This window comes from Mustela erminea, chromosome 8 (genome assembly GCF_009829155.1).
Source record: "Mustela erminea isolate mMusErm1 chromosome 8, mMusErm1.Pri, whole genome shotgun sequence".
NCBI lineage: Eukaryota > Metazoa > Chordata > Mammalia > Carnivora > Mustelidae > Mustela > Mustela erminea.
The window spans coordinates 57379340-58484217 of record NC_045621.1 but is presented as its reverse complement, the minus strand read 5'-3'; the positions used below and the strand labels follow the sequence as shown (position 1 = coordinate 58484217).

The 1104878-nt window shown below is 37.5% G+C and overlaps 6 protein-coding genes, 3 long non-coding RNA genes and 2 pseudogenes across 17 annotated transcripts; 5 read left to right on the top strand and 6 right to left on the bottom strand.

Moving 5' to 3' along the window:
• The first annotated feature begins 46249 nt into the window (after positions 1 to 46249).
• Positions 46250 to 124289, top strand: DPP4 (dipeptidyl peptidase 4). 2 transcript variants are annotated; one of them, XM_032355737.1, is made up of 26 exons: positions 46250 to 46516; positions 47044 to 47155; positions 68831 to 68926; positions 69326 to 69417; positions 70755 to 70835; positions 77384 to 77436; positions 77553 to 77625; positions 78668 to 78788; positions 82795 to 82955; positions 84418 to 84530; positions 92696 to 92831; positions 94627 to 94671; positions 97128 to 97235; positions 97504 to 97571; positions 98691 to 98744; positions 99119 to 99240; positions 101187 to 101234; positions 101502 to 101600; positions 103975 to 104044; positions 106406 to 106600; positions 109156 to 109210; positions 109791 to 109890; positions 113071 to 113135; positions 122087 to 122159; positions 122422 to 122495; positions 124092 to 124289. In XM_032355737.1, exons 1-26 carry the CDS (start codon positions 46511 to 46513, stop codon positions 124191 to 124193), a joined length of 2322 nt encoding a protein of 773 aa, XP_032211628.1. In that variant the 5' UTR covers positions 46250 to 46510; the 3' UTR covers positions 124194 to 124289. The 2 variants fall into 2 exon arrangements, with proteins under 2 accessions (XP_032211628.1, XP_032211630.1); XM_032355739.1 differs by having other exon boundaries at positions 46251 to 46516; positions 47044 to 47131.
• A 6363-nt stretch (positions 124290 to 130652) lies between these two features.
• On the bottom strand, positions 130653 to 550513 carry SLC4A10 (solute carrier family 4 member 10). The gene is given in 27 exon segments (XM_032355736.1): positions 130653 to 132749; positions 138390 to 138506; positions 141036 to 141103; positions 150720 to 150842; positions 151608 to 151781; positions 157232 to 157300; positions 158539 to 158790; positions 166064 to 166225; positions 167278 to 167391; positions 169171 to 169226; positions 169229 to 169331; positions 174784 to 174889; positions 209979 to 210224; positions 210620 to 210753; positions 211371 to 211545; positions 214580 to 214680; positions 223196 to 223342; positions 231555 to 231642; positions 235095 to 235252; positions 240246 to 240335; positions 241308 to 241399; positions 251688 to 251876; positions 267391 to 267551; positions 275174 to 275312; positions 291380 to 291526; positions 318903 to 318984; positions 550261 to 550513. Coding segments are annotated over 23 exon segments (2862 nt in total). The 5' UTR covers positions 267422 to 267551; positions 275174 to 275312; positions 291380 to 291526; positions 318903 to 318984; positions 550261 to 550513; the 3' UTR covers positions 130653 to 132682.
• Positions 187829 to 189684, top strand: LOC116596850 (annotated as a pseudogene).
• LOC116596848 lies at positions 221506 to 222605 on the bottom strand (annotated as a pseudogene).
• LOC116597064 (translation initiation factor IF-2-like) lies at positions 549090 to 550344 on the top strand. The gene is made up of 3 exons (XM_032354330.1): positions 549090 to 549145; positions 549499 to 549849; positions 549947 to 550344. The coding sequence occupies exons 1-3, from the start codon at positions 549090 to 549092 to the stop codon at positions 550209 to 550211; spliced, it is 672 nt and encodes a 223-aa protein (XP_032210221.1). The 3' UTR covers positions 550212 to 550344.
• Positions 550514 to 553418: 2905 nt separating the features above from the next.
• Positions 553419 to 561728, bottom strand: TBR1 (T-box brain transcription factor 1). The gene is made up of 6 exons (XM_032355740.1): positions 560779 to 561728; positions 560032 to 560186; positions 559549 to 559670; positions 558845 to 559003; positions 557623 to 557684; positions 553419 to 554378 (listed from the first exon to the last, which is right to left on the bottom strand). Exons 1-6 carry the CDS (start codon positions 561468 to 561470, stop codon positions 553520 to 553522), a joined length of 2049 nt encoding a protein of 682 aa, XP_032211631.1. The 5' UTR covers positions 561471 to 561728; the 3' UTR covers positions 553419 to 553519.
• Positions 561729 to 566304: 4576 nt separating this feature from the next.
• PSMD14 (proteasome 26S subunit, non-ATPase 14) lies at positions 566305 to 667064 on the bottom strand. Its single transcript, XM_032355735.1, has 12 exons — positions 666738 to 667064; positions 659425 to 659553; positions 657113 to 657164; positions 610681 to 610752; positions 610346 to 610465; positions 606854 to 606924; positions 605704 to 605854; positions 590936 to 591043; positions 583762 to 583836; positions 580285 to 580410; positions 569176 to 569238; positions 566305 to 566720 (listed from the first exon to the last, which is right to left on the bottom strand). The coding sequence occupies exons 3-12, from the start codon at positions 657158 to 657160 to the stop codon at positions 566622 to 566624; spliced, it is 933 nt and encodes a 310-aa protein (XP_032211626.1). The 5' UTR covers positions 657161 to 657164; positions 659425 to 659553; positions 666738 to 667064; the 3' UTR covers positions 566305 to 566621.
• An 11324-nt stretch (positions 667065 to 678388) lies between these two features.
• Positions 678389 to 702032, bottom strand: LOC116597799. Its single transcript, XR_004288787.1, has 6 exons — positions 701874 to 702032; positions 700124 to 700238; positions 690864 to 691008; positions 684462 to 684621; positions 679679 to 679722; positions 678389 to 678528 (listed from the first exon to the last, which is right to left on the bottom strand). It is a non-coding gene; the product is annotated as an uncharacterized LOC116597799 (long non-coding RNA).
• A 34647-nt stretch (positions 702033 to 736679) lies between these two features.
• TANK (TRAF family member associated NFKB activator) lies at positions 736680 to 825103 on the bottom strand. Of its 8 annotated transcripts, none has more exons than XM_032355729.1 (9): positions 824963 to 825103; positions 801032 to 801271; positions 790380 to 790530; positions 771202 to 771313; positions 769790 to 769908; positions 747477 to 747553; positions 746689 to 746804; positions 740978 to 741558; positions 736680 to 737527 (listed from the first exon to the last, which is right to left on the bottom strand). In XM_032355729.1, the coding sequence occupies exons 2-9, from the start codon at positions 801037 to 801039 to the stop codon at positions 737348 to 737350; spliced, it is 1344 nt and encodes a 447-aa protein (XP_032211620.1). In that variant the 5' UTR covers positions 801040 to 801271; positions 824963 to 825103; the 3' UTR covers positions 736680 to 737347. The 8 variants fall into 8 exon arrangements, with proteins under 8 accessions (XP_032211620.1, XP_032211618.1, XP_032211617.1 ...); XM_032355727.1 differs by lacking the exon at positions 824963 to 825103 and adding an exon at positions 808336 to 808502; XM_032355726.1 differs by lacking the exon at positions 824963 to 825103 and adding an exon at positions 807974 to 808127.
• Positions 825104 to 884413: 59310 nt separating this feature from the next.
• On the top strand, positions 884414 to 891225 carry LOC116596863. The gene is made up of 4 exons (XR_004288340.1): positions 884414 to 884499; positions 887365 to 887497; positions 888191 to 888343; positions 891080 to 891225. It is a non-coding gene; the product is annotated as an uncharacterized LOC116596863 (long non-coding RNA).
• A 96105-nt stretch (positions 891226 to 987330) lies between these two features.
• On the top strand, positions 987331 to 1039676 carry LOC116597197. The gene is made up of 3 exons (XR_004288492.1): positions 987331 to 987465; positions 1001777 to 1001912; positions 1039547 to 1039676. It is a non-coding gene; the product is annotated as an uncharacterized LOC116597197 (long non-coding RNA).
• Positions 1039677 to 1104878: the final 65202 nt, after the last annotated feature.

Below are 1104878 nucleotides of genomic sequence, written 5' to 3'. Positions count from 1 at the left end.
AATTGCAAGATACAAAATCAATATATGAAAATTGGTCACATTTCTATACACTAACAGCAAACGATCAGAAAGAGAAATTAAGATAACAATCTCATTTATAATAGCATCAAAAGGAACAGGATGCTTAGGAATAAATCTAACCAAAGAGGTAAAAGATTTATACACTGAAGCTGTAAGATACTGATGAAAAAAATTGAAAAGAATGCAAACAAAGGGAAAGATATTTTGTGCTTGTGGATTGGAAAAATTGATATTGTTAAAATGTCTATAGTAACCAAAGCAATCTACAGAGTTAAGGCAACACCTATAAAATGACAATGGCTTTTTTCGCAGATATTTTTTTTTAAAAAGCAATCCTACAATTCATGTAAAACCACAAAAGACCTTGAATAGCTAAAGTGATCTTGAGAAAGAACAAAGCTGGAGGCATCACACTTCCTGACCTCAAAGTGTATTATAAGGTTGTAATCAAAACAGTATGATAATGACATAACAATAGATACATAAACCAATGGAACAGAATAGAGAGTCCAAAATAAACCCATGCATATATGGCCAATTAATTTTTGAAAAAGGAGTCAAGAATATAAAATGGAGAAAGAAAAATCTCTTCAATACATGGTGATGGGAGAACTGTGTATGCCAAGAGTGAAATTGGACCCCTGTCTTGCACTATATGCCAAAATCAACTCAAAATGGATTAAAAACTGGACTGCAGGACCTGAAACAGTAAAACTCCTAGAAGAAAACTCAAAATGCTCCTTGACATTGGTCTTGGCAGTGATTTTTTGAGTTAAATACCACAAGCAAAGGTAACTTAAACAAAAATAAAGTGGGGCTACATCGAACTAAAAGGCTTCTGCTCAATAGGAGAAAACATCAACAAAATGAAAAAAGAACAGTCTATGGAATGGGAAAAAATATTTGCAAGCCACATATCCAATAAGGGGTTAATATCTGAAATAGATTAACTCATGCAGCCTGCAGCAAAAACAAAACAAAAAACAAACAAACAAAAACACCCAAATAACCCAGTTAAAAACCGGGCAAAAAACCTGAATAGAAAATTTTCCAAACAAGACATACAAATACCAAGAGATACATGAAGAGATGTTAATACCATTAATCATCAGGGAAATGCAAATCAAAATCCCAATGACATATCACCTCATACCTGTTAGGATGGTTAGTATTAAATAGACAAGTAATCACAAATTTTGGCAAGGATGTGGAGGAAAAGGAACCCCTTTACACTGTTCGTGGGAATGTAAACTGCCATAGAAAACACAATGGAGGTTCCCCTAAAAATTATAAGTGGAATTTCCATGTGATTCACAGATTCCACTTGTGGTTCTATATCCAAAGTAAACAAAACCATAACTCAAAGATTTATCTGTAGTCCCATGCTCATTCAAGCTTTGGCCACAATAGCCAAGTTATGGACACAATCTAAGTGTTCCTCAAGGGATGAATGGATCAAGAAAATATGGCCTTTTAAAATTATTCAGCCTTTTAGAAAAGGAATTTCCGTCATTTGTGATGTGGATGAACCTGGAGGATATCATGTTAAGGGAAATAAGCCAGACCCAGAAAGATAAATATTGCATACTATCACTTTTATGTGGAATTCAAAAAGAAAAAAGAAGGTCATATTCTTAGAAATGGAGTAGAGAAGTGGTTGCCAGGGGCTGGGGAGTGGGCAGAATAAGGCGAGACTGGTAAACAGAGTTTGAGTTCTAAGACGAATAAGGTCTGAGGACCTGATGTGTATATAATAGGGTGACTAGAGATGATAACACTGGATTGTGTAATCGAAATTTGCTAGGGGAAGAGAACTTAGTCTCACACACACACAAGTCCTGTTAATTAACTTTGTGAGGGAGTCCTTTCGGATATCAAATCATCATGTTGTAGACTTACCGTTTTGTCAGTTATACCTCGATAAAGCTGAAAAAGAAAGGTTTTGTCTGAGACTTCAGCCTTATTTGAGATGCTTCTGGGGAAGGATGTACTTCCCATCTCACTCGGGCTGTTGGCAGAGCTCAGTTTCTTGCCATGGTAGGACTGAAGGTCTTGGTTTCTTGCTGGCTGTGAGTTGAAAGTCACCCTCAGTTCTTTGAGGTTGCCTGTAGTTCCTTGTCACATAGGGTTCCACAACATGGCTACTTACCTCCTCAGAGTCAGGAAAGGAGACAGCAAGCAACTCCAGCAAATTGAGCACTACAGTCTTTTGTAAGAGAATTACTAATCACATATATCCCATTACATTTGCCATATTCTATCAGTCAGTGTCTTCAGATGTGTATATGGAAGAGGCTGGCTACAGAAAACTTCAGGTAATTTGTCTGATACAGTGAGAAAGAGCCTTCCTGAGGAGGAAGTATTTTAGCTAAGACCTCAAATGAGAAGGAACCAGCTGTGAGAAGATGGGGAATGGAGGTGAGGGGCATTCTGGGAAGAAGGAACAGAAAGTGGGAAATGTCGCTCGACCCCATACAGAAAATATTATCATAGCATTGTAATTTGTGTCTTATTTATTTTTGTGTCTGTTTTCACCACCATCCAGTGAACTATATAAATGATCTCAGAATCTCCAACATCTCTTACATGGTAGACACTCAGTAAATTTAATAAATGGGCAGATTTAAAAACAAACAAACAAACTTATTACAAGTCAACATAAATAACAATTTTTATGAGAAAAAATGATAGTTTCCAAAACAGAAAAAAAGAAACTGCAAAAATTTGTCATTGTCTTACATCTTTTTGAAATTTCCTTAATTTGTAGCTTAATAGAAGGCAGCTGGATTCTCATGCCTGCTTCTGCACTCAATCTGTTGTGCTATCATATGTCACGTAGCCTCTGGAAAAAGCCACCGCACATTCACAAGACAAAAATCAAAAATGGGAAAATGATATCTCTTTTTTATTATGCAAATAGTTGTGACCTGAAAAAGGCCTTGGGGCTCTCCAGGGGCCCCCAAGCTGCACTTTGATATTAATTACATATCTAGCTTAAACTATTATCATAACTAACTAATTATCATAAACTATCATTACTCTACACTCTTTCCTCACTCTTTCTATTTTAATATTCATGTACTCAACTGAAACTGAAAAATAATGATAACAAGAATAAGAACACTAGCATAAAACAATGGTCCCTCATTATCTGCTTTCCTCCCTGGAACACCCGGGGAACACTATAAGCCACACTGGTATGCCATTCTAGAGGTTACTGAGTTTGTTAAAGTCATCTAACACCCTCACCTCATCACTGCCCCTCTACTTGTTTACTCGTTATACAGTCTACTTTCAGACCAATAATTACCTTTCTTCCCAGCTCACGTCCTAAACCCCAATTCCTAACAACCCCCAATCCCACCAACACCTCCAATCCACTGATCTTACATTCTCACTGGTTCTCCTTATATCCTCATGCACATCCCCCATTATCCAGCTTAAATTCCATGGTCACTTATTATAATCATTCCCTTAAATTTGTCCCCAACTTCTTTGCTTTGCTCTTGCTTCATCAAACTCCCTTGGATAAAACCCAATGCTGGTTAAATTCAACATTCTGCCTACTCTGTGCCTACACCCACACAGATGAACATATCTAGAGAAAAATCCACTGATGACATCAATGTAGATTCATGATCGCCAACATTATGTGGGTGATTAACCCTGTCCAGCAATTATATTGTATTTCCCTAGATCATTTACTCTTCTAAGTGACTGTCTTACTTTCTTTCTCTTCAAACTCCAACGCCTCCTCCATCCTCAATCTCAGATGATAACTCTGACTCCTATGCAACTAAGAAAATGAATGCGATCAGAAGGGCCCTCCACATCTACCCACCCACCTGCACGTGTCCTCATGCTCTGCTTCCCTTCTTGCACTAAGGTTGAGTCATCCATCTTCCTAAAGACCAACTGCTCCAATGGCGCACTAGATCTCATCGCCTTGAACCTACTCAAGCCATTGCTCCAGAAATTTTCCCTCTCTCTCATCCAGTTTATACCTCTCTACTGAGTCTAGCCCATCAGCCTACCAACATGCTTTCATTTCTATATTCATTGATTAAAACTCTTCATCCAATAACTCTCTTCAGCCATTTCCCATTCTTCTCCTTCCTTAACAACAACAAACTCCTTGGAAGAGCTGTCTATACTTTCTGTTTCAATTTAGCTCCTTCTATTCTCTGTTGAACCTACTCTAGTTGAACCCTTATTACTTCTACAAATTTGCCTGTCAAGCTCATTGGTAACTTACACAAGGGTAAATCCAATGATCAATTCTTGGGCTTCATCTTCCTTGATTATCAGCATTTGACAGACTTGTACAATCCTTCCTTTTTACAACACTTTCACCTGGCTTCCAGAACACTTTGTTCGCCTGGTTTTCCTCCATAAGACTGCTATGAGGGCAGAAGGGAGTGTTGTTTGAACTTAATTGTACAAGACTCTGTAGTCTTTAAGTCTAAGTCTTTAATGTAGTCATTAAGAGATTGGGTTAGAGAGAATAGTCAAATAGAGAAAGCTCAGAAGCCTCACCTGGCTTTGAAGGAGGAAGAGTAACTGACCCTTGCATAAAGCAATAGGAGGACACTGACCCTAGAAGGATGGTCCAGGTGGGCAGGTAGATATTGGCATTTAGGACATCTGGTCATCAGAGATCTAAGCAAACAGCCAGGAGATGCAGTAATGACAGGTAAGGGTAAAGATAAGGTAATAATATTGGAAACCCCAACTCCAACCTGGTAACCAGATTGTACTGATAATAGTACCATTCATACCTTTACTACCTAACTCATACAAAGTGCCTCGTGGCTACTATTTCTGCACACTGTTTCTTTCATGGCTATTGTCATTTCTGAGCAATGCAGCTATTTTTTTTTTAATCCTAATTGTATGGATGAAGAAACCGAGGTGAAATAGGTTTCATACAGGTCAAAACAATTGTGTAAAACTATACAGAGAGTTATTAATAGAGTTGAGACTAGAACTCAGACCCAAGAAAACCAAGAAATAGTGCCAAGGCACCAACAAGCAATTCCTAAACCCGGAAATTCTGGTCAAGAGAGTCAGAAGCTTCCGAGGGTGTTGTCCAGAAAGATGAGGGAATCAACATCGGATATTGGAGACTGGGGGCCAGATACGGGTGGGTGTAGGGATGGGGTGAGAATAAGTAGCAATACTGACAAGATGGCAGGAAGGGGTACTTCCTGTGTGCCAGAACTCAAGTATGAGCAGACAAACTGAACTGGGCACAGGTAAAAGGGGCAGGTGTGTTTGCCTGACTAAAGGAGTGGGGTGGAGGTAAAGCTGAGTCATTTGACAGTAATTCTAGAGAATAAATAAAACCGGTTCTCTGAGGAAGAGCTTATGTTTACTTCCTGGAATACTTTGGCATCTGGCCTAAGGAGAAGCAAATAGTTGGCATCTAGTGGGACAGCCATTGGGAGCTACAAAGGGCTGAGCGAGGGGTGGAAAGGGTAGAATTTTTCCCTACGTTTAACTAGATCACCATCCAAAAGATTTTTGGAAATGGAAAATGCATAATCCTTAAAAAGTGGAATAAGAGAATTCACAAATAATTTTTCTGGCATGTAATTTGTTACTTCTTCTTAGAGCGGGAGTTTTGAAATTTCAAGTGCAACAGTGTATTGAACAAGTATGACCCATTATGAAATCACAGCACCTGTTTTTATGATCCACAACCACTACACATCAGTCTGGGGGAATTAACCTTCCCTTGCCCTTGGATAAACACTCAAGCATATCCTATGACTTTTGTAGACACTTTCAGATATCTACATCAGGACAAGGGTATCCTACAGTCTATCCTACAGTCACTTTAGTAACAAATAGACTTAAATCCACTAATTTGAATATCTTACAAAATTCGAAATGGGATCTGATTTAATACTAAACCTCTTGCCCCCTTGCTTGGGCTGTTTCTCTGTGGATGGTTATTCATGATTTCTTCACTTTGTGCTTTTCCTCTTCCTTCCTGATGTTCTTCCTACAGCTTAGTAGCCAGTTTGTAAGTTGGAGCTAAAGCTCGGTCAAGAAAGAGAAATGGTAAGAGGATAGGCAAAGTCCTTCCTGAACTGGCTTTGCTTAAATGTTTTAAATGCTCGCAAATGAGTCTGTCTTTTATGACCATTGTTTTAAGTATCCTGTAGGGTCTCTCCTCAAACTCTCCCTGCAGTTCCCTTGTCCTGGGCAGATACATCCCATTATGGGTTGTCAAGGGAAGGGTGAGCAACCATCCCAGTTTGTCAGCGTATATCCCTGCTTTAGCACTGAAAGCCCCATGTCCTGGGAAACCCCTCTGTCCTGGGTACACCAGCACCCTAATCATGCTTCTATCATCCTTATTTAATCTGTTATCAACTGCATCTTCTAGCTTCTGGTCCTTCACCCCTCTAGGACCCTATTAGACAAAGTCAGTGATAAATTTACATTGACTCACCCAAGTGACTCTCAGGCCTAGTCCATAGAGAATATTCCTTTGCTCCTTTGGAATCTGGAGCTATAAACCCTACCTCCTGACTGAATCCAGGTGTTTGCAGCAATCATCTCCAAAGCACAGGGGAAGAAGCTCCCTACACTTCCCTTCCACTTCCATGGAGAAAATCACATGTACCCTGGTCCCATTAGAATAGATTCCTTTCCATCACCTCTGAGACAATTTGGTGACACCCAGCAGGCCTCAAGAGATGTCCAGGTTGGGCTTCTCTTTGGAAAAATACATGTTTCTTATGGGAATGGTCAAGTCTGCCTGTAACCCCTATGATGTGAATAGTGAGTCCATAAGTAACCCCAACCTGGAGCCACCTACCTGACTTACTATATGAGGTGGGATAAAAAAGACATGATTAATTAAGTCACCTTTTAAAAGACAGAATAATTTAAATAAAATAATAAATACAATAAAACTTTTTTGAAATTAAAGAACAGTAACAAGTAATAAATTTTAATAAAATTAGATTAAAAATAAAGATAGTATTTATATTGCCATTGACTTGTTAAGCTTTCTTTGTTTCTTTCTTTTTTGATGGAGCATAGTTGACACACAGTGTTACATAAGTTACAGGTGTACAACATAGTGATTCCACAAGTCTGTATGTTAGGCTGCGTTCACCGCGAGTATAGCTCCCATCTGTCGCCACATAACGATACTACAATACCATTGGGCTGTGCCTTTTATTCCTAAGACTTGTTCACTTCATAACTGAAAACCCGTTTCCCTATTTGGCTTTCTAAGGTGTAAGTTGGACACTAATTTGTAAGAAACATAGTTCAAAACACTCCAAATGAGCCCATGGAGATCTCCTCTTACTAAAGTTGGAGCAAAGGAGGGAAGACCCACACCATTTCTCAGGATGCAGCAACATCTTTTTCCAAAGATATCTCTACAAAATTCTCCATCCCAGCTCTTGGAATTTGAAAGCGGTTGAGGGGATTCGCGTCATGGAGTGTGAATGTTGCATATTGTGAAGTGGCTGTGGAATATCAGATCAAATCTATCTTGGTGTCTCGATCTCTAAGTTTGATTTTAACCATCTTTTGCATGAGACTATAAACACACACACACATACACACACAAACCACCTCTACCCGGCTGGTGGCACCTGCAGAAATACATACAGAGCATTTGTAGCAGATTGTATTTTCCAAAAATTGCCATAGCAATGTTTATCTTCCCACATACTTTCCGAGAACCTTGAGATCCTTCCATCAAGCAGTGGAATCTATTCTTTCCTGTCCAATATGGGACACTCCAGGGACTTGCTTCTAACAAATACAATGTAGTAAGAGTCTGACTTCCTAGATTAGATCCAAAAGGGTCTTATAGCTTATAGCTGGTTTTCTCTTTCCTTCTCCCCACCCCTCACTGCTCTGTTTTCTCTCTCAAGCAGGACTAGTTACATAATTTGTGGGACCCAGTGTAAAATGAAAATGAGCAGTCTCCTTATTCTAAAATTTAAAATTTCAAGACAATAGTGACAGAGCAATAAACCAAGCATGGGGTCCTTTTGAGTGTTGAGGGGCTTAATGTGATGGCAGAGATCACAAACCCAGGAGGCCAGCCCTGCCGAAGATGCTTACCCTTGAATGCCAGACACCATACTGAGAGGAAGCCCAGGCTACCCTGAGGAGCCTCATGTAACTCTTCCAGCTGGCAGCCCTAGGAAGACCCCAGCCAACAACCAACTCAACCAGCAGACATGGGACTGAGCAAGAATTCAGATCATTCCAGCATTCAGCTTTCCAGTCTTCTGGATGAGGCTTGCTATCATTGTGCCCTGTTCAAACAATCCATGTCTGTAATAAAATGTTCCTTTATGTCATTATGTTTTGGAGTTGTGACACAGACATCTTAAGTACAATAAATAGTATGGATTACAGACACAACTTGTAAAAGGTACAGTCACACTGCCCACCACTGGACCCTCAGACAACAGAGTCCTCCCCAGTATTGCTGAAAAAGTTCCAACGTCTGGGCTACAGTAATATAGCACCATAGTGACTGAAACCCAAGCCCTCCCCCACCCCGCCCCGGACTCTAGTGTTGCCTGATGCAGCCCCTGCCTTTGGCACCCTGGCCAGCATCAAACCTCAACCATCCTCCACAGAAGGTTCTACAGCTCCCTCCTGGGCTTCAGCCTCAGAACCTTTGAGACTATTCAGCTCAGATACCTTGGGCAACCCTCTCAGAACACTCCCCAATGAGACAGGCCCTCCCCCACCACCCACCCACCGAGTTCAGATTAAGGGCTGCTCATCCAGCAACTTTGTACATTAAGTTTTTATGAAGGAGTGGCTTCAGAACTTCTGCATCGTTTACATCAGGATTTCTAAGAAAATGAGGGTCTGAAACCCAAACCTCAACGTTTTGAAACCCATTCTTTTCATTAGTTAGGAACCACAATCGAGTCTGTAATCACGTATCATCCATGTGACTAAAATAGCGATGAGGGGCCAAGGGTTCTGTCTTTCTGCCCACTGGTTTGAGTGCCTTTGGGAGCCATAGCTCTTGGAATTTAAAGCACTAAACTCAAAGTAATTTAATATGCCATAGCATTCTAGAAAAGAAATACAAAAACAAAAACTCTAACTAGAAGGTTAGACATTTTTTAGGTTTTACAAATTATGAAACCATGACCACTGAAAGAAACTCATCCATTATACAAAATGATGTTATGAGTTATTTTGAAAAATATAGGAATGTTCTCAAAGTAAATGGGGTTTTTACTATAGTAAATTTATTCCATGCAACAACTTACTAAATTATCTATCTGCTCTACTCTTGTTAGTTCCCAAATTTAGCTGTTCCTAAGCAAAGATGCTTTTTTTCCCTGACTCTTCCTTTCAGTCATATATGAATGCATGTACCATTTCAAAACCATGTAAACAATTAAGTTCTATAATACATACTTTTTAAAGACCTAAATATTCTCTTGGGGCCACTGGGTGGCTCAGTCGGTTGAGCATTTGGCTCTTGATTTTGGCTCAGGTCATGATCCCGAGGTCTTAAAACCCATATCGGGCTCCACGCTCAGCATGGAGTCTGCTTCAGACTCTCTCCTTCTTCCTCTCCAATCCCCTCTGCCCAGGCGCACACATGTGCTCAAGTGCTCGCTCACACTCGCTCTCTCTCTAAAATAAATATTTGAAAAAAAAAAAAAGTAGAAATAGTCTCAAATCTTGAAAATATTTTTTTACTATCCAGTTACCAGACTTAAATTAAGTTCAGATATTTATCAAACTTGTTTTCCATACCCAAACAGCACTCTATTTGGAACTCATCCTGCATAAACAAAAATGAAAGAAAAAAAAATGGCATTGTATCCTTCAGGGATCACATTTAATCATTAAGAAACAAATCTGTGAAGTTTTTGTTTTGTTTTGTTTTCTTTTCTTTTTCCTGAACTACATCCAAATTAAAACAAGCCAGATCATAAAGAAAGGTTATCAAAATACGCCGTTCAGGTTTCCTCCCGGACCATTCATGCTGCTATCGTACTACAGAGTCGTAACACCAGTAAACTAGGAGGAAATGTGAATTCCTTGCTGAAAACCCAAAAACAGGATGTTAGAGAACAATGGAAAGCCACCCTGCCTAGCAGTGTATGTACAGTGAGAGCAGTCGGCCAACCAAATTCTATCCTGAAATAAATGGAAACAGTATCATTTTTAAGCACTTTGGAATGTTTTCACAGCACTTAACTCCAAGTAGACATTCAACGATAAGCTCGTTAAATAAAATAATATAGCTTATCTCGTTTTTCTCTCACCAACAACTGTGTAAGACGGGTAAAGACACATCTGGGGATTACGAAGCTCCTCTTTGCACGCAGAGTTCTTCCAGTATTACACATCTGACACCGTGCTTGGTCATTCCTGTTCTCATTTGTTGGTTCATTTGCTCTTCAAAGCCAAATCTGTGGTGAATACATTTGAAGAGTACCTCTTCCAGTGGGGGAGAGAGACCCGTGACTCAAGACATTGCATTATGGAGTAAGTGGTGTGACAGAGGCAGTTTTAGGGTCAGGCAGGACTCCTTAGAGGAGGTAACACCTAGTAGCCTCCTAAAGTAGAGATGATCTAATGAATCTGTCTTAATGCACATAGTCTAACTCAGCACTTCTCAACCAGGGCTTGAAGGAACACTAGTAGTTGGCTTAGTATCGGTAGATATTCTGTGAATGATTGAATATCCCAATTAGCAAAAGGCAGTCTGTGCTTTGACCTAGCCCTCCATCAGTGTAAATAATTTCTGCTGGCCCACTCCTTCACCAATGAGCCAACCGAGTCTGAGCAGCCAGAATTAGTCTGACATCATCTGGTTTGTTCATGCAACAAGACCTCAGTGGTGGTCTCACCACTGACTCTTCTGACCTCATAGGGTAAGACACAAGACCCGAGAACAGAGAGGCCAACTGTTAAACATTGCCTCATACCACAATTCTGAGCCTTCCTGTAGCTCATACTCTTTTCTTGCTTAAGAAAACAGTAGCGTGTACTGCGGCAAGGCAGCCAGCACCCACATTTCCCGGGAGAACAGAGAAGAGAGAGCCAGGAGGTTGACTGTTTTAAAGTGGGTAATCTGAGCAGCATGATGTTGAAAGCTGAAATCAGAATTAGGTTAGCCGGAAAAAATTCAAAGTGGGAAGGAGCCTCCCCACATCTCTTCAGTTGTGTACAGCAAGCCTCCGGGCCTCAGAAACCACCTTGAGAAAAGCACCCCCCTTTGTAAGTTTAGAATCTTGGCAGCAACCTAAGTAGTCCCCCCTTTTCGTGTGTGTTGCATGTCATTTTTATGGAAGTCTCAAATAGGTGCTGGTAATCTCTACTACAATTTCCCTCAGGATGAAACTTGCACTCCTGGAATATTTTGTGGGGGTTCTAAGGTTTGTTTCTGCTTGCCGCCGCCGTTGGACGTGTTTGGAGCAAGACAGCACGAGTTGAGGGCGCCGAAGCGATGCCCTCTACGACGTGACAGGGCCCAGCTCAGGGCTCTCTGCTTTAACCTCAGAAGGGTTTTGATTTTCAGCAGCACAGAAAGCTCCTTGCTGTGGCTGATATTTCCCCCTTGTAAATCCCTCACCCTGGACACTGTGCATCCTGACGACGTTAGCGCCCAGGCTCCTGGGGGCTGCCGTCAGAGTGGCGGGGCCGACAGTTCACTCTGTGCTGGCCCCTTGGCAGTGATTTTTGCCTATCCTAGCAAGGAATGGGGACTCTCTGATTCTGAAGGAACCCAAGTTCAATTGCCACACCTGTAATGTTGGTCCCACAGCACCTAGCTCAAGACACGGCAGGAACACACATCTGTCCCTCAGCCAAGATCCCAGTTCTTTCCACGACTCATGGGAAGGCTAATGTCTTTCTTATTCTGCCAAACTTCACATGAAGTGTATTTTTACTGTGGTGACACAGGGAGGGAGGGAGTGGCAGAAAAAAGGAACAGAGAAATCGATGTTGGTCTTCTCATGGAATAGCTGTAATTCTCTTTTTCTTGGAGGAAGTACGGACTGCATGGAGTGTCCCATTCCTCCTCTCTCTACATCAATCCCCCTGCACCCTTATTTTCTTGGCTCTTCTGAGACCCATCTTTTGCCATAAGGAGGCAAAGAAGAGGGTGAGACAAAGGATGGTTGAAAACAGGGAGCCTGGGTGGCTCAGTGGGTTAAACCCTCTGCCTTTGGCTCAGGTCTTGATCCCAGAGTCCTGGGCTCAAGCCCTGCATTGGACTTTCTGCTGAGCAGGGAGCCCCCTTCCTCCTCTCTCTCTCTCTGCCTGCCTCTCTGCCTACTTGTGATCTCTCTGGCTCCAGCGACTGGCTCCAGCGACCCCTCCCCTGTCACCCTTCACCTGTCCTACCTGTACTGTGATGGAAACATGAGCAAAGATGCAACACCACGTTCACAACCTTCTGGAGGCTTAATTTTTTTTTTTAATTTTGGAGTTTCAGAGCAAAAGCAAATTGTACTCATTAAAAAGCAAGTTCCCAAACCAAATAATAAAGGATTTTGGAAGGAAATTTTCTAATCGGCTGTTTATGATGTTTGGCTTTACTCTGTTTTACAAACACCGAATTGGTCTTCAGTGATCTAGTTCAGTGGAAAAAAAAAAAAAAAAACCCACAAGAAATAACAAAATTAAAAGTGACTCTTTTTTTTAGCATTGTAATCGTAAGGAAATTTCACAATTATACACATACATGTGTATGTGAGAGTCGTCTTGTAGGTTTATATACTCGTCTAACAAGTGTTTTCCAGACATCTCCAACACTAAGCATGCCAGCTCTTGCTAGGCGCTGAAGATAGAGGAGTGAATATAAGTACTTTGATGATCGATCACCGTATAGCAAGCCACCGCAATGCTTAATGCTTTGACATCAGGTAGTGGTGACAGCTGCATAATAATGCAAATGTTCTTAATGTCAGTAACCTGTATACTTACAAACGGTCAAAATAATAAATTTTATGTTATGTAAAATAAACAAAAAATAGTTCATAGTTCAGTGGGCTGACTGGGCTCAGCTGGGCTCACAGAGTTACAGATAGTGGTTGGGACTGGAGTCATTTGAAGGCTTTACTGGTCAGGACATCCTGGCTGGATTGTTTCACAACTGGGATGGCTTGAGTAACTGGGGCTTACTCAAGTAAGTCCTTTCCTATCTCCCTCCCTTCCTTCCTCCCTCCCTCTCTGTCACTCTCATTCTCCCTCTGTCTCTCTACCCATGTAGTCTATGCACAGAGCCCCCTTACACTTCCTCAGAGCCATGCAGCTCAGAGCAGTCACACTTGGGAATTCCTCCAGGGACCAGGGAGACCAACGCAGACATTGCAAGGCTTCTTATGGCCCCTCTTCTAAAGTCACCAGCTTCGCTTCCACTGAATTCTATTGGCTTCACAAGAAAAGCCTAGATTCCCTGGGGGCAAAAATTACCCAAGACATGAGTGCAGGGAGGTGTGATTTGGTGGAGGCCATCTTTAGCAACCAGCCAAGATAAATAAATGTGGTCCCTAACCACGAGAAGCTAGTAGTAACTAAATAAACACTGAACTAAGAGTTTTAAGCCCTGAGTACTAATTTTGGCTTTACCATGTGGTTGTCAAAGTCATTTAATCTTTAAAAATGAAACAACAAAAAACAGTCCCTACTGAAATGGCTTTTTAATCGTGTGTTGAACTAAGTGCAACGTAACAATGAACAAATCATACTTTCAAAGAGTATTTGTGGATATTGTGCACATGGAAAGCAGAACACATCATGTATATTTGTAGACTATTCCGAATTTTGCTTGAAACACATAGGTATATACCTACACATATAAACTCATGGAGACAAGACTAGAAAGAATCCATGAATATGTTTCTTTCCCCCCCTCATTTTAATTTAATTTCTTTTCGGTGTAACAGAATTCATTGTTTATGCAGCATACCCAGTGCTCCATGCAATACGTGCCCTCCATAATACCTACCACCAGCCTCCCCCAACCTCCCACCCTTGTCCCTTCAAAACCCTCAAATTTTTTTTAGGGATTTTTAATTTTGAAGTTTTATTATACAATTTATTTATTTTAAAGATTTTTATTTATATGTAGAGAGAGATATATAGTGCACATGCATGAGCGATTAAAGGAAGGAGCAGAGGGAGAGGGAGAAGCGGACTCTCTGCTGAGCAGGGAGCCTGACTCTGGATTCGATCCCAGGACCACAGGATTATGACCTAAGCCAAAGGTGGACTCTTGACCAACTAAGCCATCCAGGGACCCCTCCCATGAACATGTTTAAGACAGTTAGGATATAAGTGTTTTTTCTTTCTTTATACTTTTCTAAATTTCTACAATGAACATTTATTGCTTCTAAAACAAAAACTATGTTATAATATAGTACATTTATAACTAACATCCTGAAGAGAAAGGAAAGTGAACAATTAGTCTTTATGCTTGTTTCTGGAACCTGGGTTTCCCAAGATAATCATAAGAAGATGGCAGATTAGCACTGAATCTTAATATGATACTTGATAAAAGTGAAGCTAAGTCTTTGGGGTGGCTGGGGTGAGGTTCATAGGACTTGAAGAGTAACAACTTTATAGAAGAGGAGTGAGACAACAGAGTGTTTCCTAAATCTCCTAAGAGCAGAAACTACATCTTGACATAGGAAAGAGTCTGAGATCTCTGGGTTCTGTCCTCGAACGCTGAGGTTCTTAAGAGAGAAGTGCTTTTGACCATGACACTTGTGTGATGCCATTTGACTCAGTTTCCAAATTTCCAAAAAAGAGAGTAAGAATTTTTTTTTAAAGGTGGAAGAATAAATATAATTAGATATTTATGTATGTCTCCATAGTGTATGAGTTCATCCACCAAGGCCATCCATTGGGGAATCCAATAAATGGAATGATGGTGGGAAGAGAGCCCTTTCCTATCTCACAGGAAGATTCTATAGTTATATGGAGGGAACAGGAAGATATTTCAGTGGGAGGAGCCCATGAATGGAAAGCAGAAATGAGAACTTAGTGATAAGATAGTGGCTAGTTGAGCACTAAGCCATAGCCCATGTGGCTCACCCTCAAATCTATGTCACAGGCAATGAAATATAGGGCAGAAACCAAGGTTTTATTTAAAAATAACCCAAGTCCTTCATTTCTCAAGGACTGTTAAAAATACTGAAGTACACTATTTATAACACCACCCTAAAATTTTCTTTCCCCTCTATGGGTTGTCTGCAAGTCATCTGCCCCAATGACCATTTTCCTTTTCTTCCTTAGGAGTAAAGCCTGTCATTGGGCTGGACACCTCAAATAAAATAAAAACATCTCCCAGATGCTGCCATGTGATTAAGTTCTGGGCAATGAGTTTAAGTGCAAGCGTTAAGTGAAACTCCTAAGAAATCTGTTCAAAGGGTATCAGCAGGCGTTGTCTCTTCCTTCCTCCTTTATGCCAGCAATAAGACAGATAAACTGACCAGAACTGAAACTCCTATTTTTCACCAGGGAGAGCCTGCTAAAGACAATGGAATGAGAAGAGAAAGATCCCGAGTCCTTGATGTTCATGGAACATCCATGACGGTGATGAATTACCTACATTTGAAATTCTTAAAATGGCTGAACAAGAGAAACACTCTTCTCTCCTAGGTAAGCTACTATTCTTTGGAGAATTTTCTGTTGCTTGCAGCTAACTATAATCTTAACTGATTTGAGGTCAAATCCCTCAGATTCCATATTTCTAAACCCTCATTTTCTAAAAATCCCCTAGAATAACTGCTCCCTAATTGTGGTATCCTGGATCCCAATCCCAAGAGGCTTTTCTCTCCTTTCCAAAAAAAGAACATCAAACCTTCCCAGTGACCAGGCTTTTGTCAAATTCAACTCCTCAACTCCTTTGTCCTCCTGACTCTGAGGCTCCAGTTACCTGTCCTTATTCTCAAGTCCTGCACCCCACATCCCACACAACTGGTGGCAACGGCAGGGCCTCTTTGGAAGTGGAGGGGAAGAAAATAAGCAAGCATCGCCTAATCTTTCTTACGAAGAAGGGGGCAGAGAGTCGTAGGGAGATTCACACATCAATAACTATTAAGATATCACACAACTTTTGGAGAAGTGAAATGATTAGAGAAAATTTCAATGTTGAAAAGATACATTTTCACACTGTAAATAGCTTTATAGCAAATGCATATTTTTTTATGATTATCTTATATTGAATTAAAAAAATTGAGAAGATGGGGTGCCTGGGTACTCAGTTGCTTAAACGACTGACTTCGGCTCAGGACATGATCCCAGGATCCTGGGATGGAGCCTGGAATCAGGCTCCCTGCTCAGAATGAAGCCGGCTTCTCCCTCTCCCACTCCCCTGCTTGTGTTCCCTCTCTTTCTGTGTGTGTGTCTCTCTCTGTGTCAAATAAATAAATAAAATATTTTTTTAAAAATTGAGAAGAGAAAAATTACACAGCTTTTTGAGATGATAAATGTTTGAAAAAGGGCAATTCCTGAACAGCATTTTAATTATTTTAGCTCTCAAACTTTCATGGCATTTAAATGCATTGCTTCCTTTTACCTTCTAAACAATTCTGAAGAGTAAATACTATTTTCATCCTCTACACATAGAGGAGAAAGCTGAGGTTCAGAGAGGCCCGGTGCCTTGCTCAAGTTCACATTATATGTCAAGCTATATTACCGTTCTCAAATATTGCCTGTTCCACACCATAGTAGTATTAGACCCTGTCACATCTTTGACAGTGGGCTTGGCAATGTGACTGGCTTGGGCCAATGAAATGTGAGTAGAGGTCCAGTGTCGATTCCAAACACAGGTTGTAAGAGTGATTTTTCAACCTTCTTTTCCTTGCTTTGAGACCTGCCTGCCTAGAGGTGGGGGTGGGGGGAGAAGCTGGGTCATTGAAAAACTATGTAGAGTTGAGCCCCTGCTGGTGGACACTTTATCTGACCAAGAAATACCACAGTGTTTATTTATTCTTATCATAGAATTTAGACTTAGGTAACTGATGCACAAAATCAGTGAATGGACATCCTGGGGCTGAACGCTTAGTCCACTCCAGGCAGCCCTGGCTTAGTACTCCCTGGCATTTCAGCCCAATCTAAAGAGCTGAGGGAATGGCAGGCCACTCTCCATTTCCCATTGCATCCTCTCTCTCCCATGGTGGGAATTTCAATATACTCGAACCTGGCAACCTATTATCCTAGGCCTGTAGTGATGTTTCTCAAAAGGCCTGCTGTCGGGCCAATTCAATACACAGCCCTGTTCTTGACTGGTTCCCAGTACTCCGGGGTCCCACTGCTGTGGGCGTCAGCTGGGCAGGAGCTTCTCTGCCCACAGGAGGACTCTCACTCTGACTGTCACCAAATCCCAGCTTCTGACTCCAAAGATGGCCAAATGCGATAGGAGAGTTTCCCCAGAAACTTCCCTCCTTCCCTCTTCCCTGTCGGAACCCCTCAGCTTTCTAAGAAAAAAAGTGTTGAAATTAGGGGGGGGTGCTGTCCACTGGAGTTCTAAGACAGAAGGTTTTTAACAAGCCACCAGAAACAGGCTACTTGTAGCTCAACTGCATTTAAAAAAAAAAAGGAGATTAACAGGCATCTTGTCACGGTCCAAGGAGGATAGCAACCACCACAGAGAAAGCTAATAGGTAGGCCAGAGCTATACCAGAACACCAACAAGGGCTGCCTGGCTGCCAAGGAAACCCCGAGTTCCCCAGATTTTACAGTAAGGTGGGGAATCAGCTCGGGAACTACGTGACAGGAACATGGGTATCCCAGAAATCCACTGGGTGGAACACAGTTTGTTCATCCTCTGCAAGGCTGGTGTGGCCTGAGAAATTTACGTCATACTCTGATTGTATTTGTCATAGCAGGTGCTTTTTGCCAAAAGTATTTTTCCAGGACAAACACACACACACGGGTACAACGACTTGTGATGACTAGAAGCTGTGTGAGTTTTCCCATATCTTCTGATCTATAGCAGCATTGTGAGTGGCTTTGAGAGGATAATGGGGAAGTTTTGAACTAAATCTACAAGGAAACAAAACTCTACCAGTTATAGGGTATTGTGTTTTTTTTTTTTTAAGGAAAAATACTTATCCTTCATATGTTTTTCTGAGCCAATATGGTTTTAGTAACCATCTTTAAAGTTTACTTAAAATCTCATTTCCTCTAAGGCTTATTATGAACTGAGTGGAAAAAATCTCTTTACCACAGGGCAGAGGATGCGAGGAAATGTGGGGAAATGTGGAGATATATTTCTGATATATTTTGCGGACAAGAATCCCTTCTCCAAAAATGTATTTGTAAACTCACGATATACCTGCGCACCTAAGCAGAAGGCCCAGCATTTTATTTGCCCCTGCCCTTTCTCAGAAGGAGGGTGAAGCCTGAGAGAAAATGAGGAGGAACCGAAATGAGAACAGGGGGCTACCCAAAGATTCAAAGGAGGAACTTTCAAATACACTTTGCCAGATCGGTTTGACTCACAGTACAGAAGTGATGCCAAGGTCAATTAGGGCTGTATTTTACTGTCTTTAGAACAAATCAAGCGTGTTTTGTAAATGGATCCCCTTCTGTGTGCAAATATTCTGGGAAAGTCCTATGTATGTTTGCGTGTGTGCATGATTCCCAAAGGCTAAGAGAAAAGGGGATTTTCCTCACGCCAGTGAAGCTAACGAAAGAGATCTGTTTCTAGGTACCATCAACCCTGTGGGCAACAGCTGTTCCAACTGGACAAACAGAGGGGAGGACTGAAAAGGAAAAATGGGAACAGCTGTTGTAACTGATACTATGCCCTTCAGCTCTCCCTGCAGATTCCTTTTACGAGCTGTTCAAGTCTTCTTTTTCACTTGTCTACATGGCATCTATATTTTAATACTCTTTCCCCAGACCTCCTCATGGCCACTCCCCCATCTCCCTCAGGTCTTCCCCAAATGTGACCTTCTCACTGAGCTTTCTCTGCCCACTCCACCATCTCAGAGTGCAATGCTTTCCTCTCTAAACGGACATTCCCCTAATCTTCCTTTCCACATATTTTCTTGGTAGCACTATTTTATCCTTTTAAAGTGTCATATATCATGCATACGAAAGAATATATATTTGTAAATTACAAATCACACAAATAGAATAAATACCTATGGAATTTACCACAACATAAGAACTTAAAACATTTTAAATACCCTGTTGCTTTCCTCACTATATTCCCGATATGTGCACTAGGAGAATGTCCTTAGTAGCATGCAAAATTTTAACACAAAACTGAAAAGGGGGTGCCTGGGCGGCTCAATCGTTAAGTGTCTCCCTTCGGCTCAGGTCATGATCTCAGGGTCCTGGGATCAAGCCTACATCAGGCTCCCTGCTCAGCGGAAAGCCTGCTTCTCCCTCTCCCACGCCCCCTGCTTGTGTTCCCCCTCTCGCTGTGTCTCTCTGTATCAAATAAACAAATAAAGTCTTTAAAAAAACCCGAAAAACTGAAAACAACACAAATGTCCATCAAAGAACAGATAAATGAACTCTGATATATTCACCCAATAGAAAACCCATCAGTGGAAATCAATGAACTACAGTTATACACAGCTAAACATGGATAAATCTTAGAAATATGAGTAGAATAATTAAATCCCAGAAGACCAAACAGAATATAACACCATTTACATAAAGCTCTAAAACAAGCAAAAACAATGTTATTAGCATGAATCTTAGTAACTGTGAACGCTCTGAGACATACTGATCATCTTTATCTTAGCTTACTATTCAAGTAGGACTCTTCCAGCTTCACCGTATATGTAAAACAATGTCTTCTAAATTCATGCCAAATTTAAACAATCTTGGTTCCCCAAATACAAAACTATATTTAACCTTCCAAGTTGGAAAATACGAGTCAATCTTGACATCTTTTGTTTCTTGCCCTCCATATAAAAACTGATCACTCCGTCAGGTAACTTTGCCTTTTACATCCGACCCCGATCTCTTCCTGATTTCCCCTCTCCCACTTCCTTAGATCTGCTCTTCAACTCTGAATTCTAGATATTTGATAGTTTCCTAACCCACTTTCCCATTTCAGTCTACTCACTGTTTTTCTGTGCGTTGTCCAGAAGATTAATTTCTTTTCATTTTTATTTCAATAAATTTCAACTTAATTTAATATGAGCATAACTGATTTATCAAACACTCTGAAACTGGTGGGTGTTCAAATTTGATATTTTTATCTTGATCTCCAGTTGCCACATTTGTGCGAGGATGAACCCTTCTTTTCAGTTACTTTCAAATTACTTCCTGTTCAGTCCATTTTCATCCAGTCAAAACTTCATTCTCAAGGAGTTCCCCACTTCCCTTTCCCCCAGCTCATGCCACAGGACCCATGGCCTGAAACCTATAGAGCACAAGAGGTGGGGTCCTCACCTTTCTTTGAGTATCTCCATTACTTGGGTGAGAGTGGGCGGGTGGGGGAATTGCGTCCTATTTAAAGGGTGCTGTCATGGTTTTCACTTGACTATACTAACTATCCACTCCCTCAACATGGCAACAATCCAGTCATTGGCTGTTTTGGGGGCACAGTGTATGTTCACTTCCAGGCACATTGTGTTCTTGAGGGAAGGCTCATCTCACCATGGAATTCTGGGTATAGGAAATCTGATCCAGCTCAATGGATTCCAATCTCTTTATTCAGTTAGATTCTCAAGCCCACTCATACTGGCCAATCGTTACATTTTCTGAAATTTTGTGAGCTGCTTATTAATCCAGTGGTAGCCTGAAATCAGCCCCAGTGGGAGAATTCACACACATTGGCTAATACTACAAATCAGTTCTAATTTTTTTCTTATGTAAAGCAAGTTGTTAAACATTTATTAGTATTTACTAGAATGTATATGGATTTCTTCTCTCCCCAACAATCTGCTACACCACTTCTTGCTGCTAGAACCTCTTCGTCCCAGTCCTTTTGGGCAGGGGACTGACAAAATGGTCAAAGCCTGATCCCACATGCTGTTCAAGTCACTCCGAGGAAAATCATGCACCGTTGCCACACCAAAGGGTATGAGTGCCAGCATTTGCAAAGCCTGGATATTTACTCTTCTCATCATCTTTCTCCAAATTTCTGCTCCTTCTCCTCAAACTAGGATAGTAGCTGTCTGAGCAAACAACTGCCTAAGCGGGCATACAGCTCAGGAAAGACATACCCATCCCTTCTTGGAGCATTCACAATGTCTGGAAGCAATTCTCTTGGAGACTTAACTCATCCATTGAAGGAGGGGAGGACTAACGTCTCATATAAACAGCACTCCCTGATGATTTCCCTGGGGCAGCAGTCCTCAAACTTTCTATCTTAGGACACTTTTACCCTCTTAAGAAATATGGAGGACCCCAAAGAGCTTTTTTATGGGTTATGTTCTATTGAAATAAGTGTATTAGAAATTAAAATGGAAGAATCTTTACAACACATAAATACAGAAGCATACATTCTATTAACTTCCAGAGTCATGACATCATCTCATTTCATGTAGCCTCTAAAAGTCTTCACTGTATATTCCTGAAAGATTAATAATGGAAAAGGCAAATAATATCTTAATGTAACTATACATTTTTTGGCTTTATTGACCCCCCGCCACCATGTAAAGTTCTCAGGGATCTTTAGAGTTCCCCCTCCACTGCTGGGACCCAATTCTCCATGACACCTTTGTGTTTCTGCCTGCCTCACTAGTACAGGTACCAACTACCCTTGATCATTACCTTATCAAAGATGTTTGTGTTGTGAACAACTCTGGGAAACTAAAGACATTGTCTCCCTCCCAGTGTTTGCTCAGAGAAAAAGGCAGGTTTATTACTGTCAATTATAATAAGGATAATGACTCTTTCTGGAATGTATATTGCTCTAGACTGTATATTTATGAGTTATGTAACCATAACCGCAGCCTAATTTTAGAACACGTTCATCACCTCACAAAGAATTAGCATTACACTCTATTCTTCTTCATTCCTCTTCAGTCCTGAATAAGGTTATTAAATGATTATCTCTTCACATTTTGGAATTTGACATCAACAAAAACTTCCCTCATTTAAGTAGATGATAAGAAATTTAAAATCATTTTTATTAGCAACTAATAAAATATTTCCAGCAATTGAAATTATAAAAAAATCTAAAAGGCATTTTTCCTTTTACAAATCTATTAATATTTCCCACACAAATGTGAATGGACTTCTAAATACGATTGAACTTTTTCATGTTATGTTAATTATCTATCACTTAGTAACAAATCACCCCTAAATTTAGTAGCTTACAACAATAAGAAAAATGTATAATCTCACATGTTTGCAGATCAGGAATTTAGGAATGGCTTGGGTGGGCATTTCTGCTTCAGGTCTTCCTGAGCTTGTAGTCAAGTTGTGAGTAGAGGGTATGATCATCTGAAGACTTCACTGGGGATGGAAGATCTGCTTCCAAGGTGGTTCACTGCTATAACTGTTATGGTAGGTTGAAAAATAGCCCCCTAAAAGATGTCCATGTCCTAATACCAAGGATTTGTGAATATATTATTTTACATGGAACTTTACAGATATGCTTTAGTTAAGAATCTTAAAATGGGGCGGTTATGCTGGATTATCCATGTGGCTTCAATGTAATCACAGAGTCCATATAAGATGGGGGTAAAAGTATAGGATGAAGAGTAGAAGGGCACCTAGCTGGCTCAGTTGGTAGAGCATGAGGCTCTTGATCTCAGGGTTGTGAGTTTGTTAGTTAGAGCCCCAAGTTGAGCATAGAGATTATCTTAAAAAAAAAAAAAAAAGAAGGATAAATAGTAGAATATGTAAAGACAGAAGGAAGAGATTGGAGTGATACAAGAAAGGACTCATAAGCCAAGGAATGCAGGTGGTCCTGAGAAGTGAAAGAAAACAGATTTTCCTCTTTGTACCTCGAGGAGGAGCCAGCCCTACCAACACCTTAACTTTAGTCCAGAGAGACTGATTTGGGATTTATGACCTTTGTAGCTGTGTAATAATAAATCTGTATTGTTTTAAGCCACTATGTTTGTAGTAATTTGTTATAGTAACAATAAGAATGGTAATAGTTGGAAAATTGGGGCTGACTACTTGCAGAAGACCTCATTTTCCTGCCACAGGGCCATCTCCATAAAGCTTCTTAAATGCCCTCATGACATGGTAACTCATTTCCCCCAGAGCAAGTGATCCAAGAAAGAACAAGGTGGAAGCCACAATGTCTTTCATGATCTAGCCTCAAATATCACACTCCATTGTCTCTATAATATTCTATTGGTTACACAAGTGAGCCCTATCCAAGACAGGGGAGACCTATGTGGGGCATGTCTCCTATGTGGGGCATGAATTTGAGAAGACAAGAGTCATCAAGGTCCACTTTGGAATCTGCTAGCACACACAATATTTTAGATGGTGATGAAACTCTAATTTAGTGAACACAAACATGCCTCAAAAGAGCTGTCACCTTTGTCTAGTTTCTATGCCACTAAAGAGTACAACAACAAGCAATGGCCAGATGACCAACATAGGTAAAGACAGGGATTGGGGGCTTTCGCTCACAGGAGACAATTCTGACATCCCTCCTTCCCCCTCAGTATGGGCCTTGGGTTGGAGCAGTGTTCCTTGGAGCCATATGAATTCATCCAGCAGCTCCATAGACCCTGTCATAGTGTGGGTTCCCAAAAGCAGAGCCTGAAACAAAGGCTTGACAGCAGACACTTTATTTGGAGAATGAGTCCAGACTAAGATCTAGAAGAGGGAAGCAAAACATGAGGGAAAATCAATAAAAGGATGGGCTTACAAATTAGCCACCATTATGGACAACTGAAGTTCATTCCTATAGGACCTTCTGGGGACACTTTGCAAATGCATTCAGAATGATGCCAGGAGATGAACATGGCAACTTGACCCACCCTACTCCCTTGGTCAAAAACTTCTCCACAGACTTTCATTTCTCAGATCTCCAGGTTGTGCATGTGGAGACAAAAGCTGATCCCAAAGCTATGGCAGCTGAGAAGCCCTAGGGCAGTAAGCCAGAGGAACATGGAGGAGTCACAAGGAAGGTGTTATTGGGTTGCACCTATGGGAAGCTGGTAAGTCTGTATGGAAATTGGTCACCACAATAGGCAGTGAGGGAGTAGATGGAGAGGATTTGGAGTGCTCCCTATTTGCTCTTTGTCTGGGATAGAAGGTCTGTAATTGGCTCGGGAAACAGATAAGTACATGCCCAGATGGCAAAGAGCCACCTTGGCCATTCTTAACATACAAGATGGTGGCAGAGTAACACATGCTATGTGCTTCTTCCTGGGGACCTTATAGCATTCTGCCTTCCATAGAAAAGGGGAAAGCAAAGTCTTTTTGCCATTTCCTAAGTCCCAAAGGATATACCTAGCCCCAAATGCCTAACAGGAAGCCCTCTAAAATGGGAGATCCTTACCATCCCATTTGTTCTCAGATTTGGAACCTAATTCCCAATTTAGAGCCTGAAGGAAGAAAAATCTCATTTATTATTCCATTAGTAAGCATATTTTAAATCACCCAGATGACCACCATATAAACAAACAAAAACCAAGGTGCTTTTGTTAGCGTTCATTGTCTGCATTTGTGTTTAGTAAGATCAATTACCACAGCCTATGGCAGTTTTAAGAAGTAGCTAAAAAAAAAAAAAAAAACCCTCTTTGACATTCTTCTCATCAAGACCTCCAGACATGGGGTCCATATCCCCTCCCCGTGAATTGAGAGGACTTGTGGCTCACTGCAACCAATAGAATACGATGGAAATGACTTTCTGTGACTTCCGAAGCTCGGTCAGAAAATGCGAGGCAAGTTCTAGTTTGTGAGCTGGGTCACTCGGGAGCCCTGGGCTGCCATGTCAGCAGGCGGACTACCCTGAGGGTCCCGAGCTGTGAGAAAGCTGACACTGCCTGCAAGGGCTGACGTGGAAGCTCCTGTTGACCACGCAGCCTCCACAACCAGAGTGAAGATATTGCCTTACCTCCAGCCCTCGAGTGTTCTCGGCTGAGCCCCAGCTATCACACGGAGAAGACAAGCCATTCCCCACTGTGCTGAGTCTGAATGCCTGACTCACAAAATTCAGAAAGCATAATAAAGTGGCTATTTAAGCAGCGAAGTTTTGAGGGAGACTTAACATATTAAATGAAGGTCAAAGAACTTCACAGCATGTTGTACAGATGAAAGACGCTCAGCCGTTTGAGCAGCAAAAGGAAGTGGAAGAACAGACTCCTCTTAAAACACAAAATATTATAGGCCTGTGGAACTCTTTCAGGATTAATGAAATTCATTCTTTTCATGAATTTATTTGAGCAAAACATAATCCTTTGCATTAAATTAATGTTAATTTGAATTTAAGAATTCATATGGTTTTATTTTTATTTATTATGTAAATTAATTTTAGTTCTCCGGTTGTTTAAAAAACTGTAAGCAAAGGAAATTGATATTTAACCAGCTGAAGCTGATCTATATAGGATACATACTATAATAAAAGTCATATAGATCAACCCTGACAAAGTCCTCAAAAATCATTTCCATTAAAACGGTGCATGTAATAATCAGATTTGAGAAACACTGCTTTATATTGTGACCAGCTTACCTTCTGCTTAAAAACCCACCGATGTACCCTATTGCCTGTTGCCTTTGGATTAAGTCCACACCCCTCCATAAAAATACACAAGGCCCTTCACCATCCACCTCGAGTCTTCCTTCCCTTCTTCCATTTGCCCTGTGTTCCAGCCATACTGAAGTTCTCCCCGATCTCCACAGAAACTCCTACCCTTCCTTACAGACTCTGTTCAACTGCCTCTTCCTCTGTGAAGTCTTTATGGATTCGCAGAATTCGACCCACTGCGCTCCCACAGTGTTTCTGTCCAGGCCTGGCGGAAAACAGGTGGCACATTCAAATGTGTAATTTGAAAACATGACCCGAAAGAAGCTGTGACTTTCGGCCAAGAGACAAAGACAGGCCACTGCTGTAGGAGCAGGAGATTGAAATCCTGACCTCGCGTTTATCCCTTCCTCTGATCTGCTGCCAGGGTCCTGTTGGCTGAACCCAACCAGAAGCCAAAGGGCAGAGAAACCCACTAATCTAGTAGTCTGGACAGATCAGCCTCCCCAGGGAAAAGCAAGGTGGAGAATGATGGAGGGAGGCTACGGGGTGAGAGAGGAACAAAACATACCCAAGCTCTTTATGTGTGAATGACAGACATTCTATTGCAATCACCTGTTTTCCCGAGTGCCTTCCTGTGGGACTCTGACCCTGCTGTCATTATCTCCATGATCTCTGCCCTTGGGAAAGGGTGTGGACAGAGGAGTCTCCCAGTAAGGGTTTATTGAATTAATGAATTGATAAGGGAATGACATAGCTGAGAACAGCAACAGTATAACTGGTACTCCTGAATGTTTTTCAATTTTTATTTTTAAATTCCTTCTCTACAGTTGTTTTATTTCTGTCTTTTGGAATACACCCTCCTCCTTTTTTTTTTCTGTAATAGAGTTCTTGCTTTTTTTTTTTTTTTCCCCTAAGCAAAGCAGCTATTTGTATTGTATTTTCATTTATTTGAAACTTGTTACTGAGATTTTAGCTTTTCAAGCCAGTTAGGATTATATCTTATAATAAAGCTCATTTTAATTTGTTTTATTTGTGTGTATACGATTGTAGAGCAATTTAATTTATAAAAGAGGACACATTTATGGCACATGGTTTAAAATTTTCCCTTCAGTTTTGTACTGATTTCCTAAAATTCTTTACACTATTTGTATGGATCCTGTCAATCAAATTTTATTCTGTATAAGAGATTAATAGAGGAATGCTGCATTATGAGCCTTCCAGTTTCCTTGAATGATTTTGAGTATTCTGTAACACTTTTTTGTAATTAAGATTTAAATACCCAATCCCTCAAGACTTGCCATACAGAGAGCTGTCAATCAGAGAATTGGCAGGCTGTACGAGCCGCATGATGAAGTCTTTATCCCTACTCTCTGATGCCTTCAAGACCAGCTTTTGCGAGCTGATCCTTCATTTCACATGTCTTAGAACTCACTCACACTTCTTACGCTTGGAAATGTAACACACAAAGTGACAACGTAATCCACAGCTAATAAGTTAGCGGCTATAAAAATGAACATTCACATAAACTTGCCAAGCATGGAGGATGGAGGTGTTACACCGTACTCTGTCTATATGTCTGCCAGGGCAATAGTACATATGCCTTTGGAGATGCTTCTAAGTTATGCAGAGAAGCCGACAATAATTCTTGAACTTTGTTGTCAGGATCCAGTTTCATTTAAGAGCCAAACCAACAGCATCAAAACACTTGGCCATGATCAGCCACAATCCAGGCGGTGAAGAACACGTGTAAGACTAGCCCTTGCGTTGCAGATTTGGGGGAATCAGGCTATCTCAGCTCACTTCGTTGTGTCCTAGTTCAGGGTCTATGCTTTCACTGAAAAAATAAGAGGAATGAAGGAGTTCTTGGATCTCTTTTCTGCGTATCTTTTAACTCATTGCAGAGTCAAGTAAACTGAATAATTACTATTATTATTTAGAGAAAAATTTTGATCTCGAGTTTATATCATTATTACCAAGTATAAATGTATAATTTCAATGTTTTAAAATCTATATTAGAAAAGTAAAATTTTAAGTTTGCTCCATTACAATTAATACTTACAGTAATGCATAATGAAATTTAATTTAATTTTAGTGGCCTAAAATTTGAACCTCACACTGTAAAACCGATTTCTGCCCATTGAAATCTAATTTTAAATTTAATTATCCTAGGGACCCCTGGTGACTCAGATGGTTAAGCATCTGCCTTTGGATCAGGCCGTAATCTTGGGGTACTGGGATCGAGTCCCTCATCAGGATCCCTGCTCAGTGGGAGTCTGCTTCTCCCTCTCCCTCTGCCTGCCTCTCCCCCAGCTTGTATGCTCTCTCTCTCTCTCTCTGACAAATAAATAATTAAAATGTTTTTGAAAAATTTACCTCTCCTATTCAATAAGATGTAGTATTTGATAAACAATGCTTCAAACATTTATAAATTCTTGATGTGTGCATCTGTTTTTAGTGTATTATATTTATGAATATTGTTTTTAATAAATGAATAAACTCTCTCAATGTCTTCCTAGTATGATTTTTTTTTTAATTGTGTGAGCTTGTGGTCACATATGTGAGGGAACAGCACCTCGAGTCCACCAGAAAGGTGAGCAGTGATTTGTGTTAAGTGGGAACAGGGCTGCATGTCAGTAAAGAAAGGAGGCTAATGTTACCACAGGCCTGTTAGAGCATGTTTAATGGATCTTATTTTAGAACTTATAAGAACCCCATGAGGTAGACATCTTTTATCCTTATACTGATTCATATATTAAATCTCAAGACGGTTGGATAAATCACCTTAATTTACAGGACTGGGAAATTGAAAGCTGGGATATAAATCCAGATCTAATTAAAAGGTCTGTTCTTGGGGCGCCTGGGTGGCTCAGTGGGTTAAAGCCTCTGCCTTCGGCTCAGGTCATGATCCCACGGTCCTGGCATCAAGCCCCACCTCGGGCTTTCTGTTCAGCAGGGAGCCTGCTTCCTCCTCTCTGCCTGCCTCTCTGCCTGCTTGTGATCTCTGTCTATCAAATCAATAAATAAAATCTTTTTTAAAAATTTTAAAAATAATTTAAAAAATAATAAAAATAATAAAAGCTCTGTTCTTTTTATTATCTGACATAGTTTTCCCACGTATGGAAAGTAAAGCAGACTATAAGCTCTTCAAAGATAGGAGCTCTGCCCAAAGTGCCATTGTGCGTATAGTCTGCCTGTCTGTCTCCCTGTCTCTTTGTATTCATTCATTCAAGCAGGTGTTCAGGGCCTACTGTGAGCCAGGCTCTGTGCTAGGCCCTGAGAATACAATGGTGAACAAGACAAACAAGAGGCCCTGTCCTTGAGGAGCTGAAAAACCAGAAAGGGCAGAGCAGAGAGATTACAGTCATCTTGTGTGATCAGAGCTATGGGGGGAGGAAGGTGGAGGTTCTCAGAGAATTCAGATTTTGGGGATCTGGAAACATGACTTGTAGGAAGCAGCCTCCAAGCGGAGACTTCACAAGCAAGCAGGGGTCGTCTGGGTGCAGGAAACCAGGGATGCTACTGGAGAGAGGTCCCGGAGGAGCGTACTGAACAAGCAAAGGTCTGGAATGAAGAAAAGGGCCACACTGAGAAGGAGCAGGGTTGGCAGGGGGGTGGGGCGGTGTTACAAAGGAATTTATAGACAATGTTCAAAGGATTGGAAACAATGGGATCGCACTTGCATTTGAGGACAAGCTCTCTAAGCAGAGTCTAGAGACCCAACAGAGGGGTGGGGGTGACGAGGGTGAGGAGCACAGAGGGATTAAGAGTTGGAGGAGGTGAAGCGTTGGGGGCCTGCGCTACCGAGTGGTGCTGGGGGCCGGGAAGTGGAAAGGCTGAGTCTGGAGACTGATGTGAGGGAGAAGAGCACACTCTGGACTGTCCACAAAGGTGTGTTCAGTTTCTCAAGAATACTGAGAGCAAGCTTGAAAGCCACGGATAGAGGTCAAATCGCATCACACAGAACTCCATGGGAAATGGCTGTAATTGAATGCTCCCCGTTAATGAAAATGGAGACATCTACGAAATATTATGTAGTCATAAAGAATATGAGATGTTGCCATTTACAACAACACGGATGGACCTAGGAGAATATAATGTTAAGTGAAAGAAGTCAATCAGAGAAGAACAAATACCATATGATTTCACCCAGATGTGGAATTTAAGAAACAAGACAACTGAACAAAGGGGGAAAAGAGAGACAAAAAACCAGTGTCTTCAATGCAGAGAACAAACTGGTGGTTGCCAGAGGGGAGGTGGGTAAGGGAAAATAGATTAAGGAGACTAGGAGCACACTGACCTTCCTGAGCACTGAAAAATGTATAGAATTGTTGAATCATTATATTGCACACCTGAAACTGATATAACAGTGTATATAATTATACTTACATAAAAAAATAAATTTTAAAAAGCAGAGACTTCTCATGAGTTCTAAAGTATAACTATTCCTGGGTTGCTGGGGGGAGAGGGGTCGGGACAGGGAGGTGGGGTTATGGACATTGGGGAGGGTATGTGCTGTGGTGAGTGCTGTGAAGTGTGTAAACCTGGCGATTCACAGACCTGTACCCCTGGGGATAAAAATACATTATATGTTTATTAAATATTTTTTTAAAAAATTTAAAAAAAAAGAAAAGAAATCTTTAAGATTATCACAAGAAAACAAACAAACAAAAAAAGTCTTGAACTGCAGCATCCAGAGGGAATGGCTCTGGTAAAAAAAAAAAAAAAAAAAAAAAGTACTCAAGCATTTGAAGGTATTTATCTCTTATAAGATTAGAGGTCTTCATCTAACTTCCCAGAATTGATAGGAGAGAAGGAATTCTTTCCCTTGAGTCAAGATGCAATCATTCTATGATTTTGCATGTCCTTGCTTTCCATGGAGAAAGATTTGCTCCATGATTGGTGAGTCTATTATTTTCCTCCTTAAGTTTACGTGGCACAGTGCTGTCAGAAACAACTTCTTTATCAACACTGTCTAGTAGATGAGAAACGATGTAAATCTCTCCTATTAAGACTGTCTATTAGATGCACACAAACTGAAAAAGAACATTAGATCTTTGGCATAATTTAGATTTTGAACTATTACTGTAAAAATACAAGGGAGGGGGTTATGTTTAGACCTAAGTCAGAATTTTTTCAATGCCAAAATGTTTCATATATTTCTTGGAATTATCATTATAATGGTGAATTAAAATTTTTACCGATCACTTTTTATTAATTTTGTGCTAGCACTGTTCATAGAGAGTAGTTAAAAAATGTCAAGCATTTCTTGTTGAACTATATAGTCTTCACTGAGATAAAGGAATATTTCCTGCATCTCTTCAATACAACTCACCTCTGATTCAAAGAACACAATAAAAAGTCATTTCATAAAATGTTATTGACATTAGGGTTGACAGCAAATTAACATATTTTTGTAAATTGTAAGACTGATATTTAATTACAGGGTACAAAATAAAATAGTGTCTTCTCTTATCAAGTACTGGTTTATTATAGCATGGAACATGGTATTATGTTTCTATTTTGCTACTATATTTAAAACAATATTTGGACTTATTTTCTTAAATTTTTCTTAATAACACTATGTTACTATTCCAATATCGATTTTATATTTGACACAGTCTAGGATGTATTGTTTTATGGATAGAGCTTAGACATATTGGGTTGTACTATATTAACTTGTTATACTGTAGATCACAAATAGTCAAGGATCAGCAATGCCACATGGCTCAAATCTAATCTTTACACACCTGTTTTTTTATCCCTTTGCATCATCGGGAAGGATCAGCAATGGTCGCCCAATCATTAAGTGAATGCCTAAGAGAAATAACATCCATATGGCATCTATTCCATTAACTCTAGTTAAAAGTACTTCCCCTGTACACAAGCATTAACTTCCTACATGGGGGTCTGCATAGAAAAGAGTGTATGAGTTAAGTTCATAATTTCCACTAAAATAAGAAGAGTTGTTTGTTTTTCCAGTAAATTCTGTGTTTGATTAAAACTTCAAAGGGAAGTTACTAAACAAACGACCTACTTACTAAGCATCGCCTTTCAGAACAACAGGGAGGATAGTCACTGAGAACTGTCCACCAGCAATGCTTTCAGTCGAGTATAGGAAAAAAACAGAGGCTCTTCTCGGGAAAACAGGAAGATCCATGGACTTTAATTGGAAAACCTGGTTTGCCTGGGCGGTTTTATTTCACTCCCCTCACAAGTGAGAATGCCTTGGTCACTCCTCTTTCAAAGCAGCTGTCTGGCCAAGAGAGGATGGCAGGACACTGGGGGCAGAGATGCAGACACCATGCATTCTTGAGCCTCTGAGATCCAGCAAGGAGCAGACAGCTGTCAGGTGGAGGTCTCCGTAGGGCCAAGGACTGTCATGGTTTGCACCAGAACTAGCATGTCAGGAGTTGCACAAAATCATTGGGTAAAAAGAAACTCTTGCCACTTATATCTTTTATGAACTGTATTTATCTAAAATTCCACACATATTGAGCGATATAAGTATCTTGAATTTTTGCATGGGTTTTGTCCCCATGTACATTCTTAGTTCCTGAAAACCCTGAGAAAGAAATAGAAGGGTTATAAATAGCATTTCAAAGATCTGCTCCCTGCCTGTAAAGTGTGTGCATTCTTGGGCAGAAGAGATGAACCTGCGAGAAAGAATGAGAGATTACATCTCTGTGCACCGTCATCCTCCTGCCCCAGGCCATTCATCCTTACAACACACTTAGATAGCACCGCCCTCCCAAGTCCCCAGCACCACCTGCGGGACAAACTGCTGAATAGGACATTCCTCGAAGTCCCTCCTAGCCAGTGACTCCCGCTGGCAAACCAATCCAGTCCCTTCTTTCTAATCATCGGCTCCTCTGACTTTGGGATCTACTTTAACCTTTGTCATGGCAGGGTAATTCCCCAGAAATCCTAGAGGGAAAATTAAAATAATACTAGTGAAAAACAATTTTCTTAAGATTTACTTATTGGTTAGAGAGAGAGCACAAGTAGAGGAAGCAGCAGGCTGGCTGGGGGAGAAACCGGCTCCCTGCTGAACAAGGAGCAGGATGCGGGACTTGATCCCAGGACACTGGGATCATAGGCTGAGCTGAAGGCAGATACTTAACCGACTGAGCAACCCAGGCATTCTGTGAAGAATAATTTTAATGACAACTCCACTCGCATTCGTGGAGACTACCATGAGCTTTTTGGAAATATTTTACTTATTCCCCCTACCTCTTTAATCCTTAAATACTGGTTGTAAAGTACTGCTCCAAAAAGACAATGAGGCTGAGCCTGAGTGGGCAACCCACCCACACTCTCTCTACTGTACCAATGTGTGTGTCTGTCCAGTGTTAGCTACCATAGAACCCCACGATTGCAACAAAGAACGTTTGTTTGCATGACCACAAATTTCTGACCTGCCCCCATCCTCCATCCTACCCAAAGTTTCCAAAGTTTCCAGAGAAATTCTGCAATGCATTGTAAAAATCTATTGGGATTTAAATTGAAGGGAAAAGAAAACTGCCAGATAGACTACTACCCGGGAAACACCATCATTACTCATGGACCCCCTTCCCTTCTTCCTGGGTCACGTGCCACTCAAGGATATTCTTTAATAAGGGTTGGCTGAAGCCCAGGCTGTCTTTCCCCTAGAAAAGTTGTCCTCTCCCCTCTGTCTCAGATCCTCAAAGGGCAGCTAAGATTATTTCATGTGCATTCCTTTCTTCCTGCAAACATCTGTTCAACATCCTTCAGACTGGAACCTGTTCACGCACGGATCTTCAGGGCACTGGAAGACTGACCCACAGCTTTTTCCTCTCACAACTATTTTTAATCTTGTAGACTGTGTTTTTCAACCTTTCAGTCATTTTCATGTCTCTGCTTATTCTCCTCATTTCTCCATGTTGTGTAATATTCCTTTGAGTTCTCTTTTTCCAAGGAACGCGAAGAACTCGATGATTCAGCCCTCTGCCCACATATCCGCTTGAGGCAGGAGGCTCTCCTCCCTGCTTATCTGAGCTACAGAATCGTTTGGCTCCAGTGCAACTCTGTTTTTCCAGCTGTCAAGCAGCAGCTGACCAGATTTTTTTTTATACACACTGAAAACTGACGTGCAGCAAAGTGTGTTATGGAGTGGTAGGCTGGATGCAGGGTCTCAAAAAAGCACAGAGGCAAAATAGCATCTTAGGACTCAGAGTGGCAATGAACCTACGCAGAAAGACAAGCTTGACAATTTCATTATGTGCCAGGTACCAGGCCAGCTGCTGAAAATAAACAGAATAAAACCCAGTCCCTGGCCCTTCAGAAGGGAGGGACAAAAATGAATTAGCATTTATTCATTCAGTGAGTCTGTAAACACATTATGAGCTGCTATTACGTGCCAGAATTTATTCTAGGCCCTGAGAGTATATCAGTGAACAACATAGACAAAATCCTTGGAGATCACTGGATACAAAAATGCATAGTAGATAATTATGTGGATTGGAGTTAGACCTCTTGGGTGCAAATGCTGGCTGTGTGATACTGAGAGGAATGTTTGCCTCTCTGTGTGTCACCTGTAAAGTAGAGGTGGTCACAGTCCCTACTGCATAGGGTTGTTGGGAAGATTACATGAGTTAATACAAGTAAAGAACTTGGAAGAATCTCCAGTACATAACATGGGATCTGTAGCCTTAGCTGTTACTACATTAGATAATGTGAAAATTAATAAAAAGAAGTCTTATTTATTTTTTCTTTTTTAAATTTAATTTAATTTTATATTTTTCGGTGTTCCAAAAGCCATTGTTTAGGCACCACACCCAGTGCTCCATGCAAAACGTGCCCTCCTTAATACCTACCACCAGGCTCACCCAACCTCCCACTCCCCTCCCCTCCAAAACCCTCAGATTGTTTCTCAGAGTCCACAGTCTCCCACGGTTTGTCTCCTCCTTCAATTTCCCCCAACTCACTTCTCCTCTCCATCTCCCAATGTTCTCCATGTTATTCTTATGCTCCACAAGTAAGTGAAACCATATGATAACTGACTCTCTCTGCTTGACTTATTTCACTCAGCATAATCTCCTCCAGTGCCATTCATGCTGATACCATAGTTGGGTATTCATCCTTTCTGATGGAGGCATAACACTCCATTGTATATGTGGACCATAACTTCTTTATTCATTCATCTGTTCAAGGGCACCTTGGCCCTTTCCACAGTTTGGTGACTGTGGCCATTGCTGCTATGAACATTGGGGTACACATGGCCCTTCTTTTCACTACATCTCTATCTTTGGGGTAAATACTCAGTAGTGCAATTACAGGGTCATAGGGTAGCTCTATTTGTAATTTCTTAGCATAATAATAGGAATCTCCTCTTATGAAGTCTTATTTGGATTGGAGTGGGAAGACTGGCGAGCTTCCATGAGCAGCATTCCTCATCACTGGCAGACAGAAGAGGAAGAGATGTACCCTGCACTTAGAGGGACACTACTTCACTATCCCAGCAAGAGGAAGAAAGTCTCCCGCCACGCCCTCAACAGCCCAACCAATGAGAGACTGTTACAACACAGCCAATAGAGGGCCACTGTACTTCCAACTCCCAGTTTACTCCAATAGATTTTTTTGTTTGTTCATTAAACCCCCTCACAACATTCCCCTTTCCTCTATAAAACAGTGTCTCCTTTGTTCTGAAGACTTGCCCATGGTTTTGCCATAGCTAGTGTGTCTCCAATGGCCATTCTCTGCTATTCCCAAAGAAACCCATTTTTGCTGGTGAAGTAACCAACAGGGTTTTGTATTTTTTTCTTAAGTTTAACAATAATTGCATTACAGAATAAATGCATTTCATTAAAAGAAGTGAGGCATGAGGTTTTCTAGGAGCACAGAGGCAAAGCCCCTCACCTGGCAGGGTGGTGGACAGAGCTTCTCAGAGGAGCTAAGACTGCAGTCCAGAAGGTTAAGTAGTATTTAGCCCGATTGAAAAATGGGGAATGGAGTACTGGGCAGAGGAAGCATCATGGCCGAAGATCTGGAAGGAAAGCAGAGAGCAGCAATGCTTAGAAGTACCCCTAACTTAGCGTAGGTGGGGGAGGTGGGGGGAAGTGGTAAGAAGGAGGGTTAAGCAGAGATCAGACCGTGTAAAGGAACTCCAGCTTTGTCCTTCAGCAGGCGACGCCATTAACTGTAGACGGGAAGGTTTACAGAGGCTGCACTGGAGTGAAAGTGCAAGAGGAGAAGCCAGTCAGTGACTAGGATGGAAAGAGAAGGCCCGAGCTCATATGAAGGTCTTGAGCTTAGCGGGGTGTGGACAAATAACAGAGATATTAAAGAGGCTGATGTGTAAGGTCAGGAAAGAGCAGACGTCAGGGAGGACTCCTGGGTTTCTGGCTTGGGCAATGTGGCAGGAGATACCTCTCCCTGAGATGGGGCCTGATGGACAAGGATCGAGCTTGGCATCTGGGGGGGCCGTTGGGGAGTGAATATGGGTGATGCCAGCAATAATGAATGATTAGCTACTGCTGGCTACATTTTCTCTGATAGGCTCCTGAGTGACCCAGGCTGGCACATCCTAGAGCTCAGGACCCAGCAGGCAGATCCCAATTGAAGATATATGTGCAGCAATCGTCAACATGGAAAGCTTCTGAGAGTAGCTGAAATTACTCATTTATTATCTCATTAAATCTCCACAACTCTGTGAAGTAGCTTTAAAAAAAAAGACCCACGGGCATATAATAATTAGATGACAGACCCAGGCTTGTCTGACTTTCAAATCTTCACTCTTTCCTCTTCTTCACTCTGCCTTCTGGGTGGTATGTCGAGTGCCGGGAAGAAGGAGTTGTTTCCGTGTTCTCCTTCTGTTCTGCGTCTGTATCATTTCCATATAGTAAAGGCAGTGACAGAGGTATGCACAGGGTTTATGTACCACCAATTTTGAGATTCCGGAAGGACGCTGGCCTCAAAAGTCTTGTTAAAAGTGTAGGTCCAATCAGGTCTGTTCATCAGAATAAATGGAGTTTGAGAGTGGAGAGAGGGGTGGAGTCGTGGGGCCTTTGCCTGAGAGAGCTCACTTGGAGGAAGATTACGCAAGGGGATACTTGGCACAGAAGGGACAAGGAGAAGAGAAGATAGCAAGGCCCCGGAGAGTGGGGGGATGGGAGGAAGGGCCCCCAGGGGACTGTCCCACTCTGAAACATCAGACCGTAGCTCCGTGCCTTCATGTGACTTCCAGAAAATCTAATATTCTCCCTCAGATTCCTTGCAAAAAAAAAAAAAAAAAAAAGAAAGAAAAAGCTTTTGGGGGGCCAGTAAAGCGCAGTCATCTCTGGAATTTGGTCTTGGATTTTGCTAGCAAGTTTGGATGGGTTAGCAATTGTAAACTCATTTATAAACATTGTGATCTCCGTGATGGGACTGACTTGTTCACGATGAGATTCCCAGTATCTCATACTGCCTGGCAACGTAGCATTTCAGTAAGTACGAACCTTGATTGAGTTAAAGCTAAACGTAAATAAACAGTTATACAGAGAATGTTAAAAAGCTTTTCTAAAATACATATTGTAAATCTATATAGTAGATTCACCATGTTGAAGTTTTTTGGTCTTCCTAATAGAAGCCAGAACTCTGAGTTGCCCATTGAGGACCTCTGATGGCAGTACTCCTGGCCATCATCTAGTTTCTACCCAAAAGACTTCGGGTGGTCTTTGCAATGTTACTCATAACCACATGATCTGATTTAGAATCAATCTTCTGTTGAAAAGAACGCCACAGACCTAAAATGAAACCACATAAACCAAGTTACCAAGTTACCACATTAACCAAGACTTTGTATCTAATCTAATTGCTGTTCCAACCTCCTCCAGAAATGTAGTCTTCATGAGACAGTGGGGAATTTTCTGATCAGCACCAAGAAGGTAATCTGTCCCATGGACTCACCATCCTTGAAAAGAAAAAGAGGGGATCCACTTCAAAGACCCCCTCCCCTTCCCCGTAAGGGGCGGTTATCTTACCTGGAATAGTCCTCTCTTTTTCTTTTGTTAATAAATTCCTTGTCCCACCCTCCGTTCTATAAAGACCCTTCATCATGTACAGTTTCTCAGAGCTTCCTTCTATCTGCTAGATGGGATGCTGCTGGACTGATGAATTAATTAATAAAGCCAATTAGATTTCCACTTTACTCAGTTGAATTTTATTTTTTAATACTTCTTATCAAGCTCATAATCCACTGTTTCTTGTGAAATATTTTATAGTTTGGCCACCAACATAATAATGCTAACGCACTGGTGGATGTGACAGAAAGTCTTAACTAGAAAGAGATAAATATTTGGTTTTTTGTTTTTGTTTTTGTTTTAAGAGAGAAATATCTGTAATGGAATCCTCAAGAAGTACTCACTTGAGTCCTGAAACTTTTCCTGGGTGCCGTTCAAAGTCAAAGTCAAAGTTAAGTATTCAACAAACTCAGTAGTCGGGTATTTTTCTGTATAAGATTCCTGTCGAGTGACTTACGTGTATTTTTTAGGTCTTGCCTCTATTTCCAAGCATCTTTGAATATTATATGGCCACAATACTAAATGGTCACAAAATGCGGACATGTCATTTAAATTATTAAGATACTGTGGTGGATAGAGGACAAAACAAATGATGTTGTAACAGCCCTTGGGGTGCTCGAAGAAAACAAAGACCAATGAATAAGGTGTGCTTGCTGCTGAAATACTGGAATAGAGAAATGAGACGATGATTATTTATGGCGTCTTTTTAAACATGTGAGGTCTTCCATGGCTACACCTTCATTCCATATTATGGAAATAAACAAAGACCACCCAAATAAGAACGATCAAAAGCTATTTTTTTAGAACTTAATATAGTAAGGGAATTAACCACCATCACTTGGCATTTGGATTCAAAGGCAGACAGGGGAGTGGGAGTGCTTTATAGGTTAACAGAAAAAAAAAAAAAAAAGAAGGCAGGGGGATTTCAAGTATGCTCTGATTGGAAATTATTGACATGGGAAAACAGGAGGCAGGCTAACTAGAAGTGAAATATTCTGCAAGATTGGATCGGGGAGCATATTAATCTTTTTTTGGTTAGTTCCAAGTCAGAACTGGCCACTCTGGGCAGGTTACTGTAAAGGCTGTGCATCAGAATCCAATTGTCATATATGGTATGGCCACTCTCTGTGTGCGTATGCAGCTTCTCAGAGTTGAGATTTCAGAGGTTAGCTTTCCCGGAAAGAGCCCAGTGTAGCTAGCACATGCTGGAACCAGCGCTCTAAAGGAGTCATAACAGTCTGCTGATTCTGAGTACTTGCCACATTCGTGTTGGAACGGTGCATTAACCTTACAGCAAGCATTCTTCAGTATCACCCCAAAGGAGTGGTTCTTGGGGGCAAAAAAAAAAAAATTGTTACTCTTCTTATATATAAAGCTCAGATATATAGAGAACATATAGTACATAAAGAAATGTACAGTGTATCTGTGGTCTTCAAGTTTCATAGGGAGTTTGTTAAAAAAAAAAAAAAAAAAAAAAAAAAAACTAAAGTAGTAAAACCAGAGATGCCTGGGTGGCTCAGTCCATTAGGCATCTGCCTTTGGCTCAGGTTATGATCCCAGGGTGCTGGGATCAAGTCCCACATCGGCTCCTTGCATGGCGGGAAGCCTGCTTCTCCCTCTGCCTGCTGTTGTTCCCTTTGGTTGTGCTCTCTCTCTCTGACAAATAAATGAATAAAATCTTTTTAAAAAATAGTAAAACTGGTCTGGAGTGGGGAGGGTAAAGAAATATATATATATACATACACACATATATAAACACATGTTATAGAGACTTGGTAAATACTCTTACTTAAAATTATTCTTTCCAGCCATGGAGCTAAATAGCATCCAACCATCCCTCTTAGACTGCATTTGCCTTGAAGTTTCTGGCTTATCAAACTTTTTCCCAGTTGGTGTAGCTTCTGTCTGAAATACTACAACTACTGTCCATTCTTCTCTCAAAACATGGGGAATATCACCAGAATAAAGCTCTCTGCATATATCAATAGCAAAGACTCCATGTGGTATCCTTAAGAAGATCCAGTCTTCCTCGAAGTGTTATTTTCCATGCCATATTGCCTTTATTAAGAGCACTGAGCTCAAGTCACAGAAACCAGATGCCTGTCCAGAAAGTACATGATGAGAGGAATGAAGTTGAATTCCACCATCTTGGCAAGACCAAGGAGAGTCATAAATGAAGAATTTTAAGCTGTATGCTTAACCTGCTAAAATTACATGATAAATTAGGGCTCCTGGGTGAATCAATTGGTTAAGCCTCTGACTCTTGATTTCAGATGATGTCATGATCTCCAGGTCTTGGATTCCAGTCCCATGTTGGGCTCCTCTCAGCAGGGAGTCGGCTTCTCCCTGTCCCTCTGCCCCATCTCCCACTCACTCATGCAGAGGCACACTCTCTCTCTCTCAATAAATAAATAAATAAAATCTTTAAAATAAATAAGTAAATAAAATTATATGATAAACTTTGAACTATTCTAGATGAAAATAAATGACTGTCCACTTAAAAACAGTTAAGATGATAAATTTTGTGTTATATATATTTTACCACAATTTAAAAAAAAAGAGATGATGTCTTATTTTCCATGCTAGTCCAATACAAGCACGAACTCTTTGCTCCCCACTTATTATTGTGATCTAGAAAACAAGACACAACAAAATCAGGAAGCCTTCTGACATAGGACTTTCTGATTATGTGATTTACCACTCAGAAGAGAATAGGTGGTCTCTCCCATGGCCAATGACATCTCTCCTTTAGATTACTGCTGTAAACGAATATGATGTTCTACTGATCCTTGCTACTTCTTCCTTTCCATGACAGCAACCACGAACCCCTGGCCGCTCCACTCCACCACTAACTCAGCAGCACCCTCACCACGGGTTTAAAGTTTGGGAAACCCTAAGGAGGAGAGGTCATCACAGCCACGCCACTGAGTGAGAACGCGGTTCTAAGGATCTTAAACACGTTTGCTCATAAAGTCATAGCATTATTTGTTAGGGACTAAAATAAGCAAATTCTCCAAATTAAAACAAGACAAAGCAAACAAACAAAAGCACAGACTAGCCAAAGGACACCAACAAACAGAAGAGCACAGAAGTGTCCTCCTGCTTTGGCTGGTGTCTGGTCTAACAGGCAGCAAAAGGCCTTTCATGACCACCAAGTGGTCACCACCACCAAGAACACCTTATTTAGCATTATTGATAACTGGGGCAAGGAAAACACACCAAACCACAGCTGAGAAACAGGTTTTAGAGAAAATAAACATGATGAAATTCTTTCATGAGAAGCTTCACAAAGAGAAGCATCTGGCCAGTTCATTTTGCAACGTGGAGATAGTTGACCTTTATCCCTTCTCTAGTTGTTCTCTCTCTCACCCACCTAGCATATACTACTGCCTGATTCTCACAGCTGAAGTTCAAGTAGGAGCTGGTTCCTTTTCCTTACAAAAACTTGCAGTGGCTCCCTAGTACATACGAAATATTGAATTTCAGACTGAAGAAAGTTCCACAGCTGACCTTTATCTCCAACACTCTTAAACACCCCAGATTCTGGTTAAACTAACCCCAATAGATATTCCCTGAACATCCTCCCATTTTCTCATTCAACCTTTGCATGCAGTTATTCCTTTGGCCCCAAATTTCTTCTTTCTTTACATCTAAGTCCATAGAGTTACCCAACTAGCTATCTATTTTTTATATAACTCTTGGTAGATATTTTGTTGTAAATTTTGTTGCAAATAGGTTTCATCTAGAACACAACCAGAATAATCTTCCAAACTGTAATCGGTAGGAAAAGCAGAAAATTGAACAGAAACAGATGGGGTCAGTGTTGAAAGTAACTGGTAAGGTGAGTTTTAATCTGGATTTTAAAAGAGGTGAGATATGAGATTTGGCTTGGGCAGCAGGAGTCCATCCCCAGATAAGTGGGGCAAATTATGGGGAGGGTAGGTGTCCACTGAGCAAAAGAACAAATAAAAACCTTTGAACTTGGGATACCTGGGTGGCTCAGTGGGTTAAGCCTTCACCTTCAGCTTGGGTCACAATCCCGGGGTCCTGGGTTCAAGTCCCACATCTGGCTCCCTGCTGCTCCTCCTGATTGTGCACAGGGTCTCTCTCTCTTTCTCTCTCTCTCTCGCTCTCTGACAAATAAATAATAAAATCTTTAAAAGAAAGGTTAAAAAAAAAACAACAAAACAAAACCTTAGTACTTACTTTACTTCTCCTCCAGAACCAAGGCCAAGGAAGAAATTCTATTCAGTTCCCTTACCACTCCCTCTGCCCTCACTAACCTCCTTCTCTCCCTTCTTTCTACATGTGAGATCCCATTTCTTCCATGCCTCTGGTTCCAACCCCCAAGAACACACAAAAAGATTTAAGACATTTTTTCTTCACTTATCATTTCTTGTTTTCATTTTTTCAACTCTTGGTCATTGGAAATGTCCCATTTATTCTTCTCATTTTCTTCCAACCTTCATTCTCCAGGGCCTAGGGAAATGGTCAAAACACATCGGTAGTCAAGAAATGTTGAAACATTTGGATCTTAATGACCTAGCAGACACAACAGTTATTAGCCATGTCTGTGGCAGCTGGAGATACTGCACAAAGTCTCTGGCAACCCCCAAGAAGAGAATCACAGAGTATATGCCTAGGAGTTTTAGCACAAAGTCATGTCCTCTTTGCCAATTGATTAGTTATCTATTCATGTATAATAAAATACCCCCAAAACTTTGGGGCCTACCTTAGACTTTGGCTACAGTAGTCTACAATTATTCACTATGTGAAAATCAACTCCTCTCTTTCTAGAGGGTCCTGGTAGAGACAGAAAGCATGATCATGGAACGCCAAGCATATTAGTGTGCTAGGGCTGCTGCTGTACCAAAGTAAGACAAACTGGCTATTTACACAACAGCAGTCTATTGTCTCACAGTTCTGGAGGCTGCAAGTCCCAGATTGAGGGACCAGCACGGTTGGCCCCTTCTGAGCCTGTGAGAGAAGAACTTGGTCTGAGTTTCTTTCCTTGGCTTGGAGATGATCATGAACTTGTGTCTTTTTACCTCCTCTTCTTTGTGTGAATGTCTGTCTCTGTGTTCAAATTTCCCCTTCTTATAACCGGTCATGTTAGATTAGAGCCCCCCCCCAACAAGTACTTATTTTTAACCCTATGACTTTTGAAAAGACCCTATTTCCAAATAAGACCACTTTCTGAAATACTGGGGATTAGGACTCTAACATGACTTTTCTGGAAGAGTGGCATCCCATTATGAAGTGAAAATAGTATTTTATAAGATATGGCAGTAGAGGGGCACCTGGGTGGCTCAGTAGGTTAAAGCCTCTGCCTTTGGCTCAGGTCATGATCCTGGGGTCCTGGGATCGAGCCCTGCATTGGCCTCTCCACTCAGCGGGGAGCCTGCTTTTCTCTCTCTCTCTCTCTCTCTCTCTGCCTGCCTCTCTGCCTACTTGTGATCTGTCTGTCAAATAAATAAATAAATAATCTTTAAAAAAAAAAAAAAAAAAGATATGTCAGGAGAGCCTGAATGGTAGAGCAAGCACAAGAGAAACACATGAGCAGAGAGCTTAGTCTTCATGATGGCTTTCTGGATGCTTCCATGTCTCTTAGGACACACCTGAAGCTTCACGGGAAGTTGCTGGAGGGCCAGGTAACAGTAGGGAAGAGCAAGCCTTGTGCGAAATGAGCTGGCACCAGTCCTAAGTGGATGGCTGCTCCCATCACAGCCCCACCCAGGGATGCCCAGAAATACGATAGAAGAGAAATCTTCCTAAGCGACAGACCTTTTATTACAGCTGTTTTTCCATTTTGTCTGGGAAGAGAGATGGCCTGATAGAACATCAACACTGACTCACATGTGGTGGCGAATGTGGTGGCCAGCTGGCTCCTTAGGGACTTGAAAAAACAAGACTGGAAGACTGGTGATAAAGAAGTTGGGGTAGGGGAGATTTGGGAAAGAATACCTTGAAATGGGAAGAGTGGGAAGGTACTTGTGTCTCATCCGAGTCTCCCCTCCAGAGAACAAGTTTACCTGTCCCGTGGATGTCAGCCTTCCTCCCTCCAGCTTCCCCTTGCTGAACGTACAGTATGCTGGGACAGTCATGGAGGTTAAGCAAGGGCTCAGCTATATTGCCTTCCCTCCCCAAGGCTGGTATGACTTGTGGCTTTCCTCCCCCACGGCTTTGTGTACAAACCGGCGAGAGAGCAGAGGTAAACACTGAGCTCCCAACATGGCACCATTCCCTGTAGTCTTTGCTGAACTTTTTTTTTCTTTTTTAAAGAGTCTTAAATATCGGTGATTCCTTATTTGCTTCCACTTTCGCCTTTAAGAGAAAACTGGAGAAAGCAAAAGTGTTTTGTGTTTACGAAGATAAACGGCCTCTTTACCCAGAGAAGATCAAAACCTCAAACAACAGAGAAGACAAGAGGACCATCCCCACATCTCTTGAGCTGCCCTTGTCATCTTAGACAAAGTCTTCAGTCCACTGGCCTAGGACTCTGGGTGTGGCCAATTCAAGATTGAGGGCCAAGAAATCAGACCAATCTGTTCCTGTGATATAAAGTTGAACAGAATGTACACCAAGGGTCAAGTGCCTGTATTTCACAGGACACAGGAACCAGGCAGCTACTTATAAAACAACAACAACAACAAACAAAATTCATTTCAGGCACAACTTTTTTTGTTTGTTTTGTTTTTAAATCAGTGAAAGAAAATGGGCCTTAGAAGCTGCAGTGATCTGTGCAGCAGCAAGTGTGTGCATTAGTCTTTGTTTTGTTTTAGTTTTGTTTAAATTACCACAATGCTGGCACATCTCATTTGCATGAAATTCTACACCGTACATACTTATTGTAGTAAAATTACCCCCCTCCCCAATCCCAGGAGAAAAGAAACTACTCAGTAGGAAAATTTTCACTGAAATCTAACCACACTTCATTAAGTGGACTGTGACAAGATTATAAATGGTATGAAAAATAACATTTTAACATTTGGCCATCAACTTAAGGGCACACGTTTATACAGATTTTTATGATTTTTGTAGTTTTTAATATATTCTACCTTCAAAGGTCCTCAGAATTAGCATAATGAACAGGAGAGAGAAAGAAAAGAACACCACTGAGGGCGAAGGCAGTCCTTGCTGGACGGCTCTTTTCACAGCGCCAGCTCACAGGTTCCAGAAGCCGTTGTGACTCACCTTCTAAGCAGGTAGGAAAGCGAAGAGTGGATGGATTTGAGACACACTTGTAAAGGCAGATTTGAGAGGAAGTGGTGGCTGAGTGAATATAGTAGGAGAATAGAGAAGAAAACCTGAGGTGACTGAAGTTTTCAGTTTTTGTGAATGGTGAACAGGAACGCTTTTAATGAAGACCCAGATGACTCCAGAAGGGCAGGGAGAAACTGACACAGGAGTTCAGTTTGAGCCTCTGGAGGTGGGTGTGGGCGAGCCTAGGTATCTGTGGTGAGCAGCCAGTGGTCAAGATGGGAAAAGATCCCTGAGATGGAAAGCAAAGTCCGCACTTGAGATAAAGGATGAAAACTTGAATGTATTCATAAACCTGTGTTAATGTCCCACAGGACTTTGCATGTTTAATCTTTTACCTCTACGGGGACAGAAGCTTTGCTTTTCCAGTGCAGTGAACCCAAGCTGAAGAGGCCCTTAAAGGGGTGGGAGTACTTATCCTCAAGAAAGGAAGTAAGCCTCACGAGACCCTAAAGGCAAATGTTTACCAGAGTATTTTATCCTCAAAGTGCCAAATGCACAGGCCTCATGTATCTTGCTCCACTTCTCTCTCCAGCAACTAGAAGAGGGTCTGGCACCCAGCGGCCGCTCCAGTATTTGGGGGAGTGGGCAGAATACATGATAATAAATGCCACAGAGGATAGGAAGGAAGGAAGGAAGGAAGGGAGGGAGGAATCCACAGGGCACAGTGGGAACTGAGGAAGGGAGAAGCCACGTGCAACCACTTTCTCCTCCCTAAACTCTCCTTGCAAGACCGAAAGATGGGAAGCCTTGTGAAGTGACGGTTAACAACCCCGGACTCTGTATTTAGGCTCCACGAAGTCCTAGCTGAGTGCCTCGGACTGGAGTGACTTAACCTTTCTGTGCCTAGGCTTTCTCCCTGTAAAATAAACACAGTAAATCCTTAGAGTAGCTCCCAGGGGGGAAAGTAAGTTCCACATAAGTGTTATTGTTATTTTTGGCATCTTATGAGAAGGTAAGCCTGCAAGACAAGCTGGAAATACCCTACGGAGGGCGAATTCAGCTACTTAGCCTTTAAGCGCCATTCACAAAGGAACAATCACCTTTTCTCTCCCTTTGCTTCCAGAAGGTTGGAACACCCCCACTACCTCCCAACAGACTTTCACTGCGCAAAACAGAGACCTGGGTTTTAGCTGGGCTGCCAGCAGTGAGCGCTGAGTTTGCAGACCCCATGGGAGGGCAGCGCCAAGGTCCCTTTCCGCTCGGGCTGACCACCGTGTGCGCGCCGGCGGCAGGCGCTGGCTCTCCCCGGCTCCCGCTCTCGCAGCCCCGCCCGTGCGTCCCGGGGGCCCTGCACCCTGCGCGCCCCGGCTGCCGCCCCGCGCCCGGCACACGGGGGAGGCGCCTCTCGGGCGCCCTCCGGCCGGGATGCCAGTGCCCCGCGCCCGGCGCGCCTTCGCCCGCAGCCTGCCCGCGCGCGGCCTTTATACCGAGCGGGCGGGACGCTCACTAATGTTTAACTCGGGGCAGAAACTTGGGAGCGCCGAGTGACTCCGCGGCCCGGAGCGGCGGAGCTGGACGCGCGTCCCTGCGGGTCGCCTGACTTCTGCCTGCGCTCCTGCTCCCGGCACTCAGTTCCGGGCACACGCCGACGATGAAGGTGAGTGAGCAGCGCCTTTCCTAACCCCAGGGTTGAATCGTAGGTGCTTCCTCATCAGAGTCTCCCCCAAATGGACCCCGAAGCTGGAGGAACGCGACCAGGAGCTCCTCTTCGGTGGAAGCTCCAGGGCCACCCCCTGTCAGGTGAAGGGACGTCTCTGAGCCCCCGCCTGGCGCTCGGCCCCCCGGGGTTTCTGCTAGAACCAGGCGCCGAGCCTGGGAGGACGCTGAGAGCCGCCCCTAAAACGCCCGCTCGCACCCTCACTTGGCTTCTCTCTTACTTGGCTTCTGACATGCAGGAGGCCGTAGAGAAGCAAACGCCAATGGGCTCAGCTGCCACAAGTTCAGGGGCAGCCACTCTTGCAACCTCCGCACTCCAAACCCCTCTCAACCACTGTGCCCCTCTTCCGATGTTAGCCCATGGGCAAATCCCGCTGCCTAAGGTGCAGCGCGGGCCCCGAGCCTCTACCTCTACCAGACTGGGGCAGAGGGCTCGCTCTAACTGGGTATGATCTGACCGGCTTGCAGACGCCGTGGAAGGTGCTCCTGGGACTGCTGGGGCTTGCTGCGCTTGTCACCGTCATCACCGTGCCAGCGGTTCTGCTGAACAAAGGCAGTAAGTTTGAAACATTTGCAAATGGTAAGAGAGTCGAGACCAGTATAGGTTCTATCTTACCACGCTAAGCACACGGAGGAGAGCTAAGGATCTCGCTAGAGGCTTGGACGAGTGCACCAAGTTGTAACTGAGGCTTCCCTGTTGGTGTGGCTGCTTCTATGGAGTGGCTAGATGCCCTTGGTGGGGTCTTCAGTGTTCAGGCTGGGGCAACTTTGTATCATAAATACATACTTCCTGAAATCAAGGAGAAGTCTTAAGATTTCTTTTTATTAAATTCAAGTTTAAATTTTAAATTTAATATGATTTAAAGTAGAAAAACCCCAAACCTTTGTAGTTGTGATCTTCAAGGGAAAAGATATGGTGTTTAAAGTTTTCAAACAGTAGTAAGGATATCATAAGAGGAGGGAAAAAATAACAGAAGGAAAAGCCCCAAAAGACAGTTTTGAAAAGAGACTTCGTGGGGAACCCAGTTTCTTTTCCTTCCAGGATGATGAAAATCCGTTGATCAGAGAGTTAAGATGCAGAGAAATAACTGCTTCATCATTTACAGGAATATGTCACAGTAAATCATAAAGCCGGTGTACACAGTAATATGCAGAGGTGGGTGGGATCAGTGATGTTTGGTGGATTCTTTCATTTAAAGCTGCCTTCATTTTTTTTTAGCTTGCCTGATGCAGTTCAGCTCTAGCTCTTACTATAAAACCTTCATGTAATGGGATACACATTATTGGATGCAAACAAGTTGAGAACATCTAGTTTGGGTTTCTTCTGGCCTTACTTTCCTTTTAAGTAAATATTTACTTTCGTTTCAGTATTACACATTCTAGTCAGCCAACTGAAGCATTCTCTCTGGATGGTCTAGTCAGCCAGGAAATGTGCAGACAGTGCTCACATACTGAAGGGTCTTCTGTGAATTGCAAGGGGACGGTTCAGAATTAGTTTGTGAAGCTGTCAAGAGCTGTTTGCCTGGCAGTTTCAGGGCCAGGCAAAGATGCCAAAGGTTAAGTACCTGAGAGTGCTGACCTACTGATAATGACTTTTAGTTAAGAAAGCAATGGTTAGCATCTGCGTTCAGCTCAGGTCATGATTCCAGGGTTCTGGGATCGAGTCCCGTATCAGGCTCCCTGCTCAGCAGAGAGCCTGCTTCTCCCTTTCTCTCTGCTGCTGCCCCTGCTCGTACTCTCTCTGTGTCTGTCTGTCTCTCTCTCTCTGTCAAATACATTAAAAAAAAAAAAATCCTTAAAGAAAGCAATGGTTACCACCATTTAAGACAATTCAATGGCAGACATTAGTTCACTTACATTTGACTTTGTTGTGTTAAAATGTAACTGTTTTCATAAAGTGATACTTCGTATTTTGAAACAACCACATACGCAAAGCTTAGTTGTAAGAATGAGTCATTCAGGGTGCCTGGGTGGCTCAGTTGGTTAAACATCTGCCTTTGGCTCAGGTCATGATCTCAGGGTCCTGGGATTGAGTCCCATGTCAGACTCCCTACTTAGTGGGGAGTCTCCTCCCTCTACACCCCACCCTCGCTCATGATCTCTCTCTCTCAAATAAAGAAATAAAATCTTTTTTAAAAAGGGGTCATCCATACCATCAACAAATATTCACAGGACTGACAGTACGTGCCAGGCACTGTGCTACTTGTTGCAAATACAAAGATTAAAGTTTATAAAGATTATAAAGATCTCTGACCTCAAGAAGTTTATATCTACTGGGAGACAAATATGCAAAAACAAACAAACAAACAAACAAACAACAAAGTAACCTGGATAGTGCATTTGTCTCCAGAACATCACTGAGGCAGCACAGCGTCACAAGGAAGGATGGATATAAAACTGTAATTATCAGCACGTTCCTTAGGGAAAGTTGGAAGGAACACTGACCTTCGATAAGCCACTTGAAATAGGCAGTGAAATGTTCTAGGGGCCTGAGTCATACAACTGCCTTCTAGGGGGTTTGGTCAAGTTGACTCCGGAGGAATTTTGCTTTACCAGGTGGGGCATGCAGACTGGGGAGGGGCTGTCTTGCCATTTCCCTTAAACACCTAGTCTCTTCCCTAAATGAAATTTGGACAGGTATTTCAAGAACATTCTTTTGATGAGGATTTCTCTAGAGATTCATGTGTCTCCATCTAAGCATCGGGATTCAATAAATAATTTAGAGAGACTTGAGCAAACTTACCTGTAGATTAGAAGGATTACTTCTAGGAATGTCAAGGAAGTCTTCTCAGGGAAGTTTCTTCTGTGGGGATGCTCAAATAGTTAATGTCAGTGTCTGGAGATAAGATTTTCCAGAAAATGTAAATGCCTTATAAGTCAAAGAGACATAAGATCATTATCTATCCTCTAATTGGATCATAAAAGGACTCCTGGCAGAAGAGCAGGGTGGGCAGCAGCTAAAAGAGTTGATTTTAACTTGCAGATAATGAGAACTACTCAGAATTTTGCATATGCCTGGACTGTTGGGCACGACGGTGGGAATGTGGGTTTGGGGGGGGGCAAAGCTAGAGAGGAAACAGGGAAGTATCCCAGAAGACTGATGGTGCAGAGCAGAATTTAGAGGCTATCATGCTTCTCAGAAATGTGAACAATTAGGCTTCAGTAATTGATTAAACATAAAAGGAATGGGAAGGCAGCTCAGGGTGCTTCTTGGGCAACTGGGTGAATATGTGGTTTCATTGTGTGCTTTCTTTACGCTTAAGAAATAACACCCAAGTTATTTTTTTTCTCATATTTCTTAGTTTATATATACATATATATATATATGCATATTTTAGCAGAAAAGAGAAAAGAGAAATCATCTTATTTCAACTGTTGCTTTATTGTAGATGAAAACTTAGGAATGTGGCATTTTCACTAAATCAACAACCTCATTCCTGGGCTGTGTCACAACGAAGGACAGTATTCTTACAAAGAATCCAGAGACACCACCCAAGAAATGTTCTCCATATTGTCCATCTATGTTTGAAGTTAAAAAAAAAAAAAATACCACGAAGGAAAGGAGAATAGGAGGTGGGAGAAAGGAAAGTTGAATGGAAAGAAAAGGAAGGAAGAAAAGAAGGGGAGGGAGGGAAGAAGAGTTTGATAGAAAAACAAAGTCCATGATCCTGTGGAGAGCTAAGAAATAAACAGCCAAAAGGAAGGAGGAAGAAATGAGCAAACCCAAGTTCATATCCCTGAGAGGTTGGTTTAAGAGAAGGTTAAGTGTTTCCATATGAAACAATGTCTTAAGCAGAACTAAACACACCCAGAAGAGAGAGAGAGGAGAGAGACAGGCAGAGAAGCATGAGCTCAATACTACTGTTTTTTGTTTTTTGTTTTTGTTTTTGTTTTTGTTTTTTAGATTAAAAACTCCCTGAGGTCAAGAATTATGCATTTTGTCCAGCAAGATTAAAAGTTCACCCCTTTCCGTGTGTATAATAAAAGATGGTATGTTTGTTTTGAAATCTTCAGATATCCTATTATAGAAGGATATTAAATTTAAACATTGAATTCCCTAGTCATCAGTAAAATAGATAAATATACTTTACTCTTAATGAAAGTATAGCAGTCCTCATGGTTTGCGGGTAATAAAACCTCTGACTCAGTATCTGTGATCCCTTTACTTCCCGTTTCATCTCATATTACAGTGTATGCTTTTGAAATACTTGTCAGATAATTTTATTATTGAGCTGTCATTCATCAAATAGTTTTATTATTGAGCTGTTATTTGTCAAATAGTTTTATTATTGAGTTTTATTATGGGACAAAAACATCTCTTGTTCTTTTGTTCTTTTCACCGCTTTAGCAGTAAATTTCCTCTGCATCATTTTTTCAGTTCATAGGAAATTTGACTGCTCACCCATCCAGCAGTAATAAAAGGAAACCCAAATGTGAAGGAGACAGGAATAATCAGAGAAAGAAAAGATAGCATCTATGAAGTTTGTCTGATCTATTCTAGGTTTAAAAGCCCATAAGTGAGGCTGAATGAAAGCTTTGTGTATTTCAGAGGTCAGTTTCTAAGCAGTGAGCTCTGTAAAAGCTCAAGTTGACTTCAGCTGGCTCAGCTGACTATTTTCTACCTTTGTCAAGTGCTCATGAGGTCAGTAGGTTGGTCTTCTTCAGGTCAGCGATTGTGGTTCCCTAGCCCTAGTATGTGCCTTAAATTTCTCTCGTAAGCATCTCGCATCTCATCCCAAAAGGGATCAGAGAGGAAAAAGGGAAGACTGTTTGCCTGGTTGATGGATAAAGAAAGACAGTGTAAAATGACTGACTAGAGCCAGATCTGTGTACTTAACAAAGTGCTGGGGAAAAAAGCCCTTGGGAAAAGTGACTGTAAGCACATGCAGGCCCACCTTGCTTATGGAAAACAAGGCATGTGGACCTGTAATACCAGTTAACATGTGTTACTCTGTGCCAGGTACTGGGCTGAGGGCTTTCAATGTAATTCTCCTTTGATCCCTAAGACAACTCTTTGAGAGAGGTTCTATTATCATCTCCATTTGTACAGAAATGTAAATTTTACTTTGAGAGGCTGCTTTTGGGATTTACTACTGCATAATGAATTCCCCCAATACCTGAAACGACAGACATTTGTCATCTCACACTTTCTTCCAGTCAGGAATTAGGCGGTGGCTTAGCTGGGAGGTTCTAGGCTCTAGGTTTCTCATGAGGTTTTAATCAAGATGTAATCTGAAAGCTTGACTGGGGCTGGTGGATCCAAGTCCAAGCTTCGTCCTGTGGCTGTTAACTAGACATCCCGGTTCCCCACTGTGTGGGCCTTTCCATGGGGTGGAAAGAAGGAGCGATACACCATCACTTCTGCTGTATTCTGTTGCTCACCCAAGCCAGCCCTGATACCATGCGAGAGGGCATGACACAGGGCATGAGTGCTAGTAGCTGAGATCCCTGGGGATCCCTCGGGATCTTCGTAGAAGCTGGCCACCCAAGAAGTTAAGGAACTTGCTCAAAGCTCCGCAGAGTTGAGATTCACATGCAGGCAATGTGACTCTAGAGCTGGTGCTCTTAAACTCCAAATCATTCTGCTGGTTTTGATCAAGTATAAATTTATGTGGCCATATTAGCATAAAGTTACAATTTCCCATGTATCTGCCGAGATGTCCTGAAGATGCCAATTGTCCTGAAGAAAAATTCCTGCTGCTTTTGACTCCATTCCTGTATAAAGCTGTAGACAGGGAGTGACTTCCTGCTCAGGGCTGACATCCCATCTTTTGGACGGGTCTTACTACATATTTTTCATAGGTAGTAGGTCCAGATTTGCTTCTTGAGCTCAGTTACACCTACTTTGTTTCTAATGCATATTATAGTATTTTATTTTACCTTCAAAGAACAACGCATTAAGGTATTAATATCTTGACTTGTTACATTGAAGAAATGGAGGCATAGAAGTTTAGGGCTTTGTGAGTAAGTCCTACAACTTGGAAATCCAAACCTTTTGACTTTTAGCCTTTCCTGAGTCTGCTAATTTCCATCCATAGCTGTTTTAAAGAAGTGCTTTGGTGGAAATTTTTGTAAGTGAATGATTAATCATAGCTTTATGGTTTGACGCTAACCCATCATTGTTATAAATCAATTATCTTGTAAATATTTTTACCTTTAGTCTTCATAGCTCCACTATGACCTCCAAAGGAGGGTGTGTCTCTCAATCTAAGAGTAAACTGAAACAACAAAATCAAACTCCTGAGTTAGCTGTATTATTTTTTCCAAGTACCGTTTTCAGCTTTATATTTTACTTCAAAATTCTAACTTCCTACGAAGTTTTTTAAACTTAATGATAAACTCTTGGCTCTAGTTACCTGTATACATTCATGTGCACGTTTCTTCATTATTTGGTTCACGGGGGAAGCAAGTGGATGCATGAGCTTGGGACACATATTTCAGCATCGAAGTCCTGAGAAGCACAGTAATTCCAGGCAGAGCCAAAGCCTGTTGCGACCTTGTTCCTTGCACCCTGAGGACTATGGAAGGAAGAGGGAGCAGGAGGGGTATCAAGTGGGAACCCCCACATACCCCATCCCTGACTTTACACTGGGTCCTCCAAAACTGGTTGGGAGGCCCCAGTGGCCTTGACAGCATCTCTGTGGGGCTGAGACTGCCTCTTCTTATCGTCCTTAATTTTTTTAAAGCCTGACCTGCTCAAGCTCAGGTCCATGAATTTCACGGATGGCTCTATTCCCCTGTTTTTTTCCTTTTTTCTTTTATTTTGGATAGAAAACTTGTACTATAAGACTTAAAACCTCTTCAGAGCTGTGGTCCTGTGGTGGCCAGATTCAGGATTTGTTAACTCACCAACATGTCTGGAACAGTTACTGCATGTCGGGGGTTATCATAGGTCTGGGGATCTGGCCCTAAACAGTAGAAGGGAGCTGCCTGCTTCCATGGACCATTACCATCTGTGGGGAATCAGGGGGGAGGCAAGCACCTGACTGACTTTAAACAAGAATAGTACTAGGACAAAAATGAAGGGTGACAGAGAAGGCAGAGGGACACAGAAAGGAGTTTCTTTTTATTTCATGCATGAATGTGGATGATCTCAATTCTACTTTTAAAACATGTCTCTGATTCCTTCATACATAATAGAAGCAGGTTGGGGGGGAGCATTTGTGAGATGACAGCAGACTGGAGAGGGGGGTAGTATTGGAGAGGTTAAAAAAGAGAGAGAGAGAGAGAGAGAGAGAGAGAAACAGGATGGACTTTGGAGGTAGAGTGTGGTGGAAAGCAAAGAGGGAAGGAAGGCGCCCAGATAAGGATGATTCTTGAATAGTTGTCTGCGTAGTCCAAGTGGAGAACTTTCTTGTGCTCTCAGGGCTCTGTCTTTCCCACGAGAGCTAATCTGCAGTGGTTCCTCTGAACTAATTCCTTTGTCCTGGTGCCTTTGCTTCAGGGATCAGGAGGAAGTGCTCAGGGACGCCTTCTCCACTGTGCACCAAGCACATACTTGTCAACAGATGGTGATTCTCCAGTTCAGCAAATATTTATGGAACATCTTCTACATACCAGGCACTTTGTTACCCACAAGAGATATAAAAATGATAGGTACGGCCCTTATCCTCGAGCAATTCCCAATATTAAAGGAAGCATAAACATTAACTATAGTAAAAAAGGGCTCAGTATCCTTCTAGTAAAAGATCAAAGTACTAGGGAAGCACTAAAGGGCAGTGATAAATGTTGTCCGGGGAAGTCTGTACAAAAACTAACCAGGCATAACCGTTTAATAATTAATGGGCCCAAATACACTCTTTCCAATACCAGAGCCACCAGACCAAGTCCCAGGTACACCGTTCACCACCGTGTTTTGCCCTCAGCAATTACGGCCCCTGATTCTGTAGGAGGACTGTGTCAAACAGAGTGTTTCTGGCTGCAGGTAACAGAGTACCTGCCCAAAATTTGTTTAAACTATAAAGTGTTTCAGGGCGCCTGGGTGGCTCAGTGGGTTAAGCATCTGCCTTCAGCTCAGGTCATGATCTCAGGGTCCTGGAATGGAGCCCTGCCTCCAGCTGGCTCCCTGCTCAAGAGGGAGTCTACTTTTCCCTTTCCGTCTGCCCCTGGGGCTTCCCCCCACCAACGCATACTGGCTCTCTCTCAAATAAAATCTTAAAAAAAAAAAAATTGTTAACTATAGAGTGTTACTATTGTCCTATTATTAGCCTCTAACATAACTGGATGCGTAGAAGTGGGGCAGTTCTTGAGTTTAACGCAGTGGTCCAACAACGTCCTCAAGGGCCTGGCATCTTTCTGTCTTTTTAGCTGGACCCCTCCTCAGACTGTTGGCTGATCTTCTCAAGCTTGTCCTCTCAGGGTCGAGTATGGGTGTCACAGAAGCGCATCATTTGTTCACACAACTATTTCCCAGGACAGAAGATGATACTTCCTCATTCACAGTCTGTGCTATCAGGGAGAGATAGCCTTTCCAGAAGTCCCTAGGCCTAAGGCAGATATTCCCTCACATCTCATTGGCCAGCTTTGTGTCACTCATCCATTCTAATCTAGTCACCAGCATGGGGAAGGAAGGTTGGTCTCTGGATGTGTGTGTGTGTGTGTGTGTGTGTGTGTGTGTGTATACTGGATTAATCAAGACTCATCTTTCTGGGTTGAGGAGGAAACTTCTTCCTTAACACATGGAAGGGGAAGGAGAATTGCCTAAGGAGCTGGGAATTCCAAAAGAAAGAAATGGGTGGGGCAGAGGGTTTATGCAGGCATATCGTATATTTTATCATTGTTTTCTTTTCATTAGATTGAAAGATTCAATTAGCTAAAAAAGAAAATATATGCCAAGTCCACTCTGATCTCTGAAGTATCTGATCATATAACTTTCCTTCCCCTCTTCCCGCTTGCTTTCCTAATCACCTAAATTTATTGCAGAGCATGCTGTTTCCATGTTGTTTTCTATCCTAAAGGCATTTTGGGCCCCGTACTTGCTCTAATTTGGCATCTAACATGATTAAGAACAGGGAGGAATTGATTTGAAATGTTTAAGATACAAGTCTGAGACAGTAGAGCAGATCAGAAATATCTGAGGGGAGTTACTCTCAATTTTTTCATTAAAAGCCCATATAAATTGTCATATTTTATCCAATTAATAATGCGAAAAGGTAGTAGAAACAGTCGACAAAAAATAAAAAGAGGATTGTTTTAAAATACATGGTAAGCATTAGACCTGCAACAGTTGACCCGGGAAAGTAGGATTTGAAATAACTAATGGCCATAAAAACAAAATACAATCAGTAAATAAAAGAAAACAAAATAAATTCACTGGGTCTGGATTTGATGACCCAAATCTTTATTGTTAAATCTCCGGGTTTGGCGGGGGCATCATTACTACATGGTAATGATTTTTTGCAGATGAAAGTGGTTTGACTGTGCTGAACAGAAAATCTAGAACCTGGTATCAGTGGCTTCTCTTGAGGCCTGGCAATCCCAGGCTCCCTACCTGCTCCCTTACTCGTGCTGCTGGTGGGCTGTCATACGTCTTCCTGCCCCAAGCCCCCAGCATCCCCTCAGCTGACAACCTGGCTTCCTATTTTAATGAGAAAAGAAAGGCCCTCCCAAGAGAGACTAGCCTCCATTCCCACCAGCCCCTCTGAGCCCTCACCTGCCTTGGCCCCTCCTAGGGCATTAGGCAACTTTTCCAGCACCTGCTAGAGGCCAGATCCTCCTTTGAGCGCGGGTTCTACCCTTTATGCTTTGCATAGAAATAGGGCTCTGGCTATTTCTCCTGCTGTCTGCATCATCAGTTTCTCCTCTCCATCTAATTGTGCTATAACCTCTCAGGAAAGGAAAGGAAAAGAGGGAGCAGGGAGGAAAGGAGAATCCTCTCAGGATCGCACATCCTGCCGACATCTCAGTCCTTCTCCCTGCTCTGTCTACCACAGAACTCCTCAAAGAGCTTTGTCCTATCTCTGTCTACAGTTCCTCTTCCCATTCTCTCTTAAACCCACTAGAATGAGGCTTACCCCCACCCCGCCACTGAAACAGCTCAGTTCTCCTCAAGCTCCCTAACCTGTGTGTGGCTAAATTCAAAGCCCAGTTCTCTGTCTGTGACTCACTGTCCTGTCACTTGGTCTTCCTTCTTTTCCCCCTCCCTCTGGGTTTCTACTCTTCTCCTGGTGCTCCTTTTACCTCACTGCATGCCCCCCCCCCCATTCTCCTTAGAAGTTTCTCTTCATGACTGACTTCTAACCTTGAACCCAGCAGGGCTGCATTCTGGAACTTCTTCCTTCCTTCTTCCTTCCTTCCACTGGGTGATCTCAGGGAATCCCATGGCCTTAAACACGATCTATAACCCGACAAAGCCCCAATCATCAGACTAGACCTCTTTCCAAAACTCTACATGTATATCTGAGCAGGCATCTCCATTTGGATGTTACTGGCATCTCAAAGCAACATCTCCCCAAAGTCCTGTCAAACCTATTCCTCCCTTATGGCACCTTGTCTCAGCACATAGCAATGCCGTTTCTCTAGTTGCCGAGCCCAAGATCCGTGAAGCTTTTCTCAATTCCACAGACTCATTTATACTCAATATCCAGTTGGTCAGCAAAATCCCATCACTTCTGCTCGCATGTTCTTTGAAAATTTGACCATATCTCACCACCTCCATTGCTACCCCCAGTCCCAGGTGCCCATCACCTTTTCCTTGAATTCTTGCAAAAAACCTCCCAATTTCCTTAAGCTTCCACAGTGTGTTCTCACCACAACAGGAAGGTGATCAAGGGGACCAGAATTCTAAAATGACTCCCCAGGGATGCCTGAATGCTTCAGTTGATTAAGTGGTTAAGCGTCTGACTTCAGCTCAGGTCATGATCTCAGGTTCCTGGGATCATACCCCCACACTGGACTTCATGCTTCACAAGGAGTCTGCTTGCCCCTCTCCCTCTGCCCCTCCCTCTGCTCATGCGCGCTCGTGCTCTCTCTCTCTCTCTCTCTCTCTCTCAAATAAACAAATAAAATCTTTAAATAAAATAAAATAAAATGACTCTCCAAATTTCCTCCTTTCCCCCATGTATAACCTATGAGATCATGGATATGATGGATTTAATTCTGGTCATTAGGTTGTGTTCTGTGACACAGTCCACTTCAAGAAAGGGAGATTACCTAGATGGGCCCGACTTGATCACATGAGCCTTAAAAAAAAAAAAAAAAAAAAGTAGAGTTTTTCTGGCTGCTCACAGAAGGGGTAGTCAGAGATTTTTGAGGCACAAAAAAGATTTTTCACACCATTGCTGATTTGGAGGGGCCCATGTGACAAGGGATGTGAGAGGCCTCTCTGAAGTGATAGCAGACTTTGGCTGGTAGCCAGCAAGGAAACAGTGACATCGCTCCTACAACCGTGCAAAACTGAATTCTGCCAACAACCTGCATGAGCTGGGAAGCAGCTTCCCCCCCTCACCATACACTTCCCACCCCCACCTCCAAACCTGGAGCCTCCAAATGAGGGTGAGGGCTCAGTGTGGCCAAAGCCTGGATTTCTGCCTTGGGAGACCCTGGGCGGGGAAGCCAGCCATGCCAGGCTACAAGTCCCACCCACTGAACCCTGAGCTAATAGGAGGTGTTGTATTAAACTACTGTGTGTGTGTCATTTGTGAAGCAGCAAGAGAAAACTGATACAGTGACCACTTTGAAACAGAGGTCTGATCACATTCTTCTCTGCTCCGAAGCATTCGATGACTCCCCATCTTTCAGAGCAAAAACCACAATCCCCACAAGGGCCTAAAAGGCCCCTGTGAACTGACCCTCCTCGCTGCCCCTCTGAGATCCTCCCCTGCTCCTTCCTCATCATTGTTCACCCATCCGGCCTCTGAGGTTCCAAACCTGAAGATATTTTGCCAGGATCCCTCTTCCCTGGGACTGTCTGTTGCTTACCCCCTTACCTCCTTCAGGTCTCTGCTAAAATTCCACCTTATGCTTAGGGCCTCCCCTCACCAAATTACTGAATACAGCCCTCTCTCCAAACCTGACACTCCTTTTCCCCCTCCTAGCTTTATTTTCTCCACGGCACCTATGACCACCTAACCTGTGGCAATTAGGTACTTAGTATTTGTTCCTATACCTCCCACCGTTTGAATGTAGGCTTCCTGGGAGTAAAAGGTTTCTTGTTTTGTTCATGTTTTCCATATTTTGTGTCTCTAGGGCCCAAGAATATTTTTTGATTAGCATTTTAATGTTGCCCGAATCTGATTAAAATAATTATATTCATAAATATGGAGTCAAGTCACCCATTTGTCTAGTACCTCCTGTGTGTAGAGTCCAATGCTGGCTGCTGTCTAATGAAGATAAAATAAGTCATCCTTCCAGCTAGCTTACAACTTGTCTAGTTAAGACATGATTGTCCAGATTAAATATTCAAATAATGATATAAAATTACCTGATTAATTGGCCAAACATATTGTCCAGAAAATAAACCCTGATAAAGACCAGGAAGGAGAAATGGGTGTGGTGTAAGTAGCGAGGGCTAGACCCAGAGACAGGAGGAGGAACAGTGATAAGATGAAGACCACAGATGTGGATTGGCGATTTCAGACTTTGCTGATAAGATAAACACAGGCAGAGAAATGAGGAGATGGCAGCACAGTCAGGTAAACCTTTTGTTCTGATCGCTGCACCCCGTGTCTGCTTAAGGGCAGGGCAGAGGGAGCAGCAAAAAGACATTGGATCCTGAGGGAGGAGAAAAGAAAACATGTCCCTTAGGATGAAGAAGACGAGGATTGGAGGCACAGGTTGGGCCCACTTCTACGTCCAAGTGCCGCGGAAAGGGTGGAGGTGTGGTGGGAGGGGCACGGCACAGACGCGGGGAGCGTGGCGGGGAAGAAGCTCCTCAGGGTGGCTTTCCCCGTAAAGGAAATATCATTGTATCTTTTTATTGGATGACTTCATACTCATGAAAATGGTCACTGCGCGGCCCGAGTTACTCAGGATTGTGTTATGTCTTACATCTGGAAACCATGAAAAGAAAGGAAGAAAAGAAACTTATTGTAAGTTCCTACCTTTGGAAGAGAGAGTGGGGGTGGTCCAACCTCCTTTCCAGGAAGTCACAAAGTTGCCTTTTTTTTTTTTTTTTAAGATTTATTTATTCATTTTAGGGAGGTGGGGAGGGGTAGGAGAGGGACAGAGATTCCTCAGGCAGACTCCCTGCTGAGCATGGAGCCAGACTCAGGGCTCGGTCCCATGACCCTGAGATCATGACCTGAGCCTGAAATAAGAATCAGACGCTAAACCAACTGAGCTCCGTGGACACCTCACAAAGTGGCCATTTTTAATAACGGTCTGGAGAGAAAACACTGGGGTTTTCTAAAAAATAAATGATACCCCTTAGATTTTGCAGCACTAGGACCAATGATGTTCTGATACAACCTACCAACCCCACAAGTCCAAATGATACCCCCAACCCATCTGTCTGGATTCATTGTGAACATTGATTTTGAACACTTCCCTAATGCCTAATGCATCCACAGCAGTTCACAGAAACTGCCTGGACAGCTTCTACCATGTGCAGCGACCCTCCCAAACACTCGGGTTGATTAGAAGAGTGGTTGTAACCACAGGGTTCCGAGCCATGCTGTCTTCTTCAGGTGTAGCTTCTTGGGGCTTAGTAGTCACGGACTTGAGTTTGCTTACCCTCTAGGCCTGTCTGCACCTCAGTTTCCTTACTTGTAAAACTGAGATGAGAATAACTTACTAAGTGTACAATGCCTGGAACAACCCAGCACCCCGGAATAAGTCTGTAGTTATGATTCTTTATGTATTTTTAACTTTTTTGTTCCCTTAACAGTCCAGAGACTAGCATTCTAATTACACTTGTCTCACACTCTTGAAAGTTTTGCCTGAAGAATTCTGGGAAGGGCAATTTTTGTGGCAATTTTGTTTTCCATTGAGCATCTTTCCTCGTATCCTAGAAGACAAGCACTTATCACAGAGTCACCTTGTTGATTATGCCCATAAATCTTTCTGAAAAGTTCTTCAGCGATTCAGTATTAGAGCTTGCAGCATCACCAAAGGCTGATGTCCTTTAATCGGTTTTTCTCTCTAGCACAAACTAATCATTCTCGGTTTACATGGTAACACCTTTTTTTGATGTCCCACTACAACTACTTCTAAGTATTTTTCAAGGGAAAACAGCCCTTTGCTACAAGGGCTGAATGTTTCATGGGCTTGTGAATCATTTATCCACATAGTTCATAGGTTTCCACCTTTCAGCTCTTTCTCGTCACTTGGGATTACACTGGCTTAATGTCAGTCAACATCTTGGGACGTAAAAGCCTTTATAAATATGAATGTCGGCCATTATCCTACCTGTCTTATTTATTCCCAGAAAAATCCTAACAAGGAGAGAGGAAGTGACTATAGATAATAAACAAACAAATAAATAAATAAATCCCTTTCCATTTCAAAGAGGAATAAAGCCGCTCAGATGTTCTGTTTGGTTCAGGCTTCCGGTGTGGGCTATACTTCCTGACTCATTCCTGGGGTCAAGGCAGAGTGAGTAGGACAGTGTAAGCTGGGTTTAGACCAGGAAGTCCCTCTGACCTTGCACTTCTTGCACAGTGGCTGCAAATCTCTTCATCTCGTCCTGAATTTTGCAGCATGAATATTCTGCCCACTTTTGCTTTTCTGCATATATATTGGAGTCTTATGCTGATGTTCTTACTGTTTCAAGGCAATTAGAGTTTCAACCTCAATCTTTCCAAAATCAATCTTGGGAGCAGTTATGTTTTGTATTTTTGTTTCTTACAATTCCTGAGGAATGTCTATCCAGTGTCATCAAAGAAAAGCTAAGTGTGGCCACTGTTGTTTCTAAATAAAGTTTTATTGGAACATAGCCATGTCCATTCAATTACATGTTGTCTGTGGCTATTTTCAAGCTACAGAGATGTAGTTGCAACAGAGATGCATGACCCACAAAACCTGAAACATTTATGGTCCGGCTCCTTAAGGAGAGGTTGCCAAACCAAGGTCGAGATATTGGATATTTGGAGCCAGAGAAGACCATATTTGATAGGCAAAATGTGTAAGTTTTTATATTGTTAAATTATGGTGGTGTGAAAAAATATAGAAACCACACTCGGTTTCTCAGAAGAGGGATTTAATATAAAAAGCGGTTGCACAGGGGCGCCTGGGTGGCTCAGTGAGTTAAGCCTCTGCCTTCGGCTCAGGTCATGATCTTGGGGTCCTGGGATCGAGCCCCACATCAGGCTCTCTGCTCAGCGGGGAGCCTGCTTCCCCCTCTCTCTCTATCTGCCTCTCAGTCTACTTGTGATCTCTGTCAAATAAATAAACAAAATCTTTAAAAAAAAAAAAGCGGTTGCACAGATTAGAGAGCAGAAGAGAAATTCTGAAGTAACTCAGAGACAGAAGCTGCAGGAATGGCTTACCTTTGGGGTTGGGAACAAAGGTGAAGAACACAGAGGTTCTGGGCTCAAAAAACTGAGGGGTGTGAGGCACCCAGCTGCTTTTGCCACCACTGGGAGGCATGATGAGGAAGGTTTGGGCATTCCAAAGGAGCTAGAGGCTGAGCCAGGTGCTACTTCTGGGCACATGCTAAATGGATCAGCAGGAGGAACAAAGTTCTTTTTCTTCTACTGGCCAGTCCTCTAACTAGACCTGCCTGACCAGTGCACTGCTCTTCCTACTACCACAGTCACTTGGAGTTCACAGTGTTGGTATTTGGAACCATGTTCTTGTTTGTGTTCCTGTGCTAGTATTATCTGGTTTTTATTTTTTCTTTCAACAAATACTTAGGGATCGTCTTTATATGCTGAGCACTGTTCTAAGCTGTGGTGATATAATAGTAAATGAAACCAAACACAACAAAATTAGTGCCCCTGTGGAGCTTACATTCAATCAAATGAGGCAAGCAATAAACAAGATAAAGTAAAATATAGATAGATAGTATCACTGTTAAGGGAAAAATATATATATAGATGTGTGTGTGTGTATGTATGAATAAAGTAAGAAGGGTTCTAGAGAATGCCATGGGGGATCAGGTCTCAAAAAAAGACCTGGAGATGGTAAGGAAAAATAAGCCTTGGGCATATTCGAGGTCAAGAACGTTCCAGAAGTAGGATATAGCAAACTCAAAGTCCCTGAGGCAGCAGTGGGAGGAATGTGTCTAGTGAACAGCCCGAAGGCCATTATGGAAAGAGAGGAGAGATACAAGGGGAAGAGGAGGAGGTGAGCCTAGAGTCGTGACAGACAGCCTTCTACTCTGTTGTTCCATTTATCCCAAACTATTGCTGTTCTGGGAGATATGCATTGTACCATTTGGTTGGCCTTTCAAAGTTGACTTTTGGGAAAGACAGCAGAGTGATTCTGTCTCTAACAAAAGTTTGGTCATCTGACACTCTGACCTTACAAGTAAGTGCATGGAGGAGGCAGTCCCAGGCTCCCTGGGCTCCAGCTCTGCAGGCATGCATTTATCAGGTGTCACTTGATGGACATGGGGTGATCCTCTTCTTGAGGTGAATCTGGCGATCGTGATTATGGTCTAATGCCTCCTGCGTTGATAATCAGAAAAACATCCCTCCTCACAAATCCTATCTAAGTCCACCAAGTTCAGTGTTTTCCCTCCATGCTACGAACTGCTGATGCCCGCTGTGGATGGGAGGGAGGGCATGAGACCCATTCAAGGGAGAGAGTGCCACTCATTGGCACTGAGCAAATGACTAGACTGTGCTTATCCTAGATGTTTTCTCAGCGTGATGTTCCTATGCTCTCTTATTAGGATCATTTGGGATATGAACAACCTGAAACTTGTTGTTTTAATCATTATTTTATTGCAAATCAATCTTAATCTCAACATCCCTGCTCAGTACTTGAGAGGAGAGACTCCTCTGTTCATGTTTGTAACCTGATTGCCTAGCACACGCTTGGAACAAAACAACAATAAATAGTGTGACATATCTGGAGAGCTTTCTGAATTCTATGTCCTAAGCTAAGCATTTTACATCCTTTATCCCACTTAACTATGGCAAGTCCCCATAGGCTACGTAATGCTATATTCTGGTTTTATAGATGAAAAAGTTGAAGTTTTGAAAGATTCAGAAATTTTCCCAAGGTTTCACTGCAAGAATTAGACCTAGGCTGAAATCCAGACTCTCTGATTTCAAAGCCACCAGGGACCCAACACTTTATTGGTATTTGTTGGATCAATTCAGATGGGTGGTAGCCTGCCCACATACGCTACTGGGCGATACAGGGTACGCAGTGTCTTCCAGTCAATTTCTTTTTCTGCCTTCTTGATTTTGCTTCTTCTGTCCCCATGTCAAGGCTGCTATTTTGCTGTGGCAAATTCTGAAGCGACACGCATTTCATTTCTTTAGCATCAGTACAAAATGTTAACTAATTACCATATGGAAACCAAGAACTCTATAACCAGATATCTTTTTTCTGTGTTTAACAACTTAATAAGTTTATGAGCCATAAAGAGCACATTTCTTTTTAGTGGAATTTCATTAGCTACTTATTTACCAAAACAATTTATTTTTGTGAAGTAGAAATATTACATATCCCAGCCCAACACAGACAAAAAAGTGTATCATTGGGCTGCCTGGGCAGCTCAGTTGGTTAAGCGACTGCCTTCGGCTCTGGTCATGATCCCAGAGTCCCAGGATTGAGTCCCGCATTGGGCTCCCAGCTCTATGGAGAATCTGCTTCTCCCTCTGACCTTCTTGTCTCTCATGCTCTCTCTCAGTCTCTCTCTCTCACTCTCTCTCTCTCAAATAAATAAATAAAATCTTCTTTAAAAAAAGATTATTATTAATGTATACAAAATAGTCAAAATATTCTGCAATCATAAGGTAACAAGTGGTCAAGGCAAGACGATTTCATGAAACTACACTACGTCCTTAATTGGATCTTACTATTTTGGAAATACTTTTATTCAGAAATTATTTTGATCCTACAAAAAGAAGGCATTGAGATCCCATACACTTTGATAAGAATCTATTATTAGGTTGAATCATTTTAAATACTGCTATTCTACCATTTTTAACTGAAAAAAATGACATTTTCAGGTGGTCCAACCCAATAGCTGTTCTCACCAGAAAAGTAAAATCTAAAGTTGTTAACATTTTTTTTCTTTTTTGATTTTGAAATTCAAGAAGACAGGAATCTAAGAGTTTCTATAAAAGCTGATGGGTAACATATGATTAACTGCTTTACTTGGCGAGCACAATGCTTTGAACCGATAAGTCAAATGAACGACATGTCCCAGGCCCACCAGGAAAACCACATGAGCAGCCAAAGACCTTCATCTGTTGCCACAGCAGTGCCCTGTCAGTGAGCAAGGAGACAAGGGGAAAGAAACATGAGCGTGTCCTGTAAGTGTTTGACAGAATAGGTTGTAACTTGGCAACAAACTAGGAACTTGCTAAAGGTCAAAACCTGGACTTGGCACTGAATGTTTTACAGAGCTCGCTTATCTAGATGTTTCAAACGTATCTTCCAGTGTGCACTGCTTATCAAATGGCAAGGCAAAAAACAAGGAACATTTGTTGCTTGGTTTGCTCCAATTCAGCAGCGTTGTTCTGGGACCGGGTAGCCAGGATGTGGAAGGGAGCTCGCAGGGTCATCGTTGAGTGGGTGAGCGAGCCTGACACAAACCAGAGGCACCCCGGGGTCTTCACAGATGTCCTGGGCCATAGCAGGAGTGTAGTAGCATCAGTGTTGATATCTGGGACATCAACGGATAGAATAAAATTATCCTGGGCCCATTACAAGCAAACATGGTAGGAGCCCAAATATGGTAGACTTGATGGGTCTATGAACACTATGGTCTGAGGAGAGAATGAGCTCAGCCTTGTCTGAGATGGGGGAGAGATTAAGTGCTCAGTGAATCATGCATCATGAATGTGAAGGGTGGTGCCATGGGCAGCAGGTGACGACACAGGGAATTTTGCCTCAATGATTTTAATAGTCCAGATTTAAGCGTGTTATCCTAGTAGTCCAGATTTAAGTGTGTTATCCTAAAAAGCCAGGGTGAATACCCTTACATGAGATAGCATTTAAAGGAGATAACAATGTATGTTATCTGTTATAAGTACTCGGTTAATTCTCTCCTTACAAAATCAAGAGGCAGTGGGAGATGTTCTAAGTTGATATGTCTGTTTTATTAGAGATATATGTTTTAGGTTATTCAGGCAATGCTGCATTTAAAAAAACACCATAGATTGTGTGGCTTAAACAACAAGTGTTTTTATCTCACAGTTTTGGAGTCTGGGAACTCTCAGTCACTGGCAGATTATGTGTCTGGCATCTAGTGAGGGCCAGTTTCCTGTGTCCTCACATGGAAAAGACAAGAGATCCTTCTGGGCACTAATTCATAAGGGTAATAATTTCATTTATGAGTGCTCTACCTTCATGACCTAATCACCTCCCAAAAGCCCCGTCTCCTAATACCATCACATTGCGGGTTAGGATTTCAACATATGAATTTTGGAGGACATAAACATTTAGGTCATTGCAATGAAGTGTGATTGCATGTGTATGTGTAAATTATTCAATATCAATAGGTCTATCCAGACATTGATATCAGCAGGTGATACAGGACTACGTATGTCTATAACCATTTATATCTTGAGTTGTACTAATTTTGGAATGTCTTTTGTGTCCATTTTAGACAATAGCTCTTGATAGCATCTTGATATTATCTATCTATCTATCTATCTATCTATCTATCTATATCTGCAACAGTATTTTTCAAATAGTACTTACTGTTCAGTGCATCAAAGAACAATTAGATGAATATGAACAACTAAGGGTATTTAGTGAATAAATCTACAGATATGTAGAGTTTCAAATATTTTCTGTAGCATAGGGCTTGACAGTTGGCAAGTTCAAGGGTTGGTTTTACCCATTTGCTCTATCTCTGCTAACAAATAGAAATATCTTTCTAATTTTCTGGGGTGAAATGCAGGCCTGAATGGGAAAAAAAAAAACAGGTTGGGTTTTTTTTGTTTTGTTTTCATCTTCAACTTATTTAGCAAACTAGGCTTAAACAAAATCAATAAATTAATAACATGTAACAATTTATCTACTGAAGCTGAAAGTTTTATAGGCAGAACCAAGGCTATTTATCAGATAAGATCCAAAGAAATAAAATCTTGAGAACATCTCCTGAAAGAGCATTTCCTGTGAGAGAGTCACCTTTCTACAGACCGTAAAAAATTAACAAGAGAAGCTGCTATTGACTTTTCAGTCTCTGAAAGAGTAAGAACAGTTCTTGAAAACTTACAATGGTGCCTGCTTTTATGCGCATATGTTTGCAAGTATGTGGAAAGAATATAGTATATGGAAGAACTTTCTAGGCTGCTTGTCACCAGTGGGGGTTCTGTGATTGGGGAATCACGCTGGCCTCATTAGTCTTGGAGAATGATATCCCATGTCATCAACAAAAGCTGTGTGTACCTACTATGGCATAGAACTGGGCTAGGTACTAAGTTGATGAAAAAGAAACAACCAACCATCCCAAGACCCTTTCTTCAATGAATAGATAGCCTAGCTCAGTCCACCACAATGGTAGGCATGGAAAAATAGCTATCACCAGAAGTTCTTAATTAGAAAAACCAAATGAGTAGTCTGGGGGCAAAAGTCAGAGAAGGCAGCACTGAAGTCTTGATGAGAGAGGAGGGAGCTGGCAGGTGGAGGACTGTGACAGCCCGGGAAGTGGTTGGAGATGCTGTAGGGGAGAGGCTTAGGACAAGGAGCAAAGTCAGAAAAGCCAAAAAGAGGGCTTACTGGGTCCAGTAGGCAATCAGTGTGAGTGGGTTAGAGGGTTCGTACATGAAGTGAGTGTAAATGAGCCTGGAGAGTCTCATGCCAGACTGTGGAGGCCATGCATGCGGCGCTAAGGAGTTGGAATCTTTCTGTAGGCAATGGTGAATCAGGGGAGGCTTTTGAGGAAAAGGTCACCGGGATGAAAGTGGCATTTTGGAAAAATCTTTCCAGGGGTTGTACAGTGGAGGGATTGGACTGGGGAAAGACTGAGGGCAAGATACCCAGAGGAACGATGTCATAGGAAGAATCAAACGGAGTTAACCAGATATAGGTGGTAGTAAAAGAGAGGAAGACATCAGAAATGATTTTCAGACTTTGAATATGGGTTTCTGGTAACAGAATCTAAAACCACACAAATTCCCTAAGGAAAAGTATTTTGGAAGGAAGGCGTTAATTTAGATAAGGGAAGTCTAGGGTTAATATGGGGCGAGTCAACTAAGAAGGGCCAAGTCAGCACTAGAAATATGAGTTTGAGGTGTGAAAGGCTAAGGTAATGAGTATAGGTTTTGTCATGAATTTAAATGGAAAATACGCCTGAAGCCCAAGAAGTCTCATTCTCTGGAATCCTGTAAGAGGAAAAATGAAGGGAGACAAGAGCAAAAAGCTGAAGATTGAGTAGTAGGGCATTTCTGCTTTGGAAGTCAATAGAGAAAAATAAAGAGATAGAAAATGAATGATCAGAGAGGTTAGAAGGAGAAGTGAGGTGTCACTGAGTCCATGGGAGGGTTTCATGAAACCCTCCCCCAAATGCAAGGAAAGGTCACCATAGAAACAAAGATCAATGCATTAGACAATCACCCTGTCTTAAAGGTCCATGCAAAGCAAGAGAATGTGGAAAGGCACCTTCAGGCCTCTAAAAAAGACAGCCTAGCCTTGTGCCATCTACTACATGACCACCGATAGCTACTGACCAGGAATGTGTCTAGTCAAATTGGGACATGCTGTAATCATAGACGACATACTGGATTTCAAAGAAGTAGTATAAAAACAAAGAATGTGAAAGATCTCATTAATAAAATTTAAATATTGATTCCATGTTGAAATGATAATATTTTGAATATATTGGGCTAAATAAAATATGCTACTAAAATTATTTTCACCTTACCAATCTTTGCATATGGCTACTAGAAAATGGACTCACGTCATATTTCCCTTGGATTTGGGGGATCTAGACCTTCATGAGGAAGTTCACTAACGTGGGCACTAATACAGCTCAGGGAGACACACCACTCACTTGTGCTCTAACAATTAAGTGGATTTCCACTCCATCCATCCAGCCTGAAATCCTTCAGAATGTGTTTTGCATTTTGTGAGTGTAATTCCTATAGTTTGCGACCAGTGTGTTTTGCAGTGATCCATTTGTTTATTTTATCCCAAACTTAGGTTATTACATCTTACTGAACATTTGGCTCTTTTCTTTAATCAACAGATGATGCTACAGCTGACAGTCGCAGAACTTACACTCTAACTGATTATTTAAAAAATACTTTTAGGATGAAATTCTATTCCTTGAGTTGGATTTCAGGTAAGAACTTTTCTGGGGGAGGGGACAGATTTTTAAGCCTGTGCTCCTTCTAATTAGGTTGTGGGACATTTTTGTGGCCCTGAGAAGATACCCTTGTTTTGTTAAGCCATATGGGAAAATATTTTTCTCTATTTACAGGTACAAAGGAAAATAAACCTCTATTTCTTTGTTACGGGCTATGAAAACTTAAAAGTGAATTGAAACTTTGACAATAATGATGGAAAAATGGATGCATACTAGTGTAATATTCATCACTTAATGTTTTTCCAACTTCAAAATGCTTATTTAGTACTAGTGTGAGCTTAAACCTTCAGTTTTTTTTTTTTCTGTTTCATTTTTAGCTTATGGAGATTTTTAATTGCAACTTGAAATACTGATCCAGCCATTTTCTTTCTTTAGATCAGGAGTACCTCTACAAACAAGAAAATAATATCTTGCTATTCAATGCTGAATACGGAAACAGCTCCATTTTCTTGGAAAACAGTACATTTGTATGTTTGATTGCATAATTCATTTATACTTTAAGGAAATTCTGAGGATTTTTTTTTTCATAACCTTTCAAATCATGAGTACTATCATTTCTCATCCTGTTGAACTCTCTCTGCAGCATATGGCACAGTGGATCTTTCTCTCCTTCTTGGAATGCTCCCTGCCTTGGCTACCTTTTAGTCTCCCTTGACGATTCCTCCTCCTCTGCCCATACTCCTAAGCGTAAGTGCCCATCAGGGCTCTGTCTTCCCTTGCTGGCCTCTCTCCACAGTTCGCCTGCTCTCCTTCAGTGAATTTCATGCCCTTCCCCAGCAAGGGGGCTCTCCTGTCTGGCCTTGACTCTCGAATGCACATTTTCAACACTAACCTTCTGCCAAGATCAAAGTCTCTATTTCTCATAGCTGGCTTGCTCCTGCCCACCCTTGACCTGCAGGTATTTTAAGCTCAGTATCCCAAGCTCAACTCATTATTTCCCCTTCACTCTCCTCTCAAGCTGAAAGCACCCTATTCCTTTTCCTGAGCTCCCAATCTCGGTAAATTATGCTCCCCTCCAAGTCACGTAGGCTAAAAAGTGAAGTTCTACTCCCTGAATCCTCAGAATCTTCCTTGATTCCTCTGCCATCCCTTGTATTTGGCCATTTAACAAACCCTATCACTTCTTTCTCTACAATGTCGTGTCCCTCGGATTCCTATCTCCACCATAGAGCCCTGGTTCAAGGCCTTTTTAATCTGTGTTAGTACTCCAGTCTTGTGTCCCTGTCTCCATTCTGTAGATGAGACCATTGCATTGCCCAAGGCCAGGGCTGATGCAGACCCTCTCATCTCATGTCTGCCACCATGTCCCAGAGCATCTCTGTAAAGAGAGATAAGACTCTATCACATCCATGTATAAAAAGCGGCTTAGAGTTCCACTTCTTATATTTGAGGCCCTGCTGCTTTTCTAATTCTATGTCTTCTTTTATATGTTGTCTGATGTACCCTATACTGTACTCAGTTTACACCAAACCTCTGGGCACTCTTAACATGCATGCTCTCTCCTACATTTGGTTTTTTGCTCATGCTCTTCCCCCTGCTGGGAAATTTCTCTCTCTCTTCCTGATCCCTACCCTCATGGCGGTCTTCCCTTGGTTAGATTTAATTCTTCCCTGCCTGGTTCTCTAACCCTGATCACCATACACCTTGCATCATGATCATTTGTGGGGGGGATCGTGCCATTTCTAAGAGCTCCCAAGGCATGAGCCACATGTCTGTCTAGAACTATACCCTCTATGTAGTAAGTGCTCAGTAATGATTGTTAAGTGCAATTGTTCAATTGTTCTTTTTTCCACTTGTTTGACAGGAGGAATTTGAACATACTATAAATGATTATTTGGTATCTCCTGATGGACAATTTATTCTCTTAGAATACAACTATGTGAAGGTAAAAGAAATGCTTTCTTACTGTGACATTTAAAGAATCTTATGGGTATGTTATTTTATAACTGATTTCCAGTCTGTGAATATTTAAGGTTGACGCCTAAGTACAGAGAACAAACTGAGGGTTGATTGGAGGGAGGTGGGTGATGGGCATTAAGGAGGTACTTATGATGGGCACTGGGTGTTGCATATAGGCGATGAATACCTGACTTCTGCTCCAGGAACTAATATAGTACCATATGCTGACTCACAACATTTAAATTAAAAAAAAGAGATTGACACCTAGGTAATATAATAGGCACTAAAAACTCACTAATTCAGCATCAAAAGAAGAAATAGCCATTCTCATTCATAAAAGGTAGGTCCAACAACTATTTTAAAAGAAATTCATTTTAGTGTTTTTAAATGCTAAAAAGTATAAATAATGTATTATAGATACTAAAAGCATAAGTTAACAAAGGAAACTTGTAATTTAAAAGCAAGCTTCCATGTCTGATTTGCACAGCCAGTAATAGAACCCCTTATTTCCTTTGTCTCAACTTTACATAAAGTAAAACTCTCAATAAGTATTTACCTTAAAAAGAGTTGTACTTCCTATCCTCCAGAAGAGACTGTGCAAGGTGACTCAGACCACCTTGCAGCCTTCAGGTGTCACCATATACAAACCATTCTCAAGGGGGAGCCTCAGCCCAACATCAGATTCTCCCACCTCAGGAAAGTTTACTCACGTATCCTCTTCATGGTCAGGCTGGCTGCAGATCGCCAGTACCTTTAACTGCAGCTTTTTAGTTATTCCTGAATTTGAAAACTGTCACCAAATACAGGAAGTTTTGAGATTTGTAGGAAACATTAAGGCAGTGGGGGGAGGTTGTGGGATGTAGGCAAGGAAAAAATGAAACAAGATAGGATCAGGAGGGAGACAAACCATAAGAGACTCTTAATCTCAGGAAAAAAATTGAGGGTTGCGGGGGGAGGGTGTAGGATGGGGGAGGGGGATGGGGGGAAGGTAGAGGGTGGGGAGGGGGGGAAGAGGGTGGGAGGGTGGTTGGATGATGGACATTGGGGAGGGTATGTGCTATGGTGAGTGCTGTGAAATGTGTAAGCTTGATGATTCATAGACCTGTACTCCTGGGGCAAATAATATATCATATGTTAATAAAAATAATTTTAAAAAATTTAAAAAAACCCTGTAGGGATATTCTGCTTTGAAAACAAAATACAACGCTGGGAATCCCCACCTTTACCCTTCTATTCTAGAATAAATAACAAATACTGAGAGGCTTTATCTCATACCCCAACGCTTCTTTACTCAGACAAAGCAAACCATTTCCTACTCCACTTCCCATTCCAATGTGGTAACTTTGAATCATAGTATTTACCCTGAGCTCACAGTGTCTAGCTCCATTTCCTGGACATGAAGACTCTCGGATTATACTACTAACCCTATCAGCTGGGAGCCGGTCAGAATCCTAGGCCAACTTCAACACATCTGTTCCCAATTAATGGATTATTTATTTAATTCAGTGGTTTTTATTGGTTTCTGAAGATTAAAATAACTTGATAGCTTATAAAATTCCCAGTGGGCAGGTCCAATCCCCAGATTAATAAATTATAACCTCTGGAGTGAAGCGGACATCATTTTTTTTTTTTTAAATGGGTAGATTCTGAATGAGCAACCAGGGTGGAGAACCACTGAATAGCCATTGCCCATGTTCAGGACAAACATATAAAGACAATGAGGTGAAGGTAGAAACAGAAAGGTAAATACCAGCTCAATTTACTGTTTAGCCAAGTTCAGTAAGTGTCATATGTTGTATTTCACTGGTAGACCTCAGTTGGACAACCATCACTGGTAGTTTGTATGTATGGAATCACTGGAGTTTCCATGTGCATTTAGCTGCTTTTGCTGTTTTCCTCATCCCACGTTGCTATTCCTTCATCCCACTGCCATGCATGCATTTCAGGCAGTCCCTACGTGCTCCTTTTAAAACCTAGGGTGGGTTATGTCATGCCTGTGCCTAACCCCTCATGACCAGTGGTTTCCCATCACTTTCAGAATAAAACACAAACTCTAACCACAGCATCCTCAGAAGCCTGTGTGACGGGACCTCATTCCGCCCTTGCTAACCCATCATCTGTTACCCTCTCTAGACTCACCGTGCTTGGCCAGTGCTTCTCACCCCCTGCCTGAACCTTGCAGTCACCTCTAGAGGTTTTTAAAAATGCAAATGCCTGCAACCTACCCCACACCAACTAGTTCAGTGTGGTGATGGGGGGCAACAGCAGACAAGGGTTCTCCTATAACTTAAGGGCTCCCAGGTGATTTAGTGGTCCGAGAACCTTTAGGGGCACTCTTCAATTTTCTCAAGCATCATTCATTCCCATCTAAGGGCCAAAGTATTTGCTATTGTTTCCTCCTGGAACCTTCTTCCGCTGATTATCTAACAGTGATTCCTTTTTTAGTAATTCAGGTTTAGGCTTTCTTAGATTGCTACACCTAACTTTGCCCCCTGCCACTCTGTTCTCCCACACTCCACCATTCACTCTCTATCACATTAGCTTATTTTACTCTCTTTATACCTTTGATTGCAGAGCACTAAATTGTAAGATTATTGAAAGTAGAGCACTCTATCTTCTATTTTATTTCTTAAAATATCCACTAGAGTTTTCTGTACAGCATACATGTGCAACTTAGAATAATTTCCAGTCATTGCCTCATGCTCCAGAATGAGTCACAGTTGCAACCCCTAGCACATGCGGACAATATTCCAGTTGACTAATCGGTTCTCAATAAATTTACCCAAAATAAAGAAAAGTCAATTTTATGCTCTTTCCTTGGAGGTCTGCTGTGCCAAGTTCTTTAGATTCTACGCCATGGCTTTTCCATGATAGAGTTAGTGCATTCAGAAAGAGCAGTATTACTTCTATGTTGTACCCTACAGCCTGCTATGGATGTTCCCCCAGCATCTCCATTCACTGCTGAGTGCTCCAGAGGTAATAGTTGCAACAACTATGATATGTTGACAATATTCTAAGGCCCTACTCAGACTTCACATATATTCTTACGACCCTCTCATGAGATTGTGGCTGACATCAGCCGCATTTTCCTAGAGAGAACATTGAAGCTTAGAAAAAAATTTGCCTGATATTACACAGCAGAGGCTGGCCTTGGTCCATTTAAGCTGCTCTAACAGAGTACCATATACTGGGTGGGTTAATAACCCATCTATTTCTCATAGTTCTGAAGTTGAGAAAGAAGTCCAAGGTCAAGGTGCTAGCCATTTCAGTGTCTGGTGACATCTCACTTGATGGAACATAGTTGACCGTCTTCTCCATGTCCTCAAATGGAGAAAGGGCATGGAATATTTTTGGAGTCTCTTTTATAAAGGAACTAATCCCATACATGAGGGACCTACCCTCATGAGCTTGTTACTTCCCAAAGGCTCACTTCCAACATCATCACACGTGGCGGGGGGGTTTAGGATCAACATATGAATGACAGAGGGTGGGCAACAAACATTCAGTGTATAGACAGACTTGAATCCAGATTAGAAGCTCCAAATCTTGAACTCTTAAACGTAATCTTTCCCAACTTTGTGCTTCAACGTCTTTCTGCTACGATGCTTTTTTAACCCCTTCCCTTTGTGGCAGTTCTCTGTTTTGATACTCAGTCTAAGGATCAACTTTTCTCTCTCCCCAAGGCCTGATTTATGATTCTGCTTCTCCCCACCTACCTCTGTTAGATGTCCTGTGGTTCTTTCCTTGTGTTTACTTGCCCATATGTATCCCCCATTCAACTAGGAGCTCCTCAAGGAGATTGAGCCTGTCTTATCCAGTAATGCCTGATAGAGGAGAATTGCCAAAGTTTCTAACCTTAATAGAAGGATGAGTCTGTTTCAAAAGATGAAGTGAACATTCCAAACTTTTTGGGTTTCCTTTTGCATCTCATGATGGATCTGTCATCCTGAGTGATCTCAAACCTTCTTAAACCTCTTCATATTTTTAGCCTGTAATATACACCTTTTGGCTCTTTTAAGTAGAGTATTCAAAGGTTTCCCAGGAACAAGCATGGATTGTGTCAAAATAATCCAGGATTTTTAAAAAAGTATGACTTGCAAAAAGTAAGGTCTTAATACATAATTGTTGACATGAGAGGATAGAAGGATGATAAATGATAAGTGGGAAATACTCTTCAAGGTTAGAACCTTTGGCTTGTATCGGCCCTGTCTTATACAAGCTGGGTATCCTTGGAATACCCATTTCTTTGACTTCATTTTCATGGGTAAAATTTTATTTTTTTGTTAGTTTGGCTTATTTTTTGAACAGAGACTATGTGACTTGCACTAGATGAGACTTCAGATTTAAAGATGAATAAGACACAATTTCTTACATCTAGGATTATGGTAGGGCAGACAGACATAAAGACATGTTATTTCTTTTTAAATATCTTTAATGTATAAATGCATCCACATATAAATATAATTTTTCATAAATGCAAATCTGTGTGCATGTGTATGTGTATGTGTATGTGTGTGTATATATACATTATCTATATATATATATATTCTTCAGTCTTATCTTTTTTCCTCTTATGTCTGTCTCTCCCCCACCTTTTCTCCAAGTACCACATGTTAAGAACCTAGTATATCTCTCTCTCCATATTTTATATTTTCCCCTTATTCAAATAATTCTATGAAGATAGATATTATTTTAGTCATTGCTTATTCTATAAAAAATAAAATCCTATTTTCCATACTTTTCTGTAATTTGCATTTCTCAATGCTTCTGTGTGGAACTTCTTCCAAGTTATCTGGCGTAGCTCGAATTCGTTTATTTTTAAATTAATAGACTTAATTCTTTTAGAACAGCTATAGGCTTAGAGAATATGAGTGGAAAATACAGAGTTCCCACATACCTCCTCATCATCTCCCCCCAACCTCTGTCCCAGTTTCCGATATCATTAACATTTTGCATTAGTATGATACATTCATTACAATTGATGAGCCATTATTGGTACATTATAACCAACTGAAGTCCATAGTTCTCATTAGGGTTCATTATGTTGTACATTCTATAGGTTTTGGCAGATCTATAAGGTATAATGACATGTATTCACTATCCTGGTATCATAGAGGATATTTTGCTTCGGCTCTTCATCCCTCCCTTCCTCCAAACCCTTAGCAACAACTGATCTTTTGATTGTCTCCATAATTTTGCCTTTTCCAAAATGTCATATGGTTGGAATCATACAATATGTAATCTTTTCAGATTGGTTTTACTCACAGGAAAATATGCATTTGAGTTTCTTCCATGGCTTTTTGTGATGTAATAGCCCATTTCTTTTTGTTGGTAAATAATATTCCAATGTCTGGATGGACCATAGTTTGTTTACCCATCACTTATTGAAGGACATCTTGGTTCTTCTAAGTTTTGGCAATTATGAACAAAACTAAAAATTTGTGTGGAGGGTTTTTGTATATGTGTAAGTTTTTAATTCCTTTGGTTAAATAACAAGGAGTTTGCTGCTAAAGGTATTTGGGTTTCGAGTTTTTTGTGTGCACATGTTTTTACTTATTGATTCAATATTTTTTTAGGTATAAGACTATACAGATTTTCCATTTTTTTGTCTCAGTTTTGATAACTTGTTTTCCAAGGAATTTGTCCCTTTCTAAATTTCTACATTTATTGGCGAAACAATGTTTATAAAAGGTCTTAATCCCATTTTAATCCCATTTTAAAATTTAAGAATTTTAATTCTTGAGATGGCAGTTTAAAATATCAATGGTATATATGTTTCAATGTTAACAGATACTGCCAGGTGGCTTTTTTTTTTTTTTCCCCCAGGTGACTTTCAAAAAATCTGTAGCCTTTTATATTTTCATGATCAAAGTAGGAAAGTAAATATTTCTCCACATCACCAGCAATAGGATTATGGATCTCTTAAGTATTTTGTCAGTAAGATGGTTGAAAAGTAAAACTTGTGGGGCGCCTGGGTGGCTCAGTGGGTTAAAATCTCTGCCTTCGGCTCAGGTCATGATCCCAGGGTTCTGCGATTGAGCCCCACATCGGGCTCTCTGCTCGGTAGGGAAACTGCCCCCCCTCCAAGCCGGCTTCCCCTTCTCTCTCTCTGCCTGCTTCTCTGCCTACTTGTGATCTCTGCCTGCCAAATAAATAAATAAATAACTCTTTAAAAAAAAAAAAAAAGGTAAAAACTTGTATTTTCTTGGACAGGTAGACTTCCCATGCTATGGTTAGGAGTGATGTTTGCCGTGAAGCAACACTTCAGCCCACTCTGATCTTGAGAAGTTTCCTTGGCAGGGGTGATGCCAGGGCTAGGTTACAGATGCGGTCCAGAGGAATTTATACTAGATGTTTTCTAATAATCTCTTCCTAATTCCAAAATTGTAAGGATTGAGCTAGGAATTATAAGACATGATAAAATGTGAGATTTATACAATGTCATATTACTTTACATGTCATCTTGTGCTCGTATAGCAAGTGGCTGAACTGTCAAGAATCACAGAAGTCTGAGATGTCTGTTTTCTTTTATAGCAATGGAGGCATTCTTACACGGCTTCATATGACATCTATGACTTAGCTAAAAGGTCAGTGACTTCCTTATAAAATCTGTAAGCTTCTTTAGTGCAATAACATTTTTTTTAAAAAGGAAATCCCACTGTGATTTATTCATTTGGTAATGTTGCCTTTTCTCTTTTTTCAGGAGGCTGATTACAGAAGATAAAATTCCAGACAACACACAGTGGATCACGTGGTCACCAGAGGGTCATAAATTGGTTAGTGAGTCTCTTCTGTTTTCGGGAAAAAATAATGACTCAACGCTCTCATATGCAGAAGCTACATAACCTGACACAGAGCAGACACTTAGGAAGCAAATACTTCAACATCAAAGATAGTGTTATTGCCTAAAATAGCATTTTACTAGTCTAACTCAGCAAATAGGATTCCTGAAAGTTTCTGAACTACTACTGGAGAATTCATTATTGACTGGGAAAATACCCATTAAAATTTTAATTTCTCTTGTATTCAGTTTGCTGTTGTTTGCTTATTTGTTTGTTTTGGGGGGTGTACCTCCTTCCTGCTGGTTCTGTGACCTTCTCTGTGTCCCTATAGATATACCTTCATGTTCTTAATGCTAGGAGAATGTCAGAAGTGCAAAAGAATCTGAATAGGAAGACAGGACGTTCATTTGTAAACAGAATTCTCCCTCCCAACATCGAATACACTCCCTCAACTCACCTCTCCCAGAATGCAATGGGAAGCAGACATTATTCTGTAGAAATGATCAGGCTCCTGAGTCTTCACAGGCACTTCAGCATTCAAACAGTGGGGTTTGTGAGCTGAGCTGCTTCTTTTTAATATATTGAGTGTCCTTAGAATTATTTGGAGTTATAGCTTGTATACTTAATGATTTTTAAAATGTGAAGGGTGGGTCATCTGGGTGGCTCATTCAGTTAAGCGTCTGCCTTTGGCTCACGTGGTGATCCCAGGGTCCTAGGATCCAGTCCCGCACCGGACTCTCTGCTAGGTGGGGAGCCTGCTCCTCCCTCTCCTTCTTCTCCTCCCCGTGCTTGTGCTCTCTCTCTCTCTAATAAATAAATAAATAAAATCTTTTAAAGACATAAATTAATTAAATAAATAAATGTGAGGGGGTAGTGAATGACTTTATCTTGCTGAAATTGACTAACCCAAGGTAATCATTACATTGACATGTCAATATTATTTGAGGATAAAACAGTTGATAGATATCTTTTAACTCCAGAATAAGATATGTTATAACAGGTTATTACTCACCAATCTGTTTTTCAACGTTTCTAGGCATACGTTTGGAACAATGATATTTATGTTAAAAATGAACCAAATTCAACAAGTCAGAGGATCACATGGACTGGAGAAGAAAATGTAATATCCAATGGAATAACTGACTGGGTTTATGAAGGTAGAGATTTTAAAGCTTTTTCAAATTAGAAAATTTGTAAGTTTTTTTTTTAATAGTTAAACATTTCTCTTAAAATGGAGAAATTCAATGGCATTCAAAATAAGTTGCATTTTTTTTAAATGTCATCAAATCTCTTTAGCCCTCACAATACCAGGTGTCTCCCAGAACAAGGATTTCTTAACAGTGGCTAGTTTTCCTGATGTCCTCATTGTCTCTCAATGCCTCTTGTCTTTAGTCTCCTCCTACAAAGGGCCTTTCTGTATAGGTAGCTTTTCTGCTTAACTGGGGCATAAAAGCTTGCAGATTAACATCAGATGTTTCTCTAACTGGGCCTACCTAACCCAGAGTTACTAAGGAAAGCTAAATACTCCCACAGCATTCCAAGAGCTGACAAAATATTGTCTGGAGGCTGGGGAATAGAGGGGGAAGAAAGCATCTGTTTTACAGAGAATTTGTGTTCATTTGAACTTGGACAAATCATAATTTCCTGTTTTTAAAGCAGGAAAAAATAATTAGAAAGTCTTCTGAGGGAAAATCAGTAAAAATAAAAAGAACTAAAATTATTAAAAAGGATTTTCTCTTTTAGGATAGAGTTTAAGAAAATATTAGAAAAACATTTTTTGCATCTATAGCTGCCAAGGTAAAAGGCATTTTGAGGCTATTCCAGACTGTTCACAAAGTTGCCTAATGCTTATTAAGTTCTCATCCTATTTCATCTTCTTATTTCTTCCTCATAGTTAAAAAAAAAAAAAAAAAAGAGTTTTTCTTCATGACTTAATTTTGGTTCTTACCCAGTGCAAGTCAAGTTCAGTTAAATGACTAACATTATAACAACAACAACAACAACAATCACTTTAAAAGAAAGATAAATCCCCATGACCCAGAAAAAATTTATAATGAAATTTGCTAGCACTTGTCACTTAGCAATTAAAAAACACTTGCTGGACAGCACAGCACAACCCGCAGGACCCCCAAAGCAACCTGGATAAGGCTTCTTCCCAAAGCTGCAACTAGACCGCTCCTCGAAACATCTGAGTATCTCTAGGATGAGAACACACCTAACACTATTAGTCCTTTTTTAGGTAGATAAGAGCTCATTTTGTGTGTTGATGACAAACAGAAGAATGGCTTCCCAGTTCCAGTGTGGGTCTGTTGCTAAAAAATAGGACTTTGGTTCCTCTGGGGAACTTCCTATAATTGGTTTTATATACTTATGAATGATCCATATTTGGAAAGAGCACACTTGTGTCTCCATATATGAGTTCTATCTTCCCATGGAGCATCTCCACTGCAGCCATGAACACTTGTTGAGTATAAGACTGAACGAGTAGATTTTGAGAATTTATAGGTTCATAAGTAAAAGAAGAAAGAAAGTTGCAAAAGCCAGATGGGGCTTTCTGCCACATCCTGGAAGGACACTCACACAGCAGCCTACCCTCTGGGACATGTGTCCCCTGCCCTGCCCCAGAATCCCAAATTACTTTCTTTCTCAATGTCTTAACGTTTTCTTTGTTTTCTTTCATGATTTTTAAATTATTACTTTAGTTAACAAGTGTCTTCTTTTGTAAAAAATAAGAATACTTTATCTCCTGGTTTGAAGTGAATCCCATGACATTCACTCGAAAGTATGAGTATAGTTTATCTAACAAGAAATGAGAATGAGAATTTTGAGAGGGAGGATGAAGAGGGATAGAGAAAGAAATAAGCTTGGAAGATGGAGCACTCCTCGCCCTATGGTAGCTGGGCTGACAGTGGGGGTGTGGGTAATTCAGAGAGTGCCAACTACCTATGAAGGTGCTATGTCAGGTTCTAGAGACACAGGGAAAAAAAGCTATCCAATAGCTGCTCTCAGGGAATTCAGCCCGAGCGGGAGACACAGAGGTCAATCGGTAATTCTCATAGAGTGAATCAAGGGACCTATTCAAGGGCAGACACTAAGTCCAAGGGAAGGTCAGAGTAGCCGGACTGGCAGGTATCACAGGCTATCGCAGGTGAGGGAGGATCAGGGTGTGGGGGAGGGGGTGCCACAGACACTTGTGCTCACAACCAGCTTTGTATCAGAAAGCACTGGAAATCTCTTCCCCCCTTTGTTTTTCTCCCTTCTCCCTACTATTCATTCTCGGAATTTGGAGTTTGACTAGAAGTACTTTTATAATAATGGTTTTAATACATTCCTGTATGGAAGGATATGTTCTATGTACAATTATAAAACAATATGTTCTATATTACCAATCAAAACATAGATATTACCTGCTACCTTTACTTAGAAGCAATTTTAAAAGCCATAATCTTGCTGTAATTGTATTCATTTTATGTAATTTGCATCTTGATCTTAGACTGGAAAATAATGGGTAGAAGCCACAGGAAAGAGTCATCCACTCATTATCTGAAGAAGTTCTCGGTAGAAACCCCTAGACTCAGAGTCATGGGCCTGTGTCCTATCTTATCTCTGGCAATTCATTCTCTTTCTCTCTAAGCCCTTCAGTTGCCTTGTCTGTAAAATGGGATATAAATAGAATAGACTCATCTAGGCATCTTTGTAAAGACTAAATTAGGTAAGTGTTTTGTAAATTCTAAATTACTACACAAATGAAACTATGACATAGGTAGAAAACAGATAAAGCCAGAACAGGCTGCCTTACCCAGTAGGTTTTCTGTTACCAGAAGAACTGAAATAGGCATGGAAAGACATAGAGCATGGAGGCGAGAAGCATGGATTCAAACCAGACAAGTCTAGATTCATTCTGGAGTCAGTCAATTATTGGCCATGTGACTCTGGGCAATGACTTCTCTTTAAGCCCACTGCCCCTTTCTCACCTGCACCATGTGAGGATTACGAGAGGATTACCAGAGATCATAGATGTTGGTTGCATATCAAATCTACCTCATGGTTAGCATTCTTTAAATGTCGGGTGCTCATCATAGTAATTATTACGCTGTGTTACTGTTGTTATTGTTGTTACTGTTACTGCCACTACTATTACCGTTATCATTATTATTATTGAAAACCAGCATTTGGAAGACACTTGTAAAGAGGCCTCAGGAATCAGAAAACTGATGGGGACAGATGATTTCCTAACTCTAAGACTCAAGTTTCTTTACTTCTGCTTCTACCTTCCCCCCTCCTCCCCGACAGCAGAACATGAGGTTCTGTAGATTATATCTGCATAAAGGACTAGGAGTCTCCATTTGGTCTACCTGAACCTTCCATGAAAGAGATTTTGGCATTTTAAGAGCCAAACAATGGAAGTCCCATGAGGAGACGCCATGATAAACACGGGAAAGAACTACATTTGCCAGAGAATGAGAACGAGTCCAACACCCTCCTGGAGAGCAAGACCTCTCCTTCCATTTGCCTCTCTCTTTGACCCTCTTCCCTCACTGTCACTGTAGGCAGCAGGGGAGTACGCTAACCCGCTAGAGTCTTTAGTTTCAAGGCTAAGCGAAGGAGATGTTTTTCAATTGGGGTCTCACGGAGTGCCTTGTCATTCTAAATCCATCCTTCCCACACCCTGTTTGTGCCAAGAGTAGTAAACTGTGGGCACCATATTAGTTCGATAGTCTGGAACCACACACCACCCACCAGTACCCTGTGGGCACAGTACAAACGGAGCCCAGTTGGGGAGAGTATGCTGGCATGTTGACTGTTTGAAAATTAGAAAGGAGAATCAGCCCCTTGTGTGAAATTTACTTTTAGTATGTTTTGCGGCATAAATTTAGAGGATTATAAGATAAAGAAAAAAATGTAGAGCTTATATTAAATATTGTGTGCTAAAATATTCTAAAATGGTCCAACGGGTTACTTATTTTTACAATCCAGATCTATCCTTGAAGATTTTATTTTTATTCATTTGTATTACTCTGAATTTGGAAGCCCAGCAAATGCAAAATGGTTCATTAGTTGAACTCTACTGTAATTACTAAAGCTAATGAGAACAATATTTTGAATGCCAAAGCCAATTTATCAGCTACTTCTTGTAACAGAACAATTTATGTCTTTTTTCAGAGGAAATCTTCAGTGCCTACTCTGCTCTGTGGTGGTCTCCAAAAGGCACTTTTTTAGCATATGCCCAATTTAACGACACAGAAGTCCCACTTATTGAATACTCCTTCTACTCTGACGAGTCGCTGCAGTACCCAAAGACTGTGCGGATTCCATACCCGAAGGTCTGTGCTCCTGTTCACGTAGTGGTTCCGTGATTTGATAGGAAGAGAATGGTTTCATTTAATCCTTTCCTGCTAATGAAAATATTGTCAGTCTCTCTTCAACAGCTTGCTATGATTACTCTTGCTGAAGTCAACAGCATCTGGCAATTTTAAAGTATTTTTATTATCCCAGGAAAGAGTGTGATTTAAGGTTTTGTAATTTCTCCAAAAACTTTGAGGAATGACAAGCCGAAAAAGATGGGGAAAATGCTTTTGAAAGAGGTAGGGGGAATGAGAATATTTCAGTGGAGGAAAAGAGAAGCTGTCCTTGAATCACAAGCTCCTCTTATTTGTAGAAGTTGGAATGTACCCTGGATGAAGTTGAAAAGCTCGGTTACATATCAGGTTGTATTGCTAATTAACCGATTCATAACTAGTTTCAGGGATTCTGGTATAGATTTGGCACTAATGTGAATTTCACACGTCCTGCGTTTGGAATAATGGTCTCACATCTTGGTTTGCAAGGCTGTTCTCCCCCTACGGGATGCATATTTATGAAAATCCAACAGCTTTGTTAAGCAGTGTAAACCGAGGAAGAGGGGGATTTAGAAGGCAACCAGGATTCTTCACTAGTATCATAATATTAATGGCCACAGAATCATCTATAGGAAAATCTAATAGTAAATGTTTCTGCTGTAAGCAACTTGGGAAAAGGGATTTTTATTTTTACCAACTCACTCAATTTGCTTCATGAAGAGCTGCCATTTTAGGAAGACAGAGGAAGTAAAAAGAAAAAAAAGGATCCGAGACTAAATATAGAGATGTATTTTCAGTGGAATGTTATTTTTTGATGAGTGAAACTGGCAAAAAAAAAAAAAAAACATGAAATGCTCTCACTAAAAATATATTATTTCTAACTAATTTGTCAATTGAAGGTCTGTGTGTATATATAAAAAAGTTTTGTAGATTTCTGTCATCATATTGATTGTAAAGCTCGAATGTAGTGAACTTGAATTTGGAGTGCAAATGATGGCTTCCTAATTAGCGTTATTGGCTCTTGGCTCAGGTAAACTCATTTTCCTGGTGGATTGTGTCTTTGGCTGAATCCAGCGTATTCTTCCTAGTTGTCAGCCATTAGACTTTTTGCCTTCTGGAGTCAGAGTATATTTGCAAAATAATAAAATTGATTTTTTAAAAGTTTGTCCTTGTTTGCACAAAACACATTGAGTTATGAACATTCATGATTTAAACAGGAGTTCTAGGGGCTGTCAATAGACATGTTTCTGCCTGAACATGAAAAAGTTGCATTTCATTACTCTCTTTTATGTTCATTTTATCTGTGTTAGATTTATCTATATAGACTTTTAATGTGTCTTGTGATTATAATTTTATTGCTCTAATGCAGACACTTTTGTACAATTGTAAACCTGTGCAAAGATGTGGTATTTTTTGTTCATATCAATTCTGTTACTTTTTTTCCTAGGCAGGAGCTGTAAATCCAACCGTAAAGCTCTTTGTTGTAAAAACCAACAATCTCGACCCAAACACCAATGCAATTTCAGTAGAAATCACTCCTCCTGATGCTATTTCAACAGGGTAAGTGTCTTGATCAGAACGTGTGGGTTGTACAGTTTCACAGATCTCAGGGAGAACATTTTAAAAATGAATGGCAGAATCAAGGGTAGTGTCCCGTGGTGTCCCCCCGCGCCCAGAAGCCCTTCATCAGCCATTCTTTGGTGAGCCCTCACTTTGTGTCTTCATGCTAAGCACAGTTACCGTGATGGGGTCGCACAGTGACTAGAGCTGCCAGAGTCCCGGGAATCATGGAGCCTGCATTCAAGGTGGGGGAGGCAGACAACAACCAGGTGGACAGAAAATTGTGAAAACCATCAAAGCAGGCAAGGGGTTAGTGATGGTGGCGGGAGGGCAGGCAACGAAGCCTTCTCTCACAAGATGGCCTGTGGGCAGTGACATAAGACAGAGGGCCAGCTAGCCACCTCAGTAGCTGGGGGTTCGGCATCCATGCAGAGGAAGAGCATGTGTAAAGGCCCCACAGGGAGGCTGGGTCTGGTGTGTGAGAGGTCCTGCAGGAGGCCAAGCAAACAGAGCCGTGTGAGTGAAGCGGTGAGTGATAGGAGTGAGGTCAGATCACAAGGGCTGTGCAGGTCCCCATGAGAACCGGAGAAATTTAGGGATCCTCATGACACCGACATGCCTCAGGATGTCACTTGCTTAAATAATCGTTGGTGGTTTGAAAGTCTGCCACCGCACACCCTCAGCCCCCTGTGCTTTTCCTGTAAAGATAACCACCTGGCATTGCATGCAGTTTATGGCTGTGAGTTGCTTTCTATTCATTTCTGTTCCTTATGTTGGTTTTCTTGTGGCTTTTAAATAATAACTAGTAGATACTGAGCACTCACTATGTGCCAGACTCGGGGCATTACTACAGGCTTTGTATTAGTCTTAGTCTTTAAAGTAACTCTTTCCAACAACTATAATTATATGCCTCTTTTACAAATAAGGAAATGAGGCCTAGAAGTTAAGAAAATGACCAAGTAGGAGTCTGTATTCAAACCTGTCTGACTTAGAAGAAAGAGCTTACAAGTACTCTGCTAGCTGCCCTTCTCTGTGTGAATTCAACCGCTGCCCTCAGCTTCCTGGAGTTACCATCAGAGCAACATGGAAGCAGCCTTGTCAGGGTTGAATGCACCACATCCCGAATGCTGTAGGCTCTGCTCTGTAGTCATTACTTCATTGACTTGATTAGAAATATCTTTTTAACCTATTCATTTGGAGGAAAAAAATAAATTATCAATAAATTTTTAAAAATTGCTTTTTCTGAGTTTGTCCAAAGGTATAAACATTTACCTGAAGGTTTTAAAATCTGCTGTGTGGCCCCATCCATTCATCTCGTCTATCAATATTGACTGAGCACCTGCTGTTTACGTAACAGATGTCCATAGGGCTGAGCTACTATCTTTTAACACTTACGACCAAGCAGAGGATAGAATATATTCCGATAAATGACCCCAAAGGCAAATACTTCGGAGGCGTAAACAGAAGGGCAGAAACATTTTGAGGAAGGGGAGGTGGGTTTTGATGACCCCAGAAATGAGAGAAAGTATCCTGGGGCATATGTGGCTTGAGCAGGAAAGAACCACAGGGCACAGCCCAGGGGGATGGCCCTGAAGGGGAAGGTAACCCATGTGTGGGGAGTACAGGCTGTTCAGGGAAAGAGCAGCAGGGCCTGGAGGGAACTCTTGGTCTAAGACCAACATCTCTCTGCTGGGAGAATGAGCCATAAGCCCCTACTCTAAAGAACCTTAGATCTGGAAGGGGCTTTAGACCTCACTCGTGGTCTACAAACTGTTGTAAAGATCCAAAGGCTTTTTTTCAAGTGAGACAGTACACAGGAGTGCAGGTCCAGAAACCAACCAGACCATTACCACTCAGGCTGCAGGCACAGGCCTTGTCCCCATCTGCTTCCTCCAGGAGTCAGGATCTTAGACAGAACCTGCAGGCTTCTAGAACACACTGAGAACAGTGCTGTGGGACACAGATGAGCTAACTAAGGCTTAGAGAGGGAAACTCTTTTGCTCAAGGTTTCACAGCAGTCAGCATGGGATCTGGGAATAGGACAGAGGCCTGCACCTGCCAGACCAGACTCATCGAATAATGGGGTTTCGATGCATCGAGTGTTTCCTGTGGGTGGCGACTATGCCTGATGCCCCGCTCACATCTCACTCAATACACCGCCTACCATGTCATTGTCATGGCCATTTCACAGGTCTCCACCTGTGGGCTCTACCCTCCTTAGAAGCCTCATCCAGGAGCTGAGCTTAGGAAACGTGCGCAAGTTCACGGACTTCATTTTGGCCCCGTACAAATGAACCCTTAAGTCATTGTTTGCGGTTCTTTATGCTGCATTCCTGGTGAGAACAGCCTCACTCACTGGGGATATTTTGTGTGAGATGTACTTTACTGAGGAGTCGTTTCTGGAAATGCCTCAGGAATGTGTTATATAGGGAATTATAAATCCAGCTCTGGTCTCTATTAACACCAGGGAGGCCGCAGTTTATGTAAAACCAGGCTCGAGCTCCTCTCTGGGGAAAATGTTCTAGCAGGCGGTGATGCCCCACTTTCTGGCCTCACGCAAACCTCCAGCGGGGCCAGGTTAATGCAGGCAAATTGTGCCTCTTCAGAAACGGCCCAGCACCTTCTGCCGTGTTTTCTAACCATCCACGAGCTCCTGGAGTGTAGGATCGCCCGGAGTGTAGCCCCAGGAGAGTGGGGCGTGTTTCTCCCCTCCTCTGCCCCCGTGTGCCCATCACTCATTTTCCTCCTTGTTCCACACAGCTTTGAGCAGGTAAAGTCCTACCAGAGGCAGGGAGCCTCGCGGCTGCCGTCCCTGAGTTAGAGATCAAGAGGTCAAGATTCATTAGGCCGCTCATTTGTCTTGATGACTATGAGAGGAATTGGTGAGCTCAAAATCCTTGAGAGAAAACAACATATATTATAAAATCATAAACTCCCTACCTGCTTTATTTAGAGCCTGGCTTCACAATATTTATATTTATATTTTATATCTGGTGCCTCTCGTGCAGGACCTGAGACACAGCAAGTGCTCAATGAATATGTGTAGAATCAATGAATAAGCTTCTGTGCGGAGGGATGAGGGTGACTTTATGTGTGTGGAATGGTTTACACAGCCAGGACCAAAGACGACCCTCCAAGTGACCCTGCCTAGCAGTCCCTCTTTTCTGCCTCCTCCCAGCCATCTGCACATTCCCTGTCCTGAGCTAGAGGACTGGGAAGGGCACGTTCTACTGAGGTGACCCCACCCAACATCTGCTGATCGGCTCCGGGGACCCATCACACCCAGCGCATGACCTGCCCCACCCTATTTTTTCTGCTCCTGAGTGATGTGATAGATTAATGCCTCCTCCGAACAGTTGATAATCCTTGATCTATAAAGTAGAGATGTCAGGGTGTGGGCTTGTCCCACAGGAGATGAAGGAACCGGACTGAAACAGCCAGGAAACTAGAGACACCTCAAGACAGGAAGCCCTTCAGGACCCCATGTGCTATGGGTGCTGCCCTCTGTGACGGGCTCCCCCTCACCCCACCTATGCTTCTCCTCAGCGATCTGTCAGCAGCCCCAGGAGGGCTGGCATCCCCATCAGAGCAGAGAGTGGCATGGAGCCCGGGGCCAGCACTGGCAGAACGCCCGCTTCCTTGGGTGATTCACCGAATTAATCACTCCACCGTCTGCGGTTGCTCTGAGGAGTGATTTCTCTCCAATATTCTTCTCAGTCAGTAATGCCGACCTGATGTTAAGTACCCTTAACACACCAAAAGAAACATTTACACAAATTAGGGGAATTAATGCAACGCAACAGACATTTATTACACGCCTACTGTTTACAAGGCAACGGTCACTTTGCAAAAGGAGTCTCTGAAATATGCTTGAAATATGCTTCAAAAGCAGGTCTGTCCCAGCACTATCACATATAATTTGCTTTATAGAATTCAGCTATTTAGTTTACACACACGCTGTGGGAATACATAGACCTCATAGAGTAAGGAATTTTATCCTAAAAAAAAGGCAAGAGGGTGAAGCTAGCCGACCGCATTTCCCAGAGGGACGGGTCGAGGTTCTGTATAGAAGGAGCTACTAGGAACAGAAAATCCGAAGCCAACTGGCTTAGTTTGAATCATGCTTCCCAACACTTCCCAGTGTGTGACCTTGGGCAAGTTACTTAACCTCTCTACACTTCCCTTTCCTTGTCTGCAAAACACGAACCCTAGCATTCTGATCCTGTAGGGTGCCACAAGCTTTATGGCTTTATGTCGAGCACTTGGAACAGTTCCTGGCACATAAGCTGCTCATGGTTGTGAACTCTGGTTATTATGTCCAGAAATCACTCCATTGCTTTAGTATTAAAGTCAACCTCACTCTCCTTAAAAACAACATTGTCCCAGAAATTAGAAGAGCTTATTGAATCACTATGCCTGACAGGAGAGGCAGTCTCTGGCTCAAGGAAGGCCAGGCTGCCTGACATTCCCTCTTCCACCCCTTCCCACCATTACACAACAGTCTGTTCAGTAGAGCCTCTCTGTTTTTACAGAATAAAATCAGCATGGAAGGGCACCTGGGTGGCTCAGCTCCTGATCTCAGGGTCATAAGATCCAGCCCCAGCTGGGCTTGGCCTCCAGGCTGGGTAAGGAGTCTGGCGACTTGAGATTCTCTGCCCCTCCCCCACTTGCTCCTGCATGCATTCTTTTTAAAAAATCGGCATATAGTGCAAAGTATAGTTGATAAACCTGCTTGTTGGATTTTTCTGGTCCTAAGTAGGACTTAATTAAACCTTTCAATAAAAAGTACAATTGGGCCATTGGTTCCCTTATATAGTTTTTATGATTCACTGACATCTTAGACCGGCACGATCTTGGCTCAGGGTGGTGTCTGCAGCGCCGCTCTGTCTCCCTTTAATTCCAAACCCTAAAGAGAAGCTGTGATTAAACAGGGGTGTGTTTACACGAGGATGCAAAATGTCCTGTCCGCGGGCTGGCGAGCAGCCCATACGGAGGGTGCAGAGTACACCTGGGGCTACAGAGAGTGACAGAGAGTGTGGAAGACAGGCTCATGAACCTTTGATCTAGAAATGGGCAGGGCAAGTGCCAGATGCATGTGAGTTCCCTGGCAGGCTTCCCAAATTCCATTACTCTATAATTTCGAATGGGAAAGAAGTTACTTTTCTACTGCTGATTTCTGAACCTGGAGTATTGTGTATGGTTTTTATAGATAAAGCCCTTAGTAAAGGTGACCCACTAATTGTGTTAATGAGTTTTCTTCCCCCTTTGCCTGTCCTTTCCCCTGACCATGCCACTTTAGAAAAGTTTCCCATTTCTGGAGCCTGTGATCCTAATCGAGGCCATGGAGCTCTGGGCAATGTGTGCACGTATGTAAGGAGACTCCCCCCACCCCCACCCGGGAGAGAGGTACCTGATTGCCATCTGATTTACAAAGCAATTTGATCTGTGAATAAGAACCAGGGGCATAGAGCAGGGATCAGCGCACCAGGGCCCACTGGCAAATCCAGCCCCAGGCCTGTTTTTGTATGATCTACAACTAAGAAAGATTTTTTTTTTTAAAGATTTTATTTATTTATTTGACAGAGAGAAAAGAGATCACAAGTAGGCACAGAGGCAGGCAGAGAGAGAGAGAGAGACTCCCTGCTGAGCAGAGAGCCCGATGCGGGGCTCGAACCCAGGACCCTGAGATCATGACCTGAGCTGAAGGCAGAGGCTTAACCCACTGAGCCACCCAGGTGCCCCAAGAAAGATTGTTACAATTTTGAATGGTTGGGAAGGAAAATCACCAGAAGAATAATATTTCGTGACGTGTGAAAATTATGTGAACTTCAGATCTCCGGGTTTTGCTGGAACTCATCTACAGATGTTCGTTGATGATATTGTCTCTGGCTGCTTTTGCGCTGCAAAGGTGGAGATAAGTAATTGTCACAGAGCACATGTGACCCGCAAAACTTAAAATATTTAAAATATTTATCTGGCTCTTGACTGAAAAAGTCTTCAGACCCCTAGTCAAGAAAGTTAATCTCAAAAAGTTTTGTTTTCTCCCTTGCATGTCATAGTTCCATCCACTTTTGCAATGATTTATTCCTATCCCCAGCAAGATTCATTAATGCCTGTGGCTTGGGCACAGGGCGGAAGCATTGAACTCTGAGAGGCACCGTTGGTCCCGTGCGTGCAAAGAGGGGTTTGCACTCTTAGGCCCTGCAGCCTGGTGGTCGTTAGAGATGAGCACCTTAAGAATGCTGATGTTGGTGCAGAAGGAGGGACTTTCCAAGATGGCATAGTGGATATTTGAGGAAGACCTAAGGAAGTTAGAGCATAGCAGTGGTTTTAGACTGAGGGCAGGTTGAACAAATGGGGGCAGGGTGAACAAAGTGAGGGCAGCTGGGAAATCTCAGAAGGTATTCATGGAATACCAGACATGCAGACTGGATGGTATACAGGTTTCTCCTTTCCTCCTCCTCCTCCACCTCCTCCTCCTCCTTCTTTTTTAATATTCTATTTATTTACTTGAGAGAGAGAGCACAAGCCGGAGGCTGAGGGGAGAGAAAGGAGCAGAGGGAGAGGGAGAAGCAGGCTCCCCGCTGAGCAGGGAGGCTAACACAGGCTCTATTCCAGGACCCTGGGATCATGACCTGAGCCGAAGGCAGACGCTTAAATGACTGAGCCACCCAGATGCCCCAGTGTGTAGGTTCTTACTAAGCAAGAGAAAGGCCTGAAACGGCGAGGAGTCCCTATTTATGGGAAGGTGGTTCTTTGCTGCTGGGTGAAGGGGTTTGAATCTTCTTTCAGTACTTGCCACCGGCAACGGGGATAGCCAGGAGGGGACCCTGGAGGACCCAGGAGGGGACCTTAACACAGGAGGTGTCCCCACCTATAGAAGGGCGATAGTGAAGCGGTGAGCCATTCTAAGTGCTCAATAAATATTGGCCGTTTGGTTTCGTGTCTGTGGAGGGAGTGCAGACAGGACGGGGTCTGTGAATGCCAAGGAAGGACAGAGCCGTTCAGGCCACAGAGAACACAACAGGACTTTCCCCTTCCACAGAATTTCAGTGTCGATTTGGTGCCGGGTACTCATTCCACTGGAGCCCGGGACGCCCTGTGAACAAGAAAGCTGCGGCTGGTGCCTCAGAGAGCTTGTGGTCAAGCAAGGAGAGCCAAGAGACAGAGGAGGGGGTGGGCACAGCCTGTGAAGGGAAGAGCGAAGGAGCATATTAGAGCATTCAGCGTTAATGAGGAGGCTACGGCCATGGGGCCAGTCAGAAAGAAAGAGGAAAAAAGAGTCTCTTGGAATTTTTCTGACAAAAGGAAACAAAGCTTTGATCAGACAGTGGGGAAAAAAAGGATTTAAGAATGATCACTCAAGATCATCACACAGGGGTGGGGGACTAGGAGGAGCAAATCAAATAAAATAGACAATCCAGAGCAAATATTTAGGTAGGCTAGCAGAAAAATTGAGAATTCCATGCATCTCACTATAAATCAAAAGGTAGCTCCAAAAATGTTTAAAGGTATGTGTTGGAGGAAGACATACTGCTAGAGATATCTCCGTTAGCATAAATTTCGTGTTAAGGTTCCTTGATTTTTTTCACATGGCTCATGTTTTGACTTTTGAGAAAAGATTTTTACAGTATAATTATTTGATTTTCAAAGTTCATAGAGGTGTGAGTCAATTTTTTTCTCCTTTGAAAAACGAAGTTGAGAAAAGGGTCAGTTATAATTTCACCAGAAATTACCAGAAAATATTCGAATCTCAGCCAGTGTGTCTGGCCTCACTGTAATGTTCTCTCAATACAGCAGAAAAGAGATGGGAAAAATGTCACCCTTGACTTCCTGGCACCACCAAAGGCCAAGTTAAGGACTTGAAAAAATCCTGAGCGGTGGTGTGAGTCACGTTTGCTAAGCCACTATATAATGTTAGCTGCTGTTTTTCCTGTCAGGTATATTTTAATTTCCATTCAAAACTAAATTACACTTCAAACTTTCAGAAAAAGGTAAAATATTGTGGTATTAAATGGTTTCAACAACCATTTAAAATTATATGCCTATTAAGATTGATTTCACTGAGTAAAATATCTATCTGTGCCAAGGTCTGGAAATAGTTATTCTCTCTCTCTCTCTCTCTATCTTCTTCCTTCCTTCCTTCCTTCCTTCCTTCCTTCCAGGGATTACTACTTGTGTGACGTGACATGGGTAAATGAAGAAAGGATTTCTTTACAGTGGCTCCGAAGGATTCAGAACTATTCAGTCATGAATATTTGTGACTATAATAATGACACCAACAGTTGGAGAAAACCAGAGGTAAGGTTTAATGGTGATGCTCTGCTTCTAAAGCTACATGTGATCCAAGGATTCCACAAAAACGGGGAGAGTGAATGGTTGGGAATCAGCAAATAAAGTTTGAGCTTCTTTTCTTTCTGAGTCTGTCAGATCCTGAGGCAGTGAGTGAGCCTTGACTAACTTTTAGAGAGAATCTGATATTTGATGGTACTTCCATTTCATCTCTGCTCACTAGTCATAGGGTTTCAGTTATGGATATTATCACTTGGGGAGGGGATGGTGATTGGAAACCCAAAAGATAGAATTTGATGTCAAAATTCAGACAGCCCAAGAAGGCCAGCAGCTGCAAGGTCAACGAAGTGTGTTTCAACAGAGAAAATATGGGGAGCAGAGAATGACTGACTGAGAATATGTGAAACAAAACTAGTATCAAAAGGCCACAAATCTCCTACCACCCTGTGACTATACTTCAGCAGTCAACAACTTTAGACTATAAATAGATAACAACCAGGCAGAGAGGGTGGCAACATTAAGACAAAGGCAAGTGTTATTTCAACCTTGAGGTGCTGGGGACGGGGGCAGAGCATTCCCCACAAGAAACCACAAGGTTCAGCCAAGCTAGTGAATCGGGATTAAAGCCCCTTTGGGAACGGCAGCCTCAGGAGGGGCAATGTCCAGGGAAGGGTTAGTGACATATGTGAAGGGCACCTCTCCAAACCCTTTTCTGGTAATGGGTTCTGTGCCTACGTGCCTCCCCCTCTACACACTTCCCACCTGGTTGGGCACAGTGAAGATTCTTGCTTCAGAAAGCTTGGGCACCCTTTGTCTTGATTTGTCAATTCATTTATTTATACAGCAAACAATGAATACCTACGCCCCAAGTTCTGCGCACAGCTCTGGATTTAAGACAAACAGAACAAACCAATGAGACAACATGCTGGTCCCTAAAACGTGGTTATTTTAGTAGGGAATACCATTAGGATAATCCATAATAATAGTCTCCGTTTCTTGAACACTAAGGGTAGCCAGACACTGTGGAGACCGGGGTTCTGAGAGGTTAAGAAGGTCACGTGACAGCCGGACTCCAAACTAGGAAACCTAAGCTCTTTGCTGGTGAGAACTGAGGGTGGAGGTAGGCTGAGGCTCAGGTGCCGCTCTGAGGGGTTCGGACTTACTTGTAAGACACGGAGAGCTATTTCTAGGTGTTAAATAGGACAGGATCCTAATGAGCTAGAACTCTCGTCTGTTGCCACAAGAGGTCAGTGGGGGTTGAGCAGACTGGAAGAGGAGAAGAGAGGCAGGGTCTCTCCAACTGGGAGGTCAGGGCAGTGGACCAAGGGAAACCTGATGAGAACAGAAGCTAAGGCAGTAACGGTGGAGAAGGATGAGGGGAGTCAAAGAACCAGGAGGCAGGGGCTGAGGAGGTGGCTCTGAGGAGAGGAGGCATCTAGAGTGACTCCCAAGTCTCTGGCTTGGGTGAGCAGTGGCACCAAACAGAAGAACAAAGGCGTCAGAACAAGCCAGTGGGGATGGAGGCAAGATAAAGGACATCATCTTCTGTGCCGTGCGTGTTGAATTGAAAATGCCAGGGGAGCTTCCAGGGCCACATATGGAAGACAGAGCTCTGGGCAAGAGAGGTAAAGGTCCTGATGCAATCCTATAAACAATCTGAGCACAAATACAATTATATAAATGGAGATAGTTTTCAATTATTTTAAGTACAATTTTGCTTCTGTTACCATGAGTTGCAGATAAAAAATAGAATTAATACCTCACTTCTCTCTGAAATGCTGCCCTTGTATTTTTCCCTCTCTAGGCACAAGAACACACTGAAATGAGTACCACTGGCTGGGTTGGAAGAGTAAGTGCTTTGAGTTATTCGTTTTTTGTGGTCTGGATCAGATACTCAGAGCTATTTGATACGCATATATACCAAAGTAGGGCCCTATGTTATTTGCTATTAATAGAGATATTACCTGACCTATATCTCAAAATATTTAAATGCTCCCTGCGGAGATGTCTTTTCTTTTCTTTTTTTTTTTTTAAAGATTTTATTTATTTATTTGACAGAGAGAGAGAGACCACAAGTAGACAGAGAGAGGGGGAAGCAGGTTCTCTGCTGAGCAGAGAGCATGATGCGGGGCTCTATCCCAGGACCCTGAGATCATGACCTGAGCCGAAGGCAGAGGCTTAACCCACTGAGCCACCCAGGTGCCCCAGAGATGTCTTTTCATGGGGAATACAGATCACAGTCAGTGGGAAAAAGGAACAGGACAGATGAAAAGTTGAGAGCAGACAAATCAGAAGACATACTCTAGGCAGACGGTAGCTCCTGAAAAGTTAAAAAGCAACCACTGCTGAAAAGCAGCTAAGATGCTGAAGATGCCCACTGAGCTCACCTCTAAAGGCCTGTGCTCTGGAGGCAGCAAACATGGCTTCCACCCACAGTCTACACAGATGAGGAAGGAGCCGTGGCTCTATGTGGCGGCAACTCAGCAGCGACTGCATCCATCCAGCAACGCTGCTGTGCACACCCCTTTGGAGGAACTCATACTCGTGTGGCTTCACGCTTTACTAGGCCCCAGATGCAGAGTGGTATCCAAGAAATCACGATGACCCGCAGAGACTTGTCACGCTTCTCATTTGTGCTGCGAGCGCTATGCCTTGGGCAGGATCACCAACCGTGAGGCCACCGGACCATGGAAGCAAACACGTTATGGAAGGATCTCTAGCCGTTGTGGCCCCTCACAGAAAGACGATGAATAAATCTCACCTAATTCTTGTGACCACTTCTATTAAGCCCCCTTTAAGAGAGAAACAAAGGGACCGAAAGAAAAAGAAAATGTAAAGATTTCCTTCACATCTCTTGGGGCAGAGAGGGGAGGCCCGTGGTCCAGAAACAGGACCCCTTCCAGCTGGGCTCAGAGCTCCGATAGCATTCACACGTCCCTTTTCTTCAGGCTTTGATTGGGCAGAGGGGAGAGGTTTGCCAACATGAAAAGTGGTTTCCTCCATGGCAAGAGACACGCTACACTTCCTCACGACTCTTTGAAAAAAATATGTTTTTTCCTCTCTGTATTTAACCAGACAGATGCCACTTTTCACACATTTCTACTAGGCACAACTCCATCCAGGGGAAACAGGGAAATGTATTAAAAAGATAAGGCTGTGAACACAGGTCTAGAGAGGGGAATGTGTTTCAGAGCTCTGTAATGAGAACACCAAGTGTACTGCACGCTTCAGTTTGCTCCATAAATGAATCCACTTTGAATCACTAAATAGAAGAGGGAAGCATTTTTCTTCCTTCCCAAAATGGGAGCTGATAAGAGAGGAAACATCGAGGGTAAAGTGAACCAACAATTTTAAAAGACCATCTCCTACCTGCTCGCAAATGTAGTAAGGAAATCGAAGTCGTAAAGCGACATATTCCTTTCAGGCTGGGGTAGATATTCTTCTGCTGAAACTACATTATGTTCTGAGAACGATCTTTTATTGAACCGTGAAAAATGGAAATTTTATACTGTATTTCCATACAACTACTTTTTTGGTAAATTGTTGATCCTATTTAGCAAAATGAAAAGGCATACAATAAAAATGGTAACTATAAGAATGTTTCCACGTGAAATACACAACAGACATTCCTTACAGTATCCAGTCCAGAAATGGTTAAAGAGATTTTGGCTTTCAAAAAGAAATATGTATTTAAAAAGGAGGAAACGAATCCCTCAAATTAAAAACCACCTCTTATCTGAAACAGTAAAAATAATAGTCTGTTTGAAACAAACAAACCAAACAGAAAGCAATCGCTCACGGATGCCAGGAGGGAAGGGGCAAGGGGAATGGGCAAAATAGGTGAGGGAAATTAAGATGTACGAACTCCCAGTTATAACAGTAATAATAATAGTCTGTTTCAAGAAAGCACATCTGTGACACTGAGGAAATTTACTTCTTAAAAATGAAAGACAAATGCTAAGTTTTGCACATTTATAGCCAGAAGTCATAGAGTCATCCTTCATAGAGAGATGTCCAGAGATAACAATACCACGGCTACGTATTGAGAGTCCTGCGTAAGCCTCTTTATGTGCTTTCTCTCGCTTACTCCACGTAAAGAATTCTCTGAGAGAGATCTTTTTGTCTGCATTTTCTAGAAGGAGAATTTTCTTTTGAGACACTCTGGTTTCACTTGGCAAGTAAATGAAGCATGGGTTTTGGGCAGCGGTGTTGAGAGGACTTTCAAAAACTAAAGTTGGTGCTGAGCTGAGACTGATGTGCTCTCATCTGGTTTTTTTTGTTTGTTTGTTTTCTATTATTCTGTAGTTCAGGCCTTCAGAACCTCATTTTACCTCTGATGGGAAGAGCTTCTACAAGATCATCAGCAACCAAGATGGCTACAAACACATTTGCCTATTCCAAATAGATAAGCAAGTAAGAATTCTTACATAATTTATTTCGGGTTGATCTCTTTTTTAGTGAGACTAAGTTGAAGGGGAAATCATTTAGTAAAGTCAGTCAGTATGTATCAATAATCTGGCTGATTGAACTTCTGGAGTGGTGTCTGGAGAATGATGGGATAGGGAGGAGAAACCCAAGGAGAGTAAGATCATCTAAATTGCTGCGATAAAAGATTCAATCCTCCACTTCAATTAGAGAGTTTAATAAACATCTTTTCTTAAAAAAAAAAAAATCCCATCAGGATTGCACGTTCATTACAAAAGGAGCTTGGGAAGTCATCGGAATAGAAGCTCTCACCAGTGATTACCTGTGAGTATTCTAATAATGGATAGGAGGCAAACATACTCGTTGCAATCACACCCTCTATGCCCAGAAATAGGGGAAAATCTCCTACAAATAAAGAATAGTCTATTTGGAATGTGTTCAGTACTTTTTTCCTTTAACATACGGAAGCCTTAATGATTTTCACATATGCTTAGCAGACTTGATACCCTGCCACCAAGCAGCTCTACCTCTTGCTCTTACCTGCTTTACATTAGCAGAGCTGCAGCCTCTTTTTCTTAAGTGTCTTGGAGCATCGCACCAGCATAGGGGCATTTCGTTACATTTTAACTGGCACCGGATTTTTGGAAGGCTTAGAGAGGCTATTTCATTTTATCTGTCCACATCTCGGCCTTTCTCTGGAAAACGGAAAGCTTTGCCGAGGCTGTCAACTACCATGCACGAGTTGGTGGAAAGGGAGTGTTATTTTCCATTAGAATCTAAGGCATTTCTAGAATTCATTATCGGGTCTCACTAGGGACTATTGTTGCCACTGCCCAAAGCAGTTTTTGAAAGATATCCTTAGAAGGGGCTCTGCTCCTGTCAGAAAGATGGTGTTCCTGCCGTCCAGTAGCTTGGGCTAGAAAAACAGAAAATACGGAAAACAATGTAGGTACGTGGTTGTCCAGCCTTACTTTTCTCACAAAAGACCTTTTTTGAGTTTTTACTTGGCACTTGAATGACGGGATCAATCCCTGCATCCAGATATTTTAGTCTGCTTTAAAAATGGAATCTCTGGGGCACCTGTGTGGCTTGGTGGGTTAAAGCCTCTGTCTTCGGCTCAGGTCATGATCCCAGAGTCCTGGGATCGAGCCCCGCATCAGGCTCTCTGCTCAGCGGGAAGCCTGCTTCCTCCTCTCTCTCTCTGCCTGCCTCTCCGCTTACTTGTGATCTCTCTTCCTGTCAAATAAATAAATAAAATTTTTTAAAACAAAAAGTGAAATCTCTTATTTAGAGATGACGGGAAACATGACTTCTGGGGCAGAGCGGGCAGGAAAGAATGATATGATAAGGGCCAGCATGAATGTTTGGTGTTGAGTCAAATAGAGTGTACTTGACTTTTTTAAAAAACATAATTAATATATATTTCATTTGTTTTCTTTCCAGATACTATATCAGTAATGAATATAAAGGAATGCCAGGAGGAAGAAATCTTTATAAGTAAGAACTGAATCAAATTGTTGACTTGAGTCTTTCTAGCTGAAGAGCAATTTCTGATTTTGTTTTTGTTTTTGCTTTTTTCCGTGCCTTAAGTAACTGAAGTTGTAACTGAGCACTTTAATTCCCTTATAAATCAAACTCCGGGTGTCAACAAAAGAGAATGACTTTATTAGATGTTTTGTGTTATTCCCAAACAATGGAAAGTTTGAGGTTATTATGAATTAATTCATGTATTTGTTGCACATTAAAAAAGAAAATGTTTTGAGCATTGCCTTAGCATTCTGATACCTTTAAAACTAAAATATGGCATTATTCAATTCTGTCTTTTCATTTATTCTTTCATCAAGCACTTAATTTCCACCATTGGTTTACAGAATCCAACTGAGCAACTACACAAAGGTGACATGCCTGAGTTGTGAACTGAATCCAGAAAGATGTCAGTACTATTCTGTATCATTTAGTAAAGAGGCAAAGTACTATCAGCTGAGGTGTTCGGGTAAGTGCGAACTGCCAAGGGGAGAGCAGCACAGGTACCACCCTGTCTGTCTGTCTATCTGAAGTGGTTCCTTGCATTCCCTGCATGCTTTTCCCGCTTTCCAAAGGCAACCAACTGAGCCACCCAGGCATCCGCCTCCTGGCTCATTCTGCCCATCTTTCCCTTTCTGTGTCCAGTCTGGGAAACACTCTTTCTGCCCTGCTTAGTTTTCTCCTCTTGAATCTGAGGAGCTTTTGAAATCACCTGCCTCCTTCTCTTCAAGCACATCTAAGTGGTAAGTTAACCACCTTTCCTCCCATTCTAACCAAGAGAGTTGCATGGCTTGCTTTTGACTGAACACACAACAAATATACACACACTGGAGACTATGTATAGCTGAGGTACTTCATTTTACACACACACAAACACACATTTTTTATTGTATATTTTTTCATTATTATTTTGTGCACTTGCCCCTTTAGATGAGAAAAATGTATGTGAGTAGTGCCTATCACCCACCCTGCTCACGGCTCCATCTTCTGTTGCTTTTTTATTATTGTTTTCTTTATTGTTAATGAAGAAACTTGGTAAGGACGGACCACGGCACCTCCACAGGTCACACAGCTAATAAGAGGCACAACAGGATTCAAGCACAGGTCTCTACCTCCTGAGCCCTCCTGAGCCCTCCAATAAGCCCTCTGCTAGATGACTTCTCAAAGTGAAAGAATCTGGATATTCTGAAAAAGAATTATCCCTTACAGGAAAGAGACCTCCAAACCACCTATCGGAACCTTTATTTACAAGCACATTTTCTTTATTATTACATCTTTCTCTCTCTTTCTTTCTTTCTTTTTTTTTTCCCTATGACTGTTTTTAGTCACCATTTTTTGGGCAGACACTTTATACTAGGAACTGTGCTAAAAGTTTTATATTTGTAGTCTTGTTTGATTCTTAAGAAAACTCTATAAAGTAGATATTATTCTCCTTTTATATGTAAAAAGATCAAAACATAGATATATTGTCACACAGCAGGTAAGCCAGGGTTCAAACCCAGGTCTTTCTAATGCCTTCACTGTGGTTCTGATCAAGAGTAAAACATTAATATTATCTAAATGCATCAAAATTAAATAGCTCACCAAATAGCTTTTCTATACATTACCTTCTAGTCTGCAACTACCACAGTTGGGATAAATAGTGAAGATATGTTCATGCGAGAAAAACACTTTTGCATGCCAGAAAGGAATCGCTTATCCAAGTGAGGCACTGTGCAGATGTGCCCCCTGGCTCACGACTCCGTGGGGTGGAGGCAGCAGGAGGGAAATCCGCCCCTCCCCCTGGCTGAGGCTGGCTCCAGAGCTCCGCCCTAAGGGGGCGGGGCCGGAGAGCAGCGTGGTCATCGCCAGACTGTCGCTTTAGGGCTGGGAAAGAAAAATAGCAGTGTCAGGGGTCCTTTGGCTTAGTTCACAGTTGAGGAAACGGAGGCAGCATGCCCAACGCACTCAACCCGGCCAGAGGTTCATTTTCTGCTTCATTCTACTGAGCCCTGTAGCTTTTCGGTAATCCTTCTTAATCTCAAATTGCATCTATTTTGGGCCCCTGGGTGGCTCAGTTGGTTAAGTGATTGTCTTCGGCTCAGGTCATGTTCCTGGGGTCACAGGATCGAGTTCAGCATCAGGCTCCCTGCATGGCAGGGAGTCTGCTTCTCCCTCTGACCCTTCCTCTTCTCATGCGCTCTCTCAAATAAATAAATAAAGTCTTAAAAAAAAAAAAAAACTGCCCCTATTTCAAAGAATAGGAAAAACAACTAACTTAGTAAGTCCCTCGTCTACAGTAATATTTATTCTATCACAGTTATTTGGTATTAAAATCATATCAAAGTTAAGTGGTATCAAATGGCCATTTTTGAAAAAAATATGTTATTTTCTTTTCTTAAAAAGCCTCACCTAAAACATTTTTCCTGTTAACAGGCCCTGGTCTGCCCCTCTATACTCTGCATAGGAGCAGTGACGATAAAGGTATTTTCTAGCATTTTACTTTTCCTTTGCTTCTTAGTGTGTGTGAATAGGATCAACATGTACTTAGAATAGTGAGGTGTGTGTTCTGTGTTTTTGTTTTGTTTTATTTTGTTTTTTGCTTTTAGTGTTTAAACAATGATTTGAACTCAAGGTTTATAATCTAATGTATAGTCCCATCAGTGAATTGCCACTTGTTCATTAGCTCTTTGCACAATCTGATTTCTTCACATTGTTAATGAATTACTGCCGTCTGGAATATTTGTTTAGAATTGAGAGTCCTGGAAGACAATTCAGCTTTGAATAAAATGCTGCAGGATGTCCAGATGCCCTCAAAAAAACTGGATTTCATTATTTTGAATCAAACAAGTAAGTTGAATTTCTTTAGGAATAGAACTGTTCCTGGAAACACCAATAAAAATATAACTAAACGTGATAATTTGATCTGAAAATACACATTTTATGTTATATGTACTTCTAATTTGAGGTTATTTCTCCTATGAAAAATTTTGTTATGAGAACTGCTAGTTTTTCATTCTTTTTGTTTTAAAATAGAATACCACTCTATGTAAAAGTTATTCTGTTAAAAGGAAAACATTTGGAAAAAAAAATACACACTATTGCTACTTTGGTTTCATTCTGTTAGTAACTCTATTCTACTATAAAGTATTAATTGAGTGTTTAACTTAGTGTTATCCTGATATATTTTACCTACAACCCAAAGAGATTAAAAAAAAATCTGAAGTGATTGTATAAAAAAATTAAGGTTGGCTGTAAAATGTTAAAACTTCAATCTCAGGAGAGAAATCTTGAATTTTTCCTGACCTTCTCCCTGCCACAGTTAGCCTGGTCCCTGTCCTGGATGCCTGAACAGGAATGGTGTGCAGGAACCACTGAGAAAGGGGGTGAAGAGAGGTGATCTTTGAGTAGGAAAGTTTGTAGTTTATTCATTTGTATTTGTTTGCTGTTTTTCCCATTAAGAGCTAATTACTCATGGGAGATGAGGGGATCCTTCAAGATTGATTTAAGGTTTTTTTTGTTTTTTTTTAAATATAGGATAATAATAAAAAAGATGCAAAAAGATCCAGTAGTAAAGATCCATCCAAATTTAAATGGCAGGAAAAGCGCTGGGGAGTAGAGGGTACTTGGGAAGAAGAGCTTAGAGCAGGGCTACTCAAACTCAACATGCGTATGAATCACCTGGCACCTTTTTTAAGGATCTGTGATCCAACAAGGCAGGGTGAGCCCAGGGTTTGTAATTCGCTCTTAGGTGATGCCGGTGATGCTGGCATGATGGCCAAGGACTTAGAGTTCGGGAGAGCCACCTGGGCTGCTAGGACAGAAGGTGCTGCTTACTGAGATTTGAAAGACAGTGGGGGACCTGGGAGGTTTTGGCTCAGGGAAACCAGGGTTGGATGGACAAACTGATAGAGAGGAGAGTGAGGTTGGGTCAGCCGGAGCTGGACAGTCCAGCTGGGGGGTGGTTGTACGTTCAAACTCCAGGAAGTGGGGTAGGGGGTCGTTGAGGAGGGGCAGAAGGAGGTGAAACTGGGGATTACAGAGAACCTCGCACCCCACCCAAAGGGGGTGGGGACAGTATCTTCAGAGAGATGGAACTAAAACCCTTCTAATCAACTAGGACAAATTCAAAGGAGAGAGCAAATGGTGGGTTTGGCATATTTATTTAAAACATCATGATCAACACATAGTTTGACATTCTACCGCAAAAGAAGAAAGACTTAAATTTTTGTTCTTATAAGCACATTTAGTCAGAAGGGATATATTTAAAATATAAAATCCAAATTGAAGAGAAATCTATCTATTGAAGAGAAATCTGTCTATATAAAGATCTTACTCTTAAACCTTTCTTTTTTCCTCAACTAAAATAATTTTAACAACAACAAAAAAAAAATAAAAGAAAGAAAGAAAAGAAAGATAAACATAAAGAAGAAGCAGCTCTAGAGATATGGATTTTTGTCCCCTATAGGTTAAATCTACTGAAGCTGGAAATAATCTGATTAAAATATAGGACATCTCTCGATCTCTCTCTCTTTAAGATTTATTAATCTAACTCATCATCTTAACTTGGGAGCAAAGGAAACCAATTCATTATTTATGGACAAATTTTATTAAACTGATGCTAAATCAAGCACAGAGAATTAAACAGATCTGCAGATCATACAGAACGTACACAGCAGTCTGCTCCATGTAAACCTGATTTCATTCTGTGAAACACAGAGCTGAAAATGGGAACTCAGCTTTGCGGTCTGGGATGGCAATAAGAATTACAAAAATGTTATTAAATCAGAATTTTAAAATAGAATTAGGGCCAACTAAAAATCCTAAACATCTTCAAGGAAATTCAAGAAGAGGAAAACATTTTGGAGGAAAACTTAGAACATAAGCCATAAACAAACTAGATAAGTAGATCAGATGCCAAAGAACAGAATCATAAAAACAAAACATTAGCAATTCTAAGATGCACTTTTATTTTACAAGGCACCAATATATTTAATAGATATATTAAAAACAACTTTATTGCTTTCATCTTAACTAGCATTCTAACCTGAAAGAGAATATTTTCATATTTTAAAGACATACTGAATCCAAGCAGTTCATTTTCTTTTTCTATCATAATTTAACAAATTGTTGAATACTAGCTATGATTTATTACCGCACAGACACCTAGATCATGTGCTAATAATTACTCATAATTTACTAATGAATCTTTCTGTTTGTTTAGAATTCTGGTATCAGATGATCTTGCCTCCTCATTTTGATACATCCAAGAAATATCCTCTACTAATAGATGTGTAAGTATTCAAGAGGAGGGAATACATTAGAAGTTAACTATTAGACATCTTTTACTCAGTGCAGCCTACAGAAAATTAAAGCCAAATGCATCCTTTGTCTCTTCCTGAATCGCTGTGAAGCAATTTGACTATGTCCTTCCATTTTGCAATCACATACCCAAACCTTTGTTTTCTACCATCTTTCGAATGAAGAAAGACACCCTTCTGTCGTAAAGACATATGGTTCTTTAGTTTTGATTTTTTTTCTCTGAACTATAAGGGAATTCCAAAGGAATTTTCAGGTCACCAGTTTTATCTTTACCTTATAAACATTTTAACATGAGAGATGGGTATTAATAGCCTTCACAACTTTTTTACCCCTAAACTTGCCCAAACGTCACCATTAGTGGCTTTTGATGCATTAAGACATCAAGTTTCTCTGACTTTAGTTCCTGAAATACCACTGCCTGGTAGCTTTCATTCCCCTCTTTGGTGAAGATATGATGTGATATAGGAAATTGTTCATTACAATCCAGACTTCTTCAAGTCTCAGAAAAAGTTCTGAAGTCACACATCTTTGAACAGTAAATGTAAACTCATGCAAACTCTAAATGTGGCATCTTCGTAAAATGTTTTTGGTAATGACTGGGAATACATTTTACTTTAATCCTTCTAATATTGCCCTGACCTCACACATAATGCCACAACACTGCTCCTCCTGTCCTAGATTGTCTCATTTCCTTATATAAAAATAAGACAAAAACAAACCCAACAAATGTGCCCGCTGTGGGCTGCCTGCCAGGTGATTTGCAGACAGATGTGAGGAGTTCTATGGGGCCCATTATACAGAAAAGGAAACTGAGACTCGAGAACATCACTTTTCCGTGTAACCACCACCACCAAAAACAGAAGAGAGGTGTTAGCATCCAACACAGCCTTGTTGTCCTGTATTTACAGTTCCATGTAAACAAAACATAAAACCTCAGAGAAAGAGAAAAAGGTATTTTAAACTTCCAGATGTGCTGTTTGATTTTCAGTAAGCCTAACTTTGACTACAGTGACATTAATTTGCTTTGGGTGTTAGCCCCAATAAAGGAAACAGATATTTTAGGAAAGAGTGAGACTTTTATCCTCTTCAGCTCCCCAGTGAGGAAAAAAACATGGTAAATTTACTGCCTGTTTCTTTTTAATTGTTTTCCTCTTCCCATCCTTAGATGTCCAAATCTTTGTTTTCTGTTTTTAAAAATAATGTTGTTTAATCTTAGGGGGTAGAGTAACTTGACACATAACTAATATTAAGGGAATTTATTACCCTACACAATCTAAAATCATTGAAAGGACCAAGGCATTTCACAGGTTGTTAAAAAATGTTTACTCTCCCAAGAAATGCATGAATGCATTCTTCTTTTTAAATTTAGAATGTTACAATATTTAGTTTACAGTGAAAGTAATACAATGTTTGTTTAAAACCAAAGTTCTTTTGGCTTCCATCCCTAGGAAGAACAAAGGCATGCAAATGGAGGGGACAGTGAGCAGACCCGTAGGAGAGATGGGGTGGGAGGAATAGGTACTGGAGAAGGTCTGCGTCCAGGAGCCCCAGAGATCATGCAAAGGTGACGTGTTTAAGTGAGATGCAAGGAGCTGTTGGGAAATTGTCTGGATTAACACATGGCAATGACAGGGCTTGTTGGAGATTGTGCACCCAGCTGTGTGGGAGTGGGGTCTAACCTGTCCAGATTGCAGATAGCAGGGAGTTAAGCTCGTTGATAAATAGAATGCAGTTGTCAATATCGCCTACTTCTTTCTGCTTTGAAGTTTTGAGGAATAGTGCTCATTCATACCTTGGCTCAGTCCACAGTGATTTGTGGAGCCTTGGTGTGCAACCTCGTGCTGGAACTTGGTGGGGGTGGAATGCAGTGCATATCACGCAGCAGTCAAGCCCTCTTTCGGGAAGTTCCAGCCTAGGAAATACACATGTAGCGTAGGAGTGCTTGCAAGCCAGGGGGGAAAGGATATAGTCAAAGCTGCATTTATTGTCATCCTCATTAATTTTTCATAACACATCCCTATCCCAATTATTAAGTATTTATTTCTTTGATTTCTAAGAAATATACGACTTAGAAAATGTTGGTCTATGAAGTCTGTGTTTGATACTGATCTTCAAAGGTAAAACTGATGGGCATCTTTGAAGGAAACACACAGCCATTATAGTCATGTTGCCAAGTTTTAGAGGAACCATGTTGAACACCCTGGTGGCTGGCACAATTTCAGCCTCATGGTCGGGAAAGACGCATACTTCTTGTCCACAGGGACTAGAAACACAGGCACTCCTCATTTGATTCAGAAAAACCACAAAGGCTAACAATTTGTGATTTTTCACAGATATGCAGGCCCGTGTAGTCAAAAAGCAGACGCTATCTTCAGACTCAACTGGGCTACTTACCTTGCAAGCACAGAAAACATTATCGTAGCTAGCTTTGATGGCAGAGGAAGTGGTTACCAAGGAGATAAGATCATGCATGCAGTCAACAGAAGACTGGGAACATTTGAAGTTGAAGATCAAATTGAAGCAGCCAGGTGAGTGACTAGGAGATGAATCCGAAGGTCATCTGATTCTTCCCTCTCAATTTATATTTTAAAGTTGTAAAGTGGAAAGAATGTCAGGTGTCCTAGGGGAAGTCATTTATGTTTGGTGTACATTTTTAGTGAAGATATAACACTTAGATAAAAATATATGTCATTAGAGACTTATATAAAGGTCAAAAAAGACTTGTTTCTTAAATTCCTCTCTGTGACTCTAGAAAGGAGTTGGTGTACGTGTTAGCACCTTCTGGGAACAGAGACTCAAAATTCATCAAACACATGGACAAACTGAGGAATAAATGCTTCCCTGGGGTAAAAATCTAACTAAACAAGTGGACCATCCCTGTAGTCAATGGCAAGTGAAGGAGTCCAATGTACTTGCACAGCATAGGAAGCTACATTACATGTGACAGCTATCTGTCCTAGGAGTGGCTCCCACAGTCGGGATGAAGGTTACTCTGCCACTTGGGGAGAATTGTGGGGCACCGCTATCTTTGCTCACAATTATGAGAGCTTCAGTAAGTATGAGTCACATCTCATTCTGGTGCTTTCTAGTCATGAGTTCACAGATAAATGTTGTGGTCTGGCTTGGGAGGGATGTTACTGATAAATAATGGTTCCCACGTAGCACACGTGTACGTACATGGGCAATGTTTTACCTGTATTGTCATGGGAACTGCACAGCACCCCTAGGAGGTGGGGATCTGTATCCCATGCTTCAAGAAGAAAATGCAGGCTCTTAGTTTTGGTAATTTACCAGGGGAAGTCATAATCTAAATCAAGGTCTCCAACTCAACTCAGATGCTTTCTCCAGTTCAACCGTGCTCAACTGGCAAATAGGAAATGCAGTCTTTGAGTTTCTATAACCAAGTGCCTGGATGTCTGGGGAAGCATGACAAGTGGTTGATTTAAAATAATGTTAAGAAATCATAAACTAGGAAATGCAGAAAAATTATGAATGGTGAGATGAGTGGAGGAAAATGCCTTTAAAAACCAGAAACAACCAAAGAGAAGAGAAGAGGACAACTGATTTAAGTGTCCCTAAGTCTCTTACACCATCGTTAACGATGAGATATTTTCCTTCAAAGCCAAATAGAGAGAAAGAGAAGTTTAGATTCAAGAGAGACGATAAACGGTTCAGGAGTAGGGCTGTCATATTTTAAAACTAAAATTGTATTTATCCAGACTGATCCTCTCTGTGAGAGGGTGGAGTGTCGGGGCTTCTCAAATCCAAAATTACATAATTGGGTATCCACAATATACATCTCCAGTTTAAAAAGTTAATGAGATGTAGTGTATTTATACAGTAGAATGCTAATTCAGCAACTAAAGAGAGGTGTATACTGCAGTGTAGATGAATCTCACAGGCTGTTGAATGAGAGAAGCCAGGCATGAAAGTGTATCTCCTGCATGACCCATTTTATATAAAGTCCAAAACCAAGCACAAATTGGAATTATATAAAAGGAAAACATTTTTTTTTCTTTTTTCTTTTTGCAAAGGGAAAATGACCCAGAGGCTTCTGGGGCATGATAATGCACTCTCTCTCAGTTCAAGGATATGCTTGTTCTGTAAGGTTTATCAACTTGTACACTCCTGCTTTGGTGCACATTTCTATACATATATGTATACTAAGTTTTGAAAGTTTACAGGGAGAAGATAATGAGTTGAAAATGACGTACTTCTAATTTTTTCTAATACTGTTTAACTTGGGGCCGCCTAAGCCATATCTATAATTGAGAACACAAAAATTCCCAAAGTCACGTATAGGTCAATGCAAGGGTCCTCACCCCCCACAAAGGTTAAAGGGCCGCATTTGCTAGATTGCTTCTTAAAGCAAACAAATTACCTTTTGATGTAAAAGACTTTAAAATGTGCGTGCACAAAACATTTTTCTTATTTCTTTAAAGGGGTACAAATCCTGAGCACAGTTTAATGGCAAAAAGACTTCTTAATCCATCAAGGAAAGATTGCTTCCTATTTAACGGTGCTCAGCTAACTAATCAACACCCAGCAGAAGAAGGGATTTATTTAGAGAATGGTGTTTAAGTTCTCAGGTAGGGGGCCCAGAGACCTTCTTAAGCCCTGCCCAGATGTTCTCTCTGCCCCTCTACTTCTCCATTGCGGGGGCAGCCTCTCTTCAACTGAAAAACATCTGGAGAGATTTAAATTCAATTATGTAAAGAAAAGTGCATCTGGGCTGCAAATTTTTATATAAAGCTGTGAAAAAAACTGCCAGGATTTGTTTTCTGCGAATCATACACACACACACACACACACACACACACACACACACACACAAACACACAGACAAAATTTTTATGGACTCCAACAAAAGTAAACCTTGTTCATCTGGCTCTTAAGTTAAAAAAAAAAAAAAAAGTAGACATCCATCTCAAGTGCTTATTTGATTGTTGGCTGTAATTAATCTTAGGTTCCATCAGGAACAAACAGCAAATGGCAGGGTTTCACATTTGTGTCCTTATGTACTTATGCTAGTTTTCTATATACAATGCAATACTAATTCATGGACTTTTTCCATGTATTTTAGACAATTTTCAAAAATGGGATTTGTGGATGACAAGCGGATTGCAATTTGGGGCTGGGTGAGTATTTGTTTGGCTATGAATCTGTGTCCATATAGTTAATGATTATAACCCAGAGCATGAAAATGTATCTTTGGCATGTAAATATTTAGAGATGAAAATCAGGCATTTTTAATCTAAGAAGTCCCCGATAAAATGTCTTAGAACTCTAGGTGGTGAGTCCCTGCTAGTCAGGTGTATATCTCTGCTTACTATGATTAAGGAGGAGGGTTGGGGAGGTAAGGAAGGTAGAGAAAGAGGGAGAGAGGTTGGGAAGGAGAGCAGGAGAGAGGGAAGGATTTTTCTCGTGAGTCAAAGTCAGTGAAGATCTAGTGTAGACTAATCTTTTTTCTTTAAGTACTGCCCAGCAATTTTTTGATGCTTTTCCCACTTAGACCTATCAAGCAAAGGGACCAGGGCTCTGAAAGTGTAGTCTTTAGATATTGTCCAATTAAGGCCAATTTAAGCCCTTCTCTACCATGCTTTCTATCTCTAAAGAGGCACAGTATATAAAGATGTGAGAAATATGGAAACTGCGACTCGCTTACCATATGTCCTGAATTCCTTTACCTCTATAAAAATAACCATTTCCATTCCTTAGTCATATGGAGGGTACGTAACCTCCATGGTCCTGGGAGCCGGCAGTGGCGTGTTCAAGTGTGGAATAGCTGTGGCACCTGTCTCACGGTGGGAGTACTATGGTATGTCATTACTTTCAGGTCCAAAAAGATACAGAGTGTTGACCTTAAAGTTTCAAGGACAAAACCATTCCTTTTTGAGTTTCACTGTTTCTATAGGAAATAAGCTTATTCATTGTAGATGCGCCTTATAGATACCTATAATCAAATGATCTCTCTTATTCTGCTATTGTGAAAATCTAGGTGGTATTGTTATCTATATACTTAGTTATCAACAAATTCTGTTTTCTAAATGTCAAAATATCCATAATGCTACATTTCGGCAGATAAGCCCTTCATTATCTTATTTTACTTTGGGTTTTGGGGCTTCATATATTAACTGAATAAAAGAAGCATGTATTTTTTTTTTCTTCCAGTAAAGGTCAAATAAAGAAGGGCTTTGGATGGAAAGACGGGAGTAAGGATTGGGGGAATTCCTGGGCTGTCTGTTTTATTTCCCCCACTGTCTCTAAGTTAGTGAAAACCACTCTAGGATCTCTTCTTCATCACTGAGAAATAATTCTATAAGGCATCATACACACATAAGACTTTAATTCCCCAGGGAGAGAGAGTAAACATTGGAACACTAGGTAGGGGTAAAGAGTCATAAGTGGTGAGAAGATGAATTATTTTCCTGTATCTTTTCAGAACCCATCTCAAGTACTTTATGTGATAGACTCATTGAAACAAATATGCTCATTACATATTTTCCCCCCATTGTATGGTAGTACCAATCTTGTAGGAAACCCTTTCTTAAAGGCCAAGAACATCCAATGTAATAAATAAATAAATAAATAAATAAATAAATATTTCTATCTTTCTGTTAAAAAAAAAAATGGAAATCATCCTTCTGATTCAGTCCATACACGATGGATTTGTTTTCATAATACTTTCCTGCTTCCTACTAATTATGCTGTTGGATAGCTTGTTTTTGGAGACCTCTGGTGGTCAATAAAATAATAGAAGCCATCTTTGTGAGTTTAGAAGTGTAATGATTAAAAAAAAAAAGATAAAATTATGGGGCGCCTGGGTGGCTCAGTGGGTTAAAAAAAAAGATAAAATTAAAAAAAAGAAGTGTAATGATAAAAGAACTTCATAAAATATATTTAGATCAAGTCAACTTTCTAGACATAAGCACTTTCTAGAGATCTTACATATGTATTAACTTGAGAAATTTTACTCACAGATCAGATAGAAGGAATACATAACTGGTATTTCAAAGGTGCATTTGTAAAAGTTTATAGCACCTATATTATGTATTTTTAAAATACTCTTATTAAAATTTCGGGGGTGCCTGGGTGGCTCAGCCATTAAGCATTTGATTTCAGTTTAGGGTTGTGAGATCTAGCCCTGCGATGGTCTGGGGTGGAGACTGCTTAAGAGTCTCTCTTTCCTTCTCCCTCTGCCTCCTCCTCCCCTCGTCACTCATGCACACACACTTGCGTGCTCTCTCTCGCTCTCTCTCTCTCTCTAAAAAAGAAAAAATATATATTTCAGCTCTTCTCACAAATGTAAACCTGATTAACATAATAAAAAAGAGGTATAATGTTCTAGGACAAGAACTGAAGTCTGCTGTTGTTTCAGGAAAAATTTATTCTGCCCTTAAAGGCTATTTTCAAACCTCCTTTCACATGTCCAACCTATATTATTCATATTTAAATGTTGAAAGATATGAACATTTTATGAAGATCTTGTATTTTTAAATGTCCCTTAAAATATTGTATTTTCTGTATTAGTGTCCTCTAGATATGTAAAATTACATATATTCTGTATTCCTTTTAATCAAAAGGATAAAATGTTGAGGTTACTCATTTTGAAAGATGTATTTTGATTTCCATAGAACAGGCATAAAGGATACATTTGAGATAACTAACACTCATTATCAGTGTAGTTCTTAATGATGCCAGTCGTTCAGAAAGGGTTACAGTGTTGCTTAAGGTTGTTGTTTAGATGATATATTCATTTAAAGAATTAATGAGATCAGTACTGAACTACCTGTACGATTTGCAGTGAAATTCATCATTAACATAAACAGCACAATGACAGCATATTATTTTATATTTAATCTGTTTACTATAATCTGGTCACTGGAGGGGGCACCTTTCAAAGCAATTACTTCAGATTTTTAAAGTTATTTTGGAATTCAGCCACAGAAAATCATAAAATTTTCTCATGTATATTTTAGGATATATCTATAAAATTTTTAAAAATAGGGCAAAAACATGTTTCATTATCCAAAATAACCAAACCAATTATGTATCTTGTTTTTAGCCATACTTATAGATAAAAGAGCTTACTTCATTTCAGCAGATATTAGTGTGATTTATTTCGTAATACAAAATTGTTATAATCCCAAAATTGAGGGCTTGCCACAAAATGGGCAAAACAAATGTTTGACTTGCACTGTGATGGAGTAACTGAGCTAATACGGGGATCTTCAGTGAATAAGTGATACCTTAACTCTTTGTTTTCATTATAATGAATTTTAAACTGCCCAAAAAATATGATTTAAATAAGCAACTAGTAATTGAATGTTAAGGGATTTCCAAAAGAAAATTAGGGCATATGCTTGTGTCAGGACCAAAAATTCAAGAAAGTTGAGGCATTAAGTGACTTCCTAATTAAGATTGTTGGAAAGGATCAGATGATAATGGTAAAAGCCCTTACTTTTCAGCTCTTAACATATGAATTTTCTGCAGATGGATTTTTTTTTTTAAAGATTTATTTATTTATCTATTTGAGACAGTGCCGTGAGTGAGAGAGCAGAGCAAGGGGAAGAGGGAGGGACCAAGGGGGAGGGAGAAGCTGACTCCCTGCTGAGCCCAAAGTGGGGCTTGATCCCAGAATCCCCGGATCCTGACCTGAGCCAAAGGCAGATGCTTAACCAACTGAGCCGCCCAGATACCCTCAGTAGATGGATTATTGACTGGGTTTAAATCGTCTAGTTTGATCTCCCTCTACTTTCATTCGTTCCAGCTGAGCATGGAAAGGCATGAGTCTGAGCTGGTGTCCAGCTGCATTAACAAGCCAAAACAAACAAACAAACAAACAAACAAAAAAACCTGATCTTGAGGAAACGCTCCTGAGGGAGATGCTACAAATCCACACACAAGTAATGACATATGAAAGCACATAAAGTCACCCAGTAAGAAAAAGAAAAGTTTATTATATGAATTAACTATTTTTACATTTTTTTCATCACAGACTCAGTGTATACAGAACGTTACATGGGGCTCCCAACTCCCGAGGACAATCTTGACTATTACAGGGTAAGAGATAAGAAACTAGATCTATTTTATAACCTATTTATAAGTTTGTTTAAGAACATTTTTAAGTGTATCTATTCTAGAAAATATATATTTTTTATTTCCAACAAAATTCTTGTTAAAAAGAAATAACACAGGTGGTTTAGAGATACTCCACTAGCTTCCCCTACTATATTCTGCATTAATTAAAGACTTTATCGTATGCTATATAGGTCACAATATGCATTCATTTGGAAATACAAAGCAACACCAGATAATTACTTTAATTATAAAAATTTCATTTAGAAAACATGTCAAATTCGACATATTCCTTTAAAGCCTAGAAGACTCCTTAAACCTTTAGCTATATATTAGATTTTCTATGGTATTATAATTAAGATGTATGTACAAGCTTTTAATTTTCCAATTCATAGCCAACTATGTAGTTTGCTCAAACAAGATTGGAGTAAAGCAGGTGAAGAGTATGGTTGGGCAGTGCCCTGAAGAGCTCTGGAAGCCACAGTGCATAGCCTCCAGCAGGGTTGGCTGACGGGGAACCCGTGGCAGGTCGCTCTCAGGCTATAGGTTTTGAAATGTGGCCTGGAAGCCACCATGGTTGGCAGCCACGTGTGCTAGTGTGGAGGCCACCGCTGAGCCAGAGCACGGTCTCTGGTGTCACACTGAGGTAGCTGCAAGTGCCAGCCTAACTCTTAGAGACCCTTGTAGCACTTTTTGGGACAATGAATTAAAAAGTAAGAAAAACAAGAATAAGTTAACACAATTTCTTATCTGGGCCACAGCTCTCAATACACGGGCTTCGTATGAGTGCCTTGCTTTGAGCAGTATGGGTGCATTTTCATAAGATGCCACCATTCCTATAGATTCTGAAGCTATGTGATCAAAACCCAGTAAAACTCAAAATTTCTAGTTTTCCAATGTAAGTATACACAGTTTCATTTTATCTCTTTCAGTTTTGTTTAGGAAGGCTTAGGCAGAGGGGGTGTGGGGAGGAGTATGTGGCTTGGTCCGTGTCTGCCTGTGTGTTTTCCAGTCAAGATAGAAAAACAACAACCTTTAAAGTGAGATGCACCGATCAACTTCTGCTACCAAGCAGCCCCGAATAAGGTTGTCCCCATTTCTGCCAGTTGTCCTCCATAATACTTTGGACTCAATTCTTCCCATTCTTTCTCTTCCACGTCCAGTAAGCTTGCCTTAAACGGCTTTTTTGTTCTTCATCAGTCTCCGCATTACCACTGTCGCATGACTGTGTGCTTTTCTAATAATAACCCCGTTGGTGTCCCCTTAGCTTGTCTTCCTCTGCCCCCGTCTTTACCACAACAGGGCATGAGATTAATCACCACGGCTCCACATACAACACTTTCATGGATCTTCCCTGTGACTACTGGAATTCTTTGACCAGAGGCTTAGCATCCCTCTTACAACGGTCCAGTCTGCTTATAATAGTCACTTGTCCTCTGACTGTTTCTGGGCCTTTCCCTTTTATGCCCTTGTCTTCTGTTCCCGCTGCCTGCAATGTCATTTCCCCTATATCTCCATTTAATAGCAAATTGGTGCTGCTCTTCTAGAGGGCTGGCATCCCCTCTCGACTCTCATGACATTCTCCTATATCTTAATCTTCAGTTTCTCTTTCTTGGACCCATGGTTCTTTCAAACCCCCATTTCTCTTCTGCGCAATGATTAACTGTTCACATCTCTACTCAACACTGAATTCTTTAGACGACCCAGTATGAAGTATAACCCTTAAAAACCTTTCATGATTGAAGAATTTTTTAAGGAAAATGTTGTTTTAAAAATTGCCTGTCTCCCTCAATTCTCTCATCTTCTATCTAGAATTTTCTTGTCCCTAACCTGACCAGGATGCTGACCTTTGAAAGCCATCCCTCTTGTGGTAGGCTGTATTTGCTGAGTTGCTGAAGGGCTTTCTCAAGTACCGCAAATCCTAAAATTCTCAAAACAGAGATGTACTTACTGTCCAGGACCCCAGCCCTGGCTCTAGAACAGAGTGGATATTGAGTCAAAAGTTCATTTCTAAAATCCCATCCCGAAAAGTCTTTGAACCTAGAGGCACAGGGTCAGGTCCAAGCCCTGACATCGAGGGATGTCCACAGCACCTGCCCTGATTCTCTACTTCTCTCGGTGCACATCAGCAGACAGCCAGCAAGGTCTTTCCTTTTCAGCCGGCCCTTCCCTCTTTAGGATGATTCGTTCTAATCTACCCTTTCATCCTGAGTCTTTTTCCAGATTTCCCCAGAGGCTCCTCATCTCTGAATTGAGCCCCCCCACCCCCCACCCCCGCCCCAATCCCCACGCGCCCGGAGGTGGCCATGTTCGTCTCTCCCCTTAGGTGTTCGCTGCATGAGGTAGTCATGTAAATAGAAGTCACTTCCCACTGCCAATGGCAACACGCGCACACTGGGTGCACCGAGTCACTCTTCCACTTCACTGCACAGATGGCACCCGAGGACTGTTTAATCCTTCCACGCCAGGAGTCGAGTTTTCTTGGCACCAGATTCAGTGCTGGCAATGGACACATTAAAACTGCCAGTACCAGGGAGCTAAAGGTTCCCAATGTGTTACTCGGAGGAACGATTTGGGCGGGCGAGAGTTAAGGTGTGGAGGGAGAGGGAGGCGACGAAGGCTCACTGAATTGTTTCCACCCTGGTAAGTTGCTTCCTCCGAGTGTGGAGAGCCGAATCTAAGTGCCTATATTTGGTGCACAGCAGGCTTTAGAATAAAGCTGCCCTCCTTTGTTTTTTAAATAAGCCTGTGCTTTTGTCTCTGGCAAGAATACATTCAAAGATTCTATTTTCCTCCAAGGCCCCAGCTGCCCCTCTGGACCCCATCTTTTACTTTTCTTTCCCAGGTTGTTTTTATTTCTCTCTCTCTCCTTCTCTCCCTCTCTCCCCCCCTCCTCCCACCCTTTTGGAAAAGACAAAGAAGACAATTCCTGAGAGGCTTTCAGTACCCTGTGCCTGTCTGTGGGTCAGAAGGAAATATTTTGAAAATGATTCCCATTTCATTTGGCCCACTGACTCTCTGCAGGACATCCAGGACAGGAAGGACCAAAACGTAGAATAAGCGAGGCCCTGATCTTTGTCTGCATTTGCAGCTAATGAATCGTTGATACCAGAATTATAGCCTTTCTAAGAAAAGACAGTCTTTAATTTAAAAAAAAAAAATGAGAAAAACGATTCATTATTAGGTCATTGATGACCCAGATTTGGAAGAATTTGGAGAAACCCGCATCATCAAACGAAGCACATTTTAGGAAAGAAAGGTCCTACTTATGATTTAGGAAAGAAATTCCAGAAACCATTTGTATACACCAGTAGAACAGGGAGGGATGCCATGTATAGTTGTTCAGCTTGTGCACTGCTGAAAACTAGTCCATGTTTCACTCACTAAGGCATGGACGTCTGAGGCTGCACACAACCAAAAGGAATGCTTTTTCCTATTCTTACAAAGATACCATATAGATTAGCAGACCCAGGATTAAGGCTCAGACCCAGTGCAGTGACATGAGCAGTGACCCTATGAGATCCTTTGTAGATAATCACCCCCCACTGCCAAGTGAAAGAAACACTTTCAAAGGCAGTGGAGCTCTGTGGAAACATCTTTTCTGCAGTGAGTCTCAGCCCACAGCAGACCAAAATGGCAGCACAGGTTTAAGCAAAGGAATTAGATAGGCTACGAGAAAACCCTTACCCCCAATAGCAAAAAGCAAATAACAACCCCCAGCTACAACCTTGAGTTAGTGGTACTCACTAACATTGACACGTGGTCCTCCGTGTGGTCAACCGTAGGTCTTTTAGTCAAACCTATTTGAAAAATGAACAAATAGTAAACTGACACTCACCCATTCAAGGTGCCTGGTATTTTCATTGTTCAAAAGTTGATTGCCTTGTTGGTGAGGGAAGACACGCACGCAAAATTATCGAAGAGAAATAAAAGAGAGTAGGTAGGGAAGCATGAACTCAGATATGACAGAGTGCCCCCTATGTATGGAAAAGAGAAGTTGTTCCCTAATTGTGACAAGCCTCAGGGATTTTGTCCTTTGGGAGCATGTAGGACAGGGTAGGGAAGTGGCCAAGAAGTCCGTGTTTCACCTCCCTCCACCCCCCCAGCTCCTCTCAACTCCTGGCGGGGAGGAATCCAGTTTCATTTATTTCATTCATTTTTTTTTTTTTCATTTATTCCTTAAGTGCTTGCTTCTACAGGCAGACATGATTCTAAGCTCTTTACTCAGATTATTAGGTTCGGTTCTCCCTCAGATTCTCTGGGATAAGTGCTCTAATGATCTTCATTTTATTGACACTGAAACGGAGGCACAAAAATGTTACATAACATGTAGACGCTGAGGGGGAGGAGTGGGAGGGGCACTTGCGTGAAGCCAATAAAGAAAGACTTCGGAAATAAAGAGGGAGAGCGTAGACGCTCTCCGTGGGTTGCAGAGAGGGGCAAGGCAGAGCAGCACAACCACACATGAGTAGCAGGTACAGCTGGTTTTCTGGGGATCTGTGAAGCAGGTTGGATGAACCGACGGATAACATGGAAGCGAGGCTGTGGGAAGAGCAGGCCAAATGGTGGCCTATAAGGCAGGACGTAGACTGGGCCGGGAATGGATTTATGGATCCGCGGAGAAGCAGAAGATCAAGGGCAGGAGAAATGGGGCCTAAGTCCTGAGCCTTGTTGCCAAGAGAAGAGGGCAGCCTGGAACACACAGAAGGGACTGATTTAACTTGTAGAGGAGATTTATTTTGCATTTTGCTCAAAATTTGATAGGCTTTTGGCAAGTGTATGAAACAGTCATAGATTTGGCAGTCTTCTGCTAGCAGATTTGAAATGTTCAATCCTTAAGAACTGCTGCATCGTTAGGTTATGCAAAACAGGGTGCAATTTTGTAAATATGCCATCTTGTACTGATTTGACATTTGTTCTATTATCCCAGAATATGCCAAAGGGAGAGAGACCTTCAGATTTAAGCCAAACCTTAACTTGTTTGTTGAGTGCTGATAAAATGTTGACTGCTGTGTGATCTTTAAAGAAGCCAGTGTTGCTTGGTGAGGACTGAGGTAGAGCCCCCTGTCGGGTTGACGGGCTCTCTCTTCCCTTGGCATCTCCCGGATACAGTTGTTTGATAGATGTAAAACAAGGAAAACATCCGATATAGTGGGTTGAAATAATTTTTTTCTTAAAAAATGTTCTCTGGCCTCTGTTTTCTGCGGCATTAATGGTGCTTCCCAAAATAGCATTACTTAATGCTGTTTGTGAGGTTTTGGTTGCAAGCGGGAGACAGAGGAAGTCAGTGCACCCGTGGTATCTCACTGACGTGCTAGGTTGTCCGTTAGACCAGTGGCCGTTTGCCGTTTCCATGAAAGCCTGGAAATGGTGATGAGTTAGTTGTTGGCTGGGCCGTGAAGGGACACAGGGACGTAAGGTTAAGGGGAACGGACTTCGGAGCTGGACCTCTACTCAAATTTGGTTTCCACCATTGACTAGCAGTGTGAGCTCGGGGAAGTGACCTAAGCTCTCTGAACCTCAGTTTCCTCTTCTGGATAATGGGGATCATCAAGCTGACCTCACAGGTTATTGAAAGGATTAAATGGGACCCCTGTGCCTGCCCTGAGAGAAGCTTTCGAAACACGGCACCTGCCGCCATCATCGTCCTCAGGAAGCCGGTTGTCCTTACGGTTCCTCTATGGCACAGGGGTGGCTTAAAAATTGTTAGAACTTCTGTTCCTTACAGTACTTCCCCGCTCTTATCAGCTCTCTCTTTATTTCAAAAATACAAAGATTTATTTGCTGGAAGGTAACTGAGGAACCAGCGTGATCCAACAAGCAGCTACAGATGGTTCTTCTCAGGGCTTGAAGGAAAAGCTCCTCACAGAGATGCTGTGGAATCGGCACTGCCACTGGACCAATCCTTCCCACTTCGTTTTGCCAGAACTGTTGCTGACAGCGGGGCTCTCCGAAGTTTTCTAGCCTCGGGAGAGTGCCAACTGCACCACCATTGCATCCTTGCCCATTTATCACTCTGAGCTTCCTTTTAGTAGCTGGTGATAGACTATTCGGCTTCTAACTTAGTCATCCATTTCCTTTTCTATTTCTGTTTCCATCGATAGGCAAATGGGGATTATCCTATTTTCCTGGGTTAAAATAGCACGGTGATATTATTTCCGATTATTAACCACATCTTCAGTTAAGGCACGCATCTCTTTCTCTGGCTCCGGGGGTCGCCTTCCACACCGCAGACCACCGAAGGTCTCTCTTGATGGAGAAGCCAGGATTCTCGGTCCAGTAGGGAATGATGGGTGGGTGCCAGAACACACGGTGCCACAGCCGCATCTTTGGGGTAGTGGGGGGATGCTGCCTGCCGCCTGAGAGCCCAAGAGCGGGTGTGCACCTCCAGGCTGCCCATCCGCCTGGCCACCTTGTGCCAGGAGGCCCCTCTGGAAGCTTCTCCCGGGGAGCAGGGGGAAGCGTGCATGGAAAGGGCACACCTAGCTCACCATTGCAGGGGAGGCTTTTGTTTTATTTTTCTCGTGCTGCATTAAAGTATTTGTCTTTCTTTCTTTGTAGTGTAATATTGTTAATGTAAAACAATTTGCATCATGACACTTTTATCACAGTTTTCGTCTTTTTCTCAGTATGTTGCATTTCTCACCATGTCTAGTTCATCACAGCTACAGTGTGTACATCACAACATTTATCTTAGGCTCAGGGTTTTACTTGTTTATAAAAATTGTCTTCTTTCAGCCTGTATTCACTCCATTTAAGAAAAAAAAAAAGGCAGCCAGAAACTGTTTTGGTCCAAACTCCAGTAGTTATCACATTCCTTGCTAACTGTCCTGCGTATTTATATGTCTCCTAACTATTACTCTATGTTTCAATGACATTTCTCAGTTTTATGGCTCGTGGAGGTTGTAGGAGCAGCTTTCGCTGTTCAAGCTGCCAAGCCAGGAAGGCCCGTGGGGCTTCTGGAGGTGAGGCGTCGGGACAGAGCTGCCCGCATGGGTCGGGTCTCCGTGTGGTAGTTGCGTGTGTTGGGGGAGCAGAACGCTAGGTTCAGGGTTGGGGGGGACGGCGGCAGAGCGAGTGGCAGTTGGGGGGCAAGACTGTGAGCAGGACTGGCCAGAGGATGGCCAGGGTGGGGGGCCTGTGGCTCACATGATGGGTGTTTGCTGGCGGTGGGGGAGCCCCAGCGTCTGGCAGCTCAAGCTCAAAATCCTCCTCTGTCTTTGGGGGAGATTGATTTTGACCCTTTTCTCTCTGGAGAGCAGACACTGCTCAGGGTTCTGGCTGCTGCATTGGGGTCTGTGGAAGCTGTACAATGGGAAAAACCTGCCTTGCAAATCTCGGGGGCTGGGGGGCCTTGCAGACCCGCTCTCTTTTGATTCGTTCAGTCTACGCAGGCATGGGAACCCTGCACAGGGATACCCAGGGTACTCGTGCGGGGCAGATTCTGGGCCCGTTAAGTTACTTCTCACTGTTCCTTTGCTGGAAGATCACATCATGAGCAGTTTGGAATTTTCGTGGCCTCGGGGCAGCATAGGAAGTAAAAAGAGGTTCTGCCATCAGACTTTGTGTCCAGCTCTGACACTTCCTACAGATGTAACCTAGTGTGAGTTCCTGCTTCTGAATCTTGGGGGTCTCCATGGAGAAAGCAGGATTGCTGTAGACCTATCTCAGAGGAATGTTGGCAGGGTGAAACAGAGCAGTGCTTCTTACAAACACTCCTGTTCTACAGAAGACCAGACTCAGGGAGCAGCATGCCTCCGGGCGCACAGCTCACCGATGTTGAAGCTGGGGCTAGACTCCACATCCAACACCTTAGCCCTATCCCCTTCCTGCCAGACCATCCGTGTTCCCATCAAAAAACACCAAACTGGTGTTAGCTACAAAGGGATCTGTAAAATACATACCTTGGCGCTCGTAAAGTTGACTTTGATTTACCGAGGTGCTAAAGGAATAATCGCTGGATGAACTTTAAACCTATAGGAAAACTGCTGGGCCCTCCTTCTGCCCAACCCCTAAGAAGACAACAGGAGTGAACTCCAGCTTGCCCCCTCCCAAAGGCCCTACGATGCCTCTGTGACACTTTTGCCTTCCTCCCAACTTGATAGACATCCCCAAATCAAGATCAGATGACCAGTTCCGTGTTTCCAACGGCTTTCTCATCCGAGGCCCCGGTTCTAGAAGTCCTGCCTCCCCGAGGCCAGTCTTTCGAAAAGCTTACCTCCCAATTTGTTGCCCTATTCTCTGGTTGATTTGGAAATGACTTGATCCAATGGCAAGATTTTCCCTGATACGGAATAAGGCAGACAACAACCCACCGATTTTCTAAGGCCATGCTTGATCTTTTGCTCCCCTTTCCCCTCCCATATGTTACATTTGCCTGGGTTTTAAACATCTGTTCCAAAAGAGGTAATACTTGCTTCTCATTCATTGCCTAGCAATGTGGACCAAAGTTCATATGACATATTGCAGAGTATGTTTAGTTGCAAATGCTATGTACAGGCTCTTTGAAATGTAGCATGTATGGCACCATGTGACACACGGTTGCCATGGCAATACACTTTTTGGCTGAACTACAGCATAAGCCCATGGAACATACATTGCTAATATGAGACTCTGCCCTGTGCTAATGCATAGGACACAGCCAATCTGGGATCTGGGACTCAAGGGGCTTTGCGTGCAGCCCTGGTGGCAGGTGCCCTCTGCCTGCGTGTGCAAAGAAGATGTGGCATCCTCCCTTTGCAGTCCTGTCTCCCAGGCACAGGGCATGCTGTGCATTCTGCCATGCATGGAGACAGCATTTGCTTAAATATCGGTTTGCTATATTTTGGTATCAAAGGGGGCCCCAGCTGAAAACATTTTATTTTGTAAACTGAAGTGAAAAATCAGTTTATGGCAGATCTTTTTTTGAATAATGACATTCTTTTTCCCAATTCCAGAATTCAACAGTCATGAGCAGAGCTGAAAATTTTAAACAAGTTGAGTACCTCCTTATTCATGGAACAGCAGATGGTGAGTTTCAGTTAATTAGACTTTTTAGTATCACAGACAGGTTTGCAATTTCACTACTGACAAAACAAAAGCATGAGGGGCAAGACTGTTACATTTACTTCAATAAAACAGTGTTGCTTTCCACAACTCACTTGTCTTGGGCTAAATGGGATGCTAAGTCCTAGAACTTCAAATAGTCCCTTTCTTCTTGTGCCTTTCCCACCCTTCCCATCAGAAAAGGAGCGGCTATTAGTTACTTTGTGTTTCCTTTCTCTCCTTGCAGATAACGTTCACTTTCAGCAGTCAGCTCAGATCTCCAAAGCCCTGGTGGATGCTGGAGTGGATTTCCAAGCAATGGTATCACAAAACTTGGTGCCAAAGGGAGAACTTGCTGGTGGGGTCTTGGTTTCCCCTGTCCCAGCTTCTTCTTGTCAAACAGTGCCAGGAGTCGGGGACAGAATTGAAAGGGGTTTTATTTGTCCAATGAGAAGTCAGAAGTGGTATCCTTAAGCCATAGGCAGAGTAATGTTCAAAACGATTAGAGAACTGGGGGTTGAGAAGCACAATATTGCATATCTTGGGAGTGTCAAAACAGTGCTCTCCTACCCATGTGGTTCTTCAGTCTCTTCCTATTTGGATTCAAAAGTAATCACTTACTCAGTAAATGTGTGGCAGAGTAATTCTAAAGTGAAACCAGCATGATAATAGCTCAGCTCCAATATGAAAATCCATTTTTGTCTAGTATGTATTACTAGCCATTCTAACAACAGTGGGACATTAATAATTGGCATGCTTCAGTTTTTGCAATTGCAACATTATCTTTTGTTGAACAACCACAGGCAATAGACAATTAGGCTTGTTTTATAGAGTTGGAAATAGAGCTGTTGTTGCCTATAGAGTAAGCTGTTTCTAGGTATTAAGTCAGATTCATTTTCAGATCAAGAAGAAAAAAGAAAAGATGTTTTGTGTGTGTGTGTGTGTGTGTGTGTGTATAACATATATATAAATGTGTGTTTGTATATTTATATATATACGCATGTGTGTGGTGCACTAAATATTTTTGTATAAAATGCTTTCTTGCCATTATTAGGTAGAAAACCTGTTTTTCCTCACTCCTTTCTCTCTCTCTCTCTCTCACACACACACACACACACACACACGCATGCACACACACACACACACACACCTCTTTACTCTGTGATCCGTTCAAATGGTGCCCACTGAATCAGAGTGGGGCAGTTAATACTAAAAAAACAAAACAAAACAAAAAACAAAACCCACCCGTTTATATGTCTTTTGGGGTCAGATTCTTCTAAGAGGTCGAGGTTTCATTTTCTACGACTCAAAGAAAAGATGATACTTTAATTCGGCAATTTTTTATAAAAGTTTATTTATGTCTCCATAATATATGTTTGCCTGGCAGTGACCCCCCACTTGTTTAATGTGGGACTGATGCATTGATAAATTTTTGTCTCAGATCATCCACTCTTTCATAAATGTCAGACATCCAGATAGCTAATTTGAGTGAAAAATCAAAGTGTTTGCAAATAATACATTTGACTTTTGACCTTATGTTAAACATATATATGAAACATTGGAATAGATTTTTCTAGTTCCTTGGTAACCTACATTAGGAAAAAGTGCTTTTGATAAACTCATTTCTCTTCCTGCAGTGTAGGAGAAATCTGACACTTGATAACACTTAATTAAAACTAGTGTGCTTAATGGGATAAACATTCTCTTCTATGCATGATGTGGTTCTAAGTGTCCTTTGAATCAAATCTGAAAATATACTTGGACAGTTTCATTAGAAGATGTACACACACACACACACACACACACACCCTTAAAACAATGTTTTAATTCTATGTATGCTGTGAGAGCTTATTTGAATTATTTTTTTAAAAAGAAGACAACTGACTTCCTTCTTCTGACCTTTGTCTTTCTCTGCAGTGGTATACAGATGAAGACCACGGAATTGCTAGCAGCACAGCCCACCAGCATATATACACCCACATGAGTCACTTCATAAAACAATGCTTCTCTTTACCTTAGCGCCCTGGAACAGCATGCCTGACCTATTGAAAGCCATTTTTGTTCTGTCTGAAAACTGCACTGTTAAGATGATGATCTTTAAAAAAAAAAAAAAAATACACTCAAATCAAGAAATTCAAGGTTACCTTTGTTCCCAAAATTCATGTCTGTAACCTTAAGTTGGGACTTCTGTCTTCGCACCAGATTATTACCTTACTGAAGTTTGAATTATTCCGTCTGGTTTTGTTTATTATTTAAAATCATTTCCACATCCGTTGCTGAAACAACAAATATGAATTGTTTTTATGGGAGCTCTGCATAGGTTCCCTGGGAAGCATTTCATTCTTTTCTAACTGGACCAGTACAAATCTCGTTCTCTTCTTTAAAGGGATGGCAAGATGTGGGTGGTGATGTCACTGAGGCAGGGGTAAGGAGGGAAGGGGTAGGGGAAGAAGCGAGGAGGCCTGGCTGGGAACCCACGGCCGAGCACAATGACCCGACCAGGCTCCTGTCAGCAACTCTTGGAGAAGAGCTGTTCACAGCCAGACTGGCACGGTTTTCTGAGAAAGACTATTCAGTCTCAGGAAATCATATATGCAAAAAGCACTGACTTCTGAGTAAAACCACAGCAGTTGAATAGACTCCAAAGAAATGAGAGGGAATCTGCCAACAATGCAAGGCCCCCAGGTGCCAACTATGGCTATAGGTGCTACAAACACACAGCGAGGGGGAGGGGAAAGCACTGTAAATGTGCCTTAAAAACCACTGATGTTTCCTAGTGAAAGAGGCAGTTTGGAACTGAGATGTGAACACATCAGCTTGCCCTGTTAAAAGATGAAAATATTTGTATCACAAATTCGAACTTGAAGGAGTCCTTGCATCAATTTTTCTTAGTTCATTTCCTTGAGCATCTTAATGAAAAGAATATTTTAACTTCCTTGGACTTGTTTTTAAAAATAAAAATAAACTACAAAGTTGTGTATTGTTATTCCCATACTGTGGAATTTCTCCTGGTCATTTAATAAATGTTCCTTCATTTTTTCGGAGGTAATGCGTTTTGTGTCTTGAATGAGACCTAAACCACATTGGCATATGGACACGCTTATCCAGAAAGGCTCTTGTTTATTTTGCTCGCTACCCCAGACTGCCTCGTAAACATGGAGAGAGTTCAGTTTTTGTTAAAAAAAAAAAAAAAGATACATAAAAATGTGTTAAATTAAGCAGTTCGTATGGGTTTTTATGTAATAACATACACAATTTGTTATCACACACATATATAGCTTTTGAAACACCCAAATAATTTTTATTTTTTATGTAATACATAATTTATAATTTTATTCCAGGAAACTGTGATGAGGTTAATGTTATAAGAACAAATAATATCAACAGCATCATCTCAGTCTAAGTCAAGAAAAAAAATCAGTTACTCAAGTGTTTGACTATTTTTGGCTGGCATATCTATATTAACGGAAGCATAGATTTCAGATGCTGAATTTAGTCTAGCAAACAACAGAGGAAACATGATTTTTTTGTTCAATTGTTTGCAAAATGGCCTCATTTTTTTAAAATTGATTCTCTGTAACTCAAACTTAGCTTCCAGCCATTTACTGGAAAAAGTTATCTCAGAGTGAGCTCCAGCACAAAAATCTAAAAATAGAAAAAATGGAAAAAATCTATCAATTTGAGACTGGTGAGTCATGCATAGGAATGGACAGAGCGTTGTGAAATTCAGCTTTGATTGTACTTTGCAAGCATGCCATTGAGTAGCTTCACCTTACATCCCAAACTCCACTCATCCATTGGAGCTATAAATCGACCTGCAAACCGGTAGGGCTCTTGTCATAATTCTATTCCTTAATAGAGTTCAGTCATCGTGAGTAACTGGACAATCTTTGCCGAGTTCTATATCCAGGAACAGTAGTCATAGATCATATGTACACATCCTGGACTGAGTTAATAGTCATAAGAGCAAATTAAATAGAAATTCTTCTTTTATTTTAGTTGGAACCAGATATTGTGCGATATCAGATGCTCTACAGATATTAAAACCATTTGGCAATATCAGATGTTACCAATATCAGACATTGCACAATACCAGCTATTTCACAGATATCAATAAGATGACTGTACAATAGTAGATACTGCACAATATCCAATACTATACAGATATTAAGACCATCGTATAATAGCTGGTATTGTAAAACTATTGTACAATATCAAAACTATACAATTCATTGTTCCTTTGATTTCTAAACATGTTTTTCTGGAATCCAGAGGTTAAAAAAAAAAAAATCCTAGCACCTCAGGTAGTGAGAGTTACAAATGGTAACGATGTGGTTGAAGTTAAAGTAGGTTTCATTCAACCCTCACAGGACAAGTTTTCTTCTCCAATAAGAATATGAAATTGGCTGATTGGAAAAGGAAGGGCAAGACGTTAACAACCTTGAGAGACACTTAGTCTGAGGCTAAGCTGGAAACACACAGAAATGAATCCTAGCATGAAGATGGGCAGACATGCCCACCATTGACAGTCACAGCCTCAGCAGGCCCAGGGATGGGAAGATTCCCATCAGATACAACTTGTGGGAGAGCATGGCAAAGAGGGGGATGGTGCAGAGACACACACGCCAACGGAGCGATGTTCACATCTCTTCTATGGATGCAGAGCTTCAGTTTTGCTCAAGATCTTTAGAACATCACTTTAAAAGTTATTTTTGAACATGTTTTTTGGAAATCTTGCTAAAAATGATTCCATACCTCCACATTTCCTTAAATAGAAGGCACAAAACACAATTCAGTACATCCTTAATGACTCAAAGCCACCACCACAAAGATCAATGATCACATCAGGCTGTGTGTCATTTCGGGTATTTTCCTTCTTATTCCCATGTGATCACTGAAGCTACCAGTTCTACTACATGGTATTTTCCATTTGCTCTAAGATGGTGTGAGAATCCCAGTTTATAAAACTACTAGATTTGTACAATCTAGTACTGAATCTAGAGGATTCAGTAAGTTCTAAATGAAAAACATACCAAAACACCAGGATGGCTTTTTTCATAAAGTCAGAGAACATGTTCTGCCAGTTTTGAGACAGTTCTTTTGGCAGTGTCCAAGAACCTTTTTACGTATATCCTGAATGATCCAGCATGTGCGTTCAGGATGGCTGAAGGATCCATGATCATGGATCATCTCATTCTCATGGATTGAGAATAATAAAGCATAACGTCACTGCCCACCAGAAAAGTTCAGAGAATGATATTATTAATAAGACCAATTCCATGCTCAACAGAAACATCATCTTTCTGCATGTCACCTTCCTGTGACAATATTAACATTTAAACTTGAGAATTTGAATTAACAAAAGGAAAGTTCATTTCCTTACTGCTAAAGCAACAGGGGTATATTTCTAGTGTTACAGACTTTAAATTTCAACCAACCCAATTAAGTTTTTTTGTTGTTGTTCTTCATAATCTTTCATCTGAATAATTCACCCCAAGTTTGTCAGATCACTTAAAACACATATTTGGTGAAAAGAGTGACCCATCAAATGACCAAAACCCTGATTATTTCAGGAAGTTTCTTCTATTCAGAGTCATGATACTTGTGACTTGTGAGCAAAGTATTTCCTTGGCTAAGTCTAGTTTCCAATCTTGATCACAGAAATATGAGTCACGGAGAAAATGTAACATCCTGGGAAGAAATATTATTCATCATAACCTGATTGTGGTTGTATGACCCAGAATGAGGAGCCTGTTAAGAACGAAGCCAGTCATACATCGCCTCCTGTGGGAGACTCCGTGCACTGCAGACTAGATAAGGTCAACATGGGTCAGAATCTCACCATCATCACTCACAGTGAGAAACATTTTAAAGAACATTTACTCAGCCTCTTTGAGCCTCAGTTTCTTAACTTGAAAGAAGTACAAAAACACCTACTTCAAAGAGTTGTGCCATTTCTGTGAAGATTTGTGTATATACTCTGCCGGCATCATATCTGCCTTCCTCTCTCCCTTCTCCCCCTATTCACAGCTACTTAGCTTTTTATCCGGGTGTGATGACTCCATTGATGACTCCATAGCTTGCATGGGTCTCCACCTTAGGTGTCTGTGTCTACCTCCAGGTGTTGGGCACATGAAGTTCTTAAGAAGCATTTGCTTTTGTTTCCATTCTAACATGCAAGTGAGAATTCTTTTTGGATCTTTCATCATTCTTAATAAACTGAAAAGCAGCATCTTGTGATATATTTTACTTAGCGTTCTATCCACAGACTTTCTCAGCTGGGTAAATAGCCAAGCACAGACCTAGGCTCTGAAGAGTTACAAAGAAGGGATAAAACACTATTCCTATCTTTAAGAAGCTTATAAACAAATAGGAGAAATAAGTCACATGGCAGAAATCTGTAATCTATAACTACACACACCTGAAGGCAAGAGTACCTAGACATAAAGCTAAGTCTATGGTAAGAATGAGGAGATGAGTAGGGTGAAAATGTGGGTGACGGAAGGTGCTTTTGGATTCCTAAGTGCTGCCATTGGCTGAATTTGGTGCTACGTTTAGATTTCTTTAATAGTCTCAGGATTACTGTTGATACCATGCTTTTCAGAACACTTTTTTTTTTCAAATACAACTCAAAACATACTATCTATCTATCCATCTGTCTTGTTCTACATGAAATTATTTATAATAAAGCTATTTGTGTCTGGAGTTATTTAAGTACCTAAGGAGCAGGCTCAAGCCTATTTGGTTTCAGAAACAATAAAAGTTTATAGACCATTCACAGAGAATTTGGTTTAAGCCTCAGAGTCATCCTATTCGGGATCTCTAAGGAAATGATTCCACTTTTTTACCATTATATTCTCCACTGTGCTGCTAGACCAATCTTTCCAAAATTCATGTCTCTCCGCTCCTCAAAACTTTTAAGGCAGGAAGTTCAAATACCCTAATATAGACTTCAACATCATTTATAATATGATTGACCCGTATTTCTACCTTTTCTTACAGGTCTTCAGAGTTCTCCTAACAGTACAACACAATGGGCGGTTCGCTTGGTTCCAAACAGGCCATACCTCCATTATGTCAGGCTCCAGTTACACCATATATCTTTATTTTTTTATTCCATTTTTATTTCAATACGGGCATGTGTTTGAGAATCTTTGCAGATCTTGGAGTAGGCTTCCTTCCCCACTTCCATCCTAATTCATATGCTACCTCTTATATAACATTATCCTCAAACTCCACCCTACTCAAAAATCCGTCTTTGGGTTATTCACTGCTTTTCTTATAAAGCCAAGCCAGTACACATCACATTGTGTTGTGGCTATGTGTCTACCGTGCTCTTAGGAGCAAGGACCGCAGTTCTATTTTCAATGTTCCAGCTCAAAAGGTAATGGCCCTACACCAACAGAAGCTGAAGCGGAGTGACGGTTCTATCAGTGAGTTACAGCTTTCTGTGGGAAACATCCCAGGAGATCTAGAAAATAAAGCATTACCAGTAACCCTTGAATATCAGGCTTCTTCAAGGGGATGATGGCAAGTACCCTTTCCAAAGAGATAGTCAGAGAACCATTATATCCAAATTACTCTCATCAAATCTTCAAGTGCTTGTAAATCTTATTTCATTTCAATGAATGAATGTACAAGATACTTATTAGAACATTTGGGTATCAATCTTGAAGTAATCATAAAATGGTCAAGTGACCAGGAGTGAACAGCTAAAGTTAAACAGGAATGGAGGTCCAGACAGGAAAAAGGAAGGAAGGAAGGAGCCACACTTTGAAGAGCCAAGAAAAATCCTAACAGATCTAGGGATAGCGTTGAAAGACAAGTTGCTTGTGAACTGTCAGTGGCAAGTTTCTATTAAGCTGTGGATTTTAAAAATACCAAGGAGATATTCAGATTAAATTTAGGAAGAAACTTCCCAATATCAAAGGCTGTTAAATGGTAGGAATTATAAAGCAAACACATGGGGCAAAAGAAAAAATTCTAACCTGTACGTTAGAGTTCTGAATGTAATTACCTCCATAACGTACTGCTAGATGTCTATAAAAGAATATTTATGGGTCCCATGTGACCCAGAGTAACAAAGAGGGAGCAGATAAATTTTAGGAAATGCTTTTCCCATGGTGGGTGATGGGGGTAGGGCGGAAAAACAGAAGTCTAAGGAGTTCTACTTACGGGAAATCCTACTAATGACCTTGGAAGATTTTGCTAGTCTTGGGAGCAATGCCATTTGCACCCAAGTCGCTAATTTCCTCAGAAAATGAAGAGAAATATCCTACTATACCCCTCATAATATTCTTTTCATAAACTTCAAATTGTCTGAGTACTCTTGAAACATTACATCACCAAATTTTCTTAACAGGGGTGTTTAAATATAAATATTATATTCAGTTAAAATGTTCTACATTGATTTACTGATTAACACTAAAGAGAAGAAAGACAAGACACTTTCATCACAATTTAAAATGTGCAAGGAAATTAATTAGGATAAATATTTATTTCCACATAACATTTCTTAGTTGTGAAAAACACAATATCCTAGTCACATTTACACATTACTTGAACTTTGCAATAAATTACATTCAAGATATTCAGTAATTTTGACCAGGAATCTGAAATTAGGAGGAAATATATAACACTACATTTTTTCTTATATTTTATATGATTTCAAAATATTAGGATTAACATAGAGATAGCATTAAAATTCACACAAGAACAAAATGACTATAAAAATACTCAGAAATACAGAATTTCATTGGGTATGATTGCTTATTCAAATAAGTGATCATGTGAAGGTTTTAATTCACTATGATCATTTGTAACAGAACAGTTATTAATATATTAAAACACTAGGAGGCTGCTTTGGGGACTGACTGGCTGTACAGCTAGTCTAAATCATACAACAATGGGGTTGTCTACAATATGGTATCTGTATTATAAAACACACAAAGGCAACACACTTGGAATGGAAAGCTTCTGTATTTTTCCTTGGCATTTATAAACACAAACTATATTAGCTGCAAATTATTCTTATAGTTTTTAGGTTTACATTCCATGAAAGAAATGGCTCCTTAAAAGATTGTCAGGGGAGTTTTCAGAAATATCAAAATGTGAGTCTAATGGAGGCTTTGTTGGGGTTTTTTATTTCCCTCATAAGCTTGATCACAAGAGAATTTTTTTTTTTCACTTTTCATGTGCACTTACACACAAAATATGTACTTAATAGTTTAGAGAAGCCATGGGGCGCTGAATCATTGTAAAATTGGACACTGCAGATCATAAGATTGATGATCACCGGTCATACTTAGGAAATGAGAGCACTACAAGATTCCATCTTTATTAACTTCACATTATCTAAAATGAAATGAAATACCATATTTTTAGTAATGCTCAAAAATTCTTAACTTTCCTTCCTCTTGTGCAAGCTTAGTAAAAATGGATGTTTTCATATGGACTGAAATATCTACAGAATCTTCTCGAACAGAATCTGAAATATTCATTGAAAAGACTATTTTTCTACAACATGCATTCAATTAAAAAGTGGAAAAGAGCTTTGCAGAAGAGAAAAATATAGTTGGAGACCTGTCAGCCTAACGTTAGAACATGATTCAGAAGCAGCATTAAGCAGTACTGGACCTTGAGCAGCAGAAAAACTACACAGAAGTGAAATTTCATGTACAAGGACTCACCATGTGGCCTTCCACAGCTGTGTATAGAATAAGTTTATTTGGGAAACATTTGTTTTAAACAGGAGAGAAATTTAACGGGATATTTCTGATAAAGGTTTATAATGAAAATCTCACAAAACTTACAAAGTTTTCCTGAAGCATTTCCTACGAGCCTAGTGTTTGATGGTATAAATCACAACTTGAATTGTTAAGCAGACACTACCTGACTCTGCGTTAGTTTCTGATTCTTTTCAACAAATTGTGAACAGGTTTCTATATATTTTTTTCAAATGACTTTAAGTTTTAGTTACATATAAACTCTTAAGTATTAAATGTATCATAGTAAATCAAGGATATGCATAAATACAATTATTAAAAAATGTTTCCAAACTAACTTTTTGATTTGGGTCTTTTGAAATAAGTCACTAATGCTAAGCTATAAAAAATAAAAAGGAGTAAGTCTACCTTTCAAAATTCTTCTGAATGAAATTATCAGGTAGCTTCAGGTCACTAAAGTAGGAAAATACAAACTAGGTAAATATGACATCTCTTTAAGAAAGCTATTGCTCTCATAAAACTAATCATGAGAATCCAGTGTTGACAAATGTCTAACATACAGCAAGGAACACAGAGATTCTTGCATTAACTAGTGTATATGCTCACGAGGGTGTCTCACTGTTCAGAAGTTTAAACACAGAAATGAAACAAGTATTGCACTACTTACAGTATGAAGGTGGATTTGGGATGAGAGACAGAATTTACAATACATGATCAAAGCAGTTTTATTAATAATTGTGGCACTCTTCTCATATATATGTAAAAAATAAATTGAAGATCAAGTCATAGACACGTCTCCCTGTCAACACCTTTCCCTGAGTCAGCTTTCTTCTCTTTTCGGCTTTCAATGCTACAGGGGGGGAGAAAAGGAGACATTTATTACTGCAATCCTGCGCGGCTACTGTGAGATCTGCTTGCTCACACACAAAACCCATCAACCCCAAAGCACCACACGGGCCCTGAGCATTGCACTTTCATGCTGCGAAGCGTGGATAGATAGCAACAATTAAAAACCTCTGCACTCCGGGAGGTAGAAACCAAGAACTGCAGGAAGGGGGAAATTCAAAAGAAAACAAAACAAAAAAAACAGGAACTAAGAAACAAAAACCAGACATTTTAAAACAGTTCCAGAAGCATGCAGAATCGATGCCATCGTCCTCATTTGGCCAGAAGAATTAGTGTTGGTGGCTGAAAATGCCAGTGCGGAAATGAGAAAGCACTGACCACGGGAACACCAATGAGATGCTGTGGGACGAAGCTCAGGGCTCGCTGCGAGGGATTCATCCTTTGTGCCCACGCTGGGTCCTGATCTCTGGTGAACTCTGTGTTGTGGTCAGCAGGACAGACATATCTCCGCTGCTCGAGAGGACGTGCCTGTCCCCACACCCCACCCTCCAAACACCTGCGCAGACTAACCGTCATCCTGGCCTGCCTCATCACCTCACTCCCTCCAGAATCAACTCGTTCCCAAGTGACTTCCGTTTTGTCTGTTCTCCAATTAACCTTAGGGGACGGGCAAGCTGGTGATAAGACTCTACCATCATTGTCTATGCTTTTTTTCAATAGTTATCCAATGGACACTCTTCTTACTCTCGTGTTAACACTTTTCGTGGAGAAGTCCTAATAACATGCTCACAAGCGAGAAGCTCCCAGCAAGAAATACACGCTTCCCGAGGGGCAGACGTGCTCACTCCCCAACGACTTCCCCAGCACCGGCAGAGCCTGCCACGCCTGCGGCCTCCTGTGTCCCTCCCTGCCACCTAGGGCCCTGAGCCAGAGGAGCCCACCCGTTTTTACTGCTAACTTTGTCCCTAAATATAAATTTATGAAATAGTTGGTGGTGGGGAAACCCTCGGTTTTCTAACTCTTCTCAAAGTAATCAAGTGACAGTTAAAACCTTTTTTTTTTTTTTCCACGCGGCCTCCTGCACAGCTTTCTTAGTGGTCAATAACTTAGACACATTCTACGAGTGTGTTTTTAAAATTGTTTTTCCTCCAATTCAAGCTAGAAACAGCCCTTCTCAGTTGTCACCGCCACCCGGCACCATCAGGTAAGACGTGCCCGAGCTTCTGCCATCTGTGGCACGCCGCCAGCGCTGAGAGCTGGTGTGAGCGAGTGTCTATGGCACCCGCGTGTACGCCTGCCACACTTCTCAGCACACACTACTTACAGGTCAGAGCAAAGCAACTTTTCTCCCTTTTCTTTTCTCCTTCCACGAGAAGAGATGACAGTGTGCACATGATGTGTTGAGAGCCTTAACTCTGTATTTTTAACTCCCCTATCTGCATGACTCACTTTCTTCTACTTTAAGTGCCTTTCATATGACAAGTGTCTGCTACCCTACTTTCCAAATTAACTTTCCCTTGGGCTTTACCTGGCTCCCACACAAAGCCAGCGAGAAAGGGCAGCATGGGGGCAGCTGAGGAAGCCCGAAATGGAAACTGGTAGGTTCCATTCAGGTCCCAAAAGCCAAGGAAGAGCTGTGGGACCTTGGACTGGTTATTTAATCTCTCTGGGACTTGGTTTCCTCATCTGTAAATTAGTTTGGGACTATGCGGTCCCTAAATTCTCTTACAGCTCAAATGCCAGAATTCTGAGGCTGGTGTTCTCAATTATAATGAAAATAGAATAAAAGATGATCTCTGTAGGAGACTGTAGAGATGGAGACATACAGGACTCTCCACACAGACACGGCTCCTGTGAGCACGATGTTCTGCTCCAACACTTTTTTAGAAACCAGCACATTCCCAATGGCACTATTAGTCACCGAGCAGTGAGAAAAGATTCAGAATGTTGACTTAATTCACAGATTTGCTTTGTCCCGATGTCCTGCTTTGGTCATGCTGGTTATTTGGTTATAAACAATAATCAATGAAATAACCAGGGTGGGGGTTTTCCCCCCTCTTTAAAACCAGTGGTTTGGGTATCAGATTAGATTTCAACAAACTACGAAGCAGAAATTTTATAACCAGGTCAAGATTTCCATGAAAAATATGATTGACTTGAACCTACCTTCTTACTGTATGCCTATTCCTCTCTTTATTTCTAGTGATGTTCATTTTTCTGGATTCCAATCCATTCTAAATTTTCATTGTAACAAACATACTACTTCTTTTTATCAACTATGTGTCATATCTATGATAGCTATGACAATGGACATATATAACATATCTATTACATACTAGCTCCTCTGCAAAACCTAGGGATAAAAGGTAGATGAGACAGTGCCCTGCCCTTCAAGGAGTTACAATTTAAAATATAAGGAAATAATATTTCAGGAGACAGCAGAACATGACCTGTTACCTTCATGTTGCCAAGCAATCCATGAAACTGTTATGTTTCAATCACACCAAAAATAGTTGTTATGAACAACATTTACCAAGCAGTCACGAGAGGGCATCAGCCTAGGAAATCAGAGCAAAGAAGGAGAATCTGGGATATAAGAAGTGGGTAGCTAGAGGAGAGCAGAAAAGGTGGCCGCAGAGCCTAGCCTCAGCCTCCACCAGGGCAAAAATCAAGGGCTGTTTTTCCCAATGTTGCCGGCTACCTTCCCAAGAAATGTCAATCTTGTGTGTCAGTTTTATAAAACATAGCAATTCTATTCTCATGCAATGTGGTTTTTAATGAGGACCTATTTCTGCCAATCCAATTCAATAAGCCACAGAGGAGCTTGTCACATGTATGCATTACACTGCTGAACAAGGATCAAATTAGACATCCTACAGATGTGGTCAAATTTGCAATTAGTTCTTAGATCCTTCTTTCGGTCAGACTGGATAAGACATTTTTAGCAGTGAGAAGTGAATGAAATGATGGAGAAAATACAACTGCTGTTCCAAACTCCACTAAGGAAAAATACCTAGGCTTCTCTGATGCTTTGACAGGCATGCAGGACCAATAGCAAGGGACAGGATGGATTACGGGGTGGGGGTCAGGGGCCAAAAACTGTCAGGAAGCCAGCTTAGGTCTCAAGAGATACAGACCCTGGTAACCTGGTCTTTAGGTTTTTGTTTTGTTTTTATTTTGTTTGCCAACAGATACTCTAGCAGGCAGAAAATTTTTAGAGTTCCTGGTCATCACATTTCAATGCATTCAACAAACACACCATGAGAAAGGCAATGGCTTTGGGGAGGGTATTGTCATTAGTGTGGGTGGTTTTAGGATTTGTGGAAGCCACACTTTTTCTGCCAGTTTCCACTGTTACGAAGATAAAAGACATTAGCCATGAACCAATAGATATTTTCACATGGAAAGCTACAGATTTCATCACATCTAAGGTAAACTTCCATGCACAATAGTTTGAGTCTCATGTTAGTGGTAACGTATGTTCAAAGAGTAAGAAACGAGTGATTATATCAAATTATAAAGGATGGTCTTAACAAAACTGGACCTGCTTAAGGCACATTGTGTTGCTTAAAAACAGCTAAGGATTTCTGATGAAAAGCATCATTTAACTTTACTATTTACTTTAAGGAGTACCTAAAATATCATGACATAAAATTTTTTTGCTTGAAACAACAGAAACCAAGAAGTGTTTGTATTCTGGATCCATTTAGTGCAGGAAGAACAGTATCTGTAAGTTTGGTTGTCTCAAATTGTCCACATATTCCCATGGCTGACAGTTTATTTGGAGCTCATAAACCTGGAGTTCCCATTTTTTAAAGAATCAGAGAAATGCCGTATCTTTAATGTGAAAGAGTCCACAAACACATATTCCAATGGGTTTGAGAAATTACCCTTCTCCTAACTCTGATTTTCTTCCAAGACTTCTACCAAAACAGAGTTACTGTGAGGATGACTCTATCAGACTGTGGAAAGGATCTTTGGGAAAGGGATATAAAGAACGATTTAGAATAAAATATTATTTCTGCTTGAACCAAGCAAAGAAATACATGAAGAATTTAAAGCCTGTTAAAGACAGAAGACATCGATCAAAAGTCTGAGGGAGCCTACTAACTTTAACTAACCTCTTGGGTGTTAGAGGTAGTTGTCTGTGGGGTCAGGGAGGGGAGGGGGGTGGGAAAGAGAGAAAAAGAGAGAGGAGAGAGAGAGAGAGAGATGACTAATTCCCAGATTTCTGAAGACTCTGCACGTCTACTGTTTGTCTTTTTGGGACAGAGATGACACTGAAAAACAGCATGCCATTTGGGGTGACAAAAACCAGCAACAAGAGATTCTGTAGTCTAATGTAATTATCTTTTCTGAGCCCTCATTTCCAAATTATTTCTCGTGAAGCCAGATAAAGTTTAATGGTTTGGAAGCATGGGGTGCAGAGATGGAAGCTCCCAGCTTTGGCAATTTCCTTAATTCAAAGGATAAATTTTCTTTTTCCAATATAGAAATTTGATGTCATTACTAATATAGTTCTATGAGATTTGTTGATTTATATAGGATGCATTTGTATAAATCATGTGGGGAAAAAAGTTCACTCAAGTTTCAAACTTTCTTAGAGAGTTGAGTAGTTCTAGGAATACCATAAACACTCAGTCTGATACTAGATCTAAGCCCAAGACTCTCCATGCCTTTTGCCTCCCAAAAACATAGAGAACATAGGCTGACCAGGTTTCTAGAAGACACCATTTAACATAAGGAAATACAACCAAGGAATAGGTTTGAGGGAGAGGATCTTACCTTTGGGGAATCAGCTTCTAGAGTGATTAGGAAGGGGAGCTTATGACAAAAATGTAATATAAAAATTAAGTAGAAAAAGTTAATTTAAGGTCATGAAAATAAAGGAAGTTAATAATTAAACACTGTCCCAAATCCCTCAATCACTCTTATGCTATTAACATAACACAGAGATTTTTCTTCAGATCAGCAACTAAGAAGCCTGGGTGGTTTGAACCCTTATTTACTAATTCTGGAAAATTCGATGGAAATCATGTGATGACTCTTGATATTTAAGGTCACACTCCTCCCCCAGCATGCATTTAAAACTTAGCATCTACAACTATGGGAGTTGCTTGTATACAGAGAAATAAGAATCCATAGAACTTTCTGGAGCTGAAAGTTTCAGAATAAGGAATTTAGGAAAGATTTTCAGGGGGTTGGAATAGGGGCCTGGAAATATACTAAATAAGAAATAACCATTCACATGCACATAGGGTTTCAGAAAGGACAAGGGGGAGTGCAAAATGAGGTCAGACATCTAAGAGGGTCCTGGAAGGTGGGTGATGAAGGAATGTAATGGAATCTTACTGCAAAAGAGTAGACCAAATGAATGTCCAAAAATGCCATGCATTGGGAGTCATTTATAACATTGTTTTCCCCACTGTCATAGTTTTGGAGTGAGCTTTTAATTTGAAAGGGAGATGTTGAAAAACAAACTGACAAATGTACCTATTATAATTTTTGCCTACTTTTAAAAAAGAACTTCCTGAAATATATTAGATCTAAATTCAATGGAAACAATTACTATTCTTTTGCTAATGGATTCACGTCATAAAAGGGTTGGGATCAATACAAATTCACATCACTTTGGAATCCAAACCTTTTAGAAGGAAAGCTTGACTCCTTATCTTTCGAGTTATCAGCTGTCATCAGAAGGTTCCTCCACAAGGCAGTCTTTGACATTTCATCAGAAATATTGATCACAGATGGATCATCTCTAGATATTTACCCAAAATGAAATTTAAAAAATTAAATAAGTAACTGCAGTTGTCTAGAAACAGATACTATATATAGGACAGTCTTGTGCCTTAGTACACTATTTCTTGATAGTTAAAAAGATAAGGAATATTCTCATAATTACTTTTAAAAATCTATGAAAAATCAAAATCAAATCAACAGTGCCTCTCACTCACTCAGAAAGAGCCTAGTAGATGGACCATAGGCTTTGACCCCGTCCTCATCGTCCAACTCCATCTCCTGCCATCACAACCCTGCTCCTTCCTCTCCAGCCACAATGCAAAGGTCTCCTGACTGTTCTGGAATACTACAGGCTAGCTACTGCCTCAGGGCCTTGTACTTGTTCTTCCTTCTACTCATGACGATCCTTTACATGGTACAACTCTTTCTCTCCTTTGTTTAAATGTCACTTACTCAGAGAGGTCTTCGCTGACGACTCTATTTAAAATTTCTATTTCTATCCCCTCAGAATACACTTACCCTTTTTTGCTTTTTGTTTTCACTACACTTTCACCATCTAAAGTACTGTACTCTATTCCTTGTTAATTTGGTCATTTTCTGCCTCCCCTATCTCGATCTATTCCACTTGAACATAAGTCTTATGAGAAAAGGTTTCTTGACCATTCATCTGTGACTGTTTGCCCAAGACTCAAACAGGGCCTGACACTTGGTACCCACTCAACAAGTATTTGTTGAATAAATGAAGGCAGTCTGTGTATTTGGCAGAAGTCTTTCCAAATGACTAGGGGAGCCTACAATATCAGGACACGTACAATGTCGGGCGCTTTACTTGCATTTTAAAATGACACCAATTATAGGTGACATTCAGAACTCTCTAAAATATTCCCAGGGCTAGAAACACAACCAAATAGCAGCAGAGATAAATCACAGGCCAAGTCGAAGAAAGTTTCTAGTGAGAAAACAGCACTCTTCTTACTACACGTGGAAAAGATAGCCTGCTATGAAGGGGGAAAAAAAAAACATGTTCTAGAGAAATCCTAGGCTGACCTCACATGACCCTCACTGGTGGTTGTTCACAGAGGGAAACAAGTAAGACTTTTAAGAGGGACACCAAAGGTCTGGAGCAAACCCTTGGGTCTCACAGGCTCCCTCACTTTCCAGTTTAGAAATACATTCTTTAGTTCCTCAAATCCAGCAGCCCTTAGTGACTCAAAGCATGAGATCAACCAGTTTCCCAAAAATGTTGTATGAACACATGTTTTTCATGATATTATATGACAATGAGTCTTGTAAGCAAAAGAGTTTAGAAAGTTATAGACTCTGAAAAACAATCTGAGGGTTTTGAAGGGGCAAGGGGTGGGAAGTTGGGTGAGCATGGTGGTGGGTATTATGGAAGGCACGTACTGCATGGAACATTGGGTGTGGTATGTAGACAATGAATTCTGGCACATTGAAAAGAAATTAAAAAAAATTTTTTTTTTAGAAAGAAAGTGCTGGATTAAATAAAATTACACTTTAAAAAAATGCAGCACCCCTTAGATTCTTTAATATGGCAGCATGCAGTGTGAGCCTCCACACTGGAATGCAGGATGGAAATACATCTAACCAAAACATCTTTCCAAGAGGGGTACCACATGAGACTAAGTTTCTACAACATACATGTGGGAATATATTGATTCGACAAAACAATCAACAGGATTTTAAAACTTGAGTAGGGCTTGAAAAAAGATAAAATGACTTTCCATGATTATGTGATAGATGATTATATTTTAAAAACCTAGGGAATGTGGTTTTACAGCACACCCTGAAGATCTAGAAGATTCTAATTTTTTGGTCAATAGTATGGTAAATTTTCTCCTCAGAGAAAAATTTTCTCTCCTTTTTTTACTGGCATGGCCTTAAATTATCCTTAAGCACTTTGAGACTGTATATTAGTCTCATATGCATACAGACAACTTTTGGCCAAATACTTTCATAGGTCTTTATTATAATGCATAGGAGTTTGGATTCTTTTGCATGTTGTTGTGTCTAAAGAAGAATAACATATTTTGGAGAGTTACATAAATATTTCCTAAAATGACTGGTAAAACTGAATCTTCTAACTCAAGAAATAGATCATCTCTTTGGCAATGCCATATTTTAGGGGTAACCTTCCAGAGTTCAAACATTTACCTGGGATCAATTTAGTGAATACCTACCTAGCTCATGTATTCTGGCATCAAATCTCAACCCATCTTCAACTACTACTTTTCAAGGTTAAGAAAGAGAGCAGTACAATGTTCTTGTATCCATTATAAAATATGAGAAGAAAAGACTACAAACAAGGTTTCCTGCTGCCCCTCCCCCTTCATTTTAAGCTACTGGTTTATACTCACACAGTTATTAGGGTCAGAACTTAGTACTAGGACAGGGTAATCTAACTCCTAGTTTCAGTTCTTTCTACTCTAACACAGCTTCAACAAATCTTTGCAGGAATCCACACAGTAGGAAAGTCTTAAGCATATAAGAACACATTCCATGACTTAAAGCTTTTATGTGTATATCTTACCTATAGTGCCCTTCCAACGGGAGCTGCACCGTGCCCTCCTCTTCCATAGCTAGCATACTTTGTTCTTCCTGGAAAGACAAATGTAAAATATATAAAGTGAACCTGATGAGTCTCCATTTTACATTAAAGAAGAAACACAGATTAATGTTTCACTATCTCATTAACCTGAGGACCTTCCATTTTGTTTGCATTTATTAATGCTAGCACAGGTCCTTTCAATAAAGCACCAGCTACCAAGAACATAAGTAATTAATGAGAGTCTCATACCACAAAGTAATTTAAATGCTAACAACAATCTCCTTCATGTCACTCAATGTAAAACGTGGTTAATTTCCAAGCAGATTTTTTTTTAAATAATCCAAATTTTAAAAGGAAAAACATACGGACAGTGTAATTGTTTTCATTGTTATAAGGTTTAAATTACAATCCCAGAATGCTCTGTCAGAAGGGAATGAGAGATATATTTAGCACCGTGGTTCTCAAGCTTTATTTTACATCAGAATCACCTAGAGAGCTTTGAAAAAAATACAGATTGTGAGGCCCCACCTCCAGAATCTCTGATTCAGTAGGTCTGGAGTAGGGCCCAAGAATTTATGTTTCTAGTAAGTTTCCAGGTGATGCTGATTATGCTGGTCTAAAGATTACACTTTGAGAACAACTGCTCTAGAGACTTTTTCTGAGATGTCACCTTTCTGTATGGACAAAAACACAGGTGTGTTTTCCACCAGACACATCTTGGGCTTTTGTTTTATGCCTCAGATTTCTTCTTACAACCACAATATCCTACCCATCCCCAAAAGGTAGAAATACTTCATATATTCATTTCTTCATATAGAACACTTTAAAACCATATCTTTAAGATACAGATAATCTTTTCCTACCATATTGAAATGTCCTGGTTTAGTTTTCAATAATGTTATCAACTTTTTTCCATGCACCAAAAAAATTTAGTTATCTATAGATTATAGCTCTTATATAAAGCATTTATTTTCAAATGGGTCAATTAGCAACACTCAAGTTCAGAGAACGATTTGGGGCCATTTAAAAATGTTAGAATCATTAGTTCTATCTCCAGAAATGGACTTTTATTTATTTAATGTATTCTTTTAGTGTAACTGACACACAAGGTGTACACATAGTGATTCTACATCTCTATACGCTTTGCTCTGCCCACAAGTGTAGCTACCCCCTGTCACCATACAACACTATGACAATCCCATTGACTATGTTCCCTCTGTGGTGCCTTTTATTCTGTGACTTATTCATTCCATAACCAAGAGCCTGTATCTTCCACTCCCTGTCTTAGATTTTGCCCATCCCCCAACACCACTTCCCTCTGGCAACCATCAGTTTGTTTTCTGTATTTATAGTTCTGATTCTGCTTTTTGTTTGTTTATTCATTTGTCTTGCTTTTTAGATTCCATGTATGAGTAAAATCATCAGAATCAATCAGAATTTATGGCATCTGTCTGTCTTAGTCTGACGTTTCACTTAGCATACTACCCTCTAGGTGCATCTGTATTGTCACTGATGGCAAGATCCTATTCCTTGTGTAATATCAAAAATGGAACCTGAAGTTAGAGATGAAGAGCTAGAGAAAATAGGATGACCCTGGAGGCTCATTTGTCTTTTAGGAGCTTAACCATAGCTTGACTGATTTAAATCAGCTTCCGGAAAGACATGACCTTTGGCTGATGTCATTTCTGACAGTAAAGGCCATTCTTACCACCATCCAGGCATTGGCCTTAACTTGCATGCCGCCTCTGAAGAGTCCTTGCTGTATTTCTTGTTACTTAGAGAAACAGTATTTTCTAGAGCCTGTTGGCTAACCTATGAATATAAAATGTAATGTGGGGGCAGGTCTCATTTTCACTCTTGGAGTGCTCTCTGTCCACATCCAACCTACTGACCAAAGCAGGCTTCCCTCTGCCGGGACTTTAACCACGCTGCCTACAGTTATCTATGGCCAGACTGTGCTGTGTAATAATGGAAAGTTCAGGGAACTGCATGACTCTGCTGCTCTTCTCTTGTAAGTTCCTGCCCTGGTCAAACACAAACACTTTGTTACATTTATATGCTGTGGTAAGAATGGCACCTGTTAGTTAGCACTTTATATTATAGGAACTAATTCTATTCTTTTTCTCTGTTGTCCTTCAAGAATATTTTTCCTTTTATGAAATAAAATAAAATAAAAGTGTCAAAAAACATACATGTAATTATAGATACCAGATGATATACTTTATTAACATGTATTTCATGTATATTAAGACTATTTCTCGTATCATTGGCAGTACTATTAAAACTAATTCAAAATGAGTAGACAGTATCATTGGTTTGAAATTACACATTTTAGCATTTGAGCAGAGCTCATCTGCAGCCTGGAATAAAGCATGCCTTGCAAATGGGTTAGTCACTATATATGGAACATAATACATATGTCATATTGACTTATAAGTACAACATTGAGGCCACGGACTGAGCATATGTATTCTTTCAGGTAAAAAAGTTTACTTTTTCTACAGAAAACATTACCTTAATACACATGGAGGGACATAAAGAGAAAACATTCAGTGATCCCAAATGCTATTTAGGTAAAACCAAGATAAAAGCAAAAGGCAACGCTTTTCTTGGTAGTCCACTGGAAAGTAAGATTGGTATATAGTATATTTCTGACCAACTTGGAATAAAATGTCAAGAAGGCACGTCAAAAGGTTCAATAAAGAGTAAAATTTTAAAAAATAAATAAAAAAGAGTGAGTGAGAGAGAGAGAAGAACACTGCCATCAGTGCTGAGGTGACCCGGCAGCGGAAAATGAAGGCTCAAGATTCAACGTAACAGCAAAAAATTGGACCAAAGCTTTGGGAACAATTTTGTTTTTTCCTCAGATGATTTTCCACTTTTCTCTCAAATTGCTTTCAATAATTATTTTGCACTCTGTGGCTTGTTAGCATGTGTGGGCTTTATACTAGTCATAATTCTATCCAAACAAAAACTCATCACCTCTAAAGATAGCATTTCCAAGCCATGCTTATCTGAAGAGAAGGGTGGCGGAGCAGCCGCTGCCTTCAGTGCCAGAAGGAAGCTGGGTGGGCCCCAGAGCTCAGGGATGGAGGGCCGGCTGCATCCCAGGCAGCACTGTGAGGAAGCCAAAAATCTGAGACTTTCTGGGGAGGAACAGTCAAATCAGGCATTGGCCGTCACGACAATGACAACCTAGTTTATCTCAATCATACAGGAAAAAGAGTGAGAGCACAAAGCTAACTGGGTATCCATCAGTTTATAAGTCAGAAGGACCTGAAAATGAGCTCCATGTAGCACTTCATTTACACGGGGTCCATCGAAAATACACTGAGTTCTACAGTGTGGTGAAGATGTTAAAGAATGATGATCCAAGTTTACCCAAGAACATTTGAAGGATTTCACCAATTTGACTAGAAGACTACTCATGCTGTGATTCGAATGCCATCTTTTAATTAAGACAGCCAAAGCATTTTTCAGATACTACATAAGTGAAGGATAGTTAATGTTATATCTAGTAAAAGGCAGGAAAACTGAGGCTTAAAAAAAAGAAATCAAATCAATGGCACTCAAAACACTCAGCACACATTATGGGCTAGGCGCACAGTGAATTGTCCAGGAGCCTACTCACGAACCCATTTATCAAATATGTATTGAGCATAATCTACATGATAGTAGTCCACCAGGTACTGGTGACATAGCAATGAAAAGACATACACTATTCTCTCAGAGGATAGACAAGAAGGATCACTGCACAAAATACAGGAAGAGAGGAAGTAGTATCTGAGCCAGTCTTATTTGATCAGTTTGGTAGAAGACAGGAAGAAACTCTAGAAACAATGTAGGCTAAGAATAAAAAATAGAAACAAATAGGACAATAACAACTAGCCCAGCTAGAGACAAAGGCCTGTGCTCAGTGAAAAATAAAATTGGAGTTACATTGTGGTGTGTTTTGGGGCGCCTGGTTGGCTCAACCAGCTAAGTGTCTGTCTTCCAGCTCAGGTCATGATCCCAGGGTCCTGCGATGAGCCTTGTGTCCTTACATTGTGTTGGGCTCCCTGCTCAGGGGGGAGTCTGCTTCTCCCTCTCCTGCTGCCCCTCCCCCCACTGCTCTCTCTTACACACATGTTCACGCTCTCAAGTAAATAAACGTGGTCTTTTTAAAAAAAAATTGTGGTGTGTTTTGATTAGTAGGAAGTATGGATCTGAATTATAATTTGTGATAGCATAAAAGATCATTCATCTATCATGACAAATGCTCTACCTTTAGTGAAATAGGTAGCGTCTGTTACTATACCCACTTCTCAGGTAAAATCTGTATCTATGTAGGAACTCTCAAATAGCTCAAGGTCTGAACAACAGCAGAAAGCCAATGTTCACAAAGACGGTTAGAGTATTACAGAAAATATTCAGCAATTTTAGAATTCATGAATCTTAAAAAAATGAAAGGGACTTCAGCAATCAAGTTTGACCCATTTATTTTATCCAAGAGGAAAACAAAGTCCATAGAACTCAGACCACTTTCTTCTTTGATTATTGGTATAAAAGATAATGCTGCAAATGTTAAACACACCCCACCCCCGCACACACACAGTACTCTGGAAGCCATAAAATGTGATGTGTCTAAGAGGGACGTATTAAAATTTCCAGGAGATAGAAGAACCAGTACGTACAACTAATCACTTTAACAATGAAAGCTAAACAAGGAAAAATGGAGAGAAGGAGGAGTCTACATAGAATTCAAATAAATAACTTGATGTGGCATGTTTTTATCAGAACATTTGATTCGATATCTCCAAGTGACTTATCAAAATTTTTATAAGACACAGAACTTTTGATAGAGTAGCTTGGATTTAGAAGATTATATTCTGGAGATACAGATACTGTGGTTTTAGAAAAGGTCTTATTTCAAATTTTAACATGTGTCAGAAGGAGTTGGAGGTCTCGTTAACACTGATTTCTAGGTCTAGCCACAGAGTTTTGATTCAATAAGTCTGGAATGTGGTATAAGAATTTGCATTTCTAACAAGTTGCCAGGTGTTGACTGATGCAACAAAGGTCCTAGAACTACACTTTGAAAATCACCGCTTGATGAAGATTACGCTCGCCTTACTCTAAGATTCAGTTAGAAATAGCGTTTGCCTCTGTAGTAATTAGACCATGCTTCCCCCATCCATAACTAATTCTCATCTTTCTTAGCAGTAAGACCTCTGTAATTTAATTGCATTAATTGCACTTATTCTTAGTTTACTTTTGCATCTTCTTGCCTTACTCGTGATCCTTCTTCATACAGATCATAAGTCTCTTTTGCTTCTTTTTGTTTTCTCCCATAGCATATATGTTGAAGTGAACCTCCGTAAACCAGAAAGTGTCAATATCATGATCACTGTCCAGAGCTCAATTTCCAGGATTTATCTAACATTAACTGCCTTCTACCCCCACACACCCAGGAGCAAACATTCTGCTGGGGCTTTCTGCTTTTAACAGCAGCCCTTTTGTCAAATGTGTACAATGTCCTAGAGAATATTTAAGTAGGAAGGAAAGCATGTTGGTACTCTGAGCACATTTGGACATCCAGAATTTGATTCTGCAGTCTTCCCTTTACACAGAGCAATGTGCAAAATGTCAGGGTTCCAATATTCATTTCTATCCTGATTATAATCCTTTCTTTCTAAAAACTGAAGCATATGCATATGCATATGCATGAAGTACATGAAAATTTGGAACAGAAGCTCTGCGACCTTGGACTGGCCTGTGTAGCTATTTATTCTGCTTAACTCATTATTGAATTTTAAGGTCAAACTAATGTTTTCTCAATGCCATAAGACCAGAAGTGGGCTACTGATAAGAAAACCCAGGAGGATAAAGGTACAAGCTTGTAACTATCATCGAAAGGACAAGAGGTGAGCCTACTTTAAATTCGAGTCTCAGGGAGCTGAACATTTTCTGCTATTTACCATCTTTCCAGATCACAATCAAAGTTACTCAATTAATCTGAGCAATTGCAGAAATGCAGCATTTCTGGAGAACTTGTCCATTTACCACCTGAATGCACAATTTCATAGAAGACTGGGCCTTCATATAAGACGCTACAGTCACAAGATCACATCCATCACTGGAGTCCAGAGCCTCAAGATAATGAAATACTGAGATCTGGGTGACCAAATAAAAAACCAACAAGGATTTAAGATCTAGTGCAATCTTTCTTAAATCATCCCATTCGCTATACTGATCATGCGCTTTTAGTAACTAATTCCAAGTTAGAAAGTGAACATCTTTAAACTTTTTCTTTCTCCAGTTGTCAGAAGGAGAATTATCTTTCTTTGCACTGGTCAGAACTATATTTAAATGTTCAATAATGAATTGTGTCCACATTTTATTATTGATTCTCTTGTTTCTTTCCACATGCTGGGATTCACACGTAAGCGTTATCACATTAATCTATCACAGATTTTTAAAGCTGCCTGATTGAGGTATTGCAAGGGATTTTCCCCTACTTTTTCTTAGACTCAACTTTGAAGGACACGGTGGTAAATTTGCCTCTATAAATTTTTAATCTATGCTTGCATCCTTTTGGAAAACATGAATTCTAGGAAATTTAGTAGTATTTGATTACTTCTAAAATATATATCTTCATAATCAAAAAACAGTAAACACCCATTGGAGTACAGTGGATCTATGACATAAAAAAGTTAGAAGCTTATTGAATAGGGTCTCTGCCTATCTAAGATTAATAAATTTCAAAATGGAACATCTGGGACACACACATGTACCATACATACACAACCTCAGAAGTGCTTCTGGGCAATGGAAATGAGAGATGTGAATAAATTTATGATTACTATCAAATTTGTTCTCTCATATTTCATAGACATATAAAGGGAGAATCTAAAATTTTTCTTACAAGGGAAGAATATTAAACATAGTATGTTATATATACACACCATTTTTCATTTTATGAAATTGTGGAAGGGAAAGAGTGTTCCATGGTATGGATATGACCTAAGGAGAATGCTGTGAAAGGGACGATTATACAGCTAGGGCTCTTGCTAACTTATTCTAGGGAAGTAGTAGAGACATTTAAACAGGGAACCAACGCATGAAAATAAAGCAAGATAACATTTATAAGTTACTGCCTTAGTACATTTAAAGTGTTCTCATTATCAGAAAGACTGAAGGGACACGGTCAATGAGTTTTATATTCAAAATTGTCTTCCTTGGAATTTCAACTTTCTTGAGGATTTCTTAACCTGCATAATTTTAATTACATCAAGTATGGATAACTTAAACCTGCAGAATTTTTATTCCACTGTCCATCTTATTTACATTTAATGTATGCCAAATTCTGTCATATTCTTCTTGAATGGTATCAGAGGAGGAGATAAAACCTTTACTAAAGCCCTAAAAAGAAATACCCTAGTTAAGGTATTTTTTAAAATATTATTTAAAAATTTTTAAAATATTTATTTAAAATATTTTAAATATAAATATTTATATTAATATTAATATAAAAATATTTTTAAAAAATTATTTTAAAATATTTATTTTTAAAAATATCTCATACTTAAGTATGTCAAACAGAAAAATAAAGAAATAATGATAATTTTATGAGATCATATTTTTAATGTTGTAATAATATTACTAAAAATATGTTTCTAAGTATTTCTTCATTATTTTGGAAAATTGAAATAATTATGCAAAATTAAGATACAGCATTATGATCAATACATCATCATGATGTAAACATGTATATATAAAATACACTAACATGATCATCTCTAACGTGGGAATCCTCTGTCAGTGATGGGTCACCACTGAAAAGTAAAAGAATGCCAGCCAGTCACGTATTAGATAGCCATATTTGTAAAAACATCTGAGGAGAAATTTCATTAGACTTTGTGGCCTAACCTGACTTCACCTAATGACTGAGTAAAAGCTAGAACCATTGAAGAGTTTGCAAACGAATTCCCCTAAGGAGAGAGGAATATATCCACAATTTGAGAAACTGTGCTGTAGACAGGAAATAGCATATGTACAGACCACCTTGTAGATGAAGGAAAAGTAGAAAGAATTTTCACCAAATATTTTCTTTCATCTTCATTTCTATTCACATGGAAATGTTGTTCTTATATTTTACAACCTATGGACTCAATTGTTTCAGTAAACAGTATACAGGTCTTTTTTTTTTTTTTTTCCCAGTTAGACTCTTCATAGTTTTTATAGAAACTTTTAAGCACTTCTTTAAAATATTATGGTTACTAGCCTTCAAAGGAGACCTAGACTTACACACGAACTTTAAATATGCCATAAAAGTTAAAACAAATCATCTTTATGCATAAAACAGAATAGGATAGATCAGGAATTCACGGAAGTAATTAAATCCCCAAATTTTCTCAAACTACATTTACTCAATCTTGAAGCACTTTGAAAGCAGATCAGATCATAACCATTTCCTCTATTTCAAAAATAACTAATTTTATCTTTTTTTTTTAAAGATTTTATTTATTTATTTGACACACAGAGAGAGAAATCACAAGTAGGCAGAGAGGCAGGCAGAGTGGGGGAAGCAGGCTCCCTGCTGAGCAGAGAGCCTGATGCAGGACTCAATCCCAGGACCCTGAGATCATGACCTGAGCCGAAGGCAGAGGCTTAACCCACTGAGCCACCCAGGTGCCCTAATTTAATCTTTTGATTAGAATTAGAATCTTGCCATTAAAACTTTGTTCTCTAAAAAATACCACCCGAATGTTTATAGCAGCAATGTCCACAATAGCCAAACTATGGAAAGAACCTAGATGTCCATCAACAGATGAATGGATAAAGAAGATGTGGTATATATACACAATGGAATACTATGCAGCCATCAAAAGAAATGAAATCTTGCCATTTGCGACAACATGGATGGAACTAGAGCGTATCATGCTTAGCGAAATAAGTCAAGCAGAGAAAGACAACTATCCTATGATCTCCCTGATATGAGGAAGTGGTGATGCAACATGGGGGCTTAAGTGGGTAGGAGAAGAATCAATGAAACAAGATGGGATTGGGAGGGAGACAAACCATAAGTGACTCTTAATCTTACAAAACAAACTGAGGGTTGCTGGGGGGAGGGGGGTTGTGAGAAGGGGGGTGGGGTTATGGACATTGGGGAGGGTATGTGCTTTGGTGAGTGCTGTGAAGTGTGTAAACCTGGTGATTCACAGACCTGTACCCCTGGGGATAAAAATACATGTTTATAAAAAAATAAAAAATTAAAAAAAATACCAATAAGAATACTGTCTCTTTCCTTCCTTCTCACATATTCAATCAAAAAGCAACCATTGTGGGACCATAACTTGGAAATACGTAAGCATCAATAAGGTTCTGCTATCCACAAGGGAGGGAAAAGAAAAGTAAACCTCACAATTTGGATAATGAAGTACAAAGTATTTGCATACTTCACAAGGGTTTGGTTTTCTCACATAAGACCTGTGTTCTCTCTGTGTTCAAGTTTCAAATTTATGATTTTAAGCATTAATCTTCCAAACATTAATAGTCCACCTGTGGTTTTTAGTAACCATTAACCATCTAAAGATAAACACAACGATTTGGTTTTGCAAGGAGTGGTTACTATGCGAGTGTTTCATTTGCTTCTCTTTGTAAGATACTGATTTTGTTCTGACTTACTTCTTTTTCAGCATCTTCTAGTTTCTTTTTCTTACTCTCAGGCATTAAATCATCCAACCAGCTGAGTTCCCGTTTCGTAAACAAAAAGTCCATCAGTTTCCTTACAAATACCAGAGCTAACACCTAAAGCAAATAATAAAATAATTTATAACAGGGAAAAAATAAAAATGGGAGAGGTGAGAGGTAGCTTTGTTGCTTTTTTTTTTTTTTTTTGGTGGAAACGAGTTAATTTCAATTAAGACTGAGATCAAAGTGACACTTGAAGACACGTGTGTATAATAAACATTGTCTTTTTGCATCCTTCATTTCCTTTTCTTACCACATCCCCAGAATAATAGCTCTCATTTTATCCAGTAAAGGAGTCATTTAAAGAAACTGTCTCAGAAAAAAAGAAAAACCTACAAAATATATTTGACTGTTTCTTCAATAGATGTAGTTAATAGTTTGCATTATTTTAGATGAACATTAAACTATCAGCTATGCTGATAGTATTTTAATTTATAGTCATTCAAATTTGCTATACTTTTGGAAGTATTTGAAATTTATCTGAAATATTTAATAAAATTTAATTTTAGAAAATCCCCCTTGTTTTTTGGATTTGCTAGTATATCTTTCATGTTACCTTTTGAAATTTTACATTCTTCTACACAACTTCAGTTAATTCAAACCACTACGAATATTTAGTATGATAGAGACAAAACTAATATACATCCCTGAAATTCATATATAATCCCAAATCCTATCTTAGTCACTAGCTTTAGCAGCTAAAGTTTACATCATGACTTCCCATAATTGTTCAAAATGACTTGTTCCAATTTCAGTCATATGTGTTTCCAAAGAGAACAGAAAGTCAGGAGGAGAAAAAAAGTTGACTTAGAAGTTTCATACCATCATGGGAAAGACAATAGCGGCTCTTGAAACTTTGATTATCCACAAAAGGCCAAGGCAGCTCATCTGAATCACTGTGAAGAGATGGACTTTTCGAAGGGGTACATGCCTTAGATATATGAAATCTGGCTGGTGTTTTGCAGGCATCCAGAAGAGCTTTATTCTATCAAAGAACTAAAAGATAAACAGACTAAATTGCTTTTTACAGGCAATAAAAGTAAGACAAGTAGATGTTTAATATGGTCCAAAATATCATACATTGAGACCACACTTAAGCTGACATCTGGGCATCAGGACAATAGGATTGTTATGCATATACTCTGAAATGCACAATTTCAGTTTCAAAATTTCCCATGTTTATTGCATATGGAGACAGGCTATAACTTAGAAGAGTTTAAAAATATTAAAGCCAGTGCTAAATATTGCTACCTGGGAGAGTGTAGCCTTGAAAGACAAAATGTAATCATCATCCTCTTTTTCATTATCACATCACAAAGCTCTACCTTTTATTTGCCCACTAAGCACTAGGGTCCAATCTCTGTCCACTTCTTGCCTGAAAGAGCTCATCCATTCCCATGGCTTTAACTTTTACGTGCTTGTTAGAGACTCCCAGACTTGGGTCTCTACTTCAGCATGCGCTCGCTCACTCGCTCTCTCTCTCTCTCTCTCTTGCCAGAGCTCTCCACCCACATCCTGCTGTTAAGTGGGATGTGTTGACTCTGCTGTTTTGGCCTCACCACACTGACCCCCAACGGGGTTTTGAGGCTGTCTCTACAAACAACCTTAGCCACAAAGATTTAACCTAGATGAATTACTGTTAATCAAGTATTTCCCAGAGCAAACTTTGTTAACTGATTTCTAGTTCAGTTTCTTCTAGTGCACTGTTGAGCCATTTATAATTTTTAATTGTATTTTATTTAAATTATTTTCATCTGGAACAGTTACTTCTGTTTTAAATTTTACCATGAAGACAGTACAATTATTTTTGGACTGTAAAGATATTGTTATACTTTCGATTTTGAGTTTTGTCTACCAAAGCAAATTTTCTCGATTCAAACTTTATAGATTAAATTTTCACAAGAACCTTAAACCTTCAGTCACATTTTACTCACTAACAAATTGTGCTGCTACATGTTAGTTTTATTTTACGTGGACCATTTTGTTTAATTTTTCTCAGGCTGATTTTTACAGTTTCCAATGTTTCCAACAAGAAGTGATTATTTATAAATGATGGTTTCAAGCACTGTCAGTTCTAGTTCATGCCATTCCTACAGTAATATCTATTATGCATCTTCAAAAGAATGATATTTGATTTTACTTCTTGTCTAAATTATTAAAAAAAACTGTAAGCAATTCTCATCAAATATTCCAGAATTACTCTAATAAACCAAGGGACAAGTATCCATGGAGTTAAATGTTAGCGTTGAACAACTTTTTTTTTAAAGCAAAACATAAATATTTAAATATACATGCAAAAAGGGTGTTAATATATAATTAATAATAAAATGAAACAAAAATATAAAATATATACAAATATTTAAAATTTAAGTACTAAAATATTAAAATAAATAACAAAAATGATGTAACATAATATGTAATATATTGGTAATATAGTTAACAATATAATAGGAACCTCAAATTTAACATAAATCCCTCTTTTCTTCTGTATTCCTTGTCTTATGGCACAGCCTGGCTGATATTTCTTCCCTCAGTCATCTAAACCAGAATCATATGTAGCTTAGTTCATCCACTGTTCATATACTTAATGAATTTATGTTTATATTCAATAATGCCTTCCAAAATCATTTACTGAAATGTACTTATATGCAAGTACCAAGTGCTAAATTTCTTTTTCTTGGTTCATCCTTCTCCATATTGCCTCCAAAAATTTCTTTAGGTCTTCTTATTTTTATCTCCTAAGTATCTCTTTAAATTACATGTCATTAAACAAACCAAATTCGGTGGCTGGTGGAGGTGAGAATAGGGAAGAAATAAAGCAAAATCCTCTGGCTTGCAGCTGCGTGTTTCAGTTTCTATAGAACTCATTTCTCCCAGCCACCATTTCTCCATTTGTGAAGCTGCTATTGCATAAGTGTACTTCAGTGTGTGGGTGCTTCAATTGTTATTGTTTAAATGGCACATTTGCTTTACTTTGGATTCCTGAAGTGTTGGAATGAATATAGATGTGGTTATATATCTGAGTACAGAAACAGCATTCATAAGAACACTGTGATCTGTTTTTTCTGCCATGTTGCACAGTGAGAAACCTAGATACTATGTTTCATAATATTGTCAAACAATCAGGTAGTATATAAGTTCCTTCAACATAGAAGGTAACTAATTAACTAACATGCTCCTTGAACTGTTGGGATTCAGTACATGCATATTACTACTCAAGTAATGATGAATCATGGTATATGTATCCTGAGTTTTGCACTTGGCTTTTACCTTGTCCTAATATCAACAATACTCCATTCCCCACACAGTTAGCCACAAAAATCCCAATTAGGAATTTCGACTTCCTGAGTTTTGGTGTTCACTTAATTTTCACTAACCTTGTTTCTCAGTGTGAGACCCTGCTTACTGTTTCATTTGTGCTATTTAAACGCATTATACTTTTCTCATAGGCCTTTAATAATGTTTTCCTCAATTTTCATTTGAGAGATTCACACCCCAAATAATTCCAAAACTTGACATTCTTGTTTAGTTTCTAAACCTCATGGGTATAAATCATGTGAGTGGAATTAGGGGGAAAAATCTGTTGAAACCTATCAAAATGATTTTACTTTGTTTCTTAAACTTCTGCTGCTGTATTTATGTGAGCCTGGGGCCTAATAATAAATACTTTTCACTTACAGATGAAATTAGTACTCGTGGAACTTTTGCCAAAGGCAAAAAACAGTAAAACAAATAAACAAAACCTCTTCAGTACTCTTCTCTATCTGCCTTACCAAACCAAGTCTTTCAAAATATACTTTTCATACGTGAAATTATAAATGAGCAAATTAAATTTAATTAGAGTAAAATTTAAATGCATATCACACTTCTCAGCCATTTCCCTCTCCCAAGTAAATTCTACCCGAGTGTCAGGAAGAACAGTCAAAGTACCTATTTCGGGTGTCCAGTGATCTTTCAATGACTTCAAACTGAAATTTTGCCTCAGTTCTGATATCTAGTACTTCCCTAAGGCTGAAGTGCTTTTTCTTCTCCCAAAGTCAGAAACTCATTGGTGGTTCATTCAGGAAGAGAGTTTCTGTGCTGCCTGTTCCTCAGCGTAAAGACTTTAGCTAAGCGACCCCATGGTTTTGTTGCTTGGAATCCATTTTGTTTGGCTAAGCAGCCTGCAGTCACCTGGATCAACACTAGCTCCTCATGCAGGCACATGCCCTAGGTAACTGCCAGCAGAGTCACAAGTAAATGTAAGCTCCTGAGATGACTCCCTCAAATGTCCTTGCAGTCAACAGTCTCCCTTAACTCCCAGAGCCTTTCCTTTACATGCTCCTTAGGTAAGAACCCCCACCCCGGGGCTTACCAAAACCCTGCTTTTTTATTTGAATTGATCAATCAGACTTAGACCAATAACCCCAAAGCACTCCACCCACAAATCTTAATAAAGTCATGTGCCACAGGTCTTGATTCTTTCTCTTGATTTTTTTCCCATTACAGACCCTTAAGGTGCACCAGGTACTTCCTCCAGGACCAGTGAGTAATAAATTACCTATTTCAATTTCTCTTCTAGTCTATCCTTGAACCACAGCTTGCCATCCAGCGCCCTGTGCTCCACTTCACATGGGTTAATTTGACAAATTCATAGTAGTCGGGTGACTTTTTCTTTCACATCTTTGAACAGCAATGAGACTAGCTGTGTCTTAGAAAAAGCAGCAGTTTGCTTTCCCTTTGGTCAACAAAAAATAAACTATACTTCACAATAAATAATGCTTAAAATTAGTCCCCTTTGAAGAAAACTTGAGTATTTTAGATCAATGTTTTAAGTCATAAGACAAGATTTTTCCAAGGCAAATTTAAGTAGAAATCTCCCTCTTTCTTCATGTGGCTTTCTTCCCTGAGTCTTCTCTTCTTGTAAGGATCCTTGTCATTGGATTTAGGGTTCACCCCAAATGTTGGATGATGAGCTCATATTGAGCCTCATAACTAATCCATCCTCAAAAGCCCTTTTTCCAAATAATGTCACATACCGAGATTGCAGGTGGACATGACTGGGGAAACACTATTCAAACCACTGTGGTATCGCGAGCATGAATAATTTGCCAACTTCCTCCGCAAAGAACTAGAATACAATTGTGGTCATTTTAAAATGTGTACACAAATTCTTCAGTAATATTCTCTTCCAGAGATGGAGTCTAACTTCCCTCTATGTGTGCAAGCTGGACATAATGACTCACTTCTAGCAAACAAACAAACAAACAAACAAACGTGGAAGTGACCATATGTAACTTTGGAGACTAAGTCAAAAGGCACAGTGACTTCACCTTCACTCTTCTCACATTGCTCACTCTGATGGAAGTCAGCTTCCTGGTCATGAGAGTACTTAAGTGTCCTATGGAGAGCCTATCTAGCAAAAAACTGAGGCCTCCTACCAACAGCCACAGAGGAATCAATGCCTTTTCCCAGGGCTGTGTGGTAAGCCATCTTGGACAGAGGTCCTTCAGTCCTAGTCAAGCTTTCCGATGGCTGCAGCCTCACATCCCAACAGCAACTACAAGAGACATCTTGAGCCAGAACCACCCGGCTAATCTGTTCCCAAATTCATGACCCACACAAATTGTGAAATAATAAATGTTCATTGTTTAAAAGTCACTAAGTTAATTGTAGTTTGTTATAAATTGTCATATAATTTGCTAATAGAAAATTAATACAACTGTATGCAACTAATACTTATCTAAACAAGTAATAAGCTTCCCTTTACATCTTGAAATTGCCTTACCCTATATATTTTTAATTTAATTTTTAAAAAGAATTCTGTAAATATAATCATTCTAGTAATAGAAAAACAAACATAAAAGGAAGAAAATCACCCAGGATCTCACTAATTTAATAACTGTTTTTATTTCTCTACCTTCCCTTTTGATTCATTCATACTCACAGCTTTATAAACCTATAGGGTAGGTACAGCATGTTTTCCTATTTTTTTGCTCTGCATTAAGCCATAAGCCTTTTTACCATGTTCCTTTTATGGCCATCATAATTACCAATCTTAAGTGACTGTAACATAGACCACTTAATTATTTTACTGCTGATGGATAATTGGGTTATTTCCAATATTTTGATAGTATGTGTTACAATGAACATCTTTGTACATACAGTTCTTCTTTTCTGTCCCATACACACGATTACAGTATCAAAGATTAAAAGCATTTGGATATTTTTGAAATGTACTATTATTAGTTTTCCAAGAGGTTTGTACAGTCTAAACCTTATACAGTTTAATATAACTTATGGTAATCAAAAGTACCTTAAAATTATGAACCATTGTGAAGAAATTTAACGGTGGTGTGAAAGCTGCTCCTCAGATGATGTCATTTTCTTAGCTATCACATGATTTAGCATCAATAGACTTAAGATAGGTCATCACAGATGTGAATGGTTTACTGCAAGCAATTTACCTGAATTCCCTTTAGAGATGAAGCACCCATATAAAGAAACACTCCATATAGCACTGGCATGGGAATAAACTGTAAAAGAACAATTGGAGAAAAGATACAAGTTATTTTCATATAACTGGTCATGCTATTTTTCACTTACCAAAGAAAAACACAGAAAAATAAAATATTTTAGAGGCAACATAAGGCAGAGCCAGAAGTCCCAGGTTCAAATCCTAGCTCTAACACTTTTTAGCTGCATAACCTTAGGTAAGTTACTTAAGCTCTTTGTGCCTTAGTTTTCATGTGTGTATCTAAAAAAGGATGGTAATAATAGCGTTGTTATGAGTATTTAATAGGTCATAACCTATAAAAGGGCATATAAAATACATAATAAAGAATAAATATTAACTATTACTATTATACTACTTAAGGGGAATTTGAATTTTGTTCCAGAATGGTAAGATATTTGGATTAAAGATGAATAATGGAGCTAACATCTAGATGTTCTGATATTATGCAAGACATTTGCAAACGTGGACTGTTCAGTTTTTCTCTTTTTATTGGAATAGTTCGGCATAATTGTAGCTCTGTACTTATATAACATAGAAATAAATTCTTGAAAACGTACTTACATAAATGATCAATTTTAAGTTAACCTATATAACTGATTAAATCATTCCATTAGGACTTTCAAATTATAGACAACTAAAATGAGTTATAAGTTAGAATACAATTGACATAACCTTGGTAATACCTGTCAAAATTCTATGACAAATAACTACTCTTTAATGCTCTTCAAAATGGACTCAATTATTTTAAATGTAAAGAAAATAAGGTTATACAATGGTGATAACCATGCAGTAGTTTCATGAAACATTTAATATACAAAACTGCATATGTGGCCATGACTATTACATGGCTCATCTCTGCACCTCTATCTTATACTAGGTAATGTTAATTGCAAATACAGCTGACACGAAAATGGAGACTTTATTTCATATGGGCCTGCAGTGAATTCAGGTCAAGAATGAGTTAGAAATAATGAGTGACTTCTCCCCATAACCTAGTAACTATTTCAAAATTACAGTAATAATTTACACATCACATTTACTTTGCCAAGCCAAATTTCTTCGGTATTTAAGGTTTCCAAAACACAGCACATAACTTCCCCTGTTAAGAAGTTATATAAACATGGTAAAGAAATTCATCACTTTTGTCACATGCCATACAGTATTTGCAAATTGATGGCTTTGATTCAAATGAAATTTCTTAAACAATAATAAATATATTCCGCCTTCTTTTAACTTCATAAAGGCAGATTTCATTACCTTCAGAATACTGGTCATAAAGACTGATGAACCCATAAGAATGAAAATCATAAGCCCAGTAACCCTTTGCTCCCGAATGCCAAGAAACTTGGGCTGTTCTCCTGGAGCTGAACATTCTGATTCCAGTTTTAAGCTGTTGACATGAGTGATGGACAGGACAGTGGCAGCCACAAACCACGGCAGGCCCATGATGGAGCACACCCCAAGCATGACAGCCACCATCAATAGATCCAGATGGTACCCACAACCTTTCTGTTAAAAGAAAGAAAAGAGGATTCTCATAGGAACTGAATTTAGTATAGAGACAAATGACACCACCACCATGGAACAGTAAGAATAGAAAAGAGATACTATCTTGAGTCTTAGACAACTGATTCTAAAATGCAAAATAAATTAAAGATAAAAAAGTAACAGTCTGAAAATATATAATCCACTTAAGGAAAAGTTGCAGATGTTCCTATTACAATTATGATTATAGTAACTTCAACCTACTTTAATAGGTTTAATGTACGTCTGGGTTAATATTACATTAGTTTCCATTCTATTTCTGTTGGATAATTAAAGTCATTATTAAATACAGTCACTTTGCTTGGTTTCCTTAAATGGCCAAGTTAACTTACAATTCATATAGCTACTCATTCATCCTTTATTCATACAAAAAATTACTGAACACCATGTACCAGGCATCAGGGAGAAAACAAAGAGAAAACAAAGTAAGTAAACCACTTCCTGACAATACTCAAGAAGCCCTTCATATCAGACCTCCTAAAGAGAAACTCTTCTCAAACACGGTGTTTCCAATTGCCCTCTTTTGTGTCAATGGTGGGTGTCTCAAAGTCTTACTGGGAAAAATAATACCATGGAATCTAAGCTTCCTGTTTTTATCCTGATACAGCTCTTTCTCTCTATCTAGCTCTCATTTGTTTCAGTTTCAACACTAGAAAAATTTGGCCTCTCCCTAAAATGAAAGTTTTTGTGTTTTCTGTCTCTCTGTGATCCTACTCCACTCTCACTGACTTCAGTGCTTTCTAGGACCAGGCAAGAAACATAATTGAGAAAAAACAGGTGCAGAGGGCATGTGGAGGGGAGATGCAAGGAAGGGAGACATGGTGAGTGGCCGAGGGCTCCCAGGAAAGAAGCTGAAGGGCAAACAGCGTGTGCCTCTCCCTTCACCACCACCTCCCATAGGAAATCGTCAGTGGAAAGCCTCCAGGGTAGCAAATGGCTTGGCCTGTTTTACATTTCAACTCATAACGACTGACTTCATGAGAGGTAGTGTATAACACAGTGGTTAAGGGCTTAGGTTCTGGAGATAGGTGGCCTGGGATCAAATGCTGGCTCAACCAATGACCTTGAGCAAATCATGTGACCTCTTGTGCCTCTGTTTCCCTATCTGAAAAAGGATGATGGTGATAACAGGTGTCACTTCATTGGGTTGTTGTGAGAATTAAATAATTTAATTTTGAAAATTATTCAGAACAATGTCTGATATATACCAAGCACTCAGTAAATGTTAGGGACTATTATATTCTGGCAATTGAACAATAAATTCTTATTTGTTCTCATTTGTCTCAAGACTCCTCAATAAAAAGATGTATTTCTTAAGGGCAGGTAACGTAGCATATAATGTCTCAGTATTTCCAATACTTTTTAACACAATCATTGGCACACAATAAGCAATCAATAAGGTACAGATTGGCTTTTTTAGAGGGGAATAAGCTTCATTAAAACACCTTTCAGAATCAGATTTAATAAGTATAATTTAAAATAAATATAGCCGTTATATTTGTTATTATGAATATGAGCAGAAATTACCAATCCTTCTAAAGGAATAATAATTCTGATTTTTTTTACAGGCAGTTCTATCAAACTGCAAGAATTTCCTAGTTACTATGATTCTCTCATAAAGCCTAGAATGTGAAACATCCTGAGCATTTGTCGCATATTTGTCATGATAGTGTTTTCTTTCTGTTATTTTGTTTCGTTAATTGTTTGATTAAGAAAAACACTCTTAAAGTCAGCGTACTTCCTGTCCTTTCGGCATTTACCCCTGCCGAATGACAGAAGCACAGGAGACAACGAAGACAAAATAGCAGATATGCACAACAGGACCTTTTCCTCCTGTGTTGTCACCAATTCAGTAGTGGCCTTCCTCGGCTTGGCTTCGCCAGCATGACTAACTGCAAATTCCCTCGTCAATAGGACTCTAGAAACTCCTTTTTGCAAGTAACTCAGCAAAGATTTTTATTACTAAGAGCTGGAGAGTGGGACGAGAAAGCCAGCAAAATGGCTTAAGAAGAAGCTTCACGAGGGCTACACTGCGACCATCTAGTCCTTTCAAATAAACAATTTGGAAGATGTGGCTGCATAGAATAGAATACAAATTTTGGTCCCTTTAAAGGAGCTATCTTAACCGGTGATGTGAATGGTGCCCCCTGGGCTGTTTTGCAAAGTTATGGTATTGCTAAGAAAGAATGGAAGACTAGCTAACAGCCATGTGATAAGCATCAGGGGAAGGCAGAGGACAAGGGGCTTGGAGGGTCTGGCTTGTCCTTTTAGCACACCCTGGACTTTCCCAGGATCCATGCTCACTAGGGCTTAATAATAGAAGGAAGGCCTTCTTCATGATAGTGATTTCCTACAGCTCTTATCTAATGTTTAAAAAAGACAATAAAATATAAACAGTGAGCTTCTGGATTGCAGGAAGCAGACAAAATAATGGTTTCCGAGTAAATAATTTCATTTTTAAATTTAGAAAGCTAGCTTTGTACAATACACGCATCTAATAAAAACAAAAACACAATTTCCCCCTGATTACGTTGGACAGCAATGGGAGCATCTTAATTTCATGTGAATCAAAGAAATAAAGCAGTTCTGGCACTTCCACTAATTAATCATCATCATCCTTCTTGCCTTTCATTAAATATCTTAAAATTTGGTCTTTGTACCCAAATTATTAGCTGATAGGCATGACAGCCAAGGGGAAGTGTCCCTTTGTCAGAGAGAGAACTCTGTACCTTTGAACATATTTCTGTAGATTTTTTTTCTGAAATAAAGACAGAATCAGAGCTTTTATTCTCACTTTCATCCATGAATCACAGGAAATGGACATATGGGAGGAAAAGGGAGCATAGCAACAGGTGATACTACACCAGACCCCACTAAAACCAACATGCAGCAAGACAAGAGGCCAGCCAAGAGGACCATCTGATACCCAGATGCCACTGCTGAAAAAATTCATTTCAAAGCTTGGCAGCAATTTCCTGCATCTGTCAAGTTAACCACATAAAAGACTATAGATTGACATGAAGAACCAGGCTGACAAAGAGGGCAAAAAAGAACATATCAAATGCCATAATCATCAAGAGAATGTGGTGCCAAATGAATGTTGCAAACGCATTCATTTACTCAAGTGATCTGAGATTGTATTGCTGTTTATTAAAAATGATGTCAAAAGAAGCCTGAACTGTCTACAGAAACATGTAGAAAAGCCCACAGTTGTAGTTTAACAGAAACTTTCTTTTCTGTAAGATAATATCTTTCTTTCTACTTTTGGAGAATGTGCTTTTTTTTTTTTTTAAAAAAAAGCAGTTATTTCTAATGCTTTTCAAAGGGAGTCAAGTAACCTATGCCTATCAAACTTCTTGAGATAAGAAAACAAAAAATGCTAGAGTATAGATCTATACCTATATACAATATAGATGAGAACTTGCTTTCTCAAATTTTTGTATTTACAGCTTCTTTCACTCTTGAATGACCCAAAAGATCATGAGGTGCAGTGAACTGGAATTTTGCTAATTTGAGCTTCTTCATTCTGAGGGAGGAGAAAGTCACTTGGCGAGTTGGGCCAACTTCTTCAGCTCAATACAGCTTTACTGTGTATGTAGTAACACTCTCAAATGATTAAAAAAAAAAAAAAACATTTTTAATGGCATGAAAAAATGCTCTACAGGAAAACAAGTACTGCTTTGGTAAAAATAAAAAGTGAAGAAAAAGGGAAAATGTAAGTTTGGAAGACATCAAAATGATGAATTCCAAGGTGACTTGGATGTACAATACAGACTAAGATACATGATGTAGGGTCATCTACAGAAACCAGAAAACACAATTCATTGAACTATTTCAAGTCATGATCCAACCAAGGCAAAAATGGGTTTTTAAGTGACTAAAAAAAAAAAAAAAGCTGAAAATGTGGTTAACTTGTGGTCTGGGGATATACTCAAGAAACACGTATCTTTTCCTGACAATGTGGTTCAAGTCAAAGCCAGGGGACTATGCAAACATTTCAGTGAAGCAACAGGTGGGGAGAGCGGCTATGGAACAAACCGTTACTCTGAGTCAAGACTGTTCTGAGAAGGTGATCTTTTGTTGTTGTTAGCAGGAAAAACAGCAGCAGCAGAATGCACTATACTGAAGCTTACAGAGGACAATGGTTATAGGCAAAAAAATTTAAAAAGTGTTTGGTGTAGATAAAATATGTCTTCACTGGAAAGAATTTGCTTTGCCAATATCCACATCTAAGGAGGAGGATGGAGTGTTCAGATTTACAGTGACCAAGGAAAGATTAATTCTTGGGGCACCTGGGTGGCACAGTTGATTGAGTGTCCGACTTTTGGTTTTGGCTCGGGTCATGATCTCAGAGTCATAAGATCAAGACCCTGGGGACCCCCTGTCCCAGTCAGGCTCAATGGGGAATCTGCTTAAAACTCTCTCTCCCTTTCCCTCTGCCCCTCCATCCTCCATCCCTCAAATAAATAAATAAACCTTTTTTAAAAAAGATTAATTCTGGGACGCCTGGGTGGCTCAGTGGGTTAAAGCCTCTACCTTTGGCTCAGGTCATGATCCCAGGGTCCTGGGATCGAGCCCCGCATCAGGCTCTCTGCTCAGCAGGGAGCCTGCTTCCTCCTCTCTCTCTGCCTGCCTCTCTCTCTACTTGTGATCTTTCTCTCTGTCAAATAAATAAATAAAAATCTTTTTAAAAAAATTAATTCTACTCATGGCAATATAGCAGAACTAATGATTAAATCACTTGCTCTATTGTTTACTAGATCCAGCCTATTAAGGGACAAAATATAAATCTTTTGATTGCCCATTTATTTGTACAATAAAAAATTAATTACAAATCATGTAATATATTTTAGTTATACAAACTCAAGTTTATTTCAGTGACAAAAATATTAAATGCTTTAATGCTACATTTAATTCTACAAATGCAAGTACTTGAAAAGACCACTTTTAGATGTTTTATGGTATTTTAGCTATTCTACATGATATGTAAAGGGAGAAACATGGCATATTTGTTGACTTAGAACTTTGGAAAGGCTGTGAATATTTTTAAATAATTGTTATTAAATAAGTGGGCTATTAAACTTGGGAATCTGAGTTTCTTGTTTCGAGGGCTGTACATCACTCTAAGTTTCCAGTATTAAATGGGGTAGTTTTAAATTCAGCTCATATAGGCTTATAAGAACCAATTATTTACTTTTCAAAATTTTTTCCTGCCAATTGATATCACATTGGTAACATGAAATGGTCCATGGTGGGAATATTCACACTACGAAAATCAGCAAACATTATAAATTATAAATCAGGGTCCCTCTCCTTTAAATGCAGAGAACTGGTTGTTAACCATATACTAGTACACCACTTATCTACTTACTATGACTTTTTTAGATATTTTTTTAAAGCTACCTTTTTAAAAAAGTTTTTATTTAAATCTCAGCTTGTTAACATACAGTGTCACATTAGTTGCAGGTATACAATTTAGTGATTCCACACCTCCGTACAACACCCTGTGCTCATCGCAAGAAGTGCCCTCCTTAATCCCCATCATCTAGTTCACCCAACTCCCACCCATCTCCCCTCTGGTAACCAACAGTTTGTTCTCTACAGTTAAAAGTATGTCTCTTGGTTTGGTGCTCTCGCTCTCTCTCTCTCTCTCTTTTTTTTTTTTTTTTTTTTTTGGACAGGGAGAGAGAGAGAGAGAGCACAAGCAGGTGCAAAGCGAATGGCAGGCAGAGAGAGAAGCAGGCTCCCCGCTGAGCAGGGAGCCCAGTGCAGGACTCGATCCCAGGACCCTGAGATCATGACCAGAGCCAAGGCAGATACTTAACCGACTGAGCCACCCAGGCGCCCCCTTCTCTCTTTCCCTTTACTCATTTGTTTTGTTTCTTAAATTCTACATAATTAAGAATTATTTAATAAAAGCAAAAGTGAATTGAACTAATCCTTTTAGAAAACGTTCTGAGCACTTGAAGTACTGTCTACAAAGAGAATGAAGAACACAGCTTTCGTATAGACACACATTCTCCTCCCATATATACATAAAATTCCTTTTTAGTAAGATTTATTAGAAATAATTGTTGCTTTCTTATGATAATGCCATTACTGTTTTCCACCAAATAGTTCAATCAGAGATTGTTTAATGCTTCTGACAAACATACTTATAAAATTCTATAAAGCATGATTTCTGTTGCTCTGACAAGGAGCCTTTTCCTAGAGTTTGAAGAGTATATGAAGATAGCTGGGAATTATCTCATGATACCAGAACAAAACAATTTGATTAATTGTGCATGTTTACAAGGTTTGATTTGGATTATTTTTAAAAGATTTTATTTATTTATTTGTCAGAGAGAGAGCACAAGCAGGGAGAGTGGCAGGCAGAGGGAGAAGCAGGCTCCCTGCTGAGCAGGGATTTCCCAAAGTGGAACTTCATCCCAAGACCCGGGGATCATGACCTGGTCCACTCAGGTGTCCCTGATTTAGATTATTTTTGACCATTCATGGATATCATTGATTTCATTTAATGTATTCCTGTGATAATGTTCACACTAAATATCTCAGAAATGTTGCACACCTGTGAACAACTTTGATTATTCACAATTGCAAAATGGCAGGGTCAGAGTACAACAAGTAAGATACATCCATATTCATTCTCTTAGTTTATAAAAATAGTCATTGAAATCTGTAATAAAACTCAACAAAGATATCACCTACAAACTATAACATCTATGGCTGGTTTTTGTTGTCATAGACATTATGGACAGATGAGTAACTACATCAAATGAGAAATACCTGAAGATGTAATTTATTTCAATAATGAATGCAATCTAAGAGGCATACTTAGGGTCAAATAGAGAAGTAGAGGAATCACATATGCAAGACAAATTGGTAAAGCTGCCCTTCACCAGAACAGACTGTTATTTCATTAAAATATTTTAAATATGGTAAAGAAAGTTACAATCTCAGCAAAGTGTATTATTTTAAGCCTTGGAAATAAGATTTCAGAGTTTAGGCTCAGCCAAGTGCAATAAATACATTAATTAAAAAGTAAAAATTTAGTTCATTTTAAGCTCATTGCGAGACAAAACATCTTGATTATAGACAATAAAAATTACAAACCTGAAAACATTATCTTAATGTTTCCCTGTACAAACGACTAGAGAATACAGGTAAAGTAAAATAAACATCAATCAATGTTGGTTAGGGCACAATGATTTACATTAAAATAGATGTTAAAATATACCTTTAGTTTATGCTCTTTTCTGTTGATGATGACAGCTGTAATCTGTTGGTCCATAAAAATAAGAATAGTACAAAGCAGAGCTGGGATTATGGCAGCTATTACTGTCCACCATGGATTTGGACCTAAAGGTGTAACAAACCAGCCACGATCATCTCTGGTAGGCTGCAAGAAATAAAACGATGTATATCATTAGTAGCTGGATTAATGAATACCTAATCGAATTAAATCCTACAGATGCTAATAGGAAAGCCCTAATTATAAATTGATATGCTAAGTGAGCTACATCTAACAATAATAGTCATATTTATAAACCATTTATAAGGTACAAGGCACCAGTCTAACTTTAAATATTTTAACTCATTTTTTTTTCTTCACAACTCTCTAGGAAAGGTCCAGATAATAAAACTGAGGCAGAGCGAGGTCCAGTAAATTGCCCAAGGTCCCAAGGGTAGTAAGAGGTGGAAACAGAATTTAAACTCTGACAGATTGGCCCCCAAATCTATGTTTTCGATCAATACCTATAGTATATAAAATAATATTAATATTTACCATTTACAGTTGGCAAATTTATTTACATTTATAAACAGCACATTGACAACTGTGTATAAACTCTAATTTAGATGGGTTCACAGGCCATTATGGGAAAAATGGCAAAAGACACTTGGTGATATCAGGAGCTCTGGGAATGGTTCTAAACATTGCTGGTGTCTGAGATGAGCCCCGGAGGAATTCATTTTTGACATTCTTTGAGAACCTCCTGGCCCTTTTTGACAGGTGAGAAAACAAGGCTCAAAGAGGTTAAGTAACCGACCCAAGGTTACATACTTCGTAACATGGTCAGAATACTATTCCAGACCTAATTTTATCTCTTTTTCAAAGCCTCAACCACTGTGCAATTTTGCATCAAGATAATGCATTTTCCTTAAGTTTCAAAATGTTTCCTTATCTTTCAGGAGTGCTATATATGGATATTCCTACTGGAAAAATGGACAGAAATTTTTTTTCAAGTAGGTGTCTAGATTCCATTTTCATTTTTTTCCTTTTTAATATAAGACCAAAATTTTTAGTCATATGGGCATTTTACTGAATGTCCGTCAATCTGTATTCCCTTGTATTTTCATGAAAACCTCAAGTACTAGGATTATAGCCATCATCTAAATGAAGATAAGGCCTAGAGATGGTGAAATAGATTATATATGCTATGATAACTTCACCTTGAAAACACTTGGTACTTGTAGTTTTGGAGACGGGATCCCAATGGCATAGTCAATTAAAACCATACACAGAATTGTGAGAAAGACAGCAAAGTCACTCACTATGGATCGAACCTAAAAATAATGAAAACGCTTGTCACTTAAAGAACTATAAATAGTAAGAAATACTTAAGAACCATAATCCAGAATCACAATTTATAGTCACCTTTATGACATAATATCTTAATATGATATTTTATACTTACTATAATATTACCATTAGTTCTGTCAGACCCTGAATATCTATTTATGTATTCTGTTACTAAGATGGATATGCACTTAAGCTTTCTGGAATGAGGCAGTATATAATAGCTACAATGGTGATTGAGCTATTTTCAGTATTTAAAATGTAAGTTTACTACGAGCTCAAGTGTGTGAGTATTTACAACACAGAATAAGATCGCATGGCTAGAATCTGGCTGAATTTTAGTATTCTTTCTTCCGCAGGTAACATTTTAATATGATAAACCTAAAGCACAATAAAAGTATCTATTTATAGTGAAGAAGCATAATATTTCGGCTAGTTTATCTGGGAAGTTGAGTAGGGCAGGAGAGACTGTGTACAACAAAGTGGGAAAATTTAAAAGTTATTCTGTGTAAGTCAGGTATTTTTTCCCTTTTTACAAATTTTAATTCCAGTGTAGTTAACATATAGTGTTATATTAGTTTCAGGCATACAATATAGTGGGTTCAGCAATTCTGTGTATTACTCAGTGCTCATCAAGATAAGTGTGTGCCACATTGGGGAGGGTATGTGCTATGGTGAGTGCTGTGAAGTGTGTAAGCCTGACGATTCACAGATCTGTACTCCTGGTGCTAATAATACATTATACGTTAATAAAAATTAAAAAAAATTGAAAAGTGTATACCAGTTTTTAAAGCCATTTTCCATTTATAAAGCCATCTTCGAGAAAAAAATCCTTATTACGATCAACAACAAGGTATGGCTTCTATTAGGATGACTTTATGACACATACACCCACACAAAATGCAGGAGATTATTGTTTCAATTTACAAAAAAAAAAAAAATTGTATCAAACAAACTGAGCTTTGCAGGGGAAGGAATTAATCTTTCACCTTAGGGAAGGGAGAGGTGACAAAAACAGAAGTTTTCTCAAGAAGAAACAGTTCTTACAACATTTTCTTAGAGTAGAATTTTGATCATAATCTTTAGCTCATCCCTAAAAAGCTTGTTTTCTTGTTTCTTTTCTTTTTCTTTTTTTTTCTTTTTTTTTTTTTTTGGCTGAGTAAGACATTATAGGTGTTACTTTGCAGTGTTAAATATTGAACTAAGCTGTTTCTCTGTTTACTTTCCTCTCCAAATATGCAGATGCAAACGTGGTGGGTTAGGGGGAGGGACTGACACTTTAAAAACGAAAAAGAGAATAGTGTTCCAATGAGTCTTGCAGGGGCTTTCCCAATTAGAGAATGTAACAGTGGCTCCTATGAGGTATCTGTCAGGCTGGAATAGTTCCCACTGTTCACTGGGCAAGAAAGTGACAGTCAGTCATGCAGTGTGTGCTTCTGATTTCCAAAGTGTACTTGGAGAGTGGGAGTTTTTTGCAGGGATCTGAAGTTGGCGTAAAAGCCCAGAGGGCATGTGCTGTCCTAGCACCTGTATCACAAAATGCTTTCTCTTCACCTCTCCCCGCCGTATCCCACTCCTAAGCTGGCAGCTCCTTCTCTCACACATACACACACACACACACATACACAACACACACACACACACGGCCTGTTAGTAGCTCTTCTGATGGCAGCAATTGCAGTTTCTTTTGTTTTAACACACACATGACTCTATAACATGCTTTATGTGGGTTTATGTTTGGATCAGGAATATTCTAGTCGAAGTACCTTGGTTGGAAAATAGCGGCTAGTCTTGAACTGCTTCAGGGTGGCTGACAGAGTACTGTGGAGAAGAACAGGATCACTGACCAAAACAGGACATCTGGTACATAGGGGTGATCGTGGCCACAAGCTCGTCCAACATATTCTCCGTGCAATGAATTGCATTCCTGCCAGAGGAAATAAAACAAATGGAGCTAGTTGAGAAAGAAAAGGACCTATTTCTTTTGGAAAACTAATGTCTGAAGGTCATCTCTAGTTGACATGTGAAGCTCTTCATCTATGGCTCTTAATGATTTAATAGACATCCAAGTGAGTTTTATGAATTCCATTGGATAGGTAGAGAGCAATACTGGAGATTTATATTACATTAAATTGAACATAAATGCTTTTTAGAATTTTTTGCTCTTTTCAAGTTAAATTTAAATCTATAAAACTAATTGATCTGGGATGCCTGTGTGGCTCAGTTGTTAGGCATCTGCCTTCGGCTTAGGTCACAATCCCCAGGTCCTGGGATGGAGACCCGCATCAGGCTCCCTGTTCGGTGGAGAGCCTGTTTCTCCCTCTCTCACTCTACCTGCTTGTGTTCCCTCTCTTGCTGTGTCTCTCCGTCAAATAAATTTAAAATATTTTTTAAAAAACCCACCTAATTGATCTACCAATCAATGTATATCTAACCCCATATTCACTAAGTTCCTAACACTAGATTTATTGAAAATATGACATATGTGATAGTGAGTGGTTGCTAGGGTCAACAACAAGACATTTAAATATATCATCTTAATTAATTTCCACATCAACCCTAGGAAATAGGGAGAGGTTATTATTTCTATTTCATGTCTGAGGAAACTGAGACATGGGGAAGTTAAGTAATTTGCTGCAGCCTCACAGCTGCTGGGCAGCAGAGCTTTGGTATAAACATGGTGCCTATGGTGGGAATATTATTTCACATTAAAAAAGAACAGTGATATCATAGAATTATCTAGTTCAAAAGCTATTAAGAAAGGTGAAAAAGGCAACAAAAAAACCATGATGTATTCCTACTAGAATAAAATTGGGAGGTCAAAGATACAGCTTTAAATTTAGATTACAGAACAAAGAGAGGAAGTTACTACACGAGTAAAACAAAGCTCATATTTAGTGTGACTTCTCATTTTTTACTTTTTTTTTCCCTCATATATATTTTTATAAGCCCCTTAAGTATCATTCTAATTACTACCTTAACCATGAGGTGGCAGCAAAGGCAAAAAAAAATTTCTTTCTCCAAGAAAACTGAGCATTTTAAACATTAATATTTGAATGAAATTTAAAACTTTGGTTTCTCTTATTTTATACTAAAATTAGATTACTGAAATTTTACTTTTTTTTCTTCTTTTTTTTTTTCAAAACAAAAAATCATGATCTAAGTGATCTGGTGACCTCATTAGTAGTAACTGAGATATTCTGGACATAAATGAAAGTAAATTTATTGATGATCCTCCTGTACCTTCAGAAGATTTTAGAATAGATTCACAGATAGCCACATTTTTATCTAAAAACAAACCAACAACCAGTAAAATCTGTTTGGGGCAACTACCCCTAATAGTAGGATTCTTGAAAAAATAGTGTTAGCTTACCTTATAATTATCTAAAAGAATTGTCCCCTTTTCTAATCTAGCCCCAAATATCTTCCTTGCAAGGTACAGTTGAGTTCCAATTATCCATATTAAGCTAAGACAGAGCACAATAACTTGGTTAATTAAAAGACCAAAGAAATCAAAGAAACTCTCCCAGCCATAATTATGGTTTTGATTTTCCTTCACTCAAGACTCTTAAAAAATAAAGTAATCAAAGTGAATCTTTGTATTCTTAGTCTTTTCTCTCTCCCCTGTCCAGAGATGCCAGTAGAGCAATCATTAAGCAAAGTAATGGTTAAGCAGAATGGCAAAACACACAGAAGAACTAGAAGCTCCAAGGCAAACATTATCTGCAGACTTATGTCCATCTTTGGTCTTTTGGATAGATACAAAACTCTTCTAAATATTCCTTGGACTTGGCTGGGTCTTGTTCTCAATTCTTAAGAACATAGATGTCGCTTAAAGGATCATTTAACAGTTACATAATTAATAATAAATTGCCAGCGCTTGCCTTACTACTTGAATTCAAAGCAAATTTGAAAAGGGTGTTTTGTTTTGTTTTATTCCTGGGGTGGAGAGGGCAGTATGTTATTTAAAAAGAAAAACTGTGACCTACAAAACCCTACATTTATTTTCTGGTTTATACCCCTAACACACACACACACACATACACACACACACGGACACCGGTCCTGAGATTCAGGAGTGAAAACCAAATCTAAATCCTGTTCCCTTTTTTGAATCTGACATATTGTTTCACTTACAAAAATTTAAAAATTGATTGTTGACAAACTCGTTTCTACTAATTATTCTTCAAACACATTCTAAGTTTCAAATTTATAAGTTTATAAAAATTTAGTTTGATAAGACATACACTTATTTTGTTAATAAGAATAAGAAATCAAATTTGGCATTAGTATTTTCCCCCTCATATATGTACAAGCTAACTATGTAATTCTGAGACAACTGCTAGTTAATTGCATGTGAATATTTTAAACCTTGCCTAGGAGTTCCTTATAATGACTGATTCTGAGATACTTTTAAATATATTTATTTATAAAAATCTAGATTTATATAAAAAAACTTACATAGTCTAGCTTGCCATAAAAGACCTCCATTAAACATTATTCATAATAGCCAAAATATGAAAATAACTTATGTGTCTGTAGATGGATGAATGGATTAAGAAAATGTGGTATAAATATACAATAGAATATCAGTTACCCTTAAAAAAGAAGAGAATCCTGTCATTTGCAAAAAACATGAATGAACTTGAAAGACATTGTGCTAAGTGAAAAAAGGAAGACATGGAAAGACAAATACTTCATGATTTTACTTCTATGTGGGATCTAAAAAGTCAACCTCATAGAAGGAAAGAGCAGAGTGGTGTTTACCAAGGGCTGGTAGGGATGAAGAAGGGAAAATAGAGAAATATTGGTCAAAGGGCCCAAAGCTTTAGTCATGTGTAATGAATAAATCTGAAGAGCTATTATATAACATGATGATTATGAATAATAATACTGTGTTATATGGTTGAAATTTGCTAGGACAGTAGATCTTAATGGTTCTCACCAAAAAAAAAAAAAAAAAAAAAAAAGAATGGGGAAAAAAGGAAAATGTTAACTATGTGAGGTGATGGGTATGTTAACTAGTTTACTTGCAGTAATCATTTCACAGTGTATACATACATCAAAACATCATGTTATACATCTCAAATAGATATAAATTTTATTTGTCAAACATACCTCAATAAAACCAGAAAACAAAATGAACCAAAACAAAACATTTGCATTAAACAGTAAATTTGTGATATAAAACTCTTTCAAAATAATCATTAAATGTTTATTGAATGTTTACTATGCATATAGCAGTGTGGGAGAGTTAAAGAAAACTAAAATTCTTCACCTTTGTTGAGTTAGCAAGATGTAAATTATAATTCATGAGATATGTAACAATTCAATGAAAACTTTTCAAATGAATAATATGTAAAGTAAATGTTCTATCACCAGTTTTATAAAACAAGTTATAATAGCCATTAGCACAGTGTTTCATTAATAAAATGCTGGTGATTATGCTGGGGAAAAAACCCAGCATAATAACTGAGACATAAATTTAATGGTCTTCATCGACTTAAAAATTACAAGATTTTTTCATTATGTAGCATTCCCTTTGGTGATAAAGGCTATTTCTGGTCAAGATTAGCAATTATCCATTGCAAAAACTGCTTTTAGCTTATGAAAAATAATATGAAAATTTCTGCCAGAATGTTAACACCTACTACAGAACTTAAAAAAACAAAACGTGCAAGATTTGCTTTGATTGCAAAATATTTTTTACTGTACTTCGCTTGACCCTAAAACTTTTAACATCTAAAAATTAAGTCATGACTAGCCAGATCAATTGTGCTATTAGTCTCCTAGAAGTTTATTATTCAGGATTTGCCACATTGAATGAATACTATTATTTTAGAGTAAATTATTAAGAGACTATACAACACATAGAAAAAATTGTCATTTTAAATGATCTAGAGATGGGATTATTGGGTTTCTGCATTGAAGAGGACACACAAGATGTGGTGCACAGGCAAGAGGCTCTTTAGGCATATTATCTTTACAGTTTACACAAAGGGAATATAAATGGAAGATACACTGCAGAATAGATGAACCATGATCCCCTGCCTAAATTCTGAGCAACTGTAGCATTCTTTCTTGCTCAACATTTCTTTTGTTGGTCCATTTAAAAAGCTCTCTGAAAGGAAACGGTCTGTTAATATCATTTTTCCAGGTAAAAATAGATGGAAAAGAATAAATGTTAATAATAACAGAAAACATAAATAAATGAAAACTTATACCAGAGAAAATGATTAAGATAAGAAAAAATTTCATAAAATATAGGTCAAGAAAGGATTTTATTTTATTTTATTTTTATTTATTTATTTTTTTTTAAAGGATTTTAAACCAAGGGCAAGTAATTTGATTTTGATTCTGAAAGAAAATATTTAATGGAGAAAATTGAGAAAATGAGCAATAGGTCAAATGCTCTTATAGGAATCATACTTAGAGTTTCGTGATATTTGTACAACATAAGAAGATTTCTGTGTTCCATTAACTGGCTCATTTGCTAAAATAATATGTGTTTCACAAAATGAACTGGAATTCATTTAATGTTATACTGATGGTTAAAATAGGATTTGAGCTTATAGAGGTAAGTAAAGTGACAGGAGTCTGGATTGTAATGTTTATAACTAGAAGAGTCAAATCCTAATACTACTAAAATCAGAACATTCAATTTCTCCAATTATGAGATTAGATTGAACAGAAGAATGCAAATAGAAATAGAGAAAGAGGTGCACTATAAGAGATTAGGAAGAATTGAGAAATGCAGCTATGAGGAGGGAGAAAAATGTAATCACAAAACAGAGGAAGCCAAAATTTTTAAAAGGTACAGGATTTAACCCTGATAGGTGAAAAATCATTACCATTCATTTTTTTGAATGGAAGATAAAAAGAAAATGTAAGTTAAGAATGCTCTTCCTGAGGAAGTTACCAGAATTTTTTAATAGTGAATTTTTTTCCTTCCATGGACTTCAATATTTACACTGAAATATTAACAAACATCCCCTCCCCCTCAGCATATTCCGAACAGCTGGAGCAGCATTACAGAGTGAAATAAAAGTGTTCTGGGTTCTTTACACTGAAGACTGACTTAGTTCTGCCATATGGTTTCATTTAGGTCAACACCAATTATTTAATGTGCTTTCAGTTAATCTTGTCATATTATGATTGTTTTTCGAGTAATTGAGGCCTACTAACTACTAGTAAAACTTAATAATGAAAGAAAACCCCAGTTTACTAATGAAAACCTAAAAATGAAATTAAAATTAAGACAAAACTACTACTTTTATAATAAACACCCATTAAAAATATTATTAAATAATATTAAAAATATTATTGCCTTAGTAATAATTCATTCAAAATGTCAACAAAAGCCTGTATGTTTCACTTACCGATACAGTTAGGTTCTCCCAAATTATGTCAGAGGCAGAAATATTGGACTCCCTCCATTCCTTCAATGTATCATTGCTAGGATTATGTGGTTCTACACAGTTACACCTGAAAAAGCAAAACAGTGTCTTCTGTGAACTAAGTATCTTTTTGTCACTTTACTCAAAATCAATATGTGATGGGTTCTTCTTTCCCAGTCATAACTTTACCCTAAACTCCAAGACACAGTATTTCCAGAAAGCAGAACAGATATATTCTCAGGACATTAGACTACTCTATAGTATTTTCTCTAAGGAAAGAGGTCATTCCTCTTCTGTTCAATGACAGAAGATGTCCCAATGACAGAAGAGTGTCCCAATGACACTCTTAAAAGTGTGGGTTAGAGCCCAGGGCTTTTGGGGCCTTTGAAACCAGGATGCCTTCTAGCTTTTACCATGACAATTTGCACCTAAATTATAAATTCTATGGAAAAAATGAAAAACATCCAAACCTATTATTATAATTTATTTATTTTTATTAATATTATACAACTATATCAATTAAAGTTGTAGTTACTTAATCTGTATTCTAAAGGTCATTTATAATTTTGCACATCCTGGATATCTCAGGATATACTACTTTTTGTGATGAATGACAGTGTTATTAAAAAAATCAACACATAAAACTTTTTTGAGTACCTACCACATAGAAGGTAACATAATGAATGCTGGATGGGCATAAAAGCAGAGACAAAATGCAAGAGTTGGGCAGAGTGGTATTATTACGTAACAGAAAGCAGTTTTTGCCCTCATGGTTCTTTATAACTTTATAAATAAGTCAGAAGAAGACATCAGCAAAGATGACCAAAAGATTAATGTTCTCAGATGTTAACCTCAATTTACAGTTTCCAAAAATTCATTCATAAACTATTTGTCCTTCAGAAAGCATTTTCTTACAGAAGCATTTTATAAAAATCATGGTTGGGCTCCCAGATTAACCCATATACAATGCATAACTTGAAAGTTAGGTGGACTGCTGTTTTAGTGGTATTCTTCAAACTGTAGGATCTAACTACCATTACTAACATTATTTCTATAGGAAAATACCATACAGTTTCTACTTGGTAAATCCCTCTGCTTAAGCAATAGTCTCTCTTGTGTCTTCTACCTCAGGAATTTGGTCAGCTCTTCCTTACACTATTCATTCATGCTTCAAAGAATATTGAGGTTCTATTACTGCAAGAAACTCTATGTTACTTGGGCAACACAAACAAGCATCCTTCCTTCTCTTACTAAGGAAGGTTAGAAGATTCTTTAGCTGGGCTCACTTGGGAATGTGCCTCTAGTAAGGAAAAGGGTTCAAGTGAGAAAGCTGGTGATAAGGGTTTTAAGAGATAGGATATGGAAGCATTAGCTACTACGGGCAGCTACAGTAACCTCCACAGTAGCAGAGAGAGAAGCCATAGAAAAAGGAAAACAGAGGAACTTGAGATACAGTAATAGACATACATTAATGCAATTTCCTTAAAACTATGGGTTCCTAAATCCCAAACTGACTATACATAAAGCTCTGTTCTTTCCTGGCTGCCTGGCCATGGGAAGATCATTCAATCACTCTAAATATTGGTTTTCAACTGCAGTAAAGGATTGTTCATTAGAATCCCAAAGAGGGTCTGGACTAAGACAAGGGCTCCTACTAAACAAAGAAGTGTAGTAAGAGATGAAGCTGAAAATGTGGAAACTAATTGAGAGTCTGACTATATACACTTGATCCCAGAAATCCTCCTTCTACTACTGCATATAATTCATCCCTTCTCCAGAGAAGTTACATTTCCTTCAACAGAAAGAAGGCGAGAGTCCTCCAGAATCTCCAGTCAGGCTGATTAATAAGGTCTTCTGCTGTACAAAGCCAGTTCATAAAGACTAGGACAGTGGCTGTTATTTCAGATGTGTCAATCCCACCACAAACTAACGAGACACATGAAGAAACAGGTAAACATGGCCTAAACAAAAGAACAAAATAAATCTCCCAAAACTCATCTTAAAGAAGTGGAGGTATATGCATTACCTGACATAAAATTAAAATAACCATCATAAAGATACTCAAAGAGCTTAAAAAGACAATGCACAAATAAAACAAGAATATGAACAAAGAAATAGAAAATACTAAAAAGAACCAAACAGAAATTTTGGAGCTGAAAATACAATAACTAGATGGACAAATTCTCCAGAGCCGTTCAACATTAGGTTCACTCAAGAAGAAGAAAGAATCAGTGGACTCAGAGACAAGTCATTTGAAACTGTCCAGTCAGAAAAACAAAAAGAAAAAAGAATGAAAAAGAATGAAGAAAGCCTAAGAAATGAACTAAATACCATTAAACAGACCAATCTAGATATTATGGAAGTCCCAGAAAAAAAAAAAAAAAAAAGAAAGAGAATAAGGAACAAAAAAGCACACTTAACGAAAGGGAAAGGAAACTGACATTCAGATTTAAGAAACCCATAGAGCTCTAACCATAGTGAATTCAAAGAACTCCACACTGAGACACATTATAAGTAAACTCTCTAAAATCAAAGACAGAGAATTCAGAAAGCAGCAAGAGAAAAACAATTCACCATGTGTAAGAGAACCTCCTTAAGAGTTTCAGTGGATTTTTCAGGAAGACTCTGCAGGCCAAAAGGGAGTAGGATGACCTACTCAAAAGTGCTGAAAGAAATAACTACTAACCAAGAATGCTATGTCTGGCAAAACTGTTATTCAAAAATAAGGAGAAATAAAACCTTTCCAGATCTGGGGAGCAACAACAGCAAAACACACACACACACAAACAAAACAAAACAAAACAAATAACTGAGGGACCACCACTAGACCTGCTTTGTAAGAAATGCTAAAAGAAATCCTTCAAGTTGAAACTAGCAGACCCTGAACAGCAAAATGAGAGTATAAAGCTTGCTAGTAAAGGTAAACATACAAACAAAAAAGAACACTGTAACTGAGGTGTGTAAAAAGTCACTTTTAATTCTGGTATAAAATTCTGGAATAAAACGATTAAAAATTATTATAAAATATGTTAATTGGTACACAATATAAAAAACATGATTTGTGACATCAGTAATATAAAGTGTGTAAAGGGGAGAAAGTAAAAGCAAAAAATATTTATGTGCACCTGAATTTGTTATCAGTTTGTTAATAGATTGTTATAGCTATAAGATGCTTTACGTAAGCGCAATGGTTCCACAAAGAAAATACCTGTAGAACAAACATGAAAGAAAATTATGAAGGAATCAATGTCACTACAAATACTCACCCCCCCAAAAAGCAAAGACAGACAGAAAAAGAGGAAAAGAGGGACAAAAACTCTGTGAGAAAGCAAATAATAAAATGGAGTAGTAAATCCTTCCCTATCAAGAACTACTTAAATGCAAACGGATTCAGCTCCCCAGGCAAAAGGCACAGAGTGGCTGAATAGGTAAAGAACAAGATCCAGCAAATGTGTCTAGAAGAAACTTTTCATTTAAGGATACACATAGGGTGAAAGTTAAAGATATTCAATGCAAATGGTAACCTAAAGACAGCAGGGAGTGGAGCATAATTATAACAGATAAAATAGACTTTAACTCAATTATTGTAAAAAGAGACGAAGAAGGATATTATATAATGATAAAAGGGTCAATCCACCAAAAATACATAACAATTAAAAATGTATATGGACCTAACAGAAGAGCACTAAAATATAGAAAGGAAATATTGACAGAATTAAAGGAAAAGATAAACAGTAATAATATTAGGAGATTTCAATACTTCACTTTATTTATTTATTTATAATTATATTTATTTTTTAATTAAAATTTTAATTTTAATTCCAGTATAGTTAACATAAAGTTTTATATTAGTTTCAGGTGTACAATATAGTGGCTCAACAATTCTATACATTACTCATTGCTTACCATGATAAGTATACTCTTTAATTCCCATCACCTATTTCATCCATCCCCCATCCACCTTCCCTCTGATAAACCATCAGTGTATTCTCTATAGTTCAGAGCCTATTTCTTGGTTTGTCTCTCTCGTTTTTTCTCCCTTTCCTCATTTGTTTTATTTCTTAAATTCTCAATACTTCACTTTAAATAATGGATTGCATCCAGAGAGTAGAGAAATAAGGAAACAGAGGACTTGAACAACAATATAGACCAAATGAATGTAACAGTATATACAGAACATTTCAGTCAACAGTAGCAGAAGACAGTTTTCTCAAACACATAAAGGATATTCTCAAGAACAGATCATATGTTAGGTCACAAAAACTAGTCTTAACAAATTTAAAAAGAATTAAATCATACTAAATATATTTTCCAAATATAATGTAATGAAACCAGAGAAGAGTAAGAGAAGGAAAATTGGGAATTTCACACATACATGGAAATGAAACAACACACCCTTGAACAACTAGTGTGTCAAGGATACCAAAAGCAAATTAGAAAACATCTTGAGACAAATGAAAATGAAAACACAATATAAGAAAGTTTATCAAGTGCAGAAAAGCAGTACTAAGAGGGAAGTTTATAGCAATAAATGCCTACATTAAAAATGAGGAAAAGTCTCAAATCAAAAACCTAATTTTAAACCACAAGGAACTAGAGAAAGAAGAATAAACTAAGCCTGAAGTTGGCAGAAGAAATAATAAAAATCAGAGCAGAAGTAAATGAAAGGGACTAGAAAAACAATAGAAAAGAGCAATGAAATGGAGTTTGTGTTTTGAACGTCAATAAAATTGACAAACTTTAAGCTAGACTAAGAAAAAAACAGAGAAGACTCATAATTGGAAATGAAGGAGGAGGCATTGCAACTGATGCCACTGAAATTAAAAGTTATTAAGAGATTACTATGAGCAATTATACACCAACAAATTGGATAACCTAGAAGAAATGGACAAATTTTTAGAAAAGGCAATCTACCAAAACTGAGACATAAAGAAATAGAAATTCTGAACAGACCTATAACTAGCAAAGAGATTGAATCAATAATTTAAAAATTTCCAAAAAAGGAAAAACCCATGACTAGGTGAATTCTACCAAACATTTAGAGAAGAATTGATATTATTCCTTTTCAAACTCTTTCACAAAGCCAATGAGGAAGGAGCATTTCCAAATTCATTTTATGAGCCCCGCATTACCCTGATACCAATGCCAGAAAAATATATTATAAGGAAAGAAAACTGCAAGCTCATATCTCTGGTATATATTTACACAGAAATCCCCACCAAAATACTAGCAAATCAATTTCAACAGTGCATTAAAAGGTTCCATACATCAGGACCAAGTGAAATTTATCCTTGGAATGCAAGGGTGGTTCAACATACAGATATCAACCAGTGTGATATACCACATTAACAGAACAAAAGATAAAAACCATATGATCATCTTATTAGATGCATAAAAAATATCTGATAAACTCAACACCTTTTCATAATAAAAGAACTTATCAAAGAATAGAATGAAATTATCTCAACATAAAAGCCATATATGACAAGCTCACAGCTAAAATCTTAGTCAATAGGGATAAACCAAAAGCTTTTTCTCTAAGATCAAGAACAAGACAAGGATGCTCATTCTTGCCATTTTAATTAAATATAGCATTTGCTAGAATAGTTAGATAAGAAAGAGAAATAAAACTCATCCAAACTGGAAGAAAAAAGGAAAATTATTTCTGTTTGCATATGACTATAATCTTATATGTAGAAAATGCTAAAGATTCTACACATAAAAAACTGTTAGAATAAATGAATTAAGCAATATTGTAGGATAAAAAATCAACATATAAAACTCAGTTGAGTTTCTACAAACTAGCAATGAACAATCCAAAAAGAAAATTAAGGAAACAATTGTATTTACAATAACACCAAAAGGATAAAATACTTGGAATAAATACAACCAAAGACATGAAGGACCTGCACATTTAAAACTACAAAGCACTGTTGAAAGAAGTTAAGGACATTAATGACAAGCTACACATATGTTCATGGATTGAAAGACTTAATGCTTTTCACATGCCCACATTACCTTAAGTGCACTATAAATGTAATGCAATTCCTATCAAAATCCAAATGGCATTTTTTACAGAAATAGAAAAATATAATCCTAAAATTAATATGAATCCACAAAGGATTCTAAATAGTCAAAACAATGTTGATAGAAAAGAATAAAGTTGGAAGATTTATACTTCCTGATTTCAAAACATATTATGAAGCTGGAATAATCAAACAGTATGGTACTGGCATAAAGACAGAGTATAGACCAATAGAACTGAATAGAAAGCCCTAAAATAGACCCTCACTTTTGCAGTCAAATGATCTTCAACAGGATAACAATACTAAAAATGGGAAAAGGAAAGTCTCTTTAAAAATGGTGCTAGGAAAACTGGATATCCACATACAAAAGAATGAAATTGGACCTCTGTCTTATACTAAATACAAAAACCAATTTGAAATGGATAAAGACTTAAAAGTAAGACCAGAAACTATAAAACTCCTAGAAGAAAACAGGAGAACAGCTTTATGACTTTGGGCTTAGCAATGATTTCTTGAGTATAAAACAAAAATCACAGGCAACAAAACCAAAAATTGGCAGTGGAACTGCATCAAACCAGAAAGATTCTACATATCAGAGGAAATAATCAACAGAATGAACAGGCAAACTAGGGAATAGGAGAAAATGTCTGCAAATCTATTTGATAAATTGTTAATATCCAAAATATATAAGGAGTTCCTACAACTCCTTATATATAAATAAAATATATATACATAAAACAAGTAACTTGATTTTTTAAAAAAATGGGCAGGGGCACCTGGGTGGCTTAGTTAGTTGAGTATCTGATTCTTGATCTCAGTTCAGGTCTTGATATCAGTATGGTGAGTTCAAGCCCCATTTGGAGCCTACTTTAAAAAAAAAAAATGGGCAAAGGACTTGAAAAGACTTTTTTTTTTTTTCCAAAGAAGACCTACGATTGGTCAACAGCTATGTAAAAAAAAAAATACTAAACATCATTAATCATCAGGGAAATGCAAATCAAAACTACAATGAAGTATCGCCTCACACCTGTTAGGATGACCATGATAAAACAAACAAAACATCAGAAAAGAACAAGTGTTGGTGAGGATATGGACAAGTTGGAACCCTTCTGCCAATGTTGTTGTGAGGAATGTAAAATGGTGCAGCCATTACAGAAAACACTATGCAGTTTCTTCAAAAAATTAAAAATAGAACTACCCTGAGTATTTATCCAAAAGAATCAAAGCCAGGATCATGAAGAGATATTTGCATTTCCATATTTATTGTAGAATTGTTCTCAATAGCCAAAAGGTGGAGACAATTTAAAAGTCCATCTACAGATGAAGAAAGAAAATGTGGAATGTACATTCAATAAAATATTATTCAGCCATTGAAAAAAGAAGAAAATCCTGTCGATATGCTATCAGATGGATAAACACTGAGGAAATTATGCTTAATGACTAAACAGAGTAGAACAAATACCTCATGATTCCTCTTATGAGATATCTAAAGTAGTGAAACTTATAGAAACAGAAAGTAGCTTAGTGGGATTTTAGGGGTGGGGGAGGAGAAAATGGGGAGTTGTTCAATGGATACAGAGTTTTAATTATGCAATACGAAAAATTTCTAGGGATGCCTGGGTGACTCAATCAGTTAAGCATTTGTCTTCAACCCAGGTCATAATCCTGGGGTCCTGGGATCGAGTCCTGTGCTGGACTCCCTACTCAGTGGGGAGTCTGCTTATCTCTCTCCCTCTGCCTGCTACTACCCCTGCTTGTGCTCTCTCCCTCCCTCTCCCTCAAATGAATAAATAAAAATTCTATTAAAAAATTTCTAGGAATGCCTTGGTGACTCAGTTACTTAAGCATCTGCCTTTGGCTCAGGTCATGATAGCAGAGTTCTGGGATCGAGTCTCACATCAGGTTTCTTGCTCAGCAGGGAGCCTGCTTCTCACTCTGCCTGTTCTACCTGCAGCTCTCTCTGACAAAAAAAAATCTTTAAAAAATTTTTTTCTAGAGATTTACTGTGCAACACCTGCTGTACCATATACTTAAAATCTTAATAAGATTCAACAGGATAGAATTATTGAATTATTGGAAAGCTTGAATACATTTCAGCACAGAAGCAAGAGAAAAAGAAGGCAGTCAACAATTCCAGGAAAGATAAAAGGTTTTATAAGCAAAGCATATTCCTAAGAGGAAGAAACTAAAATATGGAGTGATTTTGAGCAGCTTATGAAATGTTAAAAAGAAGAATTCATTTGACCATGATGTTAACAGCATTGCTGCTTTTTATTCTTCACTATATATCTGGGTTATTTTATTTGTGGTAGTCCTAAGGCTTAACACATACACCCAGCTATTGGGCTCCACTAATTGCTGGCTGATTGCTCTATTGTTTTTGGCAATAACCTGAGGGCATACATTGCTCTGGTGATCTGATTCAATTAAATTTTAGCTCCTCTGCAGTTGAGGTTATTGTTTGAAATTTTTCTGACCCTGGATGGGCTCTTTTAGCTGTCTAATTCCCTGGTTTTCTCTGGTACATAAGGCGGCCTTTAGTTTAGCTTGTATCTCATATACAGCTACCTACTACCTCTTAATTGCTTTCCACCAAAACTTCCATTATTTTTGACAGTACATTTAAGCTGTTCTTCAAATAAAACCAGTCCTTTTTGAGAGAATGTTAGGGTCCTTCCTGGGCAAAATCTCTAAGGTTTGGCTCCAGAGCTAGGGACAGGGAAAGTGATATGCTTTTTTCCTGAGAGATTTCCTTGCTTTAGGAGCAGGGACTGGGCAGTGGCAGCAATCAGGGTCTATGCCTGGAGGTGGTACTTCTACCCTTTGGGTGGGTCTGGGTGAATGAAGAAAGTCCCAAACTCTTGGATGCTCCAACTCAGTACTTAACTTTCATAACACATGCAGGGTCAGGGAATGGAATGATAGCGCTGGCAACCTACTCTTCTTGAGAAGATATCATTGCCCCCATCTGGAGGCTAGGAGGAGAAGGAGCCCCATAGTCTTGGCTATATTTGCCTAGAATAAGCTTCCGTCATATTGAGCTGGGATGGACTTAAGGAGGAAGAAGGTTGTGGCTCAAGTTCTGCAGACTTGCTGTTCTTACCAAGATTTAGTAGATTTTCTTTAATAAGTGTTTCTTTGCTGTATACTCTTAAGACATTTTCCACAGATTTTCCATTATTGTTTTAAAAAAATAAAAGATTTATTTACTTATTTAAGAGAGAGAGAGAGAGAGAGCGAGCAAGCATGAATGGGGGGAGGGGCAGAGGGAGGGGAAGAAAGAATCCCAAGCAGATATCCCACTAAGTGTGGAGCCCCATGTGGCTCCATCCAAAGACCATAACATCATGACTAGAGTCAAAACCAGCAGTCAAGCACCCAACCAATCGAGCCACCCAGGAGCCTCCATTATTGCTTTTTAAAATGTTTTTCACCAGTATCATTGTTCCACCAGAGCTGCTTATACCCCTGTTCTGGAAGTATCTACTCAGAACATTGTTTTTTAATGGGATAGGAATCATGACAGCATAGGAGCTATAGAGAAGGATATGTAATTATTGCACATTACTTAGCTCTAGAGTGAACAATATATGGAAACAACCTAAATGTCCATCAATAGATGAATGGATAAAGAAGATGTGGTACATATATACAATGAAATATTACTCAGTCATAAAAAGAATGAGATCTTGCCATTTGCAACAACATGGATGCACATAGAGAATACTAAGCTAAATAAAATAAGTTGGAGAAAAAAAATACCATGTATTTTCACTTATATGTGGGATCAAAAAAAGAAAACAAACAAGCAAACAAATAAATAAAAAGCAGAAACAGATCCATAAATACAGGCAACAAACTGACAGTTGTCAGAGGAGAACAGGTTGGGGGATGAGCAAAATAGGTGAAGGGGAGTGGGAGATACAGGCTTCCAGTTATGGAATGAATAAGTCCTGGCAATAAAAGGCACAGCATAGAAAATATAGTCAATGGTATTATAATAACGTTGTATGGTGACGTATGGTAGCTACACTTGTGGTGAGACAGCATAACATTCAGATGTTAAATCACTATGTTGCTTACCTGAATCCAATGTAACATTCTATGTCAACTATACATCAATTAAAAAAATAATAATTTGTGAAATGTACTATAAAGAATTTTAGCTTCTGAAGAAGGTAAATAAAAGCCATACCTTGAATCTGGGTGCTTAAAAAAAAAACTTTAAGAAAATGATGTTTGAGCTGAGATCTACTAAAAAATGAACAAAATTAAGTAAGAAATGGTATGGGTAGGGTGGTAGGGGTGGTGGACCAGAGAGAGCAAATAGCAGGTGGGAAGGCCTGAGTCAGGGAGCAGACACAAGCATAGAAAGCTTAGTGCAACTGAAGCATAAGGGGGAAGGGAGAAGAGATTGAAGCACAACTATGGGATAAGTTAGGCCCAGACTGTGTAGCCTGAGTGCTGAGGACCCTCACAGGTACTCTGGATGTTAAAATGAGAACAATAAGAAGCTTTTGAAGGAGTTTTTGAAAGAATTATTATTCCTCTATCGCTGTGGTTTTTGGTTAATGTTGGTTATGCCGTCCTCGTATAAAGCCCATATCATTAGTTGAAAAGATCAGATCTAGGCATATCTAGAACAGTAGCTCAGGCTCTCACAAAATGGCATTAAAGGAAAGTACTTGGTTCACTGATAGGTCTTGAGGAAGAGTCAGTCCATGGACATAGTAGAGAACTGTGGTAGAAAAGACCTTGCATTTAGCACCCACTAAAGGGACATGTAGGGGCAGATCAGGTGATCCTACAGTTCTGGAGCCACCGCAGATATCTATGTTATCATGCATATAAGAGCTGCATGTTACTATAAGACATCATTTCTTAACCCCAAGAACAAATTCTAAGACATCCGAAGACAAATTTTTTTTTAATTTAATTTCTTTTCAGTTTGTTTATGCACCACACCCAGTGCTCCATGCAATATGCGCCCTCCATAATACCCACCACCAGGCTTCCCCAACCTCCCACCTTCCGCCCCTTCAAAACGATCAGATTGTTTTTCAGAGTCCATACTCTCTCATGGTTCATCTCTCTCTCCAATTTCCCTCAACTCCCTTCTCCTCTCCATCTCCCCATGTCCTCTGTGTTATTTCTTATGCTCCACAAATAAGTGAAATCATATGATAATTGACTCTCTCTGCTTGACTTCCAGTCCCGTCCATGTTGCTACAAAAGTTGGGTATTCATCCTTTCTGATAGAGGCATAATACTCCATAGTGTATATGGACCACATCTTCCTTATCCATTCGTCCATTGAAGGGCATCTTGGTTCTTTCCACAGTTTGGTGACCACGGCCATTGCTGTTTTGAACATTGGGGTACAGATGGCCCTTCTTTTCACTACCCCTGTATCTTTGGGGTAAATACCCAGATCGGAAGAATAAACATTGTTAAAATGTCTATACTGCCTAGAGCAATCTATACTTTTAATGCCATTCCAATCAAAATTCCACCGGTATTTTTCAAAGAGCTGGAGCAAATAATCCTAAAATTTGTATGGAATCAGAAGACACCCCGAATTGCTAAGGAAATGTTGAAAAACAAAAATAAAACTGGGGGGCATCACGTTACCTGATTTCAAGCTTTACTACAAAGCTGTGATCACCAAGACAGCATGGTACTGGCATAAAAACAGACACATAGACCAGTGGAACAGAGCAGAGAGCCCAGATATGGACCCTCAGTTCTATGGGAAAATAATCTTCGACAAAACAGGAAAAAATATACAGTGGAAAAAAGTTTCTTCAACAAATGGTGCTGGGAAAACTGGACAGCTATATGTAGAAGAATGAAACTCGACCATTCTCTTACACCGTACATAAAGATAAACTCAAAATGGATAAAAGACCTCAACATGAGACAGGAATCCATCAGAATCTTAGAGAAGAACATAGGCAGTAACCTCTTCGATATCAGCCACAGCAACTTCTTTCAAGATATGTCTCCAAAGGCAAAGGAAACAAAAGCGAAAATAAACTTTTGAAACTTCATCAAGATCAAGAGCTTCTGCACAGCAAAGGAAACAGTCAACAAAACAAAGAGGCAACCCACGGAATGGGAGAAGATATTTGCAAATGACAGTACAGACAAAAGGTTGAAATCCACGATCTATAAAGAACTCCTCCAACTCAACACACACAAAATAGATAATCATATAAAAAAATGGGCAGAAGATATGAACAGACACATCTCCAATGAAGACATACAAATGGCTATCAGACACATGGAAAAATGTTCATCATCACTAGCCATCAGGGAGATTCAAATTAAAACCACATTGAGATACCACCTTACACCAGTTAGAATGGCCAAAATTAGCAAGACAGGAAACAACATGTGTTGGTGGGAATGCAAGTTGGTGCAGCCACTTTGGAAAACAGTGTGGAGATTCCTCAAGAAATTAAAAATAAAGCTTCCCTATGACCCTGCAATTGCACTACTGGGTATTTACCCAAAGATACAGATGTAGTAAAAGAAGGGCCATCTGCATCCCAATGTTTATAGCAGCAATGGCCACGGTTGCCAAACTGTGGAAAGAATCCAGGGACAAATTTTATTTTATTTTTTATTAAAGATTTTATTTTTATTTATTTGACAGAGAGAGAGAGAAAGAGAGCACAAGCAGGGGGAGTAGCAAAGGGAGAAGTAGAAGCAGACTCCCTGCCGAGCAGGGAGCCCCATGTGGGGCTTGATTCCAGGACCCTGAGACCATGACCTGAGCCCAAGGCAGATGTTTAACTGACTGAGCCACTCAAGTGCCTCCAGGGCCAAATTTTAACATGACTGAATGTTCCATATTTAATGGAGATACTCAGACACTGGTGTGGGGACTAAAAGTTTACAGTAGAGCTGCCGGTAGCATGTCTGAAATAAGATCACTACCTATTTTTTTAAAGTTAAGTATCAAAGGGGAGATGGGGGGAGGGAGGGTTAAATGGGTGATGGGTATTAAGGAGGACACTTGTCCTGATAAGTGCTGGGTATTATATGTAAGTGACGAATCATTAAATCCTACACTTGAAAGTAATATTACACCGTATGTTAACTAACTGGAATTTAAATAAAAATTTGAGGGAAAAGAAAGTAGAACCTAAAGTAGTTTTGTCTACAATGCCGTGTTCAGAATCTCTGGTTCCAACTTCACAATTGTACCAGGATTAGATGAAAAAGCAATAGTGGAAAAGCAAGGATTATAGGCTTTCAAATGTCTTGCTACTGTTTTGCTCATACATATATGAACCTGCCAAACTCTGTCTATAAATCAGTTTAGTGGTAAGGGGGAGTGTCTTCCCATGATGGGAAATCCCCCAAGTTGAACTTTCTGTTACTCTGCATTGGGAAAAAAAAAAAAAAAAAAAAGCCCAACACCATAGGAACTTGATAGGAAAACATTTTCATACTCTGAATGTTTGTTAAATTTATTGATGATAAAAGGAAAACTATAATGCCAAATAAGAAAAAAATACAAAATTTCTTGGAGGAATAACATAATAAGAGAGAATTAACATTATAGTAGATGTATACATTTACGGGGAAAATATATATGTATGTGCACACACAAACATATATTGAATTTCATCTGAAAGGAAGAATTTTATTTAAAAGGAAGTTTGGAACAAAAACATTTACTAGCCCTTTGATCCAGTTAAATTACTAATGAAAGGGCACATCAGTGGAGATCTGAGGTTATTCATTTGCATATGTTAGTGAAGTCACTGAACAAGCCAGCTCTTCTGTTATCTTACTTCACCTAAGTAACAAAAACAAAGCAAATTGCTAGTTCTGACTCATGTGAATAATAGGCAAGTAAACTTAAGACATAACTGATTCTAAAATAAATTCTTCAAAGCTATCACTCATGGCTTTACTTTGGTTTACACTGAGAAAATTAATCATTTCAAAAGAAAAATTAGTCACTGCTTACAATTAAAGTACCAACATTTTTTAAAAAGGGCAAACTACAATGATGCCCTCATTTTCCTAGGGGACTTGTGGAATAACTTGGTTTTTGGGAACCAGTACCATAGTGTCCAGCTATAAGACTGACCCATCCATCCTCCACAAAATCCTGGCCAAATTTGGGTGCTGAGTGTCTCCCGGGATTGACCTCCAAGCCCAATTATCTGCATCTGGATGTAACAGATGGGCATTTTGTTCACATCACCTTTGGTGACCCTGTGGTTGAGTTTCTAAAAGCAGCTAGGCCAGGATCCTTTCTTTGACATGCCGAGGATGGTGTCCAGAATGGAACACTGGGACAAAGCCAGTGGTTGCAGTAGCCAATTAACCTACCTTGAGGACACAAAGAACCCTGGTGCTTTGATTAAAGACACTTGGGAGAATGAGATGAAGGTTAGACTTGCCATCAAACTGGGAACTACAGTGGAATGTTTAGCACCATGGGCTAATCAGATAGATCCAATCTCTTATGCCAGTGAAACCTGAATTTGGAGGGCAGAAATGTATGGGAGGTACAATGTCAAGGATTCATCAATGGAGGACCCAGTGTCCATCTTTAGAAAGAGGTCAGTGCTGAAGTGGGTATGATACAATCCATGACTATCCAGACACAGATACTAACATGATGGTGTCTGGCAGTGCTATCATGAGGAGTGAACACCCCAGGTCTGTGATTGACCTGTTAAGATACATTGGCTCAGAAGTGGCTCAGAAACATTCTTTTCATCAGTGCAAACTCAAGGAGCCAGATGTTTCTGCTCATGAAATTTCCCTTTTACTGGAAAACAAGAATGGTGACCACCAAATCATATTGCGTGAGGCAGTACTGCTCTCCTGAGCAACTCTTTTTTATTTTATTTTATTTATTTCAGAGAGAGAGAGAGCACAAACAAGGAGGGTAGTGGGCAGAAGGAGAGGGAGAAGCAAACTTCCCACTAAGCCAGGAGCCTGGCACGGCACTCAATCCTAGGACCCTGGGATCATGACCTGAGCTGAAGGCAATTGCTCAGCCCACTGAGCCACCCAGATGCCCCTCCTGAGCAACTCTTTATTCTAATGTCTAAAACCTATTATGCAAAATGCTCTAGGGGGTTAGAAATTAGTGTGTATACCTATGTTTTTAGTGATGGACTTCAAAGATTACTGTGGTAAAATACACTGTTTTTACTGACAGACTTGATTTTATTCTAAAGAATAAAAATATAGCTATATTAAGATTATAAACAGAAATGCAATGTATCTCTTCTATTGTCTAAAGAAGCTTTATTAGCTATTATGAAAAAATAATTTCATGCATTTTTTAAAAGAATTTTCTGTTGTTTATCATCTGTTTTCCAAAAGCAAAGGAAGTCATTATGTTTTTCCTGTTTCATGTCACTTGTGATTTGTGTATATGATTGATAATATGAGTAAAATGGAACTTATGAAAAATCTAAGTTTGGATCTGGCTAGGTAGTATACCATAGTCTTCTTACATCTAAAACATCTATTTTTCCCTTTTTACTCAATACTTAGTACATAAAAATGTACTGAAGCCCAGGGCTTTTCAGGTGGTCTCTAAAAAATAAGCATTGCTTTTTATCAGGGTGATTTCTCAGCTTTGCTCAAGGGACAGATTTTTCAGTATTTTTCTTCCCCTTGTCTTAATGGCACCTACCATTCTTAACGGCATTAAGTAATGTTGTTGCCTGAGTTCTAAGTAGAAAGAAAATTAAACCTCCATTTGAAAATATTGAGTTGGTCCCTTTTGACCTATTTGACTTAGAAAATCACACAACCTGTGACTTTCTATTAACTCATTATACATCCAATGTAATTATAACAATTGTGTGGGGTTGTGTTGAAACTTGGAAGAGGTACCATAATATATGCAAAGCTTCCAGTACCATTCCTAGAATTTAGCACTCAATATAAAATACCTGTCATTATATAAGCTTGCTATGTGGGTTATAAAGTACTTTGATAAAATATTTAGCCTACAGATCATGCCTATGACTAGAAGAACAGGTATCTTTGTCCTCATTTAAAAGTGAGAAACTAAAGCTCAGCGGCAGGCTGGCACCAAGAAAAGGATCTAACAGGGCACAGGATTTCTGGTCTGTACTTCTTTTACAAATGGAGCCTTTGGGAGATGGGGTAGGCAAAGGAAGCTTCTTTTATTTACCATTGTCTTATTTCCAGTCTAAGTTTACTCTGTAGCAGAGCAAGATGTCTGAGAATATTCTGGAACTATGGATACAGGCCCCAAGGATATCTATTTTGCAATTCCACGAAAGACCAGGTAGGTTAGGGGATGACAAGGTAGAGCATTAATCCACAAACTAAAATATTTATAACTACACTCGAAGTTATATTAGAAAAACATATATGTACCAAAGATTTTATTCTTCTAAAAATTCTTGTTATGTAAGTATGGTAAGAAATTTTGTAAAAAAGACAGGTATCTTCAGTTTTTTTTTTTTTTTCTCTGTATAAATTGTCAGAGTTTTTTTAAAAATGTAACAATAAATCTTTAAATGATCAGGTCCGAGGCCTCCAAACCTGTGAGGAGAAGATCTTTTTTGTATTCCTGAAATCTTTTAGATCCCTTGGGATGGTTCTGAAAATAAACTGAAGGCAGTGAGGAGGGGAGGAACAAACATGCTATCTGCCTTTGCCACCTCTCCCCTCCATCCGCCACTGGGATTCCCGGCTAACTAAGCATGTGGGAGTGTGGAGGCAAATGGCCTGGAGAGCTACTTGGAGATTGCCAGGTAAGACTTCAGGGTCCTCCTGATAGATGGTATCTAATCCATTAATCAGGGATCCCTAACTTAGGGCCTTGGGAACAACATATGCCTAGCTTTAGAGTAGCCTATGTTCCCTAAAGCCTCCTTCTTAGAATCATAAAAAAGTATTTAAACTGCTAAAGAGATTAATTATATTTGCCTAGGTAATATATATGCTGTGATTCAGATTTCATCTGAACATACAGAAGACTGCCTCAAATCCTTACAGAACTGTATCACAAATTTCAAATAATAACATAAATGACTATTGCACAGTAGTGCTGCCAAAAAGAAAATGGTTAGTATTCATTAGGAGCAGTAGTCTCTTTCTTGTTAGAGTAAATTAGTATATATTGTCTGAATCTGTTATATCATGTTGATGAAGTGTTAGAATATAAGTGAGGTTCAGTGGGGTGAGGTCCGGAGTTGATGATCAAGAAAGAATTCTTGAGACATCTTTGGTGCAAAATGGTGGTTTATTAAAGTGTGGGGACAGGACCCGTGGGCAGAAAAAGCTGCTGTCGGGGTTGTGAGGAGTGGTCCATTATATGCTTGCAAGTTGGGAGGAGGTCAGGGATGGCATAAGTCTTTTAAGGAATTTTGGAAGCAAGGTTTCCAGGACCTTGAGGGGCTAGCTATTGTAGGGAAAAAGGTTATTCATTAATGGTAATAAAACCTTTGAGACCCTTTAGATGTATATCAGTGGGTCATATGCTTGGGAATGATTGTCAGCACGTATCTTGGAGGGTTTAGAGATAAAGTTTCCAAAGGAATTGTGAAAGTAGACTTCAGGATCCCGGTACATGGTACAGGTTAGGGGTGGGTCAGGCTAGGATTGTCCTTTGCCCTTAGCCAAGTGTTAAGGTGGAGGTAGTTGAGTCCCTAGAGCAATGTCAATCTGCCTTTTTCAAGGGCTTGTCTGTGGGTAAAGAAATTAAATAATTTTTTGTCTGCCTCCGTTTCCCACATCAATGTAGCCAACATTCTACTTTTTAGGTAGCTAATAATCAGAATTCTCTAAGTTGGTCATTTTGCTAATTTACCGCACAAGAACAAAAAGGGCCCAAAACCCTAGTTTAATAGGAAGCAATCTGAATATTCTAAAAATTAAGTGAAAGTAAATTTATATATGACAAAAGGAAATGAAAATGTGAACTAAAGGATACATGGTAAGTTTCTTGCAGAAGTAGTGTAACAAGGGAGAAAGGCAACACTACAACAGGTGAATGAATGCATCTATGTTTAAAGTGTGTGTATACACACACGTGTGATGCTGTCTCTAGCTACTGTGTATTATGCATATGGATATGACATACATACAGCTACCATTGCATGACAGGAGGCACTTTGTTTCATAGTATCATTGCTTGATTTCTACATTTTATAGGTGGAGGAAACTGAGTGGTAACTTGTTTGTTCAAGGCCATACTGATTAGATTTGAATCCAGGTCTGCTTGACCCTGAAACTTCTGTTCTTTTTTGCTACATTATGCTTCCTCCAGCTATAGCTTTGTGCCCTTTCTATCAGAACAGCTGGAAGAGTGAGAAGACTCCAGAACAAATTTAGTAATTTACATGACACTCTATGATCCTCTCAGTTTCCCCTTTTCAGACACTCCTCCTTTAAGATATTCCCCTCCCCCACAAAACCCTGCAGGCCTGCCTTCATACCCCCACAGCTCTACTACCACCACCTCCTTTGGCCCGACTGTCCAGATTCCTGCTTCTCATGGCGTCATCTAAACCCGGCTGCTGGGCTGGTATCACATCTCCATTTACTTTGCCTGCTGTGGGCACCATTCCCTCAGAAGGTCTCTGTTTTCCAAAGCGATTGTATTGTGTTAGTGAGGGCAATAGTGTACTGTAATGCGTTACTCAGTACCTGGGAGGGTATTTACATGTCAACAGTGAAATGACTACATCTTTAGAAAGTACTAAAATTTGTTGTCAAAGTCATAAGCAATTTGGTGTAAAAAATATCAAGCTCATGGGAGAGACTTTTTTTTTGGAGAGTCAGGTCTCTAAGTGGACCTTAGCCATGTTTGCCTCCTTGTCAGGCCTATGTCTAGTTAATAATATTGCTCATCCACGAATCAATTCCAAAAAGAAATGATATATTTATCAACCTAAAAGACTTAGGTTATATATCACAGATATCGGCTATTGCCAATAGAATCATTGTTTTTTCCTGAGTCTGCGCCTCTTATGTTTGAAATCTCAGCAGTTAGTTCTCAGAGTCTGTATGCCTGCACAGGAAGTTTAAAAAAGGTATCTGTAGCAACTCTTGGTAGCTCAAAGAAGGCTCTGAATATTTAGATTTTATGTTCTTAAATGTCAAAAGCAGATATTCTAAATAACTAAATCAAGATAAAATAAGAAAAACCCGGCTTTTCTGTTCTTCACCTACACCAATGAACTCAGTCCAAATAACTAATCCAAAACTACCAAAGGAAAGGAAGAAGAAAGAAAACTAGAGACAGCAACATGAAGAGATGGAATACGGGTTTGGAATAAGTTCTGTTGTTAATTTTGTCCAAAATAATTTTTAGTAACTCTGGCCAAAGATGGAAGTATTTATGAAAATAAAAAATTCTTTAGGTGAATAAGATAGCCTGGTGCCTAGGACATTGGACGTCAGACTCTCCAGCCAAAAATCCTGTATCATTCAAATCCAAGCCCTTTGTGGAGCAACCTTGGACAAGGTACTTAACCTCTCTATATTTCTGTTTTCTTAAAGTGGGAACAATGAGAGCAATCAACCACATGAGGGTATTACAAGGGTAAAATGAGTTAATATAGATAAAAGCACCTAGAACTGAGTCTGGCATAAATAAATACTAATCAGGTGTTACTGACAACATCACTGCTGTTTTTGTTACACAATTGTCGCTACCACAGCTCAGAGCCTGGGAAACTCAACAATCCAAAGGCCAAAAAAAAAGGGCAGTACCTGCACTTTTTTACATTTTTTAATGAGGCCAGTATAAAATGCCAATAATTTTGACTTGTGATGTGGGATTTTTGGCTTAAGATACAATCCACCAAACACATCTTCTACTTACTTTCCCCAAAGAAAAGCATGTGCTCCAAGCTGTCTTATTTATATAAATGGCCACAGAGTGATTAGATAAACATTATAATTAAATGCCCCCTTCCAGAAATCTTTGCTTTTGTTTCAAGGCTAATGGAGGTGATCAGTCCTCCTTACATGAGAAGAGCCTGTGGCTGTCTTGTGGAAAACATAATTTGGTAGAACTCCCTTCAACATTATTACTAATTTTAGTTTCTGGGTTGCAGATGCTCTCCTTTTGTCTTTGTAGTTATTATTAGTACCTTCCTGTGTGTACTGAACAATAATGGTTTGTGATTCATTTTTTTGAAGTTTCCTTATTGACTAAATTAGCCCCCAGAGTGCTGTATATCCAGTTAGGTTTTGATATAAGGCATAAAATCAGAGAACTATGATCTATCTGTAGAAGTCAAAAACATTTTTATGCCTTTTCTTTTTCCAAAAGTATTTTAGGTTACCAAAATGATAAAATCACACTACAGAATATTTATAGAATAAAAAATTAAAAAGAAATCTCTTAACAGTATTTCCACCAGTTACTGTAATTTTTTTGGCATATTTCTGTTAGTAGTACTTACATATATTTTCAACATATATGTAAGCATACAATGTCTTTAATCTTTTCTTTTCTTTCTTAAGGTGGTGGGGGAGGAGAAGAGTGAGTGAGAGAAAATTCCAAGCAGGCTCCATGCTCAGCACAGAGTCCCACACAGGGCTTGATCTCAGGACTCCAAGATCATGACCTGAGCTGAAATCAAGAGTCAGACACGTAACTGAAGGAACCACCCAGGTGGCCCTTTAATCTTTTCTATACAGCACCGTAATGAAAACATTTTCCATGCGGCTAGGTTATTCTTCACAACTATAATGGTTAACGGATGCGACAAGGTTTGCCTACTCACTCCTTATTATTAAACATTTAATTTGTTTCTATTAAGATGACTATTTAAATAACACAATGGGAAGTCTTTTATGAATATATTTTTTTCCATATTTTGGAATTTATTCTTAGAAGAGATTGTCTAAGTACTTAAAACTCTCTCTCTAGGAAATTATCTAAACTTATAGCTATATTATGAAGAAAAAAACTTTTCAAAAGTATGCAAAATAACTCTATAAAACACTATGACTGCTAACTAATACCAAAAACAATACTCTCTCCGTTAAATTCTTATACTGGTTATCATCAGAATTTCATTTCCATTCAAATAGCCATATCCTCTCCTTGGCCTCTAAATACATAACTTTGGAAGTATTTCTCACTCTCATGACATTCTGCCTCTTTATATGTTGGCACTTGTGTCAACTATAATTAAGCACTTATTTGAGTAATGTTTAATGTCTAACTTTGTCAATAGATAATATGCTATGGAAGAGCAGAGACCACAACTATTTGGTCACCTTTACACCCAAATGTCAAGCACACAGCAGGCAATCTTATTTATTCATTCATTGATATATAATGGTTTAAAATTTTGTGCAGAATATTTTGCTAACTTCTATGGGGAAATAAATAGAAATACATGACAGTCCTTGCCTTTAAGGAGTTGTAATAATAAAAATAATCCTTTACTATTATTTTTATTTTAATATGCTGTAGGAGAAAGTTCATGGACTTTAAAACCTGATGGATTAGGGGCGCCTGGGTGGCTCAGTCATTAAGTGTCTGCCTTCAGCTTAGGCACGATCCCAGGATCCTGGGATGGAGCCTTGAATCTGGCTCCCTGCTCAGCAGGAAGCCAGCTTCTTCCTCTCCCACTTCCCCTGCTTGTGTTCCCTCTCTCACTGTGTCTCTCTCTATCAAATAAATGAATAAAATCTTGGGAAAAAAAAAGATGGATTTGAGTTTGACTCTCATTTATCATCCATTGGCTATATGATATTGGACAAATTAGTTAACTTGTTGGAACCTCACATTGTTAATCATCTGCAAAGCAGGGGTAATACTTGTTTCACAAATTATTATGAGGTTAAATAAAGTCATGGATGCAAAATTTTGTTACAGCTCTTATAAATTAGAGAGTAATCCATGATTTTTTGTTGAATGAATGAATAAAGCCTTGTCAATTTTGGATTTTCTTCCTTTTTTCCCGCTGGTTTATTCACTTTCTTCCCATTATCATTGTCTGATCAACAGTAAAGACAAACATTTCACACCTAGGCTAGTGATTCTTGCTCCCATTTCTATGATCACCTTCTAATCTATTATCACATAATTCTTCCCAGAGCTTTGTCATTATCCCCAACTTTTTACCAGAAAAAACTTACTACAATTTTTAAGGATCCTTGACAGTTGGTCCCAGGAGTCCATTCTATCTCAGTGCCCTCACCTCTAATTATGACCTGCTCATACAGAAGATACAGATATAATAAAGAGAGAGAAAAACATGGATAAGCTGTATAAAATAAACTCAGATGACAGGTACAACAGAGACAGCATGACAACTTAGGGTTTATTTCTTCTGCGAATATTTTCCAACTCCCCAGGGTAATTTCTTACTTCTTCCTCCAGGCTATTATGCATATATCTAGCACAAATACTACACTATGCTGCAATTATTTGAGTAGGCATTGTCTCTAGCTCCCTCCTCACTTATTAATTCGACAAATATTCAAATGTGCGGCACAATGTACAAAGTGCCCCTCTTGGCTCTTCCTAATAATCACCGAGCTCCTTGACAGTGAAAACCATATCGTAGTCATTTTCATACTCTCAATGCAAATACAATACAGAAATCACCAATGGATACTGATGGAATAAGCCAATGAGTGAGTAAGAAAATGCATGAACAAAATGGCAAATCTATTTATTATACTTGAAACATTTTGCTCTATTCTACCCTTGAGTTTTGTAGGCTGTTATTTTCTTGAAATGGGAAATAAATTTGGTTATTATAGGGAACTGATTTGATGAGTACCACCTGGCTCATCTTTTATTCTTGCCATAAGATGAATTTCCCATCATAAGACTTATTCTTAGAAAGAAATTATAAAATAATGCATGCACACGATGCCAATTGAACACTTTAAAATATGCAGAGAAAACAAGCCTTTTTTTCCTCACGATCCTATCTTCCACTTGCCCCAAATATTATAGGTTTTGTAAGTATGCTTCCAGATCTATTTCCTGTGTATTTCAAATATACTTCCTATGCATTTTTGAGAGTTAAGACATTGTCTCTAGAAGGCTGCTCTCAGGGGCTTACCTAAGGCCCTAAAATAGGATATTGGTGCAGATTCCTATCCCAATCTTTTAAGCCAAGTTATTACCAAGCTTCTTAAAAATAACAAGGTGATGTAGGGTTTCAATGGGATGCAGCAAAACTCATCTCTATCCAAGATTTCTCTCCCTACTTGTCACATGCCTATTTATGGCTAATCAAAATAAGTACTTTTATGTTCTAACAAGCTTTAAAATTAGAATCCATTTTACCTCTACTATTATTTTTTATCCCTCTGTTTTCAGATTTTTTATTTCCTATTACAAATTAGAAACTGGCCGAAGATAATATAAAAGACCTAAATACAATAAAAATTTATCTAAACTCTTTTATATTCTAAATGCTAATCATAAAAATTCCTTTGGCAAATGAGTGGCTTATAATGTAGTATGGTGTCAAAAGTGTTCAACTAGACATTAGATGTCTTGGGTTTTATTTTTATTTTATAAAGATTTTATTTGTTTCCTTGTTTGTTTACTTGAGAGAGAGAGGGCGATAGAGAGAGCACACGAGTGAGGGCAGGGGAGCAGAGAGGCAGAAGGACAGGGAGAAACAGACTTCCTACTGAGCAGGGAGCCCAACATGAGGCTCAGCTTGATCCCAGAAACCTGGGATCATGATCTGAGCCAAAGGTAGATGCTTAACTGACTGAACTACCCGGGGCTCAAGATATCTTGGACTGTAGACCCAGTTCTTCCACTTGGATAAGTCATAAACCCTCTGAGTCTTGGGGGTTTTTTGTGTTTTGCTTGTTTCAGGGTTTTTTGTTGTTGTTGTTGTTGTTGTTTTTGTTTTTAGCCCTAAATAGAGGTAATATTCATTCAACACTTTTTCATTTATGCAACAAATATTCATTGAGTATCTATTTTGTGCCAGGAGCTGATTCAAGACACTGGAAAAGCCATAGTCAAAACAGACTAAATTCCCTCCCTTCATGAACTGTTCACTCTAAAAGGGGAAGAGACAATAAATTAGACTGACTAATAAAGGTATCACTATACATATGCACAAAACTACATGCTGGTGAGGAGGCAGATTGGTGGGAACTCTCATACATTGCTGGTAAGGATACAAAATGGTGCAACCACATTGGCAGAGTCTTATAAAGTTATACTTTTTAACACAGCAATCCTGTTTCTAGGTATTTATCTAAGAGAAAATGAAAACATGGCCCAAATAAAGACCTGCAGATGAAGAAATATAACCCCAGAGCAGAAAGAACCCAAAAGACAATCAGTACATTTATACAGTGGAATACTACCCAGTAATAAACAGTAATAAACTGATGCAGACAACAATATGAGTAAATCTCAATAGCATTATAGTAAGTGGGGAAGCGGGGAAGCAGGTACAAAAGGTTCAATACTCTATAATTCAATTTATGTGAAATTCTAGAAAATGTAAAACTTCAGAGACAGAAATCATATCAGTAATTTTCAGGGATTGTGGTTTGGGGTGAGAGATTGACTTCGAAAGGGCATAAAGAAACATTCTGGAAAATGTCCTATGATGTTTCAATTGTGCTGTCATTTGTCAAGACTCATTTGAGGATATACTTAAAGGGGTATATTTTATTGTGTGTAAAAATAATGCCTCGATAACTCTTACTTTTAAAAAGATATGTAAATTATGTAATATTTTAGATAGAGGCAAGAGAGAGAGAAGGGAGTTGACATTTTAGTTAGAAAGTCCTTGAGTAGATAATTTTGAAGGAAGTAAAGGAACAAACTAAATAGATATCTGGAGAAGGACATTCAGGCAAAAAGAACTGCAAATGTGAAAACTGAGAAGCAGAAACGTGCCAAGTGTGTTTACAGAAGAGCAAGCAGATCAGTGTGGCTATAGAGCAGGGGGTTGAGGAAGCAGGAGATACAAGAGGAGAACAGATCACGCAACACTTGACGATAAAGGGAAGCTACCAGTGGGCTTTGAGAAGCAGAGTGACATGAGGTGACTTGAAGATTAAGAGAAAATTCCAGATGCTTCATACAGAACAGTCTATGAAAAAACAAGTATAAAATCAGGAACACCAGTTGAAAGACAAACTAATAATTTAGACAAGGGATTATGGGGTGGAGAGGGTGGCAAAAAGGATTTATATTCTACATAAAGCCATTTGATTTACTGAGAAATCTAGGTGTGTGACAAAGAGAATTAAGAAAAAACCCATGGTTTTTTAGTCTGAACTGCTGAAAGGATGGGATTGCCATCATTAGAAGGAGAGACTTGAGAGAATTTGCACTTACAACTGCAAACAGAGATAGGACTAACCTATAAGCATCTACCCAGTATATGAGTTTACTAGGGCTGCCATACCAAAATACCACAGACTGTGTGGCTTAAACACCAGAAAGTTACTCTCTCACAGTTCTGGAGACAGAAAGTCCATGATCAAAGCGCCAGCAGGGTTGGTTTCCTCTGAGGTCTCTCTCTCTTGACTTGCAGATGGCTGCCCTCTTGCTATGTCTTCCCATGATCTTTTCACCATGTGTGTGCCTCCCAGTGTCTCTGTGTGTCCAAATATTCTCTTCTTATAAGCACACAGTCAGATTTTATTAGGACCCACCCCTATAACCTCACTTAACCTAAATCACCTCTTTAAAAGCCCTGTCTTCAAATGTAGCCGCATTTGGAGCTTCTGGGGATTTGGGCTTCTACATACAAACTTTGAGAGAACATAATTCAGCTTGTAAACATCCCGTTTATCCTCTAAAAACTGGGTATTATAATTTAAAAAATTCTACTGTGGGTGCTTCATTCTTTTAGGTATCAAAATTTTTTTTTAAATGGAAGAAATAAATTAGGCTCCAGCTAATTATCTTTAGAGCATGTTCTAATTGACCAAGAAGACACCAGGTACATATGTAATGAAGAGATGAGCAACACAGTGGAGTTGAGTGGAAGTAGTAGAACTGGCCTGAACACACAATGAGAACTCATATACACGACATATTTCCTAACACTTCACATATTTAAACAGTCCTGAGGAGACATTGTTTATAAAAATAGCTTTTGGGGGGGTATATAAAAACTGAGAACTATAACTATAGAATTTTTTTTAAAGATTATTTATTTATTTATTTATTTGACAGACAAGATCAGAAGCAGGCAGAGAGGCAGGCAGAGAGGGGAGTGGGGGAAGCAGGCTCCCAGCTGAGCAGAGAGCCCAACACGGGGCTCGCTCCCAGGACCCTGAGATCATGACCTAAGCCGAAGGCAGAGGCTTAACCCACTGAGCCACCCAGGTGCCCCACTATAGAATGTTTTTGCAAAGTAAATTCTTCCTTTCCAGAGTCATGTTGAAATTTTCCTGTTTGTTAAAAAATAAAAATAAAGTGTATAAGCTGAACTTTTAATGTTATCAAGAATTTCAAGTATAAAAAATACCCTACGCTAACTGAATCTGGTTGGTTTTATAAAATATCTAGTAGGAACAGTATTCAGAGCAATTAACATATTAATTTCAGTAGTTAAAGGGAAGTGTTTCTTCCTCCAAAACAAGTTATTAACAATGTCTCTAAGCATTTTATTCAGTGTGACTAATACTATAAAGTATGTAGCAGTGGCACTTAAAATATTCAGCAAACTGGAGATGAATGAATAAATAATGTAGCAGCATTTTACTTGAACAAGAATAATTTCCTCAAAATTTCCCAACAGGAATGGCAGACACCTCGAGTAAAATTATCAAATCATATACAAAGTGCCAACACTGGCATTATACTCATCTCATAAAGAATTCATGGCAATGTGCCCAGCAGGTGAAATACTCCATAAGCAGGAATCTGGTCCTGTTTAAGTCTGTCATCAGGTACCAAAAATGGCTGGACACTGAATCGGTTAGGAATTAAGCCTCAAGTGCCATCTCTAGCAGTTGAGGGTCATGATTCACTTGCTAGATTCCAATATAATAGATCTTCATTTCTTTAATTTTTTAAATAGACTTTATTTTTTAAAGTAGTTTTAGCTTCACAGGGATATTAAGCAGAAGATACAGACATTTCCCATATACCCCCTGCCTGGATGCATGTATCACTTCCCCCATTATCAACATTCTCCGGCAGAGTGGAACATTTGTTGTAACCCATTAACCACATTAACACATCATTATCATTCCAAGTCTATTGTTCAGGATTCACTCTTGGTGTTGGACATTCTATGGGACTGAACATGTTTATAATGTCATGTATCCACCATTACAGTAGCATACAGAGTAGTTTCACTGCCCTAAAAATCCTGTTTTATTAATGTTGAGTTTTAGATGTTCTTTGGATGCTTTAGATAACAGTTCTTTATTAGATATGTCTTTTGCAAATGTATTCTCCCAGTCTGTGGCTTGTCTTTTCCTTCTTTTAAAATTATCTTTCAAAGAGTAGAAAATTTTAATTTTAATGAGGCCCAGCTTTAATTCTTTCTTCATATATCATACCTTTGATGTTGTATCTCAAAAGTACTAACTAAACCCAAGGTCATCTAGAGTTTCTCTTATGTTATTTTCTAGGATTGTTATAGTTTTGCATTTTACATTCAGGAATATGATCCACTTTCAGTCAATTTTTATGAAGGGCATAATGTCTGTGTCAAGATTCATTTTTTTGCATGTGGATGTCGAGTTGTTCAGCACCATTTGTTAAAAAGACTATCTTTGCTCCATTGTATTGCCTTTGCTTCTTTGTCAAAGATTAGTTGACTGTATTTCTGGGCTCCTATTCTGTTCCATTGATCTGTTTGTCCATTATTTTGCCAATACCTCACTGTCTGGACTACTGTAGCTTCATAGTAAATGTAGAAGTCGGGTAGCTCCAGTCCTCCCACTTAGTTCTCCTTCATTATTCTGGGTCTTTGGCTCTCCATACAAACTCTAGAATCAGTTTGTTGATATCATAAAACAACTTTCTAGGATTTTATTTGGGATTGTGTTGCATCTATAGATCAAATTGGGAAGAATTGACGTCTTGACAATATTGAGTCTTCCTACCAATGATCATGTACTATCTCTCCATTTATTTGGGTTTTTTTATTTGTTTCATTAGAGTTTTGTCATTTTCCCATATAGATCTTATACCTATTGTGTTAGATTTATACTTCAATTTTTTTTTTTGGTGTAAATGGTATTGTGTTTTTAATTTCAAATTCTACTTGTTCATTGCTGGTTATAGAAAAGTGATTGACTTTTGTATATCAACCTTGTATCCTGAAGCCTTGGTATAATTACGTGTTAGTTTCAGGAGTGTTTTGTTGATTCTTCCAGACTTTCCACATAAACAATCATATCATTTATAAACAAAGACAGTTTATTTTTCCTTTTCAATCTGTATACCTTTCATTTGTTTTTCTTTTCATACTACATTTGCTCGAACTTCCAATACAATGGTGAAAAGGAGTGGTGAGAGGGGACACCCTTGACTTGTTCCTGATCTCAGTGGGAAAACTTCTAGTTTCTCATCATTAAGCATGGTGTTAGCTGTAGGGTTTTCTGCATTCTTTATCATATTGAGGAAATTTCCTTCTATTCCTAGTTTGCCAAAAGTTTTATCATGAATGCTTTTACTGTTTTTATTGATATGATCATGGAATTTATCAGCTTTAGTCTGTTGGTGGAATTCCTTGTATTACTTGATTTTTGAATGTTGAAGCAGCCTTGCATACTTGAAAAAAATCCCACTTGATTGTGGTGTAAATTTTTTTTACACATTGTTGAAGTTGAGTTGCTAATGTTTTATTGAGGATTTTTGCATATTTGGTTATGACAAATATTGGTCTGTAGTTTCCTTTTCTTATATCTTTCTATGGTTTTGATATTAGGCTAATGCTAGCCTTGTAAAAATGAATTAGGGAGTATCCTCTCTGCTTCTATCCTCTGAAAGAGATTGTAGAGAATTGATATAATGTTTTCCTTAAGTGTTTGGAAGAATACAACAGTGAATTCAACTCGGTCTGATGTTTTCTTTCTTGGAAGATTATTAATTTTTTATTCAGTTTCTTTAATAGATATAGGCCTATTCAGATTATCTATTTCTTGTGTGAGTTTTGGCAGTCTGTCTTATTCAAGGAATTAGTCCATTTTATCTAGGTTATCAATTTTGTGGGTTCATAGTATCACTTTATATTCTTTTTAGTGCTAATGGGATCCTTAGTGATGTCCCCATCTCTCATTTAGAGATGTTCCCTCTCTTTAATATCATTCTGATATTAGCAATTTGTGTACATTCTCTTTTTTTCTTTGTTAGCCCAGGTAGAGGCTTACCAGTTTTATTGGTCTTTTCAAAGAACCAGACTTTGGTCCTTTAATTTTCTTTATTGGTTTCCCATTTTTAATTTCATTGATTTCTACTTTGATTTTTATTATTTCTTTCCTTTGGCTAATTTTTAAAATTAAATTTGCTTTTTTTTTTCTAGTTTCCTAAGGTTGAAGCTGAGATCTTTGATTTGAGACACTTCTTTTTTAATCCACACATTCAATGTTATAAATGTCCATCTAAGAATTGCTTTAATTGCATCTCACAAATTTTTAAAGCTGTGTTTTCATTTTCATTTAGTTCAAAATGATTACCTTTAATTACATTACTACTGTTCATTACACTGATTAACAAACCAGTACTTTCACCAATGAAAATCCATTTCTGACATTCAGCAAAGCCTTAGTGTTGACTGAGATGTGACTAGTAGGTAGGTTTGTGGTAATTTTTTCTGGAGTTTAGGCTCTCTGCTTTAATGTTAGTTGAACACTGCTGGAGTTTAGACTCCTGATTAAAATACCAGCTACCAATGGTTGTGGGTTAACCTACATACACAGATTACTGCAGTATCTGTGCTATTTTACTAGAGATTGAAACATCACTATATTCCATTTCAAATATTTCAGATTATATCCTTAAATCTAGGTCAATTCAGGAAGTGAAATAAGGTCAGTAATTTAAAGATTGTAAACTCTCTGAGAATGTTCATCACATCTCATCTAAGTGAAATGCTGTGTATCTGATACACAGTCACATGACTGGAGGCCATTCTGTGTATCTTACGAGAAGAAACCAACAGTTTTACTTGTCACTCTCCCTCTAATGTTGGATGTTCATGTAAATTTCTGTCCTTTCACAGCCCTTTGACAAGAAAGCATGAAAAATAATTTACTTAATATCTGCAAATCTACAGTTAAGAAAAGGAAAATAGTAACTAAAGGTGACTCTGAAAAGTGAAATAGTTGCAAGACAGTTAAGAAGGCTTTCTCCTATCTACCAACCCTCTTGGCCCCTGGAGGAAGAAAGATGAAGAGACATTAATCTAGCACTCAGAAGGTTCATAACCCATTAGAAACAATGAAGATAAAAGAGGCAAATGATAAACTTACATTGGATGCTACTGCTAGTGAAGTTAAGACTTTATCATTAAAATAAGAATTTAGTTCAAAGCGAGAAGGAAAAACAAAGATAGCAAGTGTTTGGATTAAAAATCAAGAATGGGATGGGTTGCCAGAAGTTTCTTTACTGAATAGTCATTTATTGAGTGCCTATAATTATATTTATTTGATTCTAAGATGTCAGATAATCTATCAGCTTTTTAAAAGAGAAAAAACTCTATGTTAAATGTGTCTATCAGTTGTAAGGGGTCTTCCCAAAAATGTAAAAATATGAACAAGCTCATTTTAGGACACATGCAGAGCACTTCATAAAGGCAGCAGGTTCAGAGAGTGCCTATTAGTCATGGACCTGGCATTACAGAGATTAACCTGGTGGAGTTATACATACATTACAGAAATAAATACATAAAAGTATAATTATAAACTAATGTTGCAAGAAATCTGGCTAAGTTTGTATATGAAGTAAAAATCTGATTTTAGAAAGTTGAAACACAGGGGTTTCTCTAAAGCTGAGTTTTATTCTTTATTCTTTGACTAGTGAACACTATAAAGTCAATGAGTTATGAAAACTTCCCTTTCATTTTCTTTCTCCCTACATCACTGAGAAATTTTCAGCCTCTGCTAAATGTTGCAATCATATCCCTTGTTCTTCCAGATGATTTATCCACCATATTGGCACCATGTGTAAATCTTCAGTCAGAACTAATTTTACAGATCCAGATTTGTACATCTTTATCCCACATTAAGATATTCATAGCATCTCAAGTTTACTCAAAACTTCTAGCTGAAGTCTTTGAGAGTCATGTTAAAGTTACTGTCCAAGAGCACGTTGTCTTTACTTGCCAAACAAGATTGGCCAGGTGATGTCAATTATTTTACATGTTCAGTTAATCAGTATGTATCACTTTCTATAGTTTATAGTTACAGTATTATGTTGGGATTGGAAGGATAAAATTATTGTATGTTTTCTACTTTAAAGAAGGCTCAAATCTAGTTGAGGAGATATGAAAAATAGTATTCTTCTATGAGTATAATGTCACTCAATAAATAATATTTATCCAGAATAGTCCTGGTTTATGTAGAGGGCTGGAACTGGAAAAAACAAAAAACAGAAGGGGAGGGTACCAAAACTAAACAAACAAACAAACAAAATATTTTCATAACCTAGCAGTAAAATCACCCCTTCTAATGGTTTGGTAATTGTTGAATATTATTTAACTCTAGTCTGCTAGTATATTGGACCTGCTCTTTACTTTGACCCAACCAACCGCAAAGAATTAATATCACCCCAATTTTTCTTTAGCTAGCCATCTTTGAGAGCTTTAGATTATTACTATATATTGAAGGAACATTCCATCTTACATAAGCAGAATGTTTTATTCTATTTTTGCCATTTCTTAAAATCAAAGCAACCTAGAAAAAGTTATTCCCACAAACTCATTACTTATTGCTAACTTGACATATTCAGCTTGATCATCTGGTGTAATGTATATATTCTTGAAACTAAATTGATTATCTTGACACTTGCTCTTGGCAAAATGAAAAGAAAGCTTATAGCTTCAAATATAAGGTCTACATATTACCACATTATAAGGTTAGGGTGCCAGAGAAACTAGGAAAGCCTTTTTAAAAAAAATCAAAGACATTTTGTTATTTGGTTGGTAAAACTATGAATTTAAGAAAATTTGAATATAGGCGGCCTAAGTATAAAGAATATCTGAAATGCAGGTCCTAAATATGATGCCTTTTTCAATATTTTACACCTAAACAAAATATGTGAAAGCAGAGGCATATTAATTTTGCAAAGATTGCAATCTCAGATATACAGCATCCTAGCTATGACATTTTCTAAGATTTTTTTCTCATAAAAACTGTGAAAGCATGAGGCCAGCAACATCAAGAAAATTTTAGGTGAGCATGGTATAATGGCACTTATAAACTGATTGGTGTGAAAAGGTCACAGTGGCAAGAACAAGAAAACACACCAGAAGTCATATGGAATCCATGAAACAAAAAATGCTTTCAAGCACACGTATGAGACTACACAATGCATTAGCCATTATTGTTAGCAATACTTTTACTTACTTTTTTAAACACACATGACTAAAAGTACATTGATAAATATATATTATATGCATAGCAAAATACTGGCTTTGCTTCTCCAAAGACCAGGTAATGGCAATACTGATCAGATTCATGAGTGCAATGTGGGTGGTACTGGGAGCCTGGGAATCACAATGTGAAAATCTAAGTAAGGATGGTACTGTACAGATATCTGATCAGCACATTTCCCAGAGAAATCGTCAAGCTCCCTGTTTCTCTTATACCCATTCCAGCACCAAATTGTACTAAAACCTCAGCGCCCAGCAGGAGGAGCCAGTCTTCCCTAACTGTGGTCCAAGAGAACTTGGACAATGGGACACAGTGATTAGTACACATTCTTGCTCAGTCTTCAGAAGATTAGGTTTTGGATGCATACCCTGTGATAAAGCATAACTTAAACTTGTGGGGATCTGTTTTTAGAAAAGCAGAGATGGAAACATTGAGGGTCAGGACCCATGCAACTCTCCTCCTGATTGCCCTGAAAAGCAGGAATGATGGACAAACAAAGCTATTTTTGCTCTCCAATTATCGTCTGAGCATTTGTTTTACTGAACCCCACAATTTGTCTCGATCTCATCGTTTTTAGGGAGGTTGCAATCCCACATTTATCTGCTCTCTCGCCATCATCTCTAATCTCTCTCTTTCCTCTGCCTCTATGTCCTCATTTCCAAACACACATAGCTCTTTTCTGTCACAAATTACCATTCGCAGGAATTCATTGGCCTGTCCAATGGGCACTGTTTTTCAGTTTCTTTGATAGCCAAAAGGCCTGTGCATACTTTCTCCATGTTGTTACCGCCTACTCCCTTCTTCATCTTTTGCAAACTAGCATGTAGTTCTGCCGCCCCTCCCCACCCAATACTGTTTCTTAAGTTAATGATGATCGCTCTCCCTATCACTGTCCTCTAATGGTCTCTTGGCACAGCCTCGTCCCTTGCCTTTGACAACCTGACATTATGTATGTTTTTTTTTTCTTTTTCTGATCCTTCTCTCTTATTTTTTCTTCTACCTTCAAGCTATGACCATTATTCAGCCTTTGCTTCTCTGATCTTTTTCCTTTTTAAATCCAGAGAGATACTAAGTGGTATTCCTCGGTCTGAAGTACCTTAAAAGTGGCCACTGAAGGTTCAGGAACAACTAGAAGGGTGGACAGATGGTACCTCCCACCACTTCAAATGGCAAAGTCCTGCTTTTACCTGATTTACTTGTTCTATGTTGTTTCTTTTGGCGAGCTTATTTGGAATCTAATTTCTTGTTTTACCACTATCTCTATGACTTTTGCCAATATTTCAAAGTATTAATATGTTTCTTATATCTAGACCTGTGCCATTCCTTCCATCTAGACCTCTCTCCTACACTATTCCTCTCCTACACTATTCCTCAGCATCTTCCTAATTCCTACCAATATTTTGGTCTTCTATGTCCTCCTTCCTGGAGGAATCCAGGAAGTCCTTTATGAACCCCAAATCTGGGTAGGATGTTCTGTATGGTACCATTGCATTCTGTATCAATCTCTTAACACAGCACTTTATTTCATTGTGTTTTCTGTTTGTCTACACTCCCTACTAAACTGGAAACTCACTGGGGACAGAATATTACATCTTTAGTGTAGTGCTTGGCATGTAATAGCTTTGAAAAACCCAAGCAGATAAATATATAGTCCAGCAAGGAGATACAAATTAGGTGACACTGCTCTCTAAAGAGAAATGAAAGGGTTATCCCTCATTCTGATCAAACTGTCCTGATTTGCCTGCTTCCTGAGTGTCCTTGGCACCTCCTTCATCCAATTCTGAGTCCTGTTCACAGCACCCACACTATTTGCTTTTTGGGGAAGTTATTTTATATTTCCACTCTGATTTTTCTTGTCTGAAAGAGACATATACTGTTAAAGATACTTACGATGACCAAGAAAAATTTAAAGTACTAAAAATGATACTATTTTCAACACTATCATTACATCATTCTCAACAAAATTCTAACATTACACTATTTTGGCCTAATTTCAACAATTCCAATGTCTTCCATAAAGGTAATAAACCTTCAAAGGATTTGATGCCATGTCTAAGAAGTTTATAGGAAAAATGTTGGTGGTTAACTGACTTATAAAGGATATATTGCTTCAAATATTTGCTATACAAAAATGTATCTATATAAATGCAACCAAAAAATCCTAAAATTAAATCAAAGAAAGGAGCAACGTAATATCCACATACACTCTGCAAAAACATGCTTAGAGAAATTCCAAACTGCTGGTGTACTAAAACTAGAAAGTGCAGTAGGTATAGACCCATGTTGAAATATAAACGGTAGTATTACCTTCAACAGGCAAAGCCTGAGTACCTCCATCATAAATGCTGTAAGTTCTGAAAGCAAAAATCACATTTAAATTCAGTGAGTTTTGTTTGTGTTTGTATAATGAGAACTCAAGGATCAGATGGGTAGCTGAAGAGAGGACTTCTAAAATCCTGTTCAACTCTGAGAGTCTGGTCAGAGATTTAGATCATGAATCAATTTAACTCACTTTATCTGCAGGGCAAATTTTCTCATATTTCTTAAAACAATAGCAATTTTTGTAAAGAGGAAAGCCCACAGCCAACGGGAAATGTTACTTACGAGTATTGTGTCAGCAGTTCCAAATCATTATGCATGTTGATTGGATATGCTTCACTGAGTTCAAACAACTTCTCCAGGGCCTCATAAATGAAAATGATGCAAATAAGAGAAGCAAAAGCTTCTTCGGTAAACCGGGTGATATAGCAGACGAGGGAACTTGCATCAGTGGCCACGAGTATGATACACAGAGTTGCTGTCCAAAGGCCAATACTAGCTCTCAGAGATAGGTATGACAGCCCATATTCTCTAGAAGGAGGAAAAGAACAGTGGGAATAAGGTCATTTAACAGCTTGCCACCATTTTAAAAAGATGGAAATAAGTCTAATTCAGGAAGTGAAAGGAAATAAGTTTCACATCCCATGAGTATCTAAATTCAAGACTGTCTAAAGGGAACATCTAAGGAGACAAAAATAAAAGGGGTTTCTCAGTGTTTAAAGAGTATTACCTTTTAGGAATTTTACTTAACATATTACACAAATCTTTTATTTTTCCTTTCTTTCCATGGAGAGACAAGATGGCAAACTGAATCGAATCAACCACTTCTGCCTCTCCCAGCAGACCCCTAATGTGATGTTGAGAGAAGTATAAATACAGTGGAAAAATAGAGAGGGGGTAAGGGGCCAAAAATATTTGACACTTACTTGCAAAATTTAAACAAAATCTTTTCAAACACCAAAACTGGTCCTGTACTGCCTAATATGGTAAGAGGCTGTCCACCAAAGAGAGAATAGGCTATTCCAGTCATAGATGCTCCAAAGAGAGATTCGATTGCACTCTGTGTAGAGATAGAAATAAGCCCATTACCTAAGTTGTACAGGCAACCATTATAACTAGTGGGAAAATGTTTAAAATACATGAGTATATCCTTTCTCCTTTGCTATGAAAAGTCTAGCTACCCTGGGCAGGATGTGGAGTAGGAGGATAAGAAAAGGGACAAGCGGTCAGCAGAATATGAGTGGTACTCAGTGGGGAAATGTCCTCACCACATTCCTTATCTTGCTTTTTTGGGGGGGTGGGGAGGGGTTGCCCTGTAACAGCTTACATGTGTTCGTGGTAAGTCTCAGGACAGAAGCATGGCCTGTATAAACAGGAAAAGGTGTAAGTAGGAAAAGGACTCCCTGTGAGCTGAAAACTAGAGCAGAAAGCTAGCTAAGGATCGGGGTCAGGGATGAGACCAGAACCTTGTGTGAGACTGAGAACTTGTTCTGAGGTATTCCACTCCCAGATTACCAGTTCTACTAGCCATCCAGGAAACTTGTATGAAAAGTACAGGTACAACCACACATCAAATCTCTCCTCATGACAGACTCCAAAAGCAAATGGACACTTATCTAACTATGAATCTTAAGCACTGACTGAGCTTTAAAAATCCAAGGAGAGCATAATACATACTATACGACCTTCAGTTGCTTCTCCCAACAGTCCTCCAAACGTGATGACGGGAGACATGCAGGCGCAGTAGAGGAACAGAAAAGATGCTAAACACTGCAGGCTGAATGCGTCTCTGAAGTCACTCCAGAAGTATGGAGCTTTTCTTTTGATATCTAAAATAAGTCCCCCAAAAATCCTAAGACAGGGGGAAGAAACACAATAGTGAAATCCAAATATAAAAAAAAACCCGCACAAATCAAAACCCTCATTTACTGTGTTGCCAGGTCACAGTATATGTTTTCCATCAACAGAGATGAGACCCATCTTAACCTGCTGCATTTTATTCTTGTGATCTACAGAGATGGCTTGTACCACTATGTTACTTCCAGTCCTAACCAAATATTGGGCCAGCAACCCCAAAACCCCAGGTTCTCTCAGACAAGGTTCAGAGCGGTTCTTCCATCAAAACTCAAATAATGAAATTTAAGGATTTCTCTAACCTCTGTGCCATTTCTATCTTCATTAACTCCTCCTACACTCAGGCCTACTACTCTCGATTACTGGCAGTATTTTCTAATCATTTACATTTCATTTAGCATAGCAGAATGTGAAGGTTGGGAGAGTAAACTGGCCTTCATAGTCTCCAATAGTGGGCATTACCCTGGAGAGAAGATGGAGTGTTTAACCATGGCTCCAGTTACCTGCTTTCTCTGCCAAAATATTTCTCACCCGGTATCATTTCCAACAGGCATCTAACTGGCCTTAGGGACGACAGTAATATCTAGTAAAGACAGATTGCTTCCATTATTGTTTTCATTTTTAGGAAATTAGGAAGGGGACCTTAAAATAACCAACCTAGAAAAATGTAATTTTGATCCACTGTTGTCTAAACATATCCCAACATCTATCATTCACAAGACAATAATGGCCTTCCCTCGTATAAACTCACTTATTCTAAATGTACCCAAAACCCACACTGAAACACTTGAAAGAGGATTAGGGGGCAGGGGTGCAGGGGTGAATAGCATTAAATTGCAAAATGCTCCTTAAAACTTGAGGACTAAAATGCTTTCAATCTACTAGGAACGAAAGTATTAATGTACAGGTATTCTCATTCTTGGAACATTTGGTAAAAATACGTGGATTTAACACTTGGCTACTAAGAGCTCTTTGTGCTCCATGGAATAAAGATGTCATATTAAAATGAATAAGACTATGATTAAGTTCCTGCAGGGAGGTTAACAAAACCTACTATGTTCCAGTACAGTGCCAGTATGCTGAATATATTTGGATTATGCAAAAATATTAAGTTTTGTTATTTATTTTCTACATAGAAATATTCACTGGCAATCTTAGAATTACCTCAAAAATTATTGTTCTCTTGAGATACAAATTCTGGTTTGGGTTGAAATATGTATATCTTCAGGATAACAGAAAATTATGACTATGATTTTTAAGTGCCCTGATCTGACTGACATAGACACAATAGTACCATGTTAGTAACTATCTTACTATTACATAAGCGATAGAATCACTATGATTTCCTAGGGATTGCTTCCATCAGCAAGACAGGGAGTAGGAGAAACTGACTAGGATGAAATTCCAATTGAAAAGAGGACATTTAAACTAAAAGAAGCTTACAGTGAACTTGTGACACTCACACACACAAAGAGCACCTTAGTTTCCCCTAGGTGTGTTTGTTAAACATATGCATAGTTTTTATTTGGGGAGGATCATTTCTGAATGGTGTGTTAACTTATCAAAGTCACAATTCAAAATAGATTTAATCTACTATTTATTCATTCATTTATAATTTATATCCCACCTAATCCCCAAGATATTTTGAGGTGGTTATAAACTATTACTTAGTAGTTAACATTTGTAGGTTTGATAGTACTTCCTATTAGACCATTGTTTTCTAATTAATTACTTATTAGGGCATACATTAGTCTAAATAGCTATTATATTACTGTGTAATAAACGTGCTGTTAGCAGCAAAAATCTAAATCCGGAAGTGAGAGGTCATTGCAGAGAACAGTGCAAGAGCAGCCCAGATGTACACCAGCAACTCCAGGAGAGCAGATGAGTAATGGATACTTCAAGTCATGTCAGCAACAGAATCTGTGGAAGAACTCTGGAGAAGCGAAGATACCGGATATTGGTGACCTGGGAGGATTTAGGAAGCAGTAAGGAAAAGTGAACTTTGAAAAAAATCTAAGCTATGTGGCATGTTACACCTGAGAGAGAGAGAGAGAAAAAGAGAGAAAAAAAGAACCACCCCAAATAAAAAGACAGCATTTGAAAATATGAAAGCCAACAGAAGAAGTAACCGCGCTTCCAGTAAAGGGAAAAGGAAAAAATTGCTTGAATCATCTCAAATTATATGGAGCCCGAGGAAGACGTTCAAGGACATTTCCTCAGAGACAAAACGTAGATAAAGGGAAAGAACAGAGGAGAATTAAAATGCACAAAGTTGTCAGAAACCGGAAAGTCGGCTTAGAGGACACAGTGAAAGCAGTCCCGGAAATGGCTTGAGAGGAGGGGAGTACCAATCCTGCAAAGCCTTTGCCATTGCCTTCAATTACAATGGAGGCTGTGTGCACATATTCCCTGAAGACAGACCCTCCCAAGCTTTTCTGATTTTCTGCTCACACATTGCTTGAAGAGAGACAAGCTGTCAAAAAACGATAAAGAACCATTTTAAGAAATAAATTGAAGCTTTCATCTCTTCAAAGATGTGTGATTAGAAAAATAAATCATATAGCTCTTTCAAATTACAACCGCAAAAATAAAAAATACTATCATATACATCCTACTTGCATGTAATGAGATAGGGTCTATAAGAGTAAGTTCTTGGTATTTATTTTTATTTCCATCTTGAACTTGAAGCTTTCAACAGGCTCTTTTAGAAGGGGCAACTGACAGTTTTCTTATTCATTCTAAGAATCTGTGAATGCATTTTATGCACAGCAAAACAAAAGACTGGGTAAGATAAAATGGAATGAGGTATCCACTGTTCTGGTTTAATAGTAACAAAAATCATTAGCACATACTGGGAAATCAAACTAATTGACATTAAACAGGTATTCAAGTACTAGATACTCAAATAAATAGGTATTCTTTAAGTACTCAAAGTCTAAAAAAAATTACATCTCAAAACGGCAATTCCTGACACACAGAACAGTATCCCATTTGGTCTGTGAAGTACCATACAGATGCTTTTCACTAACCTTCCAGTTCGCTGGAGTTCGGGTCCACTATGTCCTCCGTGGGGCTCTGCTTCCCCATGAGCTGCTGTTCCATTCGGTACAGCAGGAATCTTCCTCTTCTCCTGCAGGAAGTTTTTTGTTTTTGTGTTTTAATTTCAGGTGCTAGTTGTAAATAACAAAAACAAATTTTTTTCCCTTGAGGCAATATGCAGAGTGGCTAAGAACCCAGGCTCTGTTACTTATTTGCTGCATGACCTCTAGCAAGTTATCTAGGCTTCCTAAAGCTTCAGGTTCTTCCTCTGTTTACTAGTAGTAATAGCATCTATCAGTGTGATTGAAAAAATTAAATGAAGTGATGGACATTTGTTCATTCTTTCAACTAATCTTTGTTGGGCGCCTCGTGGGCCATGCATTGTTAGGGATGCTAGAAAGGCAAAGATGAACAAGAAAAAGCATTCATACTGGAGACAAACAACAAATCTCTAATGTCAAGTAGAGATAGAGCTATGAAGACAAATGAAGAAAAGGAAGAGGGCAGAGAGACAAGGGCTGGGTAGATTGGAGTGAGGGGCACTAGGTATGGCGGTGTTACATGCCTGGCATAGCTCAACCCTTCCATAAATTTAAACTGCTACCGTTAGCTATTTTTGAGGGTAGTTCCCTCTTTTATTCTGGCTGATATCTTCCTACCCATGGAATGCTTGACAATATGTTTTTTATTCTGACTCACAGAGATTTAAAAGATTATTACAAAAGGAGACTTCTAGTTGAGCCATTGAAAAATTAACTGAGGCTTATGTAAGTGCTCTCTTATTCACAAGTGTCTTCCACCCACTTTTGTCAGTAACGGAGGTTTTTAAAAAATCAGAAAATCCTACCTATCAACTATCTTAGAGCATGCCAATGTGTTCAAAAGGACTTAAAAGGATCATAAAAATGTTTTAAGTGGTGCAATTAAAATTTTTACTTAACTGCCGTTCCAAAATAGTGTAACCACTCTCAAATGTTCTTGGGTACAATGGGACATTTAGGTAAAATGGCACAGGTTTAAAATATGAGAAAAATAGGCCTTGAAATGCACAAAATATAGAAAAGTTCATTGTTTAATATTTTTATAATTTTCCAGGTACAGTGAATTAAAGTTCAATAAGAGAGGATGTGTGTCAATTGATGAAGGAACTGCCTTTACATATAAATAATTATCATCCATCATAAAGGGCTTTAAGAGTGGCCTCAGTACCTTCAACACCCAACAGTCACCTAGGAAACATTTCTTAGCTTCCACAAACCTCAGAAAGCAAGTGATATTATTTGGTCTTCTGGATAATTATCCCTTATTGGCTATGTTAACTCACTCTCTTACAATGGGAAAAGCTATCCTTAGATAAGGCAAATGATAAACCATGAAAGATATTTACCATTCTAAAGCACCTGTTTCATCAAGGAGTGTTCATCTTATAGTAAGAGGAAAAGGTATGTGAAAAGAGATGTATGAACAGTATTGATAAAGATTCCGAAAAAAATACAGGAAATATTTTTTGTTTAGAAACACAAGGATTTTCGTACTTTAAAACAAATCAATGAGTGAGTATATATTTGACTACTCAAACTATACAATTTATTTAGTCAATCAACAAAAACTTATTGGGAACCAATTTGTGTCAGGTTCTTGGCCCCACCACTAATACAACAGTTGACAAATCAGGTCTGTGGAGCTCACATTCTAATGGGGAATGCCAACAATAAACAAATAAACCCATAAATAAATTAGTTCCATGGTGTGTTAGAAAGATTAAAGCTATGTAAAAATAAAAATTTAGAATAGAGTAAGAGGAGGTCTGAGGTGTGGGTAGGTAGGGAGGAAGGAATGGCAAATAGAACCATCCTAAGATCAGTGAGAAAATATCATTTGAGAAAAACCTGAGAAAGTTGAGGGAATAAACCATGAGAATAAGTGAGGGATATCTAGACAAAAAGAATTGCCAATGGGACAGTGTCATGGCAGGAATATGGCTGTAGGGTCTAAAGAACAAGAAGCAAAGAAGCCAAATGGCTGGGGAAGAGTAAGCAAGGCAGAAATTGGTAGGAGTTTACTTTGAAAAGGTAAAGGGATGCCAGGGTAGGTTTAGTAAACCGTTGTAAATATTTGACTTTTATTCTCAGTGAAATGAGGAAGTATTGTAGGGTTTTGAGGAAAGGAAAAGCATGATCTCACTTGGAGTTACTCTGGCTGCTATGTTGAGAACACACGGGCTAAGGACAGAAACAAGGAGACCAGTTAAAAACTATTTCAATAATCCAGTAGGAAAACTATGGAAGTTTGAACTAGGATGGTAGCAGTGGCATCAATGAGAAATGGTGTAATTCTGGATAAATATTAAAGGCAAAACCAAGAGTATTTCCTGGCAGAATGGAAATCTAAGAATAAACTAAAAATTAGTGATTTGGGCTTGGTCAACAGTAAGATTGGAATTAGGACCTGTCAATATAGGAAGGTGTAGATGGAACAGACTTTGCAAAAAGATCAGTTTCTTGTACACTTCGGGAAGCATCATATTGCCTTTTCTAACATAAATGCAAAGATGCATACAGGAGCAGAAATGAGACAATCTACAATTCAGTTCCAACTTTGGACTTGTCAAATTTTAGATATCTATAAGACACCAAAGTGAAGATATGGGACAGGCATTTGGATAAATAACTCTCAAGTTCAAAGTAAACATTTAATTTGGAAGAGAATTTAAAGCAGTAAGATTGGATGATATTATCACAAGAATGTGTATAGGTAGAAAAGAGAAGATGACTACAGAGTGAGCCTGAACCATTTCAAAATAAAGAAATCAAAGAAGAAAGAAGAAACCAGCATAGGAGACGGAGATGGGAGTAACCAGTGAGCTAGGGGGAAAATCAAGAATGTGGTGTTTTGGAAGCTAAGTGAAGAGCATGTATCAGGGAAAGGGGAGTCAAATGCCCTTCACTGACAGGCTAAATAAAATCCAGACTGAGAGTTGACTATGGGATTGAGCATTGTGGAGATCTTCGGTGACCTTCATGTAAGTAATTTTAGTGAAGTGATGGGGACAAAAGCCTTATTGGAGAAAGTTTAAGAGAGACTTGGAGGAGATGAACTGGAGCAGGTAGTACAGAGACCTTCTGTGCCATTTGGTTGCATTGGGGGAAAAAAAAATGGATGAGTAGCTGACAGTGGCAGTATTGAGAATTCTTTTTCTTTTTTTAAGAATTGCAAATTAATTAGATTGCATGCTAATAAAAATGATGTAATACAGAGCAAAAGAATTGATAGAGGAAAGAAAGAGGAGAATTGATGATGTAATGTCTTTGAATAGGTTTGAAGAGATGGGATCTAGTGCAAAGGTAGAATTCTAACTTCGGATAATTCTTCGGTAATAATATATGGGAAGGCAGAGTACGTGGGAATAGATGCCCCTAGGCAGATAGGCATGGTAATGAGAGTCTAGGGAGGTTCTCTGATCATTTCAAATTTCTTAGGGAAGTGTGAACCAAGTCAAATCTGGAAAGTGAGGCTCAGGAAGGATGTGCTGAAGGCTTGAGGACAGAAAATGGGTCTGAAATAGTCATCTAGGGAGAATTACTGGCCTAGGGAGTATAGTATGGTAACTTGCAACATTAAGGTCCACTTGAGGTAGGTGGCCATGAATTAATGAGATCAGTCAGTGTAGTTATGATTTCCTTCAGCTATGCTCAGCTGTATCAGTGCAGGTACAGATTAAAGAGTTGGATTCACATAAGGTTGTGGTTTCATCAAGCAAGTAAATGGCATGAGAGAAAAGCAAAGGAGTTTAGGGTTTACACAAGGGAGTGATTATAATGCCTGACATGATGTTCTAACGAATATTTTCAAGGTTATCCTTTAGGGTAACTAGTTAGTCTTCTCTTAACTGAAAAAAAAAAAAGTGTTTACAGATCTGTGATTTATGGGGTGCCCAGGTCGCTCATTCAGTTAAGCTTCTGACTCTCGATTTTGGCTCACATCACAATCTCAGGGTTGTAAGATCAAGCCCCGTATCTTCCTCTCCCTCTGCCCCCATCCCCACTGACATGTTTGTGCTTTCTCTCCAAAAGAAAAAAAAAAATCTGTGATTTAAACATTTCAAAAGAACATAAAAACCATAAAAATTATTCCATGGGGGAGAATAGATTTGAATGAATATGAAGTCAGAGTGCTTAATATCTTTTAATTTATCCTGATTCATTTAATGAAAGAAAACATAGTTCATAGTATCTGTTACTCAATTACAACACACATTTAAGAAACACTATTGTAAAGAAGCATAGCAGAACCCAAATACCTTGATTCCTAATTCAATGTTACACTACCTAATTCAATGTACTACTGCCTCTTAATACTCAGAATCCAATAATTAATCCTGATTTTAAAGAGTCTCATAAAAATAATTTTAAAAATAGAGAGTTCCCAGACCTCAAGTTGCTTCAAAAACATATTCCTCAAAGGTAAGATGTTTTAAAAAATGCTTGACTTCAGTTTATTGTTTAAAAAACTAAATGGTGTTAACAAGTGACTTTTAAAGTCTCACTCTCAGTGTATTAATATTTTCACAGAATATTTCCAAATAACATCAATTGAAGAGTTTCTTTCTTTTTACTTCAGGAAGCATTATATTGCCTTTTCTAATATTCTAAGTGTAAAAATGTTTACAAGTCCAAAAATAAGTCAATCTATAACCTAGAAGTTACTCTTTAAGCAACTTTTTTTAGTAGTTTGAGATCAACGGAAATTATGTGGCTTGTAGGTATAGAATTAGAAAACTGTCATTATTGAGAAAAGGAAACCAAATCATCTTTAATAATTATGAAATGATTTCAGAATGAAAATACAGAAATAAGACATCAGTACATATTTCTTAAATTGATAGTGAGACTGAGCTGACCTTTTGAAATACTCATGGATGAGTGGTACACTTGTTCATTTGCCCACCTGGCTAACCAGGAGAACTTCTGAGTCAACTAGAGCAGTAGAGTCCAACGGGTTGTACTCCACAGAGACAAGGGCACAAGACAAGGCTGAGTAAATGACAACTGGGAGGGTTTCAGGAGACATATTCAGTAAGAACAGAGTGGCAATATGAGGGGGCTTAACAAACATTTGGCCACCAATCTCAACAAAGTCAAGCCTGCAATTAAAAAATGACCCAAATAATAGCAACGGTTTTTATTTTTACCTTTCCGGATTATATCATGAATGAACAGCACACTGGATTTTTATAGGCAAATTTTTTGTAATTTTTATACCATATGTCCACACAAAGGTAATACATAAGAATTATAATTTAAAAAATGTTCCTGATCATAAATATGATCATCAGTAATGGGGAATTTTCTATATAATACGAGTAAGTCATGCCTTTGAATTTTCTTTTTTTAATATTTTCATTATTTTATTTTTAAATCTATTGGCCCACCTGGAACTTGTAAATGTTTCAACTTAATGCAAGGAAAAATTAAATAAATCTTGACATAAATTAGGTAAATAATACATACCTATCAAAAAGAACTTTATTTTTTTTTTTTACTTTTTTAAAAGCTATTATTTTAATCACCTTATGCTTATCATGACAAGTATTTTCTTTAATCCCCATTACCTATTTCACCCATACTTCCACCCCACCTCTCCTCTGGTAACTATCAGTTTGTTCTCTATAGTTAAGAGTCTGTTTGTCTCACTCCTTTTTTTTTTTTCCCCTTTACTCATTTGTTTTGTTTCTTAAATTCCACATATGAGTGAAGTCGAATGGTATTTGTCTTTCTCCAACTGGCTTATTTTGCTTAGCATTATACTGTCTAGTTCCATCCATGTTTTTGCAAATGGCAAGCTTTCATTCCTTTTTATGGCTGAGTAATATTCCATAGTGTGTGTGTGTGTGTGTGTGTGTGTGTGTGTGTGTGTGTGTGAGACTTCTCTATCCATTCATCAATTGATGGATGCACTTAAGGCTGCTTCCATATCTTGGCTATTTAAACAATGCTACTATAAACATAGGGGTACATGTATCAGTTTGAATTAGTGTTCTTATATTCTTTGGATAAATACGCAGTAGCATGACCACTGAACCAAAGGATGGTTGTACTTTAACTTTTTGAGAAACCTCCATATTATTTCCCACAGTGGCTATACCAGTTTGTATTCCCACCAACAGTATAAGAGGGTCATTTTTCTCCACACCCTTGCCAACCTCTGTTGTTTCTTGTTTTTGATTTTAGCCATTCTGACAGTTGTAAGATGAGATACCTCATTGTGTTTTGATTTGCATTTCCCTGACGATGAGTTAAGTTGAGTATCTTTTTATGTGTCTGTTGAGCATCTGGATGTCTTCTTTGGAGAAATGTCTGTTCATGTCTTCTGCCCACTTTTAATTGGATTATTGGGTTTTATAAGTTCTTTATATATTTTGGATACTAACACCTTATGGAATATTGAAAATAACTTTAAAGCATTAAAGAGCTTTGGAATGTCTTTAAAGTTTAATTTCTAGAAATACAGCAGAATAAACATTTCTATTCGGCAGACTTTAAAGAGTTTGACTGAGTAGTGAAATGTTCAATGTGGCAAGTTGGACTGAAGAGGAAGAAAACAAGGTCATATGACTTTGTGTTTCAACTTAGTGATAAATGATGTCAGCTAAGAAAAATAGAAATTATTGAGTGCCTTACTGTACACATTTTTATCTAGTTTTCATCTGGTACATTATAAGATGGCACATTCCACAAACCATTACATGCAGAGAACAATCCTTTTCCAATCTCTTAATGTCCATACTTTCCCATGGATATCAACTTTAGAGAGTTTATTGCCTTGAGCTCAATCAAGGTATTGCATGACTTTAATGTAAATCCTTACTGTTCTGTAAGGTCATGGCAAAACTGATTTTATGTAGTATAGGTAGTTCTCATTTATTAATTAAGTTGCTCTGCTCCTTCTCTTTCACATTGAGTATAGTATCCACAGTTATTCCTATATCCTGCAGGGCCCAGGCTTCCTCCATATCCAGGGGCTCTCTGGGAAAGGAAGTAAAAAGGTTGTATAGGGATGTGTGGTACCTGATTTTCATCATCCAGTCAAATAAGACCTGTGAACTGCAAGACTAAACAAACTTTCTTCTCAGGACCCACTTGGATGCTGGAGGGCAATAACTACTTTTTCAGCTGTTTCAGGAGATTCTTCAGGTAGGTCAAGAAGCTCCTTCTGTGTGGGCTCTTCAGCAGATGGTGAAACTTTGGTTGGGGCACCTGGGTGGCTTAGTCAGTTAAGTAACCAGCTGTTGATTTCTGCTTGGGTCATGATCTCAGGGTCATGAGATCCAGCCTTACAATGGGCTTGGGGCCGAGCATGGAGCCCACTTAAGATCCTCTCTCTCCTCCTCCCTTTGCCCGTCTCCTTTGTTCATGCAGGCACACTCTCTCCCTCTCTCTTGCTCGCTCACTCTCAAATAAACAAATAAATAAATAAAGGATTAGGCAAATTGAGTCTCTGCTCCTTCTCTCTTTGATGCTTCAAAAAATGCCTTATTCATTTTCAAGCATTAAATCTTCATCACCCCCAATTTTAAGACCATTGCTTAACTTCAAGGTTTCACCCATCATCTGATAAAAGCACTCTTTCAGTTTTGTCAATTTCATTTCCTGATGGGGTCTTAGAACATTCTCTATGTATCTACTGGCCTTTTTACCCTGTGCTGCTGCTTTTTCTCTGACAAGTTTTTGCCTTTTCTCATTCTTCTCTTCTTCTTCTTTCAGATACACTTGGAAAGATTTAAATGAATTAAGCCATGAGGTAGTCACAGAAATAATTAAAGTAAGAAGAGCAGGCAGTAAGAAAATCTGGACATAGAGCAAAATTAGATCTTTAATTCTTAGATCAGGGATCCCATGCTGAGCTCCAGACATGAGAAGGGAAGAGTGGAGAGGAGGAAAATGCCAATAACCCCACGAGAAGCCATAGTGGCAGAAGCCCTACATCTGGGCAAGAGGCTGAATTTTCTTAATACTTGCCAATTTCAAAGAACTATATCAAAACATGGAAAGATGGCAATGGGATTTTTCTCAAGCCATATTTAACATTTTTATTAAAATTTTAATTTTCCTCTAGTATAATATGTTTTAAAGTAGATTTAAAATCTTCCCAGGCATATGGGACCATTCAAGTTAGTGGCATATCATCAATATACCAAATTTCTCAGGGAGGTGTGTTGGATAACCACAAGAAGTGACCTTCAGTCACTGGAGGTGCAAGGGTGGGACTGAAAATTCCACCCTCTAATACATGATTGGCTCTGCTGGACACCAACCCCCATCCCTTTGGGAGTTCTAAAAGTCACCTCATTAACATAACAAAAGACACCTTTGTTGCTTGCCTCACTTAGGGAATTTCAAGGGGTTTAGGAGCTCAATGCCAAATATATCTTTGTTATTATAAATCATAACATCACCAATAAATAAATAAATAAATAAATCGCAACATCACAGAGGTTATCATTCAAGTCGTTTTGAATCTTTTGAATGAGTTATACTGTTTCAGTACATGTATTTAAAAGACAACAAAATGATGGGATTTGTAAGAGTATTTTCAAATAAACATACCTGGGAAGGAACATTTTTGGGAGGCTCTATACGAATGCTTGGATCCCATTCTCCAGGAGGGAGAACAGTAACCTGATCCAAAAATTCATCGATTCCTGATACCAAGTCATTGCGATCTCTAGCTTTGTAAGCAACATCATGAAATACCTATAGGAGGAAAAGATAAAAACAATAAATAAAAGATAAAAAAGTAATTATAAAATCTTAAGGCATTCAGTGTTTTCATTTCCCAGTTATCTTACATACGATTATCACAATTTAAAGAAATAGGCAGCTCTAACTAAAGAAATTTTTAATGTAAACAATTATAATTTAGTTTATTCTATGAATGCACATAGATATATATTTTTCTTAGAATGTAGAATAAATGTTGAAATTTCTGGAGACAAGTGTAAGAGAAAGGAAAAGGAGTAAGAAAGGAAGCTCATGAAACTAGAATTAAGGATTCAAGTTTGCCGGAGGTTATTTATATGTGGGTAAACAAAACTTTCAGAAAGAAGCCCCTGTTTAAAAATAGAGATAAGATCTATAGACTATATTAAAAATTTTAGCAATAGTTATATGCTGGAACATATAAACCAATTAAAAAGGTTTATTTTGTTTTAATTTTTAAATAATGATAAAGTTATAAATTAGTAGCTTCTGGGTATATATCATATCTATAGAGTGCAGCGAGCATATTTCCATTCAAGATGAGTTCCATTCACGCATACACACATGCACACTGTGGTAGTCCCTTAGGCTATGATGGACACTGGAGATCTCCTAGACACAGGGGAAGATTTCACTCTTTGCCTTCTTCGATACTAGAGTTAGGTGTGTCCAATTCAGGTATACATATGTCACTTTCTAGTCGAGGTAATGATAATCAGTGTGTAAGTTAACACATTGCCTTTTGTGTGCCATAGTGACTGAGAAAAAGCAAGTCGAGATGGAGCATTTATGGGCCTGGGTGCCTGAGGGACCATGATGAGCAGAGCCCCGCTACCAACCCATGATAGACGCAGAGCATGAAGGAAATCCTCATTGTTTTAAACCACTGAGGTTGAAGGTGGTTATTCCTGCAGTGTAGCGGAATCTCTTCTGACCAACACACCCACCAAGGGCAGATATACTTAATATAACAAATGAAGAAAGTAAAAATAAAGATAAATTGGAAAAATTTATCTATACCAAACATAATATAAATATTTCTGATACTTTTCATATTTCATATAATATGAAATGGAGCAAATATTTCAGGTTTGGCGCTAGTAAATTATTCTTTATGCTGAGCTACATAGTACAGTGACCACATACTCCAAAATTTCCAGGGAAATTGTGCTTTCAGATATTTTATCTACTTTTAAAAGTAGATATATATACTTTCAGATATTTTATCTATTGTTTGTTTAAGTTTCTGGTTTGATGCTCAATCTAAACTTCTTCAGCAGAAGAGGTAATGATTATTTTCAAAGGCTTTCTCCTTACTTTCCAGACAAGAACTTTTCACAGAAGATCATTGGTGTGATAAATATACAGTCATTGCTTAGGATAAAATGAAGACACCAAAGATAGAGTTAATGGTTTAGTTGTATTTGGGAAAAGATATATTTTGTTAAATATTGACAATACTGATTTCCCTGCCACAACACACTGAGTTAATAGCTCAGGATATCTACCTTCTAAAGAGTTTTATATGGCCATGAGACCTAATCTGGACATTAAAGAATTACAAATGTTTTTAATCCCAAGGATTATATAGATACCACAACTTGTTTGATTTTAAATCAAAAAACATTGTTTACTATTGATTTCCTATCATCAGTTTCCCCAATAACTCATTTACTTTAAACAGCTCCTCTCCCTTTTCTTTATGTAGCAAGCCTAACGTTCTGATATCACATTCATTTGACTTTTCTTTTCTTTTTATTTTTTTTCAATTTCTTTTTCTTCATTTGACTTTTAAGAGAAGCCTTCCCTGAAAGCCTCTCAAACACCTCCTAACATCTTCTTTTTCTTAATAGTTTTCATTACAATTATTTATTGTAATTAATTGTTAATTACATAATTTGTTGTTTAATGCTTATTTTCCCTGCTAAAACATGAGCTCTGAGCATTCATTTATATTTATCAAACTATTCATATGCTAAGGATACAGCAGTGAGTAAAATTAACAAAAGTCCATCCCTCGTGAGCTTTCATTCTAGTGGGAGGGGAGAGAGAGAAAACAGGCAATATAATGAGTATATATTTTGTCGGAGGGTGTTAAGTTCTATGCAGAAAAATGAAGCAGGAAAGAGGAATAAGGGTATGACTAGGGGATGCTGTAATTTTAAATAGGGTGATTAAGGAAGGCCTCAGTGAGACATTTCAACAAAAAAACAAGGTATGGAAGCAAGAGCTCTTCAGGCAGATGAGATAGCCATGCAAAGTCTCGGGTGAGAGCATGCGTCGTATTTGAGAAATAGCTAGGAGGCCAGATCCTGGGGAGAAGTAAGCTAGAGGGAGAACAACAGGAAATGAGGTCTGAGAGGAAAGGTCAGAGGGGCAGAAAGTCATCCTGTAGGATTTTGTAGATCACTGTAAGAATTATAAGAGGCCATTACGGCCCCTGAGCAGAAGAGTAGCTCTAGCTGTGTATTGAGAACAGAATGAAATAAGTAAGGGCAGAGAGAACAAGTAGGAGTCTATTGCAATAATAGAGTAACAACGGTGGCAGGGACAGATGAAAAGAGTAAGAACCAGGTAATAGCAGTTCAGAAAGTCAAAAGTAGTAGGATTCCAGATATATTGTGTAAGTGGAGCCAGGAATATTTACTGATAGACCAGATTTGAGTGTGAAAGAGAATACAGGAATCAAGGATGACTTCATAAGACCAGTGACCAGGGCTTTATTTTTTTTTTAATTTTTAAAAAATATTTTATTTTTTCATTTGAGAGGGAGAGAGACAGATTGAGAGTGAGGAAGCACACAAGTCAGGAGGAGGGACAGAAGGAGAGGAAGAAGCAGAATCCTCACTGAACAGGACACAAAGCTCAATTCCTGGACCCTGGGATCATGACCTGAGCTGAAGGCAGGTGCTTAACCAACTGAGTCACCCAGGTGTCTCCATAGTTTTAATTTCCATTGCACAGCTGGGAACTGTCCCTTCTTTAGTTCCTTCTTCCTCCTTCCCATCCTTCCTTCCTTCCATCCATCCCCCCATTTTTTCCCTCCATCCCTGCCTCTCTTCCTTCCTCCCTTCCTTTCTCTTCTTTCTAAAAGACAGGAGATTCCAGATCATCTTTTGTAAGATGATAGAAATGATATAGTAAGGAGGGAGAAACTGATAATGTAGGAACCAGAGTGGATAATTAAGAAACAAAGTTCTCATCAATGCAGTAGGTGAGAAGGATCCAGAAAAGGAGACTGAGGAAAAAAACCAGCAATGAATGAGGAGGAAACCTCAGTAAATGTATTTGCTTCCTTCAAGCCTCTGCTTTCACTATTTTTGGACCTTTGTTCTTCCATGTATTCTTAGAATAAGCTTATCGAGCTCCTCAGTAAGTACCAATGGGATTTTAAGTGGAATTGCCTTGATGTCTCTCTCTTCACCATTGCTTGCAATCCTTCTTAAGTGGCGTCTCTGCTTTTCTCCCTTGTTCTTCCACAAGCCAAGTGATGCTTTTAAGATGTGAGATAAATCGTCATTTCTCTACTCTAAACCTTCCATTTGCTTTCCAAATCAAAGTCCTTATCTGATGTACAAATACCCTACACAGACCGGCCCACTGTCTCTTTGACCTCATTGCCTACTGCCCTCTCCCTTTCTCCCTCCTGCCCAGCCTTGTTGTCCTTTTTGCTGCTCCCCAGATATTCCTGGCATCTCCTGTCTGAAAGCATTTTCCCTTGTTTACCCTTTTGCTTGGGAAGCTCCTTCTTCAGATATTTGAATAGCTTGCTCCCTCTCCTCTTTTAGGTTCCTGATTTTAACTTGCAACTCTCCCTTCCCTGCTTGGGTAGTTTCCTCCATAGCATTTATGACCACATACCGTATACTTTACTTACTTATGTGTTAGTACATCTTATCACTAGACTATTAGCTCAATGAAAGAAAAAGCTTTTGTCTATTTTGTTCACTGATAGAATCCCAGAACTGCAAGAGTACCTGATGAATAGTTCAAATTCAATAAATATTCATTGAATGAATTAATAAAGAACAAAGGGAAGGAGTAATTTGTCCTACTAGAGACCAAGGCTTATTACAGTAAAGATACTGTAATTAAAATAGTGATGACACAGAGATGGGTAGGGTTTTTTGTTTGTTTTTTTTGAAAAGCACTCATTGCTAACAATTGAATAAATGATGGACTAGCCAGTAAATGGTGCCAAGCCAAGTAATTATTTAATAAAAATGAAACTGGATCTTTACCCACCTCCCACATGAAAAGCAATTCCAGGTATATTAAAAACTTATATAAAAAAAACTGATATATGAGAGAAAAAGTATAAAACTCATTGAACATAAAATAAAAGACTATTATCTTGGGGTCAGCAATAGTATACATTTCAAGGTTTTAGTTTCAAAACAAAGCACACAATTAATTTTAGTTGCTCTTCATGGAAAAAAAAATAAAGAAGAGATGTTCAATAACGTGAGATGCCAATAGAAGATTAAGAGACATGAGTGCTGAAAACATAATAGCATATTCTATAAACAGGGACCTTACTGAAAGCAGTTTGAGTAGAGTGGTAGTGACAAAAATTGGGCTGTAATACACTGAGATGTATGAAGCTAAAATAACCAGGTCCAAGAAGATTCAACTCCTTCAAAGCTTTTGAAATTCACATTCAGTCAACAGTTCTTCAATGGTAGATGCTATGTGAAGCCATGAGGGGGAAACCTGGACATTTATTGAATAAGTACTTCCTAAATAATTACTATATTTGGGCATATTTGCTGACTGAACAGAAAGAGTCAGTGTTGACTTAAAATCTGGGTAAGAGAGAAAATTCTTGGCAAAAAATTCTAGAAAAAGAAGAAAAAAACAATGCCACTCTCAGTAATTTTTTGTTTTCATAAAACTGCCATTTATGTTAATATATACTCATTTTATTATTTTTAAATAAATTATATAAATACATATTTTTTTAAATTCTCAGTTTTAAGTTCTATTATGAAAAATATCAGCATACTATTTATATAAACAAAAGTGATTTGGCTTGCTTAATAATGTTTAAGAATGTTAAGGGATAGGGGCACCTGGGTGGCTCAGTGGGTTAAAGCCACTGCCTTCGGCTCAGGTCATGACTCCCAGAGTTCTGGGATCGAGCCCCAATATCAGGCTCTTTGCTCAGCAGAGCCTGCTTCCCTCTGTCTCTCTGCCTACTTGTGATTTCTGTCTGTCAAATAAATAAATAAAATCTTTAAAAAAAAAAAAAAAAAAGAATGTTAAGGGATAAATACATTGGCAGTAGTGCCAATAAGCAAAATCATGTGATTTATCGCTAGAAGCGCTTAACAGAAAGGAAGAAAATAGTTTACCGAATTGATTCAATGTGAGGTATTTCTTTTTTTTTTTTTAAGATTTTATTTATTTGACAGAGAAAGATCGCAAGTAGAGAGAGGAGGGAGCAGGCCCCCCGCCTAACAGAGAGCCTGAGGCGGGACTCGATCCCAGGACCCTGAGATCATGACCTGAGCTGCAGGGAGAGGCCCAACCCATTGAGCCACCCAGGCAGCCCAGTGTGAGGTATGTCTAAGCTGACTAGCACATTCAGTCATTAATTCATTAAAAAAAAGAAAGATTAAACTCTGTCATGACCAGACACTATGCTAGGTCTAAAGATACAAAGGAAAAGACAGACTGACCACCTATAAGACATTTCTAGGATGGAGAGGAGAAAAACCACCAGAGTTCAGTCAACAAATATTTGAGGAACAAATCAGGGAACAAAAATGAGTAAGTGGTAACTGATAACATGGAATTTACAGTTTGATACCATAGTCTGATTCACCACTTTCTTAACTAAACTCTATGAATCAATATATTGCATTTTACTCTTAATGAATTAAGCATTCATTGTCTTCAAAGCAATTAGATAAGCAGAACAACTTCTTTACTTGGGTTTTGAACAACAAAAAAAATTTCTTTCTCTTTTAAAAGCATTTAAACTTTTTTTTTTTTTTTTAAATATACTCAGTGGGTCTATTATTATAACCAATTGCTCTCATTTTCTGGAGTAACTTTCTGGCTATTTCTGCTTCTCTACCCGCTGCTCACAGAGACTTACAAATCGCCCCAAAACAAACCTCGAAACTTTCAAGTTGAAGAAATTTATGTTTGAGCTTGCATTTAGATGGCTAATGCTTGCTCTCAAATTGGGTAGTTCTTATTAGTCAAGGAAATAGATGGAAATCCTTTCACTGCTGTCGCTCTAAATCTATAATTTAAAAAACATCGATGCTTCCCTGTTGTTCCGTGGCCACTTGATTAGTCAAAAAAACTTTGGAACTGACATCTTTCTGTTAAGAAAATCTTGACTTCTAATTGAGAAAGAGAAGAATTAGGAAGAGAGATGCCGTAAGTATATGTGAACCTCCCATGATGCAGCATGCTCCTCTCACCATATGTTATACCCCATCCCCCCCAGAAATATCTTATTTCCTAATGTGGTAGATACGGAAACATAATATAACGTGAAATATACGTGCATAAAAGTGACAACACTTAAATTGTGGACTGCAAATCACGGTGTCATATATTTGGCAAAACTGTAATAACTGCAAAATATTAAGAAATATGGAAACACTAAAAACAAAGATACCATGAGTGTCTTCTCAAGAGAATTCTACTAGAGCAGGTTTGTGGTCCTCGTGAACCCTTTTCCAATTACTCTGTTTTCTTCCTCAATAATGTGATACTGTGGAGAACTGAGTAGGGACCTCTCAAAACATGGCCACCTGAACCTTAGAATGTGACCTTATTTGGAATAAGGGTCTTTGCAGCTGTAATGAAGGTAAGGATCTAAAGTTAAAATCATCCTAGATTAGGGTGGGCCCTTTTCCCAATGACGGGTATCCTTATAAGAGACAGAAAGGGAGGAGACACACAGAGGCACAAGGAAGATCTTGTAAAGATGGAGGTAGGGATTAGAATTTTGCCACCACAAGTCAAGAAACCCCAGGAACTACCAGAAGGTGGAGAGACAAGGAAACATTCACCCCTAGAGCCTTCAGAGAGAATGTGGCTCTTCCGCTGACACCCTGACTTCACACTTCCGGTCCTCCAAAATGTGAGAAAATAAATTACTCTTGTTTTAATCACCCACTTTGTGGTAAGTTTCTATGGCAGCCATAGGAAATGAAAACACTCATTAAGTTGATTCTTTCTCAAATTGATGAAAAATGTGTTTTTCTTCTAGCTTTTGGTTTCCTATGTGTAAATACAATAACGGATACAAAACCATAAAATGTAATTTGGACAGATATAATAGAATTTATATCACCAAGACAAGTTCAAATTTTTCAGGTTTCATAAACTTATGAAAAGTTATATACAATAGTAATCCACTCTTTTTGCAGATTTTCAAGTATCCAAAGCCAAAGTATTTCAATAAATACATTAAATTATTTAGATGAGATTCTAAAAAACGTATGACCTGTTTATTATTTACTACAGAATTTTGAATATATGACCCTTCTGTGATCTTTTACATCCACTCTTTAACAACAGATTTCCATAAGGTACTGGGGAATACAGGAAATCAGTTATATGTTATTTTTATGTTTTTATTTTTACAATAATACACCTCTTTGAGAAACTGATAAAAGCTTTTTCCAGTCCAAAAAAATTACATACAATTTTTTTACATAGAAGAATTTGTGTGCTGTATCAAAGAGATCACAGGTCCCTTGAAGTTCATCTATAGCTCCTCTAATGGTTCAAAAACTCTCAGGTTAAGAACATTCAGGCAACTGTAAAGAGAGTTGATAGATATTGCATAGCTTTTGGTGTTGTATGTACTATTCAGATAAACTACCATTGTTTTTTCAGGTCCTAAAATTATTTTGCCAAAAATAAGATTTCTAATGATATTAAAAATGGGGCTCACTTTAGCAGCACATACTCTATAGGAGAATATTAATAAATACATTCTAAGTGTTACTAAATCATTTTCTTTAGAATATGAGGTTTTAAAACATTATACTCGTGTGTGAATTTGTTACCCCTTTCAAACAAATTTTTCCAAAGGAAATTTTATAGTGGAAGCATAGAAGGATGGGGGTTCCATGGAGAGAAATCTGATTCACAACAGATAGTCATGAATACAGGAACTCCAAAAGTTAAGTGTACCTAGTAGGGGAAAATGTTCCCAATGAACTTGAATAAATACCTCATCTGTCATTAGGGTTGCAATTGATCTGCCAATCTCATGGTACTGTTGACCCTTTCCCAGGGGTCCCAGAAGAATGAACAAAAATCTGTAATTAAGAAGAAAAAATACAAAAAGTTTCATGGTAGAAATACAAAAAACAACTCCAGTAGTTACAGAATGACTCAGCGCAAAAGAATTGTTTAAGATGAGGACTTCAGTATAAAATACATATTTTTTCACAGTTTATACTATTTTAAGGCATTTTTATAATGATTGACTTTTATTCTTAAGGTCCTTGAGCAAGGGAAATCCATGGTTATTTTGAACTCAGTGTTTTCCCATTTAATTACCTGTAGAGCCTACATGGTAGGTAGTGAAAATTTTAAGGATTCTATAACCCTTAGAGGAGGAAGGTGAGAAAAGTAAAGTACGATTAAACCTTTCTGAATTACAAGGAAGAACTCACTAATATACAAATTATAGAATGAGGTAAGGAAGAAAAAGGTAATATAATATTATAAACAAAACAAGAACATATAATAAAAACAGTAGGTATATGTAACATCTACATTAAATTGAAAAAAATATTGTCAAGAATCAAAGATCAGTTAGTAAGAAAAGATAGGGAGTTAATGATCTACTAATTCTGACTATGGGGGAATTAAAATACAGGCTGCATTGCAGTATTCCATCTAAATTAGACTGAAAGCCTAGTAAAGTCACCAAAACAACTGGAGATTTTGAAGAAATCAGTACATGCTTTAACTTTGGAGGACCGGTAATTGTCTTGTCTCTGAAAAGGTCAATGCTACAGTGAAATCGTGAAAAATTTTAAATGCCATATATTCTGCAATACAATTCAGTGGTATTAATTTGTTGAATGGTTTATGCTCTTAAATATGAAGACTCATAGTTTCATAAGCTTTAAAGAAACATATACTATAATCTTATCCTTCATTTAGTGACAAACTTTAGCAATTGTGCATGATTTTATGTAAAGCATATATTACACAGTCTTAGAAAGTCTGGCATTAATTTTTTGTCAGTGGTACCTGATTTCAAGTCAATTTCTACTACACCAAAATGCCCATTATAAATTTAAAACAGGAATAGCTTAATGTGGTGGCAGGGGCTTTATCAACTGTAATACTTTCAAGAAATTTTGTAACCTACGTACATCTTGCCATTTTTCAGGTTTCTATTCCATGGGCTATTATAAAGTCCTAAAAATTTATTTTCTGACATTTTTACTATGTGTTGCTATTATATTCATGGTGTGCCCTTTTGTCCCCCTAAGAGAGAATAATTAGGAACCTTGGACAGCTAGCTTTATTCTATTTGTCTAACTAATCTTCTTCCATTTTTCACCTTTCCGAACTAAATAGTCTAGTCTTTTTAATCTCTCCTTATACGGTGGCTCTCCTGTGCCCCTAATTTCTCCTCCATTGTTCTCTACACATATTTTACTATGTCAGTATGAAATGAGGTCACCTAAATCTTAACAGTTTTCAAAGTGAGGGTATATAACCCTATTAAGGCTTTTCTGTACTCCTGGGAATTTTTCTTTTCTTTCCTTTGAAACACAGGAGCTATCCTTGTCATACAGAGCCATCATTGATGCAGAATTTCATCAGACACCTTCCTAAATGGTGGAAAGGGAATGCGCTGCTTGGAAGACTGAAAAGGAATTTTAAACTACTAAAATACTACCTCTACAATTAGTAAGTCTGACATCTTAAATCCAATTCCCAAATTCCCAGAAACTCTGCACAGGTCACAAGTTGTATAAAGAAAATGCAGTCTAATCATAATCAGATGCCACTTTAATGTGCTCAGGACATCGTCACTCTTTTTTAATAAAAGTTGGCATATATCAGAACTCTGAGTAGCCCTCCAACAGGATGAACAGACACTTCTTTCTATAACCTGAGTGGTAACCAGACTCCTGCTTCAAATCTGTTCCTGTCACAGATTCAGGAATAGGTACTTTGTGTGAGTGTTGGGGGGGTGGGGTGCAAGTGGAGGGTGGGAGAGAATCTTAAGCAGGTAACACACTCAGCATGGAGTCTGACATACAGGGCTCAGTCTCACAACCCTGAGATCATGACCTGAGCAGAAATCAAAAGTTGGTCGCTTAAGCACCTGAGCCCCCCATGCAGACCCAGGGATAGGTACTTGAACACCAAATCCAGTATTCGTCAGCTGAGCTCTAATGAAATGAGGCCTCTCCTGGGAAACTTTTCCATATTTTTAGAATATCTTGTCCATAATCAAAGCACAGAGTGATATAATCTTCTGTGTTTTTAGTTAAGGCCAAAGGTCCATAAGAGGAAACGTTTTTACAAACCCAGTACCATAGCACCTGAACTTTGCCTCATTTTAAATTGGCAGAGGCATTCAGTGTTTGGAAGGGGAAGCATACTAATAGGACCTGAAACAGTCATAGCATCAACCAAAGGGCACCAATCGCGAGGGAAATGGAGTAGATGCTGCTATGGGAATACAAATGGCTGTCTATATATAGAAATCCCATTTAATAGAGGGAAAAAGGAAGGAAGCAAGATCCCCTGGATGAACTACTAGGAACATAACATACTAAAGTCAAGAGTCTTCTTTTTCATCACAATTTTGCCCATGGACATATATTTTATCTATGAAATAGAGATAAGTGATAAACAATGTAATTTGGTTTGTATTATCCCTAAGTTGTTAGTTTTTATATGTAGTTAAATGGAAAATAAGTTTAGGTAATCAAATTAAATTTGTACAATTTTTTTAAAGATTATTTATTTATTTATTTGAGAGAGAGAATGAGAAAGAGAGAGAGCATGAAAGGGGGAGGGTGAGAGAGAGAAGCAGGCTCCCTGCTGAGCAGGGATTACCAATGTGGGACTTCATCCTCGGACTCCAGGATCATGACCTGAGCTGAAGGCAGTCGCTCAACCAACTGAGCCACCTAGGCCCCCTAAATTTGTACTTTTGATTTGAATTCAACCACAGTACCACAATGCTGTTACCAATGATTTTCAGATTCTGGGTATGGGAAGCATACTGTGCCTGAGATGGAAAATACACAGTATATTAGATAGACATCTCTTAAGGATGGCCCTCACATGTACTCGGAAGGCTGACTCATTCGAGCGTTAGCTAAGCCTTCAAAACATTTACCTTTCTGAGTCTGACCAGCCTACAGTCTCATGCAATCTTTGAGGCAATCCTAACACTTTACCGTTTTTACCAACCTTATAAGAAATGACTTGGTGATATAGACCAGGGTATTCAGAGTTGACGAGCAAGCCTGAAAGAAAACACTGGAGTTTGAGAAGAGGGAGGAAAGAACAGAGTAATTTTTGAAATATTTTTTCTCCTCTTCCACAAACAAGAAGAAATGATTTTGTGAATGACACATTAGTTTCTAGAAAAAACTTTCAAAGGAAATTATATTTACTCCTTGTTTTTCCATTTTGTTTGGTTTGGTTTGGTTTTGGTTTGAGGGGGGATTTATTAAAAGAAAAAATTGTTTAAGAAAAATGCAGATAATGCTCTGATACTTTTTACCTGGTCGGAATTGGGACTTCAGCCAGTCCTTGAAGCAACACAGCAGGAGACAACCTGACAAACGCAACTACAGTTCGATCCAAGAACTCCAACTCCCCTACTAGGATGTTTGAAGCCTCAGCACCTGGAGGAATCTTTTTCATAAAATGAAGATCAACCTGAGAGTATCACAAAGTAATATAAATCAAAATTAGCTAAATCATATCCTAGCACAGCGCTTCATACAGGGTAATCCATCAATAAACGTAGGTGATATAAATACAGTTTTTATAAATATAACGTAAATAAAGTTTTAAAATAGTTTAACATCTCATTTGCCCTTTAAAAATAACAACTTTTTTCTCGTGTATTTTTCTATGTTCTCATAAATAAGCTGAATACTCGAGTTTCTCTATTTCATGTTTTTAAAAGACACTTCTTTGCATCAGCAATCTTGAAATTTTCAGGGAGAAAAACGTATGTGTTCCAGTAAATGAATATTCTTTAATCATAATTTAATCTGTATTGACCAACAAATTTAGAAGATTTATACTATATTATCTTAATTTTGTGCACATTTCAATTAATACTCAAAATATGCCTATTTCAAAAGAAATGTGACCATTTTTCTCCTTAGAGCATAAATAATGACTTTTGTCTCCATCTTTCTTCTAGTTTTTCTATATCCTTTACACTCTATATGTGGCCTGATTATTCTTCAATTTCAATTTCTCATCAGAAATTAGAATTTAGATATAGCAGAGTAAAGAAAACAATAAAGTTATTAACATTTGAAGTTGCTGAAGAACCATAGTTGAATTTCTGATATGAGATGTCTGTGATTGAAATGAATGCACACAAAACAAAAGTGATCACTAATAAGAAGAAATGCTTAAAAGGTGAATTCTGAAAAATGACTGTAAAACAATCTTAAGAGTAAAAATCAATTTTTATGCACAGGTCCTCAGTGAAAACCAAGCAGTGACTCTAAAGTCAATTTCACAAGGCCTATTTCTTGTTTCTAATTCATTTGAGTTGCTCTTTATGAGTATCTGTTTGTAGGGAAAATATGAGTTTATCTGCCTTAGTAATTGGTTTTATGCTCTCCTGTTAATGAAATGGGGGCCCAAGGTCAAAGTCCGGATAGCCAAGAGAAAGAGAAAAGAGCTCTGGCAAACACAGGTGAGGTTAAGAAGATTTTTTTCTTTTGCAAATTTAATGATTTGAGAATATTTTTCCAAGAAGTTTAACATGAAGAAAATTTAAGGATGAGTACCTTAGGAAGTCCATAGCCAGAATGTAGTGACTACATTAAATATGTTACTTTCTGAAATCAAGACCTCAGAATAGCTAGTTAGAGATTTATAACTACTTAATTTTTCTGTAAGATAAGGGTGCCATGAAACATAAATCCTGTTATATGAAGTACACATTTTATTACAAGGATTGAACATAAAAATAATCTGTAATACTTCACTAAAAACATTAAATAGAACCCGTTCTATTTTAAAGAAAAAAATTATTTAACAAAGCAAAACTGCCTATAAAAAATTATGACAAATATTATAAATTCCAAAGTTTTTATTCTACAAATATATTTCCAAATATAAATTTGTAAACTCATAAAACATATGCATTGGGATAGTACATGGTAAATATTTTCCTTTAATGGAATCTCACTTTTTAATTTATAAATACAAAGTATTTATTTACCTTAATAATAGAAGGTTAAATTTCAGGGGAATTATTATCATATTTTCATTTTTGTAGCTAGAAGAAATGCACATATTGAAAATGCTTTAAATTAGTAATGCTTTACAATTTTACAATAATGCATAAATTTTCAAGAAGGGAATAAAAGATTACCTATACACTATTAGCCCTTTGACAAAAGCACAATATATCTTCATAGGTCTTTTAGGGACTTAGAAAGTAAACAACTAAGTTTTTTTCTCTTGATGGAAAAAACAATTATACAATGTTAATACACTGGAATAAAATTTAAAGTGAGAAAACAGCTTTTTAAGAAAATGTGTAGTTGATAAATATGAATTATATTGGCAATACCTATTATAACTTTACTGAGAAATTTAAGTTCTACCCAAAATGAGTTTGTATAGACTCATTTATTTCTAGACAAATGCCAAAGCCTCTATCACTGAAGTCTGTGTCTCAGGCTGGTGGCAATCATACAAATAAATGTCTTAAGATCCAATTTAATTAAATCAAGGACTATATAGTATGCTAAAATAGTCCAATTTTACAAAAGGAAATATATGATCCTAGCATTTGAATTTTTTTGCATTACATAATACCTAATATATCATCAATTTTTATCTGTTATTTAGAAAAAGCATAATTTCAGGTTTAGCAAATTTTGATTTAAAATGTAATAATTTATAGCTAAATAATATATATCTGGAATAGCCATTATATTATATGCATTACATTATATTACTCTTGGGATAGTCATATATTTGGGAGTGATAGATTATATAATACATTATCTAATTTATTATTATATTATGCAATTATATATTGTTATTCTTGCATTAGCCCTATATTTTTGTATTTGGACTATTATATTATTCAGGAGAACCCTGACAATCTAGTTACCTTTTAATATAACAGAGATCATATTTAAGAAACATAATTTAACCTTTTATAAAATTACAAATACCTAAAACTGCTCTGAAGAACTAGGCTGAATTATATCTCTAAGGCAATCCTTAAGTGGAGTCAAACAGTTGGAATGAACATAATGAAACTAGAATTTTCTGGTTCTCTGAATAGGACCTCGAAGTAATCAAGGTATATACTCTAATGAATATGGATTCACACCCATGCTTTTGGGCTCTTTAGACCTTTATGCTAAGAAGGGGAAGATATTTTATTCTGCATTTGGTACTTAAGCTGCAGGTGAGAAACAGGTATATCTCTAGGGAACAAGGTTGGACAGAAGATCATGGCAGAACAAGAAGTGTCTGGACAAGCCATGTGCTAAGATGTGAAGGAAACAGTGACGGGACTTTAAGGAGAAAGTTTAAGTCTTAAGCCCATTATAGAAAGTACAAGAAAATTAATAGTGATTCTCTGAGGAGAAATGGTGTTGTGACCCTAACCAGCTAGTGATCTTGAGCAGCTCTCTTACTCTCTCTGGAATTCAGCTTTCTCACTTCCTAATTGAGAAGATTTCTAAGGTTTCCTACAGTTCAAGGAATTGAAAATCCATTTATTGTAATATGTTTCACATACTAAAGATAGATGCAGAAGAAAGTTCCTTCTACATAGAAAATAATGTGAAGTTCTCTTTGGGTCATTTGAAATAAACACCACCAACACCCTGGGAAACACTAAAATAGCCATCTTCTACAGGTCAGTTTAAAAAACAAAAAGCAATAGACTTTTGACACATCTGCTTTTTAAAAGCACTTTTTGGAAGCAAAAACATGACAACCTCAGCTTATATTCAAAAACATTCTCCAGGGGCGCCTGGGTGTCTCAGTGGATTAAGCCGCTGCCTTCGGCTCAGGTCATGATCTCAGTGTCCTGGGATCGGGCCCCGCGTCGGGCTCTTTGCTCAGCGGGAGCCTGCTTCTCTCTCTCTCTCTCTCTGCCTGACTTTCCGCCTACTTGTGAGCTCTCTCTCTGTCAAATAAATAAATAAAATCTTAAAAAAAAAAAATTCTCCAAATTAATAAATTTGATGAGCTTATCCATTGGAAGGGTTAAAAACATGTAGATTGAATGTACCTAGGATACAGTATTAAGTCACATAAAATGAATAAAGACTTTTTCCCCCTTAACATCTCAAAATTCTACTGGGTTTTGCAACCTACCTAATAAAGCTTAAATATTAACATAGCCAAAGTAACCTAGAGACTAGCTGAACTTTCATTAAATTCACTACCAAACTGAAATCATCAGGGCTAAAAATGCTTAATTCATATACCTGTAAAATCTGGCACTAAAATTTGTTTCTGTAATGATAGATCATATTTGTTCTTTCCAAACCCTATTACTCTGCCCTTCCAGGTTATAAGGTAAGAAGTATTACTTGGAAAAAGTTCCAGAACTAAAGGCTTGAATTATACTAAATCTCATAGGATTCATTCAACAAGTACATTCCAAGCACCATTCAAGGCACCAGATATCCAGGGGAGACCAAAACATATTAAATTTTTGGTCTAGTAGTTATTTTTATGCTATTTCAACTAATATTAGAACAACAACAATGACAATAATAAAACCACTTTTTATTGATGATCTGCTATCTGCTCAGCACTCTGCCATGCTCTGTATATTACCTCCTTTCGTTTCTACAGCAAAATTAGAAATAAGCAATATTGTTCTTAGTTTACATATGAGAAAGCTGAACTTCAGAGAACTTCTCCAAGATCAGATTGCTTATAAATGTTAGAGTTAGGATTCAAGATCTGATGTTCTTTCTCAAAAGCCATGTTCTTTACAATGTGCCATGATATGGACAAGAGACAGGAATAGAGATGGCTGGCACTGAGTAGAGGGCTGTAGAAATTTCACTTGCCTGTTAAAAGATGAAATGGACCACTGATTGGAAATGCAATAATGAAGACAAGGATTAAAGGAAAGATTATATATTTTTCTCTCCTCTGTAGTTCTAATTGTTGGGGGGGGGGGGGAGACCTGAAGATAAGACTACTCTCTCCGATTGACAGTATCCATTTTCTTTCAGATGTGAAAAAGCATTTGTGAAGGCTGCAAAGATAGGTCAGAGAACTAAAAGCAAAATGATATGGAGTTGTAAAATTCAGTGTCAAGGGGTTATATCCTTTAAAAAAGTTAAAAGGTAGTTTATTTCAAAGGATGTGATACATTATCATTGTTTTTGAGAGTGTTAAATGTGCCCCTGTTACACTGTTAGTGCCTGCATAAATAAGTAAGCAACTTTTTATGTCATTGCTGTTAAGATATTGTTTCAAATGAAGAATTTCAGAAATTAAATGTATGGCAGTTTGTGACAATTTTATTCAACTTGCAGATGAATGAAGATGTAATGCTTTAAGAAGATATGTTATTTGGAGCGGAGATGGAATAATACATTTGAACTGGCTTAATATTTGAATCACATGCCTCCATATGGTGGAATGAGCTTGGAACCACTGTAGAAAGACAGCCCGAGTAAGCCCTCACCTCTCTCTCTTGCTGGTGTGGAGGTCCTTTTTCATGCCTTTGTTTCATCCCACAGGGACTAGTATGCCCCTTTTGTTGGCCTCCCAGTCCCTGCACGCATAATTAACAGACTTAAGCTGGTACACCGTGCTCCCATGGAGACTCCACCAGGCACCAGAGGGAGAACATGCACATGACTAGACCTAGACCGTTTAGGCACTGGCAGAGGCATTCTGAAACAGCAACAAGGAGCTGATCGCCATTCATCTTCAGAAGCTCGATGCAGACAACTTCTACTCTGCCTCTTATTCCCACCTCCTCCCACTGTTACAGACATTGCCAGTGCTAAGTACTTTCAGGGGAAAAAAAAAAATCACTCTGGGTTATTACTGTTTCAGCCACTCAGATAAAAAGAATCGTTGATGACCCTCTTTATTTTTCATCAATATGGAAACTCCTTTTTCCTGGTCAAGTGTTAGTTTGCCATAGCCTACAATAGCACAGATACACTGTTGGGAATTTGCTAACCCAAATCACATGTACTCTATTTTCTTAGAATATGTTCAAGTCAATGATTTCATTTGAATTGTCTCTCTGTAGATGTATCCCTCAACAGAGTCAGTTGTTACTATGTTTTTATTCAAACCTCTGTTCAGTCTTACTAGTTTCTAGTGTTTCCTTACACTAAGACCTTCTCGATCACCACAGTGAAGTTTATATCATACGGTTTGTTTTTCCACAAATAGGAGAAAAACAATTTTGAAAAAAAATAACCAGCAATAGTTTTGAGCAATAAACTTCTGTTAAATTCTCTGTGAAGTCCAGCTCTCCTTTTTTTCTATAAGAGAAACATTATACCAAGTGGCTGAAACCTGAACTCTATACATAAACTTACACATTTGGTTTTGTGAATGAGCAAAATGTTACGTGTGAACTTGAATGCTAACATCATCTATAACAGTATCAAGCTTTGGCTAAGAAACAAAAAAAGTGCATGCAAAAAGTTGTGTCCACGCCTCTTAAAATGAGTAGTAATTTCTAGTAATAACTCAGTGGCTTATTAAATGAGAGAGAAAAGCTTACCTTGCTAAAGTCAACAGTGCTGTTTTCTCTGCTCACATCGTTTTTATTTTCCACACAGGCTGGAGCAGACTGAGGAGAAACAACCTGACCTGCTAAAAGAAATTGTTATTACAGAATACAAACAATTACTTATATAATTCTAGGCAGATTGAGTGAAATATGAATTAATCTAGGCTAACATAGGTTTCTTAATGAGTTTATGAGGTAAGCATGAAGGGTCAATATAAATAGATCTATATCAATACAAATAGTATTATTTGTCTGTTACAGATAGAAATGGGAGAATTCAGTCAAGAAAAAGAAAGCCAATTCTCAGGTCAAAACTCCATAGCCGAACAGTTATTCTCTATGAAGAAGACTGTCTTCAAAATATTTAAATCTAATCATGGTTTTGAAACATCATTGAGTTCTAAATTTGTCCATAACTAATGACACACATATAAATGACATATATATATATATATATATATATATATATATATATATATATAAAACAAGATAGACATCTATGATTTAAGCTCAACCTGAAGAATTTAAAATGTAATTTTTTTAAAAGGGGAAATATTTTTCTATTTATTCAGATATATCTGAATACACAGCATATCCATAGCTTCTATTCCACCTGAAGAAAACAATGAGAAAAAAATGCTTTGATGAAAGCAGCTAGAGATTTCTGTATGACAGGGGCAGTTAGAAATACCTTTCCCTTACACAGTACAGACCCTGTGAATATGATTTTATCTTTGTTACTATTCAATTATGTAAATATACTGATATTGCCCTACATGAGAAAAGACCAATAAACTTGAACTGTGTTAGTTTTCCATTAACACTAACCAGCAACTTAATTACTTTGTAGTTTTTTCCCATTATAAGGAAGCTTATGTTAGTTAAATGGACAGTAGAGGTGGGGATGTGACAATTGGTAATTAAATTCCACTATTCATGAAGTACATCTTTTTCAATCACAGCTTATCTGAAATCTGTCCATATTCAGCAATTAAATGGTAAAAATTAACAAGTTCTGCTTACTTTCACTTGCATCTTTCTTTTTCCCTAACCTCCTCCCACCCTCACTTACGACTTTTGCTGTGAAATGAGTAATGGCAACACAGCTTTGAAGCCTTGACTATATTTATGACCATAATTCAGTGACTCCACCTAACTGCTCCTATTCCCCTCAGCCTTCGACAGGAATACTCTCTCCTCTCTCTGCCTGCCTCTTCTCTGCACCCTACCTAAATTTCAATTTTATTCAAAGTTCACCTTTAGTCTCATCTTCTCCACCTACTAGAATCTCTACTTATCCAACCTTCTCTAAAGTACTAGTGTATATACAAACAGAACCTTTTCTTTGAATTCTTTCCTGATATCCCACTTACCCTTTGTTACCTAGAAATTACCAAGAATGACTTAAAATCTAATAATTTGCTTTCAAATATTAACTGTAATTTTGCTTTTGGAATGATTAAGTCTCTCAAGCAGGGGTCATTCATTAATATGTACAATTTTGTTATGTTTTAAAATTGCTATATTGCCAGAAATAATGAACTTATGATTCTTCCAAAAACTTCAATATTTCTCTGCTATCACTACACAAAGTAAAATAATACATTTGGTGAAGATTTTAAAATTGAACTTTTATTGTTTTTCTAATTTTTGTTTTTATTATTATTATGTTCAATTAGCCAGCATATTAAAAATGAGTTTTTAAAACAAATTTACCTCCAGCCATGTGCAGAAATTCTGATTATATCATATTCTAAGAGATACATGAACTTCAGAGAAATGACAGACGTAAACTGCATCAATTATATGTATTCTCCCATTTCTAACTGCCATGTGTGGCTATGACTGTGAACTGTTCATTAGCAGCCATTTCATTTATCATTCTCAAAATAATAACTGTAATTTTAAAAAAACCTTTTACATAATGCATTTGTGCTACTAACAGATGTCTTCAATCACCAGTTTCACATCATTTCACCATATTTTCATGAATTAGAACATTAGATATATTTAAACCTAAATTTACTGAATGTTCCGTATAGTTGAGAGATGAAATTCAAGGCATGGGAAAATGAGATAAACATATATTGGCTTTCTTATAATAATTTATTTCATGTGATCTAAAACTGCATAAAGGGACAATTATTTATTTCGATCAGCAAATACATACAAAAAGAGAGTTAACCCAATGCAAAATCACCCACTTTGAAGAGGTTTAATTGGATAGAAAATATGCCATAACTTAAAATCTGAATAAATCGGATAGCTTGTGTTTTCATATATATACTTTAAAAGCAGAATATTTTATAAATTACCATCAGCTCATGTGATATCTTTAAAACACTGGCACTTGTATTTCTTCTTATAAATACTAACACTTTGAGATTTATTGTTCTATTTTATTTTTGTTCTCAGATGATGAAAATTTTTCAAAATATTACCTTATAAAGGTGATAATCAGAAAGAGATTTGAAGTGTATCTCTATGACTATTTTCACTGGTATGAATAAGGACCTAGTGGAGACTACTTAACTAGCAGAAGATACTGGAGATGATAGGGAATTTCTTGTAAGTTCTAAATTCTAGAGGTGTGAATAGAATATAGGAAAAAGGCATTCAAACCACCAACCAATGCTAGAAATATAAACCACAAATTTGATATGTTTTACACTTCAGAGGTAATAGTTAAATAAAGTAGAAAATGTAATAAATATACTTAATCACATCAAGAGTCCTGCAAAGTTTAAAGGGAATTCCAAGTTTTATTTCTTGATATGTTTATTAATTTGTTAAAATGAAACAATAGACATTAAAAGTTTATATCTTTAAAGTAGTATCTGAAAACTTGGCAGGATGCAGAAAAACACATAGATATTATCATTTAAAAATTAAACTAACAAGTTTGGTTTGGGTTATTTTGGAAAAAAAAAAAGAAGCCTTTAAGGGACATAAATTGTATTTGTTATATATCTAGATCTATCTATATATTAGTATATGTATATAACGGAAATCATGAAGTATAGTCTGTTGGATGGCCAAAACTTCCATAAATTAAAATAAATTTTATGACTATAGTCTTTCTCCTTGTAAACACTGATCTCTTTAGTTTATTCCAAAAATTACTGCCTTTCAGAGGAAGGGGATGGGCTTGGATTTCAAAACAACTTTTATTAACTTAAATACTATTATGAAAGAAGAATCATAAATATAGATTCTGAAAGGGCATCCCTTATTTTCTCTGATGTTTAAAACAATAATAATTCTCAGAATGCCAATTTTCAGGTATAGGATTTTACTTTCAACAAAAATGAGAGTATGTTTTCTAATAAAATAACAAAGAATTTGTTGGGATATTTTTCCCTCCAGGACAAAATCGCATAAGGTTAGGATTTAGCACTCACATATATGTGTGGAAGTTTAATGAATGCTAATTTTTATGATACTCTTTTGAATCATGATGCCACAATGCTTTTGAACATACATATCTTTATTTCTTTATATTACCTTCATTTTACCCATTGATCACTACCCATATTAATATATCATATAAATAAATGTCATTTCAATGTTTAATCACATCTGTTATTATAATATCTAAATAATTTTGAGGCATGAATATGGCTATCCAAAAAAAAGAGAGAGAGAGAGAGAAAGTGACATTTATTAACTCAGTAGCCTAATTATATTTAGAGTAGATTATTCAAAAACAAATGAAAAGTGGACACCATTAGCATTAACTGGGAAATGATCATGAGTATAAATATAAACATTTAAGAAACCTAACATCATCCTACATATGTTTAATTTTCCAGGCTTTTATAAATTTATTTTTTTTAAAGATGGCTCTATACCCAACATGGGGCTTGAACTTGTGACCTCAGGGACAAGTATCACATGAACAAGCCAGATGCCCCTATTTTTCCAGGCTTTTAAACTCAACTAATTCACTATCTTAAACCCAAAACTCTAATATTTGTCATGTGTCTTATTAATCAAAGTGTATAATATATAGTATTCATATTAGCAACTGTTTGGATTAATTTTCCTTTGAGTTATGAATTCATTTTTTTCTCTGGATTTTCATGAGGGAGCATCTATCAGTTAGATAAAAAAGTTATTATAGACCATGGATTTTTTCCAGGGCAAATTAAAAAGATGTGGGGCAAGCATAGGAGAAAACTGAGAGCAATTTAAGTAACTGATAATCAGAAAAGGAAAGTTCTGTCATTCTACTTGTTACTTCATAAATTTTTCATTAAGTCCATTGTGAGACTGGCATAGCCATTTCCCTCTTCATAAAGTTGTGGGGAAGGAACATGAAATTATGTCAAAGTACTATTTTTTTAATTTTAAGTAATGTCAGTATATTAAAGCATCTCATTATAGAAATGCAACTGTAAGATACATTCTCAAAATATCTGTAAAGTATCATACTAACTAATTTTCAGCCCTTACCTATAGTTTTCTTCTTCTTTAAATAAATTACATACATTAAGTATTGTAAAACAGCAGATTTTAACTTCTATTTGGCCAAATTCAAATCAATAGAATAATACATAAAAGTATAGCATTATTTGCTACTGTTTAATACACTGAAGCTCATGCGTATTGAAGGAAACTGGGATGAAGACATAAAGGTACATTACTATTAACCTTGAGACCAAGCTGATTTACACTACCTCAGAAACCTTCAACGCATTTAGAGTACCCAAAGGGTAGGAGATGAGGGAGGTACAGAGATGAGATGAGCCTGTTAGAGACAGACACAAGACAGAGCAAAATAAAGAAATATAAAGATGAATGACAAGGTTACATACATGTGTAACAATACATTTATTCATGGGAGTAGAAAACATGAAGAAAGAAAGGCTAAGTATTTAGAAAATGTTGATTAGGTGAGCTACATTTTTAAAACATAAAAGGTATGCACATAATTAAACTTGGAGAAAAATTAGTATGCCTGAAAATAATGTAATATAAGAAACAACAAATTTAAACACATCATATTAGCTCTATTTTTATTGTTAATGTCTAGTCTCGATATTCCAAAACTCAGTAACACCAATATAGCCTCTGAACAGAACTGTCAGTTTTGTTAACAAGTCACCTTGATTTTTTTTGAAACAACGGAAAGTGCCTTTATTGAATAACAATGTTTACTTCTGACATCTACATGAATCTTTTAACATGTTTTCTCTCGAGTAATTCTAAGAATTATAAGTTTAGGTTTTCTTCTTCAAAGGTAGAACATGATGTGGAATAATTTTTAAGCTCTTTGGTACCTTACTTATGAAACAACAGTATTTAAAAAAACATAAAAGCATATAGCTATCTCAACACATAAAAACACTACACATCTGAAAATAAAAAGTACAGCGTTGTAAAAGAAGTGCTTATAAAGCGATAAAACTGATTTCCGAAAGCCATAAATAAAAATCATTCACAATACACATGTGTACATTATTTTAAGGGCTGGAATCCATGCAGGCCTATAGAATCAACTCATATCCCATCCTTCTAAATCTAAATGTTCTCCAGTAACCTGTGGTTTTGAAAGTAAGTTAGAGACCTTCAGCTCTGCAACTCCTTTTGCGATCCTAAATAAAAGTTGCCACTGGAAAGTATTTGTAACAGGAAGGAGAAAAGATATGTGGAGGAAAAGAAATAGAGTTAGAATTATCAGTGGAACACAGTGCAATGAGGAGAACGTACACCTGAGCAAACACCAGAGTCTTAAATTACTTTTAAAATATATAAATGTTATCAGTTGGTTAATAATATTTTATATTAGATTTGTAATCCAAATGTCTCAAGGCATACTCAAATGCATGAACTGAATGATAAATACAAATAATGATACATTTTCTTTTCAGATCATTTAGTACAAGTGTTATTTTTATCTCAAGAAAGTCCTTCTAGTTTCAAAGAATTATTGACTATTTTTGATATATTTATTCTGAATACTTTCCACCCATATCTTTTTCAAAGTTTTAATGTTAAAGAAGATACTATTTTTCTATTATTTTTTGCTGTTGTTTTGCCAAATGTAACTGTCACTTTTTATTGAAACATCAGAATCAGACATTTAATTCTCACAGTTTTGATGCTTAATGAAAAGTGAAAGTTAAACACAGCATGGCGGCATTCAAATGCATGGTGAAGCCATAGCATCCCGCAACTTAGCCCTTAAGAGAATGTGCAAACACCAAGAAAAAATATATATATACAAAGAAATAAAGCTAACATATTTAGAGGTGAGACTGACAAATTATCACAAATCACTAAAGAAAAGTTACAAACAAAATAGTGCAGACTTGGGGAGAAGAGGATCAAGGAAATCACTATCTTGCATAACAAATCTATAAAATGGGGAATATCCACATTTGAGACTTAGAATGAAATATGTGAATTTAGTTAACTCATGGGATTACTACTAAGTTAATAATGCTCTAGGAAAAGTCAATTAAGGAAGTAGAATCTTTATTCTATGTCACTCTTTTAAACTTCTTTACATAAATATCAGTTCATTGTTGAGGGAATTTTGATAGTTTTGCCCCAAAAGTGAAAGTATATTAAAAACAAGAGGGGGCTTATTTTTATCCCTATGCTGGGGAAGGAAAATATTTTCTGGTTTCAACTTTCTAGAAAATCCTCATCCCATTCAATTCCCATTATATAATCTTAAAAGAGAAAGTCCATTTTTACATGAAATACTCTGCTGAAAAGATTTTTTTGTAAATGATAAGAATATTATTTTCACCTTTTTGGATTTCTTAAAATCCTTTTGCATCTCTCTGTACTACTGCACAGAATAAATAAAAAATAAATAAAAAATAAATCGCCATTGCGTATGTTGAAACAATGTCAGATCTATATTTATGGCTATGAATTTTGATTTGTTTGTTTATGTAGAATTTGTCAGTTTTTAGAGTTCCTAAGTAGATTGAGAACCTTAGTAATAAAGGTCTTTCACACTTTTTTTCACTTCTGGATAGGAGATTTATCTCTAAATTGGTGAAGTCTATACATATTTTCAGAATTCTCAACACACATAATTATGCAAAGTGTATGAAGAAGCAAAACAGAGTCACGAGGAGGTGTTATAAGCCTAAGCTTAGAAAACCATTTCTGACAGCATACTCTACAACAATACTTAATTGGGTATATGAATCCTATTAGAAATGTTTCCAAGTTTTTATTACCCTAATATGTGCCTCAAAAAGATCTCTATGTGTTTAGATATAGGCTGATTATACAGATGGTGACAGAATTACTTCAGAACTACTCACATTCCAGTTTCAGAAAAACTAAGCATTTGCCTCAGTAAGGCAGAAAGTAGCCTTTCAGAAAACTTTATATCTCTATGTGTCTAGATGTAGACTTGTGATTCAAGGCTATAATTCTGTCATTTCTTCTCATGTCTACCAGAAGTTGTGTCTAAGTCTACATGATATTACAATAAATTAGTCACCCCATAAATTCATTACCTTCTTCCCTCCACAAATAAAATGTAATAAAGTCATTTTATGGTAAACATTATTCCCAGTGAAATTTGAAATACAAATTATGGCTAGTTCACAATCCACAAGCCTTGCATTTTTTTTTCAAAAATTTTATTTATTTATTGGATAGAAATCACATGTAGGCAGAGAGGCAGGCAGAGAGAGAAGTGGGAAAACAGGCTCCCTGCTTAGCAGAGAGCCCGATGCAGGGCTTGATCCCAAGACCCTGAGATCATGACCTGAGCTGAAGGCAGAGGCTTAACCTACTGAGCCACCCAGGCGCCCCCAGGCCTTGCATTTTTAAGATAAACATATATCCTTCTTATAGACATACATTTTATTATATGATTTCTATTAAAAGTAATCAAATGAAGGCAGAATTTTTTAATATGTGCTTGCATTCATACATAGTTCAGAGAAATATTTTAATAAGGTCCTCAGAATCATGTAGACATAAGCCCAATATCAAAATTAGTAAATATCTGAATCTGTTGTTTTAATATCATCATACCCAAGTAAGTTCTAGTATCATAGCTTAATAAAAGTACTACATTTAGATTAGGTCTCAGAATATAAAAGCTTCACCTTGTCATTTTTTTTTTTTTTTAAGATTTTGTTTATTTATTTATTTGACAGAGAGAGACACAGCGAGAGAGGGAACACAAGCAGAGGGAGTAAGAGAGAGAGAGAAGCAATCCTCCCGTGGAGCAGGGAGTCAGATATGGGACTTGATCCCAGGGCCCTGGGATCACGACCTGAGCCGAACGCAGATACTTAATGACTGAGCCACCCAGGCATCCCTATTCTGTCATTTTTATGTATAGCATATTTTAAAGCAATTTGTGATTTAGAACATGAATATATATTGAATATATGATGTGATTTAAAGCAAAGCATAAATTCTCAAAATGCTCAGTGGAATCTATAAATACAAGTTCGTATATGTTACAAAGTACTTAATTGAACTTCCTAAAGCTCCCCTTGCTACACAAAAGTAATGTTCCTATGAAACCCTTCTTTCTGAAAGTTTGCCTTGTACCACTTCATTTTTAAGACCTACAGAAGTATAATAACAGCTTTTTTTTTTTTTTTTTTTTTAGTAAAAGCAAAATCCTCTCTGGATTTCTTTTGGTTAATGGAAATAGGTACTAATGCAGGTCTTTCATAAAAGTGAAGTTGCATGGGGCTCCTGGGTGGCTCAGTGGGTTAAGCGACCAACTCGATTTTAGCCTAGGTCATGATCTCAGGGGCATGGGATTGAGCCCAGAATTGCACTCCATGCTCAGAAGGGAGTTTACTGGAGATTCCCTCTCTCTCTCTCTCTCACAGCCCCTTCCCTGACGTGCACACATACATGCGTGCCCTCTCTTTCTTTCTCAAATAAATAAGTCTTTAAAAAGAACCAAAGTGGGGGCACCTGGGTGGCTCAGGGGGTTAAGCCTCTGCCTTTGGCTCAGGTCATGATCCCAGGGTCCTGGGATCGAGCCTCGCATCAGGCTCTCTGCTCATCGAGGAGCCTGCTTCCCTTTCTCTCTCTCTGCCTTCCTCTCTCTCTGCCTGTCTCTCGGCCTACCTGTGATCTCTCTTTGTCAAATAAATAAAATTTAAAAAAAAAAAGAAGAACCAAAGTGAAGTGGCATAACGTGAATTTTCAGAAAGCAGGGGACACCTGTGTATGCACAACTACAGACTGCTATATGACAACAATGATTTAAAAAATCAAAAAGTATTTCAAAAATCATTTTGCCATTAAGAACTATTTCTGTGCTCTGAAACAACAGTACATCTAATCATCTTTGTTGATTTATCAAAGCATTTCTTCTACATGCATATATTTGATTTAGTAGTAGGAAAATTGGTTTAAAAATCCCATTTAAAGCACAATGTGGAGAAAACTCATTTTCATGCATTTGTATATAAGGCATCACTACGGCTATTGAAAGTAGGAGTGAAATGACATAAAATAGTCCATGCTGAAATATACATGCTTTAAAGCTTTTGTGCAAGTCAGAGTCTTTCTAGTACATTTGAGATTACTTTTCATTAAAGTTTTATCTTTTAAAACTGGGACTTTGTGTAGCTGATGAAAGTCTAACAAATTCCTATCATCCTCATGATAAGTTTATCTTCCTTCACAATAAAGGATAGATTCCTAAGCAACTTCGTTAGCATAAACGATGAAGGTTCAAAGAGATGCAAGGAGAGAACAAAATACAAAAGAGGATAAAACAGTCTGAACACACAAGCCATAAAGAGTAAGTCATAAGTGCCAAAAAACAGTGATTGGTGTCATCTGTGTTGGTGTGTGAAGATAGTAAGTACACTGTGGCTCCATGGGCATTGAAGATGTAGCACTGCAAACACCAATGAGCCTATGAACTGGAAATCAGGCTTAATGTGCATTAGAGCCACAAGCAATGTTCTAGTTGGTCTTTTGAATCATAGCCCCTCCTCGAATTTGTTGACTATGATTAACATGAAAACATTAGCTCTTTTCCACAAACAGTAACTGGTGACCATTATTCATTTTAACTTTAAAAATCCATAATTCAAAGCATTATATTACATTCTCAGGTTGTGGGGTGGAGACGATGGGGTTGCATCTGAGTGTGTAACTGGTTATTAAATAAAAGTCTCCTCTTCATTCTTTCACGAGCATTTCAGGAAATTTAAATTCTTCGTTAAAATTTCTACAATTTGATACTTGAAAATCAGACTATATATGTATAAAAAAGAAATAACTCTACTACAACGATCTGTATTACAATAGATCATTTTCAAATAAAATATATTTTAAAGAATTTGGAAGCACTTTGAAATCCCAGATATCTCTAATAAACATAAAAGAGTACAATAAAGAAACATTTACCATTTTTATCCATGGAATTTGGTTCTGATTGTTTCTTGCCAATATCAGCAAAGGAACGAACTATGGGAATCCTATTGGTGAGTTTTTTCTGATTCTGGTGATGATGCTGTTTCATCAGTGCCTCATGAACCCTGTGGCGTACATCCTCATTGAGCTGACCTGAGCTCACTTGTTGGTCAAGGACCATATCTGAAGAAGGAAGGCAAAAAAAAGATTAGCACGATAGGTTAACAAAGTATGCAAGCAGCAAACCACTGAGTCCAAATATACATGTTCCAGATAACATGATTCATCTTAAAATAGGATGAATTCCTTTAAAAATCTCAAATAGTTGTGACTTTTTGTTAAAACATTGCACAAAAAAGATGGGAAAATTTTTACTATAAATCATTCAACTTTAAATATGTAATAACTTCATGAAGTATTATGTTTTAAATGGACATAGTTGCATTGTGAACAAGTTCTTTATATTCTCTATTATTTACATTGATGGGAGAAAACAGTGGCAGGGGTAATATTAATATAATTAGTATGTTTAAGATTGTAAAGTGGTTTATGTTTATATTTTAATATGGTTTTTTCCCTTTTTCCAGTAGAAAATAATTTCCGTGTTTTCTCTTTAAGTGAACAAAAGTCCATCTGTAAAAATCTGATGCAGGGAGACTTAGGCAGCTATCTAGTTGGTTGTATTTGGAGAATAAACAACTCTTACACTCATATAAAGTCAGCCCCCTCAAAACATCCTTGAAAATGTATTTATATTAAAGAGTTCTCCTAGAACTATAAAACAAAGAATAAAGGTGAGATTTCAGAGGGCTATAATTAAGCAGATTGATATTTACCATATGCAGTGTCAGAAATGCCTATAAAATAAATAGGTGAGTAAAGGAATTTTAAGTTTTTGGTAATATAAAACCACTTCAATAAACGTCATTGTAGGAAGAAAGAGGGAAGATGGTGAAGTAGGAGGATCCTGAGCTTACCTTGTCCCACAGAGTCATTGTAACAATAGCTACATTTACACAACTAACTCTGAAAATGACCTGAAGACTGGCAGAACAGATCTTCCACAGCTAGGCATAGAGAGAAGGCCACAATCAAAAGGGTAAGCAATCAAGGGGTTTGTGGTTGGGAACCAAACCCCTGGAAGTATGAATCACAAATAGGAGGGACATCACAAACATGGAAAGGCAAGAGGATCAGACCCCACACCTGGCAATACTAGGACTGAGGACCCACATTGCGAGGACTAACCCCTTAACATCTCCCTTTAAAAACCAGCAGGACTTAACTCCAGGACCTTTAAAATTAGCAGGCTTAACTTCAGAGGAGCCGGAGGGCAAGAGGAAACTTGAGTTCCCACTCCTAAAAAGAGAGCATTCTAAATAATTCAGCTGAAGACACAGCAGTTTGAAAAGTGCCTGAGATACAGGTGAAGGAAACTTACTGACTAATCTTAGAAAGTATACCAGAGAGGCAGGAGATTTCTCTGAGAGCAAAAGCACTAGCAGGTGACATTCCTCTTCCCTTCCTCCAGCCCCGGCAGCAGGACATTAGTGGGAGCCAATTCTACGCTCTCCATCTACCCTGCTAGTACTCTGTGCCTCACCTGAGCATTCTCATGTGGATCTACCCCACCCAACCCTCTTGTCCCTGCAGGCACCCCTTCAAAGCAACTCCTGACTGGATCTGACTCCAGAAACAATGACAACAAAAACAGAAATAAACATATGGGACTATATCAATATAAAAAGCTTCTGCACAGCAAAGGAAAGCACCAACAAAATAAAGACAACCTCCCAAATGGTAGAAGATATTTGCAATTCATATATCTGATAAGGGGCCAATACCCAAAATACATAAAGAGCTCGTACAAGTCAACACCAAAATAAATAAATGAACAACCTGATTACACAGAACCTGAAGAGACATTTTTTTAAAAAAAAGAATACAGGCGGCCAATAGGCACAGGGAAAAATGTTCAGCATCACTAATCATCAGGAGATGTAAATCAAAACTACAATGAGATATCTCCTTACGCCTGTCAGAATGGCTAGTATCAAAAAAGACAAGAAACATCAAGTGTTAGAGAGAATGAGGAGGAAAGGGAACCCTTGTTCCCGCTGTTGGTGTGATTATAAATGGGTGCAACCACTGTGGAAAACAGTATGGAGGTTCCTCAAAAAATTAAAATAAAATTACTATATGATCCAGTAAGCCCACTAATGGGTAATAACCCAAAGAAAATGTAAAAATTAATTTAAAAAGACAAATTAAAAATGCTGGGATGCCTGGGTGGCTCAGTTGGTTAAGCATCTACCTTCAGCTCAGGTCATGATCCCAGGGTACTGAGTTTGAGTCCTACATTGGGCTCCTTGCTCAGCAGGGAGCCTGCTTCTCCCTCCTGCCTGTGTGCTCACTCTCTCTCTCTGACAAATAAATAAATAAAATCTTTAAAAAAAAAAAAAAAGATAAATGCTTCCCCATGCTTATTGCAACATAATTTACAACCAGCAAGATATGGAAGCCACCCAAGTATCCATTGATAGATGAATGAATAAAGATGTGGTATATATATAATATATATACCACATTATATATATATATACACATATATATGTATATATATATATACACACGTATATATATTTATAAAAGACATATATATCATATTATATATATATATACCACATTATATATATATAGGAATATATATTATATATATAAGAATATTAGCAATAAAAAAGAGGAAAGGCTTGACATTTGTGATAACATTGATGGTCCTAAAGGATATTATGCTAAGTGAAGTAAGTCAGACAAAGACAAATACCATATATATTCCTCTTACATATGAAATCTAAATAACAAAAGAAATGAACAAACAAACAAATAGACTCTTAAATATAGAGAACAAACTGCTGGTTGCCATCACAGAGGTAGGTAGAGAGATGAATGAAATAGATAAAGGAAATTAAGAGGTATAAACTTCCACTTATAAAGTAAATAAGTCATGGAGATGAAAGGTACAATGTGGGGAATAGAGTCAATAATATTGTAATAACATAGTATGGGAACAGATTGTGACTATTCTTACTAAGGTGAACACTGAGTAATGTATAGAACTGCTGAATCAATAAGTTGTACACCTGAAACTAATATATACAACTGAATCAATAAGTTGTACACCTAAAACTAATATATACATATAGTTATATGCCAACTATACTTCAATAAAAGTTTTTTATACTTCAATAATAATTTTTAGATTTTTTTTAGTTTAATAAGCAGCCAATTCTGATTTTAGAAAAATAATCAAAGTTGCAAAATAACTTATACTGCATAATTCCATTTATGGCATATATGCACATCCAGAGAAAGGACACTGTAATGATACATTCCAAATTGTGTAAGAATGGGTAGGAGTAGGAGTAAAGAGAAACTTTAAAGTTTTACCTTAGAATTAGATTGACCCATATAAAACTACCATTTTTGAAAGTCAAAAATGGTTATCAGCAGTTTCATAACATTTTAATTTTTTGCATAAGGAGATTTGTGTAATAAAAAATATTAAAGTACACTAACCAATCACAAAAGTATCTCCTTTTTCAAAATGAGGGGATTTGGAAGAAAGAAATAAATGACACAGGATTTTTAGGGCAGTGAAAATACTCCTGATATCAAACTATTGGATACATGTCATTATACTTTTGTCCAAACCAAAAAAAACTATATAACACTCAGAGTGAATCCTGATGTTAATCATGAACATTATGTGATAGTGATGTGTCAATGTAAGTTCATCAGTTGTAACCAACGTAACATTCTGGTGGGAGCTGTTGATAATGAGGGAGGCTCTGCATGTGCAAAATCAAGTGTTTATCGGAAATCTCTCTATCTTCCCCTCAACTTTTCTGTGAAACTGAAGCTGCTCTAAAATCTAAATTCATAATTTAAAAACAACCTCAGTACCATTAATCTGCCCTAAAATGATCAAATATTAACTCTACTTAATTTTTTTGAAGCTCTAACTCCTTATATAAACAAGCATATCAAAGTGAATTGCCTTCCACAGTCCTAGTTAGTGCAACAAAAAATTGAGTATTAGCAGAATTTTCCCGTACAAACAACGTTTACATCAGTGTAAAAGGGAAGGACTAGGGAAACAGACTTGGGTCACTGTACCACATTCTAGCTGTGCGATCTTGTAAAGTTGGATAACCTGAGGGTTCTTATTTATAAAATGGAGGTAGTATCTATCTCATATGCTGTAGGCCTAAGGACATAAAGCGCCTAATGGACAGATTAGAATATTGAGACCTTGAGTAAATATTTCCTAGTACAAGATTTCCTTTGCATTTCCATTAAGTAGGTTATGGGTCCCTGGTTTTGATTTTGTGGTGGTTTTAATGCTTTCATATTTATTTGTAACCGTATATCAAGTGGAGGCAAAGTAGAGTATATCAATAATGGAAACCTCAGAAGAGGTAGTTCAGGATGGTGGTGTAGGAAGATATGAATTCACTTCTTCCCATGGACAAAACAAATATACAGCTACATATGGAAAAAATGGCCCCTAAAAGGCCCTGAGAACTACCTGAACACCTGATCCACAACAAAGGATAAAAGGACCACACCAAGACTGGTAAGAGAGGCAGAGACATGCTCTCACCAAAAACCCCACCCTCAGAGGGGCAACCCACAATCAGGAGGGAGCTCAAAAAATATGTGCGTGTGTGTATATAAGTATATATATACACACACATGTATAAAACATTATAAAAAATTTAGATATAGATCATTTATCACTAAGAGAAAGAAGTATGTACCCCACACAAGATACCCCTAGGCCTGCACCAGAGAAAGAAATTCCAAAATGCCCAGCTTTGAAAATCAGTGGGGATTATGTTCAGGAGAAACACAGGGCATAGAGAATGAAGGTTCTGCTCTTAAAGGACTTATGTGTAGAACAACATTCCATAGGACCCATCATAAAAAACACATTTTGAAAAGAGCCTAGATTATAAGTGAAGGATATTTACTTGCTAAAATTAAAGCTACCAGAGAAGCAGAAGTCTTTTGGGACTCTCTCCAGGGATGGTATGCTGGCAGATGTCACTGTTAGTGACTCCTTCTAGCTTACTGACACCAACAGTGGTAGATGCCATTTTTGTACCCTCACTCTAATGACCTAACAGCAGAGGTAAGCATCCCTGACCCCCTCAACTTCCCCCAGCTGTTCATCCAGCACCACCAGAGCCAAGAGGCATACTCAGCCTACACAAGGGCTATCCCTTGAGCAGCAGACTCAAGTGTCCAGGAGGGACTAAATTTCTGAATCACAAAGTTCTAAAACACTCCAAGAGATAGCCTGAGAGTCAACCAAGAATTAGGGTAAGGTTAAGTGACAAGGTTCAACTCCTACACAGAGCCACTCCTTCAAGACAGCTAGAGATAACTGTTCCACATAGCACCAGAAACAAACACAGAAAATCAAGCAAAATGAGAAAACAGAGGAACACATGTTCCATAAAGTAACAAGATAAAAACCCCAGAAAAAAAATTAATGAAACAGAAGTAATTTACTGAATAAAAAGTTCAAATTAATGGCCATAAAGATATTCACCAAAATCAGGGGAAATATGAGTGAACACACCTAGACCTCCACCAAAGATATAGAAAATAAAAGAAATTACCAAATAGAACTCATAGAGCTGGAGAATATAATAACCGATCTGAAAAATTTACTAGAGGGAATCAAAAGCAGACCAGATAACACTGAAAAACAGATCAGTGACCTAGAAGACAGTATAGTGGAAACTGTTGAAACAAAACAGCAAAAAGAAAAAAAGGACAATTTAAAATGTGATGATAGCTTAAGGGACCCATGAGACAACAGCAAGTATACTAACATTCATATTACATGAGTCCCAGGAGAGAAGAGAGAAAAGAAAGGAAACAAAAACAAGTTATTTGAAAAGACAATGGTTGAAAAGTTCCCTAACCTGGGAGAGGAAACAAACACCTAAGTCAAGAATACAAAAAGTCCCAAAAAAGATTAATCCAAAAAAGATCCACACCAAGATGCATTGTAATTAAAATGCTGAAAGCTAAACATAAACAGAGAATCCTAAAAGAGCAAGAGAAAAACAACTAGTTACATTCAAGGGAAATCCCATAAGACAATGTGCTGATTTTTTAGCAGAAACTTTGCAGGCCAGATGATAGTGGCATGATATATTCAAAATGCAGATAGGAGAAAACTTTCAACCAAGAATGCTTTGACCTGTCAAAGTTATAATTCAGAAATGAAAAAAAAAAAAAAAGGAGTTTCTCACACAAGCAAAAGCTAAGGGAATTCATCACTACTAACCTGACCTTAGAAGCAATATCAAAGGGACTTCTTTAAGCTAAAGAGTAAAGGCCATAACCTGAAATAATATATAAAATAAAATCTCTCTAGTAAAAACAAATATCTAGTAAAAGTACTGTATAAACTACTCATAAAGCTAGTATGAATGTTTAAAAAAAAAGTAGTAAAATCAACTATTATCTACAGTAGTTAGGTTAGGATTACACAAAAAATGATGTAAAATATGACTTCAAAATGATAAAACACATTGGGGGAAGCATATTTAGAGTACTTTTAGAAGGCAGCCAAAATCAAGTGACTATCAATTTAAAATAGACCACAATATAGATGTTATTATATATGAATCTCACCGTGACCACAAACCAAAAACCTATACTAGACTAGAGATACCAAAAAAAAAAAAAAAAAAAAAAGGAACATAAACAGAACACTAAAGAAAGCCATCAAATCACAAGGGGAAAGACAAAAAAAAAAAAAAAAAACAAGAGAAAAGAAACAGAATAATTGCAGAATAGGGCAGGCAAGGGAATGTGATAAGAAGGTACACCAATGACTTTAAAAGATATTTATTCCAGGAATGAAATAATGGTTGAACATCTGCAAATCAATCAATGTGACATACATTAGCAAAATGAAAGATAAAAATCATACAATCATCTCAATAGATGCAGAAGAAGTATTTGATAAAATACACAATTTATAATAAAAACCTTCAACAAAGTCAGTATAGGGAAATGTACTTTGACATAATAAAGACCATATATGACAATCCTACAGCCAACACCATATGCAATGGTGAAAATCTGAAAGCTTGTCCTGCAAGATCAGGAATGGGACAAAGAGGCTCATTCTTGTCACTCTTAATCAACTTAATATTGGAAGTTCTAGCCATAACAATTAGGCAAGAAAAAGAAATAAAACGCATTCAAATTGGTAAGAAAGAATTAAAACTGTCACTATTTGTCAATGTCCTGAAACCCTATGTAGAAAACCCTAAAGACACCAAAAACTATTGTTAATAAATGAATTCAATAAAGTAGCAGGAGGGACGCCTGGGTGGCTCAGTTGGTTAAGCAGCTGCCTTCGGCTCAGGTCATGATCCAGCATCCTGGGATCGAGTCCCACATCGGGCTCCTTGCTCAGCAGGGAGCCTGCTTCTCCCTCAGCCTCTGCCTGCCATTCTGTCTGCCTGTGCTCGCTCTCTCTCCCTCTCTCTGAAGAATAAATAAAATCTAAAAAAAAAAAAAAATAAAATAAAAATAAAAAAAAATAAAGTAGCAGGATACAGAACTCTGCTGCATTTCTATAAACTAATAATAAACTATCAGAAAAAGAAATATAAAAAAAAAATCTCACTCACAACTGCATCCAAAAGAGTAAAATACTTAGAAATAAATTTAACCAAGGAGGTACAGATCTTTATTCTGAAAACTATACAATATTAATGGAAAAAAGAAGAACAAGAAAACACAAATAAATTGGAAGTTATACAATTCTCATGGATTGAAAGAATTAATATTGTCAAAATTTCCATTCTACCCAAAGCAGTCTACAGATTTGATGTTATCCCTATCAAAATAAAGTGGCCTCACAAAACTAAAAGAAATATTTTTAAATTTGTATGGAAGCACAAAAGACCCCAAAAGCCAAAGCTATCTTGAGAAAGAATAAAGCTGAAGGTATCATCATTCCTAAATTCAAATAACACTACAAAGCTATAGTATTCAAAAACAGCATGGTACTAGTACAAAAACAGACACATAGATCAATGAAACAGAATAGAGCCCAGAAATAAACCCATGCATCTACATGGGTTTGCATCTACAACAAATGAGGCAAAAAAATACAATAGGGAAAAATAATCTCTTCAATAAATTGTATTGAGAAAACTACATGCAGAAGAATGAAACTTGATCACTATCTTACACCATACACAAAAATTAACTCAAAATGGATTAAAGACTTGATCGTAAGACCTAAAACCTTAGAACTCCTAGAAGAAACTTATGCAACTTAGGCAGTAATTTCTTTGACATTAGATGTAGGAACATTTTTTCTAGATTTGTCTCCTCAGGCAAGTGCAATAAAAGTAAAAATGAATGAGACTTCTTCATCAAACTAAAAAGCTTTCACACAGCAAAGGAAATTACCAGCAAAATGAAAAGGCAACCTGTTGAATGAGAAAAAATATTTGCAAATCAAATATCTGATAAAGGGCTAATATCCAAAATAAATAAGGAACTCCTACAACTCAATAGCAAAAGGCAAAAAATTCAATTAAAAAATGGGAAAAAAGACCTGAATAGACATTTCCCCACAGACATATGGATGGCTAGCGGGCAAATGAAAACATACTTATCACTAATCTTCAAGAAAAACAAAACAGAACCACAGTGAGATATCACCTCACATCTGTTAGAATGACTAGTACCAAAAACATAAGTAATAACAAGTGTTAGTAAGGATGTGAAGAAAAGGGAACCTTTGTGCACTGTTGGTAGGAATGCAAATTGGTGTAGCCACTATGGAAAACAGTATTTTTTTTTTAATTTTTTTTAAACTATCATTTGATTCAGCAATTCCTTTTCTGGCTATGCATCTAAAGAAAATGAAAACACTAACTCAGAAAGGTATATTCAGTCCTATGTTTACTGTAGCATAATTTACAACAGCAAAGATACAGAAGCGACCATTTACAGATGAATGAATACAGAAGATATGGTTTCTATCTATCTATCGATCGATTGATCGATCAATCTATCTAGAATGATAGAATATTATTCAGCCATAAAAAGAATAAACTCTTGTTATTTGTGACAAGATGGATGAATCTGGAGGGTATTATGTTAAGTGAAATAAGTCAGACAGAGAAAGACAAATACTATAAGATTTCATTTATATGTGTAATCTAAAAAATAAAACAAATGAACACACAAAACAAACAAACAAACAAAAAACAGACTCACAGATATAGAGAACAAACTGATAGTTCTCTCGGAGAATGCAAGTTAGGGGAAGGCAAAATCTGTGAAGGAGATGAAGAGGTACAAATTTCCAGATATAAAATAAAGAAGTCATGGAGATGTGATACATAGCACAAGGAACATGGATAATATTATATTCACTTTATATAGAGACAGGTGGTAACTGGACTTACGTGGTGATCATTTCAAAATGTATATAAATGTCAAACTACTCTGTTGTACACCTGAAACTAATATATTATGTGTGCCAATTATACTTCAATTTAAAAATCCAGAAACCCCAATGAAACTATAAAACAATTAATTTCATTGTCTCACATAACAGAAAATCAAAATTGGGCTGGATTTAATTCTATTCCTCTGACTCTCTCACCCTCCCCCTCAACCCTTGGTGTGAGTTTAACCTAAGGTTGATTTTCCTTATGGTCATAAAGTAAGTGTCAACAGTAACAAAGAAATACATATCTTTGTTGATACCCATATATTCTTTGACTTCTTGTGACTTTCTCTTAAAAGGAAGTTCTTTCTCTTCTTCCCAGGAAAAACTCTTAATTCCAACTGACATAGCCTTGTCCAGGCTGAGACCATCCCTGACTAAGGAAACAGCACCCCTATGACTGGATGAGGCTAATCAAGAACTACCCTTCAATCTAGAATCAGTTCTCTAAACCACAGGTAAACAAACGTTTTCTGTAATAGGTCAAATAAAAATTTTAGGCTTTGTAAACCATGGAATTTCTGTAACCACTACTGAATTCTGCTGTTATTACATGAAAGTAACCATAAAGAACACGTACACAAATGAGCATGGCTATGTTTCAATAAAACCTTTTATGGACAGTAAAATTTGAATTTCATATAATTTTCATGTTGAAAAATATTAGTCTTCTCTTTATTATTTTTCAATTGTGTAAAATGTAATAACTGTTCTTAGATCAAAGGCCTGACAAAATCAGACAGTGGGTGAGTATAATTTACCAACTTTGCTCTATTACTTTGCTGCTTACAATGGAAAGAGGTAGAATGTACATTTAGGAATCAGCCATAATCACTATAATTACCTCTAAAGTCCCTTTCAATTTGGAAAATATATGATAGTATAGAATATTTAAATCTATACCTCACTTCTTTGGAGAGGAGTAGTTATAATATCCTTGAATTAATTTGAAATAAAAGAAATGATAAATTGCCAACATATGTAACTTTACACTGAAACCTTGCTAAGATGGAAAAATGTATATAAAATATGCCACATAAACTTCATAATGGGAGTTATAAAGTAGGTTATTAAAACACCAGAAGGGCACCACTATACCACAGCTTCATCTCTAAGCCATAATGTGTATCCCCAGTTCAATATTCTAATCAGAATCAAATGAAGCATATAAAATCCTATGTACACGGTTATGATTTTTAGTTCTTATCAAAGTACAGTCTTTCCAGGCTTAAGTACTACAAAAACCCCTAAGTCACTAGCTTCACAGTCTTTCAGAAATAAGGTCTTTATCTGAAACAGTTACATAAGAGAAAGTAAATAGAAAAAAAAAACTGCTCGTCTGCTCATTAGCCACACAGAAATACACAGTAAACTCCTCTGAGGTATAACTGCATCAAATATATCTTAATGAACTAGAAAATTTAATCATCTTGCTTAGGAATATAACATACTGAGGTGAGATTTAAGTACCAGTGGGAGTCTGATTCACTAATCACCCTCATTGTTCTCGTCACCACTATAATATATATTGGTATTAACCTTGAAAAGTAGGAAAGGATAACAAGCCATAATGGCTAAGGGCCCAAAGTCAAGTCCTACAATCTCAGCTGGCGATGATGTCTAAATGACACAGTCTAGCCTGTCAAAGCACAAGGCCAGGATCTGGCTGGTATCTGGAGAAGTGAGAATGAAAAGGATAAATAGGTCACACTCCTCTAGCACTAAGCAGGCTCTAGGAACACTAGTAGCATTTCTGTAAAAAGGTCTCAGAAAACAAAAAATTATTTTTCATTCTTATCAGGCAATTAGTTTATTGTGATCAATCCATCTTAACCACTGAATGAAAACCTCCAGAGATCATGAGATTTACAGATTCTACAGAAATCTCTGCCCCTTAGAAGATAATCATATAAATTCTTTGCCTTAAAAATCCATTGTCTTAAGAGGCTGGGAGTGGGGAGGAGTAAGAAACAGGAAGGGTCTAAATTCAGCAGTTTGGTTGTCAGGAGTATATATATACGTATATATTAAAATTGTAAACTACCCAAAGAATGCTTATTTTCCAGAACAAGGATGGTAATAGTATGGACATGTTAAACAATATGTGACTATTCCCATACTCCCAAACCTGCAGACTACACTCAGTGAAGCAAACTTCAATTTTTTCCTTTTTTAAACAACAAAAGTTGTTTTAGGGGAACCTGGGTGGCTCAGTTGGTTAAGCAGCCACGTTCAGCTCAGGTTATGATCTCAGGTTCCTGGGATCAAGTCCCATGTCAGAGCTCCCTGCTCAGAAGCTCCCATGTCTGCTTCTCCCTCTCCCTCTGTGCTCATTCTCCCTCCCTCTCTCTCTTTCAAATAAATAAATAAATAAAATCTTTTTTTAAAAAGTTGTTTTAATGAATGGAGAGCTATGATTGATAATCTGTCCATGGTCCTAACTTTGGTTTGGTTTTCATTTCTTACTCCCATTGACAGAATTAGGGTAAAGCATAAAAATACAGAAAGAATTTTTCCATTACTAATCTTTATAGAGCTGAATTTCAAAGAGATTGACATAGACCATAAAATTGCCTGTAATTTATATAAATATAATTAAGAAGCATTTTAAATACAATTAATCTCCATCAGACTAAATCACAGTAAGAAAGCATATCTGAAGAATACTGGATTCTAAAAGGTTAAATAATATTTTGAAGGAAGAAGTTAAAATTTATTCCAAGTTCCCTGAAACATTGGGAAATAGACATTTTTAAATTAACTTTGTCCAAAAGAAAATCCTACTTTAATTATACCAGACATTCTTGACAGACCTGCCAGATACAAATGGGATTTTCTCCTGCTAAGTCTACAAAAATCTCTTTAAAGAATTATCTAAGACTATTAAAAACATATCAGAAGACTGATAAAAAAAATTCTTGATTATTCTAAAACAATATCTGGGTCATATTTCTCTATTAGAAAATACTAGAGCCTGTGCATTCACAAAGTTTAAGAGTTTAGAGCCCTTAAAGATAAATATTATATCTAACTTTCGGAAAACTGAAACTAGTAACTAATATGTTAGTAACTTCCTAACGTAATAAAAAAAACATGATAAATAGGAGGTGAAAAAGAGCTTCACGTCATATTGTTAATCATTATGGTCATAAGTTATCATGAAGTAGAATAAAACAAAACATAATTATAGGTTAATAAAAGAAATTATTCCCATCGCTGCAAGTATCACCTATGATATATCACTTCCTGTTTATCTGTTTATAAAATGGGGGTATAGCCTCCTCTCTATTTCATAAGGTTACAGTGATAATAACATATAATGAATGTGAAAATACTTTACAAATTTAGAAGTCTTAAAAATGTATAGTTAATGCATACTTAGTAATACAATTGTCACAAAGCAAAAAAAGCAAAAAATAAACAGAAAATAATTACAAACTATAGGGAGAAAATGTCTTAGTAAGATTTTATTGAGGGCAGAAACAAATACCTTTGGATTAAATAAGTCAAATTGCAATTACTTAAAGAGAGGACATCTCTTCTCATTAATGAGTGAAAAGAAATTTAAGGTAATAATGATCAACAAGTATTTTTAATCATTTTTTTAAATGTAGTATTAGCTCTAAACCACTGACATCTTCTGAATGGCATTTTACAGACTGCTCTGAACTGAAAATGGGACATTCAAGTTGAGCTACTTTGGAGACATAAAGATACAGACTAATTAGACGAGAAGAAAGAATAAAAGCTATTTGGGGTATCAAGACTTCCATTGAACTACTTTCCTTTGTAAGGACAGACTCAGAAAATGTAGTTTGCTTTCAAAAGCAAGAATTAACACAGCTAACAATCCTCCCATATTCTACAGAACAGAGCTTGGGAAAGGGGACAGCAGGAGGGAAAGGAAACATAAATTTAGACCAAAAAACTGATTGAAGGTGATAAGATGAACAGGGTTTCTGTCAAATTCATGGGACTTTCTGGTAGAAGTAAATTTCTCACGAAAGCATTAGAATATGCATGCTTTAAGTAATGAAGGGTATTTTCTGAGGTTAATTTTGGCAGGTTGAGGAATCTGACAGTGTCATTAGATATAGCCAGTCCTAAAGCTGTTTGGATTAATCCATTTTCAAAGGTAATGCCATCACTGACATAAATAAACTCCTTATTTTGGGCAACCTCCTGCATCTCATTTCTCCATTTATGAAGTAAGATAAACAATCATAATACTAAGCCCCAATTTTGTTTTGAGTATCAAAAAGATAATGGAGAATTACTACAAAGAGCTTCCTAAACTGCAAAGGACCATGAAAATGTCATTTGGTTCCTAATTAAAACACAAAAATGTTATGGGCTATCAGCAAGACGCCATAACATAAAGCTAAGAAATTACATTGGAGGGGCGCCTGGGTGGCTCAGTGGGTTAAGCCGCTGCCTTCGGCTCAGGTCATGATCTCAGGGTGCTGGGATCGAGTCCCGCATCGGGCTCTCTGCTCAGTGGGGAGCCTGCTTCCCTCTGTCTCTCTCTGCCTGCCTCTCCATCTACTTGTGATTTCTCTCTGTCAAATAAATAAATAAAATCTTTAAAAAAAAAGAAATTACATTGGATAGCTACTTTTCCAGCATTCACAAGAAGTTTGCTAATTCCTAAGTTAACCATTTTTCTCTAAGTCTTCAGGTAGTGCTATCCATGACTGTACCCTGTGTTTTTCCGAAAAAATATACTGTACTTAACCATATGGTTAAGTACAGTTATGTATTTTAAAGGGAAAGCTCTTTATAGGTGTACTATGAAACTCCAGGAAAGAAGGAAAAGAAGGCTTATCTAAACCATTTTTTTCTGTTCTGATTGTTTTTGCTTAATATTGTAGGCCAAGATGTCTTTCCACACTTACTTTTCTTTTCACAAATATTGCAATGTATGCATGTCTATCAGTTCCAATGACCAAATAAATAATTTTTAAAGGAATTAAACTATCATTAAAATGTGGGCAACATCCACTTCAAGCCATGCTTCTTCTTCAGACAGTGGTTGTACTGTAATACAAGGAACACACAGCTTACAGTCAGAGGCCTTTAGATGGAAAAAGGGCCCTGAAAGTCTCAGAATTTCTATTTTCTTATTGAAAAATGGGAATGACACTTAATTCATGAGACTATTCTGAAGAATAAATTATATATATTTTTTGTATAATATTCTTTCACTAATATAATCAAAAAAACATTCACAGAGTTTTGGAAGTTTGTTTTTTCCATTTCTACAATATAATTTAGACATTAAAGACTCCCTTAAGTCTTTCTACTTTACAAATAAATTCTACATGGAACTGCTTTTATTTCTTTTTTTCCACACTAGAAATTTTAAAAACTGCCTGAGTTATTGCTTTATTTTTATTTTTAAAATCTCCATTAACTATTTCATTTATACTCTTTCAAAACTCTTTTTGTATTATTTTGTTTTTTGCTAAAGTGTGTTTGTCTTCCAAATCGAAAGACACAGGAGTTCTTTCCTCTATTTCTAGAGTAACAGTAAAATGCTTCCTAAACATAACAACTTGTGTTATATAGACATAATAGGTTTCTAATACAAATCTTTCATTCTAGGGACTAGTCATAATATTAAATTACAAACTAATCTCAACTGCATTGCTTGGCATCCTCTGGAATTCATGAGTTTTAAATCAGTTTAAAATAAATGGCCATACCTTTCCCTGTTTTGTTCTAAATTAACATTTTCCCTATCTGCGGATTTTTTTGAATCATTTCCTGCATTGGAATGAAATGCATTCCATTATTGGAAAAAATCCATCTCTAGCTTTATGGGTTTTTTCCCTTCAATTTCCCAATGGTGACAGTTAATTAAGCATGATAGTGAAAAACAATATATATTAAGTGTGAGTCAGGATATCTAGGTTCTTGTTCTAGACTTGCCACTGACAAGTTAGACCACATTCCTCTGAGATTCAACTTCTTCCATCTTAAATAAGGGAGGAGAAAGTTATATTTAAAGTCTCATATGCTTATTATAAGAATTAGTTTTCCAAAGGTATACATATAATTATAAGGAAAAGGGAATAACTCAAAAATCAACTATACCGAGATAGTGAACTAGACTAAGAAAAAAAGATATACCTGCAATTTCTTCTAAAGTGTTGGCATGCATGTCCAATAACACAGTTCCATTCAGAATACAACTTCTCAGCTCAAACAAGCTGTGCAATGAAAGAGTAGCCACATAGGGTTTGCTCCACCTTTCTCCTCCATCCTCCACATCTTCTTCAAACTTCAACCACCTACACAAATAAACATTATCAGCACATGGAATATTACATTGTAGATGGAATGATCCTTTGTTCCAAGAATAAAAAGTAGAAACAGAAAGATATTCACATTGCTTCTTGGTTTTGTGGGTTCAAAAGTAAAAACTAGTCCAAGTAATTTGGTTTCTTTCACTTTAATGTCATTTAACAAGCATTCTTTATGTCATTGGAAGTTGTATAGAAGACAAAGAAAATCAAATGTTATTTTATTAGTTTGTTGAACTCTAAAAAAGTATGTAAGTGTTTATTCAGTAGTCACAGTGAATCTGTTGTGGAATTAATAGAAGGCACTTCATAGAAGGAAAATGGTAATTGAAAAAGATGCAAAAGGAAATGGAAGAATACTCCTTTTTCTTCAGTAGGAGATCTTAAAATGGAATATTTGAGTCTCAATAATTTTTCCACTTGATTTTTAGGGGTGCTAGTATAATTTGGGGCATATTTTACAAGAAAAATACATATTAGTCCTGCTTGGATGAAATCTAGTGATTGCAGTCTTTACCTAAGGACTACAGAAACCTATGAGAATGGAGTTTAGCCTCAAATCCCTGGGCCTTCCTGCTCAGATTAATAACAGGAGAACCTTGATGCCAAGATGTCAAATCAGAGACCACGACCTTCTTAGAGTGAAATGAATAATATCTGAGTTTGTTTAACTGAATTAAATGGAAGGAATAAAGAGAAACCAGTGACTCCACTGTCTTGCACATCACTAAATCTCATTTTTTAGGGACTTGTTCTCTAATCCTAATAGATGACTAGTTTAATTCCGCCATTTTTAATGAACCCTAAATAAAGCCTAAATTGCTTTTTCTCCCTTTCCTTCCACCATTTTCCTCATTTCACCTCTCCTTAGTCATTTTTGTTCCAACATATGATATACCTATCATAAGTTTATAAGACACTTGAAGGTTGAAAAAACTTACATTTAAGCCCCAAATCACTGACAGTATTTCTTCAATGCTGACAATTTTATAGAATATTTTTGTGTATACGGTTGGGAATTTTTCATTTTAGTGATTCTTAATGATTTTCAGGCCTTGATAGGGCCATAATACTTCACAAAGCATGTGATTGTCCTTAGTACTGTTCATCAACTAGTTGTCCCTCCCTATCTAGTAAAGAATAGCCACTTCTTGGCTCCCTTTTGACTGGGTGAGACCATATGATTATTGACTAGTTCTGCACAAGAAATTGTGAGCAGAAATTATGTGTGTCACTTCCAGACTATGCTTTTGCTCATTTTTCTAATTGATTTATTTTCATATTGTTGAAATTTGGGAGTTCTTTGCATTTTTTATATATAATATTCTTGTCAGATACATGATTTGCAACTTGTCTATTACCTTGTTCTTATCCTCTTAACAGGCTCTTTCACAGCACAAAGGTTTCTAATTTTGGTGACATCCAATTAATGAATATTTTCTTTTGTGGTTTGTACTTTTGATATCATGTCTAAAAATTCATCATGTAGGTTCTAGGTCCTCCTAAGATTTTTGCCTATATTTTTCTCTCAAATTTGTATAGCTTTACATTTTACATTTAGATTTATGTTTGAATTTTGAATTTATTTTGAATTAATTTTGTATACACTACAAGGTATTTTTTACCTATAGATCTCTAACTGTTCCAGTACCACTGATGAAAAGACAATTCTTTTTCCACTAAATAGCTTTTACTCTTTGTCAAAAATCAAATAGCTCTACTTGGGTTGGTCTTTCTCAGTTCTCTATTCTATTCCATTGATCTATGTGTGTCTCTGAAAAGAAATTTTAAAAACAAATCTAAAGGTATCTTTCTCCTTTTGGTATAACGTCCTTCAGATTGGAGGCTTGGTCCTTTAGAAAAGAAGAATGGAATCTCCAGGAATTCCAGTTTGGTAGTTAAGATAACCAAATATTTAGATGTTAGTTTGATTCAGCCATAGATTTTATGAATATTACAGGAAGAAGCGTAAGATACTTTCCATAAAAAGAAACCCACAAGTTACAAATATCAAGTTTCTAAACATTTCAAGATTCAGTGTTTTAGGCCAACTCCAGAATTATGCCAAAACTGATAAAAAGCTGTTTAAATAATTATTTTTAAAAGACTATATTAAAAATTATATATATGTATATATACACACATATGCGCAGATATATATATATATATATATATATATATATATATATCCTTTACACGCATTCTCTCTCTCTCTCTACACACACACACCAAACCCTGCTTAAAGATTTGTAGTCATTGAATAGACAGTCAGTTGCAAAATGCCTGATTGCAGTTAATGACCTAAAGTGCTGCAATTTATTCCAGTTTTCAAATAAACTCAACTGACATTTGTTTGAACAGCAAGCAAGAGTCTCACAGGCATGAATGAGACGTAATGAACAATGAAAAAAATCAAAACTGCAGGCCAATTGTATGACATTTTCGGGAGGGAGGGGCAGATTTAAACTCTGAAATTATTCGATTTTCCTACAGTGTGTCTGGATCTGTTTTCATCCATGATTAACACCTTGGAATCTCTTTCTACTAAACTGCAAAAAAAAAAAAACCTGAAATAAAATAAGTGTTTCATGAATTCTTTGAGGATTAAGAGATGAAAGTCTCTTCTACAATACTCATATTAAAAACCTCAAAAATAAAATTCTTCTGCAAATTAGAAATAGATGTTCTCCTTAGAAATTAACTCCTTCTGTTTATTCGATGCCTACTAATTCCTTTTGACTTTTCTAGGATTTTTTATTCTCTGGTTCTACCCAAATAGAAAGTAAAATATTTTCCAAAATTACAGCCTTGGGCCAAGTTATGGATTCTTAAGAGAAAAGAGTTGCGGCTACAGATGAGGGAGGCGGATGCCCACGCCCATGCACCCTTGAGGAGGGGGTGGGGGCGGGGCAGAGAGCCAAGACGACTCCACGCTGAGAGGGGAGCCAGACACAGGGCTCTAGCCCTGAGATTCTGACCTGAGCCAACGTCAGGTGTTTAACCCACTGAGCTACCCAAGTGCCCCTAGCTGTTCTTAATCCATACTATCTTCATATCTCACATCTTCACATTCTCAATCTTAATTCTTCACATCTCAATCTTAATGACGACTTAAATCTTTCCCTATTTTGAATACCAAATGCCTTCACAGCATCAATAAAATTGTTTTGATGCAATAATCTTTTTTGACACTGCCTTGTATGTATCAGAGGCCAACTGCTACCCCCTGCTTTGCCTCTTCTGAGCTCATTTGTGGGTAGGACTTTTAAAGGGCAACCACAGTGAGTCAAACATGTTGTCTTCATAACTGCACAGCTGTGGTATCTTTGCGTGCTTTTCTATTAATAACATTATATGTTATTTATAAGCAGGACATTGTAATTGTGTTGATTTCATTAGCCCTTGTCATATGGCTTCTCTTAGGGTTTTTAAAAGTGAACAGCTGGCTTTCACAAACATTTATTAAATAATTATGATTCAAAAATTTAGCTTCAAAATCTAAAACTTTGCTTAAGTTTTACTTGGCAACAACAGTGGGCATGAATTATTCAAGATGTGATATGTGACAGGTGCAATGTGCTGATAAAATGTCCTTTTTATTTCTACTATTAGGGTAGAAAATTATTAATCTCCCCTGGAATACTAATCAAAAGAAAAAAGTGCTTCAACTAGTTATGCTAATGATTTATTAGAATTAAATTGCTTTTGGAAAATCAGATGGAGCTCTAAATTAACTAAAATTAGTCTTTCTAGATGTACTAGGGCAACCAGAATAAAATTACTTCTGCCACTTTAAAACTCACTACATTTCTAAGTCCTCAATAAATACGCTCTGTTCTTCCCTGACGTACTGTGTCTCGCCAAAATTCATCCACCCTCCTCTTCAAGTCTGTTACTATTTTGACTGCTCATCAGATGTCTCCTTGAACCTCAATTAGCTGTACCACGCATAGGGTTACAGAAGCATGGCTAAGAACACAGGTCCTATTTAATAACATTAGAGAATACTAATAATTAACTGCATCAACTCTTCTGTTCTGTATAAATGAAAGGGAATACATTTTGGTGGTTAGGATAAACATGTTGTTCAGGTTAATACATGAGAGCATGATAAAATCCTACTTGTTCAACTATGATTAAGTGAAAGCTATAGATTCTAGTCTTATTCTGCTTCAGGAGAGTGAGCAAGTCACAAGGAAGTTACTGCTTAAGAGGAACAGGTGGGTGGCTCAGTGGGTTAAGCCTCTACCTGCGGCTTTGGTCATGATCTCAGGATCCTGGGATCAAGCCCCGCATCAGGCTCTCTGCTCAGTGAGGAGCTTGCTTCCTGCCCCGCCCCCCACCTGCCTCTCTGCCTACTTGTGATCTCTATCTCTCTGTCAAATAAATAAATAAAATCTTAAAAAAAAAAATAAAAGAACAGATCACTATTTGATCTGGAAGATGAAAAATCACCAGCCATTTTAAGAATAAAGAAGTTACTCCTGACAAAATACACATTCCAATTGTACTTCTCAGTTCTATCATGTAGGATGACAGTGAAGAAAGGAATATAAAAGAAATGCTTCCAAAAAGTACCTTTCAGCAATAAAGAGATTCAGACTAACCAGAGCTTGGTAGTCATCATACCCACCAGATAGATAGCCTTTCTTCAGGCCATCCAGGAATACCTAGTATTTCTTCTATCCAGTTGAGGAGAGATGTTTCCAGCCTTAAACAGGGAGGTTTGCACTTTAAATTTCTTATCAATAATTCTTTAGTTATGAGAGAGCAAAAGTCATAAAGCTAATCAGTGAAGATTATCATACATTGTTCCTCTGTCACCAAATAAAAAAGATGAGCATTCAGATTATATACATGAAAAAGTCCAAAGCACTTAGTTTTGAAGCAGTTGGGAGAAAAAAAAAACACAGAATAGACAGTTAAAATCTACCAAGTCATATAAAAACTACTTCAAATTTGGTTCTATATTTAAATGTATTATAAGAGAAAACTTTAGAAAATAAATAATTAACTAACATGATTTTTTATTCACTAAAAAGGGGAATTCAGACAGAACAACATATCACTAATTTAAAATATTAAAAAAGGCAAATCTAGAAAATGATTTGACATAAAATAGGTAAAGGAAAGGAAAACTTAGTTCACAGGGAAAAAAAATTAAAGCATATTTTTGGAAAGATGTTCAATCTTACCAATAATTTTGAAAAATAAGATTTATTTTTCATCTATAAAATTAGCAAAAAATGGGGGCGCCTGGGTGACTCAATAGGTTAAAACGTCTGCCTTCAGCTCAGGTCATGATCCCAACGTACTGGGATCGAGGCCCACATCAGGATTTCTGCTCAGCGGGGAGTCTGCTTCCTCCTCTCTCTCCCTCTCTCTCTCTCTCTCTCTCTCTCTGCCTACTTGTGATCTCTGTCAAATAAATAAAATCTTTTTAAAAAATTAGCAAAAAATGTAAAATTTTGATGATTTAGTCTTGCAAGGGTTTGAGGAAAATAAACACTCTCGTACACTGTTCATAGAAATATGAATTACTGAAACATTTTATATAGATGATTTTGCAAATATCTATAAAAATTTAAAAGCCTGCTCTCATTGGTAGATAAGTTCGACTGTTAAAAATTCACCTTACCCAAACACCTACAAAATAACACCAAAATTATACATGTGAATGATCACTACAGCAATGTTTATAGCAAACCAATAAAACAACCTAGAACCTTATCAAGAGAGGCTAAATAAAGTTCATTCGTATTGTTAAATGTAATGCAATTATTAAGAAGATTGAGTGCCCTGTACTGATAATAATGGAAAATGGTCCAAATATATTATTAAATGAAAAAATGAGGCATGGACTTTGTTTGTAATCCCTAGTGTATAAATCTTCAAAGGACATTCATTTTCATGCAGATCTAGGTCTGAAATTTTTATGAGAAGAGACACAAGAGCAGTGATTACCTTTGAAGAGAGGTAATGTGAACAAGAGTAGAGGATACTTTTGCTTTTTTAATCTTTCTGTACTTTGGTAATTTTAAATACTAGCAGTTCATTTTATTGGTTTTTTTTTTAATGTTAACAGAGATGGAGTAGGTAATAGACATTTTAATTTTCTTCTATTTACTTCTAGTACTTCTTAAGTAAAAGGAACCTGCAAAGACTATTCAAAATTTATCAAACAAGAATTAACTAAGCCAGTATTATTTATAATATCGTAACTGAACATTTAATTTCACACTAACTCTGGGTAGAGTTAAGGCAATAATTAAATGCAACCAGAAATTTAATATGATCCAGTGGTTTACAGTGGCTTCATAGGACTGTTCAATCCCTGGGCCACTGAAAAATATGGCCAACAGAAAGAATTTCTAACACTGAGAGCTGTGTGACTATGGAAGGGATAATCTAACAAAGCAATCAAACCTGTGTCAATGGACATGTTCAAGCATATCCCACCTCCTCTACCTAGAACAACGCCCCTTCACCTTTTCTTCCTAGCTAAGTCCAACTCACCCTTCAAGAGCCAGCTCAGGAATCACCTCCTCTAAGAAAGCTATCTTGATCCCTTCTCCTTCACCTTTGTGGTTTAGATCCTTGCTACACAAAATGTGATCTTCAAACCAAAAACATTAGAGTCGCATCAGCTGGAAGGTTATTAGAAATGCAGGATCTGAGATTCCATGCCTGAGGCATACAGAGTCTACTTTTCAGCAAGACCCCAGGTGATTTATATTCATATTAAAATTTGGAAAGCAATGGTTAAAGGACAACACTTGCTATGACCACAGTTCATTGTGCACAACTGTGTCACAGCATTCATTAAACAGTAAATACAACTTTGTTTACTTGTCTGAATCCCTCACTAAACTGTGAGATTGTTAAAGTCAAGTCTAAGATTTTGGTTGTTCTCTATCCCTTATACCTGGCACATTACAGATGTTCCATAATTGTTTGTTGAATAAATGAGCAAAAAAGCAAGAATGAATGAATGAAAAGTAAATGTAAAATTTAGCTTATTATTCTTTTACAGCAATTCATCAATTACATGGCAGTATAGAAATATTAATTACAGTTGACAGAAAAGTAATTTTTGAAAAGCAATTTTTGAAAAGTTATTTGAAAAAGATACTATGTTTAGATGTATATATATCCTAGAAATACACTACAAAATATTTTTACCCTCACCAAATAGTACATAAATAAATCCAAGACTATACCTAAAGCCTCTTATAATGTTTTTCCTTTCTTTAAAAAAGCCCCACACTCAGATTATCATATAATATCACTAGTTTGGGCATAGGCCAACAGTTGAAAAGATAGAAATAAATTACTTTTAGATTCCTATTGTTTTCCTGATGACACACAAATTACGCTACTGTTTATCTTTCAGCCTGCAGCTGTTGCTGGCTCTGCATCACTATTTACTATAATTGCTGCCTTCAGATTTCATTCTGACCCATATCCCATTGTAGGATATGCCCAGGCCAGATGAGCAATTTCAGAAATCAAAGCTCATGGATGTTTGCAAAATCGTGGCTTTACCAATCTCTTTTCCAATAACATGAACATTGTTTATTATACCTTCACCCTTCGACAAAAATCCTCACCTGGCTGTTTCTCGCCATTCAGCATCCTCACCTTCACGCCAGCAAATCTCATCCAGTTCTGTGAAAAGGTCATGAGGAATGTGTTCTTCATCATCATCCTCAGTTCCAAGAATAAACTGTACTCTCTGTGATGGGGTGTCTACAGAAAGTGAGAGACATGAACATGCATTACTATGACTTCAACCTTAAAATTGCCTCATCACCAACTTCAACACCACTCCAAACTCACACCTCCCTGCCCCTCCATGTGACAATCATCCAGAGTAGACTTGGGAAATTAAAACTAAATTCAGAGAAAAAAAAAACTGAACTAAATTTAGCATTACATGAAGTCTAGTATAATTTGGGAGATAATTATATAAAATGTAAATATAGGATGTATAGATTATCAAAAACAATATTAAATGTTATGATTATTTTTTGATTATTTATAACACTCATCATAGAAACTATTTCTGTATCTCCCTTATATACATACACATTTTTTTCTCATCATCTATCCTATGCTTTATGGTAATATTCAGAACAGACTATGATAAAATTCACTTATACTAAAATTATACACCATTATACACATAAAATTATAATTCACCATGAACTCCCTTGTAATGCTTTTTTATAGTCACACCTTTGCCCCTTCACCAAGCCCTGACAACCACTAATCTGGTCTCCACTGCTATAGTTGTGCCTTTTCCAAAATGCTATATAAATGGAAACCAAACCCCAAATCACCTGCATGCTACATCATCTACTGTTGGTGTTTGCCTAACATTCGAAGATTTCCTATGACCATGACTATGCCACAAGTCACTATGTTCTTGGCAGGGGAGCAAAATAATGTGTGATTTGGACACAAGACACACAATTTCAAGGGTGTGCATGATGTTCCTAGAAAGAACAAGTTGTTCACAATTTGGGGGTGTCTAAAGTGGGGACCTGTATAATTTGGGGACATAGATTGACTGTGTTTCCTACAAGGCTTCCAGTCCAGCTGGCTAGCCTTACAGTTTCCAGTTTAGTTAAGATAACTGGGTCCCATTTTTAGAGGGACTACTCAATGACAGTTAGTCCAATCTGACCTACTTGCCCATGCTACCCACAAGGTGGTATTCACTCATTGCACTGTATGATGGCTACAGAAAAGAGGGTACGGAAGACATCCAAAGGTGTTAATAGGTTTTGTGTGTGTGTGTTGAAGACGAAGGCACTGAGGACATCCTTCATTTCTGATAAACTTCTTCAGGTTAAAAGTATTGGTGGTATGAGTCACCTAGCAGAGAAAAGCAAGCCAGCAGTCAATTAGATTTAAGGCACTTGTCACAACTTGAGAGCCACATCAAGGTATTTTCTTTTATAAGGAATACTCCAGGGCAAGTTCTGTAAGATCATTAAATTCACCTCGATTCACTTCAGCAAGTATACTCCATTCCAGTAACTATAACTCCATCTCCTTTCCAATTATCCTCTACTCTAAATATCTCCAACTTTATTTATCCATTCTTTAATTCACTTTCTGAGAATTAAAAAAAAAAAAAAGAAAGAAAGCATGCCTGGGGATTTCGTCTTCATTATTTCTTCTTTGGTTTATATTTTTAAAAGATTATCTGATTGTTTACCTAGAAATCTTTACTAGGTAGATGGACACAAAAAACAAAATCCATTCTACCCTTATAATATAGTAAAAGTTATTTTAAAACCCAGTAGGAAAAAAAATCCATTTATTTTAGAAGCAAAACTACAAGGCTATCTAAGAATAAATTTTTTAAACTATACAATACATTTGTGATGAAGATTATAAAACTTTCTTAAACAATATGAAAGTAGACCTAAATAAATGAATGAATGTATACTAATGGAAAGGCTCAATAGTGAAAAACTCATATATTCAATGTTATTCCAACTAAACATTTAGTATTCTCAAGTATTTTTTAAAACACAGAAGAGGGGTGTTTGGGTGGCTCAGTTGGTTAAGCGTCGGTCTTTGGCTTAAGTCATGATGCCAGGGTCCTGGGATCAAACCCAGTGTCAGGCTCCCTGCTCAGCAGGGAGTCTGCTTGTCCCTCTCCTGCGCTTCTCCCTGCTCTTGTGCTCTTTCTCACTCTCCCTGTCAACTAAATAAACAGACTCTTTTTTAAATAGATAAATAAATAAATAAAATATGAAAGAATGAGTAAATCAGTAGCAAACATATAGTGATTATGGAATTCTATAATATTAAATATATTTTGTGAAAATAAACCAATTAATCAGTTATTTAAAATATTAGGTTATCATAGTCACAAATGAGAGGATTTCAGAAGTCAAAAGTGAACAACATATAATTAATATAAAATATACTATAGCATCATACTTTCTGTATAAATAAATGTTTGCAGTGAGGCTCTAGACCCTGACTATCTCATTAGCCTTATCTTCTGCCACTCTGTCCCTTGTTATTCCATTCAGGGATCATTAGTTTTCTTATTGGTTCTTAAAAATACCATGTTCCTTTCCATGTCAGGGTCACTCTATGCACTGTTTCCTCTAGCTCTCCCATGTATCTTTCAGCATCTACTTCAATGTAATACACTTCAGCAAGCCTATCCAATCAGCCTTGCAAAATACACACACAAACACACATAGAAGCACATTCATATGCAAACAATTAAGTTAGGCATCTGTTATCCCAATTCACAGCACTCTGTACTTCTCCTTGTTACAGTTAACTTGATTGTAATTTTAAATTTATTGCACAATAGTAAATCAAATATTTTAAATAGTCAAAAATTAGTCTCTTGGAAAAAGATAGGAATAAGTTCCAAGACAAAAAGTTATGGATGCAAAAATACTTTTCAGATTATAAAGCATTATATAAATATTACTGATGATGATTGATGCTAATGGCAGTGGTACTGGTGATGGTTAAAATGAAAATATAGGCCTGCCAAAACAGATCTAGAATTTGAAGTAGGGAGAATGAGAAAATAATAGTGCCATTGATTAAAATAGAGTTGTAACATGGATGGAACTTGAAAGCCTTATGCTAAGTGAAGTAAGTCAGAGAAAGAGAAATACTATGTGATCTCACTTATCTATGGAATCAAAACAAAGAAACAAATACACACACACACACACACACACACACACACACACACTAAAGAGCCCCTACTAAACTCATAGAAAAAGAGATTTGTGGTTATCAGGGGCAGTGGGTTGGGGGCTGTGAGAATGGGAAGGTGGTTGAAAGGTATAAATTTCCAGTTATAAGATGAATAAGTACCAGGCATGTAATGTAAACATGATGACCACAGCTGACACTGCTGTATGATATATAGGAAAGCTGTTAGCAGAGTACATCTTATGAGTTCTTATCATAAGGAGAATTTTTTCCCTCTTTTCTTTTTATTGTATCTATATGAGATAATGGAGGGTGGATGTTGGCTAACCTATTGTGGTCATCATTTCACAATATATGTAAATCAAACCATCATGCTGTACTCCTTAAACCTACACGGTGATGTATGTCAGTTATTTCTAAAAAAAAAAAAAAAAAAACTGGAGAAAGAAAAGGGTCATCAGAATGAGAATCACTATTACAGACTGAGAACTCAAAAGACAACTTTTAGATATGCTAAATTTGAGGTGACTTTGGGACAAACATATAAAGATAGTCACAGGGAAGCTGGAGATCTCACTCTGGAAAAGATGACAGGGTCAGTGATAGAGACATGGGTGGCATTTAGAGAAGTCATATGATTATAATGCATGAGGGCTCAAAAATGAAGAAGTAGGGAGAGAAAAAGACTCAACATTGGGGAAATAATCAGCTTTAAGATTTGGGAGAAGGAAGAGGAGTTAACAAAAGAATGAGAAAAGGAATAGACAGATATGAAAAAGGATCGATACATTAAATATTTAATGAGTACCTTCATAGGCCAGGTACTATTCTAGGCAGTGAATTAGACTGATGTAAACAGGAAAAAAAATCTCTGTCCTTATAGACTGTAGAGCTGATGGAGACAGTAGCATAACAGGGGCCGTGTTTGGAAAGAATTTCAAAAGGACAAGAAGCTAATCAGATGCTTTAGAATCAATGACAGAACTGGGTAAGAACTACAGGATTTGGCTAGTCTAATGTTCAATAGCACTGGAAGTCCAGAGAATATGTATTATTTTACAATCAGAAAGAAGGAAATAAACTGTTTCCATTTGGAATATAGACAATATTTTCATAAACGGATAGTTAAGAAAATCAAACTACCAGAAGAAAACCCCTAATAGAATCATAATTGCAAATAAGCAAATTTCCTAGCAAAGTTTCATCTTTTCATTATTAGCTTTGTTACTTATATTGTTATAATTACATATTAATACCAGGTTTTTAAGTATATTTTTCCTAACAATAAGTGAAAATCTCCTGTCGGCTCTGTTCCAAAGTTCTCTATTTTTTAGGCCCTTTCTGGAGAAGAGTCAACAATTATGTTGAGAAATAGATTTTTCATAACAAATACAATGACAGAAGCGAACTGGGAAATTTGCATTTACATATGTGATCTTACTGTCATGAAGACAGGAAGCCTCTTGCACTATGACATTTAGCTCAAGGGAGCAGATTCACAATACGAAATATTTATCATTATGCATTTCTGAATTACTGTATCCTTGTTTCTTCCTCTTTATCCTTGTTGTACTTTAGGTAAATCAATATTCAGATAATCTATCATATGAAATTGTTAAATAATGATTATTTTGATGGTTCTGTTTCAAATTCATGTCCTCAGTCTCTACAAATCAGTATCTTCCAACTTCATTTGAACTTTAAAATTTTGCTCCTATTTTTTGGAGTTATATAGTCTGTTCCTTTAAAGTCCTACATTTAACTCATTTACATAATTTAAATAATATATTTATTGCTATTAATGCTAATTAGCTCATTCTGTCATAAGATAACAGATTAATTAAATATTTCAGCGGAAGCACCAGGAACTAATACATATTTCTCTCCAAAATGGACATAAGACTACATACAGAATTTACAAATCCTATTCCTGAAAACCTAGTTATCTAACTCCTCACCCAAACGAAGGCTATAAAAGGGTCATAAGTGGAAAACTGTAGACACATTTTGGAGAGGATTTTTTTCAGAGGAAGCTATAATGTGAGTCCCAAGTCTCCTTGCTCTCCTATAAAGGCAAGGAAGAGGGGTGTCTGCCCCTCCCTCACGTCAAGCAAGTAGAGCTCCAAGAGCATTAGAAGGGCTTGATATGCCCTCCTGGAATGGACTTGGGTATGATTTCTGCCTGAGAAACACAAAGTCAGCCCCACTGCTAATCACTGAGATTGCTGCCTTAGATAACATACTCTTCTAGTATTTATCAAGGCAGTGAGAGTATGTGTATTTTCTGTAAATCATATATGGGCCACACAAGATAGAGACAGAGAACCAGAGGGAGAGAGACAGACTGTAGAATGTGGGTTTCTCTTTGATTCTGTTGCAAAAGGCTGCCATGCAACATAGACAAGACTTCATCAGAAAGAATATGTCACTATAGCTGAATGCTTAGGGGATGAGGAGGAATAAACAATAAGGCAGAAGAGAGTGCAGGTGAGAGACACTGCAGAGGAGAATGAGTAAATTCAAATTCTTATTAAGCCTAGAGAGTGTGATCTCAGCTTGTGACAGTACTAGTTAAATCAAAACTTTCCTGCACCACCCCTTTTAGTTCTTTTCATTTCCTATGCTCCAAATCTGAAGGGATCAGAAACCAGAGTTAGGATAATGATGGAACATCTGGGAAAATGAGAAGCTCAAGGTAGGAGGAAAAAAAAAAGGGGGGGAGCAACTACAGCCTCTTTCCTCAGCTGCAGAAGGCCTGGGCGAGGGAAGGGAGAAAAGCCTTACAGTTAAAGCCAAATTCAAACTTCCACTATTACACGGTCTAAATATTTTAATTACTGATTAGAGAACTTTGAGTTACCTAAAAAATGACTAGAAAATCTGGGGAACCTTCCGGTGTTTTCATTCAAAAGCAGAATAACAATTAGACCCAACAAATAAGTTCGAAGAGATGGTATAAGACAGAAATAGTTATAATAGTTATGATTAAATCCCACAATTTATTCAATGTTACAGTTATAAGAACCTTACAAATGATCATAAATTCTTTTATATTCATAAATGAATCATTAACCTTTAAACTCTATTTTATTGAAATAGTGGTTGACTATGGTGAGATTATAAAAAGAGAGAAAAAGACAAAATAAATTTTTAATTTATTAATATCTTCTATGGATCAGTTATTTTCATACACTATCTCTTCTATATCTTACAATAACCTAGTATTAACCTGGTATTAATCTTAAAATGCAGTGCAATTAATGAAGGAGCCTAAAAAACAGTACATCCATGTTCATAGATAGAAGGACTCAATATTGTCAAGATGTCAGTTCTTCCCAATGTGATTGGGATTCAATACAATTCAATTAAAATCCCAGAAAGTTATTTTATGAATATCAACAAACTTATTCTAAAGTTTATTTGGAAAAGCAAATGATCCAGACTAGGCAACAGAGGAACAGGTAGAGGACTGATACTACCTGACTTCAATGTTAACTGTAAAATGACAGTACTCCAGACAGTGTGATATTGGCAAAAGAATAGACAAATAGATCAACAGAACAGACAGAATAGAGCCCAAAAATAACCCCCATAAATTTAGTCGACTAATCTCTGACAAAGAAGCAAAGGCAATACAATGGAGCAAAGGTAGTCTTTCCAAAAAATGGTGCTGGAACAATTGGACATGCAAATATAAAAAAATGAATCTAGACAGGGACCTTCTGCCTTTCATAAAAATTACCTGAAAATGGGTCATATTCCTAAATGCAAAACACAAATCTGTAAAATTCCTAAAAATTAACATAAGAAAAAACTTGATATTCAGTAAGGTGGTGCCCTTTATTTCTTTTCTCTTTTTTATTTTTATTTTTTCAGTGTTCCAAGATTCATTGTTCATGCACCACACCCAGTGCTCCATGCAATACGTGCCCTCCTTAGTACCACTACCAGGCTCACCTAACCCCCCACGCTCCTCCCTTCCAAAACCCTCAGTTTGTTTCTCAAAGTCCACAGTCTCTCATGGTTTGTCTCCCCCTCTGATTTCCCCCAACTCACTTCTCCTCTCCAACTTCCAATGTCCTCCGTGGTATTCCTTGTGTTCCACATATGATAATTGACTCTCTCTGTTTGACTTATTTTACTCAGCAAAATCTCTTCCAGTCTCCATTTTGATACAAAAGTTGGGTATTCATCCTTTCTGATGGAGGCATAATACTCCATCGTATATATGGACCATATCTTTTTTATCCATTTGTCTGTTGAAGGGGATCTTGGTTCTTTCCACAGTTTGGCGACTGTGGCCATTGCTGCTATGAACACTGGGGTACAGATGACCCTTCTTTTCACTACATCAGTATCTTTGGGGTAAATACCCACTAGTGCAATTGCAGGGTCATAGGGAAGCTCTATTTTTAATTTCTTAAGGAATCCCCACACTCTTTTCCAAAGTGGCTGCACAAGGTGACGTCTTTTTAGATACAACATCAAAGACACTATCCATGAAATAAAGAACTGATAAGCTGGAATTCATTAAAATTAAAAATTTCTTAAGCAATAATTTAAAAATTAAATTAAAAATTTGTGCTCTGTAAAAAATGTCTAGATAATAAAAAGATAAGTTATAGATTAGAAAAAAATATTTGGAGAAGACATAACTGATAAAGGGCTATGATCCAAAATATATAAAGAACATCTAAAACCCAAAAATTAGGGGGAAAAAAGCTCATTTTTAAAAATGGGCCAAAGACAGAAGACACAAACAGACACTTCTCTTAAGACATTCAGATGGTGAACAGACACATGAAAAGATATGCAACATCACTCATCATTACAAGAATGCCAATCAAAACTATAATGAGATATCACCTCACACCTGTCAAAATGGCTAATAAAAAAAAAAAAAAAACAAGAAACAAAAGGTGTTGGCGAGGGTGTGGAGAAAAACGAAACTTCTTGCACCATTAGTGGAAATGCAAACTGCTATAGCCTCTGTGGAAAACAGTACAGAGTTTCCTCAAAAAGTTAAAAATAGAACTAACTTATGATCCACAAATTGCACTACTGGATATTTACTCAAAAAATACAAAAACAATAATTCAAATGGATACATGCACCCCTATGTTTATAGCAGCATTATTTATAATACCAAATTATGGAAACATCCCAAGTATCCAATGATAGATAAATGGATGAAGACGGGAGATATAAATATATATTTCACTCATATGTGGAATTCAAGAAACAAAACAAATGAGCAAAGGGGGAAAAAAAAAAGAGAGAGAGAGAGCCAAACCAAGAAACACTCTTAACTACAGAGAACAAACTGATGGTTACTAAATGGGTGGTGGGTGGGGGGATGGAGGAAATAGGTGATGGGGATTAAGGGGCACACTTGTCATAATGAGCATCAGGTAGTGTATGGAATTGTTGAATCGATGTATCGTAGTATGCCTGAAACTAATATAACACTAAATATTTACTGTGCTGTAAATAAAATAAAAACTTAATAAAGAAGAATATAATAAATGAATGAATGAATAAACAAATAAATATGAGCCAAAGACCTTAATAGACATGTCACAAACTGATGGCAAATAGGCATACGAAGAAACTGTCCACATTGTATGTCATCAGGGAAGTGCGAATTAAAACAAGATTCCATTGTGCATCTATTAAAATGGCCAAAACACCAACCAAATCAAATGCTAGCAACTATCGTATGTGGAGTAATAGGAACTCTCATACATTGTTAGTGGGACTGCAAAATGGCACGAGCATTTAGAAGTGGTTTCTTACAAAACTAAATAATTTTTAACATATTATCCATAATCACACTCCTTAGTATTTATTCAAAGAAATTAGAAATTTAAACCTGTACACAGATGTTTTTAGCAGCTTTACTCATAAGTGCCCAAACTGGGAAGAAATCAATAAGTTGCTCAATAGGTGAATGGGTAAATAAACTGTGGTATATCCAGACAATGAAATATGATTCAGTGCAAAAAATAATAATAATAATCTATCAAGATAGGAAAAGACATGAAGGAATCTCAAATGCATATTATTAAGTGAACTAAGTCAATCTGAAAAGACTACCTTAGTGTATAATTCCAACTACATGACATTCTGGAAAAAGCAAAACTGTGGAGAGAGTAAAATGTTCAGTGTTTGGCAAAGGATATGAGGGGGAACGAATAGGCTGAGCACAGAGGATTTTTAGGGCATTGAAATATCCTGTATGATATTGTAATGATGATACATGCCATTACACATTTGTCCAAACCTACAGAATTTATAACACCAAGAATGATCCCTAAAGTAAACTAATGGACTCTGGGTAATCATGATGTGTTCATGCAGGCCTATCCTTGGTAAAAAATAGACCATTCTAGTGGGCGATGCTGATACTGGGGGAGGCTCTGCTTATGTGGAGGCAGGAGATACATGAGAAATCGCTATTCCTTCCTCTCAATTTTGTTTTAAAACTAAAATGGCTCTAAAAGATAAAGTCTTAAAAAACAGGATGCCTCAGTTTTTAGATGTTATTGTTCACACTAATATGCAGCCTATATCTTATACATGATTATATATATTCAAAAGAAGGAGAAAAAAATAAATTATATTTATGTAGCATATTTGTTTCAGGCATTATTTCTCTTTTAGAATGTTAATCATGTGAAGTTTGGTTTCATTACACAATATTTTAGGAAGTTTATTGAACTAAATTTTACAGCAGGAATTGAGTCCATAGCCAAGTCTTATGCTTCACTACCTCTTCAAAGTAAGATGCCAATTTCCTGAATGGAACATGAATATTTATTTGAAATGAGACTGATGAATTCCTATAAATATCAGATGTGCTTAAGAAAATCAATAGCACAACATATACATTTCCAATCCAGTTTATCTTAAATAAGAACCTGGTACACTCTTTTTCCTAAAATTATACAATCTGGGTGATATTCATCTACTATCTACAAAACCAGATCTTATCTGAATCAAAAGAAATACTTCTAATTAGCCTGCTATTTTTGTGGTGGTTTTTTTGGACCAAAAAAAAAAAAAATCAGTACTTTGAAAAGCCATTAAAAAATAGCATAAATGGCAATTTCACTGTTACACTAAGAAATCAATTAAATCTTTCCATTAGACCTACCGAGAGTGAGGAGATATGTCCATTCGTGTTGCATGACACCTGTTCTAACTACTCACTTAACAGCAACCACAGCCCAAAGCAGTTATGCCTCAACACTGGTTGGTACTATGTTCCTCTTGCTTTTGAAACATTTTGTCTCATCACTGTTTTCAATGACTTTTTTCAGTTTACTCTGCATCAGTAACCTGGGGTTCTATTAATCTCATGCATCCAGCCCCCAAAACTCAATTGGGGTGGTCACATACATTTGAGACTTATTAGTATTTCCCTTCATAAAGCATGAGGACCACTCACCACACTCCTTTAAAATTCTAGTCATAAAAAAATAACGGCAGTTATGAATAAAGAGAATTTGAAAGTCTGAGATAGGGCACCAGGTATTTAAAAGACTTCTCTAAGACACACTGGATAACAGTAATAGTATAGGAAATGATGATTTATTAAAGTAAAATAATTTATTCACGGACAAGAGATATTTTGGGTGGGTTCAAATAACTTATGAGTTCCTGTATCTGGCTTTTCATTTTTTAAAGTAGAAATGATTTTATAAGTATTACGTTACACTCACAAAAGTCTTTTCATGATTATCCTACCAATATACTTTTAGCATCTTAAAGAGGTTAGAATTTTGGGGTGCCTCGGTGGCTCAATGGGTTAAAGTCTCTGCCTTTGGCTCAGGTCATGATTCTAGGGTCCTGGCACTGACCCCCTCATTGGGCTCTCTGCTCAGCAGGGAGCCTGCCTCCTTTTCTCTCTCTGCCTGCCTCTCTGCCTACTTTTGATCTCTGTCTGTCAAATAAACAAATAAAATCTTTTAAAAAAAGGTTATAATTTTAATACAAAAAATGTTCAAATGTGTTACTTAATGACTATTTTTTTCATGTCTATGCCCCTTAAAATTGCATGACATAAATCATGAATTACAGTATTACCAAGATCAGAAAGGAGCTTCTAGGTATAAATATAAATATATGTTGATAGATATTGGATTTATTTTTAAGACGGTAACTGAGAACATAGAGCATTATAATACAAACTCTAGCCAAGAATATGGTGGATCAAAATATGGATCTGTTTCTATATTTATTAAAATATATAATGGATATAAATAACAACATGAATAAAATAACATGAAGGAATAAAGTTCTCGGGCTCTTAGTAGTCTCTTCTGGAATATTCAAGAGACATCATTAAATGGTGAAAAGATAAGCCACAAATGTGAGAAGATATATGAAATATGTAAAAGCAACAAAGGACTTATAGCCCTAATACATAAAGAAACTCTACAAATCAGTAAGGAAAAAAAATCCAGTAAAAAAATGTTTCAATTTCAATTCAAAATTTATCAATTTAATTTTTAAAAATTTAAGGCTATTCAAATGGCCGAAGAGTATGCACAAAGTTGTTCAATCATATTTGTATTCAAGAAATGTAAATTAAAACAACATAGCATTATATACCTTACAATAATGGCCAATGTTAAGAGAATGCCAAATACTGACAAGAGTGTAAAATGACATAAGCCCTCATACTTTTCTGGTGGAAGTATAAATATGTACTTCACTTTGGAAAATATTTGGCATTATCTGCTCAAATTGAAAATATGCATACCCTATCACTCAACAATAATTTCAAGGTGTGAGAATTACATGTGTGCACCAAGAGACATAAAAATGCCCACAGCAACATCAATCATAGTGGCTTCAAAATGCAAATGATCCAAAGGCCCTTCAGTAGTAGAATGCACAGTATATACAAACAAATGAATATTATACAAAAATTACAATTAATAAACTAAAGCTATAACTGAAAACATTGGTGAATCCCACAAAAAACAACATTGAACAATAGAGAAAGATACAAACACCCCTATGAGTTCATTTATATAAAATTCAATAACTAGCAAAACACCCAGTGTAACAAGACAAGCTAGAAATCCTTTGGGGGAGCAATGGTAGATAGTGATTAGAAAGGAGCACTAAGAGGGATTTGTAGAATGTAACTACCAAGATAGCAGTTATACACATGTTGATGATCATTCACTGAGTTGTACATTTGGGGAGGAAGGATGGTTCATGGCATCCAATAGTAACTGAAACATCAGAGGGAGAATCTGGGCCACCTGACTTATATCCAAGTTTCACCAAATAAAGAGGCAGAAGTTTCTCAGGTTCAATGGTTCTTGAGCCTAGTTGGATACTAAATCACTGGGATACTTATAAAAAAGATACCAGAATTCAAAGAAATACCTAATATTAATGAAAGTCTTTGAGGGTGGGGTCCAGCATAAATATTTTTTAAAGATTTTATGTATTTATGTATTTATTTATTTGAGAGAGAGAGAGTGGGAGGGAGGGGAAAGGGGGAGGAGAAGAGAGAGGGAGAGAATCTCAAGCAGAGTCTACTCTGAGCACAGTGCCCAATGTGGGGCTCCATCTGTGACCCCAAGATCACAACCCAAGCTGAAACCGAGAGCCATACATTTAACTGACCGAGCCATGCATGCGTCCCCACGGATCAGTATTTTTTAAAGTTCCTCAGATGATTTTAATGTATAACAGGGCTTGACGGGGATGTTCTAGAGCTTCATTTGTGGAAATTTTAGTATATATGTAAGTTACCTAAGTATTATTAATGTACAGATTCTGATTCAAAAGGTCTGGGCTAGGGCCTGAGATTATGCATTTCTAACAAGCTCCAATGGGATTGTTAATGTTGCTGGCTCATGCACTACACTATTTTTTTTTAATTATTTAAATTGTTTTAGGTAGGTTCCATGCCCAATGTGGAGCCCAATGTGGGCTCAGGACCTTGGGATCAGGACCTGAGCTGAGATCAAGTCAAATGTTTGACTGAGCCACCCAGGTGTCCTGGACCACACTTTATATAGCAAATTTTCTAGAACAATGGGTCTCAAGGTTGGCTGCACATTAGAATTATCTGGTGGTACTTTAAAAAAAAAAACACCTACAGGTTTAGGCCCTACACCCGGAGGGTCTGACTAGTGTGGGGTTTAGCCATCACCATGTTTTTAAAACTCACAAGTATAGTCAATGTTGAGAACCACTGTTCTGAAAAATTGACACACCGCATCCAGCTATAGGAAAAAAAAAGAAGAAACAGAGGGAACACGTTTATTTATGTTTGTTTACTAACCATTTGTAAGGTGATATGAACATAATTTTTCAAGTACTAGAAAATAACGAAAATTCAAAATACCCATTAAAGTTTAGTCCAACATATGTAATCCATTCTCAGAATCTACGAGGAAGTCTGGACTAACTGTAAGTAGATGAAGGATTGAATGAGAAAATCCACATAACTGTCTCTTTATTACATTCCCAGACTCCACCTCATGGAAAAAAAAAAAAAAAAAAAACCCTGAAAATGTCAAGGACACTTTTACACCTCCACTCTCAGTCTACCAACTCAGAGACAACCATCCTTTTATCATGGGTGAGGATACCCAACAGAATTTTCTTTACCAAGTCCCAACAATAGTTAATCTACCTCTGGCTGAAGTACCTGGTATTTGGAGAAGTTTAATGTTCTAACTATATACAGTGATTGAAACAAGGAGCATACTGAGGGCAGTGCATCTCTAAGAAAAATAATGGGGAAATTGTACAAATACTACAAATCAACGGAGAATCAAAAATAATCTCAATGGCCCAAAGGAAGATCATACCTCTAAAAATTATCTGATTCAGCAATGAAAGAAAATGCCCAGAATACCTGGGAATTATCAATAGACTATAAAAATGGACTCTGTCAAGAACAAGAAAAACTAATTAGGAAAGGACAGGAAGAAATAAAAGAAAGGGGCGCCTGGATGGTTCAGTCAGTTAAGCGTCTGCCTTTGGCTCAGGTCATGATCCCAGGGTCCTGGGACTGAGTCCTGCATGGGGCTCTCTGCTCAGCGGGGAGTCTGCTTCTCCCTCTGCCCCTGCCCCCACTCATTTTCTCAATCTCTCTCTCACTCGCGCACTCTCTCTCAAATAAATAAAATCTTTAAAAGAAAGAAATATAAAGAAAATAGTATGAGATAAGCAAGAACTTTAATAAAACTAAAATGCAACCACAAAATCAAAACCAATAATAGAAATAGTAAAATGCAGAACTGATATTGCAGAGAATCAAGTGGATAATATGAGAAACTAACTTTAAACCACAAAGGGAAAAGACAACACATATCACTAAACCAACATGCAGATAATTAATGTTTACAAAGAAGATAACAAAGTGGAACAGAATCAGATAAAACAGGAAAATGTAATGTAAGCAGAAAAATATCAGTGTATGCATACTGGAAAGGATTTTTAATACACCCATCACTAGGCCTGTCTTAGCAATTTTCTTAATTAAAGGAATCCAGAAAAATGTCTATAAGCATTCAGGCTTAAAAGATATAATCTTCAAAAATGAGGGGGAAAAAAAAAACAGAGACTACAGATTCCTCTGCAATGCTTACTGAAAACAGATACTGAATAAAGAAATATATATGGAATATTAAAAGTAAAAAAATTACCCCAAATGTGATATGCCACTAACTTCATATTTGAATACAAAGGAATGACTAAAGGGGTACCAAGGGTTTGAGAGAGATCAGGGACTGTTTAAAATGACAGAGACTCAATCCTGTTTAAGAAATGGTGAGAACGATCCAGTTGAGAGGAAGAGGTCAACTAGATTATAAATTGTGTACATCTCCGGATGGTAGGGAACAGGAAATAAACATAATTGAAAAGGAAACTCCCTTACTGCATCAAAAGAAAGTTGCAGATATAGACAGATAGATATGCTTAATAGGGAGAAGTTGAATGAGTTAGTTCTGATGACAAATTGACCCTCCAAAGTAGAAAGCATCTGCTAAATGACAGTAAAGAAAGGGATGGTGGAGAATGATGAGAATTTTGAACAGTTAATTTAAAAATCAAAGAAATAGAATAGAACTGAATAGGCGCTGTTAAAGGTCAATTATATAATGAATTCAAGCAGTTATATTCTGCCCTCTTAAATGATTTCATCCAGCACAGTGTGCTCATTGGGGCTGCATAGAGAAAGCAGGAACACAGAGGGACCCCAATACAAGTATGATTAAGTGGGAGTGAAGGTATGAATAAAATTAAAACAGGGAACCTACGATATTTAGAATATTAGCAAAAGCATTACTAAAATTATAGGCTATGAAATCAGAGTAGGATAAGAAAATAATGAAAAAAAGATGACAGCACGGACAGGAAAAATGTAGAGAGGTCAAGCATTTGCACAGGCAGACAAGCAGGAGAGATGTGTGGTCAGAAAGCAAAGTGAATGCACTGATGACCTCAGTGGCAGAGTAGTTATGGATGAATACTTGAGCTAGATGTAGTGGAAGGAAAGGGTCAGAGGAGATGGGAATGTCAAGAAACTGAAAGCCAGATTCTTGGTTATGCCATGTACACAGGCTTTCACAGCACTCAGAGATTGCTAACTACTACTGTATCACTATATTTTGATATTCTGTATCTACTTCCAGAGGAAGAAGAATCACAATAGTAGAATGTCCATGTCCTTAGAGGGAAATTTGGTCAGCATCAGCAATAGTATGTGGGAACTTAACAAAGATATTTTCCCATCCCGGGGGGTTTAACTGTTTAGAGCAATGACTATTATTTGTATATATTGTCAAGAGTTCATACAACTAAGTTTTACAACTTATATGTGTTTCCCCAATCACAAATCTAAACCAACTCTCACCTTCACGAAGCACAACCTGAGAAAAATAAAGATCAAGGTTTTTCTCTCTCACTTCTCCCCCATCAGACCAACTAACGTCTTTTGTAAAGTATAAACGATTTTATGAGTATGAGGTATGATTTCTAATTATGGATTTAAGCAAGTATAAGATTATTACCATTGCAAATTTAATAAAAAAACAAACAAACAAACAAACAAGAAGACAGATTCTTACCAAAGGAAGGTGACTCCCTCCCATCCTCTAATCCTGAATCTCTTTCTCTGTCTCTCTTTCTGTGTTTATGACCACGATGCCTGTGACGTCGATGGCTTTTTCTTCCTCCCAGGGGCACGTGAACTCCAATAAATAGTGTCCGATGACCTTCAGCAGAAGCAAATGCATGATTAAACTCTAAATTATTCCAAACTGCAGAAGAGGATGATTTACACGTCAATAGAACTCAATTCAATTCAATCCAGCAAACCATTTTTGAGTGTTTATGGAATGTAAAGCTTGCGACTTGGCATGTATTTTGGCACTTAGACCTATTGAAATATACCATAGATCTATCAGAAACATTTACAATACTAATAGTTTGGTTATAGATCTTACAATAACCATTAGTTTATTAATTGCCTTAATCTCTCTGTGTCTTTTCCTTATAACTTATAATTATACACTTCTCATTAAGAAAATTTATTCTATTTTCTCCCTACCCTCAACTGTTATCTCATCAGTCCCCTTCCCTTCACAGTTAAGTGTGTGAAACAATTACTATCTCAAAAAACAGATTTCACCAATGTCCACAGTAATGCCAAATTCCATGGAGATTTTTTGGTTCTACTATTTCTGTCTGTGGCACTTGATACTATTGACCACTCTCTTCTTGATGACCACTTTCTCTTGGCACTCCTCCTCTGTTTTGTTCATATTAGTTTTTTTGTTTTGTTTTTTGCTGGTTCTTCTATTTATCCATTCAAGGTTGGAGATCCCCAAGCTCTATCTTTGACTTTATCATTTCAGCTGATACGTATTTATTACAGGCTCTAAGACCTAAAACTTGATGATAGATTGCTCTCTTGGGCTGCCGTCCTATGCATACCTCCACTTATTAGACATATTACTTGCATATCCTTCCCACAGGCATGTCAAACAACATGTCCATGGAACTCATCCTCTTCTCTGTCTTCCAAGTATCAGCCATCTATCGTCTATGTTAGTAAGTACACCATCTATCCTGTCATCTCAGAGACCATCTAATTTATGACCAGGTCCTCCTTTACATCTCTAGAATCCATTCCCTCTTCAGTATCCCTAGTGTTGCTGTCTTAGTTGGACTCTGATCATTTCCTACCAGGACTACTAGAACATTCTCCTTCCTGCTGTTTTTTGTTTTGTTTTGTTTTGTTTTCCTTTCAAGCTACACTCTTGTCCCACTTTTTATCCATCCTGAATGCCAATGGCTTATTTTTTTCCCCAAAAAATGCAAATCTGACTACATTATTCCCCTACTTTAAACTCGTTGATCATTCTCTGTTGCCTATATGAGAAAGCTCTTAGTTCTCTTTAAGGCCAAATGAGATGAGATCTTCCCTCTGCCTATATCTCTGGCATACTTCTTTTTTTTTTGTTTTTTTTTTTAGATTTTATTTATTTGACAGACAGAGATCACAAGTAGGCAGACAGCTAGGCAGAGAGAGAGAGAGGAGGAAGCAGGTTCCCCGCAGAGCAGAGAGCCCGATGTGGGACTCAATCCCAGGACCCTGAGATCATGACCTGAGCCGAAGGCAGCGGCTTAACCCACTGAGCCACCCAGGCGCCCCTATCTCTGGCATACTTCTAAATACATTCTGCTTCACATACTATAAGCCAATGTGAGCCCATTCATCCTTTTAGCCAAATGTCCTCGAGTCTCTGTTTTTACTTAATATTGTTCTTATTCTTCCAATTGTAGGAAATGTCTTTGTCTCTCCTAATTATCTGGTGAAAACCTACTCATCTTTCAAGTCTCAGTTCAAGGATTATGCGACCTATAAAATTTTCCATACCCTCTGATTCTAAATACAGTTGACCACTTTCTTCCTTAAGGACTCTCCAGTACTGAATGACACTTGATTGTAATTACTTACCTAAAAGTCATTTTTTTCTTATAAATCATCTCTGAGAAGGACACTATGTTAGTCAATTTGTATCTTTAGCAACTAAAACAGTGCTGGGCATACAGCAGAGGCCTAACAAATGTTTACTGAGATAACAAACATTTTATTGAGAGGTATTATGCCATGAATCAAGAATACAAATATAAAGAAGATATGATTTCATTCCTATAAGTCATCAGGTTTCAGGCCTTCCCAACTCACGAAAAAAGTGGAACTCACAAGTGTGATGTATTGCCCTGGGTATCCCTTCCCTGAACAAACATATCAGAATAAATGAAGAGAAGATGTGAACCCTAAAACAAACACACATTAATCTATGCATTCAATATAATTACAAATTTCTAGCATTATTATTTCAACATAACTAGACAAATAATGTAAAATATATAAGGAAAAACTGAAAGCAAAATAACCAATAACATCTTGATGAAACTTCACCTTGTGAAATATCAAGCTATACCACAAAGTTGTATACTTAAAGTAATTCACAATTTTGGAATCTTAAATGTTAGTAATTTCAAATTACTTGGACCATCACTACATTGTTATTCTCTAATATGTTGAAGATTATTAATCAGGAGGAATGTGTTGAACATCAAAGAATTCAGACAGACCCTTGTGTAAAACTAGCATTTAAGAGTCAGAAAAAGAGGGCACCTGGGTGGTTCAGTTGGTTTAGCGACTGCCTTCAGCTCAGGTCATGATCCTGGAGTATCAGGATCAAGTCCTGCACTGGGCTCCCAGCTCCACCGGGAGTCTGCTTTTCTCTCTGACCTTCCCCTCTCATGTTCTCTCTCACTGTCTCTCTCTCAAATAAATAAATAAAATATTTTCTTTAAGTGTCAGAAAAGGAAATTAAATACTTAATAGTTAAAAAATAATGAAGTTATAGACTTTCAATTAAATATGGGAAATTAAATACCTGCTTTCTATCTCTATTGTTGCTGGACACTACATTCTTAATGCCAAGTTAGGAAACAATTTTTAAAGAACACTAAAAAAGGAATGATTAATAAGTTTTGTTACAATTAAGTCAGAAACTTCTCTTTATCATAAGAGTTGGGAGTCTACAAGGCATTAAAAAATGTATTTCTGGAGCACCTGGGTGGCTCAGTGGGTTAAGCCTCTGCCTTCGCCTCAGGTCATGATCTCAGGGTCCTGGGATCGAGCCCCGAGTCAGGCTCTCTGCTCTGCCGGGAGCCTGCTTCTCCCCACTCTCTCTCTGCCTACTTGTGATCTCTCTCTCTGTCAAATAAATAAATAAAATCTTTAAAAAAATACATATAACTGATTAACATATAACTGTATATAACTGTATATAAAAATGTATATAAATGTATATAAAATGTATATAAATGTATATATGTATATAAGTGTATACATATATATGTATATGTATATATACATATACATATATAAATGTATATGTGTATAAATGTATATAATGTATAAATGTATATAAATGTATATAAAATGTATATAACTGTATATAAAAAATACATATAACTGATTAACACATATAACTGATAAAGGACTAACTAACAAGATATAGAAGGAAATCCTACAAATCCTAGGAAAAGATGAAAACCCAATGGGAACATAGACAAAAAAACTTAAATAGGCATTTAATAAAAAAAAGAAAATACAAATTGCTAATAAATGTAAGAAGAGGTCCACTAGTTCTCAGGGTAATGGAAATTCAAACCATAATGAGGTATCTCTTTACTCCCACCATCTCAAAAATTGAAATGGTTGACAATTTTATGTCTCGGTGTGGTCTCATATAGTACCAGTAGTATTATACAAAACTACTTTGAAACAACATAACATTCTTTATTAAAATTGAAAATATGCATACCATATAACCCAGCAATTTCCTTGGGCCCTAGAGAAGTACATGAAGGTGTATAAAAATATAAGAGACACACATAAGAATCTCTACAACTGCACTGCTTATAAAGACAAAGTGCTGGAAACAAACCCAAAATCCATTAACAGAATGTATTAAGTAGAAGATATTCACACATTGGGATATATAGAACAATAATCCACAGGTATGCATAACAATATAGATGAATCTCACATACTATTGAGCAAAATATATATATATATATATATAATTTCTTTTATAAGGCTTTAAAAATAGAAAAACTAAAATATACTGTTCAGAGATGCATACACAGGAAAAGATCAATACAAAAGTCAGAAAACTGGCATAAAGGTGAATAGGATCTGTGACTGGTGAGAGGAACATGAGGAGCTTCTGGGGTGTTGGAAATGTTCTGTTTCTTGATACAAGTTTTTGCTTCAATAATATTTAAAATTTATACATAGGCTTTATGTACTTTTCTGGAGACAAACCATAAGTGACTCTTAATCTCACAAAACAAACTGAGGGTTGCCGGGGGGAGGGGGTTTGGGAGAAGGGGGTGGGATTATGGACATTGGGGAGGGTATGTGCTTTGGTGAGTGCTGTGAAGTGTGTAAACCTGGTGATTCACAGACCTGTACCCCTGGGGATAAAAATATATGTTTATAAAAAATAAAAAAAAAAAATTTAAAAAGTTAAAGAAACCAAAGAGGAAGAGTTTTAAAAAGGGGACAGCTACTAGTTTACATGCTATAAAAAAGTCAAACAAGATTAAAACTAAAAATTAGCCATTACAGTTGGAAATTGATGTTTATCTGTTATCTTCATAAAAGCAATTTCAGTGAATGAGGAAACGAATAAAACTGAGGAAATTTAGGCAATGAATATTTCCTAGACGTGAAAATGAAGACTTTACAGAGGGCAGTACTGGAACTAAATCTCAAGATTGCAAAGGTTTCTAATAATTACTGCTGAAGATAACCATTCCCCAGACAGACAAAGATAAGAGGCACCAGACACCTTAGGTGCAAGTCCAGAGGGCCTGGCTGGGTATAGTGAATATTGTCTTTGTTTATGAAATGTAGATTCGATGGGCCTGTGCCAAAAGTAACATCCTAAAAAGTTGCCAAGTCAAGGCTAAAATAAACCATCTGAAACTATATCCAAGCATAATCAGATAAAAGGATGCCAAGACAGACAGCTGAACTGATGTCTTGAGGACATTAAATGCAAGGAAGACCAAACTGAAGGAGTTTCCTGAGGCAGAATCTTGCAGGCTGGTTAAAATATCAAAATTCACTTGGATAAATAACTATGATTGAATTGTTGGATCACATGGTAAGCTTATGTTTACCTATATGAGGAACTGCCAGACTGTCTTCCAAAGTGGCTGTACCATTTGCATTCCAACCAGCAATGAATGAAAGTTCCTGTTGCTCCACATTCTTGCCAACATTTGATGTTGTCAGTGTTTTGGATTTTAGCTATTCTAATGGGTATGTGGTGATATCTCACTTTTAATTTGCAATTCCCTAATGACATACAATATTGATCATCTTTTCATATGCTTATTTACTATCTGTATTTCTCCTTTGGTAAGGTGTCTGTTCAGATTTTTTCCTATTTTTTAATTGGATTTTTGTCTTCTTATTGTTGAGTTTTAAGGGTACTTTGTATATTTTGGATATAAGTCCTTTACTGGATATGTCTTTTGCAAGAATCTTCTCTTTAGTTTGTCTTTTCATTGTAACATTGTAACAGTCTTTCATAAAGTATATGTTTTAATTTTAAGGAAGTTCAATTTATTGGGGTGGTACAGCCTGTTAAGCACCTGGCTTTGGCTCGGTCATGATCCCAGGGTCCTGGGATCAAGCTCCTCATCAGGCTCCCTGCTCCATAGAGAGCCTGCTTCTCCCTCTCTTTCCCTCTGTCTCCCATTGGAAGTATGTGAGTAGTAGAAAAGAAGCAAAGTTTCAGTTGTATAGAGCCAGAGCTCATCTCCAGAAAATTCTTCTAAATTCTACAGGTTATGTATACAAGAAGCTTGACATAAGTTTTCTTAAATTTTAAGACAAACCTAAAATTTTTGTGAAATTATAAATAAGTTATAAGGATTGAAGCAACTTCTCTAGACTACATTAGTAAAAAATAAATTTTAATTAATAATGATAAAGATAGAGTTAATGTTCCATATCCTTAACAGAAAATTATATTTACAAATCCTTGACATTAAGGGTCAAAAATTTAGGGAGAAAATATTACACAGCTATGCCAGTTCATTTCTAAAAGTATGCTATTTCTCCAAATGTTACAATTTTGTGCTATTTATCTTTTTTTTTTCCTAAAGATTTTATTTATTTATTTGACAGACAGAGAGACAGCAAGAGAGGGAATACAAACAGGGGGAGTGGGAGAAGCAGGCTTCCAGCCTAGCAGGGAGCCCGATGCGGGGCTCAATCCCAGGACCCTAGGATCATGACCTGAGCCGGAGGCAGACCCTTAACAACTGAGCCTCCAGGTGCCCCTATTTATCACTTTTTAAGTGAGTATTTGTTGATTTTTTTCTCATTCTAAAGAAATATTCACCTTTGTACCTAATTTATATTCAAATGTTGTTTTTTCCCCTAGAGAACGTTCAAAAATGCTTAAGTGTCAGCCCTCACAAAACCTACATCTGCCCTTAGGCCACCTGTATGTGAATAGCCCACAGTTTTGTGTCTCCATCTCCAATCTCTTTTGCAGAGTGGAAACTGTCATATCCCAAGCACTCAGCTGACACTTCCATTGCATGTCTAAAAGACGACTCAAAATCAACACATATGGGACTAAACTCCTAGTCTTCTCCATCCCGACCCCCTCCTATAAGTCTTCCCCCATAACCCTGTCTATCTCAATTGATGAAAAAACAATTCCCTAGCTGCTGAGAACAATTATCTTGGAGTCATTATAGATTTCTCTCTTTTTCTTAAGCCTACAACCCATCCAACAGGAAACCTATTGGAGCAAACGGCAAAATATGTCTGGAATTTGACAACTTATTATTTTACTTCACCACCCTGGTCAGGGCCACATAATACCCAACCTGGATGACTGAAACAGTCTCCTGACAGTACTTCGTGAATCTACCTTTAGTCCCATGGTCTGCACCAAGCACACTAGCCAGTGGAGTCCTCTTAAAATGCAGGTTAGATTACGTCATTCATTTATCCTTGTAACATTACCCTCTTTTACTCAGAGAAAAGGAGATTTTTCTAGGCCTCTCCGAGGACTTCTGTGACCAGCACACCCCACTCCTATTATGTCTCTGATCTTGCCTCCTGCTGATCTCCTCCTCACCCCACTCACCTCAGCCACACTGGCCTCCCTGCTGTTCTCACTACCGCCCTGGGAACTTGTCTCTTTTTTCCCTGCCTGAAATATTCTTCCTACTTGGATAATTCATCACTTCTTTCAAGTCTTTTCTCATATTTCACCTTCTCAGTGAAATCAACACGAAACACCTACTTAATACTACATCCTACACTTTGACCGTTATGCTTCTCGGACTCTTCTATTGTTATTTTTTCTATAGCACTTACATACCATGTATTTAACTTATTATATTTAGTGTTTACTTTCTAGTTTCCTCCCAAAGTTTTTCCACATAAGAAGAGCAGAGATTTTTTATTTGTTCGATGATGTATCCCAAAAAGATCTAGAACAGTGTTTGATAGTTCTTGATGCTCAATAAATTTTTATTGATTATATAAATATTTTGCATGAATAGAGATGATATTTTTAAGTAAAATATTTAGATAACAGACATGATAATGCACTGGTTACTAAACACATTAAAAAACTTAAGAATGGAAAAAAATGGTATGGCCACAAATTTCAAAGCAACAGTAATGAAAAGGCCACAATTTATGGCTATGAAACCATACAGAAAATACTTCCTGTTTCTGCATGGTTAGAGATTTCTGAAGCAAATGAAAACTGAAATCTGGAGTAAAGGACAAGCTTTGGAGATCAACGGTTGACTAAAAGGTAGAGACCTTCAAAGAAACGTAGACATTTATCTTCTAAATATATGTCTTTACATTGCAAAAAATAATAAATCCCCATAGCTACTGGTTTATATTCCAAAGGGTTTAAACTAGGGATCTTCCTCTTTCTTCTTTGAGATTTGATTATATAAGAGATAAAATCTCTCTCTCTCTCTCTCTCTCTCAGGAGGGAAAACGCAGCTGTAGAGAAATTTCTAGATAAGCTCCCAGATTCATAATCTTAGGGCTCCCCCCCGTGCATATAGCCACCTGGTTCTCACCACATCACCTTAAAGGGGAAGAAGGGGGCATGGAGAACCAATATGGTTATTGTTACAAGTAGTAAGAGCCAGCCTCCAATCCAGAAACCACCTCATGTTCACTTTTAGAACAAAATTAATAAATGTAGATATTAAAAACATCAATGGATTTAAGAGACTTTCTACAAAGATTATATGGGAATATAATAGATGTAAAATATTAAACATGAGGCCTATTACATAGCAGACATTCATACTAAAGTTCCCTTTCCCTTTCATATGGCTCACCCCTCAGTGGCTCAAAGGAATAAGAAGACAGAATAAAATTTTCTTGTCCTATCTCATTATCTTTCTGTTTCCCTGTATATTTTCAGCTTTTCTAATCCCAACTATAATAATCCTGGATTAAACAACTAGAAAATCACATTAGATCCTGTGGAAAACAGTATACAAATAAAATTACCAGATTAACATTTCCATAAATTTTTCCAAAAACTTTATATCCAAAATTGAATTTTCCATCCTAGTAAACATCACTTAAGAAGACAAAGAATCAAATAACTTACTGATAAATATCATTGTTCAGAAATCACTTGAATATTATTAAGCCTAATTTAAACTATTTTTAAGATTTTACAGGGAAAATTTTATTTTATGATATAACAAGTCCAAAAATTTAGTTAAAAGAGGAAATCTCCTCAAATGAACTTTTCTTTTTTTTTTTTTTACTTTTTTTTTAAGATTTTTTTTTTTAATTCATTTGAGAGAGATACAGAGAGAGCACAAGTAGAGGGAGAGGCAGAGGGAGAGGAAGAAGCAGACTCCCCACTAAGCTGGGAGCCCAACATGGGTTCAATCCCAGGACCTGGAGATGAGCTGAGCCAAAGGCAGATGCTTTACCATCTGAGCCACCCAAGTGCCCCTCAAATGAACATTTCTTAAGTTAATCAAAATAGTCAATAATTAATTTCACATCAAGTCAAAACCCCAAAATTAATAAAAATGCAAAATCATTTAGATAAAAATATATTTCAAAAAATATTAGTAAGAATGGGACAGTGCTATTAAAAGATTTTTTGAGATAAGCACAGAACACTAAAATTTACTTAGAATTCACCTATATGTCACTTGAGAGAAAATAGTTTCCCCATTAGAAAAATAAAGGTTCATTAAAGGTAACATTGTAACATTATTGGGTGCCTGGGTGGCTCAGTGGGTTGAGCCGCTGCCTTTGGCTCGGGTCACGATCTCAGGGTCCTGGGAATCCCGAATCCCGCATCGGGCTCTCTGCTCAGGAGGGAGCCTGCTTCCCTTTCTCTCTCTGCCTGCCTCTCTGTCTACTTGTGATCTCTCTCTGTCAAATAAATAAATAAAATCTTTAAAAAAAAAAAAAAGTAACATTGTTTTCTGAGTAAAACAAGTCCTAGATTTTTGACACTTAAATTGTGTGCATACAATCTTGTTAAGCAGATACAGAATTATTATGGATTTTTGTTATGTAAGAGATACCAGTACTGAAAGAACTCAGTGTGGCTGTGGTCATAGTATTCTGACGGTTTACTAAATGCAGTGAGATTAGAGGCATATTTGAGGATGGAAAGGACTCCTAGTATAATTAATAATAATACTAATAAACTATTCTTTATTTAGCTAGGAGGGAAGGGGCCAAGCTTACCTACTCTTGAAGAGAACTGTGGGTGTGTTTTGTTTTGTTTTGTTTTGTTTTTCAGTGAAATGAATACAACACAGCTGGTGCATAATTACTGAGTTGCTACAGCCATTTAGATGTGTCAATCATAGGAAAAGGTCAAGTATATTAAGCTGAATAAGCATGTGATCTTTAATTCCATGGAGACTCTAACAGAGTCAGGAAACACAACAAGCCATCATTTATCATAATATATCAAAGAATTCTAATTCCAACAGAAATTCTCTGCTGAGGGAGAGTAATGGAAAGAGACCAAGAAGGTTGAGTGAGTGTGTGTGTATGGGCTATTGCACTGCTGTTTCTTGGGCTGCTTCACTGAAAAGAAAAAAATGTCAAACCAGTGCTGGTCACAGTCACCAGACCTCAGGGCTGGATTTGTCATCATTACAAAACAAAGGGTCACATGATTGTCACTACTTTATAAAAAAAAAAAAAATTGGAATCTTGTAAGTGCTAATGTTACTCATCAATAAAGCCATAGTCTGAGATTTACTAGTTTACTAAGGTGACATTTAAAAAGAAAAACAAAACAAAAAAACTTCTTTTTATAAGTTTACAACACAGTCTTGAACAAAACACAGCAATTAAATAACTCTGTATCTTGAGATAGTGTTGTTTTTCATCTTGGAACATGAAAAGCCTCAACATGTAAGCGTCAGCATTTTTCCAAAAAATGAATGAATCCTAATAATATGTATTTTCTAAGGAAAAAAAAAAAGTCAGAAGAATTCCCAGTTCTGGTAGGTTGTAAAACAGCTTGATGTTGGATGTTTACAGTACTCAAAGAGAGGCTAGAATTTAAATCAATTGAGAAATGGAATAATAAGGAATGCTTACAGAACATGATCCTTGCACTTAAAAGGTAACTATCCAATTGTAGAGGACTCAAGTCCAACGAAGAGAACAGCAGCAAATATACAAATTAGAATAGAAATAAACAGCAGTAAGCAATACCAATCTGCATTAAAGCTAATGTTCTTATGTGGTATCAGCCATTAAATGCTGTAGGAACTTGTATTAGAGTAAAATCAATCATAACTTGAGCAATCAAGGAAAATTTCATGGAGAAGTTAGAACTTGACTTGAATCTTACACAATAAGAACGAGGAGCGGGATAATGTGTGCAAAAGCAGAGGAGCATTCTGGGGGCATAATGTAAGGTACATGCTATGGCAGGAGAAAAAATAAGGTAAGATAGAATACTTTTATGATCACAAAAGCTTGCAATTTCACTATTATTTTATTTATTTTTCCAGAGAGAGTATGTGTGAAGAAAAGCGGAGGGATGCAGCAAAGAGAGAGGGAAAGGCAGAAAATCCTAACCAGGTTCCATTCATGCTCAGTGCTCACAGTGCTCAGCACAGGGTCCGACTTTGGGCTCAATCTCATGGCCCTGAGATCATGACCTGAGCTGAAATCAAGAATCAGTCACCCAACTAACTGAGCCACCCAGGAGTCCCATCAATTTCACTATTATTTTAAAATATTTATGTTTGGGGGCACCTGGGTGGCTCAGTGCGTTAAAGCCTCTGCCTTCTGCTCAGGTCATGATCCCAGGGTCCTGGGATTGAGCCCCACGTTGGGCTCTCTGCTCAGCAGGGAGCCTGCTTTCCTTCCTCTCTCTCTGCCTGCCTCTCTGCCTACTTGTGATCTCCGTCTGTCAAATAAATAAATAAAATCTTTTTTTAAAAAAATTAAAATTAAAAAAAATAATATTTATGTTTGCTGTTTTATTTTGCAAGGAAGAGAGAGGAAATAGATCAACATATGTTCTGGGATACTTTTAAAAAAGAATGCAAAAGAGAAGGTGGTACTCCTCACCTTCCCAACCCATTTTAATTAATTTGTGATTTCTGAACAGCCCTGCCACTTTGCTTTAGGGAAATAGTTTAGAAAATGAGCAAAAATGTAAAACTGTAAAATATTCCAGATTTAGTTTTGTATTGTATTAATCCAAAAGACATGTGCACATGTAAAAACTGGCTCATTCTGGGAATTATGGTAATTAAGGACAAAGAGGCTTGCCTGGGAAAACAAAGAGTTGTTGAGAAGACAAAGAGATTTCCATGAAGAAAGTTGGTGGGGTTCAACTCTAGCACTGAAGGAATAAAACAAAACATCGGAAAGCAAAGATGAAAAAACCTGGCACTTCTGTATATTTACAAATAAGAGATAATATGATAGACTTTTTTTTTTTTTTAATGGCCACAAATATTTTAGCAGTTTCTCCCACCTGAGGTGAAGTCTATTCCTCCAACCCCTGAATCTCAGTTTGGATGTGTGACTTGTTTTGATGTCTGAGACATCAGCAAATGAGATACAAAGTCTTGGGGAGTACTCTCGTACACTGGTTTTTCCTGCTGTTGTTTCTGGGAACTCTTATGCTACCATGTAATCAGAGCTGCCTAATTTTATCACACAGAACTGCCAGAGTATACTCTCTTAACACCTTATACTTCCTTATAAAATTTTTCAAAATTTCAATTCAAGCACCTAATGTCATAATGTCATATTACTCTACTTCAAATTGCTCTCTTACTCAAGAAAGGTATAAAATAAATTTCTGTGGTTTCAGATAATTTTGAGGACATTTGTAACCCCTTCATTTATACAGAATGAGGATTCCTTTTCAAATTTAAACTAATGAACTTTTTTAGTCAAAAAACTTAAAAACTTCAATGTATTTAAATACTAAGCAAAGTTAACAAGGAATTTATATTTTAAAGCATACTCTAAAAGTTCACTTTAAAGATCACAGAATTTAGAGCAGGAAAATTCTTCAGAAATCATCCGATTAAAATCTCTCATTTTAACATGTAAAATAAATAGGAATTGAAGCTAACTCAATATTTCTAAAACTAAACAATGTTAAGTAACCATGTCCAATAGGGAAAGTTTAACAACTTAGTACATTTTTTCCTTATATGAAACTCTACTATTTCCTTATAATATAAAATGATAATATATTTCATCTTCCATATAACAATCTTTTAAATACTTTCACTTAGCAGTCATGTTCCTTGTAAGTATTCTCTTAGCAATTTCCTCAACCAATATTTGTATGAGATGAGGTCATATGACTCATGAGGTCATATCCATCTTCTCCAGTGGGTCCACCATAGATGTATGTAGTCAATGTATGAAGGTCCACAGGACACATCTGGAACATTTTGGTTATGCCCAGATAGACCCCTACAGCACCTATAAGTGGAAATAATATTCCAGGAAGTGAATCATCCAGGGAAAATATGAAGAATAAGAAGGAAAAAATAATAACCAAGAATAGATGTGGAAGAAAACCAACACTTCAAAGGTAGAGGAGAACTGTAGTTGTCCAAAGTTTGAAGAAATAGATGGAACCTCTCACTTTATGTTAATGGGAGTGTATTTCAGTATAATCATGCTGAAAGCCAATATAAAAACATGTATCAAAATCTTAATTTAATACTTTTGAGGTAGTGATTCTGCTTCTGTGACTTAATCAGGAAGTCAAATATATAGAGATACCTATACAATAATGTTCATAGTCGGGGTGCCTGGGTGGCCCAGTGGGTTAAGCCTCTGCCTTTGGCTCAGGTCATGATCTCAGGGTCCTGGGATCAAGCCCTGCATCAGGCTGTATGCTCAGCAGGGAGCCTGCTTCCCCCTCTCTCTTTGCCTGCCTCTCTGCCTACTTGTGATCTTTCTCCCTGTCAAATAAATAAAATCTTTAAAAAAAAATGTTCATAGTCACTTTTTTAAAAAAGAAAAACGAGAAATAATAAGAATTTCCATTGATAAAGGGTTAGTTAAATAGATCGTAGTACAATCATACAATAAAATGCCAGGTAGCAATTTAAATGACTAGTATCTATATAACATGAAAAGATCTTGATGTTTTTTTTTTTTTTTTTTTTTTTTTTTTTATTTCCAGCATAACAGTATTCATTATTTTTGCACCACACCCCGTGCTCCATGCAATCCGTGCCCTCTATAATACCCACCACCTGGTACCCCAACCTCCCACCCTCCGTCCCTTCAAAACCCTCAGATTGTTTTTCAGAGTCCATAGTCTCTCATGGTTCACTTCCCCTTCCAATTTCCCCCAACTCCCTTCTCCACTCTAAGTCCCCATGTCCTCCATGCTATTTGTTATGCTCCACAAATAAGTGAAACCATATGATAGTTGACTCTCTCTGCTTGACTTATTTCACTCAGCATAATCTCTTCCAGTCCCGTCCATGTTGCTACAAGATCTTGATGTTTTTTAATGAAATGAGAGTAATTTAAAAGTTAAAAAGGTACCATAATTCTGCTTATATATAATTAACTTATAATCATGTGTCTGTTTATGACACATAATTATATTAATATTCTGTTCATAATATTAATTCCATTATTATTCTGTTCAGATTATTAATAGTATTACTTTTATGTGGTGGGTTTTCATGGTTGCTGTTTTGTTTATCTGCCTGCTTTATACTTTTTGTATTTCTTGGATTTTTCTAATGGGATACATGTCATTTTAATAAATTTTTTAATGTATTTTGGGAAGGAGAGGAGTGGGAGAGAGGTAGAGAGAGAACCTTAAGCAGGCTCCACACTCAACACAGAGCCCAGTGCAGGACTTGATCTCATGACTCTGAGATAGTGACCTGAGCCAAAATCAAGAATGGGATCCTTAACTGACTGAGCCATCCAGAAGCCTCTATTTTAATAATTTTTAAAACAATAAAACTAATATAATTTGGGGGAAAAAGGTTTAGAAATGTCAGATGGAGTAAGAGGGGCTAGTGGGTAAAACAGAAAAAATATCAGGCAAGACATGATCTGAGAAAATCATCAGCTAAGGGAAGAGAGATGAGAGAAGAGAGGTCTGATAAAACCAAGGCATAGTCAGAGTTCTAAAAGCAACAGAGAATTCAAAAGGAATGAGGACAGAGAGCCATTGTACTTGGCAATTAAGAACACTTTTTAATAGTTAGATAGGATACATTTAATAAATCTTAACATGAGAGAAATGATCCATTCATATAAACAGTCAGTATCTCAGCTTACTGAGCAAGACTTTTGTTTTCATGATCGCTGTTACTAACTGCATTGGTGTTGCTGACACCACAGTTTTTTATTAATCACTGTGATGTCATAAAATGCTTATGTGTTATATTGTCCTCTAATTAAATCATGGCAATTGTCTTCACGAGAAAAAAACTGAGTTATGCAAAGGAAAAGTAAGCATAATTATAAATAATTTAGCTAGAAATTAGAAATCCTTTTGCAAATAAAACTGTAATACTTTTATTACAAATGCTGCTTAGGTAATTTAGAAGCAGTATTGAAAGTAGTCAAAAGGAATGTTCATAATCTTCCGGCCTCAGAGGCAAAAGTTTAATTTACTAGCAGAAAATTAAAATTTTACTTTCTTTTAATCACAATTTCAATTATTTTGTTTCCTTTATCATTATCCCATCTGAAGCTCATTAAGGGGTAGAAATGATGGAGAAAGGAAGGAAAAAGAATCCAGGTTTCTTCATTGTGCGTTCAGCAATTCTGATACTAAAGAATCACTAAAGGCAGTAGGAACGACGGGCAGCCAGGAAAGGGGGAAGATAGAATGGGGAAGTAAATAAGGTTACTGGGAGAAAATATAAGAGAGCATTCAGAAAAATACTCAGCATACTGGCACCCAAATATAATTAATTCTATTAAGGTACCAGAAATATCAATACTATTAAATTATAGATGTGCATTATCCAAAAATTAATAACATCACCTCCTTCAATTATTATTTAATATTTATTATATCCCTATTTATATCAATTTATATTTTAATGTAAATATTTATGTGCTAAGTGGCCACTGATTATTTTCCCAGAGGGTTGTAGAACTGAAGCACCCTACTGGTGGCACCAGTATCTAAACATCCTTAGAGAACGAAGAGTATAAAATAGAAAATGGCTCAGTGTTTGCATGCCTTGAGGACTTAATTAAATATTGGTGAATGATGACAACTTCCCTAGAAAGATCCTAACTGACCAGTGGCCCATCCCTGAATGTATTACTGTGAGACAATTCTGTAGAAAGCTGAGGAGGCTGCAATCAAATGCAGCTGAGGAGCTTTAAAGCAGGATCACTCTATGGAGCACCTGGGTGGCTCAGTCAGTTAAGCAGCCGGCTCTTGATTTTGGCTCAGGTCAGGATCTCAGGGTCTAGGCATGGAGCTGCCGGTTGGGACTCCATGCTCAGCGGGGAGTCTGCTTGAAGATTTTTTTTACCTCTTTCTCTGCCCCTCCACTGCCCCACACTCTTCCTCTCTCTAAAATAAATAAATAAATAAATAAATAAATAAATAAATAAATAAATCTTTAAAAAATAAATAAATTTGGATCTTTTTAAGGTAAAGATTAGCAGCTGAAATAGAGATTTAAGAATTTAATCAAGAGGGAGACGCCTGGGTGGTTCAGTGGGCTAAAGCCTCTGCCTTCAACTCAGGTCATGATCCCAGGTTCCTGGGATCGAGCCCCACGTCAGGCTCTCTGCTCAGTGGGGAGCCTGCTTCCTCCTCTCTCTCTCTGCCTGCCTCTCTGCCTACTTGTGATCTCTGTCAAATAAATAAATAAAATATATTTTAAAAAAATTAATCAAGAGGTAGACTAAGTTCATCTACTTCACAATGTCACCTTCATAGTACTACTCCCACACTATTAAACTGTGTAAGTAAATAATGAACACCCTTAAGTCTCAGATGTCTGGAAAATGCAAAAGTATAATATTAATATAAACCGATGTAGTATATACTAAGAAGCTTTGGTCATTTGTGGTCTGTCTTCAAAGTTTTCAATAGTTAAGGATTCAAATATTTAAGGATTAAAGAAATACTTTCTTTGTTGTAAAATTCCTTCTTTTAATATTTATAGGATTATATTTAATGTAATGAAAAGGAATTTCTTTTCATCTATTATATCTCTGAAATAGTAATTGATTGAAAATGTTACATATACACACAAACACACAATCCTACTCATTCACAGATAATATATTTAAGTCAAATTAGAAAGCAAATTCCCCCTTTCCTCTCAAAAAAGAAAGCAAATACCCTAAATGCTGTACCATATCTTTGATAGAAAATCATATGAAACAGAGCTTTACTTACAAGGAATAATGAAGGGAGATTAACAAGGGGTTTTATTCTAAAATTAGCTAACTAAAAACTGACATCCTAAGCTAGGGATGCAAAAATATATAACCAGGACCCTTAAATTATGAAACCACAAATTTGCAGGATTTCTTAGCCACATATACACATTAGAATATATGTTACTGCCCTTATGCAAACACATATCTATAACTGTTTACAAATAGTCAAATAAACCACAACCACATTTTTAAAAATACTCTAAGACCTTTTGAATTTACTTGGAATTATAAAATAGTATAAAAACAGATTATAAATAACAAGTTACCACTCACTTCAAATAGACAAAATATCATGAATAAATTATGTATCAAAACATATTGATATGGGTCACATACACAAATTTTCTGGGAAATGCCTAAAATGAAGAACTATGAAACATGGTTTATAGCTCACCTGAGAGTTAATTTTAGAAATAAAAGTATTTAAAACAACATTCTCTTATTTGTTTCTTATTCTTAGAATACCCAGGGCAAAACACAACAGTTCATTATAAAATGTGCTCAGATGGCAAGGACTGTTCAATAAGGAAATGAAATTTAATATTGACTATTTTTTTCTGAAATCTTCAATATTAGTTTGTGTGCCTAATTCCCATCCTCAACTATCCAAAGTGTTTGGCAAGCAAAATGTACAATTTCAGATGGATCCTGTGTAATTAACTAATTTCACTACTCATTACCAGTGGACCAAATATCACTTAGAATTGCCCCATCAAATGATATTGAGCCTATATCAACAATCCTAAATTGCACAAAAACTGATCAACCAATAATGGCAGGGGAAAAAATGAATCTTTTTTAAAGAAAAGACATTTGGAACAGGAAACAATAAGATTATTCATTTTGTGGTACAGAGAGATGAGAATTTAAAATAGGAGAACCTGAGGTTATAATAAAACTGGCTTCCAGTAGGAGAAAGGCCCTTCTATTGGTGGAAATGAATCTCTCTAATAGGAATTTACTAACTATAAACTTCTCAATTTTTTGCAAAATCATTTAGAAAACTATTGTGATATGGATACTAATTTTTAATCCAATATTGCTTCATAATAGGACATAAAAGTCTTCACTTTTTTATATATAGTCATGATCAAGTAAGGAAATATGCCCAAGTCTTTCAATTAATAATCACCTTGCCCCATTCAATCCCTGAAAACACAAAACTGAGCACTATCTTTAATTCTACAATATAGTTGTTAAAAGCCCAGACCCCGGGCAGGTTAATGTTCTGTGCTTTAGTTTCTTTAACTGTAAAATGGAGCTTACTTACTTAATGGAGCTACTTACCTCATTTGGTAGTTTCAACCATTAATTCATTCTCCACTACCTCACGCAAATATTTAAACTTCATCTGCAGTCACTCTTTGCCCCCATGTACATAATCCCAGCACATTAGCCACACCATATTAACTATTCCAGAATATAAAAGATCCTTCCTTCTTTGCCCTCAGCACACCCATTCATCTTTCAAAGCCCTCCTCTGTCACTGTGAAGCCAACTTTGGTTTCTCCCAGCAGAATCCATTCTCCTTCTCTTGGAAATTTTTGGAGATAAAAGTTTAGAAAGAAAAGGTTTAGGCCTAATTTGCAGCTATTTCTTGCCTTCATTTTACTCAATTCTTTTTTACTATGGTGGCAAAATACTGTGTCATAAATATAGGACCTGCACTCATTATCTTTAGTTTTTGAGAGGAAACTACTTTTAACATTATGATGATTATAGTCAGAAAACAATTTCAGTTATCAAAGAGCTCAGGATTGTGGTGAAAGGAAGAAAATGGGAGGTCACTACTATTGATAGAACTATGCTGTATGACAGCTTTGTGTTGGGGCTTGTTTTACATTATCTTATCTTTGCATTTTGGATCCACCATCTATTAAGTGGTCACCAAAGGAAAAAAAAAAAACAGTAAACCATTTTTTTTCATCAAGTGGAATGAGAAAAAGACTATCAAGATAGGGGCATAATTTTCTTCATTAAATCCTTTTTTTTTTTAAAGATTTTGTTTATTTATTTGACAGAGAGAAATCACAAGTAGATGGAAAGGCAGGCAGAGAGAGAGAGAGAGGGAAGCAGGCTCCCTGCTGAGCAGAGAGCCCGATGCGGGACTCGATCCCAGGACCCCGAGATCATGACCTGAGCCGAAGGCAGCAGCTTAACCCACTGAGCCACCCAGGCGCCCCTTCATTAAATCCTTGACTGAAAAGTATTTTACTATCTGGTAAAAACAATACAGGATAAAGAAAATGTCTCTTTGGGGCACCTGCATGATCTCAGGGTCCTGGGATCGAGTCCTGCATCGGGCTCTCTGCTCTGGCAGGGAGCCTGCTTCCTCCTCTCTCTCTCTGCCTGCCTCTCCGTCTACTTGTGATTTCTCTCTGTCAAATAAATAAATAAAATCTTTAAAAAAATAAATATAAAAAAAAAGAAAATGTCTCTTTGATTTAATTTGTAGGCCAAAATTTAAAGATGAGTTTAACTTTTCTATTAAAGTTTTAAATTTATTAATTCCTGAAAATCACTGAAATATAACTAGATTGATTTATCTTGGGCAGTGCAACATAATTAGAAATTTCTGTATTTACATGTAATTCAAAAATAATTAAATATTTGATGAGCATTGCCATGCACTTAAGTACATTACATAAATTTAACATCTTCCATGATTAGTGATATATTATTGAATGACATACAAATGAGATTCGATGCAATACATTTTTAATTCCTATTTAATTCAAGAAAAAGTCCTAGATAACATGGGAGAATGCAAATATGTATAAGATGACAATTTGTCCTTCAACAAACTTACAATACAAAGATAAGAAATATATACATAGGGACACCTGAGTGGCTCATTTGGTTAAGTGGCTGACTCTTGATTTCAGTTCAGGTCCTGATCTCAGAGTCATGAGATCTAGTGTTGCATCGGGCTCACACGAAGCATGAAACCTACTGAAGATTCTCTCTCTCCCTGGAGCGTCTGGGTGGCTCAGTGGGTTAAGCCTCTGCTTTGGCTCAGGGCATGATCCCAGGGTCCTGGGATCGAGCCCCGCATCAGGCTCTGCTCAGCAGGGAGCCTGCTTCCCTCCCTCTCTCTGCCTGCCTCTCTGCCTACTTGTGATCTCTGTCTGTCAAATAAATAAATAAAATCTTAAAAAAAAAAAGATTCTCTCTCTATATACCTTACCTCTCCCTACCACTGCTCACATGCTCACTGTCTCTCTCAAAAAAATAAATATATAATATAATAATATAAATATAATATATATAATTATAATATAGATAATATAAAAAAGATGTAGTTCAGAAATAGAAGGATGAAGGAAGAAAATAACTATTCTGTTAGGAGGGATCAGGTAATACTAATGGATGGGAAGAGTGGGAATTCTGTTTCTGTGTGGAAGGAAATCACTAGCAAATAGTGGAGAGGGGAACGCTCCAATTTGGGGTAATCTAAAAGGCCTTAAACAGAAAAATAGAACAATATCCCTGAAGTTTTATTGCATCTTTTATGTTCTCAGACTATAGGAAAATAGAAATACTTGCTAAAAATAAGAAAAACAATAGTCTCTCACTAAATAGGCTCTTTATGTATCAGTGACTTAGCGAAATATTTAATTTGTGAGGAGCAATGTGAACTATAATAGGAATGATGTTAGGCAACAAAGAAATATGAAAAGTAGAAGGGCAAACATTCTACACCATACACAAAATTATCTCAAAATGAATCAGAGACCTAAAGGTAAGACCCAAAACTATAAATTAGAAGGAAACACAGGGAAAAGTTTTATGACATTGGATTTGATGAGAATTTCCTGGATATGACACCAAAAGCACAGGAAACAAAAGTAAAATTAGACAATTTGGACTACATAAAAATTGAAATTTTCTGTATATTAAAGGACAAAATCAACAGAGTGAAAATGCAACCAGGGTAATGGGAGAAAATAATCCTAAATCATATATCTGATATGGGGTTAGTATCTAGAATATATAAAGAATTCATACAACTCAACAACAACAACAAAATACCCAATTAAACAATGGGCAAAGGACTTGAAGAGACATTTCTCTAGAAATGATGAACAAATGGTCAGCAAGCATATGAGAAGATGCTCAATATCACTAATTATTAGGAAAATGCAAGTCAAAACAACAATGAGATATCACCTCACACCCACTGGATAGCTCCTTATCAAACACAAACAAATGAACAAACAGAAAATCATTAAGTTTTAGCAAGCCATGTGGAGAAATTGGAACTCTTGTGCACCCTTGGTGAAAATGTAAAATTGTGAATTGCTATGGAAAACAGTACAGCAGTTCTTTGAAAAATTAAAAATGGAATCACTTCATGATCCAGCAATCCACTTATGGCTATATATTTTAAAAGATTTGAAAGCAGGATTTCAAAGAAATATTTGCATACCCATGTTCATAACATCACCATTCGCCATAGCCAAGAGATAAAAGCAACCATGTCTATCAACAGATGAATGGATAAACAAAATGCAGTACATACATATAATGGAGTATTAAAACCTTAAAAAGGAAGGAAAGCCTAACATGCTACAACATGGATGAAAGTTGGAGACATTATGCTATGAAATAAACCAGTCACAAAAAGGCAAATATTGCATGGCTTCACTTACATGTGCTCTCTAGAGTAGTCATATTCACAGAAACAGAAGAGAGAATAGTGCTTGCTACAGGATAGGGTGAGGAGCAAATGGGAGAGTTACTTAATGTATAAAGTTTCCATTTTCCAAGATGAAAAAGTATTGAATGTTGGTTATATAACAATGTGAATATACTTAACATTAGTGAACTATATACTTAAAAATGGTTAAAATGGTACATTCTATGTTGTGTTTTTTTTTTTTTAGCAAGAAAAAAGTATTCTAAAAATCTGTGCAAAAAACAATCCAGTTGTTGGTAGTATTGCCTTGACTGGAAATTGATCAGTTCGGTCAAAATTACCAAAATAATAGCATGTCATCTGTAGCTCCTGAACTTTCTTCTCTTTATTATCATCTAGTTATTAATAGGACATGCTATTTTAAGAGTTTTACCATTAATTTATTCTTATACTTGCAGAAGATACATGGTCCTATCTGGAAAAAAAAATTATCAAATCTTTAAAAATTACAGGAATAAATTGTGAAAAAGAGCATGACCAGGGTGGACCATGAAGAAAGAATCAAGGTGAGTAAAACTGAAAGAGCACTTGGTGCCTGTGGAAACTGACCCCACCTCTCCATCCATCCACCCATCGTGGAGTTTCAGACTCAGCATAGTGCTGACACTCTCATACTGTCCTTTCCACAGGTTTGCTAGAAAACAGACTCTGGAACCCATTTGTCTTATCAAGGTCTCCAACATACCTGCCCCTTCTTGTTCATTCTGTTGATCGGCAGAATATTACTCAGTTCAAATCTTTTCAGACTCTATTATGACAAAAGGTAGGAGACTTAACACAGTCCTGGAGCAAGACCATACATGTTATACTTCTGGTAGTCCTTCTTGATCGTAATAGAAAAAAAATGCATTTGCCAGATCAAGAGCTGCATCCCACAGGGCTTGGTATGTGGCCTTATCAACCTGCTCTGAGAAGATTCCAATTCTGACAGAGCAGTTGCAATTGATGCCTACCACTTGGCTGTGTTTGCAGTCATCCACTACCATTCTCTACAATTTGACAATTTCTGCAATGGCCAGACTGGTAAATACTTTAGGACTTTAAAAACGACACTAGGGGCACCTGGGTGGCACAATCATTTGGGTATCTGACTCTTGATTTCGACTCAGTCAAGATCTCAGAGTTCTGGGATCAAGCTCCACATGGGGCCTCTGTGCTCAACAGGGAGTTTGCTTGGGAATCTCTCTTTCCCTTTGCCCCTCCCCTCGCTCATGCTCTCTCTTTCTCTCTCACATTAATTAATTAATTAATTAATTAAAGATGGCACTAATCTCTGGCATTTTCTGTCACATGCAATGTTGATTTTCATATACTCGCATGGTCAAGGCAAGTTAGTTTGGGAGCATTCTCTCCCACTATGACAGTTCTCAGCCTCATAGGCTAAGACACCAATGTGAAGGTTCTGCCAGTGACCAAGTAGGTACGTCTACTGGTACTGTTCAGGGTGCAGGAAAATGATGAATGAGTGAGTCAGATTCCTCAGCAAACAGACTCTGAAATAGAGATTTGTGTTCAGAGAGTTGACTGAGGAAAGCTGTCAGCAATAACACCTGTGCAGAAATATGGGCAGCAGCATTTGGTACAGAAAGAAGTTGAATTGTGGTACAGAGGCAATACAAGCCTCCACTGATTCCACGGGGGTGGGGGTAGTTTGAGGCTGAAACCACCCTTCAGAGCTGTAACACATTGAGGCAAAGGGGCAAGGCCTTTATACTCCTTCGCTTATCATTCATTGAATTCAGTGTGCCACGGGGGAGGCAGCTCCCATAGCAAGAGACAGCACCTTTCAGCAGAGGGTAATTTCTGGGGAAGAGCTTAGCTGTGGGGCAAGAGCAGGCAACATCGTAGCAACCAGGGAAATAAGCACCGCAACCCTTAAGAGGGGGTTTTGGTGGTTGCTGGTAACATCCACTACTAATTTCCAAATTTGGCAAGTAAAAAGCAACACATAAAAATACTGCATTGCATACCTACACTAAAAAGATATTCACGATTTATCTAAAATTCAAACATAACGGAGCAATGTCTATTTTATCTCGCTACTCTGTGCACCACACATGTATTAAAAGGCCAGTAGAAGAAGGAATTTCAAGGGTATTAATGCATTTCTCTTTTTAAATCTTATACTTTGTACAGTACTAACCCCACATGGACAGGAGAGACCAAAAATAAGAATTGGTTAGCCTCGACAATTTTTGCTCCACTCACCAATCCTGACTTGGTCTAATTATAGGGATTCAAGGCTGCTCACTACATTTTACCATAGGAAACAGAAATAGGCTTAGGAAGAACACTAGCAGTTTTAAGGAGGGCGGATTGTGGGAAAGAGAGCACACAGTATACAGACAGGGAAAGAACTGGAGCAGTGGCAGTGGGAATGAAAGGGAAGATGTGAGAAGAGCCACCCCTGAGACAGGTTCAAAGAATTTACTAATTGTATGAGACAGAAATACAGGAGGTGAGTGGAATGTAACAAAATTGTATGTTCTTGATTTTAGATAATAGGGAAAAAAAGAGAGGATATGATAAAGATATGCATAAAAAATATACAAATAGGTTTGAAAGGAGAATATTTATATTTGACACACTATTCACCCGAATGTATAATATATGTGAATCCATTAACTAATATACTATACCAAGGTGTTGATATTGATAAGTGATTATTTTCCATTAAACATATTTTACCTGAGACTTCATAGATATTTTTAAGCACCTAGCATTTCTACAAGCTGTGCACAGGATGTTAAATTATACTGGGAATTCTATTAGCTATTAATAATTTTTACATATCCATAATTCCTGTAAACACTAATTTTCAAATTTAAAATCTCTTTCATCAGAAAGAGTTTATAAAATATGTGTTTTTCTTCCACAGCAATTCCTAACTTTATTTTATTTAAAATAAATATCTGTATAAATCTATATAAATATCTGTATGTTTTATTTACATTACTTAAGAGTTCTTAAAATGTGGAACTCTGGTCTTTTTCCTTAATTACAAAAAAGGAGAAGCTACTGCCCGTGGTACCTTCAGCAATGCTGTCTTTCTACCTGGCACTCTCCCCTCTACCCATTTATATTATGCTGATTTTTCCAGTTCAGTTGATTTTTCCTGAATCACGATATTCAACACATTGTCCCCGCATTATTTTCTGAATCAGAGTAATCAATCCAGGAACCACTAACAGATCTATTAATTCTTTGTGTGCAACACAGCAGAATCCCATATAACATCCTCAGATGCTAGGATGTTTATCTACTTAACACGGCTGGGAGCAGAACAAATACTGAGAAAGTAAAATAAGTTTTTCTTATTTTAGTTCAAAATTCTAAATCGTAGAAATTCTAAATGTAATGCTACATTGCATTCTATGATGTTAATTTTAATCACCAGTGACTTAGCCACAATTATTCACTTCTGGGATTAAAATGCCCACTATAGACACCAAAAAACAAAACAAAATCTGACTTATCCATTTGTATTTGCCTATCAGAAATCTCTTTTAATATCCGTAATACACCCTCACCTGAACACCATCCCCAGTAAGAGAAAATTCATGTATACACATTGATACAATAATTAAAATAAACATATTAAATCCTATTTTTGTATTATGTATTTTCCATCCAAAGGAACAGTCAGTATTTTATTATAATTATTTATAAGTTGTCCACTGTTCATTGGGGAGGGTATGTGCTTTGGTGAGTGCTGTGAAGTGTGTAAACCTGGCGATTCACAGACCTGTACCCCTGGGGATAAAAATATATTATATGTTTATAAAAAATAAAAAATATAAGTTGTCCACTGTTAGCTTTCGATTATCTGTGTGCAGATTATCCATCACAACCTTTAAACCCAAGATGGCTTTTTCCTGTAATCATGTTTTTAGACTAACTTCCTGCTTTATTGGGTTTTCTTACAGGTGTTTACTGAATACAAGCATAACTGAAGACCTAAGTAAGAAGGTAAATATGCTGCTGGGAAAAAATGTAATACAAAGGCATTTCAAATCCAAGGAGACGTTATCTTTATAGTCTCCATTATCAGTTTAGAATTTTCAAGTTTCTGCTCTCTTCAATTCTTGTAATGAATATGGGTAGCATAGCAAATCATTATGCCAGCCCAGTAAGTACAACCTTCCTGGACCTGGATATTTTCTGTGCACCAAGCAAAACGTCAAGTACTGAGTAGGTATAGTTGTTGAAAATTTATTCTAAATATTTTATCAATCCTTCTTTTGCTTAATTGTTGTAGCTAAAGACCTAAGAACTATGAATTTTACTGTAATTTAATTAGTTACCTGACAATTCTTAGAGGGAACACTCCTTACTTCTCAGCTGTAGTGGATTATTAAGAACTATCTCTGATTATTTTTACTTACAATTACTTTGGTTTTACTTTTTAACCAAAAGATGAAAAATATCACATACCTTGTATCCCACTAATAATAATTTCTCGTTAAAAATTAAAATGAAATAATAATGTATATATGTTAAATTGTGGTTCAGTGATAACCATCAAGACTTATGTAGGTCCTATGCCAGGTACTATTCTAAGTATTTTCCCCTTGATTCTTATAAAAATTTTATGAAATATATTCCATTGTTGCCCTTATTTTTTTATTTTTTAAATTTAGTATTTTTTATTTGAGTATAGTTGACACCCAGTATTACATTAGTTTTGGTAATTATAGCATAATGATTGGACAAATTTTATACATTATACAGTGCTCACAAGTATAGCTACCATCTGTCACCATACAATGCTATCATGATATCATTGACTATATTCTCTATTCTGTGCCTTTTATTCCTGAGACTTACTCATTCCATAACTGGAAGCCTATATCAACCACTCCCCTTTACCCATTTTGCCCCTTCCACAAATATCAGTTTGTTCTCTGATTCTGCTTTTTGTTTGCTTGTTTATTCATTTGTTGTTGTTGTTGTTGTTGTTGTTTTTAGATTCCACATAGGAGTGAAAACATATCTTATTTAGTCTGACTTACTTCACTTTTTACCCTGTAGGTCCATCCATGCTGTCAAAAATGATCCTACTCGTTTGGATGTCTGTGTAATATTCATGTGTGTAAGTGTGTGTGTGTGTGTGTGTGAGAGAGAGAGAGAGAGAGAGAGATCTTCCTTGTCCATTCATGTATCAATGAACAGTTTAGGTTGCTTCCATATCTTGGCACTGTTATCCTTATCTTAACTGAGAAAACTGAGATGTAGAGAAATTAACTGGCTGAAGTTTCCAGCCAGTTTCCAACTGGCTGAACTGGTATTTTAATCCAGGACAGTTTGGTTTCAGATCCCATACACTTCACTACTAGATCATACATTCACCCAGTTGACTTATCTGACTTTCCTATTGAAAAGAACACACACAAATGGCGCCTCCACCTCTCTCTCATACATATCCGAGAAAAACTCGTATGTCAGTTGTCTTTAACTCTCTTCTAGTAACAGCCTAGTCTGACAACATAGGCTGGATCAGATGCCCTTCTTGTCCTATTCTTGCCTCTCACATAGCACCTAATATGCTGGTCAGTCATAACCTTCCCCAGCTGATGGTAATTCCTGAAGCAATGATTACTGAAAGACCTGCACACAACACAGTGTCTGGAATATTCAATAAATGTCTGTTGGATGAATGGATACTTCTCACTGTTTATAGGGTCTTCCTGTTCACATTTCAGGCTGCATTAAAACAATCATATCCACAACCCACCACCACCACCATTACGCTGATAACAATTTTTGCAGTTCTCCAGACTGTGGCAAATTACATATTTCTCTTTGAAATATTTTAGGGAAGCATAACCAAAACTATCCCAAGGCGGGGAAAAGGTCTTACCTTCTAAATCTTCTTTCTCGAAGTGTGTTTTGAGAATAGAACGAGTTCCACCTCTATCCACAACTGCCTCTTCATCATTTCTCTGTAGAATGGGAAGAAAGAAAATTAAATGATTTTACAGTAGTTCCTCTTTATCCATGGGGACATTTTTCAAGAACCCTGTGGATGCCTGAAATGACAGGTAATACCAAACTCTATATAAACTACATTTTTTGCTATATATACATATCAATGATAAAGTATAATTTTTAAATTAGGGACAGTCAGAGGTTAACAATAATAATAATAATGAAATAGAACAATTATAATATGCTGTAATAAAAGTTATGTGAATGTGGTCTATCTCTCTCTCAAAATATTTTATCATGCTATACTCATCCTTTTTATAGTGATATGAGATGATAAAATGTCTATGTGCTGAGATGAAATGAGGTGAAAAATGCAGTCACTGTGACATAGCCTTGGGCTACTATGGACCTTCTGATGGTATGTCAGAAGGAAGATCATCTGCTTCCTAACCATGACTGACCTCAGATCAATGAAACCAGGGAGAGCAAAACCACAGATAAGAGTGGACTAATATACATATATTCTTTTAAGTTCAGAGAATAAACAATAATATAATCTAATATTTTAGGAGTTTAATTCAATAACTTAAACCTACTTGTACACAACTATTCTATTTGGTTACCAAGGGTTCGTTTAAAAAGAAAAAGGCTAAAATTAAGTTGACTGTATATTCAGAGAAAGAATGTCATTTGATTTTCCATGAAATCAAAGGTAGTCGTACATTCCAGTTGCCATCATTTGGTAGTGAGATGAAAAACAGAAAATGGTTATCCTGACAATTTAGTAACATGCATTTTTATCTCTGAGAAAGAATTCTTGTTAACAAGATGACATTTTGAACTATACAAGGAAAACATGGAAATCATTAGTATTAACACTAGTAATGCTATGGCAAGGTGAAATGATTCCACTGCCATTTAAAATAAGGTTGGCGAGATCTAATCTTTGGAAAGCAATTAGTAGTAATTATTAGGTAAACTACAATTCTAATTACTTTGCTTCAATATAACACATTTGATTCAAACTAAACTTTTAATTATAATCATATACATTAAAGCTTCATTTAGTTTGTGTGTGTCTATATATATAGGTGTGTGTGTGTGTGTATTATTTTTGTTACTTACTTAGAATGGCTGGATGGAGATGCTCTTCTTAACATTGTACATATGCTCAAAATGATACACTCACACATTTGGTACTCAGTAAAATAATGGAGGAAGGATAAGTATAATCCATTTAATGATGAAGGAATGAAAAAATACAGAATACTGAGCAAAGTGAAATACAGATTATTTCCACATTTTTTTATTGTGAGCACTTATGTAAAAATTGCCTTAAAAGTGAACACTGAACACAAAGGAGAAATGAAAATGTGGACTAAAGAAAAATGAATCTTTCAACATCTATTTCTTAGCCTGTTCTTGTATTTGACTAGGAGAAAAATTATACATTTGTTTCTTCTTTGAAAGCTTTTTAATTCCCAGACATAATCTTGATGAAGATTTGGCCTCCGTGTCTTATAAATCAGTATTGTCAACTGTAGGATTACTGACTACAGACATATTTCAACCTAGAAATATCAGCTCTAATGTGCTTCACATGCAGCAAAACTTATAGTAGAATACCGTGTTTTATAGCCTTCATCCTCTGTCTTTCAGACAACATGGGCTGAGACAGGTCAGGGCAAAGTGTCTGAAATCAGAGTGAAAAAGCCTATCCTACAAATGAAAGAATAAGGGAAATTAAGATAGGACTCGGAGCCTACTGCTCTTGTGTTTGGCAAAGCTTTAAAAATCTGTTGGTCTGGGGCACCTGGGTGGCTCAGTGGGTTAAGTTTCTGCCTTCGGCTCAGGTCATGATCCCAGGGTCCTGGAATCGAGCCCCGCATCGGGCTCTCTGCTCAGCAGGGCGTCTGCTTCCTCCTCTCTCTCTCCCTGCCTCTCTGCCTACTTGTGATCTCTGTCTGTCAAGTAAATAAATAAAATCTTAAAAAAAAAAAATCTGTTGGTCTGAGCAAAATAGCAATAGAAAAGACTAAAGAATTATATGTTTATAAAATTTTCCTGAACCAGACAAATGCAAGTTACAGCCTCCTTAGAATCTGTTCTTGATACATTCACAGATCACATTTATCCTCTGTGCAGGACATATTCAAATATATGTCACATTAGAATGTATCTCTGCCCTCTGGAGTGTTATTTGGAAGAACACCAAGAGCTAAATCATGCATCCATGTTGAGAGATCAGAAGAAGCATGATTCCACTATATCTCACAATGGCAGTCTCTTAAAAAGAGCAAAATCAAAAGGTCTAATTAGAATATAAGAAGATATTTCCCCCTATACGATAAAATATTTCATTCTTATTTCAAGGGCCTAAATCAATTTTCAACTGATACAAAATGTTTTTTCTCCTTATTATAATATATCATATAAGATCTCCACACGCAAAAGATAATTCTACTAAATAACTAATGTTAAGATATCGAGGTAAAATGAAACTTTGCAGCAGAAGTAGAAGTGGAATCTAAATAGAAATAGTTGGGGTGCCTGGGTGGCTCAGTGGGTTAAAGCCTCTGCCTTCGGCTCAGGTCATGATCCCAGGGTTCTGGGATGGAGCCCTGCATCGGGCTCTCTGCTCAGCAGGGAGCCTGCTTCCTCCTCTCTCTCTGTGCCTGCCTCTCTGCCTACTCATGATCTTTGTCTGTCAAATAAATAAATAAAATCTTTAAAAATAAATAAACAAATATAAATAGTTGATTATTTAATTACATTATGAATTCCAGGTAGACATGCCCTAATTTTAATGTTTCATTAAGAAAAAAAAAAAAAAAACTCGAAACTAGAATAGGAATGTAACTCAATGTAAGTGACTCATTTTGCATTTTCATATAACTTAATATTCTCTCCAGATAGGCCATAGAAACATCAAATGTATAATATTTTATGATGAAAATTCCCAAGATACAACTTAATGCCAATACATATACTGAAATTCCTCTACTTTGGTTATAGTTCAAAATATAATTTCAATATTATTGAAGAATTTTTACGGGAGTGCTCCCTTTCCTCCTTATTACCAAGAGCAAGTAAACATGGGTGTGATGAACAGAATCCAGGTTGTGCAATAATCCCAAATATACCAGTAAAAACATTTTTATTTCAGTTTGTACTGTTACCCTTTGCAGATTTGTTGAACATCAAATACTATAATGTACCCAAATGTCCATATGTATTTACTCACTGAGAACAAATTTTAGCACCCTGTAGAGAGAGAGAAAACACGTAAGTCTATTACATTGCCTCTCAATACAATTGACCCTTGTTAAACTACTGGGTAAACATTTTTAAGATGATTTGTTCCAGTAAATAGTATAAAACAATGTTTTAAAATTTTGTTGGGGGGGCTTGACACACAGTGAGAGATATATACTCAACAGAGTCACATATTTATTTATATATATGCAATCAAAACAAGTTTCACAAACCAACATTTACCCTAACTATAAACAATGCAGTATGATATCTTCTATTCCAGGGTATTCTATTTCATTTTAAAAACACTAGTCACGGGGCACCTGGGTGGCTCAGTGGGTTAAAGCCTCTGCATTCAGCTCGGGTCATGATCCCGGGGTCCTGGGATCGAGCCCCGCATCGGGCTCTGTGCACAGTGGGGAGCCTGCTTCCCTTCTTCTCTCTCTCTGCCTGCCTCTCTGCCTACTTGTGATCTCTCTGTCAAATAAATAAATAAAATCTTTAAAAAAAAAAAAAAACACTAGTCACTATCCTTTAATTTTTTTTTCCATTTTATTTTATTTCTTTTCAGTGTTCCAAAATTTATTGTTTATGCACCACACCCAGTGCTCCATGCAATAGTGCCCTCCATAATACCACCACCAGGCTCACCCATCCCCCATCCTCCTCCCCTCCAAAACCCTCAGTTTGTTTCTCAAAGTCCACAGTCTCTCATGGTTTGTCTCCCCCTCTGATTTCCCCCATTTCACTTCTCCTCTCCACCTCCCAATGTCCTCCGTGTTATTCCTTATGTTCCGCAAGTAAGTGAAACCATACGATATTTGACTCTCTCTGCTTGACTTATCTCACTCAGCATAATCTCTTTCAGTCCCACTCATGTTGATATAAAAGTTGGGTATTCATCCTTTCTGATGGAGGCATAATACTCCATTGTATATACAGACCATATCTTCTTTACCCATTTGTCTGTTGAAGGGCATCTAGGTTCTCTCCACAGTTTGGTGACTGTGGCCATTGCTGCTATGAACACTGGGGTACAGGTGGCTCTTCTTTTCATTACATCTGTATCTTTGGGGTAAATGCCCAGTGGTGCAATTGCAGGGTCATAGGGAAGCTCTATATGTAATTTCTTAAGGAATCCCCATACTGTTTTCCAAAGTGGCTATACCAACTTGCATTCCCACCAACAGTGTAAGAGGGTTCCCCTTTCTCCACATCTCCAACACTTATTGTTTACCGTCTTGTTGATTTTGGCCATTCTAACTGGTGTAAGGTATTATCTCAATGTGGTTTTGATCTGAATCTCCCTGATTGCTAATGATGATGAACATTTTTTCATGTGCCTGTTAGCCATTTGTATGTCTTCTTTGTAGAAGTGTCTAAATTTATTTCAGTACGTAGAAATGGTTGTGACCTGCAATATGGAAAACATTGATACAGACTATGGCCCTGAAACAGTAACAGGAACCAAGTCACACAAAAACCACATCTTCATCACATCTTAAATTCATTTATGTAGGCCTCTAACCAAATGAACAAACAATACTATACTTTTCAAATCACCATTTTTCCATTTTTAAAGTTTCTGTCATTTTAAGTGTAGGGACATATTATTATAATTGAATATATCAACATATCTTCTGCAAACCATTTTTATTTTGTTTTTCTTTCCACCAGGAAAGTAAATAGCTTGCTCTTCCTAGTTCCACTTAAGTACTTTTCTCCATGTCTTCCCAAGAAAGAAGTAACAAATAGTATTATCTATGGTCCCCTCCAATTAAACCCTGCTTATGACTAAACTGAATTTATACTCAGCTATTTTAAAGGCAAACTCCATATAACTGGCATAACCCAAAAGCATTTTATAATTTTCTATAATTTGATTACTTCTAAACATTAAAACATTGGTGTTTTGAATACAAATGTATATAAATATAATTTGGGAATATTTCTACCTCCAAGGAGTGTTTTTAGAGGGAAGAGTTTCACTGTCATTATTTTTACTGAACAATTACTAGAGAGCAATAGCAGAAAAAAAGAGCTTTCTAGCTCAGCTCTCACCTTTGAAGTGACCTTGAATCAGTCCACTCCCTTGTGAAAGAGCAACTAATATGGGCTAACACATTTAAGGGATAAAATAGTCATATAAAGATATCAACAGTTTCTTCTAGAATTCTTTGAAAATAGCATTAAGCTCTCTCTGAATGTACAAAAAATACATTTTTCTGATTTACCATAACTCTAGAGCACAGTTTTCACAGAAATACACTTTCCTAATTTTATAAAACAAAGTCTAACAGTAATCCTATGAGCAAGACAATTCAAACTTTTCACATCCTTTTGATAATTCTCACCTGAGAATGGGTTAATAGAAGAGAAAGTAATTTTCATTTCAGTACTCCTTCTTCCTTAGAACTATTTATTATATCAACTTTTTAAAAATAACCATTTCCTCAGTAAATGATACTGAGAAAACAGGACTGCTACATGCAAAAGAATGAAATTGAACCACCTTTAACACCATACACAAAAATAAACTCAATATGGATTAAAGACCTAAATGTGAGACATGAAACCATAAAAATCCAGAAGAGAACAGAAGCAGTACTTTCTCTGAACCATACAAACATTTTTCTAGATTTGTCTCCTAAGCAAGGGGAACAAAAGCAAAAACAAACTACTGGGACTGCATCAAAATAAAAAGCTTTTGCACAACAGAGAAAACCATCAACAAAACAAAAGGGCAACCTACTGAATGGAAGAAGATATTTGCAAAAGATATATCCAACAAGGGGTTAATGTCCAAAATATATAAATAACTTATACAACTCAACACCAAAAAAGAAATCTGATTTAAAATGCACAGAAGCAGGCACCTGGGTGGCTCAGTCAGTTGAACATCCACTCTTGGCTTTGGCTCAAGTCATGATCTCTCTCTCTTTCTCTAAAATAAATAAATAAATCTTAAAAGAAAATGGGCAACAGACCTGAATTGACATTTCTTCCAAAGAAGACATACGAATACCCTACAGACACAGACATGAAAATATGCTTAATAGAGCTAATCATCAGGGAAATGAAAATCAAAACCACAATGAGATATCATCTTACACCTGTTAGAATAGGTAAAATCAGAAAGGCAAGAAATAACAAGTGTTAAAGAAGATGTACAGAAAAAAAGAAGCATCATATACTCTTGATATGAATGTAAATTGATACAGCTCTATGGAAAACAGTATGGAGATTCCTCAAAAATTTGAAAATAGAACTACTATATGATCCAATAATTCCACTACCAGGTATTTATACAAAGAAAATAAAACACTAATTTGAAAAGATATATGCAGCCCTAAGTTCATTGCAGCATTATTTCCAATAGCTAAGATATAGAAGAAATCTAAGTGTCCATCAATAGACAAATGAGTAAGGAAGATATGTAATGAAATATTACATAGTCCTAAAAAAGGATGGGATATTGCTATTTGAGACAACACCAATGGACCTAGAGGGAGTTTATGTTAAATGAAATGAGTTAGACTAAGAAAGACAAATACCATATGATTTCACTTGTAGCAGAACCTTTAAAAATGAATAAACAAACAAAAAGCAGAATCAGACCTATAAATACAGAGGACAAACTGATGGTTGCCAGAGGGGAGGTGGGTGGGGGCTGGGCAAAATGGATAAAGGGGAGTGGAAGATACAGGCTTCCAGTTATGGAATGAATAAATCATGGAAATAAAAGGTACAGCATAAGGAATATAGTCAATGATATTGTAATAGGGACGTATGGTGACAGATGGTAGCTACACTTGCGGCAAACATAGCATAATGTAAAAACTTGTCAAATCACTGAAACTAATGTAACATTGTGTGTCAACTATATTCAAATTTTTTAAAAAGCAACCACATTTTCTGACTTTTTATTAGTTATTAAGATAATATGGTATGATATATACACGCCACTAGCCATTACAGAACCTCTTTCCACTCCTCTTTTCCACTATGTTCTATATCTTTGTGGACTGCATCACCAGGTCCCCTAGCTATCTAGCTGTCTCCTGAGCTCAGCCAATGAGAGAATGAGACTGGATGGTGGGAACAAGAGATATGGGCCTTGTTGAGCCATAAGTTGGCAATGGCTGTATTCCTCTATCACAGAGAGTATCTTGTCATCTACTTCCCTATAGTTCTAGATCTTGCCAGTTTACATTAACTATTCCCATATCTTGCAGCTTCAGGCCTAGAAATAGTGACAGTTTTCTGTTGCTGCCAGTTCCTGGGATTTCATCAACTCTGTTGATTTCCCTTTATCCTGCTTATGCCTTTAAAAAATAGTCCCTTCATTAAACTTTTTATCACGCTTTTCAAGTGTCATCTCTTTCCTGCTGTGACCCTAACCTAAACATATGTGTCATGTTTAGTGACTAAAATCCATGACATTAAATTTCTGGAAACGGACTTATAATCAAAATGGCAACCTACATACAAAACTTGGACTAGGAAATACCTATCAAAAAATAAAATACTGTTGAATGAAGGGTAGAGGATAAAATGGTGGGAAACAGTGAGTCCTCAAAGAACTCTCAATAGGCATGATTAATTCAAGAATAATTAATTTCTGAAAGAAATGAAAAAGAGGACATAAATAAAATTCTAGATGTGTGAAAGGGATTGGAAAAAGAATAATTAATCAAGTAGGAGTATTTTACACTTGCAAAGAATGTTCCCCATAACTCAAGAAATGTAAATATACATTTCTACCCATGAGGTGTCTTTTTTTTTTTTGCCTTTTCAAAATATTTTCTTTAATATTATAAAATATTTTCACGACAAAGTGACCTAATAAACACACAGGCACCAAAGTGCTTTTTTTTAATTAATTTTTTTTATTTTTTTATAAACATATAATGTATTTTTATCCCCAGGGGTGCAGGTCTGTGAATCTCCAGGTTTACACACTTCACAGCACTCACCATAGCACATACCTTCCCCAGTGTCCATAACCCCAGGCCCCTCTCCCGGCTCCCCTCCGCCCAGCAACCCTCAGTTTGCTTTGTGAGATTGAGAGTCACTTATGGGCAACCAAGTGCTTTTTGATAAGATTATCCTTCTAACTCCAGCCCCCACTCCCACATTGAGGTAAGTGTGAGATTGGAGAAATGAATACAGCAGATGGTAAAGATGGGAAAAAAAATTGATGAAAAATATGGAATATAATATTTTGCTTGGTTATTTTTCTATGTTGCAACAAAACAAAACATTTTAGTGCAAACAGTTAATTTTTCCTCTTCTCCATTCAAGTATGATGGAGAAAAAAATTATCTTTTTAACTCAGTTTACAGGGTCTCTCTCAAACTATGGATTACTATCTTGGTTAATATAAATGAAACATTTTCCACTACTGATTTAATGAGAAAAAATATATAGACACACATCTTTTATAAACATGATCTGAGAGCTAAATTTTAAGTGTTCATTATTTTTATTACCTTTTACTTTAAATTACGAAATTAAGAAAATGGAACATTAACACTTGGATTCAGTGTTAATATTCAATATACGCATCTGTATTTACCCTAAAGGATATTTTTTCATTACCATGTAACTTAAAGTATTATACAAGCATAAAAAGTCAACCATTTAATCTCTAATTTTACTATGTTATATTAAATAGAACAAGAGATATGAAAGCATCATGTTAGAAATTAACATATCATAAGAGTTCAATAAATGCTAGCCAAAATGGAATCTAAGCATAATCCAAGTCTAACTTCGAAATTCACTTCACATATTATATTTTCATAAAACAAATAAACCTACCTATTTACTAGGACATTGCTTTGAAGCCAGGTATTTAGAATCCAGTATCCACTCTAAAATGTAGACTATACCATCTCATGGCAATACAAGTTAAATCTGTCTTACATACTATGTTAATTAAGTCATAGGAAATATTTATTCTAAAGTAGCCTAGGGACACCTGGGTGGCTCATTTGGTTGAGCATTCGACTCCTGGTTTCAGTTCAGGTCATGATCTCAGCATCCTGGGAGGCAACCCCATGTCAGGCCTGGCTCTGCACTCAGCATGGAGTCTGCCTGGGATTCTCTCTCCCTCTCCCTCTGCCCCTCCTATTCATTATTTCTCTCTCTCTCAAATAAATAAATCTTTTTAAATTTTGTTTAAAAAATAAAGTAGTCCAATAATCACTCTTTCCCCATTCCTATGTATTTTTAACAAAGAGTCAGTTGAGTGCCTTTCCAAAATACTGAGTTGGGGAGATGGCAGTTAGGTTTCATTTACTTACACAAAGTAAATGTGTTATTTCCTCTTTATTTTTGTTTAAAGATTTTGAGAGAGACAGACATATAGAGAGAGCACAAGCAAGGGGAGAGGCAAAGAGAGAAAGAGAAGCAAACTCCCTGCTGAGTTGGGAGCTTAATGTGGGGTTCTAACCCACGACCCCAGGATCATGATCTAAGCCAAAGGCAGATGCTTAACTATCTGAGCCACCTGTTATTTCATCTTTAAGGATGTAAGGGAAAAAAATAGAACTGAGGATAAGAGTTGAAGAATAAAATGCTATTAGAGGAATAGGGCTAAAAAGGCATAAACTATATCATCATGTAAAAATTTCAAGATTTTTCTCATCTTATTTACTTGGAACACTCCACCCATGTAAACCTTAAAGACCAGTTGGTGGCGTACAGTTAAGTCATTAAATTTAAAATCTTCTAATGGTAAGTTATTTCTGGCTCAGGGTTAACTTCACCAACATATACAGTATTGTTATTATTACTGCCACTGTAACCCAAAGAATACTAGCTCTCCTACTGGGCCTAACATCTGACAGTTTAAGGATAAAAAGTGTTTGAGAAGTTAAGACCAGTTTTGATTAGCTGATAGTATTTTAAAAGGCACTGATACATGAGCAACTGAGTTCCTGCCTTGTTTGCCCATCTTATCCCCTCAATTTGTTTTGAATTGTGGATGATTCCTGCCTTTTTCTTAAGAGTCCTTCTAGAGCCTCAGTTCTGCACATGAACCCAATTTGTACCCAGAAAATAATATTAATGGCTGCTAGGTATCCTTATTGTTGCTTCCTGCTGTCTTTTCTCTCTTCATGTTGCTTGCTCGTAAGTGTCCTACAAAGCTCCATCTGTCTTGTAGGCCTTCCTTCATTTGTCCCACTGTGTTCTGCTTTAAGCATCTGACACATCCCCATGGGCTTGTTTGGTGCTCAGGTTCAAGTTCTTGCTGGTAAAGCTATCCCTCTGCTGCTGATGCTCCCATTTAGGAGGTCAAGAAAAATGCAGTGCTGGATAAACACTGAGAGTTTGCAAGTGGGGCTATACCTGAATTTAATTCTTGTTTCAGTTAACACCTAGTTGTGTGATTTTAGACATCTTATGTAATCTTTATGTCAAGTGACTTATTAATACATGTAAAGTCCTTGAATATCCTAATCAAGTTCTCAGAAAATGTTATCTTTTATTACTATTATTTATGTAATTATCTGTATCATTAGGGTCCCCAAAATTAAAAAACGCTGTTGCTTCCCTCAAAGAACTTTTAAGCTTCATAATAAGTACAACAACAATGGCATTATGAAAGAAATTCATATAGGTGACATTCAACCATAACAGTTACTGTTTTTCTCCAAGAAAGTCAGTAAAGACTCCATTGAAAGAGACACATGAGCTGAATTTTAAAAGATTATTGCATCTTTGTCAGGCAGACAAGGGGGCAAAGTAGTAGTTCAGTCACAAGTATCAAGACAAAGGCCCTGTTATTTGAGGAAGGGTTAAAGAGATTAGTTAGACCCAGAGCAAGACTGGATACTAAAATACCAAGCTACTGATTTTGTTCTCCTAACAATCCAAATGCCTGGGAAAGAAACTTCTAAAACCCAGGACAAGAATCTTAATATGAAAATGTTGGACTTCTAAAAATTAGAAAAATAATATATATGATACTTATATATATAATCCTTACAATTGAAAATTCCATAGATGAATAAAATAGTAGACTGGACAAATGATATACAAATTAGGGAACTGGCAAAAAGATCTGAAAAAATTACATAGAATATAGCATAGAATGATAAGAATATGAAAAGTATGAAATAGATAATTTTTGAAGATTTTATACATTTATTTGAGGGGGGAGAGAGAGTGAGAGAGCACGCACAAACGGGGGGAGGGGCAAAGGGAGAAAGAGAAGCAGACTCCCCACTGGGCAGGAAGCCCAGCTTAGGGCTTGATCCCGAGACCCAGAAATCATGACCTGAGCTGAAGGCAGATACTTAACTGGCTGAACCACCCAGGCATCCCTAATATAGATAATTTTTTAAATGAGGATAATATGATAAAGTCTGACATATACTTAAATGGATTTCTAGAAGACAAGAATAGAAAAAATGAGGAAGAAGTACTATTTGAAAATAATAGGTGAAAAATTTCCAGAATTGATAAAATACATGAATCCACTGATTCAGGAATCACAGTGAATCACAAACAGGATAATTAAAGAATAATTCACACTTCTTCATATCAAGTGAAACTGCAGAATGACACATTTTAAAGCAGCAAAGGAAAAAGAAAAGATTACCTACATAGAAATGACAAACAAAAATAGAGGCCAGAAGACAGTAACACAATAGCTTCAGAAAGCTAAAGAAAAATCACTGTAAATCTAGAAGTGGACACCCAGCTAAGTTATGATTCAAGAAACCCACTTCAGATAAACAGAAATTATAAGAATTTTTCACTAACGCATCCTCTGTAAAAAGATTTCAAAGTATATACTTCAGAAAAAGCAATGATCCCAGAAAGGATATCTGAGAAACAAGGAATTCTGAGCCCAAAAAACTGAATGATATAAACAAAAATAAAGAAAGTAAGAATGAGTTTAAAAATCAACTTCGTGATTTCTAGAATCCTTTCTAGTTGTACAATAGCTAATTTCTTTTTATATTGTTTTATGCTTCAGTGTAATTAAGGGTCATTTTTGGTTTGCATTTATGTAGCTATCTGTGCTTTAGCCTAAGATAATAACATTTATAACTCTTCCATATGTCAATAACCTTCTCAGCTCCTGTCAGCCCAAATCCTGACAGTTTTCCTGATACACTATAGACTTATAATATCAATTAGTATCAATTATAAGAAGGGCATAAAATCATATGTATATATTGTAAAATATAAGCAGCAATTTTTTTCTTTTTAGAAAATTTTTAAATTCAACTTAATTAACATAGAGTGCATTATTAGTTTCAAAGGTAGAATTTAGTGATTCACCAGTTATTTATAACACCAAGTACTCATTACATCAAGTACCTTCCTTAATGCCCATCACTCAATTACCCAGTTATCCCTTTGCCCCACCCAATTCCCCTCCAGCACCTCTCAGTTTGTTTAGCAGAGTTTACAGTCTTATGGTTTGTCTCTCTCTCTGTCTTCATCTTATTTTATTTTTCCTTCCCTTCCCCCAAGTTCATCCATTTTGTTTCCTTAAATTCCACATATGAGTGAAATCATGTGATATTTGTCTTTCTCTGACTGACTTATTTCATTTAGCATAATACCCTCTGTCACTGCAAATGGTAAGATTTCATTCTTTTTTGTAGGCAGAGTAATAATCCATTTTTTATATATACCATACCTTCTTTATTTGTCTGGGCATCTGGGCTCTTCGCATATTTTGGCTATCGTGAACACTGCTGCTATAAACACTGGGGTGAATGTGACTCTTCGAATCACTATGTTTGCATCTTTTGGATAAATACTTAGGAGTGCATTTACTGGGTCATAAGGTAGTTCTATTTTTAACTTTCTGAGGGAACACATACCATTTTCCAGAGTAGCTGCACCAGCTTGCATTCCCACCAACAATATAAGAGAGTTCCCCTTTCTCTGTATTCTCACCAACATCTGTTGTTTCCTGAATTGTTAATTTTAGCCATTCTGACTGGTGTGACCTAGTAGCTCACCATGGTTTTGATTTTTTTTTTTTAAGATTTTATTTACTTATTTGAGAGAGAGAGTATGAGCAGGGGGAGGGGAAGGAGCATTGGGAGAGGGAGAAGGAGAAGCAGACTCCCCGCTGACTGCAGAGCCCAGTGCAAAGCTCATCACAGGACCCCAAGAATATGACCCAAGCCGAAATCAGACACTCAACTGCCTGAGCTACAAGGAGACCCTAATTAGTAATTTTTACCATTTCCACAGTAAGGATTTGTTCTTTACAACTTTGTAAGAATCTATGAAATTAGAGCACTATGTAAGAATTTGGTCTCATCATAAATTAGGACAGATCTGAGTTGGCCTACCTACACATTAGCCAATTATATGAATTACTAAAGCATAAATAAGCTTTAATGTCTGTATTTTAATGATATATAGGTAAAGTGGGTTTGGATATTCAGTAATTCAATAGTTAGATGGAAAGAAGTTTTCTAATATAAGCAAAACCAAACCAAGTCAGAGAATGGGATAATAAAATAGTATTTATAAAGCATTATGAATTAAATGAACAGAAAAATTTCAAGATATTTTTAGATGACTAAAACAGTACCAAGGAGTAAGATAAATAAAACATTAGAAGATGAACTTCAGTGATAAGAAAACGAGCAGTGAAAGGAGATACTTCGAGTATATCCATGAGTTATGGAAAGTGTAGTGTTTAAATACTTAAAAAGCAAAATAAGCAAGTCTATCCAGTTTGGTGATTTTTTTTCTTTAAACTCAGTAATTTTTTATTAGTGATATGCTCTACAATATCATGAATAAAGTGGTGGAAACAGGATTAGTGATGCAATTACAAAAAATTGACTTCTGTTATATTTAATACGAACTTTAAGCAAAGTACTTTTCTAATACAAATGTCAAAAATGTGAGAAAGGGAGTGGAGAGGGCCATTTTATTTACTTTCCCCTTTAGATCTAAAGAAGAACAAAACCAACCAACCAAAAACTCTTGTGTTCTTAAATTTTCTAATTCAAATTTCAAAATGCAAGGGATATATAGAAAGAAAATTAAAAACCCTTAACCATTTCAATTTGAGCAAGTTCTTTGTGTCTCAGTTTCCTCAAATGCAAAATGGGGATTATAGTATTTACTTTATATAGTTTTTATGAAGATTACATGAGTTACATGTTGCTCCCATGCTAACATAGGAGTTCTATATTAATATTAGTTAAGTAAATACACTTTATCTTATATAATCCTCCCAAAAGTTCTAGAAGGTAGATATTTTTATCCTTACTGCAAATATCAGGAATCTGAAGCTCAGTTAAGATAGGTTAAATAATCTGCCCATGAGTATAACTTGCACAACTAATACGAGGCAGGATTAGCATTTGAATCAAATTGTATATGACTTTAAAATTCATGTTCTTTCTACTGTGTGACATACTGCTTCATTTTCTCAAAGTTTAGCCATTTTTCTCCCAATTTTAACATACCACATAAACAGCATTAACAGTAACAACAGATATTTTAGGGAAAAAATTAAATGTCATTCAAGCCCTCTTTCTGAAATCTTATAACTTTCTATATTTTCCTCTAATCTATATAAGAATATACAAGCATATAGTTTTAAATATTGATTTCTTAATCTTAAAATGTGGTTATTACTAGCATTCACAAAATTGTGTTGTCTTCTTTCTCTTCCTGGATACAAGAAAAACATTATACATTTCTCAGGCCATTGTTGCAACTAGTGTTGACCAAAGGGACATAAGCAAAGTGATGATATGTCACATCTGGGCCAAAGTATACAGAAATGAGTGTGATTGCTTTGTCCTCCTCTCTTCCCAGGGGTACAGATCAGGTAGTCCAGGTGGTACAGCTATAAAATCATTAAACCTCCGTTAGTCTGAATTCCTGAATGAATTCCTGAATGAATTCATGTGGAAGAGAAGTTGCCAGTCTCAGCCCTGACTCACATTTATTGTATTTATTGTATGAACCATTGAGATTTTGGAGTTGTTACTGCAGCATATCTTGGCCTACCTTAACAAGAAAACAAACATTTTTATATTTATACTTCTCCAAATTATACTATCTAGTGGTTACATATTTTATTCTTTGTTTGTTTTGTTTTTAAAGATTCTGTTTATTTGTCAAAAAGAGAGTGCCTGAGAACAAGCAAGGGAAGCGGCAGGCAGAGGGAGAAGCAGGCTTCCCGCTGAAAAGAGAGTCCAATACAGAACTCCATCCCTGGATGCAAGGATCATGACCTGGGCCAAAGATAGACACTTAACCGACTAAGCCACCCAGGCACTCCTAGTGGCTATTTAAGTATTTAAAAAGGTTGAAGACATACAGCTTAGTTAATCTTTCCTGTGGTATTGGCCACTTAGATTTTTATCTAATTTCTCACTAATATAAACAATTTTTCAATATTCCTATTTCCAGAGGTTAAATGCTGGAAAACTTAACAGAAGCACATAGATAAATAAATTACTATCTTTGCATCAAAACAGTGAGCATAACTGGGTAGATATTTAAAAGTACTCCTTTAAAATGCAATAGAATGATAGAAAATGCTTTTTTATGAAATGAAGAAAGGTCTTAAAGGAAGAACTTACAAACAGAGAGTAAAGAATATATTCTTTGTACAGAAAGAGCTAAGTGAGAGCAGAAATTTTAAAATGAAAAGGGATGAACATAATGGAGCTGTGAGAAAAAATGATGAAAAATGTCTAAAGAAAAAAAAGTCAACATTACAAAAAAAGCAATGAGAAAAAAATGTAAATGCTCTCAACAGATAATTTTAAGTATGTAAATAAAGAAAGGGTCGTATCAACTTAAAATATTAAAATAAACTATTTGAATAATGGACTTGGAATATGGCTTTTGGGAAAACTCTAAAATCATCAAATCTATAATCCTTATTTTAAAGATGAGAAAACTCAGGTCCCCAAAATGTTAAAACAAAAATCTCAGTTAATCATACACCACAGCTTCCATTTCCTCTCTACTTCAGATTTCTCCATCTTCTGAAGTTTGTGAAAGAAATCAGTCTAAGTTTGGAGAACACACACAAAATGAAGAAATGAATTAATATGACATTCAAGATAAGCTATTCTCATTTTAGGTAAATGATCAGCTTTCTAAGTACAAGATGACAATAGAAAGGATCAGAGAAGAGAATACAATTGCTGCTCAATTGCCTGCTTTTGAGATGCAAAATCCATTAACACTGGCCTTGTGGTAGTTGCATTTGTATTTTACAATATGAAAACATTTAGGGGTGACATTAGGGGTGACTGGGTGACTCAACCATCTGACTTGGGCTCAGGTCATGATCTTGGGGTCCTGGGATAAGTGGGGAGTGTGCTTCTCCCTCTCCCGCTCCCCCAGCTTGTGCACACTCTCTCTTTCTCTCTCTCTCTCAAATAAACGAATATAAATCTTTAACATATAGATAAAAATGTGAAAACATTTAAAAGAACATCCAGTTAATTATGAACTGGTCATCTCCAACGACTAAAAGTATTTTTAATAGATAAAATATGAACTTCATATACATGAAAGTTTATATAAGAATTTATTTTCTTAAATAATAGTAACTTGGAAAAGAATACATTAAAATGCATTGTATTTGTATCATTTATTTCTAAGTTTCTAGAGAATTTTCAAGGAGGGAAGAAGAATAGAAAGAACAAAGAAAGATATGACTTCAAATTCTATAGAAACATTACATCTTCCTGATTTAGTCAATCAAATGATTGGCAAACAGACAGATATAGTTAGCTATGACTACTCTAATATCAAGTAACTGAAAAGAACTGATTGCCATTATGCTTTGAAGAAGATGCATGTTTAAGGCAAAAAGCCATAGGTTATATGTGGAACAAAGTCTTGTAGCTAGGTATTTAGTATGTAGTGTCTACCTTAGCTTAATTTTATTGTGCTTGGTTCCTAATTTTATCACAGAGGTGTTTTACAGAACAATTTCAATTTTTATAATTGTTAATTAATATTATATTAATTATATTAGAGAAAATAAATATATTAACTATGAATATTAATTATTTTGGCGAGAATGCAATAATGCCACTAACTCATGCTTAAACTGAATCTTAAAGGACAAATAAAATTATCAAGTTGAATAAAAAGAAGAGCATTCCAGACAAATGGCACAACTTATACAAAAGCATGTGATATCAGTGACTTCAAAAGATATAAATCCCCACTCTTTTAATATTGATTAATTTCAAACGACATAAATCCCCAAATGATTATAACATCCTCGTGAAGAAAGCATTAATACTATAACTTTCATTGTAAGTTTTTGTATGAGTCAATTCAGACACATTCAAGCTTTACAGTAAGGCAAAAGTAGAGCTAGAACTAGAACTAACATTTTCTTTCTCTGATGGCAATCTGAGTGGTCAGTCACTGGATAATTCCAACTGTGCAGTCTGAAATTGTTAGTCCCTTAGCTGTCTGACTTTTCTCAGTTTTCCATATGATTGCAATAATAAGAAGAACTAACAAAAAAGAAGGAGGAGGAAGAGATGGGGGGGGGCACAGGCAGAGAAGAGGAGGAGAAGCAGTTTCAGGAGGACTAACATTCATTATAATGCTTGCAATGTGCCAGGCACAGTGCTAAAACTTTATAGATGTTTATTCATTAGAAATCCTCAAAAACAGATGAGTATTCTGAGACTTAAAGAGGCTCAGAAACTTTCCCAGAACCCTTAGCTATTAAGGGGTAGAGACTGGTTTGAAAGCAGGTCAAAATGTAACACGGCAAAAGCATTATATTAGTTAACCATAAAACCTAAAACTCTTTAATTTACATTTAAAATACTTTAGTCTGGTTCCATCCTACTTATATACCTCAGGTAATATGAATTCTTATTGGTGTTCAGGCCATATTTTTTCCATGAACTTTTCATACTAATTCTCCATTTTGTTATTCAACAAAAATTTATTAAGTAGTTACCATCTGCCAGGCACTGTATTTGTGTTAGCATTAAAGAAATAAGACACTGCCTTTGCCCTTAAACAGTTTATAGTCAAGACAAGAAAAATCATGGCTACAATGTAGAATGTATTGTGCTTCACTTTAGAATCCAGGAACATCAGGGAAAAAAACTTAATTCACTCTGAAGGAATAGGCAATATTTCAATGGGAGGCAATGCTTAATCTAAATAGGCATTTAGTGTCTTAATCTAAATAGGCATAACAGTGAGTCAGGCAAATACAAAGATAAATGAGGGACCAAAGACATTATAGGCAAAAAGGACAGCATTTTAAAAGGTTTGAGAGAGTCTCTCTCTAACTAGTAGAATTTAGACTAAGTTTAACTAAAGATGGCTAAGTTTAAATGTCACTTCCTCATTCCTCAAAAAATTACAAATAGAACTACCATATGATGCAGCAATTCTGCTTCTGGGTATATATCCAAAAGAAAGAAAATCACGATCTCAAGAACTATCTGCACTCCTGTGTTCGTTATCACTTTATTCACAATATCCAAGATAGGGAAATAACCTAATTTGCCCAATGGTAGATAAATGGACAAAATAAATACAACGGAATATTATTCAGCCATGAGAAAGAAGGAAATTTTGCTATTTGTGCCAACATAGATGGACTGAGGGTATTATGCTGAATCAAGTAATAAGTCAGACAGAGAAAGACAGATGCTGATGTTCTTACTTATCTGAACTCTGAAAATTATCTTGAAAGTAATGATGAGCCTTAGAATTAATTTAAGTAGGCACATGCCTATTCATGGTTCACATTCGGAAAAGAGTATTAAGGCAGCTGAATGGTAATGAGTAGGTTGCTTTGGGGATGGGAAATGGAAAGAAAAAGAAATATCGGTTAAGAAAGGATTATAATAGTTCAAGGGAAAAATGAATATGAATTCATACTAAGGTCAAGACAATGGGGAATGGAAAGAAGGGATAAACTTTAGATTCCCTACGAGAAAGAATGTACATAACTTGGTTAGTAATTGGATCTAAGATTAGGATAAAAAAAGTTGAAAAAAATGATCAGGTCATTATGCTATGGAAAGCAAAGAGGTTTTGAAGATAAAATAATAAGTTAGTTTGGGACATAGCAAGTTTGAGATATTTATAAAAGAAATGAGCAGAGATGTCTAACAAAATGCAACGTCTGAAACACCAGAATGAAGTTAAGATGTAGATTTGAGCTATAGATTTGGAATTCTACTCTATTTTGAAATCACCAAGTGAAGCAGCAGTTCTCAATTCTGGCTGCTCATGAGATTCACTTGAAAAGCTTGTTGGAAATGTGGAAGCCTGGATTCTATCTCCATAGACTTTAGTACTTCTGAGATAAGCTTGGTGCCTCAGTATTTTTAAAAAACTAAATATTCGATTCTGATGCACAGTCACAATTAAGAATCACTAGTCGGTAAGTTAAGTCATGAGTATAAATGAGTACATGATTTTCACACAGTACATTGCACCAACTAGGGAAGATTCAGAAAAAATTATCAGAAAGATTATGACAATAATAACCATAATTTATGGAGCACTATGGCAGGAACTGTGCTAATGACTTCATATGTATTTTTGGTAGTGGAAGAGAAAACAAAAAAGACTATAATGAAAGTAAGTTAAACCCTCTTCATGAAGTCTTCCACAGCAGTTTGAGTTTGCTTTGACATCTCTTGTCACAGTTTGGCATTTAGAATATACTAACTTACTCATAGCTATCTAATTCAAGTGTATATAATCTTAAGCAGTGTAACACAATGGTTAAGAGCAAGAGCTCTGGAGCGAACTTTCCAGTTTAAATCCCCTATCTTCCTATCCTTTGCTGGCAATTTTAATCCTAGGCAAGCTACTCAGTGTAGCTTACTTAGTATACTGTCTTACTTAGTATACTGTCTATAATTAAAGTATAATGTATATGCACATATATACACATATGTGTATCTATGTATACACATATGTACTAAATATGTGTGTAAATACGTAAGTTCCTTCCAGTGGAAAGTAATTTTAATAATTAATATTTGTTAAGCTAGACACTGTTTCAAGTACCTTATTTGTATTAATTGATTAATTCAGTTGATTCTCATTAGAACTCCAGAGATTAGCAATTTAGCATCCCCATTTTACAGATAACAATACTGAGGAAAATAGGGATCAGGTAATTTTCCTAAAACAAACACTGCCAGTGAAGTAGAAGATATGGGACCCAAACAAGGGAGTCCAGGTCGATAACTAGCTGTTAACTACTATGCTATAGTGCCTCCCTCTATACTTTGCAACAGACTCAAATTCTTATGAGATTGAATAAATATTTAAAAAAAAAAAAAAAGGAAGAAGAAGAAGAAATGGGGGGGAGCATTTAGGTGGCATAGTTTGTTTAGCGACTAACTCTTGGTTTTGGCTCAGGTCCTAATCTCAGAGTTGTAAGATGGAGCCCTGCATCAGGCTTCATGCTCAGCATGGAGTCTGCTTGAGATTCTCTTTCCCTCTCCCTCTGCCCCTCCAACTCATGCTCTCCCTCTCTCCAAAATAAATAAATAAACCTTAAAAAAATGGATAGGAATAAATGTACACATTTATATGCAGCACAAGAGGAGTTTGATAAAGGCATATCATTATCAATACCAATATTATCATTTTTGAAAGGCATGGAGTAGGGAAAGGATCACATCACTAAATGTCTTTACCTACTTTTTTTTTGAGAAAAAAATGTTCAAATGTTTTAAAGTTTTAAAGTAACCCAAAGCCCAATGATCTCCAAGGTTTCTCCCAGAAATGGATCATGATTCTAAACCAAGTACTAAAATTTTGTTGGCTTCCTACTATAAATATAACTCTTTTCTGGCAATGTGAAGCACAAGGATTAATAAAAACAACTCACAATATCTAGAAGATGGGGTTTTCAAGTAATTCAGACTTCTACAGGAAGAAACAGAAAATTCTAAATTATATGGGTCTGCTAAAAATAGAGCCAGAAGAGCTACTACGTCCAGTTTCAGTTTTACTCATGCTTGTGGTTTTCCACTAGTTTCACTTCTGACATACTTTATATGGATAATGTGCTAGTAAAAGTAGTCAATTCCAATTTTTTCACAATTCCCATGCACAAATACCATCTTCCTGGGTCTGATAACAAAGTCACACCCCAGCTGTCACATCTAAAGGAAATCTGCTTTTGGATGTTACCCAGCTTTTTTATTAACCATAGGCAACACTAAAATGCTTCTAGTGCGTGGAGGAGATTTAAAAGCATTATTAAAAGTATTTAGCAATGATGGTTTACTTTATCATCTCTAAGTGAACAAAGAGTAAAGTTAAAATAACCCTACGACTCCCGTGATTATAAACAGCATTTCTATTTCCAATTTTCCCGAAGACGAAATCCTTATTATCCAAATATTCACCATAGTTACATGTATATTCATTATATTAAAATGATCCCACTAGATTGTCCTTGGTCTAGGAAATGTCAAAAATAAAGCCAAAGCTAAATCAGATTACCTACCAATAAAATAGAGTTTACATCAGGGACAAGCAGGAGGTCTCTTAGGATCTGAAATCTAGGACTTTTGAGTGTTTGTGGATAGACAGAAATGCTCTCACGTGCAATTTTGATAGAGAATTTTATTAAAATCCTTCATTTTGCTTCTACCCCCTACCTTGTCTACTAACTACTAAATCTACTCAGGAATTTAATTTTCATTTTCAAAGTCTCAAGAGGGTTAGAGCTCTAAGAATGACTGCAAAATATAGGTGCTGCTCTTTGTTTTTTTATTTTATTTTCTTCCAAGAATAAATAGATCAACACAGAAATGTGCTCAGTTTAGAAATCATAATCTAACATTCAAGACTATACTATCTAGTCCTAACAAACCTTCCTATGTTAACCTGAATTACCCTACCAGGCTATAGCCAAAATGAATTACTCCATACTTTTCAAACATATTATTTGCTTTCTGCCTCCCTATCTCTGTGTGTGTTGTTTCTTCTGCCCAAAATGACCTTTCTCCATCTTGGCCAGTCTTCAAGGACTACCTTCAAGGTTTACCTCAACTGATACCTTTTCCATACTTCCTTAACTCTTCATCAAGCCTCTCCTCTCTTCTCCCTACTCAGCTTGAAATATTCTGCCCACTGAATTCACAGCAGAATGATTTGTGCTCTTTCTTCTCTCTTTTGAACCTCCAAGGCACTCCCTACTTTCCGCATTCTCTTGCCGCTATTTGTATTTAGTGTTTATAACACATTTAACTAGAATATCATTAAGATTCTGTATGTTTGTTTATTTGAAGAAACTGCATTGTGGGAGATTTGATTGACTCTGTGCCATTTGGGGGAAATATTTGCACACTGAGAAAACTGCTTAAGAGAAGAGAACTACAATGCCAAGATACCATAAAATGTAACACTTATGCACTTACATTTCATCCAAGTATCAAATTATTCACTTGGACTCTGGAACTTGACAAAACAACATGGGTTTGAGGTGTACAGATCCACTTATATGTGGATTCTTTTTAAAGAAATACAGTAGAGTACTATAAATGTATTTTCTCTTCCTTATGGTTTTTCTTAACATTTTCTTTTCTCTAGCTCACTTTATTGTAAGAATACAGTATATAATACATATAACAGACAAAATAGGTATTAACTGACTGTATATGTTATCAGTAAGTCTTCCAGTCAACAGTGGACTCTTAGGACTTAAGCTTTAGGGAAGTCAAAGTTATGCACAGATTTTCAACTGTGCAAGATATCAGTATCCCTAACCTTCCCCCCGCCTCCTGCCATTGCTCAGGGGTCAACTACAGATACTTTTACATTAATAAACACCAGAAATTCAAAATAACATACTCTATCAAATAGGAACATGGATTATTATATTCATATACAGTATTGTATTTATAACACATGTAATTTTAGTCTTTCATCTAGAATAAAAATATTCATTAACAAATAAAATTAAAAATTAAAACAAAACAAGTTGGGTTTAACTTTCAGTGAAGGTTTTTGCCCTAGACATTTTTAATGATTAAAAAGTAATTCAGATCACTAAATCTAAGCTATATAACTTCTCTATTATTTTCCTTAAACCTGAATTTTTACTCCTAAATTTGTTTTTTTTTTTTTGAGTTTTACTTTTTTTTTTTTAATTAATTTTTTATTTTTTATAAACATATATTTTTATCCCCAGGGGTACAGGTCTGTGAATCACCAGGTTTACACACTTTACAGCACTCACCAAAGCACATACCCTCCCCAATGTCCATAATCCCACCCCCTTCTCCCAAACCCCCTCCCCCCAGCAACCCTCAGTTTGTTTTGTGAGATTAAGAGTCACTTATGGTTTGTCTCCCTCCCAATCCCATCTTGTTTCATTGATTCTTCTCCTACCCACTTAAGCCCCCATGTTGCATCACCACTTCCTCATATCAGGGAGATCATATGATAGTTGTCTTTCTCTGCTTGACTTATTTCGCTAATCATGATACGCTCTAGTTCCATCCATGTTGTCGCAAATGGCAAGATTTCATTTCTTTTGATGGCTGCATAGTATTCCATTGTGTATATATACCACATCTTCTTGATCCATTCATCTGTTGATGGACATCTAGGTTCTTTCCATAGTTTGGCTATTGTGGACATTGCTGCTATAAACATTCGGGTGCATGTGCCCCTTTGGATCACTACGTTTGTATCCTTAGGGTAAATACCCAATAGTGCAATGGCTGGGTCATAGGGCAGTTCTATTTTCAACATTTTGAGGAACCTCCATGCTGTTTTCCAGAGTGGCTGCACCAGCTTGCATTCCCACCAACAGTGTAGGAGGGTTCCCCTTTCTCCGCATCCTTGCCAGCATCTGTCATTTCCTGACTTGTTGATTTTAGCCATTCTGACTGGTGTGAGGTGATATCTCATTGTGGTTTTGATTTGTATTTCCCTGATGCCGAGTGATATGGAGCACTTTTTCATGTGTCTGTTGGCCATCTGGATGTCTTCTTTGCAGAAATGTCTGTTCATGTCCTCTGCCCATTTCTTGATTGGATTATTTGTTCTTTGGGTGTTGAGTTTGCTAAGTTCTTTATAGATTCTGGACACTAGTCCTTTATCTGATATGTCGTTTGCAAATATCTTCTCCCATTCTGTCAGTTGTCTTTTGATTTTGTTAACTGTTTCCTTTGCTGTGCAAAAGCTTTTGATCTTGATGAAATCCCAATAGTTCATTTTTGCCCTTGCTTCCCTTGCCTTTTGCGTTGTTCCTAAGAAGATGTTGCTGCGGCAGAGGTCAAAGAGGTTGCTGCCTGTGTTCTCCTCAAGGATTTTGATGGATTCCTTTCACACATTGAGGTCCTTCATCCATTTTGAGTCTATTTTTGTGTGTGGTGTAAGGAAATGGTCCAATTTCATTTTTCTGCATGTGGCTGTCCAATTTTCCCAGCACCATTTATTGAAGAGGCTGTCTTTTTTCCATTGGACATTCTTTCCTGCTTTGTCGAAGATTAGTTGACCATAGAGTTGAGGGTCTATTTCTGGGCTCTCTATTCTGTTCCATTGATCTATGTGTCTGTTTTTGTGCCAGTACCATGCTGTCTTGATGACGACAGCTTTGTAATAGAGCTTGAAATCCGGAATTGTGATGCCACCAACGTTGGCTTTCTTTTTCAATATCCCTTTGGCTATTCGAGGTCTTTTCTGGTTCCATATAAATTTTAGCATTATTTGTTCCATTTCTTTGAAAAAGATGGATGGTACTTTGATAGGAATTGCATTAAATGTGTAGATTGCTTTAGGTAGCATAGACATTTTCACAATATTTATTCTTCCAATCCAGGAGCATGGAACATTTTTCCATTTCTTTGTGTCTTCCTCAATTTCTTTCATGAGTACTTTATAGTTTTCTGAGTATAGATTCTGTGTCTCTTTGGTTAGGTTTATTCCTAGGTATCTTATGGTTTTGGGTGCGATTGTAAATGGGATTGACTCCTTAATTTCTCTTTCTTCTGTAAAGACTCCACTCCAAAACTGCTAGAACTTATACAGGAATTCAGTAAAGTGTCAGGATATAAAATCAATGCACAGAAATCAGTTGCATTTCTTTACTCCTAAATTTTAATCTTCGACAACTAAAGGACACTTGACAAGGTCCAGCAATTTTTGTCATGAATGAAGTAATTGGTATAACATTAAAAGGAAAAGAATCTGTACATAGACTACTAATAAAAGTTTAAGTCAGCCTAGCAAGCAGATGCAAAAAAAAACTTTAAACAACACTTTTCATCAAATCACAATTCCTATAGTCAGTAATGTTAGAATTTAATCAGATGAAGAATATTTTTCTTTGTTTGAATTATTATAGCCATCTTTATTCCAGTATACTGTATGTTTTTAACTGAATTCCTTATTTGATAAGGAGAATGAAGAAGAGATAACAAAACCGAACTGCATGACTACCATTACTAACACCTGCCAATCGTCCATCTTAGCTCATAGAATGTATATACTAATGTCTTGTCAACAAATAATTTTGGTAATAATGTGCTTGTTATACACCAGATAGTCTTACAAATGTTTTATATACATTATCTCACTTAGTCTTCACAACAACTCTTTGAGGTAGGTACATTATCTCTATATTACAACCGAGAAAACTGATACCCAGAAATATTAAGTAATTTGCCCAACATCATACAGCTGGTAAATGGTAATAACTAAGATCTCAACCCAGTGAAATGTAGCAGCTCAAATACTTAACCACCATACTGACCACCTCTTAATGTACCCAGCTAGCTATTACAAACCAGAAAAAAAAAATTGCCTATCAATTTTCTGTTGCTCTAATACAAGAAAACAGGTACTTCGGAGGCACTACTGGGCAGCATGCACTAGTTTAGGATTCTGGGAGAAACAAGGGTTTTCCATCTGCTCTACCCACCTCCCTATCACTTTCAGCCAGCATACTGGTATGAAAGAGATAGAACTTGTGTCTGGATATCCAACAGCTAGCTGGCTAAGGCCTACCTCCAAACAAGTTCCTCTCAGTCCCCTTCTCAAAACGTGAAGTGAATCCTATTCCCCCCATTTTATTGAAAAAAACTCCCCAGTGACCTAGTCAGCATCAAACACTCCCAAACCTGCTACTCTTTAATCTCTATGAAGTCAATTCTCCCTCCATAAAACAAAATTAGATTGGCTTGGTCACATTCTTGTTTTGAGCTTATTCCTGATGTCCCTGCTTCTGTTTCCTACTAATGGGCTAGATCCACCTTACTTTTTTTTTTTTTTAAGATTTTATTTATCTATTTGACAGACAGAGATTACAAGTAGGCAGAGAGGCAGGCAGAGAGAGAGGAGGAAGCAGGCTCCCCATGGAGCAGAGAGCCTGATGTGGGGCTTGATCCCAGGACCCTGGGATCATGACCTGAGCTGAAGGCAGAGGCTTTAAACCACTGAGCCACCCAGGTGCCCCCTTACTCTTAACATCAGTTGCCATCTATAGCCTATAAAACACACAAAATTATTTTATTGATTCACAGTTTATAATGCCTTGGTACAACAAATTACACGTTATAAAGGAATTTAATGCAGTTGTTAAAATTATGAAATTCTTAATTATCACTTTGACCCAATCTTTTATTGCCCTAATACCAAGAAACTTACAAGAAAAGAAAAAGAGTTATACATAACTTATCCAAGGATTTATCAGTTTATATGAAGTTAAAACTGATTGTACATATCATCTTTGAAAAGTCAATTCAAAATGTAAACAAGGCTCATTGTGTACATTTTTTCATAATCTCCTTGAAAGCAAGAAACAACTTTTTCTCTTCTATATTTCTCCCAACACCAAACACAATATTGCACAAATGATCTGCTTCCACGTAACGCTGAGTGAACTGAATGATATTCAAATAGTTTTAAGACAGCTTAGCTTTATAAACCTTCATAATGTAAAATGAAACACTTATGTAAAATAGTAAAGACAGAGTCAGCCATTGTAAAATGCAGATGACCAATCATTGCTAGACAGATTTATAATCAATTCCTTTCAAAAGGTCAAGATCATCTTGCCGCACAGGGAAAAAGGCTGACATTAAATTTAACTGTCTGTGACATTCTGACCAATCTTTACTTTTTAAGGTAATGCATTTCGACACAGCAACAGAGAGAAATTTTTCTCTGATTTGTAAAAGAAATGACAATCTAAGTTAGAATTTTTTCACCTTACAAAATTATTGAGATATCCTGTAAGGACCACTAAAGGAAAGTAACCAAAAATCCTTATAGTTTGATTCCTTTGAAAGGCCATAAATACAGTGAAAAATAGCAGAATGCTGTAAAACCAATACCTAGAAGAATCCCAAAGCAATGCCAAGAAACAGAATGTACTCAAAGCGACTAATACATGCAAATACTGGAAATAAATTCTAACAGATTAAACAGGTTTTGTAGCAACTAAAAGGTATATTCAAATCATTCCAAAACTAATCAAGCTTAAGAATATGGCAATCTTCCCTACTAATAAGAATATAAGCTGACTGAGTAGCCTGAATAACATATAAATTATAGCCAATATCAGTAGGTGTAATTTTTTAATGTGTTTTTAATTAAAAAAAAGAAACTAACCCCTTAACTGAATTAAATCACTGTTTTACACTTTCAATTCTGTCTTCTGATAAATATATTCATTTTTATTACTATAGCATCACCTTAATGAGGCATTAAGTCTTAACCATATTACAGAATTATGAAGACAAAACTATCTTTCTGATGAGAAATGCTGCAACATTCTTTTTTTGCTCATTTAATATGGAATACCTGGTCAAATATCTGACAAGTCCTCTAAAATTAAGGAAGAAATATGCATAATATAAAAAATAAAATATCTTTTCTTCAAAATTGGGATGTTTTCTTGCCCTATTATGTCATTCTGAGAGAATGCTATAACAAAGTTAAATGCATTATAACTTGATAAAAATAGTTTAAAATAAATAGCAGAGCTTCAGGATAAAATGGACATATAAATCCAAATTTTTTGCTATGATGATTCTCTACTCTTTGTAATTAACATGTTTAATGTAGTCAAGTCTTTTCATTTTGAAAATGAAAGTAAGCTAATGCAGAGTATCTCTGGATCAGAAAATTTTAAACAAACCCAAATGTCACAAGCATTCTTTGTAGAAAAAAAAAAAAGCAAAAACAAAAACAGATTTATCATCTGCATTCAGCTACAAGCAATGCCTTAAGCAGATATCTACATTAGGAGGACCAAGAGCATCATTATCTCAATAGATCTAAGAAATAATTTAAATTTATGCCTTTTAAAACAGTTTAGTTACTGAAATACAAATTTCAGGCAATCAGCTTATAGCTCAGATGCTGGTAAACACGATTCTACTCATCAAACTTGTATTGCTGTGCGGTTGCACACTATAATGGTAGCAACATCATTTCTGTGCTTAAGAAATTCCAGATAATTTTTTTTTAATATGTCACTATCTATAAGCAGCTAGCTACAAGGTATCCTTACCAGTTTGAACAAATTATGCAATTTTTATCATTCAAAATAAGAGATGCAGTTTGACTGTATTCAGGCTTAATCTGGAAAAATCTGTAGAGCTCCAAACCTTGCTTTTAATCACCAAAAAGAATCTTTACTTACTCCCCGCTTTCCAAAAAAAGAAAGCTCAAGTAAACACGAACACACACACACACACACACACACACACACACACACACACACACATTTCTAAAATTCATATTGTTTAGCTGGTGTCGATTACTATAAATATCACTTGTTCAAATATCCTAAGAAAAATCTGATAATAATAAACAATTACATCTATTAATATATTCTATATGACTAAGAGCTAGAAAAATCAATAACTCTACAATCTAATAGTATCATTATAATTCATGAGGTCATACCTGATGACTTAGAGATTGAAAAGGCTCACAGGTTCCAGACTGCATGACCTTTCTATTTCCAGAAACCCCTAAAGATTGCATTTCCTGTCTTATAAAAGAGAATCACAGCCATCTCTATGTCTCAGCATCTTCAGGGCTAGTGAAGAAAACATCAAACAGCAGATCTGTCCATCAGTATCTGTTTAAGCCATCAAGAAGATATCAAATCACATATATTGTTTATCGTCTCCCCTTTCCAGTTACAAACACCCCGTATTAAGGGACGATGACACAGTTGTATTTGCTGAAGCTGCTAATGCTGTCTGAAAACAGTAAGCTTACTGCTTGGAGCAAGTCTGCATCATCCAAACAGAGAATGAGCCACATCCTTTAGGTTTCCCACTTCTGCTACTATAAAAATTTCACTTGCCAAAAAGAGTTTGATTTTGTCAATCCTTTAAAAAATAAGCAATGTTCTACTTAATTAAGTATCAAATGTGTCTGCTGCAAATGCCATGCTAAAATCTCAATTCTTAATTATTAGGCAGTTCTCTTCATACATGACTAAGCTTTAGTATAATGATTTAATAAGCAAATTGTACTCTCTCTTTTTTTTTTTTTTGTACTCTCTTTTAAATGGAACTTCCCTATCATTATTTATCCAACCCATCAAAATTAGAAGTCCTTAAAAATGAAGAATTTTTTTTCGGGCAATCTTTGAAAACTGTGTTTAACAGTTGATAAATAGATAAAAGCATATTCATTTTTAATTCCCAAGAGCTTCATTTTTTTAAAAAGATTTATTTATTTATTTGAGAGAGAGAGCTGGCGGGGGTGGAGGGGGTGCAGAAAGAGAGAGACAGTCTTTTAAGCAGGTTCTGTGCCAAATAAGGAGCCCAACACAGGGCTCCTTTTCAATGGCCCTGAGATCACAACCTGAGCCAAAATCAAGAGTTAGACCCTTAACTGACCACGCCATCCAGGGGCCCCTCAAGAACCATTTTTATTTCATGCTCCCTAGACCAACATGCTTCAAATCAAAATAACTTTTATATTTTAATGTCTTCTTCTAAAGAGTTTCACATACACAACATGCCATTGTCATATTCCAAAACTGCATGGTTAAACCTAGGAATGAAACCTAAGTCAACTATTGGCATTTTTGTTGTGATTTTTCACTGCATCTTATCTGTGTTCAACAATGTTCTTATAATGCTTTCTTTCACCACAACATAGCGGAATCAGGATATTTAAGATCGTTAAAGTAGTCTGATAACAAAGAAACAAGATCTTCTAAAATGATAAATGGAAATATTTTCTTGGGGGGGCTCTAAATCCTAAATTCTAGTTAGTTAACATACGTGTAGGAAATATTTTCTTTACCATGTGACAACAGATTGCATTTTATAAACACAACAAAAAAATAGGCTAAAATCATAATCAATTTAACTGAATTAAAAATTAAGACACAGGGCATCTGGGTGGCTCAGATGGTTAAGTGTCTGCCTTTGGCTCAGGTCATGATCCCAGGGTCTTGGGATCAAGCCCCACATCAGGCTCCCTGCTCAGTGGAGAGTCTGCTTCCCCTCTGCCTTTCTCCCCTGCTCATGCTCTCTCTCCTTCTCTCGCAATGAATAAATAAAATCTTTAAAAAATAATAAAAATTTTAAAAAATATTTTTAAAAAACCAAAATACAAAATTAAGACACCAAGTACAATGTATTATTGTCCTAAAACAGCCTTTACATTGAGTATAGCCTGAGTTAATGAACACTTTATTTATATACCTATGAAAATAAACTAAATATATATACCTGTGAAATAAACTAAATGAAGTTTAATGATAGCTAAAGTGCTTACAGAAAATGTTTTAGACAAATGTAGACTAATAGCTCAGTATAATTTCCCTTCTCCCACTCATGATATTTGATGGGTATGATACGTATTATCATGGAGACTAATCAAACTGAATCTTAAAGATTGGACTTCTTCAAGAAGCTGGGGGGTGGCGGGAAAGGTAGGGGAATTGGGAGGGGAGAGGAGATATTGATCAAAGAGAAGAAAATTCCAGTTAGAAGATAAATAAGTCCTGGGGATCTAATGTGCATCATAGTGATTATTGTTAGTACTATAGTATATACATACCTGAAAGTTGTACCATGGTGATAATTATTTTGCTTTATGTAAATGTATGAAATCAACATGTTGTACACATCAAACTTACACAACATCACATGTCAGTTATATCTCAATATATCTGGGGAAAACAGTTACCACACCTTAAATATATACTATTTTTTTGTGAAAAATAAAGAAATCAGGCTTAAGAGCCTGATCACACAATCCCTTTAGAGAAATTATTACCTCTAACTACGCAAGTCCAGACAAAGAATTTGGTATTTCGGCTGTATGTATACAATCACACACCTGGATGAAAATTATATGTAGGGAAACATGATTTATCTATGCAGTATTTCCTCTCTTGCTATAATCAAAATAGGAACTCAGTCTTGAAGACCTATTTTCTCAGCAAGATCCTCCTAAACTACATCATCTTCCTTTCTATATCCATTCTTTAATGTATAAAATATCAAACCCCTTCTATGCGTCAGACACTGTATAGGTGCTAGGAACTTCATGACAACACAAAATACGTCATCACAGAAGCAGATAATTAAACAAGTTTTAAACACGTTTTCTTATAACAGAAGAATTAGGAGGCAATGTAACGACAGTAACAGGGCCCCTGACCCTGGTATAGGGATCAGGAGTATCTCCTTAAGCAAGTACTGTTGAAACTGAGAAGCAGGTCATTTTCAGGGAATGGTAAATACAAGTGGTTGGACAATGAACTGGGACAGAAGGGAGAGATTAGGCTAGAAGAATGAGCCAAAGACCAAGCATGGGAAGCCTTAGAATCCATTTAAAATCTAGAAGCCACTGAGCTTTATCCTTAGGGGAATGAGAAGCCATCAAACATAACATTTCTGTGGCATAGAAATGAGTGTGTAAAACAAAACTAGAGGAAGAAAGGCAAGTTATATGATTTGGGGCAGGGGATAATTATGGCCTGAACAAAAGTGCTAGCAGTAGAAATGGAAAGAAATCTATAGGCTCTAGAAATGCTTTTTAACTAAAAAGGATAGGATTTGGAGATTGAATGTGAAAAATGAGGGAGAAAGAAATGTATGATTTGTTCCTAACCTCCTCTATTATTACAGATTTCATTTTGACAATCAATATACTTTCATCACATGCTCTGTTGTGTTGTTATTTATCTTTTGCATATGTATATGTCTGGTTTTTATAAAATAGCCAGAAAATTGTGAAGACTTATTTTCTCTTCGTTCCTTGTCTTCTCATAATGTGCATAACAAAGTTACTATAAATGACTAAATTAGAAATAAACAGAACATTGAGTTTTCTTTCACATATTTTGTCAAAACAGATATAAACTTTGTTTTCATGCCCATTATTAATTAGTATATATAATCTAATTTTCTTCAGTGTTTTCTTGCCAACACACTTAATCTCTGCAATAAAAATATGAAATCTGGAATACAAAGCAATTAATTTCTCTACCCTCCAGTTGACAAAATTATTTAACTAGAAAAGTTATGTATTTATAATTCATTACTGGACCACTTAATAATAATTTAGCATGGATTAACCACCTAAAACTAATAGACACTCATTTTTTGGATAACCATTGCTCTGTAAAAGAAATTACTCATACAATGTGCTACTCATAGCAGTGTAATGAAGGTATTCTTGTAATAATAAGACACAATCCTTCTACATTTTTCCTAACGATCTCTCTTTGATAAAACAGATGAAGACCAAAGCATAACAAAGGAACCCCCCTTGGTCTGAATGAAGAAAGAACCAAAAGAGTGAAAAGCATAGATCAAAAGTAACTTTATGTAGTTAATGATTTTTTGAATGTCAGACTATACCAAAAAATAAACAGTCAGCATCTTAAAAACAGCAAGAGCTTTATAATAATTAACACATATTTTACTTCTATTTTTCACCTTTCAGGGACCATGTGATCCAAAGCACTCATTTTCCAGATAAGGTAACTGAAATTTAGAGAAGTAAAGTGGCTTGTTCAAATAGTAAAACCAAGGCCAGAATTCAATATTCCTGTCTCCTAGTTTCACATCCTCCACAAAAAAAATCAGCCTTTTAATTACATCTTTGTAATAAATAACATACTTTATCTTCATTAATTAAAATAACTTCCATTTTAATATTGTTTTCTATATTTTTCATATATGGTTGTGAAGCATAGTAAATACTTTAGAAACATACCCATAAGAATCAAGTTTTTAATATTAAAGTTTATTTTATCATAGAGCATCTATTTTTTATTTTTACTTAGAAAACTTACTTCAAAGAATACCTCTGAAAACCTAAGTAATTCATTTGTTTTATATACCGCTGCTTTAAGAAGCGTAAATTAGTTCAACTTTTCAAAGTAATTTGGCAAAGTATATTAAGACTCTTAAAAAATATTTAATCTTTTCTAGTACATCCAGTATAGAGAATCTGTCCAAAGTAAATGATGCAGACTAAGGTTTATGCACAAAGATGTTTGGTGCTACATTATAAGAATAGAAAAAACAGGAATATAAGAAAAAGGTTAATTAAATTATCACATAACAAAAATGAAATGCCACGTAACCACTGAATATTATGAATGAAAGAAGTTAATGACAAAGAAAAATATAGATGATAGACTATTAAGTGAAAAACAAGATCCCAAATATACTTATGTGGTACAATCCCAACTATGTCAAATATACACTGAAAAAAACAGATGAAATAATGAATTTTAGAAGACAGCCCCCAATATGACTCATTTTATAAGTACATACACCAGAGTTCATGTTTTTCTAATAAAAATAGGAAAAAGTTTCTGAGAAGTATTTTAAAGTTGAAAAACTACTCTTGTTTCTCATGTGCTCCCTCTTTCCCCTAAAATTATGCCTCAAATTTCAGTCTTCCTAATGTTTTACTCATATTTCTGCTCTAATTTAATGAAAATATTCAAACCTACTTCTATTGGATTATCTATATTTTAAAAACAATTCTTGAGGGGTGCCTGGATGGCTCAGTCAGTTAAGCATCCAACTCTTGACTCTGGCTCAAGTCATGATCTAAGGGTCATGAGCTCAAGCACCAAACTGAGTGTAGAGCCTACTTAAGAGCCTCTCCCTCGCCCTTTGCCCCTACCCCACTCATTCTCTCTCTCTCTCAAAAAAAAAAAAAAATTGATGCACATTGTATATCATTTATTACTATATGTGCATGTAACTGTTTGTTTTCATACTATTTCTTTTGGGTTAATGCTGGAACAGACTGCTTCACACCAGCTCAATATTATATGAAAAAAATGAGAGTTTTTTTTTTCTATAACAATGTTTAATAGCTAAATGGTATTCTACCAGAAAGAGGCACCACACTGTATTTAACAAATCCTTATTTTTAGACATTTCAGGGTTTTTTTCCCCATTTTTCAATATTATAAAATAATAGTATAATAAATATCTTTCTGGAAATAGCCTTACAAATATCCTCTATTTCCTCAGGATAAATTACAGTACGTAAACTTACTGGATCAAAGAAAATAAAAAATTTTTGAAGTTTTGAATAAAAATTGCCAAATTACCTTCCATAAAGGTTATATCCATTTACATTCTCCAACAAAAATATCTTATTTCCAGGGCACCTGGGTGGCTCAGTGGGTTAAAGCCACTGCCTTCGGCTCAGGTCATGATCCCAGGGTTCTGGGACCATGCCCCACATGGGGCTCTCTGCTCGGTGGGGAGCCTGCTTCCCTTCCTCTCTCTCTGCCTACCTCTCTGCCTACTTGTAATCCCTGTCAAATAAATAAATAAATAAAATCTTTTAAAAAAATCTTATTTCCTCATTACCTTGCCAGAACTGGGTATTATCACATACCACATAAGCTTTATGTAGAATAATAGTCTCAATATGTTAATACCAAAATAAAGAAAAACTGGGCATTCATTAAGACAAAAGCTGAAATTAAGGATAATTAAGCCAAATACAGTTTTGTTTATAGTTTTGTTTATACATTTTCTAACAACAATAACAAAAACCTAGAAAAAATAAGCTTCCCTCTTTCTATACATGTACACAAAGACATAATACTGGTCCCTAAGAAATATACCCAATGATTGTGAAGCAAAATAACTTTGGGATAAATGGTACGAAAATATGGCAAAGCTAACTAATTAAGAATCAGCACAGCATAGGAAAAAATAAAAATTAAAAAAATAAATAAAAACCAATGCAGCATAAGAAATGTAGTTGATAGTGCCAAAATAACTGTGTGGTGACAGAAGGTAACTACACTTAATCATGGTGAGCACTGTGTAACACACAGAATTGTCAAATCACTATGTTGTACACCTGAAACTAATATAACATTGTATGTCAACTATACTTCAAATATAAAAATGCAATTATAAATAGGAAATTAGTCTTTATTTTTACTCTGTGACATCTATGGAATAAATGAATCTAGGCAGGAAGAATCATTCACCCAGTGCAATTCTACTGCACTCTTCCAAAATATGACACACAAACATACAAACAGAAAGATGGATTTTTGTGGTCTTCTGAAGACTTTCAAGTTGTTATTAAGTATACCTTCAATCAAGAAACCACTCAGGGAAAAAAAGAAAGAAAGAATGAAAGAACGAACTCAGAAGAACCAAAATACCATGTGTAAAGAAAAATTCTGTGTGCATGTAAACTTATTTTTTCCAAGCACCATTTATTCCAGGGCTAAGTAAATGTGGGAGAAACATAAATAAAAATTCACAATGGCTTGAACTTTAAAAGATTTCACTGATTAAAAAATGAATAAAATGATGATCTTTTGAGTGAAATTTTCTAATAGATTTACCCATTATTAAAATGTAATTTTGGTAATACTAAAATTGTACATAAAGGGACAGTTATGAATAATTGAAGACAGAACTATCCTTTTTAATTTCAGTGTAGATTGGTTCACAGGCCATAAACAAATATTATTTTTTTAATATTTATTTATTTTACTCCTAAAACCTTAAGACACCTAGGAAAAAACCTAACCAAAGAGGCAAAGATCTGTATTCAGAAAACTATAGAACACTCATGAAAGAAATTGAGGAAGACACAAAGAATTGGAAAAACGTTCCATGCTCATGGTTTGGAAGAAAAAATATTGTGGAAATGTCTATGCTACCTAGAGCAATCTACACATTCAATGCAATCCTATCAAAATACAATCAACTTTATTCACAAAGCTGAAACAAATAACACTAAAATTTGTATGAAACCAGAATAGACCCCAAATAGCCAAAGGAATGTTGAAAAAGAAAACTAAAGCTGGTGACATCACAGTTCCAGTCTTCAAGCTCTATTAGAAAGCTGTAATCAAGTCAGCATGGTACTGACACAAAAACAAACACATAGATCAATGGAACAGAATAGAGAACCCAGAAATGGACCCTCACATCTACAGTCAACTAATCTCTGATAAAGCAGGTAACAATATCCAATGGAAAAAAGACAATCTCTTCAGCAAATGGTGTTGGGAAAATAGGATAGCTATCTGCAGAAGAATGAAACTGGACCATTTCCTTACACCATACATGAAAATAGACTCATGGATGAAAGACCTAAATGTGAGACAGGAATCCATCAAAATCCTGAGGAGAACACAGGCAGCAACATCTTCGACCTCGCTCTCAGCAACTTCTTGCTAGACATGTCTCCAAAGGCAAGGGAAAACAAAGACAAAAATGAAGTATTGGGACTTCAAGATAAAAAGCTTTTGTACAGCAAGGAAACAGTCAACAAAACTAAAAGACAACTGACAGAATTGGCGAACATATTTGCAAATGTCTTATCAGATAAAGGGCTACTACCCAAAATCTATAAAGAATTTATCAAACTCAACACCCAAAGAACAAATAATCTAATCAAGAAATGGGCAGAGGACATAAACAGACATTTCTCCAAAGAGACATACAAATGGCCAACAGACACATGAAAAAATACTCAAGATCACTCGGTATCAGGGAAATACAAATCAAAATCACAGTGAGATACCAGCTCACATGGTTCAGAATGGCTAAAATCAACCATTCAGGAAATGACAGATGTTGGTGAGAATATGGAGAAAAGGGAAACCTCTTACACTATTGGTGGAAATGTAAGCTGGTGTAGCCACTCTGGAAAACAGTATGGAGGTTCCTCAAAAAATCAAAAATACAGCTCAGCAATTGCATTACTGGGTATTTGTCCCAAAGATACAAGTGTAGTGATCCAAAAGGGTGGGTATTTGTCCCAAAGATACAAGTGTAGTGATCCAAAAGGGCACCTGCACCCCAATGTTTATAGAAGCAATATCCACAATCGCTACACTATGAAAAGAGCCCAGATGTCCATCAACAGATACATGGGTAAAGAAGATGTGATAGATAGATACCATAAAAAAAAGAAATAATGAAACACTGCCATTTGCAACAATGTGGATAGAACTGGAGAGTATTACGCTAAGCAAAATAAATCAATCAGAGAAAGACAATTATATGATTTCATTCACATGTGGAATTTAAGAAACAAAACAGAGGCGCATAGAGGAAGGGAAGGAAAAACAAAATAAGACATAATCAGAGAGAGAGACAAATCATAAGAGACTCTTAAGCATAGGAAACAAACTGAGAATTGCTGGAGGAGTCTGAATGGTGGAGGGATAGGGTAACAGAGTGATGGACATTAAGGAGGGCACATCATGTAATGAGCACTGGGTGTTATATACAAACGACAAATCACTGAACTCTACCTCTGAAACTAACAATACACTATATGTTAATTAATTGAATTTAAAATTCAAAAATTAAATAAATAAATAAATAAATAAAGAGATTTATTTATTTTATTTTAAGGAGAAAGAGAGCTGTGTGTGCATGTGTGAGTAGGGGAGGGATAGAGGGAGAGAATCCTTAAGCAAACTCCCTGCTAAGCTTGGAGCCTGACAAGGAACTCAGTCTCACAACCCATGACATCATGACCTGAACTGAAACCAAGAGTTGGGCACTTAACTGAGCCACCCCGGTGCCCTTAAATATATTTTTTAAAGATTTTATTTATTGGGGCACCGGGGTGGCTCAGTGGATTAAGCCTCTGCCTTCAGCTCAGGTCATGATCTCAATGTCCTGGGATTGAGCCCCACATTGGGCTCTCTGCTCAGCGGGGAGCCTGCTTCCCCTCTCTCTCTGCCTGCCTCCCCTCTCTCTCTGCCTGCCACTCTGCCTTCTTGTAATCTCTCTCTGTCAAATAAATAAAATCTGTAGGGTCAAGGAAACCAATAACTTGAACTTAGAAATTAACCATGAAAATCTTCACAAGAGTTCAGACCCTTCAACTCCCATTAAACTTATATGTACAACTCATATATTTGCACTAGTCTTATCTGTATAGTTTCCCCCCCCAATATACTTCATGATGCCTAAGGCCTGACCCATCTTTTACTTCTTTTTTAAAAATTTTTTTGAAGATTTTATATATTTATTTGACTTAGAGATCACAATAAGGCAGAGAGGCAGACAGAAAGAGAGAGGAAGCAGGCTCCCTGCTGAGCAGAGAGCCCAATGTGGGGCTCCATTCTAGGACACTGAGATCATGACCTGAGCTGAAGGCAGAGGCTTAACCCACTGAGCCACCCAGGCGCCCCAACCTAAATACAATTTTTAACAGAAAAAAAAAAAATCCAAAAACCCCACACTGAAATAAATTAAAACAACTCATAGATTACCCTTTATTTGTCAAAAGGACACACAGGTCTATGGTTAAAAGCACAAGCTATAGAAACAGACTGTGAAGTTCAAATCCTGTTTCTATAACCTTGGGTTCTCTAAGTAATTTCTGCCTCATTCTTTATATGTAAAATAATGAATATCCTGCTATGGTTGTTACAAGAATTATTTGTGATAAATATATGTGAGGCAGTTAAAATAGTGCCTGGCACAGAGTAATTGCTGAATAAATCTTTGCTCTTATTCTAAGAAATTGGCTTTAGTATTCCCTTCCTCCCCAAAAAAGAAACAAGAAGTAAAGAAAAAATGGTATAAGATTATGAAACAATCAGAAGTATATATATAACTGAGTATTCAAGACCTGAAGATGGTAATGTAGATACTCCAGATAACTATGCAGACACAGAAGAATTTTTTTGTTTTGTTTTAATTTGGGATATGACACAACTTTTATACTAATGGCTTGGGAGTCAGACAAACTTCTATTAAATCTTTAATTCACCAATTACTGACCATGAGCACATTGCTTAAGCTCCTAGCCTCAGTCTTCTTATCTGCATAATTTTAGTTAATAATGTTACCTATCTCATAAAATTGTTTGTAAAGTTAAATAAGAAATTATATATACGGCAATTAGCATAGTCTACCAGTATAAAAGATCAAGAAAGGGAAAAGATGAATCAATGAATTATTGGAAAAGTTGGTAAGCTAAAGTTATGGGTAAAGTACATAATAGAACATAACCAGTTCCTTTCCCCTTACCATATCCAATGGCCATTTCTCTACCCCCATTATTCTCAATTTTGGCAGCATTTGTTTCACAATCCTGGCAGAGGGTAATTACTAAATAAATGTAATTGATATGTTAATGACCAGCTAGTCACCAAATCTGCAACTTTTTCTTAGTCTTTATTATTTTCAACCTATCTAAAATTACTGTTACGGGGCACCTGGGTGGCTCAGTGTGTTAAGCCACTGCCTTTGGCTCAGGTCATGATCCCAGGGTCCTGGGATCGAGCCCCACATCGGGCTCTCTGCTTGGCAGGGAGCCCACTTCCCCCTCTCTCTCTCTGCTTGCTTCTCTGCCTACTTGTGACCTCTCTCTCTCTGTCAAATAAGTAAATAAAATATTTTTTAAATAATTTAAAAAATAAGATAAAATAAAATAAAATTACTGTTACTACCTAGTCAAAAACTCTTCACAAATGTTCTACTCTAGCATTTGATGACCTCTGTGGTCTCACACTGATAGACCTTTGCAATCTTAGCAGTCTTCTTTATCAGTTGTCTGATAGTCTATTACATCCAGTGGCTCACCATTCCCAATAATCATTCTCTACTTGAAAGCCTTTAACTTTGCTTGTGCCACTAAGTACAGATCTTGGTTCACATCTTGGTGCTGCCATTTTTTAACTGTGGCATATTTTACAAGTTATAATACTTACATGGACCTCCATTTCCCTGTTAGTACAGTGGAGATAAGAGTACCTAATGTAGTGTTCTTTGAGGATTAGAGGAATTAAAAATATATCATGCTTAATTCACTCAGTGCCTACCTACAACATAATAATAGAACTTAACAACTGCTTCTGCTATTGTTGTTGGAATGCATGCTTCTTCCCTCATTCCATGGATCTAGATCTTATCTACTGACCAAAGTTTCGGAAAACACATCATTCATGAAGTGTTCGTGATCACATGCTTTTGGTATTACCTCTCTCAGCTCTTGAATTCTCAGATTTCCTTACTGAATTCCCTGAAGCATTTGCACTTTCTTTTAGAGTTACATATAGCCTTATTTTATCTCTCATTTCCAATTACTAAGTTCCTTAAAACAAAACTTTGGGTATGATTCATTTTCCTGTCACAGTTCATATAGTTCTCTGACTTAATATTACTTAAAAATATTTACAGAATCAGTGAAAGAATAAAGTCCAATTGTCATTTTTCAGACCACTAAAATACATCTGTTTGGGGATGGTTGTTTCAAAACTGGCACTCGTAGCAAATAGAAAAGTAGTTTCAAAGATGACTCAAACAAAGGAAATACAATACATGTCAGCCATGGTATTTGCTGTCACCAAATATGTGTTCTGTTAAATTCTAGTTCTCTTTAGTGTTTATGGGTTGTGGAAGGCAGAGTTAGCCTCTTAAGAAGCTCTTTTTTTGTCGCAAATGATCTCCCTGATATGAGGAAGTGGTGATGCAACATGGGGGCTTAAGTGGGTAGGAGAAGAATAAATGAAACAAGATGGGATTGGGAGGGAGACAAACCATAAGTGACTCTTAATCTCACAAAACAAACTGATGGTTGCTGCGGGGAGGGGGTTTGGGAGAAGGGGGTGGGATTATGGACATTGGGGAGGGTATGTGCTTTGGTGAGTGCTGTGAAGTGTGTAAACCTGGTGATTCACAGACCTGTACCCCTGGGGATAAAAATATATGTTTATAAAAAATAAAAAATTTAAAAAAAAAAAGTTAATCAAAAAAAAAAAGGGCGCCTGGGTGGCTCAGTGGGTTAAGCCGCTGCCTTCGGCTCAGGTCATGATCTCAGGGTCCTGGGATCGAGTCCTGCATCGGGCTCTCTGCTCAGCAGGAAGCCTGCTTCCTTCTCTCTCTCTCTCTCTGCCTGCCTCTCAGTGTACTTGTAATTTCTCTCTGTCAAATAAATAAATAAAATCTTTAAAAAAAAAAAAAAAAAAAGCTCTTTTTTTGTTTTTTTAATTTAATGAAAGCCTGTTCCATTAGCCTGACTGTAAATAGAACCATAATAATTTTTTAAATTTTAATCATTAGAAACATATTCTATGAAAATATCCTAATGAATGAGAGCACAAAGATGTAAGTGCTGTGATGTCTATGGCAACAGTATTTATAATAGCAAAATATTGGGAAAACTGTAAATGTTAATAAATGTTTTGCTAAACATAAATGTTTAAAAAAAAAAGTTTTAGGGCCACCTGAATGGCTCAGTCAGTTAAATATCCTATTCTTGATTTTGACTCAGGTCATGATCTCAGAATCATAAGATCGAGCCCTGCATCAGATTCTGTCCTCTGTGGGGAATCTGCTTGAGATTCTTCCCCTCTCCCTCTAGTTAGCCCCTCTCCCTGCTCACATTGTCTCTCTCTCTTTCTCAAATAAATAAACAAATCTTTAATAAAATAAAATTTAAACATAAATGGTTTTAAATATATATCTAAAATCCCTCAAGGAACCACATTAAATTGCTAACAGTTGTTACCACCGGGATTTTAGATAGAGAGGATGGCCAAGGAGGACTGTCTCCAAAATTATATCTAAGTGATGAAAATGAAACTAAACATAAAACATCAAGAAAATGAAATTTTAAAATCACCAACTCTACTCCTCTCTTTCCCTCCAAAATCAATCACTGTTGGGTATATAAGCACAAATAAAGCAGTATAAATAAAGCATCAGCAACAAGAGCCACTTTGTAAATAACAGTCAAAATAAATGCTGATTATAGGTATGAAATTTCAGTCCGTGGCACAGAGCAGAAGACTTCAGAGGCAAGAAATAATGAAGGAAGAAAAATGAGATTTTATCTTTTTTTCTTCTTTTCAACTCAACTGACCTTAGGATTCTTAATTTCTCTGTATTTGAAAGTTATAATATTTATTCAGTCTCCATTTTATCAAAATCCAGATATCTTACCGTTATTACTTTGAGGACAAAAAGTAATTGTTATATCATATTCACATACACAAATATTTTTGCTTAGTTACAATTTCATATTCAATCCATTTCATGTATAAATACATGGAAATTTGAACAGTTTATTGAAATCTAGTATAAATGCCATAATGACCTTGAATACAAAACACAGAAATACAAAAAATGTATTTACTGTTGACATACTAAGATTTTTGAAAGAAGCCATCTCAATATCATTGACATTCAACAATTTTAAACTGAAATGATTACCTGGATAAAGAGAAATTTTGCAAATTTATTTTCTATTGCCTGATGGTTACTTTTAAGTTTCAAATTGGTTTAAGAAGGTTTTAAATCCTGTTTCAAATTAATTAAGTTAAGATCAAATAAGAATCTGAATTATTCCGGTCACAATCATAAACAAAACAGCTGTTGTATTTCCATGTTTCTCTGTTAAGGCCTTTGTCCTTACCATGTTTGGTTTTCCTTTTCCTTCTAACATAAATTTCTTCCTATAAAAAAGTATGCACAGAAACAGAAAGGCTCTACTTCTTTAGTCTTCAAAAAAATTTTTTTTTAAGAATCTGCTATACTTTTTAAATTTGATTCATTTTATGGAGTTCTGCTTTAACACCATGAAGTTTATTAAGAAGTAAAAGATGGGAGGGCACCTGGGTGGCTCAGTGGGTTAAAGCCTCTGCCTTCGGCTCAGGTCATGATCTCAGGGTTCTAGGATCGAGCCCTGCCTCTGGCTCTCTGCTCAGTGGGGAGCCTGCTTCCCCCACTCATCCCCACCCCCCACTGGCTGCCTCTCTGCCTACTTGTGATCTCTCTCTCTGTCAAATAAATAAACAAAATCTTTAAAAACAAATTTTAAAAAAAGAAGTAAAAGATGGGTCAGGCTTTCGGCATTATGAAGTATATTGGGAGGGAAGCTGTACAGGTAAGAAGAGTGCAAACATAGGAGTTGTACATACAAGTTTAATGGGAGTTGAGGGGTCTGAACTCTTGTGAAGATTTTCATGGTTAATTTCTAAGTTCAAATTATTGGTTTCCCTGACCCCACAGATTTTACTTGTTTATTTATACTTAGCTAAAATATCAGGTCATGATGTGTCTCAATAAATGATGTGTCTCAAAGTCACATGTGTTCAAACAAAAGTATTGGAGAATGTAGGAAACATGAGTAATAAAAGGAAAGAAGGTGTCATTTGGAAAAGCCAGCTGTCTCTCAAAAGTCCTCAAAGTTTGGCATTACCTTAATAAATGTGCCCAGTTTTAAGTATTTCTCTTAACCCTGCACCCTTAGAGATACAATTCTGTTTTCTTGCTAGGATCTATTAGTATATAATACATGGCCACTGAGGTACTGTCTCTCCAGTACATCACCATGAAAAGCCAAATTGTAATGAAAATTTTGTTTAACAAGCACAGCATCAAACCTAGATGAGTTAGCTATAAGACTCAGAAACCTGATTATGTAAAGATATCCCATCCATATCCAGGTAGGTCACTGGAGGTGTGGGATAGGTGAAGCACTCAATTGTCTGTCCATACTGGACCAGATGGAGACTATCAAAACATTTGCCTCAGTGGTATTCCTTAGTCCATCCTCTCCTAGCTGCTGACTATTTCCCCTTCTTCTTTAACAATGTCAATACTCAAGTTGGTTCTAGTATACTTTTTTAGGCTTGGGAGCCATTTGGTTCCTTTAAAGCAATGTTTCATATCTTTATGTATTAAGTATTGGCTTTAAGGCTTAATTCTCACAAGCCACTGTCACCTCCTTAGACTTGATACATGGGGTATAATTCGCTGCAACAAAATTCTAACATAATTCACACAAGAACTATTTTTCTCACAGTGAAATGAGTCAAATATATTCAACACTCAAAATTTCAGCCTACAGAAAAATGTACCACAATATTTAACTATTTATATATTTTTTCTTTGAGTAATTATATAATTCAATATTTCTATATACCTACATAAAATTTGTTACAGTGTCTGAAAAATGCTGATTTATAAAAAGGTAAAAGGTCAGATTCCAATGTGTGGAACCACATGTTTACAAGTCCTTCTGGAGTTAACATAGGCTCCACTTAGCTTTCTTTTTTTTTATTTTTAAGGAGAATTTAAGTCTTACAGTGAAATTTCCCTCAGTGGCCCTGTACTTAGGTCACTACTCATCTCTCTATAACTGTCATTAACTCCACTTATTTGGCATTTAGCCTATGAATGTGGCCTCCAAACATAAAATTTTATTTGAATTTCTATTATGCCTGTTTACCATCGATGAACTTGTTTCATAACATTAATGTACATGTTTTATTTCTTAACCTATAAACGCCTCAAGAGAAAGAATTTTTCATTTGCATAAATGAGCATTCAATTAATGTCTCCTGAGAAAGAATGAAAAGCAATCTCCTCAAAGAGATTATAAACCTCCTGAGGGCAGGAAATGTATTTTAAGATTCTTTAAAATCATAGAATTGAGGACACAAAAGCTCAACAATATTTTTTCTTAATGAAGACAATATTAATTACATATCCGCAGGAACACAGGCTTTAATTTTTTTAATCAAAATCAAACTTTTTTTCTTATTTAAGGGAATAAACGAGCTAAATTTGTATAAATGTACTTTTTATTTTCTCTGTGTACAATGAAATTTTATACTTGTATCTCACTGCATCATATCTGATTACAGAAAATGAAGCACAATTTAAAATATATGTAGTCTGTATATATACACAAACATATAGATAGTCTATATTCGCATGGAAATAAAATTAATATCTGTTTTAATATGGTTATTATCTCTTTCAAACTCCAGTTTAAGAGAATTCATTCTATGGTGTTGATCCCAACCTTTTAGTATACAAATGACACTACCGTACATTTAAAAAACACCAAATAAGTAAGGTTCTGTATTAGTCATTAGGGGACAGCACAGACGGAATAGGCAGGCTCACACACTGTGATTTAAGACACAGGAATGTGCCAACGTGTCAAATATGCCTGAAATTCTCAGTATCAGCTGTCATTCCATATTTTACTGGATTGAGAAATTATGTTGCTTAGATTGAATTTTTAAGTTTATTTTGGAGATTAGTATATGCCATGAATCTATACTCTTTGGAGAACAAGAAAGGTTTAAGTAGCCTGGGGTGCTCAGGGCAGAGCAAGCCAAAAAGAACCTGGATAAGAATCTGCCTGAGAATGCAGCAAAGGAAAAAGTGAAAGAAAGGTGTAAATATGTATTTGTTTTACTTCATGATTTTGCCAAGAGTCTGCCCTACCTACTGCATAGTTGACTTGCCCACTACAACGTTAATTTAACTAGCAGAAAAATATGGTACCCTAAAACATTAATAAAAAAATACTATAACACCTCAAAAGATCTTGCTTTTATGTCTATGGTATCTAAATCTTAATAACCAGAAAATCAATAATCTCTAGGAGGGAAGTACTTGTTTTCATAACTTTCCCTTACTAATGAAGGCAACCACTAAACTCTCACAAAATTGTGAATGTTAAATTATTCTTTAGTTATGAGTAGAAGACTAAAGAAAGGACATAAAAGCACCAAGAGATATTTTAGTCACCTTCTACTCAATAAAAAAAAAACATATTTTTTTCTTTAACATTAAAGAGATAGTTCCAAAACATAATTTTTTAAATGTAGTTTTGATTATAAAACAGTTTACCTAATAAATTTAGGAAAATAAGTGAAATAACTGTTATGGTCTTAGCTGTTAAACATCCATGAGTACTAATGCTTTTCAAACTTCACACAAGAGATAGATTTAGAAACTCTATTTGGGTCAATAACTTTATAATCCTTATTCAAGGCTATACTTTTTATTATTCTAGATATAAAAAATGAAGAAAATATACTTTATTCAAGGCTTTAAATAACAAAATTATAAGCAATAGTAAAAGGTCACTAAGTCACATGATTCTACTTTATTGAGGATTAACACCTAAGCCTTCTAAAGCAGATAATTTTTCTACCCTATTTTTAGACAGGATAGAAAATGGAGAATTTTTTCTTCCCCCTGGTAACACTATTTAGTGCTTACTTCAAGAACAAAAATTTTTTAAACTTTGTTTATAAGTAATTTCTTTACTATAATTAAGCACATTTCCTTTCATTCCAATCACTAAATTAAATATAATTATACTGTTGTTTTTTATGAACAACAACAAAAAAATAATTACATTGGGAGAAAGATGAACATTGCTTAATGTGTCTCTTAACATGAAAACATTGCTTAACAAATATCTACAAGGCGTTTTCTTTGGAAAAAGTATATATTAGAGAGGAAAAAACCAGTGAAATTAGGAAAGGCTATATTAAAGTCTTAAATTATTATAATTCACTTAATTACATAAACAGGCATTTGCTAAATTCACTTACATGTTCATTTCAATTTATAAATCCAAGATATTATTTTAAAATAGTATCTATCTCTTTTTTCCTAATTAATAAAATATACTTGTTTATTATGGAAAACATGAAAAAAATGACGAGCACAAAAAAGAGAAGTTTATTTGCAGTTTTAACACATTCAGAGAGCCACTGCAAACATCTTGATGTTTAAATACACAGAATCATAATATATATGAATTTTTTAACTTTTTTAAAAGATTGTATTTATTAATAGAGAGAGAGAGCATAAGCAAGGGGAGGGAGAGAAGGAGAGACACAAGCAGACAACCCGCTGAGCCTAGAGCCTGAAAGGGGTTGATCCCAGGACCCTGAGCTCATGACCTGAGCAAAAGTCAGATGCTTAACAGACTGAGCTATGCAGGCACCCCGGTAACATTTTTTTTTTACTTAGGAATCCATCATATATGCTTTCTGACATTTTCTGAAAAAGTCTTCTCCAACCTAATACTAACGGAAAAACATCAATCTATCACAAGAACACACCTATTAATTAACCAACATGACTTCCATTATTTTGCTGATGTAAATGGTCTACAGTATAGCCCCTACTCAAAGTTTTACTTAAGCTTCTGATTATTTTTTTCCTTTAAATGAACTACTAGAAGTAAAATTTCTCTGACAAAAGAAATGAACACTTCCAGTACATGCTGCTAAAGCATCTTCTAAGAAGAATGAAACTAACTGGGAGCTGTAAGTAAATAAATGGTAACGCCCCTTTCCCTTCCTTTGCCTCAATACTGGTTACTATTAATCTTTTAATCTTTAACGAATTGATATTTGAAAAAATATATCTCAATTTTGTACCAATTTGCTATCTCTATTTCTATTGCTATTGAGGTTATTTGCAAATTTTTTGAGAACAGCTTGTCTTCTTTATTCTTCCGCAAGGATATTGACAACATGCTTTGCAAACTTCCTCTCTCAAGTCTCAAGTCTAAGGGATTTGACTTTAAGATAGTTTATAAAGTGGTTTATGTACTAAAAATATAACTCTTGACAGTACATATGTTGTAAATCTTTTTCCAACTTTGTCATTTGATAGTTAATTTTATTTATTCTATTTTTAATAATTTCCCCCCTTGAATGTCATGTAACTCAGCTTCAAAAGGATTCTTTCTCCTTGAGCTTTCCTTTCTCCACCTTCTAGTTGGGACCTACCTCCTGTGCTTTCGGAGCTTTGTATTTTTTTATAGTACCTGCTTGTCCATTCTCACCACTGGACGATGACCTCCATGACTGTGGCTTCTTTAATATTGCAAGCCTTTATAGTACATAATCTCTAGTAGATGTTTAACAAATATATACTGGGTGAATTAAAGAGTATGTCTTCACTCCAGTGGTCTGGTATTCAAGTTTCCAGAGGAAAAGACTTCCTAATAACAGTATTACTTGAAAAATGTCATATTTAGTGACTTTGTAACATCTTCCCCTATCTCAAATCACATCTCTGACCTTGAATCATTTTGATGCATACTTAGAAATGGAAGTTCTTTAGATTAGTCTTTCTAATCAAAGAGAAAATTAACATTAAGTAAAATAATGATTCTTTTTTTTACTTAAAGAATAACTAACATTCAATACGGTACTAGTTTCAGGTGTACAACACAGTGATTTGATATCTGCATAGATCACAAAACAGTCACCACAATAAGTTTAGTTATTTTAACCTTCCTTATTACACTTTTTATAACCTGAGTATACTGAGTAACTTCCTGATAAAGTAATTGAAAAAATTCTTGTTAAATTTTGAGTAAATGTAATTGGAATCTTGATCATAATTATAATGATATAAAAGAAAAGAGAAAATTCATCTTTGTGTAGTAATTAAAAGCACAGATAAGTCAAAGTGCTCAAGTTCAAATACTAACCTCACCACTTATTAGTGTGTAATATTAGACAAACTACTTAATCTCTCTAAACTTAAATTTCTTCATCTATACAATGGGATTGGCAATGGTACATACATCCCCCAAGGACTGAGAGGATTATGAGATGACATACGTAATGCACTTAACACAGAATCTAGAACATGGTAAGCACTCAATAAATGGTAGTTATTATTAGTTTTTAACTGGTCTACCTGTATTCTTTAAAGAATCATTAACTATAAATGAATAAATAAATCCCTGCTGATAATCACCATGGATTTAGCAAAATTGATTTTCCCAGGTGATAAGCAGCTCAGCTTCAAGTCAATGCTGGCAATTGTTTCTCTATGGAGTCCATGTGTGAACCCGTTGCTTATCCTCTCTCCCTACAGCATCTTAATATGCATAGCATATGACTCCTTAACTGGCCCCTTTTTGGAACTCATAATCAGCAATTCTGGAATTCAACTACTTGTTTCTGTTATCTTCTCCCCAGCACCCCCAAATGATCATGTAACGCTCCTATATTTTAAGTTATATCATGACAAGCCTTTGGCCTATGTTTGTAAAAAACCACCACACATGATATAAGAACAAAGACACACATGAAGAAACTTCATTTTATTTACTAACCTCTTCTGAGCATTTAATCCCTGCAATAAACCTATGAGATGGATATTATTTCTACATTTTACAGTTGAGAAATCCAAAGCTCAGGTAGATTAAGTATATTATCCAAGATCACACTGCTACCTAAGTGACAAAATTCTTTTCCTTTCCTTTTATAAAACCCTACCCCCCCCCCCCACCAGACAAACGGCATCCTCTTCTCTCAAATTCTTGTTCCAGCTCTTCAAGTATGGTCCTGCTTTCTAGCTATAGCTGGGAATATATCTTCATTATTCTCTGCAAGGCACTTTTCCAGAAAATTTTCTGAATGAGCAGAACTAAAAAAAGGAATGTGAAGAAATCAAATAGACTGTCAGGAAGGGAAAAATGGATAATTACAACTCCCAAGCAGGGGGAAAAAAAAAATGGCCACAGTAGCCGAAAGGTAGAAATAATCCAAAACCCACCAATAGGTGGATGGATAAGCAAATTCCAATATATTCATGCAATAGAATATTATTCCACCTTATAAAGGGATAGAATTCTGATACATGTTTTAACATGGGTGAACCATGAAAACATGCTAAATAAAATAAGCCAAACACAAAAGAAAAAACACTGCATGATTCCACTTATATGAGGAACCTAGAGTTGTAAAATTCATAGAGAAAGTAGAAGAGTGATTACCAAAGATTGTGGGGGAAAGAAAAATGGGGAATTAATTTTCAATGGCTACAGAATTTCAGAATAGCATTATGGAAAAGTTTTAAAGATGAACAGTGGCAATGGTTACATAGCAATATGAATGTATTTAACTCCATGGAGTTGTACACTCAAAAGAGTTAAAACAGTAAATTTTATCCTTTTTTGGAAGTGCAGTTGACATACAATATTAGTTTCAAGTGTACAACATAGTGATTTGACATTTATATACATTACAAAATGATTACTACAATGTCTAGACAATCTGTCCCTTTACAAAGTTACTACAGTATTATTGACTATATTCACTATGCTGTACTTTAAATTCCCATAACTTACTTGTTTCATATATGGAAATTTGTGCCTATTAATCCCCTTTACCTAGTCACTTATCTTTCAACTCTCCTTTCTTCTAGCAACTCCCAGTTTATTCCCTGCCTTTATGAGTCTGTTTCTGTTTGGTTTGTTCGTCTATTTTGTTTTTAGATTCTATATGTAAGTGAAGTCACACAATGTTTGTCTTTCTCTGTCTGACTTAATTTCACTTACCACACCACCTTCTAGGTCCATGTTGTCACAAGAATTCAACTTTTCTTGGTTGAGTAATATTGCAGTGTTTGTGCGTGTTTTTTTTATTCATTCACCTATTGATGGACACTTAGGTTGTTTCCATATCTTGGCTATTGTAAATAATGCTTCAAAGAACAAATGGGTGCATACTATCTTTCCAAATCAGTATTTTCATTTTCCTCAAATAAATACCCAGAAGTGGAATTTCTAGATCATATGGTAGTTCTATTTTTAATTTTTTGAGGAACCTCCATACTATTTTTCATAATGGCTGCATGAACTTACATCTCCACCAACAAAGGCACAAGGGTTCCCTTATTTCCATACACTTGTTAACATTTGTTACACTTCTCTTTTTGATAATAGCCATTCTGACTAGTATGAAGTTATATGGTAAATTTTATCTTATGTAGATATTACCACAATAAAAAAAAATAGGGAAGTTTGGTAGTCTAAGATGGCAAGGTAGTAAGATCTAACTTGCTTCCTCCGACAGACACAAAAATTCTACAGCTACATATAGCAAATTCCCTCTAAAAAGACCATAAAACTCCCTAAACAAACTCCACATAACAAAAAATAAAAGGGTCATGTTGAAACAGGTAGGAGAGGCAGAGACACTTCTTGCCAAACCTTCCACACAGGGCACTGCAGCCAACAGTGGGACGGATCTCACAAATATGAATCTTCTCCCTGATAACAAAGAGGTTTGTACCCCACATCGAGCACCCTAATTCTTGGGACCTACACTGGAAAGATGAGCCCCCAAAACATCTGGTTTTGAAAACCACTGGGGCTATAGTGAATGGAGACTCTACTCTCAAGGGGCCCCACATGCAGACTCACTCACTCTGAGACCCAGTGCAGAAGCATCAGTTTAAATACTGTCTAGACCATAAGTGAAGGATATGTCTGCTAATGTTAAAACATCTGTTGGAAGGGCAAGACCCTGCTGGAACTCTCTCGGGGAAAAAGATGCTGGTGGGTGTCAATTTTTATGTCCTCCCTTTACCCTGTTAGCACTGACACTACCAGACACATTTTTGCTCGCTCTCTCTCTCCAACCTGCTAGCCCTAGTGTTCACGACTCACACCCACATGCCATTCCCTGCAGTGCTGCATAAGCCACCTGGGTGACCACCTCACCCCTCCCTGTCTAGGTATGCAACACACACAGGCGATTGTGTCCCTTAAATGCCTGGCTGTGTTGGCCATTTCTGGGCCCCATAAATCTGAAACAATTGCAGAAAGTTCTTGGCAGGCTACCACCCCCAGGGCAATGCACAGACAGTGGACTAAAACATACTCAGAGTCTTCCTGTGTAAAAGGCATGTCTACTTGGTTTGGAGCTTCAGCCTGAGCAGTCTTCAGTTTTATCACACATCAAAAGGTCACAAAAATGCTCACAGGGAATATAGGCTGGGAGATACTATCTTTGAGCACTTGTGTGGCCTCACTACAGCTCACTGGTACATCCCAGATTGGAGCTCATAAACCATCAAGAGCCCAGATTTTGCAACTGTTGCTAAGGCAGGACCTCCAGATCACTTGGTCTGGGGCCCAGCAGGGTCTATGATTGTGATCCCATAGGACTATATATATTTGCATTCCCTTAAAGCTGCTGCCTAAGGGTCTAGCTTTCAGTTAGATCTTAACTGAGATCCCTCCCTCTAGAAAATTGAGTCTTTTCATACCCTCAACAACTGGGATTTACCAAGAAAAATCAGGCTACTTAGACAATCACAAGGTTTGAGAGATGACCAAGAGATAAAGCAAGGTTTAATGATAGGTTCATCTTCTATGCAAAGCCACTCCTGCAAGAGTGGGAGAAAGTCTTTTTGCCTAATACATAGAAACAAACACAGAGTCAGGCAAAATGAGGAGACAGAGGAACAGGATGCAAATGAAAGAACATGATAAAACCTCTGAAACAAAAACCTTAATAATGAAAAGATAAATAATATATCTGATAGAGTTCAACATCTTGTTCATAAAGCTGTCACCAAATTTGGGAGAAGAATTATATTCATTCGAATACAACAAGGACTTCAACAAAGATGGAAAATATAAGAAAGTACCACAGAGAGGATACAGAGCTATAAAATAAAATAACTGGAATTGGAAAATACACTAAAGGGATTCAACAGTGAAGTAAATGAGGCAGAAGACAGGGTTGGTGAGCTAAAAGAATGAAAAGTGGAACTCACCCAAACAGAGCTACAAAAAGTAGAATTCTTTAACAAATGAAGATAGCTTTTCAGGGACTTCTGGACAACATCAAGCAAATAACATTTGCATTACAGGTGTGTCAAAGGGGGGAGAAAGAAGAAATATGGCAGAAAACTTATTTGAAGAAAAATACTTGAAAACTTCCCTAATGTGGTAAAGAAAACAGGCACCCAGATCTAGGAAGCCCAGAGATTTATAAACAAGATGAACCCAAAGAGACCCACACCAAGATGCACTATAAGTAAAATATGAAAACTTAAGGATAAAGAGAGAAACTTTAAAAGCAGCAGAAAAACCAACTTCCTATATATAAGGGAACCCCACAAGATTATCAGCAGATTTCTCAGCAGAAATTTTGCAAGCCAGAAAGGAATGGCTTTAAAGTGTTAGATGACAAAAACTCCCAATTAAGAATACTCTACAAGGCAAGGTTATCATTCAGAATTAAAGGAGAGATTTCCAGACAGACAAAAGTTACAAGAGGTCATCAACACTAAACCATCTTTTAAGAAATATTAAAGGAACGTCTTTAAACTGAAAAGAAAGGACACTAATTAGTAATAATAAAAAATATTTTAAAAAATCTTAGTGATGAAGGTAAAAATTGTACCAATAAAAATAATGGATTAATCATCTATCAACTAATATGAAGGTTAAAAGAGTAGGAAAAATAACTATAAGTACAATAATTAGTTAAGGAATACAAAATAAAAATATGTAGTATGTAACATCAAACACATCAAGAAGGTATGGATAAAAATGTAGCATTTACAATGTATTCAACTTGCTATCAACTTAAAATAGATTCTTATACATATAGGTTGTTATATATGAGTTCCATGGTAACCATAAACAAAAAAAAAAATGGTAGATGCACAAAAGATAGTGAGAAAAATTCTAAGCACAGCACTACAGAGTCATCAAACCACAAAGGAAGAAACCAAAAGAAGAAGAAAGGAAAAAAGAGGAAATACCAAACAGATAAAAAAACATTTACAAAATGGTAATAACTATATACCTATTGGTATTTACTTTAAATGTAAATGGACTTCATTTTCTAATCAAAAGACATAAGTGTCTGAATGTATTGAAAAAACAGGACCCACCTATATGCTGCTTACACAACTGAAAGTGAAGAAATGGAAAATGTTGTTCTATGCAAACAGAAAGCAAAAGAAAGTAGGGGTACCTATAATGATATCAGACAAAATAGAAAAATAGACTTTAATACAAAGACTAATAAAAGACAAAGATATACACCACATAATGATAGAAAAGATCAATGAAACTGAGAGCTGGTTCTCTGAAAAAAAGTTTTTAATTAATAAACCTTTAGGCAGAATCACTAAGAAAAAGAGAGAGAAAGCTTAAATAAAACACAAATAAAAGAGAAATTACAAATCATACCAAGGAAATGCAAAAAATCTTAAGAGACCACTAGAAATAATTATACATGAACAAATTGGACAACCTAGAAGAAATAGATAAACTGCTAGAAACATACAATATTCCAAGACTGAATCATAAACAAATAAAAATCTGGAGTACCTGGGTGGCTCAGTTGGTTAAGCATCTGACTTTTGATTTCAATTCAGGTCATGATCTCAGGTTCCTGGGATTGAGCCCCACATTGGGCTTCAGGCCCAGGAAGGAGTCTGCTTAAGGACTTCTCTCCCTCTTCCTTCATTCCTCCCCCTACTTACATTTGCAATATCTCTCTCAAATGAATAAATATTTAAAATTTTAATCAATTAATTAACTAATTGATTAAAAATCTCCTTAGACCAGTTACTGATAAAGCGATTAAATCAATAATCATAAAACTCCCAACAAACAAAAGTGTAGGACCAGACAGGCTCACCAGTGAATTCTATCAAACATTCAAAGAAGATTTAATACCTATCTTTCTCCAACTCTTCCAAAAAAATTGAAGAGGAAGGAATGCTTCCAAATTCATCTTATCAGGCCAAGAAAAAAGACAAGGATACCACATATAAAAATTATAGGACAATATCCCTGATGAACATAAATGAAAAATCCTCAATAAAATATTAGCAAACCAAAGTGGATAACATTATAAGGATCATTCAGCATGATTGAATGGGGTGTAATGGCGGATGCAGGGATGGTTTGATAAGTGCAAATCAAAGTGATTCATATTAACAAATGAAGGAAAAAATCATATGGTCATATCAATGGAAGCAGAAAAAACATCTGACAAAATTCAACACCCATTTACATTTAAAAAAGAACTCTCAAAACATTGGGATAAAGGGTACATGCCTAAATATAACAAAAGCCATTTATGACAAGCCCACAGCTAATATCATACTCAATGGCAAAAAGTTGAAAGTTTTTAATTAAAATCAGGTACCAGACAAAGATGCCACTCTTAACACTTTTATTCAACACAATATTGGAAGCCAGAGCAATTAGGCAGGGGGAGAAAAACCTAAACTAAAAGACATCCAAATTGGAGAAAAAAAGAAGTAAAATTGTCCCTATTTGCAGATGCCATGATTTTAGATATAGAAAACTCTAAAGACTCTAGTGAAAAACTGTTAGAATTAATAAATATATTCAATAGAGTTACAAGGTTTAAATCAATATAAAAAATTGGAGGTGCCTGGGTGGCTCAGTGGGTTAAAACCTCTGCCTTCAGCTCAGGTCATGGTCTCAGGGTCCTGGGATCAAGCCCCACATTGGGCTCTCTGCTCAGCGGGAAGCCTGCTTCCCATTCTCTCTCTGCTTGCCTCTCTGCCTACTGGTGATCTCTGTCAAAATAAATAAATAAATTAATTAAATAAAATAAATAAAATAAATAAAAATAAATAAATAAAATCCTTAAAAAGAAATTTGATGCATTCTTATATACTAACAACAAACTATCAGAAAGAGAAAATAAGAAAATAATCCCCTTAACAATTACATCAAAAAGAATAAAATGGGGCGCCTGGGTGGCTCAGTAGGTTAAGCCGCTGCCTTCGGCTCAGGTCATGATCTCAGGGTCCTGGGATCGAGTCCCGCATCAGGCTCTCTGCTCAGCAGGGAGCCTGCTTCCTCCTCTCTCTCTGCCTGCCTCTCTGCCTACTTGTGTTCTCTGTCAAATAAATAAATAAAATCTTTAAAAAAAAAAAAAAGAATAAAATGCCTAAGAATAAATTTAACAAAAGACATGAAAGACTTGTACATTGAAAACTATAAGACATCAATGAAGAAAACTTAAGAAGACACAAATAAATAGAAAGATTTTCCATGTTCATGAATTGGAAGAACTAATATTGCTAAAATGTCCACGTTACCCAAAGCAATCTACAGATTCAATACAATCCCTGCCAAAATTACAACTGCATTTTTCATAGAACTAGAACAAACAATTCTAAAATCTGTATTGAAGCCCAAAGATCCTGAATAGCCAAAGCAATCATGAAAAAGAAAAAAGCTGAGGGCATCACACTACCTAATTTCAAACTATGGCACTAAAATATAGTAATCAAAACAGTATGGTACTGGCATAAAAATAGACACTAGATCAATGAAATAGAATAGAGAGCCCAGGAATAAACCCACACATATGGTCAAGCAATTTACAATAAAGGAGGCAAGAATATACAATGGGGAAAGAACAATCTCTTCAATAAGTGGTGATGGGAAAACTGGACAGCCACATGTTAAAAAAAAAAAAAGAGGACCACTACCTTACACAATACACAAAAATTAATACAGAATGAATTAAAGACTTTAATATAAGACTATTAAAAATTCATGGAAGAAAACATGGATGGTAAGCTCCTTGACCTTGGTCTCAGAGGTATTTTTTTGGATCTGAGTCTAGAAGCATTGGCAACAAAAGCAAAAACAAATAGGACTACATCAAACTAAAAAGCTTCTGCACAGCACAGGAAGCCATCAACAAAATAAAAATTCAAACAACTGAATAGGAGAATATTTGCAAATCATATATCCAATAAAGGGCTAATATCTCAGATAGATGAAGAACTTGTATAACTCCATAGCAAAAAAGAAAACAATCCAATCAAAAAAGGGGGCAGATGATCTTAAAAAACATTTTTCCAAGGAAGACACACAGATGGCCAATAAGCACATGAAAATATGCTCAACATCACTAATCATCAGGGAAATGCAAATCAAAACCACAGTAAGGTATCACCTCACACCTGTCAGAATGGCTAGTATCAAAAAGACAAAACAAATAGCAGGTGTTACTAGGAAGTAGAGAAAAAGAAACTCTTTTTTTATTATTATTATTAACATATAATGTATTATTAGTTGCAGGGGTACATGTCTGTGAATTGTCAGGCTTACACACTTCACAGTACTCACCATAGCACATACCCTCCCCAAAGTCCATAACACAACCACCCTCTTCCTACCTCCTTACCCCGGCAGCAGTTTTGTGAGATTAAGAGTCTCTTATGGTTTATTTCCCTCCTTATCCCATCTTGTTTCACTTTTTTCCTTCCCTAACCCCCAAACCCTCCACTTTGCCTCTCAAATTCATCATATCAGGGAGAGCATATGATAATTATCTTTCTCTGATTGACTTAGTTCGCTAAGCATAATACCTTCTAGATCCATCCACATCATTGCAAATGGCAAGATTTCATTTCTTTTGATGGCAGCATAGTATTCCATTGCTGATATATATACCACATCTTCTTTATCCATTCATCTGTTGATGGACATCTAGGTTCTTTCTATAGTTTGGCTAGAGTTTGTGGACATTGCTGCTATAAACATTCAGGTGCACATGCCCCTTCGGATCACTACATTTGTATCTTTAGGGTAAAAACCCAGTAGTGCAATTGCTGGGTCATAGGGTAGCTATATTTTCAACTTTTTGAGGAACCTCCATGTTGTTTTCCAGAGTGGCTGCACCAGCTTATATTCCCCCCAACAGTGTAGGAGGGTTCCCCTTTCTCCACATCCTCACCAGCATCTCTCGTTTCCTGACTTGTTAATTTTAGCCATTCTTACTGGTGTGAGGTGGTATCTCATTGTGGCTTTGATTTGTATTTCCCTGATGTTGAGTGATGTGGAGCACTTTTTCATGTGTCTTTTGCTATCTGGATGTCTTCTTTGCAGAAATGTCTGTTCATGTCCTCTGCCCATTTCTTGATTGGATTATTTGTTCTTTGGGTGTTGAGTTTGATAAGTTCTTTATAGATTTTGGACACTAGCCCTTTATTTGATATGTCATTTGAAAATATCTTCTCCATTCTGTCAGTCTTTTGTTTTGTTGACTGTTTCCTTTGCTGTGCAAAAGCTTTTGATCTTGATCGAATCCCAGTAGTTCATTTTTGCCCTTGCTTCCCTTGCCTTTGGTGATGTTTCTAGGAAGAAGTTGCTGCAGCTAAGGTTGAAGAGGTTGTTGCCTGTGTTCTCCTCAAGGATTTTGATGGATTCCTTTCTCACACTGAGGTCTTCCATCCATTTTGAGTCTATTTTTGTGTGTGGTATAAGGAAATGATCCAGTTTCATTTTTCTGCATGTGGCTGTCCAATGTTCACAACACCATCTGTGTTGAAAAGATTGTCTTTTTTTCCATTGGACATTCCTTCCTTCTTTGTCAAAGATTAGTTGACCATAGAGTTGGTGGTCCATTTCTGGGCTCTCTATTCTGTTCCATTGATCTGTATGTCTGTTTCTGTGCCAGTACCATACTGTCTTGATGATTACAGCTTTGTAATAGAGCTTAAAGTCTGGAATTGCGATGCAATCAACTTTGGCTTTCTTTTTCAACATTCCTCTGGCTATTCGATGTTTTTTCTGGTTCCATATAAATTTTAGGATTATTTGTTCTATTTCTTTGAAAAAAATTGATGGTACTTCAACAGGGATTGCATTAAACGTGTAGATTGCTTTAGGTAGCATAGACATTTTAACAATATTTATTCTTCCAATCCATGAGCATTGAACATTTTTCCATTTCTTTGTGTCTTCCTCCGTTTCTTTCATGAGTACTTTATAGTTTTTTGAGTACAGATTTTTTGAGAAAAAGAGAAAAGAGAACTCTTATGCACTGTTGGTAGGAAAGTAAATTGGTGAGGGCAGTATAAAAAACAGTAGACAGATTCCTCAAAAAAATAAAAATAGAACTATCATATAATCCAGCAATTCCACTTCAGAGTATTTATTCCAAAAAATGAAAACATTAATTTGAAGAGATCTATGTACTACTATTATTTATGATAGCCACAATATGGAAACAAGCTAAAAGTCCATCAGTGGATGAATAGATAAAGAAGATGTGAGATATATATATGTATATATATATATATTTACTATATATATAATAGAATACCACTCAGCTATAAAAAAGAATGAAACTTGCCATTTACAACAACATGCATGGATCTAGAGGATATCAGAGCTAAATGAAATAAATCAGAGAAAAACAAATACCACATGATTTCACTTTATATGCAAAATCGAAAAAACAAAACAAAACCCAGACCATAGACAAAGAACAGATTGGTGGTTGCCATAGTAGAGGGGAATTGAGCAAAATGGCTGAAGGAGATCAAGAGACTTTCAGCTGTAAAATAAACGTCATGGGAATGTAAAGTGCAGCATGAGGAGTATAACCAATAATACTGTATTGCAAATTCAAAAGTTGCTAAGCAAGTAGATTTTAGAAGTTCTCATCACAAGGAAACAATGCTGCAACTTTATAGGGTGACAGTAATGATCACTTAATGTAGTGATCATTTTGCAAGTGTATGAATGTCAAGTCATTATGTCAAACACCTAATATAGTTTGTATCTCAATTATACTTCAGTTTTAAAAAATAGATGAACAGTGAAAAAATTAAATTAAATTTTTAAAAAATTTCAAAAAAATAAAAAAATAGACGTGATTTCTACTTCTGACAGTAACTCTTGATTCTATTATCTTTTCTAATATTAGTTGTTTTTTATTTTCCCTATATATTAAAGATTTTACAGAATGATAACATTTTACCAAAAAAGTGTTAGTTACTTGTCAAGCATTATTCCTCCTTCAGTCTCATTATCATAATACCAATTCGGTAGGGCTATTACGCTTTAAAGTGCCTGCAAGCATAAAATCTGGCTACAGATTTAAAAACTTGATCTCTAAAAAACATTTCAACCAACCAACAAAGGAAGACAAAATAAAGAATGATAGTTGTAGTTTCAAAGAACTGTAATGATAGCCCTTAGGTTTTTCCTACCTTAATTCTCCTTGACTTTTCTGCTATAATAAATACTATCATCCACCATTTTTTCCTTTGAAATTCTCCCTTTGGTTGGTTCTCTAGCTCTACCCTATATACCCTACTCTGAAAATCATTTCTGTAGGTTCAGTACTTAACCCTCTGTTTGTCTCTTTACATATATTCACTTACTGAATGAAAGTTTTTCAATTCCTCCTCAGTAACTCACACTGTGCAAAGGGCTGGGAATAACATACGAAACCAAATACAGTCCTTGCCTCAATGTTCTAGTGTGAGAAACCAATAACTAAATAGGAAATTTTAAAATCTCTTTTTCAAGCTGACATAACTTTCATCCCATTTGCTATATGTTATCTATGGCAGTCAGCTGCACGGTGTCGCCCAAGGACCCATGCTACCCTGTATCCACAACCTTCTGTTGTTGCCTCAGCATGAATCTCAGCTAGGCCTGTGACTTGCTTTGAAGCAATAAAATGCAGCATAAATTACTCTGCACCAATTGTGAGCCAACACCTTTAGGAATCGACAGCTTCCACTTTTATGCTGCTAGGAACCAAGCTCTGCCATGTGGAGTCTGTCTGCTCTGAAGGAAACACCATTAGGAGACACCACATAGAGGAGAGAGAGGGAAAAAAGTCCAGCCACCAGCATGTTAGCTGAGCCCAGGCCCCATCTAACTCCAGATGAGAACCCTCAAGAATAGCCAAAGAGCCATCCAGAGAAGCAGCCCAGGTTACAGAATCATGAGCAAATAAAATGATTGTTTATTAACTTGGGGGCAGTGTGTTTTGCAGAATTAGATCAACAAAACAGCAACTCACTGGACTTAAATCCTATAAACTTCTATAAATATGTCATCCCCTCATTCTTAGAAATAAAAACTGAATTCTTCTGTCTTCCCATTCAAGTTCCACCCAAACAACTTTCTTTTCCCTGTAGTAATCACCATTCTCACAAGTACAGAGCTCTAAAAATGTCATCTACACTTACTTTATGGTACATTAGTACTTGTGGATATTAATAAATGTTAATTAAAAATAGCTCTGTAGACAAGTAAATTTGAAAAACACTGGATTAAGTAAAAGTATAAAACAGCTTTACTAAATTTCTTAGGTGCTTTGTAACTGGGCTTGTTAAACTCAAGAAAGAAATACAAAATAAATATGTCTAAAATATATTCAATGTGGATTTCTGTTTTCCACAAAGTGAGACTAGTTTTTTTACAAAATAAATTTTACAAAATTCATTTTGGGAAAAATGGGCAAAGTAAGGATAAAATGATATATTAAGTTCAAGAAGAAGACGACGACAAAGGAGGAGTAGAGGAGGAGGAGGAAGGAGAAGAAATATCTGATTGTTCCTGAAGGTCTTCCTTTTCTCAAAAGTCAGAAACAAAAGTACATTTTTCTTTATGTATACTACAGTATAACAAAAAGTAGAGAAAAAAATATAAATATTAGCTTAATGTAGAAATAGGGAAGTATGACAATTCTAAGAATCAAAAGCACAGAATATAGTTATTCAATGTCACCATATGCATGATTTTTTTTCTCATTAGGTCTGTACTCTAGAAACAGAAATACAGAAATTGAGAGAAAGAAAAAGCGGCCAGAGTGATCACATGAAAAATTTTTTTAAAAAATGAGAAAGTCTAGTATGTTAGTAAGAAGTGCATTAAAATAGCTATAAATGTCCTACAGACCACACAAATAGTCACAGGTAGTAAGAAGGTATTTAATGCAGTAAAGAAGCTCCTGAAGATAGGAATCCTAGTAGACAAGGATGTTCGGTGAGCACAGGAATACAAGGAGCAGTTGCTGAATTTCTGATCTAAGAAAAAGCTAATCATGTTTTGTAACATAAAAATCAGGATCGCAAAATATATTATGATATAATTAGTGGAAAGCATACTGGACTAAAATTCAGAAGACTAACAACTAACTAGTTACGCTAGATCAGTCACTTAATATTTCTGGCTTCAGATTCTCATCCGCAAAATGAATATGAACAATATACATAGTCCTTTCTGGGTTCAGAATTCTGCGAGCCTCTAATCTAGGTGGATTTATGCCACATGATGATTAAGTCTTTAACAGTGCATGGCTGATGTGAAGTGCTGACAGTGAGGAATTATATGAGTCATGAGCATGAATGCTAGCAGCAAACTTCAGGGAAAGGAAGACTGTGAATCTGTTATGTTCTCTATGGAGTTATAAATGGATTTGGGTGGAGAGTAAATGATAATAAGGATTTGAAGTAAGTGCTATCAACTTCACACAAGATCAAGGAGAGAGAAGGCTGCAATTTGATATTAAGTAAAACTGGGAAAGCCAATTCCCCTGGCTTCTTACTGAACTGAGGAGGTTTTTTTTTAAATGAAGTCATGCACCAGTCTATTGCTAAGTCATATCAATGTATTTTTTAAAATATTATGTGCATCTATCTCTTCATCTGTATCCACACAGCCATTACCATTGCCTAAATTCTCATCTCACCTATCTTATCTTGAAAGCCTTCTGTTTCATCTCACTAACTCTAATCCCTCCTTTAAAATCCAATCTGCAGATTGGTATTAAAATAATATGCCTTTAAGCTTGCTTTCATCACATTATTCCTCTCTTCGAAAATCTGTAATAACAGCCTCGTGTTCTCCATATCAAGCCTAACCATCTCTATCAGATTCTCAAGGCTCTCCATTACTGGACCTCATCACACTTTTTTAGTCTCTATTTCTGTATTCTTCAACATAAACTATCCACTCTAGTCACGTATTTACAAGACAGGTCACCCTTCAAAACACCCTTCCACTGATTTCTCCTATTCTCCGTACCCACAATGTTAATTCCCACCTCCATGCTTCTGCTATATGTTCCGCCTCTTAGAAATATACATTATCCCATCCTGTTCATCTATAAAAATCCTGTATGGCGAGTGGCTAAAAATCCAACTAATCTACATATTCATCAATCACCTATTTATGAATGACAATGGCCCTGTCTTCAAGTAGGTCATAGTCTAACAGAGAAAATGAATAAATGAACCAAAATTACAACACTCTGTGAGCAGAATAAATAGAATTCTGAATAATGGAGCACAGACATAAACAGTAGATCAGAAATGGCTTCCTAAAAAAAGTAAACCTTCACTGAAGCCTTTAATGAAGAGAAATACAAAGGGAAGTACCAAATACAAATGTATGAAATGTCACAGTGGGTTCAGAAAAAATGGAAGTAATTCAGGGTGTATGGAAAATTGTGTGTATACCTGAGAAAGGTGGCAAAAATATGAAGCTAGAAATACAGACCATGGCTAGAGTATGATGAAGTCTTAGGTGACATGCTAAAGACAGGATTTTGCCCCAAAACAATGGGAAACAATTAAAGAATTTTAAGTAGAAGCACAAATTTAAGTGATGACATCTAGCTTATAGGAAGAATATTCAGATAAGAGAATGGATAAGAAAGGACAAAAAATAAAACTGCCTTGTAAGACAGTTTTTAATAATTGCCTTACAAGGCAGTTTCATTTATTTTTTTAAGATTTTATTTAAATTTTGCAAGATAGAGAGAGAGAGAGAGCAAGCACATGAGCAGAGGAAAAAAGCAGAGGGGCAGAGAAAGAAAGAGACTCCCTGTTAAGCAGGAAGCCCCATGCACGACTCCATCCCAGGACTCTGGGATCATGGCCTGACCCGAAGACAGACGCTTAACAGACTGAGCCATCCAGGAGCCCTACAAGGCAATTTTAATATACTACCTACAAACGAACAAATCAAAAACGTTGATTTGCAGTTTCAGTAGAAGCATCGAAGAGATTCCAGATATTTAGAAAGTAAAACTAATAGCACTGAATGATTGATTCAATATGCGAAGCCGAAGAAGAGAGCTTCCCGTGGTAACCTAAGGAACACTAATGTCAATTTCTTCTCCCCATATCACTTGCAGTCTATCGCATAGTTTAGCATTTAGATGCTATCATGTCATTTTGGATATTTCATCTTAGGTGCATTGTTTTTATTTCCCTCCAACTACACAATCATTGAGGGCAAGGACTGGGCCTCTACTTTTACTTTTTATATTCTTCCCAGCACTAAACCCACTAAGTGCTTAGCAAGTATTAATAAATTTTTACAAAATAAGTGATTTTATGCTCCATCAAGCAAAACATGACTTACTTAGGCTATAAGCTTATTCTAAGTATATCTGAGCACCTTAAACATAGACTCAAAATAAATATTTGTTGAACTGAAAAACAAACTAAAGATATACAAGCCTCAAGTTCCTCACTGTGCATAAAATATCCACATCACTAAACAATCACCTGAATGACTAAAATTTAAGACTGACAATACCAAGAGTTATTAAGTATGTGGAGCCACTAGAATTCTCATATATTATTGGTGGGAATAAAAAACATTTTGAAAAACTCTTGAGTAAAAAACATTAAAGCAAAATGTATACATATCCTACAACCAAACAATTTCACTCCTGGTTATATACCCAAGAGAGAGGAGTTCATATGTCTACAAAAATAGATGTAAGAATGTTATATCGGTTTTATTCATAATAGACCAAAAATTGAAATAATCCAATATCCAAGAACAGTAAAATGGATAAATAAGTAAACTGTAGTATATGTTCGTACAATGGAATATTACATAAAAAAAGAATGAAATATTGTCACATGCAAGACCATGTATGAATCTCTCAGATAAAATCAAAAGGAGTCAGACACTAAGAAGTTCTTACAGAATAATTTCAATGTATATGAAGCTCAGGAACAGGTAAAACTAATCTATGGTGTTGGACATTAGAATAATGGTTTCCTCTGTGTAAAGAAGGGCAATGATGGGAAGGGGCATGAGGAATCCTTCTGAGGTGTTGGAAAAGCTGTAGATCTTCATCAGAGTGGTGGTTACACAAGTATGCATATGTGAATGTTCACTATTGCACACTCAAGATATATGCACTTTATGGTGTGTACATTATAATTCAGTAAAAATTCTGAAATATCTGTGTAATCCTTTATTTTAGCATTAATAAAAACAACTTGTCACACCTGAGGATGAGCATCACGTTGCATATACTCTAGTACTTCCTCCCTATAAATGGCAAAAATGAGCAAGGTTATAAGAAGATAAAGCAGTTTCTCCATCTTTTCGGGGGTATTTGGAGCTTGAATGCAATGCTCCATTCCTACTGGAAATACAGTCACTTCCCAACACACCAATGCCCATTCATTAACTAAACCATCATCCAAAAAATAATAGTGACAATAAAAAACCAATAATCCTCATTGGGTCCTCGAAGGAATTCAGCTGGGCCTAAAGGAAGTCAATTTATAAGGGAAGATAAGATGAATTCATCTAAAGTTATCATTTTAAAGCATACAGTAAAAAAAAAAGAAAAGCAAGAAAATAAGATGGCTGAAGATAATGAATAAAAGTCCTCCTGTCTAAGCCTTTGGGAACTGAAAGACACCATGAGTAGAGCAAATGTGAAAAGGGAAGACTATGTTATTTCAGAACATACACTTTGCCCACTCTGCATCAGTGACCTCCTCTAAAAGTAGCATAGTATTGCCATGGTAAGAATTAGAGATTTGGTTGGAGAACAAACAGATTATGTTCCATGTATAGTAGTGAAATCATCCAGCTTCATTTCTGCCTCCACCATTGGTCAACTGTGCCAGATCTTGTCAAGTCACCTGATTTCTCCACATATCAGTTTTCTCATATATAAAATAAAAATAGCAAAAGCACCTTTCACATAACTAGGACTGTGACTTATACATAATAAGTGCTTAATCAATGTTACCTACCACTATTTGACCAAAAATTTAAAGTGGTTCTGGGAAAATTGTCTAGGGAAAATTTGCCCAATCCATTAAGCTGAACTGAACACTTCAAGGTATATAGCATTCTATACCTCAAAACTAAATTTTTTGGTCAAATCCTGTCATAGTTATTGTCTGGTGTTCTGAAGAACACTAACCTCACCAGATACAAATTTTTTAAGTTGTATAATCAATAAACAAAATTAAAACTGTACCTGCAGGGTTTCTCAGAACCTTTAATAGGCTAAAAGAGATGTATCTGGCACTTACGGATGGTTACCACACAGCACAACTCAAGAAGGCACCATTTACATAGAACCACAAACATCAGTGCAAAAACATAGCAGCCCAGCATTTTCCAAAAATATCTGATTATCTTTTTCTGAAGCAACTCAAGGTAAAAGTAATCCCCAGAAATTTTGAATTAAGGTCAATTTATGATATCAGTATTTTTCAACATATCTGACATCATATTTCAAGATCATTTTTTTGCTTGTGTGTTTTTCAGAGATTTTTTCAGTCCTAGAGCCTAGCCCTAGCCCAGTACTTACATATAATTATACTTTCCAAAGTCCAGGGACAGATCGTTCTATTTTGTAATACTTAGTCACACTCAAATTATTTTGCAATGATTCTCAAAACTCAAATGTCTGAGCCTCTAGAATACACAACTTCTATAAGTGTATCACAAGTGTTAAAATTAAAATTAAAAATTGGCTACAGGGGCACCTGAGTGGCTCAGTGGGTTGAGCCTCTGTCTTGGCTCAGGTCATGATCTCAGTGTCCTGGGATTGAGCCCCCCATTGGGCTCTCTGCTCAGCAGAGCTTGCTTCCTCCTCTCTCTCTGCCTGCCTCTCTGCCTACTTGTGATCTCTGTCTGTCAAATACATAAATAAAATCTTAAAAAAAAAAAAAAATTTGGCTACAGTGGCTCAGTGGGTTAAGCCGCTGCCTTCCGCTCAGGTCATGATCTCAGTGTCCTGGGATGGAGCCCCGCATCGGGCTCTCTGCTCAGCGGGGAGCCTGCTTCCCCTTCTCTCTCTGCCTAACTCTCTGCCTACTTGTGATCTCTCTCTGTCAAATAAATAAATAAAATCTTAAAAAAAAAAAAATGGCTACAAAGGGGAAACCTGGGTGGCTCAGTTGAGCATCCACCCAACTCTTGGTTTCAGTTCAGTTCATGATCTCAGGGTCTTGAAATCAAGCCCCACATTGGGCTCTGCACTGACCACAGAGCCTGCTTGGGATTCCTTCTGCCACCACCACCCCCCCGGCCCCTCCCCTGCTCTTGCTCTCTCTCTCTCTCTCTAAAAAATAAAAAGAAAAAAAACTGGTTACCAAATGAGTTTCTTAATTAGCAAAGATAATCAAGCATTACTACATACATGAAGTAAAAAGTAAGGGAGAAAAGGAGAAGTTTGACATATCAACACCGACAAAATAATAACAAAAAAGGCAACGAATTACCTTTATTTTACTTTAAATGACGTTACAGCATTTGCATCTGTGGTCCATGACAGAACCTATATTCTTCTCAAAAGGGACATATGCTGATCATTCCTATCCACACTGATCTTATGGTTGTGTTATAAATGCTACCAGGGATTTCTCAAAGTAACACTATTTGCTGACCTACCTGAAGCAGTAAGTAGTTCTAAATCTGGGGGGATTATAGGCTCTTTTGATAATCTGATGATAGCTCTCTGCCCATGTAAGTATACAAGGCACATCCACTGAGTGTTATACCTACAATTTCAAGTGATTCATGGAACCTTTGAAATCTATCCATGATCTCTGGCCTCAGGTTCTAATCTAGAGGTTTAACCCAAAGGGTATTTTCCCAGACTGTATAATTAAAAAAAAAAAAAAACAGAATTCTAATTTTGAAAAAGAATTCAAAAACTACATTATTTCATTGAGGGACTCAAATATTTGTGACAGAAGAATAAAAAAATAAGTATAGAAAAGCAAAGCTAACATATGTGATGTTTATTTCAAAATAAGTATTTTAAATAAACAGTATATGTTTTACACATTTTTCATGATTTTTTGGTATAAGTGAATTGGAGCAGAAAAATAACCATTTTACATTTAAATGAACAAAATGTAGAAATTTAAAAGAAAATGGAAGAAAAAAGAGTTCATGGAATTATAAAGTAAAATTCTTTGAGGCTTAAAAAGGAGCTTAGAAAAGATCTAAGGTGACTCGTTTTATTTTGTAGATGAGGAAAAGGGAAAGTTTAAGAGGTTAAGAGTCTTGCCTAAAGTCACATAGCCAACAACTGTAGCATACATTATGGTTTCTTTACTCTTGTATCATAGTTTTATTTTTTGTTTTTTGGGGTTGTTGTTGTTGAAGTAAGCTCCATGCCCAAAAAGTAATCTCCATGCCCAATGTGGGGCTTGAACTCAAGACCCTGAGATTAAGAATTGTATACTCTAAAAAAAAAAAAAAAAAAAAAGAATTGTATACTCTACCAACTGAGGCAGCCAGGCACCGCTTACATCTTAGTTTTTTAAAATCTATAATTGTCTTCTAAATAAAATATAAAAACAAAGTTCCATGAGGCAGATTTTTTTTTTAATTTTTGGAAAAATTATTTGGAAAAGGCTGCCAGAGTAAAACAAGGGTCTTGGGAACCCTTGGGTGCCATGTCTGTGCTATCTGTTATTCAAAGCCCTCTAAACTGGGCAGACACTGTGTGGCCAGGCCTTAGGTGTGCTTCCTTCTGTTAGTAAGGGATTCACCATGATGATGGTCATCTTTGGCCTATGGTAAAGAAAATCAAATCTAAAAATAGAATAAGAGGAAACTCATGAGGTTTCAAGAAGGGTTCAAAGGCACAATTAAGTGAGTGGGCAAATGGGAGTTACTCCCTCATCACATAATATAGGCTCTGGCCTTACAGGGCACTGTCACACAGAGTTAATTACAGCTACAGTAAGCTGTTCCGATTGCAACTCCACAATTCCAATCTTGAAGTGGATTTTATTTTCTTAAGATCATTGAAATGGGATAGGTCTGCCGTGTTAAGAAGTTTTTATTAAAAGTCCCATTAAGCTGCTATAACTTGGAAGGAGAAACAAGTACAAGATATTTGCTCATTTTGAGAAATGTCATGCTGAAAGATGTTTGGTTTCTTTTTTTAATGTTTGAATTAACTTAACAAAATTAGTTCGCCTAGTTCTTTACATCTACCTGTCTCATTAGAATAGGCTGTTTCACAGCAGGAGTCATTTCTGTCTCGTTCACTGCTATACCCACCCCCCCAGGACAGAATCCTTGTGTCCAGCTTGGGTCAATCAGGTGCACAACAAAACTATTTACATATCTGTAGAAAAGAGCAAGGGTGAAAAGAGGGGAAGAAGACTATGTTCTTTCACATTAAAGTATATATAAATAGGCCATGCATATAGTTCTTCTCTTGACCACAATGGTAGGTCCAATCATGAAAATTAAAACATTTCATGATACAATTTTAGGTGATCAATGAGGTAGCTTCCCTTTGATTAGAGCAGGCATTCAAAATGGACAAGAACTCCTTTCCCTTTGGGTACAGGAAGATGTTTATTCTCAACGGCTGGTACAATGCTTAGTAGCAGCAGCAGCAAAAATATTTATAACAGTTACCATCTATCAAATATCTAATATAAGACATTGTTCATTTAGTAACTACCAGGTACCATGCACTTTAAATGAGCTATCCATAATCCATAATTTTGTGAAGTAGGAAGAAATTTTTATCCCATTTTACAGATAAGGATACTAAGGTTCAGAATATTAGAGGAATATCCAGGAATATTACTTCTGGTTTTCAAATTCACACCCACTTAATTCAGACTTGCCACATTCCACATTCGTTCAGTACATCACACTGCCTCCTTAGGAAACACTGAAGAGAATATTTATCCAGTTAATGTTTTTTAACCATTTCAGCTAATAATAACTGTGATCATTTTGTTGAAATTTATCTATTTTAAAATATAGATTCTATTTCTTCAAACCTACTTGGTAAACAATGAATTTCTAATCCTCATTTTTTTTCCTTCATTTGAGGTGCTTTATTTTACCTATAGTTCTGAAAGATATTTTACTGAATATAAGATTCAAAACTATGATTCTTTTTTTTTAATTTATTTTTTATTTATTTTCAGCATAACAGTATTCATTATTTTTGAACCACACCCAGTGTTCCATGCAATCCGTGCCCTCTCGAATACCCACCACCTGGTTCCCCCAACCTCCCACCCCCCCACCACTTCAAACCCCTCAGATTGTTTTTCAGAGTCCATAGTCTCTCATGGTTCACCTCCCCTTCCAATTTCCCCTCCTCTCTCCCCATGTCCTCCATGCTATTTGTTATGCTCCACAAATAAGTGAAACCATATGATAATTGACTCTCTCTGCTTGACTTATTTCACTCAGCATAATCTCTTCCAGCCCCGTCCATGTTGCCACAAAAGTTGGGTATTCATCCTTTCTGATGGAGGCATAATACTCCATAGTGTATATGGACCACATCTTCCTTATCCATTTGTCCGTTGAAGGGCATCTTGGTTCTTTCCACAGTTTGGCGACCGTGGCCATTACTGCTATAAACATTGGGGTACAGATGGCCCTTCTTTTCACTACATCTGTATCTTTGGAGTAAATACCCAGGAGTGCAATTGCAGGGTCATAGGGAAGTTCTATTTTTAATTTCTTGAGTAATCCCTCTTACACTGTTAAAATAACGCATTACTACCTAAATGTTTTATATCCAAGATTCTCATGTTTCAAGGCAATTTTTAAAATTTTTTGTGTGGCATTTTAATGAAATATAGAAGTAAATTTGCTTTATTTGTTTAATCTGCTTGTCAAATTAAATGGTCTTCATTGCTGCTAGGAAAATCTTACCAAGTTGCACCTTTTATATAATTTTGACAAAATGTTTCTCCTCCTTCCCCACTCCCAAGACCAGCCATTTATTCAAAATATATGCTAATTTCTCTTCTTTTTCTAAAGTACGGCCAATATTCAAAGAGTGGTTATAATTTCACTGATGTGTATCTACCAAATATTTCAAAGTATACCTTGACCTAATGGAACAACAAATCCATTATCAGCTGAAATCAAGGCAATGGATGGTGTGTCTTTATTTTAAAGACAGAAAAATAAAATCTCAGGGTCGTACAGTGAGTTAGGGAGAGTCCAGATAGAACCTCAGACTCTTTGGACATCCATCCAGAAATGCTGTAGCTACTTCCGTGGTGTAAAGTCCATTCTTAGTCATTCTATGGCTCCTCCATATTACCTGGGCAGTTTAGCATATAATTAGTATAGAGTCCATTCCTCAGCTCCCTGCCCAAGGCAGTTTCCCAGAGCAATAATGCTACACTTACACACCTACTTGACAGAAACATTGGCCTGAGACAGAAAACCCCACAGTGGTTTGCCTTTTTTTTTTTTCTGAAGACCTAAAATAACTGCCCTCATTTCCTGAACTGCACCATCCTGAGATATTTTCCTTTTACCTTGTACCTCTGAGCAAATATTTTTAAAATAACCAAAATAACTACATTTAAGTGAAAATCCCTTCACAGCATTCTTTATACTTAAAGGAATATAAAATAACATCTTTCCTTTGGTATAATTCAGCATTAGAATTTAATTCTGACTGAGAAGTAGATCAATAATTTGGATCATGATGTTAATGCCTATTAACTTCAATTGTTAGTGCTGCTATTCATTTTGTTGAATTGTGAACTGCTTCTTTATATATCATCTTGAAATGACACAAATCTAAATGCAAAAATCCAAGTAATAAATCATAAAATGTTTCCATATTTCTAACACACCTCAAAGTGAAAGATGATGCAAAAATCAGTAAGGCAAAGAAAGAGCTCCGTGAATCAGAAAGACTGCTGTCTCTAATCTGAAAACAAGGAAGGAGAGTGGACATTTGTTACTTCATTTCTTATTAGAAATTCTGGGTTTTTAAAACACTGAATTTTGAAAGGCTCTCTTCAGATTTTTTTCATGTTTCCAAAAATGCATAAAGCAGAAAAACTTATTATAAAATTAAAGTTTCCTTTTCAAATAATTCAAATCTTATTTATCTCTAAAGAGGCCACCAGGGCTGTCCTGCTTAAACAGTTTGACCCATGTTATTTTCACTTCTGCTCATGATAGCCTGTCCACACTCTATTTCCCTTTCCACCAAATTCCTTTCTGGAGTTAAAGCTTGGTTCAACTTAACTGATAAAGCATTCTCTAATTCACTCAACCAAAATTAAATAGTCCCACACACCCAAAACACATTACCACTTCTTAAGAGCTTAATACCTTTGGCCTTGATTTCCGCCTTTCTGAACTGCAAGTACCTTGAGATCAGAGACCATTTTTATCTATCTACATGTCCTGCCACCCAGTACCTAGCATTATAGTTATATTTTAAAGGCTAGCATTTCCCTGAACTCTGAAAGGCAATTAAAAAATTTCACATAGTGCAATTATTTGCAGATGATTTTTACATTTACATTATATTTTACATTGAGATATGTGATATAAAGAAACTGCCTCCGTGTCAACAAATCCAATCAACTGATATTTACCAAAGATTTATGATCATGGTATCTCTTCGGTATCAAATGCTGGGAGGAAGGATACAAAGAATTATTAAAATGGTCCCTGCATTCAAAGGATACTCAGCAAGGACCATAAGGAGACTCAGACAAATACAACAGGTTCCCCGAGGAAGAAAATATATCTTAAACTTAGCATGGTCTGAATAAGCTTTACAGAAGAGTGAGGTTTAATCTGGACTCTGGAGAATTTAATTTCCTAACTACAGTAAATGCTCTACTCAAGTAGAAGGAACCATGTGAGGAAAGGCATGGGGACAAACATGCTCAAGAGAAATAAACAAATAATTTTTGGAAAACTAGGGAAAAGGAATTGGGTAAATTTCTGTAAAACTGTACAAAAAAATTTCTGTAAAAACTATAAAAGACTATAAAAACCCTGGTAAACAGAATTAATCTTGAGACCTTGATTATTATCTAAAAGCAAGGTTAATGGGGATAGCGATGGGATCAATTATGTGAACATAAGACAAAATCTAGCCTAGAGCAGAAAGGACTCAAAACTTGAAAGACATGAAGAGTTGGGGATCAAAGTTTCCAATACCCTTGCCTCATTCATTTCGTACCTGCTAAATAAATAACTCAAAACAAGTTGCCGTCTAGACCAGCAAACTGTTCAATCTAACAGAGTAAGTAAAAATTTCTTCCCCTCATATTCAATGCCTAAGCAGAGTAAATGCTCAATAAATGCTTGTGGAAGGAAAGAAAGAAGGAAAAATAAAAAAAAAATAAAAAAAAATAAGGAAGAGAGAAAAGGAGGAAGGGAGAAAGGGAAGGAGGGAGGAAATTGGTAGGGAGGAAACTAGGGAGGTCTCTAAAAAGTAGCAATGTAGAAGGCTGTTTTTCAGATACTGTGAAAGACCCTAGAGTATGAAATAGTAAATAATATCATTTACTACTGTGTGCCAGGCACGGTTACATTTTATATGTATTAATTCATTTAATCCTCATCACAACCCAAGAAATTTTACAACAAATTTATGGATACAAAAACTGAAAATAAGAGAGATAGCAAAACGCCTACAGACAGTAAGCAGTAAAATCAGGATTTTAACTCAAACCATTTGACTCCAGAACCTGCACTTACAACCGTGAAAAGGGGGTCATGGTTTTCACCAGCCCATGGAGAACACATCAAACCATTGCTTCAGAATGAGTCTAGTCAGTTTCACTGAGCCACCCACCCAGTTGGAAGCCTAGGTTGGTAATCTAAATTATGACTCACCATACTACTATTTTACAGTGACAGCAACAGTGAGCATCTGTTGCCTTATCTTTTTTTTATTATTATTATGTTCAGTTACTTCACCTCTAAAATAAAAGTAAGAATAACATATTTTCCTCTGCCTCCTCTAGATGAATAGTGAAGGTTAATCATATTTTAAAATATTAACTCTGCCCTATATTTATATATCATATGATATTCTGATACTCTTATTACTAACTTAACACTATAAAAGGTATCTACCATTGTAAGATGATCTCTAACTCCAAGTGTGTTACTCACATTCACATTGTATGTTAACAGTACCTGCCTACTAAATTAATCACACCACAAGCAACCATGGCACATTTAATTACTAAGTTAACCTGCTTAGCCGTGAAAAGAGGCAGTCCAAAAAGACACTAATCTGTATTTTTTAAATATATAACCTCAAATAAGTGAAACAGACCAAGTGCCTTTTTACTTGGATCCATCCTTTAGTGTTCCTGCATAGGAAATGTTTATCTACAAAGGCCATAAATCCTACCCAGTCCCATAATCGCAACTTGGTAGCAAAGACATTGAATTCAGCTTGTTTCTTTAAAAAAAAAAAGAGAGAGAGAGAGAGAAAGAAAAAAAGAAAAAAAGACAACCTAGTGGGTTAAAACCAAACTGCTATATCTGATAAAATAAAAATTGTTTCATAGTCATATAGCTTGTATCAAGGATTCCAAGTGATATTCAGAAGCTAATTTATCACAAATACTGACAGAAGGCAAGCTTCAACATGAAGCAGATATAAACTAATTCATGCAAAAGGGGGAAAAGCCCTTCTACACAAAATTCTTAGCATAAAGCATGAAAAGCTAGAACTTCATAGCACAACACAATGCTTTCAATTAGTAATGAAAGGTGGCATCTTGTAGAACATTCAAAGTGAAACAAATTGAAAGGTGAAACTGCAGTCTATTTCTCTGTGCACAAACTAGATGTAGAGAACCAGGAACAAGGATAAATTAATCCGTTTGGAAATCTTTCATAAAAAACTCCTCTACAAAGAGAAAAAATAGACATATCCATATTCACTGTGGATAAAAACAAGTCAAGTAATGTGTTCCAAAAGACTATATTATAACAAGACATGAGAATTGAAACATACATAAAGAAGGTCATGAATTCCTTGTACTAGTAAAATCTATTTTGAAAAGGAAAATCTTCAGCTGTCAAAGATAGAATCCCAGAGTTGATAAAACACCATCATCTAATATTTCAGTTCCCTTTACAGTATAATCAAGTGATCACATGTTCTCCACTCGAATACTTCTAATATGAGGAACTTGTCCCTTCTGAAGCTGCCTTCGGGATGGGCTATTCCTCTGTATCACCACTCAAAACTCTAGCGTTGTTCTCTTGTGACACACAAAATAAACTTAATTCTCCATGTGAAAGCCCTTCAGATAATTTCAAACAGCTATCAAATCCTTTCTAAATTCTCTCTTTCCAAGACTAAATGTTCTTGTGGCATCTTCATTCACTTTTTTACCTTCCTCCTCAACCACAGCTGTCCTCCTCTTAAATGCTCAAGTCCAGGCATATAGTCAGATCTGGCACGCCCTCCTCTAATCAGGGAAGTATTATAAAGCTTTGTAGATAGAGTTATTTATTAGTCAACCAACATATACATACACTGTAAATTTTCTATTATTAAAGCTACTTACATCAGCAATGCTGATAAGTGCAATATACGTTGATAATAGCTCTTTCAAACTGCCTTCAGAGTCAAGTTTACCAGTAGAGAAAAAAATGAGGCTCATCGCCTCATAGTGACCCTCTTGTTTGATGGTTGTACCTATTACTGTATTTTATTATTCTAATGTTATTCTATTCTATTATTTTTAAATGACAACAAAACTAACTTTGCACTGTTATTCAGCTATTATATATGACATATTTTGTTCCAGATAATTTTTGGTTTTTTGAAAAACTAAATCTACCCTCAAAGCATGAAAATCTGCTACTACAGTCAAAATAGTTTGCCATACAAATTGAAATACAAGTTCAAAAGAGGAGCGAGAATAGTTTGAATGATGACAGTATTACTGGAATATTTTTTTTCTCCAAGTAACTGATAGCAACACATTGTGATAGATATATTTTGACATGTTAAAAAATCCACTTTAGTGTATGGTTATAGATTATACTGAACATATGGCTGAAAAGGTAGTAGGGATGTACGATGTCTTCATATTCTACTTTGTGCAAGGTCAAATTAGACCTTTCTTCTTGTTCCTTAATCATAAATGATTAAGTGTTTGTATATATAACAACCACCATGATAATCATTTATGATTAAGTATGATATGACAGGTCTTGTCAAACTGTGTTGCAATTATCTGTTAACTTGCCTTCCCTATTAAAGTCTAAGCTCCTTGAGGACAGAGAGGTTGATTTTCATCTGTTTCACCAGCTCCTAGAACAGAGCGTGGAACACAAAATTAATACTCACTAATAGTTTCAATATTTGCAAAAATAACATCAAAAACTTAGACGATTTACCCATACTTCTCAGTTCCTCTGTTTGGGTTTTTTTTTTTTTTCCTAGTAGTATGAAGAAAATCAGGGGGAAAAGATTATAACATCCAGATGTTACCTTAAGACAGGAGCTTAAAATTCCCAGACCTATTGTACCCTCAAATATAATGGTAAATAAAATGCTTCACATAGATATGAATACACAAACTACATGTCAATACAAATCAATAAAAATTATCAATACCTTTATGAATATTCTTTCCAACTTCAACAGTTCAAAAAGTCATTTTTTATAAAAGTAATGTTTATTATTCACATCATAGAAATAAAAGACTTTGCAGACCAACCCAATAGTGTCAAAGTAACCAAGTCTATTTATAGAATATAACTTATAAGCAGTGAGTTTTACTATTAAATGGTTCATTGCATTTTAAAAATCATTAGCATGAACAGAAATATATTTACATAAATTACATTGTTTCTTTCAAGCTATTATTAACTAGAACATGCATTTCAATAGATGCTGGAAAAAATTATACTATGTTCAAGAAGTGTATAGCAAATCTTTAAGAATTCCTTCCATATTAAATGTTTCATATTCTTTATTATTTGTTATTTGAGAAATACTAGGTCATGAATTATTCATAATATCTAGCCAGATCTGTTACATCAGGTGTCAGATTAATCTAGGAGGTAGAAAAGTGCTGAGTTTTACATGAAGTATTCATTAAACTTGGTGAACTCATTAAAGTATGTTAATTAGGTAATAGACAAAGGAACTTGGTATTTGGTAGAGATTGGGCACTGTTAATACCTTGCTTTGTGCTAATACCTTGGCTGCAGTTTTTTTTTCCCTTTAATGAGCACAGGGAAAAGCTGATTATTCCAAATGCAGAAAAAAACATCACATGTGTTACGTGTTGGAAAAATTGCCCCAGGTGACAAAAGGAAACACATACCAAAGGAACTGGCACTCTAACAAAGAGAGTATCATTTCAAAGCTTCTAAAATTCTCTTTGGTACAATATTCTGTCATGAGGAAACTTCATGTTAATTTTGATATTCTCAAAAATATTTCATTGTTACCAATTACTGTTGGTAATACGGCTTTTTTTAAATCTCAGTTCAGAGGTGCCTATGTCACAAGTATATGATGCTTGTGATTGTTCATTATTAGGGTTTTTTTTAACATTGAATTTGAAATACCTGAGAGCATGAATGTTTACTTGTAGATACGGGGAGGAAAATCACAAATAATGTTACTTCAATAAAACAATTTTTATAGACAAAGTAGCTTTTCAAAGGCTATATTAAGAGTTTCCACAGAAAGATCTGAATTGGAACAAAGAAAAAAGCAAGCGTTTGGATGATTATGACATACCAACAGACAAACTATACTGCAAAAATGGCCCCCTGGGCTCCTTCTAGCTTTATCTAGCTACCTCAAACCCAACTGTTTAAATTACATGAACCAATTTTCTATGGCTCAGTGTTAAATGTGAAAGTTTGCATATGCAAAATCCTTAATTTTTATTCTAAAATGGAGTTTATTCACAAAAGTAAAAATAAGGATTTGGTCCCTCACTGAGAATTAAGTACTTACTATGATATATTCAGTCCTTAATTGGAATCCCTAGACCCCAACATGAAAGTTGAAAACAATATTCAAACATGCTTCCTTCCTCATAGGCCTTCACCTATATTATTTTCCCCCATTTCCTCTTCTTTCTGTGAAATTAACTGCCACTTTACACACAGAATTTAACTACATAAGCAAGATGATTTAACCAAGATTAGAACAGATCTATCATACTTAGTGATACAGAACACCACAGCAGGCTCCATTTAAAATAAGACTCACTCCATACCATAGCCCAGGCTAAAATTTGATCTTCTACCTTTGCGATCAGATATACTGTCTTGAAAAGTAAAGTAAAATCCAATAAAATAAATAATATAACCTCTTTCAAAAAGTTAAAGTGCAAGACTATTTCCTTTATCATCAATTCCAAGTGAAAAAAATGTAGTCATTCTAAGTAACATTTACCAAAAGCTGCTGCTATTTTGGGATTAAACCTGTCTTTCATGGGATGATTTCAGTTATGCTCCTACAACTCTGCTTATAGAAATACATTCTTAACTTCTTGAAATAATTTGCATATAAAACATCATACAAACTTTTCTAGGAGTAGATTCCAAGACTTAACTGTAGTATATTCATTAAAGTGAAATAAATGTCAAAATATTAAATACAATGTTTTGGTATTGTCGCTTCTTCTTAGACTGTTTCTCAAAACTTCAAAATCTCACACACAAAAAAATGTTTCCACTAGGAAAACTATGTGTAAAAATAAAACCACATGAATATGAAATACAGGTCAGCTAATAGACCTAAATTTGCCTGTAAAAACAACTTATAATTTTCTGATGTTATATCAACTCACTCCCCTAAAAAATTAAAAAGACCTACAAGAATTATAAAATCCCCACTAAATGTAGACAATAAGAAGTCAATGTTTCCCATTTATATTTTCATTTTCTTTCTAAACCCTTCATGTTCCACAGCACATTTCAAAAGAGCGATTTTTAGGAAAAGCCTATTTCAAAAGTGAACTACAAATCTAAATGATCTAATTTGGTGTAGCTATGGATATCATAGTCTCTAAATATGCTAGGGGGAGTTTATTTACACAAAGTCACTGTAATGGAATCAATAATAGCTCCTGTATGAATCATTATGTCTGATTACAAATTTTGAAAATGCTTTCCTATTGGTTCACTCATTAAACATCAAATAACCAATTTTACCTTGTAAAACATTATAATTTACCAAGATTTAAACACAAATGCTATTCTGATTATTTGCGGGCCCAGGTAACTTGTAGGTATTTTGTCAATAACTGTACAAAGTTTTGACTATTCTGTTTATTGTTTCATATTAACTTTTGTGACAAAGTCATTGCAATTGACTGAATGTTTATGTTTCCCCAAATTCATACATTGCAACCTAATCCTCAATCTGAGGGTATTTGGAGGTGGCCTTTGGGAAGTTATTTGTTCAGGAAGGTGAAGCTCTCATGAATGGGATTTAGCAACCTTATGAAAGATACTCCAGAGAGCTCGGGTCCCCTTGCCAGGTGAGAACAGAGCAAAAAGACAGCTCTCCATGAACGAGGAAGCAGGCTTTCACCAGACACCAATTCTGTCAGTGTTGTGACCCTGGACTTCCCAGCTTCCGCAACTGTGAGATATAAACTTGTGTTGTTTATAAATCACCCAGTCTATGGTATTTTTGTTATAGCGGTACAAACGGACTAAGTAATAGACAGCCAAAATTCTCATGTATTTTATTTTAAAAACAGTACTACAATGCAAGATCAAAAAAGAAGAATCAGAGTTAGAATCCCAGAGCTTCTTATTTCTACTTTTTCTATGTCCAGTAGGCCACAGCCACCATTAAAAATATTCCCTAAATGAAGCCTAATATTTCACTAGTGCAATAAAGCAAATCTAACTAAGAAATACTCTTTAAGATCACGTTCCTCTGCCTCAAAAAATTTCTTGGTAGGATGAAAAAATGTTATAAGGATCTATTAATCAAAAACATATATGGATAATAGAATATACAGCCTTTACATTTCTATCTAAATATCAAAGCCTCTTACTAACCCAGCAGCTGTTAACAATGTTAAAAAAAATTCATATTACAGTATAGCAATAATTTGACCAGATTATATTGTTTTATCAACATATCTGGAAACTGAAACAAAAATAAGGTCCAGATAAAACAAATTTTTATTATGGTTCCAACTCTGTAATACTTTGCAACAGAGATAAAGCAATCATGTTCCAAGAGTCACCTGCTTCTGCCATACTACCACCCAGCCCCCAAGCTTCCTGGCCTCTGCCTCCTTCAACCAGTTTTGTAACTTACATTTTCCTTCGCTTTATGGCATCTTTGTCCATTAACAAGGATTAAGTCTATATTCAAATATGTGAAAAGGGAGTGTTGGATTTTACAGTCTAATGGGATACGATAATCACAATATTCTATCACAGCTTAACAGATGGCCTTCCAAAAGGTAAAGCAAAAATTCAGAAGGAACAAAAATAGTGGAAAATAATCCCTTAAAATACTTGTAGAAAAAATGGAATTCTAACACCAAAGCCACCGAAGAAAAAGATGAGTGAGCATAAGCACCAAAGGAGCTAAGATAAACATTTCATTCTTTACTTCAGTGTTCTGTGGGGTTTTTCAGGGGGAGAGGAAAGAGGATACTCCCTTAAATTGGTTTACTAAGTGGCTGTTTTCCTCTGGAAAACTTAGTTCTGGCATTTTTTTTTCTTTTTCTAAAGATTTTATTCATTTATTTGACAGAGAGAGATCACAAGTAGGCAGAGAGGCAGTCAGAGAGAGAGGAAGGGAAGCAGGCTCCCCACTGAGCAGAGAGCCCGATGCGGGGCTCGATCCCAGGACCCCGGGACCATGACCCGAGCCGAAGGCAGAGGCTCAACCCACTGAGCCACCCAGGTGCCCCTAGTTCTGGCATTTTAAAAATTGTTTCAGTCCCTTCAAACTTGAAACAGGATATAAGTAGTTAAAATAAACTGTTATAGGGAGCTCCCTAAAAGGCAAGTGAGGCACTGTGAGCAATAGCAAGCATAATATTTTAGTTCTCATTTAAGTTGCAAGAACAAACTATGAGCTTAGCAACTGGGGCTCCCACAAGGACGCATAGCTAAGCAGAGAAGGAACACACTACCAAAATTACCATGTTTACACCTATTTTCCTTTACATTGGAGGTTAAAGAGAAACATTTTGTCAACCTCACTATCATTTTTATTAACTTCTTACTTATCATTAACACCCACTTCAAAACAAAAGAGACACTTCCAAGAAGCTTTAATTGGGACATACAAAGGTAACCATGGTTTGTCCATATAGGGACCAATAGGTAACTTACCAAACATCTGTTCACTGGTTCAGTACCTGTATAAAGAAACCGGATTATGGATTTAATAAGACCAAGAGCTAAATTTTAAAATATGCACATGGCTTTGAAAGATCCTATGGTGGCTGAGATGTACTCATTTCAATTTGAAATATATAAGCCTCCACCTGACTAGCAGATCATATGGGAATCTGATTAACCATGGCTCAAGATGACAAGAGAATTAGGAACAAGTGGAAAGTAGTTGGCTTTTATTACTACTATTATATCATGTTTGTAACACAGAATACCTACACTGACTGGGTAGAATGACTTCCAGTCACAGCAATTATTGGCAAATAATATTAAAACAGAACAAAACTTCCAACTCCTTAGAAAAAAATCTCTTTTAAATACAAACCAATTATAATAAATTAGAAATTTAAGGCGGCTAGAGAGCCACTCTGTATCTGTCTCCTCCAAACAATGAATAAAGAGGTTTGGTTATTTTATATACAGTTTGGGGGGAAAATGAACACTTAAACAATGTTTTTTACCACAGGAAACAAAACAATCTCTAAAGCAATTTAGATTCAACCTACCCAGAGATAAGGCAAGAGCCTAGATAGTCTCTTAGGGTCTCTTTAGCAACTATCTATGATATCAAGAATGTACACACCACTCAATTACTCATATCAGGTCAGAGCACTGGGAAGAAATTAAACACTTTATAGAGTTCAGGATATTATTCACTTAAAAATAATTATTAATGAATAGACTATCTCCAATAAAGAATATTTCTTTTTTTTAAAGATTTTATTTATTTATTTGTTTATTTATTTATTTGTCAGATTGAGAGGGAGAGACAGCACAAGCAGACACGGTGGCAGGCAGAGGCAGAGAGAGAAGCAGGCTCCCCGCTGAGCAAGGAGCCCGATGTGGGACTCTGAACTGAGCTGAAGGCAGCAGCTTAACTGACTGAGCCACACAGGTGTCCCCATAAAGAATATTTCTTAAGACCACTATTTTTACTTTTGGAAAAGTAAGAGACAGGGTCCTGTGTTTGGCTTTATGAATATTGCAAGTTTAAATAAAACTCTGTTGCCTGAAGTAAAGTATCCTAATGCACTAAAATATTCACTTATAGTGAAAAAAAAAACATCATTTGTTGCTAAAAGCTTGAGTTTCAATACCTCTACTGCCTACTCAGTCTTGGAAAAATCATGTTAGCTATGCAGTTTAAGTAATTCAATCTGCAAAATGGGCATGAAACCAGCAAACAGAAATCCTAAAATTATTAATGAATTCCTCAGAGATCCATAAACAAAAAGTGCTAAAGGGCAAAGCAGTACATTTTCAGAGGCATTCTAAGAAAATCTCCAAGAAAATTCCACAAAAGGTTTCAAAACAGAAGCTAAGTGCTCAGACTGTCTTAAAAATTTCTACTCTAAATCTAGTCAGAAGAAAGACTTCCACCCATTCTGTTTCATCAACATTGTCATTAAATATTATTCTTATTTGCCTTTCTATGCTTATACTAGAAGAGAAACAAATTAAAAGCTCTTAATGAGCAGCATTAAGAAAAGAAAATTATACAATGTAAATTAAAAATTGATAACACTACAATTTTTAATTGATAACATGTGATCTGGGGTGTTCCTGAAATCTTATTCATGTAATCAGAGTTTAATATCTAAAAGCCCTGGACACCAATTATGCTCTCACATACTTCCACTCATTCTCACTGAAAATTCATCAATACAGAATTACATTTTTCAATTTTGGATACACACACCTTAGCGGATGGAACAAGCCACACTATAAAATGCTCAGAACAAAGTCAGGAGAGGTAAGGGGAGCAGTAAACACATCGGTTGCTTCAAATGCTAGACTGCCTTACAACTGCATGCTTTGGGGTTTTATTGAGACATAATTCACATGTCATACAATCCATTCATTTAAAGTGTACAATTCAAAAGTCTTTAAGAATATTCACAGGGTTGTGCAACCATCACCACAATTACTTTCAAAGCATTTTCAGCACCCCAAAAAGAAACCCTGTGCCTGTTAGCAATTTCCTTCCCCTGACAACCTTCCTCCCCTCACCAGCCCTAGGCAACCACTAATCTACTTTCTGTCTCTATGGCTTTGCCTAATCTGGACATTTCATATAAATGAAATCATACAATATGTGCTGTTTTGTGATTTTTTTCAATTAGCATAACATTTTCAAGGTTCACTCATGTTGTAACCTGTACCAGCACCTCATTGCTCTTTATGGCCACATAATACTCCACTGTATGTATATACTACATTTCATTTAGGAATTTATCAATGGAAAAGTATTGGGATCTTTCCACTTTTTATCTATTATGCATAATGTTCTCATAATCATTCTTGTACAATTTTCTGTGGGCATATATTTTCCTTTTCAATTCCATTTTTGAATACTCATTTTAAAAAGATATATAAAAGTATTTTCTTAAACACAAAGGAAAAACATTGTATAAGTGTCCCAGTACTTTTCTTGGTGGCTATGATCATCAATAAAAATAATGTTCATCATACTATATACAATTCCAGTTCCCCTTCAGTTTTGCTTTTTTAATGTCAATTGAAATTACTATCCATTAAAATGATCACCAGATTTAATTCAAGAGAGCGAAACCAGGAATTTTTCAAAAACTCTTATCTCCTGCTCTCTAAAATAAACCAAAAAGGCACAAACCTAATTTTAAAAAAGGCAAACACTACCATTTGTTTAACTCTAAATGTTTCTATTCGTCTGGACTTTTCTTTAGATTGATTGCTTTTTGTTTTTTTCTTCTGTGTCAGGGTTCTATATCGAATCTAAAACGTAATAGATTCAATCTAAATAATTCTAATACAAAATGTAATGCATCCACAAACTAGAACTCAAGTCACAGAAGTTCGTATTTGTTAATATTATCTACAGTTGGAGACACAAAATTACAGCAATACTGTGGTAAGCAGAATTCTCAGATGGCCCCATGATTCCCACCCTCTGCGAGACATATCTTTGTGTTATCCCCTCCCTTTGAATGTGGGCAGATCTGTAACTGCTTCTAAGCAAAAAAAAAAAAAGACAAAAATGAAGTAACTCCTATGATTATGTCATGTAGCAAAGGTAAAGGGATTTTGTACAAGTATTTAAGGTCCCTAATTAATAATAAGCTAATAAAATATTAATATTAAATAAAATATTTTTAAAATTTAAATAAAATATTAATTTTAATATAAAATGTTAATAATAGGTTAATAAAAACAATTATTCTGGGAAGGCCTGACCTGATCAAGTGAACCCTTTAAAAGAGGATCTAGAGAGGAAAGACTTCAAAGCAGCAACACTACAAAGATCCCCAGAACCCTACTCTGCCCACTGAAGACACTGCTTACCTGTACATGCATGAGGACAAAATTCAAAAACAGATGAATCAAAAAAGTTTGAATTTCTAAATAACCACCCATTATGTAGTATAGATGTCAGCCATACTTTAGAGTCAAACTGAAGATACTACCAGACACAGAAGTTTCATGCAGAGCCTGACTGCTCACCCTTCTAATACAGCAAACATTTATTAACAAACTGTCTATAATCTATGCTTGATGGGGAATGTAAAGTGAACATCATCCTTCAGTAGCCTAGCATTTACTGACAGTCAGACATATGCAGATAACAGTATTTCATGATATGTAAGCTACAAGGAACATAAGAACAAACTATATTATATTGCAAATAAAGTGTGTGTGTATATAATGATAAAGAAATGGATCGATACAAATTGACTGATGGCCATAGAACAAATTTCTAATGTTACCATGTAAAGGAAAGGGCTCACGCTGATCACCTACTGCATGCCAGGTAACCCACCGAATTCCTCCCAGGCGGTGCCACATTTAATACTCACAATCTGGTGAGTGGAGTTACTATGTCTCTACTGGATAAATCAAAATATTTCTAATCAGAGCAATTAGGTAACTAGACCTAAGTGCACAGGGGAGTGCCAGGACTTAGGCTTAGATCTCTAAAACTCTATAACATACTGCTTCTCATAAGTAGTTAATGAAATAAAATTTTACATTTTGTGTATTTTTCAAAGAATTTTCAAAAATATTTCAGCTTAACCTAAAACATCTTGTCATAATGTAACGGTTATTTCCACTTTACAGCCACAGAAACTACCACTGAGGCTGACACATCACTCAACTCCTGAAGGAGAATGAGACCCCTGCCTTTGGATACCTGGTCTCTTACCTTTTCCACAATACTCTTCAACAACACTTCAGAGAGAACAGAACTGGGGAGAGAGGGGAGAAAAAGGAAAAGAAAACATACAAGTAGCTCTGACTGTAGCTGTTCCCTACAGTTAGCAGCGTAATGATGAAGCCCCATGTATTATAATCAAACATCTATTGACTTCCATGAGTCACGAATGTTTGTCTGGGTAACAGTCTGTGCTGTCCTTTCTTTCTCTGTAACCCTGAAAAAGTAGATGCAATTCACGGACACAATGTCCCCTGAAGGAGCCACTGGCATAATCCTTTGCCTTTGTTATTCTTTATTCCTCTCCAGCCTTCAGCAAAAATGACACGCAAATCTGCCTGCCCCAATTTCCCTGATCTTCTTGCCCTTTCCTATGCTTTGGTAATTACCGTACGCAGCCGTTTGTAAACATTTCTTCTTCCTATTTGCTACGCATTTTCCTCTAACTCCTCCTTTAAACCTCTTACCCCATTATCTTCTCCTTTTTCCCCTAGAGAGATTCAGATTACTCTGTTGAGAGTGCTTGGCTCTGGAAGCCCTCCTCAGTACCCCAGGAATCCTATTATCTGTAATATAGCATTAAAATGTTTTTAACTCAATATTTTTTCTGAACAAAAGAAAAGGAGAAAGAAACCAAAAAAGGCAAATGTCCTGTTATTCAAAGGTAAGTAAGTTTTAGAATGTTTGAAATGGTAAAATTTCCTTAACGCCTAAATATTTACCAACTAAGCTTTTAGCAAATCAGTATCACTTGCTAATCTTTTCTATGTATGCCCAAGTTGGTTCTCTACTCCCTGGTCCGCATTGCAAGTATAGAATGTACTAACATTATAAGTTTGCACGCAAGGCAATGAGGGATTTTGTAACCCTGGAGGCCCAAAATACTTTTCACTGACTTGCCTCTGACCTATATGATCATCAACAGAATCACTTCTGCTAGTGAAGATATGCGGTGTGGTCTCACAAAACTGTGAAAATCTAAATATATGGTAACCGTGTGACCCAAGAGAGGGAACAAAGGAGCACAAGGCTTGGCAATAAATGATGAAGCTATATTTAAAGATACGCTTGATCTAAATCTAATGAATTGGTTTCTCTCAAACACCATGTATTCTTTGTGGAGACCACTTTCAGGCAGACAGGCTTGAGCAATGGAATGTAGAAAAGGTCCCTCCGGGAACCCACTTCAACATATCCATAGGTCTTAACTAACCCATGGGCTACTTAGAACGGGCACAGTTGCCCAGAAAGGGAGAATTCCATATGTCGTCATACCATCTCATCTTCCATCTTTTTTTTTTTTTTTTAAGATTTTATTTATTTCACAGACAGAGATAGGCAGTGAGGCAGGCAGGAAGAGGGAAGCAGGTTCCCTTCTGAGCAAAGAGCCCGATGCGGGGCTCGATCCCAGGACTCTGGGATCATGACCCAAAGGCAGAGGCTTTAACCCATTGAGCCACCCAGGTGCCCCCATCTTCCATCTTTAAAGGCAGCCCCCACCCACTGCCTCCTCGCAGACAGTCTTTTTGTTATCCTGCCCCAGGTTCCCTTGCCGTTCATTCAGTAAACTTCTCTCTTCTGTTCTACCTGGATGAATTCTTTAACCCAATTACGGTGTCACCTGATCATGCCACCTGATCTACGCACGTACCCACCTACGTGCCTACGTACGGTCCCCCGATCATGCCCCACATTTGGGGGCCCCTATCTGATTGTTAGACACCACACTATTTCCTTCACACTTACTGCTCCTATACCTATACAAGTTATAAAGTAAATTGTAGCTTTTTTATTTTAAAAACTTAAATACATCATTTTATTGTAGCTTCTCACGACCCTGACATTTTAGTTACAATGCACATGGATGCCTGCTAAATGGAAGATGTAAAATCAAATTTTACACCTTAGACAAAAACTAACCTTTTAAATCCTCTTATTAGACATAATCTAATCACTGTAATGCTATTTTCTGACACTTAACGTTATTCCATCTTTAAAAAAATTCAGAGCAAAAGAGGTTTCAAATCTACCTCTAATTTTTAAACATGTATTATAAGTTTTATTTCTATCAGAGCAGCATGGTCATCTATACACCCGCTACTGCTCTGCCTTAGAAGTTAACTACTTATCAGATACACAGATTCCAATAAAGCTTTCAGTTTATATGGAATCATCTACTCCGAGACATTCTGAGTAAGAATAGATCTTAATTTGAACTAACAAGGAAGAAGCAAAATATTTTTTAAAAATTAGCCACGGGGGTTGTTTTTAATTTTCAATATAGAATAAAATTTTACAAAAAAAAAAGAAAGAATAAAATTTTTCTTCTATGTCTGTTTTCCTGCAAAGAGCCACCTAGAGATTTATTTTCAGTTCAATGTAAACAAGCATTGTAAAGGGACTTGAACTTCTGGTAATGGTGTACTAGGTAATTCAGACCAAGCTTCCCACTGATAACTCTAAAATCCTTTCTATGAACTTAAAAAAAAAAAGCTGGATGATCTATAACTAACATCTTTCTAAGAAGCACAGGAATCGCTGAGCCAAAATAGACTGAAAACCAAACAGGTGAGTACAGAGTTGAGGCCACTTAGTGCTCTGAGCTGCTCTGATCTGATTGAGAGACTCAGCTGTATTCCTGACAACCTCCTGGAGTCAGAAAGCAAGATCTGGAGGACTTGGGGGTATGACTGAGATGTCAAAAGACTGTAACCTATATGAAAGGATAAACTGGAAGTAAAATGGGCTTCACACTGACTCCCGTCGCACTGAGCTATCTGAGCGGCACAGAAAATTTCACATACTGAAGTAGGATTAAGATCATCCAAAATTGCTGCTTTGTTGGATGCCTGGCAGTGACAGAGGGAAAAAAAATCATCTCAGAAGGATGACAACATCATCCTAGACCTTAAATTATTTCTATGAATAATTTTATAAACACAATATTTAGCACACGATCAAACCTAACCAGACAAAGAAGAGCTATAATAACATGAATAAGAACCACCATAAATAACAGACAACAGAAACAGACAGACCCATCAGTTCCCCATGGAAAAGAATTACCAGAGAATGTTTTTTTAAAAAACCATAATTACTACGGTTATGTCAATAAAAGCAAGATGATATTTTCAGCAAGGAACTAGAACTATAAAAAGTAACATTGCATATGTATGAAAGAATCAACTAGATAGAACTAACTCTGAAAACAAAATCTACCATGACTGAAACTAAGTCCCCAGTGGACTGGGGATAGGTCAGAAGAAATTATCTACAAAACAGGATAAAGAGGCAATCTATAGAAAACATAAATATAAATATATAAAAATAGGAGAATATATAATAATATAAAAATAGAAGAAAGTGTAAGGAGACATCAGATCTGCTGAGATGGTGTAACTTGAATTGGAATTCCAGAAGGACAAAAATTAAAAAAAGCGAGGCATTATTTGAAAATATAATTGCTAAAAATTTCCCCAAACTAATGAAAAGCATCAAATCACAGATTCAATAAGTCCCAACAGACTCTGAATAAGAACAAAAGACCAAACAACTAAGAAACTCATCATAAAGATGGCAAAGGAATCACTAAACATACCTTGAGACAAGAAACACAAGAGAAAAGATCACAATACTAAGATCTGGTTTTTCAAAAAAATAAACAAAATTGATGTGCCTTTAGCTAGACTAAGAAAAGAGAGAACTCAAAATCTGATATGGAATGATTGGACATTACAAATGATACTGCAGAAATATACAGGATCATGAGACTACTATAAACAATGTATGCCAAAAAATTGGATAATTCAGAAGAAATGTAAACATTGAGCAGAGTGACTGCCTCTTAACAAGTCAATTAACATCTAAAAGCAACACATTGCTTGCAAGGAAAGAAAAAATATATAAGAAATTATGGCATGAGTTGCCATAAATGCCATAAAAAAAACCTGTATTAACTAATAACATGGGAAACCATGTTATTAACAAGTCAAATTCTGAGCATTACATCTTGGCCCCATATCTATTATAACTTCGTATTTTAGATTTTTAAGATAGCTTTTTAATTTTGTAGAAAGATCTTATTTTTTTCCATGTTAATAATCTCCAAGTAACAGAAATAACAAACAAATTTATAAATGTCTATCTTCATATCATATATCATATATCATATGTAATAAAAAGTTGGTGTTATAATTTGATAAAACATGTTCCCAGCCAACTATTAACATTTGCTCCATTGTAAAAAATTATTATTATTATTATTATAACTCCTATGGACTTTCTCTTCTTATTGATTCTTTACATATATTCTAGTGATCTAACTAGATCAAATATGGGGAATTTACTCAATATGGGGATTTACTTAACTAAATCCAGAAAAAATCTGGATAGACTATGGAACATTTTTATTTTTATAAATTTTGTATGGCGTAGCAGAAAAGGAGGGAATTAACATTTGTGGCTCTTTTTTATGTGCCATATAAAATACCTACAAAAACCATGCAAAATAGCTATTATTAGATTTCTGTTTTTCAGACAAATAAAATGACGTTCAGAGTAAGTCTAGTTAACATAAGAGTCCTTTATCTTTCCACCATATATCCAAATAGATTAACTAATTAAAAAATAGTCAGAGGGGAACTTCATTTACTCTATAGTGCTTTAAATTTATTGTTTTCATTATCATAACTTGCTACACCTAGACAACATTTTAATGACAATAAAGTAGCTAAAGTAGAAAGAAAATCAAATACATATTGAATATCATCTGAAATGTTATGTCTTTGAATCCAGCAAATTATAAATCTTTGTAAATCTGATGACATAGCATACATTCCCCATGTTCGGGTCATTATTTTTAAGACCATAACATTCTCAATTTTTATTTTAAATGAGTTTTGGTTTTCATCATGTGAAAATAAATAAGCACCTGTATTAACTAAGAATACCTATGCATTTCAAAATATAGCTGTATATTTATAAAGCAAACTACATTTTTTAAAAATTCTTACAAAAGAATGTTCTAATTCTGAGTTCTAACTTTTATTGGCTTGAATATTTAGCATCAAATGAGAAATTTTTGAATGACAGGTGACTCATGCACCAAACAGTATTTCAAAGTTATCATTCTTATGCAAAAATGATATTCAATTTTATATGAGTTACACTCTTACACATATTATTAGAATGCAATCTCAAAGGTGAGAGATTTTCAAGAATTCTGAATAAATTATTGAATAGTGGTCACATTTTATAATGTGTATAATGTCACAATAATATAAAATATATATAAAATATATATTATATATATAATGTCACTATATATAATATATATAATGTCACAATAATATATTCTACACATCCTCACTTATTTAGAAACAAATAATTATATAATTCTTGAGCAGCATTGTTTCCTATATTTCTTGTTTGTAGATATTTTGTTTTAATTTACCAACTTTTATAAACAGTGAACAGATCATTCACTATTTAATACCCTGTCACTAAAATATAATTAGACAGTAATAGGTTGAAAAAATTTTAAAGAGGGACTTGCCAAAATACAAAAGAATCCTGAAAAAATGAAATGTCCTCTATCACTTAAAGTTTTAAGTATTTTTTTCCTTTATTTCTTTTTTATTTTTTATAAACATATAATATATTTTTATCCCCAGGGGTACAGGTCTGTGAATCGCCAGGTTTACACACTTCACAGCATTCACCATAGCACATACCCTCCCCAATGTCCATAACCCCACCACCCTTCTCCCAACCCCCCTCCCCCCAGCAACCCTCAGTTTGTTTTGTGAGATTAAGAGTCACTTATGGTTTGTCTCCCTCCCAATCCCATCTTGTTTCATTTATTCTTCTCCTACCCCTTAACCCCCCATGTTGCATCTCCACTTCCTCATATAAGTATTTTTAAAGCAAAATGTCAATATGTTGGAAAAATAGGTATATTTGTGTAGGTTATTACTTTTGAGATTTTTAATCCATGACATAGGTATGTATCTTTTCCCTTAATTCAACATAATCTCTCAAAACAGCAACAACAAAAAGTTATTAGGAGCCAACCTGAAAGTTCCCAATGGTGAAAGTTAGAACAATTTGAGCAACAAAATAAATAATACAGTATTGTATTATAAGTCAGTACATAAAATAAATATGCTAAGTTTGTATTGATACAAATAAATGTCTGGATAAATAGATAAATGGGAGAGAAAGGATAAGTCTTTCTTAAAGAATAATTTCAAGGGGGCCTGGGTGGCTCAGTTGGTTAAGTGTCTGCCACCAGCTCAGGTCATGATCTCAGGGTCCTCAGATGGAGTCCACATCAAGCTCCCTGCTTGGCAGGAAGTCTGCTTCTCCCTCTCCCTCTGTTCATGTTCTCTCTCTCTCTCTCAAAATAAACACATAAAGTCTTAAAAAAAAAAAAAAAAAAAGGAAGAAGAAGAAGAAGAAGCAGAATTTCAAATAACCTACATAAATACTTCTTCCCTCCCAGGAGGTAGAGTGTCCTCTCTTGAGTGTAGACTGGACCTAATGACTTGCTTCCAAAAACTAAAGTATGTAAAGAATAAAATAGCAACTCTGGGGTGCCTGGGTGACTCAGTCATTGAGTGTCTGCCTTCAGCTAGGTCATGATCCCAGGGTCCTAGGATTGAGCCCCACATCAGACTCCCTGCTCACTGGGGGGCCAGCTTCTCCCTCTCCCACTCTCCCGATTGTGTTCCCTTTCCCACTGTGCCTCTCTCTGTCAAATAAATAAAATAAAATCTTAAAAAAAAAAAAGAATAAAATAGCAACTTAACCATGGAGAAACCTGGCAAATATTATTCTAACCAAGTCATCAAGGTTAACACCATCAAAGATAAGTCATGTTGATAGCATGTACTACTCATAAGATGTAATACAAAGAGCACTTCACCTCTGTGATATTCTTCTAAATACACATAATCCCGGTCTAATCACAGGAAAACATCAGACAAACCCAAATTGAGGGACATTCTAGAAAATAACTGGTTTATACTTTTCAAAACTATCAAGGTCATAAAAAAAATTAAAAAAAAAATAAAACAAGGAAAGAGATAGTCTCCTTAGAGGAGGCCAAGGAGACATGAATACCAAATGCAACATGGTGCCCTAGATGAGATCCCAGCACAGAAAAAGAGCATAAGTGGATAAACTGGTGCAACTTGAATAGAGTTTGTAATATAGTTGAAATTAAGATATCAATGTTAATTTATTAGTTTTGACAAATGCACCAGGTATGATGTTAGAGGGAACACATTAGAGGAAACTGGGTAAAGGTATTTAGAGACTCTGCATCTTTGCATCTTTTCTATAAATCTCAAAATTTATTCCAAAATAAAAAGGTTAGGTTTTTAATATTAGGTTTGAAGAATAATAAAGATAAATGCATGTCTCAGAGCACTACAAAAATATGTCTAATTAGGTTAATGAACAAAAAAATTTTAATATGATTCACGAAAATATTGTATTTTTGAACTTGAGTTAAGTACAAAAGGCAAAAAATGACAAACGAAAAGATTAATAAATTTGACTACATCACGAGACTCTTCTATAGAAAGAATACCACAAATAAGTGGGCAAGACCTTAAAAATAAAATGTGTAATATAATCAACAGACAAATATTAAATCTATAAGAATTCTTTGAGAATATACAAGAAATAGATGCCTGAGTGACTAATTGTTAAGTGTCTGCCTTTGGCTCAGGTCATAATCAAAGGTTCCTGGGATCGAGCCCCACATCCAGCTCCCTGCTCAGCGGGAAGTCAGCTTCTCCCTCTTCCACTCCCCCTGCTTGTGTTCCCTCTCTAGCTGTGCCTCTCTCTGTCAAATAAACAAATAAAAATCTTAAAAAAAAGAAAAAAATATATATATATCTATATATCTATCTATCTATATATATATATACAAGAAAAACAGTCTTTTCTTAAGTGGACAAAAAGTATGAATAGGTAATTCACAGAGGAAGAAATGAACAATAAACTTAAAAATATATTCTAAGGAAATACAAATTTTTAAAAAAATTATCCATTAGATTGGCAAAACAAAAAGTTTTATATTATGTTTGGGAGAAGGCATGGATTTAAAAAAAAGATCAAATAATAGTATTCTACAGAGATACAAATTTAAAAATGATCACATATCTTAACCCATTAGATTGGAAAAGAAATTTTTTACATGATATCACATTTGGAAGAAGGCATAGTTTAACAAAATATCTCATAGAACACACAAAAATTGGATTAGTCAACCTGAAGCATCATTTTCTCAGTACTTATTAAAAATTTCAATGCAAATAGACATCTCAGTACCTACTCCAAAGAACATACATACATTTTTTACTGAGGCATTGTTTAAAAAGAAAACAAATTTTGAAAACAACCTAAATGCCCATAATAGGAAATAGTTAACATTGACTATGGAATATATAGTGAAATAATGAAATAGATCACCCATCTAACATGCATAGGTCTCCAGAATATTGCTTAAATAAAAAAACACAAGTACATGCCAGGTCTGGAAGCATAAATACCAAACTGAAAACAAAGGTTAATTCTGCGAACACTAGAGGAGTCCAGCAGTCAACATGGTGATTAGTTGAAATCTTAGATTCTGTGTTTTTTACAAGTTCATTACATTGATTTTCTAAAACTTGAAGAATGTTATGTTTTTTAAGAACATTCTTAGTCCTACTTCTCAATTATTAGAGTCTCAGCAATAATAATACTCCAATAAATATCATAATATCAAATAATATCAAAGTTCTTGCCAAGTAAGCACCAAGCTTATATGCAAAAATGAAATCCGCTAAGTCCTTGAGACCCAATGGCACCCAGTGTATGTCTTCCAAAAACATCTGAATGAGTAAGTGAATGAGTGAGCTAGCAGACTATGTAAGATACCTGTTTGAGAAAATACAGTTGCAACCTCACCTGAGGAAATTATAAGGTAACTCTGCCATTTCACAGAACAACAGAAAAATGTTGATCAAGTTAAGATGTAAGGTATTTGGGTTCTAGTCCTGGTTCTGCCATTAACTTATTTCATGATGGTCAAATGTCCAACTGAACCTGAATTTGTTGATCACATTTTCTAGAAAATAATACTGCCTATGCTACTTACTTCACAGATATATGGAAGGAGGAGGAAGAAATTAGTCCATAGATACAATAATATTTTGAAAAATGCATAGATGCTATTGTAAAAGAACCAAAGAGCTTTTAAAAAACCGTTATCATGCTATTTAATTGGGCTGCTATCTTGCTCTGCCCCAAGTACTATTACTGGGTCATAGACACTAGTCCCACTGCTCTAACCCAACTGTCTAATCTATATGCTGTCTGGATGATGGAAAGAAGTTTTACAATGTATGAAATCCACAAATAGAAATTATCTATATTCAAATTTTAAAGAAATTGAATCTAGAAAAAAATAGCTTGAAAGAGAATTACTATAAATGTCAGTAATGTCATACTAACGCTTTCATTTTTTTTTTCAATTTTATTACAAACTTTAAAATCTGAGAGTAGTTTGTAAAAAACTTATCTGCTAATTTCAGCCTAGGGTTAATATTTTACAAACAAACTAAGAATCACTACAGGCGAACGTCAATGCAACAAACCAGTACAACTTACAAACCCAGGTCATCAACTTGCTAACAAATTTGCTAATCATGGTAAGGGACAGTGCCAAAGTTCCGCTGATGCCTCAGCTAAATGAGAAAGAAATCTTTCTTAATATTCATTTGTTAATTCATCCATGCATTAATTGATAAGTATTTTTAAAAACTTTTCTTACCTTATTATTGAAATATGACACACGTATATAAATACATAGAGGTCACAAGTTTTACAGCTCACTGAGTTATCACAAAATAAACACATCTTGGTGACCACCATCCAGACCAAGAAACTTTGAAGTACATTACCTCTCTTCCCCAGAGTCATCACTGTCCTGATTAGTATTTCTTGATTTTTAAGTTTTATATAGATGGAGTTACACAATATGTAATATTTTGTAACTTTCATATTTTTTAAAGATTTTATTTATTTATTTATTTGACAGACAGAGATCACAAGTAGGCATAAAGGCAGGCAGAGAGAGAGAGGGGGGAAACAGGCTTCCTGCTGAGCAGAGAGCCCGATGTGGGGCTCGATCCCACGACCCTGAGCTCATGACCTGAGCTGAAGGCAGAGGCTTTAACCCATTGAGCCACCCAGGCGCCCCTGTAACTTTCATTTTTAATTCAATGAATCTAGGTTTCCTTTATTACCTAACAAGAACACATTAGATAACTAATCATCCCCCTAACTATGTTGTGCCTATATCTTTTTCCAGTTCTTTTCTTGAACAGATTAATTTATACATTTATTCTAAATCGGCTTTGAAGTTAGTTTCAGATTTTGCTGAATGTCTACACTAGTTTAAAAATACAAATCACTTTGTATTAAACGTTCTCAAATATTGGTCAAACAACATCCAAAAGTTCCTTTTATTATAGTCATGTACATAAAAAATGAGACTTGTACACTGATTTAGACTATCATCTTGATTATCAATTAATATTTCAAATTCTTCATGGTTTAATCACCTCTAATTTGGACATGAAAATAAATATGTTCCTTGACAATCATCCTAACAGATGTTGAAATACCTGAAATTAGTTTAATTATTTGAAGAGTTATAACATGATTAAACATGATAGGCACGTAAATGTTGCTAAATACTTGGTTCCAAAGAACTACCTAGTTTCAAAGTGAAATCAGAGTAATTTGATTTCTCCAAATGGAAGAACAACCATAATAGATTTTGTTAAGTCTTCAGTTAGGAAGATCCTGTATAATCATACCAGAAAAAGAAAAAGTTGATTTTTAAAAAGCTATTCTAAAATCTCTGAGCATAAAAGATACGCAACCCCTACAAGAACAGTACCTATTTTAGAATGTGGATAAATGAAGAAAATGTTAGAAATTACATTATCTTGTTACCTAAGATATTGAAAATTCCAGAAACAACACATACAAAAACTGGGCAAAAGGAAGAATTTCAACAAATGTAAAATGTTTTCTTATCATAGTAGCTAGGCTTTCCATAAGCTTTTGTCAATATATCAAAGATAAAAGTATCTGTGGTATTGCTTCTGTCTCATTTTGAAGGAACTAATTTAATTTACAAGGGAGAAAGCATTTGCTAGCTAAAATTTGACAGCATTATCAGAAATACTGATTACAAAATATGTATTTACTTATTTAGACATTTGAAAACACATCCTCCAATCTCTTCTGATTCCCACATAGAACTTCCAAATCAGTTAATGGTCTGTAAAAGTATGAACTTGAGCTCCAACGTATATATAGAAACTTCCACACTACCAGGAATTATAATGGAAAAAACTATTAATTTAGCCTAATATTTTCTGCTTCACAACATCAAAATATTTCTCATGTATTTTGATGCAAAATTCAAACTGATAAAAACAAGTTGAAGAGAAATTTTTGCATTTTTTTTTTATTCTTAGCACCCTAAGAGTCAGTTTGACTTAAAGGAATTACTAAATTTAACTGCTAAAATTGAAGAACATCACAAAGAAATGTAGCTAGTGTTTAATGGGATTAAGCCAAGGGGTCGAAACAGAGGGTACTCTAAATTTGCATTATAAGCCATCACCATATAGTCAAAAAACATGCTTTTTTTTTTTTTTTAAACTCAACACACCTTTTATGGTATACCTCTACTATATGCCAGGTCATGTAGCAGGCACTTGAGGATACAGACATGATTCAGACACCGTCTAGTGTGCGAGACAGACTCATGCCCAGCTACTTATAAAATACATTGCTAGCCTAATTCTGAACTTGACTCTTGTGGAAACTTAATCAATTAATCAGTAGGCACATTATAAACGGATCATAGAAATTACATGGACTTTCCAAAAAAGCCCACCAGCACTAGAAACTAGTTCATAAAGCTAGGAGTTTTATAAAATTTGGGGCAATAGATAAGTTTTGCATATAGTTAACTATTATATTTGTGGAAATTTAAGCTTCTGCTAAACTTTTTTAAAAGCTAGATTCAGGGGCGCCTGGGTGGCTCAGTGGGTTAAAGCTTCTGCCTTCGGCGAGGGTCATGATCCCAGGGTGCTGGGATCAAGGCCTGCATCGGGTTCTCTGCTCAGCGGGGAAACTGCTTCCCTCTCTGCCTTCCTCTCTGCCTACTTGTGATCTCTCTCTCTCTGTCAAATAAATAAATAAAATCTAAAAAAAAAAAAAAAAGAAAAAAAACTAGATTCAATTCACAGAACAGTCATGTAGTACATTAATAGAAGTTATCTCTAGTGAATTGTATTATCACCTTTTGCTTAGGCTATTTCCTTTCCCTCTTTCAAAAGTAAATCCTTCCTCCTACTAAAGGCAGTTTTATATATAATTCAGGTGAACAAAAATGAGTAAGGTTTAAAAAGTTTCCAAACACATTTTCTGCATTTGATAAATGTTCATTGCTCTTTATTTTGACTGGCTCTCAGATTCATGTAAAATTCCCTTACTTGGTTTTCAATCTGAATGTTCAGCCAAAACTAAATTCTTTGGGAATATTACATTTTCTAAAATCTTAACTTCTTGAAAATATAACCAAGTCCAAACAATACAGTGTTTTCTTGAGCAGGTTTTATCCAAAATAATCAAAGGTGAACTCTTGTATCTTTATTCATATAATATAATACCACTGCCATGGCTTATCAGAAAGGAATACGTTATTAGAAAGTCAGACCAACATAAAATAATCACTAATCTACTTGTGAAAGACTGGGGAGAAAAATCAGGGGGAAGCTAATCAGAATTATATGTTATCTCCCCTATATATATTCTCTTTATTAAGTTTTATATATAAACTTACATTAGCTATAGGCAAATATTATCACAAGAGGTTGTGTGTTATAAAAAAAATAGTATCTGGGATTTTTAAATAAAATTTCCATCAAAGTGCATAGTTCCATGGGAGCTATAAAACTAAATCCTTCCTATACATGGATGTAGATAAGGTGGGAGGGTCACACTTAGCCTGACAGGTACTCTTTTTCCATTTCCTTTTAAAAGAGAATTTATAGATTAATAGAGGATACCCATTGGTTCTGTGTTTTTGTAGATTCTAGTTTTGTCTACTTGGAATCCATTCATCACGGGACCATGTACAGTAAGTATATTTTCCTATTTTCGATATTACTGATGATCGGGCATTTGGGGCCTTAGAGACCCACGAGGACTATCCCTTTCAGGGCTAGCTAAATCCCAAAGATAATTAGCAACCTGCTTACAAATAAACTTTTCATATATAAACCAACCAATCCCAAATCTATACCACCAACTTCCTCCTCTTCTAACTCACACAACCAAATCAATGATTCTCCTACCCTAAATCATCCCAGGGCCAGGTGCCAGACAACCAGAGACACCTCTACAGGCAAAGCCCACCAGAATTATTTAAACTAGACAATTCTAAACTGTTTACCCTGCGTTGCCTTGCCCTTCTTTTCCATATAAAAGCTCTGGCCTCTGCCATCTGATCAAAAGATAGCACTTCCCCTTAACCCTGCATTGCATGTAGCAAGTCCCTCTCCAGAGGCTTGTCAGTAAAACATGGCTTTTCTGAGACTCTCCTGATTATTTTGCATAATTAAAACTGTGTACCTTTGACCCATACCTCCCCATACACTCTTCTCTCCATCCCCTAGCAACCACTCTTCTACTCGCTGCTTCTGTGTGTTTGACTATTTTAGATTCCACATATATGTGAGCTCATGTAGTATTTGTCTTTCTGTGTCTGGCTTATTTCACTTAGCATAATATCCTCCTCAATTGTTTCTGAGTATTCGATTGTTACTTCCGAAAATCAAATGGTCTCTAACTCTCACATGCCTAATCTCTTTTGTGAAATGCTAGCTGGATTAAGATCCATCTGTCTTTATCTTATTGTAACCTCATTGTCATTTCTAATTGTAGTCCGAAAAGGCCCCCAAATCTTTAATCAATAAATTTTATTTTGCTGAGTTTGTGTGTTTGTTTTGTCTTTGAAGAATGGTCGCAAAGGATGGAAATTTTTTTCTTCCTCCCCCTCTCCTGTGTCTTTGTGGCCACACCTGACTGACCATTTCATAATAGGCCACAGAATACTGAAACTATTGACTTAAAAAGATAATCCGAATTATCTTTGAGTCTTATTTGTTTGTACTGATCTTATTCTCCCTTTTTCGTGAATCGTCTGCACAAAAACTTTTTTTTTTTTTTATAGATTTTATTTATTTGACAGAGAGAGACCACAAGTAGGCAGAGGCAGGAAGAGAGAGAGGAAGGGAAGCAGGCTCCCTGCCGAGCAGAGAGCCTGATGCAGGGCTCAATCCCAGGATTCTGGGATCATGACCTGAGCTGAAAGCAGAGGCTTTAACCCACTGAGCCACTCAGGCGCCCCTGCACAAAGACATTATTATTAAAACAGTGCAAAATGTTTCTTAAGCCCACGATTGGCACATTTTACTATACCTTCCTACGTAGGTGGAATCTTTGCTGCATTTCTTAAAAGACAGAAAAGCTGCTTGTTTACCTCCTCCATTCTCATCTAATAGGAAGGCTGCCATAAAGGTAATTAATGTAACGGACTCTGTTAAAATTTTAGATTCTTTAAAATATATGAACCTTGAGAGACTATGGACTCTGAAAAACAATCTGAGGGTTTTGAAGGGACGGGGGGTGGGAGGTTGGGGTACCAGGTGGTGGGTATTATAGAGGGCACGGATTGCATGGAGCACGGGGTGTGGTGCAAAAATAATGAATACTGTTATGCTGGAAATAAAAAAAAATAAATAAATTAAATATTAAAAAAAAAAATATATATGAACCTTTCATATATTAATGTTTGTATTAAAGTTCAATCGTATTTTGTGAAGCACCCTTGTTTCTTGTTTTCTAAATATGCTAAATACTAAATAAGTATTTTTTGAGATAAATGTAAATATATGTTTATAAATTATTGAAACATTAATTACCAAATTATTGTTTCATGGAAAATCTGCAATTCAATAAACTTTTGAAGCCTTTTTATTCCCTCTTCAAGGTATTTTCGGAACCAAGAGAAACACCAGGAAAGTGTATTTTTCCAAGAAAAACTGATTCTAATGTCAAAAGTTTCAATGGAATCATGAAGTTAGGGTATAGAATTCATTCTAAAATATTTGGCCTACTTGAAATTAAAAGAGCTACTGAGCTAACCATATACTTTGCACTGAGATATATCACTGTCCTAGGAAATTAAAAATATAAGGCCTTTCTTAACCTGTGCCAGACCATGCAACCATTTCTAAAAATGGGAGAAGTTCGTTTAGATGAGAAAGCCATGTAATTCAATATTCTTAGTCAAAAAGCTATAAGGAAGTTTAAGTATGCAAAAAGAAATGGAATAATGTTTTTAAATCATGAAAGGGAATAAGTGAAATTAAAAGCTACTTGAAGTAATTTCATGAAAGGCTGATCTTTAAAAAGCTGGGTTCAAGGTTAATTCAGCATGTTTTCAATGGATTTACCATAGTTAGAATTTCCTGAATTACAAGAAAGCTTCACTGATCTTTTAAATGGATGAAGTCAATATTAAGTTAATCATTTCTACATTTTGTCTTTATAAAGATTTGGCAAAGTATTATATTACTTTGTATTACAGAAATGGTCTGTACTGGAAATTACAGCTCCTTTGTTAGACTGGCACTGGTGACTAAACAGTTTCTAATATCAAGCTAAGAGAGTGGATGTACAAGATTTGTGGTTGTTTAGCTCTTATGATAACCATTTATGATGGATATTTATGCTAAAGACTAAATAGAAACTACTAGCTTACAATGCCAAGACAAATGGAAAACAATTACTGTCGTATAACTGTTTACTAAATTATTTGAATTAAAGTAGATTTACTCGAATCTCAGTACTTAAGAATTAATTGTATTTTTCAAGCCACATAAAGACAAAAAGAATTATTAAATCGGAGAGTAATGAGCACAGTCCAAATCTTGTTTTACTTAAGTAACAACATATAGAAGGTCAAAGAATTTTACTTCTGTCAAGTTTGTCACCAGGATTTTCAGGTACTTCTTCAATATGGTTTTGGTGATATGAAAGGAGGGCCTGGATGGCTCAAATAAGAATGACAGTCTCCTCTTAAGGAGTGGTAAAGATGAAAGTGCTGTACATAAGAATCATCTAATTGCAACAAATAAAACCTGAGTGCCTATCATAGACTAATAATCAGTTAGGCGGAGAAAGAGCATAAGACACTGAAACACCTTTTGAATTGGGCCTCTCTGAGCTTTATTCTTAAAGAAAAAAATTTTTAAAGAATGTCTGTGGTTTTGAAGAGGTAGGTGAATGATTTCATTCATTCAAAGATGATTGAAAATTTTCATGGCCAAAATGGTATGTGGTATGGCTCTGCAATGATGGGACTAGAGTTTCATACCTTCAATGTAAAATGGAGCCCTGTATGGGGAAAAAAAAAAAAAAAAAAAAGATAAGCTAGTAACTATAAGCAGCATTTTTGGTAATAATTTGAGGGAGGTGAACAAACTAAAGAATTTTCAGATAGTTCAACAGTCTTCCGAACTGTGATTAAAAAAAAAAAAAAAATACTTGATAGAGAAACACTACCTATAGTAAAGTTGGAAATGGAATACAAAAGAGTTAGCAAATCACTGTCAATTGTCAACATTTTAAAAATGCTTGTGAGCCTTCTGGTGAAAATAAAAATTGGTTATATAATCTTTCTGGAAGGAATTTTGGCAGTATTTATAATAGCCTCAAAAATTAGCCTAGTAGCTCCTTGAAGAAATGATGGATTCCAGGGCTGAGGCACAGAAAATACAAGATGACCCTGGGAAATCTCAGCGCCGGACACTAAGTGCTCGAAAAAGAATGAGAGCATGTTGAAAGGACAAGAGCCAGCTGAAGGAGCTCCTAATGTCCAAAGATGAAAACATTAAAGCAACGAAATTGGAAGTGAGAGTGTTAGACTATGGCCCAGAAAATAAAATAAATAGCTCAAAGTCCATACTGAAATAAGCAATTGAATGAATAAATGGAGGATAAGTGAAAGCTGTTCCCCACAGAAAAATCTTAATTTCTGAATGCAGAAGGAATGAAACAGATAATCACCAATAGGCAAACACCACAGTAATATATAAATAATAAGCAAGAAATAGTCACCGATTGATGTTAAAATTTGTGGCCTTTAAAAGTTTGAGGAAAAATAAGACATTGCAGTAGTCTTCAAATATCTCCCCCAAGATATTCATTATCACAAAGGGGAGATTTTTAATTTTACAGTCAAAAACCCAGCAGAGACCCCTATAACCAAGGTTATCCCCCAAATATATATATCCCCCAAAATAAGACATCATCTATCCCCTGATATAACTCACTGAGAAAGAAACATCGCTTCAGTGGTATTCTTGAAAATAAATACATAACCCCAATCTTATTATTAGAACCTCACAAACACAAATGGAGAGATAATCTAAAAAAATAAAAAATTTTTTAAAAGCCCTGTACGCTTCATAAGTGTCAAGGTTATGAAAGCTAGGGGAAGACTGAATAACTCACAACTCACAATGGAGATGATTAAAGAGACATGATGCCTAGAACAGAAAAATGGGATCCTGGTACAGAAAAATGACGTTAGTCCTTTGATATCCTAATAAGTACTGTGGTTTAGTAAATAGAATTGCATGAATTTTCATTTCTTTTTGATTATTAACTATAGTTATGTAAGATGTTAACATTATGGCAAAGTGAATGAAAGCTATATGGGAACTCTGTACTATTTTTGCAATTATTGTGTAAGTGCAAAATTTATCTCAAAACAAAAAGCTAAAAAATAACAAAATGAATGTTTTCTTTTATATTTACTTTTCTGTGTTTTCTAACCTCTAAAAAATAAGTATTAATTTTCAAGTTAGGAAAAATGTATTTTATTATACTAAAAAATTATATTATTGGTTTGCATCTTCTTACTGTCAAAAGGATAACTCAAATTATTGCATAAGCATTAGTAAATCAATAATTCATTATTGAATTAACTATGCATATTGGGTATAAAATCTTTGGTACAATTATTTTCATTCAAATGAGAATATTACTCCAGTAGTCATAACAATGATAGCTGTCATTTTTTGAGTAATTACTCCAAACAGTATAATTCATACATAAATGTGTATACATAATTATGTACATTATCCATATATAATTCATCGATTCTCATGAACCTGAGGTAGATACTATTGTTGTTATCATTCCTATTTTATAGGTAAGAAAAATGAGGCTTTGAACAGTTGGGAAACTTGCCAAAGCTGGGTACATACTCAATTAGAACAGTTATAATGGTCTGACTCCAAGGTTTAAGCTCTTGACAAGTGATGTCTACTAGTGTTGCTGCTTATTATATTACCCATGATATGTATAAGAAGGACTTTCATGCACTTGGCACTGTTAGAGAGCAGCACAAAATTATGTGAAATAGACTCTGCTTTTAAGAATCTAGCTCTCTATTTAAGGAAACAAGTTATATGTATGTGTATTTATATATGAGTAAAATTTTATATACACATATAAATTACAAAGTGATATGTAATATGTAATAAATGCTAAGTGAGTAAAATGAGCAGTAAGCAGTTTTGTAATCCATTATGCCCTACAAAAAATACCCCTCTTTATTTATTTTTGGGGGGGCAAAGTTTGGTCTTCTAGCATTCCCACAGCTAAACCAATTCAGACATATTCTAGTAAGTTTTCAGTTAATTTTTTAAGGTAGATATTCTCAAACTTCAGTGTACATAAGAATCACCTAGACAGTTTTTATATTTCTTGTTTATTGGCACCACTTTGATATTCGAGTGTTCAAGTTTGAGTAAGGCCCAGAACTTATATTTTTAATGAGCCCACCTAATGATTCTGATGAAGTGCTTCTTGAATATAAAGTTTCAATAACAATCCCTTTTTTTAGGAGGAAAAAAAGTATCTCCTGAAAGTGCTTTGTAAAATTATATAATATCAGATTTTTTGGCAGGTATTTATATCATAACATTAGTCATTAATAAAACACAAAGTACATGATATGCACTTAAATAACAAATTAAATTATACATTAGGTCTATGTCTTGATGTCCTCATGTTTTTCCATTTTTTAACCGCAATCTTATTTCTGAGAAAATCAGAAGATTTAAGAGGAGCAGTTTAAATATCAACAGAAAATCACCTCTGTACTTATGAAAGGAACAGTGAATCTAACAATAATGAATGAAATGTGCTTCATCAGCAGAGCTGTTTTGATTCCATCCAGTAGTTGTTATATACCTAAGTACTTTTTACAACATTTGCTTTCTGGAATGTGACTAGGTTATCATCTTTGAAATAAAAACCCCATTAATCCAAAAAAAAAAAGTCATTAGGAAGCAATCACTTCTCTAAATAATGTTGATTTCTCAGAATAAGCAAGAAGCAGCACAGATACAAATAAATGTTGGAGGCACTCCAGCAACCGAACACATTCAATATGCAATGGGAAAATACTTCTTTAAAAGAAAATCTGCTTATTAGATCCTTAGAGCATGATTTTCATGATGAATGATCAAGTCTTGATAATACCGATGTAAGAACTTTATCACTAAGTCAAAACCATACCAAGTCCTTGGTTATAATATGCTCTCACACTATCCCACTCAATCCCATAGATTAATCACTATTTCCATTCTCTTGGAAGACTTCTGGAGTCCTGAAATATTTGGAAATGGCCTATGCTTAACAGAGGAACTTGTATGTAAATGGCATCCAGAAATTTTTATGTCATCCTAGATATACTACATAGAGGTCCTCTCTGAAAAAAATAAAATAAAACTACAAAACATTCCCATACAAAATTAAAGATCTAAATACATAGATAGTCCATGTATGTGTTTTGGAAGACTCAATATTGCCAAAATGGCAATTCTTCCCAAATTGATCTGTAAGTTTAAAAAAGTCTCTTTCAAGGGGAACCCTCCTACATTGTTGGTGGGAATGCAAGCTAGTGCAACCATTCTGGAAAGCAGTATGGAGGTTCCTCAAAAAGTTGAAAATAGAGCTACCCTATGATCCAGCAATTGCACTACTGGGTATTTATCCTAGAGATACAAACGTAGTGATCCGAAGGGGCACGTGCACCCAAATGTTTATAGCAGACATGTCCACAATAGCCAAACTAAGGAAAGAACCTAGATGTCCATCAATGGATGAATGGATAAAGAAGATGTGGTATGTATACACAATGGAATACTCTCCAGCCATCAGAAGAAATGCAATCTTGCCATTTGCGACGATGTGGATGGAACTAGAGGGTATTATGCTTAGTGAAATAAGTCTATCAAAGAAAGACAACTATCATATGATCTCCCTGATAAGAAGTGGGGATGCAACGTGGTGGGTTTGGGGAGTAGGAAAAGAATAAATGAAACAAGATGGGATCGGGAAGGAGACAAGACATAAGAGACTCTTTTTTTTTATTTTTTTTTTAATAAACATATATTTTTATCCCCAGGGGTACAGGTCTGTGAATCGCCAGGTTTACACACTTCACAGCACTCACCAAAGCACATACCCTCCCCAATGTCCATAACCCCACCCCCTTTCTCCCAACCCCCCTCCCCCAGCAACCCTCAGTTTGTTTTGTGAGATTAAGAGACTCTTAATCTCACAAAACATACTGAGGGTTGCCAGGGGAGCAGTGTAGGGAGATGGTGGTGGGGTTATGGACATTGGGGAGGGTATGTGGTATGGTGAGTTTTGTGAACTGTGTAAACCTGGCAATTCACAGACCTGTACCTCTGGGACTAATAATACATTATATGTTCATAAAAAAAACTTTTTAAAAATTATAAAAAATTTCTAAAAAGTGTCTTTCAAAATCTTTGCAGGTTTTTTGTAGAAATCAATAAGTAGACCCTAAAATTCATATGGAAATGCAAAGAACCTAAAACAGCCAAAACAATAAGAAAAAGAACAAGGATGAAGAACTTAATCACTACTTAATTTCAGATTTCACTATGAAACTTCAATAAACAAGACAATGTGGAATTAGGGTAAAGAAATGCACAAAAACAGAACAGAACTCAGAGCCAAGAAAAAATGACCTTCTACTGATAGTTACTTTCAACAAAGCTGGCAAAAAAAATTCAGTGGAAAATGTGGCCTTTTCCACAAGAGGTGCTTGGGCAATTGGATATATATACGTAAAGAATTTAGACTCTAACCTCACACCATACACAAAAATTAACTCAAAATTGATCACTGATCTACACATATGAACTGAAACTATAAAACTCCTAGGGAAAAAAATACAATAAAAATCTTTGTGAGCTTGGTTTAGGCAGAATTCTTAGATTCAATACCAAAAGCACAATCAAAAAAAGAAAACACTGATAAACTGCACTTTGTCAAAATTAAAAACTTTTGTATTCTAAAAGTCACCATTAAGAAAGTTAAGACGAGGCCAGACAGTGAGAAAATATTTGCAAATCATATTTCTTTTTTTTAAAAGATTTTATTTATTTGAGTAAGGGAGAGAATGAGAAAGGGGAGGGTCAGAGGGAGAAGCAGACTCCCGGCTGAGAAGGGAATCTGATGTGGGACTCCATCCCAGGACTCCAGGATCATGACCTGAGTCGAAGGCAGTCACCCAACCAACTGAGCCAACCAGGTGCCCCGCAAATCATATTTCTGGCAAGGAAGTTGTATCCAATATATATACACAAATATATATATAAGAAAATTCTTAGAAGTCAAGAAGACAACAACCAATTTGAAAATGAATAAAATATTTTAATAGACATTTCATCAAAGAAAATAAATAAATGGCTAATAAGTACATCAAAAGATATTCAATGTCATTATTGCTGTAGACTGAATGTTTTTCCTCAAAATTTGTATATTAGAACCTAGCTCTCAAAGTCATGGTATATAGTAGGGCCTTTGGGTAAGTCTTTTATAAAAGAAGCCCCAGGGAGCTCCCCTCTCCTTCTGTCATGTGGGAACACAGCCAAAAGATAGCCATCTATAAACCAGGAATGGGCTCTCACCAGACACTAAACCTGCTGCTTTTTGATCTTGGACTTCATAGCCTCCAGAACTGTGCAAAACAAATTTTTATTGTTGATAAACCACTGAGTCTATGCTATTTTTTTGTTACAGTGACCAAATGGACTAAGACAATTATTCATTATGAAAATGCAAATCAAAATCACAAGAGCATACCACTTCGCAGTCATTAAAATGACCAGTCAAAAAGACAGAAAATATCAAGTGTTGGCAAAAATGTAGAGAAACCAAAACCTTAATATTATAGTGCAGCTGGTATATGTAAGATGGCACAACCTCATTGAAAACGAGTCTCGCAATTTCTTTGAACATTATACATGAAATCTTATATTAATTTATTCCACTCATAGGATTCTACCCAAGAGAAATGCAAATATATGTCCACATGGAGATCTACACATGAAAATTTATAGCAACCCCATTTATAATAACCTAAAGTTAGAAACTATCCAAATGACCAAACTCTCGATAAACAAAATGTCTACCATCCTTACAATATAATACTTTCCAGCAAAAAAAAAGGAACAAACTTCTGATACATGCTACACCATGAATGGACATCAAGAATGGTTCACCTAAGTGAAAACAGCCAGATACAAAAGACTGCCTATTGTGCAATTCTACTTATGTTAAATGTCCAGAAAAGGCAAATCTACAGAAACAAAAAGCAAATCAGCAAACTGTAGATTAATTATTGTCCAGGGTCAGAAGTGAGCTAGAGAAAGCTTTTTGGGACAATGAAATGTTCTAAAATGGATTGCAGTGATGGTTGCTCAGCTCTGTAAATTTACTGGCAATCATAGAATTATACATTTACAATGGGAGAATTTTATGATATTTAAATTATATATATGATATATTATATGCATTTATTATGATATGTAAGAAATCTCCTTAAGCATCATAAGATCTTAGAAGAAACATACTTTGAAAATCACTATAAATGACTGATAATGAATCAATGTTTTCCTTGGAGTTTGACTTACTGTAGTCCACAGTAACATAATAAGATACGAGGCTAGAACAACAATTGTGTTAAAAAATTGCTGGTAACACAGTGATATACAATGTAAAAAAATGCATTTTCCTAGAAATTTAGGTGTTTTGATGTTCCTTATGTTGAAGTTTAAAGTAGATCAAGAGAAAGTTCAGAAAAATGATTGGGAGGAAAAAAAATTGATCCAAGTTAAATAGTTCTCTTCCTCTCTCATATATAGGATATGCCTAATACTCTCTTAACTCAACTTTGAAGATAGATTTCAAAAGACCTCTAGGTCTGCAATTAGTCTACTGAAATCCTGACCAACCTCAGCATTGTCTTGACAAAAAGAATAAATTTTATGGTAGAGACTATCCAGGGTATGTGTTTGTGTGTGTGTGTGCGCAAGTGCGTGCGAGTATATGCATATATGTATGGGTAAGTTGTAAATATTCATGAATATATATTACAGTAGACCTTTTCTTGATATATATAAATATGACTTATATAAGAATTGTTTAGATCCTCACCTTTTTCCCACTTAGTGATAATGATTAAACAATAACATATTTTTTTGCAATATTTTTAGGTAAAATACGACATTTTGCAGCATACAATTCAGTATAATTCGCAATGTTATACAAACATCACCACTATGCAATCCAAAATATTTCCATCACTTAAAAAAGAAACACACACACACACACACACACACACACAAAACAGTATATGCTCCACAAATAAGTGTGGAGGACAAGGCGAGTTAGAGAGGAGAAGGGAGTTGGGGTAAATTGGAAGGGGAGGTGAATCATGAGAGACTATGGACTCTAAAAAACAATCTGAGGGGTTTGAAGTGGTGGGGGGGGTGGGAGGTTGAGGTACCAGGTGGTGGGTAATATAGAGGGCACGGATTGCATGGAGCACTGGGTGTGGTGAAAAGATAATGAATTCTGTTATGCTAAAAATAAATTAAAAATAAATTAAAAAAAAAAAAGAACTGCAACTAAAAAAAAAAAAAAAAAGAAAGAAACACATAGATGTTAGCAATCACTCCCCAATTTTGCTCCAGATCCTGGCAACCACTAATCTACTTTAGTCTCTAAGGAGTTGCCTATTCTGAAGTTTTTATATAAGTGGAATCATGTACTATATGGCCTGCATTTTATCACATCTTATATCAGAGTACTTTCACTTTTGAAGAGGTAGATGAGAAAGCACATTTTATATTGTTGTTCCTTTTATTTTTTAATTGGTTCTAATTAAAGAGAACAGTCACTTTTTAATTAGATGCAGTATTTTCAAATTCTAGCTCAGTAGTTATTAGCTATGTAAACCTCGGTACTTAATCTTCCCAGCCTCAGTTTCTTATCTGCAAGGCTGGATAACATTAGCAAACTTTCAGGATCATCATGAAGACTAGAGACATCTGCGCTTAGTGTGAGCCTGAGACAGTACCTATTATTACTTTGTAAAGATTGTCCAATTACCATCACCATTTTAATCTGGCGCTGAGATGTTTACTCTATGCTAGAAGAGGGATGACACAGGGTGTCTGGGTGGCTCAGTTGGTTAAGCATCTGCTTTCAGCTCGGGTCATGATCCCAGGGTGAGCCTGCTTCTCCCTCTCCCTATGCCTGCCACTCTGCCTGCCACTCTGCCTACTTGTGCGCACTCTCTCTCTCTGTCAAATAAATGAATAAAATTTAAAAAAAAATAAGGAGGAACCATACAATGGTAGAAAGAATCAAGAGATCTGAGCTCTGCCATTAACTGGTGTAAGCAGAATGGCCTTAAATACACATTCTTATGTCTTTGGTATCCAATTTCACCACGTGTAAATTAAGGAGTTAGCCCAAAATATGGCGTTGAGCTCTCCAGTCCTTTTCTGACCAAAATATTTATGATTCCATAAAAGACATATAAATACTAGTTAATTCTTTTTTCTAAATAAGAGCAACTTATCTCTAAGGAGAATCTGAAACAACTCTTTAAGTGAGACAATATATTAGAACTTTAATTTACATTTATTTTACCTAAAAATAAATAAAACTTAACTAATATTACTATGCAGATTGAAAGTGGTATCCTCACAGAAAGCCAAGTGATCAGCATCATGTATTCTATGAGGTATGAACATGTGGAAGGGGGGAGTTTCTCTACACGAAGGGTAGAACGCGGCACCCACACTTCCCCATTCACTCAAAGCATCGTGCAATGCACTGTAGTCTGTCTCCGCCCAGCTTAGACTACCAAAGCAACCATCATTCCAAGGTTGGGAAGAAATGACACCTGGAAGTGTGAATATTTTTCTGGCCGTACTCACTGACTCTATTTGAGTTCCAGACCTTTGTCCAGATATTTTCTAATTCTCCATCAAAAATATCTCACTTCCTCATCTGACCTCAATATCTTTAATATAAACTTAATCTTGTAGGCTTTAGACTCTCCCACTCATCAGCAACCTTAGCACCCTATACATACATTTATTTCTATAGTCCCTCACCATTGTAGAGTAAGAATCCAATTATAAAGAGGAAAAGAATTTGTTTCTTATAACACATCTTGCTTCCTATGTATTACTATGTATAACTATACTATGTGTGTACTATGCATTACTATGAGAGTATGTTTTCATTAAATTAGTATTATAATCTAAATTACTATCTAAGTAAAATAAAAATACCAATAATACTTAGCCAAGTTACGTTTTCTTTTGTTACTTAGACATTTTAGTCCCATTTCCCTTTCCCCAATTTAATAATAAAGACTTTTCATACCTTCTTTTTCCCTGATAAAGCAATAAACTGGGCCATTTGGAAATCTAGAATTAGCATTTTAAAAGGTGCTATCTTCCACCACCTACTCTATACCAACAAATTACCTTTAAAAAGCAATCTTTACTCTAGTTCCACACCTCAGGGCAGTTTTATAAGAAAGTTCAAGTTAAAATAAGTTCCTTTTAAACAGAATTTTAGAAGGGATCCAACATGGAACCACTACAATATCACCCAAAATTAAATAGCATGATATAAAAATGTTTGTTATAAAAATATTCTCCTAGAAGTATCTTCCATGGTCTAATAATTTAAAGATTGTCAGGTTACTCCTAGAAGCAAACTCAACTCTGAATGTCAATGAAAAGTTTGAAGTCCTATGCAATATCCTGAATTCCTAGCTTCATACTTTCAAAAGATTAATTCTATCTTTACTAATGAGACCTACTAGACTGCTTTTAAATAGTATGCCATATTGCTTCTTACATAACTATTTGCAAAGTCATCTGATTAATTTTCTAAAACAGAGTCCAAAGCTATTTCTTCCTTTCTCTTTCAAGTATAAAAACTCCAGTCCAGGATCTGATTATGATAAGCCTGATTAATAATGTAATGTAAAAAAAAAAAAAAAAGAAAGAAAGAAAGAAAGAAAGAGTGCTTTTTTTCTGAACTAGTTTTAGAAGACCTATATTCCAGTCCTGGCTTCAATACTGTGTGACCTTAGACATGATTTTCCAATTCCCTATGCCTCAATTTCTCATTTTTAAAATAAAATAATAAAATCTGCTTTATATAACATGATTGTTCTGAAAACTAAAAGAAATAAAAAGGCATAAAAGCAATTGGAAAAGCTGAAAATACTATATAAATATCAAAGTAGCCTAGTAATTCAACATCCTTTTAATCTGTCAAGTTTATTTTTCATATAATGAACTGCTAGCATGATCTTCTTTTGCCATCAAGCTATGTAACTATGTAACTATTCTGTACTGGCCGTTGTCCACATAAAATGCAACTTTTGACTCTTCAAAAATTTCCATCAGACTGATTATAAACCTTCTTTTCTAGCTACCCTTGTATTTTCTCTGTTCCTTTAAGTCACACACTGATTGCCCTTCTAGCCCAGTAAAGTTATCCCCTTGTAAATTCCTCCAGTTAATCCTCATTTTGTCCCAAACCCTTTAAGTGTTTCCTACAAGTGACAACTCATATGCCACGTGAAGATTGACTTCAACCTGCTTTTCTAGGACAACTTCCAAACCACTTCCCCCCCAAAAAAGGTTTTTTCCCCTATATCTTAACTTTTCCTAAATCTCCATCCCTCAATTCCTATGTATAGTTCCTTCCTTTTATCCAAGAAATGGTAGGTCTCTGATATTCTTGCCATCCTTTATTCTGAGTACCCACAGAATCCTAATTTATGTATCGATTCAAGTTTGGGAAGATAGACAAATCTTTTACTCTCCTTTTCATAAAATAACTCTGCTTTGGTCCATAAAGAAATGTCTCTACTTTTAAGCAGGCAGGCTAATTGATATGCTCCCTTTTTCCCCCTCACTGCCCTGCTTTTTATTTAGCCTCCATTCGCAGTGGTGATGCCTGCATTCTTCCCATCCTCCTGCTCCCTCCCGGCCCAAATCTAGCGTCCTGAGGAAAACTGAGCATGCTCAGTAGCCACAGCCAATTCCGGATGCAAACTGGCATCTTTTGCAGATTTTGAGCCCAGCAGGAGAGGTAAGGCCCTAAAAATACAGTGGCCCAGAATTTGCCCACCCCCTCCTCCGAGGTATCATTTGATGTTAAGATGTGTTCAAAGCCTCGGAATGGACTTGGATATGGACAGCCTGCTGCCAGTCCCTAGTCTGCAAGGTGGGTCACCAACCTGAGTAACACAGAGCTGAGAACAGCCCCTCTTCCTGATTTGGTGCAGGGAGGAAATTTCTGCTGTTCTGAGCTGTGATAATGCTGATAGATGGCTGGAAGCTGAGCTGTGATAATGCTGATAGATGGCTGGAAGCTTACATTTGGCATTTCTGTTGCATCGAGAAAATACTGTTGTCATTGTTGTTGTTGTTGTTGTTATTTTCTTTTTTTTTTTTTCCCCTTGCACATAGCAACATCAGCTGCTCCAGACTGAGAAAGATGTTGCCTGAAGAGCTACAAAGTCTGTGAGCCAGCCAGAGAGACTGTGGAGAGGATAGGCAAACCAACTACTTACCCAAGAATTATATCTAGGGAGGTGTCTTAAGATCCAGAAATAAACAGGCTTTTTCTAAAATAACAATTCAGGAACCTTTCAGATATTCTAAGCTAAATTGTCTGCTTGTCCCCCAAAATGCATACCTTCTTTGTATGTGAACCATGACACATTTCCTTTTAAGAGACTGACAGAACACACACAAACACACACACACACATATCCTCCTGTTCTCCTTTCCCCTGGTTTCTGCAGGCTAAATCTCTGCAGCTGCAACAGCAGCAGATTCCCTTACCTCCCTGCCGGGGGATCAGGCACAGAGAGGAAATTTAACATGAATGGAATATGATAAAAAAAAAAAGAAAAAGAGGCGGGGGGCTTCTTTGCAGGGTCTTCAGCCACCACTGCACAGCCTGAGAAACAGAGATAGGCAGAAACAGGCAGGAAGAGAGACACACAGCTGCCCCTGCTGCTAAAACCTAGCCATCTCTTCAAACAGCAGCAAACATGAGACATTTCATCACCGTAGTGCATCCATATTGAGAAGAAGGGGAAAAAAAATCATGTGCTTTGCGTTATGCATTTCAGTCACCCGAGATGGGAGGAGACCCCTGTCCATATGTCGTGGGAGCTATCCACCACCCCAAAAGTACGATCACTGCATCTAGCCAGCCGACCGCTTGCCTGACAGGTTCTGCAGCAAACGCGGTTAATCTGTGACAGCAGGTTGTCTCTTACCGTAGGCAGCAGCGGCTCCATTTGAGCTCCCTGGTCTTTAATCTCCATGTTTTGTAATGCCTCTGGAATAAGCACCTTTCTCTGCAGTGTCTTCAATGTCCTACACTCAGCCCGGCACTCGCTCTGCTTAGTATTCGGATCAGGTAGCTCTGAAGCAGGAGGCAATTGCACACTCCAACTCACCAGAGTCACATGGCTCCTACTCACTCGGGCTGCTGGCCAGGTTTTGCACTGAATGCCTTGGATCCCTGGGCCGGTAAGAGAGATATCCCAAGCCCTGTGTCACTGCCCACACCTGGCTACTGGTATAAAATACAGCCTGAAAGGCTGCAGGTCTAATGGACATTAAGAATCTCGCCTAAGATGCCAACTTCTTATACAGACTCATCCAAGGTACACTCCAACCAGCTCAGCCAGATTTTAACACTTTGAGGCACTTCACTTCATTCCCAGACCCCACAGGAGACATAATTCAAACAAGAGGATGCTAATATGGTGTACTAGATGTCCTGCTCTGAGTAGATGGGGTTTTTAAAGACAGATAAGATGGCACCAAAATTGATACACCTTAGTGAGACTGAAACATTGTTGACAGATAAGAATTGGGTAGACAGATACTTTACAATATTTTAATTATAAGAAACTTAGGTAAGTCACACACTATCACAAATAAAATATATTTTTCTATGACTTCTCAACAACAATAATAAGGAAAGAAAGTATTTTGATAGTAGCAATTATCAAGATACTAAAGCATTTTGAAAAGAAAATGAATCTGACAAGAGTAGCCTAAGCATGTACCCTTTTGCCTTAAAAGTCTCAGCAAAAGAGAAGTACAGGGATTCTCTAATCCATGGGAGAAAATGAGCCAGAGGAGCTCTTTTCTAGGGAAAAGAAGTTAATAATGGCTGCTGAGTGACCACATATTTTCTAGAATTGATTATAGATCCAGAGTATTTTAAGTAATGAAATAAATGTATCATTGAATCCCAGGCTGAGTATAGAGGTTACAAATGAAGAAGGGTTAAACAAGTATGACTAAAAATCATTCAGACAGCTTATCTTAAATAAGATTTTCACCAGATTTAAAAGGCAGTCATCAGCAGGAATGAATACTGAATTATTTTCAGCAACACACCAGAATTTTCCACAACATTCCTCATAGGTGGAATTATTAATAACTTTTATCTGTTTACCTTCTCAATACAATTCTTTACAATAAACTTATTCTGATGATAAGAAAACATTTTTTTAATAAATCATAATGATTCATATATTTGAGTAGCAACTTTGTGCACAACACATAGAGATGATTCCAAGGACTTAAATAACAAGGTGTTAATTGAGAATTTGCTAATTTGGGGCCCTACTTGACTTTCTACCACAGATTGATAAATAAAGGCTCTCTTTCCACTCACATGACTATAGCAGATTATCACAAACAACTTATTAGTAGAAAAGTGATAACCTCTCTAGAAGAATTATTTCTATCTCATTAGGAAACTCTAAGTCATCCAATTTATATTTGTTCAAAAAGAATTCAAATGTAACTAGGAAAAAGTCTGACTTTTTGTTCAGAAAGCCAAAATAAAAATAAGATAGTATTTTAAATTATTTTTAATCAGTATTTTCCTACAGTGTATATTATTAAACCACATAGGTACTTTGCTGGAACAACTATTTCCTGAGTGTTCACTATATGCTGGAGCTACTATTTCTATCAATGCAACAGGACTTAGCCAGAGTTTGAACAGAGACATTGCACTTCTAGAGATCAAGCAAGCCCGTATCTCTACAGTTCTCTGATCCAAAGTATTTTTGCTAGCTTAGCAAAATGAAAAGTGGGGAAAGAAAATGATCCTCATTTAATCTACTACTTCTATTTTACACTCAAAAGACTTTGGAATTAAGGCCTATATCCTCAGAAAATATTTCCACATAATAAACAAGTCCAGTGAAGAAGGTAAATATAGAATATATAACTTCTGGGAAGAAAAGCATCACTAGGGAGTGGAATTTTTACTAACAAAACCATAGCATTTTATAGATAAGCCCTAGGAAATCAACCTCTCCGTTCATTTTCAAACTCAGAAAGTGAAAAGAATAGAGGTTGGGGAAAAGAAACTCCTTCTTGTATGAGCAGCTTCCCCTCCCCCTTCACTATATACTCTTTACCTTGGAGATTCTGATATGTCCTTAGTAGAGGCTAAGAAAGGAAGTAGCTGAGGATATGTTTTTTGAAAAACTCCTCCAGGTAAATTTTACATTTCTCCAAGTCCAGCACTCTTTCCACTACAGTTAAGTTTCCTTGGATCCTAGATTAAAAATGAGTTCCTTTTTAGCTTGTTTTATTTAGAAACCCAGTGAGATTTCATTAGCGCAATTTGACAGCCATAATTTCAAACATAACATTAAGTATTACAAAGACTAAATGCGTCCAAGGAACTGAATGTTCCAGACATTTTACTGGAATGAGATAATAGCCCAATTTTCACTCAGTCAGTCCTACTACGTGTGAGGCACTGTGCTACTGATGCTATTTCCTGTCATACTGAGCAATAAGAATGTGGAATTTTCCTCTCTGAAGAATGAAATAAAAGTAGTAATGGGCCACAAGCCAACCATGCAAAGGGGAATTATAGAGAGCACTAAACAGAAGAGCCACCTTCCTTCCCAGCAGCCCATGGAGTGGCCAATATTAAAGGAACACAGTCACCATGGTGTGCTTCCTTCCTGGATCCTGCGACTCTTGCTGACCTCAAATTTTACTAATTCCCCCAAGTATGCAAGTCAGCATGGAGCCAATGTCCTTTCAGTCCCTACCTCCTTTTGTTATTTTAAGCCCTGGGGGTTAAGATATGCACATTAATACAGTGTTTATCTTGGAGAAGAGGGCATCTAATATTTTATTTGATACATCTAATTGTATTTGAAGAAGACACTGGATTCTAAACATTACTGCCAACGCTAGCGCTTCAAGAAAACACTTTTTCATCCTGGTAGTATTGGGTTCTAACCATTACTGCCAACGCTAGCACTTCAAGAAAACACTTTTTCATGGTAATATTGGGTTCTGGCTAGATCAGAAAGTCCTTTGCTTTGACCCTTCTTAGTATTAAAGAGCTAAACTTGAGGTGGGCAACAAGATCAGAAATATATTCTGAACATTAATACTATGTTGTTGATAATAATATTAACTGAAGATTAATATTTTTAAACGACTATTTTTCCACATATGTCAATGTGTCAGAGCACTGTTCATATCATTTACTTAAGTGTTACTAGTTGGTACTTCTATCCTTTGGGATATATACAAATATTCTGAACAACTTAAAGTATCTTATGTAGATTTAATAGCTTCATCAGTCTAAAATTGTTTAGCTGAATTTGAAAAATTCAAGAAATACCCAAACTGTTCTTTCTTGACAACTTAAAAAATGATGACATCTGACCATTTAGGAAAGGTAAGAGTGCCCACTCCCAAATGTGGCATACCATCAAGAACCTCATTGTATAACATTAGAATTGAAAGGTGGCAAATCTTACTCCTTTTTACAGATGTTCTTGGCCACCAACCTGATAGGCATGATTCTAGCAATCAACCATCAAAAAAGAAATAAATGAAATAAGTAATTAGGAAGCCCACTCCAATGTTGGGCAAATGGCCAGATTTAAGAGAACCCCAAAGTTCCACTTTGCTTAGTTCATGACTGGTTTTTCCAATTCTGAAAATTGAAACAAAGACTTGATTATCACTCCTTGCTCCAATTTACCCATACGGAAATACTCAAAAAAGACCTACTCTGGAGATTATTAGAAGTTAGCATCTTAACCCAATTCAACTCAACTCAATAAACTTGCTGGAGGAGGGCAGTGAAATGGGTGAAGGCTACCAATTATAAAATAAATAAGCCATGGGGCCGTAATGTACAACAATGGTGACTATGGTCAATAATACAGTATTGCAAATTGTAAAGAAGTAATCCTTAAAACTTCCCTCCACAAGAAAAAAAGCTATAGCTTTGGTTAGTGTCACTTGGTAGCTAGGTTTATTGTGTTGATCATTTTACAATGTATACAGATGTTGAAACATCATGCTGTATTCCTGAAAACATGGAGCACATGAGTAATGATGATTTTATTGTAATTCTTCAAAACATGGTATAGAAAAAGGACAAGTTAAGGATTATTTAGCTACAAGTTTAACTCTGTAATAAGTGTGATGTTGACTACTTTCAGGTTAGGAATAGAAATACATTCAAGACCATTTGACAAACAGTGATCATTAGGCTTAAAGGCTTAATGGAGATGTAGTAAGTTGAGGCATGCATAAACTTTTAGTTTACATAACAAGTAAAAAGAAATTTTAAAAGAAATTTAAAAAGAATTTCCACAAAAAAGAAATTCCCTGAAGATAAAAGTAAAGGGAAAAAATGCTTTTAGAAATTAATCATTTTGTCTTCTGGTCTGTTTTTTGTACATATATTTGCTTAATCACTTGTCAAATGGTATTGTATTTCTTCTCTTCTAAACTATGACCTCCCTGGGTGTAGGGTTCATGTTTTATTTGCTCCTGTATAACTGCTAGTACATGGTAGGTACTCAGTTGTTTATTTGTATCTTTAAATAATTAATTAATTTTTATTGAGGTATAATTGATATATAATATTAAATGTAATTATTTGAATCATTTATCATTTTCTCTCTCTCCCCCAACACCAACAGGTACCCAACTAATAGAGAAAGAATACATAGTCCTTTCTCAAGAGTGTACACTGGTAACTAAAGCTCTTGTTCCTTTCAATTCTTCCCCTCCTCCATTACAGAGAATCTTTTGCTATGGACAACGTAGTTCTTCATCTTTCCTTACAATGCTATTATTTAGAAACAGTGCATCCTTTGAGTCTAGGCTTCTGAAACTTAAAACTGGCTTTTCTTTTCTTTTTTTAAGGAGATCTCCATGCCCAGAACAGGGTCCAAACTCACATCCTACGATCAAGTCCTGAGCTGAGAACAAGAATCAGACTCAACCAACTGAGCCACCCAGGTGCCCCAAAACTAGCTTTCCTATTGCTTATCCATTCCTGAGAAATTAAATGCCAATGACTAAATTAAGAAATACAAGGCAGTTATGCAAATGTAGGGGGAAAACTTGATCATGCTAAAAATATTATTAGGGCACCTGAGTGGCTCAGTCAGTTAAGCATTTGCCTTCAGCTCAGGTCATGACCTCAGGGTCCTGGGATCAAGCCCCATATCAGGCTCTCTGCTCAGCAGGGAGTCGGCTTCTCCCTCTCCCTCTGTGCACTCTCTTTCTCTCAAAAAATAGATAAAATCTTTTTAAAAAGATAAAAAACATTATCTTACTTCAACATTAATAAAAATAGGGTAGAAATGAACAGCTGAAAATTGCTCTTCTATTTCTGCTAAGAAAGTTAATTATTTGTTTGAATTCAATGCCTCCTCTCAAGAACACAATTATAAATCAAGAGAGATGCACAAGGATTGATTTATTCATTTAAAATACATACTAAATACCTCCTATGGGCCCAATATTGTGCTAGAAACTAAAAATCAAAGTCTCTACTCCAAGGAGCTCACAGTCTGGAAGAGAGACAAATGATCAGATATTCCAAAGACAGTGTGACAGACATCTGAAAGAAAAAGAAACACCAGATTATGGAAGCAGCCCAAGTGCCCACTGATAGATGAATAGATAAAAAGATGCGGTACATATATACAACATAATATTATTCATCCATAAAAAGGAATGAAATCTTGCTGTTTGCAACAACATGAATGGAGCTAGAGAGAATAATGCTAAATGAAATAGTCAGAGAAAGATAAATACCATATGATTTCACTCATATGTGGAATTTAAGAAACAAACAAACAAGCATAGGGAAACAAGAGAGAGAGGCAAACCAAGAAATAGATTCTTAATTATAGAGAACAAAATAATGGTTACCAGAGAGGAGGTGGGGGGATGGGTGAAATAGGTGGTGGGGGTTAAGAAGTGCACTTGTGATGAGCACCAGGTGTTACATGGAAGTGTTGAATCACTATTTTGTACATCTGAATTGAATATGACTGTATGTTAACTACACTGGAATTAAAATAAAAATTTTTTAAAAGAATGAATGCTTTTCTTATGACCTTAAAATACTGCCCCAAAACTGCAGATCCTATAATTTCAGATACTAACAAATTAAGTAAGACTTTCCATCTATTGCATCATCCATGCTGGTTTCAATGAAATATTTAAACCAATTAAAAATTCTCAAGAAAACATATACCTTGTAAATAAATATTTCTTAAAGTTTATTCATGGGCAATTTACATCAAAATAAGCTTTTGTGGGGCTTCTGAAATTATCTCATTCCTAGGTCCCATCTCCAAAGATTCTTAACCAGTAAACTAAGTTAAGAAAAAGGAGCCAGTATTTTCTTTTTTAAGATTTTATTTATTTACTTGACAGACAGAGATCATAAGTAGGCAGAGAGGCAGGCAGAGAGAGAGGAGGAAGCAGGCTTCCTCCTGAGCAGAGAACCTGATGTGGGGCTTGATCCCAGGACCCTGAGATCATGACCTGAGCCAAAGGCAGAGGATTTAACCCACTGAGCCACCCAGGCGCCCCAAGGAGCCTGTATTTTTAACAAAAGATTCTGATACAGATAGCTTGACATGATCTACCCATACTTTGTTACTCCAACTATAGCCCTTTTCTTAAAAATGGTTGGTTTAAATATCTATAATTATTTAGTAGACAATACATAGTGGTATATGAAGCACTGCTTCTTACAGTGAAGAAAGCATAAGATTGGAAATCTCTGTCCCTGAGCAGCTCTGCAACCAGGAACAGATTACTGCCCTAGTACTTTCTTTACTTTCTTTATTGGTTCAATAAGATGGTTGGACTAAATATAGTATATTCTTAAACAAACTGGTGAATGGCGATATCCACCATTAAATAAACACTTACCATTGTATGGAAGTGCAAATCACTATTTTGTACACCTGAATCTATCACTTCTTGACCTTCTGGTGAAGATCCAGCATACACCTGAATCTAAAAATATGTGTGTTATCAAACTGGAATTAAAATAAAAAACTTTTAAAAAACCCTACTATTTATTTAGTGTTTACTACATGTCAGATACTCTGCCAAGTATTTAAATAATTATTTAAATTTTCTACATATTCACCTGAGATGATGCATGCCTTAAACTCTTTACATATGGAAAATCTGAAGCTGAGTGGAGTTAAATAACTCACTGAAAATCACACAGTGACTAAACAGCAGAGTAAGAAATGCAACCCAGGCAGGGTTTCTGGGTGGCTTAGTCAGTCGAGTGTCTGACTCTTGGTTTTGGCTCAGGTCATGGTCTCCTGTCTTGGGGTCGAGCCCTTCATGGGGCTTCACACTCTGTGCAGATTCTGCTTGAGATTCTCTCTCCATCTTCCTCTATCCCTCCCCACTCTCATGCTATAAATAAATAAATAAATAAATAAATGAAATACAAAAAAATTCAACGCAGGCTATCTGTCTCCAAAGCACTTACTTTCTATATCATGCTGTAACGGATCTCTAATTTGTTCATGTGGCCAGATGAAATGTTTGCTCCCAAACAAAAAGACCACCAGATCCAAGTCATATGCAACTACTGAATCATTGAACACATCAAAAACTAATGATGTTTAATTGAACATAATATATGTTGGTTAATTGAACATAATAAAAAAAAATTTAATTATATTAAAATTAAAAAAAAAAAAAAAAAGGCCACCCATCCAAACTCAAAGTTGGTACTATGATGAGAAAATTTTAAAAGACTGAAACTGGTCAAGCCAAAATTGAAGTATTTCTATCACCAGTGATGCATAAAAATCCTGCTTCATACTTGGGCTTCCTCATGTTTATTCAGAAAAGTCTGAGTAGAAAGATATAATCCTATGGCTTGACAAAAACAACTGAAGTGTTAACAATTACATCAGGAATCAGGGTAAGATATCCTACAGTTGCGATGGCCCAAACCAGATACTTTAAATGTTTCCTTGGCTAAATAATACATAGTACTATTTTCTCCAGTTTTCTACTATCTTTTCTATCAACATGACAGTTCCAAAATTTTCCATGAATTCTACTTTAGTGTCAAAGACATTGAAATATTTATCTAATTGTTATTTTCTAAGATAAAAAATTTCATTTGTTGTTTAAAAACAGACATAGCAAATGTCTCTTGTATACCAGATACTATGCTAGTCCTTGACTAAAGCAAGATCTCAATGCTTTACTTTTTAGAGAAAGAGAGAGCGAGAGCACAAGCAGGAGAGGGGACAGAGAGAGGGAGAGAGAGAAGCAGACTCAGCACTAAGCACAGAGCTTGACACAGGGCTGGATCTCATGATCCTGAGATCAAGAATTCAATGCTTAACCAGCTGAGCCACCCAGGCACCCCAGATCTCTACCCTTTAAAAACTCACAGTCTAGAGGTGTTACAGACATGAGGCAATACAACATGATAGATCCTATTATGTAGTCTCAGTGAGAACAGCTTGGAGGAGAAAGCATTATTATTGCCCCCTTTTATCAAAAAATGATGAAAGTATCTACATATGACTTTTGTGACAGTTCCAGTCTAACAACTTTTACTATATTAAGTTATTTAACCTTCACATTAACCTAGAATGTGGATACTTTCCCCCATATAACAGATAAGATTACTGAATTTTCCCAAACCACAGAGCTGATAAATGGCAGGGCTGAGATTTAAGTCCAAGAAAACTGGTTTACTGGGCTTCTTGACCACTACACAGCACTGCTTCTTACAGTGAAGAAAGCATAAGATTGGAAATCTCTGTCCCTGAGCAGCTCTGCAACCAGGAACAGATTACTGCCCTAGTACTTTCTTTACTTTCTTTATTGGTTCAATAAGATGGTTGGACTAAATATAGTATATTCTACGCCTGCAGAATATGAAAATGGGTAAAACTGAAGACTCTGACTCAAATTCAAGCCTGGTAACTAACTGGTTGAAAAAGCTTAAGCAGATCAGTCAACACTCCATATCCAAACCATTTTGCATGTTACCACTAAAAAAAATTTCTGGGGTTTCTAAATATGCCATGCACCCACAAATCTCCAAACAACAAAAAGAAAACTCTTCCAACTCCATGCCACTGTGTTAACCTATCCAATCAGACAGCCATCTCTCCTACTTTCCTTAACCACTCAGTTTTTAAAGAGTGTTCCCTCACTTGCAAAACCAAATATAAACCAACTGATATGGTGTTTACTTGTGTAGTCAACCATCCATCCAACTGTTGATTGATTCAGAGCTTATGAGCCAGTAGGTATATTTTGTACTATAATAAATTATAAAATACATTATGTGTGAAGTAAATAAGACTATATAAAGATACGTGAGATATAAAGAATATAAAGATAAGTAAAACATAAATCAAATTTTCAGAAAGCTTGCAGTGCACTTGGAAATGGGGAAAGACAAACATTCATTTAGCATCCCTATGATAACCAGTATATTAAAGATATGAAATGGGCTCTGGGGGAGAATAGAGTGAAAGTATTCCAGATAGGAGAAATAGTATATGTTCAAGAACTCTAAGAAGTACTATATGGCTGAAACACGGAATGTATAAAAGGAAGAGGCAGGAGAGAGGGATGTACGTGAGACAAAGAGTGGATTACAAATAGTCTTCTTTGCCATACACAACAGATTAGACTTTCTTTCTTTTAAGATTTTATTTAGTTATTTGACAAAGACACAGCGAGAGAGGGAACACACACAGGGAGAGTGGGAGAGGGAGAAACAGGCTTCCTGATGAGGACCCTGGAATCATGACCTGAGCCAAAGGCAGACACTTAATGACTGAGTCACCCAAGCTCCCCCAGATTAGACTTTATACCACAGATAGGAAGTTATCCAAGGATCCTGAGCAGAAAAGAGATTTGACAATACAGCCAGTCAGTGAAATCACTTAAGCTATAACATGGAAGATGTTGGGGCACTACATGTGGCAAAGAGACAAGTTACTAAGCTGACAAGAGATAAAAACCTAAACTATGATAGCTGCAGTAATGATGGATAAAAGGAAACAATTCCAAGAGTGATGCAAAAGGAAGAAATAGATACGAGTATTCCGATGCAGGAAAGGAAGAGAAGCAAGTCTAGGAATCTGGCTGGATGCAGAGTGATAACATTCGATAACATATGGAAAACAGTAAAAGGAGTAGATTGAAAGAACACCTAAGAACTCTATTTTGAAACTAATAACAGTGGTTAAGAACGTGGGATTTGTACACAAGAGTGTCACTTAATATCTGTGTGACCTTGGGAAAGGTTCTTAAATTCCTAAGGTCTCAGTTTCCTCATCTATAAAGCTAAGGTAATAAAAGAAACAACTCAGAATTGTTCTGAAGAATAAATCAGCTAACACACATGAAACATTTATAACACTGGCAAGTAAATGGTAATTTCTCAAATAATGGCTATTATTATTATTCCATTGAGTTTGAGGTGGTTGGAGGTTGTCTGTCTGGAGGCAAATGGTAAGAAAAGAGTTGGAAATATGCCTTTGGAGCCAGGAAGAAGTCCGAATATGGATTATGTCTCTTTAAAAGGTTATGTGGAGTTAGAAAAACACCAACATCTAAAAGTCTTCTGGGTGTTTTTTCTGAACCACTCACTATCCTAAATATTTGTTTCAAACTATTGCGGAGTCCCAAATTATAACTCAAGAAATTTTTTTGTCAATATATCACATCTTTTCCAGCCCTTCAGAAGTATCTTTATATTCAATCTATTCTTAAAACTATTGTATATATATATACACACATATATAATATATTATATATTATATATAATTTTATATATTAATTATTATATATCATTATATATTGTATATTATATATAATAATAATTAATTATATATAATACATATATTATATATAATACAATAATATATTGTATTATACAATAATTATATTGTATTATACAATAATATATTGTATTATATATATAATTAATATATAATATATATAATTTATATATATATTTTGTAAGGGAACTGAAATGTATAAATGTATAAATAGAATATTATATATATAATATATATATTATATATAGTACAATATATTATATTATATTATATAAATATAATATTATTTATATATAATATAATTATATATGAATTATATATAAATTATATATTAATATATTGTATATTATATATTATAACAATATAATAATTTATATTATATATAAATTATATAATATAATATAAATATAATATTATTTATATTATATAACATAAAAATAATATAAATATAATATAATTATATTATATATAATATAATATATTGTATTATATAAATATATGTATTATATTTATACATATATTATATATAATATTCTATTTATACATTTATACATTTCAGTTCCCCTACAAAATTATGTTATGGAGCTACATATATACCAAAATATTTCTTCACTGACACACAAATACCACCCACATATAATGGAAAAATTAGTGACTTCTACATTCATGTATAATTTTGATTCCTGCTTAAGAGCTACTGGGACCCATAAGCAGCCTTAGTCCCCGGAAAACTAGGTCACAATTTTGAAAAACTCTTGTCCTTTGGCATCTGTCTGGTGGCCCTGCATGCCACAACTGTAGAGTTCTACATGCTAATCTAGTAGCCTAGTTTTTAACTTTAAAGTCCCCATTTACTTAAATTGTCCCAAAGTCCTTCTTTTTTTTTTTTCCAAAGTCCTTCTTTTATTAATATTTCCTTTCTACTTTAGAGAGAATAAGGATTCCAGAGCTTCCTCAGGAAACACAGTGATGTTTTTCTGACCTGAGGAAAGGACAATCACAAAGACAGGGATGCTTAACCTCAAAATAAAAACAAAAATAATAATGATAAGACTGCATTATTCAACACATGAGACAATGAGAACAATGAGGAAAAGCTGAGGAGAAACTAGTTTAACAAGTGAGGAGTTATCATATCCCAAGATGTCAATGTTCTACTTACTTTGATGCCTGCCAAAATGTTTGTAAGATCAGGAGCTTGATCTGCACTGTGCAACTCCAGAACAACTCCCACATTAATAATAAGAAAGACCTATAATGGGACAGATGGTAGCTATACTTGTGGTGAACATAGCATAACTTATAAATTTGTCAAATCCCTAAGTTGTACAGCTGAAACTAATGTAACATTGTGTGTCAACTATACTCGAATAAAAAAATGAACGTTGGGGGTGCCTGGGTGGCTGAGTCCTTTAAGCAGCTGCCTTTAGCTCAGGTCGTGATTCAGGGCCTCAGATTGAGCCCCACATTGGGCTCGCTGCACAGTGGGGAGTCTGCTTCTCCCTCTCCCTCTGCTGCTCCCCCTGCTTGTGCCTTCTCACTCTATCTCTATCTCAAATAGTAAGTAAATAAAGTATTTTTTAAAAAATGAACTTTGAACTCTTCAAGCCAAGTAAGTTAAAATCACACAAACCAATAAGAGTGTTTATAGAATACTCATTAATACCTTTAATAAATAATTTTTATTTTAAAATTATAGTTAAATATGAAAGCATAATGTTCTCCCTTTCAGTAAACGATGACTACAGAAAACAAGACTTTTCAAACTATCACTGACCTAATAGAAAATTATCCTAGTTAACAACAAAATTTATTCCCTTTCCACAAATAACTGGGTAATTTTATGAGCCAGATTCTTAGTTCTCCATGCCCAATGAACTGGGGATATAGCAGGGAAATAAAACATTCGGAAATGCTGGTTGATGGAAGGGGAAAGAGGAAGATGAAGAATAACTGGGTATATGAGGAAAACATATAGTATGTGAGACGGTATTTGCAAAGAAGAAATGGAAAGCTGGTAAGGAGAATGAGTGTCTGTTTTTCCAATGTTAATTAATGGTGCCCAGAGAAAACTTTACTGAGAAGGTGACATTTGAATAAAGACCTGACGGAAGTGAGATACTGGACCATGAAGCTATTTGGGCCAATCAGTTCTCCAGACGAAGAGAACAAATCCAAAAACCAGAAGATAAGTAGGGGAGGAAGAGAGAAACCAGGTAAGTCGTTTTTACAGAAGATAATAATAGCTTGAACCAGATGGAAAATGGAGGGATTCTAGATGTGTTTCTGAAGGTAGAGCAAACAGTACCTGCTGAAGAATGGAATAAGAATGAAAGAGAAAAAGAGAAGTCGGGGACGCTGCCAACATTTTCAGTCCGAACAAGTACCACAGCGTTTCCATTACAGGTAAGGAAAGAGAATTTCACTTGTATTTAGCAAGTGAACTAGTATTTCACTTGTTGTATTTAGCAACAAGGAAGTTATTGGGGACTTTCACATGAGCCATTCATGGAGTGGTAGGAAGCCATTTCAGATCCTAATTTTAAAGAGCCAAATCTCAAAGACTGGAAAAGGGAAAGCAAAGAATGAAGGCAGGAACCGGAGGGAAAAGTAGGCTCAGCAAAAGAAATCAGTTTTTTTTGTTTTTTTTTTTTTTTAAAGATTTTATTTATTTATTTGACAGAGAGAGATTACAAGTAGGCAGAGAGGCAGGCAGAGAGAGAGAGAGAGAGGGAAGCAGGCTCCCTGCTGAGCAGAGAGCCCGATGCGGGACTCGATCCCAGGACCCTGAGATCATGACCTGAGCCGAAGGCAGCGGCTTAACCCACTGAGCCACCCAGGCGCCCCAAGAAATCAGTTTTTATTTACCATGCAAAATAGACCAGAAAAGTGAAAATAAATGCCTTGTCTTTGCAAAGCATTTCACCATATCCCACTTGTGACTTTTTTGTTTTCTGGTTTTTGCTTTGCCTGTGAGCAGCAAATTAGTAAAATAATGAAGTAACTGGACTCATTCTAATAAAATTCAACAGTCTAACAATAATGCCTCAAACAGATTATTTGCAAAAAGATGAAGAAAATAGGCAACAAATCTTTTCTATCAGAAAGGGTGATAGAAAAGTCACTGAGAAGAGAGCTCAGCGGTTTGATGAGCAATAAATGGGGGTTATTTCCTTTATTAAAATCCCTGATTGCATAAGAAGAACACAAATATTTTTAAATTGTATAATAGTATCTGTTCTCTCCCCATGAAATTTTAGTTCCTGTTGTCTGGTAGACATAGATCTGCTGGAGACAGGAAGCAAAGAATACCATTCAGCTGAATGAATGAATGAATCATTGAGGTAAACTATAATTTCCAGAGTCAGGTCAGGACATCAGGATAACAACAATGTGGCTCTCTTCATAAGGGCCTGGGAGGGTTTTTTTTGTTTTTGTTTTTTTAAAATGAGTGAAAAAAGATACTGATTTGGGGATTCATTCAAAAGATTCCACTAGAGTCTTATGTTCCATAACAGTATGGACTAAGTCTGTCTTGTTCTCTGTTGTTTTCCCAAGGTCTATTTTGGTGTTGGATGCATGATAAGAATTCAATAAGCATTTCTGAATGAACAACATAATGACTGAAAGCATGCAATAGGGCAGCTAGGTGCAGCTCAGGTCATGATCTCAGGTTCCTGGGATTGAACCCCAAATCAGGCTCTCTGCTCGGTGAGGAGCCTACTTCCCCCTCTCTCTCTGCCTGCCTGTCTACCAACTTGTGATCCCCCTCTCTCTGTATCAAATAAATAAATAAAATCTTTAAAAAAAAAAAAAGAAAGAAAGAAAACATGCAATAATTAGTTAAATGAATTCATTTATTCATTATTCATGAATAGCACCTTAACCCTATGTTAGACAGTTAGGATCTTACCTAATAAATCTCTCACCTGATAGATAACCACCACACCTAATTCTAACTCTAACCACACATATAGAACACTTTAAAAGACTACACGTTATCTACATTGATTAACCAGACAAAATATTATTACTAACTTCACAGGGGTGTCAGCTGAAGAAAAACTTATTTTGGCTTTGTTTGTTTTAGAAGCATTAGGAGATTCTGGCCGTGAATATTCCTAAAAGTGAGACAACCTTTATTTTGAGAGAAACATGAAGAAATCTGTGACATCACCATAAATATGAATGCTAGTGTGGAGAATCAGAGGTATGCTGTTTAAATAACATAAACTGGCTATGGTGAATGCTGTGAAGTGTGTAAACCTGGCGATTCACAGACCTGTACCCCTGGGGTAATAATACATTATATGCTTATAAAAAAAAATTAAAAAGTAAAAAAAAAAAAAAACCATAAACTGGATTAATCCTTAGTCTGACTATGCCCTTCTAAAACAAGAGAAAGATTTCCTACATATATTAATGTCTCCCAGATATCATATTTTTTTTACTTTTTATTTCTTTTATTAAATTTATTTTTTATTTATTTTCAGCATAACAGTATTCATTATTTTTGCACCACACCCAGTGCTCCATGCAATCCGTGCCCTCTCTAATACCCACCACCTGGTTCCCCCAACCTCCCAGCCCCCCCACCACTTCAAACCCCTCAGATTGTTTTTCAGAGTCCATAGTCTCTCATGGTTCCCCTCCCCTTCCAATTTCCCCCAACTCCACATATCATATTGATATCATTTATGATTAAGTAACAGACTTTTAAAAATATACTGTTGAATATTTTTATTTTCTTGTCTGAGTAATAGAGACTAGACCAAAGCTGTGGGTAGAGGCAAGCTCTTCCCTAAGAGAAATAGATGATTCTTTTCATCATCCCGGGGCATATTAGACTTGGCATGAAAAAAAGTTTAGGATTCTGGGTCCAGGATTCCAGGTTTCTCTTTGGTGGGGATCAAGCTTGTCCCACAACATGATGCTATATGGGAGCAAATTGATGCGGGAGAAAATAACTCGGAGAACTACAGTAATGTTTTTATTCATCAATACATCCTTAGAATAAAATCATTCGGTGTATGAGCAACTGGTAGAGGGCATAAGGTGCTACCAAGGCAGATCAGCAAAACAAAAAATTCCTTTGGTAGGCCCAGACATTAATTGGGTGAAAGAAACGAGTAACGAAAAAATTTAACTACCGTATTTATGGGATGGAAGTTTATAGTCATGTTTTTGAGTATTATTTTGGAAATATTTTGTTTTGCCTATCACAAAAAGTACCCTTCCCCTTCATCAGGAAAATGTTTTATTTAACCTTTTGATCAGAGTTTATGGGCCCAGAGATGACCATCTGACCCAATATGAGCTGATCAGTGTCAGGATGATTCCCCTGGATCCTTAAACTTGGCATGAGACAGACCTAGTCTGCGTGCTCCTTTAGTGGAGGAAGGATGAGGCTTTAGGGCTGAGGGAGACCGTATCTCCCACCATAAGAAAAAAACCTTTGGGAAAATGAGTCTAAGTCACAAAAAAATTAAGGTGAGATGTACTGAGTGACAAATCACAATTATCCTTGAGATCTAGGTCTACCCCAGCACTTCCTGTGATTTAACAACTAAAGCCAACAACCCTTTTTTCCCAAAGATAGTTTAAATAGGTTTCTGTCTCTTAAAATGTGAAAAACCAGTGTCCCTTCACTAAACACAACCTAAGCTGAAATCACTATATTAGGGGTATCTTGACATTTACTGTAATATTTATAAAATATATTCAGATCTGAAAACTGATGGGTTAGGAGTTTGCAGAACTACTTTACCTAGCAAATGGACCAATCTTACATAACATTAAGTGTCTATTCAACATAAGTTGTTAATAAAAACTGGTGGCACACTCCATACTTGACCTGGAAGCTTTTTATTCATTCAACAAATACCTTAGTGTGACAACATCTGGGAAAAAACGAAAACATAAACATAAAAAACATTACACTCACTGCTCTGTGCAAATGAATAACTTGGGAATCTTTTTAAAATGCAAATTCTGGTTCAGTAGGTCTGAAGTAGAGCCCGAGACTCTGCACCGGTCTAAGCTCCAGGATGCCAATGTTGTTAGTCTGCAAATAACATTTTGTGTACCAAAGTGCTAAATTATCTGGGAGATAAAACAATTAATGCATATTAACAATGCTTGAGAAACTTTTACAGTAGAATGGAATAAATGTTGTTAAATGAAATTTTAGTTCAAAATAAGATTTTAAAGCAACCAAGGAATATGTACAACAGACATTTTTACCCCATTGCTAAGCCTAGCAAAACACAATTTTGAAATAGTCCTTAGAAGCAAGGTCAGGATTATTACAGGTCAGAAATTGGATGAAAGCAAACTACAGGGTAGGTTCAGGATGGATAAAAGTCAGTCTTGTGTAATTACCTAAATTCTAAAAAGTGTTTTACAATATACATAAATCAAAGTGGTTACTTCAAACTGACGATATCAAAATGTTTTGTTTCAGAGAAAGACATATATACAGGTATAATATAATCATTCTCCCAAAAACATTTTCTTTTCTACTACTCTACGCCAGGATCTGTTCTAGACGCTAAGGATGCAAGGGAAAATAAAACGGGGAAAAAATGACTCTTATAAGGACCAATATTGGTACTTAATTAAGGTTTAGGACCTTGGGCACCCCCCAAAAATGTATCTAGAAATTCAGAGGGGAAAAATGTATCATTTCTAACTAAGGTTATCAGAGAAGACTCTGAAAAGAAGATTGTAACTGGCCTTAGCTAGCAAGGGAATGAAATTTCCAAAGGAAGAAATAGAAGAATATGGCATTTTAAGTTGAGGGGATGGCATGAGTAGGGAAGGAAAGCAACAGTGTGACAGGGGATTGAAAAGAGCTCAGATTGGCTGAATAAGACAGTGATGAGGCAATTGCAAATTATGAGCTTAAAAAGGTAGAGTTAAGTCAATTCATTTGTTACAGTTTCAGAGCATTTTCACAAGCCAGATTTTTACCTACGCTAGAATTCTCTTCCCCAGATCTTTCAGTGGCTTGCTCCTTCTCATCATTCAGGTCTCAGGCTAAAATCCACCCCCGAAGATGTCTTCCTTGAACAGTCCTTCTAAAGAACCTAAATCTGAATTTATCATAATCATCCTCTTGCTAATTTATTAGCTGCTTCCCCTACTAAAACATAAGCTCCACTTGCATTTCCAGACTTTATGGAATAATAGTTATCATATTTACTCTTCTGCATGGAACTACATTAAATCTGGACAGAATATGTGAAACCATAGTTTTCAGACATTTGACATCAGGCAATGCAAGACAGGGACCCCTGAGAGAGGGAAACAAAATGAGTCCTCTGAATGCCCCACATAACTGTTTAGAGAATGGCTGTAGTACAGGAAGGGAGCAGAGGGGCTCCAGAGCTTGATGGTCTCCTTAAGTTGAAGAGATGAAGCTGGGAGTCAAGACAGGTCAAGGTAGTTAGAGTTGGAAGGCAGATACCAAAGAGGAAAGAGATACACAGAGAGAGAAACCTCTGGTCTTCAGCTGGATAATGATTAGCACAGGTGTGTGAAGAAACTACCTGAGGCAAGTGAGGGGAAGAAAATAAAATTAAAATTAAAAAACACCTAAAAGGAGTATAGGAATAATCCTCAGAATTCAAGCAAAGCCAGGAAAACTACATTTTCCCATCAGACAGAAAACCTCATAAAACAGGACAATGGATAGAGTACTCAGAAGTGTGTTGCCTCACTGTAGGGCAAATTTAGCCCTCTTTAAAAGTTGTTTTGTTCCTGAAAAAGAAAGCCTGGAGGGACCAAACTGTTTCCTAGTTACTTAAATGTGTCCTGCGAGGGGGAGGGGTAAGTTCTAGACTATTTATAGGAATAAAAGAATATCCAGCAGTCTACAAGGTAAAGAGACTTTACAATATTTAGCAACTAATAAAAACGGTCAGGCATGCAAAAAAGCAGGAAGATACATCCCATAAAAATGATTAAAAATCAATCAAGAAGGGCACCTAGCTCGCTCAGACAGTTAAGCATCTGCCTTTGGCTCAGGTCATGATCCCAGAGCTCTGGATCAAGTCCCACATCGGGCTCCCTGCTTGGCAGGGGGCCTGCTTCTCCCTCTCCCTCTGCTGCTCCCCCTGCTTGTGCTCTTTTTTTTACTCTCTATCTCAAATAAATAAATAAAATATTTTTAAAAATCAATCAAGAAAAAGAGACCCAGAAATAAGGCAGATAAACAGAACTAGTAGACAAAACAAAATAATTATAACTATATTCCATACTTTAAAAAGGTAGAGGAACAAGTAATCATTTCAGTTAGAGATATGGAACTCATAACCAACTTCACAGAAATTTAAAGACTTATAAGGAAATATTATGACTATTATGTTTGTATACTATACCAACATATTAGATAACTTACATTAAATAGATATACTTCAAGAAAGACATAAACTACTAAAATTAAAATCAGAAGAATTAGAAAATCTGAATAGATTGATAACAAATAAAACAGGTTAAATTAGTAATTTAAAATTTTCCCACAAAGAAAAGCCCAGACCCAGATAGCTTCACTGGTAAACTCTACCAAACATTTAAAAAAGAATTAATATGATAACATCACAAGTTCTTCCAGAAAACAGAAGGGAACACTTTGCTGCCATTATGTGTAAAAAAAAAAAACAAACCACTATGGAGTTTCTTCAAAAATTAAAAATGGAAGTACCAGGTGATCTAGCAATCCCACTTCTGGGTATATATCTTAACCTCTGTATATATCTTCCAAGTATATATCTTACCTTAGCGATATCACTAACTCGAAGAGATATCTGCAGCCCCATGTTCACTGCAGTACAATAACCAAGAGACAGAAACAACCTAAAATCAATGAAAGAATAGATAAAATGTGGGATACATATACAATGGGATATTACTCGATTATAAAAAAGAAAAAATTGGGGGCTGCTGGGCGGCTTAGTTGGTTAGGCAACTGCCTTCAGCTCACGTCATGATCCTGCAGTCCTGGGATCGAGTTTTGCATCAGGCTCCCTGCCTGCCAGGGAGTCTGCTTCTCCCTCTGACCCTCTCCCCTCTCATGCTCTCTCTCTTACTCTCTCTCAAATAAATAAATAAAATCTTTAAAATAAAGAAGAAGAAGAAGGAAATGCTACTATTTGCAAGCATCTAAGATGGAGCTTGGGGGTATTATGCTAAGTGTAATAAGTCAGACAGAGAAAGACAAATACTATATGATCTCACTTATATGTGGAATCTAAAACAGTTAAACTCATAGGAACAGAACAGAATGGTGGTTGCCAGGAGCTGTGGGAGGGGGGGAATTGGGGTGATTATTGGTGAAAGGGTACAAAATTCCAGTTATAAGATTAATAAATTCTGAAGTTTTAATATACAGCATGGTAACTATACTGTACTATATACTTGAAAGCTGCAAGTAAACTTTCGAGAGTAAATCTTTTTTTTTTTTAATTTTGTTTATTTATTTGACAAAGAGAGAGAGAGAGCACAGGCAGGGAGATTGGTAGAGGGAGAAGCAGGCTCCCTGTTGAGCAGGGAGCCTGATGGGAAACTCATCCCAGGACCCCAAGATCATGACCTGAGCCAAAGCAGTCACTTAACCAACAGAGGCACCCAGACATTGGAAAACTTTTTTTTAATTCCAGTATTGTTAAAATACAGTGTTATATCAGTTTCAGGTGTACAATATAGTAATTCAACAATTCTATACAATCAGGTGTGTAAATCTTAAATATTTTTACCACAAAAAAAATTAAGTAAGGCGACAGAAGTGTTAACTAACTCTATTGTGGTGATCATTCTGCTATATGTGTATATATATATATATATATATATATATATATATATATATGTATCAAATCATCACACTATACACCTTAAACTTACACAGTGTTGTATGTCAATTATATTTCAGTAAACCTGGAAATAATTAAAATGTTTAGAACATAAAGAACTTTCAAGAGAGAAAATGTCTAGCCAGTTGATTCATTATCATGTAGTGAATACCCCTCTCCTATTTAAAATGACGACCGCTGAAGTGCCTGGGTGGCTCAATGGGTTAAGTGTCTGCCTTAGTCTCACATCATGATCCCAAGTCCTGGGATAGAGTCTCACACTGGGCTCCACAGTCAGCTGGAAGTCTGCTTCTCCCTCTCCCTCTGCTCCTCCCACAATTCATGCACACATGCCCATGTTTGCATTTTTTTCTCTCTCTTTCTCAAATAAATATAATCTTCAAAAAATAAAAATAAATAAAATGATCACCTCAAATTTAAGAAACAAAACAGATGAATATTCAGGAGGTGGGGGAAGAAAAGAGAGACAGAGGGAAATTAATCATAAGAGACTCTTAACTATAGGGGCGCCTGGGTGGCTCAGTCCTTAAGCAGCTGGCTTTGGCTCAGGTCATGGTCCCAAGGTTCTGGGATGGAGCCCTACATTGGGATCCCTGCTCGCCTAGAAGCCTGCTTCTCTCACTCCCACTCCTCCTGCTTGTGTTCCCTCTTTTGATGTGTCTCTCTCTGTCAAATAAATAAATAAAATCTTAAAAAAAAAAAAAAGATAAAAAAATAAAATAGAATGACCACCTCTTTTTCATGTAATAAATTCTTGTATGTTCCAGTTATTCTCATACTTTTGTTTAATGTCCATCAGAATCACTTGAAGTCTCATTGAGCTATCAATTGCAAGGTCCCACCTTTTCTAACATGTTCCCTGGTAATACTAATGATGTTGATCCAGGGATCGTACTTTGAGAAAAGCTGCTATATTCCAATTATGTAATAGCACAGTGACTAAGCATTCAGGCTTGGATTTAAATGTTTACTTTAACAAGTTACTGCCTTGGGCAAATCCATAATTCTCTTTAAACTTCCATTTCTTCATTTTAAAGTGGAAATACAAATTGTAGATACCTCATTTAACTGTTGACAATTAAATTAAATAATAAAGCCCTTAGAGTATTGCTTGGCAAATAATAATAGCTTCACAGCCATTTATTATGGTTATTACCTGTGAGCTTACTAGAAATGCAAATTCTTAAAATGCAAATTATAGGAAAAGACCTGAGACCCTTCACTGTATATTAAGGCTTAAGAAACACTGGTTGGTCCACAGCCAGCTTTTGTTCCTATTATTAACCCTCAGAATTAATAGGGTTAATTCTAATTCTAACCCATTAGAATTCTTTTTTTCCTTTTTTCTTTTTTTTTAAGATTTATTGATTTAAGAGAGAGAGCATGAGCAGGAATGGCAGAGGGAAAGGGAAAGAGAATCCCAAGCAGACTCCTGCTGAGCATGAGCCCAACATGGGGCTCAATCTCATGACTCTTAGATCACAAGTTGAACCAAAACCAACTGTGGGCCCCTTAACCAGCTGTGACAGCCAGGCACCCCTCAGGTTAGAATGCTTTAAGAGTGTTATCTAATCCATAGCCTCAGGTGCACCTATAGGATCTAGGGTTGCTCTGCTCTCATCTCTCCCCTTTTCTGATCCCATTAGCTTTATAACTCCCCAAAATCCTCAAATGTTCTCACCCTGTGATGGCTCCTTTCTGGTTTTCTAGCAAGGTTATGGGTCTTTTATTTTCTTACCAAAACTTATGGGATGCAGAAAAGCAGTTCTGAAAGGAAGGTTTACAGTGATAAATACCAACAAAAAGAAAGAAGATCTCAGGGTGCCTGGGTGGCTCAGTGGGTTAAGGCCTATGCCTTCGGCTCAGGTCATGATCCCAGGTTCCTGGGATCAAGCACCACATGGGGCTCTCTGCTCAGCAGGGAGCCTGCTTTCTCCTCTCTCTGTCTCTGCCTGCCTCTCTGCTTACCTGTGATCTCTGTCTGTCAAATAAATAAATAAAAATCTAAAGAAAAAAAAAGATCTCGCATAAGTTAATTTTACACCTTAAGGAATTAGGGGAGAAAAAGGAACAGTGTAAGTTCAAGATTAGCAGAAGAAGGGAATAACAAAGATCTGAGCAAAAATAAATGAAATAGAGACCAGAAAAGGAAAAGAAAAAAAAAATCAACAAAACTAAGACAAGATTTTTTTAAAGATAAACAAAATTGGCAAACCCGATGAATTCTACAAAATTCATTGATGAATACTACAAAAAAACTAAAGAACGAACAGCAATCCTTCTCAAACTTTTTCAAAATATTAAAGAGGAAGGAACCCTTCTTAAATCATCCTATAAGGCCAGCATAGCCCTGATACCAAACACAGAAAAAGACATTACAAGAAAACTACAGACCAGTGTCCCTGATGAATATTGATGCAAAATCCCCAACAAAATACTAGCAAACAGATTCAGTAAAGTAGCAGGCAATTACAGAAGAAAAAAAAAATAAAACACATCCAAATTAGAAAAAAGGAAATAAGATTTTCTCTGTTTACAGGCAATATGATCTTTTGGGTAAAAAAAAAAAAAAAACACCTCTAAAGACTCAAAAAGATATTAGATTAACAAATGAACTCAGCAAAGTAGCAGGCTACAAAGTCAATGTACCAAAAATGTATTTCTATACACAAACAATATACAATCTGAAAAGGAAATTACAAAAACAATTCCACTTACAATAACAACGAAATGAATAAAATTTTTAGGAATTAACAGAAGTGAAAGACTGTACAATGAAAACTAAAAAACACTGCTGCAAGAAATCAAACAAGACATAATTAGCTGGAAACACATCCCATATTCCTGGATCAGAAGACTTAATATTGTTAAAATGTCAATATTACCCAAAGCAATCTATAGACTCATTGCAATCCCTATTAAAATCCCAATAATTTTTTTTTTGCAGAACTATAAAACCTATCCTAAAATCTATATGGAATATCAAGGGACCCTATATAGCCAAAGAATCCTGAAAAAGAAAAACAAAACTAGAGGTCTCACACTTCCTGATTTCAAAAAACTTACTATAAAGCTATAATAACCAAAACAGTATAGAATCAACATAAAAACATATATAGACCATTTGAATAGAATAGAAAGATCAGAAATAAATCCTCACTTACAAAGTCAAATGATTTTTGTCATTGGTGCAAAGCCATTCAAGGGGTTAAAGAACATTCTTTCCAACAAATGGTGCTTGGAAAACTGGATATCCATACACAAAATAATGGAGTTGGACCCTTCCCTTAATACCATATACAGAAATCAACTCAAAATGGATCACAAATCTAAATGTTAGACCTAAAGCAATAAAACTTTAAGAAGTAAATATGGGCAAAAATTTCATTATATTGGATTTAGCAATGATTTCTTGGATATGACATAAAAGGCACAGGTAACAAAAGAAAAAAATGGACATCTTGAACTTCATAAAAATGTTTAAATTGTGTATATCAAAAGACATTATTCACAGAATAAAAACGTTGCTGACAGAATGGGAGAACGTATTTGCAAATCACATATCTGATAAGAGATTAATATTCAGATTCCATACAGAACTCCTAAAATTCAAAATAACAACAACAAAAAGCCAATTCAAAAATGGGTGAAGGACTTGAATAGGCATTTATCCAAAGAAGTTATACAAATAGCCAGTAAGCAGTTTATAAACAACATAGAGGTTTCTCAGAAAGTTAAAAACAGAACTACCCCAGGATCCAGCAATGCACTACTAGGTATTTACCTAAAGAATTCAAAGGGATACATGCACTCTGATGTTTATAGCAGCATTATAAGAGCCAAATCATGGGAACACCCAAGTGTCCATCAGCTATTGAAGGGATAAAGAAGGCATGGTATATAGCTATGGGATATTGCAAGGGAATATTACTCAGCCATAAAAAAGAATGAACTCTCACTATTTGCAATAACATGGATGGAGCTGAAGAGTATTATGCTAAGTGAAATCAGTCAGAGAAAGACAAATACCATATGATTTCACTCATATGTGGGATTTAAGAAACAAAACAAATGAGCACAGGGTGGGGGGGAAAAGAGAGAGACAAATGAAGAAAGATTCTTAACTATAGGGAACAAACTAATGGTTACCAGAGGGAAGGTATGTGGGAAGATGGGTGAATTAGGTTCTAGAGATTAAGGAGGGCACAACTGATGAGGAACATGTGTTGTATGTAAGTGTTGAATCTCTAAATTGTACACTTGAAACTAATATTACACTGTATGTTAACTAACTGGAATTTAAATAAAAACTTTTAAAAAAACTTTAAAAAAAGATGCTCAACATCACTAATCATTAGGGAAATGCAAATCAAAACTACAATGAGATATCACCTCACACCCATTAGGACAGCCTATCAAAAAAACAGGAAACAAGTGTTGGTAAAGATGTAAGAAATTGGAACACTTACACACTGCCAGTGGGACTATAAAACAGTGAACCCACTGTGGAAAATAGGACACAGGTTTCCCAAAAAATAAAAAGAATTACAATATGACCCAACATTCCACTGCTGGGTATATACTTAAAACTCAAAAAGATATTTGTACATCCACCTTCATAGCAGTGTTATTCACAATGGCTAAACTATGGAAGCAACCCAAGCATCCATCAACAGATGTGGTACATACATACAATGGAATATTCTTCAGCCTTAAAAAGGAAGGAAATTCTGCTATATACTACAACATGGAATAAACGTTAAGGACATTACACTAAGTGAAATAAGCCAGCCACAAAAAGACAGATACTGTGTAATTCCATTAGTGAGGTGTTTAGTCAATATTATAAAGATAGAAAGTGTAATGGTGGTTTCCAGAGAAGGAGGGAGGGAGAGAATAGGGAGTTATTGTTTAATAAGTATAGAGTTTCAGGGGTGCCTAGGTGGCACAGTTGGTTAAACGTCTGACTCTTAATTTCAGCCCCAGTCATGATCTCAGGGTCATGGGATCAAGCCCCACACTGGGCTCTGTGATCAGTGCAGTCTGTTTGAGATTCTCCTTCTCCCTCCACCCCTCCCCCAACTCTCTCTCTCTCCAAAAAAATGAATAAATAAATCTTTTAAAAAATAAGCATAGAGTTCCAGTTTTACAAGATGAAAGGAGTTATGGGGATGGATGCTTGTGATGACTGCACAGTAATGTGAATATATTTAACACCACTGAACTGTACACCTAAAAATGATTAAGATGGTAAATTTTATGTTATGTGCATTTTAACACAATAAAAAGTTAAAAAGGATATAAACACTGGAAAAAGCCTCAATGCCATTAAGTTATACAAAACACTGAAAAAGAATATTAGCTATGTACTTAGAGCTTGATATATATGTACATTTTTTTAAAGATTTTATTTATTCATTTGACACAGAGAGATCACAAGTAGGCAGAGAGGCAGGCAGAGAGAGAGAGAGGAGGGAGCAGGCTTCCCGCGGAGCAGAGAACCCGATGCGGGACTCGATCCGAGGACCCTGAGATCATGACCTGAGCCGAAGGCAGCGGCTTAACCCACTGAGCCACCCAGGCGCCCTATATGTACATTTTTATATTTGCTTTTTTACCAAGACACTCTTTTGCTACAGTATAATTATTAGAATTGTAAGTCAGAACACAGTAAAATAAATATAATTAGAATATATATACAAGGAAATTTCACTGTTTTTTAATTTAAAGTATTTATTATGCTACATGCCATATCTGCATAAAACTGCAAATTAGACAGTTCTTGATTAAAGTAGCACAAAATCCAGCTGGACAGACAGACATACACAATTAGCGGGCTCTATAAGTATTATAATAAACTATAACAGAAGCACAAAAGAGGGAACAACTACTTCTACTGCAGAATAAATGATTTGTTAACTGGTCCTTAAAGGTTGAGTGAGAACTTGTGCAGATAGAAAGGGATATTAACATTCTGATAGCATTGGAAGCTATAAGAAAAAGACAAAAAGAACTGAAAATATATGGCATCCTGGGGTGACATGAAGAAAATTTTTTTGTTGTAGCTAATTCACAGAATGGATAAATGGATTTCAGACTAGAGAGAGAAGGCAGAATTATGTGGCTGAACAAATAGTTACGCTCATACTAAGAAAATCCAACAGTACCAAAATAAGAAGATAGAATTTTTTTTTTCCCCCTGGAGTTAACGTGGAACCACTGGTGATTTCTGAGGCAGGAATGATATGAAATTTCTGCCTTGCAGATGGCAGAATAAATGCATATTAGGATGGTCCTCATACAAAGAACAACAGTAAGTTCTGGGGGGAAAACACACAAAAAAATCTTCACTTACTGGAGAGTAAACAAAAAAGGTTATAGAGGAAAATCAAAACATGAAGAAGGAGAATGGCACAGAACAAAACTCTACAATTGTATAGATTTTAGCCCACAACCTTTCTGGCCTTGAGAACCAAAGGACAAATTTCAGGGTCACTACTCCCACTAGACAGTGTAAATCTCCAAAAATAGAGAGGGAGAGGCCCAGATTCTATAAAATCTGCCCAGATCTCTGAGTGCTCACTGTATCTTGCATGCATGAGACAGACACAAAGCAGCCCATCAAAGATTTTAAAGACTAAACTGAGATTTGAAGCTGTCCCTCGGGAAACACAGTACTTTGAATTCAACTAGGAAAACTGCCTGCTAAACCCAAAACAACAGCACTCTTGTAGAATAGAAATGATCCACAATGTAATAGTTACAATGTCCAGAAATTAATTTGAAATTCAAAATTATTCTACAAGTGAAGAATCAGGGGAAAAAATTATCCATTCTCAAGTAAATAATCTATGGAGCCCAACTCCAAGATGACAGAGATGTTAGAAAGATCCTGATGTAGTTACTATGATTTTACTCAAAGAAATCATTGGAAATATGCTCACAATGAGTGAAAAGATACCAAATCTCAGTTTAAAAAATGTAAATTGTAAAAAACGTCTAAATTACAGAACAAAAATTATAATTCCCAAAATAAAAGTTAATCATATGGTCATAACAGCAGAATGGTGATAATGATGGAAAGAATCAGTGAAGTTTCAGATAAACAATGGAAGTTATCCAATCTTATGAACAGAGAGTTAAAAAAAAAAAAGATGAAAACAATGAACATAGTCTCAGGCACATATAGCAAAATATCAGAAAGACTAACATGTCTAACTAGAATCCAGGATCCAGAGAAGAGAAAGAATATACAGGGCGAAAAAAAACTGGAAGAAATAATGGCCAAAAATCTCTCATAAATGGTAAAAGATATAAATGTATGATTTCAATAATTTGGCAAACTCCAAGCAAAATAAATCTAAGCACATCGTGGTCAAAATTCTGAAAACAAAATATAAAGAGAGTCTTAAAAACAGCCAAAAAAAAAAAAAGGCAAAGTACTTACATGAGAACTAGGACTTACATGGACACTGCCTTTTCATCAGAAATTATAGTAATCAGAAGATAGTAGAACAATACAGGAAAGTTCTGAAAGGAAAAAATATGTCAACCCAAAATTCTATACCCAGGAAAAAAAAATGTTCAAGAATGAATGCACAATGAGGACATTTTCAAATCAAAGAAAACAGAGTTTGTTGTCAGGATACCTGGACTATAAGAAATGAAAAAAGTCTTCAAGCTGGGAGGAAAAAAAAGTATGCCACAAAGAAACTCAGATACTTAGTAAGAAATTGACAGCATCAGAAATAGTAAACATCTGAATAATTATAAAGATTACTCTTTCCTTTTAATTCAATAAAAGATAGACGACAACTGTAGCAATAATGATAGAGAGAGGTAAATGGAATATCATCATTGCAAATTCTTGTGTTTTAAAAGAAGCAGTGTGATATTAACTCTAAATAAAGACTGTAAAGTTAAAGATGTGTGCTGCAATACTAAAGAAAATAATTTAAGAGAAAAACAATTTTAAAATAATGAAAAGAGGTATAACTAAAAATTCAATAGCTTCTAGAAAAAATGTAAGATACAAGAATATGCCTTTTCTCAGGGAAGAGTATATATACCAAAGGAGTATTAGCAGAAAAAAAAAAAAAAAAGAAGAAGAAGAAGAAGAAGAATTTAAAGTTTAGAGAAGCAAGAAAAGAAAGACTTTCTTGCTCCTCCAAAATAAACAAATTCTGTTTTTTTCCAAACTGGAATGACAGTGATAACTCCTAAATGTATGAACACATATTTATAGATATAACTGAAAAGTCTCTACTGATGCTTGAGTTTAGAAGTAAGGTTTACTATGGGTATTGCCAACTATGAGGGCACAGGAGCTTAACAACAGACATATGGATGTACCCTGTCTGCAAATTTCTTCTAAGTATGAATTCCCCCTTCTCAGCGAAGAAAAATGGGAAATATCTCAAGATTAGGTTGCATTAAGGTTAATTATCGTTGGTATTTTAATAACAGTTTACTTCTGGTTTTCAAATAATTTGCAAATAACAGCAAAAGAGTTTGGTTAAACTTCCAGCTTCCAAAATAATCTTCTGTCAAACTAACTTTTTTTTCTTTCTTTTTCAAGCTCAAAGTACCTTTTACTGTTCCTTTTTGCACTTTCCAAAGACATACCCATCAATAGACCCCTGAATCTTAGAATTTGCATCAGCAATATTTTGTCTGTGACCTAGGCTTTAGTGCCACTCAGTGTTCAAATCACAGAATTGCAGCAAATCAAATCACCCAATTTATCATAGCAACCTCGAAATATTTACTCTGGATTTAAAGACATCACTTCTTAAGTCCCTGCCTGCTTTACACTGCCCAATACATCTAAGCAAGATGAAAAATTCATATACGAGATACCTGTTGGAACTCTGATCCGGACGAAATGGAGAATGAGCAATGGAGATGTCTTCTCCTTTCTCTGCTTGAATCATCTAGTACTGTGCCATGTCTCCAAATATAAATGGACTTACAGAAAGCATAGGAGAGAGACATCATTTGCTTAGAAGGAAAAAAGGCCCAGCCACTCAGGGACAACATCTAACTAATAAGTTCCACCTTAACAGAAAATAAAAACACTGGCGGAAGTTTATAAACAAATGCTGAAATTAAATCACCAATTATTGAAAAATAGGTTACGTGATCTTAATTCTGTTAAATAACATAAGATAAAATAAGCAAGTAGGCAGTCTTCCATTTCTCATAACAAATTCCACAACAATTTTAACAAAATTTTCACTGGTATGGGAAAAAGAAAAATTTGAAGAACGAATACTGAAAGTCTATTACAAAACAAAAAAAATACAAAAATAAGAAAGGCATTTTTTTAAGCAGAAAAATCATTAGAAAAATAAGGAATAGAAATGCAAATATAAATGTGGAAAGGTTAAAGAAAAGAAAACAAAAAGTTGGCAAGCAAATGAGACTAAGGAAAATTCACCTTCAAATTATGAATAAAATGGCATGATTCAAGCTTATCTGGGAATAACTTTACCAAAAATGATCCATTTTTAAAATCAAAATAATGACCCATATGCACTATTCATTAGAAATTTTAAAAGGATGGAGAGATCAGAATTGCCCTTTCACAAATCTGTGACTATGCTTTGAAATATCTTATATGCAACAAGATGTAATTTAAAGAAGATTTCATGATAATTAAAATGTTTCTTTATTGTAGAAATTTTTAAAAATTGAAATAAAACATATGAATTATAGTCCCAATAATGGGACTAAGACCTGTGTTAACACTTTGGTGTAAACTTTTCCAGTCTTTTATCAATGCAAAAATTCACAGGTTCTAAATGAAAACTTAATGATTTAATGACCAGATTTATTCTTTTAGTATACAGTATATATATTAAAATGTCATTGAACAGTCCTGTAAAATGTCATCTTAAACAACTACTGGTTTTGGACATGTTGGCTGATTCCCGTTTTTAGCTATTATAAAGATAGAGTTCATATCCTTGTAACTAAATCTCATAAAATTACTTTCCTAGAATTAAAAAAACTAAAAATTGAATTACAATGTTAAAACCACACGAAGTTTTATAGACTTCATAGGTTATTTTCGTACAGAAAGGATTTGCCAATTGTCTGGTTTTCTGTATCTTGCCAATAAACATGACCACTCTTTTTACATCTCTATCAGTTTGATGGACAAAAATGTTTTCTCATTATTCTCATTTGCATTTATTTGATTTCTGGAAAGAGTATGTAAATTTGATATGTTTATTGTCTATGGGCTGTCTTTCTTTGTGAATTGTCTATTCATGTCTCTGACCAACTATAGGAATGAAGGACAGTGCCTTACAGTGGTTAAGAACACGGGCTCTGAGGTCAGACCACCAGGTTTGAAGTTTTCATCCAACACCAACACTAAGACTTCTCCAAGCCTTAATTTCTCCTTCTGTGAAATAAAGATAACAGTACCTAGCCCCTGAGATGAAATGATGGCCTGGCATGTAACACATGCTCTTATATTTCAAGAGCTCTTTATAAGGAGGATTTTCACCCTTTGTTCACCATATGTGTTGCAGCCATTGTTCCCAGTTGTCACTTGCCTTTCAATCTTGTTTATAGTGGATTTTGGCAGACAGAAGCTTTAAATTTTTTGTAGTAAAATCTATCACTCTTTTCTTCAGGATATTTGCCTTTGGTATCATGCTTAGAAAGGCAACAGATTTAGAGAAGGAGTAAAGATAGTACAACTTTTTCAGGAAAGCAAAATATATCTGGCATGTGTATTGTGAATCAGATCAAAATCCAGCATTCTTTTTCTCATGCACCTCTACTAAGCATGCACAATTTTTTAAATAACTTCAGTCTGAAAAAGAAATGCACAGAATTCACAATGTCAGTCACTATACACAAAACTTCCAATAATCATGGACTGTCTAGTTTCCTGGTTTGGCTGAATCTTGGTATTCAGCTTCAATAAAAGCTACATAAATATACATAAACATAAACATACCATAGTAATTAAGTCCCTCCTTTTAATCAACTTCCCAGATGATCAAAAAATGTGTAATAAAATTAATTATTCCCAAAATCAAAGAACTTCCCAGAATCACTTATATTTGAGGGAATTGGTTTGTGAGTGAGTTTCTTTATCTTATTCTCAGCAAACTTAACACAAAGACTTTCAATGTTTAAGCAGAATAAATCATTAGTAAGGCAGAAAGGTGCTGTTCATTTGAACTAGGATGATGTTTTCCATCCAGCAGAGGACAGTGCACACAAACTGAAATACCAAACTGTTTCCTAAACATGTCTAACACAATAGCATTATTTATTGTGGTCTCATAACAGAGATAGTATTTAGTCAATTAATATCTTTGAAATAAAACTGTAAGCAGTAAAACATAATTGAAATTTTGTAACAATTTTTCAAATTCAGTTTAATATTAATTCAATTTTAATATCTAAAATATTTGAATTGTAGGTGTTCCTGGTTGACTCAGTCAGGCAAGCATCTGCCTTTGGTTCTAGTCATGATCCCAGAGTCCTGGTATCAAGCCCATGTCAGGCTCCCTGCTCAGCAGGAAGTCTGCTTCTACCTCTACCGCTCTGGCTTCCCATTTGTGTGTTCTCTCTCTCTCTCTCTCTCTCTCTGTCAAATAAATAAATAAATAAATAAGATTTGAGTATCTAAAGAATTTCTATAACAAGTGAAAATGCAATTCAATATTATATTTTCATTTATAATTCACATAGAAGTTCAAATCAAAAAGTTATCACTAGATTTATAAAATATCTTCTATCATTACAAGAAATTGCATTCAGGTGAATGACTTTGAAAACATTAAGATTAGCAATATATTATGCTATATTTAGAAAAACACAGAAGTATGTTTAAAATCTCAGTATTCTTATTTTGCAGATATTTTGGGCAATGTTTGCCTCTTTTATAATATAAAATTGTAGTTAACATATCAGAACCATAAAAAAAACTACTGGTTTTCCCAAAATTACAAATAAGTAAACAACTGCATATCAGTGATAAATTTTTCTTAGTCTGCTACTCTATCCACCATAGTATGTAATTTCTGCCATAAACATCTTAAAATATGTAAGAAGTCATAAGAATTGCTAATACTACTTTTCAGCACTGTCATATTTTGTCCGCTGAGCCAAACATACCAGATGTCTTTAAATAAAAGATTTAGACAGCATAAAAATAAAGTGTTATTGTATATGGGATTTTTAAAAATATACCAATACATTAGAAATACCATAAGGTTTGAATATACACTATTACCAAAGAGGAAAAGAGTTTATAGATACTAACAGAATATATCTGAAGACACAAAGATATAGTGACCATAAATGGAGATGGTTACAAAGAAAACAATAAAAAATCATTGCAACACTCTGCATGATAAAGAATATTTTATCTATTTTAACATAATGAGCTAGAATCATACATTCTCATTTCTTGGAGAAAATATGGATTTTTCATTTCCTAAAAGTAAGATAGCCCCATCAGTGTACAATTCTACTAGATTCTACGAAAAAACCACTGTCGTCAAGTAGGCTGGAACAATGGTGAGAGGGTAAAGTGATGTGTGGTGACTACTGGGATTAACTGGTGATACTCTATTTAAACACATACACTCACACTCACAACTAGTGAAAATGGAACTATCTGGGAGAACAGATTTGAAACAATAGCTTCAGCCTGAGCTGCTCTTGTGCATCTGTTACATTTACACATTTCTATCTAGTAACTCTAGATGTTTAAGTGAACATTTCTCTCCCCCACCCCGTGATAGCCACAGATGATCATATAGGGAAAGGTAGAAGGGGAAAGAGAGATGAAGACAGAACAGCAAGTGTTATAAGCACACATGTAAAAAGATATAAAAGGACACATACGAACATAGTTATAAACATGACAAAAATATTTAAATGCTCACTCAAATACTTTAAAAATTGCCCTCATTTGCCTGCAGAAAGCATAAAACTTCCTTAGCCCTACATAACATATTAAAGCCCTCCACAATCAGACCCAACCGATATTTTCAGCCTAGGCTGCCACCAGGCACTGATATGAACCCTTTACTCTTCACATCAATGCCGGCCATTCTCCTAGGCCCACAAAATTTTGTGCTTTTGAGCCTTTAAACAAGACATTTCTTGTGCGTAGATGACCATCTACAGAACTTCTCGTCTCTCAGAAGTCTGTTCATTCACCATAAAATAATATAATCATTTCCTTATTTTGGTGTCAAACTCCAATAGACTAGATTTTGAGCTCTTAATAGGCAAAAATAATCTTACTTTTCTTTGTATTCCTAGCATCAATCACACTGCCAGGAATCAGTGTTGATTTATAAATGTTTGCAGAATGATGAATAAATGAATGAATGAACACGTATTCAATCAGAACTCATAGATCTTTTTTAGGAGTGACAGAATCTGTTTTCCTTTTCGCTCCTCAAACACTCAAAAACACTATAAATTAACTAAAATGGAATTTTCTTCCTTTGCCCAAAACTACCCCATTCTTGTTCACAGCAACTCCTAACCTCAGCAGCAAGTAAAAGATTTTCTCTATTTCAAGACATTAAAAGGCACATTATTCCAGGAAGATGGAGTAGATAAATTTCTTCATATTCTCCCCATTAGGTACAAGTAAATATCCTGGATTTTATATATAAAACAAATATAAAACTCTGAAAGTTGGAGAGAAGAAGGTAGACTGGCAGGGGACATCAAAATCCAAGGAACAAGATGGTGGTGAGTTTCTTGGGTTTTCTTTCTTTCTTTCTACCTTTCTTTCTTTCTTTCTTTTTAAGATTTATTTATTTATTTATTTTGAAAGTGAGCAAGTGAGCAAGTGGGGGAAGGGCAGAGGCAGAAGAGAGAGGGAACTCCAAGCAGACACACACACCTTTCTCACCCTCACCCCACTCAAGCTGAGCACAGAGCCCGACACAGAGCTTGATTCCATCACTCATGAGATCATGAACTGAGCTGAAACAAAGAGTCAGATGCTTCATGCACGTGAATGTTTATAGCAGCAATATCCACAATAGCCAAACTATGAAAAGAACATAGATGTTCATCAACAGGTGAATGGATGAAGAAGATGTGATACACACACACACACACACACACACACACACACACACACACACACAGTGGAATACTATGCAGCCATCAAAAGAAATGAAATCTTGCCATTCGCAACGACATGGATGGAACTAGAGGGTATTATCCTGAGTGAAATAAGTCAATCAGAGAAAGACAATTATCATATGATCTCCCTGATATGAGGAATTTGAGAGGCAGAGTGGGGGGTTTGGGGACTAGGGAAGGAAAAAATGAAAAACGATGGGAACAGGAGGGAGATAAACCATAAGGGACTCTTAATCTCACAAAACAAACTGAGGGCTACCAGGGTGGGGGGTGGTAGGGAGAGAGAGGTGGGGTTATGGACATTGGGGAGGGCATGTGATACGGTGAGTGCTGTGAAGTGTGTAAGCCTGACGATTCACAGACCTGTACCCCTGGGTCAAATAATACATTATATGTTAATTTTTTTTTAAAGGAGTCAGATGCTTAAACAACTGAGCCACCCATGTGCCCTTCCCTTGGTTTTCTTGACTCATACATCCCAGACTTATTGCTTAAGAAGCCAATAACCTGGAAACACCAACGGGCATAAAAGTAGCCCCCAACAAAGGTGTACTCTCTCTAACCAAAGGACTAAGGAAAGGTCAGCCTAGTGAGACAGAAAACTTTTAGACAATAACTGTTCAACTCCAGTCAAACATCACAAGAAAAACTGTGGCTCCACTCCCATCCATACCAGCAAAAACCATGTGGGGAGTTTAAACATACACCCTCACACTCAGAGTAGTGTCGGAGAAGTCCAAATAGGAAGCTGGGACTTCCACCCCCTGCTGGCCATCCTCTCCCTGTCGTGTCAATGGAAACACATAAGGAGCCAGGGCTTCCTCACTAACCCAGTAATGAAGCACCCTCCCCATTCCACAGGAGGAGTGTCAGAGGAGGCCTAATGCAGAATGGGACTCTCACTATCATTCAGTGGTAATAAGGCCATCCCTACCACAGAGTCATTAGAGACTATATCCAGAGCCAGAGTTCCCACTGCCACCCAGCAGTAATAAGGAGCCCCTCCCATTCAAGTGATAACAATTTACTTAATAATTTTCCTCCACTTAATATTAACATGGTGACACTTCTCTCTTTCCTTCCATTGCCAGAGTGGTGTCAGAGAAAGTCAACCAAAAGAGAGGGTTTAAACAAAATTCAAAGTCTCATAATACAATACGAGAATGTCCAAGTTCCAATAAAATATCATTCACCACACTAATAACCAGAAAGGTCTCAAACTGAATGAAAAAGGCAATCAATGGATGCCAAAACAGATGACAAAAGAGTTAGAATTATCTGACAGAGATTTTCGTAGAAGCCATTATAAAAATGCTTCAATGAACAATTAAAAACACACTTGAAAAATGAAAAATTAGAAAGCCTCAGCAAAGAAAGAGAAGATATAAAGAAGAGCCGTGTGGAAATTTTGAATCTGAAAAATACAATAATCAAAATTTAGAAGTCTTTGTGGGGGGATTCAACAGCAGAATGGAGGAGAGAGAAGAAAGAAAGGATGAACTGGAAGAAAAAACAATAAAAATTACCCAATTTAAACACAGATTTAAAAGACTGAAAAAGAAGGAGGAGGAAGTGGTGGAGGAGGAGAAGGTGGAGAAGACCTAGCATTTGTGTCATTGGAATCCTAGAAAGAGAGGAGCAACAGCACAGAGATGAAAAGCACTTAAAGAAATAATGGCTGAAAACTTTCCAAATTTAGCAAAGGACATAAACCTACAGACTCATAAAGTTGAGTGAAGCTCAAACAAAATAAATCCAAAGAGATCTACACCAAGAGAAATTATAATTAAAATTCTGAAAACTAAATTGACGAAAAAGTCTTGAAGGCAGCCATGACGTCTTAACTATAGAGGGGAAACTATCTGAATGACAGTGAATTTCTCATCAGAATCTTTGGAGGCCAGAAAAAAAAGTGGCACACTATATTTCAAGTCCTGAAATAAAAGAAATGTCAGAACCCTATATCCTATGAAATTATCCTTCAGGAATTAAGAAGAAATAAAGACAGTCTCAAATGAAGAGATGCTGAGAGAATTTAATATTAGTAGACCTAGCCTAAAAGAATAGTTAAAGGAAGTTCCCCAAACAGAAAAGGAATAATACAAGAAGGAAACTTGGAACACCAGAAATAAAAAAAGAACACAGATATAAGCAAAAAATATTGGTAACTTTGATAGGATTTCCTTCTTGGGTTTCTTAACTTATATTAGACAATAGAAGCAAAAATTGCAATACTGTCCTATGTGGTACTAAATGTATGTAGAGGAAATATTTATGACAATTATATTATAAAAAGAGGTAGGTAAAGAGATACAAAGGGAAGTAAGGTTTCTATGCTTCATACAAACTACTCAAATGATGACACCAATTATTATGGTAAGATATATATGGAACTACCTTGCAATAAGACAAGAAAGGGAAATAAAAGATACACAGATTGAAAAAGAAGAAATAAAATTACCCTGTTTGCACTCAGCATGATTATCTACATAGATAATTCCAGAAATCTACACACAAACACACACACACACACACACACACACACACATGCTAGAACTAATAAGTGACTTCAGCAAGGTCACAGAATACAAGGTTAACATACAAAAATCAATGATATTTCTATACAGTAGCAATGAACACATAAACACTGAAATTTAAAATACAATATCATTTATAACTGCTCAAAATGAAATATTTTTATGTTATTCTAACAAAACATACTTATAATTTGCATGCCAAAACTATACAAAGCTGATGAAAGAAATCAAAGGAAATATAAATAAGTGAGAAAGGTACCATATTCACTGGTTGGTAGGCACAATAGAATAAAGATGTTAATTCTCTCCAAGTTGGTATGCAGTTTTAATGCAATTCCTAACAAAATCCCTAAATGATTAGAAAGATAGATAGATAGATAGATAGATAGATAGATAGATAGATAGATAGACGATATATAGATATAGCTAACTCTAAAATTTATTTGGAAAAATAAAAAACTAGAATAGATAAAAACAATTTTGAAAGAGAATGAAGTGGAATCAGCGTAATAGATTTCCAAAACATATACAGCTACAGTAACCAAGACTGTGTGGTATTGGCAGAGGAACAGACACACAGATCAATGCAGTAGAACAGACAACACAGATATAGACCCATACAGATATGCCCAACTGATTTTTGACAGAAGTACAAAAGCAATTCAATGAAGAAAAAATCCTTTCCAACATATGGCATTGGAGCAACTGGAAACCCACAGGCAGTGATCTGAACTTGAGCCAAAGTACCTTATACAGAAAGTTACATAAAATTGATGAGACTTAAATATAAAATGTAAAACAGTATAATCTTTAGGAAAAAATTTGGAGAAAATCTTTAGGATCTAAGACTAGGTGAAGAGTTCTAAGACTTGACACCAGAAGCACAAACTACAGAAGGAAAAATGGATAAAGAGGATTTCATCAAAATTTTAAACTTTTGTTCTGTGAAAGACCTTGTTAAGAGAGAGTAAAAAGATGAACTATAGAATGGGATAAGTACTTGCAAACCATATATCCAACAAAGGACTAGTGTCTAGAATATACAAAAGACTCTCAAAACTCAACAGTTTTTTAGAAATTAATTAGAAAATGGGCAAAAGATGGGGTGCCTGGGTTGTGTAGATGGTTGAGCAACCAACTCTTAGTTTCAGCTCAGACTGTGATCTCAGTCATGAGATCAAGCTGAGCATGGAGTCTGCTTAAGATTCTCTCTCCTCTCCCTTTGACCCTCCCTCTTGTGCACTTTCTCTCACTTTCTCTCCCTTTCTGTAATAAATAAAAAAATAAATCTTTTTTAAAAAGAAAGAAAACAGGCAAAAGTCATAAATAGATGGCAAATCAGCACATGAAACATCATTAGTGATTACTGACTTGCAAATTAAAAGCACAATGAAATGTCACTACACACTTACCAAAATGGCTAAAAATTTTAAAAGTGTAAAACCATATGCTGGTGAGGATGCAGAGAAACTGAATCACTTATGTATTGCTGATAGGAATGTAAAATAGTATAGCCACTCTGGAAAACAATTTGGCAATTTCTTTAAAAATCTAAACATGAGGACACCTGGATGGCTCAGTCAGTTATGCCTCTGACTCTTGATCTCTGCTCATATCTTAATCTCAGAGTTGTGAGTTCAAGCCCCACATTGAACTCCATGCTTGGTGTGGTGCCTACTTAAAAATAAAAATCTAAACATGTAACTACCCATTCCACTCCTGGACATTTGTCTCAAAGATGTGGTCACACAAAAACCTGAACATAAATGTTTATGACAAAAATGCTTATTCATAATAGTCAAAAACTGGAAACAATCCAGATCGCCTTCCATGGGTGAGTGGTTAAACTAACTGTGGTGCCTAGCAATAAAAAAGAATGAATTACTGATACATGTAATAGCATGGACAAATCTCCAGAGAATTCCAATATGTGAAAAAAGTCAATCCCAAAAGGTTACATACTGTATGATTCAATGTATATAACACCTTTAAATGGCAAAGTTTCAGAAATGGAGAACATGTTAAGGTTACTGGGGCTTAGGAGTTGGGGCAGAAGGGAAATGATATGGGTATTAAAGGGCAACATAAGGGATCCTCATGGTGATGGAAATGTACTGTCTCTTGACCATATCAATGTCAGTATCCTGATTGTGATATTATACTACAATTTTACAAATGTATGTAAATCTACAATGTTATAAAAACCAGAAATTTTTTTCAGAAAACATTTTTTTTTTTACTTAAAGAACTAAAAGAAGGAAATAGAACTGGTTATCTCACTAGTCAACAAAATACATATGTTGAACATCTGTATTAAATCAAAAAATGAATGAGTGACTAGACAATTCCTATTGGCCTATGCTCATCTGGTGGACAGCCCTATCTTGACCTTCTAGGTAATTAAAATTAAATTAAAATTAATTAAACTCAACACCTTTGTTTTGTGTCCTGGTGAGCTATGCAAGCTTAGTATACAAGGCCAAAAGGAGCCTTAGAGGCCACCCAATCCAACTCTCTCATTTTGTACAGAAGAAATTGAGGACAGGAAGACTAAATTATCAGGTCAACTTTAAATATACAGTTCATAGTGGAACAAGGCCAAAGTTCCCTTTTGCCAGTACAATATCCTTTCCATCACAGACTTTGATTTACGTATCCCCAAGAGTGAAGACTGTCTCCTTGATAGGTCTATATGGAGAGTTATTTAAAGAATCTACTGTACACCATCTGAAACTGAACTCCCACTGCATACTCTCTGGAATAGAATGGCCTCTTTTATATAGGATGACTGATCACCAAACCCATCCCTGGAAACTGTCAGCAAAGACAAAGAGCAGCAAAGAAAAACATCAATAGCATAGAAGCTCTCCATCCTTCCTGGACAAGCGCAAAAGAAGTCCCCACAAATAAGGAGCTCCCCCTGCCCTAGAGAGCAGGAAGGACTTCTACCGTGCATCTTTCCTCTAGCTGTATTCCAGCATTCTGGGAACATAAAAACATTAAATATTTATTGAGTAATTATTACATGCCAGGAACTATGCTAGATGCTAGGGACAGTGAACAAGAGACACAATCCCAAGCTTCATGGAGATGCCATCTGTGAGAAAACAGCTACAGGTAATTACAATACAGTATGTCAAGAGTTAAGAGTAAGTCCATAATACCCTGGGAGAACAAGACAGAAGTAGGGAGGTAAGCATTCAAGATAACCAACCAGACAGTGGAGAATTAGGTGAATTGTTTACTCGATTTACTCAACTAAAAGTATCTAAATAAAATAACTGTTTTGGATCTTACACAGTTCACTTTGAGGCTTTGGGAAACGCTTCTAGAAACCTCATAATCACATTTTCATTTATCTGTTTTGTCATGTCAGCTTTTTGTATAGTAGCTATACTTTTAAAAGACTTTTAATGCATTTGTAAAACACTATACTATCACCACCCCTACTCCCACTCCCTAAATCAATCCTGTCAAAAGAATTTTTTTATTGTATTTGTTTTGGTACTTAAAAACCCAGCACAGAACTCAAATGACATGGTTTACATTTTTTCCACGACTGTCACGCCATATTTTGTCACACCCACTAATCAGATCTTTTCCACTCATCTCTCTCTGTTGTATATGAAGCTGGCAGAAGACAATATTCTAAATTGCTTTCCAATCACAGCACCTCAAGAGACTTAAAAACGCATTAACCTCAGGCAAGATAGCATGCTTTCATTTTGCAGGAAAATAAAACACTAATTATTGTCCCCCAAACCCTCCTTAAAGGTCAAAAATAAATCCATAAATGCAATAAAATTGAGAGAAAACTTAACCTAGACCTTAAAGGAATAAACTCTTGATCTTGGAGTAAACATTTGAAAAACTCACTCTAATTTAACTTCTTCTGTGCCATAGTACCAAAACAAAGGGGGTTAATTAAGGACACAGTAATCTTTTGTCTGGTTTGTTTTCTCCTCATTCTCACAGGTATAAGTGTAAATTACTTGTCTAGCTTAAGATACTTGTTCACGATTCAGGTCAATGGATATTTGCTTAGAAGAAGGCAAGCACTGTGAACAGTGCTCTTAATTAATAATATCTTCACTGCATTGTTATATATTCTGGTAAATTGAAATCAACAGAAAAATGCCTCATTTATTTCAGTAGGACTAAAGAAAATTTTAAAATTTATGTAGTACAAACAATATGTGTGAGCCACCTGTTTGCTTTTTAACTAAATGGATTGGTATGGAATGACAGCTGCTGCAAAACCAACAACACTTCAAATACTATATATTACTTTGCCAAGAAGATGAAATTTTGGTATCATTTACTTTATTACCATGGGACGTGTTAATGGAGATTCCTACAGAAGAGCACTGTAATGAGTATTTCTAGCCACTAAGTGTCACTCTTCAGTTAAATATTTTAAAACTGTACCGAAGGGGGGCATGATTGTAGAGTCTTTTGAATGGGGTCAATCAGAAACAAACAAAAAAGACTAGATTATATAACACCCTCAAAGCAAAGCACAGGCACTATTACCAGTGGAAACTGCATAAAGAGGAATTCCTAGAGATAGAGGTGTTGCTCTCAGTGGAATGCCAAGTGATCAAATCAGACATTTTGCAAGCTTAAATAAGGTTTGAGCTGCACTAAGCCTTGTAATCTGTTTTTACCAATATAAATGCCAAAACTGAATTGCCACTATAAAGTCTGCCAAGTTTCTTTGTATTGTATGTCAGTATGCTGTTTTCCTTGATAGTGCCATCAATAAACATGTCTGGGGATCAACTGCTTGTGATCAGATATGCTACTTTCATTGTTTCAAGCTGAGCTGATATATGAAAAGCCAATGCCAAAGAGGTTCCATTCAGGCTTGAGCATGTGAGGGAAGAGATAGGGCATCGTTCCCTTTACCCTGCAAACATAGGTCTAGATTAATGTTGGAAATCCCCCAATGCTCATGAATTACAGACCTCATTTCTGAGACATGCATAAATTTTAGACAACAGCATAATGCTCTGCCCCTTGTAGGTGTTTTCTAAATAATTCAACAGATAAATACTCCGAGTTTAAAAGAACAAGATTTTCAGCCATACTACTCATCATATGTAAGAGTCTTGTTATCTCAAGATAGCAATATTATTGTATATTTTTCTGGTTATGTCACCATACAGGATAAAAATATATGTTGTTGCTGGAGTTTCTTTGCAATTAAAGGATCCCTTCAAATGTTTTTCCTCAAAATAAAATATCTATACTCAGCGTTACTCAAATCTCTATCTTTTCTTGCAAGGCAGACGGCTTCCATTTTGAAAAAAACAGTTTTTCTAGCTTCTACTAAGTTTCAGGGGGCTTGTTTGTTTCATTTGGTTTGGTACTTATTTTGTTTGTTCAATTGTGGGCATTTCATGCTGGGTAATCTTTCATACTTATAACACAAGTCAGAAAAGTTAATGAGTACTTTAAAAGTTCAGAGCTGAGAAAAGTAAATTTGTAAGGGTAGGAGTGGGCAAGTAAAACTTTATAAAAATAGTACGTTCTTTAAAAGTACACATTACTATACGGATAGAATTTCCTTAGTCCTAAAAGTGGAGACAGGACATTCATATAGCTAGAATGGTGTGAGCAAAGATGTTGAAACAGTATATTTTGGAGACAGTGAGCAAAGCAATTTGGACTGAGTAATGATTTCACATAAGAAAGTGGTAGTTGACTAGGATTAAAAGAGTTTTTGGAACTGGACTGGAATGGAAAACATGAAGTCAATAAGTTTTAACTCATACAAACTAAGAGACAATGGGAACCATTAAAACTTTTGACCACAAAAATGAAAATGATTAAAAAATGTATCTATAAGATTAATCAGACAAAGATGTGGAAAATTTAGAGGTGGCAAATGAGGATTATACAATGTTTTTTAAGAATGTATATTGCAGATATATTTCAAGATTCTTAAAAATGTATAAATATCCACATCTAATAAATTCTTCTGCTGAATAACGCACAATAATTTTAAATAAAATAAAACATTAAAAAATCCACAAAAGGAAAATAACAGGCACACCAAAATTACATCAACATTTGTGGGTTTTTTTAAGATTTTATTTATTCATTGGAGAGAGAGTGAGCACGAGCCGGGGAGAGGGGCAGGGAGAAGCAGACTCTCCACTGAGCGGGAAGCCTGACATGGGGCTCAATTCCAGGACCCCGAACCATGACCCAATCCCAAGGCAGATACTTAACTGAGCGGTTCAGGCATCCCCACATCAACATTTCTATTAGGAAAAAAATACCTCAGTATCCAAAACTGGGGAAGAATGACACCTATTCTTGAAGAATTTTGTGTAGTAGACTAATAACTATGAGGATGATGCAAATTACATAGAAAAACTGAAAAACTCATGATTATGTACATATATACAAATATGGTATCACTTAATCACAATTTGAAGTGCAAAAAAACATCTCCAGAGTGCAATGCTTGTTCACCTAAAACACCAGTAATAAGGAATTCAAGAATACAGACTTGATCTTCTTTTTTGTACACCCAGAGGTCCTCAAGTTTTTTTTAAGAAAAGAGTCTAGGGGGTCCATCCCAAATCAGCACACTGGCTGTGACTTAGGGGCATTACTGCTGGGGAAAAGCTGGTCTTGGCAGGTGGTGACTGAAGCCAGAAGGCTTCGGATGAAGCAAGGGCTTCTATAGCAACCATGGGTGATGGGGCAGCACCTGGAAGTGCTGGTGGCAATTATTCTAGAATGTCAGTCCCATTGTTGTAGTCAAGGAAGAAAACTGAACAGGCCCACTGGATTACAAGTCTTTTCATTTCCTTCCTCAACCATTTTCACACAGTGCTACAGGTGAAGACGGAACAGGTTCTGGTGACAATCAGCTCACAGGCATGAACCAAGTTTTGGCTTTATGGAACAGTGGCCTTCGTGGAGCTACATCGGGCTAGGCAGCTCCAGAAAGGAGAATAGTGTGACCCAGACAGGATATAGACATCACAGGGTTTTTTATTTCTCCAATCACCACCTTTAGCTGTACTAGCTCAAGTCCCCCTTTCTCATCCCTTACAAACATTTCAGAAAAAGTACAGAACTTTCTTTAAGATTTTTTTTTTTTTTTAATTTGACAGAGAGAGACACAGGGAGAGAGGAAACACAAGCAGGGGAAATGGGAGAGGGAGAAGCAGGCTTCCCACCGAGCAGGGAACCCGATGCAGGGCTCGATCCCAGGACCCTGAGATCATGACCTGAGCCAAAGGCAGATGCTTAATGACTAAGCCACCCGGGCGCCCCAAAGTACAGAACTTTCTGGATCACTTTTCAGGTACAAAATAGCCCAATCTGATATGAAACTTACAACTTAGAGCTCATTTCATCCCTTCCTCTGCAATGCCATCCACACCTGAAAGACTTAGAGTGACAAAGAAAAGAGCGAGAGATCTTTCACTCCTCCTCCCCAGCCAGCCTCATTTCAGAGCTCCATTCTCCTGGCTTGTGGCATAGAGGGAAGAGTTGGAATCAGACTAGTGGCTCTTTCTTATCTGATCGCTGTTGTCATCCTTTCTTGGCTAAAGCTGGGTATTGAGGCGTTCTGTGTGGCAGGTATCCAAATGTTGGCTCTTTCATTAAGCAAATGTGGTTCCATGAGACAGAAAATCTGCCTCCAGCTTGTCCTCTTCCAATGCCCTTCAGTTTGCACCCCTGGAGGTCCCTTCACGTCACATCTTCTTTCTGCCAGGATATACTTGCCTGGAGGCAAGTTGTCTTGAGTAGACTTCTGTCAAGATGGCTGAGGCCCAGCTACCTTCCCAGCTGACTCTCCAAAAACTCACACATCCTTGATAGGCCTAACATGGGAGCGCAAGCTGTCCACACGGCCCCTCCTCCATTCTCTGCTCTCCTGTTGAATAGGCACTGGACAGATCAGCAAGTCTACACTGTAAGCAGGCATCAAACCAGGACTCAAAAATCCTTACAAGTAAACCACCGCACCTCAGCTTGAGGGTGTTGAGCATCCTGTCTTCTTCCCCTCAGTAAAAAAAAAAAAAAAACCACAGACCTCTCCCCTTAGGCTAATGATGCCCTTTTCCTTACTTTCACCCTTGTCTTCTGGTCTTCTGCATCTACAGCTGGGAGGAGAGGGGAGAGTGATGTGGTGCTGAGGTGATTAGGAGTAGCAGAGCCCGTTTACCTCGTAGTAAGTTCTCAACAGATACAGGGTCGGTCCCCTAATTATTTCATGCTGTTGTAGCTACTGGATGCTGCCTTGTACCCAACTTTGAGTCCTATCAACAGGATTCCTGTTATCCTATTATTAAGTATCCTGTTATTAAGAAAGGCTATAAGAAATCTCTGAACTGAGAAACACAGATTTCCAGGAAGCAAAATGCTGCCTAAATTCAGAAATATTCTCCTGGAGTTCAAAACCTCTCCCTACGGTATAATAGTGAAACACAGAAATGGAGTCTGAGTCTCCTTTGAGTGTTAAAATGATGCCCCTCTAGTTGCGCTCCACAGATGGACAGGCATTTCTTAATAAGCCCTAGTGCCACATTATTTTCATTCTTAAGGCCCAGCTCTGGATTCACACATACACCTCTTCCTGTTATTAAAATTGGTCCCAAGAGAGTTGGAATCAGTCGCAGAATCCGCTGCCTCAAAGATTCATAACTACTATTACCACTTCCACCAACTACCCACGCCCCCATTTCTCACTCTGTCCACTGGTCCCATTTCCCTCTCTAACCTGCCCTATCAGAGACTCCTTGCATATCCCCAAAAGATTCCCCTAACTTCAAACCACAGGGAATGAGGCTGGGATCTTTTTTTCCTGTCTCCTTCTTGAAACATCACCACAGGGCTTCAGGGGGCACAACAAATGTGATCCAAGTGCAAGACAGCTTATTAAATAAAACAGAATTCCTTTGGTCACCTCCCACCCCAGAAATAGCTATTCTTTAAAATGACATTTCTCCAGGCTCACCCATCCCTCCACCCACTTCCCTTCTAAAACCCTCCGTTTGTTTCCTGGAGTCCATAGTCTCTCATGGTTCATCTCCCTCTCTGAAACCCCCCCCCTTTAGTTTTTCCCTTTCTTCTCCTAATATCATCCATGCTATTCCTTATGTTCCACATAGAAGTGAAACCATATGATAATTGACTTTCTATGCATATTTCACTTAGCATAATCCCTCTAGTCCCATTCATGTTGATGCAAAAGTTGGGTATTCATCCTTTCTGATGGCTGAGTAATATTCCATTGTGTATACAGACCACATCTTCTTTATTCATTCGTCTGTTGAAGAGCATCTCAGCTCTTTCCACAGTTTGGCTATTGTGGACATTGCTGTTATGAACATTGGGGTACATATGGTCCTTTTCACTACATCTATATCTTTGGGGTAGCTCTAATTTTAATTTTTTGAGGAATCTCCACACTGTTTTCCAAAGTGGCTGCACCAACTTGCATTCCCACCAACAGTGTAAGAGGCTTCTCCTTTCTCCAGAACTTCTCCAACATTTGTTGTATCTTGCCTTGTCAATTTTTGCCATTCTAACTGGTGTAAGGTGGTATCTCAATGTGGTTTTGATTTGAATTTTCCTGATGGCTAATGATGATAAACATTTTTTCATGTCTGTTAGACATTTATATGTCTTCTTTGGAGAAGAGTCTGTTCATGTCTTCTACCCATTTTTTAATTCGATTATTTGTTTTTCAGGTGTTGAGTTTGAGAAGTTCTTTTTTTTTTTTTAAGATTTTATTTACTTATTGACAGAGAGATCACAAATAGGCAGAGAGCAGGCAGAGGTGGGGGGGTGGACAGCAGGCTCCCCGCTGAGCAGAGAGCCCCATGTGGGGCTTGATCCCAGGACCCTGGGATCATGACCTGAGCCGAAGACAGAGGCTTTAACCCACTGAGCCACCCAGGTGCCCCAAGTTTGAGATGTTCTTTCTAGATCTTGGATATCAGCCCTTTGTCTGTAGTGTCATTTGCAAATATCTTCTCCCATTCTGTGGGTTGCCTCTTTGTTTTGTTAACTGTTTCCTTTGTTGTGCAGAGGCTTTTTAACTTGATGATGTTCCAAAAGCTCATTTTTGCTTTTGTTTCCCTTGCCTTTGGAGATATGTCTTGAAAGAAGTTGTTGTGTCCAATGTTGAAGAGGCTACTGCCTATGTTCTCCTCTAGGATTTTGATGGATTCCTGCCTCACACTGAGGTCTTTCATCCATTTTATCTTTGTGAGAATGGTCACGTTTCAGTACTCTGTATATAGATGTCCAATTTTCCCAGCACCATTTATTGAAGAGACACTCTTTTTTCCACTGGATATTTTTTCCTGCTTTGTCGAAGATTAGTTGACCATAGAGTTGAAAGTCCGTATCCGGGCTCTCTCTTCTGGTCGACTGATCTATGTGTCTGTTTTGGGTCAGTAGCATGCTGTCTTGGTGACCACAGCTTTGTAATAGAGCTTGAAATCAGGCAACGTGATGCTCCAACTTTGTTTTTCTTTTTCAACATTTCCTTGGAAATTCGGGGTCTTTTCTGGTTCCATACAAATTTTAGGATTTTTTTGTTCCAGCACTTTGAAAAATGTCATTGGTATTTTGATCAGGATGGTGTTGGAAGCATAGGCTGCTCTTGATAGCACAGACCTTTTAACAATGTTTATTCTGATCCATGAGCATGGAAAGTTTTTCCGTCTTTTTGGGTCTACTTCATAGCATTGGGTGTTATAAGCAAAAAATGAATCATGGAACACTACATCAAAAACTAATGATGTACTGTATGGTGTTGAACATAACATAATTAAAAAATTAATTGATTGATTAATTAAAAATAAAATGGCACTTTTCTGGTTTTGTTTTGTATTGTTTTACCTTACTACATAACCATAAGATCTTCTTTTAGTCAAAATAAAAATTATCTGTAAGTTTCTCCAGTTTCTTATAGTAGCAATAAATCCCTAAGCCATATATGTGAATTCACCCCAATGGTAACAATTTCACACAAATAAAATTACTTTCTTTTTGGAAAAGTTGTCACCATAACCAGTTACAACTCTATGATTTGCCCCATAAGCCACAGAATTAAAGTAAATTTAAAACCTGCTATTTTCCCTTTTCCCCTAATTCCAATTAAATGAAAGATCAGAAAGCTGTATTTATGTAATGTTTAGAACTCCTCAACTAGAAAATACTACACAAAACCAAGTGTTGCTATAAAGCTTAATAGTCTGCATTTACTAAGAAATTGTGGTAATAGGGTCAGTTTTCATTTTCCAGGGTTGAATACAATGGAATTGGAGAAATATGGAGGTTTATGGGAAGAAAAATCTTAAAAACATGGTCTCAAATAAAATAGGGGAAAAAACAAAAACACATTTTTAGTAAGCATTGCAATACTATTTGGATAAAATCCTGAGCTCAATTCAGCTTCCATAAGACCATTACCACAGACTAATAGCACACATCATTAGATTCTAACTTTAACAGCACAGCCTCATCGAACATATGTGCTGTCTGCATGGGAGGTCTGAGGGCTAAAGCTAGAGCATGCAGCAAAAAATGTGCGAAAAGCAGTGCACTTCTGAAAGATTTTACTGAATATTAACATCCATTAAAAACTTTCTTTGTGTTGCACACACTCATAACCTTTATCCATCTCTCCCCTCCCTCATTCTGTAGTATCTGTATATAAACAATTGAGATAACTAAATAATTCTCAGGTTACTCACTAAAAATAAACCTAAATACAATTCTTCAGTGAGATGTAGTCTGAGCACTTATGAGCCACTGGGGCTTCTCACAAGAATCTAAAAAATTAGAGAAATAAGATCTTCCTGTGAGTGTAAAACTCTGAACGCCTAATACACATGGGCAAAGACGCAAAGTCACCTTAAAAGACATATGAAAAGACTTGCCTGCTATTTGATTAATCATATAATGATGCTTTATTAAATATGTCAATCAAAAGGGGAACGGGCCAATCAAATACACATAGATAAAGAAGCCTCAGAAAGCTCCACTTCAGCAGCACTCGTTCAAGCACTTGTACTTGGGAAAATTTGGGGGGCCAAAATAAAGGCTATTAAATTAATCTAATTCTCTTTGTCCTAATTAATGCTCAAAACCAACTAAGGGCTGCTGGGGGGTGGGGGGATAAGGTGGCTAGGTGACGGACATTGGTGAGGGTATGTGCTATGGTGAGTGCTGTGAATTGTGTGACTGATGACCACAGACCTGTATCCCTGAAACAAATAATACATTATATGTTAATAATTTAAAAACTGTTCTTCATGTACACAATAAATATTCACTGAATAGTCACTTTGTGCCAAGTTTAAAAAAAAAAAAGGTATTATGGCTTTACTTCCCAGGAACATATACCTACAAGGGAAAGATGGGCCAGTCACATTCTGGTTCTAAAGGCAGTAATATTTATTTTTACAAGTCAATAATTTTGGCTTCCCCGGTAACCTAACTACAAGTAACCTGAGCTAATCAGACTGACTGGAGCTTCTCACTACCTTTTCCAGTTAAAGTCCTCAGTATAAATTAACAAATATACTTTATAAACCTCATTATTAGGAGTCACCCATGACATATGGATTGAATTTAATGTCAAAATTACGCTTCTAAGCCGGCTGAGTTAAGGACTTGATCCCAAGATTAAAAATGTCAGTTTGTGAAGACTTTGAGTTAGAGACTGCCATCATCCCCATGTAACAGAGATGAGCTACACTATCACCCATAGGAATGACCAGAACCCATCCCATACATCTAAAATTTTCAAATATAGATATTTCAAATAGGCCTTTATGCCATTATTTCCCTACCCCTGCCCTTGGAAGACTTCACAACACTCTTCCCTCGAACGCCAGAGGCAACCTTAGAACCATTATTAACATAATCTTCTAAACAACCTGTCAATCAAAATTGGCATGAGGGGTGCCTGAGTGGCTCAGTCAGTTAAGTGTCCGACTCTTGATTTTGGCTCAGGTCATGATCTCAGGGTCCTGAGATCAAGCCCCATGGCAGGCTCCAGACTCTCTCTTTCTCTCCCTCTGCACCTCCCTCCACCTCTCTCTCTCTCTCTCTCTCTCAATAAATAAATTAATAAATAAATTTTAAAAATAAAATTGGCATGAAATGAGACCCATTTTGCGTCTCTGGTATAGACTTTAGGTTGTTTGGAAATGATACTTCATATTCTTTGCATATATCAAAAGTGTAATTTGTGTCAAATATATATAGCCATAGTGTATTGTGATAAAATTTCAGGGTAAAAAAACTTTTCAGAAAAAATGATAAAGAATTTTTTAAATGTATGCTCTTTTCTTTAGGCTTGAGGTGAAACATTCAAAAGAGAAAATTAAATGTTGATCTTAAGTTATTTGAGTCTCCCAATAGTAAGAATCATCTTCCCATTTTTCATCAAACTTCATAGGATTTGTCCCATAACTCTGCATCCTGTTCAATCTTCTGTTTCCTAAAAAGTTCACACAAATAATAAAGGGTGGCTACTTCAGTGATTAAAGGCATATAGCCAGCTGGCACAAAGCTTGAAACAAAAGAGAAGTGAGTGAGAAAAGCTTAGCCAAGAGCTGTAAGAAACAGTAATCATGATTTGTTAATTGTATCATAATTGCCCACAGAAAAAGTGTGTCATCCTACTGTATGGTAAGACAGAGTAATATCTTAACAGCAGTCTTAAAACATGAGAGAATTTTTCATACTTAGTAGGACCATTCCTTGGTCCTCTTCTACTAAAAAATAATAGGAATTAGATTTAAGGTATGCCCTGCGTGATGGAAGGACTAAAAAGGAACAAAAGGGAATTTTTCATTTACAAAGTTGCAAATCAAAGGTGAAAACAAGGCCCTCAGTAAGGGTGCCAAAGGAAAGTATGAATGGAATGAAGACTAAGAAGTTGGGTGAGAAAGATTTGGTTGAAGCAAAGAAGACATCTAGGGTGGCTAGGGGTGGATGGGTGGCTCAGTCAGTTAGGCATCCAACTCTTTCTCTCAGCTTAGGTATTGATCTCAGGGTCATGAGTTCAAGTATCACTTTGGGCCCCATGCTAGGCATGAAGCCTGCTTTTAAAAAAAGGGGGAAAAAAAAAAAAAGAGGATGTCCAGGCCTAGTGAAGTACAGGAATCCTGGGGAAGCTTAAAAAGAAGGATGAATATGTTCTCACTAAAGTCATGAATAAAGCTTTGCTACTAGTAAGTTGTACTGGAAATTTTTGCCAACTCAAATAAAAAATAAATAAAAATTAGGAAGAGGCAAATGATTTTCAAGTGACATGGTGATATAACTAGAAAAAAATAAGACAAACAGTGAAAAAATTATAACTAAGATAATTCAATGAAGTAACAGAACAGAAAATTAAATAAATCAATAGTTCTGTATACAAATTATGAATTAGAAAATAACAAAAAAAACCCTAAACTGAAAAAGAAATGTGCAAATATACATGTGGAAAGCTATAAAACTCTCATTAAATACATAAAAGTAAATGTGAACAGCAAGATAAATCATGCTCTTTTTTTTTTTAAAGATTTTATTTATTTATTTATTTATTTATTTGTCAGACAGAAATCACAAGTTGGCAGAGAGGCAAGCAGAGATGGGCGGGGAGGAAGGCTCCCTGCTGAGCAGAGAGCCTGATACCGGGGCTCAATCCCAGGACCCTGGGATCATGACCTGAGCCGAAGGCAGAGGCTTTAACCCACTGAGCCACCCAGGTGCCCAGTAAATCATGCTCTTAAGATTATCAGTTCTCTGGGGCACCTGGGTGGCTCACTCATTAAGTGTCTGTCTTTGGCTCAGGTCAAGATCCAAGGGTCCTGGGATTGAGCCCCACATGAGGCTCCCTGCTCAGCAGGAAGCCTGTTTCTCCCTCTTCCACTCCCCCTGCTTGTGTTCCCTCTCTCGCTGTCTCTCTCTGTGTCAAATAAATAAATAAAATATTTTTTTAAATTATCAGTTCTCTTAAAATTTAATACAGCTTAAAAAAAAATTTAGATCCAAGAAGTTCTTGGATCTAAATATGTTGATTGTAAAATTTAAATATAAAGAAGACTAATGGGAGTGAGGGTGACTAGCCCTATCAGATCTTAAAAAGACCGCAAAGCTCCTATAATTTACTGACATATAAATGGACCAATGGAACAAACCATAAAGTCTAGAGATAGAACCAGTACATACCAAATTTTAGTTCATCATTCAAGTGACATCTTAAATGATTGGGAGAAAGCACTGTTTAATAAATGAGGCTGAGACAACTGGATAACCATTTAGAAGAAGATAAAATTGGATCAGTACAAAATAAATAAACTCCAAATGGTTCAGAAATTTAAATATAAAAATATTACACACCCATAAAAAAGGATGAGATAAGGCCATTTGAGATAACATGGATGGGCCTAGAGGATATGATGCTAAGTGAAATAAATTCAGGCGGAGAATGGTAAATACCATATGATTTCACTCATCAATGGAATCTTTAAAAAATGAAAAAACAAAAAGCAGAATCAGAACTATAAATATAGCAAACAAACTGATGGTTACTGGAAAGGAGAGTGGTGGGGGAATAGGCAAAATGGGTGAAAGGGAGTGAGAGATACAGGTGTAAGTTATGGAATAAGTCATGGGAATAAAAAGCAGAACATGAGGAATATAGTCAGTGATATCACTATAATGATATAATGGGACAGATGGTAGCTATACCATTACAGACAATGTATAAACTTGTCAAATCACTAATTTGCACACCTGAAACTAATGTAACATTGTGTGTCAATTATACTCAAAAAAAAAAAAAAAAAAAAAAAAACCTTGAGAGGAACCTGACTGGCTCAGTCCATTGAGCATGTAACTCTTGATCTCTGGGTCATGAGTTCAAGCCCTACATTAGAGGCAGAGTTTACTCTAAGAAAAAAAGTTGAAACTACAAGTACAAAAAGAAATTATGGTTGAACAACTTTATAAACTAGGAATGAGAAAGCCTTTCTCATGACTTAAAACCTAGAATCTATAAAGATGACAAATTTATATTGACTTTACAAATACAAAATAAATTTACATGGCAAAAATATATAAACAAATATGTGTGCACAGATACAGATATAAGCAAAAAGAGCCTGGGAAAAATGAAGAAAATGACCAAAAATCTAAAAGAAAAACATAATAAAATGATAGTTCACACAAATAGAAATGTCAATGACCCTTAAACAAATTAAAGCGTGCTCCACCTATCTCATAAGAAAAATGGAAATTACACAGCACTGAGATCCATTTCTTATCTACCCGACTGTCAAAACTCCAAAAGTTTGAGAGTATACTCCATCATCAAGACTGTAGAGAAACAAGCACTCTGAAACATTTGTGGTTGGAATGCAAACTGATGTGATCCCTATTGAGAAGGAAGCTGGTATTATATTAAAAAAAATTACAAATGTGTTTACTTTTTACCTCAGCAATTCTACTTCTATCAATCTTCCTGAAGATATACTTCAAGAAACACAAAATAGCATATACACAAGGTTACAATGAAGGATTCTTTGTCATACCAAACAACTGAAAACAACTCAAACGTCCTTTAAAAATGACAGGTTAACTGAACTACACTACATCCACAGAATTAATAGATACCATTCAACCATAGAAAATAATGAGAAAAAGCTCTCTGTACTACCATGGTGTGAGTCTAATATTATGCAGTACCCCTGACACAATTACAAATTGAGGACCACCATAAAATCTAAACTATCTTTTTGGCTCATATTTTCTGGTAATGCATTATTCACATCTCGTTATAAATGAAAGAACTGGTACAGTATAAAATTTGGTGGCTGCTTCTCTGAGCTATGCATTGTATTAAGTCAACAGAATGTACACAGTTTTTATAGAATACCTAGATCAGTTTTGAATATTTCTGTAATAATGCTAGGTCTGTATATTATACAAGGGAAAAATCAAAAACTTCTTCTTCATATCTTGGGATTTTATTCATATAATTTGTAAAACTACAGATTTCCAAAATATAAGTCAACTGTAAAAATCCTTAATGAAATGGTAATAAAAGGCTAAAAAATGTACTTTCACTATTTACACCTACATAAATTTCACCCTAAGGTAATGTATGATGAGGTTTAAGATACTATATGAGATGAAATAAAATCTATACCATGTCCCATTTCAATGACCATCAAAAGATTTAAATCAGGAATGGCCTTTCAGAGGCCACGCTATTTTAGATAGCTTAGGGGGGAAAATATTAGGAAATGCACACCAGGCTATCCACACAGAGAAACAGAATTAACACCTTGTTTTTCCCCCCAATAAAAGACCTATTAAAAATAGTGCCATTTAGATATTAAACTACTTTCAAAATCAAGGAAAAACAAATTAAAGGTAAGGACCTTTATTATTATTTATTATTATTATTATTATTTATCATTATTAGTGAATAAATATTCATATAAAATAATGCAGTCTAGCATTCATTAGAAAAATTTCATAATCTATCTTAATTTTTACTGTAAAATATATGATACATGATACATACAAAACAATGTATAAGTCCACCATTTATTTTAATGAGAACATTACCAGTAGCATTAAAACTATCTCTGTGTTCCTCACTGATCCTATTTCTCAGTCTCATTCAGATTAATCACTATTCTGAATGTTATCATTCCTTTGCTTTAAAAAAAAAAAAAAGTTTTACCCACAGGCCTACAAATCCTTTAACAATGTATTCTTTAGTTTTGCCTTTTTGAAAGCATTATTTTAAAATGGTATCATACAGTATGTAGTCTTCTATGACTTGATGTTTTCACTCAACATCACGTTTCCAAGATTCATCTATATTATTATGTGAAGATGTATTACATCCATTCTTGCACCACAACAATTTCTTACTCCATTCTCCTATCATGTAACAAGTGGCTTGTTTTAGGTCTCTTGCTATTATGATGTCACGTAAATATTTTTGTTCATGTATGTCAGTATACTTGTGCAAGAGTTTATCTAAAACATAGACCTAGATAGACTAGGTGGGCTGTAGGATATGCATATGCTCAACTTTGAATCTAAAGTTTTATCCAAAGGAAGTGTATCGATTTATACCCCCATCAGCTGTATATAAAAGTTCTTATTCCTTCATATACTTACCAACATTTTGGGCTGCAAGACTTCATTATACCAAACTAACTGGTGTAAAATAAAATCTCATTGTAGTCAGTAACATATGGTTATGATATATATAATATTCTATTAAATTAACATAATCTAATGAGTTTTAGCATCTTTTCCGTAAGTTTACTGGCCATTCCTATCTCCTCTGAAACCTATTTTTTAAAATATTTTACCTTTTCTTATTAAGTTATAGTAAGTGTTTACATACTCTGGATACTTACACCATGCCAATTTTATGTCTTGTCAATATTTTCTCCCAGGATATGGTTTGTCTTTTCTATTCCTTTTTATATTCTTAATTATTTATTTTATATACAGTTCACATTTTTTAGTTATGTTTAAGAAATTCTTCCCTACACAAAAGTCATAAAGACACTATTTTACACTTTATTTTAAAGTTCCAAAGTTATACCTTCCACATTTGACTTTGATGTACCTGTAATTGATACCTAGCTATTATATGACTTTGAGACTCAATTTCATTTTTGTATGATTGATCAGTTGTTTCAAGACTATTAATTAGATCACTTTTTTCTAATGATCAGCAATGCCATATTAGTTCTTTTTTTTAAGATTTTATTTATTTATTTGACAGATAGAGATCACAAGAAGGCTGAGAGGCAGGTAGAGAGGGGGAGAGAGAGAGAGAGGAGGAAGCAGGCCCCCTGCTGAGCAAAGAGCCCAATGTGTGGCTTGATCCCAGGACCCTGGGATCATGACCCAAGCTGAAAGTAGAGGCTTTAACCCACTGAGTCACCCAGGCACCCCATATTAGTTCTATATCAAGTTTCCTCATATGCTTCAGTCTGTTTCTGGATTCTCTAATCTAGTCTATCAGTCAATCTATCTTTGTGCATATTATATTAACATAAATAGACTTTTCTATACAGCCAAAATAACATTTTCACAAATATAATAGAAATTCCTTAGTATCCTCTAATTTTCAGTTCATAAACCATCACCCCCAGCTTGCTCTCAAAGCGTCTTATGGCTGGTTTCTTGAAAATAAGATCCAACCCAAGACTCCCATTCCATCTAGCTGTTCAGCCAGTGAGGCTCTTTTAAACCCCACTTTCCCATGACACCAACTGGTTGAAGTAATTAGTACACTTGTCCCACACAATGACCCATCTTCTAGATTTATCCAATTGTTTCCTTGTGGTATTATTTAATTACCTATCTATTACCTACTATTATTTAATTACCTACCTGTTACCTATTATTACCTGAATTTCTTGAAAAAAATCAATTGGAAGTTAGATCTAAAGATTTGTCTGGATTCAAATTCTGGCTAAAAAAAAAAAGAAAACAAAAACAAAAAAATTATAAATGAGACACTGTGGTTCTTATTGCATCACAACTGGAGATATATAATATTTAATGTCCCACCAATGACTAATGCATTAAGATGCCACCCCTCCATTACATATTGCCCCCACTTTCTTCAAAGGAGAATCTATATAGTATTATTTTACCACAATTTAAGTGTCCAGCTCAATTTCAACCATCATCTCATAGTCATTGTCTGAAACAATAATTTCATTAAGGACTGTAAAATGGTCATTTTCTGAATATTGCTATTTTTCTAAATTTATACCATTATTTTGGAAAGATAGAGCTTTACCTTTTAATTTGTTACCCTGAATTATAGTTCCTACTGGAAAGACAGTACAAATGCTTAAAGTCTTTCCCTCTAATTAACAATTTTCAAAAAATACTTTGGATTAGTAATAATCTATGTCCTTTTTTAAAATAGACTTTTTTAAAAAGATTTTATATATTTACTTGAGAGAGTGTGTGAGAAAGAGAGTACGAGAGAGAGAAGCAGACTCCCCACTGAGCAGGGAGCCCAATGCAACGTGTGGGCTGGATCCTGGGACTCCAGGATCATGACCTGAACTGAAGACAGATGCTTAACTGACTGAGCCACCCAGTCACCCCATAAATAGCCTTTTTTAACCAGTTTTAGTTTTATAGAAAAAGTGTCATTCTGGGATTCTTTACCCACTTAGAATATCCTTGAGTAATAAAAGGAAAATCAAGACATTCTCAAATAAAAGAAAGCAAGAGAAGTTGTCACCAGCAGACTTACTCAGTAAGAATTGCTTAAAAAAGCCTTCCAAACAGAAAGGAAATTATAAAAGAAGAAAACTTTGAACACGAGGAATTAAGAAAGAAAGACAAGAAGAGCAAAAGTAGACCATTACAGACTATTCTTCTCTTTAGTTTTCTAAATTATGTTAAGACAGGTAAAGAAAAAAAATTATAACATCGTTTGATGTAGCTCTCAATGTAGTAGATAGAGGAAAATATTTAAGATAACTATATTATTAAGATAACTATATTATAAAATATTTAAGATAAATTCCTATATTAGGAAGTATAAGAGAACCAAACTGAAAGCACATGTTGACATGAGTAAAGTCGGGAGTAAATTATGTATATATAATATAAGGCCTAGAACAATTACAAAAGTACATACAAAGATTTTACACTTGAAAATTCTAAACATGAGGGGTGCCTGGGGCTCAGTCAATTAAGTGTCTGCCTTTGGCTCAGGTCATAATTTCAGGGTCCTGGGATTTAGCCTTGGGTCAGGCACTCTGCTCAACAGGGACTTTGCTCCTCCCACTCCTTCTGCTCCTCCCCCTGCTCGTGCACTCTCTATCTCAAATAAGTAAATAAAAACTTTAAAAATAAAAATTAAAATTCTAAAGATGAGTCAAAACGTAGTTCTAAATAATTTCAAGTAAAAAATATGAAAGCAAGAAAAATGAAAGAGAAGAATAAAAAAACAGGAAGAACAAGCAATAAAATAGCACATCATACAAATAATTACATTAAATTTACATGATCTAAATATACCAATTAAGAGAAAAATAGCATGATAGAATAAAAAAGCATGGCCCAGGGTGATGTCACAGAAGATGGCTGAGTAGGAAGCCCCAGGAATCATTCCCTCCATGGAGACAACTATTGAGCTGGCAAAAAAACTATCCCTCTACTATATATCAGGCAACCATATGGGTAATAGCCCCTCTTTTTGGTGCAGCTAGATGTTACCAAAGTGGTCAATAGGAATTCTCTCCTCCAAAACTCACTGCATGTGTTTTTATCTGCCTAGCAGTATACTGCCAGAGGACTTTTACAGAAGCTGGCTATTGTTTCAATTCGATGAACCTACAGCATCTTCCCAAGAAGCCTCTGCCAAAACAATTTAAGGTGAGAACACATCTGCTGTTTTTGTTGCTTTTGTTATCGTAACACATTTTTATTTCTTCTTTTTTTTCTTTTCTTATTGACCTAAACATTGAAGGAAATTTCTATCAGATCACTGACTGACCATGGACACAATGGAATAAAATTTAAACCCATGCATGATAAGGTCCTGGATGATATTTTGTTTTGCAAAAACAGTTTGCAAAAGTCATTAAACAGATGACTGTGGCCTTCAAAAAGGAACAACACCAATTCCAAGGGACATTCTGATTTCCAGAATCACCATATCACAATAGTCACAATGTCCAGGCTTAAAAGCATATAAATATACAGGAAATTATGACCTACTTGCAGGAAAGTAGAAATTGAAATAAGCCATCCCTGAGGAAACACATACTGCACTTACTAGGCAATAACTTTGAATTAACTGTCTTAAATACACTGAACAGCTAAGAAACTGGATAAAAAACTAAAAGAAATCAGGAGAATAATGTATGATTAAGTAGTGATTAACAGTAAAGGGCTACAAATTATAAAAGGGAACCAAACAAGAATTCTGGACATGAGAAATACAATAATTAAACATTACATACAATATTGTAATGAAAGGTACAATAGCTTCTTCAGTGTTAAACACAAGAGGAATTCAACAGCAAATCTGAGCAGGCAGGAGGAAGGATCAGTGAGCTTGTAGATAGAACAATTTTAAATTATACAGTCTGAGAAGCAGAAAATTTTTAAAAATGAAGAAAAATAAGCAGAGCCAAAAGGACCTGTAAGGTACCACCAAGCATATCAACATAGACAAAATGGGAGCATTAGAATGAGAGAAAGACAATTTTAAGAAACAAAAGCTAAAAAGTTCACAAATTTGATGAAAGACATGAATCTACATATCCAAGAAGTCCAATAACGTAACAATAAATAACAATAAAATAAACCCAAAGAAATCCACACAAACTGTGTAATGGCAGAAACAAAGAAAGTATCTTGAAATCGTCAGGCAGAAGTAACTTGTCATATATCAGGCAGCCTCAATAAGATCAGCCAATTCCTCTATCAAAAATCATGGAATCCAGGAGGCAAGGGGATGACCCATTTTATGCTAAAAGAAAAAAAAAAAAAAAAGCTGTTGACCAAAATCCTCTATCTGGCAAAACTCTCCTTAAAAAATTAAGGAGAATTTAAGCCATTCTGAATAAATTAGAACTGACGGAAACCATTGCTAGTAGCCTGCCCTGGATATGTTAAAAGGGAGTTTCTCAGGCTCAAATTAAAGAACATTGAATAGTAACTCAAAGCCATATGAAGAAATAAGGTACACAGGTAAAATAAAAGCCAGTATTATTATATTTTTGGTTTGTAATTCTTCTTTTTCTTTTCCATATAATTTAAATGACAAATTAATAAAACAATAATTATAAATCTATGCTAACAGGCATAAAATAGATAAAGATGTAATCTGTGACAATGCAAACATGAAAGGGATCGAGCTGTACAATAGCAGAGTTTTTGTACACTAGTGAAAATAAATTGATATTAATTCAAACTAGCTTTTTATAAATTTGAATCCCCACAGTAAACACTAAAAAATAACTGAAAAGGAAGGAATTGAAACAGTATACTAGGGACGCCTGGGTGGCTCAGTGGGTTAAGCCGCTGCCTTTGGCTCAGGCCATGATTCCAGGGTCCTGGGATCGAGTCCCACATCGGGCTCTCTGCTCAGCAGGGGGCCTGCTTCCCTTCCTCTCTCTCTGCCTGCCTCTCTGCCTACGCCTCTCTGCCTACTTGTGATTTCTGTCAAATAAATAAATAAAATCTTTAAAAAAAAAAAAACAGTATACTAAACAGTATACTAAAGAAAATCAATTAAATACAAAAGAAGACAAGAATGGAGTAATTGAAAGACAAAAAATATGACATATAGAAAGCAAATAGCAAAATGTCAGAAGTTAAGTCCCTCATTACCAGTGATTACTTTAAATGTAAATGGATTAAACTCTCCAATTAATAGGCAGGGATTGGCAGAATGGCTTCTAAAACTATGATCCAACTCTATGTTACTCCTGAAACTCACTTTAAACCAAATTCAATACAAATACATTGAAAATGAATAGAACAAAACAGATATTCCATTCAAATAATACCAAAAATAAGCATCACAAAGCGGCTATACAAATATCAGATAAAATACATCTTAAGACAGAAATCATTACAAAGGACAAAGACAGTATATATTGATTTAAAGGATCAATCCATAAGGAAGACATAACAATTATACACATATACACATCTAAAAAGCAGAATCCCAAGACATTTAAAGCAACAACTGAAGGGATAAATGGGTAGTACTATGATAATAATTGGAAACCAATACCCAACTTCAATAATGGGTATAATATCCAGACAGAAGATCAGTACAAAAATAGAGAACTTGAACAACACTATAAAACTAAAAACACACACAGAACACTCCTCCCAATAAGAGTACAATAGAATTTTTCTTGAATGTACTTAGAACATTCTCCAGGATAAACCATATGTTAGGCCATTAAAAAAAACTCAATAAATTTAAAAAAATTGAAATCATACAAAGTATCTCTTCCAACCATAATAGAATGAAGCTAGAAATCAACAACAGAAGGAAAACTGAAAAATCTGCAAATACATAGAAAGTAAACAACACGCACTTAAACAACCAATGAGATAAAGAAGAACTCATTAGGGAAATTATAAAATACTTTAAAATAAACAAAAACCAAAACTCAACATATCAAAACTTATAGATGCAGCAAAATCAGTGCCCAGAGGGATAATTATAGCTATAAATACCTACATTAAAACAGAAGAAAGATCTCAAAAAAGAAATCTAACTTTACAACTTAAGGAACAAGAAAAAGAAGAGCAAACTTAAGCAAACTAAACTCCCAGCCAGCATAAGGAAAGAAATATAAAGATTAGAGCTAAAATAAATGAAATTAGAGACAAGGAAAAAAAAAAACAATAGAAAGAATCAATAAAACCAAAAGTTGGCTCTTCTAAATGACCAAGAAAACTGACATACCACTAAGTAAACTAAGAAAAGAGAGAGAGAGAGAAGACACAAATAACCAAAATCAGAAATGAAAGTGTGTGTATACTTATTACAAAATTATAAAAGTTAAAGGCTCATTAGAGAATTCTCTGAACAACTGTGTGTCAACAAATTAAACAATCTAGAGGAAATGGACAAATTTCTATAAACACACAAACTACCAAAACTGTCTCAAGAAAAAGATAGAAAATCTGAACAGACCTGCAATGAGTAAACAGATTGAATCAAAGACTATTAACTGTAGGAAACAAACTGAGAGTTGCTAGAGGAGAGGTGGGTGGTGGGATGGGGTAGTTGAGTGGTAGGCATTAAGGAGGGTACCTGATGTAATGAGCCCTGGGTGTTATATGGAACTGGTGAATCACTAAATCCTACCCTTGAAACTAATAATATAGTATATGTAACTAAACTGAACTAAATTTTAAAACTTTTTTTAAATCTCCAAACAAAAAAGCCCTGGATCAGCTAGCTTCTCTGAAGAATTCTACCAAACTTTTAAAGAAGAATTAACACTAATATTATTCAAAGTCTTTCAAAAAAAAAAAAAAAAAGAAGAAGAAGAAAAAATAAAATTTCCTAACACATTCTATGAGGCCAAATTACCAAAGCCAAAGATACAACACGAAAACTACAGGACAGTATCTCTTTGAAAATGGATGCAAAAGTCTCTGGTAAAAACTAGCAAACAAAATCCAATAGCACTTTAAAGGATTATAACTAACTAGGATTTATAACATAACTAACTAGGATTTATTCCAGGGATGCAATGGTGGTTCCACATAAGAAAATCAACCAATGTATTACATCGTATTAATAAAATAAAGGAAGAAAAATGTACATGATCATCTCAATCAACATAAAGGATATGACAAATTCCACACTCTTTTAAGGTAAAAATGTTCAGAAAACTAAGAACAGAAGAGAACTTGTTCAACACAGTAAAAGACATTAAAAAAAAAAAAAACATTCATTATACTCAATTGAGAAAGACTGAAAGCTTTCCTTCTAAGATTAAGAACAAGACAAGGATGCACATTTTCACCACTGCTATTTCACATTGTACTGGAATTCTAGCCAGAGTAATCAGGCAAGAAACAGAAACTAAAGACATCCAAATAGGCAAAAGAAAAAGTCGGAGACAAAGACCAGAACAAAGAAAAAGAAGAAGATGAAGTAAAACAATCCCTAGTGGAAATTATATGATCTTGTATATAGAAAACCTTGAAAAACCCACAAAAATGAGCTAATGAACTAATTCAGCAAAATAGCAGAATACAGGATCAAACTCAAAAAGTCAGCTGTATTTCCATACACTAGCAATAAACAATCCAAATGGTAAGTTAAAAAATAATTTCATTTACAATAACAGCAAAAGGGAATAAATACATAAGAATAAATGTAACTAAACAGATGCAAGACTAGCATACTTAAAACTATAATCACTGGGACGCCTGGGTGGCTCAGTGGGTTAAGCCGCTGCCTTCGGCTCAGGTCATGATTCCAGGGTCCTGGGATCGAGTCCCACATAGGGCTCTCTGCTCAACAGGGGGCCTGCTTCTCTTCCTCTCTCTCTGCCTGCCTCTCTGCCTACTTGTGATTTCTCTCTGTCAAATAAATAAATAAAATCTTTAAAAAAAAAAAAACTATAATTACTGAAAGATACTAGAGAATACCTAATAAATGAAAAAAGACATGAATTGGGAGACTTAATATAGTTAAGATGGGAATACTCTCCCAAGATTCAATGTAATCCTTATCAAAATCCCAGCAACCAATTTTGTAGAAATAGAAGAGTTTAGCCTAAAATTCATATGGAATTGCAAGGACCTAAACAATTTTGAAAAAGAAAAAGTTAGACAACTAAGATTTTCTGATTTCAAAATTTACTACAAGCTGCAATAACACAAACAGTGTAGTACAGGAATACAGAAAGACATACAGATAGACAACGAAATTGAACTGATGTGTCCATATATAAGCCAATCTATCTGTGGTCAACTGATTATCAACAACGGTGACTGGACCACTCAATAGGAAAGAATACTCTCTTCAAAAAATGATGCTAAGAACACTGGATATGCACAACCAAAAGAATGAAGCTAGACCCTAACCTCACACTATATACAAAAATTAACTCAAAATGAATCAAAGACCTAAAACTACAAAACTCTTAGAAGAAAACAAAGGAGTGAATCTTCATGGTCTTCGATGAGCAATGGGTTCTTGTATTTGATACCAAAAGCACAAGCAATTTAAAAAATAGATAAACTGAACTTTATCAATATTAAAAATATTTGCACAGTAAAGAATACAATCAACAGAATAAAAAGGCAACCCTCAGAACAGGAACAACATATGCAGATCATATATCTGATAAATACCCAGAATATTTAAAAATGGGCTAAAGACTTGGATAGACATTTCTCCAAAGAAGATACACAATACACAAATGGCCAAAATACATATTTAAAGATGCTCAACACCACTAGCCATTACAAAAATGCAAATCAAAACCACAATGAGATACCACTTCAGATATATTTGCATGGCTAAAACAAACAAACCAAAAAAATCAGAAAACAAGTGTTGACAAGGATGTGGAGAAAGTGAAACACTGATACATTGCTGTTGAGAATGTTAAATGGTACACCTGCTATAGAAAACAGTTTGGCAGTTCCTCTCCTCAGAAATTTAAACATAATACTACCATATGAACCTGTAATTCCACTCCTAGATATATATCCAGGTAAACTGGAAACAGACCTTCAAACAAATCTCATAATTAATGTCCATAGGAGCATCATTCAATAGCAAAAAGGAGGAAACAACCCAACTCACCATCAAAGATGAATGGATAAAAGAAAAAATATGGGCTCAGCTAGTTAAGCATCCATCTCCTGATTTCAGCTCGGGTCCTGATCTCCGGATCCTGGAATCAAACACTGCAGAGGGCTCTGTGCTCAGCAGGGACTCTGCTTGTTTCCCTCTCCCCCTGCCCCTTCTCCTGCTCACTCTCTATCTCTCTCTAAAATAAATAAATAAATAAAGCTTTTAAAAAGATGAATGACTAAACAAAACATAAAATAGCCATACAAAGCAATATTATTCTACTCTTATAGTTAAGAATGAACTACTAATACACCCTACAACATGAATAAACCCTGAAAATACTGTGCTAATAAAAGTCAGACACAAAAGGTCACATTGTATGGTTTCATTTGTATGACATATCCAGAATGGGCAAATCCATAGAGACAAGAAATTCATGGCTGCAGAGTTTGTGGGGAGAGGAGAATGGGGAGTGACTATTTTGGGTATGCAGTTTCATTTTGGAGTGATGAAAATATTCCGAAACTAGAGTGATGATGGTTGTACAACACTGTTAATGTACTAAATGTAACAGAATTAGAAACTAAAATGGTTTAAATGCTGAATTTTATCATATGTATTTTGCCATAATAAAATATATAAAGAGAAAAAAAGTTCAATGACCATGTTCAAGTAGTAATAAGTCAGTAACACCAACTTTGCTGATGAAAATATTTCTAGGAATAAGAAAATTGATAATCTATATACAAAAGATTTCAAAATTGGTACAGAGTATGAAACTTACTGCCAAGACTCAGAGAGAGGGCAAAGCATAAGATAATCTGGACGTTTCTTTCATGGTAACAATAATTTTTTAAACACAATAGTAAGAAGTAGAAAATACATGGAATGTATTACTCCCAAGGAAGTGCAAATTGGCTATGTAAATACCTTCAAAATTATTTAAAGTAAAATATGGTAATCATAAAGACTTAAGGAAATTTTGCAATGTTTTAAACTTGACCTTTTGAGACTGACAGGAAGAAGAAGAGAAAGCCTTCTTTCCTGCAACATATCCCTTGGTTCTACTAGTGAAACTAAATATTGGGCAAGAAAAATAGTGGACCAGCTCCACATAGCAGGTTTTTATATTCTCAACTCACTAATCTTTTAGAAGTTCAATCTGAGTCTTCACAACCTACTTTATCCCAAGACTGTCTACAAAACATTTCATTGACAGATGTGGCTGGTGGTAGGTTTCCATTTTTAACAAAAGTTAGTTTCTTGTCTTGAGGATTGAGTTTGTTTGAAAATCTTTCTGCATTTTTTTCTAATTATGTTGGTGCATCCACTAAAATTCTGTTTTCATAACAACTACTATTCACGGAAGTCTATTTTTATTTTATATGAAAGGAAAACTGTAATTTAGAAACACAATGGCACATTTTTAAAATATTCATTTATAAATGGGCTAGTTTGGACCAATGAGCTAGCTTTAGGGAAAAATGTTTACATTTTTGTTTCTTTTTAAAATTATACTAAAATTATTCAAAACCATTTATTTACTGTTAGATTCAGAAAGTTTGCATCTGGTGGTGATACAGGTATCATGCCAATGATTAAGCTCTTAGATTAGCAATGCTAATAATAATTTGTACACAGATGTTATTAAAAAAAAACCTCTTATTCTAGTTATGCTTATTTTTATGTAACACACAAAATTGGGTGTTCTTTTTTTCAAGTAAACAAATGACATCTACATTTTAAACCCAAATAAGTTTCTGGCTCAACTCCTACAAGTTGAAATCTACCCTCTGTAGTTACATTATCTCCTTTATAAATCAATTACTACATTAATTTTAAAGAACTTCTAAGTCAAAATTATCACAATACCCCAGGGGATATTCACCCCAGAGGCCATAGCCTCTCTATATAAATTAAGCAGTACAAACGAAGTACAGGCGTACATCAATTCATTCATTTTTTAATAGAAGAGATGCTGCACATCTACTGTTTGTCAGGCACAAGGCAAGGCGTGCGTGATATAGCAGAGAATAAATACAGATCCTGTTCACAAGGAGGTTACCTTGTTGTCAGAGTATTGAATATACAACTATTCAAATAACTAAATTTTTTAAAGGTCATGGCATCCTTCTTTTCAAGTGATTTCATTAAATTTCAAACAGTCTTAATGTTGCTTTGTAAAACCATTATTAAGACATGAAACATTCAGATTAAATTGAGCTACCAGAGTTTTTTTAAGATTCAAGTTTCATATATGACAAATGCTGTCAAGACTTTGGGTTGAGCATTATAAACATCAATACTATTTATGTGGACCTAGGAAGTGTTCAGCAAACTATATTAGTTAGGGACTTTCATATTACAGGGAATATAGATCCACCAAAATGATGCAGATTTACTGGAAGAACACATGAAGACATTAATCTGAGGAAATTGCCTCAGCTGCCATATAACCAGACAACACAGAGAAATAGAAAGATAGCTCCTTGTTGGAGAGGAAGCAACAGCAGCCTGCAGGCCTAAATAGCAACTCTTACAACTGACTAGTGGCTCTGATCACGCGTTCATGGAATGACAGCCTCTGTCTCAAATATGTATTACCTGTCTCCTGGTAACCAGCGTTTGAAGTCAGCATTCAGTCTTCTCTTTCTCACACGTCACAACAAAAACGTTAGTAAATCTTGACTCTAGATTCAAAATACAGCCAAAATCCCACCACTTCTCATGAGTTCCACAGCTAATACCGGTTCAAGCCTCCGTCATCTCTCTCCTGGACTGATGATCCTGTTTCTGCTCTCTCCCTTGGTCCAGTGTCCGCACGGCAGCCTGAACTGTTGTCAAAGTGCACACCACAGTCTGCCACTTTCCTGTTAAAATCCTCCAATGGCTTCCCAGCACACTTACAATAAAATAGAAGTGCCTCACCATGAATGGTAAGGCTTCGTAGAATTTGAGTCCTGGATACAGCCCAATCTCATTAACTACCAGTTTCATTACCTATCTTCCACTGCTCCAACATTGGCCTTATCCCCTTCCTTAAAAAACAGCAAGTACACTCCTGCCTCAGAGTTTTTTCAAATGCTATTTTCTCCACTGATAAATACTCTCTCCCTATGTGCTCTCTCCCTCATGTCTTCTAGATCTCTCTCAATTCAATTACCTCCTCCTAAGAAAAGCCTTCCTTAACCACTCGCTCTAAAAACAAACAAATATAAAAACAAAAAATTCTACTCCCATTCCTGATTTATTTTTTCTTTGTGGACTTAGCACTACCTAAAATAATATTATATAATCATTCTTTATTTAATGCCAGGGTCTCCCACTAGAATGTAAGCTCATGAAGGCAAGCTTACTGCATCTTTAGCAGCTTAGAATAGTGCCTGGCACATAGCAGATATTCTGTATTCATTTCATAACTATTTCTCATGACTCAAGTCCCTCTGCCTGCCTTTCTCTCTACTGCCTCTGTTTCTATAGGTCTAGGATTCAAAAGTTCTAAGAAACTCTCCCTCTTCCTGAATTAATCACCATTTAACAGTGAGTATCTAATTAGATCAGGTCACCCAGTAGGCAGCCAGATGGGAATCTTGTCTATAGCACCAATCCCTGGTCCCCAATCTCTTATGGCTAGAGCATCAAGTCATGTGGCATAAAACATGAATCATCTGCGGCCATTTTCCTCATATTTTGTGAGAACAAAATAGGCACTTAGTTCTTGGACTCTGCTCTAATATAAAAACAACAAAGCAGAGGGGTTCCTGAGTGGTTCAGTGCGTTAAATGTTTGCCTTAGGCTCTGGTCATGATCCCAGAGACCTGGAATCAAGCGTGCTTCTCCCTCTCCCTCTGCAGCTTCTCCTAACTTGTGCTCTCTCTCCCTGTGTATCAAATAAATGAAAAAAAAAATCTTTAAAAAGTATAAAATGTTTCTTCTCCTTCAGTCTTTCTCTTCCCATTATGGGCAACAAATTTTCATGCCACCTATCTAAGATAACAAATAAGGCAAAACTTCAAGGGGCTTCTCCCCATCAAAATGCTTATTCTATCTCTCCCTCTGCGCAAACCCCTAATCCCACCCTCACTATTTTCCTTCAGTTTTTGTGGAGAAAATTTTCTAATATATAAATTTGTGAGCCATGGCGTTGTAGGTAATTTTTACTTTTTTCTGAAGTTCTTTTTTTTTTTCATTTTAATAAGGAATCTTATAAGAAAGCAGTGATTTAACCCAGAAGCAAGAATCTTTAATATGCAGTTTGGGACAGTAGGGTGATAATTATGGAGATAACGGCCTTCCTAAAATCCCTCAAATGACTTCACTTGCATGACTATTACTAGTCTATTTATGAAATCATCCTGTTGTGTGCAATTCTCATTCATTCACACATTCATTCAGCAAATATTATTGAATGCCTATTTTGTTAAGACACCATACAGTGCTCTTGGGTCACAAGAGTGGACTTTCAGCGGAAAGTTATCCTTCTTAACATTTTATTATTAAACATTTCTGGGAACAAATACCCTGCTGAGGCATATTTGACCACCATTAATCAGTGCGGATCACTCAGACTTCCTTACTGTGGATCATTTATCTGTAGGCAGGACAGGTGTATTATGAAATTGTTACATGTATGGGGGAAATTTTCTAATGTATAAATCCCTACGATATGGTGTCACTTCCAATTTAGTTAAGAAAATTGCATTTTTTTTTCTGCACTGTGCTCAATTTTCTCAACAATCTGTTTAACTTTTTTTTTAAGGTTTTATTTATTTGACACAGAGATAGAGATCACAAGTAGGCAGAGCAGTAGGCAGAGGGAGAGGGAAAAGCAGGCTCTCCACTGAGCAGGGAGCCCGATGTGGGGCTCCCAGGATCCCAGGAGCCTGGGATCATCCACTTAACCAACTAAGCTACCCAGGAGCCTCAACTTTTTTTTTTTTTTTTTTTAATTTACTAAAAGATGAGTCCCATGCTTAGGTGTATACTGTTTACACACATTTACTCACAAGTACAAACACATTACCTAAGCTTCCACAAATTTCCATTATATTCATTCATTTTGTTGATATGGTCAAAATGTGTTTTATTTCATAAGTGGGTCAACCATTTCTATTTTTGATAAAAAGGTAATATCCATTCTTTATAAAGATTATTTGAAAAATTTTCATTTTCATCAGCTTTAAAATCATCTTTAGCCAGTTTTAATGTGCCCGACAATATAGCCACAATACATTGCATTACCATCTGCACTAAATGCTATCCTCCCACTCTGCCTTGTTATTCTTACACCTAATCCTCTTTGTAACCCTTACACCTCCCACACTATCTATCCTAACTTCATAATTGTCACAAAGGAAATAATCATTGCATCTCACACACCATCATTTTCAGCAAATTTTCTCATCCTGGTGATGTGGCCTTTAATTCCAGCCATCTGACTGTATAAGACCTTTCTTCTCATGCCATCAGTGGGATGACACTGATAAACTCTGTACCTCTACTCCTCTAAATAGATGATTGCTACAATTTGCTTTGACTCTTAGACATATTGAACATATATAACATTCTGATAGCCTCATGTTCACAGACTTTTTTATAACTCCACAATATTTTTATGTTCTCCTGCAATGCCATTTTAAGATCAAATATCTAAGCCACTTAACTTAATTGGGAAACATTATGCTAATTAAGCCAAGGGTGTTGGTTCAAGTGCCATAATAACCAATTAGCTGGAAAAAAAAAAAAGCAAATATAAAACAGACTGGATCTCAATGGTGGGTAAAGTGGTCACTATTTCATCAGTATCAGAGCAGGTGACCAATGTGTAGAGATTACCAAGTGGTACAGCACCATATTTGAAAAGCAATTCATATTCTATGCTCACTAGGTCATCAGTAACAACTCCACATGCTCTGGACTACATGTTAAATGTATATAATTGCTATGGAATATTAATTATATAAGCATTAAAAATTTGTGCCACATTCTTATCCATGGATAGCTATATTTAAGGTAATGGGACAGATCTAATTCCATAGAACTAGGTGGAAAGATCCACTGAACTGGGAATTATGAGATGTAACCTGGTTCTTGACTCTTTTTTCAGTCCCAAATGGTAACTATTTAAACCAGATGGTATCAGAGGGTGGAAAAGACAAGAAAGGTGAAAATGTCTCTAAAATTCTCTGTTGGCAGGATAGATAATAAATCGACTATGCCTAAATAATGGAGAGAAAGAACATTGGAAAGCCCTCACAGTTCCAAAATGAACTGACAGAAAATAAGCAGTACTCCAAAGAAGTTAGCAGTCAGTTTCAATAAAGGCAACCACAAAGGGATATATTCCTTCCTCTCTACAAAGGATTTACTGATTCACATATGCCAGACTGACATGACAGAAATGAACATAATAGTGTCTCTCAAGATGGGTGTATGGCCTAGGGAATCTGAACAGGTGTTTTCTATGAGATTTTTTAAAATTTTCTATCGTCGTGTCTATGTTAAGTTTTTAAATTATTATCAGCATTTTACTTACCATCTGAATGCCTGCCTTCCAATTATACTACAATGTAATTTTGGTGCCCATGACAATTTATAAGTATATTACATTACATTGGCCCCAATCAATCACCTAAAATGAAAACATTAAATTTATAATGCAGTCTCCAACAAGGAGCAATTCAAATCTGAGTACAAATCAGCTTTTAAAATACATTTACCTTATACTATCATTCTTCTTCCCCTGTTCCAAAACCCAATATATTCACTGCCTTAAATCTCTTTCAGGATTTCTAGGTTTTGTCATATTACAGCTCCATGAAATGACTTCAATGTCTGCCATAGGTGCACCCATCCAATGATTCTAGAGCTACCAATTTCTAAATTGCCCGGGAAGTGTCATGTTCCCATTCTGCGCCATGCTTCAGCACCTGAGTCTAGGCAGTGTCACTTGTACCTGTATACTTGGAGAGCCTCTTCTTCAGCTACCACTGACAGCCCTTCTCTCCCCAGTACTGGATATGGGCCCACTGAGCCAGGCCATGGACCAATACCTGAGACAGACAAAGACTATTGCATGACATGGTTGCTTTGCACAAAGTCAAAATCCTCCCTTCTTTGGAAAGAAAACTTAGAGCAAAATAACTTCCAAGGATGCTCTGATCCAGTCCATAAGACATATTGGAACATATCTCAATCCTAACTGGCATATTTTGCCTCAGTCTACTCCCTATTGCCAAACATCCCATTATAAGGCAATAAGGACCATTCTAGAGGGAAAATGCAAGCTAACGGAAGAAATAGGGAGGTAAAAGGAACTTAAAACACTTGGAGTTCAAAAGAAAAGGATAATTCTTAATACACCATGTTTCCAAACTAATCCTCCATAGATCAATGATTCCTACAGTGAACAGTGGCCTCTAAGCAAAATTTGAAAAGGTCATTTCGGTTTGCTATAAGACACTGGCTCACACAGATGGCCCTCTTTGATAGTCTTCTAATGGAATATATCACTAAGGAAAGGGAGGGATTCTCCACCACTTTAACACAAACCATCATTCAGCTCTGGGATATGTCAGGAAAGAGTAGTTGGAAAGGCGGCAAGGTCCAACAGGAGACTGAGGGACCTGGCAAGAAATAATAAGCTTCTTTTTTAAGAATACCTATGAATTCAAGATCACCTGGAGAGTTTGAGGGTACCAAGGTCCATCATAAGAAGATGGGGTCTAAAACCAAGAGCTTTTAGTCATTATTCTTTTTTTTTTTTTAAGATTTTATTTATTTAACAGAGAGAGAGGGAGAGAGAGCGAGCACAGGCAGACAGAATGGCAGGCAGAGGCTGAGGGAGAAGCAGGCTCCCTGCTGAGCAAGGAGCCCGATGCGGGACTCGATCCCAGGACGCCGGGATCATGACCTGAGCCGAAGGCAGCTGCTTAACCAACTGAGCTACCCAAGCATCCCTTTAGCCATTATTCTTAATCTGACCCTTGGAGAAAGTCAGGTTACAGTGATAATGGCTACCATTAATTCAAGGTCTACAAAACAATATATGGGACAGACTTAACACTAAAAAATTATTGTTTATCTGAAAGGCAGATTTAACTGAGGATCTTGTATTTTTTTAAAAGATTTCATTCATTTATTTGACAGACAGAGATCACAAGTAGGCAGAGAGGCAGGCAGAGAGAGGGAGGAAGCAGGCTCCCCACTGAGCAGAGAGCCGGATACGGGGCTTGATCCCAGGACCTGGGATCATGACCTGAGCTGAAGGCAGAGGCTTTAACCCACTGAGCCACCCAGGTGCCCCAGGATCTTGTATTTTTATTTACTAAATCTGGCAACCCTATTCCTAAAAGCTTGGGATAAACATTCACCACCCAGATCTCCCTTTTAGGAAGGACTTGCTACACAGCCACAAAGAAAATGGCCTATGGTCTTCAGTTTTCAGGCCCAGCAAGGTCTGCCTCAGGTGCAGAGAATTACATCTCAAAAAATCATGTCTTTGGGGGGGCCTGACTCTTGATTTCTGAGTCAGAGCATCTGACTCTTGATTTCTGCACAGGTCATGATGGTGCTAGAACTAGTCTCAAAATATGCACAGTAAGATGGAGCTTTGCAACAAAAGCACTCATGGCCTGACAGTGAGGACCCCATCAGGGCTGGGCAGGTAGAACACAACATCAGGTGGTAATCCAGTTGTTAAAACTTTCCTGGTGGTGATTTAGGAGGATGTACTGTTAGAAGGGAATGTACTAGCATGGAGGAAATAATAACAATAAGGGTAATTAGGTTAGATTACTATTTCTAAACCCCACAGGTATTTTACAAGAGATAAATAGATAAAGAGGTATTTTACAAGAGATAAATGGACAAACAAGAGTAACAGGTAACTGAAAGGCAGATGTGAAAGCCAGAAGATGCTCTTAGCTGTATACAAAAAAAAAGCTCTCATTCCACAGAAAGAAGGCAGACAAAGCAAAAACCAGGTCCAGAATTTAACTGTCAGAGGAACTGAACCGAAGCAGGTGTGAGTGTAAAGGCCAGGAGCTTGGTTGGGAAAAACCTTTGACTTGGACAGTTGGAATGTGGACATACTGCTGAATATTCCCCAGGGATTTTTTATTCCCTAGACTTCTTAACCTACTGAGGCTGGCCTCCTTCCTACTGAAAGCTAATACCTCCAAACTCCTAGTTTTATGTAACAACCGGTTTCCACTCATCCCCACTTATCTCCAATCCAGGTGCTAGAAAACAATTCAGAGGTCTCTTCCAGGCAAGCCAACATGGTGTCTCCTCAGTACCTAGCCCTATTCCTCTTCCTATCTCCTGGACCTATAATTAGGATTAAATGGCAGCACAACCCTTATAGTTATAGTGCTGGCCCTTATAGGAGAGAAATGGAGCTATAGTTAATACAACCTGCAAAAACTAGTGAGTCATTGAACACTACATCAAAAACTAATGATGTATTATATGTTAGCTTATTGAATTTAAGTTTTAAAAAAGAAGCTGCAAAATCTAGCCAGTTCAACAATAAAAACCTGGCAAGTATGTGTGGGACTAGATTCTGAAGGTGCTTAAATAAGAGCCTGGCACATAAAATTGGATAAGAAAGAGTTTATTTACTTAGTAGCACTCTCCCAAGATTAAATTTTTTCCAGCTTTATTGGGATATTATTGACATATAGCATATGTAACTTTAAGGTGTACAACATGATAATTTGATGCAGGTATATATTATGAAATGATTACCACAATATAGTTGGGAACACTACCATCCCCTCACATGATTAACATTTCTTTCTTGTGGTAATAACACTTAAGACTACTCTCTTCAAGATTTTCAAGTATATAATACAGTACAGTTAATTACAGTCACCATTCTGTACATTAGATCCCCAGAACTTACTCATCTTAAAGCTAGAAGTTTGTTGCACTACTGGGTATTTACCCTAAAGATGCAAACGTAGTGATCCAAAGGGGCACGTGCACCCGAATGTTTATAGCAGCAATGTCCACAATAGCCAAACTATGGAAAGAACCTAGATGTCCATCAACAGATGAATGGATCAAGAAGATGTGGTATATATACACAATGGAATACTATGCAGCCATCAAAAGAAATGAAATCTTGCCATTTGCGACAACATGGATGGAACTAGAGCGTATCATGCTTAGCGAAATAAGTCAAGCGGAGAAAGACAACTATCATATGATCTCCCTGATATGAGGAAGTGGTGATGCAACATGGGGGCTTAAGTGGGTAGAAGAAGAATCAATGAAACAAGATGGAATTGGGAGGGAGACAAACCATAAGTGACTCTTAATCTCACAAAACAAACTGAGGGTTGCTGGGGAGAGGGAGGTTGGGAGAAGGGGGTGGAATTATGGACATTGGGGAGGGTATGTGTTTTGGTGAGTGCTGTGAAGTGTGTAAACCTGGTGGTTCACAGACCTGTACCCCTGGGGATAAAAATATATGTTTATAAAAAATAAAAAATTAAAAATTAAAAAAAAAAGCTAGAAATTTGTACCCTTTGACCAACATCTCCTCATGTCCTCCACTCTCCTAAAGATAAAGAATTTAACAACCTGGCAGGGACCCCAGGAGATAAAATGAACTTGTTATTACAGTGGCTTCTAGAAACACAGAAAAAGTGATTGTCCACACTGAATAAAGCTGAAATGCCAGAACGGCTGTGGTAAATAGTGGACAGGATTAAAAACTCATGGAACTAGACTGAAACATATGTACACCTAGACAATCCACCAGTTTATTATGTTCTGCTGGAGGACCAAAAGAACACACCACTTAATTTACCAAGACGAAAAGAAATATACTGGTGAGAGGGGCACCAGCATCACTAAAAAGTTTAGTCATGGCTCCTCTATAGGTTTGGGATGACAGACCTTGGTTCATTAATAGTAATGGGATAATAGGATCCCCCAAATAGAAGCCAGGTGAGCAGTTTACTGCCAAAAGCCAGGGAATCATAATTATCAGAATGACCAAGAAGGCAGGAATGACAGCCAAGGGAGTTTTGATGCGCAGAGTTCTAGAGTTACAGACAGAGATGGTTAAGAGAACATGGAGTTCCAAAGGGAAAATTAGATGAAGAACCAAAAGGGATACCACTCAGCTTATACCAAGAGAATAAATTAAGGATAGATAACTGGAGGCTGAGAGTAATTGTGGACATAAAAATCACCAAGCCCTAACCCAGTTTTGGGATCTGTGCCAGTTTTTCAATGCCTGAAGAGCTGGCCTGATCCACAGAATGGAGATCCCTCTAACACATGGCAGGTTATTCATGGGAATGATTTCCCTAGTCCCCCGAAAGGACCTCTGGACATTTACTTGGGAAACTACACATTGGAAAAAGGGGCATATAAGACATTTTGAGGACCACTAAGCACATAGTTTGAATTCACAATAATTAGCAGCCTGAAACATCATCATGTCTTCCCTATTAGAGTGGAGGCATATGGGGACAAATGTAGTCTTGGGAGAGGCCCAACCTACAGTGTATTCACTCGGTCCACAGAGTCATGCAGTGGCCATTTTCCTGGTCACCAAATGTATAATTAGAATTATATATTTAGCAATTGTCCAAGTCCCCACATTGGTTCATGGTGTAAGAACTAGCACAGAGAGGAAAACCAAATGAAAGGCTCCTCACCCAAACCAAAAACAATATCATACTCCAAAGGAATAACAACTTTAAGAATGTAAAAGAATGTTGGCCCCATCTAATTCATCAGTCTAGCCCCAGCAAAAAATGAATGGCTTCTAGATGATGACTGTAAACTGCCAAAACTCAACCCACAAACAGCCCCAAAAATAGCCACTATGCCAGATGTGCTACCTTTGCTAGAGGTAATACAGCCTGAAATACACAGTAAAAGCCACTGATATGGTGCACATGTTCTCTTCTATGCCAATCAGAAAACAAGATCAAAAGGAGTTAGAATTCACATGAACCATACATTTATAGTTTTGTTTCAAGGCTATGCTAACTCAGGTTGTCTGTCATAATGCGTCCAAAAAGATTGTATCATTTGGACATCCCAAAGAATATCACACTGACCCATGAGATCAATGGCATTATATTGATGGGGCCAAATGAGCAAGAGGAGGCTAGGATGCTAGAGGCCTCGCTAAGAAACATTCACTCCAGAGTGGGGGAGATTAACCTTAAGAAGATTTTGGAGCCTACAATGTCAGTATATTTTTAGTAGGAGTCCAGTGGTTAGGAGCAGCACCAAAGTAAAAGACAAATTGGTGTATTTTGCTACTTTTTCCATGAAGAAGAAATCCTAACAGTTGATAGGCTACTTCAGATTCTGGAGGTAGCATATTCCATCTCTTAGGAAAGCTTTGAGTGGGATCCAGAGCAGGTAAGGACTTGGCAATCATACAGGCTACAGTTCAAGCAGCTCTGCTGCTTGCCATGTGTACTCCACTACATCCCACGGTGTTAGAAGCACCAATAGTAGGAAAAGATGCCATTATAGACTTTGTGGTATTCTCAAGTGGAAGAAAGTGTAGTCCTTTGGAATGCTGGAGGAAGTACTTACCAAATGTAGCAGAAGACTGTATGTCTTTGAAAATCAATACCTATATGCTAGGAGGCCCTGGCAGGGATGAAATGTCTGACCATAGGACACCAAGTGATCATGTGGCTGAATCTGCCCCTCATGAGTTGAGTCCTGTCAGAAAGACAAAGTCATAAGTTCAGGTGAGAATGGCAACAATCCATTTTAAGATGGAAGTGGTGCATCTAGAATAAAATACAAGCCAGAACAAAATACAAGCCAGCTCCAGCAGGCTCCATGAACAACTAGTCCAGACCTTCGTGGTATTTGCCCAGGGCCCCTCCCTCAACTCACAGATATAGCCATATGGAAGATACTGTAAGACCAGTTAAAGAAGAGGGAAGAGTCTGAGCTTAGCTTATAGATGGAACAACTCAGTATGTAAAAATAGATGGCAGTTATATTGTAGCATCACTCAAGGGTGGCTGACAAAGATAGCAGTAAGGAAAAATCCTCCCAATCAGAAGATTGAGGGAGTTCACGTAATCATCTATTTTGTGTAGGAAAAGGTTAAAATACATACAGGTTAAAATATATACAGACTCATGGGCATTGATCAACGGCCTAGCTGGCTGGTCAGGTACGTAAAAGTTTAAAAAAAAAAATAGATTAGAAAATCAGAAGGAGGCACTGAGTACAGAAACGTGGGTGGATATATGGAACGGGCACAAAATGTAAAGACCTTTGTATCACATGTTAAGCATCATAAAGTATCCATCACAGAAGAGACACAAAATAACCAAGTAAACAAAATAACTCTGTGGGTTGATGCCATCAATTCTCTGTTATTGACTACCCCCCAGTGTTGGCAGGAAAAGCACATGAATGAAGTGGCTCCAGTTGGAGAACTGGAGGTTGTCCTTAAGCCCAACAATGTGCATTCCCACTCAGGGTCTGATGTAGCTAGCACCACCTGCCACTGAATGTCCAATGTCCAACCACAAAGACCAACGCTGAATCCCTGTTATGACATCATTCCGCTAGAAAATTAACCAGACTGTAGGAAGTTAACTACATTGAACCCCTTCCATCCTTGAAAGGCCAGTAGTTAATTCTCACAGAAACATATATTCCAAGTGTAGGTTTTCCTTCCTGTGTGCAGAGCCTCATCTACGCACTGAGAGTTTATGGCATGTTCCATCCATTGGCACGGGATCCCATGTAACATGATATCAGACCAGGGGAACCAATTTTCAGCAAAGGGATCTGGGAGCAGTCCTGTGGTCATGGGTTCCAGTTTCCATATTATGTGCCATAGTATCCAGAAGCGGCTGGTCTGACAGAGCATTGAAATGGCCTGACGGGCACAACTAAAACACTAGCTCAGAGACAAGACTTTTTAAGAATGGCGTGTCACCCTCCAGACCCAATACTCACTAGATTCAAGTATTTTATGCAGAATAAGGTCCCCAACAGAAAGAATATATGATCTGAGAACTTAAGGGCAGACACAGGCCTAGCTCTGCTTACCACCATTACTACTAACAGCCCACTGGGGGACTCCACGTCCCCCAATATTGCAGCTTTGGACTCTGCAGAGCTAGAGGTCCTGATCCTCGGTGTAGGCACACTTTTACCGGGAGCTAGAGCAATAATCCCACTATGTTATAAGCTTTGGCCCCTACCAGGGCATCTTTAGGATCCTCAGATCCAAGTACCAGCAGGCAAGAGGAGAAATCACCATCTTGGTCCTCAGAAGAAGGTAGGACTAATGTTACCTATCAGGGGAGGGAGGGACAGGAGTGAAACCCATAATTCTCTTGGACACCTCTTGGTATTCTCTTGCCAGACTGTCACTATCAATCACCAATGACAGCAAACTTCCCTCAGAAGGGAATGGTGATCAGGGTCGCAGACCCATCAAGGCCTGACGCATGCCAGCTGATAAGCCGGTGAGGCCAACAGAGAAGCCAGGGAGGGTTAGAGAAATTTAAACTAGATAGTGGAGGGAGAAAACAGAATCAGTTGCAGCTCAGAGACTGACTGCAGTGATACAGACCTCCCTCTTCTCAGGATCACTGCAGGGAGAAAGAACCCTCAGAAACCAGACGGAGCTAGGTCCCAAACACAGAGGGCGAAGTGGATCTAAATAGGGCTAGAGAGGAGCTGTGGTATTTGTAGGTCCCCACAGTTGGGCTAAGGATTTACTGGGTCTGCACAGCAGTTTGACTTCTTGCTTTGCACATTATTGCTTCCCCCCTCTTCCTCTCACAGGTGTTATCCCCTAATAAACATTTTATACCCCAAATTCTGTCTACTGCCGGAGAACTCACCATGCAACAAAGCCCAACCTCAAACCTATTCTTTCTGCTCCCAATTTCTTCCTACTTAAACTCGCTAGAGTGGACGCCATTGCCTGCAACTGTGAACTTTGACCAATACCAGGGTCAATATGTTATCCAAATACAAAAACAATAGTCAGACATCTTCAAATTTTAAAGAACACAGAGATTACAAAAGACACTATTCCATCTTGCCAATCAGCCATTTAAGAGGTTAACCAAACTAAAGAAGTTAAAGTTTGGTTAACTAAAGAATGGAGGACTAAAAAAGCCATAGTTTAAAAACAAATAAAAATAAAATACAAAATTGGTGACAGTGAACTTACTTCTATATATTACTAATTAAGAACAATAAGACAACTGCAGGATAATATCCATGGATATTTAAAACAAAGAAAATGTAACAATAATCATATAACTTATAAAGTTGGAGGGTGGTAAGCCAGGAGGATGTAAAAGAGAGCTAATATTTTCACTTTTCACAGCAGAGTGTCAATCAATTCTGTCTAAAATTAAAACAGTCATTTAATAAGACATAATGCTCCAGCTTCTTAGCTTTGCCATAATCCTTTTAAATCATTAATCAGAATCTTTAAAGAAATAAATCCTGGGACACCTGGGTAGCTCAGTCATTAAGTGTCTGCCTTCGGCTCAGGTCATGATCTGAGAGTCCTGGGATCGAGTCCCACGTCAGGCTCCCTGCTTCTCCCTCTCCCACTCTCCCTGCTTGTGTTCCCTCTCTCACTGTGTCTCTCTCTGTCAAATAAATAAAATCCTGAAAGAAAGAGAGAAATCCTGTGGTAAAGAGGCATTTATTTGAAATTCAACATTATTTTACTTTAACTTTGGTCTCTTTTACCTCTATTAAATTCACATAAGATAAAATTTAATATTTAAAATGGAATCTACAATACGATCCACTTCTATAAAACTATTTTTATATCTTCTATCCTGCACTATCTCTTTATGTCTACAGTTCTGCCTATACATACATACTCACATGTGTGTGCACATATATGTATGTGTACAGTTCTGCATATAGAAAGATAGCTGCATAAAGTACTGGATGAAGAAAGATACCTGCAATAATATTTATCTAAGGTTAATGATAGTAATTTCTAAATGGTAGTATTTAGACTATTTTTTTACTTTAATTTTTTTATTTTCCCATATTGTTTGAATTACTTACCGTGAGCATGTATAATTTTTCCCAAAAGCAATGTAAAGAAGCAAAGGTCAGATATTTAAATTTTGTGTGCATAGGGCATGTGGGTGGCTCAGTCGGTTAAGCTTTGCCATGAGCTCAGGCCATGATCCCAGAGTCCTGGGATTGGGCCCCCCACTGGATCCATGCTCAGCAGGGAGCCCTCTTCTTCCTCTCCCTCTCCCTCTGCTGCTCCTCTTACTTGTGCGCTCGCTCTCGCTCTCTCTCTCTCAAATAAATAAATCTTTTAAAAAAATAAAATAAAATTCTGTGTACTATGCTAAAGCCACAGATTTTTTAAGATATATTTCTGAAGATCAAAGCTCTTGAACTCCTTTAAGATGGAAATTAAAGCCATATAAATAGGTGTGATCTCCCAAGAGATTAGAAAAAGAAAGGAAGATAACCAAATATATACAATTTTTGTTCCTGAGGAGCAGGAACAAAGAGAAGAGAAATATACTAAGAAAATTCAGAAGTTGAAGCAGTAAGAAGAAAATCAGGATACTATACTATCATGAAAAACAAGAGAGGACCCAGTGGTCGCATGATTAAATGCTACAGAGAGGCCATGTATGACACAACTGAAAATCAGAAGCAAGAAATTACTAGTAATCATGAAAAGAATTCTTTCAATACTGTGACTGAAAGTGGAAGCCAGATTGTGGTGGTTCATGAGTGAATGACGTATAACGAAGCATATACTATTCATTTCGAGAGTCTGGGTAAGGAGGAAAGAAAAGATCTCAAGCTGCTATAGTTTAGAGAGAATAAGAAATTTTTTGTTATTTGCTAAGATCATAAAGACTTCAGAATATGCATATGATGAAAGAAAACTGTCTATAGAAAAGGAGATGTTGAAGATAAAGAATAAAATATGATGGGCCAGTATCTCAGAAAAATAAAGAAGCATGCATTTGAAGCAAAGAGAGAAAAGACTGGACAGCACTTTGGGATGAAAGAACCTAAAAATAAATCCAGAAAGAAGTAAGTGTCATGGAGAAGAGGAAATTAGGAGAACTGGTATGTTCACCAATTGCCCCATTTATAATAATTGAAATCAAAGGATATCTTTTTAAGTTACATCACAATTTAAGTATAAGCATATTTAGCAGGACAACAGTAACACAACAAAGATTACATAATTAACTAAAATAAGATGGTGAAGGAGTGTGAAGGAAAACAAAGAAAACACACTAATGTTATCATTGCTCAGAGTAGGGAAACAACAAATAATGTTTAAAGTTAGAGGACTAAACATATTGCATAAAGATATAGTTATAAAAGGAACTATTAAGATAAAAACACAGAACTTCTATAATAACAGAAGAATTACATAAAAAAGGAAAAGAAACAAGACTTTTCGAAAAAGTATTAAAGTGGAAAACATAAGATGAAAATTATTATGAATTAAAAATTAAAATTAAAAGCATTTAAATTAAAAGCAAACATCTGTTACATTAGTAAGTGCAAATGAGTTTAATTCAATCATTAGAATAAAAATATTTTTAGAATGGATCACAAAGCAAAACTCAATCCTATACTGCAAAAGTTCTCAAACATTTTTGGCCTCAGAACCCACACTCCCTAAACTCTTAAAAATCATAGAGGACCCCAAAGAGTGTCTGTTTTGTAAATGATATCTGTTGATATTTACTGTTTTGGAAATTAAAACTGAAATTTTTATTTATTTATAATTTATTATATAAATTCAATATTAACTTTTTAAATTCTTTTAAAAATAACAAGCCATTAAGTGTTACTATAAATAATATATTTTAAGGGAAAAGATTATATTTGCCAAAACAAAAGTTTAGTAAAAGGAGTAGGATTATATTGCATATTTTACAAGAACTGTTAATATCTGGCTTGACATAGGACATCTGGATTATCATAAATGCTCTTACATTGAACCTGTAAATTCCAGAAAACAGAAATAAAACAGGCAACAGTGTGATCACTATGTAATAACATTGGAAATTAACAACTCGGAAAATAGAAAGGCTATTTATTACATACGGAAATTTTAAAACTCTCTGCAAAATAACTGTCAGGTCAAAGAAAAAATATAAACCAAACCAGCAAAATTTTTAGAGAACAACAATAATGATAACAGTATGTATTAAAATAAAGTTCACCTTTGAACAATATGGGAGTAAGGGCACTAACTCCACACTGCCCAAAATCCATGTTAACTGTGACTCCCCAAAGACTTCACTACTAATAGCCTACTGTTGAGCTTCATCAACATAATTAATATATATTCTGTATATGTATTATATACTGTATTCTTACAATAAAGTAAGCTAGAGAAGAGAAAATGCTATTAAGAAAATCATAAGGGGCACCTGGGTGGTTCAGTCAATTGAGTGTCTGCCTTGCGCTCAGGTCTTGATCTCCAGGTCCTGGGATCAAGTCCTACATTAGGCTCCCTACTCAGTGGGGAGTCTGCTTCTGCCCCTGCACTTTCTCTCTCCCTCTCTTTCTCTTGTGTACTCATTCTCTAATAATAAATAAAATGTTAAAAAGAAAAAAAAAAAAGAAAATCAAAAGGAATGGAGTACCTGAGTGGGTGGCTCAGTTAGGCATCTGACTCTTAAGCTCATCATCTTGAGGTTGTGATATCAAGCCCCCCATGGGCTCTGTGCTCAGCACAGAGTCTGCTTGAGATTCTAACTTCTTCTCCCTCTGCCCCTTCACCCACTCATATAAGCTCTCTAAATAAATAAATAAATAAAATATTTTTTTAAAAAGGAAAGAAAAGGGGATACTGAAGGGCTTAATCAGTTAAGTGTCTGCCTTTGGCTCAGGTCATGATCTTAGGGTTCTGGGGTCAAGCCCCACATTTGGCTCCCTGCTCGGCAGGAAGCCTGCTTCTCCCTCTCCCACTCTCCCTACTTGTGTTCCCTCTCTTGCTGTCTTTCTGTCAAATAAATACATAAATCATTAAGAAAAAAAAGAAAAGAAAAGAAAGAAAGAAAGAAATCATAAGGAAGAGAAGCTCCATTTACAGCACTACTGAATTTATTGAAAAAAAAAAAAAAAGTCCTGTGTAAGTGGACCCACACAGTTCAAGCCTTCATTGTTCAAGGCTCAACTGTATAATTTACCAAAATTGAACAAGAAAAACACAGAAAATGTTTACAGACCAATGTTCATAGAAGAGACTGGAGAAATTGCTAAAGAGTAAGGTGTCCATCCCCACCCCCCAAAAAAGAACAGTTTCCAAGAATTTTATGAAAACTATAAAGAAAGACTGTCCAATGCTACTTAAACTACACAACTGCATAGAGATAGAAAATTTCCATATATGTGTATGACACTATATAACATTAACACCAAGCCTGACAAAGAGTGCTCACAAAGGAACCCCCGGGTGTCACTGTTAAGCCTCAGACTCTTGGTTTCAGCTCAGATCATGATCAAGCCCCACATCAGGCTCTGAGCTCAATGAGGAGTCTGCTGGAGTTTCTCCCTTTCTCTCTACCCCTCCCCATGCTCATTCAATCTCTCTCTATTAAATAAATAAATCTTAAAAAAAAAAAAGGCTGCACAAAAAACCCTCAAATCAATAACATTTAAAAAAATTAATGCAAAAATCTTAACTAAAATATTATTAAATATAATCCAGCAGTACATTAAAAGATAAATACATAAAAACCTAGTAAGATTTGTTCCAGAAGTGCATGGATGATTGGAAATTATCAAGTGGGATTCATTTCATAAATGCATTAGTTTGAAGCTATTACTATAACAACTTTATTGGATTGAATAACAACAAAAAAAAACCTTTATCTCTAAGGTGCTGAATCGGATTTGAAAAATCTTATTTTTGATTAAAGAAAAAAACTGAATGAATTAGAAATAAAATGATACTTCCTTTTTTTTTTTTACAAAGGTATTTTCTTAATACGATAAAATATTTCTATTGTGGCCCCAAAGCCTGCATGCTTTATAGGAAACATAATAAGTATTGATACTAACAGGAAGAAGTAAGCCACTATCACTTTTCTTAAACATGGACTGAAGGGGCCAGTCAATGAAATCATATGAAAATCCTGATGACTTGACTGAATACTTACGGGGGGGGGGGGGGGGGGAGCTGGGGAGAAAAAAATATGTATATATATTACAATAAATATAATAATCAATAATAATATATAATTAAATAATAAATAATAAAATAACATACATATATACATATACTTAAATCTTTGAGATAGGTAGATAGATAGATATAGAGAGATATGACATGACTAGTTCTCACCAATGAATGTACACGAAACCATTGTATGTCACATCCCAGATAAAAATTTTACAATGCAGGGTTTGGGGATGGGGGGGATTCATACTGTATCCTTCTCTAGCTAAATGTAGAGGAAAATAAGGCTCTATGGGATGGTGAAACCAAAAAGCAAAAGCAGCCTTAGTCTCTGTAATCTCTGACTAGAGGAAAACAATCCACTGAACAGGACTAGATTTATTAGCATCTAAGGTTAGAAGGGACAAGATGGACTATTCAATAGTCTTAGGACAGGGTGATCACCTGGAAAAAGAAAGATATCCATACCTCACACTGTATACAGTATAAATTTAAAGTTGATCAAAGGCCAACATGACTCAAAATCCAGAATTCTGAATGTTTGAAAACAGGGCGCCTGGGTGGCTCAGTGGGTTAAACCCTCTGCCTTTGGCTCAGGTCATGATCTCAGGGTCCTGGGATCGGGTCCCACATCGATCTGGCTCTCTGCTCGGCAGGGAGCCTGCTTCCTCCTCTCTCTCTCTCTCTCTCTCTGCCTACTTGTGATCTCTCTCTGTCAAATAAATAAATAAAATCTTTTTTAAAAACAATAAATAAATCAATAAATAAATAAATAAATAAATAATGATCTGCAAGTGATTTGCATCTGAATGATGCAAAAATACTATAAACAAAGTAATGAGATAATAACAAACTGGTCAAAAAATATCTGCAAATAATATCACAAGCAAAAGGTTAATCTCACAAATTATAAAGCTTTTATAAAAATTGATAAGAAAAAGAACAATACCCAATAGCAAAAAGAGCAAAAAATAAGATCAGATAAGTCCCAGGAATGGAAATGTATATGTTTTTTAAATACACAACAAGATTCCCAGCCTCATGCAAGGCAAGATAACAAATTAAGTAAACTAAAACTATACTCAGATACCATTTTTACCTATCAGATTTGAAAAACAAATTCAAAATTCTAATAAAACCACTCCTGGAGGAGAGACCATAGGAAAATAGGAGATCTCATTTAACACTAGTGGAAGGACTAATTGGTATAATTTAGCAATATTTATCAGAACTACAAATGCACATATATTCTGACTCAATGATTCCACTTCTGGATATATAGCCTACATATAAATTTGCATGTGTGCAAAATAATTTATGTACGAGTTGACTTATTACAGCATTGTATATAACAGCAAAAGATAGGGAACAATTCAGATCTCCTTCAACAGAGGACTAGTTTTTTAATTATAGTATATCTATATAAAAAATATTATTCAAAATAAAAAGAACAAGAAAGTGTTTTTACTTACTTCTATGAAAAGATCTTCAGTATCTATTTTTTTAAGATTTTATTTATTTATTTGAGAGAGAGAGAGAGAGAGAATGAGAGCAAGCATGAGGGCGAAGGTCAGAGAGAGAAGCAGACTCCCTGCAGAGCAGGGAGCCAGTGCGGACTCGATTCCCAGACTCCAGGGCACTGAGTCAAAGGCAGTCGCTCAAGTAACTGAGCCCTCCAGTATCTATTATTAAGTTTCCAAAAAAGAACAGAAGAGTAAAAGTAGTATGCTGCTTTTGTATTTTTAAAAAGGGGGTAAACAAGATTACATATACATGTTTGTTTATGTTTGCATAAATGTAACTCTGGAAAGAAATATAAAAACCAGTTTAAGTGGTTAACTATGTTGGAGATCCCTGGACAGATGGGGTAAGAGATTTCATACTTCAAACCATTTTGAGCCATGTGACCACATTATTCCCTATTCAGTAAAAAATTTCAACATGAAATTTTCAACATGAAATTTTTCATATCCATGTTATTCAAAAAAAAATTTTCATGGAAATCTCCTCTTTTATTTATCCTGGAGTATATTTCTCAAATATTTTCTTTTGAAAAGTATACCAAATAGGAGCAGTACATTGTAGCAATTTTCAAAGCAAGGCATCCTATTCTATGGGATCTTAACTGAATTTTTTTCATGGCTAAGAAGGCATCAGTTATACATTTCTTAAAATATGCCAGGCTAATATTATTATGGTTTTGCTACATATAACATAAACGTTCTCTTTGTCTGTACATTAAAGCAAATCACAATCATTTTTCAAAGTGGACTCTTGGCCATGCCTATCAGTACTCCCACAGCTTCTGGTGCACCGGGGGTGGCCTCCTAGTCAGCTGTGTGTCTATATTAGGCAACTCAATCTTCACAAGAGGATATCAATCCTACTCCCAATTCAACTGTCTGTTAAAGCATATGGGTCTTTATTTAATTGGCAACATAGACTAGCAGCACTCCAGGTAGTTGTCAGCAAATACAATCTTGAACTCATGCTGTCCAATACCGATCAAAATCTTGGCCAAGATAAACAATATTTAGGGAGGACTGCTTCAAGGATAGAGTGGACATTTGCTATCCTTGGCAGCTCAAGTTCCAAATACCCTCCCTAAAGTGGGGAAATCCCAAGATAGAGGAGAGGCAGGGTCCTGCTTCTCCCTACAAACACCAAAGAGCTCTCTCTAGATGCTAGGAGTCCACATGCGATCTAGGCTTGATCTATTGGATGATCCGTTATCCTGGGACCTTGTATCATAAGAAGATGAAGCAAGATGCAAAAACAATCAGATTATCTGCCACAGTGGTGGCCCGAGAAGTGAGGTCAAGAGAAGAGGGGTGAAAGTCTACAGTCTATCTAAGAGCAGCAATGTGGTAAGTGTCCTATGCAGATTACCCCTATGATAGGAACTTTCCTGGGCTTGACTTTCTTTTCCCACCTTTTCTTTAAGCCTGGTTTTCCAAATTTTTTATGACTTCTGTGTGAGATCCTTCCAACAAAAAAAATTTTTTTTTTTTTTTGCATCTAAGTTAGAGTTCATTTTCTTTTATCTGCAAAGAAGAGGGCTGGATGAGGAAAAGATTGTTCCATGGATTAAGAAATTTACTAGCCAAATGTGTTTTGATTATATTATGCAAGTCCCCTGAAATTGTCTTTATGGAGGCAAACTTTCATGTGAAGTCACTGATTCTATGTTGTATATAGCTCTAAAATACTATTTTGTTTACAGTATGTCCAATATATGATATATATTGCATATGTGTATGTATGTGTGTTATGTATGTATGTATATTATGTGTATTATATTATGTATATTATTCTCTTTATGTAAACTTTGGGAGCAATTTTTGCCAAACCTAGTATCATAAAAACTTGAGTTTCCCTAAAGAATTAGTTGGGCTAATAATATGAATAAAAATAAGTGTGTGTTATTATTATTAATGACAACATGCACATTTCTATTATTTGTAATGCTGATATTCATGGCTGTGATCGTTTTTCCCAGTATCCCATATGTTGGAATAGAGAAGACAGGTTCTTGGATTGTGCCTGCTGTGAAGATTGGATACAGTGAAATGACAAATGGTAGGAAAGCTGAAAGTACTGACAAGAGAGTGGTTGAATTTATATACCCTTGTGTCTGGGCTGGACAATAATACAACCAGAAGGGTGTTGATACTTTGAAAGAAGAAAGACTTTCAGAGACTCTTAAGGGTCCATGGGAGCCAAACACATACACACACACACACACACACACACACAATGTAGAGATGAGTGAGAACTAGTAAGATAGGAAAGTATTATAAAAGAATAATAAGATTGGAAGTTGAAAATGTCAAATCTGGGCAGTTCAAATTTCATATATGACCACAGGAAATGTTTTTGGATCTTGAGGGCAGATGAACATCACTGAAGTTAAGAATATTTGGATGGGTCTTTGGAACTGAAGTTTCTAGAATGATGGCAAGACTTGGAATGCAGAGAAAACTCTGAGTCTGGTATCAAAATCATGAGGTGTATGCGAGATGGGGAACCAGGACTGTAGGAAGACCATTTTGTCTTTCCCTTCCACATTCCTGCCTTAACCCATGAAGTGCAACTTCTGGCCTCTCAGAAGTATTGGGCAAAACGCTTCTGCCCTTTCTCTGGTTCTCATTAGCACTTACTTGGAAATATGATAAACGACTTCTATCACAGGGTCTATATTTCTCTTTGGGGCACCATCTATAATGCACATACGTAGTACAGATACTATTTGGTTATCTACTTTAGCACTACTGTACAATGGGTGTTTGCTCTAATCCTGCCTCACCAATGTGATTAGCCCCTTAGGGCAATGCCCAACTCCTGCTGGGGTAAAAGTCCTACTCAGCTGAATCTCAAACTATGAATAAGGAAGAATATACTGGGAATATAAAAGTGTACCAGATGTGAGAGATAGTAATTACAAAAACACAAATGCTTAAGAAAATGGGTTGTATGTAAAATCCCAAGTAGAATGTCTTGAACAAAGGATGCATTTGGGAAGAAGACAAGAGGAGTTAGTGAAATGACAGGGACATTAAATGCTATGCTAAAAATGTATCTTGGCAGAACAAAAGTCTGGCAGATTATCAGTTGATACATTAGTAACCCACAAGAGGAAACACTGTTGTCCCTGCTTCTACTCATGAGTTTGCTACTCCTAGTCAAGGTACCCCAAAATCTGTGACCCCTGACAGTGGACAGCGGTAAATTTTTTTAATGTATTTAAGAGAGCTCAAACACCTCATGAAAACTCACAAAAATGGAAGAAAAAGAAGCTACTACTGAAATAGAAATTCCGAAGAAGATAAATAACAACTTTAACACAAAAATAAAAAGAATACATGAGATTCAATTACAGCATAAAGAGAACTTTTTAGAATTAAGCCTGATTTTCTGATTCTAAAATTCAGTAGTTGAACTGAAAAGGATGATCACTACTGCAAATAAAATGCAAAGCCCAAGAAGAAATACCTCCAAGCACAGAGCAAAGTATAAAGAGATGGACTTCTGCTTCCAGCCACAAAAGAGTATCTTCTACAAAAGTAGAAGAAAGAGCAAAAATATATACGAGAATGAGTTTCATGCATCAGACAGTAGGTAGTGCAAGACTATAACTGCCCCCCAACCTAGAAGAGCAACCACTGAAGACATCCCTAGAGGCATTCCTGTGGTTTAGGGAGGGAGAACCAAAACTGGCCCAGCATTGCCACTGAGTGAAAGACACAGAGACCAGAGTTAGGGAAACTGAGGCGAATATAAATTGTGGGATTATACCACAGAGGAGGAAGCTACACAAAGAACTCCAGAAACCTTTACAGGGTCCCTTTGACTTTCTGACTGAATATGAATTTGTGTGCTCCGAGGGTGAAACACCACAATATCAGGTGAAGAACTGTCCAAAAAAGAACAATTCCCAGATAACTGATTCAGAGTTCACCCAGGGCAGGAATTTGTCAATTCCCATCAACCAGAGAGGAGAAATGGTGCTGAAAACATGAGGCACTCAGAAGAGATGGTGAGAAGGGTATGCAAGCCTTAGTATAGGGCCAAACTAACCCTAGAGTAAAGGCTACCCCAGACACACCCCACAAAGATTTAAAAACAAACCCTCCAAATTCAAGATGATCCCTAAGTAATTTAACAGCCTGCCAGAACAAGGTCCAACAATTTTTCAGTACAATAAAATCCACCAATTAAAACGTGAAATTCACGATTGAAAATTGTTAGCTGTGGTTCTGCTTATCTCCCCTACTGATCATAACTAAAAAACAAACAAAAAAACTAAAATCATCATCATCATCATCATCATCATCATCTGTCAACTATGTAAAGTAAAGAAAATTAGGCCCACTCTCTTTAGGGAAATGCAAAGCCAAAACCACAATGAAAAATCACCTTACACCCATTAGGATGGCTACTATCCAAAAACATAACAAATATTGGTAAGGACATGGAAAAATTAGAGTACTTGTACACTGTTAGTAGGAATATAAAATGGTGCAGTCACTATGGAAAATAGTATGGTGGTTTCTCAAAAAATAAAAATAGAATTACCATCTGATCCAGCAACTCCACTTCTGTGTGTGTGTAATAAACATATATAATATTTAACATATATATACATATGCTCAAAAAAATTAAAAGCATGATCTCAAAGAGCCATTTGCACACTTATGTTCATAACAGCACTATTCACAATTGCCAAGAGGTGGAAGCAACACCAGTATCCATCAGGAGACAAACGGACAAACAAAACATAGCACATACATAAAGGGAATATTATTCAACCTTTGAAAGGAAGGAAATTGTGACACATGCTACAACATGGATGAAACCTGGAGACATTAAGCTAAGTGCGATAAGCCAGTCATAAGATATGATACTGCATGATTCCACTTAGATGAAGTACCTAGAGTAGTCAGATTCATAGAGACAAGGAATGGAATGGGAGCTGATGGAGGACAAGAAATGGAGTTGCTTTCTGGGTATAGAGTTTCAGGGGAGCTTCCTGACCCCAACTCCAAAATAAATTCCATCTTTCCAACCAGAATAACAAGGAGGAGAGACCCCTTTTGAGCAAAGAGAGTGAGGAGATTCCCAGAGAAAATAGAGCTGAAGACAGTGAGCCTCAAATCTGCACATCCTAATATACATGAACCCACAAAATCGTAGGTTTACCTTTAAAGTGGGCATGTTTGGGAGAAAACCAAGGCAGCATAGCAAAGGCTTTGAGAACTGAACTAAGATTTAAAACACTACCCAACAGGTGCCTGGGTGGCTCAGTCAGTTAAGCGTCTGCCTTCCACTCAGATTGTGATGCCCAGGTCCTGGGATTGAGTCCAGCCTCGGGTTCCCTGCTCAGCAGAGAGCCTGCTTCTCTCTCTGCCTCTGCCTGCTGCTCTGCCTACTTGTGTTCTCACTCTATCTCTCTGTCAAATAAATAAATAAAATCTCTCTCTCTCTCTCTCTCTCTCTCTCTATATATATATATATATATATATATACATATGTATAAACCGCTACCCAAATCTCCAACTAATCCACACATGATACAGGTAAAAGATCACACAGCATACAAAAACCTTTGAAAACTGAAGGTAAACTTGAAAATACATCTTGCTCAGTAGAAGAAGCCAGACACTGCCATTCTACTTACAGGACCTCTAGTGTAGGCAAAACTAATCTAAAGGAAGGAAATCAGAAGACTGCTTGCCTGGTCAGGGGCTTGGAAATATCTAGAAAGGGACATGAGGGATATTTCTGGGATTGTAAAGATGTTCGGTATCTTCATAAGGTACGAGTTACGTGTATGTATACATTTATCAAAACTTACAAATCTGTACACTTAAAATCTGTATATCTGGGTGCCTGGGTGGCTCAGTGGGTTAAAGCCTCTGCCTTTGGTTCAGGTCATGGTCTCAGGGTCCTGGGATCAAGCCCCGTATCAGGCTCTCTGCTCAGCAGGGAGCCTGCTTCCCCCTCTCTCTCTGCCTGCCTCTCTGCCTACTTGTGATCTTTGTCAAATAAATAAATAAGATCTTTTTTAAAAAATCTGTACATTTCACTGTATGTAAATTATGTCTCAACTTATTTAAAAAAATTATAAAGAGTTTACTGTTTGGCTGGGGGGGTATAAAAAAGCAGAAATTATGAGGGAAAAGTTTGGAAACCTGGAGAGCAGATCCAAGAGACCTAAAATATAAATAATAGAAACCCCAGAAGAAGAAATTGGAGCATGTAAGAGGGGTAATATCTCAAGAAAAAAAAAAAAAAAGAAGGAACATTCCCTGGAATTAGGAAAGATTCAAACCTACAATTAAAAGAGTTCACTGATTAAGAAAAGATAAGAGGGAGTGAGGGAAAATACCGAGGTATATCCTAGTAAAAATCCCAAGTTTCAAGGATAAAAAGAACTATATAACAAGCTTCAGAGCTAAAGAAGTTATTTATAAAGGAAAAAAATCCAGATTGGCATCAGCAACACTGGGAAATAGAAAGAATACAACATTGACAGAATACTGAGAGAGAATGCAATTCAAAAATCCTATACCTAGCCAAGATATCATTCAAAAACAAGTTATTTACAATGGAAAAAAATTATATCATTCACTTGCCAAGCATAATAAAGATGCTTGCAGATATATAAGAATACAGAGAATATATCATCAACATAAGCCATCCAAGGAAAAATTATATGCAAGATAAGTACTCTTAACAAAACAACACATGCATCAGAATAACGACCTTAAGATTACAGAAAATGAAGAGGAGAGGAAAAGAGGTAAGCAAGGAATCTTGTAATACATACAGATCAGGGTTTCTCAACTTCGGCATATGGACCAGATCGTTATTTGTTCAGTGGGTAGGAATGACCTGCCCACTGGGGAATGTTGAGCACAACTCTGGCTTCTACCCACTAGCCATCAGTAGCATTTCCTTTCCCTAGCCCTGAAAAATCAAAAATGCCTCCAGCCATTGCCAAATGTTCCCTAGGGGGTATAACTGGTCCCAGGTTAAGAACCACCAATATAGTTCATGATTATTCATTCAGATAACAAATTGACAAAAATTTATAATGTATGTGCAAAATAAAGAGTTTTTGAAATATAAGAAGCATACTACTATGAAAAATATAATAATCTGAAACTAAATTAGAAACCATCTCAGCAAAACCTGGGCATCGGGAGCAGACTGTAAATGCAATAAGAAGAAATAAATTAAATAATTGGTAAGCACAAGCTAAAACAATCCTTTAGCTGTGGATGTAATTATATATCTAAAATGACAATGGGGCACCTGGGTGGCTCAGTTGGTTGAGGAACTGACTCTTGGTTACCGCTCAGGTCATGATCTCTGGATCTTGGGACCAAGCCCTGGGCCAAGCCAGGCTCTGAGCTCAGCAGGGAGTCTGCTTCACTCTCCTCCTCCTCCTCCCTCCTGCTCAAACACTCTCTCTCTCTCTAAAATAAATAAATCTTTTTAATAAATAAATAAATAAATAAAAGCATAAGAATTCTAATGAAGATAAAATACTAGAATAATGAAATATGTTATGTCTTTTTAATACCACATTTAAGAAGGAGCATATAAAATTCTGTAACTTTTCTCTATACTACTATAACCATCTAAAATGGAAATGGGGTGCCTGGGTGGCTCAGATGGTTGTGTCTACCTTTGACACAAGTCATAATCTCAGGGTCCTGGGATCGAGCCCTGCATTGGCTTCTCTGCTCAACAGAGAGCCTGCTTCTCTCTCCTCCTTGCTCTTGCTATCTCTATCTCTCTTAAAATAAATAAATAAATAAATAAATAAATAAATAAATTCCTCAAAATAAATAAAATCCTTAAAATAAATAAATAAATAAATTTTACAAAAGAAATGGAAATGGAAAAAAGTTACATATAATTATAACAATAAAACATAAAATATGTAAAAGCAATTTAACAAAGCAACAAGTCTTCAACATATAAGACTTCGATGAAGAAAACTTTAGTCTTGCTAAAGGACAGAAGCAGATTTATTATGAAACTAAACTGTGCACTCACCGGTGGTAGGCTGAATAATCACCACCCCCACCAAAGACGTTCACTGTCCTAATCCCCCAAACCTATGAATGTTACTTTACATCGTAAAAGAGACTTTGCAATTGTGATTAAATTAAGGGTCCTGAGATGGTGGGTTATCTTGGGGCCTGATGCAATTACAAGGACCCTTTTATAAAAGAGAGGCAGGAGAATGTGTGCCGGAAAGACTTGAAGATGTTATGTTGCTGGCTTTGAAAGCAGAAGGGGACCAGGAGTCAAGAATGCACACAGACTCTGGAAGCTAACAAAGGAAAAGAAATAGATTCTTCCATAGAGCCTCCAAAAGAAATGGAATCCTACTGACCCCTTGATTCTAGAACAGTGAAACCCATTTCAGGCTTCTTTTTTGTTTTTCCATTTCAGATCTCTGACCACCAGAACTGTTAAGATAATAAATCTGTGCTGGTTTAAGCAACCAAGTTTGTGTTAATCTGTTACCATAAGGAAATTAATACAAATCCCTTGCAAATTCCTGGAAGAGGTTTTAGCAATGCATGCACATGGTAATACGTGCAAAAATACGTAAAACTTGCAAAAGTAGTATATTTTAACCAAATTCAGTTAAGACCACTGTCTCTTTCCATTCCAACTTCTCCTTACATTGGGTAGTGTTGGGAGTGGTTATAGGAATACTGAGGAGTTGTGTCGAGAACACATTTACTTTTGATTTAGTGGGATATGGCTTTCAGAAATACTTCTACCCTGCCTGTTCTGACTCACCTAGTGAAGGCACCGAGGCAGAGGTCACATTGCATGATGAATATGGCCAATAGCATCCACATGGAAGTATTTAGGGGAGAGGGAGAAAATGTTTAAAGCTATATGTGGAGTCTGATGGAATCAAATCTAATGGAGGATCCCTCTAATCATCAGATATATCAAACTTTAAGAGAAAAAATCAGTACCCACTGATTACTCATCACAATTATCAGTTTTTTAAAATATCCAATTAACCATGCTAAAAGTGAAGGATCAAGCGCCATCCTCCCTTGAACCAAACCTTGGAATTATAAATATGATTAATAAAAAAAATTGCAAATGAATCACTATATTGTGTAACAAGCACACAGCTCACATTCAAGCCTCAGGGTCCTGACTTTGAGCCCCATGTTTGGAGTAGAGATTATTAAAAGATAAATAAGTATATATAGATAGAAAGCTTTTTAAAATTTTTGAATACTTCTTTGAAAAAAAAGAGGGAGAAGACGGCAAAACCAAAACATTTCATGATCAAATAACGTGTAATTTTTTCATTTTTTAACCTTGGAGACTGTTTAAAAAATATATGCTTATTTTCACCATATGAGAAGAGTTCCCATAAAGTCTCCAAAAAAAGGACTGCCACACCGAATCAAAACAGTCTAGTCATACTAGATAGAGTGCTGGAGCAGCATTCCCCTCTGCCAGAAAATCACATGAGTTCAAAGCAGGAGCTTTGTTTTCAGCTTACCATTATGATTCTCCTACTCTATCTATCTTCAGGATCAGAAAAGAACACTGTGTATTTCAGGAGGTAAACAAGGAAATGGAGCTGCTTATAGTTAAAGAAGTAACACAGCAGACACGGGAAAATACTTAAAACTTTCTTTCTAGTTTCTAGCCCTTCACTGTAACTTAAATGAGAACTAGGGTATCTAGCTTTTCCGATACAATGTCTGGACAAAAGTCGTCCTGCATCCTTAGGTTTTTGCAGTGCTGCTTTAATTTTACGAAAAGGGTAAGATGGTATAACAGAAAAGGAATGAAATAATGATGAACTCTCTAGAGTTTCTTAAATACGTAAGAGGTAAGCAGCTAAGATGCAATGAAAGGATGTGAGTGGGAAGTTTGTGACCCATGAAGTTGATACTGCTGGAAGCGTGAATGAAAAGTTGAAAGGCTTTATGATTAGGCCAGACTAGATAGATAGTGAGGCAATTAGAATCATTCATTGCTGCCAAGGCATCAGGCCAACGTGAATTACAACCCAAACTGAATGAAGCAGAATAGAAAATAGAAAAGCCTTTAATGAAAATGTTGGAGAACTCACAAGGGATGGGGAAAGTGCCAAATAACTGGAAGATGGCTAAGTAAACTAAAAGGTCTATTCTCCCACCAATGCATAAGGGATTTACAAGTTTAACTCTCATTGCTGTTAATAGGAATTCTATGTGTGATCCAAGGGTGTACTCATGGAGAAAATGCATCTATTAGTGTCTCGATTGGCCTCTCTTGAGCCAACACTGGCAAATGCTCCAAATTGTGTGGTAGTTTGGTGACAGGGACTAACAGAGGCTAGAATGCAAACCACCAGCTTTGCTTCACCTTGTAATCCTCTGATAGTACAAGATCCCTAAGGAGCAAAGAGTAAAATATATCCTATGCAATCTTTCGTAATGTTTAATTTGGAAATTAACTTCCAGCAAATTAAAGTAAAAGAAAATGTAAAAGGGCAGAAATTTCTATTCAATAGAAAAGCCTATCTTTGAAAAAGAAAAGCACATCCTTAAATAATTTTCTACCTGAGAAGAATCCTTTGGCTAATTTATCTAGTAATAACAGCTATCACAGCCCCTAATATGCCCACAGACATTGTATCAGATGCTTTACTAAAGATTCTACTTAATCATTACAACCAGTCTATGAACTAAGTTACTATTTTCACAGATAAGGAAATTGAAACAGACACTAAGAAATTTCCCCAAGTCACCCATCTTGAAAGCAGCAGATTCAAATCCAGGTCATTTTAACTACAAAGCTCATGATCCTTCCTCCACACCTCACTGCTTACCCATTATAAAACAGCAAATGTGCCCCACTACATCACTCTGACTTAATTCATTTCCCAAACCAATACAAATTCTCAAAATCACTAAATCCCCCCTTAAATTCTGCATACTTTCAGAGACAGTAAAATTATCTTTTCCAATAGTATTCCCCAAAAAAGAAAAAAAAAGTGATATATTGGTTTAAAGTAATTAACATTTTCATCCTAGAAACATTTTTAAGAATTTCATATAATAGAGATTATATATGCCAAGGTCTATATTAGACTAAATACAAAGATAAATACAGTCCCTGTTCTCAAGATCAGTTAAATCTAAAAGGGGAAATAGACATTATCAACTCATTAAAATATAATCTGATACATGATACAAGAAGGTAAGTACAAAGTGCTGCGGGGCACATTGTGCCATTTGTAACTGTTGATTTGTTAATAATATTAACAAATGTACTGACCTAATTCACCATTGTATAACACATTTTATTCAAAGATTCCAACAAAGCTTTACTAAAGGCTCAAAGTACTTTCATTTATTTACAGCAAAATTTCTTCCTGCTCCAAATCCCTCTAAAGTGTGTACAGGGGAATCATTATTAGATCCAAATTGCTGGTGGAGAAATAGTGGCTCAACAAAATGAAGTAGCTGACAGAACTCAGAATAAACTCCCAGTGACACACCCTAGTCCCCCCAGTATAAAATTCATTTCTCTACAAAAATCTTACTTAATCCAAAGTAATATTGACTTTAAAGACTCCTCAGATGAGCTAATTCCTCAAGAACCAGTTTGAACAAGTTCCATCAAATAGTCTGAACAATCTCAGCTCAACCAAACAGCAAAACAATTTCTAAAACCAGAGGTAGGTGCTGGATACTGCTTTCATTTGAGTTAATTAAAAGTATTTGATCCACTATGGTGCATCTCAGTGTAAGATCTTTAAAAGAAAACAATCAATTAATCTATACAAGTTTCAGATAACACCCAATCTAAATGCCAGAGCTTGTGACCAGATTTAATGAGGCTCTGGACATTATTTATTGATTTATCCAAAATAAGGTTGTGAGGTATTTTTTAAATTTTCTTCTATGAAAGTAGTTGAATAATAAATAAGCTATCAAAACCACCATCAATTCCCCTTACTGATGTATTGAAATTTTTGTGAATATTAGGCAAAAACAAAGTCAGAATAATTTATTATTCAAAATGTCAAACATTACAAGAATTAGCAATGCACGTTCTTGGGAGAAGGGATGGATAAATTTTACCTCTTGTTCTTTTTTTTTTTTTTTTTTAAGGATTTATTTACTTATTTTAAAGAGAGCTGAGGGGGAGGAGCTCCATGCCCAGCATGGAGCCCCATTTGGAGCTCAATCTCATGACCCTGAGAGCATGACCTGAACTGAAATCAAAAGAAGGTCACTTAACCAACTGAGCCGCCCAGGAGGCCCTACCTCTTGTTTTCTTAATGCCAACCACTTGGAGATGATAAACACCAATAAAGCAAATTCTACAGGCTTTTAATAGATACACCCATCTACTCAGGCTCTCCTCTCTGGTTTACCATCAATACCATGGATAGCCTTATGAATAAGCTAAGGAGGCATTATCTAGTAATGTGAGCTTAAAGATACCAGAAAGTCTCCAAGCCCAAACTATTTTCTTCTCACCCTGTCTGCTGATTCCTGAAGCAAGCACTTCATTCTTTAACTCAATGGTTCACAGTCCTGGCTAATCCTTAGAATTACCTGGGGCACGTCTTTAAAGCATTGATGCCATAGCTTCAGCCCCAGAGATTCTTATTTTAGCCTAGGCATCTGTGTTTTTTTCTTTTTCTTTCTTTCTTTCTTTCTTTCTTGCTTTCTTGCTTTCTTGCTTTCTTGCTTTCTTGTTTTCTTCCTTTTTTTTAAGAATGACAGGGAAGGGGCTCCTGGATGGCTCAGGTAGGTAAGCAGGCAACTCTTGTTTTCAGCTCAGGTCATGATCTCAGAGTCATGAGATCAAGCCCCGTGTGGGTCTCCCTGCTAAGCATGGAGCCTGCTTGAGATTCTCTCTCCTCTCTCCCTCCTCAACACTTTTACTTTCTCTCTTTAAAAAATTTCACTCTCTCTCTTTAAAAAAAACAAAAACAAAACCAAAAATTGAATGACAGTGATTCTAATGGGTAGCCATGATTGAAAGCCACTGTTAGGATATTTGAGCAAATCTGAATAGATACAGGAGAAAGCAAGAGGATGTGAGGTAACTAAGAGAGGGAAGAAGCAATATATAAAATAGAGACACAGTATGGGGAGACTAAGGCAGTCAAACCAAGGGTTCCAATTTTGCCTTTGGCCAACCATGTAAACCTAGGATCTGTTCAGAGGGACACTGTTGAAACAGGAGGAGGAGGAGCAAATGCTGCTAGGAAAAAAATTCATGAAGATCTAGTTTCAAATCATTTTACCACTATGGACATAGAAACGAGTTCAGCTTAATTTAGATCACAAAATAAAGTCCATTCATAAAAATACACAAACATTTTTTTAAGTATGGGAAAAAGAACATTTCTCAATTTGCACATAGATATATTTAATTGAAACTCAAAATAAGCCACATAAGTAAAAAAGAAATACTACCATTACTATTTTTCTTTTTTATATGTCCTGTTCCTTTTTTGTAGAAATAGCTCCATTTAAAAAAAAAAAGTAGATTAACATTTTGAAATTAATAATAATAGAAAGCATTTAAAGTAGAGGATTTCCGACTTTAGAACAAAAATTTTTACCAAGGGGCACCTGGGTGGTTCAGTGGTTAAAACCTCTGCCTCTGGCCCGGGTCATGATCTCAGGACTGTGGGATCAAGCCCCACATTGTGCTCCCTGCTTGGCGGGGAACCTGCTTCCCCTCTCTCTCTCTCTCTGCCTGCCTCTCTGCCTACTTGTGATCTTTGTCTGTCAAATAAATAAATAAAATATTTTTTAAAAATTTTACCAAAAAGAAAAAAAAAAAAAACTTAATCTCTAGTTTAAATACCCAGTGTGTTTTGTGTGTTCTGTGCAAGCATTTAACTAGGTCTTGTGTTTCAGTAAAACATCAAAGTAATATTGAAATTTTTCATTTAATAATTTCATTCAAAATTCTGACCTTTACTATTGTCCAAATGAGGGACCAGATGATTCGACATGAATTTAACAAGCTTCTGATTAATTATACAAATAAACTGTCTTATCTTTAAAAAAATGTTCAATTTTATTGGCAAAAATGCTTTTTTTCTAATTCAAAATAATTACTTTACCAGATACATTTTTATTCTGTTGTACAAAGGAAGTTATATAGCAAAAATATCACTGATACTTTTGAACAAAATTGAAATCCTCATGATTTATAAAACAAGCTCACATAGCTTAAAATGTTTTTAATTCTACTTATTAGAAACTATAGGGGTGCCTGGCTGGCTCAGTTGATAGACTGTGGGACTCTTGATCTCTGGGTCATGAGTTCAAGCCCCATGCTGTGTGTAGAGATTCCTTGAAATAAAATATTAAAAAGAAACTACAAAGAACAATTAGAGAGCAATAAAGAGGAAAATTTTGGCAGACTCACAAACAACACACTCTCTTATTATTCCATTTGAAAGAAATAATGAATATTGTACACCTGAAATAAAATCCTAATTCTTTTTTGAAAAAGGCAAATAGTCCATTTGTTTTGCTAATATTTACATCTTTAAATAAAGTCCTAAAGGATCCACTGCAGATTTCTTTCTTGAATTCTTTTTTATTTATTTATTTTTTAAGATTTTATCTATTTACCCGACAGAAAGAGAACACAAGCAGGAGGAGTAGGAGAGGGAGAAGCAGGCTTCCCACTGAGCAGGTAGCACGACGGGGAGCTCGATCCCAGGACCCCGGGATCATGACCAGAATCAAAGGCAGACACTTAACGACTGAGCCAACCAGATGCCCCTTTTTCTTGACTTCTTAACTCCTGTTTGATTCACTGTTTTTCTTCATACTGCTTTTGGTAGTAGTAGTCTAGATCAGTTAACATCTCATTTATCTTAACACCTTTGCTAATAATAATAATTACTCTGAAATCAGATTGCCTGAGTTCAATTCCTGATTCCACTACTATTTACTGTGTCATTACAAAAGTTACTTACTATCTCTATCCTCCATCTGAAAAGTGGGAATAATAGTGTCTATCTCACAGGATTGTTATGAGAATTAAATTAGTTAATATACACTTAAAAACATCTTAGAAAATTGTCATAAAGCATTTAGTAAATATTTGTGATCATTATTATCAGTTTAACACTTACGGTATTTCCAAAAGAAATCAGCTTTCTTCCAGAGTTGCCATGGTGTCTGAGATACTATTTTTGCTTGTTTTTTTTTTTTAATCTGAATATTAGTTGATTCTTAAATACTTGATTTGAATTTCTAATCAACTTTAAAACAAACTAAATCCAAGCATATTGGTTTGAGGTAAGGGTTGGAGGCATATAATAATAATCTAAAGAGAAACAGACTTTATAACTATAAAATCAAAGCACTGAATGGATACTAGAAGGTCATCTCCATTTCTTCCCTCTCTTCCCAATCTCCACATCTACCATCTCACACCTGTATCAAGAAGCTTCACTCTTTCAAGACCAAGTGACACTATGGTAGACTTTTAATTACTTCAATAAAAGTGGATTACATATCCTCCTGGTTGAAATTTGAGGCAATAATATATTCAACAGAGCACAGACCTCAGGCAAGGCAGATTTAGGATTAAATTCTTACTCTAACATTAACTAATAATACCACCATTGGAAAGATAACTTAAACATTTTGTCCAATTTCTTTATCTGTAAAAGGAAGCCAGAGCCATATTGTGGGGTTGTTGTAGAGAACAGGTTATAAGCCTTATAAAGTATCAAGAACTATGTAACTTAACATCACAGCTATAGATAAAGATATACACAGACAATATTTCTCTGAATTATGTTATATAATCATAACAGTGATATATGCATTTTGTGAGGAAACAAATGATAAGGACAACTAATTTAAAATGCCATTTAGAATAAATTAGAAAGTAATTAGTGATATGATACATTTACAAAAATATTTTTAAGATACACCTGTACTTTGATTTCTGAATCTAGTAGAAAAAAGAAATATGGCTTTGAGGTTTGCTTTAACTTCAAATTAAAGATTTTGTGATGAGGAATATACTTGTTAAAGCCAATATTTGCAATTTGTTTATCAAACCTCTTCATTATAGACGGACAGATGGCAATTAATATGTAGAGGTAGTCCATGAAATTTTACAAAGATTCTTAAATTATTACCAGCTAAGAAAGAGTGCATTAAAATAAAACTGAATAGGGAATTATCTATTTGCCTGTTTTGTGTTAAGTCCCTGAGATTTATTCCAGTGAGAACAATAAGCAGAGAGAATGAAATAAAAAAGCCAGAAGGCCAAAGTGTCATAAATGCTGTTAAAGTATTCGATAAAAGCTATCCACTTGAGGTTCATTGCAACACATTGGGAAAAAAAATGATCTTCCCATATTTAGACACATGCAAGAGCAAGCCAAACACTCTGAGAAGATGTGATACTGTTATACAACACACAGAACCATATTTATCTTATTACCGCTACCTATGTGGCCCATAGTGTTCATAGGAAACCTGATTTGATGTACATGATATAATGTTTGGAAGCTGCTCTGATTATTCTACCCTAATTAGCAGGATGTCTGGTAAAAGTCAGCAAACAACGCAATGCCTGAGTTTGGTACTAAAAACCAAGTCTTAAATCTCCATAATATTTTTAAAACAAACAAACTAGGACATGAATGGTGTTTTTTTTTTTCCTGGATTCATCTTTTTAAAAATTTTCCAAGATCCTTCCAGTCGATACATAAGATAGGGCACATATTGTCAAGGATAAGTTGTTAAAGTGAATATGAAATGTGCTTCTCAAAATATCGTTTACACATTTACCAGATGGTAAAATAAACATGTAAATTGTTATCAAGTATACACTAAGTTTGTATTAAAATTTTATGCTCTGTAGAAAGAGTGTAAAAATTATCACATATTGTATTACTTGTTCACTTAATAGTTTATTAGCATTCTATAAATACTTTCTTTAAGAAAAAATGATATTTAAATGGTCAGAGGATTCATGGGATGCTAATCAGAACAAAAGAAGCCACGAACATTATTAGAATAGAGAGAATAATCTATTTTCCCTTATCCTTTCATTAGTCAAAGGTGAAAAGCATGTTTCCTTAAAACACCAATTAAATCCATAAGTTAATACAGTTAACTTAATACCTTTGCAAGATATGACATTAAGTAAGAAAGCTGATTTCACGGACATGTCCACCATTATACTGAGGATTACCAGAACATTCCGCAGATCTAGTCTTCTGTTCATCATTGTTAACTACTACAATAGCATAAAGCAATTACTAAAAAGCTCTGACAAAAAATAAGAGGAAAATTAAATCTCTGTGAAGTTACTCTCTTTTCAATTCATTCTAGGTTGATGCTTCATGAATAAAGTTTTTGAATGACAATAGGAGCACATTATGGCACCTCCAACCTCCTTTCAGATTTAATCACAAGTTTTAATCCACAGCACTGACATTAATAACGTCAGCCATTTGCCACATGTCATCACTCTCCTGCTCTGTGGCCAGATTTATATGCAGCATGTTGATAAAAATGTGGTATTATTAAAATGTAATATTTAAGGCAGAATTTCTAGAGGAAATCTACCTTTAGAAAGAATCAATGAGCCAATCATCAAAGCTTACTTAACATACCTCAGAAACACATGATTATTATAAAGGAGAATGTTATCATAAAATTTAATGATAACATTAACTTTTCCACCAGAATAACCATCTCAGTTTTAGAAGGTCCTGGAAGTCAGGATCAGACCCCAAAGATTCTAGCCCAAGTATAAACTTTTGCCTGAAGACTAGTGTTTTAAAAGAAATCCATAGAGAAAGGATCAGTGAGTCACAATGGAGAAGTTCTTTGAGGTCACAGAAGTAGCTGAATTTATTAGTAAACTTGCCAGCTCATGGTAATCAATAAACAACATGAAAAACTAAAGTTCAAAGACCTGTCTTCTTCAGCCAAGAAACCTGGAACCTAAAATTTCAAGCCATAAGAATTCCATATATCAAATTCAGGACATCATGTCTTCCAAGAATAAAGCAGAATATGGAAGAACTTGTGCAATCTGGGATTTTCACCTGCTGTTTCCTAAAAAGCAAGGGACAAAAATCACCAAGGAGAGTATTGTTCCTGCACTGGATTCACAACAACTGAGATATTGTTGGAGGCCCCTCGGGAGTCACTGGAGGAACCAGAAGTCCAGAGGCCTCACTCTGCTTCCATATGTACATGTTTTCTGTTCTGCATATCAATGTGTTTTGAAAAACAATTCTGTTATTAAAAATTTTTAAAGTGTGAAGATGACTGCCCTTTTGGGAAACAGAGAGATAAAAAAGTAATGATTTTTTGTTAGTGTTTCTTTCTTTTTTTTTTTTTTCTTTTTTTTTTTTAGATTGTATTTATTTATTTGAGAGAGAGAGAGCACACAAGTGGAATGAGGATCAGAGGGTGAAGCAGACTCCCCGCTGAGCAAGAAGCCCGATGCGGGATTCGATCCGGAACTCCGGGATCATGGCCTGAGCCGAAGGCAGACCCTCAACGACTGAGCCACGCAGGCATCCCAGTGCTTCTTGCTATTGGATGTGTTATTTTAAATATGAATTATCCTCTGTTTCCTTCAGTTCATCTACTAGTCAAGAAAGAAGTGTAGATTATGTGGACTATAAAAAGTATATATTTAATGTCTGCAAGTTAAAAAAAAAAGTGACTTTTTTATTAAAAGCAAAATGTATAAGAAACAAGTTAAAGTTGTTTAAGGCAATGTAATAGTTTGCTTACACCCTGAAAGGGAAAAAGAAAGAGAAGTGGGTATTAACTAAATTCTACTTTACAATGCTTTTTGATCTGTGTATATAACAATTCTATCAGAATATTTTAATAAATCAATATTTTGCCATTCCTTTTTCTCATATATTAATGGTTTTGTTAAGCAATGAAGAGAGATTTCATGTCTTATAATGGGTTGTTGACTGACACGGTAATAAAACTTGTATATATCCCTCCCAATATCCAAAGTGCTATCATAAATTATTTAATAACTAAACAGAATAAATGTTCATTTTTCTTAATCAAAAAGAAATCATGTAAATACTACATTCTACCTTCAAATTTTTCAGCTTGTTTTAAAATGAAAATAACATTCCTCCCAAATCTTTAAAACTTAACAATCTAGAAAGGCATGTCACATTATTCCTATAAGTTTTCTTATACTGTCACACAATCCCATACCCCAGGATAACATACTCTCCAAAGTTATATGTTTTCTAGTTAGAGCATACCTTCCTATTTTAGATGCCAATTTCTAATTTCATCAATACGATCAAATTTTTAATTATGTCAAGACTGACATAGTTGGAACTGCTAAGAGGGTGAGGAAACAAATTCTCATATACTTATGGAGTAACTGTAAATTGATACAGCCTTTAGCCCAGAAATTCCACTTTTAGGAACTTATCCAATAGACATCTAACACAAGTATACAGGGAGAAATGTACAATATAGCATTTTTTTTTTACAATAGCAAAAACCTAGAAACAACTCCATATACATTCGTAGGACTAGTTAAATTAGGACTAATTTATCCATACAATGTTAATAGTAAAGGTGTTAAGAAGAATAAGATCAATATGTACTGGGTTGGAAATATAGCCTAAATACATTGTTAAATAAAAAATATAAGTTGCACAACAGTACATATGGTTTCTTCTAATGGAATTCGTAGTGAAAGTCAGTTATATTTAATCAGATTGGGTTATTTCCATTTAATCAGAGGCCCAGTTTGTATAAACCTACCATTCAAACTGTGCCATTACTTGGCACCTAGCCTTTCTACACTTACCTTCCTATTACCTCCTCTATACACTTTATTTCTCAAACGTGAAATATTACCTCTTTCCCAAAAGACCTCTGCTTCTCTCCCTCCCACACTTGGCTTATGGCTTTCCTTTTTTTTTTTTTTTTTTTCCTTCCCCGTTCAGAATGTCTCTGCAAGTCCAGGCTCAACAAGTATCACATTCACAAAGCCTTCCATGATTCCCTCATCTAGGTGGAATCACACCTCCCCATTGTCCCAGAGGATTTTTACCTGTGCTTCTGTTCTAGAACTCATACTCACCACTTTTTATCTTGTAATATAGTCTTTTCACAAATCACAAAGAATCCATATTTAGTTCATCCTATAACCTCTATGATGCCTTATAAAAACCTTAATTATAGTCAGCAATCTCAACAAAGCCTTGCTAAACTAAAATAATCAGATCAATATAGAAAGTTCTTGTTACATCAGTTTAACTTAGATAAAAGAATCCCCAACCTTTCTGCAAAGAAGGGCTACTTCACATTTTCCAAGTTGGGAGTGCAACAGAGTAGTAGAGAAGAAAGAAATTCATCTGAATGAACCATAATAACCCTAAACGGAGACAAGAAATGGAGGCATACTACTGTCCATCACTACTCTCCTCTCAACTGGCAATCCACAGGAAAAAAAGAGAAGTGACCAATCGTTTTTGAGATCTATCAGGGAGGCTTTCAAAATAATGGCAGGGAGATCCCAAGGTTTGGTTCAGGAATTCCTATCTTAGAGAGTTCCCCTTGCTAATTCCATACTTACTTAGATTCCTGTGAAATGAACTATTACAATGTTGTATTCAGTTTGCAATAAAAATAAACTAAAATCTCTTAATTAATGGTAGTTTAAGACTGCAAAAAGAGCAAGGATAAATAAAATTCATTAGTCTAAAGATTTCATTTTAGAAATATTTGTATCCTCCTTCTTGCCAAATTGCATTCACTGATAAACAGATTTCATTTTTACCATAAACTTCTCTTTTTTGTTATCTAGTAAAAATAAGGAGTAAAAGTAATCAAAAGATTGGCAGATGGAAGCAAGTGAGAAGCAATTCACACAGATAATTCGGAAAGAGGAAACGTCTGATTTTTTAAAAATTGACTATCATTTCTAGAAAGTATGTTAATTGGACAAACAAAAGAAGTATAATTTATACAGATAAAACTTGGAGACCTCAGAGAATTCTAACAATCTTACTTTACTCTCTTAAAAGGCTCAATACAGTATGATTAGAATAATGAAATCTTGTTTCAAAAAATATATAAAATTTAAAACAAGTAGTAAACTAAAAACTGTGCATTTGTTCTCTACTCCCTTTACCATTTTTCAATCTGGGAACACTTCTAAATTTAGGAGTGAGCTATAAATAAGCCATGGTCAGATGACTGCCTGGTTTCTCGAACATTAATAAATACTTAATTCCAGCACAGATGAAATACTGCATTTGGAGAGGTGGATAGCAGGCAGTGTAAAAATAAGGAGATTCAGTAACTTTAACTTTTCTTCTTCTTGCTTCCCTTTCATTTTCAAATCTCAGAACTTGGAGATTTCTAAAGACTGGACAAACTGAATTGTTTCTATGTGACAAATACTGTATGACTTTTCTAATATTTCAAGCTCAGCAAATCCCCAAATACATTGAACCAAGGCTTTTCCTTTTAACCTTTCACCCTTTAGCCACTTTGATTCCTAGGACTGGTGAATTTTTGTATTCTAAGTGATATTTCTCAGCAAAAAAGCAGATCTTGTTTCATCTTATCCTCTAGTTATGGTATAACACTCCTATATATAAATACTATGTAAAACACAAGTCCAGATCAATTTATACTAATTATTATTCCTGGGGATAATAATAGCAAATAATAACTCTCCACACTTTAGTGGATTCTGAATCTAAATGAAGCAAAATATAAAGTTTCTATGGTATTTCTATTGCAATATGCTTAATACAACAAATTCTCAAATACATAAATTAATCCGTGACTCAGTTTGATCAGTGATGTTCATATCATGACTCAAATGGATGCAACCACTTAAAAATGAATGACTTGGGAGATTGCCATGGACTATCTGAGTAAGTAAGCTGCTTATATCTGGCCTATATTAAGGGGAAGAAATCTTTCCATCTGATACATTTTGGAGGTAATCCCTCACATCCGAACTGAAATATGATACATGGCTGGCATTGCTATACAGAATTCCCACCCTATAATTCTGTATTTGTTCCATGGATTAGGACTATTTTGAATACTCTGGCATTTATTGTTTTGAGAATGATATCAGATGTCAAACATGCAATACTTCCGGATGATCTTCCAATTTCAGTCTCTCTAGATAAAGGCTACCTTATGGATGACTATAGAGTTTCCAGAGACAGTACGAATCACCATGTTTTAATCATGATAAAGCTGGAGGAGGAATATAAATGCTTCTTCTATACAGAAAGTAAGAGCTCTTCAGGTCACTTTTCTCTTGTAGTCAAGGGCATAAACTGCCCGTTCTAAAACATGACAGTATGTGTCACAATGTTTAAGAAAAAATAGAAAGCTACTTGAAAATAGTTACTTTTAAATCTATGGGTTTATTTTTATTTTTAAGAAAGTTGCCATTACCTGAGTCCCTAGGCATGAAATCACAATAACTAGGTCGTTTGTCACCATGGTTAATAGCTGTAAAACCAAAAAACAAACAAACCTTCTACCTTTTCTTTCATTACAAAAACATCAACAAAAAAACCTCAAACAAACAAAAATCCTAGGAGATTAGTCCCCAGATTTTGCTGCATGTTGCAATCACCTAGCAATCTTTAAAAAGTACTGATCCCTGGCTCTCACTACCAAACACTCACATTCTGATTCATCTGGGATGGGGTGTGAAGCTGAGCATTAAAATTTTTTATTTTTTTTTTTAGGATTTTATTTATTTCTTTGACAGAGAGGCAGAGAGGCAGGCAGGGGCGGCGGGGGGAAGCAGACTCCCCACTGAGCAAGGAGCCCAATGGGGACCCTGAGATCATGACCTGAGACCAAGGCAGAGGCTTAACCTACTGAGCCAGGTGCCCCTGAGCATTAAAAACTTTAAATTTTTACAAGTTCCCTTTCAGATTCTAATGTAAAGCCACTGACCTAAAGGATATAAGAGCTGCCGCTATCCTCTCGTCCCCTTCCAGCTGTGCCTTGGTGTCAAGAGAGGGAAAGAGGCAATTCATGCAAAGAACCACACCAACAAGTATGGGCCTACTTATCCCCAAGACCAGAAGTGACCCCAATTTCAATAAATCAGTATGCTTGGAGTAGGTATGTTTGTGTGCATGAAAGAGAAAAGAATGAGGGGTGCATGGCTGGCTTAGTTGGTAGGCCACAAGACTCTCGATTTGGGGGTTATAGGTTCGAGCTCCCACATTGGGTGTAGAGATTACTAAAAGATAAAACCTTTTTAAAAATTCTTTAAAAAAGAGAGAAGAATGGGAGATGCCTAAGGACAAATAAGTTAGGTTAAATCATAAATAAAATCTAGCAATCTCGAAGAGACAGAATTTAAAGATTTTTTTCTAATATGCAGACCATAATGGAAAGAACATTGTAAAGGACAGTCTCTCAAGCCTTTCCCCCAAGCATCCTTTATGCCACACATACAAGCAGGTTATCAAACAAGAAGCAGCTCACTCTACTTTGCTAATATGTATGGTCTGCCATTCTAGAAAAGAAAGACTGGAACACAGAGATACAACAGGAAACTGAGGACAATCTATGCAAGTCCCATTAATATCATCACTGTGACACTGTTTCTCATTTTGAGGCACTGTCCATCAGAGAATCGTGAAATAAATTTACAAGGTCATAACCAGAATGAAATTAAACATAAAAGAAAAACCATCAGAGTGTATCAAATGATCAAATGTGGCAAAGGTATTTTGTGAACCTTTGTGTATGTATTCATCACTGTGAGTCTCAGTTAAAAACTCTGAAAACCACTGCTTTCGAGGTTGTTGTACCCTAACTCAGAACATTGGAAGTCAAGGTAGAGAGAAATTCAGAGGTCCACAAAAAGCAAAGTTCTTTAAAGCTGAAAAATACCTGGAACATTTGATTTATAATTTCATTTTACAAATGACTGTATTGAAAATCACAGAAGTAAACTGTCTTATCTGTGTCCAGTGTTTTCTGCTATACCTTAGGAGTCAGGTTCTTTTGCGACTTATATTTTCAAAATAAACTGAATGCCGGTATCTCACATACTAAACTGCCGTGGCACCAATGACAAGTTTTCAGTCATATTATGTGAACATTTCTGTGACATGGTGGCATTTTCACCTCATTTCTTACTCAAGTGGAAATTATACCAGGTGCCAATTAAGTGATAAATGTAAAAGCTCTTGATTCTAGTGATCAGAAGTAGAGAATTATTTTCATAGACAAGAGATTGCCAAGAGGGTATTTCTTCAGGCTCCAATAGAAGGACCTCAAAGAGCACAGGATCATGACAGTACGTAGGGCAGCACTGTGCAAGAAGTGTGAGAAATTCTCTGCTTGATTTCCTTGACTTTATGTTCTTACTCTCCCGTCGCATCATGGTGTTTTGTACACACACACACACACACACCCCCACACACATACACACATATATATATGCATTTGCTGCAGTGTAGAAAGAATTGAAAATGAAATTAAAAATCGGTGTAACTTCAATCTCAGGAACAAAGAGTTTCCTAAAGAAATGGTAATGCAAGTGAAACTGTTTCTCGTGCTAAGGCCTGATTCCCCTAGGTTTGGAACCTTGTTTTTTGAAGCCATGCAGAGAAAGGGCTGACAATGATGTCACTACTAAGTGTAGTACACACACTTGTATAGCCATTCAAAAAACTTTTTTAAAAACCTTCCTTCTTCGTGGTGTTGGCATACACACTTCATATTGCAATCTCCTTAAGGGGTTAAATTAATTAAATATTAACTAAGAAAAATTCACTTTTTAAAAATTCATTTTAGTCTTCATCATGCTAAAGTTAAGGGCAAGGAGAACATGAATCGGTATCAGAAAGTTCAAGGAAGGGTAATAGAAGAATTCAGAATGTCAACTGAAATACACCAGGCTACAAAAAATAAGAAACCATCATATAGGTAAAGGTTACTAGGCAATGGGTGGAAGATATATGTTAAGAAAACTAATACAAGTTCTTCTTTCTCCCACCCCATTCTTCCCTAACACACATAGAGCAAATTTTTCTTAGGAGAAATGTAGGAGGACATGCACTGGGCAAAGAATCCTATAGAAACCTATAAATGCAAAAATAAATAAGCCAGCAAACAGAGAGACCCATGAAAAACTGGAAGAAGGAAGGGAAAGTGAAGGAGTTGCAGAATCAGTGATTCTGAATCACCCCAAGGGCTAATTATGATTTTAAAAAGCTAAGAGAATGAAGATCAGTCTGTAATAAGGCCATTACATTCAGTCAAGAGCACACTGACAAATATAATAAGAAAGATTTTAATGTCTGTGCAAATGAGGAAGCTGAACTGAAAAGGATCAAAGAAAGCATTGAAAGATGGGTTCTAAGTACAAAAGAGATCAGGGGTAAATGAATGAAGTGAGTGCCTCCCAGAGCTAAAAATGTTAGGGGTAAAGAAGAACACAGAAACACCAGTAAGAGACAACAATATTAATTTGTCCTTTCACAAATACAAAAAAAAAAAAAAAAAAAAGATAATGGGAAAGTGAATATTGAGAGATGAAGTGATTATACAAGTATATAGGGGGGAAAAGAAGCACAAATCTTAAAAAACAATGTGGGAAAGGCTAAATAAGAAGACATACTGTATCTGACGTTTGTCCTGAAAATTGTACAATTGCTTTTGGGGAAAGCATAAAAATTCTGACCTGAAATAAACAAACTGATGAATCAGGCATAGATTTTATAAAGATTCAGGTTCAGCGTGGTAGCGTGAGAAAAAAAAAGAGGAGGTTAAAAAAAGTTGTTGGCAAGAGAGTCAACAAGGGCAAAATGAGTGTCAGAAAGACAGCAGAGTTGGAGGAGGGAAGAACAAATTTGTTGAGGAGGAAGTCAGTATGTTTCGTTGACTTTCTCCACAGGAACAAAGCAGAATGTGAGCATAAATTAAGAGAGTGAATCCCAAAGGTGAGTGAGCTCTAAGGATTATTTAGAACGCAGTCAATTTAAATATATATATATATATATTTATATATATATATATATCGCAAATTATATATATATATATATCGCAAATTAAGACAGAGGTAGAAAAAAAGATTTTATTTGAACAAAATATATAGCATTCAACGGTAAGTAAACTGTGGAACGAATAATTCCTCATCATAGCCTTTCAAACGAAGGTGCTGAGTAGTAAACATTGCTATTATTCGGTAAAATTAAAAATTTTTAATTAAAAAGCACATCAGGTTATAAAAGTACTAGCCACTTTTGAAACATCTTTAATTGGAAATAATGGTTTGGCCTTTAGTAAATTTCCACTTGAGCAAGCCATTCAAAATAGAAATCACTATGATAACTGAAAAGTTCTCATAAAATGTCATTGTTGGTTGCAGATGACCTGAACTGAGTCTACATAATGTGTCTGTGTATTTTACTAACTGAAGCTCAAGGATGTTAAGGTTTAAAAATATAAATGTGATAGCTTAATACTATAAATACAAAGATGAAACTATTAAGAACGTTATAATTCCACGAAGTAGTCCATAATTTTGACTATATTACAAAAGGGGAGAGATGATGTTGCTCTTTCACGTTTTAGATACAATCAAAGAAGCTATCTCCTAAGGCAGAGGGAGAAAACCACCTTGGGGACTAAACAGAATAATCTTTCATTAATAGAAGAGAGCAAATGTCTGAATGTTCACGGGGATGCATATCACTATTCAAAGAGGACATTTCAAACACACACACAATTTAAGCATACATATCTGTAATGGTCGTGCCTTCTATCAACTTTCACAGGCAGCCTTACTTGTTCCTACAAATGGCAGCCCAGCAGGCAGTGACATCAGACCTAGAAATGATGTGGCCTGTATAGTATGCAGTGAAGTGCAGTGCTCTACTTGTTTGCAATGGTTTTATTTTTCGACTAGTTTTTATCACACTTGGCATGAACAAGGGAACATGTGCTTTGCTAAATTTGAACTTTTAAGATGAAACTGAATTAACTGAGAACCAAAAAATTGCTTCTGAATTATCCTAAGATTGAAAAATGCCTTCCCTTTCCTACTAGGAATGACAAAATAAAAGACAAATACATCTTGAAAGTTGAAATGTGAGCTAGGAAGATCCTGTGGTTTAAGAACAACATTGTTGACTTTTTCTTTTTTAGGAACCTGAAATAAGATTGTAAGGAAAAGGCTTTTTCCCATACAGTACACTTTTGCTAACGTGAAGATATGTACTAAACTGAAACCTAAATAAATCCAGTATAAGCACCAAACTTAACAGAAGCAAGATATGTTTTGTTGCATTTTTCAACCAGAGGTTTAATTAATTTGCCATCTCTCAAAACTTAGTATGATCACATCTATACATGTATATATGATAAAACATATGTACTACCAATATATACGAAATCAGTATAACCCTTACCCCAAAACATAATCTTAGATTCTTTTTTTTTTTTCTTGCTAGTATTGGAACAAAATAACTGTATTGGCTAAAATGACCAGAGGCATATCCCTAGAGACACTCTCCCCTCCTAAATTCCCTCTTCCTCCTCATAAAAGATATATTAAGATACCCAAGTATAAAATGATTTGTATATAAAATGAGTGCCATCATGCAGATATTTTTCAAGAGCTGAAATCCAAAATAATATTAATATAAAATTCAAGTTATAAATCACAGGATATGTTTTAAGGAATTTAGTGATAAGTAATAGGTCAAACAACCTGAAAGAATCAGCTTGTGGTACAAGCTTCATTGCATTAATAATGTCACAGTTAGTATGTTTATTAAATTAAATATTACCAGCAAGGGTCTTCTAAATGCCATGTTCCTAACACTAGATTACATATTTATTTCAGAGTTAGCATAGTAAGAGGGGGAGCTATCACTAGAAGGTCTATTAAGCCATGGTTTTTTTCATTGCTTTAATGGAACTTTTCAAATCAAATTTTTCACGCCATGCCTTGTACACCGCTGCAAACCATACTGTGGGTGTAAAACACATGCAAGGCAGATATAATCAGCTCAGATGAGACCAGTGACTTGTACACCATCAAGTTTACTTTATTGTGAAAGCAGTGGGGTTTTCTTTCAAGTGAATATATTTTTAAATATGTTGCAACCTAACTTACAAGCTGAAGAAGGAACCAGGAAGCCCCACAAATCTCAAGGCCACTGAATTAAACCAAGTATAATTCAATGCCTGAAATCTTGCCTAGTTTGTCTTATTTTCTTATTCTGGCAAAAGAAAATCTGACTGCCCAAATGTAAGTCTTGCACTCAGATTGTAACTTCGATGAATCATATGACTCAACTTGCTTTAAAAGTCTCAGCTTTTAAAAGCCTGGTTTTATCGATATTACACTATAAATTTATTCTTTCAGATATTAAAATTAGGGGAGTAACTGCCCACATACCAGAGTAATTAAGTATTTTTTAAGTTGAATGCTTATCACTGGTCTTTAAAGGTGCTGACTTCTTTGGCCCCTGGCTTGCTGGGTCAGTGAAGCATGAGACTTCATCTCTGGGTTGTAAGTTTGAGCCCCAGGATGGATATAGAGGCTACTTAAAAATAAAATCTTCAAAAAAAAAAAAAGATGCTGACTTCTTCCTAAGTTTGTCCAAATAATAGCTGCTTTTCCTTTGGGAAATCTAGATCGGTTTGTTTTCACTCAGGATCACAAATTCTACTTTTTTCCTATCCCCCCGGGTAAAAAGCCTACATGGTAATATAACTAATACACACACAGAGAAGGTGCTGCACCTGAATACAGGCCAAACGTTTTATAAAACCACTCATGAACACAAACACGTTGCCCAAATATTGCTATAGAGAGTTTGAAGTTCTGCTGGAGTATAAATGGTCTCTATGCAACAAGGCTTTTGTTCCTTGCCTGCACCCCCAAGAGAAAGTAGAACATCCTTGAAAGCTTCAATGCTAAAAAGATAAATACTTAACATCGCCAGAATGGTGGGTCAAAGAGTTTTAGCAGTAGGATTTGTAAGAAAATACAAATTCAGGAGGTAAGAGGTTTCAGAAAGTTTTCTGTATAATCTAAATTACTACATTATAAGAGCTCGGGTGATGTCAGTCAGTCCTAAAGAGGCAGAAACAACCTGGCTTTGCAAGCAAACTCACGAGTAAGCTTCTGCTAGGCCTAAAAGGCCATCAGGTCCTAAATCCTAGAGGGTCCCTTGGCGTGGCTCTCTCGAGGAGCTACAGACTGGAAAGGGCGCCCTCAGGCACAGCCAAGGTCTCGGTCCTGCTGGACCGGACTCCGAGAACGCAGAGAGAGTCTCCTGGACTCCGGGCCTGCAGGTCGGCCCGGGTTGCCAGTCTAGCCCCGAGCCCCGCATCCCCATCTGGACTGGCCCAGGACAGCCCGAGCACGGCCACCGGCGGCGCGGGGAGCCTCGGCGCAGGCTGCACGTCGGGGAGCAGGCCTCCCGCAGCGCCCCGCTCCCCGCCAAGCCCCTGCAGGCGCGCAGCCCCACCGATCTGGGCTCGAGGGCGCCCGGACGGACGGCGCTAGGCCCAGGGCAAGTGCGGCCTCGGCCGCGGGAGCCGCACAGACCCGCCGCCCGCCGCCGCAGCGCGCCCTGGCTCCGCCTCTGCTTTACACAGACCCAGGACGTCCGCCTCGAAGGTTAGGAACCGAGGGCCCAGCACCCCTGGCTGGAGCGGCGCGGGCCGGCGGCCGCACTCAGCCCCGAGCGGGTGCTTGCAAGTGAGTTAAGATGGCGCGGAGGGCGAGTGGCGGGAAGGCGTGAGCCAGAATGCAGGGCTCGCTGCACGCTCGCCTTTTTTCTTCCCGTCTCTTTTAGAAAAGACACTGTTGAAAACACACTTTTGAAAGCTGAGCCTAACTGCAGGTTGCGGGGAAGACCGCGTCCTCGCCTGACCCCTACCCTCGCGGAGAGGAGAAGGCAACTCGAAATCGAACCCGGGGCGCGAACTTTGGTTCCCACAGGCCCTCCCAAACCCAAACTCGGATTCCCTTGGAACAGCAGCAGCTTCTCAGACGCGGCGACAGGGTCCCTTCACCAGACACCCAAGACACTGAAAGCGAGCAGAAATGATCATGCTTGAAAGGGGAAAGCACACTGCCTCCGAGAGGAGCGCGGAGCTGCAAATTTACCTCACGCTGACTCAGTCCACACAGCAGATGGTGGAGATGGTGGCAGAGCTGCAAGGGAAACGACCTCCCCAATTTTTTAAAGTACTTCCTAATAGCAGCTAAAGTGCGTCTTTCGGTACAAGGCACTACGTTCCTGTGAAATCTATCCTCGGCTGCTGAGAGCTGCGTTTCCGCACACGACAGCAGCTCGTTTGCTCGCGGGGCCTGTGGCCCGAGGGCGGCGGGCGGAGCGCGGCCCCCGCACCCCGCGCCCTCGGGCCTGGGCGCCCCCCGCGCCCTCGGGACCGCACGTGCGCCTCCTCCCCGGCCGCGCGGGGCGGCCGGCTCGCGGGAGCGTAGACCCAGTGGGGGGACTACACGAAAACACTGCTCAACTTCTCTGGCTACACAGGCACCGTGTTTTGTACTTTCCGTCCCCTCGTTCGGGTCTTAGGTGTGGGAAGGGTGAAAGAAACACAAAGGAAAATCAGCCATCGCCTTTCTGTGTGGCAGACAAAACTCCGCCGAACGCCGTCTAGTGGCGAAATTGTCCAGAAACAACAAATCGGTTTTGTCCCCCACCCCCCATACCCCTCTCTGAATTTTTATTTTAATTGGAACTTTGAAGCCACTTTGCATCTCTCAAATTGCAAAGGGGTTACAGGACAATCTCGAAGTGGTGCTACATTTAGTCCCATAACCTGAAACTGACCCACACTAAGCAAGAATGTTGAACCATTTTCCGCCTCTTTCCTGGATCTCCTTTCTCTGGAGACAAAAGTACAAAAACCGCTTCTCCGCGAGATAAAGTCAGAGCTCGGCGGACTCCTCGACTAAGACGCAGCGACCTCCCCCACCCGCCCCCGGCTGGGATATCCACATTTCTGCATTTGTTCTCAAGGAATGGGAATCTGGCCTGGGCAGGACTGGCACAGGAATTCCGCCATAGAGGAGATGGAGTGGTAACCCCCAGATAACCTCCCAAAGCAAGTTTTAAGCTCCAAGCTTAAATACCGACCGTCCCGAGTTTGTTCTCTGATTCCTTACCCCACTCCAACCCCGCCCAATCCCCCTGAAACATCCCGCTCAAGAAATGCAGGCCATTCCGTGTTTGCATGTACAGAGTCGCCACGCATCTCCAAGGCCTCGTATTTAAAGACCGGGATTTTCCTTCGACATCTGCCTAAAGCTGTGGTCAACAGCCTATTCTGACACGCATTTCAGTTACATCCTACTCTTCTGCCCAAAGCCTCCCGCCTGTGAAATTTAAAGAAATTCTTAACTCCTTATTTAAGACCCTCCTTTTCCTGCTCGCATTATTTCCTACTTCAGAGAAAGATAGCTATGATGAGGAACTGCCTACATTTTCCTGGAAAAAGAAAAGAGTGCAACAAAGTGAAACTTGACTCCTAGGGAACTAAGTTACTTGTAAATAAGAAGGAGAAAGTAATCACTGGCAGTGCTATAAAACGAATTCAAGTGGGAAATGGGACCTGATTCCCATTACACAGACTGCCCCATATTCAAGTGGGGTCGGGCTATACTTCCTTAACCCTTAAAAGTAATCACCTATAATAAATTATTTTCAAACTGTAAACTGCTTTCAAACACCATAGCGTTTTACCAGATTTATTTACTTGTTATACACAGACGATACAAACGAGCAAAAAACAAAACGTTTCTCAATGGAGTGTGTACTTGTATAAATTATTCAGTTCACAGACAAAACGAAACAAATATAAAAATCACAACATTAGATTTACAGAAGAGCCAAAATATACACACGTTTAGACCCTGAATTCCTATTAGGAAAAATCCCCCCATGGACTGGAATCTAGATTGAATATTGTGTATGATGCATATTTCACATTAATTTTAAAATACAAATAAAAGTATAGGTTTGCTACACAACATTAGAAATCCTACTAATCTATTTCCAGGGGGATTAATGCTCCTTATCAAATATAACAAGACTTAGAGGGGGGGAAAAACCAGTCTTACTTGCATTAATGCTAGTGTTTTCCCAAGGAAGTCAAATTTCAGCTGTTTCTAGGTGGCAGGGAAATCATTTTCAAAACTAAAATGCAGTAAAATATACAACTCACACAATTTATCTTCACTAGACTACACTATAGTTACCAACAATTCAGTCATCTATATCATTAGTAGAATATTCATTACAAAGATTTACAGCATATAAAGGTGGGGGGGACTGAAAAGATATTCAGAAACAGTTTGTCAGCATATTTGGCACCTGCACAGACCAGTAATGGATTTGGCACTTTGGGGAAAAACAAATAAGGCAAAATAATATTGCTGATGTCGAGCTACTCTATGGGGGGGGGGGGGGGTTGGGGGGGGGGACATACAACTCCAGTTAACTTTGCTTTGCAGGCATCATGCCACTTAATGGACTTGCCTATGAGCGGACGCCTATCCTTTACAGGTGTTCGGTCCGATTCTCCTTAGCTATTTATGTGCATTAGGCACAGAGTAATTATTTCATGCAACGGATTGAGGAGAAGTGAGAAACCCATCATTATCTATCAAGTATTTCACGTTTCCAGAGCCTCTTAGAATATTGTTAATTATCTCACAAGGCAATTTTTTAAAGTGGAGAGGGGGTGGAGAAAATGGCAAAGAAAGGAAAAGAATGGAAAGGTTAAGCGGTGAACTGGTTTTGTGCCTTGACGATGAAAATAAAAACTAGCCATTCGTTACAATAAATTAACACTATATACAGTCATTTCACAGGCTTTGTTCCACTGAAATTATTAACATCCCTACCATCCATCCATCCATCCACTCGGGGATAAGAAAGGACGCGCTGGGTGGGTCCAGGTTCTAGAGTCAACATCCTACGGTTAATGGGGAGGCCGAGACTTGGAGGGTCGGAATCGCTGATGCCTGACAGGACTGCCCAGGTCTCCTAAAGGTGAAGAGTTTCATTACAAGAAAGAGAAGGAGAGGGTGAGAAAAAGACGAGAGGGAGGAGGCTTGTTAGGAGTGTAACTTCACAGAAGGAGAGTAAGGAGGAAAACCGAAAGGTTTACAGCAAAGTTGAAGGTCGGTGAGCTAACTGCAGAAACTGCTGTGCAAAAAAAGGTTAAAATCAAACTCGGAGACCTGTACTTATTCGTCGCAGACGGTATTCGAGGGCCAAGTGACATGAGGGGGAGCGCGAGGTGGGCCGTGGGGAGGAAGAGCTGGGGAGAGCTGCGAGGGGCTGGCTGGGGGGCCGGGCGGCGGCGGGGCGCGGGGCCGGGCGGGCAGGGCCGGCCTAGCTGTGCGAGTAGAAGCCGTAGTAGCCGCCTATGTCCTTGGCGCAGTTCTTCTCGCAGTCCCGCTGGGCCAGCACCTCGCTCTTGAGCGGCGACGAGCTCTCGGACACCGGCGTGTCGGCGGGGGAGATCCGCCTCCGCTTGGCCTGCTCGTAAATCCCCGAGTCGCTCGAGTCGATGGACTTGATGGAGGAGGGTGTCTCGATCCAGCTGGAGTCGGACAGGTCCTTGGGCTTGGCGTCCTCGGCGGCGCCGGGCGGTAGCGGCGAGCGCTCGGCGGCCAGGCCCTCGGCCTCCTCGCCCAGATAGGGGTTGGCGCCCGCCATGCGCGCGGCGGCCGCGGCGCTGTTGGGCCAGCAGGGCAGCACCGAGCCCGACTTGGCGCCGCAGTACTGCGGGGGGCTGCGCGCGCCCCAGCCCGACGGGTCGGCGTAGTAGCCGAGCGGGCGGCCGGTGCAGCCCGCCGCCTGCAGCGGCAGCGCCTTCACGCCCGCCGCCGCGTAGGAGAGCAGCGTGGCCGCGTTGCCCGCGAAGTCCGTGGCTGTGTCGTAGGCCGAGGCGGCGAAGTCCAGCCGGTTGTTGGCCGGGGTCACAAACCAGCGCTGCGGCGACGGCGCGCCCGGGTCCTCGGCCTGCTGCGGCGACAGCAGCCCGTTGGTGTGGGGCACACTGCGGTCCGTGCCCGGCCCGGGGCCCGCGCCCGCACCCGGGTGGAAGCGGGCCTTGGCGTAGTTGCTCACGAACTGGTCCTGCAGGAAAGAGCCGGCCATAGCGTAACGGGCCCCGGGCACGATCTGCGAGCGCGGGGAATCGTTGGGCGAGGGGGTCAGGCGGTCCATGTCGCAGCCAGTGTAGATCCTGCGAGGGAAGGAGAGAGAGAGAGAACCGAGGGGTGGCAGAGAGGTCCCCTCGGGAGGCAAAGGGAAGGCCACCTCCACTTTTCGCCCACCCCCACAATCTCCATCTGTAACTTGCGGTCCAGGGTGGAGACGGACAAAGGTCACAGACCGACGTTCTCCCCCAAATAAAATAAATCGTGCAATTGGAAAGAGGTCGAATGGTCTACTCAGGGAGCTAGGCAAAGCACAGATCAAGAGGAAGGCTTGCCTGTCCCCTCTCTCTCGCCAGCTGTACAGGGGATCAGAGAGCAGAGCACAGCAGGGGAGTCGCATCCCGCTTCTCCGATGTCTGTAGGAACATTAGGGCAGATTTACCCAGGGACTACGGTGTTATTTGCTCAGTGGGCCTTTTCTCTGCAGTGAGAGTTCCTGGGCAATATTTCTAAACAAGATACCCATTTCTCCACTCTGTGAAGAACACTTTCTTCCATTTGATAGACACGTAGGCTATCCAGGTAGTAATCATCAAAGACTGGGCTTCACCAGTCTTCTGAGACTTGAGGACTGCTGCTGGCAGCCTCCACAGTATTTACTGTCCATTGTTTCCCCCGTGTGATCCTTTAACCCCCACCTCTACCAATAATAACAAGAATTACTACTTGGAAATGAAGTCATCAGTCAATAAAATTCTTTTACAAAGAAAAAGTATATATACTTTTTTTGTTGTTGTTGTAAAGTAAGCTTTATGCCAAACATGGGGCTTGAACTGACCACATGAGATCAAGAGTCAAGAGTGGAACCCAAGATCAAGAGTCACATGCTCTACTGACTGCGCCAGCCAGGGGCTCCAAGAAAAAGGGTTCTGTATGCTGACCTTGTCCTAGCTTTTGAACCATTACTGATAAATAATAATAATAATAGTAAGTAAATAAAAATTAAAATTTAAAAAAAGACAAAAAGCAAAACGGAACGAACAAACAAAAAACACCTTTGGGACAAACTCTCACAGTGATTATCAAGCTCCTCCAAGCACTCTCCCACCAATAATAGCTAACCCTTACACAACTTGACTCTGTGCCATGCACTGTTGTCTAGGACTACAGATAGTAATTCCGTTAACCGTCACAACAATCTTCCCTGTTATGTAGCATTATTATCCCACCTTACAGAGGAGAAAACTGAGGCACAGGGAAGCTAAATAACTTGCCCACAGGCATTAACTGTGTTACTGGGAATCACTGTAGGTGAAATGAAGATTGATCTAGGCCTTGGGCCTAGAAAATCCCATTAGAGTTGAGAAAGAACCAGATATTGGATCAAGATTGGTAGAAGTGTTTTCTCCTACACATAGACACATGCCTCCCTTTTTATTTAGCTCACACATAAATGTTTTAATCTTTAATCAACACACTGTTTTGAGAGAGAGCCTCAGTATTGTCAGACCTTAATCCTTGGGGGAAGAGATTCCCTGGTGAATAGCCAAGCAACCTTCTAGTCCCCCTGAATTTATGGCTCACCCTGTTTCTCCAAGGGATCCATGCTCAACGTATCAGCATAAAAGGGCAAAGGGTGGGTGGCATCAGCCATTCTGCTGTCCCCTATCCCCTAAAAACTAAAGTCTCCATTTGTATAGATAAGGAAGCTTTATGGAAAATATACAGTTTAAGAATCAAAAAGAAGCGACTTTTCCTACAGAAGTCAGCCAGAGAAGGGTGGGTGAGGGTGATGCAGGGCCATTCTGCTTACCACACAAAATTTCCCTCTTGAAATTTAATTCCAGCTTCAGATAAGTAGAGGGAGGCAGGAAGGGAACATAACCAGCAAGGTGCAAATATCTTCTCTGTTTACCACAATATTTTAAAAAGAAAAAAAAAAAAAAACAGCCTGCAAAAGATACAGTTTAGATGCCCATCCAGGTCCCAACCCCCTTGGGATTACCGAATTGATCTGTGCAAAATAAAATGCTTTGGAACAGATGTTCACAACAGAATTAAAAGCTCAAAACCTACAAGACCCCCTAGTACAGAGACCAGTATCTCTGGCCTCCTGGGCCACACACTTCCCACATTGCCGGGTCCACATTTTTAGACTGTGAGGACTAGAATAGCTGAGTTTTTATTCTGGGGAATCATCTCGATGAGCCTTGCTTCCTCAAAACTACTTTTAAGGGAGGCACCTGACAGTTATACGAGGAAATATCAATGACTCTTTTTAGTTTTTCATAAAAAATATCAGGAGGGAAGTTTGTTATCTTCCTGGAGACGGAATAGAAACAGCCACTTGTCTATTTCCCCACAAAATTAATCTATTTCTGGTTAAAGACAACTTCGACTTTGTAGCTCTATCCCGGACACTTCATGCAAGCCATGATATTAAAATTCATGTACCCTTCCCTTTTATGGTCAGAATAAAAGTGGGGAGATTCCGACAATCCAGATTTAGATTTTGCTATAAAACACTATCCGAACTCTTGGGCACTATATCTGAACTCTGAGCAAGAATGCTAGAACAAGCACTGAGAACAAGCACTAAGTTTATATCTTCTGCTGTCCCCCAGAGAACATCATTTTGATAGAAAAGACACAAGTTAGGGAAGCCTGGAGAAAAGGGTACCAACACATTTAATTAAAACACGCCTAGATGCAAAAGATAAAAGGAAATATTTTTCTTTTGAAGCTTATAAATAATACACAGCAACAGCACCTGGGTCCTTCCCAAAGCCTGAAATAACTGTAACAACGGCTCAGCTCATGCCCTTGCCTATGGTGGGTGCACATTTTTATTCAGTCCATAGTAAACTTTCACAGGAAAAGCTATTACACAAAACTTGGAAATGGGTAAATAAAAGTCACATATGCCAAGGAGAATATAACAACTGCCAGAGCCACATGCACTTTCCGGCAGAATCGGGCGGTTTCAGACACAGACAATCTGAGCTGAGCATCTGCAGCGACACATACAGCTCCCGCACCCAGGAACCAGGGCAGCTTCACCAGTCAGCCAGTCCCAGAGGCCCGCCAACAACTTTGTAATTCATAAGAAAGATAAAAATAAGTGGAGGAAATCTTTGACCCAAACCACAAAAACACCAAGTCAGAAAGTCACCAGAAAGAAAGGGAGCCCACAAAAAGGCAAGGGAAGACCTTGGAAACAGACTTGTCTTCGCAAACTTGAGCTTCCAACAGCCTTGTACAGAACAATACACCTTTGACCTAAAGCCCAATTCCACAACTATTTGAGAAGGAAGGTGCAAAACTACTTACGTGTCATAATTATCCCGAAATCCTTTTGCAAAGGGGTTGTGATCTATTTTCAATTGTGTGATCTAGAAAAGACCAAAAAAAAAAAAAAAAGATTAATATGGTCTCACCTTCTGTGTAGGTGGATTAGGTGTTTATGAATGCATCACCACTTTTTACAGGGGTCTATGGCCCACAATTTCATTAGGGAGCAAGGGAAAAATTGGAGGGAATGAATAGAAAGGGAAAAAAGAGAACGTTTCATGAAAGTTATGAGGAACATGTTTAAATTAATGATGCCCAACACTAAAGGATTGCTTTCAATTAGCTCTCCCACGTGTTCTAGGTCAGCTCACATGCACATCTTAAAAATACTTGTTACAAAAAGACAATTCTTTAAGGGGCACTTGAATTCATCATCAAATGTTGCCTATTTTAAGTGTTTCACCACATTTTTTAAAAGTTGGTCACTTCTGATTCACAACCTCAAGAACCCATAACTGTATCTTTAAATCAGCTTTAATTTAAAATAAATGCATATTTTCATTTTTGATACTTCCATTTAAGTTAAAAAAAAAAAAAACACCGTCACTCCTACTCGTCAAATCAACAGAAGTAAAATAAGTTTTGGCGAACTTGCAAGTGTTGAAGAGGTTCAAGTGCTAAAAAAACTCACTCCACAGCTTCCAGTAATCCGATTTATTGTACTTTTTAGATATGTGAATGTGTCTGTTCTTTTGAGCGCCCAAAAAGTGACGTTTGTTTATTTTAGCCATCAATTCTGAGACTTTAATTAATTAATTAATTAATTATTTTTAGATAATGCCAAAGCTTGCCAATAATAAAATGCAGGAGAAAATCTGCTTCTTCTCTAAATGGAAGAAGTACTCCAAAGGGGGGGGAAAAAAAAAAGAGTCTTGGGTAGGGGGGCGGGGGGAGAAAGCAAATTTAAATCTCTTCTAGTTTGAGAACTGAATTAAAATTCCCAAAAGAGACCCTACTAGAAATCCTGGGCCCCTCAAAGATGGCCCGTGTGACCCGCGATGAAGACGAATAGGAACCGTTTTCCCACCGGCAAGCTATTCAGAGAAGGTGCCCAGCAGGCCCCTAGCCCTCCGCCTAAAAGGCGCAACAGAACCAGCTGTTGCTGATGTTAGTGCCCGAACCGGGGATGGCCGGGGCTGCGGGCTGGTGCGGGGTGAAGCCGCAGCCGCCCGCCGCGCGCCCAGCCCCCAGGCCTCCTTACATCGGTGTTCTGATAGGCGGTGACGGCGATGAACTGGGTCTCGGGGAAAGTGAATGTCTGCACGCGGCCAGGCTGGCTGGTGTCCTCCGTGCCGTCCTCGTTCACTTCGACCACATGCAGGCGGGGCTGGTACTTGTGCAAGGATTGTAAAACCACCATCTGTCCGGCGGAGAGACAAGGGGAGCGCGGGGCGGCGCGTTAGCTCGGTCAGTGTGCGCTGGGCTGGGGCCGCGGGCCGTGCCGGGGCTGGCTGGAGCCCGCCGCCCCGGCTAACTGACCGCGGGACTCGTCTTCCTGGTGACTGGCTAGCTGGGGCAGGACCAGCCCTGGTTCCTCCCCGAGCAAAGATCAGCGGAGCACCGGAGGAAAACCGAACCCGACTGCCTGGTCGTCAGGGCCTCCCGATCCGCCTAGCCCTCCTTTTAGGAGGAACAAAGATTTTTACAACCTCCGATCCTGTGGGTTTCCTTCTCGAAATCAATCGAGTATTTGTACAGTTCTTGGGAAGGTCGGGAACTCGGAAATTGGGCGGGGGGCAAGAATAACTTTATAGGAGGGTGGAGATAAATTTTTGGAAAAGGCTTGTTAATGAAGCAAAGAAACATATGTCCATTTTCTCATGCTGATTTAAATTAATGGACTGGATGCTAGCGAGGGACGTGTGGGGTGGGGGGGGGGCGGGAAGGAGCGCTTGAGCCACTGACCTGCCCATTGTTGTTTGAAGCTCCTTTGTTGTTTGTAAGTTTTAATTTTCCAAAAGAGATTTCTTGGCGCATCCAGTGAGCCCCCGTGTTGGGGGAATCCGGATGCATATAGACCCGATTTCCTAGAGAAAGAAATATGTTGTTTACATTATGCCCTGGGCACTGCCCAGTCCCAACTCCTCACCACGTAGGACACACGCACACACACACATACACACACGCACACCTTATTCCACAGTGAGGCCCATTAGCTGGGGGTTTTTTAGGCCTCGCTTTCTTCCTATTAACTGGAGATGATTAAAATAGCTTTTGCATAATCCTCCCCCTTCTCGCTGCTCAGTCTGTCCCCCTATCCCCCTCGTTTCCTTTTAGAAGTCATTGGCCGATCGTTTTAAAAGTCTCTCGAGCCAGTCCACAAAGGCTTTAATTAATCATTCTCACCTAAATAAGTGTCAGGAAAATGTGTTAATTGGAAGGACTTGCCTTGCACATTGGTGTCCGCTTTGCCGCAAGGAACCCATTTGCCTCCTTGAAACCTCCAGTGATTGGGATCCGCCAAAATCACATCCACAAAAATATTGTAATGAGCCGTGGGATCGAGACCAGAAATGTTAAAACTTAAAAAAGGAAACATGCGCCTATTTAAATTAAGGGGGGGGGGGGAGAAAACAAGAGAAAAAAAAAAACACGTAAATGTTAAAGATTAAATGCAAGAAGCGCGGCGCCAGATAGCAAAGCAAAACTTGTTCTTCCAGCGTGGATGAGCGAATGTTTGCTGGGTTAGAGAAGGGGTGGTGGGGGGAGGAAAAGATGTGAGGATGAAGTCGGGGAGATCCGCGGGTTAGCTGGAGTGGGGAGTCGGCAGGTGTCACTGCCCAGGTGGAGAGTGAGGTTGGCGACCCGCACCTCCACCTGTCCTTGGTTCCGGGCGTTGATGCGTCCCTACAATTTCCCAGCTGCAGGCCCGGACTCTCCCTCTCTTTCGCCTTTCTCCGGCCCCTGACAGGTTCTCCGACCACCTTTCTAGAGCGGAAACCCCCTTACCAACACCACCGCGGCGGTTATACCTTCCACTTTCCCTTTTTCCAAAACCAGCCAACTCCAGGGCGCACCAGAGCGCCTTCCACTCCGCTCCCGACCCCAAAACATCGTTACCGGGATTAGTCACAACCCGGCGCACTTGCCCCCGGGCCGCGCCTGGAGCAGCGACTGCCAAGAATGTAGCATTACCTTCCCTGTTTGGTGATGATCATCTCCGTTTGGTGGCGGTGAAATTTCAGCCAGAGGGGCCTGTTGCACAGGTACACCTGCGCTTTGCCGGGTACCAGTCCGGGCTGCGTGGAAGAGAACTGGTAGAACGGGGCTCCTTGGTAGGAGTGGCTGTACTGCTGTGGGTAGGGGTAGCCGGCCGCGGGGTAGCCCTGCGGTGAGGAGTTGGACAGGAGGCTGTTGTAGGCTCCGTTGGTGATGACCGGGTGGTGGGCCATGTAGCGGCTGGGACTGCCGATGGAGAAGGCGGGGTGCGCCGGTCCGTGCTGGCCGGGGTACGGGAACATGGCACTGGGAGCAGTGGCCGCAGACTGTGGCTGGCTGGACTGAGAGAGGAGGTAGCGATCTGCAGCAGAGCCATCGAAACTGTGACGAAGCTCAGAGACCCCGTCCAAGACAGGAGAGAGTTTACTTCTCTGGACGTCCCCTGGTGAGTCCTTGGAGTCAGGAAAATTGTCTGTATCTGACTGATTCGTCATCCCCCTGGTAATTTTTTTCAAAGGTGAACTTCTCTCCAGGTTGTCAGTGGTCGAGATAATGGGATGATCGTGCAAGACAAGCTCAGATCCGCCTGAATGTGGGTAGCTGCTGCTCACATTGAGAAATTTCTTGGAGAGCATGATAGAAGGAGAAAGGCAGTGCTCCAGCTGCATAGCTCTAGAACCTGAACACTCGCCCTCCTGTCCCTGGTTTTTAAAGTCCTATTTATCATAAACTAGAAATCCACAGACCCCCTCACTAGACAGAAAGCACTTCAACCAGCAAATGCTTCTCAAAGGTTTGATTTACTTTTTTTTTCCCCTGGGAGAAGAGATTGGCCAATTGACACTATGCAGCAATCAGAAAAGGCTCACTTTTGATCTTGCTGCTTGTGCAGCCGATGAAACGGCTCCTGCCATTGGTTAACTGCTGACAGTAATTTAATTAGATAGACATTAATTAGGATAATCACCTGGCTCCTGGTCGCGACGATCATGGCAAATTGAAGGGGATGATTTTATTGTTGGCTTGGGGGGTGGGGAATGTGTGTTGGCTTTACGTGAGCACTGTTGTGTCACCTTTAAGCTTTGTGACCACTGCTTTAGGAAGATTCAAAGATGTGCAATTTACTAAACATTTTCCTACCTTCCCCCCACCTCCCTCCTCTCGAGCCGAGGGGCGGAGGAGGGAATTCGATGATGCTAGGAGACTTTTCGGATCTGAATGAGCCAAATATTCAGTTGAATGTAACGATTTCAAGTGCAAAGTATACAAAGCGCGAGCCGGTGGCCTCTTCTCGCCCTGTAAAAGTTCCAGAGTCTGTCTTTTCCAGTTAATACAGAAGCACATAACACCTGAGCCAGTCCTTTGTGAGCAGGTCCTGCGTGTCCTCCGCGAACCGCCCCCCACCACGCACACCTTTTTAACTACATACATAAATAAATAAATCACTGCTGCCGAGAGCCACGGCGATGAAAGTGAGCGGGAGTGGGGGGGGGGGGAGAGCAGTGGGGGCGAAAAGCTGCAACTCATCCACCCATCCACCCACCTCGGGAAGGTTCGGTTTCTTGCTTGAGCACAGAAACAGTAACAATCCATGATCACCTTTTTAAGTTTTGAAATAATCATAAGCTGTCGGGCTGAAGTGCCTTAATGTATTTGCAGTGATGTTTACGAGGTCTTTCCTAAATATTTTATCAGCGAGCTTGGTTGCCGATTATCTGAAGAGCATCTAACTGGGGGCAGGCGCCATGCATGCCGCGCGTCCCACTGCACTTCCTTCTCTCAGAGGTACTGGCTTGGCGACAAGGTTCAAAAGCCTCGTCAGGAAAAGAAAGGGCCGAGTCCTCGTGCAAATGGGTTCGCTGGAAGCGCTGATCTGGGGAGACAGAGTGGAAGTGGTGTCAACGCAGTGATCGATACCGAAGACGTGTGTGTGTCTGTGTGTGTGTGCGTGTGTGTGCAACGTTTATATAATCTGGAGGGGAGGGAAAAAAATGCCACTAAGTTTAAAATGAGGGAGAATCAGCGGAAGAACAGAGAAAATAACCAATTTAAAAGGATGTTGGCACAAATAAATAGCACGAGGCCCAAAGCGACCCTGGGATGTCGGAAGAAATCTCCCAGTTCTGGCTCTGGAGAGGAACCCAGCCCTGGACCAGAGGGCCGAGAGCGTAGAGGCTTTATCCGCCCCAAGTTGCTTCCGGTGGCGGCACCCGCCAATCTGCCCTCCCGCGGCTTTCCCCGGGACGCCGAGCCGCGCGGGAAGGAGGAGGAGGAGCGCGGCGGGAGCTCAGTTGGGCCCCGCAGGCTGGCCGACAGGCGGGCGGGCTCCGCGCCGAGCACTGCTCCGGCTGGCAGCCTGAGCGGCCCTCCCCGCGCCCGGCCATCCGCCCGGCTCTGGTTCATTGTCTAACGTCCCCGAGCGGCCTGAGCGGAGGCTGCCCAGCTCCCCGGCGGTCCCGAGAGGCAGCCGCCGCCCAGGAGACTCCGGGAGCTTGGGGAGAGCCGCGCTGCGCAGACGCCAGGGGCACACACTCTTCTGGTGGCAGAGGCACGGCCCGGGAACCTCCGCCCGGTCAGTCCTCCTCGGGGCTCGGCACCTGCCTGACGGAGAGCGGCTCTGGGGACGTTGGGTGGGTCCTAGACTTGGGCAGAGAGGGGTTAACCAGACTCGACTTCCGCCTAGGCGGGCGCCTTTTTAAAGAGCGCTGCCTCAGTGGGCCGAACCGTCAGCGCGGAGCCCAGCCTGAGTCCCCCCAACCCCCAAGGCGGGCTGGGCGCCTTGGCTGCAGAGGGCACCAGCTGTGGCCTCCAGCAGGGCGTCACGAGCCAGGCCCAGCGCCGACGGCTTTGGGCTGGACAAGTGGGTGACCAGATGTCCGACTGAAGCCGAGAGTTTTCTGGGAGAAAAATACAGCCAGGCCCATTTTTCTTTTCCGAAGCAAATCTCAGCTCCTGGCCATGAAGCTTCATCAACAAGCAGGGCCTTGGCTGTTCAGGCATCCGGGTGCAGGGGAGGGGACAGGAGCTATGACACTATTTGACACTTGTTTTTTCTGCCCTTTACCTTTTACCACCATTTCTCCTGAGTGGTTTTTGCCCTACTTTGGCTATTCTTGTTTCCTCCTTTCTTCGACCATTAACTTCTTTGTCTCTGAGCGCCTCTATCCCCAGCTTCCGAGATTACCCTCCACCCCTTTCTCTGTGGGACAAGAGCCTTAGCAGGTAGCCAAAAAGGCTCTTGAAGGCGTTCTCATGTTCTCATTCGTGGCATGCTGAATTAACTTTTTAAAGAATGAAGAATGCAAAACTGAAATGTTAAAGTGTAGAAAGGAATAGAGTGCACCTTCCTCAGTTTTTAAGGAATTGGAATAGGAGATAAAAGTGCATTCTGACTTTAGATTATCAGTACTAAATTCAGTGATTCCTCATTACAGGGTGTATCTTGAACTTACATAAGCTTAAAAGGGAAAACTAACTTTCCTCAAGATCAGCACACCTGCTCTTGAGCCATACTTGTGTGCAGCAGGGATTCTCAGACTTTAAAGTGCATATGAACCATGCCAGGATTCTTGATGTTTGATTCACGTCTGGAGTGGGGGCCTGGATTGTGTATATATAATGAGCTCCCAGAAAAGCCAGGTGCTCCTGGTCCAGGCAGATCACACTGTATATTGAGGTTGGAGCTTTCAATGGCCCCATGTTAGTCAAAGAGGAAAGCAGGGATATCTCTGTATTAGAGGCAAGCAGGAGTTTGGGTTCTTGCGCTGCTTTAACGCTGCATAATAGATGGGTAAAGATGCGCACATAAACACATACACACCTTATTGAGCTTGTGATTAAATAAGTCATTTCAATGCCCAACTGGACCTGAGCCATCAGACTGCTGCTAAAATAGCTGTACATTCCACGACAAAAGTGTTCAACAAGACTCAGGGCATCCTAATTTTCATCCATTCCAAATCTCAAAAGAAAATACAGGTTTTTGCTAAGAGGGATCCTGGTGAGGTTTTGAAATTGGGAGTGTTTCCAACATGAACCAAGTAGGAGAAAGTGGTACTGGTTGTGAGGAGTGCAAGACAGTGAGGTGATCAAATAAGAACAAAAGGCAGGTATTGTGCAAGCCACCTCAGGAGATGTTTTCAGCAGAATAAAATGAAAAACAAAAGGAAGTATTTCAAATGGAATGTTGAGAAGCGCCTCCGGATTATTGAGGCCTTCTTCTAAGGGCATACTGTATGAAAAAAATCTTGACTAGCTCTAATGAATATCTGTGAAATAAATCATAGAACCCTATTTATGTAAAGGGAAAAATCATGTACCCCAAAAAGTCTGCACACAAGATTAAATTAGGCAAAAGGAAAACTTCTGCTAACTTCCACTTACATTTTAATTGTAAAAGGTTAGCTGTTGTAATCTCAGCAATTAAATTAATACATATTACATGTCCTACATAAAACATACTATGACTGTATATAAGAGAAAAAGCCACAGGACAAACAAATGCTCAGAATACCTCTTATTCCACCAAAAAAGAGACTGTGAAGCACAGTGGGAACTTAAGCCATTTCTACTTTTAGTTTCTGGTAACTGTTCATTAGGCAACCAATACAAGCCTGGAATTGTTCAAAGAGGACAGTAATTTGGTCTACCACATTTCTACCACCTCTAGTAGGGGTTAAGTCTAAATTCCAAGTCCCCTAAGTAAAACCCTCTTTTAATGAAGCCTTAGAAACAAACATTTTTACCATATTTTCACAAAGGGTACAAACAAGAATTAAATCTACCTTCATGTTTTCCCATACTCCTTGGTGTACCCAGAATGGTGCTGTGCCATGAGTATTAACAGGGGCAGTTATTTATGTATATCGGGTTAGAAACAGGTTGAGGGATAAGGTCATCTATAAAACCTGCCATTAGCCAAATTTTTGTCTTTCTCAGAAAACTGAGTACTTTCAAGTTAATTTGGGAAAGATGAGAGAAAACAACAACAAATTATTTCTTACGTGCTCATGATACTAAACTCATATTATGGTGACTTTTCTTAATTTGTTTTGAAGAGATTATTTACCTTCAATGGCAGTCTTAGCTAAAAGTCTAGTGGAGTTTGCAGCAGGCAACTCCCAGATAGTCTCAACATTGGTAGAATGTACTCTTTAAAAAAAAAAAGTCTGAATTAACATTGCCCTCTTTTTCTTCTTAAATGTACTCCCCTGAAATCCTGGAAAGTATAATATGTTAAGATATTGATTATACAATATTAATTTGCCACAGATACTTTTAATAAAATATGTCAACATTTTTTGGGGGGGTTACTCACTAATGGTGTAGCAACTCCTTAATGGCAATGACTTTACATTTGTGAAGTTTTGTTATCACATTGATGTTTTATGTGTTATAAGATCTTAAATTGCAAAGAGAAACGTATCTTTGTGTGAGATTTCGAGAGCACTGTCAAATGTTATTCTGTCAATTCCACCCAGTGCCAAAAAACCTCAGGAGACATAGATTGTAAATGTATTTTATTTTGTAAGCAACAATCAAAATATATTTGTGTTACTGATTTCTTCAAATATTAAATGGGATCTTAACAAAATTCGTCCACTTTGATGTATTCTTATACAACTTTGGAATCTGCAAAGACCCTGACTAAAGAAACAGAAGTAATTGCACAACTGAGACTGAAGGTGTTACAGTGCTGCAAATGATGCCAGATGTCTTACATTTAACCAAACACACCTTCAGAGGTCCCTTGATTTTGAGCATTAGGAACAATAGAGGAATATATGCTGGAAGTATCACCAATAGCTTTTTGCATTGTTTTATTTAAATACGACAGTATCCAACATAGCTGCTAAACACTGGACAATATTTGAAGTCATAAGTACATCCACATGTTCCTCCAAATGACGTTTGGGGTCCTAAATAAAAAATAAGGAAAGAAAAAGAAAAAAGAACCATATTACTGATAGAAGAATTACTTAGTTTAAGTAGCTGAAACTGGTAAAGAAAACCAAACCTAAATTTATATATACTTTATAATTTAATTTCTCCAATATATTGTTATATCCTTAAGATTCCTAAATATATTAAAAAATTAAGTACCTGGTAAAATAATAGATTACACAATGAAAAACTGATTTACACAATCAATGCTATAACTCTATACCAGAAATTATAAAGAGTAACAAGGAATTCTATACAGCCGCAGCATCCGATTTTTTTAAAAACAAAGTATAAGCATTTATAAGTGTGCATAAGCCCAAGTACATGTGCATACTTTCTGCCATTCATATTTATTGACTGTCTTGAGGGGATCTTATTACTCGAAGCAGACGTACCAACAGGTAAGAGTTCAATGTGATTTCTTTCTCATTACTTCCTCTGTAATTTTAATTTAAGTTTAATTCCTGTATAAATTTAATATTTCAGGGAAAAGTACATTAAATGATTTAGGAAATATTCTTAGATCAAAAGTCACTGTTACTTGTTTAAAAATTTAAATACAATGTTAGGATACACATATTTTACATGTATATAATATGTACAAAATAATGTTAAAAATACCTATTTTCTGTAGCTATTTTGAAAAAATAAAGTATCAGAAAAGTATATAGGTACAATCTTTTAACTGAAACCTGATCAAATCTATATTTGAAACATTTGAGTTAAAAATGAGGCTTAAAATAACATTGTAACAAATGAAGTTAAAACGCTTAATTTATGTTTAAGGCTGAGCTGAATGAAGTATTTCAGCTAAATGTGAAAGCTTTAAAATATATATATTGCAGATTAAACTCTCAATTAAGGCATTATTTTTGTATGGGTATTGCTACGATACCCAAGACTCCTAACCTTAAATAAATGCTCATCACTGGAATTATTTCTTGGCTGTTCTTTTCTAAATTACAATTTCAATACATGCTTGATTTCCTTAAAGAACCCAGAGATGCAACATGCTACAAATAATTTCAAGTAATTAGACCACGTATTACACTTTCTTTATTTCAGGAATAAGCCTTAGGACATTTTAGGTGGAAGTATCTGAGAAAGACTGGCAGGAGAAAAAGATAGTGATCTGATTCCATTACAGACAGTGTTGCTTTTCCCACGCAACAGGCTAAACCAGTGAAGAGCTAGATTAAGAAAAATGATTCTGATGATTATTCATCTTTGCCCATTACATATTTTTCAGCATCACTTTTAATTAAGACCTTTTATTTGTTGCTGTTAAAATAAAATCTACATGGTAGCCTCAGAGGCATTTATACAAAAAACAGTGGGTTCTATAAAGTGCAAGACTCCAAGCTGGTGATCTAGTAACATATATTAGACTATAATAAGTAGTAGGAAAAGACTAGGTAACTAGAGCACACAGGATGAGAGAATAAGATGAACTACACTTCATTTTGTTTGGGGAGAGTTCTAGCTGTTTTTACATTATAATATTCAGAATGTAGTGGATTTAATTTCACTAATTATGATATTTAAGTCAGACCTTTGCCCCTACTGCGCTGTTGGAGTAACTAGTTGTATAGTGAATTGGTAACACACTTCCCTCAGTTATCTACATTACTTCTTGTGGCAGCTGGGTGATTCTTAGAGATTTCCCATCCAAGAATGGTCCTGGCCCAAACCTACATAGCTTGTGAGATGTGATGGGATCAGAGCATATGGTAGGATGGCTGAAAGCAAAGACAGCTTAGTGTCTTGCATCTGAAATATCAAGATTCTGCCAACATCAGCAATATGATAACCATGTTCCATGAAATGAAAAAAATGTAATCAACATTCTTTAAAAAACAGTCTAATTAATCTGTAGATTCTTTTAATTGGTTGGTGTGTTCCCCCAACCCTCGGAAAATAGGAGCTAAAATATATATTTCATCTTGGAAATGTTAAAGAGCAAATACTTAAAACCCTTTCTCTTCACTCACTATAATCCAATGGTGCTCTCAGCCTTCTCAGGAACATTACCTACATACTGAAGCCTACATACTGACAAACTGTATCATTTAAAAAACTGTTACTATGTAAGAAATAAACCATTCTATTATCTTCACTGATAATATTATTTCAAGTAAAAATAATACCTGAAAAATAAACTCAAGATATAAGTTTCCTAATTTATTTCTAGGAAATTATTTTCACTAAAGATAGTACCTCGCAGATCTATTTGTGACTTCACTATATATGGCAAACAGAATTTGACATCAAGTAATTCAGTGACCTTTAAAATTAGCATCATATTTACATGACAAAAGAAAAATGTAGAGTGAACAAACAGGGGAAAAAATCATACAGGCCCTAAAACAGTTTTAACTCTACAAGAGCGCATTATTATGCGACTGCGTAACCTATTACGGTATACCTCACCTGCTTGCCAACATTCTTTATTGCCAGCTGTTCAGGTGTCATCTTATCTTCTTCTTCTACAGCCTGTGAATGAAACACAAAGGACAGAGTTTCAAATTCTAAATCTACTTTTTCCACTGCAGAATACTCACTGAAGACAATGGTGATCATAATTTTCATTCACAGAACCTTTAACTCACGTGACTTATACAAAAAAGAAAATGTGCTAATCTTCCAAATAACCTTAAGCATAATAAAAACTATTACCACCATGATATTTTTTAAATTTTTAAAATTTGTTTAATTTTTATGTGAGAGAGAAAGCATGAGAGAGCACAAGAAGGGGGAGTGGCAGAGGGAAAAGCAGGTTTCCGACTGAGTAGGGACCCCCAGCTCCACATGGAGCTCAGTCCCAGCATTCCAAAATCAAGAGAGCCAAAGGCAGACACTTAACCGACTGAGCCACCCAGGCACCCTAACACCATCATTTTGAAAACAGACTTAAGAAATACAAAAAAGACATTGAGTATGGCAAACATGACCACCACATGGTAGTATTCACCATCTGGAAACTGTTATATAATTCTTTGAGGGATGGCTAAAGTGGAGGAGAGAAGTAACTACGGCAGCTGCTTATGGCACCATGGTGCTAACTAGTCCTATTGTCTTCTCTTCCTTGTCCTACTTTCATGACACCTCTGCCCCAACTTCCCATTTTTCTTGTCAACTGTCACACCCAGTATCTATATAACTATCGGCAGCTCTTAGGATGAAAGAAGCTGCTGCCTTTTGATCCACTTAACAAATTATATAGTTTTCTCCCTTCATAATTCTACATATTTAAATCTCTAAAAGTAGCACATGTATTCAGAAAAAAATCTCACTTTTCCATGACTGATCTTTAGTAATCATGAAGAAAACAGAGTAATCTGAAGTTTTCAACAGGAAAAACTCACTTGAATAAAAAGCCAAATCAAGTAAAAATTAAAACAAAACAATATACACAGACCATTTTCTACTATTCTCAGTTACAAACTCTTACATGTACGACCATAAATTTTCTAGCAAGTTCTTACAAAATAATTACAGCATATAGATTAGCTACCATCACTGCCCCCTCTCTCAACAACAGTGCCACCATAAAACTTCTTTATTGAGAAGGAATCTCTTTTAGAGTATGTTATGTTTCTGTTCGAAGCCAGGACTCTAAATCAGGTGAACTCCTGGTCTATGATTTATTCACAGCATCTGATAAACGGAAAACAAAGAAAACTGAAGGATCATCAACCTTAAAAAATACCACCACAGCACTTACCACAAATATGATTACAAAAGATGAGATGGTGGGGGTGGAAAGCAGGAAACCAAAATCCCAGTGAGGGTTAGATTTGGATACTCTAAACTTAATAATCTCGCAGCTGCCAAATTTCTTCATGTGTGAACAATGAACATGTAGGAAATGCAATCATCAGACATTTCCCATAAACTGGGAAGTTTGGCTGCATTTCACACCTTCTTAATAGTTTTGTAAACAGAGAACTTGAAAATGAGCAAAGATGGCAAGTGTCTAATTTTATAAATGGACAAACTATCTAGAGAATTTTCCCCAGTAGAACCTGCCTAAAGAGAAAAGATGGTGAATAAGTACTGTATCTACAGATTATTAGAGGATACTTATTTACAGCATATCATTAAGAAAATATATTTATGACTCATAAAACTGGAAGAAGGAAAAATAAAAGCTAATAACACTCCAAATCTAGAATTCCCTAGATAGAGAATATGTTCATTTTCAGAGTCAGATGTCATTCCTATTATGCTCAGCTAGTTAAAAAAGTATTACTTAAATGGAAAATTGCTTCTCCCACTATCTCAATATTTTACATATATAAAAACATGAGCAACACCTAAAAAGTTTGTTTTTCTCAATTACTTCCACAAATCATGACACTGTACCTTACCAATTTGAAAACATTATTGGATGAATGGAACAATTCACATAAGTTTGTACTCTGCATTCATTCAGTGTTAGCTGCTCTATGCACATGTCCAAAACAGTACAGTATTGGAAGGAGGTAAGAGTTTTGGAATTTGGCTCCAAGTACCAGTTAATGTACAAATAGTTATTATAAAGTATTCTGGAGTACTGCAAATATCAAAGATCGTAGGTATGCAAAGATGAAGGTCAAAAAGCACTTAAAGCATTGACCTTATTTAAAAAGTTAAAATAGAATGTAAAAAGCTCTAACTTAGTTTTTAAAATCTTTTATATCATTTAACCACTTTACCAATTAGTTTTTCCATTTCCAATAATTAAAAGAGAGAGTTCACAAACTCTTTGAGAAGTGCAGATGGTAAAAAGTACTCCCAGCCATAGATGCCATCTGGAAAATGAGGAGCAGCTGTAGATTTAGGCATATACTAAGGTTGCAAACCCCCATGACAAAGAATAAGCACATCTTTTTCATTCTAAGATAGACCAGATCAGACCAGATCATCACATCAAACCCCTAAGTATTTTCTCCATTTACCTAAGTCGCCTATATCTCATCTACGATCTGGGCAAGACCAGTTTGTCTTCATTCATAGTTCTAATCTGGCTAGTCACCAGGAAAAATTAAGAAATGGTAGCAGCAGAAACAAATGAAATTCAGGCACAGGCAGTGTCCTCACTAGGGGAACTTCTGTGTTTATGGCAACTTCTGTGATTTGGCATCAAATTTTGCTTTTGCATTCATGCTCTTCGGTTTACTCAACCAACAAAAAAGCACTGAAAATGTTTGTGGCTATTCACACTAGAAACGTTTTTAACAGTTTATCAACAAAGACCCCCAGATGGCTACCCATCATGCACGGTCTGCACAGTTCTAAGAAATTCCTAGAATTTGGTCTGTTATGTTATCATAATCCCCTCAGATGTACCCCCATCTTAAAGAGTCTTTTATGAAACCCATTAACTTCATTCTTTTTTTTTTTTCTGGTGATGGTCAAATTTCTTAAGTGGAAAACCTTTATCTTAGATTCTACCATTTAACTTACCCCTTAATAAATATGGACTGGGTTCTTTGCTCTTCATTAACACTCTTTTAAGGATCTCCACCATGTAAATTCCAACAAACTCAGTTTTCTTGAACTTTCTGAACACCTTTAAGAGCTTCTCTAATACCTGTTTTCTAATCCTTTAACCTCTCTGCTTTTATAACATCGTATCCCTTATTCTACTTTATACTTCTCTAGGCCTTGGGCTTCTTCTTTTCCTTTTGAAATGTTAACTTTTTTCACCCTATAACATGTCATAATCTCTTTTAAGCACATGCTTTCTAAAATCACATATATGGTCACTAAGTGCTAGTGAATTTTAAGATAATACATTTTACTTCTTTCTGATTTTATGTGAGATCGATGTATTGACTATATAAATTAAAATCACATCACTGAGTCAAGGCAGTAGAAAATGAATTAAAAGAAATAGCTTTTATAAAAAAAAACTCGGGAAAGCAAAATTAACAAACATGAAACTATTAGAAGTCTGAGACGGGATAAAATGTGTGAGTCTGGAGAAACTCCTACCACTATCATAATTAAATATTACTATATACATGCTTTTATAATATTAATTTACTGAATCCTTAAAACATCCCAGTGAAGTAGTTAATCTACATTTTACATATGAAGAAATTAGGCATCACCTTCTTTGAGAAACTTTATGTTAATTCCAGCAATACTTCTATTATTTAAAAAAAAACATATTTCTAATTCTCCTTTTGGCATATTTATAAAATTCCAGTACATTCTATACATGTCCTCATCAGAAGAATTTTCATTTTACTATTCAATAATCACTCATTCTGAATAAGATAGTTCTTGCTCTTTGAGGAGCTCACATTTGGGCTTTACTTGCCTATAATCTCAAAACGCAATGCAGTATGAAATATACAAAAGTGGAGTGTGCACAGAGAACAACAGGGACACATACAGCCACACAGCTAATAAGTAATGCAAGTGTGACTTCAACAGTACTATCTATCTCCAAAGACCTTGAAGTAACATTCATGACAATTCAGGAAATGACTAGTTTTTAATGATATATCCTGAATAACAAAGCCAAATCCATGGTTTAATAAGTGACCTGAACAGCATAAATTCTTTCTAAAAATCTTACAGGGAATCCAATTTTAAGTGTTAATTACACAAAACAGACATATACAATAAAGACCACATGTGTATGTGTGTGCACACATAATAGAAATTGTAGTTCAGCTTGTTGAAAAAACTTCTATGGCAGAATCTATTTGATGTCTACCCCAACATATATTTTCCCCTTCTTTTAGCGGAAAACAAAAATGTTTCCCTTCTTCCCCTGATTTTAGTAAAGAAAATAATGTTTCCAGGTAAAAGACCACACTATATAACCTTTCTCAAAGCAAGGTGTGTCCATTTGAGTTCTGCCAATGAAATATAATCAGAAGTGCTGCTTGGTAAGCCTTAAGAAAGGATTGTGAAAGGGAATTGATTTAGCTGGAAAGTAACCCCTTTTGGCCCTTCCTTTTTTACCTGTTGTTGGGAATTTGGATGGGATGGCTAAAACTCTAGTAATCACTGTGAATCGTGAGGATATCTATAGGATGAAAGCCAATATAAGGGAAGGGGAGCAAAAGATAGAAAGAATCTGCATTTGGGGTACCTGGGTGGCTCAGTCAGTTGAGCATGCAACTCTTGGTTTCGCTCAGGTCATGGTCTCATGGTCGTGGGACTAAGCCTTGCTTGGGTCATGCTCCACAGTCAGTGGAGAGCCTGCTTGAGATCTCTCTCTCCTTCTCCCTCTGCCCCTCCACCCCTGTGTACTCTCTCTCCTCTCTTTCTCTCTCCCTAAAATAAATAAGTAAATCTTAAAAAGAACAAGAACAAGAAGAAGAAGAAGAAGAAGAAGGAGAAGAAGGAGGAGGAGGAGGAGGAGGAGGAGGAGGAGGAGGAGGAGGAGGAGGAGGAGAAGAAGAAGGAGAAGGAGAAGAAGAAGAAGGAGAAGGAGAAGGAGAAGAAGGAGAAGGAGAAGGAGGAATCTGTGGGTTCATGATGACTTCAAAGTTTTATATTGGCCTTGAGTTGACAGAAACCTTCATCTCTTTATTTCCCTTTTTTTTTGAGATCTACGTTTCTATCTTGTTGAAGCCACTGCTACTTTGAGCTAACACAATTTTAGATATAAGTAACACCTGGTTAATGCAAAAACTGAAATAATGCAGGGTTTACACAAAGGATATCATTTCTCTGCTTTCCACCTTTGAGGTGAAATGTTAAAATATGTTGAGATAAGTAAGTGGGAGATAGGTATCTTTTTTTTTTTTTTAATTTTTATTCATTTGAGAGAGAGAGAGAGAGAAAGAGCACAAGTGGAGGGCAGAGGGAGGAGAAGCAGATTTCCCACTGAGCAGGGAGCCCCACAGGGCTTGATCCCAGGACCCCAGGATCACAACCTGAGCAGATAGCAGACAGAAGGGACTTAGCCACCCAGGTCCCCCAAGATAGGTATCTTTTAAAAGGAAAGGGAAAGTAACATAGGAACTTTTCAGGTTGTTCTATAATTTAATTTTTAATATAATAGTGGGTTGTAAATATTTCTCTAAGTCGGTACTTGAAGAATTTTATTCTTCATAATAAACCCTTAAAAAAGAACATATTAGTTTTAAGAGTTATATGCATTTAAAATTGAAAGATGGCCTCAAAAAATGTTATGTCACTTTTACTTACCCACTACTGATACACTTTCCCAAATTGTTTTTTATATTTGAAAAGAAAAGAATTCTATTTATAATTTTAATTTTTTTCTTTGACCACTTAATAAGGTTGAACTTGTTTTTTCATGTTTATATGCCATTTGTCTTCAGTGAGTTTTCTAGCTCTTTTTGTCCAAATTATTGTTTTTCAAAACTATTTTATAGGGATTCCTGGATATTATGCATCTTTTGGGTACAAGTTCTTTCTCTGTTACCAATACAAATATTTTCTCCCAGCTGACTCCTAATAATCATTCCATAAATGTTAGTTATTATTTTTACTGCAGATAAACTTTTACTGTCAAGTTACTGAAACTTTAAAAACTCACTGATATTCTTACTAGCATTAAAGTAATCTTTGGGAAGCTTGACAGCGGCTTTACCATACTAAATCTTCCTATTTGAAACCGAGGGAATCTATTCTCAAATGTTTTTAGTATTATTCAAATAAAGTCATATACATTTATACACTTATTTCTTATGGTAATTCTTTTGTAATTCTGGATGCTGTGAATTGATTTGCCTATTATAAATTTTTCAACTGGTTTCAGCCTATGTAACTACTTGGTTACCACCTACATAATTCTCTATTGTAACAGTTCTAACAATTTTTCTAGTTTAGTTGCTTAGATTTTTGTTTGACTACAAACATATCCTATCATACTTAAATAATGATAATCTGGCCTAGTTTTCCCAGTATTTACATATTATTTTGTTTTTCTTATCTTATTACACTAGCATATAACAACATTTTCCTACTTAAAATAGCTACTGTAATAAACCAAATGTAGTCATATAATTACATGTTTTACCTGTAAAAAAATATATATTTATATATAAAAAATACACCTGAATTTGGGGGGGGGTTAAGGTTTTTTAAAAATTTAATTATTTGACAGAGAGAGAAAGCACAAGCAGGGGGAGTAGCAGAGAGAGAGAGAGGGAGAAGCAGGCTCCCTACTAAGCAGGGAGCCTGATGCAGGGCTCGATCCCAGGACCCTGCAATCATACCTTGAGCCAAAGGCAGACAGTTAACTGACTGAACCACCCAGGCACCCCATACCTGAATTTTCTTCCAGGTAACAGAGCAGGCACTACTTCTATCTGAAAGGTAAACTGTCAGATCTCAGATTTATAGGGCTACATGTTTGAAAACAAGGCAAATTTTTATGTATCTATGTTATTCTTAAAATACTCTTCTACAATTCATTTTTACTTGCACATTCACTTAAAATATCCAATCAAATATTATCAATATTTTAAAATTTGATGCATCTTAAACTGAATAAATTAGGAGATCTGGAATAACAAGAGTGTGGGTGTTGTAGTTTAGTAATTAGAGAAACCAATGACTAGTAATCAAGCAGAATCTTTGTGTGGAATTCAGACTTGAAACAGAAAATTTGGGACAAAGAAATTTAATTATTTTCTAATCTTCTTTCACTTTAGGAGCTAACTGGCACCTAACAGTAATTACCTTAGTTTAAAACACCAACCAATTAAAAAGAATACTATGAAGAATTGGTAGCATGGGCCTTTCTTTTTATATTTTAAGTGTTACTAAAAACTCCACCACATTCTCTTTCAATCACAGAGGGAATTACATTCTCAAATTTGGACTCCTTCATATCACAGCTTACACATTGTTTTCATTTTATAACCAAACCTTACAAGTTTTTGAGTACTACAGAGATTTTTTAAAACTGTAAAATAGGAAAAACTTCTGTGGATGGGCAGCAGTAACCATAAATAGGTTATTTCCTGGCAGTGGTACCAATATGAATTTACTTAAACTTGCAATGTTACAGAGAAATGAAAACCATTCCTACAGTCTGCTGAATATTATTACTTAAGTCACTAATGTATAAATGGTTAATAACTGTTTTAAGTATGACATACTACTTCTTTCTCTTTAATATCACAACATGAAAACATAAAACTAGAAAGGTAAAAAAAAATTTTTCCCCTCCGTATGATCTAGAATCAATGGGGATTTCCAGCTGGAACACCACATATAAAATCAGGGCATGATCTTCAATGCCAGACCTAATTCTGCTTGAATTTAGTTTGTATGGGCCCATCAACTTTTTTGTTCAAAGCTAAACTCTCTCCAAAGACTTCTTGCTACATGTAGCAAATTTTATGTACCATCTCTTGGCTAATATTTACTTTGGTAAGGGGTGTGTGTGTGTGTGTGTTTTAAGATTTTAATTATTTACTTAACAGAGACACAGGGAGAGAAGAAACACAAGCAGGGAGAGTGGGAAAGGGAGAAGCAGGCTTCCCACGGAGCAGGGAGCCTGATGCAGGGCTCAATCCCCAGGACTCTGGGATCATGACCTGAGCAGAAGGCTGATGCTTAACGAATGAGCCACCCAAGTGCCCCTTGGATCTTAAGATGTGTTTAATGTAAAAAGAGAAATACTACTTTTTGGTGTGACAACCCAAACATCAAGTTTAACTGTCTCCGAAATCTTAAGCTCTAGCCTCTATCATTAAATTTTAGTCCTCTATTTCCACTGCTTGTTTAAAATACAACTCTATCTCCTTTCTTAACCCTTCTACTTCTAAACTGGAAAATTGTAATGGTACTAACATACTTCTAGGCACCTATGCAGGAAACCCTGAATTCATCCTTGATTCCTCCTTCTTTCATTTCACCCATCCAATGGGTGCCATGTTTTATTTGTCTACTGCTCTCTGTTCCCAATGCCACTGCAGTAAAGCTGATACCTAGTACCTTTTGCTTGGATAACAGCAAGCTCCTCCTAAACAGAATGTCCATTTCAAATCTCTTACAGCACCCTCTTTCTTTTATACTGCTGTCAAATCACATTTCTAGAGTCAGGTTCTGGGAATATCAATCTCTTGGTCAAAAGTAACTCTATCCTGATATTCTAAGCTCTATTATTTGACTTCAATAACTTAAAAAAAAACCTATTCTCCCCATTCACGCTCATATATTATATACTCGAGCCAAACATAATTTCCTAAAAGGTGCCTTTTCTGTCTCCTAGTCTTTGCTCGTAATGTTTATTTTGCCTAGGGTAACATTTCTCTATATGTCTAATCTTATTCAAGCATTAAGGTCTAGTTCAAATGCTGTTATTCTTTAAGACAGCATTCTGGGTCTCCCACAACTGAAAGCAAAAGCCTCTGAATCTTTACAGGACTTCACTATGGACTTCTCCAGGCCAGTTCTCTAACTTCTAACTTGTATACAGATGAGTATACAAATCTCCTGGAACTCTTGATCAACTGTCAATGCTCACTCAGTAGGCCAGAGAGTCTGCATTTCTAACAAGATCCCAGGTGTTACAGCTGGTCTGTGGACAAACTGAATACTAAGATGTTAAGGAACACACCAATTTTGGTCTACTACTCTGATCATTTGTGAGTTCTTTTTACTGCCTCTGTTTTCCCATAAAGGAAGGAAGGATCCCTATTTTCCACTGTAACTTGTACAGGAAATATTCAATAAATATTTGTAAATAAAACACTGTAATTTGTATGTTTTACAAACTGCAGGTTTTCAATACATTAATGGATTGCAAGCTATATGTATGTATATATAATTGAAACAATAGAACTAAGTCAAATGACAAAAAAAACTGTATCACATATAATAAAGGTAAATATTATTTCGTAAAACTTTTGTAGCAACTATATGTACACACATATACAATTGCATGTTCTGGGTCAAAACGTAAAATCTATTCTTTATGCAGGCTTTTGGTCAAGAAAGCTAGAAAACACATGTTAGGCCGAATCATGGCCCACACCCCACTCCCAATATGTTGAAATCCTAACCCTGGTTAGAGACTGGAGTTGTCACAAGCTAAATAAAACCTGGGTGCAGGGGGTGGGGAGGGAATGTGTGCCTGGGTGGCTCAGTGGGTTAAGCCTCTACCTTCGGCTAGGGTAATGATCTCAGGGTCCTGGGATCAAGCCCCACATGGGCGAGCTCTGCTCAGTAGGGAGCCTGCTTTCCCCTCTCTCTCTGCCTGCCTCTCTCTCTCTCTGTCAAATAAATAAATAAAATCTTTAAAAAAAAAAAAAAAAAAAAGCAAGCAAGCAAGCAAGGAAGCCTGGGACTAAAGCATCTGGAAAAGGAAAGGAAAGATCTTTCCCTGGAGGTTGCCAATACCTTGATTTTAGACTTCTAGCTTCCATAATTGTGAGGGAATATAATTGTTTTAAAATACCCAGTTTAAAATAAATAAAATAAAATACCCAGTTTATGGTAGTTTGTTATGGCAGCCCTTGGAAACTAATACAACACAGAAGATACATTTTAAGTCATAGTTCAAGTATTTTTTCAATTGCAAAATTGTAAAAGAATATCAATTTATGAACAAAAATATTATGGCCACATTTATTTTAGCATATAAGTATCTTCAGGAGATTCCACAAAATACAACTTTTTAAACATCTTCATATATAAAAAGTGATCTCCCTCAGTTATACTTTTTTATATCATCCCATTTATTTCTTATAGCACCAAATCACAATATATTATTATATTGTGTTTCTGTTTACTCTGTTTCCCCTACCAGAAAATAAGTTCTGTGAAGACACGTCTTATTTCTTACCATATCCCCAGTGCCCAGCATATAGCAAGTTTTCAATAGACACTTTCTAAATGAAAAAAAGAAAAGTTCATAAACTAAACTATATGTAGAATTATTAAATGCTGTTGTTATTATCCTACACCTCCTTGTTTTCCTTTCCCTTCCAAGAAAAAGCCCCCTGGATAAAGAAGAAATCTCAAATGTGAAACTATTTTATATGGTCTATTACATGGTCAACTATTTTATATGGCAACAGGGTTGCCAACTATAGCCCATGGGCCAAATTTAGCCAGCTGCCTATTTTATTAAATAAAGTTGTATTGGGGCACCTGGGTGGCTCAGTCAGTTAAGCGACTGCTTTTGGCTCAGGTCACGATCCCAGGGATTCTGGGACTGGGCTCCTCATTGGGCTCCCTGCTGAGCTCCCTCACCTAGGGAGCTACTGCCTTTCCCTCTGCCACTCCCCCTGCTTGTGCTCTCTTGTTCTCTGTCAAATAAATAAATAAAATCTTTAAAAAATTAAAAAAATAAAATAAAATAAGGTTGTACGGAAACACAGACTCATTCACTCCTTTACGTGTTGTGTGTGGCCACTTTTATACTATGACAGCAGAGCTGAGCAGCTGCCAACAGACTGGATGGCCTGCAAAGTCCAAAATATTTACTATCTGATCTATAAAACAGGCCATTCTATTTTTACCTATGTATATATTTATACCATGTTTGCCATCTAATCATACGTATTTCAAAGATTGTAAGAAATAAATGTTGGAAGTAATTTTTACCTTATTGTAATTCTTGGCTAATTCCAACATCTCTTTTACCACTGATTCATTGTGCTTACAGTGTTCACTGTAGTCCTGAAGTGTCAAACCTTCCATCCAACTCTTCTTATGCAAATTTAGCAACATCTAAAAAATATAAGGAAAAAGTAATTATTTTCTTGTATTGAGGATATTCCCATCATTTGTCTTGAGAAACGATTTCACAAAAAAAGTTCAGAATTAATGTAAGAATTTAAAACTTAATTTTATTAACTTAAACTTAAGTAAGAATTCTCCTAAATTTATATTAATATAACCTCAGGAGTACTCCAATGCTATGGCCTTTGTACTTGCTGTCCTTCTGCCTCAAAGGCTATTTTCCTTATCTTTGCATGGCTTATGTTTCTCATTTCCCTAGAGATGGATGCCTTTCCTCATCACAATACATTACAAAGCCACCTCACACTACCTTAAATATTTGTCTTCCCTTATCTTGCATTATTATTTTTATAACTATCAACACTTGAAATTTTTGTTTTATTATTGCATTTCTCTCGCAAAAGAAAAATCAACGAGGTAGGAGCCTTAACCTGTTGATTTTGAGATCACCAAGATCTAGATTCTAGAACAATATCTAATCTAATCATAGCAGACATTCAATAAACATTTGCTGAATGCACAAATGAATGAGCGAGTGAACTACTACGTTTCACACAAGGTGAAATAGTGCATATAGTCCAGCTTTCAAAGGCCACAGTAAGGAGGTAATGTCCCATTTACTGAATTGACTTCAGCTAAATCCTTCTGAGCCTCAGTTTATACATCTATGAACTAAGATCTCATAACTAAGTTTCTTTCTAATTCTAATAGTCCATCCATAATTTTTAAAATGCAAACTTCCTTACTGTCAGAATGAAAAGTCACGGAACTAGGCAGGAAATCACAGATTTGTCCAGTCTACAATCAAAGCAGCAAACTAGGATCAGACTCTACTAGTGATCACGGAACTAAACACCTTAAGTTGTTTCTTAAGCTAAAGTCCTCATTCTGAGTACATATTCCTCTAAGGTCCTAGGTTTTCAAGTTTAGAGTCCTAAAACAATTTATCCTAGTCTTGTTACTCTATAAATGTTCTTTAGTTGAACTTAAAATTTAGTAACTTTTAAAAATGAATAATAAAATCTTTGTGGGGAAAAAAATGATTGTTGTTTTTTTGTCATTAGGACCAGTCTGTCTTGTGAGATCCATGAACCATGATCTGAAGATAAGGCTGAAGTGTCAAGTTTAGAAATTCTACTTGCTTAGAGTTTCATAGTTATATATGGTTCAGAGTTGGATCTTTCTTTCTTTCTTTTTTGATGCTAGAGAATAGGTACATGTCAAAAATCACCTATGAGATTTCTTAAGACACAAAGCTCCAAATTCCTCCACTCCCATTCAAGGGCCCATGGGGACAAGAGTAGTTTGCAAAAATACCTGAAAAAATCCTGCACAAGTAACTCCAATTTCTTTGCTTCTCATCTTCTCCACTGAAAAGTGTTCTAGAAAATACATCTTTGGGAAATTTTGGTGCAGCTGCAACTATATATGTTATAAAGCTACCTATAGTTAAGTGTTGAGAACTCAATTTTTCCTACCACTTCAAAAGCAAAGCTCCCACAGAGCATACGGCTATCCCTACCATGCCTTAACAAGGATTCCACTGTGACCCTTGAGTATGTTTGAAGGGAAGTATATAAGTATATAGGTTGGTGGGATAAGAGTAAAGGCAGGGCTTCTGGTACTATAAAAAGCTCTAAACTGAGCTACTAGGAGCATAAACATAACATTAATTAAGTTATGTAGGTATTTATGTGTTTATCTTTTATGTCAAGGATAGTTGTTAAGTTTTAGGGGCATCAAAAAGGTGGGAAAGTTTATGTAATCAGCAGGATATTTCCAAATAGTTGGGTGTCAGATATCTGACTGATAAAATATTTACATATGTGAATACATTTTTCAGTTTGCATCTGACTGGTGCCCTTTTTTCATGGCCTGTACCTATTCTATAAAAATTGAAATGAAGTGTTGAAAATATACTTCAAGCTATCAACTAAATCTACCACAGCACATATAAACTTTGGGACATAGACAAGCAGCTGGAAAAAACTTTATGGCTCCGTGTTTCCCTTTGGGCCAGGGAAGAACTGGCCCCTGCAACGCCTCACTCATCATCATGCTCAAGCACACAGGACCTTTAGGTGAGTTCACTGGTAGCTTTGATCTTTTAAAACAGTGGTTTATAAAACTTAACAAAACAAAACAGAATTCTTCTTTCAATGAAATCTTATATAGCACCATCTTCCCCCACTATATATAAATGACCTTAAAAATGGAGGTCATCTTGTTGAAAGAGGAGGCAATATGGACAGCCCAACTTATTTCACTTCCCATTTACCTCATGCATTAGAATTCCCTTTTAATGCACATTTGTGAGTAACAGTTTTGATCAGTTAAGTAAGGTCTTATTTACTCCTGATTACTTACCATGTCTGGACTTGAGAGTCACACAAAAACCAAAACTTACTGGCTACCAATAGTACTCGGGGTTCTTAAAAATTATTTTAAGTCTTCTTCAGGGAGAAATACAAGAAGCTAATTTGGAAGATGACTAATTGTAATAGTAAAGAAAAAAAGCATGGGGCGCCTGGGTGGCTCAGTGGATTAAAGTCTCTGCCTTCGGCTCAGGTCGTGGTCCCAGGGTCCTGGGATCGAGCCCCGCATCGGGCTCTCTGCTCTGCAGGGAGCCTGCTTCCTCCTCTCTCTCTGCCTGCTTCTCTGCCTACTTGTGATCTCTGTCTGTCAAACAAATAAATAAAATCTTTTAAAAAAAAGAAAAAAAGCAGTTCAGATTGTAATTTCAAAAAACAGTAAGAGGCAAAATGAAATATTTGGTAGTAGTTGAAATAATCCTAAAATAGTAAAAACAAAAGAATGCTAAAGCATGAAGATGCTAGGTAATTTTTAAGGTAACCAAATTTAAAAAATTGGCTAGTATAAAAAAAGGTAAGAATCTAGCTTTAAATATATGAAAACCCATTTCCCTTTAGGTTTTTCATTCACCCTATATAAATAGGGTATTTTTTAAAGTACTACACAACTATAATCTAATTTATGCCTTTCAAATTTGAAAAAAGTTTCAAAAGGTCATTTTATTGGTAAAAGATAATCAGAAAAATCACAGAATGATTTTTGTAATTAATCATAGAATCAAACAGAAATGTTTGTTTCCTGCTTATTTTCTTGTTTTAGCACCTACTAATAAGGTAAAATGTCTTTCTATATGTCCAATAAAATATTCCTTTATTTTAAATTCCTGCAATTCATCAGGAATGAAAAAATATTTGAACACATCAATGAACAAGGTCAGCCATTCAAAGTGAAACATACTAGATAATAATTTAAATGGTCTGAAAAAGATTTTTTTTCCCTCTCCCTAAGGTAAAAATTTTAACTTACCTTCTGTTCCAGTTCATTTTTCCGATAGTTAATCGTAATGGAGTAATAGTGTCTGTTCAGTCCATGAATTAACGCCTATATAGAAAGGATTAAAGGACAAATTAATGTTTTGTATGTAAAAAATAAGTTTGAAACTGCCAACATATCCTACAGACAACATCTTTACTGACTTCTATAAAAAGTCTTTAACCTAAATAAAAATTAAATGAAAAAATATTTTTTCTCAGCTATAAGTTTAGAAGTGAGGTTTAGAGGTACAGGTCATACATTCTTCAAAATATGATACACAGCAGCACAAATTTAACAGTTTCAGTAACCCTGCTCAGAATCAGAGACAGGGTCTGACCCCATCATAATCTAAATTATAAATTAATCATAGTTTATAAATAACAATTAGTAAGTCTGATTTTATGGTATCTAGGGTACTCTCTGCTATTTCAAAAGAAAAGTCTAAAATTTGGTCATAATAATACACTTGTTTTTTCACCCATGACATTCATCTGGGGTTTCCCTTTTTGTTAATTCAGTTCTAACAGACTCAAACAATGGGTATCCACACATGTTTCCAAATTAACAAGTGGAGTTTGTTTTTTACTGGGTCTATTTTTATTTACCTCATGATATTACCCAGTGACAGGCAATCTTACTAAGCCAGATTTTTTTCCACTGCACTTGACTTCTCTAAGACAAACAGGCAGATCATAATAAAAATGTATGCTAATGACATGGCTTTACTAAGAAACGGTAACACTACCTGTGATGTAATCCATTCACAACTGATCAAATATTTAACTCTAGCAACAGATGTTCAAATGGGGCTCAGAATGACATTCTGGGGGATCCTCTATCAGCCTGGTAAGACATGAACTTGGACTTATTTTCAGTAAGGGTTAGCTCAAATATAAAGATTAAAGCTAACCAAAACCACCACTGTACTCTCTAATTACTGGATTTGTACAGTGAAGGCATTAAGGTGTTGAGGTAGAAGAAGGGCTAGAAAGGAAATAATTAGTGAGTACCCAGCATCTGCTTTTCACATTAGGTCTTCTAATCTTCCTAACAACCCAGTAAGACTGGTTCCATTTGTGTTTTGAGAGATGAAGAAAGTATGACACAAATCTTTAATTTGTCCCAGTTTTATAGCAAGGCAAAGGTGGGATTTCTGACTCCAAAGCCCATGTTTCTCTTACCATGGTATGCCACAATGTGTCTTAGGAAATTCTTGGATTAAGTCTTTATACTTTAAAGGGTCAGGAGAAAAACAAAGCATGGCCAGTCTTATTTTATTTTTTTCTTATTTTACTTTTTTAAACATTTTATTTATTTATTTGACACAGAGAGAGAGAGAGACAGCGAAAGAAGAAATACAAGCAGCGGGAGTGGGAGAGGGAGAAGCAGGATTCCCACTCAGCAGGGAGCGGGACGCGGGGCTCAGTCCCCGTATCCTGGTATCACAGCCCAAGCCAAAGGCAGATGCTTAATGACTGAGCCACCCAGGTGCATCAGCCAGTCTTATTTTAAAATGACGCTAGCAAAAACCCACTCCACCAAGTACTAAAACATTTTAGATAGGTACTGTAACAATCCATTCTTATCCTAACATCTGCTATAATAAAATGGTTGACATACAAAATTAAAGTACTAAGTGTATTTATTAAGTCCTATTCATCTCAATAATCAACAAGAGTAGTGAATTAAATTTCAGCGTTCAGAAATGCCTGTGCTGTGCAGATCAACAAGTAGAATTAATCAGGGCCTTCCTTAGTATGTACTCATATTTATCTAAATTAGGAAGTGTATCCCATGGATGGAAGAATTAGAAGAAGGTACCTAGTCCTCTCAGGGGATAAAGCCTGACTGGAGAGTGGAACTTATGCTAGGTTTCAGTTCCAAATTGCCCCTCATCGAAGCACCATTGTGCAATGCCCTGACTATATAATTCTACAAAGCAGCCATAAAGCTGGTAACAGGTATGGCCAATAAATAAATAAATTGGCCAGCCTGGGGCACCTGGGTGGCTCAGTCACTAAGTGTCTCCCTTCAGCTCAAGTCACGATCCCAGGCCCCGCATTGGACTCCCTGCCCAGCGGGAAGCCTGCTTCTCCCTCTCCCACTGCTTGTATTCCCTCTCTTGCGGTCTCTCTCTCTGTCAAATGAATAAATAAAATCTTAAAAAAAAAAAAAAAAAAGAAAGAAAGAAAGAAATCGGTTAGCGGGCCCACAGTCCACATTTTAGAGATTAACTATACTGCTAAAATATAGAGTTTGGTATTTGAAGATACTGCCTACTTGATTTTTAATAACATTATTTAGACAAAATCAGTAAAACTAACAGGCAGCATGAAAAATTAGGAGATATAATGATTAAAAAATAGGTAAGTTTAAATAAAAGGATATCCTCGAGCACTCTTCCAATTTCACTTACTCGTGGGTTGTGTACCCCTAGTACACTCCAAACCACAACTGGCCATATACAATCCTCCTTTCACATGAGCCCCCAAAAAACACAGCCTCAGTGAATAATAAATTCTCTCAAATTAACCAATTTCATCAACAGGTTGAGGCAGCATATGCTAAACAAAAGATTAGATTTATCAAGAGGGAGAAGCAACCTTTTGGAGGGGTCAAATTGCAAATTACACAGAATATAATAGCCAATGCCATAGTATGTCAAGCAGATAAAGGAGACAGCTAGGAAATTTCTTAAAACATCATTACTTAACTTCTTAATTTACAATTAACAAACGTATGATGGACTTAGGAAAATGTAGGCAATTCTTCATTAAAACAGGATACATTTCCCAAACGTATTCACAAATTGGCCATTTTAAATCTCCCAAAAGTTTCTCATAGGAGCATTCTTATAGCCCGATCTATTCTATAATATTATATACTGTGGGCTAAATATGCTTTCAGTGGTTGATCCAGGAAACTAGTCACTTTCTACAGCACTGTTTCTAGGACAATACCTTTTGAATTTACTAACAGCAGTGAGTTTATTTATTTGCCTCTTGTATATCCTGACCCTTGTTTTCTTTGTCAAACTTTGCTAACCTTTCAGGAAGAAAGTTCTGCCTAGGTTGGTACTTATTACCACTCTAAGAGGCTATCTATTCTAGATAAAGAATGGTTTAGAGAACCACAAAGGGGTGTTTCCAGATCCTGTTGATTAACTTCCTGATTGTTTCCATGCTGCTTTAGTTAATCTTTAGAGTAGAGCTTCATAATTTTGTTAGTATGACAAATCAACTTTAAAATCAATCACCATTTGAATTATTCATATTTCTGTATTTGTTCATTAATGTGATTTATTAACCTTTAGTACAAATATCTTTGGGAGACTAGATACCTAATCGCAAAGAATGTTCAAGACGGTCTAAACCACTACAGGAGAAATAATAGCAAGAAGGGAAAGTAATAAACTTAGAACTGTAGTGATATATGAGCAAAGGCGGTAGAACTATGGGATAAAGATATAAGCAGTTTATGAGAGGCAACCAGCTATCAGGTTGGAATGAATTGTGTAAGACGGTATTTTATGTAAAGGGATTTTTGACAACAGATCCTAAAATAAGATCCTTTACTTAAATGGCTCCCTATATATGCCTGTGTCAAATAACTACAAACAACTAACACTTTACCCTCATCATACTTCACTGAACACTGCCCAGACTACTGAGTAGAGATTTCAGTTATTTTTTTAAAATTTTATTTATTTATTTGACAGAGAGAGACACAGCAAGGGAACACGAGCAGGGCGAGTGGGAGTGGGAGAAGCAGACTCCCCACGGAGCAGAGAGCCCGAAACGGTGCTCAATTTCAGGACCCTGGGATCATGACCTGAGCTGAAGGCAGAGGCTTTAACCCACTGAGCTACCCAGGTGCCCCGAGATTTAAGTTATATCTCCATATACTCACTGCTATGGAAAAGCAGGTATATTATAAAATACACAGCTTACAAACTATACAATAATAATAACCTCTGGAGAGGTTCTTGATCGATCAAAAAAGTTCCATGCTCTTAAAAAAGGAGTGTTTATTTAGATCCAGAGGTAGGTTTGTCTGTCTTAAATTATTTTACACTGATAAAGTGAAAATGTGGAGCTGAATAGTATCAATTACATCATATTTTTAAATAAATGGAGTTTTCCTTACATAAATATAATAACTCTGAAAAGAAACAAAATGTGTTTTATTGTTCCCTCAAGAGTGGAGAATTGGATTGCAAAAGGCAAAAGGAGAAGAGAATTTTTCTTAAAATACATTTTTGTAACTTGTGAATTTTGAACTGAATAAATATATACCTCTGCTAAAATTAATTATTTAATTAAGTTCCAAGTATAGTATAAAGAACCAGGAGTCCAGGTTATGATACCAGTTCCTACGTTAACTCACTACAAAGTTCCCTCACCTACAAAATGACACAATGGTTCCTTCCAGAGCAACAGTTTTATAACTTACAGTAACTACTGAAAACGATGCTTTTCAAATAGCTTAACTCTGTTAGACAATGCAATTGTAAGCAGACCTTGCACAATGTATCTGTGCATCAATAGTTACAAAATTTCCATGCAGCTGACAACCCAATCTTCACTTATACTATTGCTCCTAAGGATCTGAAATGCTTTGAACACTTTTTAAGTGGAACAGTTTAAAATTTTTAATTATGAAAATAAATGCTTGTTAACCCTCAATCCTATGTTTGACAATAATGGTAAATGTTCCATTTATCATTGGTAAATGGTAAAAAAGGTAAATAATGGTAAAACAAAATATTACAAAGTCTCGTACATTAAAACAAAAGCCTAGAATGTAAGCATCATACCTTTGCTTCCCTATCAGGATTATTAATGGCTTCCCTTACTTAAAACATGAAAGTTAAGATAAACTTTGTCTATTCGTTTTTTCTTACAGATATTTCCAACATTGTTTTAGTGCTTTAAAAATAACATTTTCTGTAAGTAATGTTATGTTTCACTGTAGATAGTTTTAAGAAATATGGAAAAGGAAAAACAAGAAAAAAATTCCATTTCCACCAAAGGTAGTAGTCATTAACATCTTTGTGCAGATAAATAAGCACAGTTTATAAAATACGTATTTGCAAAGAGAACTTGTAAATCCTATTTTATAATCTTTTTCTTAACATATTTTAAACTTTCCTCAATTTACTGAACAGTAGTCTACAAAATAAGCATACTTTCCCCCACTACAATAAATATAGTAGTAAAAAATCAGTGTTAGAAAAGCATTAGTCGCCATCAGCATAAGTGCTGATAGCTGCCGTCAAGTTTCTATCCCTACTACTAGAAAGTTGGTTTAGGTGCAATGACCCTCTTAACACAAACTAATTTTCCTTCAGAATAAAACCCCTTTGGAAAGGCTTCTGATCCCTGAGTCAAAGATTCTATTAACATATGTCAAAATTCTATTATTAATATTAACCAGTCACTTCAGGTTTTTCTGGGTTGCTTTCTTTCTAGCTTATCTTAGAAAACTAAGAAATAGTTTTAAAGTGTGGCTTTGTTCTGTTACTTGTTGGCTTGGTCCTATTTAAGTGGTTTAGTATTGAACTGTCTTAAAACCATAAAGCACCCATAGATGTCATTCTGATGGGCGCTATATAAAGTGTGAAATAAATGTATTTACAGATTTTAATTAGAAGGCAAAACAAACTAAAATGAAAGGAAAAACAATGATGCTGTAGCTATTATACACCCAGGTCCTTTTAACTTGGGTTTGGAACTTGCTTTACAAGGTCCACCTTTAAGTTATGAACTATAAGGTAGGACTAAAAAACACAAACTGGACTACTATAGGAAAAAGAACAAATTTTAATATTGGTTTTACTCAATTTATAAAGTTAAAAAGCAGGTTTTACATTTAAAAGATGAAATTGTCAACAGGTGGCTGTTCACTTGCAATTAGTAAAAACTTCTGGCAGAAATATACCACGTAGTAATCACAATGACCTTGGATCATGAGATGCTACTTAACCTTTGGCAAAAAAAAATAATGAAGCAGTATGATACTATGGGGGTTTATAAGTAAGGTCATTATCACAGGCTAAACATATATTCTCCTGGAACATACAAGCATGGGCTTGTCTGTACCCAATCAAAACACTGGTAGCTTATTTCATACTCATTAAACTTTGCAGTTTTCCCTGACTTGTAAAACAATTTTATTCAAAAGCAACACACCTCAATCCTTTCAAACAAAGGTTTCACTCTGATGAAGATTTCAAACGAGTGACTGCTGCAAAAGTAAGTGTCTAAAGGTGTAAAGTTATCAGAGTGTGACCCAGGCTTAACCATGGTTAACTGTCAAAGCCACAACTCCCCAAAGACAATCATATGACACAGCCAGGTTTCAGAAGGCAAGAAGCAATAGCTACTATAATGTCTTTGTCCTATGTGTTCTATTTAACCAAACATGGTATTTCTGTCCATTTAATTAATCTTCAGAGAAGCAATTAACTATACAAACACAGGTTGTGGTACATTTAAAAACACATTTAAAATAATCTTTGCAGACAATGAAGATTTGTGTAAAAACAATGAGACATGTGAATGATACAAAAAAACCCCATTAATCACTCAGGAGGATATCAAACTCTTGCATTAACTGTAATAATGGTAGCTGACATTAGAACAAGATATAAATGAATCAAAAGTAACAATACAGGTATGTGTTGTAGGATTTATTTTAAATGTGGAGAGTAAACCAAAAAAAGGCAGAAAGTTTTCAGGACCATTTAAAAGGAAATGTTTCTGTCTCTTATAGTGTATTGATTATCCCATTTTTAATGCTGAGAAATGTCCACTAACCAATCAATAATGATACCCCTAATGCACTCTACCCAAAACTTGTATCAGTCCTTTACTACAGTGTTAACCATACAAAGCCATAAAGTACTCTCAAGATAAAGACTCTACTATGCTCCCCAAAAGAGTATCCTCAAACTATGTTAGGTAAGTTTAAAGACTCCACTAAAAATGGACTCATAAATGAGCAAACCTAATTTCTGCAAGTGTTTCCATAATCTTCTTCTCAAGCAAAAGAAAAATTAACTGCAAACAAATTAAAATGCTAAGTATTAGATCTTAAAATGGCCATTTATAATAGGCTTTTAAAATCAAAACAGTTTTAACACATTATCAAATACAGGCATTACCTGGATAGATGGCTTGTTTAAATGACCCAGATTTGAGGTTGTTTGTCTTGGTTCATGTCCTAAGACCATCATATTAGCATTGATCAATCTGAAGGCATCAATAACAACCTGTAAAAATAAGGTGTCAGGTCAATTCTTTTTAAAAAGCAAGTGATGATGCCAAGCAACAGTGGACAGGCATGATCAACTTGCATCTGTTTCTGGCCTATTTCCAGAAAATCATTTAATTATAATATTAATAAAAAAGAACCTCCTGCTGACTGTGCCATCAGCACACCACCCTCTATCTTGTAATGTAAGGTGACACCAATTATTGCAATTTTCATGAAGCAGTAAAGAAAAATATTAACTTTGCATCTTTATTATTGAAATACATCATTATTAAACTTACACAGCAAACAGCCTCCATCGGTGTGCATATGTTTGTCACCTAAATTTTACCTAATCAAAATGAATGACAAAGAGAAACTAAAACTGAAAGTGAGCACAAGCTAAGGGACCACATGTAAAGCCCAGCCCTGTCACATCAATTATACTCCCACAGTACTTGAAATGACAACAAAATTACAGCCAGCAAGGCACTTGCTCCTGTATTCTCTTCTAGTCAGATACCTTTTACTTCTTGTGACTATAAAAGACTTTATACCTTGTCTGATGGCCTTAAATAGCCAAGCCACTGTCAAGAATAGGAGGCAAACACAAGAAAACCAAGGTCATCTGTGATTTAAGCCAGGAACAGAGTATAGACTGAGATGGCCATGAGTTCAGAGTAAAGACGTAACGATAGGTATCATCTTTTTCTAAGTGTATTCAATTTCTGTATACAAAGAGTTCAAACTTACGTAATAAAGTATCATCTGTTAGCTCTTATATATTAAGATATTTAACAAGAATCACATATTATCTGAACACTTTGTTCTGTTCATTATCATGGATTTGAAAGAACTTGTTAAAGCTTTTAAATGTGAAGTTTTATGTAAAGCACTGGGACTTTAAGACAGATGCTTCTTTCCAGGAATTTAAATCAATTACCTAGAGAATAAACTCAATACTTCTGTCACATAAAAAAAATCTTAAAGCAGGATAATACATTTTTCTAGATTTGCCTTAAAAGTGCTTTAACTGAGATTAATATTATAAAAGTTATCATCAACTAGACTGTTTCCTGTTTCCATACAGTTTGAGTATAGCTGAGCAAGTAGTTGAATAAGAGGGGAAAAGCAAATTTATTTTCAAGTTAAGACAAAATAAATCTAATCAAGTCTGAAAAGTATGTTTGTAGGAAGTATGTATACATGCTGTATACTAAAGAACAAGATCTAAAGAAAGACAAAGTCATACTTTCTAAAAGGCTACCATAGAGGGTCAACAAATAGTACAAAGGGAACAAACAGACCAAAAAGCATTACAAGTGTCCACTCTGGCAGGCCAACAACAACAACCACAAAAGTCAACTATGAAATTTTGCTTTTATTTCTAACAGTTTGAATTTCCCGAGTCCTCTTGCCTCAAAATAAAATCAAGTATTCCCAGAACATACATGATTTAATAGTTTGTGAAAACTCCTTTTTCTTTCTATATAACTGTAATTCAGACTTAACTTTAATATTTATATATAAATAAATATGGCCTGGGTTTATACTTCTTGCTTTTATTTATATTTTTGTCATTCATTTAAAAAAATAATAATAATAGGTACTAATATTAGACATGCTTTAATCAGATATTATCATAGTTTTTTTTTAAAAAAGATTTTATTTATTTATTTATTTGACAGACAGAAATCACAAGTAGGCAGAGAGGCAGGCAGAGAGCAAGAGGGGGAGGCAGGCTCCCCACTGAGCAGAGTGTCCGACATGGGGCTCAATCCCAGGACCCTGAGATCATGACCTGAGCCGAAGGCAGAGGCTTAACCCACTGAGCCACCCAGGCACCCCAGATATTATCATAATTTCAAACACTTGCTTAAAATATAGAAATAAAAATTTTTCCTAAAAAGCACTTAAATTAAAATGTGAAAAATAAATATATAAAATGTAAGCAAAAGATCTTTTTTAAGATTTATTCATTTAACAGAGAGAAACAGTGAGAGTGGGAAAATAAGGAGAGGGAGAAGGAGGCTTCCTGCTGAGCAGGGAGACCAATGTGGGGCTCGATCCCAGGACTCTGGGATCATGACCTGAGCTGAAGGCAGGCGCTGCTTAACAACTGAGCCCCGGAAGTGACCATTTTAATAGATGTACTTAAATAAATTCAGAATTAAGAACTGCCACCATTTAAGTACTGTGGTAAATTTAAGAGCCAAGCATCGTTTTAACCCAATTGTTCTTAGAATACTTCGATTCCATTTTAAGATTTCAGTAAAATCATTTGAAAAAAACCGATCCTACAAAACTACATAAATTCCATCACATATCACAACAAAATGCCTACATATTGTTTTATACTGAACACTTTCAAACTAAAACAGCAGGCAGCTATTTTACATGCAAAAATCTCCATAATATTTCTCTGGAATATTATAAGCAGGTGTGAAACTTCATAAAAAGGAAATGAAAATACCAGCTAAGTAGGTATTATGATCAGTCAGAAACAAATCTAAAACAAAAAAATTAAACTCTATTAAAAAAATGAGAAAAAGTTTAAAAATATACTACTCAAATAATAAATGATGGCCTGTGTGAAATGACATGCTTAGATCTATGACAATTCCTGAATAGCAATATGATAGCCAATAGAAAAGAATACTTTAACTACACCAAGATTAAAGGAATTTGCTGCCATTGCTATAGCAACTGTCTTAAGGAAACTAACATGTTCAACAACCTGCAGACCAAAATTAGATTTAGTACGCAATAAAAATATAAATATGGCAATATAGTCTACATTTTAATCTGTACAATTTTATAATTGCCTTTTGCACTGTGAGAATAAGTGGGTTCCTCTTTTAGAGCAACCTATCAAAATAGACTCATTAATGTCCAGTGCACTAATGAGCAATGGGTGAAGAAGGTGTTAATTATGCCACAGTAAGATTCAAGAAAAGGCCCTGGTGAGCACTTGGAGGTGTGTATAAGCTGAAGGCGTTTCTCCATGTTTATGTATTTACAGCATGATGCAACAGAATGACAGCAAAGTGGTCACTCCATGGATCAGAAAGGAAATCTTAGATAAAATATACCGCAAAAAGAACCCTCAAAGGTTAATTAAGGTATGGGGAAAGGGACAGGGGCAAGAATCCATTTTTGGAGCTACATGAATTTTCTGAACAGTTTGTTTTGAAGTATACATACATTAAACCAGTCCAGTTTACAGCTTATAAATCCAAATAGTAATGTAGCAAAAAACTTTGCACAAAACTACCTCATTAATATGTAATAACAAAAACTTTCGAATGAAAGTATAAAGATTATTTTCAGGAATGTGATGCTAGACTTTTATTATTCCTTTCCATGCTGAAGTCCTATCTACCAGACTGAATCTCTATCCACCAGCCTGACCATTTAATTTTTTCTGGTACAAGTGCCTTGAGACTTTTCAGAGGTCACTGCAACAGTAGACAGCTTATAACAAAACCATTAGCAGTTTGGCTAGCTTAGGGAAACCTCTTACTTTCCTTTTTTGTTTATTATCACTGCATGAATCTGCAGCATATGATAGTTTATAATTTCTCAGGCTTGTTAAATTCATGTTAAAGGTCTGTTTTCTTGTTGAATAAATTTTGTTCATATAATGCTGCCTATTTCATACACTCAGTCTTTAATAGCACCTTTGGTCTATGCGCAACTCACAGATCAAAACAGAGGACTAAAATAGGGGTTGATGATGCTATTTACATGTGTGATTCCTGCTGTCTTCTTGTTAGTAGCTTTAATATAATAGAAGACCTTGTCTGTTTTGTAATTAACACATCTTTACTGGAGAGATATTTGGAAGTGATTGCTGTGAATATACTGGTTAGTAAAATAAACACAATCACACACCACTTTCTGTTATCAGACAAATTTGTGAATTGTACACATTATACTCCAGATCAACAAACTGTGATATAACAGCCAAGTAGAAGACACATATTTATATAACCCTTTATTTTTCTGAAAATATGTATTCACTCTGACCTTGCAAATATAATTAGCTTGTGGGATGTGCAGATTTCAGTACCATGGTTGCTTTACTAATTGCAACTCTTGGAAATAGATACTAAATATTTGGAAGCTGCCAATACAAAATAAAAACTGCATCTTTTTTGTACATCTGTCTTAGCTTATAAAAGCAAAATACTTTTAAAAACAATACTGTGTTCTATATTTATTCCAAGCACACCCAAGGGTCAATAACCCAACATTTCATTTTAATAACGAATCTGGTTTAGGACTCAAAACTGTAATTATTTTCAAATTCCGTCTAATCCATAATTTTTTGGCTTCTTTCATGAGTATAGTACAGTTTACCCAATATGCTATTTATTTTCAAATTCATATTTTCATATCAACTGCTAGGTCACTGAGAGACTAAATTTCTAAAGCATCAATCCATGTTTCCCAATTTTTCCATTCAAAGGAGGCTATATTGTATAGCCCCTAAAATTAATACAAAGATGTCAGAAAGAAAAATGCATAAACACTTTTGGCAGTAGTTACTATAATTATAATCTCTCCATCTCTGTCTCTGTCTCTGTCTCTCTCTCGTAACAGTAGCTGCCTCAGGCATTTCCAATTGCACTTATATTGAAGTCAATGACTATGGAAAGTGCTTATAAATAAAATGAACTGAATTTTTTTTTTTTAAACAAAGCTTGAAAGAAAAATTTTAAGACCTCAGAATCAATGTCATATATCAAAAAAAAGAAAAAAGTTGTAATTCAGTTACCAGTTACTACATATTTAAAAATATAAAGTCTCCAAATGACTATAAAAAATGCTAGGTGTAAAAGAAAAGCAGCACTCCATATCAAATACCCTTTATCACCTAGAAATGACCTATTATCAACTGCTTAGGTTGTTTCTAGATTCTTTAAAAATTAAGGGTGCATTTGACCTGGGAAGTACTGCGGGGGTTTGTGACCCTTTCGTTACTTCTGCTGCCATGCACTGCCAAGCATCTATAAGAGAAAAACATCTTCTGTCTCTTGTAAGCCCATAGCATAAAAAATTCAAAGAAATCTTACTTTTTATGCCATTTCCAATGAAAAGCACTAAGAACTAAAACTGACTCATGCCAAATGCATATCACTGAATTGCTGTGATTTCTTAGTCTCAAGTTTGCAACACGGAAATTATTTATAAAATGTCAATTTTAGCTCTGGAAAAGAAATTCCTATGTGTATGTACATTTTCTTTCTTCATCCTTGGAGAACTGCTTACTGTAGCTAGAGATCTGTAGTACAACTTCAATATACTGGGAGAGAAGGGGGATGGGGTGTAACTAGCATAATTTACTTTTTTTTGACAAGTGAAGACATGCATCAAAATTCAAACAGTAAAGCCACAAGTTCTGAACATGTATGCCTTAATGAAAACAAATGGATCTTAAGAAACTAGTATGGCAAAAGGTAATTAGACATTTTTAGATTCATAAAACTTTATAAAAAGAATATAGTTAAATCATAAAGTTCAGAAATTTTTAGGATATGCACATAGTCAGTCTGGTATAGCTACTTAAATGCTTGAGCCACTGGAATCACAATCCTGCCTAAGTTACAATTCTGGTTCTACCACTGGCTAGCTCAGCAATCGGGATAAGTTATTTACGCTCTCAATGTCTCCATTTGCTCATGAATGACACCTCACAGAGCTGGTGATAAGATTAAATAAAATACATGTATACCTGCCACTGTAGTTCTTAGTGTTATTAACTGCAGCAGTCACAGAGCTGACTGCCTCAGACCTCCGTTCAACAGAAGCTGCTGCAGAGAGAGCATAGCTGACTCACCACCTCCACATGCTACACCTTTGACTGGGAGTTCACCCCAGATCATGTTTCCCTCAGACTACTCCCAGCCAATGACAATGTGGGGGTACTAGAAACTAGGCATTCCTTCCAAAGAGAAAGCATTCCTCTAAAGGGCAACTCATCAGTCTGGCTGAAACTTCCTCGGAAACATGCTGTATAGCCTGATTCAGTTCCTACCTTCCCAATTCCACTCAATTCCCAATTCTACCTTCCCTTTCTCCTTCCACAGGGTCACACCTATACTGCTGTCCCCTATGTCTATCACAGGTATTTACCCAAATAAATCTCTTGCATAGCTAATCCCATTTGAAACCTCCTCCTTGGAGCACCGCAACTGACCTAGTCAACAGAGTACTGTTAGTGCAACAGAGTGTTAAAGTTAGAAAAGAGGTACTCCCAAAACTAAATCAGAATTATAAATATGGCATCCACAGACACTTGACATATGAAAAGCATCAATAGAAAATTAGGGAGGGGGCATCTGGCTGGCTCAGTTGAAAGACCATGCAACTCTTAATCGTGGGGTCATGAGTTCAAGTCCCACACTGGGGATTGAGACTACTTAAATAAAGAACATATATTTTTTTAAAGAAAATATTTTAAAAAGAAAAGAAAATTAGGGAGAAACATTTAAAGACATCTATTTCCTTAGAAAAATTCCTAATTAAAGTTTTTTTTAGGGGCGCCTGGGTGGCTCAGATGGTTGAGCATCTGCCTTTGGCTCAGGTCATGATCTCCAGGTCCTAGGATCAAGCCCCAAGTCAGGCTCCCGGCTCAGTGAAGATCTGTTTGTCCCTCTCCCTTTGCTTCTCCCCCTGCTCGAGCACTCTCCCTCTCCCACATAAATAAATCTTTAAAAAAATAATAATTTTTTTAAGTATACAGTTATACCAAATATTATCTTTTAAAAAGTCACAATATCCCTAGAATCCTGACACTCCTGCATAACAGATATTTCTAGACCATGACAAATACACACTAAACTTAAAAACTGAACTAGACTATTTATGAGCTACAAGAGACTATCACCTCTGAGTCACTGGTCTGATACCAACTTAGAATACCAATTCTATCTGGTGGCTACCCAACCAACCTCTATAAAATGAACAAGTGACTTCAGATTCCTTTCTGGTATAAAAACTAAAGCAATACAGTTGGTATGCTTCTTGATAGTTGCCCGAAAGGAAAGAAATAAAAAGCTTTAGAGACTACAAGTTAGAGCTCAACCATGTTAACAATTAACAAGGTGGTAAGGCAGATGGAAGGGGAATAAAGAATTTACATACATTGCTTGTGCTTTAACATCATCTTTAAGAAAAATGCAAACCACCATCTCTCACTAGGCAAGGTCATTTTTGCAAGAAAAATATGTAAAAGTTAATACTTGGTTGTGTATCACTTTTATACATTTTTATTGAGCTTATTAATTATTGCACAGAAATCACCTTGTGTAAGCCTCTGAAATACTGAGAGGAAGGTATTAATGTTCACAATTTATGGATGAGAAAATGGAGGTTCAGAGAACATGGAAAAATTAAATGAGATGACACAACAAGCAAAGTGATACCACTATGATTTGTACATACACAGCATGCCAAAGCTAGTACTCTTCATCACCAAGCTATTTGATACAACACTTTCTCCTAACACAAAAGCAAGAAAAGAGTACTATTAGATTCAGTTACTTGACAGCAATGTTTGTATCTTATTTGCCATCATATATCCATTCCCCAGCAGAATACCTGGCACACATAATATGGTACAGAATAAGTATCTATTTGAAATCAAGATATCCAAAGAAAGCATTTTATATAAAGTTTCACCTTTCATGTTTATTTTTCCTTCAAAAAAAGGGGGGAGGGCATGTGTTTTCTATAAAAATCTAATCACTAGGTTTACAAAATACACACTTTCCATTTCTTTATCACTGATCTGTTCTGAATTCATAAAATACTCTCCCATGGCATACTGAACTGAAAAACCCAAACACCAGAAAGCACTGATCTGTGTTTAATTTAGAACGAAAACTCATCCAGTAAAGCAATTTGGAATAAAGAAAGTGGCAGTGGGTATCTATTAATCAGCTTACTAGTCATCTAAGAATAATCACTGAGGAATGAACTAAGACCTACAAGAATATCTAGCTTCATAATCAATCTTAACTTCTTTAGGAAATTACAACGATAAGAACATATTAAACTTATTAAAATATATAGGCTATGGAAAGGCCTATATAAAGTCATGGTTTGCATTTTCTGGTACAATACTGGCATTAACAGGGAGTAGATCTTGTTCTTTATGTCTACAGTGTATGCCTGTGACACAGTAGTCAACAGTAAGGATCTGGTGAATGACCAAGTATCATCCCCATCATTAGACTGGGGAAAGAAAAGTATTTCAGAATCAAAAGTCAATAAATAATTTTCTTATAGATAATGGGAAGACTTTTAAAGATTTTCCTTTATCTTTACTATCTTTACTAAAACAGCTTAATTTGAATTAATTTGAAACAGATTTCTATCACTCAAAATACATAGCAAGTACTAAACAATAATAAAGTAGCTCAAAGACTATGTTATTAAAACAGAATCTTTAAACTATAAATTAAACACAGAAACTATAAATTAAAAGAACTATACTAAGAAGTGTTAGTTCTGTATAAGATTTATGTTTCTTAGAACTTCAAACATAAAATTGCTTTAACATTCCTAGCTGACAATTTCTGATAATAAGAGTATAAAACAGGAAGCAAACAAAAGATAATATAGTAACTAAACTTGTTCCAAGTGTTGGATGGGTATGCTCACAGAGCTATATTAGGAGTGGAAATAGAATTTTTATGTGTCCTATTTTCTATTTTTCTCTTGCAATCTGGAAAACTAGATGAAGAAAAGGTGTGTGTGTGTGTGTATACAATCTGAGAGTAGGACTATCAAGCCCTAACTGACCCTTATGGGATATTGATCAAAAGAAAATCTTACCAATAACAGGTATTCTAAATATCTTTCACTATCTTCAGCCTATGGCTACACCACCCTGAATGCACTTAATCTTGTCTGATCTCAGAAGCTAAGTAGGGTCAGGCCTGGTTAGTACTTGGATGGGAGACATTAATCATTTCAAAGGCCAGAATCTTAATGCATTTATTTTTGTCTCCATCAGCATGTCCTAGAGAAATATGTCAGAAAAATAGTAAGTGCTCAATAAAAAAATCAGCTGACTCAAAAGAGTCTTCTTAAATTAGGAGGTACAAAACACAAGGGCAAGCAAGTTTTCATTTCTTTTTTTTTTTTTTTAAAGATTTTATTTATTTGTTAGAGAGAGATACAGAGCACAAACACAGGCAGACAGAGTGGCAGGCTAGAGGCAGAGGGAGAAGCAGGCTCCCTGCCGAGCAAGGAGCCCAATGTGGGACTCGATCCCAGGATGCTGGGATCATGACCCGAGCCGAAGGCAGCCGCCTAACCAACTGAGCCACGCAGGCGTCCCAAGTTTTCATTTCTTTTGTAGTTATTACCCTTACCTTTTTTTTTTTTTTAAAGACTTTATTTATTTATTTGACAGACAGAGATCACAAGCAGGCAAAGAGGCAGGCAGGCAGAGAGAGGGGGGAAGAAGGCTCCCCGCTGAGCAGAGAGCCTGGGGCTCAACCCCAGGACCCTGAGATCACTACCTGAGCTGAAGGCAGAGGCTTATTAACCCACTGAGCTGCCCAGGCGCCCTTACCCTTACCTTCTTAAAGTGAGCAACACAGTTACAGATTTGTTCCTTAAAAAAAATTCTCAGAAATATTCATATCTTATATTTTAAAATAAGCTAGTTGTTAATCTAGTTAAGTAGCAATTAATTTAATCTTGAGAATAAAATGTCATTTATTGCATATCTCCTATAAAGCATGCACATTCTAATCATAACATATTGCTTCATAATACTAGGAGATGGGTACTAAAAGCCCTGATTTAATAGATGACAAAACTGAAGCTCAAGATTAGATAACTTGCTCTGGGCTCCTGGGTGGCTCAGTGGGTTAAGCCTCTGCCTTTGGCCCAGGTCATGATCTCAGGGTCCTGGGATCAAACCCCGCATCTGGCTCTCTGCTCAGCGGGAGCCTGCTTCCCCCCCTCTCTCTGCCTACTTGTGGTCTCTCTCTCTGTCCAATAAAAGTAAATAAAATCTTTAAAAAAAAAAAAAAAGATTAGATAACTTGCTCAAAGTCATACCATAAAGAAGAGAGAGAGATAAAAATGGGATTCGACTGAAGCCCTGGTCACAAAGCTTGTGCTCTTCATTACTCTATGCCCTGCCATTATGATACATATTTTCCACAGTAAGAAGAAAAAGCTAAGACAAAACTATTTTTGAGTAGTTTAAAATCTCCACCACCTTAAAGCTTCTAATACAAAACTTTTGGATAAGTAAAATACTTGCCCCGCCCCCCTACGCTGAAAAAGAAAACCTTATAAATCTCTGAAAAATAATAGGTAAATGCTCATAATATTCATTCTCTAATTCTTTCCTCCTACATTTGCATTTACTTTTCAAAGCCCCCTTTTTAAAAAATGAAATATTGAATAAAGACAACAATAACATCACCAAAAACTATTCATTTTACATTCTAATATATCTGTGAAAAAAGCATGAACAAAGAGGTAAATAAGTATACCACCTGGAACAGAATTATTTCTACATTCTTCTCCAGAAAGACAAATGTCTCTTGTGGGAGTGATGTCCTGCCCATCTATCAAAGCTCAGTTCAAGCGTCACTCACTTCGTGCAGTCATACTAATTTTTCTCTTCTTCTAATTTGCATTTACTATGATTGCTAAACAAGTACTATTTTATTGTATATTGGCACATACAAGGTTCTGAATAAGTATTTGTTGCATTAGTTCTCTCTCTAGCAACCAATTTAATACTTAGTTATAGAAACAAAGCAGTATCAGTGTAATTTGTATTCTATCAGTATGCAATGTAGGATTATCAGCACATAATTGGCAGAATGTTATCTGGCTCACTAGATGTATGTTATCTGCCATACACTAAATGTATATGACTTATCTTCTCAAAATGACCAAGACTGTTGTTTTAATCTACTTTATATACCAGAATCACTGGCACACAGGCACATTATATGTACTTAAGAAATACCTGCAGCTAAGTTATTTCTGATCAGACTGAATAAAAACTTCTCAAGAAAATTCAGCCAGTGTGAAGATTTATATGGACTAAAGGGTTACTAGTGGTTTATTTTCTTTTAATGTTTTCAAAATAGAGAACAAACAAAGATAACATATAAACATTTTACTGACAGAAATTATGATAAGAAAACAGGTTTTCAAAAGTAGTAATAGTTGCATGGTAGTTTTATAACTTTGCACAAAGTCATCATTCTTTTTGTCCTAAGGAAATATAATGATATATAAGCTAAGTTAACTTCTAAGTCTGCTGCTGGATCAAGTCTAGTTGTGGGCTGAATATATAAGATAACAAAACTTTAAGTAAGAGGCTGCTACTTTACTACTTGAGAACTGAAGCTTAAAATATCTGAATATATACATTTTACAAATAAACTAAAACAGAATTTTAAAAACTATTCACTAAAGTTTAGAGTTAAGCACATTACTAACTTCTATATAGCTACTCTCCATTTAAATTATATATGTTATTATTTTCCACCTTTAACATTTTTAAACATTTACAGGATTACATAATATACAGAGGGCTATGGATTCTTTATTATATAGTATATTTAATTATTTATGGAGGTCTCAATTTTGGTCCTAGGGATGTTGCAAAAGCTGAGAGGAATGAGTCTGTCTAAACTGCTTTTTAAAATAAAAATCAACAAACACTGTATGAGGAAAATCATTTAATATGTAGTAACTACTATAAATAGTACAGTGTACTATTGAGAACTTAGATAAAATACATAGCCCCTTATCGTGACTTACACTGAAGGGAGTGATATCTATCCATATAAGGTAAGAAAAAGTCTTGCAATGACCTCTAATACTCATTTGCCAATCCTGAGTTCCTCTAATTACATAGTTCCTAACTGTCTACTATTAAAGAGTCAGCAGAACAGCTTGAGCTCTGAAATTTTATAGACCTGATTTATATCCTTGTTCTGCTGCTTAATAATGCTATAATTTGGGGCAAAATAATCTCTTTGACCCTAATTTTTTTAATCTTTTCACTGACAAAATGGAGTAATAATGGGATCTCCGGAATTTCTAAAGAATACATGAGACAACTTGAAATATTTATCACACAATACCTGGCACACAGCAGTAATTCCATAAAAATACAATCAAGTCACTATAAAAGGAAATCAAACATCATGAATTAATCAGATAACAAAGATTCAGTGCTTACCTAATCACTCAAAAATAGATAATATTGGGATTTATAAAAATGAAAATATAAAATTTACAGTAAAGAGGTATTAAGTGAACAGTCTCAACTTCAATAATTTACATATAGATTGTCATTTTAACTCCTGATCTAATCATTGTCTTACTAAATATTTTGACAGCTTTGATAAATCACATGCAGAGAAGGGAGAGGGAGAGGGAGAATCCCACGCTATTCCTCATTTTCATAAGCTTATATTCTTGTGTTTAATATTTTAACTAGAAAACTTTGGCCATGGGTTTACTAGCATTTCATTTGGCTCATAGTTCTGGGAGGTCCTGACACTAAAAGAACCATAAATTATAACCAAACTCAGACATCCTATAGATGAAGTTACATTACTGAGAAAGAATTGAATCCTTAATTCAGGTCATGAAATTGTGTGAATCTACACGCTAGGTACAAGAAGTGATGTGTATCATCAGTAATAGGTATGTATACTAAATATTTCAGAACTATTTTTTCATGACTATAAATCTAGACAGTGATACCTATGATTTTATCAAGTAATTTTAGATAGGTTATTTTGAAAAAATAACTACATTTTACCAGATGACAAGTCATGTCACACAAGTGTATTTTTAAAATTCATTCTTTTAACATGAATTATGTTTAATTAGAAATAAAGCAAATTCCAGTTATATAATATAAAACTGTCCTTTAAGATGCTATAAAGAAGATGGCTAAAAATACATATTTATTTTGTTTTGAGAATGTCTTCTTTCGTTGTATTTAAGTTTATATTTTCCTATTCAAAGTGGCCACCATCACAAGTCAAGTATAAAAAGTCAGATACACTGATACTGCAAAATAGAATTCTAATTACATTTAACATTAAGCTTCAATTATATTTTGTAAATATTGTGGTAGAGAGACTTAATCAGATAACTGTTATATTTCTAAAATGTTAATTATTACTTAAATGAGTTAATTTGAGTTATTAAAAAGGTATCTTAATTATCAGGAATTAGATTTAAGAAGTATTATACTGTACTATAATTCATAAAACTAATAAAAGTCAAGGATTTTCCGCTCTTTTTATCTGTACAGTTAAGTAATAATATACTTAGTTAAAAAAAGTAAATTGAAATATAGGTATACGCAAACATCAGAAGTAATCCACTTTGAATAGTCTAGTGTATCGGTTTCTATTATTGTTTTTGTGGCTAGATTCCACCTCTGAAAAGCTAAATCACATGTAATAGGATCATGATTTAGAGAAGACCTCAATTTTTATTCATCATAATAATATGATGTCAGAAAGTGTTCAACTTCAAATCATGACAGATAAAAACTCCATGTTTAACAGCCATATTTAGTTTGTTTGAGCTGGTGAGCAGATGTAAATGTAATCCGCAATACTAGCAAACTCCAGGTCTGTTAGATAGCAAGCTAATATTTATTTTTAAGTGCTCTAAAAATTATTTGTAAAAGCTGCATAAAAAGGATTCCATAAATGTATTGTGATTTTTTTTTTAACAATTATTCTACACTACAATGGAAGTACATGCTCAAACAAGACACCTCAGCAGTATTTTAAAGCAGTAACCACCTAGCCAATTTCTCTATGTTCTGTAGTTTTTCTAATCCACTCTCCCTGTGGTTGAGCAAAATCGAATTGCCTCTCACATTTGCAGACAGCTCTGTGAAGGTGATAATAGAGCTGCTCCCTGCTGTCATGAGGCAGGAAATAGGAAAATGGCATATGGGGCTAGAAAGAAAGAAATAAAAAAAAGAAAGAAAGAGAGAGAACGAACGAAGGGAGAAAAAAAAAAAGAACTAAACAAGAACAAAAGATTTCAACAAAGAACAACTATAACCCAATATGCTTTGCAAGTTAATCTCTTTTCATAATCATTTAGCATATTTAATCATTCATCTGTGTCCTCACTCCAAAAATGCGAATGGCTGATACTAAGTGTTTAGGTCAAGTTTTCATTGTCTAAAATATTCGCAACATCCAATTCCAGAATATGTCCTCCACAAAGTCTGCAAAACAGAGTGTCCTTAACTAGATACATAAAATGTGCCAATCCCAAATTCACCATTCTAAAATAAAGGAAGGTAGAACAATGTTTATCAAAATACTAATAAAATGTGTATAGTAGGCTTTTAGTAAGGTTGAACATTCCTAAACCTATGAAATACAAATTTAAAAATAAACATTTATGATTAGACAATACCTGATTAAAGTAGAAACAAATCTCTAAGTAGTTATATTGCTAATAATATTAAGATGACACATTTTTCAACTTGTACAGGTTTTTTGTTTGTTTTTTAAAGTACCCAGACAGGGGTTTTTTGTGTGTAAGAATCCTGCTTTAAACAAAAGAAATTTTAATTTAATGTATTTGTAAACAGAATGTGGCAGTAGATGCTAATAAAGACAGAATCTTCTCTACCTTTCCTTTTACACTCTGAATGGGATCCACAACCACTGCCACAGCTCTCTCCGACAAGGCTTCAAAGCTCTGCTGAGTGTTGATATCCACACCAGAAAGCCAACAACCAAAGCCAGGGTGACTGTGATACCAACCAACAACCATCTCAGGCCTGAAACAAAGAGGGCATTCGGCGGTTCAGAACAGAACAAGTAATACACATTTATGATAGGAAAAGAAACAACACACTAACAGGGTATAAATTAGGAAGAGATGAAAAACACACAGGTGTGAAAAAAGCACCATTAGAAACACTGAAATCATACACCATATTATCCAGAAAACATGGAAATGAGTAAGCATGACAAAGGAGTGCTATCATTAAGAGACGCACATTAGCAGTGGTAGATAAGGCTTTCAGTTTTTCACCTTGTTACCACACTTTCTCTGAGCCAGTTTTACCCTTTCAGCATTCAAGTAAATATCTACTCTTTAACTCCTTAGGTCTGGGAGTTGGATTTTCCATGCAGAGTACAATTTTAACAATGGACACCAGGATCCACTGTTGTGAAAGGATTAAATATCAATTAAACCAGCAGTAGAACTAGGAACTCAGTCAAAAACCAATTTGCACTGTTCTGCTCAGCTGCTGAGCCTTTTGCTAACATTAATTTTGAAGTTTCTTCCACAGTAGAAGAATTTGAGCAAGAGAATGACAACTATTGAGATTTAATCTGGGGAGGAAAACTTGAAGAATATTTGAATTCTACTTTAAAAATCTTTAAAATTTAAAATTTAAAAATCATAGGCTTAATATAATTAAATATTCAGAATCTTATTCAGTTTCAATACACGGAACATACAAGCTCTTTCAATTTTAAGTGACTAGACAGTAACTCCATATGCTAAACAGGGAAGCTACAGGCCAAGCTTAGTATATGATGGTTGAGAATTTTAACATGAGGCAGTTTTCTCATTGGCAAATTTCTTTGATTCTAGAAGAAAGAGATACTAGCTGGGTAGGTGACACATAGCACTGCAAGTAATACTTTTTACATTAACTACATGACTTTTTTTCCTAGGTATGATATTCATAAACACCAAGATTTTTGAACTACATGTCTAAAAATACTTCCCATTATTCCTTTATATAATCAGTTAAAATACTTACCTTCCTGTCTGCTTCAACATATCTAACATTTTGGCTTGGAACACTGGATCAACTGCCTCCACACTGACACCCTGGTTTAGACAGAAAGAAACATAATTGGCTTTCAGAACTCTGAAAAAAGACCCACAAACATTTATTCACTCTACATGAACAAAAAGCTACCTCCAAATCCCCTACACGTATTATTTTGGGATACCAAAGTAATTTTTTAGGTTTAGATATTGATAATTGATTCCCATTTCCATCAATTATAAACCATACTTTAATGAAACTTCTAAAACCACAAAGTTTAAAATTAGCTAACTGCTGTTAGCTAATGAGTTAAGACAGTTTTTGGGATCCTTTAAGAACTTACGGCCGGCCATGGCTACCCATATGTGCACATGCGTGTGAGCACACATATACATCTACTACTACCAGAAATACCAAATAACTGAACCAACTATTTTTGGTTAGATCTACCTTGGCAAGCATACTTTCAAATGCCTTCTCTGATACCTGACAAGCACTATGTCCCTTCCATCCCATCCAAAGTTTTGTTAACTATTCAGCTACTACAATAATCAACAACCTGAAGTCTTCTTTTTCCTCAGTAACAGAAATACTTCAAAGAAGGAAAATAATTTCTGAATTTCCCAGAGTAACTTTTGTTTGTTTTATTGGTGGGTGGGTTGGGAGGGGAGGAAGTTTAGTGCCTCAGTTAGAACTATTCTCAATTTTGGCTCAGGTCATGATCTCAGGGTTATAAGATTGAGCCCCACATTGGCTCACACTGAGTGTGGAGCCTGCTTAAGATGCTCTCTCTCCCAGGCATCTGGGTGGCTCAGTTGGTTAAGCTTTTTACTTCAGCTCAGGTCATAATCCAAGAGTCCCAGGATCAAGCTCCACAATGCGCTCCTGGATCAGCGAAGAGTCTGCTTCTCTCTCTCCCTTTCTCAAATAAATAAATTAAAATATTAAAAAAATTTTTTTTTTCTCTCTCTCCACTCCCACCTCCCCATTCCCCATTAGAGACAATATATAACCAACTCTTTTAAAAATACTGCATTACCTTGCTAGTTCAACCAAAAAACCCTAGAACATGGAAGAATTAAAGGCATTAATGTCATCTCTCCAATGATAAATCACTGCCATATTAGCTCTACAAGGCTTTCTTCTAATATCAGGGATTTAATTCTAATCTAGCCCAATAAACCAGTTAACATAAGTACTTCCTTCCCACCAAAACAAACAATAACTGAATTCCAACTGAGAAAGCATCCTCAAGAACAGGGGTATGCAATCTGTTGCCTATAGGTTTTTTAAATTTTTAAAGGGTGTTTAAAAAAAAAAAAAAACCCACAAGAATGAGACAGAAACACACATCTTTATAGAAAGCTGATTCAGGCCAGAAGAAACTCTTCTACTCTACTACACAGAATGAACACAAAGATCAAAATCTTCTACTTCATACTGTCAAACAAGTATTTACAAGGATATAATAATGTTAACAAAGTTTAAGAACTCCTTATTGTAATTGATAAGGACCAAAGGTAACAGAAATACTAGTTAACTTTATTAAGTTTTTCATATTCTGATATGAAAGATAAAAGATAAATATAGGTAAAAATAGCCTAAGATATAAAAATAGCCTTACTTTAGATAAATCTAAATCTTTAGTTAATACACAGAATACTTCCCTATAACCAAATGTACAAAATAAATACAATGGATAGCCAGGTGGACAAAATCAACAGATCTAAATTAGTTTACCTCAACAAACTAGTCCATTTGGAGAAAAATTTGCATATTTGTCTATATTTTGCATTATTTAGAAATACACTGTAATCTGTAGTAACTACTCTATTTAAAATGCTGGGTCTTCTCTTTCTCTCTATGAAATAAATAATAATAAATAAATAAACCTTTAAAAAATGGGGCACTTGGGTAGCTCAGTGAGTTAAGCATCCGACTCATAATTTAGGCTCAAGTCATATTCTCATGGGTCCTGGGATCAAGCCCCACACTGGGCTCCACACTCAGTGGGAAGTCTGCTTGAAATTCCCTCTCCCCCCTTCCTTCTACCCTTCCCCTAACTCACATGCATTCGTGCTCTCGCTCTCTCTCTCAAATAAACAACAATAAATAAAAACTTAAAATGCTTGGGCATCTAGGTGGCTGAGTCGGTTAAGTGGCTGACTCTTGATCTCAGCTCAGGTCACTGTCTCAGGGTCATGAGATCGAGCCCCACATAAGGCTCTGCCACGCATGGAGTCTGCTTAGGATTTTTTCCCTCCCCCTCTACACTGCACCTCTCAGCATGTACTCTCTCTGTATATAAATAAATAATAAAAACATAGGGTTGCCTGTGTGGCTCAGTCATTAAGCATCTGTCTTCAGCTCAGGTCATGATCCCAGGGTCCTGGGATCAAACCCCATGTCTGGCTCCCCTGCTAGGCAGGAAGCCTGCTTCTCCCTCTTCCACTCCCCTTGCTTATGTCTCCTCTCTCGCTGTGTCTCTCTGTCAAATAAATACATAAATAAAATCTTTAAAAATATACATATACATATATATATAACTTGTTTTACTCTATTATCTATTTTATTGAGGTATACCATTAAGAGCCTCAAACAAAGCAAACAAGCAAATAGCTTTACGACAATTTCCTTAATCCAGCTATTTTCTAAAGCTCAGTAAGAGAAATGTTGCATGTTACAGAAAAAACAACCATCAGAACAGTACACATATTATATTTTTCTAGGCAAAAAGATGAGAAGGATATGTGTGTAGCTTTTTGTAAGAAAAGCAGACGGGTTTTTTGGCCATTTTCTTTAGATCTAAATGCACACTTTTTTACACAAGTCCAATGCACTGAACAAAACAGCAAAACAAAACAAAAACCCTCCAGAAAGAATAATGCATTCTACACAGGTAAAGTAGATGACTTCCAAAATTTGTATGTAGTATACTTCCTCTATGAAGAAATTACCAGCCTGGGCTAAAGAACTAAAATTTACCACAAGTTTTTGGTTTCTTTAAACTTAACATTTGAATATGAAAAGCTTAAAGTCATTTATCACCAACAAAAATTGGGGGACCATATTTCAAATCAAAAGGAATAAAACATGAGGACTAGATAACATATGTGAATTAAAAGTCTAATTAAGAGGGTCTCTAAAATCTTCTGAATGGAGTGTTCAAATTAATACCCTACTAGTTTAGGGTAACGAACTTATAAGTCTGGTATTCTATACTAGTTAAAGCTGAAAGTTATGAGTTAAGGGATTTAATGGTAGCATCACTCAGTTTGTGGATCTAAAGGGAACTCATGATGCATTTAAAAGATGAATGATTTAATTCCATACAGGGTATAAATTTCTATCATTAATCTTATGATGGATTCTTCCTATCAGGAAAGGAAAATATAATGTGATCAAAATTATTTTGCATAGGAAAAGGAAAGAGAAATGAAACACATTTACTTACAGCAGGCAACCATAAAAAGTACTCACTGTTCCTGACTGTGGCATAGCAAACACATCAATCACTCTGACGGTGTAATCATCAACAAATTCTCCAAGCATCAGACCCATAACTTCCATGGGAACTCCAGCCCGACCATGCTTTAACATCTGTAAAGAGCAAGACAGGTAAAGCTTTAAGATCCTTGGTACTTTTTTTTTTTTTTTAAATAACCTAAGTTTGTCTCAGTGGAAATAAAACACTCCTATTTTACAAATGCACCTAGAGCAATGACTTAAGTTTGAGGGTTAACATAATAAATATTCCCAAGTAAAAGTGAAAGCAACAGAGTTCTGTAAAGCAAGTATCTCTATTCAATACTTACTTTTAACAGTGCAAGGGAAGAAATATAGACTTGTTCTGCCGTGTCCACTGCAGGAGCATCTGTAGGTGGCCCCTAGAAAAAAGCATATCAATTATTATAAACACACAATTTATGAATTTAAAATTCAAGTTATATGTTATATAAACTTGACTGTTTTTAAGAGTTTTGGGAAAACCCATCAAGTATCCTTTTATTCTTAAATATCCTTTTATTCAGGTACAACACAAATAAAACAACTTTATAAGCATCAAACCTGTGGAAAACAAATCAAACTTAGTGCTCAGGCAAGTGTCCAATGGACATAAAGCTTAATCTTTCAGCAATGCTAATCTACCTCTGCTACAAAATAACTACAAAGCACCAATTAGACATGTTTCTTCTTCTCAATCTGAGACTGATTTTCAGCTACAGACAGCACGCACTTTAGGGCTATGGGATCTAGGCAGATGCGTAGATATAGTTGGGGGGAGGGAGCAAAAGATTTTTAATCCCTAGGTGAAAGAGCTGTGAACAACATACTATGCACTTTGCCTATAAATTTGCTTCCCCCGCCCTCCCCGCCAGCAATACAACAAATTTAACACAAGTGCACCAGGTGTGAACAAACTGGCTGCTGACTGGTGTAGCCAACATGAAAATACTTTTAAATTCTGACTACCGCCTTTAAAACAAATGTTACTATCTATCTTAGAAAGGTTAAGGGAGACATTATATTTTCCCTCATCAAAAGCACAAGCCTCTTTTGACTGTAACGTTCAGAGGCACAAGGTATTTTACATAGGGACCTTACCCTCAAGATGACTACAGTCTTACACATGTAATTCTGTACACAGAAAGCTTTCTTGTTTTTCCATACTTGACAGTTGGGAAATTAAAATAAGATGTGTCCTATAATTGCCAGGTTCTGTTTTGCTCAAAGTTCCCTTTTCTTGACAATAACTCTATTACAAATTACAAAGCAAATGTTAGTTATCCAAAGTATAAATCAACATTCTATCTTGTTTTTATTTTTATTTATTTTTTTTTTAAAGATTTTATTTATTTATTTGAGAGAGAGACAGTGGGAGAGAACATGAGCGAGGAGAAGGTCAGAGAGAGAAGCAGACTCCCCGTGGAGCTGGGAGCCCGATGCGGGACTCGATCCCGGGACTCCGGGACCATGACCTGAGCCGAAGGCAGTCGTCCAACCAACTGAGCCACCCAGGCGTCCCATTCTATCTTGTTTTTAAAGGTTTACTTACTAAAATTAATCAATCACTTTATTTACTACATTTCAGATGTGTAAGTAAGTCTATATGTATTTTGTGCTTCTTCCTATTTATATGCTAAATTCTGTGATTTTTAAAATTTTTTAAATTTTTTGTTTAAAAAGTCATATTTGCTGGAAGCATTAAATATAAATAGTTCCACAATAAGTACTCTCTAAACACAAGAATACAAAATTATTTCTTTTTTTTTTCTTACAGAAATTATTTGTTTCCTTATGTACAAAGGGTTAAGAAAAATCAAATGTCTAACTTTCTTTTTAATAATAAATGTCAGATAATAAATTTAAAAACCAAAAGTAATTCTTCATTTATTATTGCCTAATGCAGCTTTATTGCTTATCTTTAAATAGAGATGAATCTCAAAGTTTTATTTATTTGAGTGAGAGAGAGAGAGTGGAGGGAGCTCATGCACGAGCGAGCTGGGGTGGGAGGATAGAAGAGGGAAAGAATCCTCAAGCAGACTCCCCACTGAGCACAGAGTCCCACAGGGGGTTTGATCACAGGACCCTGAGATCATGAGCTGGGCCAAAGTCAATTGTCAGCATCAGCATCGCTGCTCAACCAACTGAGCCACCCAGGGAACCCTAAAACATGATAATTTTGTTGGTATGATAATTTTATCCATCTAACTAAGAAAGTAAAGTTTAAGAAAAAGGTGAGGACAGTAGTAAGTTAGCTGTGATAAGAGGTTTTGGGGAAGTACTACTTTAAATTAGGATAATGAACACTGTATTTATTCATAGAGGTTATTTCCTGAATCCAGAGCAACTTAAAAATTTCATATGGAGAAATAATTTAAACTGGCATCTAGACTAGTTATTAATACAGTCTTTCTTTCTTTCATTTTTTTTAAAAGATTTTATTTGTTTATTTGACAGACAGAGATCACAAGTAGACAGAGAGGCAGGCAGAGAGAAAGAGAGGGAAGCAGGCTCCCCGCTGAGCAGAGAGCCCAATATGGGACTCGATCCCAGGACCCTGGGATCATGACCTGAGCAGAAGGCAGCGGATCAACCCACTGAGCCATCCAGGCGCCCTCTTTCTTTCATTTTTAATACTGCCCTTCTTAACTTGCCAGAAAATACTAAAAAAAGCAACAGAGAACTAAAACATCAAACCATCAGCAAAATGTATTACTGACAAAGTCCAGAAAATACCCCTGCCACCAATTAAAGAAGAACAAGTCTGTTTTGTTCAACATATAACCAGTACCTAGCAAAGTGCTTGGCACACAGCAAGAACTTAGTAAGTATTGCCCCCCCCAAAAAATAAATAAATAAAAAAGAAATGAATAAATTGAAGTACTACTAGCCAATGGAACAGAAATGAAAAATACCCATCAGTTACTCTATGAGAGAGAACAAGCCATATGTAAGTGGATATAAAAGATCATTACCTCCTCTTTCACTGTTTTCTTCTGGTTTAGAGCCATACTAAGAGAAAACCATGCAGCTATTCTCTACTGGAAGGGTGCTGTTTTTTGAGAAAACAGCCAGTGATATTTCCTGTTGCTCCTCTCACTCCATTACTATTTTGTTTCTTTATCTAGTCAGAAACTAAATTTCTCAGAAAAAAACTTGGCAAGATGTAGAGAAGAGTTTGTAGTGGTGAAGAGCACTTTCTTTCTTTCTTTCTTTCTTTTTAAGTAATCTCTACACCCAATATGGGGTTCAAACTCACAACCCTAAGATCAAGAGACCAAGAATCACATGCTCATCTGACAGAGCCAGCCAGGTGTCCCTGAACTGCATTCTTTAAAGAAATAAAAACAAAAAGAGTAACCTGTGTAAAATACTGTCTACAGGACAGATGTTAAGGACCTCTGGTAGTTGTGAATATTTGAGACTATCAGTTTTCAAATGCTTACCTGTCCAGAATATCATATAACCAGGCAAAGAAGAAGAAAATTCCATTAAAGACCCTGGTAACTACGGTTAACCTAACCAAAGTTAGGAAAAATGTGGGGCTATGGACAATGTACCTACATTGTCCTTTGGCAAATGCTCCTGAGCAATAGCATCCTGATGATTCAAAGGGAAGAAAGAAATCTGAAAATAGGATTCATAAACAAAATTTCAGAAAACTAGTTGGCATCAGTACAATATAAACTTTCCTAATGTTGAATAGTTCAAGGACAGACCAAGATGAAAAGATGAAAAATAATTAAGAACTAAAATCACATCGGAGGAAACAAGGGTAAAAATAACATTATGACAGGTTTAAGTCACTGATACAGAACACAAAGATGATGTCTCAGAATGTAGAGTGAAGAGATAAAAATTACTAAAAATACAAAGATACCAGAGGACAAAGGAACTATAAGCTAAGAAATAGTTGTTCCTATGGACAAAATAATAGAATCAATAAGTAAAGGTAAAGCTGAAGAAAATTTTCCCAAATGAAAACAATTTTTTTTTCAACTTTCAGATCACTAAACATCAGGCAATAATCAGTGAAGAAAGTATTACACCTTGAAAATTCTTGGGCATTTTTTTTTAAGATTGGGGGGAGGGGAAGATGGAAAATTTAATTTTATTTATTTATTTGACAGAGAGAGAGAGATCACAAGTGGGCAGAGCAGCAGACAGAGAGAGGAAAGCAGGCTCCCCGCCGAGCAGAGAGCCGGAAGCAGAGCACGATCCCAGAACCCTGAGATCATGACTCAGGCCTGTGCCAAAGGCAGAGGCTTAAATCACTGGGCCACCCAGGCACCCCAGAAGAGAGAGAATCTTTTTTTTTTTTTTTTTTTTTTTTTAAGAGAGAGAATCTTAAGCAGGCTCCATGCTTAGCTCGGAGTCTGACACCAGGCTAGATCTCACACCCCTGAGATCATGACTTGAGCCAAAATCAAGATTTGGATACTTTACCCAGGCACTCTGGGTAAATCATGATTACAAGGATAAAGCCAAATTCCTAAAAATACGAAAGTAGAAAAACTAACCTGGTGAAAAAAAATGCAACTCAGGTTGACTTGGGATTTCTTTGCAACATTAAATGGCAGAAAACAATGAAAGAAAGTTTCCAAGTTTTAAGAGAGAACCCCTGAGTCAGAAATATTATCCTCAATTTAAAAAATGTCTGAAGGCCTACAAACATGTTACTAAGTACACAAGGACTCAGAAAATATGATTCCATGTATCCTCCTTCAAAGAACTTCTTGAATAAATCAACCAGTTGTGCCCCCACAAATCAAAATTAAAACCTGAAAAATGGAAAAGCCATCTGCTAAGATTATTGAAAGCAGTTTAAAACAGATATAGATCTAAATAATACAAATAAACAGGGTTCAAAACCACAGATATTGTCCAAATAACAGTACAGGGCAGGGGAAAGAAATGAAGTAAACAAAATTCTCTATTTTATATACAGGAGGGGGAAAAAAAAGAACTCTTAAGTGCTAATTTTGACTATTACAGAAATACGGTTTAAAGTCTTTTTTTTTTTTTTTTTTTTTAGTTTTATTATTTATTTTATAGAGACACAGCAAGAGAGGGAACATAAGCAGGGTGAGTGGGGAGGAGAAGCAGGCTTCCCACTGAGCAGGGAATTCGATGAGGGCCTCCATCCCAGGATACTGGAATTATGACCTGAGCCAAAGGCAGATGCTTAATGGACTGAGCCACCCAGGCACCCCTTAAAAAGTCTTCTGAACAACCTAAAAATCATCACAATAAGCACTCAAATTGAATGTCGCCTTACAAAATCACTGGAGGAAAAAAAGCAAATACAACATTGATAATTAAAAAAACAAAAAACACACACACACCAGTAGGGAACCAAGACGGGAAGAGAACAAAAACAGCAAATATAAGGTAAGATCAAATATACTGGTAATGGAAAAATATGAATGAATTAAAGTGCCTCGTTAAAAGCCTCTCATAATTTAAAATGGAAATTCATGTATAAACTGATTACAAATAAAAATTAAAACAAAATAAAAGGTAAAATTATCAGTCAGTGACATACCTGTATTTTCTTTTTGTAAACGCAGCCATAATGGCTACTATGTTTACCCACCTTGCCTTCATCCAGTGATACATTATAGTAACAGATTTCCCAGTATTAAATCACCTTTCTACACCTGGGATAAACTGTTGACATGATTTACTTTTTTTTCTTTTTAAACGGTTTTTGTTTCCCTTTTTACAAGTGAGACTGGCCTGGCATTTTCTCTTTTATGTTAAATTTGTCAACTTTAATCATTATGCTAGATTTAAAAATAATTGTGAAAGTTTATACTTTTCTGTGCTCTAGTAATAATACAGCTATCCTTCGAACAACACAGGGATTAGAGCACTAACCACCCACACAGTCAAAAACCCACATATAACTTTTGACTCCCTCAAAACTTAATAGTACTACTACTAAAAGCCCACTGTTGAATAGAAGCCTTACTGATAAACAAGTTAATTTAAATAATTAAGATATTCTGTATTTTGTGTGGATTATATACTGTAGTTTTATAATAAAGAAAAGGTTATTAAGAAAACCATTAAGAGAAAATACATTTACAGTACCATACTGTATTTATTTTAAAAAATCTGTGTATAAATGGACCCAGGTAGTTCAAACCTGTGTTGTTCAATGATCAACTGTATATACTAAATTATCTGTCTTAAAAATTTGGGAGAGTTCAATATTAAATATGGCTCTAAAGCTGACCTTGGAACTGATCATTATAAGTTTTTCAGTGATATTAATAAATTCAGGTTATTTATGTCTTGATACTTATTATATTGTTCCAGAAAGTTTTCTTTCAGTAGATTACAAAGTTATCACCACAAAATTGAACATACCCTAGTTTTTAAATGTTGAATACAGAAAACATTTAAAACTAAATGTGTTTCTCCATATCACATTACATCACCATCCAGACAGATTAATAATTTACATTTATGAAAAAATCAAATTATAGCAAAAATTGGCTAAAAATATTGGTGAAACTTACTGATTCATTCTATGAGGCCAGTATTACCTTGATGCCAAGGCCAGACAAAGACAGTGCAAAAAACTGCACACCAATATTTCTTACAAACACTGGTGCCAAAAATCTCTACAAACTACTAGAAAACAAAACTCAGCAGGATATGGAAAGAATTATTTTACACATGACCAAGGGGAATTTATTACAGAAATGCAAGGATGGTTCAACACATGAAAACTGACCAATGTAATACACCCCATCAACAGAATGAAGGGAAAAAAACCCACATGATCATTTCAACTGATGAAGCAGCAGCATCTAACCAAATTCAACACCCTTTCATAATAAAAACACTGGAAAAACTAGGGGTAGAAGGAAACTACCTCAACATAATAAAAGCTATATCTAGGGGTCCATGGGTGGCTCAGTTGGTTGACTCTTGATTTCAGCTCAGGTCATGACCTCAGGGTCATGAGATCAAGCCCCATGTCTGGCTCCATGCTCAGCAAGGAGTCTCCTTGAGATTCTCTCTCTCCCTCTATACTGCTCACACTCTCTCCCTACCCTTACTTACTTAAAATAAATAAGTCTTAAAAAAAATAAATAAAATAAACAAAAGCCATATGTGAAAGCCCACAGTGACCATAACATTCTGTTTACTATAAACAAAAAGCGTTTCCTCTAAAATCAGGAAGTAGGCAAGTATGCCTGCTTTAATCGCTTCTATTCAATTTAGTATTGGAAGTTCTAGCCAAAGCAATTAGGCAATAAAAAGAGGTAGAATGCACCCAAACTGGAAAGGAAGGAGTAAAACTGTCTCTGCAGGCAAAATGCTCTTACATGTAGAAAACTCTAAAGATTACACATAAACTACTGTAACTAATAAACAAATTTAGCAAAAGAGCAGGCTATAAAGTCAACACAAAAATCAGTTGCATGTCTGTTGTGAGCAACTAAACAATCTGAAAAAGAAATTACAAAAGCAGGGCACCTGGCTGGCTCAGTCAATAGAACATGGGACTCCCAATCTGGGGTCATGAATTTAAGCCCCACGTTGGGTGTGGAGCCCACTTATGGAGAAAAAAAAAAAGAAAGAAAGAAAGAAAAAGAAAAAGTAATTGCAAAAGCAATTACATTTATAGTAACATTAAAAAGAATAAAATACTCAGGCATTAATTTCTGAATATTAAAAATTTTTCTTTAAAACCTGAAAAAAATTTGCCCCATTTATGACACAAAGTCAATATATAAATTAACAAAATACTAAAATTGTAATGGAAACATGGGCAAAAAATATAAAGCAAGTAATTGCATAAATACATAATGAAATAAATATGAAAATGTTCAACCTCACTAGTTGACCTTCTTTAATTAAGAAATGCCAATTAACACATTAAGACGTTGTTGTTGTTTTCTATCACACAAGCTTTACAATGCCTAATTTTGGAGAGGGTATTATAAAAGAAACACTCTGAGCACTGTTAGTGAGACTGTGAACAGGTTTAATCTATCAGAAAAGCAACTGAGCAGTATCAAGAGTCTCACAACTGCAAACTTTCTGACCCTACTTTTGTACACCTAGAAATTATTTAAGTAAATAAGCAGAGATGTTTGTATGAACCAGAATGTTCATGATGCTTCTTTTAATAATGCAAATAAATTAAGGAATAAAATAACAACCAATAAAGAATACTGTTGAATGTTCCTTTCTCTGAAAGATAAAGACCATATGATTTCAGTCATATGTGGAATTTAACAAAAGAAATGGAAAAAAAAAAAAAAAAAAGGAAGAAACAAATCAGACTCTTAAATAAAACAAATGGTGGCTGCCAGAGAGGGGATGGGTGAAATAGATAAAAGCAATGAAAAGTATACTTATTTTGGTTACCACTGAAAAATGTAAATAACTGTTGATTCATTATAGTGTACACCTGAAACTAATATAAACACTATATGTTCATTATACTTCAATAAAAATTTTTAAAAAAGAAAAGTTCCTTATGCTGACATCTCAAGATACTTCAAGGGTTAGATGGCTATACCCTAGGCAAAGACACAGATATAGCTCTATTTCAAGTAACTCAAGAAAAACAAAGTATTTAGAGAATTCAATAAGGGGGAATGTATGGAGTAGGAGTAATCAGGGTATTTAGGTAGTAATGAGAATCCCAGAACTGTGAGACACTTTCCAGCAAAGCAGACATGATGGTTTTTATTACTCACCCACTGAAAGTCTCCAAGTCCTTTTAACTAGCCCTGCCCTCATGCCTCATATATGCAAGCCCTCATTCCTCATATATACAACCCTATCACTTTAACAAAGTGATTTCACAAACAGAAACTGATCCAAAGGTTTTTTAGACCTAAGGTAGCCATTGTTAGGCTATATTTACATGTGGTGTAAAATGGACATGTGGTGATCACAAACATCAACAGATTATACATGTCCCATTTATATAATGAAAAACATCTGAATAAATGCATAGAATTTACTTCAATCATTTTTCACTTTTTGAGAACTTACTATGTTTAAGAAACTAAGCTAAATGTTGGGTAAACTAAAATGAACACTACACAATGATTAAACCAAATGAAAACTTGGACCCAAATATTTTTGAATTTTTATACTTGGCTATTACTACTATAAAAAATAATGGAGAAAATAGTTGCTTTCTGGCGCTTAATCAAACAGCGTAGTTCTAAAGCTACCAGCTTATATAGTGCGTAAACTATCAAGTTCTCTACTGACCTTGTAACGATTCTACTATCACCATTTTTTGTAAGGACTGAACAAGATGTGACTTAAATTTCAAGGTCCTTTAAAAACAACTATTAGAGGGTTCCTGGGTGGCTCAGCTGGTTGAACATCTGTCTTTGGCTCAGGTCAGGATTCCAGAGTCCAGAAATCAATCCCTGTGGTTGGGCTCCCTGTTCAGTGGTAAGTCTCCTTCTCCCCCCTGCTCGTGCTCTCACTTGCTCTCCCCCTCTTTCATATAAATGAATAAAATCTTAAAAAAAACAAACAAAACAAACAAACAAACAAAAAAACCAAATTATTAGTTGTACCTGAAGGCACTGGTACAACTAATATGGCATTAAGCAAAAGCTAAAATAAAAAACTAAAGAAAACTGACCTATATTTCACGCAATGCCACTATAAAACAGAAACACACATATCACTGTTAACAGGTTAAGTAAAATAAGAAACATCTATGGGGCACCTGGCTGGCTTGGTTGGTACAGATGCAACTCTTGATCTTCAATCTCATCTTCAGATGATATCTTCAGATCTCAATCTTCATAAGTTTGAGCCCCACACTGGTGGCAGTTCACTTAAAAAACTAAACTAAACTAAATGTTCTGTAACTTTATATTGTTAAAATTTTAAATTAATGTTACAATTTAAAAATTGGAATGATTTAGTTATATATTGCTGTAAAAAATGTGTAACTAAAATATTTGCATATAACCCTTTATAAAAATACAGTAATCACATCTGCTACATAACTTCTCAATATTCAATAGTCAACTTTAAAATCACTTACATAAGTCTGATCCTTCAAAAATGAGTTTATTGTAAAAGGAGAGAAAAATCCACGCTTTTTTAAGCTCAATAAAATCAGCTACTTAACAGAACTGTGGGGTAAACTGGTGAGCCAAAGGCACAAGCAGTGCAACCAACCTTTATATAAACCATGAAAATCTACCCAATTGGTGTTATAATACCTATTCTGACTCCATAAAGGCATTAAGCTTATCTCTGTACAATGAGTTTTGATCTGCCATGTTTAGTAAAACAGAAATTAACATCCAGATCAATAAATTTTAAGTGTGGTTAACTTAAATGAGACATGGTTCCCCACATCCCACCCCCATTTAGAAGGTTAAAACCTTATCCAGCATAAAAAGCTGTGACTTTTACTTGGGCAGCCCTTGTTGACTAAGTGTTAAAAAAAAAGGCATTTGCCATTATAACAGGATAAAACGCCTCTAAGTGTTACCTACTCAGGCCTTTTAACAAATTTGTTAACACTATTAGTTATATTACTCCACCTTTCTCTTAGTGTGAACTGGTATCAATTATTTAGCCAATTTTATTATGTTATTAAAATACCTGCTGATTAAACATGAACCAAAGTGTCATTTAAAAGAAATGTAAAATAAATAGTATCACTGAACTGCAACACAATAAAACTATCTAAAAGTATAAAGTTATCTTGGCAAACAACATAAAACATTTCAAAATTTGTTAAAAAGTTGTTCTATGATTAAAATATTACACAGGTTTTATTTTTATAATGGCTGTTTAAAGGGAAATATTTGGTCCTGCAACACAATTATTTTTTAAAGGTCTTTAAGACATGTATTTTTCAACAAAGAGAAAATAAATTTTATTAACAAATAAAGGAGACAACATTTTTAAAAAACAAAATAAAACCTAAACATATATGGAATAGTTGACAGAAAAGTTTTAATTTACAATATCCAGTACCACCCAAATTTGATAAATTCTGTAAGAACTTTTAAAAATTTGATGAAACTACCAGCTTCAGTTTCTGCAATTAAAATACCCTGGAAAAAAAAAAAAAACAACTAAAGACAAAATCAAACATATAACTACAAATAACTACCATGGTACTGTTTATCTCCTATCCAGCAAGGTAAGAAACAACCTTTTAATACTTTAATTTTGTGAGTATTAAACAACTAGTGTGAAAAACAAGCTGCATGTAAACTATTTCTACTGCCTGAGCTTCAATGACTAGCTGAGGCAACCTGTTATAGGAGGTGTTAATTGGCAATAGGAGTACAAGTCAGAAGCATGCTCCCTATCGTCCTAACCCAGCAAGGCTAGGTCATTAAAGTGGAAATGAATTCTTTCATGTCGACTTAACCCCTTCAATGCATGATTTCAGCTGTTTTCTCTCAATTAATTTAAAAAACTTGTTACTTTTTAGAGTTAAAAAAAAAAATGTTCCCAAAAAAAGGTCCTTTGGCTGACAGTTTCAATGACTATATTATTCAGAAGAGAAGAATAGAGCAAGTTAATTGCAATGTATTATTGCAACTCTCCTTTCTGAAAAACATAGGAACTAGTTCTATCTGCTTGTTTTAACACTGTAAAGAAGATATAGGATATAGTGATTAGAAATAGCTTGGAACCATTTAGTCACATAGGGTTTTGATTTACATTTCAGTTTAAGGATCCAACTATGATACTTCATCATCTTAACCTTGGGATAGGGCAACATTAATTTTTTTTATTCCCATAATGTCCATATAAGAATTCTCAATTTAAAAATGTTTTGAAGTATATATGAGTTAAACACCTTTCTAATTATGTTTTATTATTCTGATAAGGTGGATAGTCACAGCATATCCTAATGACTGGTTGCCAAAAAGCCTAAATTCCTTTTATGGCATGATCTCAGAGGTTTCCAGATGGCACATTAATTCTTAAGAAAAAAAAAAAAAATACAAAAAGAAGGAAAGAAAAATAAGAATGAAAATGTCAAAATAATGATGCACTGCTTTCAAAATGCCGTATTTATAAATACTAATATTCTTATATATTTTAAGCATTATAGGCATTTTAAATAAAATTCAATTATATAAATAATATCCTAAATATTACAATTAAAAAATTAACATACTATGCTACATCTTTCATCTGTATAACCCTGAAAATATTTCCTTTAATGAAAATAGTATCAGAGTAAGAATTAAACATGGGAAAATGTGTTAATTCCTAACAGTATGTACCTTGTGATAAATCGATAAAAAATTACGAACATGACAATATAGACATAATCTCACCCACTGTTGTAATACAGCTGGACTCCTGAGTAATTATAACTAAAAATATGCTTATGAGGAACCTGGTCAGCAAGGTCTTAGATAATAATGGGCAATATAATGGTTCATGGATATCAAAAAAACAGAAATTATACTACACCCAATTCTATATTCCTTTCTGTACCTCACCCACTCTTCCTCCAAGTCTTTGACAAACTCAGTTCTTTCTTCTAAGAAAACTGATTTTCTTTCCCTAGGCCTACTGACCTCCTCCAATACAGCAAACCTAAGTAGCTGCCCTGGAACTAATATTTTGAGAATATAAAAATTTCAGTGGGAGAAAAGGTAGTGGGGTGAGGCTACATAATATTAAGGGAGAGGGTAAGGATGACATTTATGACATCACCTGGTTATAAAGACAACTGATCAAAGTAATATAGGATCTGGAAGCCTAATGCACATTGCCCAATGTGACATTTCTTTCTCTTTAAGATACTCATTTGAAAATAATTTTTACTGGGGCACCTGGGTGGCTCAGTCATTGAGCGTCTGCCTTTGGCTTAGATCAGGATCCCAGGGTCCTGGGACTAAGCCCCACCGACCAGGGCTCCCTGCTTGGTGGGAGGCCTGCTTCTTCCTCTCCCACTCCCCCTGCTTGTGTTCCCCCTCTTGCTGTCTCTCTCTGTCAAATAAATAAGATCTTAAAAAAATAAAAATAAAAAATAAAATAATTATTACCTACTTAAAGGTGTGTGTGTGACACATGCTGTAAGCACCAATCACTTTAGACATCTATGAAATCTGTCTCACCAGAACAGGGATCTACTGACCTGTTTCCCATTCTGGGTGACTTTTACTCTGCTCCACAGTAATGAGGAAGGAGCAAGCACAATGCTTGACTTCCTTTGTTATACAGAAGACTCATTCATAGATCAGCTAGTCAAACTTCAGAAACCAGAAGATAACTACAAATGTTTATGGGACACCTGGGTGGCTCAGTCACTTAAACATCTGCTTTCTGGCTCAGGTCATGATCCAGGGTTCTGGGATGGAGTCCTACATCAGGCTCCCTGCTCAGCGGGAAGACTACTTCTCCCTCTCCCTCTGGCTGCTGATCCCCTTGCTTGTGCTTGTTCTCTCTCTCTCTGTCAAATAAATAAAATCTTAAAACACACACACACACACACACACACACACACACACACACACAAAAACTCCAAATGTTTAAGAGTGGCTAAAAACATGCTGTCTTTTATAACTGGAGATTAATTCCCAGAATCAAGCAGAACCTTGAATGTCCTTCAACAGACCATTAAGTTTTATTAAAACTGTACAACAAACACAACTAGCTCTGACTTTAAAGTGCTTATAGTCATGGATGCCCCTTTCTTCTTTTACAATGTTCAATTACAGTATTATTTATTTATGAATTTAAATTATAAAACATGTAAAATACAAGTCAGCCACAAACTGGTTATATTGGGAAAACAATCATAATCCATTAGCCCACCTTCTGAATTATATACTACAGAATGCCATGTATGGAATGTTACACACACACATACACAGAATGTATGTTTTTCTAATCACTCAACAACCACAGAGCCCACCTGCTAGCTAATCAAAGGCAGAGAGGCCCTTGCCCTTAAAGATTATAAACTAGAAAGTAAGCAAGAGGGGCGCCTGGGTGGCCCAGACATTAAGCGTCTGCCTTTGGCTCAGGTCACAATCCCAGAGTCCTGGGTCCTGGGATCGAACCCTGAACTGGGCTCCCTGCTCAGCTGGGGAAGGCTGCCTTTCCCTCTTCTTCTGCCTGCCACTCCCCCTGCTTGTGCATGCTCTTTCTCTGTCAAATAAATAAATAAAATCTTTTAATTAAAAACAAAAAGGCAAACAGAGGAAAAAAAATCATAAATGCAATATATAAACGAGAAGTAAGCAAGAAAGAGGAAAAAAACCCTAAACACAATATAGTAGATTAAATGCAAAAATAGACACACATATAAGGGGCACAATGCATTAAGAAGTACAGAAGTGGCTCAGTGGGTTAAGCTGCTGCCTTCAGCTCAGGTCATGATCTCAAGGTCCTGGGATCAAGTCCCGCATCGGGCTCTCTGCTCAGCAGGGAGCCTGCTTCCCTCTCTCTCTCTGCCTGCCTCTCCGTCTACTTGTGATATCTCTCTGTCAAATAAATAAATAAAATCTTATTTAAAAAAAAAAAAAAAAGAAGAAGTACAGAAGTCAGAGCAATCTATTTGATAAAATCTTTCCATAGGCGGGGCGCCTGAGTGGCTCAGTGGGTTAAGCCTCTGCCTTCCACTCAGGTCATGATCTCAGGGTCCTAGGATTGAGTCCCGTATCGGGCTCTCTGCTAGGCAGGGAGCCTGCTTCCTCCTCTCTCTCTCTCTCTCTCTGCCTACTTGTGATCTTTCTGTGTCAAATAAATAAATAAATAAATAAATAATCTTTCCATAGGCTAAGAATTAAAGACTATGCAGGACTTTCCAAACAAAAAAAAGAGAGAGGCGAGTGTTGGGAAAAGACATTCCAATGGAAAAAAAATGACTTATTTATTCAAATGACACATTTAAAGGTACAGAGACATAAACAGTAAGAATCTTGCACATTACTATTCCTATCTACCTATCTATCTATTTATTTAGTTCTAAGCTTTTTAAACAATAAAACAAGCTTACTAAAGCATGGATTCTTAAAATCAAATATATGTTAATATTGCTTCAATTTCAATGGGTGCTTTTCTGAGAATACAACTTCTTTAAAAAGGCCATTTTTAAAAGAAATACTTTTTCTTATCCATACTTTTCCCTTTATGAAAAATATTTAGCCCTTTAGAATATATGTCAGTTTGGAATTTTGAGACGCTTTAAAATATACATACAGTATGAGACAGTAAAGGAGAACATGTGTTTTTCCATACAAAATGTTATCTTAGAGGCACCTAGGTGGCTTAGTGACTCTTGATTTTGGTTCAGCTCATGATCTTAGTTAGGATCAAAAGATCAAGCCCTGCATCAGTCTTCACCCTGGGATTGGAGCCTGCTTAAGACTCTCTGTACCTATCTCTCTCCCCCCTATCCCTCCACCCCACAACACCTGCACACACTCTATCTCTAAAATTAAAAAAACAAAAATAAAAATAAAATCCCCAAACCAAATGTTATCTAGTAATAAGCAGTGTCTTTTTGGCTTATAGATTTTGTATAAATATTATATCTGAGGCCAAGGACTATTTCTCTTTAACATATAGTTCTCAGAATAAAATACGGTTTGTTTGTTTGTTTTAAAGATTTTATTTATTTATTTATTTGACAGAGAGAAATCACAAGTAGACAGAGAGGCAGGCAGAGAGAGAAGGAAGCAGGCTCTCTGCTCAGCAGGGACTCTCTGCTCTCCGATGCGGGACTCAATCCCAGGACCCTGAGATCATGACCTGAGCCGAAGACAGCGGCTTAACCCACTGAGCCACGCAGGCGCCCCTAAAATACGGTTTTAACAAATATTATTATAAATAGCTGATTACCTGACATCCAAGCAATGGATACCACTGGAAAAGAAGATAGTTCAAGGCTAGGATTAGTTGGATCACTAACCAAAGGAGCTGAAGAATAAGTGGATGCTACTGTGTTCAGCTGTTATAGCCACTGAACAGCCATAAAAACCAGGCCCTAGGGGTGTTAACACAGAATACTAAAAACCTTGCCTGTTTGGGTGTATCTCACTTTGTATTTTTCAAATATGTTACATTTACATCTTGTGTTTTTCAAATATGTTACTTATATCACCTAATGAAAGAAGAGAAGAACGAGGAACAATATATGAAAGAACCCTACACAGGAGAGGGAATCCAAAAATAATGGGTGAATGTAGGCGTGGTTAGGAGAAAATTGAAAAAAAAAAAAAAAGATGGAAAAGCTCTGCGTGCAACACACTGTGACATGCACTAGGTATATGATGAACGAATAAGATGTGGTGCTAGTCCTTAAGATAAATATTGGAGACAGATCATATGCAGGTAAATATAAAAACAAGTGTATAACTGTAACTTGAGTTTGGTATCAAAATAAGAGGAAAGAGAACAAGCTTTGGAAATACAATAAAAACAAGGCCTATTTTCAAAGAGCCTTCCACGAAAGCAAAAAGGCAATGAACATGTAAGCCAGTGATTCCTAACCTTGTTTATTCCTCAGAATCCCCTAGAGGGCTTAAAATATTCTGATGCCTGGGCTCACTCTCAGAGATTCTGATTTAAATTGATCCAGGGTAAGGCTCAGGAATCTCTTTTATTTTTTTTAACACTCCAAGTGATTCTAACATACAGCCAAGGTAGAGAACCATGGATATAAATTTATAAACCAAAGATCTCAATGAAATTATTGGGGTAAGTTTGCCTGGCTAGCTGGCTAGGAAGATCAGAACCAGTCACCAAACAAATCACATTCAACATTACAATAAGGTTTTACTATAATCTCAATTCAATGAAATGCAGAGGTTTTACAAAGTATTGCAGAAGTATGAAGAAGAGATTAATCAGGTTTGAAGGCATCATGTGTAGTAATTACTGCTACCCACCAAATATTTCTGGTCCTTCTCTCTAGCATGTAACAGGAGTACACCTCATTGACCTCTTCAAGTTAGATGTGAACATATGACTGGCTTTAGCCAATGAAATACAGAGATGACCTGTTGTTTTCAGTCACAGCTTTTTAAGAATCAGAGTTCAATGATAACATGCTGTCAGCTTGAGTCCCAGAGTAAGGATAACACAAAGAATGGCACCCAGCTGATCCATGACAGACATATAGCAGGAGCGAAAAAGAAAACTTTGTAGTTTTAAGTCACTGAGATTTAGGGATTGTTCTTGAAGCATAACCCAGCCTTCCTGACTCAAAGACCATAGAAGACTTCCAGAGGAAGAAGATTATTTAAGCAGTCCAGAAGGAAAATTTAATAGTACAATTCAGGGGCACCTGGCTGGCTCAGTAAGAAGAGCATGGGACTCTTGATCTCAGAGTAGTGAGTTTGAGCCCCACACTGGGTGTAGAGATAACTTAAAAAAATAAAGAAAAAATAAGTGCTATTCATTAGACAATGGGGCAAAGAGCATTTGTTTTCAGAGATACCTTATATAAAGTAATGAATGAATAAGCAGTATAACATGGAATACTTGAGGAATTATAGAATAGTATAATATGGCTAGTTTAGAATACGGGAAGGTTCGAGCAAAAGATAAAGCTGGAAAAAAACAACTCATGAAGGACTACAGATCTAGACAAGAGATCAACTCACAAAAAGGTCAAAGCAGCCATTCCACAAAACAGTTCACATAGTAGTCCTCAATCTTCTTTCTGCCTTGTTATACCTAAGTGAGAAGACCCATTTTCACCAGTAACAATGGGATACTACTATCTATCTATCTATCTATCTATCTATATGTATTTTAGAAAGCTCTAGTTGATTCTGATCCACTTTTAGGAGGGACGGCCCTTCCTCTTCCCTATCCCAAGAAACACTACACTTTCGCTTGAGGACTGTGTTTATCCTACAGTGAAGATGACTGAGGCCTGATGAAAGATGTTTAAACTGGGGCACCTGGGTGGATCAGTGGGTTAAGCCTCTGCCTTCAGCTCAGGTCATGGTCTCAGAGTCCTGGGATCAAGCTCTGCATCCAGCTCTCTACTCAGCGGGGAGCCTGCTTCTCCCCACTCTCTCTCTGCCTACTTGTGATCTCTGTCTGTCAAATAAATAAATAAAATCTTAAAAAAAAAAAAGATGTTTAAACAAATGAATAAAATAATTAGTTCTGTATTTTAAAAAGGACTTGCATTTCTGGTGGCAGAAAGATTTACTAAGGGATACTGTGACAAGAAGGGTACAGATAAAGATTATGTAAAGGCCTGAATTAAGCAGAGGCAATGACAAAAGAAATATATTCAAAAGACTTTTAGAAAACGGACCCCATACTACAATTCTTGAGGACTAACTATATAGAGGAAATAGAGTAGTACACTGTGATCACATGTTTTTCCTGGGGAAGCTGGGTAAATATTAACACCACTAATCAAGATAGAAAATACCTTCAAGCCATATCCCAAATCTCCAGAATCCATTTTTTAAAACCAGAATTTTAGTGCTCACCACCATAGCTCTCTGATGATAATTATAAATGTTACAGGGACAGGAAATCCATCTACATCTCATTTTACCTAATTTTGTATTTCCTCTTATTAGAAATGATCTGTGATCTTTCTTTCCTATTACCTTGATTAAGTAAGACCTAACATTACAAAGTTCAAATTAAATCTCATGCAACTTTAATAACATTAACATTATATCTAATATATCTGCAAATAGTGGTTTAGGCCTGTCTAAAGAGGAAAAATTTAAGACTGCCAAAAACCATGATGACAATCAGTTATTCACTAAAAATTAAACACAGTAACTTCTATTTTTAATAGGACTCGTATTCTTCCTTCTCTATATAAACCACTGAAGTTCTTTATTCCTAAGCAGTTGACCAATAAAAAAATACATAGTTTTCAGTTAAATTTGAATTTGAAATAAATGAGTATTTTTAATATGTACATTCCACGCAATATTTGGGACATACTTCTATTTTTAAAATACTCATTGTTCATATGGAATTCAAATTTATGTGGGCATCCCTTGTTCTATTCTGCTAAATTCGGCAACCCAATTTCCAAGTGACTATTAAGTACTCTTCTAAAAAGATTTTTTTATTTGAGAGAGACAGCGAGTGGGAGTGCTGGGCGTGGAGACCAGAGGCAGAGAGGCAGAGAGAGGGGGGGAGAGAAAGAATCTCAAGCACTCTCCCTGCTCAGCCCTGAACCCAACACAGGGCTCTATTTGAGCCAAAACCAAGAGTCACTACTCAAACAACTATGCCACCCAGGGGGGCCCTATTAAGTACTTTCTAATCTAGTAAGTCTCTTTCCCATTTTATTTGTTCTGCCTAACTTAAGCTAGAGGCAACTTTATATTACTACACATATCCTTTACTTTTTCAAAACCTAATGCTGCTTCTTCCAGCACCTGGGTGGCTCAGTCAGTTAAGCAGCTGATGTCGTTTTGGGTCAGGTCAGGATCTTGGGGTCATAATATTGAGCCCAGCTTTGGGCTCTGAGCTCAGCCAGGAGACTGCTTGAGAATTCTCTCTCTCTCCCCTTGAGAATTCTCTCCCTCTCTCTTTGTCCCTCCCCATAAATAAATAAATCTTTAAAAAAACACAACCTAATGCTACTTCTTTGTCTTTAAATAAGTAACACTTTTAAGAGTAAAGCATCCTGACCAAAAGGTCACTCAGTTCCCTCTAATAAGAATATAAATGAAGTTATCATCTTAATTATATATATACATTCCTATCTTATTAGAAATCAGCATCTACTTTGAAATGTCTTCTCTTACCAAATGCTAAAATAATCATTCAGTAACCAACAAATATGTCTTTTACTTTAGGCAACAAAACATTCATAGTTCAGAGTACACTGTGTCCTGCTGGTCTCTCCAACCTCTGTCCCAAGTCTAGCTGACAGTAAACTCTCCATGCAGGCCCTGAGCAGTGGTCCTTAGCTCTCCTAGATTTTCTTTGCTACAAACTCTTCTTACTATTAAGTCATTAAGTCTCCATTTAGTAAAATACTCTGTAAGGGCTTTGCCTTCAGCTGCTGGTAGCTCCACCACAGCATCTGGGGGAGTGCTCTGCCTATTACTACTGCTCCCTGTTAGAACGTCTTAATAGAAAAGTCAAAAAGTTAAGAGAAAGCTATCTATGGACATAACTGAAAGAATCCCACACTAGATAAAGATTACCCAAAACCCACACAAAAGATGCTCAATAAATAACTCTTCAATCTCTTTATAAATAAATGCAGTTTTAGCTTTTATTTTTGATCACTATCTCACCCACAAACATGCCAGCAGCAGGCATTCTGATGCCTCTGTGAGCCAAGCATACATGAAAATGCCAAAGGCAATCCTTTGCTTCTGTGGTCTCCATTAAGAACTTTAGATCCCTTCTCCCAGAAGGATAAATATATCCAAAAGGCAGAATAAATGAGAGGCTAGAGAAAGAAAACTAATATACTTGAAGTATACTAGAAAGAGAACAAGAAACAGACAGTAAACCAAGCAGGCAACAGCCTGGGCACAAGGGTATTTCATTTAGAGAACTGATCTGGCTCAGGCCTAAGAGTAGAAAATTGCTTTCTGGGGCATGAGAGAAGCCAACGAGGCCTGCACATCAGCAGAGGAGAGGAAGAAAGAGAGGGCCAAGTTTGACAACCATCCACAGCATGAAGAACTAATTTTTTTCAAGTCATTGTTAGTTTGTTACTTTTAAATGCTGCTTCTTTTTAACACATAAAATATTTAAGAGGTACAAAAAGATATAATATTAATGCAATATACTCATTACCCAGTTTATGAAATAAAACATCATTAAAACAGTTGGGCTGAAGTTCCTTTGTCATACTCTCTGACTCCATCCTCTCCGACTGACTGCATCCTCTCCATACCCCTACTCTAATTTTGGTCATTATCGTATATTTCTTTATACTTTCACTATAAACGTATATACAGATAAAATAAAGTATTATAGTATTTGCAAGTTTTAAATTCTATATAAAAATTTCATATACAATGTACTATTCCTCCATTGCCTTATTCATTATATTAGTAAGGATTAATCATGTTGTCATGTGAAGATCATGTACTTTATAAAATTCCACTCTTAAGCAAAAATATGTACACATTCTCCTATTAATGGACAATTAGGCTGTTTTCAGTTTCTTGATATTATAAAATAGAGATCAGCAAACTACAGCCTGTGGGTGAGCCAGCTGACTGTTTCTGAAAATGAAGTTTTACTGGAATGCAGCCAGGCCCATTCATATATTTTTTTTTAATTATTATGTATGGTTGCTTTAACACTACAGTGGCAGAGCTGAATTAAGTATGGACCATTTGGTCCACAAGCCTAAAATATTTACTCTCTGGCCCTTTAAGGAAAGGATAACAACCCCTGTTATTAACAATGCTGTTATGAATGTTCCCCTGTCCATGTGGGAGATGTTCACTAAGGAACATAATTAGGAAAAGATCTGCTAGGTTGTAGAGCAGGCCAGTCTTTATCATTACTAGATTTTTACCAAACTGCTTTTCCAAGGTGGTTAGTTATATACTTTTATAGACCATTCATGCTTCTTCCAATGTTTGAATCTTTTGCCTATTTAAAAATGGACATCTTTCTTTCTGATCTTTAGAAGCCAAATATATATAGACAGGTAACTACTGCTCTGCCCACTAAGTTAGATACCTCTTTTCCAATCTGTGGCTTACCATTTGGCTTTTTACCTTCATGTCTCAGCTGCATCTGAAAAATGGGGATAATAACATAACTCAACTTCATACAGTTGTTGTGAAGAGTACCTGAGTTAATATATTTAAAGTACTTAGAACAGTGTCTGGCACATGTAAGTGCTCAATAAATGCTAACTATTCTACAGTGCTGTTTTTTACAGGAAAATGAATTTTAAATTTCAATGTAAATTAATTTATCAATCTACCCACTGGTATTTGTGCTATCTTGTTTAAGAAATCCAACCCTACACTTTCAAATTTATGAGTCCATTAAGCAATATATGTCTCAACCTATCTGTTTATTTACTACCTCTGAATGCTTAGAAAGAACAACACTTTCAGTTAACAGGGTTTCAATTAACTATTCAGTTTCAGTATATTTTCTTCAGTACAATACTGATCTCTATTTAGTTCAAGTAGAAAATAGAAACTCCTCTAGAATACCTAGTCCAATACAAGTTCTTGCCATCAAAAAGTAAGTAAGAGAGATCTGCTGATGTCCAAGATAAAGTAACAGAAACTAAATTTACTTTCCCACCTAAAACAAATAAACATAGATGAAACTATAAAAAACAGCAGGACATGGCTAGGACATGTAGGGCATGGCTGATTGGGCAACAAAGGAGAGTGGTATCTGAGGCCTGTAAAACACAGAGGTAAGCCCTACGACAACCCAAGCATATTGCTTTAGGACAGTTTCCGGGCTACAGTGTAGGAGAAGGGAAACCAGGAAGAGTCTAGTGGACTCCCTGAGTTGAGGTGATGGAGCTAAGATGACTATGTAACCAAAGAAGCTAGAGGTATCAGGATGGAGTACTGATAATAGCTAAGAAAATAGTTGCTAATAGAGAAAACCCTGGAGATCTTGAGGGTCCTCCTTGAGTAATTCAGCTGAGTACTGCTAAGTGCATGTGTGTAAAGAAACTACCAAAAGCTGGGGGAAGAATTAGAGAGAAGAATACCTACCTCTCACATAGCACTGAAGATAGTGTCTATTCCCACTAACCAAACTGAAAAACCTCCAAATGCAAAAGCATCAACTAGACAGAAGGGTGTAAGCACTATTCTAGATTTACCTAGTAATATTTAAAAGCAAAACTAGAAAGAATCAAACAGATTTCAAGTAACTTACTGCATCTCTTAACAAATATCAAGAATATTTATAAAAGTAAAAAACAGCCAGCATACAAGACAAAATTCAGGCAGGCACTAGTGAAAAATTACTAGACATGCAAAGAAGAAAATATGACCCACAATGAGGAGATCAATCAATCAACTGAAACCAATCTAAAACTGACAAAGATGTTAAAATTAGCAGATAAGGACACTAAAATGTTATTATAATTGGTAAAAAGTAGAGACATGGAAGACAAAAATGGCCCAAATCAAAGTTCCTAAGGTAAAAACTGCAATAAGTCAGTGGCAATGGGATAAAGTAGGGGTGAATTTAGAGAGGCTTGATAAGAGCTTTAACTCTATGGTGTCTGTGAGTGGCCAAAAGGTAAAAAACATATATATATTTTAAGATGAAAAATACACTGAATGGGATTAATGGAAGATTTAATCTTACACAAGAAAAAATAAATTAACCTGAAGACATAGGAACAGAAAATGAAACAGAGTCCAAAATGATAGGAAAAAAATTAACAGAGCCATAAATGAGCTATGGACAACTACAAGGAGAAAAATACATATGTCTTTCTGATCCTTGAAAGGGTGGGGGGATGAGAGGAGAACAGAAAAATATTTAAAGAAGTAGTACCAAAATTTGTTGAAACTAGAACCACAAGAACAAGAAACACAAAGAAAACCTCATCAATGCACATAACTAAAGACTAGTGATAAGAAAAATCTTAGAAGCATTATAGAGTAACAAGGATAAATACAGAGATCAGTAAAACAGAATTGAAAGTTCAGAAATAAATCCCAACATTTAAAGTCAACAGGTCTCTCATAAAGTGACCAACACAATTTAATGGGAAGAGAGTCTTTTCAATGGTGCTAAGAATATCTACATGCAAAAACAAGATCCCCACCTCACACCATACACATCGTGGATCACACACACACACACACACACACACACACGCACACGTAATAGCTGAAATCACAGGGGAGCCTGGGTGGCTCAGTTGGTTAAGCATCTGCCTTCAGTTCAGGTCATAATCTCAGAGCCCTGGGATCAAAGCCCACATTGGGCTCCCTGCTCAGTAGGTAGTCTGCTTCCCCCTCTTCCTCTGCCCCTCTTCACCCCAATCATGCTTGCTCTCTTAAATAAATTAAAAAAGAGCTAAAATCATTAAACCCTTAGAAGAAAACTAATGAGTAATTTTTCGTGAACTGTGGTTAGACAGCAATTTTTTGGTACAATATCAAAGGCATGTTATAAGAGAAAACTGACATACAGGACTTAAATACAAATTAAGAAACTTTTTTGTGTTACAGGGTACTCCCCCCCAACTTGTGCATGCATGCATTCTCTCTCCCAAATAAATAAATAAATCTTTAAAAAAAATCTATACTATAAATCCTAAAACAAATAATAAACTAACAAGAAAGTTATAGCTAGAAATCCAACAAAGGTGACATAATAGAATTATTTAAAAATTCAATCTAAAAGGAGGCAGAAAAGGAAAAAAAAAACACAAAAGAACAAGTGAGAAAAATAGGTAAACAATAAAACGATAGATTTAAATGTAATCATATTGGGGCGCCTGGGTGGCTCAGTGGATTAAAGCCTCTGCCTTCAGCTCAGGTCATGATCCCAGGGTCCTGGGATCGAGCCCCACATTGGGCTCTCTGCTCAGCAGGGAACCTGCTTCCCCTTCTCTCTCTGCCTGCCTGTCTGTCAAATAAATAAATAAAATCCTTTTTTTAAAAAAGTCCACTTTAACGTTTTACTGAACGTTTTTAAACATTTTACTGAAGGTTCCAATCAATTCAGCAAGAGAAGAAATTAAAGGAATCCAGACTGGAAAAAAAGAAGTAAAAACTGTCTCTTTCAAGGACAACATAATCATTGAAATAAAATACTGCTATAGTAGCATCAAAAATATGAAACAGACATAAATACGACAGAATGTGAAAATTCTATATACTAATAACTACAAAAATTGTTGAGAAAAAGTTAAAACCTTAATAAAGAGATATATACTGCATTCATGGCTCATAAATCTCAATACTGTTAAGATACCAGTTCTCCCCAAATTGATGTATAGATCTGATACTCCATCAGTTAAAATACCAACAAGTTTTTACTTACATAAGTTAACATTCTTGATTTTAAAGTCTGTATGAAGATGCAGAAGACCTTAGAATAGCCAAAACAATGCTGTTAAAAAGAACAACTGGAGGACTAACAGAACTTTATTTCAACACATTATGGAGCTGCACTATCCAAGACAATATATTTGCTTTAAAACCCAAGACACATAGATAATGAAACAGAACAGATTCTGGAAACATACATACAGGGACAACTCATTTTCAATAAAGGTGCAAATAAAACGTAAAGAAAAAATAATCTTTTTAATACATGTTGCTTCAAGAGCTGGATAACCACATGCAAAAAATGTTTTAAAATATGAACATGATTCACAACTTACATCATATATAAAAAATTCAAAATGGATCACAGACATAAATATAAAACTTAAAACCAGAAAACTTCTAGAAGAAAACATAAGAGACTATCTTTGTGATCTTGAGTTGGCACAGATTTCTTAGATATGATACCAAAGTATACCTTATAACAAAAATTTAATAAATTAGACTTCAAATGTAAAAACTCTGCTTTTCAAAAAACACTAACAGAGTAAAAAACTAATATCTGCAAATTACATACTTGATAAAGGAGTTGTATCTAAATGATATAAAGAACTCCCAAAACTCACAAATAAAACAGTCCAGTAAAAACTGGACAACAGACTTGAATAAAGACCTCACTAAAAAAGATATATGGATAGCAAATAAGCACATGAAATGGTATTCAATATCATTAGTCACTAACGAAGTGTGTGAACTAGAACCACAATCAGATACTATTACCTATTAAAATGGCTAAAATTAAAAAGATTAACCGTACCAAGCGTTGGCAAGGATGTGGAAGAACCTGAACTCATACCCTGCTGGTAGGAGTGTAAAATGGTACAACCACTTTGGAAAACACGTTTAACAGTCTTTTCAGTAAGTTAAATATATATCCACTGTATGATCCAGCCATTCCACTCTTAGGTGTTTCCCCAAAAGAAATGAAACATGTATATAATGTTCCATTATTGCTTTATTTAAAACAGCCCCAAACTAGAAAACACCAAAACAGCTGTAAACAGGTAAACAGATAAAGTGTGGTATATTCATCCAATGAAATACCACTGAGCAAAAAAAGGAAATGAGCTATTGATACACACTTAGAAGAATCTCAAAATACTTATGGTATAAAAGCCGGACATACTACTACTGTATGATTCCATTCAGTTAACATTCTAGAAAATGAAAACACAGATCAGTGATTACTTGGAGAATGGAGAAGAAAATAAAAGAGGGACTATCAAGGGGCCTAAATAAATTTGGGGAGTGATGGATGTTCCCATCATGATTGTAGCGATGGTTCTTTAAGTCAAAACTTTAACTTTAATGTCAAAATTCATCAAATTTTATGTATGTATAGTTTAGTGCATGCCAATTACATCTCAATAAAGCTAATAAAAGCAAAAGAAAAAAGCATATATATATTCCTATCTTAAATTCTTATAACTCAAAGAATATTGTAAAGTTACTTAATGATTTCTGTGATCACATACTGCCTCTTGTGATAATTCTCAACTACGTGACTACAAAATAAAACTTTTTTAAGCATAAAATAGAAAAATGCTTATGACTAGGATAGATAATACAATTTGGTGTAGTAGCTCAGCAAATTCATGTATCAGTCAAAAACAGTGTTCATTCAGAAATGCCCAATTAAAACATTTTAAGAGAAGCTTTTCTATCTTTAAAAAAAAAAAAAATTCCTGACTCCACCTACAAAGTGATTGAATTATAGCTCCTGTGTACACACACACACACACAGCAGTTTCCAAACTCCACATCTCTTAATTTGTAGTTCCAAAGATAATTAATTCCAAAAGTTGTCAGGGAAATATTCTGGTCAAAGGAGAGAAGTCTAGTTTAGGGATGCTTCAAGGCTCAAAAACTCACCATAACATTATGCATTTAGAGACCAAGTTTTAGTCTTTCAGATTACAAAACATTTTTAAATCCTCTCATTTTTAACTGATCTTTCAAACAATGTAGTTAGACAGGTATAATCATACTCCTACTGAACATACACACTGGCAAATAAATATAGATAATTTATATAACTATGCAAGCTACAGGTCAGGAGGTATATCAGGTCTAATCCACTTTCTGCTATACCGCATCTTTTCAATTACTGCCAATGTTAGCTGTTTACACAATGAAAAATATTATGACTTACTGCTCAATGTCATCTGCACAGGCATCCCTGAGCCCATCACCATGAATAAAAATGACCATCTGCACTGGATCATTCTTATAAATTCAGTGTATTAAAAAAATGACAATGCCTATCAACAATCTGATAAAACCCCCTCCCAAATCAAAATATTGGTAAGAGAAATAGATATTCTGGAATCAGAAAGAATAAATATGAGGTTACATCACTGCCTCATTGTTTAAAACTAAAACTCTTGTGAATTGGGGCTTCTCATACCTATGGTACTGATTACTGTGAGTATTAAATGATAGAACATCAGATACTGCATTAGTAAGGTACCTGGCACACAGCTGCTACTACTCTCCCTATTTTTAACAATATATTTTTTATATTTAAGTTATTGATGTCTGTCAAAAACAGTAATTCTAACATCAATAATATAGATATACCTTAGAAATAAACACTAAATTTAGATATATAAAGGATAATACTTTGTCTTTCCTTTAACAGAGTTTCACTCCTAAGCATGCCTGTTAGGCACACAGATTAAAAAATAACAAAACAACAAAGTCAGCAAATTTCTTCACAGTATATACAGACATACAGCATGCCCGAGACTGTATACTTGTAAAAATTCTGGTTACTGGTTTTAAAAAACTAATCTAATTTTTCTTTAAATAACTCTGAATAAGTAAATCATTCTTATGATAATACACAAGGTTGATAATAGATCCTAATGTTTATAAAAAATAAAGTGAAGATAAACTTAAAATGAACTTACTTCCAATGTACTAAAAATATAAAAATCACCTGTGATAAACAGTTTCAAAGAGGTTTACTTTTTCCATATAATTCTAAGGTTTTTATTTCAAATAAGACATGTCATTGAAAATACTGAAGAAAAGAATTTATACCCACACTCATAATATGCTTCCATTATCCATAATTTTAGGACCTATGGCCCCTTCTAAATAGTACCACAGACTTTTTATATCCCCGTTTTTCATCAATATTCCAATCCATAAAATATTTAAATACAATGTTATATTAACAACAGTGACCTGCTTTAATTCAACATAGTATTCTAAGGCCTAGACACAGCAATCAGACAAGAAAAATAAAAGGCATCCAAACTGGAAAAGAAGTAAAGCTGTCACTATTTGCAGATGCCATGATACTATATATATAAAAACTAAGAGACTCCATAAAAATCATTAAATAAATAAGTTCAATTTAAATTTATTTAGATCTATTTAAATCTACTTAATTTTCATTTAAAATAAATAAATAAATAAAATATATAAATAATATATAAATAAATAAAAATTAAATAAAAAGTAAAATTTAAAATTCTATTTAAATTTATTAAATAAATTCAACAAACCTGCAATTAATCTGTTCCATTTCTATATACCATTAATGATCTGTCAGAAAGAAATTAAGAATCCCATTTCCAATTACACCAAAAGAACACCTGAAATAAATTTAACCAAGAAAGTGGAAGACCAGTACTCGGAAAACTATATGACACCGATGAAAGAAACTGAAGATGACACATGCAAGTCGAAAGATACTCCATGCTTAAAGACTGAAGAATTAATACTGTTAAAATGTCTATATTATCCAAAGCAACCTACAGAATCAGTGCAATCCCTATCAAAATGTCAATGGTATTTTTCATAGGACTAGAACAAATAATCCTGAAATTTGTAGGGAACCACAAAAACCCTGAATAGTCAAAGCAATCTAGAGAAAGTACAAAAAGATGGAGGTATCACACAATCTGAGTGCAAACAATACAACAAAGCTATAGTAGTCAAAAGAGTATGGTACTGGCACAAAAACAAACACAGAAATCAAAAGAGCCCAGAACAAACCCACAGTTATACAATTAGTTAATCTACAACAAAGGCAAGAATATACAATGGAGAAAGGACAGTCTCTTCAATAAATGGTATTGGGGAAACTGGACAACTACATACAAAAGAATGAAACAAGACCACTTTCTTATACCATATGCGAAAATAAACTTAAAACTGATTAAAGGTCACAAACCATAAAACTCCTAGAAGAAAACACAGGCAGTAAGCTTTTGGACATCAATATGAGCAATATTTTTTTTCAGATGTCTCCTCAAGGGTAACAAAGGCAAAAATAAACAAATGGGACTACATCAAAATAAGAATCTGCACAACAAAGTAAACCCTAAAAAACAAAAAAGCAACCTACTGATTGGGTGAAGATATTTGCAAATGATATAAATGATAAGAGGTTAATATCTGAGATATACAAAGAATCCACACAACTCAATATCAAAAGACAATATAATTTAAAAAATGGGCAGGGGCACCTAGGTGGCTCAGTCAGTTAAGCCTCTGCTTTTGGCTCAAGTCATGATCATGGGGTTCCGGGATTGAGCCCCACATTGGGCTCCCTGCTCACTGTGGAGTCTGATTCTCCTTCTCCCTCTGCCCCTCCTCACTGCTCGCATGCTCTCTCTCAAATAAATAAACATGTTTTGAAAAATGGGCAGAGTGCTCACTTCAGCAGCACATGTATTAAAAAATGGGCAGTGGTTCTGAATAGACATTTTTCCAAAGAAAACATACAGATGACCAATAGACAAATGAAAAGATGCTTAACATCACTAATCATCAGGGAACTGTAAATCAAAACCACCTCACACCTGTCAGAATGACTATTATGAAAAAGAGAAGAAATAACAAATATTGGCAAGGATGTGGAGGAAACGAAACCCTTATGCATCATTGGTGGGAATGTAAACTGGTACAGCCAGTATGAAAAACAGTATGGAGTTCCTCAAATAATTAAAAATACAATTACCATATGATCCAGCAATTCCACTTCTGGGTATGTATCAGAAGAAAACAAAAACACTAATTAAAAAAGACACATGCATCTTTATGTTCACTGCAGCATTATTTACAATAGCCAAAATATGGAAATCAACCTAAGCATCCATTGACAGATGAATTGGTAAGGATGTGGTATTGATACATGAAATATTACTCAACCATAAAAAAGAATCAAATCTTGCCATTTGCAACAACATGGATGGAACTACAGGGTATCATGCTAAGTGAAATAAGTCAGAAAAAGACAAATACCACATAATCTCACTATGTGTGGAATCTAAAAACAAAACAAACAAATAAAACAAAACAGAAACCGACTCTTAGAGAACAGTTTCATGGTTGCCAGAGAAGAGGGGTAGACAGAGAATGGGCAAAATAGTTGGAAGGAGATCACAAGGTACAAACTTCCAGTTATAAAAGAGGTAAGATGTGGGGATGCAGTGTACAGCACAGTGAATATAGTTAATAACATTATGACAACGTTGGTGACAGATGGTAACTAGATCATGTCACAATGCAAAGAAATGTTAAATCACTATGTGGTACATCTGAAATTAATTATAATGTTGTACGTCGACTACCAAAAAAAAAGCCAGTGACCCTGCTTAAATTTAACCATTGTCTGACAAGGAAGGCACTATAGAAAAGCTTGAAATGTACAATTTTGCCAGCTGATATACAAAAGTTCTAAATTAGCATATGAAAAGTAATCTACATATAGCTATATAAAATTCAGAGAAGTCAAGTGAATAAAAGGTGGAAACTATCTATACTTACAAACCTAAACTGAGCTAAGCAAAGCCTTTTGAATGTTCGGTCATAATTCAACATTTAATAGGCCTCTGGGCTTGTTATGGTATCACTGTTAAAATAAGTTAACAATAAGGCTATCATTACCTACTACTCCTAATATGAGCTCCTAGCACCATAGGTCTGTTATCTAACATTACTTCTAATAATCACGTAATCCTGCAAAGTGAGTACTATTATGCCTATAGTAAAATGAGGAAGCTGAGGCTCAAATGTTAACCAATGTGCCCATGGTGATCAAGATTAAGTGGTGAAGCCTAATTTTAAAGCTGCCAATGTTGTAGTACATATCTTTTTGAAAACATTAGTACAGGAAATGACCTAAGTGTATATCAATAGAGGACTGGTTAAGTAAGTCTTGGCTCCTCCATAAAAGGAAACAGCAAACAATCACTTAAAGAAAAATGAAGTAGCTTTTCATGTACTGAATATGGGAAGGGACAATATCCAGGATATACTATTAAGTAGGTGCATGCCACTGTCTAATACAGTAGTCATTGGCTACATGGACTATTTAAATTTAAATTTTTTAAATTAAATTAAAAACTTAGGGGCGCCTGGGTGGCTCAGTGGGTTAAGCCTCTGCCCTCGGCTCAGGTCATGATCTCAGAGTCCTGGGATCAAGCCCCGCATCAGGCTCTCTGCTCAGCAGAGGGCCTGCTTCCTCATCTCTCTCTGCCTGTCTCTCTGCCTATTTGTGATCTATGTCTGTCAAATAAATAAATAAATACAGTCTTTAAAAACAAAACAAAACAAAAAAAACTTAGGGGTGCTTGGGTGGCTCAGTGGGTTAAGCCTCTGCCTTTCTTTGGCTCAGGTCATGATCTCAGGGTCCTGGGATCGAGCCCCGAGTTGGGCTCTCTCCTCAGCGAGGAGCCTGCTTCCTCCTCTGTCTCTCTGCCTGCTTCTCTGCCTACTTATGATCTCTGTCAAATAAATAAATAAAATCTTTAAAATAAATAAAAAAAAATAAAAGTAACTACCTATTTAAAAATAGCTCGTTTCATTCCCAAACTCCTTGATTTATGCTAATAAGAAGCATAAAAGGCTCAATAAGTTCCGAGGCATAACCAATAGAGATGAAGGGACAGAAAACATCTCTTCAAGATTTCCTAGAAATACTCCTAACCACTACCTTAACTTCATTAAGCATTTGTTTATTCATAACACTATTTGGGATACCAACCAACTACAGAGTTGCCATTTAGAGGAATTAAAGAAACAGGGACAGACCAAAAAAAAAAAAAAAAATCAGAAGAAAAAGTATTACAGAGCATTAAAGAGAGGCTGTGGTCAAAAAGCCCAGGGAAAAGTCTATTCTTTCGGGAAGGAAGGCATGGGTCACACTGCCACATCTATTTCTCTTCTCCCTTTCTCATACTGCTGTTTAATGCTTACAGAGGAGCATTTGAAAGCAAGTCTTTCAGTTCTACTCCGAAATCGTATTTTTTCCTTCAAAGGTCGTAAGTTACTTTAGTATTATATGCTTCAATCTCTTCACCTGCGAGATGGAAACCTGTTGCTTAATCAGTGTTAATTTACTAACTACTGGACATTTTTGCCTAGGAGATGGGAAAGGGCATAACAGCCAATCCTGAGAATATAAAAGGCAGTCATCAGGTAATCCATAATAACAAACAAAAAAACATCTGAATTGATACCTTCTCACTGGGAGATAGCTCAGGGAGGCTGAAGGGCCTGTGGATGATGCTAATGTACGAAAACATACCCTGGAAGAAAAATGAATGGGAACAAGATCCCAGACATCCACTTCCTTGCACAATGACAGTGTACTGTCACTCTCTTTTCCTCTTCCATGGATCTCAGCCACTATTCAGATCAAGTCTAGTTCCAGAATGTGGCCTTTCATCATTGCCCAATATATACTACCTTTCTCAGTGAGTTTGGATGAAGTATCTGTGCCAGGGCAGAAAAAAAGCCACTCTGGTGTTCACAAAGGGGCAAAGACACAAATTTGTCCCCACACAAACTGGGGACCAGAGACGGACTCCACAATCTAATCATATCCACAAGCATTCAAAGAAGTCAACTTACTAAGGAAAATATCCTGCAAAATAAAAGACAAAGCAAGGAAGATGTGACATAGTGAGGAAAAAACATATGATGACTCTTTCCAGAAATGTGTATCTCTAAATTACTAAACAAATTTTAAAATGCAAGAATTACCAATAAGTAATTTAAACCCTAAAAAAATTATAGGGCAGATGTTAAATTCATTTCATACAATTGCTACATGTAGAAATCTATGGGGCCTTAGACTACCACACATTTATTTAAGGGAGGGAGACATCTGAAAATGAGTTTATATTAATGGGAAAGTGCAAAGAAACTTGCCAGTGTGTGTCAGCTCCATAGCCTATGGGAGGTGAGCATCGCCTGTCGGTGCCAGTCAGATCACCAACCAACATTACTGTGCAGGCCATTATAGAAGCTGTTAAAACTCTGGTTTAAAACCAATCTCAGCACAGGCCAGAGCAGCAGATTAAGCAGAACTTTACATCAGTGGCAGGTCTTCCAAGTTCTCTTGATGCCACAGAATTTGTAAGTGGGATCAGTATGTTCTAAAAAAACATGGTACTGCAAAAGGAAAAAAAGGTTCCACAGCATCAAGCCGTGTAATACTTGAAACCTCATCATCAAAGTGACAGTTTTCAAGTGCCATTTATGATGCCCTAGTCTGGAAACATCCCAGCTAACCCATCTGATCAACAATTTCACAGATGGAAGCACTTGATGGCTAATTGGCAAGTCTATTATTCAAATAAAACAGCTCTCTGTACCTCTTCTTTCATTATTACAAGTCAAGGTACAACAAGACTGGTCATTCAAATTAGCTTATTAAAAGAAGTGTCTTTCCAAAAATATTTTTTTAAATAAAACAGCTTATTTTGGCAATTAGTTTAGAATACTAATTGATTTCTGAATAGTAAGGAAATATTTTATAAACTAAAAGGAATAAGGTATTAAACCTTCTTTAAAAAGTTGTACAATTTGTATCCTCTATTTTTAATCAATATATCAAGGTATATATTACATGTTATCATAGAGAATAAAATGAAATATTCACTCATTCCTTAAATATTCTTAAAACATGAAACAAGAATGACATATCGCAACAAAGAAAACTCCTCTCAAATATTTTTTGTGTTTCTTAAAAATTTAAAAAGCAAGCATCCGGGGGTCTCAGTGGTTCAGTCAGTTAAGTGTCCGACATTTGGTTTTGGCTCAGGTCATGATCTTGGGGTTGTGGGACAGAGCTCAGGTGGGCTCTGCACTCAGCAGGGAGTCTGCTTAAGATTCTCTCTCCCTCTGGTCCTCCCCACCACTGCATAAGAGGGCACAGAGGCATTCTCTCTCTCTCTCTCAAAAAGAAGCAACTATAAAAAAATTAATAAATAAAAAGCAAAGCTTCTTACTCTTCACCTACATTTTACAATAAAAAGTTCTAGACTATTTAATGTTTTTTAATTTATGAAGCAAGTAGCCAGTGACAACACTGTAAGATTATCTACGTGATGAAATGTTGATGTAGAATAGCCCTCGGCAACAGAAAAACCTGTGTTCTAACTCTAGCTTCACTTCTTAGTTCTATGACTCAAGCCTATAATACAGGAGTAATTATCCCTACACACATAGGATTGCTGTGAGGATTAAATGAGATTAAATTCATAGAACATCTCAAAACACGGGAGGCACTCAGCATTAGTCCATTTGGCTCTCATCCTCTCCCCCGTCCCCACTTCTATAAATTCTAGGACAATCCTGATAAAACTGTCAAAATATGTGGGTTCTCTTCATGGATTCAGACATTTGCCCTAGATCCCACTGACAATTACATTCTTGATTCAAACTATATCCCTTTATTGCTACAGTAGTGCTACAATACAGCTACAATGTTCACAACCCTCAAGGAAACCCCTAAGAAAGAGTCTTGTTGAGAAACTAAACTATAAAACATTCCAAGAACTCATTAAGCCTACCAAATAGAAATTGGGGGGGGGGGGCAGGGAGATGCGAAGGAAATAGAAGCCAGAAACTGTGGAAGGAGGTGAAAACCAAAGTTAAATCAAAATCATCTCCCTATAGTGATATGACTATTTAATAGTAACAAAAATGTATTCTATTCGGTGATAAAATAAGCCATTTCCATTTAGTAAAAGAACACCTCCTTCTCTATAAAACCGAAAGGGGTGCTTTTCCAACTAGGTTTTGTTGTTTCATCTACTTCTGATAAGCATTTTGCTTTCAATTACGTAGGCTCTGGTGTTTAGAACACTAAGGGAATAAAGAACTCATCAATAGACAACTACACAGGCAATAAGAATGTATACAGGTAAAAAGAGGGAAAATATACATAGGAGTAAGAGAAAAGTATAACATTCTGAATCATTAATTTACTCTTTATCGTCCCTAAGCCCTCCCGTGGTGCTCCACACAGGCACTCAGTGTCCTGTCAGGAAGAGCCCGTGAAATCACCAGCAACAGTTTGAAAAGCAGCACTGGAAGGCTGCTCAGTGGAGACCACTGCCCCGCTCTAGTGGCATGATTTGGGGCACTCAATCCAGGTTAACAGTCCACAAAGAACCACCTTGACTGTGTGTTGTGGGAAACAACACGTATGCCCGGATTTTAGATGAGTAGGATATCTACAGTACTGTCCAAATGATAATATGATCTGAAAAAGTACAAGTTATATTACAAAAGTTTAAGATAGGAAACCCAAAGATCAATGTACCAAATAAGCAATGTAGCCAGTAAATTAAGTATGTAAAACAATGTAGAAGGCAGGGAAGAAAAAGACACACACTGGATTTTCAAGACTGTAACACCCCCTATATTTGGCAGATTGAGATTTTACTGCAATACCTCAGTTTCCTGTATTAGACAGAGGTATCTTATTTCTCATCCCATTTATCTTTTCTACCAAAAACAGTATCAAATGTCATAGATTCATCGTATCTTTGATGTCAAATTTAGAATCTTAATGTTTCATTTTTCTTCATAATTCTGATTTTCTATTTCATCAGAATGTGATTAATTCTGGAAGATAATCTCACTGTAATTGAAAATAACTGCTCCCCTTATATTCTAAAGAATTCAAACAAAATCATTTATGGTAATTTCATATCATAATAGAAATTTAACATTCACAAGTGTCAAAGATCCTTCCCTTTGAAAGACCACTCACCAGAATGTTCAAACAAAATGACAAGAGAGTAACTATCACGCACCCACCAGGAATTTGTTTTCCTTTCACTTGAGAACTCTCAAGAGTAGATCTGAGACCTCTCCAGAGCACAGCATTTTTTATGGGGTTTAATATCTATTCAGAAGAATTACATTACAATGACAACTAGAAAGAGTGTGCTCTAATTAGCTTGCTATTGACCTGACCTTTCTTAATTTTCTAGAGTAGAAACATCAGCTCAAGTACACGAATAGAATAATTAGGAACTATACTTTTAAAAATAATAAAATTATTACATGACAGACACAGCAAAAGAAAAAAATTAAAGGCATGTTGTATTTTTGCTTTGTTTCTAAAGCAAAATCACTGTTTATTTGTAGTTAAGCAAAGAAAGAAAACAATTACTTTCTTGACCCTTCCCTATTCTTAATAGGCAGAAAAATGGCCAAATTAATCTACCAATATTCAGAAAGCCTCTTTGTAAATGTTCAGAGAATCACGTAAGGACAGATACTCAAAGAATCAAAGAGAAAAAAAGGTAGCCAGAAAAAAGGTAGCCAGAAGCATCCATCGGTATGTAACTGTCAATACAAACAGACTAAAGCACTCAAGGAACATAATCCTAAAAAGTCTTTTGTAAATGCCTGCTCATTTTCATGCTACTGCACCTTTTAGTAAATAAAGGTTGTATTTCAAATGTGACAGATGTAAAGATTAATTGTACACATTAACTGTGTACACATTAACTAAGTACACATAACCTGTGTTGGCTCAAGCTACACCAGAATCTCTTTGGCAGATGAATATACAATAAAATAATTTAATCTATAACTTATCTTAAAACAGTATTGTAGTAGTTTCTTGTCTCTGCTTCCATTCTTTTCATCTTGCATTCCATCTCCAGAGTACTCTTTAAAAATGTTTCATAGGCATAACTCCTTTGCTCAAAAATCTTTAATGATTTCCCAACTCACTTGGAAGAGAATCTTCTATAAGGCCCTACATAATTTAGCCTCTGGCAACCTCTCTAGTGTTATATGAAATACCTAAGTAAAGCATGAAAATAAGTACTGAAAAGCAAATTAAAATGCATTTCTGATTTTGTTTCACTAGGTGCCCTTTTTAAAAAGTAGTAAAGAAAATGTTATGTAGTATCATTTAATGGTACTCACTGACTTGTTCTTTTGCTTAGCTTTTTTGTTTGTTCATTTGTTTATTAAAAAGAGAGAACATTACATATGAAGTAAAAGTTCCTTTTGCCTCCCTCCATTCTCATTAATTTGTGTGGGTTTATCTAGACCTATGGTAGTCACTAGCCACTATATAACAATAAATTTAAATAAAATTGAAAGTTTAGTTCTTCAGTCACATGAGGTAGGCACAATCCATGGACTCAATAGCTACATGTGGTTATTAAACTTAAACTAACAGAAGTTAAAATTAAATAAAATTTAAAATTCAATTCTTCAGTTGTTCTACTCACATTTCAAGTGCTTAACATCCAGCCACTGATGGCTAGCGGCTACTGTGTTAGAGCCCGTATAGAGTATTTCCATCACCACAGAAAGTTCCACCAGACAGCGCTGCTGTAGAACTTGTAATACTTTTACTCGAGTTATGTACCCCTTAAAAATTGTTGTTTTTAGAATTAACATTAATGCTTCCATACTGTGTATCTCTCCACAACCTGAGTTTTTCTCTTATTGTGTTTATAAGTCCAAGAATCATTTTAACTGCAGTATAATATTCCATCATAACACATTTTTTCCACAAAAAGACATTTAAATATTCTGCAATTTTTCAATAGTGCAAACAGTGTCATAATATGTTGTAAATCCATAAACATATGTCCTGATAAACATGTGTAAGAATTCTTTAAAGTGAATAAATGGAATTGCTGAGACACAGCAGTTAGGGCATTTTTCAATTCTACTAGATACCATCAAATTGATTTCCAAAGTGACTACAACCATTTATATTCCATATGCAGTGTGTTCATTCAACATAAATTTATGGTCTTCTATTTGCCAGGTAATGTTCTAAGCACTGAGATACAATCCTTAACCAATTCCCACACCCATACTCCACACCGACACCTGGCCTACAGAAAAAGAGCTTACATGAAAATTTTGCTGTCTAAAATGTTCATTAACACTTAATACAAGACTTTTTTTTTAATCTAATATTTGTTTTAATTTTCACTTCTCTGACATACATTGAAGTTGAATATCTTTTCTTATGCTTGCTGGCATTTGTACAAACTGCCATTTCACGTTCGTTCTTCTATGAAGTTGTCCTTCTTTGTCTTACCAATTTGTAGTTCTGCTAAATGTGTTGCAGATGAATGTGTTACAAAAATCTTCCCTCCTTCTATTGCTTGTCTGTTAAGTTTGTTTCTACGGTCTTTGTTGGGACAAGAGTTAGTAATGTACTGAAGCAGTCAAATTAGCAATCTTTTGAGTTTTGCTTTCCTATTTTGAGGTCATACAGACAAAATTTTCTTGTAAAAGAAATTTTTAGGGCTATCTTCTGTGTGTCTGACATATTTAATCCTTTTAAGAAACAGCCAAGGCAGGTATTAATCTCATTTTAAAGATACAGTAATTGAAATTTTTATTGTGGTAAAATATAAACAATGTAGAATTTACCATTTAACCATTTTTAAGTATACATTTCTGTGGCATTAAGTACATTCACACATTCACAGTGCTGTGCAACAAACACCACTATTTCCAGAATTTTTTGTCTTCCTAAATTGAAACCCTATAACCTTATAAACACTAACCCACTCCACTACTTTCCGCAACCTCTGGCAACAATCACTCTACTTTCTGTCTCTATGAATCTGACTTTTCTAGTACTTCATGTAAGTGGAAACATTCAATATTTGTCCTTCTGTGACTGGCTCACTTCATTTAGCATCATATCTTCAAGGTGCATCCATGCTGTATTAGATGTCAGGTTTTTCCTTCCTTTTTAAGGTTGAATAATATTCCACAGCATGTACATACCACATTTGGTTTTTCCACTCATCTCTCGTACAACACAAGTTGCTTCTACCTTTTGGCTATTGGGAATAATGCTGCTATGAACAATGGCTTACAAATATCTATTTGTGTTCCAGCTTTCAATTTGGGGGGATATATACAATGACAGAAATAGAATTACTGCGTTGTATGTACTTTTATTTATTTTTTTTTTATGCTTAATTTTTTGAGGAACCACCCGACTGTTTTCCATAGAGGTGACATAATCACATTCCTACCAGCAATGCACAGGGTTTAAATTTCTCTACATGCTCAGTGCCTGGGTGGCTCAGTGGGTTAAGCCTCTGCCTTCGGCTTAGGTCATGATCTCAGGGTCCTGGGATCGAGTCCCGCATCGGGCTCTCTGCTCAGCAGGGAGCCTGCTTCCCCCCGCCCCCTGCCTGCTTGTGATTTCTCTCTCTGTGTCAAATAAATAAAATCTTAAAAAAAAAAAAAATTTCTCTACATCCTAATCAACAACTGTGATTTTCTAGTTTTGGGGTTTTTTTCTGAATAGCCAATTGGTGTGTCTTCCAAAATTATAAAGTTTGATTTTCACAATCATGCCTCAATCCACATACTATACATTTTTGTATATAAAACAGGTAGGTATCTAGTATTAGTTTTGCCCCCATAGAGAAAACCACTTGTTCCAGCATCATTTAATGAACCACTCAGCTCGCTCCTTCCTCACTAATTTTTAATACAATCTCTATTAGAAATCAAGTTCCCATATATGCATGAGTCTATTTCTAGGCTTCCTGCTTGATTACGCTGATCTATCTATATGCCAATATTAGCTTATTTAAATCATATAACATCAAAATATATTTTGATATTTGGTAGAGCAAGTCTCTTTTTCCTTTCTAAATTATTTTCTTGAATCATTTTTTGTTATATGAATTTTAGGATCAATTTTCCAATTCGATGAAAATTCCGGTTTATATTTTTACTGGAACTCCACTGAATCTGTGATTAAACTGGAGAACTGGCATGTGATATTAAGACTCCTCATCTGTGAAAATGGTATTATTTCCTCATTTATTCCAGGAATTTTTTTCCCATTCTTATGTTAAGTTAATCTTTTCTATAAAACATCAGACCAAAACCCAGAAGACAAATAACTGAAAGAACATTTCTACTCAAAGACCCATGGAAACAGAAAAATGATTATTAGTTATGTACACAAAATCCACATACTATAGGGATTCAGGAGTTATAACAAATAAAACAGTACATCCAATTCAGGAAGGGTTTTTGTGTGTGTGTGTTTTTTTTTAAATCAAGCCACCTGAAATACTCCCTCAAAAATGTAGCTTACATCTCACTGCTTTCAGAAAGCCTCCTCTGATCATTCACCTATAGTATTTCTCCCCTTTTTTTGCATCTGGAAATTACTGTCTCTGTATCAGAAAGATACAAACTGAGGACTTACAGGCAACACAGGTCTGCATATGTATTTAGTTCAGCCTGTGTCATGTTCCTTAAAACAAAAACCAGAGATCAAAACAATTAGGACATTTCACACAAAAATCACAGAATCTATGACTTGCAGATATGTCATTCTCTCTGAGGGACCCAGCTAACAAAGATTCCATTTCCATGCTTTCTTGATTACTAGGGCAGGCAAGTCATACTGATTTTTAAAGCTTCCACATAAAAGTGACCTATTAATTTCCAACTCATGTTACACTGGTCAAAGTTAAATCATGGTCAAGCTAACTTAAAAAATGATAGAGAGATAAAATCCTACTATGTGCCAGAAAAGTTATAAATCAGAAGTTATTTCATATAATTGATGACTCTGCCTTCAATATCTTCCCTTCTATCTATTCTGCACACTACCACTAGAATTACTTTACAAAAACAAGACTGAATTAGGGCACCTGGGTGGCTTAGTCAGTTATGGGTATCTTGGTTTTGGCTCAGGTCATGATCTCATGATTGTGAGATCAAGCCCATCTTGGACCTGTGTTCAGTACAGAATCTGCTCAAGATTCTCTCTCCCTTGCCCTCTACACATGCATGCACTCCCGCTCTCTCTCTGTCTCTCAAATAAATAAAATATTTTTTTTTTAAAGCACACACTGGATTATCTCATGAATAATCTTCATCAAAAATCTTCATGAAACTATTATAATGCCTATGGGGGGAAAAAGTAAAGATCACTAGGAATGTCATTCAGCCCTTTCACAATCTACTCCAAATTCATTCATCAGCTTCTTTCCTTGTTATTTTCCCTTATATTACATATTCTCCAATCTTTTGAATATATCTTACTGTATGTTCCAAAACTTAACTCAAACATCATCTCCCCCATTCAGTCTTATGTACCCTTATTGTAGAAAAAGAAACCCTAGGGGCACCTGGGTGGCTCAGTGGGTCAAAGCCTCTGCCTTCGGCTCAGGTTATGATCCCAGGGTCCTGGGATCGAGTCCCACATTGGGCTCTCTGCTCAGCAGGGAGCCTGCTTCTTCTTCCTCTTCTCTTCTCTGCCTGCCTCTCTGCCTACTTGTAATCTCTGTCTGCCATATATATAAATAAATAAAATCTTTAAAAAAAAAAAAGAAACCCTATATCCACTATACTTTCAAATCATATTATTTATAATGAACACTAGTATCCACTCATAATTGGTGGGTCTGTACTAAAACGTAGCATACTGTGCTGGCTTCCAAACAGCACATAAACTAAAATCAGAAGGATACAGAGTAGAATGTAACATACTTAGGTTAAGTAACAATATTCTTAGAAAATCAAGATACTGGCAGAACAAATTCAAATACAATATAAGCTAACAGATGTTACTGACATTTCATTTAAGAATTCATTTACTTTTCTTTTCTTCCGTCTTTTAAAAAAAAAAAAAAAAAAAAATTTATTTATCCTGGTGAGAAATAGCACGTGCACAGGAAGGGGCAGAGGGAGAGAATTCTCACTGAGTTTGGAGCCAGAGGCGGGGTTTCACCTCTTGACCCATGAGATCTCCATCCATGAGATCATGACCTGAGCAGAAACCAAGAGTCGGACCCTAACAGACTGACCCACACAGGGGCCGTGAGAATTCATTTACTTTTCAACCTACCTTAAAAGCTTACCTTGGCTGTTTCTAAAGCTAAAATGGACCCAAAGACTGACACTACAAACCTTTTAGAGACTGGAGACTATGCTTTGACTAGGCCTATCTCTTGCATTTTATCTTCACAGATTTTGGAAAGTTTAGTTGCCAAGACCTAAGTTGGGATAGTAATAAAGATAACCAAGTACCCAAATTACAGCAGTAAATGCTTTTAATAAATCATCTCATATCTTACAGTAATTTCAAGTTCATAAACACCTCAGCAAATAAAAAAATACATTTGAAATTTAAAGCTACTAGTTAACAAATTTTAGTATTTCTAATAAAACATCTATTTGTAGAGCACATGGGTGGCTCAGTCCATTAAGGGGCTGCCTTGGGCTCAGGTCATGATCCCAGGGTCCTGGGACTGAGCCTTATATCCGACTCTCTGCTCAGCAAAGAGTGTTTCTCCCTCTCCCTCAGTTTGTATGCTCTCTCTCTTAAATAAATAAATAAATCTCTTGGAAAAAATCTGTTTGTTTCTACTTCAAACTACTAATAAGTTTATACTGGGGATGCCTGGGTGGCTCAGTAGGTTAAGCATTTACCTTTGGCTCAGGTCACAATCCCAAAGTCCTGGGATCAAGTCCCACATTGGACTCCTTGATCAGAGAGAAGCCTGCTTCTCCCTCTGCCAGCTACTCCCCCTGCTTGTGCTCCCTCTTTCTCTCTCTCTGACAAATTTTTAAAAAGTTTATAATTAAGTATGGGATTGTGGATAGATTTAATGATGTTAGCCTATCGCTATTCAACATTTTTTTAAAAGATTTTATTTATTTGACAGATCACAAGTAGTCAGAGAGGCAGGCAGAGAGAGAAGGGGAAGCAGGCTCCCCGCTGAGCAGAGAGCTCAATGCGGGGCTCGATCCCAGGACCCTGAGATCATGACCTGAGCCAAAGGCAGAGGCTTAACCCACTGAGCCACCCAGGCACCCCTATTCAACATTTAGAAGTGTAATATGTAAAAAAAAAAAATCTTCAACTTGTTTTTGTAGGTACAGACACAATAATGAAGAACTAAGAAAAAGTACCATGATAAGCGCATGGAAGAAAAAGTTTTAATACTGACATTGTGAACAGTATTAAAATACTAAGGTCCAGGGATGCCTGGGTGGCTCAGTTGGTTAAGCATCTGCCTTCAGCTCAGGTCATGTTCTCAGTGTCCTGGGACTGAGTCTGCATCAGGCTCCCTGGTCAGCAGAGAGCCTGCTTCTTCCTCTGCTGGCTGCTTCCACTGCTTTTGCTCATTCTCTATCTCTGACATATAAATAAATTAATATCTTTAAAAAAATATTAAAGTCCAGTGAAAAGGAATTCAAAGTTAGGCCAACAGATCTGGCAACTTGAACAATTCCAGAAAAGTAATGGAAGAGAAGGCCAGTACACAACCTCACAAGAGTCAAAGGTAAGGAAGTATAATCTGTGAGTATAAGCTATTATTTCAGGAATTCTAGAAATATAAGAAAGGCTTAGTGGTAGGGTACAGTGAAGTTTTGTTGTTTTCTGGATACAGACAGACATTTTTGTACACAGAGAAAAGGGCTAGTGCAAATGAGCAAGGCTTCAATATAGGATAAGATCAGAGAAAAAGTGGAAGGATTAGCCATGGAGAAGAGAAATCATTTCGTTTCAGAGAAAGTTCAGAGTTCTCAGAATGAAGAACCCTGTTGTTTGTATTCTCATGTTTTCACAGGACCATATGCAAACTTACCAGCAAGTATCCCTGCCCCATCTTTAAGGTAATTCTAACTTTTCCATTAAGTGGTAAGACAGTAAAATTACCCATTTACTTTTGGAGCTTATGTCTCCTTTTCCACTTCTATTGGTTGCTACGTACTACTGAATGGAAAGAAAAGCTATCAACTCAAATGTTTTTCACTTTATTAAAAATAAACAACACACATTTTACTTCTGTATATTAAAAAATACACTTGACATCTACTGCAAAGATATATCTTAAATTAAGAACAAAAGTAAAATTTAAAAAAATTTTTTTATATTTTTATTTATTTATTTTTAGAGACAGAGAGCATGAGTGTGAGTTGTGGGAGGAGCAGAAGGAGTGGGACAAGCAGACTCTGCACTGAGCGCAGTGCAAACACTCAAACGCTATTATTTGATAGAGAAGATATCACAGAAACAAGCACCCCACAAATTATCCCATTGAGAGTTTGTCATCTAACTGGGAAGATGAAATACTTACTTGGAATAACAGATTCTCAAACAACATATTTTTAAGTTCAATTAAGAATGCAGGACACATAATGTGACTAAATTATCAGATACCAAGGAGAGCTTATTGAATCAAACTTAAATTTTTTGCTTATTACAAAGGTTTGCAGTGGTCACTGAGATATGCTATCGCTCAATTTCTGGTCAATAAAACTGTATTTCACATCCAGCAATTTCCCAGCATGGATTTCTAACATGGATATGTAATTTATTTCATCTAATGCTTAAGAAAAGGTACTTCGGTATTTAAATTTGACACAACTTCCTTTAAGAATTCTACAAAGGGGGACGCCTCGGTGGCTCGGTTGGTTGAGCAGCTGCCTTCAGCTCAGGTCATGATCTCGGCGTCCTGGGATCGAGTCCCACATCAGGCTCCTTGCTCAGCGGGGAGCCTGTTTCTCCTCCTGCCACTCTGTCTGCCTATGCTCACTCTCTCTGACAAATAAATAAATAAAATCTTAAAAAAAAAAAAAAAGAATTCTACAAAGGGAGTACCATTGCCTGTATTTTGCAGGTAAATTTGCAGTACCTATGTACCACCTCAGCTCACTTCTGACACTCTGATATGCCTTAACATCGTTATTGCTAATTTTGGAATAAATGAGGGAATTCTAAAAGCTATCTAGAATGCTTATGAAAGTATGGAAACAGCTTTGGAAGGGTCAAGTTCCCAGAGACTTAGGCCTCTTTTTATTAAAGATTTTATTTAGAGAGAACAAGAGTGAGAGAGCATGCGCACGTGCGGGGTAGGGGCAGAAGCAGAGAGAAAATCTCAATCAGACCGTGCCCACCACTCGGAGCCCGATGCACTGCTCAATCCCAAGACCCAGAGATCATGACCTCACCCAAAATTAAAAGTTGGACACTTAATTGACTGAGCCACCCAGACGACCCAAGGCTTAGGCTTCTTAAGAGAATATATTACACATATCTTACAAAAATGAAGAATTGTAACAAAATAGGCTGATAGTAAAGGAACATGAGAAATAGTCAACACCCAAAAAAGTAAAAACTGGGAAAAAAAAAAAGAAAGGAAAAATAACTGAAGTCTATACAAGGATACAACACAGAATCACAAAATGATTCCAACTTTCCAAAAGGAAAAAGTTTATTAGTAGAAGTCATGAGACAGACCTACTTAAGGAATTCTTTTGAAAGTGCCTCCACACTGAAAAACCATGAAATCCCCAACAAAACTGTTTCTTTCACAAAATATAGACTTTTTTTTTTTTTTTTAAGATTTTCTTTTTTGACAGAGAGAGAGACAGCAAGAGCACGAAGACAAGCAGGGGGAAGCAGGAGAGAGAGAAGCAGGCTTCCTGCTGAGCAGGGAACTCAATGAGGGGCTGGATACCAGGACCCTGGGATCATGACCTGAGCTGAAGGCAGATGCTTAACAACCAAGCCACCCAGGTGCCCCAATATAGACTACTTTAAATGAAGAAAGACAAACTGATCAATCGTGATAAGAAAATGAGGGAAAGCTGGAAGCTATAAGGGTTATAAAAGTAGGTTATAAAAATACTCCCAAATTTTGGTCATAAAACATTATGTTACATAAAAGTCTCGGGAAAGGAACAACACATAGTTAGCACTTCTATGAATGGAAAACTGGAAAGATAATCAGTGTAGAACTCAAAAAAAGCAAAAATTTCTGCCTCACCTAAAGCAGAATAAATATTCTGAGATTAGAAAATCTATGTAGAGGCCATTTGCCCAACAGCAAGAAACAAGATAGATGATAATATTAAAACTGAAAAAATTTAATTTTAATAAGAATGTAAAAGAAACCATACATTCCAAATTTAAAGAAAAAGAGATATTACATATTATTTGAGTCTTCTATTGTAACTACCAGAAGGAATTTAACAGTATTAAAACTGTACATACAAACATTCTATGGGTCGGTTTTCTGGATCTTGCCAAAAATATGCCATGTTTACTTTTCCATGTGTTACTTCTAAAGTCTACATTGTAAACCCAGAAATAAGCTTGAGTCCTTTGATAATAAGCTTTGAGTCCTTTTTATTTTTTATTAAAAGTTAAGTTGGAGAACATACATATCCCCAAATTTTAAATAAAAGAAACAGAGAAAATTCTTATTCTTAGGAGAAAATTAAATTAAGATAATAGGAAATGTTACCCTCATGTATTGAGTGTTGCAATACAACAACCAGCCATAAACCAACCAACCAGCTTCTTACTATAAGGTGACCTGTGAGATGATTTTCTTGGGAGTGATTTCTTTCTCTTTGGATAACTAGAGAAAGACGTGTAGTTTACAAACAAAGAAATACTGAAAGTCTATATACTAACCTGGCCCAGTCCAGGCATACCTCCTCCAAGTCTAAGAAGTCTGTCCATATTTCTAGAAAACAGAAACAAAGGAAAACGTTCCTAAGCACAAAAGTGTTTACTCAATTGCTATCTATATAATTCACCTTCAGTCACTCAGTATGTCAAAAATATTGGTGGTAATTACAACACAACATCAGACTTCCTGTTAATTAACACCACATATTAATTCAAGAAGCTGTCTTCCATGCTAATTAACAGACCTTACTTTACTGCTTTGGTTTTGGGTTATCCCTGGTTTTAAAGACAAGCAATCTTAGCATACTTTCAAAACTTTGCTATCATTAAGTTAATTATATTTTCTCATTGTTACCTAATAAAGTACCTGAATGAGGAAAAAGTGCCTGAAATGCTTATCATATGTATGATTGAATTTCCTTCAATTTGTTGAGTGTACAAATAAAAATCCTCACTTTTAAATTAAATTTTAACATCCTCATTAGTAAGTTCTGTGCTAATTAACTTACAGCTTGTCAGTTATCATCAAAACTACATGTGAAAGACATTGTGAGCAGATTATGGATCTCTGAATTAGCATCAAAGGCTTTTTTAAAATGAACTCATTATACTAAAAGAAATATTATAAAGTAAACATTAAATGCATTAAGATAGTGTTCTAGAACCTACACAGATATTTTGCCTTATTTCAGATGTTGTGGAGATATACACCTTCTTCACTAAGGAAATTCAGCTATTCTCAATGATAATTTCAGAGTTAATCAATACAAAGATTAACTTTAGAGTATCAATCTGATTTGTTTTTTATATCTAGAATAACTACAGAAGACATTCTTAAAAGCTTGAAAAACTCAGAAGAAATCAAAGGAAAGAAATAGCAAGAGTATCACTATGACCTCAACTACACAAAAAAGTATAACCAAATGCTAGAAAACTAGTATCAGTGCAACTAAATGCTTTAAGAGTGACAATGAAGCATTTCTTCTACTTGAAAACTGCTACTGTGCCTTAAAATTCCTTTTCAAAGTTTATGCTTTAGATAATGGTTATTACTACAATTTATATTCTAAATTAAATGCTAATGAATTAGTCATTTGTTCATACTGTTTTACTAGCTAGAACTGCTATATAAACTCAAAATTAATAATGTACTCATGATCATTACATTACAGCTTAATCATGTTTGTTGATTCTGCTAACAATTTATTCCTATATTTAACAATGTTAATATTGCAAACTTTATCCAAGTCCACATACAGAAAAATGCACAACTGACATAGCCATGGAATCTTCACAAAATGTAACCATAACCACCACCTAGATAAAGAAACAACATTATGGCCACCTAAGAACACCTCTCACGCTCCCCTTCCAGTCCCTACCACCGTGCAAAGACAGAATTTCAACTTGTGATAGCATGGATTAGTTCTGCTATTTTTGAATTTTATATAAACAATTTATAAAGAACTTTGTATCAACAAGTCTGTGAGATTCACAATGGATAAATTCATTTTAAAAAATGAAAGGCACATAAGAAAACTTGCTAGTCCAGACAAAGTTTCTGCTTTATAACCTTAACACATTCTAAGAGCAGCATTTACCAAGAGAATCTCCATCAAATTCTCATTAAAATTCCTCAACTCGAATATAGCATTCAATACATGGCACTTTTTAAAGGTTATAAATAGAGGGACAAAACCCAAATAGTTGAAAATATTAAAAATATTTCTCTAGAATGTATTACCAAAGGAAAAAAAAATTCTTTTGGACCATTTCAAGCTTAAAGAACAAACAGAAAAAAACTAACATACAGTATACTATAGATATTATATATATTCCAGGCCAAAGTCGATTCCCAGCTGTGCTTAGTTTATCTATTCCCCCAGTGTTGTTTCTTATGACTTTACACAGACTCCAGATGCTGTGAATATACATGAGCAATGTGGGGAGCAGAGGGAAAGAAAATCTGGCAGGTCAAATTTGTGTTTTTAGTAAAATTAGATGTCTCAGCAAATAGGAAAAAATATTTAACAAACTAAAACATTTTAGATAACATAATGAGGTTTAATAAAAATACTAACATTTGGAAATGAATTATATCAATAAATGTTCTATATCACACTACTTTTTAAAAAAAGTTTATAGAAAGCAAATAAGAACAAAAGTGCTAGTTATCTAAATGACTTTCATGAGCTCTTAAATCTGGGTATTACATATTTATAATTTGATGTGTGTTTAAAAAATGATGTTTTCATAACATCTTTATATCATATCCTGAAAGAATAGGTAAAAGTATATACATTCTTAATTCTCACCTGGTCAGTGACTACAACTCTTGAGGTGTTAAGCTTCAATTCGTTGAGTTTGACAAATTTCTTCTTAATTCAAGCTCTTGCTTATACTGGCAGGTATAACTTTTCCCAAGTATTTTTTTTCTCTCACTCCTAAAAAAAAGTAAATAAGATATAATTACTTTGAGACCTATGGAGGAAAATATGCCATGAGCTTTAAACAAAGCAAAATTCCTAAAAGCGAAATAGAAATCAAAACTGATTTTAATCACCATTTCCAGAAGAATATGGAAAGAAATAACATCTTAGGAGGCTAAAGAGGAGAGGATTACCCCACATACAAATTTTGTTTTTAAGTTTCTTTTTTGAGCAGTTCTAATTACATGTAAGAATTGACATTTCATGACTTTTTTGAGCAGTTCAAAATTTTATCTAAGAATTGACATGTCATGACACTTCATTGACATGTATTTCTAGAAGTGTTTCAAAGAACAAAGAGAAAATTTACTCATCTTTTTAAACAGACCATTCTATTGTGCAATTACCATATAGTTCCATTGCACATTATTATAAATCCATAATACATTATGGAATCTTAGTGATGTTATTTTTCCTATATTTGAAAGTTTGCTATTTCACTATCATAGGAATTAGTTCCTCATGTCTTAGTCAATTATTCCCAACTACGGCAGAAAGACTAAAATAACAAGAAAATGAAAAAAATAAATAAAATAAAATAACAAGAAAATGGAAGAATAAGAATTACTCAAAATGATGCAATAGTGAAATACATTATTGCTATTGTTTCATCCTTCAGTTTTTATTGTGCTGCCCAAAGCCATTTCTCCACCTTTCAAGAAGATATAAAAGACTAGAGACACAATCTCTGTAGTCTTTTAAGCTTTCATTTGAACACAGCTGAAAATTCAGAATTTTTTGTATTATATCCATAATGTCAAAGAAGAGAACTGACAGAGAAAAAGTTTCACAATTAGAGAAGGTGAATGTAAAGAAACAGGTAACAGCACTGTAGTCTCTAACAATAACAATAAAACTGATGGTATAAGCCAGGGTTTCTTCAGCACTGTTGACATTCAGAACCAAAATTTTTTTTTTTTTTTTTTGGTAGGGGACTGTCTTGTGCATTACAGGATGTCTGACAGAATCCCTGGCCTTTACTCATTAGATGCTGGTAGCACCCACCCAGTCATGATAATCGAAAATGTCCCCAGACATTGTCAAAGGTCTCCTGGAAGGGCAAAATCACTCCCAATTCAGAATCACTGGTATAAACAAAATTTCAGACCAAACATCTTCAGACAGCAATACCCTACATTAATTTTCTCGAACTTAAGAACCAAGGAGTGCTGGAAACAGTTTGGGAGCTCTTCAAAAATTCAACAAAGGATTACCATATGACCGAGCAATTCTATTCCTAGGTATATATCCAAAAGAATTAAACATAGGTATTCAAAATAAAGACAGGTACATGCATGTTTACAGCATCATTATTCACAAGAGCCCAAAGACTGAAACAGCCCAAATGTCCACCAAAGGGTAAAAGGACAAAGCAAATTCCAGTATGAATATGCATACAATGGAACATATGGAATATCATGCAGCTATAAAAAGAAATGTAGTACTGACACATGTGATAATGTGATTGAACCTCAAAACATTATGCTATGTAAAAGAAGACACGCACAGAAGGTCACAAACTATGTGATTCCTTTCATATTAAATATCCCAAATACCTGAATCCATAGAAAAAGAATAAGGATTAGTGATTGCCAGAGGTTACAGGGAAGGAGTAACATGAAAAACTGCTTAATGGGTAAGGGATTTTACTTCAGAATAATGGAAATGTTTTGGAACTAGATAGAGGTGGTAGCTGCACAACACTTTGAATGTACTAAACCACAATGAACTGTTCACTTTGTTTTTTTGTTTTTTTGGTTTTTTTTTTTAAGATTCATTTATTTGAGAGAAAGAGAGGGAGTGCAAGCACATGGATGCTCGTGAGTGGAGCGAGGGGTACAGGAGAGGGAGAGACAGAATCTTAAGCAGACTTAAAGCTGAACAGGGAGCCTGTCGACCAGCTTGATCTCAAGACCCTGAGATCATGACCTGAGCTGAAACCAAGAGTTGGATGCTTAAACCAAATAAGCCCACCCTGGCACCCCTGAACTATTCACTTTAAAATGGTTTATTTTGTTACCTGAATCTCACGACAAAAATTATTTGATAAGTGGATCAATGAGTGAACAATGTATTTCTAAGACTAAAAAAGAAATGTGTTCTCATCTGGGTGGGTATTCAACAAGGGCTGAATTACACACTATTTTACAACAAGAACTTGTTTTGCTACAGAGATGTGTTAGTAACATATTCTTTTATCTTTTTTTTTTTAAGATTTTATTTATTTATTTGACAGAGAGAAAGATCACAGGTAGGCAGAGAGAGGGGGGGAAGCAGGCTCCCTGCTGAGCAGAGAGCCCGATGCGGGGCTCGATCCCAGGACCTTGAGATCATGACCTGAGCCAAAAGCAGAGGCTTAACCCACTGAGCTACCCAGGCATCCCTATTCTTTTATCTTTTATGCTATTAATGAAGTTCTTATGTGGACAAATGCTTAAGTGTCCACAAAGCAAAGCAAAAAGAAATAGATAATGTAGAAGTGAAAAATAATCACTGGACTAGATCTAACTAGTGTTTATAAATCTAAAAGAAAAAAATGTTTTGCAAGCAGAGATGACAGCCAAGGTCTCTCCAATAAAATTATGAGCTATCTAGGATTCCAAAAGTATTACAATGGGAAGTGAAAAAGTTCTGGAGATGGATGGTGGTGATGGTTGCACAACATGAGTGTACTTAATGCCACTGAACTGTACCTCTAAAAATGGTTAAAATGGTAAGTTTCATGTTATGCATCTCTTATATCCGGGTTAAGAGCTATGACTCTGCAGTACAAGTGACAGGATTCAAATTCCGTCTCTAATACATATTAGCTGTGTGTCCGTGGGTCAGTTACTTTCCTGAGCCTGTTTTTTCATCTGCAAAATAGGGATAATGACAGCATCCACCTTATACAGTTGTTCAGAAAATTAAAGATGACAGTGGACAGAACCTACATTTAACATAATGCTTGGTGTACAGTAAGTGAACAATGGGTGTTGGCTGTTATCAGCACCACCCTCCTTAGCAAAGCTACAGTTCATACAACACAGATTCTTCTTCCTACATGGTTTGCCACTTAGTGAAATTTCAAAACAGTAGGCACATTTTGCAGTACTAAATGAATTATATTGGAGGAGGGACTTGTGTTTTGCAGAATTTAGCAAAAGAGTTCATAAAATTAAAAGTGTTACACTATAATAAGAAAGACAATACTTCCAATTCTTAGAAATAAAAGCCACACATAACACCTCTAGATTTTTTTTTTTAAAGACTTTATTTATTTATTTGACAGAGAGCGAGAGAGGGAACATGAACAGGGGGAGTGGGAGAGGGAGAAGCAGGCCTCCCTCTTCTTGAGCAGGAAGCCTGACTCAGGGCTGGATCCCAGGATTCTGAGATCGTGACCTGAGATGAGGCAGATGCTTAATGACTAAAGCAATGACTTAAAGACCTAAAGTAAGCTTTTACACCTATTGAAAAAGAGAGGACTCCAGAGCTTATCATGATATAATTAACTTTACTGATAATGTTATCAGATAGGGCACTGGAGTGGCTCAGTCAGGTTAAGCGTCTGTCTGCCTTTGGCTCAGGTCATGATCCCAGAATCTCACATCTGGCTCCCTGCCCAGCAGGGAATATGTTTTTCCCTTTGCCTCCCACCCCCACTTGTGCTTGCTCACTCTCTCTCTCAAGTAAATAAAATCTTTTTAAAAATTTATCAGATAATATGAATAAAATATTTAACTGTAACTAATATGCCATGCACAGAGTAATCTTTAGAATCCTAACTGGTAAAAACAGTACGAAATAAGCATTGGTACTTTCAAAAGATTGTACATCAAAAAGTTGATGATCTTCCATTTTTTCATCTCCTACTGAGTTAATATCTAGTTAGAACCTGACACAGATTGTGTTCATGTTGGAAATAAAATAAATCAATTCTCAAATACTTATAGAAAATGTATGGAACCATGAATAACTTAAAAAAACAGAATCTTCAAAATTAATTTAATCTAGATTTGGAATGTGGCAATTTTTTTTTTTTTTTTTTTTTACTTTTCAACCTGTTCACAAGGGACACTGTTGTTCCAGTAATTCATAAAACTCAAACAAAATCATGAAACTCTCAGCTGTTCGAGTTTATCACTGTTTTTCTTAGCTCAACATGTACTCCCCAACCCATGCTGCAGTTCCATATTACTTCTCAGACTGATGCTAAATCCTTTCTGTATTCCAGATCTCACTGTATTTCTAATTCCACTGCTTTCTGAATTGTGGAAAGTATTACGGACTTCTTTGACTTTCTTAAGGGCTTTCTTCAATGGAAGAAATAGAAAGAGTCAACATTAAATTTAATCATATAAATACGATTTTGAAAGCAAGATTTTTTCCAGTTTAGAACAGTGAAGATGGAACTACCACAACATCTTTTTTTGTGCTGTTTCCTAATTACAACATTCAATTTAACATTCATTAAATACAAGGTTCCCCCTCTATCCAAAAGCGGAGTGTTCCTATTAAAACTTTCCTAAGTGGAAATGGCATAAATCAAAGAAAGAATTAACATTTTGTAAAAGTGAAAATCCTCTTCAGACTTCTTTCTGTTAGCAAAAAACAGGCATAATGTAGGCCTTCTATAAAAGTGAAGTGGGGTAAAGCTAACTTTCAGACAGTAGGAAAAACCTGTACCATTTCGCACATAATAAGGTGATATAGAAATAGAGCCATTAAGAAACAGTGATTTTCACTGAAAGAATTTATAGTCTATTTGGGGAGGCATGATATAAATCCATGAAAAATATATAAAGTGAAAGGAAGCAGTGTAGAGCCAGAAAGGCTGTGAAGGCAATCAGACCTTGACTGGAATCTGAGCTTCAAAACCTATCTCCAGGAGCACATGAGTGGCTCAGTCAGTTAAGCGTCTGACTTCAGCTCAGGTCATGATCTTGAGGTCCTGGGATCGAGCCTCCATTGGGCGCCTCACTCAGTGGGGAGTTTGCTTCTCTCTCTCCCTGTGTGCCCCACCAGCCCGTTCGTGCTCTCTCTCTCACCTCTCTCTCTCTCAAATAAATACAGTCTTTAAAAAACGAGCAAATTGGATGCCTGGGTGGCTCAGTTGGTTAAACGTCTGCCTCCAGCTCAGGTCATGATCTCAGGGTCCTGGGATGGAGTCCCTCATCGAGCTCCCTGATCCATGAGTTGCCTGCTTCTCCCTCTGCTCCTCTCCCTGCTTGTGTTATCTCGTTCTTTCTCTCTCTCTCTGACAAATAAATAAATCAAACCTTAAAAAAAAAAAAAAAAAAAAAAGACAAGCAAACCTACTCTCTGTATGATCTGGAAAAAAATACCTTCTTCTAGAATCTAGATTTCATCTATAAAATGGGGATAATACCTACCTTGCAAGTCAGTGGTAAGATAAAATACAAAGCACCTAATACAGTGCCTGGAACATTTGTAAGGTACTCAATAACTGTTGTTACTATTATTGCTATCATCACAGAACCAGAAGCTATTATTTAATCCAATTCTCATTTTACAGATGGAGATGCCAATATATCACAAAGCAGGATATGATTATCAAATGAGTGCAACAAACTGGCTATATGACAAGCTCATGAGTAATAAATCCCATGAACGTCCACATGACTTTCAGAAGTGGACAGTAAATTATGAAATGAATACTGCTATAAAATGAAAAACAAAAACACAATTGCCTTTTGTTCCTGATACTCAAACAGGAGTTCTAAACCTATATACTAAACATAAGATTTACATGACAAGCATAAAAATAAAATAAACCCAGGTTAAAATGCAGCTTTACAATTAGAACAGCAAAATATTATTTACCAAGCACTTCGGGGGCGGGGTAGGGGGGATAATATTCCAAAATCAACAGGTGAGGCTTCATTGAAAGATGACTTCAAAACTTTCTTCTGTGGGCTAGAAGTAATTATGTTCTGGAGCAAATTCAAGACAATATTCAGGCCTTTCACTAAATATCACTTCACTAAACACAACTGTAGTTAATTCTGAACTACTGTATCTTAATCTTTCCAAATGCGCAGTTACTCATTAAATTTAAATTTTTTAAAACATATAAGCTTTAAATGAGCCAGCTGCTACCCTTCCAAGACAAAACATGAAAAGCACCACTGTCTTAATCATTTCCACTAGAGCTGTATTCTGTTCTGTTTTGTTCTTTCAACATTACCAGTGACTGTCTTCTGGCTTTACACATAATCAACAACGTAGTAGCACTAAAAACACATTTTTGTGGGCAGTAAAAAATAATAATAATAATAATTTTCGCCCTAGAACTGCATTTCTGTGTTAATTTTTAAGGCTTCTTCCCTGCCTTAAAATTTCCCATCAATCTTTACCAACTTTTAGTTACCATTTTTAATTTCAAATATTTTTCATTCAGTCACTAGATTTACATTCAAACTCTTCCGAAAAGTTTGCGTTTTGTGTTCTTTTGACAGACACAAAGTAAGTCCCCAGGAAAATTAAGTTTCAAGAGGTAACACAGAGCAGCAGATTACTACTTTATTGAACACAGGAAATATTACCTATTCACAACAACTACACAATTAAGACAAACTGAAAGTAAGTTAAAAGGCACCGCAGAAAAACCACACTTTGAAGAGTTTCAAGGTTAAAAAACCAGGGCATCTCTGGGGGTTTTGTTTGGTTTTCAAAGGGAATTGAAATCCTAACACTAAGAAAAAGGGTCAGGCCTATGGGAAGGACAAGTGATAAAACAACCATGCCTTCAACGGGAAAGTTGTATTTATTCTCTCTCCCTTGTTTCCTCTGCTGCTTTGAAGTTTTTCAACACGGGAATAACTATCAATAGACACACACACGTACACACACAGGCCACAGACAAGGGTTCTCCTGGTATAGGGAGAAGAGGGCTCCCGAGATGCGCTTAAATTCAGCAAAGCAGAAACGCCTGGAAGAGGAGACCACATCCAGACCTAGCTTACAAGACACCCGAGTAACCCGCGAGGAGGACGCAGAAGCCTGAGCTCCTCCCTCAGGGCCCAGGCCTCCAGTGGCAACTCCGCCGGGCAACGTGACTCAGGAAAGCGCGGGGCTGGCGGCGGCCTAGCACGGCTGTCTCCGCGGACCTGCCGGGCCTGCCTTCCCTGTCTTACCTGAAGGCCGGGGGGGTCGGCCAGCCGCGGTCTGGGCTATCGTCTTCCACCTGCGGTGACGCGAAGGCAGCGGAGACGGCAGCGGCGGCAGCGGCGGCTCAGACTCCACGGGGCTCCGGCTCCGCGAACCGGCGATGAATCAGCCCGATTCCATTCAAAAGAGTCGCCCGGGCCTCCGCGGCGAAGCACTTCCGGGTTCACTGCTCTTCCTCGGCTTCCGTTCCCCCGACGGCCAATTGGAGACGGCTCGGGAGTCCGGCGAGCGTCCCGGGAGGAGTGCGACAGCCGGTCGGCGCGGGCCGCGGGGCTTCTCCAGTCCGGGCTGGGAGGGCGGGACGGAAGTTAGCGCCAGGGCCGCTCCCGCCCCTCAGACATCCTCCTTTTCCCCCCGCCCGCCATTCTCCCCTCTGCGAATCCAGGCCTCACTCGAGATCTGCGACGCCGGCCAGCTAGCCGGAGCCTGGAGGTGACCGGGTAGGAAATGGAACAGCGGGAACGCTGAAACGAGAACCCTGTTCGTTTGGGTGTTCCCCGCCGTCCCACTCAAAAACTGAAAGGTTCGTTTGAACTCAACTTGGTCGTCTGAGAGGCAGAAAAAGAAGAGGTGTAAAAAGAGGGGAAACAAGTCAGAGCTTCTCTTCCACGGCGCAGTCCGCCCACCTCCTTGATTTCTCCGCTTTCCAGGAATTGCATTTCAAAGAAACCAACGTTTCCCAAATGTTAAAACCAATCATTTTAGGCCCAATTTAATTTACAGGGCTTAAAGAAAAATCATCACTCACACTTCTCCAAATAATTAGCGTCAACAACGTTTTTTTACCCATTATCCGCTCTGTGCTAGGTTTTCAGAGGGCAAAACCACCCAAGAAATGATTGATGATCGACAAATTTTTATTGTATTTAGGCACAGGCTCTCTTTAGGGTGACAAAGTTTCTCTTACTTTGTCAAATATGTTCCAAATAATAAGCACCTTTAAAGCATTCCTAAATAAGAGTAGTGATGAATCTGGATGGAGGGGAAGGACGGATTACAGCATTTGAATCCAAAGCTATCTGGAGCATAGTCACACAGAATTCCCCTCTTAAAGATACCTCATTTCTATTAAAAAAAAAATCAGTTATTATAACCATAGGTAATGCTATATTTGGATCAGCATCTTTATGTGTCCACCCAAACCTATGCCTCTTGTTTCCTTTTTTGGTGAATGACCCCATCCTTCAGCTAGTTTCCCTACTCAGATCCGAGAATAGACATATTCTCTCCTAGTCACCTATTGACCTCCCAATAAATCACCCTAAAAATCATGAAGTGTCTAATCTGTAAGAGAGCTTTTCCAACCAGTCCCCTTTCTCCATTCCCTCTACTCCAGTCTTAACTCAAGCCTTCCTCACTTTTTTCCTAGAACACCCCAATAATCTTAAACTCCTTACCTCCAGTTGTCCCCCTTAAATCCATGCTCCTTTAGTAGCAAAGATTTTTTTTCAGCTACACAAATAAAGTCATGCTCCTTCTTTGCTAAAAATTTCACCAGTAACTCCCCCTAACAATTAACAGAAAGGTCAAAAATCTCTTAGTTTTGCTCAGAACACCCTTGCTTCCAGCCACCCTAAAGTATTTAGCTAGGGAATGAGATGTCCATAGGAACTTTGAAAAACTAAGACATTCCTGGGAATCTAGAGGGTAATATGCATGCTTAGGGGCATATGCATGTCTAGGGCTGTGTAGATGCTCAGGAAAGACCTGAGAAGGTCCCAAGTTCTCCCCTCTCTCTGACCCTGAGGCTCTACACAAACAAGAAGTGAAAACCAATATAGACATGTAAACTTGCTGCTTGAGTGTTGAAGGTGTGTCCCAATACACATATTAAGCTCCTCGGCGAAGACTGGGAGATTCACTATTTGATGATATCTAAGGAAATCTTTGTCCAGTCATCAAATGACTGCTAAGCTGAGCAAAGACTTCACTGGTCACACAACAAAAAATATAGACTTTAAGGAATGCATTCAAAAAGTCATTAACCCAACATCCACTATAACAAACAGAAACAATAAAAACCCTGGGAACAGATGAGAGTCTGATTTCCAGAGTTGCCACATTATATTATTTGAAATGTCCAGTTTTCTTAACAGTTACTCCAGGGATTACAATTACCAAGTTATAATACTGTAGTTCAGATTAATACCAATTTTACTTTAAAAGTATGCAAAACCTTTACTACTCTATAGGTTTATTCCCTCCACTCTCTCTTGAGCTATTATTGTGATACAAATTACATCTTTATACATAATATGCCAACACAGAATTATTATCACTTTATGCAATTATTATCACTTTATCCAAAATAAAATATGGTTTTTAAAGCACAATACACACAAAGAAATAACTTATGGCCTATACATAGTGGAAAAGGCAATTAATAGAAACTCTCCCTGAGGAAGTCCCTATGTCTAACTTATACATAAAGACTTTATATAAGATATTTTAGATATATTCACAAAGCTAAAGGAAACCCTGTCTAAAGAACTAGAGGAAACTATGAGGAGAGTTTCTTACTAAATAGATAAAATCGGGCGCCTGGGTGGCTCAGTGGGTTAAGCCGCTGCCTTCAGCTCAGGTCATGATCTTGGGGTCCTGGGATCGAGTCCCGCATCGGGCTCTCTGCTCAGCAGGGAGCCTGCTTCCCTCTCTCTCTCTCTCTCTGCCTGCCTCTCCATCTACTTGTGATTTCTCTCTGTCAAATAAAAAATAAATAAATAAATAAATAGATAAAATCGATAAAGGGAAGTTATTTAAAAAACAAAAATTCTAGAGATAAAAAGTATAACTGATGTGATACATTCATTAGAGGGGCTCAATAGTAGATCTGAGCAGAGGAAGAAAGAATAAATTTGAATACAGATTAGTTGAGGTGATCAAGTTTGGGGAACAAATAGAAAAGAAAATAAAGAAACATGAATAGAGTCACAGAAGTCTGTGGAACATAATCAGGCATACCAACATATATATAGTGGAAGTCTTAGAAAGAGAGGAAAAAGAGAAAAGGCAGAACTCTTGAGGAAATACAAGTCAAAAACTTTCCAAATTTGATGAAAAACGTTAATCTGCACAGCAAGATTAATTCCAAATTGAATAAACTCAAAGAATCCACACCTGGACACTTTATAATCAACCTACTGAAAGCCAAAATAAAAAGCAAGGAGAGATTCTTGAAAGTGTCAAGAAAGAAGTCACTCATTACATAATTCTCAATAAAATTAACAACCAAAGCTATGGAAGCAGAGAGCAGTGGCATGACATGTTCAAAATACTGAAGGAAAAAACCATCAACCAAGAATTCTATATCCAGGGAAACTATCCTTCAAAAATGAAGGATAAATTAATATATTTCCAAAATACATGTATAAACAAAAATAGAATTCATTGCAGGAAATGTACCCTGCAAGAGATACTTGTCCTTCAGGTTAAAATAAAAGGACACTAGACAATAACATAAATTCACATGAAGAAATAGAGGACACTTGTAAAGATAACTGCATAAGTAAACAGAAAAGACAGTATAAATGTATTATTTGTAACTCTTCTTTTTCTATTTGACTTAAAAGACAATTGCATAAAGTGATAATTCTGTGTTGGCATATTATGTATAAAGATGTAATTTGTATCACAATAATAGCTCAAGAGAGAGTGGAGGGAATAAACCTATAGAGTAGTAAAGGTTTTGCATACTTATAAAGTAAAATTGGTATTAATCTGAACTACAGTATTATAACTTGGTAATTGTAATCCCTGGAGTAACTGTTAAGAAAATAATCAGAAAATGTATAATAAAAGAAATGACAAGGGAATTAAAATGGTACACTAGAATATATATATGTATATGTATATGTATATATATATATAACTGAAAGGCAACAGTAATAATGGAATAGAACAACAACAGAAGCCACAACATATGACATAAAGAAAGAGCAAAATGTCAGGTGTAAATACTACCTTATCGGTAATTATATTAAATATAAATGGATTAAACATCCTGATTAAAAGACAAAGATCTGCAGAAAGGGTTAAAAAATACAACTATCTACAGTCCACAAGAGACACAATTTAAAGATTTATTTATTTGACAGAGAGAGCAAGCACAAGAAGGGAAAGTGGCAGGCAGTGGAGAAGCAGGCTCCCCATTGTGCAAGGAGTCTGAGGTGGGGCTCAATCCCAGAACTCCAGGATCATGACCTGAGCCAAAGGCATCTGCTTAACTGACTGAACCACCCAGGTTCCCCCACAAGAGACACCAAAGACACCAAAAATTTAGATTCAAAGACACCAAAAAATTTGGAACTAAAAAGATGAAAAACACATACATATATAATATGTGAACGGTAGCTAAAACAGTATAACCACTTTGGACATTTTTCTGCTATTTTTTATTTTTATTTTTTGGTTCTATTTTTTAAATAAAGTTAAAAATACAGCTACCATTTGACCTAACAACTATACTGTATATATTTACCAAAAATAAATCAAAACATATGTCCACACCAAGATTTGAATGTGATAGTTTACAGCATTTTAATTAATCATAGTTCTAAACTGGAAATAATCCAAATGTTTCCCAACTGGTAAATGGATAAAGTGTGATATGTCCTTACAGTACTATAATACTCAGCAGTAAAAATGAAACTAATGACATGTGGAACAACATTGATTACCTTCAGAAGCACCATGCTGAGCAAAAGAAGTGAGACACAAAAGAGTGCATGCTGTGTAATATTATTTTAATAAAACTGAACAAATGAAATCAAATATATAGTGACAGAAAACAGATCTGTGGTTATCTTGGGGGCTTGGAGTTGGGTGGAAGAACTGATTGCATGGAGTAAAAGAACTTTTTAGGTTGTTAGAAATGTTCTATATTTTTTTGTGTGGTTGTGGTTTGTCAAAACTCATCAACTAGTACACTTAAAATGGGTACATTTTATTGTATATTATTTATACTACCATAAAGTTGACTTAAAAGAGGAAAACATCCTCAAATTTGTTATTGTATTCCTTTCCTTAGTTATACCAAAGTATTATGTAGCTAAATCATGTTGTCTTATGTCTCAGAATAGTCCAACCTATTGTTTCTCCTATCTGAAATGTCCTTCCTCCCATCTGCTATCCTCACAGTCCACCCCATCTTTTTGGAGAGTGGTTGGTTAATACTAGTCATGTATCTTACCCTACAATCCTACTCTATAATCTCTTTTTTTACTTGTCTGCCTTCCCATCTAAACTTTAAACTTCTTCAGAGCAGAGAACATGGTCTGGCCATAAATTGGTACTAAAAATTATCGTTGACTATTGAAGTATTACTTGTCCAAGTACTTTGCTTCCTGATTATACTAAAAATAGCAGAAACATTTTAAATCCAGATACAGCTCCTCTTGAAATAATGAATTCTTTAAAAATTAACAACCACATTTATAGAATTTAAAAGGCCAGATATCTGATACAAATACTTCATGCTAATGTTTAAAGAATTCATTGTTTGAATTAGTCCCAATGTGGCTTTGGAGAACACTACAGTACACAGAATTGTTAAATGTTTGATGTTTCCTAAAATGATACATTGCCAAAAGTCCACATTATTAAATATGTAATATATATTGTGTCAAAGAAACTTTCCTACTCATTTGGTATCTTCTGAACCTGAAAGGTTTGAAAAGTGAATGATTAACTCTGGCTAGTAGTGGTACTACATAGCTGTTCAAAATGCATCATCCTTATTACAAAAATTTCTTCCTATTTGTAAAGAGCACTATATACATATACATATACATATACATATAATTCCTTTCATATACAGAGTCTGATCATGTATCTAATAAGAAATTTTAACAGTAAATTTTCAGATAACCCAGCTTTATAATTATGAATATCAGAAAATGGCTGTTGCCATTTGAATTTCAAAGAAATGTTTGGGAAAAATTTAGAAACACATTGTTTTCTGCTCAAAATTTAAGATCCATTTTAATTGTTATACCTAATTATAGTTTTTGAGTTACGCAGCTTTTGAGTATTATAAATAAATATAGATCTAGCACAAGAAAAAGGAAAAATAGGAAAATATTTACTCTTTAAAGTACAGTGAATTAATTTAATGTATAAGGCCAATAAAATAATTGTTACTTCTGCCAGATGGTATTTTACATTTCGATAAAAAGATATATTCTTAATCATATATGTCAAGGAAAAGCGACCATATGTTGTTAAACACTTCCAATTTGTCATTTAATTTAAAAGGCACTACTGATGTTGCCATAAATTTTTTTGGTGATGTGGCCTAAGTATCATTAGTGTCAATAAAATTTAATCTTCTCAAGTAATTTCCTTATTTCTCTTTGTCTAGAATAATTCAACAAAGAATTTTCTTAGCATCTATAAAGAAAGGACACCATAAAGGGGATAAATTAGAATTTGGAGTCTATACTCAAGTTACCACTGGGTATGAAGTATGATCTTTGTTTTCAAGAAACCTCTAATATTCAATTTAGTATATTCTAGCAAAATAAATAAAAAGAATAACTCAAATGATTCCAAATTGATGTATCCTCAATTTAAAAACTCAATATATTTGTACAGAAAAAGAAAGATAGTGATTATTTATATTACAAAGTAATTTTGCACATTACGGAAGGGTTTCTAATGAAAGGTACTTTACAGAAGACAGAGAAAATAGATTCAATCTCTAATGGAAAAAGGAAACTGATATTAGATGATTATTAAAGGTTTGTATAACTTTGTTTCCTCTGCCTTTTTGAAAAGGGAATTTGTTGGTCCCTCTTGCTATTTTCCACCTATTTCTCTTTTCACTCTATAGGGCTTTATGTAGGATTTTACTCAGGCTTAAAGTTTGAATTACTGGGATGCCTGCATGGCTCAGTCAGTTAGGTATCCACTTCTTGATTTTGGCTCAGATCCTGGTCTTGAGGTCAGAGGATTGAGCCCCACATTGGGTTCCATACTCACCAAGGAGTCTGCTTCTCTCTTTCTCTTTTTTTTTCCTCTTTCTCTACTCTGCCCCTCCCCCCCTAAAATAAATAAAACTTTTGTAAAAATAAAGTTTTAATTACTATGTCCTTTCTGGAGACTTGCAGATTTCTAACATCTGTGCCTATCTCTTCTCTGGCTTTTTCATTGTTGTATGGCTGTATTACTATTTATCCATTCCCCAGTTGATGGACATTTGGGTTTCCAGTTTTTTGTTATTACAAACAATATTGCTATAAATATTCTCTGTTTTCCATGCCTATTTGACCAAGAGATTCTCAACTATATATACCTAGAAGTAAATGACTGGGTTCTAAGGCAAGCATGTTGTCAGTTTCAATAGATAATACCAAACTGGGGGTGCCAGGGTGGCTCAGTGGGTTAAAGACTCTGCCTTCAGCTCAGGTCATGATTTCAGGGTCCTGGGATCGAGCCCCGCATCAGGCTCTCTGCTCAGCACGGAGCCTGCTTCCCCCCTATCCCCCCTCTCTGCCTGCCTCTCTGCCTACTTGTGATCTCTGTCTGTCAAATAAATAAAATCTTTAAAAAAAAAAAGATAATACCGAACTGTATTCCAATATAATCTTCAAACTTTCTTATCGCTTTTCATTATCACCAACATATAATTTTGTAGACTTTTTAAAAATTAACATATAATGTATTATTTGTTTCAGGGGTACAGGTCTGTGAATCATCAGGCTTACACATTTCATAGCTCTCACCATAGCACATACCCTCCCCAATGCACATAACCCAGCCACCCTATCCCTCTAACTCCCTCCCCTCCAGCAACCCTCTGTTTCCCCAAGATTAAGGATCTCTTATAGTTTGTCTCCCTCTCTGGTCCCATCTTGTTTCATTTTTCCCGCCCTTCCCCCCCACTAATTTTGTTAGACTTCTTAATTTTCACCAATCTAATGAGAAAAAATAATATATTGTCTTGCTTTAACTTGCATGTTCCTGATCACTAATAGGTTGAACATCTTTCATATGTTTGCTGGCCATTTACATTTTCTCTTTTCTGAAATGTCAATTCATGACTTTGGCACATTCTTTTTTTTTTTTTTTTTTGACAGACAGACCACAAGTAGGCAGAAAGGCAGGCAGAGAGAGAGAAGGAAGCAGGCTCCCTGCCGAGCAGAGAGCCCGATGTGGGGCTCAATCCCAGGACCCTGAGACCATGACCTGAACCGAAGACAGAGGCTTTAACCCACTGAGCCACCTAGGCGCCCCTGGCACATTCTTTACTATGGTGCTATATATCCTTTTTTGCATATTTTCAAACTCCTGATTTTGCACTTCAGTTAAATGAAACCCAAATAGTATATATCACATGGGAAAGGTGATGTTGTTTGTAGCAGAGTCAAAATTCATAGTAACTACTGATTTTTTTTTTTTTTTTGTGGAAAAGCAACTCATGTGCAACTAATGTCATTTTCTTCTATGTTATAGCTTTATTTTTCTCAAGTGGAAAGAAATATATTAAAGGGGCGCCTGGGTGGTTCAGTGGGTTAAGCCTCTGCAGTCAGCTCAGGTCATGATCTCAGGGTCCTGGGATCGAGTTCTGCATTAGGCTCTCTGCTAGACAGGGAGCCTGCTTCCCCCCTCTCTCTGCCTGCCTCTCTGCCTACTTGTGATCTCTCTCTGTGTCAAATAAATGAATAAAACATATATATATGTATATTATATTTATATATAAATGATTTATATATATTATTTATATATAATTTATATATATTATTATTTATATATATTATATATATATAAAATTTCCATCACATTTCTATCACACTTTATTTATTTTTTTTTAAGATTTTTTTCTTTATTTATCTGACAGAGATCACAAGTATGCAGAGAGGCAGGCAGAGAGAGAGGAGGAAGCAGGCTCCCTGCAGAGCAGAGAGCCCGATGTGGGGCTCGATCCCAGGACCCTGGGTTCATGACCTGAGCCAAAGGCAGAGGCTTAACCCACTGAGCCACCCAGGTGCCCCTCTATCACACTTTAGATTGCATTCTATACTATAGGTTGCATTTGATCACCTCCTTAGTGATCCAGGCAGATACATGGACTTGGCAGTCCACTGCGATTGGAATGTTGCTCCAGGGACGCTACACCCAATAGTGAACATTAAGAAGTCATAGGTTTGTCCATTATATTTGTAAATAACACAGGAAATTCATTAACACCTGTCCTGGAAACTCAAATTTGGTGGATCGAGTGAGAGAAGTATGTTGCATAATAAAGACCCACTGAGGAGTCTGATCTTCCCATTCATTGTAATCTATCTAATCATTATCTAAAGTGACAGGGAGGCAAAATCAAAATGCAGTGTATTTCTTCTTGTTTATCATGAGTTCCACAGGTAGTACACAAGATAATTTTAGATGGACATTTTTCACATTCATAGATTTGTACTTACCTCAATGCATACTAGAAAAATATATAAAAGGCATATTGGATCTGTGATTTAATGGTTATTATTGCTTAAGATGACACACAATTTCTTTTAGTCACCTATTAAAAATATTAAGTAAACAATAACACAAATAAGCTGTGGGTGAGAAAAATTATGAAATGATGAATAAATGAAAAAAATTTCAAAAACACTAGACAGTGATCTTGGTCATAGGTAAATCTGAGTTTAAAAATTGATTCCGGTGGTGCCTGGGTGGCTCAGCTGGTAAAGCGTCTGACTCTTGATTTTGGCTCAGGTCATGATTTCAGGGTTGTGAGATCAAATGCCTCACCCCACATTGGGCTCCACACTCAGTGGGGAGTCTGCTTCTCTCTCCCTCCCTCTGCCCCTCCCCCTGCTCTCTCTCAAATAAATAAATAAATCTTTAAAAAATAAATCTACTTCATCACTTTCTATTCACATAAGCTTGGGAAATTATTTACTTTCCTCGGTTATATTGGTTATATCTAGTTACTTTAGCATAGACCAAAATATTATTGGCTTAAATAACTTAAAACTTTTTTTTTTGTTTTGTTTTATAAACATATAATATATTTTTATCCCCTGGGGTGCAGGTCATTGCCAGGTTTACACACTTCACAGCACTCACCATAGCATATACCCTCCCCAATGTCCATAACCCCACCCCCCTTCTCCCAACACCCCCCCCAGCAACCCTCAGTTTGTTTTGTGAGATTAAGGGTCACTTAGGGTTTGTCTCCCTCCCAATCCCATCTTGTTTCATTTATTCTTCTCCTACCCCCTTAACCCCTCCATGTTGCAATACCACTTCCTCATATCAGGGAGATCATATGATAGTTGTCTTTCTCCGCTTGACTTATTTTACTAAGATGATACGCTCTAGTTCCATCCACGTTGTTGCCAATGGCAAGATTTCATTTCTTTTGATGGATGCATAGTATTCCATTGTGTATATATACCACATCTTCTTGATCCATTCATCTGTTGATGGACATCTAGGTTCTTTCCATAGTTTGGCTATTGTGGACATTGCTGTTATAAACATTCGGGTGCACGTGCCCCTTTGGATCACTACGTTTGTATCTTTAGGGTAAATACCCAGTAGTGCAATTGCTGGGTCATAGGGAAGTTCTATTTTCAACATTTTGAGGAACCTCCATGCTGTTTTCCAGAGTGGTTGCACCAGCTTGCATTCCCACCAACAGTGTAGGAGGGTTCCCCTTTCTCCACATCCTCACCAGCATCTGTCATTTCCTGACTTGTTAATTTTAGCCATTCTGACTGGTGTGAGGTGATATCTCATTGTGGTTTTGATTTGTATTTCCCTGATGCCGAGTGATATGGAGCACTTTTTCATATGTCTGTTGGCCATCTGGATGTCTTTGCAGAAATGTCTGTTCATTTCCTCTGCCCATTTCTTGATTGGATTATTTGTTCTTTGGGTGTTGAGTTTGCTAAGTTCCTTAGAGATTTTGGACACTAGTCCTTTATCTGATATGTCGTTTGCAAATATCTTCTCCCATTCTGTCAGTTCTCTTTTGGTTTTGTTAACTGTTTCCTTTGCTGTGCAAAAGCTTTTGATCTTGATAAAATCCCAATAGTTCATTTTTGCCCTTGCTTCCCTTGCCTTTGGCAATGCTCCTAGGAAGATGTTGTTGCGGCTGAGGTCAAAGAGGTTGCTGCCTGTATTCTCCTCAAGGATTTTGATGGATTCCTTTCTCACATTGAGGTCCTTCATCCATTTTGAGTCTATTTTCATGTGTGGTGTAAGGAAATGGTCCAATTTGATTTTTCTGCATGTGGCTGTCCAATTTTCCCAACACCATTTATTGAAGGGGCTGTCTTTTTTCCATTGGACATTCTTTCCTGCTTTGTAGAAGATGAGTTGACGATAGAGTTGAGGGTCTATTTCTGGGCTCTCTATTCTGTTCCATTGATCTATGTGTCTGTTTTTGTGCCAGTACCATGCTGTCTTGATGATGACAGCTTTGTAATAGAGCTTGAAGTCCGGAATTGTGATGCCACCAACTTTGGCTTTCTTTTTCAATATTCCTTTGGCTACTCGAGGTCTTTTCTGGTTCCACATAAATTTTAGGATTATTTGTTCCATTTCTTTGAAAAAGATGGATGGTACTTTGATAGGAATTGCATTAAATGTGTAGATTGCTTTAGGTAGCATAGACATTTTCACAATTAAAACGTTTTTTTCTATCTCACATGAAAGCTCAAGGTAGTGAGGGAGTCAGGGTGGCACTGCTCCATGAAGCTGTCTAGAAGCCTGGGGTCCTTCCACTCAGCTGTTGCATCATTCCCTACTACACTATGTGGGCAAGGGAAAGAGGAAGTGTGGGACAAGCAGCTTTTTATTAGGCACATGAACTAGAATTTACACATATCAATTTTGTTTACATTCTAATAATTGCAAGAGACTATCATCTCTAGTGGGATGGAAGGAAACAATGGAACTTAAGACACTGGACATCAAGCAACAAAGGTCAAGGAACCCTGAGAGTTAGAAAACAAAGGAGTGGAGCTCTTTAGTCCCCCCAGTTGTCCCAGCTTCCGCTCTGGAGAAAGTTTCCAAACCTTAGTACAGGAAGGAAGAACTTAGTTGGAGCCCAGTGTCTACTTGAGTTGAGAAGATAGAAGTGGGAGTCTGAGAAAACCCGTTTGCTAGAGTTCACAGGGCTGTGTTCCAGAGAGGAGAGAGATCACAGGGAGAACACCAGATATCTGCAGAGAGACTGACTTTAGTGATTAGTTGAGTGTTGATCAGTATATGTATGTGGCTGGGTAAAGAACGACGTGAAAGGACTAAGGGAACAGTGAGTGGTTTGTCGGGACAAGGAATAATACCAATTCCCAACAGCTAGACTTAAAAAAAAAAAAAGCAAAACCAAAAACAACTTCATAATTCAAACAGCATCAGTTAGAGCACCAAGAAGGGTATGCTTCATTAGTGGGGAATAATTAGCCTTAGACTAATTGCAGGTCTGGTCCTGCTTAAAAAGCTTAAAAGCAAACCCCCAAGGATCAAAGTGTTTCTACATAACTGAACCAGATTCAATATTAAGATTTCAATCCTCCCCAAGCTAATTCTAAAACTCATATGGAAATGAAAAGGACTTAGAAAAACCAAAAGAACTCTGAAAAGGAAGAACAAAGCTGAAGAACTTAAGCTACCTGTCTTATTACACAACTGGAAGAATCCAGACAATGGTATCTGACAGATCTAGAATCAAATCCCAGTTCCAGGGGCGCCTGGGTGGCTCAGTGGGTTAAGCCGCTGCCTTCGGCTCAGGTCATGATCTCAGAGTCCTGGGATTGAGAGTATCTGCTCTCTCAGCAGAGAGCCTGCTTCCCTCTCTCTCTCTCTGCCTGCCTCTCCATCTACTTGTGATTTCTCTCTGTCAAATAAATAAATAAAATCTTTAAAAAAAAAAAAAATCTCAGTTCCATCTCTTACTTACATTGGGCAAGTCACCTTTACTGATGTAAGCAGCAGTTGTCTTATCTGTAAAATCAAAGTAATAAGATTAAACTCATAGGATATGTGACTGGATGAAATTAGTGTATATAATGCACTTAGCACAGTACTGGACTTAACAAAGAACGTCACCTTTTCTCATCCATTCAACCCCAGGCTCCACTGGACAGGAAGGAACTCTCTCTCTTAATTATTCTTGATTGTTAGGGCCTTAAAGAACTCAGATCTCAAGCCCAATTCATTGCTTTCTAGTGGTTCACAAACTTCTCTTTTATTCTAAATAGTTTGGCTTTGGAATACTTAAAATTTTTTTAAAGATTTAATTAATTAATTAATTAGCTTAAGAAAGAGGTAGTGAGTGAGCAAGCGAGCAAGTAAAGGGGAGGGGCAGAGAGAAAGAGAAGCAGACTCCCGGGATGAGCAGGGAGCCTCATGCAGGGCTCGATCCGAGGACCCAGAGATCAACAGATTGGTCTACCCAGGCACCCAACTTTAATGTTCACTTATGGAAAATCTTAATATAGATCTGTAAAACTTTGCCTAGGATAGTATTAGAACTAAGCATAGTCAAAATGAAAAATATGAAATAAAAAATAGATTATAAAATACAAAATATATTTTAAAATATTAAAAAATAGGAAGTATAGTGTGATGGGTAGAACTTATCCAAAGATTTAAACTTTAATTCTAGGGTTCCTTGGGTGGTTCAGTGGGTCGAGTTGCTGCCTCTGGCTCAGAACATGATCCCAGGGTCCTGGGATGGAGTCCCACATCAGGCTCCCTGCTCAGCAAAGAACCTAGTTCTCCCTCTTCCTCTGCTGCTCTCCCTGCTTGTGCTCTATCCAATAGATTTTAAAAATCTTAAAAAATAAATAAATTTTACTTCTAGTAAACCCAAGTTCAAGGCATAAATAGTATTAATTATAAGACAAATCTTTAATTTCAGAATAGTGTATTTAGAATTGCCCTGGTGGTCTGTAAGCTCAATATAAGAGTGTAAGCAGGGGTGCCTGGGTTGCTCAGTTGGTTAAATATCACACTCTTGATTTTGGCTCAAGGTCATGAATGATCTCAGGGTTGTGAGATGGAGCCCTGTGTAGAGCCGTGCTTAAGATTCTCAATCTCCCTCTCTCCCTCTCCCTCTATTCCTCCCTGCCCCCCTTATAAAACAAACAAACAAAAACAACAAAGAGAGTATAAGCAAATGCTGTCATTTTAAAATTTAGCATGATATGGAGTCATTTTGCATAAAATTTTGTTTATAAGAATTTCATATTAGAATGTCTGATAACTAGTATTTCACATCTTCAGAATCTACCCATTTCATTTAGTAGTTAAAAAAAAAAAAAAAAAAAAGGAAAGAAATCTGTAGGTCACCAGGCTAGATAAGTAGGTAGAACATAGAACATGAGACTATTGATTTCAGGGCGGTGAGTTCAAGCCCCATGTTGGGCATAAAATTTATTTAAAAAAAAAAAATTGAATTCTGCTTATCATACTTTAAATTCCAGCATGAACCCTTAAAACCACTACCGAAGCCATTTGACCCCTTTTTACTGGCGTAACATAGACCTGGACCATTTTTTTTACATCTTCCCACTATTTTATTACTTCAATGCATAGTCTGTTTCATGTTATTAAGTTTGCAGAAATATTCACAATTTATTACTTTTTTCCCAATAACATTGGGCGTGTAATATCTTTCTCCTGGTATATTCAGGAGAAAAATGACTGATGTCATCCACAGCTAAAGACTGACTTGTTATGAAAAAAAAAAAAAAAAGACTGACTTGTTATGAAAAATGGTTAATAAACAACAAATTTAATTCTAATCTTTAAAGAAAATCCAGTTTCCGTTTACTCTCCATCACATGTTCTTTGCTTATTCTAAAGAGCTGCCCCTTTCCGTATAATGTCTTACTTCTGGCCATTTTCGTGGTTAGATTTGGTGTTTAAGACATATTTTCCTCCACTTCCACCTCCCTATCATTGTGAGACTCACCAAAATCTCCATTTTTCCATGTGGATACTTCCTAAAACCCTCCCATTCTTGTTCTAATAAGCACATGCAAGAAAGTAATCTCTCCCTATTTTTGGCCTGACAAGGCCCCTTTTGGAATCCAACATCTAACATTTATTACCACATTTTAAGAAAAAGAAAAAGCAATAGTAATAATTGTTTTAATAATAGAAAACATGAATAAAGATGAGAATAATTTGGTTTTTTTTTAAACCTAGAAAAAAAAAAACAAACCTAAGGGATGAATTCAAATGAATGCTAAGTTATTTCAGGAAAAATGCTAAATGTCCTCTATTCCATGTAAGGTAGAGAATGACAATTTTGCAGAACTTTATTAACAATAAATAAAGAAGGCTTTATCAACTGTAAGGACAGTATAAAGCATTTCTGTCCTTAATAGATTAAAAATAAGATATACAGGGAAGTACCCAATTTTTTGAGTAATAATGTCCTATCTTTCATTTACTACTTGGAGAATCTGTAGATGAAAGAAGCTTAAGTACTTCTCCTAAAATTGTTAGTGTGCAGACTAGCCAGAAAAAGTAGAAGAGCGAAGACCTAGTGGCTTACTAATTCTACAGTATAATTTTTCCTTTTTTCAAAAATTTTAATTGCAGTATATAGTTAATCTACAGTCTTATATTAGTTTCAGTTGTACAATATAGTGACTCAAAACCATGATTTTTTTTTTTTTTTGAACTAGCTTAAGTGATCAGAGATGCTGTGTGTATTTTCGCTTAAGGAAATTGCCTATATCAGATCACTATTGAAAATTCCTTTTTTTTTTTAATTCCAGGATTCAAAAGACTACTACTGTCGTTTACTATTTCAATATGTAGAATGTTGCTTGCATAAAATTTTACTCTCTTCTTAAGAATTAGAGTAAAATATTTTTCTTAATTTCATTAAGTCCTCAAACTGACAACTAGCTTCTATTTTTTAAAAGATTTTGTTTATTTATTTGCAAGAAAGGGAGAGAGCCCACACAGAGGGAGAGGCGGAGGGAAAGGGAAAAACAGGCTCCTTGGTGAGCAGGGCGCCTGATGCGGAGCTAGATCCCAGGACTCCAGAATGGGATCATGACCAGAGCCCAAGGCAGATGCCTAATGGACTGAGCCACCCAAGCACCCCTACTTAGCTTCTATTTTAAAAGTAAAAACATTAGTGACTCATTGGTTAGGACTTACATAAAGGTCTGAACCTCTTATAAAATAAACCTGATCCTCTTACAAATATGAGAATTAAATCAAAATGTGTGAAGTATCAGAAAATGTTGCTCTAGTTAAACTTCAAAAGCTTTCTTAGCCTCTAATGAGGTAGCTTAAACAAGATCATCTTTGTTGGATGTTATTAATTGGGTCTATAAAGAGTTCTATTATTAGAGTATAACTATTTTTATAATAAAGTTATTTGATTTGTAGATTAGTTCACTGTAAAACCCCTTTAATCTTTGTATTAGTTTTCCTGGCATTTCGTGATTTCTTTCTATAATTATTGTGTTTAACTAAATGAAGCAATAAGCTTAATGCTTTAAAATATTAGTGTAATAGAGGAATTTCCTAACAATTCAGGTGAAAATGAGCTCATTTATAGAGAGGATATATATTCATTCATAAAATGACAAGAATTCTTTACAGATGGATGGTAACATTTTAAATAAATCTCAGCCACTTAGTGAAAAGTTTGAAAGTGGTAATCTGAGACTACAAATAATTTAAGGATTAAATAAAGACCAGATTATTTTTCCTTACCAGGAAGTAATTATTTTATTTTATTTTTCAAAACATAAACAGGCTATAAAAACATTTTAAAATAATATTCATAGGGCACCTTTGGGGCTCAGATAACCAGTTAAGTGTCTGCCTTTGGCTCAGGTCATGACCCCAGGGTCCTGGGATTGAGCCCCAAATCAGACTCCCTGCTAAACGGAGAGTCTACTTCTCCCTCTCTCTCTCCCTCCAACTTGTGTTCTCACTCACTCTCTCTTCTTCTCAAGTAAAGAAATAAAAATCTTTAAAAAATAATAAATGCAAAACATCAAACCATATATATATATATACACACACACACGTATGTATGTATATATCCTTTTATATATTTTTTTACATATATAAGTAGATTTTTTTCGTGCAGTAACTTTCTGAGACTAGCATGCAAAAAGGCTTCCTGGAATTGTAATAATTACCACTGTATCTGCTACAGAATTGCCTCAAAGGTGAGTCCTCCTTACAATAAGATATTTTGGATTTGGTTATAAAATGTTTCTAATGATTAATTGTTTGGGGTAATTTTTAAACCTAAACACACACACACATTGTATATTTCTTTGAAAAGTCTATTCCATTTTTCTCTAACCTGCACATTTTTAGACTCTGTAGTACCATAATTACTACATTAAGAAATTAAGAAATTAAATAATCAATAATGGGACATGTGAAAAAGACTTAAAGCCATCAAAACTACTGAGAACTAAAGAAACAGAAAAAGTCAACAGGCTATTTATTCAATTATTACAAAAGAGGATTTATTTCAAGGGCTACTTACTCTTAACAAAGGGATAGTGAAAAGAAAAAAAACAAAACAAAATAGCCCAAGTTTGGACCAGATTATGTTGCTAACTCTGGGACTATGGATCAGTTAACTGCTCTGGGCCTCAGTGTGCACGAGGAGAGAGTGGTTTTCCATTTCTTCTTTCTCTTCTTTTTCTTATTCTAGGAACTGAGCGTTTTGTTAAATGGAGTCTTACCATGGAGCTCCAATACATAAAACACACACATGCAGAACTGCTCTTTGTTCCCCCTTTTGTTTCTTTAAAGCAGGAAGAAGTAGTTCTTGAGACAGTTGTGCTGTGCAGATACGCTTCTCATCTCTGGCGGTGAATAGGGCATTTATTCCAGTTTTGCAGACTATGATGAGAAGAAAAACCATAATTATTATTACATTAGCAACTCCGAAGAATCCCCATTCTGCGGAGGAGAACCACGTGGCCGGGTTAAGCCACCGCAGACTGTTGGAAAGAGATTGCCAAGCTTCTGTGTGAAGCTTGTGATTCTCCACCGCCCTCAATGAGGTGAAGATTGGACCCTTTAGCTGCTGAATGTCAAAAGTTAAACTATGGGGGTGCCTGCGTGGCTCAGTGGGTTGGGCCTCTGCCTTCAGTTCAGGTCATGATCTCGTGGTCCTGGGATTGAGCCCCGCGTTGGGCTCTCTGCTCAGCAGGGAGCCTGCTTCCCCCCTCTCTCTTTGCTTGCCTCTATACCTACTTGTAATTGTCAAGTAAATACAATCTTAAAAAAAAAAAAAAAAAGTTAAAATATATGGAGTGATCCATGCATTTATTTCTTTATCTTTTACCAATCATGGGCACGGGGTGGGGGGGTGGTGGCGGGGGGGGGGGGGGGGAGGGAGGGGTAATACAGATGGATGTGGGAGCCCAGTCACCTAGGAGGCGTTGCCGGCAGGCTAGGACTTCTTGTTTTTCTCCAAGATATGTGGAAGACGTCATAGTATTTTTTTTTTTTTTGATCAATAGTTTGTTGAAATTGAAATTCCCTTGTGGTATTAATAGCCAGCTGAACCACAGAGGCAGCCGAGTGAGAAAGAGAGGCAGCTGCCACGCAATAATAACTGAGTCAGCCGCCATAATGCCCACAATGAGCAGGCCCAAGAAGCGCTTATAGTGTCTGATGTCAGAGAATGCCTGACTCAGAAGGCTGATGGATTTGGATCCTTCCCAATCTCTGGTAAGATCAGCAGGGATAAAGGAACAGGCCTGCCTACTTAGTACAAAGACTGAGGATGCATGAAGTTCAGACAAGTTAGAATATGAAAGGACAGGTGAAGCAATTAGGAGAGATAATGAAATCTTTGTCTTTATACAAGGACGGGTAACTGAAAACCAAGACAGAAGGGTGAGGAGTGCCTGAGATAATTTGCTCTAGGAGAGTCCACGATAAGGTCACAAAGTAATTGGAGGTTGTTTTTTGTTTCTTGCTTTTTTTTTTTTTTTTGTAAACTGCACGCCGAACTTTGAAGGGGAAAAATCAATGTCCTAGTCTCCATAAAGAAGACTGGATTAGAAATGCTTCAAGAAGCCAGGAGGGGCGCTATATCCCTTGCGATTTTATGGGATAAGAACTGTAGAAGGTCCAAGAATGGCCAGAGGACCAGTTGCAGAGAGGTATTACAAGACACATTACAAGTAAAGACGGGACAGGTCTCCACTTGGTGGTACTGTATGGTCCCAGCATATGGGGAACCCGCCCTCTATAAGACTCTCATGTGATCTGACCACCAGAGGGGGTCCATTTGCTATTTTGTTTACAGGAGGGCAGGGGAGAATGACTCAAATCCGTGGTGATACCACCGTGAGATACACTTCCCATAGAGAGGTAGCCCTTTGGTTGTCATGAGGAGGAATGCAAGGTTAAAAATTATGAATCACAGGTCTAGCACAGAAGATATTAGTAGTGGAGACACATAAGGGTAGGATGGAGGAATAAACACTGAAGTTAGGTGAGACTGAGATCCAGACAGGGCCATTGACATGAGGGGTGTCAAAGGGCATGGGAATTCCTCCCACCACATTAGTGACATTGTTGAAAATAAGGAAAACGGGCATCTGCTCAGGTAACAGGTTTGGGGAAGGGGATTTATATCACAGGCCCAATAAAATGACATGAAGCACCTAGGCAGCCGCAGAAGAAAGACAAGACTACACACCATGGTAGAACTGGTGTTAAGCACAGATACCACAGCCAAGCACGTGTTTTAAAGAGTTAAGGGTTTCTGGTCTCTTGTAGAATCTCCTCGGCTTTCGGGGTCGTCTTTTTGAGGTCTCCCCAGGTCACGAATTTGGCCTTGTGGATACTGGCACATGACAGGCAACTGCTTCTCCTCTAGATTCAGGTGCCTCATCTGAGGGACTGGATTCTGGCTGTGCCAGGCCAGGTAATGTTTAATGTTTCTAGCAGGGATCCCACTGGTCCGTCCTGAGTGGAAGCACAAGCACAACTCGCCCCCACTTTGTGAGTTCTACCGGTTCTTGCCAGATGCCCCTGTTTGGGTCCTTCCAGAGTCCTTGGCCACATCGTGTTGATGGGGAGTGAGATTTAAAATGTTTTTCCGCCAGAGTTTCAAAATCAGGATTTAAATTTAAAAAGATTTAGAGTAAGCAGTGCTTTCTGTAATTGGGCTATAGGACCCATATCTCCCCCTTTTTGTTTTTGTATCACAAGTTTAAAGGTAGAATGTGCTCTCTCAATAATAGCCTGATCTTGGGGGTTATATGGGATTCCAGTAATTTGTTTAAGGCCCCAGAGCATACAAAATTTAGCAAAGGATTGAGTAGTATAGGTTGGTCCATTATGTTTTTATAGTTGTAGGAATGCCTAGAATGGGAAATGTGTGTGGTAAAGAAGTTTAATAATGTGCTTTGTGGTTTCTCTAGCTAGGGCTGAGATTAAAATGTAATTGGAAAAGGTATCAATAATGACATGAACATAACATAACTGGCCAAAGGAGGGGATATGGGTCCCATCCATTTGCCAGATTTCATCAGGAGTGAGCCCACGGGGGTTAACTCTGGAAGGAGGGGGAGAGGTACCTGTACCTTGACAATCAGAACATTGAGCAATGACTTGCCTAGTTAGAGTCTGGGATATGGAGAACTCCTTGCTAAGAGATCTCCAATTTTGATGAAAAAAGGAATGTGAAAGACGGGCTTTTTCTAATAACAAAATCATTAATTACCATGGCATCTGCTCGATGGTTCCTGACCACGAGGGGGCCTGGGAGGACCAAGTGAGAGCATATAGGACCTGTGTAAACTGCATGAGAACGTTGCCTTAGCAAATGTTGTAGAGAATCAAAAAGCGTAAAAACAGCTGGCAGCAAACAGGGTTTGATGTAGGCAGTTTCAATATTTCGGCAGACAAAGACAGCCTGAGCCGAATCACTAAGAATGTTTAAGGGTTCATTCGGAAAAGATTCCAAAGCTAATATCGAGGCTCTTGAGTTCTCCTCTCTGGGTAGTTTGGAATACTGAGTAAACAAGCGCTGACTCATTGCCCCATATACTCTAGCTTTTCCAGTTTTTCCAGACCCATCTGTAAAAACAGTGCATTAGGAGTGGGAGACGGGGCATTGTGAAAGGGTGGCGAGCAGCAAAGTGAATGAAGTATCTTATCAGAAGGTAATGAATAGCTAACAATGCCAACAAAGTCAGCAAGAGCAATTCATGCAGGGAAACGATTATTGTGCATGAAGGAAAACCGTTCCCGAGCAACGGGGATATGAAATACATGTGGGTCTATCCTTGACGGGTGTAGGCATCTCGGCTTTTACTTATAATAGTGGACATCATATCTGGATATGGGGAAATAGATTTGGGTGGGTATTAGCCCAGAATATCCATTCTAAATATTGGAGGTTTAGGGTGAGTTGACCAAGGAGTCCAGAAGGCATTTTTTGCGTGGGGAAAAAAAACAAACGAGTATAAGAATTAGCCTCAATTCTAGAGAGATATGGGGAAGATAGGCCCCCTTCAACCAAGGAAACCTCCTGTGTAGCCAAGGGGATTAATTATCCAAGGGGCGGGGGAGGAGGTTAGAGAAGGGTCCACTTGCAAGGTTGCACATAAGTTGGACGAGGAATGCGCTGGAATCCTGAAACTCTGTTGAATCCTTAAAAACTCCTAGGAGTTTTTGGAAGTCATTAAGAGTCCTTAATTGCTTTTTATCTATAGTTAATCTCTGTGGTTTAATCGTTCTTTCAGAGCGAATAACCTAGATATTTCCAGGGTGAAACGAGTTGAATTTTATCTGAGGATATTAACATACCTTGCATGGCTACAGTGTTTTGCAAGAAGGCAAGTACTTTAGGTAGTCTCTGAATCAGGATGAGTTCAAAGTTCATGAGTTCATCATCGAAGATGATGAGTCCATCCATATGATGAATAATTCTGGCATAAGGCCATTTATCTCTCACAAGTTGAGATACTCTATGTACATGATGCTGACACATGGTAGAGCTATTTAGGACTATTTAGCTATTAGGACTATCAAGGACTTTCCATTGGTATCGTTCAGAAGGAGATTGATTATTAACAGTGGGAACTGTGAAAGTGAATTTTTCTTTATCCCAAAGGCTAGAGGGATGGTGAAAAAGCACTCTTTTAAATCAATGACTACCAAGAACCCGATCTTTAGGGATCATTGCAGGGGATGGCAGTCCTTGTTGAAGTGGCCCCACAGGTTGAAGAACTACACTGATAGTTCTGAGGTCATTGTCCTGACCTTTAAGGAATTACAAAAATAAAAGAATTCCAAGGGCTAGTATAGAGTTCTATGTGTCCTAACTTTAATTGTTCTCAGATAAAAGCTTCTGCTTGTATTAATTTCTCCCCTTTAAGGGGTCACTGTTTAACCCAAACTGGTTTAGAAGTTAACCATGTTAAGGGCAGGGGAGAAATAAGGACAGTGGCCCCAATTAAAAAAGGGGTTTCCCTAATTTTCATTCCCTATTGGGAGAGTAGCTCTCTTACCCACAGATAAATGGGTATTGCTAGTACTAATGGCTGGCAGTAAATGAGTTTTCTACTTGCGTTTTTGCAGGTAAGAATTGATGAACTCTGGTAGGGTTGGTTGCAAGTCCCAATATCAACTATAGAATTATTTGAAGGGGATTTTGGCCATTTATCTGGTCAGTCAGTGGCTCTAATAATGGTAACATCTGCCCCCGTATCAATGAGTCGTATAAACCATTTTCCTTGTATATTAACCTGCATCATTGGTCCCTCAAAAAGAGATATTTTGACTCCAATAAATGCCCCTGGTCCCAGTGCTGCCAAAGCCTTATTCACCTTTCTCTGCTGATAGGGTCCCAGGGACCCAGTAAGGTAGAAGGAGTAGAGGAGCAATTTTTGTTTTTGGAGGGAACGTATGTAGGCCTTTTCCTCTCATGAAGACGACAATTTCACCTGTGTAGTCACTGTCAACGACTCTTGGAATAACTGGGATTCCTTTGATACTGAGGCTAGATTTTCCTAGAATAAGTCCTACCATTTCTTTCGGTAATGGACCCCAGACTCCTGTAGGAGTTTTTGCGGGGCTTCTGATTGAGTGGGGTGGTCTAAGAGAGCATTGTTCAAAGACTCAAGGTCCATAAGAAGTTGCTACCCCCCCATCAACATTTGGACCTCTCCCCTGAAGCCACTCAGCCACTATAGGAACTCCTGCCTAAGTGGTTCTGAGCAGCTTGTTGTTCACAGAACTTGTATTCAGTACGTCAGACCAAATACTGAGGGGCCCCAAGGACTGTTTTACATAGATACCGCCAATCCCAAGGGGTCCTATCATAATTAGTAGCCAGAGAGTCAGTAAGTCCTCTCAAAAAAGGGATGAGGTTCTTTTCTCCCCTGGCACTTTTCCAAATTTCCTTGAAGAAACTGAAAGGCAGAGGTTCATGAATTTGCTGTTGTTGCTGGTACAGTAACACTGGGAATATGTCTAATTCTCCTTTAAAGATAGCCTCTCTGAGACAAGGGCCCATCAGTATCTAAGGTAGAAGGAGTTGGCCCTAAAGGCAAATTTAGTCCCTGAGGAGGGTTTTTGGTGACAGAGTCGGGGGAACAGTCTTGTAAAGACTCCCATGCAGCTGGAGGAAGATGCTCCACATTATGAATGATCTGTGATTCCTCCTTCTTAGTGGGAACAGGGGGGTTTTCAATTAACTTTGTGTCATCTGTATTCTAGGTGAGAGGGGTATTAGGGGGAGCTTCTGTATGTAAAGGAGCCAAAGCAGCTCGAACTAAACCCCAGGTAGTTAAGGCAGAAAGAGGGATTTTACAGCCTTGTGTTTTTTTTCACAGCGCCTGCTCTTTCCCGAAGTCCTACAGGTAAAGTACTGTGCTTAAGGAACCAAGGATTTACACCCAAAACTGCTTTTAACATATGTCGGAGCTGTTCCTCATTTATGGTAGCCCCATTAGCCTTGAAGATTTGCTTCAAAACCTTAATATATTGTCTCTTCTCAAGAGAGAGGCTTTGCCTATGCCCCATATCTGGGGTTTTCAAAGATCTTTTAATTCCATAAAAATGCTCATGCCTGACACTTCCCTGAACTTGGTCGTGAGCAGATGCCAACTTACTGTGCGCAGACTTTATGGATTTTGGGGGGGGGGGGTGGCGGTGTCCATATGGTGTCCGTTGCAAGGTGATCTCATTGCGGTCACCACTTGCTGGGGATGAGCAGCAATCCTTGTATGGACGGATGAAAGATTACTCCAGACTCTGCTGTGAAAGAGAGAAGAATGGAATGGGGTCAACGCTCAGAGGCGAAGACCCTTTGCTCGTCTTTGTTCCCAATTTTATTGGTCCTTCAGGATAATCACAAATCCTTATCCCTGTTTTCAAGCACAGAATGTATGACAAGGGGTCTTACTGAAACTAGATCGATCTGTTTACCAGAAAGGTATGCTATGCTAATCTGCATGTTCTACTACCTGTAGCCCAAGGGAAAATGCACACATCTTTCAGATCACAGGGCGGCTGTTTGGGCTAAGAAAGCCTTGGGGAAGGCAACTCCTGGCGGCATTCCAACCACAGAGTGGTCATATGAGCCTTGGCTTTCCAAAGGCCTACGCCATCTCCATCTCCGAAAACTTCCTGCCCTCAGCAGCCTCTGTGTTACATTTTAGCAAGTCAGGTATTATGGCTGATTTCTAGCTCTACATTCAGTAGTGGGTGGGAAAACCTGGAGCCCTCTGCAGATTTGTCTATATTTTGCTGTATAGTGACTTTGCTTTTGCTTCTGGGTTGTACACAATCAGAAGATTTCATGTATAAATATCTGTAAACAATCATATCTTCCTTCTTTAAGGAAGATTTTGCATTTAAATCCTTGATCTATCTGTGGGCACCTGGGTGGTTCAGTCAGTTGAGCACCTGACTCTTGGTTTTGGTGCAGGTCATAATCTCATGGATCGTGAGATCGAGCCCCACGTTGGGCTCCATGCTCACTGGGGAGTCTGCTTGAAGATTTTCTCCCCCTATTCCTCTTGTGTGCACTCTCTCTCTCTCAGATAAATAAATAAAATCATAAATAAACAAGTGAATGAATGAATGAATGAATGAATGAATTCTTGATTTATCCGGATTTTATTTTTCTGTAAAGAGTAAGGTAGCTCTGGGGCACCTGGGTGGCTCAGTCGTTAAGTGTCTGCCTTTGACTTAGGTTGTGATCCCAGAGTCCTGGGATTGAGCCTTGTATCAGCCTCCCTGCTCCTTGGGGAGTCTGCTTCTCCCTCTCCTGCTGCTTGTCTTCTCTGTCTCACTGTGTCTCTCTCTGTCATATAAATAAATAAAATCTTTAAAAAAAAAAAAAGAGTAAGGTAGGTCTCCAAAATCATATTTTTCAAGGTTACTATGTAACTGTTCTTCCATTTATTAAGTAATTTGTCTTTATCCTACCGATTTGCAATGTCACTTTCTCCTATAATAAATTCTCATATTTATCCTCACATCGAATCCATTTCTAGTTACTGGTACTTTAGTTTTAGGGTTGCTTCTATCTCTCCCCATCCTTCATTGATTGCCAAGAAGAAATATTATATTACAGTCCTGCCTTTTTTTTTAAAGCTATAGAGATTCAGTTTTATAGCATTTTGTATATCTTTTCATGCCACATTTATTATTGCTAACTGTGTAAAAAATATTGACATCTATTGCAACTGTAATCAAACTAAGAGATATCTAAAAACATTAACATAGTGGGTAAGAGCATGAATTCTGGAGTCAGAATTCATGGGGACAATTATGATACTTCATCTTATAATAAGATTGTTGTGAGGATTAAATGACTTAATATTGTGAAGAACTTAGTAGATGTTACATGTTATTTATTATTATAATTATTGCATATAAGCTAGAAATCAATTGATTTAGTTTACACATTTCATCTTTTAAAAAATTGCTACCCTTTCATTTACATGAATATTTAATTTATTGGTGTCTAAATTTAGTCAATATCTCATTTCTCCCAAACCATAGATCTTAAGATGCTTGAATGCCAATAAATTCCTCTTCTGTGTACCATGTTATTATTACTTGGTTCCATCCTGTTTTCAGATTTCCCACAATTAATCATTATATATATATATATTTTCAATTCAGTGTTAGGTTTACCCATGTAGTTATTAATTTCTTTACTTATCATTACTCTTGCTTGTGAGTTCATTGCCTTCTTATGGGAATACATCTTTTGTTACTTTTTTATTATTATTTCTTTCAGTAAAAGTCTGAGTGGTAAACGCTCTGACTTTGAAAATATATTTTTCTCTAACTCTTGAATAATAACTTAGCTATGTTATCACTTATTCTTCCTCAGAATATTAAAAATTATTCTACAATCTAGTTGTTTATTTTTGCTGTCTTTTGTGGGTTCTGTGTATTTTGATTGTTACCATTTTGGTTTGAGTTGGCTTGGCTTTGCTTTTACTTTTAAGATTCTCTCCATGAGCTTAGTCTTTGGATTACATTTTTGATATCTCTACTAACGGATTCATTTTTGTCTAACTCTTCAGGTCTCAGTGCCCTTTTTCATTGTGAAGGCTCAAGTCATTATTTCATCAGTTCCCCCCAAAATTCTCAGCCCTTTTCTTCCCCTTGCCTTTCCCCACTTCTCTTCAATCCTTTCATCTTGGAATGTCTATGGGTTGTATGCTGTAGTTCTCATTTATTCTCAAATCTCTTAATCTATTTTTTGTATTTTCCATGTTTTTATGCCTCTGTATTGGATTCAAGCTCATTTTCTCACACCTGTCTTTCAGTTCACTAATTCCCTCTTCAGAGTCTAATCATCTTTTGTTCTTTAAGATTTTATTTGAGAGAGAGTACGCGTGTGGGAGTATTAGAGGGGTAGAGAGAGAATCTCACGCAGACTCCCCCCGACTATGGAGCCCAACTCGGGGCTCTGTCTCATGACCCTGAGATCACAACCTGAGCCAAAATCAAGAGTGGTTTGCTCAACTGACCAAGCCACCCAGGTGTCCTCCAAGTCTAATCTTTCAGATCTGTTAGTTTTCTTTCTTCATGGTCCTGGCACTATTCCAGCTACATACACTGGAACTCTATGACTGTGCATACTTCAGGGGCAGACAGCAATTCTGGTTCCCTCCTGCAAGTCATGGTTTCAGTTCTTGCTCCTCTCTTTACGGGGGCTCTGGACCAAGTCTCTTGTTTCCACCTAGGGGTGAGATTCCTATTTCCTGTCCAATTTGATCCATATCCATGTCTGATAACCTCCTTGGTTGCCTGGGCACCTGTATTAGTTTCTTATTGCTACTGTGACAAATTACCCCAAACTTGGTGGTTTGAAATCACACGCATTTATTCTCTTACTGTTCTGGAGATGAGCTTTATGGGCTAAAATTAAGGGCCCTTTCCTCCTGGAGACTCCAAGAGAAAATCTGTTCCTTTCCTCTTCTAGCTACTAGAGGTGGCCAGCATTCACTGGCTGTGGTGAATCTCTCCAATCTCCTTCTTCATCTCATTACCTTCTGCTCTCTCTCCTACCTCCCTCTCTCTTATAAGAACCATGTGATTACACTGGGCCCACCCAGATAATCCAGCATCATCTCCTCATCTCCAGATCCTGAATTTAATCGCATCTGTCAAATTCCATCTACCATGTAACATATTCACAGATTCTGGAGAGTAGGGCTCAGACATCTTTGGTGGTCCATTATTCAGCCCACCACAGTGTTTGCTCACAGGCTTCCTCCAATGGCTGGGAGTTCCCTCTTAATTTCTAAGACCTCTGGATTCTCCCTTTTTTCTTTCAAGCACAGCTGTGTATTCAAGAAACATTTTTTGGGGGATGCTTATGTGTCTCAGTTGGTTAGGCCTCTGCCTTCAACTCAGGTCATGATCCCAGAGTCCTGGGATGGAGTCCAACAATGGGCTCCTTGCTCAGCAGGGAGCCTGCTTGTCTCTCTGCCACTCCGCCTGCTTGTGCTCTCTCTCTGACAAATAAATAAATAAAATCTTCTAAAAAAATCATTTTTTTCTTATATTAAATTAGAACTTTCTATGTATTTATATTGTAGAAGGTATGAGGGGTGAGGGGCGGTCTTTGTTAACGAAGATGACATGTTGTCAGAATAGGGGTATTATAAACAATCGTGAATAAATAGCCATAAGTAAAATTATCATTTTTTAAACACAGGGATTTAAAAACCCCCAGGGTTGTGAAAAGTAAATGAAATATATATATGAAAACAGGCTTTTAAATGCCAAAACAGTCCACTTATAAATCGAGGGAGACCCTAGTTCTTATCTGTCAGTGACTGCTTCCCTTTCCCCCACCTTTAGGTTTCAGTGCTATTTGCTTATTGGTGGTAACGGTTGTGCAGCTTTAAGTCAGTAATGTCAAATTTTATTTGTTTGTGACTTTTCTAATTATTTTGGTTTACTCACTCCATCTCCAATCACTGTGAAAAATATTTCCAGAGGGCCCTGACCTTTGACTTTCTTCATGTGCAGCTATCTTGATAAAAAAGAGAATCCTAGAAAGGCAGAGAGTTTAGGGATTGAGCCGTATCATCTGTTCTTGGCATGGTGAGAAACAGTGGGACTCCCATGAGATTACCTAGAACTCCTAATAGTGAAGTTTCATCACATTATTCAGAATAAACAGTTCTTTGTTGTTCTAGGGTTCTTTCCTTGACACGAAACACATGGTGTCTTTCCCAATACCACTCTTCAACTCTATGATTCTCTCACACCATCAGGGTGTCCTGCAATTCAGTCTTATCCTACTAACTACCCAGAGTGAGTGTCAGACTCTGCAGGCTTGCAGAAAACTACACTTCCCAGCCCTGAGGAGTTGGCCAGGACCATATGATATTTCCAGTCAGGAGACTGTGAGAGGAAATGATATGTGGCTCATGCAGTAAAAAGCTGCCAAACTATCTCCCAGTTTCCTTTTCCCCTATAGCAGCAAATGGGGATGTCTTGTGGTAAGAAGTTGCAGGCAGAAGATCGAAGTAGATCTGATTGTTAAGTGACACATGAATGACAGCTGCCCTGGAGAACCGCATCGATTATAGTGATCTTTGAGTGACAGAGAAATAATCTTCCATGCTTTAAACCACTAAGATTTTAGTGTTTGTTACTACAACATAAAACTAGCTAGCCTCTTCTGCCTGTGTCTCTCCTGCTTAGTATATATATTTCTTTTCTATCATATTCTTGCTGGAATTCTGACTAGAAGCCTTCTATCAGTCAGAATCCCAGCAGGAAAGAGAAACACATTCAAAAGATGTCATCAAAAGACAGTTTAATGAGGACCTTCATTAAGGCATGTGGACAAGTTTAAAGGAATTCAAGCGAAGCACCTGCCACAGGAAGCCAGTCCCATCCCCAGACTTGAAGGGGGAGGGGAAAGCAGTGGTTAACAGAACCTGAGATGAGCTCTGTAGCTGTGGGGGATGGGCGATCTGACAGGAACTACAGCCTTAATGGAGTCAGACATGTAAAACTGAGATTGGCTTCCAGATGAGTCAGTCCTTAGGGGCTAGTCTCTCAGGGCGAAGACCAGGGTGAAGAGCAAAACATACCCAGAAAGCCTCAAGTCCTTGCATCTCCTGCTCTAGAATAATGGCGCAACAAATGATATCTGAGAAATTTCTTGGCCAAACCACATCTCAACAATCATCTCGAAAACTATAAGAATCAGGATAAATGACTATCATCAAGGGACCACCCTGGGATATGCAACCAGAAAGGCCATGTACACTTCATTTGCCCATGATTAGTGCATGTGAATCTGAAAATTAAAACTTGAGAAATACAAATATGAAATGGACATATTTGCATATAACTGAATAAAATTCCCAAATAAAACAATCGATGGATTTCCTTTCAGAAATCATCTTCCTACTAACACCACAAGCTGTAATTTTGAATACCAAGCCAACTATTCACCCTAGTTATTTCGAGTTCCTTCAGTACAGGGACCTAATCTTACCAGTCTTTAGAACCTGAACATCTAGCACATTTTTCAGGAAGTAGAATGAATGAATGAGTAATTGCTAAGTACAAAACCACTACAAAGGACAGATACTGACGGGGATTTATTTCATATATTGCTTGGATACTTTATATCTGTGCTGTAACAATGCCAGCTCTATCCTAAAGGATGTAGATAATTCATGGGAATGGGAACAGAAGTTTTTTCTAGCTCTTTCTTTTGCTTTTAAGAATAATCTGTGATGGGGTGCCTGGGTGGCTCAGTTGTTAAGCGTCTGCCTTCCGCTCTGGTCATGATCCCAAGGTCCTGGGATGGAGCCTTGCATCATCATCATCATCCATCATCCGTCATGGGGCTCCCTGCTCAGCAGGAAGCCTGCTTCTCCCTCTTGCACTCCCCTTGCTTGTGTTCCCTCTCTCCCTGTGTCTCTCCTTGAGGTGGGGGCAGGGGGAAGTGGGAAGCTCTGGGCGCACGTGGGGTGAAAAAAAAATTAAAAGAATTATCTGTGGATTTAAATGAGTGAGTTATGTCATTATAGAGATAAATATGAGTTTGTTATAACTTTAAAAGTAAATTATTTGGGGGCACCTGGGTGGCTCTGTCATTAAGCCTCTGCCCTCGGCTCAGGTCATGATCCCAGGGTCCTGGGATCAAGCCCCACATCGGGCTCCCTGCTCCTCAGGGGGCCTGTTTCTCCCTCTCCCACTCCCTCTGCTGTGTTCCTTCTCTAGCCGTGTCTCTCTCTATCAAATAAATAAATAAAAATCTTTTTGAAAAAAGTAACTTGTCAATTTTGCTGCTTTATTTTTTATTAGTAACACATATTACTTCTGGCAAATCTCACAGTTCACTGTGACACAAGCCAATGGACTTCAACATGGAGGTTAAGAAGCACACTCTAGATTGGGGCACCTGCCTGGTCCAGTTGGTAGAGACGTGACTCTTGATCTCAGGGTTGTAAGCTCAAGCCATATATTGGGACTAGAGGTTACTCAAAAAACAAAACAAACAAATAAACAAATGTTCTGGGCATATTTTAATTAATTATTTATTTTGTTGAAAAACTGAATTGTAAAATTTGTGAACATAAGAACCCATGCACTTAGTTTATAAGAGGTAGGAAAAGATTATGGGTTATCAATTACATCTCTGTTCTGCAGAAGACAAACTATAACACTTCTTGCCAAGACCTATTGTGGTTTATAATAATTAAATATCAACTTATAAAACCTTTTTTTATAAATTGAAATAGCTTTTTTCTTGTATTTAAGTTATTTTTTTAAGTAGAATGACTTTGAAGAATTTTAAGATGATAGGTATCATTTATACATAGAAATTTTAATAGCAGAGTTTAGAAAGGTATAGATGGATTCATGGTTTTGACAGCTTAGGAAGATTAGCATATTAGATTTTTTTTCCCAGACATTGGAAATAAAGCTGAAGAAGTTCTTTTTAATTTTTTCCCAAGATGTTTCAACATAGCTGTTCATCAAAATGAAAATATAATTATGACATGGTAAGTCAGATACTTGAATGATGTATTTCATTTTTTTTTAAATTTTATTGTTTATCTGAGAGAGAATGAAAGTGAGAGAGATCACAAAGGCAGAGGGAGAAGCAGACTCTCCACTGAGCAGGGAGCCCAATGTCGGGACTCAATCCCAGGACCACAGGATCACGACCTGAGTTAAAGGCAGTCACTCAACCGACTGAGCCACCCAGCCACTCAGTCATTTGAGCCACCCAGGCGCCCCCTGTATTTCACTGTTTTGCAAGAGAATATCATGTCTCCCTACTGCCTAACATAAAATAAATCTTTAAAAGATAATTCCTTGCATGACCTTCCTCATTCTTGAGTTATGTCTTTTTACTTTCCATATTGACCTCTATATCAATATGGCATGTAAATTTCCATTTTTCTGCTCTTAGCTTCTATGCCTTTTTGTTCCCTCTTTGTCATTGTTTTTCTAAGTAGGCTTCATGCCCAGCACAGAGCCCAGTGTGGGGCTGGAATTCACAAACCTGAAGTCAAGACTTGAGCAGAGATCAAGAGTCAGATGCTTAAATGACTGAGCCACCCAGGTGTCCCCCAGTTTTTTTGTTTTTTTTTTTAAGATTTTATTTATTTATTTGACAGACAAAGATCACAAGTGGGCAGAAAGGCAGGCAGAGAGAGAGAAGAGGAAGCAGGCTCCCCGCTGAGTAGAGAGACTGATGCGGGGCTCGATCCCACGACTCTGGGATCATGACCTGAGCCGAAGGCAGAGGCTTTAACCCACTGAGCCACCCAGGCGCCCCTCCCCCAGTTTTTTTTAAGTAATGCTCCACACACCCAGGGGCTCCTCTTCTTTGCCACTTTATACCTATCACTCTGTTCTAGATCTTATTCAAAACATCTTAAATCCTTGTCTAATCATACTCCATTTAAAATATTACCTTTCAGTACTTGCTCAGTTTTTGCTCTAATTAGACTTAATTATCTAAATTAATGAAAGTCAGAGGATTAGGAAATAAATATCTACCATAGCCATGCCATGTCATATGGTTTCACATAACGGATGTTACTAATTCTTTATAGATGAGAATGTTGTGGCTCTGAGAGTTTTAATACTTTGCAAACAGTCTCAAAACTACTAGCAGAACTGGGATTCAACCCCAAGACCTCGTATCTCCAAACCCTATCTTCTCTCCAGCCAAAGAGTGTGTCCTACTGCCTCCTAATCCAAAATGGTGGCTGATTCAAAAAGGATACCTATTTAACTTTGGAAAAAGTTGATTTTGTATTTACATTTGAATATAGCAGTGTCAGAAATTGTAGAAAGAAACATGTTAAACCAAATTATGGGCATACACAATAAACTTTTAATAGAGATGCGCAAAACACCAGGATTAGCAGGAACACCCCTTCTTGAGCTTTTGATTAGGCAGTGGTTTTAGGTTTGGTATGCCTTTTAAATGATTTTCCCTACTAAATATTTTCTGTTATAACTATCTGTTATCATATCAGCTGCATTTTGTTTGATTATAAACAGAAACTATATATTTTTTCAATATTATTCATTCCCTTGAACTTGTGTAGTTATGAAGAACACTGAGTTAATAATTATTTGTTGGTAAACTATAATTAATCAGGAAACTCAGGTTTCCTTACTACTGGTTAATTTTTAAATGTATAATAATGTTGCCTATAACCACCATCATCAGAGAAGAGAGAATTCCACCATTCATTCATATTTTTAAATGGGGAGCTGAATGTAAAAATAAAACAAAACATTCCCCATAAAAATGTATGTATATAATAAACAGTATACCTATGATCAATGCTCAATAGAGTTTTTCTTAAACCCTATTTGTATTGATTTTCCCTTTTATACTTACCATATCTCTACTATTTATGTTGACACTACTTTCTTCATCTTCAACTTCTGTCTCACTTTGTGATCTTCATTAACCTTCGTTCTTTTGAAATTTAATGAATAATTTTCATTTTAATCTGTACAATTTAAAATAGACATTTCTAAAATCTTTAACAAAACCTCTGGATGTAGCCAGTTCCATATTGTCCTATTACAGTGACAAAACAATTACCCTGAAACTTTCGCTTTCTGCCAGTAGATGGCGCCTATGCCTAAGTAACACAACCTCCTTTTTTTTTTTTTAAGTTAAACTATTTGGAAAAATCCTTGTCTTCCTTTGAGGTAAATCCCACTAGAGAGGTTCCATGATAGGTATAATTCACTTCTAAGATTTAAAGAATTGTTCATTCTAAACAATTTGGATTAAAGACTTTCTAAATGGGCTATACTTTTCCTTCTTAAGCTAGAGCATATAAGCTTTTTTCCTGATGATTGATAATCATCATAATAAATATTAATTACTAATATAGTAATATATACTATATATAGTGCTACAAAATATATACAGACTATTCTAGTGTTTGTACATTAAAGGCCCCAGATAGCTATGCTTTGGGGGCTTATTCTTTACAGTTATTTAGTACAGTCTAGTATTTGGGGGCTTGTTTTTTAATAAGCATTTTTTTCTCTTTTTTTCCAGGTATTACTTCTTAAAAGTAACAGTTAACAGCAAATGTCTTCTTTTCCCAAACTTTGTTTCAAAATATTACTACCTCTAATGTATTATAATCAAATACACTACATAAGTAAAGTTATTAGAATTGGGTCAAATACAAATCCCATTGTTGAATTACATAGGCCTTAGTATGTTTTACAGTATCTGTTTTGAGTGCTGAGACACTTTGATAGTTTTATTTGTTTAATAGGTGATCTATTTTATTATATTGATTATAATTATAATGATAATTAATAATTGAATTCTAGAGCATTCAAAATTTGATTCCTATTTGCTATACTCTTTTGACTTCCTTCTCCTCTTAATTTTAGTATTAATAATATTATTGATCCCATTAAGCTGACTCCAGGTTTAAGAACTTATTTATTATAGGAAATTTCAGGAATTTTTTTACACTTTGCAGAAATATTTTCATTTTTTGAGAAATATTTTTGTTTGTAAGAGGAAATACCTGAAGAAATGTGTGACAGGCATGGGTATTAATCAATTCTGAATGAAATCATTCTGAAATTTTAACATGCATGAGAATCAAGTAAAGATTTTGTTACAATTGCATACACATTCCAGGGCCTCACTTCTAGAGATTGTATTTCAGTTGGTATGAGGTAGAGATCAAGACTCTGTATTTCAAATAAACATCCCTATTGATTCTTCTACCTCTTCGTACTTCTCAGAGTTCTTAGCTGACACTAAAGAAGAAATTCTCACTTGAGTGGATGTAAAGTTGAGTATTTTATTTTGGATTCAAATTAAGGTGTGTAAAATTAAAAAACAGAGAGAGAGAAAGAAAGGAAGGAAGAAGGGAGGAAGGGAGGGGAGGATGGAGGAAGGAAGGAAGAAAGAAAAGAGAAAAGGGGGTGCCTATCTGGCTTAGTCGGTAGAACATGTGACTCTTAGTCTTGGGGATGTAAGTTTCAAACCCCACACTGGGTGTAGAGATCGCTAAAAAATAGGAATTTTAAAACAAAACGAAACAGAAACAAAAAAAATAGAAAAGAAAAACCAAATTAAGTTGTGTTAAACAATTATAACTTACATGAAGGAAATTCGTTTTCATGTCAAACTCTCTTCCAAAGTAGGGCAATATTGAACATTCCATTTCATACTTCTTTTCTGGATGATGTTTGCAGACATCTCTTCATAATCCAAGTCCCATTTAAAGATGGTAAACTGAAATCACTTCAGGTTATTATCTGTTAGTAAGATTTTCTAATACGCAATTATAAGAAATTAATTAAAATTAAGATAACTATCTCAGTGTTTAAAATGCTGATCCTGACTTTAAAACAAAACAAAACAAAACAAAAAACGCTCTTTCTAAAAATCAACTTTCACCCTCCTTACCTTGTAGTAACACTTTTCCACGCCTTTTGCGTGACCCTGTTTTGAACAGTGTTAACACTTCAGAAAAATCTCCAGATATGTGTCATGTATCTTTTGGTCTACTTTAATAACAAAACACAGTCTCCTTGTTATCCTTACTTGCTCAACCAATGTATATTCTTGCCCCTGTGTTTATACAGTACGTTCATTAGTGGTTTTTACTTGTCTAGTTTTTCGGGCCATAAAACTAGAGTTTATTATCCTCCAGGTGATGAATCTTATTTACAAATTAATTGCAGATCATGTGTGGGCAGCCTGATTGCTGATCCTGCCTAACGAATACATTTAGTGTTTAATTTTTTTTTCTGTTGCTATTTTCTAATTTGAAGTGGGTAGACCAAAACCAATTAATTCTATTCCAGTTTTTCAGTACTTTGCTACATGCTTCTTCTGTCACTACAGATGCTTATGACTCTTAATGTATGGCTTTAAATAACATTGATATTAGAGATGTGTTGGTATTAAGACTACATGCTCCCGGTAACTGCCGTTTTCAGGTAAACCAGAGCTGCTAATTACCTTAAGACATTTTAGGTCACATACTCATAATGTGAATTAACTTACCTTGAACAAAACTGCTTATAGTCAGATCGCTTTAATAATAATCCCAGTCACAGAACTAGACATCCTTAAGAACATTAAAAAAAAAATTGCTTAAAGACTAGCATACCTAGGTGAAGGTGATTTTCCCAGAGGGATATTTTGTGGGTTGTTTTCTTAATATCTGAAGATGAGATTAAGAGATAGACATGTGGGATATTTTAGATGTGGAAATTAGTAGGTTTTTGTACTCCTCAATATCTAGTCCATCAAGAGGTTTGGATGAAGCGGAAGAGCGACTTTGCACACATGGGGACAAGCATTTACTGAGGCTATTGTAAGATTCCAGGATTTCTGGTGATTTTGACAGTTTGTGGCCAAGATTTTAGCAATAGTGAGTGAGTAGAAAGATGAATCAAATGACAAGTAAATATTTGTGTTAACTATATCATGACACACACAGTCATAACCCTACGACTATAAGAATCTAGTTTGTAATAGAAGTATTTAAAAAAAATTGTGAACTGGTTCTAGTTCATAATATTAAACTAATGACACTCCGGCAACTCTCACCTTTGCATAATAACAAACAACCAGGTACCAAAAAACTATGTGACATCAACCAGCAGTAGACACTTGAAACCTAAGGAGTAATGAGGGTGATACAAATGGATTTAAATATAACTATTGTTTAGTATGTATTATATTTCTAACACTGTGCTAGCCATGACTACATGGGTTATTTCATTGTGTCCTCAATCTTATACTCTGTAGAGGAATGGATAGTAATTTTATTCCTGGTTTATTAGCTTTCTCGTTCTTAACTACATATGCTCTAGCATTACCATCACTAGAATTTTTCACTTTAAGGCTGTGTGAGTACTTGAAGAGATCCAAGCATCATATGGGAGCTTGAACTGGATGAAGTTAAAATTCATCCAACCCTAAGATTCTCTAAATTTATGTAACACTGCTCTGTTTTAGATTGTGGAGAAGCCTTAAAAACCATACGGCTAGGGCACAAACCCAGCAGGATAATATGGAGATGAGGCAGAAACCATGTTCTGGTGCTCCTAGATAGGCCACTTTCATGGCAATCTGTCCAAGAGAGTTGGGAGTTGATTATGTACACAAGATTAATTGTTTGTCCTGAATTGTCCACATCAGAGTAAAATAATCATCTAATACATAAAACACGAGAAAAAATTCGGCACGAAAGGACTCTCCTTCCCCGATTTTTTTGAGCAGTCAGCTTTATACTCTCACCTACAGAATGAGCAGAGGTTAGAACATTCTAATTCTATTTCTCTGTAGGACACCAAAAATAGAAGCAGCATTGAAATAGTGCTGTGACTAAGCCTAGCCTCACTGTTGCATGTTACTAATTGCATGCACTTCAAGGTTTGAGTTTTTTTAGAAAGCTATTAAAAAGTAGGAAAGTAGGCCCTACAGTATGACTTAGAGTTTACTTTTCAAAAATTCAACTACTTAAAATTCATTAGTATTTAAGGCAGTGTTATTTTCCACTTCTTTTTACTTTATTCCTTTTCATTTTTATAAATAGTCACACAGACAAGTTATATGCTCGTGTGCACGGGCTTTAAAAAAAATAATAACCCAGAAAAAAAGATGGCCATTTGGAAAAAATATAGAGGAGAGACTAAAAGATATGTAATAAACTTTGTTTTCCTTTAATATTATCTTTCAGCTACGTTAACGTGATAATCTGTGTTTGAATACATTCCAACAGCAAAGAATTTTTAAGTGTGTGCTCCAGAAAACTGGGAAGAAAGTTCGATTTGCCTGCTTAATCTCTCACATGCCTTTGCATCCTTTCTGTAGTACAATTGCTGTTCTGGGGGGCAAGTAGGTCCTTGAAGTCAGTCCCTAATTTCTCACTCAGGTTCATCTTAACCTCTATTTTTTTTTACTGTGGTAAAATTTACATGAAATTTACCATTTTCACCAGTGGTAAGTGTACAGCTCAGTGGTATTAAGCACATTCAAATGTACAATCACCGGCCACCATCCGTCTCTATCCATCTTTTTGAAAGGGGCAGCGGGATAGATGGTCATTGTTAAAAATGTAGGATTGAGCCATTGTTGTAGCTTTCCTGGGCCCTATTTGCCCTTTCTTAGCTGGTTTCCATAAGATAAATTTGCCAAAGTCCCTCTAACCTAAAATGCCACATTTGTTTATCTGAATTTGCCACCAACACATACTAACAGCATGGGGGAGATAAGAAGTGGTAGCATTAGAAAGAGGATGGGCCAAAGCAAATTATGAGAAGTAATAAGGATGTTTGCAGGCCCAAAGATGTTTTGAACTTTCTGTAAAATTACAGTCACATATTTGAAATGAAAAGTTAAAAAAAAAAAAACTCTAAAACTAAAAGTAAAAGCTCAGAGCTATGAAATCCTGCAGCATGGAATTCTTTCCTCCAGAATATGAAATATGGCACATAAGATATGATTTTATATGATATTGGGGATAAAACTTGTGAAAAATGTCAATTCTTTGTATATTAATTATTTGTAGAACTGAACACATTACCACAGATATTGAATCTCCAAAATAGCTTCATTCACTTTTTCTCAGAATGTGTGTGTGAGATCAGGCCAAACTCACTCTTCCAATAAATATTCATCCCGTAATTTAGTTTTCAATGGAGCCCGAACATCTATCAGGTGAAAATAAGATGATCCAGATCTGCCAGTATTGACGTACATGTAGGTGGTTCTTTTATTACAATTTGTGAAATGCTAGCAAGCTGCCTTGGTGAGGGACTCACACGGAGAGAGATAATCGAGGGACAAGACGGAAAAAGTAAGTCAAGTTGGGCAGTTTCGTGAAGTGACCAAGTATGATATATTTTAAATAAACAAGGCAACTTGTTGGCTTATTCAAAGGCAAGGTGTGATAGTATGGCATTTTAGTGCAAATTATTTGATATCTTAAAAACTATTTCTTATTATTTCTTTTCAGTCTAAAGTGACTGACAACACTTCTGAAATCGCGTGTTCCCATTTGAGTGGCATTTCATTAAAAAATCCCAAGCTAAGACCCCTCCTTTCCATTATTAAATATTGTAGTCTACATCAAAACTGTCTACAATGATGAGTTGTTGGTGTTTATGTCTTTACAATAACTGCTTTCCAATCGTATTGAGAAAATTTACTTTTGTTTTCCAATTGCTTATTGGATTCTAAGAGAAACAGTTGTCAGAAATAAGTTTACACTGACGAATGGCTGCCTCAGTAGGTGTAAAATCAATTTGTAATTTTTGTGTAAGAAAAGGGATATGCCAACTACCCACTGTTCCTTTAGTTACTGATTTTTGGTAGTGATGGTATACCTAATTCCAAAGAGAAAATTTTGTTTTTTAAAAAACAAGACCATGTACTTTATCATGAAGTCAAGCATATCACGAACTATGCTGATACTCTTTAGGCAAGGATTTTTTTTTTTCAACCATCCTGTTTTATATGTCTTAAGTTTCTTCCTGAAATGATAGGATCATCTTTTCATCTTACAACTAAATCTATTTTGGAATCAAAGTTCACAGTGGAGAACCAACGAATGAGCACATTTAGCGCTAAGATGGAAAAATGACAAAGACCGCAGAGAAAACTAAAGGACCAGCCATGCAAGTAGATCTTACGCTAAGATAGCACTTACAATTTTAGTTTTTGTACCCTTTACATTTCTCTTGAGGTCAACCTGCACTTCAAAATCAATGACTAAAACAGCACAAGCAAGAACAGTAGGTAGATATGTCGTCTAATAGGGTTCTCTTAATGCCAACCCTCATTTGAGATAAAGGTACTATTGCTAATTTGCAAATACTGAACCAAGGCCACATAAGGCCTTTAGGCTCCTGTATAAGCACATCAAACATTGCAATGAACTTGCCACGTGGACGATTTTGATTCAACTAATAAGTAGAAAAGTATAATGCTTGCAAATACTGAAAAATAATTTAATTTTACCAAAGGCACAGTATTAACGGCCTGCATTTGAAAACAAAACTGTTGGGTTGAAGTGTAGCCAACTAAGCAAAAACAAATGGTTGGGGGGGACGCCCGTCAAGAGGAGAAGTTATTCTGGGTCTACCTGAGGAGGGACAAAGATGAGAGGAGCCATTTAAGAGCAGTTCTGCTTTCTGCCTCTTTTGTTCTTGCCAGGGTGCCCATTTTTAAAGTATTCAAACAAAGAACCACAGACCGCCAGTCACACCATAATACCAGCTTGTGTTTACATTTTCAGCTCTCCGGATCGTGATCCTATTCAGTGCACACAGAGCGAGTGCTCGTGTACACGCGCCCGTCCGCCATCAGGAGGACTGAAACTGTAAACACAAGCTGGTATTTTGGTGTGATCACGCTAATATGGCGGTTTGTGAGGTCGAGGGGTGGAAGGTGAATTATGGATCCAGAATTTCCTTGCTTTTGTCAGTTTAAGTCAGGCTGCTTACGCAGTAGCTGCTTTTCAAACTCGAATAACTCAGCTATTTTAAAGAAATGAAGACCTACCTTAAATAATTAGAGGAACCACACTGGAGAATTGTCTTCCCGGGAAAGTAGGGGAGGTTCCGTTCTTCGGAACCTACAAAGTTAGACCGTGAAAGGCATGGTAACAGTCGAGTTCAGAACATAACCATGTATTGGGTCATGTCAAAAAGTGTTGGGTAAAATAACCCAGTGCCTCTACAGGACCTCTCGTTTCAAAGGAAAACCACCTAGGTGGCTTATTTTACTATTAAAAGTCCACTTAACCAAGAACATTGGGGGAAAACTGTTTCATTGTTCACTGCACTCTAAAGAGAAATGGACCGAGTTTGAGAAGTAACTTGGAATGCTTTCCCCATTTTGTTGTTGAACAGTTGATTTTTGCCCTTTCATTCCAGGTAGGTAATACATCTTTAATGGAAATTGTGCTAGATCAGATCATCAAGATTATCTGGATTTTGAGATACTATAAAGTATCCTCAGTATAAGAAATGTCGGAAATAGTACCCCAACTCTCCTCAACAAGGGCAAGAAAAAGATCAATAGAAGCAGATTTATTAGAGTTCAATTTCCTACTGAAACATAGGCTAGCAAATAAATAGATAAAATTAGTTTTATAGTCTCATTTCTACCTTCATGCAGATATAGGTAAATATAATCCTGTTAGTCTGTTAATTTTTAAAAAAGTATAATTGTACTGAAATTATCAAGGTTAGAAAAATAAACAGTGATTTCAGTATACGGGATATAATTCCCTTTCTAGTGGCTCTTTTGTGTGAGAGTTATATGAGGACTGGTTATGTTTCTAGTCAAGTAAATTAAATTTTCTACTTTGTTGACAACACAGACATTTCTTCCAATGTATATTCTTTCAATTTGTGTTATATAAATAACACATAAATAAAAACTGGTTCTCACACTGTGTTCGTTTGTTGCATTTGTTGTTCTGTGTACAGAGATGGAAGACTAAAAGAAAGGTTTCTTCATACATTCAGTTATTTCCAGTTCATCAGAATTCAGTTTGAAACAAGGCTCAAAGAAAGTAAGGTTTTCGTTTTGAGGCAGACAGCCCAATAATAATCGTACATGATAACATAAATATGTATATATATTTAGTTGTCTCATAGACAACAATTATTCCTGTGACAATACTGCAATTTTTAGAGTAAGAAGTTCAGTTAAGTCCTTTGGTCCATTATCATCTTCAAGCTGACTCCAAGCATGGAATTATCAGCCATCCGTATATCAAGATATGTGGAGTCCCCTTCTTTTAGAAGTCTTCTCATTAATATAGAGCAATTGACAAGTTCATCCCCTATATATGCATATGTTCACATGCAAGAATATATCCAGTGAATACATATAGTTATCTATATAAATGGCAAACCTACAAATCCATAACAAGAGTAAAGAATGCATATTAGCTTATTTTCATTGAATTCATTTCAGGCTAATATTGTCTGTCCTATGAGACATCAGCTGCTTAAAAATTTGTACTATATTTGAATGAAAAGTTTGAGCTCCCACTACATCATTTATTCTGCCCATCTTAGTAATTAATGATGGCAGGACTGATTAAAAATCGAGGTGAGAAAATAGAATCCAAGCAGAGCCCAAAAGTCTGAGCGACTGTTAAGACCTCAGTGGGATTTTCCACATTTTGATCGAGCATTAGCGTATCTTCCATTACCTGGTCTGCAACAATGTCATTTTCCATTGACTTTAGAAATACAACTCTTTTAGAAGGAAGAGGGAAGTATATTTAAAGAATAAAGAAAATGATATGAATGATTAAAAACAAATTTAAAAGAATGTGTTTAAAAACACATTATTTCTTGCTGTATCTTCCTTTAAGATCTTGCCAGCCTCTTCCCCGCCCCCCTCACCCCCTTGGAATGCTATCATGGAAACATTTATGAAAGTAGCTTTTTTTCCTACTTGTTTAGTTAAAAATTTTGCTCTCTTGGGAAAATGGTGGCTGCCTTCTGAATTTGAAAAGAGCAGAAGGGGATAGCTATCATTAGATATTTTTCATCCTGTTGTTGAATATTTTTTCATTTAGAGAGTAGCAATATGTTTCATGAGATGATTATTTGCTTGATAGTTCTACTGGCCAGTTCAGATTCTGTGGAGGATAGTGGGACAGGTGATGCCTCAATTTTCTTCTTCATATCTTACAAGTTAGCTCAAATGGCATTAAATGAGAAAACGTCGGGTCTCAATCCTAAAAAATTTTCCTCTTTTCAAGAATAAAATCTGTTCAGATTAAGTTAGGTTTCAGAGAAAGTAATGAAAGGCATGGTTTAGATATCCAGAGTTTTGAAAAGTGGAGACCAGGGGAGAGTTACAAAGAGGAAGTAAGTTGAAGCATTTGTAACATTTTAAAAATTTACTTTTTTTGGAAGCAACTTCTCATTCTATGTAAGCATTTTCCCTCACTATTCATTTTTAAAAATATTTCTCATATGGTAACATGGAAACAAGAAATAATTTTATAACTATGTGTTAGATTGTATACAAGTATATGTAAAAGTAGAGAGTAAGAAGTGACAAGAGCTAAGTAGTGCTTTTATACTTTTTAAAAGAATTTTTTTTAAAGGTAAACTCTACCCCCAACCTGGGGCTCAAAGTCAGGACCCCAAGATTGAAAGCCATATACTCTACTGACTGAACCAGCCAAGTACCCCTTTTATAAAAATCACTTCTTACATTTGGTTTACAAAGGCATGGACAAGACTTAGTCTTAGCAATAAATGATGTCATGTGTGAGGTAGACAAATGGATGGGAAATAATATATCACAATAGAACATACGTACTAAAGGTTAATACTTACAGTAAAGCAACGCGTACTTAAAGAAAAACATTAACCCCAGGTGATATAATTCAATATAAGACAATCAGATAAAATGCTAACATAAGATGTATGTACTCATTTGTTCTGTCTTTAAGTTTTGGTAGAAATTGTCAGCTGCATCTCCCTGGAAGATTTACCAAGAGGGACCGACATGTGCTCTCAATACTGTGTGTATGAATGGTATCCACTGGGTTAAATAGAAACTTGGTTTTTTGCCACTAAACAAAGAGAGGGACATAATCTAAATGAGGCATTTTCTAGGCATATCTTTATTTCCCTTTTCCTGTTTTTAAAGAGGTTTTGGCTTTTTGTAGCTTTGTAATGGGTGGGATGTGTGAAGAAAGGAATGGCAGAAAAGATGGAAATGTGAAGAATAATTATAAATGTTATACCTTATACTTTAACAATTGTTTTACCAGGGAAAACTTCTCTCCCTAAGAAAGTAATGTTTAAAAATCTCACAGGTTTATTAGTCATCTAATTCATAAATGCATGCTCCTTCTTAAAAATTAGGGGCACAGTGGCTCAGTCGTTAAGCTTCTGCCTTCTGCTCCGGTCGTGACCCCCGGGGCCTGGAATAGAGTCCCATGGCAGGCCCTCTGCTCAGTGGGAAGCCTGCTTCTCCCTCTCCCATTCCTCCTGCTTGTATTCCCTCTCTTGTTGTGTCTCTCTGTCAAATAAATACGTAAAATCTTAAAAAAAAAAAAATTAAAACACAGCACCAGTACAGTAGAGTAAAAAAAATGAAAGCCATTTCAGAACCTTAAATCATATGATTTAATCAATATACCTCTGTATTCCAGAGGTAAATAATATTAAAAGTGTTTTGCCTATCATTTTAGAACATATGTTTATTCATTGATGTCACATAAATTATTTGGAGAATTTTGTGGTTTTTCTCAACACTCAACAATACATCTCAGAGATCTTCCCATATGTTGATGCACAGACCTACCTCCTTTTAAAATGGCTGTGTAGTGTAGATGTACCTCAATTTATTTAACTATCTGCTAATGATGAGCATTTAGTTCCTTTCAAGTATTTCTGTTGAAAACAATGATGCCATGAGTAGCCTTGTAGACCAATCTTTGTGAGTATGTTCTATAGGATAAATAAATAAATATAGTATGTTTTATAGGATAGTATATTTTACAGGATAGGTTCAAAGAACTGGAATTGCTGGGTTAAATGTATGTGTATTAAATTTTGAGGAACATTGTGGAAGTGCCAACTACAATGAATGAAAATGCTAGCTAAACATTTTAAATTGTAGCTTTAAAAACAGCAAAGTTGTGCCCAAATTCCAAGAACCTACAAAGGGCCAGTTTTGTTAGCATTACGTTACACTGTCAAGTTCATCCAACTGATAAATAGTATCGAGTTCGGCCATGCCTCAGGTGTTGCTTAGCGGTGGGACAGTCAGTTCCAAGGCAGAATAAACACTATCCTCATCCCTAAGATCAGAGTCCTCACAGCAGAGGCCTAGGATGCAATTTTCCTTTTGTCTTACAAAAAAGGGAACAAATGTTCAAATAAAACACAAAATGATACAAAACTAAATTGAGTCTTGAGAAAGGAAAAGATAAAAAAAAATTGAGTTTTGAAATTGAAGTAGACATCCTACCTACCTTACTTCCAGCTTGTGCGTATCTGTGGCTGCACTGGTGATTCTATGACCAAGAGAGCAAGGCTGTCACTTTTGATCACACTCTTCTCCAAATGGGTTGATCTGTCTAGATCCAATGCAAAGAAAACCTTAAGGGATTTTCAAAACTAACACAGACATCAACACACTTTGACAGCCTATTAATAATGCAAATAGGAAGTTATCAATAGTAGGAATAATGCAATTTTAAAAAGTGGAACCAACTGGAAAGCTTGCAAGCAGTAAAGGCTATTTAATCATGTGAAGATGAGTAAGCCATCAAAAAGTGAAAATAGGCCTTCACTTGGGCCAAAATGCAATCAGAGCTAATATTATCAGTAGTTTGAAAAGAATATTGATAAAAAAATTGGGGAAGATTAACTGACCCATTTATAATATGCAAAGGCATTGCTTCTTACACAAAGGTTACTCCACTGAGCTGAGGTTTGGGAATAAACTGATGTGTTTTCTACACACACAGACACACACGCATTTCATAGAACCATTGGCAGGGGATTAGATAAAAACAAAACCATCCTACCTCATTCTTGCCTTCCACCAAAACACATTTCTTGTGACTGGATCTAAATTAATTGACAGGTTTGTGTTATATTTTTGAAAACTGACATTTATTCTTTCTTAAAATTTCTCATCTCACATATACACACACACATACACACAAGGAACAGCCAGTGGCTCATCAGACTGAAAGCAAAGGATATCTCAGCTCCTCCCAGTTGCCCTTTTACCAAGAAATTTCTTGGTTTTGTGTTATAGACCCCTTTTTTAAATGCGTTGATGATGCCCCCTTGGAAAAATCAGTTCTACAGCACTAACAAATAACATTTAAAGGGGCATTTTGGTTCTAAAACTTGGGTCTTTGAAGGACAAATGAAAATAGATGACTCTAAAATTAAGCCCTTAAAGTAATGCTTAAAAATTCAGTTAAAACTCTGAATTTCTCTATTATAATCAAGAATAAATGGGTATAGTGCTGGCAACATTTTGTTGGACGCTTGTAAATAAGAGCCTGAAATGATCCCCAGAACATAACTAACCAATTGTATTTCTAATATATCTATTGTCAATTAGGCAACTATGCTCTTTCATTCCATGTTCAAAATGTTGATAAATATGTCGATATATTGCTATGATTAAACTATATAATAAATATTTGAGTTAATTTATTATGAATAATACAGATTAATGTGTTAGGCAACTTGAGACAAATTCATAGGCTCACACTGTTTGGAAGGGCTCATCTGGTCTGTCATGTACCTTCAAATAACCTGCCTCTCCCTCCCCACACATGCCCATGCTCTCTTTCTCTCAAATAAATATGTAAATCTTAAAAAAAAGATGTGATCCCAAAGAGGAAGTGATTTTCAAACAAAATTTAATTAGTATATGATACAGAGGAGATATTTCCCCTTGCCTGTTTAAGAATATTCAGGAAATCATAAAAATTATGTTTGTTTTCTCCCACATTGACTATTTGTACTTTGTAGATAAATCTTAAAGTCTTTTTCTTCTGTCCTTTTGCCCTGACACTTCACAATCCTGTATTGCACTGAGTGATTATGATTGTACCTTGCACTTAGTTCTTTTGAGAAGCATTTGCATTTATTTCTTTTGAGAACCATTTAAAAAAATATGATCAATGGGGCACCTGGGTGGCTCAGTCTGTTAAGCATCTGCCTTTGGCTCAGGTCATGATCCCAGGATCCTGGGATGGAGTCCCGAGTTGGGATCCTGGCTCAGTGGGGAGTCTGCTTCTCCCTCTCCCTCTGCCTCCTTCTCCCTCTGCTAGTGCTCTCTAGCTCTCGCTCTCTGTGTCAAATAAATAAATAAAATCTTTAAATTAACAGAAAAAATATGATAATTATCCTAAATTGAATTATAGTTTATTTTTTTCAGGATAACAAGCACCTTAATTAATTTAATATCATTTGAAAATTTGTGTAGTATTGTTTTGACTTGTTTGAATAAACAGAAAATATTTTTATTGTTATGGGTCTTAAGAGTAATCTCTCAAACCCTTCTTGGTAAGGCCTTGAAACAACCTGATCTTTCTAAAAGTAGTATGACTGAGATTCCTTTTGCAGTTGTTAATGAGATGAACACATGAGATGGCATCAGATTTTCACCTGGGAAAAATGGTATAGTTAGAAAAATGCTATATAAAAACAGAGTGATGGGATAAGAGCTAATCTGCCCTTTCACATGTTAAAGTACATTGTAAAGCTATAGTGTATGGTGAGGAAGCAGATATACATTTATTGAATTACTAGATGCCAGTAATTTATTATTTATATTATTGAATCTCCACAATTATCATATTTAAGGGTGAAAAACCTGGGTCTTTAAAAATACAACTGGCTCAGTGAGGTAGATAGTATTATTTGTTTATAAGTTTTCATTTTCTCCAAGTCCTTAACATGCCTCTCATGGGAAGGCAATATGTTTTCCTTTGTCACTCACCTAGGGGTTGGCCAAATCGATCGAGTGGATAGAGAATGGGCTGAGTTGAGATTTAAGAAGTACGGCCAAAGTTTTGCCATCCCTCTGGAACTCCTGCCATTTATCACGAGAAGAATATGCTCTAACCAAAGAAGCATGTGAAACAGTCCTAAGTCTGACCTGGAGCCTGGAGCAGAGTCCATTTGCATCTGGCAGAACCGTGCAACTTCGCAGCTGACCCAGAGACGCACGAGACAGGAAGAAACGGCTGTTGTTGTAAGCCATTGAGCTTTGGGTGAGTGTTGGTTACACAGCACTATTGCTGCAAAACCTGAGCAATATTCTCGGAATCTCACTAATATAGAACAGGCTAATACAGATAAATGAGACAGAAGGAAAAAATAAAATCTGGAACTAGATTACAGTATATCTAAGAACTTAGTGGGAAAACTATCGGTTGCTCAAAACTGCTACGGTAACATTAACCCCTTGGAAAAAAAATACGGTTGGATCTCTATGTCTCAAAAAAGAAAATCTAGATAAGTTACAGATATAACTGCAAAATATGAAAACACATAGTTAGAATAAACCATATGAGAATCTTTTTTCACTAATCTTGTCATAGATAATGTCTAAGAATGATACCAAAGTTATTAAATTACGTGATAACTCACAAATTTGATCACATAAAGACTTTGTATGGAAAAAATGACATAAATGAGGTAAAAAGACTAAAGATGTACTGAAATATATGGCTATAACAAAGGATTAATATTCTTAATCTTTAAGGAGCCATTTACAAATCGATAACAATAAGACATATACTTCAGAAGAAAACCCATAAAGGATAGAGTAACTCACAAATACATGTGGAAATAACAATAGGCCATAAGCACGCAAAAACAAATAAATCTCCTTTGTAATCAAGTTCTAGAAATTAAAAGAACAATGAAATACCATTTGTCATCTATCAGATTCTAGAAGACTTAAAAAATAATGTCAATACTCAGTACTGGGACGGTTTGAGGGAAAAATCACTGTGGGGTTTTTGAGGGCCAGGTTGGCAGTGCGTATCAAAAGTCTTAAAATTAAGCAGACTTGTGGGGCACTTGGGTGGTTCTGTGGTAAAAAGTCTCTGCCTTCAGTTCAGGTCATGATCTCAGGATCCTGGGATCAAGCCTAGCATCAAGCCTAGCACTGGGCTCCCTGCTCAGCAGGGAGCCTGCTTCCCCCCCCACCCCCCCACCCCCCCGCCTGCCTTTCTGCCTACTTGTGATCTTTGTCTGTCAAATAAATAAATAAAATTTTAAAAAAATTTAAGCAGACTTGTTGACCCTGCATTTCCATTTCTTAGGAAAATTACGTGTCGAATGCGAAAAGATGTTTTAGAATATTCATTGTAAAATACTGGAAAGTGGCTAAATGTTCATCAGTGGAGGACTGATCAAATTATGGAACACCATGAAATAAAATATACATTTTAATGACAGCCATTAAGAATATGAAGATCTGCATTTACAGGCTTTAAAATACAGCAGCAGTACTTAAACATTAAAAGAAAAAGGAAGCTATTAAACAGAATGCACAGTATGGTCACATTTTATAAATACATAAAATATATATGAATAGAATTAATTCTTAAAGATTAGGCAAAATACTATTAGTAGTATTTTGTTCTGGATGAGAGAGTTGTGGCTGAACTTCACATAAGGAAGTCCTATTTTTCTATAATATTTGAATGCTTTTTATGCTGAGAATATTATATATTTATAGTCAGAAATAAGAGTAGTAAAACACCTTCCTTTTTGAAAAGAAAAAAATATTTAAAATGGCAGTATCTTCTACTACAAATATGGAAAAAAGTCTACAGGATTCAAAATAGGTCATATCTATTATTTCTTCCTTGTCTAGGTCCTCATAAATTATTCATGGAAATCCTATCTATACTAATAATTATTTTTGTTCATTACTCCTTTGCATTTCATTTCAAAAAATGACAGGTATTGTATTCTGCAGTCATTTATATTTTAGGATATTCCTCATAATTGCTATTTTCTTAAGCCATGTTTATCTGATTCCAAAGAAAAGCATATAAATAAAAACAATGACATTGAGTAAATTCAGAGTATTTCTACATAAACCAATCATTTTAGCCTGAACCTAAACTGACCAACTTAAGATGACCAATTATTTTAGCATTATTTTTAAAATTGAAGTTAAGAAAACTGAAAAATCAATTATTTAAAGAAAAAAGCAATTAGCAAATAGTTTCCAATGAGACAAATTAACTTCATAAAAAATCACAGTTATGTAATATATATTTATGATACTGTATATCTTTATAATTCTGTATATCAATCTATAGATATAGATATATAATTTAGGTATTTGTTGGTGTATAAAGTTGAAGTATAATAAACTACAGAGCTTGTGTAGGTCCCATCTGAGAACAATTAAAAAACTTTACTGAGGAACACAAAAATTTTTATAAACTGTTCCTATATGGGAAAATGACAATATTATATAAAGATGTCCCAATTCATTTATGAGTTGAATGCAATTCTGTTTAGAATTTCAGATGAGTTTTTATTTATTTTTTATTTTTTTAAAGATTTTATTTATTTATTTGAGAGGCAGAGATCACAAATAGGCAGAGAGGCAGGCAGAGAGGCAGGCAGAGAGAGAGGTGGAAGCAGGCCCCCTGCCGAGCAGAGAGCCAGATGTGGGGCTCGATCCCAGGACCCTGGGATCATGACCCGAGCCGATGGCAGAGGCTTTAACCCACTGAGCCACCCAGGCGCCCCTCAGGTGAGTTTTTAAATCCAGACTGCCTAAAAGGACTACTTTATAGTAAAAAGGAGGAGTTCCTCTTCCCCACAATGTCCATTCTCACACCCCAAAAGTAACCATTGGTAACAATTCTTCTTGTTTAATCTTTTAGAAAATTTTTATGTGTCTATAAGGCACGTAGTCCCATACATGGGCACACACACACGCCTTTATGCTTTCGCTGGCGTTTTTTAATTATAGGAGGGATAATATCATCCATACTGTTCAACGACTTGCTTTTTCCACTTAATATATCTTGGGCATTTTTCCATAGCAAAACATATGCTCTCAAGTGAAGTTTTTAACTTAATAAAGTAATTCTGAAACGTATAAAGAATAAATAAGCAAGAATAGAAAAATGAGTTTTGGGGAAAAAAAACTACTGAAGAGACACTTGCAGTATCAGATGTAAGAATATATAATTAAAATACTGTGGGACGCCTGGGTGGCTCAGTTGGTTAAGCCGCTGCCTTCGGCTCAGGTCATGATTCCAAGGTCCTGGGATCGAGTCCCACATCGGGCTCCTTGCTCGGCGGGGAGCCTGCTTCTCTCGCTGCCTCTGCCTGCCTCTCTGCCTGCTTGTGTGTACTCTCTCTCTCTATCTCTGGCAAATAAATAAAATATTTTAAAAATAAATAAATAAATTAATTAATAAAATAAAATACTGTGACGGGGCACCTGGATTGCTCAGTCATTAAGCGTCTGCCTTTGGCTCAGGTGGCGATCCCAGGGTCCTGGGATCAAGCCCCACATCAGGCTCTCTGCTCTGCGGGAAGCCTGCTTCTCCATCTCCCACTCTACCTGCTTGTGTTCCCTCTCTCCTGTGTCTCTCTCTGTCAAATAATAAATAAAATCTTAAAATAAAATACAATACTGTGATAATGGTAGAGGAAGAAAGAAATCAGAGGAGCAGAAATTAATCTCAGAAATGGACTCTGGAACATAAAGTCAGCATGATTCAAAAGTCTATTTATTTATTTATTTATTTATTTTAAAAGATTTTATTTATTTATTTGACAGACAGAGATCACAAGTAAGCAAGCAGAGATAGAGGGGAGGAAGCAGGCTCCCGGCTGAGCAGAGAGCTTGATGTGGGGCTCCATGCAGGGCTCAATCCCAGGACCCTGGGACCATGACCTGAGTCTTAGGTAGAGGCTTTAACCCACTGAGCCACCCAGGTACCCCTCAAAAGTCTTTTTAAATCAATAGGAAAGAAGTATATCATTCAATAAATATTCAAGGACAATTGCTGAACAACTGAAAGGAAATGATAAAATCCTCATTTCATGTGACAAGCCAAAATAAATTGCAGATTGCTTTAAGCATTACATGAATGAAATGAAAATAAGAAACAAAAACAAACCAGGGTCATCAAATACGTAGCAGGAAATGTAACTGCATATCTAATCTCCATAAGGAGTATTTTCTAAATGTACAAGCACAGGTAGAAATTTTAATGAAAACATTTGCAAAACTGATAATTTAAAAATGAAAAAGTCAGGGTGCTCTTCTGGCTCTGTGTGTGGGGCATGACTCTTGATCTCGGAGTTGTGAGTTCAAGTCCCACATGTTGGGAGTAGAGTCTACTTAAAAAAGAATTTTTAAAAAATGGCAAAGTCAATGACAAATACGATATTACCTTGGAAAAATATTCTATAATATATGGCACAGTGTTACTATCCTTATATAAAAAACCCTCAGAAATTAATTAATATAAAAACATCTCGATAAAAAAATGGATCATGTGGAGAAAAGAGTAAGCCACTATGAAAAATATGAATGGTAAATAAATATATGAAATATATTAAAAATTTTTATTTTTAATCAAAATAAAAAATTGGCATATATATATATATATATATATATATGCCAATATAACAAAAACTAGATGAACAAAACTGTTTCTTAAACATCACAGTAGATTAAAAAACTGGTGACAGGGGTGCCTGGGTGGCTCAGTGGGTTGAGCCTCTGCCTTCAGCTCCGGTTGTGATCTCAGGGTCTTTGGATCGAGCCCCGCATCTGGCTATCAGCTCAGCGGGGAGCCTGCTTCCCCTTCTCTCTCTGCCTGCCACGCTGCCTACTTGTAATCTCTCTCTCTGCCAAATAAACACAACCTTTAAAAAAAACAAACAAACTGGTGACACTTAGTGTTGGTGAAGAGACGAAAAAATGGACACCTTCATACCTTTCCAGTCCAGAAGACACATTGGATTTATGTACAAAAACTTATAAAAAAACATTTTGACCCTCAAATTCCCATTTGGGGAATTTGTATGGAGGATCTAATTGTAGATATATGCAAGTATTGTCTACAGAGATGTTCATTATAGCATTGCTTATAATGTAGGAAAGTTAGCAACCACTAAATATAGTGCTAGAGAACTTGTTAGGTAAACTATGGTGTACCATACAGTCGTTCAAAATAATTCTGGTGACAAACATTTAATGACATGAGAAAATATCTGTGATATATTTTAAGTGAAAAATGTAGATCACAAATATTCCCTGTATTCTAACTATTTTTAATACATATTACTGTACAGAAAAATACTCTGTAATGATGTGCTTTAAAATATTGACAGTGACTATCTCTTACTGGCTGGGCTATGGGTGATTTTTATTATATTATTTCCATAGTGTTCACAATAAACACTTGTTAGTTTTATCATCAGCGATAATGTTACAAAAATAAAATCCCGGGGTGCCTGGCTGGCTCAGTCTGTAGAGTGGGCAACTCTTGATTCAGGGATGTAGGTTCCAGTCCCAAGTTGGGTGTAGAGGTTATCAAGAAAATAAAATCATAAAGGAAAAAAAAAACTTTAAACAAATATTTATGATGCAGACATTTACATTTATATTTTTTCTTAAGTGACTGGCTGCTTTGGGTCACTTTGTTTAGGTGTAAGCCCCGGTTAGCTTGTCAGCATTTCATTGAAAAAATATACCAAGTAAATCATGAGAATAAAATTATATGTTGATTTTGTAAAAAACAAAACAAAACAAAACAAAAACAACAACAAAAAATGCTCTTTTGTTAGACAAAATCACATATCTAAAACACATAATGTTTTCATTTCTTAAAATGAAACAAATTACTATAATAATTAAAAGAATTCATGGCGCACCTGGGTGGCTCAGTTGTTAAGCATCTGCCTTCGGCTCAGGTCATGGTCCCAGAATCCTGGGATTGAGACCCCCATCAGCCTGACTGCTCAGTGGGAAGCCTGCTTCTCCCTCTGCCTCTGCCTGCAATTCCCCCTACTTGTGCTTGCTCTCTCTCTGTCAAATAAATAAAATCTTAAGGAAAAAAAAAAAAGAATTCAATTAGCATTATGCGCCTTTAAGTAAAGATTAAATGGCTCCTCCCTAAATTTTATTATGTAATCCCGCTTCATTTTTTAATTAATGGGAACACAAATAAGTATAATGATAAAATTCAATACTCAAATACACAAATCTTTTTTTTTTTTAAGATTTTATTTATTTATTTGACAGAGAGAGATCCCAAGTAGGCAGAGAGGCAGGCAGAGAGAGAGAGGAGGAAGCAGGCTCCCCGCTGAGCAGAGAGCCCGATGCGGGACTCGATCCCAGGACCCTGAGATCATGACCTGAGCCGAAGGCAGTGGCTTAACCCACTGAGCCACCCAGGCGCCCCACAAATCTTTTTTTTAATAAAAAATTTCCAATATTTTCCCATCTACTTTCCCTAGGGAACAAATCATACCACAGAGCAGGGCAAATAAACTCTAGGGAACATTCTTCATTTGTTCTTTCTAGAAAATGCTAACTTGTTGATTTGGTGGCAAACATATGTATACATATTGTATTAAAAATAAAATTAATGTGGGGTGCCTGGGTGGCTCAGTCGTTTAAGTGTCTGCCTTTGGCTCCGGTCATGATCCCAGGGTCTTGGGATCAAGTCCCGCATCAGGCTCCTTGCTCAGTGGGGAGCCTGCTTTTCCCTCTCCCTCTGTCTGCTGCTCCCTCTGCTTGTGCTCTCTGTCAAATAAATAAATAAAATCTTTTAAAATAAATAAATAAAAACAAAAAATAAAATTAATGTAAACCTAACGAAATGTTAAAATTGTGAAGCACAAAGCAGCTAGTTAAAGCTATCCATTCTTGCTCATGTATTCTTCCATCTGCTATTTAAATTAGTAGAACAAACTTTGCACAATCCTCACCTGGTTAATTAAACTTTAAAAGACTCCCAAGTAGCAAAGATTGTATATGGTATTGTTTTAGGATCTGATTTAAGGTCTGCCTGATTTGGCTGGCAGTGGGATAAGCAGCATGTGAACAGGAGGGGTCAGTTCCAAACAGAGCCTGAATGAGAAGAGCAACTCATTTTCCATGAGCCAGACGCCTTTTTAATTTGTCAGTGCATCTTCCATCTGAAACCAGGTGCTATTCCGGAAGGAGAAAACACTGCCCTCCAGTGGTCTTCACTGGAGAAGTGAAGAAAGAGTTTCAGGTACCATGATTACTGCACTTAGAGAAAACATTGTGTGTATAGCTAGTCTCGTTTCTGGCTGTATTTCTTAAGCTGAAAACTACGTCTACAACCGAGCATAAGAACAAAACCTCCAAAGTAAATTCTGGTACAAAAGTAGTTACGCCAATTAAATAGTTCTATTAGGTAGGAGAAACGATTATGGCTTTCTGACCCCCAAAGCTGACCATTTATTTGACAGTCAGAATTGGATTATGTTATCCACCTAGAGCTTATCACTTCCCAGATAAGGAAAAAGAGATTTCATCTCTATGTTTCCCTTGTTGGCCAATTTTTTAGCTAAAAGACATTTAAAATTGTACAGCAGGCAGAACCCCAGGGGACTGAATAGTGTTCCAACATCCTTAAAGGCTTCCCATCACTTGAAAAACCAAATTCTTCCTCCTGTTTCTTAAACTAACCAAAGTAGGCAAAAGCAATTTTAAAAAGTCTTTGTGTCTAGCATTGGAAGTTTCTCATATTTCACACCATTATATAAATGTCACTCTAACCTATATGTATCACAAATGCTACGCTAAATTAGGGCCAAATTTGCAACCTAGTTTAACTGGGTTTCCTCTTTTTGCAAATGCAGTTTTTGTGTCTGCATTTAGCAATGCATACAAAACTGTCCGTGTAGCTAACTGCTTCGAATTGCTAAATTTGAGGGTGGATGTGTAGATCGCCTGAGTCTTTATGCCCGTGCCAAAGCAATCCTGTTTCTAGGCATATAAAGACTTCCTAATCAAATGGACCTCGATTACACTGCTAAATTCTTGGACTATCTCATTGAGTCTTTTGGATTTACTAAAGGAAAAATGGAATTTTAAGGGGACAGAGATGGTTTCCTAACTTCCCATCCCTCTATCCTTCAGACAGAAGTGCCACATGTAAGATCAAGGACCAGTCTGTTACCAGCCAAGTGATTTGAACTTAGCCTCATTTTTCTCATCACTGAATAAAGGTAACAACGACCATCACAATCACTATCACTGCTAAGACTATTAAACGAATGGCCAAGTAAATGTCCTAGAGGCATGATTTTCTAAATATATTACTCTTTTATCATCTTAAGTTAAGGCTCCTCATTTGGTTTACTACATAGATGTCCTGAGTCCTCCAGGTAAATTTTCCAAAACAAATGCCCTGTACTATTAAATATTAAGTAAAATATTTTAACATCATATTGTTTAGGGGTGCCTGGGTGGCTCAGGGGGTTAAAGCCTCTGCCTTCGGCTCAGGTCATGATCCCGGGGTCCTGGGATGGAGCTCCGCAGTGGGCTCTCTGCTCAGTGGGGAGCCTGCTTTCTCCTCTCTCTCTCTCTGCCTGCCTCTCTGCCTACTTGTGATCTCTGTCTGTCAAATAAATAAATAAAATCTTTAAAAAAACCCATCATATTTTTCAAATACAGCATCTTTAAGTATGAATCAAGGTTTTTCTTCTTTTCAGCCCCACAGAAGGTGGTATCTATCATATATTCACCCGGATTCACAAAGCAGTTCAAATTAAAAAATGACAAACTTGAAATTATATTTATCCTGAAAATGGCCTAGGAATTAGACATATTTGGGTATAGTGGAACTAACTGTAAATTCTTTGGTCTTAAAAGTATACAGTTCCACAACCACACCTGTTCTGGTTGCTTATTCAGTTTAGAAAATATACCCTTCAGAAAAAAATACTGCTTCCTTTATGAGGTTAATGTGTTCTTTTTTCAGATGAAGAAAAACTTACAAACACGTTTTAATAAGACACATCGTTTCCCTCTGTCACTAACTGTGGTAATGAGTTTTTACTGAGCCATGGTCCCACATCTTCATCTGTTCCCACTGTGTACACCTGCAGCATTGTAAGAGATAGTTTCAAGTTGGATAAATTAATCCAGTGCTGTCTTCACTGTCTACGACATCTCATCAGCCACCTCGTTATGATACTTTGTGTCATTTTGGTCAATCAAAATAGTTTTTATAATACCACAAACTTTATGATTTAAAACAGTAGGATATAATAAACTAAGACTATAACAACGATGGGATCAATATGCTATATTAGAAATTTTTGGATGAAGTTCCATTTAGAGACGGAGCCAAGTAAGTGCGGGTAGATATTCCAATAGCGCATACTATTCCAGTATTCCAATATTCCAATAGCGCATACTATTCCAATATTCCAATAGTGCATACTATTCCAATATTCCAATATTCCAATAGCGCATACTATTCCAATATTCCAATATTCCAATAGCATATACTATTCCAATATTCCAATATTCCAGTAGCGCATACAGGGGTTACACTGAACCCCTGTATAAACATTATCTGTGTATTAATAAATGCAAAGAAAACAAACTATGGTTATGACAGTTATAGCTAATCTGAATAAATCTCAAAATCTGACGATGAAACATATGAATTTGTGGCATTCTGAATTTTGAAAAATGCATCATTTGTGACAGCATCAAAATAATCTAAAGTCAGAACACCTTTCCTGGATATAATTATATTATTATAATTCTCTACCTTGACAGATGACATTTTTAGAAAACTCTAAATACAACTTCTAGTATATGCACTAAAATAAAATGTTAACAGATAGACAACTCACCATAGTATAAGTAACACATTCAAATTTAGTAATTTATTTTCCAGGTGGAAACCAGGCTTCTTGGAAGACTTCAAAGTATGCCAAATGGTCTGATTTTACCATAGAGGTAGGCACTAAAGGACTAAATTTACTTCTGTGTAATTTTTGTTAACTACATTTTACATGCAAATGTCTATACAACCATGTTAATGAAGTTATAGAGAAAGAAAGAAAGTTGGCATTCCCATTTTTCTGTTTTATTCAAAAGCAACTTTCCAGTTGACTTGCTATATCATTTTAAACCACTTTCATTTAGTCAAAAGAAAATAGAAAGGCCTAACAATGCTTTCAAATTGGATCACAAGTCAAGAAAAATAATACCTTACTTAGGAACAGGCTTGACAATTTTTCTCCTGTACCTTAAATTTTCAGAACATAGGCTACTTCTATTGGTATCAGACAAAAAAAAGTTCTATTAATTGTAAGTATTTAGAAAGTGCAATTTACGGACCCAGAGGTTGTCAGTGGGAAGAAAAAAACTGATCCTTCTTATTAGGATCTCAAATTTTTTTGCACCCAATGTGGGGTTGGATGCTTAATTGTTATCCAAAATCTTCCTTTCCAAGAAATATAAACAAATATATTTAAATTCTACATGGGTGAATTTCCTATTAACATTTTGGTATTCATGCTTCAAAGCACATTGTGGCATTGAAAGTTCTGCCTTCAAGGGGTATGTTAATCCCAAATTTGTCTCATATTATAAAAGAAGTGTCCCTAGGGTCTAAGACAAAGTGTGTTTTTAAAAAAGTCACGCTTGATTTGTAATAGAACTTAAAGTGAGAACATCAGAAGTGGAGGTGATAAAAGGAGAAAAAGGCAGAGGTGATGGTCACAACTCCGCATTTATGGTCCACGTTACAACCAGGACCAACACAATGTCACCCCAGAACATCCGGAAAAATAAAGCAAAAATAAAACCTCCTTCACTTTTGCACATTGAAGGGCATCGAGATCCTCACCCAAATTCCAAACTCCTGGAACTTGGAAATACCTGTAAAACCCCCAACACCAAAGTTTCTGAAACCAGCCACCTCCTAGAAAAAGGCCGATCTTCAACCACAGAATCCTGACTACTAAGAATTCACAGATTATCTGAAACATTTATTGATCACCCCACCCCCAAGCTACAGGGAGAGGAAGACCCCAAGCATTGGGGAAAGCCTGCTGTGAAAATGCCAGGCCCTTCCTAGGCCTTAGGTTGTCCACCTAATTCTAGCCATAACTATTATATGACTGTATCAGGGAAAACAGTGTGTGTGGGTGTGTGTGTGTTTGTGAATTGGGGTGGGGTGGGGACAGGGGACCAGGATGTCAAGATAATTTAACAAATCCATATGATTTTCTTTTCTTTAAACATTTGAGAAATGTTGTGTTTCTACATGCTGGGCAACGTAAATCCTAAATCTTGCTGGATTTCTGCTACTGCTGCGTGAAGGCTAGGAACGGCATTGCTGTCAATGGGAGAAAGAGACAGAAATCAAGACAGAGACAGGCAGCACCCCCAGGACCCAAAGCTTGTTCCTCCTCCCGCAAGCTGGAGGGGAAGGAGAGGGTGACATCCAGAACAAAATGTCTTTGCCACGAGGATGCTAAGGCTCTTGCTTTGTGATCTCTGTATAGGAGAAAGCATGATCAATGGAAGGGACTTTATTTTCCCCCTCTTCTGGAATCAAAATATGAGGGCTTTTTAGTTATTTTTAAACTTCTTCCTGTAGAGTCCATTGCTGCGTTCCATGGAACAGACAAAACTGAGCAAGACAACAAAGACTTGATCTGTAGGAGAGAAGGTAATCGAGAGCAAGTCCCTTCCAGAGGGTAATTAATCCTTAGTCCCTCATCCTAGAAGTCCCAGTTACAGTGGAGGTTAATGTTCAGGTAGCTTCTTTCTATTTTCTTTAAAATTTTTTTAAACATTTTTTTTTTTTTTTGCAGAATGTTATACTATTAATTGCCAATTTGCATATGTGTGCAGCTGCTGTTTTGGCTCTGAACTCAATCCGATAAGCTTGCTGGAGGTATCGCAGAGCACTTGGCAGCTTTCCTATTTGAAAAGAAAGCCTCTCCCCACTACAGAACAGCTGATCGTCTATCAGCGATAGACCCTGATGGCGTGAATTACAATTACACTACTTTTCACACTAAATCTGGGTGATAGCTACTTGGAAAGAAGTTTCATCATTTTTTACCACAAACTGGAAAAAGAATTACATGGTCATGCTGTGCTTTTAAAGGCAGTTTGGTTCACTTTTGTCTATTTAACACCTAATTCCAAGAAGTCCATAGGCATCCAGAGATCTGAATGGCGCGTAATGAATTCACTGTTTAGATTGAAGATTTTTAAAATCTACCTCAAATTACATTTATTAACAAGGCGACCAGGAAGTGTTAAAGTTGTTAGACGCTTCATTTATTAAATAATTTGTGGGTATTTTCAGTTGTCATATCTAGAGTCATGGGGTTTGCTTATTTTTTTTTAATTAGCAATCCAAAACAATGCTACTGCAATTTAACAATTCATCACATAATCTTGGGCTCTTCAGTTCAGCTGTTAATGTTAGATAATTCAGATTGTTATTTTGATCTGTTTATAAATGATTTCGGTTGCATTGTGCCGTGAGGGGAAGCGCAGCCGCCGACGCCGGAGATCTTCCCCTCTCTCTCCTGCATGGCTCAGGGGAGCTGAGGGGACTTCCAAAAACGCATTTGGGGAGCTTACCGTCTAGCTGGAGGGAACAAGCGATGGGAGCGAGGGCCACTCGTCATGACTTGACTTATTCTCAGTAGTTAGTTCCCTTCGTTCTTAATTTACATTTCCTGTCTGCCTGGAACACTGAGGCACGCCCTCTTCGCCAAAGTGCGTCTTCTCAGACTCCTACATCTCTCAGTTGGTTTTTTTTTTTTTTTTTTTCTGGGACATTAGAAAGTACCTTCTTTCCTCTTCTTGCGAGAACCGACCAATCATCAGAAACTGTTAAGAGGCCCTGAACAGCCCTGTCCGGCTCGCCCTCCGCCCAGATCGCCTCCCTCCCACCTTGACATTTTAATCCATTTGTTTAAAAAACAAAACCCAAAGCGAACCCCCCAAGAACAAGAGTTAAGCCCACCTCGAGCAGCCGAAGTGGAACACACTCCTCCTGACGTAGTTAACCTAACAGGAAAAATAGATTGTTTTCCTTTTTTAGTCGCTAGCTTTATTAGGTTTCTCACTCTCACAGATTATCCGAAGACTACCCATTGATTGATCGCCCGTAGAGCTGCATTTGGTGTAAAGAAAAAACTCACAGCTTTATTGGCTCCCAGGAGACAAAACAAACAGAACAAGATATTCATATTAATGCAAACAATGCAACAAATGAGGGGAAGAACCGCCCGGCTGGAGCGCGGCTGGAGCGAGGCGCGGAGCGAGGCGCGCGGCCGCCGGCCGGGGACGGGCCTGGGTGCCTCCCGCCCGGGAGCCGGAGCCGGGGCCGGAGCCCGAGCCGGAGCCGGAGCCCGAGCCGGGCTCCCCGGCCTCCCCGACCCCGGGCGCGGAGCGGTGGGTCCCCCGCGCCGCTCCCCGGCCAGGCGCCCGGCCTCCAGGCCTCGCGGGCCCTCGCAGCGCGCAGGCCTCCAGTGCAGGCCTCAGGGAAGGGCCTGCCTAGGCCCCTCCACCTCCGCGGGGCTGGGCTGCGGGGACCGAAGAGCCCTCCTCGCTTTCTCCTTCCCCCTTCGGTCGGCTCCAAGGGCCCCGCAGCGGAGCCTCAGTCTCCCCTCGGCTCCGGGTCCGAGGCGCGAGGGAAGCCCTCGGGGGGCGCGCCTCCCCGCCCGCCTGCCCCACCTGGAGGGAGAGGCCGGGAAGGGGCCTGGCAACCCTGGAAGGGAGAAGAGGCAACGGGACCCGGCCTCACTGAGCTCTCGGCATCACGGAGGAGCCTATATACACACATCGGAACACAACAAAACACTGCACGAGCGGAAGTATGGACAGCAAATGCTGACAGAGATTGAAGAGGCGCTGAGATTTCCCTTGAGGAATGAAAAAGGAAGAAAGAGTTCCAGGCGCAAAAAGAAGTAATTGCCTCACACCTAATCACACCCCCCCAAATGCACAAAGAGACAAACAAACAAACAAACAAAAAAACCCAACAAAAAACCCCCCAAACCAACCCAAAACAACCCCCCCAAAACAACAAACAAACAAATCCAAAAAACTAGAGGAAAATATGTTAAGTAAGACTTGATTTCACATCATTACAGTCAATAAAATATTAAAAATACGGTTCCCAAATACTGCGTAGGGCATACTTAGATTAAAAAATGATTTGTTGTTTATCTGAAATTCAGATTTAACTGGACATCCTGTATTTCTGTTTGCCAAATCTGGCAATTCTAACTAAAAATAAATAAATAAATAAAATAAAAAATTTTTTGAAGAAACCATACAAGAAGGCTTATGCTCTGATGTACATTAATATAATAATCAAGACAATCAGGACTTTTCAATTGGACTTTGCCTTTGAAAGGAAATGAGTTACCTTCACAGGATACTTTTCCAAGCGCATTGTAGGGTGGAGGAGGAAGAAATGGTGAAAACACTTGGAAATGTCCTATGTTGGAGGAAGTGGCAGTGTCATTGTTGATTTGACTAGAAAATGGGCCAGGGTTCCTTCCTTGAGGCTGGCTCCTTTCCTGGCCAGCACAGGGTACCCACATCCTGCCTGCAATTAACCTGACAGTGGTACACTCCCATGTCAGGATTACATGTTTTCTACCACTTACTGTGGAACCACAGTACTCATTGGTATTTATCTGGAAAGAGACAAAGTTGGGACCTGAAAACTTTTTTTTTTTTAAGATTTTATTTTTATTCATTTGACAGAGAGAGATCACAAGTAGGCAGAGCAGCAGAAGGGGTTGTGGGGGTGTGAGGGGTAAGAAGGTGGAGGGGGGTGGGGGTGGCGAGGGAAGCAGGCTCCCTGCCCTTCAGAGAGCTGGTTGCTATTTGATCCCAGGACCCTGAGATCTTGACCTGAACCCAAGGCAGAGGCCCAACTCACTGAGCCACTCAGGCGCCCCAGGGCCCTGAAAACTTTTAAAGGTGAAACAGAACAACAAAATCTGCTTTGAAATTTCACAAGTGCTCTCACCTATAAACAGATCTCATCCAGGCCCTACAGATGTTGAAAGAAAAGACTTTCAAAGTGGCAGTCGTAGAAACCTCAGGAAAAACTGAACAGTGGGTCTTTGCATATTGGAATGTGTGTGTGTGTGTGTGTGTGTGAGTGTGAGGGAATTGAGAAGCTGAACGGTGGAAGCCTGCTGCTTACATTTCTCCCTCAGTCCTGGTTAGTGAGAGCTTTTTCAAGGAAGCTTTATCACCCTTACTGATCCTTTGGATTCCCAGGGAGCTTGCCTTCCTTTTAAGCCAATTGCTTGAAGTTGCATGAGTACACCCACACAGGCTGCCCCTTTCACAACTGCAAAGGGAGAGACTATTTGTCTAATGAGAGCTGTTTCCCAGAATTGATTCGCCAACATTGTAAGGGAAGAGGATACAAAGCCAGGGCCGCTCCATCGGCCTCAGGGCCATCTTGGGACAAATGAAGGCCAACTCCTGAACCAGTGAAACATTTGCTTGCTTTAGAGAATGTTTTAGTTCCAGCTGGATAGTCTCAGGAAATATATAGGCTTACTTCCAGTTCATACTGGTTTACTTTGTTTTCTTTACCGTACAAATGCTAACCTTCGGGTTGGAGTTTTGACAATTGAAGTTAGCATTGTGGTTTGGGTGTTATGGTGAGGGTTAACTCCAAGCTTTTGAGAAGCAAATCTTTTTTACTTTCTCTCCTTAGTTTGTGTCTTAAGCTTCAAAAATACGTTCTAACACTTGCTGCTTGGAGCAAGGAAAGAGAAATGCTTCAGTACACTAAGGTGCTTCTTCCTCCCAGCAGAAATGTTCTGAGGCCTGCCTCAGGGTGGTGATAAATGGATAATCCCTAAATAATACGCCCCACCCGTGGTCAGGTAATGTCAGCCTCCCACTGTCCCTGTGGTTTAGTATAATGGTTAGTCTCTTGGTGTACAAAAGTCTTCTGAGAGAATGATTTAAGCTTCCTATGAAGCCAAGTACAAAGCCAATGAAAAAGTATACTTATTTTAAGGTGAAGGATGATTACAGAAAAAGCAGTGGGTTGAAAGACAAGAGAACTTGAGTTGGGTTCTAACAACTGGAGTGGGTTTGAGGGACTCATTCATTCTCTTTAAATGCAGTTTATTTGGGGTTTATTGTTTGTTCCTTTTTTTTTTTTTTTTCATCCACGCAGCAAGAAAGTTGGATTAGGCAATCTTTAAGATTTCGTTATTTCAAAAACAACTATTCCTTGAATTAATTAGTAAGCGATGACTTATCTTTTGTACACTGCTTCCAAAAGATATAAGTAAGGTATTTAAAGAATGTATTCACACTATGGCTCTAAACAACAAAGGAATCATGGGCACACTCAGGTTATGCAGGCGGTCCAGATTCCACGGGAATATTCAAATGAGGGAGACCAGTTCAACATCAGGAGATACGTAAGCAGGTACAAGTACCCTGGGGAAGGGTGAGTGACTGAACAGGACAAGGGGATAACACGTCTGAGAACCTACAGCGGATTCCTATTTGGGGGTCTGAACCTGAGAAAGAAGAAGACTGCAGTAAAGAGAAAGCTAAAGTTGTTTAGTGAATGTATGTGGCATCATCATTCTCAATATTCTAGTGTTTGCTGCATTTTTAGTGTATGAATTCATCCATGAGGTGCTCTGAGGCTGGAGAAAGTTGGTGACCTAGCTGTAACTGGTTCTAGAAAAGACCCAAGGAACTTACTTCCTGACATCCTATCAGGGTTATAAAGTGGTATGTCTTTTAATTTGAGGCCCTCCTTGTGCTGGAAGCTCCAACAAGCTTTCGCTAAACAGACTTCATTCACATTCTGAATCTGGTTTTTGTCTCACACATATTAAATTTTACAAAACAGAAAGAAACAATAGAGCTTATTAGGAAAAACTTGTTTTGAATAGTAAATTAAGCATAATGGAAATAGGCACATGTTTTAGCACGGTTTTCCCCCCTTTTTTACCAATTGAACATTTACATCTTTTTCAAAGTGATGTGATTTTCCCCTTAAGTCTTAAGCTGGCATCACATACTTTCAATAAATGAGACTTACATCACTTGTGTCTACTGAGAGGAATCATTGTAATACTGTGGATTCCAAATGCGCGGCCTCTGTCCATAAAGAGAGTTTTAAGCAGTCTCCCTGAAACTGTATTAATCAAATCACTGTGGCATTCTAAGAATCCAGAGAACTACCTGATTTCAGACATTGAAAGCAACTATCCGTTCTGACTGATTTCAAATCAGTCTGGAAGACTGGAAACAGGTACTTTCAGAGGTTCACCTGACTAGATGGGTTGTTACTGAGAAATATACCCCAGGTGGAGGCATCTTCAAAGCCAATATATTTGCTTTATAACTGGTGTCAAATTGATGTATATATTAAAAAATCTTGGAAAATGATCTCAAAAAGGAAGTAACAGCCCAATGAGCCATATGTTCAGGGAAACTAACAGGTTTCCATTGGGACCAAATTTCACTTCACCTTTTTGTCCTTATGTGCAAATAAAAACTTATCTGTAAATACACCATTAAAACAACCATGCAAATTTGTGAAGTCTGTAGACTGAGAAGAAATTGCATTAAACCCGTAACAACCAATACATTGGAAGGTAAAGAGTTTGATTAGGTATTAGAAATACATACACAGTGCAGAACTGAACTAAATGTACTTGAACGCTATAGGTTTAACACTTCAGAGAGATAGAGATTTCGGTTCTATAGAATTGGTTAATGAAGAAAAAGCTAATGATAGTTAATGAGTTGGTTAATTTTGATGCTAATGGAGCACCTGAGTCTCCAAATTTACATTAGTAAGTGTAAAGGTGTTTTTTTCCCCGTGAGGTAGGTTGCTGTTTTAACAGATTCAGATGCCAGAGAGTTTTCCAAATGCCAGATGATACTCTTGCACCGAAAAGTCTGGGATACAGTGAGGGCAGACAGGCCTTCTTAGTGGTTTTCCAAGGAGTAGAAATGAAAAAAGCCATCATTTGTACAAAACTCTTGAGGTAACTCTTTTAAGAATTCTTAATTTTCAAATGTATAACATTCTGTGTTATTCTGTTGTAGATCCCAACAATTTTGCATTTAGCTATTGTATTGGTATGCCTGGACACATTCTAAAAGGAAAACTGATTCACTCTGTGTGTCTGTGCAGGTTTTCACTAGATCAATGATGATGATATAAAATACCAAAATTTACTCAAGTCGTTTTTATTTTATTCTCTTGTGTTGTACTTTAATTATGACACATTACAAACAGAGAAGGGTAGAGAGAATAATATAAATGAAACTCTCATGTATAAATGACAGCTTTATCGAATCTTCACGTTTTGAAATTGATCTTTTTTAAAAACGAACAGTTGTGTGTGTAAATTGATGCAATGGTAAAGGTCAGCGGAAGAGAAAAAATTATACTGGTGGGATTATCTTTCAGGGGCTTTTCTTTTCCATCTACATTTTGGGGAAGGAAGTTTTATGATGTTAATTTAGACACCTGCTTAGCTAAATAGCACAGAATACCGTTGGAAGGAACCGCGTTCTCATTCAGTCCAAATTCCTGCCAGTCCTCTGAAGCTGTTTGCTTTAACCCACTGAAGAAACAAGAACAGCAGTGTTGCAATGTTTCAGTCTCTAAGGGTAGTTTATGTGGATGCAGAATAGTAAAAATGTAGGGTATGGGGAAAAGCGCATTTTAAGCAAAGGCTTTGAGCTCAACAATCAGCTTTTAAACTCAAAAAGTAGGAGGAAGTTGTATCACAACCTCAGGTCCTGGGCCTGCCTGCCGCAACAGGTAGAGCAGAGACTCAGGGTCTGGTGGATTCTCCTCCATCGAGAGACCACCTTTACTCAGGTCTGACCCCTGAGAGGAGCAACAGGGCAGCAAGCTGTGCCTCCAGAAATGCCCCAGCGTCCTCTTGCCTCCAAGTCTAGACGGCAGAGGGTGGGGTGGCCGTTTTCTAAAGGCTTTCTCTCACCAGTAACAGTTTAATGGGGGGATGGGGGTGTCTCTGGAGGTCCAGTCTAGTCCTGGGTCAGAGGTCAAACCTTGGAAGGACAACCACTGCGAAGGCCCTTTGTCTACCTCTCTCTGATTTCTAAGTCGTGGGCGCTATTCTGGCTTGGCGGGACGAGGAAGGTTCTGGGGTTGTCTGTGGGGCACAACGAGGGAGCCTTTGCTAGGGGCTGACCTCGCCCGCTCCTCTGCTGCCCTGGCGCGGGCCGCGGGCCGCGAGAGGCCTGGGGGATGGCAGCAGCCCTGGGCAGGCGTCAGATCTGCAGTCTCTCCAAGGGCCATCCTTGCCTTTCTGGTCTCCCCTCTCTTCCCACTCTTGTCTGTCCCTCCTGTCCCTCGCCCTTCGCGAATTCGCTTGGGTTCTCACTCGCTGCCCAACTCGTTCAGTCCACCAGCAGAAAGCAAGCGAGCACGAGAATGCAGGCTCCTTGGCCTCTCCTCCAGGAGGTGGAAGCGAGAGCGCGGGCCCTCGCCCCCCCTACCCCAAGAGGCGCCCAGGGGTGGGCGCTGGGCGCACTAGCGCCGGGTGGCTCTGGCCCGCGGCGCGCTTAGGCCGGGCCCAGAGGGGGACGCCCGCGGCGAGCTGCGCGGGGGCTCCCGACCAGCGAGGGACGCGATAGCGGTGGCTGAGTTCCACTCGCCAGCGGCGGGAAGGACGCGCGGGAAAGCGAGGGAGCAGGAAGCGGGTGGTGGCGGCGGCGGCGGCGGGCCCGCTGGAAAGGAGGGAGCGCCGCAGGCGGGAGGAGGGAGCGCGGAGGAGGGAGGCCTGGGGGAAGGAGGGAGCGCGGCAGGCAGGCGGAGGGAGGGCTGATTAGCATGCAGCAGCGCTCGCGCGCCCGGCTCCATTGTTTTAACACCTCCCCTCTCCTCCGCGCCAATCTGTCACCGTTCAGCAGGCGAACGCTGCTGCCTCAAATGCTGCTCTTCTCAAATGAGACGGATAATTAGTTGCCCCGCACGAATGCCGCACTCTTCTCACCCCTGATTGCTATCACCTTCTTGCTCCTGGCAGTTTTGACACCTCGTAATCAGCCTGCTGCTTTTCTCTTTTCTTCCCGACTTCTGCTTCCCTCCCCACCCCACCCCACCCCCAGTTTATTTATTTATTTATTTATTTACTTATTTACTTCTTTATTTATTATTATTTTAAATGCAAGCCTGGTTCCTATTTGGACGAGGCCTCCGCGGAGTTAACCGAACGCGTATACACGCGCGCGTATATGCGTATATGTAAAATAGGGTGTATGCGCGGGAGTCGGGGGCGGCCTGGCAGTTTTGCGGGAAACACTGCTTCCACGCGGAGAGAATTCTCTTCTCTTGAAGATATTTTTGGGAAGGGAGGAGTTGGGGAGAGGGGCGGGAGGGGAGAGTTGGGGAGACCTCAATTAATGCTTTAAAGATCTCTTCGAAATTAACAAACTGGGGAGTCTCGGAATCTGCTGTCAGAAGCGTGTTCTCCCCGCTCTCCTCTAACAAGCACTGACAGTCTAATTACTGTAGCTACAAGCAGCTGTCGAGGCAGCAGCCCGGGAGAGAAGGCGCCACAGGCGGAGCGGCCCCTGCGCCCGGCCCAACCGCCCAAACCGGCCCGACTCCGGGGAGGATGGAGAGAAGGGCGAGGCCCCGCACCCGAGAGCCCCGCGAGCAGAAGGCGGGCTTGGGAGCCAGCGGACACGTTTATCGTTTCATATTTATAAAGTCTTTACCTTGAAGGTTAAAAGATGTGGAAAAAAAAAAAAAAAAAAAAGGAGGGGACGTGAGGGAGTGGGAAGAACATCTCCTGAGCTTCCATCCACCCCTTTTCTACCTCCCCGAGCTCTCCCTCCCTCGGTGTTGGTAAAATAACCACGCAACCCGGGCTGAGGGGGCGGGGTGAGCCAGGCTGGAGTGTAAGAAAGCAGATGTCCCCGCTGGCAGCAGCCTCAGCCTCCGGGGAAAGCTGCACCGGGGGGGGGGGGGGGGCCCTCCCGAGGACATTCACCTCCCACTTCTCAGGCATCCCGCTCACAACTGCCTCGTCTCGGCGGGGGTGGTTTTTTCAGACTCAGCGTTTCGCGTGTGCAGCTTTTTTACCTGGGAGCTGTTCTTACCCGGCCACGCTGAGCAGATGCCAAGATGCAGCCCCTGCACGACTCAGTAATGAGAGACAGAGGGAGCGACCTGGCGGGTGTCCACTCCACCTCTTAAGCCGCAGCCAGCGCCGCCTCTGCAGTGCGGGACTGGAGGCTGCTCTCGGGGCTGCATTTCCTGTGGCCCAAGAGGGCCTTTGTCCCTCGGAAGTTGGGAGCCCTGGAGTCCAAAAGGAAACAAGTTTCCCGCTCTTACTAACAGTGCTGGAGGTGGGAAAGAGTGGACTGGAGGAGTCCCTCATAACACTTTGAGTCACTTTCTGGGCTATAATTTCCTTTGGTTGTCAGCAGGCTAGTAGATGGCAACTGTGTGAGGGGCTCTTTCTCTTCTAGAAAAGAAGAAAAAAGAATCCCCGTCCAGGAGATAGGTACAGTGGTGTATTCTGGCTGGTACAGGCTGAAAAGTTTTTATTTTTAATTTTGTGTGTGTGGTGGTGCTGGGTGGGTGGGAGGTAGGGTAGAGACTTGGATAATTGTCTAGGTATTTCCATTCAGCCCCAGTGGCAATGGAGGAAAGATGTACGAATCTCAGAACCCTTCACAGTGAATGCCTAATCATCGCTGTGTCACCTTGGTGAGGAAGACGTCAACATGATGTGCTTGGCAACCTGAGAAGTTGAGGCACCATTCTCATTCTTCCTCTTCCGAGCTAAGGCTCTTTACTGAGGCACAGGGGCCTCTCAAATTCCCCTATCCTAAAACCCTCCAATTTTAAAATACTTACTCCAAAGAAGACTTAAATTCGTGTTTTGAGAGTTGCAAATCAATGTTCACTTTCTAAAATGGAAGCCATGCCTCAAACGTTCTTAAAAATTGGAGGGCAAGGGGGAAACTTAAAAAACAAGCACCACAGGGTCAAAAAATGAAAGACAAATATCATTTTAAACAAAATTCTGCAGCCCTCTGATTTGGTATCCTCTCCTTCAAATGTCTTCCAGTGGCCATCAGTCAGGCTGCTGACAATGAATAACCAATTTCTGAACAACAATGTAAATATTTCTAATATAAACCACTGTATATGGATAGTCCTTACAGAGCTTTAGATTTGCTCCCAGGTAATACAAAGTTTCTTTAGCAAGTTTGGTTTGAAAAATAATTTTTAAATTCAAAGTGATCTCCTACTCATAATTAAATATCACCAGATCTAATATCATCACCCTTTTATCATTAGAAAACATTAATGTTATGAACTTCCCCAAAATGTGATTTATTCCTTTATTTTTTTCACTCAGGAACAAAGAACACATTTAATGATCACAACACAAGTAATTTTTTAAATATTTAACTCATTTCATCATGTAGCTATAAACAGTAAAATTTAAACTATGTATATTATTAACAAAACAATCTAAAGTGTTTAAATCTACCAGTGATTTTATCACTTGGCAACTTAGGTTGGGTATTTACTTAGACATTTATGTTGTCTGCTATTCTGTATTATAGGTTTATTTTTTTAAAAAATCACCTATAGCATAAATAATCTAATTTTTAGGTGGAAAAACCCTATAAACATTTGACATCACCAAATTCAACAGATCAAACTAGAAATCCAAGCAATAAGCTTAGATATTTGAAACAAATATAAATTACGGTAAGAAACACTGTAAACATGAATACAATGAATTAGTTTCGTACAGAATGATCTTTTAAAAGATGATAAAAGAAAAGTTACAATGCAAGTTTAGGGAAAAACTCAAATAGCTGTGACCCAGCTATTTTTCAATAAACAATCTTGACCCAGCTATTTTTCAATAAACAATCTCGAACTAAGTTTGCAATCAATTATTTATAGTATTACAAACCCAAGATCATCACACAGAACTTGATGATCACCTAGAATCATCACACAGAGCTGTTTTCAACTGCAACTTAAGTCTCCCCATTAAAATGTGAATTAAGATGCCGGAGGAAATCCCCCCTGGATGTAATGGATGGTGGGAAAACCGCTTGACAGAATTCACACACTCGAGGTATATGCAGTTCTGAGCCTGTGCCACTTAGTACCGATGATAAGTCACTGTCTTGATTAGGAAAGGGCTTCCAAATGGGCTGCAGGAAACAAAAACATCTTCTGTTATTTGTATTTAAAATCAACTTACAATGAATTTCAAATTTAATTTTTTTGTGTAGGTATGTGCATAAACACAAAATTCCCCTATAGGAAAACAAATTACCTTTCCATGGCATTAGCATGAAGACATGACTCAATCCTCTTTTCATTAAAGGCACAGCTAAACTTTGATTAGAAGTCACTTAAAATATATACATGCACTTTATCTTCACATATTTAAAAATTTTTCAGTTTTACTACCAGCAAATTTTAATACCCATTATCAAACAGCAGTAGTTTTGAAACAACAGTCAACAATTAAAGACTTTAAAAATTAAATTCTATCTTTTCTATTTTCCAACAGAAATCTTAAGTTATAGGGCTCTTACTAATACTTATTAGTACACTAGACATGAACTGTGTATGCATTTTGATCAAGAGCCATTCAAATTTCGCTATTTATAAGCAAATAAACAATGAATAAAACATATAGGAGTAAGTATAGTTTTGGTTTTCAAATTTTAAAGTACTAAACAAATTCTACTGATGAGTTGTTTTCTGAAACCTCAAATATTTAATCACTCAACAAAATCTAACATGGGATGCATCCTTTTGACTTATTTTGCTCTTGTTATATAGTGCATCGCTTTGCCTTCTTTACTCTTTCTTGTGACTGAACACAGTGAAACTTGTCAATAGCTGCCTAACTGAAGTATGGAAAATCACAATTCAACAGAACTATCTCCACTATAAGCAAGACATAAATACTCTGAAAATACTGCAGTTATTCTTTCTAAAAAAGAATCTAGTAGGGCAAGGAAAAAACAGCATTTAGTTCAATAGTAGGTGCTCAATAAATGTTTGTTGACTGGAGTATCTTATTTTCCTGAAATATTACTCTGGCATACCTTGACATAGGTAAATTACCTTGACACATCTAATTTCTGGTATTTTGAGGAGAATCACCTCAAAAAGTTAATTTAAAGAGATCCCTTTGGGCTCCTACTACTAATGTTTTTAAAGTGACAGCCTAGTCCAACACCTGATACAGTTGATACAGTGTTAGTTCTCATTCCCTTAACCAATCTCTTTCATTCTAGTTAACCAATCATTTACAATAAACAGTGTATTACTAATTGAAGCATTTGAGTTTCACGACATCACTGTCTTCTTATAAACATTTTACTGGACAGCTGCGTACAGTTGGTGTAAATATACAAAGTCTGTCTAGGCACCGAGATACATTCAAATATTAGAGCAGAGGCTTATAACAACATTGACTCAATTCCCTTTTTAAGAAGTGACAATTTTATCACAAAAAATAGTAATATTAAAAATATTTATTTTAAAATTTAAGATAATTTTCTTTAGAAAATATGTTTAAAAGCAGCCGTAATAACTGTGAGTATGTAAGCAAAAATAAGAGTTAATCATATTTAAATTTTACTGCTTGCAGTTTAAAGAAAAAGTACAAGTGATTAATATGCATCACTTTAATGGGAAATTGATATGACATAAATAAAAAATTGTTCCATTAAAGATAATTCTTACTAAGATCTATACAATAGTAAGAAAAAAGCTTAGAAGCAATTTAGCTTCTAAATTTGGTAAAACAATCTTCTACTGCCAATTTATCTTTAAAGCCCATGTTTATCCTTCTCTATTAGGAGTTACTGGTTCAGATTTGATCCTTTCATAGAATTCAGTTGGGACCCCACTCACTGACTCAGCAAAAGTAGGAAGAAAAGAAAATTACACAGAGCAAAAATAAGCAGATATATCTGAGGCTTTGTTACGATAGCTGAATATATAAAAAAGTAGTAGTGGTGATTGATATAAAATAAAAATCTGAAATACACAACCCAAATTTTTCACTTTTCTTCATCATTACTAACAATTCAAGAATTTTGTATTTATCATACTAGCTTTATTAATACAAATAAAATGGCAAAGTGTTTTTAAAAATTAAGAAATATTCTTTCAATCCTAAACTGCAACATGGCCTTCAAAACAAACTAATTTCTTTGCCTTTTCTGCCAAAATATCAATTATCTAACCTTATGCCCCATGTCTTGTGACAGCTCAACACCAATTCTCCTGCATTTTTTAAGCTGAATACTTTTCCATCAAGTTGTAATCACATACCAGCTGTTTCCCTTGCTGTAGCATAGAAAGCAAATGCACAATGCAGGGTGCCATCTACTGAAACATGAATGCACAGACTAACTAGTAAAAGAACAAGCAAGAGATATAATGGGGAAAAAAAGTAACAAGCATTAGAACTGATGTACTTCACAGCTCCACAGGAATTCTACTTGTAATAAAAGAAATTGTTTAATTTGTTTCATTTAGTAGTAACTATAACTGAGATTATGATGTGAAATAGGCACAATGTAGAACATTGTGAGTTTATAATTAAAGCTTACTGTCAGAGATGCCTAGTTTTCCTCACTACTAAAATACCACAGAGCTTGACTACTGCCTCTTTTGTATGCTGATTTAAAAGTCTGTAACCTATACCAGTACTTAGAAAGCCAAAGGGTATTCATCAAATTGTTGGATTTTTAAAAATAAATATCTAAAGGCAAAGAGAAATTAAACAAATGTGTGCAAATTATACAGAGATTTGCACCCTTCTGTATTTTCACAAGCTTCTGCTTATTTTAACAATTACGTATTTTTCATTTACTTTCAGGCACTAATTTTCACTTTTTTTTTTTTTTTAAACTAAGTGCATCATTCTGGGATAGAACCTGGATAAATGGGAGGGTAGTAGTAGATTGGGGGGCTGTGAGTAGTCTCTGAGCTTTAGAAACATTGAAGTGTTTGATTAAAATCATACATATGTAGAGACTATTTAAAAAATATATTAGGCTGCATGTTCATTGCCAGATTAGAAACCAAAACCAAACCCTACAGTTCTACGTACTGTATGACAGAAAATGTAATGGAAATATTAGATGAAAGACAGTTCACTTATTCTGATAAATAGGAATACACGATACAATTATTTACTTATGAAAAACATGCATCCTTGTAAAGAGGGAAATGACACACACAAACTTTTTAATAAAAAAATACCATTTGTTTCACAGTATGAAATTTAACAAAGAATCCTATTGTAACACTGATGCTGAGTAAAAAGCTTTGAATAAGGGACTAAGAAAGCAACACACACTAGGTATGGATAAAGCTGACATATATTTTAAAATGTGCCCTACATTTTAAGGTACTTTATAATAGAGCTTTACCATATTCAGCTTCTAATTTCATGTCATTTATTACAGGACCTGTTTTTTTTAATTTTTATTTTTTTTATTAGAACCCTTAACTGTAGCTAGTCATTAGTTTAAGAAGGGTGACTGATAACCTAAAAAAGATGCATTTCTGTACATGTATGGCAAAATGTGTGTTCACACATAATATATTTGTTAATGCAAAATGGTTACCTGCTGTGGTCCTCGGATAGCTTTTCCCGGGGAATCAAGTGAAGCAAAAGGTGCATCAGACGGGTCCTGAAGTGGTAATGTATTTACATATAATGCATTATGGTTTCCAGGTGGCAAACACGGAGCTCTATCCAGAGTTGTCCTGATACACGTGTTTACAAGATTGGAGGGTTTTGTTTTGTCAGTTGTTTTAAGGTTTTGTATAGCTGATGTTATGGGGTCAATTCCCTGAATTTCAAATAAAGTTTCTTCTGTTTTAACAAAGTTTCCCGGGTTGTCTCTGAACTCCATATTAAATTTATCCTGGCACACTGCCCCAGATGTGACAGGACCAAGGATATTGGGTCTTTCTGGAGTACTATGTAAAAAAGTAGAGTCATTGTCTGTAGGTGGAAACTTGACATTGAATTTAGAAAGTGATTCGAAAGAGCTATCTTCCTCATCTCGGCCCAGTCCTCTTGGTGTGACAGATGTGACGCATGGTGCACCTCTATTTATATCATCTTTAGCCTGAGGCTTAAACAGTGCTTCTTGTTTATCTGTTTTATCCGTACACTGTATAGGGAGAGAGCACTGTGCATCTGCAGGGAAAAGAACACAAAAGGAAAACAGTTGCATTCCAATCATTCTTAAAAATCTGAACGTTCAATTAGCTTTGGACAGAGGAGCATTATTTTTTCTATTGGTTTTACAGCAACTGAAGACAACTGGGATTTTTTACAATTGCTACCATCTTCCACAGACATATTAGCAGTCTCCAGTGGGTGAACTGGAACGCAGTTTATTAGTCACAGTTAAACTACTTTGTCTCTTCCTAGGTCTTCTGCTATAAGCTTTGCATCTTTTTCACAGTTATCCTGCTCTATGCTTAAAAAAACATTTGCTTGTAGTGTATACATTTAAACATTTTGTCAGTAATGGAAGCTGCAACTGTGAGCTTGCTCAGACAAAAAGTTGTTAAAAAGGAAAATCCTTACTAGGCATATGTAACATTAGACAGGTTAAGAATTTACGCGGATTAGCCATTTATTACTCCTAATATCACTGTGTGACACAGTGTTTCACCAATCAATTTAGCCATTGTGTGTTCTCTCAATAATCCTTATGTGAGGAAGTAGCAGTGGTGGGGGTAGGAGAAAAAGAGCAGAGGCAAAAGAAGGATGAAATTTTGGGATGCATGTTCAGAAAACTGTATGTGAATATATAATTCTCTCATTTTATATGCAGACCTCTGAAGATAGTAGGTAGGTATCAGGTAGGATACCATGGCCTCTGTAGCTCATTTAACAAGAAGCTGCTTCTCGAACAAATTCAGCTCTCTAGAACAAATTCAGCTCTCTAGGACACAGGCAAAAGCTAGAAAGTAAGTAAATAGAGCTTCTGAGGAGTCAGAATTAGAGCCAAAAGGCCCACAGATACATGCATTTTGCTCTTATTCTCTTTTTAGATTTATTCTAACAAGCTTGGTGATATTTCCCTAGCTCAGAGCTGGTTAGAAGCAGCAAATCAAAAGGTAGGGATAGGAGTTGTTGAAGACAGATATAGCTATCAACAAGAGCTAAAAGCATAAGAGGAGACAAGAAAAACAAAAAGGCAGATATAACAACTCAGAAAACACTATACTCTGGTGTAGGGCCAGTAAGAGCTACATTTCTCGATGCAAAAAAAACAATGATCAAAGCACTCTCCATGTTGATGATCCTGAGACATCAGAAAAAGCTAAACTGTGCTCCATAATTTTACCCAAGAAGACAGTTAAGGCTGGAGATTGGTAATGTGTGATTTTCATTAAATGGACGAAAGGTAGAAATTTAATAAAAAAAAAAAAATCACTTTAAAAAGGCAGTCACCAGAGAAGTTGGACCCTCACAAAAGGAAGCTTTCCCAAGGACACTGAGGAAACAGCGAGCCCCCAGCACAATTGTCCAGGTTAGCAGGCACTTAACAAATGTCAGTTCCTTTCCCTCTGGTCCTTGCAGTCTCATGCCACCTTTCCATCTTTTGCCACAGCACATTCCAACACGAGGTATTTTCTGCTTGGTCATGATGGCAGTACAGTGCAACAAACTTGTTTGGTTTATCTTCTTATATACTTACTACCTCTCTTTAGTCCATACCATCTTATTCGTTTACAACAGCCTTTGAACTGCTTCTTTGCCTCTAAATTTAGCTCATATCCAATTCATTCTCTACAGTGCTCCCTACTTTTTTTTTTTTTTTTTTTTGGAAATACAAATCTGGTCATTAGGAAGGTCATTACCTTCCTAATAAAATCTTTTCATGGCTCTCCAAAGCCTCATCCCTCAGAAAAGTCATATAGAACTGTTCATGACCAGCCCCTGGTCGCCTCTCCATGCTCTTACCTTTCACCAAACTCTAATGGTGGGGAACTTTGCACAGTTCTCCAAAACAGCCATGCTTTCCTGCCTTTGGGCCTGTGTGCACACTGTGCAGACTGACTGCAGTGTCCTCTCCAACTACTTTTTACCTAACTCTTATTTGTCCCTCATTTCTTGGTTGTAGACATTAATTTCTCTCACAGCTATCTCTGGCTCCCCAAGACTGTTTTAGGCATGATTCTTGGGTGGCCCTGAGGGTTAAACACCTTGCATTATGTTTCCAAGTATACTGTCCTTATCCCATTAAAGTAGGCTTCTTAAGATCTTCAGCTATGTTTTGTCTCCCACTTAACCCCATTACCCTGTCCACAAATGTATTCTAAATGAATTTGTATTCTGTTCCCAACAGAGCATAGTATGACAGTTTACATTCACCAGATAACCTGTCTGTGACTGGGAGTGGTACAGTAACTGAGACCAAGCTCAACTGTTTGGCAGGATTTCTTTGTCCTTGGAGGTGTCTTAAAGTCCATTAACTCGAGTTATTTTTCTTGATAGTAGACATAACAGTAGCAGGAAATTCTAGGAAATAGTACTTTCTTTGTAGGTAACATTTGCTAATTGCAAAAAACAAATCAGGAAAATCAAATGTTGAGGTAACCAAATTCCCTAACAGTGAGGAGGAAATGCTTATCAAAATGATGTTCACAAGAACAGGAAGGATGATGAAGAATCTGCTACTGATGATAATGACAACTATTAACACTAATAATAGCACTTCTATGTGCCATGCACTGTTATAATTATTGTATATGCCTTAATTCATTTCATACTCAAAATAATCACACGGTAGGCACTATAGTATCCCCACTCTACATGTGAAGAAACTGAGACATGAAGAGATTACTTCTAAGGCTTCACAGCTAATGAGTGAGTGGTAGATCTGGTACTGGAACCCAGGCAACCTAATTCTAGAGCCTGTGGTCTGAACCACTAAGCTAAATCCAACATGTTGCTTTCTATATGTACAGAAGAGCCTCCAAAATGATAGAAATGTGTTATGAATTTCTTTTCCAGTAGCTGACCTATCCCCTTTGTGAATAAAACCTAGAAAACTCAAAACAGCTAAAATAAAGCAGGTATTTTCTTTTTGTATAGTTAGCAGGCATACTTCAGCCACATTAAAGTAATTTTCTGAACTAATCTGTTTCAGCAATGAGTTACTAAAAAAAAAAAAAAAAAAATTAAACGAGGTACAGAAAAGTACTTGTCATCCTGACACTGAGAAACATGATCAGGGGGAGCAAATTGCTTTTCTATTTTGTTTATTTCAAGAACACTTATTTTCGCAAGGAAAAAAAAAAACAAAATGAGAAACATTTTTAGATTTCTAAATTTTAAGTACAGGCTGTCCATTTAGACTACTTCTTGGTTTAATTACCTTACATACTGACAAAAGAAAAAGATCTGATGGTTGTTTGTAACCTGTAATCCTATATTTTACTCTCGTGATCTCTCCTGAAATAGGACCCTCCTTATGGACCAAATAATACTTTTTATGAAGCCACATTTGCTTAAACATACATTTATCTTTATCCCTTCACAAGATTATTGCTGTAAGTGAACGAGAAGAAAAATGGAAAAGGAACTGTACAATTCTACTAACTCAGCAATTGTCATGAATCATATTGTTTATTTATCTAGAAGTGAAAGTCAAATTTTCACAAAAAATAATATGGGGACAATAATACTAATTTCCAGCTGTATTATGCAAATCACATTGGAAGTGGTTTCTTTAAATTTTTATTCAATGTAATGTTCATCCTTATAAAGTCTGAATAGTCATCTTTTCCCAAAATATTTCTTTCTTTCCCTTTTTGACCTACTACTATCAGAATACTACTTAATATTTTGGTCTTTGTTTGGACCCAGCAAAACTTCCTGGAGTCTGTGGGACACAGATCTAGAATATTTCAAGAATAATGTTGTATTTATTATTTGTGACATGTTTAATATAAAACATAAAAATAACATTAGGAAGCAGTTTTAGTGGGGAAGAAATTGAAGTTAAACACTCAGTGTCCTAGTTGACAGATACATACTCAGATTTAGACCTGTGCAATTTAAAAATGGTCAAAGTATTAAGCCATTGATAATGGGGTAGGTTCTCTGTGTAACAATGAATATATCACCATTACAGTGTTTTGAAAAGATGCTGATGTTAAAAAAACAATGTTTATGAATTCTATGTAATGCATCTCTATAGCTAGTACATTTTAAATAAAAATAATTCTTCTTACCTTGAGTCTACACAAAAGATGAATTTTTCATGAAAACGACAAAGATTCAGGTGAAAGAATTAGAGTTCTTTTAGGGGAGGTAGAAGGGAAAGGGGAAGAAATAAATGATGTCAGTCTACACAGACTGTTTTGCTTCTCTACCACACTGTGTACCTTTTCTGAAAATAAAGTGGTAGTAGTATGCAAAAAGTAAATTTACACTATAAAATGATTTTTAAATAGACCAGATATAAGAGCTGTTAGAAATGGAAAGTGATCTTTAATTAAAGGGGTAACAGCACTGCTGCAACATCTTTCAGAGTGAAAACTGTAAATCACATCTCCTGGGAATGGTACGCAGAATATCTCAAATCACAAAGGTAAAGGAGAATTTATCATTTTAAATGATCAGTTTACCTTCCTTTTGTTTACAGAAGTGCTTGGTAGCCAGATTCAATCCCTGACATTTTGCTATTCATATGAACGACTGAAGCAAACACCAGGCTGGGGTTTTAGGAAAGGGTAAAGGTTTTAAAACACACACTGTAACACATGTGTAAGACAGATGTTCCTTTTAAGTTATATTTTATACTAAATTTGTACTTCATATCTCCAACAGAACTGGCCTCATGAAATGTGAAATGTTTATTTCTGAAACCGAATTAAAAAAATCCAGTGTTCAATCAACTTTCAAGCAGAAGTTAAAAACAAACCTGATGTTATAATTTTACTTAGCTTATATATGGTAGTTCACGGTTGCTTACTAACCTATAAATTAATGTTCAATTAAACCCCCAAATAGCAACTGAAAACCTTGAGAAAGACTTTCTATATTTGTTTTGTACTTCTTCCAAGGTGGGACTTCTCATTCAGATGATTAGTTATTACATCACTCAATTCATTCTATAAAGTCCCACACACAATAAAGAAAAAAAGCCAATCTTTAGATAATGTAATACAGTACAGAACTTGGACAGCACTTTCCCAGCAGATCCTTAGCACTTCATAAGCATTTAGAAATATTTTCATAATCAAAAAGAAATAAATTTAAATCAATCAAATTAATATTACTGTGTGTTAAATCAAACCTTACCAGTTGCAGTGGCTGGTACATTAAGTTTGCTTAAGTGGTCTTTTTGTGCTTTTGCTAGCATGCATAATCTATGAAATTCTTCTTTTAGATCCTGGAAAGTCTTCTCTATATTAGCCCTAAAAATAAATATTTTAAAATATAAAGCTTTATCTTCAAATATTTTTTAATCATTATTAAACTTAAATAGCACCATTTTATATACCACAAAATAATTACTGAAAGGTTAAAGTTAAAAAAAATTATTTTAAAATCCTAGAAAATTTCCTAAAGAATTACTTTAATGTTTGGAGAACCAGGAACAAAGGCACAAAGTAAGCAACAAATTAAAAGTTCTAATACCAAAAAAAAAACCAAAAACCAAAAAAAAACAGTTCTGATACATACATGTAGCACAGACTAGCATATCTACTTGTTCATAAATCACACTTTTGCTGGTTATCTCATTCTCACATTAGAAATTTCAATGTATTGATTTTTGTTCTCAGTAAGCATTTTAAATAGAAGAAAATTAAATGTTCCTCATTTTACATTAAAATCTGTCCATATAAAATAATGTGACATAATATTTTATTAAATATTAGAGCTTTAATTTAGTTTTTAAATCCATCTTTGCTATTCACTGTATGACTTATATATGTCATTTTAACCTGGAGGAGCCTTGGGTTGGTCTCTTCTAGTTCTAAAGGGCTGTTATTCTGTTACAATTTCAAAGTTTAAAAATATGTAAATAAAAATATATTTCAAAATTCATGATATTTAGAGTTGGCAAAAAAAAGATATAGAACTACCTTTCATGGAATAAAGGAATGCCAAGACTCCTTGGTGAAGTTTCTTTTCTAGGAGAAGAAACCTCTTGTCTTCTTACCTTAAAGATACAAAATAATCACCACTTTAAATTGCTTCTAAACTCAAATGAGAATGGGTTAACAGAAAATACAATGGAAAATTCACCTTCCTCATGGAAAAGTATATTTAGGTAGCTTATAGATATATATAATTTTTTTTTCTTTAAATGAGAACAATCAGGAAAAAGGAAAATTAAGGTAGAAAAATAGGATGGAGACAAGAAGTATTTCTGGTAACTTCTGTAATTACTATTTCCAGTACTGACAATTCAAGAACTTTCAAATTCAAGTACGGATTAAAATTGTTACTTTGATTATCAAGCACCTGGCATGACCAGCAACTAGGGAAAAAACCTGTAGTATGTGCAATTACTTCTTTCCCATTATTGGCCTAGATGTTTAAATCAATGTTTTTGTATTTTGTTATATATTCTTTGCTGAGGAATGCAGCTATATATAGAGGAAGAAAGAAAACCAAGCTACAGCACCTTAGTATTTAACAAGCATATTAAAGCTAGCACAACGATGTATTTAAGCTACTTTCTGAAGCTAAGTTCTTGCCTTTCACTCCCACCCTGTGGCTTATTCTGGTATTACATTTATTCTGACATTAAAGAACATGTAATAAATCCATTGCATGGTTTGGATTTTTTAAAAAAATTGTTAATCATACCTAGAAAACTGTGTATCTTCTAAAGACACAAACTGACAAATTCAAAGATTTGAAGATGTCTTTATAAATTATAAGTCTACCAAAACTTTATAGGTCTTATTTAAGTTCAAACTAAAACCATGGACATTTGTATTTAGCGACATTTGTATTTGGTCACTGTAGCCATTATTAAAATTGATGATTTTATCTCACTGTTTCTTATCATCTGAGTACAAATCCTTTTAATTTTGTTTTAAGTTCTTTCAGTTTCTTAGGAGTTTCATTTGTTAAGAAAAAGCCTTGATTCCGATTTTTTAAAAAAAATTATTATCTTCTCCAATTTATTTCAGTTTTTAAAAATTTTTTATTTTTAAAATGATTTATTTATTTTTTTGACAGGCAGAGATCACAAGTAGGCAGAGAGAGAGGCGGAAGCAGGCTCCCTGCTGAGCAGAGAGGCCGATGCGGGGCTCGGGCCTTGATCCCAGGACCCTGAGACCATGACCTGAGTTGAAGGCAGAGGCTTTAACCCACTCAGCCACCCAGGCATCCCCAATTTACTTTAGTTTATTGCTTTACTATTCTAGGTTTTCTTAAGAGTGTTTGCTTAACATTTCTAAAATACAGTATTCCTTTAATTAATAAAATAAAATCTCGGCAACCCAAACAATTTGTGATTTTATATACTTCATGTTGTCACACTAAGGTAAAATAAATACCATTTGCTGCTGCATACTTTCTGTCTGGAAAACATTTAGGCCATATCTTCTTCTGGATTAAAAGCATTTTACTGAGCTTGCAAAGCAGTCACAGTAGAAGACATTTTTACAGTTTGTTTTTAAAAGCAGTATACAAGGTTTTTCATTACTGTTATGTACAGTTAAACACTCAACGGGTTTTAGTGTGGACGAGGAAAAAAGGCAACATTTTAAGACAGCCAACCATTCAGGATGACACAAGTATGAAAGCAAACTATATTATATATGTTATATATATACTTTATTAAGGGGTGCCTGGCTGACTCACACAGCAGAGCATGTGACTCTTGATCTTGAGGGTCATGAGTTCATATTGGGTATAGAGCATACTTAAAAAAATAAAAGATATTACATTAAATTATATTATATAAATATATAAGATATATAAACTATATTTAATATAAACATATTAAATATATTAAAAGATATATAAACATTATTTGTATATAATTATATAATAAATTATATATTAAATAAATTATATATTAAATTATCTGTACTATACTATATAGTAAATCATATTATAAATATATTAAATTATATTTAATTATATTAAATTTGTATCAGCAAAATTAGAGAAAAGGTAATATTAAGAGGACAGAAACACTTGACAACTTTATGTTAAATCAAAATAAAATATGATTAAATGAAATGACTAGTCTCCTTTAAAAATTTACTATTAGAAATTCTAATATGAAACAAAATTATTTTATTAGGAGCCAGAAAGGACCAAAAAGAAGTACTGTTGACCTTTGAACTATGTGGAGTTAGAAGTGTCAACCCCCATATATAAAATCAATGTGTAATTTTAAAAAAGATTTTATTTATTTATTTGACAGAGAGAGAGAGAGAGAGGGAGATATCTCACAAGTAGGCAGAGCAGTAGGCAGAGAGAGAGGGGGAAGGAGGCTCCCTGCAAAGCAGAGAGTCCAATGCGAGGCTGATCCCAGGTCCTGAGATCTTGACCTGAGCCAAAGGCAGAGGCTTAACCCTCTGAGCCACCCAGTCGTCTGTCCATGTGTAATTTTTGACTCCCCCAAAACTTAATTACCAAGAGCCTACTATTGACTAGAAGCCTTACACATAACAGAAACGGATATTTTGTATGTTATACACTGTATTCTTGTAACAAAGCTAGGGAAAATGTTACTACAAAAATCAGGAGGAAGAGAAAATACCTTTACAGTATTGTATTTGTTAAAAAAGAATCCACATAGAAGCAGACCCACTCAGCTCAAACCTGTGGTGTTCAAGCTGTGCTCTGTAATTTTAACCTTTAAATTAAGATATTTACAGAAAGTCATAAAGACTATTTCGTTTTCCAAAGGACTCATTTGGGGATCAGTACCTGGAATGATTGCTTCTGATGTTAAAGGAATCTTAAAAACAAAGGGGGTGGGAGTGGAGATGAGATGAAGGTGAAGGAAGACGAAGGAAAAGAGTATCATTCTTTTTAGGGTCTGGCAAATAACCTGTGTCACCCCACTACTCTACATTTAGATTTTTTAAAAAAGATTTTATTTATGTATTTATTTGAGAGAAAGTGCAGGTACATGCACGAGTAGGGGTAGAAGCTGGAGGGGAGCAGCAGGGAGAGGGAGAAGCAGACTCCCCACTGAGCAGGGAGCCCTTTACAGGGCTCAATCCCAGGACCCTGGGTCATGACTTGAGCTGAAGGCAGCCGCTTAACAGGTTGAGCCACCCAGGTGGCCCTCTGACATTTAAATTTGATAACTGGTGTGGGTGAATTTATCTGGAAAAGATTTAATGGTAGGGGGTAAAAGGAGGACTCTCTTACTGAGAAATTTCCATGAAGTACATAAATTTAAGGTCTTCAACTTTTTTGGGATTAGGAACAAGGCCCCTGCATACTATTATTATTATTGTTGTTGAAGAAAAACATTACAATTGTACTAAGCAATACAGTGCATCTTCTGTCATTTATAGCAAATAAATCTTTTGATATAGTCTGAATGAAAATTTCTGGTCTCCAGCATCCCCCCAAAAAATTTCAAAAGGGATATTTTAATATGTTAGTTCAACAAATGACAAAAATGGTGAGCAGTTCTGACATTGGGAAGCAGGGTTTATCTAGAATGGGTATAATCCATCAGTGCTATTTTCTACTGTAGCTATTTGACACAACTTTCTGAAAACAGTCATTTATTTTTCAAAAGATGTAGAATTAGTGTTGTCAATGGCAACTCCAACATTATCCCCAGAAACTCAAGACTTGCTTTTCAGTGCTAAATTACTTTACTTAATAAAGACCATGCAGTTCGTGGAGCATCCCAGAGAGTAAGTAAACATTAAAAGAGATAACTTGTACTTTTCTTTCTATTCTCAACTATTATCCAAGCGGACCCTGCACTGCAGGAAGCTGAAGCTACTGCAACTTCAAATAAGAAAGCAAGGGAACTTTGAACATTATATTTTAGGAGACTTTAAACGTTAAATCATTCAACAAATGAGTTTATTTTGAGGTACTAAAACTTAAAATACTTAACATTATAAAATGTTCCAAGTACTAGTTTGGAAATGCCGAACTTGTGGAATGAATACTGAAATAAGAGCTTTACACGTCGTACTTTTCATTTACACTTCCACTATGGCGCTGGATAAGTCATTCAACTAAATCATTAAGATAAACCCATTTAAAACAGTTGAAAGATGTTGTGAAATGATTCCTTAAATTGCCTCTTATGTGAATTGGGAGAATTTTGTTTTAGTGTAAATCAGTTTAAGTTTCTCATAGATGGGTATCATATAAAAAAATATATGTTCCAGGGCCAGTTGAATATGCAATGATATTTAAGGAGGGAAAAGAAAAAGTGGCTAATATTTTTGTTAGTCCCAAACCAGATTTATTCTTCATGCAAAGATAATGGAAAACTTTGTGTGTGTGTGAGTGTGTGTGTATGTTGGGAGTCCAGGATCTGTTAGGTATCAATATCTTAAAAGAAAGAAATGTAGGTTTCCACCAATGCTTGCCTTTTTTTAATATTTAGCACTAAAAGTGAAAGCCTTTTATAAACCAATTTGAAAAATAAAGAAAACTTACAATTACCAAAATATGGATTCAACCTCAGTGTCCACAATCAGATGAATACATATACAAAATGTACTATGTGTGTATATATATATATATATATATATATTACACACACACATACACAATGGAATATTGTACAGTTGATCCTTGAACAACATTGGTTTGAACTGTGCAGGTCCACTTCTACGCAGATTTCTTTCAGTATATCCAGTATACTTCTGTAAATGTATTTTCCTTATGATTTTCTTAATATTTTATTTTCTATAGCTTATTTTACTCAAAGAATACAGTATATAATACATATATAAAATATGTTAGTCGACTATGTTATCAGTAAGGCTTCTGGTCAACAGTAGGCTACTAGTAGTTGTGTTTTTGGGAAGTCAAAAATTATATGTAGATTTTCAACTATGCGAAGGGTCAGTATCCCTAAATCACACACACACACAATGAATATATCAACCTTAAAAAAAAAAAAAAGGAAATCATGTCATTTAAGGCAACATGGATGTGGAGGACATCATCCTAATGAAGCAGGCACAGAAAGACAAATATTGAATGATCTCACTTATATGTGGACTGTAAAGAAGCCAAAATCATAGAATTACAGAGTAGAAGAGTAGAATGGTAGTTGCCAGGGTTCGGGGTGGTAGTGGTGGTGGGAGAAATGGTGGAGGGATGTCGGTCAAAGAGTACAAAGTTTCAGTCATGCAGGATGAGTAAGTTCTGAAGATGTATGAAGTCATGTACAGCACAGTGATTGTAGTTAATACTACCCCACTGTATGTATCATTGTATGACTCTTGATTTTGGCTGAGGTCATGACCTCAGGGTCATGAGATTGAGAACCAACAGGAAGTGTGCTTGAAATTCTCTTTCTCTCTGCCTCTCCCAGCCCTTCTCTCTCTCTCAAATAAATAATTTTTAAAAAGTATATCATATTGTAAACTGAAAATATATACATTTTCTATTTGATAATTATACCTCCATAAAGCAGGGGGAAATGCAATAAAATTTAAGTTCAAAATTATGTTTTTTCTTAAAAATTTTAAGCAACTGAGGTTAGGAAATTAAACTTTGTTATGAAACTTTTAAAGATAATACTATATTCATTAATACAATGTATCACTCTTATATGGGATTTAAACTTTAAAAGGCTAACACTAAATAAAGCGGTAAGTCTGCAATGACACATTTTGAACTACAACAATGACTATCATTCTATTTCAGTGTTCATACCAAAGATTCCCTCTAAAATTTAGTTGATGCAAAAGGAATATTTATTTTTAGATGGCTGAGGAAACTGAGTGTAGCCAATACTTGATTTTGTTTCTGAATGAGGCTTGGTAAAATTATGATTTTATATACTTACTTTTAAAGATTTTATTTGAGAGGGCAAGAGAGAGCAAGAGTGTGGAGGAGGGGCAACGAGAGGAGAAGCCAACTTGCCACTCAGCAGGGAGTCCCATTCAGGACTCCATCCCAGGACCCCGAGATTATGACTCGAGCCCAAGGCAGACACTTAACCGATTAAGCCACTCAGGCGCCCCTAAAAGTATACTTTTAAGATAGAAAAGAAAGCTATGCTCTTACTTAGAACAATGTAATTCAAGAAAAAAACCAGGATAAGATAGGATGGATTAGTAAAGAAAATATAAACTGTGCTTGATAAGTCTTCTACAGAAAAATGAGAAATGGAAGCCTGGCTGGCTCAGCCAGGGAGAGAGCTCTGCCTTCCGCTCAAGTCATGATCCCAGGGTCCTGGCATCAATCCTTGCATTCAGCCTCCCTACTCAGCAGGGTGTCTGCCTCTCCCTCTTTCTCTGCCCCTCCCTCCTGCTCCTGCATGTCCTCCACCCTCTTCTTTCCAGAAATAAAATAAAAAGAAAGAAAGAAAAAAGAAAAAGGAGAGGGGTGCCTGGGTTGCTCTGGGTTAAGTCTCTGCCTTCAGCTCAGGTCATGATCCCAGGGTCCTGGGATTGAGCCCCGCATCAGGCTCTCTGCTCAGCAGGGAGCCTGCTTCCTCCTTTCTCTCTGCCTACTTGTGATCTCTCTGTCAAATAAATAAATAAAATCTTTAAAAAAAAAAAAAGGAGAAATAAATGAGCAGTAGAAAAACAATCTGAAAACAAGAATTCACTTATCACTTAGATTACTGAAACGAAGAATGAAATGTTAAAGGAGAAACTGAGGTTGAGTATTTTTAAACAGTTTTAGATATACTGAGACAAAGATGTTACGGTAAAGTCAAGCACTGAATATGGCTAAAACAGGGAGAAAGTGAGAAAAGGGCTGAGACAAGGAAGAGATTAAGGTGGAAAGAATGACCAAAAAATTACAAAAAAGAGACTTGATGGGAATATAAAGGCATAGTAAAAAAAGTTTGAGGACAAAAGGCAAATAAAAAAATATAAGAAAACTATAATTATAAGAATTCGTGGATGTGTGAAATCCATGGTTCTCTCACCCTCATTAATATTACTGAAAATCTAGCAAAGCAAGAGGAACACAAATCCTACAAGTCTTGTCTGTTTGGCATGACACAGTGTGCCAGGCAAACTTACTGCCAGTGCAGGAACAATTTCAAGGCAAAATGGGACCCATTCCAGGGTTCTGAAGGAAGCAGCAAGAAAATAAACAATATAAGGATAAAATTAAATACCCCAATTACTTCCAAGTTCTTCACAGGATTCTGGTTTATCAATGCTACAATAAAACATTCTTTTAAAAAAAAAAAGTTAAAATCCTTTACCAGTACTGTCACAATGACTATAATTTCAATTCTATTAAGTTAATTTGAAGCTAAGAGAGATTAATACTTTTCTACAGTCTGTCTTTTGAAACTTAACTGTGCATTAGGTTCCTTTTGCACATCTTTCTGAATTTATTTTCTTAAGAAGAAATATCAAATTGTGAGAATGGCTCTTTATGCAAAATAGAAAAATGAATACCTTAAATGACCAATTTATAAAAGTTGGTCCCACCCCTTCTCCAAACACTAGATTTAAAATGAACTGACTTGGAAAAATCATCTTCAAATATTAACTACAAATTTTATGTTATATCATTACCAGGTTGAACTGAAAATATCTTTATGAAAATAGCTGTTATTTAAGCAATTTGCATTTATTAATTATTTAACTTAACTCACATAATCTTGTAAATTAGATACTTTGATTTTAAAGTTTGCCATAGAAAATAAGGCTCTGAAGAGGTCCAATAATTTGCCTACAGTCCAGTAGATGGAGTACCTGCAAGTGGAACCCCAGATACATCAGTCTAGGCTCTTAACTTCTCAAGTATAGGACTTGGCTGCCAAGGCAGCTCAGTAGTAGTTAGAACGGTGAGGTGGATACAGAACGGTAACATTTACACATTGCACCAGCACAAACTAATTTTAAGATTCTAAAACCTGTCATACAACAAATACATTTCTCACTGAGAAGCAGTGATAAGCCAAGTTTTGATGTTTAAATTTTGTCTGGGAAAAAACCTTTGGTACGTCCTTTTTTTTTGTGCTCAAGAATGTCCAAGTAGAAATTTACATTTGAAAATAACCTAGACAGATTTACTGGAGTTCTGCCAAACCAGTTCACTTGCTGTTAGAAATAATCTGGTAGTAGTTTCTTAACTGAAATTTCATTGTTTATTTCTCAAACTTACTATTAGAAGTTAACCATGACAATGGAGAGTATCTTATCATTAATTCCATCTTCTCAAAACCTCAATTATCTTCCTACTCCCCTCCCCGAACAATATCCTAATAGAGGACTGGGCATAGTTACGGTTTTAAATCATAGCTGATTCAAACCCCTTGTCTAACAATTTCACTATATAGATCCACTTAGGGTTGGTGTGTTCCGTTGAAATTGGGCAGAACAGACTATGTATTGAATAACTTTGGGCTGTACTCTGAACATTGTGAATATGTTGTGGCAACATTATGCTACATGGTGCCAAGGGTGGTAATGTTTTTGCAGGCAATTAACCTGATGAAGGACAATTCAGATACCACTTCTGTCTTAGAAGCCTTAGCTGCAAACTGCTTCCTATTTGCCCCTGCACATCCATGACCTCAGGGTACATCCAGAGACTTGGCCTGAGTCCTTTCTTCTCTGGCTCTCTCCTCTCTGGGGCTCCTTCACTCTCTCTGGTGACCCTGCTTATTCTGAGCTCATTCTCCTTCCTGTTTCTTCCAGGCAGAATGATGGTGGGGCTTTCTATTGCAATTTCAGCCACTGCAACTATGACCACTCTCAGGACAGAACTACAGAAAATCAGTAATTTACTCTGAGGTGACTACTTGCTCCACATTTGACTCCTTTCTAAAATACGCGAAGTTCAGTGTCCAGTTCCTCGGGGAGTTATTCCTGTGTATGTTGCCACAGTTAATACTATTTGTAGAGAGCTGGTTAGGTACTCATTCTTCATACAGAAGCTCCGACTCCCAAACTCAAGGGTATTTTTTGCTTTTTTAAAAAATTCCTTCATTTTTCTGAGCTTTCACCATAATTTTCCAGTCTTAATCACCAATCCATTGGCTTTTCCTAAAGCTGTCATTCTGTTCACTGCTGATTTGACAGTATTCACACCACTGACCATACCCTCCTCCTTGAAACATTTTTTTTTTTGGGCTACCAGTATAACTATTTAGGTTTCTTCTTAAGCTTTGATATTTGCATTGCCCCTTGACCAAGGCCATACAGGTGGGCATTCTCTAGGGTTCAGACATGGGTACACTGTTCTTCTCTCATTATATACTTTTCTTACCATTCATTGTCACATCAAATTTACTGAGTTTTCATTTTCTACAGTCTATATTTGCAGGCCTCCCTTCCCTATTTATTTATTTTTTTAAATTAAAAAAAATTTTTTTAAAGATTTTATTTATTTATTTGAAGACAGAGATCACAAGTAGGCAGAGAGGCAGGCAGAGAGAAAGGGGAGGAAGCAGGCTCCCTGCTGAGCAGAGAGCCCAATGCGGGGCTTGATCCCAGGACCCTGGGATCATGACCTGAGCTGAAGGCAGAGGCTTTAACCCACTGAGCCACCCAGGCACCCCTTCCTTCTCTCTTTATAATCCCTCATCTCTTTTGATCCAATACCTTTTCACTTGTGTTGTCTACTGTAGACCAAGTTTTAAAACATAACCTAATTACTTTTCCTCAAATATGGTTCATACTTCTAACCTTCATTTTCCTTTTTAAATACAAGGATGTTCTTAGCATCAGAAGATCTTACGGTAAGATAAAACCTTAAAGAAAGTGAGATTACACTTTCCTGCAATAGTAAAATTCAAAACAAAACTGTAGGTCTGACAAAGGGCAATAAAATGCCAAGATGTATTATCTTCTTCATGTCAAAAAGAAATAGAAAAAAAGTAGGAAGGAGAGAGTTTTAGATTCAGCTTTAGGAAAAAAGTTACCACTTTGTCCTCAAGACAAGAGGAGAAGAGAATATTTCATAAGCTGTAGCAAGAAGGAAAGCAAGAGTTACTGCAGCTATCTGGCCATCCAGCAGAAGTAAATTCCAGATGACACATTATAGGAGTAAGGACAAGTGAGTGAGCCCCTGCAACATTATATGGATGCAATGTAGAGGGAGACATACTGTTCCTAATGTTAAATAGTACAGACAATTAGGGGTAGAAATAATGTGCATAAACCTATCTGATAGGGAATTACTAAGATGAAAATTAAGTTGCAATACAAAAATCACAACACCACCACAGGTAAACAAAATGGGAGAGAGAAAACAAAAGATATCCATCTTGGATAGAAAAAAATCTTTCAGTAAAAAAACTTAGGTTTATAACACGGCAGGACTGCCTAAGTATAACATATTAGGTACAAATGAAAAATTAGGTGAGCATTCCATGCCTCTCCCCGACCAAATTCTGTAAAATATCTTTAAGGAGACTACAAGCCCATTAAGAGCTTGTTAAAATACAATATTGAGAAAAATGCTAGCTGGAAATTCTGTGGTTAAATGAAGCTAAATGGTTGTTTTACTGTTGATTTCAGATCCCATAATATTCTTATGCCTTTAAAAACTGTCAGAAAGAATACACAGTATGTAGCATTTTATAGGTCTGGAGCTCTGTGGATACCCCAGGAAATGTATCAGGCACCACACTATCTTTAACAGATTAGAATAGGAATTCAGTTTGTTCTAGACTTAATACAATAGGTATAGAGAAATAACCAGGAGCAATATATAGGTACTATGATTTCAAGTCTAAGGATATAGCTCTCTAGGCTCAGATCTAGTTTGTGGCGACATGGCTGAACACACCAAGAGGGTTGGAATCACTGGTAAATACAGGACCTGTTCTGGTGCCCCACCTTGGGAAAATGGTGAAGATTGAAAAAAACCAGCATGCCAAGTATACTAGCTCCTTCTACGGCAAAACCAATGTGAAAAGATGAGCTTTGGGGATCTGGCCTTGTGGTTCCTATGGGAAAATGGTGGTGCCTGGACCTACAGCACCACTTCTGCTATCACCGTAAAGTCTGCAGACTGAAATAGTTGAAAGACCAGTAGGAGCTCCACCATTTGAAACAGTGCTAGCCCATAATAAATGGGTTAATTTATGTAACAACAACATAAAGGATAAAGATGTAGAACAATTATTTAATAAATGTGAAAAGGACTGAGGAACAAGCAATACAACTTCTTTGCATAAATAAGGATTCCTCAGGAGATGTATTCTTACAGCATGACATTATTTCAATAGAAGGAAAAGTAACTGGGGTGCCTGGGTGGCTCAGTGGGTTAAAGCCTCTGCCTTCGGCTCAGGTCATGATCCCAGGGTCCTGGATCAGGCTCTCTGCTCAGCAGGGAGCCTGCTTCCTCCTCTCTCTGCTGGCTTCTCTGCCTACTTGTGATCTCTGTCTGTCAAATGAATAAATAAAATCTTCTTAAAAAAAAAAAAAAGGAGAAGTAACTTACTGAGAAAAAGCTGTATTTTTCTAACAGAAAATTATAATCTGGTAAAAGCTGGTTCCCAAAATATGGCTTAGTATCCCTGAGATCTTTTCAGGGTCCTGAGATCTTTTCAGGGGATCTACTTTTGGGAGAGAAATCTACATAGAACCTGAGTGTCCCTGCACATTTTTGCTGCATATGCCAAGAATACAAGGCTCTGACTGTTATTTACGTGGGATAGTTCTCGGGATTGTGTTTGCAGGGGGTAAACCTGAAAGATAATGTCTCCCTTGGACAAGGAACAGGCTGCTGACTGTTTGCTATAAAATGATAAATCTCCCAAGCTCAGGGTTTCTCACCTTTGATGCAACTCGTGTGTATGCAGGCATCCATCTTGGTCTCACTGCATTACCCTTCCCCATCCCCAGGAGGGACCAAAGCAAATAATAAAGCTCTTGCTTGCTGTGCTGTGTATAATAAAGATCTTTTTCTCTGATTCAGGAGTCTCGTTTCTTAGAGCACCCCTGAAGCAGTAACCGGCTAACTTATTAGCTAGTAAGTAGGGGAAGATCAAATCCCTGACCCTGAAATCCATGGAGTCAACTCTTATTACAACACTATTAGATGTTATTTGCCTTTTTTACTTTGTTGGTCTTTATACTAATGACGCACAAACAACAGTGAGTGAAAGTGCCAGTGAGTGAAACTGCAGGCACCTGAGTATGATCGAGGCCATGGAACTAAACTGGAGTCACTGTACTCTTCAATGCCACACATTCAGTAAAAAAAAAGGATCCCTGGGGGGGGGGGGGGTGGAGGGAGGGGCCCTAAGCTTTCTTCTTGATTCGACAGTAAAAATTATTAATTTTACTAAATTTTGATCCCGAGTTATTAGCTTTTAAATACAGTGTGAGATAAAATAGGAAATACAGACAAATTCTGTTCATACCAAAGTACAAAGGTTGTCTTGGGGACTAGCACTAGTTCAACTATTTGAGTTGCAAGCTGAACTAGTCACTTTTTTAATGGAATGCCATTTTCACTTGAAAAAAATGACTGACATGTAAGCTATGGTTATTCAGACATTCTCAAAAGCAAATGAAGTTAGCTTCTCACTTTCAAAATAACAACTGACAAGATTTGTTGTCCATGAAAAAAATTTAAGTTTCCAAGTGAAAATTAAAAGCTTGGGGAATGTATACCTGTTACAGTAAGCTTGACAATGGCCCAATCCTTAAAATACTTTTATGATGATATCAGTATGATATTAAATATGATTTTTAAGCATTATATCATAGTCAATATTTGTAAGATCTGCATAGCTCCAATATTCTCCAAATAACCAATTCATGATGCTACAAAATCACATAGGTTAAAGATCTAAAGTACAAACAGATCACTGGCTTTTAAAGCAGTAGAAAAGTTCACTGGTTTCAGCTTTTATATTGCAATTAACAATTAACAGACTACTACTTACTGAATTTTGGCATGGTATCAAAAGAGAATAGCTGCAATTTCTAAAAAGGTTATTAAAATATTCTTCCCTTTCCCAATTACATATCTGTATGAAACTAGATTCCACATAATTCAACCAAAAAACAAAACAACAGATAACAGATCAAATGTAAAGGCATTTCATAATGCTGAAAAACAAATGTTTTCAAAACAAATTTTGAGATTTTTAGGACACATTATAATGTAAGAGAAAACTAGATTGTATGGGGAGGCTAGTACTAACCTACTAAGGCTGACAGAATTTCATGATTGGGTCAAGAAAAATCATGGCTGAGCAGAGTATATGAACTCTGTTTTGTGGTGTCTAGAGAAGAGCAGAAAAAAGAAAAATGGGAAATGTGAGGAAAGGGCTTAAAAGGGGGAAGGGGGAAGGAAGCAGAGAAAAGCCATCACTAGAAATAATCAAATTTGCTGAAAAGCCCGGGAAGAAAATTTAAAAAGTGATAAGCCATTTCTCATCTTTTTCCTTTCCTCAAAAATTACTTCCATTATTATAAAAACAAAAATCCTAAAAATGACATATTGAATTAAAAAACAAAGGCCCAGAACAGGAAAGGGCTAGGCTGGATTAACAATTCAGATTTGGAGGGGTACCTGGGTGGCCCACTCAATTAAGCATCCAACTCTTGATTTTGGCTTGGGTCCTGATCTCAGGGTTATGGGATCAGGCTCCACATTCAGGGGGAGTCTGCTTGAGATTCTCTCTTGCCCTCTCCCTCTGCCCCTCCCTGCTGTGCACGCTCTCTAAAATAATAAATGAATAAATCTTAAAAAAAAATTCAGATTTGGAAACAATAAAAATTTCTGCCACAGAAATTTCAAAGTACATATTAAAATGCTTCGGATATCAACATTTTTTTTTGCTTAAGTCTCTGATATATTTATTATACTTGAGAAAAAACTCTGAACTTTAATGAATGAACTGGCTGAGGACAGTTTTTCTTCCTTCCAATTATTATTCTACCAGAGGGTCTGCAAACAAAGACCAGTCTCCAAAGAAAAGTCATACAGAAGTATTACACATTAAAAGAAGGTACATTCAATCCAGTCTCTAGTAACAAAACTAGGGGAACTAGGACATTAGCTCTCACCGAGAAGGCAGAGTAGGGTGCTCACACACATTTTCTCTGATCCTACATAAGCCCCACCTTAAGCTGCCATGTGCCATTGTATAGATGGTATAATCACTACTTCTATCTAATAAAAGATGATGATAAGAGAGAACTGATCATCAAAAGAATACAGGAACTCTTTTTTAACCAAGGTGAGTAATATAACATAAATGAATTTATTTCAAGTTCCTCTCTTAGAAAAGGTACTCTGTTCAGGTGATGTAAGCCAAATTTGACTTTGCCACAGAAATCATTTGATAGTTACTACATATCTTGACTAATGGTCTGATTTCTAACTTTTAGTCAAATGATGAAAAACATATGACAATCTATTTTTTAAATAAACATGTAGATTTATTTTAAATCAGTTCAGTACATGATACAGACTGGTCTTGGCAGTTTCTAATGGACTAAAATAGAAATTTCTAAATACAGCAGTGTCTGCCTGAGCAACAAATATATGTAAGGTAAAACAGGTGTTGTTGTTTTTAAGTAGGCTCCACACGCAGGGTGGGGCCCAACACGGGGGGTGAACTCAGGGTGACCCTGAGATCAAGACCTGACCTGAGATCAACAGTCAGATGCTTATGCCCCAAAATAAGGTATTTCAACAGAACAATATCTATACGAAGAAGAGAAATCTGAAAAGGTTTCTATATACCTTTTAGCTAAAAAAAAAAAGAATCAAACAACCCAACCAAATTATTAATGGCTGCAGATATTAACCTGCTAAAGGTAGGGGGGAAAGGCTGTGAGTTCCATTTTAAGAGCTCTTCTTGCAAAACCTAACTGGTTTCATGTTATGGTTTTGTTGTTAGAGCGGTATTTAAAAATTATAGATGGGAGGCTTTATCAGCTGCATTTTCACAAAAATTGCTGTATGTACTGACATTAACATCTATCAAGGTATTCATAATCACAATGGTCTATTATAAAGCTTTTATAATGCATATAAAACCAGGTACTTGGACAATATATGGCCACTTGACAAATATAGTTTAAGAGACTTGCAATAGTAAAGAGAAACTATAGGGGGCCTAAACTCAGAGAGATCCTAAGTGGGCACTGCATCTGAAATCCGGTGTATATAACAAATGAACAGTTCAAGGATGGGGATACTATCCAAGATGTAGACTTGTGAAGCTAGGATTTTATAAGTTACAGAAGTCCAGAGAGTAAAGCAGGGTTAAAGTTCATAACCTGCCTGCTGAAACTGTCATACACACAACTAGAGTAATACAGCAAATGCCTCTCACTGAAGTACCATCGATAGAATAAAGTAACAAAATGGTGGGAAGCATTCTGTTTTCTGTAGTCATGATTATGTCATTTTAAAAAGGTTATAGTAAATGAAATGCTCTTTCAAAACCCCAGTTTTAGCTAACTTAGTTAATTTATGTATATATGTATATACATATGTATCTATGTATGTAATTTGGCACCCAAATGGGGCTTGAACTCATGACCCCCAAATCAAGGATCACATGCTCTACTGACTGAATCAGCCCGGCACCCCAGCTTTCAGTTTACATAATGTTCTTCAAAGTGGCCTGTAATAATTTTGATTCTTGCCTAGAAATTTTTTTCCATTAAAATCTTGCAGAAAATCTACATATCTCCATAGCTTACCAAAAATACGCATTTAAGAATATGTTTTCCTTTCTCTACTTGAACTAAATGTTGAGTCCCTGCAAGCCTATCTTCAGCTCACCAGGAATTTTTATTTTTAAATTAAGGTCCTACATGTTTTATCTGTACCATAAAATTATAATGTTTCATTTTATCATATAATTAAGACTTCTCATTGTCTTATAATGTTTGCTATTGCTTAACGTCTCCAAATCCTTGTTTCGCCAACTAGGTTATACAGTTCCTTAAAGGAGGTGGATCTTGTCTTACTCTTTTTTTGGCATTTCTGTCTGTGACTAGCAAGACTAGGCAAATAGGAGGAGTTCAAACACTTCTTGCCTAAATGACTGACAAGTGAATTTTTAGACATCATCTTTCTTCAAACATGACAGAGCCTCTGTATATATTAGAATTGCCAGGTACAGTGCATGTGATTTCCTTACTGTTAGCACTGATGGCAGCTCCACAGCTCCATCACTGTTTCACTCTTCTAGACCCACAAAATCTTTGGGCTCCTCAAAGCTACCATATCCACTGACCTAATCATAATGTCAGGTAACATTAGAAATGTGCCAACTAACTGGCATCTTTCAGTAACAACTGCCTTCTCTGTATTTTTATACTTTGGCTTCAAGCATGTAAGTCAGATGAAAAAAGACATGTATAAAGAATAAACTAGATATATATGCAGAAAATCAAAAGTAAAGCAAAAATCAGCTCTTTGGACACATAAACACATGAGCTCTATTTAAATAGTTCGAAGTTCAAATAAACTCACACTATACTTTGTATCCTGGATCCTCAGCTCTGAAATGACTTTACAACAATCAGTAATGCCATTTTTTTTTTTTAAACTAAATCAAATATAGAAATGGACCTTGGCAGAATTTCAGATGGCAGAGACAGTATCTTTGTTCTTCCAGTGGCTTGCAATGTCAGGTACACATGCAGTGCGGTAAATGAATGAGTGAAGAGAATTTACCACTATTACCGAATTCTTCTATGTATTCTAGATTATTGCTCTCTACATATTTTCTTGCATCCAAATACTCTAATCCAGACTTTTGTGTAACTTCCACAAAAATAAAAAATAGGATCGAAAGATGAGAGCACACAATATTTGTTAAACCCTGGGCAGCTAGAATAGTATTTAGTTTGGCAACTGAAGTGCTTTCCAGAAGCAGAATTACAGAAATCTCTTATTTCCAAGATCTTAAAAGTGACCCAGTGTATTATAATCCTGGCTTTTAAAAAAAGTAAATTAAACAATACCAATTTATATTTACATTAAGAAAGACAATTTGTTATTTAAATAACTGCTCTCATGACATGATACTATGTTTGACAATAGTGTTCTACAAATAACAGACAGTAGTTTTGTGAAGAATAAGTATGTATATTTTTGTGTTATTTGATTTCCTACATAATCTCAAAAAATTTTTTAAATATTTTACTTATTTATTTGACAGACAGAGATCACAAGTAGGCAGAGAGGCAGGCAGAGAGAGGGGGGAAAGCAGGCTCCCTGCAGAGCAGAGCCCAACGCAGGGCTCGATCCCAGGACCCTGGGATCATGACCTGAGCTGAAGGCAGAGGCTTTAACACACTGAGCCACCCAGGTGCCCCCATATTTTCATTTTAAAATTGGCTACGAGAAAAGAGTAACAACAGGCAACAGTTTCTTGGTTCTTTAAAACACCGCTCAGCTATTCTCTGGAAAGTCTACATTCATGTTTAGAATTTTTGAAATTGTTCTTAAGAGGAGAAGCTATGGTATTTTTTTTCTTCTGAGATTAACAGTGATAGGATTCAGGAAGTTGAATTTACTATTAAATTCTGCCAAGGTCCTCTACTTTTTTTCACTAGTTTTTATCATATGAATTAAATATTACACCCCACACCCGTGCTCTTTGGTACCCTCTTCTGTATACCACAATCTACAATCCCATGATACTTTTAAAATACATCTACAAAATCTCTGGTACTCTTCCTTTCAAGAAGAGGAGCTTATTTCCTTGCCTCTGGAGCATCTCTTAGCTTATTTCTACTGAGCAGAATAAAGTGGAAGGAAAGGTAGGTGATTATTAGAGACTAAGTCATAGAAAGCACTGAGGCTTCCTTCTTGCACTCTTGGATTTCTTACTTTTTTACTTTGAAGAAGTTATTGGCCAGGTTGTGAGGAAAGATCCACAGGGAGAAATCTGCCAACAGTCATGTCAGTGAGCCATCTTGGAAGTGGGTCCTTCAACGACACCAACCCTTTAGATGACTGAACCCCTTGCCCATGTCCTGACTTTAATCACATGAGATCTTGAACTAGAACCATCTAGCTAAGTGACTCTCAAATTTCTGACCCACAGGCCGTTGAGATAATAATATTTGTTGTTTTAAGCTGGTTAAGTTTGGGGGTAAAATTTGGGGTCCTTTACTGTATGATGGATGATGCAATGACCCTTCACCAAAATAATGTCTCATCAATAAAGACCGTGCAAACTATGGTGGCGTACAAGAAGTGCAACTCAGGGGAACCTGGGTGGCTCAGTTGGATAAGTGTTCAACTCCTGGTGCTGCTTAGGGTTGTGATCTCAGGATGTAGGACTGAGCCCAGTGTCAGGCTCTGCACTGGGCATGGAGCCTGCTTGGGGTTCTCTCTCACCCTCTGCTCCCCCCAACCAATCCCGCCAAAAAAAAAAAAAGAAGTGAAACTCGGGTTTTCGTTAAATGGGAGTACTTTTCTCCTAACGCTCTGAACATATAAACAGAGTACTAAGGGTCATTCAATTATACAGGCTCTGCTGTCTTGACTTTTTTTCTTTTTTTAAAGATTTATTTTTAGAAAGAGCACGCATGTGTATGTGCATGGCTGGGCTCTGGTGGGGTGGAGAGATGATTTCAAGCAGACTCCCCGCTGAGGATGGAGCCCTATGCAGAGATTGATCTCACAAACCTGAGATCATGACCTGAGCCAAAATCAAGAGCCCGACGCCTAACTGACTGAACCACCCAGGCACCCCTTGACTTCTTTATGTCCTTTGAGAAGTCAAAGGACCCTTGCATGCTCTGTGTAGGAACACCATGAACAGAGGTTAAACTATAAATTTCATGTTTCCCAAATAAAATTTTCTAAAAGAGCTTCTTTCTCCTCAATATACCCCTTTCCTCCATTCTTTGTCTCATTTGCCAAGGCACTCAAAATTGGTATTCACCATAATGTCAAAGGGTCTTTCCCCTGTGAAATATCCTAACCAAATCCTGAACAAAATATATAGTTTAAAGAAAACAAATCCTCAAACCACTCACAAAACTGAAGGAAATGACTGTGGGTGATTAGTAACTTTGTGTTATTGGTTCAAAGCCTATCTATTAACTTAGTAATTCATTATAGAGGCTAGGCCAACTGATTGGGAATGTGATTTCTGGAAATCATTCAGTTTCTAAGAAGACCAATACTATAAAAGTATACTGAAAATAGAAAAAAAATGAACTATACCTTTATCTTAGCCATTTCTGCCTCATGCCTTGCAGTTTTTTTTTTTTTAATATTTTGTTTAATTATGAGAAAGAGAGAGAGAGAGCACAGGCAGGCAGAATGGCAGGCAGTGGTAGAGGGAGAAGCAGGCTCCCTGCCAAGCAAGGAGCCTGATGTGGGGCTCGATCCCAGGACGCTGGGATCATGACCTGAGCCGAAGGCAGCCACTTAACTGACTGAGCCACCCAGGCGTCCCAGTCTTGCAGTCTTTATATGGAGAGAAATACTTTTATAAAATCACAACTGATAACCAATATATTTCCTCATTTTGGAAAAACCCTGATGTATTCCAAATTGAAGTTCTTTAGGAACGGATTTCCCTTGTATTAACTAAAATTAAATTTAATTATAACTCAGTATGTATAGATCAATATATATGCCAGTTGAAAAGATTTTAATTTCAATTACCTAATTAGGCAGTATTTTTCTAAATGAAGCATAACTTTACAATATACAGCCAGCTCTCAAATATTCAATAAATCCAATTTATTCATTCTTTTAGAATATATTTACTCTTCTTTTTAATTTGTTATATATTTAGTGCTCATGAGCAGTTTGGCTCCGGATATACAAAGATTAAGAAAGCTGAAACACAAGACAGTTAATTTTTATTTTTATTAAATGGTTACAGTATAAGAAGACTGAGTTGATGAGTTATTCAAAGTATTAAATATGTGGCTGTCAGATAAATGTTTCTCTCACTAGTAAAGATCATTATGAGAACTCACTGAACTTATAGATTTATTTCTTACTTGGAACTTTTTTTCCCTCTATTGTCTGTCTACAAATTAAAGTTACAATTGATGCAACATTATTTCTTTAGAAATAAGTCATGTCTGACATAATTTCTGTTACTTATATTTAACGTTAGCCCAGGTGTCTAGACATATATTTACAAACAAAAGATATCTTATAAAAATAAAGCAAATGTATTTTAAAAAATAATTCTGTTGAAGTCAATGCTTACTGACTGAAAAATAAACTCTAAAGCTTTCATAAGCAATGACAAATTAACCAAATAGAAAATAAATGAAATTATTAACATATCTAAGAGCCTTTTACATCATCCCATTTGTTCTAAGCAAGACTAATCTTTTCAAAAATACCTTCTCTATATTTTGAACTAGAGATGCTAGATAATAATCTTCAAAGAAATGTTATAATTGGAATATAGGAATTTTGAATAAAGATTAATAGTAAATGGTAAATAATATTTAGAAGTCCCTGAAACAGGAAAGTAGAATGATAGTTTACTTAAGCACTAAATTTGTAAGTTGCCATTGTACAGTAGTTCAATTATTTTGTAATATACTATAATAGACCCAATCATAAAACTGCATTTCAGAAGTCAGAAGTCACTGTTTCTGAATCTTATTTTTGCAAAATAAACCTAAACATATTCCAGTGCCAGGGTTTCTTGTGTTTATCAGCATTTTCAGATAAATGGAAACTGCAAAGGGGAGGGGGAGAGATGAATGATCCAAATAAAAAAACAAGAATGATTTAAAAAAAAAATAGAAACAGGAGATACTTTAGAGAACTTCCCATTCTAAAATTTTTATACGGAGAAATGTATCTAGATATATTTGATGTTAAACGAAAACAAGTTAAGATAGTCTTAGTTATGGGCCTGGTAATTGAATAATCTTGGCACGCAAAGCTAAAATCTTCTACCTTACCTAGAAGAAAAGAAATAAACAGAGCATTCTTGACTTACTTGGTCTTGCAGATGTTAAGAATCCTCATTTACTGGGAGATCTTATTTTATTCAAAAGTGGTTTCATGCTACTAAAACCTAACTCATTAAAAAAATTCCTTTTTAAACATAACATTTCAATGATTCATAAAAAGAGGGAGAAAAATGCATCTGTGTATCTACTACCTTGATTTAACAAGTGTTAACATTTTGCTTCAGCTCTTTTCTCAAAAAAAAAAAAGAAAAGAAAAGAAAAAAAAGTTGTAGATAAAACTGAAGCCCACTTTATTCCCTTCCAGAATCACACTCTTCTTTCTCCAATTGTAGAGGTGATCATTTTTCTAAAAAAGTGGTGTAACTTTCCTTTCCATGTTTCTACACTTCGACTACATACTTAAGTTTTTATAAATAATGTCATTTTGTATTTCAAAAAATTTACATAAATTATTCCCATTTTATCATTTCATAATTTCTACTTTTTATTCAGCACTGTTTCTGAAATCTAGGCATACAAATATATATTTAGTTAATTTTAATTTTTCTAAAGTGTTTCTCATAAAGGTGTTATTCTGCTACTGATGGATGTTTAAGCTGTGTTTCTAAGTAATGTAGCTTGAACATCTTCTATATATCTCCTTGCAGATATAGAATGTTTCTTTTATACTGTTTCTTTTTGCTTAAACTGGTTAGGTGGATATTTTAAAAAAATTAAGCATAAGCAATTAAAGAAAAAAACCAGAGTGTTGTTTCTAATTCAGAATCATCTATGCCTTACTATCTACCTTTAGTTAAATGTTTTATTTGTTAAACGCCTATGATACAGAAAAGAAAATACCAGGAAACATGAAACAAACCTAAGCCTTTATTTTACTTGGAAATAGTGCTTCTATTTAGAAACATTGTAAGTCATTTGTTTGTGTATAAACAGAATTTCTGTTTAAATTCCAACTGTGGCGGTGCCTGGGTGGCTCAGTGGGTTAAGCTGCTGCCTTCGGCTCAGGTCATGATCTCCAGGTCCTGGGATCGAGTCCTGCATCCAGCTCTCTGCTCAGAAGGGAGCCTGCTTCCCTCTCTCTCTCTGTCTGCCTTTCTGCCTGCTTGTGATCTCTCTGTCAAATAAATAAAATCTTAAAAAATAAATAAATAAAAATAAATTCTAATTGTGGATCTACCTCAGGAAAATAAAACAAGATGCATTATGTATTGGCATCTGAATGTTGCTTTTCGTAGAAGTAATGTTAGGATTGGAAAGATCTTGTCCACCTTCTCCCCTGTTTCTGCCCACCCAAATTTGACAGAATACTGACTGAATAATTCAGGAAATCTGTGGAACCTGATTTCTCATTTCTTATTTCGTTTAGGGAATAAACCAGCAGTGCAGTCTACCTTTAATTCTTTTTCTCTTGGTATTCCTGATTTTACTTTATCATGTGGCTGCTCAAGAGTCAAATTATTCTTCCTTGCTTCACTGTCTTCAAGCAGCGGAACATTGCCAAAACTGTTATCTGCAAGACAAAAACCTCTTGGATATAAGTAGAGAACCCCTGTCTTTGGTAGCACCTGGAAAAATAAAAACAAACCAAAAACCCTAATTTTAAAGAGATTTTAAACTATGAGCTTCAAAAATCTTTAGAAAATTACTTTGACAATTTAAATATTCCCATTTAGATTTTTTTCATTCCCACTAAATACACAGAACTCCCACTCCCAAAATAAGCGGTGTTAAAAAATACCAAGAATTTAGTTTTCTAAATCTTTCTAAGTCTTTGCAACTTAGTATCAACAATAGCAATTAAACTTTTAATAAGCCATATTTCCAGGTATGTATCCCTTGTTTAAGATAATTATTTGCGTAACTACCCCATACTTATTCTAGGAAAATTAGAATGGGCAGACATGGCAAAAATAAATAAATAAAAGCTGCCCACCACTTTTATGACCTGTGAATTATTCCTATTAACATTTTGGTCTGTATTTTATCCCAGTTTTCCTTTTTCTATACATATAAATTCAAATAAGAATTTTTTGCACACATAAGAGTATATATGTTTTTTTATCCTGCTTTGTTCATTCTTCTATATATTATGAATATGCCTTATGTTAGTAAGTTAACATCTATTATCATCACTTTTTCATGGCTACATAGCTGTTCGTTATGTGACTTATTTATAATTGTTGACCACGTCTTTATTTCTACTTTTCCATTATTAGAAATTTTATTGTTATAAGCATCCTTATATACATGTCTTTGAGTTCTTGAACAAGTATTTTCTATGACATATTTTTAGGACTTGAAGTTTTCATTTAAAAGGCACAATCAGGGCTTCTGGGTAGCTTAGTCGTTAAATGTCTGCCTTTGGCTCAGGTCATGATCCCAGGGTCTGAGATCAAGCCCCATGCTGGGCTCCCTGCTCCATGGGAAGCCTGCTTCTCCCTCTCCCACTCCCCCTGCTTGTGTTCCTGTGCTCTCTCTCTCTCTGTCAAATAAATAAATTAAAAAAAAAACAAACAAAAAAACTTTAAAAAAAAGGGTACAGATATCTAAGAAAGTTTTTCCTATTTACTGGTCTTCTAGGAGGTTTCATCAACTTAAAGTTCTATAATATATTACAGGTGAATGTTCAATTTCCCCATAACCTGCAAGTATCCATTCTTAAATAAAAATATGTAAACTGCACCAAAGTTATTAAAATATCAGAATTACTGAGAAACAATGGAGAAATAAAAAAGAAAAACTTGATTTCCACTTTTCTTTTCAAGAGGTTCAAAAAATACATAAAAAATTAATATGAACATACCTTGACTGGAATTCACAAGAAATAACTGTGATTTTAGCTTGTCAATAATAGTTTGTTGAAGTGACAGCTGTTCCTGTTGCTCACGTATTCTCTGCTCATAGTTCTCAGTCTGCTGACATAAAAACCAGTTAGCCTGATATTTACTGACAGATATGTACATACATTTACTGTCCATTAATAATTAATTACATATAGATATGAGTTGCCCTACTGCCATTCCCAGGTATTGAGCACATTATCTGTGAACTAAAAACTGGTTCCAACAGTGTATTAATAGTCATTATACACATCACTAATTAAAAACCCTTAAAACACTGTAAAATTTAAAAAATCATCTTAATTAAAGAAATTTCGGTTAATAGTTCAATGTATGGTTTCTTGGTTCTTCAGTTACGATAAAAATTGTAATTTAGAATTCAGTCCCTGATGACAACAACAAAAAAGCATAAATGACAAAATGAATGCTATATTATTCTATAAAAATACCTATTAACTTAAAAAGTGTTAAGGTTTCATCGCTTTTAAATAAACAGTTTTGAATTTGTATGTAGAGTTTAAAACCACAAAGGAAGTAGCATAACTGAGACCCTATGAAAATCAAAGGAGTAAGTACAAATTATGAAATTATATTGATCAGAAACTTCTTTTCTCAGATTAAGTTTTATGAAGTCAAGAGAATATGTGGTTAATCCTTATTGGATATCTTAAATATCATAGTTTCCCTTATATTTTTAACCCTTTTGTCTTGCTGTATTATTGCAGTGGTTGTGAGAATTAAGCAATGAAAGAAGATAGCAGTTTGCACTGGAGAATAACAGACGTTAACAAACCTTTGAGCAAATATTAAAATGTTGTATTACAATTACCAAATTAGTACAAAGTCTTAAAAATATATTACCAACCAATAATAGAGAATTCTTTATCAATTTTTATCATTTGTGCAACAATGACTAAACTGTAAATTCCCTGTATGTAAAATAGGGTCCTAACAATCTCAGAATGTTCTTTAGTAGATACTAAATATTTGATTTTGAGGGGCACCTGAGTGGCTCAGTTGGCTAGGTATCTGCCTTTAGCACAGGATCCCAGGGTCCTGGGATGGAGGCCTGCATTGGGCTACCTGCTCAGCTCAGCAGGGAGCCTATTTCTCCATCTCCCTCTGGGGCTCTCCCTGCTTGTGCTCTCTCACTCTCTTAAATAAATAAATAAAATCTTAAAAAAATATTTGATTTTGAATTCAATTTTTATCAAAGTTCAAAATTAGTGAAATTATTATTTTCAGAGACCAATAAGCTTAAAAGTTCTTTATAAATTACACAGCTGTTCCTAGTTTCCCAAAATAAATCAGCTTACGAAATTAAAGCAAAATACCACATTTTCCCAAATAAAGGGTGAAATATTATAGTAATACACTTCAAACAAGAATAACTGACAGAGCTGCTAAGTAACTCAAGTGGTTTGTTTCTTTGCATGTTTCCCGAGAGTAGTGTTATATAACTTGATACCCCCCACAAAACTCTGCAAAGTAACTTATACATAGTAAGTACATCCTTGTACTATGTATATAGTATATGCTTGATGGAAAAAAAGAAGGAAATAAAGAATCCAAGTTAGAAAGAAAAAGAAGTCTAATTTTATTTTTATAAATAGAAGATTGTATGTTATGTGTCCATCTGGGCCATATGACCTGTGATTATGAGTCTCAGAACAAAACCTTAAATACCAGGGCCATGCCTCTTACAACAAGACATCTTATTCCTATATAACTTTATAATTAAAACCCTAGAGTGAGTAGGTTGACTGAAAGGATTTAAAGGTCTATAGCAAATTCTGTAATAGCTTAAATTTACCTGGGCTTACAGAACCACCAGGCTGAGGAATCAGCAAACATGCTGATATTACTTCTTCAGAATCTACTTCTGCATATTTACAACTTTCTCCAAAGAACTCAAAGCTCTTCATAAACACTGACCAATAATTGCCCATTCTTTAACTACATTTCGATAGGTAAAAATATTTTACCATCCAAACACTAAGTAACCAGTACAAAAAACTTAGCAATCACAGGCCCAGAATAAGTGTGTAAGTTACTCAAACCTCAGCTCATTCTCCTTCTACTATGTGTTTTTTCCCCCCACCTTCATGGAAAACCAAAGGACTTGTATTTTCTTTTGGAACCAACTCAAAAGGCTCTACCAGGTAATATTCATCTTTTAGTCTCTGGCTTAGAAACATATTTTAGCACAGCTACATATAAAATAGTGTAGTAAATGAATAACGCTGAAAATGTATTCATTGGCTGAGAAAAAAGTTAAAGTTTTGAACTATGTCTTAAACTACTTAATAAAGTACTTTATAAACTCCAGCAAACTCGTAATAACTTAAACACTGATATTCTGGAAGTTCAGTAGGGGGGAAAGAATAGCAATGGTCTTTGTTTTCTAACTGCTTTTTACACATACTTACATTATAGCAATTATAGTATTCTAGTCTAATTATATTTCTGATTTTGCTTTAGACTACGACCTCTTCAAGGGTAGAGGCTATTTTCTTCTGGTACCTCTAAAATACAGCACAGTGGCTGGCAAATGAGATGCTCAGTAAATACTAGTGGAATAAACAGACAATAACTTGTTAATTAAGTTGTTAAGTATCAGAGAAATAGACATGACTTCAGAAGTTACCTGAAAGAATGGAGAAAAAGCTTTGCTTATATTTTATAAAGGAAACAGGAGAAATGGAGACAGGTCAGTAGGTGAATAAGACGAAAGGAAATTAAGTTTGAAAAATGGGCACAAAAGACAGGCAATATTGAAAGTTTTTTGATTTTTTGGTTTTCTTTTTGGAAAAAAGGGAAGCTTACACCATTAGCAAAAAAGTACCAATTCAAGAAAAGAAAATACATATTTAGAAAATAGTATAAAGATTTTGACAAGAAGATATTGTATCAAATTGGGAAAGAGCAGAATTAAATTTGTTTTATATATATATATATATATATATATATATATATTTGTTATATATATAAACTGAAACAGTAAGGTTTTTTTCTTTTTATTAAATGCTTTTGTTCACTGAACAGAGCTGAATAAACTTACAACTTGAAATTTCCTTTTTAAAGGTCAGATAATCGTATTGTCACAGTATTTTTAAAAAAACAATACAATTACAAACCAAGTAGATTGCAGCCCTATCAAAGACCTCACAAAACAGAAAAATCACTAACAACCACATTGAAAATGTACAACAGCAATGTCTTGTCAACACTTCTGTACAGAGCACAGACATGACAGCTAAAACAGACAGAAGAGAAGATGCTTTTGACAGCCAGTGTGTGTGAATGATTCTTTGAGTCAGATGGCAGCAACAAGTTACCAACTAGGAGATCTGCATGACAACTAACCATCCATCTGTATCAAACACCATCTGGCCAAGATGACTCTGGCTTCTGTGTATTTGACATGCCTTCCAATTCCAAAGACTAGCAAAACAAGTGGTCTACCAGCATCTAAAGAGGTAAACAGGTACTTAGGTACTTGTGCCATAATGTACTCTGCAGTCTTTCTTAGTGTTCAAAAGCAAAACTTAAAACAATGCTGATCAATACAGTACTCATTTTATATTTATTAAAAATGGTTGTCCATACATGTCCTTCCCTGGTCATAAACAAAATAAAGCTTATCTTTAGAACTGTCCCTTTATCCAGGGAAAATTTCAATTCATCTTCAAAACTAAGGCGGCATATTCTCTATAATTTTGGATATACAGCTGCTCAAGTTTTCATGGGTTTCATAAATATTAAAAGAGTTCTATAAATTGAATTTTTTTTTCCTACTGCTGACACTGAAAACTGTCATTTTTTTGTATTTCTCAAAGCACTTATTTCCTAGATGGAGGAACAAAAGTTCAAGTGCCCCTCATCATCAATGATACTTACAAAAGGTCAAACATCATCTCTTTTCATCCTCAAGAACTAATCTCAATATTCTCAAAAATACCATTGTTTTCCTATTTTCTTCTGGTATAAAGACAACAGGAATTAAACAAATTGAATTGGTTAAAAAAAGAATCTTAATTTAAAACCTTTCAGACTGTTCCAAGATTAACAAAGAGAACAAAAGCTTTATAGAAGGCTATCATAAATGCTCTCAACAAGGAAACTCCACAGTTCGTGAGACAGACAATTAAACAACGACTGTCCCAATATGCAACACTTCAATCACAAACTACCTTATCTTGAAACTCTGGGTAAACTAAATATCGACTTCAATTTTAAGTCAAAAAAAAAGAGAGAGAGAGAGATTGTATAGGATTAACAACTCAGAGATCCTGGTTTACACAGCTTATTCTTCAACCATTCTCTGCTATAGTTTCTTATAACTTAGTTATATTCTCCCCCACCCCAGGGTCCCCAGTCCCATAAAAATTTACCTAGACTGCAATTTGACAGATCAGATAATCAATCTGATTATCTACTATTTAATGACAGTGCTGCCACCAATTTCTCAGCATGTCAAATGATAAAGAATGAAAAACTATTTTTATTTTATGATCTTGTGTTCTGGTTCTGATTAATTTACTTAGTTTCTCAGAGCTTTGGCTTCTTTTTTTCTGAAATGAAAATGGTATTTGCCTGAAGAGCTGAAGAAAATGTTGTGTATAAATTATCTGGTACATAATAAGCTTTTTACAAATGTTAGTTCCTTTCCTTTAATAATGAGCAAGATATCTATATAATATCTGTTAGCATAATATGCAGTGTATGCATCCATTAACTAAAGCTTTGATTACCACTGAACATGGATAATATGTCATATTATATTATATACATTATATTATATATATAATATTATAACCTCCCCATGCTCTAAGCCAGTTTTCTCAGTCTTTCTTCTAGTTCACTGTAACCTAGGACTCTGAAGTTTTTTTCTGAGAAAGCATTGTGGTACCTCCATTGAGTCAAAAACATTTTGTCAAGCAAAAGAACCAAGAACCCCAGCTGTCCCCGGTTGTTCAAAGTTTACAAAGAGAAAAAAAATAGTAAAAAATGATTAAGGAACAATTAGCGGCTGTTAAAAACTACAAAAGCAGCACATTTGTTGAGAAAATACGAAACAACAACAAAATGTCTACCATCACTTCCACAACAAAACCCCACATATGTACAAGGTAAAAGTGAGTCTCTTCCTTAACTGTGACTTCCATTCCTTCTCAGAGTTAATTACTGACACTTTGGTATGTACCCTCTCAGAACTTCTGTGCACATATATATGTATCTTACTTTTCAAAAACTGAACTATTTCGTAACCAAAATTTTCAACAATACATTATCATCATATGGTCATTTCACTGAACATTTACTATGTACCAAAATCAGAGTGTTCTATTTTATTTTAGTTCTTTAAATCTGAGTAGATTATCTTCCACATTTCAAGGTGAGAAAAGATACATAAAGAGGTACAAAGTAACTTGACCAATGTTTCTCAGTAGGCAGTGGAGCTGGGATTTGAATTTAGGTTTGCCTGACCACCAAAGTCCAAGTCCCTAAATAACCACTATGGCATATGGTGTAAGTATATCCAGTTCTACCAAGATTCTCTTTTTGCTAAATACTCTTTTCTTCATCTCATCTGAAGTGGCAGGTTATATATCAGACTATCAAATTTCTTCTTCTAACCCAGACCTCTTCTCTGAGGTTTCTAGGTCTCTCTTCTAGCTCTATGTAGCCAAGTGTTGCTGGGAAAGCATTTCAACTTTTACATATTCGGAACTGATGATCTCCTCTCCCCAACTTCTCTTTCTCCCTGCCACCCTAGTTCCCTGCAAAATCAAGTCCTTCGCACTTCCTCTCTGTATATGGCGCCATTATTTATCTACCCACATATCTACTATCTATCAAGAAAGCTGGAACAATCCTTCACATCTACTTGTTCTATAGTCAATCCATTACCAAGTGTCAATTTTAATCTTGTATCTCTCTCAAATCTACCCACTTTTTTTTTATCTCCAATGTTGCTATCACCATGCAAGAATTAACTTGCTTTAATTAACTACTTCAATAACCTCACTACATGCCTTAAATGTATCAACCAATCCATTCTCTGGACTGTAGCCATTGTGTTTTGCAAAATGCATAGGTAATCATAACACCCATTCAGTCCTCCCATCCTTCCCCCATAAATATCTTTAACCGTTTTCTACTGCTTTCAAAATACAGAACCAAAAATCCTTAATATAGCCTCTAAAAACCCTACACAGTCTTGCCTAATTCTTCTCATTACACATTTCCCTTATAGTTTAAATTCTTCTAGGCCAATGGGTCTTTATAACACACGTCCTTATACCTGCAAAGGACCCCAACCCTGCCCTTTCAAAAATCAGTTCATAAAGACTATCTTCTCTGACTTCCTAGATTAGGTCAAGTCCCTAACAGATGTTCTAATAGCAGTTCACTTTTCTTCCTAATACTTATCAGACTTTGATAATTTACATTTATGAGATTTCTTGACTAGTCTCGGTTTTACTAGATATACCACCATTCCATGAAGCAGGGAGCATGTATGCTTATCATTATGGACTCAGTACTTAGAACAGTCCCTGATACAATACACTGAGTAGCTGCTCAGAATATCTTTGAATGAACATCGTAATTTAAACATTCCCTATTATTAAAGGATCTTCTTGAATTTATATCTTAGCATACCTGCCTAAAAGTTTTGACAGGACATATTTCTGGAACAAAGGACACAAATATTTTAAATTTTGATAGGAAGAAAATAAGTCTATGGCAAAGTACTGACAATGTACAATAGAAGAAATAAAACTTCAGTCAGAAATGGCTAGAAGCACCTTTATTCTGATACCAGTAGCTTCTGTAGAAAAAAACAAGCTCCATTCCCATGGACACTTTATACAGAAATTTTGGGGACCAAAGAAAGGAAAAAAGAAGAGTGGTAAACAATGAAGCCCCTCACATCTTAAGTGAAAGTAAAGGCATTATTAAATAAAATAGTACCTATAATAAAGGAATTTTATGCCTTCATACAATCCTAGAAAACATGTTCTACAAGCTTTTAGAGGTAACATAACCCTGCCACTTTACATTTCAGATGGATTAAGACTATTGATAAAGCAATCTGACAAAACAACCCTTAATGGCTTAACATTTGTTGTCACACAAATGTTTAGATCTGGGACACCTGGGTGGCTCAGTTGGTTAAGCGACTACCTTTGGCTCAGGCCATGATCACAGGGTCCTGGGATTGAGCCCTGCATTAGGCTCTCTGCTGAGCGGGAGAGTCTACTTCTTCCCTCCCCTCTGCTCCTTACCCCAGCTTATGCTCTGTATCAAATAAATAAATAAAATCTTTATCTGTAATTTATGACAAAAAATACACGGTGAAATTTAGTCTTATTCGAGGATTTCATCCTTGACTCATTGGTTAGTCAGTAAGGCTCTTGGTAAATGAGATGGCTCTAAATATTCTGTATCATTCACTTTTCTCAGCAGTACAAAAAAAGGGAATTTTCTTTATAAGCACCTGAACTATCTTATAATTAAGAGATTTCTACCTCTGTATACAAGACATTGCTGAATTTTCACTTTTAAATAAGAACTGGCAAGAAGAGACAAGTATGTTATATTCCACATTTCCTTCTAAAAATTTTTTTCAAAAAAGATTTTATTTTGGGGCGCCTGGGTGGCTCAGTGGGTTAAAGCCTCTGCCTTCGGCTCAGGTCATGATCCCAGGGTGCTGGGATTGAGCCCTGCATCAGGCTCTCTGCTCAGCAAGGAGCCTGCTTCCTCCTCTCTCTCTGCCTGCTTCTCTGTGATCTCCGTCTGTCAAATAAATAAATAAAATCTTTAAAAAAAAAAAAAAGATTTTATTTTGAGAAAAAGAAAGTGCATAAGTGGAGGGAGGAACAGAGGAGGGAGAGAGAGAATCGCCAGCAGACTCCATACCGAGTGCAGAGCCTAATGCAGGGCTTGATCCCAGGACCCTGAGATCATGACCTGAGCAAAATCAAGAGTCAACTGCTTAACCAACTAAGCCACCCAGGTATCCCTGTTGGCACCCCATTTTCTTTTTACATAATGCAAAGATCTTGGGAAAAGCAGGAGATCAGCTGTAGGAAGTTTTCTGAAAATTCATTTATAAATATGGTAATCTAATTTTAAATGGCAACCAGTTTTATAATTTCAAAATGTTTTATTTATTTTATTACTGATCTTTCTCATAAAAAGATGGCCAAAGAATCAAGAGAGGATACTTAACTCTTTATTAAATGTATTTGGTTTTTTCCACAGAACAGTGGCAGAAATGGATGAAAAGCAACCTGGTATAAGTAAGAAAGCTGATTAAATATTTTAAGACCACATTATGGACTCCTGTGATATTTGATATTCTCCAGCAACTTTAGCCTAGTCAGTCAAAAGATGTGGCAAAGATTGCTAATTATTCCTCCATATACATTTTTGTTTTTTCTTGGAACACAAGCAGGGGGAATGGAACAGGGAGAAGCAGGCTTCCTGCTGAGCAGGGAGCCCAATGGGGGTTGAATCTCAGAACCCTGGGATCATGCATGACCTGAGCCAAAGGCAAATGCTCAATGACTGAGCCACCTAGGTGCCCTATTTTTGCTTTTTCTTTCAGTAATATAGACTTTTACCTGGACACATGGTCATCCAGTTGAGAATATATTTACAGCCATATGACCATATGTCTAAGTTCTGTTCACAGGATGTGAACAGAAGTGACCTATACAAATTTTGAACTGCATATTTAAAAGAAAGCTATCTGCTCTTCCATGCTTCTCTCTGTTCTCACTGGAAGGGAAATGTTAACAAAGTAGAATGGCCACTGCAATCCCAGAGAGGGAAACCACAGTTTAAGGATGGTAGAGCTACCTTATCATCCCTCGCTACTCAACTTTGGACTGCTGCATGAGAGGATAAACGTCTGTCTTATCTAAGCACAGTATTTTTTGGTCTCTTGTTAACAGCTTATTCTGTACAGTAACTAATTCAAGGACCAAGCCAACTCTACCACAGCACTATATAGAGTTTCTTCTCTTATTCTGTAAGCATTTAAAAGCTGTTCATGTCAGGGGCTACTGTGATTAAAATATCCCTCTACTTTGGAGCAATCAGAAGTCCTCTTAGCATGGGTAACATATGAATGCTTATACTAGGCAACATATAGAATAAGCGATATCAGATTATGAACCTTTTAAGTTCATGCTCTATGTTTTATTTATCTTTGAATCCCTAGCATTTATTATATACCTGGGACATCATAAGTTATAGGATGAATGAAAGAAAAATTAATAACAAGCATTATACTCAAGCCTCCTTTCCTAAGAGGTGTATAAATCACAAAGTAAGAATTCATCCAAGAAAAGAGGAACCTGAAATAGGTTATTCACAGTAATGGGAAGAACAGTTTGAATACCTGGAATGGGCTGTGATTTAGCTAGATTACTAAAATAAATCTGGATTCTGATAAATCTAGTTTCAGTATACATTCTGCCATGTTGGCTGAAAAAAATTAACTTATTTCCGAGTCTCAGTTTCTTCATTTGAAAATGGGCTATATCTACTTTGCCAGGCTAGGAGGATTTAAACACGAAGTATGTGAAACTTGTAAAATATATTCATTCAGTGAATGATAACTTTCCTTTCTGTTTTATGATGTAATATAAATTTAGGGATTGAATGAGGAGGAGGATGCAACTGGATCAGCATTATCTGGGGTTACATGACATTTCAGTATGGAGTAGAATAAAGGCTATCCTGGAAGGAAAAGGTAGGAACAGTTAGGTTCTTAAATGAGAGATTCTAATACAATTTAATGGCATGGTGGGAAGAGTGTCTAGATACAACAGTGGAAAATTTGGTATTGAACTAAAAAAGAAAAACTACTTAGGGTCCAGGGAAAGTAAATATACTTGATGATCAATACCAGGATGCTAATAATAGAATGAGGAACCATTCTTTGAAATTTAAGTGAGGTAATTAAGGATAAATAAAAGGCAGTATAATTCTCCAGAGCAGTTTGTAAAACTCATTACTCCTCTGAAATGATACAGATGAGGAAAAATTAGTGAAGGTCTGGGGATTCCGTTTAATAGCCTTCCAAATAACAATGTTTTATATATATATATATATATATATATATATATATATATATATATATATATATATGGGTATAGAGCTCAGAGGGCAGATCTAGACTGGAGTAGGGAGATAAATTTAGGAATCATTGTCATAGGTATCTGAAATTACAGGAAAAGATGAGACAGTTCCTATAAGAACATAAAATAAGAAATGAAGAAAGTCTTGAAAAACTAAATGTTCTGGCCCAGTGGTAGGGAACAAATCTAAAAAGGAGATGAAGGGGGTGCCTGGGTGGCTCAGTGGATTAAAGCCTCTGCCTTCAGCTCGGGTCATGGTCTCAGGGTCTGGATCGAGCCCCGCATTGGGCTCTCTGCTAGGCGGGGAGCCAGCTTCCCCCTCTCTCTTTGCCTGCCTCTCTGCCTACTTGTGATCTCTGTCAAATAAATAAATAAAATCTTAAAAAAAAAAAGGGAGATTAAGGAAGCAGGACTCAAGAAATGAGAAAAATCAAACATGCTATCTGGAATGTTAAAAAAATGTTTTAAGGAAGAGGTAGTATAAGAGATATGGTCCGTCATTAAATGGAATACTATGTATGAATCTGAAAGACTACTGAAAGATTTTAGGCAAATAAGTTATAGATTCGTATTTACAGTCAGCCAGATTTTTTCAAATCACAGTTCTACTAGCTTTAGTACTTATTAGATACACGGTTGTGAGCAAGTTATTTCACCTCTCTGCACTTCCTTTTCCTCATCTGAAAAATGAAAATAATACTTCCTCATAAGATTTGTATAATGATTAAATCAGATGACCGTATAAAGCACTTTGGTAAACATAAACTTTGATAAATCTTAGTGATGATGAAAGTGAAGATAAAGACATTTTCAAAAAATATATTTATTTGAGAGGAGAAGGGAGAGAGCACATGCACCCTTGTACATTCCTGCACGGTGGGGAGGGGCAGAGGGAGAGGGAAAGTCTTAAGCAGACTCCCTGCTAAGTGAGGAGCCCAATGTGGGGCTTAAGATCTCATGATCCTAAGATCATGACCTGAGCTGAAACTGTCAACCTTTAACTGACTGTGCCACCCAAGTGCCGCAAAGATAAAAGACATTTTTTGAAAAATTTTAATCTTTTTCAGATTAGCACCATCCTATTTTTCAAAAAATACGATTCACAAATTACTAATAATGCTTACTCCTGGTAAGTAAGGGAACAATGACTTTATACTCCGTATATCTTGAATTACTTGTATTTTTTTCAATATGCATGTGCTGCTTTTGTAATTTAAGTCAATACTATTTTAAAAATCACTTACGTGCCCTTATCTGAATTGTTTCTCTCATTAATTTGTAATACTTGTATGCCTTTGCCTGACAGAGGGCTCTTAAATGGATGTAGCACATTGACTTCTTAAACAGGAGTCTTAAACTGAGTTCTTGAATTGTACTTTCTCATAGAAATACTGAGAGAAATGGACTGGAGTATGAACAACTAAATTGTAAAAGGCTGGTGAGTTTCTACAAACAGATGAACAGCAATAAAACAGCTAGTAAGAGAATCCAGGCTACACCCATTCTTCTTTTTTTTTTTTTTTTGGTACCAAATTTTTTTTTTTAAAGTTGTGGCAAAATACATACATAAAATTTGCCATTTTAACCAATCTTAAGTGTCCACAGTATTATGTGTGTGGCATTATGTATATCACAATGTTGTGTAATCATCACCACAAACTATCTCCAGAACTTCTTCCTCTTCCTCAACTGAAACTCTGTACCTTTTAAACACTAACTCTCTGTTCCCTTCCCTCAGCCTCTAGAAACCACCCTACCACTTTCTGGCTCTATGATCTGACTACTCTAGGTACCTCTTATAAGTAGAATCATACATCTATATGTCATTTTGTGACTGTCTTATTTCATTTAGCATAATATCTTTAAGGTTCATCCATGCTGTACTATGTGTCAGAATTTCCTTCTTTTTTTTTTTTTTTTTTTTTTTAAAGATTCTTTGGAGAATGTTCATTCGCACCCTTTGCCTATTTTTTATTCTGGTTTTGTTGTTGCTGTTGAGCTGTAAGAGTTTCTTTATATATTCTAGATATCTATCCCTTATCAGATATATAATTTGCAAATATTTTCTCACATTCCTTGGCTGCCTTAATTTTGATGATGTCCAGTTATCTAATTTTTCTTTTGTTGCCTAATCTTTTGTTTTCATATACAAGAAATCACCGCTAAATCCAATGTCTAGAAACTTTCTCTCTATGATTTCTTCGAAGAGTTTTATAATATTAGCTCTTACATTAGGTTCTGGTTTGAGTTAACTTTTGTATATGGTGAAAGGAAAATCCAATCCATGAACACAGAATTTTCTACAATTTGTTGATGTCTTTCTTTTTTCAGCAGTGTTCTGTAATTTTCAGTGTATAAGTCTGTTACCTACTTGGCTAAGTTTATTAAGTATATCAATATATACTATATTAAGTATATTAATTATACTATATAAAGTATATTATTTATTTTGATGATACTGCAAATGGAATTTTCTTAATTTCTTTTTCAGATTGTTTAATGCTAATGTATAGAAAATCCTACTAATTTTTGTGTGTTGATTTTGTATCCTACAATTCTGCTGAATTTATTCGTTCTAACAGGTTTTGATGGAATCTTTAAGAGGTTTTCTACATAGACATCATTTTATATATAACTTTCCAATCTGGATACTGTCTTTCTTGCATAATTGCTCTGGGTAGGAATGCTGAAATATTTCCTTCTATTCCTGATTTGTTGAGTGTTTTTAAAAGGTTTTAAAAGGGTCTGAATTTTGTCAACTGCTTCTTCTGTATCAATTGAAATGATCATGTGGTTCCCCTTCCTTCATTTTGTTAAAGTGGTGTACTCCACTGACTAGTTTTTTATGCCAAAACATTTTTGCATTAGAGGAATAAATCTCACTTGGTCAAGGTGTATAATCCTTTTAATATGCTGTTGAATTTCCTATCATTTTGATGAGGATTTTTGCATTGATATTCATAAAAAATAATTGGTCTGCCGTTTTCTTGCAATGTCTGTGTATGGGTTTGGTATGAAGGTCATGACGACCTCATAGAGTACATAGAGTACACCTTGTTCAATTTTTTGGAAGAGTATGAGAAAGACTACTGGTACTTCCTCTTTGAATGTTTGGCAGAATTTACCACGAAGCCACTGGGTACTAGGCGTTCTTTGTTCGGAACTTTTAAATGACTGCCTGCCGATCAGCTCCCCTGAGTAATCTTACATTTGAATTCAAACTTTCCACATCGGGGCACCTGGGTGGCTCAGCTGTTAAGCGTCTGCCTCTGGCTCAAGTCATGATCCCAGGGTTCTGGGATCGAGCCCTGCATCGAGCTTCCTGCTCCACAGGGAGCCTGCTTCACCCTCTCCCAGTCCCCTGCTTGTGCTCCCTCTCTTGCTATGTCTCTCTCTGTCAAGTGAATAAATAAAATTTTAAAAAATAAATAAATAGAAGTCTCTTAAACAAACAAAAAAAAGACTTTCTCTGCCTTTCCCTCTGCCCTTCACTCCCAAAATAAGTAAGTAAAATCTTAAAAAAAATTTACAATGTGTATAAAAGTAATGGAAGACAATGGTATTGGAAGAGAGATAGACACATAGAGATCAGTAAAACAGAATAAAGAATTCAGAAACAGACTCACCCTTAAAAAAAATTTTTCCAAATCAAATCAAGTAATAATTTCCTTTACCAAAATCAACACTCAGAGCCTTTGCTCTAATTTTCATACTGTAAGTTTGAGAGCTTGTCTGTACCATTTACTACTAAAGATTCTAGCTTGTTTTACTTTAAAGTTCAATTTCATTTCTGGGAGTAGTTAGATTCAAACAAATTAGTGATTTACACTTGGCATATCTGATTCTATAATTCAAAAAACAATAAATGTTTCATAAAATAAAATCCCAAGAAATGTCAAAAGGATATAGGTCTTTCTGGAATAACATTTTAGAAAAAAGTTAATTTTAAAAAACATAATGAATGAGATCAAAGTACAAAACTTTCTGTCACAACTCCTACTTCATTATAATATAGAGAATGTAATGGCTAATAAATCTGAATTTCAAAATGACTGGTATACTGCTTTAAAGTGGGGATGATTACATTGTCTTCTGAGGATACAGATGCCTCTGCATGGAATCTTTAAGATTCCATATGAAGTAGTCTACATCAAACCACAGGGTTTGGGCAATGGATGGTATAGAAAGTGGGAGAACAAAAAGATAAGCACTATCTTGCCTCATCATTGCTACTTCTGAACCAGTAGTCCTTTAAATTCAAGCAAAAGGCCATCCACAAGGAATTCAATTATACCTGCCTTTCCTCAGAACTGTTTATCCTACAACATACCAGCATTCTATCACATTCAAAAAGTATGGCTCTTCCCTTTTTTAAAAAAAATGCTATTTTATTTACTTATTTGAAAGTACTCACACAAGCGTGCACAAGCAGGGAGGAGGGTCAGAAGGAGAGGTAAAAGTAGACTCTCTGCTGAGCAGGGAGCCTGATGTGGGGCTTGATCCCAGGACTCAGATCATGACCCCAGCCCAAGGCAATGCTTAACCATCTGAGCTACGCAGGTGCCCCTTGGCTCTTCCTTTCACACAGTCTCTCCAAATACTCCTAATCTTATCACCACTTTAGATGAAGTGCTCTGAGTTTCTTGAATTTCTCAATCCCACTTCGGCTATCCACTTTCATGACAACATTATGAATTTCCTAAACATCAATTCAAAAACTCATTAGTAATAGTCTATTACTAATAGACCTCTCACATTATTCTACTCCTTCTGTATCTCTTCTCTCTCTTCATGGAGACCTCAGACATAAACCCTCTTTTTGTTCTTAGCCTATTAGACTCCTAGATTAACTTCTTTCTGATGTTAGTTTGTATTTCAAAGCACACAATTTCAATTGCTTTTGTACCCACTTTCTAGCCACCTAACCATGCTTCTATCTTAACTCTGCAATATCCTCATCCTAGATTTGGCTATCTGCTCATTCTACTTCTATACCAAGAAAACTGCTGAAAAAAATGACCAAGAAACATGGATTTTTACCACCAAAAATTCATGGTAAATGTTGGATGCAACACTTTTCTTCTGTCATTTGTTAAATGAAATTGTTTCAATTCTTTACTACCACAGAATATCCTAAAATTACTTCACTCAGATGACCCCACCTTGTATCTCATAGAAGATATAAATATAAATAAAAAGAGTCTCTTACATTACAGCCTTTTTTATTGAATAAATTTGACATGTAACATTGTATACATTTAAGGTATACAGTGGGTACTTTGATACATTTACATATTGTAATGATTGCCTCTGTAGCAAAATTTATCACATTATATAATTATAGCACAATATTATTGTCTATATTTATTATACTGTGCATTAGATGTCTATGGCTTATTCACAACTTGTTATAAGTTTATACCCTTAAACAACATCAGACTTATCCCCACCTCCTAATGGTAATCACCATTTTACTGTTTTTAATAGGTCTGACTTCTTTAGATTCCACATATAAATGATAGGTGATAATCCTGCTAATTTCCACCATTTCCAATCTGTAAACTTATCTTTGTGTACATCTATATTTTTTTTCTTGTTCCTTCCAGTTCTCAGAGGAATAGGCATTTCTCCTCTTGTTTCATAGTCAATTCTTTAACCTAGTTTTGACTCTCCAATAACCAACTGGTTGGCCTTATTTCCTTCCTCTCACACTCTTACCCTACAAATACTCCTTTGCCCTATACACTTGAACCTGGAAATGCTATTTTTTTTAAGGCCATAATAAAGGCTTCTGGATCTGTATTGCAACCATCCATTGGACAATTTCACTTGCATGTTCCACAGGTAACTAAACCTGGTAACTAAAACCTAATTATGCATTTTATTTCCCCATCTATAAATCTCTATCTTCTTCTCTACTGATTCTTTCAGTCATCAGCACCACCATCAATCTAGTTTTCTATTCTAGTTACCTGGGTATCATCCTAGAATCTATGTTATCACACTCAGAAGTGGCCTGCATTCAGGTGGCACCTGGTTTCCATTCTATTTCCTAAATAATCTTAGATCTCTTTCTTAATTCATCCCTAATGCTTAACTTAAGTTCTCATGTTAACTGCTTGAAATGAGTGCCATTTATTTTTTTTACACTGATGTATAATATACATACAGTTGACTCTTGAACAGCCTTGGTCCACTTATATGTGGATATTTTTCTAGTAAATACAGTACATTACTATATAAATGTACTTTTCTTCCTTACAATTTTCTTAGTAACATTTTCTTTTCTGTAGCTTACTTTATTTTAAGAATATGGTATATAATACATATAACATACAAAATATGTGTTAATGAATTGTTTATGTATTGGTAAGGCTTCCCGTCAACAGTAGACTATTAGTAGTTATGTTTGTAGAGAATCAAAAGTTACATGCAGATCTCTATGTTGGGGGTCAGCACCCCTAACCCCCATGCGTTGTTCAAGGGCCAACTAACATATATATTAATAGATATTTATATATAATTATACATGTTTTATATATATATAAGTATATATATATTTATATATGTCCCAATGCCAGGAAGACTTTTTTAAAGCATATATATTAATCCTTCAGTAAATTTGGACTGAATAAGAACACAGTATGAACTACTTAGTCATATTCCTCATGATAGGGCCCTAATCTACCTTCACAGCTGCTTTTCCTGTACTGCTCTACTGTTGTTGTTGGAGCCATAGAATCACCTTATTGTACGTGGAATGTCCCATGTATTCCCTTACTTTTGTGTTTTTATTATACATACTGATCCCCCTGCTTTCAGGACTCTTCTTCCTCATCTACCCAACTCCTAATCTTAGTACAAGCATCGGACTTGAGAGTGAGCTTATGACCTGATTCTCTCAGACTGATTTAGGTACCTCTTCCTTGTGTTTATCTGTTATTCCCCACAGATCTCCTCTCTAACACTTAGTATACTGTGGTCATAACTATGAATCTTCCTTTTTATCTTCTTATTGGAACTTATCCTTATTAAGCAAAGTTCCTTAAGGGTGTAAACTATATTTTGCTTCAGCATCCTCAAAACCTCACCAAAGGCCCAGTATACAGCATGCACACATTGATTTTTCTTAAATAAATCAGCATAGTTGGAGTTTAGTATATAAGAAAGAGAGTACACATGTTTTCTTCTATTCCTGAGTACTTGACAAATACTTAAAAAACAAAAAAAAAAAAAACAAAGAAAACCCCTTTAACCTCCTTTGGATAATTGCTGATGTGAGCAAAGGCTTCTCCCATGGCAGTTAAAAAGTTAAATCACAAGTTTCTGGTTGCTTACCAGTGAAGGCAGAGGAGCAGTTAGAGAAATTTCTGTTTCTGCTTCAACCTAAGAATATCTCAGTACTCCTCTTCCCTAACTCTGTTTCTTAACTTTCCTAGAACAAGTATAAGATTGTTGAAGTTTCTTACTGAACCTAATGGGAAAATAAGAATAAAAGTTGGGATTTTTTTATGTTGTTTTTAAAAAAGTGATTATGCCTTATACCTGAGCTAGAAAGGCAAAGAAATCCAAATTCTAAACTTCAATAATTTTGGAAAACTCCCTGTTACTGTTATGCCCATTTCTCTTACGTACCATTAAGGAAGACCTAGTCCGTAAGTCTACCCATATAACTGGAAGTAATCTTTTGTAAATGAACAGGAAAATCACAAATAATGATGATTTTTGAGAAATACAAGGAAGTATATATAACATCTAGTTTTACAGATGTGTCAAGTAGAAAGGATGAAGAGAATTGTGCAGTTCCTATATTTATAGAAGAAACTAAGAATTGCATGGCCAGTGTATTTCTTAGACTTCAGAATTTTAAGGCTAATAAAATTGTTTCTTAAATGAGGTAATCAATTTAAGATCTCCACTTTCTACTGCCTGTTGAAACTATTGCAAGGTTGGCCCTTGGCTGGCATCTGGAAACTTGACTTGTTTTAAAGCTGATAAAAGTGATAAAGTTGGCTGCTGTGCCAGCTTAATTAGACTGTACCATGAGATTTATGGTGAAGACCTACTTTCCTTCTGAGAATCTGAAATTTTGGCTGATACAGGATATCTGAGAGTCTAAAATTTTGGTTGACACAGGCTATCTATGTGACCAGCTCTTAATAACACCCCCAAATTCTTGAGTCTCAAATGGAGTTCCCTATGTAGAAGGACTGTATATGTGTGACTAAGTTTTTGAAGCTGGAGGTAGGGTACACTCTGTGTGAACCCTCACAGGAGGGAAAGAGCATAGGAGGCCTGCATGTGGATCCCTCTAGAGTCTGCCTGATGTTGTACATTAATGATCTGGCTGTGTCTTATCACGTCACTGTAATACATCTTAGCTATGAGTGTTACTGTATACTAAGTCCTATGAGTCCCTCTAGCCAACACAGGATATGTTTTATGGTATCGGGGGACCCCCAAAACACTCCTAAATAGTGGCGTTAAACAAGCAAACAAAAACACTTTCATTATCATCTCACAAGAGTGTTAATAAAATTCTGCCCTACAATCTGATCGTATGGAAGTATAGTATGAGAATAAAGAACAGAATTTTAGCATTACGAGAAGTTCACTACATTATTTTTCTCATTTTGCTGCAGATCAGTGATGACCTAATCATGGATCAGTAACAGACATCTGCCTGGGAACTACTAAACTACATTTATGCAAAAATAACTTTCTTCTAATTAACCCTCTTTTGAAACTGAAAATTAAAAAACTATTTATGTAGGATAATGCTCTTTATGAACTCTTTCCTTGGGTCACAATTTAAAAAAAAAACAACAAATAAGAATCTTAAATTCCATCAATATATATCTCTGTGTTTTAGTTATTGTAGTTCAAGAAAGTTTCTAATAAATACAGTATTTCCCACTTGCAAAAGATTCTCAAATTTCCATTTACCAAGACAAATAAGAACCTTCAAAACCAAAACCATATACCTTTTGTTGTAGTTCTTTCACTGCAGAATCTCTATCCATACATGCCTGTCGAAAGGCTTCATAAGCTTTATTGAGTTGCTCACCAATATTTTTATCCATTCCTCTCTGTTCTGTAGCATCACTATAAAGGATGGAGTAAATGACAGGTCTGGAAAATAATAAGAACAATTTAGTTAGCTATTAAATTATACAAAATTATACAAATCTCATTTCTAAAATGCATCTTATAGACAGCTCAATAGAGTTCATCATGAAGATTATAGCCCCAAGTACTATAAAGGTTTATAAAGGCAAATAAGTCTCATCTAAAATCCTGATTAGAAATCTTTTTTTTTTAATATTTTTATTTATTTATATGACAAACAGGAGATCACAAGTAGACAGAGAGGCAGGCAGAGAGAGACAGAGAAGCAGGCTCCCTGCTGAGCAGAGAGCCCGATGCCTGGCTCCATCCCAGGACCCTGGGATCATGACCTGAGACGAAGGCAGAGGCTTTAACCCACTGAGCCACCCAGGAACCTCTGATCAGAAATCTTAAGAAACATTAACTTCTTCAATTTTTAATATTCTTTACTGATGTTCAAGATGCAAGTGGGGTTTCAGTTCAAGATGCTACTTTGAAAATAGTAATCTAAAGATGCAACCTTAAAATGGAGAAATATGAAAGGCCATTTGTTATTAATATTTTATTATAGAAATGCACAACAGGATTAGCAATGTGGGAAGGGATTTCTTTTTACTAAACGGACAGTTATTCCCACTTACAAGGTGAATTCTTGCTACACTGAAATTAGAGCGAAATTAAATAGATAATAAATGTTTGTGGATGGAGTTCACACTGTTGTTATCGCAGAGCAATTAAAATGTGTGAAAATGCTCTTATTTTAGCACAAAATCTAGGGAGAGTTGCTGTTGGATTGTACATTAAAAAAGAAAAATCACATCCCTTCAGTCCTACCCACACTCCCTATTAGTTTTCCAAACTCCCTGCTGTTTCTGAACTACAGGTGCTTTACAGAGTGGAGGTAATTTGATTTTATCATCTCAATTTGCATAACATTTCTAACCACATTCCTTGGCTCTGAGCAGAGGGCCATATAATGATTCTGATATTTCCTGTCCAGCTGTAAAAACCATACCACAGGACTTTTCTCTTAATCTTCCGAAAGCCACAGAATAGATAAAGTTCTCTATCAGTCATGTGGGGTTTGGGGGAACCAAATTATTTCACTTCTTTATGATTGGAAATCCTTCATAATCACAGTCTCTAATCTTTCATCTGTCCTTTCATTTTGGGTACACAATGCTTTTTAAAAAATTGTGGTGTTTTACATTAAAATACAATTCATGTGACATAAAATTCACCATATTAAAGTGTACATTTCTGTACCTTTTTGTATATTCACTATGTTGTACAATCATCATTACCTAATTCCATACTTGTATATGCATACAAATAGTATAACTTTCTATCATTCAAAGGATTTAAGGCAGCTTATAAAAATATAAGCAAGATTAAAAATAGGTATACAAGCAGGCAAAGAAATGAAAGACAGGCAGCTATCAGGACAGTAATATAGTATAAAATGCTAATGCAGAAATGAGAGGTGTAAGTAACTATGTGGCTAACTTACCTATTGCTGTCTTAAAAAGCTGCACAAAATGACAACTGTCAACATAAAACACACCTATATTTTAAAATCAAAGACAAGTAAGACCTTGAGTTGGAAACCCATCTAACTTTTTATCTTGTTCTATCACTGAATGACTCTGTGACCTTGATAGAGGGCCACTAAGTCTTTCTGACCCCCAGGTTCTTTCTCTCCAATACAAAAAAGATGTTTGGACTTGATTTCGAAGAAACTTCTTTGTTCAACAGTTCTTGAGTCTGAGAGTCTAAAAAATGCATGTCTGTTCCATCAAAAAGGTGCATTCTTGTTTTTAAAAATGTAAATGCGTACTAAAAATAGCTGCATCATATGCAAGTAAATCATGTGGATGCTTCACTTCAGGTCCTTGAATTAGATCACACAAATGTCACTAAGAAGAGTTACTGAATAAATTCCACATGGATGCATCCTATTTCCTGAAATAAGAATGTAAGCTGGAGAGATATGATTCAGGTCAATACAACTAAAAAAATGATACATTTAATTTCTATCTCACATCCAGTAAGAGAATCGGGTGTTAGATCAGTGACATTGACCAGAGAAAAAGGAAACAGTCGCTGGGACCCAACTAATTAAATTGGACAGATTTCAAATATTAACACTCTGAACTTTAAAGCCACTTGTTCCTCTATTTTTTTTTTAAAGGATTTGTTAAGTGTAAAATTAATTTCACAATTTAAGAGGCAGTCACATTTCAATTACATTTTGGTATGCCTGCTGCAAAACTTGCCAGGCTCCGGGGAAATGGTTTTATTTATAGTAAACATGCTCAAACCCAAATCTCATTGCCTAAACCCAGGAGATCCAAGCTAAGGCAACCTCCGCCTTGGAAACACTCTTCTAAGTACATTTTCAGGAAAGCCTCCCATGGTAGTATCTTTATTCTCGGTCTGATCTGCTGGCTTCCTTCCACCACTGGAGAAGAAGATTAAGTCACTGATACCCCAGAAGGTATCTGGGCAAGCAGAATGCAAAGCACTCCCACCTACCCAGGGCAATCCCCCTGAAGCCAGGATAGACCCTACCCACCCACATCTGACCCTCTGGCAGTAGTTCCTCCCCCATCACCCCACCCCAGTGTGTTTCCTGTGAGAAGGAAAATGAAGGACAAGTTCCTGTTCTGCCTCCTCCCAGGGTCTACTGTGTGTGTGCCCAACCCAGGAGGAAGCACCAAAAAAAAAAAAAAAAAAAAAAAAAAAATCAATCTCTGGGCAGCAGGCTGCTTCCTCTTTCATTAATTCCTTGGTTCAGTAATTAAACTGTTCTAAGGTAGGAGAGGTAGTCTATGCAAGGGAGATAACTTAATCTTCCCTTTGTAAAGTTTCCCAGCTCCAACAAAGGTTTGCCAAAGTTTCCCAGCTCCAACAAAAGTTTGCCAACTGCTAGGACCAAACTTAGATGTTAATAAAACGGATCCCATTACTATTCAAATCAATTAGCAAAAATCAAGTTTATGTTTACTTGTTACATGTAAGGCACTTTTGTGGAGTATGGCAAGGAGCTTCAGAGAGTACCACCTCGGAGTTATGTTCCTTTTACAAAGTTCTTTCACCAATTCTTTGTTTTTAAATTCACATCCCATTTGACGGATAAGGGCTCAGGGGCATTAAATGACTTGCCTAGAGCTACAAAGCAATAAGCAAGGGAACTGGGACTATAGCTTTGAAATTCTTCATTCAAAAACAGTTTATTAAAGACAACTGCAGGGACACCTGAGTGGCTCAGTTGTTAAGTGTTTGCCTTTGGCTCTGGTCATGATCACAGAATCCTGGGATCCAGCCTGCTTCTTCCTCTCCCACTGCCCCCCCCCCACCGTCCCCCCCATTGTGTTCTCTCTTGCTGTCTGTCAAATAAATAAATCTTGAAATAAAATAAAATAAAGGCAACTGCAAAGTATTCTCCCAGGATGCCACGGTGGATATGTTCATTTGATAAAACACTGCCAAGTACAAACAAAGCCTGTACTGGGCACCACTGACAATGAGAACGAAACTAATACGAAACCTATCCTCACAAAAGCACCATTAGCTATAATTTAAAACACACACACACACACACACACACACACACACACACACACACACACCCTGAGGTATCCAAAGGCTACAGAATTGGGAAAGTGGTCACATCTATTTCTGAGGTTTAGGAAAGGCTTTGAGAAGTAGGTAACATTTGCACTAGGTTTTGAATTATGGATAGGAATGATCTCACCCATTCCTTTTATTTATCAAATAGCAGTCATCCTTTCTACAGCAGGTTCCCAAGGGCTACAAAGATGTTTTTAGTGTTAAGATAATATCCATTCTTCATGAAAAAAAGGCTAGGATAATAAGCATTTCTTTATGCATTGTTCAGCTTGATTCTTCTTCTTTCTTTTTTTAAATATTTACTTGAGACCGAGAGCATGCACACGGATGGGGGTGGGCACAGAGAGAGAATCTCAAGCAGACTCTGTGCCTCAGTGAGAAGCCCCCACATGGGGCTTGATCTCAGGATCCCAAGATCATGACCTAAGCCACCAACCTGAGCAGAAATCAAGAGTCAGGCACTTCACCAACTGAGCCACCCAGGCTCCACTTCATTTTTCTGATCATGCTATTCTTAAACCCAAGACAATTCTTCAGCATAACAGTGATGGTTATTTACAGAAATGACTGATTACGCTAGTGCTCTTCCCATGACACTTGAAAAGCAGCAGCAGTGAGAATGAAATAAAGGATAAATCTTGTATCTTCAATAGACCTCAATTTTCCTTTCTTTTAAAATGAAGGGGCTAAATGATATAATCTCCCTCAACTTTATGATTATATAGCATTTCCAAACAAATACAGAGGACTGAAGCCATTTCTTGGGAAATACAGCAATATACTTTTCCTCATATGATACCAGCTTTAAAAGTAGTAGTCATTTTGTTAAACTGTACTATAAACTAGGCCTTGGTTACAAACCAGCTGATACGGCATTTAATTTCAAGATGGTGAGAAGCATGGAGTAAAAGTTATATAGGGTGTCCTGGAATTAAAGAGATGATATGACACTGTGAAAATGTGTGATATAAAAATATGTGCAATAACACTGTGAAGATGACTCTATTTATTTAATAACATTTATGTATGTCTTCCTAACACAATTACATAGAATGAACAAAGTAAGGGCTTTGGATTCAGATCCCATATCTGCAATTTTCTAGCCATTTACTTGGCTTCTCTGAGTATTCATTTTCTTTTGATAAACAGTTTACAGTGTTATTATGAAGATTAAATGAAACCATTTATGAAGTATATATGTTATCGGTTCCTCAGTTCTTATCCTCTTCTCTTCTGTTATTTCCACCTTTTAACTGTTATCATCAGAGGACTATATTCTGGTCATTGGCAAGTAACTTCAACTTCCAAGAGGAGCTCATCACTTTTTTCCCTTCCCCAAATGGATGGGATGCTGTGGTGAGTCACCTAAAACACCATAGTGAGGACAACCTTTCAGGGGTGGTGGAAGGACAAGGGGATGAGGGAACAAGAATGATACCTGGGTCCTTGACACGATGGTGCTGCCAGATCAGCTTTGGACATCTTACACTTTATAGTATGTGAAAGAAATAAAATTTGTCTAATTTAAGCCACTGTCTTTGAGAATCTCTTAAGAGAGGAGCTGAGTTGTTTACTAATCAGTACACCAGTCAACACTGGTTTAGTTCTGAATGCATTGTACCTGCCCCTTTTTTCCATGGGAAAGAGAAAGTCATACTCTTTTGCCTTTTTCTCTAATCAGAACTTATAATTTAGTAAGGCAGACAAGCAAGAAAATGATTAACCGTACTAGCAGGCCAATTATAAATGTGTAAAAAGGTATGATCATATCTTTTTTTTTTTTTTAAGATTTTATTTATTTATTTGACAGAGAGAGAGATCACAAGCAGGCAGAGAGGCAGGCAGAGAGAAGGGGAAGCAGGCTCACTGCTGAGCAGAGAGCCCGACACGGGGCTTGATCCCAGGACCCTGAGATCATGACCTGAGCCGAAGGCAGAGGCTTATCCCACTGAGCCACCCAGGTGCCCAGGCATGATCATATCTTAATAGGGATCTGGGAAGCCTGGGTAGAAGCATTTGTAGAAATTTGTCCAATGGTTCACTGAAGATTTACTGCATATAAGTTTTATCTCAAAAGAAAAAAGAAAAAAAAACCTGTTAAATAAAAGGTATAAGCAGGATAACAGCTCAACAGGAAGAACAATTAAAATGAGGAACTGTGGAAGGCTTCACAGAAGATCTGACACTTAAACTAGGCCCTGAAACATGAGGATTTCTTTCTTTCTTTTTTTTTTTTAAGGATTTATTTATTTGAGAGAGAGAGAGAGGGAGAAAGAATGAGAGGGAAGGGGTCAGAGGGAGAAGCAGACTCCCCGCTGAGCAGGGAGCCCGATTTGGGACTCGATCTCCGGACTCCAGGATCATGACCTGAGCCAAAGGCAGTCGCTTAACCAACTGAGCCACCCAGGCACCCAACATGAGGATTTCAAGAAGCAGAGAATGAGAGGGAATAAAGAATATTCACTCTGAAAGAGCAAAGGAATTGAGAAGTCACTAGTACAGCGCATTTAGGGACTGGAGGTATTCTATTTATGGAAGTCTAACACGTGAATATAAAATGGAGAGTGAGGGTGTTAAGACAGAATGGTCAGGTCCTCCATGTGTGCTTGAGCTGAACTACAAAAGCCCTAGTGGCACCATTCAGGCGGACCATAACTGGAATGGAAACCCCTAGAGTTACAGAGTATACTAAGTGTATAAACAATAGGCAGCAGAGTCAGTTTGGCCAGATTGTAATGGACCCTGACTGTTACTCTATTAAATTTATAGAATTTAACGTCACTAAGAAGTAATGCAGGATTTTCAGGGTGCCTGGGCGGCTCCCAGTTAAGCATCTCACTCTTTACTTTTACTCAGGTCATGATCTCAGGGTCCAGGGACTGAGCTCACTACTGGGCTTGCACTCAGTAGGGTCTGCTTCAGGATTCTCCTCTCTGTCTGCCCCTCCCTCCGCTTATGTGAACGCATCTCTTTCCTTCTAAACTAAATAAATGAATCTTTAAAAAAAGGGGGGGATGGGGTTTTTAAGCAGGAGATAAACATGTTTCAGAAAGGTAAACTGGATACCCACTGTAGAACAGAAACTAATGAGGGAGACAAAGTAAGGATATCCATAAGAAACTACTGCTGTAGGTAGGTCAAAGATGGGCTTAAACAAGAACAGGGGAAATGAAAGATGAATACATTCAAGAGACATTTTTAAGTCAGAACAAACAGGATTTGTTGGCCAAGTGGATCTAGACGGGAAGGCAGCATTCAGGTCCCTGCAATTCTGAATCAGCTGACCTGGAATGGAGTCCTGGAATCTTCCTTTTAATAAATAACCCAGGTGACTTTGTTGAAGATGGTTCACCAGCCATATTTTTCAGAATACTAGGCAGACAGTGATGATAGCCAGATAGAAAAACAGGAAGAAAAATGTTTTGGGAAAAAAAGATATAGAATACAATTTTGGATAGAAGTGCTGAAACAGACATAATTAACAGTAGGCAGGAAAATGTACCAACTGAGTAATAACCAAATCTAGAGGAACAAATAAATATTAAGCATGGCTTCCCTCCTGTTTATATTCTTATTCCTAAAAACCTGTTTTGAATGTCCTCTGATGCTGGTAAGTCCTTGGACAGTCAACCAAGCCCAAATCTTTTTACAAAAAACATTTTTGAAAAGAAAAGTGGAGAAAGAAGCAATGCTCATTACTGCATCACTTCATGTCACAAGATGTACACTCTTTTCCTTTCAGATAGTAAGCAAAAGAGAGGATGGGCCACTTATTATCTGGACAATGTCTGAAGGTAAATAATAAACTAGCGAATGCATAAAACAGGCCTTTTAGCAGAAATCTGTTATCTTATGGAAAGACACTGTTAGGCAAAAAACTAGGAACGTTATCTAATGCTGTGTTCTGCAAATGCTTACATGCTGCTAAATAACAGGAAAAATAACTCCTGGTAAAGTGTCTGAATGCGTGATCTTTTTGAAATCTCCCTTCTACTCTGCCAAATTTATGACAAGTAGCATTACTAATTAGCTTTCACAGGAGTAGGATAGTTTGTACCTATTTTTTGGTCTTAACCAAAAGAGTCTGAAAAAAAATATTTTCAGTAATCTTAAAAAAGTCCCCCTAAACAGAACACAATAATGTATGAGATGTCACAGGCTGCGCAAGATTCATAAAAGGAAAGGTTGCTTTTGATGAAGTAGTTAAAATCTCATGAGTTAGGGCACCTGGGTGGCTCAGTTGGTTAAGCACCTGCCTTCAGTTGAGATCATGATCCCGGGATCCAAGGACTGAGGCCCAAGTCAGGCTTCCCACTGAGCAGCAAGCCTGCCTCTTCCTCTCCCTCTGCCACTCCATCCTGCTAATACACTCTCTGCTTCTGTGCTGTCTCTCGCGTTCTCTCTCTCAAATAAAAAATAGAATCTTAAAAAATAAAAAAATAAAATATCATGAGTTAACAGATTAGGGACCCCTCCAGCATCTCTGAGTCATTTACTTTCTCAGAACAAAACCAAACCACTATAAAAGGAAAGAGCTCTTCTATGAAGATAGAAAACTTCAGGAGACAGATAGGTAACCTTTTCATAATAAGGCCTATTTTCTCTTAAATCACCATTTATATTGCTGAGCGGTCATTTAGTTTTGAGAATATTACCAATGATAAATGGGAATAGGCAAAAGCTTACATAATTATAAAGCTGTACTCTGTGCTCTTAACCATTGGCACGGGACTCCCCGGCTCTTCATACCCCCGCTTTTAATTTCCCTGAGGACACCTCGAGGCTGTTGGGCAAATGTTTGCAAGTCACAACTTGCTTTATTAGAAGTAATTGTGAGAACTCCAATGAGAAAATAAATAAGGTTTCAGATTTCCAAATCTCTATTTCCAGTCATTCCCAAGATGTTTAGGGTGTGATTTTAAATGTTTAGTATGATAAAAGTTTAAAACCAGATATAATTCCATTAAACACAATCTTACTCCAGTTGTTGATACCCCTAAAGCCAGGACTCCCAAATCCCTGGGTACCCTGACAAACCAACCTCTCAAACCTGCATCTGTGCCCAAATTGACTGAGTTTCCACTCTTTTCAAAGCCAGTTTTTCTTAAATGTGAATATGCAGATCTTAGTAAATCTTTACCACCTACTGTGCTATCCTACTGTGGGGAATCAATAGTTTATTAAAAATTTTCACTTTTTTCACTCTTCACTTCTTTTTGTATCTGGAAAAAATAAGAAGATGCTATAAAATAAAGACCCCAAACTTAAATTTTAACTGAGACCACATCCTGTATAAAATATATTAATTTCTTCTTTATTAAGACAACTTGAACATTAGAAATCAAATTAAAAAGCCTAGTCAACTGAAGATAAATGGAGTATAGAGTACATGCTTGTTGACAGGTGAGACTGAAGTCATTTAACCTTTCTGTAGACCTCAGTTCCCTCATCTGCCCCAGTTTAGGATGTTTGGGTTAGAACATACTGTCCTACATGGGTCAACGGAATCATCCAGGTTTAAAAAAACAGATCAGCAAACCCTGTCTAAGACTTTCTGTATAATTTGGGAGGGCAGGCAGTAAAGGGGAAAAGAGGGAAGAGCAGATGTGAGACAAATTTAGAATCACTGCCATAGGGTGTCAATTCATAACTGGAAAAGCACTGTACTCTGTAGAACACTATAGAAATACGCACCAAGGCAGGGAAACAGACTTTTTATCGTGTCTTTTTTGTTCCACAGTGATCTGCTTTTTGAATTGTCCCAGAAGAAGTAAATAGAATTTGGAAACAAAAACAGCAGTTGCTAAGGTAGATGTTCTTAAAGAAAGAAAAAAGGAGGTATTTTGATACTTTGGCAGATTGCCCAGAGCAATAGCACTCTAATGGTCGTGGTTCCCTGAAATTTCCACAACTCATGAGTCTATATGAGTGTTTCCTCTATTAATGGAATGGAAGAGATTCCATTAATGGCATTTGCACTGAAGTTCATTTTGAGAAGATTTAAGTGTGACCACAGCTCTTCTCCAACCAAGCAGCAATGGTCCTTTTCACTTGCTGCTCCCCCCACCGATACTCTAATCACCTACCTCAGTTCTATCTACAATACTCTAATCATCTCAGTTCTATTTAAATTCTCAAACTATGTATAGATAGTTGAGAAAGGGCATAAAACTCAATGACATGCCTTCAATTCAGAAAGCAGAAACGCACAGAACCCCAGACCTTAGGGACAATTTCAGTTTTGTGTCTGAATGACAAGCATTCCAACAATGAAAGAGAGGCATTTCCCTATTTCCTTATGGGAAACATTAGGGATGGGGGAGGGACTGATACCTACTGAGTTAATATTACTTACCAGGTGCTTTATAAAGTACCTTATTTTAATTTTTCTTCTGCAGGAGCATAGATTATCTTCCCTTTCCACATAAAGAAAATGAGCTTCAAAAGGTTATATAAATCGACTAAAGTCAAAGAATTAGACAATAAAAGACGCAGAAAAGTCCACGTCTGTGATATGAAAGTCCAATCTCTAGCTCTTTTCACTCCAATTTAGTTTTTATTTTTAAACAAAGGTATACTTATCAATATTTTAAAGAGTCAAGGAGTTTCACAAGGCTTAAGAAAAACTATCAATCCCTTGCTCTCTTCCTTCCCCTCATTTCCCACTTCACCTTGGCAATAATTCTTAGTTCTTTTGGTTCTTTCTGGTATTAATCTTGGTATCTCTATTAACATGCTAATATTGCCATTATTGATTTTTCAGTTTTACTTGTCTTTCCACAATGCAAAGTAAGGATTCAGCTCATAGCTTTGCTATACTGTCTTCTAGCTTCCATTTGTTTTTGTGGAAGCCCAGAGCCATTTTGATTTCTGATCTTGTACTTAACTCACCTGGAAGTTCATCCTTCACTTCTAGGAAATGTTCTTCAATTATTTTGGGGGGCAATTTCATTTCTTCTGTATTCCTTTGTGCAACTCCTCTACCTGGATGCTGAATCTTCTGAAGGGATACTCTAATTCCTCCCAGCCTCCATCCTCTTGAATGAACTTATTTTTCTTTTTTCATATATAAAATATCTTAAGCCTGCTGTCTTTGGTAACCAGTATTATTCTGCCAAGTGATAGTTAACCAATCCTGAATAAATAACACAATAATCAAAGTAAGTAGTGGTGCTTCCAGAGCTCTACTGAGGCTGGGTGTGTGTGTGAACCAAAACAGTGTTCCACCAATTGCCCAGCTCAACCAGAACAACTCAACTTTGATTAGATATATATTTTGGGATTTCAAGTTTGAAAAGAATCACAGGCTTAAAGGTATCAGACCCCCACCACCTCCACCCATAATGATTTATAATGCTTTAGTAAGGCCTATTTTTTGTGGGGTGGTAGAGATAAGTACTGGTGATCTGGGAGGTGGAAAAGGCCCCTCTGTTGGGTTTCCCCCACTGCTGAGACTATTCTGTGTCTGGGTAAGTGTTCTGCCAGGTTCACACTTGTGGTGAGAGGCCACCTAAAATCTAAAGCAGTTTCAAGATGGGGGGAGGAAATCACTCCATCCTAGAAAAGTCATCTGCTTTTTTCCAACCCCCTGGGCTATGAATAATAATAAGCATTCACATTCTATTTCAGCAAAGCTGTCACCTTAGCAAAAGAAGAGGTAAATAAGTAATGGAAGACACAACCTTCCTTTTTTGTATTTTAGCTCTTTGTTCACCTTTTCACCCACGGAAAAGATCAGAAGCAAAAAGCAAAAGTCAATAACACAGTAAATACTTAAATAAAAGGACATCCTCTGTCTCAGTTACAGTGAAATTTTAATGACACCAATAGTATGTGTGTTTTCCCCACTTAAAGAAAGGAAATGGAAAAGAACTGTCACTCCTAACACTTAGTTATAATCATTTCCCACTTTTAAGAGAGTTCCCTAACATAAGCAGCCAATTCCCCAAAATGACAGTTTGTATTTCCAGTCTCACTTTCCGATATACCCATAGCATGCTGCACTACAACTGTGACTGTGTTGCAGTCAGGCAGCTGAAATAATAGAAACTTAAATACCATTGATGCAGCAGTGTCAGAATTTAGATGTTGTATTTTTTCTGTAAGTTGATAGTAGGCTAAATGTATCAGGATAAACAAGGTGAGATGACTCCCCAGTGACCAACCCAAAAGCTCCCCAGATCAGATTCTCCATTTTGCTGGATGTTCAAACTTGGAGAAACTTTCTGTGTTATCTTCTAAGAGTTAAAAGATTTCACAGCCAAAGACCGCACCCATGTGTCTCAGCTTTGCCTTACTTCCCTTTTTTACTCCAGTATTACTTCTTTCTCTCAGACTGTTTATCAAATTCTAGGAGTTGAAGCACACAACCAAACTGTGTAACACCAAAAGAGAAACTGGGCATGGCACGTGATGTTCTACCCCAACGTAAACAGAAACATGTCAATGCTAAGTTAGCTTGCTCAGCATGCTAAGGGGTATCCTCACTTGAGTAAAGGTCATGTTAAAATCTAGAGATGGGGGGGTAGAATGGGGTTTATGCAGTTTAAAATGGCTATTTAATATTAAAAATGTTTTCATAAATCAAATAAAGTAGTGCTCTATAGAATATTTTTGGATGGGGGAACTATAAGAGCAAGTTATATTCAGTATGGGGAAGTGTAAAAGAAGACTGTGTGGGAAGGAGAAGCAAACATTAAATCTCCATGGATGTGTGAGATTTTATGTTTATGAAAAAAGGGATAAGGATTTTTTAAAAAACGAAGAACCATCATCAAAGGAAAGGCATTTCTAGTTTAGAGATAGCAAATATATGAAATTATATTACAGGAAACACCACATAACAAGTGGCTATGAATAATACAAGCATTTAAATATCCCATAAGAGCAGGTGATTTTATTCAAATGATTTGAGATCATATATTTTCTAGAAAAGACCTAAGTCCCTGATTTCTGTCCTCCCTAGCATCTCCCTAGCAAAATTACCTGGTTGTGTTTGTTCTGCTGCTCCCGAGAACAATTCTCTATCCTTCACTCCATGTGACTATTTCAAAGATTCTTAAAACTTCAACTTCTTAAGTACTGTCAAAATGGAACTCATGTTATTTTTCTTCATCTATCAATTCCCAGTAATTCCTTACTAAAATGACTTGACAGACCTTGTTTTCACAACCTGTTTGTAAGAGACACTTTTTTTCAAAGCAAAATTATTGGTAATAAGTGAAAGCTAATGCACAGCATCAGTGCTCAGTTTATTCTCATTATTTAATATTGATAATTACTATCACAGAAAGTAGATCTCTGGATAGAAGGAAGAAAACTCAGGTTACTATATAGAACATTTTTCCCTGTGAGATAAATATTATTTACTTCCAACTCTTACTCTTTAAAAAAAAAAAAAAAAGTCCCTTAAGAAATGTTTTTGTTTCACAACAATATAAATATACTCAACACTACAAAACTGTACACTTAAAAATGGTTACTATGATAAATTTCACATTTTATGTATTTCCCCATAATTTCAAAAAGTTGTTATAGACTAGGGATTGAAAAACTATGACATATGTATTACATAGGTCCCAAAGGCTTGTTTTCAGTTGTAAACAACCTGGTACCCCTGACTGTTCTGGTCCTCCTCAACTTTTCTGAAGAGTGTCAAATATTGTGTATAGTTCAAAAGACTTTGTACACTTATTAGCTATCTATCCACAAGGCAGTTCATTTAATAGTCTCTGCTCTTCTTTTTTAAAGATGACTTGGCATCTTGGTCCCAGACTATAAAGAGATTTTTGTTACCTATTCTAGATAACAGCTTCTTCTTTCCCTCTACCCATGACTGAGAACCACAGAAGCAACGAGATGGGGGAAGGGGAATGGCAGCCACAACATAAATCCTAGAGGAACTAAAACCCAAAATTTGGCCTGACATAATGAAATGCAAACTACGTGAAATTAAACAGTAATATACATGCTTATAAGGGGTCAGAAAACAAACAAAATACTAACTGCTAATCAGTTAATCCATCATATCGGAATAGTTAGAATAGTGAAGTTTTACATCACAGGCTATTTACTTTTATTTACCATTTCCTTTTGAATATGAGTAGGACTTTAAAAAAACATGCATCGTCTTTGTTTTTATAAGGCACACTCCTAAATCATGTCAATAATTATTTTATCTAGACTGATACATGATCAATTAAAATACTCAAATATGCAAGCATTCACATAATGTCTGCATCCCTCTGTACATAACACTTAGGAGTGTTTTGAAGCCTTCCACAGTTCGCTGATGTATACTGCTAAATTACATTACCCGCTTAAGGTCATATTCTTGAGTGATCAAAAATGCCTGAAATAATCATCTGTAAGAGGTAACAACTCAACCAAAGAGTACACAATACATATGTCACATGCATATCTGGACCATGCTAATAAATTTCACTTCATATTGACTAAGTACAGGCATGCTGAGCTTGTGTATTTTTTTTTTCACCTACTCATTCTGAAACTCTCCTATGGGATTTGGCTACAGTAGAATGTTAGCGTGGTTAGTACCTCTAAAGAAAGAAATTTCCCAACAAAATTGGGAAGCTAATGACAACAAAGTGAAACTGATGCTTTCCCACTTAAGTGTCACTGCTGGTTTCCTTCAGGGCAGAGAAGAACTTGCCCATGTAGACGCTGCAACACCATTTACTTTATAGTATAACTGGAGCAGAGTAAAGAAGGAACAGCAATACATTTTATCATTAGCCTCAACCTACCTATAGCATCTTCTCTGACCATGAAAAAAAAGAGGTAGGGGAGGGGAGAGAAATGAGGAGGATCAACACAGAAGTTCTTTGTTTTTAATATCCTGGTATTTTAGACTCTTCCATTTATTTGGATTTACTGAGGAGTTTTTGCTTGTTTGCTTTTTTAAGGTTCTGAGGCTTTTTGCTGAATATTATTGCTATTTTAAGAACAATGTACTTTCAGGCCAACATAGTTTCATGAGTGAATTCTTTCAAACCTTCTAAGAATAGAAAGCTCTTACGCTGTTTAAACTAACTTCAGTGCAGAGAAAGCAGGAATTCAGTTGTTTTTAGGAAACCATTATAAATAACCCTGCTATCAAACTGTGGCAAAGATAACACAGAAAATGATGCTACAGAAGATACCAAATTACTGGTTTTAAGAAAAATGTTACCAAAAAGAAACCTGTATTTTTAAGTATTACGCCATGACCAAGCCTAAGGCTGTTTCACAAACTATAATTCAACTAAAATAACCCATAATCCTAATAGGTCAAAAAACAAAACAAAACAAAACACACAATAGGTCATGAGAGATGCCAAAAGCCATACAACAAAATTCAACTTCCACTCTTGATAAAAAAGTTAGGTCGTAATGAAAAGACATCATCTTAACAGCCAGAAATATATAGACCAAATAAACACTCAACATCTATTATTCAAAATTGCTTTCAATGTGCCAATGTAAACACACATAAACACACAACCCTAGTCTAAAATCCATTCTCTGTGGGGTGCGAGGGTGGCTCAGTAGTTAAGCATTTGAATCTTGATCTCTGCTCAGGTCATGATCTCAGAGTTCTGAGACTGAGCACTGCTTCAGGGTCTGAGCTGAGCATGAAGTCTGCTTAAGATCCTTTGTCTCTCTCCCTCCTCTACCCCTTCCTCTCTTGCTCTCTCTCTAAAATAAAATAAAATTCAACCTGCAAAAATCCTAGTAAACTAGAAATATTACAGACACTTCCTTGATAAACAAAATTTATTGTAAGTTAATATTAAACCCCTTATTTAATGATGACATAGTAATAACAGCCACAAACTAAGAAATAATATATGGATGACCAGAATCACCGTTATTACATATCACTGTGCTGGAGAAGCTAGCAATTCACTAAATCAAAGAGAAGAAGTAAAGATAAGATTATATTAAGATGATTTTTCCTAGAAAATTCAAGGGAAACAATTGATTAAGACTACTAAGTTCAGAAAGCTGGCCAGATGTAGAATCACTTATCTACATACCAGCCACAAAATAGTAGTTAATATAATAGCTAAAACCTCCAAAAGGATTATTTTAATGAAACATGAACAGTTTATACTTTAAATTTTACCCCCAAAAGAATGCAATAATATTCAAGAAAATTTTGAAAAAGACAAATGAAGGACTTGCTTTATGAATTACTAAAAAATGGTACAATCAGGAGTTTTTTTTTTTAAGATTTTATTTATTTATTTGACAGACAGAGATCACAGAGAAGCAGGCAGAGAGAGAAGAAAGCAGGGTCCCTGCTGAGCAGAGAGCCCAAAGCGGGGGCTCGATCCCAGAACCCTAGGATCATGACCTGAGCCGAAGGCAGAGGCTTTAACCCACTGAGCCACCCAGGTGCCCCCTGCCTCTATTCTTTTAGCGATGTGAGTTTTGTATTTGTATAGGAAGAGACAAACAGAAAAAAGCAACATAATAATAATAATAATAATAATAATAACAAAAGACCCATGTATACACGGAAGTTTATTATACTGAGGTAGTATTCTAGTCATAAGGAAATGATTCTAACAAATGATTTCAGGAAAAACAGCTAAATCCCTACCTTATATGTTGTACAAAAATAATTTTCAGATATTTTAACGAGTAAAGCATAAAAAAACTATAAAAGAATTAACAGACAATATAGGGAAAACAGTTTAATCATTTTTGAGTGGGAGCTGTCTTCGCTTCTTAAGCGATTAAAAGTCTGGGCATTTTAAACCAAAAGACTGACAGTTCTTGAAAATATCTGCCATATATTTCACAAAGGATTACTATACCTGGATCCTAATAAAATACAGATAAATAATTCTGAAGCATAATGGGCAAAATATATTGAAAGGTCATGTCAAGAAATAGTTAACTACATTATGGTACACCCTGACAAAGAATACCACGCTGACGTTAAGATAAAGCAGAGCTTTGTATGGGAAAACTTTCACCTTATATTTTTGTCTGCAAATGCAGATAACAGAACAGTATGCATATATACTCTCACTTTCACAAGAAAATGAAATAACATATTTATGCACATGTAAGAGTGACGCGGAAGGCCTTATGAAATACTACGACTGGGGAAAGCTGAGAAAAAAAAGTTTCATTTTCTCTATAAATTGCTGGCTTCATACATGGTAGTATCATTTTAGGGTTTCCCTCTCCTCCCAATGATGCAAAAATAATTTTTCAATGGATTACACTGCTTGCTTCTCCGCTCCCCCTCGTCTGAAATGCGTATTCCACCACGTTAAGGAGGCAGATCTTTTCATTTTCCCTCATTTTCATGTCACCTGACTCGCATTACTACCATTTCTCCGTTTGGACAACTTGTCAAAAGCATCGGAGAGATAAGGACCCTCCCTCATAGCAAGGCTGCTCAATTTTTGCTTGTTACACTGTAACAAGGGAGACACACCTACTCTTTGTCTTTGGTTTGAGTATCTTCCCCTTACTTTCTTCACTTCTTGACAGGCAGAGATTTTTACACCTTAACTCGTTGCTACTCAGTTTACACCCGAGTTGAGACCCTACCTGACGCCCGGGTTCCCAGTTGCTTTTTCCACTCGCCCACCCATTCTTTCCGTGACCCTCGGGGAAGTTACCCCACTTCTCACTGACACGGCTATGATGACACCCCACAGGGAAGCAGAGAGCGGAACTGAGCAACCACGTTGGGAAGAACAGAAAGACCAACTTGAAAGTTTTCGAAAGAACCACCACGATAGTACTAGCTCCCGGAAGACAACCCTTGCGCCGAAGGGAGTCTGGGACACTCGAGACGGGGCCCACTGCTCACCCTGACATCGCAAGCCCTGCCTCCCCTCTTCCCCGGCGTGGAAGTCAAGTCACCGCGAGCCGTGGACGCGGAGCTGGGCTGGATCCCTCCCCAGAGAGCGTCGCGGCGGGGAGAACGTTGTTGCGCTGACGTCGCGGGCTCGGAAAGCCCCTCCCGGGTCCGCTCCGGGACGCACACCCGGGTAGTTTTTCGGGCTCAACGTTCCTCTCCACTCAGCACAGGTCGTCTCCGCGGCTCGTCGGCTTCTTTCCCTGCGGCACCCGTACTGCCAGCGTACCGCCCTCGCTCACACACACCACTTCCCCGCCGCTGTGCTCGACGGGTTCCGACAAACCAACTCGTTCGCGAAGTTTCTTACTCACAGTTCAGGGTTTCCGCGCCTGTCTCTCACACCCCGGAGCGGCGGCGCCCGGCCGAATGTGTCGGCCGGAAGTTGTTTTCCGTTCCAGTTCAGAGGGCAGCGCCTGCGCGCGGAGCTTTTAACCCTTCACCCTCCACCCCGCCAGGCCAGGCCGGACCCCTCCCGTCCCACCCAAGCATCGCCCCGCCCACCCAAGCACGGTCCGGCCCCGCCCCGCCCCGCCCCGCCCCGCCCCGCCCCGCCTCACCCCGCCTGGCCTCGCCTAGCTGAAGTACAGCGGCGAAAAGTCAACAATGTCAAGGTTAAAGGCCACCTGAGGGACTTAGGAAGACTTTTTTCCTAAACAGAAAATAGCCAGGTCTAATATCACCCTGTATGTGGGTTAGCATACACAAGAATCGTCTGAGACGCTTGTTAAAGATGTAGGTTTACTAGTTCACCCCTAGAGATGGTAGAGTTAGGGCAACTGGGGTGAAGCCTGGAACCTGCATTTTTATAGGATTCTCATGTGAATGTGATTAAGGTGATTAAAGTCCACACTGAGAAACACAACACACATGCACATACACACGCACACCCATTTGGTTTCTCCCCAGTTGTAATAACTTTCAGTAAATGTGCTTGCTAAAGTTGAATTGGTTGCCAGAGACAAGTAGACCTTTACAGAAAATTCTCATGAATTAAGACTTCTCCATTATTCCATTTCCTAGCTCAACTTGAACACTCTCAAAGATAGAAATTTTAGACAGATACCCCTAGAAGTGCGTGAACTCTCAGTTTTAGCTCTGATACCTCTGGGCTCAGGCAAGTTGCTTAACCTAATGAAATCTTTAATATTTTATTGGACAAATAGAGACAGTGATAACCTACTTCACTAAATGGGTGGTTGTGAGGGTCAATCCAACAACGTGAGCAAAACCACATGGTAAATTTTAGAATGTTCTTCAAATGAAAGATATTGTCCAGAGTCACTCATGTCAGTCTGGATCCTTGCACCAAAAAGGTTTCCCTCAGATTCCTTGCACTAAAACAGAACATTCAGATCCACAGCACTTGTGGAAGCCTCCTGAGAGCCCTGAAGTCTAGGACTTTCCACGTTGACTGGAGCTTGATTGCACCTGGCTGAATGCATGTAGCATTCAGAAGCGTCTCTGAAGCTTCCATAGTAATGACATATGTTATTTATTTAACTTAAAAATATTTTTTAAAAATCTCACCACTTTTGCACGTATCTATCTGACATGGGTTGGGAGGGTTTGAAAAAGACCCCATCACCAAGCACAAGCATCCTCAGGACATTGAAGTAAAGTTTGATAGCTTGGATTAAAATGACCATGAATACTATATGTTGTTATCAGGCACAGCCTACTCTAGAACATAGCTTTACATCCATAAGCTTCACAAAATTTCTGAAGTTGAGAACTTTCTTGTCCTGGAGATTTTGGCCAACCCATGCTTGATTAAGTCTTTAGCCAATGATTCTTTCTTCATCCTGAAAGATTCAAGCCCAGTCTGGAATTCTTGAGCTCTCTTTTTTCTGATCATACAGTCCTACGAAACTTCAAAGCTGCTATCTTCTCGGAGAGCTTAGCATCTTGCTCTTCCTGCGATTGTATTTTTTGTTAGAGCAGGAGACTCGGGTTCTGATTGCCACACTTTCTCCTTACACTTCTGAATCATGGATGTTTGTACTTCTTTCCTTAGGCTTGTAAATCCAAGGATTTAAAACTTACCAAGTTACAGTGCTCTTTTTAATATTGGGCTTAGTTTTAAAAGTCAAAGCCAAAATGTATTGTAAAAAAACGTTTAAACAAATAGAAACTTTTCATATATAACATTGTGATCAGTTGAACAGTTTCTTGTAATAAGCAATCAAGTTAAATATGACAGTCAAGCACTTTTTTAAAAAAATAATTTTTATAGTGGTTTTAGTTTTATAGCAAAATTGAGTGGGAGATACAGAGTTTCCTATATACTCTCTATCCCAACTTATGCAGAAAACTCTTCCATTATCAACATCTCCCACCAGAACAGAATGTTTGTCACAACTGATGAATCTACATAAAGATAACATTGTCTTCCAAAGTTTATAGTTTCCTTTAAGGTTCATCCTGGACAGATATATAATAACATGTATCCATCATTTTAGTATCATACTACACTAGAGTAGTTTCACTGTCCTGAAAACCCTCTGAGCTCCACCTATTCATCCCTCGCACCCCCAATCCCTGTCAACCACTCATCTTTGTATGGTCTCCATAGTTTTGCCTTTTCCAGAATGTCATATGATTGGTATCAAAAAGTATGTAACCTTTTCAGATTGACTTCTTTCACTTAGTAATGTACATTCCAGCTTCCTCCATGTCTTTTCATAGCTTGTCTTTTAGCACTGAATAGTATTTGAATTTAGCATTGAATAGTATTCCATCGTCTGGATGTATCACAGTTTATTTATCCATTTATTTATCACCTATTGAGGGACATCTTGGTTGCTTCCAATTTTTGCGATTATAAATAGAGTTGCTATAACAGTAGTGTGTAGGTCTTTGTGTGGACATAAGTTTTCAACTCCTTTGGGTGAATACCAAGGAGTGGGATTGTTGGATCATATATATAATCAGTATGTTTAGCTTTGAAAGAAGCTGTCAAACTGTCTTCCAAAGTGACTGCACCATTTTGTATGCCTACTAGCAATGAATGAGAGTTCCTTTTGCTCCACATCCCTGCCAGCATTTGGTGTTGTCAGTGTTTAGATCTTGGTCATTCTAACAGGCATGGAGTATATCTCATTGTTTTAATTTTCAATTCCCTGATGACATATGATGTGGAGCATCTTTTCATATGGTTATTAGCCATCTATCTTTATATTTTCTCTGGTGGAATATTTGTTAAGGTCTTTGGTCCATTTAAATTTGTGTTCTTTGATTTCTTGTTGTTGAACTTTAAAAGTTCTTTGTGTATTTTGGCTAATAGTCCATTATCAGATGTATCTTTTGCAAATATTCTCTCCCAGTCTGTGGCTTGTCTTTTCATTCTCTTGACAGTGTCTTTTGCAGAGCAGAATTTTTTTTTATTTTAATGAAGTCCATCTCACCCAACTTTTGAGCAAATTGAAGGAGCTGCTTTGATAATTTCTAATTGAAATAATGGGATGTTAATAATATATCTAGAATCTAAAACTAAATGATAAGCACTTTGAACGTGGAGGTGTTAAGAGTTTTGAAAAAGGAATAAAAAAATTAAACATACACATTTCTTAAATATATATTTTTCTCTCTTTTCAATCTCATGATGTTGTAGTCATAAACAGAAATGGCTGCATACTTCTCTAGTGTGTGAAACATGCATGAATGCTGGGATAAATAGACAAAATTTAGGCTAAGATAACATCAATCATTTTCCTTTGTCTATAATGATGATGAATTTTTTAGAACTGACATACAGTATATTTTATAAGATTAGGAATCAAATGGAGACATTTATTTGAGGTTTAGACCTTTAGAAGAATGACATAATTTCACTTCAATTTTCCTCTACTTATATTGTATTTATATATACCTTAGGCTAGCAAGCAGTACTATGGGGTAGAATGGGATGCAAATGAGAACTGCAGACTCATTAAAAATATTTTAAGTGCTATTTTCAAAACTGCTTAATATTTTACTGAGTGTTCTGAATATAAATCTAGAGACAAGGAAAGCTGCCAGTATAAACACTTACTACAACTTGGAATGTCAGGTATGCATCAATGATCTCTGTCAAATCTTTGATGTGAAGTATCACTATTAATAGAATCTGGTTGACTTCCGATTTAGGATGACATCTGGACTAGCTGTTTGTGTCTCAGACTCTAAATTAAATGCCTAATAAAAAATCAGAAAAATATGAGAACTCATAATAGCACTGGAAGAAAGAATTGATGACCAGATCCAGCACATATGGCTGAGCAGACTTTGCCATATACAGAGCACCTGGCTGACACGGCTGGTCACTTGCCAAGCTTTGCCCTCTTGGGCTTGAGTCGTTCCCAAAGGATGCCTTTTTCTGAGTAAGAAAACAAACAAAAAAACAACAACAACAAAAAAACAACTAACATCAAAAGAATAGCTGTAAGCTTACCCACAAGCGTCCTAGTGACAAAATTTGGCAGGATTTCCAGTCATTTCCAAGAACTGTGGGGCTGAAATGGACATAACCTTTGTTGCTTGAGAATGAGTAAATCTGCTGGCCTAAACAACAGTGGCAAAATGATCTGCCTCATGGCACCTGCTAGTGAATTGGGTAGAAACCCCACTACTATGTGTGACCTGCACATAGTATTTTACCTCTCTTTGTCTCAGTTGCCCATGAATACTTCTCTTTATTATTATCTTTGGAGCTATGATTTGGAGTATACTAACAAGCCCAATGGAAGTGGATAAATGTGATGTTTTATGTGAGGCCAATAATGAAAGCAATGAGCAAACCCAGAGCTCTGTGTTTGACTATCCCTGAGACTTTGATTTTTCCTACAGAGTTCCTAACAAGGAAAAGACCAATGATTGTTTCTGATTAACCAAGAATCCTCCTCTTCATACTAAAATAATTAGGCAATAATGGTAAAAAATCTCACCTCAGGTCAATACTTACAGTGAAAAATTAATAAATGTCAGGTTCAGGCCAAAAAAGTCCCTGTGACCTGTGTATGTCTACATGTCTCTCAGCTTCATATCTGTGCTGAGGAACTAAGAGAAAGCAGGCAGAAAAGAGCCAAGGAAAATCCATACATCTGGTTAGTAAGGGCCACAGAATGATTGGAATGAGAAAATAGAAAACAAAGCATCCCTTTGAAAAGGTTATGCTGCATAAAGGAAGAAAAAAAAAAAGAGTTTTCAAAATGCAGAGAAAATGAACACTTTGGAAAATGGCTTACCAGAAGCATAAGTAAATGGGAAAAATGTGCTTTGCATTTTCTGTGAAAAAAAAAAGAGATGTCTTATTAGACAAAATATTACACTAAGGAAAAGATGGACCTAGTTAAGAGACAGGGAGAAATAAAAACAAAATTGGATAAGTTAAGACTGTAAGGACATAAAACACACAATTGCAAAATTAAAAATAACTATTTGGTCATAATCAAGGATGCAATCAATACTGCAGAATATTAAATCAATGATTAGAGTACAAGCCTGAAAAACTCTCTCAAATCTCAATGGAAAGGACAAACAGAAGAAAACCATGAAATGGGACAGTGGAAAGAAAGTGCTCTAACATCTTCCTGAAGAAGAGAGAGAGTAAACAGAATAGAAATAGTAACCAAAGATATATCAGAAGATATATCCAAAGCAATTGGAGATGCAAAGGACTCAATAAGTTTTGAAATGTATTAATGAAAAGAGACAAAACACTTTGACATATCCTGACAAAAATTTTGATATGAAAGTATTTATCAATTTATTTATATATTCAGCAAATATTTTGTGAGTGCTTGCTATATGCTAGAAGTTAGAGATACAAAGATGACCAAAACACAGTCCTACTTTAAAAGAACTTAGTGTCTGTGGTGGGTAACATATGTAGAAAAAGAAGGTAATTGCTGCACAATGGTTATTACAGTATTATAATAAGGGTCAGAATAGGGTACTTTGAAAACACACTGGAGTCCAGGCTTGAGAGAGTAAGGGAAGTTTTTCTATATCTAAGGTATGGAAAGAATTCAATAAGAATACAGGCAGGGGAAAAAAAAAAGAAGAAGAATACAGGTAGAAAAGAATAAATTATTTGCAATGAAAGAAAAATAGACTATTTTCAATATTAAACTTCAGAAGCTGATTAGAATAACATCTACAGTTGTGTGGGAAAGTTTTAACCGACAAAGTCTATAGCCACCCAAGTTATCATTCACATAGGAAATGAAAACAAAGATATTCTTTGATACGTCAAGGTTCAGAAATATACTACCCATTTCCTGAAATAGTTGAAGAAACACTTTAGATAGTCAAGAAGGGAATCACATTTTTTAAAAAAGGAAAGGTAAAATTTGAGATAAAAGAAATATTTGTAAATATTAGAAATAACTACTGGATTAAGTGAAAATTTGCAGCAAATATAATGAGGCTATTAAAAGTAATTGTGAAGATATAGGGCACAAGTATAAATAAATAATTTAATAATAATCTATTCTAAAATTCCTGTTTATAGCAACAAAAACTCAAGTGGGTGGAAGAGAGGTGGCAGGGAGTGAAAAGTTCTAATTTACCATTTTTTTAAATCTTCTTCTTATAGAAATAAGCCAATGATAGATAGGATATCATTCTATGATAATTGGACATATATTATTTTAGGGTTCTTTTTTTAATATGAAGGTAAGTAGCTATACATAGAATTCAAAACTGTATGTTTATTTTCACATTAATAGAGGAAGAAAGAAAAAAAATTTCCCCATAGAACAAAGATATAAAACTCTTACTTTCTGACATTTAATCAGTCACCCAATAAGGTAATTCACATGAGTTCTCCTCTGCAACATTTCTTGCATGCATATACTTTCTCTCTTCATTGTTACACACTGTCTTCATTTCCATTCTCTGTCCTTACTGCCAACCCCTTGTTCAAGGCACCATCAATTCTTATGTACCATACTAGCCTCCTAATGGTTCTTCTTATTCTTCATTTTCTCTCCTGTCGATTTCTAAATGTTATACTCAATGAACTCCAATAAGATAAACTCAGAGAGACCTATACTGAAGCACATTATAATTAAACTGTTTAGAGCCGCAGATGAAAAAATCTTGAAAGTACTGAGAAGTGACTCATTATGCATAAGGGATCCTCAGTGAGATTAACATCCAATTTCACTTTGAAATCATTGAGTCTAGGAGGCAGTGGGATGACAAATTTAAAGTGCTAAAAAAAATACATGTCAACCAAGAATTCTCTATCTAGCAAAATCATTCTTCAAAAATGAAGGAAAAATTAAGATGCTCTGAGATAATAAAAAACTGAGGGAGTTCAGTGTTAGTGGATTTACTTACTCTATGAGAAATGATAAAGGGAATCCTTTAGGCTCAGATAAAAGGCTACTAGACAATAATTCAAAGCATTACAAAGAAAAAATTTGACATTGACAGTTACATTGATGGACATAAAAACAAAAATAATTGTATTTTTGGTTTGTAACTCCTCTTTTATTTCCTATGATTTAAAAGACAAATGCTTTAAAAATTACAAATCTATATTAATGGGTACATAATGTATAAAGTCTGTGATTACAACAACATAAGGGAGGAACTAAGCTGTATAGGAGTAAAGCTTTTGTATATTATTGAAGCTATGTTGGCATTAATTAAAATTGAATAGTTATAAATTTAAGTTCCTATTTATAATCTCCACAGTAAGCACTAAGACACCATCTTAAAAAATATATATGTATATATATATATATATAAAATAAGATGAGAAGGGAATGAGAACTAAGACACCATCTTTAAAAAAAGTATACATATATATATAATAAAATGATAAGGGAATAAAAGGGTACAAAGCAAAGGATCAATTAAACACAGAAGAAGGCACTGATGTGAGAAGTGAGGAACAGAAAAATGGTATAAGGCATACAGAAATCAAATAGCAAAATGGCAGAAGTAAGTCCTTCCTTATCAGTAATTTCTTGAAATATAAATGAATTAACCCCTCTAATCAAAAGGCAAAACTTAGCAGAATGGATAATATAACATGATCAAACTATATGCTTACTACAAGATACTTACTTTAGATCCAAAGACACAACTAATTTGAAAGTAAAATGATAGAAAAAAAATTTTCCATGCAGAGAGTAACCAAAAGAAACATGTGGCAGTCATATATATATATATATATATATATATATATATATATATATATAAAATATATTAAATATAAATAAAATCTTTAAAATATATATATATATATATATTTTTTAAAGATTTTATTTATTTATTTGACAGACATACCACAAGTAGGCAGAGAGGCAGGCAGAGAGAGGAAGGGAAGCAGGCTCCCTGCTGAGCAGCGAGCCTGATGTGGGGCTTGATCCCAGGACCCTGGGATCATGACCTGAGCTGAAGGCAGAGGCTTTAACCCACTGAGCCATCCAGGCGCCCCCATGGCAGTTAAATTAACACAAAATACCTTTCAAGTAAAAAACTGCTACAAGAGACAAAGAAGGACATTATATATTGATGAAAGGGTCACTAATCAAAAAGATCTAACAATTATACACATTTACACATCAAGCAATAGATCCCCCAAATATATGAAACAAATATTGATAGAATTGAAGGGAGAAATAGACAGTACTATGATAACAGTTGGAGAATTTACTACACCACTTTTAATAACGGGTAGAAAAATAGAAAATCAAGAAAGAGAGAGGACTTAAATGATGTTGTAAATCAACAAGCTCCTAGAGACATATATAGGCCATTCTACACAGCTCTCTACAAGAGCAGAATATACATTCTTCTCAAGTAGATATGGAAACTTCTCCGGGATAAACAAATGGTAAGCCACAAAAAAAGACTCAATATATTTAAAAAGACTGAAGTCATACAAAGTATCTTTCCCAACCAAAATGAAATGAAGCTAGACAGCAATAACAGAAGGAAAACTAGAAAATTCAAATATGTGCAAATTAAGCAACACATTCTTAAACAACTGATCAAAAGAGGAAATCACAAAGGAAATTAGATTTACTTAGAGATTAATGAAAACAAAATTGTACCATACCGAACCTTATGAGATGACTGAAAGCAGTGCTTAGAAAGAAATTAATAGTAGTTAACATCTACATTAGAAAAGGAGAGAGCTCTGAAATCAATAACGCAAATTACCCTTCAAGGACCAGAAAAAGAAGAGCAAGCTAAACCCAAAGCTAATAGAAGGAAGGAAATAATAAAGATTAGAGCAGAGATAAATGAAATAGACCCCAACCCCCCCCCCAAAACAAAAACACCCAACCCAATAGAATCAATGAAGTCTAACTTGGTTTTTTGAGAAGATGTGTAAATTTGACAAAACTTTTCTAGACTTTGAAGAAAAAAGGAAAGAGAATAATAAATAACTAAAACCAGAAATGCAAGTGGGGACATTGCCACCAGCCAAACAGAAATAACATGGATTATAAGAGACTACTATGAATCACAGACCAACACATAAGATGATCTAGTTGAGAGATAGAAATTCCTAGAAACACACAAGGAAAACTAAATCAGAAGAAACAGAAAATCTGAACAGTCTTATAACAAATTAAGAGATTGAATCAATAATCAGAAACTTCCCAACAAAGTCCAGAAACAGATGACCTCACTGGAGAATTCTAACAAACACTTAAAAAAGAATTAGCACCAATCCTTCTCAAACTCAAAAAAACAGAGGGGGAGGGAATACTCCTAACTCATTTTATGAAGCCAGCATTACTGTGATATCAAAGCCAGATAAAAACAACAGAAAAAAGAAAACTAAAAACTAATGATTTTCTTTATGAATAAAAATTTAAAATTCCCAAAATGTTAGCAAACAGAGTCGAATAGCATATTAAATAGATTATGCATCATGACCAAGTATGATTTATCCCTGGACTGCAAGGGTGGTTAAAGAAGAAAAAAATTATTCAGGGCAACACACCACATTACGGAATAAAGGAAAAACACCCCACATGATGATCTCCATTGATGCAGAAAAGGCATTTGACAAAATCCAATACCATTTCATGAATATTAAAAAAAAAAAAATGAAAAGACTTAGCAACCTGGACTAGAAGGGAACTTCCTCAAAATGAAAAAGAGTATTTATGAAAAACCTCCAGTTAACATTGTACTCAGCAGTGAAGGACTGGAACATTTCCCAATAATTTCAGGTACAGACAAGGATGCATCCTTTCACCACTACTATGCAACACTGTTCTGAAAGTTTTAGCCAGAGTTATTAAACAAGAAAAAGAAATACAAAGCATATAAATTAGAGAGAAGTAAAAATAAGGGGGCCTGAGTGCATCAGACTCCTGGTTTCAGCTCTGGTTGTGATCTTAGTGTCCTGAGATGGAGCCCTGTATGGGGTTCCACACTCAGCACAGAATCTTCTTGAATTCTCTCTCTCTCACCCTTTGCCTCTTCCCTCTATGTTCATTCTTTTTCTCTCTTTCAAGTAAATAAATAAGTAAATATTTTTTAAAAAGAAGAAAGAAAAAATAAAAATAAAATATTTCTCTCTCTCTCTGTTTTTTAAAGATTTTGTTTTTAAATCATCTCTACATCCAACATGGGTCCCAAACTCACAATTCCAAGTTGCATGCAAGCTCTACTGACTGAGCCAGCCAGGCATGCCAGGAGTAAAAATATTTCTATTTGCTGATGAAATTATCTTATGTATAGAAAGTCCCAAAGAATCCACAAGAAAGCTAGTAGAGCTAGTAAATGAGTTTGGCAACAGTGCAGGATACAAGAGCAATGCTCAAAAATCAGTTGTTTCTATACATCATCAATGAACAATCCAAAAAGGAAATTAAAAAAATAATTCCATTTATAATAGCATCTCCAAAATAAGATATCTAGGAATAAATATAACCAAAGAGGTAAAACACTCGTATATTGAAAACTACAAAACATTGCTGAAAGAAATGAAGATCTAAATAAATGGGACGACATTCCCATGGATTAAAAGAAGTTATATTGTTAAGATGACAATGCTTCTCAAAATGATCTATGGATTTAATGTAATCTATATCAAAATTCCAATAGCCTTTTTCGTGTCAGAAATGTAAAAGCTGATCCTTAAATTCAGATGGAGCTACAAGGGACCTTGAATAGCTGAGAGAATACTGAAAAAGAAAAATAAAGTTGAAGGACTCAAACTTTCCAATTTAAAAACTTACTACAAAGCTGCAGTAACTAAAACAGTGACGTATCAGTATAAAGATAGATATATGATCGATGGACTATAAATGAGAGTGAAGAATAAACCCATACATATTTGATGAATTGATATTTGATATGGACACAAAGACTATTCAATGGAGAAAGAGTAGCCTCTTTATCAAATGATGTTAGGACAACTCACAGTCATAATCAAAAGAATGAGTTGGACCTCTTTCCTTACACTATTTACAAAAATTAACTAAAAATGGATCTAAATTTAACAAGTAAAACTATAAAACTTTTGGATAAAAACATAGTGGTAAATCGTTATGACCTTGAAGTTGGCACTAGATTCTTAAATATGATACCAAACTCATGAACAAGAAAAGAAAAAATAAATTTGACTTCATAAAAAATTAATAGAAAAATTGGGCATTGAAAGGCCCTATCAAAGACATTATTAAAAGACAATCTACAGAATGGGAGAGAATATTTACAAGTCACATATTTGATGAAACTCTAAGAATCCAGAATACATAAGGAACACTAAAGGCTCAAAAGCAAAATGACAAACAACCCAATTTAAAAATGGCTAAAGGACTTACAGACATTTCTCCAGGGAGATTATACTCATAGCCAGCAGGCACATGAAAGATTCTCCATATCATTAGTCATCAGGGAAATGTAAATCAAAACCACAATGAGGTACCGCTTTGCCTGCACTAAGATAACAATAATAATGATAACACAACCAAGGAAAATAACAAGAGTTGGCAAGAATGTGGAGAAATCAGAGCTCTCATATATTTCTGGTGGGCATTTTAAAATGGCTTGACAACTGTGGAAAGCTATTTGGTTCTTCCTTAAAAAGTCAAACAGAACAACCCACTATTCTATCACTTGGTATATTCCTAAGAATTGAAAACAGGTACTCAAACAAATACATGGTCATAGCAAAACCATTTACAATATCCATAAAGTAAAAATAGCACAACTACCCTACCCAACAATTGATAAATGGATAAACAAATTGTGGTACATACATACAATAGAATATTGCTTGGCCATAAAAGGAATAAAGTACGGATATATCCTACAATATGGATGAATCTTGAAAACATTACGTTCAGTGAAAGAAGCCAATCAGAAAAACACACATATGATATGATTTCATTTATATGAAACACCAAGAACAGACATATCAATAAAGACAGAGGACAGATTGGCAGTTGCCAGGCATTGAGGGGAACAAGAAATGCAGAGCACCTGCTTAACTAATTCAATAAAGGGTTTCCTTTTGGGGTAATAACAGTGTTTTGACACTTGATAGAGGTGTTGGTTGCAAGACACTGTGAATGCAATAAATGCTACCAAATTATTTAATTTACCATGTTTAATTTTATGTTATGTGAATTTTACCTCAATTTTTTAAAATAGGAAAGAATATGAAAATTTGAATGAACTATAGACTGAGTTAATAAAAGCATATCAATACTTGTTCATTAATTGTAACACATACACAAGTACATCCTAATGTAAAATGTTAGTAATAGGGGAAATTATGTGATGAGACAAGGCAGGGTGATAATATGGAAACTCTCTGTTGTGTTGGTGCAGTTTTTCCCTAAATCTAAAACTGTTCGAAACAAAGGCCATTAACTGAAAACAACTTGGTTGTCCTAAATAGCTCTTGGATCAAAGAGGAAATAAAGCTACAATTAAAAACAAAATAACAATGATATGAAAGTGACCTATCAAAAGTTGTAAGACAGTTAAAATGGTGCTCAGAAAATTCTTAGCTTTAAGTACTTTCATTAAGAACAGGAAATAATAAAAATAAATGAACTAAGCATTTAACTCAAAAACTGAAAAGAGAAAAAGTAAAATATTGTAGTCTAATAAGAGACATTAAGAAAATAAAGAGGGGTGTCTGGGTGGCTCAGTTGGTTAGCTTCCAACTCTTCATTTTGGCTCAAGCCATGATCTCGGGGTCCAGAGATCAAGCCCCACATCAGGCTCCCTGCTCAGTGGGGAGTCTGCTTGAGATTCTCTCTCCCTCTCCTTTAGCCCCCTTCCCCCCTTAAATAGATGAATCTCAAAAGAGAAAATGCAGGTAAAGATAAAAGCAAAAACTACTAAAAAAAGAGCTGATCATAAAATGATAAATCCAAGGGATAAATTCTCTGACATGTTCAATCAGGAAAAAAAAAGAGAGAGAAAACATTAACGAACAAAATTATTGGTGAAAAAGTTTATCCACATAGTTATGGAGATGATAAAAAAAAGTACAAGAGAATGCTGTGTATGCTAATACCTTTGAAAAATTTGATGAAAAAGATCATTTATAAACCACCTTAACTGGGTGGAAAAAACAGCATTAAACCCAACTAGATCAATAACAATAGAAAATATTGGAAAGCTTTTAAAGAATTACTTCCAAAAGTGGGTGCCAAGGATAAACAGTGTGAAGATTTGCTCTTTAAACATTTCAAGGAGCAGATAACTCTCATTAAACTTTTTAGAACATGGAAAACTTTGGTGTTTTTAATCAAAAAATAAAAATACAAAGTAATTTCACTTGTGAAAATGAAAGCAAAAGATCTCAACAATTTACAGATTTCTTTTAACGTACATTTTCTTAATATAAATTGGTGTAAGATTAATTAATTTGGCACACATTTTGCATACTGCTGTTGATTATAACACAATTGTGGCTTGCAGCTAGCACAGTCATCATAGGGGGAAAGCTTTTTTGCACAAAGCATAGGAATAGCTGCTTTGTTTGAGTATCTGGTTGCTCTGCCTGGATAGGGTTCCTTGGCTATGCCACATTATTTTCATTCTTTTCTGCTAATTTGAGTTGTGAACTGAATTGGGAAGCCAAAATAATAGAGAAGAGACATCTAAGCATGTGGATTAAAGAGAGAATGAGGAAATGTGTAGGTTTGGCTTGGTTCATTTTGATCAACCGATTTATTATTTTAACTAGAGCAATAACTAAATATATTTTATAATTATAAACCTACCTTTATTATGGAGGAATGATTTTTGATAACATTGAATTTTTTTTTTAAGATTTTATTCATTTATTCGACAGAGAGAGAAATCACAAGTAGGCAGAGAGGCAGGCAGAGAGAGAGGGAGAAGCAGGCTCCCCGCTGAGCAGAGAGCCTGATGCAGACCTTGATACCAGCACCCTGAGATCATGACCTGAGCTGAGGACAGAGGCTTAACCAACTCAGCCACCCAGGCGCCCCCTATAACATTGAATTTTTTTAAATAAGGCAACTACTGCATTGTGTAATAGCAGAGCACTATATTCCTTAAAGTACAAAAACCTTACAGTTATCTCTAATAACACCAAAAAGACATTGAATATAGTAATGTGATATGATTTGTAAAACAGTATGAGAAGTGGATTTTGTAGTTATTTGTATTTTATGATAAATATGTTTATCTCAAACCAACAGCCATCATCATTCTTAATGTTAACCACTAGGGAAATTCCCACTGAGATCAGAACAAGACAAGGTTAACTTCTGTCTCCTCTGTTATTAAACACTGTTTTAGGAGTTTTGGTGAGAAAAAAAAAAAAAAGAGGAGAAAAATTGTATTTTTCTTAACTAGGAATCACATGTGGATTACCTAAAGTAACTTGGAACAAATAAAGGATCAACATAATAGCTGGATACAAGATAAAAATATGAAATAAAGAACTTTTCTAAATGCTAGCAGTAATTGGTTAGAAAATACAGTGGAAAGAACGTCCCTATCCAAAAAAACATCCCCAGCCCTATACACAAAGAAGATAAAATATATTGAGGTATATTTTATAATAAATATAAATAAAATACATTGAAATATATTTTATAATAAATGAATAACTTATGGTATTTCCCGGGGTTTTAATACGTGGAGAGAAAAAAAATTTGTGCAGATAGGAAGGTTCTTTACTGTAAGGATGATCATTTCCCTCTAATTAGTGTGTAAGTTCCATGGAATTCCAACTAGAACTTTCTGAGCAGAATTTAACAAATTGATTTAAAATTTTCCACTTGGCCATCTCTTTCATTGTCACAAGTGTTCAAAAGAAATAAACACTTCTTTATGTGTTTCTGTGTGCTTTGGGGCCCAAAGTAGCTGCTTGGAGGAACCTCCATCAGGTTGGACCTAGTCTACAGCCCCATGTCCCCTGCTGCATGGAAGTAGACAAATGTGTGCATGGGTGGACGTGCATCCTGGAAGGAAGGAGGGGCATGGGGTGGGAGAGTGAGGAAAGGGAGATCTTGGAATGGCTTCTAAGCTTCTATGAATGACTTTGCTGGTCTGTGACCTTGGCCAAGTCATCTTCCTTTTTTCCCCATCACTACGCACTTCGGCAAAGACATCTCAAAATGTTATTTCAGTATTGTACGAAGGCAGAGCAGCAGTCACAGAGAGTCAGAAAAAAAAAAAAGAAGAAGAAGAAGAAGAAGCAGTATGAACTCAAGTTTGAGCCCTGGCTTCGCCACTTACTAGCTGGAAGATTCTGTTACTGTCTTTCTCCAACAGACATTCAATAAACAGCAGCTATGTTGATAATGGTTTTTGCTGTTTAGTCTTTTCAAACTATCAACTTTTCTTAGGATTATTGTTTTTTTTTTTTTTTTAAAGATTTTATTTATTTACTTGACAGAGAAAGACCACACACACAGTGAGAGAGAGAACACAAGCAGGAGGAGTGGGAGAGGGAGAGGGAGAAGCAAGCTCCTGCTGAGTAGGGAACCATGTCCTAGTACCCTGGGATCATGACTTGAGCTGAAGGCAGAGGCATGATGACTGAGCCACCCCTCTTAGGATTATTCTTGAGAAAATACTACATAATCTTTAGGATTCTTTTTTTTTTTTTTTAAAGATTTTATTTATTCATTTGACAGAGATCACAAGTGGGCAGAGAAGCAGTCAGAGAGAGGAGGAAGCAGGGTCCCTGCTGAGCAGAGAGCCCAATGTGGGGCTCGATCCCAGGACCCTGGGATCATGATCTGAGCCGAAAGCAGAGGCTTTAATCCACTGAGCCACCCAGGCGCCGCAGCATTCATTTTTGATTGTGAAAATAAAGGCCAATTTGTGCAAATAAGACTGGATTACTATAATGGCCAAAGTTTAAATGTTCTAAGATAGGAAACGCAATGTTGTCTGTAAGGTTAATATTTTACTCTAAAAAATATTCATTTACGTGTGTTTCTTAGGAGATGAAAAAATACTAACCTTGAGTTAATTTTTGAAGGGACACACTGGATCAGGCCAGAATTGATCTTTAAAAATTTAGTTCCCCCAAAGTGTAAATATATATAGTATTAGTTTACTGTTCAACCTAGTAAGCTACATACAACTTAATTATGCCAAATACATATCTTTTTAAGTCTTACATTATGTTATAAAAACCAGTTATTGGAGAAAGCTCATATATTCCAGATATAAATTTAAAAAATTATTTCAAGTAGAGACATAAATTTGATCTTAAAAGTTGGGAAGAATGTAAAAAGATCACAGTTTTTAAAAATTTTCTTTAGTCTTGGTTAGGGACTCCACCTTTTAAGGGCCAAATTTCCAATTATGACAACAAATACAAAGACATTATCGAATCATGTCATAAATTACTCACTTTGTAATTGATGCAAAGAGTAGAACAAATCTGCAATGCTTTAGTCTAAGACATGCCCGCCACCTTGCTAGGTTGAGAATTAAATTGATAGGAACAACTAAAACTTTGGTTACCTCTTCTCCAGGTTATCAGTCTTCCTTCATAGACTAGTGCTCTTGAAAGAAGTGGTCAGTTACGAAGTCTAGAAGCTTTATCTGCAGGCTCTAGCAATGTTGCCCAAACCGTCCTGAGCTCTCCCTTGTGTTGCACTGGGAACTTCCACTGAGAAATCCCCTAAATTGAAGACTTCCTTATTTGTAGCTCTCAACAGCCAATCGTGGCAAGATATTGAAATGAAGCAAAGACTACCAGAAAATGTTCTGTAAACCACCCGTGCCTGTAGCTCTGACTTCCTTTTGAATCAAAGATTCTTTTCGTGAAGAGTTAAGGCATCAGAAATTGTAAACACAAAAATATTCTTGGATTAAGCATATTTTCATGTAAGAAAATGTTAAAGTCTGTTTGAAAATTTTCTTTTTTTAGCTTTAAAGAAGGCACTGTTTTTTGTTTTTTTTTTTAAACCTGAGCAGTGTATTTATAAACAGCAGGCAAAGACTAGATTTGAGTGAGGTTGCCTTTGCTTTAAGGCCTACAGAGGTCACTAAGAAGAAGCCTAGTAATGATGAAGCCTGTACTGGATTCCAGAGCATGGTCCCGGAGACTATGAAGAAAAATGAAGCCAGAAAGGCTCCTAAGACAGCTTTCTCCTTGGGAAATAAGGTGCCCTGTTTGTATGGCTGAGGGCATGTGTGTTCCAGCACGCAGGGAAAATGTTTCACAAATGCATCCATTCTTCTCAGGCTACTTGGAGCAAAACATGCTAATGGAAGGCAGCATATGCACCGCAGACACTTGTCTTTGTTATAAAATTTTAGAGCTGGAAATGTCCTGAGACCCCATATGTTCCATTTCTTTTTTATTACAGATGAGGAAACAGGAGAGGGTAGACGTTCAAAGTCATTAAGTTAGAGGCAGCTGAGTCTTTTGAATCCAAGTGCATTCTTTTTCTTTTCTTTCTTTTTTTTTTTTTTTTACTGTACCACACTCTTAGCACACCAAGTTGCTGGACAGGAAAATGACTGTACAACAACAACAACAAAAGATGGAAAGCCTGTTCAATTCCTGCGTTTTACAGACGAGGACTTTGAGACTTCACCCGAAGTTCCACTGTTAGAAGGACTAGAATTTCAAGCTTCTGATTCTCAGTCTGGTTTTCTACTTTCACGTACCGTTCTCTCTTAAATTAGATGTTAAGTAAGCCTGAGATATTTCTACTCATGATGAAATTGTTCTGTGAAAAGAAAATACGTTTTAGGGCATCTAAAAAGATGAAATAAGCATGTAATGAAAAACATTCCATTTACTCATCTAATATAGAGTGAAGTATTAATTTCTTTCAGCACTTGTGTTTTACAACTCTCTTACCGAGAGCGAACTTTAAACTTTCTTATATGCAATGGATAAGTAAAACCTATCTAATACTGTAAATAGAGCAAAATAAAACAAAAAGTGGAAGGAAAATTTTCTTCTCCAGAATTTATATTTTGGGGGCACCTGGGTGGCTCAGTCGTTAAGTGTCTGCCTTCAGCCCAGGTCACTATCCCAGGATCCTGGGATTGAGCACCACATCGGACTCCCTCCTCTGCGGGAAGCTTACTTCTCCCTCTCCCACTCCCTCTGCTTGTGCTCCCTCTCTTGCTGTGTCTCTTTCTGTCAAATAAAAAGAACAAAATCTTAAAAAAATTTTTTTAATTAAAAAAAAAGAATTTATATTTTTGCATGAGTGTAATTTCATAAACACAGCATTTTTTTTTTTTAAAGCAGTGTGTTGGCTTAACTGGGAAATGCCCCTTCGGTCTCTCCATTCTATGCCCTTTCCCTCTTCTATTTGCTTTGGCATGTGCGTTTGGCTGATGCCCAAGCTCCAGCAGATCTGGCTTGTCCTGGGAATTTGGTCTCAACCTGGTAGGGTGCTGGTTGCAGGACGGTCTTGAGGCAAGATGGAGAAGCTATAGTTAGAGATGCTTTTTGAGGGAATTCTGTCCGAGTGCATGGAATTTAAAACCTGTGCCATGGAGCATTTCTGGCTCTAGACAAAACATGTGAGACAGATGGAAGTTTTTATCTTTGTTGTCTCTGGCAGTTCCTTTTCCTATTCCCTCCCCCTCCTTTTTTCCTCTCAGAGTCATAAACCACGTGACCAGGCAGATTGAAATACGGTTATTACTGTGGGGGAGGAAGGAGCAAAATGGCACCAAGCCAGATGACAAAGACTAGGGTACAATGACCAAGGCAGGAGGAGATGGGAGGGTGATCCAAATCCAAACTAGAGAAAGAGAGGCAAAAGTCAGGTTCCCATTTAGGCAGAGGTGAATGGCCAAGGAGTTCCTAATCAAGTAAGGAAGCTATCATCACCACCTTAGGACAGCAGGGTTCTCAGGGGCAGATCCCCAAGGCTCCCCTAAGAAGAATCCCGGGAAAGCAGAGTATCCTCTGGGGACGGTACCTGGTGAAGAAGGTCAGGACTCAGGACGCCTGGGTGGCTCAGTTGGTTAAGCAGCTGCCTCCGGCTCAGGTCATGATCCCAGGCTCCTGGAATGGAGCCCCGAGTCCGGCTCCTTGCTCGGCAAGGAGCCTGCTTCTCCCTCTGCCTCTGCCTGCCATTCTGTCTGCCTGTGCTTGCTCTCTCTCCCTCTCTCTGACAAATATATAAAATCTTTAAAAAAAAAAAAAGAAGGTCAGGGCTCTTCATTGCTAACTGGGATTCAGGGATAGGCTCTCTCCTCCATGAGAGGCCACAGATACTTGCAACTCTGAAGCTAGAAGCTGGCTCACCAGCTGGGCTGCTTGGGTTAGGTGTCCCATCGAGGAACTTGGTTCAGATGATCACATGGGAAACTTCAGGGTGGATCCTTGGTCCAGGCATAATATGTGTGGAAGCAGCAGAATTTTCTAGCCTCTACTTATTGGCGGGCTAAAGCTCTACAGTTTTATTAGCCCATGGCCAAAGCAGGGCTGGACTCTGCAGGGATAATGGATATTCTTTTTCTGCTAACACTGAAATCTCTGTAAACTGCACTGGAGGGAGTAGTTAGTATCACTAATTTGCAACTTAATATAAATTTATGTCAAAGTACTGCTTCTCTGGTGGGGATATTTGCATTTTATATCTTAGAGAGTTGTAGAGTTGAAGGTGTCCCCGTTTAATGGAATTTCTGGCCATAATGAATGGGGAAAGGAAATGTGGTTGAAGTAGGAAGAGTTAGGGAAAGGGAAATAGCCTTAGTCTTTACAGTTCCTATACTTAGGGTGTAGCCTCAGTTAATGACTGGCCTTATATGAGTAAGGATATATAGTTAGCATGCTTGCTCAATTATTTATTCAACAAATATTTATTATCTATTATGTGTTAGGTTCTGTGCTGGATATAGGGATTATTAAAAGGCTTTTTCTTGACCTTAAGGAGCTCATGACCTTAAGGAAGAGACAGGTAGGCAAACAGCGTTTTCCTGTTCCCAATACCAAAGGTAAAACCGGAGATACAAGGTGCTTGTGGGCCGAAAGGCAGTCCCCAGAGCCTGAGCAACTCAGGAAGAGCTGCCTAGATATCCAGGGTTTGAACAAGCAAAGGACCAAGTGTTAAAAACATACTTTATGCCTTTCTACTTTGATTTCTTTTGGGCTAAACTTGTGACTTTTTGCTTGTTTCCAAAGCTTTATAAGTAAAATTTCTCAGAAAATCTTAATTTGCTTTTTAATGCTGTAGAGGATTATTTATAGTCTTGATGATAGACACTGTTTTAGTGTTCCTGGTATTTTTCCTTAAAAAATAAATGTGTGGGGTACATAGATAGACTGTGCAGTTAATAAGTACCTCAGACCTGTTATTTTTGAGAATAGGAATAAAAGTAGAGCTGTGGCTTCCCAGTATTCTGTCCTCCTCATCTTACAATGTCTATATATTTTTGATTATCAAAATAAAGAGGACACTTAGTGATGTATGATAAAAAGATTGATAGAACTAAAATCCAAAAATATTTGGAAACTCAACTTACAGGCCAGTGCCAACATGTACTTTAATAGTAGTGGGCGCCTGGGTGGCTCAGTTGGTTAAGCATCTACCTTCAGCTCAGATCATGATCCTGGAGTCCCAGGATGGAGTCCCACGTCAGGGTCCCTGCTGAGCAGGGAGTCTCCTTCTCCCGCTGACCTCTCCCCTCTCATGCTCTCTCTCTCTCTCTCTCAAATAAATAAATAAAATCTAAAAAAAAAGTAGTAGTTATAAAGTTGTCTAATTACTAATGCCACTCCTACCACCATCCTAGAAACAAACAAACAAACAAACAAACAACCAAAAAAACAGGAAAAGTGGCCTGAGCCCAGAAAGGAGATGATGAGATGCAGCTTAGTAGAAGTCATACAAACACAGCTTAAGAGTTTTATTTGAGGTAGTAATCTGGGGATGCTAAAAAGCTCCAAAATGAATAGGACTTTGGGATGTTCTTGAGAATAAGGGGAATGCTAGTCTTGCTTTCATTTCTAACTTTCTAGGTACCACTCTTTAAGATGATCATAGACAAACTAGTTGCAAAATACTCATCCATATTACATGTATATGATTGCAGGAATGGAGGACGTTTAGTTTTAAGAAAATGAGAACAAAATGACAGTGTTCAAATATCAATTAAATTCTTCTCTGTAGCTCCAAGGTAGACCTGAGACTAGTTAAGTAGGAACTACGAGAAAAACAAATTTTGACTCACTATAGAAACATCAATACTCCAATAGTGAGAAGATGAGATAGATCACCTTGGGAGGTAATGAGTTCCCAATTACTGGGAAAAATCAAGCATAAGATGAATGACCACTGCTTGGGAATCCTGCAAGGGCATTAAAGTCTCAGATTAGATAATAATGGCTAATAACTACATAACATTTACTGTGGGCCTGGCACAATTCTAAGTACTTTGCATGTATTATTTCACTTAATTCTGGTAGGTACCCTATGAGGAGAGTGCTCTCTTATAGAAAAAAGATAAAGACATAAAGGAGTCAACTAATTTAATCAAGTGCACATAGCTTAATAAATGGAAATAGGCATTTGTCTCCAAAGTCTATGCTTTTAACAACTTTACTATAGCACAGCCGGGATGCCCATTATAGGACCCTTCATTTAATACAGATCCTCTCATTCGCTGATAATATGGAATTTTAGAGGCGGTTAAAAAGAAGTTCAGATGTTTTCCCTACCAAGTCTTATCTCTTCTTATGCCCAATTTTGCAAGCTTTTACAGACTGACAAGAAGTTAATGAACTGGGAATATACCATCTCTAATCCCTGCTCCACATGGCCTAATTTGGCTTTAGGATAGGGTTGTGGGAGTGATGTAATCAGAGACAACACGATGATGGGAAAGGAAAAGAAGGTCAATGTAGAAGGTGGGTTCTTGCTGAGAAGTGGAGGAGAGAATTAGACTTGATGCCTTTTCTTCAGGGATAATTTTGAAAAATAGGGCAGACTTAGAGAAGACGGAATATCATTAGTTAAGATAGATGACACTGCACATTTTGTTTGTGAAGATTTACTTATCTTTCAGTTTTTTCCCTTTCTAATCTGTTATGTATAGTTGAGTGAGTTGCACATAAACAAACCTCATGGTACTTACTACAGGGTACATGGTGAACTATCTAATTCTCCACTGAAAATCTCTGTAAGTTGACAAAATTTCATCAGGGAATAAAGTCACCTCACCAAAAAAAGGTCTGTTTCAGGTATTATGTATTCAACTTTCTCTTTTAGTGGCCAAGGTAGCAATACATATAGTTTATTGCCAAATGGCCCTTTTATTTTGATCTATGTACTGGGATTCCTCCTGTCCAAGTTAATAAGAACCACTAACCAAAAGAATGAGTCTCACAGGCATTTCTTGCTCTAAACTGAGAAACCCAGACAAATGGTTTAGATATCGGAATAAAGAAAATAAAAATTACTTGACTCCTTCACAGAGATCCAAAATTTATAAATGGTAGAAAACAAATTTGCATTATAGGAAACATATTTCTTCTGGATTTATGAATTCATGAAATTAAAATTTCTGTGAGATGCTTAAGGTCATCAATACTTTTCTATGCAAACACACACAGTACAGTAATTTAGTCCAGATATAATTTCTAATATTAGCAGGATTAATAATTCATACTCCTAATTCTCTTGAGGAGATTAAAAAAAACCACGTTAGCCCATCTATAAACTCTAAGACACAGTGACAACAAGACAGAAATTACAGAGAAGAGAGGAAAAGACAAAAAGAATAATCTGTAAACTCCACGTTTTTCTGTGGCTTTAATAATATAAGTCAGACTTTCAAAGATATTTGCCCTTTGGAGATATTTAGCTTGACTCAAGGGGGACACTGAGAGGCTTAACTAGTTGAAGCTCACAGAAAGATTTCAAGGTTCCTTGTGTGTTATTTATTCTTTGGTTTACCAATTACCTTTTAATTTATCATATTTGGAGGGATGCCAGAGCTGTGATGAAAGAGTCAATAAACATGGTTCTAAGGAAAAGCACAAGCTATTGTTTGAGTGGGAAAGGCTGAAGTAGTGTCAGCAGTGTAGATGTAACTGTGTGTGTGTGTGTACATGCTATTCTTTAGATAATCTGGTTGAATCCCTTCACTTCAAAGAGGAAGGAACTGAGACTCAAACAGGTTGATGTTCTCAATATCAAGCAGCTGATTGACACTGTTAGCAGCGTTCTCCGGCATTGGAGAACCTAGCTCCAAAGTACTTCATCATCTCTGACCGTAATTTGAGGATGCCATAAAGGTTAGAAAGTGGAGTGAGGTGAGTAGAGAACTGTTTCTAATCACTCCATTTGTATGTGCTTTGTTTCTTTTGTCATTGGGATTCAGGCTTTAAAATAGTGTTTGAATGGGGGAAAAAATCTTAGAACACTTCTTTCCCATGTCATTTATTTATTATTCATTATTATTATCATTCATTTATTCATTAATCCTTTATTCATCCATTGCTCTATGCTGATCACTTCTGGGGAGAGGTTACCACAGAACTAAGCTCTTTGTTTAGCACATCAGACGAATTGAAAATCACCTCTTTGTTGAGAGGCAATGTGCCAGAAGGGTTAGCATATTGTTATCTGAACCATATTAACTAGGTTTTAAATCCCGATTCCATTCTTGAATAGCTTCTTGTCTTAATCTTATGGTAGTTTTGAAGATCCAATGGGTGAGTATATGTAAAGCATTTAAAACACTGAGCACATGGTAAGGCTATGTAAGATGTTTTTTTGTCATATTCTTTACTCCTTGCCATATTTTTATTCACTATCTCTGTAAAATCATAATGTGAATATATTCAAGGATTACAGGAAGATTTGACAGAGGGAAATTAAATTATTTAAGCAAGATATTTTGGTTCATTTATGCAACATCCATATTGCTTTTTCCTATTCCCCCTTACACCTTATGTGCTATTTGGGAAGCTAACTCCATACCTGATACATGGGTAAGCTAAAATCGGGGTGAATCCCAGTACTCTTGTTTGGAAGACAGAGCTCACTTTTTCACCAAGAGTGAACGAAGATGCACTACACTTACTATGGTTGGCAGCCACCTAACTCTACAAAAAGTTTCAGCCTTAGGAAAACCAGCACCAGTGGGTAGCCAGAAAGAGTGATAGACAAAAATGAGTCTTTAATGATATTGCTGAGTCACCAGATCAATCAATTTTGAAGCACCCTTTACCTTCTGACTTTGCTATTACGTAATCCCCGAAGTCCTTTTTTATTAAGCTAGTTTGAGGTGGATTTTCTGTTACTAGCAAGTGAAATCCTCTTGCCATACTAATCAATATAGTAAAAAAGAAGTTATGAATGATAGTAATAACCACAAAGAAATAGCCTTTTGGAGAAGTTGCTACTTGGCCAACATTGTCCTAGGTACTGACCTTTATAACAAATTCCTGCCACAGGTATTATGATTCTTTTTCTCTGTCATTCAAAATTTGGAATTCTGAATACCGTGTGCAAAATAACACAACTGTGAATCTTACATTTCCAACATGGCCTGTGGCCTACTTTTTGCTAATATTTTTGCAGAAACTAATGTGTAAAACCTAATTAAATCACAAAACTCCCAGAAGAAAACATAGGTGGTAAGTTCATTGATATAGGTCTTGATGAATTTTTGGACTTGATACTAAAAGCAAAGGAAACAAAAGCAAAAATAAACAAGTGAAACTACATTAAACTAAAAAGTCTCTGCACAGCAAAGGAAACCATCAACAAAATGAAAAGGCAACTTACTGAATAGGAGAAAATATTTGCACATACAATATCTGAGAAGAGGTTAATATCCAAAATACATTAAAAATACATAAACTTCAATGACACAAACAAAAAACAGTCTGATAAAAAAAAAAAAAAGTGGGCAGAACATCTGAATAATCGTTTTTCCAAAGAAGACATACAGATTGCCAACAGGACATGAAAAAGCTACTCAACACTACTCATCGTCAGGGAAATGCAAATCAAAACCACCAAATCCCTTCATATCTGTTAGCATGGCTATTTTCAAAAGACAAAAAATAACAAGTGTTGGGGAGGATGTGGAGTAAAGGGAACACTCATGCACAGATAGTGGGGATTTAAATTGGTGGAGCCCCTATGGAAAAGTTTCCCCAAAAAGTTAAAACTACCCTGTGATCCTCAATTCCACTTCTGGGTATTTATTTAAAAGAAAGAAAGGAAGAAAGGAAAAAAGAAAGAAAGAAACTCGAAAAGATATCTGTGCCTTTATATTCATTGCAGTATTATTTACAATAGCTGAGATATGGAAACAATCTAAGTATCCATCAATAGATAAATGTATAAAGAAGATGTGGTGCATAGAATAGTTTTGAGCCATAAAAATGAATGGAGTGGCTCAGTTGGTTAAGCATCTGCTTTCAGCTTGGGTCATGATCCCAGGATCCTGGATGGAGCCCTGTGTTTTGCTCCCTGCTCAGTGGGGAGTCTGTTTCTCCCTCTCCCTTTGTGGATCTCCCTGCTTGTGCTGTCTCTCTCTGTCAAATAAATAAATAAAATCTTAAAAAAAAAAAAAAAAGAAGAATGAAAGCTTGCCATTTGCAATAACATGGATGGACCTCAAGGGCATTATACTAATGAAATAAGTCAGACAGAGGCAAATTCTGTATGATCTCACTTATATGTGGAACCTAAAAAACAAACAATCAAACAAAACCCTAAAACCAAAACACCAAAGAAACAAACAAACAAATTTTATTGTTATCTATATCTGTTGATATAGATAACAGATTGGTGGATACCAACTGGGGGTTAGGGTTGGGTGAAGTGGGTGAATGGGGTCAGAAAATACAAACTTTTAGTTATAAAATAAGTAAATCATGGAGAAGTATTATATAACACAGGGACTATAGTTAATAATACTGTATTGCATATTTGAAAGTTGCTGAGGAAGTAGATCCTAAAAGTTCTCATTACAAGAAAAAAATTGTAAGTATGTATGGTGATGAATATTTACTAGACTTATGGTGATCATTTTGCAATATGTACAAATATTGAATCATTATGTTGTACACCTGAATCTAATATAATGTTATATGTAAATTATGCCTCAACTTAGAAAGCCTCCTCTTCCCTATTCCCCTAGATAATTTTTCCCCCCAGATGATTTTTTAAACTAAATACAGATGACATTCATTTTTTAAAAAATATTTAATTTATTTATTTGACAGAGAGAGAGAGAGAGAGAGAGCGATCACAAGTAGGCAGAGAGGCAGGCAGAGAGAGAGGGGGAAGCAGGCTCCCAGCTGAGCAGAGACCCCGATGTGGGGCTCGATCCCAGGACCCTGGGATCATGACCTGAGCCAAAGGCAGAGGCTTAACCCATTGAGCCACCCAGGTGCCCAGATGACATTCATTTAAGCACAATACTGAAACTTGACAGTTGATTAAGATTCTTATATATATCTATGTTTGAATTTTTATTTTATTTTATATTATTTTATTTGTAGGTTTAATATGAGAATCTATTGTTCTTGGATTTAAATGTTTACTGCTTCTCCCCCCATCTTATTTATTATAACCAAGATATAAGCCTCATTTGCAATAGATTACTCTGGCAGAAAGCCAAACTATCTCTCTGGTTGTTTGTATTTTTGGGGTTTTTAAACAAATGCTTTGAAGATTTATTCTTTAGAGATGAAGATCTCTTATCTCTCATCTTATATCAGTCAGGTCCAATCAGGAAATAGACACCATATAATAATTTGATTAGGGAAAGTTAAATATAAAGAATTATTAAGTATAACAGCTGGTAATCTATAAAGGGGGAAAAAACAACAAAAAATAACAACAACCAAAAAATTCTCCAGGTACTCAGAGAGGGTACCTAAGGAAGGAGCAATGTGAAAAAGAACCCTTCTCTCCAAGGCTGGAAATCAGGCCATGTTGGGAAAGATGTGGTTTCACATCACTGGATTGTAAGAATTTTGCTGGATTGCCAGGCCAGAACTAATCCACAGATGCTGGGGCAAGCAGGAAACACTTCTCCTAAATGCAGGTGGGCCAAGGCTGTAATGGTGACATCTGGGACACTGGTGAGACCCACTGGAAAACTGTCAATAGGGATGCCACTGAAACTTGATGGGAAGCCATCTATATGTGTGTCACTGAAACTCAGTGGGGGTGTGTGCCACTGGATGAACCCTACATATGAAGCCAGCAACAGTGAGATAGAAAACAGAAGCAAATGGAAAACACCAGACCCAGAAAGAGAAGCCCTCCCTTCTCTCTCTTTCTCTTTCTCTCTCCTTCTCTCTCCAGGTCCTTATACTGACAAAGGTTAACATCATTCTCACTGACCAAGGAGATATATTTTAATATTCTAGCTCCAGTTTTCAGTGTAGACATTAAAGAGTACCTTTGGAACTGGGAGGTAATATATTTTTAGCTGGCATACTTTTGAATGTAGGGGATCTGTTTTCATATATTCTGTTAAGTCAATATTCAACAGTAGCTTTTATGTAAGCCTATTTATATACTACTCAAAGGTAGGTCAAACAGTATTAACTATAAAACTAAAAAACTTCAGGTGTGGTCCCCACCAAAATCTTGGGGCTCCTCAAATCCTCCTTGACTGATGTCTGAAATAGGTGTGACCTTTATTTGTAACAGAAGAATTTGAATCCAATTAAATCTATCTAGTTAAGGAGAACCATTATACTATTGTGGACCATTAAACCTCAAGGTGGCTGAGACTCTAATGCTAACAGTTGATAAAGGAAATGAGGAATTTTTGAGGAATTAGGTTGGAGGTGGTCGCTGAAGAGGAACATGGGCGAAGAATGAAAAGTTTACAAGTACAAAAGGCATTGTACAAATTGGCCATTTCTCAATTCTGTCTAAACTGCTTACGTGGAAAGAGGCAGGGGATGAAATTCTTAAGAATCTGGGAAATTTGGCAGAAATAACAGTCACTGGGAACTTCGTATATGATAGGGTGGCTCACATCCTCTTCAGTGAATAAAAAAGAGTGAAAAATGACTGAATGATACCAGAAGGTGGAAAGTCCTTGACTGCAAACAGCAGATGAAGGGAAGAGTAAGTAACTCTATGAGGTGTCAAATGTCCACCAGCTCTAACATACCAATGTTTTTTGATTCTATTCTCCAAGAACTCTTGAATTTCTCACACAGAGCTTGTTTGTGAGGATGGGAGAGGACACAGGAAAAACTTGAGAAGAAAAGCAGAGGAAGTAGGGGTAAAGGTGGGCAAAGGAAAAATGTGAAAAATGATGGGTGCATTCAGGTTGGCTGCACAGAGAAAGCTCCTGCCCTGTGTGCAAGGGCGAGGTTGGGGTTTTTGAGAAGAAAAAATGAAGCTATCCAAACACAGATGAATGCAGTGTGTTTAGTGTTTAATTTGTTTTCAATGTTTTGCTCCCTCCCCGCCACCCCAAGTAGGCCCCACCCCCAGCATGGAGCATAACTCAGGGCTTGAACTCACAACCCTAAGATCAAGAGTCAGATTTAACCAACTGAGCAACCGAGACACCAATGGACATCTATTTCTTGAATTAGATGTCCTTTTACCCTAAGCTGAAGCTTTTCGCTACTGTGAGTTAGAAGACTTTCCCATCTCTTCTGAGCTTTCCCAGCACTGAGACTCAGACATGCAGTTTACTTTATCTTACACGTTCCTCCATTGTTCTGTAATTGTATTTTGAGAGCAGAGGCCATGACCTGAATGTAGTTTGTACCTCAAGAATGGCTAGAAGTACTGTGCCTCTGCTAGGGACTTAATAGTTCACAATATATCTGGTGTATAAAGAAGTACAGGATTGGGTTTGAGACCTGACATTCTCTATTATTGCTCAATAGGTGGCCACACACGATGAGTTTACATTACTGAAGAGAGAATTTCCTTTTTGGTACTATATATTAAGAAAACCTTCTCATGGTAGCAAGACTCTTCTTCAAAGAAATAAGAGGCTAAAGGATTTCATTCACTCTTCTTTTGAGTTGATTTTCACCCAGAAACTTGAGGAAACTACCCAATTGAATACTTTGTCCCTACACACTTAAAAGAATTATAGTACAAGACAGCAAATAAAGAAATTTATAACAATACATAGTGTAAGCTGAAGTCATTGCTAGGAGGATTCCAGTCTTTATTCCAAGATCTTCAAGGTAATTTAAAATGCAAGATGAAAGAACCAAAAATAAATTACTAAAGGAGATAAATAAACTATGTTTATTAACTTCACTGTGCCAGCTATCACATTAGTGGCTATATAAAAAATATTATCTTCCTGAATCATCTCAAGCACATCATGAAGCAAATTTTATTCTTATTCTACAGACAAGAAAAAAAGGTGGAAGAGTCACATAGCTACCAGTATGGAACCAGGATTTGAATCAAGGTCAGTCTACCTCTGGAGCTTATGCTGTTACCACCATATAATTCTCTCTAAAAGATTTTTAAAAAAATTTATTTGACAGACAGAGATCGCAAGTAGGCAGAGAAGCAGGCAGAGAGAGAGGAGGAAGCCAGGCTCCCCACTGAGCAGAGAGTCCGATGCAGGGCTGGATCCCAGGACCCTGGGATCATGACCTGAGCCAAAGGCAGAGGCTTTAACCCACTGAGCCACCCAGGTGCCCCCATATAACTCTCTTAAGAAGAGAATCTATAATAATCAGAATCAGTAAAAAATTCATTCATTTAGTTTAGACCCATGGCATGGATATTCTCTAAAAACAGATAACACCTCCACGGGGACTAGCTGGAAGGGAGTCGGGGCTTGTCAGGGAAGCTGCCTAAATAAGAAACCCAGTTTTAGTCCAGTTGGTGGCCCAGCAGCGTGGTGGGTGAGCTGGTAAAGACTCTCCAGTGGGGTGCTCCTTGCCAGAGGGAGGGAGTATGGTCTGGAAACAGGTGGGGCCAGCTGGTCTAGCTTTGGCGCCTTGTAAAGTTTGAAGATAAAAGTAACTTAAATATTTATTTCTTGGAATTTTCCATTACATTTTTATATTTGACTTCTGTCAACTAGAGGAGGCACCTTTTCTATACAATGGTCTTTCTGAGGGTTTGGAGGAAATGATTATTTAATAGCTGAAAGCTCAGATTGAATAGAATAAATCATGTCATACTATTATGTTGGCTACAGAGAATCACGTTATAATTTAATCTAAAATTGGCAGGGTATGGGGACTGCCTAGTGTAGGAAGCCACAGAAAGGGAGTTGTTGATGAGGCTGCCGGGTTTCTCACTGGGTGACACTGAGTGTAGCTGCTGTGCCCCGCACCGTACTAGGGGCTACACACAAATATGTCATCTCGCAGAATCTTCTCACCCACACTAGAACCGAGATGAAAGGAGGTAGGAAAAAGAGCAAGACCATGATGGCAAAGATGTTCAGCTTTCTAGATGTTGCCATTCTACAGAGTGTAGGGCCTCTGTGTGGAGATACCGAGTAAGTACTTGGACATGAATTCCATCAAGATTTCCTTTTACCCATAGAGTATTAAGGTGGCTGAGGAGGAGACTTCAGCTGAGGCTCTGTATCTTAGTCATTCTTTTTTGCAGCTTTTCTACAAATGGTATGAAACTGAGCTCTCAATATTCTCTACAGAGCTACAGAAACATAACTAAAGCCTTGGAGATAGTGTTCCTGTCTAAATATACGTTTATGTTAATGAGAAAAGATCATTTACTTTATGTAGAGGGAATTTATTTTTCTGACACATGATAAGAAGCAGTATGAGGCTGCAAGTTTCAGACATTATGGAATATGAAGATTTGAAGATGCAGAGTTTTATTTCCCTTTTCTAGTATGATGGTAAAATTTCTGAAAAGATACTGAACTGAATTTTAACTTGAATGTTTAGGTTAATTTAGTTTAATTTTATTATTTATTTTTTTATTAACATATAATGTATTATTTGCTTTAGGGGTACAGGTCGGTGAATCATCAGGCTTACACATTTCACAGCGCTCACCAGAGCACATACCCTCCCCAATGCCCATCACCCAGGCTCCCTATCCCTCTCCTCCCACCCGCCAGCAACCCTCAGTTTATTTTGTGAGATTAAGAGTGTCTTATGGTTTGTCTCCCTCCCAATCCCATCTTGTTTCATTTTTCCCCTCCCTATCTCCCATGAATCCCGCCCTGCCTCTCAAATTCCTCATATCAGAGAGATATTATGATAATTATCTTTCTCTGATTGACTTATTTCACTTACCATAATACCCTGTAGTCCCATCCACCTCATTGCAAATGGCAAGATTTCGGTTTTTTAATGGCTGCACAGTATCCCATTGTATGTGGGTATATATTTATATACACACACATTTATATATTTATATACACACATACAATGGAATATATATATATGTGTGTATGTATATATATACACACACACACACACACATACCACATCTTCTTTATCCATTCATCTGTTGTTGGACATCTAGGTTCTTTCCATAGTTTGGCTACTGTGGGCTTTGCTGCTATATATTCGGGTGTATGTGCCCCTTCGGATCACTACATTTGTATCTTTAGGGTAAGTACCCAGTAGTACAATTGTATAATTTCTGGGTTATAGGGTAGCTCTGTTTTCAACTATTTGAGGAACCTTCATACTGTTTTCCAGAGTGGCTGCACCAGCGTGCATTCCCACCAACAGAGTAGGAGGGTTCCCCTTTCTCTGCATCCTCGCCAACATCTGTCATCCCCTGACTTGTTAATTTTAGCCATTTTGACTGGTGTGAGGTGGTATCTCACTGTGGTTTTGATTTGTATTTCCCTGATGCTGAGTGATGTGGAGCACTTTTTCATGTGTCTGTTGGCCATTTGGATGTCTTCTTGGCAGAAATGTTTGTTCATGTCTTCTGTCCATTTTATAATTGGATTATTTGTTCTTTGGGTGTTGAGTTTGATTAAGTTGTTTATAGATTTTTGGATACTAGCCATTTATCTGATATGTCATTTGCAAATATCTTTTCCTTTCTGTCAGTTGTCTTTTGGTTTTGTTGACTATTTCCTTCGTTGTGCAAAAGCTTTTCCTCTTGATGAAGTCCCAATAGTTCATTTTTGCCCTTGCTTCCCTTGCCTCTGGCGATGTTCCTAGGAAGACGTTGCTGCAGCTGAGGTCGAAGAGGTTGCTGCCTGTGTTCTCCTCAAGGATTTTGATGGATTCCTGTCTCACATTAAGGTCCTTCATCTATTTTGAGTCTATTTTCCTGTGTGGTATAAGGAAATGGCCCAATTTCATTTTTCTGCATGTGGCTGTCCAATTTTCCCAACACCGTTTGTTGAAGAGACTGTCTGTTTTCCATTGGATATTCTTTCCTGCTTTGTCGAAGATTAGTTGACCATAGAGTTGAGGGTCCATTTTTGGGGTCTCTTTTCTGTTCCATTGATCTATGTGTCTGTTTTTGTGTCAGTACCATACTGTCTTGATGATTACAGCTTTGTTATAGAACCCAAAGTCTGGAATTGTGAGGCCACCAACTTTGGTTTCCTTTTTCAACATTCCTCTGGCTCTTTGGGGTCTTTTCTGGTTCCAAATAAATTTTAGGATTATTTTTTTCCATTTTTTTGAAAAAAATTGATGGTGTTTTAAGAGGGATTGCATTAAATGTGTAGATTGCTTTAGGTGTCATAGACATTTTCACAATATTTGTTCTTCCAGTCCATGAGAATGGAACATTTTTCCATTTCTTTCTGTCTTCCTCAGTTTCTTTCATGAGTATTTTATAGTTTTCTGAGTACAGATTCTTTGCCTCTTTTGTTAGGTTTATTCCTGGGTATCTTGTGTTTTGGGGTGCAATTGTAAATGGGATCAACTCAATTTCTCTTTTATGTCTAATTTCTGTCTTGCTGTTGGTGTATAGAAATGCAAACTTGATTTTATATCCTGCCACTTTACTGAATTCCTATATGCATTCTAACAGTTTTGGAGTGGAGTCTTTTGGGTTTTCCACATAAAGTATCATACCATCTGTAAAGAGTGAAAGTTTGACTTCTTCTTTGCCGATTCAGATACCTTTGATTTCTTTTTGTTGTCTGATTGCTGAGGCTAGGACTTCTAGTACTATGTTGAATAGCAGTGGTGATGGTGGGTAGCCCTGCTGTGTTTCTGACCTTAGGGGGAAAGCTGTCAGTTTTCCCCCATTGAGAATGGTATTTGCTGTGGGTTTTTTATAGATGGCTTTGATGATATTGAGTATGTATCCTCTAAGCCTACACTGTGAAGAGTTTTGATCAAGAAAGTGTGGTGTACTTTGTCAAATGCTTTTTCAGCATCTATTGAGAGTATCATAGGACTCCTGTTCTTTCTTTTGTTAATGTATTTTATCACATTGATTGATTTGCAGATGTTGAACCAACCTTGCAGCCCAGGAATAAATCTCACTTGGTTGTGGTGAATAATCCTTTTAATGTACGTTGGATCCTACTGGCTAGTATTTTGGTGAGAATTTTTGCATCTGTTTATCAAGGATATTGGTCTGTAATTCTCCTTTTTGAGTGGGTCTTTGTCTGGTTTTGGGATCAAGGTAATGCTGGCCTCATAGAATGAGTTTGGAGGTTTTCATTCTATTTCTATTTTTTGGAACAGTTTCAGGAGAATAGGTCCTAATTCTTCTTTAAATGTTTGGTAGAATTCCCCTGGGAAGCCATCTGCCCCTGGGCTCTTGTTTGTTGGGAGAGTTTTTGATGACTGCTTCAATCTCCTTACTGATTATGAGTCTGTTCAGGTTTTCTATTTCTTCCTGGTTCAGTTTTGATAGTTTATATGTCTCTGGGATTGCATCCATTTCTTCTGGATTGTCAAATTTGCTAGCGTATAGTTGCTCATAATATGTTCTTATAATTGTTTGTATTTCTGTGGTGTTGGTTGTGATCTCACCTCTTTCATTCATGATTTTATTAATTTGGGTCCTTTCTCTTTTCTTTTGAAAAGTCTGGCCAGGGGTGTATCAATCTTATTAATTCTTTCAAAGAACCAGATCCTCATTTCATTGATTTGTTCTACTGTACTTTTGGTTTCTATTTCATTGATTTCTGTCTGATCTTTATTCTTTCTGTTCTCCTGCTAGGTTTAGGCTTTCTTTGTTATTCTTTCTCCAGCTCCTTTAGGTGTAGGGTTAGGTTGTGTATTGAGATCTTTCTTGTTTCTTGAGAAAGGCTTGTTTTGCTATATACTTTCCTCTCAGGACCACGTTTGCTGCATCCTGAAGATTTTGAACAGTTGTGTTTTCATTTTCATTTGTTCCCATGATTGTTTTTAATTCTCCTTTAATTTCCTGGTTGACCCATTTATTCTTTAGTAGGATGCTCTTTAACCTCCATGTTTTTGAGTTCTTTCCAGCTTTCCTCTGTGGTTGAGTTCTAGTTTCAGAGCATTGTGGTCTGAAACTATGCAGGGAATGATCTCAATCTTTTGGTACTGGTTGAGACCTGATTTGTGACCCAGGATGTGATCTATTCTAGAGAATGTTCCATGTGCACTAGAGAAGAATATGTATTCTGTTGCTTTGGGATGGGATGTTCTAAATATATCTGTGATGTCCATCTGGTCTAGTGTGTCATTTAAGGCCTTTATTTCCTTGTTGATCTTTTGCTTGATGATCTGTCCATTTCAGTGAGGGGAGTGTTAAAGTCCCCTAATATTATTGTATTATTGTCGATGAGTTTCTTTGATTTTGTTATTAATTGGTTTATATAATTGGCTGCTCCAATGTTAGGGGACTAGATATTTAAAATTGTTAGATCTTCTTGTTGGACAGACCCTTTAAGTATGATATAGTGTCCTTCCTCATCTCTTATTATAGTCTTTGGCTTAAAAATCTAATTTATCTGATGTAAGGATTGCCACTCCATCTTTCTTTTGATGTCCATTAGCATGGCGAATTGTTTTCCACCCCCTCACTTTAAATTATGTATATACATACACATATACATATACATATACATATACACATATACGGCTGTTGAATAGAACAGAGCCACACACTTGATTTTGGGTGTATTTTGGTGTGTTAGAATAAACTACCTCCCAAAATTTTAAAGAAAGAAAATCTTATATATATATACACAAAAATAAGGGTAAATATGATGACAGGATGGAATATGACTGTAAAGATGAAAATTTAAAAAGACTCTTAAAAAAATTGATAAGATAAGAAGTTGGTTGAAAAAAGAAAAAGAAAAGAGGAAAGAATGTGATCAGACTGGAGACTAGAACAAAGCCATGCACTAGATTTAGGGCATATTTTGGTCTATTAGAAGAAACTGTATCCCAACATTTTAAAAGAAATAAAACCCCTATATGTGTAAAATAATAAGATTAGATACAATGAAGAAGTAGAATGTGCTATAACAATGAAAATTAAAATAGATTTTTAAAAAGGTATTAAGAAGATAAAATAGTTTAAAAAATCAAAATAGGAAAGAGGAAAATTTAAAAAATAGGATAAGAAAAAAAATTTTTTAAATTTAACTTTGAAAGACTCAAGAATCATCGGGGAAAAAGCCACGAATTTTACACGTTGCTTTTCCCTAGCTTTGGAGTTCCACAGTTCTCATTGATAAATGAGCTTGGTCTTGTTGAATGCTCTTGCTAAGTAAGCATCTGGGGGAGGGGCCTGTTGCCATGATTCTCAAAGGCCTTTGCCCAAGGAGGAACTGCACCACCCTTGCCAGGAGCCAGGCTAAGTAATCTGCTTGGAGCAGGAGCTTTTGTTCTCTGAATGCTTTCTGTACAGCTTTGGAGGATGGGAATGAAAATGGCAGCCTCCCAATCTCTGACCCCATAGGAGCCAATAACTCAGGGCCACACTCCTCAGTGTACCCTTGGAAAAAAGCCATCAATGACTTCCATCTCCCTGGCTTGCGGCTGTACTCTGAGCTAACCCAGCCTGGGACCCAGCATTTTGATATCTGGTGCACAGCCCCGTTTGAAGTCTCCAAACCCAGCAGGTTCCTGCAGTGTGTTCCCGTGCTGCTCCTCCAGAGTTAGGAAGGAGGGGGTGTCCCTGGTTCTGCCACGCACAGGGTCCCTGCCTGAAGAGCAGTGGTCCAACTCTGCCTCGGATCATGGTTTAAGGTAATCCTGAGCTGAGAGCCCACTCCTTGGCTCTGTCTCTGCAGCCGGCTTCTGCACTCTGATACCTGGGATCCCTGCCACACTCAGACAGCCCTGGTCTTTCTGTGACCCTGGGAGTACTGAGACCACGCTGTCCCTGTGAGGCTCCATCCCCCACTTAGCCTCTGGAGTGATGTCCCTCACAGGAGCAGACTTCTAAGATTCCTATTTTGTGCTCCACTGCTCTACCATTTGCCAGGAGCCAGCTCCTTCCCCCACTGTCTATCTTCCTGTATATCACCTCGATTACTTCTTCTCATGTCCTACCTTCCAGAAGGTGGTTGATTTTTTGTTCCTAGAATGCTGCTCTTCTTCTCTTCAATCTCCTGTTGCGTTTGTAGCTGTTCAGAATGCTAACTATCTAGCTGAACTCCTGGGACCTGATGATATTTAGGTCCCCTACTGCTCTGCCAACTTGCTCCTCCCTTAGGTTAATTTTAAATTAGGTTAATTTTAAAAGAGGTATGGTTCAGAAGTTTTGTGTAGCTATAAGACATATAGCATTTTAATTAATATGCAGAAGAATTTTTGGGGTGCCTGGCTGGCACAGTTGGGAAAGCATGCAATTCTTTGTCTTAGGACCATGAGTTCAAGCCCCACATTGGGCATAAAGCTTACATTAAGAACAAATAAAAAATAAGCAGAAGAATTTTTTCCCCTCTACTGGTTGGTTTTTTAGATATATTGGTTTGCTAGGACTGCCAAAAGAAAATATCAGAGGCTAGGTGGCTTAATGACAAAGTTATTTTCTCATTATTCTGAAGAAAACCTGGAAGATAGAGGCAACTGGTCATCAGCCATGCAAAGGGCCCTGAAAGTCTGGTTATCACTCCAGCAAACCAGTAGTACATCGTCTGTCCATACCTCATTCCTCACATACCTGGAGGACTCAGAGGCAACACACTGAGATAGGGGATTGGGAAATGAAAGAGTAAGACAGAAAAAGAGGACTATAAAGGAGGAAACTGTTCTAGATTTCTCTCCTTGGCTTGCAGATGGCTGCCCTCTTGCTGCCTCTTCCCATGGTGGTTTCTTTGTGTAGGCATGCCTCTGCTGTCTCCTTGTGTGTCCAAATGTCCTCTTTTTATAAAGACACCAATCAGGTTGGATTAGGGCTTACCTAATGGCCTCATTTTAACTTACTCACCTCTTTAAAGGTCCTGTCTCCATAGTTAAATTCTGAGATACAGGGGTTTAGGGCTTTAATATTCATATTCATATATGAATTTTGTGGAACATAGTGTAGCCCATAACATTATATGAACTGAACTTAATTTTTTTCCCTCACCACTGCCTTTCATCTATTTGAGTTTTTCCCTGACCCTAAAAAAGTCTAACTAAATTCCAAAATGTCTCCAGTCTCCTTGCTGTTTTTATTTTTTTTTAATTTTTATTATGTTTTTAAAAGATTTATTTATTTGAGAGAGTGAGAGAGAGAGAGAGAGAGAGAGACTGTGCACACATGAGCAGGGGAAGAGGCAGAGGAAAAGGGAGAAAGAGAGTGAGCATGAGCAGGGGTGAAGGGGAGGGGGCAAAAGGAGAGGGACAAGTAGAATCCCTGCTGAGCAGTGATTTCCCCAAATGGGGTTGGATCCCAAGGCCCTGATATCATGACTTGAGCCAAAGGCAGATGCTTGACTGACTGAGTCACCCAGGTGCCCCACCCCCCTTGTTGTTTTTATTGTGTGGTCTTCTTTCAGGTTTGAAAATATCTTGTTCTATATAAACAAAAAATAACTTTTCTCCCAGTTTTAGTTCAGGACTTGTAATAAGGAAAGAGGCAAAAGAGCGCATGGTAGAGCTCTTCATTCTTTTCCTGTCATACTCTTTCATTCCCCAATTCCCTGGGTCTTCCAGGGGTTGTTCCAAGGGAGGAGAGGTATGAGTCAGAAGAGGCACTACTGGTTGGTTAGAGTGATAACCTGACTTTGGGGGTCTCTTGCAGGGAAGATGCCCAGTAGCTTTGAGACATTCATCATGTCCCTGTTGTGAACAATACAATCTCTGTCTGGTTTCTTACTATTGCTCCTCAGTCCCTGCTTAAACAGTACATCCTACAGAGATTCTTTGTTTTGAGAACTTGACTTATACCTCGTTACCTCCCACTGGGGCCACCAGAAAACCTGTGTCATTGCTCAGCTCTTAGAAGTGTGGACCATTTCTACGATGACCCTGTCTCATTGTTCCATTTTGAACACCAGGTCCAGGTTGGCCTCTTGCCTGGAAATTTTTCCGTAGAAGAGTCTCTATACCCACCAACCTTGGTGGCTACAAGCCAGACTCCTTGAGAGATTCTCTGGAAACTCTCCCCTCATCTGGCTTGAAGGGTTGTGTGTTTGTAAATACTCTTCAGAATTCTATCATGAGATGCGTAGAGAAAATGACTACACGTTGACTGCTCTCTGAACAACTCCTCCACTCCTCATCACCTTGCCTCCTTTTATTTTTCAGGTTTAGTTTCTAGATTAACTTTTTGGGTGATCCTGAAACAAATTTATAGGTAATGTGACTCTTAAAAATTATTTATTTATGAGAGAGAGAGAAGAAAGAAAGAGAGAGAGGGAGCCCATAAGCAGGGGAAGCGGCAGGCAGAGGGAAAGCAAGAAGCAGGCTCCCCGCTGAGCAAGGCACCGATGCAGGGCTCCATTCCAGGACCCTGGGACAATGACCTGAGCCAAAGACAGATGCCCAACTGACTGAGCTACCCAGGTGCCCCAAGGTAATATGATTCTTAACACTGTTCTCTGCTCTGGGGCTTCAGATGAGAATCAAAGGCAACAGGAACAAACCTACTTATATTGTTGTATACATCAGTAATTTTACTCTTGAGATAATTTAAACACAAAGTTTCAATGCAGGGTATATCTAAAAATAAAACAAGATGGCTTAATCTACACACTCGTTTTCTCAAAATATTGCTTTAGTCAATACAGTTGGACCAGTTTGGTGTGTAGAATCAGTCTCAGAGACTTTCCTCATTCTTTCTGGTGGTTCCCTACAGACAGGCAAATGGAAAGTCTGAGCAAACGGGAGTTATTTTGTAGGCTACAGCCCATAGAGGAGAACATTTCTGGAAACTCTATGTAGGATCTCTTAGGCCTTCTTTCCCAGAAAGCCAGAACCAAGTGGCTTCACATAGTATCCATCTGTGTCTGGTCTTTTGTATTCCTGATCCTCAAATAATGACCTAATTCTCATCTACTGTATTCTTAATTTTGGCATAATCACCAGACTCAAAACAGCTCAAGTTTCTGTGCCATTTCTGCTTTGCTCTGGATTACAGTCTGGGCCGATTCCTGCTCCTTCTTTGCTTGGGTTCTGGAGTCTGTGGCCTTAAATTTTCTTCACTATGATTCATCCCATTGTCATGATTCAGAAGGAAGGATCCTACCAATTTCACAATTGGCTAACTAATAAAGATTTCAAAATTTAATATATCTAATTTAATATTAGATATTTATAATAAATTTAATATATCTAATTCCAAAAGTCCTTGCTTTGATTTCACCTTTACTATTATGAAGTCATTTAAAAAACTTGGGAGGGGTGCCTGGGTGGTGCAGTTGATTGAGTGTTGATTTTTGGTTTGGGTGGGTTGTAGTCTTAGGGTTGTGCGACAGAGCCCTGATTCTGGCTTCAGCTCTTTGTGGGGTTTGCTTGAGATTCTCCCCTTGCCTTCCCCACCCCCCACATGCTCTCTTTATCTAAAATAAATAAATCAATCTTTTATTAAAAAAAGGAGAAAATGTAGTTTTGCCTTCTCTTCAAAGCTAACACAAGTTCTTAAAAATGATGGCAGAATTAAATCCTGACAGAGACTCAGAATGTTGTTCCTCTTCTAGGTATTTACACTGCGTAGGCTGCCCATAAATGGGCTCACGAATGCAACCCACACAGTGTAAAACAGTCTGTGGCAACTTGATGGAATTCAGAGATTCTACTTCTGGAAAAACTGAAAAAAGGAAAAAGCCCTTTTTTCTCTCCCATAACCTGGCATTTCATGCCAGATTGTCATAACTTGAACATGCTAGAACCTATCAGTATGGACAAGCAAGTAGGAGAAGGCAGCTGAGATGGGACAAACAGATACAGAAACTGGTTTTCCAGGAGCAGCTGGATGTCCACTAAGCAGAGCACTAAAAGCACGATATGCACAAGATTAAGTTAGGCAGGTAATGAAGCCTGGCTCCAAAAGAGCCAATTCATTCCTTGAACAAAGTCCCTGGTCCTTGCTACTGATGAGAAAAACATTACCTGATTTCAAAAGCTCCAGTTGCTTAACCCTGTAGTAACCAAAGGACACTGATCAATAAAATTTTGATTAGACCATGTGAAATGTGAAGGATAAGGTTGTGCTTTTTCCTGTAAAGCCAAATTTATTCATTTGAAGGAAGTGCTTTTCATTCTGAGGTTTGTTCCTTCCTACATTATTTTTTGGTATCAATATGTGGTTTTTAAAAATAAAACAACAGAGTTAGTGGATAGCAGTTATTTGTTTTTATATCTTTGTCGAGCAAATTAAAGATTAACAACCTTATGTTGGTCCCCAAAATGTTTTAGAAAATATTACTAAAATCCAAACATTTTGGAAGTGTTGAGTTAAGCCACAACAATATCCAGTGAAATACCATTGACAAACAAACAAGAAACAGAGTCAAGAAGAGACCATGTTCTTTGGATCGTGGCAGAGTGTGGTACAAAAATGACTTCAAATTCCAAACCCAATTTCCTGTCATCAGCAAGAGCTGAGCCCATCATAAATGTCACCCAGGGGTTTTCTATCAATGCCACTTCTGAGTACCATTTGAAATTGTTGTTTTCCTTTTATTAATAGCAAATCAGGAAGACAACAAAGATTTCAGGAGAAGTATCAATAAAGCACAAATTATGATTATGTAGTTACAGATAAAATGAAGATTTAATGTTATCCTAAGTGTATGAACACTTAAATACACTGGTTTATTATCACTGGAGGTTGGTGTCTCAAAGAAAGAGGTCCTATTGAATTGTCTGTCTGGTCTGAACAAAACCAACTCCCTTTGGGAATGCCCCTAGTTGGAGCAGATTCTTTCCTCCTCTGAACTCCCATTATATCCCTACCAGAGACGACAGTATTGGATACTGAGTAGGTCCCTGTGCTAACTAAGAAGGATTCTAAGGTGAAATATGAATGTTATGAATGGTCATTGATATTTGCCAAGGGCTCTGGAAGAGAAGTCGTGGGACAAAGAAAATTGGTCTTAAAACAATAGAATTGTGCTCTGCCCTAGAATTTAGAGATGAAAAAGACCATCTATGCCTTTGCTACCTTAGTGTGGTTGATTGATCATCATCAGCAGCATTAGATTTTTCAAAATGCAGAATTGCGGGGCCCTGCCTCTACATTTCTCAACCAGAATCTGCATTTTGACAGCATGCCTGGTGATTCTTGCACTACTGAGGAAACCAGGACCCGGAGGACTAGCAGACAGAACTAAGTCAATTATGACCAAAAGATGGGGGCATTCTTAGCACCAGGTTAGGAGGGGAGCCCCGGTCGGCGGGGACACCGGTCAGGCCAAGTTATAAGGAGGCTTGAAAGGAACATCTGCGTCATAGGAAATGCTGCCAGGCTGTGCCTGGAAAGTCATTGCAGACTCAAAGGGCTCCTTCCTGGGAAGAGATGATGTGGCTCTTCCAAGTGCCCAGCCAGTGTTTTGGCTCCAGTTGGGACTCAAAGATTAATCAGTAGGGAGCAGGGCTCTGAAGTGTAATAAGCAAAAGGGGAGAGAAGGAATCATGTCCCTCCATCCCCCTTCCCACAGGCTGCTCAATAAAGTTATTTGGGGGCCTCAGACACCCTCCTGTGCCTGGACACCATCTCCAGAGATTCTGATTTAATTGGTTTGAGGTCTGTCCCATGCGTCAGAATTTTAAAAACGTCCTCAGTTTATTGTTATGTGCAAGTAGCACTGCAAAGTCGCTAATATTTTATTTCTTTAAAGACTTTTAAAATAAAGACCTGCAGGGGAAAAACCAATAAGTATTTATACTCTATAAAAAAGCAGCTGTACCACAGCATAAATGTATGCTGTATAAATTAATATGAAAACCAGAGTAAATAATTGATTAGAAATATCTTTTTAACACGTTAGAACCGAGAAGGTGAGGTGGGGAAGGGCACAAGTTTGAAGATCGACTTCTTCTTTTTTTTTTTAACTACAAATAAAGTATTGTGTTTTCATTTCATTTAAATTTACTGTCACAAGCGGATATCCAAAGTTTACATTAGGATTAAGAATTCGGAGGCCTGGAAGTGCTCCATGACCTCATGCTAGTGATTAAGTTGATGAATGCAGGGGTGAAGTGGAGAATGGGTGTTAATTAGACTGCCCTGAAGAGGAGCGCTCCACAAAAGGCTAATCTTAGAAATGCGGAAATTCTTTTCATTAACACCTAGTTTGCAAATTCCTAGGAAGGCAAGCAGCAAAACACTAACTTCTATTGGGTACCCATTCTGTGCTGGGCTGGACTCTCTCATTTTGTTTTCACAAATACCTTGTATTGAATTAGATACTTTTCCCTAGGTAAAGGAGGCTCAGAGAGACTCAGGAACTTGGACATGGGTAATAAAGGGCAGATTGGGATTTGAAGTCAGGTATGTCTGTCTCTGGAGCCCATGGTCTCTCTGTGGCACACATGCTGTGTTCCGCACTGTGAGATCATATTTCTTTATGTCCATCACCATGTTTCCTACATACCCCGTATTGCTGACAATTGTTTCTTTAAGAATCAACTCTTTTTTCTGGTAAATCTTTGGCTATAACCATCCTATGATATTCTCCTTTTCTCCTTGAGGAGCAGAAGAGTCAAATGTCGGTTTCCCTCCCAGACTCTCTCTAAATCCTGTAGCCACTGATTCTGGACTGGCAATCTTTGCAAATTTAGGTGGAGGGTCAGATTTTCCAAGGCAGGAGACTTGCAAGAGAATTCAAGGAGCTACATGGGGTTTGAGCCTTGATTTGAGTTAGACCCAGCAGGAATTGGAATAGAGTGGTAGCCCCAAACAGTCTAATTCAGAAATTAGTTCAGATTTAACACTTAAAAAAATGTTACGAATTCTGAGACCCTGCATATTTCTGGAAGTTGCAGGGACTGACTCTTTTCAAAGGTTAATTCCGGGGCTGTCTCTTCACTATAATTTAATATATTCGAGACTACTTGTTTGAATCACTAAGGCGAAGCACATGAGAAAATTTTTTGATAGACTCCACAAAATGGACACAAATCTTGAATAACTAAATGAAAGCTATACTTTCTGTTGGATTTGAACTGGAGGAAGTGCTAAAAATAAGCACGTCTATGAAAAATACCAATGAGTAAAGAACTAATAATACCTGTAAGATGGGTTTGGCTATAAAAGCAGTCTTGTGGTGGTTTGGGACAGCTGTATGGGCACATGATTGTCACAAGTTGTGGTTTCAGTACCAGGCATGGGTGTGAATATTCATTCATCTGGGTGAGGATCAGCTAAGCGGAAAATACAGTTTTGTAACTAGTCCAAAGCCCACCCAGTGCATTGCTTTGGAATATCCCCACCTACAATTTAATGTTTGATGATTTCCTCTTTATTCAGAGTTTAGATGAGAGATGCAATGATGATGATAATAATATTTGTAATTCTTTATGTTGATGACTGTCCACATATAAAAATATATATACACTGTAGCTTATGAAATTAAAGGTTCATAAATAGACTTATTGTAGGTATATAGTGCTAGCTTACATCTTATACTCTATACCCTGAGGATCTATGCCATTATCAGGGACCCCAGCATCATTATTACTGAGTTTCCCTGGAATTGTGCTTGGGTGGGACAGATACTAGAATTGAGGATATTTCCCTTAAGTCAGGGGAATCCAGGTCTTACTCTGTTCAAGAGTCTGTGTGCCCTGAAGAAGTTGAGCACTAAGACTAGTTTTGGCAGGGTCTGATCCAGCACTTTTGTTTCCCAGTACAGTTAGAAGAGTGGGGAGGTTGGGGGGTGGGTGGGAAGATGCTAAGAAAGGGAATAATTCTGTATTCACAGGTTGTCTGTTATATTAAAACTCTTCCTGGGCAGGCATTTTTGATGGAGTGAAAATCACGCAATCAAAGAGCTTTAAAAATAGACAAACATACAGCAGACTTCTTCTCCCATCAGAGAACGTGCACTCCCTTCCAGGTGTTACCTCAGCAAAAGAACAGATCTGGTGAGCAGAGCTCTGGCTGGATGTTGGCTGCCATTCAACGTCTTGCCTGAGCTCTTGCGTATTGCAACTTGAAAACAAACTTTCATGGCATCCTGATATAGGACTTAATTTACTTGTACTGTTTTACTGCTTATAAAATAAGGGGATGGTTTAAGAAGAGTATTTCATCCTGAGGTTTTCAATATTGTATGTTTTCAACTTAAAAGTAGAGGAAAAAATTCTCTCTTCCTAAGTTGAAACTCTAAGAAGAACAACTACATCAAAAAATCCAAGTATGTTCAATTTTGATAGGTCAATCAGTGGCTTTCGCACTGCAGAGCAAGATTTATTGTGAATTCTAAGTTTGGACAGATGACCTGTGGATTTATAGGGAGCAGAAATGCAGGCACTTTCTGGAGAGTAACTGAGGTCATTAAGGGATGGAAGGGAAGAGGGAGAGAATTTTGATTTCTAGTTTGAGAAGAGGTCTTGATATGTAGTTGGATATTAGTGAGAAGATGATGGGAAATGAGAAGACTTTAAAATGTTAGAGTGAAATCTGGCTCCATCAGAAATCAAGGTAAGAGGAATTAGTCACTGTCACTGATTGTCTTGTTCCATAATACCTGCAAAATAGTGCTGTTAATCTCCTTGATACGTTTGTCAGAAGATTTAAATTGCAATTTGGATTCTCAGGTTCTAGCACAATCTATTTCTTCAGCTTAAATTCTAGGAAAATGACAACATTATATATATATTTTTTTTTAAAAATGGAGGAGGCAATTCACTTAAAATTTTTATAACTCAGACTTTTCTTAGTTTTCGCCTAATACATACATATATTTAGCTGTAGTATAATGTGCATGCAATTTGTGCTCTACATTTTTGCTTATTTTCTCATAAATACTTTCATATTACTTAATAGTTTTCATAATGGTCATTTATAACAACAGCAAAATATTCCATAGAGTGGATGTATTATATTTTAGTTAACCATTTTCCTATTGTCAGATATTTAATCTTTGTAGACTCTGCCTCTTAATAAAGGTAATCAGGCTATTTATGTACGTATATTATTAAGATACATTTGGTCTTTAGACATCATTTTATTTAATTAAAAATATTTTTGCCTTGGGGCGCCTGGGTGGCTCAGTGAGTTAAAGTCTCTGCCTTCACTTGGGTCATGATCCCAGGGACCTGGGATCGAGCTCCACATCTGGCTCTCTGCTCAGCGGGGAGCCTGCTTATTTAAAAAATATATTTTTGTCTCTTGCTTTTATTTTTTTAACCTTTCAGTGAATGGCTTATGTTCCTATCTTGTATTTCTGTAACTTAAACTGGACATAACTATTGAAGTTATTGGTGATGATTTTAAAGGAGCAGTTCTCAAACATAGTGGCTGTCAGAATCACCTGTGGTTTTCTTCAAAATGCATATTTCTTTTTTTTTTTTTTAAGGGTTTTATTTATTTATTTGACAGACAGATCACAAGTAAGTAGAGAGAGAGGAAGGGAAGCAGACTCCCTGCTGAACAGAGAGCCTGATGCAGGGCTCGATCCCAGAACCCTGAGATCATGACCCGAGCCGAAGGCAGAGGCCTTAACCCACTGAGCCACCCAGGTGTCCCCAAAATGCATATTTCTAGCTCATCTTCAGATGTTCTGATTAGTTAGATCTGGGGTGTGGCCCTAGGCACTTTCATTCAGGGGTTATAGAACACACAGGTGAATCCTGACTTCAGGGAAATGTAGGACATCTTTTAATGCATGTGGTATTAGAATTGACCATAGAATGCTAGAGATTCTATGTCTGAATTTGGGTAAACTTCTAAAGATAGTCTGTGCAGTCTGATGATTCTTGTGTCTCTAAGCACATCTAGTTTTGACATTCTGTGGAAACTAGGTAAGCAGCAGTGAGGAAGTTAAGACTGGGAGAATGAAGAAGAGATGAGTTACCCCCCAACTAGAAGACAGAGAGGCCAGCAGTCCTGCCAACTGTGTGTGTGGATGACGACGGGTGTAGGGAAGGAGGACTCTGGGATCACAGATCAGTAGTCCTTCTCAGCTGTAACTGATGTGATAAAGAGACAGCAAACATATTTGATTTCTTCCAGAAATCTGCACAGTGATTTCAAATGGAACAGAGCATTTAAGCATATTTGGTCAACTTTGTAGTTTGATGATACTGGCTATATGCATGTCCAGCATTTAAAAAAAAAAAATCAGTATCTCTACCGTGTCTGAATGAAATATCTATATGTTTTTCACGCTTCTTACAAAGGCATCAGAGAATAAAGTGTGATTAGAAACCAGTATGTTTTTTATCTGATGTTTTTCTATTTTCGAATGTCCATCATTAAACTCAAAGCATTTGTCAGACTGTTCTTTTTCCTTTATTTCTCAAAATAAGCAGTGAGTGGGCAGATATCACTGCTATTTTATAATCACAGAAAGAGAAGCACTGAAAAGTGAAGTTCTTTGCTTATAGTCCCATACCAGCTAATGGATCTCTTTTACTGGAGTCTTTGAGGGTTGAGGTCATGTTTCTTTAGTTTTTATAAGTGCTAGAGCAGGCTTACCACTGCTGGGAGACAATTTTCCATGTGTCTGTCATATTTCTGCATGTCTTGGAACCAGAGACATGGACTGCTCTTTGCTCTGGAATGTCTTTCCAAGGAGGTTTGTTTAGCCTTTGAAGGCGGAGATAGTGTTTCCCCCAGAGCAAAAAGCAGGCATGCTTGTTGTTCAGTATGAAAGACTCAAGTTCCCTAAGTTCAAGTTTCCTTTACTGAAATGGAGCCCACTCCATGTGCAGGCACCAATTAAGGCCCATCAGTGTAGCCTCTGCAGGACTTGAAGACAAGGAAGAATGATAAAAATATGCTACTCATTCTGCTTGCTGTGTCGTGAGTAATAAAGTCCTTTATCCCTGATCTGAGAGTCTCATGTCATCAGCAATCATGAAACTGTGACAGGCTAACTTGTTATTTAATCAATAGAGTAAAATCTCACAACCTTCACAGTTCTCGATAAACAGTATTCAATTAAAGTTTGTGGAACAGAATTGAGACCTAAATAATAGACTCCAGGTCTTCTGACCCTAAATTCACGACACTTGGAGAAATCAGCATTGCCCTACATACTATAGTCAAGAAAGAAAGAACAGCAGCCCCACATTCCCTGGAGGAAAAAGATGCCTAAGTAGAATTAACTGCTAACAAATGTGGTTAGTTTATTTCGTTTGTATTTGAAACTGTTGAATTTGGAGTCACAAACTTGTGTGACCAACAAATGGCATGTTACTTTATTCTCTGTAAGTTACTGAGCAGATAGGAAACAAAATCTCTGTCATTATTGTGCTCCTTTTTCTTCCTCCCAGAGGTTTCTATTTTGCCCAGAAAAGGCACCTGGTAGCTCAGTCAGTTAAGCAGCCTGCTTTTGATTTCAGTTCAGCTCAGGTCATGATCTCAGGGTCTTGGGATTGAGCCCCACATCAGGGTCTATGCTCAGTGGGGCGTCTGCTTGGGATTCTCTCTCTCCCTCCCCCTCCACCCCTCCCTTGCTTGCATGCACACTCTCTCTCTCCTTCTCAGGTAAATAAATAAATAAATAAACAAAATCTTAAAAACTTTTTTTCTGCCCAGGAAATGGGACAAAGCCTGTAGGGTCCATTATGGTCACCACTGATATGCTCTCAGTTTAAGCCAGGGAGGGCCCCTTGCAGCAGTCTACTCTGTTGCTTCTGTGACATCCGGCATGGACATTTCTGCTGAAGTTCTATCTAGGGAAGAAGGTTCAGGTTTTAGGCTCCTCACTTTCTTCCTGGAGGTCAGGAAAGCTTTTCTGTCCGGCCAATTTTTTCTCCTCATCCTCATAATGCCTTTAAAGAATTCACGATTTTTGAAACGCGAAGCCAGGAAGGAAACATTTGGATTTCTGGGGCAAAGGAGTCCAAAGAGCTTGGCTCTTTTTCTCAAAAGGGGCTGAAGAGGGAAAAGTAATTTTAGAATAAAGCATGTTTTAATATTTGAATGAATTCTCCTGCCACCATGTGTTTTAGATCTTTTCTTTCTTTACATTCTCCTTGGCTCCTTTCCCCTAAGGAAATTGGATGACCATTTTTTACAAGATGGCGTGGACCATTTGAGGGTGTGAGCTCCGAGATGGTAGCCTGGGGGTAGAAGTGGGAGTTTAGAAAAGAGATGGCACTCACAGAGAGCAAGCAAAATAAAGGGGAAACCTACAGATGGGTGCCTTTGGCTCCTGTTCTCTCGGTTCTCCTCATCCAGTAACTTTTCCTCCCTCTCTCAGGCTCCCAAGGTGAAACCAACCGGCGAAATGCCTGCTCAAGTAACACTTTTACATTTGAAGACTATGTAAATGACAATAAAACACTGGCAGGATGTGCAGATTCTCTTGCATACTAGATTCAGAAAGGAAAATATGGTCTGTCTTGACTCTCACTGCTGTCAAGTGTTTAAATTGTCCTTCCAGCATATATTTAAAACACATTGTCATTGCAATGTTACCAAACAGTGAGCAAGTCAATGTATCTGAGACCACACAATGATTGACACTTTATAAGTCAAACAGAGAGACATGGAACCTCATACTGCGACTGCTGTTTCCAGCTCCGAGGTCTGCTGATACAGTTTCTGACAGTGTGCAGAGATGTGTAATGCTGGTTCACAACCGCAAGCTGTAGAGTCGGGAGGTAGCCTCGGTTCCTTGGTGGCTTGGCACATGCTGTTTTCTTGAGTGGGAGAGAACCGAGACAAGGGGCAGGGACGCCACTAACACCATTTCAAGCGGTCCTTCTTTTTTGTGTGAACGTTGTGGGGGAGGGACGATTCTTAGTTTGTTGTTTTTTGGTCTTTTAATTTATTTGGCTTTGGAAGTGGGGAGCCTGTATTACGTTCTCACATGGGATCACTTACGCACTCAGAGCAGGCGAGGGGAGATGTGGGCCTTCCGGGTCACCCTTAATTCAGATCATTGTCTGAGTTTCTCAGAAATCATCAGGAGAATTCAACTAAGATTCAGCTTTTAAAAATGGCATTTGCACCTGAAATGAAAGATCGGACTAACCTGCACAATTAGAACAAAGTTCTGTATACGTAGCTGCCCCAGTCACCACGTTAGCTGAATAAGGGGCAAAGTGCTGTTTTACCCTTAGATTGTGAGCTATTGCAAAAGGCAGAAAGCACCTTTCTCATCCTTGTGTTCTAAAAGTGTAGCTCAGTGCCTGGCACAAAATACATATTTGATACATTTCTGTCAAGTAAGTGAAGGAATGAATGCCAACGATTAACTAACAGTACAAATGAAAAACAAGAGCCTTTGAGGTTTCCTGGGTGTTGTTTCCCGAGGTTACTCTTTCCGTGTCATTTTTTTTTTTAAGCTCTAATGACTACATCTCATTTTATTACATCTTTTATTTTTTTCTAATTAAGCTTACCATGGTTCACAAACTCGGAGAAAATAGCAAGGTTATCTACTAAAGAGTGTTTCTTGACCCTCATTCCCTTAATAGGCATCCCTGGCAATGTTTTTAACTTCCCAAAAGAGTTGTTGCATAGATTTTATATTATTTAGATGGAGAAAGAAGAGAACAACATGATCAATGGAATTAAGGCTTTTGCATAATTAGGGAAAAAACACCCTTTGCCTGGCACAATTTCAATCTTCTTTTTCACCAGCTGCTAAGTCATTTTCATATCCCTAGCTGCTTCCTCCAAGCGCAAACACACCTGTTCTCCCAGCTCAGTACCCATTTTATGCTGGCTCCTTTGAGCAGGAGATGTGAGTGTTTTGACTTGCATCAGAGAACTGAATAATCATCTCTTTATTCTGGGATAACAACAGGCTTCTTTGGCAGAGATAAGCAGCCGAGGAGTGGCCATCCTCAGAAATTCTCCCCTGGGACTGTGAGTAGGGCAGTTCACTTAGTAAACCAGTTTAAGTAGAGCCATAAGCTTGAGTTTCTTTCTCTGGGCAACTTGTTGCTCGATTAATCTGGGGAAGCCCCTCAGGCTCGGCTGGATTTAGGCAATGACCAGAACTTAGTGTCCGGGGGCCAGTCTGGAAACAAACAATCTTGAACTTCCACCTCTGCTGCAGGCAAAGTCACCGAACAGATTGGGGAATGGGCAGCCAGGGTTATACCTCTAATTCTGTCCATTCAAGGGAGGAACTTGAATGCATAAAGCCTGCACAGCTGGTATGGAAATGGGAGCAAAGCCAAAGCCAGTGTCAGAAATGAGATGAAGGTCAAAGGTGGAGCCATTGGTGTGCTGATTGGCAGTGATATCTGGCACAAGAAGGGGCTATTCCCACCTCTGCTATTCCTATTATACTCCCATCAGGTATAGATGAATTATATGGAATTCAGGAGTTTCAACTCTCAACATCCTTATCGCTTTTTGCCACAGACTGTTCCAGAGTGACTGACTCATTTTTCATCAGGAATCGCTTATGAGTCCCCAACCCCATCTGATTTATAATCATTTCCAGATGAATGGTGTCATTCTGAGGATTTCTTCCCATTGTTCCATTCTGTATCCCACCCATCTGGTGAGGACGCCACTCATCTGGATTAGTGACATGCCATCCCTTCTGGTCTGCCTTGCCAGCAAGTCATTCAGTGCTCGAATCCCTTCTTCACCTCCATCATAGAGTTTAGTGTTTTGCGGCAGGAAAACTGTAACATAGCACATTCTTCTCCTAACAGGGAAAAGTGAAATCGGTTACAGTGATGCGAATTAAGCAGAGTTTAGCAATAGCTTTAATTTAAAGCAGCCCTCCTGAGACTACCTAGCATCTACCGAAGGTGTCATGCAGTATGAAGGCACACTCCCTCTCAATTAGCATCCATTTATTGGGGAACAACACCAAGCAGCAAGAGATAGGTGCAACCTATCCTTTCTTTCCATTCTGCCCAGCAGCAGCCTGTTCGCCGAAGACTTGCTTCACCACCAGCAGCAGCCTCCTTTATGGGAATGAGTTAAACCAAATTGGGGCCAAATGAAGTGTCTCATTTTCCATTTAAAGTTGCCTCACAGCAGTGAGTTAACTGTTGGAATCACTTTTATGAAAATAAAGGCTCAATCATACTCACCTGGGATTGGTTTGGCCAGAGGTGGCTTTAAACGGAAGGCAAGGTGGTGGTGTAGGTTGCGCGACGCGAGATGTATCTGTTAGGTCTACGAATCAGGCTGCTTCTTTTTTATTTATTTTTATTTTTTTTATTTTTTATTTTTATTTATTTTTTTTAAAGATTTTATTTATTTATTTGTCAGAGAGAGAGCGAGCGAGAGCGAGCACAGGCAGACAGAGTGGAAGGCAGAGTCAGAGGGAGAAGCAGGCTCCCTGCGGAGCAAGGAGCCCGATGTGGGACTCGATCCCAGGACACTGGGATCATGACCTGAGCCGAAGGCAGCTGCTTAACCAATTGAGCCACCCAGGGGTCCCCAGGCTGCTTATTAAATCTTTTGTATCCCTGCTGTTATACCTCCACCCACCAGATCTATCCCTCTGCTTCTCTTCTCCTATCTTCCAGTGACCAGTGTCCGCACAAGCAAATGAGCCTTCCTGATTCCTTCCTTTGCAGAACTGTAAATGATCAGTATGTCTCTGGTTAATAGTTCATGCTACTCTATTAGTTTAGTCGAAAGGGCTCATGTTAGGCCTCCCAGAGAAGCATTTTTAATATAGGTAAGGCTTAAAATGTTTTGCTTTCTGTTTTATTTCACAGACATCAAACACCAAAATGGAATGTTTTCAAAGAAAGATAAGTAACTCACAAACACCCACTCGACTTCATTAAACCCCAGCACCTCTGTAATCGCTTTAACCAGCTGTGTCTGTTCTGCTGGAAAGACCCGGGTGCATTTACAAATACCTAGGATTGATACATTTGAGACTGTCTGGTTAGGGTGATCTTCACAAATTCAGTCCAAACACAGAAGCTTTCTGCTTTTTTTTTTTTTTTCCTGGTTATGTAGATCAGAGCTAGAATTTTAATAAATAATAAATAAGAGAGGTGGGAAAAAAAAAAAAAAAACCAAGGGAAATATCAATAATCTCAAACGTCTTCTAGGCCCCATCTGTTGTGTAGTCCATTAGCTGAGGAATTGCAGGGAGCCCTAATAATAGTACGTGTAGTACGTGTGATTGAAATAGCACCTTTCCAACAAAGAGCTTTGCCATCACTAACTGCATCCATCTTTGCAACAACAGCCTTACAGGGTGAGTGCCTGGGACAGGTATTATTTTCTATGTTACATAAGTAGGAAATGCCACAACACAGAATTTAGTGACTTAAGCCAGGTCATACTGTTGGTGGGGACAGATGTAGGACAAGTAGCAAATGCTATAACTAGGCTACGCCTTTGCAGCAGCCACACCGTCCAGACGGATATAAACCCTGACCCAGATGTAAGATGAAGACATGACCAGCACTGTTTGCAAACTGATCATGGACAAAAATCAGATTCTCTGCCTAAGGGATTGCTGGTTGTGTACATGGTGCTGTTTGTTCTTTCTAATACATAACAAATGTTCTTAGGCTGGGTGAAGACACTGGAAGTCCTTTAGCACCAATCTGTTCTTTATATATATGTTTATTATAGCCTGAGTTTAGTTCTCTCTTTTCCCCCTCCTTCCCGTGTGTGTGTGTGTGTGCGCGCGCGCGTGCGCATGCGTGCGTGCACGCAAATACATTTAGGTGGGAGATTTTTGATATGCTGGTCAAGTCTGAGCTACTGTTTTTAGAACAAACTAGACAAAAAGCAGCAGTAAATCTGGTCAGAAATAAATGTACAACAAAAGCTCTGTCAGTCTCAGAGGCACTCTAGCCGGTTCCCTGGGGGGTTGCAGTTGGGAGCCATCTTCCACTATCAGAAAATATCCCTAGTTGGAGGTCCAAGCAGACTTGGTTGTAGGCAAGACCACAGCACTTCACAAGAGAAATCGAGGGAGAACAGCAGCTCCTTTAATATTTAAGAAGCATTTACTATTTCAGAAAAGACGGGCAAATACCCACGTTAAAAAATGTTCTCTAGGGACGCCTGGGTGGCTCAGTTGGTTAAGCAGCTGCCTTCGGCTCAGGTCATGATCCCAGCATCCTGGGATCGAGTCCCACATCGGGCTCCTTGCTCCGCAGGGAGCCTGCTTCTCCCTCTGACTCTGCCTTCCACTCTGTCTGCCTGTGCTCGCTCTCGCTCACTCTCTCTCTGACAAATAAATAAATAAAATCTTTAAAAAAAAAAAATGTTCTCTAGATTTCTGTTTTCTCATTTCTCGCTCTGGAAGTGAGTACTTAATAGAGTTAGTCAGTTTGTTCAGTCAACAAATATTACTTAAGCTCCTACTATGTGTCAGATCTTTAGGTAGGTGGGGGACAGAAGATTGAACGAGACATCCAGGGTCTGCGCGGGGCTGATAATCGAAGGGAGAGATCAGTAAATAAGCAAGAAAAAAGAGGGAACTGCAGAAAATAAACACATAGAAAACCAAACAAGTAAATAAGGTAATTAGAGATTTTGAAAAAGGGCTCTGAAGGAAATTGAGTAAGGACATACAGAGAGAGAGAGAGAAACTGGGAGAGGCTTCTCTGGAGAGGGTGGTCAGGGAAGACTTTCCTAAGAGGGTGACATTGAAGTTGAGGTCTGAAGCTACTGTTAACGTCGTGTCTGCTATTTATGTGTTCCTTAATCTCGGCTGGGTCCTCTGTTCCATAAAAGAAGAACAATATCTCATTATTATTCCTTTGGAATAAAGCTTGCAGCATAACATACAGTTCGGGTGCCCGGGTGGCTCAGTCTGTTAAGGGTCTGCCTTCAGCTTAGGTCATGATCCCAGGGTCCTGGGATGGAGCCCCACCTTGAGCTCTCGGCTCAGTGGGGAGCCTGCTTCTCCTTTTCCTGCTTCTTATGCTCTTTCGCTCTCTGTCAAATAAATAAAGTCTTTAAAAAAACAACAACAACAAAAAACAGATACCTTGGTTCTCACAGACTAGTGGTTCTCGGGATCCCTTTACACTCTTAACAATTGTTGAGGATCCCACAGAACTGATTAATGTGGGTTATTTCAATATCTTCTAGATCAGTAATTAGAGAAATTTAAATATATTTATTATTTATTATATTTTATATTTTTAAAATGTTTTATTTATTTGACAGAGAGCCATAGCGAGAGAGGGACACAAGCAGGGGCAGCATGAGAGGGAGAAGCAGGCTTCCCGCTGAGCGGGGAGCCTGATTCAGGGTTCGATCCCAGGACCCTGAGACCATGACCTAAGCCAAAGTGGATGCCCAACCAACTGAGTCATCCAGGAGCCCCTATTAGTTTATTTTAAAGTAATGTGACAGGTTTATTGCTATTAACATAAGTAACATAATTTGTATTACATATTATACATTCATATGTAAATATAATTATTTTTAAAAACAGAAAAGATTAGTGAGGAGAGTGGCTTTGTTTTACAGTTTTGCAAATCTCCATCTTTTTTTGGCTTAATAAAAGACAGCTGGATTCGCATGTCTGTTCCTGCATTCAATCTGTTGTGAAATGTTGTTTTGGTTGAAGTGTATATTTAAAAAAAAAAAAAAATCCAGCCTTAAACAGCTTTGTAGTTGGAAAAGGAAGGACCTCATGTACCCTCTGAGAACCTGCTGTCATAGAGTGTATCTCAGTATAGCTCAGTGTATCTACATTACAATTCCAGGAAAAGTGAAAAATATTCATGGGAAGTAGATATCTGGTGATCTTATCATTCTCACATTTATTACTTTCAAATGATTTGCATCCCTCGTTGTTATGGGCATGTATTGGGTTAAACTCAGAAAGCAATGAAATTCAAATCCAAATTCCAGTAGCATATTCCTTTTTGAGCAATTTACAAAGTGACTTTTAAATCTCTGAACTTAGAAAATGTAGCAGGTGGTAGAAATTTATACACTAGGACTCATATTTTCACTTTATTTCCTACAACTGATTTTTGTTGTACTCTGGAGACCTCATTCCTACTGACGGCAGAACACATTGGCTGTGCTAAAGCATAGATAAAATACCTTCATCTTTTCGGGTTCAAAACAGGCTCTTTTTGGCAATTAACCAGTTTTTCAGGGTTTCTTCTTTTAAGTGAATTTAAGAGAAGCTTATGCTTCCGGACCCCTCACTTTTCTGGGACCACATCAAGTCTTTGGGAGTGACCCTGGCAATTCTCAATTTGTAATTTTGTATTTCTTTTTCCTTAAGATAAGTCCTTAAATCATATAAGCCTGCAGAGCACCTGGGTAGCTCAGCTGGTTAAACGTCTGCCTTCAGCTCAAGTCATGATCCCAGGGCCCTAGGATGGAGCCCCACGTTGGGCTCTCTGCTCAGGGAGAGGTTACTTCTCCCTCTCCTTCTGCCTGTGGCTCCCCCTGCTTGTGTTATCTCTCTCTGTCAAATACATAAAATCTTTAAAAAAAAAAAAATTGTATAAGCCCCAGGTACTGCAAAGCCTAGATTTGCTCTTCCTTTCCCCTTCTCAAGCTTCTTTCCATCTCTTGTCTCTTTTCATCTTCTCAAGAAGTCATTCAGGTGAGGGGGGATGCTAATTATACTTTCGGCAATGGGAGGGAGAGGGAGGTCTTCCCTTGGGCTGCACTCAGCATTCTTGCTGATGGGCTGCTGAAGTGCCCTTGAGCCCAGTAAGAGTGGTGGTACACTGCTGTTTGCTTACTTGGCCCTCAGCCTTACTCACAGTGAGACCAAACTTCTGGCGTCTGGTCATGATCCCTGGTTGAGCAGTGGCTCTCCTCTGGAATCCTCACCCATGGTCTTTGTGAACTTCATGCAGGCATGACCGCACCCGGACCACCCCAGCCACATGCTCGCCCCGGGGAACAAGGTGCTCTCCTAGGCCCATCCGGTGGGGCACCTCGCCTAGTCACTTCTGTCTTGCTCAGGTGTCACGTCGGTCAAGCCTGCATGGGACTGTGGGGCTTCTCTGAGAGGCTTTTACGCCGCACAGGAGAAACACTCCTGCTCTGGGATCCTGCTCTCCTCAGCCAATTTGAGTGTATCTTTCACACAGACCATCCAACGTCTGACCCTGAGAAGATGAGGGGAAAGTAAGTGTATTTGCTCTGATCTGTTCTCTTCTTCATATCCCTCCCGCCTCCTCTTCCTCCCCTTCCTCTTCCTCTTTTTTTTTTTTTTTTTTAGCCATCTTAATCATTTTTAAGTGTATAGATCAGAAGTGTTTAACGGATCTCTAGAACTTTTTCCACAAATCTGAATCTCTCTACCCATAAACAACAACTTTCCTTCTCTCCCCTCCGCCACCCAGATCCCTTAGAACCACCCTTCTATTTCTTGTCTTTATAAATTTGACTACACTAGGTCCCTTATATAAGTACAAGGACACAGTATACATCTTTCCATGACTGACTTATTTTACTTACTGTGATGTTCTCATGGTTCATCCATGTTGTAGCATGTGACAACTTTAAATTTTAAAATTGAATAACACGTCCATTTTAAATTGAATAATACTCCATTATATGTATGGATCGCATTTTGTTTATCCATTCATCCATTGTTGTACATTTGGGTTGCTTTCATTTTTTAGCTATTGTGAATAGTGCTGCTATGAACATGAGAGTACAAATGTCTTTGAGACCCTGCTTTCAATTTTTTTAGATATATACCCAGAAGTGAGATTGTTGGATTATATGGCAGTTCTATTTTTAATTTTTCACAAAACCTCCATACTGTTTTCCATAACAGTTTGTACCATTTTATAATCCCACGAGCAGCGTGCAAGGGTTCCAATTTCTCTGTATTCTTGCCAACATTTGTTACTTTCTGCTTTTTTTGTTTTTGATAGTGGCCATCCTAATGGGGTGTGAGGTGATACCTCATTGTGATCTCGGTTTGCATTTCTCTGATGATTCGTGATATTATACATCTTTTCACGTGCATGTTGGTCATTTGTATATTTTCTTTGGAGAAATGTCTATCAAGTCCTTTGCCCATTTTTCTTCTTTTCTTTTTCCTAACATCTCCTTCCACCTTGTAGAAGTCTCCTTCTTGGGTAAGGAAATTCCCATAGCTAATAGTCTTATCTCCTCTAAAGTATGGTTGTTGTAAAAGAATGTTTACTAGAGTACCTTAACGGCACACATTTCCCGCTCTCCACTCTACCCTCAATTAACTTCCATCTTTCCCCCCCTGTGATTTTGGCTCAAGTCCTGATCATATTTTATGTGAGCTCTGCAATAGTCTTCTATTTGATTTCCCTGTTCGGTCTCGATCCTTTCAAGCTAACCTGTTCTCCGTTACTGGAATAGTACGATTTACAAAACATTATTTTGACAATTACTCACTGTTTAAAAACTTTCAAAGGCTTTTCTTGCCTACAATGAAATGTCTCGGTTCCTTAGTGGAGAATATAAGGTTACTTACTAACTGAATTTTGATTATTGAAATTCATGTCTCTACCATACCCAGAATACCTTTTTTCTCCGGGCATTGAATTGGTTCTCCTCTTATAGTAAGTCTCTCAAGGTCAGGGTCTGGTATTACTCGTCTTCACACCCGTATGTTTTACATAGTGTCTGACATAGAATAGCTACTTAATAAACATGTATTTAATTAATGAAGGCAAATAATCATAATTATCCATTTCATTATTCTGAATTTTATTACACTGGCTTTTCCTCAAGTAGGAGCTAGCATTTTATATATATATATATATATATATATATATATATATATATATAGACATATATATATTTAAATTGATTTTTCCTAAAACATATATCCCTTCAAGAAATATTAGTATAGGAATACATAACATTGTGAGTTAGTTCCCCTATCCTAAAAATCAACACTGAAAATTAATAAAATTTGGAAGAGTAAAAAGAAATGACACCATACCCTTAAGAAATTTTCAATCTGCTAACAATCTCATAGCAGAGTTCTAACAAAATATCCTCAATGGCAAGGAATTATGTAGGAAGAGGGACTCATTCCGCATCTAATTTCATTCCTCATACATTTTAATAGAGATATGCTGCTGTTTTCACTGTCAGTTTCCTCTTGTCTCAGATTAATGATCCAGGGGTCTAATCATTTAGGGCATTAAGATCTTGATATTTAAGAGACACTCTTCTTCATTGTACCATGACTTAACTTTGCTTGCTGAACTGGATATGACAGAGTCAAATAATGCATTATGTATTGTGTTCTCCAGCTGTCTCAGAACTCAGTTGCTCCCTCTGTCACGGTCGATCATCAGGAAGCATCGTCATGGCGGAGGTTCGGAAAGCCCTTCCAGATGCACTTCGCATCTTCTTTCCCAAAACATGCCTGTGCCTCAGTATTCCTCAGCCAGTATTTACCTGGCAGGGAAATGTGTCCCTCTCTTCTGTTTAACTGTATGAAGTGTTGCACAGCCATAAGGTGGTGTCATTCTTCTGTTCTCTGCCCTACATCTCTGCCTCTGACAGCTGGCTTTGGAGGGGCCTGGGAATTAGTTGCAGATGTTTATGTGACATGCAGTTCCTTAGGGCTCAGTTTGAAAACCGACATGTCTCCTCGGCAGTCAGGGATAGATGTTTCTTGCAATTCCTTTTTTTACTGCCTTTCTTCCTGTTCGGTCACATTCTCCAGAATCATGGTTAGGTTTATGTCAGTTAATAATTTTTTTTTTTTAACGCTTCCTTTTCTAATGTGAAACCTGACAGTACTCAGAACTCGAGCATGGCCTTAGATGTGGGGAATCTGTGAACTGTGCAGTTTCTGACCCTCACTGAGTAAATTTGGGTAAGTCATTTGACTGAAGTCTCCGTTTCTTCATCTATCACATGGGTTTATTATCACCTGACAAAAGGAGTTTTTTTTTTAAAGTTTCAGAAAGATTCTTTGTGAGCAAGTGCTTTGAAAGGTTGGAAGTGTTGCGCGGTATATTCTTGCTTGGTATTACAACGATGTATTTTTGGACCTTTCGTTATCAAATTTCTGTTAGCAATTATGTGGAGGAATCTTTGTTATATTGTAATAATTAGCCATTTCAGCTAATTCATCCAAACATCTGGTCAAATCCATTGCAGTGTTGTTTGGACGGCATTGATGAATAGGCCCGTGTAGAGAAAGTCCAAAATAGCCTGGAAACTTAACTTTGCGATTTAATAAAGAAGCTTCCTGTTTATCTCGTTAATGGCACCTGTATGACTCACTGCTGGGCCAGATGTTGTACCTCATCATTTCATAACGTGTCATTTCTGCACACTGACTTTCTTTTCATAGTTTCTGAAGCAAAATCTATTTCATCCCATCACCAGGATACCGTTGGTGACAGTTGCAACACCTGAATAGGTAGCTTTAGCTTTCACATGGACACAGAGACGGAAATATTCTTCCAGAAGGGAGCCAGCAAGGGAATGAAACATATGGCGGGAGTGGAAGAAGTAAAGACCAGCTTCTCTAACAAAACCCCTGCACATTTTGACAAGGCTTTCTGATGTTCTATCAAACCATCTGAGGGCTGAGAGGCTGGTAAATTCTCTGTCTCTAATCTGAACACTAAGATTTGCCTGAGGAAAGAACTTTCCTGTGTTCTTATCCAGAAAGCTGTTGGAAGTCAGTGAGTTCTTTATTACAGGATATGATAAAGAAGTGATTTGTAATGCTAGCTGCTCATCAGATTGGCCTGCATTGATGGTCAGGAACTGCCCCCAACCCTGGTTTCTGCTGGCCACCCTTGAATATTTTAATTCAGTAGATCAAGGAGGGGGCTCAGGCATCTACATCTCAAAGATGTTCTAGTGTTTCTGCCTTGCAAAAAGCTAGGGAGAAATGTAGTAGAGAATGCAGTTATCTGGTGAGTGATCCATCCAGCCCAAATCCCCTGCCAAGGCTGAGTTTATGTGAGTGTATGAGGATAAATCTTCATTCATTTGCATAAGCCCAAATTGGAATTTTTATGGGGACGAACAGGTGAGGTGACTGAGTGAAGTAGTTCTGTGAAATCTAATAGGCAGTGGTGGGGAATGGCTGATTGGAGAGTGAAGCTCAACTGAAAAACACATCTGTGGACAGATGTGGATCTTGCGTCTGCCACTCTCACTGAGTATCCATCTTCTAGGGTTGAGGGAGTTGGGGAGATTTGTCTCACGCCTGGAGTTTTCTTCAGCTTCTCCAGTGTGGTGTACTCAGTACTACCGTCTCTTAGAGGTTTTAGCAATGTTTAAAACATTAAATGTAAGAGGCATATCTCACAGAGTGCCCTTTACAGAGATGGAGGAGAGGGATATGATCAAAATGGATCCATTTTCTTCTCTTATCTCATGGCCAATCTGTTCCACCTGGCGACATATGCAAGCAAGTTTGAGTTAGATGTGGATAAGTAGAATACGAGAACTTGACCTCCAGTTTATTTTGATTTCTTCTTCTGGGTCCATTCCTAATCCTGTAGGATGGTGGTGAGAAAAATGCCCATTAAAATGAGAGAAAGATAAATGAATAGGAAGTACTTTAAGAAGATTTAAAAAACGATTTTGCAGTGAAGAGTATTTTAGGGGCATCTGCTGAAAATGTTGCCTAACTGTGGTATCCGTTTTTTCACTTTGGGGCAATGAAATTTTATGAGTCACTAAATACATATTTTGACATCTGGCTTCACTGCTTTTTTTTCTTGAATGCTGTAAATTCTCATCATAAGAATTTCCTTCTTGTCAGTCTTTTGATACTATACTTTCAGTCATTTTCTGGGTGATTTACAGATGGTTGTACCTAATTGCCTTAGCTCTGGGTTTCCTATGAATTCTGGGTGAGGATCAGGCATGAGGGCAAGGAATAGAAATGTCAAAATTTATGTGAGGGCTGGATAAGTTTTGGCCTTCTTTAGCTGTGTAATTTTTATCCTTGTGCCTATATAATATAATGTAAATTTTTATATCTAGCATTATTCAGTCATGAGTCTTACAGATTTGAAGATTCTCTTGCCTTAAAATTTCATTCTGACACCTAGTCATAATTATAGCTACCAATTTTGGAACTCCAATCCATGTGAGACTCTGAAATGTTTTAATTTTGAATTTGTCTGGTGATTTTGTTTTGTAGAGACATTAATTTTACATTGACATAAGATAATGAAGGATCTTTTTATGAATAAATTTTACTAAAATTCTAAACTGGGTATTTATGATAAAAAAAGAGTTTTGATTTCTGTAGCTGAGGAAGTATGTCTAAGCTGTTTGGTGCATGGGGACCTGTGAAGAAGTAACGAATAATCCTCTCCGTTAGACAACCTGTGGGGAGGTATACAGGGCAGGGTGAGTTTGCAATTACATGTGTTGAGACATTTCAGATAATATGAATTCCCAGCTCTCTAAGAATCACCTTGATGAGTGAAGGTGAGAATACGTCATGGAATCCCTGTATATGTATGTATACTTTTAGGAAATGAGCTCGGGATCCCTTTGGAGAACCTTAACATCTGATATGTTAACATCGAGCCCTGGTCGGTCATATTAATTCCTTAACTGATATTGCCTGATCTTAGAGTGTGAAAGAATGTGTTTTGGGTGATGTACTGGTTGCTTTTGCAAACAATACCCCTGGGGGGTGCGTGAAGGCAGAGTTAATTGCTGAAGCAAATCCCAAGAACTCTTGAGGACTACCATGCTCTTCAGGCAGTGGTGAGAGGCTGGGAATGAGGGGATCACCCTGCATTGCTAGCTTGTCCCAGTTAAGTTCGATTTCCAGCTGAGAACAACTAGGCATTTGTTTTAAAATCCGTGGAATGGCTTTCACCTTCTGTTTGGTTTGGTTTGCTTTCACTTGGGACTTTGGAATTGGTGTGGAAGGTGAATGCAGCCCTGGAGAGGATCCCAATGGCCCAGAAACTTCATTAGCTGCCCGAGGGCAGGCAGATCTTCAACCCGGTTGCCTCAGGGCAAATGACCAGTTTTGTTTTCTGGTCTTTCTTAAAGAGAACTGTTTTATTAGGTAGGCTGGCTTTGGCCAGGGTGGGTGAGTGAAACGGGGGTCCAACTCTGAGGGGTAACGTTTGAGCTGCTTGAAGGAAGTTCCTTTTTTGGGCGGGGGGTCTCGTAGTCTATCTCCCCACCACTCACTGATTTGCACCTTCACTAACATCACATACATGAAGTTCATCAAATATGATGAAAATATTAGAATACATATTTATTTTACTGACTCTTGCTCTTGATCAGAGCTTACCCAGACAGTCACATCAGGGTAAGCGCATTATTGATTACTTATGAGGACACCCTAGGCATTGTAATTACTAGCTTTTCTTCAAATCAAATAGGCCTAGTCATAGAACTGAAGAGATTAATATGAGCACGGGCAGCAAAAGAAGAAAACCCGGGAAGACCAACTTCAAATCTGATTAAAATGTCTAGTATACTGAAATTGAGGAGAAGATGTAAAATTAAGAAAGTTACAAGCAGGAAATGGCAAACACCAGCTGAGGCGATAGGGAATGCCATATGTTATATGTTCTTCATGCTTTTTTTTTCTCTTGCTTTTTTCAAAAAAGACTATATATAAAATACACACATTATATATATACATGCATACATTACCCTGGCACATGTATCATTAAGGATCTCCTTGGAAAGGCAAGTTGATATATTTATTTTTTGGAATAAAAAATCCAAAGTTATTTTCTGCAGCATCAGGTTTGCATTTCTACCCATGACTCTATTCATTGTTAAAGATTTAAAATTCTAGTCAGTTTTCTTTTGGTTTTCCTGTTGGATTTTATCTGTCCAAGTTCTGAGCTCTGCTGTCTCTGTGTGTTTCTGTTGATGAGAATCCAAGGAATAGTTTTGGAGCCTGTTCCCATCTATTCTTCCCACAATATTTGTTTAACACGGGATAAACAACTGATTACAAAGGATAAACAACGATAGAAGAGTCTTAATCTTATTATTAGGGCCATGAAAATCTGGGCAGTGTTTATTACATGGAGACAAGTGTGAATTTTATTTTACTTTACAATGTGGAATTAGTTTTGGATGTCAAAGTGAATTATCCCATTTACGTTCCCTCTTCAGATTTATTTTAAGAATTTGACATTTTCCTCCTGCAATTCACTTTTTAGGGCCCATCTACATATTTATATTCTTTCATTATACACTGCTATAAACAATAATCAGAAAAGCATCCAATAACAAGTCTAGAATCGCTAGTTGTTAAAAACATCAACAGCTTTTGCAAAAGGAGCAACTATTCATCCTAACAGTTCATCTACATTTCTCCAGGCCTTAGATGTCTTTGACCTCTGTCAAAGACAATTACGAAATTGTGTTTTGAAGAACTGTAGTGTCAGGAGGACATTTGAATGAGAAAATAAATTATAGAGAGTAAAGTACTCAGTAGGTTTTGGAAGCAGGGAGATGAGAAAGAAAGAAGACATTTTGGAACTTTCATGTAAGATGCAAAGTGAAATAGAAATGTTCCTTTCTGTCATTCTCTTTCTTTGCTTCTTCCCTTTCCACCGAATCATCATGTTTGTTTCTTCCCTCTCCACCAAATCATGTCCAAGGCCAGTGAAACTCATCATCCAGAATGTCAGTGTCTCTTATTCAGAGTGATTCTGATAAATGTACTTAAGGAAATAAATATTCCCATTTCAACTTAATCATTTGGTGGGAACAACAGGGTAATATTCCACATTATCAACCATATCACTTGTCTCCTGAAAAAGTGACAGTAGAATTTTTGTACTTATAAATACTGATAAATGGTGTTTCTGTTACCTGTTCTGTTGTTGTTGTTGTTTTTTACAATGATATTTGCTTTTTGTCTGATGTTGAGGTACGAGTAGTCCAGAGAGAGAAAGATAGATGAAAAGATAGGCAAGAAGGAGGAAACATGAGAGAAAAATTTTATAATTTTGTTACTTTTCCAGAGAACTGGTATCTACTTTTTTTTTAAAAATTTAAATAGTCACATTCATTTCATGGGAAGGATGTTGTTTTGCTGACACCAAATCACAACTTACAACAGGAATCTGGAATGGACAATTATGATCCAGGTTCTTTTCGTATTGGGAAGATTACTTATCTTGGGGCCAGAGTAGTTTAGGGGCATTGCTGACTTAAATTTTTCACCACTTTTCTTCTGTTGGAATCGTCACTGGCAACAGGACAAGGATATTGTCTTTCCTCGACCCCTTCTTTCTTTAGCTCTCTCATTCCTTGCTGCAGAATCAACAAAGAGACTAATATGACAACACATGAAAGCTATGTTCTAAGAGCTGTCAAGGTTAGCAGGAAGAGGTCATTGAAACAGTCTAAAGAATCTGAGCTATCTTAAAATCTCAAAGTAATACAGGATCTGAAAGATCCAACCCGGTCCCTCTGGTGTGGGACATAGATCCAGACAGAAGACATAGGATAGAAAAAGACCAGAAGCTATAGGGGAAAAGAGAGAAGACCAGAGGGCCAAGATCCCAGGTGTCTACCTGGGTGGGCTTTGTGTGGACGGTGAGTGACTCAATGAAAAAAAGCCCAGACGTGTCATATGCCCAGACGTGTCATATGCCCAGACATGTCTCTGCATTCCTTTGATGGGTCCCAAATCAGTCTTTTAGGGTACATGCCTCCTTTCCCTTCTCTGAGGCTGGGGCAACTCAAGGCTTACACTTCCACAAACAGACTTCTATACTTCTATTCCACCGGCTCTCAACCCCAGTGCACATTCACTTGGCTCCCACCCCTACCCATTTAGTCTTGGATGATTAAAAGAGTGTGCCATGACACCCCCAAGATGGAAAACACAAACTTGGCATGGAACTCACATGGTGCTTGGTTACCTAATGACCCAGAATGTTTTCTTTTTAAAGATTTTATTTATTTATTTGTCAGAGAGAGACGTAGAACACAAGCAGGGGGAGAGGCAAGCAGAGGGGGAAACAGGTTCCCCGCTGAGCTGAGTTCTGATGCGGAACTCAATTCCAGAACCCTAGGATCATGACCCAAGCTGAAGGCAGCCATTTAACCAATTGGGCCACCTAGGCCTCCCTGACCCAGAATATGTTTATATTCATTGTGTCTTCTCTTTATTTTTTTACTGAAGTATAAAGAACAAACAATAAATAGTTATTTTTAGGTATACATCACAGTGATTTGATGGGATTATATATTATAAAATAATCCCCATTAGGGCACCTAGGTGGCTCAGCCAGTTCAACCGTTGACTCCTGATTTCGGCTCAGGTTATGATCTGAGGGTTGTGAGATCGAGCCCCAGGTTGGGCTCCACTGGGCCTGGAGTCTGCTTGAGATTCTCTCTCTATCTCCCATTGCTCCTCTCCCCACTCACACTCTTTCTCTCTCCCTCTCAAAAAGATAAACAACCCCCCCCCCAAAAAAACCTGTAAGTCTAGTTATTATCTGTGGCCATACAAAGCTATTACAATACTACTAACTATATTCCCTATGCCACACATTATGCTGCATATGCCAATTCATGACTGACTTACTTATTTTATGACTGGAAGTTTGTACTTAATCCCCTTCACCTATTTTGCCTCCCCCCCCAACCTCTCCCCTCTGTGGTAATTGATAGTTTGTTTCCTGTATCTATGAGCCTGCTTCTGTTTCATTTTGTTTATTCATTTGTTTTGTTTCTTAGAGCCCACATAGAAGTGAAATCATACAGTATCGGTCTTTTTCTCTCTGACTCACTTCACTTAGCATAATACCCTCTAGTTCCATTCATGTTGTTACAAAATGGCAAGATTTCATTTTTTAATGGCTGAGCAATATTCCATTGTATATATGGAAACTTCATCCATTCATCTGTCAATGGACATTTAGGGTGCTTCTATATCATGGCTGTTGTGAATAATGCTGCACTGAACATAGGAGTACATTTACTTTCTCAAATTAGTGGTTTTTTTTTCTTTCTTTCTTTCTTTGGATAAGTACCCAGCAGTAGAACTGCTGGATTATGTGGTACTTGTATTTTTTATTTTTTTGTGGAACTACCATACCATTTTCCACAATGGCTATACCAATTTCCTTTACTACCAATAGTGCCTAAGGGTTCCAGTTTCTCCATGTCCTTGCCAAAACTTCTCATCAACAGTACTTATTATTTTTTTCCTTCTGTTGATAGTCAATCTGACAGCTGTGAGGTGATATCTTATTGTGCTTTTCCCTAAACTTGAGCATCTTTTCATGCGCTTATTGGTCAGCTGTGTTTCTTTTTTGAAAAGTGATCATTTAAAAAATCAGGATGTTTGCTTTTTTGATATTAACTGGTGTAAATTCTTCATGTATTTTGGCTATTCACCCCATATCGGATATATGATTTGCAAGTATCTTCTCCCAGTTGGTAGGTTGCTGTTTCTTTTTTCTTTCTTTCATTCATTCATTTTTTTTTTTTTTTTAAAGATTTTATTTATTTATTTGACAGACAGATCACAAGTAGGCAGAGAGGCAGGCAGAGAGAGAGAAGGGAGGAAGCAGGCTCCCTGCTGAGCAGAGAGCCTGATGCAGGGCTGACCTGAGCCAAAGGTAGAGGCTTTAACCCACTGAGCCACTGAGCCAACCACGTATCCCAGTAGGTTGCTGTTTCCTTTAATTGGTGGTTTCTTTTGCTGTGCAAAAGCTTTTTAGTTTGATATAATCCCATTTGTTTATTTCAGCTTTTGCTGCCCTTGGCTATGGAGAGCAAGCCAAAGAAATATTTCTAAGACCAATGTCAAAGAGGTTACTGCCTATGTTTTCTTCAAGGAGTTTCATTCTTTTGCATGTAACTATCCAGTTTTCCTTACACCACATATTGAAAAGACTGACTTTCCCTATTGTATATTCTTGCCTCCTATGTCATAGATTAGTTGACCACAAAGTGGGCTCTCTATTCTATTCCATTGACCTATGTGTCTGTTTTTGTGACAGTACCATACTGTTTTGACTACTTTACCTTTGTAGTATAGTTTGAAATCAAGGAGAGTGACACCTCCAGCTTTTTTGTTCCTTTTTAAGATTGCTTTGGCTATTTGGGGTCTTTTGTGGCTCCCTATGTACTTTAGGACTATTTGTTCTAGCTCTATGGGAAAAATGTCATTGTATTTTTGTAGGGATTACATTAAATCTGTAGATTCTTTGGGTAGTATGGACATTTTAACAATATGAGGTCTTTTGATCCTTGAGCATGATATATTTTTCCATTAATTTATGTCATCTTCAATTTCTTTCAGCAATGTCTTATAATTTCCAGAGTACAAGGTTTTTTTTTTTTTTTTTTTTTTTTTACCTCCTTGGTTAAATGTATTCCTTAGTATTATTTTTTGATGCAATTGTACATGGGATTGTTTTCTTAATTTCTCTGATAGCTTGTTATTAGTGTATAGAAAGGCAACTGACCTACAGTGTTTTTTTGGTTTTGTTTGTTTTTTAAGTTTGCTCTCATTGGTTTCTCTCTGTTGTACACACTCCTGAACAGAGTTAATCCCTGTGAATGAGGTGTTACCTTATGATAAGATGCATGTATTCCTGGGCAAATCCGATCTCTTCCAAAATATTTCAGTTTATCCTGTCAGTCTCTGTGGTTTAACTATTCAGAACTGATTTTTCTGGTCTTCAGAAATGTCCTATTGAAATGTAAATATACTGGGGAAGATAAAGTCTTAAGCTTCCAACAGTGGAAAGCCGGGTGGGTGGGTGGGGGTGGACTGACTTGAGTGGGATGAAACTGGCTTAAATGGCATAAAGGCTAAGTGTGAGAATAAAAGGGACAACAGTGTTCCCAAAGGGTTGTTGATGAGGAGAGGTGAGAACTTGTTCTGAAAACAGGGAGAGTCGTAATTTGCCGTGTAAAGAACTAACTAGTTAGCAGTTCAAGATAGTTTCTGTTCTAGAATTGAACAGACAAGCTGCTTAAAATGACCTCTTTGGTGGGGGCAGGTTGAAAAATTTCATATTGTTCATCATCTTACTGAGAGTCATATACAAACAGGCTTCCTTTCTATTCGGAAGCAAAGACAACAGAGGGTTGTGACAGAAGCACACTGGAATTGTGACCATGTGTGAAACCCAAATATAGGCCGAAACAACATTTCTACCTGCCCTGCAGGAGCTAAGACATTTGGTGAATTACTTTCTTAAAGGTAAAATAAATTATAGAAAATTCAGTAAATATAAAGAAAAAAAATTCCATGTGGTTTCATCTTCCAAATACAACTAAGATAATATTTTAGGATATTTATTTCTAGTCTTTTTTCTTTTAAATTAATAATGCTTCTTATCTTATGAAGGAAATAGCCCATTGCAGGAAGTTTAGATAGTTGGGAAGGTGTAAAGAGAAATATCACCATAAACCCTGCTAGTTAGAAATGGCCATTATGAGCTTGTGGGTGAATTTCCTTTCTGTGTTAAGAAAAAAAAAAAAAATTTAAGGGTGTATAATGTGATATGGTATGCTATTGGCTGACCTCAAAATTTATTCTGCTCTTCTCCCTGGATACATGGCCATTCAACTAAAATCCACATTTCCCAGGTTCCCTTGAGGCTGGGTGTGGCTACGTGACAAACTTCTTACCAATAACACATGAATAGAAATCAGATGTGCAACTTCTACTAATTTTTTGTAAGGGTTGCAGGGGATCTGCTTCTCTGTTTCCTTACCATTCACCGGGCGTGACTATTAAGAGAGAGCAGGAGTTCCCGGCTGAGCAGGAAATGACATGTGCGCTCACCCCAGCTTGAGACCTGCCCATACTCTTCATCTTAGAGAACCCATGTGCCTTTTGGGAACTTCTGAAGGGGTACTCAGTAGAAGGAAGACTGAGAGTTTGTAACTTTGAAGTTTAGAGCTAATGATCACTTGGATTTACTGGCCTTCCTTAGAAAGAAGTTGATGTAACCTAGGGGAAATTTGGATTTATAAATATTTTTATGAGTATTCTATACATTTAAAAATACTCTGAATATTTTAAAAAATACCCCACATTGGTGTTGGCATAAATCTCTGTAATGTTACTCTTGGATATATGCTCTTTAACATTTATATAATAATTTATCATAAGAGTAAACATTTATTGGACATTTTAGTTGTTTTTAATTTTTATCATTAGAGATAATTTTTTATATATATATATATATTTTTTTTTTTTTTAACTTTCACTTACTAATTTTGTACTTTGGATAAACTGCTAGAAGTAGAATTACCAGGTCAAAGGGCATGTACATTTTAAAAACTCTTGACATACTTCGGGGTTAATAAACTGTGACCACAACTGTGAGGTACTGGGAATGGATCTGTGAGTCTCTTCCTAAAAGATAAATTATACATATGGCAGCAAGGGAAGGGATCATGTCATGTTTGTACAAGGATCATGAAAAGTCCCTCATTATCAAGAAATTATGCTTGTTTACTCTCTAATGTTTCTATTAGAGAGTAGAGTGGCACTTGTCTTTCAGTGTATTGAATAAATAAGTGAAGAAATTTGAGATTGATATCAACATGTCTCTTAGAAAGAATCTTTCCCCGATTTGAAACAATTGTCCACTTACCACCTTGGGGCTTGGCTGTAGTCTGGTATCAAATTATTTCCTGGTAGCCATTTTGAAGACCGAGAGTAGCAGTCCATGAGGGAGCTTAGACTCAAAGTATCCCATCTTCAGTAGAGGCTTGGAAGATGTGTGATATTATTGGAATGCTGTATGTATTAGGGAAAAAGAGGAGAATAGAAGCATTTGGCTTAAAGCTGTCTTACTGATGAGAAAGCCTAAGTAAAACTTAGGTCAGTGGGGGAACCCATCCTAGTTCTGGCAGCTTATACAACATTAGCAACTGTGTGGAGGTTTCAATTTAGTAGACAAAACCTAAAGCCTGGGGAAGGGCATAACTGCTTCCTTTACATAGATGTGCCAGTTGCTCCAACTCGAAATTCTCCCCCTATTTTAGATTATAGTTTGCAGAAAGACCTTCAATGCAGATTTCATGGTGGGAAGTTTTTTCAACCACACTTCACAAAAAAAACCTTTTTTACATTTTTATTTTTTTCTAACAGAAGTTCTGGTTAGTAAGACAGTATTATTCCAGTTGCTATAAATGCTATCCATAGCAAGCAAGGAGACAACTTTCTAGCAGGGTTGCAAGTCCTGTGAAATGTATACCAGACCTAGATAGTAGTGTGAAAGTCAAATTCTCCATATCTTCCACTCCAGCTTGGCTTATGCCATTCTGAATCCATAGGCTAGCCCATCTATTTGCACTTTGCTGTATAAAGCAAGGCAATGATCTTGGTTTCTTGCACTGGATGTAATTAAGATGTAGTTAGCCCTATGTTTCTGAATGGCGAATATAATTGTCATTACCTGTTCCTTCCTTCATCCAGTTGTGCCACCCACCAGCATTGTAGTGACAATATACCCAGATATCCCCACTGCCTATATATAGTTTAGCTAAGAGCTGATCTCAATAAACGGTCTTGCTTGCTAGCAATTGGAGGAGTAATTATATCACATGCTTGGACAGGCCAGTAAATAACTGGCCAGGTTCAGTTTTGAGTGACAGCCCTGCTGTTCTACAGAAACTATAAAAATAAAGAAAACTAATTAGAGTCCATGGTCAGGGTCTACAGTCTGTATGACCTCACTATCGGGCACTAGCCCCTCATTTTCCATTTCTGCATTCCTGAGGTCAGACATCATGCAAAATGATATTGAAGTTTTTCTTGGAGTAGGGATATGGAAGGAACCAAGAAAATTGTAAAGCAAAGGAGTAATAATGGGAGGTAGAGTCAGGAGCAGGGAACAACTCACCAAAAAAATATATTATAAGGTTATAACAGTTTAAGAACTTTGAAACTAGACAGACCGATGGAATAGAAATGGGAGTGCAAAAGTGAACCCAGATGTATTGAGAATTTAGTATGTTGGCATTTCAAGTTAGAGGAGCAAATACCCATTTTCAGCAAAAATGTTGGGGCTCTGACTAGCCATCTGAAAAATATGAAGTTGTATCCCTTACTCCATAGCTGAAATAAACTACAGACAAATAAAATATTCAATGTAAAAAATAAAATTGTAAGAACACTGACAAAAACATGGGCATTTAAAAGAATCTTGGAACCGAGAGGGCTTTTCTCAGTATGACACAAAATCTAGAAATCATAAAGGAAAACATTTATACACTTGACTAGTAAAAATTTAAGACTTTTGGATAGAAAAAATGCATACTATTAATAAACTTAAGAGGTAAATATTGGAAAAACATAACCAGCAAATGTGGCAAATAAAGAACTGATCCTTTAATATACAAAGAACACTTACAAATCAATAAGAAAAATATGAATAACCCAATAGAAAAGTAGGCGATAGACACGAGTCGCTGAAAGTCACCTGGGATGGTTGAAATGGGATTAGAATAGGGTGGAAGAGTCTTTGAAACAGATTGGTGGGACCCAGGGTGGGGCTGCTGGACTTGTGGGAATCATATGGAGAATAGCAGAGTCACCATCTTCCGACAGCTGAATACTGCCAGTCGCAAGCAGCAGGGACTCCCATGGGAGCTCAGCCAGTGCAGACCATCTGTCACCATCCAGAGAACACCACCAATAGCCTGTGCTGAGAGACTGTTCGGCTGTTTCTATATTATCGCTCTGGTGAGTGTCTTGCACAGAAAGTTGCCTGCACATGGTTTCTGCATTATTCAACAGATGTGACCCCCAGCTGTAACTTGATACTTTGTCCAGCTCCATCTTCTTGTCCCATGTGGTTTCCTCCCTCCTAGAATTGTAGTGTAAGATCTTTGGGATTCAGGGAACACTGGAAGTAAGGAAGGAAAAGCCCAGCATGTGTATTTAGGCAGGCCAGGCCAATGATACAGCACAGCCTTTTTACATATATGTTTGTTTATACAAATATACTCTTTCTGGAATTACACACATTAAAAAAAACTGAAGGGAGGGGTGTTCTATAAGATGGAATTTATAATGATAAAGGTACATTATCTTATAATAAAAATTATTGAATTAACAAGGAATGCCCCTTTCAATTCCATTTTAATCAATTTTAGGAATCGTTGGAGTGCCTGGGTGGCTCACTTGGTTAAGTGTCTGCCTTTTAGATCTCGGGGTCTTGGGATCAAGCCCTGCATGGGGCTCCCTGCTTAGGGGGTAGTCTGTCTCTCCCACTCCCTCTATCCATCTCCCCTATCCCCCTGCCCCCTGGCTCGTGCTCTTTCTCTTAAATAAATAAATAAACGGAATCTTAAAAAACAATAAAGTTTAGGAACTGTCATAGAAATGAATATTACCTTTCATTAGATAGATTTAATTATTCCTATGTCCTGAAGGTTTGAAGATACTTCAGGGTCACAAGGTTGAAGTCATGACACATATTCGTAAGAATTAAGTCACCAAATGCTCTTTACAAAGTTGAAGCCACTTTGCATTCTTCAAGGTCAGCTACATCATAAACAGAAGGATTTGGTTTGAGCACCTCACCCTGTAGGTCTTTCTCCTTCTAGTTGAAGGATTCTGAGACCTAACCTCTTTTCAGTCTCAGCTTTCTCATCTGTTAAGGGAGAATTATAATATTAATCCTTATTTCTCCGAGTTGCTATGAGGGCTAAAAGAATGATACACGAAAGCATTCTATAAGCTGCAAAGTGTATTTAACTACCAATCATTAATAATGACAATGCCTTAGGAATCATACAAATGGAAGTTTTTATTATTATTCAGAGTGTAAGTACAGGAAGTTGTACTCTGGCTTATTATATCATCTATTGTATGAATTATTTGATGGGGACAAAAAAGGTCTTTCTACAGATGAATGCCTGGTGTGAGCCAAGTCAGAGCTCTCTATAGAGATCCCATTGGGTCCAGGTTGAGGTTATGGAATCAAGGATTTGAGGACCAAGGTAAGAAACTATCAAAGTGAAAGCAGATAAGGCTAAGTAGTAGGAGAGGAGGGTGGGACTGTTCTCTTCTCTTTCATCACCAAGAAGTTTCCACTGCTAGTCCCAAGGACGTAAGACAAAAGCTGCTTCTAAAGGGATTGACTCACACAAGTAGGAGCTAGTGTCTGAAGCATTTGCGTCTTTAAGAGCCTGGTGGTATCAAACCAGCCACTCGTCCTAGATGGGCAGCTTGGCTGAGCTGAGAGTTCGTGAGGATTACCAGTCCAGTAGGTAAAAGGTACCTAAGGAGTATTCACTGGATCCTAAATGAGGCATTGTATTTTTAGTGATGACTTGAATGTGCAAACATCCAAGGATGAGCTAATAGAATGATTTGAGGACTTCTGCATCTTTTTTAATTTGAAAAATTGAAATAAAATATTAATAAATAAATACTGAAAAAATATTAATTTTGTTGGTGCTCAAAAAAAAAAAAAAACCAACCTGGGTTTGTGTAGCATTAGCCAATTTCCATTGTATACTCTCACCACAGGCAATTTCAAGCTAGTAATGTGACATTACTAAACATGGGGTTGGGAAGAGATGCACACAATCAGCTATTGTGCTGTGAACTGTTGCAATTAACTTTAGCAATCTCTGGAGAGATCTCGAAATCATCATGTTGAGCAAAAGAAGTGAGAATATACACTGTATTATCTCATCTAGATGAAATTCAAGATATCATATTGCATATAGCAGGTGTGTTCCTTTTGATTGCTGAGTAGTATTTCTTTGTATGAACATACCACCATATGTTCATCCATTCACACCTGTTGATGAACATTTGTCTTGTTTTCAGTTTCTAGCTATTTTAAATAAAGTTACTATGAACATTCTTGCACAAAAAAAATGCTATGAAATTCTTGTTACAACTTCTTTTATGGACATATATTTTCATTTATCTTGGATAAATACTTAGGAGTGGAATTCTTGGGCCATAGGTACATATGCATTTCATGTAACAAAAAACTTGAGATCATGGAGGCATAAAGTATCCAAACTGATAAAAACAAATGTGAAACCAAGGATGTCCAATGTCCTCTCTTTAACCTAGTCTCAATGCTACTGGTACACACCCTACCTGAGTTTAGAAGAGAGAAAGTCATGATAGTTTGTTCATTCAATTATTAGTTCACTAAAAAATATTATTGAACATCTAGTATGTGCCAGGCACTGCGGTGTGCACAGGGAATACAATGGTAAATAGCTCATGGTCCCTGACCTTAAAGAACTTACAGTCCAGTGAGTATCAAGTCTCTTTCGACCTCTGGGTTTCTACCACATATTTCATCTGTATAAGGAACGATTATAAAGTTATAATTGGTTAATGGGACAGAGGGTTTCATGAAGAGTGACCCTTGACCACAAAATTCAGCCAGGTTTGGGAACTGTCAAGAATGTTGACTTGGACTTGCCTAAGGTAACTTTTACATTGTATTATTATACAACCAGCAAACAGAAGTGTGCCTGAAGTTTGGTGGTCTCAGCAGTCTTGGCAGAGAGAAGACCCCAGTCAAAGTAGCCTACAGCTGTGGGTTCTTTGCCCCAATTTATGATGGCATTGAAGGATGACCTCAAGAAAAGAGTTATGGCTCCGCTCTTTCCCATATAAAGCCAAGTCTCACTGTGCCATAGTTACCTACTTCTGTGGTTTATTTCTAATTTTGTCACTGAGCCTACTGAAAGTTTCCTTGCAGGAGACCCCATATGCCATTGTTGAGTTTGCCAACACAAAGAAAGTATTTGTTCCTTCTAACACTCATCTCTTATTGGAGAGAGTATGATGGGTGTTATATCCTCCTGCTGGGCAGAGGCAAGTAAGTGGTGAGAAAATATCCCCCAAATATTCGTGATGCTGCTGCAAAATTATCATCTCCATTTTGAAGATGAGGACAGTGAGGCTGAGACTTATCTGTGCTATACAACTTGAACCTGGATCTATGTGGTTACAAGGTTGGACACCTTCCTGACTCCTTGTTGGGTAACATATTGAGAGCTAAGGAGATAGGGAGCTTTGTGTCTTCTCGGAAGCCCAATGGCTAAAAGTTAACTGTTTGTCCCTTTGGAATTCCAGTAATACTAGGCTAAAGTGACCAGAAGTGGAGTTAGCCCTCAGAAGTTTTTGCCCCATTAAAGGTCATTTACTAAAGGCTTGTCTATGTTTTTCTTATTTTAGTTCTGCCCACAAAATGGACAAAGCCTACTTGCCTATTTGCCTACTTAACAAAGTTGCTGAGGGCTGTCCCTTGTTACCGTCAGTACAAATCCTAACTGGTGCCGATACCAAGGTGTAAATGGTTCTTTGTTACAAATTAGTCATAAATGGTTATGCATGGTTATCACGTTGCCTGGGTTTTCGTCTGGAGGAAGCTCTGTGTGGGCCTCTGTGTTTGAAGAGAGACTTGGGTAGCTTTTACTTGGATAGTGCATGGAGGAAGGTGCCTTGGTAGGAAAACTCTGCTCTGAGGCATAGCTCTCTGTGCCAGAATTTCCTGCTAATGTATTGTTGGGAAAAAAAGCTGTGTGGTTTCTTCCCCCCCCCCCCCTTAAGCAAAGCTTTATCTGTAATCACAAACCAGTTGGAGGAAAAGGAAAAAACCGTGTAGAATTGCATTCAAACACCAGCAGTTATTTTGAAGCCAAATGATTGACTGAACTTAGCATTTTTCCGCAGCAACAAGTTCTAGTGTGAAAATAAAACCTCAGAGAAGAGCAGCAAGTTCAAGCAGCACAAAGCAAAGCAGAGAAGCGTACTTTTATTTGGTGAGTTTTAACTGCTCAGCTCAGGCGTTCTGGGACAGACCTTTTGAGTCTGTATCTTATTTTACATTTACCAAAACACAGATGTGAGGCATTTTGGAGTTAAAATATGAACTATGTTAATCTGCATGCTTAGCCACTGCTGGAAGGTGGCTTTTTCTTGCTCTTTAATCTTTTCCGGGTAGAGTCCAAGAAAATACAAGGGGACGGATTCACCACGTTTATTCCCATTGCACAGAAAGCACCTTGCTTGTTTACTTAGTAGGTCTGCAGCAATTCCATGTTTTCTTATCTCATTTCTTCCTTGGTAATTAGCATATTTTTTTTTTTTTTCCTTAGAGGAGCATATGGCATCCTTACTTGTAAACAAACCCAGCGAACCTCCACGAACCGCTTTCCGTGTTGTGGAGGTCTGAACGGAGCTGTAATTTTGTTGAGTCGTAATCATGGAAGCACAATGCAGTCCCAGAGATCACAGAATTGAACACGTAGGCATAATAGCGAAGTCATAAGGAACTGGAATAACTGGGTTTTGTGTTGCCAGATGATTCAGAGTACGCACAATGTGTAAGATGAAAAAATGAAATGAGGAGACCTGATGGCAGCAGTCTCAGCCTTCCGACAAAGCCAGGAAACATGAAAACGCTACAATTAAGAGCTGCTGTGTTTGAACTACAAATCTGGGTTCAGTGACTCTCCAAGGAAGCTGAAGTTGTTTTTTAAGCGAAACAGATTTTTAGCTAGTGAGATTCCTATTGTCTGAGTTAAGAGACAAGACTACACACGATTTTTAACTACCTGCTTTGTCATAACTCAGTAGGAAAGGGGTGGCTATATATGGTTACTTTTTCTAGTCTTGTGTCTGAAATTTGGCTTGACATTCACTGTCTTCAACATGCTCATCACAATTGCAACACACAAACGACATTTACCTACTTCATAAATGTGTAGGTGTAAATGCTGTCATTCTAAGTTAAAACAACAACTACAATACTGAAAAATTCTGGTCTTTAGTAGGAAAGGCCAGTTGTTCAGAAATCGTGGTGAATATATATAATATTTTCATAACTATAAATATATAATATTTATAAATTAGCCATGAGAAAAATCCTAACAGGATATTCAAATATATAATTTTTGGGGGGCAGGGGTCCTGTGACACTCAAGGAGAAAGCATAGCGCTAGGCCAAGTGAAGAGGTTGAGCAGATGCTTATCTTTTTGCAACGGAATCATTCTAGCACTTTGAAGCTGCGTTCTTATGGTACCCTAGATAAGATATATAAGACAGAGAGAAAATGTGAATTGTCCTTGTCAAAGAATAGAGGGAGGACAGGATGTGATGTTCAGGAGGGTCCAGAGATCCTCCCTTACCCTCCTCTCTTGGCCAACCAGCCCTTGAAGCTGCCATGTGCTAGGCTTTTCGAAACCCTTCACAGAAATAACAGAGCCCAGAGGATTCACATTAATTTACAGCCATACATCTTAACTGATTTAGCATCTTAGGGGGAGAGGTAATTCTAGGCCCTTTCAGGACTTCTGCGCTAAGTGGTTTTAGAGTAGGCTGAGAAAAACAAACAAACAAACAAACAAAAAACAAGAGACGTTATGAGGTGTGTTAAAATTCCTGGGGGTAACATCAGACCCCCCAAGTAGGGAAGTGAGGATTCAGGTTGGGATATGACAAACACCGCAGCTGGTACCCCACAAAGAAAAGTCCAAAGTAGTTGGGTCTCCGGTGTGGGCAGGCTGTGGGAAATTTACTTCATTGATTGTACCCATAATTTCTGGCTCTCTATTACTCAAATAAGCACAGTAAGCCCAAATGTATATAATAATTCCCTGAGACAAATCTTGTATTGGAGGTCTTAGCCTTGGGTACATACTGGATTCAGCTGGGGAGCCCAACAAAAATACCGATATTTCCGTCATACTTTCAAAAATGCTGATTTAATTGGTTAGGGGTTTTGGAAATACTTTTCTAGGCCCGAGATGGAGCAGCTTTTGCCCAGGGTGCTTTGTGAGGAAAATAAAAGATAGATAAATTTCAAGTCCCTGTAAATGAGTTGCTTGGCCAGTAACAGAATATCCAGTCAGCTAATTCCCCAATGCCAAGCCAATCCTGGACCTTCTCATTCCAAACGAGGTTGACTGCCCCCAGCCAATCTGAGAGTTTTACATTTTCCTCTTTCTGTTTATTATTCTTTATCCTAAAAAATACTTCCTGCCTTCTGCTCTATCTTTCACCTCTCTAAAAGGGGATGGTCAGCTTCATGAAGTATTAGATAAAGTTTGTATTAATTAAATATATGCATGAATATATGTATAATGTGTGTATTTTATATTTAAGTGAGAACCACTGCCTATAACCTTCATTGAGTCTGTTTAGGTAAAAATATTGAAATTCATCTTCTCTGAGAAGGTAAAAAAAAAAAATCACATTTAATTTTGCACTAGTATTTCAGGGTTCGATGGCTATCAAGGTTTAAGACTGAGCAATGCACATCTGAGACTTATTTAACAACTGGGGTCAGATTCCCTTTAAGATCCATTCTGGGCAGCCTCAGCATAATGGACTTTGCTGCCCTTTACCCCAAACTCTTGCTGTAATCCTATGTTCGCTCTTAGCCATTATAAGACACTTGGTGATTGCATATCTGTTTGCTTATTATGAATAAGTTGTGGGCAAATCAGAGGTTTTTTGAGGCCGAAGATAGCCATAGTACCCTATTATCTATAATTTGGTACTTCTGAATCATTTGGGGTTTTTTGGGGGGGGGTTGTTAATACTTTGCTTCTCCTTTTCTAGATAAATAATATCTTGCTAAAAATCTGTCAACCAAGCATAGCTGAGCTATTTTGTTCAACAGAAACAATGACTCTTAGGATTTAGATATGGATAAACTAAAAGCTTGGAAAATCTGGAAAGAAGAGAAACGGCCGGAAAACACTTCTGGTTGCCCCTAGGTAATGGTGACACAAAGGGGAAGAAGTAAAGTTAAGGTACTTTTGGTTATATTATCAAATCCTCTTTAATGTTTATAGACATTGTTGTGTGATAATTTTTAAGGGATTTTGTTATGGTTTTATATCATTTGCCCTCATTCCAGGCTAGTTTAAATGGCCTTAGGACTCTTCCTGCCAGTAGAGGCCCAGCCTCCTCAAGGCTGTGATTATGAATTCCCTCCTAGGATTATTTACATTAGTTGCAGATGTAAGGAGTAAAGCTAATATTAGGTGGAATAAATGAGGTTGGGGTGGAGATTTTGGGGTCTATCCATATCCCCAAGGTGGCTGACCAGACCATTACTTCTAAGTTTGGCCCTGTCTACGCTTCAGAATCTGTTTGCAGAGGAAGGGTACTAGTTTGTCAAAGAAAGAAAAATTTACTTAAAGAAGACTATCATGTCATGTTCTTAAAACAGATTCTATAACAATATTTACTGACACCATTAGACTGTTTGCAAAAGTCTTGTTTTACCTATAAAAAATGTGTTGTTATTATTCTCCTTAGTGAAAGGAACTATGGAGAAGACTAAAACTTTAGTCTTTAGTACAGTCTTGTCATTAGGACAGAGAAAACCAAGGCTGGAGGAAGTTAGATTGCCAGACTCGACACTGAGTTTAGTTGGTAAAAGAGCTTAGACTAGAGCCTGTCTCTTCAGCCCCAAATTTATGGCTCTTTCTTCCTCCCAGGTGGTTGTACCTTCAGAATGAAATGAAGAACCTCATTTGTCAACCTCAGAGTACAGGAAAGTGGATTAGGAAGTATGAAAACATTAAAGAAGGCGTGTTCTAATGGTATTTATTAGAGAAGTAAACCACATGTCATTTACTCTGAACTAGATGGTATGTAAATTAGTGGTGAGAGTATAGATTTGTATAGACTTCATGATAATAAGCATTTGGCAATACGCACCAAAACTTTTAAAAGGGTCACCTCCTTTGACCCAGTAATTCAACTTTTGAGGATTTTCCTAGTAATCAAAGTCACAAAGACTTATAGTCATGGATATTCACCCAACATTTATTTATATTATAGAAAAAAAAGGAAATTACCTGTCCACAGAAACAGGATTGCTTGGTAAAATACAATTTTTCATTATATAATATGATGCAATAAAAGTCAGCCATTAAAAAAATCATGCTCTTGAAGTATTCTTAAAGATATGGTAAGATGATCATGATAAATGGTAAATAAAAATCAGGCTTCCAAAATATTTTGTAATATATAATCCTGATTTTTAAGAAAACAAGACATCTATATCTTACACAGACACAAAAAAGATGATAAAGAGCAAAATGTTAACCATTGTTATCTCTGGGTGATATCATTATGATTCAGTTTTACTTTTTTTTTTATACATTTCTGTATTTTCCAAATTTCTACCAGGAACCTATATAACATGCATTACGCAAGATTATACAAAACAAAAATATTACTGAAAATAGAATTTGGATGAATCTTAAAAAGGATTTACATCCATGTTTTTTAGACAGAAGACCATTTGTTTCTGGGGAATAAGACCTAGACTTCCTGCTCTCCAGAGACACTTGGGAAGAGGGACAAGAGGCCTTGTTATAAAGGACAGACCTGCCAGGAATACTCTAAGCCCAAAATAAGTGAGGCTGTCTGGGCTCAGTGTGGAAGAGTGAACATTTTAAAAGTGCGTAGGGGTAGGAACATCTGAACCTAAGACAGAAAGCAAAGTTGAAAAAGCATTAAGTTTAGATGCTAAGCATTATTTCTAAGCTACTAGCCCTGGTGTCTAAGGCTACACATTTCTGAAGTTTACAGAGAGCCTTTAAATGTCAGCATCATTTTTAGCCCAGAGCTCTTTTCTTACACAACATCTAAAAATATCTATTAGTTTAAATTGTCAGCATGCAAAACATTTGCTATGACTTTTCTCATCATATCACTCAAATCATGTCAGAGCTAGAAATAAAAGAAAATGCCTGGATAATCTGGCAATTACTAGCAGTATTTGATGAGATTTTTCATTGGGGATATTTAATAGCAATTCAATAATGTTGTTTACAGTCAAAGGACGTCTAACCAAATAGGACTATCTACTGTACATTTCTATCTACTGTCCCATAAGCAGTTCAAACTCATAATGACTGAAAATAAACTCATAATCTCTCCCCACACTTGTTTTACCCCCTTGGGTTCCCTATTTCTGTCAATAGTACCAGCATTCATTTAGTTGCCTAGACCATAAACTCAAATCACCCTCTAATTTCCAGATTTCTGGGCTGGATAACTGCAAAAACATCTAAATGATCTCTAAATCTAGGCTTGACCCTTCCCAATCCATTCTCTACTCTGCAGACGGACTAATTGCTCTAAAAAGGAAACTGGATTATATTATTTCTTGATTATAACTCTTTACTGGATTCCTCATTTCTTCAGGATCAAATGTCAGCTTCTTAGCATGGCCTTCAAGGTCCTACATGATCTCTATTCTGTTTACATCTTTAGCCTTTACACTTCTTGGCTCCCCAGATATGCCAAACTCTTGATTGCCATGGACTGCCTCCTTCTCAAATTTCAGGACCTAGCTTGGATGTTGCCTTCTTTGGTACTCAAGGCTGGTTAAGTGTCCCACCCAAGTAGCTTCCTGGGCTCCATGATGTAGTTGTCTCTTCACTTCTGTGTCTTCTCTGTTAAAACTGCAAGTTCCTAGAGGAGAGAGGGAAGGTCCTGTCCACTGTTATAACTTCAGCATCTATCACAGTGTCTTTAGTAACTATCTTTAGTTAAAAAGGAATCCTCCCTCTTCTCATGCCATTTTCAGCAATGAAGGATTGGAGAAGAGATTGCCTAACCAACATTCATACTACACACCCCACCCTCATCCCCCCCACCCCCCGCCAATCTTCCTTTTCCACAGAAGAACCTAGATTGTGTTTACATATCTGTCTTCCAAGGATGTCAGGGGGAAGCTTACCCCGGCCATATTGTCTATGATAACTATGTTAATCTCCTTCCTCTTGCATTGGGTTCATACTAGCCACATGATTCCATTCTGGCCAACGAGGTTTGAGTGGTCTGACAAGGTCTGACTAGGGCTTCTGTGAAAGCTTTCTAATAAAGAGGAATAGGAAGAGGTGGTCCATGTTACTCCTCTTGACGTTTTTATGACTAAAGCCACTGCAGCCCTCTGGTTCCCATGAACAGCCATGAACCAGCCTGGAAACTGAGGTGGTGACAATGGCTGAGTGGGGAAGTGGAGTGGGCATGAACACTTTTGACATAACTGAGCCACTGATCAGACCACTTCGAGCCCGCCCAAGGTCCACACTTCCATAGGGTCATAAATCTCCTTATTGTTCAATTAATTTTGAGTTAGTGATCTCTCTTATTTACAGACAAATATATATAAAAGTGATTCAAAAACAAATTGTAAGTAGGCCTTGTTCTACTGAGAATTATTATCCTGGTATAAAAAAAATGGGCTTTTTTCTCCTGAGAAGTGTAAAACTGGACTTACTATAATTGTGTAACAGATTTGGAACACCAAATTAATATCTCCTTACATTGACATATATATTATTTATATGTCTTTATTGGGTTGTTAGGTGGTTCATGCAGTGACCAAAGGAAAATATGACACTTGATTTTTTGGAATTGGAAACAACAGAGAAATCAGACTTTGCATTTTAAGTGGTTGAAGTCAGTATCAACAGAGTTGAATAACCCATAACTTACCTATTGAAATAAAATAAACCAGCTTTTAAAATATTTTATGTATCCAATTCTTTAACTGAGATAGAGGTAGATATAAAGTCTCTTAGATGCCAACAATTACAGGAAAATTAGGAAGTACAAACAAATGTAAAAAAGAAAATAAAAAGTCACATATAAATCTAGTATACACAGATAACTAATTTTAATACTTTGATTTATTTCCTTTAAATCTTTTAAAAAATGAATATACATAATATAAATGAATCTATTATCTTATTTATACACACATATAAAACATGTATAAATGTATGTACATAACCTTGAATCATGTGTTTCTCACTTTATATTTTTTCATGAACATTTCTCCATGCAGTTATTTATTTGTCAAACCTGGGAACAAAGCTTGGATTATGTCCTTAGGGTAAAATTTAACTTATACTGGTCTGTCTTTGGGCCATCTCTTCTGTTTCTCTGATTTCTCCTTTTTTTAAAAAAGATTTTGTTTATTTGCTTGAGAGGGAGAGAGAGAGAGCAGGAGAGAGTACAAACACGGAGAGGGGCAGGGGGAGAGGGAGAAGCAGGCTCCACACTGAGCAGGGAGTTTAATGTGGGGTTTGATCTCAGGACCCTAGGGTCATGACCCATGCTGAAGGCAGATGATCAACTGACTGAGCCACCCAGGTGCCCCTTCTCTACCTATTCTTACATTAGTCCATATCACATTTAAAAAATTGTTATGGTTTATAATATATGTCCGTTTCTAGTAGAGTGAATTACCTAAGACAAATCTTCCTTTAAATATATCTCTTATCCTCATGTTTTTCTTCTAGATCATTTCTTTAAAAACTGGCCAAACCTGGGTGGCTCAGTGGGCTAAGCGTCTGTCTTCGGCTCAGGTCATGATCCCAAGTCCTGAAATTGAGCTCTGAGTCAGCTCCCGGCTCAACTGGGAGGGAGCCTGCTTCTCCCTCTCTTGCTCCTCCTGCCTGTGCTCTGTATCTCTGTCAAATGAATGTATAAAATATTTATAAATAAATAATTAAATTAAATAAAAATTGGCTTAATTTCCAAAAATCTAATTAAATTTCGATGACATTGTTTTATGCTTATGTATTGACTAATAATTAGCATCTGTACAATATTAAATCTCCTTAAATATTCTTATGTCATTTCCTCTCCATTTATTGAGGTTTCTTTTATATCTGTCAGAAATATTTGAGGGTTTTTTTTTCCTGCTTATTACTTTTTAAAGCATTTTCCTCTGCTTTTCTTTAAAAACATTTTTTTTGTTGCTATTGAGCTGTGTGGAAAAAGTTCTTAAAAATATGTTACTGAAAGCTTAGTTTTTTTATTGCCAGGCTACTTCTCTTGGGATGTTCGCTTTAGCATTTTCTGTTAACAAAATATAATTTCCACTAGGTATGAGGCAGGGATAGTAGCATGCGCTGATCCTCAATTCTGTCACTAATGTAACAATTTATACAAAATGAATCTCTTCTTATCCCATTTTGTGAATCTGATACATATTTAATATGCCTTGAACATATGCCATTTAAAAATTTTGATCATTGCTTTTAAAAAATTAAAGCTATACTCTAAAAGAGGTAAGGTATGAAACAAAATTTTTTTCTTCTTTATATATAAAGCAATACAAGACAAATTGTATTTGATTTTAGAGACTTGATGGCTCACATAATTATGTAGAACTAATTAATTCAAAATCTGTTTATCAACAGTAGTCTGTAGCTACAGCATTTTCTCCCAGAGGCATTAACAAAGGCTTATCACCTGCTTTCTTGTTGCAGTTTGTCTCAAAGGCAAATCAATACGAAAAATATAAAAATGCTATTCCCAGAACTAACACTTCCAACAATTTACAAGAACTTTTAGTATCTGATACCAATTAGTTTTCTTAGCTTAAATTAAAACAGTTTTATTTAGCCATGAAATGTGTGAAAATAATAAGGATTTTAAAGGCATAATAAAGTTTTCCCCAGGAATTTTTGAAAAATTTAATAAATACGCACATATACACACACTACGTATATTTATTTATTTTACTTATATTATGTAAAATTTTTAAATATTATATTTTTTAGGATACATAACGGTAACAGATGGTTGAGGACAAAAGGATGTAAAAGAAAGTTATTTTATGCTTTATAGATTAAAAAATATAGGTTCTTCGCACATGGCTACATACAGTTCATGCATATGGAAATAAAAGTAACTATCATGAACATCATGGGCAATATTTTCCTTTGTATAAGATCAGCAAAACAGCAGAAAGGAGTTGTCAATAAGGCTATGTGTCTGATTTTTGATAGAGTTTTTTTTTTTTAATTGAACTGTAATTGGGGTGCCTGGGTGGGGCCCCAGTCAGTTGAGATTCCAATTCTTGGTTTCTGCTCAAGTCATGCAGATGTCAGGGTCCTGGGATCAAGCCCTGCAGTAGGCTGTGTACTCAGTGTAGAGTCTGCTGGAGACTCTGTCTCCCTCCCCCTCTGCCCCTTCCCGACCTCAAATCAATCAATCAATCAATCAATCAAATCTTTAATTGAAGTATAATTGACATACAATATCCTGTTAGTTTCAGGTGTACATCTGAGTGATTTGATATTTTTATACAGGATGACATGATCCCCACAATCCCATATACATCTAGTTACCATCTGTCATATCCAAAATTATTACAATATTATTAACTGTATTTCCTATGCTGTACGTTACATCCCCATGACTTATTTATTTTTTTAACTGGAAGTTTGTACCTCCTAATCCCCTTCACCTATTTTGTCCCATTCCCCAATATCTGGCCTCCCTCTTGTAACCAATAGTTTGTTTCTTGTATCTAGGAGTCTGTTTTGTTTTGTTTGTTAATTTATTTTGTTTTTTACATTTCACATATAAGTGATATCATATGGCATTTGTCTCTCTGTCTGACTTATTTCATCCAGCATAATATCCTCTAAGTCCATCCTTGTTGCCACAAATTGCAAGACTTCATTTTTTAATGGCTGAATAATATTTCATTATACATATATATGTACACAACATATACATATATGTGTATACACACACACATATAATACACACACACACACACCCCACATCTTTATCCACTTATCTATCAATGGACACTTTGGTTGCTTCCATATCTGGGCTATTGTAAATAATGCTGCAATGGACAGAGGGGTGCATATATCCTTTTGAATTGTTTTGTTTTCTTTGGATAAATACCCAGAAGTGGAATTGCTAGATCATATGATAATTGTCTTTTTAATTTTTTGAGGAGCTTCTTGAGAGGGTTTTTTGATCAATTAGATTCCCCCAAACTTTATTTCAATTACTACGTTTCTGGATGTTTGCTTGTTAGAATACCAGAGAGAAACTTGTTTTGGATTAGTGAGCCTATATATATATATATATATATATATATATATATATACTTTTTTTTTTAAAGAAAAAGGAATTTCAGGAATTGAAATTATTTTCTTCCCCTATTTTTTAAAAGGTGCATCTGTCTCTTGAAAAATGAAAGCTGTTTCCTATAAAGTAAGTGAACTTTTAAGTAATGGAAGTTTGTTTTTGGAACTGGCTTTGCAGGCTCAAGGAAAGGTTCATATAGGGTTCTGGCTCCTTAGCCTCAGGGTGCCTGAGCATTTGACCTTGGTCTTATCTTTCCTGCGATACAACTCAGGGGATAGGAGTTTCCCTATGCCAGATCCAAAATAAACGAGAATCCCATAACATGCCCAAACCAAGTATGGGCACTTCATGGTTGAGAGAATGGACATGAATCCTGAAGCCCTGAGGGGACTGCAGGAGTGGGTATAAAAGCTAAAGGAACCCCAGAGCTGATGGCTTCCTTGAATTGAAAGGAGCTGTGTCCATTCAACATCATTTGTTGTCATGCACTGGGACATTGGGGGCTGTGGCTGGGAATTATGAGCCCTCTATTGTATGAAATGTTTCTTGTATTTGTTTACTTGTTATTCGTATACTGTGTTCCAACTTGTTTTGACTCTTTCTTAAAACAAAGTAAATTTGGACATGGATGAAGTCCTTTGTGCCTCATGGGTTTGATTATTAGTCTGAACCCAAGTCCAACAAAGTGAGTGTTGCAAAGGCAAATTTTGGTATGGAGAAGTTACTCTCTGTATTCTGCTTAGATCTTTCTATTCCCAATCTCTAAATCCCAAGGTATCTACAAAGATGAAAACCTACTTAATTAATGAGTAGGCAAATTCTCATTATGATTTAACATATATGTCTCTCCCAGCATTAGCTCAGCATCTCAAACACCAAATTATCAATGATTCCAGTGATTTTCCAAGATGGTAGAAGTTAAGAAACAAAGAGGCTACACAGCAACCCCTCCCCCCACAACAGGCAATAAAAATTCTACGATAAAACAGCACTCAAATACTAGTCCCTGATTCAGTTTCTCCAGATCTCACACTACAATGTCCATGAAACATTGACAAAAGACAAAAATCTCACATTACCTGATGTTAAAAACTAAAACTGACAGATAATCTATTGCTAAAACCTGTGAACAATTTACCCATTACCACAAGCCAAATAAAAGTAGATTGAGCAAGACAATTTGTGACCTAACCAATTTTTGCCTTCTGAAATAGAATAGGCCAGTTAAGCTGAAAGGAGGTAAAAAGCCCTGTATTTATCCATGGACCCTGGAAAAATTGACCCCCGGGGGGCGAGGATGGCATAGGAAATACATACGTTTTGAGACATTCTGTTTTCCTTTATTCTCGCTATTCATAAACATCTCATCGGAAATGAGATTGTGGTATGTCATTGCATCTGGGAACATTTGGTCCCCACAAATAAAGCACTGTTGTTGAGTATAGTACTTAAGAGCCAGACAGACTTGCCACTTACCAGTTGGGTGCCTCTGGGTATGTTATTTAATGTCTCCTTTCTCAATTTCCTCATCTGGGATTGCTGTAAATGTTAAATGGGATAATAAATAGAGAGCTCAATCCACAGGGCCTGGTACGATGCTTTTTTCAATAAAAGGTAGATATTTTAATTTTGACAAATAAGAGCAGAAAAATAAGAAAGTTCTAACAGTTCTAGTGGTGTGTGTGTTGTAGATTTATCTGTATGTCATTCAGTGTATCAGAGAATCTAGCCATGGGATGAGAGTGGGTTCACCTTCGGCCTTACACAGGATAGGATCTGTCAGATATGGGCCATGGCCAGGGCTCTGCCATCAGCCAGAGCTGCATAGGCAATAAGGGATCACGCTGACGGCTAAGATAGGATTTTGCAAGCCACACACTCTGTCTTTTGGTAGAAACAAAAACTAACAGGGGCTAGGGGTCTATGAAAAAAATACTGCAAGAACAACATGGTTTGGAATCCTAAGTAGCATGCAGGAAGATGTGGCCTCCGTGGAAGAGCCGAAAGCTAATAATTAGTCAGTCCCTCAGTCACTAAAGACATCAGTACCACATTCATGCTCTTTGTCTCTGTCTTACTCTCTGCCATCATTCTCAGTCCTAGTCCTGGGTTGAATTATGTCCTCTTCCCATTTTTTTTCCCCAAAGATTTTATTTATTTATTTGACAGAGAGAGGTACAGTGAGAGCAGGAACAAAAGCAGGGGGAGTGGGAGAGGGAGAAGCAGGTCTCCCGTCAAGCTGAGAGACTGATATGGGGCTTCATCCCAGGACCCTGGGATCACGACCTGAGCCAAAGGAAGACGCTCAAGGACTGAGCCATCCAGAAGCCCTCCTCCCCAAATTCTTATGTTGAAGTCCAAACCCCTGGAATCTCAGAATACCACTGTTTTTTTTTTTTTCTAAGATTTTATTTATTTATTTGACAGATAGAGATCACAGGTAGGCAGAGAGAGAGAGGAGGAAGCAGGCTCCCTGCTGAGCAGAGAGCCCAACGTGGGGCTGGATCCCAGGACCCTGGAAGCTGAAGGCAGAGGCTTTAACCCACTGAGCCACCTATGCACCCCAATACCACTGTTTTTAAGTAGTATTTCAGGTAAAATGAAATCATTGAGCTGCGCCCTAGTCCAATATGACTGGTATCCTTCCAAGAAGAGAAGAGGACGTAGAGGCCTAGAAGAAAGACCATAGGAAAGCTCCGGAGGAAGCCAGCCACGTATATGTTGAGGAAAGAGGCCTCAGAATAAATCAACCCTGACGACACCGTGATCTCAGATTGGTAGCCTCCAGATCTACGAGGAAGTGAATTTCTGTTGTTTAAGCTACCCCATCTGTAGTGTTTTGTTGCGGCAGCAGCCCTAGAAAACTTGGACGCCAACTGAGAGCCCGCATTCTCAGTTGAATTCCTCCTCTCCAGGGACCTTCACTTTCATTGCTCTTCAACGCTCCCTCTCAGTCCTCTGGGGGCACCCGATGTTGTCACAGTGCAGAACTGCTCAGACGGAGGTGGAGTCAAATCTGTACTGTTTACTCCTCTCGGGCCGGCAACCTTCACGGGAGTCTGCTGCCACCCCCGCTGCTTTTTAATCTCATTTATCCCGAAATCAACCCCACGTCCTCCCTTCCAGCTCCTTTGTCTTCTTCCCCGGGGCTTAATCCAGTTCTGATCCATCAGTTCGTCCCGTCTTGTCCGTGTCCTTAAACTTCTGTGTTTCTTTCCAGGGCATCGGTCTGCACCCCCCGCCCCCCCCGCCCCCCCCACCTCCAGGGCTGTCTTCCCCGGGCCGGAGCAGCGTTTCTGAGCGCGGCGGAAGGAAACCGCACAACCACATCACGTCTGCGGAGCCCCAGCAGAGTCATCTAGGCCCTCAGCATTGCCCATCACCTCTCCCTTCTCCACATCCAGCGACTCCAACTTCCTCTATTCTCTTTTTCAAAACCCAGACCTGACTTCTCCCCCCTCACTATGGGCAAATGACTCTACTTCCTATTTTGTGGGGAAAATTGAGGTCACCAGAGAGAAATGTCCCCACAGTCCGGCAACAACCTTGCAAACTTCTCTGCCTTCTTGCGGCTGTTCCCAAATCCGCCGTATTGCAGATGCTGATGGACTCATCGGCCTTCTTCAAGCTAATCCTTTAACAGCCGCTTGGAGATCGCGTTCTCCGAAGTCTTGCTCTTTTCACCCTTCTTTATTCCTTTTTTCGTGTAACCTTTCTGGCTCCCCTCACTCCGCTGAGGTGTTCTTTCTGCTGGTCACTAAGCAGTCTCAAGATATCTCCATAGCCCCAGGCACAGCTGGGGGTGTGCCTCACGCCTCAGGGGGCTTGTTGGGGGGTGGGGAGGGTTGGGCCGAGTACCACGGAGAGGGAAAATGTCCAGGCACAAATTTCCAGTGACCCAACTACTTCTATTGATCTGACGTTTCACTCATGAGTGAAAGAAATGAAAAGATTTTTCTCCGGGGTTGGGAGGCTCAGAAAATACACTGCACGTAAGAATAATAATAACAAATAATGGTGACGATATCTTTTTAGCAAACAGCATTTACTTTGTATAGGACGTTGTTTTAAGTGCCTCGTATTTTAACTCATCTAATACTCAATAAACTTTGGAAGAAGGTACTATTTTTATGTCTATTGGAAAGCTCAGAAAATTAACCATATCTAACACCACGACCACCAAAACCAATTATTTGCATGGCACTTACTATTATGAGTTCTTTACACTGATAACTTATTTATTCCTTTTTTTCCCCCTAAGCTTTTATTTTATTTATTTGAAAGAGAGCACGGTACAGAGAGATGCTAGAGTGCCCAAGCTTGAGCAGGAGGGAGGGGCAGAGAGAGGGGGAGAAGCAGAGCCCTGCACTGAGCAGGGAGCCTCACAATTTGGGACTGGATCCCAGGATCTTGGGATTATGATCTGAGCCAAAGGCAGACGATTAACCAACTGAGCCACCCAGGTGCCCCTCACTTATTCTTTATACTAAATCTGTGAGATCTGTACTGTGACCACCTTTGCCTTTCAAGTGTGGCGACCACGGCCATGCGGTTGCTACGTGGAGGTAGGATTTGACCCCAAGCACTTTCAACACTCTCTACATGCTCCTCTACACGTACTTTTGTGAAAATTATTTTAAGTGATCAAAAGCAAATAAAAATTAAGATCTGAGGAGAGAGGAAGTCATGAAATAAAAGGATTATGACTAACTTCTGTGAGTGAAGGTTCTGGAGGTAGGTTTCCTTATTCTAAGTACCAGCTCCCCCTTACCAGCTTTGTGATGGGAAGCTGATTACTTAACCATTGTGTGTCTCAATTTTCTCATTTATAAGAGGGAGAATAATGAGATTATTTACCTCATTGGTTGTTGTCAGGATTAAATATGATCATGTATGTAAAACGCTTATAGCAATGTTTGGGAGTGTATGTGCTAAATTGTAGTAGTACTATTTTATTTTTCTTATGTATCCTCAAGCTTGAATAATTAATGAGGAACAGGTAAAGTGAAAAGGGGGTCTGACAAATAGCTCCCAAAGAATTTACAGAAGTGGCTTAAACCCTTTTGGACTGCGAAGGATCTTCAGCAGCACATCTCTTAGCCCAGGCAAAAGAAGCCTCTGACCAGGTCCCACACTTAGAGGTCCCTTGTCTTACACATAAAATAAAGTCATCAAAGAACACATGGCTCCTTCTATCACTTGGTGGTTCATTCTTATGACTGACACCATTCAATTTCAGAGACGTGTTTCTCTAAAATCTGCTTGATGTCCTCAAAACACGTCAACTGTTCAAATGTCATGAAGGGGTGTGGATTGACTCACTATTCATATTGGAGATCCTGCACCAGTTAGAGCCCAGGAAGTAACTTAGGGAATGAAAACTCTCAGATAAGAGAAAAACATAACTGGATTGACTGGTCAAATTCTTCCTTTTAATTAGCATGAACGAAATAGTTTCTCAGATGATGAAATGTCCCAATGGTACCAAGTGTCTATATCCTTGCTTCACTTCTTGTTGCAGTGTATAGTTCTGCAAGTACTCCTGAATTAGCATGATATTTGAAAGAGCTGCATGAGGGCTGCAGAAAATCTGCAATATTAAATAATTTATATTACTCAGATTTGCATGTATATAAGTATTAACTTAAAGTGCATGAAGCATGGGGCACCTGGGTGGCTCAGTGGGTTAAAGCCTCTGCCTGCAGCTCAGGTCATGATCCCAGGGTCCTGGGTCAAGTGCTGCATTGGGCTCTCTGCTCGGCAGGGAGCCTGCTTTCTCCCCTCTCTCTCTGCCTGCCTCTCTGCCTACTTGTGATCTCTGTCAAATAAATAAATAAAATCTTTTAAAAAAAATGCAAGAAGCATGTAAAGAATACTGATTCTTTACATTACTGAATGGATCTACTTACTGCTTTGAGAGAAGAGAAAATTTGTGATGTACATGATAGCTACGCATACAGTGAAAATAAAAACATTTTGTAATATTTTTATAATAATAGTTTACCTTATATGACTCTATCACAATGTTTGAGCAAAGGTGTATATCTTGTTCATTTCTAAATCTATTGCATTAGTAATTCAAAAATTTCTGTTGTGATTATCTCAGCAGAGTAAAGGTTTTTCAAACTGGAACCAAGAGGAATCTCCTTCAAAACAACAGTGACTCGGGACAGATGATCTAATTTGACATTACTGTCAATAAAGCATAAATAATGTGAAAATCTTGATTAAAACAACAATATTTAGTGATTATATTGAAATTAAAGCAAGAAAAATTTTATAAAACACATATATGATAATTTGTGAATTGTATGTTTTTATTTTATTTCTCACTCAAACATCACTGACGTATCAACAGCATTCATGATAAAAACTAAATTCTGGGGTGCTTGGGTGGTGCAGTCATTAAGCATCAGACTCTTGGTTTTGGTCAGGTGGTGATCTCAGGGTCATGAGATCAAGCCCTGTGTCGGGTTTGCATTCAACAAAGAGTCTGCTTAAGTTTCTCTCTCCCTCCACCCCATGTACCCTCTCTTTCTTTCTAAAACAAATAAATAAATCTTAAAAAAATTAAATTCAGTTGTTTTTGATATTATGCCAGATCTAAGTTATAAAAAGTCATAGTTTACCATACACTTTAAACATTTTTGGTCATTACGGAGATGTATTTGTTAAGGTAGGGGAATAGACTATTTTAGCTTGCTTTCTACTTCTAAAATAATTTGATGTATAGTATGTGGGCTCCCATTTGTACTGTTGCCATGGGTCCTACAGTTGTTGGGGGGGTAAGTCTGGGGTCATGGTTTGAAATTATGAGTTCCAGGAATTCAATGTGCATTTTCATAAGAATGAAAGCTCATTGTATATCAAAACAAAACATCTTTACTTATTCAATACATTTGCTTATTCATTTAACAAACATTAAACTCCATGCCAAAGATAAAGGTAATCATTAATTTGTGGGGAAAACTGACACCTGGCAGTGCAGTGAAAGGGATGTGCACAGGTACCACTTCTTCCAGGAAGCTTTCCCTGACCAGAGGCTGAAATTTTGTCTGGGCTTTTTCTTTGCATTGTCCCTATTTCCCCAAGCAGAATAGGACAGTGAGAGAATTCCTTGGAGTTGGTCAGAAAATCTAGTTTTGAATCTTGACCCTGTCACTTGTTGCCTATAGAATCTTGGACAAGTTAATCCCTTAGACTCTCTGAGCTTCAATTTCCATGTCAATAATGTGGAAGGAAGAGACCTTGTCCTGGGAAATGCGGTATTGTTGTCGCATGGATATATACACACAAAGGGAAGACATGTGCTAGCTAAAGAGAGTCTGAGAAAGGTCATATAGAAGAAAATACTCTTCAGGTCATTAAAGTGCTCTACAAATGTGGGATGGTGATCTTCTTAGAGTTGAGTTCTGTTTTTTCCAAGCCTTTCTTTGTTTATTAACGACTTACTCCAGGACTGCGTGACATCTTCTCCTCCCCTGGGTCAATGCAGCCAACTAAAGAATTTAGAATATGCCATGACGTTACACCAGCTTTTCCCATGAATAGGTAATTTTTGACATAGCACTTTAATAAGATATATTGTTGGGTTAATTGTCCAGATACCCACTTTTTTCTTCTTTCATGGAGAATTCCCTATCAAACTATGGGAGGGAAGGCAAAAGAGAGAAAAAAAAGGAACACCGAGTTTCATTTCCTCGGTTTCCTAATGGGATAATTCTAACACCTTCCAGGGGTGTAGTCAAATTTGCATTTAGAAAAGGGCCTTCATGAGCAAGTAAAAAAATGTTTTATCAAAGAAAACAGAAGAAAAAAATCAAATTTGCCATTTGATAACTCAACCTGATCACTACCTTGCAAACCCAATGACTGCTACTGCTCTGAATCACTTAGGCGGCTCTATCTCCCATTGTTTATCAGTAAGGAGAGGCTGGAGTGTATTGTGAGAACAAATAACCCCAGTGAGTGGTTTAAATTAACAAAGGTTTATTTCTCGCTCATCTCGTGTATTTCCTTCTCCAGTACCCAGGTGACAGAGCTTCTGTTATTTGGAAAGGTTGCTGACCTCCATGGCCAAGGGAAAAAGAGTTCTCTGTAGGGTCTCACATTGGCCTAGAGTAAGTGAACGCTCTGGCCTGGAGGGTCACATAGCAGCTCTTCTCCTATCACAACGGCTAACGATGGTTACATAGCCCCACCCACTACAGGAGCTGGCAAATACAATTCCATCTTGGACCGGAAAGGGGTGAATCAGAAATATTTGGGGAGCAGTGCCGATGACTGGTGTGGCACAGCGACTTCCATGAGATGCTGATGTGAACCTTTAAAGGCAATCAGGCACTGATCCAGAAGGCTATAGGTGTCTGACTGCGTGTGATGGCTGCTCTCAGGCTATCTGCCTTCGCTCACCCTCCTCAACCTCCCTTGCTAAAGCCTCCCATTCCTTCATCACAACTTACTACTGCTTGAGCCAGCTCCAAATAATTTCGTACTCTCTTTTAAAATGCAAATAAACAGTAAGTATACTGTAATTTTAGTGTGTTCATCTGGTGGTTTTAGAGAGCTGGTTGCTTCGGGGTTCTTGAGGGTGGAAGCTTTGTTTTTTGAAAGACTAACACTTCTCTCCATGATGGGAAAAGGACGTGGGAAAGTAAGTCATCTATTTCACTATAAGTGCCCAGAGTGGATCCTGACCACTGTGCCGGGATTTGTAAGGCTGAGGACCCCGTATGGCTTTGGAACTGCAAGCCCAGGACAGTCATGGGACTCATGGTTGCCCTTTGAGCAAATAGGTCTCAGGAATCCCAGTTTGGGGATGTTTCCAGCCCAAAATGACAAGGTGCATGCTGAACGACCATGCTTAATACAAATAGAATCCGACTTTTCTCTTCTGATGGAAGTCCAGGAACTAAAATATCTTTTCTCTTAAACATTTAAAAATGCTTCTCATTATCTTTAAAAACATCTTAGAAAAATATATTCTAGGTTGCTTTCTAATTATGCAACAAAATCATTCCTAGTTCTGGTATGTTGGTTAAAAGTCAAAACAGCTTGTATTTGAATACAGCTATACACATACAACATTCAAAAGCTGTTTTCGACATGATAATTAGACATTAAATTGTGATTTATATTGTTAAATACTGATTTGGAGTTAACTAAGTAACAGTCTGGAAATTTACAAGTACTTTAGGATATTGTGCTATATGAAAGTATGCCCATAGTGTATCACACTTTCTTTTTTTCTCCCAAATTTAATGGATTATTTTAATTTGCCTCTTAAAATATTTTGAATAGGTAAGATGTATATGTAATACAAATAGCTAAAGTTACAAAAGTATTTTTTAGTGAAAAGTAAGTGTTCCTCCCACCCCTGCCTTCTAATCCTTGAGTTCTTCCCTCCCTGAGGGATAACCACTATTGTCAGTTTACTGTCTTTCCTTCCAGATATTCTGTATTACTATAAATTTTCAGTTGGCATGTGTGGAGGGTTCTTAATTTCCTTTTACACTTTTTTACTTAACACAATATCTTAGAGATTGTTTCATACAATATATACTAGCTGCCTTATTCACTTAACAGCTACATAGTATTCTATTGTATTGATGGATCATAATTTATTTACCTGGTTCTCTATAAATGCTTTTTTATGTTGTTTCAAATCTGCTATATGGACAATCCTCCTGGAAAGACATTCTTCTACTTAAGTCTTTCTATGTAGGTGTGACTTTACTGTAGGACATAATTTTAGAAATGGAATTGCTAGATCAAAGGCAGATTTTCTTCATAGAAATGTCATTAACATAAATTAAGTTTTAAACCATGTGACAACATCAATCTGAAAAAGTTTTTTTTTTTTTTTTAAACCAACCTTAGGCTAACAGTCAAATAAGACATGGTTCCAGATCTCAAGGGGCTTAACTACTATAGATAAAATGGCAGCTATTTAGAAATTATGTATCTTGAAAACCATTCTCAAATGATCCCTATGAAATTTGCTTACCAATTGTAAAACTGAATCTAAGAAATATTTAAATGTTCCTATGTACATGTCTGGACTATGAAAATTCCTTAACTGTGGAAAATTCTTATAATGTTTTTCCTTTAAAAGTAAATGCATTTTCAAATAAATGCTCTTGTAAAAATTCCACCAGGAAGAATAATATCAAAGCTGTTAAAATTTTCGTAAACAGTTGATAAAGTCAAACCATGATACATTTCTTTAAGGGTCTCACTGAGAACTTTTAACTAGAAAATTCCCTATTTTCTAGTCAAGGTACCTGGACTCTTTAGAAAACCTTGCTTAGTGCTGATTAAAGAAACCATAAGTAACTTGCCATGAAAATAGTCAAAATCCATTTCCTAGAGAAGAAGGGTGTGGTTTCCATAGCAGCACAGGAAGGGTTAAACTATCACTCTTTCCTGATTATTTCATATCACTTGTATAAGATTGCTAAATGTCAAAAAGTGTTTATTTTTTTGCTAACAGTATAAAACTGAACATACTGTGAGACATAAGGTAGCAGGTGTCTTGGCTCTAAACTATCAAGTCTGTGGGCATTCTGTTATAACAGGTGCTCCAAAAAATTTGAACAGATTTTAACAAGAGCTGTATGGGCTTTTTAATTAGCCTAGTTATTCAGCATGTGTAAAAAGCATTAGGTATATGCTTAAAACATCATAGGGTCTTAAAAACAAATGCTTCACATAGTCACTTTCCCTTTCTGGCTCCTCTTAGCTTTCTGCTATTACATTTGACGTATGTGTTTCTTTTATCACAGAAATCCCCCCAGTTGAAGCAGGAGGCCACCAAGAACGATCATCAATAACAGTGATGGAATAAGAGATCCAGAAAACTGTTCTGACTGTTACACAGATACTCGGTACACTTTTAATAGAACTCAAGTTTGACACATATTAGAAAGCAGCCTAACCCTCCCTGGAAGAGCCTCTTTTAAAAAATTCATATGCCTCACACATGGACTATTTCTAGAAGGACTTTTTACTGATCTCTATAATAGAAAAAGAAGGCCTTTTACTTGGAATTCATGTTTAGGATTTTAGGAATAACCAATGACAAAAACAAACTCAATTCTACCTAGAATTTAATTCATGTTCTAGTTATTATGCTAATATAGATATTAATTTGAGGCTATCCTATTTCTTTTTGCTTTTAAGTGCTAACATTACATTTAATCTTTGGGATCCAAGTTTGTGACATTAGTTCATTTGTCAAACAAATATTTACTGAAAATCTATTATGCTGAGTTTGTGTGTGTGTGTGTGTGTATGTGTGGCATAGAAGAATAAAAGAGTTCCCATCATTAAGTTACTTTATATATATTATAAAGAAGAATGTAGTTGACACCCCAATGGTGTAATTAACAAACATACTATGGGAGTTTAAAGAATGGGAAGATTTTACATTTGGTGAAACTGGGAGAAAATTTCTTTGAAGCAGGTGGTGATCATCAAATGATCTTGGTGTCGCAGTTGGGTAGAATTTTGAAATCATGATAAGAGCTAACATGATAAGGTAGACTACATTCCAGGCACACGTGAAAGGTCACTGAGTCATCATTTACGATGATTGCATATTTTACTGTGATCAGTGTTTTGTTTTTTCAGACATACAGAGGTAAGGTTTAGATTTGTTTTAAATTAAGCAAATGAAAAGGTACCGATTATTTATTGCTTATAGTGTGCCAGGCCCAGTGCCAGAGGCTTTACCCACTTTGCCTTAGTCGATGTTAGTAGCCTTGGCTGACAAACCCATGAGAGGTATCATTACACCTGTTTTACACATGAGTCTAAGTTAAATAACTTATTCAAGGCCATTTGATAAGCAAGTGTTGTGCCAGGATTTGACTCAAACCCATCTAGTGCCTACGTGTTTGCATTTTCTCCTCAGCATGCACCACTCCATCAGTTTTAAACTAGAAGGAAACTTGTAGATCGTTCTTGGGGATATAATTCACTTATTCCCAGTGGAGGTAAAAATTGGCTTTTGGGGGGTTGTATTAGTCAAGATTCTCTAGAACCAAGAGGATGGGTGGATGGATGGATGTATAAACTGGTATCATAAAAAGAGATTTATTACAAGAATTAGCTCATACAGTTATGAAGGTCAAGAAGTGCTACAACCTACTGTCTATAAGCTGAAGAAACAGGAAAGTTATTGATGTAATTAATCTGATTTTGAAGTTCTGAGAACCAGGAGGATTGATGTATGAGGCAGGAAGGATTATGTGGCCCTTAAACAGGTTTACTTATACTCTTCCCACACATCAGCACAGTTTATTAACTTTGTCGAAGATAAAGAAGGGATTTTTTTCCCTAACCTGTTGACATAATGATTCTATTACGCATAATTTTTGTGTATGTGATACTTTCATTTATACCACGCCCACCCATATGGATACAATGAAATTCTTCTTCTCACAATCTGCCTTTTCCATTATCCAATGCTATTACTTTTCTAATCTATTCTCTAGAATTTCTTTATATTCATAAAATAAAAATAAAAAAATATTTTTCTGTAACTGTAAAGGCATATTAAGCACTTCTGGACCTTTTCTTCCACTAATAATTTATCTCAGAGATTGTTTTATATTACTAGGTAGAGATATTCCTACTTTTTTCTTAGTAGCTGCATAATATTCTATTCCATTATATAGATGTATTTGGCTTATTTAGCTGCATTTTTAAGTTTATATATATACACATATATACATTTATATACATTATATATATATACACATGTATATACACAGATGCTTCTTTTTTTTACTTTTTATTTTTCAAAAAATATTTATTTATTTATTTGAGAAAGATGAAAGTGCAGGGGAAGGAGCAGAGGGAAAGGGACAAGTAGAATCCATGCTGAACATAGAGCCCATCAAGGAGTTTGATCTCATGATCCTGAGATCATAACCTGAGTAGAAACCAAGAGTCCAGCACTTATCTTCTGGGACAATTTTTCTTTTAAAGATTTTATTTTTAAGTAATCTCTAGACCCAACATGCAGCTCAAACTCACAACTCCAAGATCAAGAGTTGAACGTTCCACCAACTGAGCCAGTCAGGCACCCCATATAGTCACACCTTCTTTATCCATTCACCACCAATAGGTCTTAGGTTGTTTCCTTATCTTGGCTATTGTGAGTAACACTGCAGTGAACATAGGGGTGCAGATATATTCTCAAACTAGTATTTTTGTTTTCTTCAAATAAATACCCAGAAGTGGAATTGCTAGATCATATGATAAGTTGTATTTTTCTCTAAAGAAGACATAAAAATGGCTAATAGACACATGAAAAAATGGTCATCGTCATTAGCCATCAAGGAAATTCTAATCAAAACCACATTGAGATACCCCCTTACACTAGTTAGAATGGCAAAAATCGACAAGGCAGAAAATAACAAACGGAGAAGTTGTGGAGAAAGGGGAACCCTCTTACACTGTTGGTGGGAATGCAAGTTGGTGCAGGCACTTTGGAAAACAGTGTGGAGGTTCCTCAAAAAATTAAAAATAGAGCTATCCTATGAGCCTGCAATTGCATTACTGGGTATTTACACCAATGATACGGTTGTAGTAAAAAGAAGGGTCATATGCACCCCAATGTTCATGGCAGCAATGTTCACAATAGCCAAAATGTGGAAAGAGCTGAGATGCCCTTCAACAGACAAATGGATAAAGAAGATGGGGCCCATATATACAATGGAATATCACTCAGCCATCAGAAAGGATGAATACCCAACTTTTACATCAACATGAATGGGACTGGAGGAGATTATGCTGAGTGAAATAAGTCAAATAGAGAAAGTCAATTATCATATGGTTTCACTTATTTGTGGAACATAAGGAATAGCATGGAGGACATTAAGAGAAGGGGAAAATGAAGGGGGATAAATGGGAGGGGGAGATGAACCATAAGACACTATGGACTCTGGGAAACAAACCGAAGGTTTTAGAAGGGAGGGTAGTGGGAGATGCATGAGCCCAGTGATGGGTTTTAAGGAAGGCATGGATTACATGGAGCACTGGGTATTATACGCAAATAATGAATCATGGAACACTACTTCAAAAACTAATGATGTACTGTATGGTAACTAACATAATACAATTTAAAAAAAGGTCCACATATATTTGTAAACATAAATGTGTTTTAATTTAACATGATATTGTAAATCATTTTTGGTCTTAGGTTTGAATTTGAAGTGTGTGGTGGGAAATTTTAAAAATACGTTTTCCGAGGTATTGTAGAATCAATACGTACACCCGTAAACAGGCATTTTATATGTTACATATGATTAAAATGTAATAAAATGGAAAAAAATTTCCCTGTCTAGAAGGAGTGCCACAATTTATATTTACACCTGAAATGTTCTAAGATTGTCTGTTTCTTCACATTTTTGTCAAGAGTGTATTAATCAAGTTTTTAATTTTTGCCAATCTGAGAGGTGACAGTGAATCTCAACATAGGTTTAATTTTCATTGCTTTAAGTTTGAGCAAAGTTGAGCTTCTTTACACGTGTTTAACGATTTTTAAAAAAATGTATAAATTGTCTCATTACATTCTTTGCAGTACTGTGTTACCGATTTTTTTTTCCTTATTGATTTTCTAGGAGTTCTTCATTCAATATAAAAAGTCTCTCATACAAAGATATAGATGCTTATTCCCATTTAACATCAATGATTTTTATATTGAATAATTAGATATACAATTTTGTTTAAAAATTTTGTTAGCATGATGAGTTAACTTTTTTGGAAAAGATTGCTTAACATAAGTTATCACACACTATTTACTTTCTCATATGAAGAAACAAAGAACTGCAGCTCTTAGAAAAATAATTACACCTGTGAGAGAACTCTGACGCCCTACTTAGCATTACTCTATTTTCTTTGCCTGTTCAGGGACCAGCTACTTGTGCAGGGGGAGAGGTAGCTTTGTCCCTCATTTGGCAACTGCTCTGGAATGAATAAATGACAGATCTAGAAAAGTCCAACTTTCTAAGCCTGCTCTTTATAACCAGCTTCCAAATGACAAGAAACACAAGAAGATTATGTTTGGGGCTTGGCATAGTACCTAGCATTTAGGGGAATGAAAACTATTTATTTTCTCTCTCTCTCTCTCTCTCTCTCCCTTTTTCTTTCTGACAGAGTGAGAAAGAGAAAGGTGTGGAGGGGTGGGGGAGAGGGAGCAGTAGACTCCCCACTGAGTAGGGACCATGATGCAGGGCTGGATCCCAGAACCCTGAGATCATACCTGAGCCAAAGGCAGACGCCTAACCGACTGAGACACCCAGGTGTCCCTATTTATTCATTGTGGTTGAAACTGGCTGTACTAGAATTGGAAAAATTTCCATTCTTGGCTGGTATTCACAGGGCTCTGGGAAAACCACGGGGGCTGATAGAAGTTTCCCTGCCTGCCTTACCTTTAAGTATCACTTTGGACTGTATGAGATTGTTGTTTTCATAGGTCAAAAACAGTTGACTGTCAACAATTCATATGACTCAGTCTATATCTGAAAGCCTGCTGCGGTTAGAGAGGCTTGAGCTCTCACAGCAAAAGCTTAAAGCTTTCCACACTCCCGGCGGACTGGAGTTCTAGGGCATTTTAGAACGCTCCTGCGGGAAGCGAGGACTGCAGTATTCAGCAGTGACCACAAGAGGGGGCATTTCTCTTGGAAATGTGAAGGTTTCGAACGGTTTTCCGAGAAGTCATGGCGGAGGCGGGTTGGGGTGAGACAGCAGGGCAGCAATCAACATTGTATGTGAGAGGGGGGCGATGATTGCGCCTTAGGTCATTGTCTAGCTTAGCAGAGACCCCAGCAGTTTAATCCCTGGGAACCTGGTGTGAGTAATGTTGAGAACAGGCAAGCCAGAATGGAGGGGGCCACTGCAAAGAGCGGGTCGTCTTCAGTGGCTTAATTGCTGATCTGATAGCTGGAATCAAAACATCAAAAATGACAAGCAGAAAGGGCGGAAGGTCTATATTTCACACAATAGAAAACACCAGCTGCTTGGAAAAAGCTCAGGGTGTCCTGAGAGATACCCTCTCTCTGCCAGTTGCATGGCACATTCCTGTCTGAACATCTCAGTGCCTTTTGAAAAATGCAGTACCTACTGGCAGTGGGCTCCTTTGCAGGAGTGTGGAGAGGCCCTCACGTTAGGCCTGGGATGCAAAAAACATTCTCTTTTGTATTTGCACAACTGTTAGCCTCTCCAGCTCAATCACCGGGGCGCGGATTACCAGGAGTCTTGTCCTTCCTTTGTCTCAGGAAGTCTGCTTGAGGCCACGCAGCACATGGGTGCAGTATAAGGGGAGTCCTCCCTTCCAGGGCCAGCTTCTCTAATCCAATTTCCAATCGTGGAGGAAACACAACAATAGCCAAGCCGCCTCCTTCATGAGAACACGAAGTGACCCTGAAGAAGTTGCTCAACTAGAGGCGTTCTTTTTTTTTTTTTTTTTTTTTAAAGATTTTATTTATTTATTTGACAGAGATCACAAGTAGGCAGAGAGGCAGGCAGAGAGAGAGAAGGAAGCAGGCTCCCCACCGAGCAGAGAGCCCGATGCGGGGCTGGGTCCCAGGACCCCAAGATCATGATCTGAGCCGAAGGCATAGGCTCAACCCACTGAGCCACCCAGGCGCCCTTTAAAAAAAAAAAAATCCTTTATAGTAGTTTTTTTAAAAAGGATTTTATTTATTTGAGAGAGCAAGCGAAAGCACGGGGAGTGGCAGGCAGAGGGAGAAGTGGGCTCTCCACTGAGCAAGGAGCCCTATGCGGAATTCGAGCCCAGAACCTTGGGATCATGACCTGAGCTGAAGGCAGATGCTTAACCTATGGAGCCACCGGGGCATCCCAACTAGAGGCATTTTTATTAGAAAACTACGAAACGGGAAAAAGAGAGCAAATCTGTACAAGAAATTATGGCACATTCTTCTGACCCCCGGGTGGATGGTGGTGCTGGCCAGATTTGACCGCCTCGTGTCTGAGGTCAGTTATAATGCAGGGTTCTTGCCTTCAGCTGGGGGACTGGCATAATTTGATAGGGAGATAATAAACAGGAAATGATTTCTTTTCTGTGCTTCCCTCTCCCCAGATCTGTACAAATATCCCCGCTCACTCACGCGCTTTTCTTGGTGGTTCGTGGTGGATTCTCTCTCCTTCAGCTCAAAAACAAGCCATTGTGCTCTTCATTTGTTATTCCCGAGAACGAAACATGGTTGTATATATTTAAAATCCTGCGCTTCTGCTGTGATTGTGGATAGGCATGAAAATGGCTGTTTGATCCACTGTGGCAAGTGCGAGCTGTCCCAGCTCATGCTAAAAGGAAGCAATTTACCAGCAACGCCAGATTAAGATTCTCAGTGCGTCGCAAGTGAATTACCATGTCTATAATTTTCAAGAAGAAAAGAAAACAGGAAAAAAAAAAAAGGCAACACAAAGCCAAGAAATGTAAGAACGGGGATATCGGGCCAAGCTTTGGTAAAAGGCACAAAATTCACTTCAGAGATAATGGCTGGTTCAATTGCCCTGTTTCATTTCTAAAACAAAAAGACTCTGCAGGTAAGCTTGTGCACAAGGACTTGGTGATTGCCCCTGGGGCTGTTCTGAGTTCTTATAGCCCAGAAGTGAGGCATATTCAGAGAGTGGGTCTCGCATATTTGTGTGTGCGTTCTCCAAAACCATATGTGGAGGGAAACATTGTAATGTATTGATTTGGCATAATAAAAGCTCTAGACGTGTTTTGTACAATAATGAATTAAAAGGAGTAGTTCTTAGGGAATTCTGCTGCAGATAACATAGGAAGTACATCCCTGATAATTCATTCAGTCAATAAGGATTGAGATGTAGATGGAAAGAGATGGGCTCTGCTGGGGAGAAGTGGGTGGAAAGCAGCTGGTGTGTTCTTCCGGCTCAGAGCCCTTGAAATATGAGCCATGGCCCCCTCTCGCCGCAAGCCTGCTTCAATTTCTAGAGCAAAGCAGGGCGTGGAAAGGATAAGGTTTGGAAGAAGTGGAAGGGGGGGATTAGCAGGGCACAGAGGTGGTGGGGAGACAGACACCACTGGAATGGTCCAGAGGCTTTGATTTTAATCCTGTTTTTGGAGGCCGCTCTGACCACATCTGCTCATAATGCTTTTCTGTTAGCGAAGGGGAAGGACCCGTGCTTCGATGATAAAGGCCCACCTGGGGCCAGAGTGCCTGTGAAGTAGAGCCCAGGTGGTTGGCCTCAACAGGTGCTTTCCGTCATTGTGACGCACCCTGACCCGCCCTCTGCGAGCATTCAGAGGGGACAGAGAACATCTGGGTGGCTCTTTGTTTTCCTTATCTTGCTCTTCCATTTCAAAGTGACCCTTTGTTCCAGTTCCCTTGAAATGGAAGCAAATTTGAGTTCAGGGCATTTCTCTGCAGTCACTTGTATTTCACAGAAATGTGGGCTTTCTAACAAGGAACTCAAGAGTTTTAGAAATTCTAGACCTTCTTGGTGAGGATAAGCCATGTGTGATATGATAGGCATTTTCCAAGAGGCCTGGGACAAAGGCGGTGATGGGCGTATTTTTCCTGATCATGTAACGCATTGTCGGATCACCCTGAAGCTCAAAATCTTATTAAATTTCTAGAAGGGAGGTGGGGAGTGGAGGCAGCTTAGACTGTTTGGCATCTTGTTTGTGTGTTTTGTGGGGGAGGTGGTGATTCCCTTGGATGCTTATGAAGAATACAGAGGCATTGGATAGAAATGGCATTCAGGCCCTCAATTTTAAATGCATTTTTTTTTTTTTTTAAATCTCTAAGCAAATTCCAAGGCCTAAAAGTGAGTCATGTTCTACAATAGAGCTGTCCTTATTGGAACTTTTATAAACACTAGACTTCCTCCTCAAGAGTCAGGCCAGGGGCCCTCCCTCCATGGATGTGCGCCACAGGGCCAGATCCTAAAATGGGACATGCCATCATGTTCCTTCATCCTGGTACACACGTGTGTTGATGGCTGCTGTAGAGGACCCTCTCATATATTCAAGGGGACTCTACTTTCTGTATCTTTTCCAAACATTCCCCATATTTATCCTGCCAATTGCTTTGCTTCAGTAAGCCAGTTTTTTAGAGTCCTTTCTTCCAATTTTTTTTTTTTAAAGACTTTGCTATTCTATCCTGATGTTAAGTTCCTCCCCCAGGAAGAGGCGAGGCCAGAAGATATGATTACTCATAAAGTTTCTAAGGATGGTAAGAGTCTATTTCCATGAAGATATGGTTCTTCTTAGGAGGATTTAGTAAAGCTCAAAGCTTGTTCTCCCTACCAAGGGGGTACTAGAGACTCATGGGGGCATGAAGATGTTTTCCAGTGTCATCGGGACTAGACCTTGAATACAAAGACTCTAGAACCCTCTAGAGAGTTCCAGGAGGAATCTGAGCTAATGAAGTTTCCAGGTCACTTTCTCTAACAGAAACCTAGAACACGAACAGGACGGTGTCCGCCTGGAGCTTGGCCTGCCTAGCTTGGCCAGCTGCTAACCTCTGACCTCTGTCTGTTCTGCCGTCAGACCGCTTCATCCACATCTGCTTGGCCTAATTAACTCTAGGGCAACTGCTTGTCTCACACTGTGTCCCACTTTTTCTGACCTACCCTAACCCCCTGTGCTACTCACAGCCGGCCTTGGTTACTGTCCAACTCACTCCATTGCCTGAGTCAGGCAAGGCTAGCAGTTTGCTTGCCTAAAACATGTTTCTATTTCTTTTGCTAGATTACAAACACACATTGTTCAATGTTAAGAAGGATAACACTGAAAAATAGAAATCTAAAATCTGATGGACTGGGTAGTGCTCCCTGTTCTAGATGTGAGTGATAAGCTTACCCAACCAGTTGAGAATTCAAGGCACACACCAGTCGCCTCATGCTGGAGGCTGGGATGGAAGATGGAGTCCTTTATGGGACATAGGTCAGGGTTGACACAGGTCGGAGGGCGCAAGGATCCTAACAGTCTTGGAAGGGAATTGCTGGATTTAGAGCTTTATCTGGAGCCTGCAGTAACTGCTGTCCTTTTTTTCCTCCCTGCCCCCACTCCGGGGCTCTTCTTTGATTGATCCTGAAAGCCTTATAGAGTCACCAGGACAAGTGTGTTTCCCTGGGAGAAGGAATCCCCTAGAGCCAACATTTCTTGGTTTCTGTGTCTAAATCGGGGTCAAGTCAGCTCTTAGCTGTGTCGAGCCTGTGTGGAGTCAGACGCCTCGCGGGAGAATGCACACCCTGACCCCTTCCTGAACGAGCAGCCAGCGATTATTATCCTGACCAGGATCCTGGCATTCCTAGGTATTTTACCTAGGCTGCCTCATTATAGTCAATTCTACAGCATTCCACGGATACGTTTTATCGTCCACATTTTACTGCTAAGGACATCGAAGTTCAGGTAAAACAACTCAGCCAGATCACACAGGCAGAAAGAAGTGGAGATTGGTCTGAACCCAGGTCTGCTGGCTTCCCCGAACCAGTAACTCCGCTACGTGACAGGAAGAGAAGTGCCTGCAGTGGAATCTTCACTAGGTAGGATTATTTACAGCGAAAAGGTGTTTTTTTTTTTTTTCCTTGTACACATACATTAAACATAGAATTTTCCTAAATAGTGAAACCTCTTGGTAAATTTCAAGCATTTCCCTTTGAAAAGATCGAGGCATGCCACTCGACAGGAATGTGCTCCATTGCATAAAGTCAGTGGTACAGCCTGCAACTTCTGTGTCTGATTTCTTAGCAAATGCTAAAGAATATTTTTTCTTCACCTAATTATTTCCTGTTCATTTATTTGAATTGCTTCATTTTTCATTTCCTCACATTACCATTTTGAAACAATTAAAAAACATTTCTTTCTTGAGCAAACAAAACAAGAGAATTTATGGCCAGAGGACTTACATCACAAAAAAGTTTCCTCAGGTTCAAAAGTTTCCTCAGGTCCATGGAATATTATATAGGCTAAGACCTCAGACTGCCGCAAAGAAATGGGGAATGTTAAAAAAAAATAGAACAAATACAAGAAGATAGAATTTTTTTAAAATTTATTTTTAAGTGCTCTCTACACCCAACATAGGGCTTGAACCCACAAGCCTGAGATGCAGTGTTGCATGCTCTAACAACTGAGCCAGACAGGTGCCCCAGGAAAATAGAATGTTTTTAAAAAACTTGACCTGCTCTAAAAATTCTTTTTAAAGCCGTAATAGTAACAGTGTGTTCTCTCACACTACCATCCTAATTAAGCTTGTCAAATGTGCTAATACCTTTTCACGAGTTCTCAGGAATACACTGTTTTTACCACTATGCTATTTTGTTCTAGAAACAGAGAGAGAACACAACCAATTTTGGAGTCAAGGAGAGACTTTGAAATAGTGGAAAGTGAAAGCAACAATTCCAGGCTAACACCCCGACAAAGCCCTCCCCTTCCACTCCACAGCAGTCCTTTCTACTGGTGGCCTTGCTGGCAGGAGCCCCCGCTCTCCCGCCCCCCCCCCCAGCACCCGCCATCGCCATCTACCGTCTACCATGGACCCTAATCGCATTAAGCCCATTAATGATCCATTTGTTTCTTTGCCTCCTGCTTCCACAAAAGGAAATGCATTATTCATTGATAACCTTTCTCCTTCTTTGGCATTTTATCAGTGGTGTAGACCGAGTTTCATGTTGTCGCCCAGACTGTGATACTGGCTCTTTCCGTGGCTCGGATGTGAAATGACTCCATTGTCGTCAGATATTAGCAGGGCTCAAGACTACATCTGGGTAGAAGCTCTTGGTTTCTCTCCGAACCCCAGCTGTCATTCTTAATGGCTCTCAACTGACCCACTTATGCGGAAAGCTGGCGAACCCCTGTTCCGTTCACTTGGAGAGGTGCCTCTTGCCTCTTGTTTTTCTAACAAATATTCCACCAGCTACTACACCTTCCTTCGAAATCACGAGGGCTGTGAGCACATCTTTTCTCCATACTATCTTTGATCTTTATTTTGTTTGCCAACAAAATAAAGCTGAATCTTAGGAGCTACAACTGTGTCTTTAATTGGCTGGGTTTATTCTACGGTATTTCAGGACCAGGGTCCTTGGGGGATAGAACTCAGCATCCTTTTTTGTGCCAGTGAAACCCTTTTTAAAATGGTCTCCTTGGTCCTCTGCAGAGCTATATGTGGCTTTTTACGTTGAAATGAGCACAAATTTAGAGGCATTGTTCCAGTGCTCGATAGCCAAATGCGGCTTGTGATAACGGTGCTGGACAGCACGGTAGACATTTCCATCACCTCAGAAAGTTCTAGGAGATCGCACTGGTTTAGTAATGATAGGAGCTAACATGTCTGAGTCCAGACACTGATCTCTGCACTTTACAGGCATTCATTCTTTCATTCCTCAACACAAAACTGTAGTTAGGTACTATTATTTGTCCCATTTATAGATGAGCAAAGCGAGGCACAGAGATTATTTCTGTCCTAAAGGCAGTTGCATCCCACAGCTAATATGAGGAATAGAGAACACACACACAGGCAGTCCGGCTCCAGAGCACAAGCCCTGCACCTTCACACCGAACTGCTTCTCACACGAGATGCATTAGGCAGAGACGGTCCCAAATCACCTTCCATGTGAATAAGTGTTTTTATTTTAAAAGAACAAAAGACGATTAATTTAGTAATCATCGCTCCTCTGTCCTTCCCAGTCCCACCCTGCTCTTGGCAGGTGGTTGACGTTCCTTGCACAGAAAGGCACGAGGGAGAACGCTGGGCTCCCTCAGTCTCTTTCCTTCCTGCCTTCCTTGGCCCCATTTCTTCATCAGTTTCTGTCTCCTTCCTTTGGTCTCCTCCTGGGAAAGGCAAATTCCTTTTCTGGCGGGCTCACTTTCATCCTTTCCTGCCTCATGCAGAACCAAGCTGTCATTATTTACCTTCTCTCTTTCTCATCAACTTCTGCCTTCCCCTCCTGTAAGGTTCTTTGTCTTTGAAGAAAACATATGCAGTCATTCTCTCCCCTGCTCTTTATTAAATATGCTAATGCAATGCCTTGTTCTGTAAGATTCAAGGGCAGCACCTGTTCTGCGCCCTTGGTGCCATTACTTTTCTTTGGCCCAGGCTAGCCCAATGTCCCTCTTTGGTGTCCCCGCTACCTTCTGCCTATCTTAATTGCAGTCCTTACCACACTATGTTGAGCGATGCACTTAACATTTTATTTTATCCAGTTGTTTCCTGTTTGAGAATGAGGATCACGTTCCAACCATCTCTAGAGCTCACCAACCAGCACAGTGGCACAATGTAGGCACTAGATAAACATCGATTAGAATATAAGCATTTTTTCTAAAAAGAAAAAAAAAACTCAAACATATGAACATGTCAACTTTCTGTTGACTTACTTTTTTCCTCTGATAATGGCTTCTGGCATTTTATCTTTAAGCTTCTTGAATAATTTATCCATCATCTTTTATTTGTTACCAATTAGTCTTAGTCTGTTGTGATTTGGTCTCTCTGCCCATTGGAGAAGAGACATCATAAACACAAATGTGATGTCTGTGCCATGATGATACATTTTTGAAATTGGTAGTACTTGGTATTGATGACCCGTCCATGAAATTCTCTTCTGCCTTAAATTCTTTTCTCTTCAACATTTGGACTCTCTTACTTTTTTGGTGGCATCATTTCTTTTTGATCTCATCCTACTTGGCTAGCTTCTACCCTTCTTCCATTCTTTAATTATGGATGTTCTTTAAACTTTAGGATACTTTCTCTTTCCCTTTGTAGTGTTATAAATTTCTACGACTTCGATTATTTTCAAATGAGTCTTGCATTTATATTCCAATCATGTCATTTCTTGGCATCTTTGCCTTATGACCTGCCAGTTCTTGAAATTTAACATTTGTAAACTAAGTTAAAATTTTTTGTTGTGAAATTTGTTCCTTCTCCTGACTTTTCAAAATCTTCCAATGGCACCGCCATTTTGCATGACCATATTTCAGTCTCAAACTCTGTATGCCTGCTGTATTTCCAAACTCATGTTCCCAATAGGTCATTATATCCTATTGAGTTTTCCTTTGAAATTGCACTCACTTCTTCTGTTCCTTTAACATGGCTGCCTTCTTAATTAAGACCCTTATTTAGCTCTTGGCCTTACTATTGCAAATATCTTTGAGCATCTCGCCTCTCCCACCTTCAGGCACATCTTTCACACTATTGCCAGAATAATCTTCCCAAACAACTCTGATTATGTCTTTTCCTTATTCAAAATATCTGTAATGACAGCTCCATGCCTATGTAACAAGTCCATAACATTTGCTTGATAGTCAAGGACCACGTATAATAATTTTTCTTTTCATTTCTCTCTCCTTGTGTTTTGCCTCTTGCATATACCCTGAATTTCTTTTTGTTTACCGATACATTTCAGAGTCTTTTACTTCCGTGCTTTTGTGTATATTCTCTCTTGCCCTTGTGCACTTTATCCCCTTCTCCAGCTCCCATTCTACTGAGTGAGGTGTTTTCTTTTCAACACCCTGTTCCAGTGCCATCTGCTCCATGGAGCCTCTCTCCTAACCTGAGCCAGGAATGATCTCTCTTGCTCTACACTTCCATAGCATTCTTTCTGGACTACACCTCACCTGATCACACGTCTTCTATGACATGGTAGCTCCCTGAGCATGAACGCATGCTTAATTCATCTTCAACATTCCTCAAACTATTTCACTCAGGGCAAATGTTGAACTGGTGTTTGTTGATGATGGCAGGTACCCAGTTTCCCTCGCTGCACTCCTTTGTCCAATGTATAACATTAGCATCTGTGCTGGGAAAACTTCAGCTGGAACAAAACAAGGAGAAATGAAAAACTATCTCTTAAATAACGGCAGAACCTCCGCGGTGTGTCTGTCATTGAATCCCTCTTAAATTCATGTTGGATGGTAACAGAGTATCGACAATAAATGAAGACTTGAGGATAGTTAAATACTGATCTTGACCGTTCTGTAATACCCACATATCCTTTCCACCCTTTAGTTTCTTCTTTAATGGGATTCAGCATCACTGCGTTACCTCAGAGGAAGCACGGGGACAGTAACAAATTACCTTGACATTTTAAAGGGTTAAGGCGATGTGGCCATCACTCCAGTCCATTGTGCACTCTTTCCTCTGAAATTTTGTGAATCTTCTTGGATGATACCCCCACTAACATACACCTGCTGTATTGAATGGTGGCTCCAAGAATGTATGTCCACTTCCTAAAACCTGAAGCCTGTGAATATTATACTTCATGATAGAGTAAATATTACCTTATATGGCAGAAGATGTAATTAAGTTAAGGATTTTGAGAGAGGAGCTTATCCTGGATTACCCTGGTAGGTCCTAAATTCAATCACATACATCTGCATAAGACAAACACACAGAGAAGACACATTCAGAGGGGAAGACGATATGAACATGTAGGCAGAGATTAGAGTGATATGACTAAAAGCCAAGGAACACTAAGGATTGTCAGGAGTCATCAGAAGCCTAGGGAGAGGCATGGAAAGAATTCTAGTCCTGAACCCTGAGACAGAGTGTGGGCCAGTGCATTGATTTTTGACTTCTGGTCTCCGGAAATGTGAAAGAATATATTCCTGTTTTAAGCCACCACATTTGTGGTCATTCTTATGGCAGCTCTAGAAAGCTAATAAATGTATCCCATCTTATTCTTATTTTAATGTTTAACATCTGCATTCATGTTTTATGAGCTATTGTTAGCGATTTATGAGGAATTGTTAACGACAACTGTGCTTGAAACTTTTTCATTCAACAGTTATTGAAACTCTACTATGTGTCAGGTAACTGGTTTTGGTTCCAAGTCTACAAAAATGATTAAGATTCCATTCCTGCCCTCCAGAAAGCCATAGTCTTTTGGGAGGTAAGAAAATCTAAGTGAAAGAGGGGGTAAGGAAGACTTCCTGGAGGTGGTGGCATGTATACTGAATTCTGAAGTTTGAATTAGAGTTAACTTGACTGGGGGCTTAAGAGAAGACAACTTTAGGCAAAGGGGACAGCATGAACAAGCTCACGAAGGCCAGACCTCAGGATAGACGTTCGTGTGTGAGAATGGACAGAGATGTTGGAGACACTGGGACCAGGGGACAGTGGGAACCAAAGCTGGAAAGATAGGGAGGAAGTAGATCAAAGAACACTTCATATGCTAAAATGTATGGAAAAACAAACAGTTTTAATCTCTTAGTTAACCATACACATATTAGGTGGGAGGTTTTACCCACATAGTAGGTATAAGTAGATGTTTCCTGAATGATTGTCTTAAAAGGACACAGTTTATAATAGAAACTATTAGCATTTAAAAAAAAAAGGCAAAAAAAAATAAAGCTATTAGTGCTGCTGTGAAAAAAATAATGTATTCTTACCAAATGGATGTCTGAACCTGTTGGTTATTCTCTGTGAGCCTGGACAACACTATATGTGAGGTAAATAAAATTTACAGACACACGGTTTTAAACACAAGGACAGTGTAATAAATATTTTACAACTTGTTACCTTTCAGATTGCTTTTATGAAATCTATAGCAAGTCTGTTCAGTGTACGTGTAGTAATTAAAAACCTCTTTAGTATCAAGACAAAACCTTCCAGTTCTTTGTATTATGAAAAGTGAGGACTTATTCCTGAGAGGAAAGGTGGTGTCATTATTTCTCTGGTCTGTGCACGGCAATGAGGGTTGGAAAGGTTGTTTGGGCAATGAGACACATACTGCTGTTACTAAGGGAGAGGAACTGTCCCCACATGGTCTGAAGATGGCTTTCACGCTGTTAGCGCTAAATTCCTTGGAATCAGGGCGGAGTGGAAACATCAGCATCAGATGAGAGCTCTGTCCTGGCAAGGAAGGTCCAGCTGAGAGAAATAAATGAAATTAAGTGCTTCCTGTCGCTGGATCGATTCCGTTCGGATGCTGCACGTTTGATGTGTGATACAAGGTGAAATCAACTATGTCGCAAAAACATATTTTCTAATTCTGTCCTGTGAAGAGATTAGAGAATGCCCCACATGTAAAAATCTCCAAGTGGGCCTGTTAAAATGAAGTGAGCGATTTTCTAGGAAATGTTTACTGTGCAGCCATTGTTTTGTGCCTTTGTGCCAGACACAAAGGAGATACCCGATTTTAGCAGATGAAAGGCTTAGAGTTTTGTTAGGAAAGAAGATGATAAGGCGCTTGACAAAAACACATAATTACATGAAACACAGTGTGACACTTGGAAGTCCTTAAGTGGAAAGTCCTGTTGGGCAACCAGATTAAAAGGCGAAAGACGTGGGGTGTGGGTCTGACTCAGACTTGAAGGACTGGATCTGAGTTGCTGTGGTAGGAGAGCAGCTTGATTGGAGACACAGTGTGGGATTAAAAACAAGCGAGCATGTTTATGGGCTGAAAGGAGACCAGGTTGACTGGAGCCATGGGTGGAGTCACGGTTCAGAGCATTAGATGTTTTGGGCATAAAAATGGGATCCAGTTTGCTAAAGGTCTTGAATATGCTTCTTACTGCTGCCATAACAAATTATCACAACTTAAGCAGTTTAAGCCACACAAAGTTATTATCTTATGGTTCTGGAGGTCAGAAATCCTAGTGGGCTTGACTGGTTTCTCTGGTTCAAGTTCATATGGTCAAGGTTAAGGTGCTGATACAGCTGGGCTCTGGGGTAGAATCCACTTCCATTCAGGTTGTGGCAGAGTTGACTTCATGCCGTTATAGGACTGAGGCTCGGTCTCCTTGCTGGCTGTTGGAGGGCAGTAGTTCTTAGCTTCTAGAGGCTGCCTACATTCTTTGCTTCTGGTCCCTTCCTCCATCTTCAAAGCCAACAATGGCAGTTTGACTCTTTCTTACACCTTGAGTCACTCCTCTTCTGACATATCTCTCTCATTCTTCTGCTTTTCTCTTCTACTTTCAAGGACCCATGTGATTACATTGGGCCCAATTGAACAATCTTCTGAAGTCTCCGTTTTAAGGTCTGTAATCTTAATACATGCAAAGTCCTTTGTGCCATGTGAAGTAATATATTTGGGTTCTAGGGATTAAGTGCCAAAGCTGAGGAGTTTGAATGGACTCCAAAAGGTAACTGAGAAACTCTCTCGGTCCTGGAACAGGGGAGAGGTATGTGGTTATACAGGAAAGACTGTTGATAGCACTACCCTGAGATCAAGAGTTCCATGCTCTACCAACTGAGCCAACCAGGTGCCCCTAAAGATGTGATTTTATTTTATTATTTTTTAAAAGATTTTGTTTGAGAGAGAAAAAGAGAGTGCACGCACATATACGCTCATGAGCAGGGGTTGGGGGTGGGGTGGAATAGGCAGAGGGAGAAGGAGAAACAGACTCCCCAATGAGCAGGGATCCCAACACAGCATTTGATCCCAGAAGCCTGAGATCATGACCTGAGCAGAAGGCAGACACATAACTGACTGAGCCACCCAGCGACCGTAAGATTTTATTTTTTCAAGTAATCTCTACACCCACTGTAGGGCTCGAACTTACCATCCTGAGGTGACAGCACTACTTCAAACCAGTATTATTTAACTATTCATCCAATGTTGATTCCAAAGACAGGCTGAGCAGGACATAGGGAAGGGAGAACCACTGTGGTTGTTATGGGCCTTAGTTAGATTCGGGCAATTCTGCTTTGACCCAAACTTGTGAACTCTACTCAGTAGAAGAAAGAAAAGCTAATTGCACTTACCCTCCTTAGAAGGTATTTCATCTAACACTTCCATGGGGTGGGGGTGGCGGGGGCGGGGCTCATCCCTCCCTATCCCATGAGCTTCATCAACATGTTCCCTCTAGTCCTTTAAAAGATTTCTCTTGAGCATTCTAAAATAAATACCCTCTATCTCATTACCTTTCCAGTGATGTTTGTGCCCCCTTTTATAGACCGACACCTTATACAGGCAGCCCACCAGGGCTCTCTGCCCTCACCTGGCTCTGGTGATACTCATTCATTTATTCACCCAGAAGAGCCTGCTTTGGGTGGCTACCCTGTCTGGCGCTGGCACTGCTGCACTGAACGAAGCCCGTCTGTCCAGGAAGCTTACCTTGGAGTAGGAGAGGAGAGTCCTATATACCCAGAGATTCCAATATGTGGCAAATCATTAAGTGGGTTGGGAGGATGGAGGATGATGTGTGAAGATCTAAGGTAACATTCGGGCAGACATTTGAAAGAGGTGGGGATTTAAGTCATGTGGTGATCTGGGGTAGGAGTGTTTCAGGCAGAGGGCAGAGCTAGTGCAATGACCCCGAGGCCAAGCACGAGGGTGCACACTTGGGACATTCATGGAAAGTCAGAGGGTCTGGCCGGCTGGAGCAGTGAGAGTGAGAGTGGGATCTGAGACGCGTGGGCAACGCTGTCATAAAGTCACTCATCTGCACTAAGTGACGTTCTGAAATTGGGCCTGCAGGCTCTTATCCACTGTCTGCTCCAAGATTTTAGTATGATTCCTCTACAGAAAGATTTATTTGTCTCAAGAAATTTGGACCAAGGAACAAAATAACATATTTCAAGTTCTGGGTATGGATTGCTGCGAAAAATTAACTTGTTATATGCATTTATTGACTATTGTTTATGACATAAACAAAGCTGCTCTTCTTCTATAATAAGAAGACTTGGTAATATTGTACCTTTCTTATTTTCCATCCTTGACATTATTATACAATAAAGAGCTGAATATATAATATTCTGCCGAGAGGGTAATGAGCAGGATTCAATCACACATTGAAATGAATTTGAAAAAAAATCTGAACCCTGTCCAAGTTCTTTCATCTAAGCATCACTTAAGAATCTGTTTGTTCAGTTGAGTTTCATCTCTGCAGCTGCCAAGCCACTTCGGTTCTGCCAGCTCGATTCTCTGATTGCAAAATCAGGGGTGGTCACTTAACAGTGGATGTGAAAAATAAAGAGTGTTCCGTGAAAAGAACGACATCACCAGGAATCCTGGTAAGGGGAACCCAGAGGCTTCCTGTTCGTGCCCCCTCTTAGCCTGAGGAGGACGGTTCACTTTGAGGGGGTATTCTCACCTTCCCCACATCGAAGCGGTCTCTGGCGGGGTGTGCATGCTTTTGGAAGATGGAGGCATTTTGCTGTAGCTTACGTTCATAAATATTTTTGTAGTATCATAGGTTGTCAAAACAAATCTGTGTTTTCCATTTGTGTGTGCATGAGTGTGTCAGTACGCCTCTTAATCTTTTTGTCCATCCAGGGGTAGAGCACAGCTATTTTACTCTCCTCATTGTGGATTTTTCCTTGCAGTGTAGATTGGGGCAGGAGTGAGTTGTGAGGGACAGGTAAGCAGGTGCCCGTCTGATCTGGGGTCGCGGCTTCTTTATCTTTACTTCAGTGGGTCTGTGTTTCTGCTGAAAACCTGTGGTGGCTTCGAAGCATTTTCAGCGGAAAGTCCCATCTGAAGGTTGACGTTAACTACGTCACGGAACTGCGGAGGGACAGTCATGTGGTCTTACCGACAGCAGAGCGGTGCCTTGGGAACGAGCTGAGTTCAGAACACAGGTCCGGCTGTGTGGCTTTCGAGTCAGAGGACACACGGAACTGCAGTGATGTTCGCCTAGCCTCGTGACTCATTAGCTGTGTGACCTTAGGGGAGCTCCTTGACATCGCTGAGCTTCCACTTCCTCTTCTGCAAAGTGAGGGGGCGAATGCCTACTTCCTAGAGTGCTTGCGGGAATGACATGAGATAATATAAGGAAAGCACCAAGGACAGGGCCTGCACCTGCTAAGCGCTTCTATAGATGGTAGTCATTTTTATGATCATCCCTTTTCTTTGGCTTATTTACTTTTGATGGCGCAGCAAGTAGACTTGGCATAAAGCAGCAGTCTTTCTGGTGCATGGAAATATAGGCCCCCAGAGGATAGCACATCAAATCCTGAAACTCAACATATACCTTCCTTTGCATATTCACAATATTTTTCTCCCTTCAAGTAAACCTGGGGAAAACATTTTGTTGCTCGCTGCCTGAATTGGCCAGCAGTTCTAGTTTCCAAGGAGATTGCAAATGGATGTATTTGTGTATGCTGATTTGCCTCAACTTTAGAAGAATTCCTCAGGGAATTCTTCAAAAGAAACAGAACATAATGGAAATGTTTTTTTCTTTTTCTTTCATAAGCCATAGGAGTGTGTGTGTGTGTGTGTGTGTGTGTGTCTCCTAAGTAATCTAAAAGTTACTTAGAAGTGGTCAGGCAAAATGGAAAGATTTGCCAATGAAATATTTATCTCCCTATGACTGCAATTTTATATGTCTCTGCAAATTAATTTATCTGGGGCTTCTGCTATTTAGAAAAGCATTTAGTGCAATTTAGAATTGTAATTAGGATATTCTATACCAACTGCAATGCTTGATGCAACCCTCTAACTTCACTATGGTTACATCACAAGGGACGCTGGCACCGAAGTCTGTTTTTCTACTCTAGAAAACCCAAAAGCTCCTGTTCAGTGTCTACCCTCAATAGGTATTTGATATTGAGTAATTTATAATCAAGGATTTCTCCCATGTAGTTTTCTTTAGTGCTTGCGGGGAAGAAGTGTACGTTAGTATTTGAAAAAATTATGGATCGCTGAGCAGAGGATGGAGCTTTCAAAGGCTCTTGGTTCTAATTCTAGATTGGCAGCAAGGTCCCATAGAACACAGGCCTCTGTAGACTCTCTGTTCCCATTCAGTCCATTGTGAGATGGGCTGATGAACCGATATGCTTCTAGTCTCACATGGAGAATTGCTGCTGTGTGGTGTTTTCCGTATCTAAATGCTGAAGATTTTCATGTTGAATGAATGTTCTTTTCCCAGAGCTCTCCCATTTTTCACTTCTGCGGTAGTTATCACCCTTTATTTTGCCGTCAGAGTTGAGCTGGCAGAGCTGAAGTGCCGTGGGTCCAGGATTCATTCATTCATCACTTATCATGCGTTTGTTCAGCATTTAGTGACGTGATGTGGTATAAAGAATATGTATGTCTTAGAGTCAAGAAGATTGGGATTTTCATCCAGACTCTCTTACCAGTGTTGTGATCTCGGTAAGATTACTTACTTTTATGACTTCCAGTTGACATCTATGGACATAGGTTGCTGTGATGAATACATGAGAACATGTAAGAGAAACACGTGCACAGTGTATTTCTCTACAAATATAATTCACTTTCCACCCACCATGCACACCATGCCTCGCATTGCAGGGGTTAACATAGTCCTTATCCTTAAAACAGGTTATAATCCAGATGGGGGCTAAGTAAAAAAAAAAAATTACAATGTTAAGTTTAAGCAACCGCTGGCCTGGTTTATGAAAAAATGGGTCTGAGGATAGTTGGGATGAAAGACTGTGTGGTAACGGGGCTTCAGCAGGAGAATCTAATGAAACATGGTTGGCAGCCAGTCTCAGCTTCCTGAGCTAGAGCTCTACCTTAGACAATGCCTCCTTCTCCAATGGTTAGGCTGCAGTGAGAACACAAAACTAAAGCTCTCATGGCTCTTTGCTATCAAGGGGATTTTGTTTAGCTATCTGTCCGTCATGTTGGATTAAGTGTTAGTAAAAAGTTTTCTTATCTACTCCTTAATAGATTAAATGGCACACTACTGTGCTTCTACTTCCATTATCTTTAATATTTTTAATTCAAAATGTATGCAATGGGTTGAGAGTGCTGGGGGATGTACCCAGCCCCCACAAGCAGATTCATTACCACCCCATCTGCCACCCCAAATGCTAAATCCCAGGAACACCACTGTTTTGCAGTATGTTATATTTTACAAGACTTTGAGGAAAGAGAAACACAGAAAGATAGTGACAATCACTGCAGGGCTAGAGAGACAGAGAGCATAAGGTTAGAGCTAAAACTTCTAAAAAGCAACTGGAGTGTTGGAAAAAAGGAACAGAGGGAAGAATGGAATACATTTACCAGGGAATTAATGAACAGGCTAAAGGTATTTATGTAGGCAGAGAGCATATGGAAAAGAGGGAAATGAATCATGGAAGAAGGCAGCCAGTATTACCATACAATTTATTTATTTCATCTTGAGAAGCGTGTGCATGTGTGTGTACGTACACACACTTATGTGCACACACACAAGTTAACTTTTTTCATTTATGCATGATTGGAGGAAGAAACAGTCACTAAGTCCAGTCTGTACAATATAAGAGAGGAGAAGGGTGTCTACCATGATAGTGCCATGATGGCCAGATCTAAACTCCATCTTGTAAAGGAATTCTTTAGTAATTATAAAGAGAAAACCGTAGAGCCAGGGAAGGGGTTGCAGAGGACTGAGCAATCTCCTTAACTTCCTGGCACTTGTATTGTCCCCCACCTCCGCTTCTGGAATTCAAGACCCACTGTCATGCCCAAGGGACTGGTGTTGCCCAAGACCAAATAGCTTCCGGTAGGGGTGTCTCTTTTGGGGATTACTGCAGAGGGGAAGTGAGAAGTACGGAGGGTTTGAAGATTTTTGAAAGAGTATGGTATGGCAAGTTTGAAAGCCTCTGCAACTTGGAGCTCTAGAGAAAGGGAGAGGAAAACCAACTTTTCCCTGAGTATTTCTGGTGCCAAATAGCTTTTGTCTTTAAATGTAATTGTAATGTTAAGGATAGAGTTAAGGGGAACATGTGGAACAAGTTAGGATGGGAAAAGATAAAGAGCACAAGAGCCTGTGAATGAAGGTGAAGCAAAAAAGTCCCAGAAAGGGCTTAGAACAGTTGAATAAATGGCTGAGCCTAGAAGCTCCAAGAATGTGGGCCCGCATGAAGCCAGAGGTTGGCTGGGTGTGGAGCTATCCTGCTAGCCTACAAATGGAAACCTTCCGAAGTCGGAGCTGAGCAGCCCAGCAAAGCCCAGGTGTAAGAGCAGTGACACCTGTATTAAGTAAGCTTAAGGGCTAGAACTGTGTTGTTCCTGCAGGAACAAGTTCTGAAATGGCCCTTCCTGGCAGGAGGTTCTCTACACAGCTATCTGAGCTATGTACCAGTGCTATGTGCTGCGAAGACTTGGTGTATGGAAATCATAATCTAGCACAGAGCCTTGAAAGATCTCCTAACCATAATGAGTTCATAGCTTACATTTGAGCAAGTAAAGAAAATGTAGCAGTTTACATGATTAAAAATGTAAATATAATTTAACAGCATCAAAAAGATAAAGCAGTGAAAATATAAAACAAGAACAGAGCTTATAAAATAAGATGCTATAAATCAAGGATATTATAGAAAAGAACCAATGAATGAAAAATAAGGTTGTTGAAATAGCAACACTATATGTATGGACTGGACATAATGGAAGTGTGAATTAGTGAGGCATAAAATTGACTTAAAAATACTAAAATTATCTAATATTTAATGAATCCTTGCCATGTGCTAGGCATTATTCAAGCAGTTAGCACAAATTATATCATTTAATCCTTACAAGAACCATATTTATATATCCCCATTTTATTGATTCAGAAACTAAGGCAAAGAAAGGATAAGTGATTTGGCAAAAGTCACACAATCGATCTTGAATTCAAGAAAAGCCCTTGTATTTGACTATTGCACTAAAATACTCACTCCCAACATTTCTCAAAATGTACCATAAAGAGATAAAGAGATGGAAGAAGGGTTGAGAAGGAATAAATCCCAGACCATATGAATAAAGATCTGCATTTGAGCAAATCCCCAGATGATTCTTACGCTCCGTAAAGTTTGAGATGAGTCCTTTTGTAATTAGTCTCAAGGAAGGATGCTGAAATCAACGTACTTGGACTGAGAAAACATTATTCCTTAGTGAAGTTTTAAGAACTTCAGGAGAAAAGTCTGGAAACTGGACTGTCAACTCACATGTTAATCAGAGGAGGACACTTCCCCCAGTTTCTAAAGCCTGTATATTGAGTTAGTTGGTAGCTTCCCTTATGGGGAGATGAGGAGGGATGAGGTGCCTGAGGCTGTCTGCTGCTGAGAATGCGTGGACATGGGAATGTGTCTGCATGTGCACGTCTGTCCGTGGGTAAGGCTATGCCTCCTTCCTGGTGGATGTGTGACTCTCTGAGAACGCAGCATGGTTTACTGGTCTCCATCTCTTTTGAGACTGCGAGCCCATTGGGAGTAACAACTATGTCTTACTCTTCTTTGTATCTGGAAAGAATGGCACAGTGCTTGGCACACAGAAGCACACAACGTATTTTTAATCTTGTTGTTGACTGCTTAAACAAATTATTTTCAAGTCCTGTTTCTTAAGGTAGTAATGAACAAAGCTCTTCTTTCACACTCTGTTGACTGTTTCTTTGAATAATGACTTAGATTCTGGGAAGATGAACACACCAAAATATTTGATGTGGAGTCTGGAAACACTATTCAGTGGGTCTCTAAGATGATCCGGAAAAATAGATGTCGTTTTGGATGCCAGTTCCAGGTAACTGGCGGGGGCTGCCTAGAGCTGTGCTGAGAAGGATTCTGAGGCTGTCTCTGGGCCCCGCAGAAAAGAGCGCTCCGTTCCATTAGTGACATGTGCCAGGGTGAAGGGGTGAGAGGGAGAAGCGGGTGGCCCCATATTTGGCCTGGAGAGAGCCCCATTGGCCAGCTACCCCTGAAAGCCAATCAAGGATGGGTTAGAGTGACATGGGCCGTCAGTGAGGGCGGTCCTTTCACAAAGCTCTGAAATGACGGTTACCCAGAATACTACCTTGTTTTGAGATGACATGAGAAAATCATGCTCAAACCAACATGGACTTATGACCTTCTTAAACTGAACCACTCCTGTTTATTCCCAATCCTAGCAATCAAGGGAGTGGTAGTGGGACGAGCTGATCAGAAGAACTTGTGCTAGTTTATTCGAACTTCATTTCTGAGCTCCCGAGGTCTCTGCTGGCAGCACAGGAGTTCTGAGAATTTGCCACCATTCCTTCTAGTATGTGCAGTGGAAGACTGCTACATCTGTCAGGACTCCAGACCCCTGCTTGGTTCATTTCTTCCTCACTCTCCTCAGACAGCTCCAGCATCTGGGGCTGAGACAGCTTTCAGGAGACTGTCCCCAGGGCCTGAAAACCTTGTCGGGCCATTGCTTATCGTCTCATCAAATATTTTACTTGGACAACTATTTTATTTTGTCTTTTTGCTTTTTGTTTTTTTCTGAGGTGTGTTTATTTCCCAAGATATTTAAAGACCTCTAATGTTTTCCAGCAAAGCAAATATTGATTTATTGGCAAAGAATTAAAGCGTCTGATGGTGCTAGATAAGGGGCTTAAGGAGTTGTAAAATCAGGTATATAATGAAATGATAACGTGGCTCTGTTTGGGCAAATTGTTATATCGACAAAATCATGAACTTTGATATCTGTTAGTCCTAGAAAGAATTTTAGCTTTATATTCTAAAATCTGTGAGTTTGAGGTCACTGTTTCCTTCTCTGTAAAATGAGCACATTAATACCTCCCTCACGATGCTGAGTGTATGAAAGTGTGACACATTAATAACATCTCAACAAAAAAATGTGGGTTTCTCTTTCTTCTGTTATCTGATTTCATAGTACATGCGATGATACTATCAATTTTAATTTTCAAGGAGTCCCAAGGAATAGTCTGACAATGTTTTAGGGTTCAAACTCCCAGTTAGGGAATTGTTCTTTTCTCTAACTTTAATTTATTCTGGAACACGTGAAAAAAGGTGATTCTCATGCTGGTCAGCACCTCTCCCCCAACCCCCACAAATGTCTAGATATGGGGACTGAGAGCCTGAGGGCCATAAAGCAGAAGCAGAGATTGTTGCCTCGTTGGTGCACTTCCTCTTGCCAGCAAAACAAACTGCTCTTGCCTGCCCGGCTGGAGGGAGGGGAAACACTCGTGATCATTCTGTCTTGATTCTTCAGCCAGCTGAAACTCCTCACAAGAGGGGAGTAGCCCAGTGATGAGGAAATGTACTTGTTGCCATGGACTAAAAGAGAAATGTCCTGTATAAAGGATTCTTGCGGCTGTAGATGTGGGAAGGTTTCTGAGGTAATACTTTTTCCAGTCTATTGGACCTGTGAGGAGGCAACAGGAGAAAGTGAGGCACATTCCACTTCTCAGACATGGACCAAGGAGTCTCTGTGTCTTCCTCTTTCCAAGTCACACCAACTGGTTTGCTTCTTGGTTGCTGCTGAGGCACGAGGACAAAGGATTGAGGGGGCAAAACCAACTCTTTTCATGGTGCTCCTAAGGCACCCAGCATAGTACTGATATCTAGAAAGTGCCACGATGACGGATTCTTATCTCAGAGACTACTCTCTCCCCGACATTGGCCCTCACAACTCAGGAATATCTGGGCCTCAGATGGAGTCTGATTTTCCCTTCTTTCTTGCATTTAATGTGGTTGATATGAAAGGAAGCCTGTGTGTGACGTTAACTTAAGGAAATCTCCCATAGAAAAGACATGCTGTGCAGACTTCAGAACATGATGGGGTTATTAAGGTTATCTTCATAAAGTTGATAGTATTTAAGGATGTGGGAACTCACAGATGGGATCATTGGAGCTAGTTATTAAGTACTGAGGATCATTTTGGTTTTGGTGGCAGCAAAGGTGCTGGTAGGACAAAGACCGACCAGTCACAGCTACCTTCAGTGGTCCCATTGTTTGTAGGAAATAGCTTCCCACAAGAAAGCCTTGATGCCAATAGGGTGATGACATGAGCATTTCTATGTCTACTACATTCCAACAAGTAACTTAGTGACACTATGAAGATCTTGGAACTCCAGCCCAAGGTCAGGGTACTTGCTAATCGCTGGTTCATGGTCCTGACATCAAAGGAAAGAAAATATCTGAAAATCAGGAGAGGAATCCATTAGATTAGTGAATGATGTCAATAAACTCCTTTGGGGATGAGAAACAAACAATAAACAAAACCAAAAAACCAAGAAAAATGGCATGCCCAGAAAGTAGAAAAAAAGAAAAATTAGCATGAGTGTATCAAGGGTATATGAAACTCTGAAACTTCCTGGGAAGGAAATGATGTGGCATATTACCAGCTAATTACTAGGTAGAATCTTCTGCCAGAATCGGGGAAACAGAACTGAGGGGGAAATCAACATCCCCCTCCTTCATGAAGTACTCATTTCAAAGTCCAAATAAGCCTCTGTGGCTCTGATTTCTTGGCTGTAGACAAGGTGTATGATGTTCTCATGTTTTTCCATGCTGCTGCCAAGCTTACCCCACATTGTGTCCTTGGGTGTCACCTGACGACATCCTGAACCCAAGACACCTGAGTTCATACCTGCTCAGGTAGAACTAAGCCAAACCAGCTCAATTTCAGATTATATTTTCTTTTTTCCTTCCTTCCTTTTTTAAATTTTTTAAAGATTTTATTATTATTATTATTTTGTTTATTTTAGTTTATTTGAAAGACAGAGTGAGCAAGAGAGAGCACAAGTCAGGGGGAGAGGCAGAGGGAGTTGGAGAAGCAGACACCCCGCTGAGCAGAGAGCCTGATGTGGGATCATGACCTGAGCTGAAGGCAGACACTTAACCGACTGAGCCACCCAGGTATCCCTCAGATTGGATTTTCAATTCTCACTTCAGAACCTCCATCCCCTGGATCAGATGTTGGCAATCTCTGTGCCCTTCCCAACTGTCCCGGGCACCTATGTGCTGAGGGGCTTTCATAGAACAGTGAGTCTGTCAGTGTCTCAGCTAAGCTAAGCAGTTGTCTCTTTGGGATACCTGGTTAGTCCCTCAGAGGCCTTGTGACCACCCTTCTCCCCAAACATGTGCACCTCAGTGCCATACCACCAAGTGACAAGATCAAATGGCCTTTCACCATATTTAAGGTATAGGGACATAAGTGATGTTTAGGGGACAGGAATGGATAGGAACAATTGCTTTTCCTTAAATGTCTCATGATTATAGAGGATTCACACAGGTTTTGGAGTCAGGAAGTCTGCATTCTAGTTCTGACACTGCTACTCACTTAGCTGAAAGCCTCACTCCATTTAAGTACCAATAAGAGTCCTGGATAAGTGATGAGATCTGTTCTTAGCTCTCTTCAATAACCTGTGAAATGACTTTCAGTCATGAAGGAGCTTCAGAAATGTGTTCTTTCTTGCCACTGGCCCTTCTTGAGTTTCTTGCTCTTTTCCTCTATCGGGTCCTCATGCACTTGGTGCAGCCCTTAGGACATTTATTATGTTCTATCTTACAGTGGTTTGAATTCTTTTTTTTTTTTTTTTTTTTTTTTTTTGGATTTTATTTATTTATTTGACAGAGAAAGAGAGATCACAAGCAGGGGAAGAAGAAGAAGCAGGTTCCCCACTGAACAGAGAGCCTGATGCTGGGGCTTGATCTCAAGACCCTGGGATCATGATCTGAGCCGAAGGCAGACGCTTTCCTGACTGAGCCACCCAGGCACCCCAAGAAGTTTGAATTCTTGATGTCTCACTTTCTATAGATTATACATTTTGGGACATTAGGGATGGCATTTTATTCACCTTGATTTTTCATCAAAGTACCGAGCAAAGTACCTGGCACATAAATGTTTGGTGAGTTCTCTGAGTCTAGCGTGGGAACCATGAAAATCCAACAGTGTCTCCCTTCAGGCAGGTGCCTGGTGTCTGGGAATGATTCTCAGCCCCACAGTAAGTCACCTATCTCAGTTCATACTGCAGGCTTGACAGGTATGGTGAGTGGTAGTTGAAATCTTTCAAGTTGTTCAGGGTCATCTTGTATGTTTTGTTTTCTTCAGCTTTTCTTTGGATTATGGTCCTTGGGATTTTGTATTATCATTTCTCTTGGACTTTTCACCCAGCTATGATACTAAAGATACCATATACTGATATGGTATAATACTAAAGATGCCATACACTGACTCCTATAACCATAGGAGTCTTGAAATCAGGTGGATCTGGTAGGTAAGACTTGAGCTCTAATTGAATAATGACTATTAAGGTGTCAAGTGTTCCACTGGGAAGGAGTCATTTGATTAATGGATACAGAGACACATTTTCCCTTCTATTACATTTTTTTTCTACTTTTCTTTAGAGATGCAAGAAATTTACAGTAGATATAGTTATCTCCTTTTTTTTCTAAGTTTATCAGGAAAATTGTAGACCCCTTTGGACCTCTGTATTACCAGAGGCAATTAATAATTAATTGAATTAGTCCACATTGGCATCACCATCATAATTTACAGTGTCAGTGATAATTTATGATGTCAGCAACTCCTTAGGGTTTGATGGTGCTCAGTTCCGAGGATATTAAAGAAATGCAAGCCATGGCTATTGTAGACATTTGTCATGATTTTTGACTATTCAGGGCTTGAATACTCTACATATGTTTGGGGCGTTTTCATCTTATGGGACATGTCTTCCTGTCACCAAAGAATGTGAAAATGCCAAATTCTTGCTTTTCTGCCCTTTTGCAGCCACAGCATGGACATATGTTTTGGTGCTATGGACCGAAAAATTGTGTCCTTCCAAAATTCATATATTCCTACATTGAAGCCCTAACCCTCAATCTTAGACTTCCCACCTTCCGGAACTGTGAGAAATAAATGTCTGATGTTTATTCAAGGCATCCAATCCATGGTATTTTCTGGTAGCAGCCAAAGGAGAGAAAGATACCTAGGTTTTACTCTCTGGGTGCAGTGACCCCTTTTTTGGAAGCCGAGGAAACAAAGAGACTTAGAACACTTGAATTCTCTCCTAGTGAGGGTGGTGGTCATGGCAACAGTGACATAGAGGTTTCAGAGGTTGTTGTGGCAAAGGTTCTATTTGCTGTGTCCAGTGTCCAGTGGTAGAGGTGTTGGTCATGTATACTGGGAGGACCGTGTCCTGTGATGCTGGTAATTTGTTTTCACAGAGCCACCCAGTTCCATGGTGGGATCTGGGGCCTCATGTTTAGCTGTATAGTCTCTAAGCCTAATTTTCCAGACCTTCTGGAGAGTCTGTGACCTACATAATACATTTTAATAAATTCTTTTTTCTGCTTTAATTAGTGAGAGTTGGTTCCTAGTGCATCTGAGAACTGTGATTGATCCATTAGCTATGCCCCTCAGGATTTTAGAGTTTTGGATTGCAGGTGACTAACATACATGAAACATCTGGAATGTATAATTGAGTGCATAGTTTTGTCCAATACATTGGGCTTCCTACTAAAAAATACTACAGGAATAGAGAATAGGAAAAGAAAGTCTAGTATAATGGTTCAGGCTCCAGACTAGATTCAAGAATCCCCAGCTGAAATGAATTTAAGGGCCATGCAGATAAAGTAAATAGATGCAAAAGGTGGAAAAATTAAACAAGGTGATGTTTCGAAGCACAGCGCTTTGTTTATAGTAAATGCACAAAAGCATTACCACAGTGATAACAACAACAATGAAGGTTAAACCGATAAAAATAGCTGGTACTTACCCAGTGCTTCCTGTGAGCCAGACCTTGTTCTAGTGCTCTATTCTTAGGTGACTCTATGGTCAGTTTGCCTGGGGCAAGCCCTGGGGTATCCAGTTTAGTATTGACCTTGCATTTTTCATTATTTGACATTTAAAAAAAAATTAATAACTGCATTAAAATAAGTCAGAATAACTTTCTACCAGTGGTTTGCCTAACCTATGATAGAATCAACCAATGGTAACCCGTCACTTTTTTCCAACCCTCTCTGGACACAACATAAGTAACACTTACTTTTCATGGTCGGCATTCAGAATGCTCACTGTTGAAGTGAAGTTCTCTCAGGCAGGAGCAACTGGGGACAGCCAACCCCTTCCAGGTTGTGTGGAGTTAGGGAAGAGAATTCCATTCGTTGTTCCTGCTGGCCACTTGGTGACCAGACAGACATACCAAGGCCTCTGAGACACAGCCCACAAGACAGGTAGTAGTGACAAAATGGTTGAGAAACTGATTAAAGTATGCAAATATGTACCAAGAATGATTATTCTGCTTATATTATTATTCTCAATGTTCAGAAAGTCAATACCAAGTTCAAAAAAATTTTTGGCTTTGATGTATATGGATATGTAGTATTTTATTTTCTTTGAAAAAATTTACTTCTTAAATAGCTTTTGAATAGAACTATATTATAGGTCCACCAAGAAATAAAAAATGTTGGTCGGTAAATAAATATTTCAAAAATAATATGTATTTTACTTATTTTTAGTGCTGCTTCTCACTTTTGGAAGTATTTTATTTTATTTTGTGTTTATTTATGTTTTGAAGATTTATTTATTTATTTGAGAAAGAGAGAGAGAGAGAGCAAGCAGGAGGAGCAGAGAGAGAATCCCAAGCAGACTCCACACTGAGCACAAAGCCCCATGTGGGGCTTGATCTCATGACCCTGAGATCACACAGAAGTATTTTATTTTAGACAATGAATTATAAGGTCACCTTATTTATTTTTATTTACTCATTTAATTCTCAGAACAACCCTCTCAAACGGACTTTTCTTTATAAGTTTCTATTTACAGTTAAGGAGGCTGAAGGCCAGTGATATACCATAGTATGTTGCTAAAGCCCTTAGCTAGTCAGTATAGCGAGCTAAGATTTCAAACTTGGCCATTTGGTTCTAGAGTCTTTGCTCACAATCATTACTTAAAAGTAGATTTCGCAGAAAATACAGGATTCTAACCCAAAGACCTGCCCTCCTCCTCACCCAGCCCCTTATTAGCATATAACATAAGGCAATTCACTTCCCCTCTTTGAGCTTCTGATTCCTTCTAAATGGGAGTGCTACCGCCTATCTCATAGAGTTGCTAGAAGGATTCAATGAAAGAATATGGAAGAAAGTGCTTGTAAGCTGAAGGTGCTGTACATATTAACACCATCATATGCAAACTTTTCCATACATCTAAGGCAGCATTAAGTGGGCTGATGCCCCAAACTGAAGTCAGAGACAGGCAATGACTCTTTGTTGCTCCAATTTCTATTTCCACCTGAATAGATTGGAAGAGAACTCTTCAAATGTATGTAGAGAATCGCACTGTGCTCTCAATTACCGAAGACCCTCCTACTGGTAACAGGAAACACAAGCATGTGTGGTAAATTGTCCTGAGTACACATAGAATCACAGAGTCAGGGGACCTAATGGATTTAAAATCTGGTCTCTTCCTTTAGACATGTCTGCCGGCAAAGAACCATCTCTGACTTGTGTCTCTGATTTCTTAGACTCCTGCTGCCTAAAAATCTAGGTGGAAACTGGAAAAAAGACCGATGTTACTGTGGCTGGCTGATGGGCTTTTTAATGACCCCATGAAGGAAAGGAGAGGATTTCCTGTCCTCCTGGCCATTGTTCAGGTCTAACCACTCCCCCTTGGACACTTACAGGAGTTCTAATTGCCTTGAGTCTGAATTCCTCTGATCCCTTTGCTTTACGGTTTTTCTGAAATGAAAACCTCATCATTCCACTGTCCTGCTTGCAATTCTTCATTGACTGCCCTTGTCCTTAGGATAAAGTTTAAAGCCCTTTGCATGGTGGAGTAAACCTTTACGATTTTTTCCTGCCCCACTCTCACTCCATGTGATTTGGGTGGATTTGACTAAATTCCGTGGAACCGAGAGTGGCCATGTGTCCCAGGCCTGGCTAATCATAGCATTAGGGATTTGTTCAGGGATGGGCATCAGATCCAAGCCATTGTTCCCCAATGCACCATGTTGCTTAATACCTCCAGGCCTTTGCACAGGCTGTTCTCTCTACCTACAATGCCTTTTACTGTCCTGTTCTTCATCCTCCAGTCTTATTCTCTCCACCATTCAAAATATCACTTGAGAAGGATATCTATCCGAAGACTTTCCAGAAATCTTAGTGTGATTGAGTTACCATTTTCTCAGAACAGTTATCCCTCCACCATGTAACCACTGATCTGTTTCTTTGTCTTCCTTTATATATTCTAAGTTCTTTGGGGAAAGGGACTATGTCTTATTTTATTGTGCATCCCTACTCTTAGCGGATAGTCTTATGAGGTTCAATAATTGTTGGTTGAATGAACGGAAACAGTTCATACATGGCTAAAATTTTCTCTAGTCCAGATAACTTTCAGCATACTAAGAAAATTTATCTGACTTAACAGGAGTTCTATGCCCTTTCTAGCCAGATTCTATTGAGACTAAATTATTATTTAAAGCAAATGTCACTTCATACTCTAATACATTAAAATTAATCCCTCTCCAAGACAGAGAGAGTCTTCTGCCCAGTGAGACTTCGATGGGAGTCTCCTTTTGCCTCCCAACAGGTCTAGGCTAGGCTGATGTCAGAATGAGTTGCTGGCAGGAAATCTCAGAATGGACCCTGACTAGTTGGCTTGGGAGTGGTTGGATGTGATAAGCTCAGGGAGATGATGTTGTAATTGTCATATATTCATCGTCCATTAATTTCTGAACCCACAGTAGCTAACTCCTACCCCTTCCACAGAAACAGCTCTTACTCGAGTCCTCAATAGATGATTGTCACAAATCCATTGACACATTTTCATCCTTGTTTGACTGGAATGCTCAACCAGCATTTCAGTGCACACCACGGCTGCCTAACTCAAACACTTGCTTCTCCAGTTTTTGGTGACTCTAGCTTTACATTTACCTTGCCATACATTTTGTTTCAGTCTCTTTTTCAAGTTCATCTTCCTCCACACAGACCACTGCATCCTCAAGCTCAGTCCTGGCCTTCCTCTGTTGACATTCTTCATTCTCTTCCTACAAGATCTCATCAAAATCCAAGGCTTCAATTATCTCCACCATGTACACGACTCACAAATTTGTATCCCTAGCCTAATTTCTCACTTAATCATCAGACTTGTTTGTATAATTTCTCCCTAACAGCTCTACTTAGATGACACTTGAAACTCAACATATCTAAAACCAAACTCTAGATCTTTGGTCCTAAACATAGTCCTCAATCTGTGTTTCCAATCTCAATGGAGGAGCACCATCTTTTTTTTTTTTTTTTTTTAATATTTTATTTATTTATTTGACAGACAGAGATCACAAGTAGGCAGAGAGGCAGACAGAAAGGGGTGGGGGAAGCAGGCTCCCCGCTGAGCAGGGAGCCCAATGCAGGGCTTGATCCCAGGATCCTGGGATCATGACCTGAGCAGAAGGCAGAGGCTTTAACCCATTGAGCCACCCAGGTGCCCCGCACCATCTTTTTAATTAAAAAAGTTAAAAAAAAGAGATTTTATTTATTTATTTGGCAGAGAGAGCGAGTGAGCGAGCGCACAAGCAGAGGGAGAAGCAGGCTCCCCACTGAGCAGAGAGCCTGATCTTGGGGCTTGATCCCAGGACCCTGGGATCATGACCTGAGCCAAAGGCAGATGCTTAACCGACTGAGCCACCCAGGTGCCCCTGAGGAGCACCAGCTTTTTTACTCAAGTTAGAAACCCAGGTGTCATCTGTGATACCTTGTCTTTCCTTTTATTCAATCCATCTCTAAGGCCAGGTGAATTTATGGGAATATCTTTTGAATCTTTTTATCTATCCAAATCAAAGCTTTTGTTATGCTACAATAATCTCCTGATTTTCCAACTTATACTTTTTCCCTCCTCCAGTCTATTTTCAACCCTATAATAATAATCACTTTTAAAACATACATTTTTTGTCTGTGTGTATCACCACGTTGTTTAAAAATCTTTAATGACATCCCGTTGCTCTTCACTGGACCTTCAAGGCCATGCATGGTCTCACCTTTACCTGTATTTCCTGCCTCATCTTGTACCTATATCTTCAGTTTCTTTAGCTTTCCCTTCTTTGGGTCACTCTAGTCCTCATTTAACCATTCCTTTTTGCCTTGCTCCCTCCCATCATAGGCATTTTTACACATTCTTTTCACTCCCTTCTTGATCTGCTTAAGTCCTCCTCATTCTTTAGCTTTTAATCCAGTAGTCATTTCTTCAGAAGAAGCTTCTAGGACATGCCACCTAGGATTCCTCTGTGCTCTCACAGTGATGAGGTCCTCCCTTTCATAGCACTAACCACAGTTTTAAGTGTATCTTTATTCGTACAATTATTAGATTATAGTCTGTCACTACTACTAGACTGTTTGCTTCATGAGGGCAGGGCATTCTGATTTTGCTTACCTTTTTATTCCCCGTGAGTTGATACACAACACACCACCCTAAAATTTCACCCTCACATGAAAAGATGTTCAACATCATTAGCCATTAGTGAGATAAAGATTAAGATCACAATGAAATACCAGTTCAAAAATTAAGTGTAAAATATATATCAACCTACAATTTCAATCCTAGGAATTGCCTCAAATAACTGAAACAGGCACAAATAAGTACATGTATATGCATGTTCATAGCAGCACTATTCACCATGGCTAAAAGGTGGAAACAGCCCAAATGTCCAACAGATGAATGGATTAAAAAATTATGTTATATGCATAGAATAAAATAATATTCAACCACAAACAAGAGTGAAGTATTAGTAGATACGATGCTACAGTATGGACAAGCCTAAAAACATTATGTCAAGTGAAAGAACTTAGATATGAAATGGCACATACTGCATGATTCCATCTATGGGAAATACCCAGAACAGGTAAATTCATAGAGATGAAATGCAGATCGTTGTTTTCCAGGGCTGCAGGGAGGTGGGAAACAGGGGAGAAATTGCTTAATGGATGCACATTGGAATGCTTTGGAATTTCCACAAAATGCTTTGGAACTAGATAGAGGTGGTGGTTGCACACACTGTGAATGTTCTAAATACTACTGAATTGTTCATTTTTAAACAGTTACTTTTATGTTATGTAAATTTCATCTTAATAAATTATTGAAAGAAACATTAATCATTTATTATTTTACAAGAATCAACGTGGTTGGCTGGACTCAGTTCTGTTGATCTAGGTGAAGCTTGTTGATCTCAGAGGGGCTCATTCACATGTCTTCAGTTAGCCATGGGGTTGATTGGAGGTTGGATGATCTAGAATAAATTTGGCTTGGATGACTTGACTGTGCTCCCTGCATCTCAAGGCAAAGACAGGGATGAGGGGAGCAAGACATCTTGAGAGCTCAGTTCAGATTTAGGTAACTTATTTCCTCTGGACATAACTGGTCAAAGCAAATTTCAAGACCAGCTCAGATTCAAGGGGGGAGGGATAAATTTTACTCCTTTATAGGGAGACTGAAAGGTCAAATTACAGAGGGTTTGGATATAGGGGGAGTGGAGAATTTGGGCTATTTTGCAACTGATATACCATAGTTTTTATCCTCATGCCTGGCACACACTGAGCGTTGAAGAAATATTTGTTCAATTAAAAAGTAAGTCATTAAATTTAATCTAGAAGGGAAGCTGGGTTCCCAATTGGACATTTGAAATTATGAGCACTTGTGGACAGAAAGGAAAAGAAAAACAGAATTCCTGGGGTATTAAAACATTCTCAGGTGATTTAACCTTTTCCAATTATAGATCAGAAGCCTTTTCACCACTTGCAAGGAGAATGAAAAACCACTTCATCATCTTCTCTGGCCCAGGTCCCTTCTTTTACTCCTCATTTTGGTCAGGGTCTAGAAGACTTCCTAGTGTTAGAATTCTGAGGTAACAAGGTTTAGTAGCTATGGCAGTTACCACTGATGTAAACTGACTCTTAGAGAAAAAGGCTGATTTATGTTGATATCCCTTCACCATGGCCAATTTCAGACTGCCTACCTCAAGTCACTGAATGCAGAGTTGGGAAAAGGTACACACTTGTGGCTCATGAGAGTCCGTAGAGTCAAATCTAGTCTACCACTGATGTGCCTCTGTCACTCGGGGCTCAGCAATACCTTGCCTGCTTTATTTGCGGGTCTTCTGGAACCACCAGAGTCCACGATCTGCTGTGGTTTGTTACCCTGCCATTTATTTATTTATTTATTTATTTAAAGATTTTATTTATTTATTTGACAGACAGAGATCACAAGTAGGCAGAGAGGCAGGCAGAGAGAGAGAGAGAGAGGGAAGCAGGCTTCCTGCGGAGCAGAGAGCCCGATGCGGGGCTCGATCCCAGGACCCTGAGATCATGACCCGAGCCGAAGGCAGCAGCCCAAACCACTGAGCCACCCAGGCGCCCCAATTACCCTGCCATTTAAATGGTTCCTTTCATTCATTCGCTTAACAGACAACTACTGAGCAACTCCTATAGACTACTATGTTAGGCTCTGGGGATAAAATGGTGAACAACACAAAAATGGTCTCCATAGTCCTGGAGCACCCATTCCCCTAACAGAAATAATGCTTCCAGATCCTTTCAAGGGAGTTTTTTACCCCTTACATTTTGCTCAGTGATGCTCTGAGAGGGTGTTAGTGTGGTACACCTCAGCCTAGGGGAAGATCCCAAATTTTTCTCACTCAGACACAACTGTCATTTAGCACAGTCTTTCTGGACTACTTCTTCCTGGGTTGGAACCAAATATTCAATTATAGGTCAGCTATATAATTCAATTTTGATAACATTGCTTCATCACAGTCTGAAAATTAAGAGGTTATTTTAGAACCGAAGAGAACCAGAAGAAATCAGAATACATTTAATGGTTACTGTATCACATATTATTCAGCATAATGTAATCAATACATCGCACTCTGTATAAATAAACCATTTAGATACTCACGCATCTGAAGGAGAAAGAGGACACCATTCCCAGAAGTTCTTTCCTTCCATTTGTTAAACTATAGTTCACACCTTTGGGGAATCAAATATTCACGTAAAGCCAAATACTAAGGCTTTTGTTATCTTTTTTTCTTCCTTTCTTTTCAGATGTGCATAGTTGTCTTTTGGTATACCATTAACCATGGACATCTGTTTTTCATTTTATTATGTTACTGACACACAGTGTCTTATTTTTCTTCCAAGGGAGGGGAAGGAGAGTTGGGTTGGTGGGGGTAATCAATATATAAAATATAACAGCTATTGCAAAATACATCTGTATTTTTAGATGATTGACTGAAGTTCCTAACACAAATTATGCCTTAGTGAACAAAAGAAAAAACTGATTTATTTACTGTGTCTAGGACCCAAACATAAAGCTTAGCATGATCAGTCATCTACAGCCCTCATGGCTTTAATATTAATTGCACTTGAAAAAGCAGCAGAAATAATAAACTTCGGATGAGATAGAGCAGCCAGGAAGCATATTTTCAGAATACCAAGCTGCTGGCTACCCTTGATGCATGTAGGGAGAAGGAGATGAGAAATAGTAAGTCACCCCAGGAACAGAATGCACCCCACTCACCAGCCAAAGTCACAAAAGTCAGGGATCCTGGAAAAGAGGAAAAAGAGACTACTGCTGGGGCAATTTGGTTTAACACACTGTTATTTCCTCATGCAAAATACTTTGCCTTCTTGCCAATTCTCATGAGCATGCAAGAAAAATAACCACTTGCACAATTACTTTGGGCACCAATGTCATTATGGACTGTGAATGATGGGTTGTAGTGAAGTCCTGTGGAGGGCCCCCCAGGGATGTAGAGTAGAAAGATCTGTGTTCTGCGACATTTCGTCAGATCTGGTGTGTGTCTTCAAATCGCCCTAGTGGCCAGACTCTCCACTGGGAAGACGGTTATGGAGAAATGATTGAATATTTCTATTTGACCTAGAACTGAGGGTTGGAAATATTAACATTAATTCTTAGTATCAGAATGAATTCCTTTTTACTTTTCATTTCTATAACACATTATTCTACTTTCAGTGGAGCATACCTTCCATCCAGCCTGAACTGAGAGTCCCTTGAGAATGGAGACTGCCCTAGTTCATCTTAATGTTCTCTCTGTTCTTGATAGGTATGGATTGAACATCTGTTCAGTTAAAGTCAGAGGGAATTAAGTTATTTCAGAGACTTTGCAGCCCCCCAGCTGATCACACATTTTCTGTTTAAGTCGTGGAGCCTTTGGAGGATTTACTATCCTGGCTAGCCCTAGTAGACTTGTGCCTTTTGGGTCTTGGTCTCTCCTTCTGTAAAGGAATAATAACATCTTATCTACTTAACATAGATTTTTGTAACCTCAAATATGAGAACATGTAGAATTCTGAAGATTCGTGAAGGGACATTGAGCACCCATAGTCTTAATTTCCCCTCGAGCAGAAGCCCCTACATCACCTCCACCCAGTGGTCATTTTGCTCCTACTTGGAGGCTGTAATTGACTCCAGGAGCTGGGATGTCTCAGAGCCATATACTTATATGTCTACAAAGTATGTCTACAAAGAATATAACTTTCTTTGTCACTGATAGAATAGGAGTGTCTCTCTTAAGTTGCCATTGTACCTAGTGACAGCAAAATTAATCTAGTCAGTTCCAGGGTTTTTAATTATTTCAGGTTGTAAACTCAACAGTTCAGTCAAATCCATTTTACTAGTGGAAGGTTTTAATGCCATGCATATTTACATATTATCAGGGTACCTGAGAGGCATCTGGTCTTGGAGAATGTGGTATTTTGATGCTCCATGCAATATCCAGTCCTGCCTGGGTCCTGGGCATAACCTCTTTTCACATTGGTACCCACTCCAGTGTCCAAGTCCCCATTTATCTCACATTATTGACGTGGACCAGCAGTTCTCAAAAAGGAGCCATTGACACACTGAAAAATTATTGAAAACCAAATAATTTTGTTTTTGTGGATTATGCTTACTAATACTTATTATATTGGTTTATATAAGGGGGGATCTTGAAACATTCATTTAAAAACTAAAAAACATCATGTTAGTTAAATGACATACTATTTATGAAAATAACTGTATTTTGCAAAATAAAGAAGTCAGTGAAAATAGCTTTAAAAAACATTTCTGTAAATCTCTTTAATGCCTGACTTAATAGAAGATAACTGCATTCTCCTCTGTTTCTGCATTCAGTCTGTTGGATTAAAACACAATCTGGCCTCATGCAGATATAGAGTTGGAAAAGAGAGGAATATTTAATAGTTTTTTTAGATAACAGCCCATATTTTTAATACTATACCAAAACTCAATAAGTGATAGTTTCTTAAGTGTTAGTTGCAGTGTGCAATCTAAAACTATAGGAATCAACTTTCCATATTCTGTTACATTAAAATCCATTGGTCTATTTTGCACGCTGACTGGGTCTTCTACCTATGCATGATTTCATAACATTGTGCATTAATCATTTGGAAAATTGATTCACTGAGTTATGCAGATATTCCAAATGTTGAGAAAAGTCTTGAATACTGGAAAGATATCAAGATCACAGTATTGGATACAAGTTTTCCAGAATTCTAATTTTTGCTTGAAAGCTTGAATTGTACAGGCAACAAATTCTGTCAACTTTTGTGGTTTTTTGGAAATATCAGGCTCAGTTGGTTCATTTTCTAGATAACACTCAAGTTTGTCAAATATTGATTATAATCAAAATTTATCTTTCAGTCTGCTGGGGTTAAAAATGATACTCCATGAAAAAGGCAGCTAGTGAAGCTTGCAACTCAGTAGCCCCTGTGCTAGTACTTAACTCAATCATTATACTTTGAAATGCAGCAGAAATGCTTTATGTACACTTTCTATTCCATTACACAGACTATTAAAAATACTTATATTCAAGGGACCAGATTTAATAAACTTAATAACACTGTATCATCAAAAACATTCTTTTTTTTTTAAAGATTTAATTTATTTATTTTAGAGTGAGAAAGAGAGAGCAAGTGGGGGGAGCAGGGAGGGAGAAGGACAAGCAGACTCCCCGCTGAGTGGGGATCTTCATGTGGGGCTCCATCCCAGGACCCCTGGGATCATGACCTGAGCCCAAAGTGGACATTTAACTGATTGAGCCACCCAGGAGCCTCCATCAAGGACATTCTTAAGTGAAACTGATGTTTAAACAAAACTTTGAGGGTATGGTGGTGCAGAATACAAAGACACTTAGGACAGTTTGGTGCCCCTACTTTGATTTGTGTTAAGGCACCAGCAGTTGAACTCACTATTGCTTTTTCATCATTAGTGCAAATGTCAACATGATAAAAAAGGTGAACAATATCTTAGTATTATTATGAAAATAGTTTTAACCTCAGGGATATCCAGAGAAGGCCTCATTGACCTCCAGGAATCTGTGGGTCACACTTTGACACCCAAACCCTGAGCAGAGGGTTTCTTCACTCTACTGTGAGGCTCCTGTAGTTTTTTCCAGCCCTCTCAGAGCTGTGTTTAAATACTTGGCCTTAAGGGAAGGCGTCAGTTTGTTCCCCATGTTTTGAGAGGGTCACCAGGAATCTGTAAGGTTGCCTCAGGCCTCCTGTGGTGAAATCTCTGTTTCTTTGATGCTGTTGCAGGGCAGGGACTCTGTGAAGGTAAGTGGTCAAAAGAGAGTTCTATCTGCGCTCAGATCCCCAGATTTGCATTTGAGTGGGCTTTTTCTTTTTTTAAATCAGTTTTAATTTTTTTGATCAATTTCAGAACTTGGTGGGCACAATATACTCTCAAGGACACTCATCAACATTCTAATATTGAACCCTAGTCTGCCTCCTCTTATATTCACCCATTGGTGTAAATCCCATCTTTTGAATGTTCTTTGGACTACAAAGAACAATTTTATTCTTTTTTCTACATGATAATCCTTTTGATTTTTTTCAAAAAGGTATCAAAACCTCCCTGTCATTTCTGTTCTCCAACGATGATATGATGGAACTGATAGACCTGGATTTAAGAGTTTCCACTGTTGAAAAGAAGGGCCATATGCCCACCAATGTTCATAGCAGCAGTGTCCACAGTAGCCAAACTGTGGAAAGAGACAAGATGCCCTTCAACAATTAAATGGATAAAGAAGATGGGGTCCATATATACAATAGAATATTACTCGGCTCAGAAAGGATGAATACTCAACTTTTGCATCAGCATGGACAGGACTGGAGGAGATTATGCTAAGTGAAACAAGTCAAGCAGAGAAAGTCAATTATCATATGGTTTCACTTATTTGTGGTGCATAAGGAATAACATTGAGGACATTAGGAGAAGGAAAGGAAAAATGAAAGGGGGTAGTCAGAGGGGGAGATGAACCATGAGACACTATGAACTCCAGGAAACAATCTGAAGGTTTTGGATAAAGGGGAGTAGGGGGGATGGGTGAGCCTGGTGATGGGTCTTAAGGAGGGCACAGATTGCATGGAGCACTGGATGTTACAAGCAAATGATGAATCATGGAACACTGCATCAGAAACTAATGACATACTGTATGGTGACTAACATAACATAAAAAAAAAAAGAGTTTGCACTGTCACTTATGTAGTGTGACCTTGAGCAAGTCACTTCATTTCTTTGATTTCAGGTTCATCATCTGTAAAATGGGAATAATAATTCAGATTTTATCAGGTGCTATGGGGATTTAATGAGATAAGTGTCCAAGGAATCAAGTCAGTGCTGGTGCATAGTAGGCATGCTATAATAGTTATTTCTCTTCCCTTTTTGGAAAATGTAATAGCTGAAATAAAATATAGATGTGTTTTGAAAATGTAATAATATTAAGGTATTATTAGTCATAATGGCACCACAAAATAGTAATCTTACTAAGAGTCATTGCTGTACTCCCTCCTTGGTTTTTAAAATCTGTAAATTTGTCCTAAGAATTAGCAGTTGTAGCTGCAGAACGGTGAACTCTTGTGATATCTATAACAGTAACTGTCAGTTTGGGGCTATTTTTTCTTTCTTTTTTGGATGAGAGAATAAGGGGTTGTAGAAATAAATGTTCAAGGCTCTGAGATTGAAAACTTAATATCGACTCATAAAGTAGGGGTTTCCATAAGCAAAAGCAAGATGGATGACTCATATTTCACAGAAGGCATTAAAGTTAAGGGGCAGATGTGAGACAGAATCCCTTATTGTATTACCAAAAAGAATAAAATGGGTCCAATGGCTTTCTGTTTTCCTAACAAGCAATGGAACAGTGACAAGAAAGCTTGGATTACAAGGGTATAGAACAATGATCTAATTATTAAGCTCTTGTAAACTTGAAGTTCATAAAAATGAAGTTGAGAGATGTGGGAATGTATCACATGAAGTCCTACAAGATGTGAAATCATTAATCTCTTCCAGGCCCAGTCTAGCAAGTAATAGGGTGGTGATTGGCAAAGGCCTCTCATAGCTTTATGAATTCCAGGAGATCTCATTTATCTGGAATTATGTTTCACAGAAAGATATATTTTTAAAAATCCAGTAATTCAATTAGGCCTCTCCTGGAAGTAAAACTCTTTTTTATTTTAAAATAGTGGCTTAAAATGCAGGGTTCATGAATCAGTTCTAGGGGCCCACCTTCCTAAAATTCTATGGAGGATTCTATGGGATTTCCTCACATGCATTCTTCCAAAGGGAGAATCCATATTTTTTAGACGTTTTTCAAAATAGACTATACTCCAAAAAAACCCCTAAGCACTACTGTTTTAAACAATTTTTGAAGTAAATTTTCTGGAAGTGATATAACTTCTCTATTTTATTTGCTACCTATTGGAAAAATGACCCATTCAGGGATATTATTTTCCTATTAATTTGTCCTGGACTCCTATGATTTTGAAACCTTGTGTGTTACCTTTTTACAGTATTTCTGTCTTTTCCTTCCCTGATGCAATTACCTTTTGCCTTGTTACCAGCAAGTTAACTTATAGCAGTTTCACCCTGTATACTGTAAAGTGCCTGGGAAATGAGATAACAGAGCTAGAGTCCTTTTAGTGAGACTCTATCCTATGAGTAAGTGTACAGGTGTTAGTGCACAGACATGAGGACAAGAGTATTGAGCACAAACACATGATGCTTCCCAAGCTTGGACTTGCACCTGGCATACTCTTAACTTCCACCCACCTTCCTTGGGCCACAGTAAACCACATGGGCAAAGAAAACAACTGGGAAGGGAAGTAGGTATATTCCTCCCAAAGACAGCGAGAGAGTATTTGCTGAACGATTACTTACTTGACCACAATCTGCTTCTTTTTACAACTGAATTCATATTTTTAAAAAGAAAAATAACTACAGATCACCTTACTATGCTTTCTTTAAAGGCAGATTGAGCATTCTGGTGAGCTTCAGAAACTTCCTGAAGCAAGGATCCTTTGTTGTTGTTCATCCCGAGAGTGTAGGTAATGGACCCAAACGGAACAAAACGAAACAAAGCAAAAAATAAAATAAAATAAAAATAAATTAAAAAAAAAACTACTCCGTTTAATAACTGAAGGAAAAAAATATTGTCAATGTTCCCTCAGCCGTGAAATTTCAAATCCAATTCCGAATCACAGTTTATGGGTATTGTTGTTCCAGTAGCTTTTTGAGCTCCCACGAGTAATCCCACAAGGGGCAGTTTGTTTGTTTGTTGTTTCAGATAATACCATCTGCGCTTAGCAACGTCTGTCTGAAGTCCCCTTCTTTTCCATTGTGACAACGTCTTTGTGTAAGCAGAGAAATTTCACCTCCCTAACTTACTCATTGCTAGGGAAAATGCTGCAACCTTGGTGAGAATCACCAGGGAGCTGCATTACCAGTCCTCCTCATTGCCTTAGGGACAGCTCTCATTCACTCTTCCCCAAGATCAAGGAGAGTCACTTCCCTTAATTTAGAACATCTCAGAGGAGAAATGCTGATGTTTGTGTGTACTGCCCAGCTTTTTGTTCTTTCTGGATGTAATCTTCTCTCTTAAGATGAAGACAATATGACCTATGCCTTTATGATTTAGTGAATAGAAAGCCTAGGCAGGATGAGAAAGAGCACAGGGCTTGGCCTCCATTGGCCCAAGTTTGAATTCTGATGGCTATTAATGAGCTGTGTGTCCTCGGGAAGGTGACCCAACTTCTCTGAGCCAAGTCTCATTACTCTAAAGAGAGTATGCTAATACCTTGCTCACAGTGTTGTTGTGAGTTTTACACAAATTAGTCCTTAGGCACTAACAAAATGGAGGATATTTATCAGTATAAAGGAGTAGGAGAAACTAAAGAATTTTGATTCTAGAGAGCATAAAATCCAGGGAAAAATCACCAAATAAAATGAAGAGCACCCTTTGATTCTAATCTTAGATGGCATCTCTACAAAATTAGATAGAAGCAGAGAAGAGTGAATTTCCAAACACCCAGATAATACAACCTTGTTCACAATCATTGATTTTTTACTTTTAAGTCTTAGAAGTTTCAAACAAGTTAATGCAGATAACATAGTATTCCTTCTACTGATGTTAGATAGATGGGAGGGCTGGGAGATGGAGGAATAGAATAACAAAGAAGGACAAATTTGCTACTGTTTTCAAGTGTCTAGATACTAGCTTTTAATGGAGAGACTATGTTTAACTTTGTCATGCAAACGATTTCATCTTTGTATAACAATGTAGAAATAAACTGTAAACAAAACACTAACTGTAATCTTGTTTAACAGTCAAAGTACTTTTTGTCTAAAATAGAGAATTTTGTAATAATAGTAGTATTGATTTAAGGCTTGTAATGCACGATGCAAAAATGTCTCATCCGAATTGTTTCATAGACCTTCATTTGAGGACAAACGCTAGGCTTCAATTAAAAATAGAGACATTGAACACTAAAGTTTTTTGAATGCTGATACAGTCATCTCCTAAAAGCAAAAATCATTTACTTTACATGGCTGCCCTAGATAGGAAAGAGGACCATGAAATAGCCAAATGCGGTAAGTAGAAATGGAATTACCCGTACAGCTGCTCACCATCAAGACAACAAGGAAAGGGCACTGGTCATCATCTTTCACTTGGTTTCACAAAGATATTTTTATTTATATTTTACTTTGTTTTATTTATATTTTCATTTTTATTTTGTATATGTATTTAAAAAGACGTCTTGAAATATCAAAGGAAACTTTAGAGAACTAAAAACTGAAACTAACAAAAATAGGCAGGGGGAAGTTGAAAGGAAAGCAACACCTGATTGATGGTTAAATTACACAATGCTGTCACATCCCTGGCAACCGAAGGACATTTCTCCTTTGTGTCCAGAAACCTCTGCAGTGCTCGCCATAATAAATTCGTAGGTGGACTGTGTAGCAGCAGATTTTCACTAGGGGGCAGCCTCTCACTGAAATGTGAGCGCATCCTGTCTGCATCATCTGATTTCAATAAGAAACTGGCCCAGGGAGGCACACATTCTCGGCACAGCTTCTAAAGGAAAATTTATGCATCTATAAAATGTTGAATCAGCACAGTCGCTAAGTGGTGAGTAAAGAAGGAAAAAGTCTTGCATAACATTAAAAGCCCGGCATCACTGATGGTCAGCCACACAAACGTCGTGTGCTCAGAACACAAAGCCTTTGCTGTGTGTTCGCTGGTCCCCGGGAACGTTGGCTACAGTCAAGATTTTTTGAGTCATAGTTTAGCCTCTTTTATACACACACACACACACACACACACACACACATAGACACAAGCTGAATTAAAAGCCACTGTGCAAGTAAACATTGTACAGTCGGGAAGGGATTAAAAGGAATTGATTAATGCCTCAGGCTCTTAAACCCTACGTTTAAACTGAGCAGAACACTGTGGCCGGGCTGTTCTCTGCGTGACTTCTGCATGACCCTATCTATCCACCTATTGTTTTTCCTCTTTGACACTCTTTCTCTTGCTTTTTATATTCCTCAAGTGATCTCACCTAACAAAGTCAACAGCTCCGGCCAGAGGAGAGTCGTGACTGTATTTTTTTAACCGGGCTCTCAATGGTCTCCAAGCAGGAGGCAGAGGCAATATTTGAAATGCGATACTGCCCCATTCTCCTGTGAGCCAGCCAGGCTGTCGGGTCCTATTGGGTCTGTGATTGTAACTGAGAGCTCCGACATCCCAGAGCAACTGGTGTGACCTTGTGTGGTCTGGGAACCGAGGTAGAGCCCAGGGTGGCTGGGCACACTGTCACCTGGGACCCATCTATGACTTAAGGTGGCCATAGGGATGTTTGTGGAGACTTGGAGCTACTCCCAGCAGCCTGCAGTGTGAACGGAGCTTGGAAAAGAGGAAAGAAAGGAAACCCACTGGACTAGAGGTGGCTACCCATGGAAATTTAGGCCCCCCAAATCAGTAATTCCTCAGTAAGGCAGAGGTCAGAACTTGTGGCAATAGAAAGCATGGCTAGGTGTGGGCTCTCTGGCCAGAGTGAAGTTTGAATCCTGGCTCAGCCTACTGCTTGCTGACTATGTGACTTTCGGAAGGCTGCTTACCATTTTCCGGCCTTGGCTTCCTTTTCCATGAAACGAGTGCTTTACCTAGCACCTGGCACATAAGAGTTCAGTGAAAGTTAGCTATTATTATTACTATTATTATTATTGCTACTATTGTTATTAAGGATGCAGAGAGGAGGGAAGAGGACTTCAAGTAAAGTCTTGGTTTCCTCATCTATAAAAGGAGGGAATAGCAGAAAGCCCTTTATAGAGAGGTGTTGTAAGATTTAAATGAGCTTCTATATGCAAAGTGCTTAGAATAAATTTGGCCAATAGTAAGTGCTCAATAAACTATTGTTATTAGCGATATAAAGGGCAATAGTGCTACTCCCCACTTATAGGAGCTAAAGAGGTGTTGTGAGAAATGAATGTGTTCACCGCACCGTAGTCAGCCGCGGTGCTCAATAAACGTCGAGTCATTTTCCTAGCTTGAAAATTCTGTTGCTTAGGTTGCTTAGTATCTATGTGTGTACTGATTCCAGAGGGAAATTTCAACAACTGGGAACTACAGTTTATATATGATCACTTCCATAAAGTCGTGGGCTATTTTGTGTCTTTGAGCTCCTTTGATAATCTAAAGTTACCTATGGAATATATGTGGAATCTTACCCCTGACAAAAGCACATGCCTGCACGCAATTTTGCACACACATTTAGGGGTTTTTGTCTTAAAACCCATCCACGGATTTTGTAGAAATCCAAAGGCTTGGGACTAATAATTCCTGCAGCATAAGAAAGAATATAGCTAGGGGTACCTGGGTGGCTCAGTCAGTTAAGCATGCGACTCTTGGTTTTGGCTTAGGTCATGATCTCAGGGTCCTGAGATGGAGCCTGAGTCAGGCTCTGTGCTTAGTGGGAGTCTGCTTGAGATTCTCTCTCCCTCTCCCTCTGCCCCTCTCCCTGCTCTCTCTCTCTCAAGTAAATAAATAATTAAAAGAAAAGAGATAACTAGCAGGGATAATTTTTTGTGTGTATCTTTTTTTTTAATTAAAAAAAATTTTTTTTATAAACATATAATGTATTATTAGCCCCAGGAATACAGGTCTGTGAATTGCCAGGTTTACACACTTCACAGCACTCACCATAGCACATGCCCTCCCCTATGTCCATAACCCAACCACTCTCTCCTGACCCCCCTCCCCACAAGCAACCCCCAGTTTGTTCTGCGAGATTAAGAGTCTCTTATGGTTTATCTCCCTCCTGATCCCATCTTGTTTCATTTATTCTTTTCCTTCCCCCCAAACTCCCCATGTTGCGTCTCCACTTCCTTATATCAGGGAGATCATATGATAGTTGTCTTTCTCTGATCGACTTATTTTGCTCAGCATAATACCCACTAGTTCCATCCACATCGTCGCAAATGGCAAGATTTCATTTCTTTTGATGGCTGCATAGTATTCCATTGTGTATATATACCACATCTTCTTTATCCATTCATCTGTTGATGGACATCTAGGTTCTTTCCATAATTTGGCTATTGTAGACATTGCTGCTATAAACATTTGGGTGCACATGCCCCTTCGGATCACTATGTTTGTATCTTTAGGGTAAATACCCAGTAGTGCAATTGCTGGGTCATAGGGTAGCTCTATTTTCAACTTTTTCAGAACCTCCATGCTGTTTTCCAGAGTGGTTGCACCAGCTTGCATTTTCACCAACAGTGTAGGAGGGTTTAGCAGGGATAATTTTTAAACTGGGATGATTCTTAATACAGATTTCATTGGTAAGAATAAGGTTAGGAAGATGTCCCCCAAATCAGCACAGGTCCTTAACTGGTGGTTCCCAAACTGTAGGTGGCAGAAGCATAGTAGCCTGGGATACTTAATAAAATTAAGATTCTTGAGCTATTCCACCAGCTTAGTTTAGTAGGTCTTTCGGGTGGTACAGTCCAGAAAACTGAATTTTAACATGCACTCAGTTGATTTTGATGTAGGAGTCCCTTAAAATATACTTTAAAAACTATACCCTTAGGTCTAGGAGAACTTGCATTGGGTTCTAAGTAAAGTAGAATTATTTTTAAAAAAATTTTTTAAAAGGCCATTTACCTAAACTGAGCATCCCAGCCAGCTTAGTTTTTCCTGAAGAAAAGGAATAAAATTGCAGCTCTGGAAGGAAGGCTGAGTTTTGCTTGAGAGACACAAATTCTACTACCAAAAAATTAGATGACAGGAAGCATTTTGATCATTTCAATCACATTCTTTTTTTTTTTTTTTTTTTTTAAGATTTTATCTATTGGGGTACCTGGGTGGCTCAGTGGGTTAAAGCCTCTGCCTTCGGCTCAGGTCATGATCCCGGGGTCCGGGGATCGAGCCCCACGTTGGGCTCTCTGCTCAGCAGGGAGCCTGCTTCCTTTCCTCTCTCTCTGCCTCTCTGCCTCCCTGTGATTTCTGTCTGTCAAAATAAATAAAATCTTTAAAAAAAAAAAAAAGATTTTATCTATTATTCGACAGAGAGAGAGAGAGAGAGAGAGAGCACACCAGCACAAGCAGGGGGAGGGGCAGGCAGAGGGAGAGGGAGAAACAGGCTTCCCCACTGAGCAGGGAGCCTGACACTGGGCTCAATCCCAGGACACCAGGACCATGACCTGAGCCAAAGGTAGACACCTAACTGACTCAGGCTCCCCCTTTCAATCCCATTCTAACATGGTTGTCTACCTTAGCTCCAATGGACTCAATCTGTACTGTGTTACTTTGTGTTTTGGACATGAATTTATTTATCTCCCAAATCATATTATCTGATTATGATTGCTTTTAAATCAGCCAGGTGGTAAACTTAAGGTCAGGAACTATATTTGATTATTTACCTGTATTCCTTAACCCTGATATCTGGTAGAGTGCTCAGTAGATACAGTTTTATAGGTTCAATAACTGCTTATTTAGCTTATAATATAATGTGTTTGAAAGACAATGCTATAGACCCCAGTGGTCTTCATGACTGTAATGAACATGCTTCTAGCCATGGCAATGTAGAAGGGCTTTGTGGTAAAGTGAACTCAAATTCATTTTGATCAGCTCTTTTCCTAGACATACAAGAAGAGGATCAGAATAAAACCTTTTGGCCTGCATTCCTCATTGGCCATTCTAATAGTGTTGGGGAACATGTTCTTCATACGGACTTTGCTTGCTGTAGTGGGCTTACCTTACCTGGTGTACTCCTGGTTTCTTAGATGTCCCCAAGGGAAGGAGTGGTACTATTTCTTCCTTCCCTCTTGTTATACTAATTAGTTGCCAGTGGCAAATCCTAGACAGAACAAGTAAATGTTGTCTTCTGACCCTCTGAGGTGGGTGGGGGGCAATAGCCTCCATGATTGTTATAGAAACCCAGAGAGTACCAACTAACTCAAAGCCATCAGACTCCAAAAAATCAGGTTTTCATGGACCCAGAGCTGAGAATAGCTATTCGCCTCAATAACCCCAGGATTTGCGTCTCTGAATACAGTTGAGGTAGTGTGTATTATTTATATATGAAACTATTATTTTAAAACAATGAGAAGAACATTTGTGCAAAGGAATTTTCAGGAGTATTGTACCAGGCCATGCTTGGAATTCCTGTAAGCCTAATTACTTTTGAGCCTCAAATTAAATCCTTTGTTCCTACCTGAATGCAATTGCCTAAGGACTTTATTTTTTTATTTTCTTTTGGTGGTGGATATTTTTAAAATGGGCTTTAAAATGTCTGGAGTCTTAGGAATACAGAAAGGCACAGTAACGTAAGCTAGTATTTTAGGCAAATACATGGTAACATCTGGAAAGCTTAAAAATGAACCTTGGCGCTACCTGGCAGTGCATAGCCTGTGTTTCATTAAACCCCAAACATCTGAAAAGCAATTTTTGGCATTCGTCATCTCTAACTCCCAAAAGAATCTGACTTCCTAGAGAAAGGCACTTAGAAGTATCACTTAGAAGTGACAGACACCACCATCCCCGTGCCTATGGGATCTGCTATGAGCGTTCAGCATCTGGAAAGGGAGGGATGGGAAGGTGCAAGTAATGAAGAAACTCAAGCCCTTTGAAAAATGAGCAGAGACCAGGTGAGATGCTTTTCTGCCAAGAATGAAAGAATCTTTGAAAATGTGGCTTTGCATCAGTAATAGTCCCAAGGGAATCCACTGTGCTTTTAAACAAAAGAATATCAGTAAAATCTGACACAGATAACACATAATCATACAAGCCTCCCCAGACAGTCACTCTCTTTGTTAAAAATGACACCAATGAACCAGTAAAGTTGCTTAGAGCAGGTTTACTGAACTAAAGGGAAGTGGGCCAGGGTTGCACAGCTCTTGTCTGAAGAGGTCAGTTGTGGTAGTAAGGAGAGGTGCAGCCTCGGACATTTGTCTCTGGTGGGGCCAAATTATCAGTGTTCCAAACAATCACCAGGAGGAACTATCTGTTATTCCATCAGAGCTTGTGATCTTTCTGAAATGGGTAAGAATCAATGGGCTATCCACATATCTTTCCAGTTGTGGGCAGGTGACTTATCAATCAGTCAATCTCTTTCCAGGAAATAGAAGGCATGCCCACCAGGAAAAGGATTACAAGTCTGGGGAGAGTTGGAAGCACGGGGAAGAGGGGTTATCCTGGAAGCCTGAGAGGGGCAGGGGCAGGGGCAGGGGAAATAGACAGCAGTCCCTCAACCTTATGACCTTGGCTGGTGACTCCCAGGAGGCAAGGTAGCTGATGGTGTTTCAATCCCAGGCAGCTTCCTAGGCACAGAGCAAGGCAGAGTTGGGCAGGAAATGGACGAGGAACAACAAGGAATAAAGTAAGCAGTGCAATCATGCTTTGGGCACAACAGACCATGCTAGAAGAGCACAGTGTCTATTTGCTATGATAAACCCAAACTTATAACAAATCAGATATCCCCCCCCCTTCTCTATCAATCCTCATCATACATCCTCACTAGAAAGTCTGCTGAAAATCTTAAAGCATGCAGGGTGGTATTTTATTTTGTCTAGTTGTTTTACCCTCTTCTGCCACTTGAGTAGAGCAGAGCATCCATGAACTTATATGCAGACTTTCCAGTCTACCTTTTGGTTTTCTTTGAGATAAATTCACTGGTAATCAAGACCGTAAGACCCTACATTCTGCCCTTAGTTAGGCATCTAGCATGTTCCCCATGACTACAGTTAATGATGCTGTTAAGATCTCGCAGCCGAAACTTCCTGACTAGTTCCCTATGTTAGTATCTCAAAGAGGATTATCATCTGGGACTTCCTGCAGGAAATAGGAACTGAGATTTCAAGGCTGTTGTGGAGGTAGATACCTTGCTGGTGAGAGGAGGTATGGTGAGAGGAGGTATAGTTATGTTGAACACTAACTGTTCAACAAACATTTATGAGTTTCTGCTCAATGCTGGACAATTTGCTAAGTCCAAGGAGCACAAAGATATAAGATGTGGGGAATAGACAAGTACTTCAAGGTTTTGCAATTTAGTGTGATAAATGTTTTAAGGAGGAGATGAACAAAGCCCTATGATACCATGAAGTACAACATGGGGGGAATCAAAGAAGGGTTCACAAAAGCGATGATAAGTGAACTGGGTCATGAAGAAAGAATAGGCATTTGCTGAGGATATGACCTGGGTAAAGATACGTTTTGGGCCAGGGTGGCTATGACTAGTCGGGATAGGGGACTAGAAGAGGAAGTCAGAGACTGAATATTCTACACCCATTGGAAAAGCCTTCCGTAACTGTCATGTTTTGGAGTTTCTTTAACACTTAATTTAAACATTGTAGGTGGTGCAGTTTTGACGTTAACTTCCAATCTCTCCTCATTCAGAAAATCTACATCTTTCATCTTCTTTGGTCATTCTATTCCACTGCTCTTCCCTGCTCTGTGCCAGTTTGCATAAGAATTTAGTATTAATTTTGTAGACAGTCGGTAATTGCTCAATATTTAGAGTTGGATCTAAACTTAGGCTTACTTAGCCTTCATGCATCATCTGTCCCTTGCTCAGGCTATCACTGTCACTAATTTACTATTGCACAGATTCAAGCAAAGCTGGAATTGAAGAAAGTTGGCTTTATTTCCAGAATATTCTGTGCAACTTGTAAGCTGCTGTTGCCCAGGAAAAGTTAGTGTCTATGTGTTTTTCACTTTCTTTTCTCTAGTTATGCTTTGCTTTGTGGGTAAGGACAGGCAGAGGGACGAGGGAAGAAATATAAGCAGCTCTTAATTGTGATGGAAAAGAGAACAGCTTTCAGACTATTTCAAACCTGAAAGTAGAAGATAATATTTCTGCTATTTTGAGAAGTGGCCATCCCTTCACTTTTATCAAGCTCTTGTGACGCACATGGCCTAAAACTTTTTCTTAGACCTTTTCATGTTCTTATGACAGGTTATGACAAGAATAACTTTACACTAAATTTGTTTTTTATTTCAGAGCAAGCAAATATGAAAGGAGCCCAAAATACCCACTTAATAATTGCCTTTATATATTAATTTTACTATCATCATGGGGTAGCCATTAGTGGCAAAGAAAAAATTGTAAACCGTGGCTAGGAAAGGTCGCCCATCTTAATTGAGTCTAGGTTTTTATGGTGAATGGATAAGTTAGGTGATCCTTAAATTATCACTAGTGGGAGTCATGAAATAGGTCATGAATATTTCAGGGCAAGAATGACATTGTTAAAAACACAGCTCATTGGAAAAGTAGGAAACAATATTCCTCAATACAGCAAAATCAACTCCATTTTCTAAAGAGTGTTTACTCCAGTCCCGAGCTACGAAGCGCTTTTTTGTGGACTTTTGTTGTACTGTCAGATCTGGGTAGGAGTCTACACAGTTTTCATTGTGTCATGATCACGCATATAATTATGCCACAGCATCCCATTTCCTACTACGCAGTCAAAGGTCAGACACCAGGATCGTGGGATTAGCCAGATCTCCAGATCCTTCCTGTTGCCTCAGTTACTCATGTGTGGGACAGAAACTCCCCAGAACATCGCTATTTCTAAGAATAAGTTTCAATCATGCTATTTTAGGGAGATGATAAAGATGAATATATAAACATTCCTATTTCTTTACCATGTTAGAATTTTTACTTAATCATATGTGTTCTGTAAAAAGATTGCTGACTGTGACTGGGAAGGTGGTCAGTTTTGGTTGACTCTAAATTTCTGTTCTGAATGGATTTGGAAAGCTTCAAGGCCTATAATATTTTAAAAATACAATTAATCATTGTGTACAATGATTTCACTTTAATCCTCAAGTGATTCTGGGAATAAGACTTGGCAGTTATTTTTATCCCCATTTTAGAGATAAGGAAAATGAATCCCATAGAGGATAGGTGACTTGGCCAAGGTTGCACAAGAGAATGGTGCAACAGGAACTTGAATTTTATTCCTTTGACTCCAAAGCCCTCCTGTTCTTCCCCCCACTTAAATTCACTGAATAAAGATGGCATTCCTGATCTGTTAGAAAAAGGCATGAATGCTGACCTGTTTTTCCCAAGGTGATGTGTTTATGAGGACCCATGCTCTCCTGGGGCTCCTGGTGACCAGCGGCCCACAACAATGAGGAAACTTGAGTCTGTTAGATTGCAGACTGGAGTAAAGAAACAGAAGTTTGGTGCAAAAATCATGCCGGAGAAAGTTTATCAATTCAACACTTCGTGAGCATGTGTTGTGTGCCAGGACAACTGCCAGGAGATATTTCTGGCACAATTTCTGCTCTTGAGAATCTCACAGTTTGGAGGGGGAGATAATTAGAAGACAATGTGACAAATGCAGTTTGCAAAGGGTGTTGTGGGAACCTACGGTTAAATCTATACTCCAGCTGGAACTAAAGAATAAGATTAGGGGAGGGAAATGCTCTCTCCAGAGAGGGTAAATCTAAGCAGAACCTTGAAGAAGTAGGAGTTAGGTAAGCAAAGAAGGAAAGAGAAAGAAAGGACATTTCAGGTGCAAAGGTGTGGAGGTGGGCGAGAACAAAAAAGTTTCCTGCATTTGCCAGTACATCTCTGATGAGTCTGGGATGTGGGAGGAGACAAGGTTGGAAAGAGACTGGGCCTGGTAACAGAAAGTGTGGAATGCCAGATGAAGGGAGGAGTTTTACTTTATTGTGCAAACAAGGGAAAGGAACTTCAGGTTCGGGTTTTTTTTTAATCGAGGTAAAATTCATAAGGCATAAGATTAACAATCTAATTAATTAATTAATTAAGTAATTTTAAGATTAACAACTTTAAATTGAATACTACAGTGACATTTACAATATTGTGCAACTATCACGTCTATCTGGTTCCAAAGCATTTCATCACCTAAAAAGGACCCTTATGCTCATGAGGCAGCCACTCTCTACTCTGCTTCCCCACTAGTCCTTGGCAGCCACTAATCTACTGTTGTCTCTAAGGATTCACCGACTCTGGATAGCTCATTTACAGGAATCACAATCTGTGACCTTATGTGTCTGGCTTATTTTACTCAGTGTAATGGTTCTGATGGTCATCCTTGTTGTAGCATGTATCAGCACTTCCTTCCTTCTTGTGGCTGAGTAATATTCCACTGTATGGATATACCAACATGTTTATCCATTCATGACTTCATGGACATTTGCATTATTTCTACCTTTTGGTGAATGTGAATAGTGCTGTGATGAACATTTATGTAGGAGATTTTGTTTGAGTACCTGTTTTCAATTCTTTGAATTTAGAATTAAGATTGAAATTGCTGAGCCATATGGTAATCCTATACTTAATTTTTTGAGAAACTGTCAAACTGTTTTCCACAATGACTGTGCTATTTTACATTCCTGCTAGCAAAGTATGTTATTTACAATTTTTCTATAGTCACACCAACACTTATTTATTTCCATTAAAAAAATTTATAACCATCCTAGTGGGTGCAAAGGGGAATCTCATTGTAGTTTTGATTTGCATCTCCCTGATGATTAGTGATGTTGAGCATATTTTCATGTGCTTGTTGCCCTTCCATATATCTTCTTTGGAAGCATATCTATTTAAGTCCTTTACCCATTTTATTTTATTGACTTCCTGTTGTTGAGGTGTAGGAGTTCTTTCTATATTCTGAATGCTAGACTCTTATCAGAGATATAAGTTGCAAATATTTTCTTCCATACTGTGATTATCTTTTCACTCTTTCCACAGTGTTCTTTGAGGCACAAACATTTTTAATTCTGATTAAGTCCAACTTATCTTTTTTATTGTAGTTCTTTGTGTTTGGGGTGTCATATCTAATATCCATTGCCAAATCCAGAGATTTCCTTTATGCTTTCTTTTAAGAATTTTATAGGTTTAGCTCTTACATTTTGGTCTTAGATCTATTTTGAGTTAATTTTTGTGGTTGGAATTAAGGGTCCAATTTCATTATTCTGCAAGGGACATCCAGTTCTGCCAGTATCATATGTCAAAGAGACTACTCTTTCTCTACTGAATGAACTTTGTGTCCCTGTTGGAGATCAATTAGCCACACACATATGGATTTATTCTTCCCTGTAAATTCTAGTCCATTGATTGTATGTTTGTCCTTATGCCAATACTACACTGTTTTTTTGGTTGTTGTTGTTGTTTTTTAATTAATTTATTTATTTTCAGCATAACAGTATTCATTATTTTTTCACCACACCCAGTGCTCCATGCAATCTGTGCCCTCTATAATACCCACCACCTGGTACCCCAACCTCCCACCCACCCCCACCACTTCAAACCCCTCAGATTGTTTTTCAGAGTCCATAGTCTCTCATGATTCACCTCCCCTTCCAATTTCCCACAACTCCCTTCTCCTCTCTAACTCACCATGTCCTCCATGCTATTTGTTATGCTCCACAAATAAGTGAAACCATATGATAATTGACTCTCTCTGCTTGACTTATTTCACTCAGCATAATCTCTTCGAGTCCCGTCCATGTTGCTACAAAAGTTGGGTATTCATCCTTTCTGATGGAGGCATAATACTCCATAGTGTATATGGACTACATTTTCCTTATCCATTTGTCCGTTGAAGGGCATCTTGGTTCTTTCCATCGTTTGGTGACTGTGGCATTGCTGCTATAAACATTGGGGTACAGATGGCCCTTCTTTTCACGACATCTGTATCTTTGGGGTAAATACCCAGGAGTGCAATTGCAGGGTCATAGGGAAGTTTTATTTTTAATTTCTTGAAGAGTCTCCATACTGTTCTCCACAGAGGCTGCACCAACTTGCATTCCCACCAACAGTGTAAGAGGGTTCCCCTTTCTCCACATCCCCTCCAACACATGTTGTTTCCTGTCTTGTTAATTTTGGCCATTCTAACTGGTGTAAGGTGATATCTCAATGTGGTTTTAATTTGAATCTCCCTGAGGGCTAGTGATGATGAACATTTTTTCATGTGTCTGATAGCCATTTGTATGTCTTCATTGGAGAAGTTTCTGTTCATATCTTCTGCCCATTTTTTGATATGCTTGCCTGTTTTGTGTGTGTTGAGTTTGAGGAGTTCATTGTAGATCCTGGATATCAACCTTTTGTCTGTACTGCCATTTGCAAATATCTTCTCCCATTCCGTGGGTTGCCTCTTTGTTTTTTTTGACTGTTTCTTTTGCTGTGCAGAAGCTTTTGATTTTGATGAAGTCCCAAAAGTTTATTTTCGCTTTTGTTTCCTTTGCCTTTGGAGACATATCTTGAAAGAAGTTGCTGTGGCTGATATCGAAGAGATTACTGCCTATGTTCTCCTCTAGGATTCTGATAGATTCCTGTCTCACATTGAGGTCTTTTATCCATTTTGAGTTTATCTTTGTGTATGGTGTAAGAGAATGGTTGAGTTTCATTCTTCTACATATAGCTGTCCAGTTTTCCCAGCATCATTTATTGAAGAGACTGTCTTTTTTCCACTGTATATTTTTTCCTGTTTTGTTGAAGATTAATTGACCATAGAGTTGAGGGTCCATATCTGGGCTTTCTACGCTGTTCCACTGGTCTATGTGTCTGTTTTTATGCCAGTACCATGCTGTCTTGGTGATCACAGCTTTGTAATAAAGCTTGAAATCAGGTAACGTGATGCCCCCAGTTTTATTTTTGTTTTTCAACATTTCCTTAGCGATTCGGGGTCTCTTCTGATTCCATACAAATTTTTGGATTATTTGCTCCAGGTCTTTGAAGAATACTGGCGGAATTTTGATTGGAATGGTATTAAAAGTATAGATTGCTCTAGGCAGTATAGACATTTTAACAATGTTTATTCTTCAGATCCAAGAGCATGGAATGGTCTTCCATCTTTTTGTGTCTTCTTCAATTTCCTTCATGAGTGTTCTGTAGTTCCTCAAGTACAGATCCTTTACCTCTTTGGTTAAGTTTATTCCCAGGTATCTTATGGTTCTTGGTGCTATAGTAAATGGAATCGATTCACTAATTTCCCTTTCTGTATTTTCATTGTTAGTGTATAAGAAAGCCACTGATTTCTGCACATTGACTTTGTATCCTGCCACGTTGCTGAATTGCTGTATGAGTTCTAGTAGTTTGGGGGTGGAGTCTTTTGGGTTTTCCATATAAAGAATCATGTCATCTGCGAAGAGAGAGAGTTTGACTTCTTCATTGCCAATTTGGATACCTTTTATTTCTCTTTGTTGTCTGATTGCTGTTGCTAGGACTTCTAATACTATGTTGAACAAGAGTGGTGAAAGTGGGCATCCTTGTCTTGTTCCTGATCTCAACAGGAAAGCTGCAAGCTTTTTCCCATTGAGGATGATATTTGCTGTGGGTCTTTCATAGATAGATTTGATGAAGTTCAGGAATGTTCCCTCTATCCCTATACTTTGAAGCGTTTTAATCAGGAACGGATGCTGGATTTTGTCAAATGCTTTTTCTGCATCAATTGAGAGGACCATGTGGTTCTTCTCTCTTCTCATATTAATTTGTTCTATCACATTGATTGATTTGCGAATGTTGAACCATCCTTGTAGCCCAGGGATGAATCCCACCTGGTCATGGTGGATAATCTCTTTAATGTGCTGTTGGATCCTGTTTGCTAGGATCTTGTTGAGAATCTTAGCATCCATATTCATTAGTGATATTGGTCTGAAAATTTCCTTTATGGTAGGGTCTTTGCCTGGTTTAGGGAAAATCCTAAGAATAGCATTGAACAGAAATACAGAGAAAACCTACAGAAAGAAAGACTTCAAAGGTAACTCTATAAAAACGTATCTATCAATAATCACTCTCAATGTGAATGGCCTAAGTGCGCCCATAAAACGGCACAGGGTTGCAGACTGGATAAAACGACAGGACCCATCCATATGTTGTCTACAAGAGAACCATTTTGAACCTAAAGATACACCCAGACTGAAAGTGAAGGAATGGAGAAGCATTTTTCATGCCAATGGGCCTCAGAAGAAGGCTGGGGTAGAGATTCTCATATCAGATAAATTAGATTTTAAACTAAAGACTGTAGTCAGAGATACGTAAGGACACTAGATAATTCTTAAAGGGACTATCCACCAAGATGATCTAACAATTGTAAATATCTATGCCCCCAATATGGGAGCAGCCAATTACATAAGAAAACTGTTAATCAAGATAAAGAGTCATATTGATATGAATACAGTAATTGTAGATCTTAACACGCCTCTCTCAGAAATAGATCATCAAAGCAGAAAATCAATAAAGAATGAGCATTGAATGGCACACTGGAACAGATGGACCTCATAGATATATACAGAACATTCCACCCTAAAACAACAGAATACTCATTCTTCTCAAGTGCACACGGAACCTTCTCAAGAATAGATCGCATACTGGGTCACAAATCAGGACTCAACCGATACCAAAAGACTGAGATTATTCCCTGCATATTCTCAGATCACAATGCTTTGAAACTGGAGCTTAATCACAAGGAAAAGTTCAGAAGGAACTCAAACACCTGGAAGCTAAAGGCCACCTTGCTTCAGAATGCTTGGATCAACCAGGAGCTCAAAGAAGAACTGAAACAATTCATGGAAACCAATGAGAATGAAGACACTTCGGTCCAAAACCTATGGGATACAGCAAAGGCTGTCCCAAGGGGAAAGTACATAGCCATCCAAGCCTCCCTCAAAAAAATTGAAAAATCCAGAACACGGCAGCTGTCTCTACACCTTAAAGAACTGGAGAATCAACAAAAAATCAAACCAACTCCACACATAAGAAGGGAAATCATCAAGATTAGAGCTGAGATCAATGAGGTAGAAACCAAAGATACAGTAGAATGTATCAATGAAACTATAAATTGGTTTTTTGAAAGAATCAATAAGATCAATAAGCCATTGGCCACACTAATCCAAAAGAAAAGAGAGAAAGCCCAAATTCATAAAATTATGAACGAAAAGGGAGAGATCACAACTAACACCAAGGAAGTAGAAACAATCATCAGAAGTTATTATCAACAGTTATATGCCAATAAGCTTAGCAACCTTGATGAAATGGATGCATTCCTGGAAAACTATAAACTCCCAAAATTGAACCAGGAAGAAATCAACAACCTGAATAGACCGATATCTAGTAACGAGATTGAAGCAGTGATCAAAAACCTCCCAAAAAACAAGAGCCCAGGACCTGAAGGATTCCCTGGGGAATTCTACCAAACTTTCAAAGAAGAAATAATATCTATTCTCCTGAAGCTGTTTCAAAAAATTGAAGCAGAAGGAAAACTTCCAGCCTCTTTGCTACACTGTTTTGATCACTGTAATTTTGTTGTAGTTTTGAAAGTGGGAAGTGTGAGTCCTCCAACTTTGTTTTCCTTTTTCAAGATGATTTGGCTATTGCAAGTCTATATGGATTTTAGGATCAACATTTCCACATCTGTAAACAAAAAAAAAATACCATTGGGATTTTGATAAGAATTGCATGGAATGTGTAGATTAGTTTTATGAGATACTGCTCTCTTGATTTCCTTTGGTTCTGTCTATGGCGTCCTTAATCTCTTTCAGCATCTTCAAGACAGTTGATACAAAGTCTTTGTCTAGTAAATCTAATGACTGTGTTTCTCAGGAATAGTTTCAATTAATTTCTTTCCCCCCCCTTCTATTAACGAACAATACTTTCTTGTTTCTTAGCATGACTTACAATATTTTTGTTGAAAGCTGAACATTTTTAATATTATAATGTGATAACTTTGAAAATCAGATTCTCTCCACTCTTTGGGTTTTGTTAATGAGTCTTGTGTTGGGTTGTTGCTGTTTGCTTTCTTAGTGGCCTTTCTAAATTATTTTAATAAAATTTGTATTCTTTGTTGTGTGTGGCCGTAGAAATCTGTGTTCCATTAGCTTAGTGGTCATCTAGTATTTTTGCAGAATTTCCTTAAATGCCTAAAGGCAAAAATAAAAATGAAAAACACTCTTCCAAATCTGAAAATTGGCTCTGTGTGAGGATATTTCTTGAACAGTTAGCCAGGCTATTTACAACTGTGCCTTTCCCTGCTTGCTCGGAGCCTGAAGGTCAGTCAAAGGTAAAAGCTTCAGGTCTTTTCAGGACTTTTCTGAGCCTATATCCAGCTCTGGGAATGTGTGTGGTCTTATCAATTCCCTAGTGTATGTAGGAACTTTTAAAAGACCTCTCTTCCATGTATCATCTTTCCCTACTGGTTTTTCCCCAGGTTTTCTACTTTGTTTGTTGCTTGTCCTGACTGCTATCCCTTGCCCCAGGCTCCATGGCCAATATTTCTGCTTTTAAATGCTTTTAGCAAATGCCTGGGAAGTCACCCCAGCCCCAAGATTGCTCTAAATCAAGCAAAACAAAGACAGGCCCTTGTGCAGGTCCTTTATGGACCTACCAAAAAAGTGGAAACACACAACCACAATTTTTTAAGACTAAAATCCATATTTCTCCCTTGGGCACTGGCAACCTACACCAGGAATACATACCACTGTCTTCACGGGTGCTGCTCCGGGGATGAGGACTGGTGGATGGGCAACCTGAAACGCCACAGTGCTCTTACTACAGGGTGGCAGCTTCTGTTATCATTAAGTTTTTCCGATTGTTGTTAATTTCTGACTAGTTACCAGAGTTCTGCAAAAGTAAATTGATAATTTTGCCAGTTTATTAAGTTGCTTTTTTCCCTCATGTATTCTTAGTATTTTTGATTATAGTAAATGTTTATATACATACATAAAATTGACCATTTTAACAATTTTTTTAAATTTTTTATTTTTTATAAACATATATTTTTAATCCCTAGGGGTACAGGTCTGTGAATCACCAGGTTTACACACTTCACAGCACTCACCAAAGCACACACCCTCCCCAATGTCCATAATCCCACCCCCTTCTCCCAACCCCCCTCCCCCCAGCAACCCTCAGTTTGTTTTGTGAGATTAAGAGTCACTTATGGTTTGTCTCCCTTCCAATTCCATCTTGTTTCATTGATTCTTCTTCTACCCACTTAAGCCCCCATGTTGCATCACCACTTCCTCATATCAGGGAGATCATATGATAGTTGTCTTTCTCTGCTTGACTTATTTCGCTAAGCATGATACGCTCTAGTTCCATCCATGTTGTCGCAAATGGCAAGATTTCATTTCTTTTGATGGCTGCATAGTATTCCATTGTGTATATATACCACACCTTCTTGATCCATTCATCTGTTGATGGACATCTAGGTTCTTTCCATAGTTTGGCTATTGTGCAGCAATTGCACTACTGGGTATTTACCCTAAAGATACAAACGTAGTGATCCAAAGGGGCATGTGCACCCGAATGTTTATAGCAGCAATGTCCACATTTTAACAATTTTTAAGTGTATGGTGATATTAATTACATTCACATTATTGTGCAGTCACTACCACCATCTTTTGTGCAACTATCACTGCTATTAATTGATTTTTTAAAAAAGATTTTGTTTATTTTTTTTTGAGAGAGAGAGAGCACAAGCTGGGGGGAGGCAGAGAGAGGGAGAGACTCCGTGCTGAGCCCAATGCGGGGCTCCATCTCACCACCCTGAGGTCATGATCTTAGCCCAAATCAAGAATCAGACACTTAACTGACCGAGCCACCCAGGCACCCCTATTAATTGCTTTTCTGAATGGATAGAGCCATAGAGTTTCCTTATCTGCCATTTTCAGTGAGGTCATTTCTTACTTAAGATTTTTGAGTTGGGAAATAATGTGGCATGAAGTGTGTCAGAAAAGTAAGAGAGTTAGTAGCTAAAATTTTAGTGACGATAAAGTGTTTGTTAAATTATAGGGTACGCTGGACTACTTCTTGTGAACCTACAATTATTTCAAGGTAAAAAGTTAAAAAATAGAGTGGATAATATATTTCAGGATCTTATATAAATATTAATTCTGATATTTAAAAGAGCAAAGCTTAAACTCAAAATAGCAGATCAAACCGGTGACAAAGAAATACAGAAAGAAATAGTTCAAATAGTTTCCAAAGAAACTCCTGAGTTCATGCTTGCCATGGCACAAAAGAGCACTCAGGAGATAATCACACTGAGTGATGAATAAGTTTGGAAGAGCATTTGGCTTGATCAAAGGGAAAAAAGAGGTTGAGCTGGAATGGGTACTGAAAAAACTCTCAAAGGACCAATTTGATTACCTTTTTCACTTGTCAACCAAGTTTGCATCATGTAAACAAATTATATTTTGGGGAAAAAATTAGCAAAAGCCCAGGAAGAAGAAACTAGAACCTGAAAATAAAATAGGCTAGAAGAAAGAGATTAAAAACTACTCCAGGTTAAAAAAAAAAACAACAAAACCCAAACAAACCCTTTTTCCTTTATCTCTTAAATTCATGGACCAAGGTCCTGCAAATTAAACTGACAAAAGATAGGAGAAAAGACATACAAAGTTTATTTGATGTTAATGTTTTAATTTTTATGTGTACATGGGTTTCTCACAGAAAAGGAAGTGAAAACCCAAGGAAGTGGTGAGGCCCAAGACTTTACATATCATTTTCACAAAAAGTGATAAATCTGTGGGAAAGTGACAACACGAAGAAAGTGTTGGGGTTCTACGGGTGGTAAATTGTGGGAAAGTGATTATATGAGGGGAAACTAATGGAAGTTAAGGTTACTTGGGTAAGGCTTATTTATGTAGGTAAAAGTCAGTGCTATCTCTGGGGATAAGAGTTGTCTTTTCCCAGTATTGGAGAGGAGAGGAGACGCCTTCACCAAGGGATATCTATACCCTACCTTTAGGCATGAAGGGGGAGAGTAGAGAGTTTTTCTGTGTCTGCTCTTTCTCAGCTGCCTTTAGTTCAAAATAATTCTCATGCTAACATAGAATATTTTGGGATGGAGTATCTTGATCCCTTTCAACAGTTTAAGGAAAAAGAACTTGAACACAAGGAGGTAGATACTCATAAAATCAGTAGAAAAACAGAGGATCAGGCTGTAACAGGAGACAAGCAATGACTTCTAGAACACTGCAGATATGACCCTCTCAAGGTGCTGTAATCTCATCACAAAATATAAGATGCATGCTAAGAAAGTCAGGCACGGGAAGCCACAGACACTGCTTTTACCAATGTTTCTGAACAACCCCCAGTGGAATGCAACGATCGGGTCTAGAACATGGAATGTGACATCTGCCAACCTTACAGCCTGCCACCCCACCCCGCCGCCATGAAGCTGGAGACTGGACACTAGCATCTTCATGTCATTGTTTCCCAAAAGCAATAAAAAGCACCAAAAATGTTCCTATTTCATTTCTACTTTCAAAATCTCATGCAAATGCATTTTGTTATCCTCATTCGTATCCAGGACCTTAGCTGGGAGACTGGGTAATGTAATTTTTAGCTTTGCAGTCTCTGCAGTACAGAAAAGCACACTGGAAGGACGTGGGAATGAATGTTAAGTGCCAATGGAGTTTATTCAGCCTGGGGGAGTTTAGATATTCCTTTGATTTTTATCTGTTCCATTGACTGGCATTTCTGTCACCCCAAGATCAGAATAAGAAAAAAAAAACCCTTAGAGATCATTTCATCCTAACCCTATACTTTTATAGATGAGGAAACGGAGACTCCGAAATTTTAAGTGACCTATTCCAGATCCCATAGCTAATAATGGCAAATCTTAATTCCTGGGTCTAGGATCCTTTCCAGACTTTTAATTTATTTATATATATCCACTTTGTTCCAAAGAAAGTTTAAAGTGGCTTATGATATAAAAAACAGGGTAAAATTCTTAAAAAATAATGATGTAATAGGAGACATACAGGAAGTGAGGGGGATCATTCCCAGGAGCCAGGACTCCAGCACGTAGGAGTAGATAATTTAGGGTTCTAAAAAGTAAGCGAAGATACAATCTGTGATTGAATCTAATTTTTAGGTGCTTGATTAATGAATTTGACCTCAAGTTTGGTTTGCTTAAATGAGTTCCAATTTTACCAGACAAAAAAGAAGATTTTTGTCAAAAATGCCTTAAAAAGAATAGTGATTTCTTAAAAGCTATTTCTTTAAAACACAGAAAACAGGAAAGGCAGAAGTAATGCTGGGATAAAAAAAAAAAAAAAAAAAGAGAGAGACCCTGTAGAAAGTTTAGGTAGCTAAGACAGCAGTGATTTGGTTTGCAGAAGGATTAACAGTACCTTTAAGGGTTGAAGAGGGGCTGTCAGTGTCCCAGTGTAGGTGAGCAGGTCACAGTTGGGGGCTATCTGTGCAAGTCACAACTGTCAGCTAGAGGCAGCTGAGATGATTTGGGGGAAGAAGAGGACATGCCAAGCAGCAGTTTGATTTCATAATTAATTTAGAAAGTGGTAAATACAATGGCCTGTCAAGAGCCAAATAACAAAAATAGAAGGAACACTAAGTGTAAGTGTAAGTTATTAGCTTTGTGTTTCTGTAAAATGTATTTGGGAAAGGAATAACTTTTCTCTTCTTACCACCTAGCTCCTTTCTTCCACATTAACAACAAAAAAATTTTTTCCCCAGAATGCAATTTGATGTTCTCTTCAACCTGTTTCTCTAATTGCAATTAAACCCTGAGGGAGTAATCTTTCCAAATGCCAGAAAATGTTAGTGCCCAAGGGAATGGCAAAGCTGGAAATGTGATGTGAGTCGTCACCAGACCAGCTTTTTCTGCTTGAGAACAAAAGAAGGGCTGGGAAGATGGGATCACCCACAATTCTCAAACAGGAAGCCCTGGTGTTCATTTCCCCCAAGAAAATAATTGTTCTGCAATCTTTGGATCATCTGACAAACTGCTTCCTGGCGTATTGATTTGCTGCCACACTGGAAAAGTAATAAATCAATAACCAGTTTTGTTGAGAAAGCAGGGAAAAGTAGTGTTAGCTTGAGGAACCACTGAAGACTTAAGAAAAGGAATTACGTTTTTGAGAGAAAAAAGTAATGCATTGGGGAGGCACTTGAAGGACCCGAGAGAAGACCACATAATAGGAATTTGAGAGAAACTTGCTTCTGGTTAGTCTCCTGCCGGTCTCATTTTGCATAGGTTAGTAAGGCCGGCAGGAAGCTGAGTGCTGGGCTCTGCTGAAGCAGTGTCATGAACCAGAGAAGATGGTCAGGCCTGCGGGCCTGGGCGGGAATGACATCACGGTATCAAGGTAGAAGTCCTGGTGGCTTCAGAGAGACCCGGATCTGAACTCCAGTTGTCACGGGCTGTGCCCACCTGCGCGCCTTCCTTGAATTCCAAAGTTTTAGTTTCCTCATCTGTGAAACTGAAATAACAGTTTTCCCCGCATTGTGAGGATAAGATAGGATATCTCAAAAGCAGTTGGCACACAATAGTTGATAAATAGTTGCTATGATTGTTAATGAGAAGACTGTGGGGGCCAAGGAGAACAGATTAGGAAGGAAGAGTATCAGGAAGCTGGTTTAGAATTTTTTGAGTCGATAGAGCAGTTTCTACATTACAGAGAGACAAGCAAGTTAAGAAAAGCCCATGATAAGAAGCTAGACTCTTTGAAAGGAATTTGATGCTACGTCACTGAAGGGAAGTCAATGATTTATTTGAGGAAAATGGTAGCCAATTTATCAGTAGAAAGCTATTTGGCATTTGTGGGAAATGGGAGAAAAGTCAGGTCAAAATATAAAAATGCAGAAACCATTAACTGGATGAAATGGAATGCTTGGTGATATGTGAGGGAGGGGACAGTGTGAATAAGTGGTCTTGAGATAATTGGAGAAAGATGGGTAACAAATGGCGTATTTAGGCTAGAGTTCAGTGAATTCTATCGTTCTTTGTGAGGGGAAATACCCTTAGAAATGACATCCAATTTTTTTTTTATGCAAGTATTCTCTTTGAAATCTCTGCCAGTATAACGTTCTTAGTAATGAAAAATTTTTTAAAAAATAATAAAAATAGAAAAAAGTGCCTGATCAGGGAGTTAACAATCAGTTTCCCAGTGGAACTGGGGAAGTTGAAATGGTAGGTCAGGTAAGAAATTAAAAATTTCAATTATCTCCCTGTCAGTTGTCAGGCTGCCTAATTCAGGATGAAATGCAGAGATGAGATTTTAGGATGAGGCAAATGATGAATTCTAGCAAAGTAGAATAACCCCACGTGGCACAGAGTGTTTATGGAATGAGCACTAACTGGTTTAGTCCAATGTTTATGAGTGATCTCTTGGATAATCATAGCACAATCAAGTCTGATATTTTATGGGGGTGGCGGGGAGCGGTCAAGAACATACATTTAGATAAAGCCAAGAACATACATATTAGATAAAGTTCAAACACTGATGAGAAAAACTTGGCCAAAATGGATTTTAAAATAATGTTTTAAAAACCCTGAAGTCTAACTAAAAACATTACTGTAAACATGTGAAAACTGTTTGCCACAGATAAATCAAAATGTCCAGGTATTAGGGGTGAACTAGAAATTAAGTGACTAAATCCAGAAGCACACTGAAAAATTTTTTGAAATTAGTAGTAGCAAGATTGTTTTTAAATACATCAGAGCAGCAAGCTATGTATGGAAAAGTTACACATGTGGATGAAAAGGAAATACTATAGTCCAATGAATTCATTTATTCCTCTTTTTTCCTGAATAGAAATGTGAACAGCGTCTAAAAAGAAAAAAAAAAAACCAAACAGATAATTTAGAAAGAGACAGATTTATCTCCCTTTGCTGTCTGACTTCTTATTACCTGGAAAAAATAGAAACATTCCAAATTTTAAATGAAACCCAGTTTAAGGAATACTGCTTGAAAAGGTTCTGCAGCATTTTTTTATTTCAAAAATCTTACAGAAAGATGTTAAGGCTGAATTCATTTCCAAAGTAACTTTTGAAGCAGATAATTGAGAGCTGCTAAGGAAAAAGTCAGGGTGCAGCAGGATTATTGGGAGTGGCTGGTCCCCACCCAAAGCCTTTGAATGGACCTCACCTGTGACTGTTGCTTAAGATATATTATCAGCTGTTAATTGAGCTGGGAGATCGCCCACGTGACTCCAAATACCCTGGGGCATTGGTTGGAACAACCCGTCCCCCACCCCAAGCCTGCGGAATCTGAGAAGAAAGGCAGGATTCTAAACTCCTAAGAGGCACAGCCTTCTTGAAGAGAAAGACAATAATATTAATATAAAGAAAACTGCCTTTGATTAATGTGCCAGTTGTTTGTAGAACTAGTTTTATTGGATTTTGTTTCTGCCATAAAGTCGTATGCTTACACAGGAAAAAAAGACCTAGAAAATACAGAAAACCATAAAAAGAAAATAAAAATCAATTATCATCACACACTCAGAAAAACCTATGATAATATCTTAAAATACATGTGGCAGACATTCTGCCATATGTATGTTTTCTCTCCTTTTGTAAATTTTGTGTAAAATGAGATCGTACTATTTGGTAGTCTGCATTGTTTTAATTAGAAAAGTATGAAATGCAAATCTTTTTATGTTGATAGATATAGATACATTTTATTTTTAGTGTCTGGACACTATGTAGTTTAATTTTATACCTTTTTGATATATAGATTATAAGTTACAGAATTTAAATAAATATTTCATTTACTTTTAAAATGAGTTGAATATTTGGCTCGCAGTATATATATATATATTTTTTAAGATTTTATTTATTCATCTGACAGAGAGAGAGGGGGAACACAAGCAGAGGGAGTAGGACTGGGAGAAGCAGGCTCCCCGCTGAGCAGAAAGCTTGATGCTGAACTCCATTCCAGGACCCTGGGGTCTGGAACTGAGCCGAAGGCAGATGCCCAACCACTGAGCAACCCAGGCGCCCCTTGCAGTATATTCTTCATGCACATTAGTCCTTATACACTTCTGATCATATTACACTCTCAGACTGTAATATTATACCCTGAGCAGCATCTAGCACACCAGACAATGACAGAGTCTCTTGACCCACTCTCTGGAATGGATTTTAGAACTCTGGCACTCAATATTTCAATATTAACGCAATGCTAAGATGAACATCCTTGCTCAATTATTTCTTAGGATAAATTCCAAGAAGTTGAATTGCCATCCCAGAGGTGATGCTCATTTTTAAGGCTTTTGCTACATACCATTAAACTGACCTCTGAAAAGGTAAGTCAATTTACCTTGACGCCCTGCTTCCCCATACTTTCTCCACAAGGAATATCATTATTTTTTACAAAGCTGATAGTTTAAAAAAACGGTATTGCACTCTCATTTGTAGTTCTTCAATTACTAATGAGGTTAAATATTTTCTTATAGCTGTATGTTTTGTCTTTTTTCTCTCTTCTTATTTTTAAATTTTTATTTATTTTTAAATTCAATTTATTTAAACTAAAACAAATGCAATTCACCCATTTCTCCTATCCCCCACTTCCTGCCTCTGGTTAATCTGCCAGTTTATAGATGCCTCTGCATCTATAAGCTCAGATTGCGTGTGTGAGAGCGATCATATGCAATTTGCCTCCTTTTTCTGATTTATTTCGATTAGCATAATGCCCTCAAGGTTATTTCATGTTTTTGCAAATGGCAGGATATCCTTTTTTATGCTTGAATAATAGTCCAGTGCGTGTGTGCGTGTTTGTGTGTGTGTGTGTGTGTGTGTGTGTGTGTGTGTGTGTGACATCTTTGTCCATTCATCCACTGATGGACACTGAAGTTGTTTCCGTATCTTGGCTATTGTAAATAAGGTTGGAATGAACATGGGTTGCAAATATCTTTTCAAATTAGTGTTTTCATTTTTTTCAGATAAATACCCAGACGTGGGGGGCACCTGGGTGGCTCAGTGGGTTAAAGCCTCTGCCTTCAGCTCAGGTCATGATCGCAGAGTCCTGGGATCAAGCCTCTCACTGGGCTCTCTGCTCAGTGGGGAACCTGCTTCCCTTCCTCTCTCTCTGCCTGCTTCTCTGCCTACTTGTGATCTCTGTCTGTCAAATAAATAAATAAAATCTTTAAGAAAAAAAAATACCCAGACGTGGAATTGGTGAATCATATGGTAGTTGAATTTATACTTTTTTGAGAAGCCTCCATACTATTTTTGGTAGTGGCTGCACCAATTTGCATTTCCACCAAAAGTGCATGACCTTTTCTCTACATCCTGGCCAACACTTGTTATTTCTAGTCTTTTGATAATAGCCATTTTAACAGGGGTGAGGTGATATCTCATTTTGGTTTTGATTTGCATTTCCCTGATGATGAGTGATGAACATTTTTTCATGTGCCTTTTGGCCATCTGGATGTCTTCTCCGGAAAAATGTCTGTTCAGATCTTCTGCTCATGTTTTAGTTGGTTTGTTTGCTTCTTAGTTATTGAGTTGTATGAGTTCTTTATATATTTTGTATATTAGTCCCTTGTGGATATTTGCAAATATTTTCTCCCATTCAGTAGGTTGCCTTTTCATTTTGTTGATTATTTCTTTTGCTGTGCAGAAGCTTTTTAGTTTGACATAGTTCCATTTGTTTATTTTTGCTTAAGTTGTTTTTGTTTTTGGTGTTCTATTAAAAAAGTCATTGCCAAGGCCGATGTTGAGAAGTTTGCTCCCTATTTTCTTCTAGGAGTTTTATGGTTTGAGGTCTTACATTCAATTCTTTAATCCATTTTGGGTTAACTTTTGTGTATTGTGTAAGATAGTGGCCCAATTTCTTTTTCTTTTTCTTTCTTTTTTCTCTTTTTCTTCTTTTTTTTCTTTTTGCAATTTGCTATCAGTCTTTTCCTTTTTAAAAGAAATTGTGATATATGTTTTTTTCCTGTGAAACTTCTGGGGGAGTGTTATGTGGTACAAACAATGGGAGAATCAACTAACTTGGTTTATTTTTATAAAAATATTAAGTTTTTGGAGGACAAGGCCTTGTCAGTAATGAGTTGGTCTCTTGGACTTACTACTGACTTGTGTGAAGGATTGGGAAACACTTTTTTGACATCTTATAAACTAAGATAAATTTAATTAATTAAATTAAATTAAATTTTAATTATACATTAATATTTTAATATTAATTAAAATTAATTAAATTAATTTAAAATTAATATAAATAAATTCATCTTATAAATTATTTGAAAAGGAAAGATTACTATAGACTTAAATGATAAGCTATTGAGGCTCAAGTATAGGAATATCTTGCTATGCACAGAGATAGAAAAGTGGAAGGTAACTGTAATAGTCTATTGGTAAAATATCATAGTAGTGGCTAGGAAACATTTACTTTATTAATCAGACTTTCAAAAACTTTTCACTTCTCTGCTAAGTATAAAAACAATCTAACCGTTTAATGTTTTAAGGATTAGTTTTTTAAGAAAAATAATTAGTACACAGTAATATTGACTTTTTTGGGTGTGTAATTCTATGAATTTTATTACATGGGTATATTTGTATAACCACCACACCACTACACAATCAAAAGAATTAATTAATTAGTATTAATTAATTAATTAATTAATTAGTACAGTTACCTCTACCCGCCAAACTCCTTTATACTAACCCCTTGTACTCAACCCCTGGCCACAACTGATTTGTTTTCTGTCACTTTAGTTTTATCTTTTTAAAGTGTTGTGTAAATGCAATCATAAAGTATGAAATTTTGGAGACTGGTTGCTTTCACTCAGGATAATGTCCTTGAGATTCATCCAAATTGTTGTATGTATCAGTAGTTTGTTTCTTTTTATTACTGAGTGGATCTCATTGTATGGATGTACCATACATCAATTGCTGTTTATTCACTTATTGAAAGGTATTTGGGCTGTTTCTAAATTGTGGCAATTATGAATAGAGTTGCTATATAAACACTCTTATACAGATTATTGTGTGGATATAAGTTTTTGTTTTTCTAGGGTAAATATATAGAAGTAGAATCTCTAGAGCATTGGTAAATGTATGTTTAACTTTACAAGAAATGATCCAAAACTATTTTCTAAAGTGTCTTCATCATTTTTACATTTTTAGCAGCAATATATGAGTGACCCAGTTTCTTTACATCCTTTGCCTATTTTTTATTTTAGCCATTGTAATAGGTGTGTGGTGATATTATGGATTGAATCTGCATTTCCCCAGTGCCTAATGTTGAGCATCTTTTTGTTTGCTTATTTGCCATCCATATCTCCTCTCTGGCTAAGTATCTGTTACAAGTCTTTTGCATGCTTTAAATTTTTTTCCCCCTGTTTTTTTCTACCATTGCGTTTTGAGAATTCTTTATATATTCTAGATATAAGTCCTTTGTCATATATTTGGTTAGCAAATATTTTCTCCCAGTCTTCAGCCTGTCTTTTCATTCTCTCTCATGGTGTCTTTCATAGAGAAAAAGATTTTAATCCTGATGATGTCTCAGGATCAGTCTTGACTACTCTGTGAATGCTGGTTGATTACTGAACCTCCCAGCCTCCCTCTTATCTAATCCCCATCTATTTGGACTCCATTTCCAATTCCCGGGCCTTTCTCCTCACTGTACCTGGTCACAAAACTCAATTCAATTATATATGCTATGGATGTGTGTGTGTGTGTGTGTGTGTGTGTGTGTGTGTATATATATATATATATATATAATTTATATAATGTAAACACATTTTTTTTTTTTAAAGATTTTATTTATTTATTTGAGAGAGAAACAGTGAGAGAGAGCATGAGCAAGGAGAAGGTCAGAGGGAGAAGCAGACTCCCCGTGGAGCTGGGAGCCTGATGCGGGACTCGATCCCGGGACTCCGGGATCATGACCTGAGCCAAAGGCAGTCGTCCAACCAACTGAGCCACCCAGGCGTCCCTGTAAACACATTTTTAAAAAGATTTATTTAGGGGCGCCTGGGTGGCTCTGTTGTTAAGCGTCTGCCTTCTGCTCAGGTCATGATCCCAGGGTCCTGGTATCCAGAACTGCATCGGGCTCCCTGCTCTGCAGGAAGCCTGCTTCTCCCTCTCTCACTCCCCCTGCTTGTATTCCCTCTCTCGCTATCTCTCTCTGTGTCAGATAAATAAATAAAATCTTAAAAAAGAAGATTTATTTACGTTAGAGAGAGAGAGAGACAGAGAGCGAGCACAGGATGGGGTGGGGTGGAGGGAGATGGAGAGAGAGCCTCAAGCAGACTCCGCGCTGAGCCCAACTCTGGGCTCAATCTCATGACCCTGAGGTCACGACCTGATTTGAAACCAAGAGTTAGACGCTTAACTGACGACACCACCCCAGCTCTCCTATTAGTAAATACTTAATTTGCTTTTAAAATCAATTGAACATTTGGCATGTTCATTATGTTCCATACACATTTCTGAGTCATATACCCCTGGAAGGTAAACACTTGTCCTTTTTTAATCTTATTTGAGCTGCACCTGACATATAAGAAGATGATAAAGTATCATTCCTGGAAGGGCTCTTCAAGTCCTGGTGGTAAACGTGTGGTCTGTGGATCAGCACCATCAGCCTTACTAGGGAATCTGTAAGAAATTCACTCTCAGACCCTACCCCAGGCATGTGAGTTAGAATCTGCATTCTAATGAGGTCCCCAGGTGCACATTAAAGTTTTCGAAGCACAGCTGTACAGTCGTCTGGCTCTCGGTCTTATTTTCTAAACAAAGAAACTGAGGTTGAGAGAGAACAAGGATGCCTCAACGCCAAGGCAGTTAGTGCTAGAGCCCAGATGAGAACCTGGCCCTCCTACTCCGTGGCAGCCGGTGTGCTTAGTGCCGCCGCCTGCCTCCAGCATTTTGGACAACAATGCCAATGTCAACTTCTCCCTTATCCTAGCTTGTGCGTGGAGCATCAGCCCTTGTCTTGAAGTGGTCTTTCTCTGAAAAGACTCCCCTCGTTCCTTATTTCCAATATCCCCTAGGGATATCCAACTTTCAAAATGAAGACTTTCAAATTTTCCTAATGAAACGAACTAAATACTCTTTGGGGGAATAAAGTGATTTTTTCCCCTTGCATTTGTTTACTTCTCTGTAAGCTCCTGAGATGGCTAACATGCTAGTTGTTAATCACACCATCTGCTCAAACAGCACTTCTAAATCATTTGATTCATACTTTTCTTTTTAAGGAATTTTTTTTTTCAGAACAATATGTTTGTGTCTGTGTTACTCCCATCATTTGGCAATGCAGTATGAGCTATTTAAACTTTCCTATTTATTGTAAATGGCTTTTCAATCAGCAAATATTTTTTTAAATGTGCACACACCACAAAAAAGCTGTGTCTACTGACTTTTCAAACATTGGAAACAGTAGAAAAATCTGTTCCAGTCTGTCTGCTGTCAAATTTTTAACCATCTGATTATATTTAAATGAAGTGTTTAGAAAGATGATTTATCTGACTGACCCTGAGAAAATTTTCCCCACTAGTCCTGAAGATGGCAGTGCTGTGCAAGTTAGTAACAACCTTTTCTCCTCCTCGCCCCCCACCCCCGCGAAAGGAATTTCTGGAATGGCAGAAACTGGGAGAGGATCCGCTAAATGTGAACCTTCTAACACTTAGCATAAACCTCTTCTGAACCCTGGAACAATTTGGTTTATCTTTTGGTTCTTTTGTTTTTGTTTAAAGCTGTACCCCATGCGTTTCCTGTTTCCAGCTGGGATCAGAAATGGAAATAGTTTAAAGGTTATTCTCATATCATGGGTAACCAGGAAGTGCCTATATAGTTTACCGAGAAGCTGGTTTTCACAGGACTGCTTGGCTTAAAAAAAAAAAAAAAAAAAAATCCTCACAAAGGCTCAAACCAAGATAAGCGTAGCTAAGAATACTAGAGGTTTTGAATGCCTACTGGGACCACATCTCTTGGTTTCCTTTCCTTAACAACAGAGGCCAGCTGCCTGACATTCTTTCAATTTCATTAGCAAGGTCTGGAACAGTGGGTTTAAAGCGACACAGGCTTAAGCCCTAGGTAGTAAAACCCAGGGGACTATTTCTTGGTCCTGTCATTGCTAAGCTGTAGGCAGGGAAACAGGGGGGATGGAGCGGGGGTTGTCGATACACACGCTTGATTTTTGAAATTGTCAACACTTGGTGACAATCCAACTAGCCAGAAAACATTTATTGAAGACTTAATTATGTGAAAGGCATTCTCTTAAGCAGTTATAAATAATCACCAGCACTATTTATGTGCCATGAACCACCCCCTTGTCAAATGTGTCAGCAACATTTCATTTAATCTTCATCAGAACTGGATTCCCCCCATTTTTTTAGCATAAGGAAACTGAAGGGCAGAGAAGTTAGGAAGTGTGCCTAAGATCATGCAGTTCGTAAGTACGATCATTGAGATTCTAAGTCAAGCTGTAGCCTGTTCAATCAGTTGCTGCCTTGTCTTTTGATTCCCAGATGAACTAGCATGGATATCAAGCTCTCAGGCTGGAATCAGATATATTTGGTATCCATTTTAAAAATGGCGGGGACTGGGAGACCGAGATCCCAGAGTTTTCCTTCTGCTAAGAGCTGTGGAGTTGTAAAGAAGCCAGACCCCCAATGATGGTCTATGTCATCAGGGCTGGGGACTCCATGTGGAACAACACACCTAAGTCACTTAAGGTGTCTTTCTCCACTGGGATCACAGTCTCTTTCTGGAGCTAAGATTTGCTAATGAAGCTATGGACACCAAGGATACCCATCTGGATTTTGGATACCTAGCGATAAAACACACCCAAATTTTCAAACTGTTTTTCTAGTGTATTATACCAAACTCAGAGAGTATCTCAAACTGATTCTGTTCAATTCCTCAAATTTGAATGTGTGGGCCTCTCTCTTTCATCTTTGTCACTAAAACAGACATATAGAATCTCATTTTCCTTCTCTTTGCCTATGAATATCTTACCACACTGCGTCGGGTGGTGATTCTCAGTGTGGTCTCCAGATCGGAAGCATCAGCATCAGCTGGCAACTGTTAGAAATACAAATTCTCAGGTCCCCAGACCTACTGAACCAGGAACTCTGGGGGTGGAGCCCAACCATTTGTGTTTTGATAAGACTTCCAGATGATTGTGATGCACATTTATGTTTGAAAACCATTAGACTATGCTGTTATCTACCGTGATTTGGAAGAAAGAGCTGGAGCTCCCGGTTGAGTCATTGGCCACAGGGCTGAGTTCTGGGGAAGGGGAGTCTTTGTTAGCTGCAGTGGAGAGGACAGATAGCAGAGCCCTACGTGCACTGGCTGGTCCTTGAGGTCTCACTGGATCCAATGCCCCCTTCCAGGACTTTTCTCTCACATCCCTTCCCTTTATCCTCCCCCTCCTCCCCCAAACCACGGGAATTCTTTTCTAGCTTTGAGAGGATATGGGATGGGAAATGGAGGTATGGATGAGGACAACTTCCTAGGAGTCATCCCAGTTTCTTCCAGATCTTTCATTTAGGCTTTTGACAGTCAAAAGCCAGGAAAAAAACCCACTCCCCCCCCAACCCCAACTTTCTGTGATTATATTCTCTTTCTAAGGCAATGAGCTTGAGATGGTCAGGATGGGAAGTGAAGAGAGGTCAAAGTAGGAAGGGGAATATATGAGTGTTCCAGAATTATTGTGGCAACAAAACTGGAATGCAAACTGTGAGGTTTTCCATATTTCTTCACAAATGACTTGGACAAAAATCTGACCACACAGAGATTAGAGGTAGCTCTGGGTTGCTGACGGTGGTTTGAGAAGCTCTAACTATATCCTCTCAGTGGGAAAATCTCTGCCCTATGGAAGATCTAGTGTAACTTAAGTTGCTTCTTAGAAATTTATTTTTATGAGTAAAGCTTAGATCCATTTGGGCATCGGTTCCTTAGAAAGAAAACGCCTTCTGAGTATGTGCCTTAGTTTGCCAGGAACTTGCCAGGAATACCTTTCCCTTTCTTTCCATCTGTCTCTCCAAGTCCCTCCTAAATGACCCATCCAAAGTCTAAAATACCTTTCCAAATATTCACGCTCATCAGTCCAGTCAATACTGATCATTCCTCTCTCTTACCACCCCATCACTTACATGTTAAATAATTCGTTTGCTTTCAGTTTAAAAACCTCTTTCCTCCTCCCTCGTTTGATTTTCTGTTTCAAGTCGGATTACTTTACCTGGAGAACTTTTTTTGTTTCCTCTAAAACATCATCATCGCGCAGGAGATGGGAACCACTTCTGTTTGTGAGGAAACGACTTCCTCTGTATCATTTCACTCTTATGTGACCGCTGAGATTATTATTTTCTACGAAGATGGCATTTTACTCTGGTCCTGTATCTGGTTCCGGTCACACCCACACCAGGGACCCAGATGCAGCTGAAAAGTAGAGTTACGGCCAGTGCCTGTCACTTGTGGAAGGAACATGTAGTAAGGCAGCACTCTCAGTGCAGGAGAACAACGGGGTTCTCTCTTGGACTTGATGTCGAAGGAGGGGTTGGGATGTCAGAAATGTGAATGTTTTGAGGGGGAGGTTGTGGTCACAAGGTGTGTTAAGGATGGGGTGGGTCACGTGGAAGTCTCTATGTAAGGTTGTTTTTGAATAATGCTCAGAGACTCCCCAGGTTCCACAGAGAAGCTTCCGGGTCAGGAGTACTGCTGGCCAGTAGTCAGAGCCAGGAGGACTGTCTCTCTCTGACACTTACTAGAGCAGCTCCAGCCGTCTCTGAACTTTTAGGGCTGTGTGTAAGATTCAGTTCAAAATAAAGGATTTCCTAATGAAAAAATATTAGAGGAAAAGAGCTCCATTTTCTCTGTAGTCTTGGTTATTTTGATTACTGCATTCTCAATGTTCCTTTCCCTTTATTGATTCTTAGGATTTCACAAATCTTGGCTGAAAATATCTCAGCTGATCTAGGGGAAAAGTTCCTGCTCACATGGAGATCACTCCCAGAGGTGGCCATGGGAGTGATGGAGAAAACCAGAGGGAGAGACCTCCAAGGCAAAGGTAAAACCTGAGGGTGGGGGCAGAAATCAGGTCACCCAGCTCCTTTTCCCCGCCCTTTTGCTTGTCCCAATTTCTTATCCAAGTGCTAAAGAGAGTGTTTTATAAAGATACTTTTCTTTTCTTTCTTTTCTTTTAAGTGCATTCTCTTCTTCAGATACCTGGTAACAGTACTGGGTGCTCAGTGGGTGCTAAATTAATACTTCTCAAATTGAATTAAGGACTTTGGTGCTGTTAACGAAAAGAGATGCTGGAAGGTGAGGGGAGAATACAAAAAAGGAAAGATCATAGAAGATGAACTTGTCTTTCTTTCCAGAAGATTTCAAGGTACCAAGGTCAGAAATGAAAACCTACCCTCCCCCATCTCGCTCCACAAGGCATTGGACTTATTAAGAGTGATACTTTCAGGAATCGTAGCACAAAATCTGACAGTGTCTCAACAATCCAGTGCAGCCCACATATGATGCTAAACTGGGTCCCAGAATTCTGATTTTTGGCTTATTTTCAAGGAGTCAATGGGTATATGTGATTTCATTTCAGACTCTTTGTCTCCCAGACTGTTCTAGAAAACAGACTTCGGGCTATAATGTTATTTTATTTTTATGTTTTAGGAAAATGTCTTTTGGCTTTTCTCAGTAAATTAAAAAAAAAAAAAAAGAAAGAAAAGAAAAGAAAAAGGAAAGGCATTTTGCAGCCGGATCAGGAACTGTGGCGGCCGCCGCCGCCGCCACCATTGCCCCCGCTGCCGCCATGCTTCATAAAACTATCCCAAATGGGATGAGCACATTTAGCAGAATGATCAATCCACTGCTGCCGTATCGCTTCTATTTATAATCTTGGCAGAGCTACAAATTTCAAGGATTTTCGGAGACAGAGGAACTCTGTTACATGAAGTGATTTTAACTCTCATCTTTTCAGAGCTTGAATTCAAGGGAGTGGGATCTTCCAGCCTTTAAAGGAATTGATGTTCCTACAGAAGTCTACTAGCTAGCTTCCTGCTCACAGGAGAGGACTTTTAATACGGGCAAGGAAAAGGCCCAGAAGGGTCTTTTTTCTATAGAACCTTTTTTTTTTCTTTTAAAGGAGTTTATAAGATAGAAACCTATTTCATGTATTTTTGTATGTTTATCCACAGATAATAGCCTTAAATCACCTAAGGGTTTACACACACATCTCTCTGCCTCGCCTCAAATTATTCATTTCCAATACTGGCCTCTCTGTTAATTAAATGGTATGTCTATGGGGGCATTTCCACTTGAATGATAATTAATGTGTTTTTTCCCAATCCAGCTGCCCATGAACTCTTGGTAGATAAATTGTTTTGCAGCACATATTTGCGGCTGGGCTTGGATAATGATTTCCTGCTCAACTAGACAAAAAAAAAAAAAAAAAAAAAAAGTAAACATCACCCAAAGCACAACATCTCTTCTTTAGGTTTTTACAATTTGGGAGTGTGGGGAGAGGAAGAAAGATACTCCCTAATTTGCAAATAAGATGACCAAAGTAACAAAGTAACCAGGGTGGAAGCCACACTGACCTTTTGGTTAATTTTCATAATTATTTGATATCCTTGCCTGTGTCCCTGGTGGTTTTATGAGGCATATGGTTTCTGAGACATGTATAAATTAAGGCAAAGTTATTTAAATATTTTTGTTTCTGGATTTTTGAGATATGTTGATAAGAGATATGATATGTTGAGATATATTTTGAGATATATAGATATGTTAAAATGTGACAAATTTGCTTTTTAATTCACAAAATCTTCTTTTTCATTTGATACGCTATCATGATTTTCTGTGGGGGTCTGACTATATTGTTGTGGTTCCAGACATCGGCTCTAAAATGAGAGCTGCTTTTGAATCCTGATCTCACCATTTGGCAACTCTGAGACCGTAGGCAAGTTCTTAACCTCTTTACATCTGACTTTACTCATCCATGAAGTAGCAATAATACTAATTAATATCTCCCATATAGGGCTATTGTGTGGATTAATAGCATTTTTTAATGTAAAACAAAATAAAATGGTGCCTGGCATATACTAATCATGGTATTAACTATCAATCAATATTTAAAAAATATTTTAACATTAAAGTAGATTTACAGGAAAAATTGTAAAAATTTGTCTAGTTTTATACCACAGTCTTAATTAATTGACAAAAGTCTCTGAAAGTGCAATTTTAGCTCCAGGATACTAAAACCTCAGCAGATGGGTAGTGTGGGCATGAAATTTATAGTTTTAATGAACGTGAATCTCAAAGGAGCAGGTATAGATCAGAATCTGAAGACAGGGGAGAATTGTCCCCCCAGATAGGTGAATCTCTAAAGGTGAACAACACTCTCACAGGAAAGGGACAGGGAGGAAGTCCTTGGGCTGGGACTCCTAGCTAAGTATCTCGCTTACATAAACCCTGTTATTGCATTTGCTTAGTGCAGAGTTGGCCTCCCATACTCTGAGAGAAAGGTTATAAAAGATCGTATAGTGGGGTGCCTGGGTGGTTCATTTCGTTAAGTATCCGCCTCTTGGTTTCAGCCAAGGTCGTGATCTCAGGGCCCTGAGATCGAGCCCTGTGTTGTACTCCACACTCAGTGGGGAGTCTGCTTATCTTTCTGCTCCTCCCCCATTTGCTCTCTCCTTCTCTCTGTCCCTGAAATAAATAAGTAAAATCTTCAAAAAAATCATATAGTTAGGAAAAAAGGAAATAAAAAAAACTTTGGCTTTACAATGCCTCCTTCTAATTCAGAATGAAAAGATTAGGGAAAGTGGCATATCAGAACTGGGTCACTCCACCAGCTGATGCCAATTACATTTAAAGAGTTCTAATCTGACTTGGTTCTTGATAATAGGATCTGAGTGGGGAGTTTCCAAGCCAAAATGTTAACACAGTTGCATAGTAAATATCTAGAATGGGAGTCAATGTCGCCGCATTCAGGCAAATCTTTCTGATGAAGGTTTTAGAGAGAAGCAGGTCAACTGGCATTTCCTTTGGAAAAAATGGTCTTCAGAGCTTTGCAAACACTGTAAGACGGTCACCTTTTTCAATGCTCCCAAATTTGTCTGGAGGAATTAGGAACCTATTGGTGACCTAGCTAATGTTTATGAAATACTTCTGAGTTCTGGGCACTGAGTTAAGCACCTTGTATGTTACTTTGCGTAATCCTCTTTGCAACTTTGATCTTTTTCCATACTTTCACAGCCAAGGAAGCTGAGTTCCAGACATATAGCCAGTAGATAGTAAAATTGGGATTAAACCTAGGCAGTGTGGCTTTAGTATACATGCTGTTAGTCTTTTGTTTTGTTCTGATGCTGTTAGTTGTAAGCCCTAGATTCCCTTCTGTGATCCCACATAAAGTGTTTAAAACAAAAGAATTGGTAAGTATCAATATAGCTTCATTATATCAATTCTAATATCTAAAAAAAAAGTTGTCCTATGGGATTTCCTTACATATTAACAAAGTACTGACAAATAGACCAAAACGTCAAATAGCAAATACTACAATGTTGGAAAATAATGGTGTCCTTACATAGTTACTGAGATCACTTTTTTTTTTTTTTTTTTCCTGTTGAAGATGTGAACAAATCCCATAGGTAAAGCTAGTCCTAAATGGAGGCATTTCATTGCTATGAAGGCACAATAGTAGCACCTGGAGAACTATCACAGCGAAACCACTGCCGATGCTGGGCATTGCACTGACCTGCTATTTGAAACAGTGAGTTTCACACTCTGCCTAATAATTAAAGCAATTTATCTTCAGGTGGATCTAGGCCATTTTGTTATTTCAACATGAAACTCTTGGGGAATGAAGATGACCGTAGAGAATCTCTGTTGTGCAAATACTAATGTGAAAAGTAAGTAGGTAATTCTTTGAGATGCCATCAGCTGTGTGGTCATCTGAACTTTGGTTGCTGAATTGGTGTCACTACCTATAGTTAAAAAAGACTTCCACAAAAACTAGCAGTAAAGTCACTGAAGCTTTACCACCGTCTTGCAGGACCTAAAATGTAAATGACCTGACAATGTCTGTACAAGTCCTTTTCTGGTCCTAAAGGCCAAATTAAGAAACAAATATGACAAAATAGTGCCCGCAAAGGCCAACGGATTCAGATATTATATGGCATGACATTTCAGTATGGGTTTGTTCTGTTCAGTTCAATACCCACTAGACAGTAGTGTGTCACTACTGAACAACTGAAGTGCGGCTACTCTGAATTGAGATGTGCTGTGGGTGTAAAATAAGAATTTGATTTAAAGATTTACTATGGAAAAAGAATGTAAACCATCTCGGTAATTCTAAATATTTCTTACGTTACAATATTTTTAATAAATTGGCTTAAGTAAAATATATTATTAATATTAATTTCAACTATTTTTTGGTTACTTTTTAAAACGTGGTTACCATAAGAATACATATATGCTTTACATTGTATGTCTCTCAGGCTGTTCTGGTAGGTACTGCCCCCTAAAGGCAGCTGAGAAATGAGACTGCTTTGTTCTTCATCATGGACAATGAGGGACTGTCTAGGAGCCAAATGGAGTATTTTGATCTCTAGTGATTTTTTGTTTGTTTGTTTCCAAGTTCACTAGTTTCTGTTCTTTATTTCAACCTTTCTTCTATTTTCTTTGGGTATTCTTCCCCACCCCCCCGACCCCGCCAGTCTTCAATGGAGTCTGTAGCTCATTTATTTTTAGTCTTTCTTGTTTCTCAGTAAATTAACTTAAGACTAAAGGATTGCTTTAAAACATCCCCAAATTTTGGCATGTAACGCTTTTATTGCTGTATAGTTAAAAAAGTTTTTTTTAATAATATCCTCATACAGTTCCCTCTTTGACTACTAGGTTATTTTTATGATACAGATATGTGATATAGATTCTTTGACATTTCTTGAAATTTCCTTTGTGACTTGCTATGTAGTCAGTTTTTCTGACAGTTCCATTTGTACTTGAAAAGAATGTGTATTTTATATTTTTTATTCATTATGTGCAGGCTTCTACATACAGTGAGTCTTCTAGGTTAGCTCTTTGTGTTGTTCAAATCTATATTATAATTATAATTATAAATCCTTAAATAGCAAGAATTATAAAATTATCATTATAAATCCTTAATACTTTTTCTGTCTGCCTTGTGTATTGGTTTCCGAGAAAGCTATATGAAAATTTCCCACTATGATTATAGATTTGTCAATTCCCCCTTATAATTCTGTCATTACTTTATGTGTTTTGAGGCTATACTGTTAGGTACATAAAAGTTCATGGCTAGTTTCTTCTTGATTTGTTCTTTTTATCATATGTATCTCTGTTCTTATCAATTCCTCTTGGCTTAAAATTCTATGTTGTTTGTTTGGAATATAGTAACACCTACCATCTCTTGATCAGTATTTGCTTGGCTCATATTTGTCCATCTCCGTCTGTATCATTATGTTTTCTGTGTATCTCTCCAAATAAAAAAATAGCTGAATGTTAATTTTTTAAATAAAATTCAACTTGAGGTGATTTTTATTATTATTATTATTATTTTTTTTACTTAAAATGATTACTAACACATTAATGCCTATTTGTGCTTTCTGTTTTTATGTTTGTTTGTTTGGTTGGTCATTTTTCTTTTTTCTAGTTTTTTAAAAATTAAATTGACCAAGTGTTCTTTATTCTCTTTACAGCCTTTCAACTCATTTGGTAATTATACATTTGATTTTTATTCCTTTTACCTGTTTTCCTTCTGACTTAGCAAATTGTGAAGTTAACCAAATCCCCTATCTCCCTCCTGAACAATATAAGAACTGAGAATGATTATTCCTTCCTCTATCCAAATTATCATGTACTATTCTAGTTTCTTCTTTCATCTAAGCCACCAAATTATTTTATGTTATCATTATTTTTTATCCAAAGTTCATTTAGATCTACCAACATGCTTACCAGCTTCTTTATCTCATTATTTCTAGCATCCACTCTTTTCTTCCAGATTTACCATTATTCTTGTTGAATAATGTTATTTAATAATTTTTTCAGTAAACTGCTATGAGAGCAAACCCTTTCAATCTCTGTATTTACCTTCCCTTGACATAGTTTAACTGGTGGATAGTAATTCCGCTTTACCACTTTGAAAATTCTGGCAACTTTTGTTACCAATGGATGGGACATTTTTCTGTCCGTCCACTTTGTCTCTCTTCATACATGGAATGACATTTTGAACTCCTCTGTTTGTCATGGCTCCAAAGTCACTATTAAGTTCTATAACCATTAAAGGTATAAACTAAGAGCTGTTTTGGTTAAGCTTCTATGCACTTCTCTGATTTTGATTCCATTTTTCACACTCAGGGATTTCACCCTCTACATTTAAAATTTGCCTCTGTATTCAAATTTTGTTTCTATAGAGTTTAATTTTTTCATGAAGGAGAGTCATTCTCTGTCAATTCAGTCTGCCATATTGACTTGACATTCTCAGTGGTCTCATTACTGCTACACTCCACAGTCCCTGGAGGTGCCAATCTGACAGGATGGCCTTGACTCCAATGTCTGCAAGTTAGAGTCATGGAGAATTTATGATAAAGGTTGAAGACTCAGGGCATGTTTATTTGCTGAGAACACTCATGACACCCCCACGTTCCACTCTCACCTCTTCTCCTGGTCCCTGAACATTGGCAGTCTGCTCTCCTCGGCAGAATTCCTTGCATATGCCCTCTACCTGTCATCCCCATTATGGGCTCTACAGCTGGTCCCTAGGATATGCCTCTTCAACTATACATTGGAGAGAAGTGCACTTACATCCCACCTGCAGCCTTCTCTGTGCTGCCATGGGTTACTTGACATTTATCAGGTGAGCCTGATTCTAGTTGACCAAGTCACGTTCAGGGACATACCTCTCTGAGATGTCCGGTTGAAGCCTTCCCTCTCCCTGGCTCTTAGCCCTGGAGAGAAGTGTCCGCAACCTTCTGCTGAGGAAGGGAAGGAGGAAGGGGACACAGGGCTCAGCTTGTGCCAGAGAAAACTTCTTCACAAAATTCCCTCTCAACTCTTTGCCCTTTCATAATGCCTTTCCTATAGATCAGTAATTGAAACTTCCCTCAGTACCAACTTTAACATTTTTTCATGACTTCATTTATTTATTCTCACTTCTCTTTATTCATACTAACCCAATGCTTTGGTATTTTATATCTGAACTCAAGTATGTATCAGATTCTGGTGCCTATTTACTCTAGTAACAGTAACTAATGAGTTATTAAGGATTTCTAAAATGTTTTATCATTTTTTTTCTCGAGATTTTCCTTTAGTCTTTATTATTATGGGATATTTTTTCTCTTCTAAATAGTGGTCTGTGATCTGTGGTTCCCTGTTAAATGCAGTAAAAAAAAGTTTGAGTGAAGAGACTTCTGGGAATGGAAATTAATCCAATAGTCATTAAAAGTTTTAATCTTAATTTTGATAGGTTATCTTTCACGTATTAGGCATCACATAAATATTTTGAATAAATGAGTGACAGTGAAGCAATGAAAAATCTGTAACACCTGTTCTTGAATTAGAGAAATGCCAGAAAGAACTGAAGGAATTACTATTTCTCAAATTTCAAAGAAGAACCAAAACTTTTTGGTGTGCCTTTTCTGAGTTCCAGACACATTCCCTGTGGTGTACTTAAAACATTTTACCTAGAGTTGCCGTGTTCTGTGTCTGCCATTATCCTTCCTGAATTTGTGATATTATCTTACTTTAAAATCCGTTCAAGGATGCTTGCAGGTTCGTTGATAACCTGGGACTGGTAGTGGGACTGGATGAAGTTTAAGGTCTTTTCCAATCTAGAGATCCTGTGATTTCTTTCACAATTCTGGCATGGTCTCTTCTCTTCACACTAGTTGTCCAGCAGAAGTGAGTTATGCAGGGCAGAGCTTGGGAGCCTGTGGAACAATTACTTTTCCAAATGTCTTCATTGGCAATAGTATGCTGCCATATGGCTAAGTATAGCATGCAGGTGTCACAGATGAAAACTTCCAGAAGCTTTCATGGCCTCCCAAAGCCAAACAAGTTGATTTGGGAACACTATGTACTTTATAAGGAAAGTTAGATTTTTGTCCACATGTGTCTTAAGGAGAATGAATTATTTAGAATGAAATGGGATACATCTACATAAAGGAACATTTTGTGTTTTCTTAGTGTTAAGCACAGGGGTATATTGAACAAAGTATCAAAGGTAGGCTTTTACTTTTTAAAAACTATTCTCCCCGAAAGTTCACGTTTTTGACCCAAGTTTTCTACAGCTTTCCATCCGTCTGCTATGGAGAAAACATATAACAGTAATAGGACTTTTGAGTTCTATTTGTTATATTATCAATGACTGTGTAACAACACACTTGAGTTCTACGTTATTCTTTTTTCTGTGTAAGGAGGAGGCTCTTCCTGTTCCAAACAGCCCTAAGTATTATTTGATGATGAAATAGATTCTAGAAGGACGACATGTGTAAGAATACTAAGAGGTATTATTTTCTCTCTTAGCTTCTATACATATTTAAATTCCTATGATTGAATTCAGTACACAGGAAATAGGAATGTATACACCCACATTCTAAATGACTGAGAAAGAAGTTGATAAACAACCAGATTTAACAAGCATTTTAATTAGGGGAAGAGACTAGACCAAAAAAGGGAAAAGAACATCACTAATGCTGAACTTCAGGGAACTCTATTAGCACCCATATTGTTCTCCAGTTAATACAGGGATAACATCATATGTTCTACAGAATAACTGTCATCTATGATTCCAGTTATTGAAACATTCTAAAAATAACATTCTGAATCCTACAAAGCAGAAATCCTCAATGCCAGATAACTTGCTGTGCTAACTTCCGCAGATCCATACGTATGTGGGCACGTATGTGCATGTAAATGTCGACGGTGGTGTCACCTCTGGAGTTTTGTGACTGCCGGGAATCACCAGTGAGTTGTATACACGCACATTTGATGGTAACTAGTAGAAATAAGATGGCTTGAAGGAAAAACTATTAAAAAAAAAAAGAAGTCTCCTGGAATGAATTATGCTGCATAGTCCCGCAGAGGCAATGGAATAGATTGTGGCTTCGGAGAACAATACAACAGGAAAATTACAAGGAAATCTGACCAAGAATGTTTTAGTGACCCACGGCATAGAACAGCTCACTATAGGCAGACAGGCCAAGTGGTCTCTTCAACTTATGGTTCACATTTTCATAAGAAAGAACCAGCTAGCTAGTTCAAAAAGGGTGGCAATAATTGCTTTCTCTGTCAGTGGGAAAATAGGGAAAATGAAAAACAGGATCACTTAAGCAAAGAGAACTTATTTTGTGCATTCTGAAGCAGTCTCTCATTTTGAAGTCAAAACCAAACATCATGTTTCCTTCGGAAGCAACAAATTTTTTCTTCATAATGGAGCGTTATCTCCTGTAAAGAAAAATAAAGCAATGCCATTTATGTGTTTAGTGTTTTTAAAAAAATAAGACTAGCAGTCGCCAGAATGATGGGACAATGGATAAAGAGCAGACCCAAAGATTTTCTTCCCTCCTCCAAGCCTCCATCCTGTGAGGTTCCCCAGAGAGAAGAATGCAGAAGTGGATCAGAACAGGGAGGCTTGAGCTCTGGAAAGTTATCTCCCACTCGTTCGGAGTTTGAATCCCGCGAGGTTAACTTGCAGACCCACTCTGGCCCTCTGGCTATTTCTGGAAAGAACCAGGGAGCCTCTTTAAGTCATGTGACTTGGCTGTTAAAGATCTTGACAAGAAATCTTTCCTTGACCTAGTGACAGGTTAAAGAAGCAAGGAATGAATGATCTAAGGGAGCATGAACATTTCTGCCTGCCCCATGTCCCTTTCTTGAGAGGTGCTGTGCTTGGAATCTCAGGTGCATTTTTGGGTCAAGCCCCGGTGTTCACCTGCACCCCCCTCTGTGGAAGGACACAGCCTAGTCTCTTCCCAGCTCTGCCCGTTCTTTCCAAAAGGAGCCACCATGGAGTGCCTGATTCAGCCAACCTTTTCCTTGTACAAATGTACAAATCTGTTGGGAGTAAGGCATTCTAGGCAGGCAGTGGACAAGAAAAATCACTGTGGTGCTTGCTTCTCTGCACGAGACTAAACTCTTCAACTGGCAGAAGGAGAAGCACAGCTCTCTGCCCAAAGGGCTTCGCTCAGTTTGATGGTCCAATACATGGTTGAAAAATAAGATCATCTTGAAGGCTTAAAACTGCAGTCAAGTTTGTGATTTAAATATTAACGATGTTACCGCATCTCTATCTAAATAGAGTGACTGTCATTGGGGTATTGTTAGATGTCTTCATAAATACAGGGTTTAAGTAAGTATCTATCCTGGATGAGGAAGGAAATGGGGTGGGTTTCATTTCCCAGGGGGAAGACAGGGATGCAGTATGGGGTATTATGAACAACAGTAGCTTTGAAGATTAAGTGGTTTGGTTTTGAGGAAGGACCCAGCCACATCTGGGCTCTTTGGCTTTGGCCAAGTTACTTTCTGTGTAAACTTTTTGAACTTCCATCCTTTCCTCTGTAAAATGGAGCTAATAATGTCAATGCCATTGAGTTGTTGTCAGATTTGAGTAAATAAATCAAGTAGAACAGGGCCTGGTACGTAGTTAACCGATCGGGGAAATGGTGACTCTATTTATAGCATTAAGATGGAAGACAGAAAAGCATTAAAATAGAAGGATGTAAATATCAACAGGTGTTATCAGGGCTAGGAGATTAGGGAAGGTTTCTATTTTCTCCCTCATTCTTTATTAAAAAACAAGAAAGAGGAATGAAATTTATGACACTGACTTTCTTTCTTTTTAAAGATTTTATTTATTTATTTGTCAGAGAGAGAGCAAGAGAGCGAGCACAAGCAGGGGAAGCTGCAGACAGAGGGAAAAGCAGGTTCCCCGCTGAGCAGAGAGCCTGATGTGGGACTCGATCCCATGACCCTGGGATCATGACCCAAGCCGAAAGCAGACGCTTAACCAACTGAGCCACCCTAGCGTCCCAGATTCTGATTTTCTGTATATACCATGTCTGTATTTATATCTGTCCCTCCATCTCTCTACCTATGTATACATATAGAGATTTGCATGCATGTAGTATTTTGGGCTGAAATGAAGGCTTGCTTTGGAGAACCAGCTAAGACGCCAACTACACTCCCATGTAGGGTGAGGACTCTGGTACCGGCTTCCTTTATAAAATGCTGTGATAGGAGGGCACGATATGAAAGTCTCTGTGCCCTGAAGTGATGCGATTTCGTGCTGATCCCCAGGAGCAAACAACGCGTTTTGTAGTATAGTGTGTATAGTTTGACTTGGGTTCCTCATGGAGAACATTATTCTTTGCAGACTTCCTGTCCCAGGTCTAAGGGGGAAAAGAAGAGTAAGGTCGTAAGTGTTAATCTGAAGTTTGTGATTCTCACCGTCGTTCAGAATCACACAGCTGTAACCAGATGCTTTTGGCCAATGAGTCTCTACGTCGACATCTACCTGGTTAAGATTGGTTCTGCCTATTCTGTTAAGAGGGTGCCTGCTCTGTTCGCTCTGTTTCACTAAACTAATAAATCATGACTGCTTTTCTTAGCCATTTAAAAGTCATTTCCTCTCATGTTCCCTGGGCACCAGAGGCAGTCTTGTACATAAAGACCGGTGTGTGTGTGTGTGTGTGTGTGTGTGTGTGTGTGTGTGTGTGTGTATGTTTTGATTGCTGCCTTCAAAAATAGTATATGATAGCAAACAAATGCTTAGAGATTTTAAAGCCAAAATTTATCAACAACCTAAACTCTAGCAGTGTATTCATCAAAAAGCAAAGATGTATGACTTGTATTACTTAACCTTTCCAAGCCACCTGCTTCTTATTATATTTTATATTTCATATTCAACTTCTTATTTGAAATTCAAGCAACTTATTATAATCATGTGCATGCTTTCAGAGCTAAAGTGGAACATTCTAAAATCCAGTGTTTCATGTATAAAAATCGCTCTTACAATAATTCATCTGTTCTACAAATATTTACTGAGTACCAAGTGCGACACAGATTTCTAGATATTGGGGCTATATCAGTGAGCAGAGGAGAGGAGCGTGTCTGCCTTCATGGGGCTTAGACTTCTCGTGTGTCTGGGGTGAGGAGGAAGAGAGACAGACAGCAAACACTAATATTGTGGATTGGACTGTAATGAGTGGTATGGAGAAATAGCAAAGCAGGAAGATGGCAAGTTCCAAGAGTGTGTGTGTGTTGTAGGGAAGAGGGGAGGGGTTCAGATTTAAATAAGGGTATGGAGAAAGACTCTGCTGTCAGGGTAATTTTGGAACAAAGATCTGCAGGAGGTGAGGGAGAGGGCAGGGGTTGGGGGAGTGGGGAGGTGGGTAACTCGTGGGAAAGTCTCCTACTGAGAAGGGACGGCCAAGTACAAAGACCCCAAGGCGGGAGCTGTCTGACCTGTTTAAGGAACAGGTCCATGGGATGGGAATGGAGCAAGGGAAGTAGGAGATACAAGTAGGAGAGAAAACGTGGCCAGATCACAAATAAAGAAATATTTCAAAGAAAGAGAAATAATCAATTAGTATACACATTAGGCACAGAGGCAACATCCATGACCAGAACAGATGACAGATTCCTGCTCTCAGAGTTGATATTCTAAAGAGGGGAGACTGTAAAAAGAAAAAAAAAAAAAAAAAAAAAAAAGAAACTAAACCGAACCAAACCAAACCCCACAGAAAGTAATGAGCTAGTATGCCAGTAGGGATAAATGCAATAGGCAAAAAAAGAGCGGGAACGCTGGAGCAGGTTGTGTGGGCGCTGAGTGGTTCTCTGTTACCTATGATGAGCTTGACTGTAAACTTCTCAAGATTGGTGCCCAGCTTTTTCTTTCGTTTATGGATTATTCCGTTCTCAACACGAGCATGAGTAAACTAATATGAAATCATTGAAAACGATCCTGCTAAATAGTCTTTCAACAAATATGTTTTGGTTATGTGTTGTGTACCAAGGACTGTAATGGTTGAAATCTGACAGTAATAGCTTCCTAGATGTAGTTTGAGCCCCACGGGAGAGAGGAGGTTCTATTCTGAAGCTGGGTAAACTGTCTTCATAGTCCACAAAAGACCATGATACCCTGGGCGCTCCTCGGGGTGAGGCCTTTCATAGATTGTGGGATGGAGGTGAGACATTCTTCTGGGTTCTATTTTTCTTCTTTCTTTCTTTCTTTTTTTATTTATGAGGCCAGCAAGTCTGACTCCAACTCAATAACTCACTTTAGATAAACTTGTTCTCAGCTTTGTTTGGAAGATGTTACTCTTGGTCATTCTTTACTGTCCGTTACTTTAGATGACTAGTGATACGGTTCAACAATTGAACCAAAGATATATTCAGTCACTAGCAGCAATGACGTATTTTTCTGCATTATGTCTGTCCTTGGCAAAGGATGCTTCTGCTGCTCCCTTTGCCGCCTTGCTGTCAGTTTGATAAATGGACAGGCTTCCTTCCCAGCAGGGCTGGTGTGGCTCCGGTTTGCAACACTGCCCACTTCGGCGGTCTGCAGGCCATTGCTCCGTCCTCCTGTGAGCTCACAGAGCCCATTCTGAGCACACCGGGGCATCCCCAAAGATGCTCAGCTCAGGCTGACAGCATCACACCAGTACCAGGAGAAAATAAAGTTTTGTTCTATCTGTTAAACATCTCTGCCAGGCTCTACAGAGACATACTGCGAGAAGGAGAAAAAGAAAGTGAATTCTGTCTGTTGCACAAAGTCAGTTTGAAAATTTACTGCCAGAGCCTTGCAACAGATCTATTTGTATGTTTTCGCTTTTCTTTCAAGCACTGTTTCTAACTCAATGAGGATTCATGCGTTGGATGTTGAAAAGGGAAAAAAAAAGTGAAATAAGGTATTAATGAGCACTGTTTGTAATGGTGAAGAGAGTGAAAGAAGATGAAAGGAAGGGTTGCCAGAGAAAACCAGGCCATCCAAGCCCTTTGTTCAGAATCGATAGCATCAGCTTTGGGGAGCAGACTAAGTGTGGATGGACGGTGCTGTACCATGTGCTTCTGTTATGTACCTGCTCTTTTGTCCTCTACTTATGTATGTGTATGGACCATGTCTTCCACAGTTCTGTTCACCCTCCTACTCCCATCCCAATGAGGCTCCTGTGAAAGAAAACGAGGACATTCGTCACCTTTTACAGAAGGGGAAACTGAGGCGCACAGCGATCTAGTTCGAGTCTGGTTCACAGAGCTGTCTGTGGTAGCAGGCATTTGTTCTAGAGTCTTACTATTTAAACAAATAGGTCGAAGGTCGATAAAAAAAAAACAAGAAATTGAGGGCTTTTGCATTGTAAAAAAACTACAATTTCTCCATGAAAATCAGGCAAGTCGAAAAAAAGTAGGCAGATACATCTTACGCTAGGTGAATGAAGCACAGATTTTTTTCTGACATTATTCATTTTTCAGCTATGTCATCCGTTATCATGTGTGTCAAAATGCCAACAAGAAATAAAAGGGAAGAGAACTAATTGTTTTTCAATGCCTACCGCATCCCTGGCACTGTGGTTCGCACATTGAATATGTAATCTTGTGTTTTTCATATTAGACTTCTATTTTAAGAACTTTTCTTAACTAGTAAAAGTTAAAGAACATTGTCATTATAGCTAGCCTTACCTATACATTTTACTTGTTTCAATGTTTACTACCACTTTTTATATACCGTGTATTCCATTTCCTTGTTTTGTTCTTTTTGCAGTTTCCTCTGGCTAGAGATTTTCTTGAGGGATGCTTCTGGATGGTGTATGCTGTTGTGGGACTTTTGGAAATCCTTACCTATCTGAAAATGTCTATCTCTTGCTGCCACATCAGGGTAGATTGGCTAAAGGATAATGGAGTCACATTCTTTTCGGGTAAGTCCTTTGCAAATGTTACTGTTTTCTAGCTTTTGGTGTAACAGATGAGATATTTCTGATTTCTGGCCTGATTTCTTTTCCCCTTTCCAGGTGAACTGTTATTATTATTACAGTTATTTTCTGCTTGGAAGCTTGAAGGATTTTATCTTTATCCTTGGGACTCAGAAATTTTGCTGGGATGTATTTAAGTACTTGTACTTTTTCCCAGTAGTCTGCCCTAGCTGTAGGCTCTTTCATTAGATATTCACAGTAATACTTTTAGAGATGTCTTAGCTTGGGTTCTTCTAAAAAGCAGAGCCTGGGACATAGACTCGGTGTAGTTTATTTTGGGAAAATTATCACAGAGAACTAGACGAGGCTACTTGGAAGAGTAAAGTGGGGAAGGAAGGAAATCCAGTCTCCAGGTACCTTACTGAGTTGGTTACCAATGTGAGCAACTAGGGCTTAAACCACCTATGAAGAAGTACATAGGCTGTACCTCAGAATGATCCACTTATGGTAGGAGGGGAAAAGCATTTATCCATCAGTTTCCATGCCTCTGTCGGTCAAAGGTTGCTCCAGGAGGTGTTAACTTCCTTAGATTTCTGAGTTTGCACATTTATCCCCAGGGATTGGATCTCTTAGTTGTTTCACCTTTGTTGGGCTGTGCTTGCTGAAATTGCATGGAAGCATGGAGAGAAGCCCTGGTGAATTGTGTGGGTTTAGAGATTTATTCCTTCAAGCCACCATTGCGTAGCAAATAACTTAATTTCTGAGCGGTCATCAGGGTCAGTATGTCAACCTCCCTTCTTTGTTGATCCATTAGTTTGAAAAGCCCTAAATGACAAAATAGTATTCATAGCTATATTTTTTTATTCTTAGATATTTATTTATTTATTTATTAGAGAGAGAGAAAGAGAGAAAGAGAATGAGTGAGGGGAGGGGCAAAGGGAAAGGAGAGAGAGAATCCAAAGGAGACTCTGTGCTGCAGACAGAGCTCAACATGGGGCTCAATGTGGGGCTCGATCTCCTGACCCTGAGATCATGCCTTGGGCCAGAATCAACAGTCATATGCTTTAACTGACTGAGTCTCAGTAGTCATAGCTTTAAATTTAGTAGAAGTCCTTCTGTCTTTCTGTGTTCTCTGGTGGAAGCCTCCTTCCCTACCCTCCATCTTCACTCCCAGTACCAGGACTCAAAACTTTTAATTCTGCTGAGCTTAAGGTTACAGGGGTGGGAAGCAAATATTCTGAGAATGTGTCTCTAGGAGTGATGATGAGAAGAGCTAATTCTACTTCTACCCCTTGGTTTTTGGACTTAGGTATTCTAGATACACTTCACCATATACTGGCTAGAGGTTCTCTACATATACAGAGTCCTAGAGGACAGGATTCAACCTAATGTGGTCCCCAAGGAAGCTCCTTAGCTGAGCCTAAAATAGAAGATTCCATCATTCTGTGGGGCTGACTTCTTCACAGTGATGTGGTATGTGGTGGGATCTGAGGATTCTCTAGTCATGCACTCATTTCACTTACCTTCATTGTAAAATATGTCCCTTGATCTGAGTTGATTTTATTGGGATTCTAAGATGGTAAATCATATACTCCTCAAGCCTCAGATGATGCTAGCTGAGGCAGCTTGGATAGAAAAGGCAAAGTCATAATGAAAGTCAGTGTAAATTCTGGCAAGGATATATTGCTGCCTTTCTAGGGTGTCACTAACTTGTCAAGAAGAGATTGGCCTTCTTGAGGGATGTTTCTATATTGAGGCACCATATTGTGTCTCTGCTGCTGGCAGCTTAGAAATTCAGCAGGAGCAATAGCTAGATCAGCCTGAGTGAGAGAGAGCCTGTGCTGTCGGGTCTATGCATAGCCTCCATTCCTGTCACCAAGGCTGTTTCATTCATGAGACTACTGTGCAGGCACTTGGGTTACTGGTCAGAGGCTGACTGAAAAGTCACTGGACAAGTTAACCTCTTCTTCTAATTGCCCAGTGCCTCTCTGAATGCTCTAGAAGGCTCTCCAGTAGGCATTAACGTAAGGCACCAATATCCCTACACGCTTTGGGCCCTCTGCCAAAGATTTATTCACAAACCTGTTCCTCAAACTTCCTTATCTGTTTTTAAGTCTTTAATTGTACTCCTTTCAAAAATCCTGACCAATCAGCAAAGCTCTCTGTAAGCCCAAAAGTTTGTGTATATCTGTGCTTTAGGCAGTTTCCGCCCTGTGGACGAGTTGTATAGCCAATTGTGTGGCCTGGAGTTATGCAACTGGGCAAATTTCTCTTTTCTGGTGCCCTTCATGGTCACCTTTGAGTGGGACTGAATTGTGGTGTCAGTCTATCTTCATTTATCATAAATATACTGGGCTAATCCTTCTGTGAACCAGGCTCAAATATTTTCTCCTCTATGAGTTAGTCATAGGGAAGTCTCCATGACAGTATGGGTGCAACAGAGGAAAGTCACATGACTGTTGAGGCCACATGCTCATGTAAGTTACTTGTGTTCTCTGGACCTACTCAACACAATCCCAAATGTACTATTTACATCATACAGTGACTGTATCTTTTCCTGGATGACCAGATGACTGTGGATCTCATAATCTCATTCCCCATTCCAGCTCCAGCTGCATAGTCACACTTGATGTTCTAGCTTCTACTAGGGCCCCAAAGCATGCGAGGTGAAGTTTCTCTGCCTTTGAATTTTTGATCTGGCTCCAGAGGCCAGGAGTCTCATATTGAGGTTTAACAGAGATTCTGCATAGCATTCTAACCCACAAAGTATACCTCTAGCACCATCCATCAACTAGGTCATCCTGCCTGAACATCAAAGCAACTTGTACTTCAGTCTGGACCTGCAACAGGATTCTCTCTTGCTCTGGGAAGCATATATCACACAGCTTTCCAAGGCACCACTAAATAGTCCACAGTGTATTTCCATGTGTGGTATGTGTTGACACCAGTACCTGAAGAAGCCTCTCTCCTAGTCGTAGGAGGGGCAAGTGCAACAATTTGTCATTTATGTTGAACTCGACTGCCTACACATGTTCTGCTTCTTGGGATCATCAAAAACGTCACTCACGTGGTAGGTCCTTGAAACTTTGAAGGTTTTATCATCTAAACTATGGCATGTATGTGTCTGACCATGGGACCCTAAATACTTACCTCTTCCAGCTCACCAGGTCCAATCACCATGACACCACCAGTGCTGTCAATCAGAAACCATGCTGATTCTGTGGAATATCAAGGCCATTAAGATCTTTGTAGACTATATTATGACAGAGAACTGGAGATTTAACCTAGTCCTAAGGTAAGACAGTTAATGCATACTACTGTCTTTTTGACATGACCAGAAAGTGCATTTGATCTTTATTATTTATGGGGATTGAGAAAAATACATTTGTCTGCTCAAAAGCTTTGTATTACATGCCAGAAATTGTGATAATCAGTTGTAGTCAGGTATCATATCTGCCATAGCAGTTGTGATTGTGGCTACCACTTGGTTTTATTTTGATCCACTGTCATTCACCATGATCCCTCTAGCTTTTTGCAGAGGCCAAACAGGTGAATCGAAGGGTGATACCCCTTCATCCTTCAAATCTTTGATGGTGATGCTAGTTTCTGCAGTTCCTCTTGTGATAAAGCACCACAGTTTTAAAGATTTGCCCTTACCCCTTTCAAACATAGTAGCTTTTATTCCATTGGCCAAGGAACCAATCTTGATTGCACTAAGGTAATGGGTAATAACTGCACATATGGTCTGTGGACCCATGGGGCCACTAGGAGATGGATGTGGGCCAGGATTCCATTCATTGTCTGGCTTATATAAACCTTTCTCTAATGGAGGATCACAATGGCACTTCAGATGCCTTGCTGTCAGAGTCAGCTCAGCCCTGGTGCCCAGGAGCTCTTGAATGGTCTGGGCATTCTTTCCCCAGTACATACTGATTCTGATAACTGGTTTCAGATCCTTTGAGGAAGGTTTAGGGGATATTTATTATATATATTTGCAATGGTGATGCAGGGTACTTCCTCAAAAGGACCCAGCCTCTTCATTGGTCAATGGCTTCTGGCTCTGAGACTGGGTTCTGAGTCTGAGAATTGACTTAGATCTAGAAAATGAGTGAGTGCTCATGATTTTCCATTGTGGTGGCTGACACCAGTTTTTTGCTTGCTAGATCTCAACTTCTGGTTATACAACTTAGACAAAATTCAAATTGGTTGCTCTTCTATCTCATTCCCAGGATCAATTAATAATTGTCACACATCCCTGTGGATCAAGGCACTCTGTCACTCTGGCCATCCAACCCATTTCAATAATTATATCCACTCTCTCTGTAAAGACAAAATAATCTCAGCTATTTTAGAATCCTATCCATTCTGGTAATACAAGAGAATCCATTTCTAATGTAGTACCTCCCAGTGTCAACAGCATGACAACCAAGCTTCTTTACAATACTGGTGCTTTCCTTCACCATACATTCTTTGTTGACCAGGTGGAGTAGTGTCCTCTGGACCTTCTCAGGGAGCATGGCCAGGTGGTGGTTTCTTTGATTTAACATTAATCCACCACAATGTTCCCTGAGCCTTTCAACCTCTTCCCCAATTCTCTGCTAAGGCAGTTCTACACCTGCTTTACTTTTGTAAGATCCAAACTTCAAGAAACAATCCCAGTAGTGTATTAGGGCCCACTTTTTTCCTGCTAAGACATTGAACCCCATATCACAGAAGAGTGTCCCATTGCCAATAAACTTTCCCTGCTCCAGCCTTAGATTCTAACCTCATATGTGAGCACTCTCAAAATCTACTCCCACACTGGTTCCCCTAGTTTCTGCCTTGCAATTTTTTTTTATAGTTAAGATTTTACTTATTTATTTGAGAGAGAGAGAGAGAGAGATTGAGAGTACAGTTTGGGGGAGGGGCACAGGAAGAAGCAGACTCCCTGCTGAGCAGGGAGCCTGATGTGGGGCACAATGACCTAAATGTTCCTATCGTTATACATTTCTATCATTATAGCCCTTACTCCATAGGGTAGGAACCAATGCATGGTTCTGCTGGCTGTTTAGTACATAGCCCTTATATAGCAGAGAAATAACCTTCTGATGAGTCTAGTCTAGAACAGTGAAGGGGATGGGTCTGAATGTGAGAAGAGGAGCATATCTTATGAGGTGTTTTCCACAGATAAGGCTTTTGTAGTGTCTCCTCCTCAGGGTTTCTCAACAGCAACACTCTTACCCTGTGCCTTGTAAGATGTGAACAGCCTGGCCTCTTATCTGCCAGATGCCAACAGCACTTCCCGCCCTCAGTTATGACAACCAAATCTCCATAGTGAGAACTGCTGCTCGGGTGATGGGATCCAGACTCCCTTAGGTGATGGCAGGATTCTTCAGGACGCTGCTAAGGTGAAGTGTCATCCGGCTATTCCTGTGCCCATGTGGTAGCTGCAGCAGTGGCTGCAGGGGAAAAAAAAAGTAAGCTAAGGAGATGTGAGCCGGGGCATAACGTGTGTGACACAGAGTTAGGCAATATGCACTCATTGCACAGAAGGGAACACTGAGCCTCAGGGAGGTCAAACGACTTAAGTTGATGCATTTAAGCAGGTACACTGGGCATAAAGATGAATAAGATGCCAATACTTTCCCTCAAGAAATCTTGATGTTATATAATGCTATATGATAAATTACTGCACATACATGTTGATGAAGTCACACAACCAGTGAGTGACAAAGCAAAAAATGGAATGAGGTTTATTGGACTTCCAAACGTATATTCATCTGAACACACAGATGTGTCTCAAGATTTTATTTTATTTAGTGCATGCTAGAGCTTTTGCTAAATTATTTGCATACCTGGTCTCATTTAACATTCCTAGAAATCTGATGAAGTGTAGGCAGTCTCATCCCAGTTTTTCAGGTGATGAAACAACCTTTTTTTATACACCTCCATACAACCTAGACATATTATGCTCCAAGAGACACTGCTTTGTGGAGGAGGGTGGCCTCACACTGAAAAGTGGCCTGGATGGGCCTGGAGCTGCAGGGATGAGACAGTGCAGTATACGGCTGCCTACCACGTGGCTGCCAACCGCGGAGCCCAGGGACCCTTCCCTTTCGCTCCATTTTCATTCTCCACAGTGATTCTGATTAAGACATGGGCTGCTACCAACTAGCTCAACTCTTTTTAACGGGGGCTTGTGGAACTGTGGAAATGATCTAAAAATATATAATGAATGTGAGAGAAATAATGTTGTTACAAGGGAATTGATAACTGAGGATAATGGGAAGGGGAAGAAATAGCAAGTTAGAGCTAATTACCAGGGAAGCCCCCTGACACTGAGAATGGTGAGCCAGGATAATGGTCTCCTGAGGGGAGTGGCAGAATCACCATCAGCTAGTGCATTTAAAAATAGGCAACAGAGCACTGGAAACAGGGCTAGTGGGAATAATCTTGCATTAGGCAGGAAAGGAGGTAATTGACTAAGTGACCTAATATTAAGAGCTTTCTTGCTCCTGAATTTCTAGAATTCTAAAAAAAATAAAACCTTATAGGCTATATACAGAAATACGGGTACCTAATGACTGGAGTTGCCTAAATATAGCCCCAAATTATTCATAAACGGAAAATGAGAACAGCCCATGCCCCAGATGGAGCATAATATGAGGGTCAGAGGAAATGCCGGAGATGGACAGAGGAAGGGGAAGCTCTGTCATGAGTCAGATTTCTCTGATGCAGGCAGGTGGGGCTGTGTCCAAGAGCACTTGAGCTGTACAAGGGCTGTTAATGAATCACCTAGTACTCTCTTTCTTTCCTCCTTCAGTCCTCCTCTTCCACATATAAGGCAGAGTTTGCAAGGACCGCCTTTTGTGGACTCCTACATCATCCTTACCTTCCGAGTCAGTGCTCTCCCTTCTTTAAACAAGCAAGTGGCGTGATCTTACAGCACTGCTTCCCAGCTTGGTTCACAGCCACAGGAGACCTGCAGAAAACTGCCGATTGCAGGACCCCCCCCGCAGTCCCATATAGCATCTGGATATCTGGGATGGAGCCCATGAATCAGCATTTTTAAGAAATTCCTTGAGTAAGTCTGATGCACACCACTAAGTGGGAGAAATTGCCTAGGGAAGGGGATGCTGGCTAAACCAAAAGCAAGCACAGGTGAGGGGAAGGCAGCCCCTCACCCTCCTCCCCCCTTTCTCCTTTGCGTCTCTGATTTTCCTTTACCCCCAACCAAATGGGATGTCCTTTCACTTCCATGCCACTCTCACCTTTGTAAGTATGTATACACACACCTACAGTTAGATTTTTCCCACCTTCAAAAAGACTAATTTTCTTGTATGTCTGATATGCTAGTGATCACGTCTCTGCTCTGCATTTGTGGTCCCGTTTTAACCCGCTACAGGGCAGGGGTCATGTCTTTACCATGTTTCTATCCTTTAGAATTTCGTGGTAAAAAAGAATTTTTTTTTTTTTTTGATTGTGAGTCAGCCAAATGTGCAAAAAGCAATAAAGAGAAGGCATGCAATAGAAACTTAGGGTTTGTCAGCTTTGCCAAAGTGAGAAAGCATACTCTGGAAGCTGAGCAGTGAGCGGGGTGTCAAGACCTGTCTTTTGTTTCCAGCTCTCCCAATAATCACATAGGAAACTTTCAGCAAGTCATGTGGTCTCCAGTTTATCTCCCTGGAAGCAGGGATAACAATCGCTTTCTTACTTCTCTCACAAAGCAGCTGAGAGTGTAAGCCTGATAACATCACTCTTTAATATCAGTTTTCACTTAGGAAAGCTAAAAATGACATCAACACTATCAACATCATCATTTCATAATCTACAAACCATTGAACAGGAGTTCAGTCTGGAGTCCCCAGAGATAATTATTTTCCCTCACACCAGGACATACAAGAAAAGATAACACAGTGAAAAACAAAGATGCCAGGAATTATATCTAGTTAAAATGGATGTCCGCAGTCAGTCTTCTAATTCCCCAGATAATGCTAGATCTCAAGACAAGGAAAATAATTGGCCTTGTTTAATTTCTGACATGCTACCTAATGAACAGCTCAACCATTTTCATAGAAGGCAAAATTACACTGCTGCTGCTGGAATGCAGCTCCTGTATCTAAAGTTAATTGGATTTTCCATTATGATGAGGCTTGTCCTTCAGAATTGAATCTCTGAGTCTCCCAGTTGTTCTGAGCTGCAGGTAAGACTGGAGATAAATAGGGCACGTGGCGTGAATCACGGGATGGGGAGGAGCCTCGTTAGGTCAAAGGATCCACAGGTGTGTTGAGACATTACAACGTGCAAGCAGGAGCTAGGATTTGTGGAGAGTCAGTGTCTTCTCAAAATGGAGTTTTTCAGAAGGGAAAACTGACTTCTTTTGATTCCAGCCTCTGTCTCTCCATCTCTCTCTCTCTCTTAGTAATGTGCTCCACTACCATGAGGATGTTGACTGTGATCTGTGCAAACTAGAACAGAAGAGCAATACCAACTTTTTCTTTTTTTTCTAGTGAGACAGATTGCTCTATGGTTTACCTAATTTAGCAACAGTTTGTACTCGCTAGTGTTTTGAACATGAAAGAGCTTTCCAAATGAAAGAGCCAATTTGAAAAAAAGCTTCAGCCCTGCTGATGGGCCAGGAGGAAATGGAACTTTCCTGGTTGTGGAACGGCAATGCTCTCCATCTCCTTGAGAGCTGCAGCAGAAAGAACCAGGGTAGGGCTGTGGCCAGCAATCTGGCAACCTCGATGGGCCGATGGGCCGATGCGCTGGGCAATGCTGCCCGGTGAGGGCGAGCAGCCAGACTGGTGAGCTCAGGAGTGGGAAAGGATGAGGACTGCCACTTGGTGGAGGTTTTCACACAGAGAAAGCATGTCAGAGTTTTGACATTCTCTATGAGAAAAGCATATTCATTAAAGACTTTCTGGTTGCATGACCCTATCAACACTTATATGCGATTATTTATGATATAATACTTCACAGTCTGCTGGACTGAGAATTCCTTGAGGAAGATATTGTGTCTTATTCATCTTTGTGTTCAGTGGATCAAACTTTAATGCATCAACTTAAGTTGTTGATGTATCGATTTATGTGTCTTAAGGGAATTCATTTAAGTGTAAACATAACAAAATATGCCATAATTTTGTTAAACCTATTAGCGTATATCTTAATTTTTTAAGTCAGTAAGAGTCTAAAAATAAGGTGACCATGGGCCTCTCTGGACTTCTAAATGCCTTGACTGTGCCTGGAGAGTGCTGGAGCAACTGATATCAGCGAGGAGTGTTTTTCTAAGGCTCCTTGGAGAAGTGGAAGGAAGCTGAGGGTGACAGACGAGGCAGACAGCTGGGGAGAGCGATGGACTTAGCCAGATATCAAAACCTGTTAAAAGCATTTCCCCAAATATCTGCTATTTTATGCCCTAAAAACAAAAATATTGCTTCTGTGTCAACATTTATATTAAACTTCTTCAAGCTTTTGTGCTGACGCCATATTGAAGAAAGAGTACAAGAATATTGCCTGGCACTTGGGTGGCTTAAAACAATTAAATAGCAAATTGATGAAACTGTAAACCTAATTGGAAATGGGCTCAAGACACTGAGAATTGCAGTTCAGTCACAATTATTTTTTCATTGTGAGGCTTGATTTAACCGTGCACTTGCCACAGAACATGTATTGAGACAGTGCTTTACAGTTTATGGAACACACTCACATACATTATCTCAAGTACTTCCAATAGGAGAGTATTACATAATGCCTAGAATGACATATTTGGGCTTTAATGTAAGGGGCAAAGCTGTCTTAGCAATATCTTTGGAGATTATGTCATACCACAGATGGAAACCTGAAGGTAGAGACCAGAACTCCAAATCCCATAGAATCTAGGAAAAAAAAAAAAACAACAATGAAAAAAACAGGTTGACTTTACAGATGTCCAATTGCACTCTGTATTAGGTTTGCATGTACATTTTAATCCCATTGAGTTCAAACATCAATTGGCAAAGGGCTGTCTGCATTTTCTGTGACTGTAATCTAGAAGTCAAACTCAAAGCAAGGGAGGCAGGTTTTCCCTCTTCCCACTCATCTCCCAGTGGGTGGAACAGTGATGTACCACACCAGATGTCCTTTCCTCCCCACTTCAGGGCCCACCGCCCACCATACAATTACAAATCCCTCTTCTCAATTTTTAGGGAAATGAAGTAGTTTAACTTTCTCTGCATAGACAACACACTACTAGAAAAATGTTTCCTGCTTCCTTGCAGTCTAGCAAGTTAAAATATGTCCCTGTCCCTTTACCATTGCATTTTTGGAAAGTTTCTCAGTTCAGACTTGGAAACTGACAAGGAGATCTTAATGGTTTCCAAAAGTCTTAAAAACCAGTTCTTGTGGCATTAGGGCCTCGATCTTTCTGTATCAAAAAAGGGCGTAGTGATTGCATTTTAACACACTATTTCCTTTTGGTCTGTAACAGGAAATTAAATCAAGAATATTAATCCCCTCCATGTGCTCAAAATTCTGAGAAGTAAATTCAAGATGGCAGCATAAAGACCCTGTTCTCATTCCTTAGTTATCCCAATGTTGAACCTGGGCTGCTTAGATCCCTCCTTACACACCTGTTCCTGGAATTTTTCTCACTCCTTTTGTCCTCTGTGACCCCACTCTGACACCTCTTATCCCTATGACGTCCCTTATCTGGTCCTGGTTTGCCTTTCTCAGCCCTAGTTCTACTTCCAGGTCATCAGACTGTCTCTCAAATCTCATGAAATGGCCTTTGATAGTTTAAGCATTTTCACAAAACCTTTTGACTAATCAAAGAAGAGTTATTTTGTTTGAACCACACATCTTAAAAAATACAAACCTATCACTTTTCCTGTCTATTTTGTTTTGGTGTCATGGAAATATTTGTGCATAAAAGTTTCATTCAATAACCACTGCTTTTCCTATATTCCATTGATCTACACAAAGTAAATATCTTTTTGCTGTTTTCCCAAGGGAATCTATGTCTTCCAGTAAAATACTCAACTTCTTATTCAAACCTCTCGATAACCACCATATCATGACAGGCCATATATGGTGGTTGTCAATACATATTGGATATAATGATCATATGTATTTGTTAGCAACTTCCTACATTGCACAAGCCTCCTCTAGCAGTCTTGTTCATGCCTAAATCAAGCTTAGCTAAAAGTAATATGTAACACTAAAAGCAAGTTTCCAAGCAAGTCTTCTCAAGAATTTCCCACCCAACACACTTTCCTTGGGAAGAATAATTATGGAGGACAATACAAAAGTCTCTATTGAGAGATCTCAAGTGAATAATTAGAAAATATGTTGGTAGAGAGAAATGCTTTAAAAACACTTGGGGTACAAGTACTAATTGGTGAATATTTTGTTACTTCAACCCACCAAAATATTTTGAGCACCTAGTGATAAAAGTGAAAATGGCATAATTTCTGCCCTGCAGAATATCACATTTTAGTGGGAAAAAAATACATAGTTGGAAACAGAGATCTAGAAACTTCTAAGGCATTTTGGAAAACTATTGTTCTTCCTATTTTGCATGGAAAAAAATCAACTAAATCTTAGAAAGAGTAAAGGACTCTCCAGGGTTACAAGACTAATATATGGCAGCAAGTTGGCCAGGGGCCACAGAAAAAGAAGAGAGAGGAAGGGGAAGTGATTTTCAAAGTGCTTAAGAAGGAGAAATTAGTCATAGACTTCCTCTTATTAACGGGAGTTCCTTACAAGTTTCTGATAGTATTTTTTAGTAAATTTGAATTTTAGACCACTGAAAGAGAATAATTTCTTGTTGACCACCTTAGTATTTTTTCTGCAAAATTAATATGGAAGGAACATAACACAGTCCCTAATTATTAAGGTGGTGAGAAAACAGTAAAGGCAGCTAGGTGTGGGGATGGTTTTGTGTGAGCGCGCATCTGTGTGCGTATGCGAGGGGTGTGAGATAAATCGGTGTTCCATTGATTCTGAACATATCTCCATCTTGTTCATATATCACATGTGATACAAACTCAGACTCCTGGTCAAAACTCTTGGTTTAACAAAACAGTTAAACATAAAGAACTCTGAAAAAAGTGCAGCAACAAAAGCAAAAAATTTTTTTGGAATACAACTTGGGACTCCCTGGAGAAATGCATAGTCCCCAGGCAAGGGTCTCTGCTTTCCTAGATTTCTGTCAAGTGTAATCTTATTTACTGAAAACAATATGTTGGTGTGTGTTCTAGAATTAAGGGTTTAAGTACAGCAACATGAAAGCTTTTGCATTTGGTACTAAATTAGATTGTAAACTTAGAACGGTGTTTTTCTTCCTTTCTTTTCCAGTTTATCCCCTTGAGCACAAGTCAGCATTCACTTTGTCTTTATGAGTGACAATGCCTAGCAGTGTGTGGCAGAGATGTGAATGTGATATCATGGAGACAAGAGGCATACGTCATGCATACAGTATATACACTGTTTACCTGATGAAGTCATGTGTTTCCTGGAATGTGTAGTTGGAGATAACCACCACTACTCATTATCCTCAGCGTGCATCACTATTCACTCATTGGCTTATTCCCTCATTCAAATTTGTATTGAGCTCCTACTATGTTCTGATACTCTTTTTGCCTACCCAACAGTAACTTTCCCCTTCTCCCATGTGGCACAGCCCACACCGAGTGCAGGCATCTACTCTGACTCTCTAGGGTTCAGCTAAAACCCAACTGGTCTAAACCAGTCTTGATTTAATTCTCCCTGCAAGGGATCAATTTCATGAAGAGTGTAAATCCCAGCACTGGCCAAAGGAGATTGAGAAGAAGTAGGTTGAGATGCTTCAGGGAAAGGCTCCTTTGCTGGTAAGAGTTGCACAAGGAAGAAATGGTCTGTGACAGTTTTGTGTGTCGGTTGACTGGCTAGGCTAGAGTACCCAGATATTCAGTTAAACACTAATTTAGGTGTTGCTGTGAAGGTATTTTGTAGACATGGTTGCCATCTATAATCAGCTGACTTTAGGTAAAGGAGAGTGTATTTGATAATCTAGGTGGGCTTCCAATTAGTCAAAAGATCTTAAGAGAAAAACTCTTTTTCTGAGGAAGAAGAAATTTTGCCTCAAGCCTGCAACATTAGCTTCTGCCCAAGAGTTTCCTGCCTGTTGTCATTTCCCACAGATTTCAGACTTGCCAGCTTCCTCTTACAATTGCATAAGCCAATTGCTTGAAATCTCTCTAGATATGTCAATAGATAGACTGATAGATTGATCAGTAGATAGATTGGTCAAAGAATAGATAGATAGACAGATAGATAGATACATTTTTTGTTCCCTTTCTCAGATAATCCTGACTGACACACTGTCTTCTTTTCAGTATGGAAATTTAGATGAATGAGTAAAAACATGGACAGAAACCGGGTCTCAAGAATGTGATTGAACTTCGGAATTAATCAGACCTGGAGCCTTCTTTATTTGGAATTCCTTTTGATGATAGATAACAAACAACTCTCTTTCACTGGCTAGGAGTTCAAACTAAATGGGAGCATTTAAAAGTTTAGAAACTAATTATTATCTCTCTTTAGGATTGATATCAAAGTGGGAAAAGTTCTCCTGTGGTGGTAGTCTGTTTCATCCTACAGAAGGAAATCTTGAAAACATTATTAATATTCAGAAAACAATAAAGTTTCACTCAATATTTTTGTACATTATTAAATAAGTAACTTTTTCTTGATTTTGCACTTTTGAGGTCTTACCAAGAAAGGATCATCTGCATAATTCCTTATTTTAATGTCTTATAATTCTCTTAGTTCTGTTTCACACTTGGGATTATAGTTACAGTTAAATTACAAACAGCTGTGATTCCTACCCCCAAAATATGTGTAGGTGTGCACAAAATGCTTAATATCTTCTGTAAGGAACAGGTGTTGCATGGTCAGTATGTGCTGAAAAGAAATGAATTCACTTTTGGGCTGAAGCTGTGTAATCTAGTTGCTAAGATTTGTTTGTTTGTTTTTGAGTTACATGTGTATGAAAACAGATTCTTGACAAAAAAAATAGAAAGACTTAAAAAAGAGACACCCGCATTTCTACTGTGGCATTATCTTTACAACTTTATCATTCCTCCTCCCCCTCCTCCCCCTCCTCCTCCCCCTCCCCCTCCTCCCCCTTCTCCTCCTCCTCCTCCCCCCACCCCACCCTGACGCCTTCTTCTTCTTCTCCGTCTTCTTCTTCTTCTTCTTCTTTTATTTTTGAGTGTAGTTGACAATGTTACATTAGTTTTAAGTGTACAACATAATGATTCAGTAAATGTTATGCTATGCTCACCACAAGTGTAGCTATCATTAGTCCCCATATAGTGCTACTCATGGAAAACAAAAAAATTTATAATAGATAAGATATGGAAGCAGCCCAGTGTCCACTGATAGATGAATGGATAAAGAAGGTATGAGATATAGATACATAAAATGGAATATTACTTAGCCATAAAAAGGATGAGATCTTGTTATTTGCAATGAGTTTATCATTTCTAAGAAAATTTCAGTTATGTTGAATAACAACTACACAGAAGTACAAAACAGTAGGTGGGAGCCTGAGAAGAGGCTCTCTTTCCCAGGGACCCATTAATTACCTTGAGGAACATAGCAACTGCATATAGTCTTAAAAATTTGTTTGGACTTTTGCTGGATTTGGTTTTATTTTTATTTTTTATTTTTTAAGAAAGATATTATTTATTTGTCAGGGAAAGAGAGCACAGCAGGGAGAGCTGCAGACAGAGGGAGAATCAGGGTCCCCACTGAGCAAGGAGTCCGAAGCTGGACTCTATGCCAGGACACTGGGATCATGATCTGAGCCAACGACAGATGCTTAACTGACTGAGCCATCCAGGTGTCCCGTGGATTTGGTTTTAAGTGAAAGTTCCAAAGAAAGTTTTTTAAGATAAGTGTTTTTTTTGCTTTTTAAAAGAAACACATAATAGACTTTACAATATAAATTTAAACTGCATTCCTTTTTCTTTTCTGTCCAGTCATGAAATGGTGGCCCTTGATGTTTACTGAGCACTTACCATCTACTCAGTGTGTTGGTAGTAGGGATACAAAGACAGAGAAAACACAGTGATTTTTAGTGCAACAGGATCCTGTCAAAAATGAAAAACTCTTCCCTGTGGGAGTGACATTCTCTATAATTGGTTGAAACAAATGCATGAAGACACAGCGTTGTGACCAGACTCTCTTCTGGGTTGATTTGGGTCCTATTAGAAGCAAAGGAAGGTGTTAGAGTTCTTTTGAATCGTGCCAGGTGGTAGGCCCTAGCAAAATTACAACCCCCCGTGGTTCACACACCAGTCTCCAAGATATACAAGGCACTTGGGAAGAGGAGCAAATGCCTTCTTTCCTGGTGGGTTAATCTGATCTTACACCTACGATTCCCACCCCCCTCCATGACCGAGGGAAGAGAACTTGATCGGCTCCTAGGAATCACTTATTAATCTATCTAAAAATTAACCTATCTACTTCAGTGTTCTCAAAAATGTGTCCGTTGACCACATAGGTGCGAATCTGTGGGCTGCTCGGGAAAACATCTCCTTGCACTTTCTTTTCTAACAAGTTTCCACCAGTGATTCTCGCATTCACTGAAGATGATTGATAGAAGCTTACTGATGCTGGGTCAGATACTTCTCCACTCAACTCACTAACCCCAGAGCCTGACCTAGACAGACTACCTCAGCTCTGATCTCTCTCTTGCTGTCTTCTGGTTGGCTCTGACCAAGGGACCCTGGAAGCTGATTAGATGGAAGAAAGAGCATGACCGAGGTATTTATTATCTGGGTTTCCTCTCTGCTTTGCTGGCTGCAGACAGCCTTCTCCAACTGATAGCACTTGGTCTTTCCCAATCCCTGCCACGATCCTCAGGCCTCTTCTCTCTTTCATCCCACGCGTGGGAACGGCTCCTCTGATGTTACCTGCCCCGGAGTACTGTGTTCTCCCAGGACCCGGCCTGTACTTTGTAAGCAGTCTCTTTGTAAAAAAACTCTGCTTTAATCTAACATGAGTGTGTCATTTGCTCTCTGGAGGAATCGGGAATAAAAGAAATATATTTAGTAATAGTTGATAACTAATAATATTTTATGTTTTGCAAATTGCTTTTATATTTCTTTTTCGATCTCTACAACACAAAGTGATATAAGTAAAGCAGATTTTTTTTTTTTTCTTGAAGTCACCATTTTAAGAATAAGAAAACTGAGGCCAAGAGAAGTTTTTATACCTGGTAAAGTTGACCCCACTGGTCAGTGGGAGAGCCAAAAAACAAGTCTGGTTTGCTGACTCTGAATTTAGAGCTCTTTGCCCTGCATTGGGCTGCCAGTCCTCTCCCTTCCCCACCCCAGGCGACATCACCTGATACTATTACCTAATTCAAGTGCAATGGAAATGACAGTTTTTGGGTAACAATGAACAATGAAAGAAAAGAATTCAGTGTAGTCTTTGTTTTCATTTCCATCGAAGCTGAGACTCAGGCACCCAAGGAGCTGGAAAGGAATGTTCTCAGAGGAGGCGGGCTTCTCTGTGGTTACGCATATGGTCATGTGCAGCTGGCTTTTACACAACCTGGTCTCTGGACCGGAAACTTTCTGGCCACAAGTGACTCAACTAACCCCTCTGGATTCTGAAGGAGCTCCTTTCACAGCATCTCCGACACATCCCCCGTATCTAGCTCTTTTAAATTGACAGCTTCTCATGGCAGAAGACTATTTTCATTGACTACTGTATCTCTGATTTCTTGCCTAGCTCTGGTCACACAGTAAGAGCTTAATAAGCATTTGTGGATGGAATTAAAAAAAGCAGCCGTCTGTCTAGTGGCTCTTTGTACCGACATTATTAGGAAACCCTGGAATCACTTTCTTCCCCACTAATCCAGCCCATTGCCAACCTCTGTTGATTCTACGTTTGGACACTTCCCTAGATGTTTCTTCCTTTTCCTTCCCACTGTTACTACTCTAGTCCAGGTTCTCGATTCTTTCTCCCTCTTGGAGTTGGTTATAATGATTTCCTAAATATTCCTTGCTTCTTGTTTTCACCTGTACCAATGCCAGCTTAACCTTCCAGAGGCCAGCCCAGACTGTCTCACTCCTCATCACAAGCTTTCAGTGGCTTCAAAACAAGTCTGACACCTTAGCATACCATTCCAATGCTGCACACTTGGCTCCATAGTTATTTCCATAAACATGCTTTTCTGCCCTCCATGTTCTAGCCAGCCCAAACTGTCCTATTAATCCCGGTTTCCTCCGCATTCCATGCCTTTGCTGGTACAGTTTTTAACACCTGAAATACCTTTCTGTAGCTGAAATATCTGTTTACAGCTACACGAAGAAGCTACTTCTTCCATGAAATCTTCCTGATTTTGCTCATGTTCCTCTTTTTTGGAAGTAACTGCCCCTGACTTTGAATGACCATATCACCTTATCAGTATCATTTTAGTATCATTTAGAATCCCCTTTGTATTTTTTTAAGAGGTTTTATTTATTTATTTGACAGAGACAGCGAGAGAGGGAACACAAGCGGGGGAGTGAGAGAAGGAGAAGCAGGCTTCCCACCGAGCAGGGAGCCTGATGCGGGGCTCAATCCCAGGACCCTGGGATCATGATGTGAGCTGAAGGCAGCTGCTTAACGACTGAGCCACCCAGGTATCCTGAATCCCTTGTGTATTAGAAGGATTTATGCTATCCCTTTGCATCTGAGTTCTCTACAGATGTTCAGGTCCTCAAGTTCCGGATGCATATCTCAATTATCTTTGTATCTTTCTTGTTACATATGGTGCTCTATACATAGGACGTTATCAGTAAATATTTACTGAATTAATGTGGGCAATTGCACAAGGAAAGCATGGACAAGAAATGGGGCATTGGGGTCAATGTAAATTTAGTAGATGAGGGGCGCCTGGGTGGCTCAGTGGGTTGAGCCTCTGCCTTCGGCTCAGGTCGTGATCTCAGGGTCCTGGGATCGAGGCCCACATGGAGTTCTCTGCTCGGTGGGGAGCCTGCTTGCCCCTCTCTCTCTGCCTGACTTTCTGCCTACTTGTGATCTCTGCAAATAAATAAGTAAAATCTTAAAAAATAAATTTAGTAGATGAAGTGATTCTGAAAGCATGAAAGGAAATTAGAGAATTAGAGGTGTGTGTGATTGTAGCAGACATAAAGGCAAAAGAAAGATGTCTGTGTCACTGGACCTCTGGAGAAGCTTTGCTTGCCTGAGTAAAACAGAAGAAAATGGAAAGCAGACATCAGGGAGCAGACCTGAAACTTAAGGGAAAAGGCAACTTGGACCAGAGGGTGATAGGCAGGCAGTAAAGGTGTTCTTCTTGCCACAACAACAGAAATCTTTGCAATAGACAGGAGGACAGACAGGAAGGAAAGGAGTGTTGAAGAAGTAGATTACAAAGTACTGTCATTAGGTCCTGAATAAGACTTAAAAGGGACATGTCAACAAAAATGGGTTAAATTTGGGGACGAACAATGAGCTGACGTGTTTGAATGTTGCTGGGCTGCGGAAAGAGAGGAATCAGAGGCAGTCAGAGTTACCTCAAAGCTAGGCTGACCTTGGGGGAGAGGTCTTTGATATCCAAGGTGCTTTCAGGCCATTCACCTCAGAAATGTTTAATAGCAGCACTGACTTGGGGCGGGGAGTGTAGGGATAGGTGTTGAGTTTCCTGGGAACTGGAGAAGAGGTCAAGGCAGATGTTCAGTTCCGTGAAAGCACTCATGCACTTCCCAGAAGCCTCTTCTTCCAGATGTGACATGTACTGGACATCTGTTCCAGATGGGAAATAGTGATACCCTAAGTAGATGTCTAGGTTATACTTCTCGTTCTATCTGGGTCACAGAATTCCTTTCCCTGTATCTGATGCACGTCTGATTCCATATCTGTCTCCTTCAACATGGAGACTGAGGCACTGGGAATTCCTAGATTCATTCTCTAGACTTTTAAATGCCTTACTGAGCAAGTCTAATTGCTCAATTTCTCTGTTAGGTTTCTCAGCACAAGTTAAATGAATTCAGTAGTATTCACTTCAAAGTGATATTGTGAAACTTCATTAATGAATGTCTTATTTATAAATCCTTACAAAGAATTATTTTACTTCAAACCTTCAGGATGAAACCAATTTGAACTTGAGTGTTTTTCTGCCAACGACTTTTCAAAGAAATAGTCTCTTTTTCTCCCTGTGGGGAAATCAGCGTAAACACTGTTGAAATTAATCTAAACAAAAGAATGGGATATTTTCATCATTCCACAATAAAATGGAATTTTTGTTTTTGGAGAAGAGGTCCTTTTCTGTTCAATGTTCAATTTCTACTTGATTTTACCTTCTCCCACTGCTTGTCAATTATCTAGGACAAGGGAACACTTAGATTTAAGTGGTGAGCAGAGTTTATCCAGGGAGACAGAATCGGGGCAAAGTTGTATATTACATTTGTCTTTAAATTTCTGTACCCTTGGCTGTCTGTGGCCTGTAACTATAGCTACATGGCCAAATATTGTTTTTTCATATTTACCTCTCATGGGGTATGTGGGTAAATGCCAAAGAACAAAATAGCTGGAATAATAGTTCTGAGAAATCTCTCCACATTTTTAAAACTCACTCATTGTATGGGAGAGATGACAGATCTATGTAGAAATCTTGTTTGGTGCCCATACAAAAATAACCCCACAGTTCTCTGTGGTATTTGGCCATCTCCTGTTTTTTGCTGCAGGGTGAAACAAGGTTATACAAATCACAAGCACCATTCTCCTGAAGTCAAGATTATAGCACAGAAGAAAAAATTGGTGAAGGTTGAGGTCGGTGGTTGTCAAAAACAGAAATTGTGGTGAGCTCTAAAACCAGTGCCTCGGTTTGGGCAAAACTGTGAAGCAGGTAAAGATTAGCTTCAATGTTCTCTCCTTTTTCATCTCCCTACACATCTGTACCCATTTCTCCACCTATAATCAATTCTCCATAGAGCTGTCTGGGCTTCTTTGTCCTTAGGTTTCAATGGAACCTAAAGTTCTATTGCTAAAATGTTGACTGAGAGAGGTATGGGAGGAACTATCACTTAGGCCCATGCAGAGTCAACTTTGGGGCCCCTTATGTAAGTACAAAGAGGGGGAATAGCTTCAGCTCAGTGAGAAAGGGGCTGGGAAGGGGGAGAGACCCTTGCCGGAAGTGGGATAAAGAATGACTTTAAGATTCCTGTGGTAAAATTTATAGGCACTGTACAAACTAGTAAAAAAGCTGCCTTTGAACCCTTCAGATCATAGGATGTTGCCTATGATCATAGTTGCCTCTCCTACATCTGAAGGCACAGGAAAGATTACTGTAGTTGGGAGGGAAGTGTCACTTGGTTGACCCAACCAATGGCCCTTGTATCTAGCACCAAGACACTACATTTGATTTTCAGAATGACACCAAATCTTTTCTGGGATTCAGAATCAACTTCATATTTTTCAGATTTCAGAGTGCCAGAATTCTCATAAGAAAACTACATTTTATACATATCCCACCCAATTCTGTAGATGCCAAAGGTTTGGATGACCATTATTAATAGTCTTGATAAACTTTGTAAAAGCGTCCATAATTTTGGCTTCTGGTCTTGGTAGAATTATAACTCCTTTTTATTTCAGATCTCTAGAACATTTTGAAAGAATCATAGAGTAGAATTTTTTGGGGGGGGGGGAAATGTTTTTAAATTATACTATTTACGTTTCATGGACTTATTCTGTGTGTAACTTATTAGCCTATTTTGTAAGGAAAAAAGTGTTTTCTTTCTCAGAGGACATATATGGCTATATCATTATCACACTGTGAAGAATCATGGACTGAGGAAAGCTTGAAAGAAAATAAGAAAATATAAATTTCTGTTTTTATCTTAGAGGGTAAATAAATATTGGATTTCTCACAGGAGGCCTGTAAAGTATTTTATAAGCAATAAATCCTTAATCTCTTGAGGAGGCAATGTGCTATGTTGGAATAAGAATCAGAGATCACTTTTTCCTCTAACTAGCTCTGTAATGTTAGGTAAGTATGGCAAACACTGTAGGTTGTCTATCCACATGCCATTCTTTCTTCCAGGCTAATAGTTCCCTCTCCCACAGGGTGATAGACCTCCACTTCCAGGGAGGCTGGGCTGCTCCTCGTCTCCAGGGATGGATTCCTGATTGGTTTAAGCCAGTATCAGGATACCCTTCTCCTTCCTCAATGAATGGATTAGTGATGACCATGTGACCTGTTCTGGTCGATGAGATGAGAGCGGAAGTCAGCTGGGGCCTCTCTCCCTCTCTTTCTTTTAAATATACTCCACGCCCATAGAAGAGCCCAATGTGGGGCTTGAACTCAGGACCATGAGGTCAAGACTTGAACTGAGATTAAGAGTCAGGTGCTTTACCCTGTGACTTACTGAGCCACCCAGGCAGGTGGGACCTCTCTTGAAAAAATTTCTTTGCACTTAAAAAAGGAATGCAAGAGACAACACCATGATCTAACCTTGCATCACCAGAGAAAGGGGTAAAGTGATATGAGTCTCCTGAGGTGTTCCAATGTGTTCCAATATGAAGTACATAATTGGTACATTAAAATGGATAACTTGAATCTATTCATGAAGAAACAATCAAATCCAGATTATGGGACATTTTATTAGGCAAGGCCTGCATGAATATCAATCTCATAAAAGACATTTCAAGAAAAGATAAAGCAACTATTTTAGAGTATAGGGTAGCAAAAATGCATAATCCTTGACTGAATGTTAGATCAAAATGGAAAAAGAAAACTGCTTTGAAAGATATTTTTTGAGACAAATGGGGATATTTAAATATGGACTGTATTTTAGATGAGGTCTTTTTAAAATATAAATTAAGTTTCTGGTGTATATAGTAGTATCCTGATTACATGGAAGAATGCTCTTTTTCTTAGCAGAGTTAACTTTGAAGGACCTAGTGGTAAACTATCACAATGTCTACAATTTGTTTTTAAGTTATTCAAGATAATGAGAGATGAGAGAGAGCACAAAAAAGAGAATGAGCAAATGGTAGTTAATCTAGTGGTCCACAGCCACAGCAACATCCATCACCTTTTAAGAAACACGAGCTCTTAGGGCGTCTGGTTGTCTTAGTCAGTAGAGCATGTGACCCTTGATCTCAGAGTCATGAGTTCAAGTCCCACATTGGGTATGGAGCCTATTAAAAAATAAAGTAAATAAAAAAAGAAATACAAAATCTCAGCTACCACCATAGAACTACTGAATTTGAATCTATCTTATAACAAAATTTCCAGGTGATTCCTATGCACATTAAAACTTAAGAAGTACTTCTGTAGGGCTTGTAGTCTAGCTGAATAACCATATTGTTCTATGTGCATGAACAAATGCATGAGCCTAGTCTGTAGACAGAAAGAAGATGTGCAGAGAGAAATAGAAGGGCAAAATCACAATGCTTTAGATAAACAGAGAGATTAGTTCAGCTACTATTGCTGGATAGGGGTATAAAACAACAACAATCAATTATTAATGTTGCTCATGGTTCTGGATTTAACTGGGTGATTCTCTTCGGAGTCCCTTACATTGTTATAGTCAGATAGTATCCTGGGAAACAATTTGAGGGCTTCCTTACTCACGTATTTGATTCTTGGACTAAGAAGATTCAAATAGCTGGACAGGAACTAGAGCACATGGGTCTTTTGAGGGTATTTCTTTCTATCTCCATGTGGTCTTTCCAAGTGGTCTCTCGCACATGGAAGCTTTTGGACAGCTGGACTTCTGGCATTGAGGCTTAAGATTATAGGGGCACATTCTGAGAGAGCCACGTAGTTCCCTTCCATCATGGTCCCTTATCAGAAGAGGTGGTTGCAAAGGCCTGAACAGTTTCAAGAGAAGGGGAATAAATGCCAACTCTTGGTGTAGGAGTGACAAAGTTCAGGAAGAGCGTATAGGCTATAAAATATTGCTGTGGCCATTTGGGGAATATACAATCTGCCACAGATTAATGATCTCAATTCTGGACCATCAAAGATGAGACCCAACTGTACTTCCTTCTGTTGTATTTTGTAAAGATTTTATTTATTTATTTGTGAGGGGAGGAGCAGAGGCAGAGGGAGAGGGAGAGAATCTCCAGCAGACTTCCTGCTGAGTGTGGAGCCCAACCCAGGACTTAATTTCATGACCTGAGCTGAAACCGAGTAGAACATTTAACCAACGGAGCTATCCAGATTTTGTTAGATACCTTTTATCTTTCTAGAAAATTCATCTTTTCATTGTGTGTATGGGGTGGGTGAGTGTGTGAGCATGCATGCTAGATAGCTAGATAGAGAGGGTTTCTGTTACTTAAAATCACAACAGTATTGACTGATGGGTATAGGCAATGGTTTCAGACATTCTTCTTCGAACTTGACATCTGTCTCAAAATGAGACAAATGCTGGGAAGCATACACAATCTTCTTGGCTGATAGGAAAAAGTAAGTAGGATGTGGTTACCTGGTTGGTAGGATTCTCGCTACAGCAAGACACCTAGCAAGGTAGTCTAGGTTCAATGTTATATACTCAGTAGGGAGTACAATTACTGACTTTGCAGCTAATCAGCTGCTGCAACAAAACTCTTGGGCAGTGTTTTCTAGCTGTGTTTCAAGAATTGCATGAATCCAGGTGACATGGAGGAGTTTATTAAAATGTAGATTCTGGGCACCTGGGTGGCTCAGTTGGCTAAGCACCTGCCTTCTTCTCAGGTCATGATCCTGGAGTCCAGGGATTGAGTCCTGCATTGGGCTCCCAGCTCTATGGGGAGTCTGCTTCTCCCTTTGGCCTTCTCCCCTCTCATGCTCTCTCTCACTCAAATAAATAAATAAAATCTTTTAAAAAATAAATAAAATGTAGATTCTGGGGCTATATCATAATGTATGGAGCCCAGGAACCAGCATTTTTAAAAGGTCCCTTTATAAAGCTTGTCTGTAAATCTGTGCTTCTCAGACTTTAAGGTAAAGGTGAGGTGAGGTGTGAGAGTCTGAATTTTTAAGGTGCTCCCCAGTGATGCTGACATGGCTGCCAGGAGATCATACTTTGGCTAGCAAGACCTTTAAACAAGACCTCAGAATGTGGTCCCTGAATCAAAAGCACCAGTATTCCCTGGGGACTTGTTAGAAATGCAAATTCTTTGGCTCCACTCTAAACCTCCTGAATTAGAAACTTTGGGGGTGAGACCCAGCAGTCGACCTAGGGGATTCTGGTGCACATTCTAGTTTGAGAGCCACAGCTCTAAGGAACGTTGTATTGATGGAGAACAGTGACTCCCAAACAGCTGATCAGAATCAGCTGGAATGAGAGGATGAGCACGAGCTCCCTGTGGGATTTTAAGACACGCTCAAGAGATTCTAATCACTGGTCCCAGTGATTCTGAAGTCAGCCATGTTTGGGAACCTCTGGTCTAGAGTGATTGGGAAGACCGTGGTCCTGAGGACAGGCTAATACAGTCTGGGAGAGAAAACTAGAGGGGAAGAAAAAGAGGGATCTGTTTGGGAGATTCATAGTTACTTAAGTAATGACTGTTTGACAAACCCTGGGTTTTATACACTGTCACTTATTTTTCTAGACTGACCTATATACAAGTACCATTATCTCCATTTGATAAATCAAAGATCAAACATAAAATTGGCAAATAATTTGTCTGAAGTCACACAGCTAGTAGTGGAACAGAAAATTAAAACCAAACCTCTTTTACTTTAAATGTTTTCCCATTTCACTCTCTAATTAAAAAAAGATTTTGCACAGTGGCTGAAAGGAAGTTCGGAGATCTTGAAAAGTGGGTGGGAAGAAACTACCATGAACAGTACAGTATTAAATTAGTGATCCACATGTCCATTTCCCCACCTAGACAGTGATAACTTGGAACTTTGTCATTTCTTGAATTCACCTATCAACTTAAAAACATTTATTGAGACTCAACAACATGCTAGATACTGTCCTAGTTGCTGAGGATAGATACAGTAGTGAAAAAAAAAATGTCTTCAGGGAGGTTATAGTCTTACTTGTTTTTGTTTTTCAGTACCTACTAAAGCAGATGTCACACAATAAATGGTCTATAAATTTTTACCTTATGAATTATCTGTGGATGGGTAATTTAGAATTAGCTAAAATTAGTCATTGCCAAGCTGGTTAGCTAATATATTAGCTAGAGTCTAATTACAGAAGACTCTTCTTTCTCTTCCTACTCTGTTTCATTGTTTTTTTGGGTGGGGAGATATTGTCGGTAATTAATATGATACCCAGAAGACTAAGAAAAGAAATTTGTTACTTAGCTGCTGTGAGAAAAATTTTCTAGGAAGAAAAGTTGAAGTAAAGTCAACAGACTTGCTGTAAATGTGTCATGGGAATCAACTCAAATGTCATTGATTTGAGTTTTCTTATTGCCTCTAGATATTCAGATTGCTGAATATCTTTCAAGTGTTTCCCTCAAATATACTTTCCTGAAACTCTTCAGAAAATTTTTAATCGCTCCTAGAGTGAAATTACACATAGTAGTCAAGAACTTTTTTAATGAAGATACAATTAGGAGTTGTGAAAAAAATAAATGTATTAAATACATTTAATTTTTAAAATAACCCATGAAAGATTTCATTTGCCTTACTAATGTTATCAGTGAAGTGCCTAAAGAATATTGCTGGTTCCAAAAATAAATATTATCAGTTAATACTTATTGATGTGGTTATGGATAGTATTAAGATTTTCCTCATTTAAAGAATGGTAAACATTGATGTTCCAGGTTGATATTTTTTAGTCTCACTCCGTGCTTCCCTCAAGAAGCTCTTGAAAAAGAAATAGAGCTGCTCTTATTTACATTTGAGAAGAGTAAGAGGCAAACTATGAGCTGTCTAAGAATCTTCACTGCATTTGCTCACACATGAAGGTTACCAACCATTCTAATGGTTAAATAGATTATTTACAAAAACCTGAACATGCCAAGTGTACCTTAAAGTGTGGGACAGCAAGAGAGGGGATGACATTTATGGACCACTTGACATATGCTATCCCCATTTTATGGTTAAGGGACTATCACATACAATAAATAATATTCTTAAGGTCACTTGACTAATAAGCATCAGCCTAGGATTACCTGACTCTTCAGCATGTGACTACCCCACAATATCTGAAGGAAGATTTCTTAAAAAAAAAAAAAAAAAAAAAAAAAAAAAAGAACCTGTTACATTTGAATGAGGTGTATAGGGAGATTATGTCATTTCTAGTATTCACAACTAGAACAGATTCCAATATATCCAGAATAATCCTTCCTCTCTGATGTGTCAAGTTTTCCTTCTTCCTGAGAAGGAAGGAAATGGCGGAGATTAGATGTTGGCATTATTTTCTTTGATATTTGGGGCTAGAGAATGCAGTCTTCTTGGCCAAGATCCTCTCTATGTGAAATTTTTTCTGATTTCTCGCCATGAGATCCGTCTGCTCTATTCACTTGACTCTGGTACATGTGTTTTTCTCATTAAACCGTAGCTTCCCGGAGCAGGACGGTACTTCCTTTATCCCTGTGTCCCTAGCCGCTGAAGGAATGAATCAATAGTCTGTTTTTTTGGAGGTCCTTTGATTATCAAGCAGCTCAATCTTCTGGCGGCAGACTAACAATTTTTTTTCAACAAAACTTATTGAGCGTCTAATATATGCTAGGCATGGTGCGTGGCATAGAAGGCCGATCATCGGTGAAAAAGCAGACAGTACGTCTTGGGGCTTTCTTTGGGGTAGAGCTCGAGGGACACCAGTTCCACCGGAAGTCCACATGCCCCTGCAGCCTGTACTTGTGCCACATAGCCCGGGAAGGGGAGGGGATCCTAAGTGCTCTTTAGCTTAAACTGCCGCTCTGTGCCACAATAAATAAATGTGCTGTGTCTGTGTGTGCCAGCTTGAAGGGTGGGCAGGTGTTTGACACTACCCCATCCATCTGTGGGTCCCAAGCATCTGACTTGACCAACCACAGTGGAAAGTTTAGTGAAGACATAGGGAAAGGACAGGAGGACGCATCCTTCCAAAGACTCATACTCATCCCTTTCCCCAACCAAAACATTGTCATTGTCATCTCAGACAGGATCACTTTGTAACTTCGTCATATTTAAACTTGCAGCTCTTTGTGCATATATTTTTTCTTCTTTCTCCACAATGTTCTGGAGAAAAGAGGACACACGGGGCAGACCCTGTGTCCACAATGACTTGGGCTAAATGCCTGGGACCACCTCTGTACTCCCTTCTCACTCTTCTTTGCTCTTTCTTTCAGTAATCTTTCGTGAAATGTTTTAAGCAACATTGTAGGAGGTTTCTAGTGGATCCGTATACTCGTGCTTTCAAAACAACATTTTATCTCTCTGACTCACAGGCAGAGTGGAAAAAAAACACACCAAAACAAACCCCTACACATTTGAAATAATCCACAAGGAAAGCCTGCATTAGAAATCATATTGCCATATAATTATCCTGTTTACAATCTCTTGTGCATCTTTTCTCATAGAAAAATGTAGATTTGGAAACAAAGAAGGAAAAAGATGCCAGAAAACCCTGGCAAGGCTGTGACCATTGCTTGCTTCGGAATGGCCACGGAAGGGGAGAAATGTGTTTGCAATTAGGACTGCCCAGAACAGGTCCGATTACATCTGCACGTAGCCAAGCTGAAGAGATTTCCAGAGTGAACTTGTGGTGTGGGCCTAAGTGGATAAAAGGCAACTTAGGCTGCAGCCATTACAAGGAAAGAAATGAGGCCTCCCACTTCCCACTCTCCTGTTACCCTTTCCTGGGCTCACTCCTACCTCTTGAATGAAGAGGAACAAAATCACCATCATTTTAGGCCCTCTCATGTTATCGTTCCTAAGGTTTTCATGCATTTCTCAGCAACAGACAAAAAGGAGAAATAAAATGGGGTATTTTGAAGTGGTTTCCATGCTAGTTTTGATTTACAGAATGACCAGAGGATGTTAAAGAGATCCCAGCGAGACTCTGAAACAGGCAGAGGCTCTCCATGTCACGTCTCTGCTTCAAGGATCAGCATCCCCGTTTTGCTGGGGGCTCCGAAAGCCCCACTAGGGGCTCTTCAATCCCATGTTGATCTGGCAGCACAGTCCTCTTAGCCCACTCTCCAGGGCAAAGTGCGACATTCTTTGTGAGGAATTTAATGCCATTAAAGTTTCTCTCCCTTGCCACAATTTTCTGATATTCCACCACGCCTACTGCCACTCCCTCAATTAAAGGACAAAAACACAAATGTTTACTTTCTCATTGTGCCGGGATATATGTGTGGGTGGATATATATGTGAGTATGTTCTGTCCCACACAGAGAAGTTCTATCTGCTTCATGGGACAGGAGCTAGGTCTGACAGCCATTCAGAAACTTACCCCGTTCCGCCATTTTCCTGACAACCTCTTTGCTTGGGAACTTTTCAAACGAGTAAGTTGCAGTAATGCTGCTTTGTGTGAAATCTTTACTAATAGGGCACTAAGATCTTTTAAGAAGCATTAATCACACACACACACACACACACACACACACACACATCTCCCCCCACCACCACTGCCCACACAAAGAGGAAGAAATTAAGATAGAACTTTTCAAAGGGTCAACATTTCTCTCATACTCTACCTTTCATTACCGATTTATGAGGGCTGATTCTTTACTGAACAGAACCTATTTTAGCTAGCTACATTTAGTTTCAACACACAAACGATTTTTTTTTTTTTTTTTTTTTTTTTTGTCAGAAGGTGATTTTTCTTAATGGGGTCTCTCATAATGTTCCCAAACTGGGATGTTTAGGAGTAATGAGGCAGTATTTACAATTATTCTGAGATAGTAGCTACAAATTGGCAGTGGGCAGACCAGTTTGTATGTTCTCCTTATTCCTAAGTGACATGTCTGAATTTATGAGTTCATGGTCAGTGGAGCTCCCCAGATTACAAAATCCTATTTTTTACATAGCCTTGCCCTCCCCCCATTTTCCCCATGTTCCAAGGTTGCCCAAAGTTTTTCTAAACCTGTAAGACAGCCATGATAAGGAGGGGTCTTGGGATTTGGGACCTGAAACCCTAGATTTATTTGAAGTACCCTCATGGTTTCCGTGGTCATTTGGAGAAGGTATCCTGAAAAGTCCAGGAAAAATATTGACCTGGTGATGATAGGGAACTTTGTTATATTCTCATGACAAAGGGGATGTTTACAGCCGAGGGGAAGCAGAAGTCCTTTGTAAGTTACCTTTGGCCCTTCCTAGAGTCTATTTTAAATGGAAAGACCAAGGACTATTCTCCTTAGCTGGGGACTAACCCAGGCTGGTTGACTTCCCAATTAGTCACTTGAGGCCCTTAATTTCTGGTGACTTTAGGCAGTCAGTCCTGTAGACCACTCCTGACCTGCTGACCAGCTGGCTTGGATGCCATGGCCATGTTTCTCCCTGAACATTTGGTCCCTAGTCTCCCTTTTATTTGACTTGCTGACACAAATCCTCTCCCTATACAACCAAACACATGATAATTTATCTCTTAGCATTTGCTCTTTAAACATAATTGATTATCTTTGAGACTTGTTTCATTCTCTTGCAAATTCTGAATTCCATCAGTGTTGATTTTGCTGGAATTCAGATTAAAATTTTTTCCTAAAATTATAATTCATAAACCATGACTTTAAAAATTTTCTTCCCAAGAGGCACCTGGGTGGCTTAGTCAGATAAGCATTTGCCTTCAGCTCAGGTCATGATCCAGGGTTGGGTTCCCTGTTCAGCAGGGAGCCTGCTTCTCCCTCTCTCTCTGCCTGCTGCTTCCCCTGCTTGTGCTCTGTCAGATAAATAAATAAATAAAATCTTTAAAAATTAAATAACAATTGTCTTCCCCGGAAATGGGACCATTTTAGATCAATCTAAAAAAAAAATCAAGGTTTTTTTTTTCACCCATTATTTAGTCCTTTTTTATGTTTTCTCAAATGAAATGATCTGTAAGACCTTACATCTTGATTTTGGCAGACACATTCCGTTGATGGAATGAGAATTCCCAGTAGTGTGGCTGAAGGACAGGAGACTGGTGTGCCCCTCTGTATTTCGTGAGTACCGTTATAGCAATGCCGGTAATAAATGAAGAAGGCTGCCTTGAACTGCCTCTTGCTAACAATTTTCAGGGACTGATTAAATATTTGCATGATGTGGCCGTCGTCTTGAAAAATGCCTGAGAGGTCAATGAAAAGCAACCCAGTAGGGGCGCCTGGGTGGCTCAGTGGGTTAAGCCTCTGCCTTCAGCTCAGGTCATGATCTCAGGGTCCTGGGATCGAGTCCCAGATCGGGCTCTCTCCTCAGCAGGGAGCCTGCTTCTTCCTCTCTCTCTGCCTGCCTCTCTGCCTACCTGTGATCTCCCTCTGTTAAATAAATAAATAAAATCTTAAAAAGAAAAAGAAAAGCAACCCGGTGTTCTCCCTTTCTTTCTCTGGTGGATGAGAAGATACACAGTATTAAGCTCAGTAACACTATCATACAAAGATACAGTATCTTTCTTCAGATGACTCATTGCTGTCTATTTTAAAATGTAAGTGCATTTATATAAAATGAAAATGTCATGGTGTGCCTAGGCTTTTCACATTATTGCTTCCTTTTCTGTTGTCATGTACCTATGCATTAATTTCCAATGGAGATTTAAAAATCAAAATGTTAGCGATTTGACTGCCTGGGGTAGCGCTGGATATTTGATTCAGTAAAGAAGGCAGAACAAGAAGGTCTTCTGGAATGCTAGCAGAAGGGTGATGAAATGTGGTGGGTCCAACTCTCTTTCATGTTATGCATCGTTGCTTCTTGTAATGACACATCATTTGGTTGACATTGCCGGGGAATGAAGTGTTCCTTGTAAACATGTTTTCCAGATAACTGGAGTCAACTCCTTTTCATGCCAACGCTTTTACATTTTAAGGTAAGAGTGTGGATGAAAATCTTTCTAAAATATACAACAGTTTCTTGCCTTCTTAAACAGAGCAAAGAAAGTACAAGGAATACTTTTTTTTGATCCAGGGATATCTAATCGTGCTGTCAACCCTAGAGCAGGAGGGTTTGGTGTTATTATTGTTGTTGTTTTTAAGTTTGCGTTATTTATAATTTATATCCTAGTTCCTGCTGACAAGAACTCGAAGTAAAGTACAGTAAAATTACACAAAGTAGGCCGGGTAAAGCTCTCTGACAAGTGTCTAGAGTGTAGATGTATTTTATATTGAATCCATATACTTGTACTTTCAATATCAGGCAGCAAAAGGGACATCTTGTTTTGAAAACCAAAGAAGCTGGCTTATTTATTCTCTCTCAGTTGGAGTTCTAGCTCACACCAGTACAGAGGTAGCGTAAGAGAATGTTGGCTATAGCTATGAGCGGTCTGTAGCTCATTCTACCTGGAGCTCCGGTGTCAGCCAACCCCAAACCTTCCTGCTAACAGGTCACCCTCCCAGACTTCCCTGTGCCTTGTCACTGACTCTGCCTCCCATCTTCCTCTCAGTCCGTAGCCTCTCTTATTCACCTACCTCAGTCTCCAAAACCTATTCTCTTACCTCTTCCATGATGGCAGCCTTTCCCCCCTTTTCCTAAAGCATTCTTTAGGTAAACATCTCTACTGCCTCAGTCTTTTCTTCTGCCTGGAAGCTGTATAACTAAATCCATTCTCACTTCTAATAAATAAGAGGAATAGAGACAAGTTATTGAAAAGATTTGATTTAGTTAAGTAGATTAGTGGATTAGTTGAGTGGATTTAGTCAAATTAATGGGTCAGAATACACAAGAGAAAGAAAGTATTGGGGCATCTAATGGGTTTTAAGGTTTATTTAGTAGTATCTTTGGCAAGAAAAAAATTAATTGCTGATTTATTCTATGAACATCACAGGTATGCATAATGATGAAGGGACTTGATTGTGCCCACCTGTTGTCAGAAACTCTGTGCCCCCACCACCCCGAACAACACAAAAACAATAAAATGGAAGATGGAGATTCATCCATAAATAGTGAAAGCAAAAAAGAGCAGTTGTTCATTCACAGTTGCTTAACCCTCTCTCTGGATATTATAATCCTTGTTGGTTTGGTTCCTTTCAAGTGGGCCACTCTCCTGTTTGTCTTAGAGTGACTCTAAAATGAAGCTTTCTAGTTCAGTTATGACTATTTAATGCTTATTACTAAGAACAACAACTTGCTTGAATTAACCCATACATAAAACCACATATGTTTATGGGAAAGGTGTTTAGCATGACTCAAATTTTGTGTCAAGAATATTTTCAAGCTTGTATGTATAACTCCAGGAAATACCATGAGGATTGTGAAGGCTTTCAGGGGTCCATGCCACCTTGCTCCTGGGACCTCCCTTCTTTTTGTGAAGTCAGAAGCAGGAAAGTAAGCTCCCGGCTCAGTGCTTGTGTCCTTGAAATACTTCAGGGAACTAACAACGAGTTATTCTTCAGGGAAAGACTGGAGATTCCTGGAGATATTTACATATTCAATACTGTATTATTTACTCAATCTCCATGACGGCTATTTGAAAAGTGAGGGATTCTATAAATAGTGTTATGTGGTAGAAAAGAATTGGGGAGTGAGGGGTGGGGTATTGGGAAAGGGGGTTAACCCTCACACTTCAGGACTTCTAATATTCATTAGATTAAATCATTCAAACAACATAGCACTTTCCCTTAGATGATGATTAATACAGCTGATGTAATTGCTTGAGTGAAGTCTTTTAAAACTAGGTTATCATTTCATTACTATTTTATTAGGTGCTAGTGCCATTGATTGATGGATGCAAGCAACATTAATTGAATCTTGTGCTCTGTGTTAGTCCAGGGCTTACAAAGATGAAAAAACTATATAGGTGTTGCTGTCAGGTTGCTTATAGTCTAGCAAGAAGGTATATAGCCAAGCAAACATTAGAACAGTAAGATACTCGCTGTAAAGGGCACTTGGTATTTGCAAGTACCCTGGATCACTTACCTCTTCTCCCTGAATTTGAGGGAGAGGAGTAAATACAAGAGGTCAGATAGGAAGCAAAAATTGGCTTTCTTTGTCACTAATGGATTGGAGAACGTGACTCAAACCTGAGGCCAATAGGCTTTACCTCCCCCTGAACTGACCTTGTCTGGTGGCAGGCGGAGAGGCTGCTCTGGTTAGTGCAGATAAGGACACAGGAAGCAAAAATGCGAAAGTGGGTTGCTTGTGGGCAGTCAGGTCCAGAAAGCTTCAAAGGGACTGGATCTCTAGTAAGGAATACGGCCTCGTATCCAGTTATACCAATCAGGTAAGTTGTTCTCTTCCCACCTGAGTAGAGAGAAGGGATGGAAGCCGTCCCCTTGGACTATTTGGTTCAGGGTTTTAAAATTTCCCTTTGATTTGAAAAGCTATGTGCATAGTGGTCTGCTTGCCAGGTGGGAGGGAGGGGCAGAGGAGATGGTGTGCAGGGGATATAGATGTAGAGGAAGAGTTTTTGCAAGTGTCTTTCTGCTGATGCTCACTGGGCCTTGGGAGGGAAGTTGTGGGATGAAGTGGGTATGCGATGCATTTTCCAAATAGAAACCTATAGAAATCCTAGGCCTCCAGTTTTACGGCAAACAGGATGCACTTGTCTGTCTATACCCACAGTGGATGTAGCTCTGCATGCGTGCCCTCTAATAAAGAATGCATGCATACTATTATTAGAGCAGTGACTCCAGTAACTGATCACACATTTCTGCACACACAGTGTGATGCCTATTTCTTTTGTGGGGAACCCTTATGATCCTTTTGTGATAACTGTGTAAAGAACTTTCTTCTAAAGAATGAAATCCTTTTTATGTAATTTCAGATTGAAATGCAGTAATTTATCTGCAAAAGACTTTTGCATATGTGATAGAGGCTGCACCAAAATAAGTAACAGATGTGTAGGGCTCCATTGAAACACAAATATGTGCCAGGAATTCTTTAAATATGAAAATTTGCCATTAGAAGAGATGTGTCAGGAATTTAGCCTTTTATGTCAGTCTAGTTTTACTTAGTCATGAGCAAAATATGATAGAGAAAGCCCCAGTGAACATCTCAGCTCAAGCTGAGAAGGCAGTGGTCCAGACTGTCTTTTGGAAAGTGCCAAATGTGAACTCCAAAGCAAATGTAAGCTAGAAATCAATGATGGTGGCCAAGTATTAAGTAAAGTACTGCCCCGATGCCCATGACCCACTCTTATTCTCTGCTCTGTCGCTGAAATTGTTTAGTGAAGTTAGGAAACTGGGATGCTTTATGTGCCGAAATCTTGAATGGATAGTCCCAACCTTAACTAACTAGTTTGTTGGCAAGAAGAAACATAACTGGTATTAGACCTCAAAACACAGGCTAAGCTTAGAAATAGGATTATTAGAAACATTTACTACAGACCCTTTCCATAGTCTGGAAATAAATCTTCAGAATCCTCTGTCTTTATAAAACTAAGTTTCTTTAATTTGCCTCTTCTAAAATCATATAATGTATTGGTAGATCTACTTTTGAACACAAGCATATTTAGAGAATATGAAAATCTGACTATATCTTATTGAAACAACTGCTCAGTTTGCACAGATGTGCACTCGAATTAGTGCTTTTCAAAACGAATTGGGAAAGCACAATTTTTGGAAGGAGTCAGCAAAACTTTATTTGCTCAAAATACCTGTGATAGGCATTTTATTTCCTCATTAAAATGTCTCTCCTCAGTCCTGTCTAGTGAAATAATCTGTCCTATTACCTGCCTGAGAAGACTGAGTGATAAATAAGCAAATTAGATTTTTTTTCCCTTGTTTATGTGAGAAAGGAACATCAGTAGCACCTCTACTAAAAGTCACACAAAAAAGCGAAAGAAGTTTGAGAGATGGAGCAGGTGCAGAATTAATTGTGTCGTCTTTTCACTAAATTTCCAGACTGTTCCTGCTTCCACTGTGGGTCAACTTAGCAGCAACGCTGCTCAGATGATAAGGATTAATTTTCTGTGACATTTTCCCCTGAACCTTTATATGACCTTAAGAGCTACGCCCCCTTTCCTCTTTTTTTTCCTTTTCTTTTCTTCCTCCCTCCCTCCTCCTTCCTTCCTTCCTTCCTTCCTTCCTTCTTTTCTTTCTCTCTCTCTCTCTCTCTCTCTCTCTTTCTTTTTTTCTCTTGCCTCTTTCCCCCTTATTCTGCCTGCCTTCTATCTTTTCTATCTTGCACAGTCATGGGTGACTTCAAAGCAGTTCTGTCTGATGCTAGGTTTTATTGCATTGACAATTCATTCCACTACATAAAAACACCATTTTCTTATAAATTTTCTCCCCCAAAACAGGGGCAAAAAGAGTCATTAAAATTTTTCTCATGTTTTTCTTAGCAGAGAAATGTTTGGAAGAGGGAACATGTGGATTCTTTACATTCAGTGGCATATTTTTTGGTGGCTATTTATAATTCACATTTCTCCCCATGTACTTGAGATAAAAGTCACTTTTAAAAATAGAAGCTCTAACTTTTACAACTGAAATCAATAGTCAGAAATACCTGCAAATAAATTAGTGCAGACATTTTACTGCTCCTTATTCGAACTCTCTCTCTATGACCCTTTTTATTTTTAATAAGTGCTCCAGGATACTTTTCACAAGTCTGTCATTCTTTCAAAGATTGTTATTTTTAACACTATCAACATATCTGCTGTAAATGTAATGATGACACACACATGATCTACACATAGGTTATGTGAATAAGCCCTAAGAACATGTTCAAAGGCAATTTTAAGTTAAATAGCTACCTACATCCATACTTGCTTGCTTGTAGGTTAGTATGTTGAAAAAAAAAAAAATGGAGCACTTATAAACACTGAAAATAACACAAAGCCGTAGCCAGACTGAATTTTGGACATGGATAATCAGAACAATCTGTAGCCCGTCTGTGGCTAATGGGATGTTTCTCCCAGCTTTGTCACCATGGCAAATACTTCATAATACACAAACATTTGTAGCGCTAAAAATCCACCCACTCTTGTTGAAAGATGGCCAGGTTTTGTAAAATTACATTCCAGCTAGTGCTACCCTGCTGATTTTTCAGATAAGTTCTTTCTGTTTGCCATTCATGTGCTTAACAAAGGACCAAAGAGGAAAAATATATCTAGTTTGCAAACTTTCATTGCACTTTCATAAGTTCAAGCACCTTATAAACACATGAAATTTTGTGTGGGCCAAATTTGGGATAGGGAGACTCTCGATTTCACAGTGGTGGGGTGGAGAGGGGCGATCTCTGGGTCTTTAATTCCCCTTCCCAACAAACTCCATCATTCTTCCAGATAAACTTACAATCAAAGTAGAAAAAAAGCACGTGTGGAACAAATACAACTCAAAGGCAAGTCTCTTTGTCCCCTCAACAATCAAATTGCCGCTCTTAAGCAATTATGGAGAGTTTGGGGTACAGGTCTTTCTAACAAATGCCGTCAGGGCCGGTATCCCATCGAAGTCGTAGCCTATTCCAACTTCCTCCTTAGCTTCTGGAAGTGGGGCCAGGAGCACTGGGTAAAGAACATCCTGGTTCCTTTCTGACCCTCCTCTGCTCTTGCCAAGACAGCAAAGTATAGCACACACTCCAACTCATTCCTCTGCTTAGAGGGAGGGGGAAGAAAGCCTTGGTAACACTCCATTGCAGAGCCAAATTAGAGCAAACTGTCGTGCGGCAATGCCAAAAAAATTCAGAATACGTGTGACTGGGGAAAAAAAATGTAGGCAAAACAGTCTTTCCCACAAGTGGGTGGAAGAGGACGAGTCACAGTTTTAAAAGCATAACATAGGTGTATAGTGCCAGGAAGGGCCAGTCCAAATATTTACATGCAATAGTGATATATGAGGAAAAGCTTAACAGAATGCTTGGGGGAGAAAAGAGAACGCGAGTGTTACTGGAAGCTCTAGGCACAACACCGGTTTGTTGGCGACCTGTTTGAGTTTTACAAGCCTGTTTATACTGTCTGTTACCCCAGCATCATCTTGCTGCATCATATGGTCTTTTTCCCAGAATCCCACAGCATCAAGCAGGAAGGCAGAAGACGAGAAGACGAGGGCACCATGACAGCCCAATTATGAATGCCTCCTTAAGGAAAACAACCCTCCTGACAATTGTTAATTTGAATGATTATTAGCCTTCAATAGAACCATGAACACTTATTTTTTAAAACTCAGGCTTTGTAGAATCAAAAGATGCCCTTAGATGTGGCAATTCGAAGTAGCAATTATTTGCTTTAGTTTTACTTTGGAAAGCATTTGGATGCTAATTCAGAATTTGCATTATTCTGTCATTGCTAGCACTTAAGAGAGTAGAGGCAAAAGACTATCAACCAAACTTGCAATCCTGTTTTCCCTTTGTAAAATGCAGCATGTCAAATATCAACCCCAAAGGGTTTTGACTAGCAGTAGCTTTCTAACAAAAGAGGAAATTTACCTTATTTGATTTCACACTATGGGCAGACTTTTAGATTCTAATAGTCATTAGCATAATGAAGACTTCTTAGGAAAGATGATTCAAAAATTGTTTTTTTTTCTTTTTCTTCCAAGAAAACATATTACAGTAAAATAGGAAGTAAGTCTTGGTAAATAGCAAGAATTTTGCTGTGCATTTAAATATTTATTTTATTGTCCAGTGCAAAATATCTATGTTCTTGATATTTCTAATAAGTTAAATAGATACCCAAAGTAGGTTCTACGCAAGCAACACCTGGCGATTGAAGTTGCCTCTTTAAATAGCAATTTTAACAACTCTCAAACAGAGATAGAAATACTACCTTCTATTTTGTTTAAAGTTCATTTCCTGTCTCTAGGATATTCACTGACCTTTCAATGTTGGCCATTTTGCTTTTTTACTTTTTCCTGTGAGTCTTATTCCTGTTCTCATTGACTTCATTCCATTCCTGACCTCTCTTCCCCTCAGGAAAATTAAATGCAGCCCAAAACATATTGGACCCCAATTAGTTTTACAGCTCTTCTCAGCTTCCTACTACTTCATTCTTTAGTTTGTTACAAGTCATTTGGCAATACACATTCAGCCTTCACAAACTTGCACGTTCACATATACAACAAGCTTGTCTTTAATACACTGATTTTTCTATATTTCTTATTTACAAAATTTGAAATCCCCTTAAGCTTATATCAGAAATTTCTCGGTAACCCTTAATTATATCAGTTTTATTCAATATCATTCAGTTCCTGGAAGCAATATCTGTTCTTGTGGATATTTTTTTATCTATCATATTTTTTATTAAAACCCATAATAGACACTATTTTATCTTCTCCATAGATAAGTGCATTAAAAGAAGAATAATGTGAGTAAAAGGGATATTTTTATGGGACATGTCCTGGGATCACACGTTGAATGACTATAAATAAACCACATATGATTCTGTTTCACCTAAAGTGTTGAAGAGGACAGAGCATTCTTATCTGTGTGATGAGATAATTTGTAATCTTCTCTTCTTCCTTAGGGCAACTAAGTGCATGTGTAAGCTTGTTTGTGCTTCTAGAAATGTCTTTAATATTTCCCCGAACTCCACCACAACATTTTCAGTGAAAAATGGCTCTGCAGTTTGTTTCATCATGCTAATTGAAATGAATTATTATACCGTACAGAGAAAACCTTCTTCTCTTCGAAATTAGACTTTGCAGATCTCTCTGATTTACCCGCAATTGGATTACAAGAGCAAAATAATGCTTCAGAGTTATCTAGTTAGAAAACAAACTTGCATCTAAGCAAAAAAGAAGTGAATGAAGAAAGGAAGCCTTGCAAAAATGGTCTAAGTTCATTCTTCCATTTAGCTACATCAGTTAGGTATTACGTTGAAAACCGTTGTATGATTCATATTTTCAGCATTTGGTGACATTAAAATAGTAGTTAATTAAATTAAGATCACTCCTCACCCATTCCACATTCATAAGCTTCTGGCCAAGGAATGTGCTTTTTCTTCTCTATTTTTCTTGTGATTTGTGTTATCTTGAGAAAAATGAGACAACACAGTTTTGTGGTTTGCAGGATAGCATTGCTCTACTATAACGCCTAACGAGTTCAATACATAAAATTGCCTCTCTATTCCCTAGGTCTGAATCCGGGGCTAATAATCATGGCTGCTCCCCGCATGCTGACGACCCCTCCCCCAGGCTTGCCTTTTAAGTATTTCCCACTCCTGACTCTCTGAAGACCCCTTAGAGTTTCTCTTCCAAATATCTTCAAATCCTCTTGGGCTCTGTGTTTACACTGCATTACCACAGATTTTAAAAAACACATTCAAATGAAAACAAAAACAAAATTCTGTTAGATGGGCTCTACTCTGAAAAGCGGAAATATCAGGAGACAAATTTTGACCGCCAGTAGATGCTGGTGTTTCTTATTTTCCCTGCACATGTGGGCTACCACCCTAACTCTGGGATGCATTATCTATGACCCCCTCCACCCAGCAGCCCTTAGAAAACCTCCTCCCAGGCTCCTCCCTTCCTCCTCACATTCCGCTCCCGCCACTGCCACCATCACGTCCCACCCCAAGACTCCTCTTTGCCTCACCCACTTAACAGCAACTGTGTGGTGAAACAACCCATCGCTGTTTATGATATTCCAGAGGAGAGTTTTCCAAACTGACTCTCAATGCATAAGTGGTCTTGAAACCTGTTTTGCCGGTTCCTAGCCACTTACTATCTGTTACTTTTAATTTTGAAATTAGTATAGATTCACAGGAAGTTGCAAAGAAATGCACAGAGAGGCCCTATGGACCCTTTGCTTTCCATCTTGTGGGACTATAGTAGGATGTCTAAACCAGGGACTCGACCTCGGCACAATTCTCAGAGTTACTCAGATCGCATTACATTACAGATTTTGCAGTACGTGAACTTCCTTGAGTGTATATGTGTATAGATCTCTGCAATTTTATCATATTGTGTAAACTTGGGTAACTACCAACTAAATCAAAATAATTACAGAAGAAAAATTTGTTTTGAAAATGTCACAGCTCGGGATGCCTGGGTGGCTCAGTAGTTAAGCGTCTGCCTTTGGCTCAGGTCATGATCCCAGGGTGCTGAGATCGGGCACCGCATCTGGCTTCCTACTGGGCGGGGAGTCTGCTTCTCCCTCTGCCCCTCTTCCTGCTTGTGTTTTCTCTCTGTCTCTCTGACAAACAAATAAATAAAATCTTTAAAAAGAGAAAACAAGAAAATGTCACAGCTGGTAAAGGTAAGAATTGTTCTATGAAGCTGTTGTTTCCATTTTACATTCATTTAGATCCATTTTCACACAAATGTTACATGCATGGATATAAAGTTATGGCATAAAATGTGTAAATATAATGTATAACATAAAATAGATTTCCTCCTGATGGTGATGATCAACACATCTTAAGAGCCACTGTCCTAGATCCTTGCTGCTGACGGTATGGTCTAGGCACTAACAGCATCAGCTCTTTGGGACCTTGGTAGAGATACAGAATTTCAGGTCCACCCCCCAAAACCTACCGAATCAGAATTTTTAAGCAGGATCCTCAAATGATTTAGTGTGTACGTTGAAGGCTGAGAAGCACCTTCCTGGCAGACAGTTTCTTGCAGAATCTGCAAGAGGGTAAAATACAATCTCTGCATTTCATTGAGAGCCGGAATGAGGGCAATGACCTTTGCAAAGTTTGAATAGAGACCTGGCATCACGATTGTTTTTCCTTGCCTGCTTTAATAGGAGGTGACCCTTGTCAGAGTCCACAGGGCATGGCTGCGGCGGAAACAGTGACAGAGTTTACATCGGCAAGTTCTTTATTCTTTCAGGATTTTGTAATGTTTTCCATCAGCAGCCAGGGTACAAGAAAAAAATATGTGGTCCTTTTTAGATTCCGCAGAATAGTGACATCTGGGGAGGGAGTTTAGCCTATGGTATTTTCTGCTTCAATAAAGGTGGTTGAAAGCTCACTGTCCCCCGCCTGCTTGGTGCGCCCACCACAGAGTGTTATTTTTCCTTCTCTTTTCCAGGTAGGTGACCCAGAGAATACACATGAGGAAAAACAAGAGAACAATGTGGCCTTGCTCATTAAGGTTAGAATCCTGTGTTATGTGTCCTTGATTCCCGAGGAGCTCCCATTCTGTGAGCTTCATCATTCTTTATGAGATCAATAAAATTATTGAATATTATTCTTGTAGTGTCTGTGCTTTCATCTCAAAAATACCATGCATGATAGCAATTCCAAGTGAGTAGCACTTTCCAATATCCTGGTGTTTTTATAGTGGGAAAGCAGGGTAGGTTGGGAGGAAGGGAAAAGGAAGGGAAGTTTTGGAATGACAGTGCTCTAACTCAGATTCATTCCACCAACTCCTAGTTACTGTTCTTGAAGTAAGGCTAATTAATGTAATTAACACACTTCAGGCAAAATAAACCACCCAAATATTAATAGAATGTCTTTCATAAGAAAAAACACAAAATGTGTTTCTGTCGTTTTATTTCTGCCTGAGGAGGCAATATTGTGAAGGAATGTGAAATCCTTTAATTAGACACAATTTAAAAGCCAGACAGAAAATTGAGATGCTGAGGATTCTACCTTGAGAAGTGATATTCGCACTCAAGAGCATCAGACAATGCACCACGCACAGATGTTTTACAGTGAATTAAGGTGATCTCATCACACCAGAATATTCCTCTGTTATAATAACTACATTAAAATAAACTTCCGTCACAACTAGTCATAGCTTCATAATGAGATTAAAAGTCTACCTAGGTAGATGCCTCATTAGATTTAAAGAAGAAATTCTGATTTTTTTTCCTCCGTCATCCTAGGTACTTCTTGTATGTGCATGCATTTTCCAGTTAGGGGAGAAAGCAGGAGGATGATGTGGACACTGGACTCAGGCAGGATCTGAACACAGAGCTGAGACTGCATGAGCTTTCAGACCTCTTGTGCATTACTGATAAGCACACAGGCCTGGGAATCCCCAGCTCATCTCTCGACTTGACTCTGTAGGATTACCAGAGCTGCCCGGAGTTCGTTTTTCCCATTCTTGGTCTTGGTCTCCTTATTTTCTAAATGAAAACGTTGGACCCTATGGTCCCCAAATTACTTTCTACACTCTGTTATGTTGTTGCTTTAGGATTCTGCATTGCTCCAAATAATGCAAATGATACAAAATTTTAGGATTTCAAGATCTTCTAGGGCTCAAAGACCCTCAGACCATGTGACTCTTCAATCCGCTTGAAGACATCCAGCACTCACACCCTGATTACCAGACCATCACTGAACTCAGTCTCCCATCCTGCAAATCCATACCCTGCTGCGGCTCACACTTAATGCCTGGACCCCCAGTTAGTGATTCGAAAGACTTCCTATAGTCTTGTTAATTATCAATTATCAAATGAACATCTTGAGTGTCTACTCGCCTCTCCGCCCCCAGCACACAAGCCGCCTGGGAAGTATTTAAGCCCTGGGTCTTATTCCCATCACCCATGTTAAATAGATTTCTTAAATAAAATGGCTCTAGGCTTTAGATCTTTAACTGAGGGCAGAATTAACCAATTTCTAACTAGTCTTAAATGAGAGTTTAATAACCCTTTAAAAGTCAACATGGAACTTAATTTAGTCTCAACTGCTGATTGAGTTTTTCTTTTTCCCGCAGATTTTTTCCTGCCTTCCTCACTATGCACATACTACACCTACAAATGAAAGTAGACTTTATGAGCTCTTACTTGACTTAAAAGTGGCATCCTCATAAATTAATGATGTAATTATGATACTTGGGACAGTCGCTGTGGACTTATTTGGAAAGTTATTTTAGGATTTTGCCCTTCTGTGAGAGATTGAAGCTTGTAAGTCACTCTTTAAAAGCTGTTGGATTTATTGTCTTTTGCTTAAGACCCCGTTCTAGGCTCCAGTGTACGATATTATGAACTCCTGGTGTTCAATAAATAGCTGACAATGATGAATGACAACGAGTCCATGAAATACTTGGTGGCATCTTTAAGTGACAAATATTACACTTTCCTAATGCTGGAACCTTAACTCACATTCAAAGACAACCTGTTACACCAGATTTTTACAGCCCATTTAAAAACTACAGGTCATTGCCCAAGATAATTTTGTGGTTTCCGAAGAAACTCACAAGTAAGCCCGATATAACGGGACTCAGTGTACCTACTGTGTAATTTATGAACTGGCAAAGAAAGATAACGAAAAATATCTGGTGACTAATATAAAAGAATGAGCTGAAAAAGCAAAAGTCAGTGTATCTGGTGGTTCTGGAGGTTGGGGAAAACATAATATTAAAATGTTTCATGCCTCTCAACCCTAAACATATGTACCTACCTGGCAATTTTGTGCAGGATAAGAAAAACGGGTCTAAGAAGGGCAGGAGAAAGAGAGACAAGCAAAAGAGAACACTGTACCTCAATGCTCCTGTCTTAGTCTGTTTGGGGTGCTATACCAAAATACTAGAGACTGGGAGGCTTAAATAACAGATTCTTATTTCTCACAGTTCCAGAGACTGGAAAGCTCCAGATCAAGGTGCCAGCAGATCCGTTCTTGTTGAGGGCCTGCTTACTGGCTGGCAGGTGACTGCCTCCTCCCTGTGTGTGGATGACCTCTTCTTTGTGCTTACATGGAAAGAGAGAGAGAGAAAGAGAGACAGAGAAAGAAAGAGCGAGCTATCTTTCTCTTCTTATGAGGGCAATAACCCTATCATAGTGTCCCCACCATCATAACCTCGTTAAGCCTACTTACCTCTCAATGGTCTCTCATGGGGGTTAGAGCTTCAACCTATGACTCTTGGGGAAGCACCGATATTCATCCTGTAACAGCCCTTTCTCTCCCCAGGTGAACAGTTCCATCCAGGGGAACACAGCACATCTGTGGGGAAAGAGATGTAAGTTATATGGAACTCAAAGTTAGAAGTAGCTATTGTGATTTTCTGATCTATCCATTAAAGAAAAAGTTAAAATTTTAAATAGCTGTGATTTGTTATAAGGGTGAATCATTTGGCCTACTCACTAATATTTCTACTTAGATATAGGATCAAAATGTGTTTAACTGAACACTGAAATATTTACAAGTACAAAATACTCCAAGAATACAAGCATATTGAAAAATAGAGAAAATAATATAATAGACCCCAATGAACCAATCAGCAAATCTAAAAGATGTTAGTAGTTAGCCATATTTGCTACAGATCACTTTCTAAGACTAGGATTCTTTCTTTAAAAAAAAAAAATCCAACTAATGTTTCACATGTCTCCATCCCTTTTTCCAACAGCCCAAGATAAACACTATCCAGAAGTTGATGTGTGCGGTGGACAGTGGGATACCCAATCCAGATGCAATGCCCCATTCTTACCACCCCTCCGGAAAGGATTCTCTCCCATCTAGTGAGAGTTCTCTGAAAGAAGGCTTCCAGTTGACAGCCTTCCTTGGTGAGAGATGGGATTGGGACAGTAGGCAGATCATGTAGGATCTTGTGGGCTATGCTAAGATGTTGGATTTTTTTTTTCCTAATTGCATTAACTATATCCTGTTGTTTTTGCTAAAGGAATTGGTTTAGTTATGGAAGTCACTTGAAATTTCATATGCTAGTTCACAGAATAAAGTCTTGCCTTCCAGCTTGAAATTTGGGCCCCTTTTTAAGCTGCACACTCTTAAAATTTCCTACTCTATACCCCCATCCCTCCCTTTCTAGTCCCACATCTACATCTGTCAGACCAGACTGATCTGCTGATTGTCCTCAGAAGACAACATTCTTCATCCTGCCTTTGTCCCAACCCTCCCCCTCCCATTTCCCATGGTCTGGAATGCCCTTCCCCTGCCTATCAACACCATATCCCCCTAATAAGACCCAGCTAATACCTCTGTTCTATGAAGCCTTTCCTGACCACCCAAACTCTCAACAATTCTCTCTCCTCGTAATCAACACTCTTATCTTCTATCTGTCCTATTAATTCTTAGTAATTTCTAGTCCCAGTGGAATAAGGAAGGGACTTGTTTCTCCAAAAGGGTCCATGTGGAGGCAAACCCAGGCAGACATGCAGCTTGTAGTAGGTGACTCCTACCACTGTTGGAGAAACCAAGGGCTTAAATGCTGTAAAAATAAGGTGGGTTGAGCCAGGCCAAGGTAAGGACAGAGACAGATGGGATTTTAGATCCCTAGAGAGTAGGAGCAATATTCTGTATTACCTCTTTGAGAAGATTATCTGTTAAGAGAGTGTTAAAGGTGGGAAAACAGAACACAAACCTCCAGTTGGAGCCATGAGAGCCCAGCCGTAACTTCTTGTTGTGCTGAAGCTGGGACTGCCTCTTCTGATGGAGGATGCCTCATCTCCAATGCCTGGCTGGAGGCTGAAACCAGTAGTACTGCTGAGATCAGGTGCCAGTGTTGGGGCCATGTTGTCAGGAACATCAAGCAAATAGAAAGAAGGAAGTCCCTTCTCCCCCTCTGTTTTCTGATCTCCCTCTGGTACCATGGCTCTGACACATGTTGGTGTGTTAGAATGACCTGTAGAAGATGTTAAATGGTGATATCTAGGCTATCCAGACTACTTGGAAACTCTTCTCTAGGTATGTGCCCAATCCTCTTTAGGTTGCAAATGTTCTCAGGGTATTCTGATGTACAGTGATGGCTGCTTAGTACCTCCTGTTGGCAGAACCAGGTGCAAAGTTGTCGGGAAAGTGTTTTTCAGAATCAGAGTCCTAGCATCCCAGAGTAGAATGCAGAAGGATGAATTTGAACCTGAGAGACAGTGGTCATGGCACAACATCCTTCTAGATAGGAGTAAGGTTATGTTTTAGTGAAAAACCCAACCTCCAAGACATGATTTGGAAGATCTGGAACTAGGGGAAATGGATATCACACTGAAAGATAGCCTGGGTTCCCATGGAGAAGTGGAGTACTGAAGGAACCCTTTCCTAGGCTTCACTCATGAGAGAATTGTGTAGCAGTTAAGAGAACAAACTGGAATCAGGTTTCATGGCTTTCCATGTTAATCCCATCCACTTACTATTCTGAGATCTTGACATTATTTAATCTTTTGGTCTCCTACTTTCCTTATTTGTAAAAGGAATCAACAATAGGAACAATTTCATTGGGTTGTAAGACTCCAATGAGATACAGAATGTACAGCATTTAGCCTAGGTTACAGCATTTAGGACGTCCTGAAAAGTGTCAGGCTCTCACTCTATGCTTACAGAAGGATCAGGCTCAGCGGAAATCAACTGTCCACTGGGAACACTTCTGTGCTCCTATGGAGAGGGCAACCCTTCTACTTCCAGGTTGGAAAACTTAGTCTGTGGGTGGGATTCTGTGATGGGGGAATGGGTGTCACAGAAAATAGTCCTAGAAACAAGGGGAGCAACCAATGAGCTTTGGCCTGAGACAGTGCTGGATGCATGTTGAGGAAAGAAAGTACAGTCAGCAGACTTCTGTCTGCTTCTGTCTGTATTTTATTTTATTATTTTTTAAAGATTTTATATATTTATTTGATAGAGAGAAACAGTGAATACAAGCAGGGGAGTGGAAGAAGGAGAAGCAGGCTTCCCGCTGAGCAGGGACCCCAATGCGGGGCTCAATGCCAGCACCTGGAGATCATGACCTGAGCTAAAGGCAGAAGCTTAATAACTGAGCCACCCAGGTGCCCTGTCAGAGGCATTTTAGATGGCTGTTTCCATTTCAAGCCCTCATATTAACTCTTCTCCTGTCTGATATGTGTTTTCAAGGATGTTTTCTTCTCATCATTCAGGTCTGAGTCCTAATGTCACAAGCTTAAGGGTACTTCTTTGATTTAATGTTATTCCTTATTATTATTCCTCTTGTTATTCTCTATCCTTTCTAAATTTTCTTCATGGGATTTGTCATTAACAGATATTACCATATCTATTTATTCCACTACATGAGATTGCAAACTCCTTAGGAACCACCTGGAACAGTGCCTGGTACTAATAAAAAACAAACTAGGGAGAGGAACTCAAGAGTGGTATAGCTTACAACTCAATGGGAATGACAATCATGTCCCAACTAAATATATGCACAGAGCACTGGTGTTGGCAGCAGAGGGTAGAACTGGCTCCCCAAGGTGGTGGTTATGTCACTTTAGCCAGACATTCATTAACCATCATCCTATTCTGTCACCAAGCAGGTATGACTACTCCTTCTGGGAGGATGCCTTACTCACTACTGCTAAGGCCAACACTGTAATCTCAGAATGGCTCAACTATAGCAGTAGAGGTTTAGCCAGGGTCCAGAATGTTCCTCCACCCTTCTCATGAATCACTTAGTTGTGCTAACTCATCCCAACCAGTTGGTCCTACAGTATTCTCTGGGACCTTCATACAACAACACTATCAATCCAAGAACATTCTACCCCTGGACCTGGGCTACTAATGAAGAATCAATGATGGGTTTAGTTCTTCCTGGAAGAGTAGGTGAATAACAAAGTTGACCCCATCACTAGGAATGAAGCTACCAAACATGTAGCCTGAGAGAGGTAAGGAATTTGGAATAATCTCTCTTGAGGAGTCAATATACCTGGCTATCGTTGGGCCATATGTTGAGGTTAATCATTCATTTATTTACTTATTCAGCTGGCATTTGTTAAGTACCTATCATGTCCTAGCCACTGTACTAGGTGCTAGGGACCAAGAGGAATTTTATTCCACGTACTTCCTGAAGCTGAACTTTATTGGGAAAAGGGCTATTCTTTCCTCAGTTATATTGCAAACGTGTCTGTACATATGTTCCTGAGACCTGGGTCTAGCCTCTTTTGGTTTGAGAGATTCTGTCTTTGGCAACATTTATTCTGCTGTGCTGAGTTTTCTGTGGTCCTGGGTGAATTGCCTTTGAAGAGACTGAAGTTATTCCCTTTTCTCTGGCAGCCACCATGGAAAAATTCCTTTTCACAGAAAAAAAAATAGCTTCCAGTTTGGGATATAAGATGAAAAATGGACCTTCCTCTTTTCGACTGGGCAGACATGATTATTATAACACCTCTTTATAATGCTATCAAACACCACCTGCTTGATGAGCACATTAGCATTTTAAGTATATTTCCTGTTAGGAGAATATGAAGTCTGAGATATGATACAGGGACGTGTGTTTCAGTTATCTCTAACACGTTTAGATAGCCATTAATTTTAATCATAAAGAAGAAAAATTTTATACTTAAAAAAATCATACCCCACAAAACTAGACAATCAAAAGGATCAAATCTCACTCACAGAACCTTCTAGAAACTGATGAAAGCTAAATGACAAGGTATTTCAATAAGAATATCAGAGGGAACAGTATTTCATTACTTCCATTTAGGATAAGCTGAATGAGGCAGTTTGAGCCTGAAGAGAAAGAATATGGTCTGTCTGATCATAAGGAAACTGCCTCCCAGAAAAAGGTACTGGGAAGAACAAAGAAAAAAGAGTTAACTTTGACTTTCAAAATATACAGATCTACAATATTTACTGTCAAGCAAAGTGGTCTTAGTTATATACAATTAGCAACACACAGAGCAGATATAAAAGTGCATTCATGGGGAGAAAAAACTTAAAAACAGAGAAGTAGCAAAACGCACCATAAACCTGACCTCTTAATTATTCCACAGAATATTCCTGGCATAAATATACTGTATCCACCATGGACAAGATCCCATCAGAGAGGGGCCTGCCTTGACTGGCAGAGAGCACTCCAAGAACACAAATGAGTCCTATGCCCATACGATAGTACCTATTAGTAGGTTTAGCCTAGGAAGGGTTGGGAACATCTAATTTTTCTAAGTTGCAATAAATATATCTATTAAGGGACCTATAGGCACAAGAAAATCCCTAGGGAGTATGCATACTGGACACTGGGAACAGTCTTATCTACCAAGAATGTTGACATCAACCAAAAATTTTGCTATCCCTCTGCAGACTGGCTCAGTCTAGCTAAGCCAGCTCTTAGCTAAGTTATTAAAAGAAAGCAGATGAACCTCTAAGGCCATCTACACTCACTGCTCATCAGTGGGGAAAAGGATTAAGAAAATCAACTGAAGAAAAAAGAATATTTATGATTTTCATAAAGATTTCTAGCACTGTGCACATAATTATTTTGCCCAACTGAACTGAAATCTTAGTAATGAAGAATCACTCTGAGGAAATTGGGAAAATCATAGCATTTAAACTCCGAAAAGCAAACATGCCTTGGAAGTTATAGACAGCGTATGGCTCTGGAAAAATTATAGACTTATCTCTACTGGCATTTTTTTTCTATACTCCAGGATGGTAAAGAAAAGGTAGAGATATTTCCTTCTCCTCCCCAGAGAGGATTTGTTTACTTTCCAGAGTAAAGGTCTCTTTCCCTTGCGGAAGGGAAGATGAACAAATGTGCAAGCAACCCATAAAAGCCCCAAGTTTCATAATTTGAAGTTTCCTCTCCTCTGATGAAATTCCATTGTATGTCCAGGGTGACCTCAGCCTTCATTGAATTGCTCAATGGGGATTGAAAGTCACGTTTAAGATGCTCAGTTAATAAATGGTTTGTCCTCTGATCCAGGGATCTTGTGTTTTCTGTAAAGAAAGTAGCTATGTATGCACGCATATATGTTATGTATCGTACACATACATGCACATACTCCTGTATGCACACATACACATATTACCCAAAAAGGACATCACCATCAGCTCTTAGATTGAAAGAACAGCAATTCTCAAAGATAAAATGCCTCATGAATTGACATGTGCAGCTGGCCTTTTCCTTGTCAAGATGGTTAATTCTGTTTCAACCGGAGTGGTCTATAAGGTGCCCAGAGAGTTGGTCAAACATTTTTCTGGGTGTTTCTGTAAGGATATTTTTGGATGAGATTAACATTTAAATCAATAGACTGAATAAAGCAGATTACTCTTCCTGGTATGAGTGGGTACCATCCAATCAGTGGAAGGCTTGACTAGAATAAAGAAGCTGACCCCCAAGAGAGAATTCTTCCTGTCTATCTGCCATCCAGCTGGGACACTGGCTTTCTTCTGGTCTCTGGACTCAAACTGAAATATTCGTTTTTTCTGGGTCTCCTGTTTGCCAGCCTTTGAACAGGAACTACACTATTGGTTCTCCAAGTTCTCAGGCCTTTGGACTCAGACTGGCACAGAACCATAAGGTGACTCTGACTTGCAGACTCACCCTGCAGATCTTGGGGTTTGTCAGCTTCCATTACTGTGTCAGTTGATACCTTAATCAATCTCTCCAAATATATACACATCCTCTTTGTTCTGTTTCTCTAGAGAACCCTGACTAATAAAACTGCCTTGAAATAAAAGAAATCCAGTCAAGAGCACATTCATTTCCTTTATGTTTATGATGTCCTGTTTCCACATACATCTGGGATTAAGGAACACATACAAATACTAGAATTCTAGGGTGCCAGGCTGGCTCAGCCGAGATAGGGTGTGCAACTCTTGATCTAGGGGTTGTGAGTTCAAACCCCACACAGGGTGTGAAGATTACTTCAAATCTTAAAAAGAAAAAAAAAACCAACCAGATACTAGAATCCTAGAGAAGGATGCCTATTCTTGGGGCACCTGGTTAAGTTGGTTAAGCATCTGCCTTCAGCTCAAGTCATGATCTCAGTGTCCTGGGATTGAAACCCACGTTGGGGTCCCTGCTCAGTGGGCAGTCTGCTTTGCCTTCTGCCCCTCCCCCACTCATGCTCTGTCTTTCTCTCTCAAATAAATAAAATCTTCAAACAACAACAACAAGAAAGTTGCCTGTACTCCTAAACCTGTCCACACTTCTGTGAATAGTCCTCCATTAAAATAACTTTATTTGAACCATTTGGGACAAATTCATTTGAGCCATGATACATCTCATTCTAGAAATCAATGCCACCATTAAAAAGAATAATAGATATATGAACATTCTACCAAATTCACAAAGACAAGAATGTTGTTTCCATTGAAAATGTAAAAGTCACAAGAAAATTGCACTTCCATCCTAACAACAAATAAAAGCCTAAAAAGATCAAGTACTCTATTCAATCATAACTTTTCTTGAAGCTATCAGAGGGCTGAGATCTCAGAGGCAGGATACATGAATACACACGAATTATTTCACCTTGGGCAGAGCATGGGAGGAGGAGGTAGCCCTCATAGATGTGAATAAGAAAAAATTGGCTACGAATTTTATAAATTCCTAAAGGCACATGTGGGCTAACTTGTCAATTTACAATACTTGGAAGCCCCAGATATAAGGGGAGCTCACAGAACAAAACTATATTTCTGTAGGCCTCTCTCTACATGTATAATATGCATGCAAACTGAACTGGCAATTATAGTTAACTTACGGAAGAATGCGGGGTTGGTAGTGAAAGGGGACTCAAGTTGTACTGGTGAAATCCAAATACAGACTATAGTTTAGTAAATAGTATTTGGCCCATGTTAATTTCTTGTTTTTGACCAGTGGACCATGGTTATATAAGATGTTCACATTAAGAGAAACTGGGAGAAGGGCTTATGAGATTTGTGCTATCCTTGCAACTCTCCTGCAAGTCAAAAATTATCCTAACTAAAAACTTCATTTAAAAGGAAAAACTGGGCAAGGACAGACACGAGATGTTTAACGGAATTTTTAAAACGTGAGTTTGAGATGAGCAGATTATGATTACCTGGAATTATGTTCCTAGTTATTGCAAAACCTTTAACCTACCAAATGAGACAACTTTTTGGAAAGCTTGTAAATCAAGGCATTAAGATGACAACATTAATCGATGAGACATTAACTGTTTCTTTTAGCAGCATTTAAAAAACATACTCAAAATGTGAAAATTTGAGGCTATGAGACTCAGCTCCATGGACAATAATTTTCTTAATGTTAAGAAAAATTCTTTTTCCTGAGACTTAATGGCAATCTCCTTACCAGAGAAGCCATTAGAGGAGTCTGTTGGAGTTTTTTAAGTTGATGTGTGCCTCAGATGAAGTTGCTATAGTCACTAGCTATAGTGACAACCCAGCAAAAACACAAAAACTAACGGAGAAAAAAGATAACATTAATTTTTGAAAACTGCCAAATGATTTGGAAATTCTCAGAATGACTTGGTAAATAATTTGTGGTACATCTCATGTTACATCATTAGAAATAGTTTTGCCATAAGTATATCATCATCATATAGTTACATGTGAAAAAAAAGGGGATTGTATTTTAATTGTATTATTTTTACTATAATTTATATTCTAGAACTGGTTTCTAAGTATTTTGGATATCAACTCTTTACAACGTTTACGTCCATTCATCTTGAAGACAGTTGGAAATAGGATTTCTAATCCTAATGATGTGACATTTTTGTTTATCACCAGAACCTCAAGGGCTATGGTGAGAATTGCAAAAATATTCTGATGACAAAAAATTGATTAAAAATTTAAAACAAACCTGTATTAGACAGCGGTTTTTAGCAAGGGACTCTACCATAAAACAAAATAGTAAGTATTAGAATCAATTCCTAATCCAGCGTCCAAATTTTGGAAATTGGAGATTAAGAGAGAAAGTGAAAGCTCTTTGGTAAACACAGGACAGCACAGCAGGAGAAATTCTTCTGCTGTAAGACCAAAGGCAGGAAGCATAAGGAAATAATAAAGATTGTTTTAATTTAAATTTCTTTTAATAAAATTTTGTACCAAAATCTTCAGCCCTTCATGTCCATCCTTTAGAAATGGCTCTGGAAAGAGCCAAGATAACAAAGCAACGTGAAAGACATATATAATACAACTAAGAAAGCCTTTTACATCAAGAGCCAGATTCTAAGCATGCAATAATAAAAAGTCAAGAAAGGCAAATGCTGAAAAACTTTGGAATTATTATGGCAGTCTTTTTGAATGGAAAGAAAGGAATGCTCTGGTTGGCTGGAGACGGCTAAAGGAGCCCACCTTCTTTACACAAACTCTGGAATAGTAACTTCTATTTTTGTAGGAACTCCATGGATCCTTAGGAGACCCTATGCCTTGAGAAATTCATCAATTGCATAAGGCAACATAAATAAAGCCCTGAGTTTCCGTTCAACTGAAACTCAGTTTTGGGAAAGACTCAGTTTTGGGGGGAAGACTCAAAAGCTTGTGTTCTTTCCTCTACCCAGTATTTTCAGATTGACTTCTTGTTAAAAGCAGAAAACTAAAACCTACTGAAGTTCACACCTTACCTCAGGTTTCTAATTAAATTGGTCTGTGAGGGATACCCTCTTTCATTTGTTTTTGTTTTTGCTTTTTTAAAAAGCCCTGCATGGGGCTCATGGGATGGCTGTTGGTTTAGTGGCTGACGATTTCCGCTCAGTTCATGGTCTCAGGGCTATGAGATCCGTGCTCAGCGGAGAGGCTGCTTAAGATTCTCTCTTCCTATGCCCCTACCTTCTGGTTCTCTCTCTCTAAAATACAATAAATAAATCTTTAGAAAAAATAACAAAGATAAAAAGTCCTTCAGCTGATGCTTCTATACAGTCAGGGTAAGAACGACTGCTCTGTTCTGTGCTGACTCTTCAAACCGACAAGCTGTCAAAAAATTTATAATATTATGGGCATACAGGGCTCACATTTGGATGTGTGTTATTGAAGAATCAATGAAATAGCTCACTTTGATCAATACAAATACCTATATTGAGTTGAGGGACTTTCTTTGTCTAGAGCCCATTCATTCAGTGAATCAGAGAAGGTTTTTCTTGTTAGTAATTATGGGGTTGTAGCTTAAGTAACAGAAAGTGTCATCATTGGACTTGAATGGCTTATTTTGCCCTAATAGGATGACCTTAATGTGGGTCATTAAGTCCACAACTAGAGCAGCACTTGTTTAATTATCAGTTCAGATTAAGAATTTGACCCTTGGGACGCCTGGGTGGCTCAGTGGGTTAAGCCTCTGCCTTCAGCTCAGGTCACGATCTCAGGGTCCTGGGATCGAGCCCCTCATTGGACTCCCTGCTCAGCGGGAAGCCTGCTCCCCCCTCTCTCTCTGCCTGCCTCTCTGCCTACTTGTGATCTTTGTCTATCAAATAAATAAATAAATAAATAGAAGAATTTGACCCTTATAAAAGTTTATACTACCACATAGGTAGTATTTATTGAGATCTTACTCTATGGCAGACACGGGATTAAAAAATTTAGAGATTACTTGTTTACTACTCCCCACATCCCTGTGAAGGAGTATTCTTACCTTTACTTCACACATGGAGTTCACACAGCTTGCTCAAAGTCTCGTAGCTGGAAGGTGGAGCAGAATTCAAACCTGGATCAGTTTGACTTGAAAGCTAGGGTTTTTTAATCTTGGATTATTTTTTACTGGTGAACCACCAGACATGATATGATCATAATAAATAATCCCTCAAAGGAGTTTAAAACGGGAGAACATTTGTGCATCATTCCCTCCCTCCTGTAGCTGCATGTAGCTGCATGTAGCTACAAAAACTAAAAACTTTCCATCTCTAGGAAATCTAGCACAGAATATAAGGTCTGGAATTGCTCTGCTGTTCAGACCAAAGTTCCCAAGTGAGTCCCTGGACCACTGCTCCACAGACTGCAGCATCAACCCCACACAGGTCCCTAGGATGCTGTGTGAGGTCACCTACCTGAGCATGATCATGAGATGAGCGAAGGTCCATCTTCTCTGCTCTTCCTCCTTGCCTCTCCCACCCCACCCCACCAACCCTCTTGTCTGGTTGTACCCGTGCCAAGTCAGGCTTTGCCAAATGTAACTATAGCCTTTAGGTGCACGGACTCATATTACTCAGGGGGTACCTCCAGCTAGCGGACAAACCCTGCTAGCCCCTCTCTCCCACAGGTCTGTTAGAAAAAAAGTCCTAGCATGTTTAGGTTTGGCAGACAAAATAGAAGTTGCTTAGTTAAATTTGAATATCATATAAGCCAGAATGATTTTTTTAGTTTGCGTATGTCACAAATATTGTGTAGGACACATTTCTATGAAAAATTACTTATTCGCCTTTTTTCTTTCCTTTTTTTTTCCTTTTTCTTTCTTTCTTTCTTTCTTTCTTTCTTTCTTTCTTTCTTTCTTTCTTTCTTTCTTTCCTTCCTTCCTTCCTTCCTTAAAGATTTTATTTATTTATTTGACAGAGAGAGAGCACGAGCCGGGGGAGGAGCAGAGGGAGAAGCGGGCTTCCTGAAGAGCAGGGAACCCAATGAAGGGCTCAATCCCAGGACCCTGGGATCTGAGCCAAAGACTGATGCTTAACTAACTGAGTCACCCAGGTGCCCCTTGCCTGACATACTAATTTAACTGGGTGTCCTGTATGTTTATTTGCCAAATCCGGCAATGCTTGCACACATATTCACGAGGATCAGGCAGGTTTGAGCATCGAGGTAGGAAAAAGGAGTTGAAAACTCCACTCTTGTCATAGCAGAATACATACAATGAAGGTTCTACTAGGAAACTTTATTTTAACAGTTTTCTTGTTTCTATGTCAAACTTTTATAAGCATCAGTGAAAATTGGCTTAATTATCTTGAAGTGATAAAACATGCCACAATTTGTCTCTCTCCTTTATACCTTGATGACACTCATAGTAAAATTGTTTTACTACATCAAAAGTGCTTTTCTTGTGCTTTTCTCCCTGACTGCAACTTCAGATGAGTTTTCTTTCTCTTTTCTTTTTTAAGCCCTATGAGACCTAGGACCAGAAAGAAAAGAAGAAAAGTCCTTGACAGAGCCATTATCAAAATAAAACACAATATTTATGATGTGTAAGTAATAGTGGTGGAATTTGTTATCTAGAAGTGCTAAGAGATTTTAGAGCAGTTTTCTAATTCTTGCAACATTCCTTTGAAGGGACTAACATTGTCTGGACGTTCCAGATAGAAAAGTGTGAGTGCAGATAATTACCTTCTTTGTCCAAACAAGAAATTTGGGACACCATATGTTAGCCACAAGCTCACTACAACCTCCTCTACCCCAGCGGCTTAACTCCTGCCTTCGCAGCCCCATGAATCCTTGTCCAATTGTTTAGAGTTACTAAACAGTTAATGCAACCAAAAATTAAACACACACACACACACACACACAAAATCCGGTGATTTTAGAAAAGTGTCAAGGACTATCACAACTATTTTATAACTTGCCAGTTTCCCACGGGGAGGAGGGAGAGAGTGAGAAGAGCAAATTCAGCCCTTCCTGAAAGCTCAAATACAAAATGCGTCTTGCCCTCAAGTGACTCATGAAAAATAAAATTAAATCTGATATACGTAAACTAGCACTGGTTTTTCAGGCTGGATAATTTGCGACTTGTTTTTCCTGACACTATCACTCCATCTCTGACAGTGCTCAGCCTCCCTTTGGCTTGGCTAGGTGACAAGTGGTTTGAGCATCCACACTGTGTTCGATAATGCAGTCACATGACTGCACTGTTCTAAAGTGCAAATGTCCCCAAGTCCGTAAGTGGCACATAATGTTTCACAGTGAATTGGGGCTTTCATCAGGGAGCAAATGACCCAAATTGGCGTGTTTGTGAACATATTCCATCTACACGAGCCCTTTAATAAAGGAGGCTTTTGGAGGTGCTGGGGGTGGGGGGGGGGTAGATGGTGCAGAAAAGAAGTACACCGCAGACAATTTACTGTGTAAGCATGAGTCTTTTCAGCAGGATCCCGCACGAGAATTACCCGGAGACGGAGTAAATCTAGAGATTAGTCTGTGGTGTCTTTTGTGTACTAAAATGCAGCACATTTTTTCCAGGCCTAAGCCCTTTCCTGAAAATGGGTTTCTAATATTATGTCTAAATTCCTTGTTCACTGAACCTACAAGGAACTTATGGAGCAATGGAATTAAAAGATTAAACCTCGAGCCACTTGTGCTAAGTCTTTAAATGCCTTATGGAGCCCAGTTTACATAGCAACCCAATCTACAATGGGAGTTGCACGACTCAATTGCTTTTGGAGAGTCTTAGAGCCTCAGGTGTTAGGAGAATTTTTTCTGCACTGCGTTCCTACTGCAGCAACAGGCCCAGTGGCATTAGAGTTCTTCCTTGTGCACAGCAGTAAGGTTTCCCATTTGGCCGTATCTAGTTAAGCTGTTTCATTTTAACTATTACCCGGGGACTGCGCGTGATCTTGGCGTGGAGGGGAGGTCCTCTTCCGACATCATGGGCAGCTTCCTGAGTGATCAGCCCATCAGAACTGGATAGCACTTCAGAGATACATGCCAGCTTCCGTTTATAGATAAGAAATAATGTGGCCTAGGAAAGTTAACAACAACAACAATAAATGGTAGTAGTAACAGCTAACACTTGCTGAGGACTCTCTCTGTGCTGGAAACAACTACTCCTCATGCATGATTTCTTTTCTGCAGGCCTGGGAGTCCTGTGCTAATATTTTCTTTAATACGTGTTTTTGTACCACAACTTTCCCCCCTCTCCTGGGGGAAGACGTCAGTGCAGAATGTCTTCCGTCTCTTTCCTATGTCGTCAATTATTAGCTGTCCATTAGCTCATGCTCATTAGAAGGCAAGCACGGTGTTCGTTCTTTCCCTTTAAAAGATAAAACATCAGGAGCGCCTGGGTGGCTCAGTCAGTGAAGCGTCTGCCTTTGGCTCAGGTCATGATCCCAGAGTTTGGGATCAAGCCTCACCTGGGGCTTTCTGCTCAGCAGGGAGTCTGCTTTCCCCCCCCCCCCCCCCCCCGCACTGCTCATGCGCTTTCTCTCTCTCAAATAAATAAATAAAATCTTTAAAAAATAATTTAAAAAAATACAAGACAGCAAAAGAAAACAACAAGAAAGCGTTCTCCTTACTCTACTTCACTTACTGACTACCGTCCTTTCTCTGGTTCCTTCCTGTGCAAAAATGCCTTGAAGCAGTACTCAGCCCAGCCAATTCCTCTCGACCCATTTATTCCCGCCAGGTGTTTGCCCCCACCGCTCTGTGCAAACTGCTCCCCTGCAGGTCACCACTGGCCTCCACCTACCAAAGCCAGGGGCCCACTTTCAGTTCTCCTCTCCCTTGACAGGACCAGCCGCTTTTGACAGAATTATTGCCTCACTCCCTCATGTTTTACCAGACTGGGATATTGCCCTCATCTGAAACAGAGCTTGGCTCCTGAAATCAACTCAAAAAATATTTGTTATATCAGGATTCCCACACATTTTCATATATTTTGTTTTCATTTTCATTCAATTCAAAATATTTTCTAATTTTCTCTGTGTCTTTTTCTTTGACCTAGGAATGGCATAGAGGTGCGTAGTATGATTTTCAACTATTTAGGGATTTCCAATTTTATTGATTTCTAGTGAAATTCTGTTGTGGTCAGAGAATATACTTGGTATAATTTTAATTCTTTCCATTTTTTTGAGATTTGTTTTATGGTCTGTCTTGATGAATGTTCCGTGTGCACTCGAAATGAATGTGTATTCTGCTGTTATTAGGTGGACAGTCCTATAAACGGTAGTCATGTTGAGCTGATTGATTGATACTATTGTTCTTTTTTTTTTTAAGATTTTATTTATTTATTTGACGGAGTGAGAGAGAGGGTACACAAGCAGAGGGATTGGGAAAGGAGAAGCAGACTCCCCACTGAACAGGGAGCCCGATGTGGGCCTCAATCCCAGGATCCCTGGGATCATGACTTGAGCCAAAGGCAGATACCTAACAACTGAGCCACCCAGGTGCCCCTGATACTGTTGTTCTATATCTTTATTGATTTTTCTGTCTCTTTGTTCTATCGATTACTAAGAAAGGAGCGTTGGAGCCTCTAATTATTAGTGTGGATTTATTTGTTTATTTTTCCTTTCAGTTCTGTCACTTATTGCTTCATGTATACGACTTTTTGTTGATACATACATAAACATTTAGTGATATTATTGCTTCTTGATAGTTGACCCCTTCATCATAATATAATGTCTTTTACCCTTGATAGTATTACTTGTTCTAAAATTGACTTTGTCTGATATTAATACAGCCTCTTCAGGTTTTTAAAAAAATTAGGTTTACATTGTATATCTTTTTTCATCACTGTACTTTGAGCCTACCTACATCTTTATATTTAAAGTGGGTTTCTTGTGTAGCATACAGCTACACATATGGCTTTTTAAAAAAGATTTTATTTATTTTTTTGACAGACAGAAATCACAAGTAGGCAGAGAGAGAGGAGGAAGCAGGGTCCCTGCTGAGCAGAGAGCCTGATGCGGGGCTCGATCCCAGGACACTGGGATCATGACCTGAGCCGAAAGCAGAGGTTTTAACTCACTGAGCCACCCAGGCGCCCCTAGATGTTGCTTTTTAATTCAATCTAACAATTTGCATTTTAATAGGAGCATTTAGACAATTCATATTTAATGCAATTATTGATATAGTTGGAGTTAAAGTTACCATCTTTTCATTCATTTATCATTGTTCTTTGTTTTTTTCCCTCTTTTCTTGTCTTTTTTATTATTTAAATATTTTTCATAATTCCATCTTATGTCTTCTTTTGACTTTTCTAGTGATTGCTTTAGGGTTTACAGTATCCATCTTCAACTTATCACAGTTTACCATTGATCATTATACAACTTCTCCTAAAGTGCGAGAACCTTGAAATGTTGTTAATCCCTTTCTCACTCTCCTCTTCTTCCTCCTCCCATATTATCGTTGCCATGTATTTTACTTATACACACAACCCACTATTGCTACTATTTTGCTTCAGATCAGGGGACAGCAAAGTATGATCTCTGGTCCAAATCCTGCCCAGGGCCTGTTTTTATACAGCCTGTAAGCTAAGAAGTTTTTTTTTTTTTAAGATTGATTATTTATTTATTTGAAACAGAGAGAGAGAGAGAGTCAGAGCAGAGTGTGCAAGAGAGAACATTGGGGGAGAGGGGCAAAAGGAGAGAGAGAAGGAGACTCCCTGCTGTGCAGGGAGCCCAGTGAAGGGCTCTATCCCAGGACCCCGAGATCAAGACCTGAGCTGAAGACAGATGCTTAACTGACTGAGCCGCCCAGGCACCCCTAAGTTTTGTTTTTATATTTGTAATGGGTTATGTTTTTATATTTATACTGGGTTATGTAAACAATAACAACCAGGAGGCATATTATGCAACAGAAAATCTATATGGTCTGTAAAGCCTAAAATACTATCTGGTTTTTTATAGGCAAAGTTTGCCCACTCTTGTCTTAATCAATTATCTTTTAAAATATTAAAATACAGAACAATATTCTTACATATACCCTTATTTTTACCATTTATGATTCTCTTCTCTCGCTCATTTTCTGTAGATCTGAATTTCTTATGAGTGAAGAACTCTCTGTAACATTTCTTATTGTACAGATATGCAAACAGGGAATTCTTTCAACCTTTATTTATTTGAAAAAATATCTTCAGCTCACTCTCATTGTTGGAAGGTATTTTCAGTGGGTATAGATTTCCAGGTCAGCAATTTTTTTCTTATAGCACTTGGTTCATTGTCCTATAACTTACAAAGTTTCTAATGAGTGGTTTCCTATAAACCTTTGTTCTGTAGATAAGTTTCCTTTTGTTTTCACTGCCTGTAAAATTTTTTGTCTCTGGTTTATAGCAGTTTGATTAGTGGTGTGAATATTTGTGTGTTTATTGGTTTCACCATGCTTGAGATTCTCTGAACATCTTAAATCTATGACTTGCAGTCTCTAATTACTAATTTTGGAAAATTTGAAGACATTTCTTCACATATTTCTTCTGCTCCATTTTGTTTCCTCTCTTTGGGAGTCCATTTTCATGTAAGTTATAAATTTAGTATTGTGCTTAGCTTTTGGACGTTCTGTTCTTTATTATTATTATTTTATTATTCTTTTTTTCTTCTTTATGATTCATTTTGAGCAATTTCTATTGATATATCTTCAAATTTACTGATTTCTTAGTTCTTTCAGCCTGGTGATAAGCCTGTCAAAAGAATTCTCTACCTCTGACATTATGTTTTTTATTCGTAACATTTCAATTAGTATTTTTTTAGTAGTTTTTATCTCTTTATTGGAATTCCTTGTATGTTCATGAAAGTTGCTCACCTATTCCATCAGATCCTTTAACAAATTAATTAAAATTGTTTCAATGTTTTTGGCTGATGGTTTTAGTATTTGTGTCATCTATGAATCTGGTTCAATTCACTACTTTATCTCTTAATTTTCTTTCTTTTTTAAAAAATTAATTACCAAGTATTATGTATATAATAGTAGAGATTGAGTTAAATAATATCTACATCGAGAAATTTGCTTGCTTCTTTTGCCAGGCTCTAAGTGTGTGGGGTTGAGTTAAAATAGTCAGGAACTGAGCTGGGGTTGGGTTTTATAGTTGCTGTTCTCACCTTCTTTCCACCACAGTCTTCACATTTCTTCAGAGTTTATTTGCCCTTGTTTTGTACTCAGAGTAAAACCTTGTGTGCTGGAGGGCTTTCCTCTGTGCTCTTGCTCCATCTTCAGCTCTAGCAGTCCTCTTTGCCTGTGCTAAAGATAAGGTTTCTCTCTGTCCATGCTCTTTTGCATCTGGTTGGCTGCTTTTGCTTGCTATTCACTGCTAATACCACACCAAATGTGGAGAGGGTTCTCTTTTCCTGACCTGAATCAAGCAGGCTTTTTATACCTTGTCCTTGGGGGTGGTGCTTTTTTGGCATTCCTGCTCTCCTTCCCTGTTGCTGCCAAGCTCTACCTTGTATCTGTGGTTGGTCTTGGGTGAGATGGTCTTCACTCCATCCTTGTAGTGGCCTGCATCTGCTTAATGGTGAAGGATCTTGCACCCAAGATGCTTTTCTGCCTCTTCCTTAGGAGCAGAGGGTTTTTGCTGCTATACCTCCCCTAGCAACAATAGATCAGTGCTTGTGTTCCACCCAGGTTTTTTTTCCAGCTCTCCCCCAAAAGCAATGAGCTTTTACCTGGCCACCAGGGATGAGAGGGTTTGCTGTTCTACCCAGAGGCTGAAGGTGTTTTCTTCATTGAAGGATCCTGAGAAGTAAAAAAATAGTGGTATTTGTCTACCGACTACTGTGATTTATTGAGGCCTCTATTCCAGAGGGCATTAACTCCCTGGTAATTCTGGCTTACTTCAAATTTAAGTCAAGCATCTTCCTATGGTTGAAGGGAGCCATCCGGAAGATAGGTTTAGGTGCTTTCAGTCAGAGTCATCAGAGAATAAGGAACAGTGTGTGCTCAATGTATGTAGCCAAGGCATGTGCATACCCATGCACATGAACACATGCACGTGCACACACATGTAGGTGCATGCACACACATACACACAAGACATTGACTACTACTTGTCACCAGGTGACAGAAATGCTCATTTTGCTCGTCTCTCCCAAACCCCAACTCTGGGTCTGGGTATCTGAGAGTTATATGTGATCATGGTTTGCTCATGTGGCCCAAGAGAGGTGAAGTGAGCCAAAGTCAAAAATTCTGGGCAGAAAAAACAATCTAAGATGAAATGCCATCAAACATCAAAGCCTTCCTGACACAAAACAATAGGAAATGATGATTTTTTCTCTTTAATCAGGTTTTCAGATAGATAATGACATTGAGGAATAATTCAAGTTTTTCAGGAGAAAGATTTAGAGCCACTTTTCTCTTTTCTAGAGAAAAATTACAGTCACTTTTTTTGTGGGGGGTAATTTTCATGTCCATAATAGGGAACATATTGTTGGTTTGTAGTAGAGTTATAAAACCATACCTACATAGGGATGGCTGTTACTGCTTATAACACCAAATTCAAATACCACAAATGAATTAAAGACCAGGAAGGGAAGAGAAAAATGTGGCTGAAGTCAAGGAAGGAATGTTTACCAGCATTTTCAGAACAGGTAAACCTCTGGTGCTACCGTGAATGAGTTAAAGGTAGACCCAAGAAAGGCATGGAAGAAACAGTGCTACCCTTTCTCTATAGAAAAGCACTGGTATTGAGCCAGGGATGGAAGTCTGGAGAAGCCGCCTAGTTTAAAGGTAATACACTATGGGGAAGGAGGTATCTGTTCTTTTTGCTATCCCTTATCCATTTAGTCAGTTCCTTGTCACAGTGCTTACCTTTCCCTTTGAGAAACAATTGTCAGCTCATGAGCTTCCAGGGGAGTTAACTCCACCCTAGTTCAGGGGTGGACTTGTGGCTCAAGTTTGCCAATGAAAACATTGCATTCTCTAGTTACAATGATTTGTTTGTGGTTGGGCACGTGATCCAATGAGAATCAATGAGGAGGAATTAAATTTTGCTGAAACTATTGGAAAGAAGAGCATAGTTTCTTTTCTAGTAAAGCTGAATTCAGAGGGTATAAGCATGGGGTTGCAGAAAGTCATGATAAAGGGATTCAGGATGAAGCCACAGAGCAGAAGGCAGGGCTAAGAGAATAGGAAGAACTACTGACAATATTCCCTTTTTTCTAGAGTCAGTACAAGCCTAGACTTACAGTTGTATAAAATGAGAAATCCCCGTTTTTGTTTATTGATTAGAATTGAAATTTCTGTCACTTGCAACCAAGAGATTTCTTCCTGACTGATACATTGACCAGGACAGACCTGGTGGGGACCACAAGGTAATGGAAAACAAAAGTATTCACCTGGAGATTTGTTTGATGTCCAAGGCCTATTACTAAGTTGCTTGACTGAAGAAGTTAAATGAGACAGGATACCCAGGGAGTTAACTTTAGCACAATTAAAAAAATTTTTTGAAATAATTTTTTTTATTTTGAAGTAATTACATATTTATAAAAAATTGCAAAGACATTATAGAGAGTTCCCATAACTCTTTGCCTTTTTTCTCTACCATTAACATCTCACATAACCATGGCACATTTGTCAAAACAGTGATACATGTTATTTTCTAAACTATAGGTTTTATTTTAATTTCACAAGTGTTCCTGCTAACGTCCTTTCTCTGTTCCAGGATCCCAACTAGGATATCGTATTGCATTTAGTTCTTATATTTTCTTAATCTCCTCTGGCCTGTGGCAGTTTCTCCATTTTCTCTTGGTTTTCATGACCTTGACAATTTCAAAGAATACTTGTTTTGCATTTTGTAGGATGTCCTCAGTTTGAGTTTTCTGGTATTTTTCTCATGATTAGAATAGAATGATAGGTTTGGGGGAAAAGAATATCACAGAGGTGAAGTAGGATAAAGTGCTAACAGAGTTGATTAGATGATGAGGAAATGAATGCACTGTGCATACCATGGAGTTAAGGAGGCCTCTGAGTATGAAATATGGTGGTCCTCCCAGGGTTGGCTATCATTCACAATCATACTCCACTGAATACTAAGCATGGAGCTCTTCGTATTTCAAGGAGACAAAAGCATATAGTGATTTGCAGGGGGCCTTTTTATAATCATGGTAAGTTTGAGTGAATTTTTACTTTTTGGAAGTTTTTACTTTTTGGAAGTTTAAGATACAGAGTTAGTAATTCATTACAATAAGTAAAAAGCCAGACCTTTCCAAACTGAAACTGGAAGAAAGAGCCCTGTTACTCTTCCTAACTTCCAAGAGAAAGGCACTTTCATTTTGTAGAGACCTCTCTGCTGTAAAAGTTTTGTGATTAAATTTAGTCTTGTGCTTCCAAATGATTTTCATAAAGTGATTCAATAGTACTTTAGACTGAATGGTTGTGTACCCTGCTCACCTCTAATTCATACAGTGAAATCCTAACCCCCAGGTGATAGCATTTGTAGGTGGGATCCTTGGGATGTGATTAAGTTGTAGGGTAGAGTCCTCCTGAATGGGATTAGTGCCCTAAAAGAGGCCCCAGAGAGCTCCCTCACTCCCTTCCACTATGTGAGGACACAAAGAGAAGGTGGCCATCTATGAACCAGGAAGCAGGTTCTCACCAGACACTGGATCTGCCAGTACCTTGATCTTGGACTTCCCAGCCTCCAAAATTGTGAGAAATAAATCTTTGCTGTTTATAAGCACCTAGTCTAAGGTAATTAGTTATTGCAGCCTGAACAGATCAAAACAAATAAGCATGACCAAGTATTTTCATACACAGACACCTATATACACATATACACTCAATTATCAAGGGCTATATAGTATCAAACAGAAATTCATTATTGGATTATCTTGTTATAACACCAGGAAATAGTAAATGGATCATCTACTTCCGTATTTTTACTAATCCATCAATTATTGGGACAGTTATTGAATTCACTGGGAAAATCACTGGGAAAAATCAGTAGAAGAGAAACCAAAGATTCAGTGCTAATACAAATCTCTCATGTCCTAACACAGATATTTATCATTCACATGTCCAAATTTGGTCATGTATGTGAATCATGGTAAAGTACAGGTAACAAGTTTGACAATGTAACTTTCAAATGAATCCTCCTGTTGAAGACTCATTAGAAAAAAAAAAAACTAGAGTTATTTTCTGCACCTCCTCATCCACTGTTATTTCTTTTTTTTAAAAATTTTATTTATTTATTTGACAGACAAAAATCACAAGTAGGCAGAGAGGCAGGCAGAGAGAGGAGGAAGCAGGCTCCCCGAGGAGCAGAGAGCTCAATGCGGGGCTCGATCCCAGAACCCTGGGATCATGACCTGAGCTGAAGGCAGAGGCTTTAACCCACTGAGCCACCTAGGCGCCCCCACTGTTATTTCTAAGGTATGATCAATTTCCCTTAATTCCAATTAAGACTAATTATCTTTTTTTCTTTTAAATTCTAGGATTAAAAAGTAGAATTTTCCAGAAAGAATTTGTGTTTCCTTAACATACACGTGCATTTAGACGACCTATATAAAAGTTTTCAAAAATAGTTGCCTATTGATTACAGGGTTTTTTGTTTTGATGTGAAGGGCATTTTAGAATATATTAAAATAGTTACTAACTTTTAAATTGTGAGAGAATTCCCCTAAAAGTTGTCTTCTTGGGTTCTCTCATTGAAATGAAAGACTTGATATGGTTGGATACTGTTTCACCCTGTAGACAGGGTATATGGTCCCTAAACTTGTCAGTCTTATACCTGGCCAGCTCTACTCATTTGCTTTCAAGTTCTGGTCAGCAGAAATTAGAATTTCTGGTCTATATCTGTCCAAATTATTAAGGTAGGATGTCTGGAGGGGAAAGTTTTTTACTTTAAAGGTGAAGAGAGGAATGATTTAACTTCAGTGGAGTTGCATCTTCCAGGAATGGAAAAGAGAAAAGAGAAAGGGTGGTAAAGAGCCCTCTGGAGGGCTCTTATCTGAGATGTCCAGATGCAGAAGAGGCAGGAGCCTGTGAGTCCTGTGAACTAAATTCTCTTCCTTTCTTTCTAGTAACTGAGCTTACCACAAAGGACTAGAGCCACTGAAGAGCTGTCATCTTTTCCAGCCCTCAAGGGCACCTGAAAAGCATGATGGTAGCAGTAATCTCCAAAACCTGAGACCCAGTCTTACTCCCATTCTCTAGGACCTAATATGCCCCAGAGAGAAAAGAGTCCCAAAAAACCATTGACACTGGAATTGAACTGCCAATTTGGGTAGACAGAGAATTGGAATCGGATTTTATCAGATATAGAAAAATAAAGAAATGTCACATCACCTTCATCCCAAGGTTTAGAACAACTTATTCCTGTGAATCATAATAATTTTGAGTTTTTCTTTAAAAGAACCTAGGTATTTTTTAAAAATAAGGAGTAATGAAGCATAGTAAATGACAGTAATTAAATTGATTAGGTTCAAATTAACTTCATATTCAAGGATAAGTGGTTGAACTAGATGGTCTCCAAATTCTTTCCTGGTCCTAAAACCCAAAATATTGATAATCTAAGAGAATACTCAGAACATAGTTGATAAATAGAGGTTGAATTATCCAGGCTGGCAGGTAGAATAATTTAGCAACCAGGCGTACAGGGATGGTGATGCAGATATCTATCTTCATTTTGAAGCCGCTGTCACTTAACAGCCAAATACATTGCATGCAAAAATTTAAATTTAATGGAAATGATGGTTCTTAAACCAAAGCTGACAGTTTACTAAGTTAGAATTTACTACAGTTCTCTTTGCAACTGTGAGGAATTTTATTTCTTTCTATCCTGATAAAGAGGTTTTATTTCTGATCTCAGGAGTTAAGTGTACAATTGTCCTAGACACTTCCCTTGGTAAGTCCCAGAGACACTCCAGACTCATGTAATCACAATGTTCCAAAATCTCCAACCCTCCCAAAGTGCCCCTATTCTCTATTTCCATTTACTAAGTTACCTGAGCTAGACACCTGGGAGTTACCATATATCATCAGTATCCCACATCTAGTTAGTGGCCAAATCTCTAAGGACCCCATATCTTTAACTTTCCAAGGCCATACCACTGCCCTCTATCCTCCTGGCTGCTCTTTATCCAGATAGTCTTTATATCTGACCAAAAGCATTGCAGCAGTCTTTTGACTAAATTTAACCTCCAGCTTTTAATCTTATTAACATCTGCACATTGCCAGCAGAATGGCCTCCTCATAATTCATTGAAAATGCACAGAATCACAGACATTTTGGAAGACAGTTTAGCAGTTTCTTAAAAAGCTAAATACAGGCTTATCACATAATCCAGAAATTATGTAATTAGGTATTTACCCAACTGATTTGAAGTTTTATGTCACCATAAAAACCTGTACCAGAATGGTTATGGCAGCTTAAATCACGATTAGCAAAAACTGGAAGAAACCAAGGTCCCTCAACAGGTGAATGGATAAACAAATGGTGGTATATCCATACAATGGAATACTATTCAGAGATAAAAAGGAATGAGTTTTCAAAACTTGAAAAGACATGGATGAATCTTAGATGTGTTTGCTGAGTGAGAAAAAGCTACTCTAAAAAGATTACATATTAAATTATTTCATTTATACGACATTCTGGAAAAAGCAAAGCTATTGGGAATTCAAAAGCTGGGAAGAAGGAAGAGTATTAGGCCAAGCACAGAAGATATTTTAGCATGGTGAAACGATTTTGTATGATAACATAATGGTAGACACATGACTTATGCATTTGTCAAAACCCATAGAACTTTACAATGAGTAACTATTAATGGATGCAAATTTTAAAATCATTTAGGAGGTGAAGGAGATCTTAGGGTGAATGTAGACTGTGGCAAAAGAATCTAACTGTATTACAAGGGAGCCTGTGTGGCTCAGTCAGTTGAGCATTCAACTCCTGATTTCAGCTCAGGCTATGATCTCAAGGTCAAGGGATGGAACCATGAGTCAGGCTCCATGCTCAGCAAGAAGTCTGCTTCTCCCCACCCTGCCCCCATTAAAAAGATAAATAAATAAATAAATAAGATCAATCTTAAAAAAAAGAATCTGTGTTACAAATACATGAAACAACTTCACTGAAGCTAGTGAAGGAAAAATTCTGACAATCATTTTGGAAATGATTGGAATCTGTAAGATTAAAGGTGAAAGGAACTATATATAAACACTATAATCTAGTTAATGAAGTTGCTTCCCATTGGTATATGGATTAACAATTCTGAAACCACTATCGTGTATGATGGAATTGAAAAGGTAAGTAAATGGATGGCAGATGGAGTAAGCTGGGTTTCTCATTGTAGTTGTAGTAAGTTATAGAAAACAAGGGTGGCAGGAGGCTGATGAGTCTATGGTAATGGATCAGAGTTAGAAATATGATTATGAAGTCATGTTTAGCTTCATATACATAAATGTGTAAAATGGGTTAGTACACAATGGTGTGTAAAATGGGTTAGTACACAAATGTACTTCCTTGCTCTTTCAGCTGAGAGGGCCTAGAAGCAAACATATAGCAATGAGCATACCTAGTGCCCAGATCTTGGTTTCTAACTTAATTCCTCAATAAAAAGAACCAGGGCCCCTTGGGAAATAGCCAGTTCTAGGGCTAGGGCAGGAAATAAAGATGATGAACTTCAAGCATCTTCTCATGCCAGAGAGTAAGGAGGGACACAGGAACCAACTAAAAAGCTCCCAATGATCAAAGCTGAAACCGTTTGAACAAAAAGATAATTAAAGTAGTATTGGATTATAACACAAAGTATAAAATAAATAACCATGAATTACTACTGATATAAATGATTATATAAATAAAAGAACAGATAAAAATAAATAAGTTTCTCATGAAAGAAAAAAGATCTATATAATTTGTGTAGAGACTCCAACTTCAAGGAGGTAGAGCATAAATCCCTACTCCTTAGTGTGAGCTATGTATAGTGATTTCCTTCCAAAAATATAATGTGTGAAGTGTTGAGATAAAAAGAACAACTTCACAGTGGAGAAATGTACAAACACTACCATAAGCAGGTGACCAAGGTTAATACCTGTAATGATAAATTATGTATACACCCTTGAAGTGATATGATAAAAATGACACTCTATTTTTGTGGTTTTCTCCCCCAAAATCCTAGTCACAGTTTAATCATGGGAAAAATCAGACAAATCCCAGTATTATACAAAATATCTGACCAGTACTCCACAAAAGTCTCAAGGTTATCCATTGTAAGATAAGCCTGAAAAATAGTCACTTTTAAGAGGAGACTAAGGAGATGTGATGACTAACTGTAATGTGATATACTGTATGGGATCCTGGAATAGAAAAATAGTATTGGATAAAAATGGAAAATGTGAATAAAGTATGGGCTTTAGTTAATACTAATTTATCAAAATTTATTCATTTATTGTGATAAATGAACACATAAATGTAAGATATTAATATTGGAGAAACTATCTATTGGGTATATGGTAACTCTACCTTCACAATTTTTTTTTTGTAAATCTAGAACTTTTAAAATAAATTTGTTTAAAAATTCGGTGTCAGGTTGCCTGGGTGGCTCAGTCAGTTGAACGTCTGACTGTTGGTTTTGGCTCAGGTCATGATCTCATGGGTTGTGGGACTGAGCCACATCTCAGGCTCCATGTTCAGTGCGGAGTCTGCTAGAAGGTTCTCTCCCTCTGTCCCTCCCCAAACTAACATGTGCATGCGTGTATCTCTCTCTCTCAAATAAATAAATATACCTTTTTACAATAATTCAGTGCAAATAAATAAGTAAATAAATAAATTCAGTGTCTACTATATGCCAGACATTGAGGTAGATATTGAGAATAGAGATAATAGCTCCTGCACTCATGGAAATTATTGACTGGTCACTGAGAGAGGCAGTATGTAAATAATCACAAAAATAACTACAGAATATGTATAGGTGCAGAGGAAAATTACTGAATGATACTGTACTGTAATGGAAGATTTATTCTAGTTTGAGGATCATTTAAATTCTCACAATAAAGTGACATTTAAACCAACTAAAAGTTATCCAGGTGTGGGTGGGGATGGGGCAAGGGAGAAGGAAAACACTAAAAATGAAAGGAATTGCATGTGGCAAGGACTGAGGCAGAAGGAACTTCACATTTCAATGGAGCAGAGAAAAGACCATTGTTTTTGGAGTTTTGAGCTCAATATGGAAGAAGAAAGCGAGAAAGAGCGAGAGACAGAAGCCAGGTCTTTGAGTGGTTTGTAACCTGGGATCCACAGGCTATCAAGGGGCTGATGGGTAGAACTTTTTATTTCAACAAAATTCTTTTTCCTTGTAACCCTATGTAATTTATTTATTAAAAAATACTGAGGGGCATCTCGGTGGCTCCGTGGGTTAAGGGTCTGCCTTCATCTCAATTCATGATCCTGGGGTCCTGGGATAAAGCCCCACCTTGGGCTCTGTGCTCAGTAGGGAGTCTGAGTCTCCCTCTCTCTCTCCCTATGCCCCTCTCCCTGCTCATGCTCTCTCTCTCTGTTGCTCACTTTGTCTCTCAAATAAATAAATCTTTAAAAAATATTATTCTGAGAAGCGGTTTATAGGCTTTAACAGACCCCCAAAAGGGACCAATATGGCACCATGTTAAGGATATTAAACTTTATCTCAAGTACAAATTGAAAACATTGAGACATTTTAGGCTGCTTAAAATTCTTCATGGGCTAAACTTGCCTATAAGATAAAGTCCAAAGTCCTTAGCAAATCCTACAAGACTCTCCATGAAAGTCACCACAGGCTTTTTCAGAAATTTATTGTTCAGCACATGATCCCCAATTTTATCGTTTTAGTTCCACATTCAAATCTTAACAAACTTCTTGAAGTCATCAGACAAGATCTGCTGTTTCCTGTCTTCTTACTTATACACGTTTCCTGTGCCAATAAAAACCTTTCTTTCTATATGTTCATGTTCCTAGAGTTTGCTCACCAAGAGCCTTCTCTATAAACCTTCCCCTGTCTCTCCAGATTGAAATGAAGCTCCCTTATCCTGTGGCGCATTATACCCTAGGTATGGTAAACAGAAGAAGTGCTCCCCCCCATCCACCCCACACCCTAATTCTGGGACCTTTGAAATGTGTTACCTTACATGGTGAAATGGGACTTTGCAGATGTAATTAAGTCAAACCTTTGAGATAGGAAGACCATCCTGAATTATCTGGTATGCTCAATGTAAAATAAGAGGTCAATATAATAAGGATGAAGGAGTGTTAAAGTGGGAGAAGGAGGGGGAACAGTGCAATCAGAGGAAAAAAATGGAAGAGGAGGAGAGAGAAGAGATTTGAAGATGCTACTCTGCTGGCTTTGATGATGAAGGAAGGGGCCACAAGCAAACAATGTGGGTGGCCTCTAGGGGCTGAAAAAGGCAAGGAAACATTCTCACCAAAAGAATCCCTGCCAACAGCTGGATTTTAGGACTTCTGAGCTCCAGAACTGTAAGGTAATAAATTTGTGTTGTTTTAAGCCACTGAATTTGTGATAATTTGTTATATCGGCAATAATAAATAAAATAGTAGGTAGACCTCTATTTGGTTTCTTTTATACGTTACCTTATTTGCTTATGTCCCCTTTATTATTAATACATATTCAATTATCTATTCAACAACATCAATTATGTATCGAGGGCCTTATCTTGACTTGGTACTCTTCACCATGTTGAAAATACAATAGTGGACAAAACAGATGAAGTCCCTGATCTTTTGTAAATTACAAGTCAACGTCTGGCACAAAATGGTTTTTTAAAAAACATTTTTTGAATGAATAAATCAAGATGATATTCTAATTATGAACATTATTTGTATTACTTTTATTTAAGTAACAATTCTATAAAAAAGATGGATGGAATTTTACACCAAAGTAAATTTTATACTTCTGTTTCTGAAAAGGAGGAATTCATAGAGAGTTGGAGTTCTTATTGTTAGCTTTTTTTTTTTTTTTTTTTTTTTTTAAGCTCCTGAAAAACCAAATGTACCCTTTAGGGTGAATATTGTACACTTTATACATGCATTTGATCCAAAGTGAGGATATTTGGGTTGATGAGATAGAACTTCCTGCTATTTGGTTTACCCTGTAGACTAGTAATAACTTGAAAACAAATTCTAAATAAGTAAACAATTGGATAAGCCCTCACAGATTATTAGAAGTATGTTTATGACACTTTTCACAGTGGCCAGGAAATAAAACCAGTGTTATAGTAAACATAAAGAATATATCACTTCTTTTTAATTTTCAGTGAAAAATCCAAAGAACCTTTCAGAGACCATCCAGAATAGCTTCTGAGCTCCTAAATGACCTTCCCCTTTCTCGTCACTGTTGTGACTACCCAAAGCTAAAAAATCCAAGTAATGACTAATTGTTTAGTAGACATTGATCTTCTGGTTTTCTGTTAGGTTCAGGCTCCCAGTCCTGAGACTTAGAGGTCTTTGTTTTCACTTTAAGGTCAAGACTGGTCTGGATGAACCGTATGCAATTTGTTGTAAAACAGATACAGTAAGAGGACAAACCACCATGGACAGTGAGCAGAGGAATAACATGGACTTGGCCATGGGAGGATATATTGGATTACTGAATGACCGCCTCTTGAAAGAGCTGAGAACCAGCCTACATTCCATAAGGATTTCTTAGGTTTTCAAGCAGAAATCTTTATTAGGAAAGATTGAGTCTAAACAGCATTTAGCACAAATTCTTCTGTGACTTGAATGAATGGCTTTAGAAACTTAGAAAACTATCTGGACTCACAGGAGAAAAATTTTTAGAGTCCAGGTAAAGATACTTTCCTTTTCTTCCAGAGCCTCTCTAAAATGATTAAAAAAGAATAAGAAGAGCATGAATCCATAAGAACAAGAGAAAGGAAGACATAACATTAGTAAATACAAGTTTCTGTTTTTAATTTACTTTGCAATGGGAAGGGGCTTAGTATTTGGGAGACTACATACACACCACTATCTTTTTTCTCTAGTTAACATACACTCACCTAATTCATTATGTCTATTCATAGTAGAATGAAAATGCTGACTCCAAAGACTATGCTATAAACAACTCTGCTTGCTCAGCCTAGAATCGAAAGTCCTATTAGAGCAATGTATCACCTGCTGCAGTATCCAGGGTGCATGCGAGATTTAGGACAGTCAAAGAGCAGATGGGGGTGTGGTAACTGACGGAGCAGGTGGAGTGGCCATGATTTATAGTGCTTAGAGAGAGAAAGGCTATATGCAGAGTACGGATTGGCATTGCAGAACCAGTGGGAAGCTGAGCATTTGGAGGGATGAGAGGCAGAGGTGAGACCCCATATGGAACAAATGGGAACTGAGTTAAAGACTATATAAGAAGACTCTCACCCCCAACATCAGCCCTTCCACACGGAACACCAGACTGATGCTCACTTGCTATCCACACCTACTCTCCCCGCAGGAAGAGACCAGAGCTTTCTTTTCCAGAGCAAAGGCAGATTGGCAGGGAAGGTAATAAAGCTTTAACTTCAAAGTCCCTCTCCTTCCAAGAGAGACAGCCTGGGACAGGACCAACAATGTGTTCACACAGTCATGTATAGTTTTTATAACTTTGCAAAAGGAAATATTTTAACTCTAATTACTTAAGACTGCTATCTCCTTCCAATTCAAGTTTCTTTCTGTCATATTCCCTCTCATTTCAGACAACTTTGGAGTGGCTATGGCCATTTTGGAATATGTCTATGGGAAAGTTGAGTTGGGGATGCATTTAATTTGAATTTACTGGGATATGTTTATGCAGTTTGCAGGCATTTCTGTGTATAAAGTGTTCTTAGCCATCCTGATATAGGAGGGGTTACTGTTTTATCAACTACCAATCATTCTACCAATAAACCTGCATTGTGGCCCAAAGATGCATAGACGAAAGTTAAACAATGGCATGAATGGTACCCAGCTTAGGGAATAAGTAGATAATGGAGAATTAGCAAGCTAATCCGTGGGAAGTTCTTCCAATCATCAGATTTATGAGGAGCAAGCAAAGGATTTCATTCCTAAAAATGTCTGGTTAAAATGGAAGTTCACGGGGTGCCTGAGTGGCTCAATGAGTTAAAACCTCTGCCTTCAGCTCTGGTCAGGATCCCAGGGTCCTGGGATCGAGCCCCGCATCGCGCTCTCTGCTCAGCAGGGAGTCTGCTTTCTCCTCTCCCTCTGTCTGCCTCTCTATTTGTGATCTCTGAGTGTCAAATAAATAAATAAAATCTTAAACAAAAAAGGAAGTTCACTCTTGTTGGAAACATACTTGATAATGTAATGTGTACAATTATTGCACCATACAATATTTTCATGGTAATTGTACAAAATAGGATCAGTTAGGATTTCTATGTCTAGAAATATAAACATATATACACAATGAGTGTGAGTGTGTATGTGAGTGTGAGTGTTGATCCCAATGGGTCAGATTGTCTTCAAGACAAAATGACCTAAAACAGCAGTGTAAACATTCATATATATATATATATATATATATACATATATATATATATATAAAAGTATAAGACAGAATATGTAATATAAGTATTTATTTAGATAAGCATTTAAAAGAATATGAAACTAGAGTGATCACAATAACCAAAATTGGTAGAAATTATTCTGAGATAAAGAAGAAATTCAAAAGAAGCAATTTCAGGTTATACCAAGGCAATGATTCATTAAGAGAAAAAATTTTAAAATAGAAATAATGGGTTTTGGATAATTTGATAATACAATTAATGAAGAAGTGAGAATCATGTGAACACATTGAAAAAAATTAATTTGGTGCTGTTTTACATGTAATATTGACATTGTAAAGATAACATGAAACACATTATATACTACCATGATGAAGAAATGATGACAAGTGGGTTAATGAATGTCACCAATTTAAAGATTTTTTAAGACTAGTCATTACACAAGGCATTTGAAATGTCCTGAAATCTCTCAACTTGTCATGGAAGAAATGTAATAGAGGGCTCCCCAAATTTGGCTGCAATCTTAATTTATCTGACATTACCAATGAATTGTAAAACTCAAATATCTTTAAATTACCAATATTTTTTTTAAAATCAATCAAGCTGGATGAATTATATTCTTAGTTTCTGTACAGAAATGATTTTATATTATTGTTGTATAAATAGGCCGAGAGTCTATAGCAAAAAAAAAAAAATAATAAAATGTATACTACAGTGAATTAATCAACACTGCTATTTTCCTGGATTCTGTGACATTTGTGGAATTTGTCAGCTTTTTAAAATGTGCTATTTGGGGCGCCTGGGTGGCTCAGTGGGTTAAGCCGCTGCCTTCGGCTCAGGTCATGATCTCAGAGTCCTGGGATTGAGTCCCGCATCGGGCTCTCTGCTCAGCGGAGAGCCTGCTTCCCTCTCTCTCTCTCTGCCTGCCTCTCCATCTACTTGTGATTTCTCTCTGTCAAATAAATAAATAAAATCTTTAAAAAAAAATAAAAAAAATAAAATGTGCTATTTGTTGTAGCCCTTTTTCTTCATAAATAGTCACTTTTGCACTAAATTTGGATTCACAATTTGGTGTTCTTTTCATTTTTGACAGTCCCATATTGTAAAAGCTTCAAGTTCCAAAAAACCTGTATCTGTCCCTCTTCAAGACATCCTAAAAAGGACAGACTTGGGACTTATAAGGAGCTGCCAAGCTGACAGAGGATCAGCTAAATTCTACAAACCAGCCTGCACAGGGGTCTGTCCAGTTACCCAACTAGGAAGCTCCAAGTCCACAGGTCTCATTCACAAATGTGAAGCTCTAGCTAGGTCTTTAATACCAAGACTAGAAAGATAACAAAAGTGAAAAATGTCAGAGAACCACAGAGACTACTACGAACCCATGCAACCCAGACTTACGAAATATATTAACATTTCCTCTTAGTCTCTTTGGCTATATATTTTTAAAGAAACAGAAGATTACACTTATAGTTGAAGGCCCCCTAGAAACCTTCCCTTTTTAACATATCCCTCATGCTAATTTGAGTTTTTGTTGGATTCGCTTCTCAAATATATCCCAGATCTGCTCACTGCTCGCACCTCCCCTCTACCACCAAGCCCTATAGCCTCCAATATAGCAACCAATAGCCTCATAACTGGTCCCTTTGCTTCTACTCTCACAGTTTCCCACACCACACAATGATCTTTCAAAAACTTAAGTCACATTGTTTCCTTAGTTTATTTAAAACTTTCCAGTGGAGGCGCCAGAGTGGCTCAGTAGGTTAAGAATCTGCCTTCAGCTCAGGTCATGATTCCAGGATCCTGAGAGGGAGCCCTGTCTCTGTTAACTTCCCTGCTCAGGGAGAGCCTCTTCCTCCTCTTTCTCCCTCCCCTTCTGGCTCTTCCCTTCCTGCTTGGGCTCACAGGCTCACATGGGTGCGCACGCTGTCAAATAAATCAATAAATTCTTTAAAAAAAATTTAAAACCTTCCAGTGGCTTCCTGTTGTCACAAAGAAAAACATCGATGTTTTGCAAAAATCTTTATGAAGTAGGACCAGGAGCAGGACTACTTGAAAAGTTCCCTTTCCTCACTGCTCCACCAGGCTCCAGTCACACAGCCACTTCAGAGAAGCCAAGCGGATTCCAGGACTGACCTCCATATGCTGTGCGGCTTACCAAACCCTCCCCCAACCAGGTCCACCCCTGGACCCTTCGGCATTGTCCATGTTTGGGTGTAAATAACACCTCCCTAGGACAACCTCCTCTGACCACTGTGGTAAAGCAGCGTCTCCGTGCCCACCCTTTTATACTGTTTGATTTTCATTGACTTTCCGTAATCTGTAATGATCTCATTTATTCATCACTTTTTTCTTCTGTGTGTTTTCAACATTGAAATGTAAGCTCCATGAAGATGGGAGTTCCGCTACTTTTTATATTGCTGTATTTTGAGCAGTGCCTGTTATATCGCGGGTGGTCAATACATCTTTGTGGAATAACTCTGGATTAGACTCCGCATAAACACCACTGGATGTTAGCTAATAATGGAGCAATGACTTCAAAAATCTGAGAGAACATGATCTTCCAGTTGGAATACAATATCCAGCCAAATTATTAATCACGTGTGAGGGCAGGAAAGGACATTTCTTAACATGTTGGGACTCCGAAAATTTACGTCCTGCATCCCTTTCTTGAGAAGCTGGATAGGTTCCAGTTAAGAGAAGCACTGAACTAAGTAAGAGGTAGACATTTGATCCAGCTAGCCATGTATCAAACCCAAGAGCACAGGAAGAGATGTCTCAGGATGAACAACAGGCCTACAGAGCAATTGGTCCAGAATGCAGCTGGGACAGAGGGTACCAGGAAGAGGCCACCAGGAAAAGGATGATCTGATAAGAGAGGTCATTTGGAAAAACAAAAGAAAACAAAAGCAAAAATAAGATAAGTGATTGGAAGATACTCATCTGCTTTTAGAAAAAAATTAAGAAACATATTAGCATAGTCATAAATGTGAAGTGAAAAGAGCTCTATGGTTCTTTTTAGAAAACAGGTTAGGGGAGCTCTATCCTATTTATAATATGAGGAAATTAATGTCTAAAATCAACAAATTGAATATGCAATGATTTGAAAATAAAATGATAAGTCTCTGGTAGAAGAGCCAAGAGAATGAAAAGTGGCAGCCTCTGGTAAATGAGCTGGAAAGTTAGGAAGTGCGGGGGCTGGATGGGGACATTGTTGTCTTCCTTATCAGTCTTTCATCGCTACCTGACATATGACTTCGGTAAAAATAAAAGCATCTAGAAATTTTAGAACTATAATTTCTTCTGATAACAATAATGATGACTGCAGTAAAAGCAAATAAACAACTCAGGCTTACCCTGACTCCATTGTCTATGAATTTGGAAAAGATGTATGACTCCTGGAAATCTTTCTGTCTCATTTGTGAACTGCATTCATTCCCTCCTTTGGGGTACAGTAGTTTAGATAACCTTATAGATTTGAAAACCTAATTGTGCAATGCATTTTTCAAAGCTGTTTGGTTTAGAAACTATACAGCTATGCCAGGAGTGTGTGTGTGTGTGTGTGTGTGTGTGTGTGATGTTTTAAAAAATGTCGGTAGATATAACCCAGAACAAGAGAAACTTGAATTCTTCCAATAGAATTCTCAATTGGATTGCAGTGGTAATGCTTATGGGAAGATCAAAATTATGCATGTGGTAATGTCTAAGACTTTTGGAAAAAACCTTTCAAATATTAGCCAAATTCTTTGAAGTGAATTCAAAATACTGAAAAATAATTTACAAAGAATGTTTTTTGGAAGTGAAGGGTTGGACAAGGGCAGCACTGGCTTTCATTTTCATAACTTTTCTTAAAATATAAAATATGAATAGATTATAGTTGGAGTTTTTGTGCTCCTAATGGTAATGGGGAACACAATAAACATTTTTAAAAAGCGGCAACTTTCAATTTGACTTTTGTCCAAACCAAATAGAACTTGAAAAGTAAAAGTTTTGGCATTTGTAAAATGAAAAGTCTTTATACTTTTGCATGACCCTAAATTGTTCCCCATTCCTAACTCGATAGTTGTTAGTAACAAAATACAAGGTTGCATCATTTTCACTGTTGTTAGGCAATGCAGACGATACATTCAACTATTTGTTGACTAGTTCTTCACCCACCCAAGTAGGTTGAACTAACATTTTTTTTTTTTTTTGGTGGGGGAGTGAACCTGTTCCTAAGATGTAAAAGCAGTCAGCCTTCTGCCAAGATTCACTTCCTTTCTGAGTCATTTTGTATGCAAACATCCTTGGCTTCATCTAATGAAGGAGTATGAGAAATCTATTTGGAAATTGAAACATCACAACCACTATTTTGTAGTAATCTGGGAAAAACGAGCATTATCTTAATTCTCTAGCTTTTGGGGTGAGAAAAAGAATAAGAAAAGAGTTCTAGATGAGCAGGAAGGTGATTTCAAGGGCTCTATTGGCAATGTTACCTATTTTGTAAGGTTGTTCTGGGAAAGGAAGCCATATCTGGTGCCACAGACAAGAAAAACAAAACAAAACAAAACAAACAACATTTTTTGTATCTTGCCAGTGTTGGAGATCCTGGCTGGTGCAAGGCAATATCATGAAGCAGAAAAAATCATTGTATATTTACTCTCTCTTTACTCCCGTCTCCTTGGGTATACAGTGTAGAATTTTCAAATAATACTCCCCTAATCATGGTGAACCAGCTCACTCATTAGAATAAGCCTGGGATCCACCCTGGGTTTTGGAGGATATAAAAAAAAATTTTTTTTTGAGCTGGAGTTATGGGAAAAGCATCCTTTTTTCTTTGGCTGTGAAGCTTGAAGAAGGTAAAAGCTAGAGCTGACTGGAGCCATTGTTCTGGGCTTTTGGGGACAGCCCGTTTGAGAGGATAAAGCCAATCAAAAACATTCCAGAAATTCAGAGAAGAAGGTGAGAGAGAGAGAGAGAAGCCGGGAGAGTGAGCGCCATGGAAAGTTAGAGGAGAAAGGGAGAGTAAGTGGCTGCCATCGAATGCATGATGTGCTACTGAGGTTATTTCCAGGTCCATTCTAACTTTGGTTTGGTCAATAAAGTTCCTCTTTTGATTTAACTTAGTTCAAGTTAGGTTTCCAGTTGTGACTAAAAAATGCAACCAAGAGTCCTGCATTGAAAGACAGTAATGATCTCAAAAGGAATGAAAAAGTAAGTGGTGGATTAGTAGATATCATAACATTTGGGCAAAGGACATCCTGATCAGGGTCCCTTCATCTTTCCCTTGTGACATACTGATGCTGCTGAAAAGAAAGGTAGCAGTGGCTGCTTATTTTTTAAATAAAAATAAATTTATTGAGATATAATTCATGTGAAATAACCCCCATATACTAAAAGCTACAATTTGATGAATTTTGATATATTAATACACCTGTGAAACCATCACCAAAATTAAAATAATGAATCCTTTGCTCTCAGGAGTTTCTATGTGGACCATTGGTAACCCCTCCATCCACATCCTGACCTTCCATGCCTGTCCAAGGGAAACAATGACTTCCTTTCATTAAAAGGAGTTATAGTGTATGTACTCTTTTATTATTTATTTATTTAGAATCTGGATTCTTTAGCTCAGCATAATTGTTTTGTGATTTATCCAAGTTGTGTGATTCCATAGTTTTTTTTAAAAAAAAAGATTTTATTTATTGACAGAGAGAGACACAGAAAGAGAGAGGTCACAAGCAGGGGGAGCGGGAGAGGGAGAAGCAGGCTTCCTGCTGAGCAGGGAGCCCAATGTGGGGCTCGATCCCAGCACTCTGGGGATCATGACCTGAGCTGAAGGCAGATGCTTAATGACTGAGCCACCCAGGTGACTCACCGTAAGTGTTTTTTTGTTTGTTTGTTTGTTTTCACTGCTAAGAGTATTCTATTGCATGGATGTACCACAAACACACACCTGTTCCCATGAGACTCAGAGTAGTGGACCACAACACTCTTTACCACACTCTCCATTTCTACATCCTTTCTGTCCTTATTCGTTGAACACCCAGGAGTCATTCTTTCTCTCCACAGAGAGTCCCTTCTTATAGGCAATCCCCTTAACCTCCTTGTTCCTCCTCATCTTCAATGCCTGTCTCCTCCAGTCCACTCTGGCCACTTCTTCCCAAGTCACACTTTGACTCTTGTCATCACTACTGTTCCACCTCTGAAATTACGGATTTGAACATTCCCCTTTCTGACAACAACTTCCTAAACTTCCCACTTGTTTGGGAAATGGCACCCTCTGCAAGTTTCTTTCACCTCAACAGGACTTCCCAAAAGTTGGTAACTAGACTGTCTCTTAATCTAGCAAACTCTTCTTGTCTTCACTTCCCTCTCTACAGCTCAGATTCCATGTCCCATTTCAAACACTCCTTTTTATGTACCACAATGTCCCATACTTGGTCCTTCCCTCACACTCACCCTTAAAAAAACACAAAAAAATAAAAAATAAATTAATTAACTCCACTACACATCTTCTTCATACATATGCCCAGGAAACTGAGGGTTCAGGTATCACTGTTCATGGTCTCCCACTTAAACTGGGCTCCTGACACTGCATGCCAACACTTCTTACCATTTATCTTCAGCAACAACCTTAAAGGTTTTCTACTCTTCTCGAATCTTTGACATTCTCCAGCAATGTGCCTCCCTACTCCCTGCCTGTCACTTTGCCTCCTGGATCATAATGTAGAAGGCTTTAAATACCAAGTTGTTGTATTTTCTACCTTCCATATTTACAGCAACACCTGTGAAGTTTTTGCACTTCCTTTCTTCCCTTCTATTATGATGCAGGAACATCCTTCCCTTTGAACTTCCTTGTGTTTTCTCGACCTTACGTATAGCCACTTTCTCAGAAACTATTAATTTGTCCTGTTTCTCACCTGTGTTTTTTATCTTTATTTTTTTTTCTCTTTATTGGATTCTTCCCAGTATCCTTTTATAATACCTTATATCCTCCCATATTAAGGGAAAGTATTCCTCTTTCATCCCCTTAACAAAAACCCTCATAGAAACCTCTCTAGACCCACATCCTCCTCCAACTGTGACGTCTCTCTTCCTTTATCTTCAAAGCCAAAGTCTTTAAAAAGTTGTCTTTAATGGTATATTCTGGCTTCCCCACCATGGCACTACAACCGTGTTTACTAAGGTCATCAAGAAGCTCCTCATAGCTAAATATAATGGATCCTCAAGGCCTTTTCTTACTTAACTATTTAACTCATTTGATGTGTTATTCATTCCCTCATTCTTGAAACAAATTAGGCTGGCCAAGAGATGGAGTACAGAGGAAAGAAATTCATTAAAATTGGACAACTGGAGACCTAGGTTCTGGGTATCTTTCTCTAATACCAACCTTTCTGCTACCAGGTCACTTATATATCTCTGAGCCTCTGGTGCCACATTTTCAAACTTAAGAGAAGACTTCAAGTATGCAAAAGTTGTTGTTGGTGGTGAGGATGGACCAAATGGCTTCTTGAGGTTCTTTTTAGCCTCTGGATTCTATGGTTGCTGATTTTGAGTCACACACAAATCAGCAGTCACATTTGTATGCATGGCTCAGTGTTCCTATCTTTGAAGTGAGACATTTTCTCTTGCTTCCTTAATTACTTCTAGGTTATAAATTCACCTTTAGAAACAATATAAACTCCTTCATATCTCTAGCCTGCTCTTCACTAATGACTGGATTTTGTAGAGAGGAGTAACTAGTCAATTGAAATATCAAGTTGGATCTTTTAGCATGCTAAGAATCCTAAGCCATTCAAACTAATAGAAATAAATTTTGGTCATTGGTCAAAGCACCAAGTGGTAACATTTTTTTCTGCCCCACAGTTGACCTATCAGGAAGACATATAAAAAGTTTATACTGACTTTGTATACTGTGATTACTACTTCTTTAGTTTGGGGACAAATAGTCTTTTAAAAAAACCTGGAGGTGGGGCGCCTGGGTGGCTCAGTGGGTTAAAGCCTCTGCCTTCGGCTCAGGTCATGATCCCAGGGTCCTGGGATCGAGCCCCGCATCGGGTTCTTTGCTCAGCAGGGAGCCTGCTTCCTCCCCTCTCTCTCTGCCTGCCTCTCTGCCTACTTGTAATCTCTGTCTGTCAAATAAAATAAATAAAATCTTAAAAAAAAAAAACCTGGAGGAAAAAAGCAGCATAAGTAACAGAAAGCAAAAACTTTGTATTCCAGACTACTCAATGTTGTGTGGTAGAAAGAGAATGGACCAACAGTTAGAACTGGATTTAGACTTGGTCCAATCACCAATTTGTTCTGTGAAACTGGGTCAACTATCCAAGTTGTTCATCTATAAAATGGGGAAGTAACATACTTATAGGATCTCCCATTGTGAAAATTAAGTAAGCCAAGGAATAGAAAATACTTTATAAAGTAGAACAAGCTCTGTAACACAAGACATTTACAAACAGAGAAATGCCAATATCCTAGAAAGGTCGGTCTACTAGAAGATGGAATCTCTGAATCCATTTGTAGTAGACAGGGCATTAGATTAATTCTTCAGTATTCCTACCTAATAGAGTATTGATTTTTTGGGGAGAGTTTTTGTCAGGGAGAAGGAGATGAGAATTTTTTGGTTCCAAAGTTGATCTTTCAGCTTATAGAAGTTGGGCTACACTTGAGATGACTTTATGACTTTCTTTAAATTAACATATAATTCATTATTTGTTTCAGGGGTATGGATCTGTGAGTCATCAGTCTTACACAATTCACAGCAGTCACCATAGCACGTACCATAGTATATACCCACCACACACCAGTGGTGGTGTCCATTATCCAACCACCCTTTCTCTTCCCACCTGCCCTGTCCCCCAGCAACCCTCACTTTGTTTCCTGAGGTTAAGAGTCTCTTATGATTTGTCTCCCTCCCTAGTCACAACTTGTTTAGTTTTTTTCCCTCCCTACCCCCCATAATACCCTGATCTGCCTCTCAAATTCCTCATATCAGAGAGATCATGTTATAATTGTCTTTCTCTGACTGACTTATTTCACTTAGCATAATACCCTCTAGTTCAGTCATGTCATTGCAAATGTTAAGATTTTGGTTTTTTGATGGAGAATATATATATATATATATATATATCTCACATCTTTATCCATTCATCTGTTGATGGACATCTATGTTCTTTCCATAGTTTGGCTATTGTGGACACTGCTGCTATAAACATTTGGGTGCACGTGCCCCTTTGGATCACTACATTTGTATCTTTAAAGTAAATACCCAGAATTGTGGTTGCTGGGTCATAAGGTAGCTCTTTTTTCCACTTTTTGAGGAAACTTCATACTGTTTTCCAGAGTGGCTGCACCAGCTTGCATTCCCACCAATAGTGTATGAGGGCTCCCCTTTCTCTGCATCCTCGCCACCATCCGTTGTTTCCTGACTTGTTAATTTTAGCCATACCTGACTGGTATGAGGTGGTATCTCACTGTGGTTTTGATTTGTACTTCCCTGATGCTGAGTGATGTTGAATACTTTTTCATGCGTCTATTGGCCATTTGGATATCTTCTTGGAAGGAATGTCTGTTCATGTCTTCTGCCCATTTCTTGATTGGATCATTTGTTTTTTGGGTGTTGAGTTTGATAAGTTCTTTGTAGATTTTGGATACTAGTCCTTTATCTGATATGTCATTTGCAAACATCTTCTCCATTCTGTTGTTGTCTTTCACTTTTGTTGACTGTTTCCTTTGCTGTGCAAAAGTTTTGATCTTGATGAAGTCCTAATAGTTCATTTTAGCCCTTGCTTCCCTTGCCTTTGGTGATGTTTCTAGGAAGAAATTGCTGTGGTTGAGATCAAAAAGGTTGGGGCCTGTGTTCTCTTCAAGGATTTTGAAGGATTACTGTCTCACATTGAGGTCTTTCATCCATTTTTTAGTCTATTTTTGTATGTAGTGTAAGGAAATGGTTCAGTTTCATTCTTCTGCATGTGGCTGTCCAATTTTCCCAATACCATTTTTTGAAGAGACTGTCTGTTTTTCATTGGACATTCTTTCCTGCTTTGTCAAAGACTAGTTGACAAGACAAGTTGACCATAGAGTTGAGGGTCCATTTCTCGGTTCTCTATTCTGTTCCATTAATCTATGTGTCTGTTTCTGTCAATACCATACTGTCTTGATGATGACAGCTTTGTAATAGTCTGGAATTGTGATGCTGCGCACTTTGGTTTTCTTTTTCAACATTCCTCTGGCTATTTGGGGTCTTTTCTGGTTCCATATAAATTTTAGGGTTATTTGTTCCATTTCTTTGAAAAAAATTAATGGTATTTTAGTAGGGATTGCATTAAATGTGTAGTTTGATTTAGGTATCATAGACATTTTCACAATATTTGTTCTTCCAATCCATGAGTATGGAAGTTTTTCCATTTCTTTGTTTCTTCCTCAATTTCTTTCATGAGTACCTTATAGTTTTCTGAGTACAGATTCTTTGCCTCTTTTGTCAGGTTTATTACTAGGTATCTTATGGGTTTAGGTGCAATTGTAAATGGGATCTGCTCCTTAATTTCTCTTTCTTCTTGTTGCTGTTGATGTACAGAAATGCAACTGATTTCTGTGCATTGATTTTATATCCTGACACTTTACTGAATTCTTCTATGAGTTTTAGCAGTTTTGGAATGGAGTCTTTTGGGTTTTCCACATAAAGTATCATATCATCTGCAAGGAGTGAGAGTTTGACTTCTTTGTTGATTTGGATGCCTTTTATTTCTTTTTGTTGTCTGATTGCTGAGGCTAGAACTTCTAGTACTATTTTGAATAGCAGTGGTGGTAGTGGACAGCCCTGCCGTGTTCCTAAACTTAGGGGAAAAGCTCTCAGTTTTTCTCCATTGAGAATGATATTCACTGTGTGTTTTTCATAGGAGGCTTTGATGATATTGAGGTATGTACCCTCTATCTCTACACTTTGAAGTGTTTTGATCAAGAAGGGATGCTGTACTTTGTCAAATGCTTTTTCAGCATCTATTGAGGATATCATATGATTCTTGTTCTTTCTTTTATTAATGTATTGTATCACATTGATTGATTTGCAGATGTTGAACTAACCTTGCAGCCCAGGAATAAATCCCACTTGGCCATGGTGTATAATCCTTTTAGTGTACTGTTGGATCCTACTGGCTAGTATTTTGGTGAGAATTTTCACATCTGTGTTCATCAAGGATATTGGTCTGTAATTCTCCTTTTTCATTGGGTCTTTGTCTGGTTTTGGGATCAAGGTAATGCTGGCCTCACAAAATGAGTTTGGAAGTTTCCCTTCCATTTCTATTTTTGGGAATAGTTTCAGCAGAATAGGTATTAATTCCTCTTTAAATGTTTGGTAGAATTTCCCTGGGAAGTGGTCTGGCCCTGGGAGATTTGTTGGGAGATTTTTAATGACTGCTTCAATCTCCTTACTGGTTATGGGTCTGTTCAGGTTTTCTGTTTCTTCCTGGTTCAGTTTTGGTAGTTCATACGTCTCTAGGAGTGCATCCATTTCTTCCAGATGGTCAAATTTACTGATGTATATTTGCTTATAATATGTTCTTATTATTGTTTATGTTTCTTTGGTGTTGGTTGTGATCACTCCTCTTTTGTTAATGATTTTATTAATGTGGGTCTCTCCTCTTTTCTTTTTGATAACTTTGGCAAGGAGTTTATCAATCTTATTAATTCTCTCAAAGAACCAGCTCCTGGTTTCATTGATCTGTTCTACTGTTCTTTTGGTTTCTAGTTCATTGATTTCTGCTCTGATCTTTATTATTTTTCTTCTTCTCTTGGGTTTAGGCTTTCTTTGCTGTTCTTTCTCCAGCTCCTTTAGGTGTAGGGTTAAGTTGTGTACTTGAGACCTTTCTTGTTTCTTGAGAAAGGCTTGTATTGCTATATACTTTACTCTCAGGCCCACATTTTCTGCAACCCGAAGATTTTGAACAGTTGTATTTTCATTTTCATTTGTTTCCATGATTTTTTTAAAATTCATCTTTAATTTCCTGGTTGACCCATTTATTCTTTAGTGGGATGCTCTTTAGCCTCCATGTATTTGAGTTCTTTCCAGCTTTCCTCTTGTGATTGAGTTCTAGTTTCAAAGCACTGTGATCTGAAAATATGCAGGGAATGATCTCAGTCTTTTGTGCCAGTTGAGACCTGATTTGTGACCCAAGATGTGATCTATTCTGGAGAATGTCCCATGTGCACTAGAGAAGAATGTGTATTCTGTTGCTTTGGGATGGAATGTTCTGAATATATCAGATGTCCCTCTGATCCAGTGTGTCATTTAAAGCCTTTATTTCCTTATTGATCTTTTGCTTAGATGATCTGTCCATTTCAGTGACGGGGTATTAAAGTCCCTTACTATTATTGTATTATTGTTGACGTGTTTCTTTGATTTTGTTATTAATTGATTTATATCATTGACTGTTCCCATGTTAGGAGCATAGGTATTTAAAATTGTTAGATCTTGTTGGACAGCCCCTTTAAGTATAATATAGTATTCTTCCTCATCTCTTATTATAGTCTTGGCTTAAAATCTAATTTATCTGATATAAGGATTGCCACCCCAGCTTTCTTTTGATGTCCATTAGCATGGTAAATTGTTTTCCACCCCCTCACTTTAAATCTGGAGGTGTCTTTGGGTCTAAAATGAGTTTTTTGTAGACTTCATATTGATTTATTTTTTTTATCCATTCTGATACTCTGTCTTTTGATTGGGGCATTTATCCCATTTACATTCAGGGTAACTATTGAAAGATATGAATTTAGTGCCATTGTATTGACTGGAAGGTGACTGTTACTGTATATTGTCTCTATTCCTTTCTGGTTTCTTACTTTTAGGCTCTCTCTTTGCTCAGATGACCCCTTTCAACATTTCCTGTAGGGCTGGTTTGGTGTTTGCAAATTCTTTTAGTTTTTGTTTGTCCTGGAAGCTTTTTATCTCTCCTTGTATTTTCAATGACAGCCTAGCTGGATATCATATTCTTGGCTGCATATTTTTTCATTTAATTTCTGAATATATCATGCCAGTCCTTTCTGGCCTGCCAGGTCTCTGTGGATAGGTATGCTGCCAATCTGATATTTCTGCCATTCTATATTACAGACCTCTTGTCCTGAGCTGCTTTCAGGATTTTCTTTGTCACTGAGACTTGTAAGTTTTACTATTGGATGATGGGGTGTGGACATATTTTTGTTGATTTTGAGGGGGTTCTCTGTGCCTTCTGGATTTTGATGCTTGATCCCTTTGCCAAATTAGGGAAATTCTCTGCTATAATTTGCTCCAATATACCTTCTGTCCCTCTCTTTCTTTCTTCCTCTTCTGGGATCCCAATTATTCTAAAATTGTTTTGTCTTATGGTATCACTTATCTCTCAAATTCTCCCCTTGTGGTCCAGTAGTTGTTTATCTCTTTTTTTCTCAGCTTCTTTATTCTCCATAATTTGGTCTTCTATATCACTAATTCTGTTTTCTGCCTCATTTATCCTCGCAGTAAGAACTTCCATATTTTTATTGCACCTCATTAATAGCTTTTTTAAAATTTCAACTTGCTTAGATTTTTAGTTCTTTTATTTCTACAGAAAGGAATTTTATTTCTCCACAAAGGGATTCTCTAGTTCTCCATGCATTTTTCCAGCCCAGCTAGCACCTTGATAATCATCATTCTGAACTTTAATTCTGACATAATACCAATGTCTGTATTTCTTAGGTCCCTAGCCATCGGTATTGCCTCTTGTTCTTTTTTTTGAGGTGAGTTTTTCCACCTTGTCATTTTATCCAGATAAGCATAGATTAGTGAGAGAACAAAATACTAAAAGGGTAGCCATGAACCCAGAAAAATATACACCAACTGAATTAGAAGAGATCTGAAACTGGGGAGAGAAGTATAGAGGGGGAAATATATCTATATCTATATCTATATATCTACACACACACACACACACACACACATTAGACTGGTAAATAGAACAGAGTCACACACTTCATTCTGAGTGTGTTTTAGTCTATTAGAAGAAACTGCCTCCCAAAATTTTAAAGAAAGAAAAAAATATATATACAAAAATAAGGGTAAACTTGATGAAGGGATGGAATATGACTGTAATGATGAAAATTTTAAAAGATTCTAAGAAAGGAATTGATAGGATAAGAAGCTGGTTGAGAAAATTAAAAAAAAAAAAAAAAAAAAAAGGAAAGAATGTGATATGTGATCCAGCTGGAGACTAGAACAAAGCTATGTGCTAGACTTAGGGTATATTTTCATCTGTTTAGAAGAAATTGTATCCCAAAAATTTTTTTAAAAAAAGAAAAACCTCTATTTATACAAAAAATAAAATACAAAGTTAAATACAATGAAGGGATAGAATATGACTACAACAGTGAAAATTTAAAAAGATTTTTTTAAAAAGGTTTTGATAAGGTAAAGTAGTTTAAAAAGGTTAAAATAAGAAAGAGGAAAAATTTTAAAAATCAGAATAAAAAATGAAATTAAAAACATTTAACTTTGAAAGACTAAAGAATCATGGGGAAAAAGCCATGAATTCTATGTGTTGCATTCCCATATTTCTGGAGTGCCACAGTTCTCACTGATCATTGATCAGTGAACTTGGTCTTGGCTGATGTTCCTGTTCATCTTCCAGGGAACGGGCCTGTTATGTGATTCTCAAATGTCTTTGCTGAAGGTGGACTTGCACTGCCCTTGCCAGGGGCCAGGCTAAGTAATCTGCTTGGGTTAGCTCTCTGTATCTTTTGTTTCCTAAATGCTTCCTGTACAGCTTTGGAGGAGGAGAATGAAGATATTGGCCTCCCAATCCCTGGTTTGGTCAGAGCTGAGAACTCAGGGCTCCACTTCTCAGTGCGCCCTCAGATAAAAGCAGTCAATCCCTCCCATCTCCCTGGCCGAGCTCAGCCAGGTGGTGACCAAGCATTTCTATCTCTGGTGCATGGCCTTGTTTGGAGTTTCCAAACCCAGCTGATTTCTGCAGTGTGATCCCATGCCACTCCTCCCAGAGGAGGAAGGTGAGTCTCCCAGGATCTGCCACTTGTGGGGTCACTGCTTGAAGAGCAGTGGCCTGACTATGCTTCAGATCATGATTTGAGGTAACACTGAGGGAAGAGGCCACTCCTTGGCTCTGTCTCTGCAGCCAGCTTCCCCACTCCAATACTTGGGAGCTCTGCCACACTCAGACACCCCTGGTCTTTCTGTGACCCCATGGATCCTGAGACCACACTGTCTCTGTGTGGGCTCCATCCCCAGCTTAGCCTCTGGAGTGATGTCCCTCAGTGCAGCAGACTTCTAAAAATTCCCATTTTGTGCTCCGCTGCTCTGCTGCTTGCTGGGAACCGGCCCCTCCCCCTGTGGTCTATCTCTCTGTCTATCACCTCAGACTCACTTCTCTGCACATCATAACTTCCAGAAGGTGGTCACTTTTCTGCTGCTAGAATTTCTTCTCTTCTTCTCTTCGATCTCCTGTTGAGTCTGTAGGTGTTCAGAATGGTTTGATAACTATCTAGCTGAACACCTGATGATATTTAGGTTTCCTATTCTTCTGTCATCTTGCTCCTCCTCCCATCGACTTTACAATTTTTTAGCTATAGGGATTTTATTTTGTGGAAGTTTTTCAAAAGGGTTATTGCTTAGAAAAAAGAACAACCCAGAAGTCTTAATGGAGTGAAAAATAGATCATTTATATCTGTTAATACCTTCAAAGTTTTAAGTATTTGGAAGAAAATGGGCCCTAGTGTCACTGATAATTAGAAGAGAAAAGATTCTTTTCCCTATTCCTTAAGTTTCTCTACCTAAAAGATACCATGTAGGAGTACAAGACTTTTTAGTCTGTCTTATTTGAACTTACCTTGAATATATTAATGTGAAAGTCAATCTAGGTACATTAAGTTGTTGGACATTAGCTACTTTCTTTTCACATTTGTGTCCCTTCTCCCATAGTCCTACAGATCGTGTAGTTATAATCTCACCTTTTCCTTGTAATTTTTCCATGTAATTTCTAATAGACAAATAATTTTGTATATAGAAATTTACCTTTCTCCCTCCACTACTCAAGATTTTGATTAGGACCACATAAAAGAATTGCTTTTTTAACAAAGTTTTTTCCCTACTTACTTTCTATTTCACTTTCTTCCTACTACACTGACAGTTAAAGTTCTGCTAGCAGTGCACAAATGATATTGTGAAAAAATTATTGGGGCACCTGGGTGGCTCAGTTAAGCATCTGCCTTTGGCTCAGGGCATGATCTCAGGGTCCTGGGATGGAGTACAGGTTCAGACTCCCTGTTTACTGCAGAGTCGGCTACTCCCTCTGCCTCTCCCTCTCCCTAGCCCCTACTCAAGCTCTCTCTCTCAAACAAATAAATAATTTTTTTTTAAAAAGAAATAACTTTTAAATGATTTCATGGATCATACCCATTCCATCCAATTGAGAAAATTATCCAGTAATATCTGGTCTCAAGGAATAATAAGTTTTTCTGGCATTTTAGAGTATGACGAAGATAAAGCTCTATACAAATATGTGGGATATGCTACTCACTTATATCTGCAAGATTCTTACAAAAAATGGAATGCACTATATCTGGTTTAAGCAGAAGGGATTAATTAAGAATTATCAGATTGCTCACAGAAATCTCTGGGACAGAAAGGATAACTATTATAGCAAAACAACCATAGCAAGCAAAATCTGCCATTTGGCACTATCCAGCCTGGAGGGTACCACAGTGAAGAGATCTCATTACAATCAATGCTATTTATTTGACATTTTTTTTAAAATGTAGAGGAAGAATACAAAATGGCTTTAAGATTTTTTGTTTTTTCTTTTTCATTCCAGTGTCGTTAACATATAGGGGTATGTTAGTTTCAGGTGTACAAAACAGTGACTCAACAATCTTAGACATTGCTCAGTGCTCATTGTGATCATTGTTTTTTGTTTAATCCCCTTCACTCATCTCAGCACCACCCCCTTCGCTTCCCTCTGGTAACCATCAGTGTGTTCCCTGTAGTTAAGTGCCTGCTTTCTGGTTTGTCTCTCTTTTTCCTAGTCTGTTTGTTTTGTTTTTAAATCCAGCATATGAGTGAAATCATACGGGATTTCTCCTTCTCTGACTGGTTTGTTTCACGGAGCAGTGAACTAACTAGATTCGTCCACGTTGTTACAAACGGCAAGGCGTCATTTTTTTTTAATGTCCGAGTAGTAGTCCATTGTATTTAGATACCACATCTTTATCCATTCATCTATCAAGGGAAGCTCGGGCTGCTTCCATAATGTGACTACTGTAAATACTGCTGCAAGAAACACGGGGTGGAGGATGCATATATCTTCTTGCATTAGTGTTTTTGTATTCTTTGGGTAAATACCCAGTAGTGGAGTTGCTGGATCATATGGTAATTCTATTTTTAACTTTTTGAAGAACCTCCATGCCATTCTCCACAGGGGCCATGGCAGTTTGCATTCCCACCAACAATGCACGAGGGTTCCTTTTTTTCCACATCCTTGACAACACTCCTTTCTTATGGTTTTTGTTTGTTTGTTTTAATTTTAGGCATTCTGACAGGTCTGGGGTGATATCTCATCCAGGTTTTGATTTGCATTTCCCTGAGGAAGAATGATGTTGAACACCTTTTCATGCATCTGTTGGCCATGTGCAGGTCTTCTTTGGAGAAGTGAAATCTGTTCATGTCTTTGGCCCATTTTTAACTGGATTATTTGGGGAGGGAGTTTGTGGCATTGAATTGTATAATTCCTTTTGGACACTGACCCTTTTATGGATTTAGGACACTGACCCTTTTATGGATAGGTCACTTGCAAATATCCTCTCCCATTCAGTAGGTTGTCTCTCAGTTTTGTTGCTTGTTTCCTTTGTGGTGCAGAAGCTTTTAATTTTGATGTAGCCCCTGTTATGCCCTAATAATGGGTCCGTGATTAAAGGAGCAAGACTGATACAAAGCGAAGGTCGAGCAAAGCTTTATTTCGCGCCAAGCATCAAGAATCTAACCGAACATTCGGGGCCGCACCTCTTACAAGAGGGCGACCCTTCTCTGTTTCACAGACTAGCTTCTAAGGGCAAAGGCCGTGCGGTCAGGCCTGGCCACGCACAGGTGGCCCATGAGATTGTAACACACACAGGAAACTCCACAGTGATGCTCGGTGACCACATGAGTTACAATTTACCCTAGTAGACATTTGAACCAGCCTATTACACCTTGATTGAGACTGGCGCCAAAAAGGCTCCCAAAGGGCGGGGTCCTTGGTAACCAGGGAGACAGTATCCATCCCCCCCACTGATCGATGGCTCCACCTGGCCTCACCCACCTTTGTATCTGGGCTTTGTTACCTGAAGCTGGTTTCTGGGACTTGTCTCTGAGTAAATCCCCTGGGGCAAGGGGAGCAGGGACACTTTCTAAATAGGCCCTTACAGCCCCAATAGTTTGTTTTTGCTCTTGTTTCCCTTGCCTCAGGAGACACATCTAGAAAAATGTTACTATGGCCGATGTCAGAGAAATTACTGCCTGTGCTCTCTTCCAGAATTTTTGGGGTTTCAGGTATGACATTTAGGTCTTTGATCCATTTGAGAGTAAGGTATTTAATCCACTGAGATTAGTTTGGAGTATGGTGTAAGAAAGTGGTCCAATTTCATTCTTTTGCATGTAGCTGTCCAGCTTTCCCAGTGCCATTTGTTGAAGAGACTGTCCAAATTTTCCCACTGCATTTTTTTGCCTCCTCTGTTGAAAAATTAATTCACCATAAAACCATGGGTTTATTTCTGGGCTCTCTATTCTGTTGATCTATATGTCTATGTTTGTGCCAGTACCAAACTGTTTTGCTTATTATAATTTTGTAGTCTACCTTGATATCTGAGATTGTGATTCTTCCAGTTTTGTTCTTTTTTACCAAGGTCCTTTAACTAGTCAGGGTCTTTTGTGGCTCTATACACAATTTAGGACTATTTGTTCGAGTTCTGTGAAAGATGCCCTTGGTTATTTTGATAGGGTTTGCATTAAATCGGCCGACGGCTTTGGGTAGTACAGTGTGGACATTTTAACAGTATTCTTCTAATCCATGAGCAGATCTCTTTCCATTTGTTTGTGTCCTCTTCAGTTGATTTCATCAGGGTTTTATAGTTTTCAGAGTGTAGGTCTTCCACCTCATTGGTTAAGTTTGTTCCTAGGCATTTTATTATTTTATTGTAAATGGGATTGTTTTAATTTCTCTTTCTGCTACTTCCTTATTAGAGTACAGGAATGCAATGGATTTCCCTGTATTGATTTTGTGTCTTGTGACCTTCCCAAACTCATTTGTCAGTTCTAGTAGATTTTTGGTGGAGTCTTTCGGGTTTCCTATATAGAGAGTCATGTCATTGGCAAATAGCGACAGTTTCACTTCTTGCTTACCAATTTGGATGTCCTTTATTTCTTTTTCTTGTCTGATTGCTGTGGTGAGGACTTCCAGCACTATACTGAATAAACGTTGTGAGAGTGGACATCCTTGTCTTGTTCCTGATCTTAGGCGGAAAGCTCTCACTCAGTTTTTCCCACTTAAAGAATGATGTTTGCTGTGGGTTTTCAGATACGGCTTTTATGATGAGGAGGTAGGTTCCCTCTAAACCTACCTTGTTGAGGGTTTTTATCATGAATGGATGTGGTACTTTGTCAAGAATGCTTCTTCTGCATCTAGTGAAATGGTCATGTGGCTTTTACCCTTTCTCATGTTGATGTGATGTATCACATTGATTGATTTGCCATTATTGAACCACCCTTGCATCCCAGGAATACATCCCATTTGATGTGGTGAATGACTTCCTTATTGTACTGTTGGATTTGGTTTGCTCATATTTTGTTGACTATTTTTGCATCTGTGTTCATCAGAGATATTGGCCTATAGTTCTCCTTTCTTGTAGTGTCCCTGTCTGGTTTTGGTGTCACTGTAATGTTGTCCTCATAGAATGAATTTGGAAGTTTTCCTTCCTCTTGTATTTTTTGGAACAGTTTGAGAAGAATAGGTATTAACTCTTCTTTAAACGTTTGGCAGAATTCACCCAGAACGGGTGGAGAGTGTTGTGCTGTGCTGGTTCCCACAGGGGTCCATATGTTTAGTCTGGGAGGCTGGGGAAGTGAATGGTGCCTGCCAGCTCTTTTGTTCTTGGAGAGGTCTCCCAAAGATCCCTGCCCCTCCCACACAGGATCTGAGATTAGAAAATTAATCTAAAAATTAATCCCATACAGCCCAGGTGATTGTCAAATTGTCAGACTGCTGTTTGTCTGCCCTATCTTACCGAAGCTGCTTGCTGTGCTGTCTCTTTAAGGGCAGGGACTCAGTTTCCTCCCACCCTCCCAGCTCTCTCAGGGCCCAGGCTGCTGACTTTTAAAGTTCCAGGTGTTAAGCACCACTGATTGTAAGAACTCCTGTAGTCAGGCCCCAGTGGTTTTCAAAGCCAAATGTTATGGAGATTCACCTTGCCAGGGTGAGTCCCCCATATGTGGGGTGCCTGGTGTTGGTGTCTGCTCCTCTTCCCTCTCCACATCTGCAGCCTCCTTCCCTCCTCCTGTGGACAGTCCACACATCTGTTTGGCTCCAGACTGGGTCTCCCCCCTTCTTTTGCCACTCCTCTTTGAGATGGTGTCTTCTCTACCTTCAGCTGTTGAGAGTCTCTTCTGCCAGTCTTTGGGTCATTTGGGGGCTTTTACACTGATGTGTGTGTTTTCTCGTTGTATCTTTGGGACAAGGTGAGCTTAGGATCCTTCTGCTCTGTCATTTCCTCTTCCTTATTGGCCACCTTCAACAAAAGGTAATCATTGAATCCGTTGGTTGGTATAGGGAGTGTTCACTGTACCATCATTCTCACTGTATCTTTTATATTTTTCATATTAAATATCAGAGACAAAAGGAAACAGAGTTCTCATCTTGAATCCAGTATGAATGCTTTTCCCTCCTCTTTTTCAATTTCCATGGTTGTAAAGGGAAAGAACTGAACTTTAGTGCATCTGAGGTTCCTTTCAGTGTTTGCACTCTCTAAGTAGGAAGAACTTGGTTCTTTTGTGAAAAATATAATTAACAAAATCATTTACCTTAAAATCTGTCACTCCAGGAGATGAACGTGGGATTCATCAATCTCGTTGACTAAGTGGGGTCCACTTTCTCTTTCATAGCTCCTCAGATGTCTTATACAAAATGGAAGTCAGGAAACCTTTCAAGACTATATTAGGCTCATAGCCAACTCTGCTTCCTAACATAGCTATTTCTCAAGGAACTAAGAAGTTATTTCAAGACTCAGTTTATTCCGTTTGTTTATATCATTCCTTAGTGTTTTAAAAATAGTTTTTGATGATCAGAAAAGATGCAAAGATAGCTACCCCCAAAATTCCTATTTACTTTACATTTAACTTCTTTTATTGTTAGTATTTTTGTTAAAATATATCAACCAATACTGATACATTATTATTAACTGTACTTCATAGTTTATTCAGATATCCTTAACATTTACCTAATATATTTTTCTGTTCTAGGATCCCATCCAAGATACCTCATTACATTGAGACATCATGATTCCTTAGACTCCTTTTGACCTTAGACTCCTTAGACTCCTTTTGTCTCGGGCTTTGTTTCAATGCCTTTGACAGTTTTGAGGAGTACTCATCAGGAGTTTGTAGATATCCATCAGCTGGGGTCTGTGTAGTGTTTTTCTCATGATTCAACAGGGGTGTGGGTTTGGGGGAAGAAAAGCACAAAGGGGAAGTGCTACTCTCATCACAGCATATCAGGGATAAATACTATCAATATGACATATAGTTACTTTTCTCCTAAGTGTATTTCAAATTAATTATGTTTACCTTACCCTTGCCAAAGACCTAAAGGGGTTGTTCTTTAATCTTCATAGGCAGAACCTGTTAGGATTCCTGGAGGTAAAACCCATGAATGTGTGGCTCCCTCCCATCCTAAGACTGGGCTTCCAGAAGTTTTTAAGTCTGACTGGTGTGGACCAATCAGAAGTGTTTCTATCAATTTATGATACCAGAGGCTTTAGCTCCAGGTAAGCAGATGTGACTCTGTTTCTGGATATACCTGTCTCTCCAAGTTTCAGGACAGTTTTTTTGCCCTGCAACCGTAGTTCTCTGAATGTTTTCAGAAAAATCTTTTTTTTTTTTTCATTTGATTCAGTTTCTTTTTTTTTCTTATATTGAGGCTAAGAGTGATGTCTTCTAAACTCTTTATGTCAAAGCTGAACAGTTCACTCTGTTTTAATGCAAGTTTATTCAGCACTGCTCCTAAAGGAAATAAAGTTAGTAGTCTAAAACCTTGCTTTAATAGGCAAGTGATCTTTGAATTGAGTTTTCTGTTAAGCTGGTTTCACTGTATGACATTTAGAGTGCTTTGGAAGCCAGCTTTCAACAAAAATGTGTTTCTCTTGACTAATTTGGCCCCATTTTGTTTAGTGGCACAAGATAAGAGAATAAAAACATCAGAATTTGAGCCCAAAGATATAGATTTGGGGGGTTAGAGTGAAAACTTACTAGACCATCTCTGTCTCTGAGACTCAGTTTCCTTATTTGTTAATTTCTTGGCTAAAGAGATCTCATCTATCTTCTTATCTTAAGTGTCTAGCATAAAACCTGGCCCAGAGTGGGCTTCACTGAAACGCCTACCCAATCAATCTCATCGTGTTGTTATGAAGATTAAACAAAATAATGTACATGAAAGCTCTTAGCAAATTTCAAAGGGCCTTACAAATGCTACTCCTTTATTTATTTATGTCATCAATCTTGAATGCCTGTCTACATGTAGGCATTTTTCTGATACTGTACAGATAAGGAAGAAGACACTATAAAGAGTTAATTTTTACTCAGATTGTGGGTTGATTTCTCTTATAGCAACAACAATATACATTCCTCAACTTGTTCAATTTAAAATCCTGGCAAGTGTTTTGATATTTGACAGCTCTGCTGTCAAGTAATTCTGTTCTACAATTAATCATGCCATAGCTGTTTCTTCCACTCCTGCCACAATATAATGGCCTCATTGTATATGCATACATAGTACACTTGTATACTGCTTAAAAGGAGGTAGAGCAAATGAACTTGAAAAATTTACTACTCTGTAGATCACAGTTATATTGCCAAGATTTATTATTAAACCTATTCTGTTTTAATGCCATTACTGCTCTAATCTGAGCTTAGATAAAAACATTCAGACATTGCAGTTCTTTATTTCCTTTCTTGAGAAATTGAGATTCTCCCTTATTTGAGATATTTTGAGTGTCAGCTAGGTGCACTGTACAAGTGGCTGGGATCTTTAATGATCCAATGTCAGTCCCTGGGTTTTGATTGTGGTTTTGTCTGGATCAGTGCTAGATGCAACTACAGCATCTACTCCATCTCCTCCCCCACTATCAGTGACTTCCTGAGGCAAATGAGTTTGCCACAAATCAAGATGCTTGCAACAAACATCTCTATGAACCTGTTCCATCTCTCCTTGGCAACTTGCCACTTTTCTTCACTCTTAGCATTGAAACCCCCATATTTACCAAATGTCTTGGCTTCCTTGTTAAGATTAACCATTTCATGGGAATCCTAACCCTCATGTGTTTTTCATGAGAGACATCTTATATTTTAAACAGTCTCAGGCAGTTTTGAACAAATACATTACCACTGTTTTTCATTAGGATCATTTCCTGTTTACATGTCTAATTTGTCAAGAAATTAGATCACAAATTATATAAAAGGCATTCTAGAAAGTACAGATATGGTGGTTAAAAATTCATGCAAAAATAGATTTCATCTTTTGCCCTCAGAGGTAATTGTAACTACTTACACTGATGACATCTTGAGACTTTCAGACTTTCATCTTTTTGAACTTTCATGTGGAATTGTCATGACCAATACTTTCATGTAACTGGATAACCACCCCATGACAAGAATACCATGAGTTATTGAATTGCTCAAGAAGTGTGTGATACAAACACAATCACAACTCCATGTTAAAGATTCAAAAAAATCCCTTTACTGGAAAATATGCTTTATATACCTGGTGTTAAATACCATAATAAGGTATGCTATCACTTAGAGAAGCAAGAAGCAAGAAAATGTAATTATTGAGTAAACAAAATACAGACCCATATTGAGTACATGTGTAGGGAAAGAGGATGCAGCAGTGCCCAAGATAGCAGATGCACTAGGTCAGGATTTTCAGGCTTCTAAATTTATTTTTTCCCCCACTGATTCATAGTCTGATCTTAAATCTGTTCTGAGGAGTTATTTTTAAAATAAAGCAGATTATTTCTTAATCTAGAAATGCCAGAAATATGACATAATTTCACACTTTGAAATTGCCAGTTCTGTATTTATCAAGAGAAGGTGAACTCAGTTGTGTGTACAAAACTGGCTTGGTCAAGGAGGCTGAACGGCATAGTGTCTTGCAAAATAATAATAATTTGGAGTATGGTACTCTTACTGTGGTCCCTGGTCCTGATATCTATTCTCTTCACTGTGTGCCCCTCAATTCCTAAACCAGTGCTCTTAAGGCCAGTGCTTCTCTGGTTCTACTACTAGAGTGGAGAAAAGAAAGAGAGAAAGAAAGAAAGAAAGAAAGAAAGAAAGAAAGAAAGAAAGAAAGAAAGAAAGAAAGAAGAGAAAGAAATTGCTCTTACTTTCACTTTTGTTTTTTAGTAGTGAATATTAATTTTCATCCTGTACCCTTTCATTCAGTTCCTCTTGTCACCAATAGCACTTAGGTGATAACTATATTCTGTAGTTACAAAAGTGAATACATTGAAAAGGATCTCTCAAAAATCTAGTTAAAATAAATAGCAACAACTCTGATGCCTGTCTACCTAAGGCAACCAGAAGTGTATTAAAATGCAGTACCAAATTAGCAATGGAGTCAAAGTCCTGGTGTATACTTTCCTAGTTACTATCTCAACAGAGATGTGATAAAATGTGGTTTTGGAATATTAAATCAATGCTCAAGAAATGATGCACCCAAAGTATAATATTTAACTTACACAAGACATAGTTTTTCTGACTCTGAACTTTATAATCCATAAAATGAGTGCTTAATATCTACCTTCTAATAATAATGGCTACAACCTCTACCTTATGCTGGACACAGGAAAGCAGTTTACATTCATTGTTTCTTTAAGTCATATTCTGTAAGCTGATATTTTCTCCATTTTACATGCCAAAAAACTTAGGCAGAAATTAAGTAACTTGCCCCAAGTATAAAGTTAGAACTACTAGGATTTTGAACTGAGATCTGTTTGATACCAAACCATCTTCCTATCCTAAAGGGGATAAAACTTGAGGATCATGGTGGCCTTGAGATTATAGATTGCTCTTGGCAGTATAGATATTTTTACAATGTTTATTCTTCCAATCCATGAGCATGGAATGTTTCTCCATCTTTTTTGTGTCTTCTTCAATAACAATGGAATTTTCCAAAGAGCTGGAGTAAATAATCCTAAAATTTGTATGGAACCAGAAAATACCCCAAACCACCAAGGAAATGTTGAAAAAGAAAAACAAAGCTGGAGACATCACGCTGCCTGATTTCAAACTATATTACAAAGTTGTGGTCACCAAGACAGCATGGTACTGACACAAAAACAGTCACATAGATCAATGGAACAAAATAAAAAGCCCAGATATGGACCCTCAACTCTATGGTCAAATAATCTTTGACAAAGCAGGAAAAAATATCCAATGGAAAAAAGACAGTCTCGTCAATAAATGGTGTTGGGAAAATTGGACAGCTATATACAGAAGAATGAAACTCAACCATTCTCTTACACCATACACAAAGATAAACTCTAAATGGATGAAAGACCTCAGTGGGAGATAGGAATCCATCAAAATCCTAGAAAAGAACATAGGCAGTAACCTCTTCAATATCAGCCTCAGCAACTTCTTTCAAGACATGTCTCCAAGGGCGAAAGAAACAAAAGTGAATATGAACTTATGGGAATTCATCAGGATAAAAAGTTTCTGCACAGCAAAGGAAATAGTCAACAAAATAAAGAGGTAACCCATGGAATGGGAGAAGATGTTTGCAAATGACATTACAGATAAAGGGCTTGTCTCCAGGAGCTGTAAAAAAAACTTCTCAAGCTCAACACCCAAAAAACAATTAATCAAGCCAAAAAATGGGCAGAAGATATGAATAGACACTACTCCAAAGAAAACATATGCATGGCTAACAGACACATGAAAAAAATATTCTACATCAGGGACATTCAAATCAAATCCACATTGATTGATACTACCTTACATAAGTTGGAACGGCAAAAATTAACAAGGCAGGAAACAACAATGTTGGAGGGGATGTGGAGAAAGGGGAAACTTCTTACACTGTTGGTGGGAATGCAAGTTGGTACAGCCACTCTGGAAAACAGTGTGGAGGTTGCTCAAAAATTTAAAAATAGAGTTATCCTATGACCCAGGAATTGCACACCTGGGAATTTACCACAAAGATACAGATGTAGTGAAAAGAAGGGCCATATGCACCCCAATCTTCATAGCAGCAATGTCCACAAGAGCCAAATTATGGAAGGAGCTGAGATGTTGTTCAACAGATGAATGGATAAAGATGTGGTTCATATATACAATGGAATATTATTCAACCATCAGAAAGGATGAATAACCACCATTTGTAACAACATGGATGGAACTTGAGGGGATTATGCTATGTGAAATAAGTCAATTAGAAAAAGACATTATCATATGGTTTCAGTTATATGTGGAACATAAGGAATAGCATGGAGCATATTAGGAAAAGGAAGGGGAAAATGAAGGAGGGGTGGGAATCAGAAGGGGAGATGAACCATGATAGACTGTGGACTCCTGGAAACAAACTGAGGGTTTCAGAAGTGAGGGGGTGGAATGGGTGAGGCTGGTGATGGGTATTAATGAGGGCATGTATTGCAAGGAACACTGGGTGTTATATGCAAACAATGAATCATGGAACACTACATCAAAAACTAATGACGTACTGTATGGTGACATACATAACAATAAAAACTCCTAAAAATTCAGTTAAAAGATAAAATAAAAATAAAATTTGAAAACAAGGTGAATAAAAATTAATCTGCTTTATATAAACACCAGAAATATTCTATAAGGCAACATTTCTGAAACTTCAGTCATTTTCCCTCTATCTTTATGACCTTTACTCTGTCTACTAGTAAGTCTACTGTTACATATGTCATGTACTTACATATGTCATGTACTTAATATTTTTAAGCTGGCTTATTTATTTAAATCTTTTTGTAATTTTAAAAGGACATATGACTTAGAAAGAAAAACCATTAGTAATGCCATGAATAAAAAATTATAAGAACAAATACAGTAAGGCCCCCCCAAATTATTTAAATTTAACTCAGTTCCAGGCAAACCTCTTGGGTTCCCTCCCTCCTCAGGAGCTTTGTTCTATCACTTCACTATTGCTTTATTACCCACAAAAAATAAATAAGTAAATAAATAAATAAAAATACAATTTACTTCACTTACATTGTATATAGATATTGTCAAAATGTCAAAGATACAGTGAGAATGATGGTACAGTGAACACTCCCTATACCAACCAACGGATTCAATGATTACCTTTTGTTGAAGGTGGCCAATAAGGAAGAGGAAATGACAGAGCAGAAGGATCCTAAGCTCACCTTGTCCCAAAGATACAACGAGAAAACACACACATCAGTGTAAAAGCCCCCAAATGACCCAAAGACTGGCAGAAGAGACTCTCAACAGCTGAAGGTAGAGAAGACACCATCTCAAAGAGGAGTGGCAAAAGAAGGGGGGAGACCCAGTCTGGAGCCAAACAGATGTGTGGACTGTCCACAGGAGGAGGGAAGGAGGCTGCAGATGTGGAGAGGGAAGAGGAGCAGACACCAACACCAGGCACCCCACATATGGGGGACTCACCCTGGCAAGGTGAATCTCCATAACATTTGGCTTTGAAAACCACTGGGGCCTGACTACAGGAGTTCTTACAATCAGTGGTGCTTAACACCTGGAACTTTAAAAGTCAGCAGCCTGGGCCCTGAGAGAGCTGGGAGGGTGGGAGGAAACTGAGTCCCTGCCCTTAAAGAGACAGCACAGCAAGCAGCTTCGGTAAGATAGGGCAGACAAACAGCAGTCTGACAATTTGACAATCACCTGGGCTGTATGGGATTAATTTTTAGATTAATTTTCTAATCTCAGATCCTGTGTGGGAGGGGCAGGGATCTTTGGGAGACCTCTCCAAGAACAAAAGAGCTGGCAGGCACCATTCACTTCCCCAGCCTCCCAGACTAAACATATGGACCCCTGTGGGAACCAGCACAGCACAACACTCTCCACCCGTTCTGGGTGAATTCTGCCAAACGTTTAAAGAAGAGTTAATACCTATTCTTCTCAAACTGTTCCAAAAAATACAAGAGGAAGGAAAACTTCCAAATTCATTCTATGAGGACAACATTACAGTGACACCAAAACCAGACAGGGACACTACAAGAAAGGAGAACTATAGGCCAATATCTCTGATGAACACAGATGCAAAAATAGTCAACAAAATATGAGCAAACCAAATCCAACAGTACAATAAGGAAGTCATTCACCACATCAAATGGGATGTATTCCTGGGATGCAAGGGTGGTTCAATAATGGCAAATCAATCAATGTGATACATCACATCAACATGAGAAAGGGTAAAAGCCACATGACCATTTCACTAGATGCAGAAGAAGCATTCTTGACAAAGTACCACATCCATTCATGATAAAAACCCTCAACAAGGTAGGTTTAGAGGGAACCTACCTCCTCATCATAAAAGCCGTATCTGAAAACCCACAGCAAACATCATTCTTTAAGTGGGAAAAACTGAGTGAGAGCTTTCCGCCTAAGATCAGGAACAAGACAAGGATGTCCACTCTCACAACGTTTATTCAGTATAGTGCTGGAAGTCCTCACCACAGCAATCAGACAAGAAAAAGAAATAAAGGACATCCAAATTGGTAAGCAAGAAGTGAAACTGTCGCTATTTGCCAATGACATGACTCTCTATATAGGAAACCCGAAAGACTCCACCAAAAATCTACTAGAACTGACAAATGAGTTTGGGAAGGTCACAAGACACAAAATCAATACAGGGAAATCCATTGCATTCCTGTACTCTAATAAGGAAGTAGCAGAAAGAGAAATTAAAACAATCCCATTTACAATAAAATAATAAAATGCCTAGGAACAAACTTAACCAATGAGGTGGAAGACCTACACTCTGAAAACTATAAAACCCTGATGAAATCAACTGAAGAGGACACAAACAAATGGAAAGAGATCTGCTCATGGATTAGAAGAATACTGTTAAAATGTCCACACTGTACTACCCAAAGCCGTCGGCCGATTTAATGCAAACCCTATCAAAATAACCAAGGGCATCTTTCACAGAACTCGAACAAATAGTCCTAAATTGTGTATAGAGCCACAAAAGACCCTGACTAGTTAAAGGACCTTGGTAAAAAAGAACAAAACTGGAAGAATCACAATCTCAGATATCAAGGTAGACTACAAAATTATAATAAGCAAAACAGTTTGGTACTGGCACAAACATAGACATATAGATCAACAGAATAGAGAGCCCAGAAATAAACCCATGGTTTTATGGTGAATTAATTTTTCAACAGAGGAGGCAAAAAAATGCAGTGGGAAAATTTGGACAGTCTCTTCAACAAATGGCACTGGGAAAGCTGGACAGCTACATGCAAAAGAATGAAATTGGACCACTTTCTTACACCATACTCCAAACTAATCTCAGTGGATTAAATACCTTACTCTCAAATGGATCAAAGACCTAAATGTCATACCTGAAACCCCAAAAATTCTGGAAGAGAGCACAGGCAGTAATTTCTCTGACATCGGCCATAGTAACATTTTTCTAGATGTGTCTCCTGAGGCAAGGGAAACAAGAGCAAAAACAAACTATTGGGGCTGTAAGGGCCTATTTAGAAAGTGTCCCTGCTCCCCTTGCCCCAGGGGATTTACTCAGAGACAAGTCCCAGAAACCAGCTTCAGGTAACAAAGCCCAGATACAAAGGTGGGTGAGGCCAGGTGGAGCCATCGATCAGTGGGGGGGATGGATACTGTCTCCCTGGTTACCAAGGACCCCGCCCTTTGGGAGCCTTTTTGGCGCCAGTCTCAATCAAGGTGTAATAGGCTGGTTCAAATGTCTACTAGGGTAAATTGTAACTCATGTGGTCACCGAGCATCACTGTGGAGTTTCCTGTGTGTGTTACAATCTCATGGGCCACCTGTGCGTGGCCAGGCCTGACCGCACGGCCTTTGCCCTTAGAAGCTAGTCTGTGAAACAGAGAAGGGTCGCCCTCTTGTAAGAGGTGCGGCCCCGAATGTTCGGTTAGATTCTTGATGCTTGGCGCGAAATAAAGCTTTGCTCGACCTTCGCTTTGTATCAGTCTTGCTCCTTTAATCACGGACCCATTATTAGGGCATAACAGGGGCTACATCAAAATTAAAAGCTTCTGCACCACAAAGGAAACAAGCAACAAAACTGAGAGACAACCTACTGAATGGGAGAGGATATTTGCAAGTGACCTATCCATAAAAGGGTCAGTGTCCTAAATCCATAAAAGGGTCAGTGTCCAAAAGGAATTATACAATTCAACGCCACAAACTCCCTCCCCAAATAATCCAGTTAAAAATGGGCCAAAGACATGAACAGATTTCACTTCTCCAAAGAAGACCTGCACATGGCCAACAGATGCATGAAAAGGTGTTCAACATCATTCTTCCTCAGGGAAATGCAAATCAAAACCTGGATGAGATATCACCCCAGACCTGTCAGAATGCCTAAAATTAAAACAAACAAACAAAAACCATAAGAAAGGAGTGTTGTCAAGGATGTGGAAAAAAAGGAACCCTCGTGCATTGTTGGTGGGAATGCAAACTGCCATGGCCCCTGTGGAGAATGGCATGGAGGTTCTTCAAAAAGTTAAAAATAGAATTACCATATGATCCAGCAACTCCACTACTGGGTATTTACCCAAAGAATACAAAAACACTAATGCAAGAAGATATATGCATCCTCCACCCCGTGTTTCTTGCAGCAGTATATACAGTAGTCACATTATGGAAGCAGCCCGAGCTTTCCTTGATAGATGAATGGATAAAGATGTGGTATCTAAATACAATGGACTACTACTCGGACATTAAAAAAAAATGACGCCTTGCCGTTTGTAACAACGTGGACGAACCTAGTTAGTTCACTGCTCCGTGAAACAAACCAGTCAGAGAAGGAGAAATCCCGTATGATTTCACTCATATGCGGAATTTAAAAACAAAACAAACAGACTAGGAAAAAGAGAGACAAACCAGAAAGCAGGCACTTAACTACAGGGAACACACTGATGGTTACCAGAGGGAAGCAAAGGGGGTGGGTGCTGAGATGATGAAGGAAATTAAACAAAAAACAATGATCACAATGAGCACTGAGCAATGTCTAAGATTGTTGAGTCACTGTTTTGTACACCTGAAACTAACATGACACTCTAAGGAACTCTACCAGAATTTTTTAAAAAATAAAACGTAAAATAAAAAACATTTTATATTTGCTTTTATATTTGTATGACTTTTAAATGTTTTTTGGTTGTTGTTGTAGTTGTTTTGTTTGCTTTTTTTACCTTAGAACACTTCATCTCTAAATATTTCACTATGTATTTCCTACGGATAATGACATTTTCTACATATCTTTAATAGTAATAGAACAATAATTAGAA

Coding starts and splice junctions, on each gene's coding strand:
- DPP4 (XM_032355737.1), top strand. Junction 69,418..70,754: donor TCTTGGAAAACAGTACATTT/GTATGTTTGATT, acceptor CTTGTTTGACAG/GAGGAATTTGAACATACTAT. Junction 82,956..84,417: donor TGCGGATTCCATACCCGAAG/GTCTGTGCTCCT, acceptor TTTTTTTCCTAG/GCAGGAGCTGTAAATCCAAC.
- LOC116597064 (XM_032354330.1), top strand. CDS start 549,090: ATGGTGGGTCAAAGAGTTTTAGCAGTAGGATTTGTAAGAAAATACAAA. Junction 549,146..549,498: donor AGAAAATACAAATTCAGGAG/GTAAGAGGTTTC, acceptor GGACTGGCCCAG/GACAGCCCGAGCACGGCCAC. Junction 549,850..549,946: donor CCCCGAGCGGGTGCTTGCAA/GTGAGTTAAGAT, acceptor CGTCTCTTTTAG/AAAAGACACTGTTGAAAACA.
- TBR1 (XM_032355740.1), bottom strand. CDS start 561,470: ATGCAGCTGGAGCACTGCCTTTCTCCTTCTATCATGCTCTCCAAGAAA. Junction 559,004..559,548: donor CTTCAAACAACAATGGGCAG/GTCAGTGGCTCA, acceptor TCCGCCGGACAG/ATGGTGGTTTTACAATCCTT. Junction 557,685..558,844: donor CCGCCTATCAGAACACCGAT/GTAAGGAGGCCT, acceptor GGTCTTTTCTAG/ATCACACAATTGAAAATAGA.
- PSMD14 (XM_032355735.1), bottom strand. CDS start 657,160: ATGGACAGACTTCTTAGACTTGGAGGAGGTATGCCTGGACTGGGCCAG. Junction 610,753..657,112: donor GTATGCCTGGACTGGGCCAG/GTTAGTATATAG, acceptor GCTTTTTTCTAG/GGGCCACCTACAGATGCTCC. Junction 606,925..610,345: donor CTATGCCACAGTCAGGAACA/GTGAGTACTTTT, acceptor TGTCTAAACCAG/GGTGTCAGTGTGGAGGCAGT.
- TANK (XM_032355729.1), bottom strand. Junction 769,909..771,201: donor TCTTGTGAATTCCAGTCAAG/GTATGTTCATAT, acceptor TTTGTCTTGCAG/ATAACAGTTTTGGCAATGTT. Junction 746,805..747,476: donor ATTCCTTTATTCCATGAAAG/GTAGTTCTATAT, acceptor ATTTATTTTTAG/GGCTAATATAGAGAAGACTT.